The 1,153,433-nt window shown below is 38.2% G+C and overlaps 3 protein-coding genes and 2 long non-coding RNA genes across 13 annotated transcripts; 2 read left to right on the forward strand and 3 right to left on the reverse strand.

Moving 5' to 3' along the window:
- The first annotated feature begins 312,055 nt into the window (after window positions 1–312,055).
- Window positions 312,056–950,244, forward strand: CTNND2 (catenin delta 2). Of its 5 annotated transcripts, none has more exons than XM_085052133.1 (23): window positions 312,056–312,075; window positions 434,497–434,630; window positions 554,461–554,573; window positions 642,549–642,583; window positions 643,053–643,169; window positions 665,404–665,576; window positions 674,032–674,599; window positions 694,744–694,938; window positions 713,956–714,208; window positions 779,127–779,259; window positions 807,369–807,582; window positions 822,683–822,866; window positions 854,392–854,509; window positions 857,603–857,788; window positions 867,598–867,771; window positions 879,717–879,867; window positions 913,603–913,813; window positions 917,104–917,188; window positions 922,208–922,333; window positions 936,159–936,285; window positions 940,333–940,464; window positions 947,615–947,688; window positions 949,062–950,244. In XM_085052133.1, the coding sequence occupies exons 2-23, from the start codon at window positions 434,502–434,504 to the stop codon at window positions 949,320–949,322; spliced, it is 3,759 nt and encodes a 1,252-aa protein (XP_084908259.1). In that variant the 5' UTR covers window positions 312,056–312,075; window positions 434,497–434,501; the 3' UTR covers window positions 949,323–950,244. The 5 variants fall into 5 exon arrangements, with proteins under 5 accessions (XP_084908259.1, XP_084908258.1, XP_084908262.1 ...); XM_085052132.1 differs by lacking the exon at window positions 312,056–312,075 and adding an exon at window positions 312,830–313,159; XM_085052136.1 differs by lacking the exon at window positions 312,056–312,075 and adding an exon at window positions 312,832–313,159 and having other exon boundaries at window positions 674,467–674,599.
- Window positions 527,978–540,972, reverse strand: LOC146441660 (uncharacterized). 3 transcript variants are annotated; one of them, XR_014850007.1, is made up of 5 exons: window positions 540,815–540,972; window positions 538,097–538,247; window positions 529,225–529,322; window positions 528,083–528,195; window positions 527,978–528,009 (listed from the first exon to the last, which is right to left on the reverse strand). It is a non-coding gene; the product is annotated as an uncharacterized LOC146441660 (long non-coding RNA). The 3 variants fall into 3 exon arrangements; XR_014850006.1 differs by having other exon boundaries at window positions 527,978–528,195; XR_014850008.1 differs by lacking the exon at window positions 529,225–529,322 and having other exon boundaries at window positions 527,978–528,195.
- Window positions 883,211–888,920, reverse strand: LOC146441661 (uncharacterized). 3 transcript variants are annotated; one of them, XR_014850010.1, is made up of 4 exons: window positions 888,803–888,920; window positions 888,169–888,243; window positions 885,731–885,822; window positions 883,211–883,572 (listed from the first exon to the last, which is right to left on the reverse strand). It is a non-coding gene; the product is annotated as an uncharacterized LOC146441661 (long non-coding RNA). The 3 variants fall into 3 exon arrangements; XR_014850009.1 differs by lacking the exon at window positions 883,211–883,572 and adding an exon at window positions 884,277–884,364; XR_014850011.1 differs by lacking the exon at window positions 883,211–883,572 and adding an exon at window positions 885,561–885,646.
- Window positions 950,245–1,028,920: 78,676 nt separating the features above from the next.
- DAP (death associated protein) lies at window positions 1,028,921–1,083,624 on the forward strand. Its single transcript, XM_085052138.1, has 4 exons — window positions 1,028,921–1,029,093; window positions 1,035,575–1,035,671; window positions 1,078,854–1,078,896; window positions 1,080,867–1,083,624. Exons 1-4 carry the CDS (start codon window positions 1,029,039–1,029,041, stop codon window positions 1,080,984–1,080,986), a joined length of 315 nt encoding a protein of 104 aa, XP_084908264.1. The 5' UTR covers window positions 1,028,921–1,029,038; the 3' UTR covers window positions 1,080,987–1,083,624.
- Window positions 1,083,625–1,097,613: 13,989 nt separating this feature from the next.
- On the reverse strand, window positions 1,097,614–1,143,374 carry ANKRD33B (ankyrin repeat domain 33B). Its single transcript, XM_085052139.1, has 4 exons — window positions 1,142,873–1,143,374; window positions 1,112,946–1,113,075; window positions 1,107,244–1,107,384; window positions 1,097,614–1,100,780 (listed from the first exon to the last, which is right to left on the reverse strand). The coding sequence occupies exons 1-4, from the start codon at window positions 1,143,296–1,143,298 to the stop codon at window positions 1,099,933–1,099,935; spliced, it is 1,545 nt and encodes a 514-aa protein (XP_084908265.1). The 5' UTR covers window positions 1,143,299–1,143,374; the 3' UTR covers window positions 1,097,614–1,099,932.
- Window positions 1,143,375–1,153,433: the final 10,059 nt, after the last annotated feature.

Raw genomic sequence — 1,153,433 nt, forward strand, 5'->3', positions numbered from 1 at the left:
CAAAAACTGCAATGAGATTCTACAGGACCACAGGTCCTAATCAAAACACAGGTCTAATAGTTATCGTTGCAAGTTTCAGGCAGAGCCAATCAAGGTGTGTGTGATTCTTCACTGCTAGTCTAAGCAGTCTTCAGCATGTGTGACTGGAAGACCTTTCAGTTGCTGTAGGATTTCTGCGGGGGCTTATGGCTGCAAAGAGGAAGGAAAAAGCCATGTCTTCTCAGTGGGTTTAGCAGTGTGCCCATTTAATTCTTGTGCAGCTGGGATTGTGAATGTGCAGCTGGAATTGTGTATGCCTTCACACTAGGTTTGCCTCGCCTTGCTGACACTGTGGACATGCACCACTGTGGGTAGATGATCTGTATGATGGTCTCTGTGCCATCTGACACAATACTGCCTGCTATGGACTTTCTGACCACAAACAGTTTTCACGTTGACTGGGGCAAGCAACAGGCTTTTCTTTCATTTTTGTGACAGAGATGCAGGATACTTGAAAAGACATGTTCACACATAGTAGCAAAACATGGTTTCCACAGTAGTACTTTCCCACTTAAGCCTTTGCCTGCACAAGGGAAAATCATAATTCTCGCAAAGAATTCAAATGGCAAGATGTTGAAGAGCAGAAGAAAGGAAATGACTTTTGAGGTAGTGTTAAAATAAGAGCAGTTAGTTTAAAGTATTAGGTAATTAACAAAGTCATGCACTGTAGGAACATTGTCCTCAAAATTATTGGGCAGTCCAAAAGCTGATGAAATATTTCTACCAGAAGGTCAGCATGAAGAAGAAACCATGGTGCATGAGTCCATTTCTGTTGTGGTCTGCTTTGTGGGCAGACTGATGGGTCACTGACGGAAGCTGAAGCTCTGCAGATATCCCTTGCAAACTTTGTGTCTGGCCACCTTCTGAGCAAGTACTTTATTTATTTCTATCAAAGTACAGCCTAGTGTTAGAGATGTGGCCCTTTCCCCCTCAGCAATAACTCTGTAGGTTTTGATTAGCATTTTTAATCGAAATGTTCTGCCCAACCTTGAATACATGTTTTATGTTCAATGTCTGCATGCACCATATGTCAGGTGATGATTTAAACTGTTAAATGAGATTATAAGGGAAACACTGGAAATCAAAACTTGAAAGTATTCATTTTCTAAAAAATAAATTATTTTGATATCTGGTCTTGTGAAGGATTAAAAAATTATTTTTTCTAAAGCAGATTATTCCTGGAAATCAATTGAAGGTATCAGATATATGTACACTTTGCTAATGTGACTTCCTTTTTTTTGAGAAAAAGGGATGATTGATGATTGCTTCTGAAAAAGAAATTAACTCTGGTTGTTGCCTGGTAGCTCCCTCTGTTCTATCTGAGATGTTGTCAGTGAAATGTTATTATTCAGAACTGAGAAATATTGCAGAGACTTACTGCCTAAGGCAGTGGGGAAGTAGAATGAGGGCTGTTTAATTGAACCTGCTAACAATAACATTGACTACTCATGTGAAACAGAGGTGCATAATCAGAGGAATTGGGAGAGAGGGATTATATTAATTCTCAGTCCTGATATGAAGAAGAAGCTTCAGACACAGTTGCTGCTTTTCTTTTTTTTTCTTTTTTTTTTTAATGGAATATTATTTTGCACTGTATGGAGAAAGTAGGCTACTAGACAGGCACAATGGAGAAAATTTCTGCATGAGATTTCTGAGGAAAAAAGAAAGTGGTTGTTTTTCTTTGAAAAGTATAAAGTAACAAGTCTCAGTGATGTACAGTGTCTTCCATCCATCCATCCATCCATCCATCCATCCATCCATCCATCCACCCTCTAGTCAGTGTGGCTGCTTGATACATCTGTGGGTGATACTGTGCAGGAAAGCCTGCCAGTATAGACAGGGTCCATCAAGTATCAAACCATGCCTAAATGTTCTCTTTCTAGAGGGTGTGGGAGTGCTCACACCCGAGAGTAGAGTAATGTGAGTTAGCTTACACAGCCCAACAACGCACAGTCTCAGATTTGTATTGCAAAGGAAGAAAGCTGAAGCAGCAGCTCAGCTCCTGAAGACTAAAAAGCATTTAGGTAGACTGAGACAGTGCCAGGAGGTATAGCAACCCCTGAATTCTGACTGATCCTTCTCTTTGGTGGCACACAGGAGTTTCACACACAGGAGCTTTGCCTTTTACTCCAAAAGCTGATAACTCACAGTGGCTGGTTCTCAACTTTCTCACCTCTTCTCATTTAAGGGGAGAGAAGTGGTATTTGAGGACTGTACCAAAGTGTGATGTGATATACACTTGAGAGTGCATGCCTAAATTTCTCTGTTTCTTAAGTTTTACCAGACTAAATTAGCCTTTTATAACCTCCTGGAGACCCTGTCTTGCAAAGAGAAGTGTAGTCAGCCATCTTGAGGCACATACTGGACATTAATATTGTGGTTGTCATGGCAACACAGTATTTGAAACAAAAATGTGTCTGCAGAATGTGCAAAGACAATACATTTCAAAATTAAAAAGGAATTAATAAAATTCTCGCTAAGAAAAATAATTAACCTAGTTAACTCTATTTAATTTGATATCATGCAGAAATTAAGTAAGTCTCCAATGCCATATTATAAACCACATATGAACTAAACCAATTCTAGACACCACTGAAAATTAAAAAGTTCTGCATTATGATGTCATGTAGTGGAAACAGGGTAGCAGTTTGTAAGTTGTCCACAGTTTCCCTCCGAAATATTGCAGTGGTATTGAAAAGTAGACAATTTGTCAATGGTTAATATTTGAAGTTGATATTCACTGACATGGTACGTGTATAAACACAGTTCACTGAATCCGAATTAATGTCTCAACTGCAAACAGTCAGGAAATTACAGCTTGGTGTAATTTTGAAGAAGTTGAAACTTTCAATTAAAGGAAAGAACGCCTAAGAGATGAATTATTCTTGGTTCTTAACTAGCAACCTTGGGAATTTCCAACCAAATCCTTTTAGAAGTGATTACTCTTTACTAATCCATATTATTAAATATTAGAGAATTTTTCTTTCCCTGGTGAAATCTGACCTCTCCAAATTAAAGCAATGAGATGTAGCACATCCCACAAAACTATTTAAGTACTCCAATGTTTAGTTTACTGTGCTACAGCTATCAGGACCCAGTTGCTGACCCTTGTATTTTTTCATCTGCATAAAATTGGATATATATTTGTTTCCTAATAAAATATTGTACATTTGGAAAGTAATCTTCTAGTAATATCAATACATTACAGAGGCTTGACCTTTTTTCATTAAGAATCTGAAAACAGTGGAGAAAAAAAATAACTGGAAGGCTTTGAGGTTTATGATAACTACAGAACAACTTTAAAAAAATAGAGGCAATATCAAAGCCTAATAGAGTAAACTTCAGGGAACCTCTTTAACTTGCAGTGATCAAAGCATGCAGGAGATTTTTTAAAACTTTCTGTTGTTTAAATATAAAGCAGGAGACTATCACATGACATAATAAATCATATGTAATTCAAGTGGCAATCCTTAGCAGTCCTTTTGATGAGTGGGGACAGTGCAGGCTCTCAATAAGATTGATTTACTGGGATTAAAAATGTAAAGGAAAAAAAACCCAGCCAACCTAAAAGCAAAGATGAAATGAGACCAGCTGGATACTTTTAAATATTTAAATGCCAAGCATGGTAAAATAAATACCATATTGGTCTAATTCAGAACAAAATAAATGCCTATTTTTAAAAAGTATCTCTCTCAAAAATAATTGTTCAAACTCTGCCTGTACATATATTTTGACTCAACTCCATTTAACTGTTGAAGCTTTTGATGTCCTGTGGGATAATTATGTATTTAATTATATAAGCAGCTATGCATAGTATAGGTGTACAGACTTTAAACTCTCATTCAGTCACAACAATGTATCTGAAAACAGATGAAGCTATTGCATATATATATGTGTGTATATATATATATATATGTGTGTGTGTGTATATATATATATATATATATGTTCTCTTCAATAATGAAAAATTATATGTATACAAATGTGAGGGACTGACCTAGTATTTAAAATATCACAGAGTGAAACCTTCCCAAAAAGCTATCACTATGTCATTAAGTGATATTCATATGTGCTGGGAAAACAAGAGGAACGCAGATAATTGTTGAGGGCAGATGTGTCACATTCCTCTGGATTGCATCTCCCCTTCTGTCATGGTTTAAGCCCAGCCAGTAACCAAGCCCCACACAGCTGCATGCCTACTCCCTCACCAGTGGGATCTGGGAAAGAATCAAAAGGGCAAAAAGTACAAAAAATGTGGTTTGAGATAAAGAGAGTTTAAAAGGAAAAGCAAAAGCCACACACACATGCAAAGCAAAACAAGGAAGTAATTCCCTGCTTGCCATGGTCGGGCAGGTGTTCAGCCATCTCCAGGAGAGCTGAGCCCCATCAGGCATAAAGTGACTTGGGAAGATGAATGCCATCACTCCAAATGTTCTCCCCCTTTCTTCTTCTTCTTCCTCCCACTTTATATCTGTGCATGATGTCACATGGTTTGGAATATCCCTGTGGTCAGTTTGGGTCACCTGTCCTGGCTGTGTCTCCTCCCAACCTCCCAAGCACCCCAACATCCTCACCAGCAGGGCAGTACCAAAAGGAGAAAAGGCCTTGGCTCTGTGTGAGCTCTGCTCAGCAGCAACAAAAGCATCTCTATTTTATCATCATTCTGCTGAGAACAAATCCAAAACACAGCCCCACACCACAGCCACTGTGAAGAAAATCAACTCTACTGCAGCCAAAACCACCATACCTGTTCTGATATTTTAAGTATGAGTGAGAAAGAAACAAAGCATCACTGGTTCACATCCCTGTAACAGAAGTGACCCAGGAAACTGCTGACTCTAGATACAGAGAAATTCAGAGATTAGCCTGGGTAATTTAACCAGCAAGGCCACTAGCTGCTTCTGGGACCATCTAAGTCAGAAAACAACAAATATTAAACCAACCAACCTCTCAGTAGAGGATATGTTATCCAAGTATATGGTAAAGCCATAGTACATCAGAGAATCATGGGAATATGCTGTCCTGACTAAGAATACAATTTGAGTTTCACCATATTCAAGTAAAAGAAACAAGAATTTTATATAGAATTGTATATAATTGTGGCAGAAATCGATGAGGAAAAGTTCGTATTTTTGCAGGGTTTCTTGGAATTTTTAGTTCTTGAGTCTCAGGGTTTTATTTTATGTATTTACATTTTCAACAACTCTCTGGTTTTTTTACAGTTGATACTTGAAAAAATTGGTTGAGAAAAAGAAATTGCAAAATGGATTTTGCTAGTGTGATCTTAAGCCCCATATGCCAGGATGAATCTCTTCTCTACAGATATCTGATATTTTCCACACCAGTATAGTATTTGTTGACTTAAAATTTTTTCAAGGCAGACACTGAAAGAAGAGAGAACATTTGCTTTCCAATGTTTTAATTAAGTGTTAGTCTCATGAGTTTTATTGGATTGTCTAAAACCATGAACCCTTCATTACTTCTGCTATCAATGTCGCTAATAACATTATGAACCTAAACCTTCTCATCCTGCTTTCTGTTTGCTGAAATGTTCCATAATTACTGTTGATTCTGCTAATAATATCATAGCCGAACTATTAGGAGAAAAGAAATTGACAATGGCAGTATATCTAATCTATATGAAATAGGAGATAAAAAAGAAAGAACAGAAAAGTAGAGAAATTCTCTCATCTATGTAATCTTTTCAGTGCCAAATCAGAAAAACAGCTCTAGATTAAAACCACATGAGGGCAACCAACAGAGCAATAGGCATTAAATATGACCCATAGCAATCTCACAATATCTGTGAGAATTAATAGCATAATCAGAGCTGCAATTCTGTTCCATCCCACACCGCAGGTGTTTCTAGCTTTCTCCTGCCACAATTTTTGAACAAGTAGGAATAGGTGAAGGAGATCTTTCTAGACTTACAAACAAACAAACAAACAAACAAACAAAAACCTGAAAAGTACTCTCTACTGATACCTTAGTCTGCTGGGAAGTTTTTATCTATAAACAATTATTCTTGCTTGAAGATTTTCCTTTCAAAAAGAAATGAGTAATTATTTCTGTGTGTATTTTTCTTGAGCCATTGTTTCCCATACTTTAATTCCCTGTTTGTATAACTCATTCTATCCTTGTTATTCTTACAGCATTAGAAGTATGTTAAGGATTAAACTATCTGTAAATTTGCTGAACTGTTTATTCTCTAATAATCTGGGAAATAAACTGAGATGTGTGGCGTGTTTGTTAATTTATTTTATTTCTCTTTGGAAGTGCTTCACTACATTAGAAAGGATTTTACTGGCTATTCAGAAAGGTTTTTAAAAAATATCTAGTATCATTTTAGGAATGAAAAGTTTCATGAAATGTTAGAAACTAAATGCATGCCAAGAGAAGCCCTGAGATGTCAATAAAATAGAGAATTAAGAATTCAGGTAATTAAATTATTACTTATGTAGATATAAATGGGTTTGTGAGAATCCAAAATACATGATGTGTACATAAAGAAAGAGTAAAATGCTGTGAGGACTTTTTTGCTCTTAAAGCATGCCCAATGGCACTTATTCCTGTATAATACTATCAGTTGCAATTCTGAGTTTCAGTGTTATAACAAGTTCATGTGGAACTAAAAATTTTGTCTTTTTAGCATCAAGTCATGACTAAAGTGATCAACTTGCAGTGATGTAGAAAATCTTATACAGGAAGACATTACATTAGTAGTTAGTAGCACTGTGGCACTGGGATCTGCAGGGACAACACTGCTGGAAATAGAACAAAGGAAGAAGAAAGCTTTAACCAATTTTGAACATTTTTAACATAGGCTTAACTGTTTTATTTATTGTTTTACACCAGAAGGTGCTGGTTCTTTCTGGATCCCAGCAAGAACACCACAACTGATAGTCCTGAAAAGATGACAGTAAGTCAGAAAATATTCCATCACTGATGATGAAAATGATTGGAATGATAGACCACCACACAGGCCTCTCAGGTTAGGGAATGGCACTCTACACAAAATCTCCATTTATGGTGAGCTTTTCTGCTATTGTTGTTTTCAGAGTTTTTTAGCATTTTCTTCAAGAGGATGTGTGGGAGTCCCGTCCGTGGGTGCCCCAACCACCCCGGAGTTCGGGGAAGGGAGAGACTGCGGGAGAGGGCGGGGCCCCGAGGGAGCGCAGGTGCTGTCTGCAGGTCGGCGAAGCAAACAGGAGATGCAGTCCAGATTGTCGGTGCTCCAAGGAGGGTTTATTAGGGTAAGGGGTGAGGGGAGTTGGAGGGGTCTCGGGGCATCGACAAAATGGCCCCGAGCCCTTCTGCACAACAATTTTTATAGGGGGAGGGGAATGGGAAGGAGGAGATTTGGGGACCAAATGGGGAAAGGGGGATTTTTGAGCGACAAATTATATATCCAAGGAAATAACAGTACCAGAAAAAGAAATCCAACCAAATATCTGCTTTAACACGAACAAGGGAGAACATTCTAGAATTAAAACCATATTTGGAACCGGGGGAGGGGGAGAGGAGTAGCTGTCAAACCCTGTCAAGCTTGGTGCCTTCCAGCTGGCCTGGAGAGCAGGGGGTCGTGGGAGCGTACCAAGCCCAGGAGCCATCCCCATCTCTCTCCCAGGGGCTTGGGCCACTCAGATGTGCCATGGCCACAGCAACAAGGACATACTTACGAAAAGATCTTGGGAACAGAAATTATCCTTCATCAAAGTACGTGTGTAGCACAGCACAGTCCTTGAGGCTAAGTAATATGTGTGGTACAGCCCAGCACAGCCCAGCACAGCCCAGCACCCACTCAGGGCAGCTATTGGTGCAGCAACAACTCCTCAATATACAATAGTCTCCCAGTCAGGGCCACAATATTTATTAGGAATGCTTCAGCAATTTTTGGTGGCTGTTTCACCTACAAACAGGAGCTCTGCTAGCAACCTGGTAGCTCCAAAAGCACCACTGAAACTGGATCAAACCTTAGCCTGCATTCTATGAATGGTATTCTAGAGAAAGGACTTGAGTTCAGCTATTTTGCCTGAGATACTGCAGTAAAGCATAAAAATAGCCTAATAGTCACATGTAACCAATAGGGATATTACTGGTGAGTTTTGAAAGCTGTATTACATGATTAATTACAAAAAATAACTCGCCTTCTGCCTGCTACATGGTGTGATAACACGACATGAACACATCTGGAACTCAGTGCAGTGGACTGACCCTGGCTGGATTCCAGGTGCCCACCAAAGCTGCTCTATTGCTCCCCTCCTCAGCTGGACAAGGGAGAGAAAATATAGCAAAAAGCTTCTGAGTTGAGATACAGGCAGGAAGAGATCACTCACCAATTAACATCACTGGCAAAACAGACTCAACTTGGGGAAATTAATTCAATTTATTACTGATCAAATCAGAATAATAAGAAATAATTTCTCAGGGTAATGATAAATCAAACTAAATCTCAAAATGCCTTCCTTGCACCCCTCTCTTCTTCCTGGACTCAGCTTCTATCCCCATTTTCTCTACCTTCTGCCCCCCACAGCAATGCAGGGGTACAGGGAATGGGGGTTGTGGTCAGTTCACCACATTTTGTCTCTGCTGCTCCTGTTTCCTCAGGACTAGGACTCCTCACACTCTTCCTCTGCTCCAATGTGCGGTCCCTCCCACAGGAGATGTCTCCAACATGAGTCCTTTGCACAGGCTGCAATTCTTGACAATCTGCTCCAATGTAGGTCCCTTCCAGGGAGTGCAGTCCTTCAGGGACAAGCTGCTCCAATGTGGGTTCTCTGTGAGGTCACAGGTTCTGTCAGGAGCCTGCTCCAGCAGGGACTTCCCACAGGGTCACAGGCTCCTTTGGGCATCCATCTGCTCAGCCTTAGCTGCAAGTGGATCTGTGCTCCACCTTGGGCTGCAGGGGCACAACTGCCTCACCAGGTTCCTCCTCACAGGCTGCAGGGGAATGTCTGTTCTGACATCTGGACCACCACAGCCCCCTCCTTCTTCACTGAGCTTGGTGTCTGCAGATTTCTTTCTCCTCCATATTCCCACTACTTTCTCCAGCTTCAATTGATCCTGAGCAGCTTTTTCCCCATCTTAAATATGTTATGCCACTTTATGCTACCACCACTGCTGATGGGCTCAGCCTTGGTCAGCAGCAGATCTGTCTTGGAGCCAGCTGGCGTTGGCTCTGTTGGACATGAGGGAACCTTCTGGCAGCTTCTCACAGAAGCCACTACTGCACCCACTTGCTACCAAAAGCCCTGTCATGCAAAGCCAGTACACTTGGCAAAGAATATTTTGAAATTAATCTTTCACAAAATTTTCTTTTGGAAGCTTTTGAGAGAAAAACATGTGCCAAAATTAGAATAATCGAAGAGTTAACTTCAAAGTGTTAATACATTTACCGGGATTGGCTTTTTTTTAAAGTTCAATTTTTAACACTGGCAATCTCCTAAATATGTCTAATATTGGCAATGGTGCTTTGATGGAAAATGAGTGTCTCTTTTTTATGATCTCTAAGCCTAACTTCCATCTATGCTGTACACAAATGAATTTTCATCTTTGAAAGTTTGACTTGGCCCTTAAAATCAGTCTCAAATGTAGCGATCTGGGTTTTGAATAATATTACTTACAGAAAAGTACAAAAAAGCCTTCTCTGGGTGGTAGTGAATAGGGATATGCTGAATTTAAGAACTCAGCTGTCTAGCCCCCGCTGGTGCTCGTGCCCAGGGTTGTTCCTGTCCACATGAAAGACTTGGCATTTCCCTGCACTGAACTTCATGAGATTCCTCCCTGCCTAATTCTACAACCTGTCAAGGTGCCTCTGAATGACAGCAACTTTCTACTGGATCTGTCACTCCTTTCAGTTTAGTATAACTTGCAAATTTGTTGAGTGTACACTTTGCCCCATACCCTAGGTCATTAACAAAGATTTTAAAAGGTATTGGACTCTGTGTCAGCCCCTGGAACATATCACTAGTGGCTGGATTTCATCTGGAGTCCAGCAGCCAGTTTTCAGTCCATTCCTGTTCATTCATCTGTCTCAGAGAATGTTGCAGGAGACAATGGCAAAACTCACTCTAATGGTAGAATAACAACAGCTACTCTCCCCTCAACAACCAAATTAGTCACATCAGGTGGATTAAGAAAGATTTCGTTATGGTAAATCCATGTTGCTGATTCCTGATGGCATTCTGATTTTCCTCCTTAATGTGTTTGGAGAGGGTCTTCAGAAAGATTTGCTCTATCACTGTCCAAAAGATCAACATGAGGGCTGACAAGGTTATAGCTCACCACATCCTCCTTCTTGCACACCCTGATAATAAGACTGATGTTTCTTTGCTTTCAAACTTTTGGAGCCCCTCCCTGCAAGCTGGAACCTCTCCACTACACTGCAAGTTTTGACTGATACGTGTAACCTTAATCATTTTTCTTCTTCAGTCTAATTTTGTGCTACCAGCTTCTGCATTTCCTCTAAGTTTTCCTTTCGGGTGCAAAGGTGGTACAATAATACTGACTAAATTTCTCTCATGTGGTTACTGCCTCTGACTTCCTTTTGATTCCACCTCTTCCCTCCCTTTTCTGTGCACCAGCACCTCACATTTGCAGAGCAAGTACCCAGTGATTTCTATTTCCCAATCACCAACTGCTAGACAGTATTTGTGTGCCTAGGTGGCCATCCCATAACCAAGTACATGTAGCATGAACAGTTTCAAAGTGGTAAAAAGTCTCCAGCTCTACACTCCAGGCATCAAAAGGGCCCTCCTACAGAGAAAATACTTCCTTGTAGCAGCACAACTTCTCCACTGTGATGCAACTCAGCCTGCTTTTTATTTACCTCACACAAGCCTTACAAGAGACTTGATAGATTGTCTCATGCTTCTACTTTCAACTGATAAGTTCTCACTCTGAAGTCTGGTTCCTCATATACAGTGTCTATCTTCATATATGCCTCTGGCCTTAATATATATATTTTTAAATATTAATTATATTGAACTCTGATTTTAATATGCTAGAAAGTAAGGAAAAGTACAAGGAGTTTTAAATTCAGTCTTAGTTGTGTATATGAAGATATGTAGACTTTGCAAATATTTAGATATAAGAACAAAATAACTGCTTTCCAGGCCTTTGAAAAGAGCCCTGACTGTAGAGGTCCTCAGCAATATCCTGGGCAATATTCACAGGAACAGAGACAGTACATCAAGAGAAGAGATTAAGCCCATCTGCCTGGCATTTGGGACATCACACCCAGGACTGTGGCCTCGCTTCCCCCTCCTCCAGCCATGTATTGCAGGAAGGACACACAGCAGAGGTCACTGTCGTTGCTTTTGGACTTTTGAGGAGAGGCTGAAGGACCAGACCTGGAGAAGAGTTCAGGAAAACCTAATGGTAGCCTGCAAAACCTACAAATGATAATCTGATGGGAGCATAACAGACAAGAAATGTGAGTTGAAACAAGACAAGAATTTCACACTGGATAGAAGGAAAACCTTTTCCATTCTGAGAACAGTCAAGCAAAGGAGAAGGGTGTAAACTATTCCCAAAGCAGAAATTGCTGTGCTTTACGAGATGAAAACAGTTCACAACTGAAGTTCTGTAGCTGCATCACAAATCTATGCTGTTGTCTGGTTATGTTTCTATTTTTCTTTTTAAACTGTTAGAGAATGGTCACTAGTTACCTTTTCCTCAGTAGGTAATTTGGGGATAATTTGCTTCTCTTTTTTTAATCTATATCACAGATATTTTTTCAAAGTTAAAAATATTTTTTTCCAGTTAAGATTTCATTAGGCTAAAAGCAGGGGAATGGTTTTGTACCTGCTTTAATATTCCAAGATTTTTTTTGCCCTGACTGAATCTGAAGCTCGTGATTTCTAAGGGCAGAATCTTACATTTGTCCCTATGTAGTTTCAGCTGCTTTTTTGAAACAGTTCTCCATCTCTTTCCATCCTGGATTTTTGAACTCACTTTGGTGAAGGTGATGATATGTTGAGTTGTAGATGCCTGGCTATTTTTAGGCAGAAAAGCAGTTTCCAGAAAATAGATTTAATGGAACAGATCTATTGCAAATCCAACCTCTTGTTTCATGATTTATAGCCTGAAAGACTAAACATTCAATGATTTAGGCACCAGTAAATGAGTCAATAGCTATGAACTCATTCACAGTGTAGTCCCAGTTTAATTCTAATTCTAATTTTTCATTTCTGAATATTTCCTAGGTAATGCAAACAACTCTTTTGCACAAAAACTTACCATGTTAAAAGTGTTTTTTATTTTGGAAATTTTCAGGTTTTGGGAAAAGATGCTCAGGTTTTTTCAGCATCTAAAAGCTAACACATTTTTATATCCAATCTATACTTAAGTAACAGAAAAAAAATTAAACAGGAATATTATAAGGGCATCCTGATCAGTTATGGGTCTTAGGTCTGGGTTATTGGTTATAGGTCTCAGTTATTGGTCTGGGTCTTAGGCTGATTACTTTCCTGCATAGCAAGCAATGTGTGTGTGTGACAGTGCTCACACAACACTGACTTTTAGGTATTACTGACTTTACCTTATGTGGTGGTATACTCTATAAATACTTAATATTTTATTGTTTGAGGGACTGTTACCTTCTTTTTATATATAATTTTAGTATTTTAACTTATTAAAAGCATTACTTCCCCATAGCATAAAATATTTCTCAGCTATTCATTAAAGAAGCATAAAGGTAATGCAACTGTTGACCTCTTTTGCTTTGCCTAGGGATGTTTCTGAAATGCTTGTGTCTAAATACTACTGTTTGCCTTTCTTCAAGAGCTATGATGAATATTGGGTCTGCAAACCCTGAGAACTTCCTAAAGCAGCAGTATTTCTATTATCATTGAACTTCTGTCATATCTTACTGAGAAGGTTAACTTTGATTACTACTTTTCAAGGAAATTACATAAGTGAGAATTTACCTAATTCATTGCACTGTTTTCTTGCTAATATTTGTGAATTTGAGTGCTGAAGTGTGTACAGCTGCACCAAAGCTAGAGTGAAGTAATTGGATTTCTGGAAGATACAGTTGCACAGAAATAAGTGGTGATTTTTTACCTAAAGATAATGGACCAAATGTGAAATATTCACTTGGTAAATTTAAAAGTTCCATATGACCAAAGGATATTTACAATAAACATAAATAATTCAATGTTTGAATCTAAGGCAAGAAAATTACTGAAAGCCTTTGTAGTATTTATTTTAAGTAAAGTAATTCCTTACATAGCCTTGCAACAGCGTCTTCTTCCCTTTATTGTGAGAATAAACATGAGAAATATTCTCTAATCACTTGGAGAAATAGTGTCTTAAAATATATGACCCAGTTAGTTTGATAATATGGCTCTACACTGCAATAGCATGGCAGGGAAATCAATGAAGTAAAATTCAATGCAGGATATTTATTTATAAATTCCTCAGACAAAGGATTTTACACATTCACACACTCAATCACATTGTTGTATGCAATATGAAAAGTATTAGTTCTTGACAGGAGATAAAAAGTTTTCTGGACAATTCTCTTGCATCCCTTAGGAGTCACCAGATGTCACATCTCAGAATCTTGCCGATTTATGTTTTCACGAATCTTTAATAAGTTGATGCTGATCATATGCTTTTACTGACTTGTGGGTACATAGTCTGTTGTCTTGGGCAAGGAGAAAAACAGGGTGGTGTGTACAATATGCAGCAACCTAGTTTCCTTCTTCCTTGTGTGAGGGAGATGGTCTTCAGCTAGGAAGTTATCTGTGCTGTGACCTTTTCAGAAGGCAGGCCTTTTCATCTTGTCATAAGCAACATCTTCTTCAGTGCTTCCCATGGGAACTGTGCCTGGGGAAGGATGCCCTTTCCTTCCCAGTGCTGGCTACCTTTTAAAACCTTTTTGTGCTGTTCCTTCTGATGCTTAAACACACATATTTCATTCATTCTGCATCTATACAAACCTTGCTGTTTCTGTTATAAATTGAATGGGCAAATATTTATATTATCTCAAGATTTGCTGTCATAAAGCTCCAGAATAAACTAGAGCTCTGCCTATGCTTTCAATTATTGATATTTTATGGTTGCTGTTAGTCCATCCAAAGGGCTCATCAAATTCTGTGTTTGAATAATAAAGTATGCAGAAGAACACCATGAAGAGTGGGAATATTTGTGAAGAACAGATCTCTTCTGCTTGAGACTTCAGTTAGAACTTCCTTAAGGCTCCTCAGTGCTTATAGGTGCTCTGAGACAATGAAATAGATTAGCAATATTCAGAAGATTAATAAATGCTCTAAATTCTCAGTTGGCAACTTATTTGGGGACTTCAATAACCAAGATTAAATATGATATGGCACAAGGGAAGTGTAAGGAAAGAAAAAAACCCAGTTTATTTTAACAGGTTTTTGAAGTACCGCAATCAGAATTATTCTCTACACTCTATTTTTAGCAGAACGCAATAGAAGGTATGTCACAAGCAGCATCCATTGTTATCAAGTTGCTCATGGGGTCTGACCTGACTCATAGACAACCAACAATACAAATTAACTTCAGATTTTACATCAAGTGAAACATAGGGGAACTCTATTTTGATTGTAAATTTTGATCAAAACCATACTTTATTCAAGAAGCAATGGTTATGCCAGCCTTAAGAATCCTTTTAAAACTGTGCTTATATGATAAAACACACTGATATGACTATTCACTACTGCATTCAATTAATGAAAATTTAACATGTTGTGTTGATGTTGGACTCCTGTGGCTATTAATGGTGTTTCTCTGTAGAGCAAGAAAATGATGTGCTGTAGGCTTCCAAAAAGATTCTCAGTTCTGGCCATATTTCCAGTTCTCATGTGAAAGCATTCTATTATTCAGGACTGTTAAAAATTAACCATGTTTGGCTGAGGTTGTAAGAAATGATTGAGACCTTGGATTGCAGCATTGTTATACGGAGAAAGGTCCCTGTATGCAGGCAGGCACTGCTCCTGCAGCAAGGAGTTGAGCATGAAGATAGGATGGTTTTAGTTAGACTTATGGCTGCTGTGAAGACTTTGGGCAGACCCTCAATGGATATTTTCAGCAGGAAGTGACTTGGTAAGGAGTTAGGAATTATAGCACTGAATATCAAACCTGGTACTGCAGGACCAGTCTTTCAGGGAATGTAGCTTCAAGGGGAACTTGGGAAGAACTAGAGTGACCTTCTGACAAGCAGCCAACCTGACAGTAAAATTATTAAACTACACTGATCCAGGGAAGATTCAGCACTAAATCAGGACCTCAGCAGACTTTTGATCACATCAGATACAGATAAGAAATGCTTGGATTTTTTTGCTGTAAAAGACCAGGGGTTTACAGTTAGGTGCTCTGAGTGCAAGAGCTGGTTGAGTGAAGAAGAGATTGGTAGACATTTGAGTATACATGAGATGCCAGTTTATGTCTCACCCTCTATTGGCAGCAACACTTTTTGTATTCCCATGCAGTCCTGCTCTGATTTTGTCTCTTCTTAAATTATTCAGTCTTGCTCATTTGGGAATAAACAGATATGCTCTTGCAAAGAGTAGATGAACAAACTGGTATCATTGTCTCCCTCTGCATCCATAGCAGGAACAGGTTCAAATTTGACCTTTTTGAAATAATCTACATACAATTCTAGTGCTACTAGATCCAGAAATACTTTTTCTCCTCACAGATGGTTTTGGTTTTGGAGTTTTGTTTTTGGGGTTTTGTTTTTGAGGATTTTTCATTTGTTTTGTTGTTTGTTTGTTTGTTTTAATTTTTTTATGGTTATAATGTAAGCAGCAGTAAGAGAATTTCCATCTATCATTTATACAAACTAAATGGCAGCATTATCAAATATGAAATGTGATTAAATCTTGAAATCTCTTTAAAAAATATATACCAGATTGTTATGGATGTGTGCTGAGTTGCAAATAAATAACACATAAATCTACCCTGAGCTGATTAATATTGTTTTCTGTAACACAGCTACTACAGAACTCTGCTAAGATTTAAAATCTGCAACTTTTCATCAACTATTTTTTGGAAGCTTCTTTTTTCTCAATGGGCATAATTAATTAAGATAATTGAAAGAAAACATACATATAAGCTCTGCTCGCCCAGCCAGATAAATCTGACTTGAAATCTGCCTTATCTAAATATTTGTGTCAAAGAAAATAGTGCAAATGCAATGAATCTATTAAAAGTTTTCAAATAATTTATACCTAAGATGGACCAATGGATTCTACCACTGAAGAACTCCTAAAATAATTACCTTTAAAAGCAAATGAAATAAGATTTGTTTATTTGCAGAACCTAAAACCATGAAGCTTTTCATTTTCTGCCTTCTTTGTCATTCACAATAGTTTCAAAACTTCCTTGAAATAGATGAGAGCAACTTTAAAAATACAGCTATTAAGATTTTATTTAAATTTAGTCCCTCATAACTATTAAATACAGTAGGTATCCACCCAGATGTGATCTGGAACTAACCTTGTGATTCTCTTATTTTCTACATTACAGATTGTGAACGTGCAGCACAATGTTTCGGAACTGATTTGCTAGACTGGAATAACTGAACGCTATTATGTTAGCTTTTCTTGGTAAATAAGTTCCTGATAACTAAGTATTCTGTGTATATCTTATGTCAGCCCTCACTGATGTAAAACACAAGCTAATATGACAGACATGGATACTTACCAAGAAAACAACACCACAGCTAACATCCACAATTTTGTGAATCCCCTTTGACTGAGATATGCCTAAGTGAATAGCTGAAATTTCTGACTGCTACTTAGTTGGCTTAACCAGACAAAAGTGTAATGCAAATTATTTCCCAATTTAGACCAGTTCCAAAATATACTTAATTTGGTTTCAAATGAGAATTTTTTAAAAATTGAATGTAAATTTTCAACAATATTGAATTAGACACCTGCAAGGGTTTGTTTTCAAAATGGCTAGAATAGTATTAATTTTATATTAGAGTAGTAATAGCAAGAGAAAAGATTGAAACTGAAAGCTAGGATTTCAAAAATGTAAGGTTAGGAATATAGAGGATTCTTTAGCAACATTTTTTAAATTCATATAAATTTTTTTCAGACATGTTATACTTTTTATATTTATATTTTTAATATTTTCTTTTACTATCTTTCATATCATTGAGGTCTTCTCTGTTTTTCACTCTATTCTTCCAGAGAAGTAGGCTGGGGCTTAGCAAGTAGAGAAGGAGGCACAGCCAGGACAGCTGATCCCAGCTGAGCAAAGGAATATCCAGTACCATGTGACATCATGCTCAGCAACAGAAGTTTGGGAAAGAAAGACAGAGCAGAAGGACAAGTGCTGGTTTTTCTCTTCCTGTGTTTTTCTTCCATCACTGCTACATGTGATGGTGCCCTGCTTTCTTGGGGGTGACTGAATACCTTGGGGGTGCCTGCCCATTGCAAGTGGGCAATTAATTTCTTGTTTTGCTTTGCTTGCATGGACAGATTTAACTTCACCTGCTAGACTTTCTTTATTGCAACCCATGAGTTTTTTTACTCTTGCCCTTCCAATGAGCAAGTGGCAGCAGGAGCCTGGCTGGCTGACAGAGCTAAACCACAACCATGGTCCAATTCAACCACAGAGAAAAAGGTAAAAGGTAGTACTTCAGGTTTTTACAAATGTGTTTGGCAGAGTTATTTAAACTACAGTTCTAGCTATACCTGATTCTAGCAAAGCTGGCTATTTCTCACTAGTTATCAGATAACCTTTTCTTTTTTTAATGTATTAAATATTGAGGTAGTGTTTCATGTCATTTAATATTTATGGATGAGTATTAGGAAATATAAAATTAGCAGGACCCAAAAATGTTTAAAGAAATTTTAGAGAAATGTGAATTATAAGAATAAAGTATTGCTGTAAACATTTACAAATGTGTCTGTGTCTGCAGCTGTGGGCACAAACCCCGGTACCTTGGGATGTGGCTAAAAATTACTTGTTCTATTTAACCACTATTTAAATAATTCAGAAGAAAATCTAAATAGCTTTCTGGAAATTCTTTAATTCTTCCTGTATCAGGTCTGTAACAGAGAAAAGCAATATTAGTTTCTCAAAGTATTTGAAAAACTGCTACAGCTACGGACATTGCAAATAAAAATTTAAACAAAGAATACAGCATGGCCTCATTAACTATCCCATGGCCATCCACAAATCTAGAACCTGGGGAAAAAAGTGAAGTAATTTCAAGTGTGTATATGATTGCTCTAGCAAGTCAAGCTTAAACCGACTTCAATATTCTCATGAGTTGGTCTTCTTTGGGATTTATTCTAATTGCTTTTTATCAATACATTTTTCTTTCATTTCATTATTCTTTTTATAATTCACAAAGGATATCCTGCTCATTAATGAGAATTAGCAAGTCATTATTAAGATCAAATGCCCTTTTTCTTTTTTTGCCCTTTTGCTCAAGGGCAACTACTACAGATCTTTCTGATATCCTGGATAGGAGTGAAAGTAATTTAGTTCACGCTAAGTTGTTCTTCAGTGCCAGAATTCCAATGTCATATGGGGCACTCAGTGACAATCATGTGCACAATATTACCAAGAGCATTTAACAGCACTCTTTTACTAAAGGATTTCTCTCCTGAAGGTTGAAATGTTTCATTGCTGGAAGCAGCACTACTGGTCTACGAGATGAGAGAGATAATCCTGCTCTCTGTCCTGAAGTCAATTAAATACAGACCTGAAGGGCAGAGCTAACTGAAAGCAGGTTTTTATTTTGTACGTACAATTTCTGTCAAAACCAACAGGTGTTAATTCTATACTACCAAGGGCAGTACTTGGAATGTAGCTTAGTGTGTTAAATCTACTGCTGCTTTCAAGGAACAAAGAAGAGTCCACAGGTTTTTTTATGACCTTTTCTAGGCTCTACTTTCATTTACTCACACAACCAAAAAAGTATTCAGGACTGAAAATAGAAGGAGTTCTTGCTTTAGACATACATTGAAATGGAAATAAATTATTTGGATTCACAAATCCAATCATTGTCGCTATATATTGATTTGGTTGATACTAAAAAGTGATAAGATACTGCTCAATCCAATATGTTTTGTCTTAACAGCTTCCCAAGGAATTTAACCATGGAACTTCCCTGTTTTAGGGTTTTTTGTTGGGGAGTTTATACTTTTAGTCCACCTAGCCATTTTCACAGTGCTTGCCTGGCACCAGCCCACAGTAGCCTTCCAAGGGGCTGAAGTCACCTGGCTTTCTGCCATGTGCTTGAACATCTGCAATCTGCATACCAGCCCAGTAGTTTAGTTCCAGACATCTTAAATGCCATTTTACAAGCAGCTTAGCATACTCTGCACATCAACCGTCTCAACAACACATTGATTGAAAGCACAACATATTCTGAAGGTCTCCTTCATGTGCTTTAATTTTCCTCTAATCAAATGTAAGGAAGGCATCACACATTTATTTTTCCATCTGACAGCACCTCACACAGAGTCATCTATTTTTTTTCATTTTTCCTTTCTGTGGTTCATTGAGTTCCATGTGCCATTAAGTTGTCATCACCTCACATGTTGGTATTTCAATTAAAAAGGACTTTCTAATATGACTTAATTTTTAATATGCACAGTGAATTTTCATTAATTGTAGACTGGCCTTACTGGTGAGAACCTAGGTACGCAGAACTGAAGTGGCCAACTGAGTCAGTCAAAAACGAGAACACTGAAATTTGTGTTGAGACCTTTTACATGCCCACATAACTGGATTCTTTAAAAGAACTTCTTATCTGAAAAATGGAATTACTTGGAAAGAGTGAAAGTCTGAATTTCATGCAAATGGCAGAGAAGGAGTCAAAGGCAGTGATATGAATAAATCATCTGTAGACTGTGAAATAGTTTGTTGGTTTCTCTAATGACATCTCCAACTAAATCACACTTAGTTAAAACACAAAAAAAGATGCCAGGGAGGTAAGACAGATGAGATACTGCTCCCTCTGAGGTTCAGGATTTTTTCAATCTTGGAGATCTGAAAAATGGCAAAGAGGAGAAGTAAACTGCACTGTCACTAGAAAAGAAAATTTGACTTGATAATAATAAAAAACTTTTTATTATTCTGAAAGATACAGAAAGAGACCAGTGTATCAAACATGAGGATATTGGGTTTTTAAACAATACAGTTTTCCCTGTCTTCTGTCTTGTTTCTGAGGGTAATCAAAACATGACTAGCAGCCAAAAACTGAAATTTATTAGATGTTTTTTGTCCTTTTGTATCACTTATACCCAAGAGTTTCTTTTGTTGTTGTTGTATTTAGAAACCTCCAGTTAATTAAATACATTTCTAGAGCATTGCTTTCCAACAGATGACTGAAAAATCTGGGCAATCCTATTTAATTCCTGCTGCTCTTCTGCAAACTCTTATCTAATGTCATCAAATGCCTTCCCTTTTTCAGCAAATGCACCATTCCCTGAGGCTGCCCATTTTCTCCACTACTAAAAATATTTCCTCCTGTCCCAAAATGAGAATCCTAGTGGACAAGACAGAGGGTCCTTGTCACCCACAACAGACTTCTGGTGTCCAGAGATCATGACATGAAAACTATTATTTTGGGACATTTCATGTTTTCAGAAAACTCAAATGATGATATTCCAATCAGGTAAAACAGAAATACAAGGTTCCAATATTCAGAAATTATTCTGAATATATTTTAGTAATGGGCAATAACCATCAGTAAATCACGTGGTGAGGATCCCACTTTGTTCCCACGGTTGAATTAGGTTTCCACTTAGATCCTTTTTTCCCTGAAAGTGTTGAGCTGCCTAATAGAAAAGATATTGCCCCAACCCATGCCTTGGAATCACTGAATCTGTTGCTCTTAGACTTGCAGCTGATCTTTCATATTTATATCAAAATATTTGAACTAAGGTTTGGTTTCATTTCAAAAGGAAGGAAAAATTGGCACCTAAACTGAAACTTTTTTCAACATGCCCTGAATTTTATTTGTGGTTAAAACCTGTCTGCTAGAATTTACCACCATTTCATATTAAAAAAAAAGTTTATTTCTTATAAATGAGATGAGTGTTATTTCTTGTTTAAAAATGGACAATATTGAATTCTCTGGCTGTAAATTATAAGAGCAACTGCAGGTATTACTGTCACGAGGCTACAAGAAGTAGTGTATTATGTGGTGCAATATCCAGTGTAAAAGTCATCTTTGAAATTTTGAAACTGAGTGGTTTTTTGACCAATCTAAATGTCCCCTGATTTAAAAAACAAACAAACAAAAAAACCACTTCCATATCTTTAAGACAAAGTATTTCTTATGTGCATACAACTATGGAAGTCATGCTTCTTATCATCAGTGATTTTAAAGGATCTGCAAAAAGTAAAGCAATTGCTTAGTAAGATTATCCAGCATGTCTTTTGATCCCATAAATAGAATAGAAGGCAAGGAGTTTGAAAAAAGCTAGAGGTTGCTTTTCCTAAAATGGGACACTTAAATAGCTGAATTGTGTCTACTGGGCATTCGAGATACTAAAATCAGCTGGAAAGATTAGGAATATATCATGCACTAAGTTTAAAAAACTCAGCCTTGATTGATCAGTCATTACCCTCCTTAAATTCTTATTCCCCTTTCAAATAATTACTCTCATTAATATATATTAATGATTTGGAGACTAATGTTTCTGTCTTGTCCACTAAACTGTCAGAAGGGATGATTTCAAATACCTGCCTTCCTGATGTCAGAGAGTGTTGTGGAATTTTTATGTTACTTTCCATCTTGTACTCACTCAGCAGGCCTGTCAACAATAAAAAAACTTGCACTAGCAGGGACTTTAGAAGTGTACTAAAGCTGTGAGACAAAAATTTAAGATATTCTTGATCTGATTAAAAATTACCCTGCAATAGCTAAGAATGACATATGCTTATATTACTTCAATCATGTATCAGACTCAGCTACATCATCATTACAACATACCTACATTATTAAGTTCCTCTCTATTAAAGTGAATTCAGGCTTTTTTTAGCAGAACCATGGAAAAAGAAGATACAGAAAGGTCTTGTGACTTTTTCAGTTGGGAAGAAATGAGAAATCTGCATAATTTCCAATAAGAAAATGCAGCTTCAGTTCTCAAGTTCTGTTAGCAAGCATCTGTCAGGGTTTGAGAACACCAGTTGTCACAGAGCAATGAGTCATATGGTTCATAAGACAGTGTGTTGATATTCTGTGAAGAGCATCCTCTTGGGCTCAGGAATTAATGTCTCCCATCCTCACTTAGTGCTGCTGTTAATTGCAGTCATGGCTGGGCAGAAAGGGCACTGGCAGATACCTCTGTTTAGATGCTTTATGTGACTGTCACTGTGGTTCCTTGGGACAATACAAAAACTGCAAAACCTGGAAGTCCTGTAGTAAAATCATACATCATAGATTATAGTCATATTAGTCTTAAAACTATAGAAATTTCATTTGATAAACATTTCCTAGTAATGGGAAACAAGCTGATGACCTTTAGTCATCGGTATAAAAGGCATGAGAAAACAGATTGTGAAAAAGGACACAAGAAAAAGAAATTTGCAGAAACAATCAAACTCTGGGCTATGCAGTCGCTTTGAATTCATAGCAAAGGTTAGCTGGTAATATGGATGTCTAACATCCTTCTGAATGTGTAGGAAGTTAACATATGCTAAATCTCTGACCAAACATATTATTTTTTTATAGCTATAGACATCCTTTACTTTGGGAGTTAAACTTTGTATATCAGTACTTTCTGCTGAACTGACATTGAAACATGAGGTTGATTGCAACAGAACTTCACTTTCAGGCCCACACAACCTGACACTTTTCCAGCCCAGTTACCAAAGCTATCAAATGACATAAGGCTTTCAGTAACAGAAAAGGTTTGGTTTTACACCGTAAGATTTGTCTGGGTGTGTCTCAAATATTTATTTATAAAATACACAAAAGGTAATGAAAATGGTTACTGTTTTTTTCCTTACATAGTCATAGCAATTCTTCCACATAAAATGGTCAACTGCCTCTTTGCACTTCTGTTGCTCTGATCTCTGCATAACACTTTAGCCTAGATGGATTCCAAAAATCTGACTAAACTGTATTGGTAGGGGAAGGATTTAGCTAAATGTGGACATTCTTTTCCTGATGAAGTACTGCATGATATAGTAGGAAAAGAAGAGAATGACTACCAGAGGTCTCTCAAACACCTTCAACAGATGCTTGCTCTAGGGAGTCAATTCCTCATCCTTCCACTTGTGTTATTAACTTCCAATTTCCTGAAGGTCAGTCTCCAGAGCATAACCACAAATTGCCTGCTTTCTAGACATGGACTAATTTTTTGCCTTTTCCAGCTTGACAGAGATGCATAGGTTTTCCTTACTTTACCTGGTCCTGAAATCTCTCCTGTGGTTCTGGTCACTGTCTGATATCTTATAATGGGTTCTGTCAAAGTTCTCTAGTTGTCTATCTGAGTCATTAATTGGATATAATTAAGAAATTATTAAAATTATTCTTCTTACATATGTAAACCTGTTCTTTATAATAGCATTATGTTTCTGTTGAGGTGTTATAATCTTTACTCTTACTAGATAAGATTTTATAACTCTCTCATCCTATCAAATGTATTGACATTTTTAGTTTCACAAAACTTTCTGAATGCTATTATATATTGAAATTCTCAGAGAGTGCTTCCTCTCCTATATGAGTGTCAGAGCCTTGTTTGAAGAATTTCAAGACACTGCAACTATGTCTGCTGTTCCAGCACCTTGGGAATTCTATTTCCTCCCCCTGCCTCTCTGGTGTAAGATAAAAAAGAAAATTTCCCTTCCCATAATCATGCTCTCTTGTAATATTAGTGAGTGGTATTGAGTTCTTGAAGAAAAAACTCAACTGCAATGCAAGTGCAAATGTTAAATTTCCTGCAAAAGCTAAAATTTCATTGCAGACAGGGTGTTTGTAGGGCCTCAATGGATTAATCTTCATCAAATTCATGTGCAGTGTAAGAGAATAGATGAAATTTCCCCATTATTTTACTATTATGAGATTTGTGGCCATCAACATGGTGTTAAGTCTTGACCTCCACCATCAGTGGGAAGTTGGCTGGTAGTTGTACGATTGGTTTATGCATAAACACCAAATTGAAAAGTGATGTTTGCTGCACTGAAGCAAGGCTTTTATTTCTTCTGGGTAAATCTGATTCTGCATAACACCAAAGTCTTCCAGTACACAGAATGCTGCTGGACTTTTGCAGTTGTACACACTGACTGTGACATCATATAATCTACCAAGTGGAAAGTTAAGATCACGTTTGATTTTTCCCATGGTAAGGAGATTAACACAGCATAGTGCATAAACATGGCTCTGAAAAAGACATTAACAATCTATGTTATTGCAAGTCATGGAAAGCACTGTAATTTGCATTTTGTACATTTATGTAACAGTAGCAACAATAAATAACTTGTTTCCCACAGAGAAGTTTGAAGTTTAGCAATCTATGGAAACAAGTATGAACACTTTCAGCATATTATCTGTCTGTCTATATCCATAATTTTTGTCTCAAGTGAGTACAGACTGCCTTCACACTGAGTCTTACAGCTCCTTGACAGAATGGATTTACTTTACGAGCATGATTAAAAATATTTGGCTGCCCCTTTCCACTCTTTGGTTGTTTTCCAGAGCTGCTTAAGCAGAGCTGCTGTTTCTGTCAGGTGAAATATACAGGCACGTTACCTTGTCTGACAGAAACAGTAAGCATCAAGAATTTCCTGGGAAGACACATCAATATGCAGCATGTTAAGTTTCATATTTCATAACACTACTAATTACATTATCACCTCAACATTGGCTTCTAATAATAGCTATAACTAAAATGTGTACAGCTGTTTATCTTCTTTAAACAGAATTCATCTGACAGTCTGTACAGCTCACAGCTCTTTTATCTCACCCATTGCCTTAAAGTGACTCAGTACCTATTCCAGATGAATCAATGGCAATAATCCAGCTCAATTCAACAGTAGGAGGCTAGAACCACAGTGACAGGAAAAATGTTTTGCTCAGACATGTAGTATGGCGTGAGGAGATATTTGTACTTTTAAATTGTGCTCTTGGATTTTTTATTTTTTCTTTAGCATTAAATTCGGTATGGCATGCAACCTGACTGCAAAGATAAGTAGGGCAGCTGTCAGGAAAAGTGAAATTTGTTACACTGAAAGGATTCCATGTTAAACCTAATCTTACTTATCTATTCACATCCTTTTTTAAAAAATTGCAGCTGATATATATCTTGCTGGTTTCTGAGAGGGAAAGGTAGTACCTATTCAGAGGGCAGAAATATTTGGTAAACAAAAAAGAGAAACCATTTTATGCATGATTATTAAAGAGAAAAAACTTGTTCTGTTTACAAAAGTATGATGTATATATCTGACTGTAATATGCATGTATGTTCAACAGAATATGGAATTAATTCAGGAAGTCACTAAAGGAAAAATGCAACCAAGTGCAGTGTTTCTGGTATACTTTGAAGACAACTAAAGGTTCATGAAGTTGATATACACAGAGGTTCATAACAAGTGGCACAAGTGTTCAACAACCTGAATGAAGAAATCTCTGCTGAAAAATCTAGATAAGATACCAAAATATTATCAGTAGGAACAAATACAAAGCGATGGATGCTTAACACATTGAGGAAGAACAACTCATACTAACTTGCCTATAATTTGAAAAATTCCTTTTCACAGTTGTAGAAGCAGACAGCTAAACGTATAGCAAATGCAAAGGTTTTTTATTAAAACCTACTGTTAAAATATCTAAGAGAAGCCAGAATCAAGCTGAAAATTTAGTAGGTAATGCCACTGGATATATTAAGGGTGAGGGTTACACTGGAAACTGACCTTAGTCATTGAAGGCATGGAAGCACAGAATTCTCTGCACAAGTGAGGCAGAGAGAAGTAAATGTAAATAAAATTTTGGGATCTTGCCGGAAGGATATGACAAGAGCTACTGAAGTAAGACTGAGGTAGCAGGAAAACCACTGGAGCACAAAACCCTGAAAGCCCAAGGAAGTAATAGATAAGCCATAAATAATTTACAGTGTCTGAAAACCCTTCAGTGATCAAAGGAGGAGGAGAGCAGAGAGAATATCTTTGAGTATAGCCAGCTACAGTTTATTAGTAAGCTTTTAAAAAGTAGCTCAGAATAATGTGAGAGGGTGAAAACAACAGACTACTTATTTTCCCTGCCATTATTGAGAATTAAAGTGAAGCATATGAACTGAGCTTGTATGACAACTGTCAAGTATATACAAACCAGCACTGTAATAAAGCTTCTGAATTCAGTTAGCAGTCAATCATGTTTGGAAAGCTCTTAAACCTTGAAATTCTGCACTAGATGCAGAATAAAAGAAAGAATACAAGAATGCAATTGTTCGCCTTCTGCTCCTTTCCTTAAGTACCAACAGAATTGACACCAAACTCTCAATATCTCTCAATGATCACTTCATATCACAGCTCTTCCTTCTTTACCCTATAGAAATCTTGTTAAATAACCAGTTGTGACCCAGTAGCTTCTTTGTCTTAAGCAATCATAAGTTAGTTTTTTCTGATGCTCGACAGTGTGTTGTTTGCAAACTCCATAAGGCTGTAAACACACGTTAAAACAAAGGCAAAAGTATGCAGCTCTCATGTTTCCTACATCTTCCTAAATGAGTATTTATCATGTTGAACAGATCAATGTCTTTCAGCATAAAAATAATTTTAAAGCTCTACTGCCCCCAGTTTCTTCCATATTTGCTATAATTGTGTAACAACAGGGATTACATATCCTGTAATACATAATGTGTATTTTCTTAACCAAATTAATATAAAATATATTTATATAATTTATATAGGCATGTCAGATATACACTCTGTGTAACACACAAAAACAAGGGAAGCATTAGAAATGTAGCAATATTTCAGGGATAGTCTTGAGAAGAAGAGAAACTAAAGTTATCATACTGTGATGCAGAAGAACATTACCATAGTGATTTTTGTACCTTCCTCATAAAAAGGTCAGAGTTGGAGTCTATCAAATATGACACAGAGTTAGAAGTATGTCAACCTTGTCCACACTGTGTAATATTGTTCTTCATAACAATTATATAGTAAGTGCTACAATGCTTAGACTGCACTAGGATTTCAGAGAGGTTATTAAAATTTATTACTACCATTGGAAAATAGAAAAGCTGAAAAAATATCTTGAAATTATTGAAGCATCTGTTTTAGCTTTCTTTCCATAGCCAGCTTGTTGATGTTGTGATAAACTGCCCTTTTCTAACAATTAAGGATAACATAAATATACCATGTTTATATATTTGTACTCTGTTTACCAATTGTTGAACAAATTAATTAATCAATGTAGTTGGAAGAATTGACATTAGCTCAGTTTCTCAAAAGAGCCAACCCCCACCCCAATATTAAAGGTTATCAACACATTTGGAAAAGAAGCAGGTCTTTCTTAAGTGGTAGTTTTTTTGGGTTTAGAGTATTTTGTCTTTTTTGTGTGTGCCTTTTTAGAGACTGTTGCCTTTTTTTTCCCCCTGAAACCAAACTGTATGCTTCTGATTTAGAAAGAAATGAAAGATATTTGACTGATCAGAAGCCCTAATAATAATTGCACAGAATGACTATTTTAGGTGCATTAACAGAACAGTGAAGGCAAGCCTCTTGAAATATTCCATAAGAACAAGACGGAAAAAAATAATCTTGGATCTACTACAATAAAAAATTTCATTGAGAAGAATTGACTTTAGATGACTTCGGTTTTCAGGGGAATGCAAAGCAAGATTTATGCCTTTTGGTTTGGCAGAACACAAAGCTGCTTAAAGTATCAAAGGAAATAAATGGAGTATATGAAATTTTTATATTACCCTTAAGACTTATTTCTATATTGTCTGTTATATTCCAGTGATTTTCATGAAGACTCAGTTAAGGCTCTCAGTTTTGGTCACTGAAGATTTGGTGTTGTGCCAGGTAGTATAGGTAGTATAACTGAGGGTAAAAATAGATTCTGGAGATCATATTTTCAGTTCTATGCTCCATTACCACCTACCACTTTTTTCTTTTTTTTTTTTTTCTTTTCATGTATCACAGACTAGGGCTGTCTGTTCTAAAGGAAGAGGAAATAGGAAAGATCAGACAGGGAGAACCACACAAGGACTGCTGTTTTATGAAAACCAAGATCTATTTGATGAAGACTTACCCAAATGCAGACTCACAGACTCACCTTCTACCTTGTCCTTATTTTGTTATTAGAAAGTTTGAGATGTGAGAAGGAGCTGTCCCCTACAAGATAAATCAGGGATGTGTCAAAAAACCTTTCATTGATATAGACTACTGGAATTTGGATGAGTTTGTGTTCAAAGGTCTGGTCAGCTTTAGCCAGTGTCCTGTCTCAGTCTTAAATGCTTAAAATAGCCCTGAAGTTTCCAAAGCCAAATCTACTGAGCAAAATCATTGTGGTTGAATGGCATATATTTACAGCCTGTGGCTGAATAATAACGAATTTATTTTCTAGATGTGCTTAGTACAACCTTCACTAAAGTACATAATGTTGCTTGCAATCAGTATATTGAATATATTATGCTCACAGGTTGTACAACATCATTGCAGCGAGCTTCTGTTGGTAAATGGGTCACCTAAGCAAAATGGCTCAGAAGATTACAGCTGAACTCCCATTTGACAAACGTCTTAGTCATAAAACATAATAAAAGTTGTCACTTCATCCCATGCTGCCAATACTTGGAGAATGGTGGCCTTGTCACATCAAGGTTAAATTACGTAGGTAAGCAGAAAAGAAATTAGTGGTGACTTACAGACACCCACCATAATTATCATTGCCACTTGTGGTCCCACATTTTCTGATTATAGCAGTGAAGTATTTTTTCATACCATTAACATTCAGTCTACATTGTATTGTGAATAAACTCATGTCAAATGCATCAGTAGTATCTGATACACAGGGAAAGTTTTTAAGGTATTCCCACAGAGTTAGTGGAAATATTAATGTTGCAATTTTTTAAGTTGCTGTGGAAGAAGCTGAAAAGTTGAAGTGCTAAACACAGAGGGGAAAGAAGCAAAATATTCAGCATCAAATCCAACGAAAGACAGTTTTTGCAAGCTGTCTTAAAATTATGGTAAAATTTAACACCGTTAAGCAATCTAGGATTATATATTATTATAGCTTAATGGGATTTGAATTTTCCACACTGATAAAAGTAAATTGCTGGAATTTGCACACGTATTTATGTAGATATGCTGAAAAACACTGAAGTCCTGTCAGTTCCTAAAACAATATACAGCAAGTAAAAAGTCTCGATGGGAATATTTTCTTATGTTACTCTTTTTATTTTCCACATATAACCATCAAGGTTTGCTTATGACAGACCTTGCTGAGGATAACTTGCTTCCTTTGACATAATACAAACTGCGAAAATGGCATGTGAAAGTATTTTTCTCTAGTGGTCATATATTATTGCTATTTAGCATAAATGCAACACTTGTGGAGACTGGCAGCTTTACCTAGTGCCTAACACAGTTGCAGTGTCATGACAGAAAAAAATACATGTTGAACACCTTGAATGCATGACATCAACACAACTTTTTGGTTACAGAGATAAGGAAAATTGTAGCACCCTTAAAAATAAACATATTTTTCAATAGCTGGCTATTATATACTTTGTCTTGTCAAGAATATAATTAAGATGAAAGTGTTATTCTAAGTGTTATTCTGTTTCTGATAAAAGCATTAAATAATCTTCAGCAAAACCCAAGAGCCTACATTGTTCCATCTAGCATGAACCAAATAGTCAAGCTGCATTACATTCTTAGGAGTAATCAGCACTGTTGTTTATCCTTTCAACAGATAAAAACCAAGTAATTTCTCTTCATTTATATAGACTTTTGTAAATAGGCTTATAGTTTGAAAGACAATGAGTATTTCAGTCTGCAAATAGTGCTGTAACCCCCTTTCATTTGGAAAAAACAAGGCTTTATTTATGGAAGGTCTTTAAAAGAAACTAAGTTTTCATCTTGAATAAGACGAAGATATGATTTTCTTCTCCTCTCTCACATCCTTCATGTCTACAGGCTATGTTTTCTCCATGTTACCTAAAGACACCTTCCTATTTTGTCTTTTCATGTTTTTTGAGTACAAAATTATGAATTGCATGTCCTTGCAATTTCAGAAAATTTGCAGTTACTTTGCAGAAATCTGGAGATCAGCTGGGGCAAACCAGAAGAAATGAGAAGGAAATAAACTCTACTATATGAGGTCTAAGCCTTCACAAAAGGAAGGAAATTGCAGACTATGAGAAGTGACAATAGCAGTACTTTTATTTTGATATAAAAAAAAGTAACATGAATGATTAAAAAACTTTGATGATCACAGCAGGTGCAACTGTTGCCTTATCCTTTCCTTCTAATTTTTGCTGTTCCAGTCACAAAGAAATGCTAATGGGCAGATTGATGACAAGAGTAGGAAAGTGCTGCCACAACTTCAATTTTGACAGAATTTATATAATTTTTGGTTTGGTTTTTTGTGGGTTTTTGTTGTTTTTATATTTTCTTTTGTTTTGTTACTGTTTTTATTGTTTTGCTATTGGGATTTTTTTGTGACATGGTTTACATTTCCACCAAACTTAGTAAAGTTCTGGGTCTTAACAAGACAGCTTTCTCATAAGCAAAATTGCTCACGTAAATTGCCAAAATATTTTATTTGCTATGCAACAATTCTGAGAGTGATGGTCAATCAAATAATAACTAATTGCCTCTTCCTTTGTTCCTCATTTAAATATCAATGCAGATGTCCTGTGTGAAGGAAAAAAGTCATCTCAGGAAAGAAAGCAAAAACTTCTGAAAGTATTTCTTTTATTTCTTCAAAGTTTTATTTTTCTGTAGGGGCTTCTCAGTCATCCTCCATGGAAGTTATGTATTTCTAATTGCCTGAGCCCCCATGAAAAAAAAGAAGTTGACCAAACAAAGGTGGAGCACTACATGGCTGAGGGCACTGTGCAGAGTAATGCAGGCTTTGTAAAACTATTTAAGAGTTTCAAACAATGCAGCTCAGAAGTTGGGGAGGTTTCCTAATTACTGTGGGGAGAGGGCACTTATTAGTAAGTCCATCACTGACATTTACTGCTGCAAGTTTATTCATTCTCTATCATTCAAAATCACTCTTGTAGTTAACTCCGCTATGCAATCTAAGGCTGCATGACAGAGGAACAGGAGAACATGCAAGACTGATTTTTTTTTTTATTTTATTCTAAGTAATTGGAAGAACTGTTGCAACCAAAATATTCCATGCAGATGACAAGGTAGAAATAATTCTGTGAAAACTGTGATTCTGTGGCCATCCTTCCAGAATGTTCTCATAAACTTCTAAGCACCAGAAAAGAATTGATCTTCTTGATGATACCTGTGAGTTTGACTTATGTAGATTCAAGAAACGGATAAAAATATTCTTGGGGGTTAATCCAAATTCCAGGTATTGCTTTTCTTACCCAAGAATATTGCTGGGTATTTAAGTAAAACATTGCCCTGAAAAGTCTCTTAAACTGTTTTTTTCTTTCTACTTGATGTCAGGGATGTTTTTGTTTTTTACTTAAATTACCCCTTCATTTTTAATACCAAGTGTTATATGATAAGAAATGGTAGAGGATGTTACTTTACTAAATCAGAGAAAGTATAGCTTTTAATCTAGCAATACCAACAAAAAAACCCCAATAAGCACCTTATGAAATTCCATCTAAACCTTCCCATAAGAATAATTAGAAGCCATTTGGTCACCTCTTATTATCACAGAATTTTAAAAGTTACAATGCAAAGGTCTTCCTTTGTACACACAGAATTTGTACTCTGTAAGGACGAGTTAAGCAACCTGACCAACCTTGGCATTTTCTGATCCTCCAGAATGATAGACTAAGAATCCTCCTGTGGTCCATGAAAGATCATGGTAAATCCCTGGAAAGCAAGACAAAGCCCAAGGATATTTTTGTCTGAAGACTGAACAGTAAATAGAGGGATAAAGAAAGAAATGTTGTAGCCTTCTGTTTTCCAGACCTGAAGACACTCCTGTCATGAATCTCCAGCCATGCGATTATTCTCCTACCAACTGTCAGCCTGACCTTTGGTTTCACAAAGGCTCTGTTTGTGATGGCACCATTGGGAATGTACTGCTTTAACTATTAAATATGTGGAATTCTGAGTTGATTTATTTTTTTCTCACACTTCTTTCTTGCAAAACATAGGGTACAGATTAGGACAAAGCTCAAAAAACATGAAGAAAGAATAGAGATTTATACAATAGGTCCTGACTGAAATACTTCCTATTTCATTAACTTTTGCTGTAAAGTTATTGCTTGAAGGACTTGTGTTTCAGTTGAATTTGTAACTCTGTTTTCAGTCAAAAAAGCTATTTTAGGTTTTCTCTGTGTGTTTGATGTCCTGGATAAACCATGTATGTGCAGTCAGTTCCTTATGGTGTTTCTGTTACAGACCTTATATGGTCTCCACATATTGTAATATTCAATCTATCCATACTTCTTTTTCCCCGACCTTTAATAGGATCCTCTGGCAGAAGTGATTTTTTTCTGCACTCCTCCTTCACTACGTTGGTGAGACATATCAGAGGGAACTGAAATGAAAATGCTGAGAGAGATGAAAAGCACCCAGTTGTTATTGTAAAACTTTTTCTAAGGTCATTTCAACTTTTTTGTAGATTTTACTTAAAGATACAAATAACACTCCTAATTAAATGGAAATTTTAATACGGTAGGCTTGTTTTGCCTCATAATAAGGAAGACAGAATGATTACTGCAGAAATCTCATTAATACCTAAAAAGATGTTATGCTGGTTTATAGCTTGTCACTATAGTTAATTAATGCAAGATTTCAGTTACTTGTATGTATTATTAAGATCCCAGATTAATACAGAAGTTTAATAACTATTTCTTTATGAAGCTTGTGCCTGAAAAATTTGTTATGTGCCTTACTAAAAGATTGGTGTCACATCAGGACACAAGGAAACAATCACTTTTGCTTTATATATATTGCTTTTTAGACTTTAAAGCTTTAGTAGAACTCAGTGCTCTAAAAGACTTTGGGTCTTTTCTGCAGTTGTGTTTGACTTGCTTGCCACTAGAACTTTTCAAAGGAAAATGAACATATTTCTACAGCTAATTCAAGTTGAGTACTCTGTAAGCAACTGTTTCTCATAATACCTTGAATTTGCTTTGAAGATTCCTATGCTCTATTTCATACCCTAACATAACATTAACACAGGTACATTTCTCATATTACTGTCTGTAATAATATAACTTTTCACTTTTTTGTGGCATTTCTAAGTTCTTTTAATTTATTCTGCAGCCTATTAAATACTTTCAAGAAACAAAATGCTGGTGTATAGTGATTTTATTCTGCTTACAGAATCACAGAACTTGATCGATTGAATTTGATTCTCAGCTTGAACTTGATTCACAGCTTGAAAGACCTGTAAACATCATCTGGTACAGTAAAGAATTTATTTTTTTTAAATTGTGCTTTTTTCTAAAGCTGTTTCAGTGCTAGTGATTTTCTTAGACCAGGACCCTCAAACCTCTTCATTTGTCCATTTCTTCAGAGGTTCTGTTATGCTTTTTCAATTCCACATTAATGCTGTAGTGAGGAAAGTCATCCTTGTAAGTTCTTGATTTGCTTTGCTTTACATCTTTACAGTAGTCAATCCAGTACAGTGCCAAAACATTTGAAGATGATTTGCTGTAGTCAACAGCTGTTCTTGTTTTGCAGAGGGTGTGATTTGGTCCAACAGATGGACCTTTACAGCATCTTACATTTATGCTCTTCAGGGTCCTGATTTATCATAGTAACACATTGAAACCACTGAAGTTAAACAGGCAGAACTCTGTAGTCACATAGTGATTAATTGGGTTTTCACTGTAGTTGCACAGAACAATCCAGAAAACTCCAGAAATAATAAAGTATCTTGTTCTCAGAAGTTAGGAATCAATCTAAAACGTTGTTCTACAACCTGCAACATTATCAGATTGATTGGTCAGTTACACTGATGGTTTTTTGATGTCACAGAATAATTCAATCTCAACAGTTTAAACAAAACCTTTTCACCTTTCTCTCTCTCTTTTTCAGTTGTTTTTAGTTATTAAGTATATGTTTCTACAGGACCTTATCACAGCTATGAACTTGCATACAAGACAGAACATCTGTGTACCTCACCCAGAAAAAAGAGGGTGGAGAGAAAGAATTAGCTATGTTCCTATTTCTTACTTGTGGTCAGTTTTTAATCTGCCAAAAATTCAAGAACACAAACTTCCTAAGAACACTGAGGGGCAGAGTTGTCAGACTTACACAAAATATTTAACATCAGGTTGAATCTAACACATCTGGCTTTTTGGCAAAGGACAAAGTACAAATTGCTTTAGTATGCCAGACAGCATCACTAATCATCTGATAAATCTGTATAGATTACAGCAGTGTTGAATGACATTCATGTAATTAATACTAAGAATAATAGTAAAAGTTTAAATATTTTTGATGAACTTAGAGTTATAAACGCATGCCTCAGCATGTGAAGAGTAAGTGGATACAGAAACTTACCTTATAAATTTAAAGAGGTGAAATGAAAGTTTCCATAACACCAGCTAATAAATAGGGTATGTATAACTTTATAAATATGTGAAATACAAATGCAAAGAAAATAAGGGTGTTATAATAGAATTTGGCATGCCCATTCTGGTATAACCAAGTAAGCGCAGATAAAGAAGTAGTGTTGTTTTACTAAGACTCAGACAGGTGTTACTATAGCCATAAATCTAGGCCTCCTACTTCTCTGCTCCATCATGCAATCTGATGTCATAACAGAATTCAAGCCACATGCTGATATTCCCATCAGAACTGCCCTCACCTTTGAATTACAAGATTACGTTTTTTAAGGCATTGTATGAGCTAATTGTCTTGATGCAAGAAAATATCTTGCTGACACTCCCAGACTGAGATGGAGGGAGGAGTCTGTGGTGGTAGGCAATATCCAGTTTTCAGTTTGCATAAAGTAGGGTATAACACTTTGTTATGTCTCCTAGAGCATACAAAGACGTCCTATATTCCCAGATGTGAAGAAAGCTCAGTTTTTAAGGCTCATTGTGATGCAAAGGGAGAAAGAACAACACATCAGTCTTCAAATGAGGGAAAACTGAAGGCATAAAACTTTGCCCACTCATAGGGATAGTATAAAATTTTTAAAAGAAAGAGAGGTTTTGGTTGGATGTTAAGAAGAAATTATTTACTCAGTGGGTAGGGAGGCACTAGAAGAGATTGCCCAGAGAAGCTATGTATTGCCCAACCCTAGAAGTGCTCAGTGCCAGGTTGGATGGGCCCTGGGCAACCTGATCTAGTGGGTGGCATCCCTGCCCACAGCAGGGGAGTTGGAATGAGATTATATTTAAGATCCTTTCCAACCCAATCTTTTATATTTTGTATGATTCTATGATAATTATTATCATACTGCTAACCACAGCATGAAATAAATTCTGTCAACAATCATTTTGCTTCTTTTCATCAAGGAGCATTTTGTGCAACTGGAAAAGGAAACTGGAGGTATAGGTCCATGGCTCTGCTGCATCTGTCAGCTTAGATTGTCCCTAAAGTACCAAATGATACACATAAAAAGCACAGAATATCCCATATGTTTATGATATGAAAAATGTGCAAAGAGGTACACATCTGGAACAATTATATTTTATGTGAGCAAGATGAAAAATGAGCAAGCTGCTATAAATGATTCACCTACAAAACCCAAAAAATAATAAAATAATTACCCACACCAGTAGGTAAATCTGCTTTGCATTGTCAGTCAGGGTTAAGCTACTCTGAATTGTCAGTCATGAAGGGGAAGAGTTCCACTTCCTTAAGATTCTGAGCTTCAATTGATTTTTGTGTAAGGTTGTGAGGATTCAACACTTAAGACAATTAGTTAATGTCACCTGCTCAAAAAGACATTTGCAGTGACTTGAGCATATTTGAAAGACATTCTGTGACTTGTCCTGGGTTCCAATGTCTTACCTAACATAAATTTACAAAAAGTCACTCAGTATGTGAAAGGGCCTCCTTAAGAGTCCATTGTAATGCAAGACTAAGGAGGATATTTCTAGCAGTCCAAAGCTGGAATAAAAAGTTGTTCCAAGCCCTCAACTACTACAATCATCTTTCTACTTCTTTTATGTACCAGGTTAGTGGCTATTTTTGAACCTTTAGTGTCTGCATGAGCTTCTCTCCTACTGCTTCTTTATTCTCTAAATTTTAGGGGACTTGGATCTGCCAGGCAGTGGAATAAGAGATTTTTTCAATATTTCTTACGTGGTTTTCTTTAAAGGAAAAACCTCATAAAAATGCTATTCTTTTAGAGCCCTGTTTATGTTATTTTTCAAAATCTTATCCTCTTACCTGTTTCACTATCATTCCTGGGTTTTTTTTGTATTTTGCTCAGTTTTATTTAAAGCAAAGGTTTATGCAACCACGTTGTGACTGTCTGTCTGCATGTGCTTTAATAAAAGACTGATGAGTCATGTCTAGTGGTTTTCTCTTTTTAGTGCACAAAGAATTAGCCCACAAACCTCCAGATCTGTGTGTGCAATTTCCATGGCACTGCCAGTGTCTCTCCTATAAAGTTAAAGGGTTTTTTCAGGGAAAATGCAACTGTTGATGCATGTGAATGTAAATAAGAGTGATTAATATTCCTAAAACCTTAAATTGCAAAGGAAAAAGCTTTATATTCTCCACCAGACAAACACTGTCACTGTACCATTCTTTTAACTGTACTGTTAACAGCAAGAATTACAGTTCTCATTGTGGACCTGGTGTACAAATACATTAAAGTAACAAGGGGGGAAAGTTGGGCTCAGACTATAGCAGCTTTCCTGCTCATTGTAGGATGCTAGAGACATTTTTCTTCCTTTATTTAAATAAAAGATTTTGCAAATAAGAATTTGTTCTTTGATTCTGAATGATTTTTAATTCTAGCTATCTAGAATTAATCTATATCCCCACTATCTGCTATCAGCTATATCCCAGAAGAGAACTCTATTCTCCCTGTTAAGTCACCCATTGTTCTTACCTTTACACACCCTGTGACTTTATTTATATTGAAATAGTGCATCCCTGAGCAGGAAATATGAAATTTTTTGTGAAACATCAGTGTTACATCATTATTGCTGCTCAGAAATGTCTTTTTGGTTATGCTGTGAATTATGTGGTGTTAGCTTTCTGTGAAGCATTTAGTTTCTATTGAACTTGCAGAAAGACCTTCTCATACAGGGCATCCATTTAAAAAATCCTATTCTTTTTTAGTAATTTTTCACGCTATGATTTTCATGGATAGCAGCATTGAATTGTCTAATATGGGCTTTCTTTCCTAATTTTTGGGTTTTTTCACAAGAAGTTGGGACTAAAGAAAAAAGAAAATGATTAGCTGAAAAATGATAGTTTGAAGGAACAATTGAACTTATGAATGTAGAAATACATAAGCAAAAGTGGTTTTTTTCCCCAGTAATGTGTTTTTGCAGGGCTGGCTTTTTTGTAGTTTTTCCAAGCCAAGAATTGGATATATGAAAACAGCAAAAACAGCAAAAAGTTGTAGCAAAAGATTTACTTTATTGACAAAAATTACTGTAAAATGTGTTTTGCAGTAACTATGTTGCAAAATCAGAGAAAGTAGGTTAAATATTAAGACAAAGAAAAAAAGAATACAATACATTCATAAGTTGTTCTGTGAAATCTCAAAAATTCTGTATGTTTTACTGATATTTCTTAGATTTTTAGCATATTTAGTCTTTCAATGTTTGGCTAAGTCACATTTTGTTTACAAGAGCGTTAGTGGGGAAAAATGAAGTGATTATTTGCAAATTCATGACATTTCTGCTGGTTTTAGAAATATTTTAAGAAAACCTTATTATCTACCTAGTATATTAAAAATTATGAGTATGAGAATTCTTTTAAAGCACAAATTTTTATCACTGTGATCAATGAATTAGCAAATCTTTAACAGTAATTTTAAATAGAAAACAGCAAATATTCTGTAGCTGAAAGATTACCCAGTGTTTAAAACTTGCTGTAAAATGCCCTTAAAATTGCAAAGGGAAAGAATGTCTATCTGTAAATAATTTATAAGTCAAGGAAAAGATTTAGTTTTGAAAATGTTCACATCTATGTATATTTGAATAGATATGCTCATGTATGTTTTATGAATATCTCTGCTCTGTAAGAATTCCAAATCTACTATGATAGTGTGAATGCCTCATAGGCACTTCCACTGACACCAACTAGCATCCCCTGGGATACACTATACTTAGCAACTCCTTTTTCTTTTAGTTCAATGAAATGCTTTTGTATGTCTATGGGTAATAAAGCTGGTGAAGAACAAGTCCTGTGAGGAGCAGCTGAGGGAGCTGGGGTTGTTTAGCCTCGACAAAAAAAGTCTCAGGGGTGTCCTTATCACTTTTCACATCTACCTGACAGGAGGTTGTAGCCAGGTGGGGATTGGTCTCTTCTCCTGGGTAACAAGAGATAGGACAAGATGAAATGGCCTCAAGTTGTGCCAGGAGAGCTTGAGACTGGATATTGGAAAAACAGTTTTCACCGAAAGGGTTGTCAAGCACTGAATCAGGCTGCTCTGGGAAATGGTGGAGTCACAATCCCTGGAGCTATTTAAAAAGTGTGTAGATGTGGTGCTTAGAAATGTGGTTTACTTGTGGGCTAGGCCATGCTAGGATAATGGCTGGACTTGATGATCTTTAAGGTCTTCTCCAACCTGAAATAATCCTCTCTTTTCCAACCTTAATGATTCCATTTTTCTATGATTCTATTACGAACTTAATGAACTTTTCCAGCCCAAATCATTCTACACTTCTATGTATAATGCCATAAATGAACCTGACTTGTTTAAGAATGGTGGCATTACACATGCCAGTGAGGTCCCTGTTTTCTTTTGAAGTTGATAGAAAAACATCATTATCCAGAAAAAAAGGTCAGTCTTCAGATTTTTTTTTTTAATGTTTTAAAGAAAGGTATTGCAAGAATATATAAATATGAAATATTTATTTTTGTGGCATTGTATGCAAAAGATGTTTCCTGTTCTGTAAGAAACAGTCTTACAAAATGGACTTCTTAATCTTGACATGCAGTATCTACATCTATATATACAATGAAAATTCCATAAACACACTGAAGGCACAAGATAAAAGCTGAAACTTTCAGAAAAATGGGAATTACACACACTATTGAGCACAGTAAATCAACAATATGAAAATTGTCCAGTATAAAAATAAACTCTTTTCCAAAAGCCCTGACTGCAAGAAAGGTATATAATCTATAACAGTGAGATAATTGGATTTCACTGCAATACCACTTTAAAAAAATAAATCTTTTAAATTCTTAAGAGTGATGTTATCCATTCCCCATAAGTCTTGGAAATGAGAACACACCTGGATTTCCAAGTATCAGCAGAAAAGAAAGAACAGCAGTATGAGCAACATAGTATAAAAGAAAGCTGCCTTCTATTTCCTTTTTTTAACTACTCTTCTTCTTGAAGGCAGTCAGGAAACTTTCATAACCAATAGAAAAAGGAGGAAGTAAGGTTATAAAGACACATATACTGCACAAAAGTAACAGGTTTGCCTAGCCCACTATTTTGTGGACAGATCTAGAAGCCTGAAGATGGCAAAACAGTGTCCACATAAAGCAATACTTCTTCAGGACTTACCAAGATGAAAAAAGAAAATATTTGGATTCCATGCATAAGAAATTACTTCTTTGGTATTAGTTGTATGAAATTAGTGTGTTTTACAGTGCACTCTAGTTTCATGAGTTTATCTAATTGACTAGTGAACTCATAGCACCTTGCAGAAAAGATTTCCTCAGCTTAATTACAATGTACCAGAGAAAGTTCATCCATCTGATTGTTCTGAACCTCTCACTTCCTAGCTTTAACTGATGTTGTCATTTTCTGTACTGGAGGATAGTGAAATATATTTACCAATTGTTTTTCCTATGCTGTTCATGGTTTTACAAGTCTCCGTCCTCTTCCTCTTTCCATTCTTATTTTTCTCTCCTTCAACATTTAGAAGCAAACAGGGAAATGAACACCAAATACTTATGTAGAGAAGTGGTGTTGATATGGAATGTATTCTAGACCTTTTATGATCCTTGACACTGCTCTCTGAACCATTTCCAGTATTATCTGCTTCCTGAGAAGAAAAGACAAGCATGATTTTCAAGACGGAGAAAGACATGGTTATACACAATGGCAAAGTAATGATATTTTCTCTCCTCATAAAGTGCTTGGCTCCGTGTGGCAACAAGGATGCACCATAAACTACTCTGCAGCTCATTATGTCTCCCAAGGACTTTCTTGTGTCTCGTGTTTGATGACCCTATCACATTGAGGTGCTAATTGTAAATTTTTGGTAGGAGTAGAAACTTGTTCAATTTGTCTCTCTGTATAGTGGCATAGCATGTTTCACTGATTGAAAACTTGAGTCATATTCACTTCAAACATAAAATGTCTTGCCTAAATTGTAGCTCTGCAAGTTTCCCAGTATAGCAGTTTATTCTCAGACCAATTTATATCCATAACTTCAAGTGATGATGCTATTTCATGCTCTCAAGGTATAGCTGGTGACATCAGGGCCAGTCACACTTGGAATTAGCTGTTACAAAATGGTTTCAAAAGAGACATGCTGAACACTGGGTGAATCATCATGATTTCAGAAATAGCTGAATATACAAAGGTGATTTCTTTTATAATTACCCATGATCCCCTCAAAATGTCAGTCTCTTTCCTATAAGTGTTCAAATAAGGCAAGTTTTGTATTTTGCTTTGTCAAAACCAGCAAGGTTGGGAGCTTTGAAACTGAGCTACTTCTGTCACAGTGACACTGGAACCACAGCATATAGCTTTACTCTGAGAAATGGTGCACAGTCATCTCCCAGTTGTGCAGCAGCACAATACAAGCAAAATACTATCTGTGACTGCAGACCTATTTCATGAGAAGAAATGTTCCAAAGAGACGTTACACAGTATGAGACAAAAATGAATAGGGGATCTCATCTAAGTATGTAAAATGAGGACAAGGGTCAGAGAACTTCTGGAAAACTTCTCTTCCTGAGAGCCTAAATGCACAAGTTCTGAGCTGTGCCAGGCTTAGAATAATTCAGTAATGAGCTTTCTCATGCACACATTCACACACAAATAAACCTGTACTGATGCTTCCTGTTATTAGACACACTCAGGCTCAGAATCATGGAATCCTAGAATTGCCATGGTTGAAAGAGACCTTCAAGATCCTTTAATCCAACCATCCACCCAATACTACCACTGCAACCCCTAAACCACTAAACCACATCACTGAGCACCAGATCCAGACACCTCTTGAACACCTCCAGGGATAGTGACTTTACCACCTCTCTGGTAGGGAATGGGCAACCTATTCCAGTGTCTGATCATCTTTGCAGTAATTTTTTTTTCTCTAATATCTAATTTGAATCTCCCTTGTCTCAACTTATGATTATTTCCTCTGGTCTGCTCACTGCAGGCACAGCAGAAGAGATTGGCACCCATCTCACTATAACCTTCTTTCAGGTAGTTGTAGACAATGAGGTCCACCCTGAGCCTCCTCTTCCCAAGAGCAAACAAACCCAGCTCTCTCAGCCATTCATCATAAGACATGTTTTCTAAGCCCTTCACAAACCTTTTTGGTCTTCTCTGGACATGCTCCAGGACTTCAGCATCCTTTTTGAAGCAAAGGGCCCAAAACTGAATGCAGTACTCAAGCTGAAGCTCCACCAGTGCTGAGTACAGGGGGACAATCCCTGCCCTGGTCCTGCTGGCTGCACTATTGCTGATACAGGCCAGGATGCCACTGGCCTTCTTGGCCACCTGGGCACACACTGGTTCATGTTCAGCAGCCCCAAGCCCCTTTCTGCCAAACAGCTCTCTAGCCACTCCTCTCCAAGCCTGACTACATTGGGTTGCTGCAACCCACCTGGACATGTTCCTGTGTCACCTGCTCTAGGTCACCCTGCCTTGGCAGGGAGGTTGGACTAAATTATATCCAGAGGTGACTTCCAGCTGTAAGAATTCTGTGACTCTGAATTCTTGTGAATTCTTCTTCTGAATTCTGTGATTCTTGTGACTTAAGTGCTGGAGCCAGGCACTTTGCCTTAGTGAAGTTCATGCAGTTGTCCTTACTCTGTTGATCAAGTCTGTCCAGGTCTCCCTGTAGATGCTTTCTACCTTTGAGCAGATCAACACTTGATGTCAACCACCCAGCCTGATGTCACCTGCTAATTTACTGGGAGTGCACTCGATCTCTACATCCAGATCATCAGTTAAGATGCTAAACAGGACCAGCCCCAAAACTGAGCCCTGGGGAGCACCAGTAGTAACTGGCTGCCAACTGGATTTAACTCCATTCACCGCAACTCCCTGGGTCCGGCCATCCAGCCAGGTTTTTTCCTGCTGGAGTCGCCCATCCAAGCCACAGGCAACCATTTTTTCTAGGACCGTGCTATGGGAGACAGTGTCAAATACTTTAATGAAGTCTAGATAGACAACATCCACAGCGTTTTCCACACCTACTGAGCAGGTCATCTTGTCACAGAAGAAGATCAGGCTGGTTAAGAAGGACCTTCCTTTCAATAAATCCATGTAGGCAGCGCCTGTTTTCTTGTGTGTGCTGCGCAATGGCACTCAGGTTGATCTCTTCCATAACCTTGCTGTGAAATGAGGTAAGACCTTTTTTCCCTAGGAACACAGCATTGCTACTCCAATACCATATTTTTTTAAGTTTGTGGTGATTTATTTTCTAGTGACAGAAAATAAAATGACTTTTCACTTAGCACTTATCAAGCTATATATTCTTTTACTTTGTGCAGGATTTTTTTCTCATTTGTTAGATTACCAGGTTTATTTGTATTTAATAAATTTGTATTTAAATCCTTTAAGCCTGCTGCATCAATTAAGATTAATTTTCTTGCTCTGTTTCATGAAACCACATCCAAAGATGAATTGTTCTTAGGAGAATTTGACAAAATGGTTCCACAGACAATTATTTACTACATCCATCATTCGTATCTGAGTCATTGTAGGTATCTCAGGGTACCCTGACTGATACACTGAGGCCTAAGTCACCAGATTCACAGTTTTGCAGTCTGTGAATGCTGTCCTGAAATCATAACTAAGTATTTCAGTCCCTTGCTGTTCATGAAATCCTGTGGTATAGATCAGTCTCAATAGGCTTGGTTTCTGATTGTACTTTAAGTTGCAAAAGTGATTCTTTTTTCCTATTCAGAGAATCATTCTGTAGTTCTCCTAACCTGTCCTGCAGACAGCCATATCTTCTGTACCAATACATTGTTTGTAATCTAATTATGTTGTTGTTTGCACATAGTAACAGAGGATGTGGCCTTTCTCACCTAAAATGTAGCCTTTATAACATATTTATCATTTATTTTCAACAGAGTCTTATTGCTTTGTTGCTGCAAGACAGAGGACATTTTTGAATTTTTCTTTTAGAGCTCAATCTGGAGCATTTTTAAGGTGGAGCACTTTTCTAACATCAGCCATCATGCCTCCTCCAACTCCCCTCTGTCCATCCTTTTTGTCTTTCATTGGCACAGAAGAGGGGCCCTTTCCCAGAGTTCAATTTCACAGTCCCAAACAGGTGCCATTTCATTAATGAGATCCAATGTTTCAGAAGAAGGCAGAAAAGCCCAAATCCTTGCTATTGTAGCTGGTGTTGACTCCAGCAAACCCTGTTTAAGGAAATCCACCTTTGAGATTGGTTTATCATTTTGCAGCCACACCTAAAATAATTAATACAACCCATTAAATGAGCCACCTTGCAAGAGACTCAGAAATTAACTTGAGCAGAAGGAGGGATCACGCTCTAAAGAACAAGTGCTAGAGCAGTGTACCTGTTTCATTATTAGGTGACACTAGATGTATGACTTCAAGACTAATCCAAATATTGACTTAAGAAAAAAAATAAAGTGTTTAGCAATGGTTTGTGGGCAAATTAGAAATTATTTTTGTTGCTGGTGGGTTTTTTGATGACCTAGAAAGTAATGGATTTTTATTAATTTTATTTTTAAATCATGATTATTCTATTGACTCCTACTTCAGGTCACAGTACATCAACATGTTCCATCAGATAGAGATCTAGGGAATGTTTTAAAGCATAATATTGAGACTTTTAAGAACAAAACCTTGATTGCAACAGGCAATGATGCCTGGCTCAAAGTAAAACTAGAAAAGGATATCAGTTGAATTCATATTTGATACATTAAGTTGCAAAATTATTTCACAAAAGACTTTCCACAATTTGGAAAGTCTTTCTTTTAGGAGTTTTCTGTCAGTCAGAGCTAGTTCTGCTTCCGATCTTAATGAAAAATATATGTCAAAAATTTTTACCACCGTGAGTTTCCAACTTTTAACATGTTTGCACTTTGCTTAAGACTAGTTGTGGTGAAAACAGGAAGAAGAAATGATGTAAAAAAATATTACAATTTTCTTCCCACAGGTTAGTGCTTTGCCCTGTGAGCTCTTTGCACTTCATACAGTCTAGACTGCATAAAAGTGATACTAGTCTTTCCAAAGAGAGGCTTGTTTGCAGTTATTTGTCCTCTGCTTTCTTTTTCCATCTGTTCAGGTGTGAAGACATCAAGCTACAAGACTACAAATAATATTTTGGCATTTGAAAGTAAATTTCAGAGTTTCAGTTTAAATTGAAAATTTTTGGAGAAATTAATTTATTATCCCAAAAGGGTTGCTGGTGGCAATTTGTAGACAAAAGCAAATGACAATAACAACCACATGCTCTCTCTCCATAATTTTTATTCCAGTTTTTCAGGTAAGTCTTTGATTACCAGTGTGCTTCTCCTAAATATGATATCATCTCACAAAAAAAAAAACCAAAACAAAAAACCAAACCAACAACCAAAAAAACAGGGTTCACAAAAGTAATAAAACACATTTTGTCCCTCCTGGTATTATTGAGTTTAAAGCTTAACCCTCTTAAATTTTGAAATGGAGTCAGATTAAAATTTTGAAGAGACCAAACATTTTTTTCTTGCTACTCATTCAGCCTTCATTTTCTAATATATAATTTGCCCACCCATGCAAGTCAGGTTAGGTAATTTATTTCTATAAGCTACAATGCACCAAAAAATACTGGTTTTGTAATGTTAGTTCTAATACTGCAATGGTTACCCTGTGAGTTAGCTTCTCTTACTAATTCAGTGTTTGGATTTCAGTATTTTCAGTGTATTCCTGTCTCAGTGTTTTCCTATCTCAGTGTTCAGATTGTGCTGAAGCTTTAAAAAAAAAAACATAAATATTGTGGTGTCTACAAAATTGTAAGTCTTAAATACACTAAGTCTTTGAATAGCTGCTACCTTTTGAAAGTCAATCTTTTTTTTGCATCTTTTCCGCTTAAAATATGTATGTCAAGTGCTATTTCAATGTTCTTCGTGTCTTTCAAATTTATATATTTTATTCTGATAAATCAAAGGTGACAAAGGATTCATAGTGAACTAACTGAAAAAATTAATAACAGTGCTTTTTCTGGAGTGATAATAGTTTAAAATAACAGTTAGTATGCAAAATAAAGCCAGACAAATAATCCTGGTACATAAACAATCAATGGGAAGGATTTAATTAAATATTTGCAAAGAAGTCATAGCAGATTGAAAACTCTCAAACTCAGACTTGAAAACTCTCAGATGGAAGTTGACATAAATATATAAATTAGATGTGAATATTTACTTATAGAATCTGTCATTTCTGACTACCTAATATGTTATCCTTTTTGCACAATTTATTTTATATGAGGCCTTATTAAGACATAATTATCTTTTACATTCATTACACCATTGTTAAAATGGAATTAATATTTCTGATTTTTTCTCCTCCTTGTTAAAAAGATGATCCTGGAATATGTTTGTACAGATAGTGAATGACAAACAGTCTTGAATTTCTCTCTCTTGTCACAGGTAAGCAGATCTCCACTCTAAAAGGAAAAGAAATATAATCTAATAAATAAGATATAGAAGGTAGAAATAGATATTGGCAATCACCTTTAATTTGCAGCACATTCCTGGTGCTGTTTGGACAATGAATGCTTCAATAAGGCTGATGTATTTACTGAGCATATCAGTAAAAACAAAAATAAACTGCAGAGCTAGTGGATAGATACAACATACCAGACAAGCTAAAGGACAATAAACTAGCTGAAAATAAATAGTCCAACTTCCTGCAAAAACCAGTCACAGTGAAGTCATGCTGGAGGAGTGATACAGATATCTGTGAGATTATGAGAAGCTGTAGAATACGAATATAGGAAAACTGTTCACTTTCTGTTCCAAGACAAGAAATAGATTTAACTAACACAGAGTTAAACTGTGGAACACTTGACCACAGCTCTCTAGGGATACCCGAAATGTACATGGCAGATAGAAGTCCAGTATGGGTGTCTGTTTGTGTAGAAGTGATTTCATGAAAAGGAGTCAAGAGAGAGAAAGTATGTTGTGGGATAATACACTTTACCTCTTTTCTTCAGAGTCTTTTGAGTTAGTAACAAGCGAAGCAAAAATCTTTTAATTATTGCATTTTTCATAGTTTGGCCATTGTTTACACAGCTCATGATCAAGTTAATGCAATTTGGTAAAATAGTACTGTTTGATAGTGTTAGTATCTACATAACACCCAGTACATACACTTTTTCAACTTCTCTAGATTTTAAGTGTTGCATTTATACATTGTTAAGTCTGTAAGATCTTGTGGCACTGCATCTTTGGTGGCTTATTGACTGCTGCTAAAGGCAAACGATCTGCTACAGAAATGCTGGAGGAAGTTTCATCTCTGTTATGCTGCAATACCTTTCAATTTCTACCATGTGTTAGCACTTGATGCTTACTAAAAAGGTATTACTTCTAGACTCTTGGGGTAACCTAAATATTTTCTCTATTTTCCTCTTTCAATGATAGCATTGAAATATGTAGAAATAACATTAAAGAATTTGCTTGTTTAGGAACTTAAAAGATTTTCTGTTTGTTTGATTGTTATTCTTCTAGACACAGTGTATCAAATAAGTCACTAATATAACTGCTGAGTAATTACTCTTCTCCAAATGTAAATATATAGAAAGCTGTCTATATGTACTATGTGTATAATGATTGATTAGTATATAAGTATATATGTATATAAGTGCTTAATATAGGTTCAGTTATGCTTTTAAATTTATAGCATCCACAACATGAATTCGTGCAGCCCTAGGATATTAATGATTCAGAATACAAAGCCTTGAAAAATAGCTGTATTGTTACTGACTTAGATGTGTACAGTCATTATGTAAATTGTTTCCCTTAGCAAATAAAAGTTTAGGAAATTACATAATTGCGATGTATCTGCAGTCACAGGTCAGTGACTGTACATCGCCTTGTCAGTGTGATGGGATGAGACTAACATGCTTAAATATAACCTGGAACAAATTTGGTTCTGTTCAACTCCTCATTGTCCTTTTCAATATTCTACTCAAAAATACTGATAAAAATTTTTGAGGCTGAAAAGAAGGAATAAATAGACAAATATTCCTGCTGTATATCCAGGATATATCTTGGCTGTACTGTTTGATGTAACTAACCTTTTTGATAGGCTTTGGACAGTCATTTGACCTTTTTCTCCTAATACCTCCCAGCATTCATGTACTTCAGAAATGACGGCTTTTTGCTTGCTTTAGCTGTACTTTTTCTTATGAACACAGTGTTCATTATCCTTCTCACTGTAATGTCAGATTGAAAGGCAAACATTTACTGTGCTATTGCCTTCTTCTTTCAATATATCAATGGCTTAAGCTGTGAACTCTGTATATGCTTAAGGCACATCAAATGAAACTGGATATCACTATCCTTTGTCAAGCTAATACCAACCAGAAAGTGGACAATAAGTTACTTCAGGTAAGATCAGTATCAGTTGATCTCTCTTTATTGCTTTGGGGTTACTCAATGAGGCCACAAAGGGAAAGTAATTGAACTGACCAGTGTCTGTTATAACTTATGAAACATGAAAAGTGTTGTGGATCATGAGTAAAGCAATAGCAGTTTTGCCTAGAAATGGAAATTCAATTCTCAACTTACAGTTAATGAGACCATTATCATGTTCTTCATACTTCTAAACACTTAGAGGCTGTTGTGATGAAATCTAACAGATTTGTATCATTATGTTCAGTAAATGATGGAAATTAGCATAAATCGCCTGAAATGTGCCATTTGAAATGCAGCGCAGAGTGATGCTGAGGATATTGTCTTTCCACTTTACAAAGCATTAGTTTATAATTATTTTGTATCCCTTGTGCTAATATTCCATGTACATAAATGTTAAATGCTGCCAACAACAATTATAAAGTAGAAAAGTTTGTTTGCTTTATTCTGTATCCATCCTGGTAATGAGGGATGAATTGTGCTGGGCAGCCTGAAACATTGCTGGTGAAACAGGCAAAAACTTAATGAATACAAAGAATAATTCATACAGTTCTATATCTCTCTGTGTAGGGAATTTAATGGTAAATTAAATATTTTTCTAAGAAGTGATGTTTGTGATGATAAGGAATTTACTGTCAACATTTTCCTCTCAGGCATTGGGATTAAGGCATGGAAACATAAGTTGACACACTGTTCTTTATGGCTAAGTGCTTGTTGCTAAAGTTTTCCTCTGAAAAACCTTGAAAAGCTCCTTCAGAAAAAAAAAAAGAAAGGCATCACACCTTTACTACATGTTCAGCTGTGTAGTGTCCTTTCAATGGAAATTGGGAAGTATTTTGAATAGGAAGTATAGGCTTAAAAAAATTTCCCTCAAAAAACTATTTTTTATCTTCTTTAAGTGGTATTAAGTGGCAGATGTTGCTATTACTTTTAAGGTCTTACCCAGTCAAAATGGGAGAGACCTGCAAAAGGAATAAAATTATATACTGCTTCCCAACCTAAGTAATATGTCACACTGGTCAAGAATGACTGAAAATTTACACAGGGTGGGGAAAGTGTTCTGCAAATCATGGATTTTAACCAGGTGAAGGAGGAGACAGATTTTTTAGATTTATTAAAAAAAAAAAATCCGCACAGAAAGTAGGCAAAAGGTCAAAGCAAAAGCAGAGAAATTAGCTAGTAGTTCCTGTGGCTCCATACTAATTGGAAAAATGTTGCTAATTGTGAGTAAAGATGGGTGTTCTTGTTGACAGCTTCCTACTGTGTTCATAGAAGTAGAACTTGTTACATCCCTAATCCATAAACAGGATTGCCTTGAATCCATTTTCCATTTATCCTTTCCTAATGCTTGACTGCCCCCAAATTTGTAATTGACTCATAGGTTAGTAACTTAACTTGTTGATTAATTACACAATAAAAATATTCTGTGAAATAATAGCTTTATCAGACTCTTCTTTTTGATTCTTTTCTTTTTAGTGTTCAGGTGGAATGTTTTCTTGTTCTATTTTTAGCAGTGATTTTGAACATCATTACTAAACTAAGGAACTTATTTTCCTGATGGTGCTTATTAAGCCATGCCTTTAAACCTTTGGGAATTGTTGCTGAAAGGCAGTGGGAGCTGTAAGATGTCAGGTCTGCAGTTTCTTCTGGTATTCTATAGGATCATATTGTATTTATGGTTCTCAAAATGTGGGTTCACATAGGGTGCACTTAACATTCTATGAGACAAGGATACATAGCACACACAGCCAAGCTCAAAACTAAGGATGTGTTTTTGCAAAATCTTCTCATCATACTATCCACTAATATCCATTAAAGACCACGACAGTCTGGTTATCTCTAAAGTACTCAGTTCTTTGCAGATCAGTACTGTATTTTAGTACCAGAGTTTTAAAATTATTGCATATTTTGATCTACTGCTCACCTTCACAGAGGATATTAATCTAAAAATATTCCTTTATCCTCTTTATTTTCAAAACAATTGACAAATTCCCCATTATTCTAAGGAAGACTGAAAAACTAGAGAGCAAATACATTTTCCTATTTTAACTGAAATATTTTTTTACATTGCTTTGCTTTTATTTAGTTCGGATGTTGAATTTTCTTCTCCTGATCACTGATTTACTTAAGAAATATCTGTTAGGCTGGCTGAGCTTTGCTCCCAGTGTGCAGCCTTGACATCAAAATAGACTATTTATTCCAGAGGCCGAAGACTGTATGAGCCAAGTAAGTCCTATTTTCTTCAAAAAATATTCAGAGAGAAATTCTTATTAAAAAAGTAACCACTGAAGACAGATGTTTTTGCTTGTTATTTTGGAAGAACAAGAGCTTAAAAAATACCTTGTTTGTACCTCCAAAACTATGCATTTGAAAATGCAGTTGCCTCATCAAGCACTTGGTGTTCTTCGTTTTACTGACACAAAACTCCTCCTCCCCCCAAAAAAGCCAAAACAAACAAAAACCAGACCAACAACATCAACAACAAACTCTAAACCCAATACTTATGGATACCTACAGAGAACTGAATGTGATACTTAATTGTGCTTTGAATTTTTTTTTCTTATATTTTTTGTTAAAAAAATATGTAGGGAAGTATAAAATGCATAGAAAAAAATGGGGCTTGTCTGTTTGTTTGTTTGTTTGTTTGTGGGAAAGAAGTCTCATCATAACATTTTCCATTTTTTATAACACATATATACCCCAAAAACATGAATAATTTTAGAAGTTTAGCTTGAAGAACTAGTCCAAGTCATCTAGGATAAAACTGTCAGAGGAATGTGAGAAATTTCCACTGCCTGAGTGCTTGTCTATGTTTATGTATGTGGTAATGTAGCAACTGCGGTAAAAGCCAAGTGTGCTTGAACAGTGAGGATAGATCAAACAAATACCTTCTCAAAGATCTGAAAATCTTGATAGAAGACCAAGAATTTTTCCAGACATTCAGGACAATCATGAACCTCTCTGGAAAAAAACTGACATCCACCGTCTCAACAATGAAAGGTGAAACATTGTCACTTTGGGCAATACAATATAGAAAAGACAAGTTATTAGAGAATGTCCAAAGGAGGGCAGCCAGGATGGTGAAGGGTTTGGAGGGCAAGCTGTATGAGGAGTGAATGAGGAGGAGTCACTTGGGATAGAGGAGACTGAGTCTTCAATATCCTTACAATTGCAGTCTTCAATATCCTTACAAGACAATGACAAGGAGCAGGCACTGATCTCTTCACACTCATGACCAGGGACTGGATTTGAGGACACAACAGCCTGAGTCAGGGGACGTTTAGGCTGGATATCAGGAAAAGGTTCTTCCCACAGAGTGTAGTTAAGCATTGGAGCAGTTCCCCAGGGAAGTGGTCACAGCACCAAGCCTGACAGAGTTCAAGAAGTATTTGAACAACACTCGCAGGTGAATGGTGTCACTCTTGGAGTGTCCTGCACAGGTTCAGCTTTTGCGCTCCATGATCTTGATGGGCCACTTCCAACTCAGCGTATTTTATGATTCTATGATATATTGAGTCAGAAGTTTGTGGTGGGTGACTGAGGCCTTATCCACTCCAGCAGTAAATCCAATGAGAGGTAAAAAATGTCAGCCACAACGACTGCAGTCAGGAGCACTAGAAGATGGCCAATGTCACCTGGCCCAGCTGGTCATCTGTCTCATTTACAGAAGGTCTTGACCTCATTTACTTACACTGAGAAAAAATTGAAAGCTGTAAAAGAGAACGCATCTTTTTAAGAACAAAATGGATGACATAAACAGAGAAAACACAGGTGGTGATGGGGCAGACATGTTAGGCAGTTCAATTTCAGGTTTTGTCAAACTGGGTCAGACTGGGTCTGGTGGCACTTCTCCAGCTGAGAATCATCATGAGGACAGGACACTCCTTTTAAAAGAGTGTGCGAATCCATTTCCCTTCTCTCCACTCACTGCAAGGGATTTGGCACAAGGAGAAAGTGCTTCAGAGGGAAAATGGTTAAGCTTAAGCTATTGCCTCAACATATTTGGGAAGCAGCTATGCCTTCACTGAGGCTACACTGCTCCACAACTGAAGAGCTCTATGCAGTCCTAAATTCACAATCACTAACTTCGCTTTTTGTAACCTGAGTGTTTTGGAAACAGGAAGAATAAATCCCTCTTTTATTTTGTAGGTTCTTAGAAGAGTTTGGGTGGCAAGAGACCTTAAAGATCATCTAGCTAAAACTCTCCCACCATGGATAGGGATATCACCCACTAGACCAGGTTGCTCCTGGTCCCATTCAACCTGGCTTTGATCAGCTGTTTTTTATTTGTTATTTTTATAAGAGGCAATGTTCAAAAAACTTTTATTTTGTAAGAAATAAAAATATTTTAAAGAGAGAATGAATAAATATATTTGGACAATCAAGTCTGTCTATTTTACACTTTTTATATTTTTTTATTCTATATATATTTTTATTATAAATTATTATTTCATGTTTCCATCAGTCTGTGTCCAAATTCAGATATAGAGTGATCTTTTAGTTTGAACATTTTCCCAAAATTGTGTTCAATAATTGACCTCTTCTGTTGTTTCTTATTTCTTACTTAGTTAGGTCTTTTTACTGAGGTTTTGAAAGGGAAGTCAGGATAACAGTAACTATGCATAGAGAAAAAGTTCATTGAAACACAGATCAAGTTTTTGTAAGAATATTTATTAATTTATATTCTGTAAGCAAAAACGTTTTTCTTATATTGACTATGAAACAGATTATATTCTTGTACATTTGTTTGCTTTGTTTTATGCTTCCATTGTTTTCATTTCAAAACCAATACGATAAACAAAGGTACTGTTGCTTAGCAACTTCAAATATTTCCTTTTTAAAGTCAACGTTAGTACTTTGTATTGTAATGTAAGTTTAGTGTATACTGTGTGATGAACTATAGGAAAATAATTAACTTCCACTTTCTTCGACAAATTTCTCAAAAAATTTATTTTATCTACTATTTGTCTATAGGGAGAAGGAATTTTTCTCAATTATATTCATCTATACAGATTTTGTTAAAAAGGCAATTTATTATCTTACATACTGAAGAATTAATTTTTCAGTAATTAGCATGTAAGTAGAATTTATTTTCCTTGATGTATATAGAACAATCTTAAATCAGTAGGTTAAATGTACACCAAGTAGAATGATTCTAGCCTTTATCTCTCGAGTGGGTACCCAGTGATTTAACCTCTGCATGGTGTATAGTTACACTTTGAAATTTTTGCATTTTGTGTGTGAAACAACAGGCTAGACTATTATTTATTTATGAGTTCAGTGACATAGAAGTTAGAAGGCATTCCTTTACTTCTAGTAGAAGGTCTCCCAACAATGTTTGACTTTTAATAAAATCAACCTGTTACTAGTGACTCGTAGTGACCATTAAATTACCCTTAAACAGGAAGGGTTATATAGTTATTTTTACTATCTGTCTTATTTGAAATGTTGTATTTCCCTCTTCTATATATTCTGAAATTGTTTGTTATGAAAGAAAGACTATATGCAGATGAGTGTATATGCTTTTTTCCCCCAGGAATTGGAAGCCACATATTCATTTTATAAAAGTCTTGTGTGTTGATTAAAACTTTAAATTGGCCATGCCTATTATTCATTTTCTAAACCTTCCTGCAAAGAGATTTAGGCAGTAAAATTCTAAAATACAAAACAGCAGACACAAAATTTTGCTCCTCACTAGTGAGTCACATTTACCATTTGGGGTTTTTTGGGTTTTGGTTGTTTTGGTTTTTTTAGGTGTTTGTCATTCCGTGTTTTGGGAAAAAAGGATTTCTGCATTTTGATGGATTAATTATTGTAGATAGAACTTGAGACTTTTAGCAGAAGAAGAAACTTATGGAAGACTGCTGCATTGTGACAAAAAAGATTTTCAATATAGCAGAATGAGAATGGATGAAAGAAAAATGGAAATGTTTATTTAGGACTCGTTAAAGCTGGGTACTGTCATAACATGGTATCTATACTGAAGAAAGGGAAAGGACAGTAGCTCCTTATTATATAACAATGTTTATCTTCTGTATAAGTATTAATTAGTGTATTTGGGGCATTTATAAACAAACACACTATTTCTCAATAAAGAAGCCAGCAATAATTTAATAGGCAATGATAAACATAATTTCTTGCAATTTATTAAATAATTTAGGTAATTTAGGTAGATGGAGTTGTTGGTTTGTTTTTTTTCCTGAACATTTATTTGAAGAAACATAGGTCTTGATTTAACTACCTGTTTGAAGGGCAGCATTTGGTAGATTATACTTGTTTAACAGCACAATTTTAATCCATGTATCATGGCACAGATAACTGTGGAATTTCATGTTCCTCAGGATAGGATCAGTGAGAGTGTTTTCCTAAAAAGTCTTTTCTTTTAGTGAAGAGGGAGATAACTGTTAATTTTCAGTAAAAATTGGTAATATGTTTTTGCTTTCCTTTCCTTCTGACTTCAAAGGGTAGACAAATTTCTAAATAAATTAAGATATAACCAAAAATGTTGCTAGTACTTTCTTTAATCAGAATTTGCAGCTGTGAAATACTTTCTCTTTCAGTCATGAGCTGTCACTTGAAATTTGGTGAAAAATACTGCCTGTTTTACAATTTTATGTAGTCGACCACCTCTTATTGAAGGTAGAATCTGTTTAAGGGGAATAAAATTGTGAAAGCTGGCATTCTTGATTTAGAAAATGGACTATCAAATTGCAGAGAGATGAGCTGCAATATTCTCCATGCCATGTTAAGTTTTCTAACATAAAAAATGTTGAACAGAAGCCCATTTAAGGGAAAAAAAAACACAACCCCATGCCCTCCCAAAGTTATTTATTTTACTTTCAACTTACACAGTTTATCACAAGCATGTACATGCCAAGATTTCAAATCACAGCGTTTTCTGAGTTGGTTAACAGCTAAATTTCATGAAATATGAAAACCACAGCAAAATACTATTATCAGTGGTAGTAGCTGGGATCATAATTTCCAGAGTTTAAGACAAACTATACAAACATTTTGAAGCTCAGGATATTCTTGCTTTGTAAGTATTTCACTACTTTTTCAAAACCAATATTTTTTCTATTTTTCTTTCCTTTGCCTTTTTTTTTCTTTGTTTTTTTCTATTCCTGAAAAGTCGGTAAAAGACAGAGATCCTCTGCAGTGTGTTTGTTTCATACCACACTCTACAATCTAGTATCTATTTGCAATATGGATTTATACAATTTGTTATTAGCTCTGTAAGTATATTGCATACATCAGCAAACGACACTTGCCTAAGAAGCAAAAGTAACTTGTGGCTCAGGAGAAGATCTCAAAAATTGCCTAAAGCTATAATGAGAATTAATCTTGCAGTTTCTCTTAAGTCATATACATAATAAACATCATTATTAACCATTTAGCTCAGATTTCTTAGCAGCAGCCCTTGAAAATCCTGTGGTTCTGCTTTCCAATTTTTCATGAGCTTGAACTGGTTGCTGATTGCACACCTGTATGCACCTTTCTCCATCTAGATGCATTTTGCTCATGTCAGGCACTCTCCATAGAAAACTTTTACAGCAGTCCCAGAGCATATGCATTCTTATTCTTTGGCTTAGCTGCATTAATTTTTCTTGTATTCTACTTCAAAGAAGAAAAAACCAATAAACCAGGGAATGCAAAAATAACCAGGGAATGCAGAAATACTTTTCTGTATAGGTTATTATTCTCACAATGAGAGAATGTAAAATACTATGGTAATATTGTTTCTTGAGAAATGCAGAATAGGATATAAATTTGGTATTAAAAATCTATGTAGAAAAGAATGGGTAGCTAGCACAGCTTTTGCTGATGGAGAAAGACATGAAAGATGACTCTACATATTCATACAGAAACTTACTGATTTAGGGACTTCTATAAGTAAACAGTTTTTAAAACTTAAGTTGTAATATGTTTATCTGAAATTTCATAACCTAATTAATGTACTTAATGTTGTTGAGAAGGTGAATCTGGTTTTAGAGGTTCACTGTCTTTATCTTCCTGCAGTATCTCTACTTGAGAGATCCATGTTCTCTCCTTTTTTCTACAAGATTCTACTTGCATCTATCTGGTAGAGTTCATGGATTTTTTTCTTTTCCCTCTCCTGCTCCCTTCATAATGTTGTTAATGTCTCTCCTATGAAGCACTTCATGTTCCTTTGAATTCTGAAAAGATAAAGATGTAACAATTCTGCTTCCATTTTAGATTTGATTTTTTTTTCAGTTGCCACTTTAATCAGTGGAATGTTAAGTGTCAAAACTGATAAGCTAGGTTGTAAATTGAATTTTTTCTTATCCATATATTTATCTTTCAACATTTCTTTTTCTCATTGGGTCCTGCAGAAAACCACATTTAATTCTTCCCTTTCATTCGTCAGTATTAGTTCATCATTCAGATGAATCAGAAGTCTGCTTCTAGAAAGAAAATGTGCATGTCACATATTTTATGAAAAAGTAAGCTCTTTGAGTTTTGATCTTTTTTATTTCAATTGAAGAGAAAGATGTTTGTTCTGAATATAAAGGCAAAATAATGACTAAGTCTTTAAAAGGAAATGAAACACCTACTGGGAATTAAATGAAAGTCAGTAGAAATGCTTCTTCTGTGAAGCTGTTGTATCTCCTCCCAAGAGACTGAAACCGTCTTATTTGGCTTCCAGGAGGTACCACACAGAATTATTTCTGCCCTAAGAGAAAAAATTCCCATTAATTCACAATGATTTAATGTTGAATTTTTCATACCCTCAATGATAAAAGCCATAACGATTTTCCCTGCAGGCTAGAAAAATATGCAATTATCATTTCCATGTGGTTTCAAAATGTGCGCCTGTGTGTGTATGTGTGCGCGTGTGTGTTTTTATGGTATGTATACAGAAAAGAATCTGTAGGTTCAGATTTTTAAATGCTTTTGCCTGCCATCATCTACAGGCTTTAATTATTGGAAAACCTGAACTGATATTTTAAGATAATATCACCCACTCTAACTAGACAAATCAGGAACATCTCTCCTTAAAATAACTATGAAAAATAGAATGAACTTGTCATTGATTGGCACGGTTTTTAAGGCAATACTGTGAAAAACAACTGAGTGTGCTGGATGCTCTGCTCATATATCATCTAGCAATCATGTGGCTTTTACCTTCTCTAAGATATGAAAAGGCCACTTTGCTTTCAAACATAAAGCCCTGCAGAGGGATTTGATGTTCTACAGACCTTTTCTCTAACTGTCTCTTTGATGATACTCTGAATAGTACGGGTCATGCCTACTGACATCTGATCCTACATGTCCTTCTGTAACAACATTCCAGTTTGGAATACTGGTACAGAAAAAGTTAGCAGTGACGGCAGGGTTGTGGAAGCCATTTGAGGACATATTTTTAAAATCTTTGCCACTTTATTGTATGGACAACTTAAACACAGGAGTAAGAAGGAATGAATGTGGCTGTCAGCATTTACTTGTTAATCAATGAAAGTTCAAACCCTGATCCAAAAGCCAAGATTTTGAAAAAAACCTGGTGTATGCGGTTTTGTTCAGGATATAGAAAAGAGCTGGTAAATAAACCACTACGAATTATGACTTCTATTATCTTCTGTCTGAATCACTTTACCCCTGAAGACTCTTTCCTCTTTACAATTTTGAAGACATCTTAGTTGTTGATTTTCATATCTTTTAATAGTTGTTTAGTAAAATAATATTTTTTCATTCTTCATTGCTCTAGCACTCTTACCTTCCTAGATTGTTTTGCTCTCCCTATGTCATTTATTGCAACACTATTCCTTTTTTTTTGAAGGATAAAATGCCACTTTAAATGGCTCTTTTTACCATACTATTTACCAGAGTCTCTAACCATGGTGTTTAGTTGTAGTCTTTAAAATCATCCCTGACAGTGCACATATACCTTTTGTTCCCAATGTGGTCCTCAGGTAACTTCCATGCTGCCTGCAAAAACATAAGCCTCCTTTTTCTTTTAGCTTCTTTTCAAGAAGCTTGTTCATTTTTATATTGGCCAGCTTTTTAGACTGACTGCAGCTGTGGTGAATGTCTGCTCTTGTTGCTACAGAAAAGGGCTACAGAAATGGTGAGGGGCCTAGAGGAAGCCATTTGAAGTCACTTGTCTTATCCAGCCAGGAAAAGGGGAGAGTGAGGAGAGGTCTCATGTTGGCCTACAACTTTCTCATGAGGGCAAAAGGAAAGGCAGGCACTGATGTCTTTCCTCTGGTGATCAGTGGCAGAACCCAAGGCTGTGGCCTGAAGTTGTGTCAGGAGAGGCTTAGGTTGAATATTATGGAGAGGTTCTCCACCCAGACAGTGATTGGGCACTGGAAAAGGCTCCCCAGAGAAGAGGTCGTGGCACAAATCTGCCAGAGTTCAAGAAGTATTTGGACAATGCTCTCAGGCACCTGGTGTGACTCTTGGGGATGCCCTGTGCAGGGCCAGGGGTTGGCCTCAGATGATTTTCTGGTCATAGATCTGAAATGATCCTAGGTCTTAGATGATCTCATGACATTCTATGATTCTATAAATACCGAATTACAAAAATCAATCAGTGTAAATGAATTGGCCTCAAGCATCAGCATTTTGAATCATGTCCTTTGTGCTGGTGAGGACCAAATAAAAAATTACCCCACCTTTTGTGAGACCTCTTGTGATCTTTCCCTAGTTTAAGGTAAGTCAAGTCTACCATTTCTCTTGTATGCCCCAATCTCAAAGAATCCCTGACCTCTTTTTCATATTATTGTCATCATCCTCTACGTGGTCAAGGAGACAATAATATCTCAAAATTGCTTTTTTCTCATCTAGGTCTGGATTTTTCCTTGAAGAAGACAGCGTCTTTTAAGATTTAATAGGATTCTTAAAGGGATGATTGTACAGTAATATCTGCAAATCTGTGGTTCATAAAAATTTCAATTTCCCTGAACTCCTTGAAGTAGTAACATTGGTCTTAAGGGATGTTTAGATATTTAACTTAAAGGAACATAAGCAGCCTACATAATTTACAAGTATATAGCATTCCCCTTACCCCACAAATAGTACATATAACTTTTAATTCAATTAACTGGGAAATCCATCCTCTTTAAAGATTTCTAAGTGTTCATTTCACTTATTTCAAATGAAGAGGGATTATTTTAGGTAGCCTAAGGCATCCAGTTGTTTTGGCTGACTTTCCTTGGTATATTTCTATCTCAAGTTAGGGAAGGTCTTTCAGACTTCATTCTCCTGTTGCTGCTTCATTTTGCTCCATGTTAAAAATCCTTTTTCAGCTCATTAAGTTACAGATTTTGTTTACCGCTGATCTTCATGTGCCCAAGATGGTTTTGGTGTGCTTTAAAGATACATATCTATATATATATGGCTACATATATATATGGTTACATATATAATACAAAGATACATATACATATATGGCTAATGTGTGGTTAGGTCTAAAAATCAGTCAGATTCTTTCTTGTCTGCTTTTCCCACCCCCATATCATTGTGGATTTATAAGACCTTTAAAATTCTTCTGTGTTCCTTAGCAACAGGGTCAAGTCCTCAAGTACAGTGGTGATTATAGTTCTCAAGGTACTGAAGGTTTATAACTTGCTTCTTCAGCTTTTCTGTACAAGGCAGGCCATTGTCTGTGCAAACTCTCCTCAACTAAGTTTACATTAAAAAAATTGGTAGTTTTAGTCTGGTATCTTACACCTTTAATGAGTGGTTTTGCTCGAAAGTCAGAGAATTTAATTAGTGAACGCAACGCCTTTTTGACTAGATTAGATTCTTCTTTCTTAAAGGAAGCTTTAAAGAAAATGATGAGAATGTGAACTTCCCTTTTTTCCCTACCTTCACTTTGCAAGGAAACACACTCTATAAAATGAGTCAAAAAGTGTCCTGAGAAAACACTGGGATATCTCTTTGGAAAGCATGTCCTATCTTCCCCCAGTTGCAGTTAGGTGCAGCAGTCCAATCAGGGACTATGAATTATAAAGCAGAATCACCTGTCTGATCTGTTTCCCCCCATCTGCCTCAGAAATTTTATGATTTCCATCCTGCTGTCATCCCAAAGGTAGTGAACTGAAGAACTTTCATAAGGATTCTGTCAAGTCAGTCTAGCCATCTAGATGAACTGAATCATTTGTCTTGGGGAGACTTCTGCTTTAACACAAGGTGAAAACTAAGTAAATATTCTCATCGGATGAGGTGATGCTGGGAGAATTCCTCATTTTTAATATTCTAGAAACCTAACATGTGCCATATGTCTGTGTTCTGCCAAGTCAGCCACAAGCAGTTTCAGAGCTATTCACCTGCATATTTAAATATACAAGAAAATGTCATTAAAGCCTCTAGCCAAAGCAAATCTTCAAAACTCATAAAATCCTTCTTCTAACTGCATGAACTTGACATATGTAGATATTAAATTTAAAGCACAAATTACCCCTTACTCATGACAGCAAGGTCACATGGTTGTACTCCTGAGAATGCATTTTCTTTTTCCTTATCTGTGATTTTCTGTGTTACTTTCCTCTTTTCAGTTCTAATAATTTTGGTTTTAATACTGTTATAATTCTGTTGGATAACATGTTATTGAAGCATTTTTTCAACTTTTTATTCAAAGAGAAAATCATGGACATTTAATGTTCTGAAGACACACCGCAAAGGACAGAATTGATAATTCTGTGGCCCCTGGTGGACAGTAGAAAATTACTAGGACTTTTATTTCCCTCAAAATCACATAAAATCATAGTAATTGAATCTATGATTCTATGGAATCATGGTATAGTTTGGGTGGGAAGGTACCTTAAAGATCATATTGTTCTGACTCCCACTTTCATGGGAGGGACATTTTCCACTAGACCAGGCTGCTCAAAGCCCCATCCAGCCTGTCCTTGAACACTTTCAGCAATGGGACACCCACAGCTTCTCTTGGCAATCTGAGTTTACTTGAATTTTGCAGAATCAGGATTGGTATATTTGGAAGGGACCAATGAGCTTGTGAAATCTTCACCATTCAACTACTAAAAACCAAGTAAGTCAAAGCACTGAAAAAACCTAATCAACTTATTCATTGTATACTTCTAGAAATGTTGTGGCAAGTTTACTTTCATTGGAAAAATTAAGCGCAATGCTGATGGTGACATGAAAATTTTATATTCCCTTTGACCATACCACTTTGAGGGTATTTTACTTTAAAAAAAAATTTGAAAAATAATCTACATTTATTGTCTCATGTGAGAATTCAGATTGGTTCTAGAAAAACTGCTACAAACCAAATTTATTTTTATATTTTCATTGGCAACACTGTCTTGTAAATCAAAAATTGTACCCTTTTTACATTAAGATTAAAAAAATACATATTTTTAGTAATTAAGTGCTTGAAAGAATTTCAGCTTTCAGGATAACTGCTAAAAGAAAAGAAAGCTAAAATCTGCAATGATAGTGGCAGCCTCCAAATAAAGGAGAAGAGTCTGTTTCTGATGCAAGTAATATTTCAAATTTTCAGATCCTGCAGACTAAATCACTAATCAAATTAAGGTAACATATTTTACCTATTTGCATGAGAAAATTTCCAGAGAACTTAAAAATCCCTGTTGAACTGTAGGAGTGTATGACCCCAAATATTTTTTTGTTTAGGTTCTGTCTCTAAATCTTCTCCATCTCTCCAGACTATTTGTATTCATACTGTAGAGACAATGCACTTGGAAGAGTATTGACCCCACATTTGTCTCAGTTGTTCAAACTCCAGATTCAGATGTTATGATGGTGCTTGAGATTAATATGTACATTTTATGAACACAAGTGTTTTTAAATAAAGTTCTTTCATACTTTCATTTCAGCAGTTTTATGTTTATAGTTTTTCTTTATAAAGTTCAACCACATTCATATAACAGTGTCCGTGAATTTGAGCTTTATTTTAAAGTATGAATTTATTCAAAGTTACATGGTCATGCATGACTTGCTTTATAAGTTTAGTATCAGTTACAAGACACCAAGTCTAATGTCAAATACCACTACTTCACCACAATCGTGGAATCATAGAATGGTTTGTGTTGGAAGAGATCTTAAACATCATATAATCCCAAACACCTTCCTTGGGCAGGGACACCTTTCACTAGACCTGCTTGCTTAGGGTTTCACCCAAGCTGACCTTGAACACTTCCAGGAAAGGGGCAGTCTCACCACCACCTCAGTAAGAAACTAAAAAAAAGTAGGCTTAGATTAGATACTAGGAAGAAATTCTTTACTCTTGTTTTCCCTTTCTCCTGTCACTGCTTGCCCTTGTAGAAAGTCCCTCTCCATGTTTCTTGTATGCTCCCTTCAGGTTCTGGAAGGCCACAATTAGGTCACCCTGAAGCCTTCTCTTTTCCAGGCTGAACAATCTCAGTACTCTTTGACTTTTCTTGTAGGAGAGGTGCTCCTTTTGTCTGTGCTCCACTTCCCTGATCAACTTGTCAGCCCTCTCGACTCACTCCAACAGGTCCATGTCTTTCCTGTGCTGAGGACCCCAGAGCTGATGCAGCACTGCAGGTGGGGTCTCACCAGAGCAGAGCAGAGGTGCAGAATCCCCTCCCTTGCCCTGCTGCCCACCCTGCTTTGGATGCAGCCCAGGACACGTTTGGCTCTCTGGGCTGTGAGTGCACATGGCTGGGTCATGTCCAGCCTCTCACCCATCAGTGCCAACCCCTTCTCAGCAGGGCTGCACTGGATCTGTTCATCCCCAGCCTGGGTTGGTACCAGGAGTTGCCCAGACCCAGGTGCAGCACCTTGCACTTGGTCTTGTTGAACCTCATGAGATTCCCATGGACTCACTTCTAGGGTTTGTTCAGGTCCCTCTGGATGGGATCCCATCCTTCAGGTGTGTGAACTGCACCACTTAGCTTAGTGTCATCTGCAAATTTGCTGAAGGTGCAACTACCAGTGGCTCACCCACCTTCTAGATATCACCAACTAAGGCTTTTTCCCTTTTTTTAATTATTTGCAGATTCTTTCTGAACAGTGTTTCATTGATGTTGTGTTTATGACTGTGCTGTGGACAGCAGATATGTGGACTAGCAGGTACGTTTTTTATGCATCAGGAAACTTTGCAATGAAAGGAAAGGAACAGAGAAGCTGGGGAATGGCAAGAGCTGTGCGTCTGAGATTAATGCAGGAATATCTTCATTAAAAGGAAGTATCATCAGCCCTAGAGCGAAAGCTCATCAATACTCAGAGATTCAAATGTGATTCTCTTTATGGTAAAAAATCTGAAAAAAGGAGCAACAGCTCTGATCTAAAAAAATTACAAGTCTGCTCATCTGAGTAGTGAAATGACAGTTTTAACATGGAGAGCAAACCTTGATAATGTAGTGTCTGACATATAAAATGAAGCCTACAACTATAAGTAGTACAGACAGCAGGACCAAGAAAATTTTGAAGAAGATATAATAAATAACATTCCTGAGTCACGAGAAAGAGGAAATCTAGCATTGCTAAAACCTTCTTTCTTGGTCCCTGGTAGAAACAAATGCAGTAGGATGTCTCAAGCTTTTAAGGCATCTATTCATAAACATCTAGTCTGGAGAAAAAAACACTTGCAAAAATGTATCTTGTACTCGCAGGTATGAAGAACTGGCCTTTAGAACATCACAAATTCTTCTGAAATACTCATTCCTTGTCATGCTATAACAGGGAATGCCTTTGCCAGTAATAAACGATGGTAACAGAGATTCCTAGGACTGTGCAAGTCTCTTAACTGAAAGGGAATATAAGTATTTTCTTTGAGGATGTTTAGAGAACTCTTCATAGATCAGCATTGTTGAAGAAACTTCATAGAACTTACTTTTATATTAAGAATTATAAATGGAATTTGTCTTCTTGTCTTTAGGGATTGATCTTAAAAGAATCACTGAAATATGCCAGAACAGGAGTGGGAAATCTTTTGCAGCCACAGCCATAAATGAATACACTGAGTCACAACAGAGACAGTTCTGAGATGAGAAGATGATCTTGTCAAAAGTGAAAGAAACTAGAGCCTAAGGAGGATGATGTACAGTCTGGCAGAAGAAAATAGTGTGAGGAATAATGGAAGTTAAAGAGATCTTCAGTTTAGCCAGCAGGAAATCTCTTTTGCCTAAAAGGGTAATTCACTACCAAGAGAAGCTATCTAGAGAGGGTGCAGATTCTCTGTCCCAAGTGATTTTTGGACTCAGTTAAATACAGCCTGGTCTGACTTGATGTAGTGTTAGTAGACTGCTTGTTTGAGTTGGAGAATGGACATAATGAACTCCAAAATTTGCTTTAAACTACTACTTGTGTAACTTTAGGAAAAAAATAAGTAGGTGGATTACTTGAAAAAAGAGCAGGTATTAGAAGCTGGAGGATTGGTAATGATAAAATATTAAGTGTGGGGGGCGGTGTGTGGAGTTGCAAGATTAGTAGGGAACACCAGAGATTTAATATTTGCCTTCTCATTTCCTAACTCTTCACCTGATGCTATGTATGGCTAAAATACTTTCATTCGTTTTGAAAGTAGATGAAAGCAGCTTTTAAAATCCATTTAACAAATGGACTAAGAATAATAAAAACATTCAGGGAAAAAAAATTCTAAAGACCATAAAATATTCTTGGGTAGGAATAGAATATGGTAGTAGTTTGTTCCAATTTCTGCATATTCCTGGATATGCATACATATTAAGATACTACAGAAAGCTCAGGGAATGGAAAATATCACAGTGAGTGGACTCTGGAGGGTTTTTCAGAACAGATCAGACAAATATCTATTAAGTCTATCCTAGCTCATCATATAATTTTGATTTGGATTGCCTTGAATATTAAATAGAAGTAGGGGTATTTTTAACAAACCAAACATGAACTATTTCTAACCATTATCACTACTATTCAGATATTTAGATTTGTAGTAGTTTGTGTCTGGTTTTTTTTTTAATATAGTTACTCTGTCTGTGTCTTCAGTACACTGAAGCCTCAAAGGCTAGTAGTTTAAAGAAATTTGTACCTAGGCTTTTGAAAAATCTTCATAGAAGAGTAATTAAAAATATAATGATGCAAAATAACTGACCTCTATATTAAAGTTGCACAACGGTTTCTGGAAAGCTGAGGAGGGGAGGGTGCACGTGTATGTGTGTGTGACTCAGATTTCATTACTGTGAGCTTGTACTTTCTAACTGAGAAAATTGTCAAAGAAACAATAGGCAAACTTCATGCTTGGCCTTTTGTTTGTGCTACAGACTTTTTCTTAAATGTTCTGAAAATGGCCCTTGTCAGTGCAATTGTTCACATTTTTCTTCTCATTTTGTGCATCTAAAGAATGTTAGTCATTAAGCTCAGCTCTCGAGTGGCATACTTGAAATTGTGACTTCCACAAATCAGATGGGGATGTTGGATGTGAAAAGCATAGAGTGAAAGTGTGAGAGCTATTCATTTTAATGAAGAATTTTTAAAGTTCCATGGATGACTTACCTTATTAACATCCTACTCAGACTTAAACTTTTACTAAAATATTTTTTTTATATTGACTCTAGTAATAGACAACATTAAAATTAATAGAAGACACTTTGTCCTCACTGTATCGTTCATTTTACAAGTGCTTAAGTTATGCTCTACTAATCACTTCTCCACATGTTAAATGACACTGTGACTTCAAATTACAAACCAGTGTAAAACAATACTATTCACACTATGATATTTGGCTCTTCTGTCATTGAGAGAATTATGATATGAGAGAATTATGTTTTTGTATGCTGACTTATACTATTATAGAGAATTAAGACTAAAAGCTGAACATGAAAAGGTATTTACACACTCAATAATGAATGCAGTGTGCACAACCACGCTTTTTAAAAAACATGTATATTTAGACTAGTTATGCTAAAACCACAAGTTCCCTTTTCTTAATGACAGAGTTCAGTTTGAGACCATTACCAAGTGACATTGGAATGTGACAAAAGGAAACAAATTCTCAAATATTTATAAACTCTTTAAACCGTGTACATATCACACTCACAACCAGCATTTTCATTTTTCTTTGATGTATGGAACCTCACCTGGGAAATAAATAGTAGATTTTCCAAGTGAGAACATCAGTTTTGATCAAGAATGGACCTGTTTCAAAATACTTACGGTAGAAAGTGAAGAAATCAAAGCATTCTTGTTACATCCTTGTGGAGTGGTGTTTTAAATTCAAATTTAAAAGATATATCAGGATTAATAGCCATGACAGTAATACACGACCTAAAGAACAACAAAAAAAACCCACCAAAAAAAAAACCCAAACTAAAAAAGCAGCTGCAGAGTACGCTCTACTTTGTTTGTAGCATGTAAACAGAAGCACTTGCCTTTTACAGGAAAACATTCCTAGGATAGACTTCAACATGTACTGTATTTGGTGCTAAGTCTAGAAAACAAAATGTTGCAACTTTTTAAAATTTTAAGCCATTAACTTACTAAAGTGATCTATAATCACTTTATTTTTAATACCACGTATTTACTTCAAAATGAATCATACTTAGATGAGAATATTTACATCAAATGTGTAGGTCTGTAGAATCTGTCTTCCTCTTTAGCAAGGATTAGATACCTAGGTAAGTGCTGCATAACTCTTAGTAGAAATTAATTGATTTTAACCTAAATAAGATATCTAGGTTAAAATAAATTCAGTTTAAATTTTTATTTAGAAACAACTTATCCAACCCATTTTGGGAAAAATATTTTTGTTAGCAGAGAGCAAATCATTCTCAAACCTTATGAAGTTTAGTGTTGTGTCAGATTAGTGCAACTTTGCAAACAAACTCAGTAATTTTCAACCATGGATTTTTTCAGCTGTAGAAACAGAACAAGACACAAAGTGGTCTTGACAAGAAAATAGTCTAAGCCATGCTGTTCACATAGAATTATAAGAACACAAGTAACCAAAACATTTATTTTTCATAGCCTTTAAAATTGTAGAATGTAGAATTAGAAGCTACTTCTTGTAACAGGCACATATAAACCTCATGTTAAAATAAATAAAAGGAGTCAAAATGCATCTTATGAAAGCATACTTTTAAAAGACTTTTGCACACTTCGGGTACTAGCCCATCATAAGCTCAACAGTTCCTGCCGGATTTGCTCATTTCCTAAAACAAAGGAAAAGTGCTTAGATGGTTGATAACATCTGTGATGTTGGATATGGAAAAAAAAATTGTGTAAAAAAGAAATGGTAAAAATTTTACACGGCACTATAATTACTCCTTCAAGTAATTATATCAACACTAAGCATATATTCTCATTGCTTAATCATTGGACTCTAGTCTGCCAAAACATTTTTCAGTTCATTTCTTTCTGTTGCTGATGTGCATAGTTATCATACAGAAACAAGGGACAATCAGACTTTTGTGGAACAGAATTTTAAAATTATATAAAATTATATAATTTTAAAAATATATAAAATTAATCTATTATAAACTTATATAAAATTTTAATTAGTATTAAAATATTTTTCAAAAATATTTGAATTTTTTTTCTTACCCAATGGAGCATTTTAAATGACTAATGAAATATTTATCTATAGGTAGCTTAGGGCTCCTTTATGATACATTGTGTGAAGTAGTACTTGGTGACAACATAGCAAATTAAACTAAGGTGGAAATTAGGTTCCTGATTTTACTTTGAGCAAATAGCCAATAATTACATCACCATTTGCTAGCATGGATTCTTGTGATCAGAGATGTTTCCAAATGCAGATTCAGTTACCTAAACAGAGTACAAAACATACTGCTATAAAGGTATGCTCACAATTTGACAAGAGAAATAACTTGGCTAGTTGAGAAGCACTGTCTGTATATAGAGTAGGACAACAGCAATATACTAAGGAACAGAATTACTGGTTAAAGGTGTGTGCAGCCCAGTAGGTTTGAGAGCAACCTAATAGCAATGCTACATGATCAGTAGTAGAACAATGTTTGTCCAAGGATTACAGGTTGAACTGCTATTAGTGGATCAACCTGGAAACCAGTTGCATGCCTGGAGTAGCATGCTATCATCCCCAGTTTTCTTGTGAAGCTTCCAGCCAGTTGCTAGTCATTGACAGAGCATAAAAATGTGGTCCCTGCATTAGAGCCTTGTATGACATTTGCCTAGTTTAAATGGAGTCAACACTATCATGAGTGCTGTATTTTCTGCTTCTAATCTCCGTGAGCAGATCCCAGCTGGGGTCACCATCATGTGGTATCAGGAAAATACATCAAAAAGATATGTTCTTCCTATCTGTGGAATTTCATACCTGGAATTTCAGTCTATTTGGATTCTCTTGCCTTCTGAGGTAAGCAGTTTTTCATATCTACTTTATTTCAGCAATAGCCCTGTACATTTTGCAACCCAATTACAGTCTCCCAGTGCTTAGATAAATTTTCAACTTTCTATTATATATCTTTATTTAGTGCTAGACTAAAATCATCCACATAAGTTCTTAAACTTCCAGCTCTGATGCAGAAGCATAAAAACTGCTGCTTTCATTCTTGTCTGTACATCTGTCCTGGTTCTGGCCAGTACAGGGTTAATTTTTGCAGTGGCCAGGAGGGGCATGGACCCTGAAGACCCTGAAGTTATCCTGTACCACCTCACATCATGTGCAGGGGTTGGGGGAAAAGGGTCCCTCCGGTTGGGTAGCACGATGGAGCAGTCAAGTATTGATGATTTCCACGGGGTGAGCACCTCCATGTGAATTGTTTGCCTCTTGTACACTCTGGAATTAACATTGGAAGACTTACTATTCATTTGTAATTTGTATTTTTTAAATTTGCAATTTAAAATGGTTGTTTCTGGTAAATTGTTCTTATCTCAACTCATGATCTTTACCTTTTGTTCATCTAATTCTCCTCTCCAGCCTGCTGCAAGGAGGGGCACGGGGAAGTGGTTGAGTGGCAAGTGGTTTGGAGAGTTTCACTAAGCTGTGGACTACCATTCCTAAACCATAACAGCATTCCGTCTAAAGAGCACCCTACCATTCCTAATTCCTCAGCTGGAGTGTCCATGTCTTCTTGCATAACTTAACTATTGCTATTTATTTCAGGCAAGAGAAACCTAGTTCTATCTAGTTGTGTTAAAATCCATTCCTTCTTAATAGGTGCTCTTTAATCCACTGTGGTTGGATGAATCCAACCTGGTTTCTGATGAATCCAAGTTCTTGCCCTTTCTGAGCCAGACACTAAGATTCTGCAACTTCTTAGGAACATATCACAGACATAGGTGTGCTTTCTGTCATCTTTCTTTTCAATTATCTGAATTTGCGTTCAGATTCTTTCTCTTGCTGTTCTCTCTCAGCAGTATCCATGTGAACTGTGATTGCTGGCTTTTCTCCTGACCTTCCCAGGGTGGATCCAGACTCCCTAAGAGACCAGGCTCTTCTATAATCAACAGACAAATCACTATGTAGTATCCTCTGGGAGGAGAGGTTGTCGACTGGATTGAAATAGCATCTTCTGCCACTGAAGTACTGCTTTAGAGCTTGGGTTTCTGGTTCCAAAGAGATTTGCACAGTGCAAGAGGTTAAATGGCCATATTTTAATCAGGAAAGAAACACTGATGTCTCCCTTATCTTGCAGGTTGATGTTCTCACAGAAAACAGGACTGCTGTGTGACTTCGATTCTGCTGTGTGATGTTCCTAAATACCTCTACAAAACTCTGCTGCCTTTCTCAGCACAAGGATTTTTTGCTTTTTGCAAATAATCTGCTCAAGGCTGCTCTTAAATTTAGTCAGTGAACCTCTTCAGTTCAAGCTACTGTGCTCTCAAGAGCTAAAATGTTGTCTGATGCTATAAGTGGTGTGTGTTATAAGTACATATATACTATCTTTTCAGAAAAAGTACTAGCAATAAAATGCATCCACACTTTATTTTGCTGAAGTTCTTTCTCCCTTTCTACTTTCAGAGTAGAGAAAACAGAGGGTTTTGAAGTTGACTTTGTATCTGGATGAGTTTGCATACTGGAATATAATTAATCAAGATCTACAATCTAGATATGGTTTAGCTGCAGCACCAAATGTACACTATATTATATACATATGTATATTATATACACTATATTAGAAATGTACACTATATAATATATACACATTAATTATTTTCTGATTGAAATTAGAAATCTAATTACATAGATTGCTTGTCCACTTTCATTTGTAGCACATTTATTTGTACCAAGTGATATAGATAGAGATAGAGATATAGATAGAGATAGAGATATATAGATACATATATGTGTGTGTATATATATAGATATAGGATGCATGGGTCAAATGATCTATTGTTGTATACAGCAGATATGGCTTGCAAATAATATTCACTATTAAAAGAGGTTTTTTACTGTCTACAAGTCCAGTAAGTTTTGTTTGAATTGCAAATATTACCCTTCAATTTTTCCTAATTGACACCATTATTAACTTTCTTAGGCATTAATTTGTTTTTATGCCAATAAGTTAGAACTATAGATTGAAAAAATCATCTCTTCATTTTTAACTATGACATCTGCTATTATTTTAGCTATTAGTTTGATAAGTCTACATGCTAGTATTGCCATTAAGACATAAATGAATTTTTAGATTTGGTCATGGGCCAAATGAAGTTCCCAGAAAGAAAAAATATTTTTTTCTCTTTCTATCCCATCTCTTCAGGCTTTGTTTTTCACTTGTTGAAGGTCCTAAATGTTATCTATCATTATCCAACAGATATATTTAGTCCTAGCTTGTTCACAGCAGTCACTAGAGCACTCATAATATTGTAGCATCTCACTCACCCTGGAGAGGAATGATGGGTTGCCTGGCAGCAATTCTCATTCAAGATGATATCAGGCCCATCCAAGCCTCCTTGTCAAGGTCAATTCTCAATAAATAACAAAGGGTAGAATCAGTCTGCAGAAAAATACTTTCCTATATGGGATGCTAATCACCACTAAAGTAGTTTTGCGTTAAATCATATAAATGTTAACATAAACATGTAATTTAAATGTATTGAAGAGAATTAGCAGAAGACAAACAACTGACAAACTATACCTAGTATTATGAGTTCACTTTTTAACATGATTTATTGGCTCTGAAGGAAGAGTGTTTTGCAACTAGAGAAAACAGTTTCTGTCCACAGTAGAAAGCCTCTAATGAGATGAACACATTAAAACACCACTCTGGCTATTGCTTCCCAACAAAATTTATTTGGAGTAAAATAAAGGCATTTGTAGATTCTAGACTCCCTTAGAATGATTTAGTGAAGCCTTAGGGTGAGAAGTAATAAAAAAGATGGATAAATGTAGTATCCTGCTTTACTGTGAAATTTCTGATGAAAGAAGAAATAAAAACAAGTTAGAAAAGGTATGTTCTTTTCACATGAAAAGGCTCTTAGGAAATAACCACTGAATATTTCCTTTTACTGGTAAAGTAGTGTCCGTTAAAATTTGACAGTATATATGAATGCAAGCATATGCCTGGCTAACCCTTTATACTCCAGCATTGAAAATAATTTCACCTAGATGTTGCTGTTCTTCCTAAATTTCCATCACTGTGTTCACAGAGGTGATTCATCTTGCCATCACTGAACCCTAGTTTAAGAGTCCACCAAAGTGCCAGTTTTCCTGGCTGTATCTATACTATGTATTCTAATCAAGTCTGGAATGTCCCCCAGAAGTCAAACTAAAACTTTTTTCCTAAATGCCATATAGATTTCTGCATTATAACAGTCATGAATCAAACCAAAATATCAGCCATCAATCTCAATTTACTAGCTGAGAGGTGATGAGGAACAAATGAAATTCCTCTTGACTGCAAGTGATCGTATCAGGCTACTGCTTCCTTTCCAGTACAAAATCAAACAGAATATTGACAAAACACAGTATAGGTGAACTCATTTGAGTTTGTGATGAAAAAGAGTAGGAGTGCACACATCACTAGCTAGAAATGACAGAGACTGATGCAAAGTGTAACCGCTCCATTTCAGTGCAATGTCCAATAGGCAGTCATTTTTCTTTTACTGGTAATATTAATAGAAAAAGCTCCACTTTCCTGCAGGACATGAATATTTTAGCTGCATAAGGCATTTTTTTGTTTTGAGCTACACCTAACATTGAACAAGATTAACCCAGGAAGGTCCATCTGGTTATCCAAAAATAAATAGAGATTAAGAGGGCTTTTGGGCCCTAGGTTTAGTCAAACATCAGCCTCTAAAAAATGAAGGGATAATCTCAAAAAAAAAAGAAAATTCATTAGATTTCATTTTTCTTTTGTGCAAATTCAGCTTCATAGGTGTGAATACATGGCTTATTTGTGCATAATGTCCAAGCTCACTTCTATATAAAGATTAAACTCACTGATTATTTAATTGTTTGCTCTTTCATGAGGAGAAAGACAGCTTGTCATGAAAAATAAAAAGAGTTGTCATACTTGCTATGACAGTGGACAAGAGCATGCAATCTTTATTTTATTATAATTTTAATCAAGCTAGCAGCTGCTCCCTGTTGAAGTGAAATGAGAGGAAACATATAATAAATGAATCACTGATCAAATCTGGTAGCAGAAGTTCTTAGCTTTTTTACTTTTTGTCATGTAAAAGTGATTGTATCCTTTTTAAGTTCCTTGCCATTTTACCCATTAAAACTAAACTAAGTGTATCCTGACGTTGTGTTTTTGCTGATTTTTTTGTTGTTTTTTTTTGTTTGGGGGGTTTTATTTGCTTGTTAGTTTTTTTTGCTATCAATAACCAGTACTCAGACAATTTGTTTCTGACAGAGGTAAGCAGTGCACACCCATAAAATATTCATAACACTGTTATTACCAGTATCATGAGCAATTTCCATGTTAGTTTTAATTAAAGACACATTTGCTTGTGAAGAGAAATTCAAGGCTCATTTCAGATAGGTTTTTTTTCAAATGGTAGGAGACAGCAGCTGATTGCTCACCTGATGGCATTACACATTTCTGGTACATCGTTCTACCTCTGGACAGTTTTTAAAACTTTAAAATAGTTCAGCCTTTTAGCCTGAGGGAGTATATTAAACAGATGATTCCATAGCTTATTGCTGATGATTATATCCCATGATCTATCATCTTAGGCTACTTTCTGTTCTTTGACATTGATCTTATCTGGTTATTACTGGACACATTTCGACTGATATACAAAAATTATATGACATCAGTATTCATCTTCTATCAATAACTTGTCTGCAACTGATGGAAACTGAAGGTCAGCCTTTACAGTAAGCTAAGAATTTGATGCTACTCAAGGAAAAGAACCTAGAGTGCCTTGACATAACCTTTTTTAACTGAATATGTGTTTGGGGATCTCACCCTGCTGGTTAGAAAACACTTTCTAATACTACTCAGGTTTCTAGGTTCTACAAACCTCCAACACCTCATGTAAGTTTTCACCTAGATGCATATATAAACAACCACTAAGGAAATCACAGCAGAAGTTTCATGATCTCTTATAGGAGCAAATAGAATGCAGCACAATAAAAATATGTGGAATGTACGTTCTCTGAAGTTACAATTATGAGAACATGGAACTTAATATCACACATAATGAAATGTACATAAAAATATTTCCTTGGCTTATGGAAAGCAACCAATCTTTTCTTTTATTTTCTTTAAATAAAAGAAAAAGAAAGCTGGAAGCTTACCATTGTCTTCAGCAACAGCAGATGGACAAAATATGGACAAAAATGTTGGGAATTATGGAAAATATAATAACATACATATACTTCTAAAGAAAAATAATTTCTCATCCTCTTAACAAACCTAGAAGTATCTGTTCACAATACACTCACATACACATACCCCTTGTTTCTATACCTTTAATCAATTGTTCTGATTAATGGTCATAAATAAGTGAGTGACTACACTTTATGTTCAAACATATAATATATTTCAAAAACTTAAGGTTTTGTGGTTATGTTCTAACTGTTTTGCAGTTCTTGAACCATTTGGTGTGGGAAATGCAGTGGAGAGTTCCTGTCTGAATTTGCTGCTGATATAGCTTAATTGCTTTTTAAAAATTAGCTTTGCTATCCTGTATAACAAAACCCATTATTTTTCTTTTCTTTTTCTGGAAATATCTCCTCTTAAAGATAAACAGGATCTATTCCTCTGTTGAGGAAGAGTTCTTAAGGTTAGCAAGAGTCTATTAATTATTGTTCCTTTTCTAATTTAATCTTCTATGAAAGTTTTTTTAAGAGACAGCACTTTCTTATTTACAGCTATTAATTTTATATTAAAACATGTTGTAATTTTTCTTTGGAGACAATACTTAATAGAAGAAGGGTATTTTTCCTGGATAATTTTTCAACACAAGTTGAAGTATTGCGACTATATCATGCATAATTACTTCATAGATTGTATGAGTTTACTGTCAACCCTTCTAATACTGTACTAATACCATGAGAATGCTTTATTTTGCCTGAAACTTCTGGTGGATGTGGAGAAAACAATTTTTCTTTAATAACTCCTGAGTTGAATCTTTCTATCTTATATATATATACATACATATTTAGATATGTACCTATATTTAGTATCTGAAAATAAATCTACCTCAGTTCCTGCTCAGTTTCCTCATTGTGATAGTTGAAGTTATCAATCTGTAGGTCAGGACTTACTTTAAAGTTTAATAGCATGGTGACCACCTAAAACTCTAATCACTCTTGTGGTCTAACCCCACAGGCAGCTAAGCACCACACAGTTTAAAATCCAAAACACAGCATCATACAAGGTAATATAAGGAAAGTTAACAACATCACAATCACATGCAGTAAAAGCTGATTCTGATGTTCTTATAACACAGAAGCAAAGCTGTCAGAGAAGTTAGTTAGAGCACCTTCTCCACAGGTAAACAGTGTTGTAAAAAGAATGCTGGGACAGGTTCAAATGCACAAAGATTTAATAGAGCAGTCTGCAGCTGCATTCTAATGGTGACAGATGCTTGGGGGCATAAAGAAAAAAATAAGAAAGAGAGAAAGGGAAGAGAGAGAGAGAGAAAAAAAAAGAAAGAGAGCGGGGGGAGCAGGGAAAGGGAAAACTCTTCCTAGTGAACAATCATTAAAAGAAGGCACAGGAATTCCTAAACAAACACCCTCCCTGTGTGTTTTCTCTGAGACCGGAGGCTATTCTTTCCTGTAATACTTTACCAGCTACACAGTTTCCATCAGGAACTGCTCAATCTGCCAGCTGATTGTTCCTGCTTATGATGCCGCAATTGCTGCCTACATCAGGGCAGGTACTGCACACTGCCTGGCTGCTGACCTTTCTGGATGCATATTATCATCCCCACTGGTATAACCAGGGGTCATCTTGGGCAGCAGGTACAACAACAGTAGAGAAAGGTCATTGTTACACTAATGGCAACTGCTTCCCATAAGTAACTTCAGTAGCAACACCACTGAGCTTGTGGGAGCAAGGCCATGGGAATAACAGTGGCAAAACAAAAGCATGAGAAAAATATAGGGAAAACTCTGTCACAGCAGATCGCTTGAAGAGGTACAAAACTTGCAGGCTGTAGAGTGGGAAAATTGAAGATCCTTAGCAGCTTAAAAAGGGTAAGACACCTAAGGAGCTGTGAAAAACCAGGCTGGTACCACCTGAAGAATGAAACTCTCTTAGGTGGAAGGGAGAGTGAGAAAAAAAAAGAGGTGAGGTTTCATGCTGATCTACAGTGTAAAACAATGACCCTTTTTAAAAGATTGTTTTGCCCCTACCTAGTAGAAAAATATGGGATTGTTTGGAAGCACTGTGTGCTTTAAACACAAAATAACAGAATTATAAATGCCTACCTAGTTTGTACAAAGGCTGAGGATCATTTTGTGGATCAAAATATGAAATACTTATTTTGAAATGTGGAGACATTTTTATAGAGATTTTGACATCAAATTGCATCTGCTTAGAGTGCTGCAGGCAATTATGATTCATTCAGCTAATATTATCTTTCATCTTTGAGGACAGCATCTTCCATAATCTACCACACACAAGGTAAAACAATGTATTATAGTAATCTATACAAGTAAAAAGAGAATGTAAGATACAACGTATAGGAACTAATGAGAACTGGAAGAAATGCAGTACATATTTACTGTTTGTATTTAATTTTATACCATAAATATTGTATTTTAATAAATGAAAAATAATTTTTCTTATTGCAACACGAACAATACATTTTTCTGTTGAAAAATCATAGCAGAATTTTTTTCTGTCACATTTATGGATAGGATTAATCTGATAAAATATTATGAATCTAACATTATTGCTTAGAAAACATATTCTAAGCTTTACAGAGAATGTTACTCAGACCTCAAGGGATTTTCTGGAATGAGGAATTCTTAATCCTTTTCAGTTTCTCAATTAATTATAATTTTACCTTCTCTAGTTGGTACCAATGAGCCTTATTTACAGATAAGTCATGTTATTTGCTTTTACTTAAAATATCAAACTGCAAAATCTTAAGCCTGATTGGCAGCTTTTTGAAGATATGTGCATAACATCTTGAGGTCACTTCCTCTCAGTCATCAAAAATGGAAATTTTATTACTGAGTAAAAGAAGACTGTGTACTTCACAATACTGTTGCTCTTCGAAATACCCTGTCTGTATACATGACAGAGGAGAATCTTTGATTTTACACTGTAAGCCAAAAACAACACCCAAACACTAGACACAGTCCTTTGGTTTTTTGAGTGGCAGCTGGGGGAGCACTCAGAAGGTCGTCACAATGTGATTTGGAACAAATATATAAGCAAAGATCCTTTAAAGTATGAAGAGTCAACGTTCAGCTAAAAGGTTTCACTGAGTATGGATTTTTGAGGCATGTACCTTCCTATGGAAAAAACAAAAAGGGTTGGACTCTGGTGAGTTTCAGGAGTCAGAGCCTAAGGACACTTGCTATGATCGTACTGGTTTTTAGGGGATTTAACTCCTAGTTCTAACAGGTGATGCTCTCTTCCACATCCTTCATAATGATGACAAAAAGTTCTTGCTACCTTGTCTTCTGTGATCCCACATGGAGCAGAAGCAGCCTGGGAATGAGAAGGACAGAGACATTCCTTTTACAACTCCTTTAGGCAGTAAGTAAGAATAACAATTGTCAGTTGCCACAGACAGCAAAGGATGTTGTGGTGGAGATTGCAGACACATATCAAGACTGGTACAACCACAGGGTAGCTCAAGCTTGGGAGGCATCTCAGGAGGTCATCCTGTCTTAGCTCTTACTCAAAACAGGGTGAGTTATGAGGTCAGACGTAGCTGCTCAGAGATTTTTCCAGGCATGTCTTTAAACCTCCTGAAGACTACACCACTGCTCTGTGCATCCAGTTTGAGTGTTTACCTGTCATCATGGCAATGACAAATTCTCACAGTTTCAGAGATGAAAATAAATTGAAAGCAGTGCCATGAGTTTATGCCAAAAACACTAACGTGGTCTACATTTTTTTCTGAGCCATAAAAAAATACATTATTTTTCACTAGACTGCTTTTCAGAACATTTCACTTTTTCATCCTGCTTTCTTAAAGTGAAAAAAAGGAAAAAAAGAAAATTAAAGACTTCAAAACCCCAAAGAAAGAAAAAAACTCTTGCATAAATTAATCTCACTGTATTCACTGAAAGATGGATCCACTCTTCTCATTTTTCGGTTTGAAAAGTTAACAGCTTTTTCTGGCTTTCTAATTTTCTGAAAATAGACAGTTACAGAGAACCACAGCCACCCCATTAGAATTTCATGTCATGTGTTATGCCTTTCAAGCTGTATTCTTAGTGGCACTCACAAATACTCAACTGTTGATAATTTTTGGCTACCAGAATAATGCAGCTAAGAAAAAAATCTCTATTCTGTTTTAAAGATGCGTATTTTAGTAATCATTTGCATAAAAATAAAAGCATGTTTAATAGGTAATACTGGCTTGTAGCTCTATCTTGTAGGTATCATAAACTTTCCATGGTTAAACCATGAGAAATAATTCTTTTGACTTCTGTGATTCTGTGAAACAAAAACAAAAGTGAATTTTTCATCTAAAAATTATGTCTGTCTGTAGTTCCTTTTTCCCAAGAAACCCTGCAGCATTTGTTACATCAGGTAATACATTTAATACCTAATTCACATTAATAAATTTGCAGTGCAGATTTAGAAAGTTTGTATAGGCCAAACTACATGATCCTATTGGTTATCACCTTTAGATGGATACAAGAAGTCAGTGATATGGCATAGATTTAATATCCTATTACTACTAATTAGGTTTGCTTCACTTGCTTCATTTTCTCTTGCATCCTTGTCCTATAACTTGTCTTGTCCTTGATAGATAAAGGTGTCTAAAAGAAAAAATATGGTCATTGCCAGATATACTCCTGCTTTCATCAAGTGAAAGTTCTTTAAATGTTTTATAGCTCATTCTTCCCCTCCTCTGCCATACAGGCTGCTGTATTAAAATGATACAGTAAGGGCAATACCTGTTTAGGTTCACCATGTAATACATCAGCTTAGTAACTCCTTTGCCATCAAGTAGTGCTTATCTAGGACCATAAAGATAGACATTTTATTTTCATCTGCAAGTCTATGACCTCTCCACTAATTATCCCAAGCTCAAGATCAGCCAGGCAGGAAGAGGAACAGCATGAGACAATGGCTCAGTGCTAAAGAGAAGTCTAAACATTTCCCAAAAAAACAGTGAGCTCCATCTTTACCAGGCAGGGGTCCAGTATCATCAGCAAAGGATGAATGGTTACTTACTGCAGGATAACCAGGGCTTCAGCAACATCCAAAGCTTTTCTGTTGCTCCAAAAGCTTGCCACTGTTCAACAGCTGTCACAAGAAGGCTAATGACCACAGGGAATGTGTCACATTTCCCATCTCTGAGACAGCGATGTACATATCGTATCTCACACTCTATATGTAGATTGAGAGATACACAAATTCACTTGCGCTTTTTTTCACTGCTATTATTCACTGATTGCAGTATTAAAAATAGGGGAAAAAGAGACACAGTTTCAGTGAGTGTGATTTGATAGACAAGAAATACAAGGCTAATGAATTACAGAGAATCAAAACCTAAGTAAAAGTTTTACATTTAAAATAGATATATTAAATGTTCCATAAAGAAGAAAAAATACAAATAATAGGGTTCAGTTAAGTCACTGAAAATCAGAGTATAAATAAAATTATATTACATTCATGTAAATTATAAAAAAAATACGTGTTATAACTTTTGTTACTGATGCCCATACAAGCTTGTGCAAGTCATGCAAATACTACATCAAGTAACAATGGGGTTTAAGCTGAATATATTTCAGATTTAACTTTCCTACACTTCTACATACGTATAGAAACCAGGAAAAGTCACTCTTCTCTTATGAAATTTATTTTTCAGCCTGTTCTTGTAATACATAGGTAAAGTTGTAGATGGTACTATTTTTTACAAATAACTTAGAAAAAGATGGGAACTTACTGGTGAAGAGGAACCTTTTTTTCTGAGACAGAGAAGGGATTATTTGAAGGCATTTCTTGGTATAGGGTAGTTAACACACGATAGATGTGGAAAAGAACAAGTTGTTAGCTTCTTTAGGATATGCTTTTCTTTTCCTTAGGAAAACATCTTGCTACTGTAATGAATAAATGAGGGCATATTTGGACAAAGAAACTGTATTTCTACTTGCAGATTGTGGGTGTAAGAAAGACATTGCATCTTTAAGCAGGGCACAGTAAAATCTGACCCTAAAATATTATTTTTCACTGATTTGGCTGTTTCTTGGCCACCATGGAGCAGGCAGTGGCCATTGCAGGGAATCTATGAGATTTAAAATAGCTCCTTGCTTTCTCATGGCAAAAATGAAGTTATCTATGTACAGACGGGGCACGTTAAGGATTGTGATGATGCTTTAGTGGATCTCAGTACCTCTTAGTACTCCCTTTAGTGGAGTACTCACTGGTTCTAGTTTAAAATTTGGGGATAGTCATAACTGAGTTTGTTACTGAGAAAAACAAAAGATTGCCACCTATCCAGGACTTGATCCAAGATCTTGATATGCATTTCATGTCTTCCCATTTCCTCAAATGAGCTTTTGATTGCAGTCAAAGTGCTCTGGTTGGAATTTTCAAGTCAGTTAAAACAAAAGGATAGGTAATCCAGGTAATATTTTATTTGTAAGGAGATGGGAGATAAATTAAGTTAGGTTCCCTTATCACCTTGTATATAGACTAAATATTGGAATATTGGAATTTTGAAATACTTGGTCCATAAATGAAGGAGAACATGCTGGAATCAAGAATGGAAAGTGGAAGTAAATGGAGGAATGGGAGGAGGAACCCTGCATGCTGGTGGTCATGTTTGTAAGACTTATGATGATTAGTCACACAGAGAGCAGTTAACAGAATCACTCTTAAATCATTAAGAGTTCTATAAAATTCTCTTTAGGAGAAAGGAGATGTTGAAATTTAGATCAAAATTTAACTGCAGCTTCATTATTTAAAAAAGGACAAAAAGCTCATTTTGCTGATAGCAGGAGCTACTAAACAGCTGTAGATGGGACTACGTTTATGCATTAATATAAAATAACCTGTGCTCTATAAAAATCAAAAAGGCCTAATCCTTGGGTGTAGGTCAAGCAAATTAGTTATATTAAGGATGTTTAATCTGGTAATTTTGAGTTTGAACAGAATATTATTACTTCTTTAATTCACCTTCATGTTTAAAGTGAAAACAACTGCAAGGAATGAAATATTGCTTAAAATATTCAGGGCAGCAGCATATGCCTCAAGAGATAAGAGTTTCACTGTTAGTTTAATTAAGAGAAAAAAAGTGCGAGCTTCAAGTGTTATTTACAGGTTCTTGACATATTCACTAATGAATCATAGGATGCTGTAAAGGTTATTCTGCCTATTACAAAAGAAGTGCACAATAATTGTTTCTTAACCAACTTATTTTCGCACTTTTAGTCTGTTCATAGTAGATCAATGTGTTTGAAATTGGAAACAGGTTTTTTTTTTTACTTTTTCAGCAAGCTGGCTAGGTAGTTTCACATGTGAGATAGAATACAGTGGGACATTATTATGTACATTGTTGTGCATTAAGGATTTGAGCATACTACCAGCACAGTTTTCACTACTCTGTATTTTCCAGGACACTTTGTTTTTAGGAATAGCAGAAATACTTGGTGCCATTGTCAGCATACCAGATAACAAAAGATTTCAAAATAAAATACATTCTTTTATTTAGTACAATCTTTATTCTTTCTGCATGCATTGCTATCAATTGGATTGGTAATTTTGCTTCTATTTATTTTAGTTATTTTTAACACAGACACAGACACTATTTTTTGAATAATTAATTACCTGTTACATTAGACAATCTCTCATCTTAAACAAATCAAGAAACAACCCTTCTTTCCCAAATAAGTGACTTTAGGGTTGATGGAGATAGTGCATCCTACCTCTGATATAAGGAGTGCTAGACAATGTACAGCAGCACATTGCATCATATTAGCATTAGCCAGATTTTTAAGTAACAGCTCTAAGTACAGCATGTCTTACATACTAATGTGTTGCTCATCTTCTCCTGTCTTCTAAAGAACAGGCATCAGCTCACTTCAGCTGTGGCTAACTACAGAAAGACAGATTATGAAATACAGTATTTATAGTTCCTGGTTTTGAGTGCTATCTATTTTAGGAAACCAACATTGGGGAGTTACTGATTTGTCCCTGTGAGAAAAGAACTTATGTTCACCAGAAGATCAAGGAATCTATACTTTTTTGTTTGAAACATCTATATTATTTCTTTCTTATACAATGGAAGGCTAATTTTATAATAAATCATTATTAAAATAATATTTTTATTATTCATATAAAAAAATTAAAAGTAAAATCTTACCTCTATTCAATTCACCAGGATTTGAAGGTTAAAATTTTGTCTGAAAAGACCCTGACTGCCCATACTTGTCACTGAAGGAAGAAATAGCAATCTATTATAGCTAATATATATAGCTCATAGGAGCTATACACACTCAGAGGAAAGAAAGAAAACCTAACATCCCAAACCTTCTTCAAGGGTGACGGTGAGCAGCAAATTGGATACAGCTTGTGGTAAAGCATGGCTGGAAGAAGGCCATAACTTGCCCTGCTGAGGGGTTAAATACCTTCCAATGCATTTGTGTCAGGTTATGCCCTGAAAGAGTTATAAAATGGTTGGATTGTGTCCTCTCCACCTATCACTCAGTCTTTTCCACCAGCTGTAAATTTGTCCACATTAGGAACTATACCACATATACAAGTCCCTTTTTTCCTTTAAGTGCAGACAGGGCAGTAAAGAACTTCCTCAAGCCAGAAGGAGAAACAAGATGAGGAAAAAAACCAAACCAAAAAAACCCCCAAAACACTCATTTGATTTCTCTGTTATTCAGATCCTACTGTCTGTTGTTTATAAATAATTGTGATCACATCTGAGATGCTTGACTTCATTACTAAATTTTGCTCCTAACTGAAATAAAGTACAAAACTCAATATTTTTTTTAAGAGCAGAACCAATGGCTATCCAAATTGAAAAGGTGGGGGGGAAGGCTGGGGGGATGTGTGTGTGTGTGTGTTTGAAACAAACACACAAACCCAAGATTTTTCTCACACATGTTATGCTTTCACACAGATGTATTTTCAATATTTTTGCATGGTTCTGTTGAGGGTTTCCACATTTTCCCCTCACTTCTTTTGACAAAGAATTAGAAGCAAATGCATCCTTGGGTCCCACGGTAAATAGAGAGAAAAGCAAAACAAACCAAATAGTGGATGTATAACTTCTTTCCCATACAACATATTTTAATATATTTTTGGTGGTTGTGGTGACCATGGAAAAAGTGGATGTGAAACAGTAGTTTGAAGACAGCATAGGACTTCTTCAGTAGAAAGTTTTCTGAATAGAAGCATGTAAGTCTTATGGTAGATTTGGAGATTTCACTAACCATTCACATTAACGAAGTAATCCTCCACCAGGATTTAAAATGAAAACTTAAATGAAGCAATTATTGTTTTCTGAGCCCCAAAAGAACCAATAAGCTTACTTTGGGAGCTAATAGAAAGTGTGAAATTTAAATACCTTGTCAAATGGGTAAATATGCTTTGAATTGTTCCAAAGTGTTCTTATTACAGGTATTTAAATTGAAGTCTAGGAAATAAACCCTAAATCTCAACAGCAGAGTTCTCAGAATGGTAAGGGAGATGCAGTACACTAAAAGTTTTCCTATTATGTTAGTAGCTAAAACAGGCCTTGGAAGTGTAGATCTAATCAGGTGAATCTTTATTTGAAGAAAGGATAATCTTTATTTATCTGCCCTTTTGTGCTTCTAATGTTAGCAGATATTTCTCATAATTGAAAACTAAGAAGGAACATTTGCATTTCTTCTGGCAGAAGTCTTCTCCATATTTCAGAGTCCAAATAAAGATAGTGAAACAATATATAGAAAATGCAATAAAGAAGATGGCTGAAACATTTTAATTATTCAATATTGTTATAGAGGTCCACATATAAATGAGCATTCTATTTTCACTCCAAATGTTAAATATTCCCCTAACACGGTACTACTTAACAATGTACTGTGGAAAAACCCAGGAAAATATTACAGCATCTAGCTGTGAATATTTTTTTATTGAATAGTGAAATCTACAGACCTTACCTGCATGAAAGGCATATCAGATGACCCAGAAGAAAGAGAAAATAAAGTTTAAGGTCTTATGGTTTCCTGTCAAATGACACTTACTATTCTCTGTTGTAGCACATAACAGTTCCTCTCTGCCTCAGGGTTAATATAACCCCTTATTTTGCAAAAGTTGATTCTATTTCGTAAGAGTAGCACACAGAGGGACCCTAAATGAAGAAAACATGCTCATGATGCCAAAGGCTGATGGGTCTTGTTCTTACCTTAAGGTGCAAACGGGCCCAGATATCCAGTAGGATGACAACTATGGAGTTCATATCCAAAAAACATTTTTAAATTTTATGTGGCATAGATACTTTATTCACAGTAACTATTCACAGTAACTATTCACTGTAACATGGACCGTCAAGATAATAACTTAAAAAAAAAAAATGACACTGCTATATGAGGTACAACCTTAGAAAGCTGCCACTGGATAATTTCAACAGTTTTAGAGAAACAGAGGGGAATGTTTTTAAATTTAAATGCTGCTATAGAGAAAACTGTTGTTTCCAGCAAACTTTTGTATTTTATTGGAATTTCTTTCAGTGACAGCCACACTGCCATGCCCTCATAAGATTCAGTTGTATTTGAATTTGGTGAGAATATACAATCTTGCTTTTCTTCTGGAGTCTTCAAAACTGTAGGAAACTTCTCAGAAGTTGTTGTCTTTCCTGTACTTCAGTTCCCTATCAGGGAAATCCATACTCTTCAACACTAGCTACCGCCAAAAGGCTACTACACTGGTGGTGGGCGAGATGTTGGGGGGAATTTGGCCGGGATAGTTGACCCAAACTGACCAAAGGGTTAGTCCATACCATATGAGATCATGTTAAGCAATAAAAGCTGAGGGAAAGGAGAAAGAGGGGGGATTCCTTACTAAGCTGTTTGTCTTCCAAAGCTAATACTACCCACAGTGATGCTCTACTTTCCAGAAAGTGGCTGGATATCATCTGCTGATGGGAAGGAGAGAATGAATCGTATCTCCTGATCTGTTGTAGGAGGTGGAGTAGGATAACTACACAGCTAAGATGTGAATGCAGTGTACAGCAGAAGGGTCTTGACTTCTGAAGACTTCCAAGAGGTTTTGGAAAACATTCAGCATATCATGAGGCAAAGGTACCTGCCAGCTCTACAAATACAAGCTGTTTCAACATATCAACCTGAGACTTCACATGGGCCATCTAGGTTCTAATAATTTTGAAGACAGCACAGTACATTTAAAAGCATGGTGGCATTCATTCTGAACTCCCAGTACACCATGAAGAGAAAAAGAAAAAAAAATCAATTAATTTGTAATTCGCCCAAGTGCATGGAAAATTCGTAGATGCCTTTCCTAATGATCTATCTTGAACTGCAGTTTTGCAAAAATCTGAAGTCTGAGAGCATCTTCACAAAAGCTTGTATACATCCCTTTCCTGTTTCAAATTTGATAATTTTTCTCCATGACACGAAAGAGATCTGTTGCTTTGACTTTGGAAATGGAGCTTACATTTAGAACTAATACTCCTATTACACTTGACTGAAGTTCTGCCACTCAATGGCATGGGAATAGAACTAGGACTTGTATGTTGACCTAACTTCATTCAGAGGCATGATTCAATTTCCCTTAGACTGGAAATAAAAATAAACTAAACAAAATTACATGCATTCTGGTCCTAAATTACTGTTTCTATTGAAGGGTTTGTTGTTTGAGTCATCTAGAAGTTAAACAGGTGTCTTTTTTTCAGAGTCTTTACCTAGGCAAGACTAAAATGATTGTTTTTGGCAAGCATATCATCACATGACAAAACTCGTGATTAGGGAGGATGTAAGAATTTATCATCTGCTGACAGCTTCAGATAAAAGGAAGTGACGTTATTGTAATTGTAAAGTGACCTTTCTGCTAAAAGGATATTGACAGTCATCCTCTCACTTCTATGGAGTATGTTTGCCATCATGAAAACTAGGTTTTTGCTAGTCTATTGCTGTATTTTATATTTACAATGCTCTCTCTTGAAATGTTTGTAGATTTCCTCTGGTTTCCTCAAGATAACATTTACTATGTACCTGACAAAATGTCAGCAAATAGTAGTACATGTTTTCTTAAAAGGACTCCTGCTTTTTTCATGTTCATATCAAACCATTATTTTGCTGAACAGAAAAGTAAAAAGCTCTTTCTTTTTCAGTTTTGAGAATTTTTTTTCATGTATATCCCTATGGGATCCACCTGGTTAGAATGCAGAACAGTAGACCAGCTGCAAAGATTTGTGTGTCAAATAAGAAGGCATAAAATTAACTTTTGAATACAAGAAAATGAAGCTGTATTTGAAACTCAGTTTTCACAAAATGTTTAAAAATTCAGGCAGCTGTAAAGTGAAAACATTTATTTAGTGATTTTTAAACTAAAGCTAATGTTACTGCAAGTAAGATAACAGGGAACTGTTGTTCATTTTGACAGTGACAAAGTGGAAAAAAGGGCTAAAGGGTAAGGACTAGAGTGGCTTGGTAACCAGTTAGGCAACCAAGAAAGCCCAATTACATTTTAATTGTTCAAGTACACATGAATAAATTTGGGTTTCTGCCTGCTACTCACACTTAAGATTGGATCTTTGGCAAGGTGCTGGCACTGGGCATAGTTACGGCCTAACTTTCCATCTTCTTGGCCAATACTACTGAATAAATATAAGGATTATCCTGATTTATAGATGTTGTACTCTATCCAAAATTTACCATCCTTCTTCTCTCAGGGAAAGGAGGAATTTTGACTTAACAGTTTGACTTAAGTCATAAACGAGATGTTAAGGAACTCCTCTTTGACACAGCCACCCTGCAGTAGTCAAGTTGACTCACTGCTGCCCAGAAACAAAGTTCAGCAAATAATTCACAGGGCTTCTCCCTCAGCTTTCACAATACATGTGACTAATCTGCTGTTTCCCAGCATTAGGACATGATTTGTTTGTTTGACAACTATCTTTTAAGTCACTGCTATTTGGATTGATTGTGTAGGTTTTCGTGGTCATGGCTTGTGAATAAAGACATTCCATGCATGAGAAGAAATGCAAGAGTCAATGGAGCAACAATTTGCCCATAAATTTTGCATTAGTTGTATTATTAGAGCACTACTACTTGAACATTATTATTCTAATTTATCAATGTATATTCAGCACTTCACATTAGGCCATTTCAATTCCTTATAGAGAGATTCCTTCCTATTCTCTTCTGAAAGAAGTGAATATAACAGCAAAGGTTTTCAAAGGCACAGGTACCTCACTCAAAATCCATTAAACTTCAGATAAGGAACTTAGAGGCAAGGCAAGCTCTTCCACATGTGTACTTTGACTTTTATCTTTAGATAGTGTGCATTTGATGGGATTCGTGCTATAATCTAATTTTAAAACATAGTGTTAAGAAAGCACTCCAAAATGCATCTTCAGGAAAATATTCCTGACATTACTCCAAAAGCTTTTGGCCTCGCGAGTCAGCCACAGATGTGGAAAAATAATTGCCTCTTTAGAACAATATATCATATAAAATGGCCTACATTCTGCAGTTTAAGATGAAGAAAACATCCTATATGCAATAGTGGCACTAACAGTAAAATTCAATGAAAAAACTCTTTCCTTATTTCTTCATAAAATAACTTTATTTAGGTCTGATATGCCATAGAACAGCTGTTTTTTACAACAATCTCCCTTTTGTAAATCCCAGCAATGGGATTTATTTTCTTAATAATTGGCAATAATTACTCAATCCTTTGCATCAAATGTGTAGTCTTTATTTTTTATACATTTTGACTTCAAATTTTTTTATTTCTTCGATAATTTTATTACTCATCATATACTTTTAGTATGTTTGAAGTGTTCTGTTCTTAAAAAAACATCAGTAGTATTTGACAGTAGGTTATCAAAGAGATGAAAAGGGAGAGGTTACTGTTTTTATTAATATGATAATATTGTGTGTGCCAACAATGATGGGCCTAAGGCTTGATAAGGACCCTGTGCCAGTACACCCTCTACCCAAAAGTATCAGCCTGTTCCTGTAGAAGAAACCTCTTGGAACCACTGAAAGACCCCAGACTGTGTGAATCATACATTGCCAGCTGCTGTTACTTAATTTGCCTTAAGAAGGAGCTGTCTTCTGTCAATGAGAGTGCTTGCCAAGGAAAGAAAGGAACAGATATAAAGAAAAATTAATTCTTTTACTTTCAGATCCCTGAAGGGATCTCTGTAATTGGAATTCTGACTGAAAATCTCTGACTGTGGAGAGTCACATAGGTGCTTACAGATAATTTTTACTGTTATGTTCAAGCTTTCGATCCATGTTAGTCATTTATTATTATTTGAATCATCTACATAGCCTTCTTTTGCTGTTATTGGAGGCAGAAAGACAAAAAAAATAGTTAGATATAAAATTTTTAAGGACAGCATAGATTATACAGAGAAAACTTCATTAAATAATATATTCCTTACCTGGAAATATTGACAATCAGTCCAATTTTTTCGTATTTGAAATGTAGAAAAGGAAAACCAAAATGATTGATTTGACCTTGCATTGTCAATACGTACCTCTAACTACTTCCTGTAGTTAAAAGTGAAGTAGTTTGTCTGTAATATTATGAAAGAATATGGCACATGCTTAGATGTTTATGTTTGTTACATACATTTTTCCTAAGAGCTTGCCATTACTTAACTGCAATTTCTCTATTCTTATAGTCTTAAAAAGGCAGTGAGGAGTGAAAAGAGAAGTATATAAGTTGCATAAAAGTCTCATCTAACTTCTTTTTTGATCTATATTTTTGAGCTGTCAGTGCCAAAAATTATGATATGATGTATAACAGGAATGCTAAATTATCCATGCAGAAAACATTAAAAAAATTGAGTCTAGAGGTGAACTTCAGAGTACTTACTTATTCTAGAGAGCAGTCTCTATAAAATGCTTTTTTTCCCCTGATGCTAGTAATTTTAACAATAAAAGTGAAAGGATAACAAACTTGTCTTTAAAGGTGACAATGCAGTGATTGAAATGAGTGATGTTCCTACACATAAAAAGCAGCTAGAGCCTTTCCTCTGGTTTTAGTGGTACATAAATCAATCAGTCTTGCAGAGCCAGATACAGAATTCTTTTTTCATGATTAGATGTTTTATACATAAACAGAATCTGGTAAGAATAAAAGACTTTTGACTGACTAACATTTTAGTGCAGCCACAACTTCTGTCTCACCTGTTTTGTTTAAACAATGAAATTGAAATTGGTCATTCCTTGTTTTTAAAAAATCCTCCTTCAAGAATGCAAAAAAAACCCCAATACATTAGCTTTTAAATTACTGTCTGGAGACGCCACTTTACAATTTGGGGGGATTTCAACAAAACACTTCTAAAGATTTATTTTTTTCTTGCAGATGAATTGGGTTTGGTGCTATCCACACATGATTCTACAAGATCTTTATGGATTTTTCTGATGCAGTGAAATAGCAGTTAATAGCATTCTACATTAATAAATGGAATCTATAAGGAAATAGTCTAGATTTTTTCCCTCTCAGTAGTCATCTTCACAAAATGATATTGTTAAAATGGAAACTATTCTTTATTGATGAAATTTCTTCTGGTGCATTTTTAAAAAATTATATTAAAAGAAAAATTCTGATTTTTTTTAGTCCCAGCAGCAGAATGAGATTTTATGGTCCATTCACCACAAGAACTGTTTCCCTGAAGGTTTTAATTCCATGAACAGTCATTCAGTTTTGATGTGAAAGCTGATAAGAAAAAGAGGGAAAGAATTTCACTGATATACCAGTATAGGTAGGTAATCTGTAATTTAAAAAATAAATTTTAGAAATGTAACCAGATAACTATGTCCCACAAAGGACACATAAGCCATACCCAGTGAAGCTTATTAGAGAAATATCTGACTGAACTAAAAGCATCTATATTCAGAATTATAAAGACATTTTAATATAGACAGAAGAAAAAGAAGGAGATTTCAGGGATGGAATCTGAAAAGTAAAACCTTTTCGGGAAGCAAAAATATAGGTTAGCTTAAAACAATATTCAGATGGAAGCAGTTGTTGAATTTTTCACATACCCTGCTCTGGAGTTTCAGCCTCTTTTTCAGATGCAAATGGCAGTATAACAACCATTTGGACTTTTAGACTTGTGAACTATGATGCAGCAACAGATTCTTCTGCTTATCTTGCATCACTTTTATTACAGCCTGATTGCACTGCCCTTGCAAAGCATTGCTCAGAATCCTGAAGCAAGTATTAAATAATAGTCCAGAGTTTTCTCCTTATTTTCTACTTCACTTTGGCTTATCATTCCACTGCATGTTCTTTACTTTCCAGTAATACTCTCCAGAACCTGTCCAGCAGTCTCAGTGGGTTAAAGATGTGGGAGTTAATGCTGTACAGGCTTATAGTTTGGCTGTCCATATTTACTATATGTTCCTATAGTGCCTGGTGCAAGACTGGATTTTTTCTTCCATTGCATCCTCTTTCTTAAGTACAAGATCTAGTCCGATTATCTCCTTTACTGTTGTTCTAGCTGACAAAATGTACCAGTGATACTAAAATAATGCTCATGTTTCTGCTTCACCCAGTCTTCTCCTTATCATTGACTTGTTCACTCAGATTTTACACCTCTTCAATGGGGATTAGCTGTAACTGAGCATTTGCTAATATGGTGCTATAAGGGAACAAAAGGCCAAAGAGAAGAAAAAGAAAAAAATCACAAGAAAGAAAGGTAGAAAAACTAACTATAAGGAGACTCTGTATGTCTAAAGATGTGCTCTCCTTATAATTAACAGGGCAATTTCTTTCCAAGATGCTTGTTTCATTTTTCCTGTGTGCCTTTATCCTGACCCAAACTTTTGTCTCTATTTTCCAAAGAGTTTATTACTTAATCTTTTCATTTCTCCATTAATCTTTTGGCTCCAGAAACATCCACTACTGCCAGGAATTTAAACCTTTTCTTGTGTTGGCTATGAGTCTTAGCTCTGTTGACAGGTCTAAAATACAGCCTCTTGCAGCCTATATAAAAATGAGAAGTGTAATGATGTTTGAACAGCAAAGTGATCTGGAGTTTGAGCTTTGTGAATTCAGATTTTATCACAACGCTTCCCTTTTTCCTATGTAAAGACAAATGAGCAGAACAGTCATTATGCAAGACTAGGCATCTTCAGCTCAAGAATATATCTGATATATCTGCTCTTACAACCAAAAGACATGCATATGCTCATGAAGGGTGAGAGCATAATCTCATTTTGACTTTATACCAAGGGCTGGATTGTGTCTTAAAAACGTGAAGCAAAAACATAGTAGCAATGTTCCTTAAAGAGTAATGGTAGACTGGTTTCTAAGAATTTTTAAGAAAGGGCAAAGTGCTGTGAGGCTGCAATTCTGCCTTTGCTTCCTTCTGCCTTTTCAGTTACACCAAAACAGATAAAAGATTACCCAATCTAAGCACTGCCTAAGCAAATTGGGTTAAGTATCTGTGAAGATTTAAAAAGTCAGATTGTTCCCCACATTTGACATTTGCAGCTGATTTGTGCTCAATAAAACAAAAGCCAAAAACCAACCAAACAAACATCGTTATAAGAAACCCCAAAAAACCAAAACTCACCACTGAGTACTGCACTTTTAAGTGGGTACAGGAGCTAGGTCCAGAAAATCTGGTACCCTTGAAATGTGGATGTTAGTACTAGGGCATAATGCCTGGTGCATGCAGCGATTAAATACCTACTTCTGTACTGGTGAGTTCAAGCACACAAGAAAATGGTTTTGGACATGAATTTGGCCTGTGCTAACTACTGTGTTACCAAAGAAATCCCAAACACATTTTGACAATTAAAATGTTCTCACTGGTTAAAATCACAGAATCATTCATGTCGGAAGGTGTCAGAAAGACAGACAAGAGCAGGTCTGAAATGGTTTATTAGTTGGCGAATGACACGTAATTAACCAGCAATCAAAGAGCTATACATGCAGACTGAATATTGCTAATAAAGCAGATAAAGCGAAAATGTTAATAAATCCATACAAAACTCTAAACAGGTCTCTATAACTAATCCTAAGGGATTCTAATCCCAAACATATGCAGTGTTACAAACACTTCTCACCCTCTAACAACACTTGAGCATTACAAGTACCCCCTGCCCTGTCTGGGGCCACAGGCTCCCCTACTTATACCCACATCCTGCAAGAGTTGTGGGTGCTCTCACCTTGTGGAACCCCTTGATGTTCCTGCATCTCATGAGGTCACACCCACGATCTCAGATGCATCCTGTGAGGTGTGGGACTCTGCTTGCAGTAATCCATGCTGTTACCCCTGATCAGAGAGCAGTCAGTTTATGGCATCTGACCAAACTGCTCTGTCTGGCCACGGAAGAAGTGTGATGCCAGCGGGGTGACTTCTAGCAGTGTCAATCCAGGTTTTCACTACTACTGTGTCTACTCCAAGGTCTCTACTCACAAGTAACAACTTGTCATGCTTCTTTCATTATTTTTCTTATGCTGACTCCAGCTTTGTTTGAAAATATTCCTGTGTAGTTCCTTGGTTATTAATTTCCAGATGATGTCTGTCTTCCCCTTTTACATGATCTTTTGAGAACTAAGCTGTCTTTCAATTTAGTAGAATGAGTTGTGTGCAAATATTCTCTAGTCTGGCATATTCAGCCGAATCCATGCCTTAAATAGTTTCATGTTCTTACCCACAGCAGATGCTGTTATCCAGGCCATTTGCCAAGGGTAGACTGTGAAAATACCACAAAAAAGAGGTCTTGTGAACTCATCTAGTCCAACCTCATGTTCAAAACAGGTTCATCATACAACTCTGCTCAGATTGCTTATGTTTTTTGTCCAGTTGGGTTTTGGAAGCCTCTGGAGCTGGAGATTGGGCAACCAGCTCCAGTTCTTAATTACACTGAGCATATTTTTTCCTTATATGTAATTGCAAGAGGGAGGATGGGGGCAGGCTGTTTCTTAAAAAGAGGAAGATGTGAGAACAGCTGATAATGTCAGAACATGGCAGGCATGTTGGACTAGACAATTGTACTCCTGAACAGTCACTAAAGCCTGTGGAATATATTCTGTGTTGGGATCCTTATCAGCTAATTTTTAATCTGATCAAGACTGATTTATTTTTATGAAACAGGAATTTATAATCTCATAGAAAAGGCTGTTCTATGCTGGTGATATTAGTGGCACAGGCTTTTCCTGAATATGCTTAATTTACTATTGCAAATATAGTCTACATGCCTTCTCTTTCCTACTTCTCTTTGCTGCAACCACATTGTGCAGTAGCTCAAGACATGTCCTCAAACATTCTCTTAAATTGTGTTTCACTGGAGACAGACTAAATTCTGACCTACATGTATGGCAAACCTTTGGGGTCCAATGGAAAATTACATTGAAAGAGAAAATTGTAAACTTCTTTGGAAATAAGTACAGTATATGCCTACCATATCCTGGGCTGCATCACAAGAAGTGTGGCCAGCAGGTTGAGGGATGTGGTTCTCCACTTCTACTCCACTTTCATGAGATTCCACCTGCAGTGCTGCATCCACCTCTGGACCACCCAACGTACAAAAGAAGTGGACCTGCTGGAGCAAATCCAGAGCAGGGCCACCAAGATGATTAAAGGCCTGAAGCACCTCTCCTGGGAAGACAGGCTGAGAGAATTTGGATTGTTTAGCCTGCAGAAAACTCCAGGAAGACCTACAAAAGAACTTGAGAGGGGCTTTGTATAAGGGTACATAGTGACTGGACAAGGGGGAATGGTTTTAAACTGAAATACAGTAGGTTTATATTAGATATTAGGAATAAATTCTTTACTTTGAGAGATGTAAGGCATTAGAACAGGTTGGCAAGAGATGTTAGATGGAAGTTGGCCACTTCCATCACTGGAAGTGTTCAAGGCCAGGTTGGATGGGTCTTTGAGAAACCTGGTCTAGTGAAAGGTCTCCCAGTCCACCACAGAGGGGCTGGAAGTGGATGGTCTTTAAGATCCTTTTTGACCCAAATCACTCTGTGATTCTATGATAATTCCTTCTACAATCTAGATAATACAGCAGTGAGACTGCTTATTTCCTAAAAATATTTTGTTTATGTATTATTAGTAACTCAGTTCAGCAAAGAGAAAATACAGTTTTCTTTCAAAGAGTGACAGTTCTATAAAGTCTGGTGATCCAAAATTCCTGAGGGGAAAGAGATTTTATTCCCTTTATGTGGAAAAATGAGAAAAAGCATAAGACATACATCACCCACTCACACCTCCTCTAGGGATATTTGGAGTCTAGCAATCAGAGCTGATGAGCAGTGAATTTTTCACTTCACAGAAGCAGCTGAAGTTTTACATTTTATTATGTTTTGAAATGAAAACTAGAAGTGCAGCCATATTTTCCATTTGAAAATTTTCAGGCAGCTCTAACTGCATATGAACTTAGACACCAGGAGGATTATGGATGCCCAGAAAGTCTCAGTGAAGGAAACACCTCTCACCCAAGGGCTTGTATTTGGCAGCCAGGCTTCTGTTTAAAAGGACTAGATGCTCATTACTGCTCTCCCATGAGGCGTGTGTTGTTGCAGGTTACACAGATGATAATAAACAGACTGAGACCACTTTTTTCAGAGACATTACACAGAGGACACAACATAAGATTATAAATAAAAAAAAATTTTTAAAATTACACAACTAATGAATTTACTGTGACTTTCACGGAGTTGGCCTTAGAGCAACAATGAGGAGCTTCAATACAGGATCAGAGGTAAGCAGTCAAAGTGTGTTTTATGGTCATTCCTCATGGCAGAACCAGAGAATCTGGAAGGTTCCTGTTCAGGCTGCCTCTCACCAGGTACCCATAATACTCTTGAGCAACATTGGAGTCTTGCTTGCTTAATTGTCCTTATTTTGCACAACATCTCCTGTTCTGGCTAGAATGACTGATATTGTGAAGACTTGGGTAAAAGAAGAAACTGATTTCTAGTATCCATGTCTGCTACTCAGCAAAGATTTTGCTATTGCTCAAAAGGCTTGACTATATTAAGATGAAATATGGTAGCACATGTACCTTTGTGTAGAGGGAATAGTCTAGATGCATGTAATGTCTTGTTATTTTATGTCAGTGGAAACTTAGTAAAAATGGGACAATAATAAGGCATAGACATAGCTGACACATTATAAGACAGCACCAAGAAATTTTAGTTATTGTAGTCATTTCCAGAGAAGACCTGCTCATGTCTGTAATCTCCTTTCCAGAACTTTCTACCATGTATTAAAATCCTTTACCTACTTCAGCTGGAGCCTGTGACTTTTTCTGTCAATGTCTTCATTATATAAATATAAGGCCAACTTTTAAAAGACAGTTTGGTAAATTAGATAATGCAATGTATGGACTGTTCTGAGGGGATAACTGTATGTTCTTTCCTTGGTGACTGATAGAGGGAACTAGTGCCTGAAACAGGAAAAAGAGAGTGCTGAATAAAACAATGAATTTTATTTTTCCTCAACATTATGTTTATGAGTGTCATTGTGCACATGTTAATCCAGAGCAGGTGATGCCTCTCTCAGAGCAGTGAGCCTTGTCATTGAAGGTCATATAGAAACTTGAAGCTGGGAAGGGTCAAGCTAGTGAATGAGAAGGAAAAGCTTGCTGAGACCATAATCCCTTCACTCATGTCAAAACAGATTTGAGCTATTGTTCAGCCTGTGGAACCTCTATTACCTTTAGAAGTCATTCTCTTTGAAAGCATTCAGGACCCTGTGGATAGGAAAGTTGAAATGAGCACAGTTTAAAGGAATTCACCTTTGTCACTTCAAGGAGAGAACAGCCTGTGCCCTACAGATATGAACATAAAACACAGGCACAGTCAAAGTCCACTGGTTTATGAGTTTTGGTGTTAGAATAATTACAATCACATGGTTTTGAATTATTTTTTCTAATTGTTATAATTTAAGATATGAACAAAGATAATTTCATTAATCTTGGTCTGAGGGGTAATGTTGCTTTAGATATGGATGGAAGCAATACTTGTAAATGAGATGTAAGCTATCAAGCACAGCCATAATGCACAGCTGAAAAGCTCTGCTAAGTAAGACAAGAACTCAGAAGAATATCTGAATCTTTTGCAGGGTGAGTAAAGACTACATAATGTATTTTTAAAAAGACAAAAAGTAGTAAAATACCATTATAGTCTGAATACAGCTCAAAATTTATGTGGAAATAAGAAGGCAGGCAGCTGGGGAAATAGATACTAAGGCAGACCAGGCATGTGCTTGGCTTCTGGGAAGCTAAATATTAAATTTGTAAATAAAGAAGAAGAGTATAGGACGTGGGTGTTTGGAGACCAATCCGTCTTATTTAGACTGAAGGACAGTAAGACCTAAGCAGGTTTCTCATATTCTCTGAAATCTGTTGATGAAATTATCTGCCTTTAGTCAATATAAATTACTAGCAAGAACATGAAAATTGAGCAACATATTGAAAGTAAAAACTGATGATATGATTTGATAGAAATAACAAAACAACTAGGTGTATTGGTGATAAAATAAAGGGATTTATGGTGTCTTTCAAAGAATCCAGAGTAATAGTTTGTTTGAGTTTACAAGAAAACTAGGCACATATGCTGGGTCTCAGACCAGAGCCATAATTCTCAGCTGTCTGATTTAAACAAGCTTCTCTGCAAAAGAAGAGTGCATAAGTGGTTTTATTCTTTGGAAAGGTGGGAAGGATCCTAGGAGAGTTGATCTGATAGAAGTTGATAGAGAAACAGAAAAGAACAGGACAGATTATTGCTTTTGTTCTTAAGTGTAATGAATTGCCACTATTTTCAGCTTGTTAGTGGAAGAAAGGAGAAAAAGGATGAAAAAAGGGAATTTATCAAGAGATTTTGACTATAACACTGACTGTTTGGCTGGAAATTCTTTTACACACTCTCTATCTTCCCTCTCCCAAGAGAGCCTAAAACACCTCAGAGAGAGAATAAGGCTAAAATCTAATTCCAATGCCAAAATGATTTTAAAAGAAATTTATTACATCTGGACAACCACAGAAAGTCTTAAAGTCTAAAAAAGCTTCATGTAGGATTTTCAGGTTGCAAAAACGATTGTAGAAAATAATGCAGAAGCAACCAGAAAAAACAAAAATAGAGGAATTTATCTAGCAAAATCCACTAGCAAAAAAGAGGTAGGTGGCTTGAACATCTAATTTCTTTAAAAGTCAAATTTGTTTTGTTCAATATTAGTAAGAACAAATGTTCCATCTGGAAACCTAAGGCAATTTAGTCTCCCAACAGACTATTGGAAATTAAGTTGGAAAGGTTTTATTGTCTCACTTGTAATAGTTATAGGTAAGGGCATCTTTGAGAGGATAATTGCAAAAGATGGCATTCTCTCCTTGTGGTGAGCAGGAGAGACTTAAACCACCTTTCTGGTGTTGAAAATTTACATTTTCAGTATACCAGCAGTAAATGAGGGCTCCTCTTTCTCATCATTTCACTGGCATTATCACATTATTCCATGCATTTTTTACCATAATTTTGATACCTGTTTTTAGAGAGTAATCAGGTCAAATATGAACATGTACAGATAAATTTTTATGTATTTGGACTTAATTGTAGAAGTCTCTTATAAGCCACTGAAGTGTGCAGAAGGTCTTGCTCTACACAGGAACTACTTATGCTTCAGCTTTTCCAAGGGAGCCTCAGAAATTGCTATAGTCAGAGGTGATCTTCAGTGTAGGGAAAACTGACATGGATCTCAACACATATGCCTGCATTCCTTCTTCTACCATGAGCCTGCAAGGCTGACATTGGGGTTGTGCTGTGTAAGTCAACGTACTGTCACTCGTGTTTCACACAATGCTGTCTTCAGACTCTAATATTGAAACAAAATTGCTTCCTTTGTGTAGGAATAATTTCCTTGAAGAAAAAGATGTGTGTTTAAACTTGACCTTCAGTGAACCTCAATGGAGGGACTAATAGAATTGGATACACATGGCATAAAGCCACTTGTATAATGGTAGCATATACCTAATGCTGAGTTACATTATGATAGCTGGTCTACCTGATGCAATTAAAGGATGAAGAGAAATTAGAAAAAAAACAAGAGTTGCGTGGAAAAACTAAATAAATCGCCTGAGCTTTTACCATGGAAACTTCCATAAACTATTGATTACAGAAGTTGTGAAGGAAAGAGAGAGGCAGAAGGAGAGAGAAATTATAACATTACCTGAAATAAAACCATCTCAATTGTTCCACTTGGTGTGGACATACTGGTAATACCTTTCAGTATGTTGCAAAAACTACAGACAAGAAGAATCAAAGCTACCTTTTGAAACTTCAAATTTCAAAGGGCATCTTAGCCCTATGACTGAGTTCAGATTAAACTAGACAGCTGCTTACCAGATCTAAAATAAGTTAACTTCTACCAGTAGCAGCCACAATTTTCACAAAATTTCTTGAGACTCCACTTGAGAAAACTGACAGTCTTAAGTCCTGTCAAATAAATGCCCACATAATACTAACAAAAACACCTGATACCTGCTGGCACATATATATTCCAAGAATCAGATAAAGAATTTGTTTTCAAGTTAGATGAACGCAACAGAGCTATACATTTTATGGGATTAAATAATGGTTCCAAATATTTGACCAGTCTACCACTGTTAGGCAGGTGTAAGTTCAGGAAGGTATTAAAAAAAAATTAATCCTTATCATGACATGGGTTAAGAACTACCAGGAATTCTAATACATCCCAAAGAAGTTTCAGTGGATCAACAGATGATGCTTTTTTATTCTAATGGGAAAAGTGAAATTACAGTAATCAGATACCTTAGTTTGGTGAAGAAAGGCAACCAGCAAAATCAACCACTTGATTTTGTAAAGAGATCAACTTTCTAAAGTAAGGACAGGAGCAACTCAGTGTTTGGTTATGGGAACAGGTAAGGTTAAGAGAGCACAGTTTGGTTAAGGGAGCAAAACTGTAACAAAGGACTAAATCTGAAGAGAGAACCAAGATAATTGTAAAAATATTAAGGAAAAAGGATTATGCCTTCTATTATGCAGAATGACCCTATGTGAAAACAGATATATGGTTCTCTTCTAACTGGTGCATATGCCCACCTGAGAAATAGAATGCAGTTGGAGAAGTAAACCCCTTGGTGTCAGGAAGTCTTCTTTAGAACAGCATGAAAATCTGGTTCTACTCTTATTTTTTTGGTCTATTTTTTGTTACAGCAGCCTTCCTTTCCACCCTGTGTTCACAACACTGAATTAATACGCTAAAATTAATTTTTCTATTGATTGGTCAGTTTTTCTTGGAAAACTAAAACTCACTTAACTGAAGAAGTTAAGTTCATTTCAAAGTAGAGAAGTTCATTTTAAAGTAGAGATTTGTTTTAAGAAAAGACAAAACATTGTCTAGAATACACCAACGTTTGACTTTCCTAGTGAAATAATCTGAGTCCTGAATTGGGTTGTAAAACCTTTATGGGCTTGTTCTGTAAATCAGTTGCAGCCCAATCCATAGTAAAGGTGTGGTATTACTGGTTAGTACTTAGAACTCATCAAAACTGTACTATTTTTTCCTTGAAATTATAAGGATTTGCATATAAGAATAGTGAGCTTTTGCACCAGCCCCAAAAGAAGGAGTACATTTTTCTTGTGGCAACAAGGGAAGATTCTGATCTTACATGTCTTTCCATATAAGTAATGAATTTAGGTTTATGCTTGGAACTGTTAAATATACTGTTAAATATACTGGTACTCTGTTAACACCATAAATAATCATATTACTGACTTCAGTGACTATACTCCTCTGGATGCTCAGCTGAAAAATATTCCTGGATTCCCTAGGTTTTACACATTAAAAGCTTTGTTTCTGTCTCCCAGTGCTTCATTTAGTGCACGATAGGACCTAAAGCCACAACAGAATCAAACTTCATTCATCTTGAAAAAGAAGAAGATTGCATCATCAAGCATAGAAGTACCATGCAATGTATTTTGAGCCAAAAAATCATAAATACCTACAGAAGATACTGTTTATGAAACACTAAATCCATAATCGTGTTTTCTTACAGTGTACTCCTTGGTCAAAGACATTTGTTTTTAAGGTCTACAGTATTTTCATTAAGGGCACTGAGTTAACATATGGTTATATCACCCTAAGACAGCATTTCTTGTCATTTTATCTTATTTCTGTTAACTTAAAACCCAATTGCTTTGATAAGAAAGTTCACAAGAGAATATCTGACAAATCAACACTGTCCAGACACCAGCTATTTTACTACATATATTTTCCTCTGTACTTTATGATGAGAGACTGTCATCCATTAGACGAAGTATAGAGAACAATGAGACACTTATTTTTTATTTAGCTGAAAAAGATCCATTGCTCTGATAGCATCACTTTTATTCTAGAAGCATATTATCTCAGCCTGGAAGACTGACAGCATGTTTCTCCTAGTTTCATTCATCAGGCCGAAGATTTTTCATGGCCTTGGCCTCTGTCTTCTTGTGAAAGACAACCATATATCTAATAGGAAAACAGAAGTGAAACTTGATTGTTTCAATAAAGTCCCACAAGAGTACAAAAGACTTAACATCAGTGTTTTAGGCACATTCTCTGTGAGAGTGGAGGGAAGGGGAAGAAATCTCTGAAGCTCAATAATAAAAAGTGTACATCTATTTTTGACTCATTGCAACAAAAATCAGCTAGTTCAGACACAACAAGAGAAGGGTCTTGAGTATGTGCTACCTGAGCTCTCCTACAAGAGTGGAGCTCAGAAAAATCTGCTTTAAAAAATAAAAAAGATCTGCAGAGAGAAAAGACTCACGTTTCATTCTGTAATGGCTGAGGTTAGCTGATGGCTGCAGCCTTTTGTGCATTGAGCATGCGTGGTTAGGGAAGCACAGAAAGAGGCCTCAAATTCACATTTGCACATTTCTACCCCTCTACCATGTTGGTAGCCATGTTTTTTCCCTTTGTACAGAGAAAGATGTTGACATCAGGATATAACTTCAGTGAGAAAAACAGTTTACAAACACTGAACTACATCTTACAGGCTTTCGGGTAATTAAAGCAAACTTAATCCACCAGAAGTTCACACAAGCTGGCTACAGCAGCGCCACAATGTTACAAAAGGAAGTAAACAAAAACAGCAATCCAAAAGCATTTCTGCACCTGTTTCTTTAGGAAAACTCAACAACATCATGGTGCTCTCAAAGCCTGGAGCCAATCTAATAAAAGATTCAAGTGATGTGTGTTTCAGATTCATTGTTGTTACCATTCAAGGGCATTTTTAACTTATTGCTGAAGCTGAAAAATTAGCTTTTCAAGCAGGCTAAAATTACAGGGGTATTCAAGCTGTTACATCCAAGCATAAGTCTCCTTTTAATTTTCAGTGGCATCTTCTTTGTCATTTGAAAAAAAGGAAAAGGAAATAGAAATACCACCTATGTTGTTTACACAATATCTGCGACACCAATACTTGAGATCTTGCTCCTGATGCTTTTTGGAAAGACACTTACAAAAGTCTTCATTTTTATCCAGAGTGCATTTTTGTGGTCAAGTCAAGTTTGTATCCTTATCTTAAATTTACAATTCAGAAACCACCTAAACCACAAAACAGTGGACAAATATTTAACCTTACAGTTATGCCAAGATCATTCCTTAGGCCGGAGGAACCTTTCTACCTTTTATAGTAGTTAACATTGGAAGCAAGTACAAGGATATTTTATTTTATGTTCTTCCACTTGTGTTATATAAGCTTATAAGGAGACAGCTTCATAACAGGGAAGATCTTTGGTTTCCACCTTCCCATTCACTTCCACCTATCTAAAACCTTATGTAATAACAAAAATGTTAGATATGGCTGCAATAGGTGCAACAGAAAGTGCTTCACTGAGCTACTAGCAGTGTGTGGACTCTCAACAGCACTTGCAGCAGATTTTTAATTGCTTCATCAGAGTTCTACTTTTTCTGTCTCATTTAGTGACAAGTCAGTGGCCATATATTTTGTTCTGTGCAGGAGCTACAGCTGAAGTATGTTCACTTATTTCAAACAAGGTTCATGATGTTGCAAGATTGCCTGATCTGGAAGTCAAGAAAATGAAACAAGAGGAGGCAGAGCAAAGAAACAAGGTAGGAAAGAAAAGACAGCTATTCTGAAAACTTTTAAAGTATCTCAAAGCAAAAACTGAGTAAATTTGTAATATTTCTGAGAGAAGATAATGGCCAATTTCCAGTTTATACATGACTAAAATTGTTTGAACAATTGTGAGTCTGTCGCTGCCCAGTCTGCTGTGCCCAGCTGTTCACTTAGGTAAGCTAAAACAAATTTCAGACAGAATTCAGTTCTTGGCTTCTTTTATGTAATTTTTCACCCGCCTCTGCCCACACAGTGTGCTATTTAAACCGTAGTGTAAAATACAGCTGCATGATATCTATACAGACTATTCCCGATTAGCAGGGAGATGTGAGGGGTCCCCGTAACTGATCTTAGCAATACTAAATGTTAGCATAAAGTAAAGATTTAGGATTGGATTCTGCTTAACCACCATGCAAATTTTCCTATGGAGGCAGTAGAGAAGACATACATAGGACATATACACAAAAAAATAAAATGAGACCAGAGAACCTAGTTTTGTGCCAGGCCTGTCTTCACCTAAAGATCTTCCTGTTAGACAGGTGGTGGCATGCAAGACATAATGTAGCAGTGGTGACATTAGCATTCAGAAATTAGTCGGCTTGCCCCACACATCAAGTCATAGCATCAGCTAAAATAAGTATAGCATTTTCAATAGAATAATGTTGGATTCAAAATCTTTCTTCATTTTGAGCCTTCAGAATCCATTCACTTCCGTAACTCTTCTGTGACTCTGAAACTTGCCTGGTTTTTAGTTTAGAACAATTCGTCATTAAAAAGTAAAATCTTGTCATGGGTCGTAATGTGTAAGTTCACAGTGTAAGTGTTGTTTTACAGATCACAAGAGAATTTGAGGGTGATGACCCAAAGAGAGAATATAACGTCAGCTTGTTCTTGATCTCCTTTGTGAATAGTTGTCACTCAGTATTATTCATTTATGTTTTTCCAAGTTTGTTCAGGTTAAAGTGCAAAAACAGTATAAAAGGATTCATCTAACACTTGAATCCAGATTGTAATGAAATGTTCCAAATGTTGACTGCCACACAAAATCCATCTCCTTTTGTCAGATTTTCTCTGAGGAGTTGAGGAGTAACTGCTCCTGTTCTGCTTTTTGCTCTGATGCCTTCACAGGGCCAAGGGTTGAGATTGTAATCATAGGGTAAGAACAAGGTAGAGAGAAACAAATATACATACAGAAAATCCCCTGGGAATGCAAGCCACTGCTGCAATGTCAAGTGTGGACCTCCCTGAATTACATGACAATATACTCCTTTCCTTGACTACTTGACATAGTCCTTTATATGAATAGTCCTATAAAATAGTCCTTTCCTTCACTGTGCACCTCCAAAATTCAATGAATGAGTGTCTTGCTCATCCAGAGACAATACGAGAGCAGGAGGAATAATACACAAAGTCAGTTGTTATCACAATAATCTGAAACTTCTTTATGTGTAAAAGTTAGCAAAGGAAATCCTAATGTTTATTTTTTTATTCAGCCACTGAGGTGAAAATATATTAAACTTCACAGAACTATATGACATCCCTCTAAATTTAGACAAAGTATTACCAGGAGGCATACAGACTATAACCTATCTGTGGCGTTGCATCCCCAAAAAGCAGCCAAAAGCCCCAACACCACACGGAAAGGCAGTCGGCTGCACCGTGACGCGCACTGGGCTGCACCGGAGCGGGGAGCATGCAGGAGCGGCGCGGTGCTCAGGGGACAGAAGCTCAGTGGGAAACGAGGTGGATCGAAGAAACGTACAGACGCAGTCTGTGGTCTTCCAGGGAATTTATTAGGATCTTCGGGTGAGGGTCCAGGGACGGCAAAGGGGGACAGAGAACAGGGGAAGGGCGGATGGACTGAAAGCCCAGAGACTGCGATGCCAAGCACACTGTGGCAGGGGATTATAAGGGAAGGGAAAAGGGGAGGAGTTAGCTCCAGAGAGCCAACCCGGGAGGGTCCGAGGGGAGGAGAACAGGGGTACACACCAATAGACTTCTGGTAGGGGAGGATGCATAATTCAAAAGAACCAATAACATACAGAGCTAAGGAGAACAAAGGACAAACCTCTGGAATGCAGGGGTGGGGAAAGAGTGCAGAGATACATTGCTACACCTATCTGCATAGGAAAATTCGTATGGCTGTTTCTATCAGGACTTTAAACTTGACTATAAGAACTGTGAGACTAGTACCATAAATCAATGTTCCTGAGTGTAATATCTTTCTCATAGTAAACATACAGTCCAAAGAGTACTTTCATGAGCTGTGTAAGAAGACTTGTTCATACTCTTAAGGGCAGAAAAAGCCATGGATACTGTTCAAATCCAGTTACTGGGACATATTTTTAATTTTAGTGATATTGTATGTGCAAAATATAATGAAAAGCTGTATAGCTGTGAACTAGGTGGTTTTCATCTAGTGGTTAGTTAGTTTGGTTTTTTCTTCATCTTTGTGCTTTCCCATGTTTCAAAATTCCAGGCTTGGTCTTATTCTTTTTGAGGACATATCCCTATTTCTTTAGTCTTGGGAAATTTATTTTTTCTTTTTAATTATTATGTAATTTTGCTGCCTGTTTATCTCCCCCTGCCTCAGCTTTCTTATTCTTCAAATCCTGATTTCTTTTTCTTCAGTGTCTTCCCTAACAAAATTTAGAATTAATTTTATTAATAATTATTTTATTGACATCTATAACCAAGCATTTATGTTACTCTAGGTTTCATTTTTATTTTTAGTATTTATTTTATTGTAGGGTGATTTTTCTTGTCTCAGATGATCTCTGCCCTGAACAATGATAATGCAAACTCCTTTGAACACTTTTTATTTGTATCCAGAATTCAGATAACACGGTCTAATTTTTTCCCTAAAAACTTATTTTTTAAATCAATCTTTCTTTTTAAAAACTTCATTGTGATGTGACACCATACTGTTTTCCTGGTTTTATTTTTCTTAAAAAGGTACCTTAACATTTTAGAACTATGGCAAGAAGGGTCTTAATAGAAAAGTTACATTGAAGCAAAGAATGGGACACAAATATTACACTTATTGAGATAAAAATTGTTTTTAGAAACAGAAAGTTCTTCTGTGATCCTTTTTCAGTGCCATAGACTAAAAAATTTTTTTTCTTTTTATTTGTTGTTTCAAAATAATTTGCTGAGGTGGAACTTCAGAAGAAATAATCAGAAGTGTCAGGTAATTCACAGTTCAGTGATTAAGGTTGTCTCTTCTTGCCCTTTCTGTTTGCTTTTGGGTTTGTTGTTTCTTTCTAAGTGAGCAGAAAGGAAGAGTTCTTTATCAGTTTTGAGGTTTTTCTTGTTTTCTACATTTCTTACTCACCCTTCTTTCCTCCAAATGTGAGTTAGAAAGAAAAATAATTTTAAAAAAAAAAGAGGGAAAGAAAAGCACAAACAATAAAATTTTTTTTCAGCTTCTTCATCTGAACTTATATAAATTCAGCGGCTTTGAATATGGAGCAAATCTTTAAAAATATTGAACAGTGACTTTTTGAACCAAGAAGGTTATTTTCATAAATAATTGGCTTCCTCATCTAGACACAGAATTCACCTTTACCATGGAAATTTTCTGGATTAAAAAAATTGTAACATTTTAACTGTTCACATTTAGTTTTATTTATAACAAAGCTCAATATAAGAAAAAACATATTGTAAATTTTTTATTGTAAATGTTTTATTTTCTATATTAGCTCAGATATTTCACAGGCCTAGGGAAAAAAAGAAACATATCTTCATGGAATTCTAAAGTTTTGGCTGTTTATTGTCATTGCTGATCTTGCACACTACTTACTCATGGAAATTTGTAGTATCTGATCTACTAAACTGACTGTATTCCAACTTTTCCTGTGCTATAAAGTCATATGCTGAATTACATAATCTAAAAATATTCAAATGGTCTCACAGTAATAATAGATTTCAAAAACCCTGGAAATATTTTAATTTTAAAAGGTAGGAAAGTAATTATGTAAGTTTTAAAGCCTTAGGTTTCCTTTTTATTTCAGCTCTGTTTGGTTGAGATACTTGGCACTATGCACTACGAATAATTACTAACACCACAAAGATCCAATCAGGCTGTAAGGCGTTTGATGATTGCACTTAACATTGATCTACCAAAATGATATTAAGTCTCATTTTAAGATTTGGAGGTAATGGGCCAAATAGTACATTGTTGCTCTAGATAAAATGGTGGCATGATGTGAAAAATTAATTCTCTTAAGCCCTTAATAAATCAGTGGATGATTAGACTACAACCTACCATTTCCTGGTAGTTCATCCCTCACCTATCCCATTAACCTGACTGAAATTACATAGGGTGTACTTTTTTTTTAAGGATGTTAACAAAGCTCTGAACATGTGAAAACTTACACTGCAATCTTATAAAATTGTTTAATTTTGCTACCTTTTGTGATTCTGGTAACATTTGGAGGATGCTACCAAATAATTTTTCCAGCATTTCTGTTGGAGCATCATACTGATGACTATTAAGATAATCTCCCCAGTTCAAATAACCAGAGTACATGCAAATGTTTAAGAGTCAAGATACAGATTTTTGCAGTGATCCAAGTAATGTTACAGTGACTACATAAAGAAAAACAAGTGTCTATTAATATCAATATTAATGAATGTTTTCAAAAGGTAGTAATGGCACCATCCATGTGTCATTTTGAGTCTGCATTGCAGTTTTAAAAGTTTTGGATAAAATTTTGATGCTAAAATGACAGGCGTTATGGAGAGAAAAATTTTAAAGAGCTTTTCAACATCTCTGTTTGCATCCGACCTATATTTACCCTCTTTTCTACCTGTCTTCTATTGCTTTCACTTTCAACTTTTTAGTCTTAAACAAAAAAGTGAATTATATGCTCAGCTGGCTCAAATCACTATAGTCATTACAACAGAAACATTCAACACCAGGGAATAAATAGTATTTCATTACAATTAGGGTCTGTCAATACTGCAAACATGAACTGTATAGAATTTGATTAGACTGCTGCTGTGTCCTGACCTGGTTGGGAGGTGATTCTAATTTGAAGTGTAGACAGTAGGCCTCCTTTTATCATTTTCTCTTTATAACCTTCTCCACTCCATTAATGATAATAGGATCTGATCCTTTCCATTTTATTTTAGTGAGGAGGTTGGAGGTGAGCACCATGGAGAGCTGCTGAATTTCTGTCATATGACCAAAAAAGTCAGCAAGAACATAGTACAGAAAATTTCATTTTCAACATTCAGTTTTAATCTGTAATGTTACACTATATGGTCAGATAAATAGCTAGTTTAATATTAATTTTATTCTCTTTTTATGGTTTCTTACCCTGTTTGATCTGTGTGCTAGGAAATTCAGTTGTTTCAGTTGTTTTTCAGTGATTTCTGTGAAGTCCTTTACAGATTTGCTTATCTCTATGCTTTCATTTTCATCCTCTTAAGGAACTCCATTTCTGAATAACATTTTGTCTTATTAATTTATAGGAAAAAAGAGAAACCAGAAAAACAGTGCCAAAGAAAACATGGAAGTGTTTTATGTCCCAGACAACAAAAAAATATATACCACCTATGAAAAAAAAGCAAGCACAAAAAACCCAAACAAAACACCAAAAAACCCAAAACAAAACCCTAACCAAGCAAAAAACAACAGAAAATAAAACTAAAAAGCCCCTTAAAATCAGGGTCAGTTCCTGGCCTAATGTGATTATGGATCCCCATAAAGGTAGGGAGTATTTTAAGTAAATCACTTAATGGTTAATGGTCTCTGGTTAATTCAGTAATTACGGGGAGTCAGCCAACAAACCTTGAGCATACCAGCTGTTGCATCAGTTTACATAACAGCCAGCATATGAAGTCAGGACCAACTAGAAAATGTGTGAGTCATACAGAATATCTTGTTAGCAGTTTACTTTGAGTGTTCACCATTCAGAACAAAAGTCCCTTCTGAGTGGTGGCCCACAAGGGTGGGAAGAGGGACCAGTCATCAGTCATGCAGATGGTAGGATTGAGTACAACCTCAGCAAGTTTGCACATGATGCAAAGCTGAGTGCTGAACCTGACATGCCTGAAGGAAGAACCCATTAGAACCTCATGAAGCTCAACAAGTCCAAGTGCAAGGCCCTGAACCTGGGGCAGGATAATCCCCAACACTGGTATAGTCTAAGGGATTAAAGGATTCAGAGCAGCCATTTGGAGAATGGCTTGGGGGTGCTGGTGGATGAAAAACTGGACATGAGCCAGCAATGTGCACTCAGAGCCCAGAAGACCAATGGTATCCTGGGCCACAGAAACAGAAATGTGTCCTGCAGGTCAAGGGAGGTGGTTCTGTGCCTCTGCTTCACTGCTGTGAGACCCTGCCTGGAGTGGTGCACCCAGCTCTGGAGCAAGAAAGACACAGACTTCTTAGAACAGATCTAGAGGAGGGCTGCAAAAATGATCAGAGGGCTGGACCATTTTGCCTGCTTGGGAAGACTGAGAGAGTTGGAGGGGTTTGACCTGAAGAAGAGAAAACTTTTGACTTTTGATGGGACAATGGTTTAAAAAAAAAAAAAAAACCCAACCAAACAAACCAAAACGAACAGAAAGAAGGCAGATTATATCAGATTTTAATCTGAAAAAGAGTACTTTTTGATTAGAGAGAAAGAAGAAATGTGAGGGTGGTGAGTCACTGGAACAGGTTGCCCAGAGTAGTTGTGGACACTGGAAGTATTTAAAGTAAAGTTGGAGGAGCTTTAAGCAACCTGGTCTAGTGGAAGCTGTCCTGCCAATCCAAACCATTCTATTATTCTATGAAAGAACTGAAAATACACAGGAGGGAAATTCTAGAGCAAGTCTGGGAATAAATGACTAAACACTAAATTAAATAATGAGTAAAGCTGTTGAGAATAAAGGTAGAGAAACATTGTCAAAAACTCTTAAGCTTTTGGAAAAAAATATTCTCGGTCTTACCTGAACTAAGACTAGAGACACAATGATGTAGTCCCATGACATTGGGGTTTAGCTGGATTACATGAAGATTCTTGATCATGCTTTGATTTTCTTTACTGACAGAATTGAAGACAATTCTCAGTTCTTTTTAAAAAACCCACTATTTGACAGGTGTATGTATTTATATGCACATGGGTGTACTTATATCAGAATATACTGCAAGACAGAAAGGCAAAGGGCAAATGAAGTCCAAAATGTGTTTTTTGCAAAATCTAAAATTCTGCATCTTACCTCTTTTTACTTGGAATCAAAGCAGTCCTTCTGGAGCTTTCAAACCTGCTTTCATATGTCTGTAACTAAAACAAATCCATACTTTAAAACAGAAAGAGATAAAAGAAAGTAACATTGGGAGAACTTATAAAATTGAACAAATATGAAATTAACAAAGTACAGGTTTTGTAATTAGTTGAATGTTATAAAATTATATTAACATATAGCATGGCTTTCTTATTTCCATAAAGAAATTGGATTGTAGAAAAACATATGAACATGTAAGACTTACTATTTTAATCCATACTGCAGAAATTGTGAAATCTTTGGGTTTACGCTGTAATGGTTTAACCTCAGCCAGCAAGTAACCCCCACAGAGCTGTTTGCTCACTGTCCCCTTGTGGGATGGGGGAGAGAATCAGAAAAGTAAAAACAAACTCATGGATTGAGATAAAGACAGTTTAATAGGGAAAGTAAAAGCTGTGCACACAACAAAGCAGAACAAGGAATTCATTCACCACTTCCCATGGGCAGGCAGGTGTTCAGCCACCCCCAGGAAAGCAGGGCTCCATCACTCGTAACAGTGACTTGGGAAGACAAATGCCATCACCACGAATGTCATGCTCCCCTTCCTTCTTCTCCCCCCAGCTTTATATGTTGAGCATGACACCACATGGAATTCCCTATTGGTCAGATGAGGTCAGCTGTCCCAGCTTTGTCCCCTCCCAGCTTCTCCTGCACCCCCAGTACCATTGCTGGTGTGGTGAGGTGAGGAGCAGAAAAGGCCTTGGCTCTCTGTGCATGCCACTCACCAATAACAAAAAAATCTCTGAGTTATCAATGCTGTTTTCAGCACAAATCCAAAGCACAGCCCATACCAACAACTGTGAAGAAATTTAACTCTACCCCCACCAAAACCAGTACATATGAGCAGTCTGTACATGCTACATTTTGTATCCAATCAAGTGCAAGAAGGTGAAATATATATTGGGTTATAAATTATGTACTTTAGAATCAAGTACAGTTTTTAAATTAAATTGGAAGCCTCAGGTAAATAGGGTGTCTTTTTTATCCTTGTTTTTGCTACAAATGTAAACAGAGTTTTTAATACAAGCAAAAAATAAAGGCAATGCAAGCCTATTAACTGTCAGGAGAACTCCTTCCATACATAAATGAGGGAGTTTAAGACCCTTTTGTGTTCTTTGGAGACTCATTCGTATTCTGTGGATGAAATCCTGGCCTCATTCATTGAGGTCAAATTACTGTTGAGTTTAGGGCTTCTTTTTCAGAAACCAACTTCATCTGCATGCGGGAGATAAAACTAATTCTACACATTATTAATTTATTCAAATTATGAAAGCTGGTAGTAACTGTTCAGACCAGGTATAGCATGCAGTTGCAAAAATTAACATTGCTAATTATGTGTCAGAGTCCTGAGTTTTCTCCTTCGTCCCCTCTGGGGTTTGACGGTGCTCAAGGCCAGCTCTGATCTGGTGAAGCTGTGAAAATGAGGTTGGAATGCTGGGAAAACATCTTGGATGGAAAAGGCTGTGAGAAGCCCTTTTTTAGGCATGCAGCTCCTCTTTGCACAAGAAACGTTTTTAGGCCAAGATGTTTAGCCTTGTCTTTGTCAGAGTTATATTACAGCTTTGTCCTTGCCTGTGATCACCTATGTATCTTGCTGTTCCTGACCAGTGGATTTGACCTGCCAGCTTGGTGTTGGACCTGCCTTCTGGCTGTAAGTTAGCCTGGTGATCTGAGCTGTCAGCTGAACCAAATTACTGGAGCTGCTCTTTTGTCTTGAGTACCATGGGCCTATGTCCTTTATCTTTGCAGGTGCTGCCCCTCCTGTTTCTCAGCAATTGGCTTTGCCTCTCTCCTGGACTATCTGGTTCCTGCTGCCCTCCAACTGTATGTGCAGAAAAGTTGTAGCACATGCCGTGGACTGCTCGTCCTTGCCTTTGAAAATAAGCACACATTCACCATGTGGGGTCATAAATGAAAGTCTGTTGTGGGGAATCTAGTGAAAATACACTGGGGTACTTTCTCTAAAGTAATACCTACCAGGTTGTTATCTGAAAAAAGGGGGAAACAACTTATTGAATGGATGATAAAACCCTAATACTGATATCTTGGTGTGTTTTGTTTTGAATACTCTGAAGGAGAGAAGTTTAAACCAACCCTTAAATTCAGGGAGATATGAACTTAGTGAACACCTGGGGCTCAACCCTGCTCTTGTTTTTAGAAAGTGTTACTAGTTTCACAGCTACAGTGTGCAAAACGTACATCCACTTAACATCATTAAGGTAAACTGCTATTTTTTTAAGATCCCTTGCTTATCCACAATGCACCAAATAATTTCGTGATTATAAGGAATCTATTTTGTGTAATTTGTTAGGCCAATACAATGGAGAGAAAGACTACAAGACCTAAAGATAACACTTTGAAATGTTAGCCAAATTATCTATCAAGGTGTTGTTTTCTATGCATGGAGATGGAAACATAAGGAATTGCCCAGATGGATCAGAACAGAAAGGACAAAGAGAAACAACTTTGCTAATGCTTTCTATGAATTTTCAGAAATTTCTTCACACAGACTCCATTCATGTGGAATTCTACAACTTTGTGATTCAAACAAGAAGTGCAGTGTCAGTGTAATATAAGATATATCCGTGATATCAAGAGGACCAGATCTTGTAACATCCATCTGAAGTTTTCTGCTATATTGTTCTCTTTGGGGACTGTACCGCTGGAAACGTATTTTCCAGAAATACCCAATAGAGATACAATTCTGTAGTGATTGATTTGGGAAGAGATGGACTTTAGGAAGTTATGAAATTCAGGAGTAATATAGCGTACAGATAGAACCCAAACTGTTACCAGAAGAGAGTAAGGTAGTTGAAAACAAATTCACACATTCATCATGTAGTCCACATGAGCAGATGATAGTTTTCCTCATAATAACAAAATGCTTTGTCTATGAAGTGGAGCTCAGACATCTTCCTGTGAAATTCACCAGGACAAAAGAAGAACAAGACATCAAAATTTTTCATTACAGATCAATCACCAATTTATATTTATGCTTAATTTCAGGTGTCCAAGTGTACTGTAGCCCAAAGAATGAGTGTTTTGAAGATCCTTCTGTTAGTAATACCAGCAAGTTAGCATTAAAGTGTACTAAGTAACTTATTAGTTTCTCCAGTGATAGGAATCTCATTAGATCAAGCCAGATCATGATAATGAAATTGAAATTCTGCATAGCTCTCAAACTAGTGACTACAACAGGAAATACAGCCAACATTCATGCTTGCTAGCTTTTATATGCTAGCTATGGCATAACTTTATCTCAATTACAATCATTTATCTATATTTTATATTTTCTAGAAAGCTTACAACAGAATGGAGTTCAACCACTACAACATCACAGATATTAAGATTTTTTTTCATCACAATGCTTACCAGTTAAACTGCACGAAGGATAAATGTGCATGTGCATCTCTTATGGTAGAATCTTTGTATCTTATTCCATCACTGCCCTGAGGATGCAGCAGTAGCTGCCAGCCACAAGCTTCCTGCAGAATATGTCAAAAAATCTATTTAATAAACCCATTATGGCACTGCAAAGGTCCAGGATTTTAATGGTATAATTAAAGGGCTCCATGTGTATTCAATGTACTTTGAATTTGTATGTCTCTTAATGAATGGTCAAAGCACAAGAAACTAAAGGTGCTTTTATTTAACAGAAAAAAATACAGTGTATTAAAATAAAAAAAAATATTACAGTGTAGTGATAATTTAAACAGAAAGTCTGAGTGAAATTCCTTTTTTGTCTGCTTGGTTTTTATCAGCAAATTATTTTACAGGTTTTGACAGGAATAATTGCAGGTGAAAATTGCCAGATTAACATACATTAGATTTCAGCTTGGTTATTTATGCTCTAATATCACACATACAACTGATTTAAGGTATTTTGCATTTAGCTACCATGACTTTTTCTTCTGACCTCACCAAACATAATCATTCTAGATACTGAGTACCTTCTGAAGATCCAGGATTTCCTTGGTCGTTTTGGCTTTAGATCTCAGATTTTCTGGGAGAATATAATGTTTTAAAAGGATCACTTCTGTGTGGATTTTTTAATAGTTGCATGCACTAACTAGCCCTGTCTCTTACCCAAAATACAGAAATGTTTCTTTCTTGCTTTGCAGCCGAAACACTCAGTTACATTTTTGTTTTGTAAACTGGAAATTATTTTTGACTCTGTGTATCTTAGATGAACCCCTTTTCCAAGTATTACAACAAATCATATAAAATGGGAGTGTTTACAAAGAGAAACTTTCCTTATTAGCAGCCAGAGCAGCTGCAATGACTGAGCTTCTTACAGGAAGCTAAATTTCAGAGTACTGTTTTTGTTCTATTTGCAGCAGGTCAGACTGGAAATGATGAGCTGATGAACAAAATTATTTCTCTTTTTTGCTATTATTTTTTATTCTTCAACTCCATTTATCCAAGTCATGCTACAACACCAATCCTCCAATAGCTGGCTGTGTCACCTTCCAGGGCTTCTCTCCTCTACACTGTCAGTCAAACTTATAAACCTTTTGCACTGAAACTGTCATCTCATGGCTGAAACAGAAGAGATATCAGTCCTATATTATCAATGATAATGTGCTTTCTCTTTTAATTTCAGAGAAAAGAGTTGGACTTTTTAAAATCTCAGTGTTTTCTAGGCTTTACAGAACCCTAAATTCTATGCCTTATATTCAGCTTAGCTCATGATTTCTTTATTGACAATTCATGCAGACATGCTGGGTGGATGATGAGGGATTTTTCTGAGCTGAACAAGTAATGAGGAAATGTTCTGGCAAAAAGTCAACTACTTCCTTATCCATTAGAGAAGATAGAAAAATGTTTCTGTCAGTTTCACATGCTGAGCAATACATATCATGCAGGTTTCAACATTATTATTTTTCATTCAGAAATTTGAAAATCAAGATAGAGAGCACACTCTTCCCATTCCCCAGTTAATTCAGTAAAATTGTTTAATTGGCACATCATGTTGAGAAAAAAATTTTTTCCAATTAAGTAATTGTCAGTGTCATGAAGTTATAGCCACAGACATTGTTTTTATTAGATGAATTTCCAGAATAATACTGTAAGTATAATTCAAACTATTTGAATGTTAAAAGAATATTCTTATATGAACGCTTTTAAGCAAATTGTTAGCCATGCAGAGGAATGCATGCACCATGAGAACAGAGAAATTCTTGCTGTTAAGTTTATCAACCCATCTATGAATGAGGTCAAATTTTGTCCTTCAGTTCATTCCATATGTATAGCACTAAGCTTCATTCTCATAGGTAATATATTAAGGCTTATCAAGATAGATGTGTCATGCTAATAAAAAGGACCAATACTTGTATAAAAGAACTATGTTGTTACTTCAATTACATTAAAAAATTAATCCACTATAAGCAAAGCACCCATAGCACAAATCCTCTCACAGGAGGGAGTAACTTCTCAAACTGGAAGTATTACTAGTGCTGAAGTCATAGCTGACTTCTGCTGCAACAATTAAATCTTAGCAAGCAGATGGGGATTCTTTTGCAACAGTGCATGCATCTTCTCCCCCTCTATTGGGTTTTCTGGTTTCTCACCAGAAGACATGAAGCAGATCTCAATCAGGGACCACAAATAAATATACTTGTAAAATATAAGCTTGCATGATAAATTTAATATAAAACACATTTAGACCTTATTTAATCACTGAACCAAAATAATTTTTTCTTGGAAAGTATAATCATTAGAAACTATCAATAAAGATTAAACCCTGCTATGGATCACATACATGTATGTGTAAAATTGGTAACCAAGCATTAAAAGAGCCATCTAAACCTTTTCATTTTTCATTCATGACACAGATTTGTGTCATACATGTTTTGCCATTTTAAAAGATGAAATGTCCTTTTTATAAGAGTGTTTACTCTGTTGTTTGCCCAGATATTTTTGTTAACACACTCTGTACATTATTAATGGGATGTATAGAACACTCTTTGTACTTTGGAAAGAAGTTGTTTTGCTGGAAATTAAATACATGACTTTAAGAGTTCTACAAATACTGTAAAATTTCACACAGTTTAAATCTGTCACCACAAATTTCTATAAAAGGTTGGATTTTTTGATGTGAACTGAAATTTTTATTATAAATTGAGTGATGGGTACATAAAAAGGAATATAACACTCTACAGTTCTTTCCAATGCCTGACAAAAATTAAATAAAATGAAATGCACAGATAGCATGTGTGGATAATGGAAAAAATAAATCTTTGAAGATCTGCAGTTCTATAGTTGGTTTTTAATTTTGCTGTTTGTTTTTTTTCCTAACTAACATTCATGCTATTAAGACAAGGTCCATGGAGAGTAAGAATACTCTTATTCAAGTCCCAAAACTGTAGTCTAGAAATAGTATTTCATAAATGGGTTTTCCATTAACCTTTGCAAAACACATGTACCATGACTTTTAAGATCTGGGACTTCATGCAAACTGACTTCATGCAGCCCATGAGCACATGGCTCAGTGGAGATGCATGTCATCAGTGGCTATTATTTTCTGCCCTGGTAGCAGTTTGAAATTAGAATATTTCTCAACCAGAGCAAGTAATTCTCTGTTCTGGCAAGAATCTTCTCTAAACAGTGTAAGAACCAAGGTCATATGTACAGTGGTTGCCTTTCCTCCTGCCTTATTCATTATAGGGAAAGTAGGCGTTACATCTGTGTACTTTCCCAAAATATCAGCATTTGCTAACAAGTAAACACATTGCTAGCAGGGAAAATAGTACTAGCTGATGATAAAGGTGGTATACTTTTTCTTTTTTCTGTGGATTTCTTTGTTTCTACCTTTTTTTCTAGAACTCAGTGGTGCCTCGTTAACCTCCAGTCAAGGCATTTGTCAGGTAAAGGTACAACAAGGAGAGTATGTGTGACTTTCTTGGTTTAGATACAGAGAAAATCCAGGATTTAATTAGTTTGGTGTGAGAAAAAGAAGAGGAGGTATTATTCAGATATGAGCCCAACACCCATGTCAAACTAGTACTTAACCTCTGCAGCTGGTCACATGAGGTGAAGTATCCAGGCTGGGTTCATGTGGCCCACAGGCCATAGAGAGAGAGCCATGCAGTAAATATCTTAGGGCAGATAACCATAGCAGGAAAAAGATTGTACAGAATGGGAATGTTAAGGCTAGATTGCATCCAGACTGTTCAGCCACAGAGCTCTTAGAATGTAAAAAGGACTTCATTTATGATCACTTACTCCTTCTTACCAATAAAATAAATGGTGGTAGAAAGTATGTGGCTAGAATCAGCCACAGGCATACTGGAACTAAATAAGCAAAATATATAGGAGGGGACAAGGAAAGAAGAAAAGTCAATGTCCAAATAGCTGAAATCACAGGGCCTCAGCTACAGTTTTTAAAGCACAATTTTAAAGTAACCAATTCACTGGAATGTGAAAATCTGAAGTGCTTTAAAATACATAGTTGCAAATATTTCTTCAGGAAAATTTGACTGGAATAGCAAGGCTGCTGGAGCTGTCCACAGAATCTTGCTAACTGAATTTATTAAGTCAAATTTAGATAAAATGCTTTTGTTTTGGTGTTTAGGATTGATTTGCTTGGTAGTATTTCCTATGATGTTGATCCTTTTGCCTGAGATTCTCTCAATCCGTAGTTATTACATTTGAAAACAGAGAAAGCCACATTCTCCTGTCACTTGTAAAATTATCATGAATTGAGTCATATATGTCCATCCTGACACCATCATTTTAATGTTACAATGTTCTGTCATTTTGAAGATCAGTGGAAGAATCCGAAAAGAAAGGGGACGTGACTGTTGATGTGGGCAGATGAGAGGAATGAGAACTAAGGGATCACCCCAGATCAGACAGTCTGATGGAAGAAACTGGTTGAGGTAGAGGAACAGCATTAAAAATGCTTTTTCAGTCTTGAAGAGTTGGGAAGGGGAAAGATGAGCTGTTAGAATCATTGTCGGGGAAGAGGAGTGAAACTGTGTGCAAAGACTCAAAGATGAAGACCTATTTTGCGGGAAAGGCAGAGACATGGAAATGGTTCTAAGAAGCCAGGTTGAAGAAGGCTATAGAAGAAGAAAAATGCAATAAATGTTGTCAGAAAAAGAAATGTAACTTAGAAGAAGATGTAAAAGAAATATGGATAGCATCACTTGTGGTGTTTTGTACTGTTTGTTCTCAGCTGTGAGTTTCTGTAATACTGACCCAGAGAGCAGGTACAGGGGTACTCCTGGAAACTGAGTTTTTTCACTGGAAGTAAAAGATTTAGGCTTTCAGCAGGGAAAGAGGAGAGTGAAGATTCCCCTCAGAGGGGCATCAAGTACCTTTGGAGATGACTGGAGGGCCAATCTGGAATATGCTGAGTTTGTTACAGTTTGGAAAGTTGCCTAAACCACATCTGGCAGCAAAGGCATAATGGTCAGGATTATCTGTAAACTCCTCTTTATTTCTGTGCAGTTTGATCTAATTTGAACTTTTCCTATTTAAAAAGTTAATTACTTTTCTATAATAATAGCTGATTTTTCTAGTCTTCTCTGGGGGCTCGCTATGAGGTATCTACATGAACATTTTGGTGACTCAGATTACAGTATCTTTTTAAAAGGCATAGAATTTACAGGAATGGAAGGCAAATGTCTGCGGAAAGAGAGGAGATAGGTTGGAATACAAAAGAAAAAATAGAAAATATGGGTTTTGCTGCTGTGATCTCACCTGGATATTCTGCTTTAGATTGTACGTTGAATTTAAGTAGCATGGATTCTTATGTACAGTGACTTTGATTAAGTCCTCAATTGGATGATTCCGGATTTAAAATGTTTTAACCTATTCTCACCTATTACTATGCTGAATCGATGTGAACACAGTTTTCTTTTAGTAGGATCTACTGAATGTCATTGTTTAAGACAAAGCTGTTCACTCTGCTCATCAGGGTTTGATCCCCCGGATCATCGGTCAGCAGTGTGCATTACTGACACAGCAGTAGATAGTCATATATCACAGTGCTATCTCAGCTTTTTACCTCTCCTTATTCTCAGGGTTATTGTTGTAACTCTTCAGATAATTCTTTATGTGGTGGTTTGCCTTTAAAAAATGATGGCTATTAAAACAGAGAAACATTTATCCTAACATATTTCCTCTGTTCACATATTTGTTATATCCATTGTAGCCAAGGTAAAATAATGTTTTCCTAACTATGGATTTATGAGCAAAATCTTTACAATGTTAATGGAAAGCATGAGCACAAATTCGTTTTTGAACTGATGGCATTCTATTTCCCAGAATGTATGTGCATTGCATGTCTTTGATGCTTTGCTTAGCCAGAATTCTCCCAGCCATTTCTTCAAACCTCTAAAATGCAAGCCATTAAGGTACCATTACATGCACAGACATTTCTGAAAAACTTTCACATAGTTACTGTTGCTAGGTAAATCACTCCCTTGATATCCATGTATTTAGATACATTTCTTACTTTCTTTGTCTTAGATCTGACACAGTGACATGAATTTGGGCGTGGGGCTAAGGAGAGATGTATGCAGCCAAAGCAACTGCTGAACTGTGGGAATAAATGAAATAAAGTTCGTATCTTTTAAGTATTTAAAATATGTTCTAATTATACCTGGACATAATTCATACATTGGATGGATATTTATCCAGCACAAGGGTGAAGAATAATAGCAGTTATAGCTAGAAATATATTCAAGCATAGGTCAGCTTTGACACTACCCAGTTGTTGGTAAATTACACTCCCCAGACTGATCTTGTCTTTATGATTTTCACTCCAAATGTACTTTTATCAGTATTTACATGTGTTTTATGCATCTATGCTCCTGCACATGTATATTTACGTCATTTTTGGATGATGTAAACAATTCAACAAATTGTCCATGTCCTGGACAGAAAAGCTTCAGTTTCAAAACTGAGACATGACCATTGATTTCTGACTTTTAGGATTTGTCAGATGAATGCATAAGCTAGGCTAAAGAACAAGAAAACCCAAAATGGTTTGAAAAAATCTATGGGTAGTGAACAAGAGAAAGAAAAACTCTTTTTCGTAAAAGGAATACTAGACTGAGTAGAGCTTTGATATTCTAGACATTATCCTCACAGCCTTGGAATTGAACAAGCTTGCAGAAACACAGTGGTTCTAATACTGACCTTCTGCAAAAGGATAAAATCTACCATTTGTGGATGTTCAATATACTGTCAGTGATACTGATAATGTTTCTAATGGATGTTACCATTCACTGGATGCAAGATATGTCTCACAGCTTTTATAGAAATTTCTTTACCAACCATTTTCAAAAAGTATTTGAAAACCTTAGGATTTGGCTCTTAGTGACAAAACCGTTATGTAAACAGTAGTGGAAAAATTGTTTTCTGGAACTAACAGATAAAATAAAGGAAGATTTCTAGACCAGCTCATCATTTAAATATAATTTTGTGAATGCATGACAAGGCAGTTCACGTAATGTGGATCTTCTTTCATCAAAGTCTTTCTAGTTTTTATCCTGAACCATTTATCAACTTCTTCCTATTCTGTAAGCCAAAAAGATGTAATTTAGAAGCCAGAATACATGTTAAGAAACTTGGGATATTTGATTTTCAGAATTAAAAATGTTTCTAGTAAACAATATTCTTTATGTCCGTGGGTCACTGACCAATAAATCCCTACTATGGAAGAAGTCTCAGAGGAGATTGGCCAGAATGCCCAGGAAGCTCAGGGAATAATGCAGGGTGTGACTGACCACAGCTGATGCACAGAAGCTCTCTGTATCTCGACACAGTGGGGACCAGTGGAAGTCCTTTGTTTCAGATAAACATCTGTCAAGATTTCAGTGGATCAACAGTGGTACAAATGTTTCTCCCGCAAGTTCCTTTAAAAGACCATGAATGCCTCTCTATATTAGCCAGACCAGGATGACAAAAGTGAATATATGGCCCAGCCCAAGTCAGAGGGTGAAACCTGAACAATTAACAAAGGTATTTCAAAGACAGCAATGAACATGATCTGGTTTCAACCCATGTTCTCTTTCCCAGCAGCTGAGGACACCCAGAGTTGTGATGGTGAGTGTGTTGAAGAACCTGATAATTGGGACCTCATTGGTGTTGTGATTTAATTGTGTACTGCAGTTGGAGATTTTTTTTATGAGTGTAACTTCCACTTTCGTTATTTTTTTGAGCATGTTTTGTATCATTCTGCTAATTCAGAATTTCCATTTGACATGAACTATCTCCACACAAGTAAATGTGATATTAAACATTGCATCTTCCACTGAGTGAATGTCAAAAAGAACCTGGTCAAAGAGGATGAGACTCTGAGACACTGACATCCTTATTAAGCATTTGGTTTCTCTCTGTTACTGTTCCATTTACAAAAATTTAAATTAGTTATATCAGTAAAATCATAATTAATAATACCATAACTCTTTTTATGCACACACACATACATATGCTATATAGCTAAATCTACGAACTAAAAATGTTAATTAAAAAATATCTTATACTTTGGTATTTTTCTTCATGTAAGTGTAAATGTGTAAATGAGGTCTTGTATTTCATTTCCTTACTCTAAAGCAGTTCCTAGGTACTGTAATACAGATTTTCCAACAGACCAGAAGCAAAATGAAAACCTAAAAATTGGGTTAATTTGAATGACATGTGCTGAGTGACAAGAAATAAGAGAATTTGGCTTTTAAAAAGTACCGTGACATTAGACCTTCATAATGCTTTTTAATTTATGTAGTACCTTCCATCTCAGATAATTTTGCATACAATTCAATTCAGAACAAGTTTCCTCTGAATTTCCATGTAGCAAGGATAGCAAAATAAACTGTATTCAAGTGAAACCCTGAGCATTTTTGAAAAAAATATTATTGTTTTAGAACCTTCTAACATGCACTGTCCTTGGAAACAAAAATATCTGCCTTACAGGCATGAAAAAAATCAACTCTGCATGCATATTGCAATTTGGATTCAAGGATAGTATTTAACATTTGTTTCTTTTGTAGAAACCCTCATCATAAGTTGTTTGCAGCAATGCTAGACATAAAAAGATGCTTTTTCCTTTAATTTAAACCATGTTATAAACTACATGTTATAAAAACAGAAAACAAAGAAACAAAGACATTCGTGAATGTCCCAAGAATGAGCAGTCACAAGACACCAGCTGTGTACCTCTGTGGAGAATTTCTAGAGCAAAACAGAGTTTTCAGAAGGGTTTTCATTGGAGTTTCCAAATTTGTTGCCCATTAATTTATGAGTTTAGAAAGAGCTTGCCACAGACCCAGGAATAGAGTATCAGCAAAAACAAGGTTTCTATAGTGTTGAAGTGGAAGCAAGAATCGACATCCCAGTAGTGTGCAAGAAATGTTGGGTAGATTATGCTGTGAGAAGAAAAGCTGTTAAGTTTGACACATTTGACAATACCACTCTACATGATTTCCATTTGAACAGTGTAATTTTTATTGCATGTAAAAGGGAATTTCTTGAGATCAGAAAAAGAAGATGGCAGGACAGAAATCATGAAAGTGTTCACAAAATCGTTGTGGGAATAAGGAATCAAGTTGGAATTTTAATTCATTTTAATGGAAGTCTCATTCCCAGGGTGCACAGTTTCACTGTAGAGTTTTCACTTAACTTAGACTTTAAATCCATTTCAAAAAGCTTTACTTCAGCATGTTGTTTACTTCCTGTGAGACAATATGCATGTGATTATTTCTATAGCCTTGTGTAGGGTCTACCTTACATGTTTTCCTTTTCTTCATATATTTCAGTTTATGCCTCCCAGAAAATTTCTTAACATTTTTTCAGTCTTTAGGATCTCAGCCTTGATTATGTTCTGAGCAATGTGAAACTTGACTACAAAAAGGAATAACAATTCTTACTGTGTTAGACAGCTCTGTCATTAACCATGCAGAAAAATAAAAAGATAATATTTGTGGAATGCTTTATTTTCTTTACACCCCCAAATTCTTCAAATTCTCCTTTTCCCTTTAGCTCCACATTTTCTCAGAAGATGCCAAATGTGTATTTCACTGTGTAGCGAAAAGGGTTGATGCTGGTTTGTGGGTTTGGAGTTTTTCAGGGGAAAGGTGTAATTCCATGGACAATGGACTAAAATCACTAATTTCTTCCACCATTTACCTACCTATTTTTACATTTTCAAAGAACTGTAGAGCACAATTGATAGCTATTCTCACTTTTGATGGAAAAGTTATTACCGCTTATTCCAGCCATACAGAATCAAAATGAATGGTGATTAATCAGTTAGGTTTACTCCACTGAAAATTTATGTGTCTTTCTGTGCCTAATTTTTGGGACTGCGACTTTGATTCTCTTCTAGACACCCATTTTAGTTAAAATAAACTTAACCTGGGATGAATGAAAGAACTCTTGTTTACATCACTTGAATTTGTCCTCTGACTGAGCTTATGAAATAAAATCTAGCATATTTCCATATAGGTGCCCTTAACCCTCTGACTAAAATGGCAACACAGGTAGCAGATAATTTACATGTATCTGGAAATAAAGACAGTAGTCATTTACACTATCTGGAAAAGTTTGATTTTGGATTAGGAATATGATTGTATAATCCTTTTTCATTAAAGGGAATGAAAATAGCATTTTTGGCAGCAGTTTCTGAGGACATTTCAGTTTTCTCCAGCCTTGAATTTGACATGTTTGTGGTGCTGTTTCAGGCTAATTTGTTTTTCTTAGATGTCACAGGTTGTGGGTTAGTTTTGGTTTTTTGGTTTTTTTAATTTTCTCCTGCCAAGATTACATCCATCCCTTAGTCTGCACCTATACATTTCTTTTAATAAATCCTCTTTAAAGAATGTCGTATTAAGTAAAAATTCTCCCCACTTGTGCTACAGCCAAATTTCCACAGAATATGTGTGTTTTTTCTTATAAAGTCAGCTAAGTTCATTGAAAGACATTTTGTGCTCTTTTCATTACTCACTAGATTTTTTTGCTATTTTTTTGTGGTATTTGTCTGATAAAAACTGTTTCAAGATCACTCAGAAAGCATTTAGAAACCTTGGTAAACTTATCCTCAGTGTCTGTGGTGCTCTGAGTTAGAAATTATAGATAAGCAGCCGTCCTTTGAATATTTAGTAATAATAATCATGAGAAATGTTACCTTTCCACTAACTCTTTGGGTTTGTATCTGGTTGCCTTGCAAGGTATAAAATGTATATTCCAAACACCTCTTGGGAAAGCTGAGGAATTCCTAAGACCGAGTATTAACATATTATGAGACATATCAGATGACCTTTCCTACCATGACAAATAAAAAATAGACCATAGTGAAATCCCTGAAATTTATCAGATATTGCTTTTCCACATGCCAAGTTCAAGTGAGCTAGATATTCTTCAAGGATGTTTAAAAAATGGCAGAACTGTAGACAGGTTTCACTACTGTACAGCTTCATATTCTCGTCACTACTCATTTTGATTAAACCTAGTGGGAGTTTTGAGTGAACAAGGGTTGTAGGGTCAAGTCTGCAGTACTAACAAAACATTGAGGAGAAAAGAATGAAAGTACTCAACGGCACAAACACTTCTTGAAAGCTCCGCCATCACTGGGCTCTTGAGCGAAAAGTATTCTCAACTAGCTCTCAGGCTTTTTGCAAGTGCCCATTAACTGGGAAAGGCCAAACACTGCCCTTGATCTGTGTATTTCCAGGTGGAGTCTGGCCAAAGTCAGGCCAGCGTCTTGCCTTTAACAATGTGCTAGACTTAGAATTATTTAGGTTGGGAAAGAGCTTTAAGATCATCAGATCCAACCATTAACTCAGCACTGCCAAATCTGCCACTAAACCATGTCCCCAGGCGTCACATCAACACTTGTTTTAAATACCTCCAGGGACAGTAACTACACCACTTCCTTGGGTGGTTTTCTCCAATGCTTGATGACCTTCAGGTGAAGAAGTTTTCCTGATATCTAAATTAAACCTCCCCTGGCAGAACTGGAAGCAGTTTCCTCTTGTGTCACTTGTTACCTAGGAGAAGAGGCTGACCCGCACCTGGCTGTAGCCTCCTTTCAGGCAGTTATAGAGAGTGATAAGTTCCCTCCTCAGCCTCCTTTTCTCCAGGCTAAACAACCCCAGCTCCCTCAGCTGCTCCTCTTCAGACTTATGCTCCAGATCCTTTCCCAGTTTCATTTCTCTTCTCTGGACTCACTTCAGTACCTCAATGTTCTCCTAATGAGGGGCACAAAACTGAACACAATATTCAAGATGTGGCCTCACCAATGCTGAGTACAGGGGAATCACTGCCCTTGTCCTTCTGGCCACACTATTGCTGATGAAATCCAGGATACCATTGGTCTTCATGGACACCTGGGCACACTGCTGATTCATAATCAGCTATCTGTCTAACCTGGGGAGGGAGAAGATGAGCCATTAATTACCTCATGCTTATCTTTCGAAACGATCAGTTAACCAAAGAGGAAAGCCTATCTATGTTTTCTGAAGTCTACAGTTTAGGTTAAATCTGGCTAATTATGAATTTAATCCAGGCAAAACTCCTGAAATTATTTTGCTGTCCTGATGATTGGTAGCTAAACTGAGTATGAAGATTGCAGTCCTAACCTGGAGGAGCACAGATGATTTGTAGTTTGCACAGACACATTTTTCAGTAGGAAACTGAAACTGCAGTAGGCTACTGTACTGTACTCATCAAAAGACCAGAGCAATTCACAGACACAAGTCTTGTTTTGAAAAGGAAAAAAAAATGCAGTCTGAAGGTTGGGATATAATAGGTGCTGCTACTGTATACATCCTTGTCATAGCTGGGGAAACTCAGTTTCGAGAAAACAGATAAAGTTTTGTCAGTTTCAATAATGTTCATGCTATTGAAGCTATGCCCTCTGAAATATCTTACTGTGCTGTGGATCAGTTGTATTGAACACAGTAATTTCTGTCTATCTAAATTAATCTGCCTCCCTTAGAATTTAAAGCAGAATAGTTTAAGCATGCTCATAAAAGTACAGGTTTGCTGTTGAGCTAGTTATTGCTCTCTCATAAATTTTCTCTTAACTGACTGTACTTTCTGAAATGTATTCTCTGCAATGATCTTGTTAGTTTTACAATATAATTTTGGTTTTAAGTTGATGTATATTTTTAAAATATTGCCCTATTATGTCTCATGATATTGACAAAGCTTCCTATTCCCCTGCATTCTGCCATGGCTGCCTAAAAGCAAAGACAGGAGTAGGCACAGATCACTCTGTTCAGTTTTGTTCATTCAATGAAGACCATTAAATATGTTGTCTGTGAAGAGCAGGTTTCCCACGTCATGCACAAATGCTGAATTTCTTACCATGATTTTTAGGAACACTGAACATCTTTCCTGGCTATATTCTGAACTACATATCTAAAGCAGTTATGTGAGCTATTTGAAGGGTAGACAGTGTTTCTATGATATATTTCATCTGGTTGAAGTCAAAGTCTCAGTGGTTTGGTTTTTTATGAAACTTTGTGCTTCAAAAGCTTCATGGCATATCCATTAACTAGTTGTTTTGTTTTCTTTGTTTCTGTGATTTTCAAGATCTGCTTATTTAATGTTTTAGCTATAGGGAAGCAAACCATTAAAGCCAAAGTATTAAATGCAAAAAAACTTTAAAAAAAGGTGGACTTGTATTAGAAGAAATTCTATTTAAAATTTTAAGATTTCATAAGAAATTTTCATAACAATTTTAAGATTTCATAAAGAAGTAGTAAGCTTCCTCACACATAAAAAATATAAAATCCTGAATTTTGCATTTCAGGACTTTGGGTTCTCTCATTTTTTGTGATACTAGAAAATTTTAATGCTCTTTCAAATATTCAAATGGTAAAATGTTTTGCAGTTAATTTATTATATAAGTTTTCAAGTTACACCAGAGGAACTTTTATTGATGCTTTTAATATTAGGACTGAATTACTGCCTGATGAGAAACCCTTCCTTTAATGGAAATCTCCATGGAGCTTCAATAGAAAGCTTTTCTTTACTTCATATGGAATTGGCTGTGACAAAGATCTTTCTATAAAGGGTGATGTAATTTGACTGCAGTACTTTGTCCTTTGATCTAACCCTTTGATAATTATTTGGATCTCTCCACAATATTCCTGCAGAGCTGTGTTTCATAAAAAATAGACATTCAATGCTGTGAATTTTTAGAAATATTTTTCTACTCTCTCTGCAAAGTTTTTATATTTTGGCAAGCATGGCTTTGACTGTTGTGACAGTTTTGAGAATGGCATCTGTTGAAGAGGTGTAGCACTGATTACAAAACAATTACTCCAGTAACCTCAACAATATATAAAATCCATCGATTTCAGTAGGCAACTGCTTATACTGACTTCCTTTGGCTTCATCAGAAAACTTATATAGTGCATATACTTGGAATATTTGCTAGTCTGCCACTCAAACAAATTGTTGAAGAGTATGAGAATGTCCTAGTACACACCAAGGTCCATACTAAGGTTAAGAATTGCTAACATGTTTCTTATTAATTGTTTAGTTTCCATACTCTTAGAAGTGTATTAATTGATTGTATATTAATTGATTGAAGTATATTGATTGTTTAGTTTCCATACTCTTAGAAGTGCTACATATGTGTTAACCTTTCTGTCACAAAGACTGCTATAGTGTAACTGATGTCACCCCAGACATACTCCCAAGCTACCAGCTGCAAAAAAAGACAAATGTCAAAGAATTTAAAATTAAAAAAAAAAAAAATAGCAAAACAAAGACAAGAATAAAACCCACTCATCATTTGAAAGGGATTTTTCACTGTTGTGTTCCTTTGATCAGCAAAATGTCTGAAGCATTATGAGAGTTCTGGAAGACTTAAGTTTTACAAGTATGATCATCTTTTTTTAAAAATTAAACAATAAAACTTTGCTAGGCATAGTAATAAATGAGAACTTCACAAAATAAAATACTCTTATGAAGTTTAGAAAGCAAAACACTCCTGAGCTGTATTATTATATCAGTTGGTAGGTCAGTTCTACTTGTTTTAAACGGTTTAGAAGTGCTGGGCCTTTGCACAGGAAGCTGCCATTGGAAATTATTGTTGCTACACTTGTTAATTGTAGTAACCTTCTCTGGCTAAGACTGGTCGGCTAATTAATGAAACACAGCATTTGACACATTTGATACATACTGAAAGAAGTATTGGTATTATGTTACATAACCTATGAACCATTTTCTGCTTAATCCTAATCTTTTTACATTTTATATGTTTAAGAAAATATGAAGGCATTCAATCAATATGGATTTATGTTTAGCTTAGTAAGTGTCCATATTCTAGAGAACAGGGATAAACTAATCTTTTATTTTAGGAGTTTATTATTTCACAGCAATATCCTATAAAAATAAGCATGTATCTTTACCTTGAAAAAAAGACCTTTATAGAAGGATCTTTGAAATAATCCTACCGAGATCAAGAATGGTAGGGAGCCCAAAAGGCTAAGAACTACTCAGATGCACATAATTTTTTTTATACTTAAAACCAATTATATTAGTTAACTGTGTGTTTGCCATTTCTTACTGTTTTCAAGCATGTAAGTATATTTTTTAACTCAGTACCTCTTGTGAATCAAAATGTGAATTTATGCATAGCAGTTTCCTATCCCATATACTGGATGTAAACTTCAGAGTTTTGTACAGTGGTTTTTTTTAGAGATTTTAAGCATACTAGTTTCTACATATTTATCCTACACATTTTATCTCACATGGAAATGTGAGCTCTTATGACATCAAACTAGCCCTTTAGTACTTTTAAAGTAGCAAATTGATTTTCTGGGAAAGCTACAATTGCCCTAATTTTGTCAAAATCCCATAAATAGGGATTCATACTAAGGCATCATTCCAAAATTCATCTGGTTATCATTCAGGTTTAGTGCAATAATGATAGAACATGCCTTTCCCTGTAATAGTTGGCAACAGTGGAAAACGGTCCAGATAGGTGGAGGTGAGAGAGGCAGTCTGAGAGGGAATAGTATTCTTGGGCCTTGTTGCGTTTGTTGTTGGCTGCTAGAAGTGTGTGTTGCAGAAGAGAAAGCATCCTTATTTTTCATTATAATGAAAGTACAATCAAAACAAGGGTAGCCATCTGTCAACTGAAAAAATTAGGAGTGGAAAGAATACAGAAAATATTGATTGATTTTCAAATTTGTGAGCATATCATGTCAATACATATCATGTCAGGCAAAAATCCTTTCATTAGACTAGGTCCATAAATAGAGATGAGCAGCAAGTTGAAAAGATAACTACCCAAACTCTCTTCTTCCCTGCCTCTAAATTCCCTAGGAAATCAAGAGCAGGCTTCTAATGTACAGCATGATCTAGATCAAAGATCCTGAGGCAAACTCCAAAATATTAGCTCTGGGGTTGGAAGCTGTACAGCTTCATCAGCTTGGACTGAATTGATTTTACTATTTTAGTTAAGGACCTGAGCTCCTTTCCACATGCAACCCTGCACTGTGTAAGTAAATAAGGATCTGTTTTATGATACTGGACTGCACTGCAGAAACATGAAGCATCATCAGAAAAGTTCCTTTAGAGGTGCTATGCATTTGTATAACTGGACACACCCATAACCTGCCTTGATGACACCAAGCAGCTGTCACTTCACTGCTGCCAAGCACTTCACCTGCCGAGCTGCACTGCCTCTTGTGTCCAGCCCCGTGGTGTTTTACCTGAACACTCCCAGTGAAGTTATGCAACAGTAACAAAGATGGCATCACTCCTGGTCTAAACAGCTTAAGTGTCTCTGAGGTCTGCCTTAAGAAACCTACAGTACTCTGGGCACAAGAAAGGATTGTAGACTATCTGCCCAATTTTCTGTCACTCCACCTAAGTCTGAATGTGTTCAGCTCCAATATGGGTACAAGTTAAGGCAGTTTTGTTTATATTTCTATTTCTCTATAACCAACTGTTACACTGAAATCTTCATTGTAACTCAGACTTTCACACTGGTGTCATGTCATTTCAGATGATTTTCTTGACAGACTAAGTGAAATTTCCTTTTAGTAAGTCTGCAACTTTTCATTGTGTGACATAATCAAGACACAGAAGTACGTGAAGTCACTTTTATTTGAATTATCTCCTGAATCAGTTCCAGTTATCTCAATTTAAGTTTACCACATCAGCCTGTATCTTTTTCTCTCCTTCTCCATCCTTCTCCTGCTGCAGGCCTGGAAATGCAGTCCATCTGTTATTTGCTACTATAACATTGCAATTTGCAATTGTACCTAAACTTGGTTGATTTGTCGGTTGGTTGGTCTCTCCTAGATGCCAGCATTTAACACTTGGGGCCATGAAAGAGGTAGAATTCAATCATTGCCACTTGCAGTGTTTAATGTTTAAACGTTTCAACTAATCTAACAGGAAAAGTACTCACTCTAATTTATGTGCTTAATTACAGTATAAATAGAATTTTAATTGCCATAACCAGAAACAACATTCTTATTTTAAGATCACGAGCTAACATCAACTAAAATCCCATGTAATACTGTACATATTGCCCCACCTTGGTCTTGAAGTAGCCCTAACAGCATTAACTATTGGGCATTTTTCAGGCTAGAAATAAAATGGATTCCCTAGGCACCAGTTAACATTTAAGGGTTGTGTCATTTCCCTGTGCAGCTTAATCATTGAGTACACACATCATCTCCCTTGAGTTACAGAGTTTTGACTCTGCACAGCTCAATTTTATGTTCTCCAGAAAATTCAGGGGAGGGTAGTTATCATTTCTAACCCCAAACTATATAAGAACTCAGTCAGTTCAATCAGCAGGCAAAGACATTCAGATAATTTACCTTAAATCAGATTTTATTAATTCTAGTCTTCTATTCTCAAATTACTTCCAAATTAATGTGGCAGGGAATTAAATAATAGTATAAAAACTATTTATTGATTCCGAAAAAAAAATTGATCACAAAAGAAGGTTGATAGAGTTCAGTCTGAGATGCCCCCTGCTACCAGATATATTTTATTGCTTGAAGGACAAATCATGTTCTTTTATTGTGTCTACTAGGCAAGTTGCAAATCTCTTGGTACAGTATTTCAGGATTTATTTTGTTGTAAATAACTGATAACATGAGTCAACAGAGGAGTAAAAAGTTAAATTATTTACTCACATCCTAAATAATACTACATTTGCCCCAAACATAAGCATTTTGTAAAGTTTAATGTTTCCCATATGCATTATGAATTACTAAATTTTGTTATTTTTATAAAAATCAGTGCATTTAATTCATTGATAAGAAGGTATACAACTCACCAGTTAATATTTTAGTACTGTCTGAGATAAAATGGTACCTTTTCTGTTTTAATCATACAATTATCTTACATATTCCAGTGTTAACCACATTAAATATGCTGCCTTGCATTTCAGGTTTAGTAATCTTTTTATTGACAGCTATAAGACAGAGTTACTAATATAATAGAAGCACACAGGGTAATATTTTCATATTTATTTTTTAATATGATAAAATAAAACCTTCATTTATAACTGAATAAGATGCTCAAAGTCCAGATGCCTTGTTCTTCAGTTTGCTACCCACCTGTTCTTTGTCAAGGGAGGTATGGGCATTATATGGGACATATTTATGTAATCTGGATTGGATTGTGCTGGAGCAATTTATTCATGTCCATGAATATGTGAATATCTCAGTCTAGGTTTTGCCATGATTTGATTACTTCAGGGTCTTACTTCAGGTCATTTTTCTCAAGCTTTTCAACCAGAGATGTTTAAGGGTAGCTAGGGTCTTAATTGCTGTGGAAGATCTTTTAAATACTCATGTAAGAGGTATTAAATACAGTCTTTCTGAGTCTGGGATTTTTCAGCATTGGCTTATTCTCTGGAGAAAGGTGAGCAGTCTGGGCCAGATTACTGGATATATTTAAATGCAAGACTTCAAGGAAGGACACTGTGTTAGCTAAAGACACAGAAATTCTGTACCACTCCCTTCTATGATACTCAGGATCACAGGGAAACTTACGAGATTTTCTGCTCTTCCTTTTAGAAAAGCAGCTGTAAAAGTTTGATTTTCTTTTGCTGTTTAATGGCTATGCAAGACTTGTGATCATACAGTCACTGTACATTTTCAGGAAAGAAAAGAACATTTTGGTTTTATACTCTGTCTTTTACTCTTGGAAACGGTGAGTTGTCCCTTACTGACATCTGCCTTTGATTATCACTCATCCCAATGCACAGACAACCTGTTGGAATTGTGCATTAATAGTACAGCATGTAAAAAGAGATGTCACCAGGGTTTTCACTGATAATAAGCTTTTAAAAAATATGTCTGATTTCTAATATAAAACTGAAAAGACATTAATGACCTTGCTCCTAACCTAGAATAAAGTGAGACATTCATTTGCTGCAAATTGGCATAGCTTCTTTGACTGTTTGGCACCAGCCTGATTTACACACAAAAAGAGTGCAGCCCAGTGATGGTAAATGTATTTCCTGCACCATTTTAGCTGTTTTTTCTTGTTTCTTCCCTAATCCTGAGTTTGGATGACATGAATAAGAAATTCAAAAATATGTACATATGACTTGGAGAAGATTTATTTACCTTGGCTTGCAGATTTCCTCCTCTCCCATTGGGGAATTATAGCTCCCACTGAATTTTAACTCCCACTAAAGTCTTTGAAAAGAAGGGCAGGATATCTTTCAGAATTTAGCTCGCAAGTTAATGGGAGGGTTGGTTGCTGGCAAAGGAATAATAACATAGCTAATTCTCAAGACGTGCCTTCTGTATCAGTTCAAATACAGCATTGTCTACCCACATACCAAGAAATTTTCAATAGACTGTTGCTCACCATATATCCAGACAGAAGTCTGAAGGCTGTGTATTTTTATGTAATGGGCAAATATTAGGTATCTTGTTCCGTGCAGGGAGGATCTGCCTGCCTGTGCTATAATGGAAGCTTAATTCATTATAGTAACAATCTTACTCTTCAATTGTTACCACAAAAAAAGCTGAGTCATAGTCTTTTAAATATTTCCCTATATTTACGAAGTTTCCTACAATGCAGCTGACTAACAACAGTGGGCACTTGCTAGTAAGGGCAGTGGCCTGGCCAGCAGTTGGTGTCACTGTGAGAATGGCCCATAGTCGCATATCTATGCATGGGAAAGTCATTGAGAAGATTTTTCTGGGAGGTATTGAAAATCACCTGGAAGAAAGGCAACGCAGTCATTGGTCACAGCCCGAATGGCTTCATGAGAGGAAAGTACTGCTTATTAAACCTGATTTCCTTTTATGACAAGGTAACCCACCAAGCTGATCAAGGGAAATCAGTCGAAGTAATCTTTTGGGATTTCAGTAAAGCTTTTGATTCTGCTTCTCACAGGATCATTCTGGACAGAATGTCCAGCATTCAGTTGGATAAACACATCATGTGGTGAGTGAGGAACTGGCTCACAGGTCAGTGCAAAGGGTAATAGTGAATGGGGTGACATCAGGCTGGTGACCTGTCACTAATGGGGTTCCATAGGGCTACATTCTCAGCCCTGTGCTCTTCAACGTCTTCATTAATGACTCGGGTGCAGGACTGGAAGAGACACTGAGCAGGGTCACAGGTGATACAAAACTGGGAGGAGCTGTTGTCTCCCTCAAAGGCAGGGAGACCCTGCAGAGACGCCTTGGCAAATCAGAGGACTAAGCAATTACCAACCATGTGAAATTCACCAAGGGAAGGTGTCAGGTCCTGCTCCTGGGATGGGGTGACCCTGGGTCCATGGAGAGACTGGAGAATGAGAAGATGGAAATCAGTGCTATTGAAAGGGGCCTGGGAGTCCTGGTTGATGGCAAGTTGAACATGGGTCAGCAGTGCCCTGGCAGCCAGGAGGGCCAAGTGTGTCCTGGGTGGCATCAGGCACAACATGGCCAGCCAGGCAAGGGAGGGGATTGTTCTGCTCTGCTCTGCTCTGCACTGGGGCAGCCTCACCCCTAGTGCTGGGGCCAGTTTTGGGTGCCACTATATAAGACATTATACTATGAGAGAACATCCAATGGAGAGCAGCAAAGATGGTGAAGGCATTGAGGGGAGGCTGTATGAGGAGCAGCTGAGGTCACTTGGTTTGTTCAGCCTGGAGGAGACTGAGGGAAGACCTTATTGCAGTTACAACTTCCTCATGAGGGGAAGAGGAGGGGCAGACACTGATCTCTTCTCTGTGGTGAGCAGTGACAAGATCTGAGGGAATGGCCTGAAGTTGTGTCAGGGATGGTTTAAGTTGGGTATTAGAAAAAGGTTCTTAACCCAGAAGCATTTGGATGATACTCTTGGCCACATGGTGTCATTCTTGGGGATGGTTCTGTGCCAGCCCAGGACTTGGACTTGATGATTCTTGGGGGTCTCTTCCAACTCAGCGTATTCTGTGATTCTGTGATGACCTAGAACGTCTATGAAGGTTATGGTCTCCAGACTGAAGACTTTCCTGCTTGGTGAAATTCACTTAATCTAGATGATTGTAAAGTGTAACAGTGAAAGAAATGAAACATGGGGAAGCTGACCCAGCAATGTAGCAGTTGGTTCATTACTTTCAGTCAAGCATTTTACTAAAATACTTGTTGGAACTGGATTAAGGTGCAGGAGTAGATTAAATTAATTTGGATCATTTTGAGTGTTAAAAGTTTTCAATGAAATTGAAAATTAATAGTACGCATTGTCATGCTACTAATTAGAAAGACTGAGAAAGTTTTGTTACATCTCCAGAATGTCTGGCAACTTGCATTTACAGGTCATAGGATATCATTTGTCATGTTTACTGGATGCCAAAGCAGATTTTAGCAAGAATACTGATTTTGTGTTTTGACATTTGTTTTGGAAGAGGAAAAGGGAAGAGGTCACTTGTTTGATGTTATTTATTTGCAGCCACCCAAACAGACTGATTGAACTTGGCTCTGTTGCACAGTAACTTTCACTGCTGTCTATGTGTGACAAGACCCAGAGTTGACCTGAGTTTTAGATGGGTCTGAGTAGACTTTTATATTTAGACCAAAACCTGTAAAATCAATTTGTGTTTCAACATGAGCTAAACCACCTGAAGTTTTGCAAATAGACTAACCAGAATTAATTGGAACACAAATAAGGCCGATTATTTTCTTTCAAGCTTGCTCTTAGCCAAGAACATCTACAATTAATTTTTTGGGGGGAGGGGTTGCAGCAAACTCTTTAAAGTCTTAAGTCTCCAGATAAAGTTTCTTTTTCTTCAATCACCCCTATAATTTGGGTTTTTTTTTTTCCTGCTACCTTCTTCTCTCAGCTATCCCTGTTGCCCTCCAGATGCAGAGCTTGATGAACACTCAGTTCTGGGCTCCCCTACCTTGCACCTGGGGAAGTATATTTTGTCTTTTGTGTGAACATATTTATTTGCAATTGTAGTTGCAGTCTCCCAGGGGGATCTGCACATTTCCCACCCTTTTAGCTACCCCTTTGCTGCTGCCTCTAGTTAAATACCACTTGACTTTTACTGTAATTTAGGAACTTGCTTTCTCTCTATAATAAGATACTTTTGTAGTTGACAGATCCCACTGACCAAAAATTAGATTCCTAAAGCAACCTTTGGCTTTCAAAATAAGACATAGCATTATTTAAGGCTTATTTTCTTGTCAATGTCAATTAACGTTAGTCATATTTTTAGTTTTCTACATAAATTGCATGTCCTGATACTAGTTTTCATATAATCATTGGATTAAATCTCCAAATTCAATAAAATAAAAGTAAAACCAATAAAGTGTCTTTCTCAATCTATAAAGAAATAACAGCATAGCTTTTGGACAAATAAATTTTTAGTACTCAGACAACTCACATTCTAGCTTTCATTTTGTATTTGTGAATGATTATTTTCCCAAACTCACACATTCAAGATAAGAAGGAAAAAAAAAGCAGTCAGAATTTTAAATATTATTTTGTTACTATAATCCTTGGAAAGGTCTGGAAAGATAGTGTTTTGGAAAAACATGACTATGTTCTGTAAGACTATTTCACCCATAAGACTATTTCACCCATGGAGTAGAAGCACTCAAAGTTAAGCAGATAGATTTAGACATGAACACACTGCCATGGTTTAGGAATGGTATTCCCCAATTAAGTGCTCCCACTGAAATACTCCAAACCATGAGTCACTTGTTGAGTCCCCCATCCCTCCAAACCTCTTGTCTGCAGCAGGATGGAGAAGAAAATTGGGGGCACAAGAGGTAAAGATCATTGTTTGAGATAAGAACATGTTACTGGGAACAGCAATGAAATATGATAATGAACAGTAACAGCAACAATCTCACTAACAGAGTGCACATGGGAGGTGAGCAATTCACTCAAGAGCTCAGCAGGTGTAAAACCCCAATCACACCCAACCTCACTACCACACTACACAACCTGGGACCCTTTCCTCTGCACCCAGAAAATGAGGTGAGGTAATAATGAGTGAGCCAATAAAGGCAAGCCAAAATAACCCCCGGCTCCTGGCCATGCCTTTTCTGGCTATACAAAAATTAACCCTGTTCCAGCTGGAACCAGGACTCCACCAAAGGAATGTAGCTCATAGTGATACATTGTCACCAAAGCCTAAACACTGATCTCTGGAAGGATTTGCTTGTCCTTTTGTCTATGGCAATAACTACATGGTAGATGAGTGGCAATTATAAAGTCTAGTCCTTGACCCACATTTCCTGTGTTCCTTAACTTCACTTACCTGATGTGATATTCTGTGGATTCCAGACGGAGATAGAGAAGACAAAAAGCTGATGATTTCATAAAGTAGTTTCTGAAGCAGTGTCATCTTGGATAGTTTTGTTATATTTAAATATCTACCCTGTGTGTGTATGTACTAACTATAAATTTGTGAAGCATGTTGCTATCTTTGTGTAGTTATGCTTAATTAAGACTTCCAGTGAAACACTCCAGAAGTGGGTTATTGTCACCAAACATATAACAACTCACACTATTGGAGACAGGAAGGTATTTTTATGACTGCTTTGTATTGGGTTCTATAGAACATATAGCTCTTAAATGAGGCAGGAAACGTCACAGAAGGTGGATTAACAGCTTGTACATCTACTTGTTTTTACAAAGAAATCAATGTGCATTTCAATTAATTTATGTTTAGGCCGGCAGATGAGGAAATATTAAGTTAAAAATCAGTAGGGAAGCCATTAATACACAATGGTAAAAATTGATTCAGTTTTCTGTGTAATAACTCATCAAACAGGATTTTGGAGCTGAACACTTGGTAGTGATTTTGATCAGGCAAATTTGAGGATAGTTATTCCTTTCTTATTCTAAATCAGTTTTTTAAGGATTTCATAAGCCTGAAAAACCATTCTTTTTCAAGTGGAAGACATCAGTCTTCTACATACTGTTAAGTTTTCTTATATTCTTACCCTGCAATAAAAATGAAGGCAGCTTGCACCTGCAGATGTGAATGTGGACACTTCATTAGATAAACTAATAGCCTCATTTACCAAGCACATTTCATTACAATTAAAACACACTTCCAACAGACTGTGGGTTAAATTAGTCATGAGCTGGTATGAGACACAGAGTAGGTTAAAACACAATGCATTTTATACAGGAAACTAATTCCCAGTTCCCTGGTGGTTTTTTGTCTCTCTTTAAAGTGCAAACCTTCAGCCACAACGGCATAGTTCCTATCTCTTTGCAGAAACACAGAAACACAGAAACCTAGCTCTTTCCATTTGTTAGGTGTACCTAATCCTGTACATTGTGCTTAACCTTGACCTGTGAGTGAACATCCAGTGTCATGGTGATTCACCCAGCCAAGTAGCATTCTTGCTGAAAGTATGGTCCTCCTGCTTTCTCCATTTCTTTCTGTGAAAAGGGAGGAAGGAGAAAGGTCTCATCTTCATACTCAGGAATCCAAGCCCTCTGGGGTACTTAAAAAGAGCGGTACCCTCTCTGAAGCTGGCTTATGAAACTACAGTCATCCCTCAGAGTGTCCTCTGCAGCTCTGTCCTCATAAGAAAATCTCTTTCTGCGGCATAATTTACAGAATCTGCAAAACTTTGTTATGCCATGAGAAAAGCTTTGATGTGGCTATTGTACCTCTCTTACCTGACACTTCCAATAAGGAAATTACCATTTAGGACTGTTTTTAGCCCATCAATCAAAGAAATCTGTGCTTTCAGATTAGTGGGCATTATTATTTATAACTTGCATGGGGATTGTATCCACAGGTACTTGTCAGAATCTCATTTTCTTGGCTGTTGTGCAGACCCACCGTAGGAGACAACCTCTGCTAAAATGAGTGAGTACAAAATGTGAAAACACAGCATGGGTTGGCAAAAATGAGGCAGTAGCAAAAGGAAGTAAATTGCTGTGCCATTACTGAAGGCTCAACTTACTCTGCTTAGATGTTGTCAGTCTGCAGCACACTGCATCCTTGCTGTGTGCTACTACACAGAGAAATTTGTAAGTACAAATATCTCTCCTATTCTTAATGGGCACAAGATTTTGCAGCCCTTTTGAAGAGTATTAAGCCTTTAGTTTTAGCATAAACGTAACAGAAAAAATAAGTTTACTTCTGTGGGGCAGGCAGAGTATTTTTTGCTTGCTTCTATTTGGAGTTTTTTGTGATTTGAAATAATAAGAATTCTACATTAGACTCAGATATGGCTATTTAAAGTCTTTAAAGAGGTCTAAGTTTATCTAATAATTAAATGCACCCACACCCCTAAGGAAACCTGTAAGAGGCACCAGAAGTTATACCTATTGATATTTTTCAAAAGCAATCAGCCCACTTCTAAAAACCACCTGTAAGATCTCTCTATGACCAAAATACTGTTGTTTGGGTTTTTTCCCCCAGGACCCCCTTATGGGAAGCTTTTCTTCTTTCAAGTACATTTTCAAATTTATAGATATTAAATTTTCAGTATATTGATTACAAAAAGAGGTCTTTTAACCAAGCATTGCTTGAGCAAGATCAGGCGTGATCACTTCTTAGTCTCTTGTGTGGGTAGTGGTCATGGCTGAATACATTTGTGATCTCAGCCCTGTAACCAATGAAATGTATCCTTTTCACATTAAAACAACCAAACAACAGTATAATCACATCTCCAAATAACTGCCTTAGAGAAGTAAAGATCTGAATGAAATTGTTAGGTGGAACTTTCTCCTTCTGAGTATTTTGAGACTTTAGATCTGGCTTGTGCCCTACAAAGTATTTTTGTGTGCAGCATTATTAAAGCATGTCAGTTAAAAACACAATTAAGTGCCAGCTCCTAACATTTTCTGTTTATAAAAATGCTTCTTACATAAGAATGCTATTCCTATAGATTTAATCAGATGAAATATTTTCTCTCTATGCCTTGTGCTGTAGATAAAGCATTGACACATATGCTTGAGCACTGGCATAAACTGCAGCACAAGATTTACAATATCATCCCACAAACATCTAACTGATGTCAAATGGTTGCAGGCATTAGTCTTAAATTATTAAAGAGGCACAGTTGTAATACAATTAGTACATAATCTTATCTTTGTAAGTATATTAAATTGCAGTGCACTGGGTAATCTCTATTCTTTAGGACAATTCACCCTATTGCTAAATTTGCTATGCCAGATTAGTGATGAAACTATGCTTTCCACTCTGAGAAGTCTGAAAATATATATTTTCTGCTTCTTTTCTGTTTGTGCTGAATTTATTTCTATAAAAAACTACCATTAAATCCCTGCCTTTTTTGAAATCTTTTTATAAAACTTGAAGAGAACATTTGAAGGTAAGTCTTCTAGGAGTCTCCTCTGGTTACTTACCAGTCTAATCTTGTGATTAAAGATTTGTTTTCAAAATCCTGCTAGGATTCAGTATACCATGGGTTTAAAGATGTTTAAATTCATTTCCGTTCTTCTGACTTAGGAGAATCACTGTTGTGACTTAAAATTAAAGATTAACTTGGATCATATATGGTTAGTATGAATAATGTGAAATAAACTAAAGCAAATAAACAAACAAGTTTTTTTCTTTTTTTGTTTTTTTTTTTTTTTTTTCCAGATAAGCTCTCCCAAAATTTTTAGGAGCTTTCTCATTGCTTGTTTGACCCAAATATGCTAACACTCACATATTTTCATGTAAAAAAATAGTCATCAGATTGGCTGGTTCATCTCAGTTTAGACCACAAAATATTGTTTTATAAACCCTCAGGACTTATGACACATTTGGAAAACCATTTTAAAAGCTGAACAGTGGGGAACCAATAGTGGGGATCAAGACATTTTACAACAGAGATGCCTAGTTGTCTTTTGCATTCGAATTGATAATTAATCATCACTTATGTGAAGGAATGAAGCCAGTCAACTTAAGAGTGGTTGGAATCCTGTTATGTACTCTGGATTTTAGTTAAAAATATTTGCATGATATCCAAATAGATTCAGCTGACTTTATGGAGACTGTTGGTCTTCCTGAAACACTGTTGTGTCAGAATTCTCAAAGGAAAATAATATGGTGTTTAAATCACATTGGTTAAATTTAATACTTTTCTATTTTTCAGTTTTATGAAAAGGACACTCATAATTTTGAAGGGCTCTGACTAGTATATCAGGGTGTTTTTAAAATCAATTGACTTTATAGAAGATAAAAAAATAAGGCTGATAACTCAGCCTGGCAGAGCAATTCGTTCACTCCCCCACCAGCAGGATGGGGCAGAGAACTGGAAGAGTAAAAGTGAGAAAACTTGTGGGATGAGATAAAGATGAGTTAATATGGAAAGCAGAAGCTGTACGCACAAGCAAAGCAAAACAAGGATTTCACTCATCACTTCCCAAGGGCAGGCAGGTGTTCAGAACTGATGCTCTTCACAGGTAATTTGCTTGTGGGGCTTTTTTAAAAGAAAAGGATTTTTAGCTGCTTACTTTAATAATTGCAACTTTGTTCCCTATGAAAACACAACACTTTAGAAAAAGAAAGCAAGTAAAATAAAATTTCATGATACTTGAATGGGCTTATTTCAAATGTATAACCTTAACACCTTTTCAATTTATTTTTCTTTTTCTTTAGAAGCCAAAGGACAAAAATACTACAGCACAATGACAGTGCACTACTGCAGCCTGATCAGCAACTTTGTTTGCATTCATTTCAGTGAAGTTCAGCCCTGTGCAGGCATCGCTGTGAGCACTGTGGAGGTACGGACTGAATGTTCAGAGCTGCCCTTGTGAGGTTTTCCTAGAGATGAGATGAATTCCTTCTGACTAAGTGCAAACCATGTGAGCTGTGGCACTTTATTCAGTAGGGCTATTTGTGGCAAGATTAGTGTGTGAATAGCACTTTGACAGAGCTTCTATGCTCTTCTAGGCTCTACCCATACAGCAGTGAAACAGTAACCTCCTCTCTCCTCTGGCATTACTAATTTCTTCTCGATAAGAAGCTTATCACTGATGAAATGCTAATTAAAGTCCATTGCTATGGCTTTTGCTAATGTCTACTTGGTACTTATCTATTTGTACATAACAAATCATTTTAGGTTTCCTTTTTACGGTTTCTTAGAAATGTTGCCTATAACTTACTGACATAGGCATAGAGACTGAAACTGCTCTAAAGTAGCAACAAAATCCTTCCTGCTGGCATACTGTAATGGAATAATCAGCACAAACGCCAAGGAATTAAGTTATTTTACTCTTGAGCAGACTAGACATTTGGTTTTTTTCTCCCTTAAAATAAAGAAAATAAGGCTCCATGGGCATCTGTTGTGATGATGGTATTTGAGATGGTTTTGGAATAAAATTTGTAACATATTTTTTTACTTCCATCTTTACTGTTTCTTTCATCTGTAACAAACTTGTCTCTGAAATTAAAGAGGGGACACATGGAGAAGAGTTTGCACATGCCAATTGAATTAAAAAGGCTTTGTCAGATGTAAAAAATGTCTGATGTATGAACTAAACTATATTTAATTTGTTAATTTTGAGAGTTCTCTGAAGTGAAAGCACAATATCAGTCTTAAATTAAACTACTATTAAAAGAGATGAAATCTCTATTATATGATTAGTGACTATTTGTAATACATAAACATTTCCAAGCTTGATTCATATTCATAAGAAAATTTATATCATAACTATTTTAAGCATAACTGGAACTTCTCTTTTATTTTGTAAGAGGAAACCAAGTTTCTCCATCTCCATGGTTTAAGTTCTTTCAGAATTTTGAAACTTCGATTTTCTATGTAAAGAAGAATACCATCATATTAGCATGTCATTACATTCTTATATTGTCAGCCTGATACAAATCCACTCACTTAGTAATGCTAATCCTGATTTCCTATGGAAGCCTAATTTAAAAGGCTGACAATTAGTTCTGCACTTTCACACCTTGTAAATAATCTCTGATTTTTCTGCATGATTAGTACTCTTTTCGTACCAGTGATAAAAAAGTAAATTTAGATCACATATAGCTATGTAGGTGTTAAAAAGAAAGCATATGAACCTGAGTAACTGTAGAAAAAGCTTCTTCACTAAGTGCCACAACTGACACATTTTGAAATTTTTGTATACCAGCAACTAATGAATAACTTTTGTTATTCATATAAGTATCCAAGCACTTTTTGAAACCTCTTTTTCACCTGTTTTCTTTTATATTTCCTTTTATTTGATTAATTTTTGCCGTGGCTTAATTGCAATCCTATATTTTGTGTTATGGAAAATGTAGGAGCAAACATGACATGGAAAATAATATATGGCTAAATTCAAGTAAATTTCTGTGAGGCAATATTCACCTTTATGAACTAATACTACTTCATCCTCCAGAGAATACTTGCCACTGAAGGTAGTGTTTTCTCACTTGCCATCCTTTTTTGTTCCATTGACTTATTCTTGTCCTTTTTGCTCTTTTTTTAATTTATAATTTCTCAGTTCTTTTATACAATTTGTGCAAGACCAAGCAAAAATATAACAGCAAACAGCAGTGTAAAATTCTATCAGCAAATGAAAAAAGCAATCAAAAAGTAATCTGCAACAAAATATCTGGTTTGGGAAACAAACGTGAAAATAAGAATCTACTTAAATTATTATATAGGCTTACCCATACAATTTAGACCTACAGCACGGTAGAAAAATACCAGTAACATGGGAAATCTGAGGTTTGGATCAGTTAATAAACTGAGGGGTTTTTGCATATCTTGAAGGTCAAAGTACTCACTTTTTAGGAATGTCCAAAACGATTTGAAATCAATGAAAATACTTAGACTTCAATGATGCTAAATTCTGTAAGAGCATCATTCCTTGGATTGCAGCAAGCTGTCATGCCAGCTGACTCTCACAGTCTCATTAGCAGTGTTTTGGTTCCAATTCCCCACAACACTTCTTTTCTTGTTCTTTATTCACCAAAGATATGTCTCCCCCTGTAAGGGTGTTACTCATACCTCTTTTTTTCTCATCCCTAATGTAAAACAAATATAAAAGGGTTTGCTCTTTTCTTAACTTCCCTGGAGAGCTTGTTTTACAGATTATCCATATCATGTTACTGAGAAAGAGAAGACTAAAGATGCTCAACACAAATGCAATTTCCATTGCAAAATTGCAAGGTTACAATGAAGCTGGCTTATTCACTGGAAATTTCTGTGTCTTGTGCTCTTTTCTCCTGCTTCCTTTACCCTTTAGTTTGTGTCACATCTCAGGTAACTCGATGCATACACACAAAATTTCTTCCTTGCAGAAATTGTTTGGTGTCTGCCCGCCCTTGCTGGTTATCCCCCCTTGATTTCAGTGACATCACGAAACACCATCTGTTGCCATGGCAGCGATCAGCGGTGTGTGGCGTGATCCGCGATGATTACAGGTCTGCGCTGCTCCACTGTTTGTTCCAGTCAGTTCACAGAGGCATCTTTTGTTTTGCAGTATATTTCAAGTTGTGTTATTAACATGCTTAACCAATTTCGTGCCTATATAAGTGCCTATCACTGCAGAAAATACATTTCCCAAAGGGCTTCCAATACACTCTTTTGTGTACGTGCAGCCACACTTCTTCAGCTGGCGTTTATGTCTCTGAGTGGCATTACCTTACTTGGGTGGAGAACAGCATATGGAAGGGCTAATTTCTGGTGTGCAATAGCACTTAAATGTTCTTCCTAGACCTAGAGGCAAGCAGGCCCAGAGTGGGGTAAGTTGTGAGTAGTTTCTAAACGGGGAGATAGCTGTGCAGGGGGCTTTCCTTTAACAACACTGTCACAGAAGTCCTCCTCTTTTTTTTGCTTTTCTTTTTAAGAACTAAGGTTGAGATGTGGTTTACAACTCACATTCATGTTCTGAAAAGGGAGAATTTCCTGATGACATGTCTGCCTATGGAATAACTCTGGTTCAGCTGTTGGAGACACAGCCACAGCTCAGCTGTTCTCATGGCATGTAGCAAACATTTCATTTCAAGTTTATTTAGTTACAGTTTGCAGCTGGAGGAAAGGTGGAGAGAAAATCTCATTCTGCTTAGTTTTGGAGTCAGCAATGTCTCATACTAAGACGTAGCTGTGAGCTTCTCAGACACAATTTGTAACGTGAGTCAGCTCAGCCAGCATCTTTCTGCACTTGTGCATTGGGCTAGCAAATTCTTATGTCAAATTGTTCCGAAATGCTTGCCAAACACAGTAAAATAAAACCAAACGTGCTTAGTATTTACCTAAATCTCCCTCTTCAAACTTTATTATTAGGTTACTGCATGTAATATCTTTTGGGAAGTTACGGAGAAAATATTACAAATATTCTATCCATTCTTTATCATCCATTAAGTGCATAACTGAATTTTCCTTTCTGTCCTCAAACCACAAAAAAATCTTCATGAAAACTGTTGAACAAAACCCACAATGGTGATAAACAAGAACAGTGAGGGAAAGAGTTCTGCTACATAGTGAAGATGAGCCACAGTCCTGTGACTGGGAAACAGTGTCATGGAAAGGACCTGTTCTTGACTTTATATGGTTTTCGGAATCATGGGACTCTCAAATTATGTTTACTTTAACAAATGCGGTGCAAAAGATGGGTGCATACAGCAAAAGAGTAGGTGTGCTCTTGGAGCACATGTTCTTATTTTTGTTGCAACACAAATATTGCGAAAGGTGAGATTTTGCTCCCTTGAAACCAAAGCAGAGAGAATAGGGACGAGATTTACTTCAGAAATGCTTTTCACATCTGAATTGATACTTGACCCTGAATTGAAAGCTGTCCAGGGATGTTACAGCACTTGTTGCAGATCTGCAGTTTGTTTGTTGTTTTTTAACAATTAAAAAATAAAAAGTGTTATGTGCTTACATTCTTTGGATAGTATTTGAATAGCCCTGAACTGTGCTCCACCATATCTTTTTCTTCCATATTCAGATTACAGGCTACCTAGGAGACTTCAAATATTTCAGGGATTTTCTCTGTTCCCAAAAAGAAAGTTTAAATATATTTGAAAGATGTAATTAAATAGTGTATTTAATACCGTATAAACATTTCTAGCATAGTGTCTTGAAATACTAACTGAAGAAAATTCTCTGCATTATTTTCTCTCAAAATGAAAGCCTTAGGGAAAGAAACATGCCTTTTCTAACAAGCAACTCAGCCAAACAATTCCTCTATATGTTTTTTCCCCTTTGAAAAAACAAAAGAAGAGGACATAAACATGTGATGTCATCTGTAAATTAATTTGGACAAGTTTGCATTCCCATTTTACAAATCAGAGGCAAAAGGAAGGAATTTTATGCTCCTTTGCTGGAATTAAAGATACTCTTCCGTGAGCAGGAACCTTTCTTTATCTTATATTTCTGAGAAAACAGTTTATTTTGAGTTCACTCTACATTTTAGATTATGTAAACGAGGGGGGTTTATATACACCTATATCTATATCTATCATCTATATCTATATCTGTATCTAAATATAATTCCTGAATTAACCACTGGCTTTCATTTTCTTCTCCTGTCTTTTGCTCCTTGACAGTAAGGAGATGAACTGCTAAAAAAATTAGAAGTTTACAAATAATTTTGTAATATCCAAAGTACATTAATTTTTCAAGCACAAGTTTTATTCTTCTTGGATGGGAAAGGTGAACTGGGTTTCTTATTTCCACTAATTCCTTATACTTCTGGGCATGGACAAATCTTATCTGCTCCTGGACTGCAGGTAAAGGCTTTCAGTAATTCATTTCCATAGTCTCTTTCTCTTGCTTTTCTAAGGGTAGAAATTAGGAAGGAAGACTGAAGAACAGCATCACATATTCCATGGTGAACTGTCCTCTTTCTTCTAAATTTCTGTTTTTCCTGAATCTCGACAGTATATCAACGTGAATCATGTGCGTGCATATAGAAAGAACAACAGTATTTGTGGAAGAGTGCTAGTCATGTATTCATTTGGGATTTTGATGTAAAATTGTAATTAGTCATGTATCTAAGAATGTTGATGCCCTAATATGACAATTAATTATACAATAGAATGAAATCACAGAACCATCACTGATGATTTCCCTGTCAGGCATTTAATCAAAGAAATGAGACTATACCAAAAACCAGACACGGAGGTAAATTAGCCTGGTAACTTTCACTGAATACACATTTTTGGCACAATTCTCCTTGTAATTTCCAGCACATATCCTGTGATGCAAACCAGTTAGTGTTAATCAATCAGTTTTTAGTTTAGTTAATTAGTTAGATCTCTGCAGGCCTCACTAGCCAACAAAAATTTGCAGCCAGTGGTCTGTCAGAACAATATATCTAAGGAGTGAATTATTTGTAAAAGAATGCCCTGTATGGTCCCTCAGAATCTGAAAGACTTTGGTGTCTGTTGTTATTTACCATGTCCTGTGTACCTGAAGCAGTTTGGAAGAAGAATGCATTGTGTAACCCAATGCAAGTTCTGTCACTGTTCCATGCAGGCAGAGCTGGCACTGGCAGAGCCTGGGTCTGCTGTCCCATGCTCTCTCTCTCAGCCACAGAAATAAACTGCTTTTGATCTGACTATATGTCCTTTTCCAGTTATTTCTGCAACAGAACCTTACACTTAGGAACCAAGAGTATCTGTTCAAAGGGCTAATTGTCTGAGCATAGGCTGATAGTAAGTCAAGTGTTGCTTCCAAGAACTGGGTAATGTCTCTTTACTCAGGCCACTGATGTGAGGAGGGGGTAATATTGCAAAAAGGGTATAAAAATTTGGAAGAGAATAAACCCCCTTGCTTTCCAGATGGTCCTCTGAGATTAAAGGGCCTGGGTGTGTCTGAATTGGTTTCTGATTAGAACCAATTCAACACTGTAAGTCTGGTCACCAAACATTCAATAATAATTTTCACAAGCACAGATTCACAAATAATGCAGTATACCAATCCAACACTGTACGTCTAGCTGAGTTCAGTAAGACCTTTCACAATCCAAATTCACTAATAAAACACCTTATTGATACAACAGGGCAACAGGTTTGGAATTGCCAGTGATAAATTCACTAACTAGTAAGTGGTAATATGTGCAACAGAAGGTATAGTAACAGAGATGTATTAGTACTATATATACATATATAGATAGTTAACTGATCTCAAGGAAACAGAGGTGTTTCCCTGTTTCCCACTTTCCTCTCTGTTTATTTTTCTTTTTTTTTCTTTTTTTTCTTTTTTTTTTCTTTTTTTTTTCCTCCTCTGAAACTCCCTTTCTTTTATGCCAAAACTTTTGGCCCTTCCCAAAGCAGTAGAACAATTGTGTATCATATAGGTGGGGCTTTGGTAACTGCGGTCATACATGTAAGGCATGTTCTCTTTTCATTTCCATTCTTACAGGTAAGAAAATTAATAAAGAAACATGGCTTATGAGGGTCTTGGCTATTTTTGGTCAGAATTTGTAGTTGATTCAAAAGATGAAATAAAGACTTTGTTCCACCTCCACCTGTTTTGGTGGCAGTAAAGACTGTCTGACCCCAGAGGGTCTTTGAGCTCATCCTTATCTCCTTATTAGACCAGATTTAGGCAAGGCTTGGTCTGCATGGTAAAGGGGGACTGATACTTATGGCTTCTCTCCCTTGATGAAACAACATCAGGCCATGAGGCCTCTGCTTCATTGCAAACGTTATTCAGTCATTAGGTCCTGCTTGAGCCAGATGCAGGATAAGTGAGTGGCCCAGAACATGTCTCAACCAGCCTCATTAATTCTTCTCTGACTTAAGCCTCAGACTTAACACTCTGTCTGTAGCAAGTCTGACAATTTACTACAGGTAATATCTGATGATCATGCACCTGTACTGATGCAAGTGTGCACAAGAGAGCAGAGAAGGCATTAAGCCTGTGCTTTTTTTTCTTCATTCTGTTTAATATCCTTTCGAGAAACTGATCCTGCTCTGGGAACAGAGCATCTAGGAAATTTTCCATGTGTGATGTGGCGGTGATTAGCTGGAGTTCTTAGTGAGGATCAAACTTCTGTACCCAATCAGCACAATTAATAAGCAAGCAATCATAAATATTTTGCATTTAAACAGACATTTTGTCAAATAGGATAAATGAACCAATACTTAGTTGTTGTTAAAATTGCGGCTGTCTCAGTTATAGTTGTGACAAGACAGTTTTGTTCTTTGTACTCTGGTTAAGGGAAACTACCTCTCTCTCTTGCCAAAGAGCATTTTATTATATAAATATTGCAGAGCTCCTAGTCCCTATTAAATTTCACTTCAGACTTGCTGAAAGTCTGCTGGCCTATACCATAGCATCATTGAAGTTTCTAAGCATTATTAACATATCAGCCACTTGCTTTTGGGAGGGGAAGATATTGTGCTGGAGGTTTAAAAGTTTTTTCTTTCCATGCCAGAGCTACCTGAATCCACAGGAGAGACAGACTTGAAATGTATCATCTGTTCCTCTTATAATGATGCTTTATCACTTTCAAATGAGGAAAATGTTTAATGCAAATGGCTCTCTTCATGGAACATACTATTACAGGCACACTTGGGATTTCCTCAGATGCCTTGTGTTGGTTTTTCTTGGCCTGGTTTTTGGTAGCAGGGGGGCCACAGAGATGGCTTCTGTGAAAAGCTGCTGGAAGCTTTCACCATGTCCAGCAGAGCCAAGCCCTGATGGCTCTAAAGATGATGGACATGCTGCTGGCCAAGGCTGGGTCAATTAGAGATGTGGTAATGCCTTTGTGATAACACACTTAAGAAGAAAACAGAAACAAATGTGCATGAAGTTTTTTCTAGCCAGAGAGGAGGAGAAGGTGAGAGCATGTGAGGGAAATAGCACAGAGACACCAAGGTCAGTGAAGAAGGTGGGGGAGGAGGTGCTCCAGGCACTGGAGCTGAAAACCCTCTGCTAGCCGTGGTGCAGACCAAGGTGGAGCAGCTGTGCCCCTGCAGCCCATGGGGTCCATGGAAATGCAGAGATCCACTCACAGCCCATGCTGGAGTGGGTGGAAGCCTGGAGGAGGCTGTGGTCCAGTGGCAGACCTGGTCAAGAGAAGGGGCTCCTGCTTCCAGGTTGGAACAACCTGTCCCTGGAGAACTGCACCCTGTGGACAAGGCACCCACGCTGCAGCAGTTTTGGGAGGACTGCAGCTCATGAGAGTGGAAACATGCTGGAGAAATTCACAGAGACCTGTCTCCTGTGGGAAGGACCCCATGGTGAAGCAGGAGAAAGGACTTCTCTCCCTGCGCAGTGGAAGAAGATCCCAGCAACAAGCTGACCAAACCTCCCATGCCCTGTTCCCCCTGTGCTGTTGGTGGGAAGGAAGGAGGGGTTGGGAGAAGAAAGGGTGTGTTTATGGGCTTATTTTACTTCTCATTATCCTCCTCTGATTCTGTTAGTAATAAATTCACTTTGTAATTTTGAGTCTGCTTTGCCCTTGGAATGTTTCCTCCCTGTCCTTAACTCATGATCACTTTGCTAATTTTTTTTCTCTCCTCTGCCCAGCTGCGGTAGGAAAGATCGAGTGAGCAGCTGTGCTGGATTCCTGGCATCTGGCCAGCGTCCAAACCATGACACACTTGTATACCATGACTGGGTGCCTTAGGTAATATTAACTTTTTGTCTAAAGTATTGAAATTTTCTCCTGAAGAACAAAGGGTACTATTACAACGTATTTGTATATTTCACTGCGGTTTTTTTTAATTTAATTTATCAAGTCCATCCTTGTATCCAAAACTTTGCACTGATTTTTTGGTTTGTATTTAGCATTTTCTTCTTCTTAGCTTTTTTTCTGCTTAAGACGCCTGTCAGAGGAGAAACCTAACTCAAATAACTGATGGCTGTGGATAAACATTCTCCCTACAAAGATGTAATGAAATAACCTCTTATCTTGGCTAGAATGACAAAGGTAAAATAAATAAAAATAGTTCTATTTTTCAACTTTCAGATATTTTACCATTTTTTCCCTAGGACTTCATCAAGATACTGCAGAATTATAGACAGAGTATATCCTGAAGACACACAGCAAACATATGTCATGCAAAATGGCAATTATGGTGCACCATAAATAAATTTGATTGCAGTAGCAGGATCTTCTATCTGCACTTGGACTTCAGGGGCCCTTTCAACTTTCTGTTTCTCACATTTGTCAAAGTAATTCCAGTGACTCTATCAAAAAATAGACCTATCCTGTGTGTTACACCAATATCCGGGTAGTAAGAAGTTCTAGCTCTCTCTTCTTTTGAAATCTGTTCAGTAATTTCCTCTCTGCTGTAAAAGTGTCAAGAAGCACAGGCTTTTTTTCCCTTAATTACTGTCTCATTCAGAAAGGAACTGTATGGTTTTTATCTGTAGAATGCATATGCTTATTTTTAATACTTTATATGGGTTTATCAGGTTTAAGCAACTTTAGATCCTAATGCAAACAGTATTTCAGATGTTTGTTAGAAATTAGATGCTTTCCTGTTTCTAAGAAAAGAGTCAATCAGCTTTATAAGGGTACGGCAGAAATGTGAATCTGATTAATTATCCTGACTGGGATATTTTCATTTAAAAAAAAGGCAAAAAGCAAAATATTAGAATTCATATTTATTGAAAATTCACATTAACTGAATTTTTTTTCTGAAATTATTTTATACAGATAATTTAAATTTGGTGATATAAAACATTTATTTAAGGAAAACAATTTTTAAAAAGTCAAAATAAATAATTATTATGTTTTTAGTTAAAAGTGCGTGAAATAAAATATTTCATTGAGCAATCAAGTTAATTCATGAAAGCTATAAGCACACAAATTATTTCCATTATTAGGTCCTCATGCCTTGTTAAGAACGAATTATTTACATATGAGGGACAGTTAGTAACACTGGGTTCTTGAAATCCATACTGTGACAGAAAAATGGAGTTAAAACCAAAGAGTTGAACGTCTCTGTTATCTTTTTCAGATCCACACTCGTGTTACAACACTAAAATTTCTCCTTTGTGAATATCACTTTGAAGCAAAAAGCAAAGCAAAAAGAAACTGCTCCAGCCTTTTTTGGCTTATGCTTTCCCACTGACAAATAGAAACAAAGCAGTGTAAGAGATAAAGCAAATATGATCGAGAAATGGCCCAGTGGAAGAGTTACCTGCTTTGATATGTGACAATCTTCACTAGCTTCTTTTTTCAAATGGACTATAAAATTTAAAATACTTCTAAACAAATTTAAAGAGTGAGTTTAGAAGCCTAGCTACAATAATTCAGGATAGGAAGAGGAAAAATAGATAACTTCAAAATAAAGCAAAAAGTAAACAGATAAAAATCTGGGCTGTAAAGGTGTCCAGGCATTTACATTCTAAAATTTTGTAAACTTGCAGTCATAAAATTACATTAGTTGTTTTCAAAGTCTTTTAGAAAGAAATTTGAAAATTTAAGGTTCAGGGGGAAAAAATCCAACCACACGCACACACATGCAAAAAGAATCCCTAAATCCCCCTGCACACAATCCAAACTTTTGATGTGTTTAAGACTCACTATGATTACCTTTTTTAATACACAAGCTAAACATACTTATGGCCACAAAAATGATCAGGAGTGCTGAAACTGCTCTCTTTTGAAGACAGGCTAAGAGAGTTGAGGTTCTTCAATTTGGAGAAGAGAAGGGTACCAGCAGATCTTATCGTGTCCTTTCTGTATAAAAAGCAGTCCTATAAGAAAGGTGTAGAGACACTTCACCACAGCAGGTGGTGACAGGATAAGGGCAGTGGTTTTACACTAAAAGAAGGTAGATTTGGATTAGACTTCTGAAAGAATTCTTTTTGCACTGAGAGTGATGAAACAGTGGAACAGGTTGTATGCATCACCTCTGGAAGGGTTCAAGGTCAGATTGGATACAGCTTTGAGCAACCTCCATATAGCCTTTTGTACCTTCTGGTTTTGTGTGCACAGGCTTCTACATTATTCTACAGTCTGAGGAAACTGAGAAAATACAAGTTTTCTGGGTTTCTGAGAAAGAAAAGCAAATCAAGAGTGAGTGGCTTGTGTCTGAAGTAGTTGCATGTTGCTCAGACTAAAATAAATAAACTAGAGCTGTAGTTCAGATTTTGTATTGTATTTATATTGAAAGGCTTCAGTGTGGGAGAGGGATGTGCAGGCTTCTGTCAGAAGAGACTGGGAGCTGACCCCTTGTCAGAAACAGCCAATTCCAGCTGGTTCCAAGCCAGATCCACCACTGGCCAAAATCTGAGCTCATCAGCAACTACAGTGTAGCCTCTGTGCTAATATATTTAAGGGTAAAAGATGTTACAAAGCAGCTGTGACAAAGAGGAATGAGGAAAATGAAACAGCCCTGCAGACACCAAGGTGAGAGAAAGAAGAGGGAGAGGAAGTGCTCCAGGCAACTGAGCAGAGATTTTCCTGCAACAGCTGAAGAAACTATGGTGGAGAAGATGTTTCCCAGAAGTCCACAAAGAGAACACATTGAAGAAAATACCCCACTGCACTCAGTGGAGAGACCATGCTGGAGCAGGCTGATATGCCCTGAAGGAAGCTGGAGCCCATGGAGATCCCATGCAGGAGCAAACTTCTGGCAGGAACAGCAGTCAGTGGAGCAGAACCTACACACAGCTTTTCTGGCAGGATCTGTGATCTGTGGGGGACCAGTGCTGCAGCAAGCCAGTCTTGGATGATTGCACCACATGGAAAGGACTCTGGTTTTAATTAGAAATAAATTAATCTTCCCCAAGTCCAACATGTTTTGCCCATGACGGAAATTGTTGAATGATTTCTATGTTGTTTTCTTAAAATATGATCGTCTCCATTTATTTTCTCTCTGTGTTCTGCTGAGGAAGGAGGTGAGGAAACAGCTTGGTGGACATCTGGCAGACAGCCAAGGTTAACTGATCACAGGTTTATACAGGAGAAGAAAAATGAACAATTATTTCATACCTAAAATATACGTTGGACTTGTATTTTGCATTTGCTATGTTCATGTTAACACTTCTTTCTGAAGATCTAGTGCTGTAAATGGTTATGTTGCCTCTTTACAGTCTTTTACGTGACTCTTTTAGAGTAATGTTTATTTTAGTATTGGCTGGTTTCATTCACAAATCCTTACTCTTTCCATTGAAACTTCATAAATTATTTTCATTAATCACATATTTGTGAGCTTCAATAATGCAGAATGTATGACAGAAGAAGCCCCTTCTTAAGAGATGAAAAATTAATCAATCTCTTGATCACTGGATTAGAATATTGCAAATTCTTTGACAGATTAAGTTCTGGGTTTCAGTCTTCCTCATTTTTCTTTCAGTACTCTCCATTCTCACTCAGACATAATGTCTTTCATAATCATTATTATTTCCATCTTGCCTAAGGAGTTGAAACATCAGTTCTACAACAGCTCACTCCCACAACAATCTATTCTCTGGGGAAGAATTGGTTCTGTTGCCTCATACCCACGTCTTGTGGGTCATTCCACTTCTGCTCCACAATCCTGGCTTGATACATTCTGCCTCTCCTGACTTTTTTCCTCTTAAAATATTCTCCACTCACTTCTGGAGGGACCAGAGGGACTCCCCTCCCCCAGGTCTGTGCACTGCAGGGAAAGCAGGGGAAGCATCTCCTCAGAGTGGAAATGAATTGATAGATCAGGAGAGCTTCTGGACTCATCACAGTCCCCTTTCTTCAGCTTACAAGAGCAGCCCTAATTTGAAGTTCATTCTGCTAGCCAAACAGCTTTAATCAGAGACCTCCACCTCAAGAGGCAGTAAGTTGGGACTGAAAGTTAACCTAAGAAGTTGCCGTTCTCCTTCCCAGCAGTTATTAATGATTTATTCACAGTTTCCACAGAAATGCAAATTCTCTTTTCAAAGTTTGGTCACATTAACAGAAAGTAACTGAGACATAAGTAGAAACTGCACTGTTTTTCTAGGTGATAAATCCTTTTGGGAATGTTTTATCCTAAGAGAGTAATGTTTAAAGCAAATACCAGTTGCCTATTAAGATACAAAATCACAGCAAGTAAATAAAATTTTGGCTTAAATATTTGGTGCTGGCTGCATCACTCTTTTAAATCTGTTTAAATGCTCAGTCACTTTACATGAGAAGTGATCACTAAGTCAGACAAGGAAATGTCTGCTAAACTACTGGACTGTCAGCTGATTTTCTCAATATTTTTCAGTCTTGAGTACTGCCCACCAAAATTGAAAAGATTGTAGAAGTGTAAGGATATAGGCCAATTCTACTACAGCCAGTTTTAATCGTGCTTACCTCCTATATTTTGCAATCAAAAGCTAGAAGTTGCAAATGCATTATCTTAAGGTCAGGTCTTGGAGAAATGTATTTGAAATTTAATAGCAGTCATCAGGCCGATATACTGAAAAGGGGCTTAGGGATCCTTGGAAGCAATAATAAAGGGCAAGTAAATTCCGAAAGCTAACTATTGAAATGCGTTCATGAGGAAAAGAAATTGAGTTGGAGGAGCCATTTTTAATAAAAATATTGCTTGCAGGAAAAAGAATTGTATGAATTAATGGAATCTCAGTATGAACTTAACCCTTAAACTGAAAGGATGGAAAATACAAGAAAGTGTGGCTTGTCATATTAGAAAAGACAGGTTATGTGGTCATTGTGTAGACATATCCAGGTCATGCTAATCATTGGCTATTTGTCAGAAGAAAGACTAACACTTGCCACTCACAAAAAGATGTTTCATTATCTTTAAGGATTTCAAAGTTATTGTGAGAAAACCTGAGCTCCCAGAACTTAAAAGATTAAAAGTGGCAAAGCTGATTGAGGATTTGTGGAAAAAAGCGCACAATTAATAAAACTATTCTTAAAATAAATAAATATTAAAACTGCAGTGTGGTGGTTTTGATTGGCCCAAAACATCAGTGAAGTGTTTTTAACATCTAGGAGAAATTTGGACCCCTCAGAAGCTGTTCTAGTAGGCCTAGGGAGATGTCTGAGGAGTGGGGTATGGCACAAAGATGGCTCCTGTGTGTCCTGAGTGCAAGTTCTGGAAGTTTTTACATCAAGTCCAGCAGAGCCAATCTCTGATGGCTCTGAAGGTGATGGACATGCTGCCGGCCAAGTTTGGGCCAATTGGAGGTGCTGGTTACAGCTCTGTGAAAACATATTTAAGAAAAAGTCAAAACAAAGCAGGCGCGCACTTCTTTCACTTTGTAGTTGGAGGAGGAGGAGGTGCAGGTAAAAATATGTGAGGGAGAACAGCATGGAGAGTGCCAAGGTCAGTGAAGAAGGGGGGAGAAAGAGGTGCTCCAGTGCTTCCGGCACCAGAGCTGAAACTTTCTGCTAGCCGTGGTGGAAGCTATGGGGGAGCCAGAAATTCCTCCTGCAGCCCATGGAGTCCATAAGGATGCAGAAATACACCCACAGCTCTCTCCAGAAGAGGAGGTGGATGCCTGGAAAAGACTGTGAACCAGTGAGAGTCTCATCTAAGAGTTAAAACTGCAAAAGGCCTTGACTGAGAGAGATAGGCCTTGCTCCTGGGATGGAAGCAGCCTGGCCTCAGCTTGGGAGAGTCTGCACAGCACCTTATGGACAAAAGAACTCATGTTGCAGCAGAATTCGGGCGGGATGTTGCTCATGAAATTGGACCCACGCCAAAGAAGTTCCTAGAGGACTGTCTCTTGTGGGAAGAACCCCTGGCTAAGTAGAGAACCTCTTTTCCTGATTGGACTGACCAGAGGACCCCTCAACCTGCCCCCTGTCTGTGTCGCTAGTTTGCAAAGAGGGAAAAGGGGGGGGGTGAGTGCAGAGACTGCTTCTTAAGAGGGTGGGGGTGAGAGCAGAAAAACTGTCTGGAGAGAGAGAGAAACAAGTAGAGATAAAGAGTATTTGTAGTAGAAAAATTGTGGTGATGAGTAAATTTGAGAATCTGCTCTGTGGACTGAAAAGAGACCCCACACCCTGCCCCCCCCCACCTGGCTTGTGGATTGTAGAGGAGGAAAGGGGGTGAATACTATAGGTTCGTAAGAGGGAGGGGGGAGTGAACAAAATAATGTATGAAAAGTATATTTTTGCCTTGCATTTATCCTCCAATTCTGTTAGGTAATTAAACACTTTTTGCAACTTTAAGCTTGAAGCCTGTTTGCCCTTTTTCGTGCGTCCTCCTGGCAAGGGTCCTGTCTCAAACCCACGACACACAGGCATTGACTTGTCTTTTGAGATTAGATGTGGGTTATTTCTCTCTCTTGATGCCTTATTTGATTTTTGCATTTTTATGTCTTGATTTGAAGTGCTAGAAATGTGGTATAAACTGGACAGTTAGATGACAGCCTAGAACCTTAGATGAATGTCTATCAGGCATTTTCTTCATGTGTCTTGATAAAACTGTTGGTGTCCCATCAGGTCTGCATATTACCTTCCTACATGGAAGGTTGATAGTCACCAGAAGATACATCTGATTTCTGTGATATCAAATCATGCTAGACCATGGGTTTTCTTCATATTCGTGGAAAATCATGCTGGGATTAGAGCACTTCTAAGGCTGTTCAAATACCCCATGTTTCCTTAACATACCCATTTGTGACAAATGGCTTGATATTAACCAGAAAATCCTCTTTAAGTCAAATGAAATAAGGTAAAATATTGTAGGTAAAAATAAGGTAAAAAAATGAAGGTATTAATTTACCACCAGCAAAATAATAATTAAATTTAGAAATCTAAATTAAGAAAAAGTGAGGCAATTAAAAAAAAAAACTAACCCAAACCAAAAAACACCTTGCTACTCACTTTAAGACAAAATTATGTTTAGGATGGCTGTTTCTTTATTCACAAGGGTTTTCACAAATGCCTGGCACTGCAGGCTGTGCACCTCAGATAATAGCATTCATTGCTGAAGCATGCTGATTTTACAAGCTGGTTTTGGTTTCTTTTCAAGGTCATCGAGAAGTTCTGCTCAAATTTGGTGTTTCTCCATCAAAGTATATTCCAACCACCAGTAAAACCTTCTGCTTCTTCTGCTGACAGAGACTATAGTTCCATACCCCCTTTCAGCAGCACACTGTCCAATCTTCTATCCTTCTACCATCTTCTCCAGCCAGATCCAAGCGGCAGCATCTCTGATTTTTCCTGCATCTTGGTGGTTGAGGCTTTATGTGAACTAAACTTATACACGATTGTTCCTTGCAAAATTTGAGGGTGGATTTGACAATCCAGGAGTTTCAATTCATTTCTAAAGTTAAATAACTCTAGCTGAGGTTTGTAGGTGATGGTCTTCCTAGGACAGGTTGACTGCAGCTGTCATTTATGCTAGGAGTTGGTTTGGATCTGGAGCATAAGGTATGATTCTTGTTGATGGTTAATATTTACCTAGGCATTACAGACTGAAGCTATATTTTGTGTACAATACTCAACTTGAAAAGACACATTTGGAAACAGTGGTTGAGGAGTCAGATGAGTATGAAGCAGACATATATAAAAGAGGAGAGTAGATTCACATTGCTTTATTTTGGACTATGTATTTGTTTTGGAAAAATGGGAGAGGGATATATGTGCAATAAATTGTTTTATTTTACATATTACATCTTGCAATTATTGAGGGTCATATATTCATAGATATTGCATGAATTCACAGAGATTATATGAAAATCTTTGAAGAGGAGCATTAAAAATGGAAGAAAACTGCAGTACAACCTAACACTATAATATTGCAATATAATATCACAGTGATAAATATTAATTCTTCACCTCAGAACTATGAAGTGTTCTCATTTATTTCAGCACAAGTGGTTTGCAAATATTTAAACATTTACATCCATGCACACTGGTTTTAACAACAGCAAAGTACAGCTATGGTATCAAAGTACTCCTTTATGTTGAATTTATAGTTGCACAACATCTGCAAAAAAGCTGGGAAGAAAATGAGACTGAGAAAGAGGAACCATATGTAGAAGGGTGTGGTACAGGAAAAGGGGTGGGTGCTGATGCAGGATTGCTGATAGCTGGATAAGGAGACAGGAAGGGAAAGCTTACATTTACTGTGTAAGGAGAGACGATACAAGAATTTTGCCTAGGTTTTGTAAAGTAATAAGTCCACATGTGAAAATGTAACTGCATTTAAGAACCAACATGAAGCATACGCAAAATTTGCAGCTGAGTTGAGCAGACTATTCTGTTTCTTGATATTTCAGTTCTACCCTTTGCTACCTCAGACACACCCAAAAATCTATAAAAAAGGAATGTGTGACGTTTCTTTCTAGCCTGGTGACAGTGCCAATAACATGCTGAGAAGGTCAAAGACGCAATGAAATCAGGAAGCACAGTATCAGTTGAGGATTACCTTGCTACCAGTTGGAGCAAGGTGAGGCCAAAGCATGATGATAGGGCTGAAGTTTTAGATACACATGACAACTTCTTCATTACGTTAACAAGAAGAGAAATACAGCATAGATGTACACATTTTTCCAAAGGGGATCCACAAGAAAACAAAGCTAGCAGGGGCAATCAAAAAAAAAACAAGACAAAAAAAACAACAAAGGCAGCATGGAAACCATATTGGAGCTGCATATTAAAAACATAACACATACCAGTAAGGACTAGAGAAATGATAAAGAGAAATTGCTAAATTAAGAATGCATTTCAAAAGAGGTTGGGGTTTTTTTTGTACACAACAGAATGAGGAAGCTTTCCAGAGAACCTTAAGAGGTAACAGAATAACTAAAATATAGAAAGACTACCTTAGGAAGACAATGGTTACAACATTGATTTTATTTTTTTTCCCCATCTGTGCTAACTGTGGAGGAGTTTGCAGAATAGAAGCAGGGACCCTTCTTTACAGGATGTGTGTCAGAGGTTTTTTCTAAAATTGAGGTATTGGCAGGAATGGTGAACGGATCAAGGAGACGATGTGCGCAATAAGAAATCACCAGGAGCAGGTGGCTTCTGCCCCACAGTTCTAAAGGAATTCGAGTGTGAAATAGCCAAACTACAAAACATGGTGTGTAAAAATCTGACTCCTTGTTAAAGGACAGAAAAGTGGCTAAAACAATGCCAATTTTTGAAAAAAATACTCCAGTGTAAATACAGATGAATAAAAACTGGAATTAAAGAACTTATGGATAAATATGAGATGTCACAAAACTACTGGAGTTCTTTGAAAATATTAACAGGCATTTAGGTAAAGGAAGTCTGACTACCATTCCTTTGAATTTGTAGTGCTTTCATTTATGTACCTCACCAGAGGTTTTCCAGAAAACTAATCAAAAGATGTATTTTTAAGGGTAAAGGCTAATTGAAAAAATTAGGAAACATAGGACAGGAATATATGAACAACCACCTTTTCTGTGAAAGACAGTTCACTGCATAAGGTCTGTTGATTTCTGTGCTGTGCTCCTTGGAGCTCATCATACTCACATGCATTCTGGAAAAGGGAAGAGAATACTGAAATGGCAGAAGTTGCTCATTCTGTTAAGCTATTCAGGATAGTAAAGATGATTTCCAGCTGTGAAGAACTGCAAAAAATAAATTACTAGGAGCTGAATTGACAGCTGAAAGCCAGTGTAGGCAACTGCAAGTCAAAATCCCTGCCTGAACTACTTTCCCTCAAATATCCAAATCCTATCCTGGAGCAGGAATAATGCAGCATGTGGTAGAAAATCACCTCCCTTATAATCCACCTTCCAGATTTTCAAATTCTGTACACCATACCTGTGCTGTAGCAGTCTTGAAATGGCTGTAAAGTGAAGTTACTCAAGGATCAGCATGCTGGAGCACTTCTACTGTGGATAAAGGCTAAGTGTTTGGGTTGTTCAGCCTGCAGAAGAGAAAGCTCTTGAGAGACCTAATAAGACCTTCCAATACCTAAAGGTGGCCTAAAGAAAGCTGGAGAGAAATGGTTTATAAGGTCATTAGCGATGGGACAAGTAGGAATGGCTTTAAACTGAAATAGAGTAGGTTTAGATTAAATATAGGGAAGATTTTTTTTTTTCATTAGAGTGGAGAGGCCCAGGAAGGGATTGCCCAGAGAACCTTTGGATGTGCTATTCCTGGAAGTGTTCAAGGCCAATCTGGGTGGGGCTTTTGATGTGTCTGTGTCTGTGACATTGTGAGTGAAACTAGGTGATCTTTAAGGTGCCTTCCAGCCCAAACAATTCTATGAACCTTTGATTTTCTGACCTGGTCCCTATTCATGGGGTAGAAAAAGCATAAACCTTATAGGAGGAAGAAGCACTTAAACCAAAGCTTGCCTATGAGGATGATTTGATCTTTTCTTCCAATCCTTCACTCATAAGAGTTGCAAATGTGACTCACTTAATTGTGATTGTGTTAGTATCTAACCATAATCAGAATAATTTTATATGGCCAAAATGCAACTCTCTGTGAGATTTTTCTTTTTCTTTTTCTTTTTTTTTTCCCCTTTTTTTTTCCCCCTTTTTTTTCCTTTACAGGAGAGAGAATGCACTGGGAAATTACTTCAGTTTATTGATTGGAACCTAAGCTCTGTGAAAAGACTGCAGAATTAAAATACCATGTGGGAAAGGGAGACAGGAATGACCATCAGGTATAATATTACAGTAGAAAAATTATATATTGACCATACTATTTCTGAAATAAATTACTTTATGGATAACTTTTCATACCTACTTTTAAAGTTACATGGAACTGATGTTGTAAGATATTGATACCAAACAGACTGCTCAGGTGAAAGAAACCAACCTGAGAATTTTATTGTAGTTGTCATGCATTTATTAAAAAACACTAGAATATGAAATATTCACTTGTTTTCCGACATGACCTTCTGCCTTATTAAGTTTAAAATTACAAAAAAGCCTTTAGATACAAGTGTATAGGCAGTGAGAGTTAAATATACGGTCCTTGCTCAGAATCTTTTTCATCTGTTTTTGTTCTGCGCTATTCCTAATCTCCTTGAACTCCACATTTAAGTGCCTGTTCTAAAACTGGAAGAGTTTTTGTTGGCTGTCGGCAGAAGACAACATGAAAGGGAATATCAGTCAAAGTAGACTTGTGTATAACGTGTGCATGCATGAAGATATGTTGGTGTGACTAAAGAAAGTATTTCATACATGCCAAACACATCTTAATTTCCACTCTTTAATTTCCACTCTTGACTGCATTTTATGTGAATTAATAGACCATCTAGTATAACAAAGTTCAATGGCTGATTCAAGATAACAGTTTTTAAGACTGTGAACTAAGTATGAATAAACTATGAATAAAATAAATTTCTTAAACACCAATTTCAGCTGAGTTTGCTGATGGACTTCTTGGTTCAATATGCAGTTGGGTTATGGAGAGGGTGGTGGAACTGCAGGTCATGTAAAGTTGCCTGATTTTCATTACTCTTTTAGAAGCAGTTTGCTGGAAACTAAAGGTATAAGTAAATCTCCTAATGCTCTTACTTCTTATGGTATAAAAGCAAGATTAAAATCAGTGGGATTATGAGGATCTCTGAACTGTGGAGAAAATATTCTGAATATTCTGAGATTTTCTATTTCTCTAACTTCTTATTTATACATTATTATAGGATTCAAGAGACGTGCTACTTCCACAGGTACATCTGCATTGCTGCAGTGTGTGAAGGTTCATAGTGGTCTGTGAAAATCATGACTGTAATCAAATCAGGAGATCAAGTGCTATCTACAGTAAGTACACATGCATACAATGATTCAGTCATACATTGTGGTTTAGTTCTGTGGCAATGGGAATTTCAGTTGGAAATTAGTTTTAAGGATGAAACTAAAATCTGTGCTATAGATCTAAGCATGGCATAGCTATGTCAGTGTCATGCTTATCTTCACCTTTAGTGCACTAAAGTCACTAACCCCTTCAGTTAGTAACTTCCCACTTATTCATCTCTATAAATGAGATGATGGAGTAGTTTGCACAGTGGACCAAAATCAGACCAAGTGATTAAACTCCTAGCCACCTCCATTATAATGTACTTGAGCAGTTACCACAACCTCTCTGACTGCCCTGGAGATCCAACCTCAGGTAGCTCCTGCCATACCCAACACAATGGACGTGTTTCAGTGTGTAAAGTTAACATCCTAAGTGGAGAATCTGGCCATTCAGGTCACACATCCCATCTGGAGACTCACAACAATTCTGATGTGGTTATTGGCACCATACATATGTTAGAGACTTTTTTATAGACAGAAAAAATTGCTTTACAATTGCAAATAAGTGATCTCTGTGCAGTAAAGTAGTTAGGAGATGTTTTGTGCATTGTGTAAGTCAATTATTAGCAATAAACCATGAATGTTGAGAAATCTCCCAGAATTGTGGTCCAGAGTGGATAGGAGTTAAGCAGTTCAAAGAATCTCACCTAATGCAGCTGAAGCACCATGAATTTTCCACACTGTTGTTCCCATAATATGTTCATGAGCTGAGTTTTTTTCCAGCCAGAAGCAATGTCTATTCTTGTTCCTTTCTTAAACAAAAAAGTTCCTACTTATTTAATGATAATTATCTGCATTCTATATTATGAAGTACATTTAAGTAGTAGTACCAAAACTTCCACAATAACCAAATCTAGTTATCACAAATTTAAAAAGGAAATTTTGTAATACATTTAAATAAAAGTATCATTGTTATTACACTTTAATAGTTTTCACATTTAATAGTACCAGTAATACATTTCAATAGGGAAGTATTGTATGCTTTCTTTTGTAGTTCAAGATAACAAAATCTCTTTCAAATACTTTAATCCGAAAGTGTATAATGCATGAACATTATACAAGTAAATGTGCAAGACAAAAAAGCGGTGCACTGGCCCATATCACTCCTACTCATAATTGGACTAGATTTAATGCTGAACAGAATAAATATAGCTTTTCCTTGATTGATTTTTGATATTGCTGATTAACTCTAAATTACTTTTTCTTTTATGCCAGTCTAGCACCCTGAAACAGAGGCAAAATCAGGCAATATGACATATTATTCAGGACTGCAATGTTGTTCATAGAAAAGGAAGAATCAAGTTCAGGAGATAAGGCAAGATGTTGTTATGATTATTAAACTAGTAAAAACTAAAACCAATCTTGCTGGGAGAGAAGGAGGTGATAAAGATTTCCCTTTTAAAGAGAAGAGCTGAAAGTAATGGCATAAAGATGCTTTCTGCTGTTACTCATCCTTTCAAATCCAATTAATAAAGCTATTAGGAGTCAAGTCAAAACAAGCAAAGAGGTGAGTCTTCATGCAACATTTAGCAACCTTTCCAAAGGTTGTTGTGAAAATAAGATTACACTAATTCTAAAGAGTCATTCACAGGAAGAAAAATCCTATCAGGCTACTGAGTTCATGACACTTGAAAGGCTAGAAGGTATCAAGAGGAAACATCTTGTACTCCTGCCCAGTTTTCATTCTTTCTGAACCATTAGCACATACCTACTCTGCTTATTTGTTTTCTTTTGCAGGTTGAAAGAAGATAAAGAAGATCATTATCTAATATATACTTAGAGCCCTCCCTGAGAATGAGGTTAAAAAAATATATTGGGGGGGCTGGCACTGGGAGTGGGAGGAAGAGTTTAAGACAACAAATTTGATGAGAGGGGGCAATGGGAGGCACAGAATGAACAGAAGGTCAAGGCTCAAGGGTGGAGAAATGAGGAACCCAAAAGATAACTTGAAATCAGGGACATTCCCAGCAGCACCTCTACTTCCTGAAGACAGTCAGAGGAGCTGGCTGATGGACATGGCTGGAAAGAAGATTCTGAGGTAAAGAATCCTTGATCTGACCAATCCCTAGTGTAGCTTGCTGAAGTGACTCATGAGCTTATATTGTTGAGCAGTGTCTGTTTTCTGTGTAGGACTCAGAACAGTTCCCAGTGGGAGAGCACTTACATTGACAAAAGTGTGTGCACTGACAGATTCGACAGTGGGCCTGCAGGCTGAACAGTCTATGATGAAAAAGGTGATTTTAGTTGTCTGCACCAAAACAGGATCTTCTGTCTTGGAAAAGAGAATAATGTACAAAACTCTGAAGGTAAGTAAGGTAGATGTGTAAATGTTTTCCTTGGTTATGCAGGTACCTGTTACAAATGGTTGATATGTCTAGCCACATAGCTCCAGGCCTTTTTAGATTGTTTCAGTTTTTTACAGACCAGCAAGTAAAAGTTGTTCAGTGACTCAGAGAGGTCAGTTCATTTTAGTACTTCTGCGGAAAATGGGTGAAATAACTAAGATAGTAAAAAAGATGTGCCTAGGTATTCCACTGGTGTTAATAATTCTCACTTTAATTTACAATATTGATATCCTTGATCCTAGAATATCATTAGGTCACTGCAAACTGTCTTTTTTTAAAGATGACACCTTGTCTATCTTATAACATTCAGACAGTAAAAATACTCTTATGGATTTTCTTACTTGCTGAACAGGCATGCAATAAAGAAGTTTGTCATTAATTAATGCATTCTATTTATCATTATGCCATTACCTTTCCTGTTATCTTGTTTTCTTTTTTTTTTTTTTTTACTTTTATACCAGAAAGCTTTATAATTGCAATAGACTGTAATAATGACACACTTAGGATTGAAAGCATTGCAAGCTTTGTTGCATTACTAGAAGGATAGGGAGGTTTTGTAGTTAGAGATCTTCACACTTAATTTATTTTCAGTAGTCATTCTATTTGATTTCTTCATTTCTGTTTATTGTATTGTCAACCACACAAAAACCCAAAACTACTCTCAGTTACACAGGAGCATGCTGTTGATTATATGGAGGTGTGAATGCTAAGATATCATATCTGGTTCAGGAAGAATGTCCAAACACCATTCTTCTATGATTCAAGTGAAATAGCACATCTAGTTAATTAAGAACAAGTCATTGAGCTTGTTGTTGTTGATATTGATCTTCACATTCTTTTGACATTGGGATCAAATGAACTTGAGAATGAAGAATCAAAAGGTTTTCTAAAGAACTGCACTGAAACATATTTCTTGCCCCATATAGCATGTACAGAATAAAATCTCAACTAACATGTTCTTCAAAAAGATCAGAGTTAATAACCATACCACAATTTTTGTCTGGAAATTTTCAACAATATTAATAAAAAACTATATTTAAATATCTTGTAGAACTCTGTTGTTGGCTCGTTTTTTATGCATTTCTAGCAGGAATGAAATGCTTTGGTTAGGTTATTTTGTTTTGTCGGGTTTTTTGGCAGTTTTGGCACTTGCTTATAGATTGTTGCAATTTTTCTGAAAAGTGTTCATTAAAATGGCAAAAAACCACTTTGTCACTGACTCCCTGCAACCTGGTTTTCACCCAGCCATACCTTTATCTTGACCATTTTCCCCATTGTAGGATTATGCTATATGACATTTTCTAATGTATCAGCCTTGATTGAGTATCTGCAAGTAATTAGATCCATCATCCTACAGTCTGACAGAAAAAGCTGTGATAAGGATTTTTCAGTCTCAAAATCTAGTTAATCATAGTTAGCATTTGGACTAGACACTTAATTCAGGAATTACATAATTTAAAAATTGTTTTTTAATTTTAAGTATCATGCAACAATACTTTAAAATGTGATACTTAATTTTCTTTTATTTTTATTAGTCTCCATCTTGGAGGGAACTGCAGGTAAAGTGAAATCAGCCCACTTGGACAAGTTCATATGCAAGGTTGGAAGTAGCAATTAGAGTTGAGAAACCTGGGCACTTGATTCTTTACTGCTGGAAACACTGAGCATTCAGCTTTGGACCAAGCACCAGATTTATATTTGCTGTCAAGGAGCAGAATGTAGAGAGAGTTGCTGGAAGAATTTAAACTAGAATTCAAATGTAGAATTAAATGGCACTTAATGTACTAAATCTAAAACACTGAACATGTAATCAAACTTTGCACCACAATCAGTATGAATTTCTTCTTCTTACTATGTATAGAAAGAATGAACATCCCTCTGCCGCAGGTTTTAATCCAGACTTCATGGTGCTAGAGATTTTTGCATCAGTTACTGTGACTTTCAGTGTTCCAAAAAAAATACACATAAACACAAATTTGGATATTACCTGTTGATTTCAATTTTCTCTTCTTTTTCCATTTTCTGCATTCCTTCTATGACTCAGAGTAAATTTCTGACAGATTTCAGTTTAAATATATATTGTATTTCACTCCCTGGTTGTTGCCCCTCTCTTGGTTGTTTTTTTTTTTTTCCCAGTGTTTCCACAGAAATTTTCCATAAAAAGCATGTTTTCTTTCCTTTTCTTTTGCCTTGTAACTAATTCTCTTGGTTTATTAATTTTAACCATAATGCAAACCTTTCTGGCTTCTTTTGTCTTTTATTTATTATATAAATCCAGAATGAAAAACTAATCTGTTCAGGTGCTGTTAGAAGTTCTTGCATTTCTGTCCACCGTTCTGTATCATTACACCTCATATTGAACTGTTTACAAGATTTCTGTATTTTCATAATATGAGGATACATTGATGCAATGACACAAATTGGCCTCAGTCAAATTGGTGAGGCGATATTCTCTAATATTTCAATAAAATTTGAGTAGTCTGATGCATTTCATTCATTCGATACTGTTTTCTGGAGTGTGTTGAAGAAATTATTTACCCACAAATTAATTTAAAAAGAAGTACATTTACCTACTTAGAGTTTAATTTCTTCCCTCTGTCCTGATTCTTTCAAACTAACTATATTTAAATTTATAACCATGATCATTTTTATAAGAAGTTTTTTAATCACAATATCATAATAAAATTATCAGAAACCTGAATTTTTCAGGAGGACACACTAACCATTAAAAGTAGATTTTATTTTATTAAAGACTGATGCAGCAATTGCATTCCTCTCTCATTTTCTCTCTAGTCCTGGTAGTCTTTCAGTTTCCTCTGTCACCAATATTGTTATATAATCCAATATATTTGTTTGTCATTTTAATAAAACCATAACCCTTGTCGTATTTTAATAGTACTGGTTTCTAGGAATTTCTTCTGCAATTTGCATGTAATTGTGTTTATCTTTCATCATGTAATCTGATTTTGTGTCTTTTTTGTCCATTTTATTAAGGCGAGTCATTTCAATACTGTTTCTGTTCCAGATTAGTGAAATTTTACTGCTTTTTGATGGATATGTACATACTTGAAAATGTTAATATAGTTCAATAATTATTTTTTATTATTAATATACATTTTAAAATATTTAGGGTATTTATTTATGTACTTGCAAAAGAGATAACTTCTATTCTTATGGTTTTTTGCAATAATGTTGATCAACTGAAAACTCTTTTGGTTTTTCAATATATTCTTATCAACCTAAAGCAATTTGCAGTATATTTCTGAAAACTGTACTTTCCACAGAGGCGACATATCCTACACAATGTTTTGGAACAGACTGAATTGGCTCTCTAAAAATTCATTCTATGCTTTCTGAAGGTTTTTGTTTAAACCACATTTGAATTTCACATACGGAAGATCATCGTGTTAGATCTAGTGGGGAAGATAAAACTGTTAAACCAGAAAGTCTGGTTTTATGACAAAAAGATGGAATCTGATATATAATGAGGGAAAGATGTCTGTAAGAAATGTACTTTGTTTACTGAGTCGATATAGCAATAGGGTGAGAATGAGCTTATTTCAATGTCATTTTAATTTAATTGTTCCTTTCAGTAGAATCGAATTCCTGAAATAATGTGATGCATCTGTGAAGAAGGCAAATCCAATTCTAAGATGCTTCAGGGCAAACATTTCCAAGCAAAGTAAGGAAGTTTTTGTGCCATTGTACAAGATCCCACACAAAACTCATCTGGAAAACTGTTCTAGTCAAACGTATTCAAGAAAAAAATTGAAATGAGAAGAGCAAGACATAAGGGCAACAAGGAAGATCAGGAGAATGGGGAGTCGGTGTTTGGAGAAGATTCTAGTAGAAGAGCACAGCTTGTTTGTATGAGCAAAATAAAGATTGAAAAGGGGTATGATTACTGTCTTGGAATACATTATAAGGGAAGCTCTTAGAAAAGAGAGAAGCTGTTAAAGCTAAATATCAGTGTTGGCAAAAAAAACAAATGGGAATGAACTGGCTATAATTAAATTGAGCACAAATATTGCAAAACGCCTGACTATCAGAATAAAGAAGTTCTGAAAAAACCCTCAGATCAGAAAAACAGGGCCAAAAATCTTGGTCCAAGATTTTTGCCAAATATGCTTGCTCTTGTCATCTTGCTATCATACAAAAAACTAAAATGCCAGAATAATTCTCAGTTTCATTGTTATGCTTTGAGTGATTCTTTTTGAGCTGCTCTGATTTTTAATAGTTGTTTTTTATTTACAACTTGTGTATTTTGTGCTGATTTTATTCTGAAGAAACTTAAAAAATACCTTTAACTTGATTTCAATGGTCAATTTTTTTAACTCTCATTCTGCTTGTACCTTATAATATATTCTAGTTTACCACCACTTTTTCGTGAAGGTTTTTGTTCCCTTTTGCCCGCATGCTGAACTAAGGAAAAGAATATAGAATTTCAGAAAATATGTAGAACTTCCTCAAGTGGATACACAGATAACATTTTTGAAAAACAATGTTATGATTAATTTTAATTTGAAATTCATTGCATATGGAAATCTGGAAGATGCATAACCAAGTAGCAACCCAAGGGCAGGCTTATGAAAAAATTAATACATTTCTAGTAGTGACAAGAAACCATCATTCTACACTGAAATCAGGTTTATATTTTGTAGCGAGTACCTGATGGTTTAATTCTACATGCCAGAGGACAAACCATGTGCAGCTTGGTAGGTACTTGCACAGTTTTCTCTACTACCAATAATTTTCCATTGCCTAATCAAATTGTCAGTAAAGTGGCAAGAAAATAAGTAGGAAGGACCCTCATGTTTAACAAATAATGTTAAGATTTTTATTTTTAGTAATTTCCAGTGCTCTTTGTTCATCAACTACTCAAAACCACTTTTGGAAAAGAAACACAGGTGAATTCACTCAGGTTTAAAGTGAATATAGTAATCCACACAGTGGTTATCTTCAGAATTGTTTAGAGACTTGGATTAGCAAATGCACTGAATGTATGTTGTTTAAATTGAGTAGTCTAGATCTTTCACATACACATCACCAGAACAGGAGTAGGGGGACGTCAGCCTTCTGTTGTGTCTTTCTGTCTGTTCAGTGTGCTGAAAAATAGCCAGGAAACAGAGATTCCAGAGGCCAAACATACTATTGATGTACATATCAGATATGAAGATGAAATATGTCAGATGTGTTTTCTGCTCTTCCATAGAGTTCAGTGCCTGAACTCAGTCAAATATCATAGGAATATTTCATCTCTCAAGATTTTGCTTCTGTGAAATAGTTGAGGCAAATTCTGAAACTTCAACAGAGGGAATACAGACAACTGATCAAAATACAGTACTATTAACAGCTTCTAAGTGCAAAGGCACAGGATGGGTAATACCCTGTTCAAAGTTCCCCTACCAAAAGTACACAAGTACTTCCAAGAAACTGCCTTTTGAATGGTACCAGTTCTGAATGGACAAAACACACAGTGAACATAAGCTACACTACAGGAATCAGCTGCTCTGAACTAGTCCAGCTGCCATTAGATCTTTCAGCACTGCTTAATTCCTTTAAATTTTATTTTAATTCAAAATAATATCTCCAATGTGTTTCTATCTCTGAGCCACTATGAATTTCTGATCCACCATTAGTACTGTGGCAAATGTCATTTGACAGTATTGGCTGACTCATTGCAGCCTGGACCCTTAGGCTTCTCTCAAGTAGTTTATTTCTAAAACCAGAATGATTTCTGTCTATCATTTTAAATGCTTCCAATTTATACCTATAAAGCACCATGCCTTGAAACTAGTTCATTAACTTTATGTGCAGCAGCCACACAGATGTGATAACAGCACTTGTGATGAATGGAAGGTGCCCAAAACATGGCTGAAAAAAGATATTAATTTTCAGTTTAAGTGTTATTCCCATTAACAAGAAAAATCAGATCATCAAACAGTTAGTGCCTGTCTCTCATATATCACTGCTGAGATTTAAGTATGCAAATAAAACTTACACCTTTGTAACAATTATCAAGCACACTAACTGAAAACACAATAACATGCATAAATGTATATATGTATGTATATATATGCATATAAAATATTGTTAGTTTCAAAGAGCAATTCTAAAAAATTGTATTGTTAATGTTCTTTAGGAATTGTGTCACTGTCTTTCTGATTGGTTCTTTTGTTTTGTTGTGATTTGTTTTGTTTTGTTGCTTAATTTTTTTTTTTCAGTTTTGCAGGGAGCTATTTATTGAAAGCTGTTTCCAGGGATTCAGTATTTTTTGAAAATATCAAATTACAATACTTTCTGGAGATAACTAATTTCTGAAAATGCTGACCATGGCTGATAAAACAGAGTAGTGCAGTAAAATGTTCTAGCATAGTGTAGGCTTTCAAAAATGTGGACAGAGGTTCATGAACTATTTGAGAAGAGGACAAAAAGCTTTAACAATGAATTAAATAAAAATTTTGCTCTGTCAGCTATTGATAAACAGACATGCTTGAAATGTTTTGCTGAATGTTTTTGAATGTTTGTTCACAAAAATCTGAGAATAAAATCAGTTTTCCACTGGCTGAGTAGATTTGCAGAGTTTAGGAATAAATTAAAGCATGCCATAATCACTCCTCCCTTATCCCTCTGTGTTTCAGGTGAAAGTTCTTACATGTCCTTTTTCCTACCTAACTTTTAACTTGATATTTCTACTATCCATATCTTTCCATTCAGTACTGATACTTTTGCTTCTTTCACCTACATCACCCTACCACAGATCACACTTCTATCTCTGACACTCCATTTCTCTTTCACAGATTCCCATTATATCGAGCCAGTTCCTTTCCCAGGCTCTTCATCCTGCTAATAACCTTCCTTTTCCTCTCAAAGATATTATCTTTTTAATCCTTCTCTCTAGAATTCCTTCCTATGTCTCCTGAATTTATGCTTCTGGACAAAAAGAAATTGATTAATTAAGGTAAAAGTTTTTAAATCAAAGAACTTTAATGTGTATCTAAATGCATATTTTAAAAACTATACTTGTGCACTAGGCAGATTAAAGAGAGCCATAAATCTGTACATGTTCCTGTGAAATCACTCTATTGTTTCAGTTAATCTCTCTTTAATATCCTCAGAAGCAGTAATGCTTCAAAATAAAACTCCACTATATATCATAGTATATTGGGGGGATTTTACCTCTTAAGTGGGTATAATTTTTAGATGAATCAAAATACTTGTAAGGCTGATGCATCTGAACTGAAAAGGGAACAAAATTACAGATATGATGTAAAGCCAAATCTAAAAAGATCATATATGATCAGACTTGAGGGCATTTCACAACTTAAGCTTATTCTGAAGACAGTTGAAATTAATCTATAATAATTAATTATATTGCAGTTAAATCACTCAAATTTCAACTTTTTCAAAATCTTCATTGCATCATCCCCACTCAAAATATGTTTGCCACAGATCTTAGTGACAACTCACTTCTTTATGCAACATAAAAAATGAATGGGTGGGGTGTGCAAGTTGTGGGTTGGATCCTGATCTTTCCCTAAGAAAGTTTGCTGTTCATATAGAGAAATATGAGTCTAAATGTTAGCAGGCAGCTGTTCAGTCCAGCACGTTGCCTACATCACTGCTTCAGAGGAACATATAAAAACTTCATAGAAAATTAACATGCTTTAAACTTTCCTAGGAAAGAATATTATTAGGGGGTCTACAGCTTTTTTTCTTTTGCTAAAGTGAAAAGGAAAATAATGCTAGAAAATTTTGTGTAGTTTCTTGCAGTGAGTTTTATCACACAGATTATTTCTCTACAAAATGGCTGTTCAGCAATGCCAAGTGATATTAAACACCTTTTTATTTAATATCATCTTATGTCTCAGATGACAAATTATTCTTAATGTGTGAACTTTTAGAAAGCTGGACTTGTTGAAATGAGAGTATTTTTTCTTTAAGCTACACAAAAATGTCACTTCCCTCCTCTCAGCATGCTGGACAGTTGCAATGTAAGGTGGAAATTAGATCTGGGCCATAAGAACAATTCTGTATCTACAAGATTCTCAAAAACTGAAATGTGTGGCAAGTACCTTGATGACAGGCAGCATGAAAGAGTGGAGGTCTTTGAACAAAAATGTTATCTGAAAAAGGTAAAACTTAAAAAAAGGCAGCCTAAATTTAAATACAAGTGAGTTGCAATAGTTTGTTTTCCTAATAAATAAAGAGGTTTTGCTTGGGTTTTTTTTTTAAACCGAATAGATTTTTAAATGAGATTCCTAAACAATCTCTGTGACTCACTCTTTGGGAAAAAATAACACATATAAAGGTCAATGGCAAAGTTCAATTCACTTTAATAGGTTAAGAATTAAGTTCTTTCAGAACTGACATTTCTCTGACAGTATCCTCTGTCTTGGAATATATCTATGAAATGAGGCTGAGGTATAATTACCAATTTTTAGTGTATTAAGAAGAACAGATCTTAATACATCTTCAAAATCTTAAACATCCTAATCATTCAATATTAGAATATTCTTTTCCAACATAATTTCATTACAGTTTTTAATCCTGAAAATTCTCTGCATTGTCTGTTGGCACCTAAAGAAAGACATTTTTCCACCTAACTTTCCAGCTCTTCAACCTATCTCCAAGAAACTGCACTGCACTGCAGTCAAAAAATGAGATGCACCATAATCAATTGAAAATAAGTCCCTGCTGCAATAGTACACCAAAACTTTATGTGTGGTTTTATTACAACAAAGAAAATTCTCTTTTAGCTATTACTGAATGCAAATATTTTGTACAACTTTCCAGTGCTCACTACATAGAAATCATGCTATGTGAGAATATAAGTAAATCATGCTATTTACTGGAACTTTTAGAAGTCCCAGCTGGTCAATCAGAGAAAAATGCTATCAATCTTTCAGCATTTTTTTTTTTTTAATTAAAGCCAGAATCACTAACTTAAAACATGCTAAGAAGCCATCCAGAATGTGCAGTAAGAAAAAAATTAGATGCTATTTTCTCTACGATTTTTTTCCTAGCCATGTTTTCAGAGATTGTTTTATCTGGATATTCCCAAGAAAAGCCCTTCCTATCACTATGAAACTGACTCAACTATAAATCTAGAAACTGGTTCCTCTGATTTTTTACCTTTTTTTTCCCATTACCTTATAGAAAAAGGAAATCTGCTACCCCATTTTGTACCTGGATATTCCTTTCTATGCAGAGATGAAGCCTTGCCCTGATCAAGATGAGCAATGGTCGATACATAAGAAATCACAAGTGACCTCTCAGCCACACTGTCAAAGACCACGCAAAGATAACATTTCAAGTGGCATTCATCTGCCATGTATTTGTCACTCCAACTGATGCAGGTACCATGACAGATGCACTTTTTCAGCTCTGACTTACATTTCAGTTCAGCTCTGAAGTACACAACTGCTTTAATTTAAAAGCATGCATAAATTTGTCTTTATAAGCTGAAAAATGTGGAAGGGTGGATAAGAGCATCAGACTGACACCTCTTTATAATGCAATTAAAGTACTGAAGTTCACCATTCTTGAAGTGAAACATTAATCCATCCATTTCCTCCCCCTGCATTTTTTTAACCTATATAGATAGAATTTAAAGAGTGAGCTATTACTAAGATCATGAAATATGTTACCATGATCATATAGAATAAGAGAAATGCTCTTGTCATGTCATTTTCTGACTGCAAACTCAGTTTAGCTTTTTTCGGGATCACAAGGTGCTGCTGCTTTTGCTGGGTCTGCAGCTGAGCATTGCTATTACCATCTGAGTTGTGTTTCTGGGAACTAGGATTAATTCAAGTCATTTTTTCCACTGGTTGGAAAGTTTTTTACTCCACAGTGTCCATCTCTTGGAAAAGGCTAGAGTGCTTGAGTCATTATCCCTGGAGTTATTTAAAAGACATGCAGATGTGGCACTTGGGTCATGGTTTAGTGTTGGACTTGGAAGTGCTGGGTTAATTGTTGGACTCCGTGATCTAAGAGGCTTTTCATAGATCACTCTCCGATTCTGTGACTCTCTACAGGTGAGTAAGCAGAAGAAACAAAAATATGCTTCACTTTCTGTAACTGGGCATTGGTGGCATCCTTTTCCCACTCATGCAAAGGATGGAGCCAACTGCAGCTCAGTACAAGTCTCAGCTGGAGACAACACGCTGGTTGATGGCATATCACCTTCCTTCAGCCCTGAAATCTCACAGACCCATGACTGCACTAAGCCAGCTGGCTACAAGAGGGAGAAGCCTTCAGGACCTTCCACACGCCAGTATATTGAGATAGAGTTGCCTCCTATAAGAACTTGTGCAAGGTGCTGCTTCAGTTTTCCCTGCAGGAGTGCATTCCCTGGCAGTGCTGAGCCCAGCCAGGCTCCACTCTCATATCCACCCACAACTCACACCATGCAACTTGCTCAGCGCAGCACAAACATCTCAATCAGTGTAGTAGCTGAACGGTCTAGTGAAAAAACCAAACCAAAAAACCAAAAACAAACAAACAAACCACAACAAAAACAAAAGCAAAAACAAAAACAAAAAATGAAAACAAAATTGAAAACAAAATTGAAAACAAAAATGAAAACAAAAATGAAAACAAAAATGAAAACAAAAAAAAAGCCCACCCAGGGGAAAAAAAACCACACCAAAAAAAACCTAAACAAACAAAAAATCCCCAAACAACATCAGAAAACCCAATCAACAAATAAATCTGCTTTGCTTCCAGCTTTTCTCTCCTTCCTTGGAAAGCATAATGAACTATTACTTTCTCTGTTTTTCTCCTCCCTCCAAGCTTTTGACAGACCACATGCCTTTGTTTTCACACCTACAGTTTACCCTTTAAAAGCACTCTTTACAGTGTCATGCTGTTTCCTGAGTTTTGTCCCTTGTCTCAGGGTATGCACTCTGCAGAGGCCAGGAGCTTGGAAAAAGCTGTGAATTCTTTTCCTAATGGGAAGTGCCAAAGCTGCTGTACGTACCCCTTTTCACATACAATGTTGGAGTTGGGATTCAGCCCTGACTGCCTTCTCAACCTAAAATATTAGCATTAGAACTGATGAACTACACAAACATATGCCGAGTTTGATGGAATATTCACACACTTCAGATTCAACTTGCTAAAATAAAAGGATCAGGGACAAGGCAACAGCCTGTTCTCATGAAATTATTCAAATCATCAAAACAACATTTATCAACAACAAAGGTACAACACCAATTTTCTGGACCCTGGACACATTTCTGATCTTCGTCCAAGGGACTGTAGCACTGAGGTGAGATCCAGCACAGCCTTGTCAAAGTGAAGAGCCCCAGGACAGTAATCTTTATCAGTAGTTATTCAGGAGGAGGTTTTTTTCTGATTGTGGGCATATTACCAGCACAAGTGCTGCAAATACAAAATGTTCTGCAAAAGGATCATGGGACAAACACCTTCCACAGAAGATGTCAGTCCCAAATTTCTTCTTCATCCAAGAACAGCTACACTAGAAAAATCCTACCCTTCCACTCAGTTCCTGCATGGGCTTCTGCCAATAGACTTGGTCCCAGTAAATAAACTCCACTCTCCTGTAAAAGTTTCTTCTCCTTCCTCCTTTCCAGGACACATGATGTAACACAAGTTCAGATTTTTTCATCTTAGAGTTGATGATGCAGGTGACTTGTCATGGGTGAATTTGGGATGAGACATAAAAGTGGTTTGTTCTTCCTGAGCAACATCTGGGAACAGAAGAGTGCATGTACTCCCTTATCTTTCCTCCCTTGCCTTTCCCTCAGCTCCTTGCACTGTAAGGCCAAAGCTCACACTCTGTGTATGAAGAGATTTGGATTGCATACTTTATCTTGCATTTTTATGTCCCAGGGAATCACAAAATTGTTTAAGTTGGAAAAAAAGTTCAGATCATTAAGCTCAACCATTAATCCAGCACTTCCAAGTCAACCACTAAACATTTGTTGTTGTATATACATAGTGTAAATGTGTGATGGCTTCCTGTTGAGAAAAAAACTGTTTGTATGAGAGCCTGACATGTCAAATGCTATACCTAAAGCAAAAGATTTGATGTTGTGTTATCACTACATAGCAGAGTCATTTATTGGGAGTACATCTATTTGCTGAAGAGCAGCTGCTTTTATTTTGCCAGTGTAGCACTGACAAAGTTGTTTCCTTTCTGAAGACTTGTCTCTTGTCATTCTGAGCAGTTTATGTTATCAACTGAAGATTTTCTGTATTTGCTAGACTTTGCTCAGTCTCCAGCTCAGCAGCTAATTCTGGTGCCTCTCCACAGAGCCACAGAATAGAGTCCTGGGTGAGCTTGGGTTGCCTGGGACATCTGGACATCATCTGGTTCCTCTCATCACTCAGAGGACACCTCAGATGAAGTAGCCAAGGGCATTCACGGGCTGTGACCTGCCTAGTTTGGCATTCTCCTGAAATGAAGAGTCCAGCAGTCAGACTCACTCATGGGCAAGAAAGTCTCATCACAAATACTAGGTCAGAATTTTCCACTATAGTTTTTTCATAATCTTTTCTGAAGTGTTCTGAATAATTATTGGGGTTTCCTTTTAGACAACTACTCACTTATTCTGCACATGAGGAGAGTAAATAATTCTAAAAATTTATATATACACATCAAACATTTTATACGTATTCATAAATCTATTATATTTATTAGCATGGAAAATTGCTTTGAATTGCCCTTTGATTTACATTATTTTTTTAATTGCAATTCTTTTAAAGTAGCTTTCAGAGATGGTCAGTTAGAAAAAATAGCAAGAAAACAAGCTACCAGATAGCACAGCAATGAGAACATAAATTGTAATATTAACTTTCAATTAATATTTGAATTTATTATGATATCTATTTTTCTGACTACCAAAACAAGTACCAGTTATAAGCTCAAATTCCAGTCACAAATAATTGTACATGAACAGATATAGATGTCCTTAAGGAAAAAAAATCAAGCATACAACAATTGTATGAGTAACTAAGGAAAAAAAAAAGATTGGAAAACACATAACATATACACATGCTGTTAAATGTATGTACTTTTCATTCAATAAAGAACTTGAAATTGTTTTTTTAAATTAAAAATAAAAACACTTTTACAAATAGTATTTACTTTATGTATACTGCATGTATTTTGTGTAACATATGTTTAAAATAATATGTGTATATGATATATATGTGCAAAGGAATAGCATATATCTTATATTTATGCTATGGATATGATACAACATCTCTGTTTATACAAACACATCTATTTTCTGTGTTTATGTTTAAATATGAGTCCTATAAAGTACAAATTTTTACTTTTAAAATTTTTAAAATAGTCATGTGGTTAGAAAGATTCAAGACACTATCATACATTTTTATTGACAAACTCTTGAAAGAAATTTATTTCTGGTTAATCAGGGTTACCTGTAAAATTGAAATGAAAGTGTCTTTAAAGTCTATCAGATAATTATTATTACAGCAATTTCTAAAGCACTCTCATATCCACATAGGACTGGAGACACAGATATTGTCTTCAATATAAAATACATACATATTTTCAAATAATAATCTAGGTTATTATGTGATATGTTCTCCAAGCAGTCACTGTGCCTCAAACAATTTAGGGCATGTAGTTGAACTTCTTCAAATTCTTGGTTCACATGAAGCAATTAAAGAAATTATTAATAGAGAAAATTTGAGGAGATTATTTTTTTTCTACAATATAACTATTCAGAATGTGGCAGAAAAAACATAACACAACATAATTCACATACGCCACACAACATAATTTTGAGATCAGCTGCCTGCAACACAAAAAAAGTCAGCTAAACTTCACAGTGAAATTTGCTTCGACTTTGTTTTTTATTTGGACTCTGCAATTCAGAAAAAAGAAATTTAAATTACAATAGCTAAATCTCTGTCCTTCATAATAAGATCAGGGAAAAGATACAAGTTTTTCAAGAAATTAAGGCAAAGAATCATTTAACAGGAGGTGCATATAGTTATGAAAAATTTAACCAATTCAGGATTGCAAGACAATGTCCAGGGAGAGAGAACATGGGCTACACAGCAGTTTCACAATATGTGCAATTTTACTGAGCCATTAATAATATTTACCTTCTCTATTTTTGCTGCTTCAGCCACATTTTTCATCATTACCACCACTTCTTCACTTCTTCACTTTACAGAGAGAATGTGGATGCAACAGGTGAGAATCAGTGGAATAGAAAGGTTTTTATGCTAACTGGTCTAAAATTAAATATGTAAATCACCATGACTTCTGTTCCTTCAAGGATAAAGCAGAACATGTTACCTGTTTTCCAATTTTTATGCCAGTAAGCTACTATTTTCCTTCAGTTAATTTATTATTTGTTCCTTGATTATGATCCTTTGAGAAAGGGTCTGAAATGGTGTGAAACAAATGGATTAACTTGAAAAGAAAGATGCATTCTGCTTTGAAGAAGAAAAAGTCAGAAAGTTAAAAACAAAAAACTGTGTTGAGCAAGCTCTACAATAACTTCACATTCCAGCATAGGCATCTGGGTACATCTATAGAATAAACTCACTGCTTAAATTTATCCTGCCCACACTTCCCACTCTCCCTTGCCTTCTGTTTGGTTTTGACATAGATGATAAAAGCTTCTACACTCGTGACTGTACCACTGCTGGAGACTTGGATTTGGAATTTCCCCTTGGTGCCTTGTTTTTCACTATTTTCCACACTGCATTCTTAGACTTATCCAAAAGCTGTGAGTTAGGAAGCTAACTTGTAAGGTTTATTGGACATCTTTCTCCCATCCTTCTCTCCTCCCTTCCCCATACCCACTCTCACACCTGAGTAGGAATATAATGGGATGAGCTTTATCCTTTATAACGGGATGAGCTTCTATCTCCCACATGTAAAACTGGTGGCTTGGAATGTCCTTTGCTAGATTGTCATGGATGTGCAACTCTCTTCCTTTTTCTTCAGGTTCTTCACCCCTTTAATACCTTTTAGCTGAGGCTTCTGAGCATCCCATGGTATCCTTCTCCAGATATTTCTGTTGTTGAGAGCAGGACTCTCTGCTCTCTGCTTACAAGGCAGTACTTCCCAACGAGCCTGCAACTGGCCAATGCCCATTGCTGTTACCAGAGCATTGTATAAAGCCACTCAGCTCAGAAGTTTAGGGTCACCTTAAACTGGGAACTGCAAAGGTAGTTCTGCTAAGATATTTTTAAATCCTTGCTAAACTTTCGAGCTTTTGTTCAGTTTCTTGAGCCTGCCCACACAGTGACAGTGTGTTGAAAATAAAGCCATTAACAGAACTGCAAACAATTTAAAAGTCAAAGAAAGTACCTTGAATAAAACTCACTCTTATTTTGTGGCACTTCAGGATTTAACCAACAATATTTTCTGACTTAGTAAAATCAGCAGAAAATAAACCCATCAGGGTTAGCTGCTGTGAAAAAAGCTATTAACCTATGCTTAAATGCACACTGTTTTAGGTTTCAAAGTAGTAAATAGGAGTTACAAGTGATTGCTATGAGTAGTAAAGAGTGGAAGTTTAGCATTCTCTACATTTAGAACAAATAATTTCTGTTGTAAGTTAATTCAGCAGTTGTGGGAGCAGATACTGAGGCTTCAGTGGCATTGAAATTATTGAAACAGTCTATGAAATCTATATTTCATTTCTTTTGGAGCCAGAAAGAAAATGTTTGGGAATTGAATTCTTACATTTCAAAAAATATTTAATTTGATTTTGTACATGTCAGTTTTGGGTGCTGTAACTTTTTTTTGCCAGGATTTATGATTAAATGATCCTAAATCTTAGAGACATCAATAGCTGAAATATATTTCTCTGGACATGATACACATGAGCAATCCATGCAAACATTGGTGCCATAAACCAACACGTTCAGTGTTTCTTTTTTCCTTCTTTTTTTTTTTTCAACGAATCTGTGTCAACAGTTCTGGTCTATTAAGCCCTATCATTGCTATTTTCAGTTTGTGCTTTCACGACTACTAGGAAAGGGAGAATGTCAAGTACTTCCTTAACTGCAAGCTTTTACTACTCCAATTATTTAAATTGCTAAATTAAGTGTTAAATAAACTTACATCATTAATTCTTGGGATAAGCATATTGGTCAAACGATATTGGTTTTGTTTAGAGAGCTTGTCTGGAACGACACTGAATGTCTTGAAAAAAGCATGACTATTATAATTCTAGTGGGAAAAAATGCTAATAGGAAATAGTTAACCTGTACAGGCAAAGAAACCTAACGAAATTTTAGGAAAGTAGTGCTCTGCTCACCAGTACAAGCAGGAGACCATTTCATTGGCAAAGTTTGTCCTGAAGTGCCTATCCAGTTGAAATCAGAACTGTGAATTGCTTCACTGGAAATCATAGACATTGAGAAATCCTTATACACTCTGTGTACTAATTTATTTAACATATATTAATAACCTTGGCTCAAGCAATGCAGACTTCTTAAAGATGAAATTTAAATTAACTGAAAGCAGATCATTGAAACTAGAGTGATTATTCCAATTTAATGCTGTCATAGGTGCCATTCCCCAAATTTACTCTTTATGAGAGTGCCTAATGATGCAGGTGATATTTTATCACGAGTAGTTTTCAATTAGAGCCCTCAGGACCCCATGTACAAAAGTCATATAATATCATGGTTATTTTTTTTTCCCATTGTAATAGCATTGTTCTTTCTTCCGGACAGATTTTGATGAATTGAGAAGAACTTTTATCCAAAAGAGATTAAATGAAAGTACTTGGGTTTCTGAGGTGATTGTGATACATCCAGAACTTGGAAAACTGTTTATAGGAAGGAAAAGAAAATTTCGTCCTGGACCATAGTAGGTTCAAGAAACAAGAAGATTAAATGTGTTGCCAGGCATTATTGCAGTGAGGAGAAAATCAGAAAACACACGGATTCCTTCTGAAGCAATTAGCCTGCCAAATGATCAATTTTTTCTCAGAAAATTCCAATGTCTTCTAACTCCAGGTGAGATAGAAATAATAGAAGATATTCATGCAGTGTTTTCAGTTTATTTTAAAATAAAAAGACAAAACCAAAAACAAACAAAAAAAATAAAATTGTTGATTTTTAATTATTTTTTTTAAATCCACTACAGTTTATAAATCTGAACATTTCCCCTTATTCTCTTAGTACACAGATGATACAGATAAACATATCAGTAAATCTTTTCTCAGTGACAGTGTGAACTGAGAATCACTTGCATGATGGGTATATTTTCTTGTAGGTGAAAAGGGCAGATTGACTAATTTCATCATCATGTCACATGACAGTGCTTCAGTACTTGAGATCCTATGAGTAACTGCCTGTCCAGAATGCAGACAACCAAAAACAATGGTTTAACCTCCCTTACTGAATTTTAGGGGGTGATTAACTCAGGTAATTTCCCTGTGGAATGGTGTTGCACCATTCCTGGAGATTTCAAAGAGAATATGTACTTCATTATGTGATTTCTTTTTTAATCTACAACAGAATTTGAAAATGGATGCATTTAGATGAACAATTCAGAAGTTTGTTTTTAACTTTCATGTTAGTATTCTGCCCCAAGGGCAGGATATACACTGTATTTTTTTTAACATGATACTAATATGAGGGAGTTTTTTTCCAAGTAATTCAACAGTTTGGACTTAAGACTATGATTCAATAAAGCTCTAAAAATATTCCTGAACATATTTCATTAAATCATATGCATATTCAGTTATGCCTGTTAGTCCCTCTGTTAGACATGAATGAATATTTTTGATAGAAAAAAAATATCTTTAAGGCTAGAAAGATTTCTTTGGGAAAATAACATTTAGTCTGACAGCTAGGTTCTAAATCAGGAATGAGAAAAAATAATTTAGATTTAGAACACTGATCTCTTACAGTTGGCATTGTTTCTCTAGCGCACAGAAAGGACCTTGAGATGAATTATCTACTGCAAAATATCACAGTGGGTTTTTTGCTTCATTTGCTCCTTAAATTACTCAGTTTAAAGACAGTCTAACTGACCAGGTGGGGGTTTTATGTACCTAGATAGCTCCATATAGTATTCTTCTGTTATTTTGGTAGCTTGTCTTTAAAAGTTCTCTTTAAAATACTTATTCTTTAAAATTACTCAAATGTACTTATTTTGATTAACAGTTCAAACCCATGGATTCTCACCAGTAACCAAATTTTCATAACTGCCTTATCCCCTTATAGCATGAGTCACCAAATCATGTGCCATTCATGTGGAGTCCAAATTATTCTGTCAAGCATTGAAATTTGAAATTATTCAAATTCTTCCTAGGTGTTCCCTTAGTCTTTTTAATTTTTTAGTTATTGAGTAATTCTACATAAATTATTAATACAGTAATTTTCCTACAGAACTTCAGACAAAGGGCATACCAGAGAAGACAAAAAGAATATCTGGGTTTAGCATTGGCACTGACAATGGAAATCTTGCATAAAACACTGATGTAAATCATGTACAACATAGGTAAATGTCATGATCCAGAATCACTCTGGATGTGAAGGATTTCTTTGTCTTTGGAAAGCCTCACTTTCTTCAAAGTAATTCTGCCTTATAGTAGGACAAATATTTCATTTTGTGGTCAAATTCATCTCTGGGATGAAGGAGAGCAGGGAAAGAAAGAGAAAAATATTTTTTGTGTCCTTCATTCAATATTACTTGGTTGAATCTAGGGGTAGAGCACAATACTACTTGGAATGGCATGATATATTAATAAATTTATTAAGTAGCTTAGAATATGACATTATTAATTTTTTTTCCAAATGAATGAGGAGTTCTCAGCTGTAGAAAGAGATTCAGCAGTATAAACAGATTCCTCTTGCAATTCTTTGGTTCTACCTGGAAAAGAAATGTAGCAATCTCCTGGGATTTTCTTTGGATTTAAAGAAAGACCTAAGGTTTCCTTTGAAGGGGAATTCCTGGAGACTGGCTGGTATTTAGAGAATTTCAGAGTGCAGGGTTTAAACTGACAGAGACAATCTTGTAAGAAGGGGAGACATTAAATGTCTTCCTTTCCCTGCATAGATCATAGTCCAATAGATGAGTAATTTAATGTTTTCCATTTAGATATTTCATATATTGCATTTGTACTTAATCTGGCAAGTTTAGTCTTCCAGTTCTATCTGTAAAGCATTTCCTTCGATACCATACATGTTTAAGTTCTGTATTTTAATTGTATTAGCTTTTATTCTAGTGGTACTTGATTTAAGGATCCCTCTAAGATATGAGTAAAAAATACTGTTGTATTTCTCTTGATGACTATCTATATCCCCAGTGTATCTAAACAGTAAAATAGTGTCTATATTTTTCTGAGAATGATTAAAGAACAGATTCTGACAATGTTTAATCGTTTCATAAAAATATTATACATTACATGTTTGGAATACTGATATGTGCAGAACTTCTTATGATCTTCAAGAAATGCAGGACAAGATATATAATCTTTTTACTGTCTGTGAAATATCTGTCTTATAAGAGTGCCTCTAAGCAAGTAATTCACACTTTGCCAGAAATAATCCCATGTGCCCTCCATAAGGCAGTAAATATTTACTCTTGTCTTTAGGCTCTAAATTGCATGGGTTAAGCTGGAATGGGTGACTCATGGAGGAACAAAAATAGTGAAGCAACAGAAGGAAATGGTGCAGTCAAGATACTCACAAGTGCTTGAAGAAAATGGGGGGTACCAAAATTATTAAGTTAGCTGTGAAAAAAATCAAGCTTGTGACTGTCCAAGCTAAAACTCTCTGGAGAACTACATCAGGATCTCATGATGCAGAATAAAAATTGCAAATAGGTTTCGTATCCACATGAGAAAAATAAAATGTGGTAGCATATACAACATCTTTAGAGAATATTATGGTTCAGAATTAGCTGCCACTGCTTAAGAGATAGTTATCATTGTAGTTATTACCTCAGTCTTCACAGAATGTTCAAATAATTGCAGAGAAAAGAACAGAAAATATGGTATCCCACTATGTAAACGCATTGCTACCACCACTTGTGTACTGCTTGCACTTCTGAATTACCTATTTTCCCCTTTGACCAGGGCTACAGAGAAGATAACAAGGAGGGTCAGATTTATACAGTGCTTTCTGCAGAAGACAAGAAACCAATTGCAGTGCTTCTCTTCAAAAAGCTGAAAACAGATGGCTATAATAAAATCATGAATATAGAGAAAGTGTGTAAGGAATGATTTTTCATTTTCTGCTTAAAACTACTGCAGTCACACCAAAAGGATGACTGAGTTTTATTCTTCTTCTTTTCTTAAACGCTGGCAGCACCACCATGTGCTATCTAGACCTCTGATGTGAGAATCAAGATACTTTTCCTCAGCTGCAATCTTTAAGGATAAACATCTTCCAGCATGGACTCCAAGAGCCATGTTCTCTCAGGGAATATCCACCCACAGTGGGGTTCTCCAGGCACTGCAGTGTGGATACCCAGGCCATCATGGAGCCTCTCCAGGAGCTGCAGAACACCACCTGCCCTACCAGAGACCCTGCAGGAGCCAGAGGGACATCTCTGCTGAGGCACCCAGACCACCACCTCCCCTCCTCCTGCTCTCCCCTCAGCTTTCAAAGGGCCATTTATCACACTTTTTCCCTTACTACTCATTGTCTCTGACCACACAGAGCACACCTGCAGCCCTCTTCTGCTACCAAAACCTTGACATCTGCACTCAATAAAATTATTTGCTTTCCAAGTATGTGAGGTCAGAACTGCTTAAAAACATACTTTACATCCTTTGCACTGAAAGGATGTAAATGTGACTGAAAAGTTCATCTCTCACAAGTTTGAAATAATGTGAGTCAATATAGAAAACTCCTAGCTTGCTTTTTTAAAGCCATGAGTAATCCCTGCCTGCTAAAAAATACTAATTATCATTTCATAGTAATTTCCTTCCTTTTGCTGTACCCACCTTCTTTGACTGCATTTTTTGTTTTGGTTTGGTTTTGGGTTTTTTTTTTAATTTTTTCAGCAAAAAACGTCTGGCTTTTTGTCAACATGGAACATTCTTTTCAAATATTCCCTCCCATTAGTATGATGAAGTCAAATCTCATGTTTTATTGAGCAATTATGTCATGGAGTAATAATGGCACTGAATTAAGTAGCTAAAAGATATTCAGATATAATTTTTCAACCATTCTTCTCAGTATTGATGACATCATATTCTTTACCTGACATTGTAAAATACATTAAATTTTTACAATTTTTTAAATTTTAAAAATGACAGAGTGCTGGCTTATGCTGAATTCATGATGCTTTTTCTACAGACTTCACTTAAGCCACAATTTTCATCTATGAAAATGGAACTCAATTTTTTCTTAATTTAGAAAAAAATATAAAAAGGCATATTCACACAGAAGACTTCACTGGCCCTTTTTCTCTTCAATGTCTCCTTCATTCTTTCAGAGCAGATATGTCTGAAGACTGTCTAAATACTCAAGAATTTGTCACAAGTAAGAAGAAAATCTAAGTCCTTTCACTGATTATAAATGTCAGTGATATGAAGATCATAGTGGCCTATAATTCATATAAAGTCTCTGATTATTTCAAAGTAATAAGCCAATTAATACACTCAGATTATTAATGAATAATGTATTAGAAAAAAAGAGAAAGCATTGCTGTCTTTGAAGAGCTTGCTTGCTGCAGTCAAAGATGTTTTTTAAAGATCATTCACCAAACATCAGTAATCTTTTAGATCAAATACCACCATCAGTTACATGAAGCTCTCCAGTAACAGCCACAGCTAGTAAATTACAATAAAGAACAGCCTAATCAAGATCTGTTTGAGGGAAAGTCAACATCTTCTTGATGTTGTGCAACACTGAATTAAAGCAAAAGCCTAGCTGAAAATATAAATTTGGACTCCAACACTGGTGTAAAATCAGAAGACTTTTTTAATTGTACTTTTTGTGTTTTCCTTCTCAGAGGCTTAGGTGGCTGTTGGATGATCAGGGACAGCCCAGTGCAGAGTTTTTCTTGCATTTTGCCAGTACTAAGGTAGCCTTATATTTACTCTGTCTGAGGAAAGAGCAACCTGAAAAATACATGCTGTGATTTCTTGTTTTACAGTAATGTGTAACACGTCCCCTTTGTTTTTTCTAGTTTCTTTTATTGACAGTTTTAATTTCAGCACATTTCCTGCTCAAATTAAAGTAATATTTTATATTCTTTCTGTGCTACAGCTGAGACAATTTAGAGGTGCAAAACAAACATCTGGTAAGCAAAGAGAAGAGAAACTTAGAAACTTGTAATTCCCCTACATTGCAAAAAAAAGTAACATGCACAGAAGATACTGAGTAAGGACACAGATTTTCTATCTGAAAAGAACATATAAGATAACAGCTTTTATTCATCTCAGAGATGCCAACATTTCTTACATAGGAAGGACTGACTTTTTCCTAAGTGATCATGCTTGATTTTTCCAACTTTTCCTCAAAGAGATAACAATGAATATTTGTCTCTTTTTCACTGCTATAAATTTGTCTCTCTTCCATAATTTTGGGAAGAAAAGGTTTTGAGAGTCTTGTACTTGGTTCATCCTCAAGTTTTGTGAAAGTTCTACTATTTTCTGTTACTTTTACGGAAGTTTAACAAAGGTGCAGCTATGAACTATATAACTACAAGCACCAATCCTCTCTAACTTTTATTTCAACTCAGAGCTCTGTATCAGTTCAGAAAAATCACCAATGATTGATTTTTTTCTAAGATTTGTCATTGATTCAGTGAAATCATAGACTGTTTATTCATTTAACAGATGGAGTTTCCCACCAGAGCTGGAACATCCAAATTTTTCTGAATCAATATCTTCTTCTCAAATGTAAAGACTGAAAACACAGGGTAATGCAAGCTGGAAGGAGCTTCAGGTCATATATTCTTCAACCCTCTGCTCATTAAATCATAGAGTGAGGTTGAAAAACTAAATATTTGTGGGGAAGCCATGTGAAGAATGGCTGAGGTCACTTGACTTGTCCAGTCTGAAGAAGAGACAGAGGGAAGATGCCATAGCAGTTTACAGCTCCCTCACCAGGGGAAGTAGAAGGGCAAGAACTTTTCTTTTCTTTCTAGTGACCCGTGACAAAATGCAAGAAAGTGGCCTGGAGTTGTGTCAGGGGAGGATTAGGTTGGACATTAGAGGGTGATTGGGAGCCTGTTCCCAGGGAAGATGTCACAGCACAAAGCCTTATCGAGTTCAAAAAGCATTTGGACAACACTCTCAGGCACATGGTGTGATTCTTAGGGTGACCTGCACAGAGCCAGGAGTTGGACTTTTATGATCCTTGGTGCCTTCCTCAGGATATTCCATGATTCCATAATTAAACTTCCTGTATTCTGAGGGCTCTCTGAGCTAAATCCTGTGTTTTGGTTTTTAGTGTTGCTCTTTGAATTTTGAGAGTCCCATACCCATTCCAGGAAAATTCAAAAGTTGAAGTTGTTTAATTTCTTTTCTTCAAAATTGTCGAAACTGCTACCATGTTTAGTGGCAATCTTTTTAAGTGTAGGATCAACTGCTTATTTCTTGCTATAGAAAAACAAAATAAGCTCAAAAATTGCTGTCTTTTGGGAACTATCTCAAGTACCTAGGTTTTTTTGTTTGATGAAACCTGATGCCTATTCACTAGATGGGAAACGAAAATGCTACTAAACACTGCTTACATGCCCACTGCTCTCCAATGAAGTTTCTGTTCTCCAATGAGAAGTCTTCAACCTGGCAAATTTTAAAGTTCCTTTGGATAAAGGAAGAACTTGGTTTGAACTACAAAGTTCCTTTAAATTTCTACAGATATTATGAAAAATGTACTTAGCAAAAAACCCCGAAATTGCACACATTAAAAATAATTGAGATTGGAGTAACACAGAAAGTAATTTCTTTCGCTACTGTGCACATATCTGCACAAATGCCTTCCTAAAGCAGAGTCAAACATTTCAGAGACTAATGAAAACCAAAATTAATTTAGATGTATATACATAATATTGTGGAACTGAAATTATTATCTTTTTCAAATATTCATTTCATAATTATCATAGTAATGAAGTAAGAAGATTCTCATTTACTAATATATTCTATAGTCTTCAAATGTTTGATGGAGAGCTGCTGAGTAATTTCCAGAGCTTCTAGGACTCTTTTTCACAGGTTTGCTCCTTTCAAATAGACTATAAAATAAACTCGGCCCTATTTTGAATTTCTTTCTCTCCCTTCCCTCTTCATTCATTCTAAAGTCCAGCAGGATCACTGGGAGCTTCTGGGGAAAAGAAAAAGAAAAGGCTAAATTTTATCATAGTGCCTAGACTACAAAAGAAGTTAAAAAACCTCCTCAAACTCTCATGAGAAAAGACAGTTCAAGCTACATTGTCAAGTTAAATATGGGAAAGCTTCCAGAGGGAACAGTGCAAGAACAGTGCGAGAATTTACTTAAAGCAAGGATTGAAAGCATAGAAGATTGAAAGCATAGAAGAGAAGATAATTAAAAATCTCAGATCTAACCTATTTCCATAACTCTTCTATTGTGTTCTCTGTGGAGCATCTCTGTAAAGGCTGAGATAAGCACTTGATGGATCTGTGGGTTTGACAGCAGAATGACAGCAAGGAAGAAAAAAGATTGATGAACTATGGGAATTTTTTTGTTGTTTTTGTAATAAAGTGCAGGATTGGTAAAGAGGGATTGTGGAAATGGAGCCTTGAGCTATGAGAATATTTGTGACCAAAGAGCGGACTTGCACATCACTGGGCTCCCTACAAATTTAGTCCCACTGAATCTCCCTGCAAAGCACATTGTTTTGCAGGGAGGGTATCTGGCAGCAGAGAACTTCTCAGAGCTCAGTTATGCACTGACATAGCAGTAATGTTGCAAACCAGTAAAGCTTTGCACTGCTACTCTCCTCTCAGGAAGCCAGAACCATTTCCACTTCTAATTCAGAAGGGAGTGAGAATGCTTCTCCATTCCACTGAAGTCTAACATTTCTAAGTGTGCTATAGAGAAGCAGTGATTTGGACATCGACTCAAAGATCAACCAGTTCTTCCATGATGACTGTTTCTGACTCCACCACATGACTTAAACTGTCATAAAATTATGTTCCCCTATAAATTACTGTCCAGCAAAATCCAGCAGTGCTCCAGTGGATGGCAAAGTCTAAGTTTTTTAAAGGTGTTTTGTTGCGTTTTCAAGTATTTTCAGTGAGCCACAAGGAACAGCAGTGTGTCTCTAACCCCATTCCATGTCTGTAATGTTCTTGCTCCCCAAAGGCTCCTTGCTTCTGTTCCAGCTATATATCTAGACCCATGTAAAGTCAGAGATGGAGAAAGGCTGACAGCAGGTCCTTGCCAAGGCAAGGGCCAGAGAGATTAAACATGTGGTGTAGTGATTATTAACAGAAAAATATTCTTTTCACAATGCAATAAAAGAGTAAGAAATATTTTGGCTTGAGTGAAAATACACTATTTCTCCCCACTCCACCCTGGACATTGCTGAAGTACCTGCTAGGTCTCCAGTGGTGCATATAACAGGAGTATGCTCCTACAGAACCAAGAGAAAATCCTTTTTTGGAATTTCAAATGGGAATATATTTGAAAGAATAGGTGTATCCTGGGTAATTTCTTCATTTATTCGTTTTTGGTTTTTTTTTTTTAAGTGTGAAAGGGAAATATATAGTGATAATTGTGTGAAATGTGTTCTAGTATTTCAATAAATACACAAAATTGAAAGTCTAAACAATTTTTGCTGACTTTTGCCTTGGAGATATTTTGAGTAACAACATTACATTATGAGTACATTAGACAAACATTTCCTGGCCAGTGGGTTTTGTCCTTGACCTTCATTCCACTAGCTTTCCTTCTCCTGAAACAGCACTAATCTATGTTTCTGTCAGAAGTTATTCAACCATGTTTCTCCAGGTGTTCCTACTGGGAAATTCTCCAGGCAGCAAGTCTTCTTCCAGCACAATCAGGCCAAAAATTCAATTTATTCCAGTCCCCAGGTTATCTTTCTGTGCTCCTAGGATTGGGGTTACATCATCTTCTTTGTCTTCAGTAGCATCTGTAAGGAGTAACAAAATGCTCTGCAGGACATTGCTGTTTTCCAGCATGAGAGTCCCATGTTCTTACAGGCTTTTTTAAGTTGTGGGCTTGCTAGGTTATAGAGAGTCTTGGGAGAAAATATTGTAGGGCTCAGGCAGAAAAGGAGGACTGAAGTTTGGAGGCTGTTGGTGCATTTTATTCTGTGAGCAAACCAGGTTTTCCTCTCCTACCTGATTTCTGCGTTTTTAATATGACTAGAAACTTTCTTCTCTAGCATGTGACTCATGCAATGCAGGTAACAGGTAGTAAGATACTCCAGGTAGTTCAGGTAGCTTTGTTCAGTATAATTACTAATGTCCCAGTTGAAGTTGGAAAATGCTAATCCCATAACTGAGGCTGTAAAATCACACAAAGGACACAGAGGAAGCAAATATGTGAAATAAATTATCAAATATAAAACAAAAAAAAAAGCTCAGAGGCAGATAATTTTATTAAATGAAGATACATTTCCTGGCTATTAAGAGATTTCTTTGGAATTTCTCAAAAATTTTACAGAATTACTGCAATAAAACTTGAAACTTCACTGGTGCAGAATGAGATATTTGGTCCTTCAATTTGTAGTAAATAAAAGTTTTCTTGTATGATGACATGCAGAAATAATTTGGGGGGTTTTATAAAATAGGAAAATGAGGAAGCATAATCAGCTGAAAGGATTGTCCAAATGAAATTGCATAAAGTGAAGGGTAGCATTCACTGAGATCTACACTTAAAGGATTTAGGCACAATCATTGATATTAAACTGTCTGTTTAAAAAAATGATTCATACAGTACTCTGTGGAGACAGTGTGGCAGGGGGTAGCCTTTCTGCAACTTTTCAATGACACAGGTAATTGGACAACTCTGGAGGCACTGATGTGTGGCTGACAGAGGGTTTACGTTTGAGAGACCTGTGATGTCTCCCTGAAATCAAGCTCTCACCAAACATCTAATGGTGTCAAACAAAACAATGCCCCTCAAAAGAGTTGCAAGTTGAGCATGTTCTTGGGGCTTGTACAACATACATGACTGATAGGACTGAAATGGCTTAAACAACAAAAAAAACCCCAAAAAAACCCCAAAATTAACCAACCAAACAAAAAAAAAGTAAAAAAAAATTGTCTCAGTGGTGTTCATTGTGCTATTTTTATTTAGCTGAACAGAGCCCTTGGTACCCACGGTTGTTACAAGGGGCCAGCTACTATAAAAAACTCAAGAAGCTCTTTGAAGCTGTCACACCCTCTAAGCTGAGGTGTTTCAAAACTGTTCAGAAAAAGGAAATATATGAGCTGTTTTCAAACCTTGTTCTAAACAGGCCAGAGCACAGAGATGTACTGAAAATGCTAGTGCTGGCAGGAGGCTCTGGCAGTGGCATCAAGCAGATTTGGCAGTACCTATTTTGATGATATTCATCCTTCTGCAGGCTTACTGTCCATATGAATATGTGTGAAGAAGCACCTCTTCAAGGAGTCACAACTCCCCAGAGTCTCCCACATTCCCTGAGTGTTCCCATCTGAACCCCTTCATGAAGGCAGAGAAGCAGCTTTCTTTCAGATAAGAGAGCAGAATATATTTGAAATCCTGGAAAGGGGGCTGTTTCAACCTGGTTCAGACACTATCCCAGCTGTCAAACCAAAACAAAGACAAAACAATGCAGGATTTCAAAGAGTTTTGATACTCATCCAGAAACCATGGCAGCTGGGTTATCAGTAAAACACAGCAACAGAATTACCTATTATAGTACTCAGCTGTACTTGATGTAAGGCCCTGAATATTTGTTATGAGACAAACCCAGGACGTTGCCAGTAGCAAATATCTGCTTTGAAGTTTCTGTAAAAATACTTGGTTTGACAATGGTTGGCAAGTGGCTGTCTTATCTCACAATACCTGCAGTTAAGGCTAAGAGGATTGCAGTTTTGGTGGCATAGTAGGTGTTTTTTTATCAGAAGGATGACTGTAGACTTCAGGAAACTCTGTTAATTCTAACATAAATAGCAGCAAAAATGCTGTAAAATCAAAAACATCTTAACACTTAAGTGGAAATGTTTGGGGCAAATTCATGTATAATCTATTCTTCCTTCACATCACAAAGTAGATAAGTGTACGACAAGAGTGAAAAGATTTAGTACATCAACCTATGAGAAAGGAAAATAAAGTATCTTCTGTGGTTTATTTTTTTTTCTTTTTTAAACTTCATAGCAAGAAATTAAGATTCATTAAGTGCCAGACATGCCAAATTTTTCAGAGACCTTACTTGCTTTTACCCAAACTTGCTTCTCCTGAATTAATGTGTCTTTATCAGAAAAAGAGGCACAAGATCTTCTATCGAATTAAGCTTTCCTAGTAAATTTTACAGCTCTGAAAGCCAATAAAGTCACCATGACACTACAGGCCATTTTCTGGGCACCCCTCGGGATTTCTCCCTGTAGCAGGTGATGTTGCAATAGATAGCTCTGTGTATTTCCATCATGGACACATTTTATCACTGTGGTATGTTGTAAGAAGGAGTCATTATAAGTGAAAAAACAGTTATGCTGGGAAAAACATAACATGTTCCACAGTCCAAACTGATTTATATGCAATATAGAAACTGCAATATTCAAAATCCATTATTTGAGAGTATTTACCATTCTGGTGAAATTCTTCATCCTGTCTTCCTGTATAACTGAATCTTTGCATTTCAAATTTATTGCAATGAATGGTTATAAAAAGTCTTTCTAGTGGGCAGAAATATTAATCATTCTTGCAAAACATGAAAGGAAGTTGGAATGAAACTGTGCCATTAATGAAGATGATTTTGAATTCAGTGCACCTGTAAAAACACCAACTGCATGGATTTTCATAACATACTGACCTCCAATTGTGGTTGTTTAGAAACCTGATCATTTGAATTTGCAACTGTTGCTGCATAGAATAGTTAATTTTAAGTACAATAATCAGAAGAATGCAATAAATACATATACATATGTTTAAAAATAAAAAATTAAATGCAAGTGTTTCTTCTTCTGCAGCGATGTGCTTTCCTCATTATAGCTGAATACAACAAAATTTGTGGAGAAAAGTTGTAACTTTTATTAGCTCAGCTGATATTACTGGGAAAGTATCTCTTATTATGTTATTAGACATACCAGTCTGAGACATCAGACACACCATGAGTTTTTAGAGGAGGGAAGTAGAACAGGAAACTGGAGTCATTAGACAAATGGCAGTTGCAAAAAAAAAAAAAAAATCTGAAGGCTGGTTTTCTGGAGGCACTTTCTTTATCAGAGTCTATATTTAATTAATTTCACCTTTCGAATATGAAAGTCATAAATGAACCATGGGGTAAAGAAGATGAGTACCATCTTGTCTGATGGCTGTGCATGATCCATTCCAAAGGGACTGGAAAAACCAATAAAGTCAAAAGCATGGAAAACATTTTAAGCCTGCTGAGCAGGAAGGTTAGCCATGAATTAATTTGTTACTTTATGTGGGGAATTCAGGAAGAGGTGAGTAATCCATCTGAACTGTGCCAAAATAAGTACAAAAGAAGGGTGAAGATAATAGTTTGACAAAGTCCTGTCAGACACTGCTCAATCTATCCTACGTCTTCCCTTCAGTTTAAATTTCTTGTAATTGAGTTTCAAAGGAAAAATAAGGAACAAGTTTCAATAGTGATGAAATATCATTTTTATTATTATTTTTCAGGAGTTTAACTACTTTTTACTTCTTAATGGCATATATAATAAAAAAACCTTTTTCGTTTTCTAATTGGTTTCAATATTTCATGGAAAAAATTTAAATGAAAATCAAACAACAAAGTAAAAGAACATTGCTGTTTATTTGCTCTAGATAATAAGGAAATTATTTCAGATTCTCATAACATGATTTTTTTTTGTTTGTGGTGGATACTTTACAAACATTCAAGCCAGCCAAATTTGTCACATGTTCTTTCTGAATGGATTTAGCAGGAAAGTACAATAAAAAGATAGTAAAAGCCTTTTCAGAAATTATTTAAAATTTTGAAATTTCATTCTGTTTATTATGCCATCCTTATTAGCTAAGCTATTTAGAACAGTTACTAACCTTTCACTGCATGTTAACACATGATTATGTACTAACTTACATCTTTATTCAGTTGTTATAGCTATTCAGAAGAGTTTAACAAAAATGGTAGAAAACCCCCAACCATTTTCAGAATTCTTTCATAGCAGAAAAAGAAATATTTTAAAGGAATTAATTTACCTCAGTAAAATATTTGTTCTCCTCCTTATTTTCATTGATTTTTTTTTAATTTGCTTAATTGCACTGCTCTGTGTAACAAGTTGACATGTCTCTAGCATTTGATTATTATCATTCACAAAAAAGCATTCCAACAACAGCCCATATTTCTTAAAGTGTCTAATTCAAATACTCTGATAGCCCCTCAGAAATCCAAATTAATCTGAATACAGCAGCTTTCTATATATACACAGTGAGAAATTTCATTTTAGAGAAAATAGTCTGTGATGGAATTCCAAGATAAAACGCAAACTTCAATTTTGACCACAGAACCAGCAACAACATCTTTTCAGGACATACTGATCATGTGTGGCCCTTTGTAATACCTATTAGAAAAACTGCATATCCTTAAAGCTGCCTTTTACCTTTAGATGTGTTTGAAGTCTCAGCAAGCTGTAATAAAGTCCTCTAAATTGTATATTTTAGGAATGCTGTTCAACCAAAGGACTTCTTTTAAGCATACTATAATAGCCTTCCTGAAAGCTTAGCTTTGAACACTTACAACAGAAAATTAGAAAGGCCTCTCTGTCAGGCGTTTGCCCAGGAGATTGTGCATACATTTCAGATGATTTTGCAGTCTAGCAGAGGATGCTGTAGCAGTCTCTGGTCTCCCGAAATTATTTTCTAGTTGTTTAGAAGTTCAAGCATCTGCACTGCCTGCCACCATTGCTCCCTTCCCAAGGTTCCCTGCACAGATTTTTAAAGAACAAATGGACAATTAAAAAAAAAACCCAAAAACAAAAAACCAACCAAAACAGCTGCCAAAAAACCCAATAATAATAAAAAAAATACATAAACTAAGAAAAGCAAATTCTTAGTCTCAGGTATATCAGTTCTTAAGAAGATACAAGGTTTCTGATGGACTGTTTCTGTAAGAAGAGGCACAGCTGCTGCATCTCCATACAGAAATTAATTCACTGGTTTAGCCTAAAAACAATATTTTGGTTTGATAGATCTCATTCTTCTTTGATCCCTAACATGCCCATTCCACAAAACAAAGCAATGCCTTATTCTAAAATACAGATTATGCCAAAATCTAAAGGTGCTGTGAAGATTAGAGCTGGGTCTGAAATAAATCACTCTGTCCATCTGGTGCGTTTTGTTTCACTCTTCGGCCCAGCACATTCTTCCTTCTCTGTTCTTACACAGCTTTGGAGGTTGCAGATTTATACCATGTTCACTGTCTAAAGTGTGATTAAAAAAGTTTGTGGCATACGCAGGGATGCTAAAAAATTATATAATATTAAGCATTTTACAGATGACAAATGCAGACTCTAGGAAACTAAGAATGAGAAATCATTTCTTCAAAGAAATTGTTCTCTTATCATATAACCTATAATCTTCAAATTTTAATATACATATAATCTACAGGCCTATAAAAATATTGTAATATTTTTGCTGATATAAATGCCATCTTTGCAGGTTAGAGATATTAAAAAAGATTTTAACATCAGAGTGTTTATTCAAATAGGATGAAACCCATTAGTGAAAAGTATGTTACAGTACTGGTTTTGCTATTTACTGTAAACAATCTAATATTAAAATGCTAAAATTGAGATTATCATAGGAATCTTTTTTTCAAGTTACTGATATCACTTATTCCTTTTAATATTATATGTTATGTATGGAATTTTTTATCCAAGACTGCAGGTAATAGAGAAACACTAAACAGAAAGATTAGAGATCTTTTAGTCTTCGTTAATTGATGAGTTGTGTCTACCTTTGGTGGATCATAAATACCTTTATTTTCCTAACTGACTGCAAGACTATTTCAGGTGAGCAATGAAATTTCCTGATTTCAAATTATTCTTACAAAATCGACAATCTAAAACTCTGGAATGAGAGTCCAGAAATAAAAAAGGCTTGTTTTTTGTCTTGAATGAAAGCTTAAGAAACTTTGCTGAGAGAAAACTTGTTCATCTTGATGCCAGTCCATATTTCAACCTGAAACATGGCCTGAATGCAAATTCAACATATGCCATGTGGACATTATGATATAGAGAAACTATGACAGAATTGAAGACACTTGCTAGTAGGAAAGGAATGAAATTTTGAGGAGATCTCTTGCTTTAGGGTACTGCATTAGTCTCAAATGCATTATGCCAAATGATAAACTAATTGATTTCTAGGGGATTAGAGCTCTGCACATTGTTCATATTTGAATTTGAAAGATACAGCAGTGGGTAAAGGGAGATACATTGCCAACTAGGTCATATTTGTTAAGTGCATAATCAAGTGCTTTACATTAAACAATAAATAATCTACTCATGCATTGGAAGTTAAGAGGAAACAAATTAAAAATATGGCAAAACTGAAAACCAAGCAAACAAAACAAAGCAGATCACTTGGAAAAAAAAGAAAAAAACAACAAGGAATGTGTTACTTGGGAAACTGTATTTTGACTAGGGTAGGAATGTCAAAACCTTAGCTGACCTGATGACAAAAACTCAAACCCTACAAATCCATTGTTGACATACTGCACAACAGTTCTGCGCACTTGAAGTCAGCATATGTCAGTGCTGAGCTAACAGAAGTGCCTTCACTGTCATCCCTCCTCACTTCCCTTTCATTTCCTTCCAACAGTGCACCTTGCCCCTCTTTAGGTGGCAGAGGGAGTGCATGAGCAGCAACATGCACCAGGGAATCCCTCTGCTCCTGCTGCAGCTCTGCTCTTCCACAGCACAGAGTCCCACTCTCCAGGTCAGACAGAGACAAGAAGTTCATGCTCATGAAATCTAAACCCCTGCATTACTGTATTTACTTGTTAAACTCTTTACTTTGAGACAGACCCTTAGCCCTGTTCCCTAGTCCCAATCACATTCGGCAATTGATTCAGTGAGAGATTTAAATTAGTGCTTGCCATGGGCCTTCCTGTGATATTACTTGGGCCTAAAATATTTCTTTTCATAAACTGATTTGCTATAGAGCAAGAATAGTAGTGGTCACTTGGTTTTATCATCACTTGAGCCGTTGGAAATTTTGCTTCCAATATAAATCCAAACCGTGAGGTCTGGGACATTTGCCATGCAATGAGCTAGACTAGGAACAATGTGAACTGTGCAGGGCTTGGAATTTGACCTGCAACATGATATTTCTAGGAAAAAAAACACAAACTACATTTTCTTCTGTTATCGCATTAACATTTTAAACCCAAATATATTATTTTCTATTTAAAAATAAATTTCTCTTTTATATTAAATAAATTTTGTGATCTCTGTGTGTGAGATCAATGTATTTATTAACCTTTGTTATTGATTGAAGAAATAGAAATGTAATTTTAAACTGTGCAAGAACTACAGTTCCCAATATATCTGCAGCAGAACCTGAGATAAATAAGGACATTTGCATATTTGTAACTCAAAATTTTTTTTTGGTAAACAGAATGAATGTGTCTGAGCTCCTCATCTGCCTCAAGTAAGATTATTTGTACCACATATGTTTAAATTAACCACAGAAGAAGGTTAATTCTGGTAGTATTCCTGAGTGATGACTTCCTTTCTTAAATTGTAATTAGAGAATGAGGCATTCAATTTAGTCATTTATTCATTAGTAGAGTATAATAGATAAATGAAAGACACAAATTAATGGCTTCGGTGTTATGTAAATAATGAAAAGTCTATTTTCCTATTGTAGTTATACTTTTGATGAGTAGACCAAGATACTTTTCATCACATGAATATTACATTGTGCTGCTCGACGGAAAGAATTAATCACATTTTTGTGGAAGAAGGCACTGTGTTTATTTCAATGAGATTGCAAAAGGTGATACGGAGATCTAGTTTTGTTTCACCTCAGTAGTGAATTTTCAGTGACAAATGTAGTGCAGAAAGCAAAGCTGGGTGCTGTGCCAGATTTGCAAGCGCTGCACAGAAGATTTGTTGTCCTGTTCCATCAGTTTTCACTCTGGGCAAAATTATTTTTGCCAAACACTGTATGTTATAGTTGAGTAGAAAAAAGGGGGACATTAAAGAGGAAAGTGTAAAGTGACTTGTTAGCTTTGTTGTAGAACTGTAGCAAGCCTGAGGGGCACAGCAGTCTCATTGAAATGAGTGAGTACAAAATTAAACAGGTTAGCAGGGAAATTATACTGGGTCTGTATTGTCATTTCCCGTTGGGGTGTTCTGAAAAGGGATCACAACACAAGGAAAGGACAAGGCACTTTTTTTACAGAACTCTTCTCACATCTTGATACTGTATTTTGCCTATTACAGTAGGATATGGCACAACCCATCCAAAAGAAATTAGGAACTTTAGCTAAGTCTCACAGTTTTTAATGCTGTTTCTTATCCCTGAGAAAACAGGGATAGCTACTCTGAGCACTGTAAAAGGAAGTCCCCATAATTCACATGGCTGCAGATGTGAACCTGGGTTTCTTTCAATTCTTGATATGTTCCAAACAGGGATGACTACCATTTCTGGGCCCTGATATAATACAACCATCCTTTTATTCTGTCACTAGTGACTCAGTTCATAAAATTGTTTATCAATAATGTTTCATTCCAGGAGCACTTCAGAATTTCCTGGGTTGCAAGAAAGAGAAAAATATTTTGAAAAAGTAAGCTCTACTATCTATTAACCCTTCTGTGTTCAACTTTCTCCTAATGTCCACAGATAATGCCAAACAGGTAAGTAATTTTCCACAGCATTTATTTTTGTGAAGCTCACCATTGACAAAAGTTGATTAGAGTTCACATATTTTTTCTTCTTCATTTTTCTGGTGGTTTTTTGTTGTTGTTGTTGTTGTTGTTGTTTGTTTTGTTTTGTTTTGTTTTGATGGGTTGGGTTTTGGGGTTTTTTTGTTGCCAAAATTAAGGAAACACCCTGTTTCCAAATAGTTGCGGGTGCAGAGGATATTCCCATTTCCCCACCCCACCCCATGACCACCTTCACACTCAAGCTCTGTGGTGTGTAAATATGAAACTTCTAGTTATTAGGAATTTCCTGGATGTTTCTCCTTGTTGCTTCTGAAGTAGCTGGGGAAGGCTCTGTTTTTTGGAAAAAAGTCAATGTGTGTTGTCCATGTTCCATCTCTTCTTGCCAGCTCAGCATGAGATATGAGATTTGCAATGCAATAAGGTACCTGTCGAGTTCAACCTGACCTCTTGCATTTGTATGAAGCTCATTTATCTGAAATACTCATTTCAAGAAACTTTTTGCTGGAGACAAATAGAAATTACATTGTCGAAATCTTGTTTTGCAGATGACTGTTAAAGATATTTTTGATCCAAATTTTCACTTTTAAAGCATTATCCTACTAATCCCTCTGATTTTTCAGTACTTTGGTGTTAACCTTTGCAAGTTGCTGAACCCTGCTAAATGATATATGTTCTACACAAATAAAATGACTAATGTATCATTTCCATGCCATTTCCATAATTTTTCCTGTACAGAGAGAGCTAAAAGCAGAAAAAAAACCCCTGAGGTAGCTCTGTAATGCCTGACTAAACCCCAGATTTTAAATTATCAATTTATATTATTTTCTTACAGCACAGTGAAAGCAGGAATAGCATTTATTTCATTCAGATTAATGTTAAGTTAGTTTGGATTTGCAATTAATTTCTTCTGGCTGCCCTTGCATACAGACAGACAAAACAGGAAAAAGAGCAATACCAACATGAAGAATGGGTTGATTTTAGCAAGGCACCTGGAAGGTTTCGTAGACAACAGATTCTCTCTTTTAGTCTAAATACTGGAAGTAACGAGGAGCAGAGGGAGATGAGAGGAGAGGATGAGTGAATAGTCACCTTCTGCCTCAGTCTGCAGACACCAATGGGTAGATTTCCATTTCTAACTACTCAGAATTTAAAACTGCCTACAACAATCTCAGTGAAGGTTAATTCTAGTTTCTGGGGCAGACACACTCACTTACCCACCTTAACACAGGAGGTGTGTCAGGGAAGAGCTGGGTGGTGGATTGATCCCAGACTGACCACTTTGTTGACATTCCCTTGGTTTGCTTTGTTAAAAGTGTCACTCAGGACTGGTTTTATAAAGAGCCTTTTCAGAGACATTCACTCTAGGTGTAAAGGTAAAATTTCTGTTGAGTTAAACTGGGTAAAGTCCAATTAAATGTTTTAGAGTTACCATAAAATACACATACTTGATCAATGGCTCCACAACAGATTGTTCTTTAGGCAGTCTGTGTCAGGAGACAGGTGGCAGAGAGAAAGCTGCACTTGAACAAATGAGTAATATTTACAGAATGGATCTGTTTCCTTGTTCTTGCTGAGTAACCATTTATAAAACTGAACCAAACTTTCATTTACTTTGCAGTTTTTACTGAGTCCTTGCTTAGGATAACCTTCATTATTCACTACAATTTAATAACTCAGAACAGGTCTGGAGGAAACACATCTGGACTGAGAAATTACTGACTGCATTTCTTCCTCTCTGGTAGGAGAATACATACTTTGATAACTAGCAAAACACTGTTACTCTGGAGTGACAGTTAAGAAAAGAATAACTGAAGTAGATCCAGAGAACATTTGCCAAAAAAAATCACATCCTTCCTGGTTTGTAAATTTTGAGCACCTTAAGTACTTGGGAGAACATTTTTAAGCTACAGCAGGCAACATTCCAGCTGCAAAATCAGAACTTTAAAGAGGTTTGATTAATTTGCCATTCAGGCTTGTACTATTATAATTATGTTTTCTCTTGGCTGTTTGATTAAAGAAATAAGTAAACCACTTCAGCATTAGAGGCATTAATATCAAACGTGCTGATCCTGGTGGGAACTTAATACTTCCTTCCACACAGACAATGATACAATCACTGAGTAGATGGGAAATGGCATCTTTGTCTCTGGGTGCCACACTGTAAGTAATGACAGCAAAAGCAAAGCTGTTATGCTATGGCAAGCTCACTGTGTAAAAGAGGCTGAGTCATCTCTGCAGACAGTCAGAAAGTAGAGGGTTTTTTCCATAAGGTTCTCTTGTTCTGAAAGGTTTGTGCCATGTATTTTTCATTGTAGAATAAAAAAAAAATTTTAAAAAAAAAGCTGAAAAAAAAATAAATCCAGACAAATAAGAAGATTTTAGCCAGTGCAGAGGTCTGTGACACCAATAAACTATAAATGGACTAATGAGGACATAATCAACATTAGCTACCTATAAAGTACAAAACTATTAAATGTTATCATTAACAGTAGTATGTATTTATAACACGGTGATGGCGTAACCAGACAAAACTTTGTTTAAATACTTGATTAATACAATCACCAAAGAGTCAAGCAAAGCTGGGTCTAGTTGCCTATAAAAGGCATCCTGACAACTAAAGCTGCTGGAGTGAGAACAAGACAAGCATAAGGGACATCCTTCCCAATACTCGAGGATGACTGGCAAGACAAAGAGAACAAGATAAAAGTTATGGGATAAAAAAGAACTCCCTTTCCTCTTGTGACAGGAGATCACTAACACAAGAACATTGAGCACAGGGGAGTAGAACTGGAGAACTGAAGAAACTGAAGGAAAACAAGCTCTTTTCAGTTGTGACTTCTCTTGTTGAGTAACTCCCAAGCCTGATCAACGGGACCTCTTCAACCAAAACCCACCAAGGACTCCACCCATTAGTAGTAACTATATAGCATGTGCTCTGTGGTATTATATACACAGCTAATTCAGAGTGGGATTCTCACAAGATGAAGAGCTTTGTGTATGTATTTGGGATGATGAATATTAAAATCTGACCATTAACACATCTGGTGCAATGAACAAACTCTAAAGCTGGCTTGATTTGCCACTTTTCTAAACAGTTACATCATGATGGTTCTCCAGCTGATATATATGTATATAATGTAATACTTACATACACATATGTTCAGTAGGGCAAAGGTATTGTGTAATTTTTCCATAATGAGATAATTTACACATAATATACAGAGGTGTGTGGTAGCATTTGGTATAAACGTAACATCATTGACTAAGAAGGACTTCCACATCCTTGCAAGCTAGGAGTAACAATTCCTTATTTTTAAATCCTAGGGAAGAATTTAAACAACAATTGTGTTATAGCTTCTAACCTGGAAAACATAACTGAATGGTATTAACCATTTTTCTTCTTAAAGAGCATTAAAAAAAGACCTAATTACCTCTGCCTATCCATTGTACCATGTTGGAAGCAACCTCTCTTCTCACCAAGAATTCAGAGCAGAGGTAACTTTGGAGCATTCTCTAATTTAATTTCATTTTTATTCAGGAACTGCTTCATGCAAATTGCAGTTGCAAGTTGCTTCATTACTAGATTAGAGATGCAGGCTCTCATGACCATTATTCTGTCTGATGCCATGAATCTTGAAAACTCCCTGTTCCCAGTAGTAGCACAGCTGCTGCTGTGAAGCAGCCTTAACATTCCAACCTCTCTAGAACCAGAGGAATTTGACTTTGGAAGTGTGAGCTCAAGCTTGTTCCAACTCAGGTGAGCATAAGCCCTTGGGCAAGTGCTATAGCCACAATGTTTGCTTTGCTGTGTTTTTTTCCACCAATTGAAAAAAGAGTTGTTATATTGACATATAGTGGGAAACCTGCTTGTGGGCTTGAGCAAAATCTGCTTTGGATCTACTCATGGTCCAAGGGTTTGATGGATCTCTATCTGCTTTACTGTGTGGCTGGGGAAAAAAAAAGAGGATGTGGCAAACCATTTTAAGTAGGTAGCTGGCAGAATGAGAAACATCAATAGAGCAAAAGGTCAAGGGAAACAGAAGCACCCCTGTGAAGTGGTGGTTTTGAGTATCACGTCTAAATTGAGGATTATACCTGGATTTCTTAGCTCACTCTAAGATTTTTTTTTAATTGTTCATGTTGTAGGAAAAAAAAGAAATGCATTTCTTTGCCACAGGGTAGGCTAGGATTTACATACAGTTTAATGAATTTTTGGTCTTCCAGACTGTTACACAAAATCTTAAGTGTTATTTACACTGAAAGAAAGTGGCACCTGAAAAGAATCAGCTTGAAGTGAAGGAGATTATTTATAGAGATATATTTATCTTTAAAGGTTGTTTTTTTTTTTTTAAAGTATGCAAGCTAGAAAAGCAGAATGATATGAAAACAACTCATTAGTCAAAGAGCTATCATAAAACTGAACCTCTGCCTCACACAGCTCTTAAATGAAACTGCATTCCCTAACTACTGTTTTCTAACATATACATAGATTTTATATGTATTTTAGTATAAATATTTAAACAACTTGATGGGTATCTCCATCTGTTTGAGGAATGCTAAGTTTTCTCTTTCTATTCTGGCACCAAAGATTGCCACAGAAATGTTTTTAAGCTGCATTGCAATTAAGCCTAAAAAAATTGTATCTTTTAGATTTAGGGCATGAAATATGTTACAAGAATTTAAGAGGTCAAAATAGATCTTAAAATTGCTCTGTACAGCACAGAGAGTTCCAAACTAGGGTCCAGGTTTGCACAATGATGGCACACCTCCCTGATCTATAATAAACTTGAAACAAGTGTAACACTAGCATCTTAGTTGCAGGTTTGGACATTTAAAACCAGAGCTTCACCTGTGGTTGTTGAAATTCTGGTGCCAAATCTTCAGAAGTCAGGGAGTTACATACCATATTTTCAGTATCCATGGAGTTGGGACCACGCTTCTGTATCTTAAGTCTTCACTTTCAATTCTACCTCAGAATGGTTTGGGTTGGAAGGATCTTAAAGAGCATCTAGTTCTAAACCCCTGCCATGGGCAGGAACACCTTCACTGGACCAGGTTGGTCAGAGACCCAACCAACCAGGCCTTGATCACTTCAAAGTATGGGGCATCCAGAGCTTCTCTGGGCAACTGTTCCTTTGCCTCACTGACCTCAGAGTAAGGAATTTTTTCCTAATATCTAATCTAAACCTATTTTCTTTCTGTTTGAATCCATTTCCCAGTACTGTTACCACAAGCTTTTGGAAAGAGTCCTTCTCCATCTTTCTTGTAGGCTCTCTTCAGGTACTGGAAGGCCCCATTTAGGTCACATGAAGCCTTTTCTTTTCCAGGCTAAACAAACACAACTCTCTCAGCCTTTCCTCATAGGAAAGGTGCTCCATCACTCTAATAATCTGGGTGTCCCTCCTCTGGACTCACTCCAACAGGTCCATGTCCTTCCTGTGCTGTGGCCCCAGAGCTGGTGCAGCACTGCAGGTGGGTCTCACCAGAGCAGAGCAGAGCAGAGCAGAGGGGCAGAATCCCCTCCCTCACCCTGCTGGCCATGCTGCTTTGGATGCAGCCCAGGACATGTTTGGCTCTCTGGGCTGTGAGTGCACATGGCTGGGTCATGTCCAGCCTCTCCAGCACCCCAAAGTCCTTCTCCCCAGGGCTGCTCCAGATCTGCTCACCCCCCAGCCTGGGTTGATACTGACCAGCAGCACCTTGCACTTGGTCTCGTTAAATGTCATGAAATTCCCATGGGCCACTCCTTGAGCTTGTCCAGGTCCCTCTGGATGCCATCCTTCCTTCAGGTGTGTCAACTGCACCACTCAGTTTGGTGTCATCTGCAAACTTGATGAGAGTGCACTTGATCCCTCTGTGTCATTAATGAATCTATTAAATACCACAGGGCTCAGTATGGACTCCTGAGGGACACCACTCTTCTGTGATATCTATCAGGACTCTTAGCCATTGACCACTCTCGTACCAAATAAAACTTTCAAACTCACATTTTATAGAAGTTAGATGTGGTAAAACCTCACAGAAACAACTGCCTGTGAAATCACCAAAACAAAGGATTAAATAGCTGATATAGTAAAATGTTTAGCATCCTCAGCACTCATCATTTTAGTGACATGTTTAAGGGCAGTCACTACTCCATGATATTTCCTCAGACTTGCCATAGGTGTGGATTTCATTTGTATCTTTAAGGTGCCACTTTGGCATACAGGTAAGGACAGAAGGCTGGGATCCATCATTGTAAACAGCTATACTCAATGAAAGCATCAAAACTACTTTGATGATAGAGCATTTCACGTGCAGCATTTATGTTGAAGCATACTCCTCCCTGATATGCTGAATTTGGAGTTGTCTGTATAACTATCAACAGAAACTCAAAACAGCAAAGGAACTGTAGAGAAAAGATCTGAAATATTCTTTTATAACAAATAATCAACATCACAGAGAGCTGGTAAAACAAATTAATAGAATTGGAAGTCTAGCAAAACAGAAACAGTTTCTTCAGGAAGAACGAACAGGAGAAAAGGAGACCAATATTATACTGTAGATCAAGAATGCTTTGAAGTCACTCTCTGAAGCTGAGAATAAGGTGAGAGGCAAATTTGTTGCATTTCTCTAGGTGAAGATAAAAGCAGAAAGAACAAAACAAAAGCCCTTATCAAAAAGAAGCTGCAGATGAAATTTTTGATCAGGCAACAACAGCAACCAAAGGAAGAAAGTAATGTGGGACTAAGTATTTAATTATTTATTGGAAAAGAGTATGTAGGGCACAGTCCTATAAAATGTGTGAAGGGGAACTTTGCGTAGGTTAAGTTAGAGTGGTTCAAATGTTCAGAGAATGATAAAATTCCTTCTGGAGTACCTCATAAGTAATAGAGGCCATATCACAGTTATTCTTGAAGAATAGGCTTGCTACTTCAGGAAGTTTACCCTCCCAAAGGAAACTGTAGCAATGGAAAAAACGTATAATTGATAAATTATAAATTTAGTGCTTCGACTTGGCTTCTCAATTCATTGAGTAATCAATTTAGAAGTAACTGAATGACAGCAGTAAAAAGCAGGTACTATTTCTGATGATTCTACTAGTTTTTGGCAATGTAACTGGCCTAGAAGATAAGGATGATATAATACTTGTGATGTATTTTTACCTCAATAATCTTTGTGGCACTAGACATATGACATTTTGAAAATTATGAAGGTCAGGTTAGATACTATGGGCGTAAGCCAAATTCCCAAGTCAGTGTGTACTCTTACAGTGGATAGTGATGGTTCACTGATGAGCTGAGAAGGTGTTTCAGATACAAGCCCACAGGGATCTGGCTTGGGCCAAATTCTAACTGATATTTTCATTAAAAGCTTTAAAGAAAGAAATAATCAAGGTTATGTTTGTAAGATTTGCAGAGAGTGACAGCCTAAGAGGAACTGCCAGCTCAAAGAACAAAATGAGAATTAAAAATGCATCTGATATTCAGAAGAACAAAATAAATTAAACGCAACCAGTACTTTGCTATAAAGGAGACATCAGACAATCTGTCTGAGACACAAGTCTGATCTCCAGCAGGCACTGAGCTCTGAGGATTTCTGCTCTTGGAGACCCCAATGAATGCAAACAGCAGGAACACGTTCCTGTCAATGAGGGGGATGACCCTTCAATGACCCCAGTGCCAACCCCAGCTGCAGTGAGGGTGACTTGGTTAGAAAAATCAGGGAGGAGTCTAAGTAAAAATTCTCTCTGATTCTTGTTAATAAAATATCAGAAGCTCACCTCTCCACTGAAGACACTAAGTTCTTTGGTTCCTACTATGTCTTTCTGAGTTGCAAAAGCTCACTCTCCTTTTCCAGGGCTGGATCTAGCAAGAAATCTGTCTTTAGATTCTATTAGAGTTCCTCCTCCTCTGAAAAGGCAAGATTTACTTGTTCTTATTGTTTGAAACTTTGAGGAAGACAGATTTCAAGGCAAAACACTGTTCAGCTAAGATGTCAAAAAATAACCTTACACTGTCCCATCAAAGGTGTGTTTGGGCTCTGGCCTCTAACTCCAACTGTTGAATGGAAACTAGAAACACATGGAGGCTATTTGTCAAGTTTCCAGCTTTTATACATTTTCCTTAGAATGGGACTGTTTGTTTTCTTTATGCTACACAGGTTTCTCCAGGTTGCAAACTCAGTGCCCCTTATCTGGAAAAAAACACTTCCAAGTTTTGCAAAATTACTTTAAGACAGCTCCAGCCCTAGAATAGAGAGTGAGTTACAAAGTCAACCCACTCACATGGCTATCCTTCACTTTCTTACTGGCCATAAAATAATCCTTTTTCTTATTTAACAACAAGGTTAAGAATATAGCAAATCCAGACTCCTGGAACAGCAGGAAGAATGAGAAGAAAGTATTACTCCTTTTGCAGGCACAATCTATGTTCCTTTTTACACCTGACCTTTTCCACTTTCTTAATGGCATGGGTGAATGAAATATCCACAGGGCAGTAAGAGCTTGAAAAAAGACCCCAGAAGGCAGAGTTTTTCTGGGTATGCGACCAATCTCTTCTTAATCACTGAAAAGGAAGATCCAAGTTAGTGGTTCAATAAGATGATTACATACGTGGTCCTGTTTGATTTTAAATTTTGCTCTGCACTGAAGAAAGAACACGGTAAGGCAACAGTTAGTTGTCAGTGTCTCTCTGCAAAGATAACTTTTTTTTTTTTTTTTTTTTGTGAGAATCTTGATTGCTAGAGGAAAGGGTCAATTTGGCTCAGGAGAAGAGCTGTGTAATTCCATATTTGGTTCAGTTCTTCACTCTGTTAATGATAACACACCATGGCCATTTCCAGAAGTTCTGCCAGTGGTGCCATAAAAGGGGCTACAATACCAATTCAAGACCTCTAAATCCCAAGCACTACAGCTCTCCTTTGGACCAGGATCCTCTCTGGACAAGGGGGAAGATCATCACCACTGGTTTTATTAATACCTGTTAGCTGGTACAGCCTACTAACTGCCACAGAGCTCTGCCTTCAAGTGCTAAAATTGAGTTCAGGGTAGAAGCCTTAAATTCTGTGTCAGCCATTTCCTTTTTTTTTCTTTCCTTATTTCATTCCAGTGTTATTCTCACTGAATTCTCAGAGATTTATTAATCTAGTCCTGCTAACCAGACACCTTATTTCTGCACAGAATTAAATTTGATACTTTGTACAGTTGCAAATTTTTATTTACTCTTTCTTTTTGTGTCTAGTTTTTCTCAAGGCTATTTCTTTTGCTAGGAAGTAGGAGATCCATGTGGTGGTAATCAATCCCTCTTACATTATTTTCTTTATGAATGAGACCTCAGTCACAGTTTATCTCAGGTTCTACCTAAAGTGAAAAGTGACTTGGTACTAACCTGATTGAACCTGGATATTAATTTTTTTTCTAGTTTTACATTTATGAGCTCAAGTAATTTTTTCTGCATAAACTCAGTCTTCTGTGTCATTGCAGCAAATTGCCACCTTTTTTCCTTGAGTGTCTGATAGTGAAAAGAGTTGTAACAAAACTGTACTTGTGAGAAGTGATAAATCAACAGAGACATGGGTTTTTTTTTCAAAACAGAAATAAGACACTGAGATTTTTCTCACACTGTTCTGACTGAGTGAATAGAGTACAAATAATGTCCAATAGTATATTCAGGATACTGAATTTAGCAGTAAAGGTCAATAGGGCAGCACATATGTTGCTAAGGAGGATCAATGCATTTGCCTGCCATGTAAAAAGTTTTCTAATAAAGGAGCATGAAAAAAATTCCAGAAATTCACCTGAAATGCAGCAAGAAGAGGCTGTAAGAAAAGAATCCCATAAAGCCCAACCATCCAAAGTGGGTTAGTTATGTGATGTAGGAAGCAACTGATCAATAAAGTACAGCCTGTTGACTGCACAGAGTTCCAGGATTATTTTAAAATAAAACCTTTGCAAGCCTGTAGTCTGCTCTTCCTTTGTCAACAAAGGGTTTCTGCCTGATTACAGATAATAAATAGCAGGAATTATCTCCCATTGCAAAGGAGCTGACAGTTCTGAAAAACCTCAGTGGCTGTTTGGATCAATAGTTAGAGACCTCTACACAAAGAGAATCTGGATCAGGGGCTTTGTTAAAATACCTTAGATGCAAGTGGATCTGCCTTCACTGAGCAAAGTATGTTTTGCCACAGCCAATATTATTGCAGGTGCCTTACTGAGTGATTGTCACTGTTGAGCTGCTAGCAAAGAAAAAAGACCCGGATTCTCAGCGTAGCATAAAAAAGAGAGATTTTACTATTTGATTCCAACTTATATAGACTTTTCAGAGGTCACTCAGATTGGTCAGTCAGAAACCTCCCCCTAGGCCTGATTGGCCAGGCCTGAACTGTCCAAATCTTGAGACATTGTTGTTGTCAAAAAACAACAAAATCTGTTGTTTTTAACAACATCCAAACTTTATCTTTGTTTATAAAACACAGGAAGAATTCTCATGGGAAAGACCTATGCTAGCCACAAGTGATATCTCTAATAACATATTTTCCACAGAAAAAGAAAAAGAAAAAGAAAAAGAAAAAGAAAAAGAAAAAGAAAAAGAAAAAGAAAAAGAAAAGAAAAAGAAAAAGAAGAAACCCCTACTGTATGAATCCATACATGGACAAGCATTCACAGCCAAAAAGTAAGAATTTTAAACATATTTTATCTACACACACACATTATTTATTCATTCTTGTTCACGTCTTCTTCAAGATCTTCTTAGACACTCGGGAATCTGAAGAGTTGAAACTGGAGAATGTGTGTACTGCACTGTTCCATATACTCAAGTGTTAGATTAATGAGGAGATAGGAAAATATTACACACAGACATCTAGTAAGTATTAACAGAATCATTATTACAGCATGGAATAATTTGTTTCCTCTACTTGGCAATGCTGAAACCTTGCCAAAATACCGTGTCTAGGTTGGTAAGAATGTAGAGTCTGATAGCAAAGGGGAAAAAAATAGAGCATAACAAACAATGTAAAATATTTGGTACACTGTCTTCTAAAGACTGAGTCAAAAGGTCAAGTTTTACTACATTAAAAAACAAAAAAAACAAAAAACAAAAAAAACTTCAAAACCACTAAAAAAGACACACGTTTCCCTAGAAGAAAAGATTACTGAAAACAATAATCTGTTTTTCTTGGTTTGTTGGTTTGTTTAAAGAGAGGACTGGGAATACGTAATTATCATAGGTGACCAGTTATTAAGACAAGTTTTCACAGAATCAGAGAATGTTAAGGGTTGGAAGGGACCTTAAAGATCATCAAGTTCCAACCTCCTGCATGGGCAGGGACATCTCCTACTAGACCATGTTACTCAAGGTCTTTTCCAGCCTGGCCTTGGATAATGCCAGGGATGGGGCATCCCCAGCCTCCCAGGCAACCTGCACGTAACTTGCAAAGCTAATCATACACAGGAAAAAGGGTTTTCTTGGTGATTTTATCAAATCTTTTTCACTGCAGATTTTTGTAAAAGGGAGGTAGCCAAACACCTTTCAGGACAGGGTTTCAAGTATTATTATCCTTCATATAGGACAGACTGAGTGGACTTTCAGAGGTCTCTTTAAGGCAAGAGTGTTTGAAATTCTTTTAGATTTTTTTTTTTTTCCCAGCCTGAGTGAAAATTCCAAGTTGTGTTACAGCCATATCATCATTAAATAACTTGTTTTGAAGTTAATTCTTAGGACTCTCTTGTACTGCAGGAGCATTCAGATTGCAATATTGATAATCCAAACTGAGAGATATTTTAATACCATTTTAAATAAAAGTTCTTAAAAGTTTCTCAAAGATGTTCCCTGATTTCACTACCTCCAAATCAACAGTAATATAGATGCTGTCTTCCTTTTAATATGAGGAAACTAGATTTTTTTCATTCCACTTTCTTTAAGATTGTTTCTGTTCATTTCCAAGATACTCAGCCTGTTATTTCTTCTGCATAGATCACACAGTATCAGACATCAATTTCAAACAAGTAACCCTCGAGGTCAATTTTTGTTACTGCTGAATCTTTCCAATCTTTCTATTTAAATGGAGACTCAATAGTAACGACAGCAATTTCTTTCCTTTTTATTATTCTCATAGTCTCCTAAAACATCATATTTATCTAAACAATTCTATTGCTGAGATTAAAATATTTGTGTATACAGCATCAGAAGTGATGATAATTTCTAGCAGCCATAAGCTATGTTTAAACCTCAAAAATAGTAAATAATTTGAACAACTAATACATAGGGCATTTGTTGTCATTTTCTAGTGACTGTAATGTTTAAGTACATACTGTTCTGGGCACAGACAATTTTTTGAACGCATTTGTTGCTGTTGCTGAACTGAAAACTCTGAACTCTAGATTGGTGTTTTCCTGAAAAATCAGCACCTTCACCCAGAGGAAGCAAATGAACTAGGACAAAGATTTGGATAGTTCAGTCTTAATACTGCCTCCAGTAATGAAAATCTTTGCTGTTGATGACTTTTTCCCCCCACACTGTTTCAAACTGCTTTTAAAAAATTAGTTACAAAGTTTGCATTATTTATTTAATATAGTGCACCAGAAACTTCAATCTGAAAATGTCTTGGATAGGATTTTAAAACAAAAGTATGGAAAACTATAAGGAATTTGAAAAAATAGCCATATTTTCACTTGCTAATTATATCTTTTTCTCAACACCTGTGAAATATGCAACATGTAGAACATGCAGCTGGTTTTGTTCTGGTTTGGTTGTTATATAAAATTATCTTCAGGAAGCTGAAAACTATTTCAAAGAAGTTTTTATTTCAATGTATTGAGATAACACTCTAGTAGAGGACGTGGATCAAGATGTCATTGCCATCCAGTAGACAAAGGCAGAATCTCCAGAATTTTTGAAAACACATTTAGAGTTTGGTGGAAGAAAAGAAATAACAGAAAAACCCTCAACTTCCAATTCTTTCTATTGATTGTTGCATGAATCTCTGAATGTTGACTTGTCTGGAGTTTATTTACCTATTTTTCACCAAAAAAAAAGATAGTTGGAAACAAATTGTTAATTTTCCTTTTCAGTCATTTATTACAGACATCTCTGGAAGCTAGCTTTTAATTATTAGCAGATAAAGCAGAGTGTCAAGCTTCAAATATCTTGAATCTGGCATATCTTTTTGTTGCTGTTATTGTTGTCATTAAATATTCTCAATGCAGTTTAATTTCTGTCCATAAAACAATCAAGTAGGAAATAATTAATTTCTTTTACCCTCAGTGTAATAATAAGCAAACATCAGAAATGTGACAATATTTCCATGGATTGTGGCAACAGTTGTCATGGAGAAAAACATGTCATTTTCATTTAAAGGTTTGTTCTTCTTAAATGAAAGAGAAGATAACATGCTGTGCTACCAAGATGCCGTAGTTTAGCTTTAGGTAAATCTCCAATTATAATGTAATTTGTTATTTTATTATCATATTTTGATTGGCTTGGTCAACATTTGTTGCTTCTCTCACTCAGTTCTAACTTGTACAAGTGGGGGAATAACTGGCAAGTAAAATAAGTGGGGAGGACAAAAGCCCCAGAGTCGTTAGAAGCTGTTCTGGCAATTGGCTTTGTGATATATTTTGCTGGCATTTTGACAATTAACCATGAGCAATGGAGAAACCTCTTCTGTCTAAATTATAAACTTTCCATTACCTCTAATCCATTACATCAAAACCATCATGAAAACTTCTCAGTCTGCCCTTAATGATCAATTACTCTGTCACCATCACTTTGGTTTTGGGATATGGCAACCTAGACTCTCAATGTCCTGCAAAACCCATATCTACTCCACCATGGAGTATGCCAGTATTTACTCTACCCAGTAGGAAATTAGGAATGTCTAAATAAAAAAAACCATTGAATATATACAATTATAATTTTGAAGAACAGACCTAATCTGGAAATAAACTTTCATTTTAGTGGTGACAGAGCGACTTTGTGCAGAGTTGCATAAAACATTAAGTGTCCAGACATATATTCTGAGCTACAATGAGGTGTCTTATCTTCAGTGTGCTTATAGCCTTATAGCCACTTCCAGATACTTAAGAAAGTGAGTATTTTTTAAAAATACACAGAGCTGGTTTGTTGTTTTTTTTTCCATTGAACTCTTGGGTTTATTAATTGTTGGGGTTCACAATACGTTAAATGAAAGAAAAGAAGAAGACTTAATTTTTAGCCAGCAGTTCCTAATTGTTGAAGTCAGGCTGCAGTTAGAGCTTTAATCATAATAATAATGGAGCAGCATAGCTTTGAACTCCTCAAGAGTTACTGTGACAGATACAGTTTAATTTGGTAATGAACTTCTAACAAACTGAACTTGATGAAAATGAGAGATGGTGCTTGACAGCAGGAGGTGTTCTTTGGTCTTTTAAATATAATTATAATTTTAAAAGCTTAAAATTTTATATAGATGCATGTAAAGACAATATTAGATTTTTGTGAATGGAGTTGAGTTTATAACTGGAAGCTTGTTCTGATGGCCCAAGACAAAAGCTGAAGTCTAAACTCCCTTCTGAGCATGCACCTTAAAGATATAAAAATCACAGCTGCTGAAAACATATTTATTTCAGCATAGCTTAGCTACTACATGTTTTACACAATATGTGCAAGTTAGAATCTATTTACAATTTATGCCTCTCTGAATTCATTATATTTCTGGAAATCTATTTGATTTCATGGTATAGAACAGTTTTCTCACTACTAAAGATGCAATACATCAAGATAATGACAGGTACAAGCATAAGTCATCACATTCTCTCAGCACATAATACATCCATCAGAATGTGATTTTTAGCACATGATTTTACAGTTCTTCATTTCTTCTCTAAAAGGTACAAGACAAACTGCTTTCAGCAAGTGCTGATGAAGAAGTCAAGGTATGGGAAAAGCAAGTTTTGACATTAAGTAGTCTTGCTGTTTCCTTTTTGCATTTAAATAATTAAATCTGATTTCATCCTTGGATTTTTTTTTTCAGTTTGGCTGCAACTTAACTGTAGGGATATTTAATTAGTTTTTGCAGATTTTCTGTCTGATTGTATTTACTCAGGGAGTTGATTGCTTCTCACTACTTGTAAAATTTTCTCTTTTCTTCTTCCTTGCTTTGTTTTCTATTTCTCTAAAGACTACATTTCATATTCTCTTATTAGTTTTTATTTGCCAGAAATTTAAACATATGAGGCTGCAGATAAAAACACTTGTAGAAGCAGGCAACCTAATGCTGTAATTAAACAGAGCAACTGATTTCATTTGGAGTGAAACCAATCTTTCTGATACCTTGAAAATTCTCCGTGTCTCACTTTTTTCTTTCTTCAAGTGGAGAGGATATTCTCCACTTTTCCCAGCTGCTGTAAATGCATTATTGCTTTCCATCAAATTTCATTTTTATAAGAGTGCACATTTACATTTTACCTGTATTCATACATTAGATTTTTATTGCCCCTTACTAAAATTTACTCCTCATAGACTTGGTATTCATCTCTGCATTATCCTCTTTGAATTAATAGATTATTACTCTGACTTCTTTAGCTGTCTGTGGTCAAAAGTACAAAAATTGTGCATTTGTTATGTCAGTGTATATGATGAGTTTTTAAGGATCAAAATTGATATTTGCATATGCCATATTCATATATTTCATTAGGATTCAGAATCATCACATAAAGCCACTTGACAACTACATTATTCTTTGGGAGAAAATTTCAAAGGAAAAATGTCCTGTGCTTTTCAGATATTTGGATGCTTCAAGTCAGCCTTTAATTGTATCTCAGGAGGAAAATGGGGTTCAGATCCACACCTAAGAAAAATAAAAAAGAACAAAAATACACCTCCTCTAAGATATGAAAGACCTTTGAAATGTGTGCATTTAATACATAAAATTTCACTTTAAATCCAGAAGTTAAATTCAATAAGGCCCATTTGGTCTGCCAGTAGTTAAAAGTCCCCAGATAAGCTCAAAAATTATGCAGTTACAACTGCAGGAACCTGTCCAGGCCCTGAAATGTTGGCTGTCTCCCTTGCACTTCCAACACATTTATTTCATGAAGCATCAGCCATATGAAAGTTGTTGAGGAGCAGTGTTTTGCTGTTTAAAACGAGCATGTGGCACATTTGGAGAGAAGAACCATTCTGAATTACATTAGAACTGCTCTGTAATTCCACATGAGTATTTGGAAACAGAAAGCACTGAGAAACTAATAAATTAAACTTTTCACTTAGATTTGCATGTATCACTTAGTTGTGCAGTGTTGAAGCAAATGTTTGTCCCAGAAAAGGTAAAGTAGGTATATTTGAATTTTTTTTTTAACTTTTGAAACCTATTTATAGAGGATGAAAAGATATAACATAGTACAGAATAATAACCATTGTAAAAGCTGTATCTCCCTGTTTTTGCAATGACTGGCATTTCCTATCCCCACTAAGTGTTTTTCAAATCAAAGTGAAAAGAAAATCAAGTGTGGAGTATACCTTTCCTTCTTTTCCTGGTTGAAAACTGTGAGTTCTTTATAACTGAGAGCTACCAAGGGTTCCTAACAGCTTAGTGCCACTGCTTACTAAAGCAAACCTGTAAAAATTATTTTTCAGCTGAGCTATCTGAACTTTTTACGCCATGCAGTAAAACATGAGAATGAAACCTTCCAGTAATAAAGTAAGGAGCCTGTTAAGATCATTGCAGACAGAAGTTTTTGTTACTATAGGAGTGGAAAGCTAATGAGCTAAAATGGCAGTGAGTAGCTCTGACCTCCTGCCCTACAAGGTCTCCACTCTGCTCACCACCGAGGCAAGCAGGGCAGGTGCTACACAAGTGGAGCAGTCAGCTCTGTTGTCTTGTTGTCAGATGGGCTCCAGAGGCAGTCGTTCCCCAGAGTGCCTGGTAGCACATCCATGTTCTGGGGGAGCAGTGGCAGCGCAAGGCAGCAGCAGCCTGTGTGCTCTGCCTGTCCTTTGGCACACAAAGTGCCCCATTGCCCAGCAACATCAAGAAGCTTGGGGGATCCAAGGAAATAGATTTGTTGGGAAATAGGGCCAGCAGTCATCCACAGGGCTGCTACTCTGTTATTTAGGCAGGGACAAGAGTAAGGTTCCACAGAGAGTTCTGCTATGTGCGTTCAATTTTAATGCAGAAAAATCACTGGCACAGGTGTACTTGTCAAAGCATTGTCCTTCGTGGTGTCCCTTAAAAAAGGATCGATTAGTCTAGATGCAAGACATAAAGCATTTCATCATAATAAGTGTCCCATAATTCAGTGACCAGGATGAGAAAGAGCATATTGTTAAACATTTTAAAATACCAGATGGGAAGTTTAACTTACTCATTCCTGTCTCAGTCTACCTAAAACTCTTATTATTTTTGTCAAATGCATGTGTTAATATTTCTCCTTAAACCATCCTGGCTGAGAAAATGTTACATTAAAGAAATTAACAGAATTAGGTAGAATGATTTTGATAGGTGATTTTTATGAAAGCTGGGTGCAGTGAAATCTTCTGGGAGTTTCAGTATTTATTCTACAAGTCTAAAAGCTATCCTTTCTGAGATGTATAGGTGTGGTGGATTTAACCTAGCTGACGGTTGGATACCTAGCTGCTTGTTCACCTCCAGTGGGACAAGGAAAGAAAAGAGGAAGAACAGGCATGAGAAAGGTCATAAGTCAAGCTTAAGACTGTAAAATTGCTTACCAAATGCCAATGCAGGAAAAACACAACTCAGGGAAAATTAACTTAATTTTTTGCTAACTAAACTAAATGTTTAATTACTAACCTGACTGTGAGAAGCAAAAAGACAAACAAGCAACACCTTTCCTGCCCCTTTTCCAAACCTCAACTTTACTCCTTCATTCTTCATTCCTCTCCTTCCACCCTTGTTAGTGCCCTGCCTTCAGCCCCTTCAGGATACGGGCAGACTAAAAGTGAGGACAGGGAGTTAGGGTCAGCACATGGTGGTTTTTCTCCTTATATTGCCCAGCTGTGACAATTTCTGAGTCCTTCTGTAGCAGTGTTTAAATCAAACCTGTGTGAGATCTGTTTATGTTTATACATATATATATATGTATGCACTTACAAATGTTTGTAAGTTTTCTAGTTTAAAATTATTAAAAGACAACTACTTATTTTATCTTCCAGAAGCTGAGTTCTTTGTCACACCCAGAATCTCAGTGATCACTCCTCAAAGCTGGTCTTACTAAGCCTGCAGTGGTTTGTTAGCTCTGCACAGGTATGAGCTGTAGGCCAGAGAGTGTGAGCTGAACATTCATACTGCTAGTAAGGTTCAAGTTTTGAGTTCAGGACAGGTGTCAGCCTGCCAATTTTTCCCTTGCTTGGAGACTGGCATTTCCCAATCCCTAAAGGAAAAGAATGACCTCTGTGCTTAGTTCATAAAAATCAAGGTATTTTTATGAAACACATTCATTTCCTATTGGCACAGGATCTGCTCAAAATGCTTATTTCAGAAGGTTATCTTAGTAAAATATTTAAATAAATATATTTATATACCCACCATACACATCAGCTTGAATTAAGGGTCTACTATTCCTGTGAGACAAGTTAGATGCAGTTAACTTTCTTTCAGGTATGTTTAGATTCTCTAAAAACTAAACAATGAAGTAAGATGTATATTTAACTGGCACAAAAAGAGCTTAGTGTAAACTGACACAAACTCTCTGCTAATGCCAAAGAAAAGGAGACTCAGGTTATGTACAAATCCCATTCTGCATCTTGCAGATGAGTTTCAAACTTTTTCTTGGTCTTGATTTTCTCTGTATACTAGGAGTTAGCAAAAGCATTGCCTTGGAAATGCCGCCTCTTGCACCTCACAAATTCAAATGTTTTACAAGAGGTTTAACAGCTCCCAGAAATCAGCATCTCTTGCTGACTTCCTGGAAGCTGGTTAGAGGAGTATTTTTAGTATCTTGTATCTTTTTCTTAATATATTTACTTGCTAATCTTCTTTTTCTTCTTAGCACTCCCTTTTTTTGATCCTTTTTTTTTTGTTTTCCTGCATTATTGCCCTTTTCCTATCTCATGCATTCTCTTCATGGCCTGGCATACAACACTCTACTTTTCACATCTGTATTTTTTCCCTCAAATCCCTACCACCATCAAATTTCTAATTTCTTCTAAATGTTAAAATCAGTTGCTAAACAGCATGTAGGAGTCACTTCTCAATGTGTGTATGTGGCATTTTAGGAGGCCATTTAGGAGGCAAAATGTCACCAGCACAGCCATTTGGTTAGAATGAGGAAAATAGTAATAAATTATTTATGTCTGGTATTTTGTGAGAATAGCTTCATTTGATACTGTTGTATTTCGTTTGGACCTACTCTAGGTAAACTGACTTGTAGGACCAGTTAGTATGACAAAAATTAATACAGCATAAAGTGTATATTTTCAGATTTATTATAGTAGGAGAGACAATTGTTTTGAAATGTATATATTACAAGTCCCTAGTGCTCACACGGTCTGCACACTTGAAATATACTTGGCTGCAGGATCTTTGTCATTACAGGAATATCTGATTGCTCTTGTAATTAGACAAATGCTTTCTAAGTTTTAAGCTGTGGTCAAAGTGCATAAATCCAAAGCCTTCCTTAAGAAAAAGAAATGAAACAAACAAACAGCAAAAAATTCATTTGTTTCATTTCTTCAAGCCTTAAAACACAGACTTTGGGGTGCAGGTGCAGAGCAGACACGCTCTGTATAGCTCTATGGCGTCTGACAGCCAGAAAGGCTGAGGAATGCATGTGCTGCCTTCATCAAAGGGCAGGAAGGCCCAGACAATGTGATATCATAGATATATGAAAAAATAAGCTTGTAATAAGCTTCCTGATTCTGAGCTGAGTTGTATTTTGCTGTATAGCTGGGGTCAGCGTTAGGCAGAGAAAACAGGGAATTGCATGATTTAACTTTCTCTTGCAATATGCTGTAGTCATCTCAACAAATGTAAATTCAGATTGGTATTTGCACTTTTTCTTTGTGAGAAGACTGATAAGATCAATTAATGGTCAGCAAGCTCTCCCCAAGTAAAGCCCTGTTTACTCAGGACAACAGCATTACAATGAAAATGAAAATGAGCTGTAAGTGCCTGTCTTGCTTAGGAGCCACCTATTAATATTCCTAAAGAAATATAAATCTAAATCTCTCCCATCTGACTGTTCACTCAGCTCCTGCCCAGGTTTTGGCCTAGAGCACAGTTCACACTGAGACCTTATGTGTGCTGGGAGCAGCACCACCAGGTCAGCAAGAGAGCCACATGTAGGCAGGACATGATAGACAGGGCAGCACAAAGGTCACCAGGCAGCTGTTATCACCTGCTGCTTGCTGTCTCCTCAAGCCATTGTCTCTGCCATCCTTGCATATTAATTGCCCAAAGTTTCTTCTGTATTCATTAATTTATGGAAATTACATGGACTAAACTTCCATGCCAGGGGTTACAAATACATCATCTTACCTAAGAAGATTTTGAAGCAGATCAAGCAGCAGCCAGACTGCTGAGGCTTTCATTCTTTCCTGTGTGACACAGGGGACACCTATGCTGTGAGGGAGGAGGAAGAATGAGTTGCAAGGTAAGGGGTTTGGTCGTGGACAGGTGAGTAAAAAGGTAGAGAACTTGTGAGTCATGCATTGGTGAAGAGATGAATGAGTGAGTTCATGTTAGACTAGGCTGTACAAATAATACTGAGTGTTTGTTTTCCTTTCCTCAAAAAGTAGAGTTCAATTTACACAGTTTATTGTCCTGCAAATTTAAGAGGTTCAAATGGACCATGATACCGCCCCTAGTGCTTGTTACACCTGCTACAGTCCCCAGTCATTAATTTGCAAATAGTATCTATTTTTTCAGCCCAGGACTGCCAATTTTCTAAGTTTAAGGTCTGACTTCCTTTTCTGCCTCTCTGACTAGGCCAATTACTTCTAATATTCCTTGGTGGAGGCAAAGAAGATTTGGACAGTGACATCTTAAAAGGCTTTTCACTTGCATGTTTTCATCATAAGAATTTGGTCTTACAGACTCCTAACATATTCTAGCTCTTAGGACCATGCTTTAGTTCACCTTCTTCTTTTTGGGCTTGCTGCTGACTGACTGAATTCCTGGCTTCCTGTATATAATTTATATCACTAACACAGTAGTCTTTTGCTATTCTATGATGTTACAGGATTTTTTACATGGGGTATTGATCACTCAGAACTAGGAATATTGAAAAACAAGAATTTATTGTTTTCTGCAAGCTGTACTTGTTCAATTATTTTGCATTTAAATGATTCACAAGTAAATAGGGCTTCTGTATTACAGAATGCCATCCAGTCCATCTTACAAATTTCATTTTGATAGCTTTTTCCCTAATGTCAACTTTCTAAATTCTTCTATTTATAACTGACATCATCCCTTGCAATTCAACAGAAAAAACAGCACTTCTTGTAACAGTAATTTCTGAACAAGCATTTTCATTCTGTTCTGTATATGGGGATTGGAGTTTTATTTAGGCAATGAGTGTAAATCTGAGCTAAAACTAGAAAATTTTGCTGTCAAATGCTTATTCAATGCTATTTCGGTACTGGGATGACAAATTAAAAATTATAATAGCACATATTGCATCTTACTGAGGATGCCTAAGAGATCTAAAAATTACTATGAATTCAGCTGCAAGAATCCCGTACGGTATTGCACATTTTAGCAGGACGGAAATCCGCAATGCCATATGGCAAACTGGAATCTGATCCAAATAGAAAAATAGAATAAGTTTTCTTTTGCTGTATAAAGTAAATTTTCACCTAATTTTCACCTGATTGTGCTTTCATAATTCAAGATAAGTTTAATTTTTTTTTTTTCTGGTACTACTGCTGTGAATAATGTTAAGACAAACAGGATCACATACTTACTTAGACAGTCAGACTATTAATTTCTTCTATCAAACCATACAACTGTATAATTTCATCTCCATTTAACTAGGTAATAACCCCTTTTTTTCAGGCCATTACCTTTAAAGAAGGGAAAGGTTTTCCAGATAGTGAAAACCTTTCCAGATAGTGAGGTAGCAAAACCTTGTCAAACTCCTAGATTTTATTGATTCAGTTTACAGAAGTATTATGTGTTGTAGAAGTTGAAGGAGGTATACTGAAAAGGTATGCTTCTGAATTTATCTGTTTGTTTCTGTCTATGAAATACTAGAAACAATTTAAATTTGGGCATTGTCCTTATCAGGAGATAGTCCCAGATTGACATTTTTAAAGTATGATTAATTTTGTTTTGTTTTGTGCATTTTGCTTTATCTGGGCTAAGGAGGAAAATACCACAATGTAGTGAAGTTTTGACTAAGCCATGTGAGATATGAAAACCAGCAGTAGTAGTTGGCATGGTAAAGAATTTTCCGTTTGAGTTTATCATGAAAGCATGCCTACTTCTTATCTTTAAGTAGCACTTTGTTATTGTCATAGAGCATCTGAAATTTTACTTCAAGACTACTTTTTAGCAGATTTTTCCCGTTCACTTATTACGTCTAAACATGAGGGGAATACGTTATATCTTTCTTTAAAAATGAGGTAGGAGTTCCAATGTTCTTTATCGAGGATTTCTTTTTTTCTCATTGAGAAATGAACATAAATGAACATAAAGAATATCTACTTTATCTGAGGAAAATAATCAGCTGATAGAAGTTTCTGACTGTACTGTAACTCTGCAAAATGTGGTAAATACAGTGAATCATTTCATTCAGAAAGGATACCTGCAACTGCTAAGCAAATATCCACGGAGGGATTAGAGTCTCGGTAGACCTTGCAGGAAATATAATTTTTTTCTATCAAAAAGAAAAGCTTATTCTGTATTTACAGAACTCAAAGGAGATCAAAAGACTGAATCACCTATTCAGGCCCCTTTTCCTAAGAAGTGAGTCTTTTTTAATATTAACTTTCTTCAGTGAAGGCCAGGAAGTTTAAATCACACTTATCATCAATAGTTAGAAAAGCATCAAGCACCTTCCCATTACAGAGGGAGCACAGAAAAAGTTAACTGCTAAACACTAAAGTTCTTTTAAGTGTGAGGAAAGTCTTGCAAGAGTCCTTCAACATTACAGGGAGGATCATAAGACCTAAAACCAGCGTTTAATGCGTTAACAGAACAGCTCAGGATAAGATACTTTTCTTCTCAGAAACAACTGCTATAGAATGGCATATTCTCCTGCTTTCCTTAGCAGCAGAAATTTCACCAATTTAATTAAAGCAAATACATAGAAATGAAAGGCAGATGGAAACACGGAAATAAAAAATTAACTCCCATACCTTGATTTCAGTCATGTTTTAACATGCTGCAAATGGTTTCTTATCAGGAAAAGAGTTATGCTGTTTTTCCTCAGTGGTGTTATCACCTACACTTACAATAGCATCCTCTGATATCAGACATTTATAGAACTCAGACAAAAAATAATCTAGCAGATAACCCTTATGAATGTGTATTTCTTAGCTGGACAGTCTGGACCTGCTGTCCAAATATTTACTTCTATTTTGAATAATGTTGTGGGAATGAGCCTATGTACTATTTCTTGTTTCTTCCTTCACATTCGGAATCTCAATGGACAGTCCTCAAAGCTGGTCTTACTAAGCCTACAGTGGTTTGTTAGCTCTGCACAGATATGAGTTGTAGGCCAGAGAGTGTGAGCTGAACATTCATGCTGCTGGTAAGGTTCAAGTTTTGAGCTCAGAACAGTTGTCAGCCTGCCAAATTTTTCCTTGCTTGGAGACTGACATTTCTCACCCTGCAGAACAATCCAAAAAAAAACAAAAACCAAACAAAACAACCAACCAACAAACAACAACAAAAAAAAACAACAAACCATCAGGAATTACTGAAATAGTTACATCATATAGACATTAAGAAATTGAGGGAATTTTGTTTATTTAATAGGGATGAGAAAAGATGGGGGATGTAATTGCAGCTGTCCATTGCATTAAGGCTGGGCTATGCAAAAGAAGGACACAATGTAATCTCAGTGTTGCACAATGAAAGGATGAGAGACCATATTCATAGGATGCAGCAAAGAAATTCCAGTTAGATATATGGAAAATACCTTAACAAACAAATGCAGTGGTCAAGCACTTGAACAGGTGAACCACAGAAGTTTTGAAATCCTGATCCTTTGAGATTTTTGAAATGAGATTGGAAAAGGTCCTGAGCAAACTAATCTATCTTTGAAGCTAGTCCTGCCTTACCAACTTGAATGATCCTTTCCAAGTTAATTTTTCCTATGATTTCTATGAAGTATACCTAAACAACAATATGGCCTGTTCTGTGTTCCCCAGTACAAGAGAGATAAGCAGTCACTGGGGAGAGATCAGTGAATGGCCACAAAGTCATGATGAAGAGATGAGTCCCTTCATCATCTCTCCTTCAGGGAAAGGCTGAGAGAGCTGAACTGTTCAGACCAGGGAAGAGAAGGCTTTGGGGGATCTCATCATTGTATAAAAATGTCTGAAGGAAGATACAAAGAAGATAGAACCAAGTTCTTTTCAGTGGTATCCAGTTACAGGACCAGAGGCAATGGACACAAACTGGAACACAAGAGGTTCCCTCAAAACCTCAGGAAACACTTTTTCACTGTGAGGGTGAACAAGTGCAGGTTGCCCAGAGATGTGAGATCACCATCCTTGGAGATGCTAAAAAGATGACATGGTACTGGGCAATGAGCTCTAGGTGGCTCTCCTTCAGCAAGGGAATTGGACCATGGACCTCAGAGCTCCCTTACAACCTCAATCCTTCCCTGATTCTGCAATACATGTTACATTAAAAAGTAAATTTGAGACTATGTTGACAGTACAGCTCAATCCTGTGAGTTTCTCTTTTTTCCCATGGCTACAGCTCTAAATGACCTAAATGTCTGTGCTAGCCAATATTCAGTGATGTGTTTTGTCCAATTAATAAAACATGGGAGTTTTATTACATACCTATTGCTAATTACTGGAAACTAATTGTCTAGCTCCAATGAAAATGGGGGTCATGAGTATTCACAACTTTCATGGACTTTAATAGGATTAATTTTAAAAATTACAATTTTAGTCATAATAAGGCATTATCCAAGACAATTGTTGAAATTTCTTGCTAGGACTTTGAAAATACTATATAGCCAAACTCCCAAAGTAAATTGAAAAGCCCCTCCTTCCCTCTCCCCATCACAGCTACCTTTTCTCCTGCACTCACAGGAAGTCCAAGGAGAAAAAAAAAATATCTGAGCTTCAAACTGAGATTCAAATTGAATGCACTTGGAAATCAAGATTTATTCCCAGTTTGAACTCTAATGTGCAGAGTTCTTTCAAGGTTAGGCAATCATTTTATAAAAGAAAAAATTATGGTATCTGTTGGTCCCTGCACCTGTATCAGCAATTCAATTAAATTATTGAACCCTTCTACCTTATTCTGGAAGCAACGTTTTCCCTGGAGTAATTAATGTTCAAATGGAATCAAAACCAAATGCAAACCAAGCAACTGTATGTGACATGATTAAGACAGTCTTCAGTTTACTTCTCTAACAGTGTTGGGTGTATAAAGCAAAAGCTCAGGTGAGCATCTAGTCTCTTAGCTAACAAGACTCTAAACTACAGTAACTAGTATCTTTGCTGTCCGAAGAACTCTAAACTTTTCATACATTCTCTCTTTCTTTGCTGGGTATTTGTTTTTCTTCTTTTAAGAGCTCTAATGAGGTAAACAAAAAGAATAAACAGAGATTTTCTGAAGAATCCATAGGTAATTCGCCAAGGTACACAATCTAACAAATTAATTAAGCAAACAGATTGGCTGATAAGGATTTTTTAAGCTCTTTAGAATTTTTTTAATAGGCTTACTTTAGAATCATGTTAATTCATGTCCAAATTATTTCTTAGAAGTGTTTTGCTACAAATGGAATTGAAGGATAAAGTTCTTTTCCACACATCATATTTATTACTATAGTGGTATGTCACAGCCCAGTTCAGTGTACAGATTTGTGTTTTGTCCACATCCTTGCCAGCAAAAGTAGGAATGGGAATGAACCTGTGTTTGGGAGGTTTTTATTGTTTTTATTGGAGGTTTTTTTATGAAAAATCAACCAATTCTCTGTTTTACTTACGAAATAGCAGGAATTAGACAATGGCAGTCCAGCAGGACTTGGGTAAATACACAAAGGAGCATTACCAGCTGAGAACGTAAGCACAGAGTAAAACTCTCTATGGTTATTGGGATAAAAAAAGTAATTTAGATATCCAAAGTTGTTAAAATTCAAGTCCAAAATTTGGAGTTTTTCAAGCCCCTGTTGCATTGTTGCAAACATAGGAACAAGGAATTCCTTCATGGGACGTCTACCTGAATTCATAATTACCAGGTTTGTTTGAAAGTTCTGAAATATTTTCTCACAGTTACGCTTCCTATTTTATGAACTTTACTTCTCGTGTAGTGAAACACCTCAAGAGGACATGGCTGGAAAACTCAGCATTCGTACATTTAAGTATGAATAATGAAGTACAATAATGAAGTACGAATAATGAAGTACAAAAGGGTAAAAATGTAAAATATGTACTTCCCGAATAAGAAAACAGTATCGCTAGTTCCCTTTTCTAAAACATTTGGTTTAATTTTTCATTTGTGATTGGTCTCTGGCCAAATAGACCTTGGATTATCTACCCAAATGGCAAGTCACCCATAAGATTGCTGGAAAATATCTCCAAAATCCAACAACGAGAATATGGCTTACAGCATTCTTGCAGAAAATAGGATGTGTAGACCTGTATTATTTTACTTAAGGAAAAGAACCAACTAATTGATCTGCAGTCATGTGAGTGTCATCAGGAGCATTAGATGGTATTAATAATCAGGATTGTGACACAGGCCTGCCTTGCTCTTTGAAAGAATGGATGTGTTCGAATCCACCCTGGTAGGAAGTCCTTCTCTCTGATCCCACCAGATCCCCCTCCAGATCTTCCCACCTCTATTCCTCCATCTATAGTTATACCAGAAATCACTAGGGAAAAAGTGAAAGAATGACATGAAATAACTTTCACCAGTCAATTTCTAGCACATTTCATGACACAGTTTTGGCCTGTGCCAGATAGCATTGCCTATGTCAATGCAAAGTTCAAGGGATTATATCAACCAAGATCTCTTTCCAGTTCACATTTTGTGTATAGTTTCCCAGGGAGTGCGCCACTGTGGACCTACCTCTTTACTCAGTGCCTGAGAACTGTCCCTGGCCTGTTTTAAACCCTTTGTCTTGGTACCAGACCTTAAAGTTTCTAGCTGAACATGTTTCTTCCACTCACTAATTCCATACCTCAATTCTTGGTGCTGGATATGACCAGAGTTGCCATCTACTGACAGAAGTGAGGGGAAAGGTTCCAGTTCTGTTATTCCAATGTGGTGCAAGGCGTAATACCAGCCCATCAGATTATGCCTCCTGTTTTGAGTAAGTGGCAGTCTGAGTAGAATCATGGTTTCCACAGTTTTGACACCCGGTACTGCAATTTTAGCCATGGTTCAAATTAAACCTCTCTCTCAGTAAATTTGAGCACTAAAGTGCTGCAGGTTGGTAAAGTAAAAGCTAAGGTTTCAGGTTTCAAAATTTTAAAATACTTTCTATGACCGTCATAGGAAAGAAAAAGGCCATCTCTGGATATGTTACATGAAAGCAATCAGGACATGACCCAAGAACATTTCTATCTGCAGTAACAAAAACTTATTTTTGTTATTGTAGATAGGGAGTCAGGCCGTTTTATGTCTTGCTGCCAGCTCAGCAGTAAGAATTGAAGTAGATGTAGTCTTTCCCTAATTTTCTGTTGTTTTCTCCTTGTCAAGTAATTCCAACCTCAATTTCTTAGCTAGTGCTAGGATTATTTAACTGCCTAGGTAGGAGGAGACTGGTACATGTTGTCCAGCATAACTGTGGGTGTGAGTGTGATAATTCTTGCTTGTCTATACATTTCTATTGTTTAGGAAACTATTTGCTTTCCTGAAAAAAAGAGGTGAATTTAATGTTCTATTCTCTAGTTACTTCTATTTCTCTTTTATTCATTTGTGACTGGGGCATAAAAGCACTGAATGGGTTCTTCATTTTATTTTTATATGAGAACATAAATACACACTACAATTGTGTCCCATGGATTCACAGTTGACTGAAACACTAAAGTGCTATCCTTTTTATGTGACACTTGATTTTGTAAGCTAAGCAGCAGTGTAAAGTAGTCTGAAGATCCGCTTGATTTGAAAGATAATTGCAAATACTTAGGAGACTTTTAAAAATTGTGATTTATTACAAAGCAGTTTATATTCAAATGCATTAATAATATTCTGAAGTAATGCAACCTCTTGCCCGTGACAAAAGGATTCATAAAGACAGTTAGTGTTTCATGACATGATGAAATGACAGCTTTCACTTCAGTGTATGTAAATTGCTAAAAATGTGGTGTGACACCTTGCTTTGCTGTCAAAGGTTTTTCATCTGAATTTATGCCTAGTCTTCCCTGCTGCTCTATAAGACAAGTAGAATATTTTGGTTTCTGAGGAAAGCAATAAGGAGCTATCATCTCAGTTTGCTACTTTAAACACCTTTATTTTGCTCCACTGACAGCAGTACATATGGAAAACAAGCCAGCAGTCAAGGTGGAGAATACCAAATTCCAAAGGGTTTGCAGAGGGTATCCAGAGAAGGCAACGTAATAGTGGTTAGACTGCTCTAGAAGTGAGCAGAGTGGAATCTAATTTAGGAATGGATTGAGATTAATTAGATACAAAATGACTAAGCAGATAAAGGAGCTAACTGAGCTGAAAATGGCTGGGGAAATGTAGAGTCCATATGGTTCACAGTGCACTTTCCCTTTCTTTATACAAGTATTCAGAAAGAGACTGTTAAAAAGAGTGTGGGAGAAACCAAATGTCTCAGGAACACCATGGCCTCATTCCAAGTTTCAGGGAAAACTTCAGTGCTTTGTCTCTGGTTGTGTGAAGCCTCTCTCCAGGTGCACGGATCTCACTGTAGATTCCTCCACATTTCCGATCAATCATCTCAGGAAAGTAGAATAGCATCTGCAAGTGAGTCTTTTACACAAAGATCTGAATTTTGCCTGTATATAGATACTAAGCAGTTTATTAATTATGAGGAAGCCAATGTCTGAGGATATATGTCTGAGGATATAATGTCTGAGGATGTCTAATGAGGATATACATTTAATTGAGGGGAAACACGTTCCATGTGATGTGTGCAAAAGAGGGAAATTCCTTCACACACAGTCAGTGGTATTAAGACATAAACTGTGTTTACTTCTAGCTTTAACCTCTCTCCCCTTTAAATTGTGCAGTATTTTTCTCCAAGCACAGGTCATGAAATGATGCTACACCAGAACAGGAGTGTGTTGGGAGGGTTGTGTGGGCATGGTCAGGGAAGGGTGGGGAGCACTGCAGGCAGCTCTAGCCCCACATACCGAGCCACTCCCTTGAGGGACAAGTGAGGAGCATGTGGGGAGCTACATGGGGCTGGAAATGCTCTCCCCAGTGAGTTGATAAGGAAGGGGACAGACCTCAGCTGCATTACCTCTGAGCTGGCCCTGAGCTCCAGCAGCCAAACCCACAGGAGGAAGGATGAGTCCAGGGCTCTTACATTTACCTCAGTGAAGCCCATTAGGGCTCTTACATTACCCTCAGTGCTGGGGAAAACAAAGGAGCCTGGGTCCAGTCCCTCAATATCTAAAAATAATGTCAGGAAAGTCCTACTGCTGACGATGGTGCTACCACTCTCCCTAAGAAAAAAGTGAAGAATTACAATCTGCTTTCTATTTCTAACAAATTATTTTCTACTTATTGTTTATTTATTTGAATATTGTTTATTTGAATATTGAAATTGTTTCTTTATTTGAAATTATAATTTCAAAATCTTTTTCATCGCATGCTTACTTAATCGCTTCTCTCTGTTTGCTAGTCTTTACAATGAATTTTTGACCTTCTGTCTATAAATTGTATAGGCTAATAAATGTCTTTCATTTCCTTGGAATGTTTTCAAATATTATTTCTATAATCCTTAATGTTGAGCTTACTTCTGCTACACTAACATTACAGAAAATAAAAGAAAGTCTGGAATAGTTGATATGTTTTTACAACCTCTGGAATCTTTAAATCAGGATTTTGTATAGAAGAATGACATTGACATGCAGAAAGTGAAGAAAGATGGCTGGAATTCCAATCGTATTGTAAAAAATCCTCTTTTATCTTTCAGAGGTATTTTTTCCTGTAACAGATTGAGTTTTTTTACTCAGTATCATTTCTCTGAGCAAGGTGTATTTCTGTCCTCTGTCAAAGCAGACACAAGATTATTAGAATATGAGGAATTAGGCTTCTCTGCTTCACCACTAGTATTACAGAGGGAGTTCAAAGAATTTTAACAATTAGGAAGGTCAGTAACAAGGACAAGGGTGTAATAAACTATAAGTTGTGGATATAGTAACAGCAATTTAATTATAAAATTGAGCTGGACCAACAACTGTGACTTTGGTGGTTCTGGGGGACAGAATTAGTTTCTTCGTTAGGTTGGGATTCTTTTGGCACAGGCCAATGTGGTATTATAAATGGGATAATTCACTGGATTCAAATGAATTTAGCTTTTCATCATTCAATTAGGTTTTCACTTGTAAATGTAGCGGCACACAAAAGATCTGGTAAACAACAGACATAAAAATTCACAATGATAAAGATGTCATCTTTCTTCAGGTCAGAATTGGACTTTTAGGATTTTCTAATTGGAAATGTGTTAACCAAAATTATAGAAAACTATAGAAAAAAAATGATGGGAGAATTATGCTATAGCAAATAAAGTATTTGTTGTAGTTAGTCTGGAACAATTATTATACTGTAATACCAGTATTGTCCCTTATCTATGACTAAGATGTTGTGGCAGCCATGAGTGGAAAATAATCTGTTTCATACAAGTAATTAACTACTGAAAACTTAGTAAGTATTTGTACTTTATACTTCTATGTATATATTCTTTTCAATTGTTCTTTGGCTTTGTCAGGGAAATTGAAGTATAAAATTATTTCCTCTCTGTTTTATGTAAAAAGACAAAAAGTGTTCTTTTCTTTGAACCTATTACCCTCCTTTTGGCCCAATAAACTTTCCCTACAGCAGATACAGGCTTCTTTCCTGAAATTCCAGGCAAGATTTTAAACTTAGTTCTTGGCTTCTCTTTTAGCTGCTTCTTCCATTATTCAAAAACATTTAAATGGCTGTAATCTTATGATTGTAGCACTGACTTAATTTCTTATTCACTTTTTTGGATATAGTTTTGCCACCCCCTTTGTAGAGAATATGACTAGCTGCTAAGACTTCTCTCCATCCCTACTTATAGATTGCAAAGAGGCAGACTTACTTACAAAGAAGAAACCTGTCACAAGTGTCTTTGAAGATGGCTTAGAAAGCAGAGGAAGAGAAGGTGTAAAAGAGGGTACGAATGTGTAGGTGTATAATTAAGAAGTCATATAAAAGATTAGAAGTTGATTGGAAAAGGCAAGGGAGAACACAGAGCAGTACAGTTTGGGTAAAACATATTGTCTAGCTGATCCTCCCCTTATTTGTATTCAAGAAACAAATACCCAGAGAAATGCTCTGTCCCCAGTGAGCTGTTAACACTAGCCTGTATTACCAATGAATAGGTAATAACTTTCCTCTAACACTTGGGGAGAATTAAGTTTTGGTGTGTGGTAGCATGTATATGTATGCATGAGTATATATATATTCACATAGATTCATATATTAGTGTGTGTTAGGAAAGCATAACATGAGCTATACTACTAGTGCAGTATTTCTGTATTGTTCTGTATATATATATATATGCACATACATGCATACATGCAAAATATATATACTAACATAAATATATAATGCTACATGTAAAGTGTTTTTACATATGTGTAAATAAACAGACATATTTTTGCCTTTGAAAGTATAGCTAGAAGCAGAGTTAATCTGAATTGCCAGGTATCAGAATGGCTGAGGACATCACCTGTCCAAAAATCTAATCTAATTAAGATTTTGTTCATGATCTGCCTCTGGTACAGCAGCAGCTTGTTACTGAAACAGAAGTGACTAAATCTTAATGTAGAAGGGGAAGAGAGAAAAGAACAACCTTCAACAGTTTCTTTTCCCCAAGTGCTAGACAGTTCCTGCAGTACCAATTTAGAGATCTCCATTTGCTTTAACTGATTTCTCGGTTTTAAGATTAAAGTTTCTGCTCATTATTTGGAATTTAGGAATTATAGACCTATCCAGGAGACTATATATACAGATACCTGTTATTTAAAGTAGAAGGGAAATAATTCTTTTGTGTATTTAATTTTCAAGATTCGTATTTAGACTTATCCTTCTGTAGCCAGATGAATTTTCTACAACAGTTTTTAGTCAAATGGTTCCTGAAAAACATTTAAAAATTAATTTGTCTTGAATAAGCAGTGGACTTTGGATTGACATGGTTTTTCAAGGGAAAGTATTCTACAAGCTTCCCTGCCACACCTCCTACATATTATTTCACATATAACTGTAAATATATGCATTCTGAATTGAAAATTACCCCTCCCCGAAAAAAAAAAAAAAAAAAGTTGAAAAGTAGAACTTTCACCATTCTCAAAGGCTCTCATTTCTTCTAGGAAAGTCCTTAACCTACTAAGCACTTTTTCTCCAGCCTCTTAGCCACTACCCTGCCTCCTTGAGCTTCTTGAATAGCTTCTCAGAAATCAGGGATAAAGGCAAGAAAACCCTGCAGAGGAATACATAGGGATCTGTGCAGGACAGGCTATTGAAAGAAGAAAAAGTGGAATTTCACTCTGCTCTCTGCAGTCAGGCAGTGGTACCACAGGGAGCTGGTCACTAAAAATGAAAGTGAGACTTCGGTGTGGAATGGGAAGGGTGTTGGTTGAATTTTGAGTGGAATAAGGGCTGAGTGAAACTCTTAGGGTGCTTAATAACTCCATGCACTTCTAGAGAAAAAGGTAGTGGACAACTGTTTTTCTGGGGAGAAATTGTTTAGCAAACTATGATTATTATATTGGCTGGAGGGAGGACTTGACAGAACTAATGAATTACTAAAGGTTCCCCACTCCCCGCATGACAGGCTGAAAGACTCAAACACAACCTTGGCTGCAAAAATGCTGACAAAATAACAAAAGTCTTTGCCACTTAATACATGTACAGATAAACAGGATTTTCACATAAAGTTGTTTCTTTCATTCAGTTTGGAGCTGTGCAGGTCTTTAGTTGCATACTGGGGGATTGTGAATATGCACGGGCAGTATTATACATGTATGTGGACCTGAAGGACACTGGAAAGTAATTTGGATAATACATTTGAGGCTTTCAGAGACACTAACATCTTCCCTGTTTCTCAGCTACTCTGTAACGTACAGCAGAAGTAGGACACTCTTCCTTTTGAGTCTTTAAATGATGTGAGTTTTAACTGTCTGTAAAACCAGAATTGCTGGTACAGAAGCTGTTACGTTTTTGGGGAATAACACCCTTGGGCACCATTAAAAAGAAATCTGGAATGTCATAGAATAATCAAACATCATGATGCAGCATGATGCAGTTGCTCTTTTTCAGAAGAAAATGCTTTCAACTGAATTTCCATCACCACTTCCTTACACATCCTGCTTGCTCTCATGGGTCTCTGGTTCAATCTGCTTTCTCCAGTACAGTTCAGGTTGGGAGGGCTTGAAGCGGGTGTGATTACAGTGATGTGGTTAAGTCAATTGCAGCACATGAAGATTTTAAAAATATATGTCTTCATTAAATAAAACCTAATTTCATGAAAGAAGCAGATGACCAGGATTTACGGGGAGAGTTGGAAAGGTAGAGAAAGAATATGAGTAAGAATAGATTTACTTGTAACTGTCAAGCTTTGAAGACCTCATTTACAAGTCATCTGCTATTTCTGTACTTCAAATGCAAAGAAAGGATTTACAAACCTACTCATTTTAATTTAGGATTTATTGGGATTATTTGTAAATTAATCATAGGAATTACATATGGCAAGTAGGATTTATAAGCCTAGGGGAGGATTATAAAGTGTGATGTAGGATTAGTAAATCTATTGTATGTATGCAAATATATTTCCAGATATCTAAAGCTATTACATACAATAGTTAAGTCACATTTTTAAAATAATGATGTATCAATCAAAACTGAGTAAAAGACTTCTTTTTTAACCTAGTGGCAACATAAGACAAATAGGTACAAAATCTAAAAAAGGCACATAAACACAATTTGTAGAACAAAGTCAGTACAGAGAGTACATTTTACCAATTTAAATGTATGTTAAGAAGAAGAAGAGGGATATACTGAAATAGTGACTTTCCCTAAATAGATTTAGTTTTTAGAAACCACCCAGCTGGAACAAAGCAGCAGTCTGAAACAATCCACTCCGTGATCATATATGCAATGGTGAGAGGAAATCAAGAGTGTAACTGAACTGAACCAGGGAAGAGTGCTTGCATCATGTTGATTAAGTCGATTAGAACAGACAAATCCAGTGACAGTGAAGTGATTAGAAACAACAGGGAAGTTATACTACAAGTTTTTTTTTAAACTTTCCATCCCCACTAACTCTGGGGTCTCTTCTCTTTTTCTTCCTTCCCCTTAAATCCCAGGTCAAGGAAAGACTGGCTTTGTGAGCCACTGGCAGAGGGCCATTTAAGTCTAATGGACTGATTCCATCTTTCAAAGGAGAAAAATAACCTGTAATGACAGCATGTGACAGCATGAGAAATTTAAGCTTTTTAGTAGTACAGCTTTCCAGAACAAAAACCCTATGTAAAGACAAAAATTAAAGCCTTCTGGTAACCTGCAATCATTCAGTAGAAGGCACCACAAAGTAGCAGATTTTACATACAAGAGAAAAAACAACTGGCAGTGTTATCAGAACAATCTGAGGAATTTGACTCACACTGTGAACATGTTTGAAATTTTTCTTGGCTGGCACTCAGTTTGCATTTGCCAACGTGTAGCAAGTTGCTCAGATTTGCTCTGTGTTTGTAAACACCCTGTAGAATTCATTTTTATTCCATCAAAAAATCTATTTTTATTCTGTTTCTAGCTAACCACAGTACATGAGAAGGGAAGAAAAGTCAAAGTAAAAGTGAGACTAAGATCTTCAAATGAAGAAAGCAAATGAGAAAGAAACCATTATGTAGAAAACTTATTGATAGAAAAGTCATAATTCTCTGTAACTAAAAGACAGCAATTGTCTACTTAGGCTCCTACAAGCAAATAAGTTTCATCAAATTTTTAGCACTAAATATTCTAGTCAGGTGTTCATCTTCATCCATATTACATTATTAATTCAACAAAAACGTCTCAGGAATAAGTAAAGTTTCCTTTTTATTAATGTTGACTTTTACACAAGTTCTAATTTTTCTTAATTACCTAATCACTTCTGCAAATGCACTCAATGGTCACAGAGTTAACAAAGGAAGAGTTTCTCCTTTAAATCACTGACAAGGTTCAATATTCAAGGAACATTAGGGCTTGATTTTGAGGTTCCAAAATGAACTTGAAGAGCAAAAGATAAGGAAAATATGTTATTCCTTACTAAGAAAAAAGTTCTGACTCCAGATAATTCAAATGGAAGACTGAGAATGTCAATTTTCCATTTATTTCTTCTTTAAAACGCAAAGGCATGAGAAAAACTGTAAGTGAAGCAAAAGGAATGAAACAGCAAAAATTGCTTGAAGCTGAAAGCCAAGTCAGGATAGCATTTAAGCATAAACATGGATGAAAAGTTAGAGTTGTGATACCTGACAGGTATTTACCTTCCCTCGTTTTCCCCCAAAGCTCTTTCTGTTGTGCAGTTGTATTTAAGAAATACCATGTTGTCACCTCCCAATCATCTGCAATGTTAAATCCTGCTTCATACTGCAGTTAAAAAAAAACCAAAAAAACAAAAAACAAAAAACAAACAAAAAAAACCTGCCTGTGGCTTAAACATTTTCTTGTAGCACCAAGCACCTTAAATTGTTTCCATGCGCAGAGGTAGGAGCTGCAAAGTACAGGAGGATCATTAGCTTACAACTCCCCACTGATGGCAACATAACTGCCTATTTCTCTGAAGCTGTCCCATTCTCACCTTTTTGTGCATTTGTTACATGCTACTTCATCCTCTACAAAAGGCAACTGAAGTGTTTCTTGCTTGCATCTGCTTTTAATAGGGCTGTAGAATTGTAGAATCATGCAATTACCTAGATTGGAAGGGAGCCCCAGAGGGCATCTCATTCAACTCACTGCTCAAAGAAGTCTCATTAGATCATGTTGCTCCGGGCTGTGTCTAGTCGAGTCTTAAACAATTCCAAGGACAGTTTCTGGACAGCCTGTTCCTTCATTTTACTGCACCTTGTGGAAAACAAAAAATAATCCTTGCATCTAATCAGAATTTTCCATGTTCCATCTTGTGCCTCTTTCATCCTGACCTGTCACTCTCTGAGAAGAGTCTGGCTTAGTTTTCTCTGTATCCTCATCCTCATGGACAGCAATGAGGTCTCCCCTTGGCCTTCTCGTCCCCAGACTGAACAAAAAAATGTTCTTTCAGTCTGTCCTCAATGCATAATGTGCCCCAAGGCCCTAACAATCTTGGTGGGCCCCACTGGATTCACTTTATGATATCAGTTTCTTCCTTGTACTGGTGAGTCAAAACTGTCAAAACTGGACACAGAAGTCCAAATATAATTTGGAAAGTGCTGAATACGTTGGAAGGATCACTTCTTTGAAACTGCTGGCTACACTTACTAATACAGTGCAGGATGCAGCTATGCTTTTTGCTGCGACGGTACACTGCTGACTCATGTTCAACTTGTTATCCAACACAGGTCCTTTTCCTCAGAGCTGCTTGCTAGTCAGTTTCCACCTTGTATGGTTGCATGGGATTTTCCCACTCTAGATTTAAGGTTGCATTTGCTTTCACTGAACTTCATGACATTTCTATCAGGCCATTTCTCTAGTCTGCGCAGGTACCCATGTCCTCCAACACACTGATCACTTCCCACATTTGGCATCATTCACAAATTCACTGGGTGGGCACTCTGTCCCATCTTTCAGGCTTCAGCAGAGACATTGAACAATTCTGGGTCCAGTACTGATCCCTGATGGCCACTAGTTACTGACCTTCAGATGGACTAGGGAGTGATTACAACTCTTTGAGACCTACAGCCCAGCTGATTTTCCACCCACCTTAAGAGCCAGTCCAGGTCTTACCCATGTGGTGACAAGGACACTATGGGAGATGGTGTCGGAAACTTTGTTAAATAAATTCAAAGTATACAACATTTGCTACCATCTCCTTTTGTGAGTCACACAAGGCATCTTATCATAAAAAGCCATGAGATTGTTCAAGCATGACTTCCCCTCTTTAAATCTCTGCTTGCTGTTGCTAGTCACTCTCTTATCCTTCATTTATTTGGGAGTGACTTCTTAGAGGACTTGCCCCAAAATCTTAACATGGGCTGAGGTGAGATTGATCAGCTTGCCAACTGAATCTCCCTTCTGGCCCACTATTATGATGGGTATGACAATTGCCTTTTTCCAGTCATTAAGAAATTCTCCCAGCTGTCATGATCATTAGGAGATGACAGAGAGCACCCTTGCAGTGCCATCAGCCATCTCCATCAGCACTGGAGGAGGCATTCCATCTGGTTCCAAGGACTGTTGAATTTCTAACGGGCTTAAGTGATTCCAGCCTCTCCCTCTACTGTGAGTTCTGCTTCACTTTTATAGACTCTGCTAGTGGGCTCAGGGACCTGGGGTGCCTGACTAAATATGATAAATATTTCACTGGTAAATATTATCAGTGAAGCTGATGAAAAGAAAATGTATTCCACATCCCTAATCACTAAGACCCCTGCTCCAGTGAATAGTGGACCCATTTCCTAGCCTTTCTTTAAACTGTCAATATATTTACAAAATCCTTTCTTGTTTTCTTTCATCTCCATCCCTGTATTCAACTGCAGCTGACCTTTAGCTTTCTTAGTTATATTACTACACACACAGGCAGTACCTTTTTATTCCTTTTAAGCAGACTGCTTCCACCTTCTGTGTATTTATTTTTTTATCTGAAGTCAGACGGAATTTTCATGCTCATCCATGTTGGCCTTCTGCTGTGATTGCTCAACTTTCTGTGTGTTGGAATGGACCATTCTTTCCCTCTAAGTAAGCCGTCATGAAAGCCTCCTCAAAGGAGTCTGCTATAGCTATCCTGGGCTCTTTGAACTCCAAGCAATTTTCTGAGGGAATCTTGCCAAGCAGGTCCATGAAGAGGTGAACATCTGCTGTTTCAAGTCCAGCGCTGAAATTCAGCTGTATGTGTTGCTTACATCTCTCAGGGTGTTAAACTTCATAGTCTCAGAGTCACTGCAGCTGAGGTTGTCCTTACCCTTCATATCTTAAACCAGCTTTTAATTCTTTGGGAGTGAATAACTGGTCCAAGAAAGCATTTGAATTAGTTCACTGATCACTTGCATCAGAAATTGTCTTCTGTACATTTTAGAAATCTCCTAGATCTCTTGTACTCCACTTTATTGCTCATCCAGAAAATATATTGGCAGTTAAAGTGATACAGGAGCATAGTGACCCATGATTCTGGGGCTTTCTCCACCAACTTTAGAACGGCTTCTGAAGTTGCAGATCTACAAGTGAACCACAAACCAGAACTCAAAAACTTCCAGCTTTCTCCATCTTGAAAGTGCACCTCCACTAATTGTTTGACCATGGCCTCCAACTGTTTCTCCTTTGTTGCTTCACATGGCTCATGCTGTTGTCTCTGCCAATTTTCCGTGAAGACTCACTCAACCTCCCTTTCGTTTTCCCTGATGACACACAACCTGTGCACCTCCTCCTTCAGCTCCTTCAGCGAGTGACTCAGTGCCCCAAACAAAACACACCTTCCACATCAGAGGTCTCCAGGACCAGGCATTCACCCCAGCTCTGCAACTGAACATGGATCCCACTCCCATCGAGCTTTGTCGGGAAAAAGATCTCCAAAGCATCAATGGCATTTGTACCAGTTAGTAGCAAAGAATGTACCCTCAGCATGCTGAAGCCATTATCAGACAGTTATCAAGCAGCCTCACAGAGCCTGGAGTGGTTTTTTTGTGACCTTTCGTGCCCCTGCTGTGCGATGATATCTGCTATCCCTCTGGCATGCTCAAAAACCTAGCGATTGTTTCCTCCTCTCTTCTGCTCTGTATTCTGTTTTGCCTCTGCTTCTCTGCTTCTCTGAACCTGGCAGCAAAAAGAAAACATATGCCAAGAGTGTGTGTTAGAAAAAGAGGATTTTAACTCAGAAGAGAAATTAGAAAGGTGATAAGTAATAATCCACTACTACTTCTCAATAATTCGAGCTAAGGTTTTTAACCTTGTACCTAAAATATATACCATATATACTGCACTGAGTGTTACAGATAATGTCACTATTTTAGCAGTTTCTGTTTTAATACAAAATTCTTTATGAACTTTTGTAGAACTCACTGATTTACCTAGCCATGCCATTGCTCAACTTTACATCTGTCAATATAGCAGTAGAAAACAGACTAAGGAAACAAGGCTCCAGACCTTAATTACTCACAATTGTATTTCTATTGATTTATTGAACAACTTGTTCATGAGCTCTCTTTGCAAGGATTACACTGTTTGTGATCTTTTTACCTTTTCCTGCCACTTGCAAATCAAACATGCATTTGAAAGTCAAGAAAGCATGTTTACATTACTGCCGTAATTGACAGAGCACACCTGTTATCCTCTCAATGGATAAATTAAACCAAAGATAGACCTTGGAAATAAAGCATGAAAGGGAAATGACAGTTATTTGAAGTAACATGGAACATGAAATGTAGGAATGAAAGCAAACAGCATGAAATGCAGTGTATGAACATGTGTCAAACTTATGCAGCTTTGTGCTTGCATTAGGTATTCTACTTTTTTAGTAGGTACTTCAAAGATAAGGGAAAGGTTTTTGTGTGTGGTTGTCTTGGTTTTTACCTCCTGACAATGACAGTTCTTTTATCTGAACTATAGGGGAAAACAGTCCTGTAAGATCATCAGTAGTAAAATCATGAACAATAACAAAAGATGTGAAACTAAGAGGGTAGAGGAAAGAGCAAATGTTTAAGGATGAACACAATCATACTCATCTCTTCTTAACACATCCTTATCAAAGTCTCTTAAAAGTTTCCCAGTGACAGTCATTCCACCATTCTTTATGCTTAGAGAAATCCCATTTCATCCTGCAGTTAAATGACCATACTATTTTCTACATTTTCTTTATGGTGAAACACGGGAACAGTTTATTTCCTTCTTCTCTGTGACAAGTGTTCAAAAACCATCACAGTGGGCAGAACCAGAAAAGAAATACACTAGAATTTCATTCTTAGGTCACTTTGTTCCCTTCCAAACTGCAAAACATAGCAGTTTATTCAATGGTACTTTTCTCCCTCAATTTTTTTTTTTTTTTTTAATGAGGGAGATTAAAAAAAATCTCCCTCAATTAATCTTAGGGAAGAAAGGGAAGAAACCTTAGGGAAGAAACCTTACCTGTTTGCTTAATTTTGTTTTCTTTATATTATCTTTAGTGAAAGTATCTTTTAAGAATAGGCTGCTATTCATGGTTTTGTAATCCCTGCTTTTACTGGCTTTACTGGTCTGGTTGGGAAAGAGTTCATTTCATTCATTCACAGCCTGTATTGTTCTCTAATTTGGATTTGTAACTAAATCAGTATTGAAAACACAACAGCATTTTGCCTATTGCTGAGCAATGTTTACACAGCAACAAGGCTTTATCTTTTTCACGTTCTGTCCTCTTAGTGAGTGGGATGGGGGTGTGCAAAAATCTGGGAGAGAAAAATGGCTGGGACAGCTGACCCAAACTTACAGAGAGAAAATCCATACCACTTGTTATCATGCTGAGTCATAACAGCTGGGAGAAAGGAGGAGCAAGGGACTTCCAGTGGGAAGGAATGAAAAGATTTTTTAGTTTGCTTTGCTTCCATGTGAGCTTTGTTTCACCTATTAAACTGTTTTTACCCTGATCCTCGAATTTTCTTTATTTTGCTCTTCCAATTCCCGTTCCCATCCCATTGAGTAGGAAGTAAGCCAACAAGTGACTTTCTCAGCTGCTGGCCAGAGTCAACCAACCACACTGGCTGTAAATATAAGAAGAGATACTGCCAATCTCAAGAATTTCTGTCTGTGTTTTTATCCCATAGGAACTTTAGAATCTTAGTAATTTTCAATGGCACTTTCTTATTTGCTTTTATTCTTTATTCTTTTCTCCCTACTTCAAGTGATATTATTTGGCACTTCAGGAGCAAAATAAGTCACCTAATCTACTTCTTTTGGTGTGTTGGGTACTTTCATAGTAGTTTGTGAAACTTGGCAAATAATAAGCACCTGACTGAAGCCACACAATTACTAATACAGATATGCATTGCGGAGACACTTCCCCCAGAGCAATCACCCCACTGACTCCTCAGTATGGTCATTCTGGGCGAGCCTAGGAGTCCATATCCTTGGAGATGCACTCTCCAAGGTCACTCACCAGGGCTCACAAGGCTAAAATTTCCCTCAAGATTAGCCCCTGCCTTGGGAGAGAGACATACAGCTTTTCAGTGGGTTATCAGCATATGCCCAGTGTTTCAATTTCCCAGTTATGCTTTCATACCACCTTCCTCATGTACTTTCCTTTATATTCATCCACACTGAGTTTCAGCTGCCATTGTATTGCCTCTCAATTTCCCTCCTGCAATTTTACAAGCAACCTTTACATTTCATGTTCAGAATAACCTGATATATTAGCAGATTTTTGTATTTCACTGCTTGATCTCTTCATAGGTATCTGGAATTAAACTAACAAGCACAGTTGCCTGCAGAACCCCACTGCTGACCAGCCTCCATTCTGGGGGCTGAATATTTCATCTAATCCTGGGGCTTACCCTACAAATAATTTTTGGACATGCTAGTACTTTTACTCCTTTCTCCTATTTCTTTTCTTTAATTTTTTTAATGAAAAATGTTGTCAATGTTTTTTTCTGAAAGTCCTTTGAATTAAAACTCAAGGACTACCTGGATTATAGGCACCAAATATGGAATGTCCTACAGTTAGTACTTACATTACAGGAAGGGAAAGTAGACCAGGATTTAAGAGCAGCAGCAACAAGTAATTAAAAAAATATGAATAATTAAGAACAATTAGTTGGCAGCGTCCTGCCATACAAACTTGCTCCTTAAGTATTAAGACTCACAGTCTAAATCTACAGACCATGAAGGCCATAACTCTCCTTCCATTAGGAGGCTGGTACTTTATCAGCTCTCAGAAACTGATCTTTTTGAGAATTAGAAGTCACTGCCCCCACCCCAAATATTTTTTTCATTTCTCAGGTACCAGCTGCACTATCTTTCAGAAACAGTATAACGGATACATATTTAATCAAATTCCCACTGGTTCTTCCAAATTTGTTTTTAAGATTATTTTTCCTCTGTTCACTGATCTGAAGAAGGATTTGTTTACTTGGATCCTAGTCAGTTTTTTGCTACCTATGGCAGTGGATGTAACAGAAGAAGTGTTACTGTCACTTGTAAGTTTTGTCTTGCCTGTATCCTTACATCATCATTGCAGCAGCAACACTTCCATTAAAAATTTAAATTCGCTCAGTTATAAGAAAGTAGGGCCACCTTGCTTCTCCTTTTTTAACTTAAAGATTACACAAAGGATTATGCATTACAAAATTTTCTTCTTAACCTCAATAATTCTGGAAAACACTTTGTGAGAAATTCACTGTTTTATCTTTGATTTTCTTTATTTCCAGGCAGATTTTTAGTCCTGCAGTTAGGCTTATTCTGCTGTTTTTCTTAATTTAAAAAAATGAGATAATAGATATTTTCAAAGTCATGTTTTGTATGAATCTTTTATTAAAAACTTATTTTCTAACATATTTTAACAGTAAGTACCGACATGTTGCCATATATTCCCTTTGAAATGCCTGCAGAATAAAAATTTAAAAGATTAAAATTTGGACAAAGACTGATACTTTTTATAAACCTAAAATTTTCTGTGAAACCAGTATGAGGTTTGAATGGCCAAGAATTATAGCAATGATCAGAATTCAGTGTTACCAAAGACATATTCTAGGTTCTCTTAGTGTTTGGTGATACTAATAAGAATGTCACTGATTCACCTTGAGTTACCTTTATTTTCAAAATCTTAAGTTTTCTTTTTTTTTTTTAAAGCAAAGTCACTCTAGCCATACCTTACACTGTATTTCTCAAACCTTCCACATATTTAGAAGTGAATAGAATTCTCTCTTACTCCTGTAGCAAACATTAAAATATGAGGTGGACTCTGAATTAAACATAAGTTTTTGGGAGATTTTAAAATGTTTGATTTTCACGTTTATTTTGCATTTATTTGGGTTTCACTTTTATTTTGCAGTAAGATAATTTCTTTAAGAATCTCTATTTCCTCTGTGGAAGTTACTAAACAAGACTTAGATCCTCATTTGTATTTTAAAATATTCTTAAAAAGGGTATCAATAATTTATTTTTTGCCAGAAAAAAATTACCATCTACATACAGTTCAATACTTTATCTAGTTTCCCATTAACATGGTGTTCATCAGAAATCAGCAGCAGAAATCCATCTCCAGAAGCTGCAGCAATAGTTTTGAATCTAATTACTACATATAGCACACTGCATGTCAGCTTTCAGACAGCACACTCAGCTAACTCTCGGAGTAAAAGAGGCATGGCATAAAAAAAGAATAGATAATATCTTTAGTGCTTAACTCCTTATATATGCAAGTGTTTTTTCATAGGAAGAAGTGGATGTGAACAGCATATGTTTTTAAATACACATTTGTTGTATTTTTAATTCTGGGACAAAGTGCAATATGAATCAAGCAGTGCTTTTGTTTCCAGAGTGTTGAAGACTCACAGCTGAAGCAGACTTTTGAAAAGCTCAGCAAAGCTTTGAGACAATTAAATACCATCACTTTTTTCTCATACTCTGATACTAAGACCATAATGGAAATTTTTTCTAAATAACCTGACACCTGTTGAACTCATCTATTCTGAAATCAGACCATTTGTTTGGATATAAAAAATATATAAAATGCATTTGTTTGGATATAAAAAATATATAAAATCCCAACTACTGAAAAACTCTGTCCCTTCACACTTGCAAGTTCTTTCTCTTGGAGTTCGGAACTAAACTAGGCCTGACTTTGAATTTTATTATAGGGAAACAAAATCTGAGTTTGTTCTGAGTTAAGGGAATTCAGTTCCAGCACTTGAGAGTTAACATCAGATTTTCATTCTATTCACAGAGACAGGACTAATCTTTTCCAGTTTCCCTGTCCTCTGAGCCATCAAGAGACACTAATTTTAGCTGACATTGGATTCCTATTCATTTCTCTCATTCTAGGAGAGTGTTAAGACATTAGTGACAATGAAGAATTACTTTTCTGCATAGGATGCTGTGTATTGCAGCATTCACTACACGCAAGAAGATTTGAGGAGTGACAATGATGGCTTGATGTGCACAAGACTTCAAAATTATTGATGTCACATGAAGAATATCAGGTTTTATATCAAGTTTTAATTGTCATTCATCTTGTTACCAAATTTTTCATGTTTTTGAACAGAATTAAGAACAGTATATTTGTAATATTAACTCATACTTCTATTGATACTTCCAAAATTATTTCACAAACATAAAACCATTCAAGCAAGGCTGATAATTTTTAAATGCCACCTATATATTGCTAATGCTTGCACTAAATCTACAGCAACAGATTCTATGTTTTGTCTTCTGTACATAAAATCATAACTATTCCTCCATTTAAAAATAGGATAGAAAAAATCATTATCGGAAAGCCATAAATGGAATTTAACATTTTCAATCTTCTTTATGATTACTATGTGTTTTCCTTATATTGCTGCTTGTTTGAAGGTTTTGTAAGGTGAGAAGCCTTGAAATATTGATATAGTTATAATTACAAACTTTTAATAATCTAACAGGATGTAAGATAAAAGCCACTTGAAGCTCTTTATAGCCTGAGGGACTATGTTCATTCCTTTCTGCACTCATTTCTTAAAGTATTAAAAATGCATTATTGGAAGCGCTCTGATAACTTCTCAGATGTCTATTTATTCAACTCTGCAATTGTTTATGTTAGAATTATGGACTTGGTTTTCTATTCAGACAGTTATTTAGTTTGCTTGCTTGCTGAGTCTTGAAGCTATTTTAGTTCAAATTATATTGGAGCATCACATACAAAAGAATTCTTTGTTCACAGCCCATCCAACAAAATAGAGAGGGCTTCAGAGGCATCTATAGCTCCAGGGCCCAGTAAATTAGGTCTTGACTTGAAAAATAAAAAGAATAAAAATTGCCATATGTAAGAGGGTGGATTGACTGTGCTGTCTTCCACTAAGAAAAAGGAAACTGCATTCTCTTATAAATTGAAAGTGTGCTTATTTTACAAACTTTTTCAAAAAAAGTCCCATATTCTTAGATAAACGGATCTGCCCTAAGATAAAGAAGCACTCTGGTTTATATTCTTTTTGTGGCCCAGATGACATTTTTCTATGATGAAAAAGAAAGAAGGAAGTCAGATAAGAAATCTCTATGGAATTTACATTATCTTGGCAACTATCCATTTTTACACCAGCCAGGAAAGCTGTGGAGGTGCATTGCTCCGGAATATCTAAATTTTGCCACACCCTTATTGTTGCACAACATTACAGTCTGAAAGTGGGAAGGATTTGCAGAAGCTGTTCCAAAATAGAATGTTTTTCTTCCCTTCTTTCTCTGCTAGTGCCCTTTTTCAAAAGGTTGAAAATCAATTTACAGTGTATTCTTCTACGGAAGTTGCCACTGAAAGATATCTTGGGAAGGCTGAGAAATGAAAATGCTGGTATCATCAAAACATTGCTTTTTTATCCTTATTCTTTTAATGATCGTGTTCTGAAGCAGATATCCTTATAAATACTATTCACAGAGAAGAACCCATTTGCTTTGTTTCCTGTAGATTTCTTATTAGCTATGTTATTTTCTTTCACATTTATATTTACATAGCTGAAGTATAGAAATAGGTGGGAAGTGATAAAATTAGCTTTCTGAACTATTTCGATAGTTAGTTTGGCATTGAACATTATTGTGTATTAATACATGTTGTAGAAGGAGGATTATTTTTAATTAGTCTGATTAATCCTTAATATGATAGTGAGATAGAATGTGGGTTTAGTCATGTCTAGGTAAGGCCATTTGAAAAGTCTTCTACACAGTTTTAGAAAAATCTCATTCCATATTGGATTTTCCATTTGTTCAGTATTAACTCACATGAAGATTGTACATACGCTATACTTTAGTCTTAGTTAATCGTATTTCAATTTCTGCTTTCTTCCTTCACACTTCCCAGGGATGAGGATCCAATTTTAGTTTTATTTCAGAGCTCATTACAAAAACATTTTATTTTGATCACTTTGAAGTTCTTTAAAAGATCAGGTCCCTTCATGCCATTTCTTTATTTTGAAAAAAAAAAAAAAAAGGCCTGAACAAATAACAAAATGAAACAAAGCAGCATAGCAACGAAAAAAAAGATCAGGGGGAATTATGTCTTATTGAAAACTCTGAAAAATTAATAGTGTATTTTAAATTTGTTAGGTACTATTTTTAATTCATCTGTATTATAACCATGCATCTTTAAACCAGTATAAGTTACTTAGTTAAAATTTGATATACCTGTTGAATTCATTAATGTAGCAAGCTAAAAGCTCATGCTTTAATGCTTCATGTGGTGTTACTTTGGACCAGGAGGGAATTGTTTCTAATTTAAGAACCTTTTTCAGAAGCCATCAATCAGAATTATAGATAGCTTTTCACTATAGCAATGAGATATTGTTTTTTTTCCTATAACGAGATGGACCAATGCCTTTTTTCTTAAAAAGTGTAATGTCTTTTTTTCTGTTTCAATGTTCTCCTAAAGGAGAATATTCACAACCCAATCTTTTAAACTATCAGTAGTGACAATGATATGAAAAAATGACAGCATAGGGAAAGAATAGATTGATAAGGTGATAGATGAATCAGTCACATTTCAGGGTTTACTATAAGGTGTTTAAGAGTCAACCAAAGAAATGCTTATGCTGTTTAACTTTGGGAGTTTGAGGCTGATGGCCCTGATCTTGGAGGTGCGGGGCTGTAGCACAACACCTATGTTTCAAACAGGGGAAATTCAAATGAAAATATGAGACTATTTAGCCTGTTTCAAACCTTGAAAGATTTTAACACTAAGTAATTGGGGCATGCATATGTAAAAAGCAAGAGTGTAACAAATGTCAGGCACTAATTTGCTGAGATCAATGTCCTTCCTCTTCAGAGTAGAGGCTTACTGAATGGAAGAAATGGCAAATATGATATAACTTCATTTCAGTAATATTTTGATGGCACCATATGGCTTGCAATTCCTACAACCAACTAGAAAAATACATTTTAGAAGATCTTATGAACTATTAGTGACAAACTTTGCGATATAGTTATCAAACATTCATTGCAGCACTGAACAGATGCCAAAGCTAAATGTAGTAGGAGTTACAAATACTCGGAAGACCCAAATTGGATGGGAGAGTGAAATCCAAAAAGGGTAATTGGGTCAGGGTCTGATCTTCTGGGTAAGGTCAGGAAAGGTGAGTTCTTCATTGGATCCAATGAATGGTGTCCATCTCCTTCCAAAGAAAAGAATTAGCTTAATCTCCATCATGTTTGGCTTGGCACAACATTTCCTGCAAACCTATAAAACTCAGAGAAAAAAAGAAAAAGTTGAAGTCATTGCAGATGAAAACTTGAATAGCTTTAGAATATTGTCTGCACTTTTTAATCAAGTCCTTTGCAACAAAAAATTGAAATTAACACAGATTTAATGTAATGCTTACTAAGGTTAATGCATTTTAGGATATAATATAATTTAGCTTTTTACCTTTCTAGCCTTGGGCAACCTGCAACTCCTCTTCTGAGATGAGCAAAAAAAAAGACCTCTTAAAAGAGCTGCTTTTGTGCCCAAGTTTTGTTTGTACATGTGAATAATGGCTTCTCTTTTTAGGCCTCAGAAGGCAATTTCAAAGTGAGTGTAGACTATCAGGAAACAGAAAATATCTTTTGGTCTTTTAGCCAAGATATAGCATGAAAGCATCAGAGATCTTTTTTTGGCAATGTAACATTTTCTGCTTCTGAGAGTCAGGCACTTTACAGTGGTGCATGGTAGGAGAACGCAAGACCACAGACAAAGACAGAAACTAGAGAGGGTCCAGCCTGATATTAAAAAAAAGAATTCAAGGACTAGAACAGGTTATCCAGAGACTGTATGCAGCCTCCACTGTTGAATACCTTCAAAAACCAGCTAGAAAATGGTGAATATTCTGGTCTGATATCACAGCTGACCCTGCTTTAGGCAGGGGGAGGGACTAGAAATTTTCTGAGATTCTTTCCAACCTGAGTTATCCTATAGACATACAACCAGCAGCTTTTCATATCATTAGCTAGGCAGGTTTTCCTCATGTCTCTCTCTGGTCTGTCTTTCAACGTACTTGTAATAACCAAGTGTGGATTACAGCCTTACATTTGTAGCGAACTTAAAGTTTCCAGCTTCTTACAGATTGTGAGGGGGAATTTCTAAGCACACAGCTACTATTTTGGACTTAAACCAGACTCACTAAGTGAAACAGCACTCATCTCACTTTGTATTCTAAATGACACCTTTTTGTGTCCAGTCTAGTGCCTGATGATGCCTGAATTGTAGGTTTTGGTTGGCTGCTTTTTAGCTCTCAAGGCATTGTGTAGCTGTGTTACAGTCCACCACAGAGAGAGAACACCTTTTTTTAAAAAAGCAGAGAAGTCAATATGGTCTTTGCTTTTTCGCCTTTCTTATTCCTACTCATATTTACTTTACTATCCTCTCATTCTTTCTTTTTTCTTCACTGATGCTAAGAAACAACTTTCTATATCAGCAGAAAAAATAGACAATCTTTATATATAAATATGAAATGTTTCCTGTCTGGGCAGAGGGAGAAATAGGTTTGATGGGAGAGCAAAATAATACATGTTTCTTTCTTCACAGTAAGACAGATCTTTCTAATATGATGTCATAGATAAGTTAATTTAAATAATACCTTAAAACTTAATTAACATTAGCACATTAAAATTAATAGATGCTTTGTAGACTGTCATGAATGGGATTCCATAGTTTCAGAGGTATATAGAGTTACTCTTAAGGAATCAAGAACAGATCTCACACAGTAATATAAACTATGTACAGGGACTGTAATGAGTTAATGTCTTATTTGTTTCTCTAATTCTAGATGAAGGACAGTTCTGAGATCTCTTGCTTCTCCAGGTCTGCCTCTCCAAAATGTCAGTGATTTGAATGAAAAGGATTTTAAAAGAACAAGTTGCGCCATTTTCATGTTCATTCTATTTGTGTTGAAAATTTGATCAAACCTGCCAAAACTGCTAAACTTATCATGGAGATGTCTGGGTTGTTTATGTCCTAAACATAACCATTCAGAGCTGGCCAATTCTGTTACTGAAATGGAGCTGCCTCATCTGAACAGAAAGAACAGATGCTTTAGCAAGGTATAATTGTCCAGTTTTTCTTCTTGCTGTGATATCTTATGCTTACATTTTGTTAGTAAATTATTAATTACAAGTAAATATTGGTAGCAGAAAAAAATAATTTAATTAAATTTTGAATTCATTCCTGCTTCATAATTGACCAAGACTTAGCTTCTTTTTTAGAAAAATACAAATATTCACAGACTGAATATTTTCTTGAACCTTTTAAGGGTTTTGGACTTTTTAGTAGATTTTTGTCTGTTACCTAATAATGTTTTCTTCCTTTTCCTACATAAATATAATTTCTCAAAACAATAAGCAATGTCTCTTTATCTATATCAACTATATTTTTATAAGAATTCCCTACATATAGCTGTAGATTTTCTTAAAACGTAAAAGACATAATGTTCTTGAAAAGCATATCTCAAAATATGGAAAAAGCTAAGTAGTCCTCTGGAATATAAATGTTTTTACTGCATGGGCTGTGAGTGAAAAGCTTACATTTGATACAGGCATAATGTGCAGGAAAGCTTCACTATCCAATTTGTGACCCTTGTGAAAATTTCTCACTCCTTTCTACAACTGCCAGTCAGCACTAACAATTTCCAGTATGACTATGAATGCCAACCTCTTATCTGCACCCTGGTGTCAGTATTCTCAGAGCATCATGCTTAAAGCATGAACTCTTTATCCATAAGAAACTTTGTCATGGCTGCAAGATAAGTATTATGATACAGAGAGCACAGAGACTTCAGTGTATAAGGTTTGGTGACTTTTCCATGCTTTCATTATTCAATATTTGGAAGAAATTGGTGTACAAGATGGGTTGGTTTAGTATGTTTCTAAAGCTACATCAGATGCAATAAGTGTGACCTTCAGATTTCTTTAGGAAATTTCTTCAGGAAATTCTTCAGGATTTTCCTTTGGAAATTTAACCATTGTGACTGCAGTTATTTCAACCCACCTTTTGGGAAGAGAAGAAACCTATACAATGGAATGGTCCTTATTCCTCTTCTGAAGATATTCTGAAAAAACCCTTGTCGTTGGAGACCTGGATATATCTTAGGAACTCACAGAACCCAAGCATCTAATTTTTCTCTTCTTAAAGACAGCTGGTAGGTCTACATTTCAAGTTAAATTGCTTATTTATATGACAATACTGGGAGGTGAATAATTTTCCATGCAAAATATATTTAACTGAAAACTCTTCAGAGTAATTGAAATGTATGATTAAAGTGAGATATGGCAATATAGTATTTTAAATGCCCAGACAAAGATCTACTTGAATGAACCTTAAACAATACACAGCATAAAATACCATTATACATTAATATACCATTATTCTGTTCCTTATGGTTAAGATTCATTATCTATGTATTGCAAAAAGATTAAGAACCTGCATTGCTTTAAAGTATTGAAAAGTTCCTGATCCTAAAAATTCCCTTAAAGTAATCATATTTCTCTTAATAAGAGAAATTATCTGCTATGTATAAACATTTGTAAAGATTTTTAATTATTTCAAAAAACATGATGGAAACCAACAAGTTATATTTAATTACTAATACCAATATATTTATTAATAATTAATTAATAGCTTTTGCATTTAAATTATACAATCTGCAGCAAAGCAACTGCTTTATAAACCTGAACGGACATGTGCATGAAACAAAACATCATTTAAATTAAATTCAAAAAGAAAATATTTCTTAGAAAGTTATATCCTTCTCTTGTTCTTCTTGTTATGTTACCATTTACTGTTCTCCCCTACATGCTTGACATACTGATACAAATCTAACTGTTCTGTAAACAAAATTACAATTGTTACTTCCAGTAAAAATTGTCTTTAACAAGAAGTCAGTAAAAATTTAGAAAAAAGTAATATATATTTATATATAAATTCATTTCTCTGGTGTCTATATTATATATCAGCTTCAAAAGCATTGCAAATAACTAAGTGCTGAATTTCTTTTGAAAACATAAATATATTGTCAAAAAATGCTTTCAATGTTTAAAGTTTCCCTACAAAAAATAGGATTTCTAAAATAATGTTTACCTGTAAAAAGATACCCTTACCTTAAGAGGCCTTAGCAGTCTAATATCTTTCAACAGGTCAAACATCATAAGTTTTAAGAAAAAGTAAAATCTAAAAGAAACAGTAATGAGATCATGCAGTAAATTTAAAAGGAAAGAAATTTTAAGTTAAAAATCCTCACGTCATTTTATTTCTGCACTTTCAGGCACATACTATAATTTTCCATGGTATTATTGAACATTTGTGTAGTCACCTACATGGATACAAAATTAGTGGAAAAACTCATCATTCTAATGAGGTGGTATTTTTTGCTGCTGTGTTGACCAAGTTATTTTTACCATCCTCTGTATCATCATGTGTCATCTGGTTCCCAGGCTCATCAGAGTATATTCATCTAAAAAAAGTTATCTGCCATTCTATCGACATGGGGATTGCTGATACACTTGATTGTTCCTGCCCTCCTTCTATTTTTGTGATCTTTTACACTAAAGATCTTAATTTCTAAGGTACTGAAGTGTTTTGTGATTCAGGGTATGTCAGTATGGTCCCATCTAGATTAGATATTTATTAAATGGATGGCTGTAATCACAGCTGGGTATATTTGATGGGTCAGGAGGTCTTCTCGAGCGCTCTAGTCTTAAAACTAAATGTGATTACATAAGGTGGGAAGTAGTAAAGATATTTAATTACTAAATCACATAGGCTATTATTTGTGAAGGCACTGATGCATCATGAATAAAGCAAATGGAGCACATTGCTCTTATCCTCTCCTTTCAGTAAGCAAGGACACCTGCATCATTCCTCTGTTGGCTGTTTATCCTGTCAGTGGGGGTTCTCATAAGCATAGTACAAATTAGATTCTTTCTTTTAAACAAGAAAGGGGTCTAAGATGCATTTCCATGTTTGTTAAAACAGGTATTTGCATTCTCCTTGAGCAATTTTTCTGAAACCTGTTTTGATATTCTGTGTGTATTGAAGAGATACCCTCTTCCGATTATTTTTGTCACTCAGGCTATCCCCATTTTCCTGGTTGGTGCCTAGGTCTTGACCTACCCAGTTGAATGGGCATGATAAACTACTCAACAAAAGAAGCTCCTGGATGTGATAAGATGGATGTATGGGAATCTAACAACAGTTACAGAAGTGCCACGAGGGGATGGCTGGATTTCACTGACGGCTCAGAAGTAGGTATGCAACAAACAGACAAAATTTACAGAAGGCAAGAAGGACCTTTGGGAAAGAGAATCTGACAAGGCCCAAGATACTGAGAAAATCATATCAGCAATAGCACATGGCTGAGAACACCTGCATAACAGTAGCAGAAATATCAGATTACGGTACAGATGTGTCAGAACATGGTGTGAAAAATAATTAGGGACACATGGTTTGTTTAATAGGGAACAGTAGTAAAAAGAAAAAAACTTAAGAGAGAAAAAAGGGAAAAGAAATGAGCAGCCAAGGATGGACTGGGGCTATCTAGGTGGACCAGTTACTGGTCTTGATGCTTGATTTCCACCCCTGGACAGCACGGCAAAACAGAACTGTTATTCTGGCTATTTATCATGTGGTGAATCTACCTCTACTCTCAGGTAGACCAAGGACATACAGAGACTTTCTTTTGTTTATTGGAGAATATCCAGACAATCCTCCAACTGTCACCTTTCCAGTAAGCCTTCTGGGTCTCATCACACCACCACCTTCTACACAGCTGCCCAGGACACTTCTAGTCTGACCATAGGAAATGTGATTAAAAACTTGGAACAGATATGGACTTGGGGGTGTTTCAGATGGATTTACTGTTGTAGTTAAAATTGTATTAACACTGCATCAGCCCCTAGAAAGATGAGAATAGGAGAACAGGAAAATTACATTAAATTATACATAAAAAGCAGTCTTCTGTTTCAGTATTTTGCAGTCCAAGAGCAATGGACAAGAATGAAAACTTTTCAGACTTCACAGAGTAGCTTTGAAAACTTTCAGCTGCTTCATTGGGTTTCAGACTGTTTGGTCTACTGCGACATACTGGAGAGTCACAGAGTCATAGAATAGACTGAGTTGGAAGACATCCATTAGGATCTTTGAGTCGAACTCCTGGCCTAGCACAGGCCCATCTTGAAGAGTCACACCATGTGCCCAACCGTATTGTCCTAACACTTCTCAAACTCTGTAAGGCTTTGTATTTAGACCACAGCCCATTCCACTGCCCAGCCAACCCTCTGGGTGAAAAACCTTTTCCTAATACCCAACCTAAACATCCCTGAAACCACTTCAGGCCATTCTGTCAGATCCTGTCACTGCTCAGCACAGAGAAGAGATCACTACCTATCCATTCTCTTCCCCCCATGAAGAAGTTGTAGACTGCAATGAGGTCTCCCCTCATCTCCTCATCTCCAGGCTGAGCAGACCAAGTGGCCTCAGTCGCTCCTCATACGGCTTCCCCTCAAGGCCCTGCACCATCTTTGTTGACCTCCTTTGAACGCTCCCTAACAGTTTAATGTCTTTTTAATATTGTGGCACCCAAAGCTGCCCCCAGCACTAGGGGTGAGGCTGCCCCAGTGCAGAGCAGAGCACGACAATCCCCTCCCTTGCCCGGCTGGCAATGCTGTGCCTGATGTCCCCCAGGACACACTTGGCCCTCCTGGCTGCCAGGGCACTGCTGACTCATATTTAACTTGCCATGGACAGGGCCTGCGGTCAGTCTGTCCACACATCCGGGGTTGCCATATCCCAGGTGCAGAATCCAACACTTTCCCTTGTTGAACTTCACATGGTTGGTGATTGCCCAGCCTTCTCATTTGGTGAGGTCTCTGCAAGGCCTCCCTGCCTTCAAGAGAGTCAACAGCTCCTCCAGTTTTGTATCATCTGTGAACCTGCTCAGTGTCCCTTCCAGTCCTGTCTCCAAGCCATTTATGAAGATGTTGAAGAGCACAGAGGCAAGGATAGAGCCCTGTGGAACCCCACTAGTGACAGACTATCAGTCTCATGTCACATTCACTATCAGCCTTTGTGATGACCTGTGAGCCAGCTGCTCACCCATCACATAATGTGTTTATCCAGCTGTGCGCAGGACATTGTGTTCAGCATCACTGTAAGATTGCTCTGCTTTTATATTCTTTCCCAAGCATCCTCTACAGACCTCTGCCCAGAGAGGCTAATGAGTCAGGTTGCCTTTCAGTCTGGTTCTGAGCAGCTAGTAGTAGATGCAAGGGAAGCTCGTCCAGGGCATTTGCATTGATACCTCACTTTCAGGAAGGCTCCTTGGAAACACTGGTCAGTTTTACAGCCATTTACACATATCCATTTGAAGATGAACTCTAATATTTCATATTCCATGCAGTGTCTTCCTTTTCTGTCTAATGGAAGAACTAAGAGGAAACATTATGAAGCATTTTTCCCTTGATAATCTGTTAAAGGTTTTCCCAAATGTCAAGATGATCTGCGTGACTAGAGAAGATGTATGATAGTACGAAGAAAGGCATTTCAGACAGGAAAAATGCATTAAAATATCTTAAACAGAAATTTGAAGATGATGTTTAAACAAACAAGAACTAGTATTATGGAAGTGTGTTGAAAATACAAGCTTACAAATTCTAAAATGTATAACATTCTGAGTCCTTGAAAGTACATTCCAGGCAAACCCTTATAAAAAGATTTTGTCTCACCTGCCCATTAATGAAAGAAAACATCAAGGTAAATTAGATTTTTGTGTGTGTTTTTCCAGCATAATGGCCAGATGCAGCTTGACTTCTTTTAATCTGACTACTTTGAAAGCACTGTAAATAGCACAGTTAGACATAAGCAGGACTAATGTAGCTGATGTCTAGCCTGAGGTCAGTGGAGCATGGCTGTCCTTCTCCAGGGCCAGATGTCAAAACAACAAAACATTTTGTGAACAGGTGAAGGTAAAATGCAATAATCTGTTCTCAGCATTGCAACACCAGGGACAGGGACATGACATGATTTCTGCAATGAAAAATGTTTTTACTTAAAAATAACACTATGGCTTTCAGTGCCTTTTTAACAGAGTCCTTTATGATTGCCTGCACAAAAAATGAATACATTCAGTTTTCAGCAGCATCATTCAGCTTCACGGTGATCTGGATAACACACCTTCAATTAATTAAGTTCAGAAATAAGGTGTAACTAATTCTCTGAGCAATTATTTAATTTCTGTCCAAGCAAACTGATTCTAGCTGACAATGTGCATGTTTTTCTGTGGTTAATTGTGCTTCAAAGAAAGGCTATTCAAATATAACCTGCATGTTTTTTCTTCTCCCATCCCCCATGTACTAAGGATTTAAATACAATTGGATTTAACTTCACAGAACACCTCCAGTAGAATGTGTACAAATAGACAACATCAACAATGCACATAATACACAGACAATTCTGTCACGTATTGATTGATGCCTTTGCTGCAAATATTGGAGAAGACTATTACAGAGATTCAGCTAATGCGTGAAAACATTTATTTGCACCTATTCTTTTACATTTACTTTTTCACCCCCACACATTTACTTAAGATTTATCAGGAAAACTTAGAAAATAGTTGAAGTTCCTAAGCATTTGGTATATTTTAACAGGGTTTCATTGGAACAAGTTCAAATAAGAAAGTAAAACTTACTGAAACAAATTGTTCTACTCCCACCACAAGCGAATTAAAATGTTTACAAATGCTTTCCTAACTACATGACCATGTGATGTGCATGTATTTTCAGTGTTGTTGCCTGAACCAGAATGCAATCATTCATAGCAGTCATCAATCTGCTTCAACACTTCCTCATGGTTCTATGCTCTTATAATAATAACACTTTATATAATAAAATACAATGTAAATCATATAGGAAATGTATCTTTCTGCATCTTTCCATTGTAAATACTTTCTTTGCTTGGAATACAAATTGCAAAATACCCACATATCAGTCTGTAAAGTTAGATAAAATCTTCAGCAGTGTTTATCATATTTTGGTTGGTTTCATTCGATGTCTTGCAGAGAAATGGATTGCCTTTTTAATTTTTTTGCTTAGCTTTTTTTTTTTAGGAACATATTTTTGTCATCTTTTCAAAGGAAGAAATTATGTCAGACAGTCTTCCAGGACTGATGAGCCAATTCTCCTTCTTCTGCTGGAAAACTAAATATATATGTGTGTAAATCTGTTTTTTCAAGTGTTCTTTGGCTGTCTCAATGAACAAACTGTAAAATACAGTTTTAACTTCTTCCTCCACCTCCGTTCCTATATGTTATCTCATTTATGAGTCTTTAAAAACAAACAAAAAACTTACAAGGAAAAGACGTTCTATCAGCAGAATTAACAAGGACTATAACAAAAACATTCTCCTGCATGGAAATGTATAATGCAAACAGGCATGGTATAAGTTTAGAGAGTGTGTTAGTTTGTCTTTCATTAAAGTGATCATAAGACAGCATTCAACTGGCATAACTTTTCACTGCAGATTGTTTTCAGTGGAAGTGTAGTATTTCAAGATATTTTCATTTATTGCTGGGTTTTTTTTATTGTTTGGTACTCTCCTACAAGTAGTTTCCAGATGTTAATATTTCCTAACCAGGATGTTTTGGAATTGTCTAAATTAACTACGTGTCTTGCTGGAGTCAAGAAATTATCCCAGCTGAACCTTTTCTTCAGATTTTCTAGGAAACCTTTAACAAGGGAATATTAAAAGATCTAGACATTAATTTTCCATATTGCATGGAAGAGTCAGAAAAACAGGTCACTTCAAAAAAAAAAGAAAAATCTAGATGCTTCAACTTTTTCACAAAGCATGCTTTTTCACAAAGTTTCCAATTAGCATTGACTTTCTTTTCCACTATTGTTAATAGATTTTTCAAACCTATTGTCATTAGGTTTTCAAAAGTATTAGACAACTAGAATAGAAATTTCTCAAAAATTATCACAATTCATCTGTTCTGATCCCTTTAATTATTTTGTGATATCTCTTCAATTCTCCATTTATTGATATCAAGTTTTATGATGAACTATGTCAATCTTTTAGTTTGCACATTTCACTTTCTTCTCTTTTTGATAAATCACATTGGTTCTGAGCATATATGTCTGTGAAGCCCAATGTACAGAATGGTGACACTAGCTAACATCTCAGAACTCCCAAGTTCTGTCCTGAGAGTCCTGAAACTTCCTTGGTTTTGCCATCAGAAATAATGCTCACATGAGGCAATCCTGGAAAAAAAAACTAAGAAAGGAAAGGACAGCCATTTCTTTCAGAAATTAAGTACTAAATACTTTTAACAAAGCCTTTCTTAGTTTTCCAAATTAAGTTGAGAAAATTCTGACTTTTTACTGGTTATAAATACAACTAATGTAGAAAATACAGAGAAAGGTGTAAGTTTATCATTAGTTGCATCTTTATTCGCAAGTTTTCAACTTGAACATCCACAGGCATTTTGAAGGAAGTGCCAGGTGCTTTTTACAGATGTTTTTGTTTAAAGCAAATAAAAGCTTCTAAAGAGCACAGTACAAGATTGGTAGTAGAAAGTTTATGTGTAAACATAGGATTTGTTGTTGATAAAAGGTCATAAATTCAGAAATATGGATAAAGAATGCATGAAGAGAGAAGAGCAGCACGGAAGGAATCTCAATTGACACAAAAAGATGAGAAATTCTACATAAAACTATGAATGTAATTTCTTTTGACTGTACTTGTGCTAAAATAAACTGTAAATGTAGTCCTGTTTTAACTGAGTTGAAAAGGGCAGCTTAGAGAAAGACTTGCATCCTAATATTAGAAAAAAACATTGTGGCTTTGAAAACTTTCCCCAGTCTGACATTAGCATGGAAAACTCAGATGGCAAGAGCAAATGAAGATCTAATATAAATTTGAATATTTATATAAGCTATGCTAATATAATCACCTAACATTTGGGATGGTTATTCTCTTATAGGATCCTACTGGGATCCTATGTTTCTCTGCCCTCAAATATAGCAATTACCCTCCTTTTTCCTTTGTAGTAATTTAACAGATGGGAAAACTGAATATTTGCATATTATTAGCTGTGGATTGTAGAGCACAAGACCAGACAGGAAGATGTCAGGTAATATTATTTAGAGGCTGAAGGATGCAGCAGTGTAAAAACTGAGGATATTTATCAATGAGATTAAGAATTTTTGAAGCTGGGTGTTGCTTAACTTCACTTCATATATCAGATCTGGGCTACTTTAGAGAGAAATGAATCATTTTTTGAAAGGTCCTGTCACTTCTCTTGCGATGTAAAGGTAGTCTAAAGCTCCATGAGTACTTGGTGCTGAAGTAAAGGTCAGCAAGATGTATCCAGTTCTAAATCAGTGAATGTGAGCCACTGATTCTGTGCTCTTTACTTGGCTTCATCTCTTTTTAGGTTACCAAAACGAACAGTGTTTGTATACCACATTACAATGTTCTGATCATTATGGTTGCTATGGAAACTTAGCTCAAGTTTTATCAATATAAACCCAAATAATTGAATTGTGATTAAGCACAGTAGGAGAAATAAGAGCTCACACCACATCCTTGTACTTTGAAGCAATATACAAGGTCATGAGTCTAGGTATGCAGGAAAAGGATCTTCAGGGTAATTCCACTGCTCCCATCAAGGTGGGAGTAAAGGCTACAGAGACAAGAGCAATGAGTCCCAGTTGGTATGTGCTGTGAGTAAAGCACTGGGATAACTTCTTCTGCCTGCCATGCCTCTTTGCAGGATAGAAGCAAAACTTCAGGAGCCTTTCAACGGCAGTGAAAGCAAGCAACAAAGCCAAGTGCAAGTGTCTACGCCTGGGTTATGGCAATCCCAGGCATACCTACAGGCTGGAAGGAGAAATTATAGAGGGCAGGCCTGTGGATAAGGCCTTGTGGGTGATGGTTGATGAAAAATTGAACATGAGCCAGCAGTGTGCTCTCACAGCCCAGAAAGCCAAGGGAATCCTGGGCTGCAATCAAAGGAGTTTAGCCAGCAGGTCAAAAGAGGTGACTTTGCCCCTCTACTCTGCTCTTGTGAGAGCACCCACCTGTAGTGCTGCATCCAGCTCTGGTGCCCCCAACATAAGGACATGGAACTGTTGGAGCAAGTCCAGAGGAGGGCCATGAAGTTGATAAGTGGATTAGAGCACTTTCCCTTCTCAGCTCTAAAAGGTTGAGAAAGTTGGAGTTGTTCAGCCTGGAGAAGAGGAGGCCGTGTGGAGATTTCATAGAAACTTTCCAGTATCTGAAGGGAGCCTACAGGGAAGCCAGAGAGGGACTCTTCATCAGGAGCTATAGTGATAGGGCAAGGGGGAATGGATAGAAATTGAAAGGGGAAATTTGGGTTAGACATTAGGCAGAAATCCTTTACTGCAAGGTTGGTGAGACACTGGAACAGGTTGCCCAGGGAGACTGTGGATGCCTCAAAGCTGGCAGTGTTCAAAACCAGGCTGGATAACGCCTTGAATAACCTGGTCTAGTGGGAGGTGTCCCTTCTCATGGCAGGCGGGTTGGGACTGGATGAACTTTAAGGTCCATTCCAATTGCTTAACAGCCTCTATTTCTATGAAGGCCTGGATACAGCTGCAGAGTAATCCATTGTTTCCCCTCACAGCCTTGCCCTTAAATGTAATGCTGATTTAATGTAATTTTTGATAACTAATTTGCATAATTAGCACTAATTATCAAATAACTAGGTGTACAAATTCAGTGTGGAAAAAAAGAAAAGAAATGTTAAACATTTGTAGTATCTTCTGTCTGTGGAAAGGCACAAATTTTCAAGCCAACACTAGAAGAACCCAGTGCAGTAATTAATGATTTAGAACAGAACACAATCAGAAAAAAAAAAAAGTTCTCGCATGATTAAAAAAGGTTTTCCCTGCAGCAGCAGAATGCATTGTAGAGGTTTTTAGGGCAGCTGTGTAAAGACAAGATATTGTGCAGTATCATCCGTAGTAAAATAGAGTTAGCAAGCACAGAGCAATGGAAGGGTTAAGATAAACTGCTTGTGAACACTGTGGGGTACATAACAGCACTCAGGCACAGCCATTCAGGGAAAGGAACTGGGTACCAGTTACACAGCTCAGCTGCAGTAGCACTCAGTTTTTGTCACCTGAATCAGAAAAGTAAACAACCCATAAGGAGCAGGCTTAGTAAGAGTCAATGTGAATCAGCAGAAACAGTGAAAAAGGAAAAAAAAATTCTGAAGTATGTCTATCTATATTAGTGAAGAATAAAAATGCATTTTAGTATAAAAAAAAAACCCTCAATGAATTCCAGAGAGAAAAAATGGCAGAAAAGTGTAAATCCCTTTGCTATCTCTTTTAGGAGACAAAAAGGACAGTTAATCTGGTACTACTGTTTGTCATTCACTGAAAGAACTCAGTTCCACAAAATATCACCAGGAGAAAGTTTAAGTTGAATGGGGAAGGGAATTTGACACTTATATGCTTGGTGAGTATTTCTGTAGCTAAATTCTAGGCAGAATTCTAAGACAGCAAAGTTTGTAAACTGACACTTCAGAACAAAGTGTCAAAGGTGTTTGTATTGTGACAGTTTTGCTAGATTCTTCCTTCTGGATTCTTCTTCTTCCTTCCTTCCTTCACACTGTCAAATATCAAACACAGCATTTCCAGACTATGGCTAGCATTATAGTTCATTAATAGTAGTCTCCAACCATTTCTCTGATTTCTTAATTCCTCTATTCCTATGATTATCTCAGGTCACAACAGCACCTATTGTACCATAATTACATTGAAACTAATCTGCAGCAAATGAGAAGAGAATTCCATGAGTTAGAATTTTTGATCAGGTTTCAGCATGGAAAAAGAAGAAATTGCTAATTAATTTTGAAACAGGGGGAAATGCTGATATAAATGACATGCTAGAACTATTGACTGATCGAATTTCTTTGTTAGAATCAAGAAGAAGGACAAAAGTGGGGAAGCTGATTATTTCTATTTTTTTATTTCTTTTTTAAGAAAGAGGGAGTTTTTGTGCCTTGATATAAGGTCGCTCTGTATTCTCTTTACCTCACTGATATAATTTGATGTGGCCAGCAAGTGCAGTAACAGGCTTTACAGATGATTTGAATGAAGATGCTAACTGTGATCTTTCACTCAAGGGACCAATGATATGAGCCTTCAAATTCCATGCAATAGTTTATTTCCACAAAGCTTGTAGCAACTTAATAGCTTTGAGTCCTCAGCTGTGCTTTCAAATTTGGTTGAAATTGGATACCTGGTTTGAAAGTTGTTGGGTAGACTGACAGACTGACAGACAGATAAATGAGCATGGACAACATGATTGCATAAAACTTTTCTTTTTAGGAAACCAGGATAAAAATAAACTCCCTTTATTATAACACTCAGTAGACTTTTGGAATTGCTAGGAAAGTTTCCATAATTACAGCACTATACTTCTAAGGCATTTTGAAGGTATATAATGGTTAAAACCGTTATTTTTGTCTGACTACCTGTAAAATTGCTACATGCCACTCATTCCTAATGGCTGTTTAACAATTTTTATCATTGAATGTGTGCTACCAACTGACTGCAGCTGGAAGAAACTAAACGAAAGACAAAACAAAAATCTCAATATTCATTTAGAGTTGTCTCCATCAATGTCCGTAAACAACACCTATTAATTCACCTGGGAGCATGATGTGTGATATACAAGCTGTATAGTTTGTTCCAAGAGAACTGATCTCCTAAGAATCATTTGGGTCAGAAAAGTCTTTTAAGGTCATTGAGTCCAACTGTTAACCCAGCACTGCCAAGGCCACGACTAAACCCTGTCCCCAAGCACTACATCAGCACATTTAAATACTTCCAGGGATGGACTCCACCACTTCCCTGGGCAGCTTGTTCCAATATTTGACAGCTCTTTTGGTGGAGAATTCTTTATCTAATATCCAATTTAAACCTTCTCTGACACAACCTAAGGCTGTTTCCTCTTGCACAGTCACTTATTAATTGGAAAAGAAGACCAACACCCACCTTTCAGGTCATTGTAGAGAGCAAAAACATCCCCTCTGAGCCTTCTTTTCTCCAGGCTAAACAACCCCAGTTCCCTCTGCCACTCTTCATAGGATTTGTTCTCTAGACCCTTCATCAGCCTTGCTGCTCTTCACTTACAAGTCACTTGCAATTATTTTATGACACCGCTTTTTAAGAATCAAGTGAATACTCGATTCTGAAGTACATCAGAAAAAGCTGAGGTCTTTTTGGTCATTTAATGGAACACAAAAAGCCATTAAGGTAAACTCTGCCCCTCAAATGAATATTTATTCAGATCATGAAGTGGTTTACTTCAACCACTTCAAATTTTAAAATCCATCTTTGCTGCATTCCAGTTGTTATTTTCAGTAAACAGATGGGCACTTATCTAGAGGCAGAAGAATATTTGCCTGTACAAATAACCTATTCTGATGAAATCATCAAGGTTAAAATGTATTCAGCATTCAACAAAAGCAAGTTACCTTTCTGGAAATTTCCCAATACTTGGTCTGATTAGATTATTTTCTATGTTAGAAATAAACTGTGACAACTCACCTGCATGTGGATTTGCCTAGTCTTTGTTTCTGTCACGGAAATGAAGTCCCTGCTGGAAATTTGAAGTAAAACTGAGGTGATCAAGAGTCCATTGCTGGCATTAAAATTTCAATCTGGATACAACTGGGGCCAATAGCACCACAGTTCAACCTTAAATTAATGTTTTTTATTAAATACTGAGTAATAACATTTGAATTCTGTATCTCATATTTTCCAATAGTGTAGCCATAAGCTACAAAAGGGGTCCAATCTTGTTCTTCTTTACTCTTATGGTAAGACTTCTATTCCCCTCAATAGAAGTCATACATGCTTGAGTTTTCTACTTGTTTTGTCTTCTCTTGAAATTGTCAAGCACAGAACAGCTGAGCCAAGAGGACAGTAGTGAGAGACAGCCAAGAGACAGTAAAAAAAATACTTTTGTTAATCAACCTCTCCAGTTAGTAAAAATAGCATTGGTCATTCTAACTTATTATTAACTATTACTCTCACTTTTTTTGTGATTTTTTTTCCCATATCTTTATTACTGGTGCATGTCCATTAGCTCAAAAGAATTTTTTTATTTTATTTCCTGATGAAGTGCCCAGTATAGCAGCATGGCAACAGTACCCTAGAATAATGTGGGATTCAAACATTCTGCCCTTGTCACCTCATGCTAGTCAAGTCTCTCTCATAAACAGAAAGCTGGAATACTGAACAAAGCGGGTTTTACATCACTGGAGAGCTTATAGTACTGTAATGATCCTTTCTGGGCAAAATCTAAAAATAATGCAATATAGGTGAGCTGACCTTTTGTCTAAAGCCAGTCCTTAATATTCATCATTACATTGTCTTTCTTGATTACAGAGTTATGACGTGTATTCCTGCATCTAAAGCAGTTTACCTGGAGTTTTTGGATGAGTTTTCTACTAGGTGCAAATAAAAGGTGGGATGCCAAACTTGAGTTTGGCAGTTTTCACTGCTGGACCGGGTGGAAGGGTTATGTGTCTTTTTTTATATATCTATTTCATCTCTTAATTGTATGCATCCGTTTGCCCCAATGGCACCTCAGTGTTTTGTTTCCCTTGAAAGACCTTGGATGTGAGATTTTCTTTTTGATGAAAGGCTATTCAGAGCTTAGTGTTTTCATATCTTAAACCATTCCATGGCTGAAAATATATACCCTTTCCATCACATACCAGAAAGAAGACAATAAAACTGCCATAGCAGAATAGACTGCAAGGTAAGTAACTGTTTTCTAGTTCTTAAAGACAACTTGTAAAAAGAAAATGGGCAGATTTTTATAACCATATTTGAAAGAATTGATGTATTTATCTTGAAACCTGGAAGATTTTTTATATCATCAGTAAGTTCTGACCTATTGATCTGCCTTCCATCTGGCGACACCATTTATACTCATGCAGAGCACAATCAATAGTATAGAAAAACCATATTTTTCCTGTATTACAGTGATATTTTAAGTGACAGAATAGTCAAGGGAGAAGGCTTCAATAATAATAAAAAAAATTAAAATAAGAAATATAGTTTGGGGTTTAATAGCTTGCCCATATTGATTTTTACCAGGGTTATTTGCCATATTTTACCATCAGGAGTAATTGTCATCTCTGCAAAAGCCATTTATTTTCCAATTAATTGTTTCAACTTGGATAAACAAATAAGAATACCAAGGGATTATCATGTTTTCCTGAAAAATAAACCAAACTTTCCTGCCCCAGGGTTCTAGCAACTTTCTGCATCATTTCCTCTAGCTCTTTGGGATCCTTTAAGCTTAACATTTTTTCAAAAATGTGAAAGAATCCCAGTTCTTCCCCTAGTCTCAGCCGTGCAAGCTATCATGTCACAAACAAAAGAGGTTTCCAGAGATCCTGTTAGGAGAAGGGAAAGTCAGAGCATATTCTTATCTGGTGCTCCAGCAGAAATCATTTAGAGAAACATAGGCTTTCATTGACAGGCTTAGGCAACAGCCACTGCTCAATATTGCAGAGGAACACAAAAGCCCAAAGTCTCAACCAGTCTGACCTGGAACAAAAGACCTTCCTAACTTCAAACCCAGCAATTATTATTATTCCACAGAATCTGTCTCATGGGATAAAGCTTACCTGAAAGCACTGCTCACGTAAATGAGATCATGTTTATATCTTCACAGCCCTGGCTAACTATATCAATCCACCCTACACACTAGAAAATAAAAAAGTCCAGATAAACTTTAAATTGCTGCAGCCAAATTCACACCCTTCTAACATTTTTGAGAGCAAGAGACAGAGTGTGATGGAAATCAAGACAAAAAATGTTAAATGGACTTCAATATAAGGAACCTCAAGGAAATTGGTTTGAGCTACATGATCAGCAGCTTATCAAATCTATTTAGTGAATAGTGAATACAATTCTGGGGAGACAAGTGGAACTCTAACCTAGACTGTGAAGACTGAATCCAAGGTGGAACCACTGTGTTGGGGGGTCAGGCCACCTGCCACATGTTGGGAAATTAGACTGGTGTCATGCTGCCCCAGATCTGTGGTGCTCGTCAGAGCTGTGCTGCAGGGCCTCAATTATGTGAGAAGTGGTTGAGTGCTCTGGAACAGAAATCTTAGAATAGAACTTATTACTCACCTTTTTTTACCTTAGTACATAAATTTAACTGTGTGTCACTGAGTGATGTGAGCCTGTTCTCACATCCATCTGATTCAGATCCACTCCAGGACAGCATAAGAGCAAGAATAGCACAGCTGACATTTTGGGTCACTGGTTTTACTGAATGCCATCTGAATGCCCATGCCATCTTCTCTGGGGTTTCCTGCATTCATAGGCAGCCAGTATCAATGTTTCAGAAGAAGAGGGAAGGAAAAATAAAATATAATTAAAAGGGAAAAAAAATCTTTCTTTCCTCTTTGGTGAATTTCTGTTTTTATAGCCCCTCCTATCAAAATCTTTGGTATTGTTCCCCTACAAAAGTAGCTGGCCTTGTGAACAAATATCAAGAAATAATAATATGCATCACCTGCATGAAATGCCTATGGAGACTATATGAATTGACCATTCTTCTAATTATAGCCCAGAGTACACATGTGTTTTTAACCATTTGTTGAAAGATTTTGAATTTTTTCGCTGGGAAAGATTCATGCAACTGTGGCTTCATGCAACTCCAGAGAGGCTGTGCCTGTCAGTGCAGCACCCAGTCTCAGTCATCATTTCCTTTAAGAGCAAAGTCAAAGAAACTGCAAAGGAGTTCATCTAGCACAAAGTAACTTCACTCCCTCTGGGCCCTAAAGCAATCAGCAGCAAGTAGTGAAATCCACACACACACACACAAAACCAAACAAAATTTAAAACAAAACAAAAAACCCAAAAAACAAACAAAACACCAAAAAAAAACCGCCCAAAAAAGGCAAAAATCCACAACCAACCAAAACAAAACGGCAATGAAAAACCCACCCTATCTTAAAAGCTGGGGAGAAAAATATTGTAATAGTATAGCTGATACTTTTCTAACAGCCATCTTTTGGGAATTGTAAATTTCACAGAAACTTCAGCTGAAAGATTATTCATCTGAAACCAGTGAATGAAGGAAAACACATCTGGAAGGTTAAAAAAGAGGAGTATTTTGCTCTGCAACAGCAATTAATTTATTAACTCTTCAAGGGAAAGATAACAGATGCTGTCAATTATATTTTTGTACTTGTGCACTGCATAGCAAATGTAAAGGATGTGTGGCAGCTGAAAGTTTTGCAGGGACTAAATTAGTAAGCACAAATAGTTTTGATATAATGGAAACCTAAGGTTTAAGCCATTGGGAGCATTTCCTGTAAAATGGTACAAATCTCCCCTTTCATTACAAGATTATTGGTTTCTGTTCTACTAGGCTTGTGTAGACTTTTTTTGTTAAAGAAGAGATGAACCAACATGGATAAGAACAAAAAAATCCAACCAACCAAAAGAATCCCCTAATTAACAATAGCCATCGCCCCCCACCCCCTCCCAAAAAAAACCAAACCAAAAACAAACAGGTTTTACCTCAACAAAAGGAAACCTCAGGTTTGAGGGTAATTTTGTGTGAAAGATAGATGAAGGGGAAGCTTTCTAGGGAATCTGTACCACAAAGAAATGAATCAAAGCATGGAAAGAGTGTGCAGAGAAAAGGAGGTCTCAACAGAGAAGAAAAATTTCTTGTTTATATCCCTGCTTAACTCGGATAAGTTCAGGGAGATTTCTGAGCTGAAGCATGTTTTTTAACTGTAGACTCATTAAAGGATATGCTCAACACTCAGAAGTTTGAAGTAGTAGATAGAATAAAGAATAAAAATCTGCAAGACTGATTGATATTTCTCTTTAGGCTCTAGGGAGGCTTCAAGATGAAACAAGAAAATCTCAAACCTCTCTCAGATACAGTGTGGAGGCAGAGGACTGACACATGGCATCAATTATCTCAGAAAGCTGCAGGGAAACCCAAGGACTGACCAGTAGCTCAATGCATCCGGCAAGTTAATTAGTTGAAACTGCCTGAAAAATTGAATTAATATGCATCTGAATAAATATGAAATATTATGGTTCATAAATATGAACAATTAGGGAAGAGCAATATGGCCTTTGCAAATGAGTAGCAGTTTTCACACGTATACATTTCTCTGAAATAATCAGCAAACCTCCAGACTGGCCCGAGCAGGCTGATAAAGTGCACCTTGACCTTGAAAAGGTGTTGAACAAGGTCTTTTAACAAAGACTTTTAAAGAGATGAAGATGAGAAGGGACTAAAATGAAGAAGGGACTAAAATGAATAAATGAATTCCTCATTAAGAGATAGAAAACAAGTGGCAAAAAGTAGTTAGATTTCACAGGGGAGGAAGATTATCAGAAGAATCCCTTGGTGATTTGCACTTGACTCCATAATTCTTAATTTGGTCATTAATGATCTTGAAAAGATGCTGAGCAGTGAGGTGGAAAAGTCTGTCAAAGTTAATAAGTTATTTGGTACAATATATATGAGCAGTGGCTGTGAAAAATGCAAAAGCATTCCTAGCAGTGACTGACGAGGTGACAAACGGTGGATGAATGGACAGGAGAAAGCAGAAGCCCACTTTATTACCATTAGTGTGCTTTAATTAATCTTTTAATAAATGAAATTTACAGAAAGTAAATATGAAACTAAAATCATTAACCTATTCCAGAAAAAATACTGAAGCCTTAGAGAACTCTCCAAATTACTGTTTCAGTTCAAAATTAATATTTACAAACTACATTTTGAGTCTGGATATTTTTCCCTTGATTCAAACAGAACGGAATAGAAGGAAACATCTGATTTACATTCTATTGAAGAAAATATATCTATGAAAACTTCAGATGTAATAATATTATAATTTTCTGTTAAAGAAAACGTATCTATGAAAACTTCAGATGTAATAATATTATAATTTAATTTTATTTGACAAGCAGATAAACCATTTGATATCTGTTTCCAAGGTAAAGATCCAGAAATAGTTACTATCTACTGTAAATTTTAATGATCTTTTAAAATAAACATATTACAACTGTTTTATAAAGCCAGGCCAACGTTAGAGTACCTCATATATATCATAAAGTAATGAATAAAACCTAAAGCAAAAATTTCCTAAAGCTAAACCTGAGAAACTTTTCTACGTATTTCTTCCCCTAGGCACTTCAGTCAATATGAGTTCCTAGAAACTGTTTTTCATGCAAACTTTTCTGTCTATTGTTTTGTTTTCCTGGGACTGATAGAAGAAATAGATCCTTTTCTTACACTGAGAAAAAAGTCAACAGATCAAAAAACTGAATCTTCCATTAAAACAAAAAGTAATTTAAAATAACTTTAAGAAAAGTTAGCAGGGCCACTGAATTAGGTCTCACGTCTTTGACAATCTCAGTATAATTGATGATGCAATTAATTGCATCTCTTGAAGATTTTTGGGACCCTAACAGCATCTGACTATCATGTCAGTACTCCAGGTACCTTATCAAGCTTCCATCACAGAGTTTTAAGGTACTGCAACCTCAAAAAATGGCTGATTGTGTTGCATTTGATATGATAAAATGTTAGTTCTTCAACTTTTTTATTGGTCTTATAAATTTGAATAATTTTGTTTGCAGCCTTCATAAAATTTATGATTATGAAAGGTGACACTCAAGAAGTTGACTTAAGATAACAAAATAAAATATATGCCATAAATAAAATGAGAATAATAATTTTGTCAAGTATCTCTTCATGTCTCTGTCCCTTTTTCCACTGAAAAACACAACACTTATAGTTTTGCAAAACTTGAATTAAACTATCAGTATCTAATTTAGAGGAATTTCCTGAAATATAATACAAAAATACTAGAGGCCATCATTCCAACATAATCAGTTTACTGTTAAATGTCTTTCAGTTTGATGAGTTTGTCAATTTCATGAATGATACTTCTTCAGCTCAGACTATCTGTCAAATCCAGCAGACACCACAAAAAAGCCTGAGCTGGGGAAGATACTGGAAAATTTAAAAAAGGAGTTAAAACTGTAGAACTGCAATATTGTTTATTTTGAATAATCTAATTTCATTTTCTCAAAATAAATTAGTAAATATTGGACAACATTTTGATGGGTCTCAGAGATTAAAGAAAAGTATTAAGCTACTCATTGACTTTAACAATAAAGGGTGCACTAGTACTTTTGCTGCTTTAAAATTTGAATGTCAATTATTAATTCTTCTAATATGTATATACTGTTTGTTTATTTGACTACTGTTATTGGCAAAATCTTCAGTGTATATGCTTATTTACGATGTTCAGAGCTTCTAGAAGCATATTTTCTTGCAATTTTCTCGTGTTTGTTTTAGGTATTATGAGCTACAAACACATCTGAATATAGCTGAACTAATTAGCAAGGTCGAGGGTGGTGTCAGCAAACTTTCAGCTGTTTAAGGAGTTAGTGGATGTGGCTGTGACCCCCAGAAAACTTTCCTCAGGGATATAGAAATTGAACTGAGCTTAGAGAATATTCTCGTGGCACAAGAGTTTTCAATTTCCCTGTTAAAAAGTCAGGCACAGGAGGCAGGAGATAAGCATGGCTGAGTAAGGACCTTCTGATCAAACTAAAGTACAAGAGGGAAATGCACAAGCAGTGGAACCAAGAACATGTTTCCTGGTTACAATATAGGCAAGTTGCCTAGATGTGTAGGGATGGGATCAGGAAAGATATAGTTCAGTTAGAGCTGAATTAGGCGAGGAATGCAAAGAATAATAAGGATATCTATATGTATGTCGGCATGAAAAGGAAGATTAAAGGAAAAGTACCTGTCCTGATAAATAAAACAGCAGAATTGATGGCAACAAATATGAAGAAGACTTGAGGTACTCAACAATTTTTCTGCTTCAATTTTCAATTTCAATCTCTCTTCTCACATCTCTCAAGTCCCTAAGCCTCAAAACAGGGACTGAGGAAGAGGTCTCTCTGGCTCTAGAAGATCAGGTTCAAGACCACCTGAGAAACCTGAATGTACATAACTTCCATGTGACCTGATGAGATACAGCTCAGGATCTTAAGGGAATTAGCTGACTAAGATTGTGGCCTCTTATTATGGGGTAACTGCATCAGTGGACAAGGGAAGACCTTCAGATGTCATCTGTCTGGATTTCTGTAAGGCCTTTGACATGTCCCCATAACATTCTTCTTTATAAATTGGAGAGATATGGGCTTGATGAATGCACTTTAGATGGATAGGGAATTGGCTGGATGACTATGTCCACAGAGTCCTAGTCATCAGCTCAATAGACAAGTGGAAACTAGTCATGAGTGGTGTCCCTCAAGGGTCCATACCAGGACCAGTACTATTTAATACCTTCATCAATTGCATAGACAGTGGGATTGAGAACACTCTCGCTTTGTGGATGACGCTGAGCTCAGTGGTGATGAGCTGGTGTTATCCACTGATGTGCTTTAGGGAAGCAATGCCGACCAGAGGGGCCTTGACAGGCTTTAGGAATGAGGCTATGTGAACCTCGTGAAGAGCAAGCCCAAGTGAGAGGTCCTGCATCTATGTCAGGGCTATCCTAAGCACTGAGACAGGCTGGATGGAGAATGGGTAGAGAGAAGCCATGTGGTGAAGAATTTAGGATACTGGTTGGATATGAGCCAGATACGTGCACTTGCAGTCCAGAAAGCCAGCTGTAACCAGGGCTGCATCCAAAGCAGTGTGGGCAGCAGGGCGAGGGAGGGGATTCTGCCCCTCTGCTCTGGTGAGATCCCACTTGGAATACTGAGTCCATGTCTGGAGCTCAGCAAAGACATGGACATGTCAGAGTTGTTCCAGAGGAGGGCAATGCAGACGACCAGAGGGCTCGTACACCTCTCCTATGAAGAAAGGCTGAGCGAGTTGATGGAGCTGGAGTTTTTCAGCCTGGTGAAGGGAAGGCTCATGGAAGATCTTGTTGCAGCATTTCAGTATGTAACATGGGGCTTACAAAAAAGGCAGAGGGATGTTTTTTATGAAGGCCTGTAGTAACAGGACAGGGGAATGGTTTTAAATTGAAAGGGGACATAAGGAATACATTCTTCACAATGAGATTGAAGACTGGAAGATTTTGCCAGGAGAAGTTGTGTATCTTCCATCCCTGGAAGTGTTCAAGGTCAGGTTGCATGGAACTTTGAGCAGTTTCATCCTGTAGAAGATGTCCCGGCCCATGGCAGGGCATTTGGACTACATGATCCATACAGGTCCTTCTCAAACCAAAACATTCCATGATTCTATGATTTCATGATCCGTGATGATTACAGCGATGCAACAATTCTTTGGTTCTTTAGGATGAAACACACATGTTTGTAAATAATGACATTTTGTAGCTTTGTAAATAATGAGATTTCCCAAAATGCTCACTGTACAACCTTTTCAGATTTACCAATGACTAATCTAGATTTAGCATTTTTAGAAATCTGTTTGTCATGTTTTAGTGCAGCTAAAAATGAAGAAAAGTAAGATAGCTAAATGCACAGTAAAGAAGAAGAGGACAAGTAGATTAAGTAAAAAAATGCACTAGCTAGAAAATTATGCTCTGAAGTAATAAGACTGTAAAAATACTTTTAAATTGTAAAGATGATTAACATAATCTAACAAATATAAATACTATTGACACATTCTAATCTTGAGCCTGCAGATTCTACTATATAAATAACACACACATTTCTCCTTCCCTAAATTGATGTTCTCTCAGCTAAAATAATTTTGCTTATAAGTACTTGAAAAGTAGACCAATTTACAGAAATCAACTGCAGAATGTAATTGCCATCTACTATTCCAGGCAGCTTTGCCCATAAATGGGGGAGAAAGAAACAGATAAGGGGGAAACATAAAAGACAAACAATGAGAAAGAAGTGGAATTATAGACTGCTGAGAAGAGGAACTACTGCTATCAGTCCTGCCAGTTCATGAGAAACTGATCTGCAATTCATGAATGTGACAAAACACATTTTCCTTACAAAACAATAAAACACAAAGGAGGGAGATAAATAGACAGAAGGAAAGGTGCCCTGCCCAGCTGCAGAATAGTGAATTGTATTTCCACTTAGGTAGATCTTTTGTGTATTTGTGAAACAAGAGCATGAAGAATGCAGAAATTAGAAAACAAAAATCACATTTTTAGAACTGAAAAAATTAGGTCTACAAAAATGAAGAGATAAACGAAAAATTTTGAACATGTGAATAATTTTCTGGTAACTGGGGAAGCCTCAAAACCCTGCATTTGAGAAGCTATAAGAAAAAACTCTTTACTCTTTTCTTCTAATTTAGGTTTCTTTCTAACTGATAAAAGCTGAGATTCTTTTATCTGTTTTATACTGTTGTTTTGTTTTTGTAATAAGAGTAGAGCTTCTGCAATCCTTTGTCTATGACTTTTTTTGTCTGATTACTCCAGAGTAACCCCATGCCTTGGTTTTTTCTTTGTATTCCCATGTCTTTAAATGCACTGGATGGGAAATTGCTTTTTTCTTCTCTCTGTTGGAAAAGCCAGAGTGTTGTTTTGCGTCTGGAAGCAAAGAGAGGAGACTTCATGGATTAAACTGAGTAGAATTTTTATGATTCTAGGCATTTTAAAATCAAATCAAATAATGCATGCTGTTGATTACTCATTCAAATGCAAACTCTTAAAGACTACTTCCAACTTTATAAATTTTGGCCTTTAAGGCTTTTATTGTTTTTACATTCCTCTTCTTCTGTGAGAATCTTCATTCATTTTAAAACTCGCTTGTAGCATTTCTGACCGCAGAAACATTGTGGACTTTTGGATTAACATAAGGATGCAGGAGAATTTCTGATGGAAGAGGTCTTATGTCTTATGTCACTGCACATGACTCTGTAGAAAACCTTATTGTAACATAAATATGCAATAAGTTTTTTGTTGAGCATGATAACACCACTGTTCCAGGGCAAAACGTCTGTGCGTTCTTGGGCATTAACATTTCCATCACAAGTCTTTTCATCTTCATTTTTTCTCAGCTAATATATTCCTTCTCCTTCTTGTATCTGTATGCAGAATAAATAAGGGTAATATCTCAAAAGAATTACAGTAACAGATTAAAAGTAATGTGCAGGATCACAATTATGTTGTACTTGTCCAAAATGAATAAAATAGAATTAATTTCAGATTTATAATCACGAGAAATGAGGCTAATGAAAGGCACTAATTACATCCCTGTAACATGATAAGCATAAAATAATTAAGTATGGATAATGTGTTATATGATTTTAACAGAGATCATGAGCATATGTTTTCAGGAAAAGTTCTAGGCCATGGAAAAGAGTCCAAACCCTTAAAATTAGCAAAGATGTCTGGAATATGAGATTTTCCTTTAGGTCTCTGGAATGACATCTTTCAAAGCTGCATTTTATATAATTTCATTTTATACTCCAAAACTGTAATTTATGTTTAAGGCCAGGAAGACATAATTGTCTAATCCCCATTTTTAACTGTTCTTTGGAGCATCTTTATTGTGGTAACTTTGACGATTTGCATATCACACTATGTTCATTCTTTACAAGCATTTAGTAAATTATTATTTTCTTAGGATTACATCCAAAACCTGATTTTAATTGTGTGTCTTAACTTTCTCTGGAAAAGTAGGTTTCCCTTTATCCAAGTGACACTACAAGAAAAAAAAAATTTAAAAAATTAGGTGTTCATGTTGGAAATAGAAAGACAAAATTAGACAAAGGTGTAGAAAACTAGTCCATCTTGAAATTATAATATTGAGTTTTTACAAATAACAGCAAACAAAAGGATTCAAAGAAATACTGGGGAAATTATTTGCATCACAACCTAAAGGAAAACTGGTTTGTTCTTTAACCATTATTGCTTAAATGGGATTGAATCTACGTTACATCAAAGTCCATGGCAGTTTGTCAGCTTGCAATAACTTTGTCAGAAGTTTGTGCCTGAACTTCTACCTGTATTGTACCTGCCCTGTTAGTTGAATAGCTAGTATTTAAACTATTTTTTCATAATGTATTATCATTCTCAGAACTGAAAACCCTCCCTGAAAAGATTAGCTTCTGAGCATATCAAATCCTAGTAACCAGTTAGTGACAATCTGACATAGAATTCTCTGAAGACGTTTGTTTGTGCTACGCTGCAAGCATTCAATATGCTACCCTATTGAGGAGTTTTCCTCTTTCAGTGTTTGATTCATACATTAATACTTGTGGGGTTTGTTACAAAAATTTTTTTTAATTGAACATTTTCTTTAACAGCCCTTCAGGTTTGAACCAAGCCTTCCAATGCTCTCTATCCTTTTATATGCAGTATTCTTATGAACTAGCAGATGCAAAGATGAGCTGGAAGCTTTGCAGTCATGTGTTGTGCCCTGCTTACCTTTATATGCTTCATGAAGAGCATGTTCTAAATGCACGGGTGTCACCTAATGGAAGGAATGGCCATTTAAAAACTACATGTTTTCAAGTTGTTTTTCCAATGCTTTATTAGTTTTATTTTAAAATCAGAAGATGAAGTTCTTCCTCTTTTTTTTTTGTTTTTGGCAAAGTAAAACTAGAGCTGGTAGAACTTGGGAGGGGTATGTGAAAAGGAAGCAACAGTACCTCTATTTATGTTTCATTATCTGTAAAACCACAGAATCTCACAACCAACTTGCAGCTGGGACAGGCTTTAGCCAGTCTGCAGGAATTGCAATGGAATAGGAAAGGTTTGAAGCTGAAAGATGAGATGTTGTAGAACACATCTCACCTGAAAATTTCCCAGGGTGCAAATCATGTCTCTGAGCAGCATTAACATTTTTTAATTTTCTGTCGAGCACTGAGCAGAAACCATGTTTGTGTAGCTCCCAGAGGAAAAACAGCTTTGCTAGGCGACCAGAAATGGAGACCAGCTAAATATATTTGGACTTTCATGTAGCAAAGCATGGAAGCTTTGCAGCCTTATTCTCCACATAGCCCCATGACATGGGCAATGAACCTTGTTCCTTGGGTCTGATCGGAATTAAACTTGTACTGGAGTGATTTGTTGAACTGGTGCTTCTGGGTTCATTGAAAGCTCACTAAGTAAATGAAAAATGTTGCACTAGCATTAATAAGCTTCAGAAACTAAAATCCTATGATCTGCAGAGCATGAGACTGATTTCACAGTAAATTGCTTCATTGCAGCTTTTGAGCTGAACAAATGTAATGAGATTAGAAAGACCCGCTCATGGATATTTCTCATTTCACAATACAAATGGATATGTATTGCCTATAGATATGTTCCTGTCTGTTACTTATCACCAACTAGTAATTCCATTAGATGTGTATTTTTCTTCTCTGACAATGCCTTGGAAATGGCTGGAATCAATTAAGCATTATGACTTGGAATAGGTGAAAATTTTGAGTCAGAACTTCCAAGAATAAAGTTGAAAAATAGACATTTTTATTACTTCTGCACAGCAAACTCCCAGATTAGAATGTGACTTTCTGAATGAAGAAATTATGAAATCTTTGTAAGGAAGTGTTGACATAACAAAATCCTGTTGAATTGTTTCATTGATCAATGTCTCGAAAGACAAATTTAGCAGAATTTATTGAATAAAGAAGCAGAGAGATTAAGAAAATACAACACTAGAAGGGAAAAGCTTCAGTTTGTGAACAGGAAAATATCTTCATGAGAAAGTAAATCACACTCTTCGTCAAACAAAAAAAAATCATTAAGTGCTGAAAGCCACCAGCAAAAGAAAACTGTAAGCCAGGTTGCTCATCTTATCCATGTTGTGTTGTTAGCTGGGCCACAGCATGCCCTAAACAGTCACAAACTCTGTGGATACATGCTCTGTATCATTTTGGACTTACCCAGCAGAGGAAGGAAGGTGAAGATCTCCACTTCCAGCCTCACACTCTACCATATGGCAGAGACACAGAGATAGTGCCCTAGAGGGGACAGAAAAAAGGTTTGTTTAATTCCAAAAACCCTAAAGTATTATGAATGAATGTTCTAACCGAAAGGTGGGAAAAGCAGGCTGCAGTTCCTGGTACTGGGCAAGCTGTGGATCTCCCATTCCATCTCATTTGTTGATAAACCTGTTGTAGTAGATTATTTTGCACCAGCAGAGCATGCAGAGGTCTCCCAGTGGAGCAGTAAATCTAACCCAGCATACTTCATAATGGAGGGAACTGCTGTGCCTGACATTTACATGACCTGTAAATGATATTGGACTCCCTTATTTCACACTAGACTAACCATGCTGGATGTCACTTCAGGGTGAAATGGGTGTGCTTGGGGGTATAGATGTATATGGGTTTGTGGAGGTACTGCAGCACCACACATTTTGGTAGGAGAAATCTTCTCATACTGACTCTGATTCGTGAAATAAGAAAAATCCACATTTTGTTTGGTAAAGGACTTGACAAATGATCTTGGCCTATCCTGGAGATAGGCAATGAGGAGCTATTTTGATGAGCTATTTCTCAGAATGAGGAGCTATTTCTCAGATCCCTAGGACATATTAAAGGGGCTAGATGCTGGACATCTAGCCCCTTTAATATGTCCTAGGGATCTGAGAAATATAAATGAGATAGAAAGGGGTAAGTGCAGGGCTTGCTTTTTTCTGGAGTGGCAGCTGGAAGCTAAACAGCATACCCTGTATTAAAATTAAATGGGACCCTACCTTCAGGTACCTGAATACCAACTACCCTATCTTTGGGGGAGAGAACAAGGGGAAAAAAGTCAGTTCAACAAACCTAAATACATACACTACCAGTTACAAAAATTTTGGCTGTGAGCACTAGCACTGATCACATGCCAAATGATTATTCTGATCCTTTAAAAATAAAGTCATTAAGATCTTAAGTGTCACCAGTACTGACATTATAAAACATATGTAGCCCTCCTTGCTTCACAGCAGAGCCATCCAGTCTGGCCCCTGAAATGCACAAGTCCCTTCCCTTGGCCGGGGGTGTCCGTAGGTGTGAGGCACTGGGGAGGGAAACATTTGTGTGTTTCCCAAACGCCCCAGGGAGAAGTGAGCTGCCAGCAATTTTCCTTCCATCATACCCACATCTCTCTCTCCTGTTCATCTGGTTGTCAGCCTCAGCTTCTTCCTCCTGCATTCCCTTCCGTCCTCCTCAGTGTTGATGTAAAGTATAGCAAGGATTCTGGTTTCAAGGTCCAGCAAAAATCTTTCATGGAAATGATGGAAACTAGCTTGTCATTTGCAATTTTGTCTGAAAGAATGCTTCATATTTCAACAGTTTACCCTCTCCTGTCACATGAGATGGTTGGACACCACCTGCATAAGATAACAGATTCTTTCTAAACTGCTCATGGGTTATTTACAACCAGCTGTGCACAGTGATTAACCAGACTTTCCCACCACATTTTATCACCCAGACGTTTTAACTTAATTTTTCACCTGTTTTTTGTCTGGCCTTCTTCTTTCTGCCTTTATGCCACTTCAGGCTCCCTTTTCCCCTTCTTTGAAAAAAGGAGAACAGAAGAAATTGTTGTTTAATTCTTTAAATGCGCTCCATCCCTTAGTGCTCTAGGGAATAGTATTGTGAAAAGCAAAAACTAGAGGTTGGAAACAGCAAGCAGGAGTCATAACTTTCAGTACAGAGTAGCTTTTGCTTTTTTTTCATTTGAATGTATTTGACAAGGCCCAGGCAAATATATAGTGCATTAAAGGCTTCAGATTGCTAGGCTCAATGGCAAGGTTGGTATTCTCATTTATACAGCTGTCCTATGCAAGCTGATAAATGAGCATCCATGGTAACATATATGTGATTTATGGCAATCCCAGATGAATGGTGTCAGAATTCAGGCCAAAGATTATTTTTAAAAAAGAAAAGGAAAAGAAAACTTACTCCATTCCCAAATTTGAAGCCTATTTTTAGATCATACTATTTTTCAAATATTGGAGCTATCCAGAAATAACTGTGGAGTCACTGACAAACTTCAGATATACGTATATATGACACATATTATCAATGACTATGCAGCCATACATACAGAGAATACAACATTTGAAGGAGATAAACATGGTTGATCATGTGAGGTCCATTAGGCTTAAGTATATGAAAATATCTTTCACAAAGTGAACTGACTGGAATACTGTGTTTTGGAAATTGAAAAACAACTGAAAATTGAAAAAGCTGAAAAACAAAATACATTATTCTTTTGCTTCTGTATCATATTCCAAGCAAGTAAAAAAAAATATTTTCCATCTTATAGTTTCTTTTAATCATATGATCAATTTCAGTCCTTGTTTCGTATTAGCATTATGTAAAATTACTCCATTATGTCCTTGTTTTCACTCTATGCCTGTTAGGTGCTTTGGATTTCATGTACATTTTACTTACAATATTTCAATACAATATATTCTACTGTATCTTTACTTAGTCATATACTGGTTTATTACCCAGAAATTACTATGTGGTGGTAGATTTTTGTCAGTTGAATTTTCACAGACTCTCCATTAGAGGTAAGATCTTACTTGTTAAAAAAAGCTTAACTGAGTTACATAAAATTCCCTTTTATATTCTTCAGTTCTGCTAAAAATATTTTTTAGGTTGCTGGATAATTAGCTTTTACTCCTCCTTAGGTACAGGCCTGAGTTCTCAAGACAAATGTATCATAGACTGTGCATCCTAAAGGAAAATTGTATTAGCTGTCAGCCCCTCCTACTTCAGACGAGTCAATTATAAAATTTCAGTGACAGCAACACTGCCAGGTTTTTTTGGGGTTTTTTTTACTTTAAGAGGGTAAAAATAGTGAAATATTCCTTCCTTCTTAATGCTTTCAGATAGGGAAATTTAAAGAGCAAAGTTCTGGCGAAAGGAAATTAAAATTAAAGGGAGTAAGAGAGCTGAGTACAGCATCAGGATTGACTGTCTGGGTAGATTAATGAGTGCATACTCATTATGTATTTTATGAGTTGAACTGATATTATTTTCAGTAGCTAAAATCAAGTATCTCTGACCATTGCCAGGTCAGAGCAAAACCAGGATTTTTTAAGTATTTGAGACCAAGTTTTAAAAAATGCAGAGGTAAACAGCCTTCACTAAATAAAAAAAAAAAAAAATAAAATAAAAAAGCGCCAAACAAAAAAACCAAAAAAAAAAAGGAAAGAAAAAGTGTAATTTGTAATATTTTGTTTAAACCCTATTTTTAACCTGAGCTCTCAATATATAATGGGCAGTCTATTTCATGCTCTCATACATTACAGCACAATGCACGTCAATGTCCTAAATACATGCAAAATGTCCTAAATAAATAACATTGACATATAAAAATAGTTCTTTCCCAGCCAAGACAGGAAGTAGATCTGTGATCTGCATAACACAAACCTGTGTCTGTACCATCCTCATGGAAGAAATAAATGAAAATAGAGTCAAAGGGACATTTTATTTAAATGGGTGATTGCTTTGAATTTAAGGCTTGTACAAAACAAGTATTGTTTATGAGACATGGTAAAAATCTCCACTGTTTGCTATAGAGGACTGAGTCTTGGAATGGTCAGGAATGTTTATAAAATTAGAAGACAAACAGTAAAAAATGGAAGGATATTAAGTAATTTTAATTTCTTAAACCCATTCCTAGAAAATTAATGCAAGGGTATCAGCGGATATCATATTCCTTCATATGATATGAAAACCCCAAAACACATTTCTTTATGAAATAAGGAAGACATAGCAAGAAAATATAATACTAGTTTTATTTTTCATGAGATAAATCTTACCAAAGCAATAGAAAACTTTAGTTTATAAGTTGAGTCAATCAATTCAGTTAAAATTTCAGAAAAAAAGTTGAGAAATACTGAAAATTTTCCAGCAAGTTTACCTAGAATGATGAGTTCAAGAATTTGAAATTGAAGAGAATGCAGAAACCTGTTGTGTCCAATATATTAACTTGTTGCTTGAAGTTCAGTGGAAAAATCCGTTACAAACCAGAACCTTGAGAGAGCTACAGACTCCCTAAGATGACTAAGCAGTTCCTACAGAGATGAAGAGTAAAAATAGAAAATGCAAATATGGAAATAGAAACTTTTTTGTAGAACTTTTCTATATCTTGGCAATTTAGACACTTAGAAAAGACTGACAGCCTACTGTGGACCTAGATATTGCAAAGAAAGTGAAAACATGACACTAATTTTCTCCTTAACTATAAAGCAAGATACACAGAAACAGCAAAACCAGTGTACTGCAGACCAAAAACACAGACTAAAGACAAAAATAATGAATTACAGCCAAATATTAAAATATGATACTGGAGTCAAGTAAGAAAAGAGAATCATGGAAAAAAAAATCATGTAAACACTATCTAGATTGCTCAGGATAACAAATGGAAAGATCAACATGTGAAACCACAGCTATAAATACCTAAACACTACAGAATAGGGGAAAGAATTTTAAATATCACCACCATGTTTTTGTGAAAGTATATTGTTGGTCACGTTTTTCAGTGACTTGGTCATTTTTCTCTATTGATATGTTTTGCAGTAGATAAGTGATCCACATTGTACAATAAAGGCAGTTCATTTTCATATGATATTATAAAACTGCAATACTGAAAACCTGGAGTCCAACTTTTCTTACAAGATATTGAAAAGCCACTAAAGGATATATTTCTAATGGTTTCTGATGATTCACCACTGCTCTCAATGAAATATTCATAAGAGTATCAGTTCTTTTGCTGTTATAAAATAAAGCTGTGCAAGTTTACAAGCGTGGCTCATGAACTACAACAAACTTGTGACCTGTCTAAAACTTTGGTGCCTGCCTAGATCCTGCCTGAGATTTTAAGCAGAAAGAATCACCTCTGTAGTCAGTTCCACTCTAGCATCATAGCAGCTGTACAATGAAATCAAACTAAAATTAAAGTAATCCACAGAAACCTACAAAGAATCTTCTAATTATCACAAGATTTCTAATGCATAGCCATAACTATAAAGACTTAATGACTACAGGGAAAAAAATGGAAGAATGTCAAACTAAATAAAAAAGGAGAACACACCATTGTACAAAAGAAAGAAAAAAGGAAAAGAAAGGGGTGCTTTCTGTGATTTGACCTGCAAGAATGCAGTCTTCCTGATTTCCAGTATGGTCACCACTCCAACCCTGAGCATGTGAGCAGAGCTCAATAGCACAGCACCGGATAAATCAATGCTACTGAGAGCACTAGTGAACACTCATCTCCAGTCTACCACTGTATTCAATTAAAAAAAAAAAAAAACAAGCAAAAAACCACAAAAAACACAAAAGCACCCCACATTATTCATGGAAGAATAAACTTATTTGGCACCAGGCAAAATTCCGGACACATGTTAATAAAACTATCCATATATAGCATATACAAAGAACAATCACTCTCCTTTCAAATCTCTTCAAAAATATCAATACTTCAGATAGGCAGAGATTCTGTTTCAAATTTCAAATATTGTGTCATCCTTTCCATGAACTCGTAGTGTTCTGATGATTCATTGTTTTTATTATGCTGTTTTGGAAGATTGCTTTTGAGCATAAACAGAAGAAGATGAAGAAGACGACGAAGATGAAGAAGTTTTAAATTTATTCTGATGCCAAAATTTGCATTTCTGTGGCTATTTTCCAGTCCTGAAATTTACCTTTTTTTATCTTATAAAGTAGTCAACAACTCCCTCAGACTCTGTTCCACTAAGCAAAACAAGCCAACTACATTTAATTCCACTTCTTTATATGGATAGTCATCTCCTTTGATTAATCTACTAAACCACAGGCTGTTTTCAGATAAAAATTTTGTTACTTGAAAAAGACTAATCTATGTATTATATGGTATTCCAGAGGAAGTCCTGCCATTGTCTCCAACAAGAATTCTGATAATTCTATATCCCCATCAGATGACAGAATTTTCTGTCCAAACTCTCTGCTGTCCTTCTTTGTCAAACATATCTTAGAAGAGCAGAACTTCTCGCACATGACTCACGGGGACAGCTCAGATGTCTTCTCCAGCTGACCATGCACACAGATGTCCCTTGTCCTCTGTTATTTCATTTTGGAAAAGTGATCAGACTACAGCAGTTGCTTATGACTCCCTCGGTGCTTGACTTTTCACTGTTCAACATCATTCAATTCCTATGTCTCCACAACAGTGAGTCTTCTCCAGCTTTCTTGTTTCCCTGATTAAATAAACCCGTGCCTATTCCTTACCTGGTGGCCACTACTGCATCTATTAAACAGGATTACAGTCCCAACAGTTTCCCAAAAAAATGATCCCTCTCCTGTCTGACAGCTGTTTAACTGTCCCTTTTCCTCTAGCTTTTTCTTTACCTACCTCACAATTCATTAGCAATCTCTGTCATCCACACCTCCCTTTTTAATTATACAAAAGTCACATACAGATGCTTAACCTTAATCTAGGTCAGTGAGATTCTCTGGATTTGAGACCTTCTCTGAGAAACTGGAAATATTAAAAAAAAAAAAAAAAAAAAAAGGTGGAATTGCATTTTTTCCTCTGTCCCTTTTCACTCTTTCCTTCAAGATGTTTTCCAAGACAATATGTTCAGTACCTAGGCATGCTATCAAGCAGTTCAGTGGTGAATAACTTTCCACACTTTCCCGAAAATTATGTTAAAAATTTCAGCAACAAGTTCTGAAATAGACAGATTTCCCTCTGTGAGAAAGAACCAAAAACCACACCAACTAACCAAAGAAAATTGGTTTTGCTATTCTTTAATCCACTTGATAAAAATAGTTCAATAAAACCTGGTCATATACTGAATTTACAGAACTGGTATTTCCTTCAGAACAGCACATATATGTTACAGAACGGTGATATAGTCTGCATGTTCAAGGATTAAAGGTTTTATTAGCTCTTGGTTTCTGCATATTTTTTTATTATTCAGGACTAATGTTCATAGAAATATTTTTGGGAAATGCATGAGGATTCATCTGTGAATGTTTTTAACTATACAGACTACAATTACATAAAAAGAGTCCATCTGAATATAAAATAAAACTTCTCAAAATACCTTTTCTCACAATGAAAGAAAAAATTTGGTAAAAAGGCTGCTGTATTGTCAAGGATATTCAGGGATATGTACGGAAGAGGAACCAAGAGCAACTAAAAAAACTCAGAGAAAAATAGCCTTGCTATTACTTTTCAGGAAAGTTCACAGTAAAAAAAAAAAAAGAGAGTGAAAATAAAAGTTCATTGTTGTTTTCACAAGCCATAATTAGTTGGCTGCAGATACTTTTACCTACTAAAACAGTGGCTAAATGCCTGTTTATTTTAACAGAAACAGGATTTCAAAAACGTTTTGAAAAAATCCTGCTGGATAGTTAGGGCAATTGAGAAGCCTGGACAGAAGAAAAAGAAAAAAAGGAAAAGGAAAACAAAACCAACAGAGCTTTGATCTCCTTGGTTGCACCTATCAAGCGTCACATTCTAGGATATCATTAAATACAGACAGATACCAGAATTACTGGAGTTAACTGGAATTAACGCAGGAAAATCAGAGCAGCACATTCCCTGAGCTAATTTGCCTTTCAATGTCCAATACCAACACTCAGTACCTGAGATTTAGATGCCAAAGTTGAGTGTGCTTTTCCCTTTCTTTCTGAAGTTCTTTACACCATCCTCATGAAACTACATATGATAGCTTAGTCATTACAGGGAATCGTGATTCTCAACTACTGTTTGCCTTGAAAGATCTCCCTTTATGAAACAGCCGCTAAAACAGATGCCTTCCAGCTTAGACTGAGAGATCAGAAATGAAGGAATAGCTTGAAAATCACAGTATCCTCATGAAACCTGGCAATGCAGACAGCAACAGGAGACTGGAAACAGGGTGAGAACTCTGCTAACCGTCTGATTTCCAAGCAGATAGTCTGTTATATGCTGCATACAGCAGGTACAAGGCTGAAAAATGCATTCATGTTAGCAGAAAGCATAGAGTAGATGTGCTGAAAGGAGCCCAGAGTTTTCCAAGCAGTATGGGCATCCATGTCTTGTGATACCATGGATCAGCTGCAGTTAAACTAGAGTACATTTTTGTAGATATCAGTGTTTTCCTTCTTTTTTTTAGCAATGCATATTGCTACCCAATGAAAAATGTGCCAAAAAGATCAAACAAGGATAGAATGATTCAACAATACAAAAAAAAAAAAAATTTAAAGGCACTGCTTTTTCAAAGTAGTGCACTTTTCTAAACTGCAGTGTATGAAGACGCTTTGGGTGTTGAATATGTCTAATATTTATCATTCATGCAACAGAAACAAAAAATATTGCCCCAAGTTGTCTGAAACTTAAGATAGATTCTTTAGGACTTGAGAGTACAGCAAGTCTACCCTAATTCCATGATTCTTGGTGAAATTGTAAATCACTGAACAGTTTGCTACCTCTGAGCTTTAATTTCTAAAAGATTCACGTAGATGAATCTATCATGAACTAGAGTCTCCTCATGTAACAAAGTCAGACAAGCAGATTGGAAATATTAAAATTAAGTTACTGTGATGTAACCTTATACACAACCATTTAACTCGGTCATTACACATACAGTGAAAATAGAGCCCACGGTCTCTAGTTTCAGACTCAGACACTTTGAGCTTCAGTACGACAGCTAAAATGTTTCCTGTATGAGAGCTCTGGCATGTACCTTAATTACTGCACTGCAGGACACATGCATAATGACCATCATATTCTTAAAAAGAAATTGCTTGAACATCTCTATCAGGGCTACTGACAGAATTCATGAATCATCATGTGATTCTCTGAAATAAGAGATGAAGTCTCATAAACAGAATACTATTGAGAATCATTTTGTATAGTTTACTCAGTGATACGAAGACTTATAAAACATGGAATGGTCTCTAAAGAAAGCAATAAATCAAAAGTATAATGTTAGAAGTGTGATTTGTCTTTTCCTTAATTTATTTCCATCCTGTTCTTTTCAATTCTAAAATAAAAGCTAGTTTCAACCAAAGTCTGCCCTGGGACCTGAAGGACTGAAAAAATATTATATGCTTCACCATTCTGCACCTATGAATGATTGTCTATACTTGAAATCCCAAAATTCATGGAAGCGAAGATCAGTAAAAAACCCATCTGAATGCACACATCTTCTTGACTATCTAACCTTGAAATTTATGGAACCAAGGGAGTGTACTAACTTCCCAATGTAAGTGGGATGAACAATATGAACCCCTGTCCTGAATGATAACAATTTTATTTTGGACAAGGTCCATTTAAACCCTTTTTCCTCATGAGTGACCTGTCAGTATAAAACAATCATTACATACATAATTTTACTGCAGTTGGCATTTTCAAATGCTCCTGAATTTGTAACATCAAAGTTGGGGCACTTTCCAGAGTATCATCACTCAGAATGTATTGTTGTCTATTCTTAATTTGAATCAAAAGTAAAATTCCAACTATTCTTACCTTTAATTTTTACTTCAAATTTTGGCTTCTACTTTGTTATGTGTTATCTCCCACTGTATGCTGTACTTAATGAATAGAAATTGTGAGTTTTGAATCGGACTGCACCTTAATCTTTTGGTTCTTAATATCATGCTGTTTTCAGACAACAGGCATTTGGTAACCGAACAAAGTGGGGAGGTTCACAATCTGTATGAATCTGGACCAAATACAGTGTGATTGTCCAGGGAAAAAAGGGGACATTAAAGATTGCATACTGACAGCTAATCATGACTAGATGGAATATCTAGCTGTGTTTCGCAGCAGGTAAAAATATTTTTGAGGACCCATAAAAATCCCAGCAAACCAGTTAAACTTCAGATTGCATATATATGTGAACATTTTTTTTCTTTTTTTTTTCAGTAGAAAGTACAAATTCATTTAAAGTTACTAACAAAAAAAAAAGTTGAATTACAAAGCAGTTTCCCTAAGAGTAAGTTCCACATGAAATAAAATCTATATTACAATATGAATATTTTAAGGACCACAGAAATTCAGAGTACCACTTGGGGATGAAAAATAGACAAAACTTAATTTCCTGCTGAACGGTAGATGCCTTGCTTTGGTGAAGAGCTGGAATCAGTTATGGTCCTTGACAATTTGCAGGCCACATAATGTGAAGCAGAATTAAAAAAAACCTAGTTATTTATGATTTAATTATTTCAGGTTGATAAAATGTAGTGCTGATTTAGCAAACCACATTTGAAGTACTTTGCAAACATTATCCAATTTGTTTATAAATATGTCTCTCTGGTTTGGGTTTTTATTTATGACACTCTTTGTTTTGGATAAATGTGGTAAATTAAAATTAGCCACCCCAATAGAGATATGGTAGAAAAAGAGAAGCAGTAAAATGTAAGAGGATTCAATGTAGCACAGAACCCATTCTAATACTAACAACTATTATGTCAAAACTCAGGTTTTGAAGGCTGCAGCACTGCAGGGCAAACTACATCATTAAGGCACATCTGTGGAGGTGGCAGAGAAAGGCTACTGGAAGCACTGAAAAAATAGCTTTTTCCCCAAAAGAGTTGTAACACACATATCTTAGGCAGCCACTGAAGTCAGGTAGGGACAGAGTCACAAAGACACACACACAGAGACACCCCAAAATCTAGGGCCTGAGCAATGCAAAAGCCACTGTACTTTAAAGCTGCTACAAATGCTTCTGCCTAATTAGAGCAGAGCATTTTGGCAGGCATTTCTACACTACATACCAGGAGGTTTGTAATCTGTCATCTTGAAAGACTTGAAAGTTTTCATGAAGTTGGTCATTCCATGAATTCATGTGCCAGACCAACCACAGATATGAGATTCAATGTATCCCATGTTAAAAACACAGTGTTAGTCTCAGATGACTTAAATTCTTTCAGATCTAAAAATATATCTACCCATGAGACCTGTTTTGTTTTACTAAGCAGTGGGTGATATTTCTTACTAATTATACTAAATTATTAATATTCTAAGCATGAGGAAAAAAATTAATGAAAAATTATTCAAAGAACAGTATAATCAATTTATTTTTCAGAAGTTTACTTTTAATTACTACTTATTTTCAATTATTTTTTTCTCATTTGTCTTTAAAACTTGTTTCACTACCCTGGAAGAGAAATAAAACGCAAGATTTCTGTAATGAAGTCCTCATGATGGATGTGAATTAATTACAAGTTTTTAAAAAGGGGAAAAAGGTATATATTTGCATTAATTTTTAAGCAATATTCTTTTTCATAATGCAATTCAGATTTTAATTCAGCCTGTAAATGTCTGCAACCAGGGTAGGCAGATTTTGACACCAAGGTGACCAGATAGCCTTGGAGCAAGCAAAGCTTGCTGGAGCTTTCTTTCTGTTTGTTTTTAACTTGAAAGTTCTCAAAAAATATATATATACCTAATCCCGTCTGGCTAAACATTAGAGTTATGACTCAGGTCTTGATCTGAGCAAACAAGAGCTCAGAAAGTAAGAAGTAGCATGTGGGGCCTCTGGAGGCATGCTTTAAAAACAGCTACTTCTTCCCAATGCGTTTAGATGCCTAGGATAGTGCTCCAAGCGAAGAGTTGGCTGCTTCAGACCCTGGGTGACATCAACACTGTCTGAAAGCATTTTTTTCAGTGAGTATTTTAGTGGCTTGGGTCCCCTTTACACAATCCTCCACCTCTGGCTGACATGTGTGGTGTACATATACGTGTATAGGTGTATATAGGTGTACTCTCCTTATACATGTGGGCATATGTAAATACTGTGTGCCTCTATGTGCTCACCCCTGAGCCATGGACACTGCTCCTGGAGCCTGCTGGCTCAGCACACAGTCACTGACCTGTCCATGTTGGAGTCTTTACAGACCTGGCCACCTCCTTCTAATGACCTCTGAGGGCCAAGGCAGAAGCCCAACCACCAGATGCTGAGGCCCAAATGCTTGGTTGTTAAAAGCAAGAAAGAGAGACTGAATCTAAAATGCTTCTCTCCACCACAAATACAGCAACAATAAGAAGTGCATTATGTCAAGTTTGGCTTATGAACTCATTTCCACTATTTGAAAGCAAGCAATATCACTAGGATTGGTTGAAGCAGCTGAAAGTGCCGTGTGGGGAAAGGAAGATTTTAAGCACAGCCATAACATACTTCATTTCATTTTTTGAGCAAGGAATGCATTGCATCTTTCTCATGCTGCCACTGGCACAACAGTCAGTCCTTATTGCTACTTAGAAAAAGGCTTCATAAGAATCTAGCTGCTACTTGGACATATGACTGTCAGGGTGTTCATGATAAGCGTGTGACTCCTGACAGCAAGTTACAGCAGAAGAACTTTCCTAGATGCATATATTAATCAGCATCTTTCTATCTAAGTATATTGTAGTCAGTTTAATACGCATATATTGCTGCATGTTTTGCTATTTATTTCTTTTCGTTAACTTATGACCTATGAGAATTCAACTTTTTATACTTGCTCAATTAATTAATAAATATAGCACACCAATTAGTTGTTTATAAAATAAAAAGCAGTTCATAAAAACATCATGAGGAAAATATCATGACTCTTCGACTATGCCAAGCAGCTGGATTGAATTGGGTTGTTTTATAATTCTCTCTTACAACTGTTGCATTTTCTCACCCAACTTCTTAATGGAAAGATGGTTAAAAGTCTCATTTTGTTCAAAACTTTCTTGTGCACAGCATACAGCTTTTTTCTTTTTCCTGTATCAATATTTTCTTCTGTCTTAACAAACTCCTCCACAGCTTTTGGTCTAGAAAGCAGAGAGGGAGGTGAAGGTCTCTCACAAAGGGATCAAGTGTGTGTCTTTCAGTCTTTGTTTAGTGAGATTATTAAACCAAATTCTGTTAGTCACTGTTTGCAGGAAGTTTTGCCCTTTCTCTGAGGAGTCTCTGTACTCCTTTTAATACAAACTTCATCTTCTTGAATGTGGATGATCACAATATATGTAGAACTTTTCATGATAATTTTCTAGGACTTTGTATGAATATTTCTTAGTCTTCTGCCAATTTTCTGATATGTTTAATTATATTTCCTTTCTCTAGACCACATCACACTGATAACTTATAACTTATCTTGATGAACTCACACTTTTCCACTGTAATTTCCTTTTCATGAACCTTCCATTTATAGAAGCAAATTCCTTTATCAATCCATAGTAGCAAGGCCTTCTTGTTCTTGAATTTTATACCAATTCCTATTTGCCACTCTAGTCTTAATTGCTTTTTCTTTGACAATATATTTCAAGTTTTGCACACTGTAGAGGTCAAAGTCATCTATTTGCAGCTGCCTAGACAATGTCTTCCTTTTGAAAAGTTACTGCTTCAAGAACTATTTTTGATACAATAAAACATCAATTTTTTAGCAAAAATCATAGGTACAGACCAACTTTCACACTTTTCTATGTTTTTGTATTTGGAAATATGAAAATTAGAGGTTAGCCATCCTACCAGGTAGTCCACTCATTACACGGAGGAGGTACCCAACGAGGAGGATCTGACCTCCTTAATTTTTCCTGACATGTCCTATGTCTCAGTTTCCATTTCCCTACAATCCTTCTCATAGCCATCTTACTCCTGCTGCATATTCAACAATGATGTCCCATTTTCTGCAAAGAGAAGCAGAGCGCTAACTGTAGCTATTTTGACTCCTTCATCACTGATCAAGATGAGTTCAACTTTGCTTCATCATCTTCCTTCATAACTTTCTGATCTTCCTGATAAGATCCTTAGATGATCAATATTTTCTCAGGATTTTTTTCATCCAAGTTTCCAGGTTTTTAAGAGAATCTTGTTTCAGCTGCCTAAGTATTCAACTAAATCTAGAGGTCTCCCCTACAGAATTTCACATGTTCTTGGCAACAAACTCCAAGTACTGCGAATGTTTTCCTCTCATCATTCCATAGCCTTTGACACACAAATCTTCTCAGTCTGACCTCTGAATTCCTCTGTGAAACTCAAATCCTTAATTTTGAAATAGAAAATATTATTTACTAGTTGGGGTTTTTATACTTCCTTTTGATTTAAGCTGAACAACTCCAAGATACTAGTTTGTGTCTTAGCACTTATCAGCCTTCCAGAATAGCTTTGTTTCTTGACATTGTATCACTCTTGAATGAAAAAATCTTTTAGCTTTTGCAAACAGAAATTACATTGTTATTCTTAGCAATATTTTTTTCTGTTATCCATATCTAGGAAATTAAAAATCTGGTAAGCACAGAAATATAACTATTTAGAGCATTTATGTTATAAAGAACCACAAATTAAAATTCTTGGAATATATAGAATTGTTATTGCTGCAGTGGTACTAATTTTTTGCAATCCTTTGGCAAAATTAATTTGACTAATATATTATTTCAGTGCCTCTGCTCGTTTTAACATGTAGCTCAGTTATGGTTGAGCCATTTCTGTGGGAATATTTGACCTCAGCAATAGCAATTAGTGTACTTTTCTTTTTTCCATCAGAATCCTTTTTCATCACCTTACATTCACCTTTCTTGTCCTGAATGGCAGGCAATTCATTTTTCCATTCTCTGATTCTACTTTGGATTTAGGACTGTAAGTTCTTTAACAGCAGTCCCCACTAGCAAAGCCTCAAACAGACTTGTGGTATTTGTAGCAAGCGCTTTACTTCCCAAGTATCTCCCTGTCAGTTTTCTCCTACAGTCTCTTTGGCATCATTCACCTTTTGGGGGGGGGATTACTGCTCCTATCCACTCCCATTTTCTACTTTGTCTGCTCTGATGGAAAGAGTCTTCTTTCTCCTTGTCCTTGTCACCCTGTCTCTTACCTGATTGCCTTTTCACTTCTTCAGCAGAGCTAAGCTTGTTCTGCAGGGAACAAAAAGAATTGTTTATCTTGGGAATTAGCCAAGCCAGACAGGGAGGAATTGTGAACTATTTGTTGAGCCTGCATTCAGTACAGGGAGGGAGGGAAATATGGAAAGTTGCTGCTGGAGTGGGATGAAGACTACATGTGGCAGAGCCCCAAAAAGCAGCTGCTCTTTACTTCTGCTTAGCTCCTGTCAGTCAGCTCTCATTTGTTGTCTTATTTAATTAACTTTTGTGCAATTACAGGCCTAAGTGTGCAGGCTTTAGTCAGGCAAGTCTCCTGCTGAGTTTTCAAAGTGACTTTTTTACAAGTTTTTCCTTTCTAGACTTCAAGATCAAGTACAAGAGAAGTAATAGCTGAGTTCCCTCTCTTTTGTATCTGGACTGATTCCCACACCATCTGTAATAAGCATTTTTAAACAGCTTGTACACAAGGAGGAACACAATAACTATGTTACTGTATTGGTTCTGTTTCAAAAAGAGATGAGGACATTACTTTGCTAAGCCTCAGAAAATGTCCAGGGTCAGGCACTACTCCAGAGTTTCACCAAAGTCTTATTTCTAACTCAAGATTTTAGTCATCAGCAAACAAAGCTTGAATTTATGAGCTGTAATATTTTTATATTTATACAATACCACAAAGATAACCATCAATATTAACTTTATATGAGAAGCTTCTTTTGGTCCAGGTTTGACCCTTATTCACTCTCTGTAGTCTCCTGCATAATGGAGCAATTTCATGAAAAACTTCCCAGAGCCTGGAATCTCTGAGCGACAACAGAAATGACAAGGGAAACACTAAGATTATTTAGAAATGTCAAACCCAGTGATGTAGCAGCGAGTACTTTCATTTTTTTCAATTTTGTTAACTGTAGTTTTGAATCAGCTTTACACTGAGAAAATAACGGATCTATTTCTGCCGACTGCAATAACTGGGGTTCATGAGGTCTGCTCCAGCTGTGAGCTGAAGGGCTGCAAAGTCAATGGAAGTTTATGAAATGTTTTGATAGCTGTTAATAACATAAACTGAGGGGTGAAAGTTACCAAAGAGAGAGAAAAGAGAGAAAAACAATTACCTAAGAACAAATTATATCTGTCTGTGGATACAACAAAAGGACTGCACTGAAACCATCTTTAGCCAGAAAAAAAGCAGCATAGAAATGAATGAACCCAAACTGGTGTGTTAGAAACACAGTCTGTTCAACATCTGCCCTTAATCACTGCCTTTTTTTAATGGTCTCTAAAGAGGCAGTTTGAAAGGAACAGGTGGACACAAAATCCAACCATCAGGAAGGCAAATAACTGTTTTTTTTCACTCCAGAGACTTCAGCCTTTGATTGTGATCCCTGAACTCATCTCCTTAAGGGTGTTTCCAGATTAGCTCATTATACAGTTAGCAAAATCCCCTTTCTGATTAATGTGAAGCCTTCCTTCTCTGTTATCTTCCCAGGATTCAGGAGAACGAATTTGGTGATAGAATTTACAGTGATTGAGCCCCAGCCTTGGATACTAAAAATCATTTTAAAAATGGGGAAAAAAAAGAAAAGAAAATCTAGTTCTCCCATTACCAGGTATCACTTCACCCATTTTGTGTTTGTTTTCTTTAAAAAAAAAATAGGATATCTGCCAGCTTTCAAAGAACTGAAAATCAGAAATAGCCTTTTTTTCCCTAGGAGAAATGTCCCTATAACCACAAATTAGACTTTAACTCCTACATTCTTGCATTAAAAAATGGTCCCCAGGACATAGTTTTCAGTTTTGTAATCAGGTTTGATTATTATTTATTTCTCTTTCTTTTAAATTATTACTTCTTGTTTTAATGTGTATTTTCTAGATTCTGGGAAACACTAAATAAGTACACATATCTCTTTTTAAGACTTATTTACCATATGACGTGCGACGACATTGGAGTTGCCATATGAATATTGATAATTCACTATGCTTACTTATTGTATTTGAGTAAAGGCAGTTGTGCTGAAGCTCAAGTGTAACTGAACAATCCAGAGTGACTCCAGATCTGCTCAAGCATACCTTCAAAAAAACTGCCTTTCATGGGCTGTGGCAGAAGGTCTGAGGAGCTTTTGGCTTTTATTCTTGAAGAATAAGAGGACATCAGGCCACAGAAACAAAGAACATTGTTGACACTGCAGCAGCTGTTGCCCAATCTACATTCACCCATTCCTGGAAAAGTTTTTGCCCTTGCTTTCCTTGCCAGAATACAGTTGCTGCTGACTAATGAATGTTGCTCAGAATAGCCACATTTTGCTGTAGATGAACCACAGACACTTCGCTTCCCCCATGACTACTGATGGAGACAGTAATTGAAAAACAAGCTCTCTTTAAATAGCCCTATGATAGTTTCATTTGATAAACGGGGGGAAGGCTTATGGAGAATTATGCATTGTATATCTACTTTTGTATGAATACTGCTAAACAATAAGGGTCTTCCTGAACATGTCTGAACAATAATTTCTAGTGGTTAAAGGAATGTCCAATTTTTCAGTGTGAAAGGTTTTCACAGAATATGAAAAATGCCTCCTTTTTTTGATATGTAGTGGGACTGCAGCACCAACACAACCCAAAATGAAATTATTCAGAAATCATATGATCTTGTTAACACTTAGGTAATTTCTCCATGAATTATTTACAACTTGCTGTTACTTAGACATGTTCCCTGCTGCCTACATGATTCAGGTTATTTCACCTTCCTTTTGCGCTATCATGCACTTCCCACGGTCTTACCACAGTCCTATTCCTTACCTCATTCAAACATTGATTATGTTTCATTTCAGACAGAATTCATTCCAGGGCATATGACTCAACTCAAGACTTTAATTATATTTCAGCAGGTAAAGTTTGAGAGTTTTGAGTCAGATGCATCACTTGGTAATTTTTATTTCACCCAGTATAATATCACATACTGGTTTATATTAATACAGGGTTCTCTTTATTATAGGAATATATGGCTTGTCTTCTCCTTAAACGACAGAAGTATTTAAATCCTGGGTTAACAAGTATTTAAAGATATCTGCCTTGTGATAGCTTGCTATATGTTTGAAGGGAGTTCCATTGGCTGATTGCTCATCACAGTGAAATAGCACTAATATTTACTGATTATTGAACCTTCCCCAAGCTGGATACAAATTATTTCATTACCAGCTGGAACTATGATATATTTACTTACTAGTACATCTGTATTTTGAAATGAATGCTCTGAGGTGATTTGGTTTCATATTTCTAAAAGTATGCATTACTGTAAAATGTAAGTACTAGCCAGCCATGAATTGTTAATTTCTTAATGTTTTTAAATCATTGCGGAAATTGTTCCACTGAAATTATTCCACATTCCTTTTTAGCCTCTAATGCTCCAAATGTATGATATTCCTTAAACAACTAATCTCCTTACTAAACACTTTATAGCAGTTCTGAGTTTTTTATTTTAAACCTACTGTTCTGTATGCTACTCTAGCAAGTTATGGTGGACTCAAACAAATTAAGTAGGTGAAAATAAGGAAAAATCATTCTTTGCAGAATGACCAGCCACACTCATACCTGAAGTTTATTGACAGTATTATCTCCTATATATAAAATTCTACCGATTTTTGTTCCCAACAGTGCTTGCCAATTTAAATTAATTTTTCATTATATTCTGAAAAATAGTTGCGCAAAGTAATCTCCAGAGACCTTTGAGGTTTACATAAATGGAAGTTAAGGTGGTATCTCGGATCAAATGAAACAACATATTGATTCTCTTTAAGAATTCTGATCATTGATTCAGCAGTGCACTTGCATGATGGTGCTGTAGGTAAACATTCATTCATGGATAGGGGTGCTCAGACTTATATCCATCTGGCCGGAATTATTATAATGGACAAAATATCATGTGTAAGAAGAAAGATAAAGCAGAAACAAACTGCTTAAACACAGAGGAGATATATGCAATTTTTTATAACGAAATTGAGAGTGTGCTACAATGGCCATCTGAATCTGAAAAAAAGTACAGAGGAAGCAGAAAGAAACCATTCACCTAGAAAAACTCTTCTGTGATAGTTACTGGTTTTATCCTCAGTCTTTGTTTTTGTTTTAAAAGCAAGAAAGGAGATTTACAGTTAGCAGGAGAGGGACTGTTTTTGCAGGTAGGGATTCTACACAAAATGTAGCATTTATAAAAAAAGGAAACCTTCTTCTTATTTTTGTTCAGTAAAAGTGTTGCAATTTCTGTGTTCTCCATTTTCAAGAACTTTGAAGCACTTCTGGTCCCATAAGAACGGGAACTCCCCTTTCTTTATAGCTCTAATACACAGCCATATGTATGCACACATAAACACTCACACATCTGTTCACGCTTGTCCATTTATGAATAATTCCAGATAGATTTCAGATAAGTTAAGAGCACTTATACTCTAAGCACTCTTGGGAATGGTAGGACAAACGAGACTCTCTGACAAATGCTGGAATTAGGGATTAGAAGAAAATGGGAGGAAAGGATTGGAGAGGCTCTGTTTAGTCTGAAGGAAGCTAAAGCAAACAAGCAGAGTTATCCTGGGCCATCTGTTGGGAAAGCTCTGGGAGGAAGAATATGGGCATGAAGTCTTTCTTCAGCATCATAGAATATGAGATCCACTGAGATGAGAATGAAATAAATAACAATAATGAGTGGATTGGACATTTAAGTCCACTTGTGAGCTCTGTACTGAAGCATGATGGTAAAAGCCTCAACGATGATGGAAGTAGAGACCCTTTGATGCATTGTCACATGCGTTTATTCTCACTGAAGAAGGTCTTTCTCTACTTCTTTTCATTAGGGAGGAATATCCAGGTAGATGATGCACAAAGGGTGTATGACGTTTCATTGTCTTGTGGAAAAATGATCTCATTATCATGAGAATTCATTGTGGCTTAATAAAATGCTAGCACACATCAATTAGTCCACAAGAAAAACATATAGTTTGATCAGCCCCAGAGAATGTATGGAAAAAGGATGATAGCTTCAACAGCAGACTACTATCTGATGGTTTACTACATTACCTCATTAAACACCCCTGAATTTAAGTTCCCCCTTCCTCCACCCGGCTCTCCAGAACCTACATTTTTTACATTGCAATCAAAATTGCGCACAAAAAGAAGAAAATTCTGAGTTTGAACAATATTTTTGTCTGTATTATGAGAACATATGGTTCCACCATTTTCTAACCATCATTTTACTGTAAAATTTTTGTCCTAGAAGATATAGAAGATCTGCAGATCTAGAACTTTAAGGCAATGTAATGCAATGCAGTTTCTAAGATAGAATGTCAATAATCCAATTTCTTTTCAGTCATTAAAAATTGAAAGATTTTCAATTATCATAATGTAGCAGAACATGAAAAGGAAATTTGACCTAGTAGAATATATGGAAACATCATTGAGAACAAAAGACGTTTGAGTACATCACATGAAAAAAAAAAAAGAGACTGCTATAGAGAGGAAGGATAGAACAAATATATATGGAGGTATTTGGATGTTTAGGTGGTACTGATTTCTTTGAACAATTGTTACTCTTCTCTAGGTGTCTGGCAATCAGTCACAACATCACATCTGGTCCAGAAGTCACTTTTAAACTATGCTGATATGTCACAAGTGGATAATGCTGCCAGCTCCTAAAACTAATTTTGATTCATGAGTAATGGAATAATTTATCACACTTTGTTTTAGTTTTTTGTCATAAAAAAAACTAAAACATTTTGAAATGAAGACATTTCAAAAATCACACAAAGGTCACTGATAGGTTTATATAGATAGAAAAGGACCTTAGGATATCACTTACTCCCAACTCCCTTTTTAAAGCAGAGTCAATGTTCAGTACAGACCAGGCTTGCCTTTGTCCAGTCAGCTCTTCAAAATGTCCTTAAAGCTATTTGAGACATCTGTGATGTAGTAAAAGTCCTGTGAGAACTCCTTGGCCATTTCATTCTGGATTGATTGAGAAAAAGATTACCTCAGAGCTACTTCAGCAAGGAAGTTCCTCAGGAATTTTCCAAGGGATATAATGGTAACAGAACTGCAATGACATCATTCCAGTCTAGAAAATGAGAATATGTTAACTGGTTCTACTGGCTGTACTTGTTTATGAATCAGTGTCAAACACACAGGTGTGGTGGGAGAAACGTTTTGTTTAGATTTCTACTTTTTTCTTTTGATATCTAGAGTCTTTAGTGGGGTTAGTTTTTGAAATTACAAAAATATTCATAGCTTCTATTTTAGCAAAACATGATTCCTGCACTGACAGCAACTCATAGTCCACTGGTAAGTATTCTGTTGTTTTGTTGATATAACCATCAGCTAAAGTTTTAGTGAAGCAGTTCTTCTTTAAGGAAATGAACAAATATAATATTGTCTGCTTGATATTTATTCATAAATAGCATACAGATAATTGTTTTGGTCCTACTTGGTTTTGATGCTCTTAAGTGTTGTGCTAAGTGGTGAAAATATATGAAATAATTTGATTATATGAAAAGGAATTCATAATACATTTACTCTACAGATAGAACTAATTTCTTATATTATCTTCTATTATTTCTTCTGAAAACACATTTCTCCTTGCTTATATATGTTAGAATTAATACCTATGAAAAATTAAAATCGGTAAGAATCTTTTTTTTGTGACATGTATGGCATCACCTATGAAACCACAGCAAAGAACAATCATTTAAGTGATTTTCATCTCCATGGGGCTTGAGATTACATCTTCAAGAAGAATAAAAGTTTTAAGTAGGCTAAGGCCATTATATCACTAAACAGTTTCTCATAGCAAGATACGGACAAGTTTTGATTATCATTTTTTCATACTTTTTATCATCTTTCAAAATAGAAGATTAAAATCAGTTTTAGCAGATGAAATAAAATAATTACATTTATTAAACAAAACTAATACAAGGCAAGGGTTTAATTTTTTCAAGGATTTCAACAGCTCATATGAAAATTCTTGAGATATGTTTCACTGCAAAACTATTTCCTCAAAAATCAAAATATATAGTTTTAAAATTTTTTTCTTGTGTATGTATCTTAAATCTATTTCACCTACATTAAACTCACTGAGAGCATGAAACTGTAACCTAATGTTTGAGCTTACAGGAAAGCAGCAAGTCGTGTGGAAGACAAGCGAGAACCTGCTCATTTTGAGCCTATGGATCCATACTTTCTGTTTTTTTGGGGCGACATTGTTTGGTTTTTTTATTGTTGTTGATGGGGTTTTTTGAACATGGGAAATTCTCATTTTAGTTTGAACTCCAGCACAGCGTTAAAAAATATAGTTGCAGTGTCAGCAAATCTAAGTATAGAGACAGAACTAACAATTTAAGTATTTTAATTTTCTGGATCTAATTTGTATAAAAGAAGGTTGCACCAGTGAAAAGAGAATTCTTGTGATCAAAATCAGCAGTTCCCATGCTTTAGCTACTGAGATGGACATTCAACAAACTGCATCAAGAAAACCTGCCCTGATACTTTAAGCTTACAACAGAGAAATGGTAATTCTATTTTCACCTCAAGTGGAGCTTTAGAACTGGATATTCTATTCAAGAGTTTCTCAATCTTTTCTTTTACTCCTACATCTCGGTATATGTACTCACACTTTCCATGACCCCACAGTCAACGCTTTGTAGCAACTCATCCTCAGATTCAGAAGTGCTTCAAGATATTTTCTGTGTGTTTTCCAGAGACACAAAAGTAACACCTATGACCCCAACAAAAACACTGTTCTCTGCTTTGGTCATAGGACTAAGCAACTGAGAAGTTGCTGCAAAAAATTGGCAGACTAGATGATTTAGAGGAAATGCTGAAATACTTCAAGACTTTATCTCTTAAAAAAGCAGGGGGAGAAGTGTGAAGATCAAGCAGATGGAGGTTGTCAAAAGCCTTTATTAATGTTTGATTTTATGTATCACACTATATGAGACACTTATACACTCAATCTTTTTACTGCTTCAGATATACATTAGATAGGATCTGTGTTGTCTGGAATGGCTGATAAAAATAAAACACCTTTTGTAATTGCAAGAAAAGAAGTAGTAAGAGTTATTACACAGGAAGATTTATAATGCTGCCACAGGGCACATTACAAACAACCAGGAAAACAAATGAACATTAAAGGCCAGAAGATGATGACTTTACTGTTCTTCAAGTTCTGCCCTCACCATATGGTCTACAATCTCCGATTGTTTTTACCTTTCCCAGTGTTTTATTGTCCCTTCGTGTTGCACACATTAAATGTTAGGAAATTAACTGCTGGCACATTCTGATAAGATGGTTTTCAAATCATAAAATGAAAAACATTTCAGCAATTTTTGTCTTTGAAAATAACATTAGCTTCATTTTTGTGTCTAGATTGAAAACTCTTATTTGTTTTCTAGAAGCTGCCAAATGGTGTCCAAAATGATACCTGAGTGTAACTTGCAACACAAAAATATCTGCTCTAATGCAATCAGAGCCAAGTCATGCCACTACATCAAAAATTAGGCAGACAAGAGGGGAAAAGGCCATACAGCAAGGGTGAGAGCAGCTCTTGTGCCAGCTGCATACTCCTCAGCATCTATGTCCAGAGCATGTGTTGCCAATATTTCCATCCCCACCCTGCTGGTGCCCACTCATAACTCATTTACCTACTTCCAGTTACTGCCAGAGCAACTGTGTGACATGTGTGGTCCAGATCTCCAGGAGGTGGGGGTTGTTTGAAGTGCTGGACATTCCCCAGTTTTCCTAGGATGCTCAGTGTTGCCTTTTTGAGCCCTTCTCATGGCTTCCTTCATCACCTGTGGGACAGAAGAGACCAACTAATGGGCAGTTCCACCCTTCCTTGGCTCACTCTTTTCCTCTGCCTTATGGCAGTGATAGCTTCTGGCAGTAGCAGACCATGTAGATGCTACAAGCAGCAGCCTGAGCACCGCCTCTGCTCTGCCTCACAAAAGCAGAGCAGCGACTAGCTAGTCACTAGCTTCCCCTGCATATTCTTTGAGCGTAGAAGTAAGGAGGACTAGAAGTTAAGCCTGGCTCATTTTCATCTCAGTCAATGCCTGTGGGAGTATTACACTCTATAAAGCTAAGCTCTGTGAATTTGAAATACGTATTCAACCTTCAGTGTTATAATGGTTCTTTATGTTCTTCTCAGCATGGGAAAAGCTTCGTGAAGTGGGAGCTGGAGTGTGATAGAGAGCTGTTTTGTGCAATGGCATGTTCTTCTGAAATGGTAAAGTATTTCTCTGCACAAGAGCAACTGCACCTCTTCAATCAAGCACATCAGAGGTGAATCCAATAGAAAAAGAAAGCTATAAAAGGTCTTGAGTCTAAAGATACAGTAAAAGGAATTGTTGGCTACAAGCAGGTGCTGCAGTGTGATGGGAGTTTCACTGTGGATCTCAGGACATGGAGGTTTGACAAATTCGCTCTTCTGATACATCACAAAAGAAGAATAAGAGGTCACATGGACCCTAAAAGCCCTTCTTCTGAAAAAAAGTGGCAATATTTCACAGCCTTAGGTCTGTAATGCAGACATTCCTTTGTTCATCATTGATTCCATGTATGATAGCCCAAACATTAAGATCTTTTATTTCTTTTCATATTATTTGTTAGACCATTTCTTTTTGTAGAGCAAGAAGTCATATTTTCTCCAGAATTAATAGAAAATATTATTAATATTCTATAATATGCTATGTATTATATATATTTAATTAATATTATTCATTATGAAGGACCAGGACACTGTGTCTCATCAGATGTCACTTATTACATAAACAGCGATGCTATGTAATGCTTTCAGTATAAGGGAATACATCCTTGTCCAGAAATACTGAATTCTGCAATGTTAATTATAATAATTCTTACAGGCTGCAGTGACAGCTTTTAACAAAGGAGCAGCTGATCTGCTGTAGATACATCAGCTGCCAGACTGAGTCAACTGTGAGGCCGCAATGAGCTGATGAGTCCTGCTTATGTGCATGTGTGTGTAAGTAATCAAAACAAAAACAGTCAGAAACACTTATAAATAGAAATGGCAGCATTGTTCATAGCTGTAAATTCCTGCTCATGTAGTGACTCAGTTGGTAATTTGTTAGGTGTTTGTAGGTCTTGTCAAATGCCAGCTAGTATAATTGACTGGTATTAGCACTGTTTGCAAAACAGAGTTGTAGGGTTATAAAACAGGCTTTATATAAACAGGTGAGAAACAAAAAAGGCATTAATGCTCTCCTAGACTAGGTTATTAAATAAATCTTAAAATATTTAATTGATAAACTGCAACAATTCCAATGCCTCTGCATGCTATGTAAATTAAATATACATCTGATTTAGGAAAAGCTAATTCTCTCTGCATCAGTTATATATCTCCTCCATTTAAATTTGTATCCATCACATTCCCTTCTGTGTAGGCATCACCTCTTCTGAAGAATGTCATATTACACACGACTTTTAAGCCACAGTCATATTTTCACACAATCTTGTAGTGCAGTGAAGAGGAAGGATAAGAAACGATCGATTTAACTAATGATTTCTTCAGTTACTTCAAGCAAAAGGAGAATCCAGGAAGTGAAGACAAAATCAGGTTGCTGAAGATTAACTCAAAATAACATAGGTAAGCTTGTGGAAACAAAAAACCAAGGTATAAACCCCATGAAATCGACAGGACATATCCCCATAACATATGCACATCTTGCTAGCAGAAGAGTAGGAAAAAAATCCGTGCTCATTACCCTCTAGCAAAGTAAACCCATGCATTTTGTGCCCTTTTCAAAACTTGCCTTTCCAAAATTCCCCATTATCACTGGATTTCGCAATTGATTACTTCACACCAATGAGATCAGATCTCAGCCTAGAACAAAGGGAAAAGAGATGTGAATACATTTAAGTGAGATAACTGTTTGGAAATCAGATGGCCCTGATATGTTTAATTTTAAAATATTTATGAAAATGGCTGAAATAAACACATTCATTAGCAGTTATTTTTGAAAATATATAGGGACAAGAGGCAGTCTAAATGCAGGCTAACCCTAAGAATGATAAAAAGAAGTGAGCTGGATGATTTCATGGGGATTTTGAAGATTTTTCAGCTTCATTGTGGACCCCAAGTAACCTTGATACAAGTGACTAAACCATTTGCAAGTAGAGAAGAGACTGAAAGATTACAGGATTATTAGCAGCTAATGCGGATTTGTGAAAAAATTAAATGTGTCAAATCAATATAATTTTATCCTAGAGTGTGGTGATGAAACTTGTGGATAGAATGGAAACACAGGAAGATAGAAATACGTTTCATATCACAAGAATAATAAACACTTTTAATGGTGTCCTACCTGAAGTATCAGGTTAAGTATAAGCAGGTTAGGGAGACATGATGTAGACAAAATTTATTACAGGACGATCTGGAAAAAATCTGCTACAGCATGGATGTAAACCCTGTTGGAAACCTGTAATCAGAAGGGTATCTATCAACGAATTACTGCCTACAGTAGAAGAGGTCTGCTCAGAATCTGCTTTTACTTAAATCTTGTCATTAATGAATTTGATACTAAAGTGAAAAACAAGCTTATTAAATGCACAGATGATGGACAACCAGGTGAAGCTGCAAGTACATTGAAACATAAAATAAAAATTCAAAATTACTTTGATAAACTGCAGAAATGATCCCACCAAAAAAAAAAAAATGGTGAAGAATGCAGTGTGCAGTTGTTCAAGCAAAAGGTGAAAAGCAACCTGTTAGACATCAGTCCTACGGGAAGAAATAAACTATGTAAGCATAAAAAGATCGTTCTCAGACAATCATTTTTGAAAGACAGCACAGTTTTAAACCATCCATGTGTCCACACTATGCACCTATTACCTAGTCCTGCTCTCCATACACCAGGAAAAAAGGAGAAAATTTAAAAACAAATATGTACACTGAATACTTTAGGTAAATTTGGAGAATTTAATGGTTTTAAATACACTTCAGAAAAGGATGAATTCCACTGAATAGAAAGACAATGCCAGAAAACAAGTTACCTAGACAAAAATTTTTCTTTACTACTGCCTCTTGGAGCAACTCTGGGTTTTTCAAAATGTATCTGCAGTAGACCTGGTGGATATTTGACCTCTAGATTAGCTGGCTGTCTCAGCATGCGGGGATGGAATTTAGAGGGAAATTACCTTAATCTGTGAACTCTTAAGAGTCTGCAATGAATAAAATTATCCCCAGTTTGTAGGAAGATATGTTCTTTTTTGCGTTGTACTATTCAAGATGCAATACCATTTTTTCACAGGAGTTTTAAAGGTTTGTAGGCTGGAACAGCCTATGCCATGTCATTCAGAAACCATTTTTATTCATCCATGTATTTTCCTATATCTAGGATGTAGGATGCTTTTCTGATGCAATTCTTGGAAAGGCCAAAATGGCTTTAAATCCCACCTCCCCACTCTTTGACTGCCTAGAGCTCTAGATTAAAGAAGTCCATAAGAAATTCATGGCTCATTCAAAAATCTGAGCACTTTAGGGTGAGTACAGGTCTGGCTTGAGTCTCTTGGAAACACAACAAAAAAGGGTAAGCTGCCTCTGGGAAGGGGTTGAGATACATCAAATACTTTGACAGGCTGTCTACAACGGGTCAAAAATTTTTAATCAAACAAAATTGAGAGAAATTAGTCCAGTTCCTTTGGGTTTTTTTCCTTCACATAATGGTTTGTGTTCATCAAGTGTTCGCTTTCTGTAAGAGAAAATAATTATTGAAAATTGAGCTTTTTCAATAATTTCTGATTCACAACTACAGAACATCATGTGAAAAGTCACATGAGCATGTTCTCACAGAAGGCACTACAGTAGGGAAATTACCTAGAAACAGCTCAAAAAGATATCCTGGGAAAAGTAGATTGTTGCAGCGAAAATATTTTGGCTTACCAGTTTTTGCTGAATACTGGGAGTTCTGTGCAGAATATGCACACTCTCTCAGCTGCTGTTGTAAAAAAGCTGTCAAAGCAGCACTAAAAGATCTGAAGATTATTGGGTATTTTAAAAGCTCACAGGACTGGAGTTGTTTTTGAACCTTCATGTTAAATTATTATATAATCCAAGTGGCTAGTTATTTGTTGTTACCAGGGGTGTCTTTCTTTTAATATCAGTGCATTTGTTCTCCCAGTAAAATACTTTATAAAAATCAAAATAATTTTCTGTAGCTGCTACTCTCTTCATTCTGCAAAAAGCACATTGTATTGCTTGAAAGAGCACTAGGTGAAGCTCAGCATCCTCTTAATAAATTACTTAAACAAAAAGAAATGGCTTAATTTTTTTCCTCTAGATCAGTTTTCCTAAGAGGATGAACTCCTGTTGCTCAAACATTGTGTTAATATTGATAAGTACTGTAAGGATAGTTGGAAGGTAAAAGCTGTGTGAAATATGAAGGATATGTGACAGTTGTAATGCAAGGACATTTCTTAAGAATATAGTTGAAAAAAACAAAGAGAAGACACCGAAAAAGTAATAAACCCCACCTAGATACACAGACCCTAAGGAACAAGAGATAACAGAGAGAGTATCTACAACCAGATCTCCCAGCTCACAGATTGAGGGAACACAACTGAACAAATCACTCAAGGCCTTGGAAAGGTTCCATCAGCTTTTTGTAACTGATAAGAGGTGCAGAGTGGGACAAAGAGTATCACAGGAACAAGAACTCTCATAACCCTTAAGGGGCTTTAAGGCACAGGATGAAACTTACTATAGGATGTTAGGGGTTTAAAAATAAAGGTTTACAGAGTTGGCTAAGGTAGACAATAACATTGAGGAGAAATCAGGTGATCATAGATCTACAGAGACAAGAAATCAAGAGCAAAAGAGGCACCTTTGATATAAGTAAAATAGCCTTCCCCCTTTCTCTGTAAGGCTGATGAACCCTCACTGCCTGTCTGAGCTGAAGGAGCAGTCAGGACTGGTACTATAATGGTCAGGAGTACATAATTAGGGTCATTCTTCATAAAAAAAAAAGATATTAATCTGCAGCATCTGGTGGGCAACTTCACATCTTCCAGTAATATCATATTTATTTGCCAATTACTCATAAGAGGGAAAACTGAGACTATCTGACAAACTAGTGGGAGAAGAAAAGCCACAGGCAGGGCAGCCTGCCTTTCACAGCTGTTTATGTTGTGGTGGCTCTTTTTACTTGCCCTTTCTGGAGTACACTGGCTATATTGGAGGAGTTTTTCTATCTTGCTTATATGTTGTTCATCACCCAAAAGCCTCAGTCTAGTCTAACGAGTTTGATACCCTTATTCAACAAGTGGAACAGTAGAAAGCAGTCGTATGGAAGCTACGGACATTTCCTGTCTCAGTGAAGACCTGTAACAGAGTATCCTGACTGTCAGTCATCTGTTCTAATGACAGCCCCATATGTATATATATATATATAAAACACACCAGTGGTCTTCAATCCCTATTGCTGTGACAACTGTGATATTTTTATTAGATCTGTAAAGATTCCAGATCACATTTTTTATAATAAACTAATGCAATATTATATCTGAAGAACAAGTCACTAAAGAAGCGTTGATGAAATATCCTTCACAGATCAAACTACTTTTCTTCACTGTGATACACTGTATACATATTTTTGTATGAAAACAAAAACTGTAGCTTTTGAAAAGTGGGAGGGTTAGCCACTGTGGACTACTAAAATAACATGGCAGCATATTGACATTCCTTATATTCTGTTTTGTGTATTAATAGTTTTTTACAAGAAACAGCTACCTTGACAAAGTGAAAGTACAATCTAGCCATAAAATTCATGCTAAGGGTATGAAGATCAAAGCCTACACTGTGTCACACAATTGCTTGATGCAGTATTAATTTAAATTGGCAACTACATTGTCAATCACTCATTGGAATAAGCAACAGGAAAAAAGAATCCAAAGACAGATAGTTGCTCATCTGTATTTTTTTATAGAATATGTTCAAACTTCTAAAACCACAGTACTATTCTCTGCCACTTTATAACAGCTGCAATATCACAGGCATCACAAAATAACATAAACATAACCAAAGGTCACTGAATCTAATACAAATTTCTAAACTGATATCCTAGAGTGAAAAAGGGGAAGATTTGCCATCTGAACACTGTATGTCACAACAGTAACTTACTTTAGGGACAGAGTTGACATGGGAAGTGTCAAAGATTTTTTGTAACTCAGTTAAAAGGCTTTACCCCTTTAAAAAGATTCTTGCTGTTGAGTTCATCAGAGCTGTCACAGCATACTTTGAATGTCTCTCCAAAAGGACTGATGCTGGGACTGACTATGTTACTTCTGAACAGCTACAGTTGTTCTCCTAGCATGTGGCCACAGTAGAAGTGGTGGAAATTCCAAAATTCAGCAAAAATTACTGACTACCAAAAATTTATTTAAATTCATTTTTAATGACTACTTGATAAATAATAATAAAAAGAAGAAGAAGAAGAAGAAAAGCTTTACATTAGGATTTAGAGACATCATATTTCTCTCTTAGAATTTGGTAATACTTTATAGCTTATTGCTTCCATTTTTTTCTTCCTTCATGAAAGGTAAGAGAATACTAAACACGGTTATCTTTCCCTTTTTAATTTTAGCAGGTGGTGCTGATAAAACATATCTTTCTGTTTTCCACTAAGTTAAAAATAACACAAGGGAGGTCAGGTGTGCAGTAATACAGATTTACATAACAGGATTACACGAAAATAAGCAGTTAGTTTTTCTGCTGAAAAAGCACAGGGTAAGAAACTCAAGTTTTCCTTCAAAATCTGTTACCCTGAAATTGAAAGAGCAGGAGTAGAACAGGAAATGAGGGAAAACACATCCTGCCCCTGTACACCACATATTTTTTAGACACATTTAAAAGGTGCGCTGAAAACTACCACAAAGAACATGGGACAACAACAGCCTTTAAGAAAGGTACCAAGCTGAAAAATTGATAACTGTTTAAAGGCTCTTTCACAGATTTTTTCACTCTTCCTGTTTTTAAAACATCATTGCGAAAATCTAATTTCCCAGATAGAAAAGCATGATGTTGTAAACTTTCATAAGAAAAATTCAGTGTTGCACTCATCCATTGCACAGTCAGCCTTTCTACTCTTAGGTGAATGGCCATTTAAACTGCAGCAATTGGTCCTCCTTCATTGCTGGAAATTACTCTTCCTAACCAACTTAGTTTGTAGAAGTAAGCTTGCTACTGAAAACTCTATGGGATGATGACAAATGCACCTCTTTCTAGTACAAATCCTGTATAGGAGAAGATATAGCCAATTATGCAAAATAGCCTGTAGGAAAAAGTGGTAAGACTGGCTAGTAGGCATGAATCAGATACATGCCACAGTCCAACCTTTTTTTGAGATGAACTGAGGCCTTGCAGAGGGAATTTTCAGGTCAAAGTGTGAGGCAATCTGCTTCATGACTAAGAAGTGCAGAACAGTTCAGCTGAGAAACAAAAGGAAATGAAGTATTTTGGGCCTCAGCACATACAGGATATGCTGGAGGACCTTGTGTCCACATTGCCAACAGTGCTCTCCAGACAGAGAGACATCTGTGACTACAGCCTTGGTGCCACTGGTGGGGGAAACACTGTGAATGAACCGGGAACATTCTCAAGAAACTCCAGCTATGGGGAATATTCCCATGTGTCTTCCTGTATACTAAAATATTCATGGACATGCCACATGAGAATCCTTGCAAGTAGTCTTTGCTAGCAGTAGTGTAGACATCAGGCTTCAGAGGCATGGGTTTTCACAAGAGTTGTTAGTGGAACTATCAAATGAAATTGAGAGTAAAGTTCTGAATAGGTGTCAGATGAGAAGGTCTCCTGAGCACTGGAAAAACACACCAAGACTCTCCAGAAACTTAAAACAGTGCTTGTGGGAAAAGGTAAAAACATTTGACTTTCGGAGCATGATGTTCAGGGAGTGGAACAGTCAAGTAAAACTAGCTTCATCTTTCCTGATACTGACTAAATATAATGGAGCACAGATTAAAAAATGACCCTGCATTCCACAATTCCATAATGCCAAGTCATTAATTTTGCCTTCAGGGTAGGTAATATCTCAGTCTTATGCAATATGAGGTCTAACTAGATAATCAATCTACTGGTTCCTTGAACTCAGACAGTCTTTTACACTGTGGAAAGATACAAAGTGAAACTCAGACATAACTGGATTAAATAAAAGGAAAACCAGTGCAACAAGTTTTCACTAACTTTTATTCAAACAGCATCATTTTCTGAATCCATGGCAAGATTTCTACTCGTCTTTTTGCAGGATGGTCTATTTTGTTGAGAGGGACTTATTCAATACACAAGTACAGTGAAAAGGGAAAAGAATTCAAAAGGTACAATAGAGTTTTGTAAGAGTTACACCTTAATCCTACATGCTTTTATATCTGCAAATGTATTAAGGGATGCATCCTGAGATTGGCTAGGCATTTCAATTGATAGTAATAGGGATAAACATGTTTTGAACTGTTAAAACTAGATTGTAATTTGCAGCTGAGTTGACATGATACTGCTAGTAATAGTAGGTGACATGAAGATAAAGTGAAATTACTTTCTTTCATGGGATTAGGGTTTACAAACTATTTCAGAACATTCAGCTCTTTGTAAATCCTATGCATGTACTGTATATATATGAATTTATAACAGCAAACTTAGTTTTACTGGAAAAAAACTATTTTTATACTGCATTAATTTTCATATCAACTTCTGGCCTTCCATCTTCCAAATGACTATATCCCCAAAAACAACAAAAAAACCCAACCTCACTTTACATCAGATGTGTTTAATTGTGTTGAAGCAGCTACATTATCTCTTACCCTCTTAGTATTTTATTATATTTGTCCTTGAACTAAGTAAAATTCCAACTAGCTCATTAATCAGGAATACTTAGATAAAGTTTTATTATTAAAAATGAAGTTTCCTTCCTATACCTTGAATAGGAGTGCTGATTGTTTATGATTGACACAGAACTGAATTCAATTGAATTTTTAGCCTTCTGTAAATTTGACGTAAAAATCAGACGTTCAAAATGACAAATTGCTTAGGAAACTAATGGCAGCTATTAGCTAAATAATAAGTCTTACAAAGATTTTTTAAAGCAAAGCAGGTCCAAAAAATCTGGCTGTTTCAGAGACATTTTGTTCATAACTGCCCATGTGGTCATCAATAGATGAAGCTCGGAATGAGAAAATCTCAGTCAGGTCCTAGGGATCTGAGATCTGCCTTCAGTACATAAAAACCAACTCTTCCAATGCAAATACAGATTCATTTACAAAATCTGCAGGTACTACAAATTCAATTGTATCTTCCTATCGCCAGTCAAGCTTAGCACTTCAACAATAATTTACTCATAATCAGCCTGAGTCGAAGCCAGCTGTGCCTCAGAATAAAGGCACATCTCCTATTTCTTTAGGAGACTTCTGCTACAAAAATATTTTCATGAAATCTGAACACAAGCTTATGCAAACACAATAATGCAAATCTTCTCTTGTCAGGTCATCACTGTGGCATAGAAAATCATCCTCATCCCAGGACTTACAGGCACTTTGTTGTTATATAATATTGTGCAACAATTTACGAGAAATGGAAAATACATATCTTATTACTATAATTCAATGATGACTTGACTTTTTGAAGATAACATCATAGTCAAATAAGAGAGAAGAAATTTGGACCAGTAATTTAAATTCATTACCAGCTTAGTTTCCTTAAGACACTATACTGTGTGTCTCAAGGAACATGTCCTTTCTCATCTGAAATGTATTTTGATGGATATTGTCAACTTCTTTTGATAATTTCATCTTGAAATAATTCTTAGAAAGGGATAAGACAGTAATTGCAATAAGTTCTTTGAAATACTGCACTAAACTTGAAAAACTAGTCATGCTTGGTTGATCTTTCAGTTTATTAAAAACTGCACAAACAAGTCTCCCAATTTCAATCCAGATTTGCTAAATATTGTCTGAAACATGTAATTATTACATATACCTAGTTTTACTTCAGTTATATTATTAGCATGGAAAGTTCCCATAGACTTCAATGTGACAAAGGAAGTTGCTGGACCTGGACCATGACAGAGGATCTGAACAATCTTCGTATGAAATACACATTTAAATTTATACATAATCTTAAAGAAAATAAAAACAGCAAAGAAATGTTTCCCTTTCCATCCAAAAATTCAAGCTGCCAAACTCAGTTCCAAGAATGACTGAACAAAAATTAAATATGGTTTATGCTGAGACAGAACATGCAGACACAACTAGTGTCTAAGTATCCTATACTTTAGATGACTCATCTAACTGTTGACTAACAGACTTTTCCTTTCCTTCCTCCACTGCTAGCTTCATCCTGTACCTGATGATGACATTTTTCACAAAGAAAAAGATATATTTTTAGTTAGCAGGATGGGAAAAGTATCACTGGCAACCAGGTATTGCAAGGTGTAATCCTTGAGCCTAAGCTTGGACAATTTGTTACTTCTGTTTCTCTTTATAATACAGTCTTTTGGAGGACAAATGACATGAAAATTCTATCACTGCATTTAACTCTATTCATGTTATTACTTTTTTTCTGTTTTTTCAAATTTTCACTACTCATTACTTTGACCAAATACAAATTGGAGGCCATAAGAACCTTTGTAAATCAAACAGGCAAATATAAATAGCAAAGGTGCTTTTACAGCTCCTGTGACAGAAAACATTTGCCTTGATATAATTTCCTTTTCTTTTTCCATCTTCTTCAAGTAAAACATTAAAACAAAAACAAAAACAACAAAAAAAACCAAACAAAAAACCAAACCAACCAAACAAAAACCCTAAAAAAGGCCCAACTTGAAGAAACCCTTAAGGAAGTAACCAAAGATTAGGATAGATATGCCACTCCTAAGTACAGACCTGAGAAGCCTGAGAAGACAGACTGTCTATATCTGAGAAGTCTGCAACTGACCAAAAAAAGTGAACAGCTTTCACCTACATATGGTTTTGGGTTGTCAGAAGAAGAGGCTTAGTCACTGAGAATGAAGCTGGCAGACAGCACCTGCTGTAAATGGGGTAACCCCTCCAGAAGTTCATCCCACTCCTTCTTACATTCTTACCCCTCACTGCTCTCCCTTATCCTTCCTCTGTGACAGCAGCAACAGCACTAAAAGGCCATATTGAAACCGATCTAATTCCCTTGTTCCATTTCTCCAATTCCAGAAGCAGGGCTCGATCCCAGCCCATTCTCTGACCTCCCCTGGTATCAGGGAACACTGAAAAGGTGATGCAGGGAGAATCAGGGGAGATAAGTGACAGGCAAAGGAGAAGCTTTTTGAATCTTGAGGCATCCTATGATGAATTCCCTCTCATGCAAAATAGGGATGTGAAAGGAGCAAACCTTGTGAGAGAAAAACAGATTTCAGACAACTCCCAGATTCTTTCAAAACCCTTCTGTCTCCAGAGAAACCCTTTCAAAACCCTTTCAAAAGGGTTTTCTTTCAAAACCCGTCTGTCTTCTGTCTCCAGGCCTCCATACGTTTCTCTACAGAGGGTATAGATTATTATATACCTTTATTGCTATATATTTAACTTCCAGGCTAACAGCTTCCAGACTAACTACTCAGATCAGTATAGCCAGCTGGGTAACCTTTGCAGTGTGGGGACAATCAGATGTCTTAGGTGCATTCTTCACTTGCGCATGCTGCTCATCTCACAGTTAGGCCAGATATGTACAATCCCCAGGGCCACGAAATGTCCTTATTACATGGGAATATTTGAGGGGAATGGAAGGAGGACACAGCTTGCTTCTAGTCTTTCAATCTCCTTTACCTTCATTGACAGGAAGACCTCTCAGCTCAGAAAATGAGGCTGGGCTGCAGAAGGTGGATCCCATGATGCTACGGTGTATCTATGATACTGTGACACCCAGTAATTTTATTATCAAGTACATCTTGAGGTTTCACTGCAAGACAGTGACTCCAGGTAACTACTGGATTATATACTATTTTCAGTTCAGTCAGATGCCTGTCTCAGGCTGGGAATCACAAATCCAGGGTCTTGTACTTAGCAGACTGAATTATATTCTTCCTCCACATGCAGACAAGGAGCTGCTTGAATCTTTGTGCTCTCCCTGTTGCTTCCTCCCTATTGTTGGCTTTAGTGACCAAGGTTACCTAACGTGAAAACAAACTTTTGGTCCAAACAAAAGTTCGGGCAACGGATTATTTAGTCACTTCTCTATTCGAGTGAAGACTGGATTGGCCACTCTGTTCTGCCACCAGCAAGCTCCCCTCTAGTTGCAACTCAGCAGGCATCGAGACAATGCCATACCAGAACCTGACGATGAGGTTTGGGGCTAATGCTAGTTTTGAGCCTAGAGAAGCTCTTCCCACAAGTCCTAGCAGTTGGGCAAAATCTGCATTGGCATTGAGGGGTGCTGCCAGGCTGAATCACCTGCAGCTGTAACTTTCCGATTTTGTCACAGGTGGATGGGCCACCTTCACCTAACCCAGGTAAGGGATATATTCTAGTCCTCTATGTGGTCAAATAAATATGGAAATAACCCCCACCCAAAAAAAAAAAAAAAGAAAAAAAAAAAAAAAAGGTGACCTCAGGCGGAAAACAAGGCGTTCTGGCTCTGGGAAGACGTGAGGCCTTCGGCCTTCCCAGTCTTCCCGTGAGACTGAGAGAGGGGCAGCCACCGCAATCGTCCGTCCGTCGCTGAGGTGAAGTGGGAACTTCGGCCAGGTGAAGCTCCTGCTCGCAGCAGAGTTTGGGAAGCTGCGAGAAGGCCAAGCGAGAGGTGGCAGCAGCGAGTCGCCGTGGCGGCGGTCGGCCCGTACGGCTGCGCCTCGGCTCGGCCCGGCGGCAGGTACCGCTGCCGAGCCCACCATGACTGACCCAGCGCGGCGGTGCGGGGCTGGAGAGGCCGGGGCGGGTGGATGGGAGAGCCAAGTCCCGCCGGAGCCGTCGGCCTGGCCGGCCCTGGCGCCCGGAGATACGCGGGTCCCTCCTTTCCTGCGGGGCAGGTACTGGGACAGCGCCTCGGGCAGCAAGGGACCGGCTGTAGGCGCTGCCCGGCCGCCTCGGCCGAGCCTGGGCTGTCCCCATTGCCGCGCTGATGCTCAGCCCGCTGCGAGCGGGAATTAGCAGCGGTTACCCCGGGCAACAACCCAAAAATTTGGTGGTTTTGTTCAGGTACCAAAACTCCGAGCAGCGAGTTGAAAGGAGCCGTGGAGTGGCAACTTTCAAGTGAGTGCTGCAATTGCATTCCACACAAGTTTCTCAGCGAAGGGTTGAGCGTCCACAGGAGTAAAACATTACTTCCATATTCCTTACCTATTTGCTCGCAAGAAGACTTCCGAAAACATGGTAGATTTCCCACCTAGGTTTCCCAAGCATGGGAAGAGAGAACCGAGGTAGACACAAGCCGGGGAAGGAGCTCTCCCGTCCCCGTTGCTGTCACCGTTTTGGCTGGCAGCCCTCAAGTTGCCAACCCATGACAGCAGGAGCCGCGGTCACTGCCGAGGGGCTGCTCCCCACCGACCCCCGACCTGGGGTGAGCGCCCACACCTGCTCCCGCCGCCCTGCCTCCCCCTTCCCCAGTAAATCAGAGCCCCCTGCCCGCGGGGTCTGGGGGAACACGGGGACGCGCCCCGCTGCGGCGAGGCTGGGGGACCCGGCCCGGCCCTACCTCAGCCCCGCCCGGCACAGGCGGCGGCGCCTCATCGGTAGCGGGGCCGCCCGCCCCCCTCTCTCCCCCCAGCGCCGGCTGCTCGGCCGCGGCGGGCGCGCTCCTGCTGGGGAGGGGACGGGCAGGGAGGGGCGGAGGCAGGCGGGAGGGAGGGAGGCAGGGCGGGCGGGAGCGCGGCGGCGGCAGATGCTGCGGCGGCGGCTGTGTCTCCTTCGGCCACATCCCGCGGCCGGTGCGCCCGCCCGGCGCGCTGCGCTACGGCGCCGCCGCGCAGCCTGCCCCAGCCGCCGCCGCCGCAGCGGCCCCGCGCCTCGCCCCAGCGGCGGGGCGGTGGATGCCGAGCCCTCCTCGCCCCGGCAGCCAGCGGGCAGCTGTCCTGCGGCCGAGCCCCTCGGAGCTGGATCGGCGCGCTCGCACGGCAGCGGGGACACACGGGCGCACACGGGCGCACACGCACGCCCCGGGGGGGGGCAAGCCGAGGATGCTGCAGCTGGGCAAGGTCAGGACCTTGCGGTGAAGCCCGGGGCCGTCGCTCGCCCCCCCCCCCCGCTCCCCCCCTTCATTCTTGCCTAGCGGACTGAGGATTTGCTGTTGGGTTTTGGTATATGTTCGGGAACAAGCAGGCTGAATCGGCGCCGATCGGTGAGTACGACAGGCACCGTAATGGTGCCAGGTCCGTCTCCCTCCCCCCCGCACACCCTTCCTGCCTGCGTGATATTTCTTCTTGGTGCGGGGTCCTGCGCTGCTCCCCTCGGCGAGGCAGCCGGGCTGGGTTGGGCTGCAAGGAGCGGTGTTTGTGCCTTCAGCCGAAAGGCAACAAAGTGCGTTATTTCCCCATGGTTCTTTCTCCCGGGCCTCCCCCCCTCCATCGCTTTCCTCCCTTTCTTTCTACGTTGGTCGTTGCTTATGTAGGGCATCCGCGGCACCGTGTCTCCTGACGCCCTGCACTAATGTGCTCGTTACGGCAGTGAAGTCATGGGCCAGGGAGAAGGAGGAGGAGGAAGACGAGGAAGAAGAAGAAGGGGCCCGGGGACCCTCGGGCGGGGGCAGCGCCCGGCCCTGCGCGGAGCTCGGGCCCTGGGGCGGCTCCGAGCGACTGCTGCTGCGTGTTTCTGTGTGTCTGTGCTGCGTGTGTATGTCTGTGTGTGTGTGTGCGGAGGGGTGTGTGGGGTGTGTGTTCTTCCTTTGAAGCCACCGTCTGCGAAATCCTGCGCTCGAGGAGCGGGCGGAGGGGGTGGGGAGGGGAGCCGCGATGTGCGCTGTGATGTTTCGTTGATCTATATTTAATGGCTGAAAGGAGAGATGCTTTTCTTTCCTTTACCCTTACCTTACTCTTATTCTGGTGTGTAATGTGCTTGCATCGATCGGTCAAATCGTAGCCTCAGCTGAATCAAGTCACCACAGAGGAAGGAGGTGCAGCGGCACAGGCAGTATGTGTAATACTCAAATTCATCTGGCCGGGGATCTTGGAGAAAAACGAAAAAACCCTGAAGAGGGATAATTTTAGAAACCATGTTAAATTTCCCCTGGAGGGACTGGAAGCACGAATTAATGGAAGAGTGTAATACAGTATCTTGTGCAGATACATTTTCTTATACTTTGTTAGGGTGTGCTTTGTTTGGATTCAGGGTGCCAGGATAACCCGATGCATTACAGAAAAAAAAAAAATCCAAAACTTGGGAGAAATATTTAGAAATGAATAGGCTCCTTTACTGAACACCCAGCTCTTAACTTTATTGGCTGTAGTAACTGATATCTTTGCCCCTTAAAACATGGATACCTTTTTATTGGCAATAACAAGGTAAAGTAAAAACTTCACATTGCAGGTTTATTTTCAAAGTCTTCATAGGTAGCCTATATGTAAAGTAAAAACAATGAGTCAGCCTGAGCTCTGCTTTGTAGCAAACCTCTCCATAGGGTACGTCAAGACTTACGTACCTCAAAACAGGGAGAGGACAACCCAAAATTATATGGAGTTTATGTAAGTCTGTTGTGTCTTTTGCAAAATCAAGAGAGGGGAAAAAAATCTTTGTCATTCCGTACTTAAGGATATATTCATCCTGTCTTAAAAAATAAGCTGATTATGTAACTTATGTAGGCTGGGTTTATCTTTTTCAGACAGCCTAGTTAGCTGGCCAGTGTACAAATGATATGGCACAAAGGGGTTAAGGGCAGGTCTCCAGAGCAACCTGCTGTATATCCTACTTGTGGGCCCCTGAGACTCGAGTGGCTTTAGGGCTTTTGTTGCCTTTACGCAGGTTATCTGGGGAGGAGCCCCAACACTAAACCCAAACCACCTAGAAAGGCTGGGATATTTAAGCAAAACATACGATGATCAAATACCCTTGTAAGACTAATTTCTGAGCCAAGTTGGTGAAGCTGTCTCATTTCCTTCTGTGAATGACCTGATCCTTTGGGAGCCTTGGCTGACTATCAGCTGCAAAACTGCAGAGAACTTGCGATCGATCACCATCATTAGTAAGAAGTTGATTAATAGCTCGGGACTGGGTTGAATGTGATTATGTTGAATGTTGTAGTTCCAAAACAGGAGATCACATCTTGATCACATTGTTCAGAGATGGTTTTTGCAGTCTGTTATATAAGAGAGGCTCGAAAAAAAAGGGTAGCGGGCTGTGCTGTGTATATGTACCGAAGGAAATACCCCCCAAAGCTGCTGGGAGGAAGCAAAGTATTCATTTCCAAATGCCAGTTGCATGAGTTTTGTGGACTGTAAGAAAGATGCTTTTGGGAGACAACTCCAGCTACAGTGCTTGAGTTCTGTTTGTCAGGTGCCTTAATAGATGTTAAAAGCAATGAATAGCTCATCGGTGACACAAGCTTCTGACATTTGCTGCAGGTTTTTTTTTGATAACGATACTGAAATAATTTTATCCTCACATAATGAACTCTAACAGACAGCTGCACAAAATAGAAATAGTAGCAACTAAAAAAAAAGGCGTTTGCATAATTCTGATTTGCATAATTTACCTTTGCTGATGGATGGTATCAATTTAATGGCTATGGTTCGGTGTTGAGTATTTGTTTCTTGAGACACGTGTAAAATCAACTTACACCACAAAGGAAGCGCTGGAGTAGTTTATTTTAAGGGTTTTAAGAAAAGCATTTTTAGGTAGGGGTGTAGATTGGCATGTAAATGGAGCAGATAACAGAATCAGCGGAACTCATGAGTGTTAAATTTTGCACTAAATTTCAGATACATTTTCTATTTCATGGTTCAGTGTGATACGATTTTTAGAACCAATCACTTGTGGAAATTCCAGCATATCTTTGTTAGGATTTCAAGCATATGTTTTCATCCTAGAAGCAACTGTTTTCAGGAGTAACAGCAAGATAAGGAAAATGCATTATTACAGTACTCTTCACTTAAATAAGGACCTGTGGTTTTGATGCTTATTGATTGTGCTTGTAAGTCATGAAGAGTTTGATATTTAAAGTTACAGCTGAGGTTTGACAAACATGAAAGTGATTGTTTTTCTCCTTTGAAAGTGTCTGTAAGATCTTACTACAGGGTGAATTTTGGGTGCTTATTTAAGTGCACAATATTAAATTTAGTAATAGAATTGTTAATAACATATGAGTAAACAATGGACCTTAATAGAAGCAGCCTTTTTATGGCAAATATGGCAAATATATTTTTCACGTGACAGAATGACTCTCAAATAGGCCTCAACCACATTTACTCTTAAACAAGAGATTGCTTTTGTCATGATAGGAGACATTATACCAGGAAACACATTCTATTTCTGACCTTGTTTTATGGGGGCAGGATGGGAAGAGTAATTTCTTTCATGTGAATAGGAAGTCTCCATGCAGGACAGATATGTAGTCCTCTGCTCACGCCCTGCAGAACCACACAACCCTTTGGTTAATGGCTCCTTGGTGGTTAGGCTCACCTGGAAAGAAATCTGAATGCAGCATGACACTCGGAAACAATTTCATCTATCCTTGTGGAATGTGCTAACTTTGTGTAATGAATGTGTTGTAAAAGCAGATTGCCTGACCAGATTCTCTGGCACTATGCTGGACAAAGTTTAAGGTCAATAGTGTTGAAAAGGAAATATGGTATCTGTATGTAAACCAGTTGCCATGTTAATAGATTTTTTCTACTTGTATGAACTGCCAGTTTAGTCTAAAACTAAGAAACAGAGAAACATCTCATTATCTATGAGAGCAAGCATTTAATTTTTTTTAATTGCTCTTGACATGGTAACTTCTAGTGCATCCTACTGGCTCTTAATCTGCCTATTCTACTTGACAAAATTCTATTACAGTAATAGGCAATAACTTCAAGACACATAAAGCATGGAACAGAATGTATTATTTTGTCCTTTTGGTCACTGCCTATTTTACTGAAGCCTCTGAAAAAAAACACCAAAAAAAATCCAACCTAAAACCCCTGAAGAACCCCCCCAGATTTCTAATGAAACTTTAAAACTTTCAGTTTTACTTTAAGTACTTCTCAGAGCTGTGTTAACCTTCTAAAATTCATACATAAGATAATCATGTTTGATGTTACATTTTGTTTTGGTTTATTGTGTTAGTCATAATAATTCTACTATATAATGAACCATTATTTTCCACTTGTTTAATTCATTTTAAGAAGCCACAAACATGCAGAGTTTGACTTGTAGCATCCAAAATCAAGAACATCTGAGACCCAAAGGGGCTTTACATAAAACATTCTGTGGTGAAAGATTTTTCATTTTCCCCTCCTATGTTTTCAATGTTTTTCTCTCCCACTCTTTTTTTTTTTTTTCTTGCCAACTTTACAATTGATTTCTTCATTCCCAAAAATCTTCACAGTACAGCAACTTCCTTTTGGTCAAGAAAATTACTTTTAGAAGCTGACAGTGTAACTTAAATTTGCCTGCTTAGTGTAATATAAATATCTTCTTTCTTCAGCCATGGGTACGTTCTCCTGTTCTAAAACAGTTAGTTGTTATTTACTTAAGTAGCCAAAATATCCCTTTAAGGCTGAATTTTTGGAGGGAGCCAAATAAAATAAGCAGGTAGTGTAAACATATATTCTGATGGGGTTCTTAATTGTTTTAAACCCACTGAATAAGACCTAACCCTTACACATTCATTTGTATTATATTTATATTAGATAGTTTCTTTCAAATTGCTAAGATGCTTGGGAAAATAATTAGAAATAAGTTTCAGTCTGGTGGTAGAAAATTGCTGTACCTTTTAGCTCCACTAGGATGACTAAAGGTTGTCATCTTCAACCTGTAAAAGTATAAGCTTTCCATCAGTAACAGCAAGCAGTTTGGAAGGGTGACTGGCAAAGATGGTCTGAGAGGTAACTCAAGGCTCCAGACAATGAGTTTCAAGGTGTTTTAATTTCTGCTTCCCAAGAGAGTTCTGTAATTTTTGAAGCTGGATGGCTGAAAGGCAAGAAAATGTACACTGGATGTTGAAAACAGAACATATGAACCATGTAGTTTTTCTTTACAGTTTTCCACCAAAATACTGAAATTCATGAGTGTGTGTATTTCTGGTACGATAGCTGATCTATACATGATCTTTGGTTTGCGTTTGTTGTTTGTTTTTTTGGGTTTGTTTTGGTTTTGTGGTTTTTTTCCTTGTTTGTTTGTTTTAATCTATACACTATTTTACATTTATGTGAGCAAAGAGTGTGACTTCTTTGAAGATGGCATACGTGAATCAAATTCTGGCATGTTGTAGTTGGCTGGGTAGTAATCAGGTTTCTTTGAAAGCAGGTTGTTGTTGTCCCAGTCAAATTTGCTTGTTCAAAAATAATTGTTCTTCTTGCCAAGAGGTTGACTGTTGTTTTACCTGTTTGGCATATGGGAAGGCAAAAGCTTTTTCATGGGTTTTTAAGATACGGATATTCATACTGAGTGAAAAAGCAGAGTGAGAAAGTGGAAGGCTAGGTCAGAGAATGGTTATCTAAGGAAACAACAGCTTAAAAGGTTTTCAACAGTGGAAATGGCTCAGGATTAAACATGTAAATCTTGCCTGTACAAACCTTGTTGTCTTGTATGCCAGAATTTGTAGTCAGTTCTTTAAATAAGCAGATAATTGAACGCATTCTTAACACCATCACTTTCTCACATAACTTATGCCAACCAAACTTCAGGACATCTTTTGAACATGCCTAATGGCATAATCTAATTTCTGCATGGTGTGATACCATAGTAGGTGAGATTCTGTGTGATCAAGAAGTTGAAGTCTCATGGAAAGTTGGAGTTGGGGCTGCTAAACAGTGTAGGTACTAAATACAGAGTGGTGTAATTAGTGAATTCTTACAAATCAAAATCTAGGTTATTCTGTGAGCATTTTGACAAATTTTAACAAAATGATTAGTCATATTTGATACTTTCTGAGTACTCCTGATGAAGCACCTGGTGCCTTGATCATCACATAATGGTAACCTGAACCTTCAGTTCAGTGCATAACCTCATCTGACCTAGTGTGCTTAGAAATGCAGTGACTAGAACAAAAAAAGCTCTGGGTATTTTAAAAAGTTTGTGTTTTAACGAAGGAGGTTGACAGTAATTGATGAATCATGAAATTCTTGCTGCAAATGGTTTTGAAGCTTGAGTTACAAGAATAATGTGATTTTATATGTGGATTTCCACTGCAGTGGAGATGTGTGTCATCTGATGGTACAGGGGAAAAGTTGGAAGTGTGATACTGCATGTCTTCTTTATAAGTGTTAAGCATATAGAATGCATTCTCAAAATTTTCACAACAACTAAAGCAACAGAAGACAGTTGGCTTCTGTTTTCTTTATTTCTGTCATTTAACTGTGTTAGCCTTCCCAACAGAAGGATTTTGAGTAACAGGGTTGGAAGTCCTGTCCTGCTTAGGGATCACCAGGTTAATGTCTATGTGATTTCCAGAAGTTTGGCCCATTCTGGGAACAAAAAGTGTTTGTAATCTGCCATAGACCTTGAGGATTGACTACTACACATACATTCATTCTGCTGATGACTTACAGAATCCTGTACCTGAATGCTCAGGGACAGGCAACACTAATTCCTCTTCTTCTGCCATAATAAACATGATAGTCCCTTACAGATTTTATAGGTTCACTACTATGTATTTTTGGTTGAAAGTGTTTCTGACAAGCTTGGCAGCTTATTGCACTTATTTTTCACTTCTGACTTCTATTGTCTTTACCAAGAACAAGTAAATTATTGCACAGTGCCTCAAAAGTCTTGGGGGACTCTGACTTTAATCTCCTCAAAGAAGAATGGACAGGTTGAGCTTAATTAGAAACATGCATGTCTAATCAAAGGGTACATTTAGAATCACGAGTTTTAAGAACTGGCTTTAAAAGCAGAGTCATGGTACCAAGAAATCCTTGGTATCATGAAGCCATGTATTTGTGAAGCATAATGCACTATTCTGTTAAGTAATGGTCTAATACTCTCAGGTAGACAGGCCTTCCTAATATGTGTCGTTACATACTCTTTTTTCAATAAAAACAAATTCCAAAGCATGCAATTCTGGTCAAATTATGAAAGTTCGTTAGCCCCTGAGTGTTTCCACTGGGATCCTGTGCACTTAATTCTCAATGCAGACTCTCATAATGAGCACCCAAAGGATGGATAATACTCCTCATTTCAGAAAGGAACAAGTATTTCCTTATATTCTGTGTATTTTATGTAGCATAGATCTGTTCAGCAAGAACTTTATGTGGATGAAGGGGAAAGCTATGGTGTAAAATGTAGCCTTTATATTTCTTCTTTACCTTTCTTGAGGTTGAGTTTTGATTAGTTGGCTTACATGTTCCCAATCTAATAAATATCTTTCAATTAAAAGTAGTCAAGAGTAATTTGCTTTTTAATTCTTACTTTTCTAAGTCTTGCTTTTTAATTCTTACTTTTCTATCTCTAAGTCTTGCATGTACAGTGCATGTATAGGTCTTGCTGTTTTGTTTTGAGGGATTTTTTTTGCCAGTGTGTATAAAGAGATGTGAAATTTTGGTGGTGAGTAATAAATATTTCTTCTATTTCATGTGTATTAGAATAACACAGAATAACACTATTTGAACTGAGCAGAGGAGACATCTGTTTTTGAGTAGTAAAAACAAAATTCCAGGCTTTGATCATGTTTTATGCCTTCAATTTAGCTTAGAATGGATAAAACTTTGTACAGATAAGTTAAGTAATTTAGTTTGATTTCTAGAATAAGATTCATGTATTTAATTGCTTTTGTGTGTGTGCGCGCGCAAGTGCAACATTAGTATTTAAGGAATATGCTATACCTGACAGTGCCAGCTAAGTGCTACATAAACTTGACCTCCTTTTAGGATTTTGGGACATCTTGGATTTTTGAGACCTAGCATCTGTGACTTCCTGAACATACAGGTGTCATTTCATTGGAAAGCTGGCTGAGCAAAGCCACTTCAAAGAACCTGATTTTCCTGTTCGTGTGTGAAGTCCCTGTATCTCCTTACTCAAAGGAGAACCTGTCAGTGAGAGGGAGCAGGGATTCGTCTACAGCTGCATTCTGCCCACTGGAGTCCTCACGCTGACACTGCTGATGGATCACTCTGCCTGAGACTCTCTCAGCAAGGTCTCCCCTCTGAAAGTATCCAGGGAGGAACTACTTGGCTTTTGATCAGTGATGATGAAAATATTTCAGGTCCCCAAATGACAGATTGTTGGTTGATCTATTGACAGAACAGACTTGGAGCAGTGATGTTTGTCAAGGAGCCAAAGAGTCTGCAATATAAATTGCTTTTACATTTTGGGGTTTGTTTTGTTTTTGTTTGGGGTTTTTTTGTTGTTTTTACTGTATGTAGTGTCCAAAGCAGAGAAAGAGATTTGAGATATTGCTATAGCAGGGAAAAAAAAAAGGCTGGATAGGCATTTGGGGACAGGGAGACAGAGTGGAAGGCATAACTCCTGTGTTGTCAATGAATAGGAAAGATGCTAACTTAATCATTTAACCCAAGTAGTTGATCCAGTTTGATGATTTGTAGCAAATATTTTTCAAAATACATTTTAAAGAGTGTTTTACTTGCAAAAAGTGCATCAGTTCGAGCAGAACATCTTGCACAGATAAGCAAAACAGTTGGAACATGTTTAAGAAATGTATGCATGCATATATTCTAATTTTGTGCAATAAACACATGGAATTAGTTGCACCTGTGTCAAATGTAACAATTCCTCTCTTGCATGCACGTTACATAACTTGCATATTAACCTCAAAAGCAATGTAATGCTGTATTCTCCCCCAGGCAAAACCCAATTGTACTCTTGTTGAATTTGATAACAGAAATCAAACTGATTCCATGGGACATCTGTGTTTTACTAGACATGCCTTAGTAATTTTTTTTTTCTATTTATTCAACCTTCTTTCACTAGACTCTAGTAATTCCACAAGATAATATTTGTCATTAAACAGTTGGAGTAGGCTTTTTTGGTGGCATTTTGTTTTGTGGTTTTTTGTTTGGTTTTTTTTTGGTCGCTTGGTCAGTTGTTTGGACTATTTTTGGTTGGTGGAGTTTTTTGTTTGTTTTTTTTTAAAGAAAATTACAGTTGTTATGCTGTTATCATTAAACAGGCAGGACAAGTAATCTCAGTAGTAAGTAATAATTTTTATACTGTTTGCTCAATATATGAGTTACAGGTGGGGGTAAAAATTATGGAGAAGTGAGAAAGAGAGGGAGAAAAAAGACGGAATACTAGTTGATCTAGCTAACTTATCTTACTGACAGATTTTTCCTGACCTGTAGAACAGTGTAATTTTGGAAGTATAATGTTTGTTTACTTGATACTGAAGTATGCTTGTCATCAAATGGAATTGCTCTCTAGGAAGTTGTATAGACCTCTAAAACAAGTGACTGAGTTTATGGAAATACACATTCTTGGGAATTAAGCAATTTATTCTTCCCCTTCTGCTGTTTTTAAATTCACTTTCTCATAAGGTATTTAGCATGCCTCCAGTAAAAAATTGTAATAAAGAGGCAAGGACTCCTCTTGGATTTTTGGAGGATTTAATATCCTCATCAGAACATTCAAGTATTCATGTTTTTCAAATACTTTTCTAATAAATCTTTACTTAAATGTGGTCTTTTGGTTCCACTTTGGATTTAATAACTACATAGTATTAGCAGATGGCCGAAATAAGGGGGTTTTGTCACATGGTTTTGTTTAGGAGTGTCTAATTGTATATACTATGCAATATATTCATGTTTTTGGTAAACAAAGGAGAATGGGTGGTGGGTATGAAAAAGATGGGTTGACCAGGAGGAATATGAAGAATGGAGAAGTGACACAGTCCTGAAATGCAGGTGTATAGCTGTGCTTTAGAAATTAATGTTGTATCTAAAACCTAGTATTGTGAATTAAATTACAAGTCTTAACTCTTTCACATCAACACAGCAAGTTACACATTTAAGGGAAGAGGATGCAAAAATAAAATTATTTTAGCCATCCTCAGACTCCATGGAAGTAGTAGATTTATTGCAATGATATTGCTTCCATTAGCTGAACCACAGCCAGACAGGTCTCAAGTCACACCATTCCAACATGGAAGGTCCTTGATGAATTATACAGGTGAGCTGAGGTGCTGTTGCTACCACGTACTGCCAAGGCTGGTTTTTTTGTCTAAACGAGACAACCACTGAAAACTTGTACCACACTTCCACATAGACCTTCTACCTTTCTGTGTGTTCCTGTGCTTGATACAGATTCTGATGGATTTCTGTCTCTCTTATACCACCTACTTAAGTTGGTTGTACATTAACTATTATGAAGTACTGCAGTCTTGTTGTTTCACAGTAAGAAAACCAAAGTTTTGCTTAAAAACCAGTAAAGAACTTCCTCTAATCTGAATTTCAAGTGGTTACCACACTTCGTAACAACATGATGAGAAATTTACAGAGTTCAGATTCTCTCTCACTTTTAAAACTTTTATTTGATTAGCAATATCCCACTAATAAATATATGCATATTCAAGAAACATGGAGAAGATTGGGTATTTCTGAATGTGTTGTCAGCATCCAAAGCTTGCACTTCTGTCTGTAGTCTGTGAAAGGGTTAGTGACCTGTGATTGATTTCCCAATACCAGGTTTTAGATACAAAGTGTATTTCAGAGGCACAGCTATACATCTGCATTTCACAGGAACAGTGAAGAAAGGAAGGCCAGCACAAAGCTTTTTCTATTTTGCACAGGAATCATTCTAGAGCTCCTTCAAAAAGGTGACTTACCTTGCTGAACGAATTTATAGAACATTGTATAATGTTTCTGATGTTTTAATCATCACATTTTTCATACATGTGTAGAAGAGAATAAAAAGGGACTTGCACTTTAAGATTTGAGCATTTATGCATCTAAAACTTTTGAAGTTTGAAGATATAGGCACCGCTTTTAATAGTACCTAAATATGACATTCAAATATTACCCAAAACATAACAGACATACAAAGCAATACTTCCTGTCTCTTCATTATTTATTTCTGTCAGGCAAGCTTCCTGTTTTGAATAGACTTTTTATTTGGTTGTCTTGAAACAGTCATTAACAGGTTAAATAGAATATCATAGAAATTACTGTGGCCTTGTGAAATCTGTTCTTGCATTTTTTTATTGTTTTAATAATCTCTACAGTTTATGATACTACTTTACAGGTCAAATAATTTTATGGTGCAAAAAGATGTTGTGAAGGGCCTGAAGCTGCTACCTCTAGCTGCAGGCTGGCTCCTAGTGGAATCCTCAGGAGACTCCTTCACTATGCCTGTTTGCAGCTATTGTTTCAAACTTTCTTACCATTCTGCTTACAGGCAACGAAACTTCTCAGTGTTTGAGTGGATGTGTATTTGCCTCCTATTGATACTGAATTTCAGTCAGCTAATTTTGTTACGGAACTGGACCATAGACCTAAGTTAGAGCAGAGCCTTGAAGCTAGTTGTTAATGTCCCAGTGTTTCCCACACAGAAATACAGAGTGGCCTCAACACCTGAGAGTCTGTCTGTGACCCTTTGCAGTAACAAACAGAGCCACGGTCTGGACTGTGCTTCAGCACTCTCTGCTTGTGAAGAGTGGTGTGCAACCAGTTCCTTCCCGGGGCACATTTAGAAAATTGCGTGCTGTAGCTTCATTAAGTGCACCCTGTATGAAAGACCATATGCAAGGATGCAGATGGAGGAACAGACTGGAATCATCTAAGCAATCAAACATAGTGGTGGCTCTTTATTTTGTACTACATCAGTGTTTTGACAACCGTGCTTAGATCACAACCCTGCTGAACCTGTGCTGTCCAAAACATACTCACAGATGGTCCTTGCGCTGAAAAGTTCAAAAACCTATCTAACAGGACTGCTGGAGGGAAAACAAGTCAAGAGAGTTTGAAAACAGGTCAGGTACAAGCATGAAAATAGGATCCTGGTTGCTTATGTATTCTGTCTCCTAGAGCATGTAGCCCTTTCCATGTTGCTTAAGCGAATAGCTATCTCTTGTTGCACTGCTCTCAGTGCATGGGTGGCATAAAACTTAACTTTGTTTGACTTCAACCAAAATTTTTTAAAATAGGTAACGTATTTTATGTGATGCAAGAGGCTTTTTTCCAGAACAGAAAATACCATTACTGAGGTTTTTTTACATCTCTAAGAAGATTAAAATAAGTAAAAAGAGAGTCACTTGGAAGGGTATAAACAAGCGGGGAAGAATGGTTAACTGTACTAGGTCCCTTCTCTGTGAGAATTTTAAGGAACAAAACCAGAACTTGCTTTGGCAAGAATACCAAAGCCCTAGAAAGCATAAGCAAAAACCCTGCTGCTGCTCTCTTACTACTGTATTATCACAAGAGTGTGTAAGGAATGGTATTAAACTCATCTATAGGCAAGAGTTTGTTGCTTTTGTTTCATTATGTACTACGAGAGAAGTGGACAGACAACATCTGTTCAAGCCTTGTTGTCGTACCAGTAATAATCTTTTCAATCCTTTGTTGTTTCAAGCAAAAAGGAGCAGTCTCAGAACAGGAGGATGAGGGGCAAATGTTTGAATTCCCTATATCCATAGTTTTTCTCCTTTAAATAAGGGTCAAGTTGATGTTGAAGTAATTGAAGGTTGTTTCAGCAAAATAATTAACATATGTAAGCCCTAGAATATTTGGACAATCTTTCAGCAATTTTTTTATTACTTTCACAAAACATTAATACTATCCTAATATTTGTCTAAAAATATCTCAGAGCTTTTAAGATGATTTCTCACAACTGGTCTTTTTTGACATAGTTTTTCTTGACATTCATTTTGTAAGGAGAAAATAAAACCAGAAGACAAAAGAAACAAAAATGAAACAGAAGGGGAAGGGGCCAAGGTGGCTGACCACCTTAGGCTTTGGCCCAGAAGATAACTGCAGACTTTTCTTTGCACTTGGTTTATTAGGTAAAAGTTGCCTTTATCACTTCATGTGTTTAAAATAAAGTAAAACATCTCAACAAATATAGGTAATTACTTTGATGGCAGGAATATATTATGTGTTTGGACATATTGTAGATTGTATTTATTGTTCTGGAATAATTTACAGATAGCAATATAATACATTCTCAAAGTCATAATTAATGCAATACTAATTTCAAAGGAAAATTTACTAAACCTAACAAATTCCATGAAACTTTAGTTATAGCTTTCGTAGCTGCTGCTCTTTCAGTCAAAATAATAATTAAAGAAGGTTTGCTGAGCAAAATTAATTCAATTTATTGGAGAAATCTAATTTACACAACTCTGATCCATTTATATGCTCGTAGTCAGCCTTGATATGGTCTATTGAAATTCACAGTGAATTTCAGAATGTCTGCCTTCTAATTATTCTAAATATCACTATCCTAAAAGCACATACATAAGGCAATTAGTCCTTATGGTTTTATACGTTTCCATTCCAGGAGCTACTCAAAACATATCTTTATTTTTCTTACCCACTGTTCCTCTAGGTTGTCACATTACAGTCAGCAAGGCTTGCGGAGTTAACAAACCACTTGCACCTCAAAAGGATAAATACAGCACGACTGACAGCAGTGTTTCCTACAGATATAATCTGAAGAGAAAATTCAGTTTAAAACCCATAGTTTCTAGGAGATAAGTTTATTTACCTCTGTGTGTGAATATGACAGAGTACTTTATCTCCTTTATCCATGGTATCGGTAATTTTTTATGTGCTAAGAGAATGGTTAGACTTCGAATCTTTATTTTTTTCTGCTTCCAATAGACTGCTCCACAGTTCAGCATCTTCCACTGACATCACTTAGTCTCCTCTCATAAGCTTTGCTCTAGGTTTATTTCCTGTGTTTTCAGATACTAGCTAGTTTGTTTTGAATACTGCTTTTTCCTGAGTTAGGGCACAGGCTGCTGTTAGTGAAAGAAAACCTGAGCTCACTCATCATGACCATGGTAACATGAAATTCTGTGGCATCTCATTATTGGTCTGTGACCAAACTGTCTCAGGATGGTTCCAGTAGGGCCTTTCCTTTTATTCTGGTGTGGACTCTGTTACAGATGCAAGAACATATCTGATCAAATGCTTACAAACAGCTGATCTGGGCTTCAGAATTATCTTCTAGACAATAGTTGCTTCCAGCAACAGAAAGTGATAGCTCTTTCTTTCTCATGCATTTCTAACATATTTGCTCACTGAAGAGTGCAGTTTATACCGATCCTCTTGATCATGGCACCTGCCCATCATCTACATTAAAAATTGTACTTACATACTAGATGTAGGAGATTTAAAGTCTCTAATAATTATCTTTGAAAGGTCATGGCTATCACGGGGAGGTTCCTGAGGACTGGAGGAAAACAGACATCATCCCTGCCTTCAAGAAGGATGATATGGAGAACTACACGCCAGTCAGCCTCACCTCGATCCTTGGGAAGGTGGTGGAGCAAATCCTCATGGAAACGTTTTCCAAACATATGAATGACAAGAAGGTGATTTGGAGTAGCCATAATTGATTTATGAAGGAGAAGACACACTTTTCCAGCCTGATGGCCTTCGGTGGTGAGATATGATGACCATGGGAGATGAAGGAAGAGCAACAAGTGTCATTTATTTTGACTTTATGGGAGACTTTTGACAGTATCCTCTAACCCACTCATACTCAATTTCTGGTGGATGGCAGCAGTGTGCTCTTGTGGCAGAAAAGATCCAACAGCTTCCTGGGCCACAGAGGGAAGTGACCCTTTCATTCTGTGCAGTACTGATGAAGCTATATCTGGACAATGTGCACAGCTCTGCTGTATTTCATAATTCACAGCTGTTCTTATGCTTTGCCATCTGTATTGTCTCAAAGAAATTCAGATACTAGTGGACTGTAGTATCAGTTTAACTTTGACTTAATATTGAACAAGGAACAAGGCTTTAAACCTTTAAATGGAAGCTGTTTGGGACCATGGAAGAATTTTGGATGTGGCCCTGATGTGTTTCCGCTCATGTTTGCTTTAACACAGTAGACAACTGGTTTCTTGCATATGGGAATTTGTGTGTGGTCTTCAGATTGTACAATGAATGTGGTGGTCATCCCAAGGATGTCACTTGCTTGTTTCTTGACAGGCAGATGGAAAGGAAATATTCTAATGCTGCCTGAAGACTCAGACATTGCAGGATGTAAAGGTGGTTTGCATGATTTCCAGTACAGCCCAAATGCCTGCTCTAAGTGTGTCTGTGCAGCACCATTCAGCCTTGTCTGAGACTGCCTCTTCTACATTCAAGAGCCAGTCTCCTGAAATTCAGAATTCACAGTAGGTAGAGCTGAGTCCCTGAGGAACCATCATCAGGATATTTCAAGAGTCTTATTACAGTTTTCTCCAAAGCAGATGCTATATGATTTTTGTTAGCAACTGATCTTCATTTCATTTCATTTCACCAGTCACTGATAAAGCAGTCTATTCGAATAAAGTGATATATATGTCTCAAATTAGTCTGATACTGGAACTGGAGAAATGTATAGAATCAGTGAAATGACATATGCCGAGCTGGAAGTGACCTATCAGGATCATCAAGTCCAACTCCTGTCCCTGCACAGGATCACACCATGTGCCTGAGAGTGTTTCCCTTATGCTTTTGAAACTCTGTCAGGCTTGGGGCTGTGACAGCTTACTTCCCTAAGGAGCCTTTTCCAGTGCTCAACCACCCTCTGGGTAAAAAAACTCATTCCTGATATCCAGTGTAAATATTCTCTGACTCAGTTTCATGCTGTTTCCTTGAGTCCTATCACTCACTGGTCACGAGAGTGAAGAGGTTGGTACCTGCCCCTCCTCTTCCCCTCATGAGGAAGTTGTAGACTGCAATGAGGTCTCTCCTCAGTCTCCTCTTTGCCAGGCTTTATAGACACAGTGATTTCAGCTGCTCCACATAGGACTTCTTCTCCAGACCCTTCACCATCCTTGTGGCTCTCCTTCAGATGGTCTTTAATAGCTTACTGTCATTTTTTGTTGTGGCACCCAAAACTGCCCCCAGCACTGGAGGTGAGGCTGCCCCAGTGCAGAGCAGAGCAGAGCAGAGCAGAGCAGGACAATCCCCTCCCTTGCCTGGCTGGTGATGCTGTGCCTGATGTCCCCCAGGACACACTTGGCCCTCCTGGCTGTCAGGACACTGCTGGCTTATGTTCAGCTTTCCCTCAACCAGGATCCCCAGATCCCTTTTCACAGTGCTGCTTTCCAGCATCTCATTTCCAGTCAGTCTGTCCATACATCCTGGGTTGCCCCATCCCAGGTGCAGAACCCGGCACATTTCCTTATTGTATTTCATATGGTTGGCGATTGCTCAGCCCTCTCATTTTTGAGGTCTCTCTGCAGGGCCTCTCTGCCCTCAAGGGAATCGACAGCTCCTACCCATGTAGCATCACCAGCAAACTTGGTATCCTTTGAGTTCTGCATTCGGGTCATTAATGGGCAGGTTGAGGAGAACTGGGCCGAGAATGAATCATGCCTCCTTTTTTCTGTTACTGCTGGAATACCCTGGACACTGTGTGTTTTGTTTTGGTTTTTTTTATTTGCTGTCTTAAGAAAATCAAGACAAGATATTTGCAGTAAAAGACCAGTGGCTGGAAAGCTCTGGATTAATGACTTGAAACTTCAAACTATTCTAAAAATAAATACTTCACAGTTGGAATTTCTTTGATATAATTGATGATGGAAAATGCCTCTTCAATATTCATATTACAGAATTACTTTTTCTTTTATAATGAAGTATCTAAAATGAGCTATTGCTTTCTGCTTTGTTTTGAGGAAAGTGTGTAAATCTGCTTGAAATACCTTTTATTTTTAGATATGGAGTGATGATAGCAGAAAATTAATGCTTCATTCCTGGTTTCATTTGTGTTGTACCTGAAGAGCAGGATCTGCTGAGATCTTAACAGGTAGTTCCTCATTATATAGTATAGGAAATTGCGTCCTAACACCAACTTCATCAAAAAGTCAGAAGGCAGTTTTGCAATAGAAAGTTCTTTTCCCTTTATATTTTGTATGGACAGGATTTTGTGGAAAGGTGTCTGGACAAATGATGGCAAATTGGATTATTAATACTACTTTTATTCAGAGAACATGAACAAAATATAATTTCCGCTTTATAAAAATATACCCATTTGACAGTAGAGGCTTGGAATATTATTTTACAGTGTTGCATGGGTGGGTGATCTATTATTTTGTTAGCAGTCTTCCAATTTGGTTAATTTTCTCATAAACTAAGTGAAACATTCATTTTTATAAAGCCACGGTTATGTGATGATTCCCTGTCTTTTGACAGGGGAATACTAATTGTGATCTGTTTTTCTAGTTGTTCCTACAAATCCAGAAGTCCTGGGCTGATGGAATGAGATGAACAATCTGATCACAAAGAATGAAACCAGAACGGATTTTCTAATATATTAGCTTTGCATTCTTGCATAAACCTTTTTACAAAAAGCTTCACTGGTTCGAGACTTGAGTTCTGGATCATAAGCTCTTCTAAATTTTATGATAAATATCTGTCTTTTGAGTTGTTTCTCTGTGGGAGCAAAACCTCTAGAGGGTGCCAAAAACTGGTTTTGGTTAAAGAACCTGTTGGGTCCTTGCCAGAATGGGGAAGTGGAGGTCACAGATCATGCCCTGAAAGCTCTTCTGGCTCCCAATAATTCAGGTTTTTTAACTAAGTTTTTAGAAAAACTTAGTTAATCTTCGTTTATAGTTTCTCCAAAGAGGAATAATACATCTTGTCTGTAATGTCACACAGAGCATACACTAAGATAAGTACTGTTTATTTGACCAAGGCTTCTTGTACCAGCAGACTCTAGATGTCTATAAATTGTAGATTTTCCCATTCCTTTGTAGCTCTTAATCTTGCCCTTCACCATTGCCAGGTTTTAAAAAGGTTTAGCTAGTATTAAGCATACACTGCATTTTAAAGGGAAGCAAAGAAAATGAAAACCAACCCAACCTCCCCCCACCAAAAAACCTCCAAAAGAAAATAGGGAGGAAGGGGAGGAGTTCAGTAGCAGAGATAGGTGCCAGGCAGAAGGTCCAAGAATAGGTTCTCTTAGTAGTTACTTCTAATTGACTTCTTGTCATGTAACTACGTTTTAAGAGTAACTATATCAGATTTTTTTTTCTAAGAAACACTGTTTTTATAGCAGTTAAACATGCACATGACAAAGTATTGCCAAAGAAACCAGTTTTCAAGCTGCATCACTGCCAGTCATCTCCAGCTAGTGGTGGTGAGGACACTCTCAGAAGCAACTGTCCGATAATTGGTCTTGCTGCACCTTTTAAGATACATGAAACGGGCTTTGTTTCTTATGTCTCTCTGCATAGATGTGCCAAAAATACCTGGGTATGTTCACGTATTTTAGGTTGAAATATTGCTAGGAATTCTTCTCAACTGCAGCCTTGCACACAGCCTCAACAGTTGTGGTTATTGACAGTAGTGATGTGCTTTTAAATATAAAGTGGTATATCCAAGTTGCAGCCATCAGCAAAGATTAAAAGTTGGGGAAGAATGTTCTCAGGAGTTTTGTAGGGATTTGGAAGCTTCTGCTATAAGATATGATTGTTTAGGGGATTTGTATATAAGATAGGACCATTGCCCCCACCCTTCAGGGTATGGAAAACCTTTGTATTCTCGTCAACACAATCAAATTCTGTTCATAATTACTCTCAAAAGTATGTTGACATGAGTGGGACTCCAGACATGAGCGAAACCAGTGGGATTTGCCCCACATTATATTATCTCCAAAGGAATTTGATGATTTATATGTATTAACAGCATTTACAGTTCCTGATCAAGATCAATATTTAGTCTACAGAAATTGTGCTGCATATAAATTAATTACATGACCTTCATAAAGAAGACCTTAAGAACACTGAAGACTTAAGAGCCTGAAAAAACTTCTCTTAAAAAAAAGCATATATTCTTAGCTGGAGATGCTCGTTTTGAATAGAGCACTGAGAAAACATGGTGAAAAGACTAGCTAAAGATAAAAGTTGTCCCAGTAAAATATTGACTTGTTAGAATGGCAAGGCTATGGGCACAATTGACCAAATCAATTGGTTTTACCAAAAAGTTTTATTTATGAAGCTAGTCATGCAAGTACAGAGAAAATCTGACGTAATTTCTAGGAAAGATCAAAACTTGGGGATTAAGGAAAAGGGAGGAGGGATGAGTCTGTTCATTAGATTAAAAATTAGTTGAACAATCTAAAAAAAAAAAAAAGAAAAAGTTGAAGGATCCTTGCCCTTTGGTGCAATCAGCTGAGGCACTGCAGGTGCGTGGAAAGGATCTTTCAGGAGTGAATCATGATCTAGAAAGCACACCTGCAGATGCTAAAGAAGCTCAAGCTGTCTTCCATTGCCAGATGAAGCAAATTGATTGCAGACTGTTAGTACTTCCTGGAAAAGTGTTTTTTGTTGGAGGGCTTTTTAATTTTGTAGCAAATAAAACAATGAGAGTTGGAGTTGGCGGGTAATATGAACAAATTGATTTTAGAAATGAATTTACACTTTTATTACTGGTTGTAGTTCATAATGGAAATGAAACTATCAAATTACAATAGTCTGAATATACTTCTTGAATGCTATATATGTATTTAAAATACATAAATTGTCTGATGGGTAAACTATTTTATTGTGAATGTCAAATCAAATGGTAGTCTATTCTGGCTTTACTAGTGAATTCATTACTGAGCTAATGCACTTCAGGAGTTATTATTTAAATTGTTCTCAGTTGCTCACTACTCTTTAGTGTGCTGGTTGCATATTCTGTCCTTCCTTTTGAAAGAACACTTGAAGGTCATTTATTTCTACTTAAATCACCAAAGGTAAACTGGTTACATTTTTGATGTTATTGCTTCTCTTGCCATTGGCTCTGGGGCAGTTTCCAGAGAACCATATAGGTACAGCAAACCCTGGTTTAATTTTTCATTTCAGGATGGTGGAATGTAAGAATCTTACCAAATTTAAAATCGTGAACAAAATCTCATATGCAGCTCTAAGGACCTGGTTTTCTCCATCTGAAATTCATGAACTATTGGATTTCCATCTTGCTGTTGAAATATTCCATAAAACTAGCACCAGAAGACAAATCATAGCCTTTGATTGCCTTTTCTCACTGTTCTTAAGTTTTCACTTCTATCCACTTCTCAAATGCACAAGGGATACTTTGGTTTCAGTAGGATCCTTGTTAATGTACAGTAAAAGGTACTGGATATTGGCTATTGACGATCCTCTGTGTTGGTGCTTTGTTTGTCTGTCTGTTTGGTTTGAACTTTGTCTTAGAATACTAAATAAAAAATACTAAATATTAAATAAATGTCTAAATACTAAATACTAAATAAATGTCTGTTCTGAATTTTGGCTAATTGACTTACAGCATAATGATTTTGGCTTTTTTTAGAAAGCAAACTTAAAAAGTGTAATTGGTAACAAAATTTGCTGAAGATGGAGCTGGTTTTGCCTCTGCTATAGTTGTTTGCTAAGCTACAGAGGTGAACGTCTTCATAGGTGTATGATGTCACCAAATATGACTGAGGAACAGAGGAAGACAGAGTCAGATTCTGTGGGGTTCTTTTTGTTATCAATGTTTATGATAACTTGCTAAAGTGAATAAACTACTTTGGTGAGGTAGCCTTAAAATGCTGACATTCTATTCAGATATCATGGAAGAACCTCTGCATGTTAACATAGGGATTGCCCTGTGTAGTATGTTTCTGTTACAGAATAATAGAATAATTCAGGTTGGAAAAGACCTTTAAGATCGTTGAGCCCAGCTGTTAGCCCAACGCTGTCAAGCCCACCACTAACCCATGTCCCCATTGGACAGCAACACATGGACATCCTCTAAATATTTTCAGGGATGATGACTCCACCACTTCCTTGGGTGCCCTGCTCTGATGCTTGATGAGCCTTTGTGTGAAAATTTTTTTTCTAATATCCAATCTAAACATCCCCTGGTACAACTTGAGGCCATTCCCTCTTGTCCTGTTGTTTGTTACATGGGGCAAAAGGCTTACCTCCACCTGGCTACACCCTCCTTTCAAGTAGGTGTAGAGAGTGATAAGGTCTCCCTTTACCCTCCTTTTCTCCAGGCTAAACACCCTCAGCTTCCTCAGCTGCTCCTCATCAGACTTGTGCTCCAGACCCTTCTCCAGCTCTTCTGCCCTTCTCTGGACATGCTCCAGCACCTCAGTGTCTCACATAGTGAGGGACCGTACTGAACACAGGATTAAGGTGTGACCTCACCAGTGCTGAGGACCCTGCCCTGGTCCTGCTGGCCACACTATTGCTGGTTCAGGCCAGGATGCCATTGGCCTTTTGGGCACTTTGTCTGTCATATCTCCAGAAATTTTTCCTAAACCTGACTCTACAATCAAGACAAGCTTACTGTGTATTTTGGGACTTGGCAATATCTGAATATCCAAATACATAAAAAGTACATGCCACTTAGTTTCTTAATAATAATATAAAGAACTAGACTTATGAAGCTTACGCTCTTCCATGTGTGTAGAACACAAGTTTCCAGCACCCTTGAAGTGTGATGGTGCTTGGGTTTGCAATTTGAGAGTAAGCGTGTTTATCCTGCGGTTATGACTACTTATCTGACTGGCGCTTCTGAAATTTAATTTAGGCTTCTCAGGTGTGCTAATTGAACTTTATTAATTTTAAATGTCTTAACCATGTTATGAAGAGCAAGAGAGCATTTGTTTATCTTTTCAAGAGAGAGGGGGAAAAAAAGGATTGATATTTCTAGCTTGTTCTTCTCCAGATCTGTTATATAAGAAATAAAGATTGATTGATAAGGTTGCAGTAAAAACTACAGACAACCTTTATAAAATCCAGCTGACTACTGGGTAGCTTTCGTTTTTAACAGCCTACAAGTTCAGCTTTCAGTCTTGGGTTTTAAGGTTTCACTTTCCCAGACCTTGCTGTATTATACAGTATACCACTGCTTTTTTGTTCTTAAGGATAGATAACTAATGGTAATTTATATCAATTTTGACTCACAGAGATAGATTTATTAGCAGCAGAAATTAATAGCTCTCTCTTTCTCATGCATTTCTGTCATATCTGTCTCCTGTTAAATCCATATATCCTGGCCCTCTCCTCTTGGTAGTGCTGATTAACATGTAATATTTTGTATGTACCTTCTAGTGCATTTTCCGTTGTTTATATACAGCAGTGATTATTTTGTTGCTTGCTAAGTATGAGAGTTGATACTTCTGTGGGCATTTAGTAAAATTTCATTCATAAGGAAAGTTTTTTTGGAAATTACAGTACCCATTATGAATAATGGGGAGATTTTCAAACGACATAATTTTGTAACATGTTGCATTTTCCTGCTTCCTAAATAAAGGAAATACGTGGGCCCTGTGAGTACCTGTGTCCGGCTTATTCCAAGACAATGCACACTAGTCTTTTAAATCCTGGTTTCTCTCAAAATGTAATGCCAATTCGTGATGATGTTTTCTCTGAAGAATGATGACCAGTGTAACCTAGGCACCTTCAAATGGTTTAGAAATTATTTGGTATATGATGATACATAGTTTAGACCAAGGTAATTCTTGCAAGAGTTTAATGACCAAAGCTGTCACTTTTTTTAATCATTTCCACTTATAAATTGAAATGGATCAGATGATAATGAGGCTTCATTCTTTTTTCCCTCAATTATAGTAGTAACAGATCTTTAGTGAGCTAGGAGTTCAGAAATAGAGCATCTCATAACTAATTGAGAGAGAAATGCACGTGCAAGTAGAAAATTGTTCTTGTGCTTATTTTTATTCTCAGTGTTTTAACAGCTGCATATTTCAATTATGTGTGGCTAATTAGAAGCCTGGCTTAAAGGCACTACTGCTCTGGGGTTTTAAAAAATACATTGGGCTATTTATCACAAGAATGAAGTTCTGGGTATATTTTCACTCTGGACTACTTCTTCTGTGTTTCAAACCATGTTTCAGTGCATGACTGCTTCTTATTTGCCTGGAGAGATGAGGCATTGCCTTCAGTTATATTAGGTTACTCAAGCGGTCTTTGTTCATAGGATCCTTTTTTTCAGAGGATGCTAACACTCCTCTGTAATCACTTTATTTGGATTGTCAGATTGTTGGCCTCTCAAAATCCAGAGATAATAGATTTTTTTTTTCTTCTGGATTAGTATTTGTTTCAGAGAATTTGGAAGAAATTATGATAATGGTCTCCCACTGGCTCAAGGCAGAAGTGAAGTCTCAAAGTCTTACATAAATACCATTGTTTACTGGTGGACCTTGAGCAGCCTCCTGCTAGTCATAAAGTCAAGCTCTTGTTCTCTCTGTTGCCTCTTACAGTGTTCTCTGAGGACTTTGGCTAGAGCAGGAAAGCTTCTCTCTTAAGCGGTGGATAAATCATGAAGTCACTTAAATGGCGTGTAGCTTTCCTTGAGCTGTTCCTTTGGGCTTAGTCAAGAGAGACATGGGGTTTATGCTGCTGTTGGGCTGTGTGTTCTGAATGAATTTGAGTCTTTGGAGAGCTGCAAGGACCAGCTTTGCACCATGATCTGGGTCTAGAACTGCCACTCTGAAGCAGGGGGTGGAACTGCTGTGTTGAAGATAAGGCTTTCAGAAAGGGGAACTCAAGATGCTTTCTCGATTTATATAAATCATGCTTGAAAGAGCAATTGCAATGTCAGGTGAAATAAAAGAGCATTATGTAATGGGTCTTGAAACATCTCCAAGCTGAAGTAATCAGGACAAGATTCAGTCCAGTTTGCTGACAGTTTGCTTTCTGCACCCTTCCTTATGGTAAATCTATTAAACTTCACTCAGATTTTAACAGTAGTGGATTAGTGATTTGCAGCTAATATGATGGTACTAGTTTCACTTCAGAGTGAAACAGTATGTGTAACAAATTAATACAAATAAAATACACATCTTCCAGAAATACTGTGTGAGAGTATGACTTCTTTTTTCTTCCTGAAACTGATGAAATGTACTGACTTACAGACATGAAGCAGAATTTTGTCAGCATTCAGAGATACAGTATAAAATTCAGTAAGGAGCACATTGTACGCTATAAAGTAATTTGGATTCTGTTAAGGCTGTTTAAAAACCCAATTGTTAGTTCTAAATAAACACCCATTAATATAACATTTTTAGCTATTAGTAGAGTTCAGGCTAGTTCAGAAAGGCATTTTAACTTTATTAGGGTCAGAGTGTTGGGGTGTTTTTATATGGGGTTTGTTTGGTTTTGTTTTGGTGTTGATTTTTTTTTTTTAGCTAGTTTTAAGAAAACTGCTTCTGTCCTCAGAACAGTTAATCTTTATGTTCTTGGTGCCCAAACATGCTTAATTCCATATTGGCACTTGCTCTGTGCAGTTGAAAAGTGTCATTGCATCTTGTGATTTTTATTTTTTTAAGACATTTTATGGCCATCTCTTTTTTTGAGTGGATTAAGAACATGCAAATAATTCACAAAAATGGTACAGAAATGCTCAAGTGAAGAATAAAGAACAAAGCTAGATTCAAACATGATTTGAAATGACATTGCTAGAACTTTATTTTCACTTTTAGAATCATGCTTATCCAAATGTGCTCTCTCCTGTACACAGATAGCCATTGACTTCAAGAGGGAAACTTGATAAACATGGACAGAATCAGGTCCACAAGCACTAACACCCTTTTTAAACTAAATATAAAATACGTATGTAAGCATTTTCCAGATGTTTCAAATGTTTTCATTGCTCTCTTTTGACCTTGGATTTGATGTGGAGAATTAAGAGTCATTGCTTACTTAGCAAATAGGGAAGAATAAATGTTTTACAGTGTGTTTATTGTGCATGACCAGATGTCACATTATCACGCTGCATTATTTTTCTTGGAGATTAATAGTGCTTTGTCTGTCTCCCAGATGTATGCGACACCTGCTAGTTAATATCTGTCTAGGTCATTGTTACAGAAAGTCTCTCCACTGTGTGCCTGCTGTAAGGATATATCCTGTATAATGACTTTGCTCCAGTTTATGCTGCTTGTTTTTCATCTTTTAGAGGATACATGCATTGATCTGTGGAGCTGCAGGAAAAGTCCTCAGCTCCCTTCTCTCTCATCTGGCACTGAGAATGTTTCCAAGCCCAGTTTTAAAGTAGATGTGAGAGCCGAAGCTGTTTCCTGGTTTGGCCAAAACCTCCGTGCCAATGCAGATATCAGGATGGAGAGTAACAGATCTCTCTCTTCTGCCTACTGGTTCTGCCAGATGAAAAGAGAGGTGCAAATTTCTTCCGCTATCCCTTTATCCTCTTAGTGGTGTTTCTGGCATCCATTTAGCTCATGAATAACTGCACCACTTGTTTCAGATGCTCTTCACAGGGTCTTGCCAACAGCAGTGCTGTGAAATAAGCGTGCTTCATGTGAGGTGTCATGGCTCCCCACTGGGCTCGCAGTGGCAGCGCTGAGTGATAATAACATGGTCTTTTTGTTTTCACTCTGCTGCGGTTTAACAAGCCCATGTGTAACAGAGGAGATTAATTCAGCTTTCCGTCTGCTGGCTTGGGACAGCATTACTGCACTATGCATTCGGAAGTTTAAGTTTACTATTATATCATAATAGTAAATAGACTTCTTATTCTTACTATTATTTATTATTATTATTATTATTATTAATTATTTTTAAGTAATAATTTGAAACACAGAAGCTTCCAGCCTGCTTGGCTTGCTTTGGGAGGCTTCACCCCTTGATAATTAGCAAGGTAAAATGTAAATTTAAGAACCTTTTCGTGCTGTGTAGTCTGATCAATGTGAGTGTTTTGTCTGATTCCTACCAGGAGAACAGGACTTATGGTATTGTGCTAGTGGTAACCCCAAACAGAGTAGGGCTTGAGTCAAGAAAAAGCTTCTCTTGCAAATCGAGCCGCATTTGTTTAATTTAAACATTCCTAAGGATGTTTCTGGTTTTAAGCAGTGAGGGTATATGTGCTGTTGCTGGGCCATGGGAAAGGAAAACTTGTTGCTGTCCGTCTCAAGTCCACTACTGAGAATGCAAGCTGCCTTTGTTCTCTCTTGTTAGCAGCGGTTGCTTCTCTGCTCTTCTCTCTATGGGATCCTCAGAACTGCTGGTGGTTTAGAAAAGGTCTTCCTTTTCCAGGTTGTCGCACTCAGATTTCAGGACTTGTTGCACTTATGTCCTGACCTCTTGGCTTTTTCTTGCAGCATATTTCCCTTCTCAGTGGGAGGAAGGGTACAAAAGAAAATGTCTGAGCAAGATTTTTGAGGATATCTCACTATACAGTGGTTGCCTCATTTTTAATATCCTTTTCAAGCACTCTGTGCTGATTGACCGAAATTCATCATTTTGGGGTATTTCAAGATGTAATTCTGTTTCTAGACCCACTAGATAAGATTTTAATTTTTTTATTCCTCATGAACCGGGATCTATTCAATCCTGGTCTTCTCAAGTCCTTTCACTACAGAGGCAAGCAAGTCACATAAAGAGGATTTGTTTTGCACCATGGCCTGCATTGCACTGCTAGTGCTGCTGTTACAGCACTTCACTCTTGTATTCCTGTTGTGGGGTCTCAATCACAGTGTGGGCTCTTGTAATGAACGCAGAAAATTCTCCTGCCTAGCATGAAGTATGGAAGAAAATGCATAAATCTCCCTTTGTGCAGCAATGCACAAAGATGGAATCTTGTTTTCAGTATTGTGACATCTGCTGAATTGTAATGCTCCTGCAATAATTAATTTTGTTTTATTTTAATATTGTTGTCTAATGCACGGAGTCCAGATTACCTGCCTTTGCAATGAAATGGAAAACATGGGGTGGAAGATCCATGTGTAGATCCAAGATGGACAGATCTGCTAACCTCTGCCATAAAACTCTTTCAAAATTGCTGTGGAAATGCAGTGTAAGACTTAGATATTTCGTCTTGCTGATGAAGCTGGCATTTGTATTTGCTGTGGTGTAGTTTAGTGGGTTTGTTCATTAGTTTTAATATGTGATTGAGGCTGCTTCTGGTAGCTACAAGTAGATAGGGACAAAAGTTGCCAAAATGAGTTGTCATTGCAGCTGCTTCCACTCTATGAAGAGATGGAGTGTGTTTTTTCAGACTCAGATGAGTATAGCTATGATGCAGGAACAACACTTGCAGATAAACGCCAACTATTTGTCATTTGCATCCAGTTCAGACACTGTTCAGAAGTCAGTTAAAATTAGTCAAAATTAGTTCCTAAATGTTATATTAAAATGTGTCCTTTCATTTAATGTCATATTTATCTTGAAGTTTGAGAAAGAACATGAAGTTGCACATTTACTACAGAGCTGTAATAAGCTTCTGCAGCTAATTTTGGGAAAATAGAAATTACTTCATCTGCTTGCTGTTATTTACAAGTGTGTGATTTCTCAGGTGTCTAGGTAAAAGAGCCAAGCTATTTTGGTGTGCACAGAGTAAACTCACGTTCAAATGTCAGTGTAAATTTTCAAGTATAGCTTTAAATAAATTCACTCATTCGCAACCTTCAACCTTTTGTAAATTGAAATGATCTTTACCAGATATTAACTTGTTATATTTTAGTAAGCTTAGGTATCACAAGTGCTGAAAAGGAATGGAAATTTGTATTAGGGGCAAACTTCTGAGATGTGGAGTTGCTGAAATTTTGGTAAAATAGAAAAGTTAAGTTAAATGAAACATTTTGTTTCAGTAGCAGAGGCATTGCATTTTATATATTGGATGAACTTTAAGGCGGTGAAAAATCCTATTGAACCATTGCTCTATTCTGTGTTTCTCTCTTCAATGTGACATTTCACCCTTATCTGGATTTTCCCCACTCAAAAAATTACATTTGGTTTTAGTGTTTTAGATAACTTTGGCCAACGAGAGGCATGTGCTGCAAATAACTTCCTGTGGTATTTTTGGAAACTGTCTGAGAAGGTGAAGAAAAGATCTGTAAGGGTGAATATTCATCAAAGCATCAAGCCTGTTACATGGTCCATCAATGCAGCCAGGCATCTTTGCTTGCTGACTCCAGCTAAGGCCAGCTCTGCATTTCTGTGTTTTGCTGGGCTTTTTTGCTGATGTGAGGAGCTTGGGTTTCTGCTGTAGCTGTGAAATATGCCCTTTTCATATGTTCAGCAGAAAGTGTATGGATCGTATGGATCCTAACTTGCTAATACTTTGAAGGCTTTGCAAGGGCTGATGTGAAGTACCAGCTCTCTGCTGAGCCTGTTGGCTGAAGTGTATTTCATTTTGAGTGTGAAAGGTGTCCTCATATTAGTGATATGATTTTTGAGGTCAGGTTGGAGGATGTACATGGTTGGTGTAAACAAGATTCTTTGTATTTTTGCAGTATTGCAAAAAAAATTCAACTGGGTCAGGGCAATCGCAAGCACAAATACAGGCTGGGTGGAGAATGGTTGGAGAGCAGCCCTATGGAGAAGGACTTGGGGGTGTTGGGGGACAAAAGCTGACATGACCCTAGCAGTGTGTGCTCACATCCCAGAAATCCAAACATGTCCTGGGCTGCATCCAAAGCAGTGTGGGCAGCAGGGCCAGGGAGGGGATTCTGCCTCTCTGCTCTGCTCTGGTGAGACCCCACTTCTGCATCCCGCTGCATCCAGCTCTGGGGCCCCAAACATAAGAAGGACATGAACCTGTTGGAGCAAGTCCAGAGGAGGACCATAAAGGTGATTAGAGAGATGGAGAACCTCTCCTAGGAAGGCAGACTGAGAGAATTGGGGTTCAGCCTGGAGAAGAGAAGGCTCCAGGGAGATATTATAGCAACATTCTGCTAATGGGGGCCTACAAGAAAGCTGGAGAGGGACTTTTTATAAGGTCCTGTAGTGGCAGGACAAGGGATTATGTCTTTAAATTGAAGGAAGGTAGGTTTAGGTTAGACATTAGGAAGAATTTTTTTACAATGAGAGTGGTGAGGCACAGGAACAGATTGCTGAAAGGAACTGTGGACGCTCCATCCCTGGAAGTGTTCAAGGCCAGCTTGGATGGAGCTCTGAATAACCTGGCCTATTGGAATTTATCTCTGTCCATGGTGGGGAGGCTGGAACTAGATGATCTTTAATGTTCCTTCCAACCTAAACCATTCTATAGAAATAACACTGTGTTTCACCTGAAAAGAATGTGCTGATTATCATCCTCTCCCACTAAGTTCCAGTGGTATTGACTCTCTTCAGGACTTGATCAAATGAGTTTTTCTCTGAGCTGGTGGTCTTATCTATGAGTTACCCATCTGTTGTATTAGATCACTGCTAGGTTTTGGAAGAAGTCTGGCTTCTGAGTTCAGCTTTCCACTTCCATGTCCTGTTCGACTGCAGGCAGTGCTCAGGTATGAGATGGAAGCATTTTGCTTGCTGGGGGATCCCAGGTTGTTGCTGATGGTGGAATTAATTTCTGTACGTATTCCTGCAATTCTGGCACACCCAAGGTAGGCATGACCTGCTGTGAGGATGCTTCTACCTACAGTGAACCCAGCAGCTTTTGCCCAGCTGTTTGTGCGTGTGGGATGAAAGCAGCGAGGAAAACATGTGGAGTTAAATGAAAGTGCCTGCTTTGACCATGGAACTTGGAGGTGACAAGAGGTTTTGACATACAGCTCCCTGGACCTTCCCCTCTTAGTAGGTCCACAGAGAAGCCTGAAGGATTTTTACATTAAGAAAGCATCAGGTTTTACTCGGAGGAAAGACACTTCCTTGGCTAAACAAAACTAAGTGATGGGTGGGAGACAGGAATATAAGAGGAAGACTATGAGTAACTTTTGTTTAAGTGTGCCCTGGCAGGGAGAGCCCTTGTGCCTGGGCATAGCTGTTGTGGCAGCAAACTACATAGTTCCATTTAATTTTGGGAAGATTTTTCCAATTTTCAGTCCTTATCATAAGGATCTTCAGTATAGGGTGTAATGCCTGGTAGGTCATTACTAAATGTTTACTAGGAACACTGGATTAACTCAGACAAGATATTACAAGGCTAAGTAAGGAAGAAATGTTTTAATCTGTGGCATGATTACAGATTTAATTTTGTTCTTACTGGGTGTTTTAGTAGTGTGGTGTGGGTTTTTGTTGTTTGGTTGAGTGTGAGGGTTTTGTTCTGTTGGGGTTTTAAAATTTTTTTCTTTACCCCATTCTTTCCAGTTTCTTTCATGTTTTGTCCGTCTTTCTTCTGTTTGCAATTGTACATTTATTTTTATGGTGCCACTTTTTAGTAAATAATGAGTGTCTGCTGATGATTTTTAGCATCTGGAAATAACTTCCATTGTTCAAGAGAAAGAGAGAGCTAATGGAGGAGTGATTGTGTATATACTGCCTAATGATCTCAGGCAATTCAGTTTAATCATGGGTATTGCTATTTACTCTGCAAATGTTTTTTAAAAATCTGAAAAACTAAATAATACATTATGGAGGAAAAACCTGCACATTGAGATGATAATATAATGTTCATATAGTTAAAAACTAGCATAAAAATACTAAAATATTGTTTGAAATGGCTGGTTCAATAACTGGCTTCATCACCTATTACATGCACTGATTTTATTCTGTTTCCATTGTAAACTTCAGAAAAATATAATGCTTATTTGTAAGTGATTTTGATGTCCAGTGGGAACCTGTGAAACACTGGGGTCATCAAGATTCTTAAGGTTTTTTGCTGTGTACTTAACCCTGCTGTGCACTTTTTAAATTGAACTTTACACAGTGCTGTCTAAAGGAATACAACAATGTAATTAGCAAAAATCATGCTGTAATATTAATTGAAGGGTAATTTTACAATGAACATAAGTCACAAGGCAAGTAGGAAATCCTGTGAATTATTTGGTATGTTACATGATCTGTGTTAAAAATGTTTTCTTCTTTTTTGCTTTTATTTTTAAGAAGGAAAAAAACTCTGGGTTTCTGTATAGCTTTACGGAACCTTTTATATATAGTTTTAGCTTATAGTAAAGGTTTGTGTCTATTTTAATTTTATTAAGACATTAGTCTTTTGTTGTAATATATCTTTAATTTTATTGAGACATTAGTGAGAACATGAAACAGTCTGACAGCTTTTCTTCTTCCCCTTAAACGAGAGTTAAAGGGTAGCACACTAGAAAGCCCTCCTCCGACCTCCAAGCCCCTGCTATGCCTACACTCACCAAATTAATGCTACTGCATTGACCATACAACCTGAGCTTTGCTGAAAAATACTAGATAAACTATTCTTTATGAGGCAAAGGAGAGTGTAGAGAAGGTCTTATAGGTGAGGATTCTTTTATTTAATGTAGAGGACAAGCCCCATTACACATGAAAGATATTTGGTAGAAAATTTTAGAGGTGTTTCACCTTGATAAGAATACTTATTACTGCTTATGTTGTATTGGAGTATTAAATTAAAAGTTTATAGGACTAATGAATTCAGACTACTGCTTCCAATTATATTTTGACAAGGTTTGTGTGACCTCCTTTCCTCTGTATGAGTTATGAGCAAAATTACTGGAGATCTCAGAGAATGAATAAACTTTAGAACTAAAATTCAAGTAGTTTATTTCTCTAAATTTAAGCTAATAGAAGTATATGCAGTTTTATGGGAGTGTTTGAGTAGAACATGCCATACATATTTCAGCTCATTTATGTTCCAATATGCACACATCTAGGGAAAAACAAGGAACTTGCTTATCCTGCTTATCAAGATTGTAGATTGTACATGTGTCTTAAAAAGAGAAAGGGGGGAACACCCCATTCCCCCACCTCCCCATCCCCATTTTATTTGCTTTCAGTAATAAACTATGGTATTTCTTTAGCATGTTGGGCTTTACTTTGTATATTATTCATGCTGTCACTGTGCCTAGGGCTTCACTAAAGCTAATGAATAAATGCATCAGTTATAGCTGCACAAGAAACCAGTTCAGCTGGAAGGCTGATTCTGAATTATATCAAGGAATGCTTGGAAAAGAACCAAGCAAGCCAAAATACATACATAGCTAGGAATTGTAAATTTGCAGATGGTGATAAAACTTTTAATGTAAAGCTGCTGCTTCTTCCAATATAATGCACTGTCCTGGATTCGGGCCTCTACTCCCCTAATGTGAAGTAAGTAGGCTACAAGCAGTGAATGCAGTGGGAGTCAGCTTTGTGTGTCAGCTTTGTGTGCATGGGATTGTGGAAGTCTCTACGTTCTTATGCCTGGCTGATATGTTTCTGGAACAAAATGATGGACCTTACAATGTTAAGTCCTACCTCATGTAAGAAAAGGCTGATTAACTTATTTATACAAGGATTAAGTAACTGGCTATACACTTCTGTAAAAAATTAGATTTGGAGAGTAAAAAGATTACCAGGCCTGAAACAACTGTAAGTACAAAAAAATGTTTCCTTATATGGGATTAAGACAGAAAATATGACTTTATACTTTAGGGTGTCTGCTAAGTACAAAGAGATTAGGAAGAAAATTCCGTGAAAAGCTATTTGTTGTGTGCTCACCCAGAATGGATTTTGATTTTCTGAAGATATCCTCCCATCATCTCCTGTACTAGCCATGGACTGAGATGTAGCTTGAATAAATTGATGGGATCTGATCCTTCCTTTTCCATGTGTAGAGGATTCCAGCAGTATTGTTAAAGATGATCTGGTTAGGAATGTATGCATATGAAAGCACCAGGAGGAATAAATTGCAGAAAAGGGGTATAGGAAGGAACCTGTCTAAATGCAGCTTTTCCTGAGCCCTAGGTTAAGGGGCAAAGGACAGTGATTAGGCCCTGGTGGTCCTCAGGATGGAAAGACTGATCACTAGCACCTCCTGAAGGCTGCAAGAAGCCACACAGACCTGCGTATGGCTGCCATCCCGGCAGGAGGAGGACTTACCTTGCATGCACTTTGGCTCCCAAATCATCCTGGGAGGCAAGGGATGGATGCCACTGATACTCTGACCCTGCAGCCTCACCACTGGGCAGGCTACTCAGACCAGTGAGTTTTGGTCTTGGTGAATATTTAGATATCAAAGCAAAAGTGTGAGTGAGTGAGTGAGTGAGTGAGTGAGTGAGTGAGTGAGTGAGTGAGTGAAGGCAGCTTTGTTTTACAGCAAGCCCACCTTATTCGCCTGTAAGCTTTGCTGCAGGAACACTGTGATAATGGAGCAGCATTGCCTACATAGCAACCGGCATCTGCTCACCAGTGAACCATTGCATGCATTTCTCCTGACGTAACTAAAGATTATGGGAGTCTTATGGGGTCTCAGTGGGGTGTTGCATATGTTTTTCGCAAATATCCCATCTGTGAGCAGTTAAGTGCTGGAAAAACACTTAGAAACCCAAATGAAAGCAGAAAAACACACACAGAGAAACTCAATCACCAAGATGTTATGCTTTTTCAGCACATTGGTCCTGGAGTGCTGCTTTTGTCGGTGGTGCTGCCTGGTGGGTGTGAGTGGGGTGTGAGGAGGGAGAAGGGTTTATTGGGCTGTGTCTTCCTGCAGGAGACCCTTATGCCATAGGTATGAGGTCAAAGCAGTAATAAAAGTTGCTCTTGGTTTTGTTTTAAATGAAAAGAAGGGAGAAGGTTTTGCTTCATCTTCCTCAAATGTTTTGAAAAAAAGCTGTGGACTGCCTGGGGGGGTTTCAGGACTCCATTCTTTTTGTTTCAATAGCTACATGGTAGTTTAAGTCTGGAGAGAAATGATAAACACTCATGTATTTCACAGCCATCACTGCTCTAATCAGTGTGTAACTGTTAATTTCTTGCTTTGTTTTTTCCACCTCTTGCTATGAGTCTCCTGAATCAATAGGAAAAAAAAAAATCACTGGTTTGACTTACACCTTCATTCCATATCATCTTTGTAAAACAAGCTACTCTTCACATGTGGAAAATCCTTGTCTGTCATTGCTGTTAGGCTCTGAGAAGTCTTTCTAAATTTGGGGTTTTTTTCCATTTTTCTTTAACTTGGGCTCTCACAAGATTCCCTCATTAGAGTGGAGATGCTTTGTTCTACCAAAACAAGATGTAGTTTGTTGTTTATAACAAGATTCGTGGTAGCAGAAGTTTCCTAGGTCTGTAGAGGGGTCTAGACATGGCCATGATTTTACCTGAGTTCATTATCCTTAAGAAGTTATAAAGAATTCACATCTCTAGTGTGAGGGATTTTTACTTTCCTTTCCATTGTGCAGCTCAGAGGTGAAAGGTGTGGTGTATACAATGTTCCCCAAAGTTGCTGAAGTATGTAGTGTGTATCTACATGTTGGTGTAGTGAAGAGCTCTCAGAAATGGGAGACTGTAACACAGTGATAGCATTAGAAAAGTTAATTCAGCGGGATGCCTGTGTAAGCCATACTGTACCTAGGCAGAAAAATGTTTGGCATCAGTCTGGAGGAGTAGACTTTACTGAAGCAAATAGACAGTGGAAAAAAAAAGTGTGTTGTTTACATGAATTGATTTTGATTTGATGTAACAAAATTAACTTGAAATTTGATTTCTAAAAGTGTTACATGTATTTTCACCAGCAGTAAACTGATCATTTATTAGTCTGAGTCTAGTCATCTGTTCTTTTAGCTGCAAGGACGTAGGCTGAAAATTTTCTCAAGTAGGAGAGAGATCCTTTTAAGTGATTCTATTGGAAGTACATCCTACTCATGGGGAACGAATTCAGTTGTCTGAAAGATGCAATGGATAATCCATGCAATACTGAATTTATTATGAAGATGTAAAGATTACGACGTAAATGAATAATTAGTATGCTGGCAACCTTATGAAGTCTCAGGTTTACTGACTTTCATTTTTCTTTCAGGTTTTCCTCTTTTTTTGCCATAAATTAACATAATATCTTAATTCCTTTAAAATACAGTTTCCTACAACATCAAAGAAATTTACTCTATCAGGATTACTATTCGTCAGGATTCTGAAAGAGACATTGTGTTATTTCATCTAGATCCTGGAGAAGGATGAGGAGACACGAAGCAGAACTAGTGTTAAATCAATGTATCATTTTTTATTTGAATAGAAAACTTTACTGTTCAGCTGTCTTCCTGCCAGTTGTTCCTATGTTTAGAGGGCTCTCACCACAGAGTTAAAATAGCTTGAACTTCAAAATGAAGATCCAAACTAGTGACTAGGATACTAGTAAAAGAGTAGGGGAGTCCTGTGTTGCTTTGTGAGCACAGTTTTTCTTCTGGAAAGCTTACATAGCAGATGTAAGATGTACCGTGCTTAAACATTTTGCAGGCTAGTGTTGCAATAAGTAGAAAAATAACTGTAAAACATGACCATCATATATTTATAAAGGATGGCTGTCACTACAAAAAAACATTTGTCATGCATGTGGCATTGAAAAAATATTGATTTATGCTTTGTAACCCACGGATGTAATATTATCTTTGCCCCACATTTTAACAGTGACAAAAGCTTGCCTTCTCATAGGGCTAGAAAAAAGTTAAGTTTTTATTCAGGAAGTAAAATTATATGCTTTTTAATTTTCAATAGTTGAGAAACTTTACAGTTTAGGTTAAAAAACCCCATTGTCCAATTAAGTGCTTATACAAGTACTTTGTATTCCTTTGGAAAACTTCTGCGTCTTACAAAACTTAGTTTAGAAAGTTACTGATTCAAGACTGACAATTGTACTTGCTCCCACTGATAAAGAAGTGTGTAAGCCTTTAGACTGTGGTTCATTTATTACAACTAAACCTGACTAACTTCAGGGTCCCAGACTGTAGGGATGGTGTAACATTATTTTACTTGAGGGACAGGAAGTGTGGTGGACACCAATGGCGTTGGACAAGGAAGTGTGGAGGAAAATATGGAACTGTGTTTAATACAGAGTGGGAAAACTTCTTTGTAAGCAAATGTCTGCCTCTCTACACTGAGTGATACTGAGGAAAAGCTGAAGATGAGAAAAGTATCTTTCTCTATGGTGATGCTTATCAAATTAGGTGCAAAATGAGTTCCGGATCTGGTGGAAAACATCCCGTGCAGCCAGACTTTTGATAAGCTTGACTGTATTTAGTTTTGAATTTAATTAATCTATTTTAACTAAATAGTTCTGTTTTCTATATTGTGTTTACTTTTGCTAGAAGTGTAAGTTGTAAGCTTAGGTGTATCACAAGGCTGAGAAACATAAAATAATTTTGGATTTTAGAGAAGATTTTTCCACAAAGAGGAATGAATGTGATTCGTGCCCTTGCTTTGGCCAGAAAAGAACAGCTTTGGCCTTATTAATTGGGAAAGAGTTGCATGTGAAATACTACTAAAAATCAATCATCTTTTTAACTTTTAGAATGTATAAGTCCTATCTGTTTATGATACTTACATGTATATGGACATAAGCATTAACATGTGTAATTCTTGCTCTTGCTTGTGATTCTTCCATACTTTATGTTCTTTATTTCTGCATGGTCTAGGGAATTACTGCTGAAGACTGAGCAGTGACTGTATGTTGCACAGATACTGCCCTGCTATTGCAGTTTTCTGGATCTGGAGCTTTTATTTATATGCTGGACCCTTGGCTGCTGAGCTTGGATGTACCAGGTGGCTGTGGGAGTTGAGCTGTTCTCACAGTTTATGTGAAACTCATCTGTATTTCTTTGTTATCATTTTACCTCTCGTATGGACTGTTTTGTTAAGTAGTGTTATGAAGTTCTGAATATATGATATTTTTTCAGAAGTGGAAATCTGTAATAATATCTCTGTTACTGTGTGGTATAATTTTTTTCCTATTTGTTCTTCAATGTTGTGTTGCAAAATATTGAGCTCTGTTTGGACTCTTCTAGTGTTATGTGTGTTACGGGCTTTGATAATCTCTCAAACCTTTTTTGCACATAATTATTTTTTCTGGCAGTGGAAATCTGGCAAATGTTAGGTCATTTCATTTTAAAACAATCCTAATGTTTGTAAATTGCCTGAAACACAGTTGGTATTTAAAAAAAAAAAAAAGCAATTATCTCTGCCTTTTCCTATCCAAAATAAACAACAAATGCTAAGAATCCTCTTATTCTAATTCCTCCATTTGGCTGTTTTGAAATAATTGATGAAATGTAATTTATACCTCTACAAAATCCTTAAATTTAAAAATGTTGTGATGCCTTTGAATGGAAAGGCATGGCTGTTTCTATGAATGCTGTGTGTCACCTGAAGCAGTGTAGCTTTTGTGCTATTCAGCATTGCTGACTTATTTCGTGCAGACTAATTAGAGCCATTGAGCCTCCCTTCAGTGGGGCTTTGAACTGGTTCTTACCTGGGCAGAGTGTCTCAATTACAGAAATGCCAAATGTGTGGTATATCAGCGTGGTTTATTAAAAAATGTACTTGCCTAGTGTTGAAACAAGTTTAGACCCCCATCAAAAATATATGCTGTACAGTAGTCCCATTACAGTAGTATTTCTTGTGAGGTAGTTGTTTAAAATTTATTGTGCTCTTGATTTCCCCACTGATCAATTATGGAGCGTGTATCCAAGACACAGAGTCTGGGAGATGAAGACACAAGGGGTTTATGCAGACATGGCCATATGCTAAATAACAGGATTTAAAACCATGGACCAGTCAGCATTACTGGAGTGGAGAAGTGGTTGCAACAGCCCTGTTAGACTACCCTGCTTGAACAACTTAGAAGTTCAAAAGCAAAGCAAAATAACCAAACCACTGTCCTCCCCAGAAAAACTCCCCAAACCACAAAACTCAAAAAAGCCCCATCTACACCCCAAAACCTAGTCAAAACTGATCCTAGGCAAAGCATCTATTTGCCCTACACAAGGGACATGCTAGGAACTGTTCTGTTTCAGACATCAAATATCTACTTAAACTTCATGGATGTTAAGTGGGAGGGAGTCTGCTGTTACTGTACCCAGGCTGCTAAAATACTGTTGCTCTTTTTTGGGATGGATTAAAAAGATGTGGTAGTAATTTCAGACAACATTGTACTGATGTTCTGTTGCTTCAAGTACAGACTTTTTGGAAGGGTTTATACACCACTGACATGTAAAGCATGTCTGTCCCCATGTGGCAGTCAACCCTAATCGTAGAGAGCAGCACCGTCTGACTGCACGTGCCATAAACACTTTCCTTAGTGAAAACCAAGGCTGACAGAAATTGCTTAGCCTTGGCAGACTAGACTAGCTGGCTGAGAAAAAGCATATCTGGACTGAATCTTGGGTAGAAACACTGCATTCATATTTCTGTTGTGGAAGCCTATAAATACTAAGGGGATTCTTGGGCTGGGGGCAGGGGAAGGTTGCAAAAATTTAAATATGGTATTTCTAATTTCTTTGAAAGTAAGTGACTGTAAAAAAAAAAAGATAATTTAAAAATGAAAGAAAAAGCCTACATTTAATTGACAGTGTAAAATCTTTGGTTGGTAAAATTGTGTTTGTCAATGGTAAAGTATTTAGTTTACATTTCTCCTAGCTTAGGAGATTTCAGGGACCTTCAGTATCATAATCTGATTTCACGTGCTGAAAAATTTGGTTTTACAGTATGTTCAATTAATATTTCTTTAAAATGGACAGAGCATTTATCTTTAGGGTGTTAGTTGTATTAATCATCATTTTGTCAGGTTTCTTATTGCAGTCCCAAATATGGTGCAGTATTTTTTACAGTGGCTTCTTAAAAAGCCCTGTAAGGTATTGTGTCGCTTTGTTGAGGGTGAGAGGTGATTTGCTCTTGATTTGCAGTCTCAATGTATAGGAAATGAAACCATGGCTGCCTACCCGCCCTTCCAGAAGCATGCCCTTCCCTTTCTTTTAGGCTTGTGCCTTTCTAGTTCAGAGGTACTCCCATGTGGTTTAAAGAACAACTGGATTTTCATAATTTGCATGTAAACCAGACCATTAAGCATGTTATGGGTAACAGGTTGAATTCCCAACCTGATCAGAGACCTGTCTGAAGCAGCTGTCTCCATGTAACCTCTAGAAATGCTGCTCTCTGGTTTTGTGTCAGTGTTTTGTGAAACATTTGCAAGCTTGGCAACTCATGGGCAAGCCCTGTTTTCAGTCTCACCTGTTGGAGCACAGAGTTATATGCTGTCACAATACGTGTGTATGTCTTCAAATACATGAGACTTTGCAGGCTTCTGTAGCAGCTGTGTAGCAGCTGCATCCAGAAAAGGGGAAAATAATGGAACTGATCTCTGTTTTCCAGTCTCTCTTCTGAAAAATTATGAGCAGAATAGATTCTGTTTACATCTCCACTAGAAGGCATGATTTGTTGGGTTTGATATTGTTATCTTGGAAATATTCTTCTAAAGAAAATGTAGAGTTAAATAACCACTATATTCAGTAGTTGGATTTCATAGGTAAGCTTGCTTAACATTTCCGACCATTTCTTGCAAACCAACCTGAAATGGGTGGTAGTGGAGATTTTTTATGGAAGAGCACATTGGTTGAGTAAGCTAATATTTTCTTGATTTGGCCACAGGGATTTAGCTCCCTGTAAAATGGAAGATGCCTTTTCTGAAGACGTGGTTCTGGAAGGAAGGTCAGCTGTGTCTCTGCTGCTGTGTTGAAGGGCAGGGGGAATTAATTGCATTAATGAATTTGCAGGAGTTCATAATAGCTCATTAGTAGCAGTCTCATGAAGTAAGCTGTATTTAAAACTTTTTTTCTGTGATAAAAATGATCCTCTTACAATGCTTAGGTACCATTTTGTTATAATGACAAGCAGTAATGCTTAATTGGTACTATATAAAGAATAAATTATGAAAGTATGACCTGTACTAGGCTTTAGAAAGTCATAATTATAATTTCTTAAATAAACTTTTTTTTTTAAATACAGGTGGCATGATGGCAGTGGTTCTGTGCAAAATTCTTTAATTGCTAATTTTTTTTAAATTTAAATTTAATGGTTTTGAAATTGCACTGATTTTAAAGCTAGAAATAACTTCAGGGAATAAAAAATTAGTAACTTTTTAGTGATTAATTTTAGCTTTCAAAGAAATGTAGGAGTTGTATGCACAGATAATTACTTCAGCAAATGTTTGCTATAAGCTAATTGTACTGGAAGATTTATTACTTTTTAAGAAACTTTTAGATATATGGAAGAATTTCCTTGGTTTTTTTTCTGTGGGTCCTTGATTGTTCTTAAGAGAAGTAAAGCCTTTCACTTCTGTTTGCATTCTCTGCTGTAACAAAATTCTTGTTCCTTTTCTGTTATCTCTATGTTTCCTTTATCTGCTATACATTGGGTTTGAACCTTTGTGCTTGGATAAAGAGCTGGGGTTTCTTTGTAAATGGTAGAGAGACTGATAGTCTGTGTAGCCAGCCTATTTGTTCTTCTGAAAGAGAAGGATGCAGTTGGTTATGTGTGTGTTTCACTGCTTCTTTCTGAAGGGTTAAATTGCTTGGGCTGTTTTTCCTCTCTCTTGCACATGGCACAAATGAGATTCTCTTTCTCGTTTTGGCCAGAACCTTCTTTATGTCAATATATTGATTACTCATTGGAGAAACGGATTTAGTTTAGCTGTTGCTCAAAAGTACTACATGAAGACTCTCATTCTCCTCTGTTCCTTTCCCTTTTTTGGCACCTCTGATGGCTATGGAAGTACTTTACACATTCATTTTGAAGGAAAAGTGTATTCTTGCTGGCTTTTAGAAGCAGACAGAAGAGCAAATGGAGACTATGCAGAACTAAATTTCTGTGTTACACAAAGAATGTGTAATGTGCTCAAGTGTTCTTAATGGATCTGGTAGGCAAGTCTCCATCCAGACAGAGAAATCTTCTTGGCTAGTCTCCATGTCTGTGCAGATTTACTCAAAGATATATTTTTAACTTTTCATTAATTTTTGAGACTGTTAAATAGAAAAGTGCACACAGTTCTAATGAAAATGATCCAGAATTGGGCATCCAGACTACTAGGTGATTCGAAGTCTCCCTCTCCAATTCATGCTGGGATACTAGCCCCTTCTGTTAAGTGCAAGACATGGTTGTCTTGTGTGAGAAGGGGTTCTCCTGAAATTGCACACCTGTTGGTTGAATGTGCCCTGAGAAATCTGAAATCTTGCTGGTTTCACAACCAACACAAGATGTGTTATATGCCAGTGCAGTTCAGAGGTCCCTTTCTTTGGAAGTAGTGGCCCTGTTGGTCCATTGAATGTGTCAAGGTACAATAACATTGCTAGATCTAGGAACAAAAGTGTGTGGTCTGTAGTTCGGTTGTTCTAGCATTTGTAGCTGTGGCATGGGGAATGAGCAGGTGGGATGAGTGCTTTGAGTTAGTATGTGGGATGAAAGCCTTTGTTGCCCTCTCTCTGAGGGACTTATTCCCAACTCAGTTTCCATTACTTTTTCTTTCTTGAATATTTTCTTTTTGCTAGCCATAAATGGTAATTTCTGTACAGAAAAGATCCTGCTGACTGCAACTGCTTTTTATTTTTGCTGAGACCTTGCTGGAGTTTATAGTCAGCATTTTTACCAGTGAAATTAATGTTTTATTGCTGCTTAATGCACAGGATGTAAATCTTGTGGCAAAGTTGCTTGTTACTTGCCACTTCTTAAAAGTTGTTTTTTTTCTTTGTCTCACTCTGTCATTCTCTGTAGAGAATGGTGCTTGTTCTCTGCAGTTGTAAGTGAATTGTGAGACTCTGCACCCTGAGCCATGTTTCCTTCACATTTGTTTTGCAGCAAATGTTTTAGATTGCCTGGCATCTTCCCCAAACCAATTAACGTTAAAATCTGTCAAGAACAGTTCAAGCAAAAGAAGTTAGCCTCTAACGTGTCAGACTACAGTGAGCAATTGCATTTTTGACAAAAATTTAAGACAAGCGTATCTGCTGTTTAAATTATTTTTTTATTTAGCTGAGATTTTCTTCTTCTGTAGTGTTTACTGTCTGGTGAATGCATTCCCTAAACATAGGCAATGCTGAAGTACAATCTCTATTTCAAACATTTTAGAGCCTGTAATCTCCCCAATCAAATACCTGTCAGAGCCAGAATCAAATTTCTACAATCTCATTTTTCTCAGTCTCATGAACAGTAGAAGTACTTCTCCATCACTGCAGGAAAAACAAGTAGGATTGCTCTTGTGAGGGAGGGTTTTTTTTAATGCCTGTGATTTCTTCCTCTCTTCTTAATAAACAAGTTGAGCCATTCTCCACCACTTCAGGTGTGGTTATGGAAGTTGAACTGAGAAAGCATCTTACATGTTCCCATGCCATATTTAAATGTTGTTAAGCCGTGAAGTAAGGAGAAATTTTATTCATTTTTTGCAACAGCAATTGGTTTTGCAGTAGTACCTAGAAAGTCAAGTCAAGGACAATGTTACGAGCACATAAGAGAGAAGCTTCTCCATGGAACTACACCAGACTTCTCATCAGAGATGGGCAAGGAATGAGCAAATTTTTTTGAAGTTCAGTAGACAAATGTAGGGTCTTGCAGTGTCCCCTGGCAGCAGTGAAAGCTGACAGCATCCTGGGCTGTGTTTGACTGATAGAAGTGTTCCATTCTTCTTTTTGTCAGCACTTGTCAGAACCCAGCTGGAATGTCGAGCTGAGGTTTTGACACCACCTCTCCTCCTTCTCCCAGCCCAGTTTGAGACAGACATTGAATTGAATGACTGGAATATATTCAATGGAGGGTGACCAAAACAGTTGGAAAATGAAGCGTACATCCTTAGAGAAGAAGATGAGAGAATGGAGCTTGTTCAGCGTGGAGAAGATGCTTCAAGGGGAGGATAACCTAATGGCAGCCTTCCATTACAGATAAGGAGGCAATCAAGTGAATAGAGCTGGGCTTCTCCTGAGGAGATGAGACATGATGTACATAAATCAAGACATAAGAGGCTCAGTCTTAAGGAGAAATATCCTTTCACTCTGAGGATAATTAGGCATTGAGAGAGGTTGCCTAGCAAGGCTGTGGAATCTCTGTCCTTGAAATTTTTCAAGTCCTGCCTGACAAACCCCTGAGCAACCTGATCTGAATTCAGAGCTGACTCTGCTTTCTGTGGACTGGAGTAGATGACCACCTAATTCCTTTCCAACATGACTTACAAGTTGATTCTATGAAGGAAGATCACCAAGGAAGATTCTAAGAAGAATATTTACTCTCAAAGAATATGGTTTATAGAAGATAGGCCTACTTCCTTGTAGCTGATCAAGAAAAATATGCCAAACAGTTTTCAAGAGGCCACATTTCAGGTTTTTAAGAGACTTATCCTCCTGACCGCCAGAATTATGCAGTGTTCCAAAAGTATAGCAGTGATCAAGAAAGTACAGAAAACTGAAATAATTATCAGGATATGGGACAACTTCCCTGAGAGGGGTGGTGAATGTTTGGGATCTACAGCCTAGATATGGGTAGCTGAAGGAGTGTAAGATAAATCATAGGGAACATGCAGGATATGAACTTGGAGCTCTTGTTTCTCTTCCATTATCTGGCAAATATCATCAAATGCAGTAAGCAAGAAACAGGTTGAAGATACAAGCCAATGGTTCTCCCTAATAAAGGCAGTTGGGTAGGACTGCTTGATGCAGCCGTTAATTTAAAAATAGTCCAATAAATAAATAACCTTCAACATGTTAAAAAATAATTTGGAAAAATAATGAGAGATTTAAAAAAATCAGTTACATGTGGTTAAACAGGATTCTACCATAGACTTGGCAAGAGTATATGAGAGGAAAATCCTAGTTTTGACTAGTGCTGGAGACAGGAGAGGACACTACCTGACTATTAGTACTTTTGTGCTCTGATTCAAGGAGTAATCTATTACCTAAGTGTGAATTGTATCAGCTCAGAATTTGCCATACTTGCAAACATTAAAATGACATGCTGTCCCAGTCTGACAACTGGTCGATGATTGATCGATTGATAAATACCAATGATCAGAGAGCTTGGAATGATCATAAAGGCATGAAATCAAAAGGATTTTTTTTAATGGAAAAGGACACAGAGGCAGTTTCCTTCTTACTTCTGGTTTTGTTGACATTCAAGAGCCATTCAGCATTTAGGCTTGGAAAAGGTGTTTTATCATTGGATCTTTTCCACAGAGTTTGCATTCCTCTTGTTAAGAAAAAAGAATGTTCTTTGAAGATGTCGATTGGCATGTCATATATGTAGAGGTATTTAGAGCAGTAACTTCATGATACTTTGATGTAATAAGGTCAGAAGCAAACTGGATCAGACTGCAAAAAGTTATACTTGGACTTCTTTATTCTTTGGACAACATATCAAGCAGGAGTGGAATGTGTCCATACAAAGTATCCAGTGCTTAATCTCATTCAATGATACTCAAATTCCAGACTTTACTGGACAATTTGGGTAAGCAACTGAAGTCACATACCAAGAAAGAGTGCTTTTTAAATTCACAAACTTTTGTTCAATGTAGTCAGTGGCAGTATGTAATAGTCTATAGAAAATACCAAGTACAGAGTCAAGAGTGTGTAATTTAACACAGTGTGCTTTGAGCGCTGCAAATGAGCATAGGGTATGAGGGTATTGTAACAAATTTATGCACTGTAAATTTTTCTCAATGCGTGTGGGATTTTTAATCATCACAACATGTTTCAAGAACTGCAGATAGAGAATTGCTGTAACAGCTTCTTCGTATTTGAATAAATTTATGTTAATAGCAAATATGTGATGACTGCTTGAGATGTAGGAACAGAACTCCAGAAATACTAATGAACTTCCAGAGCTTTATGGGTTTTTTCCACTTCAGAATTGATGTATATTGAATCTCTTTTGTGGGTATAGCATCCAGCCCTGGAGAAATGTGTGGGTGGGATGCAGAGGACAGTGAAAGGGAACTACGCCCCTGACTACATCTGCCAGGAACATTTTTTATGAAATGAAAACTTGAAACAGGGATTATATTCCATACAAAGTTTTCCTAGTGAGGATAGGCTGTGTCTTGGCATGCTCTTTGTTGGTGTTTGACACACGGTTCTCATCTTCCCTTCAGTGCAGAAACAAATGTTAGTAGTCACCAAAGCGTGCCTGTAGTTGGATGATGGTTGTTTCCCACATGCTGCATCCTTTGCACTGAGGTACATCTGGAGAAGCCAGAAAGCAGATCTGTATCTGCAAGCTTTAAACTGTCCTCAAAGCTACTGTCAGTACAGTCTTTACATGGCATGGCAAAAAAAGCAATCGTAAATTGTATTTTAAGCAAAAGAGGCAACACTTGGGAGAAACAAGTACCAAAGTGTGTATAGTGTAAAAACAAAGGTGTCATGCTGTTAAGCAAATACACTGCTTTGTTTGCTGGTTTGGCCTTACTTAATAATCCATCTAAAAACCAGAAACCTAGTCAGAAGCAAAGGATTGTGTCTATTACTGGATCACAGGAATTCATAACTAAAGAAGTTTGATTTTTATATATACTTAAGAGCACCTAAATACAGTTATTCCATTTTGTTTGCTTTATGCTTTCTGCTTGAAAACACTTGCAGTGAAACAAAATACTCAAGGTACATTGTACTAGGTTGTACTTAAAACAACAAAAAAAATTGTATGAAAAGGTTAGTTCCTAAAGCTCTAAGCTCAGAGGTTTGTGTTCAGCTGTGAATAATCAACTGGAAAATACTTTGCTTCTAATTTTGGCAACCTCTATGCAGCTGCATGATAAAAAAAATGTGTTAAAGATTTTGGATTACTTTTATCTGTCTCTACATTGGTGGTCTCTAACCTCCACATGTTATGATAAATGTCTTAACTCAGATGGTTGTGTTTTATTTGTGTGCACTAATTAGAATTGTTTTTATTAAAAAAAAACCCAAATAGAAAACCCCGAGCAAACACAAAACACACAGGCACACACAAACCCAAACAGCAAAAAAAAAGAATTTCATAAGTAGCCTGAATTATGTAATGGGAATTTGTGGGAATACTCTGAAACCATTAAGAGAAAGCAAATTAAGTATTCTGAACAATGTCATATTTCACACATGCAGTCTGATAATGCTGAATGATCAAATGTTTGTTTTGAATCATTTCTGGGTCTAGTGAAATAGGTTTAGAATGAAGTTGATGAGATGTTTGTGACAGATAGGTAATGTCAGATGTACTTAGTGACTAATTCTTATGAACCAGTTCATTATTTTGTACATGTGCTAAATGACAAAATAGCTACCAAACTCCCGAGTGTTGCTGGTACATTAACAGGTTGATTTAGACTACAGGAGACATTTGAATGTATCTATCTGCCATAAAAATATCTTTGCTATAATTTATTAGTGAGGATCAAAAATGACATCACTGTGTGCAGGAAAATGACTTCTAACTGAAGCACATGTAGTTGTGTTGTCAGGGCCTATTAATTGATGTTAAAGTAGTCCTAAATAACACAAGTGCTGCTCTAGAATGCAGGGGAAGGCATAGTGAGGCAATTACTTAAAGATGCTAATATGTTAGTGCAATAATTCTGTATTTACTGCTTGTCAGAAACACGATCAGTTTCAATAACATCGCCAAAGTCATCATTATGCTGGAAGTAAACTGTCATTCTGGATATCCATGGCAGTTGTTTGGGGTATTTTAACACCCATTTCTGGAAAAGGGTCACTGAGAGAAGATAAATAGTAGGTGCTGGGGCACTCATTAAATATGTTTTGGTTTGCATTTAGAAATTAGTTGCTACAGGACTCTGAGAAAATCTGTTTGTGTTCAAAGCTACATTACTAATTTGCAAAATGCTCATAGTACTTGCAGCTGACCGGCTGTGTCCCCTTTACAGGAGTCTGTGATTATAATTGTATGACACTGAGAATTGGCTCTCTGAGGCCATGCAGGGCAAAGCAAAGCAGAGATGTTTTGAAGTCCTTTGGTGTTGTGGGTTGAATTTTTGTATCACAGTAAGTATGACAGTCACAAGGAGAGGAGGACCCTGTGTGGTACTCATATGCCTCCATCAGAACTTCTATCAGCTGTTGGGTGTGTTTAGAGGTGATTTAGAGTAGGAACCCTAAAAGGTTTGGAATTGAAATGATGGAGGTAGAACATCATTCCTAGATCAAATTATTTCACTTTTTTGCCATCTCAAAAGCTGTTTTGGATATGTACAACCATCAGCTGAGAAAAAAATGATTAAAAATATATTCACCACTAAAGATGGTCATATCTAATTTTGTAATCTTGTGAAACTTCAAAGCCATGCACATGAGAATATTCATGATTTACCTCATACAGAAGCTGTTGTATCAGGGCTTCAATTTATTTTTCAACTTCCTTCTTGATGTAAAATATGACTGTGAAAACAGTGACTTATTGCATAAATACGGTTGAAAGAATACTTCAAGATTTCAATACAAGATCTTCAACATGTAACAGGAGAACTGGAAATAAATATTTTCATTTTTGTAATTCTGTCTTCAATCTTGAGAGCAACTTTTTTGTTTCAGTGGTAAGATGGCATCAACATAGTCCTCTTGCTATACCACACAAGAATCTTTTGTTTCTCATATCAAGGAATAATATGTATGGTTAAATGTCTTAGCTCTGTTCACTTACCTGTAGTTTGCATACAATGAGTTTCCCTTTTCCTTTGTTTCTCTTTGTGGTTTTTATTCTGATTTATTTTTGTTTCCTACTTTGTTAAACCGAATTTGAGGAATTGGTTTCATAACTGAGATATTAAAAACAAACAGTGGAATTGCTGACATGAGAAAGACCTGCAGAAATGAACCTTCAAATAATACTATAGAGAACAGTCTTGGAAATTTATATCCAGGACCTAATTAATTTCTCTCTATTGCATGCTTTCCCTTGCTAAAGATTTGGAAAAAATACTGGTTTTTTGTCAGCCATCTCTTCTTAATTTTTTTTTTTTGTACCTCATAATTAGATAATCATGTCTCTCATTTTTATATATGTAGCATATGCTGCTGTAGGACTTCTCTCTGAGTCAGAAATGGCTTCTTGAATTGTCAGTTACTGCACAGGTATGACAAAAACTGTGGTTTTTGTCCTGTGGTTTAGTGGCGTTTTTTACTCTGTTTGACAGATGGCATAGTAAGACAACAGGGAGGTGAAGATATTGTAAGCCAAAAAGCTACACCTTTCTGAGCAAACACCTAGCTTCAGGAACGCTTTGGTAATTAGTGTTTTGTTCTGTCTTTTTGAGCTGACTCAGGCTTAGCAGTGCTCAAGGAAAGGTGCACAATGACTGTGAAACTTGCTTTTCTTTTTAAAAAACCATTATAGAGCTATTTATTCTAGTACTACCAGTTTGTAAAACAGTTTAAATATGTTTTATCCACCTGGAAAAGGGAGCATTTGTCTGTGAAAGAATGGAAGAGCTTAAATTTCATAATTGCAATGTGAATATATAATTAATATTTCCTCATTGCTACTATAATAGAAATTAAATGGTAAAACAAAGCATTTTCTCTGTGAAATGTAATTGTAGAGAAAAAGCAGTGCTGCACAGTTGGCAGGTTGAGCACCTATGAGAAATTTCCATTTAATTTAGTAACCTACTTGGTGAATAAGGAGATACTGCAAATAAGGACACAGATGAGAAAAAAAAAACCCAAACTATTAATTATCAAATATTTTAATCAAATAAAATTGAGTTTCTGGAATGTTTTGCTTTTTCCTCAACCCAAAGTAGGTCACATTTTTTCAAAAATGCAAATATGCATGATATCTCGGTGTCTTTCTGAGTGGTGGAGAAACTTTTGGGGAGGAATTCACTAGGAGCATCCTATTCGTCTGTGTTCCTTGGTTCTGGAAAATATTCTTCTTCAGAAGAGACTGCTTGTGCTTTTTTTATTGAGATGGACAATTGGAGTGGTGCTTGGGGCATTTCTTCTGACTGACAATATGTGAATGAGGTGGTGGTAGGAGTTGGCACAAGCCATTGGACAGAAGTGGAAAGCTGAAGGAGTAACCATTTGGTTTGAGAATAAGTTTGGTAAATGTTAGTTTTATGCATGGAGGGATATCAAAGCTAAGAAACACTAGGCTGATGAGGAGTAAACAGGTTGTACTTCTCTAGTTATATCTATTCTGAAAACAGATACACACTGCTGAAATTGCTTAGCTTTGTGTGAAGACTGTGGAATCTGAATGTGAACTCCAGAGTTTTATAGAAATATATTTACTATCTCTGTTGGAAAATTGAAGGGTCATCTTCTATATGAACCAAAAAAATAGCATACTATACTGCAGAATTGTTCCAGATGGCAGGGACTTTCAATGATCATCTGGTCCAACTGTCTGATCACTCTGGTGGACCAAAGTTCAGTGACTGGACACTGGAACAGACTTCCCAGAGAGGTGGTCGATGCCCCATGTCTGTCAGTGCCTGAAAAAAGACACTTGGCATTTGGTTATGCCCTTCATAATGGGATTCAATTCTTGGTGAGCCCTGAGGCAGTCAGGAAGTTGGACTAGATGATCACTGTAGGCCACTGCAAATTGAACTACGTCCTCCCCTCCCCTCTTTTTTAGAGGAGAATGTTTTGAGGTACTGCTGACACTACTGCAGACTTTCATTACTCAATGGATTTTGTTCTCCAGCTCTTTCTGCTGCCTCTTTCTGTTCTGGGAATTGTCTTGATTATTTTGACTTGGAGTAGGGGTCTTTTCTTTTTTCTAATGCTTCAGGATTTTGTCACCCTTTCATGAGCTTGTACTTACAGTATTTTGTGGACATACATATTATTATCTTGGGAATGTGAAATTTCATGTAGTGCACTTTCAGACATTGGCACATGTGTGCATGAACAGGTTTAGCAAGCAGAAAGGAATTTTACATAATTCAGTGCTATTGTTTGGTAATGGATACATACATTTTGTATAAAATAACATTTCTATACATTAGGTTGTTAAAAGGAAAAGGCAGTTATTGGTTCATACAGAGAAGAGTCCATTTGAATTCATATGAATTCCATCTGTGATATAAAGGTCAAAAATGTTAATTATTTCTGCATGTGGGAGATTTGGTAGAGATTAAAAACTACTTATGTCTCAGGCTGATAGACTAATGTTACTGATCTCCTATGATACATGAAGAATGGTGTTCCTATGCTAACACATTTTAGTTGATCTCTCAGATTTGTAATTCTGAAAAGGAAGCTCTAATGAATGCAGCATTCTGCATAAAGTTCCCAATGCTGATGTGAAGGTGATCCCTGAAAATTAATTTTCTACATGTTGTTAGTATTCTGTGTTCATTTCAGCATTCATTCATTCATTCATTTATCCATTCAGAATTATGAGAACTCATATTATGGAGTTGGTATGTTTATCCAGAGCAGGCAAGCAAATACATTTTCCATGCAGTGAAGCATGAACATCTCTACTGTTAACACACGCTGCACCCCAGTATTACATTTGACTGCATCAATGCAGTGTGCACCCATCCCTTCTTTCTCTGGTAAAGTTTTCTTGGGCAGCATTCAGGGATTGGTGCTTGTGCTAGCTGTGGATGGAAAGATTCATGGTGGTGGTGGAGATGTGTGTTTTTTGTTTTAGTTGGTTGTTTTTTCTGGCCAACAGATAGAGGGGAGGCACAGGGAAGATGCTTTTACTACTGTGCCAGTTACCACTTTGAAGGGAGAGCAGGAAAGAGGAGCACTGTTGGGAGAAAACAGGGCTTTGTGCCCTTCATGAATACAGAAAGCAGAAGCTAAGCAGTCATGGTTAGAAGTGTACAGTGTTGCACTGCACCTGATATATTTTTGTAGGTCAAAGAAGCACACCTTACACGCAAAGGCAAGAATTTATGGGTAGTCTAATTGAAATTGTAGAAGTCTAATCAAGAAGTGTCATTTTAATTGGACTAATAATCCCAGGTTATCTTGGACTCAAAAAAAACTCATTAACATTGTGTTTGAAGTAGTTCATAAATGTCCTTGAATTGACCCTTTTTGTGCCACGCTCATGTAACATTGCTTGGGCCCTGAGGTCAGTGACATGAGGCTTCCTTGTGGAAAGGGGGCAGGGCAGCACTGATGACCTTGGCCCTTCTGTGGGAATAGTGAGATACTGTCTGCATTAGGGACAAGCTTCCCCCTGGGTCTTGGATCTGTTTAGGTCTTGTTTTATATATTTGCAGTCTGTTCAGCCACTCTTTCTTTTCTAAAGGACTCAAAGGGCGGTTGCACAAGGACTCACTCAGACCTTTATCACAACAAGGTTAAAGCACATCATGGCAGTCAGCACGAAGCAGTAGCAAAGGAATCTCCTGTCAAGCTCTAGAAAATAGGTTATTGTAGAGTCATAGAATCATAGAATGGTTTGGGTTGGAAGAAACCTTAAAAATCAGATAGTTCCAGCCTCCCTGATGCAGGCAGGGACATCTTCCAATAGACCCAGTTGCTCAGAGCCCCTTCTAACCTGCTCTTGAACACTGCCAGGGGTGAGTCATCCACAACCTTCTCTGGGAAACCAGATCCAGTATCTCACCAACTTCATTATAAAAAATTTCTTCCTAATACCTAATCTAAAGCTACTCTCCTTCAGCTTAGAGCCATTACCCCTTGTCCTATCCCTCACGTCCTTGTGTAAAAAGCCCCTCTCCAGCTTTTTTGTAGATACCCACTAGGTGGAATGCTGCTATAAGTTCTCTTCCAAACCTTCTCTTCTCTAGGCTGAACAACCCTAACTCTTTTCAGCCTGTCTTCATAGGAGAGGTTTTCCATCCCTCTAATCATCTTCATGGTCCTCCTCTGGACTTGCTTCAATAGGTCCATGTCCTTCTTATGTTTGGGGTCCCAGAGCTGGATGAAGCTGGATGCAGAGGTGGGACCTCACCAAAGCAGAGCAGAGCAGAGGGGCAGAATCCTGTCCCTGGCCCTGCTGCCCATGCTGCTTTGGATAGAGCCCAGGATACGATTGGCCTTGTGGGCTGCAAGTGCACTAACTCACGTCAAGCTTCTTGCCCACCAAGACTTCTGAATCTTTCTCCTCAGGGCTGCTCTCAATGTCCAGAGTCACTGTCCAGCTCTAGGAAATAATCTTCCCATCCTCTTCTGACCTTATCAATATTTGCAGTTACAGCTAAAGCAGACCCATAACCATTTAGAGCATTCCCTGGTGAAGCCCCAGGGCCAGCAGTGGGAAGCTGCTGGTGGGCTCTGATGTCCATTGCTGCTGCTGCAGGTGTAGGGAAGAAGTGCACTGTGGGGTGCAGCATGAACACCACATGGGCTGAGGACAAGAGGTGCTCAGGGAGAGAGGATTCCCAGGGTGAGTGCAAACAAAATACAACTTCACATTAGCCATGGATAGTCTATCAGATGTTACCCAGCACTCCACATGTGAGTCTGTGGCCACCTTTATTTACTCTGTGTCAGTTACTGGAAGTTCAAAAGGTCACTTTTTTTGCCTTAAGCTTATGAACCGACCAAGCCAATTTGGGCACACGAGAAAAAAAAAACAGAGTTTGAAGCACATGTTTCCATTTTTGGCATTTTAAATCTTTGATTGCTCTTTAAGCCTTTAACTTTAAAATGTCATTGATTTTCATTAGAAGGCTTTGTAATCTATTTCAGAATTGCTCTCTAAAAGAAAAAAAATCTATGCTGTTAGGGAGTTACACCGATTTTCTATGTTGGCCTCTTTCCACTTTTATAAATTGAGACTTAATCAGGGCTACTGAACTGAAATAGATTTTATAGAAAGTAACAACCCATTAATAAGATCTTTTGCTTTAAATAAGTCTTTAATTGGAGCTCTGTACAAATGTGATAGAGGAAAAATGTTTGCTAGTGCCTTGATTTAATATTGACTAATATTTCTTCTTTGAGAAATATATTTTTTCTTCTCTATTTTTTACAGAGTACAGCCAAATCTGGATCTAAGCTTTATTTCCCTAAGTGCATTTTAGGCATTTACAGGGGTTTTTTTGGTTTTTTTTTTTTTCAGATGCCTGTCTACTTAATCTTGCGTACCACTCTTGATTCAGCAGTTTAGAGCTCTAAATTGTTACATTAGTCTACTTTAATGAATTTCCAAGTCTTGGAAAACCTGTTCAATCTTTCTGCCCCCTCCCCCTCAGATCCACTGCTGAGGGAAAAAATAGTCTGCTGAGCTGAAGTACGAAAATGAGATGGTATCCCTAATAAAATGTGTCTTAAATAAAGGTTAAGTAGACTATATTGATCACCCCCTCCCCAGTCTTCTTTATTTCATTCTCCATACCTCTCTCAATTACCTGATACCATTTTTTGCCTGATAACTTTTAAATATGCTGTCTTTAAAGAGCGTGCATAAGTCCCTGTATCAGCTGTATTCTGTTAATTTTCAGATTTTTTTTGAAAAAGGCCCAGTTGAAAACATTTCTCCTCTCCCTTTCAACAGAACTATGGAAATGAGTAAATAAGTGATTGAGAGGTGTCATGATATATTGCTGCAGAGCAGCCTGATACAGTGGTATATCTCTAGCTGATTCATGTAATCACTACTCAATGGTGTATAATCCCTAATCCTCCTATAATGAGCTGATTGGGTTGCTATTGCTCTTATTCTCTGTCTTCCCTGCAAAACTATCCTGTTTTTTAATTTTGGTGTTTTCAAGGAAATTACCTTGTTACCTCATTGGGACAGGAGTTATCATTCTCAGGTGTAAACCCAAGGCCCTTTTGGGGGTTTCTTACACTCAAAAATAGTGATCAGACTGAACCACTGGTTACAGGCGTGAGACTTATAAGGTGGTGTGTCATTTCTAACCCGTTGCAGCTGTCTTTACAAATGCTATTGAAACATAAGCTCAGTTCTGTCATGGGCATACAGTTGATGTGATGTTTCTCAAGGAAATGCATCGTTTTATACTTAGCAAGTTATTTTTTCTATTGGTATGTCACTTGGTCAGCACTGCAGTGACATGGCTTTCAGCATCAATTTTTAGTCTGTGAGGTGGGATACATCTCAGGACACCACAGTCAGTGTGTGTTGACACTTACACTGAGAAATTAGAGAGGGAGATCACTTAAGCCTCTGTCAATAATAGCTATACTACCAGCTAGCAGGGTTTCCTGTGGCTTGTGGATCTGACCAAGTGGTGCTCCAGACATGTGTTGCAGCAGTTATGGAGTGACCAGTGCAAACTCTTCTACATTTTGTAGAGGTTTAAATGTTGTTGAAGGTTAAATGCAGAAATCCCTTCATGGTGTTTGTCTTCCTTCAGCTGTTTATTTCATCTAGGCAGCAGGTTTCTGGGTATCTTTCCCCATGCAAGTTTACAATAATGAAAGTGTAAAAAAGCTCAAATATGTTACTGGAGACATTTAATATATATGGCCTATAGGTATCGGCCCAATTTTCTGACCAAGAAAACAGCTGGACTTTCTCCTTCAGAAGTAAATCAAGCATTATTCAGATGCTGAACCTCATTAGCTCCCATCCCAGAATGCTTTAACATTCTGACTTGGAAGTACTTCTCTTTGAAAAGAGAGTCTAGGATCTTTATTTAATTGACTCATCATTTAACCACAAATTAGCCAGTAAATTTGTAAATGAGTGACTTTCAAGTGTATCCAAATTAGACTGACCTAAGGAGTATTTTCATTACTTTATGCAGAAGGAATAACGTTAGCTTACTAGCACTCAACAGATTTTCAGTTTAGATTCAGTTTATATTCTATTTGTTTAAACAAACATAATTGGCAGATATTCTTTAAATTTCAAAGTTCAAATCTCAGGGTCTTAACTGAAGTCTTCAAAATTCTTTAAATATACTCCCCATCCCCAAGGTATGGAAAAATGGCCTTATGTAGCATGCAGACAAAATCAACTCTCTTTATCAAGAGCCTTAGGAAACTGAGATTACCCTAACTTTTCCAAGGAGATCTGTATCCTCCCAGTCAGTTTGTTCTACTACCATATCGTTGCAAAGCTTGTAATCAAGTTAAAAAAAGAGTTACCTTGCTATATCTTTAGGGTTTTTTTGGTGGTGCATATGAGTATAGCTGTGCAACATCTATTTGCAACCAAGGAAGAAAGGGAAGAAAAATTAAAGGACAGTAATAGAAGGCTAGAAATGATAACTATTTTTAGAGGTTAAAACCCAGAACAGATTAAAATAATAGAAAATACTGGGGGTGGGCACAGTGATTGGGGATTAAATGCTTAAATTGAAAGACAAAAAGTGAACCCAAACATCTGAAACTTCAGAATGAAGTGTTAATTGTGAGGGTTAATGAACATCTCTAAATGCCTTGGAAAATCGTTTCCCAGTCAGAAGCTCACACTTGTTACCAGAATGACTCTTTTAAATGCCTTTGAAATGTGGTATTAAGAAATTCTGAGTCTTTGCCTACTTTGCATATTCCTTAATTATGCATAAGCCTTATCTTTTACAGGTTAGTCTTCATGTGAATAATATTTTTCAGCTAGTTTCAGTACGTTATCAGACTTCCCAGAATTCCAAAACCATAAGTGAATGTAAGCACCATCACATGTTTTGATAAAACAATATTTATTTCTAAATTATTGGTGTTACATGTTCTGCCAACTTTCCAGTCTACTTTTCAGTCTTTTTTTCCTTCTTCCTCTGCACCTCCCCACCACATTCCAAGCAAGAGGCTGGAACAGGTTACCCACCATCAAGTGAAACATTTCTGCTAAGGGACAACAGATTGTCTTTGCTGTTTGCAAAATTAATTTAAATGAGACACAATCAACATAAAAAAAACCAAACCAACCAACCATCCCCCCAAAAAATCCCATCTGCAAAAAAAATAAAACAAAAAACAACCCAACCCAAAACAACTGAGTTTCAAAAGTCAGTGCCCTTATCCTAGGAGGAAGAAAAGAGAAAATTTCTCCGTTGCTTGGGTATAACTATCAACACCCATACTGTGATTTTGAGCTAAAAAGCCTCCTAAGGGTATGCCTAAGCTGAAGAAGCTTTGTGATGTGACTGTAGCAGCGGAATATAGCTGGCAAGTCTACCGTAGGCTGAAATTTTATTTCATATTCCTTTGTGGAATAAGTAACGCTGTCAAACCAGCATCTCTGGCTGTGTAACTGCTGCTACAGTGGGGGCAGTTTGTTGTTTCTGTTCTGTCAGCCAGTGGAAATACCCATGGTGGTGAGATGTTAGTGTGAGCATGGCTCTGATTTGACTTCAGAACTGTCCACATATGTCATGGCAGTGAAACAGGACTTTTTGTTTAGGGTAAAGGATTTGATGTGTCTGGTCTGCTACAATTACGTACATCTATCAGCTGAGCTTAGTGTGGTAACTGGTGGCAGAACACTGACTTATTCTTGCATGCCTTCATGGAGACTTGAGCTATTTGAGTTTTATTTACCCAAAAAGAATAACAAAAATGCTTACATTTTGCCTGTCAGATTTTGGCTACTGGACTCTCTCTCTTCCATGAATAGCAGCACTGTTGTCAAATTTCACATTTTGGTGTCGTCAATACTGATGTGGGGACCACCACCTCTTAAAAATTATTTAAGGCAGTGCATATAAGATGAGGGAAAAGGATTCTCTTCTACTACCACCCAGAGGAGAACTTCAGGTTATCTGTAGCAATTTTATCAAAGAGATCAAGAAAGCTTATGAGTGTGGAATTTAATGATGAAGACATTTTTTTGAAGAGTTGATAATTTCAAATCGTAAGTGACTTGGCACTGATACTGCCTTTAAATAGGAAATGTTACGTAACACTTGTCAGAAGGGGTATTTAATCCTAAATTAGCTTTTTAAGGAGCTGTTGAATTGCTGAATAACCATGAGATGGAAAACTACAAATCCTTCTGTAACAGGAAAATATGCAAGAGGAATAAAACAGGGTGGGAACTTGGAAGTGAAAGGTGAAGGTCAAGTCTGATGGTTTGAACTATGTGTAGCAGAATTATGAATCAGTTAAGAATTAAGAATCTGGGAAGCTACCTGTGCATGGCGTGAAACCCTGTTCATTCAAAACATATCCCATAGTTACTTTTGCAGCCCAGTGGGAAGAGAGGAAGACTGGGTCTCACTTAACCTGGACATGAGTGCCTCCAAGGTTGAGAACTCCAGAATGGTGTTGAAGAGCAATGGGGAAAGTACTGCATGGTTTTGTTGCTCATTTGTATCACAGACCTCTTCAGTCCTTGGCTCAGTTTAGAGTGGCCTTGCAGCTCCTGCTGCCTGTGTCACGGTGGCAGTTCCCTGATAGCTGTGAAATTGCAGAGCTGCTCGAGTATTGCATGTTCATCTCTTCTGCTGGCAGGAGCAGTTAGGATGGATACCATTCTGGGGGATTTTTTTGATTCCTGCCAGTATACTTTGTCCTTATATATGAAGAAATGAATATGACTAGGTAGGTAACTAGACAGCAGAAAAACTTCCTGAATGCTGTGTAGGAGGCTGTAGTACAGTAGAAGAGGGAAAACAGTAGATACATAAAAAAGGTTTATCTTGTCATCATCCTTCATATAACCATGATCAGATTTTTCTTTGCCCTTTGCCTGTCTCCAGGTTGGGTTAAGAAAGGCAAAGGGATTTTTCACTGGATTTCACATTTCTAAATTTTTCTTGTAATATGTCATGATGAATTACGCTTTGCTGCAAGTTGTAGTGCTGTCTTATTTGTGCTATAGTCTTAACATAAATAGCATAGTCCCACTGGATCCAGTGCAGGTTTGTTGTGTAAAAGAGGGGTCAGTCTTGCATCAGTCACCTGGCTGCTGGAGTCAAGCCTGTAAACAACACTGCTGACAGTGTTTGATTCTCTCCCTGCCCTGCCCCTCTAAAATGTTAATTAGCCTCAGGCTTAGGTAACTTTAATCTGAAAAGTGAACATCTTTTCAAAAGTGCTGTGCTTTGGTAGCTTTCCACAGCAGAGACATGGTAGATGTGGCTTCCCATCTGGTTAGCAGTGCTGATCCTACTTGAGATCAAGTTGTGCCCCAAAATTATGATCTCCTCACACTTCCAAAGAAGGGCTACTTGAAGTCTGAGACACTACAGCTCCAGAAGCAATTTTTGAAAGTTTACCTTCAGAGTTCTGTTTCCTAGAAGATAAGTGTAATGCTGTCCTTTTCTTGCAGTATCCCATCCTGTAGCATTGTATTTTTCACCCTTTTGGAGTGCACCCTTTTCCAAGATAGGTGGCATGATCAGTGCTGACAGCCAAACTGACAACATCAGTTCAAGGAGATGGGGATGGCTGTAAAGGAAAATAGCAGAGCAGTGATGGTGGGGAATGGAGTTTGCTGGAAATGTCATTGTCTTTCCTTTTGCAGGTCAGAAGGAATGTAGGAGAAGGGGAAATTCAGCAGTGTAAAACTGTAATTTGCCTGATCCTGTTGAAGACAGACTGAGCCATGTCGAGCACTGTATTGAAACACCACTGTTTTGGAATGTTTGATTGTCAGGATAACTACTGTGGTGTGTTACAGAGTCCTGGCAGATGAAGTCTGTATATTTCTACCTGATGACACAAGATTGTGCAGGACTAAGCTTTCAGGCCAGGCTTGTGGGTTTTAGACAGGCATAAGACTCTGTCCACTTATATCAGCTTGTAATATCTCAGCTCTCTCAGGGGAGGTTCAGACTGGACATTAAGAAAAGGCACTGGAGAGGGTGGTTGGCTACTGGAATGGGCTCCCCAGGAATTGGTCACAGCACCAAGCCTGACAGAGTTCAGGGACCCTCTCGACAATGCTCTTAGCCATATTGGTTTAGCGTTAGATAGTCCTGTGAGGAGCAGCAAGTTGGACTCCATGGTCCTTATAGATTCCTTCCAGCCTGAGATATTCTATGATTGTGTGATTTCCGTCAGCAAAAAAAAAGTGTTGCCAACATGGATAGACATTTAGACATTAGGCTATACTACTGAGTTTCTAGTCCTGTACATTTAAACATACTCAAGTTATGTTGGGTGGATATGAGGTTAGAAAGGCTAGTTAATTATCTTGGCTTGTACAGCATTGCTACTCACCAAGTCATAAAAGTGAAGAGTACAGACTGTATTATTTCTGCAAACAAGTCTTGACATGTATGAACATGTGAGGATTAACATTTATCAGTTTCATTGTGATTGCCAACTTAGTTTGATTTAGTTTTTTCATGTAACTTGTATTTCACTAAATGTAATGAATATGAAACTTTTCTAGTTCTTCACTTAAAAGTTAAAAAATCCCAGATCCAAAGTTGTTTCAGGTTATTGAAAATGTTCTGATTTGTCTAAGTATCATATCCTCCTTTCAAATTCTCCGTATTGGAGGGGATGAATGAGAGGTTCCTGGAAACTTCCTCAATTTTTCTCTGTCTAGTCAAGCATCTTGTTGTTTCTTAGTGCCACATTAAGTAGATAAAAGCATTTACAAATGAGAGCTTTTGTATATGAAATAGGTAGCTCTTGTTTCTGTAATGGACTGAATATAAAGTCTTCTGTCAATTGCAAACATCTAAAAGAATTGGACAATGTGTGATTGCTACGTAAGTAATACAGGAAACAATACATGGCCTCTTCAGAAACATGATAGAAAAAAATAAGCAAGTAGTTTGACAACTAAGACAACGTTAGCAGCAGTGAGAATAAACCCACCAATGCTAAATAATAAACCCTCTCTATTTGGACACACAGTATCTGCCCCTTTCTTGCTGGGAAAAGTCACAGTGAGATAACATTGCCCTAAGGTAATAGGCATTCTCAGTCTTTTCCCTGCCAGCAGCCTCTTCTGATGTCAATATCAGAAAATGAAAGACAGTCCACAAAATTAAAAAATCTTTGAGTTTTGCTTTCCTGAGTCTAAGGATCTCAGCTGAAGTGTTCCACCTGAAGTGGATGTTTTCAATGGATAAAACATCCATCCAGGAAACATGTAGTGGGAGTGACTGAAAAAGTATGTTAAATTTTATTTGTTTTCCTGTGGTTTCAAATTCATTTATTGTCATTTATTCATTTAAAACCTACCAAAGCTAGTCCTGTTAAAAAAAAAAAAAACACAAAAAAACCCCCAAAACCAGCCTACCAAGACCAGTATCATATCTGTACAAAACTGTTTGAAAGACTTGACAAAAGAAGGCTAAAGTCCATCTTGTTTATCTCAAATGGTGAGAAGACCAATTGCACTGTACCCTACTCTGCCAACAAAAGTAGTTTGACTAAATTGAAGAGGGTCATAAAACGTGAGGAATATGACAGATTGATGAGCAGGTTGAAAATGTTTATCCAGTAGAATATGGAGGCTTAGGGATGGAGACCATCATCAATCTGTAAAGCAAATGAGATAACTTGAGAAAAATGTGAGCTGAATGTGGCATAATTTAGTCATAAGAAGTAATTTATGAAGGGTTCTCATTTTTTTCCATGAAATCATTATGTTGGTGTTGGGTTGAATAAATGACTTTCATATCACGTTGTCAAAGATAGTTGTTGTAACCATTCACTACAAAAATGTGGCTTTTCTGTCCTCATTGTTTCTTATCACTGCCTGAGTATTATTTCAGGATACGAGTGATATTTTCTGTGGAAATTTATCTGTTTGGAGTTTTCTCTGGTAGAGCCAGAAACAGAAGGTAAGAAGGACTGGGGGCAAGGTGGGGATGAAGAGGGAAGGGAGGGCAACAATAAACAGGTGAGGTGAGTTTTACAGAACCAGATGTGATAACCCTTAATGATTTTTTGATGTGGTTGTTGTTTTCTGCAGTCTGATTCATGTGAATATTTTTTGAGTTTTGGGAGTGGTCTAACCTCCGGACTGTTAAGGGCAGTAATTTTATACTAGCCCAGATCACAATTTTAGCAGTCCTGTGTGCCTGTGGAATGCACCCTTCCTTTTGCCTGTGGGGAAAGGAAATATGAAACAAACTCCTGAGCATTACCTGTTCATGCAGTGACTGGGAACATCATGTTAGTAAGTAAGCTTTTATGCGAGACAGGACTATATTATTTGTGGAGCACTTATCTAAATTGGCTCTATCAAATAAATGCAACAAGCTAATTCTAATTGACTGCATTAAATGCAGTGTCACCTGAAGGTGTCTATATTGCTAAATTTAAACATGAGCAAAATGACTTACATAGCCCAAGAGGAACTTCAGGGCGTTTCTTTTCTGCTCCGCTTAGCAATTAAAGAGCAAATCTCTCAAGATTAGCCAGGTGCAATATGCTGCTACTCACTTTTCTGTGTAGCATCAGGTATTGGCCAGGGCTGGAGGCAGCATGCTGGATTTAAACAGCAGCAATGTCATCTGCTATGACAAATGCTGTGAGTTCTTTTGGGGAAGTGGAAAGCTGCTCTGCTTTGAACGCTGATGCATTCTCCACAGATTGTGTTTGTGGGTTTAGTGGCATGTCTATTTTTCTGCTTCATGCTACATAGTAGTAACATTTCCCTCTCCAAGAGAAAAGCCATTCTAGGGGAGGACAAGATGTTCACATTACCTTGCATGCCTGCATGAATGCAGTTGAAATGATGGAAATATTTAGAAGGAAAGCAGCGAGGGAAAGCAGAAACAGAGATACAAACCTATGAGGAATGCATAGCCTGGGCAACCAGTTTGCATGGCTGTAGGCACCTTGTTTACTAGGTGAAGATGAAGGGTGACTTGCTAAACTATAACAGAAGCTGAGATGTTAAGCAAGAAAATGCAAAAATTCTGCTTCATCACTCCACTGTTACTGCCCAAAGACCATTCCAGTTACCTCATGTTATGTTTTGAGCAGGCTGTTGTGTGACTTCACAAATGTCTCCTGGCTCAGTAACTCACAGGTGGGAAAGGCTACCCTAAGCACCAGGACATGCTGGGGGCCACCCAGCTGGAAAACAGCTTTTCAGAAAAGGAGCTGGGGTTCTGGTGGACACTAAGTTGACCATGACCAAATAAACCAAGAACAAAGGGGATGAGATGTTGCAGTATCAATCAAATCAATAATGAGTAACAAAAGGGGAAAGAAGATGTTAGACAATGCAGTATTGAAGGCTTTCTCGCTCTAAAAAAGGAATAGGGATTCAGTTTTTAAAAGGATGACTTTGCAAATCATTCCCTGTGACTGTTTTCAGGACAATGCTTCAATGTTTTCAGAGCTCCTACTGGAGGAAGGAGCAAAGGATGTTAAAAGAATTGGGCATGGGGGTGATAGAGATAATTTCATTCTTTATTTCTATCTAATGTCAGTTCAAGGAACTTGGATGCATAAAAGCAGCTCGGAGGCTAATTACAAGATGACAGGAATGAGCCTGTATTAAAGATAAAACTTTCCAGAGTTTGCTTTTATGTGAGGAAGATTCAAATTCAAAGTGAAGGTTGCTGATATAGTGAACATCATCTTGTCCAATTTTCTCCCCTTATTTCTTCTCCTGTTGCACCATGGACTTAGTTTCAAAGCTTTACTCTCCATCCCCACTGCTGACAAGTTTCAGAAAAATGAATATTAAATACAGATACCTGTTTCTGAGAGAACAAAAGTGTAGTCCGTGTCTTCAATCAGTGCTTTCATCAATTGCTTTTGATAGTGGGCTGAACAGTGTTCATACTTAGTTGAGTCTTAATTTCAGGATGATGTTTTCAAACATTAAGATGAAAAGAGGTGGATTTTTTTTTTTTTGCCTTTTCCCCCTAATTCACTGATTCACTCCCAAATGAAAACAATTGTGTTTTCTACTCTAAAAGCACATAAGAATTTCAAGTTAGAAAAAGTATTAATCCCTAATTGTTATGCATATGTACACAAAAATGTCAGAATGTATTTTAGGGAATATTTGTGTTTTCACTGTATCAGCAGCCTAATGATCTATAAAACAACACAGTTGTTATTCCAAATTTTGCTTGTGTGGGTTTTTTGTTTTTCTTTTCAAGACTGGATGCACCAAATGTGAAAAATAAAAGTAGTGAGAGGATGATACAGAATGCTTTAAGCATCAGAACAAAGTGCCTGGAATTTTGCTATCCTTACCTGAGACTGAACACAATATGAAAACTTCACAATTGCATTACCTGGCATTTACAGGGAATGAAAAAACAAAACAGTATGAAGAGATCCTTGGAAAAGCACATGGAGTGTTGGGGATTCTGGTTTGTCTTTTTGCATGTTAAGCAGTTTATGAAAGATCTCAGTTGTCTTATGAGATGGCTTTAGCCATGTACCCTTGCTGTGAGAGAAACATGGAAATTAAATGTTCATGAGGATGACCTAGGATTTTTATAATTATTGGTTAAAATGAAGGAACAGACACAAGGACAGATACCTTGACCTGGATGTGGTCTGCTTTAAATGTTCAGAATTGCCCATGACTCAAGAGCTACAAGAGAGATACAATGATTTGTACTTCAGAGAATTTCTTGGAATATTGCCTGGCACCTTGAAGACGGTTTTACTTAGAATTTATGGTTGAAAGAATCAAATATGTTAGTTGGTACCCCTTTTTTCCTTAAATCAACCAACCAACAAACCAAAATTTTTCTCTAGTCTCTGGAAAAATATATCTTGTTTGTTGTTGCACCTGGTAAACTTTCGTCCAGCTAAATAGAGTACATCATTGTAATTTCTCAGAAAAAAAAAGTAAATTATATTATTCAAAGAGTGAATTCAAATGGATAAATATCTGAAACATCTGCACTGAATCAGTGGTCTCTGAGTAATAAAGACCCAATAGACGCTGCAAAAATTTCTTTCTGTTCAATGGTAGCATATAATGTTTATCCATAATCTGCTTTCTGTGGTGCAAAAATTATTATAATATATGTTTGCATTGGTAATAATCCTTAAATACTTGTTTCTGGGGTTGTGGATTGTTTTATTCATTCAGGTGGTAGGTAAAGATGAAACAAGTACAGATTTAGCTAAGTGATGTATGCTTGCTTTAAAAACCAAACAAATAAACTCAACAGCAGAAACAAGAAACCCCTGAACTACACCTCAAAATGCCTACATTTTAGTTTGCTGTTTATTCTTAATCTCAGCTAATCAGAAGTTTGTATCTCTTCCAAGAATATGCCTTCATGGGATTGCACAGCATATTAGAAATGTAGAGGGAGAGCAAAATAGATGTAATAATTTAACTTTCTTGGCACTTGTTGATTTTTTTTAGGCTGTGTGAATGATATTTTAAGTTTATTGGTAAGCCATAACCAAAATCGGCTGAAATATTACAATTCTAATGCCACTGCTTACTACAAAAGAGGAAACTTTCTTTGCTATATTTTTTATTAAACAAAGAACTATTTGATATATTTTTAGGGGAAAATAATTTGATCTTGAGTAATAGTGTAATCCTTCACTAAAATGCATTTATTTTGCCCAGGAGTTGAGAGTCCTGCTCATGAAGATTTTGATACTTACCTTCTAGTTCCTCCAAGGGCGCTGCACACACCCAAATTTTTGTAGCTTTGGCCATAGTCTCACTTGGTTCTCATTTTTTTTTGTTTTCGTTTTTTTTTTTTTTCTTCTTCACAGAATGTAAATTATTCTAAAATTCTGTAAGCAAAGCAGAAGGTCTGGGACATTCTAGTCTAGATTTTTTTTTTTTTCCTTAGTTTTTGCTCATTTATTTATTTGTTTTAACTCCCCTTCTTATTTTGAAGTGCAGCAATAGAGTAAGACAACTGGAAAAATCCTTTACAGGAGACAGTTTGAGAAAATAAGTTCAATTCAGAGAAGGACAACTAAGTTCACTTAGTTGTCTTTCCCTGAAACTGTCCTTTTCCCTGAAAAACAATTTCTGATGATTTTCAGAAACCTTCTTAGGTTCTAAGGTCTAACCTTCTTCAGACATTATTCTACCTGTAAAGCAAGATGTCCACTGTGAATAAATATTCTTTATCAACTACTGCTGTGGATGATTAGCCTTTTCATTAAAAGCTCGAATTGCATTCAGAGTATCAATCTAGCTGTTCTCGAGGTCTACCTCTTGGTCTAGCACATAAAGGTAATATTTCTGTCTTGTTTATATCTTCTCAAGAATACTTATGGAGATCAAGGTTTTCTGTGACCTACTAGGTTGTTCATAATTGTTTTTAAACATAAGGGGTTTTTTCAGTGTAGAAGTGTTGTCTTGTCTGTCTTTCAGTGCACTCACTCTCTTTGTACTTTGGATATCAGAACTTCACACATTTACCATGTGTTTGGCTTTGGATTTATTAACTGTCTTTTCACTGTCATTTCAGTTCACAGATGTTATCTGTGTCCTTTCCCACTTCACAGAAAATAAAATTTCTCACCTGTACATACCTGTTCATATCAATTTAGTGTGTACCATAGGGATCAATTTGCAGAATATTTAAATGTACATGAAGATATGTGCCCTAAGAGAAGAGCACCAACATTACTACTGCTTTCAGCAGAGGATAATTGTCCTTCTGTATTCTGTTCCTTATTTAATATAAAATGTTATCTTGATAGACACATAATTACTTTAATTATTCTATCAATGGAGCATTTACAGGGGGTATTCTTTTTATTCAGCCTACTTAATATTTTAAGAACAGTTCTTGGTAATTTCACTTGCAAAGTAAAATTAAATCTGCTATCAGGGAAGAATTCTAAGTGGCATTTTAACTTGTGCATATCATCTTACAGAGCTATTCTTGGTATTTTATTGATTTATCTATTATACAGAGCAGGTATGCTGCACTGACATTGCTCTGCATTCCAATTGCAGGTAGGGATTTGGGTCTGTTTTCAGGGTTACCTCAGGGTACAAAGGCAGGCAGCCTTGAGAATGTGTGAGGTGATCTGTCCTGGCTTTGCAGGGGGTTGAAGTTATACATAATTCTTCCCATGCTGGTAATTAAGGCATGTAAGTGCTTCTGTAAATCTGGCATGCTCCCCCTTGCCTTTAATGTACCTCAGTCCTGCACATATTTAAGTTGACTGCTTGCATCTGTAAGGTTTAAATCAATACAGTTTGTAGTAAAAGTAATAACATGCAAGTTTTGTATAGTGCTTCATTTGTAAACTGAGATGGCTGTTTATGGTTATTACTACTCACTCATTGCTATTCCCATTTTGTAAGTTTGAAAAGTAATCCCCTCTTTCTAAGAGGTTTAGGTCTAAGTATAATAAAATTCTTTCGTTTTTAAAGTCCATGTGTCAGTATTCTGGAGGACAGTCAAATGAAACAACACCGAAATCACTGAAATCAAATTGTGGGTGTAAACCTTATTCCATTAATTTGAACGGATAAAGTTCCAAATCCATATCCTAAGTGGGACCCTGATTGAGTCCCCAGTCTATATCCTGAATGGCTGTGAAGGAAAAAAAAAAAGCAAGCAAAAAGTGTGCCCTTTAAGGCTCTATTTCTCATTTTATTTAGTTATAAATAAGACAGTTAATATAGTCATTATATAATTCTGAAGTAAAATCTCTTTCCACAGATCAGGAGCTGTACCTATTCATAACAGTACGCATGATGTGATTTCAGATTTTTTTTTTTCTTCAGAGCATTTGTAGATTGTCAGATATGTATGTTCTCATTCTAAGTTATGAGTTTTGAATAATTTTTCTGGATGTATCTTAGCTTTCCTGAACCGCCTTTTTAAATCAAAGGAATCCTCATTTTGACAAATGTTCATAGCACAAAGAGATGGTATTAATGTCTCTGAGAATTTTACTGCATATTTTGTTTAAATGGTTATCCAAAGCTATGGCTGAAGCATGTATTTTGAGCATATATTTTCCTATGCAGTTTATGGGGGGCAGGGAGGAAATGTTGACTGTATTTATTCCTCTAACCTTAGTCCCTTAAATTTTGTGATTGAAGTCAGAGATTATTTTAATCATGTTGCTGCTGATTTGTAGTCTACAGTGAAATCTCTGAATCTTCCAAACAACACAGAAGTGCCCTTTTTCATTCACTTTTTTCATAATGGACGTGTGATTTTATTTTTTTTTTCAGGTTTTGATCATTCACTGACCATTTTTTGTTATGGCAGTAGAAACCTTCTCAGCAATTAGTTAATGTGAAGAGATTGCTACCACAGCCTGATAGTGACATTTGACCTTGCCAAAAATAAATGGGGGTAGAGAGTAATAAATGCAGTAACAAACATTTTCACTCTGATGGGATTTAAAAAAAAAAAAAAATTCTAGTCTTTTCACAGACAGGTTCTTTGTCTGTCCTTGCAAAATAAATTACTCAAAGTAAATGACCTAATACTTTCTGCTTTTTATTTTTTGCTAGATGCAAAAGATAACCTAATGAAAACCTTTTGTTAAATAGGAGGATTTGCTCTTCAAGTGTGTTCTTATTTTTTGTTTGCTGCATTTTTTATTCAGGTGCACAGACTAGTAGTTAGCACTAAAGTGATTTATTTTTAGCAAGGTAGATGAGAGATCATACTTTGGATTATTCAGATTCTGTTGGAGACACATGATTTTGTTTTTGTGCATGGATGGCAGCAATGAAGAATTCAGATAAACTTATGGAATGATAGGCCTGTGTTTGTTAAAGGGCTGCCCTCTTCTCCAGCTGCATACAGAATTTTTGCAGTGTTTCCTTTCTCCTGTAGGAGATTACTGCAGTTGGACATTATCAGTCCAGATGGTGACGACAATGAGACACAACTGATGTTTTTCCAACTGTTTCCCTTGTCTCCACAGCTGTAGAAATTTCAGTTTTTAATGATTCCTTTCCAGCCTTTGTGTGGTTTAGGCTGCTCTTGGAGGTTCTTCATGAGCTGGACATAAAACAATTTTCAAGCTCAGTTGTATCATGGTAGCTGGCACAGTGGAATCTATGTGCTATAGCATTATTAAGATATATCTCTGTCTTCTAACTTACCTTATGTTTGGCATTTTTAGAACTTTTCATGAAATCATCCCGTGATAGTGATAGATTAGTTTTTTCAACAAGAGCTTCTAAACATGGCATTATTTTTGTCACCTAAAAATAAGTTGCTTAAATAACAAAGTATAAAGTTAATACTGTTTGAAAATCAGATAAAACAAATTATTCCATTGAACTATTACATAAAAACCTTACAGATTTCACACAGAAAAGGAATTATCATCATACACTGTCACCACAAATATTAAATCCAGCATTATTCACACAGTTAAGGAAAATTTTGTTTCTGGTGAAAAAGAAATGGACCATGAGAACAGCCAGGTGGTGGATCAGGTTGCCCAGAGAGGTTGGGCAGCCTCCATCCCTGGGGATATTCCAGACCCAGATGGATTAAGCCCTGAGCAGCTTGGTCAGATTTCATAGCTGACGGTGCTTTGAGGAGAAGGTAGGCTTGGATGATTTTCTGAGACACTCTCTAACCTCATTTAGCCTTTGATTCTGTGAAAATCTATTGAAGTCGCCTGCTGCTACTGAAAGTGAAGTAATTGTGTTGTAGTATTTACAGGTCTCTTTTAAGCAGTCATACCTTGTACTAAGATAGTGAAAGAAACAAGATTTAGTGCTTAGTGCGGGAAAACATTCATCCCTGAGTGTTTAGATTTTTCCAGCTGCCTTTTGATATCAACAAAGTTTGATAGCCCCAAAATGTTGCAGTATATCAGACAGATACATGGAGTTTATTGATTCTCAGTTTCTCAAAGGACAGCTGGTCACAGGTGGTCATGGTATGTCTTTGCAGACCTCTGGTGAAAAAGTGTGTGCTGTGCTTGAAACAAATAGGAATTGAGATAAATCTGGAGGAAGGTGATGGATTTCTTGATATTATGAATAGATGTACTGAACTCAAAGAGCTTGCTGCAGAATGCTGTCCAGAAAAGGCCGGAAAAATCAGTAAACTCACTCTATTTGGTATGCATAGAGTTAGTGTCTGAGATCTTTAAATACTGTTTTTAGCAATTCTTGTTTAATTTTTCTTGTGTGAGATGTTTACAGGTTGCTTTTACAAGTCCTCCAGTCTAGCACCAAACCTTCCTCTTATAAACAGGAGAACAATTGGAGCTTGGGCTATAGAATATTTAGAATAGTGTAAAACTTTATTTTCCTTGTCAAGAATGGCAATATTCATTACAGGTCTTTAAAACAAATGACTTCCCATTCTTTTATTTAAATGTCTAAGGCCATCTGCAGAGGCAATGAAGAGCTTCCAGGGGTTTGATTGTGTGTTTTTGATTTTTGGGGTTTTTTTATCATTATTGCCTTAGCTTTAGTACAGTTATTACTACTCTTAGTGTAGTGTTTGTGGCCTTGGTCTGGTAGGGTATAGAGTGACAGGAGGAAAACAGGACATACTGGGGTTTTATTTCTCCACTCTCTTCCCTTCACCTGCCCCTGGACAGCTGTTGGGACACTGGAAGAATTTGGTGAGCAGGAGGGGTGATAAGAAATCCCCACAACCCAAACCTGTCCTGTTGTCTTTTCTCCTGATGGTCTGGGAGATGGCAGCTGCTGCTGTGCACAGAGTGGTACAGAACTCCTTGACTTGCTCCATCCTGTAACTGGTGCTTGTGTGCTTTGTGAATGTGAAGGTACTTTTGTGTTTGCCAGTAGACTGCTGTGTATTTCTGAGCAGAGAAAATAACCACAGAAGTTCTAAGTGCTTAGAGGATAAATCTTGATGTCTAGTCTAAGTCTCTGCTTAGGCTTCACTTTTGACACTTTGCATCAGACTGTGTGTATACTTCTTAGGGACCTTTATATTTTTTGCACAATGCAGTACTGTCAGAGGATTTTCAGAATATTTTGCTACCTGAAGCAGTGAGATCAATCAAGTAGGGTGAGATAATCTAACAGTGTTCTTCATTTGGCTTCTCAAGGTAATGAGCTGTCTTGCCTGTTTGTTGGAAATGTCTGGTGTGATTCCTATCATGCTGTCCTTCATAAGAGTAGAGAAAATAGTGTCTTCAAATTTACAATTTTGATAAAGTGTTCTTATTGTTCAGATGAGAAAATATTTGATAGTTTTTCATTGCATATTAAAAAGAGTTAAAATGCCACTGGTTAGAAAAAAGATTTTTACCTTTGTTCTAAAACCTTATTATTTCTATATCATACCATGCTTTGCAGAAGCCCTAGCTGTATTTCCCTAGCAGTTGTGGGAAAAGTTTCTTGTAAAACAACACAATGATTTTTTAATTTTTGGTTTTAATTTAGAGGACATTAATGAGAGAGATTGTCTTTCAGTTGGTATAATTCCATGTCATGTAATAAGAGTTATCTTTGGTGGATTGAGAAGAATTTAAACTTTCTTAACACTTAGGTGTTGAAAACTGAATGGCCAGAATACTTGAGTCTAGGTACTATGGGAGGGGAAGTCTGTGTATGGAAATTAATTGTTTGCTTCTGTGGCTAAGTCATAAAAATGCTTGGAGTCTTCTTCATTCTACTGCAGTTTCATGTGGGAAGTGAATTCAGCCCTGATGTGAAAATATGGGAGGCTACAGTTTAGCAGGCATCTTACCTTTCTTTTCTCCATTCTGTTTTGTCATTGAAAATATTATGGACCTATGCTTTAGAGTGTCTGCAAAACTGAGTAAATGAAGGTGCTGCTGGAGTAACACATATTTCTGGGCACTGCTCTTCCCTTCCCTTCCCTAAACAAAACAAAACAATCAAACAAAAAATCTAGCCAGAAACCAAGAACATGATGGCAGCCAATACCTTAGTCTGGAATGGGGTGGGCTAAGAACTCATGAGGAGGGGCAAGAATACCTTTGGTCCCATGAAACCATGAAATCTGCATTTTCATCAGTAGAATGACTTGCTGGAAAAAACAGTGGATTAGGTATTTATAAACTTTTAAATACAGAATGAAGTGTAACTGCTTTTTTTACCTCCTACTTGGTTCTAGATATTGAATACTTCATACAAGACATGCAAGACTTGTTATTCCATGCTTCTCTTTTTCATATGCATTCTTACAGTTCTTTATCTGGTGATTCTGTCTTTCAAAATAGGAAGCTACATATGGAAAGACACATCTTCACATATGGGAAGGAGCAAAGAGGCAAGACAGCAGGTGGGGAACTGCATTTTTCAGGGAAAGATTCCTCTGCCCTGGTCTACTGCAGAGGCATCCCATCAGCCCCATGACTTGGGGTTTACTCCCATCACTGTGAGCACCCATTGCAGTGTGTGTGGGTTCACTGCCCAAGGGTTTGGGGCAGATCATGGGTTGCAAGGGAAGGGCATTTCAAGAATATTCCAGCTGGAGAGGAGTTTAAGTGTTTTGGGAGCCAGGTATGTGTGTGCTGAGCATCTGAAGTAGTTGGCTGCTGGAGTGACCCAGAGGATCCAGGGGAGCTCCCAGAGAGACGGTGTGGGGAGTGGTGATGTCTGTGCATGAGGCCACTGGAAACAAGAGGATTCAGACATGAGATACAGGGCAGACTAAGATCAGGCCACTTGCTGGAGAGTTTCACAGCACGGTTTTCCCACTAGTGGACATATATCGTGATCTGCTAGAGGTGAACAGGGTGAGGCTGTGGGCAACGTTCATGTTTCCAGTGACAATTTACAGCCCTGAGAAGCAAGTGAGGTAGCTGTGCTGCTGCCAGGTACATGTCAGCGTGACGTTTTCACAACTATATGAATGAATTTCATAGAATCATAGAATCATTTAGATTGCAGAAGACCTCTAAGGTCACCGAGTAAAACTCTTAACCCAGCACTACCAAGTTCACCACGAAACTGTGTCCCTCAATGCCACATTGACACGTCTGTTAAATACCTCCAAGGATGGTGACTCCACCCCTTCCCTGGACAGCTGTGCCAATGCTTGACAACCCTTTCAGTGATTTTTCCTAATATCCAAACTAAATTTCCCCTGGCGCAACTTAAGGCCATTTCCTCTTGCCCTATTCCTTTTTACATGGGAGAAGAGACTGACGGCTGAGCCCAGCACAGGTTTATCTGGTAGCTACTTGACCTTTCTTTGCAGGGCTGATTTATCTTCTGCTGTTGTTTTCCCATTTTTGTGTAATTTGAACAGTTGTCTGTGTGGGATCTGGTCCCATCCCATTTTTTAATCCCCATACCACACTTGATTCTATCTCCATTTTTGTTGTGAGGGGAAAGTAAAATATCTGATTGGTTTGCCGCCTCTTCTCTGCTGTACAGTGTTGCCGCTTGAGGTCTCTAGCTCATTGAGTGTGCTCAAAATATATGGTTTTGTCTCTAGTCCTGTCCTTCGGAAGTGCTGTGCAGAATTTACAGCAAAGCTATCAATTCATATGAAAATGAGCTCATGCAAACTGTCTATCAAGTAAAAGACCTTGTTTTTTTTACATGCAACAGCATCACAAATATGTTTGTTGCTCACCTGTTATGTGGAACGTTAGAATCAAAGTTTCGGGTTATCACATTGCAGATATTCAAGACACTAAAGCTGATTGTAATTGAAAGCATATTTATATTACGCAGAAAGTATGCTCATTTTTAATATACAGAAAAGCCTTCATTAGGAAAAAGTAGTTCATTTCTTTTGAATTGAATGAAATGTAAGTTTAATTTTCAGAATATTGCTTGGGGCAATGGTTTGACATTTTCTTGAAACCGATCTGATTAATTGTCAGAATTATGCTGAGAAATGTCACTTACTGTGGAAAATACCTTTCTAAGAACTTCAGAAAAGAAAAGAAAAAATTATTTTTCCTTTTTCTTTACAAATTGCTTTGTGCATTTCAGTCGCAAGGGCAACAGTTAGCTCTAATTGTGTATTGAGCTTGTTTTTGTATGATTATGGAATCAATTCAGAATCTTAACGGAAAAATTATATGGATTGAACCAAGCCGATTGTGCTATTTTTGTGAAGGTGACCTTAAAGACAAGGTGTAAAGGCTTTTCAGTTTGAAATTTCAATACTCTTCTGCTGTAATTTTTTGTAACATAAGGTTAAGAATTGCGTGTGTAAAGTCTCCCTTAAATGAAACAGACTTTTTTGTCTGAATTAGTAGCAAAGATACACTGCATTGCTTGGACATGACTTTTGAATGAGCGAATAAATATAATAAGGTTGCATAGTATCACTTACAGGATGTGCTAATAGAAGTATTTAGCTTATACAGTCATTCAGGACTATGAAGATTTCAGTAGATTTACTAGATCCTACTGGACAGTGAAATGATATTTTAAATTGGATATTGAAATTAGTGTGGTTAAACAGCTCAAAGGATTTCCAGAGCCAAAAGGCAGTCTTTGATGATCAGATTTCATCTACTGCAAAGTTTAAGGTTTCTGCCAAAGGTACCATTTTCACATCTGAAGCAAGATTTGTGGTTGTATAGAGCAAGGCCAGCAGAATGCATTGTCTGGGGGAATGACCTTTCTCAGAGCTGCTTTAGGTTTTAATAATTCGGTTTAATACTCCAGACTATTTTATCTTCTTCATTGAGAATATATATAAATATTTATATATATATTTATATATATATATAAAATAATAAAGACTGCACATATTTTAAAAAACTTAGTATTGTTGATGGCACTTATTATTTCAATTTTACCCTGTATTATTTTTTTAATTAAAAAAACAGTGGGGATTTGGACCTCCTCCCTAGTTGACTCAGTTGTATAGTTTACTGTCTACTTTCATACAATTTACTTTCTATTTAGAGAACTTTTTACAATGACAATGAAGTTGATCTATCTCATTGCATTTATCTATCTGTATTTTTGTGCAGTGTTTAATATCATTGTAAACAAATGCTATTTTCAGGACACTTTATTCTGTCCATTAAGAAGAGAATAGAAAGTCAGTTGTTTTTATTCCCCTCAGGTTCTGGAAAATGTAATTTTTACCTCCAATTAAAAAAAGTAATTAATATTGAAGAGAGAGAAAAAAAGATGGATTTTTCTGCTATGCAACATACAGTTTACAGCACAGAACATGGTTTCTGCCAGAAATGAAGGGAGTGCCTCCAAAATTGTTAGAATGACTTTAGCTTACATTGAAGTGAACTCAACCTTGCACTATGCTTGTTGATAACATTGATTTTAATGTTCATATGTTAATGCATATGTAAGTAGTTGGAGATACAAATTTATGTATCTAAAATCCATTCTGACACCTGTTATCTGAAATGTCTGTGTCTTTATCATTTAAAAGAAAAAAAGAAATTTATTGTTCAGACACTTTGTGACAGGGGTCAGTATGTATTTTTTTCTTCCTTCTCATTAATTCCCAGGTTTGCAGACAGGGAAATGGATAAGAGAAAAAAAAATGTTATTCACTCAAGGTGAATTAAGGAGGTCAGTGACAGGACCCAGGTGTCTGTAGTCCCCAGCCATATCACCTTCCTCACTCTTAATCAAATTCTCTTTCAAGCAATGTTAGTTTTAATTAAATAGAACTAGTCCTATCTCTGGGCTTCATTAGGGTATCATTAAGAAACTAGGGAGATGAGAAAAGGATGCCAGAGTTCCTTCATCAGGACCTTAAATTCTGTTTCTAAACCATAACACAATTTCATATTCCAGTTTATTTAATCATTAAGGACACTGACTTCTATTGAACCCTTCTGAAACATGAAAAAGCTAGTTGTATTCTAAAGGAGCTTTTCAAATTATAAAAGAAAATTTGTCAATACATTCATCTCCCCTTAAACATTTTTGGGGTCTGGAGACAACCAAACAGCTTTAATTGTGGGGGGAAAATTGCTTACATTTAATTCTTGATACCTGGGAAAAATCATACAAGTTCTGACTGAATTGTAGCTAGTTGGAAGTTGTCATCATGGGAATCTTATGAGGTTCAACAAGACCAAGTTCAAGGTGTTGCCCCTGGGTCTGGGCAGCCCCTGGTACCAACCCAGGCTGGGGATGAACAGATCCAGAGCAGCCCTGCTGAGAAGGAGTTGGCACTGATGCATGAGAGGCTGGACATGACCCAGCCATGTGCACTCCCAGCCCAGAGAGCCAAACGTGTCCTGGGCTGCATCCAAAGCAGGGTGGGCAGCAGGGTGAAGGAGGGGATTCTGTCGCTCTGCTCTGCTGTGGTGAGACCCCACCTGCAGTGCTGCATCAGCTCTGGGCCCCAGCACAAAAAGGACAGGGGCCTGTTGGAGTGAGTCCAGAGGAGGTCACCAAAATGAATAGAGGGATGGAGCACCTCTCCTGTGAAGAAAGGCTGAGACAATTAGGGTTGTTTAGTCTGGAGGAGAAGGCTCTGGGTAAACCTTACAGAATCCTTCCAGTACTTAACGGAGGCTTACAAGAAAGCCAAAGAAGGACTTTTTATGAGGGCATGTAGTGGTGGGACAAGCTGGAGGAGGGTAGGTTTAGATTAGATACTAGTAAGAAATTCTTTGCAAGGAGGGTGGTGAGACAGTGGAATGGGATGTTAAGAGAAGCTGTGAATTTCCCATCTCTGGCAATGTTCAAGGCCAAATTAGATGGGACTTTGAGCAAACTGGTGTAGTAGCAGATGTCCCAGCCCACTGCAGAGGGTTTGGAACGACATGATTTTTAAGGTCCCTTCCAACTTAAACCATTCTATGATTCTATGATTTGGGACAACTAGAAAATACTAATTTTTTAGATGGTCTCTTTTGATGCTAAAATATCATTACTGTCATCCTGAAATACTCAAGTAACAGATTTGTCTTTATGTGATATTCTATTGTGTATGGGGTTTTCTTCTTTAATCAAATAAAGTTTATAGTTTCCGGTTTTCATCCACAATCAGGGATCTGTAGATAGGTTGGAGAATTGCATGACTGTGGAAACACATCTCTTTAAGGAAGAAGAGTAGAAAACATAATGTTGTGAGGATGTTTAAAACCAAGAGGCTGAAAACTGTTGACTTTTCTGTAGAGTTGAACTGCAACACCATATGTGAGCAATTTAAAGTAGTCTCTTTAATTATACAGTGTTTTGAAATTTGCAGCATATGCTTGTGTGTTGGGATGACTAATTGATGTCCACTCAGTTTTCACAACACTCTCAAGAGCAGGAACTGCATTCCAACATGAGGACTTCTTTTTTTTTTTAAAGTAATGGTAACAGCAGGCTACAGGTGCTGGGAGGAAATGGCAAGGTGGGCATTGAGCAGGCATTTTGCCCTGAAGTTCATATTTTAAAACCATATGCAGTCCCTGTGAAATGTATAAAGTTAAAGCTGTCTCCCTAATTTCTTTTCAGTTTGTTTTTCCAGATGACTTTAATAATCTGAGAGGTAAAGGACAGAGGATATGTCCAGGAAGAACATTGGTTTGTTTGTTTGGTTTGTATTGTTCTTCTCTGGAGACCAAGCACAGCCAGTGTTATCTTTCTTCGGCAGTCTCACCAATATGCCTTATTCCTGGCCAATTCCTTCGCTCTCACTAAAGGGGATCAAACAGCTTTCATCCTCTTCAGCTCACTGCTTGTGCTATCTGCAGAGCTCTTGTTTTGAGGCATTTCTTTTATGTCTTTGGTAATCTGGGGGCCTAAGGAATTGGCCTTGTTGGTTTCCAGCATCAGTGAATTGAGCCAGGGACTAAGGAAGGACTTGCAGTTCAAATCCAAGCATGGTTGTGGTAAACTGTACATTGCTTTAAAAAAGAAAAAACAAAAAAGAAAACAAAAGAAGAAAACAAATCACAGTTTTAGGAAGAGATTACTCAATGAATTGTGTCTTCTTCCCCTTGGCTTTTTTTTTTTTTTTTTGGTCTCAGCACTTTCCCTTTCTTCTTTCTGAATCTGCAAGTTGGCTGTATTTAAGCAGTATTTCCCCCTCTATTTTGTTACTCACTCTAAACATAGGATATACATTTGTTACATATACAGGAAAAAACCTAATGAAGTGATTTAGAACGATTTAACTCTCACCATGAATGACACTTGCACATAACATGTGCTCTGTTTGCCTTGCAAGCATGAGCTGTGTTTTGAGCAGCCTTCAGCTGTGTTTAAAGTACACACTGCACTGTGGTTTCTGGATGCAGCCACAGGCTCTCTTGCTCTGGTCACAAAATGTGCAAAAATTAGAAATCTGTGTACTTCAAAAAGTGCAAAAATTATTTTGGACTCTCTCCATGTATTTCAGAATTTAGGCTCGTTTGGACTCAGCATTGTAAATGAAGCAGATTCACATCAACAGATTCCTTGACTATGGGGAGCTCTAATGCAGGCAAAGAGTGAGCTCTTACTTAGGCTTCCATTTAGTTTCACTTGATCTGATCCCTTTAGGAAGAGATTTCATCAGCTTCATTGCTCTCTAGGTAGAAACATGAAGTCCTTAGTGGTAGGCTGAAAACTGGGCTACAGTATGATTAGAAAATGAGGTGGAAACTTACAGTGACCCAATCTACCATAGGGTATTCGTAATATGAAGGCCTGGGATGCCAGCTCTTTTTTGTCTAGAAAATTTCTGCCAAAGCACATGTAATTAATTAATCCAGGGGGATTTAGCACATGGCATGACATCGGAGAAAGACTTAATAGGGGTGAGTTTTATTTCTTAAATTCACAGGTATTTTGCTACTGAAAATAATCTGTTTTCCATTGCTTTACTGAGAAAAACACACTTGCAGTGTTGTCCCCATCTTTCTGGTTCATGTGCCCCAATGCCTTTTGAAAACTTGCACAGCTCTTATTTTAACACCAGTATCCATAAGGTTTTCATAGTATTTTGATCCTGAAAGTAGGTGCAGGAGGAAAGTAAATCTGCTAGCATGTTGATTAAAGGAGCAATGCAGCCTTCAATAACCATTGCCTCAGAGTTGTTTTCCCAGTGACCTGCTTTTCTTACTGAGGAATTCGAGTGTGGTCCTCCAGCTTCTGAACAGCAAAGTGCTGCCCGTCAACACGTCTGTGAGATTCGGGACAGCAATACTGCAGTTTTCCAAACCACTAGCTTCTTAACCCATAGTTGCCCAGATGAGATGGCCCACTGATTCTTGAAAGAGGGAGACTCCTGGTGGTCCTTTATCAAGGTGTCCTTCTTGGTGTGGAATGGTGAAATTCGAAGATCTTTGTACTTATTAATATATACTGATTTGAATTTGTCCATTCCACAGAAAGAAGCAGCCTGCAATGAAGGGCTCGCATAAATATATGTCATGTAAGAGTCACAGGATGTGGATTACTATGTAATGAGTACTTTAAAGTAACTATGCATGCAAGTAAGCATACATATGTGCACATAAACATGGCTGTAATATGTAAGGTCTATTTACATATATGTATTTACAGGATTTTTAAACTTGAAACTCTCTTGCATGATGAGTACCCAATCTTCCGCCTCTTTAGACATCTTTTTTCTCTTAGTTACTGTATTTTTACACTTGCTAGTATTTCCAGTAACAAGCTACATACCTGCTCAGCACCCACACCTGGGTACTGTGTTCAGTTTTGATTTCTGCTGTACAAAAAAAAAAATGTTGACAAGCTGGAGAGGATCCACAGAAGGGCCACAAAGATGATCAAAGGACTGGGAAGCCTGCCATGTGAGGAAAGGCTGAGAGAACTGGGTTTGTTCAGCCTGGAGAAAAGAAGGCTTATCACTATGTTCCAGTATTTAAAGGCTGGCTAAAAAGAACATGAAGACTTCCTTTTTGCAGAGAATCCCAGGGAAAAGATGAGGGGTAATAGGTCCAAGTTACTCCTGGGAAGATTCTGGTTGAACATAAGAGGAAAATTTTTCACAATGAAAATGATTAGCCATTGGAATAATCTCCCTAGGGAAGTGGTGGATTCCCCAGTGTCAAACACTTGTAAGAGCCAGCTGGACAGACTACTGGGCCATCTTGTCTAGACTGTGCTTTTGCCAGGAAAGGTTGGGCCAGATTATCCTTGAGGTCTCTTCCAGGCTGCTATTTTATATTCTAACTACAGAGCTGAAGAAATGAAAAAGAAGGAATAGTTCTCATTATGTTGTTCCACCTTCTAACAGATAAAAGCAATATTTTCATAGCTTTCTTCTAAAGCATTAGCTGTACATTTGTTAGGATTTTCTATCATCAGAAATTCAAATGTAACAGTGACAGCAGTGACAGCAAGACTGAGGTGTTGACCTGCAGATGTGGGGTATTTTAGGGTTTTTTTCTTAATTCCCACTGTTTTTGCCTGTAGTTATTTTTAGTCTAACTTAAAAAAGGTTAGATAAAATAATATTGGACACATAAGATTATGAAATAGTTATGAAAAATTACTCTTCATCTGTGGTTAAGGTTTTGCTTTCTGTCTTAAAGTACTTCCATTTCTGATGGGAGACTTTGTAAACGATAAGCAACTTAGGGGAAGTTTTAAGATTTCTTAAAGCTTGAACAGTGAGCAAAGACTTGTTATCAAATGACTTCCACTGCTGCAATTGCTTTGAAAAAAATTTAGTATTTAATGTATCTCTTAAAATATTAAATAGTCTTAGTTAGTGTTTGACCTTATGCAGAAGCATAAAAATTATAATAAGGATCTACTTTGGCAGACTGATTATGCTACTCTCATTCATGCATGTTTGATTGACTTTGCTAGTGCTTCTCATCGAAGTCTTCTTCAGCTTCAGCTGATCACTATCAAAGTGATGGTGTTACTCATTTTAAATCATTTGCTTACCTGTGTTATTTAAAAAAACCCCCAAACAAATTACTACCAAAGAACCCCAATTCCACTTTTTTTCCTTTACTTTTATTTAAAGCTTCCATATTTTCACTGAAGTAATCATAGTCCCTGAAAAGCATAGACATATAAAAAAAAATATAGAAGCATTTCACCAATGTGGTGTTTGCTGTTCAAGATGGATTTGAAAGCTTCTCTCTTGGGATCTATGCAAGAAACCCCTGCTATGTTATGTATACCTTATTTTTGTTGTGTATTTCTATATAATTAAATAAAAAAGGGAAGCTAATTTTGTTTCAGATCTAATTTTATGCAATAAATTGATCAAACTACTTGGCTAGGGAGTATAAGTATCCCTTATTATTTAATCATCTAAATGGGTGTATTTATTGTAGGTGAAGTACAGTTACTGTAATTCTTTATATGCACGTACTTAAATTAAAATGCCATATGTTACAATTTGCTGGTGGTATGAACTAGAAAAAAGAAATGCCTTTAGGTTTCCAAAACCTGACTTAGGAGTATAGTGATCATCTCAAGGAGTTCTAAATAAAATTGCTTGGTCTTCTTGTCATGCATTTTCCATTTAAGTCAGGGCAAGTTGTATAGCTAAAATCACACTGAATTCATTGCAAATCTAGGGCATGCTTAAAGGGCACTTCATCTGAGCAAAGAAATCATTGCTTTGACTGTGGCTATGTTAAGTGAGAGATGGAAGTGAATAGCTTTTAGTTTATTGCTCATTTGAAAGCTGGAGGGAAAAATGGCCTTTGTCTACCTGCCAAGCTCTTCCCCTCCCCTGCCCAGACTTCCTAAAAATGGTCATTTGAAATCTGGCAGCAGTTACCCTTGATTTCTTTCTGTAGTTTTTCTTTTATTCTTTCTTCTTTCTTTTTTTTTTTTACAGCACTTTTGTTTCTTTCTTGCCTATAATAAATTTTATCTGCTTGTAAAATGTAATAAGTAAAAAGTCAATGTGGCTTGAAACAGGCCCCAAAGAAAAAGTCACTTATTGATAATTTGATCCTTAACTCAAAGTCTGATCACTAATTATGCAATAATTCACTTGCTCAGTTTTTCTCTGTATGATGATAAACAAACCTGTTAGGTTTCCTTAGGTAAAGTGTAAAACTCCTACCTCTATGGATGTAATATAATAACATCTTATTGAAGATGCAGTCTGAAATTATGTCATAATGTTGAAAACCTATAATTGCAGCTTGTAAAAAATTTGTCATCTATATATCTGTTGATATGACACCTTATTTTTATGTAATTAAATAAGGAAAATGAAATTATGAAGTCTTTTGGTACCTTCAGTGATAGTGCATTTAATGCATTCATTAGGCTCTGTTTTCTCTGAGACCAGCAAAAGAACAGAAGATATTTGTTGTTTTCATGGCAGATCATTAAATAACACAAGCTTTTCTTAATAGAAGTAATTGTGGTCTTATTGTGATATTTTTATTTATTCTACTTTTTATCTTCTCATTTATTTGGGAATTTTTGAGCTCCTAGCAACACCACAGATGTCAAGTAGGCAATTCTTGGAGATCTTCTTGAGAGATTTGTTTTTATGGAGGAGGAAAAAAAAAGGAAAGTTTTTTTTTTTCCTTCAAAGCTGTGTTACAATAAAGTACTTTCCATATTCAGGAGTTCCAATTAAGGGTACAGCTAACTAAACCTGAGATCTTGCAAAGTCCTGCAACTCCTTGCAAGAACAAATGAAAACATTTTCTGAACAGTGTCTCTTGCATTTATACTTTGTTACTTCCTTAGAGTTTTAAATAGCCTTTGTATTTGCTGTTGAGTGAATGCTGAAACCAGGAACAAAGGCAAGAAACGGTTTTGTGTGAAGACAAAAATAAGTCAGTTTAGAAGAATTCAGTCTCTGTTACTGTTCAAACTGGATTCAGATTTTATTAGTGGGTGTGAAACTGAAGAGGAGGTACTCATGATGATATTTATAAGCACAAGCCTAAGGGAACAGAATCTGCAGAAGTTAAACTTTGGGGTGGGTTTAGTAATGAGTTGCCAAGCTGTACTTTCTCCTTGTTGCACTGCTTTTGCTGGATTGTGAGAAAATCAAGTAAAGCCTATCATAAAAGTGTGGGTCTTCCATAAGAAACTACATCCTCTGCTGCCAGCCAAACAGGGAAGAAAATAGGGTTGTGGTGCAGTATTGGTAGTTTTTATGAAGGTCAAAGGTCTGATTAAAACCTGGAAGCTTGTGGCTTATAAACCACTGTGAAAATATTTTATCATCAATAGGCATTACAAAATACAGTTTGAAGTAACAGTTTATTCTTGATTGAAAATAAATTATTGGATTAGCTCTGGTAATTTCATAGTCGTATAAATCTGAGTTAAGGGGAAAAGAGCTTTCTTCATAATGTGACTTAAATACCTTTTACAACATGTCTGTGTTATAGAAAATACATTTTTAGGGAAAGGCTGTCTCAGCACAGCTTTGTTTCCTATTAGTTTACTTAAGTGTTTTCAGAGATATCCTTCATGCAGTTCAAGGTAAACTTAAAAAAATAAAGTGTTAAGAGTTTTACAGGTCATTATGTAAGAACACTGTTTGAATTATTTCACAGAACCCAGTTTGCAGCATCATTTAGCTCTGTTTCAAAAGAATTATAATTGACAAGTACAGTATGTGTTTGATTTCCATGAGGTTTTGTTGGACAATATTGCCATACAAAATCAAGTTTTGGAGTTCATTTTTTAATTTTTTTTATCTCTTTTTAAACAGGAGGCAGAAATAACTACTATAGTTGGCTTGGTTTATACAAAACAGGAAAAAGGTAAAACTAGTTTAGCATCCAGTTTAGCTATTTTAATCTTTGGTGTGGTTTATGGAGGATGGAGGTGTTTGGTTTTGATTTTTTTGTTTGTGTTTGGTTCAGGATTTTTTTGTGTGTTTTGTTTCTGGTGTTCGGTTTTGTGCTGGTTTTGTTTGTGGTTTGTTTTTCTTTTTCAAATAGTGCCATTGTAGACTTATGGAGTAATTATGTTTTTTCCTTGGAGGCAGTATTTAATTTAGACAAAGTACCTTTCTGGAAGTAACGAGCCTTCTCCCCTGTTCCAATCGGTGATGTAAAATGGAAGTAGATAATTGGATCTTTGGGAGACGTTTCATAAGAGTTAGTATCTTACAAGTTGATCTGTGCTAGATATGTTGAAAAAATTACAGACACCACACTATTTGTGTAAACCTCTCAGTGGTATACATTTGAGGTGTTAATATTTCCTGTTAAAAGAGAAATATATTAAGATACTGCCCACATTGCCTACAACTTGAAATATTGGGACGTGAGTAGCATCTGTTCAGTGAACATAGCTGCAGGATGTTGTGGCCTGTAGTCAGAAGGAAACCCAGCGAAGACAAGTCTTGTGATTCATTCTGATTATAGCCAAGTTTGCTCTTGATTTAATTTCTGCCAGTAGCAAACCCCAGAGATAAGTATCATCTGCCAAGAATTCCCTCCTCCTGGGCGCATAACACAGAATGCTTGGAACCCGTCAGACTTTGTGTGGTTGGGTTAGACCAGGGTAGACAGTGAGTCTTCAAAAAGACATTGTATCCAGGCAATTGCCAGTTATCCTGACTGCCCAGCACTGGGCATTTCACATAGAATATTGCCAGCTGCCACAGAGCAGCAGCACAGCCTAAAACATGGAGTGTGCTTTCACCTCCCACATTATGGAAAGCATGATACAGGTGTTTACAGGAAAGTCCTAGTCTAGAACATTGGAAGTTACATTTCACTGACTTCTGTGTGTACCAAAATACAAACAAACAAAAAAGCCATCCTCAACTTACTGATATTATGTAGTCTTTTTATATTTTGCTATTTAAAAAAAAAAAATGGATCTAGGCTGGACAAGTTCCGTTTCCTGTCAACATTTTATCACTCCAAACAACAAACTTCTGTCAGACATTCTTCTCAAATGCATGCTGTGAAATTCAGGGCCCTTGAAGTGTACTCACCAAGGATGGAGGGATGCTTGATTTTTCATCTACTGCCTTCCTTCCCAAAGTAGAGGAGACAGATTGGGCTTTAGCAGAAAGAGCAAAAATTTTCAGGTATAAAAGCAGTACATGGAAGCTTTCAAGAGCAGTGAATCAATATCATGATATTTCCTCAGCTTTCATTATGTTTGGGCAATGATTTTTGTTGTAAATTGGCTGTATTTTATTAGTATTCAAAGTGCCTTATAAAACATTTCTAAATGTAAAACTTTAGACATCAATGTAATATGTGGATATGAGGAGTTTGGACTACTTGTCCTTCCCTCTGTAGTAACAAAACTGCTAGTCTATTTGGCAGTGATAAGTGCCTTGCTAAGTTGACTTTAAATAGCATTGCTGTTTCTTCATTTGCCATAGAAATGTTATCTTCCCAAATAGCACCTGAAATATTTCTAACATGGCAGATGCCATTTAGATCAAAAGCCAAAGTATCTGATGCTCCTGTAGTTAAGGAGGCTGTGAGTAGTGCATGATAAGCAGAACTTAAATTTCTTGACATTTAAGATTTAAAAAATTGGAATATCATTATCAGTGTTGTGCTCTTTCAGTAAACAGGATACACTGGAATTTGGTATGTAAACTTTATCCTATGATCAGCTTAGACAGGCTTGTAAATATTTTTGGTTGCTGTTACACAGTTCCCTACTCTTCTTTTGGGAAAACTTGCAAACTTCCCCCTCTGCTGAGGATTAGTGCTTCCATGGGGAGCTGGGTAGGTCCTCAGTAGAGGTAGTGCTGTTGAAAAAGGAAAAGCTTTTCCTTCTGCAGAGCATAGAAGATTTGGTCCCACAGAATATGGGAAGCTGCCTTGCAGCATGTTGATGAGCTTTTAGGAAGGAAAGAGTCCTAGGCCTCGTAAGAAAAACAAGGTACAATGTGAATTTTCTTGCTTTGAGATTTGGCTCGGACAAGTGACAGTAAGATGCTTTCTTTTGTCTTGTCTGCTTGTTTTCTTTGCTCCTCAAGATTGCCTAGCAGAACATCCCAAGGCACTCCTTGCAACTCCTGGCCCATTTTCCAAAACCCCATGTCTTGCTTTTACTCTTCTTTCTTGTGTGTTCAAAGTCTTCATTCATCATATTCCCATTCCTCTAAGTCACGGTCTGCTGCATAATCTCAGTGTGTACTTTGGCAGAGCTGCTGCAATATTGACTGCTGTTCTCCTGTAGAGGAAGATACCAAAAATGTAAAGTCATTAAGTTATGCAAGCAAGATTTTGAATAAATGAATGTATGCAGAGTGGGTTGATTGACTGTTGATTTAGTGTTACAATGTGGATTTTTTGCGGTCAAGGTCTTGGCTTTCTTTTATTGATCATTCACTTTTGGGACAAGGGAAGTCACCGAACAAAGAATATATTTGAACAACCTTTATGTGTGATTAATGTGTGCTTGGAATAATTTGCAATGAAATGCTTCAGTATGTCTCCATTACTTTTAGAGCCTGTGTTAAAATGGCCTTAAGCTTGCTGATATATGAATTAGAGGAAATACTGAAAAAGAAGACAAAACAGAATGAAAATTAGCTGATCTTGAGTAAGTGCTATATAACACACAGTTCACTTGTGCTGAATATTGTTTTTAGAATCATCATGGAAGTCTGAATGTCATAGATGTTAGAATTACAATTTATGCAACATCATGGTCAGCCCATCTTTCCCCCCCATACTGTTACCTATTGAAAGAATCAGTGTGATATAAATCAACAAAATTAGGATGGTTTGTGGGAGTGGACTCGATGATGCTTGCGAATCCCTTCCAACTCAGCTCATTCTGTGATGCTGTGATTCTGTGAAAAGTAAAGGATTTTTGGGTATAGGAGTGGCAAGTGTAGAAAGGCATCTGAAATAGTGAATATTTGAACCATGCTTCAAACCTGGAGAAAGGTTTCTCCTTAAACAGGGGAAAGCATTGGTGGAGCCAAAAGTCTGACCTTTAGACAGAAACAGAAGTGAGACTTGTCACTCAATTTTTGGAGTTAGGTACAAATTTCTGTAATTCTTGTATTATAAAAACATCTGTTTACACATTTTTCATTGGGAAAATGTGTTTTTAGAGAGAATCTCATCTGCTGTAAGACTTTTTTACACCTATTACCTCTGCATTGAATTGATCAATAACTTTATTACTGAGTTTACTTTTAAGAGCACCACTGAAAAAACTACTTGTGAGAACTTTCTTCTTTGGTAAGATATTAAAATATTTTTGAGCATCATCAGCTATTTTCTATAGGCTATAGGTATGCTATATTTTAGCAGTTCATTTGATGTTTATATATAAGAATGTATATAATGTGCATCTAAAGCACTCAGCAGTCTCATTTATGGAGAGCATTTGTTTCCAGACTGGGAAAAGAGTAATGCTTTTCCTAATGGGGAAAAATACTTCTGTTCTCTTAACTGATTGTCTTGAAAAGGTGTGGCAAAATTTGGTGTTTTTCTGCATGCATTTCAGCTCTTCGTGTCTTCCTTTTCCTCCCATATAAGCTGAAGAGGGGAACTACAATATATTTTTAAGCATAATTCTGTTGTGATTTGCTAGCTAGTGAACTACTGCTAACACTGCTTCCTGTTTCTGTTCTGTGTCTGCATTTGCTTCACCCTTATATAAAGGAACTCAGTAGGAAAACCATTCTTGCTGCCAGATATTTCTTGTGGGTGATTTTGCATACTCCTTTTTCTGTTCTTATTCTCTATAATTTTTCTATCTGTCCAGACAGTTCTTTGAAGCAATTTACTTAATATGTGTCTTGCTATAATGGGTTGATTACTTTTCTAAAATATTGTTACCCTATCTTTTCCATCAGCAATGTCTCCAAAAATTCTCATGCTAAAAATGTTAGCATTCCACTTGTGGGAGAATGTGAAGTGTTGTGCTGGGCTGGTGGAGGGTATTTCTTCAGTCCGTTGTCAATGTTTTTTGTCTTCCTCCCTTTAGTAGTTGTCTCATACTTTGGAATTGCCACTGCATTCCCTGTGATGCAGGGAGAATGAGGTTTGAAGTGCTGCTGTTGTCACCATCCGTACATGATCCATAGGTAGTAGCAAGGTGAGCTGTCCTGGAGAATCCCATGTCACTAGGCTGACCGTGTTTTAGACTATCCATGGGAGAAACATGACCCTGTAAAGAATCTGCTTCCTGAAGAAGCACATAAATAAAACTCATAAATCCCCAATCTGAAATACTTGAAGCAGGCTTCCCTCACATGCCCCCAGACTTAAGAGAGAGCATTTTAAGAAATGCTCAGATCCTAAGCAGTCCCTCTAGATATACTGCATCCTTTTGTCTCTGTTGTTTGGAAAGCAATATATTTTCACCTTCTGTTTCCTTTTCTTTTCTTACCTATTTTTTTCTTTGGAAATTCAAGAGCTTGGATATGCATCAAATTAGAAAACTCTGGTTTTCTGTTGATGCTTTCTTAGTACTGCTCTGTGACCATGGGGCTTGGTATGGCATTCAGTTTGTATTTACTTTGAGATGTGGCTAGTCCTAAAAGACTGCATTCTAGATTCAGCTTATTCAGCTTATAAAGTACTTCCAACTGGAGTCTTGGAATGACCAGATAATCAAAGGTGGCAGAGAGCCATCAGGGCAATCATTAGGTTTGTACGGTGATGAAATTGTTATATGCCAAGAAGAGTTTAAACAGCTGCCTTCTTTCCATACCTTGTCTCAACTTAAACACAGGAGCTGGAATGAGAGACCTAGTTTCAGAAACTGTCTGGTTCCACAGCATGGATTGTTCAATTGCCAATTTTAAGAAAAAATTACGGGAGGGGACAAAGGTTGGAATGCTTGTCTGCTACCTTAAGGTATAGATATAACTCAATAATTGTTGTGGTTGAGAGGTGTATGTTCAGGATTAATACTAGGAAAAATACTTGCCCTTGTGAAAAGCTTCAAGTCCATAATTTTGGTTTCTTGTACTGCTGAGTACTGTAGCTGTAGCTCAGGAAAGGAAGAGGGTCACATTGTCATAGGATGGTTTGGGTTGAAAGGGACCTTAAAGATCATCTAGTTCTAATCTCCTGCCAGGGGCAGGACCACCTTGCTCAGAGCTCTGTCCATCTTGGCCTTGAACACTTCCAGGGATGTGGCATCTACAGCTTCTCTGGGCAATCTGTTCCAGTGCCTCACCACCCTGACAGTAAATAACTTCTACCTAATATCTAATCTAAGTCTGCCCTCTTTCATTTTGAAACTGTTGCCTCTTTTCAATCACTACAGACTCTGCTGAGAGGCCTATCTCCCTCTTTATTATAAACCTCCTTTCCATAACGAATGGCTGCAGTAAGGTTTTCCTTTATCCTTCTCCTCTCCAGGCTGAACCACCCCAACTCTCTCCACAGTTTTTCATAGGGAAGTTGTTCTTAATCACATTATTTGACAAGTTTTAGATGCTAATGATTTTGGAGAATGCTTTTTTCCCTCAAATAGTGAATGAAATAGGCTGATCAACTGTACCAAGTTTAATTTCCTTTTTGCAATTATTATAGCAACAAAATCTGTATTCACACGCAATTTAAATACACATTTCTTTAAATTAAAGCATTTTAGATATCTTTTAAAAATAAAGATACATTTGCCAGGCAATAAATTTGAGTAATATCAATGGGAGATCTTTTTTTAGAAAACTAATTATCCAGAGTACATATTTGTAAAGAACTGCAGAGCTAATTTAACTTTTTAATCTGTATTGTTAGAAGAAAAGCCTGGAAGAAGAAAATAAAGTCTTAATAGTATACTGTAAATTTTTTTTTTTTTTTAAGTGTACAAGCTCATGACTTCTAATTTATTCATGATATTAAGAATAGTATCTGTGGCCATGATCAGAATAAAATCTGATGATGTGAAAACAGGGCATAAACTTTATGCTCTAAGTCATACTCAAATCTCTTCCGCTTAGCAAGCCGTCCTTGTGGTATTGCTGAATGTTACCATGGAGCTTGGTAGTTGAAGAAGCAGACAAAGTAATGTAAGAAAAGAATAGAAAGCCAAATGAAGCCTGACCATTAAGTGAAGCCTGTTGCACATTGTGGATGGTGGCCATGCTGGGCTTCCCAATAGAGTCCTGCTGTACCAGCATTTATATAGCTGAGAAATTCTCCCTCTTGTCAAAACAGGAGAAAAAAGGTATGTTTGAGTTTCTCTTTTTCTCCCCGAGCAGTCTTTTACAATAGGTACCCCAACTTTCAAACTATTTTTTTCTCAAAGTTACTCAATCTCCATGTAAGTAACTGAAAAGAAGGACATCTGTTTCTTGACAGACTAATGTGGCTGGTTGAAATACTGCAAATTTACTGCATAACTTAAGTAGAACTGGGGAAGACATCCTTGCCAAATTATAATCAGGCTGGGACCATAAACTGCTTTGAAACAATTTCCCTCCTTTTTCCACTTATCTTTTTTTTCAGTGATGCTTTTATGAATTAATGGTGCATATGTGATTCTTTTGTCTTACTAGTACTGCATATGCATACTGCAAATGTCAGCTTAGATGGCAAGGCCAGGGGAACAGTATGCTTTAGTTCACTGCTTTATGCCACAATGTGCTGTCTAAAGGGGGGCAAAAGAATCTGCATCTGCCCAATTTGTTTATGTTTTTATGTTCTGTAAATATATGCCAGGTGAAAAGCTGAAATTGTGGTTCTCATTCAAAATAATTGCCTTTGAGAGGCAATTTTGTTTTGTGTTGAAATGTGCATCCTAAAGCAGTTACTCTTTTTGTGGAAGCTTCAAAAAACCATGATGACATTTAAACCAATAGAATCTATGAAATTGAAAGAATGTTACTCTTAATACTAATTTTTTTTGCTTCTCCACCTTTGAAATGAATGAATGTGACTTTGCCCTTCTGTACACACATCTGGCTCAGGACTGATCTTGTGAATTCGAAATCTGGATTTTAAATTCTATTCTTCTGCCTTCAGTAGTGCTGTTGTAAATCTGGAGCTTCTTCTTCAGGATTGAGAATTTTAAATCAACATCATCTGTCAGAGTACTGCTTTTGTTCTATTACTAGTCAGAAATTGGTGCAAAGTAGCCATATCAGTTAGGGTCCTTACAGAGTCACCTACATAGAGTTTAAAAAATGTTGCTAGCACAATCTTCCATTTATAACTTTATTTAGAAAATAGCCATGTTATCCCTTCTCTTCAGTCACTAATAGCCATCCTCCTAGAAAATCTACATCACTCTTTCTTCTTTATGTCATTATAGAGATTAGTTTCCTAGAGCCTGTCAACTGAAAGAAGGTAAACTGGACAAAAATGAACTAGAGGTAAACTTACAGTATATTCACTGGCATTTTAATGTTGTGGGAATGAGATGCCTTTGTAACACTGTCCATCTAGTCCAGTTACCATCTGGCACAGTGGTACAGAGCATAAAAATTGCTTTTGTAAGAAAGGAAACCTGATTGCTGGGGAATTTTTCATTTTGCTTTTAAAATTTCCTTTGGTGCTAGCTTCTGTTCTTGCTAAATTTCCTGGAAGAGAATTTGGCTGTGTCTGGCACATTTGTGTAGTATCCAAGTGAGAGGCAGTTTAAAGAACCCAGTCTGGCTACTTTTGTGATAGGAACAATTTTGTCCAGCATTTGTAGCTACATCTCTCCTCACATTGGTGCAGAAATTTACATTAAACAAATTATTCTTAGGCAGTACTAAAAATCTGATGATACTTGCTTTTTGTTTGTTAGAATCCTGTGTCAGACCTTAAGATGTATTTTTGATCTGCAGAAAAGAGACCTGTTCTAATTCACATATAATTGTGAGTTCATGATTTACCTCAGCGGATGCAATAGATATGACCAAACTTTTGAAGTTCCAGGTTTGTTTTTCCTTTGTCTGTGGCCTCTCCCTATGTGTCATGTCATCCCCCACCAGTTTTCACTCGAGATGTGCTCTTTTGGGGCACTGGATTTTCAATGGCTTATTTTGAACATTGGGCAGGAGTATTCCAAGAATATTTTCCATCATTTGTGTTTCAAAGTGTAGATAAAAGCATTCTTCTTTTTATATTATTTCTACATCTACCTGGACCTACTGCAGAAAAAACTGTGGTGAAGTTTATTCTGCATGTGAACAGTAAAAATCAGTGCCTGCTGTAAGTGCTGTTTTTACTGCAGCTAAAGAAAATTATTACTTTATCTGCCTGAAGTGTCATAACCTCGTGTTGTTTAGAGGTGATTCTCACCATGGCCTTGTAGATGTAAAAGCTTAACCAGAGCTCAAGTAATTCTCTTGATGTCAACACACTTCAGCTTGTCAGATGCCTCCCTCACTGTGCTTTGAGTTACAGCCTTGTAATCATTACTGCATTAAATCAACACTCTGAGCCACCCTTGCAAATGGAGGTTGATAGGTACCTGCTCTGCTGTGAGTGAGAACGTGTGCCTTCAGCACATCAGGCAGCAAGAGAGCAGGGAAATTGAAACAGTGAGAAGGAAAGATGAAGTGGAAATGCAGAAGGGAAACAGAAGAGAAGGATGTTTAGCCTTCAGCAGTGATTAGTGATTTATTATTTTAATTTGTAAAAAAATTAAATCACAAGTGTATGCGTTCTGCAAGCCTGCAGTTCAGATTGCTTTGTCAGAGTCTTAAATTCAGCATTATTAAGAAAGCAGCTCTGTGTGTAACATTATCACATGCTAACATTTTTATTTTTACCTGTAATTTCATAAGATTTTTATTCCCTAGCAGAACCGGTGTAGGATGTAATGCACTGAGCAGAGGATTTCTAATCTCATGGAATAAATTCATAGACAGTTTTGAAAAAAGCTGAAATACAAATTTATTCAAATTAGCTCAGTGAAGCAAATTTTAGGGGTTTGCTGGAAAGAGAACATCATGTACATCAGAGAAGCAAATTATGTATCTGATTACCTAAGAATTTGCATAGAAATAAGAAATTATGCAGAAATCAAAACTTAGTGTTCATTGGAGTTTGGACAAGGGCAGTAAAGAGACTTGGAGTTACATAAAGTAGAAAATGAAGGCATAATCTCTGACATACTCTACTTAATTGAGATTATGTGCAAAGATTTTTTTTTTTTCTTTTCTTTCTCTCTCCCCTTTTGCATACATCTCTAAAAGGGATCATTGCTATCCATTGTATGGGGGACATTGCCCATTTAAATATGCTTGATAATACTGGGTATATTGAGATCTGTAACACTGATTTTGAAGTTAGTTTTTTAACGCACTTTTACCTTCCTGAAATATTTGTTTATGCTTGCACCAATAAGCAATGCTCAAGTGGATTTTAAGATAAGTAGGACATCGTGTCTGTTTTTCTTGGACCACAGCTCATGGATGAAGTTTAAGCTAAGGGTAATAAAGCTGTTAGCCTATAAAAAGTGTCTGTAGTTATGTAACACAAGGATAGCATGTATTCCCTTACCCACTTGTGGAGAGAGAATAAAAGAGTAGTGCCATGGTAATTTTAAAGCCACCCACCACTAAAGAACCATCATACTACTACATATAACACCAGTGAAATATTTCGGAAAAAAATACTAGTCAAAGCAGGAATTATTTTGTACCCTTGCTTATGCCATTCCAGTGAAATGAACAGCATGGTACTTGCCTTTGAGTTTCATCAGAGAGAAATTAAACAGGCTCTGAATGAATTTTAATCAGGCTGAAATTTATTTCTTGGGTAAGTACAAAATGTAATAATATTTCTCTGTTTTTAAAAATCCCTTTATGTCTTGTCAAAGGATATGACTTTACTTAAAGATGCAAGATGATATTACAGATGTTAGATGAGCTTATGCATAAAGAGAGCCGATGTAGAAGAAGTTGCAAAAGTGAAGCAAAAGGGAAGCAAAAGTGAAGGGAGAGGCATTAATTGCTAGAGTAAAAATGCTGAAAATTCTGTGGAAAGGTTTATATGTGGAAGGGCAAATGCACATGGGCCTTTGAATAAGGTAAGTAAAATCTTGAATTAGAGAGAGGCATAATGAAGTAACAAGGCATTTAGAAAAGCAATGCATTTTCTCAATACTCAGAAATATTCTGAAATAAATTTAGGAGGATTACGAAGGTAAATACCATATCTGAAAAAAGAGAAGATATGATAGGCAGGTCTAGGTTTAAGCCATCTTGTTGAAATGAAAAGCAAATGACATTATAGTGATGCTGTGAAGCAGATCTAAAAGGCAGCTCCAAATCTCCACACTGCAGGGACTTGGGGCGTCGTAGATCAACTTGTGGTGAGATATAAATAGGTTTGGTCATCCCCATTGGTGAAAACCTTAAAAGGAAACTTTACCCAAAAGCCTTTGAGCATCCTTCTTGTCTCTGTGAAGCATCTGACAAATGACTAATTAAAACAAATCAAATTAACCCTTTGTGTTAAGGATAACTTTAAGATGCTTGTGTAATCTTAGTAGAGAAGGAAAATTTACCAGATTTGAGGGTGAGGCACAATTCACAAACTGAGAACCAGGGCAAGGGAGATAGTAAAAGGGCGTTGTGAAACTCATAAGGGACTATTAGCCTACAATGGTAATTGTAATGGTAATGGACCTCTTCATGAAGCAAGTTGTTGGCATTGATGCAGCTAAATCATGAAAAAGCAAAAATATGGCTGCAGTTCATAAACACAGGTATGTAGCAGACAGAACATGGGGTAGTCATGGAATAAGGAATTGCCTGTTAAAGATCAAAAGCAGAAAGGATTGCATTTATACCAAGAAGAGGAGGAAGGGGAATAAAACAAAGAAGCAAACAAAACCCACACGAGATCTATAAATACAATGAAGTAATAACAGAGAAACTGTTCTAAAAATAGGAAATTATTTCTTGTAAAGAGTAAAATAAATAATTGGTGAATTTCATTTCATTCATGTCCAGGTATAGGATAGAAGTGTAATTTTTTGGTAATTAAAAAACAAAAAAGCAGAAAATATTTCCTTCCCAGCCAAGCTTCTTTCCTTGTAAGGTATGTGCTAGGTACCTTGGAAAATGGATTGTTGTGCAAATTACATGACTCATCTATATCCCCAGGGAGTGAAAGAGGGTGGAGAAAGAAAATTTTTTCTTTTATCAGTCTTACTGATAGAGGAAAGGGAAATACTAGCATTGCACGAAGCAAGCTAGAAAAGTGATTCCATATGGTTGGCTGAAATAGCATTACTGTACATTGCATCTTGCCAGATCTGTCTCTCAACTGTGTGCAAATGCTAAATGTTTCAAAAAAGTTAAATGAAAGCATTAGCCTTTGCACTTGTTAATTATTTTCATTGAGAAGATACTTGGAGATTAAATATGCCTTGAAGATCAGTGCATGAAAACTAGCATAGTAAATGTACATGGGGTTCTCACTGTGTAGTCAATGGAAATGGTGTCTGTCTACCCAACATACCACAGCTCAGCATTTCCCTAAGAAAATACTCAGCATAGTGAACACCTTGGAATTGAAATAGGTCTCAAAGCTTTTTTGAAAGTGGATCTTATTTGATGTTGGAGGGAAAGAGAATAATCCCTGTTCTTCTGTGGTTGTCTCCAACTTCAGCGTCTATGGATCCTTTGCACAGAAAGGATATGAGGCAATGTGACAACATAATTTTCTATGGCTTCTATTCCTTCTCTGATTTGTCTTTTAATCTCTGGTTAACAGTCCATGAATTGATTTTAGATGCTGCAGTTTTCAACAACATCCTGCTTCAGCTCTGTCCTCGGTAGGATGGCACTTTTCTGTGCCTCTGTGTGTCAGCTCTGGTGGAAATCTTGCCTTGTTTATTGACTTAATCAGTCCTGCTCTCTGCCTGGTCTTGTTAGCAATGTTCAAAATGACTGGCTGCTGTCACTAGTAATTTCATTACTTCTCTCTGTCTTGTGACAATCTGTTGACCACACTAGGCACAAGTGAGCTCATGGCAGTAATAAGTTCTGCATTACTCCAGTAAATGGTTTATTTGGCATATGGTCTCCAACCAGACATGACAAACTCCTCAGGTGGACTCCTTTACGGTTATGCTAATCTCTCAACTGATTGATTTTCACCAAAAATTTACTTAGTAAGCACTTGCTTTAAATTCTTGAGTTACAATTTCTGATACAGAAGGATATGGATTTCTGTCCAATAATGCTTTTATCTTCATATCTTTTGAAGAAATTGAGATTATAAGTGTTGAAATCCTAGACTTCATTATTATCCTCGGTATCTTTGCAAATCCATGTTAGTTAATTGTTCTCAAGTGAGCTATGTATTGTTTTTCTTGAGCTCTAATGACATTGATTTCCATGGGATCCAGTTGCTGTTATTTATGTTGGACTTAAGCTTTACTCTTAAGGCCTTGTACAGCAATGGTTTTGTAATCATTATGTGCTATAAATATAATACAGAGTTTAAAATCAGTGCAGAAATAAGAGGATGAACTTCAGATAATATTTGTACAAATTTTAACTCTGCACATGACAAAATCTGTCTCTATTGGAGAAAAGCTGGAATTGGACTGGAAAAACTGCTGTTCACTACAGGTGCACATTTACTGACAAATGGTATTTAGAAAAAATATACATTTTATGAAGAGTTTCTAAAGTTGTGTTGCGCTTTGTCCATTCACAGAATCACAGAATTCACTATTTAGAATAAAACTGTGTAATAAGTTTTACAGTAAAATCTGATATCTGGGGAAGAATTTAGTTAGGAGACTTTTGATCAATTTGCAGTATATAGTGATATTTATATTTTTCTAAAATAGCTGCTCTGTGTTGCTTTTGAAGGTCAGTGTTAGAGAATCAACATTTAAAAATCACCTTTTTTCCAGTGTAGCAATTTTTGTATGGGCTTTGCTGAAATTCTCTTTTCTATTCAAGATAGTCTGCCTATCCAGCTGATCTCAAGGCTCGTATTTGTAAAGGATAAAGAAGCACTGTCAATGCCAATAAGCAAACAATAAGCATGGTAAAACACCTGTGTTTTATCTTTTTCTTAACCAAGTCACAAAAAATAAAAAAGGGAAAGTGTTTTGAAGCAGAAGGTTGTGATGTTGTATTGGAAATTGTGTTAAGAAAAATAATAATATTGCAAATCTGTAAATGCTTTGCAAAACATGTACACAGGCATTTGTAAAACCCAGATTTATAATAAGACTTCACTGCATCTACTCATCTTTGTTGTACATCATCTTTGGTACGAGTCTTTTGATGTACCTGATTTCATACTTTAAACTGTTCATAGGGAGAAATTTAGTTCCAGAAGAGATAATTCACAAATTCCATAGCTGTGTAAATCATTGTAGCATTGCCTTGATAAATTATTTATTTTTATTTATATTGAGGTATATGATGTGGGCAAGAGGAGATTTCCATTGTAAACAGAATAATTCAAAATGCTGATCAGGAAATCTGTTTTATTTTCAGTCCAGCGGTTTAGCTCTCTCTGCCCATCATTTATAAGTTGGCAGATGTTGATGAATGTATATGCAGGACAGCACAGAACAGGCAGCAGATTCTGCACCCCTGTTGATCCTGATGCACCTCACTTACAACCTTGTTCAAGAGGCCACAGGTTCACTGACAGTAGACAGAACAATTTTCATGCTCAGTGAATACTGTGCCTTCCTTTGTAGTGGATGTGGGCTGTCTCAGAGAGCCAGGAGCTTTGTAATACAGCTGAAGTTTTAAAGAGAAACAATGAAGAGTCTGTTTTTCTACAATCTCTTATGTAATTTATGTGGGCCTCATTACTTTCATGCTCAGAGAATTACTATTTTTAGTATAAAAATTCTTCATGTAAATAGCCAAGCAAAACTTCAGTTCTGAGGAAACCTTTGGCATTACAACTACCAGTTTAAATCTCTGTTCTCAGTAACATGGTATAATCAGTTTGTTATTTGTGCTCTGTGTACATATAACTTTCCTTTTTCAATATAAGCAATGTGAAATAGAATTTTAAGTATTATGAGTATTATTTACATTTCTTTTTCCTGCAGTTTTCTTGGTTTGGATCTTAAATTCAAGGTATCCACTCCTAATTTCAAAAATTATCCTGATTTTAATTTTTTTAAAAATTATGTATATCATCCTGCAATATGTGACTTAAAAGCAGTTACACCTGAACACAAAAATAAAACATTGAACACAAAGTTGTGTCAAGGATTTGTTGCACAGAAAGGGTTCAGTTCACATCCACCAGCTCAAACAGAGCTTAATAATGTGTGATTGTTCCAGTCGGAAAGCTTGTCTGATGTGACAGACCGATGGCGCTTTTCCTTGTCACTCCTGAACACAGCCCAGCTGAAGGACGCAACTTTGGTTCACTCAGCGAGTGCTCTGGCCACATTCCACTGCTACCTGCCAGTAATTCTGAGCAATTTGTTGGCCACTTCTAAGAGTTTTGGGTCATGGAGTGTTAGGGAATATTTTTTGCTTCCTTTTGGCGCTTTTGTAACAACCAGCATTTGTTGGTAGGTCATGAACCTTATATGCTGGATATATTGCATGCCTAAACAGGAAAGGGGAAAAAAAAATTTAACAAAATGATAGATCTTTTGACTTTTAAAAGTATATATTTTTAAGTTACAGAGGTATAGTAAAATACCTAGGAAGTGAAGGAAATAGTCTTTTTCTAAGTATTCTTGACTTTACTGTGTTGCGGTTTTGAGGATGTTGCAGCAGACTTTACCCTAGAGCTTCTCTACCCAGCCTGGTTCAGCACCTCAGTGCTCCAAACCCTCTGTCCCAGGGCTGGACACTGCGCTCTCACCGGCCGGGGAGCCATAAGGCTAGCTCTGGTCCGTCTGCTTCCACAACCAGCGGTGATAAAGGAGGCGAGGAGGGTCTATGCGTTGTGTCCATGGAAGATGTTTATTCGCATGGTGCAGCAGAGGCCAACGACCTCCCCAAGGCAGAGATGCCTCGAGGGCGAAGGCCTCACATGCACAGCCACATGTGGAGCATAAACACACGTGGAGCATAGACAGCAAGATGGCGGAGGGTAAGGGGTTTTATAGGGAAACAGAGAGGGGCAGGGACAGCACACAGGCCCAGTGACCTCTGGGTACAGGGGAGGTACAGGGGCGGAGTTAGGAGCACAGGAACCAATAGGGGAAACCCGAGGGAGTGGCCAGGGCCACGTGGGGTTAGGGTACAGGAACCAATAGGGAAAACTGGGGGCGTGGCTAGGACTATGTGGAGTAGGGAAGGCAGGACAATAGGTGACAAGGACAGTCGTTAAGAAAGGGGTGTGGGGAACTTGCAGCCATTATCCCAATATTTCCCCATTTTTTACTAAATTAAAGAGGGAAAGGCTTTTGCTAAAAACATTCATAGCAAATTTTTAAACAACAGGAAAATGGTAAAATAACATAATGTAAAGCAATAACAAAATTAGTTTTGCTGTGAGTATGGGGAAAACGATGATGCAGTTGGCTGATTTTGATGTTGGAGTTTAGTACAGGTTGAATTTTCGGACTGCAGTCATGTTTGTAGTCTGTTTTTCTTTTGCTGGGGCTGCTAAGATGAAGGCAGGGTTTGTAGCAGCAACGGGGTTGTCACCGAAGTCTTTCTCAGCTTAGGAGAGGGAGAAAACTTTGGATGCAGCGCAGCTCCACTGGGTGACACACAGCTCTTCCCTGCTGTGGCTCTGCCGGGTCTGGAACAGTTCCACTAGGCCCCAGCACGGCCAGACGGCAGCACAGCTTCAGGGACTGCTCTGGCGCAGCTCTACCGGGCTCCGGGGGCAGTGTCTGCCGCGGGGAGCTAGAGGTGCAGCCTCACCGGCTCCTCCGAGCTTGCCGCGGGCAACTGGAGGTGCGGCTCCGCTCTTGGCCAGGCTATAGCTGCTTCTGGCTGAGAGGGAACACCTGGGAGGATGGGAGGAGGGGCCCGCACCGAAGAGAAACACTCAGATGGGGAGGGATCTGTAACTAAAGGGAGCGCCCACCGACGCGGGGGGAGGGGCTACAATGGAACACGAGGGATGCAGGGGGCGGGGCTTCGGTAAGCCCGGGAAAATTTCAAGGGGAAGAAGACAACATGGCGTGCCTGACCATGCGGCCGGCGCCATATTGGAAAACACGTGGAGTCAGCTCGGCTGAGGTTTGGGGCACAGGAAAGGAGGTTAGCAGGGATCTCGAGTTAGAGTGGCCAGTTCTAACCCGGGAAAGGGACAGGAGAGGCTGAAAAGCGTACGATCAGCTCTCTCCTGAGGGACAGAGGGGGAGCACGAGCTGGTGGAGGAGGGGGTGCTACCAACACATGGCCAGCACCATGTTGGGGGATATATGCAGGGGAAGGTGCTTACTAGGGAGAGAACAAGGGTTTTTCACTGCCAGATAACTAAATAAAACAAAACACAGATTAGTTTACTTTATCTCTCGCGCGCAAAAACTTCCCACACAACAGCTGATTCCCCATTCTTTATAAAATATGTCTAATTTTATAAGAAAAACGTCTCCCAAAATGGGGGCACAAAACTTAGGTCTCCCCTTGTTAGAAGTGGGTTTTTTCTTGTCGAGATTTCACATGGAGCGCGACTCCCTTCACCTCGACAAGACACCACCTCTAACCCTCCACCCACCCCGAGGCAAAAAGAACAAACTAAAAAGAAAAAAGGGACCCCCGTACCAAGCCGACCAGGCCTTCACTGGCTCCCCTCCCAAGGGGCTTTCCAGAGGGCTTACCAAGCACGGAGAATTAAAAAAAAGCACTCGGGATGGTTCACCGCCGTTCGGCCGACCTCCTTGAAAAGCGCGACTTTTTTCTAGAGGCTACCGGCCGCCCCTTCGGTCTTCTCGCTGAATGCAAGCTTCTCCTCGGGGAAACGGCTTCCCAAATGCGACTACTCCCCTGCCGCAGTTGCGGCTGCAGGGGGACGCTTTCCAGGGTGGCTTCTGCCCCACGTTGGGCGCCATTTGTTGCGGTTTTGAAGATGTTGCAGCAGACTTTACCCTAGAGCTTCTCTACCCAGCCTGGTTCAGCGCCTCAGTGCTCCAAACCCTCTGTCCCAGGGCTGGACACTGCGCTCTCACCGGCCGGGGAGCCATAAAGCTAGCTCTGGTTCGTCTGCTTCCACAACCGGCGGTGATAAAAGAAGCGAAGAGGGTCTATGCATTGTGTCCATGGAAGATGTTTATTCGCATGGTGCAGCAGAGGCCAACGACCTCCCCGAGGCAGAGATGCCTCGAGGGCGAAGGCCTCACATGCTCAGCACATGTGGAGCATAAACACACGTGGAGCATAGACAGCAAGATGGCGGAGGGTAAGGGGTTTTATAGGGAAACAGAGAGGGGCAAGGACAGCACACAGGCCCAGTGACCTCTGGGTACAGGGGAGGTACAGGGGCAGAGTTAGGAGCACAAGAACCAATAGGGGAAACCCGAGGGAGTGGCCAGGGCCACGTGGGGTTAGGGTACAGGAACCAATAGGGAAAACTGGGGGCGTGGCTAGGACTGTGTGGAGTAGGGAAGGCAGGACAATAGGTGACAAGGACAGTCGTTAAGAAAGGGGTGTAGAGAACTTGCAGCCATTATCCCAATATTACTGGTATTTGTATTTTGTTTAAGCAACATGTTTTGTTTAAAAAGTAAATCGAAATAATTAATCTAGCAAACTGTATCACTGTGTGGGATCTTTCCAAAACTTTATTAAAATTCCCTGTCAGACCCTTTAAAATAGGAGGGATAGAAGCCTGAATTTTATTTCATATAAATTTTTTTGTCTCCTTGCTTTCGATCGACCAGTTTATCACTGGCATAGTCCTGAAGTTTAATTAACTTGTTTGCCAGTATCAAGGTTACTTTTTCTATTTTTCCATATTTTCTATTTTTGACTTCTGTTCATGAGCTCATGTGGCTTTTTTTTCCCATTTGGTTAATAAGATTTCATTTTGAGCCTTTGCAGCTTTTCATAATTCAATGCTTAAATTTCATGTAACTTGCAACTGCTGAGAAGTTGCAGTGCTGCTTTGGTTGTGCATTAAACCTGTTCCACAGCTCCACAGCATGGAGTAGAAACAAACGTGTAGTTTCTGTAGCAAGCTCTGGTTTCTCTGATTCATGTGTGCACTGCAAAAACAATGGCTTTCCATGAGAAAGACATAATTTTTCCTTGCATTAAGCTCTTTATGTGGTGTTTTTCTCTTGTTTCACCATGTTCTGGGAATGGAGGGCTCAATTCAGTCACCTCAACACAGATGCGTAATGCCATTTGAGACAGCCTGAGTTTTTGCAGTTCCAGTATAGCAGATATGATACAGGACCTACAAGAGACTCCTCCTGAGTGCTACCTGGACTCCAGGCTGGATTACCTAAAGGCCTCTCAAGCAGTACTAATCACCTGTTGTTGGTTACCTTTAATGTAGTTATATTTTACTTGAGTATTGTGATGAGAACAGCTCTATTTGATCTCACTGTCCTGCCCCAGCAATTACCAAATACAAATTATCAGAAAAAAGGTCTGAACACGCCAAGTGCGCATTACCTGTCTTTTAGATTTAGCTGCTAGCCTCAGGTACTTTCCAGAAAAAGTGGGGTTTAGTGTGTTTATTTAGTAATCTTGGTGCATTTTTCTTGCCTGAAACTGTGTCTGTGTTTAGCAACTGCAGGAGCATTTCCCAAGGACTTCAACAGCTCAGCAATGTACAAAGTGCCTCTTCCTTTTGTCTGTCTGGAAATTACCACTCGCTCGCTTCATCTGCTGTCCCTGTTTGTTCCTAATGCACCCTGCCTGTGCTACTCAGGCTTTCAGAGTTTTCTCATTCACCCTCTCAACTCTGTCTTTTCTGAACCAAAGAGTTCTGGCATACATCCTTGCTCTCGACATGGGGGCCATTCCTCAGCTCTGATTGTCTCTGTTGCCCTTCTCTGGCTGTCCAATTCTGTTGTATCCTTTTAACAAAGGGGAGTCAGACCTGCTCACACAATTCAAGATGCAGGTTGCTCTTTATTGCCCAGTCATTTAGTCTTGTAAGGGCCTCTGCTGTTCTCCCTAATTGACCATTTTCTGTAATATTTCAATTTCATATCATTAGCAACTTTCATTACCACCTGTAATCCAAAAAAAGGAAGGAAAAGTATGAATATGTTAAATACCCTAGCTCGCAACCCAGCTATTTCCTGGAATTTGTCAGTGGTGTCCTTTGGAAGAACTTACTGCTTTGTTTGTCCTCATGTAATTAGGCACTTGTGAAGGAACCTTCTATCCTGTGTGGTATCCCTACATTTGCCCAAAAACTTTCAGTAAGGGACATTAGAAAGGCTTTGGCACAGGCTGACACAGCATCATTTTATCCAGCTTGGGACATCCCAGATGAGAGTCTTACTAGATTAATGAAAAACTGTGTGGAACATGAGACCAGAGGTGTATCCTGTGCTCTTGTCTTGTTTAGTTCATCAGTGCCATGGAGGTGGAGACGTGAGGCATTCTTGACAAGTTTGTGGATCACAACAAATTGTGATGTGCACTCAGAGCACTCTGAGGCCTGGCTGCCATTCAGATGAGCCTGCACAGGCTTGATGAGAGACCTGGCAGCAACCTTGTGAAATGAGGCAGATAATGTAGTCTTGAGCCTGGGATGGTCAACATCCGGCCATTGGAGCACCCTGAGCTGCCACAGGCAAGCAGCTCTGCTGGAACAGACCTGTAGGCTGTCACAGCCTGCAGCCTGAGTGTGAGCTGGCAGGATGCCTTGGCAGCCAGCTGTGTCCTAGGCTTCATTAATAGCAGCACAGCCAGGAGACTGAGGGAGAAGTTTATTCACTTTTACTCAGCACTCATTGGACTGTGCCTAGACTGCTGTGCACAGGTGTGGGGGACAGCCCAGTACAGGAAAGACATTGATAAACTGGGGCAAACTCAGCAGAGGGCACCCAGGATGGACAGTAGCAGGAGTACTTGCTCTGTGAGCAGAGGCTAGGAAATGGGGCTTGTTAATCCTGGAAAAGAGATGTCTTAAGGGGGAACCTAGCAGCCACCTTCTTGTATGTGTGAGGAAGTTATGGAGAAGATTAAAGCAGGCTCTTTTGCTGAGATGGATGGCTGGAGGTTGACCCATTAATTGAGAGGAGATATTTTGGCTTGACTTAAAGGGAAGAAAAGTTCACTGTAAGTGTAATTAAGCAGTTGAAGAGGTTGCCTGGAGAAGGTATAGAGAGGGATCTTCATTCCTGGATGTTTCAAGAACCAACTGGACAAAGCCTAAGCAACCTGGTCTTGAATGTTGATCACAGGTCTAAAGCAGATTTTACTGACATACTTGAATCAGGATGTTGGATAAGAAAATCTGCTGAGGTCCCTTCTGACATGAAGAATTAATTTTGTATGATCATTGTTCATTTTATGTTTGCTTATTTATTACTCTTCACCTTCTTACCTGCATGTTTATTAATATCCAATTTCTTAGCAAAAAACAAACTAATGTTTTAAAGCAAAACCTATACTATGGAAAACAGATTTGTTCATATTGTCATTCAGCACTCACATGATTGAGTTCTTACATTTCAACACACAGACATAACTAAAGAACGGGTAAAAAAGAATACCATTTTTGTAAGGGATTCTAGTTTGAAATAAATCCTCCTCCCCTGCACTGGAGGAGTATTATATCATCTCCTTTTCCAAAGGAAAAAGCCCAACAATTAACTCTATCATAAATGCTGCATACTTAGCATAATTATTTTTGTACTGAATCTGCATGTGCATATATTTCTGCTGAAAATAATGTACAAAAAGATCTCAAATGATACTTAATCCTATGTGTGAAAAAAAAAAAAAAGATATTGGCAAGCTTGGGCTTGGATGTTTTCATGTCAGGGACAATTTCTAAGTCCTGGATAATTAAATTCATCTTTCCAGAAGAAGTTTTGAATAACTTTTTGATTATATAGCATTTCCCTGATGAGCTTGTTTGTTGGGATGTTTATTATGCATCTCAGATGCAATTCATCGACCTAATTTTAGCTACCTGAAAAGGTAGTCACTGAGTTTAAAATAGTTGCCTAGGCACCCGCTATATGTAATAGAGATGATTTCTCCTATCCCCAAACATGGCTCATGCTGTCTGCCTTAGAGGCTTGACTTGTGATAGAATTAATCATTCTGCAAAGCACCTGTTTTATCCTATTAACTAGGAGGGACTTTAGGCAGCTAGCTCTTCCAGGAGAACTAGTTTTATATGCTTATTTGGCAAATCTCAATATTCAGACTCATCCTATGTCACTTTTCCCAAATATCACAGAAATACCTCGAGGAACAGAAGTGAGCCCAACTAAAAAAACAACCTAAAAAAATTACATTGCTTAAATCTATCCTTAGACTTGGTAGCTGATGCAAATATCTTTTTTTGCATGGAATTTTGTAATATTACTCAGCTGGAGCCTATATCTGGAGCAGATACATACCTGGTATGATGACTCTTTGGAAACATGAAATCAGCACCATCTGTAACACAGAGTGGGGTGTTTGCAGGACATGATGGAGTGGTGATGCTTGGTTTGGGGGTTGTTATTTGGGGGTTTTGGATTTCATTTGGGTTGGTTATTATTTTTTGTTGTAGGGTTTTGTGGATGTATGTGTGTGCATGTTTTTCATTTTCCCCATCTGTGGATATCTCACAGGAGACACTGGTAGCTGGAAAGGTGTTGATAACACAGCAGTGCTTTGGTTACTGCTGAGCAGCACTGGCACAGCATCACTGCTGTCTCTCAACGTTTGTGCCATCAGGGGCTGGGGGTGGGCAAGATCCTGGGAGGGGACACAACTGGGCCAGCTGACCCAAAATAACCACCAAAGGGATATTCCATAACATGTGACATCAGCTCAGATAGAAAAGCTAAGGAAAGGAGGAGAAAGGTGGGGCGTTCATTATTTACAGTGTTTGCCTTCTGGAGCAACCACTATGTGTGCTGAAGCTCTGCTTCCCAGGAAGTGGCTGAACATTACTTGCTAAAGGGCAGCAGAGAAGAGAGTAGAGAAGAACCTATTTTTTTCTCTTTGCTTGTGCTCATGCAAACTTTCGCTTTTGCTTTAGTAAACTGCCTTATCTCAACCTGTGAGTTGTTTTCCATTTTATTTTCTCTCCCCTGTCCATCTGGGGGGTTATAGAGTGGCTTGGTCGTCACCTGGCATCCAGCCAAGGTCAACCCACCACAGAATCATTGGGAGATTCTGTGGAAACTCTAGAAGTGATGTGTGTGAAATAAGACTCCAAAGCTATTCTGGAATTTCCTATTCTTATGTTTCTTTCTCTTGATTGCTAGCTAGACTTACAAGCAGATTGATGTTGGATGCATACCTCTTTTTTTCTCCCTTGGCAATATCTGAGTCCTCTTCAGGACAAGTCAGATGTATGAGTTTGTATCTACTTCAGATTAAATCAGATGAAATCTGAAGTATTGCTTCTTTCTTTTCTTTCAGAAAGTAATTGAAAGCAAGTTCGTGCTTCTAGCAGCAGAACTGTGTGTACTTCGTAGAAAAGTCATGTAACTGATAAGCACTTCTAAAAGCCCAACTTGAACTCCTGGTCTAAAGGTGATAGCAATAATGCTTAGCATTCAAAGACTGCCTGTAGCTGAACAATGAAAGCAATACCAGATCAGCTCAAACCAGAATGTATCTGATTTAAGGTAAAGGACAGGAAACAGCTGTCTATGTTGTTAAGATTTCTCTTTTGTGGGCAATAGTGTAATAAGTGTTAAGTCAAGTGAATTAATTAGAGTAACTATTCTTTTGGAGTTGTATATTCAAACACCTCTGGCAAATTCTGACACCACTATTAATGGAAATAGTCATGAATCAGCCAGGGAAGAGCTATTTCTAACCTTGTACTGTCACTATGTCTGCTATTTTCATTCAGTAAATATTGCAAATTTTTCTGATCATTAATTAATTATTTTCTTCTTACTTAAAATGTTTTAAAATCCTTCTTTAATGATTTTAAAGAGATCATGAAGTTCTAACTTCCTCAGCTTTGAGTCACTGTTAAGTGCAGGAGGGTCCTAGGAACTGTGAATTTCTTGGTTTCCCATAACTGGCTTCATTGCAGACAGGTAAACTTCCAGTTTAATTTTTTTCCAGTGCATGCTTGGACTAACAAGCCCCAACTAGCTTATCAAATAACAGTATTAAATAACTTATAAATAATGCTTTTGAATAATTTATTTTGTAGTCAGAAAATATCTGCACATGTTAAATTCTGTGCTTGTTTGATTGACAATATTGAATTCAGTAGAGATCTGAGTATTATACTTTTATTACATTTTTCTAGTCCTTTTGTACTTTGTACAGTCCTTAGGTCAGTGGATCGTCATTTGCAGTTGAGACTCTAGATATTCCTATAGTACAAACAATTATTTTGCTGCTGTGCTCTGTAGAACAGAAACACTTCTAGAGGTTTCACTTTCTTGAGAGATTTTTTTCATAATGCAAACAGAAAAAGATACTCTCCAGAAATACAAGTCTTGGAAATGCCCGAACAGTTAAAGACGGGAGTGTGTGTGTTTGCCTAATTACAAGACAGCTGCTTGGATGGAGTATTTCAACCCAAACAGTGAGCTTGTGAAAAGTTTAAGTGACTCAAAATAGGATCTTAAAATGAGAAGTGCTAAACACTGCTAGATCTGCCTGCAACCAGAAAGAAAATTGTGAAACTTCCTCACCAGCTTTACATCATGGAATTCCACCAGAACTGCTTTTAAAAATTGCTTCCAGCAAATTTGACTTCCTGCTGTTGCTGAGTGCTTTCCTAGAAGCTGTGATGTCTCAGGTCTGCACTGCACACCTTCCCCCCCTTCAGCAGCTTCATTTCAGGAGGCAGCACCTCTCATCTTGGTCGAGGTTGGAGGAAGGAAAAGGGAGGCACAGGGAAAAGTGGCACCTTTTGTCTTGGCTTCCTGCCCACATTCTTGGCCTCCTCCCCAGTATCATGGGATGTATCTCTGGCAGTATATTCCTGAATGTGATGTTTGTCTAACGTGTGAAAATGTTTTTATGGTAAAGAAACTTAATTTTCTGTTACGATGTGTAATTTGACAGCATGAACGTGTAATTAGAATCACAAATACAACTGAGATTCTACAGATATAAGTAGATTAAAGAATACTGTATATACATTCAAAGTATGTAAGTAGGAAGTTAAAACTAGATAATGTAAACAGCCAAAACAGGCATTGGAAAATGTGCATAACTTGAAATAATTGTGCGTATGTCGTTGCTTGAGCCCTGAAATACATCTGCTTTGAGTGCATGTTCCTGCTGTTCCAACCAGTGCAAAGGAATTCAAGGCTGTCTTAAATCAACCTCACAATGAAAATGAGGGGCAACAATTATTACACAGCTCCAGTTTAACCCAGCAAGGCAATTTTAAGGACTTACACATTTGGCTTTAATTCTGTTGAAGACTTTGTCAATAGTGTGTGCTTGAAAATAATATTCTGAAAAGAAAGAATGGTTAAAAGAAGTCAATCTGCATGGAGACTGGGATACAGAATACTCAATCCATGAGAGTGTTTAAGGGGGAAAAAAAGGATTAGTGTATTTTTGTAGAGCTACAGAAATGGAAGAAGTAGATGCTGGAGGATGTGTACTGAATTGAATATATTGATTTCTTTTCTGTTACCGCTAATAACTTTGATTTAGGAAAATAGAGTTACATAGTGTATAATAAAATTCAAGTACACATAACTCAGAGGTGATTTTCAGTTCTGTGCAACTAGCTGGTTTAAACCCAAGTCATTGAGGTGAGAGCTGACTTTCTTCCTATGCTTAACTGCCACTGCAACTTTGTTATTGTTTCTGATATTTTAGCATAGCCTTTAATAATGGGCCCATTATTTAGGAACCAAATTTTGTACTGTTATACGTTCTTGACAAGTCCTGTGAAAGTAAGCAGGACCCTAATAAAAGACAGTGATATTATAATATTGTAAACGAAGGCCCTAGTAGTTTTAGCTTTTTGAAAATTCATTGCAAGTTTGCTTGCCCAGAATACTTGCAGGTACAATAAAAAAGTCATCATAATTACAGGCAAATTTATGTTGCTATGTTAGTTCAGCTATTTGTCCTCACTGAGAAAGGGTCTAGTATCTCTGTTCTGGGAAAGATTGTGGTTCTTCAGGTGACACGTCCCTGACACTGAAGTACGGAATTGGATTAAGTTTCCAATAGTGCTGTGGGGCCATTCCTTTGGGTGAATTATGATGGCGCTTCACTGTTTTACGAATCACTTGATGAGTCTCTTGATGTCATATGAGGTTGCTTTTCATTTGTGGTCTCGTAGGCAAAATGGCCATGGATAAGCAAGACATGAAGTAAATTCTTCATAAATACAACTCAAACCACGAGTCTGAGCCTGTGTTTGGAGACCAACTATTTTTAAGCAACAGCAGAATCCTTATCTGCTTCTCATCTTTTATCACTTATCAACAAAAAAATTTAAATGAACAGTTTATGCACATAGAATCATAAAATGTTAAGGGTTGGAATGGACCTTAAAGATCATCTAGACCCACTCTCCCTGCCATGGGCAGGGACACCTCCCACTAGACCAAGCTGCTCAAGGCCTTTTCCAGCCTGGCTTTGAACACTGCCAGCTTTGAGGCATCCACAGCCTTCCTGGGAAGCCTGTTCCAGTGTCTTACCACCCTCACAGTAAAGAACTTCTTCCTAGTTTCTAACCTAAATTTCTCTTCTTTCAATTTGTACCCATTACTCTGTGTCCTATCACTGTAGTTCCTGACAAAGAGTCACTCTCCAGCTTACCTGTAGGCTCCCTTCAGATACTGGAAGGTTGTGATGATGTCTCCACACTATCATGTCCAGGCTGAAAAACCCCAGCTTTCCCAGTCTGTCTTCCTAGGGAAGGTGCTCCAGTGCTCTTATCAACTTCATGGCCCTCCTCTGGACTTGCTCCAACAGTTCCATGTCCTTATGCTGGGGGCACCAGAGCTGGATGCAGCACTACAGGTGGGTGCTCTCACAAGAGCAGAGTAGAGGGGCAAAATCACCTCTTTTGACCAGCTGGCCAAACTCCTTTGATTGCAGCCCAGGATTCCCTTGGCTTTCTGGGCTGTGAGAGCACACTGCTGACTCATGTTGAGTTTTTCATCAACCATCACCCCAAGGCCTTCTCTACAGGGCTGCTCTAAGCCACTTCCCTGCCCAGCCTGTGGGTGTGTCTGCGATTGCCGTGACTGGGTGTAGGACCTTGGACTTGGCTTTGTTGAACTTCATGAGGTTTGCATCGGCCCATTCCCCAGCCTGTCCAGGTCCCTCTGGATGGCATCCCTTCCCTCCAACATGTCTAACACACCACCCAGCCTGGTGTCATCAGTGAACTTGCTGAGGGTGCACTCCATCCCACTGTCCCTGTCACCAGCAAAGATGTTGAACAGTATCAGCCCCAGTACTGACCCTGTGGGACACCACTGGTCACTGGTCTCTGCTTGTACAATGATACATAGACCACAACTCTGCATGCTGCTATCCAGCCAGTTCGTTATCCACTGAGTGGTCCATCCATCAAATCCATGTCTTTCCAATTTAGAGACAAGAATGTCATGCAGGATAGTGTCAAGCACTTTGCATGAGTCCAGGTACACAATGTTGGTTGCTCTGCCCTGCAAAACAAACAAGTGTAAAACAATTGGGTCTGAGAGAGTTATACAAAGTTTTTGGTTTGTTCATACTTTTCCCCCAGCAAATTTTACTACTGTTTAACAGATTATCTGACTTGGTGTATAGAAAACAGGAAGAAAAAGACAGACTTAATACAGCCAGTCTGTTATAAGTCTTGCAAATGATGTGTTCTTAACCAATATATTTTAAGAATATTCTCAACATATGTGTATAAACATAACACTGTAAATTGATACCCTTTCAGTCTGAAGGCTGAAACTAATTACAGTCTTATACAACTTAAACATATATATTTTTATTCCTTTCTGTCAATAAGCTATCTTCTGGATAGTATAAATTTTGGCTAAAAAGGAAGTCAAACAGAAGGTACATACTGTGAAGGGACACTGGGTTCAGTTTAACTGTGAAGGGGTTAGTAATTTCCAAACTTTCAGACAAACTGTGAAGGAAATGCAATTGTCATCACATTCTCATAATGATTGTCATTGTTGATTTAAGTGTATTCCAGTTAAATCCAAACTTTCAAACTTGCTTTGTGTATGTAAAGTATACTTAATAGAAAATGATGCATTAATGCAAGGACTTCTGCCTCTGCCTTCTGACAGGCAGAGATCCAGAAACAATTTTCTACTCTACTGAATTTTTTTTTATGATAATGTTTCTAATGGACTTTATTAGTTGATGTGTCAGCAGAAATTTCTGTCAGTGTTTATTTCTATGAAAATCCAGATTTCATGCTTGGAAGCACATAAAATATTCCTCTGTATGCAGCTTAGAAAAATGGCTAGGATTGTACTGATAGAATTTCTGGATTGTTTTCTCCATTGAATTGTACATATAGATCAAAGAAGTTTGACTCTTGGAAGAGCTTAATTCAACTCTGATGTTCTTTAGGTTTCTGCTGTATCTTAGGTGAGATACTTTGCCTCTTTGTGACTCTCTACCTTCTTAGGCAGTTATAAGAGTTACATGATTTTGATATCACATCGGAGAGTTGATTTGGTCCAGGAGAAAATCTGGGCAGGTTAGTGCAATGGTTTCTTCACACATCTTTTTTTCTGCAGGGGTGACAGTAAAGTCAAGGAAAGAATGCAGGTGGAGCAGCACAGTGTGTGAAGCTACACTGTGTGCAGTCCTGGTGTGGAGTCATGGGGTCCCCAGGGCACTCTCTGGTGCTCTTGGGTCCTCTGAGTGTTGGTGAGGTGGTCCCTAATCTTGGTGTAGGGTCACGAGTTTCTCACCTCTCACTTTTTTACTCTGGTTTCCTGCATTATTAATATATCCTTAGTTACAGGACTGGGCAGGAAATACCACATTGGTAATGACTCCTTTCAGATCTTGATCATTTCTGATTTGCAGTTGCTGCTCTTGCTGCTCACAATCTGCTAGTTCCAGATATTTCTGGAACGTTTTGATGATCATCAGTCTGTTTGCATATTTTGGCTACCTGTTTTCTTTAGCACACAAAACCAATTCTGTTCTTCAGGACAGGTGGCTGACTATATTTCATCTGCTTTTGCAACTGTGAAGAGCTGTTTAACATTTGCTGGCTTATGCTAACAGCTATCCTGTCTGGACATAAATCATGCTAATTGCTACGGAGAGTGAAGATAAACTAAGTTCTGTATTTTTCTTGCCCCAACTTTCTTGGTCATAATGTATGTTCAGGGAGCTTTCCATTCTTCAGTGTTATTTGTAGGGATGCCTTAGACTCTCAAAATATTGTAAAGAGTTTATGAAGCAAAAAGATCAAAATAATGGATGATAAAAATTCATGTGGATAAACTTAAAATGATGCACACGTGGAGAAGAAGAGTTATACGACATCCCAACTTCACACAGACATCTGATTTGGGATTTGCTACTTTTTATGGGGCTTGGGCTAAGTGCACAAGCGCATATCAAAAGGAGTGACAAGACGAGAACCTACAGTTCCTCTTAGGAGTAGAACGCTCTTCAAGAAAACACTCAGGAAATTTTTGAATGTCGTGCTCATCTTTGGCTGGGGGATGTGGATCCAGACATTTAAAAAAAGCAGATGTCCTTACCACAGTAGTTCCCTACTTCAGTGTGCAGTGGACAAGTCAGGAGATGTTGTGCTCATCTGCCAAGTCCTTATTTAAGGGGTACAGCCATGGAAAGAACCACCCAGTGATTGCTGTCTTGGTTCCCTCGTGCAGCCCTACTTGCCAGACTTTGTGTCTCTGAAGATCTGGAGGTACATTGCAGAGTGTTGTGTGGGGCTTGGAAGTATGCATTCTGCTGTCTGGCTCTAATAAAAGAGAGGCAAAGAGGATCTGTGCAATTCGGTATGATATATATAAGTAAGCTCCTTAACGGTAGGAATTAGTGAGGAAGTAGATTAGTCCTGAGATTACACCAGTACCAGAACTGTCTATCTTCCTTCAGGTTCAGAGCCATGGGAGACATTAAGAGTAGTCAGCATGAATCAGACTGCAATTTAAATTTAAAGTAGTGGTAATAAAGAGTCTATTTTGGCAAGAACCTTAGTGGATTATTTGCCTCAGACTCACAGGGAGTCTGTGGCCTTGCTATTTCTGTTCTTTGTAATGAACATGTGTCCTCAGGTGTTTCTGCCACTGACCTCATCCCTTGCATTACAAACTTCTTTTTCCTCTGATTATTGTTGGGAAGAATTACTTAGTCATAGTGTGGTTGGGGTTTGACTCTGGCCAGCAGCTAAGCTTTCACCCACTTGCTTGGCAACCCATTACAAAAGAAAGGGGGAGGAAATTGGGCAGGCAAAAGTGAGGAAAGAGCCTCTAGTGAGTCAAGAAAAAGACAATAGGTAAAAGGGAAAAAAAGTAACAAATGATGCAAAAGCACTTCACCACCATCAGACTGATGCCCAGCCAGTCCCCAAGCAACAGCTACTTTGGAGAAACTTCCCCCAGTTTATATGCTAAGCATGACAGTGTAGGGTATGGAGCATCCCTTTGGTCTGTTGGGGTCAGCTGTCCTGGCTGTGTCCCCTCCCTACCTTGCTGACGGGCAGAGTGAGAAATAGAGAAGGCTCAGTGATGTGCAAGCACTGTTCAGCAGTAGCTGAAACCCTTTTTTAATCACAGTATTATCATATGAGCTTCTGTAAAGAAAATTAACTCCATCCTATGATGTCACTTTATTTTTAAATTCACCCCGAGTCAAAAAAGGACCAATTGATGAAAAAATACCTCAGAAAGAGATCCTTCATACTATGTCAGTATCACCTCCTCCTAAGGTGGCTATGTAATACAAAATTTTAAGAATTCACTGTGAGAACTGTTTCTGGCTTTTGTTTGTAGATGTGCATTTCACTCTCTATGCTTGAGGATATTGGCATTGTCACTGAAGTAAAAAACCCCTGTTCCCTCAGTAACAGCAGCAAACAATATTCTCTCATTAGATTCCATGAATGAAACAAATTTGCTTGATTTATGAATAGATTTTTCAGCAGAACTGAAATAAATTTTTTGTAAATCCTCATGCTGAGGTCTCTAAAATATTGAGAGGAGTACGAATTTTTATGTGGGTTTCTCTATGTGATTGTATTATCAACTCCCACAGAAATATTTTCCTAAGAATTTTAGGAGGTTGCTGAGTTCTCAGATGATGCACTTTAGCTGGTTAGGGAAAATCCTTGCAGATTAGGATGGTAGTTTCAGTAGCAATGAATCAGGAAGAAGCAGCATGTGGTTTATCTGTTCTGATTAATCACTTATTCAGTTGCTATAATATATGGACAGAGAAGGGGACCAGGGGCAGCTCTGGCTTTGTGGTTTGGGTCTGATCTTTAAATCCTTGTGCACTGGTCAGCTGTGGTTCTGCCTTCAGTTTGAGAGAAGAAAAACAAGGGATGTACAACTAGACCATCTTTCTCTTGCCTTTTTTTCAAGGTCCTTTGGGCCAAATGCTGTACCTTTTTTCTCACTAGCACTTCTTGTAGCCTTTTTCTGATAAGCACCTCTTCTGAATTATCCTGCTAAGATAATTGGGAATGTATTAGAATTTTTGTTTAGTTTTAAGGAGGCAGGCTGTATAAGTAATTCAAAGTACTTGAAATTGTAAGCATTATAGCAAAAAGCAAAACTACCTTCTTTTATGACGTATTTCTTGAACAATACGATTCTTAGCAGGATCATATTGAACTTAAAGGTTGAGAAGCACTGCAGATGACTTAAGCACCAGGCAAGACTTCAGGCTTCCAGTGTGCTGACACTGGTTAATGTAGATAGTGCTGAGAAAATATCTGATACAGCCTGTGGAGACCTCAGGCTATTGTGTACATAAGACCCTTCATTCTGCATCCTCTTTGGAGAGCAGGGAAATAGAGATATTTTAATCAAGACTCAGAGTAGAAGTAGAGAGTTCCTGAGGAAGAAACTTTTTTGTCTTGAGCTATAGTCTTTGGAATGTTTCAGGAAATGCCTTTTTGAGTCAGGCATCTGTGGAAGAGAAGGAAATTTAAGGTATTTCATATTTATGTATCAGACTTTAGAGTAGGCTAAGTCAAGGAAAATATTGGAGGAAGTTTTCCAGTATAGCTTATCTACTGTCAGGTTTTAGAATATAGTTGTCTTTATCTTTTACTGTGATAGTGGGGACTTTTTATATCTTCTACCACACTTCTGCAAATACAGGAAGAAAAAAAAAGAAATTTTATGATTTAATGAACCTGAAGCTCAACTTGGCCTAAATTTTAAACCAGAGAATTCTTTTTCACACCCTTAGAGGCTCTAAATACTTATACAGTATGGTTGAAACAGTTGAGTGCAACAAGCTGAAGTCACAAAAGAAAACAAGAGCCAAGCTCATCTCCTTTAGTGAGCAGGGAGCTGGATGAGTCTATGGACAAAGAACAATCCCAGAAAGAAAACAGAGCCCTTGCTCTTTGGAAAGCCCTCATGATGGGTTAGTTAGAGTAAGACGAGTACTGACTTGATCCCACATATCCCTGATCCCTAACTGAGCCTAAGCCTTTCCAAAGGTCTTTAAGATATCATGTCTCCTTTAATTAATCTGTTTTCCTGCCTTAGTAATTTCAACATATCCTTTAAGATGTTGTGATAACTACTTAGGCAATCAGAAGACATTTTCGCCTTCAAGGTATTTGCCTGGTTCTGGGAGTTTTTCTTATCTTACTGTTGACTTGATATTATCAACCTGTTTTTAAGAATATTTACCCAGACACAGATTGTGCCAGCCTTGTCAGCTAAGACAGGGCAGTAACAGAAATCTGCAGTTTCAAAGGGTTTGCATGCAGCAGAAGGGAGGGCCCATATTTACAGATTGTGTACCCTGTTTCACTGTCACAAGCTGAAGGATTCAGATTAATTGCAGAAAAATTCAATGCAGCACTTATAGGTATTATGTAGTATTAGTAGGTATGTGTCCTGCTGTCTAGAGGCAATGCTATCTCAGCCTTCAGTCACCTTTGTAGTTTGAGATTACTGAAGGAATAATAGGTCACCTTTCTGCTGGAACTGATTCCTTGCATATCTAAATTCTAAGCAGTGCCAATTTTTACTTCTTCCAGTTGGAATTTTATTCCAAAAATCTAATGTAAACATATTTGTTAGTCTGTCAGTCATATGTGATAATATTTGAATTGACTTTACATTATGTAATAGTGAGAATTACTATTTTAGGTATCTTTTTCTCATCCATATCTGCACCTAATATGAACTGTGATATACATAATAATTTGCAAGAAGGACCAGGCCTACTGCATTCTGTGCCATTCTAACTCATCATTTACACCCACTGAATTTTTAGCTTTTCAGAATGACTCATGAACATCATGAAACCTTGTGGGTTTCACGTTCATAGACACAATGCCAAATATATATATATATATATATATATAAAAATATTTTTTTTCTTCTCAATTGTTAGAAGGTAGTATGTTGGAGCTGTTAACAACTGTAGGCTTTCAAATAGCAACTGTTGTTTGTATATGCAGGAAGAAATAGAGGTTCCCTATGGAAATTGTGCAATTATTATGTAGAACATAGAAGTAATTTATGGATTTATTTTTTAATTAAAAACAGGTAGAAACAGCATAAACATTAACACTTCTGACATCATTATATTAATTACTGCAATATCATAAACAGTAAATTAAAGTGTAGGAATAATTTTAGGTTAATAAAAAAGAAAAAAGTAAATTATTTTTATTTTACAGTAAGTCCTCAAGTTTTTGACACCATAGAAAAAAGGTAAGGGCCATTGTAATAGGAACAACAGAAATATTAAATGGTAGCCATACAGTAATCTCTATAAAGCATGTCTGACGTAGAGGAAAGGCAGCAAAAAGTATTTCTTGATGCATAATTGCATATTGGATTATTTTAAGTGATTGATTCTTATCCAAGGCTACTTCAGTATCATTCGTGGTTTTCCAGATGAGCTCAGTAACATGCCAGATTTGATTACTGTGTAGTAAGACAGCATGACTTACACATTTATAATGAATGCACCCATGGATTAATGGTTCATTGTAGAGGAAGAACTCACTGCCGAGTACATCTTTCTTACTGCAGCATCTTTTTATTAAAGAAACATATTTGGATTTTCTGATTTCAGTGATTTGATGCAGTTGCCAGTGTAGTTACTGATTTGGCTTTTACCATAGATTTTTAGACATTGTGGAGTTGGTTGTTTTGTTTGACTTTTTTTAACCAATATGCACTTTCTACCCATGAAAGGGTGATATAACAGACTATATAAACAGCATTAACAAAGTGACTTTTAAAGGAATTTCAATCTAATACTTAAAAATGAAAGTCTGCCTCTTTAAGCAACATTCCCATCTTCTTTAAGCATTGATGGTGTGGCTTCTTCAATTCTAGATATTTTTCTGTGTGTGTGAATGAAGCTTTTTTATTTCTGGTGGAGGAGAGTAAGATCAGTGAATGGCAGATGTAACTACCCCATCTGAGGAAGAGCAGAAAGAATGGCAATGTGTAATTAGAGAATTATGCCACCAAACTGCCTTTACCAATGACATTTTCATGGCTATACCTTCTTAGTTCCCTATTTAGTAAATCTCTGCCCATAACCTATGCAAAAGTGTACACGCAAAATTAAAATTTAAAGTGAAAACACAGCATCTGACATTGCCATTTTCATATGCATTTTAAAATCCTATAAATATTTTGTTTTATCTAAGGATTTATTTATGGTGTACAGTTTACCTCTGTGCCTGAGTTCAGCCTGAGCAGACTTCTGCAATTTAACCTTGGAACTACCTATGTTGGCATTACCTCAGATAAGGCATGAAATCCTCCTACAAGGAAGGGTGTCTGCCATCCACTGCCATCCTAAGGGTCACAGAAGGAATGTGGTCTTGCCATCTTTTATTTTTGAGTTCTGAATGTCGTGTTATTACCATTGCCAACATCTGTGTGATGTAGTAATAAAAATTTGGATCACAGAAGTACAAACTGATGGTCCTCTGAGACCATCAAGTCCAACCATTAACTAGCAGTGTGAGTCCACCACTAAACCATGTACTTAAGCACCTACATGTGTTTTAAAAACTTCCACGTGTGGTGATTTCACCAGTTCCCTGGGCAGCCTGTTTCAATTCTTGACAACCCTTTTGGTGGAGTTTTTTCTAATATCGTCTAAACCTCTCCTGGCACAGCTTGAGGCTGTTTCCTCTTGTTGTATCACATGCTACTTGTGGGAAGAGACCAGCCCTAACCTCCTTTCAGGGAGTTGCAGAGAGTGGTAAGGTCTCAGCTGAGCCTCCTTTTCTCCAGGCTAAACAGCCCCAGCTCCCTCAGCTCCTCTGGACTCACTCCAGCACTTCAATGTCCTTGTAGTGAGGTGCCCAGAGCTGGTCACAGGACTCAAGGTGTGACCTCACCAGTGCCGAGTACAGGGGGACAATCCCTGCCCTGGTCCTGCTGGCCGCACTATTACTGATACAGGCCAGGATGCCATTGGCCTTCTGGCCTGTATCAGTAGGGCTACACTGTGTCAGTAGGGCTCACGCTGGCTCATATTCTGACGGCTGCCAGGTCCGTTCCTGCTCGGCAGTTTCCTACTGCTTTTCCTCCTCACACCTCCCCTGCTCCAGCGCGGGGCCCTCCCAGGCTCCGCAGGGAAACACAGGTCCCGCCGGTGTCCCTCCCGGGCCGCAGGGCCATCCCTGCCGGGCCTCTCCTCCCTCCCTCCGTCCCTGCTCCGCTCTCCCCTCAGGCTCGCAGGGCTGTTTCCCGCACGGTTCCCCTGGCTCAGCCCCGGCTGCCGGGCAGCGTTTTGCCCTCCCTTGGCCAGGCTTTCCCCAGGCTGAGGGTCTCAGCCTGCCCTGCCATGGGGCCGGGCGGGGCAGCCCCGGCCTCATCCCTGTGCGACACCCGGACACTGCGCCCAGGTGGGGAGAGAACCGCCCTGTTTGGATTTGTAGGGCTGTTGGGCTTTTTCATTAAATTGAGATAAATTTTTTAGATGCTCTTAGAAGGACAGGAGAAAAAAAAAATTAAAAGGGTCAAACTCTAGTCAGAATTTTGCCAGTGCTTTGGAATATGGGAATCCATGAATTATTTATGTCTGACTTCCCAGTGTGCTCCCAGAAGGCTGGTAGTATTTTCCCTGTTCATCTGTCTGTGATCATCTAAGAATTTAATTTGGTTCTCTCAGGAGTGTGTATATGCTCTGACTTACAGAATCTCATCTGTGTTTTTGTGACACAGATAGGAAATAGTGTTGCTGTTGTAGAAATTAAATGTAGCTGATTTACTTCTAGTAGTTTCTCAGCTATGGTGTACTCTGTTAAGCTGCTTAGCTTTTCTTTTTCTTCTTGTACTTGCTCGAATTTTTCCTTTGTTTTTGGTGCTAAGTTCCCAGGAGTGTGGGTACAAAGGCTATCAGCCAACTTATTTTGTGATGAAAAATGAAAGGAACTGGGGTGGCTTTTTTAGGGAAGGGAAGCCAGAGAAGAATGAAAGATATCATTGTCATCATCATTATGTGCGAAAATGCTTTTTTGAAGACAACTGATGGAATTACTACATGTTTTGTGTCCATGCTGAACAGAGTAGGAAACAAGGAGCTTAAGTATATTATGTTAAACAGTAAAGCACGTTTTCTATTGATAAGGCCAGTGGAGCTTAGAGCAGAGGGAGGTGGCTAAGAGAGGCTGCAGTGAGAGAGGCTGTGCAGGACTGGTTCTGTGTGTTAAATATGTGCAATGACAGGAAAAACTCTGCGTTGTGTAGAGATCTGGTAGTGGGCTAGGGGCACAGAGGTTCATTTCAACCATATTTTTTGTAATTCTACGGTACTAGCAGTTTTAAGTCCCATTGTAACCTGAGAATGTCCAATTTCTTATGCTGAAGACTGAGCTAAATTAAAAGTTAGTATCTTAACAGGTGTGCAAATGTGAGCCCTTGCTAGGTTGGTGTTTGCTGTTGAAACACTGATTCATGTTGCTGAATCATGTGCATTTTTAGTATAGTGGGCGCCTCTGTGGCTCATGAAAACTCATTCTGTGTTTCCTTTCTATGTGGTATTTCCCATACAAATTTAAGTAATAAAGAAAACCTGTTAGAGTCTAATGTTACCAGTTCAGCTGGATAGTACAGAGCTGTGGATTCAGGGATAGTGGCCTACTAAGTGCCATTGGCTGCAATCATTCCCCTTGAATAACCATAGTACTAAACAGAACTGAAGAGATAGATGTTTGAAATTACATTCTCTGTCCAGAAGAAATACTGGACAGAGAATAGGAGCACAAAATATTCCTTTTAGTGTCAAAGACATTTATTTTCATTTCTCTGTTTCTAGATGAAGAGGACATGTGCAGCATGCCTTTTTTAACCTTCCCCCCCTCCCCCCTTTTAAGATCTATACTTAATTAAAAAGCCCAAACAAATTACAGACACATGTAGTGGTTGCAGAATGTTAGCTACTGGCCAGATATTGAGCCAATTTGAAGTAAGAACAGTTTATGACAGCAGTTGTTTGTGTAATCAGATTTTTTTTCCCCCATGTAAACTGATACTTGCAAATGTTGATTCCTAAAGCAGATACTGAAGTGTTCTTTGGTGGAAACAAAGAGTTTAAAAACACAGCCTAAAAATTAAAATTTACTGAAGTTGAATATAGTCCTAAAAGAAGTTAACAACAGCAGCAGGCACTTGCTGCCTGTGTCTCATGGATGTAATTGTTTTGAACTCACATAAACTGTTGCTGTACCAGTAGCATCTTTTTGATCACAGTGCAGCTTCCCCGTTGGCCACTCAGCCTTGCAGTCCCTCTTAAATACACTTTAAATATTCTGGAGCATTTGTGCTGGGGCAAGCATTTTGTGTAGTTCTGGACTCCCTGTCTCGTTTTCTTTGCTGGGTTTTACCTCCTCGGGCGAGTATTTATGAACCAGCCGATTCAGCAGAGCCTCCCCGCCGAGGGGTCAGGCAGCCCTGGGGGAGCGTGGGGATGAGCTGAGCAGACAAAGGGGTTTTTTCCAGAAAGCTTCCTCACCACTGCAGGGAAACCAGGATGCAGCAGGGAGCTCCTCTCAGCCAGTGTGCCTGAAAACATTTCACCAGGCGCCTCATTCACAGCTCTGGTGTTTCTTCCCACCCCAGCGCACTCCTGGGATGCAGCTCTTTGAGCTTTATGCTGTTGTAGTTCCACGTGTCTCCCTGGTGAGCTGCTCCGAGCACCAAGCACGGCTTCCCACCACCTAGAGAGAGTGTATGCAAGGGTGGTGGGACTGCTGCCCCTGTCCTTACTCATGTTCCTGGATCCCGTGGTCTTTTGCAGACTTCACAGGCTACGCAGCTGATAGCAAGGAGTGTTGCATTACAGTGATTTCTGCAAATATCACTGTATTAACTATTAGGCTACAAAGTCAATTATTAGGCCAGTTTTGTTTTCAGGTAAATAGCCACACCAAAAATTACTTTTATTTCTATTGTGATACTGTGATTATTAATTTCCTGAGAAAGTAAAATAACTAGATTGTTTGAAAGCAAGGTAACAGAATAAGCATTCACATGTGTGTGCCTACATGTCTTTTCTTTATGTCTTTTCTTTCTTTTTCATGTACTTTACAAGCCAGTAGCAAGTTTAAGTGTATGTCACAAACTAGTTAACTTCTTGTAACAGAAGCCAGCTCTTTTGTTTAACAAACCAAGGCAATGTAATTCAAAAAGTCCATGTAGATTGAGGTACTGGAATTGCATAGAAATTATGTACGGTCTGCTTGTACTTGTGATAGAAGAAGGCAGGTATATCTTCAAGTTTTTATGGCTTAATTTCAAATGTTGTTTTTGTCTGGAGCAAGGATATTACCAGAACCAAGGATTTGGTATTTACCATTTTTGGTAAGATTTGCTTACAAAAAGTAAGCTGTATGAAAATATGTATCTTCTTTAATTAAAATTATATATAATCACATTCTTCAATATATAAACTAATTTAGCCTGAAATTTTGGGAGATTTTTCTTCTAACAAATAACTGGCTTTTTTCTAAAAAATCTGTGTTTTCATGTTTTTGTCTTGCATATGTATGCTAGTGTCTTGAGTTTTAGAAAGCTTTTGAAAAATGCTACCCAGCTGGGCTAACTGTATGTTCTTGGGCAGCACTGTGGCTTCAGAGACAAAGCTTTATGGAAGGTCATCTTCTTTTAGAGCTCTAATTTCCAGACTGATGTGGGCATTCTTAGTCTCAGTATTGAATTTTATATTTGCTTTTATCAGCTACCCTTTCCTACTGCTTTCAGTCTTCTCACTTCTTCCATAAAAGCTCTATTATCATGTATTTTAGCAGAATAGAGCCAAGGCAGGAGTTTTGCTTCTGATGCGAGTGGTGAGTGCTCTGAATATCCCTACTGCTCTTTAGGAGGCCCATCCAGCTGGCAGCCAGTGGGTCACTTCTCTTCCACAGAATAATTCTGGCCAACTCCTACAAGAACATGATTTTATCCTAATGTGCCTGCACATAACTATGCAAGCTGCCTCTCTGCTCCTTTACTTCTGGAATGTGGAACAACATGTCTGCCTCTAGAGATGTGCCAGATACTGCACTATAGCTTAGCCTTCGGAAAGATAAATCATTCCACAGTCACACCACCATTTTGCCTTCTAAAAAGAAATGCTAGAAATGCCTTCAAGTGCTAAGATTCCTTTTTTTTTTTTTTTTTTTTTGGTTAGAGGTCTCAGAAATGGCTTAAGAACTGGTGTGTTATTTTTCTCAAAAATACTCTGATAAAATGTTGTCAAAATCACCGTCTAGACTAGAAGAAAGTGTATGTAAGTTACCTAGGCTTAAAATATAGTACATGTTAAATAATCATGTGTGTTAGCAAGTCAGGACTAAATGGTTTATATTTTTCTCAAGTATCATTTGTTGTTTTTCTGTTTGCAAAGTGTTTCATGATTCATTACTTTCATGATACTATAATTTTATGCTGTTTGCTGCCTCTGGAATAGTATACAAAAATCACATCTATAAATTATTTGAATTCTCTCCAAATGTACTGATGGTGAACATTTCAGAGTAAGACTGGAAATAATTTAATTTTTTTTATTAATTCAGAAATAATTTTAGTTTCAAATGTGATATGTTCTATATTACAGAACAGAAGCACATTCTACAATTTTTACCTTAAATGAGTGTTACTATTCTTATATGTATATGATTTCTGATATTTATCAGGTTTATAATAACAAATTAATTGTTTTATTTTTCCATAAACTGCAGAAACTATGCCTGTTCCAGACCAGCCCTCGTCTTCTGACAAGACAAGTTCCCTTAGTCCTGTGTTGAACACATCCAATGGCGATGGCTCTGAAACTGAGACAACCTCTGCCATTCTAGCTTCAGTCAAAGAACAGGTAGGCAAGTGATGCATCTGTGGGATAGAAATAAATAGTGGGATTTACTGTTTTTTTTTTTTACAAATGTTTCATAGCTAGCGTCTGAATAATTTAGTTCACAAATGCATATTGAACAGAATGTTAACTATTTCTTCATGTTGTAGTATACTTCTGTAAGCTTTCCTACAGTAAATTTAATGTAATTTCATTTAATTGCTTGTTTTATTCTCCATGTTCACTCTTTACTGTGGATGGTGGTTTTCAGATATCTCTCCTTTTCTTGTTGGCAGTCTGCATGTGGTGTTACAGTACACTGGCATTTCATGTAAGAGTTATAGACAAGTGAATTGTGGAGAAGATGTGTTATTGTAGAATTTTTAAAGTATTTGTAAGAGTCATAGGTTTTTGAAATTTATATTCATGTTTTCAGGGGCTTTTGTGTGTAAAACTTGATGTGAGATTATTTCAGGGCAAAACGGGGTACAGGTAGAGGCATTCGGTTTTGGATGATTAAATCCAAAAGTATTAGAAATTTTCACAGAAAGTGTCTTCAGTGTGATGGTCTGTTTGATGCCAGTGAGATGGGTTTGGACATTTGAATGTAAATTTTTGTGGGCTGAATGTCAGGGATTCTGCTTTTAATGCTTTTTGTACATTAGGAGATGGTTAGTATTTCAGTTCATGCAAACAACTGGTCTCTGTCGCTACCTCATTTGGTTCAACAGCATCAACAGGAATTCCAAGGAGAGACATTAAAGACAGATGCTTTTAGGCAGCTTTCTCCTTGGCAAAGGTGTCTAAATTGGTTCTCCCATTTAAAGTAGTGATCTTTCCCTTCCAGAGACATTCACTGCTTCTTGATTTAAATTAATGCATGAATTCAGCTTATGATATCTGCCAGCACTGGAGTAATAGCTGTTGAGTTTTAGAGATTTTATAAAAATTATGACATCGTTCTTCATTGGGTTTTTTGCTATATGCCAGTTCTCTCTTTTGGATGTTAAAGGTTAGTCATATTTTCTATTCTGAAAAGAGAAGTGTAAGAAAGAAATATAGTAATGTGGAGTTTTGTCTTGAGATTTATGGCACATTGTTGGAATTGAAAATTGCCCGTGATTTAGGTGTTTGTATTCTCTTCCATGTCAATAACATTACTTGGGCACATACCAGTGTTTCAGCCTGTGTCACTGCATTATTTTGTAGGAAAATACCTGCCTTAGGTTTTGATTCTGATGCTGAAAAAATGTACAGGGAAGTTATGTAGATTGAAGATATATCTGCCTGTTAGAATGTGAATCACAGTACCGAACAGTGACAAGAAGTCTCTTGTTGGGTGTTGTGATGGTTGCTGGTTTATACCTGGTTATGTGTTTTACAAACAAACCTCCCACCCCTATTAATCAGTGAATTGAGTTGTAGAGGGAATTGCTGCTGAATCCACTAGACGAGAAGGATTTCAAGCGGTAATATATTAGCAAAGTTATTTCTGATTCCTGTGAACCACAGCAAAAAGGAGCTTGTAATAAAGTAGATCTGCATACACTTATCACCAAGAACAGCCTTGCCAGCTAATTTAAGATAGTGCTGACTAAAAAGATAATGTCTTGAGCTATTCTGGTACAAGGTACCAAAATTTAACAGGAGCTCTGTTAATCAAGCTTGTTTCTTGATAGGTATCTCTAGTCAGACCTGTCTTGAAGCTGGAAGACTGCTCTAACCTCAAAAACAAGCCTAATAATAATAATATTCCAAACCCCAAACCTGCTTTTGAGCTTTTTCATTTCCCCGCAATATTGTGAGTTTTGACACACTTCCATTGTTCAATGCTTTGTTGGAAAAATTCTAGATAATGCTGCAATCCTGTGCTTCAGAGAGATGAAATACATTGCACCGATTCTCCATTATGGGAACAAATGAAGTTAGGTTTCTCACTGTCTGTTCAAATGGATAGCCCCCTGCTTTTTAGAAAAAGGAATGAGTTGCTATACTGTCTGGTAGGCGATTTTGCTCTATGTGTCTTTGACTGTAGTCAAAAATACATCTAGAGTTAAACAGTTATTGAGAAATACTGCTAATATAGAGAAAGATGATTGAATTCATAATTAAGATTTTTTCAACAAATCAAGTATATTAAATTTTCTTCATCTGTGCTCATGCTTAGCTTTAAAATGTTTCCTTGCATTTTTCCTCTTGGGACACTTGGGGTAACTTCATGTGTTACTTCTCATAAAGTAAATAGAACAGTGTCACTGAGTGATGGCAACAGATTAGACTGTGGTATTTATGATGCTGATGGCTGTAAAAGGTGTTTGCAATCTTTGAAGAGCATGGGATACATGAAAGGTGCAGAGAAGTAGTAATGTTACATTTATTTGCTGTACCTAAATATTCTGTGTGAAACTTAAAGGATATAAATTTGAAGTTTTGCTGTGCTTAGTTTGAAAAACACATATCCCTATATCAAAATTGCTCATATTTTGAGGAACAGATTAATTGGGTCTAAAAAGTTTGTTGGGTTGAAAAAATTTGCTTGGTATGTCAGATGTCAAGTGACACAAATGATTGTCATGACTTGATCAGAAGATCTAGCCACATGCTTTTCAAGCTGAGGATATATGTCAAAAGAGGAATAGAAGCCTTTATTTTGTTATTGAGGAGTTAGGTTGATTTTGGGAAATGCAAATGCAGAACTCCTTGCTTTAAAGTATAAGCCATTTCATTTGTGCTTAACTTCTGGACAAGCATACTGATTCACTTCTGAGTTTCAGACTTCAGAGATGCAATTGAGAAGTGGTTGAAATGGAACATGAATCCATTTTTTATCCCTTGCTGATAACTTTCTTAAGGTTGGACGGCATTGCTGGAGGCAAGGTCAGAATCATACCCCATGTGTCTAGGAAACTGTGAGATGCCAGGCAGTGACCTTTGGCTTAGCTGTTTTGGAGCAGTCCTTATGAAGAGGAACAGTAAATAGCTTCTGTGAAAATGAAAACTGTTGTTTAAGGGGGTTTTGTGTTGTTTTTGTTTGTTTGTTTGGGGTTTTGAAGACAGTATCAAGATTTGTAAAGAGAAATCAACCAATAAACACATAAATTCAGTTTCCCATGCTGTATAAAATTTATAAAGGAACTTTTTTTCTTATGATATACTGGCAAACACCTTTGACCCAATGCTTTATGGGTTTTAGAAAACATAAGGCTGTTTCTCTTTCTGCTTTTTTATCTGTTTTTGTATCTGTAAATATGGGAAAAATTCTTCAACAGAAAAGTCAGATATCAGGACTCTGATTTGTGAGGATGTATGCGATAGATGCAACTACTTCTGAAAAAAGTATGATGTGCTTCTGATTGGGAATTTCCACCTGCAAAAGAGACTTCTGAGCCCACTTGTTAAAAAACATCCTGGGAAGGGAGCTATTGATGATGCTCTTTTGAAGGTAGAAATAGCTGCTGGGGAGCCTTTTGAGTAAATATGTAATGAAGCTGATGCTTTTCCTGAAAGTCTCCAGACATATGTGGTTCACAGTATTTTGGTTCTTAGCATACAGAAAACTGCTCCCTTGGAAGCTGAGGAGGATTGTAGTGACCTAGAAGAGGCTTGTTTTGGCAGATTTTATTTTTATAGAAACACTTGGAAAACATGAGATAAATTAATTTCCTAAGAGTAAGATCCATCTTGTAGTATGGACAGCTATTTTCAACTAAGAAATAATGTCATACATATTTTTTATTTTCTTTGTGGCTCTAGATTCCTTTAGTATCCTAGTAGTAGCCTGTTTCAGAGAGCAGCTTTTCCTTTCAGAAAACTTATGGAAAGAACAAGTTGTGCTAGTGTTTAATATTTCTTTTGAATCTTTTTTATACATAAAAATAAATAAATATTTCAAATAAAGACACTTGTTTCCAGTTGCCTGTCTTCATTTCACTCTTTCAAGAAAAGAATTTAGACTCCCACACTGTTTAAATATTGATTAATACGCCCTTTAAATCAGATTGCTGGTTTCAGAGAAAATAGAAGTCTTTGGCTTTTTTGGTGTCGAGTTGCTTTTGGTTTTGCCTTGGGTCTTTTGGGTTGGTTTTTTCTTTTGGCTTTATAAGATTTTTTTTTTTTTTCTAAAGTGACTTTTGTAGGTTTTAAAATTTACTATGTTTTTCCACTAGGAATCTATTTGTTTGTCAAAAAATTACAACTTGAAACTACACTAAAAATCACATACAGGGCAATTATTACTAAGTGTTATTATGCATGTCAGTATTAAATAAGAGTAATATATTCATCTGATTTAAGTAATTTTTTACATTAGGTGTTAATACTCTTTGGAATCAGAGTTATGTATACCATGCTCATCTTACGTATGTACATGTAAGTTAAACTGCAGATAGAAATGGCTGTAGAAGTTTGAACATTTTTTTTCGCTCTGGCAGATTGTTTTCCTTGTGTCTTTATATTATGATTGAAGTTTTAGGAAAGAAGTCACATATCTAGATGGATATTTCAATTTAGACTCTTTTTTTTACGGCCTTAGGTCCAGAAGAGATATGTGAAATCATCTAGTCTGATCAGCAGTTTCATACAGGCATCCACATATTGGGCCCCAGTTCTGGTTACAGAATGACATATTCAATGTTTTCCCTAATATAATGCATGCCATGTTGTGATGTGTGATATTCACAAAAAAACCCAAACATTCTTGCCTTACAGGTACCAGAAATTACTCTAGTAATATCAGGTGTTCAGCAGGTTTTCTAAATAAGTTAAATTATAATGTATTCATCTCTTGCTTCCTCTCAAACAGCAGACTTTGTTTCTGCCTTTAAAAGTTTTAGTGTCTTTATTTCAAACTCATGTTAATTGTATTCAATCAATAGATATTTCTTTCATAAACTCTCTTAAGTAGCATGTCAATATATTCACTTCCGTAGTTATGGAACTCCCTTGCTTCCGGTTGGGTTTTAAAATATTCCAGGGAGATATTCCTCTTCTGTTTTCATTAATATATTGATTTAAGACCAGAACTAGACTTGGCTGTGTGATATACTTAGAATAGCACAAGTCTATACAGTGGATACCATGCTTCCAAGTTGCTGGACAGGGCAACACATTATTGAAATACAAAGCTTTGGAGTACAGCTGCTGGTTCCCAGATACATTTTCAGGTTGATGGGAATTGCTTTTGAGATTAACAATTCCGCTACTGGAAATGGCAAGTCAGGTGGAGAAGTTTTGAAGTGCACCATCACATTGCCTGTTGAAGAAGGAAATCATTTAATATAGTTACCATCCACACTGTTCTGTAAGATTCTCAGGTTCTTGGTTTAGTCTGGGACAGGTTTCATGCCATTCTTTGTGCAGCCATGAGTGTATTCCTGTTGTGCTTCTCAGAAGACAGAAGTTAACAAGACTGGAGACCTAGGCAAGTAATTGTAATTCCTGTTCAGAACCCTGTATCTCTTTAAGTCATGCCAAAGGTGCAGTACCCATAGGAGATGCTTTATGAAGAAAGTAAAAATTGCTTCACTGATAATCCAAAATATTTTTGGGGTAGTTTGAAATGAGCTGGGAGTGGAAAGGTTTCTGTGAAGATTTAGTGTGATAGAAGAGTATTGAAGCAATATATCCTCCCAGCAAAACCATCTTTGAAGAGAGGGAAGAAAATGCTAATTATCAGAATAAAATTAGAGTTAAATATGATACTATTTTGACTTGAAGTCATGTTGAAAAATTAGTGTTTCAAAGCCAAGAATTTCAGAGAAGCTGGATAGAATGCCACTTAGCAACTGCTCAGTCTAATGCTAATTTGAAGCATTAATAAAGGCCATCGCAATGAAAGGCAAACTATCCTTTCTTATCAGGCAGCCAGTATATGAACATACTTTTATAAATCCAAAAGCACTTCTGCCTTAGCTTATTTTTTTACCATTAGTGGAATAATTTTAAATTTATAATAAAGATACCCTATGAAAGTAATAATACTGATCTCAATGCCAACAGAATTAGAATTTTACTATGTTAAGTTTCTAACATTTTAACATATTACATTTATAACTTTTTAAGATCATTGATTCTCTGGTATCATTCATTAGGGCTTTTTAAAACATCAAACATTTTCGCTCCTAAACCTGACATTTTTAACCAGTGTAGTGGAAGAGATTCTTTATTTCACCTCAAAGTCACTTGAAAGGGAGATCTGAGCTTAAAATACTTAGAAGAAGCAAATTGAGTTGTGCCTTTTCCTGTTCTGATGCACCTCCCTCTGTTGTACTGACAAACCTACTTTTGCAGCTGCATGGTGAATGCTGCTGGGGAGCTGAGTGGGTTGAAAATACGAAAAGATGAGATGGCAGATTTGGGTTATAGGAGGTTGAGTGTGTTGCTTTCTTTTTTGGTGAAGGGCAGTTGGATCAGCATGTTGACTTGTTTGCAAGTATTGGGCTTTTTCGCATGGCTGTTGTCCACATACACTTTAGACAATGAGTTTAATCAACTTTCATGTTTGTTTGGAATTATGCAGGAAGTCCAGCATAATATGCCTATATAATTGTATAGAGGAGTGGAAGTTTTAGGTGTGTCTCCCACAGCTCTGCCCCACTTCTTTCTTTAAAAGCAAGTTACAGTCTTTATGAGATTTAGCTGTCTAACCTGTTTTCAGTAATTTTCTCTTTCTGTGCTTGAATTAGGCAATATCCATCAACAGTAATTTTCATTTGCATAGAAGATGCTTGAGGCTTGAGTTCCATGGCTTTCAAAACCACCACACGTCTTCTACAAAGAAAATAAAGTGCTTTTAAAAGACAAAAATGTGAATGCTTCAGTAAGTGATTGCTTTTCTTTCTTCTGTCTTCTCTGGAAGTGAAAAAAACCCACTAAAAAGCACTTTCTAGGTTCCACAGTGACCCATTTCCTTTAAGTTTCAGTACTTTTTAGTACTGTACTTAAAGTACTTTAATTTTCAGTACTTTTCATGCAGCTTGCTCTTAAAACTAAAATTTTTGAAGGGATTTTTGAAGGAGATTTCATTTTTGTAATTATTTTAGCAATTTTTGTTCCTTTTATTTAATTTTGGAAACTTTGCTACTTCTATTGTGTTTCCCCATCTGTTTTTGTGTGTTTTCTCACATGACATTATTTCCCACTCCTGATGCATTTGCTGCTAAATGAAACCATATCTTTCTGTGGGTCATTTAAATCTTCTGTATTTCTAGGTAAAACTACTTTAGGGGTAGCTGAATTCTGTATGTGTTATGTTTTGTTAAAATAAATTACAATTCTGTTTATCCCTATACATGAAAACTAGAACTCAGGAAATGCTAAACTGAGTTTAAACTTAACTCTTGCCCGGAATTAGGTACATTACAACTCAATTCACCTTAACTTAGGCTGTGAGTTACAGAGTTATGATAAAAATAAATCAGTTTAGAATAACACAATAAATTGATTTCAGCATGTGAAGAATGTACTTCTCTTGTTTTCCTCCTCTGAGGTGAAAATGTGTTTATCTCTGAAATTTCTGGTGAATTGTAGTTGCTTATGATGAGAATCTTTCCAGTGTAAAGGGGTAAAAGGCCAGCAAAGGACACTATCCTTTAAAGAAACCAAACCTTTGAAGATTCATAGTAAAGTTCTAGAAAAATTAATTGCTTAATTCATATTTATTTCCCTCAAAGCTTATAGTGCATTTCAGATAGAATATCACTCACTTTGTTTTGGAGGAAGGTTTTACATGTATAACTTTCAACATGTTTAACAGTGGACCCAGACTTTTTGTTGGAGTTCCTTGCTACTCTTTATCAATAAGTTTTCTTTTTCTATGCAAAGAGCAAATCCAAGTCCTGAGGCCCAAATAAATTTTTCTCCTTTTTATTTTTTAGGAGATTACATAATAAATTTATGTTTTAAGGGGTAGATATGAGATGATAGCAGCTTACAGTCTTTTTCTTGTCGAGACCTTGTCATAGTGCAATACTCTTTGACCATGTTCTTTTATATACATGTGGAGGACTCTTTCTTGTATTGTAAATTGTTTAATTAATTTTATGTTACTTGCAGTTACAGGGGATTTTGATTTTAAAGTGACACAACAATGCACTCAAATCACAATTGAATTGGAAATTACAGTTAGTGGAGTACAGCAGTTGCACCTTAGAGTTGATACAATATAAATGGGAATTTAATTATCTAGAACAGCCTCAGCATCATGATGCTGAGCATTGCCCAGTCCCTAGAAAGGAATGTGTTTATTGAAATCAGCTGAAGGCCACAACTCTCTTCAGAAAAGAGTTACTTGCTTCATTAAGAGTTCCATATAATTCACATAAAGATATCCAGCAAGCTCCCCAGTGGAGACCATACTTCTTCCAATAGCATGAGCTGTCCTATGTGCCTGGAGCTCAAGACCAGCAACCCCTGGGGAGTGAGGCAGGTCTCTCCCAGGAGGTGGATCCCAGCTCAGCCCAATTGCCTGGAGTCTGTGCAGTTGCATTTGGAGCTTCATCAGTCACTCATTGTAGGTGGAATCACAGCAGGCAAGGTCACTTGCTGAGGGCATGACTGGGCTCTGGAGAAAAGCATAAAACAATAATCTAAATACCTATTACAGTTATATGAGTAAAAGATACCCTTGATTAGATTTATAGGATATTAATTTATAAGCAGATCTAGTACGTACAGAAGTTACATTATTTTAACCAGAAGCTAAAACTAGCATAACCCCTGAAACTAGTTTTGTTTTGGTCTGTGTCTACATTCCTTCCATTCAGGGACAGGCACTTAGGCAAACAGTAAAAATACTTTGCTGATACAGTCAGTTTGTCTAAAACAAAGACACCCTTGGGTTTCCCTTGGCAGGGAGATGAGTTTGGCTTCCTTTCTGTGTTTGTGATCAATCATGCCATTATTCTCCCCTGAGCCTTCAGGTCATGTAGCGTCTATTTGTCTCTTCAGAGCATTCCTTCATTATGGGTGTCTAAGTGAGTGTGTGGGCACCTGTATGGGGTGGGGGTGTCCTTGATCTGTGACAGCTCTTTGTCCCCTTATTTTACAGCACATGATTGGAAATCTTGTTTTCTCCTGTGCAGACGTTTACCTTTTGGGCAATAATCCCTTGTGACACCAACTTTTGTAAGCAAAAACCTGCCACTGGTTATCTACTCCACAGCATATAGAGTAAAACTTCTATTTCTATTAGTATTCCCTCAGTTTCTTCAGTCTAGATTGTAATAAAGCTTCTAGTCTATTTCCTTAGTTGCTTCAAAATGTGAGCTGTACTTCTCAAATTTCATCTCTATTCCTTTAGTTGCCACACTTGTTTTTCCTGGACCTCTCAAAAAGCATTATTCTTTACATTTTTCAGACAGTCCCATGTCTTATGCATTGCCAGTTCTTGTCTCTGTTGAGCTTTCCTTACTTGTATTTCCAGCGCCCTCCAACATAATGATCTCAGTAATCTGGAATGACATTTTGCTGCTTAACGTGGTATTCCATCACTCTAACCTGCAATTCATGTTGCAGTGTTATCCCATGGTCATGATTATCCATCAACCCCAACAGTAACACAGTGCAATTATGTGCCTGACTGTGTAAATAAGATTTAAATTGAGCTGTTTGTGTACAGTTACCAGGCTCTTCCTCCAGGAAAAATTGTAGTTCATGTTCACATTGCTAGGCAATTTTCAACAGATTTTTTTCAGTGAAAAATGAAAAAAAAAGTGCAGAATGGGAAAATTTTTTGACTTTATCTGTTCACTTCTATGTATTTAATAATCTCCAGAGTCTTGATGTAAATAAGTAGATTTAAGAATTGTACTGTATATTACCTTGAAAGTGGTAAATATTTTGTTCACCCCTGTCTGATTCCAGGAGAGTAACACATCTTGGTAAAATTCTGTTTATATTTTTAGAGTATTGTTATTTTCTGAAGTACCGCCGTGCTTTAGTTTTTACAGCTGGTATCCCTAGAAAATATTATTTTCATTTTTCAAAGTAGTTGCAGATTTTTTTCTCCTTCTTTTTTCATTTTTCCTGTACATAGTTAGATCCATCTTTGTTCAGCTCACTGTCAATCTAGGTCATTATTTGAAGCTTTTGTTGACAGACCTCTTGAGGGTTAGTACATCTGATGCTATAAATAGGGCTCATTCTTCATAATAAGTCAGCAGATTCACTTAGAAATTCTCAGCTTTGTAATAGGTTTGATGAAATGGAAGATCTGCTGCATTCTTCTATCACCCAGTAGCATAATCATGTTTACTTGATATCTTCAAAACTATGACATTCCAGAATTTAGTAATTTTGAATTAATCCAGGTTATTAATTTTGTTTAGAAGGGTGAAATGGACTCCTTAAATGATCTCTTTTTAAATTTTTTTTAACTTCTGTTTTTATTTCACAAAGCAGTGCTTGCACGAGAAAACTTGTTCCAACACATTTTATGCTGTTCTGTTTGTTCCAGGTTACAGAAAATAGAGGATACTGTCACTCTTACTGTATCTTTTCAGTAGCCTAGACTGTGAAAATAGGTGGTTCTTTGGATTAGTTTTTTGTCTGTTAGTTTACCACAAATTGAGGCAGGGACCAACCACACAGTAATAATTCTTGCCACAAAATAAGGCAGCTGCATGGTACAGCTCCCAGATGCTGTTCTACTGGCTAAAAATTTTAAGGCATGGAAAAACCTGGATTAGGTTGTGTTTTCCTTATGTCTTTTTTTCAGGTTTGTTATGCTGAAGTGGCATGAGGGACTGTGAAACCTGAAGAGTTGTCCATAATAAATCTGATAGCTACTGAAACTGAGATTTGATGCAGTGCATGTTTGCTGATTCTGAATTAGCATTGCTGGTGGTGCTGTGCTTTACCTGCCAAATTCTCTGTCAGACACAGAAATATAAATTAATTGATAGCATATGCCACAGTGATGACTATCTAAATGCAGAAGAGCTAAGCTAATAACTTATATAAATTACTTATTTATTTGGTAATACATGAATATTTAAAGGCTAATGAGAAATCCACTAAGTGCTTGCCATTTAATTTTAGAAAGTGAACTACAGTTTATTCCACAAATTTGTAAAAAACTAAAAACAAGTGAAAAGTACTTTCTGCACCAGTGTTATGTGGTGCTATGCAGCTGTATTTTCCTTATGTGGCATGAGAAATTGTCCAATACTTAAAATCTTTGCTAGATTGTTTCTAGAGAGAGGGAACATTCACACTGTCAGTAGTTTTAGTCGACTCTGATTTGCAAAGGCTATATGTAATTGTGTTTCCTTTATGAATTGGGAATGGAAGGATTTAAAGAAATCTGGTTGTCATCAGTTTAGTCAGAACAGAATCCAGTGCATTCCCTCCTCTTTTTATCTGTCTGTGGTGAGATTCATGTGAAGCTTATTCTTAGTTTTCCCTACCACATACAGTTTTGCTTCTGACTTTCTTGTGTTGACAGCTTTGTCTACTCCCTCTCAATTAATCTGTGGTTGCGCAAAGAGCTACCTTATGGTTTCCTACACTAAATTTGAATGGTGTATAGGGTTCCTTGGTTTGTTGGTTTTTATTTAATAAGGTAGGCTGTTAATCTGTAGTTATAATGCAAGATTTATAGGTGTAGTTAATATATTTTGTAAGGCAAACTACACCTTTTCTGTGGTCTAATTTACACGTCTCAATTTTTACCTTTTTTTTTTAAATACAGTCAGTGGTTCCTTTTAGTGTAGCAGTGCACAGGTATGCATAGAAAAGTAAAGTCTTTTAAGAAAAGAATAATAATTTGTAGCTCTTCTGTTCAGTATTTTAGATATTTGTGAAGATTTCCATGTTGTGAAACTTAGGTTTAATGGGTTTTTTTTCAGTTGACCTTTTTGATCCCTAATCTGCATTAATGATCTTTTTTACTTGACATCAGTGATTATGGTGAGGACTAAATATACTGACTTAGGAAAAGTGGAAATCTTCAGGTTAACATTGGAAAGGACTGTATTAACAATGACAAAGACGCACAAGCTACTCAAATTAAGGTAATTCTGATTTTAAATTCAATATTCTTGATATAGACCTTCCTGGTTGGCTGTGTTTATTTGTAGCATTTGTTTTCTCCGTATATACTTGAGAGGGTCATCAAATGGTGGCATCAGTGTTTCCTTGCAGTTGTGGTGTAACATTGCCTTTTTTTCCCTGGAGTTCAAGATTAATTGTATTAATTAAATTCTAAGACATTTTTTACCTGCATTCCCTACTGGATAAAAGTTTCAAAATGCGATGCCTTATGTCAGTGAAGACAAAGTCTATACCATTCCTTCAAAGAATATAGAATTCCTAACCTTAGGCTTACTGTGATCTTTAAGTTGAATGCGAGTTTTCTGTAGTGCTTCCCATAGTACCTTTAATTTCTCCTTCATTATTTCTGAAAGAAGCAAATTGAAACCTGGAAAGCCAAAGCCTACTTGGAGCTGAACGTGAAGGCATAAAACAGCAGCAAAGGATTCAGCAAGCATTTTCTAGGGGGAATTCAGGAAACTTGCAGATCTGTTGGTGAATGCTGGAGGCAGTCTAATGGTGACAACATAGAAAAAGCAGAAATTGTCTTTGTTTTTTCAGCTGTTCCCAGACAAGGGACAGTACCATGGCAGAGACACAGGTTCAGGACTGTTCAGAGAAGGTGAATGTATTCAGTTTCCTGGGGCTCTATGCTGAGTTTGACAAGAGCTCACTTAAGCAATAGGGGACTGCAAGGCAGCTGTCATCCAAGAGGAAACATGGTGAGTGAGGAAAGTCCTGAGAACGAAGGAGACTAACAAAAGTAAGGAGAATTGTACAGGAATACACAGGCTGTGTCAGGTCAGTGTCAGTCTCCAGAAAGACCATGGAATACGTTGTCTTGTGACTTGTTTCTAGACACGAGAAGGGCAAGAGTGTGCATAGAGCACAGATTTCTGCAGTGCAGTCAGCATTTTCTTGCCTGTGAATAAGGGGAGCACATGTGAGATGGTGTAACTATAACTTTATTAAGGCTTCTGATACCTTCTCCCACGATGTTGTCAACAGTAAGCTGAGGAAGCATGGGCTGGGTGTTGAGTGGGCTGAAAATTGGCTGGACTTCTGTACTGAAAGAGTAGTAATCAATACTCTCAACTAACCAATTGACCAGCTACAAGACAATAAGAAGTGAAGATACCTCAGGGGTTGATTCTGGTACTCCTGCTACTCAATTCTGTAGTGACTTGGATGACGGAACTGAACAGAATGCATCCTCAGCAAATTTATGAATGATACTAAATTAGGGTGATGCTTGGAAAGCCAAATTAAACTTCAGTCTTAAATCATTCTGAGACCTTGAATGAACTGACAACTTAGCCAATAGGAAACTCATGTATTTAAAAAAGAGCAGACTGAAATTCTGCCTCTGAGGTAGAATAACACCATGGCTGGGAAGCACCTGTCTGAGTCACAGCCCTGCTGAAAAGGACCTGTGATCATTAAGAATGTCAAGCTGAATAGCAGCCAGCAGTGTGCTTTCACTGCAGACAAAAGTCGTTGTATACTGAGCTGCATTAGAAGGAAGGAGGAATGTGACTGACAGACTGAAGGAAATTGTTAGCACCACTACTTGGAGCTGTTTCTTGGCCAAAGATGTGTCATTTTGGTAACCCCCAATACAGAGAGGATGTTGAGAAACTAGAAACAGTCTAGGATGCTAAACCAGTTGGAGGCGTAGACCACATGATGTATTGGGAAAGGTTAGGGAGCTGTGATTTTCAGGGAGCTGGGCTAGGTGAAGTGGAGGATAAAGGCATGACCTTAGGTAAGCCCACAGTAACATTGAAAGGAGGGACAAAGATGATGGCACCAAACTTTTCTCAATAGTGATATACCATTTAGCAGGGGGAAATCTCGCAAGTTACAGCTTGGGGAGCTCAGACTGGACACAGGGGAATTTTCTTCATGAAGAGGTTACTGTAGTAATGGAAGAGGTGACCAGAAAGGCTGTGAGTTTGGTCTTTTCCAGTCAACTACATAAATCCTGATCTGCTGTTGGAAACGATCATATTTTTAGTGGGAGGTGAAACTAAGTGACTTCTAGCCAAAAATTCTGTGATTCTATATTGATTCTATGATAATGTGCAATTTTACAGAAATTATAATTTAAACCTTTTTTATGTAGACCATGGAAAGTAAAATATGAGGAAAGACGGTATGGCTTAAATTTTTCCCCATTGTGATTAGTTAGCTTTTAATGCTTTAAAAATAGGATGGAAACTGAGGATAGCTGACTACTGAAGTATAATCTCAATGCTTTTCACTCTTTAGATTAAGTGGCAAGCAATGAAATAGAACAGCCAACAGAATTGGTGGATAAAGGGGAAAATTAGCTAACACAGAGTGGAATACTGGAAGATATTGGTAAAATTTAGGGTTTTTTTTAATCCCTGGAGATGTCATCTGTCTTTTTGCATAGGTTTTAGACACCAAGTTATTAATTCTCAAACTGTACCAGATTTTAGTATTTGCAAGAGATAGACGTGAAAATAAATAGTGTTTTCTTGATGTTAATAATACAAAAGTGTAAAGGTAGACTCACATTTAGATTTTATACCCTTTTTGTCAAACTTTGTATGACTGATCCCATCTTTTCACAACGCCTTAGCTTTTCAGTTTTTTGTTTTGTTTTTTTTTTTTTTAATGTGGAAAAGTAGCATTTACCTTTATTTCAGACAGCTTGCACGTATATGTACAAGAAGAGAGACAGTGTGAGTCCTTTAAGGGAGATAGGGCACTTCTTTTCTGTCAGTTGCTTGTGTCAGGTTGAATATCTGGAGGAGAGTAAAATAGGTATGAAAACGATGTTACACACTTTAATATGGCAAAGATTGCTATCTCATGAGGGCTGAACCTTCCCTTCAGAGGATTCAAAGCTAATTCATAGAGACTTTGCATCTCCCCATGTGACGTGGACCTCAGGTCACAGAAAATAAGTCCAGGCAAGTCAGTTAGGCCTTCAGCAGGAAAATTAATCACCTCATAGGCTGTGTGTAGCATATAAATAATTAGGCTGGAAGTCAGAGCAAGATATTCCCAATAAAGGAAACCAAGTGACTTCATGTTGCTGCAATAAGCTGCTTGTCTGTGAGTGCTTGATCTCAGTGGCACAGAGAACCATCAACACTTTTTGAATGCGTGATCTGGTCTGCAGGAGACTATTCTTTTTGTTAATCCTCAGATTCAGCAAGGTATTTCCTGGTATTTGTTCAGTTCTCCCTAGAGCTGTAGGAGAAGTACAATGTAATTGTTGTAATGATGGATTTTAGGATATAGTATGTTGATGGGTATCTTCCTGATATCGAAGTGAGTGGCATAAAAATACATGACTCTTTCAAGTCAGACACAGTTCTTGTTCTTTTAGCAGTTATTTAGAGGAAGTTCCAGTGTCAGCGTGGCAGGTGAGGATTTCAGGCAACAGAAATCTTATTGTGGCCTTTTTCTGTCTACTTTATCAGACAATTTATACAGTAGACATACACCAAAACCTGTTTCTGCCCTCCTTCCTTAAATCTTAAGAAATGCATGGTGCTTTAAAGAAAATCTATACTTTAAGGGTTTTTGTGAGCATCTTGTAGTTTGCTGAGATGCTATTCAACAGTTCTGTTTTACCTCTTATGCTGCTCTTAAGGAGTATTGTCTTTCAATTCTGGGCCATACCCTATAATCCATTGTATTTGAGCAATGCCCAGAAGGGAGATGTAATAATAATAAAATTTTCTGCAGAATCTGCTGCAGCTAATGTACATTGTCTAATGTGCAAGCATTTTCTACAGCAGTCTGTTCACAGTTAAAGTTTACTTCCTCCAATTCCTTCTGTTGCATCACTATCAGTAAAACTGGTGTTCTGCATTTTCATGTGCTTGTAAAGCTTTATAGTCTTCAGCGAGTTTCTGTAATTTTGGCTGCTTGGTTATTACATGAATGAAGATGTTTTCTGATTAAGATACTGCCTAGATTTGGATTACAGATATCATCTGGGGTTGCATTATTTTTTCAGTAGGTTTTGCATTTGTGCTAGTTAATTTTAGCCCTAATGAAGTTGTAGTTCTGCAGCACAGGAATTCTTCTGCAGTTATCGTGTTTGTATCTCAATTTTTTTTTCTTTAGTGTGATATATTTTATTGTAGGAAGGACTTGTATAATGTGTGAAAAACTCTTATTTTCTCCATTATCATTTTATTCCCAACACAGTAAAATTCTTTCCTATTGCTAGGACCTCTGGATGCTGTCATGCAATTTTTAAATTTTTGAATTAACTTAATCTTCAGTATCTATGACATTTCCATAGTAAGTTAGCACAGTCTCCGGAAGCAAGTTGTTGCAAGCAAGATATTGTATCTGCATACTTCTGCAATGGAACAGCGTAAATAATTCAGGTGTAGCTCTCTCTCAGTGGCTTGACAGACAGTCCTTGTCTGGGAGAGCTAGTACTGAGTTTGTTAATATGCTGAGGAACACATGAGGTGGCTTCAGGGGATCAGAATTCCCCATGGTTTTGAGCGCTTGTAGTCTCAAAAGGAAGTATATGAATTGTTTCTTGATTCCAGCATGGGTTGAATGGCTTACAGAGGCTTGGTGCTCTATCTGTCTCTTCTTGACCTCTCATCTTTCCACAATTCCCTAGGTGTAAGACTTTGTCTTGTTATGTTGCTGTCTTCTAGGATTCAATTCCCTAAACTTTGTTTTCTCCATGCTCCAAAGTTGCCTTTGTTGGACCAAGCTGTGTTCAGTCTTCTGAGCTGTGAAAGGTTCTAAAGGTTTCCAGCTACAGGGATGTGAGAAAATGAAATGGGACAAAAAGAAATGATACAAAAGGAGGTCACAGAGCACGTCTGTTTGTCTGGATATGGCAGATATGAAATGATCTTAATTCTTCGGCAGGAAAGAGTTACTCAGCTCTTCATCTGACCTCCCTGGTATACTCTTGCTATACTTATATCTGGGAAGTCCTTTTTCATATACTTTTACCACAGAGGATGTGGCGAACAGACAGACTGATGTAGCTGTTGAATAAGCAGCTTATTCATATGAATAGCTACAAGTGAAATTTTCAAGCAATTTCTGTGTGAATATAATCGTGAAAGGGGAATAATCCTGCAGATCCTTGAGCATAACTGTATTCACCTGAACATCATAATACAGCTGGTGAAGTTACTTGTATGAATTGTTTGCCAGTTAGAGATGTGAGTTGAATCCTTATTTTAATTCTGAAGAGATGACTTTCAAGACTTGGATTCAAATGTTGTTTAATTAAACATGTTTGAAAATAAATCCTTACATTGAAGTTCAAATGCCATTTCAGCATATAAATTTCAAATGTAAATGATGTAATATACAAATCCTTTGACTTTTTACATCAGCTTTCATTTTTTCTCTACTGTTGGAACTTAGTTTCCTTTTTTAAAAAGAAGCAGGATATATTTACATAATTTTTGCACAAATTATAAATACAGCAAATAACCTGTATGTGAATATTTTATACTAAGAACTTTTGTTATCTACCTTAAATTGTGTAATATGTTGTTGGGTTTTCAGAAGGGTTTTGTGTAGTTTTTCGTAAATTTCAAACTTGAGATGGGTTTCAAATTTAAGATCTCTGTATCTGAGATATGTATTTGTACAAGAATTTTGAAATTTCCTTTATATTTAAATATGCTAAAAAACCAGTAGATGTTAAAAGTTTAGTCTTCTGCTGGAAAAAAGTCTAAATCTACAACTTAAGTTAATGCCTCATGATAGTTTGAGAAGGAGCACTTGTTACTTCTCTCTTTGTAAAAAGTACATTTGTTTTTGTGTCTTTCAAGGTATTTTGTTTGTTTTTTGTTTGGTGGTTTTTTTTTTTTTTTAATTGGGACATTTTTCAATGAGTAAAAAGAAATATCTTCAACTGGAGAGAAATATTTGAAAGCAAATGATTAGTTAATCATCCAGATTAAGGACTACTTTAGGAGGTTATTAATAAAAATATCTGTGTATCAGTAGAACGCTAGATAGTGTACAGTTGAGGACTTGGAGACAGTGGTGTGATGGGTAGGTTTTGGCTAATGGTTTGAGGATTACTAGTTACTGAGTTGACAAGGGTAGTTTTCCTGTCCTATTATATAGTAAAATAGATCTGAACTCTGCAGATTCTTGTTCTCTATCTTGCAAGGTCTCAAAAAAGAATTGTGCAAAAGGATATTTGTTTTTTCTCAGAAAAAGAAAAATTGTACTGTTATTTTTCAAAAGTGCTTAAGATGAAACGTCAAACTTGTTGAAATATTTCTCCTGTCTTCCTTTCCCCCTCCTTCCTGTCGCTTGACTTCCATGGTAACAGCTTGCTCCTGACTAATCATCATTTTCCAACAAAAAAATATTTCAGCAGAATGTTTTATAAGGAATCTAATGGTAAATACAGCTAAAATTTTAATATTATCTCATCAGTGTGCAAAGCAATTCTAGATCACTTGCACAACCCAATTCCAATGACAAGCAGTGAAGATTATAAATATTACCAACCTACTTATACAACTTAATTTACAGTTGTTTACTTGACATGAAGAGGAAACTATTTTTAATAATCTTACTCATTAAATGCACAAAATCTGATGCATTTAGTGAAAATTGCAAGGCTATTTTATTCCTGCTATTATTGCAGTGTTGTGAAAGAGTGAACAAATTCCATTTTGTTCTCATGCATCTACTGTCTGATTTTTCTCTGAGCTCTGAATGTTTGCATTCTGTCTTCATTTGCTCCTTTACAAGCTCATTGAATTTTATTAGTTATCACTGCAAGCTAGATGAAATACAAGTAGTTGCACAGCTGCAGTGGTATGAGTCTGAACTGCCTCATCATCCTTACGTGCAGTAATGTGAAAACAGGAAAAAATGAGCTTGATTATAGATCTTGGGAACTTTGCCAGAATCAATATACAAGTGATTCCCTTAAAGTGGAATAATTTTGCACTAGGAATGTTAAAAAAAACCCCAAAAACAACCAACCAAAACCTGGGGGAAAGAAACCAAACATAACAAACCAAGGTAAGGTAGTCTCTAATTCTCAGATGTTGGGCATTCTTTGTCTTCTGAAGTCAGTGAGAATCATGGGCTCCCACTGTCTTCTAAAAATTGGACCAATACGCAGAAAGTTTTGTTCATATTTAAGTTATCTCACTGTAACAGAAGTGTATCCTAATGCACTTTAGTTGAGTTTGTGTAATTGTAGCAGAAACAGCTGTGGCTGAATATTGATATTGGCTATCACAATAAAACCATTTATTTTTGTGTACATAGGAGTATATATTTTTAGCTTCCAGAATGAGCACTTTTGTACTCTGCAGTTAGCTAATATCACAGTATTACAGTAGTTATAAAGACTGGAGTGAGGGAACATCTCTCTAGTGGGGTTGTACCTGTTGAACTGCAGCTTGTAATGCATATTTAGTGCAGTGTGTGTTTGTTTTGTAAATGTTATTCTCTGCGGTTCCTACTCTGTAGGTTCACAAAAACTATGCCTTGAAGATTTCAAGCTGATTTGCCCTGAGATTTTTCCCAGTGTTGCGGGTTGGCTTAAGGAGCACAGATCAGGGCAGTGTTGTACACAAGGAGCAGCAGTCTGTCTCTGGAGAAAGGAATTACAGAGTTCTTGTAGGAACTCGAAAGGCAGTGTGTGCTCTCACACGTGCAGTGTGTCTGTACTGTCTCGGGTACAGTCTCGTTGCTCCAACACAAGTCACAAAGTCACAACGCAGGTTAGGCTTTGCCAAGAGCTGATAGGAACATGAAACGGAAAGTGTACAAAGGGAAGTCATGGGTCTGGGTATCTGTCATTAAATAAAGTTACCTTCAGCTTGCATAGGCAGGAAGGACTGTGTGGTCTGCACACACACAAAAGGATATAAGATATTTTTAGTGTAAGCCAGCCTCACTTGAAGGTAATGAAAAACTAGCAGTAGAGCAGCTGAAGCAGTGTGCTGTTTAAAATCGTACATCACTCCTTGCCTTCATTCCAAAAACGTTTAAAGGTTTTATAATCAGATTTTGTCTGTCAGAAAGACAGTGGAGTCTTTAAAAGATAGTTTTAAAAGTAGTTTTTTGACGTATATTTTGGATTTCTGTGTTAGACTCCCCAGAATGCTACTAAGGATCAAATCTGACATGATCATTTATGAATTTACTTGTAAAGAAATAATCTTTAACAGTTTCTTACATGCCTTTTGGTCTTAATTTCCAAGGTAAATAAATTAATATTTTGTTTCTTTAGTACTTTAAGAAACAAACAACTAGTTGAGCAGCTGTTTATTCTTCCCTCCTTCCACTTCTGTTAATAGCAGGTTTTGGAACTGAGAAGGAGGATTGAAGGAACAATATCAGCCAACCAAATCTTTTCAGTATTTTGTTATGGATTATTCAGGATTTTTATTTATTTATACTTCATCTGTTGAGTTTCAGTTTCAGTGAAACAAATACAATAATAAAAAAGAGGCATTTTGCAATAACATCTAAATATTTTATCTTTGCTCTTAGTAAAACATGAAAGTTCACATTGTATTTCCTGATTTGATTGCAGTTTTTTATGTTGTTTCCTGAGGTGCCTGTGTACCCTCAAAGTAAATCTGTCAATAGTTTTTAAAAATGCTTTCCTTTTATCTGTCAAATTTTAAAAAGGTGAAAGCTTTCAGTTGCTAAAATAGGTCTTTGTTTGTTTTATTAGAATAAGAAATTATTCCACTGTAGGAAAAAAGTTGTTGTATTCCGTTGCTTGGACAGTGGGGAAAATCTATTCACAGATGGATATATAAATTGAATTTTACATAGATGATGTGCTTTATTCTCAAGAAGGGAAAACTATTGTTGTTTAAAGTCTTTGAGTAAGACTTAGTTGGTGCTTCAATTCCTGTGGGAACACGTGCTACAGTGCTCAGCTCTGCTCACTAAATCCATTACCTCTGGCGTTGCTGACACACTGTGTGACAGTAAATGGTTTAACACTGAGAAGAAGCGAGACAGTGGCATTACTGGTGACGTGGTGTTGCACTGAGGGTTGCCCTTCATGTTTTTTCAACACTAGCAATAGCACCATCTCTTCTTTGGCCCACCTGTGAGGAGCAATTGGTATAGATCTGGAGAGATGAATACACTGCTGGCTGTCTGCAGGATAAGGAGCATTGAAATGTTTTGACTAGTTAGTACTAGTAAGTTTTAAAATATGCCTAAGGAATCTGCATGGTTTGGTTCATCATTCACTGGTAGTAGTTTTTTGCATATGCTGAAACCAGTATATTTTCTGTCATGGTTCATGTATGGAAACCCCCGATTTAATCTTTCATTGGAAAAAATACTTTTATATCTCTCTTCTATTACATCAAGCAGAATGCTGTGGAGAGAATGTGAACATTTGAACTTCAAAGTATTTCTTTAAACTTATTTTAAAAAGTGACCATGGCACTGATAAATTATTATACCTTGTAATGAGAGAAACTTCTGCTTCTGACTCCTACAGGAGTCATTGTAGGAAAGGGAGGCAGGATGGGCTCTTGCCTTGTGCCACTGTAGTGGTACCTGCAGAAACAAGACTGTAAAGGTTTTTTTTTTGTGTATTGTGGTAGAGAGCATCAGCTTCCTCAGACAGGATTTTGAGTAACAAGCATGTGAGTATTCCTTGGTAGGCCAAGAAAAGTCCTTTTATTTTAGTTTGGTTTGCTTTTGTTTAATCTTTGAGATTTTGGACATGGGAATTTGCTTAGTCATGCTTTCACATAAATATAGGTGCTTTTTTCATGAAAAATTACATTTTCTTGCTGACTACCAGAAAGCAAAGAAGAAGTTTCAGGAAATTTGACACAAAATGACTGAAATCTATCTTTTTTACCAACCTTTTGTAGTAGGTAGGGACAAGGTATGACAAAAATTGTCTGTGTCCCTTCAGGAACAGTAATAGTAGAATTTCTTATTATTCTTGAGTCTTCTTCAAAAAGAATTGTGAATTGCAGGGGAAGTAACTCTTCCTTACAGGATTTTAAACTAAGAAATAGGCTATAAGGTTGTCTGAACTTAGCTAATTTTTCTCAAGTATTAGAATTCCTAGAATAACTGCCTGCATTTATGATGACTGACATACCAAATAAGCAGGTACTATATAGTCAATCTTTTAATGTGTGTGTTTATTAAAATTATTTATTTGAAGTAGAAGTTGAGTGTTGTTGAGGTATAAGTAAACAACTCTTGGGTTCATTTAAGAGTCACAATACTAATAGATTGTACAAATGTAAACACACAGAAAAGTTTCATTTCCCTACATTAAGCACAAAGGATAAAATTTGTCTTTATTTCAGCTTAAAGTATGAGGAGTAAATTACAAAGAATTACTGAATCTTTGTCAGAAGTAATACTTATTTTACCCTGTTTATGAAATACTTTTACAATAAAATAATTAAGCTCATAATAAGAAATAATTCCTAGTTTGGTTTCAAATAAGTCTACTCAAACCCTTAGCTCACTTAAAGTATTTTTGTGGCTACTGCTTATTTTTTGAATTACGGTAATTTCAATGGAAAGATAGTATATGGCAAAATTACTGTGATTGCTTGTGGGAGTTTCTCAGAATGCCGAGGGCAAAACAAGATAAAACAGCCACTGACGCCACTGGTATTTTAAGTTGTTTTCAAGTCTCTCCATTACTTTTTGGTGCTTTTAATAAACATGTTCTTCAGTGCAGTGGGTGAAAGAATGCTCTTCCCAGCCCCTCTCCCCATATTTTTATCACTGACCTAAATATTTGTTCCAGCAGAATACTGGCAATGACATCATTGCTTTTAAAATGCAGTAAATAACACTTCATATGCTAGGTAGTCAGATTGATATCCCAGTCTTGCAAATTCTTGAAGTGCAGAATCCATGATGCAGAAAGTTGGACCCCGAAGCAGTGAGTGATGGACTGTACATGAAATATGGTTTTGGCTTCTGAGAAGCATAAGAATGAGGCATTATTGCTTCCATTCCCTCATTATGGAGTCTGTTAATTTTAGCACTATTCTTATGTTTTGGGTCAAGTTGGATATCTGTGTGTTGTTTTGACTTGATTTTGGTTTTGATCTTGATTTTGGCCTACCAAATTCATGTTTGTGTGTGTAAATAAATGACCTAATATCCAGGAGTGGTGGGACATACTGAAATTACCTGTTTTGAGCATCTAACAGTCACTAGAAGTCAATAAATCATGTTTGAATATTTTGGGGAATCCAGGTTGTTTGTGTTTTTTTTAATAGTAGTAGTAGCAGTACGTAGCAGCAGGGCCTCAAACTCTTTAACTTGAGGAATATTTTTTTGTGATTTCCAGGGAGCCATGTAAAACAAAGTATAAAGGCACTCTCTCGAATATTTCTGGTCAATTCCTTCCTCTCACCTAATGGTTTAAGTAGTTCAAAAGATAATTCTGGTCTTTGCACTTCATGGCCTATGAGTCTCTAAAAGATTTTATAATGCCCAAAATTCCTATATCTACAAGAGTTTGTTTTTTTCCATTCAATCTGTTCCACTTTTTTCTTTTAAGTTACAGTTACAAGAGAAGTCTTTTAAGACCCTGTTAGAAATAAATTAAACCATCACTCAGTAGCAAACATTCACTGCCCCTACCAGAAAATTTGATTTAGAGTGTAATTTCCAATTAAACTAATATTTAATTTGCTGTCAAAGCTACATTTAAATAACAGTCTTATTAGAAGTGCTGACAGGCCAGCACAGGTACAGGTTTTAATCTGCTTTTCTGGATACTGTTGTACTTCTGCAGAAGTCTCAAAACTGAATGAAGTACCACAAATCGAGGAATTTTACATGGACAGAAAATCAAAATAGCATGGTGCCTGTTCAGCACAGACTAGAAAATAATTAAACAAGCTGAAAATATGTGCAGGTAGTTTTGGCCAATGCCATTTTGATGATGTTTTATGGGGAATGATGGACGTTAAACTGTCCAACTTTCAGACAAACAATAAAGAGCAGGGGACTTTTTGAGTGTCACCAGAATGAAAGTATCTGAATTGTTGTTAAAGTCAGCTTGATTCAGCTTTAAAGCAATTTGTGTTGCATTAGGTGGTGTTTTATAAAACCCAGTGACCCGAGCACAGATGAGGGTGGTGCTTGGTAGTAGTAGCAGGAAGTATAACATTTTCACTGAGACAGGGGAGCGTTCAATACTTTTCTGAACATATTCCAGTTCTGTGCTAGTAAATGAATAAAGGAGCTGCCACCAGAAATGCTCCCTGTGGTATGGTGCTCCATAACTACTAAAATAGCCCTTCAAAGGGGCATACACAAATAACTTTGAGAGACCCCAGTGCTGCATTAAGTTACATTGAAAGCTGAGTGGATATGCACTTTCATCTGAACGTATACCTATGACAAGGTGTGTAAGCATCAAGGAGCCTTCATGATGCAGTAGAACAGTCCAGGATTTGATCCATCGTGTCATCACACTCGGGAAGACTTACACTGAGGTATGAAGACTTTCCTTGTTTAAAGAAGTTGTTACAAAAATAACAGAAAGCAAAATTTCTGAATGAAAGAGGAGAAACAAATTAGGGAAAATGAGGCTGCGAAATGTAGTGTTTCTATTGTAAAAAATGTCATGATCGATGTGTGGGATAAATGCACCAATTTGCATAGGAGGTAAGAAGAAGAAAGTCAACACCTTGTTCTTGGTTCTTATGGATCTCTGCTAAGAGCTGCTTATCTTAGTGCTGTGTGCTGATGGACACAGTTAAACCTGCCATAGGAACCTGAGATTACTCTGTAAGGTGCTTCCTATCTTTGCAGTTTTAATACCTAAACATGTTCATATCTCGGAAAAGAATACAGCTGCAAGTCTCACCTGTGTGTCTAGTTGTTCATGATGCATTGCTGGGGATCAGAAGAAGATTTGCATTTCTGTAGCTTACAGCTACAAAGCTCAGACACCGCTTAAATAGTTTCTGAAAGTCTGAAAGACAGTGCTAATAAGGAAATGTCATGTTGAAATGCAGTTTTCATTACCTAACCCATAGATTTTTAAATGCTTGTAACTTCAAGTGCTTTTCAAGGGCTGAAATTATTCCAGGCTGTGTTTCAACTTCAGGTCATTAATTTTTAATTTTTTTCCCTTTTTTTTTAAAGGAAAAGAAATAAAGGAACAACAAATTTCTTGATTTCTAATTAAGATTTTTTTTTCAACTGCAGTACTGAAAAGATAAAAGTTTTGTTTAAAACTTCCTTGTTTCATAGACTCTGTAAACCTTTGAATAGTAATCCTCTCATAATGCAAACTGGTGCAATAACTCTGGGCCTTTCTCTGTAAAACACTGTACTTTATGAGATACTAACTCTATAACTATTACATTGATTTGTATGTAAAGGGAACATTGTTGAAATATTTTTTGTGGAAAGCAGTTGAACTTAAAATACTAGTGCAAAATTGAACTGTGAGTGGTAGTTCCATAAAATTTGAACTGTTTCATTAAACAGTAATTTGTTGTAGAAGAAGTTACACTCAAATAGTTAGGCTTGTAATGGATACAAATTTAATTTACTCATGGAGACTCAGTATTCTAGGAAGGAGTGGTAGAAAGGCAAAAGCTATGATTATTCGTAAAATTATACTCAGTGATTATTTAAGAAGTTGTTCCTTCTAGACTCTTGAAAGTTTGCTTTGTAAAATTGTCGCATCATAATTATATAGTATCCTACATATCAGGAGGTCTTTTGAATGAAATAATCATTGCAGCACTTACCTCTTTCAAAGATTTAAAACACAGCCCATAGACTCTCACATTTTGACTTAAATCTAGAAGAGTTGAGCTCTTTTGCTTACTCAAGTTTACTTCACTTCAAACAATATTTCATTACTTTTTAGCTTTGTTTTGTTTGCTAGGAGAATGCTGTATGGATATACCCCTATTTCTTCTGGTCAGAATAAAACAAAAACATAACAAGCAAATGTACATGTAAGTTTTCTCTCAAATAATTTTTTTACTGTTCAGACATAGGTGTCCTTTTTCTTAGAGATCCTTAGCAGTGAGGTGAAAGTTCAATGAAGTCCTTAAGAGAAATACTAGGTAAATACAAATACTGTGGTGGTGGGTTACGTCACATGTACGACGGGAGGGATTGTGTAGGCTGAAAGCAGTGTAAGCATAAGCAGATTATTTTCTTTCTATAGAGTAAACTGGGCATTTCAGTCATCATTTCAGTGCAGCTTTCTAGTAAAACTGCGTAAGTTTGGAAGCAGTCTCTGGAGGAGGGGAACAGTGCTGGCTATCAGACATGTATCTGGAGCACCAGATTTCTGAGTATACAAGTAATTGAATTTGGTTTGCAAATACCATAGATAGCACTGACAAATTCCAGTATGCTCTAACCATGTATCTTGTAATTAATCAAAGAGTAGTGCAAGTATTTCTTTCAGGAGGCTGTGAGCACAGGGCCGATGTGAGGATTGCAGCCAGGCATTGTGGCATTGCTCTCACCATGACTTACAAGGATAATACACAATTGCAAAGGCCTTCTCCCCACTTCTCTGCACTGCTGTGGGAGTGGCTGAAGCTGGATTTTTTCAGCTTAACTACTTAATGAGACTGGTGAATGAAATCACAGTTTTCATTTCAGCCTTAACAGCTTAAGGCATCTGTGGGGAAAAGTAATTTTGAGCATCTAACTCTTAAGTTTAAGCTGATTAACTATGCTGCTCCACTCCCTAATCGCTCATCCTTTTCAACATATAGGCCATCACTTTTACCTTTTCCCTCACCCACAATATTTTAAAGTCATTTTAGAAGCTCATACTACTCAAGCATTTTTCTCTTTTGTGCTTCTTTAGTCCTATGTGTGTATATCAAACAGTGTATTATGTGAATATTTTGCTCAGCTTATATATTAAATTATCCTCTTCTGTTTACCATGTCTTCAGCTGTTCACTTTCAACAAAAATTTAGAATTTCTTCATCTCTCTTACCATTTCTTTCACTTCAGTAAATCCACGGAGGATTATGATTGTCATATGGCAACAGAGTAAAGAAAGGCAAAGGGAGATACTGAAGTGTTAGTCAGATAGGAAAACAGGGAGTAGAGCTTAAATCTACCTGTATTATCTCAATTTACAGTTATCTCAACTTATATCTGTATCTGTAGTCATTAAATCACCTACCATATTCAACTATGGTCCCACATTTTTCTTGTTTTGCTTTTACCAATAATTTAATGGTCTCTTCGTTGTATTCAATTTCTTTTGCAAATCTTATCTCTAGTTCAGCTTTGGCCTTTCCTAATACCATCCCTGCATGCCCAGGCAATGTTTCCAAACTCTTCCTTTATAGCTTGCCTCTGCTTCCATCTCCTGATGGAGGAGGGAATTTTATTGCATATATATTTAGTTTTAGTTATATGAATGCTCCCTGCATGTGTGTGAAAACTGGGAAACTGCATATAAATAGAAGCAGTTGCAGCTTGCACTTTAAGATGTATAGAGGAGACTTCTACGTGGGCTTTCTCTCAACAGTTTGTACATAACAGTTGGTGAAGAAAACTATTAAATGCCTCTGTAGGAATGATGTGATATGCACAATGTGAAATGTTTGCCTTCTGTTATCATTTATCCTCAGCGTCACTGGAGTGGCTGTAATTTGGCCCAGTTTATTAATAGATACAGTACAGCAAAGCTGCATTTGACTAATGCTTTTAGCAGTAATAAAAATATTCCAAAACATTGTTCTGTTCCTTTTGGAAGTCACTACGGATAACTGTCTTGGAGAAAAATATGTCTTTTTCTGGATGCTGTTTTCAAAAATCCTGTATCTGTGTTTTGTGTTTATGGGCAGGGAAGTTGAGGACTTGAGGGCAAATGGATATTTTTAATATAATTTCCCCAGATAATGCTTTAGGTATTGACATTGATTTGGAAATTTTACATAAAGATATTTCAGAAGGAGAGCTACATTAGCAAATCTGTATGGAAAATATGATTTTTTAACTATTTGAAGCTAAGCCACAAATCTTTTATATATTGTATGATCACTGAATCTTAAATATAGACTATATTAAAAAGGAAAAAGAAATCATATCACTTACGTGCATCTGTAGTTGTTCTGTGTAGTAACTTATCTGGTGTCTCTGCATACCATGTTAGGAACACATTTATCTGAAAGAATCAGCAGTTGTTCTTTTCCAAGTATTTCTTATAATAATCTATGCAATGTTCAATTTCTATCTTGTGGTATTCAATATGATTACAGTTATAATCCACATAATGATCAAATGTTTTCTTTTAATAGTGTCTTGTTACTACCCACTCACAACAGAGACAGTATGTTGTTTATTTGTTATGAAATACAGATGACAATGTTACTGAATATTGCCGAATTGATAGTTTAAGGGGGAGTTATGTAGTAATGTAGTAATTTAGAAGAGTTATTCAGTGAATCAGATCAAGCCCATTACATATAGCAAGATACAAACCTTATTTAGATAAATGAAGTTTCAGCTATTTATGTCTTTGCTAGAATTAGGTCAGCCATATTGTGATATGGAAATGTACACTTAGGGCACTCATGTAACTTTAACAGCCCTATCACCAGTGCCCACACAACCTTAAGTGCTTTATCACAGCTGCCTTCCAAAGGCACACTTCAGTTTCACTGAAATCTTCAGGGCAGAATATATTTGAACACAGAAATAATTCTATTTTTGCATAGCAAAGCTTATATCAGACTTAGAAGTTGCTTGTTACATAACTGAAAATATTTTGTTAAGTCGCCAACATCCTCATTTCTTAAAAGGTATCCTGCTTTATTTAAATACAGGTTTGGACTGACTGCAGTTTTTATCTGCAGATACCACAGCTAAGTGTTTCCTTCCAGCACAGTTTAGGACATGTGATCAGAGAACTGCAGCAATGGAATACACCTTGTAAAAGAAAGGGCAAAGAGCTTGTTGGGGTGTGCTTCTTGAATGTCATCCAGGCGTTAATTTGAGGAAAGGGATGACCTGAAGAGTGGCAGCATGGTACCAAATGGTTCCAGAATCCTGCATGTCCCTGCTGATCGCCTTGAGCAGCTACACTGCTGAGCAGACAAGTGTATGTCACAGTCTATTTTTAAGAATATTAATTGCAGGAGTGGGCATAAAAGCAAGGAAGTGTGTAGGTAGATCCCTGCTATTCTCTTCAGATTTACTTGCAATAATTTTAGAGCTGCACTGCATGTGTCAGTATTCTTGAAGTGTGAGTATCTGTACGTGTCAGCTGTAGAATACCTTAAATCCAGTTGATAATTGATTCATCTGAACTCTGTCATATCGTGGAGAAACAAGACCATTTCTGTGCTGTCAAATTCTGTACCATTAAAAAGCCTGAGCAAATCATTCCTATTTTTGAAGTAAAAAAAAAAAAAAAAAAAAAAAGCTAGATTTTGTTGTCCTAATGATTTTTAAAGTTTATTCATGACTATTTGTAATTGTTATTCTGTGAGAATGCAGAGTGCAGGTCTGGCCTCATAACATTCCCTTTAAAATTACCAATACATGAAGTATAATGCTGGCTTGTAAATTGGTAATTTCTCTCTTAACACACCCAAATTAACATTTTTATTTGTTTTTACATATTTCTGCTAAAACTTGCTGTCTAGTCTATACACAGGTGAAGCTTGCATGTGGGGTTATCAGGTTATCTGCTTTCATTTTCTAAGTTTTCTTCATATGCTTTGCTAATGAGGAAACACAACTGTTACCCATAATAGTCAGAAGTAACCTGGATATTCAAAGTAATGCAGCTACGTGAATAAACGCAAAATGAAATATTCATGTAACTGAACACATACAGTTTTGCAAAAACTTAAGGAAAACAGGGAATTTCAAAACTTGGTTCCTAAAGCCCTGAGCCTCTGTGTAGACATTTCAATACTTGCATCAAGAAAGAGGTATACTAGTTTTGGTTAGTGAACACTGTAAATTTTTTTATGTTAGCGGATATGGCAAGTGCTCCGTATTTTACAGGCAACTGTGTACTTGGTGAATGAGTAAAGATCTACAAGCCTAAATTTGGACATCAAGCTCTGTAAATTCTGGACAAAGATAATATTGATTCTTTTTGTATCTTGTGGCCTTTGTGTATCTACAGACATGTTTTGATAAAACATAACTCTTCAAATCCCACACTGACCTCTACTCCTTTCAGATTCACCAGCCTAACAAATATCTCTTGTAGGGATATTTCCTAGCTTTTCTTCCTGTTTCTGAATCTCTGCCCTGTCATTGAGCCTTCCAATAGAGGAAACCAGCTGTTACTGAAAGAAGCTACATTTGTACTTTATATATTGATTTTGGAGTTTACTTACAGAAGGGTGGTAAAACCAAACAAAAACATTTCATAAAGAAAAAAGCATACCCACAAAATTTGTTATTTTGACAGTAATTTCATACAGATTCCTGTTATCAAAGTATCTCCATACCAATACATTACAAATTAGACCAATATTAAACTATGTAAAACCAAGAGACATTTTTGAAAGTATTCACAGAGGAATTAAATTTGTTATTAAGAATATTGGGTAGGAAGTTTTCATTTCATGTCTTGATCCAGTTATTTAAATCTGGCAAAGAACACTCTCTTTACCCATCTCTAAAGTCATCGTGGAGCATGCTAAGTAAGTGCTTCTGCAGCCTTGTTGTGGATAGCAGCTTGATCTTGGATCTCAGCAGCTATGTTTCAGTCCTCTGTGAGGGAAGAGAGGATATGAAATATGTACCACAGAGTGGGATTGAGTAATTGTTTGGAGTGAAATTGTATTAAAGAGTAAATCCTACCTCTGTAGCACTGATTGACAGATTTCATAGTGTGAGGAAACAAGATAAATGGTAATGAAGAGGAAATGTTAATCTGGTGTATTGTGTTTTTTCCTCAGTGGTCATTATTTTTTATTTTTTATTTTTAATATGGTTAAACCACCTCATTACTTAACTGCTTCCACTAAGGAGTATTTTGTTTTGCAGCCAAAAAAAGGGAGACCAACATTCTCAGTTGGAAAGTTTAAGTGACTTTTACTTCTGTGTTGCACCTAAAACATATTATCTTTAAAGGCTGAGACATCAGTTCCTGAGGATGCTGAGAGGCAGAATGCTTATTTTCTTCTTCTATTTAAATGTGATAAATTTTCTTCATATACAGGGCTTCAAAAGGAGGTTATTTGATGTAAAAATGGATATAATATGGGTGCAGATATAATAGTATGTCCAGTGGTGATAATACTGGATATTTCTGTAGAGGATACTTTTGAGAGAGTTGGCCTACCTGTTTTTGTATTGAAGGTTTAAAATAGTTTCATGTTATCTGGTTTCTGGTAGTTTTTGTATTCATCTTGACTGTAATGAAAACACAAGGGTTATTTAAGGTTTTTTGTTTATAAAAGACATGGGTTTAACTGAAGCAGGAAATGAAATCATATATCTATATAGTCCTCTTTGTATTTTGGTTAGGCATGTAATCTTCTTGCTTTGTTAATGAATTTGTTTAGAAGCTTCACTGAATACTCACTCAATATTATTTAGATTTCATTTTATGAACTAACATTAGCAATGCTGTACTTAAGACCACATTGGAGTTGATATTATATCAAGTTTTGGCGTCACAGTATCTAGCTATATGAAGTTTATTGTAGCTCAACTGTGTCTTGTTCTGCTGGCTAAAAAATTATTTTTAAACTATTTGTACATCTTAGATTAATTAGAAATTATTTTGGTCAGTTCTCCCTAGATAAATTAATAGCCTTAGTATTTTTCTAAAGATTCAGAATTTCTTCCAGTAAGCTGTAATACAATTAGTTTTGAAGCTTGATTGAAAAAGTAATTTCCATTGCTTTGTTGACTTATCTTAGAAATGGTTTCTCAATGTCCTAGGTCTGAAAAGATGCAACTCCTCCAGCTTTAAAAAATTGCATAGGAGTATCTTTCTTGATTTTTCAGGTTTTAGCTGTTGTTGACAGTTGTCACTGTTTGCCTGTAATAATGTAATCATGGTGAATACTATTTTCCTGAGAGGATTTCTAATTTAAGGAAGAATGCCAGACACTTCAGCTTTTTGGCTTCTTAAGCAGATTCAAAAACCACCTCAATGATTTCAGAAAATTCTTGTGTCTTTATTTTGATGATTAAGATTATGACATTTCTATTTAATTATAAGATAACATAATTTGCCAAGTAGTGACTGGGGATTTGAGGTCCAAGAGCATGGCAGGACAGGTGTGAGTCAGATACAGGCTTACCATACAGGCTACAGTGACTTTGCCTTTTGTTAACAGTTTGGTATGACAGATGCTCTTGCATCCTGTGGTAGAGTCCCATCTCTGTGTAACTATCCCATCACATAAACTAAAGCTTGCCGTGTGGGATGCTCATTGGGAATGAAGATATGTTTTTTAGTTCCTTTAATGTATCAGTTTGAATCCCATGCACCAGAGTTTATTAGCTACCAGTGGCTTATCTTTCATCTCCCTCTACTCAGGATTGTTAGAGTACACTTGCATGTCTGAAGCAGCAAGAGACCAATCTTCACTGTGTAAACTATGCACACTACAAAATATTTCATTAATCTGATAAAGCTTTTCTTTATGCTTTTGGTGTATGTGGGTATCCTAAGAGTTTGTGTATAGTCTGAACCTTCTTTCAAATGCAACACAGTAAAAGGCAGCAGAAAGAAAGAATGGTTTTGCTGAATGTTCTTTGTTACAGGTCCCCTTTCTTGTTTACTCTCAAAAGCTGGGCACACTAGAAGCAACTGTTTCAGCACATGTGTTGGACTGACTGAATTGCTACACTAATTTACATGCTGGAATATGAGTCACATTTACTTCTGTTACTACACATTTCAAATATGTGTCCAGAGTAGTTAATCATGAAAGAGCTCAAAGTTAGGGCAGAATGTAACGAGATTAGGTTGGTTATTTACCAGCCAAAAAAAATCAATAAAAGAGAATCTAATTATCTCTTGAACCTTGTCCTTGTCAAATCAGTTGTGAATTAAAAAGGCCACTATCCTAAGGCACAGCATAATAAATAAAATAAACTTTGAAACTTGTTTTAGAAAGGAAATAAAATTTTCTTTCTATTTGAATAACTATAAAGACATGCAATGTACATCCCTATATTTTGTGTATCGTCTGCTAATGAACCAATGCAAGCTAAATGTTAATTCTCATTGTCAAAGTTTATGCCTAATACACCAACTTTTTTATTCTCACTTGATGATACTAAATTAACGAAGAAAAATGGATCCAGAAAAAACAAACAACATGCACAACCTGTAGGACTCCTGTCCGGTTTTGATTGACTTGCAGGGATTCCTTATGTGTGGTAAAGATATCAGGAAAGACTAAAGTATTCCCAAGATTGTATGGGAATATCTCCCAAGATTGTATGGGAGAATGTGAATTTCTTAAAAAATAAATCCGTCCATTCCTCAACCCCTCTTTAGTTACAGTGTTTATACTTGTCACAACAAGAATAGGTCAAAGTCATTGGAATAGACAAACTTCTTCAAATTACAAATACTGTGGATAGACATCTTCCTTATGACTGATTTCAACGAGATTTCTTCTTGATCTCTCTCTTTGTCACTTCTAATAGTCCAAATAGCTTGGATTTTTTAATGGTACTATTTTTGGTTCTAGAACGAGTTGAAAAGGAAGATTCCATTCTCACTACACAGTTGCCTCCCACAGAAAAACTTCCCTGTTGTCTGACCATGCTGGAAGCAGCTGACAAGCTTCAAACAGAAGTTCAGAGGAAGCTTCTGAGGAGGGTGACACTGGGTTGGGATGCCATGCTCAGTGCAGCCACGGCGTATTTCTCCTGTTGCAGGAAGGAATTGCTCTTGATCATTCTGTGTCTTAAAAAAGACCAACCAGCAAACAAACAAACAAAAATTGCTCTAACAACCATGGACAGAACCCATGATTGTGTATTTTCTCAGTTACTGCCCAGTAGCAGTCCAATGAAACACTGGGAAAATAAGAGTTATGTTTAACCCCTTTAATAGAAAAAGAGGTCTGTTGAACATACCTGAAGTTTTCCAAGAGAAATAGATTGCTGCAGTCCTATTTTGTAGCCCATGTACATGGCATTGTACTGGGAAATTATGGAACGTGGACTGATTTTGTTTGTAACAGAAGTAAAGGAGAATAGAAACTTTAGTGCCAGCAATTATCCATAGAATCTGGAGTCAACAAAATAGCAAATAATGATAAAGAAAACCACAAAAAATTTATATCTGCCTTAAGCTTACATTATAATGGGTACAGAATTTACATAACTGTAGTGCTGGTGCCTGGAAAAGTATGGAAAAACCAGCCTTGAAAAGTCTGCTTTGTCTGTTCCATTTAAGGTAAAATGCTTAGTGTGAAGGAACAGTGAGTGAGTTTTTTAGGGACTATTGTTGTTTACCTCTTTTCTTGTGAAAGATGTGCTTTAATTTTGACACTAACAATCTGATACACATCAACATTTTTTTCTCAGAGAGATCATAGCATTCCATGTTCATAAATGCAATGCACCATGGTTTTAGGTGATCTATGATTTATTTTTTCTCCCCCAAGCTTCGCTTAGGTAGAATTTGCTGATATTGGTTAAAAATAAAAAAAACCCCAAACTTTCATTTTGCTGATGTTCCTTATCTTGCATCTTCATTAGGTAGCTTGCTGTTGTGTTCTTATTTTTTTGTTCTGTTTTTTGTAAAGTTTGGTTCTCTTTTGGTCTTTTTGTAAGCATTAACCAGTTTAGGTCTTGGAAATATTTGACAGACTTTATTGTCCAACTGATCACAATTTTCTCCCATTTTTCAACCGTATAGCTTCTGGTCAGGTGACTTAGTGCTCTTGGACCTTGGCTTAGATACCTCATATTGTACATATTTGTCTCCCAGATTTTGCATAGCTCAACCTCAGCATATCTTTTAAAATCTCACTCCATCAAATTTCAGTGCTAAATATTACCCTTCTGTTTTCTGAGTGTCAGCTGACACAGATGTTCAAGGCATTGTGATGCCTGTTCTTGTGTTAGGCTTACATCATTTGCCTGAAGTAATTGCCTTAGGTACTTATTATATTCCTAAATACTTAGAGAGTATTTAATATATAGTTGCCCCTTGCAAGTATAAGTGGTTCAGCTGAAATACAGATTATACACATTGAAGTCAACCTTTGACCTCTGAACAACAATGGGAATCATAAATAGGGACATTGTGAGAACTTACCAAAGCCTTTTATGTATGAAAATTACTGAAAAAACCTGACATAGTAGCAAGGTGAGAAATAGGGTGTGTTGATTTTAATAAAGATACAAGGAACATGTGTCATCTAAGAATGTTAACACATTCAGGAGAGAGCTGAATACAATTGCAAATGATAAAGTAGACTGATAGAATAGAGTAATGAAAAGGCTTCACAATAGAGAAAATCATACCTTTTCAGATCATCTCTAAGCAAAATGTCAAATCAAAGTGGGAGGCAAAATATCTCAGAAGCACAGATTTATTAAAATCTACTTATATTATGCAATCTTGAAAATCTTAATTCCCTAAATATGCAAATAAAAATATTTGGTGGGTGACTTTATAGATGGCGTTTATTTCAGCTTTAGAAGAGACGGGGTTGATAAAATGGCTTAAAAAAACAGAAAACCTGGGTTTAAGCCTCATATGTGTAATCGTAAAATAGCTTAGATGTGCTAAAATTTATTAAATCTTTAAGAAATTCTGAATTAAAATAGCTGTAAATTTTTGGTGTCATCTTAGAAGCGCTTTGAGAAACTGCTATCAATTGAGTCCCAAAGTTAAGGAAAGAGTTAGCATGAGCCAGGAGTAGCTGGTTTGTATATTCATTCTGCCAAATTAAGAGCAAAATATGTCAGGTTGCACCCTGCACATTATTGAGTGGTAAATCCTGTTGGAGCATCTTTTGGTTTAAAAAAAACCCAAACTGTTTAAAACTTTACAAAATCGATGGGAAGATCCTTTTCCTTTCATAACTCAATCCAGTAATAAGTCAGTAGGGATAAGAATGGTATTTTAATTCCTCATTTCATAATGAGAATAAGCAGTAAATTCAAGAGCCTATATTTTACTTCTGTAGCCAAACTGCATAAGAAAATTGCTTTATTTCTATATTGGTGCAAAGTTCTTTTAATCTGGTGAAAAAAACCTTTGATTTTTAAGTCTCAAGTAATGTGGCTCAATACCAATTTTAAAAGTGCCATTTAAAAAGTATGAAGATTAGAACTGATGTGTAAGCTAGCTCAAGTATGCCTACAGCTGCTCTTGCTGCCCAGTTTGCTGTTCTGCGCCTTCAAGTGCCTGATCTGAGCTCTGCCTAAATATCACTCCAGGGAAAGTATGTGCTGCAAAAGCTTGAAACAGAGAAGGTATTAGTTTGTCATCTAATTCTGCGGCAGTTTCTAACAGAGGCAAAAGGATTCAGTCCTGGTACTGAGAGTGACACTCAGCTGCATCACACAAGAGAGAAATCTGGCCTTGGTGGAATACCATGTGGCTGCTACTTCATGGTGATTCCCTTTTTGTCACTTTTTGATGGGCCTGAGCCCTGCCTCTGGGAGTTACTGTCACCCATGTCCTCCTGCCACGATGTTCTGCAGAAGGGTATGGCATACAGTGCCTGAGTGGGAAAGCTGCTGGAGCTGAAGGTGAATCTGAAGAGCTTTTGTCTTTCATTGACTTCCACCAGCTGAGGACTGCTTTGAATCTGGGCAGCTGCTGGACACACTTCCTATTCTTGGAAGCTTCAGTGTCTCAGTGTTTAGTATGGCCTCTACAAGAAGATTTGAAGCCACATTGTTTCCTGGTATCACATGGCCTTCTCCAGAGCTTGGTGTCCTTTTGGTTACTGCTTCTGTTTCAGGAGTTGCTCTGCAGGGTTATTACCCTATGCAGCCTTCCTCTCCCCCATGGCCATTTGTTGTTACCTGTTATCATCTCTGAGAATCACAAAAAGCTGATATTTACTGGAAGAGAAGACAGTAATGCTCTACTGACTTATCCACGTATGTTTCCTGGGGTTTTACACTTGCATCTGTTCCCTAGATAGTGAATCCTGGAAAGTTTTAGGTTACTTGTTCGCGGTTTCCAATGAATGTCAGGAGGCCTTTTGTTCTTGGAAGTGAAGAAAAACAGCTGAGACAGACAAAAGTGCTTTCTCCTGCTGATCCCTACAAGAGATGAAACAGAATAGGAAGCACAAGAGATACATGGAATACAAGACTGAGTGTTCAGGGTAGTTCACAGCATCCAGACTTTTTTAAAAAAAATTTGCGAAATCACACAGGAATTGTGACCCTGGGAAGGGCCAGAATGATAGAGTGGAAGGAAGGAGGAGGTGTGTGCCGTGTGTGAATACAAAGCTATTCCCTGAATTTGGCAAGGTAGAGGTGGATACGTATTGAATATTTTCAGCCTGTAGCAAAACAGTCCTTCCTCTACTCTCTTACCAGATTATATTCCACAGATGTTGTTTCTCCAAAGTACTGCGGGTGCATTGGAGTTCGGTGTTTCCTTGGTATAACAATATGTATTATCATTAGGGGAAAAGGATTTATGCTCTTATTATTTTGCTGCTTTTAATGTATTTATGAGGGCTGTTGGGAAAAAAAAAAAAACAACTTCTCTAAATAATCTAAAGGAAAAAAACAACCAAACCAACCAACCAAACAAAAAACCCCATGTCAAAACAGGTTTAAGATATGCATATGCCTGAAAACTTGTCTTTGTAGATTTAAAAACAGGGAAGAAATTAAATGCACCAGCCTTAGCCTTATTAGTCTCTTGTTGCCAGACACATCTGGGGTTAAAGTTTGGAGCTTTTTCTCAGCATTTGCTGGGAAATGTGTGTGTGTGTGTGTGTGTGTATATTTAGGGTTTTGTTTCGGGTTTTTTTTGGTTTTTTTTTTAACTGGAGAGGTTCTGATCTGTTGCTTTTTCATGGTTAATCTTTTCATGTAAATAGCAATTATTGGCTCTTCCCTTAAATTAAACAATTCTCTGAAGGAAAGAAATGCCTGAAAGGAAAGAACAGAGGACAAGATTACCATTTTACACAAATGCATATTGTGGCAAGGGGAGTAGCTGACTTGAGTGGAATATAGGGTTATAAAACTTGGATGAAATAAGAATACAGATCAAAATCACAAGCCAAATTTGAAAACAAGCTGTAGGCCTGAACAATTCAAATTTTTGTAGCACATTTACATTTTGTTGAGAGTGTTACCAAGATTTGGAAAAGACTGTTAAAAATCTTGTTTCTAATGGCTTAAGTTTGTGAAAGGAACTTTTGGATTCTATGTTTTATTTGTTGTTGTGGAGCCTTTTTTCACTCTGTTTCCCCTTAACCGTTTGCCCCAGAGATGGTACCTCAAGTGAAAGTACACTGTTCTGGTGCTTTCAACTGCATGGTTTAAGATTGGCACCTGATAGAGATACCAGGGCAATAGGCTGCTTTGAGAATTTAACTAGCTGTCTGTTTGCTGTTTTATGTTTTCCTTGCAAGGACATCTCTGAAATTATTGGTGATTTAGGAGAAAGTGCAATATCATCTCATTGCCATCAGTTTTATTAATAGCAAATAGTACACATGGCTGTGTAGAAACATTCTGTGGTGAACCTTGCTTCTGCTAAATGGATTGGTTTAGATTATTTTATACATCCTCCTTTAGGAGCATAAGGAGCAGCTACTCAGATACCCAGCCAGCTCTCTTAAATGTTTTGCTTATAATGTTTGCATCATGTCTACTAAATAGTATGAAGAAAATTCAAGCAATGTATTAAGATGCAAGATGATTCACCAGCAGTGAGCTACAGATGGTCTATTATTGAATTACTAAGTAACAGTGGGAAGGCTGGGACAATAATTATGCCATTTACCTGCACAGGGGCCAGCAAGCTGTTCAGACCTAGCTGCCTGAGAGGCAGCCTTGCTGTTTTGCACACTAAACATTACTTTTTTGTTCACTTACTCATTATCAGGAGGCAACTGAGAAAAAGAAGCCCTTTTCACACTGGGTTAGAAGAGATTAAGAGTCTGTTAAGGGCATTCTCCAAATTCCTACTTTAATGCCAAGGATTCCAGACAGTACATAAATAGTTACAGTCAAAGTTAACATTATGCATGAGAGATCATGGCCATGTATGCAGCATCTCAGCATAGGATGTGAGCAGTTTCTTGCAGGGAAAAAATTTGGAAAACATGCTTTGCTAGAATTCAGCTCAAGTGTCTAGCAGACTAAATGCATTTTTGTCCTTGTTATCATCTTTGATGTATTCTCATGTACTGCTCTTTTCTATTTATAATCTAAGTGCCACATAGATAAGCACTTCACATATAAATTCATCAGAAGTAGGATCAAATGAGTATGTAGCAATCCATAGTTACTATACCAGATAGTATAATTATCTGTACCCAATTTATAATTGAGTAGGAAAAGAATGGATTTTTTAAAAATAAAATAGAACACCTAGGCAATTATCTGGGAAGATTACATAATTTAAAATATATTTTGATGACTGTGTCTTACAATTTTAATCCTTTCAATCTCAACATTTAAGTAGAAATGAATTACACAAATTCATTTCCTTTTTTAACAGTTTGACTACCTGTTTGTAAAATGTCTGTGGGAGAACAAACTCCCCAAGGTGCACTTCAGGATGTTTTCTATGTTAGAAAACAGCAGAAAGCCTGATCACTCAGTAGTTTTTATTGGCTTTCTGTGCAGTTCTGTCTCTCTTGGTGAATGACTTTTGTCTCAAATTCCCTCGAGTTCGTTCAAGCAGCAGAATTACAGAGTCCTGTTCAATGTCAACAGGTGCACCCAAATTTTATCTCTTTAAATAATTCATTGTTGTTTGAAACTCTTTTTGTAAACAACATCTGACAGTAGAAGACTGCTCATATTGTTTTTATTCTTTGCTCAGAAATGTCACTCAATCACACATTTCATTACATAGTTGAAGTATGAATTTATTATTAAGCACATGTCCCAAATTCCACATTGTGCATAATATATTGAGCCAAATAGATGTATATAGTATGTGTTTATGCATTTTATTTCATTGGAATAATAACAGTAACTAATATTTTACTGTAGATTAAAGCCTTTTCTTCTGCTTTATTGTCTCAAAAATCACAATTTCAGGCATAAAGACTGGGAAGGATGATCAGTTGGATGGCTTGTTAGCTGTGGCTAATGACTTTAAATGGAAGAAGCTTTTTAAAATGGTGGAAAATGATTGATTTAAAAGAAAGCCTATTCTTCTCACTTTTTTTTTTCTCAGAGTTGAAATGCTTCCCTAAAGCTGCTGCAGATGGTCACAGTCTTTTTTCAAACTTTTTCGTCTTGCTTTTCCACAGCATTAGACTTGATTATTTCTGTTGAATTGCTTTAGGGAACCCAACATCAACACTCATTTGCAATATCCAAGTAAGATGATGCAGTATGATAGCTTGCTTCCAAAAGAAGGTCATTATTTTTCCTTTAACCCTTCGTACAAATATACTATAGCCAGACATATTATCAGAAATTCCAATAGCTCTTTTTAGTAAGGGAGGCTGCTGTTGGCAAAGGTTTAATATTATAAGCTTTCACAGTGTATTTAGTTTGTATGTCTTTTTCTGTATTAACATAATTCAATACAGTATTGGATAGAGTTTATATTGTTCATTTAAAGATTAGTATAATCTGTCATTTTACATTGTTTCATTTGGTTTGCTTCATGGAATCATTAAAAAATTAAGCTAGAGGAGACCTATGAAGTCATCTCATTCATCCCCAGAGTCCAAAGGCAGAAGTAACTCTACAACTAAATTATTATTGCCATTAAGTAATATGTCATTTTTCAGCTCGAACTTTCTCTGCTTCAAATGTTTGATGAACTCAATTGCAAACATGTTCTTTCTCATATGTAGAAGTATTGGCAGTACTGCAGTTTTGCATTATTCTGCCTCAGCTGTGTTTTCAGCCAGTACAGCGAGTGCTATAATGTCTCTTTCTACCTTCCAATAAATTATTAGGTGGACAAAGAATTCATATGAGCATTCATATTTTTAATACTTGGCCAAACCTAAGCTCTTCAGTTCTGCTCTTTTATTAATAACAATACTAATGTTAATGCTAATACTACTAAAACCATAATAATTAAGTAGTCATGGCTTCTTATAATAACCATTGTTTCAGTGGCACTCTGTTCCTAACCCTTCATAAAATACTAAGAAAACCCCATACCTTGATATCTCCCCAAATTTTGAAACTTTAGATAAGGCAAACAAAGCAATTCTAAATTTAGCAACTGAAGAAAGGAAAAAAAAAGGTGTTGTTGCCAAGGAGAAAAAGGCAGTATTTTTAACATAAGGCATTTTTTAAAAAAAAAACTGTGTTTTCAGAGAGAATGAGAGGCATGATAATAGGTACAAAAAAACCTCAAAACAAAAAAATCAAACCAAAGCCAATGAAAACCCCAAAAATTCAAGAGGGAAAATGTGTTTGTTTTACATGGAATAGTATATGACATGGGTCAGATCAAATGCGAAAAGAAATGTAGAAGCAAGTTTATTTTGATGTGTTGAAGTTTTTATGTTTTAAAAAAGGGTTATTGTTAATGGAAGAAGCTCTTGAGTAAGGCTGCTAAATGAAGTATATGCACTGCTTAAGCAAGATTTTTTTTGTGTTGATTCAAGTAGGAATCTCCCTGAAGAGTAAAACAGTTTTTGTCTTGTCTTGGGACATAATATCACAGAGAACCTAAAAAGATGAAGAGTTAGTAGCACTGTCAGTGAAAGAGCAAGGAAGAAGCTGATGAACTTCATTTTCAGTTTTATCTTTATGTAATCCCACTTCAAGTGTTATGTGGAAGTGGTAATGGGAAGCCTGCTAACATGCAGTATGCTGTTGTCTTGGATATCATAAAAAGTGATTTGACGTTTACTGGATTTCTCCCCCCTGCCCATTTCTCCTTCCTTCATTAATTTTGTTCCACTGTTTGTTTCAGCTATCCAGTGACAGTGGTGCAAAACGTCATTCCAGAGAGTGCTGTCACTGTACTCACGCTGTCTGTACACACATTAGCAGTGGCATTCTGTCATATCACAGTCTCCAGCAGCCTGAAGGCATCTTGGTATTAGCTTTATACAAGTGCTCAGTGTTTCTTTGGTACAGTCATCTGGTCTCACCTATGTAGAATTTTCAGTACTTATAATTTCTAACAATGAAAATATCAACTCAAAAAGGTTTATTTATGCTTATGAGGAGCAGTATCTGATACTTGTGTGATAAGGAAAAAAGCTATAACTCTTGGATCTTTTTTGGGTTTTTTGATGCTAAGCTTTTACATTACTTGACAGTACATACATACTACCTACCAACATGTGATTTGGTTTATACACATTGCTAATGAGATGGCAGAAAATGAGCTTATACCTGGCGTTTTTTTAATCAATTGCAGTCATTAGATCTTTAGATACGTATTTAGATCTTTCTATAATAGTCATGCTTCCATTCTCTGGACACTTGCTTCACTGCCTTTTATTTTCCTATATAGGAAATTATGTCAGTGGCATAAATCTTTGTAAATTTTCCAGATGATATTCAGGCTGAAAGGCAACTCAATAGGAATTTACTCCATCCTCCTACTGAAATAGACCTTTCTCCTTCAAGTCCCAGAAACTTTCTCCAAGACAACTTGCTCCATGATTTTCCCTTGGGCTGAAGTGGGGCTGACTGGCTTTGTTATGAATTCAGCCAGCTCTTTCAGCAGCTTTGGATGAAGGAGTGCAACAGATCCTAGGGACTTGATGAATTCTCATACATAATCTCTTACCTGATGGAAAGTCCTTCCCTCCTTGAACTCTACCTCTCAGTGCAGAGGTCCAGAAGCCTCAGCAGTATCCTCTGGCACAGTCCCACAGTTTCTGTGTTTAAATTCTTGAGTTTAGCAGTAGAAGATCTAGCTGGCTGCTAGCTCAGAGCTCTGCAAGTCCCTGCCCAAGGAAAGGAGGTGGGAGTGCAAAGCGAACTAAAGACCTTTGGGAGCAGAAGTCCCTGTTCAGGAGCAAGGAGGAGAGGCTTTGCTTGTCAGCAGAGGTGCTGCGAGACAGAATGGAAAGGAAGAGGCTTGAAAAGGGTGTGAATATAGCGTACATGGCTTGGGACAGAGGGCAGTTTCTTGATGAGAGTTAAACCAAGGGCAGAACTAGTTAATTAGGCCTATGGAAGAGAACCCTCTCAGCAAGGAAGTCTTTTTGTCTCTCTCTGCTGAGTGAGAGAAGAGCTTCCATCTTATTTTCCACACTCTATCCAACTCTCAGGAGATATCACCTCTCTCTCTCCTATGAGTGGCTATGGATCTTCTGCCTTAGGATGGATAATCACCATGCAAAGCGTCATACTCGTGGTCTGATGAGTCCTCACACAGAAACCTTTTCTCTTCTACAGAGTGTTTCTGCATACAGAGCAGTTACTGACCAAGCGCCCTGCTGCACCTACCACTGGGGTAGAGGGAGAAATTTACTGAGTGGCCTTGCACTTCCCAGCTCACGATGATGAATTGACACATCTGGGGCTGTGCTTTCTGTGTCACCCACATTGTCCCCACACCCCCAAGGATAAATGTGTAAGAAATGCATGTAGGAGTAATACTTCAGTGATGGATGTTGTGCTCTTTTCAGGTTCTTCGTCATGGAAAGCCTGGAAATTTGGATTCAAGCAACTTGCAGAGCTCAGCTCATCCCTTGTAAGCTGGAGGGTTTAATGATGTGCTTCTATCTGAACCCCTTTTTTGGCAGATTAAAGTTATACCTCAAAGCATTTTTACTTGTTGGATTATGATTACTATTCCTTGTTTTCAAGAAACTTGGCATCACCTTTTTTGGTTTAATGAAACATTCCTCTCACACTAGACTGCAGTCCTAAGTTAGAAACCTGCTGGTGCTGCCATCAAGCTGAGCCACTGCTGAAGACACTTGCAGTCCTCTTTTAGAGGTTAAGATACATAAATAGTATCATGTCATTGGGGCATGAAGTCACTTCTGTCTTTTTCCAAGAGTGGGAAGGAGTAGCCATTGATTGATAGGACAGAAGAGAGTTAAACATAGAAAATGGTAATAAGTAATAGTAGCAAAAGTTAGTTTAAGCAGGGGTGACTGGAGTAGAAGAAAGCGCAGGTAAAGAAAATAAAGGCTTTCAGAGCGGAAAATGTGTGACTGAAGAAGGAACAGCAGAGTTGAAGTTGAGGACTTTGAGTCACTGGCCAGTCACTTGGTCTAGTAGAGGAGCCTCCTCATGTTTGCTGTGCTTCACAAACTTTTAGTGGTGCTGAAGTTGCATGTGGCACTGTCAGCCCTGTAGGGGTTTGGACCTAATTAGCCCCATCAAAGTTGTAGTGCACTTTGGTGCTGTACTTCTAGTTGATTTTTCCAAAATCTAATTTGTTCTCCAAACTGCTCTGAGAACTGAGCAAGCACATAGGAAACACGGTGAAGCGAACCAGAGAGTGTGGTTTGAGACTGCACTGTTTGTCCAAATGGGATTGCTAATGTACTCACAGCTCTCTCAGAAAAGGGGGGAAAATGGCAAAAAGAGGGTATTTTGCTTGTATGCTTATATTCTACCAAAAGAATGGAGAAATTACCATTTCCTGTAAATTAAAAAAAACCAAAAACAAACAAACAAAAAAAAACCAAAACCAACCAAACAAAAACCCTCAAAAACCCAAACACCCAACAAGCACAAAACATCTCTGTTTAATTAAGTTTTCCAGATAGCATTTTTCTTGAATACATGTTCAAGCATTGGACTTCCAACGCCCTTGCTTTTACTTCCTTTGCACTTGTATTCACTGTATTGTTTCCGGCAATCTAAGCTGTTTAATGGGTTTACACAGCTTCAAATTACCTGTGAATCACAGACTCAGATCATAATATGCTTGACTAAAAGTCTACATTTACATAAACTTGTCTATTTTTTTCTTAACAGTTTACTGTACAAACATGAAGTATTTCTTTGCAAGCTTAAAAGGTTACTTCATTTATATGTGACATCTTTGTTCTGACACTTGAATTTCTCCATTTGTTTAATAAAACAGTGTCAGCTGTGTATAAGCTAGTAATCAAGAGACAAAAAGGATGTTTTAAAATGAGATGGTAGTTCAAACCTGTTGTGCTGTAGTCAATTCTCCTTGTCTTCCTAATTTCCTATTCTGAGGTAACTTGTTTTGTAGTACAATAGAATGAATGCTGCACAAAACAAAGACGAAATAAAAGATGGAATTAAATCAACTTTCTGGCCTTCTTAACCTTGCTCTCCCCAGTCAATGTAATTTGTTCTTTGTATAGATTAATTAATTGTTTGCAAAGCACTTCTCTGATAAGTGTTAAATAAATGCTTAATATTATTATTACAAGTATATTTCTTTGCAATTCACTCATTTAATTGACCTCTGTTTTACTACAGCTTATAATGACAATCAATTAAATCCTTTTTCAGCCTTCATTGATCTTCTTTCATCCCACAGTGTGTTTTCTAGCTGTTTTTCATCTCAAATCCCTTTGGAAGATAGGAATAAACATAAAATTGCTCAAACTTACTTTAGCTTCCCCTTCCATTTCTCAAGCCATCCAAAGAATTGGAAGATTTTTACAGTATTTCAGTTACAGAAATTCAAAATAAGCACACTTATTAAGCCATGTGGCTTAAAAATGATGACCCTAATCAACTGAAGTGAAATACAACAGAATTGCAATAGTTTATCAGTATATTCGAGAGGAGTGCAAAAAATGTTTCAGTTGTTTTGTTTTTTGCCATGTTACAAGGGAAGTGAAACAGTCCTAATCCCTTTTATTTGTTCCATGGAGAATAACTGGTCAGTTTTGTATGTTGAATGCAACTTTCAACAGCAGAAATAAATTTCTAAGAAATATTTTCATATCTTTTGTCATAATTTATTTTTTATTTTTTGTATTGCAGTACTCGTTGAAATGTTTGCTTAATAATATCTGTCATGGTGTCCTTAGCAAGACTCTTAGCTTGTTTATTGTTTGGTTTTTTTAAACATAAATATCTTAACTCTGTTTCATGGGGTCCTTTTTCATGGAGTTATAAAGGTGATTTGCCATTGACTGTGACACTAAAATCCCTTCTCTGTGATACATCTTCCATATTGATGCTTTAGACAACTCATTTTCCAAGATGTGTTCTACATTTGGTTTTTCCAACTCTGTATATTCCTTGTTAAAGTAATCAACCAGGAGCTGGGTTTGTTTTACTTTTAATGGCAGATTCCCCTGGAACAGGAAAGCGTTTTATATCTACTATGTGTACCAAAAAGGAAATTCTCAATTATGCCATTCTTTTTCTGATTCTTATTCTTGTGAATAATTTGTAACAGTGAAAACCTGCCTGTCTATGGGACAGGATACATAGGAATTTCATTGCGCAAAATAAAAGCAGCGTTTTGCAAAACTGGCTAAGAGCAAAAATGAGAAAGTCCTATCAAGATGAATGAAGTACACAGAAGAAATGCAAAGACTTGAAATATCAGTGAGTGAGACAGGTTTCTAGGTTTCTTTCCTCTGTTGTCATATTCCAGAGTTTAAAGTAGCTCAGAAAATCACAACTAGAAACCCCATCCTGCCATGGCAAATTGTGACTGGCAAAAGGAAGAGAGTATTCTTAGAGTTCTCAGATTGTAAGTGTGGAGAGGCTACTTACTAAGCTTAAGTTAAAAATAGAAAGGTCCTTTTTGCATCTGACTGTTAAATAAAGGTTATTGAAATTATCTGTATAAAATATCAGATTAATATTTCTTTCATTGAACTAGATTAAAATGTAAGTCAGTAGGAATTACATAAGCTGTTTCTAAATAGCTGATTTCATGACAGTGAAAACCATTATAAGGCATATTATCTGGAAGAAAGTGTTTAAGAAAGAAAAAGAAATAATAATTGTGAAGCAGTTAATTTTCAAGATAGCTAGCACATGATGCCTATTAGAAATAAACTGGGATAGAAAAGAGCAGCATCAAGAAAAAGGCAATCTGAAGGCAGTTTAAAAATATGTATGTATTCTTATGTGTACGTGGATACCAAGTTCAAGCCATTGGGTGTAAATACAATCTGATAGAATCTGAAACATTTAGAAAACAGCTGGTAAGAACTATAAACAGAACTGCAATCAGTAAAGGTGATGCAACACAAATGGGATTTTTGGAGTATAATAGGATTTGATATTGTATGGCATATTAACAGTCCAAAAGTTACTTCAATTAAGGGGGGTTTGTTGTTGTTATCAGTATTATTACTACTCTCTTCAAAGAGGAAACAGAATCATAGCAGTTTGATGAGGAACTGAAGAAATAAGATGATTATACTTTTTTAAAAATTAAATTCAAATTGCATTAATAAACATGACAGAAATAGTAGAATAGGCTTTCTTAGTACACTTGATTTAGTATTATCTCTGTGCTTAGAAATAAAAATAGCATGCATTAAATAATTTAAAACCCAGAGTTTTTATGAATTTCAGATGTAACAGGGAAAAGCCTTCAAATGTATATATGTATACTGGACGGCAAAAAAGCTTTTTCTTCTGTAAGTTTTTTTGGTAGTGTCCTAGATCACAAAATAAGCTTGTTGTTTCAGATGTTTGCAGCTACCTTAAGGATGAGTACTACCATTGGAAAAGGTTATTGTTGGTAAAGGAGCAGTCATGGCTAGTAAATTTGCAGTCAGATTAATCAGTATTATCTCAGATGGGACACAGAAGTAGTCATTCATTCTAGATAGATAGATATATATGATTATATAAATATATCTTTGTATTTTCTATACGCAAAGATTTCAGGCCATACTTAAAAGTAGTCATCTTTGTTGGGGAAATGATTAGAAGTCAGGTTGGGAGTGTTCCAAGTGTGACTTTGAAGCCGAGTGTATCATTTAGTTTTGTGGAGTGAAGTGATTATTTTAAGTGTATTTGTTTTTAATTTGAGTCCTGCAAGAGTGTACTAGCTAGTTCTTGCGTGCCAATAGCTCAAGAAAGATGCTGATAAACTTAAGAGTATTGACAGAATGAGAATGACCGAAGATCAGGAAAACTTCCTCTGTGGTGAAAGATTCATGGAACTTGATCTGATTAGTTTATCAAGGGGATCATAAAAGGTACCTGCCTAGAAAAAAAAGGTATCTGATAACAGGGTTAATCTGTGGTTCACCCAAAGTAAATAATCCAAACTCTGGAAAAAGAAACTATGAAAGTTCAGACTCAGGTAAAAGATTGCTAATAATAAAAGTAAGTAAGGTTTGATAAACTGTTACAAGAATTAGCACATACCAAGATTATTCTACTGTGTGTATTGTGTTTTAAAATGAATGCTGAATTCAGAGAAACCTTGCAAGTTCTTTTGTTTTGGAGGCCTTGTAGTTACTTACTACAAAATATTTTCACCAGTCCTTGAGAAGAAGTACTCAAACGCCACTGTTCAAAAACAATTTTATTACACATTTATCCTTCACAATACAAAAGGATTAAGTTCACTGATTTATAGCAGTTCATTTTGTACTTGATATAATCAGTGTTACACAAAGCTAGTGCAAAGATCTACTTACCTCAGTGTCTTGTCTTCAAACAATCATAAGCATGTATGTATAAAAAGGAATACAAGAGAGTACATATATACTGGTGCAGAGATCTGTGGCTTATGAGTCCCACCACCTCTAATGGTAAATTACTTTTGGGGGAAAATGGAAAAAGAAGAAAAGAGGATAGGAAACGAGAAAGAAAGGACAAATTACCCCAGTAGGCAGGAGGAGGAGGAGTGGTGGTGGGAGGACCCCACGCTGTTAAGCACTCATATACTGATTGCCCAAAGGTAAACCAAGAGCTACAATGAAAAGAGGCAAGGGAAGGAGTGACCAGTGATAGTTTCTTCCCTTGACAACCACCACAAGAACACTGTTGGGGTCTACAGCAGGTAAAAGGCTATAGGAATAACACTACAAGAGTGATTGCATGAGAACAGCAGAGAAAATGCTGCCACTGAGGCTCTAGAAAGCTGTCCCCTTGCAGCTTGAGCAAAGGGATCCAGACCCACAGCTGAAGGGCTCTCAGGCCATTCAAAAAGCCAGTCATCAAAAGCACAAAATACCTCTTGGTCTGTGTCATGAACAGAAGTGTTTGATGTATCTCTAGTTGGCTGTAGGATGTTTTTCCCTTTCTGAAACCCAGTAAGGACGTCTTACAGCCACTCAATTCACTGGCTGCTATTCATCATTGTGTAACACTATATTAGTTGCATTAGTATTCCATCATTAAATTTCACCATGTGTTGGTTTGAACACGATAAGCTCAATGACTTTATCTTCAATACTTTTTTCCAATTTGGACATTGCTATTTGTTTCTGTTCCACTTGTCATTCTCCTTTGCTTCTTCTTAAACAGTGGTCCTTTCTAAAAATGGAGTGAGTTGTTAATTTAGTTCTTGAGCCACATATTAATAGCCTTTAATTTTGTCCCCAACCTCACTAGGTAAGACCTTCCTTGTTCATTTCTGTAGGTAGCAGTTGTATCCATATTCAGCCATTTGAAAGTGAAATTAAATGTGTCTTAATGATTACTGACTAAAGGAAGTAATTTTTTTCTAAAAGATAGAAAAAAAAATAGAAAAAGAGTTTTAAAACTTAGTGACTTAATTTTATTTGGATTTAAATCAAAGAACCATGAACAAGAACAAAAAGCATCTTTATATGCTACAACTGATATTTATGCAAGAAGGTGTTTGAAAGATGTGGAATGCCTAAGAGAGAACAATAAAAGGGCAGTTTAAATAAATCTTTAGAACTTCAAATAAACATGAGTTTAGTTTTAGATTTTATAAGCCGAATTGGTAATCTTGGCTGAGACAGAAGCAAATTTTTTATCTTTTTACTCCACAGCAAATGGTAGAGAAGTGATAAGCCTGCTGTGTAGAGTTTTTTAGTTTACTGGTGAGGGGTGTGTGTGTGTGTGTGTGTGGATGTGTGGATACTCACTCAGGATGGGGATTTTTTGCTTTTTATATGTGTGATTCGGAAATTGCTGCAGGTATTCAATGAAATCCAAACAAGCCTGTACAAGAAAAATACATAAATAAGCACCGTTGGGTTTTGAGCCAGTGTGTACATTAGGAAGTTTACATTTGAATGTGATAAATCATTGGAGGAACACTAAATCTTGTTAAAAATGAAATTTTAACTCTTATTTTTACACAGAATCATCTGATTGCCAGAGTGTTTCTCTCCATACAAAAAGATGGTAAATCTTTAGAAAGGAGCCAAATCCTTATTAAAAAGATTTGCTCTCTTTTGCAATTTTATCTCTCATATATGTACAAAAAAAAAATTAATAGATCCTGCATAGGATTCGTTCAGGATTAAGGGTGGTTTTTGTTTCTTTTGGTTTGTTTGATTTTTGTTTGTTTGTTTTGTTTTGTTGCTTTGGGGCTTTTTTGGGTTTTTTGTTTTCTGTTTAGTGGCTTGTTTTTTTCTAATTTGGGAGTTTGGAGATCTCAAATTCCTCAATAAAAGCAAAAATATGACAAAGAAAAGAATGTAAGCTACACTTATGATAGGGAGCTTGCTTTTTAACACTTTTGACATTTCTCTGGAGCTGAGAACTGTTGCTTGCCATTGAAATCAGACTACAAGATTGTTCCTTTAAGCAGGCTGTACCCAGTGGAGACTGAATTTTGGGCTTTGCCCTTGAACATACATTTCCTGAGTTCAGCTGTTTATTTGCAACATGCCAACCCAAAAACATCAATGAAGAAGAACTGACTGAAGGAAACACTGTGCTGATGGTATGAAGCCTGTGCCATCATATTAAATGGGAAAAGAAGCAATAATCTAGTGTGTGTGTGTGTGTGTGTGTGTGTGGGGAGGAAGGTGTCATCAGATATACATATGTGTGAGTTCATTCCTGAAAGAAGATGAGCAGTGGAAAGAATGCATTGCTGTTGCGGGTTTTTTTTTTCCAAACAGGGGGAAAGAGAATAATACCAAAAGGCCTACTTTATGTGCAAGTGTCACACTTAATTATATTCAGGTTAGTTGCCCAGATTCATTTGATCTAGATATTTAAAGCTGATTGTAAAATAATATAATACTTCTATTCTTAAGGATTAGATACTATTATGAGGTTCTTAAAGTTCTTTTTTTTTCATGTTAAGAAATACGAGTATAATCATCAACAAATGTAACTACTGGTATTACAAAACCTAGCTTTAACCCATATCTTTGGATTGTGTAACAAGTTACTCATTTAAACCAGTCCATTTTACTTTGGTAGTAAAAAAATTCAGTCAAGTAGGTAATTATAAGGGTAATAGAAAAATCTGGCAGGAAGCAAAAGCAGAAAAAAAGAAAAATGGTTTCAAACACTAAACAGTTGGCACAGAAAAAGGTTATTGGTGACAGCTAAATACAGAATAGGGACAAAGACAAGCAACTCTTGTTCACTGTGTTCCCACAAATGATCTCATAAGCACAACAGCTTAGCAGGAGCTTCTCAGTGCACACAGCAGGGTCTAGCTGGTACCAAGAATATGCTGCCCAAGGGTTGTGCGAGGGCATTGTCAGCTTCCTCTGCTTCCCTGCGAGATGTCCTGAGTGAACCCCAAGGTGGGACACTGAGTTAAAGCCTTTGGCAGTGTTGGATGCTGGATAGTATCCACATCCAGCAGAATGAAAAAGCTGGAAGGAGTGTTTCCTTGGTTTTAAATAGTAAAAAAGGAAGTAGGAAGTTAAGAGACAGGAGTGTGCAAAAGGAATAGTGCAATGACAAGAAAGTGAGAGGCCTGAGAGAGAGAGAGGGGAGAGAATAATATGAGGGGAGAATAAACAAGCTTTGCCATTTGGTCTGGAACTCAACTCCACTTATGCCAATGAATGTCCTTTTCTGACTCTGTGCTAATCAAAGCTGGCAGAATTCCCTGGCCATCAGATACTGGGGAGCACAAAAGGCCAGAAGCACTTCCTATTATGTAGGGAAATTCCCTCTCAGAAATGGGAACCAGACATCTTGACAGTATAACTGAGCTGCAAATGCAATTTCAGTCGCAAATGCAGAATGCTGAACAATCAATACAGTCAAAAGCTACCCTGGACATAGAAAATTACTAGCTATGAGTCAAGTATGATACAGTTCATCTGGGAGAGCACCTAGAATTTACTGTACCAAAACCGGGTTCTGTAAGCAGTAGCAGGAAAATACATGACTTATGAAAAACAGACTCTGAGGGAAAGCAGAATGAGGTAAGGAAAACTCAGTAACATCTGAAAGATCTGTATTGGAAAGTAAAGAGATATGTAAGTGTTGAGTAATCCATACCTTAAAGTCATATTGAAAAACTAAAATATGTGAGAAAGAAACAAAAAGAATTGTAGCTTATTATAATTAAGAACATGCTGAGAATATTAAAATGCAAATAAGCATAGAAAGTGACTGAACACTATTATTTAGTAGTAAAGGTGTAGAATTAGCATAAAGAATGAAATAGAGAGAACCAGTAAACTGGTGACAGCAACCATGAAAAGTAGAATTTCTAATTGGAAGGAGATGCAAAGAAAAACATAAGCTAGTCACCACACAAAAAGGCCTAAATGTGTACACCCAACACAAACCCCCCCACCACCACCCACCCAACACACCCAACAACACCAAACACAAAAAACACAAAAAACCAAAAACCCACCACAGTATTATAGCTGAAAATGTGGAGTGAGATGCTTTGTTCCTTATAGAGGATAAACATGGATGTATTGCAAATGAGTGGGGTTTTCAGAGGCAAGATGCTAAAATCATATAAGAAAAAGTCACACAATTAAAGAGGAAACTAGAACTATAGTTGTTTATAATACCAACCAGATCTGTTGCTGTGGTTTGGCTTTCCATAGGAACTCTCTCCTCTGTAAGATCAATGGTCTTGCTTCTGTTCATTGCCTGTGCTCTTGCTTATCCTACTTTCTCTGCTTGTGTGCAGTTTTATGTTAATATGCTCCTCCATCTGGTGGGAGGTATGTCAAGGTAGCTTTCCTGCCCTGAAATTATTGCTAGAAATAGCTAAAAATAGTTAGCAGTCCTGTATAATTGTAGTGAAATGCAGCTCAGGAGAAGAGTTTCAAAAATCTCAGGCACTGAGAGGTGGTCTGTGTATGGTCCTTTTCCATTACAACAGTAACTCAAATAGCCTTGGCTGCTTAAAAAGTGCATGTGGAGAATTTCTGTCCCAGAGGGCTTGGGTATTTATCAAAAACATAGGCCATCTTACTTACTACCTGAACCTAGATGGTGCTGGCAAAATAGGCAGAAATTCTGTGCAGAGACCTGACATGTAGTACAGTGAGAATAGATATAGCCTTTATTAAACATATGCATTATCTGCAAATTATCTAATGTTAAAAAAACCCAGAGCTCAACTCTCACTTGCTATTATGAAGATTATTAAATATTCAATACGATGCTTGAGGTTTCTTAGATGGCACAATAGTTGTCTGAAGGGAGAGTAAAATGAAGAAACAATATCCCAAAGCCCCTGTTTTGAGAAAGATGTGGCAGAATAATACCTAGTAAAACAGTTTGATAAAGGATATCGTGTGTGAATTCAGGCAGAAGAGGTCATGCTGAGCTAATCTGTTTGAGTTCTTTGAAGATACTAGTGGTAAGAAAGATAAGGAAAATTTGGAGGATGTAGCATCCTTACATATCAAAAAGAATTTGACAGGCTTTCACATCAGAGATAAATGCCTATGGAAAAAACTCTGGAGTAGGAAGTAAATGTAGATGCTCATAAAAATTATTTGAAAGTGGGGAAATGGGAGCTTTGTGAATTTCAGAGAAGTTGAATGACATTCTTCTGGTCATTCTGTTTTATGAAACTTAGGTAATAGGACCAAATAAGATATTGTTAATTTTTAAAATGGTTGCAGAAAGAGAGCAGAAGTGATTTAGGATTATTAAATCAGTTGCTCAAAACTTGAGTCATTGGGATTAAGAGTTGTCAGAAAACTATTTATGTTCACACTCAGAAAATCTCCTGTTACATGATCACAAAACAGTCTTCTGCAGCATTTGCCTTCTTTAATGTGTAAAGGGTTTAGTATTCACTCAGCTATTCAGTAATTTGTTTTACCTTCTTTCAGCCTTGGGTCCTATTAATTATTATTGCTTGTCTTGTGATTTAAGATAGATTGTTTAAACTCCTCATTGGCTTTTCCATGACAGTTTCTAATAGCACAGACTGTACTACAGTGGCAGAATATAGATTCCATCTTTCAGTGATGGGGAACTGAGGCACTGAGCAATTACAGACAAAGATGTCTACTTATTTTGCATTGTCATTCTGAGGTTCCTTCAACATGACCTTTTATTGTACTTAATTTATACAGCATTCTGCATCAAAGGATAATATGGTACCGTTTTTGAAGTGCATAGTATTAAAATTCTGAAGTTAGAAAGAGCCATAAAATCACTGCTGATAACAAGCTTTTTTGCATGTTGAGGAGAGAGGAAATGGTAACGTTGGGTTTTATAAAGTCAATGACACATTTTCTGATTGCTGTTTCTCCTGTTATGCGGCATACTTTGCATAAGTGGTAATGTGATGTAATCAATTTCAGTTTCTGTAATAAGAATGTGCTACTGTTTCTTATTTCCAAAGAAAAACTTGCTGGATATTACACCATCATCTTCCTCTCTGAGATTCAGACTTGTCAGGAAGAGAGCAGTATTTTTAGCATTATTATGTTGGTTAAAACCTTTCTGCTTAACTTGATTGAAATCTTGTATCTGCCTTGTCATTGTCCCTTCCAATCTGTCTGTAGACTTTGTCTTATTGGAGTGCAGCATCTGGATGAAAAAGAATCTCATATCTTTAAAGTGAATCTGGTAAACTCGAACTGTGATTTTAATTGAGGCCCCTCGGAACTCATAGAATAAAAGTGTTGCATCACACTGCTGTTAAGTCAGCACAGGATAAGTATGACATATAAACATGTAAACCAAAGTAGGTTTTTTTAGTTCTTTAGAAGCTTCATTTCAAGTGATTATAGTTTGTGGTTAACATCAGGTTTGGCAGCATAAATTAAGAGATCACTTCCCCTTCAAGCTTCAGAGATTGAGTCATGGATACTTATTCCTTGACTGTCACCTAATTTACGTCTTTTGTTGTAAAATCTTTATCTGTCCAATTTAAATTGTGTTTTTGTCTTTGTATTGAGTGAGTTCTGTCATGAGAGAGACTGTTTCCTGTAAAATACCATTTTACTGCAATATATAACAGACTGAACAAGGCATGATTTTTTCCACTTACATGTCATATATATCGCCTGACTTATTTAATGCAGGAACTGAATTAATAAATAAACAAAGGAATCAAAAACTATAAACCATTATTTTCTGGAAAAAGTTTCTGTAGAAAACATACAACTATTCAGATATATGTTAGAATTATGACTGCTCATATTTACTGTGTTCCATTGCTTTGAGGCACATTTGCTATGGATTTTTCCCTGGGGCAACAAAAAAGTCTTAAAATTATGAGTTGGCAACAATGAGCAGACAGAGAAGGATGTGTGTTTCTACAATAGACATGAATCAGAAGTGTCAATTTTATGTATTTGAAAAAAAGAAAAACAAATAATAGGGTCATGTTGTGAGGAAGAAATAGCAACTTGAAAGCCTTGAACAGGCTGTAGTTACTGAATCTACAAAATACATTGTGCTTACTTCTTCATCTTAATCTCAAGACCTTAAGGTGACAGTCATGCTTGGGTTCTTGAAGCTGAGTCATCAAGAGATCATCTTCGGTGCTTGGACAGTTTGACTGTTCATTTGTTTCTTTAATGTTGAGTTCTGTGCTGTCGCATAAGTAATGCTAGTGTTTTAGAGTGATAAAACTCCATGAATGAAAATTGTCAGTCAGATCATCATTTTGATGATCAGGCTTGACTGAAGCTTTTTTCCAATCAAAAGATGGTGCTGTTAAATAGCATTTGTGTTGTAGTCATGCAGCTTGAGTCATTACAAGTCTATTTCAAGAATTAGCTGAGTAACAAGTTTTAGTGTAGGGATTTCAGGATTTGATTTGACTTATTTTTGTTTACCACAAAATGGACAAGGAAGTAAAAGAAAAAGGAGGGAGGGAGGAAGGGAGGAAGGAAAGAAGGAAAAGAGGGAAGAAACAAAGAGAAAGAGAAAAGAAGGAGAGAGAGAGAAAGAGAGAAAGGAACCAGAATAATCAGAAGCCTGGGTCACTCACTGGTCCTCAGTTTCAATTTTGGAGTGCTTTAATTCAGATGGTGTTTCACTTTTTCACACTTTTTTCGCATCTTTAAAAAATGATTTTGCCTTACTGATAAAGATGTATATAAAAAACAATAATTTCCTTCCATTGTCATTTTTTCTCAGTAATAGAGGATATCTTTGCAGGTTTCAGACTGCACCTCTGTGCACTGACTCATGTGAAATGACTGTCATATCCTATATTCATTCTGGTTTGTACTTCACAATTTATTCAGGTTGTTAAAGTTCTGGAATTCATTGCTAGGCTTCTGGTTCTTCATATTATCACAGGACAAAAGGAATGACCTCTATGGGTGATTTCATTTTATTGTTGTTTTCTACATGGGTTGATGATGGCAGCCCATGGGGCTGAGACACTAAAGCTTAAACAGTAAAGCTCTTTCCAAGGATGAAGCCGTAAAAAGTGAGGGTATTTTTCCTTTCTTTATAAATAAAAAAATGGTTAGACTTGATGAGTTTTAGCAATGAAATTGGTGAGCTGGAAAACTTCAGTCAGGTGAGAGGGCCTCTTCTCCAGTCAGTTTTTGAAGAGTGCTTGATGGACTATGTCTATTTAAATAGAAACTCAGAGTGTAGAAGGAAGATTTTATTGAGTATGTCATCTTTGTGTTATAAAAGAAACTCTTGAAATTTAGAAGACAATTTGCCTTTAGGGAGCCTTTGGAAAATAAGAGGATTTTTTTTTAATAAAGTCTTTAGGAATATTAGAAAGGAAGATGACTTTTTCATCAGTACCAATTTTGATTTTAGAAAATTGTTAGCTCAGTAATTGCCTGAGGCAAGAAACCAAATTATTTTTTTGTATTTCAGAAAAATGTAATTACAGTATTTATTTCCAAATATGTTTCTTAGGAAAGAGTTTGATTGAACTTTATTACTATCACTGCCAAGGGAGAACCAAAACTAAGATTGGTATGAGCAGGTATGGCTGCTAGTGACGCCATGCTTAAAAAAACCTGAAGAAGTAAAAAGGCTGGATGACTCAACAACACCCAGTTGGCTTCATCATTCTTCCAGGGTACACATAGAAATGGGAAAGACTGAGCAGATGTAAAGGACAGTTAAACCCCCCCACAACAGCAGTTAACTGAACAAATGTGGATTTTTTTTTTCCATTGATAGAAGATAAAACATTTTGAGGCCCAAATGTCTGTCCTTCTTTAGCTAATAAATATGTTGTAAAAAGCCTTCATCTGTGAAGGACCTACAGTCACATATACCTTGGAGACAGAAATGAAATAGTAGAATCATTGTTTCATTTCAGTTAGAAGAGACCTCTAAGGATCACACTGTCCAACCCCCCTGCCATGGGCAGGAACATGTTTCAATGAACCAGGTTGCTCAAAGCCCCATCCAACCTGGCCTTGAACTTCCAGGGACAGGACATCCACAGCCTCTCTCGACAACCTGTTCCATGTAACACATTTTATGTTCTTATAGTAAAAAATTTGTTCCTCTGATCTAAATTTACCCTCTTTCAATTTAAAACTTTTGCCCCTTGTCCTGTCACTACAGGCCTAGGTAAAAATCTTCCCTCTGTCTTGCTTATGTATATAGTGAAGGGAAGTGGACTGCTGGGCTAAGTAGGAGGCAGTTGGATGACAATGGCTCAAAAAAGTGGAGCCATCTTGGATATGAGTGGTTGCTAAAGTTAGCAGACATTGATGCACAACTCAAATGTGCAAGAGGTCATTCAGAAGTAACAAGCAGAACCAGTATTACAAGCATTCAACATCTTGGTAGTCAACTGAATAGAAGCTGCAAATGTGTATTGCTTCAGCTGAGCTAAAGACTCTGGCTTGTAATTGCACACCAATGCTACACCAGAGGCTCTTGCAGAGGTCCTCGTCAGCTTCCCCAACAGATAAGCTCTATTTAGTTCCATGTCGTTGCAACCCATTGTTATTTGAGCATTGAGGATGTTCAATTGAATTATATCTATGTAACCTTCTTTTCAAAACTTCTACTCTTTGTTGGAAATGAGTTGTGCAAGAACATTGCCAGCATTTAAATAAGGAAAGTTTTCTGTTTACTTCAGTCTGTGTAGATATTTAAATAAATGTTTTTTGCTGCTGAATATTAAGATGACCAGAACCAGTGATTTTTCTTCAGTAGTCAGGAAGAATATCTTGTTGCAGTAATCTTCCATGCATAGAGTGGTTCTTGCAACCAAGGCCAGTATTTTAAAAATTTGTCAAAATTTACCTAACTGCTTGCCTTGTCATAGGGTTTGTGTGATGGGAATCAGTTTGGCATGTTTTATTTTGGAAATGTTGATCTATTTTTATCCCATTTTTCAAATGTATGGAGTTTATTGGCAAAAAGTGAAAAATGTACCAGCAATCCATGGAACTTGAGAGTTTCCCTGCTGAGCTTAATATAAGAGCAGTTCTCGCTCCACAGGGGCACTCTATTTTCCGCTAGCTAATGTCCACATGGTGGGCTTTTTTCATTTAGTGAAGAAGATGTTTTTGAAATCTGCTCCAGAGCCCATTAACAATTGCAGGAAAGCTTTGGAGCTCAAGCTAGATTGAAAACATTCACTTAAGTGCTTTCTTGAATCTGAGCCTTACATGCTATCCCTGAAAATCCAGATTCTAAGTTTACCCTGCAGGGGTTACAAGTGGAGGTTGCAATAATATCTAAAGATAAGTTATTATTGTTTTAAACAAGTCACATCTTTTACAGGAGCTAGGAGCAAAGACAGCGCTGCTTTGGTCCATCCACTGCAATAGTGGGTAATCCTACATGAAGGGTCACTGCAAGAGCCTTAAAATTTAGCACTTTCAGACTGTAATGTAGAATTTGTGTGGTATGTCTGAGGTTAATGAACAGCCTGACCTCCATAAGGCATCAGTTACCTGTCAGTCACAAAAACATTTTTTTCCTGGCCAGTAACAAATCACTTCAAATGTTACGTAACAGTATTCATATTCCTGGGGAATTTGTTTAATTGGAGTGTCTAATAAAAAATAAGTAGGAAATTTCCTCCTCTAATGCTTTCTTTAAACACCTTTAGTGTTACATAATGGTGATTTTAAGTTTCATGTTGTTAGTTGGCCTTGAGCCATAGATTTCACTAGTCTTTACCTGAAATAGTATTCCCTCATGGTTATATTTTGATCTCTTTAAATAAAACTAAAAAAAAAAATAAAATCTCTATTTTTCTTTCTCTGCTTCTCTAAAAAGACTTCAGCATTGGTTGGAAGGGCTCCCTTTCCTGGTGGGAGAAAGCTGTAAGGTGTAAAGTCGCTACAAATCTTTGTGTAAAAAGTCTTTCACAGATCCCTTTCCATCAGAATTATTTCAGCTGTTGCTTGTAATTATAAAATACATATTTGTCAAATACAAATCTAGTGATTTTTCTCTTACACAAGATCTCATAAATTGTAGGAGCATGGCAGTAATTAACTTGGAGGGGGATAAAATTAGTGAATAGTGTTTTCAACAACATATTTTCTAACTTGATTTTAAAAACAATTATATCATAAAAGGTATTTCAAAAGCCTGTGGAACTAGTGCCATGTTTGTTGCTTTCTTGGTACATATGATCCACTTCTAAAGTGATGGGATTAAAAGTGTCATGCTTGAAATGTGTTCCAGTGTTGAGAAGCAGTTTCTCACCTCGTGACAGGCCACTCTATTGTCTAAAACCTGTTTGGGATCCCAGTAATGGCAACAGACAATATTCTTGATGTGTTAATCATTCAGATGCTAAGAATACAATTAGAGGTAGTTTAACATACCCTTAAATCCCAATAAAGCCAATTGAAACTAACTATATGTTTAAATGCTTTGCTGCAATGAAGACTAAAGGAATAGAGGCAGACTGTCTGGATGCTTGCAGAGTTTCTTTGATCTGGATGAGATATCACAAAAGCAGCTTAAATTCTTCCCTCCTCTGCAGTTCAGCTATGAGGCTCAGTAATACAAACCCAAGTCCAAAAGTAACCAGCATTTATTTCCCTAGTAGTGTAGAACACGGAGAGTGGCTTCCTGGGCAGCAGTTTGTGGTGGTGTTCTAATAATTCAATACTGCACCTCTTGCCATATTTTAGCAAGGATAACTGATAACTTTAATTGTATAAAAAATGGTCAAAGTGTTGCTGGTCTGTGAAAGTAATTTCAAGAAAGATAATGTATCTGTACAGTCTGTTGTCTTTCTCATTTTTGTGGGGATGTTCAGATGGACTTACTATGTAAAGTGACCACAGTAAGGGGGAATCAATCTGTGTAGGGAGGTTCTTACTTCAGATTTTGAGAAATTGCAATACTTCAGCTGTGACAACTGACGTGTTGAACTAATTTTTGTACATGTGCAAAATACATGTATATGTGTGAAATAATACACAAGCTAATATGTAATCTGGAAAGCTCATACACCAGGCTAGGATTCAGCATCTCCTGAGTTATTTAGGACTTGTTTCCTAACAAGAGCATGGCAAAAGTAATACTCTTCCACCTAATATTTGGAGCTCTTCCATGATTTCAGAGTTTCAATATCCAAAGCTGCAACCCAACACTGAATTATAATCCTTTTAAACAGAACCTCTTATATATTGATTGTACAGTAGGAGTGAATACCAACCATCTTTTCTAAAGGAGAGCAAAGTAGATAACTGAGTGAAAAATACTTTGTGACTGCTGAAACTGAACTAAGATTCCTACTTTTCCCTCTCAGCTTTGAAGATAATGCTAAAAGAAGAGTAATTATTTGTGATTATGCCTTTTTGTTTGCCCCTTCAGTTGCAGTCTGTATCTTGGCCTCCTGTTGGACGTCACCAGTCCAGCAGCCTCCCACTTCAGTAAGCACAGGGATGCCAGTTCCTGCGTGGCTGATAGGGGTTAATTTGAGCTAACGTATTTTATGCATTTTAAAAATATCTGATCTGTTTGAAATGTGGCACAAGTGAAACTTCTTTGCTTTCTGATCACTTGCTAATGGAGTGTCCTTGCAGTTCTCTACCTGAGTGCTTCAAATGTAATGAATGAATATTAATGAAAACCTCTAATGAATTTAGATTATGGAATGTGTTTGATCATTAGATTTTATCTTTGAAAAACTTCAGTTAGAAGAATGAGAAAGAATTCTGTGCTAAAGCTTGATCCCAAATTTATGCATATTAGGTTTACTTCTTACTATGCTAGAAGGTCATTAGGTTTCACAGAACATGTATTCTGAAGTAAAACTGTGTTTTTGTAAAGGTTTTACTCAAAAGTGTCAATGAAGTTCTTTTCCACTTAAAATTAGTTTTATTGCAGTTGTTACTGTTCAGCTGCAATTGATTTAAAAAAAGAAAAAACTGATGGATTTCTAATCATACTAAAAAAGGTGGTTGATAATTTATATGGTAAACGAACTGGCTCCTCACAAAAGGAAATGAAAATGCTGACTTGGTGCCAATTCCTACCATCTTTATTCACAGTGTCTTATACTTTATTCCACATGAAAGCCCTAGCTGAGAGAGTTGGACTACTTGCCTAGAAAAGCAATTACCTTGATAAATGAAGATGACAGAGTCTTTTCTTAAATAAACATGAATAATCCTTCCACCCATTCAGAAAGCTGAACATACAGGTGCCATCTTATCCTGGCATAACAGTTTGTTAAAAAACCCCAACCTTTTCATTCACCATTTCAAAGGGCTGGATTAAGCTACAGTCATTTCCATATTTCTTGCTCTTTATTCCTGATTTTGATTCATAGGTAAGTAATAGTTATTACAACAATTCAGGATGAACTTTCTAATTTTTGCATAAATGGATCAGTAAAATAGTCTTTTCAAATAAGATAAGCCTTTGCAAATACTGTTCCAATTAAAGTTTCATGAAAGCAGCAGGACTTTTTTTGGGTAATCTCTTGCAGACATTTTCTTCCAACAAAAAATAATACTCATATTTGATATAGTGGAGGAAACTAGGTAAACCCAAAATAGGTTACATTCTAGGTGAAGTGGTACTTTATGTGTATCCTGTTTCTGGTTTTTCTAAATCTGTCAGACTTTCATATTCTTTTAATCAGGTTATTTCCACTGTCTTTCATTGATTCATCTCTTGATTTATTTATTAATGAAGGTTTTTCCTATTACAGGGAAGAGCATCCAAAGCACTTATCCTTCCAACTGTATGGTATTTTTTACTTCTGGTTTTCTCTTAGAGGAAAGAGAAAGATTAAATGGCAAGATTTAACCCCTCATATGTTTGTATATGACAAAAGAAACAAGCCAAATTTTCCAGAATTTCACTAATTATTTTTTCTCAATATCGTAATATATTGTCTTTAGGTAACAGGATTGCCTTGCCAGAATTCGCTTGGCCAAATCATACAGGAGCAATTAAATTAGAAAAAAACCCCAGAAAACTAAAAATTTGTTCTTAACTGAAATTAAGAATTATTATTAAAAATAATAAATTTTAAATTATTAAAATTAACTGAATGGGTGTCCAGTTTCTCAGTGTTGGCCAGCCTTTGTGCAGTCTGGCAAGACACAGCATGTTCTCTGTGACTCTTGTCACCTGCTAGGGCCTAGGTGGCATTGAAGAGCTGTCCATGCAGAAATGAGCCTTGTAGTTTTATGCCTCTGGCCAGGAAAAACGCCAATCCAGTGCCTACCCTGGTTGTTTGCACTCAACTCTGGATTGTTCCAAGTCCCATTAGGCAGTCTTCCTAGGAAGTGTCTCCTCCAGAAAAATAGTCCCCTTCAGAGGTTGTAGTCAGCTGTTGTATCCTTGTCCCTGTTAAGAACTTGGCTCAGCAGCCAAGGTGCTGTGGGAGCAGACTTTCTGCCAGGCGTTCTTTTCAAATTACAACCACTAATCAGACTAATATTTTTTCTGCCTTTGACTGATCCTGTATGGTGCATGATTTCAAGTCTTGTTTTGGCTAAATAGACCAAAAGCAGATGTTACAGGAGCTGGTGCTGAATTCTCCCTCATTGCTCCCACTCTGAAATCCAGTAAATCCAATTTTGGCTTTGACAATAGGAGGTCACAGGTTTGGTGCTGGCCTGACAGTGTCTCAGGGCATGTCTGGCCCTGCCTTGGTGAGAGCTGGGGCAGCAGTTTTCTGGTGGCCACATGCCTTTGGCTTCCCTGCCTTGGCCTGGCTTTGGGAACACGCAGGGCAGAGAGCTGGCACTCCTGTGTGGTCACTGCAGGACAAACAGACAGCGGGGCTGGGGGAGGACAGCATGCAGCTCCCTGACTTCCCCTGGGAAGCATGCAGAAGGAGGCAGGCTGACATAAGAGAATTTATAATGGACACAAGCAGATACCAAGACCTAGGAAGTGGAGAGCCCAACTGTGAACAGTGTATGGCTCTCAGCAAGTACCTCAGGATACCTCATAACTTGAGCATTTTTTCCCCATTCACCCTTAAGAAGACTGAAATGGTGAACCTTAGGGTGCAGAGGAACATTGAATGTGTGAGCACAGCCCCAGAGAAAAACAGCAGGTTTTCTTTAAACCACTAAATGGACTAACAACATTTTGACTGTAACTCCTGCACTGTAGCATGACCAGCTGCAGCAGCTAGGGACATGGATGGTGGCATCCAGCTGAGATAAAAAAGCGTTGTCACTAGAGCAGATTCATAATGCAAGCTGAGTTGGCCTGTCAGGACCCCTCTCAACTGGAAAGTGATAAACTTGCAACCTGTTCGATATCTCCTGGTCCTCCCAGCTACACTGAATCAAATACACAACCTGGCTTTCAGATGTGGCATTTTTGCCTTGGCACTTTGGGCTGCCCATTTTTGGATATGTTAAGAGATTCAAAACTCTCTGCAATAATCCGAAAGGTAGCATCCAAGCTGTATTTAGATGGTAACAAAAAAATGCCACTACAGATTTTAAACAATATGGCAATCTGTTACCAGTAACAAAATAGATTTTAAATGTGCTACAAAATGGATCCAAAACCTCTAGTTTTTCTCAGATAGTTAATGTGATCTGCCATGTATCTCTTCTCCTAGCTTTAGCTGATAGAACAGCGCCAAATTCTTACTGTTTAAAGTTTGCCTGAGCATTTAGATGAGCATTTCAAACTGGTTAGTGAAGTAGTTTTTCTCGTAGCTGTCATGGTACTACTATGACTAAAACACTGTCTCCTCTTCCTTCCTCTTACTTCTACATCCTTTGTTGTCTTGAGGCTAAATTTCAGCAATGAGTAGCTACAGTTTCTCTAAATTAAAGTAGTTCTAGAAGAACCTAGGTTGGTTAGGGTGACACAACATGCCCTATATTCAGGAGGAAACTGTGCTTCATTAAGTTTGCATCTTTGTTGATTATGAACTCCATTTACTGTTTTAGTAATTATTTTCCAAGAGCTGCTTTACCATTGCTTGGACTATTTCCTGAATTAATCTGCTGAAAAAAGTTGTTCTAATTGCTTTAACATTTCAATGATCTATGCAATAAATCCACTTTAGCAGCTCATTCAAAGTTATAATTACTACCACTTCAACCAATATTCTCTATTTTGTGCATTTACAATGAGGAAATGCCATAGGTATTGATAATAGTGTTAACCCTTACAGCATGTTTGAACTGTAGTCAACTATAGATGAAAAGGTATTTGTTATAATATTTTAACTAGGGTCATCCACTGGGATTCAAAATTTTACCTTGAATTAAAATGTACCTGTTAAATAGGACCTACTATTTATATTTTAGTATGGCAAAAATAATCCATAATACTTCCGAAGTTAATTTTTATGTCAAAAATTCAATTTACTTCAATGGATTTCATTCTTTCCTTAAGTAGGATCAGAACTTGGATAAGAGCAGTCTTTGCTACTTATTGCTGATGCATTTGTCCAATTCCCATATAACCTGGTGTGGTTTCCACCTTAGCAAAATAGTCAGATGAGAGAATCATGAGTTCCAGCATTTAGTATTTCATTGTGTTTGTTTGCATGTTTGTTGTGTAGTTGATCTTCTCCCTACACTCATGCAAGACTCCTGTATAAAAATCACACTTAGGGTTTAGCTTTATAACCAGATTTTATTTATCCTGCAGTACCCCATTGTTGGGAAGTAAGATACACATTACCCTTTATAGTGATGTAAGTAGGGTGTTAGTTTGTTGTATGTAAGACCCTCCCAAAACAAAGGTTTAGTGTGTGCTTCAATAGCAAGCATTTCAGCTAAGGTATAGGAAATAAGAAAATAAATGTAAATCTTAATATTGCCAGCATGACCACATAATATAGAAATACGATAATCAGCAGAGGTTTTGCATATAATAATTTCTGTAAAGTTAGATGATTTATTTCTACATGATATAGATTGTTCTGTTCATAATTATAAACAACTTTACTCTCAGCTTCTGTCCACATAGCACTGAATGTCTGAAATTCTGCCTGCTTAAAGACAAGCAAATAAACAATTGGTCCTTACTAGGAGAAAAATAAGAGAAAGTGCATTACCCTTCCATCCTTCCATTTCCTAGCAACCATGTCTTCAAGTTATATTTTGTCAATAACAAAAGCAAGTAAACTAAGCTTCACTCTTGTCCTAGCCTAATTCAGTTTTCCTTCCTTCCTTCCTGCCTTCCTGCCTTCCTGCCTTCCTGCCTTCCTGCCTTCCTTCCTGTCTTTCCTGCCTTCCTGCCTTCCTTCATTCCTTCCTTTTAGTTTATTGGCAATTTCAGCAGACAGCATTATGGAACTGTGTCCTGATGAGTCTGACTTTGGCAAAAGATTTGGAGCAAGTTTTATGAGAGAGAAAAATAATCCTGCTGTTTTAAATATACTGGATCATTTATTTTCCCCTAATTTTTACTTTAATGTTGAAATGCTAGGAATTTTCAACCCTGTTTTCACTGTACAATGCAATTTAGGCTTTGTTTCTCACTATTTTTTTAATGTACAGTGGATCATTACTGCAAACTCTTCATGGATCAAAACTTTTATCATCTCCAACACTTTGTAATGTGTTGAATTCCTATAAGGATAAAGGTCTATTCACTTGAGATAATTCAGTATGAGGAAGAAAATACCGTTTTTTACTGTTTTGCTCCAAAGGGGCAGAAGGAAACAAAATAGTAGTATGTTTGTAAGAAATCTTGGTAGAAAGAGAGTGAGATATAAGAGTGAGATGCAGAGTCAGATCTAAGAACTCTAAAAGGCAAGCTGGCTTGCTGTACAACATTCTTTTTAAAGGGTCTTGGCTGCAGAAGGGAGCAGCTATACTTAGAAGCATTTTATCTTATGCATATTTGGTGGGCAGGCACATGTGCTTTATAAGGAGAATGCCTGTAATGAGAATGTGATGGGCTTTACATGCCGGTAGAGAGAGGAGAGGGACCCTGAAAACACAGAAACTTTGGTCTAGAATGTGTTCTAAAAGTTTCTGGTTTGCATTATTCTAAACATTGGCTTTCACACCCTTTCACTTATGTAAGGACAAAATACTGAATTTATAAGATCTGTGACAAAAGTTGCCTTAATATTTTCAAAAGGTTTTATTAACAGATAGCACAAAAATTTTGGTGCCATCAGGTCTTCAAAATGGTGCCTTGTGGGCATGACCACCGGATTTATTACTTAACACAGCAAGGACTTAGCTTTGTATTCTTGCTTTGAAATTCAAAATAAAACTAGTGAATTAGATAGTGAATTATTGCTTAACAATCATAAATATAAAGGAAGAAACTAATTTTTTGTAAAAAGTCAAAATCTTCTATGGGTGAAGTTTCTTAAGCTTCACGAAAAATTGTTACTGCTTGATATATATGCATCCATCAACCTCTCTCCATGCTGCATTCACATGTACATACTTTAAACCTCTACTTTAGTGTACTGCTGAAGTATTGCATGATGAAGGATGGAGCTCAGTGGGAATCTCATCCATGTATGTAAATACCTAAAGGGAGGATGCAGCAAGGAGGGAGCCAGGCTCTTTTCATTGATACCCAGTGACAGGACCAGAGACCAAGGGCACAAACTGAAACATAGAAGGTTCCCCCTTAACATCAGGAAACACTTTTTCACTGTGAGGGTGACTAAGTACTGGCACAGTGTGCCCAGAGAGGCTGCGGAGTCTCCCTCCTTGGTGATATTCAGAAGCCACCTGGACACAGTCCTGAACAATCTGATTTATTTAGGTGTCCCAGCTTGAGCAGGTGGCTTCAAGCAGATAAGCTCAAGAGGCCCCTGCCAATCTCAACCATTCTGCCATCCAGTGGAGATGCCTGCTGTGCCTACTTAGAGCCAGTGTATACAGGCAGCTTAACTTCTTGCACTGGAATAATATTTACTCCTTTTTTTTTTTTACGATCGGCACAATTTAGGCAGCTGACATTGTAGGCACATGAGCAAAATCCTAAAGCATACTGTGAACTTACAAACAGTCATGATCTGTCATGAGATCCCAACAGGAGGAAAAGGCTGACTGATGAAATTATTTGAAGCCAGCCCTTTCATTGGCCCACATGTTGTGGTAGTATCCCATCACTGGAAGTAGAGAGCAATTTTCTTGTTACAAAGGGAATTACTACAAGACCTCAAAAGGTGTGCTGCAAGATAGCATGCTGTCTCAAGACAGCTATTTCAGTCACTTGACAGAGTGGTGTAATCAAAAGATTATGCAGTAACAGCAAGGCTGTTGATGCATGTGCACTGCCACCACTTTCTTTATGCTCTTGATAAATGATTGAGCAGGACAGCCTATGGGGTCAGTGTGCACAGTACAGCAGGATGCCCAGATCTAGTAATGGGGATTGAGGACAAAACTTCTGAGCTTTCCTACCTGCTGTAACATGCTTCTTTTGCAGATGTGGCTGTTGCTTCTCTTCTCCCAGTTGTAAAATGCAGCATTTTCTTCCCACTGTGTTGTAAGGATTAATTAGTTGGCATTTAGGGAGAGTTTCAAAGAGGAGTTAATAGGACAGTGTTAAATCTAAGACACAAGAGAGTACAATGTATTTGGTTTTTATCTGAGCAATCTCACTGATGTCAGAGAGCCAAATTCCTTTTCTAATCTAGGAAGTGAAATCCTGGGAGGTGAAAAACCTCTGCAGCTTGCATCTGAAAATTTGATTTAAAATCTTTCTGACCATAATTTCTGAACTGTGGCATGATGAATTAAATCAAAGTAAAGGAGCTGAATATGTAACTTTATTTTCTGTTCTGAGTACTCAGCGGCTCTCAGTAATGGTAAGAGGAAATGTGCAAAGTTTTTTTTTCTTTTTTCATTTTTTTAATGAGGTCACTTAAACAGCTGGTTCAAGTATGGAATTAAGAAGCTAACTTTGGTTATCTTGGCTTCTCAGAATACTAAAAAATTTAAGAAGGGCTTTCATTATATAGGGAAATCATAATGTGCCTTCTCTGAAGACTTCATCCATAAATAAATTCTTGTAAGCAGGGCTTAATATCAAATGAATAGAGTCTGCAGCTACAGCAGGTGTTTGAAAGTCAAAGAGTGGCACCAATAGGCATAATTTAAAGTTCATTAGCATCAGTGGAAGAAAAAAGTATATTTTTTGTTAAGTTCTGCATTTTAGCCAGAGCTTTACAAGGGCATATATGCATTGGTTAATTTAAAATTATATATTTAACAGCAGTGTTAAAGTACTTTTTAGCCATTATAATATTGTTTTGAAAATTCAGGTTTAAAAATAAAGTATAGATAAAAAGAGGACTTCATTAAAACAATTAAATAGCCCTTAATGCAGGGCTTGGCTATGGTATCTCTGCAGGGCTTGTGCAAATAACAAGAATCCCAGGGGCAGACTCTTGACACCACAAGAGACATTTTGTCTTCAAAGCTCATCATCAGAAACTCTCGGATGCAGAAGCTGCCTGTTCAATGGCCAGGTCTCCTGTGACTACAGAAGTAACACACACTGGGGGTGTGTATCCTGTTGGGATTGCACAGAAAATGCAGCCTTATGTGCCACTTTCCCAGCCCTTGGGGGGGAAGTGGGGAGAGAAGAAGCCTGTCTTTCTGACTGCCACCCCCTCCTCCATTAATCTCCAGACTGTTTTGTTGCAGCTGTGCTGAAATGTATTCCATACACCAGCTGTCAGCCTAATGTGACTTGAAATGGGCTGCTGTAATAAACCATTATCAGAGCACTTGAGGAGAATGTGAGCCTTGACCTTATCTGGATAATTATCTAATAGAGTGCACAGAGTGATCCCTTTAATTGGTGTTGTCATCCTTTGCAGCCATGGCAGAATGTGCTGGCCTGGACAGTTTCTGATTCCTAGGGTGTCTTCACACTTCTGATATCAACATCCCCCTTGCAGTTCTGTAGGCTTTGCTATACATGAGAAACGCACAGGACTGATAAATGAATTTTCTTTGGAACATTTATAAAATTCTGTTATTTAAATTGCTTGCTAAATTGACTCCAGCCAGTTCTTGACAATTACTAATGTTTTAGACTGTGTTATGTAAGAAATCCCTGAGCAATATAACAAGCCTAGGTTATGTTCAGCAGACTGTCAAAATGCAGGTCTGTTTGGTCAAGACATGTTTTTTACCCCTCCTTTACCCACTATCAAGAAGGCAAGAGGCTCAGCTTTTCCAGAGCACAAATTTACATGTTTTGCTCACCACACAAAATCAATCCTTTTTGGCAAAGGATGGTTGAGTAGGATTCAGCAGTACATCAGTAACAGTTTGTTTCGTCTGGTGGTGAGTTGGGACAAAGCAGAGGACCCAAACAAGTTCTATTTGTGCTACTTTATTCAAGAGCTTTCAACCACTTTGCTTTTCAATGCATTTTGTGAGAATCTAGGTGTGTAGTTGGGAGAGTAGTTTTTAAGTCTTTCTTTTCTTGTGCCTCTCATCTGCTTTCTGTTGCAAGTTCATCTAGTGGGAAAAATGGTGTCACTTGTTCTTAAGTAGCAAAGTACACTATCAGTTCCCATTATAGGAAGTCACATTTTTTAGACCATGACAAGATTCTGCCAGTGTTCATGTGTTAGTCATATTAATAAACTTAATTGTGACTTAGGTAGAATGTAACTGAAATTTCATCCCAAATCCAGCTTATTTTCTTTGAAAGAAGTCTTTCATAATCAGTATTGCTTTCATGTTTCTGGTGCATATTGTATTCTGAAAGGTCAGATTCTGGAAAGCAAGGTCCATGGTTTTAATAGATGTTACTTTTTATAAATACATTGGACAATTTTTTACTGAATAGTTACGGTATTGGAATACTATTTTATTTTTTACCTTACCAAGAAGTCCTGCTCTAGCCCATACTCCTGGACTTTTGGCCCTGTATCTCTCTCATAATCAGGTGACCAGAAGAAAACAGATAAGTGCTCTCATTAAAGATGTTTATGTTTTATTTTTTCATGCTCTAGGCATTTTTTTTTCTTAACATGTTATGAAAATACTCTGATCATCCCCATATGTTGGCAAATTTATGTCAAGTTACTTTTGCTTGATTTCTGTGTTTTCCTAATGAATACTATATTAATACACTGTAATATTAACATTTTTTTACTTACACCCAATGAGAGGTTTCAGATGTGAATAGCAACTCATATTTCAGATTCTGAGAAGACTGGAAACTGAATGCACTGAGAATTTTTTAAAATGTTTGTACATAACAAAGGCCTTTGATTTTTTTTGCATGTATATAAATGCAAATACAATGCAAAGATTGTTATTATTTAACAAAATAAACATTTAAAATACAGCAAACAAACCCTTTGTGCCAATGCTGTGAAAATAAAGTAATTGTGTGAGTGAGTAGCGATGTAGGTCAATTCAGCTTCTCCTCATATTCGTTGTGACAGTTATTGGAATAGCTGGAGGCAGAGTGGTTACTGATACACTTTACTGAATTTAGAGTTTTAGATGCTGTGGCATCAACAGCAAGACCAATGGGAGCACTTAAAAGGATATTGGTGATACAGGGGTTGAATTTCATCCTGAGAGGAGGTAATGATTCTCATGGATTTTGGTGTTGAGACACAATTGACAAGGCAATAGGTGCCAGATGCTTGTGGGTTTTTTTTTCTTGTTACTGCTTTTATGACAGTGAATTTCTTTGTTTCCCAGTTCTTCACATTTCCTTACTTAATGGTGTACATAAGGAGAAAAATATTAAAAAGGGTTAGATACCAGATACTACTGTAACGGAAATAATTTAACTCCAAATAAATCATAATTCTTGGCTTCCTAGTTACATTGACTAAGCAATCAAGGCTGAACATAGTCATTCTACGTACTGGGCAAACGGAAAATTGTAGAGTTTCCATCCTATCCTGAACAGTTTAGTGGACATACAGAGCATATGTAACATGAGGGATGCACCAAACAAGAATAATAGCAGAAACATTCTGGAAGTTCTGTGATCATGTTTTATTTGAGTGGGAAAGGCACTGGAATGGAGGCAAACACTGTGAGGAAGAGAGATGACAGCAGACAGGGAAAAACAGAGGATGATAAAAGTATGGGGCGCAGTGAAGGAACAGGGATTCAGGGTAGGTCTGATTTTGCTATTACTGCATGTACCGTTTTTTAATACAGCACTTACACAAGAACAAATTCATTTGAGAAGTGGACTATTTTTTTTAGCACAGGCCACAGTTTCAGGAGTGTTTAGTAATATATGCCATTACCAGCAGAATTGGCATATTCTCAGGACTACTTCTTGTGTGGAAATAAATATTGTAACTTAGATACATATATACAGACCCCTAAAATGAGTGCAGATCTCACTTCACATCGAATCTGATGCCTGGGCAGACAAATGTCTTGTTGCTGCAGATCTGTATCTCCTTGATAAGTAATCCAGTAGGATTGAAAGGTTGCTTTGGAATATTGTAAATAAAGGTCATGTAGCAAGACCTTTCAGCTGATGTTCACAGCTAAAGGTGAGAAAAGGATAGGTTTCATGATGACCGATGAAGTTTGGAGTTGCACTATGCCTTCAACTTAATAGCAGTTATCAGTAATCAAGAGAGATTGTGGATAGTCTCTTCAATTAATATTACTTTATAATGCTGTGTTCCTGACTGCAACCCTTTCTTTGCAACTGTTTGTCTGAGAATTGCCTTTGTTTTTACGGAAGCAAGGAAAACCATTTCATCTGTACTGTCATGTTACAGATATGGGCTACCACTTTACTGAGATCTGTACTTCACGATCATGGCTCTCACCCCAGCATAGGCAGCTGTGCTAAAAAGAAGTTGAAACTTTAGGACAAGGTGTGAGACCAATTCCATGCTTCACACAGAGTACCCTAAAAGTAAAATCAAGTGAGTTATCTTTGCTTTCAGTTATTAGTTATGCTGCCTTAATCTTGCAGCTCTTCGGATCTTCATGAGCCTTCTTTTGCAGGATAAAAGAAAGATTTAATTTGACATTGACTTGACTTTCAGATAATTCAGTTTTTAAGCAGCAAGTAGGTAAGATTTTTAAATCCACTTGAATAAAATTAGTACTATGTGCTGATTCTCATTAAAGGATTAAACTATAAGCATTTTATGAAGTTATTCTTTATAAAGTTATTTTTATCAAGTTATTTTTAATTGACAGAAGAAAAAAAAAATTAGAGGAACTCAAAATAGAGGGAAGTGCCATTATTCAGGAGCTTCCAACCAGGAAATTATTTGTCTGCTTTGAATATAAAAACTCCAAGTATTCTATATTGTACAGAGATCATGCTGGGCAAACTTTATTCAATTTATTTTTTTTCCTTGGCCCTCTTAATAAAAAAATTCACCTAGAACATACTTCAATTTCTTGGGTCATTATTCCCTATATGAGGACTTTGAGTGTGAAGAATAAAGGAGTTATACTTTCTTCCTCTTCTTTTTCTTTACCGCTTCATCTGTGAAAACGGGCAGAATTCACAGCGTTGATCTAGGTTTATTCTGTAAAAGAGTGAAAATCTACCTATGTGCAACAGGGCAGTGAAGGGGCTGTTGAAGAATAAACCAGCAAAAGCCATGTGATTTAAAGATCACTTCCCCCCTGGAAAAGACCCTTGTTTTCATATGTATCCTTGGCGAAGGTGACCAGGTATTTCATAGTGTATTTCATACAACATACTCTGTTGTATGGAGTTGGGTTTATGGAGCTGTTTTTATCTTACCTTTTGCCCTGCTGTGGTAAAATTCACCTCCCTTCCAGCTCTCATTAGTCTAGTCCCAGTGGTCCATGTACTGTCCTGGGAGGATGAAAAGGAAACAGCTCCCTCTCTGAAAGAGCCGGATGACCTGAGTAGCTTCAGATGGCTAAGGATAAGGGAAAGGAATAGTTCAGGAAGGGGAATTGGAGGGACAAGGGTGAAGCTAGAAAGCCTCTCTAAGCCTTGTCAGGAGGTAAAAGGAAGCCGTGCTGGAGCTCAGAAAAACAAATGGTAATATTGGGAAAAGCCTCAGAAGGAAACTGGTTTACCAGGTCAGGTACCAGAAACATCTTCAAATACTTAAATGTTGTATTGGAATGATTTTGTGCTTATTTATATTGTGCTAAAGAAAACCTGAATTGTTGTATTCTAATAATAGTAGATTACAGTGCCAGTCAAATGTTCTATTTAGAGAGCTGCAGTCACCTAATGGAAAACATACAGCATATGTACAGGTATTAAAAAGTGGCCCCAGTGAGTGAGATAATTGTGAGCTAGTTTAAATGTGATACAAAATGATAAAAGCTAGTATGAATAATAACGATTTCTTGCTGTATAGTTACTTCCCATTTGAAGCATATGGTATATACCTTTTTTCACTTCAGTCACAGTGCTTCTTTTGTATTCAAGCTTCATGTACTGTTAACAGGTCATATAAATCCATTGAATTAAAAGGTATTGTGTACAACAATTTGTTTTAATTATGAAATATCATGTGTTCTATTTAACTGTGAGTTTAATGAATGGCTATTTAATTAAGGGTTTTAACTCAGATAATCAGTTTGCATCACTGGGCAACAAGTAATCAGTTTATAATACGCAGTTGAACAGTCAAAAGAGCATCAGGCAAACCCTTTCCTGGTAGTGTTTATTGGCTAATTAAATGATCTGGACTCCAGGGTAAGTATAAAACAGGAAATAGATGGTAGATAGGAAGAACGTCAGAGAAGGGTACTTGACGGAGCTTGTTGAAGCCATGTAAGTGTTAGTCTTGTCATTCACTGTGAAAATATGACAATTCACTGTGAAAATATGACAATTCACTGCAGACACTTTATCACATTTGGGAAAATAATGTCTTATACTTTCGCCTATCTTTGGCAAATACATTACAACTCCAATAACGAAACACTAAAGTTATTTATTGTTGGCTATGATATAAAAGAACACATCACTTAAGATTTTTTTTGTGGTAGTATTAAAATCCTTTTTGTTTGGTTTTTAGTTGTTATTTTTCAGGTTTGTTTTCTCTTTCCACTTCTATCACATCTTAAAGGATTTCTGTTTGAATGGAATTCATTATACATTTCAATGAAAAACTACTTTTTACATCAAAACTTTTCAGAAGACATGCAACAATTGTGTATACTCACATTCTAAGGTTATATACCTTCTAAAGGTATAAAGTGAAGTTAAAAAGACTTGTATAGATGATTAGGAACGTGCCTTAATTTGATGTCTCTGCTGTCATCCATTCGAATTTTTATTTCATACATTGTAAGGATAAAGGAGGACATTCTGATTATCAATTATATACTTTGTAGGCCATAACATTTCAGCCAACAATCCTAGTATTTGTTCCAAAAGCTGTTGCATTTTAGAAAGACAGTCAGTCTAAAAATAGGAAGTGATTGCATAATCCAGTACAATGCTTGAAAGTTACTCCAGCATTTTATTTCCATTACTGTTTAAGTTTTACATCTTATTTCTCAATTTGTTTTACTTCATCTAAGTCTACTTGAACTGTCTACTAAAGAGGTTTTTCTTCTCATGTAAGCCCCATTTATATACCATAGCTAAAGCTTTTCAGATTGTTTCTTTCAGTTAATAATTTAAATTGCGCAATTCCTAAAGGTTGCAACTCAAAAGAATTGTTTGGGGAATGCTCATGGTTTGTGAAAAATGTTCTAGTTCAACTGAGAGACCAACGCCAAGCATGATCCTAAACTGAACATGGGGAAGTGCCATGGATTTGGTTCTTATTTTTACCTTTAAGGGTTTTAGATTTAATAAAACTAATTGAAGTCTGCTACACCCCACATGCACATGAACCTTTTTTTTTTTTTCTTTTTACAATATTGCAAATGAAGGTTTTGCATTTAGACTACAAGACTACATTTCTTATCTCCCGCATCATAAACAGCTAAGTCATCATGATGGACAAGCAAAACATACTACATCATAAATAAGTGCAATAGTTTTGCCTATATTAAAGTTCTTTTGCTAGGATCCTTTCTTCAGGGCCTACTAACAAAGGATGGCCAGGGGGTCAGACCAAGCCAGCACAGATTTAGGAGGGGCAGGTCCTGCCTGACCCAACTTGATCTCCTGTTATGACCAGGTTACCCTCCTGGTGCGTGAGAGGAAGGCGGTGGATGTTGTCTACCTGGACTTCAGCAAAGCCTGTGACACCATCTCCCATAGCATACTCCTGGAGAAGCTGGCAGCCATGGCTCCTTGCTTGATGGCCAGGTCCAGAGAGTGGAGGTGAATGGTGCTGCATCATGTTGGTGGCTGGTCACCAGTGGTGTCCCACAGGGATGTGGGTTGGGCCCAGTCCTGTTTAATACTTTTACTGATGATCTGGATGAGGGGACTGAGTCTAACATTAGCAAACTTGCAGATGACACCAAGTAGTGGGGAGTGTCTACAGTGTCTATTTGCTGGGGGGTAGGAAGGCTCTGCAGAGGAACCTGGACAGGCTGGATTGATGGGCAGAACCCAACAATATGAGGTGCAACAAGACCAAGTTCCAAGTCCTGCACTTTGGCCACAACAACTTCCTGCAGTGCTACAGGCTGGGGGCAGAGTGGCTGGAAAACTGCCCAGAGGAAAAGGACCTGGGGGTGCTGGTTGACAGCAGCTGAACATGAGCCAGCATGTGCCCACATGTCCAGGAAGGCCAGTGGCATCCTGGCCTGTATCAGCAATAGTGTGGCCAGCAGGACCAGGGCAGGGATTGTCCCCCTGTAGTTGGCACTGGTGAGGTCACACCTTGAGTACTGTGACCAGCTCTGGGTCCCCCAGTGTAGAAGGGATTTTGAGGTGCTTGAACGTCTCCAGAGAAAGACAAGGCTGGTGCAGGGTCTGGAACACAAGTCCTGTGAGGAATGGCTGAGGGACCTGGCGTTGTTTAGCCTGGGGAAAAGGAGGCTCAGGGAAGACCTTATCACTCTCTGCAATTCCCTGAAATTAGGATGTAGCCAGATGAAGGTCTCTTCTCCCAGGCAACTAGCAATACGATAAGAGGAGAGAGTCCTAAGCTGTGCAGGGGAGGTTTAGGTTGGACATAAGGAAGAAATTCTTCACAGAACGGGTGGTTTGATATTGGGATGGGCTGCCCAGGGAGGTGATGGAGTCACTGTCCCTGGAGGTGTTTCAGGAAAGACTGGATGCGGCACTCAGTGCCATGGTCTAGGTGACAAGGTGATGTTACATTATAGGTTGGACTCGATGATCTCAAAGGTCTTTTCCAACGTAGCTGATTCTGTGATTCTCTAAAACATTGTGCAAAGCCTGTAATGAGATGAATGGCCATGTGCCACCGCCCTTCTGGAGTTCACTTTCTCAGATTTGTGTGTATAAATCACACACCAGAGGTTCAAAGAGCCTCAAAAAAAAAAAAAAAAGGAAGAAGAAGATCAGCTTGAGGTACAAATATTTAAATTTATCTCATGCATGACAAATTTTTGAGACTGCACACCTACCGTAGTTTTTCCAAGCACTTCATCTCATCTAGCACCATTGATCCTGTAAATATGGAGAAACTCTACTGTAGTGTTTTTCTTTGAGAGAGTTCACAGCTGTTGAGAGTCCATGTCACAGTCCATGAGAGGAAAAGGAGGGAAGAAAGGAAATATTCATTTTATTCATTTTTTCAGGAAATAATTGCCTCAGAGTACATTTTTGTTCTGATGTTGGCTGAAATACTGTTTCCATCATACAAATAAATTTTCCTTTCTTACTATTTATTTCATATCATTGGACTTCGGGCAACAAATTTTCTATGCAAGAGATAAATACACAAGTGGGTTTTCATTCTTTGCTATCCTTCTTTCCAAGAGCAAGTCTAAAATACCTGCCATTTGCAGGGCAGGGGGGCTTAATACTCTAGTAGAGCTTCATTCCTTTATCAAACAACAGATTTTCTGGTTTGTTGGTTTCAAAAACCTTCCATAAAATAGGTTTCAAATGCAGTGCATGGCAGTGCCCTTTTGGTTTGAGTGCTGATGCAGAATGTACAATCTGTAAGGCTATTACACTGCTAAAGCCACATAACTTTCTTTTAAAAATTAAACATTTTGTTTCCTAACAGAGAGAGCCTGACGGGGCATGTGTTGGGTTCTCATAGTACTGTTGTACTGTCTCAGTGTCTCAGCCATCGTTAAAACAACACATGTACTGTGCTGTAATTATTTTGATAGTGTTTACTGAAGTTGAAAACATTGTGTGCTATTTTAATGGTATTTTTGTGTTTATTCTTCTTAATTGGCATTTTATATTTCCATCCCAAATTCTTTCTGACTGAAAAGATTGAAGTTTTGATTGTTTTAATGTAACTGCAAGGGGCTTGGCTTCCTAGCTATGATATCTAACTTTTGAACTGTACAAACACATGTGAGTAGCACTAGTGATATCCACTGAAACAATGAAACCAAGTTAGTACCTCCTAGTACCCATGGTGACACCTTGCCACCATGGGCATTTTGTGTTTGGAGAGTAAATTACTTTGGGTAACAGAGCTAAAAGTGAATTCTCCTTATCTTCTGCACAGCCATTTAGTCTAACTTCTCTCTCATTGATACAGTTTTACATGAAGTATTATATATTGTGTGTGTATTTTTCACACTCTTTGCTATAAATATGTCGAATTATGGTAGAATGGAAAGAAAGTGTTATTGTTTGTATTTTAAAATTTCTTATGTAAATTCCATGTTTTCTTTTTTATTATGCTCCAAGCTGATACACAGTTATTGTTACCTTTATCTTCACATAATTCTATATTTTTATATTCCAGTATACTCTTTAGCCCGTAAGTGGGACTCTGACTTCTTTCAGTTTTCAATAACAAAGTATTAATTCTTAATGTATAGGGATGCTCTGGACTTACGAACTTATTCCCATTTCTAAAATGCATTTTTCCAGAAAAGAGTCAGTGTATTTTGATCTGATAAATAATATTCATACATTTTCTCTAAGTCTTCAAGTCATTTATATTACAAGGCCTTGAGTAATGTCAACATTTAAACAGTTCCTTAGTGAGCCTTAATTGCTCGATACAGCCAGCATCTAGTTTATGAGTTTAATCATGGTAAGTTTATCAAATTAAAAATATCATCACATTGCGAAAAATATGACACATTTGGTCCATGGTACTTTCTATGATTTTTTTTTTCTTGGACATGTCACTGAGCTAGATCAAAGCATCTTTGTTACAGAAGAAACTATGAAGGTATTTGATGCTTATATCTCCAGTTATAGAGCAGCAGATGATGAAATGTCTGGGCCACTGACAATTTTTTGTGTCTTCTAGGCCATATCAATTTTTCCTTAATTGAACACTCAGTAGGAGGCTTGCTGTTTCTCTGTTTTATGCAAATCCTGAATTTAAAAATTACCTGCCATTTTTAGGTGAAATACAATTTAGTAAGTTTGTGAAGTAGTTATCTTAATTAAAAGGAAAAAACACTGCATGGTGACTCTCTTATTTTCCATGTGAACTTTATACAACTTTAAATTTAAGTGAAGGAAAAGCATAGTTGCCCTTACTTTAGCATGGAAGAAATAATTAGAGAGACACTCCAATAAAAACAGCAAAAGCTGTGAGAGGCAGGGAAAAAAACGGGAAAAGGCAGAATAAGAAAAATGGCTTCAAAATGTTAGGTTGCAGAGAGTCAAGAAAAGCCAAGCAAATAAACACTTTATGCAAGAAGCCTTGTGTTCAGTGCTAAATGCTTCCTACCTCTTCAGCCACCTCTTGGCTTCATTAACAGTACCAGCTGTCAGCAATAGACAAACACCCCAGAAAAGGCCTTGCCCTTCTGAACGACTGAGATTTACTTGCTCATGTTTTTCTCCATGATGCTCCACAGTCTTTAATATCAAGGTCGCAGAATGTTTCAAAGCCCATGATGTACCCCCAAAATATAATGTTTGGTGTGAATTGATGAACAGTATAAGGAATACAGCTGACTTCTAAAATGGTGTTTCCAAGCCATCACCCTGTTTAGTGAAAGATTACCCATGAGCACACTGCCACAAGCACTCCTTCGAGATTTCCTGCCATAATGCTAGCAGTGAATATCCCCCCAGGCTGTGGGAGCAGGGGAAACAGCCTCACTGGGCTCCATGCTCTCCTTACTCACTGCTTTCAATTGCCTTCCCACAGGCGAAATAGTTTGGTTTAGGCTTATGAAGAAGTGTGAATTAATCTCCAGACTGGCTTTATTTTACTACTTAGTGCTAAACAGCTGGCAAAAGACTTGGTTTTTTTAAGTGAACCAGTCCTCATTTTTTCATTGTCTTCAGTAAGATGACGGAGCAGAAAGGTGTGGACATGATTATCAATTCTGATTATCAGTTACTTACATCTGCTTGAAATTCTAGGTGCTTGAGAAGTCTGCTTGTTTTAGTGAATATGAGAAAAACATTTTCATTAAAAAAACTACAACTTTTTTCTTATTATTTTGCTATGTCTTGCTGTATTAATGCAGTCTCTAAGAACGGTGGTTGTCACATATTACCTGCTAGAAGGCTGTACTACCTACAGCTATAAGTAAGATAATATTCTGTAGGTTCTAAGCAGATTAATCTCTAGGTATCCTTTGCATAAAGATTTCAAGTTTGGAAAAGCTTATTTAAATGGGTGCAACACTTTCTGCTCATGTATTTACTCCTGGGATGCATATGGCAGCTATGTGTGCATCCCAGCGTTGCATAAACATTTACCTCTTTCAGACCTTTCAACATGAGCAAGTGTAACTTCCTTCCGTGGTTCTGCATTTATTTGCATTTATTTTTATTGTTAGAATAAGTAAAGGCCAAACTGGATGCTGTCTGAGCTATTAGAATCAGTTCTTCTTTTATTCTCCACAAGAGCTCCAGCTGACATGTATGGGGTAGTGGATGAGCAAAACTGCTCTCCCTAGGTCACAGGAGCACAGCCCAGTCCATAAGTGGAAGAAACCAGCATGGGCCTGTGCAGTTAGGTTTTTTTAGTTTAGAAATGTGCAGTAGGTATCACCTTCCTCATAATGAAGGAAATTTCAGATGTAATTTACACAAATGCCTGCAGAATAGGTCTCAAGATTCTTTTCTGCAGATACAATTGCTTGTATTCATGCAGAAAGCTCCTGCTCTCTGTCATGCCCTTGGTTGTAATCTCCATAATGTTCTAGCTGGGAGAAATTCTGTCTGTAACTAGCAAAGCATAAAGGCAACTTCATTTACAGTAATTAGGCCCTATCTGCCATTTTATGAACACACCCAAAAGACAGTCCTTTTCCTCTGGAGGCCAAGGGAGGGAGACAGTCTTCCCTGAGACATGGTGTTGTCAGCTGTTTCAAAGTTGTTTCAGGAGGCATAAGTTAGGGAAGATTTTAGCCATTCTTCTTATAAATGTATACAGCCCAAAAAGGTTCTCATCAGGAGGGTTAAATTCCTTACTCTAGTAAGACATCCTGGGAAATGTGTTGCTACCTTTCTGTGCACCCTCCCAGAAGATTGTTTGAATGTAGGGAGTCTGAGCTCTTATGTGGGTCAACACAATGCAACTTTTCATCTTCCAGTTAGAGATAATTATAGATTATAATCTCTTCCATTATAGAGATAGTGTCGTCTCATAAATATAAGCTCTTAGACCAAACAGTCTCTCGGTAGTTTGCGCTAATGTTTTCTACGCAGCGTATCAGCTTGGTTTACTGGTAGCTTTTATATCACATGAGGACAGCCGCTTGAAAAGCTTAGAAACAGATTTTGAATTTAACACTCGTGGGCAAGGTGTAAAGGCTGACAGACAGCTCAGCATGGGCCAAGACACAAGCAGAAACTCTCGCACAATGTGTTGCCGTAAAAAGAAAGGAGACAATAAATTCACATCAGCATGGGAAGAGGCAATGACCAAAATTTCTTGGCATCTCTGGAGAGGGAGAAGAAGATACTGTGGTAGAGCATTCTGTGCACAGAAAACTAATGATCCACTGGGTGAAAGTTACTTGTGGCTTATTGGGCACATAAAGGTGGGGTGAAGGATATTGTAGGCAGTTATGTGTATTGTCACCGTTAAGGAATAAAAGAGGTGCTGTAGGACAGCACCCTGCTTGGAGAGGACACTGCCCTGCCCACGCTGGAGGCACAACCCTCCCTGCTCCGGGTGCAGCTCAGCCCTGCTGCTCCCTAATGGTCACTGGAGCCAGCAGCTGCACTGGAGCCAGCAGTGCTCAAAGCAGAGCTGAAATTCAGCCTCTGCACCCATGGGCAGGGGTGTGTGTCCTTGGTGGGAAGTGAAGGTCAGGCACTGCAGCGTGTTGGTGTTGCACAGGAAATTATAAGTCTGGCTTCCAGCTGAATTGAAATAATTGGGTATTTTGGGGGCACTGGGGTTTTTGGGTTGCTAATTACCTCGTGCCATATTTTGAAATGGAAAGAGGCAATTAGAAATCAAGTTGGATTTAAAAATATATACTACTGCGGTTCATGCTTAGTGCACTATAAGTAAATAGCAACATAGTCTCCAATAGTGTCTGCAGAAAGGGCAGTAGGTGCTTTTTCTTCCCAAAATATTGTTGCATTTGTCTGAGTACACAGGCAGAGAGATAACATGCCATAGTGGAATAGTGTGCTTGAGTGTTGCTGGGATTTTTGGTTTTTCTTAAAGGAGCTGGATTTACTTTAAGGAGAGGAAGGTGAGCAAGGTGAAAAGAAAGAATAAGGGAGAATACTGAGAAGAGAGGTAGAAAAAGATGGAGCTGCAGAGTGAAGACAAAGCGTGAAAAGGATGTTACCTAAATGCAGCATTGTTAATTTATTAGACTGAACGTATTATTGACAGGAGAATGTTAGCAGAAGTTAAAATAACTTAATTGATCTGATAATCACTGTCCAAGTTGCTTTCTCATGGGTGTACATAGCATCATTTCTTGGTTTTTGCAGCAAGTATTCTACAGGTAAAATGTGAGGCCTTTAGTATTTGCTATGATAATATGTGACCATACTTCATAACTTCTTGTTCTACAAAGTCATTATATCCTCAATAATACTTAAAAGACAGATACATAGTGTGCTTTTAGGAGGAAAAAACCTGAACACCAAAACAAAACCAAACCAAAGCCAAAACCACACTTCTATCCTTATCTGATTAAAAGCCTAAACTGAAACTCCAGTTGCCAAGCAGTCATGATTGTCCGAAAGAATTCCTTGAAACACATTTATTTTGTACATGATATGACTGCTGTGGCAAGTGAAGGTTAATGTGCCTGTCACCTCGAAAGGAGTGCTGGTAGCAGTCATTAACAGGTGCCTCTCTCTCTTTCCTGTTATTATCAGTGTCTCGTACACCTTTCTGAACATCAGATTCACTCCCATCTTTTTATCTGTTCTCTTTTTCTCCCTCAGCCTACGCAACTCCCTTCTGATCAGGTTAACTTGTTTTCATTTGTGGCAATCATTCATCAGTGTATTCTGAGTATTTCTACAGCCAAAACAGAAATCCATTAAATCTATATAGCAGTTTAATCTCAACTAATAATTACTCATTAATCTTGCTGGAAATACACATTTTCTTCAGCCCATTGCCAAGGCACAAGCTTGAGAAAAAAAGTGAAGTATTTAATCAGTTTTTTAAAGTTTGTTAATGACAAATTCTGGCTGACAGATTAAAAAATTAGGTCCACTGCAGTGGGGTGCATTCAGTTTAAAAAAAGTGATTAACTATATGCCAAACTCTCAAAAGAAATTTTGCATGAAAAAAGAGAAGTTGTTAACATTATTATGTCTGTGCCCAATGATTTTATAATGTCCATTTTAAATATACATGGGAAAAAATAAGTCAGCACCATACAGTAATTTTCAAAAAGTGGAGTTTTGTAACTATCGAAAGAGAAGCCTAAAACATCTTCTATGCTTACTCATACCCTCCCCCAGTTTTTTCTCCCACAGGTTTGACTTTAAAAACACTGTTGTCTTTCCCTCTAAAATTTTGGTTACATCTGCAAACTAATTGAACTGAACCCAGATTTTGGCTTTCCTGTCCTGATGAACTTCTCCGTATTCTTGTTCTCCCAAAAAACCATGGCTGCATCCTGGGAGACTCAGTTTTCCAGTGCAGTTGGGTTTGCTGACACAGAAAGGTCATGGCCCAGGTTGATTTAGAAGTCCCACACTAGCTAAATAATTCAACCTATTTTATGGCTATTTGCTTAATACCCAATTTCTGTGGAGTTAGTAAAGTGTCTGACAAAAGGTCAAATTGATTGCACCACTTCTCTCTGTTGAACTGCTGCTGCTTCCTGATGCTGCTGTCAGTATATTTTCACTTCTGATTGATTTTCTTAATTCAAAAATTGATGCAAAAAAGTCTTTTCTAATGAAAAGCATGTTTGTCAATATTCCCCACTCCCTCTATGGATTTCTGGTGCGTTGTTACTTTGATTACGAGCTTCTGACCTGTTTATATTCTGGTTTGCTTTAAAACAGAAGTCTTCATTCTCCAAATGCATAGTCTCACTTTCAAGATCTTTTTGGGAGCAGAAACAGCCTTATGCTACCAGACCCATACTGTATTTTTATATTCAGAAAGAGAAGAAAAATAACCTGTTGTGAGCAGCAAGTCTTTATTTCTGGTCAGAGATGAATTCCTGGATAAAAGGATATATTTCTTCTTTGCCTTGTGACACAAAGTCAGACTTTAAAAGCCTTCTACTTGTTCAAAGTGGCTTGGAGGCTGAAGAAGTGACACTGTGTAAGACCGTATATGACACACATGGCTGCTGTGCACTTGTTCTGTGCATTCAAAGTATTGAGTCTTGAGCTCTTTTTACTTTGATAGAAAACCCATCATAATGTTTGGCTATTACAAAGCTTCAGCATCACAGATGTTGAACTTTTCCTGATGCTTGTGTACATCATACAAGATGAAGCAAGTGACACGGTGTTACAGACCTTGTTTTGTCCTATCCTATCATTCAAGTGAAAATAGCACACATTATCCAGTTCGCCAAGATTTTATACAGTTGAGCACATCCTCTCATTAATTTGGTTTTCCAGGATTCTATATTTTCGAGGTGAGGTGTAATAAGAATGCACATGTAACAGAAGCACCTGCCCTCCCTGCATTTGTTACTGTTGTCCTCAGAGAGCAGATCTAACAATGGGGTTTTCTCCGCTAAAGCCTGTGGGAACCATGCTCCCCTTCTTCATCAGTTCTTCTGCGAAATACTGCTAGTTAGGAAAAAAAGATCTTTCACTCTGCCTGTGCTGTGATGTTTGTTTTTCTATTCATCTGTTATATTGAGCTAGCATTATGTCTTAGAAGGATGTGAACTCGAACTGGCATCATATTTGAAAGATCAAATTTTGATCAGGAAATCTTTACTATCACCTTGTTGATGTGAGGGAAGTGAATTGGTAGTCCAGGTGGAGACTGGTGACAAGTGGTGTTCCTCAGTGATTGGTATCGGGACTGATGATGTTCAGCATCTTTGCTGCAACATGGACACTGGAACGGAGTTCACCCTTAGCAGGTTTGCAGATGATACCAAGCTGAGTGATGTGATCCACGCAACAGAAGGAAGGGATACCATCCAGCAGGACCTGGACAAACCTGAGAGGTGGACCTTTGCAAACCTCACGAAGCTTCATGGGAGTTGACAATATGCACTTGCAGCCCAGAAGGCCAACTGTATCCTGAGATGCATCAAAGGAAGCAGGACCAGCAGATTGATGGAGGTGATCCTGCCTGTCTGGTCTGCTAGGAGATCTCACCTACAGTACTGCATCCAGCCGTGGGATCCCAAACAAAAGAAAGACATGGACCTCTTGGAGTGAGTCCAGAGGAGGGCCACAAAGATGATCAGAGGCCTGCAGCACCTCTTCTATGAGGTCAGGCTGAGAGAGTTGGGGCTGTTCAGCTTGAAGAAGAGAAGGCTCCAGGGAGACCTTAGAGCCCCTGTCAGTACCTAGAGGGGGCATGCAGGAAAGCAAGAGAGGTGCTTGTTACAAGGGCATGTAGTGACAGGACAAGGGGGAATGGCCCTAAGCTGAAGGATGGCAGGTTTAGAGTAGTTAGTAGGAAGAAATTCTTTACAATGTTGGTGGTGAGGAACTGGGACAGGTTGCCCAGAGAGGCTGTGGATGCCTCATCTCTGGAAGTATTCAAAGTCCAATATGCACTGAGCAACCTGATGTAGTGGAAGTTGTCCCTGGCCATGGAGAGGTGGGTTGAAACTCAATGATCTTTAAGGTCCCTTCCAACCAAAACGATTCTACAATTTTATGGTTCTTTCTTCTTATCCTAATGCATTGCTGGGCATCTATTAGATTTTTCTCATGTTATGAACAAGCAATGAAGCTATTCTGGAACACTTAACTAGCAGTAATGCCGACCAGTGTATCAATTTTCTTCAGTTTTAACTACAGATGGTGAAGATGAAATATTATAAACAAATTACAAGCTGCAAACTAGTCTCATTTGTGCTCATTGCAATTTAGCCATAAATGCACATAGATTGTAGAAACAGAATATTCTTTTGAATGAAAATTTCCATTTCTCCTATTTTCACTGCATGTCAACAACCAAGATTTGAAAACAAGGGAAAAAAATTCCCCAGCACTTCTGGGTTCTGTTTTTATGCTTGCAATAAATCTTTGCAATAGTAAGGAGTACTAAGTAGTACAGAACAGTGCTGAATAACTTTGCCTATGAGAGGTAGGTGGGGTGGGTTTCTTGAGACTAAGGTCTTTATCAGTTCTCATGATTCTGATTGTGATTAAATCAACAGGAAAAATATGCAGATTACACTGTGTGAAATAGCCTACTTGTTTTTGTCCTTTTTTGTCCCATCTCACTTCTCTAGTACAGTGCTCAGAGCAGCTTGCTGTAACAAGGCTCTGCATTGGCCAGGTGATCTTGCAGACATCCATGTTCTCTCCATGAAACTGGGATTATCTTCAGCATGTGTTCCGAAGTTGTTGTTTTGCTTTCTACTGTGTAATTTGAAAGTGGCTCACATTCTGCAAAGTTCTTGCTGAGTGTTAAAAACATTTAGCAATACTTACAAAGCTGCTACAAAATAGTAGAAAGTGTCTTAGTAGTTCTTTTAATGAAGCTGGTTATCAAATAGGCACATTCTCATCTTGCTTACTGTTACTGAATTGGTTATTCGCCCAAACAGGGAAACGGAGTCAGTCTTAAAGACTCTGTGGCCTATAATAAAATTTTAAAATAATTTTGCTATTCATTAGTGTTACAGAACATAAAGAGCAAAAGTTGGTGGAAATAAGTGCTATCTACCACTGTCTATTCAGACTCTGAAAAAGGCTTTCTTCATTTATTATGCAAGAACAAAATTCCCTGTTTATTCAATTTGCCTGAGCTTAGTGTGTCACAGAAGAAAAATTGTAGGGATCTGCAGAGCCACTGTGCCCAATATCACACAAACCCCTTACTTATTCTTAGAGTGGTCATCCCCACAGGGTTATCAAATTGAGAGAGAAACATGAATAAAATACAGTAAGAGATTGTGACAGAGGCCTGAGCTTCTGAAAAAACATCTGAAGTTTTGCAGTACTTGCAGGACTATTTCATGGTAACTTAATGTCCCAGACCAGAAAATGTTAGTAAAGAAAAGGAAAGATTCTGGAGTATCTCTCTCTGCATATGCATAGATTGCCAAGCAGAAGAACAACAAAGTGTCCCCTAGAAAGGGATTAGGAGGAAAAAAACCCTACCACAACTCAGGGAAAATATTTCAGGAAAAAATTTACCACTTCAGTAAATATCTTTATTTACTTTATTTCATTTAAATGAAATAATCTTATTTCTAGTTGGTGCAGCAGTTTATCCTGTGTATGAGTCCTGTTGGTTCACTACACACATTAAGGTTAGCACAGGCATTATAACCCTTAACTCTGGCCTTAGTACAACTGCTTTGAAATGCTCACAGGTTTTTCTTTTCTGAAAACATAGAATTCAGAATTGATGTTTTTCATTCAAATTATAATGAATCCACCTAGGCACTACACTTGATGTTTGGAGATGTTTTAAATGATTCTTGAAGAACCAACATTAAAAGCATGGGAATGTGCATTTGTGTAGATTGAAGTGAAGTGTGGATGTTAGTATAAAAACGCTAAATTGTGGTTCAGAGATAACCATTCATGTGCTGCATGAACAAAAGAAAAATCATCTCCTAATTTACTTTCTCAGCATTCCAACTTAAAGGCACTTTTCCTTTTACTCCTGTAGTTCAGGAATACATTATAGGGTTTCTTTCTGTTTCTCTCTGTTCGAACTCTCAAAGTTTGCACAGCCTTCAGCATACAATGAGTCAAATACCACAGAGCACTTAAGGAGTTGATCAATTTTAAGTGTGTAGGAATTTCTGTGATTCAGAAAAAGTAGGTATTCTACCCATTCACAAGAACACTATATGGATTTGAAATGGAAATAGTTCTTCACTTTCATCAATCAGTTTTATGAGAGAGGATCCCTTTATATAAAGACAGCAATCTGCACAAATGTCAAATGATTGAACAACTCTTTCATGAATATGTGGCAATCCATTTTAATACCAATCATTGATTTTGGCAATGAGAGTGAATTACCTTTGAATTGTATTGATAGGCTAAATTTCTCTATTAAATATACTGCAAAAGTCCCTGTGTGTTGTGCACTGCTACAATGGATGCAATGACTTTATAGTACCTGTTTTCTCATTTTTTCAACGGAGCTTTCCTGAGGTGGTGATGCATATTAGCTCATTGAAACGAAACAGAATGGCCATTCACAATATTTTAATGAAAGAGAACATGCTCAGGCTGCTATGTAATTAACTATCCCTTTGAGATATTCTTGCAAGTGGAGTAGATTTTTTTTCCTATTAAATTGCTATTTATTTGTGACCTTTAATGTATCATAAATGGTCTTCCTTCTACATCCTGAGCAGCACTGAGAACAACAATAAACTGTTGTATTACTCTCCTTAAATGACACTTACAGCTTGGCAGAGTTACAAGGAAGCTGGTAAGCTTGCCATTCAAGAGCTAAAATAAAGGACTTATCCGTTGCCCCCAGCAACATTTTACTTCCTTAAAATTTTAGAAATACAATTAACCGTTGGATTTTTCCCTTCCAAAAGTTTCTGGGAGAAGTAGCTGATTGTGTCCTTTACTACTACTACTACTATTACTATTATTATTAATATTATTATTATTACTGCTACTACTACTAATATGATTACTGTTGTCACTATTACTATTTCATTGGCCTCAGCAGGTGTTTAGGAGAAGTTTCTTACACTAAACCTCTGAACCTGCTTTGGTGCCATTTCTTCCCTCTCTTCCCTTTTGGGAGGAAGGTTAGTGCACCCCCTGCACCTATGTCTGCCCCAGGGAGTGCACATAAACCCAGGGAAGACTGGTAGAAGCCAAGTCAGCCATTTTTTTGTCCCTTCAGACCCTGAAATGCTGCTTTTCCTTCCTCAATGTGTATGTTGTATCCTGGCTAATCAAGCAAAAGTGACCTCAGCTTCATTGTGACATTCTGGGAGAAGACAACTGAAGTGTGCACTGAAATTTTATGACTCCTAATCAGTAGCGGTAAATATGAATGATAGTGGAAGTTAAGTATATGGTCATTGTGGTTCAGAGAAAGGGGTGGCTCTTTGTACATAGCAAGGAGCTGTTTTTTAAAGATCTGGATTGAATATAGAATTCAAAGAAAAAGCTAAAATGCAAGCCTCTAGTCCAGTCCTGCAGCCTTTTACCTAAACATTGGCAACAAATAACAAATGCTGTGTGCAAGAAATTCTTTTAAAATTAAAATGGGTATAAAAATTACATTAAAAACCTCGGGAAGGGCTCACTGTGGAGTCTAAGGTGACAGTTTATTCACACGAAGTATTTGAATATGAAACTTAATATTTATGTGAAAGGGAAGGCTATTTTGCCTGACAGGATTTTTGTATACAAAATAATGGAACAGTTGTTTTCCACCAGCATTCTGCTCACAGACTTGTTGACCAGTGGAAGTGTGTGGACTGAATAAGGCAGTTTAGCAAGAAATTCTCAGGAGCAAGTTAAATCTTTTTGACTTCAGCAGAATAATTGAACCACTTCAACATTTGCACCATGCTGAAAAATAACTCCAATCTTCTATGGACATAATTACACCTATGGGGGTCTTGCCTGGGGTTGTAGAAATTTGTCATGAATATTGATTGAGCTTCATTTCAACCTTTGGCATCTTGATCCTTGACCCAAGAGCTCTGACTTCACAGTGCACATGCAGTCTTACTGCATTCAGCAGCAGAAATGCTGTACATGGATTTGTTCCTAGCAATGTGCTTTGGAGTCTCAGAGTTGTCCCCACTGAAGGCTGAGCCAGGCACTTACCCCTTGGCATGTAACCTTGGCACCTATTGCTTTGCACATGCCTAAAAATTCGAGTGTAAGTAAGTTTTATTTTCTGGATGACTGTGTATTTAAAAGTTTGACAGCTTCAGGTCATACAGTTGGCAAAGCAGAAGCTTAAAAGAAAAATTGAAAACAGAATAGATACCCCAAAATGCAATATTGTGTCTTGTAAGAGGCTGATAAGACCTATAAGACTCTGACGTGGAGTTTAATATATTCAGTGTGAAGTTATGCTATGCGTAGAATCATAGGATATCTGAGTTGGAAAAGACCCACAAGGAACATCAACCCCTGGCCCTGCGCAGAACAAGCCCCAAGACATCACACCCTGTGCCTGAGAGCATTGTCCTAACACTTCTCGAACTCTGTCAGGCTTGGAGCTGTGATCACATCCCTGGGGAGCTGTTCCAGTGCCCAGCCACCCTCTGGGTGAAGAACCTTTTTCTAATACCCAACTTAAACCTCCCCTGACACAACTTCATGTGATCCCTTCAGGTCCTGTCACTGATCACCACAGAGAAGAGATCAGAGTCTGCCCCTCTGCTTCCCCTCACGAGGAAACTGGAGACTGCAAAGAGGTCTCCCCTCAGTCTCCTCCAGGCTGAATGCACTAAGTGACCTCAGCCACTCCTCACAGGGCTTCCCCTCAAGGCCCTGCACCACCTTTGTTGCCCTCCTTTGCACGCTAAGAGCTTAATGTCTTTCTTACATTGTGGCACCCAAAGCTGCCCCCAGCACTGGAGGAGAAGCTGCCCCTGTGCAGAGCAGGACAATCCCCTCCATTTCCCGGCTGGCAATGCTATGCCTGATGTCCCCAGGACAGGGCTGGCTCTCCTGGCTGCCAGGGCACTGCTGACTGATAGTCAATTTGCCATCCAGGGCTGCCCCGTCCCAGGTGCAGAACCCGGCACTTTGCCTCGTTAAACTTGTAAGGGTTGGTGATTGCCCAGCCCTCTAATTTGTTCAGTAGTAGCTTATCGACTTCCCCCAATTAAAAAACCTAAATGACTACACACATGTGGAGACTGATCTGCGCTCTTGTGGGTCAGAAAAAAAACCGCTGAAAACGTGTGTCTGGGCCGGGGCAGGGCCAGGGGCTGCAGCCTCGGCGCGGCTCCCGGCCCCGTGTCGCCGAGCGCAGCTTCCCGAGCCGCTGTCGCGATGGCTGCGGCGGGGGGCGGCGGGGGCGGGTCCGGCGGTGCCGGGGCGCGGGGGGCTCGTCCCTTGGTTGCCATGGAGCCCTTTGTGCCCGCGGAGCGCCTCCCCCGGCCCCCCGCGCTGCCCCCGGGCCCGCAGCTGCCGCCGCTGCCCTGGCCCGGCCGCGCCCCCGGCCCCCGCCCCTCACGGCGCACGGCTGCTGTTGTCGTGCCGCCGCCGCCTGCTCTGCCCGCGCACCGGGAACGGCCGGCCGCCGCCGGGCTTCCCAAGTTTCTTCTTGTAAGCGTGAAAAGGAGAAGGGGGAAGGAAAAAAGTACAAAAGAGTAGAGCTGCTTGAGCTGCCGCTCCGGAGAGGAGGGAAAGTCGGCTCGGCGGTGAGGAGGCTTCCCAGGGCGCAGCTGAAGTGACTGAGGAGATTAATTTGCAAGTGGGCGACAAAAGGTAAAGCCTTAAAGATGGATCGCTTGTGTGAGATGGAATGGGAGCTTTCGCGGAAAGGTTTGCGTCTTGTTTTAAAACATCACTTTTGAATGTCTTACGGATGATTTTTCGGCTTCAAAATGCTGCAGGTCTTTTACCCAAGAGCAAATACGTAGCGTAATTGGCCAGATTTTAGAGTTCACATTAAAGGCAAGAACGTAAATGTTACTCTTCAGTGTCTTGCTTCCCCCCAGATGCCTCGTGTTCCTACTCAGCAGCACTTGATTTGATTTAACCGCGGGTATTTCTTGGTGCCACCCGTCTAAAGCAAAGCTTTAAGAAAATCAGTAATTCCACTGAGTTAAAATAATTCAGCCAGGTAATCTTCCTTGTGCAAAAGCGTATTTGTGTAGATGCATACTTTTGGAGTTTGCAGACCTGTTGCTTTGTACTTCCACTCTAAAAAATGTTCTCAGTAAAGAACCACATAATCGACTGTAGTGATATCTCTCTTTTCAGATTATAGTCTTAAGTAGGTGAGAACGGGATTTGCATTTTTTATAATTATATTTAGCCTTTCAGACTTTGCTGAGCTTTTCAGGTAGGTTTTTTTTTTTTTTTTTAAGATGCATCAGCTAATTTGAAATTCATTATAGAGAGTAAAAATAATGCGTGGTTATGACCTGCTAGTTTCATCTGGTGCTGCCCAATTCCTAGGGAAATGTGACTGACTGTTCAAGGGATTAAATAAATTAATTTCATGAGCAAGTCAGTTGTGTGGAAGAAGTCCCGACAGCCTTCTTTGACACAGATCTGTATACTTGCTAAAGTAACAGTTCAATAATTTGATCTTTTGGCTGAATTTAGTGAAATGTATAAAATACAAAAACAGAAAACAGTTTAGTGCTTCCTACCAACACCAACAGCAAAGAGTTTTCAGAGCGGGTTGTTTTTATGTATTATTCCTGATTCAGAACACTGCAGGAATGTGTGTTATTGTGTAGTAATACCGTTTACTAGGTGACTGCATTTGTGAGATGAAAGAAGTTAGCATATATCCTCCCAAAGTCCCAAATGAACGAAACGCATGACTGTGAGGGTTTTTTTCTGATGCAGTTAATTTTGATCATTTAAAATAGGAAACAAAAGATTTTCTAGATCAAGATGACATAACTACTCCATGTTAAACTAAGTGCTGGGGCATTTTGTGGTGTGAGTTTGGGGTTTTTCCCCCTTTTTTTTCCTCTGGTAATCTACAGTATTCATCTCTAAAAATACCCTTTCTTCAGATGTTCCCATCTTTAGTACACCAACAGAACTACTGTAACTACTTCAAAATCAAATTTTATTTCAGAAAAAAGTTTAGTAAAACAAATTCAACATTTGAATAGTGCTCAGTAGTTTAAGTGCTGTGTGCAGTTGATCCAAGCTTGTTCCTACTTGATCCAGCTAGTCATTTTTACTAGTTTGTGCCACTAGACTGATTTTAGGAAGATTGCTTAACTTGTTATGTGGTGGTTTTGAGTTGACTGTGGTGTCTTAAAGCATGCTTGTTACTGTGGATTCTTTCAGTAGCTTTCTAATTGCAGACAATTCATTTCTAGTGGCTTCTGAAGTCGTGTGCAGAAACTGGGTACCTTCTTCCTCTCCCTCCTGAGGTGTGCAGCGTAAAGGCCCCAGTTGGTCTCGACTGTGGGAAGAACATTAAAGTGACTTAGAAACACTCATGAAGTGCTTGTGAAGCTCTGATGTCAGAGCAGTACCTGCAGTTGTTACAGCACTTAATTCCAGTCTCCTTTTCTAAAGTCCTCTGAGTCAGGTGTAGAAATAAAAATTCAGTGAAGTTCCTAATAGAGTGTGCTCTCAGTGGAACCTCCTGCGGTTGATAAATATTTCAAGAAGCTGAAAGTTAGTGATACATTTTAAATGCACGGCTAAGCTGAGATACTTCATGGTCCTTTGCATACACATTTGCATTATTCATTTGTGCTGTGCAGGTAGATAATGGGCCAAATCTATCTTTGGTATTACTTCACTGATTTCTGAGTAACTGAGCTAATTCAACCATATGTGTACATCTTGCATTTTGGAAGTCCAAGGCAAAGTCGGAATTACTTCAGTGATTTTTTTATACAGGTAAGAGTTGTTTGTGTACTAACTATTAATGTTCACTAGCTGAGGCATTTTTTCATTAAGATAATTGTAAGCAGAAGATATAATTTAATTTTTCTTCTTTTTCTGAAAAAAACCCTTGTTTAGTGTTTTAGTTGCTGAATCGTGAAGTGAGTGAGAGAGAGATGCGACAAACTAGCTTTCTGTCATTATTAAAAATTCATCCTAATAACTACTAACGTAGAAGTTCTTGGCACACTTTTTTGTATCATGATACACTCTCTCTGCATGTTTTAAGCAGCCTTCTGTCCCTGGGTCCATGATACTGATGTGCTGCATTTGTGTTCATGCATGTATACAAACTGTACATAAATCTGTGTTTTAAATAACTAGGAACTTGCTCTAAATTTCAATGAGGGGCAAAGATAACAGAAAATGGAAAGCCTTGATCTATGAGCATGCACTAGATCTAAAATGCTGACACTGGCCAGGTCATTCAGATAGCAGAGTATATAACACATTTGATGGAAGCTACTATCCCTGCATTTAAATCTGTATCTGAAAGAGGTTATTCATTGTGGGGTAGCTTTCTTTCTTTCTTTTAGTAGATAATGATGTCGTAGAAATTTTAGTGACAAATTTAACTTTTTAATTTTAAGATCCAGAGAGATCCTTTCAGAAGACACATAACATGGGATTCACGCTATTATGAATACTTTGTGCCAGAGATCAAGGCCTTTGTATGTCATCTTCAGAATGCTCATTCCAGTAATTGGCTTTTGTAAAAGCTGACCTGAAAATTAAAGCTGGAACTTTGTCCTCCCAGCTGTGAACACTTCAAAAACATCTCTGCCAGTGTTGAGTGCTACAAAAATGTGGAGTTTTAAGGCTCTGGAAGAAAAAGTAGGTGGAAACACAACTGCATGTCAGTCAGCTGAAGTAAGGCTCTACTTAATGCACCCTGTGTCTGACCTTTTCTAATGACAGTGTGCACAAAAAGTGCTTCATTTTATCACAGCACAGTGGAGCAAATCAGAACTTGGGAGTCAATAAGAAAGACACCTTTACATTTAGGATGTTGCCAAGGAATTACTACCATTGTATGTAAATCCTGTTAAGACTGGTTCTAAAAGTTTTATTCTCAGTTGAATGAAGCATGTTGAAGCCAAATAACTTTTGCAGCTTTGGCAGTTGTCATAGAAGCTCAGAGTTGGGACACCTCTCTCTTCTGTGCTGAGGAAGTCTGTACAAGTCTGTTGAGACTGCAGTAAGCATTTATTGGCAGTTTCTTCTAAATCTATAGGCAGAGAAATACTATCTTTTTGAATTGTTGAGCAATTGCAATAACTTGTTTGGTGATCAGCAGGCACTCAGATGTCACCATGTTCTTGGTTTTTTTCTAGTTCTGGCATCAGTTTTCCTGGTAGAGATGCATGCTGGTGATTTTATTTATTTTTTTTAAAGAAAACTTGAGTTCTTCTAAATAGTATTACCACTGAGCAGGTGTGCACCATGTGTTAAAGATATTTTGATTGTGTAATGTATAAATTAATACTGATTAGTGCCATTCTCTTAGCTTTGCACAAGTGTTGTGTAAGGATATCTACATGTGGAGTGGTACCAAGCGGTCAGTTTGGAAACTGAGGGCAGAAGATGCCTTTGCTTTCTGGTACATACAGTCTCTTGCTCTGGCATATGCTCAGAGCTCTGTCAGCTGGAACAGGTACCATTCCTTCTTCTGTTTGCATGAACAGTGGCTCCAAGATTATGCTGACTGCTATGGTGGGAAAAGGGCAGGGTGCTTATCCAGACTACTGGATGGCCCAGCAGACTGTAGGTAAGTAACAGCATCTCTTTTACAGCCTTGTTTGTGCAGTTGCTCATTTCTATTTTGTGAACCCACTGCACAGTTGGAATTGGTAGTAAATCTGAAGTCTGATAAGTTTGAGTCTGCTTTTCCGTGTTTCCAACTCTTTCAACTTTTCTTAACTCACAGAGTTCATGAATGTGCAAAATGGACATGCCAAAACCTGATACAAATCTCTTGCATAGAGGATTAAAATGACTGCATCATCAATAATGTCAGACAGGTGTCCTTGACTAAAATGTAGAAAACAATATAAAAGTGAAGAGGTGGTATTACACACTTAAACAGTATTTTTGCTGTTGATTTAATGTCCATCTTCAGAAGAGTCAGTATTTAATTGCTGAGCCCAGTCTAGCATGAACCTTCTAAACATGCTTTTATCTTTTGGAGTGTTGAAACTGTTAGTTCTCACAAGCTGGTGTTTAAACTATAGAAAAGTCAGCCTGTTGCTGGACACTAACTTAAAAACCTAAAACATTCTTGTAGTGCAAGATATGGTTAATTGTTAATTAATAAACACAAATAAATATAAAGATCAGATAGTGGAGATTTTAAACAAACAAACAAAGCCCTCCAAACCCCAATAAACAGTTTTGCAATTTTTCTTTTTCTTTTTTTTTTTTTTTTGTTAAGGTTACAGTGCTGCATGTCTGCCCTGTCCTGATTTCAGGTTAGATTCTTTAGGCTCCACACTTGACTCTCTCAACTGGTTTTTTATGTGATAAAAATGGAATAGTCAAATTTCAAATTGAGAGTCAAGCGTGCAAATGGCTCCATGACAGCTTTCTGTGAGGAGCGGGTTCTCATCTTTGTTCTTGGTCTGTGCTTCTTTTCTCCACTTCAGTCTGCACAGTGGCTCTGTTGTTTTTCATTGTCTGTGTTTCTGTGGCATTCAAAGCCATTGTGTGTTCACAGCCCTATACTGCTGGGCTATGACTCTTTTTAAATAATTCCCACCTAATTGGTACTCAGTCATATGGGTAAAGCCCTTCAAAAAAGCTGCTCTCAGCCCAGTCCCTGCCATTAGCTGGGGAGAGAGATGGTCCTCAGTTCTCACATGAAATTCTCAGCCATCAGGGCTGTGGCTGTTGAGTCAGAGGAAATATTTTTATTGATTTGATTGTCTCCAGTATTTTCTTACTTTTTTTCTAACGAAATCGATGTATTCAGTCAAACCCGGAACTTCTCAGATGATTTAAAATGAGGGATCAAGATCTGCTGAAATTAGTGGAACTGGATTACTTATCAGGAGGTAATGCTGTTTGGGATTGCTTTATGGTACCTTGAAGTTGTGGAAGACTTGCCTGAGCTGATAGAATCTGTATGTTTTGTTGTGTTCTTGCTGAAACTATTGCACGACTGCTTTAAGTAACTTCAGCCATAGTAAACTACACATCTTCACATATCCTGTGGAGGAGGTGAAATGTCACCAGCTTTATCTGTGTAAATTGTATTTGAAATCATGAACTCAGAAGGAGTTTAATTAAAAGAGGAAAAAAATCATATATATACTGCAAAAGCCCTTGGGCTTTCCTAAATAATTCTATAGCATCCTCCCAATATTTATTCCCTTCTAAACAGTCATGACATTAGACATTGCACTGGAAGGGTGTGTGCTTGACATTCATAAAGAATCATACATTGATATATTTTGGGTTTAATTTTAACCAAGCACAGATGCCTAAAAAATAATTGCCAGTAAATGATATGCTGGTGGTTAGGATCTAATGAATAGTTTGCGTTCCCTAATCTATTAATTGAACAAACATGTAGAAAAGACTTTAGAGTAATTTTATTTTAATATAATTGTTCCTGTATGAGATTAATGCTGTGTATAAGTGTTGAGTAACGCCAGCATTAATCACATTTCCTTCTTCATAATTTTTTTTCTGCCTCAGTTTGCTTTAAGCCTGTATGCTCTGGTCCAGCAATGATTTGTAATTTTCATCACAAATAGCAGAGACTTGGTATTCAGTACCAAAATATGAAATATATTGACATTGTAGTTACAGAAGTGGGGAATTTTCCTTCAGCAGTAGCATAATGGAGTATATAGATTTCTCAGTCATTTTTGTCATAGGAGTTTGGCTTTAGATTTGCCTTTCATCTACTTTGCGGGAGGTCAAGTTAGACCTTCAATATCCCATTACTGCTTTCCTGATGTGCCAGCAATCCATGGTTTTGGTTTGGATTGGGTTTTTGGTTGGTTTGGTTTGGGGTTTTTTTGTTGGTTGTTTGGTGTTTTTTTTTTTTTTTTGTTTGTTTTTTTTTAGTTTTTTGTGGTTTGTTTGTTTGTTTTTGTTTCGGGGTTTTTGTGGGTTTTTTTTTGGTCTGTTTTTTATGACCATTGCTTTAATTTTGTTTAACAGATGAAACAAATTTTCCTTTGTTAGCTTTTCAACTATAATGTTGTAATTACTCTGGGTACCCTATGTACTTTGTTTCTAACAATTACTTGTCACAAAAAAAAAAGTTAATTTTTAATACATCCATAGGTGGGGTTTTTCAAGTGCCATTGTCCCTCTTAAATAAGCTTCTGTAGTTGTTTTAAAGCCCATGTACAGTGCAGAATGACAGTGTTATCCAAATCAGCCATGTCCAAATTAGCTCTGGATTTAAATAGGAGCTTCATCTGGAATATACATCTATATAGTCTCTAGGTGCTCTTTGAACAAGTTGCCTGTCTTTGGAGAGTGGCATTTCACACAACATTATTCCTAACAAACTGTTATTTTCACAGTACCTTTTTCATTGCCAATCTCTTACTTTCACTGTTTAATAGTGGTTTAAAGTCTATTTTTAAATTAGTATTAAATTATCACAATGAGCCTGTGCATCATAAATAAGTTATTTCCTATACTATAGGAGCTGTCTGGCTTATATTGTCTATTTTGTACAGTGAGAACTTGCTGTAAATCAGACACATGCTCCTTGATTCAGTTGATGGAGTAGGCCAGAACTTCATTTGCTTCGTAGCTGTAGTTCTGTGCTGGAGAGCTAACACTAAGTCATGACTTCAGGGAGGCAGGTAAGGCACAGGGGGAAACACCAAGTAAAGTTTTAGAAGATGCTGGAGATATTTTTCATTTGGACATTTAGCTCATATATTGGTTCTTCCAGCTAAAGAAAAAATACTGCTTTTAACAGAGCAATAAGAATGTATAGACGGTTTCAAGGAAAGATGAAATCAGAATGGTTTACAGATCCATCACATGTTGAATGTGACCCAAAGCACCTTTGCAGTGTCCCTGTAGGCATCTCAGTACTAAATTCCAGTCAAATGGAGTGGGCAAAAGTCATCTTTTTCATGTAGACAATAACTATGTTCTGGATTACCTGAAAACATTCCTTAAAAGTTACAGGATTTCCTTTAATGGATAAGCTCTTGTGATAACAGCTTCTTGAAACTTGTATATTTAGGCTCTGTTCTTTAGCCTGTCATTGCAGGATTTTTTTAAAAAATATTATCAGTTTGTTCATGTGTTGGTGATGTCTTACACACAGACAAAATAGCACCGCTTCAGAGCGCAAGCACTACACATGAGAATTTATCTCTTTGCAGAAAATGTTACCTGAACTAATATTCTGGAAACACCAGGAGTCTACTTCAAGTATATAAAATTATATTTATAGCCTTGCCATCTGGAAAGACACAAGGCATCTCAGCCTTGTGAACATGCTTGGTGATTTTTGAGGAAAAATAGAGGGAATAAATTTGGCTGTGGCTCCTTTGTCATCTATGTTCCTGCACTGCTAACATGAAGACAGAAGTGGAGGTGTTTTATAGGTTGAGATGCTTACTGTTTTAAATAGTAGCAAAATTGTACATACTTTGGAGTGTAAGCCTTTGCAACGAAAAGTAGACGAGTTACAAAGCAGCCGCCCACCACTTGCAAGTGCTCACAAGCAGAGGACAGCAGCTGTCCCCTTGCCATGCAACTTGAGGCCATTTCTGTTACTGCCTGGATGATCAGGTACCAGGCCAGTAACCTGGCAGCATCTGAGCTGAAAAATCTTGATATCCCTGCCTCGAGTTTGCACTTCTGCGCTTTTCTAGAGAGTAAAATCCAGAGAGCAACTTGACAGGTTTGGTTAGTGTGCTAAGCAGCCAGTGTTTCTGGGAGCCAAGTGATGTTAAAATCAGATTGGGGTTGTTTAAGCATTCATTGCTTAAAAGTGTTTCTGTGGTTGATCTCAGACCAATGAGGAAGTCTCAGGCAGTTGGGAGGGAGTCTGTTCTGGCAGCCTGCAGGATGGCCTTACTTCCACTGGGTCTTCTGGCTCTGAGAGTTGTCTCCTGTGCCTTACACAGCATTCAGAAATATAATGTTTTCTTTATTACTTTCACTTTGTTTTTTCCCAGGAATAATTGGTGCATTGGGAGTAAACAAATACAGCAGTGACTCAGGCAGTGCTGCACCTCTTGTTTTCTTCCGAACTTTTGCTCTGTGTTCACTCCTGCCATTCTGTACTGATGTGTTTTGTGTGGCTCTTGTTGCATTCTCAAAGAGTTTTCTGAATTAGAGGTGTAATTTTCTTATTTGATACTATGTATTGAACCGTATGTTTTTGATTAGGGATTGTTTGTCTGAAGTTACTTTATAGTGAAATTCAGAGTTCTTTATGAGTTATTGAAATGGTTGGAAATTGCATATATGGCTGTGGTAAATCCAATATTAGATATAAGTGGAATCATTTGCTCCTAAACAGGAATGCAAGTAGCATTATAGGAAATAGCACCTGCATCCACCTGAAAAAGGCTTTATCTTGTCTGTATATGCATGAAGATCTAAGAGGGTTTTGCATATTTCTGATTTGCTTTTTCCAAACAAAATGTGACTTACTTGCTAGTTTGGTTATTTTAAAATTTTAAATATTGAATCCTACTATTAGTTAGTGGCTTGCTATCAGTCACTGTTTTGCATACTTGAAATCTATTACATTGTTTGACTGTCAGTATCTCTTTATACTGTTTCCTTCTGTAGCGTGTTCAGGGGTTACTGCATGGCTTCAAGTCAGAAAGTCTGGCAGCAATAATCTTATCTGTTTCCTATTCTTACGTTTAGTTCTTTGGCATGTGTGTCATAATGCCTTAAAATGAAAATGAGCTTGAATAAATGTAAAGGCAATGTTCAGACACTGGTTTCTGGAAATAACTTCCTTGGGTTAGTAAGTCACACAATAGGGGTGTCTGTGGCACAGCTGCAGGATAGAGCAGATAAAGAAACTGCCTGGTTGGCTGTGACCTCCAGATAGACAATGGATATCTGTTTGGACAAACTCTGAAAGGCCTTATGATTAAACTCTTATTGCACCAGGGCCTCCTGATGTTATCTTTACATTTTTAAGACAAGGAAGAGACAGAACTTAGGTTTTAATTAGTACTGGCTCTTGTAAAACAGCTGTCCAGCTGCCCATAAAATCAGTGAAATTCCTATTTGGACATAGGTACCTTCTCCAAACTCTTACACAACCTACTTGTGTAGGTTCCTCTCTTTCCTTCCTTTAAACTTTTTTTTTAATATTCATGGCATGCTTTAAAAGAATAATTAGCCATTTTGTTATCTGGAGAGAGAAATCAGATGCAGATTTGAGACAGTCAGCATTGGGACTTGGCATTTTATGATTGATTTTTTCTGAATGACAGAGTAGATTTATGAAAAAAAACAAACATACCTTTCCATCTAAAAATTAGTATATTTAAAAGGGAATTTGGAAAAAAAATTAAATACAAGCATTGTGAAGGGACTGAAAGTGTTTCTGGGAATGGGAGCCCAGTCATTACTGTTTGGCAGCACTGTCCTTATTGTTCCTATTCTTTCAGGGCATCTTTCTGTTCTCTCTTTTTTTATATATATGTGTATATATGAAGGAATTAATGTTCATTAGGATTTTTGTCATTCATCTCATACTGATTTTAGTTGAAGTTTTGAAGCATGCACCAGTAAGGTACAATAAAACTTAGAAAACCAGTATTTAAAAAAACCCAAAACAACGTACTTTGAAAACTGATTAAAAAAAAAACAGTTTAAAAACATATTCAATTTGGCTCAGTTTACCAAAACATGAGTAGGTTTCAGAAATAGCTTGTTGGCTGAGCTTGGCAGCAGGAGAAGCTGTAGTCGATCAGTTCTGCCCTCCTCAGCAGGTGTAATACCATTTGATGGAAATTGCAATACATGGTTTCAGGGGACATGTGGATAATGTGTCCAGATGATAGCAACATCAACAAAGTAAAGAAAAAAACATAGGCAGATGTTTGGCTTATTCTGTCTACATGGTTACATGTGCTTAAATTCACTGTAATGGAGTTTATCTACTCGTGTATTGTGGTTTGCTCTCTTACAGAGAAGGATTTTATGGCAGGCTGCTAATCTTGCAAAACAGTGTACCTGTTGCGGCAGCCATATTTTGCAGCCTTAGCTGCAGGATTTTTTACCTTGTTTTTAACCTGTTTTATTTTCCCTACTCTTTCTTTCCAAATATATTGAAGTACTAGGTTTGGCTACAGTGGGATGAATTGCTTTATGGTTTTGACATACAGCAGGGTATTCTTGCAGTGAGACTGGATACTTCAGACCTTCCCAGACAGTAGATAAATTGCACACTTTTCAAATGTCGCCCTTAGAAAAAAAAGAAGCCTCTAGGTTTATCTAACTGAATAACTTTTACTTTTGGTTTTTGTTTTCTGTGTGCACCAGAAGTGTAGTTAATCCTGAAATTACTGAAATAGAATGTTGACTAAACTTGATCTATGGAATACTAAAATACATCAGTAATTACTAAAAATATTTAGACAGATTGTTAATTTATGAGTCATTGTTCTTCAGATCCATTTATGTATAATTGGAAGTGGTAGTGTATCCAGCTATTCTGTAATCAGGAGGTGCTGTTGGCATGCATAGAGCATCCTATGTCTATTATCTGCTCCTGTGTCTTTTCATTCCCACTACTAGAACTCCTTAAAATTCTGGATCAACACAGATTGAAAATTTAAATTCAGTGCTTTGTAAGATTAATTCAAAAATGTATCATACTATAATTTTGAAGCTGGTGTGAGCATTTAAAGAAAAGGGGTTTATCTGCTCTTCATTTAATGCAGCACAAAATTAACATCTGAATCAAACAGCAAAATTTTAGTAAATAAGATCCAGCATTTATTATGAGGCCTCATTATTCCATATGCATAGTAATATTTTCAAAGTGTAATTTTTTCTTCTTTCTAAGCTGCTCAGAATGTTTCCTCCTATTTTTCAGCACGGCATTGTGTGTTGATGTTTGTAATTAGATCATTTGCATACAGTCATTGTCATTAGAAAGTTAACATTTTCAGTGGTTACAGTTGTCTGAGTTATCCAAAGCTTTCTCATTTAGAATTATTTGAAATTATAATTTAGGTCACATAGTTTTCATGCTAGCTATTATTTTCAGTGTTATTTCTCACATGACTGCTTCTCAAGCTTAAGCTTGTTTCACTGTAAATAATTTTGTAGTCTCCATTTTAGTGGGATTCTCAAGGTAGAGTATTTTTTTTAGGGAAAACATAGTTGCAGGTTATTTAGGTGAAGTACTGTATCTGGAGCCATGTGCACTCAGTTGCTATGGAGATACCTGTCATCCTGTCTTCCCAGGAAAGTGATAGGCTAGCTTGGCACCAAACATGCCCAAAGCAGTGGTGTGCATAAAATTTGCTAGCAGGTACAAAACCTGTGTCAATGGATTGAGAGATGTGTCCTGTAAATTTAGGAAAGGAAAGTAAAATCTTAAAAATCCCCAAAGCCTGTCCACTTTGGCTTACCTCCAGGAGGTTATGCTCCCCTCTGCCCAGTCCTGATAATAATCAAGTTGCCAAACTTCATAAAGCAATTAGAATTGTCTGTAGAGACTGTACCCTGTACAAGTAGTGGATCTGAAAGGGCTCCCTGCACCTCTCCTGTGTCAAACATAAGCTGGAAGAACAAAAGGTAGAAACTGTTTGTGAAGCTGTTTAAAGGGAAAGAAACTGATTTATAAGGCTTTAATTTTCAAAGTCCTTCTCTTTAAGTGGTATTTGACTGTTGGAGGAGTTTGCTCTTCCAAAAAAAGACATGAAAAGTGGTTAGAGACACTTTATATTCCGTTGATGCTGTCAAAGACATCCCAAACATTGTTGCAAGGTCTCTGCCCACTTTTCATGAATGTATTCAAGGGAGGGAATGCTGTATTTCTCTCTCTGTCTCTCTCTTTCTGGCTTTTCTCTGCAATGGACATGAGCCAGAGAAATGTCTTTCCTGGTCAATGCAGTCTCTTGTTTGAGGAAATGAAGTGCAGTGCATCCCATTAAATTATTCGTTTCATTCTAATTTCAGTGACTTTGCTTTTGGAAAGGATATACACTTTGCCAGCCATGTAATAAGAAAAACCAGTCTGTACCAAATAAAAATCAAGCTGTAGGAATGGGAAAGTAACACAATAATAAGAAAGCTTCAGTAGAGGTGAAATTTGGCTTAAAATCCCATCTTTGGTACACTAAATATGTACTCTTCCTTTTTAAGCCAGAGAGGAACTTGCTCTATAAAATTTCAGCACTTGTTAAATCAGTTTGATGTTGCATGATTGGATAATGTAAAATACACAAGGAATAGACAACAGAACAGGTCCAGAAAGTTAAGTAGCTTTTCTTGTATTCTTACAGTTTAGCATTGCAAATGTTTCTGGTACTTGTGTATTCCAGTCTGGTGAGACTCTTCTCGAAGGGTTCTGAATCCAAGGAGCCAGACTTACTCAGCAAACAGACTTCTCAGGACTATGTCCAGTGCAGCTCTCAGAGTAGGGAAAGTTAGTGTTTTGCATGGCATAGCCTGTTGTTTAAATTGGAGTGTCTGTGAACAGAGAGGACTGAACTTTGCAAGATAAGACAAGCTGGAACACCTATGATCAATTCAGAAAATAAAATAATATTCTCCCATATTGATATAGTTGGACATGCTATCCATTCCTAGCCCTCAGGCATACTAGGAAGAAGTTACACCTCTCACACTGGTCAGAAGGAGAAAACTTCTAGAAAACCTCTCTTTTACCGCAGAGGTGTTCTGAGAGGGAGAGTAATTTTGATGGCACAAAAAAAGTTACCTAGTACAGTGTGCCTGACAACTGTCTGGTCAAATTTTTCTGTGTCTGGGGTGATGTGTTTGCCTCAGTAACCTTGATAAGGTTAGTTTCAGACAAGGCTATGCTCAGTAACTCTATGCACCAAATATACACTGGGAGCAACCCGGCTGACAAGTAGCTTTGCCAAAAAAGGTACTGAGGGGTCCTAGTGGACATCAAGTTGAACATCAGCCAGAAATGTGCCCTTGTGGCAAGAAAGGTAACCAGTGTCCTTGGCTGTCTTAGGAGGAGTGTTGCCAGCGGGGCAAGTTAGGTGACCTTTCTCCTCTGCTCCACACTGGTAAGGCCACACCTTGAGCACTGGGCACAGTTCTGGGCTTCTTAGTTCAAGACAGATATGGCCATATTGGAGGGTGTCCATCAAAAAGCCACTAAGATAAAGAAAGGACTGGAGCACCTCTCCTTTGAGGAAAGGCTGAGAGCTGAGACTGTTCAGCCTGGGGTGAAGAAGTCATCAATGTGTACAAACAGCTGAACAGAGAGTGCAACGAAGAGGGAGTCAGGTTCTTTCCAGTGGTGCCCAGGGACAGGACCAGAGGCAATGGACATAAACTGAAACATGGAAGGTGCTGTAAGAGCACCAGGAAACACACTGTCACTGGGAGAGTGGCTGAACACTGGAACAGGCTGCCCAGAGAGGTTGTAGATTCTTCTTCCGTAGAGATGTTCAGAAGCTACCTGGACATGGTCTTGACAACTGGCTCAGGGTGGCCCTCTGTGAGTTGGACAAGGTGACCTCCAGAGGCCGCTGCCCACCTCCACCCTTCTGTGATCCTGTAAAGATGCTTGCCATGCGTGGTTAGGGCGTAGATCTAGTGCTGATGTATAATGTAGTGGTTTGTGGGCAAGTTGGGGGTTGCAAACAGACAGAGTAATCTTGCAGTTTAGTTATGATACGCAAACATAGATTGCAATTCCACATTCTCATTATTTCAGGCTAGCGAAGATCATTCAGAAATGTCACATCGCATCTCATTTCTGTCTTTAAGATGGAAGAGCACAAAAAATCATATGGCCTTGACAAATAATCCCAACAAGTGCACGGTTCTGAGGTGCTGAAAAACCCAGCTAAAACTTCTGTACCACAGATTTGGTATTTCTGATTTGCAAAGTGAAAACAAGGTCCCCTTGTGCTGCGTCAGTTCATGTCAAGTACATATCTCTACTTCCCTTCAGCCATGGAATGGCCAGAAATCCCTCTGCTATACTGCTGTATAGATCTGCTATGCTGCTGTAGAGTCAGTGTGCTCTTGGAGGGCAGGAGAGCCAAATGCTTGCTGGCCATCACAGATCTGCCCCCAGTTACCAGCAAAACTGGGCACTCCATCCACCCCATCCCATGGGCTTGAGCCACAGCAACTCTCACCAGACACGAAGGGAGGTTTCCAGGCTGTATGGAGCTGCCTGGGCCCTCAGTCTCTCCCAGGCTGTGCAGTCAGCTTCACTCTTGTCCCTGGTTTCTCAGCGTGCCTTGTCCAGGGAGGTGAGAGGGAGCTTTGCTGGAGGGGTGATTCTCATTCCCTCCCTCTCTGACCAATTTGGAATGGCTTTCCTGGCGCTGCTATGGAAACAGTGCCTGGAGTCACAGAAGAGGGAATATGTATGGCATTCAGCTGCTGCCAGGTGTGGGGAGAGAGCCCTCATTTTACCCACTCCAAGTTCCCACTGGGGGAAGAGATGTCAGATTTAAGATGGGCAGGGGGAAGAACAGTGTAGCTCTAAACCACAGCTCAGATACCACGTCTGGAAATTAATTTGAATTCCCCCTCTGACATTAAATTCACTTAAAAAACTAAGTTTAAAATTCTGCATGCACGGCTTGTTTTTATTTACTTTGCCTTTCCTTTTCAATACTGTGACATCATGAACTGTTTTTGTTTTGGGGTTTTTTTGTGTTGGGTTTTTTTGTTTTTTTTTCTTCTGAAAAGTGAGCTGCAATTCCTACCTGCTTGTTCTACTTTTGGGATCAGGGGCTTTAGTAATGTGCATTGTGTCAGACAGGTCTTGGACCTGTTAACAGCACTGCTAGAAGGTTCCTAGCAGGAACCCAACTCTACAGGGATAGATGCAGTTTGATGGCTGTATTTTGCTGTAATAAAGACCTGAATTTCAGATTTCTTTCACAATACTGTCAATGAAATATTCTGATTGAAGTAATGCAACAAATTGATTCATTCATTATTTCTACTCTATCTTTCCTCTTTCCTTCTTTCCCTTGAATCAATGAAAGTAACAGTGAATCCTATGTCTCTTTTTTTGTAATTGTATCATAGCAGTAATTTTAGTATTCCTTCTGTAAGGAACATCCCTGTAGAGATGTTTCTGTCCATTTTAGTCTACTGACAGTTTCCCTGACATAATTTTGGTGGCAAATGGGTAGTCTTTGAACTGAAATCTGTGCTGTAATTGTGGAAGCAGCACAATTGTCTGAGTGAGGCATGGTAATTCTGGAGTGCAGCAAATGTTGCTTGTGTGTTTGATCTCCCAGAGGCATAGCCACAAATCTAGTCCAGTATATTTAATTATTCTGTTCTATTCATTGTTTTACTGACAATGAGTAGTATAAATCTGGAATCTTTCTGGTTTTTTTGTTTGAGAACTCAATAGCAAAATCTATTCAGTGTTTCATTGAAAGAACAGCCTGGATTCCCATTCCCATTCCAATCTGGATGTTTTATGGATGAAAATCTATTCTTCTGTAGAAAAACCTGATACACCATGTTTTCTGGTATCTGTTTGGTGGTAATAAATACGTGTTTTACTAGTAAGAACAGCCCTTGTTGGTGGGAAGAACTATCTTCACTGATGGCCTCGAGTATAGGCTGACAAAAGAGTAAGAACAGGGCCATAATATGTGAAATGTGAAATGTCTTCTAATACTCAAAAGCCACCTGTTTTCAGGTTTTCATGACCCAGTGGAGTTACAATGTACTTGATAACCATCAAAAGCATGCCTTTTACATAAAGAATCATCTTTCTTCATCTGTTTTCAAGTCAGTAGAGTGCTTCTCGGTCAAAATCAGAGCCATTGAGAAATCTCATGGGGTCTGCTATGGACCTAGATGAGGAAGAAGAAGAGGTGGGTCAAGCCTTCACTTCCAAGAGGCCTCAGGCTCTGCTTTTCAAAAGGGAATTCAACGATTCTGGCGCTGGGAAAACAGCACAGTGGTGCATAGCAATCTGGGGCATTTCCTGGGTGCATTGGGCACAGCTTCTTTATGTGGTCATGGGTGGGCCAACTGGGAGCAGTGCTCTCCTGGACTGAATGTTTACTAGTAATGACCTGTTTGCAGATAACATCAACAGCAGCTGCAGAGACTGTAAGAGCATGGAGGCCACAGACTCGAGGAGGACAAGTGATCAAATAAAGACCTGAACTTCAGAACGGCAGATTTCAACTAAGGGAACTTCTATGAAGGATCCAGTGGGTGCCTCTCTTAGAGGACAAAGAAGCTCAGGAATGTTGGGAGATTTCCCAGTGCAGCTGCTTCTTAAAGTACAAAAGAGCAGTCTATCCCCCTAAGCAGGAAAAGGAGCAGACATAAAAAGAAGTCAGTTGGAAAGGCACCAAGCTACTAAGAGAGCTCAAGTGAGAAAAGGAGCACTAGAGCAAAGCGAAAGGGGACAGACTTCCAGAGAGGAATGTAGAGGTACTGCTTCAGTGTGCAGAGATGCAATTAGGAAGGCAAAAGCTCAGCTGGAACTCAAAATAGCAAGAGGTAATAACATAAGAGTTTCTGCAAATATGTTAGCAAAAAGAAGTACAAGAAAGATCTAGATCTGCCGCTGATTAGGGCCAGCAAGTTCATCAAAAATGGCACAGGAAAGGCTGAGGCACTTGGCCTGCCTTCACAGGTAATGTCAGGCCCCAAAATGCTGTGTTCAAGTAGCAGCAACAAAGCAAATGGCAAACCACTGGTAGTACTAAAAGGTCAAGTATTGTTGCCCTTCAGCCTTGCTGTCCTGTGTAACTTTTTATTGTTGCCAAACAATTTTCAGTTACTACCTCTTTTAAGCTGTGTATTTCTTAGTTCGTCAGACTATTGAGCAAATACCATCTGATCTTCAGTTTGCTACAGGTTGATTTGTCAGTTTGTTTCATGATCTATTCACTTCAATTTCAGGCAGATCCTCTGATAAGACTCCCTCAGTGATTTCTTAGCATGAGAATTTCCCATAAAACATTAAAAATTTTCATGAGGGATTCATTTGGTTTCTTTTCAATGAATCCTTTTATATCCTGATCCACCCAGTGGTTTTGCAGATTCTCCAGGCAGATTCTTGCTCCTGATGCATTTGGAGAAATACTTGTTGTTTGCTTTGATGCCTTTGGCTATTTGTGCCTTAAAATCATATTGTGATGTCTTGTCTTCTATGTTTAACCTGTATGCATTTATGCTTCTTTGTTTTCTTCACTTGAAGATGATTTCAACTTCCAGAAAAAGTGGCTTTTGTTAGTCAGCTTCCTTTATCCTCCCTAACGTTTTGTGTCTTAACCTTTTCTTGATACACTGCCTTGACTCTGTAGGTTCATCATACACTTCCAACAATTCATTTCCCTACTGTCTGTGAAGATTTTACTTTTAGCTTTAAACAAACTTTTGGGTTTTTTTTTTTCTTAGGTATTTTGTCTTTTTATGTGGCTCATAACTGGCAGATGTTCTGCTTTCTGTGGGGATGTTGGATTTAAGGACAGAAGGATCACTAAGAGTGGGCTCTCAGCTGCAAGATGTAAAACTATCTTGCTTGACCAAGTAAAGAATTTCATATTTTTCTGTGGGCATCCCAGGCATCTGTGTATGATATTATCAAAAATTCAGCTTATGTGCCGTGTCATCCTGTTCCTTTTCTTTTTTTGTACTGAGTATTGGGATAATTGAAGACTTTCAGAGCTATTACATTTGTACCCATTTTTCAAAATACATCTCTTCCAACTCCATACTGCATCTCTGTGAACCCATAAAAGGTATTTTTATTCAGTGAGATTGTTTTATTGGTTCTAAGCTCTTTCCCTATCTATCCTTTCACATACTACAAATGGTGTCCTGAACTATGTGTTCCTTACGTATTTGTTTTCAAACAGGTAATTTTTAGGCTGTAATTTTATTATGAAAACCTTTTTACTTTGTTCAAAAGATGAGCTATTCATACCAGAAATTAGGAGAATAAGATCATAATGATACTTCTTAAAACTAACATTTTCATTACTAATTGCTTTCCTCTTTCATAAGGAACAATATGAATCTGTTGGGAATTTCCTGAAACTATGGTAATTCTGTAGGGTAGCCAGAAAAGGAATGAATTGCCTAATTATTTTACTAGTTCTCTTCTTTGTAATAAAAGATGTAATAAAAGAGGAAATATTCAAAAGCTATTAAAGTTAACTGCTGCTGCCACAGAATCATCTGTGAGAGAAAATGTGCAAATCTCAAGGGTTTCCAGTCCTTGAGTTCAAATTCTTTTTACCCCATGCTGGGTTCTTTTGTCTTTAGTACATAATAGCAAAAATAAGTGAATTATTTGACTATTCAGTGTACTGTCGGCTAGTATACTAGATTTTTTTTTTATGAACATCCCTGTATTTGAGCTGCGTTTACAATTTTGATGTAATCCTTTATTTATTTGAAAGTCCAGCCACATTCAGTTAGTGTAGCAAACTGTGTGTCTCAAGTGTGCAGAAAATCAAGCTTCAAGACAAGAAAAAAACCCAAATCCTGTATATATTGATTTGCATGTGCTAGGTTATCTTAAAAAAAAAAAAAGCCCATCTTGCTTTGTTAAATAACTTTTGAATCTCTTAGTAACTTGCTAATGACCAACCTTTTAATAGCTACTCGTGGCAATATTCAGATCTAGTGTCATAATTAATTCAGAAATTCAGGGATAATTGCAAATTATGGAGTTGGTTTTTGGATATGCTGCAGTGGCAGTCTATGTATGGATTGAAAAATAAGTCTTAAAAGGCGAGAAAAATCAAAAGAGAAAATTGTTCACCAGAATACTTTCTCTGTTGCAAGTAGGAAAAGAGAAAGGGAATAGATGCCTACTCTCTTAAACCGTTCTGGACAAGTGTAAAGCTAATGATTTATCCTGCTGGCTCTGTCTGTACCCAGTGCCTGGGATGATGTGTATTCTCACAGCTCTGGAAGGACAACTAGTTCAGAGGTGTATAGATAGGGAACTGATGAACTCTATGAATGAAATGCTGGAGAAGACTACAGATGTCTAGGCATGAAGGTGGACTGCACAGGAAGTGGTGTGTGTCATTGCTGTGCACATATGTCCGTGTGTGCACTGACACCTCTGCAGCTCTTGCTGACATCTTGGCACATTGCCCAATGGGACACAGATCTAATCAGATAAGAAAGGGACACTAGAAGCTGGAAATGTTGTCAGAACTGAAAAAGGCTTTCTTAGTGCTTCAATGTCTAGGACATTTTTAGAAGTTTCACATTTGGAGACCATGTTGTTCAATTTTCTTTGCTTTTCACATCTTTAAACCATACAAATATATGTGCAGTTAAGCATCTTCCATCTGCAACAAGTCTGTGTTTCTCTTTTCAGAACAGAATTACAGATATGTACAGTAAAGTCAAGGTAAAAAACATTGGGTCACTGTTCTGTCCCATACATTAAATATGCTGAAAAGGTAAAGTCACGCTTCAAAAACTGCTACTGTAAATGGAATTACCCTTTTCCACTTACACATATTAAAGCTTTATGCTTGGACAACTGAGATGTAAATGAGAATTACAAGCTCAGTGTAAGTCTGAAGAGTTAGGGTCTGTTGCTAAACTTCAGCTCTACTTCTCTGACTCTCCTTGGAGAAGGCCTACCATCTCTGAGGATTTGTTTTGCTCTCACACTGAGCTTTACCGATAGTAACAGTAGGCCCTAAAGCAGGTCAAAGTTAGTAAGGTAGAAAGTCAGTTTATCTTACATCCTCCTTAAATTGCTGCTTCCAAGGGTGGAGAAGCAAAACTATGACATTAGAAAGCTCATAGTAGTTCTAATCCTGTCCTAACACTCCAAAATTTTTACTTACATTTATTGCTTTATGGGCAGTAGTGGTTTGCATGGAAGGAAGTGGAAAAGCACAGCAATCATTGTGGGTGATAAACCATTGGGAGTGTTGGCAAGGGATGCATAAACTAGTGAGAAGGGGAAGAAAAGAGTTAGCTTAAAGACTAAAGCTGATCTAAAAACAGAAGAAAAAATGGGATCAAAAAAAGGACCAAACCATCTGTAATAGGAAAATGGAGATAATTTTAAAAACTTTGGTGATTATGCTGGAAAAGAGATAATGCAATTTCCCTGGGAACAGAGGTCCAGGTGGTTGGGCAGTGTGCCTTCAGAGAGCAAGGATTGCCTGTAACTCACAGAGAAACAGGGCAGTATGCCTGGAGAGCTAAAACATGCAATAGAATGCAGTTGTCACTGTGTTTGTATCAGGATCCTAAACACAGAAAATAAAACAGGGTCTTATTTCTGTAGAAGCTGTTAAAGGCTTAAAAGGGACCTCTTTGAAGTAATCTTACATGAAAATGAAGGAACAGTTTATTTTTAAACACTGTAATCAGCCAAACTAGTTTTTTATCCCATAAATAATCCGTATGCATAATAGCCTAGATGCCATTCTGATCTCTTGTAAAGAAGCATGGGATTGCTACAACAGTCAGATCAGGTGAAGGAATAAGCTAGAGAAATTCAGGCTGATAAAATATAAGCATTTACACTGAGTGAAACATATCTGTATGTAATCATCATGATCAGAAAGATTGGTAGCCTCTGATCTAATCAATTGCATTGGTATAAAGACTTGAAAAAATACTCACAACGCATCAGTTCTAGGATCAGGGAAAAATAGCTTAAAAGAGACCTCTGGAGGTGTCCTTCAAGCAAGTGTAGCTTCAGTGTTACATCAGATGTGAAGATGACTTTTGGAATCTCCAAGAATGGAGATTCTAGATGCACAGCCTGTTCCAGTGTTCTGCTACGCTTGATGTGTTGTTTGGTTTTGGATTTGGGTTTGTTTGGGTTTGGTTTTTGGTTTTTTAATTATTTTTGTTGTTTGTGTTTGTTCTTTTACCTTATGTTCAGTTAGAATTTACTTCATTGCAGCTTGCCACTGTTGCTGTGTCTGCTTGCTGGATATGTCTGGCAAGAGCCTGGTGCTGTGTTCACTGTAATCCCCTTGAAGAAGTAAAAGTCTGTGACAGCCACACTACAGGCTGGGAGCAAAGTGTTTGGAAAGCAGCCCAGCAGAAAAGGATTTGGGGGTGTTGATTGATGGCAACTCAATATGAGCCAGCTGTGCCCAGGTGGCCAAGAAAGCCAATGGCATCCTGGCCTGTATCAGCAATGGTGTGGCCAGCAGGACCAGGGCAGGGATTGTTTCCATGTACTCAGCACTGGTGAGGATACACCTCAAATCCTGTACTCAGTTCTTGGCCACTCCCTGCAAGAAAGACATCGAGGGGCTGTAGCATGTCCAGAGGAGGGCAGCAGAGCTGTTGAAGGATCTGGAGGGTCGGTTGTATAAGGAGTGGCTGAGGGAGCTGAGGTTGTTTAGCCTGGAGAAGAGGAGGCTCAGGGTGACCTTGGTGCTCTCTTCAACTGCCTGAAAGGAGGGTATAGCAAGGTGGGAGTCAATCTCTTCTTCCAGGCAGCCAGTGAGAGGATGGGCACAACAGTCTCAAACTGTGCCAGAGGAGGTTCAGGTTGGGCTTCAGGAAGAATTTTTTCACTGATAGAGTGGTTAAGCATTGGAACAGTCATCCCTGGAAGCATTTGAGAAATGACTGGATGTGCTGGATGTGTCACTTTGTGCTATGTCTAGCTGACATCGTAGTGTTTGGTCAAAGGTTGGACTTTTAATCTTGGAGGTCTTTTCCAACCTTAGTGATTCTGTGAAATATGTCCTCCCTAGACCATCTCTTCTCCATGCTAAACAAACCAAATTCTTTCACTTTCTGCCTGTATAATGTGTGTTTTAATCTTCTCACCATCTTTTTGGCCCTCTGGTGGTCTTGCTTCAAAATGTTGTCATATCTTGTCCTGGTGGCCCAAAACTGACCACTGTACTTGAGATGCAGCTTAAGGAGTACCAAATAAAAGGGAATAATTACTTCAGTCATTTCCTTGTTCTACTGGTGTGTCTCTTGTTAGTGAAGTGCAATGAGTGGTTGGCCATTGTCACCATAGGAATGCACTGCTGAGTCATAACTTTGTGTCCACCACACCCCCAGATCTTTTTGGGGAGATGCTGTACTGTTGCATGGGATTCCATCCTCTGTGCAGAACTGTTTGTTTTTCTTTCATGAACTTCATGATGCTTTTGTTGGCCTACTCTTCCAACTTGTCAAAGTTCCTCTGAATGGCAGTCCTGCCCTCCAGTGTGTGAATTGCTTCCTTCAGGCTGGTTACCTAGAAACTTTATTTGCACACAGGCGTAGTCGTCTCTCCATTAAGATTCTGCAAGAATGTACATACCCACCACTGAGTTTCTGGATTTTCTGCCTCTGCTTGTCTGATTACCTTTTTGTGAGCTTTTTGCATCACCCCCATTTATTGAGTATAACAGAAGAATGAAACAATCCAGTGAAAAAGGATAAGAACAGAACAAGTGAAAACTCAATCCAACAATGGGCAGTGTAGAGAAAGTGGAAGGTATTGATTGGTACATTCTGAAGCCCGGTTTTGAAGCTTTTGAACAACATTTTGTGTTAGATGGATAGGGGTATTGCTAGTGGTGTTTTTCCCTGTTTGAAAGCATGAAGACACTCTGTTTTCCTTCTGTTTACAGAATGGGCTGTCAGGTCTGGTTTGTGTCTGATTCTATCTGTCCCTAGATTTCTGCCAAGTTAAACTTGTGTAGGTTTTGCTATTTTCCTTAGGAAGTATGTGCCCCAATTTTTGCTATTCATGTGTGTTTGGTACAATAGATTAAGAACAGTTTGTTACCAACATCACTTTGAGTAGTGGCATTCACTTGGAGTTTATTGATGTGCAGTATATAGAATTGTGCATGATGCCATAGGATGTGCCTCAGAATATACACATACTACCTGTGATATTAATAGAGGTGCAGTTTTTCTTGTTTAACAGGTTACAAAAAGATAGAGCCAATGTTTACATTTTTACAGTCTGTGTACTTTTGAAGTTCTGTGGTTTCTAACATACTGCTTTGAAAGACTTCAATCCCAGAAATTATTTATTTGTTTGTGTAGCTGTAATTAGGCTTCCTGTATTCATCTCACCAGGGATTCCCAACCTGGATTATCAGTGATGTTATTTGTCTGTATTTGAAGACTCAAATGATCACCAGTGTCCCAACCAGGTTTTGTATAGCATATTTGCAGTCAAAAAATAAACACTTCCTCTTTTAGTGTAATGACCTAAAGATTCTTAGGAATCCAATAATTTTGCAAGCCCCTTCTGCCTAAATTTAGATTGTTATTTCAGGGATTTTTTATCAGTTGCTTTTTACAGTCACTACCGATTTTGCTGTGTCTTTTGCTCAGCATTGATATACATCTATCTCAGTGTGAAAGGATTGAAGGATTACTTTTAAGACTGTAAAGGACGAAGTAAAATGATATCAACTCCAAATACCAACCAAATTTCTTTTGACCTATTGTACCCTTCCCAACATTCAAATGGGTCAATACAGATGACCCTGCAGAAGTAAAGCATAAAAAATAATGAAATATCCTCTGGTTTGATGTGCACTGAACTCAGGATTCCTAACTTGTCCAAAGGCTGTGAAGGTTTCCATTATGCTTGTTCAGTTTCTGGACCACTGTGAAATGTTATGACCTGACTCAAGTCTTATTTAGTGCCTGAAGCTTTGGTGGCTGCAGAGGATAGATAAAACACAAAACTCATGCTGAGAAAGAAAGTACATTGAATTGCCGTCAGTGGAATAACGAGTATTTTTTACAAAAAAAAAAACCAACCCTCCCATGGCAGTGGACAAATGTCATTATTTAAACATAAATTGCTTCAGGCCCTAGAGGAGAAATACTTTGTATCATTTCAAAACAATTCGATAAGGTTCTCATTAAGTTTCTCCCTTTCCAGGTTGCTCTCTTGAGTGATTTCTCTGGAATACTCTGATCATTATCTCTAGTCTCTGGTAGCTTCCCAGTCCCACACCCCTCCTGGTGCCAAGAGCTAGGGACTGCCAGGCTGGTCATTGCACTTTGTTTGCTTGGGCACATGCTTTGGCATTGTTGCCCTTTGTAGCACAGTTCTTGAGGCTGCTCTTGACGTGTTATTATGTAAATTAATTTTGATGTTGCATTGTAGTTTCTGCTGTTCTTCATTCTGCAATTGTCTTGACAACAGATTTGCATAATCAGTGAGTAGGAATTTTCTTTTAATTTTGATGTTCTGATTAGCTTGATTCAGGTAAATAAGGGAAAGTTGTGAAGATAACCCAGTGTGGCATGAACTGGTGAAAATGATTGTAAACACAACAAATAAGACAAATGATGGAGTCAGGTTCAGTGATTATTTTTATAAAATGTAAGCAAATGCTGTTTCTGGTTTCTGTCTTCTTGCACTGTGACAGCTGCTTGAAATCTAAACATATGGATTTATTCAAATATTAGTCACTCTTACTGCTTCCCAGACAAAGACAAGGAAGCTTATTAATTTGTTTACTGTCAGGGTTTCTTGGTATGGAGAGAAAGCAGATTCACAAATCTCACTTGAAATCTTCTTTCCTTTTTTCATTCTGAAGGCAACCCTGTGGACCTGCACCTTTTTCATGGCTTGAGGGAATACCAAACACAGTTGCTGATTAAATTTAATGTAGAGGATAATTCTTGAAGTAATAATTGTTTAGCTCTTCACGTATCTCATCTCCCCACCTTTTGTCTCCTTCCTTTCATTTTTAGCTTCTGATGGCACCTGACAGAAGATAGTAAAGTAAGAAATAGTAGCAATTAAAAAGCTTGTAATGAAGTTACTGTTCATGTTTTCTAGCCATTTTGGTGCATTAAAAACCCAAGATTATTTCTTCCTTTCTTTCTTAAGTGATGCAGCACGTCTGTTATTCCTGCTTGAGGAATAACGTAGGTACAACTGCCCTTTTCTAGTCATCTCTGCAAGGCAGGACTTAAATAATGTGGGCAGTGAAACCAGAAAACATTAATTTCTACATCTTAAGAAGAGCAGATTTTCCTCAATAAGGAACCAGAGAGAGAGAGAGAATAAGAAAAACTCCTTAAACCAATCAGTTTGGGCATTTGCTGGAGTAGCACTTAGTGTAATAGGACTAAAAGAGATTTGGTGGAGGATGAGTCATGAGCTGTGTTAGGAAATGAAAGAAAGATAGAAGGCAGAAGAGAACAGAAAGGGGTAAGTGGGAAAGAAAAACAAATGACAGAGTGAAGAGTAGAGAAGTGTATTTTGGAGACTAGAATCATGAGAAAAAAATGTTCTGTGGACAAATAATGAAAAAAAGGGCAATAGTTGAGAAAATGCAGAAGTTTCTGGAAAAGTTGTCAACCAGAGCAATTAACTGAAGGGATACAAAGCATAGGAAAAACATGAGAAGATACACAATCCAGACAGTTGAAGAAAAAAAGAAGACAAAATAATATTTACTTTTAAAGTATTTCAGTAAAATAGGTTTGGGGCATTTCTGTATTTAGTTGGCTTGGGGATAGCATGGACAAAAGGGAGGAACTGGAGAAACTTTGTTTAGAAACTTACTAGACTAAGAGCACAATGAGCTGCACTTGTTTGTCTTGGAAAAGGCAAGTGGACAGCATAGAGAGTCAGGAGCACTTGTTCCTGAGTTCTTGGTTCTTACATTCTCTTAGCAGCATTATGTAGACAGCTGCATCTTCTTACTGGCCAGGTAAGAGAAGTGCCTGTGCTAAGCCACAGCAAAGAGCACATCTGACGTGCCTCACCAGTGAACTGACTGGATGAAAAGCTGTGCTAAGCACCAAAATGTGCATTGTCGTGATAGAATCGAGTAACAAAAAATGTAGTGGAGCAGAACAGCTGTTAAAATTGCTTTTATTTTGAAAGTAAACACAATGCTTAGTTTGATTTTCTTTGGTGCTTTATACTATCAGAAGTTCTCCAGGCTTGCATGCTTTGATATAAGGATGCTGGCATAGCAAATACTGTACCACTTTGATTCTTCATTCTTCAACATTATAGTAATATTTCTGTTACAATCCTTTCTGCATTAAGGGTTTTATTCTATGCAAACAAGACCAGGATTTGAATAAAAACTCTTGGAAAGCCGATCAACAGTCTCTTCAGCTTTTCAGGCAATTGATTCTCGTAGGTGAGAGACGTGCTCTCTGTGAAGGAGGCATATATATGAAATGGGTGATTATTGTTGGGTGATTTTTAATAATCCTATTTTCAAACAACAGTGAAAAAGATGTTTCTGCACACTAAAAAATGTGCAGAGAATATTATTAACTATTGATTACTATAGCACTGTTGACATTTAATGAGCAGTGGTGTTTTGGTCTTTACATCAGTCTGACTTTCAGCGGTATTCTTGTACTCTATATAGATTTTTTTGGAATAATAAATTCACATTTAAGCAGGCTTTGTCATATAGTCAGTGGCCTTTAAGTATGCACTGGATATTTCATGCTGTATATGACCTGTGTGGACATCCCCCTTTACTCATAGTGCAGGACAGAAGTTATTCCATGTCAACAGCGAGAGAAGTAAAGCAGAGTGATCCAGCTGGATTAAGCAGAATGACCACCAGCCACCTACTTCTTACCTTTCAGTTACGATTTGCCTCATTTCAGAGATTTGAAAAGTTTAATGCCTTCCTTTACCCTTGACTTCTTGGCCTGAGGTTTTAGGTAGGACATAGAATGAACACTTATGAATCCTACTCTACTTCTACCATTTCTTCTTCTCTCTCAAGTCATTCAATGAAACTTGTTGGACATAAGTTGTAACTCCAGTAATTTCCAGTGCTGTTCTGCCAGGCTGGGGAGTTATTCAAAGGACTCCCTCCCATACCTCTGCAGTACAGGGAGGTAATTTGTGTGGATAAGGGAATTATTTAAGACATGGATTCTCAAAATATTTCTCCTTCAGCCTTCAACAAAACCTAAATAAAAGGGGCAGGAAAGATGTTTTTGTTTATCTGTGAGAATGACATACTGTAACTATGACTAAAATGAAAGGGCAGCAACACTTGATAAATTTACAATAACCATAACTCCCCAAAAGTATTTAATTTTTTTATTTGATAAAACTAGTGCCACAATATGGGGATCCGGATGTAGCCCTTTAGGAAATGGTGGGGATTTTACTTACATTGCTTTTAGGTTTTTTTTAATAAAAAAAGAATCTTTTGTGTATAAAAACAAAACCACTTTATAAGTACCTTAATAAGCTCTGTGGATAATTCTTGCCTGGTAGGACTGGCTTGGTTTCCTTGACAGAATAAAAGAAATTACATTAAATTAGTGGTAGGAATTTTAGCACAGCTTTTGTCCAAACCTACTTTTGTTTCCCTTCTGCACATCATTAAATGCAGAAATTAGGCTGTGCTCAGTCCAGAACAACATACCTTCAATTCAATTTATTTCACTGGTGTATACCGTGGTGGTCATCTTTTTAAGTCTTTTGTCGCCACAGGATTATCCACAGGACTTTGCATGTTTTTTCTAGTAACAGAAATTGTACTTATCTGTGATCATACTTAGGTCAGCTTGCTAAAATCTCTGTGTTACTGAGAGATCTGTGCGAACCCTGTAGGCCTAAATTATTTAATGTATTTGTAAATTACATTCCTGATAAACAGTCTCATTCTATAACATACATCATTACAGTAAATGAAGGAGCAAGTAGGTATAACCACAAAAATTTGAACTGTGAATGTGTTAAAAGGAAAAAAATCTTCCATATAAGGTGTTATGCTAATAGTTCTTGAATAAATTACATTTTTATGTGCTGAAATTCCTTCTTAATCTCAAGAGAAGTTAAAGCAAATGGTTTAACTTTTTTCAGGAACTGCAGTTTGAGAGACTGACTCGAGAACTTGAGGCTGAACGTCAGATTGTAGCGAGCCAGCTGGAGAGATGTAAGCTTGGATCAGAAACTGGAAGCATGAGCAGCATTAGGTAATGTACAAATTGTTGGTATCTTTATAATTAGTAAATATTGTTGCTGTTATGAATTGTAACCAAGAACAAGTTTGGTTATGTTTTTGTAAAAAAAAATATACAAAGGGGAGTATGAGATTTTAGTAGTTAGAAAATTTGCATTTTGACCTGCTTTATAAAAAGAAAATTTAATGCAATTTTGTATCTTGTTTGTCCAGTAACAAAATAGTAGTAACGTTTGGAATTCATTGCTTTTCTGGAGTCTGAATGGGCTATCAGCAGCCTGTTTCCACCACCAATACAGCTGTAATTTTCAGCTGAAGATTTTTAGCTTCATAGTTGCTGAGATGTATTGATAAGTTTTGTGAACCTATTTAAACATAATTTTATCATTCAAGGTATTAAAAGCTTTAATGAATTATGTAAAGCTGCTGACCTCTCATCAAAATGTAATGAGAAGTTGTAAGTCACTCTCCTTGTTTAAACAGTGGTTTACTTTAAGAAATTGTTCTGTTACATTGTTTGGAGGATGAGAAGTTTATTTAAGAAATTGTATCAAAAGGACAGTGATATCTTGGTGAATTTAGTGGCAGTAAAGGCTTTGCATTTTTGAGCTTTTTGATATGTGTGTTTGTTTTCTCAGTGAACCTAATAAATGGAAGATGATAGTACTTGGGTTTCAAGGATTGAGAAAAAATAAGTTGTATAGGCATGTGTTCTGTATTTATCAGTGGAAATATAAATAGATAATAATATGCCAGGCTTATTGCCAAGTTTTGTGGGGTAATAGCAAAAATACAAAAAGTATCGATCACTACTGGGAGAAACTTTCTCACTTTAAGCAATTCAAAGTATGCTTCAATCAAATAAATTACTGTTTTTCATTATAAGTAGGAAATAATTATTCAGTGGAATACCAAAGATATAACAAAAATACTGAATGCAAGTTCAATTAAAATGGCAGAAGTCAGAAAAACCTTTCACTAATCCAGAAGAAGCTGTACATGAAGTTGACTTAAATATAAACATTCTTAATAAATCAGGTGAGAATTAATTCCATAAGATAAAATCTTATTTTATATAATGTTTGTCACCATCTAGACTCATTAACGTTAGAGAAAGTATGTTACTTAAAATTATTTAAGCATGGAATAGGTAGTACTTGGCAATGCAGTAGAGTATTATATTTGCATGTCAAGTGTACTTCCCTAACACTTTAAATTTTATGTATGGTATGACTGAATGTCAAGAAAGTTATCTGAAATATGTTTGAGTAATACTGATGTATGTTTAAATAATGCTGTTATTTTAGGATTGTTCCAGCCAGTGATACGACGGTGGGGAAATTTCTTGTGCCCGAAATGTTTCCTTGGTGAACTTTTTTCTCATTGATAACGCCATACTTTTGAGTTATCAGTGATATCGAGGTCTGACTGAGTGAGTTCTGAGACTCAACTTATTCAAGAAGTTCAATAATTGGACTGCCAGTCTGTCTGTGGAATAAAGCAGAATCTAGAATAATGGAAGAGATTTTATGCAGATTTTTGACATCTGTAATGTGCTCTAGAAATGTTTTACATAAGACCAGTCAATTTCTAGCATTTCGACTAAAAAGATTCTAAGAAATACTTGAAATACTGTTTTTCAGAAGATAACATTGAAAGCTTATGGTTAGATAGCTGTCCTTAGACTTGGCAAGTGATGTAAAGAGGAAATCAGTAATAATCTTGTGTTAGGTTGTTGTTTATCCCATATGTATTAAATGAGTATTTTAATTTTCTGTCCTAAAAATTCTAAGTCATTGTTGGAGGGGCTTAGAAATAATATAAACACTAAGTGAAGTCAAATAGTGAAGTCTGTCTGCTGTGCTGACTTTCCAGTGCTCATCCAGATTTGAGAATGTTGCTTTGGCATTGTATTGTTTGACATATCTTTGATCTGTAGTCAATTTTTTAGGGGACTGGGGACTGTATTCAATAGGAATTTCACTAAAAAGGACTTGAATACATTCTTTTGAGGAACAGGTACTTGGCTGTGAACCAAAGACAGTATCAGTGGCTTCTTATAAAACTGAATAAAATGCTTAGACCATGAAATAGGACAAAACTTGCGAACTCTTCCCCAGTGTTTCCCTGTTGGCAGACTCTGAGCAGTTCATTACTCAGCCTGCTGAGTATTAAAATTTCATTATATATTCCATAAGGAGACAGGTCATATTCTATACTGCTCCATTCCTTTGGCTTAGGGGTTTGTTCCTTCTGGGGCAGATCTGTCAGTCTGTCATTCCCTTTAGTGTGTGGGGGGGCAATTAGATGCCAGCATATCTTTACAGCTCCTCAGTCTCTGATAATTTTAAGCACATATTAAAGAAGTGTATTGTATTTACTTGTTAGCAAATCCTTAAAACTTTGAAGTTTCTGTTTCATATTCTTTATAATTGTTTCATTGTTTTATGTGGCCAGTTTGTTTGCTTTTTTGTTGGGTTTTTTCTGCCTTAGTGTTTAAACTGAAGAGTGTAGCTCAAGCCTAGCCTACTCTTTTTCTTTGAACACAGCATTTGCAAATTGGTCAGGCAATAGATTCTCAACTGAATTTCTACTCACTACTGAAATTGGTAGGGGTGATGTGCCATTTGTCATTGAGAGTCTCTTGAATAGACTGGCATTTGTGCATGAGTGCCTGAAGCAATATGCTGAAGTTTCTGTGTCTTACAAGTAGCAAAAATATAGTCTAATAAAGCAAATAATATGGGAGGCATACCTGCTTTGTATATGCCTTCTTCAGTAGAGTTCTCTTTCTTAGAAATGCATGTCATTCACACTTTATTACAGCAAGTCTAATGGATAAACCTGTAAGATCCTTCACTTCAAGAACATGGAAGAAATAGCTGGAATGCACTGTGACATAGGTAGACAGCTGCTGCTGCGTTGGTCAAGTAAATAAAATTGCGATTACAGTTTTTCTGTGCAGTTGTCAGTGTCAGGTCTAATTTAGGCTACTTATTGTGAAAGGATGTATAACAGTCTTTGTAGATATTTAATATTAAGGATTGACAAATCTAGTAGCCTTGTAGAGATGAGGCTCCCACAACCTAGACCTGCAGAGACTGGAGAAATGGGCTGAATGGAACCTTACCAAGTTGAAATTTGTAAATTACTTGCACATGCAAATTCATGCATCTGGGATGGAGTAACCAAAACTGCCAGGGATAGAAAACAGCCTTGCAGAAAAAGACCTTCAGGACCTCAGAGGTCTTTTCCAATCTCTAAGAGATTCTGTGACCTCTTTTCGACAAACTAAGGATGAGTCAGCAGTGTGTCCTTGCAGCAAAGGCCAGCTGCCCCTTGGGCTGCAGCAGCAGAAGTGTAGCCAGCAGATCAGGGCAAGTGATTCATCCCTTCTGTTTGAAGCTCTTGAGGATACACCTTGAGTGCTGTATCTAGTTCTGGGCATCCCAGTGCAAGAAAGACATCAGCATGCTGGATCAGGTTCTGTGCACGGCTGCCAGGAAGGCAGGAGGCTAGAGAGCACCTGGGGTGTGGAAAGAGGCTGAGGGAACAACAAGGGGTTTTAGCCATAAGAAGAGAAAGGTCAGAAGGGGTCAGTCTTCTGGATTTATCCAGGTAAAGGCAGAATGTAGAGAAGACAGGGCATGACTCTTCTCAGAGGTGCATTGGGGTAGAATGAAAGGTTACAGATGCTAGTTGGAACACAGAATATTCTAATTAGGTGTAAGGAAAACATTTTTCGTGATGAATTTGATTAAACATTGTCTCAGGTTGCACTGAGAGGTTCTAGAGTTTCCATCCATGGAAATAAGAACTTCTGCTTCCCACCTAAGTTTTCCTGTCTTTTTATTATTGTCTAAACATAAATCCTGGGAAAAGAGTTGTATTAATATTCTAGTATTCTATTTTTTCCCATTGAATCACAGGCTCCCTGGGGAAGTGGTCATAGCACTAAGGCTACCAGAATGCAAGATTGGTTTGATTGCAGTGATGTCTCCAAATGTTACTGGGAAGCTTCTAACTTGAAAACAAAAATTACAAAAATACTTTAAATTAAATATAAATTAGAAAGCTAACTTTTTAAAAGACAGAAAAAAAGGTCACCAGTTATTTCAAAGCAGAATTAAAGAGGATCAGTATTTTATCATTACCTGTGAAAACACCAAGTTTAGTTTTTGTACCTATTTTTTTAAGTACAAGCCAACAGTGTGGCTATTTTTAAAAGGATTTTTATAAGTGATATTCTTTAAGGAGGTGGGCATTTCAGCAGTAGGACGATTTTACTAAACTTCTGTCAGCAAATGCTGTAGCTCAGAATTAATCTCATTCTGCAGTGTATGTTTGCTTAGAAGTTTAGAAGCTGAATAAGCTTTAAGTTTTGTCACACACTGTTGCTCATCATTGTGGATTGTATAAAGCTTAACAATTCATGCTTGCATGAACTTTTGTCAAGTGAATTAATGAAAAGGTTTATCTGAAATAAAATTTAAATGGCAATAAAAGCATGCAGGTTTTTGAAAATTTAAGATTCTGAAAACATTCATCACAAATTCTACAAGTCAGAATAATTGACTGTGATAACATTTTGTAGGGTTTTTTTGTTGTAGTTTTTTCCCTCTTTATCTCACAATGATTTTATGTTGCTATAAGTGACCAGGTCAGGTAAAACCTTTCAAAAAGATGCAGATTGTTCTACTCCTGAAGAGAGTTTGGGCAGTGTTAAGCATGGTACTATTAGATACATTTTTAGATCTTGTATAAAGCTTATTGTATGTGCTTGTGGTAAAGTAGAATATCCTAGTAAAAATACATTGTGTGTTTCAAGGTAGAAGAGGTTGTAAACATCCTACCATTCTTTACTAGGAAACCTAGTTTTGGTTATAATGCTGTCAAGCCAGAATGAAAATTAAATTAGCTGGAAGGAAACATTCAGTTAGAACAAAACAATGGGAAAATGTGCAAGAGTTCGTTCCACCTTAAGATTTTCATGGTAGCATTTGCATTATTTGAGTTCTTTGCAATCTCTAGAAGGCATACATTAAAAAAAAAAAACCAAACCTTTAAAAAATACCTCCACTGAAAAAAAAATACCCAAAAAACAAAACCAGAGAGATTTTCTTAGAAAAAGTTGAAAAGATGGTATTTTTCTTACATTCAGAATCTTTAAGGAGTTCATTCGTGTTATCTCAGTAGAAAAGAAACTGAAGCAGCTTTTGTCAGAGCATAATTAGGAATGAAAAATGTTGTAGCACTTGGCCACTTAAAAAAATGTTGGTTTGATTTGTTTTGTTGTTTTGATGTTTTTTTTCCCCCATGTCAGTTTTCAGCCTATAGTTTAGCTAAGTCATTTCGGAATTCTTCCCCATACCATTCTTCTTTTCCAATAATTGACTTAGCTACCACAAAAAATGTTGATGACTTTGTTGGGTTGCTAGGATTGCTTGCTGGTGGTTGATAGTGTGCTAATGCATGCCCACCTAGGTAATAGCTGGAATCCTTCTGAAAATAGCTGGAAGCACATCTGAAAATCAGGCTGCTGATTTCCATGCCCAAATACAGCATTTAGGCACTTCTCATGATGGGAAAGTGGAGGTGCACTTCATTCTTACGACCAGTGACATGACTCAAAACGACATCAAGCTGAGCCAGGGGAGGTTTAGGTTGGATACCAGGAAAAGGTTTTTCACCCAGAGGATGCTTGGGCACTGGAACAGCTCTCCAGGGTAGTGGTCACAGCACCAAGCCAGAGAGTTCAAGAAGCCTTTGGACAATGCTCTCAGGCACAGGGTGTGTGTCTTGAGGAATTGGAGACTTGATGATCCTTGAGTCTCCAATCACTTAATCCCTTCCAACTCATCATATTCTATGTTTCTATGATTCTGAAATCTTGATAATCAGAATTTTGTGGAATACAATAAGTTGCTCAGAAGCAGAATGGGCAGATTGTGCTGGTATCATAACTGTTACAGTGTACCAGGCCTAATTTCCTACACCAGTTTGATACCAATAGTTGACGTTCCTGGTGTTGTGTGTACCACCACATATAAGAGCATTCAAGTCAGAGAAAATGTTTTGGGACTCAAGGAACTATTGAAGATAATATTTTTAGTACTCCAGTATCACCCTGTACTTGGTATCTCTTGATCTTTTGGTTCTGAGATCTGTGAGACGTGAAATGTGATAAATTGTGTATGCTATTAGACTTGGTCAATAAATTAGTTTGAGACCACTACCAAAAGAGGAAGACAGGAAGAAAATGTTCACTCTAGGAAATAAATTATGGTTGGAGCAGTTGGTACAATTAATATTAGCAATGTGACTACTTGGTTATATTCTGAAGAATGACATTTTATTTGATTTAAATATTGGACTTGTGATCTTATCATTCAGAACAATCTGATCTGAGATTAAGTTTGAGCCTATCTGTCCTCAGTGTATTGTATGTCCAGTATTAAGGGAAACAGTTTGAAAAAAATACTGAGGTAAGAAATTGATACAAAAGCAAAAAAATTAGATTAAATCAAAGGTTGTACATTTTTTTTGTATTTCCATTACTAGAATATTTGCAGTGTCTTTGTGGTGGTTCTTCACAATGAGGTACATCAAGAAAACAGATTAATCTGGTTATGTGCCGCAGAAAGCTAACTGGCTTCATAGTTTTGGAGCAGATGAGCTTCTGTTGCTGAAATACAAGCTTCCCATATGTCCCAACAATCAGATTTGGTGTAATTTTGATTTTTACAGTACATCTGTATCTTTTACAGCAGTAGTGTGGATCATATAATTCCCAGGTAGATATGTCTCTAAAGGCACAAACTCCAGCAAGACTTCTAAAGCACCCCTTCCATAGATACTCTTCCTCTTCTTCTGCTTGCTGAACACCCTCCAGAGATAACATCTCCATGAGAGTAGTAACACAGTAATTCTGCATTGCCAAACTGATTACACTGGCATGTTAATGAAATCAAGTGTCAGATTTTAGTTTAATCTCAATAAAGAGAAGCTGTGTCAGTAAGGATATGGACATTTTTCTGCCTGAGAAAGGGCCTTACCATCTGAAAGCCATACATGGAGCTGCCAGTTGTCACTTATATTCTCTCTCAAGTTTTTCATTATGTCTTCTGTTTTATTAATACAGGAAATATGGGAAGAATACATGAAAATAAGCAATACCACAACAAAGCAGAATGACAACAGAAAAAGTAGATACTTTACTTACCAACTTTTACTAACTAGTATGTAAGCCAGTGAGGACGATACTTAATAGTGAATCCTCTACCTTAGTGCCCTTTTGGCATATTACTAAGTTATTTGAAAACTGTTTCCAATTTTTGCATTCACAATTTAAATGTGTTTTTGAAAGCCTGACACTTAAATATGGCATGGAAATGAGCATGGACACTTGAAATAAGCATGGAAATGCTGATCTTAGGAAATGTATCATTAAGTGTAAAACTTGGTCACATCTTGCAAAGTGAGGTTCTACGTTTGACCTACGGTTCACAAACGGTTTGTTGAAAAATCAGGGCAATTCAGTTTATCATAAAGGGTGGATAAGCACTGTAGTAGTTTACCTAAGGAGACAATAATAAAACTTACCATTTGAAACTTCAGGATATGTAGAATATCTGTCAGGAATGGGGCAGAAGTGACAAGTCTATTTCTCTACAGCCCTTCTAGTTCTCCTTTAATGATACTTGGCTGGGATCTGCTTTAATAATTTGACAACATTCTTTTTGTCCCCATCCTTGCTTATTGTGTGTCAAAATGTTTTTGGATAGGTTTGGAAGAAGACAAAGCTGAGTGTATATTGAGAGAAAGTGTCGTATTATGAAAAAGTTCTCGAATTTGAACTGTTTGCTGGCAAGTTTCATCAAACTTCTCCAGGAAAGTTAATTTTTACTGCTTACTGCTTGTGGGTCAAAGTGATATCTTTGACTAAAGTGGTTTTGCGATATCTTAGATCCAGATTACAGCTGAGAATAAATCCTGTAACATGGTGCCTGTAAAAAATGGCCATGGGCAATCGACATCAAGCACAAAAACAAGTATGGTATCCAAGGTGCTTCAAGGAGTCAGTTCAGAGGAATTTTGGACAGAGACCAAAGTATTATCTGTCATTAAAGTTGCCTGCTGCTTTCAAAACTAAGATTTCAGTTGTTCCTTATTTTGACAAGCTGCCCCTTCCAGGGTGAGTATTTCCTTTTCAAAATGCACTTACGGAGGTTTTGAAGGGAGTTTCAACTAATCAGCTTTCTTGCTGTTTTTATAAATTTACACCAAAAGACATTGCTGTTATCAGAGGAATTAAACATACCTTTACACAGAGTTATGGAGATAAGTCCCTACTTTCCTACAAGGCTTTTTGCCTTCTACTTAATTTGGTGTATGATTGGGCAGAATACTAGAGCCTGGGGGGAAGTCTCTTAGTGTTATTCCACCCTTCCATGTTGTCAGGGTAAGGAGATGTCCTTTGAGTCCAGTGGCAAGAGGTCAAGCAGCAGATCTCCAGCATTTAACATCCCAGTTAATGCATATATGGGGGGAAGTTAGAGGGGAGGAACCTTTGTTCAAAGTGTGGATGATGCATCTGGTAAAACCCAGATTCAGTCTGAAAAGGGTAGATTGGTCAAAATTGGAGACTGAGAATGGAGGAGTGGGTTAAAGCAGCTTGAGGAAAAAACGGGCAGTCTAGAGAAGAGAAGAGGTTGATAAGGCAGAGGAGACAGGGAGCTATGCTCTTTCCTTACAGCTGCAGGATCAAAGATAAAAGTTGAAAATACTCATTTATCCTGGTTACTGAATCTGAGAAATCTAGGAGTAATTACTCAAGAGATCTTACTGGCTCCATTTGCTGCTGTAAGCAGTCATCACATCTGTGTGTCAGTTCCTCATCTGGTTATTAGGATCCCTGAATATCTGGAAGGGTGTTCAGAGAAATAAGAAGCCAGAGAATAAGAAATAAGAAGCCAGAGAATACCTGACAAGGATTCAAATTAATCTTAACAGCAGCAGCATTAGGCAGCAGAAGTAGGTACAATTCCTCTGGATTGCCTTCAGCTATTACAAGCAGATAGATAGTTCTTTCCCTAATGCACATTTTGCAAGTTATGAAATCTATTGCTCCGGTAAACAACAGTGTCCCTCCACACAAAGATGACTTACCCCTCGAGCAATTTAGAAATGAAATGGTCATGAAACAGAAGTTGTGTAACAATGCATTTCTACAAGGAGTAAGTCAAAATGCAGCCAGCTGAAAGTGTCCCAGAGCTCCAGATGTACCTTTTTTTGTGTGTGTGTGTTTCACCAGTGAATACAAAGCCTGTCTTATTGCTTTCTTAAGGAAAATAATAGGTTTGGTGTTGAGTTTCAAGGAAATATTTCAAAGAACTATTGCAGTCAGGCATGGTATTTTCTCTCCCTTAACCACCCCTACCTTGTGCTTCTCACTATCTGACCTTGTGTAGGCGATCTCTAATTCTGTCTTGAGCATCCACTCTTTTGATACCTTTCTTCTTCTCCACTGCCTAAATTTAAATTCCATCTAACTCACTAGACACTGCAGTTTGCCAAAATAAAGCTCTTACCTCTTGCTCTCAGGACTTCCTTGCTTTGGCAAATCCTGACCACCTTTCAGTGCAGATATGGGAACAGTTACTAAGGCTCTCTGCCAAAACCTCATCCAGGCTACTTTATCTGTTCCTAGCAAATGATGAAGTTACTTTTCTATTAAGATGGCTTTGTTTGGGTTCTTGGTTTTAATAGAAGCATGGTTGTTTACCAAAGCAATCTTAAACTGATTTTAAGTAAAAATGTATTGGTGGAAGTTACAGACTTCCCAGTAGTCGTAACTTTCAAAAATATACTCCTCTCGACTGTAGTAATTTCTGCAGTCACAGCAAAAGTGGGTCTTGTGTCTTTCCATCATCTGTCTTGATAAACAAAGATCAATTTTCTTGGATTTAGTGGTAATGTTTGATACAGGAAATCCAAAACTTACCAATTCATTAAAAAAAAAAAGGGGGTTGTTTTTCATGTTCTTTTTTTCCGAACTTTAGAAATTGGCTGTTCTATTCCTCTTAATTATTAGGTATTCTCTCCTTGCTCTTATGTGATAATGGGTCCTGATTATCCTTTGTGTTGTCCCTGTACATCTTGTGTTGGTTTGACATGAACTTCTTAATGGTGCTGCTACAACTGGGATTGTTCTGTAGTGGAAACTAAGCCATGCATTCCTTTATACTCAAGTATTTTGACCATCAGAAGTGCTTGGGAATTTTACTAGTATATTTACTAGAATATTACTAGTATATTTAGCTGAATTCCAGGAATGGCATGAATGAACACAGTTCTGTTTCCACTGGCATCTCAGAATTGGTTAGCAGCATACTTTGAATGGCTAATCTTAGATGCTTTCTAGGCATGTTGCCACTTCAGCAGTTAAGGAATATTTTATAGATTTTAATATGTTAAAAGGGGCTTTTAAATCCCTCATGCTTTTGCTCAGCTATTGCTAATTGTGAATAAATAGTCTGCCTCCTTCTGGCTTTGCTTTACCCTTTCTATTTTTACCTTGTTCTCTATGTTGCTCATTTGTACAAACAAAAGATTTTAAAAAAAAGGCTTTTGCACCCCAACTCTCTGCTTCTTCACTCTCTGTAGAGCAATATATCCCACCTCCCAAGGTATAGAGAAGAAAAATTTAGTACAAATGTTGCTTTTATATCTGCACTGTTATCTTAAAACAACTTGATCAAGATTAGATAGTTGTATTTTCTTTTCATTTACATCTACCTTCTATATTTTATCTTGAAAGTCTTCAACATAAATGTTATCACAGAGATGGCTGTGAGTGCAGCTGCAATAAACTTCACATTGAACTGAGTATAGTGTGAAGTTTGCTTTCAAACAATTTCAAATATGATGTGAAAGTTACCTTAAATTTTTGCCGATATAGGTGCTGACTTTTTGGACTGTATTCATCAATGTCTAGCAGGAGGCAGTGACTAACATAGATTTAGCTTAGATAAAAATCCTTCTTTCAAAGCTTATCAGAAAAAAAAAATTAAAAACAATTATAGGAGACCAGTAGTTGGTAGAAAAGTTCTAATTTCAGGGGGGCTTCAATGAGCTTCATAACAATGCCGTTCTTTCCCCCATAAGTGAATCCACAGTTTTAAGAGGATTAAACTGGTAGTAGTAAGTTCTGTGGATTCTGACCAGTGTTTCCGGCCTCCCTTTGGGGTTTGAGCAGTGTTTTCCAAACCTTTTTGTTCATGAGCCCCTATCAGTAAAACATTTCTGAGTATGCACCCACAATATATGGTTATTTATTTATAGAAAATATTCATGCACTACTGTATTAATACATTATGAACCGTATAAACCATAAAACCCCCAGAAATTAAAAAAGTATGAAATAAAAATGAAGTAAATACCTTTTTTTATTCATGTTTATTTTTATGTATTAATGGTACAAAAATAATTTCTTCCTGCACTCCAGCAACTTGTCTTGTGCAATGCCTGGTATGTCTGCACACCACTTTGGAGAACGCTGGGATGGAGGTAATAAGTAATCTCACAGTGATAAAAACTTTTCTGCTGAGGAGTCTTATTAAAACCTTGTAGAAGCAATCCTGCTTTAGGTCAGGCCCTGCAGGAAAGGAGTCTGGGAGAGTAGTGTTGGCAAGATACCTTTGCATGTGGAAAGCAAGGGAGCAGTAGATGGGCAGATGGGAGTTTCCCACTCACATAAACCATCTGAGGGCTGCAGTCCTCTTTTCAAACTGTCAGGCATCATGTGGAGAATGCATCAGCAGCAGTAGTCACATCAAAGTTGTAGTTTTCTTCTTTTCCCCCTTCTTTCACTGCCTTTTCGCCACATTCGCACAGCGTGAAAGAGAGACATCATTAATATTTTAATTTTTGGCTTAGGTTTATGGGATTCCTGAATAATATATGCCCAGTTATCTTTGCAGTGGGTTTGTGCCACACTGTGCATGTAGGTCCCAGTACTTAAGGGATCTTGGCTCTTAAAGGCAAGTATTGCCTGTGTCAAGTTCCCTTCTGTAAGCTGAGGCCTGTATGGCTGGGATGATATTCATTTTCACTTTTGAATCAGTCATGAAGAAATTTGTTTCTTCTAAAAAACAGTTGTAAGTAGTGTTTAAATCTAAACCCATTTCAACCACTTCAGCCTAACACAATAACAGCATTTCAGCAACATCGATCTGGCGGCATTAGTCTATATGGAACCACTTTTAGTCAGAACACCAGACTAGTAGGTAGAGAATATTACAAGAATTTTCTTTATTACACTCATAGGACCCATCCACTTGTAATCAGTGCTTTGTAGTTCAGCTATCCAATTTTCCCCTTCTGGTTGATTCACTGGAAGCTCTGGCAGATCTTCGGAAGTTTAGGGCCAAACAATTTGTCAATGAAATGTATTGTATGTAAGTTGATAAATGTAGCTGTTAGGAGGAAATAATCATTACAAGTTGCTGATGAGGACAGAAGACCCTATTAGTAATTTGAAGTGTTCATCACCTCCACTTTCTTTCTTAGTCTGCTAAATATGTTGCATCACAATATATTGCATGTTGCTTCCTAGGGATATGTAAGCATCAGGGCATAAGCAACTTTGTATATGTATGAAAAGCTTTCACAAAAAGCTTTGATTTTGTCAGTCCAGTCCAGGTTAATCCTGTTGGAGAAATAAATTAAATCTCTTCAACTTATCAATACATAAAGGTATTTATAAATCTGCTCTTGAAAAGGGAAGTGTAGCTTGTTTAGTAAATTATAGAAGTCAATCTGAAGGAGCTTCTGTAGCAGCATTTGTTTCTGTTTCCCAGCTTTTTTTTTTTTTTACGGTTTAAAAAATACCTTAATTTAGATGTTGAAAGAGTAGTACTTTTATTATTGGGAATTTTCTCATCCACTTCCTCCCTTCCTTTCCTCCTGACTTACATTCTCCTAGTGTTTTCAAATATTGCTCTAATTAAGAAGGCAGTGTATTTACATTTGAAGGTAAAGACCTTAAGACTTTCACCTTCCTTGAGTCTTTATTTTTAGCTCTGCTCAGAAGTATAAGAAATAAGAGGATGTTGTGCATTTTCCTCCTTACCACTGTAGGAATCTGATTGTACTACAACTCACTTTCGTTCTGATTCTGAGCTGTTTTTTAAATCCATGCAAACCTTGCTACAGCCAACTCTACTAATAAAACCTAAAAATGGATTTATTTTCATGGCTTGGGAATACACAACTGTTTTAAGATTAATCTCTGTTTCTGCAGCGAGGCACTGGTACTGTTGCTTTACTCCTTTGCAGTGAATTTAAATGACAGTTTGTATTCAGCTTAGAAAAAAGACCCCAACAACAAAAAAGGATAGTGATATAATTGCAGTAAATGCCCTTTTTCATGTTATTAAAGTAAGCTGTGACAGGAACCTCCTAACATCAACGATATTTAAATAAGCATGATTTTTATCCCTTGATGAATGAAAGTTAAAGAAAGCCCTCTTACCATGCATAATATAACCCTTGTCAGGTTTAGATTATTTAAAGCATTTTTGATTATTTAAAGCATTTACTGAAAATGTAGGTTATGAATTACTTTTATTTTGTTCAAAATAATGCAGGATACGCATACTGAAGAGATACAATTGTGGATAGTCATTCAGAAAGATATTATGGTTAATGTCCTGCTTTGTGCATTTATGCTGACTTTAGTGAAAAACATAGTACTAAATTTACTGACTGTTTTAAGAGAAACATGTCATTAGTTAAGAGTACAGCCAGCCTGGGGTATAATTTTTTTTGGATCTTAAATTTTTTTTGTCACTCTATCCTATTAGGATTTAAGTGATGTTAAGCAATAATAATGCTAAATAGTCTTAATCTAATCCAATTATTAAGATAGGATTTTAAAGGTTTATTTTGCTTTTTTATCCAAATTATACACAGGAGTAAGTTGTTTTGATGTTACTATTGCTGTTCAGAGTTCAAGCGGCTTGAATTTAGCTTGTGATTTATAGTAGATCTCATGAAAGAAACTACAGGAATATTCCTAATGTCATTTTTGTACTTTTTCAAATCTAATGTTTTAGGTTGCTTCTGTATTTTCTAAACATCCCAATTCTGGTTTAGCTTTTTTTCATATTTATAGCAATTTCTTCTTTTTCTCCTTTTTTATTGATATTATAAAGGTGTCGGCCTTTTGATAAGCAGTGATCTTTTCTGTATGATTCAATGGTTTTGCCACCCTGGAATGTCTGACGAGGTAAATAATTTATTTTGCTGGAGTGATGTCATATTCATGAGTTTCAAGACCCAAGGGTCCTGAAGTCTTAATGACTGCAAATCCTTACCAATTAACCCACTCTGAAAAATAAGGCACGTCTAAAAGGATGGAGTTTTTTTTCTCTGTTGATCATTTCTGGGTCTTAGCTAATCTAGGAGGAGATACAAGATTTCTAATCTACTTTCATTAGAATCTCCCTACCACTTTCTCTTTTGGCTTTGGAGGTATCTTGTTATTTGCATCTGCAAGAACAATGAATTGCTTTGCGTCCTTAAGCTTTTTCATCACTTCATGACAATGCTAGGCCCCTCTATGTTCTGCTAACTTATGCCATTCAATAATGGTTCCCAGGTCAGAATCAGGGGCTATGAGACAAGAGGTAGCTTAGTTTGGAAAAAATGGTAATGCTTTCATAGATACTGGCAGTCTGAGTGAATAAAGTACTTCCATGAAGGTCTGTCAGAAATACAACATGCTACATTTCTTGGTAGTCGCTATAAGTAGAATATTATATGCAAACACATGTACTTATTGCAGCTAAAATTTTATGACTTTCAATGAAATGTTCTTGCCATCCTGCCTTGGGTTCCTTTGACCTGCTCAGTCTGAAAGTCTTGCACTAATGTTGCTGAAGTTTGCAAGTAATCTATTAAAAAATTAATCCATTAAATCCATTTTGACTGATATTTAATTTTACTGCAGACAAATCTCAAAGAGGATACCACGCAGCGTGACTTGTGAGCTGGCAGCAAGCCTTTCTGTGGTAGATACAAATCTTGAAGCCAGTCTTTAATTCGTTGACCTCTCCTTAATTTCAATGGTATTGCTTGGGTAAAGAAGTTAGAAAGTGACCTTTTGATTTTGCCTGTTTAAATGTTGCGTCATTCTTACGGAAAAGAACTATGGAAGTAGAAGAAAAGATAGTAGATGCATAGTTAAAAGTACGTTCTGTAGATTTGCTTCTGTATTTGCTTTGACTTACTATGTCACAGTTAGAGGTTAATCTCAAAGAAAAACAAAACAAAACAAAACAAAAAAAAACCCAAAAAATCAACCAAACAAACAAAATCCCCACCTTACAGCATTGGATTGACATTGGTACTTCTCATAAGATGGAACTGAAAGAGAATGCAGAGGTTTCAAAATAGCCTATACAGTCACAGTTACATTTAAAGAATATGTATTAAATTACAAGTTCTCTTTTGTGGAACTTGAGACCCCTGAATATCTGTAGGAATAAGATTTTAGAGTGTCAAGGCAGAAATTCGAGGTCATTTTCTAATGGACCATTTTTGTGCTCCAAGGTGAAATCTTAATTGCTTTTTATTACACAATTTGTACAGAGATAAATATTGGAGTTTTACTTCTCTGTTGAATTGTCATGCTTGTTTTTGAAAGGATGGAACCTAGGTGCTATACCCCATGGAGACAAGTTGATGTCCTCCTTTCAGTTATTTTGTTCTCATGTGAGGGGAATGGGAAAAAAAAAAGAAAAAGGAAAAAGAAAAAAAAACGTGCTTTATTTGCATGGAGGAAGGGCAGGGATTGAATGAAGCATTCAGTTCTGCCAAGGCAGCCATTCTCTTCTGTGGCATCAGTACTCTGCCAAGATTGTCACACTGTGATACCTCCTTTATTTTGAAGTTGGAGACTTTCTAAAACTAGAATCTTTTAGGTCTGTGGGTTTGCAATGTGATAGCATGAAGCCTGATGGGAAAGATTCACCACAAACTACTGCTTGGAAAAGCTTGGCCAGTTCTCTTCAAGCAGAAAGCTTGCAGTGAAAGAAATGGCAACAGAGGGAAGAAGCAATGAATGCAGTGTAAAGTTGTTTAACTTATTTGATAGGACACTATGCACAGTTGGTGTGACTTTTCTTATCTTTTCCACTGTCATCTTGATGGCCTTTTGTTAGCATCAGGGGGCAAAGCTATTAACATTAAGAAAAAAAGATGAAAATACATGAGGCCAAACAGCCTCTAATGGGAAATATAGCATCTAAAATTACATTGCTTACTTTCTGAATGCAGTTCAAAATGCCTTCAAATGCCAGTTTTGACTGCATTGGGCACTTTAAATAGTACTGATGATTTTCCCAATATATCTTTTTTTAAATAACATTAAACAAGCTCTCTACATTATTAGAAGTTATGGCAACCATAAGGATTTCAGACTATTACTATAAGAAAAGAAATGCTTTGCTGCTCCAATTAATTTTTTTCAATGTTGTAGCATATGATTATTTTCATATTTCATCTAAATTCATAAGCTATGGAATAATTACTACAGGAAGTATATTTTACAGAAATACCTGGGAGTTTTTATTTTTCTCAGAATCAAAATTATGTTTTCAATTAATGAAAATAATATCAGGCAATTCTTTAAAAGTGTATTGTGAGTCCTTCACTGGTTTCCAGATTTTCTCTGAGATTTTAAATGAGGTGTAACTAAAAAAACCTTAAAGCTCAAGTGTTCCAAATAATTCATAACCATTAAAGATAGTGCTCATTACATTCAAATTTGTGATATTTTGGATACTATGAATTTTTCCACTTGTATTTGGGAAATAGAGACAACTTGAAGGTTTCTGTAGCGACTGGCTGTATGTGCTTTGCAGTCTCATTGCACTTGGACAGCAGTTGTCCAGACATGACATTCTGAGTGTCTGGTTGTAGCTCCATCACTGTCTGTTTAGCAAAGTTCTTTCCAAGTGCAAGCCAACTGTGCCTTTTGGTTCTGTCACTTATGAATTTTTCATTGTTTTAATCTGTTTTGCACTTCAAGCTTTTAATTTATGCTTGCTCTTATGTCATGGTAACGACATATCAGGGACAGTTGATGTACTGTAGCAAGGCACCTGTCGTTCCTCACTTGTATGTATGATAACTGTGTGATAAAATGGAAGTGTTGTTAAGGAAAGATCCCATTTCAGTGAAAGCTATAAAATAAGTGTGTATATATAGATGGCTTTCACAGACATTTTTAGAGAGTATCTGTAAGGAAAAAAGCTGTATCGAATGAAATGGCCAGGAATTATTAATGGTGACTCTTTAAGCATTCTGTGAAATAATTAGACCTGAAAAGCCTTTCTGAATGTATTCCAGAGCTTTACCTGCAGAAAATGTACACTGCTTCACTGATAGATAGTGTTGTCAGTTTTACCGAGTGTTGCAGCCAAGTGGCAATATATTTGTTCTCTCTGAGCTTTGTACAAGTTGACTGCACTTGCAGACTGGCTGTGAGAATGACAGTGACACAGAACTTGCTTTTGAGTTTGCTTATGTTACTGTGTAAATGTATAGGCAGGTCACGCGTGAAATGAATGTGTCACCATTACACTGCTATACACTGGTATCTTTAATGTCATTTCCATTTCATTACCCTACCCAGAGCAATCTAAGTTACCTATGATTCTTTGTCTCCTGTCAACATAGTATTCGTAAGGCATTTAGGGGCCAATGGGAAGCAAATGAAGTGTGGGTATCCTTGTCTCCCCCCTAGGAGAAATTTACAAAATGGTGCACTAATAATGCTCAAGTTTCCAGAAAACTTTGCGTGTCTGTCCTGTGGACTAGCTTTCAGCCAGAAAATGTATGAGACCAAATGTCACTGTCCTAAGTGCACAGAGCCATGTTGTAGATGTATTTTTCCACTCCATTTCCTGGATGAGCATTGAGTGTCCATTGTAGGTAGCCTTAGTCTTGTGTATTGCTGTGTCACTTGGGTGAACTTGGGTATATATTATGGGTAACTTGTCTGCTGGATGGACCTCTTGGATGTGCACTACAGCTTTTATTCAGTTCTGTCCCCTGCCCTATCTCCTGATGCTCATGACTCAAGCCCCTGGATGGATTCTAGACTGGATCAGTTTTGGAAGCTGCAGGTAGACACTGTCTGCCCTGTCCGCTCAATTCCTTTGCAGGAGTGAGTAGCTTATCTACAGCACAGTGTGGGGCATGGAGGAGACCAAAGATGAGTCCCTGGATTTTTCATCACAAGGGTCTTCTGTCCTTGAGGACTTTAGGCTTCTATCCTGGAGGACTCTCCTGTGTGATGATCCTAGTTCTGCGGGTGTGGGTATCCAAATGAGTGGAAAACTCAGTGCTGTTGTTTCCATGTGAAAATGAGCTTGAGATCTCTGCAACAGAGACATGTCTGTTTTGCTACCCCCAAAGTCTGGCGGTGGTTTAGGGTCTTCAAAGGTTTTCATCTTCATGAAGATAATGCAGCACCTGGTCAGCTCACACATTGCAGTGTAGTATAAGAAGCACTAAAGAGTAGCTCTGAGCCCCTCAGCCTTTCCAGAGCCGTTTGGATGTCATATGAATGTTTAATGAGTATTCGGTGTACCATTGGAACAATGTGTTCAGCTAAGTTTCCGCCTAAAAGGATCTAGTTAGCATGCACCATACCTATTGTGCAAACTGAACGAACATTCCAAAGGGCCTTTACTTCATGGATTTGCTTCAAAATGATACTGCTGCTTAAGACTGGAAGAGCACCAGAGATGCAGCCTTAGGACATAGGTTCATCTTGTGATGACTGACTGCCAGTGAAAGGAGGAATAGTTCTCTTGTGCTCACATCGTTTTTCGTGTGCGCCTTCTGCTTCTTCTTCTGAGTTCTGCTTGTCACACTAAACGTTCCCTGCTTGGAGGGAAAGCTAAATCATAAAAACCTCCAGGTTTCCCTCAGATCAGCAAGCTGAAGAGAGCCACTATGGAGTTGCACAATTGCTAAATTTAACTCAAGGGGAGAGTCAGAAAAGCAGGGAGAAAGTGGGTCTACACCCTCTGGCCTCTGCCTGCTGTTAGATTGAATTAAGTCTAATATGAATATACACCCTGAAGGAGAAGCATGTGAGTTTATTTAGAGAAGATTATCAGTGTTGCTGCTGGTTGAGAATTCACACAGCTGAAGATTCGCTGTTTAAAAAATGTGGTGGAATTCCCCAAATCATTCAGATTTTTTTTCCCAGCAGATAATAAACTTTGCCATATGTCTTGTGGAGGTCTTTTCTTGACAAACAGAGAAACACTGGATATGTGTTTGGCTTTCTTTTATTTTGACCTTCTCAGCAGAATGAAAGAATTTCAGAAAGTAATAGCAAAGTGTTATATAGCAGTATGATATTCACAGGCAGATGCAGTAGCTAATGCACCACTAAGTTCATGCTTCTTTTGTTCATCTTTCCAAAATCAGTTTTAGTATGTCAGTAGTCTTCCAAAGTTTAATTTGGTTTTGTCTATCTGTACTTGGATGATGATAAAGACAAAAATTGCATATTGCATTTTTCTACCTATAGTTTACAAAACTCACATTATCTGCTTTCTTTCCAATCTATGTATCTTTTTCTAAGGAAAAAACCACCAACAACAGCCCTTCTTTAAATGCCATGTTATAACAATACTCAGTCTAGGATTGAATTTTGAGCCATCTGCTGGAAATACTCTCAGCTCACTTTGAGCTAAACGGAACTGAAATGGTGAGAAGAGTATTCTTTGCCCTAAATATATATTTTGTTAGAAATAAGGTTATCTAATTAGAGCATGTTAGTTGTGGAAATTGGGAGGTCTCGGTGCTAGTGTATAGGCAGGTTAAGGTTGAAGTTCTAAAATCAAGTCTGGCTTTTGTATTCTTGTACTGTAAGTTGTTTCTTGTTGCTTGTACACTAGCAGTTTTCAGAGGATTTTTCCAGATTGACCAGCTACAATACATTTTCTCTTAGGCTCTTAAGGATCTGGGCTTTTTTCCCCCAGAGACTGCTCTGCATTTTGGCTGAGGTCTGCTTTCTGCTCTTAGCAGAGCCTCTCTGCCTTCTGGGCATTTCTGTCTCTCAGCCTCATCCTGGAAGCCCTTCCTGTTCCCTCTGTATTACGATTCTGAGTGCGGCAGCCAGGAAAATAGCCAACCACACACACTTAGCAACAATAGCAGATAATGCATCACATTCTACAGCATAATGTGCCCAACACACGATAGAAACATTAGGGCAGAAGCAGATGCCAAGGAAGATCCTTTGGCCTTAGGTATGTCCTGCAGTTGTTGTGAGCCTGTAGCTAGGAGAGTTCAGGTTTAGCATTAGGTGTGTGTCAAATGACTACAACTGAATGGTTGAACAATTTAAGGTATCTGATATTTATTATATCCATTATATTAAGCATGGTTTGGGAAAGTGAAGTGTGATAAACAAGTCTAGCTTTTGAGACCTTGGCTGATCTGATATTTCCATGGTTACCTTTCATGAAACTGAAATTATTTTTTTGCTGGGAAAAGTATCCATGTGAGTATGTCCAGCAAGGTTGTGACAGAATATATTGAAATATATGAGTCTGTGTTGGAGCTTTACGCAGGAGTTATGAAGGCATTGCTTCTGGAGAGTGCTTAAGGACTGTGCTAGAGCAAGCTTTAGAGTCATCATTTACAGAGAATTTGCATACATGACATTTTATCACAAATTCTGCTGACTTCAAGAAGGACTCACATCTATCTGTGACAGGTACCTCCTGCTCCTGACCCCTGGTGCCTTCATCATTCTGCCTAGGATTCCCAAACAAACTGTCTGTGCCCATAGTGTTGGGTGACACTACTCTTAAGTATCTCTTCTTTCTGGTTGTACTTCTGAATTTCATCCAGCTGAAAAAACAACATAAGGTAATCAAGAACAGTCAAAGATAAAAACTAATCCAAACCACAACCATATGAAGTTTAATAACGGCAAATGCCAGATTGTGCACGTGGGATGGGACATCTCTGGATGTTCAGACAGAATGTGGAATGAGATGCTGGAGAGCAGTGCTATGGAAAGGGACCTGGGGCTCCTGGTGGATGGCAAGTTGAACAGGAGTCAGTAGTGCCCTGGCAGCCAGGAGGGCCAAGTGTGTCCTGGGGGACATCAGGCACAGCATTGCCAGCTGGGCAAGGGAGGGGATTGTCCCGCTTTGGTCTCCACTGGTGCAGCCTCACCTTGAGTGCTGGGGGCAGCTTTGGATGGAAGGAAAGGAAGACATTAAACTCTTAGAGAGCATCTAAAGGAGGGCAGCAAAGACAGTGCAGGGCCTTGAGGGGAAGCCCTGTGAGGAGCACCTGAGGTCACTCGGTTTGTTCAGCTCAGAAGAGACTGAGGGGAGACCTCATTGCAGTTACAACTTCCTTGTGAGGCGAAGAGGAAGGGCAGACACTGATCTCTTCTCTGTGGTGACCAGTGACACGACCCAAGGTAATGGCCTGAAGTTGTGTCATGGGAAGTTTAGATTGAATATTAGAAAAAAGTTCTTCATCTAGAGGGTTGGGCACTGGAGCAGGATCCTCAGGAAAGTGGTTACAGCACCAAGCCTGACAGAGTTCAAGAAGCATTTGGACAATGCTCTCAGGCACAGGCTGTGATTCTGGGGAGGTTTTGTGCAGGACTAAAAATTTGATTCAGTAATCTTTGTGGGTCCCTTTCAACTCAGAATATTCTGTGATTCCGTAAATTCCATCTTTTAAAAACTTACAAGGCAGAATTGGTGAATTCTTTGTTCCTAAGTCCTTTTTACATCTCACCTAAGCAAACAAGTCAATCTCTGTTTTCCCTAAGCTCTTGAACCTCCTCATGAATAGCTACAGCTTCTTCAGGGAAGCTGGCAAACATGCCTTCTCTTTGCATGCCTTTGATGAACATGGCAAGGGTGGATGCAGCCCCCAACCCTTTTTTTAGCTTTCAGAAGGGCTCACTCTGTGCAGATATCATAAGCCTCCAGACCTCTCCTTCTTGTCTTCATGAAGTTCCCCTTGTGTTTTGCTCCTATTTTATGAGAAAAAGGGAAGGTAGGAGCAAAACAGATCAAAACCTCAGAAAATGAGGAGGTGGCAAAGAAATGTAAATGGATGTTTAAATGGTGAGAGGCTCAGGAATTTCGCAGCAAGGTAAGGAGGGTAAATTAGGAGCAGGGGAGGGTAAGTGGTAAGCTGGGACTGGCTGAGCAAACACAGGAAGGCAATGGTGTACCATAACTTGAGAAAAGAGTAACATGAGATTATAAAAGGAACTAGGCTAGGTCGATGGGAGACAAAGGAAGTGGGCAGACAGTTTAAAGATAAGGAAGACCTGTTTCAGCACAAAATTATGATTGTTAGACTCAAAATCTTATTATCAACAAAAGGGCACACGCCCTGGATATATGTAAAGAGGAACTCTTCAATGCAAATAAATACTTAAATTGTCTAGTAGTTAAAATTAATTTGTAAAAGGAAAGTTTCATTGAAAACAGCTTTTAAATTTTAAATACAAGGAATGCTGTCAAGTAGCTGCCCCTTCACCCTGCTTCTATGTGTATTCTTCTAGTGTTCCTCTGGATCCTGGAACTGAAAGTGTCAGTCTTTCTGAAGAGGAAAGGGGGCAATTAGAATAAGTTTTCAGCAGCATGAGGGCTTTGCTGAGCAAGGTTCAAGGTGGGGAGCCTTTTCTCCCCAGTCTTGACTTTCTCTGGGGATATTTTTATGTAATGTCTTATCACAGCCTGTCTTCCCCCTGCTTTCCAAGTTAAGCTGGGGAGCTGCACTGCCTGCCCAAGCCCCATTACTCTGGAGGGGCTGTTTGTCATACAGTGATTACATAGGAGTGCCACCCCTTGCTCTGGGTGCCCCCAAAGTGAAGCCATTGTAGAGGTGCACAGGTATGTGGCCCTCAGACAACTTCTGCCAGAGCTAAAAGCAGCCTTCACCAAGGCAGAGCCAGGCACATCTGGAGACCCATGGCTGCTGACTGAGCAGCAAGTCTCTGACCTTGTGTTAGTGATAGCCAAAACCGTGTTCATGTAGCTAAGGGGGAAACACTGATGGAAAAGATGGAGATGCTGGAGTTGTAAGCAAACTGGAAAAAATTCTCAGAAGTGAACCTACATGTTGCTATGTGGGGAGACGGAGTCTGTCATACTCCAACCCAAGAAAGGGATCCCAGAGCCATGTTTATGGCCTACTTGTGGAGACAGGACTCAGGAAAACAGCTTGGCGCTGTAAAGCAGAGGAAGTCAGACATGGAGAAAATGTAACCTTATTGAGTAGGAACAAATGTCCTCAGGGAAAGTGGGTTTGAGTTCAGGAGGATCCTGCATGTTCCAATTCTTTGCTGTTAGCAAGTGCCTATTGGGAAATATGTCCAGTCTTGTTACAGGTGAAGTGTACCAGCCTTCAAATCTGCCAACTACTCTATTCATTCAGAAGACTGCAAAGCCAGTTCAGAGAGTCTTATCAAGCTATTTATCTGCATGGATCTCAGCATGATGCCATATTTATAGAGAAAACTGTGCAATAGGCTGTATCTGTTTTGGAGAATTTCAAAGTTAATAGTTTTTTATACTTTTTAAGTCACAATCCTGTAGCAATGTGGTTCTGCAGGGTTCCACGAGGCTTTTCCTTTGTTCCCCTGCTCTGTATGTTATTGGCTGTTTTGAAATACGCATCTTGGTTTATCAGAAGGCTATTGGTGTGTTGCCCTGCCTTTCTTCCCCTCAGACCTTCCGGAATTGGCTCTCCAGAGCCAATTCCTCCCCCCTTCCCTTCCCTTATAAGACCATGCTGGCGTGAGCCCAGCAGTCACTGTTTCTGGGCTCTCAGACCTCTCTCCCTCCCCCTGCTTTTCCCCCCCTTCCTCCTTCCCTGCAACCCCCCGAAGACCCCACATAAATCTTCCTGGGAGACCAGAGACAGTGTCCAGTATGTTCTTTCGCCTCACCCATGGTTCCTGCAGAGTTTGTCGCTCGAGCCTCATGCCATGCTGAGCGCGCCCTGGCCTCGCCCAGCACGGACTTGTGTGGAGGTTCGCACCGCAGCAGACCCCGTTCATGAGGTTCCTAGGTCCTACCGCCTCCCCAGAGCAAGAAACCTCACAATCCTTTGGATGATCAGGAGTATTTTTCTACCATAATTTGTGAAATTCGGTGAACAGGATGGATCTGCTTGAAGAATGGTTCATTATTATTATGCAGTTTGAAGTATTAAAAATTAAAGATAAAAATAGTTACATGGGTTGTATTATTCTCTATATTCTCAAAAATAAATTCCTAATCATCCATATATATATACATATACATATATATATATATATACAGGAAAGCATGCAGTCTTCTCCACTGTTGTTCACTAGCAGTAATAGTTTTGTTGTATCATGTCAAGGTGCAAGTTACAGTCTAAAAAGATATTTAATCTCTGAGTTTTTTGTGTTTTGGATATACTTAAGCAAAAACAGTTAAATAGGATATTCAGTCTTTGACAGTAGCCTTCTGCTTTTTCCTTACCAGGAACAGAAGAATTTATCAACAAAAATAATAGATGAGGATGAAGCCAAAGCATGTACTCATAATGAAAGTATCAAGTTGTGTGTTGAGGCTATAGTGCAGGGATTTTTGTTCCACTGTATTAAATGGCAGGCAAAAGCAATAATAATTTTGTTTAATATTGGTACGGTAAAGTAAGTGCTCAGTTTAGATGCATTTTGATTATCTTTCAGAAATGATTAATTTGTCAACCCAGTCATCAATCTAATTTATTGGTAAATTGAGCTCAAAGAGTACGACTCAGTACCCACACATATTTTAGGTTCGCTTGAAAATACCAAGAAATGTAAGTGTCACTGATGGAGAGGCTTTGCTAATTTTTTATTTTTGTTTTTTGGAAAAAGGTCACTGCTGTGCCTTTTGGGAAGAAAGCCTGGTGCATACAAAGCTTTCTTTCGATGGTTTGATTAATCTCGAGGATTCTTATTGTGGCAGAGTAAGTGATTCAGGGATGACTGCTCAAACTCAATATTTAACTTTCCAAAGAGGACATGTACCTTGCACACATTGGCTCATCCCCTGTCTAGGTCTTTTTGCTCTGGGCACAGAAAGTACAGACAGAGTAATTCAGATCTGGAACTGCAGAAAAAAAAGTTCCTATTGAGCTGCAATTGGAATGTCAAGACTGGGGGAAGAGACCAAGAAAGGCAAAGGGGAAGGAGAGTTTGAATTATAACTCAAAATCTATTGTGGCAATGTTTGCAGCCATTCCTTTTTGCTGACCTTGAACTTGAACTGCTTGTGTTTTGGGGGCCAAGGGGCCACATTACGCAGGTGACTGCTGTGCCTTTGGTGTGAGCTAGGTGAGATCTCTCTGAGATCATCATCTCTGAGATGTCTTCCCTGAGTATAGAGACACTGTCAGGGAGGTTGGGTTTCTCTGTGGTTGTGTGCAGGGCTAGAGGAGCAGACACAGACTGTTCTGGGAGGGCAGTGCTAGAAACAGTTCACAAAATCACTTTGGCAGCAATTGTCTGCAGGGCTCTGCACCTGTGGCTCTGACTGGTTTCGTGTAGACAGAGTGGTTTAAGCAATGTATTTAATGAATTTAAAAGTGTTCCAGTGGAAAAGCATGAAGGACAATTAGTTGGCCCCTATTTTCTCCAATTTTACCCTTCTTTTGTCAGGCTATTGTTCTAAGAACTTGGTGCATCACTGTGGGAAATGCAGGTTTTGATGGCTGGGTCAAGTATCAGGATTTGATGTATGGTATTATTTTATGTTGTGAGCTAATGGAAGAGAAGAATGTGTTCTATTATCTTGTATGGGACAACATTAAAATTGGCAATTCAGGATCAAAAAATGCAAATTTGTGAAGTTTCTCACTTGTCAAATGTCAGTGGCAACATACGGGTTATAATCTACAATACATGTTAGATAAGGCACAGCACTGAGTGTTCTCAGTTGTTGCTCAGGATCATGCTGCCTCTAGATGACTCTTTAACTGAAAAAATTGTTTGTTAAGATTGTACAGTGCTGCAAATATGTTGATTGAATGGAACATTGGAGCATTTTGGAGATTGCCTTCCTCTCTGGGCATGTATTATAGCATACCACTTCTTTCTGTGTCAAAATCAGTGTATTTTTCTCATTAATGTTAAATTTCACTTAGGATGCAGGAAATTGTGTACAGTTTTTTGTGTGTATGTGACTTTGCTTTTAATGTCACTCAGAGGGTGATACTGTAATTTACTGGTTTTATTCAATTGCTGTTTAACTGGTCCAGCACTAGAATTTGATGCCCAGAAGACCTCTTTTGTGATCAGGCTGGTCAGCACATTGGCAGGCTGTTCCTGTCATGAAGGATCATCCCACATCACAAACTGTTGCAGGGAGCTGAGGTTCTCCTTTGCCCAATGTCATGCTGAAGGAGTATAAATTCTGCTTTTCAATTCTGCTCGAGAGGTTTTACTTTGCTGCTGTGCCAGCATCCCTCACAAAGGCTGCAGTGTTCAAGTACAAAATAGTATTTCTTACAACTTAACAGGATGCTCTTGGATTCTCTTTCCAGCTCAGCAGGGCTCTAACACGGTGCCAGACCTTTATTTTGCGGGTATCCGGTCTGAACTCGCAGTTCCAGCATTACTGTCAGCCCCAGCAAGGGACGGCTGGCCATCAGCGCAGGGGAGTCAGGGCAGAGCATGCTAACAAGCCTGGCAGCCTGGGGGACTCACCAGCCAGGGCCCCATCCCTCAGCATCCAAGGAGGGTAGGTCTGGAGACAGGAACAAGCTTCAGGGAAGGACAGAGGTCACCCCAGGTTCAGTGAAGAGGTCAAGTTCGTGGTGATGAGGCAGGTCTGAGGTGGAGCCAGAACACAAGGCAGGCCCAGAGGCAATAGCTGGTCAGAATACAGAGGTCACCAGGAGAGATCACAGGGATGAGGCAGTTCCTGTGTCACCCTGGGCAGTCAGCCTGGCTCTGAGTCAGTGGGGTGAGTGGCCAGGCACAGGCACCTGCAGTGTGGTGGCAGCACAGTTCAGGTGAGATATGGTCAAGTGCAGCCTCAGCTCTGCAGCCATTCTTGCACAAAGCGTAGGGCAGCCACCAAACCTTCTTCCAGCTTCCTCCTGAAAAGCTCTTTGAGGCTTGCCAGGGTGTCTCAGCACTGGCTTTTGCCATGCAAAGCCGGGCTGGAGTGTGTTGCAGTCTAGACAATCACTGGGAAGTCTCATCTCTGTCTCCCGTATAACAGTGATGTGAAAATACCCTCTTCTGGTCAATATTTAACAAAGTAAGAACACCTCCAAGGAAAACCTACTGGGATATCTTCTGTAGCACATGAAATGGTCAAGAACTATCAAAAAAATTAAAACAACAATATAGAACTGCTTGTCCTTACTGTTTGTCCACAGATCTATGACATTTAATCTCTGCTCTGTATGATGTTGGAGACAAACTGTACATGTCAACTAGTGACAAGGAAGACATAAAAGTGCTTTCAGAGACTGCCATTTTATTTCAAGTACCTGTATGTAGAGTAGCTTACTCCTGCCAGAGAGCAAATCTAAAGGAAATAATTTTAAGATCTTCAGGCCCCTGGATGTGCTTTTATCAGCAAAGGTGTATCTTTTCTTCTTGCAGAAAGTCACTATCCATATACCATCCCTTCCTCTTCTGCCATGAGGAGGGTAGTGGGTGGGGAATGATAGGAGGCAAACTAGGAGGTTTCTGTGGGGGCCTCTGTTCATCACTTCCCTGACTTGTGGAAGTCAAGTCAATCCAGGAAAGCTCAGTTTAGGGAGAGACTTCTCTCCTTATTTACATTCCACATACTTGCAACAAAAAAGTTTCTGTAAATCATTAACAGGACCTCAAATATTGAGTTTACTTTACCTGGCAGAGATGCTAACGTTAGGATTAGCACAAGTGACAGCATCATTCACATGACCTTCAACAAAATACCAAAGAAATAAATGAAGGCTCTCTCAGTTTTCTTTTTTTTTAGGACTAGCCCCTCAAGTCCAACACTGTAGTACCAAATTTTATGAAGCAGCAAAAACTGCAGGAAGTATTTTTCAGCAAGTGTCTTGTAGCTATTTAGAGCACGGCAAGGTAGCTGTGATGTGCCTTGAAGTTCTGTGAGCAAGCAGTGCCTTCTGTGCCATTTGTTCTGCTCACTACCATTGGGAAGGGCTTCCCCTTTCTACAACGGTGAAGCATGGGGTATTTTTTCTGTGCTGGAGTGGGCTCATCTGTCCCAATGAGTTTATGCTTTTGGCTCTCCTGGCTGAAGATTTTTGGGGTCCTGGGCTCAATTCAGTGGGCAGACTTCAGGAAGTGGAAAGCTACCTCTTCTGGCACTTGCTGACAATTGTGACCTGCCTCCAGAATATAACAGAATAGATATTTAATGTCATGTTTTTGTGGACCTCATTACTCAAATCAAGGCAGAGTTTTATGTAAAGCCCATGCAAAGCTTTGTGCATAATGGGGACATTCGGCAGGGAGTCTGCGAGGAGCTGCTGGGAGGTTTTGTGCTTCACAGTCTCTTTGGCATTCACCCCAACTAAAGGCACCAGCTGCTATTAAGGGTTGTTGTTTTTTCTTACTTTCTCTGCTTTTGTTTCTCTGCAATTAAATAATTAACTTAATGAGAGATTTCCAGTTATTCTGATAATGTTCTGGAACATAGTTGTACTTGTGTGATCAACAGGAACTCTGACAGGTGTCAGGATCTATTTACTGTCGTGTAGAGAAGCAAGGAGAAACAGCCAAAAGTGGCACAGAGCAGTGACACAGCACAGAGCAATTCAGGAAAAACACAAAGTCCTTTAAATCAAAACTGCCTGTATATTTAGGGAAGGCTGTAGTGGGTGGTTCAGTAATTTTTGTTTACTTATTTTTCTTTGTTTATTTTTCTGACTAGATTAATGATGCACTGGAAAGGAGTGAGTAGGAAACCTGGAGGTTTTATAGTAAAGAAAGTAATTTCAAGATATTTATAAAGTGAAATTTACTTTGATGCTTAAGTTAACACATACTTATCAGGAATAAAAGTTGGAGGTCTTTTTTTCCCCAGAGGTGAGCAAAACATTAGGAAAACTTACTTGTAGCTATAAAATTGTGTAGGTTCTTGTTCTGAATGGTACATGGTTGGTATGCAAAATTAAAATATTTTTGCTGTGTGTGTTTTTAACTGTTCAGCTTAAGTACACTTAAAAAGTTTTGTTTTGAAGTGGCAAGTGCATTCAAGCAATGCTGCCAAATTCCTGGATTAGCACAGTTAATAAAGAACATTGTGTTGAATTTAATTTGTGAAAAGGGATATGCAGCCTCAATTATTTTTGAAAAAAATTTCACAAAATCTGAAAGTGTTAGAATACCCAAATGATTTATAGACATAGTAGTTGATTGTCAAGGATAATTGACCGGAGATACATACACAGGATATAGTCTTTGTCTTTAAGTCTTTCTGACAATGATACCACTCCAGTACTCCAACTTCTGTTTTAGAAGAACCTGTCACCCTATCTTTGTGACTTCCTAGAGGAAAAGGCACTAAGGCAAAGATTATGCGGTAGCTGATTTGAAACCATGCCTCAGACCAGAACCTTGGTTTTACTGAAGTTATCTCACTGCTAGAAGACGTACCTTGTGGGAGGTTGTGACAAGATCTCGAGTGAGATTAGCAAGCCTAGTCTTCCTCCTTAAAATAAGCTCCCCAAAGAAGATGAAAAAGGCTCTTAAGTGCAGAAGGGGCAGAGGGAAAAAAAAAAAAAAAGAAGGTAGAAAACTTATATTTTAAATAAAGAAAAATTCCAAGTGACTAAGAAAACAGTACAGAGATGAAAGTGGTTCCTACAGTTTCATGGTACAGTGATTTAGTCCTTCTGGGCTTGTTTTATGCTAGCTAGTGTCTTGGAGTTGTAAACTCTGAACATTTTCTCCCCCTGCTCCCACCTCTGCCATGGTTTGCTGCATTTACCCTCTGCTCACACCTGACGTCCAGCTCCTCCAGAGTTCCTCTGGCTCCTCATCTTCCCCCTACACCTCACATCCCACCATGGCTGCCTGCCCCGCCATGCAGTCTGCTTTTTTGTGGCATCCTTGGACATCCCAGCAGGGAAGCACATTCTCCAGTCGAGTCCCTTCAGGGAGCTGAGTGTACCCTGGAGAGCCCAGGCCTCACAGAGGTGTGTGCTGAGAGCTTTGCCCGACAGACACTGAATTACTCAGCGTGCAGCTGCTTGTTGCTTTCCAGCAATTGCTAAATCACAGTTTGGGCCGAGGCAAAACAAAGCTGCCCTTGACTTAATGAATAACAGGCTGCAGCCTTAATTATTCTGGAATTTAAAGGCTTACTGTTAGCACTAGACAGTCAAAGGGAAGAATGCTTTAATGCTGCTAGAGATATGGGTTTGCTGGTAACCAGGACTTTTTAAAGATGATACTTCTTCATTTGAGCAACCTCAAGGTTTTTTGTAATTTCATTTCTCTGGAGACAATATATGGGTGAGGAAAATTCCTAATTCCAAGCACAGGATTAGAGGTTTTCCTCATCATCTCAAAGTAATTCTGGTGTCTTTTCTCAGTGGCAGTCCTCTTTGTGATGTTACACCACACCTGCTAATAAGGGTCTGTGTGATACAGAAATGGGCAAGTGCAGGGAAACAAGAAAAGGTGCCCTTTACTAAATGGTTGCTCGAGTGACTTTTGGGAGTGTCACATACAGAGCAGGCAGAAACAGGTTGAATGGCTGTCAGGACTGCAGCTTGATGGGTTTGTCACTAAAAAGCTGACACTGGCATTATGTTTTGAATCTTTTGTACTTCTTCACAGGTTGAGTAAGATGAATTTGTCAAATATCTATCCAGTAAATAATGTGTAGAAATCCTCCAAGTGATATGTCTTTTTAACTTGTCTGTTTTTTTCCCTTCTATTAGTTTACAGTTGCCTGTGAACAAAGAAACTGTTAGCACCCCCATTTTGTCTGCACATTTTCAAATTGTTAGTTTGACAGTGTTCTTTTAACTTCAGAAATCCTTGTACCTATTGCTAAAACCCTTCATATTAAATTATACTTTTTAAAAAATAAAATACAAGCCCTTAAATCCTAAGTTCTTAACACTGGCCTGTTCCTTGCATAGAGCCTCCACTCCCAAAATGTTTGGAAAACAGAACATTAAAACAAGTGCTGAAAAGAGCCTTTTAAATTCTGCGACATGACACTGTTAAATGATACTACATGTCCAAAGAATTTAGCATTGGTAAACAAAGTAAAAATCTAGTATTTACCACAATATTAATTTCAGGTATCTGTTTTTAAAGCTTCACGGTACACCTGGCTCCCTACATGTTTCCTCCATTCTGCTCTCTTACAGTGTGCCTGATACAGATGGTAACTGATTTGTATGATTGGTTTCATATATATTCTGAGCAAGAAATTAGTTATTCAAACTAGTATGTTATTCAGTGCCCTATTTTAGGTTGATGTTTAGAGAAAACAATTCTCTCACTTACTTTTCCTAACTCTTGGCAAAATATTTTGGGATTCCCATTGCTTGTGTTTAAATATAAAATGTCCAGGGCTACATAGGTGGCCATTAACCTGCATAACACTAGGAGACAACACAAGAAGCAGAACTGCATGGGCTCAGTTTTCCATAAAAAGAAGGTTAGGCTGAACTCTCTAAGTGCAGAAGAATAGGCAAAGAAAGGGGAACAAAGCCAAGTAGAAAAATATATCTAAAATTTTTTCTTGAAATTTCCATAACTGTTTTTCTTTCCTTTGTTATAGTAAAATTTTTACATGCATAAAATGTTGAGCAAAAGAAAGGACTACAAAACCAGAATATAACCAACAGCCTATTTTTACATTTAGTTTAAAATGCCTTGCTGAAGATCAGGTAATGCCAGCTTATTCAAAAGCAAGGTACAAGAGAAAGGGTTTCTTGAGTCCAAGAGAAATCGTATATAGCTAGATAATTGAACCAAGTGATAGGTTGAAAGGTTTTTTCTGTTGTTTGTTTTTTAACACCTATTTGATATTGTTTTTAACTAGAAATTTTAAGCTGTATCTAGGTATTTATAAGTGGCCAAATGGAAATTAAGACTACTCTTTGAAGTAATCAGTTGTATTTTAAAAAATCAGAGCGCAGATTTTCTGAGGTGATTTCTGAAACTAGACCAGGAAAAAATGGGATACAAAATATACAGAAGAAATTAACCTTTCCCCATTGTACAGGTCAGCTTTGAGCTCTTGGGCTTTGTACTTAATAACATGGGTTTCTAGGCTACTTCTACCAGTTTTTTCCCCTTGTCCTGCTTTATTGACAAAGCAGTCTTTGCTTGTTCAAAAACGGCCACTTTGTCTTCTGAGGTGACAGCCTCCTCTGGAAGAGATTAAAGTCCATTGGCAAATAGTTGTTGATTGGTGTGTTCGCCCTTCATTCACCAAATTTGGAAAGGTGCAACAAGCTTATTCAGTGTGACTTCTATTTGAACTAATTGTTATCCATAGTATAATAACAAATAATTAATAATTAAATACTCACTGTACCCCTGTAGTAGGTTGTGGACTTGCTTAAGATTCAGGGACATTAAAGTCCACTATGGAAGTTAAAGCAAAGGTGAAGGCATAGTGCAGTTCGAAGGACAGATAAATATTTTGCCAAGTAGTTCGGTGACAGGCTTGAAACATTTAAATTTGCTGCTTTTTGAAGCTTTTTAATCTTCATTTTCTTTGCATACTCTCTTTAACTTCATGAATAAAAAGAATTCTGCATTCATTTGGGAAACTGTGGACATGTGATAATGTTGCTTACAGAATGCATGTTTCTTTTTTTTTTTGCTTCAGTGGCTGAGGCTATGTTTAGCATTATTGTCTTTTCATCAAGAGCAGGTCACACACCGTATTAGTCTTCAGTACATGAAGTCTAGTCTACACTCTGCACTTGTTTGTAGTGGGGCGAAATTTTTTCAAAAGAACCCTGAACAGGTAAAGCTCTTGGGATTTTTAAGCAAACAGCTACTGTAAAAATCCAGGAAATCAGATTTGTCATCTTAAACTGGGACTGTCAACTTATTTTCAGAGAAAAACATCAGTGCTTACAGACATGTGGGAAAAAAAGAATCCTGTTATAAGTAACTAATGTGTGTCATCCCATGACAGTAGTTCAGAAGGTATGACTTGCCGTTTTAATTCCAGTGCTGTTTTCTTCCATGCCATGCCATGCCACTAGAGGTTCAGGGAGGCTCTCACATGCAGTATTTCACCTTTATGAAGAGTGGTAATTTTTTTTTTTCAATCAGATTGGCTTTTATTTGACCATACCTACACAAGGTGACAACTTCATCTGGTCATGTATGTCAATAAACCTCATTTTTTTAACAGGATCAGAACTTACGTATGCTTAAAAAAAAATCAAGAAGACAAAAGCTCAAGTAAAGAAGGAAAAACATTTAGATAAAGAAATGAGCAAGCAAAATTGAAAGGAAAATTTGTTAAAAGATTCCCAGTTTTTAAAGAGCTCTAATTTTGAAAATATTTTAAATTTTGTAAATTTTTCATTTTGTTCCTTTGAATCTCTGCAAGTATTCATCTATGTAATTTTGACGGTAGTAGTTGTCATCAATTTGGACATCTAGTTCCTCTCATTGTCACCTAGTTGAAAGGTAAAGATTTTTAAAGTTGCCTTCCAACCCAAACGATTCTATGAGATGAGGAAAATACCTTTGACTGAAACCAGCTTGACAAGTGACAGGGGTTGAAATTACCTACTTTGTGGATTATGCTTGGTTTTGTTAGTGTTTTTTCTGACTTGGGAGGAAAAAAATGTTCATTAAAATGTCTAGTTCAAAAGAGCAAATGTTGGGATAGTAGTGCATGTTTCTATTTCATGTTCAAACAAATAGCTCTAGTATTTATTGATGACTACTCCAATTATATGTTGGGAGTTATGAAAAGAAAAAGCTGAAAATGGCTACAGTATAACAGCAGAAAAAAACCCAAAATTATGCTTCCTACAACTGTCTGTTTCTTCAATGTGTGACATTGATACTCTAAAATGCGTTTGAATAACTTCTGAAGTCACACAACTTGAGGTGCTTCCACAAAGAAGGAAGAGACAGAGAAATGAGTATTTAGGGAGAATGCCTTTAGTTTTGACAGACTTTCCTTTCTTTAAAGATTACCTGCTCCTCGTTTTACTTTAGCAACCAGTAATTGCCAAGAAATATTTCCAAGCTGTAGATGCAACAAAAGGACTTGAATTTAATCCTTTCTGTAATTCAGGAGTAAAACATTAGGGCCTCGATTCAAGATGAGAGCTAGTAACATTTATTTCAAGTTAAGCATCTCTTCCACTGCTGTATCTGCACTGGAGCTTTCCTGGTTTAACCCTGCAAGTGCAATCAAACAAGTTGAAACTCTTTCAGTAGTAACTCTTGAGGCTGCAGCTGACAAATCAAAATCATGGTCTTCAGCCCATGTGCCTTGAGTGCAATAGACAATTTATTTGCTAGCAGTGACTTCCGGAGCTGTGAACGATTTAAGAATAAGCATTTTTAAATCAGTTGTTTCTTGTTTTTGTTGGTTTGGTTTTTTTGGTTTTGTTTTCTTTTTAATCCATAAACTAATTCAAGACGTTTTCTGACTGGGTTCTCAAGAAAGGCAAGTGGAAAGTGTGAGCATGAGCTGTAATGGAAGCAACTAGTTTTTGTTGAGGAGAAAGAGGAAAACCTTCCATTTCTAAGAAATTAGCTATAGTAAAATATCACACGTGACTGCTTGACTTCAATTTGTCATTGTTCTCTCTACACAGAGGTTCCACTGCAATGAGCAATACTTAGTTTTTGTGATGTTATTTACTGTGTTGTTCCACTTTGTGGTTTTGCTGACTCATAAATGTCACTAATAATGGACATTGAAAAACTCAGTCATGTTTCAACAGTCACTTCCTCTTCTCAGGTAACAAATTAGCCACTGGAAACTGAACGGTAGTCTGAGATTTCACTGAAGTTGTAGCGCTATCTGATAACAGTAAATTTGGGAATTCACTGTTCCAAAACACTGAAATATTGACATTAAATGTGTTGATGGTCATCGAGTCTGTAGCCTTCAAGTAAATCCATCAGGCAGGGAGAGTTATCTTGACCTGCTTAGGAGCCCTATTTTGGATCAGTTAATCAAAACTACAGCACTGATGTGTCTGTGCTTAGCATGAACTCCCAGACTGCCAGGATTTTTATTTGAAAATCATAGCTTTGCAGGTAACAAACGTGTTCCTTCTGAGAATCTGAAGGACTGAAATACAAAACTAGTAATCCACTGTGGACTCTTAAGCTATCTCAAATTTCCAAGGGCTGTAAAGAGCACATGGAAAAAGTGTTTGAGACTGTTTATTATCATGTCACTTCATTATTTTCCCCTTTCCATTGCTTTGTCATATCTGTTAAACTTTTCCTCTTCTAGAGGACCTACATGAGTAGAATATGAGTTAACTGTATGTATCTATTTTATATCTCAGTTGAAATTTGGAAATTCTGTATCAGGAACTATGAGAAGACATGACAAGAAAAATTATGAAATCTTTTTCAAGGAGTTTTAAATTCTTGGAAACTTAAGCTGATACTCATGACTCTTGTTTGTCTGAGAGTGTTGTCTTCTATACATCTGCTAGTGAGTGTGCTACATTGAAACTGTCTCAATCAAACAACCATTAAGAACTACGAGGGAAGCTTAATTTCTACCAGGTTTTTAATGGCTTGAGTATGTGTATATTTTCTTTCTCTGTAAGTGATGTTCATATTGCTAACTGAGTTTACTGAAAATTGCTCCTTCTTTTCTAGTCAAATTATAGTTTGTACACAGATGCTGTGCTGCAGGGCACACAAATATCAGAATATGCACTGGTTGATTTATTCCTTCAAATAAAATGAGAATTTTATACCACTCTTAAAAATTTGATTTAGTAGCATTTGCTACATTCCAAAATGTCAAATTTTATCCCATTCCGTCAATGTATTTAGTTAGTGCTTGTGTACAGTGCTTGTATTTTAATGCAAAAAGATTAGCTACTACACTCTTAAAGTTTCCTATCTAAAATTGCTTAAAAATAAAAAAGGTCAATGAGCAATACTAATGCATTGTTTTACCACCTACAGACTTACTAATGCTCCATCATAGAGGTCAAAGGGAGGAAATTGAATTATTTCAAAGAGCTCCTGGAGTGTAGGGACTAATCCTATTTAAACCTATGAATTAACTAAGTAGTAGGTGTGGAGTCTTCAGCAGAAGAAGGCAACCTTCCCCACTGTCATAAAGGGATGCTGGAACACCAGAGCTGTGTGTAATTTTGTTGACTGTCAGGTCAGATAAACACCCATGGATGACTACATCTGTATCTTGCTGAAAGCCCAAGGCTTTGACAGCATACATGGAGACTTCTTTGATTGAGTTTTTTTAGTAGTTCAAGTGTTGCACTGAAACCTTTTCAGCAAAATAAGGAGCTATTATTGCTGCATTGACCCAGATTTAGTTTACATGGTCTGTAGTGTATTGTGAGTAGTTCAGCTTACTGATCAAATTTTCTGATGCATACAGTAACATGTACTATACTGTAGACATTGCCTGTCATCTTTATTTGACATTGGGCTAAAGGGATGCAAAAATTACCAATAAAAAAAAAATCTCTGACTTCACTAAATTAGTAAAATTAAGTGCACTGGTGATAAAAAGCAACCAAGAATAGATGAACTAGCAGGATAGCTGTCTAAAGGATGCGGGGACTGAGTGTGGGACTGAAGAAAATGCTGAAAGCATCTGGGTTTGCTTCACTGGTTTCACAGGATAGAATTAACTTTGCAATTTGACTTCAGTTTTGTGATTCCAAGTCTATAACTCACTGGGCCCTAGGTTAGTCCCTGCCTTTTTTTTTTTTCTTTCTTTTCTTTGCAGGGTGTCTGTGGATGCAACATTTTTCATTACAGCAATAAGTTATCTGTCCAGTCATTGCTTGCAAGAGGTAGAAGGGTAGAGACTTAGATTGTGATTTCATTTTGTGTGAAGCCAAGAGCACGGAGCCAAAGAATGCTTCTCTCAGTTATCCTAAAAGGCATGAGCATATTCTGTGCCTCACACAAGCACACACATGTGCTGCATACACACATTGTGCCTACATGTGCCCTTCTGTCCTGGGCCTAAATGAAATGAGAACGTAACGAATACGTGGAAGCACAAAGAGAAAATAATGTAAAATAGAAACAAAGAGTTGTGAAAATATGGGAAAAAAAGATTATTGCTAATGTTAACATGAACTTAAAATTGTATATACAAGGTACATTAGGTAAATGAAGAAAAATTTTAAAAATTAATAACTTAATCTTCTGATTAAGAATTTCAAAGTTTTGATAAAGTTATCAATTCTTGCTGGTTTTAAGGCTTAATTACTTTAGGCCTCTTTCAAACCTGAAGAATTTGATGTATCATCTTAGATGCAAATTATTCTCCTATGAGAAAAAAACTCAAAATACTTGTACAAATATGAAGTTCTTAATGTAAAATATTAATGTCTGAGAGTGCATATAAAATTATAAATGAAGTTATATTGTAGGATGAAAGGGTATAAAGTATTTCATATCTGAGGAAAAATCTAGGAATTAAGAGACAGAAGTGTGAGAAAACAAGTATGTTGTTTGCTAACAAAATTGTTCTTAGCAAATACTAAATATACAGTCCAACAAATACATATTTTTTTTTATCCTCTCTTGATGGACATACATTGGTTAGCCTGACTGGGTATTGCAAGTTTTCCATTTGGCTATGGATCTGTGAAATAGAACTGTTGCTGCTTAAAGTATTGTGTTTAGTAACAGAGTAGGTAATACTGAGAAAACGTTTCATACGGTAATAAAATCCTGCCTCTTGATGTGTGTCTGTATTTTGAGACATACGAAAACATGTGAAAATTTCTTAAATTTCATGAGTCACATCCAGCTGGTAGTTTTCATTGTCGTGGAATTATAGGATAGTTTATATTGGAAGGGACCTTTAAAGATCATCTAGTCCAAACCCCATGCAAAGAGCAGGGACATCTTCAACTAGGTCAGGTTGCTCAGAAGCCAAATCAGCCATACCGTGAATGTTTCCAGGGATGGGGCATCTACCAGATCTCTGTGCAAATCTCTCTAGTGTTTTCACCAGCCTCATAATAAAAACTGTCGTCCTTACATCTAATTTAAATCTACCTTCTTGTGCTTTAAAACAGTTACCCACTGTCCTGTTGCAACAGGCTCCACTAAAAAGTCTGTCCTCATCTTTCTCGGAAGCACCCTTTAAGTACTGAAAGGACAGTGAGATCTCCTTGGAGAGAAACCTCACTTTTTTTCTCCTGTCTGGGCAAGCCCAACTCTCTCATCCTGTCCTGTAATAGTCTTTGTGATTGCCTTGTGAACCCACTTCATGTCTTTTCCTGTGCTAAGGACCCCAGAGCTGGATGGAGTACGCCAAGTGGGGTCTCACCAGCACGGAGCAGAGGGGCAGAACCTGCTGCCCATATTTCTTGTGATACAGCCCAGGATACACTCGCCTTTCTGTCTTTCTGCAAGTGTGCATTGTTGGCTCATGTCCAGCTTTTTATCCACCAGCAGCCCCAAGTCCTTCTTGCCAAGGCTGCTCTCAAGTTTCTTCATCTGCCAGCCTCTGTTGATACCAGGGGTTAGCCTGACCCAGGCACACAACCTTGTCGTGGCTTTGTTGAACCTCATGAAATTCCAATAGACCTTCTTCTCAGATCTGTGCAGGTCTCTCTGGATGGCATCCTGTTCCTCAGGCATGTCAAATGAACCACTCAACTTGGTGTCACCTGCAGGCTTGCCAGGTGTGCACTCAATCCCTCAGTTTGTGTCATTGATGAAGGCCTTAAACAGTCCTGGTCCCAGTACAGATCCCTGAGGGACACCACTCATCCCTGATCTCTGTTCAGATATTGAGCCATTGACCATTACTCCATGGATATGACCATCTGAGCAATTCCTTATCCACTGAACAGTCCATCTATCACTGTTAGGCAAAACATATTTGAGTCTCCTACAGTGTATTCACTGTCAACAGTGATTTACTTCCACTTTTTGTATCTTTTGTATGTAACCAAAGCATTAGTGTGAGAGAAAATTACAAGTAACTGTCGCTACAGTGGGACATGCTGTAGTGTATAATGGAATTTTAACTAAGCAAAACCTGTGGAAGAAGTACTGTTCAACCTCCCTCTTCTGTTTCTGTTTCCCTTGGAAGCTCCTCTTAGAAATTGCTGCAGCATTTTTCAAATTTCTGCTGTAAAACACATGTGATGATGATACAAGATGCTTCAGCTGATTTAAATACAAATCCTTCATTATGAAGTTGCATATTATGTGTATCAGCATGGAGTTTAGATAAATGTCTTTATCTACCATGCCCTACCGAACCCCTCAAAAGATGTGCTGCTGCCTTGTTAGTCAGTTGAGATTTGAGCAGGGATGCTAACTATTCCATGGTCACACAGTGTATGGAGTTAGCATCTTGAAAGTGAATGATTAGTGTTTAATTCAGGGTATACAGAACTGTGGGTACAGACTTAAGAAATCATATAAACTCAGTGTACCTTTGTAGAAATGTAGCAAAACTAAATGCTTAATTAAAGGACTTGCAAAGTGGTTTATGTTATGTTTGCTAATTCTTCTTCATCTTAGCTTCTCAGGAGATTTACACCACTTTTTTTATACCTTTGTAGTAAGAAGATCATATGCTGATCCTAAAGTCAAGTACGTGGTGCATCGATTATTAACAATATCTTAGATTGTCTTTTTGTGAATGTTTTACTGTCAGGATATCATGTATTCATTTTGTTATACTTTTTTGAGCAAGGACATTGGTGGAACAACACGTATCTGTTAAAACTAAACAAAGGAGAGAACTCTATCAAAGTCTGCCCAATACCTACCATTACTAGGTAATTTAGCTAATGAATGTGCATTATTTCAGTCTTCCATGCATATTCTCCTGATGAGGGCAGAACAGTGATGAAAATTAGGGATGGAAAAAATAATTTCTGTGTTGTGTGTATCAACAACCCTTTTTAGTAATTTCCCTTAGTGAAAGGGTGGACTTGGAATGCAAATGGGCTTGCTATCCTCTGACCCAGCAGGTTGTAGGTTACATTGAAATACTCCATCAAAGAATTAATATGGCTTTAAATACTGCGTAATTACTCACCTCTGTCAGTTGGTGCCATACAAGTACATGATCTTTTTTGAAGAAGTACATCCCCAAAATATATGTAGCAAGCCTAGAGGAAGTGAATTTTTGCAGCTATAATTTATATTTGTCAATGTAGCATCTGCAAAGAAGTCAAGACATTGAACTGTCATTAAAAATGCAAATGAATTCTTATCTTTTCCAAACACTTGATAGTGGATGAGCTGTGATAAGGCTGGCTCTTTGCTACACAGTGCATAAATCTGCAGGCTGTGTCAATGTGAGATGGTTGCTGTAGGATCATTTAGTCTGGTGCAAGTGGTAATGCAATTCCTGAAGCCTGGACCTCTATTAAGCTGTATACTCTCTCATCAGAACTGTCTAGGTCTTTCACATACAGCTAAATATAATTTCATTCACTGAAATTAGTTCTGAGGAGGATATTATCCCAAGGTCAGTTGGTGTCTAATAAACAGTAGAAGCATCTCACATGATCCAGGATGATGTGTAAGTAGTAAAGCATGAAAGAAAAATGGTTTATTAGAAATTGAAATGGAAGTGTTCTTTAAAGAAAGCTGTTTCATTATAGGCTCGCTATAGATAATTCTATACATGCCCTTTAGAGTTTTAGAAAAAAATGAAGACTTATGTGATTACAACACCTATTAAAGACACGCAAGATATAATAGCTCCTGGCACAGAGGAGGATGATGCAAATGAGGATCTCTTATGAGACCTTCCCTCTGTGTATGTTAGTACCTAATAATGCTGCAAACACAACTTAAGCTGCATGTAGGAAAGCATACTAGTCCAGAGATTCTTTTAACCTCTTCTAATTAATGGTTATGTCATTACTTTATTTTTCCATTGATTATATGGCCATTTTGATGAGAGAGCTGACTTTTGAAACAGCCTTAGTTCAACTCCTTCTGGACAAAATATAGAAATATAGTATTTTCTGTGTCTTGAATATCATATTAGTTTAGGTCCCATCTTTTACCTACTGTTGCTTTGACCAGTCAATCTCTTTGAAAGAAATTACAGCCTAAGGCTGTTCAAGCAGATCCTTAGCTTCTGCTTGGACAGCTGCTTGCTACGGGTTTCTTTTATTTGAAGTGTACCTCAAGTGACCGGCTCTCATTCCAGTTCCTCGGTGAAGGACAGCTGTTCAAGGTTCTACCTCAACTCCCAAATTGCATTTAAGGATGTGAGTCAGCATGTGACTTGGAGAGACTTGAAGTCTTAGATAAATACAGGTTTTAAGCAGTACTGTGATTTTCTCAAAATCAAATGTTCGTGTGATTGTGCTGTGTTTTTTTATAGATCGATTTCCTTTTGACTAATGAAAAAGTCCCCACCACGTGATGCTTTGAAGTTCTCCCTAGGTAGTCAGAGGTCTCTCTCAGCAATACTCTGAGCAATCTTTTCATCTGAGAAATATTTTCTTTTCTGTACATGGGGATAGCAGTAAAAGACAAAGCATTGTCTGAACATACTAATGCATCTCTGTTAATTAATCCGAATCTCATTCTGCTCTTCAGAAAAGGTGGGGTAGTGGCAGGGAAAATAGCCCTACATCAATTTTCACCCTAACAGAAACATTCCTCCTTGATTCCAGAGTGTCTGATGAGCTGGATATATGTGTTGCATAGACAGTGAGACTGTGTGCTCACTGACAGGCTGTTTGTTGAAAAACAGCCAGCATGGAGATCACTTTGTCCAGTGGCTCAGATCAGTCCAGGGTGTCACTTGTGTTCACCCAAGCGTGGCAGGTCTTGTTCTACCCAGGGAGCTGATGACTGACACCCTGGATGTGCACACAGATAAATCCCTGATACCCAGCCATGACTGATTTGTAATTTCCTCTTTGGTTCACAGTTATAATTTAAGCTTCATAGATCTGGACACATACACTTCCCTGAAAATGCACATCCTGCATTAGCATCGTAGGGAAGTAGGATAGGATATATTTGGAAGAAAAACATTGAAAATGCATTGATATGTTAAAACCATTCCCACATTCCTGGCAATCACTTTTCTCTGTCCTGGAGGATGAAGGAGGCACATGTTGCCATAAAATGGGCCTCCTGAAAACATTTTCAGTTCCCTCCTTGCAGGTTTTCTTCTTTGGCTTCCAGGTAACAACATTGTCTGAGACAGGCTCAGATCTTTTTTCAAATGAGGCCCTAGGAGAAAATCTGTCATTGCCCACTATCAAAGACTGGTACCTGGCTGTTAGAAGGTTTGCTTTTATCCTTATCACAGCTGTGGATAACATAAGCTCTTAAGCTTACAGCTCATCCTTAAAGGTGGTGAGCCTGTGGAAACTTGTCTCTGTAAGGTTTCTAACTGTGGAACGTGCTTCACTGATATTCTAGGAAAGTGAATTGGCCTCAAATAGTACCTTGCAATACGTTAACGTAGGAAACTGAAGAAAGTTATATAACAAACTCTTCAGTCTTGGAAGAGTCTGAATGTCTTTTTTCTTTTTTTTTTTTTTCCCTTCCTAGTTAGGGAGCTCTCCTGTGAGAAATTCATAGAAGGGGATTGAGGTAAATAGTACAGAATATACCACTGTCTGTTATCTTTATAATGGCAATATGAAAGAATGAGACAAATTTTGGAAGCATTTTCCTCTTCTATAGCTGTCTCCACACCAACTGATACCTTTTTAAGGCAAGTCTTACAGTTAACAGACAGTTAGGAAGAACTGATACTGCCTGGATTCATTTGAGACATGACACTGGAGGCTGCAGAGACTTCAGAGGCTGCATGTGGACATACAGTTTACAGAATAGTCAAGAGCTGTGTTGGATTGTGCAAGTCATGCTGGGTTTCTAAAATAGGGCATTTTGTGAATTTGAGGTGAGAAATGGGCTACACTAAGGAATTTTTCACGAAGATAACATTCTGTCTCTTCTCTCACGTGTTAATCATTTCAATAACTGAGGCACTATTATTGGCCACTTTATGAATGATCAAAGTGCTGCTGTTTTTAAACCTTTAAACTCACTGCTATTGACATATTTATTTAGGAAGAGCTATATTCTCTCTGAGCTTATACAAGAAAAAAACATCATTAATTAAACTTTATACATTGTGCAAGGCATTCTGAGTTTAAGTAGGTAAGAAAGCCATGCATGTATATTAGCAAAGAGCAGTAAGGTAGTATCTCTTGTGAACAAAACAGCAGTAAAAGAGTTACTCTGTTTCATTCTCAACAGTTCTGCTCCCAGCCTGTATTGTTGTTTGTCTTATATAATAATAAATCTGATTATTTAGTTTCTGAAAATGTCACTTGAATTAGGGTCTGTCCTCATTTTTCTATTTTTTCTAAATAAAAATCAGAAATAGTATCAATAAGATTCTTAAGAAAATACCTAACAAGAAATGAGATTCAGTGAAAATATTAATTAATACTAATTTTCAAGAATTCCTGTATTGCAGCCTAGAAAATCCATAGGAATTAGAGGTGGTTATGGCATTACCCTCTGTTCCATTCTCCCACCCATCAAATTCCATACCATATCTTTCAGTCATAATGACAGTATGTTGCTGCACTAATGTGAATAGAAGTGTCTCATGAAAAACTAGAAAACTTGATTCCAGATCGTTGTTGGATCCATCAGATAAACTACCAGGGTTAGATGTTGTAACTAAAGAAGTGATAAATAAAAGCCTTGTCAGAGAGCGATACTGTTATAAAAATTCATAGTTACGTAGATTATATGCTTGTGGAAGGTCAATAGTACATAAAACACTGTCATAATTACCATTCTTGTTAATGTAGTGTGTGTCTGCAGCAAAGTGGTTAATTTATGACCCAGATGCTATTGAAACTAATAAACATAATGCCTTGGAAAACTACCTGAGCAACTGTCGAACAGAAATGACGCTTTAGACCTTGGAGAATGTCTTCAAATAAATTGGTAGCTACATCATCTCCTACGGTTGGTGCAGGATCATTGCTTCAGGTACTACTGTGACACAGATGCCATGTTATGTACCAGTTATTCTTATGCATACTTAATAACAAGGAATAGTTGATGTTGAAAGGGACCTCTCAAGCATACCTGCCTAGAGGTTCTTGTCCATAACCATGTCCCGGCAGTTCTTGAATGTCTCCAGGGATGGAGATGCTACAACCTCCTTGGGCAAGCTGTGCCACTACTTGGCCAGTAAAAAATTGTCTCCCGGTGTTCATGCAGTACTTTCTGTGTTTCACCTTGTGCCCATTGGCTCCTATTCTGTCCCTGGTCAGCACTTGCAAGTAGTCAGACTCCATCTCCTTTGCACCCTCCCTTCAGGCATTCATAGCCACTAGTGAGATCCCTCCTGAGCCTTCTGTTCCCCAGGCTGAGCATTCTCAGCTCTTACATTAGGTGACTTCCATACTATGAGACTATGCCCTTTGGATGCCCCTGGTTAATTTGAAACGCTATTTGCAAGGCAAATGATGCTTGAATTATATGGTAAAATGCTGCAACAGGTATATAATACCTTAAAAAGCATTATTTGTGGTTTTTATAAATTATTTGAAACAGTTAAAACCAACATTATTTGAGTACAAAAGGTGATTCTGTATTTATCTTGATGTCACTGAGAAGTAAAATTTGTTTGTACTTTGACATGTAATATTTCATCTCCCACAGCCTGTTTCTCTTGCAGTGTTTGTGACTAGTCAATATAATCTAAAGAAGGACCATTTATCATTTTTATTATTGAACATTTGGTTCAATAATATTTGGAAAGAAGGTTCAGAATGGTATATCCCACTGGTTCTTGATTTTATTGCAACTTTTCCAATTTTAAATAATTAAGCAAACTTTGAGCTTAAGGATTCTTTTTTATTTTCAACGTCAGGTAAAAAACTCAGCTAAGTAGGTGGGTGTATCCATTCAGCCTTAAGTATAAGCATGTATCCGTCTAGTTAAAAAAGCTGGGATCCTGAAAGAAAAAACATAAATGTCTGAGTGCACCAATTTAATTGCTTGATTGTATCGATATTGATATATAATACAGGATTTCCTGATACTGAGATACTTCTAATCAGTTAATTTGTACGGTGTGCTGAAGTTTTTAATTTTGTTTCCGTGCAGCTCAGTACTGGAACATTTCCCTTCTCCTGTGCTACCTGGCATATTAATTGCCAGCATACTTTTGCAGCTCTAGGCAGAATGTCTTAATTTGATCTATGGCAGATTTTAAATTCTGTTTATCGTGGTTTGGCTTTTCTTCATTTTTGTGTTTTGGCTTCTCGTTTTTCTCCTTTTCTTCCAATACCACTTACAGAAGAGCCCCAATACCACAGAGTGCTTACCTGCATCCAAATCTAAAGGCAGCTGGGTTATCACGAGTTATCCATGCAGAAGTGAAGTAGTAGGAAGCTGTGTGTGACAGAGTTCTGTTATAAATTGCATTTTGTTACTCGGCCGTCCTGCTGCATCAGATAATTGATAATCTGATGCCTTTCCCATCCTGCACCTGCACCTAGGTTACAAAGAATTTATCTGACAAATAGCTGCTGTAAAACAAAGCAAAACAACAACAACAACAATACAAAACAACAACCAAAAAACCCAAAACCAACCAACCAACCAAAATCCAAAAAAACCCTGGATATGCACACTCAATGAAAAGAATATTTTTCATTATTGTCTTTCCACCCTCTACTTCATTTCATCACTTGTGACAGTTGTCTCATGTCCTGCAGTTCTTGCCATTTTACACACAATTTAAGTTCTGCCTCTGAAATGGAATAACCCCATCCAGCAGCACAACTGGGGCTGCCTGGGTAGAAGCAGCTCAGGGGACCTGGTGTACAACGTGTGGGACATGAACCAGCACTGACAGAATAAAAGGCAGCAGACACAAACTGTGGCATAGCCAATTCTGATTGTACATGGTGGCTTCTTTTATTTTTGCCACAAGAGAGGTCAGGTTTGGGAACAGGTGCACAGTTTGGTTGTGGAGTTTCATCCTCATAAATATTGAATCCTCACACAAATGCAACCTTGACAGCCTCATCCAGTTGGACCTGCTGTGAGCAGAGAGCTGGGATAAATGGTCTTCAGAGGTCCTTTGTAACCTTAATTTCACTATACTTTTCATTATAAGCAAGGGTGAGTCCTGCAAAGGTTACAGAAAGTATCTAATGAAGCAACTTAATTTCATTGTTAAGTTTGGAATAACAAAGGATGTTTTTTTCTTTTGTGTATATAATGTTCAATCTGAAGGAACACATCAAACTTAAATGAGATAAATGTTTCAGAAAGTGCTTTTAAATTTTGTGACTTACATTATGTCTAATAAATTTGCACTGGACAACATTTTAACCTGGTTTTTAGGACAGACTAATGACTGACTCAAGTTCTGGGTTTTCAGCTGAGGACTTATGAGAGGGTGGAGTTGTAGGGAGGAAATATTCCACACAAGTATTATATACACACAAGTTCTGTTTCATTGGAGTGTCTTTAAAAGTGAGTTAGACAGGACTGTTTTCAGGGTCTCAAAAATTTACATCCAAGCAAATGCTTAGGTGAATAAGGCCATGGCAATAAGTATCTGTTTTAAGAATATTAGGAGTGTTAACTCATAGGAGAGAGGGGATGTAGGTTTCTCTTGCACTATGATTTATTGTATTTTTCCTACAGAAGGAAATATAATACAACCCTTGTTTGCAAATCAAGGGGGTTGAAGTGTAGAACTAAAGAGAAGATAGGGCTATGACTCTGATGTTTCAATGGGAATTTTAGCCTTTTGGATTCTGCCAGAAGGGCAAGACCCAACATCTGTGCAGTATTGATAAATGGATTTTTTTTCCTCCAATGTAACAGGGCAACTGTATTGCTTATATGTTCTTGTATATACATAAAAACTTATATGCATATGTATAAAAAGTAGAAATGTAGAATACATATTCTCTTGAGTAAAAAAATGAAACCCAGCAGAAATCTTCCCTGCAGAACTCATACACTTTTAGGCTTAGGATTTAACAGATAACATCCTAAATATTCTGTGAGATATTTTGTTTCTGTCTAACCCAAACATGGTCTTTTCTCAGGAAGTGAAATTCTCCCAAAGGCAAGAAGAGAAAGAGGGAAAACATCCACCACTGTATATGTGCCTCCTATGTGGCAAGTAGGAAGGCACAAACTAAATCTGTAAGGGTAGCCTCATGTATGGCAATATTTGAACATCACCCTTTCATGTCCTGTCATTTGGGCATTGCTGAACAGTGTCACGTTGTGGCATTCATTTCTGCAGTTTCATTGTTTGTTTTGTTCATATGTGGCAAATAGAGTGTGTGTTTACTACAGCCAAAAGCAACCAAGAGATGGCAGCACTGCTTTTAATATTCTGTGTGCACAATCTGCACTAAGTGGTGCATTTGTCTGTAATACTTTTGAACTTTTCCCTTCTTACCTGGCACATGCTTTCACCAGTCAGTGAATAGTTCTTTTTTTACAGAAGACCTGTTAAAATTAGTGGCCTTGTTGCTAATGGAAATTGTCTTTTCCCATTGCAAATTTGCATAATGCTGTCTCATCTCTGCAGCAGGAAAAGCCTAACAGACGTAGAAACTCCAGGGGAATGTTTAAGTGCCACAAGGCAGCTTTGGACAGTATAATTGAGCAAGCTTGCTTCATTATTTGCTTTTTTGCCTTGCAATAATTTCTGTTTCATTTTTACTTCAGAAAACAATTTTTGTTTCATCAGACAAAATGATTTGGAATATAGGATACTGAACTAACTGCCCATGTTTAGTGTTTTCTTTTAGCCAGTGTGCTCAAATACCTTCTACCCTTCTGAAGTGAACATTAATCACTTCAGTTTAATCCAAAGAAAGCCCCAAGGGGACATAGCCATCAAAGAATTATTAACATTGTCAGGAGATTGTTAGCATTTCAGTAATTGTCCATAGGCTGTATAGAATCACTTCATTTCTTGCACTGTAATGGTCACATTATGTCACTATGTATATAAACAGACTCAAAAAAATTTAATGAACTAATTTCCATTCTATACTGTATTTTTAAGGATTTTTTTAGCAAGTAGACATCTGCAAAAGATGACACAGTAAAAATATGGTGATTGAAACTACAAATTAAGTATCTGAATATTAAGTGAAACAGGTTGTGATGCAGTGTGAGGTTTGATACTCTGCATATAAATGAGACTATTTTTCATTTTATATTTAAAGAAGTCAAGAACATGTATATAGCTGCAGTGTCAAAATGATTTGATCATGTTGAAAAGCAAGAAAATTTAGCTTGACCCTCCTAGAATCGACATCTGTTTCTAGCAAACTGACTTTTAGAGCACCTCTTACTGTGACTTGGCAAGAAAACTCAATGACTAATGTGCGGCTTGATTTTTTGAATTTTGGGAGTTGTGATTAGCATTTTAAAACCTTCAGTCTTGCCAAGAAAGACTACATAACACGTCGACTACATACATGTTCCAGCCCAAACCCTTCTGTGATTCGGAGTGATAAAGAATTGCTTATCCATGTGTGCCTAAACATTCGGAAAAGAGGGCAAAAGCTGATGGGCCAGCACTTTGGTTTTTTTGGCAATATTTGACAAAATAGCTTGCCATGTTTCTGCTAAGAAATCAGTGTTGTCATGAGAAAATGGGCCTATTTCTGGCATTACTGATCTTCCAGTACTCACCTGGGTTGGTCTTACAGCAGTGCTGCTGAATGGAGTAGTCCACCATTATTTTAAAATAAGCATGATTAGGTTTTTTCTTACATGGAAAGCAGATAGCCCAAATGATTATCCATATTCAGAATTAAGAGTTGTGTTATTTCAGCATTTCTCTTTGCAGCTGCTGCGGAAGTGACCCTCACCAGACAGCGTCAACCATCAAATTTGCCAGACTGCATATGGGTAGTTTTAAATGATCCATGTAAGCCATTTTTTCAGGTGCAGGAATGTTGATGCCAGCACCTAAGACAGCTAGGAGACATGGTGCCGGTGTGATGGCACAGGGACAGACAAGTGGTGGGAATCCAGCAGAACAGTCTGGAGATCTCTCCCAAGCTGCTTGGCTGCTGCTGCAGGGGCACATGCAGAGGCTGCTGCTGCCACTCAGACAGCGACTGGCCACGCTCTGTGCAAAATCTGGGTCTGTGTGGAAGTGTTACCCAAGGCAAAGCATCTAAATTAGTAAGTTTTGGGTTGTTTTTTAAGTAAGCATTTGCTAGTGTCTGTGCCTTGCAGCATTAACAATATTTGCATGGACACAGACCGTGAGGAGGGGCATATTGCCTGTGAGCTGCTTGTGGCAGGCTTGGCTTTGTGCTGATGGCAGCAAAAAAGGCAGTGGCTTAGGGCTGGTGTTGAACTTACAAGTTGTGTGGGCTGTGGGTGGGTTTGGGGAGCACCAAAGAAGACTGGGCAGGGACTGCAAGGCCTCTTGGGTTCCTGATGTGTCTGGGCAGCTTACAAATTCACCACCCATGATAACAGGGGTCTTTATTGGCATCATCTTGTAGGAAAAAAAAAAATCACAAAAAACCCCAAACAGCTGCTAGTAGATATTTATAGGCATTACAATAAAAATGTTTGTACACATTAGACATATCTTCAAAAGCTGCAGGAGAAAATGAAGCAAAAAGCTTCATTATGCAATCAGTACTGGTAAGTGGCAACACTAAAGAAAGGTCACAGTGGCTTTGCATTTCTGTGGGTTTGTGGGGAGTAAATCACGGGGATGGCAGTAGGGCAGCCAGCTGAAATGAGCAGCTCTGGTTTTCCTTACTGACTGCCACCTGTGTTTTCTTCATTCAGAAAGGCCATGATTTGCAAAAAAGAATTGTTTGCAATTGGTCTAGAGAGATGCTCTCTTTTTCCTTCACTTTGCTCTTGAAGTCTCTTGTTCCTCTTCTGTGGCTGGGAGGCTGCTGTCATTAATGAAGTAGAACCCTGGCAGAATTCAAACCTTTTGAAGGACTTCACAGTCCAGCAGACTTTGACAGATGAAGACAAGTGGGACAACACTGGAAGGTATTTACTGAACAGTGGTTAACAGGCCTGTCTACAGGCTGGGCCAGGGACAGAGACATCAGTTCTATCGGTGTCTCTGAAATCTATCTAGACCATGTAGTAAAAGAGCTTTGTGATAGTAACACTGGATTTTTAATTCCCCATGAAGCCTAAAAGCTTTCAGAACTTCATTAATTTGAAAGTGGCATCTCCGTTTCTTCATAACCTGCAGAGTTCAAAGGATACCACTATGAATAATATGAATGTTGATATAAACCCAGTCAGAGAAAATGATGATAATAATAGTTAAAACCTCAGTCATTGTTTTAATTAATTTAGTATTCATAATAGGTTCATCCACTATTGCTAACTAAGCAGAAAATGCAGGCACTTTTAATAAATAAGTTATTTGAGAAGCGCTCTTGGCAAATTACTTGAAAAAACCTTGAAAGCATAACATTGATCAAATCAAGATAGGTGAAAGGTGCAACAAAATAGTTTTTGTTCACTGGTGGGAGAATAACTAGTGAAACAAAATCCTGAGTAATCTTTATTGGGTCTTGAAGTATGTCCAGCAAACCAATAAAGTTCTTCATAACGAAGATATGCAGTCATGCAGTAAAAGAATTTAAATAGCCTTGCAAAAAGTATTCCAAGTGTTACAGTAAAAGTTAAGAATTTAACTCAGATTTGGATTAATAAGAAAGCATTCTTTTAACAGAAAATGTTCAAAATCAGTTGAAGACGAAGAAAAACAAAGTTCTAACAGTGAAATTCACATTATGTATTTTACTGTGTAAAGTTTTTAGGCTTTTAGGCTTTATAGGTAGTAAGATTCAATTCTAATATTTATACTTCTTCTCTCCAGAAAATTGCAAACCCCTACAAAATTATATTTGAGCAAAATATCTACCTTTTTAATTTTCCTCTGTCTGATCCAAAGTGAAGGAATGTCAAATACAGCATATGAAAGCAATTACTGAAACAGAGAAATTTAAAGTGAAAACTTTGCAGCCATGAAAACCAAGTGTTTTGTTTTTCCTAAGTATTTAGAGAAGTAGTTTGCAAATAAATTACAAAAGATTAGTACAGTTGCAAAAAAAAAAAAAAATCCTTGTCGTTCCCCATGTAAAGAACAAGCTGAGCGTAGAAGAAAGTCCTGGATGTAGTGGCAGTCAAAAGTCTTGAACAGTTGGAAACACATACTGTAGAGAACCTCTCTATGAGGTGTGCTTCCAAGGAAAGAAGCAGTAGGTTCAACAGGCTTTGCTTTAAAAAGTGTTTGAGGCAGCAGAATCTTTCATAAACGTGTTTAAGGAAATGTCATGTAAGAGAGAATGGGTGTTGCTTCAGTTGCACGATGACAACAGGCTGGGTCACCAGCAATTGCTGCAACTCTGATTGAAAAAGCACTGTCTCTGTAATGCTATTAGTGCCTGAAGGTATTTTATCTGACACCAGACAATTTCTTGCAAAGGACACCTATGGAGGGAAGAGAGAATGAAGGAGAGTTGAGAAACCTCATCAGCGTCCTGCTGTGTGAGCTTCCCAAATAGGATACAGTTGAATTTTGGATGCCTAGTGCTTGCAATTCTCTAGTAGGCTGCACAGTTACATCAAGCAGTAGACTTTAGGCAAGGTAAAATAACATAAAGGATTAAGCATTGACAGCTGTGTGCTTGATATGTATTTACTGATCTGTATTTGAATTTGATCTATGTGGGCATATTGTAGGGGAGGAGATGATAAAGGAATCTTTGAAGGAATTGAGAGTAATAATACAGAAGTAGGACTAAACAGTGTACTTTAGTCCTTGCCTTACATTAAGAGAAAAGTCCACGTCTTTGACTTGCAGATAGCCCTTCAAAATTTGTCCGGTTAAGGTGACAGGACACCTTACAGATCAAGTTAAGGTGCATTTCACAATCAAAAGCAAGACCCAAGTCCAGACTTCAACAAGTTCTGCTTTTTTAAATTGAAAATGAAACCTTTTCTGAGAAGTATGCCTTCATCTAAGCAAGCATAATAAAACTTCAGCAAAATCGGTAAGGCAAACCTTTCATGTACAAGTAAAATAAATTGAATTCTAAATTAATGACTCTTTCTCAGTGGTTTGAATCATAGCATGATGTTAATGCACAAGCTGCTTTATTCAAATACTAGGCCACACAACAAATCCATGTTTGGTTTCCATCGTAGAGAGTGTATTTACCCAGATTATACAGGCTGCATGCAAAAAGTATTTTTGCTGTGGGGAACAAAGATCCTCCTTCAGGCTTCTGTATGTCAATAACTATAACCTCAGGGTTGTAGTTGTTTAAATGGCTACGTTAATAATATTTTATTTAGATTCTCTGGTTTTCTGTAGCTGGCTTAGCAGATGACCTCAGATTTAAATTCCCTGGAGCAGGGACCACACATTTATATGAGCATGAGCAGTGAAGGTTTGATCTTGGCTGGAGCTGCAGGCTATGACTGTGATGTAAATGTCAACTCATAATAGAGTAAGCTCAGGCAATTTCTCTCAGAAATAAAACTTGCTGCTTTCAAATGTCACTAGGCTAAAGAAATTTCAGCATAAACTAGTGCTGAAGTCAGTGGGAAATAAATTTATCCACAATGTAGTTTCAATATAAGTTATTTAATTGTAAGACATATTAAAATTTTATTAATCCAGCTATGCTATATTGTTCACTCTAGCAGAACTATGCCATTTGAGAGGAAAAAGCTTATTGGATGCCTTTGGAATTGCCACACTTCCTTCTGTCTCTTAGGCACTCCTTGCAATTTTTGGCCAGACATTCTAAAAATAAATAATTATAATTTTAAAAAATATAGTAACACCTCTAAACATAATCTTATGTGTTAAATCAGCAATAATGCAAACTCCTTTTAGGGAAGTCAAGTTCTCAAGTGTCTCTATATCATCAGTGTGATTTCTGGTTCATCTTTTCTCACTGCAAGTCCAGAAAAATGTATGTCACCTTTATGAGGAGCAGTAATAGTTTGGAATGATTTCTTCAGGTTTTTTTAACTTTTTATGGCTACTTACCCAGGATCTCGAATAGGATTTATTTGCAAAGCAGAAGTCTTAGTAGTCCATTCTCAGTGAATAAAAAAAACTCTGCATATACATATGTACATATGTATGATCTTTGACTTTTCTTACAGACAGCCTTTTTTTCCTGGTGTATACCTTTTATTTTCAGGCACTTTAATTTGTTACTGCAGTTGGAAGAAGTCATCATCCTCTCTCTTGCAGCTCTAGGGCTTCTTTGCATAAAATAGTTAAGAATTCAAATGGGTATTATACCAGGTCTGTGAAGAGAAAATTTTATGTGATATGAGGTATGGAAGTAAATACTTCAGTTGATACGTATGAGTTTTTTTTTATTTCTGAAGTACGTATACAGTCACTCTCCTCAATGGTGTCACATAAATGGTTAGTGTTTGAATTTCATGGCAGATTACTACATTAAAATTAAATACTACTAATCTAGAATCACAGGTAAAAAGTCCATTTATCTTAAGTTAAATAGCTACCATGATTGAAGGGATATAATTGGGAGAAAAACATGGTAAGTTGAAAAGTCTTACAGAATACAAAGATATGCTGTGATTTCCTTATCTTTAGGCAAACTGTTGCATATTTAGAAAAGTTCTGTTATTAACTGCAGTATAAAAAAAAGTTGAGACACCTTGGATTGAGCTGATGCACATTGGATTCAGGTACTGATGTCTTACATCATGAAAGGTGTGTTTAGGGTCCTGGTCTAACACCTGTTCTTTTCATGATCGTAAAGTGGGTGAAGTTGGTTGGGCTCCCACTGGTTTGGATTGCCCAGTAGTAATCCTTCAATGGGCACTGCTGTTCACTACAGCTGTAAGCTCTGACCTTTGCAGTGAAGAGCTCTGGATCCCAAGGCAGGACACAGTGGGTTTGTCCACCACCTTGGTTTGTTCCATGCACCTTTGTGAGGAATGGGAAAAGCTAACAGCAGGAAGCACGTCTCCACCAAGTTAAGGCTTTTATGTTGGTCTCTCTACTTCTTCCTGGTTTATGAAAGTCTTTGTTTAAATAGCTTTGAATTAAATCTGTGCAATATGTGATGTCTTACATCTACTTCAACTCAGCTGTGAAACCTTAACAAAGATGTATGGTCTTGGTATTAACAAGGGTATTAACCCTTAACAAATGTAGGGTCTTGGTATTTTATGGAGCAGTGTTTGCTTGGCATATTGGTTGCTGTAGAATCATGTTGCTGCATGGTTGCACACTCACATGCAACTGTATTGCTAAGATGGAGAGTCAGCATCAAGTTACATAGATATCAGTTGCATAACATAAAAGAGAGGCTTTTTAATATATGTATATATAAAACAATCACATATAATTGATCTCCTTACTATAAGATAAAAAAGTCAACCACTGTAAGAAATTCATCCATAACCAACTAATTCTGATGAAAACACCGTATTACTTTGTAACAGTAATTCCTAAGCTATTTTTTCTCTTTACTTGGCTTTCTAGTTGATGTAGCAGTTGCTGTGGGTTCTCCTGCATTGCATTCATCTTCCAGTTTCAGTGAGGAATGCATGAAATGCTCACCTGCATAAGGTTGTGTTGGTACAATAAAATATGCTTCTGTTTTGGTGTAACAGAAGGGTTCTGTGGGGAGAGCCTGGAATGGGGGTTCAATCCAAGGTAGAAATTAAGAATCTTACAAGAGAAACTGATAAACTGCAGATTTATTTGTAACACAGTATGTCCATAAAGAGATGTAAGGCATGTGCAGGGCAGACAGAAGATGAATACTGAAATGCAGGCATCCATCCAGGCAAAGAGCTGGTCAAAGATTTGAGGCCTTAGGCAGATGTGAAGGCCTCTGAACATTTTCCCAAAGCTTTGAAGGTGGCAGCCTGTAACCAGGCTTTCCTCAGAGAGTTTCCTGCAGCCATCTGACCAAAGGAAATGCTTGCTGGTGCAGGCAGCAGTTTGTCTTGCCGCACAGTTTCCATTCTGTTGCTGCTCCGAAACAAACATAGCAGAAAAACAAACAGGCAAACAAACCTCACATAGCTGGTTTTAGTCTCTCAAAAGGAAATTTCTTGAATCCTGTATGGCTGTAGGTGACAAATTGTCTGATGGTGTAATTTCCACTTTTCATTTGACATAATTGAACTGGAGGAGTGGGGCTCAGGGAAGCATTGCTGATCTGTTCACTATGGAAATAAAATGGGCCAGTCCCAAATGAGATTAGATAATCCATAATCCAATTTACCTTCCCTAAGGAAAGTTCATCACTGACTGTCTAAAGGACAGTGTCCTTAGCTGAGGACACTGGCTTTAAATACTATATCTGGTCACAGATGTGGATGCTACTTGAAAGACTAATTACTCCAAGGGTTAGTAAGCTGGTAAAATAATGAAAAAAAATCATTTGAGAGCGAGGAATTTATTAAAAATTACGAGGAAGCACTAAGTTTGCATAGAAATGCTTTAAAATCAGTGAGAAAACTTTAATAAGCAAATCATTAACTAGACTTCAGAAAAGCTGTATCATTGTATATGTAGTAAAACTATCGGAATATTCTACTAGTTTTGATATACAGAAATTGTTACAGATTTAAAAAATATGTTCTCTCTTTCCTGTAATTTAAATACAAACAGTGAATAAACATTTAAAAAGAACTCTTTTAAAAGGGTGGTGTATGTTGGAGTTCCTACTGATAGTAATAGTTGCTGGTTCAAGTAATACATCAGACCAATATGAGTGAAGTAATTATTAACCTTAATCAATTTAGTACTAGTAGAGTTGCTTACTAGATGATCTGATGCTGTTATGATTACTCATCACTTCCTCACAGTATTGCAGTCCAGTGTCTCGGATTTATTTGTAAACTGAGCAACAAATCCTCATTCTTTTTTTATTCTGCCTTAGGTGAAAACATCATATGTGGACTTTCTATTAATTTTTTTTTCTCTTTTAGCAAATATATCGGTTTCCAATAGTTGCAGTCATGATCAGTGATATATCAATAACAGATGATCAGTAGTTATAATCATGGTTAGTGATGTATTCAGTTCCCAAAGTAAAATGCGCTGTGTCAAAAATTATAGACAAGTATTCTTACTTCAATAAACAGTTGGAGTGCATTTACTCCTCACCAGCTCCCCTCAAGATTAATCCATTTCATCATCACTCTACCTAGAAAATTACTGTGGAATTTGAACAGTGATCAGCAGTAAGCAAGTTCTTGGGTTTTTCATTGGCTTTTACATATTGAAGTGTGATTCAATCTTAAGTCTTGATTTGCTGACTAGCATTAATACATCTTCCAAGTCAATTGGCATGGAAATTCAAGCATTCCTAATCTGCATTTACTTTAAAACAATTTTCTGTCCAGTCTCAAAAAGCTAATGGAAAACTTGGGACTTTTCCCCAGATTATTTTCCTTAGTTATTTTACCTATTTAAATCCAGTTTTAAGGGCTGACATGTCAAATAATGTGAAGACCATCTAAGATCTCCTGTATACTTCTGATCTGAAAGCTCTGTCAGTGAAGTCACCCAGTCCTCAACTGAGTGGCAATTTTAACATCTATTTACTGGTAGTACTACCAGAAACATGGAAGGTTCTTTGAAGAAAAAGAGATGGTTGTGGTCATGTAGGATTTGAAGAAGGAGCCTTGTGCCATCTGCATCCCGTTTATTAGGCTCTCCTAATAAACTGCCTCTCCTCTCAAAGCATGCCTTGCTTGAATGCAGGAAAATAGACATTGTAGGAACTCAATGGTTTAGGGGATGAACTTTAGGTCAAAGATAGGCACAAAAGCTGATGTTCTTCTGTCTTCCATGGGAGTCTTCTCATCTCTTACACATTCTAATAAATGATTGCATAGTCACTCACTTTGCATATGATTTCTGAAGCTTCCTGAAATACTACTGCTTTCCATTTGTACTTAGTACATTTTACTTAGCCAGGTACATAATCTGGTACATAATCACAGTGAGATATTCCGTGACTAATTTTCTTCTTTCACCCAGTACTCTTCAAGCTTAACCATACAGTTAGCAGGATTGTGAAGTCACCATTTGTCAGAGTAATGACTTCAAAAAGCTGTAGAACCTCAATACCCCCTTTTCCCCCCTCCCTCTGCAATTATGAGCATGTATTTCAAGTTGATGCCACTTTGTTTGGGGCTTAAATGTGATCTGAATTTCACTTATTGCCTGACCCTTGTGACCTCATGTTTCATATATGTACTTGCAACAGTTATTTTTCAGGGCACATTTCTTGTGGCTTTTTTGCATTCTCAGCTTGTGTTCTTTTTGTTACTTTTATTTTCATGGGCTGCAGGTGATGTTAATACTGTGATGGCAATGTCAGGCTAATGATGTGTGAGACTAGGTAATAGTTTAAAAAAGGAGAGGGGAAAACAGTTGCACCACAACAAAAAAGCTTATTGCTGTAAGGTTTGCCAGGTCTACTTTGCTGTGATGAATGTCATTCTCTCACTTTTGGAGGCAAGCAGTAACATGTGTCAGTAAAATGCATAAAGGAAAGAAGTTACAGTTTGGAGTTTTCCCTTCTGTGGTCAGTATTATGTTTACAACTGGGATAGGAATCTCCATTTATAAAATATAAAAATGGTTGAGGTGGAATGCTGCATATTCATAGCCATGCCTGTAGATGTCCCTTGTGTTAGTAGAAAAGACCACAGCATAGCAAGCACTACAAAATCTGTGCTGCCTAATGCTTATCCAGTTGGAAATTGCTTTGCTTCTCTAATGGAAAATGTTGCACTGGGTTTAAGATACAGTTATCACCTATTTTTATTCTTTGAATAAGCCAAGAAATTAGAAACGCTGATCTGCTCTGTCTGAATGCTGTCCCTTTAAAGCCAAAAGAGATGTGCTCTTGGATCTAATTTTCTATTTCTTAAGTCCAAGGAACAGCAGTTGATGACTGAGTAAATGCTTAAAGTATTTTGGGAAGAATAGTGACTTTCCAGGAGAAGATGATGTAAGAATGCTAAGCCACTGTGCTATTAGAAAGGACAGAAACAAAAACCTTGCTTGTAAATACCAATCAAGCTTTCTATCTGTGGTCTTTCTGTGAGAAATAATAGCTATAAACATTTTTTTAAACCTTTCTCTACCGTAGTGTGGCAAGATGGTAACTTATTTAGGGAGGTGAATCAAGTCAGAATTATTTGAGTATTAATGCAAGCCAGTTTCAACAATCCCACTCAGTGGTCCCATAAATACAACTATCTAAGACACAGAAATTATGAAAAAAATGCTTACTTCTCCATTCAATATAGTACCTTATTTTTAATTTTAAATACCTTCTTATTAATTTATAGTACTACCTAGGAAGGTGCTGGCTAGGAAGGTGCATTTTTCACATGTTGAAAATGATGGAAATACTATCTTCTATATACATTACCATGTTGGATGATTCTCTTATATTGCTCTGTGTTGTAAATTGGTGAGAATCAGGATGATACAATTTCATTCCATTACAATTAAAATCTTGACATATAAGGAAAACTAGTAAAATGGCTACATGGGCATTTTGGTCTTAATTCTCCAATGATTTGGTACAACAGTTTTAAATTAATTCTAAATGTAGGGATAAGATGGGGTCTAAGACTTGCACAATGGGGAAGGATGCGAGAAAGTTTGTTGGAAATGAACTCTCATGTTCAGCTAACAGATGGAGGTCAATATGCTTATGGGCTGTTTTTATATCAAAGGTCCAGTGCTTTTCCTCTAGAACTTGCATACAAAGAGACAAAAAATGGATCTTTCAAAATGAAGTTGTTGTTTGCAGTTAGCTAAAATATATGTGGGTGACTTTTCTCATTACCAAAACAAACAAAGAAATCCTCTGCCAAATCCCTTTGAAGTTATGTGTTCAAATGCCATTTTTTTCTTCTCTCTTCAAAAAAAAATCATCTTTAACCAGAACAACTAAGTCTTAGTATAAATTCAAGCACTGGTTCATAATATTAATTCTCCTACCTGTTTACTTAAGAGAAGACATATATAGCAACTTTTTTATAGCAAACACAGAAGTGACAGCAGCATTAGTAATTGCTTTAAGGTTTGTATTACTTCAGTTTGGGGTAATATGAAGCATCCTTTTGGCAGAAATAATAAAACTCAGCATCGGGTGAATGCCTGGTATAAAGCATTAAATAGGAATCAAATATTCATTACCTACATTCAACCATCTGTAATCACAAAGGCATTCAACAGGAGGTTTGAAATTCAGAGCACTTTTTAACACTGTTTCAAGTGCAGGACCTTTGGATATTTGTGTGCTGAAGACTAAAATCACAGTGCATCATATTCATGCATTTATGCTTCAGAAGTGTTCTTTAGTCTAGATTGCCAAAGCTGCTATGGATTTAAATCTAAGTGACAGTGCTACCACACTAGAAAATCAAGTAAAAGTGATAGGGTATCCACCTGAAAAGGAATTTTAGATAGAAAAGGAATGCGTTATCCACAATATACATAATAATACCAAAATACTGCTTTGGAGTAATCAAATCAAATGTACTGACTCTTCCCAGAGTTTCCTTTAACATAAATTGGATGACTGATCTTCTGATGTCTAATACTTCTTTGATACAGAACCTTAAAGACAATAAGCAGCAGATGCAAGAAGTGTCACACTGATAGAGCACACAAGGTTGAGACAAAATGCATGGTTCCTGATTGTATAGTGGTCCTAAAGTTAAATGTAATGTTTAATAACTTGTAAGATAAAGTTAAATAAAAGCTTTGTTCTTTCTTTTTCCATTTTGGTTATTGAAATACCTTTAAGGAATGATCTGTATGTTTGGTCCTGCCTAGCCATCATGGACATACCTGTCTTCTTTTCCTGTGTTGAAAATTAGTGCACTTATCTCTTCTGACATCTTTTGTCTTGGGGTCAAATCCTACAGCTTTGATAAAATCTTTGGGGATGGCTGGAATTTTGGATCTGTAGAAATGGAGTTTCAGCTTCAAGATTTATCATTAAATGCTTGAAGGATATTAAAACAGATTCCTTGTAAGTCTCACTGTCCAGAAAAATAGTGTAATTAAACTAAGGATAAGTCATTACCATGAGACCTGTAGCCAAATATTTTTAAGGTCAACATAATCATAATCATAACCTATCTTTTGGATAATCATGGAAAGATACGTAACTTTTAATGTGGTTACACTTGATTGTAGCTCATGTTTATGTTACCTTCAATTTCATGTGTGTAAGGCTCTGTGAACTCATCTCTGGCATTTGTGGTTGGACTGGTAGATGCGTAGAGCAGTGAAGTTCCTGCTCTCTCAGACATCTGCTGAGTGTCCTTTGTTATGCCTGGAACTTTTCTCTAGTGCACTTTGCACCAGGAGTTTAAATGCTGGCTACTGCGGACATAGTTTGTCTTTAATTTACTGTTACTGTGAGCTAAACCATGTGAGGTTAAGAGCTTGTCAGTGTGACCTGAAACAGGCAGCATACTGAATGTGCCATCATGTGAATCCACAGCATATTAGAACACAGCTGCACACATCTAGTCACATTTTCAGTCCATCACTGCAAGCTTCAGGAGGTCAGCTCTGTCTACCTGAGGCATGCTGGCCCAAATCTTTTCCTGTATGTAAAAAAATCTACCAGGTATCTTCCACTCATGTCCAAAAGTCTATCAGAAAAGGTGTTTGATGCTCAAGGTAGAAAATATATGAAAACCAAGTTCAGTTCATTTCCCCAGCCAGCTAGGAAAATTTTCTAATGACAAGAAAAATAAATTATTTTGTCTGAGATTTATTTTTGTGCTTCCTGTGATGGCTGTTCTACTATACACAGAACTGAAGATTCATTAGAGTAGAAAGAGGTCAAGGAACATTATTCTGACAGCTGGGGAGGTACCTGCATTTCCATCTGTGCTTCCAGTACTGTTTCTGTACTGTGGTTTCAAGGACTGAGACATCAGCCTTTAAACTGTAAAGCTTTTATTTTTATTTTTATTTTTCTCTTTATCACAAATGCCATGTTTGCTGAGAGTGAATTTTTTTGAGATAAACTAATACAGTAACATAAATGGAAAGATGCCATTTCTTTTCTTGTTGGTGTTGAAAAAAACAGTGGGTCCTTTGTTGTGGGAAGGTGAGAATACAGTTTGTGTAACTGAAATTGTTGAAGGTTGTTCAGTAAGAATGGCATAGGGAGGTGAAACTTTCTTGCTTCCATCCAGGGTGCCTTCAAGGAAAGGGAACTTTCTCAGGTCAGGATGGTGCCTCTTACAGAATTTGAAAGTAGTGTTACTGTGAAAAATACTAATGCTAAACCAGTTGTTAGGATTTTAACAGCTTTTTATCTATCAGTTTTGGTGGGGTTTTTTTTAAGTAACTAGCTTTCTGTTCAAACAGTTTGTGGGTTTTTTTCTTTAATCAGCGCCCATGGAGCTGTGGGTATGATCTTTCTTACACATCACTGCTACTGTGCTGGTGGCAACACACACAAATGTCAGACTTGAGTACTTCTCTTTTAAGAATATTCAAGTGGCATTGTGAACCTTAGGAAAAAAAAAAGAGGGAACTGTAACTTAGACAGTCACATCTTTTATTGAAATCCAGGACAAGAACTGTTCCCATTACCTGCAAGTATACCTAGCTTTGTGTGGGTTGTAAGAATAAATTAACTAAGAAATAATTTTAGTTGTTTAAGAGAGCAGAAGGCTGATGAGAAGGAGTGGTAATTGACTTCTCCCACCAGCTTTTTCTGTATTGAGAAGAGGTATGACCACAAAGTTAGTAGTAGCTCTCACAGAAAGAACATCAAAGGAAAGAATGCTCATGTGACAGCACACAGATCTCTAGCATGAACAAAGGAAAACAAAGCTTGTAAAATATTAAGCCTTCGCATTTGAGCCAGATGTCATAAGATTAATTACCCTTATGAATCCTGTTTCTAAGGTTTTACAAGCTAAGTCTACAGGTTTTGTACAGTTAACAGTTCCAGCTCAGCACATACAGTCCAGTGGTTACATACAGTTAGCCTGATCCTGCAGAAGACAATCACACATTCCAAATAAAAGACCAAATGCCTTGAAGTAGATCACTTGGAGATAAACAGTATTAAAATGGAAGCACATCTGCCAAGTATCAGCTGTCAAAGCCCTGCAGCTCTCTGAAACCAATCAAGTGTTAGAATAATCCGTTGTAGTGCTCTTCATCTTTATGTCTTTGTAATCATCCAGCCAATTTCATGAGCTACATGGAAAAGCATACGTATGTGTTTGTGATTATAATAATGCTTTAAGTGAAATCACAAATAAAGAATAAACACTTAATCTGCAGCTATGAATTCCAGCACCTCATTTGATCATTATTTCCTGATTTCCCGTCAATTCATGATTGCCTGTGGCAGTTGAAAACCTTTATTCATTCTGAGTGAGGCTGCGAATTAAGAAAACTTGATGTAAATAGTCCGAACCTCTTATGCAAGTACATACAAGACCTAAATGATTCCAACATATGCATTGTTGCACTTCTGTCCTTTAAAAATGTTTGTGTGAGACTCTTTGCAGAGAAATACGACAAGCTGATTGCTAAGGTCCAAAGTCAATTTTCAGCTCACCTAGTTGTCAGATCAGATATCTGCCGTGTTTGTGAGGGGGCTGCAGAGGTTAGATATATACTTTGTCACAGTTGCTGAATAAAACTGAAAGCATTCTCTGATGATTTTACAGAACAGGTTGATAATGAGAACTGGAAGGCTGTCAGAACTGAAAGAGCCAATGTGACATAAGAAAAGCCCCTTCGTGGCACCCATTTTTCTTCTACTTCTTGCCTCATCCTTCACCCATCATCATATTACTTGGATACTTTATAGAGCAGAAAGTGGCTTTTCACATAAACTAAGTCTAGCTTGTTTTGGCATTCACAGAGCACTTAGACACTATGCTCTACACACTAATTTCCTTTCTTATGCAGTTGGTTCTAAAGACAGAGTTTCACGCTGTTGGGTTTTCGAGTGGAGGAGAATTCTGATGTTGTGGAGGAGATGCTGGAGACAAACTGAATGTGAAGTCTAGGACATGACCATCAGGACATTATAGATGCCACTGGAGTTCAAGAATCTGCTTACTAAGTATCAATCATTAAAACTATATCTAACTTTTGCCCTTGGTTTTGTGGTTTTCAACATGATCACTAAATTCTGTGTATGGATTGACTATTTTCCCTGTTATGGATATAAAAATTGGGTGCAGTCTTTAAAAGTTTCATGAACAGAAGTGACCCTGTGAGTGTTTCGATCTGACCTCTCTTTTACCTTAAGTCATTTTATTTCAGTCATATGTGTTTGAGTAACACATGTTTACCTCACCATAATTTTCAGAGAAATGTAAACTCTTGGTTTATTGGCATTCAGGGATGGAGAGTCTGTAAGTACCCTTGGTAGTTTGCAGTTCTAGTGGTTAGGTACCTTCATGAATATTTATATCAGATTATTCAAAGGAAGAGTTTGCTATTGTAATGCTCTCGTGTTCTGCTTTCTCTGCTAGAAAAAAACACTAGTGCCTTGACTGGGAGAATGTTTCATATATTGTAATCAGAAAATCTCTCAATCTTCTTGATTAACTGATCAAATGAAGCCTTTTAATCACATAGGTCATACAGAGGCGTACAGAGGCATTTTCATCAGTTTAATTTGTATTATTCTTCCCTTTTTTCTCCAGTCCTTTCAATGACCCCTTTTGAATTTGATCTCTCAAAGCAATATTTGAATATCAGGAATATTTCTGGAAGCCTTTTACCGAAATAGAACTTTCTCCACTATTTTTATGCTCTTTTTACATCCAAGATTTTAAAATTTCTCTTCCTGCCACAGCATATGGCTTAACTAGCTAGATATTTAACCATGACACCTAAAATCCTCTTTACTGTTTTTCCAAGATACATTCCTCATTCTTCAGGAAAGAGCAGAATTCCTTATTGTTTAATTAATTACTCTCCTTTTGACTGTAATAAAACACATTTGTAACTAGGAAAGTAATCACAGTTAGTCTTTTAACTTCTTCCCTTCACATCTAAAAATTTTGCCAATTCCAGTCATCAGCAAGCTTTATGAAGTCATTGTAATACTTTTTTCCAGCTCATCAGTGAAAATAGTGTTAGCTGTCCTACATCCTGTCTCCATTTGCTACTGAATATGTCAGCCATTTCTCTACATGTGCTTTGATTCTTCCCAGTCCTATTTGCTATCTGAAAATGTTATTCAGAATGGCATTGTGCAAACTGTACCTACCATTAATTTAAAAAAGTGAAATTTTAGGTCTAGGAAGGCAATCAAATTGGTTTGATAATAACTGTTCTTGGTAAACTGTTACTGACTGCTGTTTGGTCACTGTGAAGAAAATATAGACCCACCAATTGATTCAGCAAGTGGAAGAAGTTAAACTAAAGCAAAAATTGTAAAAATACTTTGATGAAGTTGTTTCTCCTGACTCTTACTACAGAACCCCTCAACAGAATTTCAACTTCCATTGCTGTTATTCAGGCATGATTTACTTACAAATTTATGCTTAGAATAATACACTTTTTTTTTTACCAGAGTTCTCTAAAGCAATTTGCAGTTTAAACCAATATATAGTCTTGATAACTAGACTACAAGTGATGTGAACAAAGTAGCTAAATATTCTAGCATTCAGTGCATTCTTGAAAATAAGCAAGCCCACCTAAAAGTACCTGAATATTCATACATACTCCAGCCAGTCAGTATGTTTACAATTAATTGTCTTATTAGAGAATACAGGCTTAAATATAAGTTACTAACTAGCCTACATGATTTAAATTTCATTGTGAATCTCGCATTTTCTAAGTGTAAATTGTGTGAGAGATTAACCTTGACCTTTTTAAAATTCATTGAGACAGAAGGGTTTTGGAATCAGCATTTGTGATCATCATCAAATGAAATTGCCCATGATCTCAAATGGCATTGAGAAATTGCCCAAATTCCAAATGGTATTGGAATCGTTGTAACTACCCTTCACATCCTTTGTAAGATGATGCATTTGCTATCTGTTGTAAATAATACACCCTTCTTTTTATAAGATCCTGGAATAAATTAACCTATTAACTGAACATAGGGTTTTCTGTATTAAATTTTTGTTTCCATTACAAACCCACAATCTTCTCTTTTCCATTATTCAAATCATTAAGTAGTTTGGACTGTATAATATATTAGATTCTCACATTTGAATCAGAGCAGTGTCAAGATTACTTTTCAGCTGAGACAAATAAGTTTCTGTAGCTTTTAATATGCCTGCAGGTGTGCAGGATGTCCAAAATGTTTGTGACAGTATCCAATTCTGATGGGAAAGGGGGACAGCTTGCTTTTTTTTTTTTTTTTTTTCTTTCTTCAACCATCAGGCATAGTATCAGGAGACCATACTTTGTACACCAGGCTTGAGAGAGAGCCAGCAGTGAGTTCAGCAATTCCTACCACCTGTAGTAGTATTCACTGGTGACTGAGTTACACTTGAGAATCAGTTGTGAAGGGCTTACAGACCTAAGCAGGCTCTCCTTGCCTGACTGCCCCGTTCAGGGGTTCAGCTGAGGAGATGGAGGTAGGAGCCATATGGCTTGGATTACCACACAGTGTAAGATCCACAGATGAAAGGGTACAGGGGCTCCTCTGGGAGCCTGTTGATGATCCCCTCAAACAGTAAATACAAAGATTTGCATATCTTTGCCAAGTCTGGGGAGTGATGGCTGTATTTGATATTAACAGTTGTTACAGTCATTTATAATAAAGCTAAGACCTTTTTGTTCTCCTTTTTCAGTTAAATTCTTTTGTCAATCATCAAAATAACAGCATCACAATTTTGTCAATTTTACAAGATGAGGTGCCATTCTTACTTTAATATGAAATTGTCCAAAACACTTAAGGAACCAGCACCATGTCGATAATGCATGTGTCAATGTTACAGCTCTAGCAAAAATACAATATGAAAATTAAAGTGTTTATGCTTGCACATAGTTCCCGTTGCTCTGAGCTCTACATGTAATCACTTTCATTTTTCCTGGCACATGTGCTCATAAGGAGGAACAATACAGCATCACAGCACTTCACAACACTCAATGGTGATTAGCCTGATTAAGTTATATGGTACTCACAATAAGTAATTTAAAAGTATATAATATTCAGAGATAGGAGCAGGAGAAAACAGCTCCCATCCTTCAGGATGTGCTTACTGCTAACTGTCCAGTGAATGGCCTTTTGCCTTTGTGAAACAGCATGTAGTTTCTTTAAGTGCCAATTTTGTGACTTTTGTGAATATGACAGTGTTAATATATCTCATCATACTGTAGCTTTAAGGAAACACTTCCAAACAGTGGCAGAGTGTGGCTCCTTCCCTTCAGAATTTTTATCTTCTTCAGATGTCTTCTAGGATTTTGTTCTCTTTAGCTGATAAGGAAGTACAAGATTCATACTCTGTCCACAGCTGCCTGTTGAAACATTTATTTCCAATACAAATTTTTTAGCTTAATCTTTTAATTCAGGAAATGACACCCAAGGAGAGGCATGAGTTCTATTGAGCAAGTAAAATGCAATAGCTTCAGCTATTTAATAAAAATGTTACACATTTTTGCAGCTGGAGCCTAAGAAATATGGGGTAGTAAGTAATGTTATTCAAAATATATTCCCATAATGTTTCCATTTAGAAACATTCCTTCAATCTATGTATATTATTCTCCACTTGATTATGCAGTTTGAATTTTTTTAGCCAAAATTCTCTTTGGCCTCCTCATAATGATTATTCTATAAAATGCCTTCAAATATTTTAAAAATAAAATAGCTTTCAATAACCAGCTATATTATTTACTATCTATAGATCTCTGCAGAAGAAGCTCTTTTTTCCTGTTAAGTTAACTCTGGAGCCATTTATTCTATCCTTATTCTTTCATTTCTTGCAAGGGTACCATCATCATTACTAAACATTTATGTACAGCTGTGCATGCACTGTCATAATGATTTGACAATATTTTGCAAGTGAGAGAAAGTCAGTATCTGCATCTTCAGTAGCTTTATCCAGACTTCTTAAAGATGCCTTTCTAGCAGCAATACTTACTGTGTACCACTCAGATTTTGCCCTTTGTTATTTGATACAGCTACAAACTCAGAATTTTGCATAAATAGTACTTGCTGTAAGCGCCTCTGATTTCTCTTAATACATTGCAAATACCCAGAAACAAGAGAAATATATTGACTTCATAAAGAGAATATTAATTACTGTAAAGACTAAACTGCTCTGAATATTCAGGAACTAATTTTAGGCTTGCTTATTTTCAAGAATATGAGCTAGGATAGCATGTTATGGAGTGATTATCTCCAGGTCTGCCTTGTACTGCACTAAGACTTATAACCAAGCTGTCTTTCTTTAATTATTATTGTTTTCATCTGTGGAAAAATTGAACTGAAACTACCACTCAATTTTAATCCACAGACCAGCTAGCTGGGGACGCAGCCTTTCCAATTTGGATTTCAATTTAGACAATAAAAAGAGATCCTTATCCTGTCATCTGCCTGTGCCCTGCTGAGTGTACAAGAAGACCATAGCTATAAAAAAATCAGGTAGTTTTAGAGTTATAGTCATGGTAGATATTTATTCAATTCTGAGATTTAGAACCCAATAATGGAATAGTTTGATTCTTTTGAATGATAAGCTAGTTTGTCTCAGAGTTGTAATTTTTTTATTTTCTATACTGATATAAGTCATATATAAAAGATCCTATTTAGTAGCAATCCCTGTTCTAATTAGAAGAGAGTACTGGTGTCACACTTCTCGTGAAAGAAAAGATTTCTAATAGTTCATGTGTCAGGGAATTATAATTTTAACTGAAATCAACATTGGCAAAAAATTGGACAAGGCTTTCGTTTTCCATGTCTATCTGATTTGAACAGATTATTTTTTAATACATCACAAAAATCTGGAATTTAAAAATAGTTTCCTCTGCAGGGATTAGAATGATCATAATTTTTTTTCTAAACTTTTCAAAGTGGAGACCATCTGTCTATTAATTTTTCCCCAAGTTCTAACTGTAATTATTTTGTAGTATCACATACCTTCATATTTAATCATTCCACTTGTATGAAAAGTTACGTGGAGATTTTTGACTCATCTTAAGGGTATACAAAAACATCTTTTCCCAGCTCTGTCTGGATTGAATGTTAACCTGCAACTCATGGCTTAAATGTTTTTCTTGCTTGGCCAAGGTGCATCCTTAGCTCAAAAAATATATCTTTTTTTATACACATCTCAATTCAAATATTTGCAGAATGCAGTTAGCACAAAATTGACATTTCAAGACTGTTCTTGAAATATACGATTTACTGAGCAATTTAGATGTGGGAGGAACCCAGCTTTCATCCTGGATGCATGATGTTCTGAAAATAGAAGTGGTATTTCCGATGCTTGCTTATGATCCAGCTAAGTTGATATGTGCTGGCAAGGGGTTTTGGGAGCTGCAAACATTTCTTATTTTCAGGATGTCTTCTCAGTTTTAAATCAAAACTCAGTTTCTTCCAGATGACCATTAGATGATGGGAAATTCATCCATTTGAGTTCTGAAACTTAGAAGTACCTGAGTTCCAGGACAGGGGGTTATTTTCAGATTCTTTTTAAAAATTTGTTTGTGGTTGTACTTTGTTTTGCACATACGAGCATCACTTTCTGCCTTCTGAAAAATGTGTCTCTGTTGTCTTCAAAATATTTTTAATTTGAAAAATAATGATACAGGATCTTCTTGATTAGGTCTCTGATTGTGGTAGCAAACAGCAAGGGAGGAGGCTTACAAGGATAACTTACATTTTTTTCCCATGTATGTATCCTCAAGACTAGATCAAAATGAAGCCATATGTTGTTAAGCAGTCAGAGAGTGCTGTACCTGCTGGTGCCATCCTTCTATTCCAAAAGCAAGTGCAGTTTTTTGAATTAACTCCTTGTGATGTACAGCCATGCACATATGTTGGGTGGGACAGACAGCACTTCAGCTTCAACCAGGGGAACCACTGCTGTGGTTAAAGGCTGAGAGCTGCAATTCAAGTTCATACTTTCTCTTTGTGGCACATGGCCACAAAGTTGCATGTGAAGACTGAAGACAAAGATATTTTAGCATTTTTTAAAATTTGTTTAGTTTGCTCTTTTCAGCATGCCTGGGTTTAAATTCTGGTTTAGAATTTATCTAATCTTGGTAACATTGTTTTAGGGCAATCTAGAAATTGTTTTTGTTTTCTCCCTGTTCTTTTACAAAACACAAGTGTTTTTAAAATCACATTGAGATCCCCAGTATCTTTCGTCTTTATGGCATTCTGATGTAAAACCACTGAACAGCTGAGATTGCAAGGCAGGGTCAGCTAGAGCCAGGTCACTCAAGATTGCATCCAGTGGGGTTGACTCCACAACCTCTTTCACCAGCCTGTTCTAGTTACTAACTGTAAAAAAATTTTCCTCGTGTTTGTGTAGATTTTCTTCAGTTTTAATTTGGGCTCATTGCCACTTTTCCTCTCACTCACTACCACTGAGAGGCCTGGCTCCATGTTCTTTGCTCCCTTCCATCAGGTTCTTACATGCAGTGACAAGATCCCTCTAAGCCTCTCCATCTTGAAGCCTTCACAGCTCTCTCAGCCTTTCCATGTATGGCAGAGACTCGAGTGCAATTGCCATCCTTGTGGCCCTTCACTGGACTCACCCAGCATATATGTATCTTACATCCTGGGGAGCCCAGAACTGGCTGCTGTGCACCACGTGTGGCCTCAGCCATGCTGAGCAGCGGGGAAGGATCACCTCCCTCAGCTCACTGGCAATGATGTTCTTAAGGCAGCTCTGGGTGCCCTTGGCCACCTTTTACTGCAAGGTCACACTGTTGGCTTACGTGCTGCTTATTACCCAAAAGGACTTCTCTGCAGATTCTTTCTGGCTGGTTAGACCCAAGCCTGCGCTGGCCCATGGGGTTGTTCCTCCCTAACCCCTTGTTGAATTTGGTGAGGTTTCTGTCAGCCCATTTCTTCGGTCTGTCGAGACCACTCTGAATGGCAGCACAAGCGCCTGGACTGTCAAACATTTCTCACAATATTGCATCATCTGTAAACTTGCTGAGGCTGCAGTCTGCCCTATCATCCACACACTTAAATCATGATGCTCAAAATGCTCATCTTCACACTGCTACTAATTCATGTGGTATTTTCACCCAGCTGCCTTTCCCTTGAATTGATGAAGAGAGGTGATAGATGTTAGGGGATAGCTGTGCTGTACACAAACAACAGACCACTTCTTAATTTCCTGTAGCCTCACAAGGGGGTACAAAACCATAGTTCAGATGTAAAGGATATTTGGCTTGGAAATTTAGGTGGGTCTATTTATGAATACTATATAAATGCAGGATTTTCAGATGCAAGGCCTCATTGTGACTTCATTTTGAGCACCAAATGTATTAATTTTGGGTCTGGCTCACTGAAAGGGAAATAAGCTCTAGCACATTTCTCGTTTTCACTATATACCTCTTCTACCTCACGCATGTAACATCTTTTAAATTTACTGTCATCTCTATTTGATCCTGAAGTACATAGCTCATTCTGTTTAAATGTCTTTCTACGTATTGCTTTATAGAATTTTTAGGACCTAATAACATCATAAAATTACTGCTGCTGTATCTAATCTGTATTCTGCATGTCTGTACATAGTAGTTCACAATTTCAAAGTTCATACTTAATGGACAATAAAAACATATCTAATAACTGTCTTCCTGGAAATATGTTATTTGTACCAGGAATATTAGTTTATTGGTTATTCATTTAAGTAGATTCTATTTAAATGTTTCTGTAGTTTTGTTCAGGCTACAAAGTTCTTGGCCATAATTGTACTGACAGCTGTGGATCCAGTAATCCATTTCTATAAAAGTCAAAGTATTACTCACAACCTTAAAGCTGAAAATTGATAAAATGGTGGAATAGAATTTAAACATGGAAGTTTGAGAAGGAGAGAAAAAAACATTTATGACTGGAATATTTATAAGGTTAAATTAATTTTAAATGTGATTCACACTGTGATGTGAGGAGTGATGGTAGCTTCATAATTTAATAAATAAATAAAAGAGAAATAAACCTCTTAGCTACTGATTGGGCCATATTCTAGTCTTCAAGAATTATTCAAATATTTTTGCTGCTGTAAGTAACAAACTGTCTAGAAGTTGCTACACAGATGTGTCTAATTTGTAGGAACAATAGTTGTCTGACACTAGCCTAGTAGCCTGATAGCCTAGTAGCCTGTGACTTCCACAGCTAAAGAGTGTGGCTGTCAAGCGTGTCACCTGCTGGTGTCATGAGTGGGACCAGCAAGGTGTGCTCACCCTGGCTTGTCTGTTTGCCTGAGAAGTTGAGAGGAGTTTGTACTCCTAAAGAAGGCAGTATTACTTGGCACTCCAATGCAGAGCACTTTGTCCACGTTCAGTTTGTCACTGAGCAGGAAAGAAATAGAAATGCACTTGGAGACAGTGTGATAGGCTCAGAAAAGTATAGTGGCAATAGTGGAGTATCTGAGCTGTGGTCAGCCTTGGCTGATGGCTCTGATCCATTGAGTAAAGACACAGGTAACATACACTGCCGTGGAGCAATATGGAATCTGACAGTTGGAGATTCCTGCCGGGGACATTTGAGATGTAAAATAGGATTGGGGCAGTTGGGGATCAGGAGAGAAAGAAGGCTGTGTTCAGGGCAGGTGTAATCCACATCATCATAGGGCCCAGCTTTTATGGATTCATTCAGGTGATCAAGGCTTTAATAAAATAATATCACATGTATCACAATTTCATTTGTGTTAACAGATAAGCTTGAGCCCTGTGGAAGAAAGTGAAAACTACAGAATAACTGTGCTGCCAGCTGCCCCCATAAAGCTGAATTTGCCACACACAACAATTATGTCAAATGTCCTGAGCCAAGTTACAGACTGACAAGGATTTTTTTTTTCCCCAGAAATAATAGTTTATTCTTTGCTCAGATACAAACTTACAAAGGGCTTGAAGGAAAAAGGGGAAGGTGCCCATTTTATATTCGATAGCCTTTTACTTCAGGTAAGCACTTGTGCTTAGCAGGTTGTTCTTTTGCAGCTGTGGGAGCTGTTGCTATCTGTTGCATACCTTGTGTCAGAGCTCTGAAGAGTGAATTGCAATGAAGGCGGGCTTCTGGTCATGAGTTTCAGTTGCTTTTCAGGTGATGCCACATATATCTCATTACCCTCTGCTGAAAAAGTTGTTGAAAAAGTTCTTTCCTTTCAAATATTTTTCTGAAAAGCCCTGAGAAGATGATATCATGGCCTGCTGTTCCTGCTGTCCCAGTGATTCCAAGTTATATTATCACAGTTTCAAAGCAAACATGGGGATTGCATTCACCTTCTCTTTTTCCCATCTTCAATGGAATTTGAGACTCCAATTTGGAATTTGGGTTTTAAACGGCAGCCAGGCCTTCTTACATACAATGTCCTGGTTAGGAGGACACCAACAGTAATGCTGAGCACACTGTACAAGCCAGAACAAACCACCTGTTTTTTCTAAGCTGCATTGGCTCTGGGTTTACAGAAGTTAAATTTATGTGTCTAATCTAAGTACTGGCATGCACAAAAGATGCCTGCTTCATGTACTTGGAATCAAGTTACTTAATATACTAACATTTTTAATGTCATGTTTTATGGACAGTCTCAGTTGCATAGTAATCTATCTACCTTCTTCAACTCCTATTGATTTGAAAAAAAATCTGAACCTAAAATCTGCTCAGGAAGAAATAAAAGGATCCGTTAATTGTTTGCAATAAATATATTTATTCACTGGATAAATAGTATTTGAGATTCTGGTGTGCTTGATCTTGCCACAGGTTGCATTAATGCTTTTTGTAATAGGTAGGAGATGGGAGGAGATAATAGTTCTGAAAAGAAGGAAACAGAAAAAAATCTAAACCACCCCTCCCAAGTAACTCATGTTAAAGGCTTTCAGAAATACAGCTCTTTGAGTACAGGCACTAGTAGCAGCAACATTGACGTTCTGTCAGAAGACCCTATTGTTTTGGGTTGGAGTCGACCAGAAATTAACTAGGCAGTCAAGCCACCATGTGTGCAAACACCATCTGCCGAGGGAGAGTTTATTCTCATGTAGATACAGCAGGAAATCCTTGATCCTTTTCTCCTACTGCTGATGATATGCTCACTCACGTGCTTTGGTATTTGTGGATTCCACCCAGCACCAGGTCAGCTCACCCTGTTAAAAGGGAGGTCAGGGTGCTGGCTGTCACGCTGAGGTCACCTCTTGTCAGTGTCTCCAGCTCTGTGCTCTGCAGCTGCCTGGAACTGACCTGGCAAACAGGGGAGTCACTCAGTGATGGAGTGGAACCTGTACTCTTATGCAGATTATTTTAATTATGTATTAATTCTTGAAAGTGCTTCCACTATTGTAAAGAGCACTTCACAGAGGATGTCTATCTTGAGCAGGCAGCCTTTACGTGTAATATGGAAACTTTAAAGGTGTTATGGGCTCACAGTGTTGCAGAAGAACATGTTTTCAAATTTTTTTGGTTTTCAGTAGTGACAACAATGATTTAAGAAAAATGGGACAGAAAACTTTTAGCTATTATTAGTGTGTATCACCAAAATTTCACATGCAATTTTTAGTGGTATTTAGGTTTAGACAGAGGTCAAGAAATACAGTCTTATCTGATACCAAAGGACTGCTTTAATACATTTCAGGTACTGATCTTGGCTCATTTTCAAACTGCCTGAATTTGTCTTGCATACTTCTGTGGAAAACTGTAGTCCCCCAAGACTGACTTTTGGGTAATGCTGGTTTGTTTCTCTCTTGCTCAGCTTCAGTTTAACACTGGTGATTGTCTCTTGTCTGGCCCTTTTTATGCACAGTGTTCAAATCTTGTACTGTTTCCCACTCTATTTTTGAAGCTATTAACTTGGCAATGTCATATGATATTGGGTTAAATGCTCAGTAGAATTCTAGCTGTAATAGATCTACTTTTCCTTTTTTTTGCACTGTGAAAGAAATTATGTGCTGTGTGAAACCTTAATAAAATCAAGTGCATTTACTTATTTTCCCTTTGCCCATTTCAATATGGATTATTAGCAAATTTTTAACTTTGGAAATCAGCCTAGGCTTGGGTTGTTAGTTTTGATTTTTCTTCCTTTCTTAAATAGGTATGATACTTTCTAATGTCTGTTTAGAAATTGCCACCCCCAGCTTGATAGAGTAACCAAATGTGTGATTACCTATGCTTATTCCAGTTTTGGACTGGACATGATATAGTTCAGCATGGGCGTAGAGTATACTATATTATTCAAGTTTTCCTTAGCATTATTCCTGAGTAAAACATCATTCTTGTTGAAAATAGGCTAGATAAAATGTTTTTCTCTGTACAGGTCACTTCTGTTCTCGTCCATCCCAACAGCAAAGCTGTTTTGTACTGAAGTCAGAACTATCCAGTTGTCCTGTACAGTGTTGTGTTGAATTACATTTCTCAACACAATAAATTGTTGACATTGAGATTCTTAGATTTTTGTTTGTCAGTGGGTCTTTTGATGTTTTCTTTATAAACTTTTTGCTTACTTACTGTTTTCTATAAAATGAAAAAAATGTTGGGATCTGGATACAATTTTTAACAATTGAAGACTAGGAATACCTCCCAGCCAGTGCTCATTGATCTGCCTTTGAGCAGAGGTTTTACTCCATGATGAGGAGTAAGAGTCTGTCTCAGCTCTTGAGACTGACATCTCTAAAGGCTAACTCGCAAATGCTCTTCTTCCTCAAAATGTCCACAAAACTCATTGCTTTCTTAAGGAAACTTACTGTTTCATAGTTTTCAACTATGAGCTTTAACATTTCTGTCCTGTGAAAAATTAATTTTGTGAAGTCCAGAACAGATTTTATGTGATTCATATTCAGAGAGAAAAAAAAATAAATCAGTTTCCTCGCTTTTCATATTAGCTCTGTTTTGCCAGTGAGAACAGATTTAGCTTTTTGATTGGACTATTTCCAAGATGCATTGAATAAGTAATATAAAATCTCAATTTTACAATCAGCTTTTAAGCCTAGATTAAGATATTCAAAGAGAAAGAAGTTACAGAGTTAGCGATTGATGGCATAACTCAGTTGAGAACCCCTCAAAATTTCATATAGTGTAATTAGAGAAAAGAAAGCTAAAATAAATGCAAAGCTGGTAACTTTTATGTACATGTAATATTTCTGAACATGGAACATGGTGATTAAGATGGACACGAAGAGAAAACTATTACTTAATGTCATGAGCTTTAGTGGAAACTAACTGGATTCTGGATCTACCAGGCATGGGAAAGAAAGAATTTTAGTTAATTGTTTTGAACAATTCATGTTGAGGCATCCTAGAGAGGGATTTTTATAGGTAGCCAAGAACTCAATTTTCCTGTGGTTCAGTAACCTTTTCACCAAAACAAAGGACTTTCAAAGAATTGTATCAGGCAATGTAAAGCTCAGCCACTTAGTTGAGATCTGGGTTTCATTTCCCTTGTCTGCTATTTAGCAGAGTCAGCACAGAAAATTAGTGCTTTTATTTAACTGAATACAGTTTAACATTTTTATGCATAATTGTGCAGGCTTTCCAGAAAGTACTAGATGGTCCTTTGCGCAGGATGAGGATCAGTGCTCTATCTTAACACTGTAAAGTGTTACAGCTTTTCTAATTTGAACTGCTTTGAGGACTGCAGTAGGTAGAATTCGGTTTTATCAAACAAGCCATCTTAACAGTTGAATTCTTCTATTAAAAGGTTCTTAGATATGAACTCAGTGCTACCATGACAGACTAATTGTTCTCTTAAATTTTTACAAATAATTTATAAATGTGTACAGGTAAGCCTCCTGATTTTTTTTTTTTTTTTTTAGCACAACATGAGAACATGTAATATTTGTGAAGTCACCTCTCTAGTGTATCAGGGCCACATTTTCATTGGAAGATTTTGCAATAATTAAGTAACAAGTGGCTTTCATTGCTTGTCCAGTTTATTCTCTGCTTTGGTCTGCCCAGTTGGCGGAGAGAAAGATGGACTTTTTGGCATCTTAACGGAAAAATAGCATGGGATTCAGGGGTATGCTTTTGTTTTTCATGAGTGTTGGTAAGATTGCCCAAAACAGGCCCCAGACTTTAGGGAAAAGTCTGCAATTCAGCTGTAGCAATATCAGCTGCATGGTAATAGATGCCGACAGAGAATTTGGTACTTGCTTCGATATGCAGACAGTGAGCAATAGAGGGGTTATAGAAAAGCCAAACAGAACAAAGAAATTGCATGTACAACTTCCAAAGTTGACTGAACACTTAATTTTGGATTTGATCAGAGTTTCAGTCTAACTCTGGCTATTAGTACAGCCCTTCATGTTTTACCTGGTTGACAGACCTTTCGGACTACACCAGGACACAAAGTTCTGTTGCAAAGTTTTAACTCAGCATTGAAATGTGTAGATTATATATGAGATGAGAAGATTCGACATTTAACTATCTTGTTCTGGATGTAGAGAATATTTAAGTAGAAAGGTGATTTCATCCTTTTGTTAACAAAGCAAAATTTCAAAGGATTGGTTTAGTTGTCAAGTAACTTTCACAACATTTTATATTGAAATATTCTTCTAAGAATAAAGACCATTGAAAATATTATTGTTTTCAATATTACTAGTATGATATCTATAAAATATTTTCTTCAAAATTCTACGAAGATACCCTTTTACTTTTTAGGAATATTCTCTTTAATGCCTGGATAGGATTTCTAGAAATACAGTATGTTTCTTACATCTGTCTTTACTAAATGTCTGACCTATGAACCTAGTTTTACTTGTGTAGTGTCTCTTGTATTGTATTTCTTCTAGTAGGCAATGGATAATGGAAGAAATGTTATTTTTATAGGGAACTGATTCTCATTTTGCCTCTGCACCTTAATGGTGGAAAAAGCCAGAATAAAAAGACTCTGTGCTTGCAGCAAAGCTCCAAATCTGTCTAAAGGTTATATTTGCTTTTTGTCAGCTTGCATTAATATAATTTTAGTCATTTTCAGTTATGTGTGATTAAAGGTTATCCATATAGCTAAATAGCTGTTATTACCATGTGCCATTTTAGTTACTAGGATAATTTGTCAACTCTGTATACAAACAGACAGTTTACAAATAAGAACTTTCACTCCCATAGTTAAAATCATAAATCAATAGCAATTTTTCATGGGTTGATCCAGCTGCTTATCACCCACCTAACAGACCCAATTACTTTTACATTCATCTAACATTTTAGGTTAGAAAGTAGTTTTCTGTTACCTTTGTATTCATCCACCGCAATGTAAATTTAACACTCATCAGTTCTTACATACGTGAGTTTTGGTACTGCCTGCTTCTAGAAAACTTGTGTTTCTCTATTGCCTGGTGTTTCTGGTGGTATCAGTTATTATTTTATGCAGTTGTGTGGATACTGCTCTGTAACAATCACCAAGTAGCCAGCATCACAGGTTAAGGTTATTTCAAGTACAGAACTGGAGGCACCATCCTGGGCAGTACTCCAGTTCTTTGAAGCTGGAACTAACATCAGCTCTTTCTAATAAACAACCTTCTAAGATCAGAGCCAGTATAGTTTTGACAACTCAAATTGCATGGGACTGGCTGCTTCTGTGAGGTCTTAATACATTTTTTTTTAAGTTCCAGCAAAAATTTCAGTGACCAGCTTGAACTTGTTTGTCCTTGTCCCATTTGTGCTTCCCCTGACTATTTCTTCTTCTCCTGTTCTTCAGCCTTGCTAAATTATAAAAGCCAGTTGTGCTCCCTTCTCAGACTTCAATTCTTTCGTTTAAATTCACCAAACTCTTCTAATTTCACCTTTTATCAGGTTTTTTTCTCTATTGAAAAAGAGAATTTTTTCAAATTCTTTTTTTAAGAATTAAAATTTAATTTTTAAAATTTTTTTTAATTTTTAAAATTTTTTTCTCTGTTAAAAAAAGAACAAATTCTGCACATAAGAATACTGACAGAGCCTCCCATATGCCTTTCTACATTATATCCAGGACAGTACTTTGAAGTTAGCACAGTTTTAAGTGGGGACTGGACTAAATGTTGCCAAATTCTCCCACAAAATGGATCAACAAAATCTTTCCTGCTTCCTGCAGGATCAGCTCCTGTTTCATGTTTGTACATCTGGTGTAGAACACAGAAACAAAAGACAACCTATAAGGTATAGATGGCTACCATGCAGTCTCTTCAGTGCCAAATTCAGACAATATATTGACATTAAGACTATTCCTTTTTAGTTACAGGGAACTTCTCACCACTGCGGAGGCACAGTAGGTATTTGCCTTTGGCTCCAGCAGGCATAAGCTGCAAGAGAGGAAGTAGTTAAGTAAAAAGTAGAACCATCCTGGCTCTGTATTTTCTTCTGTAGGGGGGAGAAGGAGTAGAGAGAAAAGGAAAGAATTATTTACATGGAAAGAGGCAAAGGTGAGGAGCCCTGTGAAGTGAGGTTTTGTGGAAGCAGCTGAGTGAAGTTAATGTGAAGAGGTTACAAGGGAGAAGAGCTGGGAAGGGCTGTGATGTGTGATTTCACACAGTGACAGGCTTTGTATGTGTGTATTGGGAATTTCCTGCATGGAATACACTTTCTTCAAGGAAGAGGCTGTCTGGCTTCTGTCTGCATTATTTCCCTGAGGAAGTGCTGAATTTAAAATGAATCATCCCCTCAAAACATAGAGAAGAACCCTTTCTATTAGTTACCAAAGACAACACAGAACAAATATTGTAGCTGAAATAGTCATATAAAAGTGTGATTTTACTTTACATAATTTACCTAAAACAATGGTTAACATGAGACTCCTGGCTTGATCTTCATATTAAGGATTAACTCTTCTGAACAAGGGATATCCTTTTGCTGTTTCATGGTTTTGAGAAGATAAGGAGCTTCATGTTACTAGTACTGGGTCTTTTTAACCTTCTCTAGCACTTAGCTATCCCAGGAAAAAATATTGCAATATCTTCATGTACAGAAGTGGTCTTCCTTAAAGGAATTTCATTTGTATTACACCATATTTATTTGGAAATTTATGTTATAGTACCAAAGGCCAGAACCAAAAAGATACTGAAAAAATGTGTTACAATTCTTGTTTTCAGGTGACTGCCTCCATGTATCCATGGTTTGAGTTAACACCCAAACCACAGTGCTCATACAATGCATAGGCAACTACGTGTCTCAGAAGAGAATTGATCTCATATTCACTGAATGTTTCTGACCCAACATCAAAACACAGGTTGTTTAAGGTACCTTACAAGAAATTCACTCTCACTCCTTGGTCTTCAGTACCTTTTTCTGCTCCACTGGGAAAATGCCTTTCCTCAGTGTTATTGTCTGCACACTTTCCCTGAAGGCATCTTTCAAAACTTGGTATGAAGAAAATGTAGCTGTAGTGGTGTCTTTTGTAATGGAATTTCTTAACTAAAATAATGTATTGTTTTCTATACAGGATAGAGGTTTCAATAAGAAATACAGGGAATAGGCCCATGGTTATATTCAGCTTAGTTACTACTTTGATTTCTCACAAAATATTTATCTAGTTTTGTCACATTGTGCATGAGTGGTTTAATAGCTGAACTATTGGAGTAAGAGGGAGAAGGGAATGAAGAAATTAAGAGTTCATTTTATCTTTTAAGGTATTGTGCTGTTTTCTTTAAAGCATCACAACCATTATTATACTTTCTGTGCAATATTGTCAGTAAGACATGCGTGAAGAACACATTTTTATGGGTACTGATAGGCTGTGGTGTGATTTAGGCACCAGACTGCTCTGCTGCCTTAGGGCAGAGATGATTCTACCTCTTCACTATTGATTTCTCTAATTTGCCGTTTCTGATTCTATTTTAGATACTTGTTTGGTTAGGATCAGATCCAAATACCACCACTGGGACTGAAGGAATATCATTGTACACAGCTATCTAAACTGCTCTGCTGTGTAGAAGCGGCAAAATTTAAAATTTAAAATTTAAGAAGGCTGAGCAGCAGGCTCATTGCTCTGCAGCTTCCTCAGTAGGTAAAGGAGAGAGGGAAGAGCTGAGCTCTTCTCCCTGGGATCCAGAGACAGGAACCTGGGAACAGTTCAACGCTGTGTCAGGGGAGGTTCAGACTGTGCATGAAGAAGCATTTCTTTACCAAGAGGGTGGTCAAACACTGAACAGCCTCCTAGAGAGCACAGTGTTCGCACAGGCCCCAAACCTGTCAGTGTTTAAGGGGCAGTTTGACAATACCCTTAATAACCTGCTGTAACCTTCAGTCAGCGCTGGAGAGGTCGGGTATTTGGACTCAATGGTCATTGTAGTTGCAATTGAAATATTCTAATTCTATTCTCTTCTAAATGTGCTCTTGTGTAGGTATGCAGTTTGGGAAATGAGCTCAAATGAAAATAGGTTTGAGGCAAACCGGAAGAGCTAACAGTATTAGCAGAAATCCAGCCCTGGGCTAATTCCTTCTTTCTGTGAACCATCAGCCTTTTTCTTAATTGATTAATAATGGGAAATTACAAATTTAGTAATTTGGTTTGATTTTAGCTTCTGTAAATAAGAATAAAAGGGTGGTTGTATTGATTCAGATCTGGGGTCTATCTAGCCCAGTATCCTGTCTGCAATGCATAAGGGCATGAAATGGACATTAGGGGAAGAGTAAGAACAGGGCAATTACATGGTACTTGTTTCTTTAATGTTATTACTGTATCCAAGTTTAAAGTTAAACAAATACACAAAGTATGTATTGCCCTCTAAATTTTTTTCCTTGGAACAGCAAAGCTTTGAAGTCTTCCACTCTGAAAGAATTCTCTCTGTACACTGTCACACCATTAACTGTCTGCAGAACTGAAGCTAGAGGAACATGCCTGCTTGCAAGCTAAATAGCAAGTGTTCTGTCCCTAGGTAACTAAGTCATTCAAAACTGAATTAAATGGGTTTTGGGGGTTTAGTCTGTGTGAAATTAATTCAGTAACAAAATACAATTTACTCTAATTGATGCTCTTGTAGACCATTTCAGGAGTGATGGTCAAAAACTACAGGAAAACAGACTGTGTTATGCTTCCTCCATGAAATAGAGCCTCTGGTGCCTGCTTTGCAAGCCCTTAAGCAGTGCACTGTGTGGAATGCACAACTGCTGGTGCCTTTCCATGCATGCTCTGTACTTGAATAGTGTTCTTAGTGATGTAGCACCTGAACTTTTAAATCACATTTAAATAAGAAGAAACAGAACAGTTTTATTAAGCATGATCAGCACAGGGAAATTGAATATAAATAGGATTGGAGCAGCTTAAAACTTGTTTTTAAAGGAAAATCATGTCTGCAGATTTCTGCAAGTATTTAATGCAGAGGAAACGCATTGATTTTTGAGACCTGTGTGGAAATTTGGTTGCAAATATTTCCCTCATCATTGGAAAGAAGTACAAAACTTTCATAGCACAGCCACAAAATTCTGCTATTGATTTTGTAAAACCTAGGGAATAACAATAATTTTTCTGGGAAAAAAATTAGACAGTTCTCTTTCCCCCCAGGAACTTGAAGCGAGGCTGTTCTAATAAAGGTGGGAATTAACCACCTGAATGGTTTTCTGGCATCTACAGCTAAGAACTTAGTCATCTTTTTTAAAGTCAGTTCGAAATTTCCAAGGTACAAAAGAGCAGCCATCAGTAGAATATGTGTGAGTTTGTGGGGGTATTATTTATTTATTTTGGTTTTTTGAATTTTTTTTTTCTTTTTCTTTTTTTTTTTACATTTTCAGGATCATTGTAGGGGATTGGATGAGGTTTGTTGGAACATTAAAAAAAAAAAAAAAAAGCTTCTTGGTAGGGTAGCCAAGTTGATACCAAAGCTGATTAATAGAGTGCTATTAAATATTTGAGAGAGCCTACAGTGTCACATTTATGGAGGTGAAGGGAGTGACTACCAATGTCAGAGATTTTGATGTAATTTTAAATTGGCCACAAAACCAAATAGTTGCTCTTGAGGAGTGTTTTTTTCCTATGGCAATTTATTGAGGGGTTGGTACTTTTTCGCAGGATTATTTAATGTAAAATTTATTCTTAGGTTGTTTCATTTTTTTCCTCTGCCAGATAGTTGATACTAAAAGTTGTTTACTATTTTGCAGATAACCGGAAATGTACTGCTGATTTAAAATCTGCTTCTCCTTTGCTTTAGATAGAATATTAGTTTTTTAACCTCCTTTTTGTGAAATGCTTCTGGATCTTTTTTCTTCCACCTTCCACAACCAGAAAAACAATTTAAAAATCAGTGAGACAGTATCTGCCTGTAATTATATACAGCAATCTTTGTGTAGCTCCATTGTAGAAATAATTGAAAAGATCATGTGCTGATACAAGTCCTTGTAAAATCCTTTCATAGCTTTTCTACAGTAGTGTTATATATAGTTCCATGAATTGTTTTAGATACAATTTCATGAATTGTTTTAGAAAACAATAAAAATACTTTGGTGTAGCAGATAGCTATAGCACTTTCTCAAAAAATGAGTGACAACTGTAAACTGAATGACTTCACACAAAGGAGAGGCACACAAACATTTCCTGGATAATTAAAGGAATACAAAAGTGCAAATTTGCCCTGACAGCCTGTATGCAGGCTCAGTGATAAACCAAGGAGTGTGCTAGAAACAGTGAATGAAACAAAACCTACCTCCCTGCCCAGCAAGAAAGGAGTTTCGTTGCTGTTCAGTTCTTGTGGGGAGCAGTAGGGCAATGAATAACCAAATGCTATGGCCTGCTGTGCATGTGCAGTGATGTATTTTGGTGCATGGAATAAAAACAATGAATTTTTGCAGGCTGCATAATAAATACTATCACTGGAGAAGTGTATGCAGTGCAGTGGAGCTCCTTGCACTGAAGGGTTCTGAACCTATCAGGGCTTTCCTCTGAAGCCGGCCAGGTCTCACATGAGGCCATGTAATGTCTAAAACTAAACCCAAGTGATACTCCAAGTACTGCTGTGTCCAGGCAGTGTCCAAAATGTGTGTGTTGGGCTGAGGGTTTGGTGTAACTTACCTTTGCCTATGTTGTCCCTGCTGCCAGTGCCACAGGCACACATCCACCTTCTAGGAGTTTAACTGAGTTCAAGGTGCCCTTGCTGCTCCCCATCACCTGCTTTGGAAGCAAATCCTTGTGTGTTTGTACAGGCCTTATGGCAGCACAGTCTGAGGATGTCTTCAGGCAGCTTTTCTTCTGGCAAAGTAGTCAACGGCATTCCCCACCTCTGGGTTACCTCCCATGAGGACTTTGGTTACTTAGGTAGAAATATGGCTGGTGAATGTTGTCCAGGAAAGCATTATTTTGGTGTCATTTGGAGCATTCACTTTTATACCACCAAAGCTGCTTTTGACTCCTGTTGGGAGAGGTGTTTGATGATCTTCTGTAACTCACCTTGTTATGCAGGTGCTGGCTGTCTCCAGAGTCCATCTCATCATGGTGGATTCCTATCAAGTCCATCATGAAGGGGCATTTCTTGTCTAACTTGTCTCGGGGTACAGGAAAAAATGAAGGCTCCCTAAGGCCTGGTTTGTTGCTTGTTTATATACATACTCTAGGTCTGGGATTTTTCTATTCGTGCCTGAAAAGGGATAAACTTGATGTAAAGAGATGCTGTTAATAGTCAGACATCCTCAGCTGTCTGTAGAAAATCTGCATTTTTGCATTGCTTGGTACTTGTGCTGTTTCCTCGCTGTGCAGAGGCAGGTAAAGCTCCCCAGGTGATGCTCCCCAAAACGAGCTCCCTGCAGCGTGCTGTACTCATTTGCCTTTCGCCCTCCCAGGATGCAAGGTCACACTCAGAGGGTTCTCATTCCTTGCGTGCTTTGATGACATGCGTGCAGAAATGGGAACATGTGAGTTCAGCTGGAATCAAGATGACTGCTCTGTGGATATTTACTTTGCTCACTCTTGCCTAGGGATGTAAAACAACTTTTACTGGAATATTTCCTTGCCTAGGTGGTTATTAAAGGTCAAGCTTTAGGCACAATGCAGTGCATCCTTACAGGAGATAGCTTCATTAGCTTCAACATTAACATCAAGAGCTAAACAGATAACAGTATTCTTCTTTTGTGTAGTCAAGTGTTTTGTTCATTTGTTTGGGTTTTAGCATTATATTCTCATTCTTAAGTTACCAAGTTTCCTTGGGATTTTCCTCCAATCCATTGTATTTTCCAAAGACAATAAAAGCATAGAAGAATCAAGTTGAATGGTGATGGAGGATTCTTTATGGCACTCATGTAGAATTAAATAGAAGAGCAGTCTTATTTGTACCTAGAACACTTGAATTAGATACAGAATGCAAATACTACCAAAAATAAAAGAAGAATAAATATATCAAAATTACTTTCCTGAGTCTGGGTTACTCAGAAGATTACTACCTCCCTTCTGAGGGAGGGATTAATTCTATCTGCTTTAGTTCTGGCTCATTCATATTTTATGCTACTGTTTTCTAATTCTGTACAAATACAGTTCTGGTTAAAATCCCTTCTTCAAACTCCTAAGGTGGGCTCAGGTTACCATAGTTAAGAACAATTTGATAAAGAATTTTATTGCTCATCTTCCTCAGTCAATGATACTAGAATTTGCAGACTTACATAATGAGACACAGAAATATGCAGAAAAGTGATTGCTAATGCATTTTTCTTTAGAAGAAACTGAAGCAAAAATACATTTTGTTGAATGTGCTGGAAAATTTATTAGGGACAATACTTAATTATTATTTTTTGTCTTTTCATGTATTTGATATAACTGTACAGTCAATTGTACTGATCTCTTGTGAAGCTGGGAAACACCTAAAAGGACAAAACAGCTTGCCCTTTTGTTCACTCAAGCAGATTTGGCACAGTTGTGTGACAGCCTAAAGGCTCCCTGCTCAAACATGTCAGGTGGCTTCAGTCAGGAATATTTTTAAGGTCAAAAGGAAAAATAAAGAGCATCTAAATAAAAACTATGGCCAATTCTAATACTATTTCTAGGGGAACCCTTTAAATGTTTGTGTGCAAGGCTCTGGCATTGGTTTGTAACCTAAAAATGGCAGCTTCAATATCCAGCTATACTGGATTGTTAAAAAGCTAAGGAGCATGAATTTAACTGAGGAAAACAGCACTCTTTTCATACCAGAATATATTGATATCCTTGTAGGAGAAAATACAATTTTAATAGAGAATCATAGAATCTTTTAGGTTGGAAAAAACTTTTATGACCATCAAGTCCAACCTTCGTGCAGCTCTGCCAAGTCCACCACTAAACCACCACAAATGTCCCCAGGTGTGCACATCTTTTAAATATCTCCAGGGATGGTGACTCCACCACTGCCCTGGGCAGCCTTGTTCATGTTCCACATGTTGAATAAGAAGGTAGAATTAGGATAAAAATTATGATGGTGGATCTGCTATCTTGACTGTAAGAGTCTACATTATTTATTGAAAGGCCATTATAGTAGTGGTGAGGAGAAGCATGACTAAACTGGAAAAGCCAAAAAGTAGTCAAAATTCATTGTGATCCTAAGGTTAGTATGAATACAGTACAGTGTTTCTGTGGAAGTCAGGCAACTGATATTGGGAATTACTACAAATCAACCACAAGTGATTAATTGAACATAATTAACTTTGTTACATTTTGTACAACTTTGCTACTTAAAAGGGCTAAGCTGGAATTCCTGGAATTGATAATTCACTCTTTATGCACAGACTTGATTTTCTTTTCTAACTTATTTGGATGAGGTGGCACAGGCTTTTACATCATGTATTCTTGCCAGCAACATCTAGTAATTCATTCTGCCACCTGCAATATTACTTTTTTTTTTTTTTGGCTGGTGAGGTGATATCACATAGAAATCTGGACACTGGAAAAGGGACTCTAGAATGGAAAGTAATACATTACTTGTTATGGATCATGCTAATTACAGAAAGGAAGATTGCTCTCAAGTCCCAGTGTTTCAGATGATGCTGCAATTATTTAGTAAATCTGAAAGTCATTAAAAGGACTTTAAAATTGGAATTTAAAATGGGAAAAAGTGTTATTTGAAAAAGAGCCGTTGTCCCCAGTCACAACTAGGGCTCCATTTCAAAATGTAATTTAAAGTAAAGTAATTTCTTCCAGTTCAACACTTTGCAGTTATTGTTTGTCCAAGAACTCTGGCAATGTTTATCTTCAATATTGTTAATTTTAGTGGACTAAAATTCTTGCAAGAATTTTAGTTCACTGTCTCATCAAAGGACTAGCTTCTTAATCTATGAAATCTCACTACTGTGAGTCAATATAAACCACAGACCGTAGATGTTAGGAAATCGATGATGATGTCTAGATTTGAACTTTTCAGGTTAACGTTTCTGATGTTTCTGATGTTTCTTCATCATCATTCATGATGAAGGCAGGTAGAAATTAAAATAAGTCCTTTTAGAACTATTTTTATGTAAATTAGACAATAATTCTTTTTTTTAATGCTATCAAATCTTGTAAATAATTGGCACAACTTCTTTACTATAAAAATAGACCTCCAAAAAGAGGCATTTAATTTAATTTGTTTAGAACATAGATAGTAGGAGGTATACTGACATGTTCATAAGTGTTCCAGCATCTGTTGGGAAAAGGAAAAACAATGAGAGATTTGAATTGATTTGCTCATCTGAAAGAGCATTTATTCTCAACATCCGAAAGAAATAAATGTAATTGTTTGAAAAGCTAAAATAATTTAAGTTGTTTTTTTTTTAACCAATGGATGCAACAGATAATGCTGTTCTCCCCTTAAGTATCTTATAAAAAGGTACAGAAAAATCTTTTAATCATGAGTGTAATAATCTGTTCAATGTTATCAAAAGAATGTTTAGTACCGAGTAACTTCAGTCTTTTTTGTATTCTTGTCATGTGAGAAAGACCTACATTGAAGCATAAACAGAACATGCCTTGGAGGAAAGTGTAGTCATTGCCTAAATGAATGTACAATTCATTTTATCATTAATTTGAATATATAATTCATTTCTTGAAAAAAAAAATCCTACCTAACCCATCCTCTAGTGTGCACACTCATTATTTTAAAATTAAGACCTTCTGTTGCTTAAGTGCTTGTATGTAGAAGCACAAACCCGTCTAAATTTACTCTCTTGTGTAGGCCAATTGAATTAACTTAGCTCCACATTTGAATAATATAAAAATGCACATAATGATAAGTAGAACCAGGAATCATAATTTCTTTTAGAAATCACATGTAACTATTCACTTGAGAAAGCAATTTGTAATTTTCTCTATAAAAACGGAGAATCAGACAAATGGAAGGATCCAGAAAAGTTGAAGAATGCTGATGTTTTTGCCTTGAATAGTGTAGTTTGTATATCAAGACCAAGAGGGCAATTTCTATATGTATGATTCAAATTACTTGATAAAGAAATAAAGATGCTTCCCTAGAGCTGCGTGAATGCTGTACAAGTCATTAATTAAGAAGTATATAAAGTTACATATTCTAAGTATGTTATTTATTCTTAAGTCTGTTCTTCTATTAAATCAGTTCCTTCGAACAGACTTATAGCTGAATATTCATGGCACAGTACAGAACAATTTAATTAAAAATGATCACTTTTTTTCTCTTTCCAGTTCAACAGAAGAGCAGTTTCACTGGCAAACACAAGGTAATGTACTTACCTACATATATGTATTACTTATATTCTCTCCCAGAAGGATCATTTTTACCTAAAAGAGATGAAGGGGAAAACCACATTTATGTATGTGCAAATTTTTGCTGATTTTTTTTTTGTGGTTTTCTCATTTCTACTGTGTGAAAACTCTAGTTAAAAAGTGGCAAGATTTGGTAAAAGTTGTTAGGGTTGACAAAAAGTACACTGAAACTAACGTAGAGTTTTGAGAGGGGGCATTGCTAAATGTGTCTCTGGCTTTTTTTAAGACTAGACCTAAATATTCTCCTTTTGCTTTTATTAATACAAGGCCACACTTAAAAAGGATAGCACAATTTTCAGTATGGCCAGCCTCCTGTGAATATGTGGCCTCCATTCCATCATCAGCTGTGAATGCTTAGTCACATACAACCAGTTTTAGCTTTTGCCCCTGTTTTACATTTTTGTGTTGTTAATTTTATTACAGATGGTCAGAAGGATATAGAAGATGAACTCACCACTGGTCTGGAGCTGGTGGACTCCTGTATTAGATCACTGCAGGAATCAGGGATACTTGATCCACAGGACTATTCAGCCAGTGAAAGTAAGTTGCTAGAAATATGTTTTCTTGAACCCCAAAATTTCATGCTTTAAAACTGAATGCATTTCTTCTAGTGTTTTTCTTGATTATTTTCTGATATTGGCTTAAGGGAATATAGTTGTGAGCAGGCAAATTGCAAGTTATTTTTGGGGTTTGTAATGGAGAGAATCTCACTGCTAGTTTTTTGGGGGGAGAAACAAGCACATGGAATATATTTTAAGGCAAATATTTTCTAATTGGAGTGTTGATGTACTGTACTATAAGGTCACATCACAAAGCTGTAGCATCATCACCATAAAAACAACATTCAAACAGTGATTTTTCTCTATCCAAAGGTACTAAAATGAAAAATATTGGGTGGTTGTGAGGAAGTCTGATGTCTGATTGTCACCACTTGGCCAGGTAGCTGGTAACTCCTTACAACTAAAATTTTCCTGTGGATACACAGACAGAAACAGGTGAACTTTTTAGAGATGATGCACAGAATGGCAGCTGCAGCAAGAAAGGTGAAGTCTTTTCTCAAAGGTTGCCTCACTGGTCACATACCAGCCATTCTGTTTGGAGGACTGTGCAGTGAGTGGATAGAGTCTTGGCTGGAACCAGCCACTGGGGAAGTGGATCAAGGCTAGGCGACAGCAAAAGTGAACAAGGGACATGCTGCTCAGTGTGTTTGTGGAGCAGATGTCTACCAACAGCTGTGCTCATGAGTCACACTGAGACAGTTTTCCAGCATGTTAGCAGGTCTGTTATCAGATGTAGTACTAGATCATGGAAAAGCAGGTTAATTCCCTAGTTTCCCTTCCTTTTCCTCAAGCTTCTATCTCATATTCTGTCCCCATCTGCCACAATATATACCCACTTTCCCTTCCCTCCCACTGCAGCTCCTGACATTGGCTTGGCTTTTCTTCTCTGTATTCTTCTACACCTCCTTCCCTCTTGCTCAGTTAATCCCAGCTACCCAGTACCTTCTGATTGACTCACATCTTCTGAGGTGGCTGCCCAAATTCACCTTTCTTGAAACCAAAGGGGATAATCCCCCCATCATCTGGAAAGGCTGATGAACTGTGACAGCCACCTTCTGCAAAGCATCTCTAGCAACGACAAGTCATCACCTGCAATGTGGTCATCAGGTGACAGAAGGAAGACACTGCACACTGGATGCAGAATTTTAAAATGTCAGAACATTTTTCAGTCTTTTAAAACAAGGTTTGCTGTAAAATTGAAGCTGACAATCCGGGGACAATATAAATTTTTTCATTTTTTCATGTGCACAAGATTTCTGGGCCAACAATGTCACTGACACTTTTGGTATGGTGTTGCTTAATCTGAACACAGTCTGTGTCATTGACATCTGTTAAGATGTTGCTAGATCTGAACAAAATTGGGAAAACATGATACAACAATGTAAGCCCTGGTTTTTTCTTCATTTGGGGAAGGGGTGAGGAGAAACAAAGCAGACTAGCATGATAAGGATTGCCTTCAAAATGTGATTCTATGATAGAAAAATGAAACTGGATAGATGGCAATAGAGGAGATTGGAAGCTGAGTGGGGTAATTTGTATGGAAAACTGCCAGAAACTGGCTTAAGAGATGGAAACTAAGAAAAAAAGTTAGGGAAAGATGAAGACAGTACATGGAAGGAAGTCTGGGCATGTGAAGAAAACTAATACTAAAGAAATTTCTGAGGAGTATCACAAGAAGCTAAAACACAAATAGGAAAGCAGATAGATAGAAGAATAAAGAACATGGGCAAATGGAAAACAGTGATGGAGGAGCAGTAGAGATGGATCTGTAGAGGATCATCGGGGAGGAACTGAGGTTTGTTGGAGCAGGAGGTCAATACAGATTGTTGAAAGCTGAGTTTGCTTTGCTGGATAATTTGTTCATGGGATCAGGAGTTAGGTGCAAAGGGAGGGAACAACAGGGTGATGAGAATGACAGCCAGGAAAAGGAAAAGTGATATCATTACGGACCGGACAGTAGCTGTCCCTAGGAAACATAGGTTTGGAGAGAACAGGCAGGTGCATGTGCTCACAAGGGAGCAGGCTTCCCCACAGAGCTGCAGGCTTGATCTTCTGCTTTGTCAGGAAATATTTGTGAAGTCTTTTGTCACAGTGCCCTTATTCCTCTGCTCCAGGCTCAGCTTGTAATAAAACTAGATTGCTATTTGCCATTTATGGTTTTAATTAAGAATCACATCTATATGCCAAAGCTAATAGTTGCAGCTCTGCTAATCACTCCTAAATACAATTAGGGTGTCATACACTGGATTTTCTTTCTGGCTTGGGGGTATTTTTTCAGTATAGAGTAAAATGTTACAAACACATCAGACAGTTAAAATGTTACTGTGTTTTCAAAGTCAAAAATACAAAAGTCAAGACTGTCTGTACAAAATAATTTGAACCTTTTATGTCTACATTATAAAACAATTATTATCATGCCCTATTTTGTATATTTTCTATCCATGCCTCATTTACCCCAAAGCTGAGGCTCAAATTGCACAGCATACTAGAGGGGAGAGTGCTTCTGACTTCTGTAAGCAATGGATGGAACACACATGCCCAGTGAAAACAAAAGTCTCATATTCACTTAAAATTTTATTGTGTCCCTCCTTTATGTCTTAAAGTTTTCATGTTATGGTTGTGAAATCCTTCAAAGTACCTTCTGCTGATACTTAGTTCTAGGTGTTCCCAGTTAGGTGTGCTGAGAACTAAGTTGTAACAGAACACTGTGGGAGCACAGTCTCAAATATTTGAAGCATGATACAAAAGCAAGTTTAAAGCTCACTCTGAAATGTCTCAAGCACAGCATTTCTATTTCTCAGACACTTTTGTTAATTCTTTCAACCTCAAAATAGGAAATGAGATCTATATGCATGTCTCACTTTGTAGGTATTCTAAAAATCATTATTTGTGATGTATCTGAAGTAAATTTGCCATAGAGTAAACACAAGTGCCATGGAATAATCCACCAGGGTGCTGGTTTTTTCTTTCTTTGTATTGAGAATTTTTCAGTGGAAGCCTGAGGCGATGCAGTAAAAAACACTGAACTATTTTGCACTGTGTGCACTGGCCATAGGGCAAGGAAGGAGGGGAAGAGCGATGACTTAGAAAAGGAAACTTAGTCTGGCATTTCCCAACTTTTGAGCTTCTAATTTGACAATTTTAGTTATGTTTATTTCTCTGCAGTTTGACTGCAAAGCTGTATTTTAAGTAACAAGACTGACTCTGAGGAGAGCATTTCCCACCTGCCATGCATTTGGCTTATTTTTTAAATCATCATATGAAAGTCTGCCCAGTGATGTGACCACAGCTTCCTTTTTTGAACTGCGTTCATCTGGTCTAATGACTTAATCTATCAGTAGTCCTGCCTTTGTAGAGGATTAGTGTGTCTCTACTCAGAATCTTTACAATTTGGTTCCACGCACTGATTTTCTCAGACTTAGTTTTAAAAAGTCGGCACATAGCAGTCAGCTGTTATAATACTCCAAATCCCAAACATGACTTCATATGTGCTATTCCTTTAGTAGCAAATAAAACCCATGAAAAAAGGCTAATGGGACAAGTCACATGAAAGGGGCTTACACAGGAGGGGTTCTGCTTTGCTAATAGACATGCTTGCTAATTATCTTTACTGAGTGTGAATCAGCAAATGTAAAAAAACCTTAAGTATATAAAACTCTTATTAATTTGGTGAAATGAAAGCAGAGTGATCACTGATTTTAAAGTAATTATTGTCAGACAGGCAGATTCATAGCTGGCGCAAGCTCTCGTACAAGCTTCCTGTGGATGAGCTGACCCTGGGACAAGGTTGTATGCAACCAAGGGGAACTCCTGCACTGTTGTCAACCTCTTTCTTCTGTCCCAACTCAGTGTGAGTTGTCTTCCCCAAACTATGTGTTTCCAGTTACAAGTGACAGGTAAAAATTCAGGAAACTTCCAGAATTATGCAAGAAACTGCATCTGACTGGAGACCTGGACCTGCATCTCCATGGTCCAGTTCCCCGTGCTGGAGTGATTTCTCATTATCTCTGTGTAGCTCTAGATCTGTCAAGACTATGTCACTGCAGTTTATATCAAACATGTCACAGTTTTGTAGCATCAGAGAGGCGTTCAGCCTGTCCTGAGTACTCGTGGGGAGCATCAGCAGAACAACAGTGGTCCACACATCCCTCAGTCCCTGAGGGTGGGCACACAGAGGATGCTGCTGGTGTCAGTAGCCATTAGCTACAGTGGGTCCTAGGGACCAGCCAGGACCCTCAGGGTCACCTTCAGGGCACTCAGTCTTCCTCCTCCCTGCTCTGTATTGCTGTAATACCCAGCTTGCCTGGCTGCAACTCTCTGAAAATATTTCTTCCTTCCACCATTGCCTTTTTCTAATGGGAACTCAAAAACATTGCTTTTGCACAAATGAAGATAAGTAATTGTCACCTTAAATAGGGTCAGGGGAAAGAGCAGATGTGTGAGAGCCAGTGTAATCACATCTAAGACACTGGAGATGAGTCACAGGAGAGGGATAGGAATGCACAGTAAGTGTAGAACCTGAAATCACTGGGTGAGGAAACATGCAGGGGAATGAAATTTAGTTCAGGACAAAGGTAACAGTAGGGATGTATCAGAAGACACAGCAGTGCTGAACAGTGAGTGTAGCTCAGGAAAGGTATTTTCGTGGCAGAATGGTTTAATTTATTGAGGAAACACATGTGAAAAAAAGATTTTGTGAGGGCTGAGAATGCACTGTGGAGAGCAAAATTAATATTTTAAACTAGAAATCTTGGAAAAATAAGGAATAAAAGAAGCAAGATATTTTTTCCCACTCCTTCCCATCACTGCACCACTGTCTCAAAATCACACAAGTTCTTCAGATCCATTCCTTTTACTACCTTGTCAGTGCACCTCCTTTTTTGGTTTTGTTTTGTTTTTTCCTTATTTTCCGCTCACATTATATGCAAGAGCAATTGAAAAGGCGGAAAGCTGCATGGAAGGAAGGAGAGTAGACACAGATATACAACTGTCTGAGTGAAGAAGATTGGTTGCTGAGGTTATTTGTCATTAAGGTTTGATAAGGTTGCAGTTTGGCCTGCAGGTAAGTGGGAAAGGTCCTGATGTCCATCCTCTGTCTGTGACACAGAGAAACTGAAGTCCTTTAAACAGTTGTTAAGACCAAGCTACCTTTTCCTGTGTGTGTAAATTTGTGTTTGTAAATTTGCTGTTTACAGATGCGTAGTGTAGGATAAAAGTGGAACAAGAGGAAAAATTGGGGTTTTTTTCCTTTCCCTTCTATTAGTTTCTCTGTTCCCCCTAATCCCTGGGGGTCATTAGCATGCCACATTAGAGGACTGACATGACACTATCATCAAAACAATTTCTGAGATAATTAGCTGAAGGTCACTGAATCCTTACAGAATATGCTGCATCCTTACAGACTGTACTGACACTGTACAGGCTACAGTGGTGCAGTCAGGCAGTGGTTTTTTCCCTCTGCCATGGCTTTAGCAAAAGGAAGGTTAGAAGACTTCTTTGATTACTGAGCAAATCCATTGGCACTTTCTTCCTAACTTAAAACACAGGCTCAAATGTCTGCTAATCCAGAAGTCTCTAATTTTAATTTGAGGTATCTGTTCTTAAATCTTACGTGCTTTTTCATTTGCTTCAGCCTCCACAAAATGAGCATTAGACTGGTCTTTAAAAGGATTACAGGGCAGACTTATGGAGCTTTTGGTGTTTATGCTTCTAACTGAAACAGAATAATTTCATTGTTTTTCACTTGCTTAATCACTTCATGTGGCAACCTTCCTTCCTTGCTCCCTAAATTGTTAACACAGACTGTAGAAACAGAGCTCTCATTGACATGGATCAGAAAGCCTCCTGGATAATTCTCCCACTTGTCTTGATATACTTGCAATGCTAGATTTTAAATTTAAGTTTTAATTTTTATTTTTTTTAAACAAGTGGTTTCTATTAGGATTGCGGTTTTTCCCACACAACATTGCCAGTACTCCAGATGAATTTTTTTCCCCACATTTTCTGGATATATATTTTTATTTATATCTGTGACGCTGCAGTCCTGGTGCTCAGGATTAATTGCAGAATCTGGCACACTGATAAGGGAATAAATACAATGTAGATTTAATAATACCATCTTCTTGGCTAAGGGCATTTCATAATGCACTTCACAGAGGCTACATACTGACAGAAATGCAGGCAGTTAAGGATGTCCAAGTTCTTCTGGGGAAGAAAAAGCAAGGCTTACCACTCTGGTCTCAATCCCACGATATATTAACTCTTAGTAATTTGAAACTATTTGCCCCAAATGCAGCACAAATAGGTGGCAGTACCATATAGGTGCTGGGTTTTTCCCTCTGAAAAATGAGCTGTTATAAGAACACATTATTTTTACCACATGAAATTATATGCAGATGTTGTATTAGACAGATGTGGTTTTCACTTAAAAACACTGTTTAATTATGAGGCTAAAAAGGTAGACTAAACTCTTATTTCATTCTCTTAATTCAGTTTTGTTACAGCAATTTTTTGTAACAAGAGAGATCCGCCTTACCCAGTGGGAAAGTAGATGTCCCAGTTTTAAAAAGCACTCCTTGTTCAACCTGTGTGATTTTCAGCATTTATTAGCTCTTTCTATCGTAGATTCTGAAAATGGATTGAAACAAAAGGGCACTATTTACACAATGAATGTGTAAAAGGATGTGTGTTTATGTGTTTTCCACCCCATAGCTCTTGCTTTGTGAAATTGCCACCTGTCAGATGGCTGACATGCTCAATGAGATGAAATTTGGCATCAGTGGGCCTCACAATTTTTTGATAGATGAAGTTATTTCCATTTCATTATCTGCTCGGAGCCAGGGCGATCCAGCTGAGTCATTCTTTGTGCACACAAATGAGGTGTTCTTGTGGGATCTCCTGGTAAACATACACTCTAATAAAATCATGTGCTCTTTGAGCACATTTCCAAGCTGAAAAACCCCTAGGAAGTGTGCATGCCCCTCTACCATTCCAGCATTGGAGTCTGTAGAGTAGGAGTGGCGTCAGTGCCTAGCACAGGGTACACTATCTTCCTGTCTGCTGCATTAGTGCAGTCTTGGCAGTGTCTGACTCAACAGTTCATAGCTCCAGAGAAATCTTCAGAGTATGAAGTCTGAGGAAATTTTGATTTATTGTAATATATTTAGGGTAAATATTTATGGTTGGACATTTTGGATGCCTCTTTTTACTCCATTAATCTCTTCTAAAACAAGCCTTTGGCCAATCTTTGCTTCAAAACTTCGGGGTTTCAAAGTCATCTTTGCCCAATTTGTAATGGAATAAATCTCTGAAAGGGGGACACCACTTTTCAAAGGGTGGTTTCACAGTTACTATTATTATGTTCTCACAGAGAAAGCTGTAAAGGAATCGCCTCAACTGTGAGTCGAATTCAGTCTTTTGAAGTAATTGTTAAATATGTTAAATATCCCCTGAGAAATGGGTATAAGATGTAGTTTCCTTTACCCATCTCCCCTTTCTGGCCCCAGTCACCCTAAGTGTGAGCATGAAATAACAATTATTAAGTCATTTAACATCATAATAGCCACTAGCTGATCACAGCTACTGTGACCTGCTTCTAGAGGCAGTCCTCAGCAGGAGATGAATGTCTTTATAAAATAGCTGACCATGAAGAGTTTCTGTAGATTCATTGCTAAACCCCACTAAGACATTAGGATTTGATGAAATGAAGCTGCCTCTAATGCTGCTGAGAGCCAGCTCTTACATCTCAGCATCAGTGTTTACAGCCAGTGTTGCCTTAGGAAATGCTCCATCAGCACTAAGCGTCCTACGCTTGGACTTTATTGTTTTCATCCTCTGTCACAGGCAGAGTTCAAAGGCATTGAGAATATAACCAGAAGAAGAGATGTAGCTCAAACATCATTCTGTACTCCATCACCTCTGCCCTTCTGGGTATCAGGATGATATAACAGGCACATCTTTGTTGCTGACATACCACATCCTGGTCAATTCATGTCAGTGTTGACTTCAAGAGCACGAGTGAAGTTTTCCTTTTTGGCCTCTTCCCTTATGCAGGCAGGAGGAGACCGAACTTAGGAGCAGAGTCACAGTATGGGCTTTTACCACCAGGATTCCTGGTAGACTTTGGTGGATGGACTCAGGTCAAGTTGGATCTTGTCACTCTTTGGTTTGCTGCCTGTCTTCAAGCTCATGTGTGGTTGTTGCAAGCTGGAAGCCTGCTGAAGGCTGAAGGAACCATCAGTGTTTGGGGAAGCAGTTTATGCTTTCCCTGGTTTCCTCAGGGGTGGCACAGAACTTACTGTGGGCTTCAATCATCTCAGTGCTTCTGCAGCCCCTCTGTAGATTGGTAGGTGCCTGGATGAGTTTATAGGTTTCTAGGGGGAAAGTATTAGAAGCCACTGGCAGAAGTGCTGTTCAAAACCTCTCCTCAGGAAGCAATCTCCAGCTGGAGACACCCACACCATCTTATTATCCAGCCTTCTCCCTTCCTGTGCTCTCTTGCCTTTTCTTAGTGCCCTATCTTTTCCTAATCTATCCATTTCTATCTTACCAAATCCTTGTCTTTTTCTTCCTCTCTTGTTTCAATTTGTCTTCTTCAATCTTCTTCCTTTATCTTTTATGTTTTCACAAGTCATGCAATAAAACCTCAGCGTCTCGTCCCCGAAACAGATGATCATTCATCCTCAGAGGCAAAAAAAAAATCACCAAAAACCCCCAAAACCCACACACATTTCTGCATATGAGTGACCTTGCTATCCTGACTTTTCACATGCTTTCACATTAACTAGAATTAAACCCAGGTTGTGCATTGTTGTGTCATGTTGGGAGTCCAGAGGTAACACTATGAGAACATTGCAACTAAGGAATTTCTGATTTCCCTCAACTTCTGCATGGCAGCCTACAGGCTGAATTTTTGTTTGTGTGCTGTGACCTGTAACGTCAGTTTTCTTGGTGTTTACTTACCACCTGCAAGATGAAACATGTTTTTATATATAAATTCCATACTGATATCACAATATTACTTCGTATAATGGGCTCGCTTGTCCTGTGATGAATCTGGTTTTGGTACCTGGTGTCATTTAATGCTGTGCAACTGACTTAAAATCTCTTCCTAAGGAAAACAGCCTGTCATAATCTGGCTTTAGTACTGTAGTATGAAATAGTTAAAAAAAATAGTTACAAAAAAAAAAGCAGTAACAGCAGGTAAAACAAATATTGAGGGGGAAATGGAAAGATGAGGAAAGACCAGGAAAGCAGGAACAATTAGTAGCAACACCTAAGATGGATAGGAGGTAGTGATGAGCTTGTAATGCTTAGTCTGTGTCAAACACAAATCCTGTACAGGCAACCAGGTGTTCCCTCATCCACTGCAGGAAGCAGTTACTGAAACTCGTTAGGAAATGACAATGACTTATAGCAGCATCTGTAGGAGCAGAACAAAGAAAGGCTTTTGGCATCCGAACCTAGAGCGCAAAAGAACATCAGTAAATATTGTGCCTGTAGCATGGGCCAGGAAACAAATGCGCCCACATCCCCTCGGCAGACTGATAAACCACTCACCCTACTCCTGCCTTAGTGGCAGTGCCAGTGCCTGCACACTCAGTGCAGGCAGGAGTGCCAAGAGCCACATCATTCTGCGATCTGCCGATGCCAGCTCCTGAGCGTAAGCAATGTGGAGATGCAGCCTTGGAAAAAGAGCTACTTGGCTTGTTAGCCTGTGTAAAATGATGTATATGGAAAATTTTGGCAGGTATGGATTTGGGTTTGACTTCTTTTGTGCTACATGCAGTTTACATAGGTCTCAATCAAGTAGGATTTTTGTGACTTCCGTGATAACGCAGATTAGGGAGCTGCCTCCATTCTTTCCATTCTGGCCTTATAAATGGAGAAGTGCATTTTCTGAGGACAATGTGAGAGCAGAGAGTGGTGCACATTTGTGGACACAGAGAGAGAAAGCAAAAGGGTGTTCTTTCTGGTTTATAGCAAAGGAGGTTATGGCAGATGAAAAAGATTGTAATAAAATTTTGACCTTTTTGACTTACTTTTTAATTGACTTCTGAGGCAGTGCTAAACACATTCTGAACTGGCTCACCTCAGAGACCAAATAGTCATTTTCTTTTGTGGACAGAAAAGATTCAGGATTTAAGCCTGTCAAAGATCTGCAAAAAATGGACGAGTTTGCACGAGAAGAGGAAACCTGTTTTGTGCTAGTAGTTAAGTTCATAGAACAACATAATAGTGTAATAGATCTGCTGATGTCTTTTGTATTAGATCCATATATCTGTGAGGGGTTTTATAGGCTTTTATAATCAGAAGCTGTTGGGCACTTTTTATTTTATTTTTTTTTCAGCAGTCTAATTTAGGTCTATCAGAGGAGATTTGTCTGGGTTTTTTTATTCCTGATAATAGATTCAGCTTCCATGTGCATCGTGTTTGTGTTATGTTTATAACCATCTGATTTTATTTCCTAGTAATAAAAAGGGAACACATTAGTTTAATACTACTGATAGCAATTTTCAGCTGTGCTAGGCACAGAGGGTGACTAGAAACACTTGATGTTCGCAGCTGGTTTTCACAGGTATATAAAATACTTCAAAAACTTAGGATTTAATAATGCAAAACATGTTCTTAACTTACTTGGCCCTTTTTTTTTTTCTGTAAACAAAGCCCGCACACCATTTTAAAAGTAGTTATTCCTTTAAAGATGGGAGACTGCTAATGAAAACACAAATTAAAAAACCCCAATTTTTAATGCCAAACCCCAGTGTTTCTTAAATGGAAACATGACAGTTCCTTCTGAGTTGGAGTTTCCTGTCTGTTGCAGCACGCAGTGCCTCCTCCTGCATGCAAATTTCTTCTTCTGGTCACATTCACAAATGTATCTAATCCCAGGAGCCCCACTCAGGTCCTGCTCTCCTGTGGTTCCATGGTGATATTTTAACAGTGAGCAAACTTCTGTCACAGTGAGGTGTTCCAGCACTCCTAGTGTTGCAGAATTTCACAGATGCAGCATCAGAAATGCTCAAGGTTACTATTTTTCCTCTTTGTGTCCTCTGTAATGCAGAAATGTAATGTAGTTGTTTTCCTTGCTGCCCATCTTGTTCTTGTGTTATGTCTATCTATTGCTCCAATAAAGCTCATCATCCTAATGGCCAGCAATAAATTATCTCTTTCAGAGACTATCTGATTTCGATATCTGCAGGGTTTAGCAAGTGATTTCATAAAATATGAATAATCTTCTACCAAAATAAATTGTTTTAATCTTGGGGTCAATTAAAAACTCACAGCTGTAGGTGATCCTTGATTTTAATCTCATTTGAGGATAGATTTTCTGTTAGAAAACCCAAAGCAAGCAAACAAACAAAAGAAAAACAAAGATAAGGCCAGCTTCTGTATTCTGAGCTTAAATATGTATAGCTCTATTCTTGTTTAGTGCATGTATTTCAGTCCTGTTCTCTCACATCTTCAGGAATTTCTCTCATTAGTAATGGAACTCCAGATTTTTCCTGCTGTCAAACCTTATCCAGTATTGCTTATGAAAGAAGATCTGGCTGGTTTTACATTCCATACAAACATCTGGAGTAATGCTATGCATGATATGATATAAAAAGCATGATATGATATAAAAAGCAAAATACACACTGCCTGTGTAGTTAACACTGAAGTTACCCTATTATGTCAGGATTACTTAGGCTTTGCTACGTTATTTTATTCCATGAGGTTAAAAAACAAATCTTTCAGGAATGAAAAAAGAAATATTTACTGTTGGGGTGGAATGCACCCCATTTTTTTTTTCTATGCCCTTCAGGTCTTATATTTTTCTATTACTTCTTGTGGACATTTATGGTGCTTTGCCATCCCTTGGAGTAGAGATTTATTATTTCAAACCCTAGAAAATGCCTCTGTTTTCTTCTTACACTGATGGCAGAAGTGGTACCTTGTGTAAAAAGCATAAGGTAATCAGCATCTAATGAAACTAGTTTCTATTCCCACTTCACTTACTCTTGAAATAAAAGTGTTCTTCATCTTTCTTTCCAATAGTAATTAGGTCAGAAGGAGAGTTAGAAGGGAAATCCTTGTATTGTCCACTTATATAATGGTATCAGCCTAGTTTTTGCATCATTTCTCCAGATATATATAATTTATAGAATTCTTGGATGAAAATGAACTTATTCCCCACTTGTGAATGCATTCCACAAAATCCTATTTTCCAGTACCTAAGAATAGGTTCTATAGCAGTACTAAAGCCCTTTTCTGTATTTGTAGGTAGAACATAGCCCTCTAAATGCTGGTAGAGCATTGCATTGCATATAAATTACTTTCCTTTATTGTAAAACAAGTTTGTTTTCAGTGTACTCATTTAAGAATTGCTGCCTCTCATCCAAAGAGCTGTGTTTGGTTCACAACAAGGGAGCTGCTTGTGATTAGGCATTTAAAGTACTACCATGTATTTTTTCATTTTAAGTATCCATTTGGTGTCCCCCCTCTTTCCCTCCCCCTGACCTTTTTTGCCCCTGAACTTCCTTCATTTCTAGAGTATGGAATTCTTTTGCTATACTGCTGCCTTGACATTTTTTCTTGTAATATAAAGCTACTGATACGTTTAATATTTAATGTCTCCCAGAAGGTAGATGTTGAAATATCTTCCTAGTACTATTCTAGTTCTAGTCTCAGATTTAGAGGGAAGATTTAGTCTTGGATTTAGAGGGTGCCATGCTTATTACTATTGTTATAGCAGACCTGCTTGTTATCTTTTATTTGAGGTCAGACTAACAGTTGGATCAAAAGGCCTTCTTTTCCTAAAGAATTTATTTGACCAGCCATAGCTGACAAAAGAGCTGAAGAGCTCTTCCTGACTGAAGAGCTTAAGTTTTGCCTTGGTTTAATCTCTCCTTTTTCTGTCTGCAATTAAGAAAATGTCTTCTTTTTATGACTGCCACTAAGTTCTCCCACCAAGGACTTCCCTCATTGCCCCATACCTCCACTAGTTTTGCCTCTTGCATTTTTCACAGCTTTCCCAAGAGACTAGAAAATGAAGAAGGTTTGTACCTATGTGTCAATGTCACTGCTTCTTGCCACCCCCTCTGGTACTTGCAGGGCTTCCCTTCTGCTCACTCAATTCCACTGCTTTCCAAAACCATCCTGAATCATCTTGGCAAGAGCAAGTTTCTTCTAAGAATGTTTCAGATGACCTCAGAATAGTTTGTTGTGCAGTGGAGTGGTTCAAAACAGACAAACAAGTGTTCCTTATCCTTCTGATTTGGAGGGAAAGTTTACTTCTGGTCCCAGATGGAACAGCTTAATTCTGGGAGCGGGGCTTAGAAAACAGACTCTACCAATGAGATGCCAAAGAATTTAGTATCACTAGGAATAGGTCTGTCCACCTTGTCATTACCTATCATCACCTCTTCTCTAATGTCATACTGTAGAAGGACACTGGCAGGTTACCATTGGATTCTCCCAATATCCCAAATACAGTGGAACACTCAGAAATTGACTGACCACTTTACAGAAACCAGCCCATATCTTTTGTTTTATTACATATTTTTTAAATTATCAATTCCTTTGCTAAACTGAGCAACAAATACAACCCAGCATTAGGAGGGGTTGGCAACCGCTTACCAAAGTGCAGACACTTTAATGAACTGACAAAAAAAGCAGGTTGTAGGGTAGAAATCGATATTTTGCACTCAAACTAAATGACCTGAGAGGCAGAAGAAACAAGTAAGTGATGACTTTTTGGCATTTGAAATCCTTAATTAGGCATATACTAACACTTAGGAGGTGGTTCCTCTCTATGGGATGTGAGGCACCTCAACCTATTAACTCTGTAAATGAATGTTTAAAGGACACTAAAGGAGCTTTGCTAGTGTTTTCTTTCAACTGTTACCCAAATGAGCAAAGCAGGTTGAAGAATGTGTGAAGTGATTAATTACACTAATTAAAAACACTTTATTTACACTTACTCTATAATTTATCATTACTACTTTTGTCATTTGATCGAAGGTGAGTGAAGTGTTGTTTATAATTGGTATGGGAGCTAATTAAATGGTCGTTCAAGCACGTTTTGGTCTATTTCCTTTGTCAATTAGAACTGGCATCGTAATAGATGACTGACCAAATGGAGATGTATAGCACAATAGTAGTGCTACATTTTACTACTTACTTGGAGAAGCAAATGTGCCCTGGGAAGCCAGCTGACTTTATATCTCAAGGAGAGGAAAAAACACTTCTCCTTTCACTTGCCTGGTGTTTTTGTTTGTAACTTCATATGAAAACCTCAAGTAACAAACATGCAATTACCTCATGGAGGGTGACTAGGTAGATGTTTGTGTTGTAATTATTTTAGCCAAATCAGAGATAATTATTGCGTCGATTTGGAATACTGAATTAATCATACCCTTTTCCTGTAATAATATAGCACTGTATGTAACTTGTCATTATCTGGTATTTATTTTATAATGGAACAACTACCATAAAATGTATTATCGAATACTTGTTCCACAATAAATTCTGCTCTGTAGTGTAATACATTAATCTTGTTTCATAATTCAGCCTTTTTGTTTGTTTGTTTGTTTGTTTTGAAGATTGACCATACTATTGCTATAGTGTTATCTTGAATTGTTAGACACTGTGTAGCTAAAATGTTTGACATATTCCCTAAGATACTGTGGTCTGAGGATTAGGAAATGGGAGCAACTTTTCAGATGTTTGACAGGCAGACACTAGGGATAGTTTGTCACTGATATCCCCAAGAGAGCAATTTTCTATTGTTTCTTTTTAAGAGTTCCTCCTGTACGAGAAATTCACATTCATCTGGCTACTTAGCTTTGTGATACAGCAATATGTTACAATATGAGACAGAAAAACACAAGGATCTCTGAGTATGTAAAGGAGTTAATCCACACTCCTGCGACCTTGACTTGCTTTCCTGTAGTTAAAAATATGTTTCACAAATACTGATTGTACTTAAATCTTATCAGAGTTTTCCTTGGTAAACTGTCCTTAAGAACAAAGGGGTCCAGCAAGGGTGGACATACTTTAAGAAGAAAATATTAATGGTGCAGGAGCGGATTGTCCCTATATGAGTCCCAAAAGATGAGTGGGTGAGGAGGAAGACCAGCCTGGCTGAAGGGGGTGGTTTTGCTGACTCTTGGGGAAAAAGGAGAGTTTATGTCCTTTGGAAGAAGGGGTAGAAAACTCAGGAAGAGTACAAGGACGTCATTTGGTCATGTAGAGAGAAAATGAGAAAAGCGAAAGCTCGGCTACAACTCAATCTGTCAACTGCTGTGAAAGATAATAAAAAGTGTTTTTATAAATACATTAACAACAAAAGGAGGGCCAAGGAAAATCTCCATCCATTATTGGATTTGGGTGGGAGGGGGAACGTTGTCACCAAGGATACGGAAAAGGCTGAGGTATTTAATGCCTTCTTTGCCTCAGTCTTTGTCAGAAAGACCAGTTATCCCCAGGGCAGCCAGCCCCCTGAGCTGGTAGACAGGCATGGGGAGAATAACCCCCTCTGCAATGCAGGAGGAAGTTGTGAGTGACCTGTTGTGCCATTTAGACACTCACAGGTGTATGGGGCAGGATGGGATTCCCCAGAGGCTGCTAAGGAATCTGGCAGAAGGGCTCACCAAGCCACTCTCCATCATTTATCATCAGTTACCATGATGATTGACTGGGAAGGTTGCAGAAAACAGGAGGTTGGCAGATGTGGTGCCTGTCTACAGGAAGTGTGGGAAGGAGGAACCTAAAGGGTGTCAGCCCAACTTTGGTGTTGGGGAAGGGTATGGAACACATAATCCTGAGTGTGATTACATGGCACATACAGGACAACCAGGGGATGGGGCCCAGCCAGCACAGGTTTAGGAAAGGCAGGTCCTGATTGACCAACCTGATCTCCTTCTATGACCAGGTGACCTGCCTAGAGGATGAGGGAAAGACTGTGGATGTAATCTACCTCGACTTCATTAAAACTTTTGATACTGTCTCCCATGGCACACTCCTGGAAAAACTGGCAGCCCATGGCTTGGACAGGTGGCCTCTTCCCTGGATTAAAAACTGGATGGATGTCTGGACCCAAAAAGTGGCGGTGAATGTTGCGGTATCCCATTGGTGGCCTGTCAGTAGTGCCCAGGATTGGAGGCATCCTATTTAATATCTTTATCAACAGTCTAGACAAGGGGATGGAGTGCACCCTCAGCAAATTCATGGCTGACAATACATTGGGCAGGAGTGTTAATCTGCCGGAGGGTAAGCAGGCTCGGCAGAGGGATCTGGACAGGCTGGGTGGATGGGCCAAGGCCAGTTGTAAGAGGCTCAAAAGGCCAAGTGCTGGGTGCTGCACCTGGATCACAACAGCCCCAGGCAGCTCTGCAGGCTGGGGACAGAGTGGCTGGAAGGCAGCCCAGTGGAAAAGAACCTGGAAGTGCTGGTTGACAGCCAACTGAACAAGATCCAGGAGTGTGCCCAGGTGGCCAAGAAGGCCAGTGGCATCCTTGCTTGTACCAGCAATAGTGTGGCCAGCAGGACCAGGGCAGATTGTCCCCCTGTGCTCAGCACTGGTGAGGTCACACCCCGAATCTTGTGTCCAGTTCTGTGCCCCTTAATTCAGGGAGGACATTGAGGCGCTGGAGCCTGTCCAGAGGAGGGCAATGGAGCTGGGGAAGGATCTGGAGCACAGGCCCCATGAGGAGCATCTGAAAGGAGCTGGGGTTGTTTAGTCTGCAGAAAGGGAGGCTCAGGGGAGACCTTATTGCTCTCTGCAACTGCCTGAAAGGAGGGAGCAGCCAGGTGAGGCTCGGCCTCTTCTCCCAAGCAGCCAGCAACAGGACAAGAGGAAATGGCCTCAAGCAGCACCAGGTGAGGTTCAGGTTGGATATCAGGAAGAGTAAGCATTGGAAGAAGCTACCCATGGAGGTGGTGGAGTCACCATCCTTGGAAGTGTTCAAGCAACAAATAGAAGTGGCACATAGTGCCATGATCTAGTTGACAGAGTGGTGTTCAGTCAGAGGTTGGACTTGATGATCCTGGAGGTCTTTCTCAACCTTAGCAATTCTGCGATTCCAGCAAGTGTTTGTTTTTAAAACCTCACCTGTGATCTGGTATGACAAATAGCAGAATTTAATAGGATGTGCTTCCTTTCCCCCCATCTCTAATCAGCATCAGTGTACTGAACCAGTCTCTCAGCACTTACAAAACAGCTTAACTTCTGACACCAGCAAGCTGCTTAGCACCCAAGTTCCTACTGTCTTTCTTATGTGAGAGACTCTTTTGCCTATGACCAGCATGGGCTATGATTCAGATGAGCTGTGCTACTTGTGTGGTCACTAGACAAGTCCTTACCCTCAGAAGGAAGGGAAGAAAACATTTGATGACTCACCAGCTCTGGTTCCCAACCAAGATTCCTGTCTTTTCAACTACCGTTGATGCTGATACCTATTTTTGTAATCTTTCACTGAAGCCTCAGTCAGCATTAATGACTGATCATTGAATCAAAATTCAGTACTGTGTTGATGCACTTTGGTCTTTTTTGGTTATGGTTTGGTTAGGGTTTTTTAGCTAGAATAGTATATGCAGGTACTGAGAAATATCCTAATATTTTACTCATCTGCCATGTAAAATACTTCTGCTTGCAAGCACTTGCTATTCAAGAACAATTTATTAAAAAATGTACTTTCAAATGAAATTTTCAGGTTGTGATTTTTTTTCTTGGTTGGTTTGGTTGTTTTTTATCTTGAATGATGTAAGAAGGAAGAAGAGATGGTCTAAAGAGAACAGAAAGGAGAGACAAAATACTTTATTTCCAAAGATAATATTGCTCTTGAAAATAAAAAAGACAAATGTTTTCATTTTTTTCCTAATTTTTGACCCAGCCATGAATGGTAATAGTAGCTTGGATTCTTTGTGTCACTTTGTTTCCCGTAATCAACTGTCACTGTGATGTCCTTGAATTAATAACAGTCTCATCATTTAAGACCACTCACTTCCTTAGTTTGGTTTTTAAATAGCTGCCCTGCCCCTTATTTTACAGCATTGCGTGTTGTATGTTCAGAAGGAAAAGCAGTGGTCCCTGAAGGAATCCTGCCAGTGCAGAACTCTGTCCCTCCCAGGCCAGGGCGCTCAGCACAGCCACAGCCCTGCCAGGGGGCTCACCCTGCAACCCTGGCAGAAGCAGGTGGATGATGTGGAAGCTCTCCTCAATATTCTTTCACAAGGAAAAGAATTATTTTATGTGGTGGTGAAAAACATTAGGGAGAACAGGTATTTATATCTTCCCCATATCAACCCTCAAATAGAAACAAAACATACTACAAACTTTTTAAAGCGATGCTACAGATCATCGATATCTGCTATGCTAAATCTTATGAAGCCCAAAGTGTTTGTTTTAAATTGAACAATTGCAGTAATTACGTCTCATTAAGGGAACAACTAAGACTGAATTGTGCTAGCAGTTAACTAGTGATTTCCAGTGCCTAGCTGAAAATAGAGAATTTCCAGCTGCCTTAACACATCTAAAAGCAAATGAAAAATAGTTGGATGAATGCTTTCTTACACCAACACAACACCACAAGAGTTTAAATTTTAGCCTGGAAGAAATGGTAGATCGTCAAGAGCCCACCAGCGTAGAGAAGGACACAAACAAACTTCTCTTCTGAGTGAGCTGTAGGCTCTTCAGAAGGTTTGGTTTTACCTTCAGATTGAAATCTCAAGAATGTTAATGAGAAAAGCAATCCATCTTTTCCGTATCAGACAAGGCAGGACTGCTTGTAGTCCCTAAGTCCTGAAAAAGGAACTCGTGGTTTTTTCATGGTCACTTTGATTGATCTCAGATGTATCTTCTAGTTTGTATGCTTGGTTTAGATTTTGTTATTTACTGGTGAGCAGCCACTATTCTAAATTTGCTTGGGCTTATTTAAAATTGTAGGCTTATTTAAAATATCTATCTGGCTGTCTCTCTAAAATTAATTTGTAATTATTGAAATCTATGTATGTTTTAATTGTTCATTACTGCTTGTTAAGGAAAAAATAAAACCTACTAAATAAAACCAGTATTTTAATGAACTTTAAACTATGTGTGCCAAACTTTTAAAGTTTTTTTCAAAGGGTTGGATAAGTTTCTTTAAGTGCATGGAAGTGTTTAAACTAAATGGTGCAGGGAACCCATGTATGTGTTTCTAGCTGGCGATGTAAATCCCCTAGTGAGCCACAGTAATATGAAAGCAGCACTTGAAAGCCAGATGCAATGAAAATTTAAACATACTGCATTCATAGCATGTGATAGTTTAATCATTATTTAAGCTTTAGAAATGTCACAGCATAATTACTTTCAGAATGAGTACAAATACTTTCATGCACAGAAGTTGCTTTCTTGCTGCAACTTTTGCTTCTCATGGGAAAGTTATGCTTTTGTGAAATTTCTGAACTTGATCTTGTTCATCACTTGATCACAGACAAATTCTCAGTGAAAATTCAAAATCCAAAAGATTGAAATGAACCCTACAGACCTTTTTAAAACTAAGTATGTGTTTTCCTTATGTTCTAAAAAAAATCTGTGCAAGTATTTATTTCATTAAAGAAGAAATTTTGCAACAAAACCAGTTAAATGGAAAATGCTAAATAAACCCTATTTGCAGGGCCAGGGAATGGAAAGTACCAAAGGCTGGATTTATAAGCACCCATAGAGGATTAAATTCAGCTCTCCAGTGGATGTGATACATTTTTCTAGGCTCACAGCATACATGGAGTCCTGCCTCCTTCTATACTTGTAAGGAAAACACAGGGACCAGAACTTAAATTCTAAATTTATCCTGTATCTCGAATGTTCTGATTAATGCAGTTGATTTTGCAGTATAAATTGTGTTGATATGTAAGATAGTGTCAAAATTCCAGTCTCCATTTAGATGCAAACAGTTCTTTTTTACATAACCTACTACGATTTGTTTATAATAAGAACGGTTCAGGTTGGATTTTGGAAAATAGCAGTTATAATGGTGCTGCCATTTCTGAGAAATAGGCTAGAGGAAAAAATACTCTCCATGTAATTCGGGGGTGGGGTTGTTTGCACATTTCTAAGTGGAAATCTTTTTGGAACAGCTTTACATCCTCATAGCAAAGACTTAAAGGTCATAAAAACTGCCTTTGTATCAGGAATGTACTGGAAGTTATTTCTGGTAAATTCATTGGAAATTTTTCATTGTGAGTCTGTTCAAAACTGAACTTATTACATGTTCTACAGGAGCAAAATCATTGTAATCATTCCACATCTCTTAAGGTTTGTGTCACCTTCTGTGCTCTTGTGAGCTTGTTAGTGCTAACCAGAAGATGAACCTGTCATCCCTGTAGAGCCCCTGAGAGTGCTATAGATGGTAGCTGGTGGTTTGAAGGTGACCCATGCAATGGCCAAGGTATAACCCTTTTCCCTTCTCTTGTGATTCACATCCTAGGCCCAGACACTAAAAGAGACTAAAATCAGTAAAGACAGAGAAAGGATTAAGTGTGTATTCTTTAACGCAGCTCTTCATGTATCATAGAATCACAGAATGGTTTGGGTTAGAAAGGACCTTTAAGATCACATAGTTCCAACCCCCCAGATGGGGATAGGGGAACATCTTCAACTAGACCAAGTTGTTTAGGGCTCCATCCCACCTGGCCTTAAAAACCTCCAGGGATCGGTTATCCACAGCTTCTTTGGACAACCTGTGCTATCGCCTCACCACCACAGGGAAGAATTTCTTCCTAATAGCTAATCTAAAGCTTCTCTGTCAATATGAACCCATTGTGCTGTCACTACATGCCCTTATAAAAAGTCTCTCTCCATCTTTCTTGTAGGTTCCCTTCAGGTACTGGAAGGCCACAATTAGGTCACCCTAAAGCCTTTACTTCTCCAGACTGAACAATTCCAATTCTCTTAGCCTTTCCTCATAGGAGAGGTGCTCCATCTAACTTGGTGGCCCTCCTCTGGACTTGCTCCAACAGATGTTTTTCTGTGCTGTGGCCCCACAGCTGGATACAGCACTGCAGGTGGGGTCTCACCAGAGCAGAGCAGAGGGGCAGAATCCCCCCCCTCACCCTGCTGCCCACCCTGCTTTGGATGCAGCCCAGGACATGTTTGGCTCTCTGGGCTGGGAGTGCACATGGCTGGGTCATGTCCAGCCTCTCATCCATCAGCACCAACTCCTTCTCAGCAGGGCTGCTCTGGATCTGTTCATCCCCAGCCTGGGTTGGTACCAGGAGTTGCCCAGACCCAGGTGCAGCACCTTGCACTTGGTCTTGTTGAACCTCATGAGATTCCCATGCACCCACTTCTCAAGTTTGTCCAGGTCCCTCTGGATGGCATCCTGTCCTTCAGGTGCGTCAAGTGCACCACTGGGCTTGGTGTCGTCTCCAAATCTGCTGCGGGTGTCTGATATATGGTCTCAGGGTAAAAACTGGGAAACTTGCTATGTGCATATGGTAAACTAAATCACTTGTACGTGAACCTAATGAACATTAGAACATGATTTAGTTTCACAGAACTACTAAATAACTGTAGAAAGTGCCAGTGTTCATGGTCCTGACATGCCCTTCAGTCTGGCAGCCCAAGTTTAGGCTCACTGCCTGTACTTGGCTCTCCTGCTGTGCAACACTGTGGTAGGGAAGATAAGATAGCTGACAAAACAGTCCTCAAAGATTCGCTGAGATCAGGGTGTGTCCTGCATGATGAGAAGGGCAATTAATATTTTAAAAGCTGCCATCCATCCCTGCAGGCACCAAAGTATTACATCACCGTGTGTACAGGACAGTGGCAATAATCAATAGATCTAATGTGCTGGGGGCTCAGGGTAGCAAGATAGCATTTCCCAGGCAGAACAACTGGGTATAATTAAGTGAAATAAAAAAGGTTTATCCTTAGGGGGAAAAAACCCACATCAAGTATTCTGAGTTGAAAAGCAAGAGTTCTTTATCAAATAGTGTGATTGGATATGTTTAGGCATAGAATTTCTTCGCCAGTCAAAGCCATACATTTCTTGCAAACAAAGCAATGTGGTCTGTTGCTTGAACATAATGACTGAGTGGTAAAGAAACAAAGTAATGTATGTATTTTTATTACTGAAAAGTCAAATTCTGAAAATCTGAAGCCAGATACATATGATAATTTCAAGGCTCCCAGATAATACAGATATGCTCTTTCACGGAGACTTTCTGACTGCTCACAAATCTTGTCTCCACAGGGCCCAGCCTCCTCTCCCAGAGTGCACTCCAGCTCAATTCCAAACCTGAAGGATCCTTCCAGTACTCAGCCAGCTACCACAGCAACCAGACCCTCGCCCTGGGTGAAACAGCGTCCGCCCAGCTCCCATCCCGCAGCAGTCAGGCCAGAGGTGCCATCCAGAGCTACAGCCAGGTATGTGTCCTAAGCAATCGTGGTCTCTCACACCTGAAACTGTGTGGGGTTGTTCCCAGGAAAGAGCTGTTCGGTGCTTGCCCACACCTGAACTTTAGCATTTACTTTCTGTCTCATTCAACACACCTGCAGCAGGGTGGAGTTACCATCTTGATTTTTTGTAAATCTCTGGTGGGTTGAGTTGCATAGTAATAAGGTAATCCTGATTAAAAAGGATATCTGCATGCCAGATTTACTTACTTACTTGCATATATATTTTGGTGTCAGCATGTTCTAGCATTTAATTTTCAAAGCAAATTTCTGTGACTCTGCTGGTTAGGAGTCCACCCTAAGGTCTAGGACCTGCCAGCATTGGTCTGAGAACATTACTGAAAGCAGTAAGTGCCAGGAAACAAAAACAAAGCCAGGCCGACACCAGATGTGAAACCTGCTTGGGATACCATGCATCACGTGGTGCTATGGCCTAATCTCAATGTAAGAAACATTTTTTTCACCACATATTGTAGGACAAGCAGTTTGTCAGTCAGTCACCTCTACTTTTGAAACATTTTGAAAGATTGTCTCAGATACTCATGAAAACTTTGTAAATCCCTCTACCTGTCTAAACCATCTCTCCTGGCTCTGAAAAGTAACCTTCTCACCTTCTGTGCTTTTCACTGTGATATCAAAGCCTCTCAGTAGAAAGTTAAGCTTCAGTTTAGACAAAAATTTCAAGAAACATTCATGCCTCTGTACATAAACGAAGTCTGACTAGGTTGCGTTGGTCAACACAGGTTATTTTCTCTGTTTTGATGCTAACCATCCCAGCAAAGCAGACCATCTCAGTGTGACATCAGGACATTTTGCAGTTCAGGATTCTGTAGAAGAGAGTAGTTACTTAAATTTCAAAGCCTTAAATTGCTAAGAGATTTCAAGTATTATACTCATTGCACAGTTTGTAGGATACTGAGAGACATACAATATTCTATTCTCTCAATTTGCTCAGAAAAGCTCCCTATCCTCTAAGACTGAAAAATGAAATAAAGCCCAGTTAAATTAAATTTCAAATTGGATAGGTAATTTTTTTATAGAATCTTTTACATTGAAAAAGACCTCTGAGAACAGAGTCCCAGCATTAACCCAGTATGCCATCAGTATGCCATGTAGAATCCAGCACTTGGCCTTTTGAACCTCTTACAACTGGCCTTGGCCCATCTACCCAGCCTGTCCAGATCCCTCTGCAGAGCCTGCCTACCCTCCAGCAGATTAACACTCCTGCCCAATGAATTTGCTGAGGGTGCACTCCATCCCCTTGTCCAGATTGTTGATAAAGATATTAAGTAGGACTGGCTCCAGTCCTGGGGGCTCTACTCACAGACCACCAACTGGATGCAGCACCTTTCACCACCACTCTCTAGGCAGAGTCATCCAGGCAGCTTTTTACCTAGTGAAGAATGCACCCAACCATACCATCAACTGCAAGTTTCTCTCAGGGAAAATACTGTCATCTGGAGCTGTGCGTTTTGAAAACCATCATACCCTGGGGGTTGGCCTGGAAGACTGTGATGGAGTCTTCAAGGAGGCTGGAAAAAGTAAGATGATGAAAAGGGAGCAGGTTATGAGGGCAACAGAAAAAAAACAAAGTAGAAGTGAGACGGGAAGGAGAAATAATCTGGTTTTAAAAAAAGGCAGGAAGGAAAATTGTGCAATTATGTAGAGGTTAGAAATAGATATTTCCTTAATGTATATTTTCTTTTACTCATTGATAGAAAAGGATGAATTTATGGAGGGTGAAAAAATATTTAGATTTTTTTCATTGAAATTATACTGAGCAGACATTGCTTAGAACTGAGAAGCTCCCATGAACCATCTACTTCAGAGAGAACTGGTTTTCCTAAGAAAGGTAATTAGTAAGTTAGTAAGGCAACATTTCCTATCCTTTGTTTTTCTTGGTATTAGAGGATAGAAAATAGATTTTCTTTTTTCTTTCCTCCACATTGTAGGGTAGATATTCCTGCAGGAAAATAATTGAGGATTTAATAATTTTTCACACCATGATCCTGCAAAGGATGCTTGACAACTTCAGATGAATTAAAACATATTTTGAAAATAATAACAAACTGCCACATAAACTACGAGTTAATACCATAACAATATATAAAAGAAGTTTTAAAAGAGGTAAACAGGAAGAGGAAAATTCAAAAGTCAAAACTAAAAAATGCTAAATATGACCATTGCTGATCCCACAATTATGGGGAAAGAAAAGTCAATCCTAAGAATTGTTTTGCTATACCTGTTATAATTAAAATAAGCCTCAGGAGCTGAAGCTTCTCAGATTGTGATAATTTCCTTTGATATTTGTGTGCAAGGAATATAGCTGTCTCTCAACATGAATGATAGTCCAAATGCCTGCAAAAAAAATGTAAATAGTCCCAAGGCCAGCTGTGACAGCAAGAACAATTTGTGAAAATGCAATTGTATAAAAAAGAGAAACTAATTAGTCTTGGGACTTCCTGTATAGTGCTGCAAAGTGCAATCTAACATTTTTGTCAATTTGGTGGAGTTCATTATAGATCATAGAGTTTTTCCAGTGCTTTGACTACTTTAGAACACAAAACTTTTATCTTCTAAATATTAGTGGGATAGGATTTCTTAGCAAAAACTGCTCTTTTGGCAGGGAATTACTCTGCTTCCCCACTGAAAACAGCTTTTCAAACCCAGTGTCCAGATGCTGATATGTCTTCTATTAATTGCTGAAGTTTATTTGTGAAGAGGCTGTAGTGGCTTCTAATTAAAAAAAAAAAAACAACAAAACATAAAAACAAAACCAAACAGATTTTGGAGATGATTTGCTCAAAAATGAGTCTTCTCTTTGGACAATGTAATTCATGAACAACCAGGTTTACTGCAGTGTTGAGAATGGTCATCTTATGTTGCAGAGATATCACAGGAGTATAAAGCATAGCACATACTAATTACAAAGAGTGGTTTCCCACATGCTCTGCCATGTGTTTGCAAGGGGACAGGAAATGAAGTTTACCTTTTGGATGAGGACTTGTTTAGTTGGTAATGCTGCAGTCTTTTCAGAGGCTGTGGCAGCAACACAGGTAAATTGCTGCTGAATATTACCCTGTGCATCTGATGCCTCTGCACTGAAAGCTGGCACGGAATTGGAAAACCCTAAAAATCAAAAAGTAGATGGAAAATAAAGATGATTGAAAAGTATTGAAAAACCATTTAGCAGTTAGTATTCTAACTTGTCTCCTTTTTCCTATAAACAAGTCATAAGTTTGTCATTCATCAGACCACCACACCTCACTAGCAGATGAGTGCTAGAATTGGTTAAGTTGTCAGGCAGAAACTGTATACTGGCCACAAGATAATTCAGACAAAAGCTTAAATAAGGATTTCACTTCTGGTAGAGTATGGCTGATGATGATGTGTTTAAAACCAGGTTTCAAATATGAACATAAGAATTTTTCTCGCTTAAAGGAAACAAGATGAAATCTTAAGACAGATTACTCTTATTACAGCACTCAGAGAACAATTCACTAGTGGAGCTTACGTCAATGGAGATCTGCAATGTTGCTTTGATCCTACAGTAGGTAACAATTGTAGCTTTCATTGCTGCTTTAAAACCAGAGATGGACCATCTCTGGACCCTCTGAAAAGATCTCACACAATGCTCTTTGTGGATATAGAAGATTACAAATACCTTCCTTCATCTATATGTGTGACCTTTGAGATTAGGGTCAGGCAGACTGACAGATTTTCCTAATAGTATTGGAATTCTGAAATGGAACAATGGAACACAATCAGAAGAAAGAGATGATTGGAATAGGCCACATTTGAGGGATCCAGAGGTATAGTCTGGCATCTGTTATTGTATAAGAGCATTCAAACATAGGTCAAATAGCATCTTCCTAGTCAAGTCAGGAACCTAAAAATGACATTAAAGCAGTCCTGCAGAAGAAAGGCCCCTCTGCAGGTCCAGACCAAAGACTGAAGTGTGCATCCCAAGACAAGAGAATGTTAAGCAATTTCCGTGCCCTCTTCGGCTCTTTTTAAGAGTTTTCATAGAGGCATCAGACCACAGCAGAATGATACCTTGAGTGAAGCCTAATGGAAAGGTCTTTGGGCTCACAGAAAAAAAAGTAGCCTTCAACAGACTGGCAAGTCTTGCAGTATCTGAAAAAGCTCAGAGCATCACTGAAATTGTGAAACAGATTTGCATCCTTGGAGTGTCTCTAGAAAACTCTAGTAAGGATGATAAAGTTTTCTGCCTAAAGCTATCAACACACACCAATATTTAAAAACCAAAGCAGCCTGAAGGGAGGTTTTCCATATGAATTGAGCATACAACTGGAAGATCCTCCCTAGAATCAAGACAAAGTGTCTCCTCATGGACCATAATGTACTGTATAAGACTATGTTAGTATTCATCAGATGTGACCTTATTTGAGATTTTAATGGCAAAGAGATCCCTGAAAGTTCCAGAGAGCAAAGCAAGCTGAAAACTGCTGCTGGCATTTATTGCTAAACTAAAGTTCATCCAGACCTAAGATGGGCATGCAGACTTATTCCAACCTCTCTGGGAGCAGAGTCTTGAATCTCCAAGAATCAATATACCGATTCATAATTAGCAGCTGAACCCAAAGTTTTACATAAATTGTCTAGCCATCTAGGATTTTGTAATTCCTTATCCATGAAAAATTTTCTGCAGAATAAATAAGTCAACAAAGTTATTTGCCCTTCTCAATTCTACTCCATAAACCAGAAACCTTTTATTGCAGTCTTTTATTTAATCATTTTTATAAGTTCCAGTTTAAATTTTCAATTGGAATTGTAAAAAAAAGCCAACAAACAACTACAACAACGAGAAAACCCACACAAAAACAACCAAAAAAGCCCCAAAACCCCCTCATTTCCTGGAATTTAGGGCATTAAATGCTTGAATGAACAGGCAAACAACACTTAGACTGTTCTCTGGTCTCCTATAACCTAACTGGATACCCTCAGTAATTTTCTGTATGAAGCTCTAAAGATGTCATTTTGTATCAGTAGAAAATTATCTTCCTAGTAACATTAAATGGGAAAGAAAATATTTTTATAGCTGTATTAATGTTCTCATGTTTTTTTCACACATTCCTGCTTCTAAAAAGGATATACCAGATATCCATATTGAATCTATATAGGCAAGGCTACTTTCCTTTAGGATGCCAAGGAAATTAAACCTCTGTGTCTTGGAATAGATATTTATAGGGCTGTAGTAAGAAAGTCCTTGATTTTTATTCACATCTATGAAGTAGGTTGCTGCTAGAGAATATAATTACTGAGAAGCAAATTTGCTCTCCATTTATTAGCTTAAACCTGGGTTCTTGTCATGTTGACAACAATAATGGATAAATGGAAAAAATGAGGGAAAAATACCATTGTATTGCATTCTTCCATATGAAGCATGTCACACTGCAACATGAACAATGACATGTCTCTATGGCTGTCTTAAGCAACAGACAGGGAGAAACACAGTAGGACACTAAAACACATTTTGTCTCTGAAAACGTGTGGAGAACATTACTGCACACTTGGCCCTTTGAAAAAACCTAAGAACCTCATGGTACATTTAAGACAGGTCTGAGATTAGTCACATCCTAGAAAATACTGCATGATAATGTTTTCACTGCAATCTGTTCATCCAGAAGCTCTCTCCTTCACACAGAGCAAATGCTTAGCTTTTTAGGAAGTGCTATACACTGCATTTTTAATTAAGCACTTAATTATTGTGTCCCACCACTACACCTTGTTCCCTGTAATAAATGATCATGAAATGGGATTTGGGGTTTTTTTTTTTGAATTAGTGCTTGCAGAATGCCTGCAGCTTTATAGAGATTTATTAGGAATATGGGATAATATTGGTTTACTTGAAATTAATTACTCTAAATCCTTGACACATCAAACAGTGTAGAAGTAGATTAGAAAAAGAAATTTTGTATACAAGATGACAGTGCTTGCCTAAAATCCTTAAGATCAACAGTAAAGTGTTCAAGTTACCAGTGCCTTAGCAGTGTGTTGAAGAAGTAACTGGTGCACTTGTAACATTGCAGAAGACTGTACTTTGGAGCAGTGTTTATTACAAAACTATTGTTATTATGCCACTTTGCACTATTACTATTATGCCACTTAGCAGTCCAAAAAGTAAAATTTATTAACAAATATTGATAATGTAGCTGGTTTGAACAACCTTTTGTTATGTGCAAAATTTGCTCTGTCCATGTTGTCTTAAATCTTTCCAGCCTGTTTTTGTTTTATAAAAGTTGTTACCATATAGTGTGAACGTAGAAAATGAGAACTATACTCCTGTCAAATACATTATTGGACAGTCAGTTGCAGATTAGTCCTTCTTTACAGTTTAAAGCAGATACGGTAAGTACCTCAGCATGAAAGTAGCATTTAAAAGTTCATTGATGTTCCCAGAGTTTTCCTTCCTATTTTTTTTAGGAATTTTGTTTTCAAATGAGCAACATGAACTTGTTGGCCCTTTATGATAATGTCAAGGTTTGTACTTGAAGCTGTGGTTTGTTACTTGCTGCTGCAATCAGAACAGTCCAGCTCCAAAGAGAGCAGGTGCTTCTGTCTGTGAGCCACTTGCTCACCTGGCAGTCACCATACAGAGCACCTGGAGGGGAACAGTTTATATTTCATTTATGGGTAAAGCCATTGCTCTGTGAGGTGCAAAACCTCCCAAAGCCAGTGAGGTTTGGGTCTGGCAGTACTCTCTTGAGAAGCCTGAATGCTGTCAGTACTGATAGCTTCTTCCATGCTGCTATCAACTGGAAGCAAAGCTCCAGGAGCAGCTCCTCCAAAGCCTAGTTTCTTGTCTCTGTCTAGGGAAACACGTATTCTTCTCCCAGATGCAAAGCATTTAAGATGAGGGGCAGGCACCAAAAGTAAAAAAAAAAAAAAAAAAAAGACAGAAATATTTCCAGTGGGTGTACATAGGAAGAAGAAGTACACATTTCTGGCATTTTGAACCTTGTTTATTTTTTGCTCCGATTAGTTACCTTGTCCCCAATTCCTGACCAAATTCTTTATTGAATATCCGGGTGCAAATAAATCAGATTTCATACCAGGAACATGGTGCATTTGCCTACTTGGTTTTTTTAATAGGATGCTACTGAAAAACCACAGTGCTATTCACTGTATAACAATGCTGCTCTTGGCATTCACAACACCTCTTTGAATTGAGTCACAAAATTCATTATTCACATTTTAAAGCTTCTTTTGGCTATGGAAATCAGCAGCTAAGAGAGGTGTGTGTGTGTTTGGGCAAAGCACTGGTCAGACCGATTTAAACTATACTGTCAACTCCCGAGGATCTGGAGCACTTTCTGAGGTTTCAAGTAAACATAACCAGAAAAAAACCAGTATCTGAATCCAACAGTGCACCTACCAACAGAGCGCTGAGCTCTCACTCACTGCGGGGTGCAGTTATGAGAGGGTTTTAATGTTATCAGATTCACAGATGATTTCTTTAGCCTAAGATCCCCTGTAAAAAAAGGGGGGAGCCGCCTGTGTGTGAGCTCCATCCTCTGCGGCTTCAGAAGCGGCTCAGGCACAAATCCAAAATTTCTCATAGGCAGCATCTCCCGAGGATTTTCGCTCGCTCCCTTTCCCCAGCGCCCCTCAGTTACTGGTCTTAGAAGGAACTCAGAGCTGCCTTACCCGCGGCCAGCGGGTCGGTGCAGGGAGCTCCCTGTCTCCATCCCAATGCAGACTGCCCGCTGGATGCGGCCCAGGGTAGCGCCCTGCCCCGGCAGCTCCTCACGTACCCCCCTCCCCTTCGTGCCGCGCAAATCAGTACGAGGCGGCCGCTTGCTCTCCGTGCTGCCCGGGGGGGCTCGGCGTGGAGCAGCCGCGGATTGCCCTCCCTCCGCCCCTTCACCCAGGTCGGGGGCGCAGGGGGCAGCGATCTCCTGGTGCGCTGCCTTTCCCCGTAGGGACACAGACTGCTGCAAACCGAGGAAAGGTACTCGATTGAAGGCTTTTCCATGCCTTCGGCTGCTTTTCTCCAATGTATGCAGAAGAAAGGGGCGCGGGTGTATATATAGGTGTATGTAAGTATTTGAGCCGGGGCTAAACCCTGCCTAGTTGAGGGTCGGCAGGCGAGCGCGTTCCGGAGCCGGAGCGCTGTGCCCACGGCCCGGTGCCGGCTTCAGCCGTCGGGAGGAGTTTCGACGCCTCTCGGCCCGAGGCAGCGGCTGTGTTTTTCCCCGAAAGGCCGGGAACGCTTTAGCAGATTAACGACTCCCGTAATCCCGCGGGCGCCGGGTGCCGGCCTGCTTTGAGGTCAGAGAGGGGCTGCGTGCGGCCGGGGGCTGCTCCGGCCGGCGGCTCCCCGCCCCCGCCCCGCACAGGGCCGGGGGAGCCGGGCGCCCGCCGCCGCCCCCGCTGACGCCTCTGCCTTTCCTTCCCGCAGCAGGGCCCGGGGGGCCGCGGCGCCCACCCGGGCGGCCCGGAGCCGCCGCCGCCGCCCGCCGCCCCGCAGCCGCGGGAGCCCTTCGCGCCCAGCCACGGCAGCGCCTTCCACCTGCCCGAGCCCCAGCACGCCGCCGCGCTCTACTACGCCAGCTCCACGCTGCCGGCGCAGCGGGTGAGCTCCCCGCTGCCCGCCCAGCCCGGCGGCTCCCCCACCAAGCTGCCGCGGGCCGGCTCCGCCGCCGAGGGCGCCGCCTACGCCACCGCGCAGCGCCTCTCCTCCCCGAAGCAGTCCCCCAGCCGCCTGGCCAAGTCCTACAGCACCAGCTCGCCCATCAACATCGTCGTCTCCTCGGCGGGACTGTCGCCGTCCCCCATCCGAGTGACCTCCCCGCCCACCGTCCAGTCTAACATTTCCTCCTCTCCTATCCACCAGTTAAGCTCCACCATCGGCACTTACGCCACCCTGTCGCCTACCAAGCGGCTGGTTCACGCTGCCGATCAGTACAGCAAGCACTCCCAGGAGCTGTACGCCACCGCCACCCTGCAGAGACCCGGCTCCCTCGCAGGTAACAGCGCGGCCGGCAGCGCCTCGGGTCCGCGATGCGGGGGACGGGGGTGCGCGGTGCCGCCGCGCCCGCGGAGGGGAGGGGAGGCGGCGGGGGGCGAGCGGCGGCGAGAGGCGGGGTGCCAGGGCCGCCGGCCGAGCACGGGAGGGACGGAGCGAGCAGGGTGTGTTTGACAGAAGAACGGTTTGTGGGAGAATTGCGGTGGGTTTCATCCCGGGTCGTGCCCGGAGAGGCTGCCTGGCGCTGCCGGAGCAGAAGTACCTGAGTTCTCCCGGCCCGTCCCTCCTTGCCGGCGCCGGGCAGGTGTGCGTGCTGCAGGGGGTGCGGGGCTCGCTGCTCCCTGCTGTGACCCACGGTGCGGGTGGGGGGTTTGTTACTATGGCGAATCTCTCCTCTGCCGCGATCAGAACGGCTGAGCCTTTTGCAGGGAATCGCTCTTCCCCGGATTTGCAGGCGGCTCTGGCGTACTTGACAAGTTTGGGGTTACTTAGCGGGAAGTCGCGGTGTACCGAGTCGTGCCGAGTAAGAGGTAGCGGTGATTTGGCTCCGAGTGCTCTTTGGGGAGCAGGCTGTTCCAGCTGATTTAGTGTCTCTGTAAATGCAGACTTTGAGCAGATCTAGAAGTGAGATACTGGTGCGCTGTTCTCTAAACCATCTCTGCTAAACTGAGCATCCTTCAGGGGTGGGTTTTTTGTGTTCTCAAAATTTCCAGTTTCATTGCTATAGTAACAGCTGCTATGCTCATATGTTCTCTTGTGTGACATAAATAGATTTGAAGATAAATAGGATACATGAAGAAGTTTGGCTGAGTTTAGCAGTCAGGTACACAAGTTTCTTACTGGAGTGAAGACCTCACCGCCCCCCTTTCTCCTCTCGCCCACCTCCCCTCCCCCACTCCAGCTGTTGTCAGCGTCCTATATAATTCCAGTGTGTCTAAACACACAGATTGAATTGACTAATAATAAAATACAGTTTTGATCTATCTCCTTGCAAAAACTTTTTGCTGGAGTTTTTTTCCTATTTAAAGGGCAGGGATTTTAAAACTTTATATTTTCGCATATGTATATATGTGTATGTATATATATATTGCCATATTTTAATTTCAGAACAAGTGGCAGTATCATTAAATTAAGGTAAAAGCAAGATCTTGGGATGCTTATATCAAGCCTGTTCTCAAATAATGAGTCTCAGAATAGTGAGTGGTTTATTTAGTAATTAAATTAATACAGCTTCTCCCTGCTGTAGTCCAGCACACTGTTGGCCACAAGTGTTAATACTGCCTTTGTACAGTGGAAATTTAGAATTGCCACAGACTTCGTATTTTAGGGAGTTTTCTAACTTCATTCTATAGTAAAAGTTTGAGTCTAAAAAGTCATGGGCAGGATTGTCAGCATCAAAGGAACAGAGAAAAAATTACTTTAAAACTTATATACCTGTGGCTATGAGCTATTAGTGTTTCCCTGATCTTTCTTTGTTCCAGGATAGAAATCTTCATTTCGGGAAGTTTTTAACAGACACAGTACTTTTTTCTGTTTATGTACAACTGTTAGCATTGGAGTTTGTGTTGTATTGGGGGTTTGTTTTTGTTTTTTTTTAAAAGAAGGCATTTTTTATAGAATTGCAGCATCAAATCTGTGATGATAGCTTAGTCCAAAACTTTTTATGTAGGGTTTAGGGTCCAGCACAATGACTCTGAAGTGCTACAGAAGCTGCTCATCTTGGGCTAGATCCAAGTTGAAATGTGGATTTAGGCTATTTTGGCCTTCTTAGCCAATAGTGCTTCTATAGACATTCCTAATAGGATTTTCTACTTCGTTTTGAAAAATAGTTAAGGAACTGACATTCATTTTCTTGGATTGCCTTTAAATAAAAGCTTTCAATAAGACTTCTTCATCTTGCATAACCTGCATCTTTTTAAAGCCTACTGCAGGGAGTTGCCTGATTTATTGATTTACTGATTTATGGTTTTGGTGAAAGAAAAGCCTATACATGATACAAGCATTTAGGAAATGGCTAGTGTATTTTGTATGGTGGATTTTTTAATGGGAGGGAAATAGTGATTGACCATTTAAGTTTGCTATTTTCAAAAATTGATAAAGCAATACTAACTTTGCCAAGTGTTGAGCTGATCAGGACAAACATAACAATCTTCTGGGTCACTCATCTCATAGGGATTTGGTTTTAAGATAGTAAAAACCCTCGTTGTTTCATTTTATAACGAATGGAAAATCCTGTGACTTGAATAAATATTAGGGGGCAGACATGCAGAGTGAGTATTGCTGCTTGAAAGAATCAGTGTAGGCAACAGTATGTTAGTAAATACCTTTTTTTTTCTTCCCACAGTGCTGACATGCCTTTCAAGTAGTCCTTGAAAGGAGCTCTATCACATGATCCATTCTTTTGCAAGGGTTTCCTATTGTGTGCTTCCACCCCTTATTTTCTATTGCTATTCTTATGCATGTTCCTCATGGCCTCCCTGCCATCCCGGAGTTACACATTTGCTAGCAGTGTTAAGTGCCTGACTAATCTTCTAGACTTTCACTGGATTCACTGAAGTCAATGGACTACTCAGAGGCTTAACATTAGCATGTGCTTTAGAGTTAGCCAGGATCAGATGTTACAGATACTACTAAGGCAATCTTAATTTCTTCTTTTTTCTGTAAATATTTTTGCTCAGAACAGGTTTGGATTTTGAGCTGTAAGTATTTTATATTTTTGCAGGAATTTTTCAGTCGTTGTGTTAGAAATCAAACCCACTGAGAAGGAGAGCAAGCAATTATATTTTGAAAAGCTAATAGTCAATAAATAGTGGTTTTGTTTCTCGTTCAAAACATCCAAAGATGAGTTGAAGTTTCTTGGGGTTTTTGCCACAGAGAGAGAGAAAGAGAGAGAGAGAGGAGGAGGAGGAGGAATGGAGAATAGTTGTCACATTGCACTGATTGATGGTTTGGCTGCTGTGATTAATGTGAAGTTGCATTGGTATGTATGTGTCATCACAGGGATGATGTTAAACTAAGTAATCTTTTTTATATCCAGCAATAAAAAAATAACGATGTGTAGTAATTACTAGAAATACAAATAGTGCATTTGTTTTAATTATTTTTGCATGATACTAGAAATTTGTCCTAGAGCTATCTAGTTCATGAATACTACTGGGTTTCAGTGGGCTAAACAAGCCAAACTGTATCCGTGCCAGACTTACGTATTTAAAAGAGAAGACATTCAGATAAGATCCATTTTTTAAAAAATTCAAATTAAAAATTACATAGATTGCCCAAAACATAATCTGTGCAAGATTTAACTGAGGAAATGGTGTTATTTATAATAATTTCCTACAAATTAGATTATGAAACAACTTGAAATTATAAAGATGGCAATTCTTAGACTTCATCCTGAATTTCAAATGAGACATGCAACAGTGTGCAATGACTCAGTTTTAACCGAGTAACCTTAGAAACGTCTTCAGAAATGGCTTTTAGTCTAGTTATATTTGAGCTGTTGCCACCGCCAAGTGTGTGTGTGTATGGGTGTGTGTGTACATGTGTATATAGTGGCTCTGGTGAGTGTACATTTGCTGTGTTTATTCTTAGTCTAGCTGCTTCATTGCTGTGATCTGCAATTACAGTTTTAGAAGTAGTTTTCTGCTCTGCACTGCTCCAAAGCATATTCAGCCGTCTGTTCAAGCAGCAATCCAAATCCAGAAAGCACAGTTTGTAAATACCTTCTTGCAGCTTCTGCACCTGGACTGAGCTGCAGAGTGCTGCTGGGAGCTCGCCAAAGCAGCCCATTTTGCCTGGAAGGAGGAGTGCATAGGACAGCAAGCAACAGAAACATGGGAAAACTCCTTCAGGAGGCAGGTCATGGTATAGGTGCTCACTCTTCCTGCTCTTCTGAAGCATCTCCTGCTGGGCAAAATCAGACAGATAGTACTAGAGGAGTACTGAGTTTATGTAGGAACAAAGGGAAAGGAATCAAAGTGTGATTTGTGCCTCAGGTTATGTGGCTGGGAGCAGCCCCGACCTTACAGATCCACTCCTGCCCCTTCATCCAGGTTTAGGGAAGACTACGGACGCGTAAGGCAATGGAAAGTAGTTTTATGCATTGCCTTATTACAAAAAACTAAAAGGGGGATAATTGTGTTTGAAGACTGCACCATGTTCCACCATGTTCCATAAGCTGTACTAAAAGGTTAAGTTTAAGAAATGAGCGTTGGTGTGAATCTCTTGCTTTAATGTTTGGTGAAAGGAATATTATACAGCTATCTTTCATGTAGTGGTGACATGTTCCACTGAAACAGGAGCTGCAGCATCCCTCTAGACAGCCCTGATGTTAAAACTTCAGTGCTCAGCCTGGTGTTTACAAGCAATCTTCTTTCAAGTCCCTGTAAAATCAAAATGGAAAGGAGTTTTTCCTTTCTGAGTAGAACTGTTTGTGTACACGTGTAGTATTAACATTAAAATAACACCAGTTTATAAAAATGTGGCATGGGTTAATACATAAAATATGCTTTCCACTCCTTAATGAGCAAAGAGTTGTAAGTTTATCAACGTCTTAATTGGTTCCTTCTGCTCCTTCATCTGTTTTGCCTCACTCTTCTCTCTCTTTGCTGAGGACCTTCATTTACCCCTTCTCCACTGCATATGATGTGTTGAACCCTCATTTCCCATTGAGGTTTATGGCAGCAATTCTATTTGATGGTGAGTGATGACATATTTTAGCATATCAGTGTGCAATCATAAGGGCATGGAACAGCTTAAGAAACATTGTATTGGGTAACTGATAAACATTACCACTGGCATGGATTGATGTTTCCTTTTGATGTCATGAAGATGTTGGATCATCTATATATCACAAGTTCACTGCCATCTTTAAAAAAAAATATCTTTCTAAGTGTTAGAGTCTTCCTTTAAGTCACACTGTACTGCGTGCTAAAGTAGCTGCATTACTGTTAACTTACAGCCAAAGTGCATCTGAATCACCCCAGAATTTAAAGTTCCCTGTGCCTTTCAATCCCCACATGAGACAGAGGCTGAGCTAATAAAATAGTCTAGGTGTGATGTGCCATTGTACTTCTTTGGACAGGCAAGGAAGAAAAATACTTGGATTTTTCTTTGACTTTAAGAAGAAAGCACCTTGCACCATCTGTATGATTGATCATAACAGAGAGGACACTCAGTTGTTTCCCATAACTATTCTGTATTTTTACAGAATCCCGTGAGTATCTTTTTTATAGAGAGAACCAAATTGCTTCATTAATTTTAACCAAAGTAGTTTTCCATAGATTTTTTGGGGTTTTTTTCTTAGTTTTTATTAGCTGGAAAATTCCTTTTTCTGCTGTCAGAGCCTTTACACATGAGAACACTGTTAATGGTCTTTTGTTCTGGGACAGACACTGCAGTTGTAGGATTTTTTTTCCTTGTACTCTTGTTTGTTTTGAGACTCTTTCATATAAGAAAACCGAGTGGAAGATTGTGAGTAATATCCAGCAATATTTCAGATATTAATCAGAACTTAGAATTTGGTGTCTTTCTGATACAAAATTACTTGTTTCCACATTGCAGCCTGGAGGTTAGATACCCTGGTGTTGGTTTGGAATTGACACAAATACACAACTCAATGTTCACTTTGCTTTTTTGTCATTTATTCCAACTATTTCTTCAGCAGTATTTGTGTTTCTAATTGTTACAACTGAAACCTTTACAGTAGTGCTCGATTGCAGCTTGGACAGGGTATCCAAAATGGACAGTGTACAGCAAAAAACCAGAAGGAATAAGGTGGATGACTTTGAAATGTTATTATTGCTGTGATTCTTGCTCCTGTATCTTTCAGATCTAGCTTGCATGAAATTAATTTGCTCATCGGAGAGAAATAATTGACAAGAGCCAAATACAGAAGCTCCATGTGCACAGATATATCTTTGAATTAATGAACTTGATCTTTGGCTCCCAGTGTGAGCAAACACTAGAAATATATCTAAACTTTGGGTCCTGTTCTCTCACTGATCACCACCTTTCCCTTTGCTTCCCATTCTTGATAAGGGAAATTGTTTGACTGATCCTCCTAATGGTCTTTCAGAGGGGTGTGAAATCAAATGTTTGTTGCAAAAGTATTGATAAAAAGTGACAGAAATCTTGTGTTCATCCTGGTCTTTGGGTATTGAAGAGAAGTGAGAACATTCCGTTCATTTTTACTGTGGTGGAAAACATCATCCTTTCCAGTTGCTGTGGCACAGAAACTGTTTGGAGTAGGTGGAGTAGCTGAGATCTAGAAGGTCAGTATGCATCTTGTCAGGAACATAAGCATTCAGGTTTTGGGATATCTAATAGCTTTTTGCTTGTTGTGTGCACACACTCTCTTTAAAGCAGTGTAGGTGCCTCTGATCCAAAGTAAGTATTTAACTGTGGCAGAAAGAAGATGGCAGAATTGGCAATTGAGGAAGACTTCATTTGTTTAGGGCCAAAGCTTGTGTGGGGAGGTGCCCATGTTTTCCTGTGCCAGGTGCAGAGTGGTCGTAGGTGAAACACATAACTTGTTAGTGGTGGCAGCTGCCAGAAGCTACATTGGACCAAATTTGCACTACGAGCAATCATGGGAGATGAATGAGGCAATTTTTCTGTAATCGTAGGGTCAGATTTGAAAATCACATAGATGTGGACCCAGAGCAGAATACCTTTTTATAAAAGTGGTATTGGAGAGGACAGAGAGATCCTGTCTGATGATAATGAATTCATAGAACTGTGCATTTATGGTAAGTAGTTAGAAGCAAAAGTCACAATTTAATACGCTGAAATGAGAAGGACCAATGGTGACTAATCTTAAAATTACAAGGCATGGCATATGAAACTGCCAGTTGGATCACACAAATTTTTAATAAGTACATCAGGTTGCAGCTTAGAGTGTGTAAGTGCAGAATGGTGTCCCTGCCCATGGCAGGGGGTTGAATCTAGATGATCTTTAAGGTCCCTTCCAACCCAAACCATTCTGTGATGCTGTAATAGAAAAGTGCCATATTAGTTTGAGTACAAGTGGCTGGAAATCTCACGCAATCCTCCCATTACTGAGGAAGTTTTTGTATATGCTTTTCTATATTTACTTCCTCTGTAGTGTGTCTACGTCTTGCCCTATGGCCCCTTATCTTCTCTGTCCAATCCAGGTGCAAACCATCCCTTTTATCAGCTAGCCAGCTGTGCTGCTCTCAGGCAGTAAAAGCTTTTGATCGCAGGGCTAAAGCTGTCCCTGGGTTTAAAGAGTGTTGCCTGAGAGGAAAGCAAGGGTGGAGAAGGAGCTGTGACCCTCAGATACTAGGGCAGATTTCCTGTCACTGGAGAGCAAAGTGGCACCTCTCCATGGGGTCTTTGCCCCACCCACAACTTGTTCAGCGGGAATGCAATCGTGTTTACATCTGCTTACCAAAAAGTGTCATGAGTTCTTCAAAGCCCTGGGAGCATGATCTGTAAAGGAGGGTGAGTTGGACTCTTTCACATATTTGTGGGGGAAAAGAAGGTGGAGGGAGACAAGATGACAGCCCTGTGCGTGTTTGGGGCTAATATATCCTGAAGAGAGGGAGGACTGAGTGAAAGAAAAATTGTAGACCCACTAATCACAGTGCTCTTTGGACATTACAACAAACTGATAGGATAATATAAGACATGAAGGTAATAAATGGTTAATGGGATAATTTACATCATGAGTTCTCAAAAAACAGATTGTGCTGGAATGACCTGCTTACTGACCTTTTCTTAGGTTATATTTGATTTCTTTTTATTTCCTGTCAGGACTCTGAGCACACATTTTCTGTAGTGCCACTTGGGAAATATTTAGTTAAGCTAGAGAAGATGGATATTCTTACAAGAGTGTAGTTGGGCAGGGACCTGGGTAAAGGAACATTGTCAGTTTGTCATTTTGAAGACTGAAGTAATGGAAAGGAAGGGTACTACTAATAAAGTTCCACAAGGAGATCTCTTTTGGCTACTTGAAAAATACTTTTTCATTTTATTATCTTGGCACAAAACCATGAAACAAGCCAAGGAAACTTCTTGATAGTGGAATACTAGGAGGCATTTTCTGAAGAGAGAAAGATAAATCCTGTGTAGAAAGAGTTTTGCAGATGGGAGGGTAAGAACAGAATTGGAGCCAAGGTAATAGCACGCGTAATAGCTAGTTACATGTTTGGCATCTTGGCTGAAAAGAAGAGTAGGAAAATACCTGTGTGACCTGCTTGAGTACAGCATATCTCAGCCACCATATTAGGAACAGAACATTTCATGGCCTAACGTGGCCTCACATAACAAGCAAAACTGGGAGTGTTATGCAGGGTTGGGACTTCATCTGGCGAACTGTACACAGCTGTGACCCTCTAGGCGAGAGACACTCTTTCTGGCCTTCATCTCTTCTGAGCTGTCCTGCATGGATTATTAAGAAATTAAGAAGCTTGTTGTACACAGACCTGACTTAGTATGTTTCCTCCATTTCTTAACAGAGGACAGGCTGCTAGATTATGTAGATGCACGTAGTAAATGGAGGTTATTTGTTAAGAGTGCTGAATCCTAGTAAGAATAAATAATTTGATGAAGGATTTGCCATTCTTTGAAAAAAGACAAGATTAGTCAAGTCCCTGACAGCTTTTAGGATAATGCATCCCTGGCCGTGGTGGGGGGGTTTGGAAATAGATGATCTTTAAGGTTCCTTCCAAGCCTTTCTATATTTCAATGATTCATCTGACCAAGGAGGGAGTGAGAGCTAAAGTTATCTTCTGAGTGGCTTTTCACCATTAGCCTTTAATTTCAGGGCTTTGATTAACCAACCGTGATGTGTTTGAGTGGAGCATCTTTGTGAGCCACTACTGCTCCATTTTAACCTAAAAGATTTGAACCTGGAAGCCCTAGTGAATACAGAGACCCCCCAGCCACACGATTGCACTTTGTCTGGTCTGTGACCAAACTTCAAAGTTTTCAAGGTTTATTTGTATGAATTTTGTGTCTCTTTCTGTGTGAAGTTGTAGTTCCTGTATAGCTCATGTCATCCTTGTCTGTGTTGCATCTTGAGATGCCTTTGGCAAGAGTCTGAAGCTAATGCTGAACACAGCTGAGAAGTCTTCTCCAAAGTGATTTAGGTTGTCTTCTGCCATGCATAAGACCCTATCTTGTGAATCCAGAAATTCGAGAATTTAGTGTCTTAGCTGAAAAACTCTTTTTCTCTAAACTTTATCAAAGTTGTGATGGATTGCACATTACCGCTTTCTTCAGTCTGCAGTAGATGTTGGACTGCTTTTGTAAAGTCGGGCAAAACTTGATACACATGTCTTCAGCCAGCCATATGGCCATGGAAGTGTTGTCTTCAAAGGCATGGCAGCCATTTGACATACAAACAGTGTCAATTTTCATTTATGAATAACCGGGAACTAATTGTGTGACAGTTCAGAATTCCTCAAGTTTTTGTCACCTTTGGACTAACATGTATCTCATTCTTCTAATTGAAATTACTGTTACACCCATTCTTGAAGCTGAACACTTCTAGTAATTTATTGCAAGTTGCTGTGAATGCATTTCTTATGTTCCTTGTCTTAGATCTGCTTTCCTTTTGCCAGTGACCTTCTTTCACCATTTGTCTCCTGCAGCATTTGCCATGGCCATTTCTTTTTAGCATGGACTCTCTCCTGGAGTGACAGGACTCTTTCAGCCTAAGGTCCTTCTCTTGCCATGCTTTTCAGCAGTAATCTGAATTTGTGAAGTCTGTTTTGCTGGTTTTGTTTCTTTTCTCCTATGCGCTCTCACTCTCTCTCTTTTTTTTTCCCCTTTAAATAAATTCCTGCTGAAAAAAAATTATCTGTAGCCATATATTTCCTCCTTTTCTTGTTGCTTATTGTGGAAGGATTTGTGTAAGATATTTTTCTGAGTTTTTGGAAGTTGGATACAAAATGCATGCTATTAAGTAATTGCTATATTAGTAAGAATAGTGAATTAAAAGAGAAAACTTTATTTTATGGGAAACAATGATTATTCCAGCATTAACTTAAAGTCCTTAAGCTACTTATGTCATGGTGTTAACAGTATTCCTTTTCTTTGTCTCTACATTTAGCATTTCTTTTACTTAGAACATCCCTGTTAGAATTGCTTTAGCTTATAATGATTTTAGTAATAGGAGATTATTTTAAGTTTTCTAGCAGAGGTCTCAATGTGTACGTAATGGAAACAATCTAAAACCAGCTTGAATAAGGGTGCAGTAATCTTCTGAACATAATTGTGAAAGTGGGTAATTGTTGGTCTAAACTTCTTTACAGGCATAACCAAATTCTTTAGTTAGATTGTATTCAAATTGATTATGTGTACATTTAATAAAACCTCCATGTTTTAACGCTTGTATTTTAAATCCAGTGAGACTCAGATGGATAATGAAAACTTGATGAGTAATAGAGTTTGTTACAGAATATCCAGAGATATGTTCCCATTCTTGAATGTGGCATTAAGTAAAAGACAACTCTGTTTTTTTCTCCTGGAATGCCACATACTTATACCTCATGTCTCAGTGAAGTCTGGAAACCAGGGACTGACTGCAAGCAAGTGTTCACTGAGGAGGAGAAAGCCTCTGGGAGGAAAAAGTGTTTAATATTCTATCAAAGATTACTTTACATAAAAGAACAAATACTACCTGATGCTTTTCTCTAATCTCTTAGTGAAAGGCAGGTTTGAGTACAAAGAGTTACAGATAAAGTTTCCTAAAGTTAGTATTGTTCACATGTCTAATAATGTGCAATCTTGTTGTAAAAGGAATTACAAAAGAGAATTTCCCAACACTTTTCTGTGAGCAAACCCCAGATGTGGTGCCTTAGATTTCAGATGTGTCTGTCAGAAACTGGAGCGTGGCTTTGCAAAACAAGAAGAATATTCATAATAAATGCACTTTTAAAAAGGTGCCTGCGTGATCCAGATTCACTGGAACTATGTTTGCCTTTTCCCTATTAGTAGGAAAACCACCTCTTGGAGCTCTGAACTTCTAGGAGCAACAGTACAATTGGATAAAGAATTCAGGTTGCCCAGCAAAAGCCAGTTGAGGAATAGTGTAGTTGGGCAGACTTGACAGTTCATTACCCAACCGAGTTTTGTTTTCTGGTGTTACCTTTCCCACAGTATTGCACATTGCCTGTTTTTCCCTTTGGAAAGCACTGTTTACAAAGCACCTTCCTTAACAAATTCTCTGTGAAAATCTTGAGAATTTCACTTCTAGTTGGATTTAAGCTCTAGATAGTAATTCTGTTCTCTGTGCAGGGAGGAGTTGTAGTAAGATTTTCCCCTTCCCCCTGCACCAGAGCTGCTGTGAGAACTTGTTCTGTTTAAGGTTGAGTGAGCTGATGCTCAGTTTGGGGGAAGGCTTGAGAGTTGCTGGGTTTTTTAGCTGCTGTGCTTTTCCACAGTGTTAAACACGATCAGAAAGTTAAGTTTTCACCAGCAGGCATTAGTGCAATAGTGCCTGATTTGTTTTGCTGGAGGCAGCAGAGCTCTTTAGCAAATCATTCATGCTACTGGAAGTGGTCTCTAGCCCTACAAAGACCTTTGGCGTTTTGGATGTTTAGCCTATACTGCTGCTTAACTAGAAATTGGGTCCCCAGTTGGTTTGCTTAGGTACAGCCTTGTGAAAGAAGGAAGACACAGCTTTGAGTAATTAAGGATGCTCTGTTACATCCTTTTGGTTTTCAATCTTTGTCAGTGAAGAATTTACTGTAGGGTTTCACAGACTATCCCATAGAGGGTTTTTTTTCTGCATATTTGCTTTTGAAGCATGTCTCATCAAGCACACTAATATTTTGTTCCTTCACTTGCTGAGTTGAATGCATTGCCACAGACCCTGCAGTAGTATAGAGCCTGTGGTCCAATGCAGACTTTTAGAGTTCTGAATTGGAAATAATAAATTCTTATCTTTTCTAAGATCAAGTTGTTTAGCAAAACTTCAAAGATCTCTGCTGCTACAGAGGCCTAATACTGTTTTCAGAGAAGCTGTGGTGAACTAGCCAAACAGCTTGTGCAGGCTGCTTGGAAGTGTTGCTTAGTAACATCATCCTATTGCTGAGGCACTCAGCTCTTAGTCAACGTGGTTAGCGAGCAGCAAGGCAAGGAGCAGTGATTTGTATAACCAGATAGTAGTATCTGTTCCCATTTGCGCATGGGACTTCTTTTCCCTCTTTTTGTAAAATTGAAGGTGTTGAGGCGCATGGAAGAGGCGGAGCTTAAGAGACAGGAATGGAAAAAAACAAACACAAAGCAACACCCAATAGGATCATTTACTTAATGGTTTGAAAAAAAAACTAAACCAATCTCTCACTTCCTTTCCTGCTGAAGGCAAGTTATTGATGGTAGTGGTTGGTTTGGGGCAGTTTCCATTTTTCATTTTTCCTTCAGTGACAGTACCCTAGATCAGAAATGAATTAGGAATTATCTCCCTGAACTTGTCTGTCACATTTAATCTGCTGTTTCTTCCTGGATATATTTGCCTCTTATCTCTTTGCTCCCAGTCAAACTTTTCTTCTTTCACTAGCAATTTATTTTTGATAAAATGTTTTAAGCAGGTGAATGCTTTTCAACAGAATGAGGGCAGTAGCAGAAAGAAGAAAATGCTTAGGAGGAGTTACAGATTTATGGTGTGGGTTTTTGCTGTGTTCCCTAGATTTTTAGAATTATAATAATTGATACAATACTTTGCAGTAAAGTCATATTGCATGACTAAAATCATAGACAACTTAAAAATATTTTTACCTTTATTTTTCTTTTAAATATTCTTAGAAATGAAATGGTTGTCAATATTTGGTTAAAAACTAATTTAAATGGGATAAAAACTATGTGGATACTTCTTATAAGACATAGTAAGCTTTATCAAATTATTTTTAAAGTTTATTTGGGGACTGTTGATTACACTTCAAAAAAGTGTAATCCCCTTTTTTTCTTCCTCTATTTTTAGAACTGATGTGAAAAGTGCTGGCCCTAGTTCAGATGCTGGTTTTGCAGTGTCCCTTAAGCAGCCAAAGCCAATCTGTTTTGAGGAGACTTTCCTAAGATGCTTAATCTGGTTAATGGACAAATTATGTCTGGAAATTCCCCAGTGTGAGCTGAGCGTGGCAGTATCCTGACGGTGACACTGCTAATAGGTTTGACAGTGCAGTGAGTTTGCAAGAAATGCTCCAGACTATGCATTGCATTGCACTTTAATCTTTTAAGTAGAAAACCGGAGGAAAAGCAGTCTGAGGTACTGACAGGTGAGGCAAACCTGTTCAGTTCTGGGGATTTGAATGTTGAGGCACAGACTTGTTTGGTGGTGATCTCCTACAGTGTAGGCTGAAGATGCCAAAGTAGCATATCTATGGGTATTTTTTCAGACATCCAGAGTTTGATATTAGTTGAAAGATGTCATGTGTAATTAGTCAATTCACTGATGGCATTATTTCCTTCTTTATCTGTACAAATGGTCCCAAGTCATAGAGAGAAAGGTGTAGTGGGAATAGAAAAACAGTGTGAAGCCAGAAATGAGCTTTGTTTTTAATTCTGAGCTTTCTTTAGTTGATCTCTAAGTCTAATGTTTGGGGAAAGAAAAAATTGATACATTTGTGTTTGTGTGTATGTGAAATCCAAACAGGTGAGAATGCTATCTTTAAAAAACCCTAAACCCACTTGAAAAGAATTCACTATAGCCTGTGTCCTGGTTCTAGTAACTGCAGATCTTTGGTGTGCTAGGGGCCCAAGCTGATGTACCAAGGTGTGTATTAGCTGGTACTGCCATATGGCCTGTCATGTCTTAATGGTTAATTTAGCCATCTGTCATGTCTTAACAATTTGTATTCACTTTCAGTACCCGGGTTAGAAGTGTTTTTGTCTCTCTGGTACAGTAATTTTCATCACATAGTGCTGTTACATTCCTCTTATCTGAGTTTTATTAGTTTTTTTTACAGTCGTGTTACTTGTAGATTGTACTTTCCTTTTCCAATGTTATGAGTAGAAGATGCATACATTCAGGCAGGCATTTTGGAGATGTTCCTGCATAAATTTCTGGCACAAAACAAAGTCAGTATCAAAACCTGAGCTGTGAATGTTTGACTCTACTTCTCCCCCTGTTCACTTCTAATTCTGCACTTGTGTTCACATCAAGTTCTTTACTATATAAATTAAAACAGGTTAGTATCTGTAAAACAGGTTTTACTACATATGAGTTCAAAGTAAAAATCCCACTATTCATATGTTCTTTCTCACATGTTGCTTTTTCAGAATTGCAGTGAAGCTATGACCTGATCTACTCTATATGTATATTTATTTATTTAATAAGGATAGTAGCATTTCAGGACAAGCATCTAAGAGAAACATATGTCAAAAGATGTTTTCAGCCATGATGTGCTATTTAAATCAAAAAGTTCTTTCAGTCCTCTGAAAAGCATGCAACATATCAAAGCCACAAAATTCCTGTTATTCTCTTTTAGATTCTGTGCCTGCAGTCCCTTATCTCAGTGATTGGTTTATTGCAATTTTACTATTGTGAGGGGTTAGCTTTGTTGTTTGGTTTCTGGGGTTTTCTGGGGGGGGGGGGGGGTTTGGTTTTGTTTTTTTTTAAATTTTTAGTCTTAAGGAATGTTGTCATTACATTGAAAATTAAAAATTGATGCAGCCAGTTGTGGATCTTCATTACTCCTTGTTAGAAAGATGCATCTTCTAAGTGCAAGGTGTCGTAGTGTGTTCAGCCTGATTTTGATACTTAGAGTCTCAAGTAGCCAGAGGTCTGCTGCGTGTTGAAAGGTGTGGGGTTGCAATGAAATTAAATTAATTAAATTAAGTTGTGAACATGTAACTGATAAGGGGTAGTAGAATGGTCATTGAACTTTAGCTCATGTCTATTAATGATGTTTCTCCATCACAGACATGAGGAAATTGCTTCACAGGACTCTTGATAAATGTATTTAGTGATGAAGGATTTCTGAATGAGGGGTGAATGGTTTATCTGGTCAAATCTGAATGTTTTTTTTAACATCAAGATGATGACTTGCATATTTCTTGTTTCCAAGGAGCTCTTAAATCCCAGAAAGCAGGACAGTAGTGTATGCTCTTTCCATTAGAGATGTTTGGAGAGTATCATGACTTTGTAGGGCTTCTTAAGGCTGCAGCAAGGCAGAATGACAGGTTATAAAGGCTTTCACATGAGGCACAAATAAAAACTGTTCAAGATTTATCAAAGTGTATGTAAATGCCTGTGATCCAATAATTTCAGTAGTTTTAATATCTTCAGTTTCTTGAAATGACAAATGCTGACAGTATATTGGTTTACTTTATTGACCTAAACTGTCAGATTAGCAGTGTCATTCAAATGTGTCTGTTGTATTTATTTTCTTGACAGACTGCACCAGCTATGAAGAGCAATTAGGGATTATTTTGTGTATTTCTCTCATGTTACACTTGTCTGATTACAGAATTTATCTTCCTGTGGAAAGTGATACTTTGTCAAAAAAGAGCATTTTCCTAAGAAACAGCTATTTCCCTTTATTACTGAGGAAAGTATCTGAGTAATGTGGAAAAATTTAGCAAGTAGGATGGGCACTTTTCAAGTGTAAAGAGTGGAGATCGACTTTTTGATCCAATTTGGTAGGACTGCACTTTTCATGTGTTCCTTCTATTGTTCCTCTTAAATGTGGGAAGAGAGGAAATGCCACATGTAGGAATGTGCATTTTCATCTGGGCAGTTCTAGGTTATCATTGTTGCCCTAATCCAATTCACCTGGCTGGGGGCTCACATGATACCCCTGCTGGAACCTGACCACAGACTACTTGTAAAAGCTCCACAGAGATGCAGAAGAAGGAACATCCCACTTGCTTTCTGGTTTCAGTCTTGGAGGCTTCAGAAGACAGAGAAGACTATCCTTACTGTATGCTTTTGTTCATACAGTTAATCAGTTTCTGTTTAAAAAAAAAAAGTAGCAATTTTCTTTTTCTTAATTTGATGTGCCCCATAGCTATTTTAGAGCTGTACAATCTTCTATATACTTTCTGCTGTGATGCATCTCTGACAATGCAATCCAATATTTTTTTAAGTTTTGACTATTGGAGTAACTAATTAATGGATGGTTTCTTGAATCCCCAAATAGTGGTTTAGTTCTTCTCAGTGGTTTTGAAATGGTTTGGTTTGTTTGGGTTTTTTTAATTAATCTACTACCCCACTTCTTCACCACCATGATCATGAGAGTTCTGGATGTGCTCTGATGTTGTAAATAATTTACATCATGTGTAAATAATGATTTGAAGGACTGAAAGTTTAGTAATGAGTTTTCTTTGGACTTGAACATAGACCTGTCTGTAAACGGGTATGATGCCTGATAACTTCTCTGAAGGAAAAGTAGCATTGCTGTCAGGGTAGGCTGGCTGGGAACTGGGGCTGAGTCCACTTTCAGAATTTGTAGGAGAAACATGAGTGGCCTTGATGCACATCACTGCTTTGATTTTGGGCAACCCAAAGAGGTGCACTGCTATTAGTGGTGTGAAAGGATGGCAGCTGGCTAAGAACAGGGTTTGGACAAGTGCAGCTTGGGGTGAGCCTTGCATTCATGGTGCCTCCAGCTTTAGGAAAACCACTTCTGGCGACACTGAGCCTCCTTGAATGAGAGAGTGTTCATTGGCCTTGGTAATCTTACGTTTTATTGCTTCCTAGTAGTATATTGGTTGCCGCTTTTCCATTTTGACCTTGTAGTTTTTTCAGCCTCTGTGAGCTTCAGACTGCATTAATGCAAGTGTTTTTGGAGCCAGTGATACAGATCAGCTTGCACCTTTGAGTGGGAAAGGATGTAGCTGTTTGCTGCTTACCGAGGATACAGGCAGAGGAGGTCACTTGCACCTCTCTCCTTCTCAGTGACATCAGTTCTTTGAATTCACAGCCTTTGTTTCGATCAGTTATCTGAACTGTCTCTCCAGTGCCTTCCAAAGCAGCAGAACATGGTGGAGGGCTGAGTGTGTAGATGAGGTGGGATTCAGTTGTCTGAAATCCATAAGTTATCAGTGTGACCTTTCCTGGATATACCTCTTAGTATAACAGCTACTAGTTAGTTGATTTTAATATTTAAATAAAGTAGGTGATAAAAACCTGTTGCTCTTCATTTGAGACTTAAATAAATTAGTACATATAAAAACCTTTAAGAGCAGTTGAAAAGGAAGTTTAACCTAAGTCAACTTGCTGTTCTATTTTGTTTTTAATACCAACTTAATAGAAACATTAAAAATTATGGTGGTGTTACATCTTTTTATAAATCTTCTGATTTATTGTTTTTTAACTAGATTTAAGAATCTTAAAGGGTGGTAGTATTTGTGTTTAAATATTGATTATTTGATAACTTGGAAATAGTGTAGTAAAGTTACATATAGAAGAGTATCACTTTTGCTTGAAGCTAAAGGTGTTCAAGAGACATGCTTTAAAAATGGCCTCCATTTCTGAGATTTGAGAGTGCTTTTGTTTCTAAAATGAAAATATTTTAGTTACCTGTTGAAAACTTCATTTTCTTGAAATGTTAGAGGAATAATGACAGTTACTCCCTGAGAGAGTTTTACCTCTTGAACTTTTGTGGGGGAATGTTCAGTCATAATGTTGTTACTCAGATGCCTTCAAGTTATTTTTAGATTTCCACTTGACTGTTTTCGGTCAAATTAGGTTGGTTATGCATTTTTGTCAAGAAATTTCTGTGGTTAAACATATGCTTACTGTTTAGTACAGTAGTGTTAAATTCTTGATTACATGTGTAGTTTGCAAATAGATCTGTTTAATAATAGCATAATAAACTGCTATTAAGCTTCCATTTAGTCTTAGACTAGTATCAGCACTTGCAGATGCAGAACTGTTGGCAGAGTATGAAGAAGGTTGAATTAAGCCCATCTCACCAGAAGATTTCCGTAACAGTTTGAAAACTTGTAGATATCTGGGCTATACTGCTACTGAATTCAATGGGAAAAATCTTTCATCTTACAGGAAGTGGGATTAAGAAGAAAATCTGTTACTCAAAAAGCATTGTTAACTTGATGTGGGCAAAAGAATGGTAGTGCTTCTAGAATGGGTTGTAATTCTTTATTCTGCATCAAGCCTGGTTTGTTGATGCACTGTTGAATGTCTGAAATGTTCCCAATTTTTCTGTATTTTTCCCCTTGAACTAAGATTGAGCCAAGTATCCATTTAAACTTGGATGTATTCACAACAGGCTGTTTTTCAAGCCACTGTGAAAGATACTAGACCTTGGTGGGAGCACTTCAGCTATTCTGAGAATCAGTCTCAAGGGTGCAGGGCTAAAGAGCATTTTGAAAATGCAGACCATGAAGAATTTAATTCTGTAATAGTAATATCAACTTTCTGGATAATTGCTGTAGTTAGAGATAAAATATGTCTTTGGGATTCTTGGCAGACTTTCTGGTAAGGGGAGCAGCAGAATTACTTTCAGCAGTGTGCTAATGGCAAGTCAGTCTGAAAAATGTTTGAAGGGAAAAATATGCAAATAGGGCATTCCTCTGAAAACATGCACGAATGTTGAAAAATTCAGAAGAAAGCACGTATATGGCACAAGCTGATTAGAAGAAGGAAAGGGAATAAATTATTCTTTTCTCCAGACAATTTGTATTAAAGTTTAAGTAATGTTGTGTCTGCATCTATTTCTCACTTCTATCCTATGTTGCTATCTCACCTTAATTTATATCTATGCTTTGCATTTTAAAAGTATTTAGTGTCTGTTTATGCAACAAAACCACTGCCAACACAGTGATTGTGGCAGAGGCTTTCAGCAGGAATGGCAACACCAATGATCTGAGCAGTACAAGCTGAGCCAGTGGAACATCACCTACATCCAGGATTTCACCTTCTAAGAACTAGCAGCAGGGGCCATAATAGTTGTACCTTTGATTGCTTTTCTAAACATTTAAGTAGCATGTTACCACTTTGTGGTATAGACCTAACGTTTGCCAAGTGTTGCTTGCATACTTATTGCCTACTTTATATTGTTACCTTCAAAATGTGTAATGTTTGTATGGCATCCTTGTGAGTCTCCTTGCCAATCTTGATAAAAGACCACAGAGCTGAAGTACCTAAGTGGCAAAAGGATTGAAGTGACAACTTCAATCACAGCTGGAAGTATACAAGTCTCTTTTGTAAATGGTCTAATATAAACTATTTTTAATAGTAGAGTAGAAAAATGTTTTGATAAAATCCTGTTTGATCTTGTTATTTGCAAAAAAAAAAAAAAAGCTGTATCCTTAAAATAGTTTTTTGGGAGGCATGTTTAATTTATTCATCCTCAGAGTATATTTAAGTTGAAGAAAGTTTTAGCAATTTGATTTCTTTGAAAGTGTTGAAGACGAAATGTTGATAAGGCACAAACATTCTATTGCACTTTAGTGAAGCAACCAATAGACCAGCCTTCATGTAAAGCTACATCCATTCATCAACTTCAGCTTATTTCATTTGCAGATCTTCAGATATGGGCATAACATGTGAAACTGGTTCTGACTGCTGCTCCTCTTTCCTCCCTAGCCCTCCCACTTCCCCCAGTCTTGGACCCGTTTAGTTGAGGACGTTCCTGGGTTGCACAGCTTTTGTGCTTTTTTTTTTTCCTTTTTGGGGAGGGGGATTGTTTTTTGGTTTTGCTTGTTTGGCATGTGAGGTGAGGTTTTTGGTTTTTGTTGTTGTTTGGTTTTGTTTTCTGGTTTGGTTTTTTTGTTTGTTTGAGGGGCTTTGTTTTTTTTTCTTTTTTTGTTGGGTTTTTTGTTGGGATTTTTGAGGGGAGGTTGGTTTGGTTTGGGGATTTTTGGTGGCGGGGGTGGTTTTCTTTTTTGAGAGGAGATGGTGTGTTTTTTAGTCTGTTTAAGAAGAGATGATAATTATGGTATCTATCTTGCCAAAATATGAGGTTTCCTTGGAAGAAACGAGATTTTAGCGTAGATACAGGCAGCTGGATGATGCAGCTAAAGTGATTAACTGGAGCTGTTGCTGCCCTTGTTTGCTGTTTCTATTTGCATGTTGAAAACAATTACTTCTTAGTTTTGTTTCGGGATTTTTTCTGCATTTTAGTGCTATTTTCAAGTAAATTTTAATATTCAGATCCTGTATTTGTCACTTGTTTTCTCTATCTTAAATGTCTCTTATAAATCTGTTTGCAGCTGGGTCTCGGGCGTCTTACAGCAGCCAGCACAGCCACCTTGGCTCCGAGTTAAGGGCACTGCAGTCTCCAGAACACCATATAGATCCTATTTACGAAGACAGAGTTTATCAGAAGCCCCCTATGAGGAGTCTCAGCCAGAGTCAGGGGGACCCTCTGCAACCAGCACACACAGGCACATATCGCACTAGTACAGGTAGGTGGATGTAACCCGCATGATTGTCTTTTTATGAGATATGTGACATGCCTTCTGGTACTAACTCTTCTTCCCTTTCTGAAGTGCTTAAACAAATGTATTCTGTGCATGCCAGTCAAATGAAATACATTTTGCAGATGGCAGCTATCAATAGAGCCCCAAATATGTGCACAAAAAGGAGAAATACTTAATGTTGTGTTACATGTACAGTAGGTTAACGTAATTCATATGTAGTAGGTAAACTCATAAGGAGAGAGAAAATACTTCTATTAATCTAGTGTATTGTCTTGGACAAGTATCTGTTGTCTCTGAAGAAATTGCTAGGATTTTTTTTTACTTACAAAGGTATTTTTTGTGTTGCAAATGAACTGCAAAGTTCCTGCCACATGAAGCTAAATGATTGTTTGCTTGCTTTCAAAGTAAATCATAAGTAAATGTTCTTCCTCTCTCCAACAGAAGTATGTTTGGGTATAGGTACACAGACATAAAATTGAACTATAACATAGGGAAAAGCTGTTAGCATCAGTGGTTTATCCATAAATAATAGTGATTGTCCCTGAAACGCATTGGTGTACAAGTCCTACTTGCAGATTGTCCTCTCAACCAAATGAAATACAGCTGTGTGTTGGAACCCACAAATAGATCAAAAATCAACAGGGATATTTATGGTATTTAATGCACAAAATAATTAGAGTATATAAATGCTACAGCCAAAATAGCCTAAAGCAGATGTAGAAGAAACTTGCCTCAGGAATTGTAAGTATTTCTGGTGTTTCGTCTTTGCTGTGTTGATCAAAGAGGGAAGATTATGTCCATTTTCAGATCACTCCTATTTTCATCAAGGAAAAGTTAAGTGCATTTTTCAGAGCAAGATACTTTGTGGTCTTTAAAAACTGGTTTTTTAGGTTTTTTTAAAAACCCATTTCTAGAAGGGTAAAACTGGCAGTTTTTGTGTGACCTGCTGCCTTATGCAAGTTGTGGGTGTTTAGAATACAAGAGGAAATATTTAAAAGGAAATTTAGCCACAGAATTATCTATCAAAATACCTGTAACAGCCTTATGCTTTTGGAAGAGCACCATTACACCATTTCCTTCCTGTTAAAGAAACTGCCATAGTCTTGTGTTTTGTGTGGAGTCACACATATATATGAGGAAAAATTACTATTTACATGAAGGGGGCAAAACTTCTGCCTATATCAATGAGCAGAGACAGTGGTAGTGATTGAATCTACTGTTTATATTGAACTTTAAGCCTCCTGTTCCACATGTGGCCATCTCATATCGCCTGTGCAATGCTCTTTTCCAGACATGCCCTGAAGAGGGTTTCTTGTTTTGCTTGCAAAATATCCCTTGGTTGTGTGTGCTGAAGTAGCAGGCTGTCTTGTGACTGTACTCTTCACAACACCTCCGTAGGGAAGGAAACCTAGTCAACATAGATAACAATTACAGTGAATTAAACTGGGGCATGGGATGTTAGTTGGTAACATGTGAAGATGGGTTTTCAGAAGGAAAGAGAAAAAACTAAAAAAACCCCTCTGTCATATGGGTAGTAGAAACATGCTGTGTGAAAGTGAATTTTGTTTCAATGCTTGGGATATGGATTTGAACATTGCTTCCGGCACACGCTGAAGAAAGACCCCATCAGTCCAGCTTTGTGTTGGGTTGATCCTCCCTTGCTTTCCCCCCTGCACCCCTATCATCAGGGTCAGGGGAAATGAAAGCAGATGGATGTGTGCCAGGCCAATCACTCTGCTGCTCTGTTGGTAGCTGTCAGCTGCAGATGCTGTCAGCCTTTCACACAGCCAGGCTGAAGAGCTGTCAGCGCTCAGAGGGAATTTTGAGCTGGATTGGATCAGCTCTCAGACTCCTGCCTCTAGCACAAATACCAATAGGAACATATCCTTTCTGATGGAGACTGTACAACTTTTTTCAAATTAACAGAAAGGAGTTCAATTGAAGTTTGCACACAATGCTTTTTTTCTTTATTGGGTTTTCTTGAGTGGTTTGTGGTTTTTTTCTGGTTTTATTTTTTTTTTTTTATTTTAGGACTGTGTTACTATTTGGCGTAAGATATGAGGGATGTGGATTACTGTGTACTCCATAAAGATATGTGCCAAGGCTTCATGGCCTGTGTATTCTGTGTGCATGAGTCATGGCAGAGGGGAGACCTTTAAGATTTCACTGCACTCCTTTGTAGACCATAGTTCACACCCTTTGTCTATCACAAAATAGCTTCGATCGTGAAGATGGTGCATGCTTTTACACATCTGACAGAAAGAAAAAAGGAAGGCAAACTTAGTCTAAAGATGTTGTCCAAAGCCTGGATTTTTTCTTTCTGCAGCTAACAATGCCCATTGGAAATAAAAATTAAGTTAGTTATACTTGCAAACCATTTACTTTTTTCAGATTTTTGTGGGGTTTTTTTTGGTTGGTGGGGGCTTTTTTTAGTTTTGTTGTTCTTTTTGGGGTTTTGGGCAATTTTTTTATTTTATTTTTTGTTTATTTGTTTGATATTAAAGAACGTTATTCCTGAATTTGAAAATTTCACTTATTTTGGGAAAGTAATGGGAAGAATGTAATTGGGAAAGTAACCAAGTATGGTTACTTACTATAGACATCTCTTTCTCTTTTGTTAGTCCTTAAATGTATGTTACATTCAAGAATGTTGAACATTTAACAACCAAGGATAAAGCTCTCTCAAGAGCTTTTCATCTTCTAGGTGAATGAACCTTCAGTAAGCAAAAGTCAACAAGTTAAAATTTCTCTATGGGGTAAACTAAATTAAGTTTGTTCTATATACTCACTGGTTTTTGGGTGATGTTTTGCTTTTTAACTTTAGTATTTTCTTTGTATTTCACTTATGAATGAAATGCATGATGATAATTCTGCATAGTGCAAAGGGTATGAAACATCTCTGAACCTTTCCTTTACATAGCTTTAGATAGGGGCAGGATGAATTCTTCATAGTCACTGAATGGATTGTGTAGGAAGGGACATTAAAGATCATCACATTCCATCTTCCCTGTCATGGGCAGGAAACCTTTCACTCGACCAGGTTACTCAGAGCCCCATCCAGCCTGGCCTTGAGCATTTCCAGGGATGGAGAGTACGCAATTTCTCTGGGCATCCTGTTCCAGTGCCTCACCACCCTCACAGTAAAGAATTTCTTCATAATATCTTATCTAAACCTATCCTCCTTTAGTTTAAGTCCATTCCCCCTTGTTCTGTCACTTAATGCTCTTGTGAAAAGTTGCTCTCCAGCTCTCTTGTAGGCCCTCTTTAGGGCAGTCTTCTAATCATCTTGGTGGCCTCCTCTGGACTCACTTCAACAGGTCCATGTCCTTCCTGTGCTGAGGACCCCAGAGCTGCATGCAGCACTGCAGGTGGGTCTCACCAGAGCAGAGCAGAGGGGCAGAATCCCCTCCCTTGCCCTGCTGCCCACACTGCTTTGGATGCAGCCTAGGACAGGGTTGGATTTGTGGACTGCAAGCACAAATTGCCAGGTCATGTTGAGCTTTTCGTCCGCAAACACTCCCAAGTCCTCCCCAGGTCTAGTCTTGATCCATTCTCCAGCCAGCCTGTACCTGCAGTGTAAATTATAACTGGGTGTGTTACTGTCATGCTGTCTCAGCTAAAAATAATGCTTCAAATTTGACAGCAGTAACTGCAAAAGCTCTTTTGTTTGTTAAGCTTCTACTTAACCATCCTTTTTGGTTTTCAAAGGGTAATGTCTTCTCTCATATAAGAAATACCAGCCCAAACTTTTGCACTGAAGTAGCAGTAAATGTGAAATTCTACTTTTGCAATGGGAATCCTCAAAGGATGTCTTTGGAGGGAGTACTCAGACACAATACAGAAAGCAAATTGATTTATTTACTTACTGAACAGCAACTTACAGCTTGTATTTGTAACCCAACTAAATAACACTAATAATTTTTGTTCAGGCAGGTTCGTTACTTATTTTCCTCATAAACCTAAAGGTCTTGAATTACTCATATGAATTATTCATATAGTAGAGATAAGCTTATTTGATGGGATGTTTACATGAACACTGATGGAATTTGAAGAGGGCTGTTAATTAAGAGGGAGGAAGGGTTGCCTTACAGCCAGAGTGGCACATGGAATCAATGATTGTTTGCTTATTTGTGGAATTAGGATTTTGGACTTGGGGCTTAGCCTATAGTTATTGACATGTAATTCACATCAAATATGAAAACAGGCAAAATGGGCAAAATTATACTGTTTTGCAAGCCTGGGACTTCTGTAGCTGCCTTCAGGACAAAGCATCCTCACTGCTCACTGTTCTGGGCTGTTGGTGCTGACCTGCATCTCAGGAGCATGGCTTCAGCAGCCATGGAGTCTCTGAACAGTTGTCATCACCCTCCAGAGGCTGGCATCACTGTCTGGAAGCTCATGCTTCTGTTGTGGTCCCTTGGAGAAAGAGATGAGCCCTCTTCTGTAAAAAGGATGTAATTTCCAGATAAAGATACTAAAAGCCTTGAAAGAGTACTGTCCCCAGTGGTCAGGGAGGGCGGGGTGAGAAATGAGAGAGCCATACTTTCTCTGAACTCTCTACAAACAGGGACTTTGTCAGATAAACTAAGTGCTGTCGTGTAAGAGCACTGGTGATGCTGGTGAGCTGTGAGCATTTAGATCTTAAAATCTGCATAGTACTCATGCTTTAAGAGTACTCACTGGTTTCAGGCGCTGCAGGAGAGTATTTTTGACCCCAGCCTTACACAAGTGACAAGGATGAAGCAGCAATTGCACCAGAGAAGTGAACCTGTCCTCTTCAGCTCTGTGAAGGATATGTGCATCTGATAGGCATCAGGGGAGCCCTGGCAGCTTTGATAAAAGCTTAAGGATGGTCTCAGAATGCACAACCTGATAATGATCTCTGTCTCAGTCCCCTGACAGTCACCGTGGGGAAGGTGTTGTGACACAGTTCAGTCGTAGTTGAATGCACTTCAAAGTCCAGCAGCTTTGTGTGATTACACTACCACTTGGTGCTAGTTTGAGTGCTGGGTGCACAGATCTGAACCGCCTCCTTGATGAAGACAGGGCATGCAAGACACTGCAAAGACCCTTCTGAGAGGGGGAAAGCATTAGGAGAATGAGGAGCAGTGTCTGTAATTGATACTGCTGAAATAAAAGAGAACCCTGAAAGGAAGGATTTATTGAAAGGAGGTTGGATAGTAGAAGGATGACCAGTAAAAGTTCATTTGGTCTCTGAAGATATAGGCTGGGACTTGAAGGTCTTACCATGCATGCTCTTGCAGTGGGTTATCCCCTGGGGAATGTGTTTGTGGCATGTGCACTCCTGCAGCACTTCTTGTGCTACCTTCAAAGCTGCCTGATGTCCCTGTGTGTGCAGGCAGTAGCCAGGCTGCCCTCAGGCTTCTCTGATGGCCTCCATTCCTTCAGGCCAATTCTGTCTCCCTGAGCTTCACTGATGCTTGGGTGGTTCCACCAGTGCACCAGCACCTCTGAAGCTGTCTGTTACCAAAAGCTGTGCTGCCACAGGCTGCACCACTTCCTGGGCACCAGGGTGGAGAGTATTCATCCAAGAGAAGAGGCCTGTGGCATTTGTGATGGCTGGTGCAAAACAGAAACATGTTTCTTGCAAGCTGGGTTTCTGTGTGGATGAAGAATGCTGACAGGAGGGCTGTGAGCAGCCAATGCAGCTGCTTTTCAAAGGAAAGAGTTATCTGTTGCCCCTGGCCATGGTTTCTGTTCAAGTGTTTGCCAGGGGCAAGGAGGAACACAATATTTTGATGTCCTGGGATGCGGCTCAGGAAAAGCTGCCGAAGGTGAGAATTGTTGTTGTGTATCTGGACAGATGCTCTCGTCCTCTGCCTTCCATTCCACACCTGCCTTGTACTTCATTTGCTGAAGGAGGAGTCTGCACTGAGGATTGCCTTACCTCAAGTGCTGTTCCTATAATGTTGCCTTTTGCCTGTTAAAGTGTGTGTTGCTTTAGTAGGGTAGAAGCAGCGTTTGCTTCTGGAGTCCAGTCTTTCTTCATGGACTAGATACTGCTGGAGGGATGGGAAGAGGTGGCAGTGGTACCCAGGTGGCAGTGGTACCCAGGTGGCAGTGGCAGTGTTTTCTGCTTTGTGCCTGCTGCCCTTGGCCTGGGCTTTTGCTGTCCTGGAATTTAAGCAGTGCCTGAGAAGCAGTGTACAAGAAAACTTGGTCCTTCTTTAGTCACTGGGCTGATGGCTTTCTCACAGTGTGACTGAGCTGCCTCCTTTTTCTGTCTGATGAGGTGTCTGTGGTGAGGGTCAGGTCTCTATTCATGACCTAATAGAGAAGTAGAGAGGGAGAAGCCAAATCCCTGTTTTTCTTCTGCCCCAGGCAGGAGCAGCCCATACAAAACTGATTGTACTCTTGGGTTGTTTGGGTTTGGTTTTTTGTAGGAAGGGGAGGTTGCTAGTTTTGTTTCTTGGGGGTGTTCAAAAGGTTCTGATCTCCTGTTCTTCTCATTTGCTTTGCATGAGTGAAGCAGGGCAGTCCAGGTTCTCAGAGCCCGATTCACGTCATTTGCCCCTGGTCCCTGGGGGCTCCCTTTCTGTAGGAAAGGCCTGACCTCTTCAAACTTCTGTCTCACTGACCTGATAGACAGAAGTCTGGCATGGTGGAGTGGCTTCTGGAAAGCTGCACTGGCCACCATCTCTTTGCCTCTGCCCTGCCTTCTCTCTGTAGCCGGCTTGGTGGGGCAGAGACCTTGCCTTGTCCTGGGAGGGAGTGGTGCTCTGCTGCCCAATGGCCCTGCCTTGCCAGCAAAGGAGCCAGAGGTCTGTGGGAGTAATAATTGCTGAGTAGTTCCAAGGAATTTTTTTAGCAGTTTTTTACAGCAAGCATAAAGAAGTGTGTTGCATGGGCTTCTTAATGCTGCTTTGAAATACTCAAGGACTTGATTTGCTGCATGTTTCAGATGGTGGTCCAGCTTAGCCTTTCTTTGCTTCTCAACATTTTGTCATGTCTCTTATCTTAACATTTTGTCATGTCTCTTACCTCCTTTGTTGTCCTCTACAAAAGGAGAAAGATGTTACAAAGGATGCATGAATTGAGCCAAAGTGCATCATCTTCACAAGACTAAATATTTGGCTTGGTATGTAATAAAGTAGTGGATATCTTTGATATTGTTAGAAGTCAATATTTCAATGTGAAGAGTTTTTTCATATTGTGAAGCAATTTTCTACTACTCGAAAATCTGACATGAAAAATTTAGAGTGATTTACTCTTCTTTCAGAAATAATTAAGCTACATTATTGTAGTTGTGGGATATCACAAACTGATAGCCTTTTTCTGTCTGCTTTTACAGATAAACTGTTCTTGTACCATTTTTAAAATTTTAAACCTTGAATCTTTCGACAGTTTAAATTTGTTGGGGTTTTTTAATGGTTAAAAATTGTTTAAAACAGAATGATAGAATATATTGGGTTGGAAGGGACCTCCAAAGATCATGTAATCCAGCCCCTCTGCAATAAGCAGGGACATGTTCAACCAGACCAGGTTGCTCAGAGCCCTGTCCAACTTGACCTTGAATGTCTCCAAGGATGGGGCATCTACCACCTCTCTGGGCAACCTGTTCCAGTTGCTCCTCACCACCTTCCTTGTAAAAAAAAGTCTTACTTCTGTCTAGCTTCTCTCAGTTTAAAATCATTGCCTCTTGGCCTACTGCAACAACCCTGCTAAAAAGTCCCTCTCCAGCTTGCTTTCAGGACCCCTGCAGATACCATTTCAAGTCTCCCTGAAGCTTTCTCTTTTCCAAACTGAGCAGCTCCAACTCTCGCAGCCTTTCCTTATAGGAGAGGTGCTTCAGCCCTCTGACCATCTCTGTGGCTCTCCTCTGGACCACCTCTAACATGTCTATGTCTTTCTTGTGCTGAGGTGAATGTGACATTGCAGGTGGGTCTCACCAGAGCAGAGCAGAGGGGCAGAATCCCCTCCCTGGCCCTGCTGCTCACACTGCTTTGGATACAGCCCAGGACCTGTTTGGCTCTCTGGGCTGGGAGTGCACATGGCTGGGTCATGTCCAGCCTCTCCATGATCCACCCGCACACCCAAGTCCTTCTTGGCAGGGCTGCTCTCCTTCATCCCCCGACCTGTATTGATTCCAGGGGTTTTCTGCACCTTGCATTTGATACTCAACATTCAGTTGATATCTGAAACAAATACAGGTGGTGTTTTTTTAAACTTTACTTGGAGACACATCTTTTTGATGGTCCCTTGGTAACTTGTTTGTTATTAGCTGTTTCAAGTCACTGAAGCTGTCTTATGATTTAAACATGCTGAAGAAAATTTAAAAAATTAACAAAGCATGAAATAAAATGAGACTATGTAAAATGACATTGAGGGGCTGCAATTCTAATGCCATGACAAATCACATACAGAGGGCTTAATTCACAGTTTTCTGCACCTGCAAGGTGTGCAATTGTAACTTCAGCTTTGGGAATCAGACGCTCGGGTTTGATCCTTGCATATCACCAGTGGTGGTTTCCAAAGGGCACTTTATATCCCAGTTAACAGCTGGTTAATCCTTTCTCAGGTTGTGTTAAGTATTGCTATTCAGCATGGAACTGGAATTTAGTTAACCAGGTGTATCACTTGTAATTCTGTAGGCTTCAGATTAATGAGTAAAAGGAATCTCAAAGGGTTTGGAAGAAAAAAAAATGTTGAAAAAAATCCTGTATACATGCAGTTAGATGTTGTCACGTATCTTACAGGGAGCACCAGTTAGTATGTTGACATAGTAATTAATTTCAGAATGGCATCTAGCTATTAATGAAAAGTTACCTGTTACAGGCTATTTCTTGCATTACAAATATTGGATTTAAAAGACAAAGGGAATGTTGGTTTCAATATATTTTTCTTTATTTGTCTCTAAAATTATCAGTTCAAGGAAAAAGGAGGAGCAACAGAAAAATCAGCTTTTACTTGCCCTTTTTGGATTAAACCCTTTGTCTTTTATGCTGCTTCTCAAAGCTGTATTTAATTTTTCAGTCTTCCTGATCTAAACAAGTTAGGTTATAAATACCAAATATTGCTTCCTTCTTAGGTTGTGGCTTTTTTCTGGTTAGGGGGCAGGTTGTTTTGTTTTGTCACAAGCTGATGTGCTGTGCATGAATGTGCTGTGATGGCACAGCTGCAGATTAATTGAGGATCATGCTGATAAATCACACAGCATGGAGTTCTGGCTATAGGACATAATGTTTTCAGAGAAATTAAAAAGAAAAATTATCCCTATGACTGCATCTCTTTCAGTTCGGTAATGTTGTGATAATAGACCTGTATTCCTAACTGACATCCACTTGATAACATTGTTTTGGGAGAGAGAATTATAGGAAGCAAGCAGGGAACAAATCTTCAGTACAAAGTAAATTGAGCAGAAAATACCTTAGTAATCTGCATAAAGAATAATAAATCACCTCAAAGCAATAAAAAGTCATAATCTCATTTCATTTGACAGATCCAGGTTCTCTCATATAGTCCTACCTGTGTCTTTCATATATGTTTTTACATGATTTTTTTTTTCCTGGGAAAGTGTCATCTTCTCTGAGACAGAATTTTCTATTTCCTTCCTATTAAAAATTTGGCAAAGGAAGAACCAAATACGCTGTTTTGAACTTCAGCAGTATGCCGTGGACAGGAATGGAGAGGGAGGTGGCAGGAGATTAAAACCCTGCCAAATCACCTTTGTAATCCAAAAGCAATATCCCCCTTATAGTGCAGAAACACTTCTCCAAATAAGAGTTTTTTAGTTTCAAAGTACTGAGCTCATGATTGGTTTCCATAGAGGAATTGTACCCATATGAAGACAGACAAGATTTTACCACTCAGGATGGAAACCTTTTAGAATGGTTAGTATCCATTTTTCTCTGTCCCATGAGTGGGATACTGCTAGAGGCTTGTATTTTGTTCTTTGTATTTTCTAATTCTTTTATTCTCCTTTTTTAATAGAAGAATGGCTTGTAAGATGTCTGAGCATTTTTCAGGTGTCCCCTGACTTTTCCCACCTACTGAGGGAGAGCTGAGATTATAAAATCTTGCTCAGGGGTGTACATAGCCTGTAAATCTCATCTGCCACTATTGAGAAAATACAGTGTTTGTGCCAGAAACTGTGGGTGCATTTGTCATCTGTTTACTGTACAGGTGTAGTCTCTTTTTAAAGACTTACCACATTAGATTTTAGTGATGCAGAACATCCATTCTTGTTTATGTACTACAGTGTTGCAAAGAAATGCAAGGTTGTCATTCATGAAATAAAAATTCAATTCAATCACCTTTCATAAATTTCAGTTTTGTAAATCTTTGCTGAACAAAAACACTGCTGTGCCTGAGGTAACTACCCAGTGGTGTCTTTAAGATGACTAAATCTTTTGTTAGAGGATCATACCTTCTGCAGTATTATATTGAAAGGTACTCTTAAAAATCACAAGCCCATTATGTACTTTTTTTTACTCAATCAAACTGTACATTTTATTCTTGTTAAATGTAAGACTGGCTACTTTTAGAACTACTCCTTTGTCGTAATTTCAGCAGTTTACATGTAGATTTTATTAGCACAAGTGCATACAAAGATAGTAGTTTTTTATTTAAATGTGTCCAACGACTTTGAAACTATCATTTGGAGAAGTTACATTAATGTTTAAGGTGAACATATCACATGGTCTGGCACTGGAACACAAATGTGATTACCTTAATAATAAAACAACTGTCCATTCCAGAGTGGAAACTACTAATTAAAATAGCTGAAGTTTAGTGAGGTGTTCTAAGAAATACCATTTAGTAGCCATTTTACTGCTTAAGATTATAGTGCCCTAAACAAGAAAAGGTCAAAATCTAAAAGAGAACATTTCCATATGGTTGATGGCTGTAGCATGATGCAGTGCAGTTTGTTAAGCTGTTATTGTCTCATGCTGTTTATGTATCTTTTTATGTATTAAGTGTGACTTGTGTCTGTTTGTTCAGTTTTATTCTGGCCAGATGGACAGGAAACTTCAGAAATTTCAAGAGAAGGTTGATTTAGGAGTGAAAGCACAAATGTACTTGCAGTAGGCTTATCTATGTGCAGCAGTGTGGTCTGTGTGTGGTTTTGCTGTGGTTGGGTCATTTTGTCCCACGCACAGAATGTGAAATCATGTAGTACTGCAGAGAGGAGCAAAGCGATGTATATGTTTCATGAAGTGCCATTGCTCAGGGTTGAAATTCATCTCTAGTAAGGAAATACCCATGATGAATTTTAGTATCAAATTCTGAAAGGGCAGTTGTTGATTTCTCTGTTTAAATGCTCGTGTTACAAATTTATTAAACTTCATGTTTCCCTAAACTGAGAGGTGCAGTTCATAGAGAGAGGTCACAATCTGAGAAAATATCTTGGCAATAACATCTTTAGCAACCAGAGTTGACATCTGATTATCACATTATGTGTACACACCATTTTTTACGTGCAGAGCAGCATCAGTGAAACATGCTAGAAGCTGAGCCTGAGAATGAAAGTTACATATATTAGTGAGATTAAAATCTGGCAAATTTAAAATGCAGTCAGTTCCTGGAGATGGGAAGGAGTATTATATTTCTTAACACTGGTAGCTTGAAAAATGAGGCTTCTCTTTCATTGTAAACAAGGAAGGAAGTTGTTCCAGCCTTGAGTTGGAAATCTGAAATAATTGAAAACATGTAGTTGCAATTTTGATATTTGCATAAGACCTTGGTGTCCCCTTGGATTACATGGATTTTAAAATGATGCCTTAGTTATAAATGATTTTGAGATACAGGCTGTGGACACTCTGTAACTCTGGAACTTCATGGTGGAGAATGACTGGATTGAAGGATGTAGAATTGGAGAAGGTTATGGGTGTGGGATGTGAGATTGTGCACAGCAGTGAAGCCTGTGACAAAACTGGCTCTGGAAGAGGCTGCGTTCAAGTTTCAAGTTCAGGTTTCACTGTAGTCTAATTAAGCACTGCTGCAAAATGAACTTGGATAGGAGCTCACTCTTCTCAGCCATTATATCTATTGAACTGAAGTACAAGTTTCTAAGATACAAATTCTGTTGAATTACTCATCTACCTGTTTCTGCATTAAAATTTGCTTAGAGGTATAAAAATCTTAGATTACTGCATTCATAAGATCATTTGTTTCCATTGCCAACCCTGGTGGAACTATGTGATTTCAGATAGACACCAGCTAATCACATATCTGAACTCATAAGTAAAATAATTAGTAGTAAAGAAATGCTAAGTCTTAATTGGTGATTAAGGAAGTTACTCCATATGCTGAGGGTTAGGCAATGGCAGTTATACAACTTCCCCCAATAGAAGGAAAAAAAGGGAAACTAAGACACTATGGGAGAATGTGCAAACTGAAGTGGAACGATATAGACAAAAGCCTTCAAAGGGACCAGGTAACAGCTGTAATGTAAACAGAGGAGTAGCTCAGAAACCAAGGAAGCTGTATTTTCTTTGACTGACTCTTTCTGCATTATTGAAAAACACGACAACATACAGAGCACAAGTGATGTTTCCTTGGTTTCTCTGAAACAAGGAGTTCTGCAAAACAGTGGCATGTAGCCATTGCAATGGTCAGGAGATGATTTTAAGATTTTTTTTAAAGAATCAAGTAGCAAATGATTGGAGTGTACACTCACTTTGGATATGTTTATTACCTTCATTAGGATTAGTACTTTACAGCTGCCAGCAATGGCAATGAGCCTATTAAATAATTCAAGAGAGGCCCTGAGTATTTCCCACAGAAGTAGGAGCATAGCAGCTAAACAGCTACCTGCAGTTTTTAAGATGGGATGGAAAAGTGAGAAAAATATAAATCTCCACTGATGGCAGCTGATAGACACAGGGATGTTGCTGTGATAAAAAGGCTTCCTCCTCACCATGTCATGAAAACATGATAAAAATATTACTGAATACCTACTTGCAACAGCTTGTAGACATACTAATTACAAGTAGGTGTGACAGCCAGGTATAACTAGTACTTGAGGAAATTATGACTAACATGTTCGTGGGTGGAAAAGAGGCCTTTTTGGCTATGTACCATCCTGTTATGTATCAATTTCTTTAGTTTGCTTGCATTTCCCCTGCATAGTGTGCTATATTCCCTTAAAAGACATACCTGGTTCAGCAGGAAGACCTGTTTGTCATGGCCAGCTGTTTAAGGCACTGAGCTGAGCATGGAGGAGCTGACTGGAGAGAAGAAGGTTTTATTTCCCCTGATTTACACAAAACAGGAGCATCTGGAGAAAGCTGGAGCCAGCAGAAAGAATTAGGCAGAGCAATCCTGGTAGCCCTAAAGGGTTGATGTGTTTGAAAGCAAAGCCTGGCTAGCTGAGGAAGAGCCTATCTCATGAGGATACAGAGGAAAACTTGCTAACAAGTCCTTTTTGTTTGTCTCTGGATGAGAATTGGGAGATTGGAATTTTGATTGCAAGGTAAACTAAATAGGACAAAATAACGAGTGCAGAGAAGTGAGGGAGGAGGAAATGGGAAAAAAGAGAAATAGAAAGTTGAAATAGTTTTGGTAGTGTTTTTCCTGGTTTGGGTATAAGAAGTCACGTAGCAAAATTGTCAATTTCCATAGAACTTCTGTGGTGTTGTTATTTGTATAATGTCCTAAATATTTTAAATCAAAATTGGAGCCTTGTATATTGAAATGCTGTAGTGCTTGCTTTTTTTGTTTTGTTCTCACTTTGCGTGTCTGAGGTACAAAATTCCATGTGTGTACTTTGAGCAGAGGATATGATGGTGCCTTTATTAAATCTTAGCAGCCTTAGAGGTAGTTGCTGATAGCAATTATGGGGAAGGTTTTTTCTTTCTTTTGATAATTATTTTCAGTTTCCCTCAGTTTCCCCCAACCATGTATTTCTATAAAATTTTATACTTCCCATGTGGAAAAGTGCTTCTAAAAGTAACTGCTAAGCAAATTATTATTATTTTTAGTAGTAGTAGTAGTAGTAGTAACACCATGTATCTTGAACAATGTTAAACTTGACTGTTTGTGCTTGTTCCTTTGGATTGCCAATTCACTGCTACCTAATTAACATCTATTTTGTTAAACTTCTATTGCAAAAAGGCTGGTACATGCCTTAAAACACTCATTTCAGCATTTTGAGATAAAATGTTTCTATGTCCCAAACTTGATGAGGTTTTTTGTTAATTGACAGAGAATGCACTGTGTTATTTTTATGGTATATTAGGTGGGAAAAGTATCTGCTTTATAAATCTTCCTGTAGATTTGGTACCAACAGAATGCACTGCATTTATATAATTTTTAAACTCATGGTGGGATGGTGGACATACTCTGCACTGAAAAGACATCTTGCTGAGAACCAATTTTCAACTTTCACATGAGAGTATAAATCAACTGCAAGTGCAAATCATCAAAGCAAAAGAAAATGAAGGGAGAAAAGAAAGCAAATGATTTTGAAATCTCTGCGAAAGAAACTAGGAGCAGGTTAGCACAGGAGGTGAATGTCTAATATCAAATAATAAGAGGAAAATTTTATAAGGTAATATCTGCAAATCGAGCAGCAGCATCAGAGAACTAATTTTCAGCAAGCAGGTGTAGCAAGATAATTCTCATTAATGAATTTATTGTTTCTTAAGGTCTGATCCTTCTTATGTTAACTAGGTAAAATGTCCTCTGGCTTCTAGAAAGTATGAACTTTTTAGCAGTTCATATGCGAACTTGACCTCCCTAAGATACTCCAGTATGGTGCAGTAGTATCCCTGCCTTGATCAATGTGTTCTTGCTTTTTATATTTTATTAGTTGTTTCTAATATCTGCCACAGATGTGAAAGGAACATTCAAAAGCTGAAAGTGAATTTTTGAGTATCACATTATAAGCCTATGAGCATATTTAGTGATACACCTGAATTATCAGCTTAATATAAAAGTTGTGGTATCTTAATACTACACAAAAGCCAAAGAATTATAAAGACTGGCTTTTCTATATGCTATTTCTGCAATGAAGAGAACCATAATCAGGACATATATCAGGTCTTTGGAGGATTTTCATTTTATTTAACAGGGACTTTTCTTTCTCTTTGACAAGCATTTGTAAGAGCATACTAAATGTCTGTGTGGTACCACTGATGCTCCGTTTGCTGGGTATGTGATTTTGGTTGCAGTAGTGAGGGGCTAAAATTATACAGTATCTTTATGGTATTCATGCCATGACAAATTAAAGCAAGGTCTTAAAATTCTCATTTTCAAGGACAGTTACTACACTGAAGTTTAAAATATTGTTAATATCTAGAAATTTATTGGCCTACAACTGAGCATGTCATTTTTAGTACTGTGTCTTTGCTGGCTGCTGCAGAGAGTGAGTGCTGTGACCCTTCCTCCTGTGTCAGCCTGGCCTCAACTGCAGGTCATGGACTTTGCAAGCCCCTCTTGTATGCCTGGAGTGGGGGGCACTTGGGAGGGGAGTTCAGGTGCCAGTCACCCTCTCCCTCTGTCTCTGCAAGGCCACTGTGCTGAGTGCTTCTGGGAAAGAGCCAGGGAGGGCTGACCAGTGCAAAAGGAGCAAACAGAGCTTGAGAAAATTACCTGACATTCACCACTGAATTTCCAGGTGGCTTTTTAAAAAAGTGAGGGGGGCAGTCACTGTTAACAACAGTGTTTTCATGGGTGGTCTCTTTGGTAAGACACAATACAGGATAAATAAGGTTATGAGGCCTTTTGCTTCTTTGATTTTATTCTTGATCTCCTTGTTAGTTTTGGGACTTTGGAAGACCAGGAGAAGGTCTAATTTTGTGGACACCTTTACCTTTAAGTTTTACAAAACTGGACCTTCTTCACAGTGTGGTTATGACATTTGGTTTTACCTTTATGTGGAGGCAAAATAGGGTCAGCGGTAGACCCAGGGCAACCACATGACTTAAGTGTGATTTTGCTTCAACAACGCCAAATCTCAGGCTGATGGGAGAGGGAAAAGCAGCTCATTTCTCCAGAAACAGTACTGTTGCAGTTCCTTCTTTTCCCTCTCTTCCCTTGCTGGGGCAAACTCCCTATCCTTGTCAACTTACCTCTGCTGAGCTGGTTCTGGTCAAAGTGTAGCTGGCTTGGATTTGAGAGGAGAGTCTAATGTGGAAGTAAGAGAAAGGGGTAAGTGTTTTTAATTTAAAAACAGGTTAAAAGGTTGCATGGCCATCTGCAAATGTACCTGGTATGTGAGTGGTTTCTGGTTCAGTCCAAGTATGTGCTTTCTGGATGCCTTGTGCTCAGAGAAGATTTACTCTGCTGGGTGAGGAAATCGACTTCTGAATTTGTTTCATTAGACATAATCACTATGGCTTTGCTGTTTGAATAGCTAAATAGAACGGAGATCTCAATGGTTTGCCATAGCCCAAAGAGCCACACTTCAGTCAGTAGGTTTGGCTGCCAAAGGGATTTGTTTAAACGAGGGAAGTGTATTGATAGAAGATGACTTTGGTTCAGTTTTACAAACACTTACTCGTGTAACAATAATGAGAGTGGGTACAGTTGGATGTAAAAGTTTTTTCAAAGTGTTAGGTGTTTGGGTTTTTTGTTTTTCTTTTGATTGATCTGGGTAACATTGTCCAAACAAGCTCAATTGTGAATGTTTAAGTCATAGATTTTTCTCATTCTTATATTCTGAATATGGCACTTCTGTGTTCATTGTGATAAAATTCTAAAGGAAGTAACAGTCTGCTAGGAAGATAATTTGAGAAATGAATCAGAGTGACTTGAGAAGCTTGTAGGTGTTAGGATGACAGCCGGTTTCAGTTCATATAAATACCTATTTTGATAACAAGACAAAGGAGAAAATAGAAAGAAAACTTTTCAAATAATTTAAAAACAAACACGATCTCCATTGAACTGTCTTGCAAAGAAGATGAAGGAAATACTGTGAAATATTTTGCAAAGCAGTCAACATTACAATGAAGTTCTTGTTTTCAGCAGTATTGGTGTTGTAGACTTGTTTTGCAATTCCCCATATAATTTGTCAAATGGTAGCAGCATATTGTATGGAGTGACAGTTCTTAAAGAGTATACTATGTCAGTATACAATTACATTTTCGCTTTTTCACTTGAAAATATTTCCACTCTTTTCCCTAACTTGTTTTATTACTCTTTTTCTCTCAAGGCACCTGATTTTGGTTTTGAACTCTGTATTTTCTGTTAAAATACGATGTTTGCCTTTCTAACACTGAATTTAGCATGATTTGTGCATGGGATGTTTAAATATGCTAATACTGTTAATGCATTTGAACTGATGCAGTTTTATGAAAAGGTCTGTCTGTCTTATTACTCATTTTTTAAGGAGGTATATATATACATGCTAGTAATGAAACAAAAACAATACATGTAAAATGATGCTCTATATGTGAGTAAATGTGATCATAGAATCATAGACAGGTTTGGGTTGGAAGGCATCTTTAGGGTCATCCAGTTTCAGCCCCCTGCAGTGAGCAGGGACCCCTTCAACTGGATCAGGTTGTTCAAACTCCATCCAACCTGACCTGAGCAGTTCCAGGGATGGGGTAATAGATAAGTGGGTGATCCCACTTTCTTACACTTGTATTAAAGTTATGATACTTGCTTTTGTAAAATTAAATACTTCAGAATCATAAGCAAAAAATCAGAAAATAAGTTAAAGATTTTATATAAATTAAAAATTTTCAGGTGTTGTAACTTTGACAAGTACTAGACATACATAACTGTGGTAATTGTATATAAAGCTCAGTGTATTTCATTTGCTGACACTTTTAGATAAAATGCTTAAAATCTCTTTCATGGATCTATAATGCATTAAATATTTATTTTTAAATGTGCATGCCAATGAAAAATGATTGGTAAATCTGTTATAAATACCTGTCTCTTCAGTATGTGGTTTTGTCTGCCGTTTAGCATATGAATTTGACCCAGTTTAAAACCGCCCTGGACTCGGGCCACTCCTTTTGGCAAAAGAATTCTTGTTGTCTTGGAACAGGAGGAAATGGCAACCACCATGAGTTCATGTGCCACATCAAATAGCCCAAATTTTCTTCTGAGCAGAGCCAGCATTTAATTTGTATCTGTCTCCAGGGCAAAGGTCGTGTGGGTATTGGTCCTCTGGCCCTTGTAGTGATAATCCATTTGCCATTAACTGGACTTTGGTTCAAAAATGTTGCATGTTTAATCCAGTGGACTTGATCTCCACTACCCAGTGCTGTAACAGAAAGATAATGGGCTACAAGAAAGATTAATAAGATTTTTGAGTCGCAAAAGGATTAAGTCAGTTTAAAGCTATTGGTTAAGCTGCTCAGAACTGGTAATGCATTAATCTTGAGCTGTGGTGTATGAGCACAGCCATTGCTGGCATACATCAAGACATCTACATGGTCACCTTGTGCTTAGCTCTTTTGCAGACTGAGTTAGCAATAACAGTCTCCTAAGTCTTAAATTAAGGTGAAATTTACAGAAGATGGATTAATGAAGCATATATGGTGATTCTCAGCATCAGGTGTCTGGTTTTACCTGCTTTATGGATACCAGGGCTACAAATCTGGAATGGCTGGGTGTTTCTCCTGCCATAGAGTCATCTGTCTCAGTTTGGACTCTTGAGCCTGCTTTGATCCTCCTGCTGGTGGATCTGACTAACTTCCACCCCTGTAAGGATTGCAAAAGCCTCACTCAGTGGTGGTTGTGAACCTTAGCCTGACCATTCCCATACTGCTTCTGCACTTCCTTCATTTCCTGTTAGTGCAGGTAGAACCCCAGGTGAAAACACCACTCCAATCTGTTTAACTGGTGTTAAGGTCTTCTTGTCCAAAACTGGCATGTCATTTAGAAATGTGTTTGACAAATATTTCCTTCTAAGGTTTTGAAAATGACAATGTTGCTTGTTTCTTTTTGTTTGTTTTTTTTCTCATTCTTTTTGAACCCTTGTTTTATATGTGTGTGTTTTTTTTTTCCTCTGCCTAGACCTGGTTAACCATTTCTGTGAACAGGTCCTCAATTTTTTACTTTGTCCCTACTTTCCTGTCGTAGCCCCATCTTCCCCTGGTGTCGACTCCGTACCCTTACAGCGCACAGGCAGTCAACACGGCACACAGAACGCAACCGCGACCTTCCAGAGGGCCAGCTATGCGGCCGGCCCAGCCTCCAATTACGCAGACCCCTACCGACAGCTGCAGTATTGTCCTTCTGTTGAATCACCATACAGCAAATCTGGGCCAGCCATCCCACCCGAAGGGACCTTGGCTAGGTCACCTTCCATTGATAGCATTCAGAAAGATCCCAGGTGGGTGAAACCTTCTTCATTGTCTTCTATTTCTCGCTCGTGCGGAGGTTTGTAATTGTGGTTTGCTTTGCGTGTTTCTGCTGTTGGGTATAAAAAAACCCCACCTGTGGTGATACACGAAAGACTTTGCATGACAGCGTTGTCCTAATTCTTCACCTTGGAAAGCTCTCATGAGCTGTTCCGTGCAATGAAATGATAGGTGTGGTTTTGAATGTGTGTATAGCCTGCTTTTTTCTAGTAGTGCCACCCCTCAAAAGCTTAAGAAAAGTAATTTTTCTGTGGAAATGGGAGGAGTGGTGTGACTGTTTTGATTCTGTAGCCATTGTGGATTGAATTTTCAAGTTTCTTCTCGGGCAGAAGTTGTTGCAGTTCTTGGTTTGTCTCCATGTAATGTTTATAAATGCTGGAGAAAAGGATATTTTGGTATTGTGCAGTGAGACTGAGCAATGTGAAAGCAACATGTAACCAGGCTTATGTTTCACCCTGTGTGTTGTACAGGCTTCCAGTGCTAGTATGTGGTAAAAGAATGTATGATTACAGCTTTGCAGAAATGGTAGTTACTGTGCATGCTTTTCAAATATTTAGCACCACTTTGAATGTAGCTGACCATCCTTATCTACTTAGGGAAGGTGCAAGGAGGAAACTTCATAGCCCAAGCTGGCAGATAGGTTAGAGAGAGAATGAGTTTTCTGGCAAATAGACTTGCATGATAATAGCAACAGAAATGCTAGCTGGAACCCTCAATGCGCTTTGTGATTTTTGTTCAGTTTTCTGACGGAAAAGAAAGCAATTATCTTTGGTAACTTGAGTTTAAACTTGTTGAAAGTGTTAATTTATACCAAGGTTTTTCTTTGGCAGATGGTGTGATTTATTTATTTGTATGTTTGTTTGTTTGTTGTAATGTGTAATTTCATGATAGGAGGGTCCAAAATGTGCCTGCAACAAAAATGCTGGGAGTTTTTAAGAAACATTTGAAAAGACTTCTTTCCCCAAATTAAAAAAAAGTAAATTCATAAACTGATTCTCCACTTGTTCAGCACTACAGCAGTTCTTTCTCTCTCTCCACCAAGGAAAAGAACAGCAGATAACATTTCACAGCACATCAGAAACATCACTGCTTGCAGAGTTTTACTTGTTGAGAAAACTACTGTCTTCAACCTTTTTTTTACCCCCTTAGCTTTGACTGCAGAAATTAAAAAAAAAAGAATTTAATTGCTCCCTTTCTTCCCCCTGCCCCAAAGCAAACATTGGTAATGAGAGGGAAAAAGTCTTTTTCTGAAGCAGTGCTATTATATTTGTGTTCCAAAATATAAGAGCTCATGTAGAAAAAAGAGCTTTGTTTTGCAATTGTCTTATGTTCAAACTTAAAGAAACTTAGATTTGGAGTGCACTAAACCAGAGGAGAAATGACTGTAATCTATATGAAATGTTCTCAGGAGAAGCATGATGGTGTTGAAGATGCTATTCCCTGTAGACAAGAAAGACATGTTTACAATATCTCTTCAGGTCTTGGACGTAATATCATTTCAAGAAAAGGTTGTTTCTGTCCCATTGTTCTACAATCACTTTACAACTGTTAGGCAGTTAATGTATAGGATATGTGCTTGTAAAAGGAGATTTCTTCTCATAAATTTTTCATTTTCTTCTCTTTTGATTATTCCTTGTCTTGTGATACTATTTGTGCATTCATGAGCATTGATTTCTGTAGGTAAAGGCGGAGCAAGCAGGCAGCTAGGTATAAATTGAGCTTTATAAACCCTTTAGATGGGGTCTTTAAATATTATTACTGATTACTATTAGATGGATTGGAAATTTGTACAAAACTTCTGTAAATAGCATTTACATTACAAAATTGCATTTCGCATTACTCTTGATCTCGTTCATTTGAACCATGGGCTGTGTGTGGTGTATCTTAGTGTTTCTGCCCTTGCTTGTTGGTTTGAATAATTCTGATAAAGAAGTCTCAGAAACACGCTTGATTATGTTATGCCTTAGTTCCCAAAAGCCATATTTCACCGAGGCAGACTGACTTGTGAAACTGTCTGTGGCCTACAGCACTTGCTGATCATTCAGCTATTGGAAAGACATTGCACATTTGAATGGAGTTTGGAGAAAAGTAACAAAAGCAATCAGAAAGCTTTCAGTGTGTTCATTTCTGTGAATCAATTACAAAAATACCAGTAAATTACAAGTGTGGAAATGATAAGATGAAAGACTTTCCAGATACTTCAAAAATAATATGGAAGGACAGCAATTATTTAGGGTGGAATGTGGGAGATACAACCAGGAAGAGGAAAACATGACCCAAATGCAGTACAGGCTTTCAGTGGTTGTGTTAAGTTGTGCTGTATGCCCCAAAGGGTTACCAGTTATACCTTACGTAGCAAGAAGAAAATACACGTGTTGGTTAGCAGCTGCGCTTTGTCACAAGAGAAGTCACAAGTTTCCTTACAGTCCTGTTGCTGCTTTTGTTGGCTGGTTGGTTGGAGTGTTTTGTGGCTGTCATGAATTGTGGAGGACAGTAGTAGGAGTTGTTCGCAGATGCCAAAACTACCTCTCCAACCAGAGGTCCAAAAAAATCCTCAGTGGCAGAGGAAAATCTGTGAGATAAAAGCACACTATTAGCAGGCTTTTGATTAGCATTTCCTGTGTTTCAGTCAGCTCAAGATGAAAAAATGGATATCCAGAAGAGATCGTAGTCACCCTGATAAGCAATTAGCATTCCTAAACTTGAACTTCATTTTCTGGAATCTTCAATTCAGACAGAATTTCCGTCTGAAGGCCTGGAAAAATGGTTGGCAGGCACTGATGTAATTGACAATTTTTTTATTGGTTTAACCATGTAGTTTGTCTTATTGATACTCCCAATTTCAAATACGTGTTCTGAGCTGACATTTGGCAAATGAAATTTTAGCTCAACATCTGTTCTGCGTCATCCAGCTGTCATAAAATGCAGTTCAATGTTCATTTACTTAAAGTTTAGGACAAAAACTTAAAAAAAAAAAAAAAGAGGGGGATTAAGATGTTCACAATCAAGTTTGTGGCAGGGGATAATTTTTAATTTATGCAGGTAGACTGTTAGCTCATAGGAGCTCATAAACAGGTAGTAAAAACTTTACACATCTATACTGTTGGTGAGTGAGGCTTTGTTGTTTAAAAAGGAAATAAGTCCCATATCACTGTCAGGAATAAAACTGAAGTTCTGCACATGGGAAATGGAAAAGTTCATATCATTACAGACTGATTTTTGAGAACATTCTTTTATGTTTATGCCATATAAAAAAAGGAAAAGAAGTACACAGTAGGGCTGTGATATCAATTGTTTCATGCCACAATCTCTTATATGCAAATGTGGTGGAAGGGGGAAAAAACACAGTATTTATTTTGTAATTATTTGGTTCCTACTGAACTGTGAATGAGAGAAGTCTTGAGTATTTTAACGTATCAAAAATACATGTTAATGTGATATTTTTCAGCCTACTTTCATGAAGGAAGACTAGTTTATCTCTTGGCACCAGCAAATTATTTATGATTTGTCTATTCCTAACTTACAATTTTTGTTGTTATTTTATAATTATTTTATTCTTCTGTTTTATTTTGTCTATTTCTAAATTTTAGGAGAACTGGGGAGTCCTAGAAATAGAAATGTTGGAATCCAGTTGTCAGTATGTGTGCCTTCCAGTTTTTATTCCAAAATCCCAACTAGATAAAAGTGTATAAATGACTTAATATTTGAGGTTTTAACCTAGTAAGAAACCATGTGCAGGTACCACCGCTCCTAACTTACACTTGCTGCACTTCAGAAGAAAAAGAGAATGTTTTCAGATCCTTCATTTAAATACACACCAATGAGGTTTTGTGGCAACAGTGTTTTTGCTGGTTTATGAACTCACTGTGTGTGGTTTGATGTGTCCAGTCACCAGGTGTGCTTCATTGTTGTGTGACTTCCCACCTGTTTTTATTTACACACTGGTATATGCAGGTCATATCCTGCAAAGAAGCTGGCAAGAAGCTGAGGTAACAGCAAGAGTTATGGGGAATACACTCCATTATTACTACCAAAGTGATTGTCAGAGTTCAGTGTCCATTTTCATATTGCCTTGAATTATATTGATCTGTACTTAGAACTTTCCATTATGGCTTCACCTTTCATGTGTTTCAGAACTTTTGAAATTATTTGTCCAGAAAGTGGGATAATTTGTTGAATGGAGCTCTAAAAGGTTCATTATTCATTACAGAACACACTGTTCTGTAATGATTGGACTCTTGTTTAAAAATATGGAAAACATTAGCAGTAGAGAATCGTGTTGCAATTTTAGAAAAAAAAAAGAAATTAAACCCAGCTATCTTGTAGTGGTTCTCACCTTTATAACTATCTGGGTGTAGGTCAGCATAGAGACAACAGTTTTCCAGGTTTTACATGATTTAACTGTAATACCCTGAAACATTTCTGTTCTGTTTTGTGTTTTCAGAGTCAGCTTCTCATTTGATTACCTCTGCTGACCTTAACTTTCTCCTAAGCAAGATACAACTCTGCTGTTTATCTTCTAAACTTTTAATTTGGCTTTCTTTTCATTTATGAAAGGATATAAATTAGATCAGAACATTCTGTGTGACCTGTAAGTTTCAAAACTCATCTTTTTTTCTTTTTTTCCCCCCAAAATCTGTTCCATTTGCAAAATAAAAGCTAGAGAGCATTCTTTTTCTGTAGGAAAGATTATAGAAGTAAAATAAACACTAGTTAAATTTCTGTGCTCCAGTAAAACTGCTTATGAGATTAGCACACAGAGTTTGGAACATGGCCTGTTAAATGTTCCTGCAGGAGTCTTCTCCATATATTTAATCTCACTTAGTTACAAGGATTGTCTCGGTATTAATAGTGCTAGTCTCCTGTAAGTCTGAATAGCAGCCAGGCACTCTAAACAGTCTAAAGAGGTAAGAAAATAACAGTATAATCCTGCACATGTGAGAGATTGGCAGTCTTGGTGTGAATGTGCCTGGTAGGTTCTTTGGGAAGGGTTGTCACCTTCAGAAAGAAACTTGTGGTGAGATAGGCCTTGCTGTGTCTGTTGGTACAGCTGATGGCATCACTGTGCAGTACTGCTGTTTTCAGCCTGAGACATGGGCTGAGGTTTTCAGAATCCCAAGGGATTGGTGGTCACATCAGTGGGTTTCTGGCCCAACTCTCCAATGCAAGGTGTAGAAGGTTGAAGTTCACATTCCCACTCTGGATGAGACAGACCAGGGCTTGCAGATATTCCTTCCTGCCCTTTGTGACACAAAGCATGATAGGCAGCTCTCCTTTTCACTTAATAGTTTTCAAGGGTCCCTCTTACCCTTATCTGAAATCAAGGGTAAAGGGGAAGGTTTCTCCAAAGGTGGTGCTAGTAGGGAAGCCATGGGAAGCACACTTTTAGTGAATCACAGCATTTAAATTTTGGTGCATTTACCAGAAGTAAAGGGTTCAAATTTCTAGGTCCTGTGAACACCCTAAGATTTTTTTTTTTTTTTAAATCTGATTTACACAGGCCAGGTCCCTTATATTGATAGAAATAATTGGACACTGTTTGAGAATGCTCATTTCATGGCTCTGTGTTTAAATATATCTTTTGTATAGGAAGGAAATACGAGGTTTACTTTCCCTTCACAGAAATCATACAGTCTCTCAGGATTTAATGTATACTCCTCTGAGTGTGAAAAGCTGACCCCAGTAGAATAAATTTGAAGAGTCTAAACACAAAAATACACTCAATTCAAGAATAGCAAGTCTGGAGCACATTGCAATTATTCATACAGATCCCTTCTACATTGAAGGTGAGAATTTTTACTTAGTGCACAAGTTAGTTTTTAAAAAGCGTAACAGGTGTGATAGAATAAACAGCAATCTGTTTCCCTTTCCTGATGAATATAATTAAGGATGAAGCATGTGTCCTTTAAATAGGTGAGGATGGAATCCATAGACTGTCCTATAGTCTGTTAATTTGGGATTTCGGGACCTAGCTGGAAATGTTGGCTGAAAAAGACTTTCCTAGGGAGTATATAGTTCCAGCTTAATCATGGCAAAATAAACAAGCATCTTACTGGTCCTTGCAAGTGTCAACTTGTGGCAAGGTAAAGAACCTGTAAACCTTATTTTTGTGTGTATTTGAGCACATTCCTGTATATGCCAACAGTTCCTGTCTTTCCACTGTTCACATGAGGTGGTTTATAAATGGCTAGGGAGGCATTCGGCACAGGTGGAGTCATTTCACAGCGCAGCAAATGCAATTCACTATACCCACCTGTATTTGCTAGTTTTTTCTCTCTAGAATTTGGCCCACATTGTTTAGCAACCTTCCTTCTCTAGGAAAAATGTCTGATGGTAAAAAAACACCCAGCCAAACAAAACCAAAGAAACAGAAGATTTAAAAAAAAAATCCATCAACTATAATCTACAGGAAGTAAGTGACTGCTTTTAGCTCATGAAATACTTATTACCCACTTTCCTGTCTGATTGGTACCATTTTACTGACAGTGCAGGAGGCCACTCAATATTGTTGCCATCCTGTCTTTAAAGAAATCTGATCCTATCATTAGTAAACCTGCTCTACTGCAATCACAGAATATCACAATTTCAGGATGTTACAGTAACATGGATGGTGCTGGTCCATGTAGTTTGAATAGTGAGTATGTCCAGGAGAGCTTACAGTTCCTAACCTATGAGCAGAGCAGAGCAGGTTATGTGTACCCATTTTGTTTGGTAGGTTATTTATGCAATATGCAGAGTATAATTTTGAGAGAGATGACAACTTGTCTCTTGTTTTGATCTGCAAGTTTAGCTCTTCCAATCCTCTCCCTCCACAAAGAAGGTAATTCCTTTCCATTATGCTGAAGGGTGGTAAGTGAAAGGCTCCTTAGGTACTTCTGACTGATGCAGGGTGTTGAGGAGGATGCTGGCAGGAGAGCTATGTAGTGTTGGTAAGTGAACTTCTCATAACTCAAGACAGATGAGACTGGTGTTTCTTTTTTGAACAGTTTTGTTATTTCTAACCTTCCTTCCTCCCCAGTGCTGGTCTGCCACTTGAAGAACAACAACAAAGCCCTTTCCTCTCTTTCATTCTTCATCTGTTGTGTATTTCAATGGCTTCATTCATCCAGGAAGAAGTAAGTGGACAGTGTTCCTCATACTGTCCATAGCTCATTTCTGGTTCTTGCATGGTATTACTGAGCTTCTAATGGCAAATATATATCTCAGTGCAGTTTATGCCTTTGTTTGCCACACATTTTGCTCAACATCCTGTGGCTCATTTGCAAACTTTGACAGATGCAAAATCTGTGTGGTGCCTTTCTGTGATGACAGAGTGTAAGTGCCAGAAAATGTTGTAAGTATATTTTCCGAGACATTAAAAACATGGAGAAGAATCATACTTTCAGGCTTTACTGGGCTCATGTAAGCTGTTACGATCTCCTGGCAAGATAAATCACATAAGAAGCTTCTCAGTAGTAGCTCTTGGATATCTCGTCAGCCAAATGGATAATAATGATCTTACTGTTTACAGAGACATTGAGAATAAGTTAAATTTTTAAGGTGCTTTGAAGTTCAAAAGATAATCTTGCTTTTACTTTTGTGGGAAATAAGATGGGAGGGAGAAGAGGGAAATAGATGGAGATGATGAATGGGTGAAATTTTAAAGTGAGATAAAGTCAGGATACGTAGTCTCAATTTTTTGCATTAAAAGAAGCAGCTGAAAGTCACCCTTGATCCTGAGACAAATTGCCATGCAGAGGTCGTTAGTTTCAAAGCTGGACCTCAGTGTGATATGCCATAGCTGTTTTGTAAGTAGGAAACAAGAGCCAGCATTGAGAGTGCAGAACATTTCTGCAAGACAATAACATCAAGCGTTGTCTGAAATAACATTTCTAGTGTGGAGCAGAGCTAAAATGTTGGAAAGGAAAGAATAATCAACAACTTTTATTAGTTTCTAGCAGTACTTCTTAGCTTTTATAAATTAGGAGGTTGACTTTAAGAACTTCAGCTCTGTGTAGATGAAATATGTTAGATGGGAATAGACCTATCTCTGCCAGCTCACTCAAGATCACATAATCACAGAATATTCTCTGTTGGAAGGGACCTGTAAGGGTCACTGAAGTAGAATTGGCCCTGCACATGATACCCCAAGAGTCACACCATGTGCCTGGCCAGCAATGTGCAAACACTTCTTGAACTCTGTCAGGCTGGTGCTGTGAGCACTTCCCTGGGGAGCTGTTCCAATGCTCAACAACCGTCTGGGTGAAGAACCTTTTCCTGATGTCCAGCATATACCTCCTCTGACTCAGCTTCATGGTTCTTTCTCCAGTCCTGTCATTCCTTCACAGGAGTGAAAGATCAGTGTCTGCCCTTCCACTTCCCATCACAAGGAAGTTGTAACTGCAATGAGGTATCTGCTCAGTCTCCTCCAGGCTGAACAGACCAAGTGACCTCAGCCACTCCTCATACAGCTTCCCAGATCCTTCACCGTCTTCATAACCCTCTTTTGGGCTCAGAGCCTGATGTGCAGTCCAGCCTCCAGCCTTTATTTCTCTGGTGCATCACCATTTCCCTGGTGATCTCCACCACTTTCCCTTAGATTGTTCTTTCCCAGCCTACTCCACTGCCCCACTCCAGGAGCTCAATGAGCAAGTGAGGTTCAGAGATGCATCACAGTTCTTAGCGTTAAGCAAGCTGTTTCCTAGGAAGCAAAAGACACCACTGATCCCATAGAAAACTGCAGCCATTGTTGCCAGGGAAACTCCTGATCTCTAGACTTACTGTGAAATATTTGGGGTTTTTACTTGTTTGGTTTTGATTGGTTGTTTTACTTAAGCCACTGCAACACCAATGGGCTCACTTGCTGCTTAGCTTGCCATTTACCATTAATAATTTGGGAGTCATGGTGATCTCTACTGTGCAATGAAGTAGAGGGATCTGGATAGCTGAAGACCTGGAAAGAAATGGACAGGTTTTCTTAGACCAAAGGAGAGCTAAGAGTGAGATGACTAGGTTTCCTGAACATACCAAAGGTAAAAATACGGAGACAGAAGGCACATGTGAAGAAAGGAAGAGCTATGTAAACTCTGTCCCAAGATGAAACAAATAATTTACTTCAGGAAATGAGATAAAGCTACTCAGGTTTAAAGAAAGTATGTTAATAATAGTTTTTTACTGTTTAGAAATATTTGAAGTTAGCATGGTAATCTTTTTGTTTTTATTTTGTTTGATGCTATGTTTTTCTTTCTGAAAACCTGGATTTGAGCATCTTGAATGTAAAAACTTGGTTGGAACATTTGGGCCTGATAGCTGCAGCATAAGAGAAGTTATTGTGTGTAACAGAGTTTCTTAGTAAAAGCAACTCCCTTACCTTCCTGTTAGCCAGGGCTGCATAACATTTCATTGTGACTCACTCTCAGAGTCTGTGCTGATCCATCAGCCTCACTTATTCCAGCACTTGTTGCTAGTGTGAAAAGTGGTCCCTTTTCTTGACCTAGAATCCTTACGTGCTAAAATTCTAGGCAAAGGGTGAGCCCGGAGTCTTTGTTTTTTAAAGATATTGATACCTTCCTGTTGGCTGGGTGATATTGCCGCTGTACATGTTCGAGTTCAGAACTTGGAGCTATGGATCTTGAAGCAGGAGTGTGAGGTGAGTTCCCTGCTTGCAGAGAGTCAGGCTGTCTGGGCTCTCTCTCACAATAGGGGTTTGCTGCCAGTGAAGTTTACTGTAGCTGAAGACACAAAATATTTGAAGTTTTAGTCAGTTGCAATTCATGTCCAATGATTCACAGAGAGAAGCAGCCTCTGTTGTTGGGTGAAGTGATCCTCTAATTACATACACATTTGGATCACCATAGCTAGATTTGTGGCCTTAAAATGAAAGGAATTTCTTTCCCTCTGCAAAATTGGCCTTAAAGGGCTTACCCTTTTAATGCCTTTTTAGGTGTTTGGATAGTTCTGTGATTCCTTCCAATACCATTTGATAGGGAAGGCTTGACATTTTTCTGCATGAGAGTAGCTGTCAAATGTCTTGTAAAGCTCTAGCTGCACACAAATGGGTGCACATGGGTATCTTTTAGATGTTTTGCTGTTAGCTTTTTCAGGAAAAATGGGAGAACGGGGTTTTATTTCTCCTGTGGCTTTACCTGAGTTTACCACGGGCTGCCAAAATGCAGAACCTCCGCTTCAGCAAGACGTTTCATCGCTCATATATTTAGAAGTTCTTCTGAATGTATGAAATCATCTCTGCAGGATGAAATGTTCTTTGCATAGTCTTCTCCGGTGGATGTTTTTTCATTCGTCAGCAGCTACATTTTTTTAATGAAATTTTATCCTAGACTGTCAAGGTTTTATCTGCAGCTGCAAAGGGATAACAGATCCTGTCAGCCGCTGCTTTTTCTGTGGCATGGCTCCAACAACCATCTGTTACCTTTCTGCTTCTGCATGATTTACACACCAGAATATCCCCTCATAAAAAAAAAAAAACCAACAAAAAAACCAAACCAGTAGAGAAGTACAGCTGCACAAAAGCTTTATCTGAAGTATATAAGGTTATATAAATGATTTCAAGTGAACATGGTGGGGCAGTTCTTGGGTCTGGTAAGAGAGACTTTAGAGCAGTTTGGTTATGCTTCATAGGAGGAAGGGGCTGCCTTTTCACAGGGGAAAATGGCCTGCATGAAATTTCTTGTTGGGAAGTATGTGTGCGTGACTTTCACAGAGAAATGCAGGAGAAATGCACAGTGAACACCTCTCTGCCTTTTTCTTTCCAGTTATGAGTTCTCGCTGATCAATTTTCAAGTCAGGTAGGTGGAAATACTTTCATTGAGGAGCCTGTTTATCACCCCCTATATGCCTGTAATTATATCAGTTGTACACATGGGTACAGTGAAACTGAGCCTAATAGTTCCTAATCCACAGTAGGTTTATTACTAAGCCAGATTTGCCTCATAATAATAATGCAGACAGCTTCTCAGAATAACTTGCATTGTGAATGCAGAAGCCTTATTCCTGTTTCATTTCATATTCCTCAACGTAAAGCTGTCTGATACTGAACTTACATCTTCTTTGCTTTTGTTGTTTTAAAATAAAATCCAATTTTGGCTTCAATTTTACTATTTATTGATATTAAAAGTAACTAAGTTTCATTCTATTTTAGTGTTTTTATTGTGGATTTTTTTGTTGTTGGTCGTTTGGGGTTTTTTTGTAATTAGCAGTAAGAATGGGGTGGGTAGGATCATCAGCTTCTTGACTGTTTTCCAAGAACCTATGATGAAGATAAGTCTGCACTTCATTGCTAAAAGGAGGAAAAATAAGGTGACAGGAAGAACTGATGGAGCTGTTTTCTTTCAAAAGAGTGTTTCTTGGGGAAAAGAATCGGGGAAACAATCTATGCATCAATCCTACTAAAATTTATTTCAAAGCACTACTTGTTTATTTTGTCTTCATACAATTAATGGATAGCAGAAAAATGATAGAGCTGGTAGGTGACAGCTGAGACATGCAGAAGAGTGAAGGTAGCCTTTTACACTCCTGTTGACAATTTCAACATAGCCTGAAGGATAATTAAATGCACAAAGTAGTTTTCAGAAACATTTTAAAGAAAAACTACTTATACACTCACTTCTCTAACATTCTAAACTTCTTTGGAAAATGCACTTCTCTGCATGCGGTGTTGATTTAGTTCCTTACTGCTACAAGCTGCTTTGGAAAGCTAAACTTATGGTGCTCCCAGTTGTGCTGAATATAAGCAATATAAACTAAATCCTGCAGTCTTTTCAAAGAGGAAATTCCATTTACTTTATAATGACTTTGAATGGAGTAAGTCCAACAATTCGAAGGACCTTCTATTCTGTTGGAATTTTGACAGTGAGTCTTGATCATCACTGGCTAATAGGTAGATTTTTAGTTTTGGAGCCCTGCCAATTCTCATTAAAAAATTAAAAGGATAAATCTGTCATGTGACATTTTATTAGATTACAGTAAAAAGTGGTGAGTTCCAGGAATTTGGTGATGCTAATTTGAAGTTCAGCATTTGTTCACAGTACAAGCAGAGTCTGGAGTTTTATCAGTATATTTTTCTCCACTTTGTGAAGCTTGTATGTGGGGGAGAAAATGTTTAAAAGGCACTGTTGTCAAGTTCACAAAATATGTGCAGTGGGAAATACGAAGAGAAAACTTTTTTCAGCTTGTTTCCTCTGAAATGGTCTTGTAGTTTCCCTGTACCTCTCTTACAGGCACCAGCTGAGTCTCTCAGCCTGATCACAAGAGGTAGAAGCAATTCAGGGATGGGGTTTTTTTTCATACTTGCCGACAAATAAATCTGCTTGGTTCAAACAAGGAAATAACATTTCTTGGATAATAACTGTCTGATAACATAGCTCAAACGGTAAGATGTCAGTGTAATGAGAGTAGTATTTTTTACTGTCAATATCTCTCTAGAATAAGAATTTTGTTGAGATGTCATGGATGCTGCTTTAAAACTTAAATTGAACTTCTAGAGAGACATGTTTTAGATTTTTCTTGTAAGACTCATGTTTGAACTCATGTCTCAGTGGTAAAAAAGTAAAACAAATAACCTTTTAATAGAGCAAGTAGGATTTTCATATGCTGGCGTTAGGTTTCGTTTAGTAAATTTAGAAAAACATAAAGCCCTTTTGAAATAAAAGACATGAAAAAAAAATAAAAGCTAAACCGAGTAAATGTAGGTTTTGAGTTTTCTGAAAATTTTTAAAGACTAATAATTTAGAAAGTTCATAGGGAAGACAGATGACTGCTTTAATGTGAATGTTGTAATATTGTAAAAAATATGAACTCTGACTTTTTCTTTTACCTTAGGGGAAGAACATTTTGGCAACGAACATTTGCCTCCTCATTCTCCCCAAACCCATGAAAAATTTAGGCATTGTAATACTGAATTCTCTTAGGAACCCATTGGAAAGGAGACTGGTGTGAAGATTTATGTATCTCTCAATATGTGCCTGTGATACTGATAATGATGCAACTCCCTTGAGAAGATGCAAGTTGGAATGGAGGCTATGCAAAGTGCCTGGAGAATTACTGGCCAGCATCCCCTTTTAATGTGCAAAGCAAAAGTAAAAATATGGATTGATGCCACTGTTTCTGCACAGCTTGCTGGTATTTAAATGGTGCATTTATATGGTGGTTTCATTTTGCAGTACATGTTACAGTTACATAAAATTACACATCTTTGTCCCAAAAAGCTCGTGTTCAATTTGAAATGAGATGTGAAAAGCTGGACTGATAAAGAACAAGAGAAAGAAAGGCAGGGTTAAAAACAAAAGCACTTAAATTGTTTCATTATGCCAAGGATTAAGAACAGGTAGTTTCTGGACAGGTCTGCTGTGAAAGCCATGTGAAAATTGCAAAAATCTGTTTGGAAGATGTGGTTAAATATGTGCTCAGGGTTGTTAAAGGAGCTTTTCAAAGAGTGCAGCAAAGGGCAGAACTCTGAAGGACCTTGGACATCTATGAAAACTATGTGGCAAATGTAGCCAACTATACTCAACAGTCTCATGATATCATCTTGTAAAAATCAAAATTGGTTTGAAAGCTTGGTTGCTGGAATAAAAAAGCCCAGATCTTTGCAATAGGCTAGCAATTTAACTGCACAACTATTAAGTCTGGTTAACTAATTTGGAAAAAAAATCTGTTTTCTTTATCACTCCACACATGACACATGCTAAGATTAGCTTATTATATACATATATGTTTGTGTATATATGTATTTATGTAGTATTAAGTAGGACTTCTAGCTAGAGCACATGCTGGCCATGAAATGTCTTGAATAGAGAAAGTGCAGAGTACAGGATTTTTTTCACAATGACAGGACACTGGAAGGCCTCCTGTGGAAACTTCAGTCTTTGTGTACATAGAATAAATATAATTTATATACGTGAAGTGTCTTCATATGTAGAAACCATAATCTGTGTTTGCCTGGTGTGAATCTGTATGCTGTCAGCATGTGTGTGTAGGTGGGGATATGGAGCACAGGAGCAGGGTGTGGTTTTTATTCAAAGACATGCGAGATTATGGTTTATAAGAAACAGTAGGACAGGTACAGCATGAGTGGAATCGCCTTACCAATATAGTTGGCTACTGCTGAAATTCCAGTGAAAATTAAACTGAAAAAGGGCAGGTTTAGCTTAGGTATTAGGAAGAAATTACTCACTGTGAGGGTGGTGAGGCACTGGAACAGGTTGCCCAGAGAAGCTGAGGATGTCCCATCCCAGAAAGTATTTAAGGCTGGATTGGATGGGGCTTTGAGCAACCTGGTCTAGTGAAAGGTCACAGCCCATGACGGTAGGGAATTGGAACTGGATGATCTGAAGTCCCTTCCAACCCAAACCATTCTGTGACACTATGATTCTGCAAAATGCTGATAAGCACTTGGCCTGACCCCAGCTTCTCCAGCAGTTTCCGCCTAGAAACCTCACGTTCAAAGGACATGGTCTGTCCAGTGTCACCTTCAGAAAAGATTGTTATTCATGTTCTCTACTTAAGGTAGAGTCATTGTCCAAATCCTTGTATGGTCTTTGTGCTGGTCTGTCCAGAATATCTTCTCTGTTCCCTGAAATGACAAGCTCAGGAGCTGCAAATTTTACATATGCAAATTGAATTGCAGCAGTTAGTTTTATTTGTGCCATTGGGATTTGCTTGATGATAAAGTGGGTACTGCAGTACCATTTTAGTTGAGTTGTATTTGTGATGTCTTTTACTGACAGTTCAAGGAACAGTCATGTTCATTTTCAGTGTTTTAGTTACAGGCAAGTTACAGAGAATCTCTTTCTTATTTCCATGGTTTTAAATACAGAGTGAATATAGATGCTTTGTTAAAAACAAAGTAGTCTGAGTATTCCAACAAATAACAATATATTGCCTGGGTTTCACATTAATGAGTTGTTTTAGCTTAATACTGTACCTTGGACAGTAACACAAATCCAGTTCAGTGATTACCCAGACTGACACATGCTGCACCAAATTACCTCTGCAGGCATATTCTATGAAGAACCAAAATATGTGACAAGGTAGTGTAATTCTGAAGTGACAAGAGTTCTGACTTGGTTTATGTCAGCTGGTATGGCTAAGAAAGGCTGGTGTCTTACTAGGGGTGTGATTTTTGGAAGCTCTCCCCCAGGAGACCTGGTCTGTGAGACTGAAGTTCTCTGTCTTTGTTTCATGACTTGAGTTTATGATGGGGAAAAAAGTTTTCCAGTTCAAGAGAAGCAAAGGAATAAGTAGGATTTGGTGTAGTCCTAGCTAATTTGCTTGCTAGGAGATGTTGCTCTTTGTGGGAAGCCCTATGATTGAGTCCTGGATTTGCCTAAACTGTAAAGAATATTAATACTTTTAAAGGATACTAGTTATTAAAGAGTAATAATAATCATCATATTAAATAAATATATGTATTTATTGCATGCTCCATATATATGTGACCAAATTCTTTGTTGTAAAAAGGTAAGTTTGCCATAAAGGACAGCAAAGTTGTTACTTTTCAAATGAGATTTAATTATTGCCTAATATGGTACTGTTTTATTTTTGCTTTTTACATTAAGTTTTTTTTAAGGACAATTAGCCCTGAACAGTGTTTTAATTTTAATTTTTAGACTCAAAATCCCATTTGCTGAGGACCTATAGAATAATATAAAATTATTTTTCTTCTTTTGAGTAGAAAGCAGATTTTCCATGTGCTTAATGGAGATACATATTTTATAGCCTGTTACATAAGACTGCACTCTATGGAATCTCAAGAAATTAGGGAAAGCAATTAAAACAGATTTACCAGGTTTTTTTTTCTATTGCTGGGGAATACAAACCTTGTAAGAGTCAAGTGAAAAATCCCCCTCATGTGTTACTTCCAAACCAAGGACTTGGGTCTCTAAAGTCCTTAGAATAGATGCTTTCTTCCTTTCCTGTTCTCTCGTTTGACACTTTAACTAGACATAGTTGAGTGATTTTCAACAAGTACCTAAAAATATGTAGGAGAGTGACAGATATAAAGCCAGTATGAATTAAAATGGTCAGAAGATTGACATGGAAATGTTTCTTCTAAATTTGTCAAAGGGTAAAGCAGAAAAATTTTTAAGACTTACAGTAAAGCAGACTTGCTCTTGAACTCCAAGAGCAATATTCCTAGCTGTAAATTTGCTTCCTGCTTATTTCCATCCTAGGAGGCATTTTTGTCTCCTAGGCTTCTGAACTTTCAGATTTGAGGTATGACTTGTCGGACATCATTCACGACTTCCTGTCTTAATGTTTTTGGGAACTGTAGCATGCCTGTGTCCTGTCAAATAACACTTCCTTGGAATGGCAATTGGTGTCTGCCTTTATTTCTCCTTTTTTTGTCATTTCTAGAGCCTCTAGTGATGTGCTTTGTGCCAGGGTGAGCAGCCATTGCACCTTATGTGGGTTTTGACTCTAACATGGTCTCTGATGCAAGTGGGAATTCTGTCCCCTTCTTTCACACATAAACATTTTTTTTCACTCGCAGAACAGGATGTTTTTTATTTTCTATTGGGATAACTACTAATTTGTTTGCTGAAAGAGGAAGAATTCAGAGGAGAATTGTATTACGATTACAGCAAGTTCTGTGAGTAGCTGGGAGAGTGAAGCTGAGCTCTTGTTTACATGCAAGGAAGGGTAGAAGAGGCAGTGTGGTGATATTTCAGCAGTTAAGTGTAAAGCTTTAATGCCTCATCCTTCAGAATAGCTCATAGGACAAATTACAGCTTAAATGTGTTGGTGTAAGAGACTCATACTCACTGAGGGGCTTATTCCTTTCTATACTGTACAACATGCCTAGGCTATATCAATTTTGGTCTACAACTTATTGTTTAGTATTTGAATTTTCCTTGCTGGCAGTGACTGAAATTTCCAAGAACAGGTCTAACAGCCACAACAACCATTTTGGAGTTAGTAGAAGCTGAGTGTTGTCAGAAAGCTGCTGCTTAGAAATTATGTATGAATTAGTTAATGGTAGGAGTCTTTTGTGTTTATCAGACTTCAGGGAACAGCACTGGAAACCATGTCTGGATTCAATTTTTCGAAGTTACTAGATATGTATTGTATAATTGAAAAACTTACTCTCTTGGTTTTTGGCTAGCTGGCAGCACTTAGGGGAAGGTACCTTTTTTGCCTTCCTACATCCCCCTGTCTCCAACACAAGTTGGAGTTAGACTGGAGCAGTGCGATTTATGGGAAGCCATATGGAATGCCATATGAGGGGGGAAGCAGGGATCAAGAATCTTCTGTCATGGATAGTTAATGAATATTTTCAGAATTAAGGCTGACCTGAAAGCTGTGACTTGATGTTGCAGTTACTTGCAGGTTGTATCAAGCTGATGGTCTCAGTATTTCTGCAGCAACTCAAAAAAACCCAGAAAGAACAAGGGATGAAGTCTGCCTTTCCCCATAGAAAAGGCTGAGGTATCTAAGCGTTCTCCTTGCAACACATTAGTAAAGTTGAAGATAATAGAAAACCGTGAGGTATTAAAGTATGGTGTTACTGAATGTTTGCTGTCTTAAAGTTATTTTAATGTGTTTTTATGTGAATTTCTTTGTGTCTTCATTCAGAATTTACAAAACTGTTTAAATATTCTAAATTATTTCAAATTTCAATTTTTTCTGTATCTTGCCTTTTTATATGGTTGAAGAAGCACATAGATGCCTTCAGTAAGGAATTTGCCCTTCTAGAGCTTTTTATCAATGAAGAAGGAGATGTACAATTGCATTTCAGTCTTTGCATTCTAAGATAAAGCTATGCTTTCAAATACATTAATTAAGTTTTTGTTTAATAGAATTTGAGTGTAGAGAGTATCAGAGGAGTATCTGGAGTATAAAATGCTGATAGGAAGAGGTTTTTCAATGCACTCACATGGAATGGCTTTCTTAATTTTGTTTACAAAATTTGCCTTTTTTGCTTGAACACTTGGTCTTAACTGATCTCTAACCGAAGGTTTAGTGTCTGATTCATGATAAATGTTCTAAAATATACTGTTTGCAACCCCTCTATAAGTTCTTAGTGCTGAAGGTGATGACACTTTTCTCTAAAGGTGTATGTACAGTACTGTTAGTGTTGCACAGGCAGCATAAATAATTTACTACAAACCTGAGCCAGGCAGCCTGGGTATTGATAACAATGTGCAGAACCAAGATTGTCCTGCAAAGCAGTCTGAAAAATGAGGCTATCAGTTGCTGTCTCAGTGGGTAGGTAAGGCAGCTGTAACTGAAAGCTAGTCTGAATTGTCAGCATAAACTCTGTCTAGCTTGTGCATACCCTGAAATTACTGAATTCTCCAGCAAGAATTGCCACAGGTTGTCAAGAAAATCTGTTTGCTGATGTGAAAGAAAGATACCTGTCTCTGGGACTTACAGAGGACAGTATTTGAATGCATGACAGCATTTACAGAGTATATTATTTCTGGCTTGGGTTGGTTCTGATTCTGCAAGTTTTATCCACCTTACTTTTCACTGTCATCTTCAGCAGAAGGCTGGTGGTACTAAGGGAGGTGATATATGTGTAGGTGAATGTGTATCACAGAAACAGGCTTAATCTCTTAAAATCCAATAAAGGGTGTGATGGATGGTAGTCACAGGGAAGGAAAAGTGGGAATAAAAAAGGCATGTGATACTCCTTATCTTTCATTTATACTGTCTAGTACAGAACTCAGCCTGTGTCGTGTCACAGGATAGCTGTCACAGTGGCTGTGCAGCTCCAGCATATATTGGTCCAGTTTGGCTTATGGAAACAGTCATGATTTAGTATGTAATGGTTTTTGTTTAGGCATTTTCCTGTTTCAGCCTTACCCATGAAGCAAAATGCTGCTTTTCTCATAGTTATAAACACTAATTTTTGATACAGTTTGTAGTTTTGTTTTCCACTACTTTGAGAAAAGTTGAGTTTCTTACATGATCCCTTTCATGTGTTCTTGGTAGTTGTTCTACAGTCATGCAAAGCTGTGATCCACATTTAATGTATTGCCAGCAATTGCTTCAGGCTCAGAGATATTTACCTACTCTCCTTAATCTTGTTACCTGCTAATTGGAAAAATCCTTAGAAATTTCTCGAGATACTATTATCCTTATACATTCTAACAGGTAGTAAGTCATCTTATTTCATCCGTCTAGCTCATGTACAGAGCTTTAACTAGAGTAAAGGGTGTACTCGTCCTGTAGTTGTGAAGATAATGTTTAGAGAAGTGGGATAAGGGGTGGACCTGGAGTGTTTTGTTAGGAATTTATTTTCATTTGCTGAATGTGCCTTCTTAAAGGTTTTCACTTAGGGTTTTTTTGTGTTTGGTTGGGTTTTTGGAGTTTTTTCATTATTACTTGACAGAGTTTGATTACGAACTTGTCTGCTTGGCTTTATGGTGGTTAAATACCTACTTTATGTCTCCCTAGAAATTTGGGAATAGCAATAGTGTCTTTGTTACAAATGAGTTGTGAGTAGCCTTCCAAATTGTAGTTGTATTGTTCAGCCGTGGGTGATTATAGGATCATCTGGTGAAAAAACAACTGTAATGCATATGAAATCTTGTTGCCCAACTTCCACAAAAAGCTCTTGGATTCATACTACTATATACCTGTCATTTTGGCCTCAAGTTAAATGTGGACATGCAGGTAGCGTATTACCACTAAAAAAACACATAAATCTAGGCATGAAAAGGCTGAACACGCTGATTTGAATTTAAGAAAAAGTCAAAACAAAGCCACAACTCAAACTAGCAGTTTTAGTTGTGTTCCTGTTACATACTTGAGAACATTTTCTGTACAGCAGGGGAATATCATCCGATTTGAAAAGTGGCCATCAGGACAGAGATTGGTCACATAGCACATTGGAAATTATCCATGAGAGTTGTAGTGTGATAATTTTTACTGCTACCCATATCTCTCCATACATTAAAAAAGATGAAAAAAAGTATTGGCTTACTTTTTCAGATACATAATTGACTTCATATTATTAAACTGGAAATCCTGTGGGATGCTAGAATTTATCTTGAATAACATCTCCTTGGTGGCCATCTGGGCTTTTAGATGATAAAACAATGTACTCATTTTTCTTAACACTGTGATATTCTGGAGTACAGTGCAAGAGCTGCATTAAAATCAACTTCCCTAGGGGGCTTCCCCATCATCTGTCTTTTTACACCTTCCCACCACAGTATTTTTTTTGTGCTCTGCTTATAGACTTCACTTACATAAAATCCAAAAGGGAGACAGCTTGTGTCGATTCTGAGTGTTTCTTACCTTATATAGGTTAAAGGAGTTTATAAACTTGCAAAACATCAGTTATTTTTATTACACTATACAACCTGGAAAGTAAATCTTCATGGTTTTTAGACTGATACTGCTTAGGAAACTTGTTAGTTATGTGACCTCCTCTCTTTTTATTACAAGATGTTGCTAGGAAGTCCTTTTTAAAGTTGCTTCAATTTTTCTAATACATCATTTATATCTAGATTGCCTATCTTGATTTCATCATTCAGTAGCAATTAAAAGCATAATTCTTTATGCCATACATTCTGAGGTTGTATTTATCTCTAAAATTGCGACTGTCCTTTAGGTAGATTTAGCCAGGTAGAACACAAGAGTAGAATAATGGTGTAATATAATATGTTTGAAGTCCAAAACAGTCCTTGACCTAGGGAGTTCAGCTGCAGTCAGAAGTGCCACTGCCACTAAAGAAAAAACCTGGTCAAGAAATGGTGGATGTTGCAACTTGTTGTAGCCTAGGTTTGTTAAATGCTATTAAAAATTAAAGAAATTAGTGCTTCAAAGCATTTGCTTTGTGTCTGTTTTTCCAGAGTCATAGTATTCGTTGTTTCTTTCAGTTCAGGGAAACGGTGATAGTTGAACTATATGTATAGTTTTTATACAAGGGCAAATACTCCTGTACTTTTGCAACAGCGTGAAGGAAGGATATTACTGATTAAAGAGGAAATTATGTAACAATACGTGAGATGAGCCTGTCCTTCCAGGCTGATAGGCTGCCTGAAACAAGGTCACATCATCAGCTACCTTAAGGTGGCTGAATGCCCACTTAAGGGGTCGCTGTTCTTCAAAGGAGGTGTGTCAGCTGATTTTTCTGCTCTGACCTGAGATTTCAAATGAGCTCTGTACACTTGTAGCACTCTGAAAGAGAAGGCAACGAAACTTCAGAATTGTAATTCTAAGTTAGCTCAAAGGGCTGTTGAGTCCTGCATCCCCTCTGACAGAGGCCAGCACCCAGGGAAGAGAACAAAGCAAGCTGTCTTTTATTAGGCAGAATGTTCTTGCATCATAAGCCAGGAACATGGCAGCTTTACATTAATACTCCTTTATAGACTTGTCATTCCTGAGGATGTCCAGTCTCTATTTGAATGCATGTAAGCTTTAGCATCCATATTGTGTTCAAGGAGTTTTTCAGCTTATATGCACTTTGTTTGAAGATCTCTTGGGAAACTTCCATTTGATATTTTAATTAGATGTCTATCAGTTCTTGTACTGAACACAGCTTTAAAAAATAGATCCGTATTCCTCCTCTCCATGGCAATCATAATTGTATAGATCTCTACCACACATTCTGTAACTCGTTTCTTTTACAGGTTGAAGCGTTCTCTGTATATTTAGAAGTATATAATATGGAAGCTGATCCTTAACTATTAGTGTTCCCTTATAGCCTTCTCAATTTCCATTAATGTTTACTTAATTATTTTTGTGAGAGGGAGGTTAGAACCAGGCATTCAAGATACAGGTGTGTATCATAGATATACATATGTAAAGATAATGATAATGGCTCCTTTGTCTTACATTGTTTTCCTAATCACATTGATTTCACAGATGTTTCACAGTATGAAGCAGATACTTTCCTATAACTGTTATAATGCAATTTTTTTTCATTTTTTAAAAAAATAATGCACTCCTTGGCTTCTCCACAAGCTTCCAGTGGCTTGTGTGATTGCATGTGCTATTTAGCTAATTTTTTTAAAAATAGTTTCTAAGAATTTGGCCAGGTTTTTACAGGCCTATGGTTCCCCAAATGCTCCCTGAAACATTGTTCTTTTTTAATTAGCATTCTTTTGTCTGCCTCCCAATTACTTAATACACATATATTTTTAAGCAGGAGATTGCACACTCCAGTTAGAGGTTCTCCTATTTCATTCTTGCAATCTTTCATTGTGCATGCCATCTTAGAATCACAGAACACTTTGAGTTGGAAGGGACCTTTAAAGGCCATCTAGTCCACCTCCCCTGCAATGAGCAGGGATCTTCAATTAGAGCCCTGTCCAACCTGATCTTGAGTGTTTCCAGGGAGAGAGCATCTACCTGGGCAGCCTTGTTCTAGTGTTTCACCACTCTCATCATAAAAGAGGGTGTCATCCTTTCATCTTGTCTCCAACTATGTTCCTTCAGTTTAAAACTACTCCCCTTGTCCTAATGCCACAGATGCTGCTAAAAACTTGGTCCCCATCTTTCTTAGATGCTCCTTTTAAGTGCTGAAAGACCACAATAAGAGGTCCTCAACCCCAACTCTCTCAGCCTTACCTCACAGGAGAAGTGATCCAGCCCTCTAGTCATTCCTGTGGTCCTTGTCTGGACTCACTCCAACAGGTCCATGTCCTTCCTGTGCTGTGGCCCCAGAGCTGATGCAGCACTGCAGGTGGGGTCTCAGCAGAGCAGAGCAGAGCAGAGGGGCAGAATCCCCTTCCTCTCCCTGCTGCCCACACTGCTTTGGATGCAGCCCAGGACACATTTGGCTCTCTGGGCTGGGAGTACATGTTGCTGGCTCATGTCCAGCCTCATATCCACCAGGATCCCCAAGTTCATCTTAGCAGGGCTGCTCTCAATCCCTTCATCCCATAGTCTGTAGCACTACTGGGGGTTGCCCTGACTTCCCAGTTTTTTCTAATTTACCCCCAGTCATTTTCCCATACCGTGATACTTTAGTTTCCTCATTTAAACACAATCCCAAGTTTTCTGAAAACTTTTTTTTTAATCTCCAATTATGCTCTTTTTGCTGCTCTTTAGCCATGGCAACTTCCTTTTAGGGTTTATTCATTTTTCTCAAACTTAAGTATATTGTATTAAATAGTACTAAATCTTGACAGATGGTAGAGAAACCACTTAGCTGCTCTTCATAACTTCCTTTTAGCAAGCTGCTTCATTCTAATGTGATTTCTCTTCTTGAAATCAAACCCAACTGTAGTAATTTCTTTAGGGTTTTGCTCCAACAAAGATGTTTTATCTGGTTATACTTTATGATTTCTTGGAAATAGTGTATTGATTGCAATGCTGGGAACTAGACCTTTGCACAAGTGAGGACCAACACAGGCATTACACTCTTTGCATGGATTAGCAAAGATTAGAGTCCTTCCATGGAATAACTGTGCCAACGTCTAAAAATTTTTTAATAGCAGGGGATTTATTTGAGGTGAGTGTTCACAGAGAATATCCATTGACATCAGAAATACTGATTTCTTTTTATTTTTAAAATTAGGAATTTTTAGAATTAATGTACCCATGGAGTTAATTAAATGGAACTATAAAATGAACATCTGATGTAGTGAGTCTTTCTGGTATAAGTTATGGGCATGTGAAAGAGAAGGTGATTGGAAACAGTCACCCTAGATTTACTTAGGGTGAATTACGCCTGACCAGCCCAGCTGGCTTCTCTGATAAAGTGACTAGATGGGAGAATAGTATTTAATGTCATTTACTTCGACTTCAGCAAGGCTTTACTCCCACAGTATTCTTTTGTCGACGTTAGAACTTTATGGTTTTGATGGGCCAAGAGCTCAGTGTGTAGAAAGGTGGGTTTATGGTCACACTTCGAGGCTGATTGAAGGACATTCTATACCAGAAATCCGGTAGCAGGTGGAATATCCTGGGACTTGTCCTGCTTAATGTCTTGATCAATAACCTGCTAGAAATAATAGAGAACACTCTATTCAGATTTGCAGATCACACCAGATTAGGGTGACCAGTTGATACCCTTGAGGGCAAGGCCACCGTCCAGAGAGGCGTACACAGGCTGTGGAAATGGGTCAGCAGAGGAACCTTAGGAAATTTAAGGTGGACAGATGCCAAGTCCTGCATCTGACAAGGAATAAAGCCATGCGGTGACTCAGGCTGGTGCCTGACTGGCTGGGAGCAGCTCTGCAGCAAGGGACAGGGGGCCTTGGCAGGCACAAGATGGGCAGGAGCCACCACTGTGTCCTGTTCTCATTCCCCCACCTGATACAGGAGAGACATAAACAAACCTAAGCAGCTTCAGTAGAGGGGGCCCTGAAGATAAGCAGGGAGCTAAATGTAAGTCCCATGAGTGTCTAAGAGAATGGAGCTTATGGAGAAAGCTTTGGTGACATCTTTTCTGATGCCTACGCGGATGTTATTGAGAAAAGTTTTCAGTGTTGCATGGTAGAAGGACAGAGGGAGGGAAAGGTTGAAACAGGAGAGTTGTAGACCTCATATAGAAAAAAAACTTCATTGCCATGTGGAGACTCAAGCTGTGGAAAAGGTTGTTCTGGGAGGTGCTGTGGTTTCCATCCTTGCGATTTTCAAGACATGAAACTTGGCTAGTTTAAACCCTGGGCAATCTGGTCTGAAGTTTGCCCTGCTCTGAACAAGAGGTAGGAGAAGGTGATCTTCTGATGTCACTTTGAACTTAAACTTTCTGAGTTTGCTTACAGGCTCATCCAAGGATGACTCCATTAATCCTTGCCAGCTGTATGACTGGACCTATATATTTCAGAAAAAAATTACAAGTGTGTGTGTCTGTGTATGTATGTATATATATATGTATGCATACACATACATACATACATGAAGAATTTAACATTAATTAATCAATTTTTTTTTCAGAGTTTAGGAGTGAAAGGGGTGTGGCTATTATGAAATTGAGCAGTTGTGAGTATTGCAGTCTATTGCTAAAGAGTGGTTACTGACTTACTGTTGCATGACCAGAGGTGTCTTTGCTGTATTCTTACATGGAGTACTCAAAGGAAGGGTAGACTTTCTTAAAAAGATGAACAAGCTGGAAAGTTAGGGACTAACATAGTATCAAGCAGTGGGCAAATGTACCAAGAACTCAGACTCTGAAAATCAGTACCTGTCATTTGGTCCCTGCACAGTTACTGGTTCTGTCATTCTTTGTGAAAGCACTCTGTTCTTCACTGGATCGTCATCTTTCAATACTCTTAAAATACTTTCTGAATTCCCTATTTATATCCATTGTTTTTTTAAGTAGCTGGAGCTTAAACCAGTTTATTTTTCAGGTGACTTCAAATGCACCTTGGTGCAATCTGAACCCAACTCGTTGTTAGGAAGGCTGGCACAGGAAGACAAATAGTCCCTGAGGTAGAGTCAGATCTGATACTTTATAATGCTTCCCCTGGAAGAAAGTGTTGCCTAAAGCTACTAAGGTTTTGATGGAATTTGTTACAATTTACTAGGTTTAAAACTCAATTCAGGTATATAGAATTCCTAATACGCCTGCTAAGAAATCAAGTAAGCCCAACACAAGTGCTGGTGTATACAAGCAGCATTTTTTTTGTTCTGCTTGCCTTAAGGTTGTTGAGCTCTTTTTCCCTAATGTGTCTCTCTCATTTAGGCTGGGCTGCTTGTATTTCTCCCAGGTAATCAGTGTTGAATACATCCATCAGTATAGCATCTCGGTTTAGAAATATTGCTAGAACACAGCACTGAAAATTAAATTACAAACATTACAGCTATAACTTGGACTTAATGCAAACAGATTCTTACTTCGTGAAACATTTCAGAATTAAAAGTATGATTTAAATTGTGTACAGTTTCCCAATGACAGATAAAATAAACCTTCCATTGTTAAACTAGACTGAAGATTATTAACCAAACTGAGCTGCAGTGCTCTTACAGGTATGATAGTGAATGAGCTCAACATAATCTTGTTTCAGGACATCATTTGGACATAGGGTATGTGTGCTCTCTCTCTTTTTTGCATGTAACTCTGAACATGATGCTCTATGTTCATGGTGCAAAGAACAGGTGTAGGTACTAGCTCTCTTTGGAGACAGAAAGGAACATATTTGCAACCTCTTATCTACGTGTGTGTTTCCAGTTAACAAGCACGTTCATTTGTCTGGGGGAAAAGAGCATAAAACCTGGTATTAGAACAGCAATTTATGAGGCAGTCGTCAGACATTTGGTTCTCTGAAAGCTGAGAAAATACTTAATCTCTTAAAACAGAATGGTGCTTTTCAGCACTTTTCTCATGGTGACCACCTAGAAATGTCCCTTGTAGGTAACAAAAGGTCCATTTTTCCCTCTGCAAGATAGTAATTAGCTACAGACACTGTTCTGTAAAGAGAAACAGTGAAAATAATAAGCGTTTAAATAGTTTTTCATTAACCATCCAGAAATTGACCATTAAAATAGGGCATCAGGAGGGTGAGGAGCAGTGATATCCAGATTAGGAGAGAGGAAGGCAGGTGCCTTTCTGCCACCTTTATCCATGGCAAGAGACTTGTCTCAGTGACCTGTTGCACAAGGAGGCAATATTAAGACAAGACCAGAGAAACATTTCCTTACCCCTACTGTGAATTTTACTTGAGCTTCTATTTTGTCCAGTCTTTTCCTAGTTTAGGCAGTAGTTAAGGGAATCCTTTTCCATACCTTCTGGAGAAACAAAGGGAGCAAGGAAAAACTCTGGTTGACAGAGAAAGTGTTGAAGTAGAAGCAGGGAGTCTATAGTTACTTTTACAGAGAGGTTAAGGGGGCTACACACTATAAATTGTGAAGGTGTGACAGGAGATCTCAAAACTGATATATTTAGGAACAGTTTAGTTATCTGTAAAATTTGTTTACAGTTGCCATCTGAACCATCTGTTGTCTTTCTTTGCATTGTAGTCAGTTGGGGTAGATGATATTCTGTAATAGATTAAAGGTTTTTTAAAAGTATGCTTTATGTCTCTACATATACATTCATAGAGTACATCTTCTAACGAGGCCTAGATCCCATCGGTGCTATTTGGGGATGCCACTGTAGTAACAATGATATATTACATGCTGTTAATGCTGTGTTTGCAAAGCATTTCCAATTAAAGTTGTTATGCAAATGAAAGTTGCCTCCTTTCTCCATCTGGTTGTTTGCATACAGGCTATGGCATGCTTTGCAGTGAATTAATTTCTGGTTTGGTTTTATATTTCTAAAAGTTTAATGTTGGCAGGGGTAGGGGAGGACTTCCCTCATATGGAGTCATAATGTCCCATGGCAGGAATTGCCACCAGTTGGGTGTACAGCTCTGTGCTCAAGCATTTGAGCTGATGGGCAGTTGATTGCAGTAGTGTTATGTTCTACCCTTTCATGCTGGTGAGGGCATGCAGACTACTGCAGAATGTCAGGAGTCACAGCTGATTTCCAAGGGGTCAGGTAGTATTAGGAGCCTAGAATAGGTGTTGAGTTCCAGACTGTTGCTGTGTTCTCCAGGATAATGGACAGGAAAACATGCAAAATGTGACTGCATCTGGTTTCTGAGCCACCCACTGATCCATAGGTTTGGTTTCTTCAGGTCACATTTGGGAGAGCAGAGATAGCTTTTTCTCCTGCATCTTAGAATGTCACCTGCAGGATTGCCACTCTGACACCTGGCACAGGGACTACAGGATGACCAAAAGAGGTGGGAATCAGCTGAATAATTTTTGAGGATGAAAGGGAAATTCCATTCTGTGAAGGCGTGAACATCAGTTGAAAAAGCAAAATCTCCATTAGGATTCCACAGAATTAACTGAGATTTACAGATATCTTTATTTCACTGCAGTTTCATCAGGATTTGTCAGTCTCATAAGTAGCCATGACCAATCTATTTGAGAGCCCATTCTGAGTATATATCTAATAGTTTATATGGTAGCTATTTGACAACATAGTATTCACTTCAGAGAAATTGCGCCTTCTAATTTAACTTTTACCAAAGTGTTAGGAGTTTAACATCTGTGAAGGAATGTGTTCAGTCTGGGTATGTGGCTCACAGTTTTCCTCTAATAGAAAGAACATGACTATGGATCAAATAATGCTGAATCAGAGGTTAGGTGGTCACCTCTGAACAAAATAGCAAACAAAACATTTCTGCCAGCATTAAAAACTGATTGCTGTAGTGTTTAGTCTTGTAGAAGATAACCCAGTAAGTTTTGTTGTCCAGCCTAAATGACTCTTGTGTGTTTGTTGCAAGACAAGTCCCAGCAGCTGTGATCAGCATTCAAAGAAACCTAAAATAAATCTTTCTGCTCTTTCAGCTAGAGATGTGTTACCTTCCTCTAGGATTACAACATGTGGTTGTCCTTACAAATTGGGCTTTTAATTCAATGCAAGATTAATCTGATTGTGAGGCCAAATCATAGCAAGTTTCAAAATCTGGTGTATGCTATGGACTCAGTATCAAAATGCATTTCTTTACTCATGGAGTGCTCTCCCTCTGCTTTCCCCCTCTGCTTGTGGACTGGTAGATAATGATCACCTGTTAAATATCTTGTATTTATGAGAACTCCCCCAAATTAATTTAGTGTATTAATCCTAATGGCATGAAAGGAAGGGATCAAGTCAAGCAATCCAGTTTTTGCATATTCACAGAGTAAACAGATACATAAATACCACAGGGTGTAATGACTCTCTCCTCTTAATACAAAGTACTGCTAAAAGTTGTGTATAGTTATATATATATATATATACACATATATGAATATATATGTGTATAGTTGCATACATGTATTTTAATATACATAAAGTTATGTATTCATATACACATACATAATTATATGCAGTATATAGGTTTTTCCTAGAGAAACTGGTGCTGTGAAGTTAGTATTCACACTTTGTGAAGAGCTCAAGGAATGGGTACTGCTCTCCTTTCATTGATGTTTGCTTTACCATTTCTAGTTGTTTATTCTGAAATACTGATCGGTTTTAAGGATTACAGGAATGAAGAGAGATAAATTTTCTTTACAGTAGACTTTAAGCAACTAAATGCAGTGCTGTGGAAAGGTCCCTGGGGCTCCTGGTGGATGGCAAGTTGCACAGGAGTCAGCAGTGCCCTGGCAGCCAGGAGGGCCAAGTGTGTCCTGGGTGGCATCAGGCACAGCATTGCCAGCTGGGCAAGGGAGGAGATTGTCCTGCTCTGCTCTGCACTGGGGCAACCTCACCTTGAGTGCTGGGGACAGTTTTGGGTGCCACAATGTAATTAAGCTTTTAGAGAGCATCCAAAGGAGAGGCACGAGGATGCTGAAGGCCCTTGAGGTGAAGCCGTATGAGGAGTGTCTAAGGTCACTTGGTCTGTTGAGCCTGGAGGAGACAGAGAGGAGACCTCACTGCAGTTACAACTTCCTCATGTGGGGAAGTGGAAGGGCAGACTCTGAGCTTTTCACTCTCTTGACCAGTGACAGAACTTGAGGAAACTACATGAAGAGGAGTCAGGGGAGGTTTAGGTTGGATACAAAGAGAAACTTTTTCTCCCAGAGGATGCTTGGGCACTGGACCAGGCTCCCAAGGGAAGTCACAGCACCAGCCTGACAGAGTTCAAGAAGCATTTGGACAATGCTCTTGGGCACATGGTGTGACTCCTGTGTAGTGCCAGGAGTTGGACTCAATGATCCTTGTAGGCCTTTTCCAACTCAGCATATTCTGTGATTCTGTAAATGTACAGGACTGCAAATCCCTGATAATCTTTTTATCTCTAGGGAACAAACCAGGGAAAACAAATAAGGCAGGTAGTAAAAAAGTAGCTTTTTTCTGTAGCTAGCTAACAGCTGCAGACCTTTTTGTCAGGGGTGTTTCATAATTCACATCTTATTCCTTCATCATCCATAAATGATGAAGTTGGTCACAGAGTTTTGACAATAGAGTTTAGAAAACTCTATTGGATTCTTGCTTATTGCAACAAATTAGACAAAAGCTGGAGAGAAAAAGGTCAAAATTAAGTTGAAGAATATTATTAAAATATTTTGTCATAGTTTACATGTTCAAAGCACTTCGGTAACTTCTGTTAGTGTATAAATGTTTAACATATAAAGCTTCTCAGTATTTTGTAAGGGAATTAGCAGTTAAATGGTAAATATCATAAAAAGAATTGATGATTTACCATTTATAAAGTCATTTTAAGGATGGACATAACTAAATATAAATTTTTAATTGGAGTATTGTGTATGTCCCTATCTCTACAACCCATGTTTTAGCCTTAGGAGCTGAAAACCTGTAGCTCTGTCATGTGAAACCTCTGAGTAACCTTCTGATTACATGCAAAAAAAAAAAAAAAAAGTAATCAGTTTACATTGTTTATTTGAGCTAATATTTAATGTGCATTATGAGTTTCTAAAATAAACTGCTTGCAATAATTCATTATGGGAAGATAATTGGTTTATAATTTTATTGTGTCTTATATGTTCATACTAACATTAATCAAAGAAAAATTATAATAGGAATTTTGTCCTAATTTGGAACAAAATTTTCATGTTGGTGTTTTTTTCCCTCAAACATCATAAAGACAGGTTGTTTAATGAATACTTCAGAACTTAAATATTCTTAATGAAAGACTTAAAGATCTTATACAACTTGTTTTTCTTCCTATTTACATGAGAATAGGTAAGTATTAATCACTGAAAAATTTTAAAGCGGTCAAAGAATCCTTAAGAGAGGAGTACTTACTACGGCATAAAGATTTCTAAACTAGTTAATGTTTTCATTTGCCCCTCTAATTCCTTTGAACAAGTCACTTTAGTGATATGAGTAGTTGTAATTACAGAGAGTTTCTGAGTAGCTTTGTGGTGTAAGTTGGTTGGATTGTTAAAATAATTTTTAGTATGAAGAAACAGTTAGTGTTGCTTCGCCTGTGGCTTAACTATAAAAAAGAAATTCAAATTAAGTCTTTGCCTGTTCAGTCATCATATAAAGACAGAATAAACATACTTTTTAAGATATGATATTTGAGATGGGAAGTATTTGGTGTTCCTTTCTCATGTGAATAGTCCTTTCTTACAGAACTAGTCATTATTAATTCAAGAAATTTGCTTCTGCTAAGACTTGTTGATAACGATTTTAGAATTGGTGCACGTATTTCTCTGAAATTAACGGTAAATGAAACACATTTAATGAGTTTTATTTTTGTACTAGTGCTGGCCAAGAAACTAGAAGCATACATATGGTTACATTGTGATATGGTCACATGGTGATATGGTTACACAGACCATCTACAGTATGAAAACTTTTCATTCTCTTTCACCAAAAAAAAAAAAATAATTCTGTTGTATCTGTCCTACTGAGCAGAAAAGCTGGCGCTATTCCCACCATGTTTATATCTAAAGAATGAAGGGCTGAATTTGCTACTTGCATGTTGTTGTAGAAATTATGCACCATCACAGAAAGAAAGGTTTTCTATCTCATGAAGTAAATACTATTAAATTATTGAATCATTAAAGTGGAAACAACTCAGTACTGTTTTGAAAAATCTGCAATGTATGAGTACTAAGACTGTTCATAAATCCAAAGTAAATTCTCACTAGGAGAACATAAGCCAAATAAAAGATGGCTATGCCATTGGTGGTAGTATTTCTATTGTTGTGGTTTGGTTTGGTTTGGTTTGGCTTGGTTTGGTTTGGCTTGGTTTGGTTTGGCTTGGTTTGGTTTGGTTTGAGTGTAGGGAGGCGGTTCGTTCTTTGTTTTTAATTGCCAGGTTGGAGCTTTCCTGAAAAGAGCTAGTTATAATTGTAGAAATTCTCACCCTGGAACCTCTTGGGAACCTCCCAATCCAGTGGTCTTCTCAGCACAAGGTCAACAATGAATTTAGACCAGGTTCCTGAAGGCGTTGTCTAGGTGTGCATTGAGAACCTCCAAGAACAGGAATTATGCTGCCTCCCTGGGCAGTGGTTTTTTTAATTCTCCTGATTTTGAACATTCATTTCTTTATGCCAAGTCAGAGCCTCCCTCATTTTAATTTTTGACCATGGTCTTTTGTGCTTCAGCCATGGATCTTGGTAAAGAGCTTAGGTCAACCTTTGTATAACCTCCTCTTTCTTAAAGGCGGGTTGCTGTTGCTGTTAGGCCCTGCTCCCCAGACAGTTGTTTCCCACCTTGTACCATGGCAGGTGTTTATTCCTAGAAGCAGAACTTTGCATTTGTCCATTTTGTATGTCATGAGGTTCTTGCTGGTCTGTTCCTCCAGTCTGATCCCAACTTTGTCCATGAAGCTCTCAAAGCTTCCCCCAGATAGGATAAGAGGCAGCAGACACTAGTTAAAACAGAGGAATTTTGGATTAAATGCAAAGATTTATGTTTCTGTCATGCAGTTTGAATATTGGAATACATCAATAGAGTCTGTGAAATCTCTGTCCCTGGAGATACCCAGAACTCGGCTGGATAAGGTCCTGTGAAGCTTGGTCTAACTGGACTTGCTTTGAGTAAGGAGAGGACTATATGACTTACTCAGGTTCCCCCCAACTTTTTCTATGTTTCTGTGACTGTTCTTTCCCAATTTGATACTGTCCACAGACTTGATGAGAATGCATTTTTCTTTCTCCTCTATGTATTTAATAAAGATATCAAAGAGGATAGGTCCCAGAACTGGCCTGTTAAAAAGCTTCTCGTAACTATCTTTCAGGTAAAGTACAAATTCAGTCTACTTAGCTAGATAACATCCCAGCTGGAATACAAGGATGCTGTGGGGACACTATGTTAAAGCCTTACTAAAATCACAGTGATTGATATTCATGGCTCTCCTCATTCACAGATCTGGTTATTTTATTATAGAAGGCAATGTTGTTTCCAAATGTGATTACCCTTGGCTCTTTATTCATAATAAACTATTTCTAATCCATGTGCCTAGAAATGGCTTTCAACACAATTTCATGATTTTTCCAGGTGCCAAAGAAAGGCTTACTACCCTGTCATCTTGCCATTATTTAAATACCAGGGTGGTATTTTTTTTCTCTGTTATTGAGGACCTTAGCCAGTCTCCATGGCATGCCGTGCCAAATGGAGACTTCCAGTGTCACCAGCAAGCTCTCAGCACTATCACATGCATCAGATTTGTCAAATCTTTGGCTGTTTGCAAACTATTTGCTGCCACTGTCTCTCCTCCTTGAATTCTCCATACATAAAACCCTGGGAGACCTTGTTGGTGAAGACTAACACAGAAGTCGTCAGGTACCTCGATCTTGTCTATGCCTGTGATTACTGATTTAGCAATGCACTCTGTGGTTTCATTGTTTTTCTTCTGCTGTTGATGTAGCAATAGAAGCTGTTTCCCTTGCCCTTGACATTGCTCACACATCTCAAGTTCATTTTTAGCTTTCCTATCAGCACCCATGTGTGTCCAGGCAGTATTTCTGCTTTCCTCCTTCCACGTCCTGTCCTCACTTCCATCCTTGCTACACTGGAGCTCAGTGGCAAGTTCCTCAGTCTTTTTACACAGTACACTAATATAAATAATCTTGGCTTGTGCTCTGTTCAGTATTAAAACTTGAGGATTTTTTTCTGATTGATGCGACCTTTGTTCTGTGACGAAATCTGAGGATAAAATACTAAAAATAAATCAGTTAATTAGCCTTAAATTTTCTTGGTCTGAACTAGTTTTACAAATAAATCAGTATTAAGAACATATGTCTTGAATTTTCTGAGAAGATTCAGCCAGGTTTCCAGTGATGACTGAGACTCATCCGTGCTTTGTTTCTTGTGTAAAATTCATGCAGGTAATATTCATTTACTATAAAATTGAAGACTTTCAATGTTCTCTTCAATCCTGAGAAAAATATGCCCTATCTGGAAGAAATTAGATAGAGGAGATGTAGCCTTTGTGAGTCTGTGTAGCAGTTGATACTATCTGTCGTGAATTCAGAGCAGCTGAAGTAAAAGCTGGATCTCACAAGGAAAAATAAGCTAAACACTGTTTAGAAGATGAGGCAGCGATGTACGGATAGACAGCAAAGCATATGGTGCCAGGAGCTTGATGCTGGGAACAGTCCCACTCTCTATATTCATTATTAATTTGGAAAGAATGCAGACATATGTTAACTTTAATTTATTTTTTTTTCATAAATGAAACCTTATGAATTGAAGAATCTTGTACTTTACCAGTCAGGACAGAGGACAATGTGATTTGGCACAATTATTTTTTTATTGGCAAAAAAAAAAAAAAGAGGCAGAATAATATTTGACTTGGAAATGACAAAATAATGTAATTAAGGGGAAATGAGCCCAATTTATTTATTTAAAGGCAAAGACACTCAAGTAGGAAATAATGATACTACAAGAGACCCTTGGCATTCCTCTTCCCTGGTGGCAGGATGGGAGAGCAGACAGCTATGTTCCAGAGGCCTCCACTCATGGATGAGGGGAGAAGGAGCTGCCCTTTCCTGCAAAGATGTGTTGCTGTTTGGCAGAGAAGGGCAAAACAGGTCAAATTGGGATTTAAGGAAAGCTTCTACAGTCTGTGGCAGTATCAAACAAGTGTAGACTTTCTGCTTTTAGTGATCTGCGATCAGTAAACGGAGTAATCAGTTCTGCACTTGAACAAATCCCAGGTTGAGGGCTGAGTTAAAACTTCGCAGGGAAAAAAAAGAAAACTGGCATACGGCTTAATCTGTCAGTAGTGTAAGGATGTTCTGGAAAGCTGGGAGCATCTTTAAAATATTAGGAATTTCCTGGTAGAACTGAGGCTACAGGCAGCCATTGAATTAGGCCATTTTGCAGTGTGAAAATGCCATCTGAATACACTCAAAAATACGAGCAGTTATGAGTAAAACAGAAAGATCCATCATGCAGCAGCAGTTCATCCGCACGAGCACAGGAGCAGCATAACTGGAGTTGTTTTACAGCAGTTCAGAATGCCAAGTGTGTTTCTTGCACTGATACTCTTTCAGGCATCAAGTACTTGCTGCCAACACTGTGGTGAATGAATCTAGGGGATAGAAAAGAAAACAGCATTTCTTTTACGTCTACTGTCTGGGAAGGGCTGTATTTGAGCAACAGGTATCTTTGTGCCTAACAGTGTGACTTTGTTCTTTATTGCTTTCATTCCATGTGGAACAGTGGTTTGGGTTTTATCCTTAAAAAAAAAAAAACAGCAAAAAAAAGTAGAGTAATTTCAGAGCCTAAACACTGAGATTTACTTTCTTCACCAATGTTTTCATATATTTCTTTTAAAATTTCTGTTCAAATAGTTTCCAAAAAGTTGAGAATATTTAAATAGTGTCCTCTGCTGCGCATGGGATTATGCTTGACATTTGCTTGATATTTGCTAGTATATCTTGCTGGTTTTACTGTCTACAGCACCTTGAAACTTTGCTTCTATAATATATATTGAAAAAGCACTTCTTAGCATTTAGCAAGTAATGTTAGCTTTATATTTTATAAGTATGAATTCGCTAAATGTTAAATCAATGATAATGCATACAAATTCAGAAAATGAAGATATAATGCCATTGTTGATACTGAATTGTTTTTATTATTTTTAGTGAATCCTACAGGAGAATTCCACAGTCATTACATATAGTGTTCCTGTTACAGTTTCTTGTGAAGATTTTTTTTTTCCCAAGAAACAGTGATGCATAGTACGCTGGACAGCTTTTTATGTAGTATATGTAACATAGAATTTGAGTCACTTCATGTAGGGATTGCTCCAGAATAATAGCCATTCACTTAATTAATTACTTTAATTCACAATATGTACAGTTACACGCTCAGGAATATATGTCTGGGAAGACACATTCAGATCACAGATTTAATAATAAATTTCTGATGTGATTTCATTTTCACTACATATACCTTGCACTGTTTGAAATCAGGGAGCTGTTCTTTGGGGAGCTGTTGCTTGGCATCTTAAAAACACCTTGCTGTGTTTGTATCTAAGTGGGGGTAATCCATGAACAAGTTGGAAAATGTTTTTTAAAAAACCAGCACTGTGGTAAATAAGTGAAAGAAATTGATCAGCTGGAATAATAGGCAGATAATTATTGGAAAGGCAGGCTTCATATGCATTTATTAATGAAGGTAATAGTCTTTATTTTAATTACCCAGATAATCCTGAGATTTCTCTTAGTTAATTTTACAGTTTTTGAGGTTAGCCTTTAAAATTTTCCTTTTCTCTAGTCTAACGAAGAAATTTACTTGATACAATGCTTGTTTTCAGTTTCTTATTTTGACTTTTTCTATAATCTCTTTTGTTGTGTCTCAAAATGCCTCAAGCCAGTACTGCTCAGTCACTGTGAAATGGTTAAAATACCAGTACAATTTTTACCATTAAGGATGAGAAATTCCAGAGAGTTCAAAGAATATCAGGGACCAAGTGCTCTCTCTAGTATTGTTACAGGTGAATTTTTGTGTCTCAATATTTTCTCTGGAGTAACCAAGAGTCTCCTCTCCACATTTTCCATGGTTGGACATCAGATCACACCAGCTTAATTCAGCAGGAAAGGAATAATGGTAGTCCAAGCAATGACCCAGCTTGGAATTACTTCTCCAGTTTCTACGTGTTGTGGTTTACTTGTGGTAAAAATAAAAATGTACTAACTTGTGGTTTTACCCTAGCTGGCAACCAAGCATCAAGCAGCTGTGCTGCTTATGTGCAACAGACAGTCTTGAAAATAGAGCTTAAATTTAGTTTATGTATGTGTTGTTAATTTCCACATACTTCACTACAGTAGACTAAAGTACAGGAGATCAAATGCGACCATATCAAAAAGGTCGAAGTCTTTTAAATCAGTGAAGCTTTTGTACTTCAGAAATGTGTGCTAGCTCTCTCCTGAGGGTTCCAGGTATTGCCTGCATTAACTCAGCTGCAGTACAAGAGGTGGCACTCATTTTTCAAGATCACACGTAATGATCTTTAAGTCTTTTCTCTTGCTGTGAATTGATGTTGGTGAACATCAACTTGCTAGAGGTGTCATCAGTGATGGAAGTCCACATAAATGGCTCAGTAATTTGCCTGGAAGCATATGTTTGAGTTTCACAAAGTTTATGGTTATGATTTCAATAAAAAGTAGTTACAAGAGGATTGAAAATGTAGCTAAAATACTACTGCTAGTCATTGATGATGGTCAATAAACATTCATTTCAGCCTGTCTTTTTCTATGTTATATTCACTACATTACATATGCCACTGATCTTACTTTACTAAATGCAATCACTAGTTATAATAAACTCAAAGTTTTTAAGTGTTTCAAGCTATTTTTTAACAGATTTAGATGAATTTAGGTACTCGTTCTTGGCCATAAGACTCTTGAGTAACAAGAGATGTTTTGACTGTTGAACAGTTTAGTTCAGTAGTCTAATGATCATGCAAGTCATACAAAATCTCTAAAAGGAAGACATCCAGAGGCTAAATTCCCTGACTTACTACTTTAGACTTTCTTGTTAGTCTTCTGCTTTCCCATCTTTGTCCCTTTCCCCTTGTTTTTATCACAGCAGTACTTTTTTCCAAAGGTTTCATAATATTCAGCATTGGCAAATAATTTGTTTGTAGAGATGTGACAATTGCTGCTTTGGTAGCAAATAGCAAGTATTCGTTAATCACTGTCTGGAGCATTGTTCTTTATATATCCTTATGCAACAAAGATCAGAAAATGATGATTAGTTCAGCAAAGAGTTCTTAATGTGTCTCTCATTTTAACTTTTAGTATTGCATCCTCCTCCTCCCAGGTTGTGCTTCCATCTCTTCAGATTTTACCACTTTTTGCAGGTGTGTGCCAGATGCACATTCAGATACAGCCTTAGAGTGATGCTGGGAAGGCAACAGGTGAGCTCAGAAAGCTTTGCCTTCTGAGTCTGCTTCTGAGCCCAGAGTGATGGTAGGGGAGTGTCAAGAAAGAGAGAGTATCGAAAGGCCTGACTCCTTCCTCATTGGCAGAGTCTAGTTTTATTTGTTCCTTCAGTGAGATAATTAGCTAGCTCCTGTTCTAGCCTTACACTGAAATAACAATGTGCTCTTTCTGAGCATTTGGAAACTGTGTTAGGTAACTGTTAAGTCCCAGTTTGGATGTGACTTCGTTCTTAAACCAGACATTTTATCCAGCTCAGTAAATTGATTTTTATTTTCAGCTCTTGGGATGAAATGAGAACAGCACAAAAATTGTTCAGGTTCTCCATTCATAGATTCTTTCTGACTTTGCATACTGCAAAACACTTTTCAATACTACATTGCTGTTATCCTTGACCTCTCTGCAAATGATTCTTCCATTACTGACTCATCTCATGGGTGTGATGCAATCAGTGTAGATAGAACAACATCATTTCGCAATGCCTGTTTTAAGCTGAAGATCTAAGCCTGCCCTTGATTCATCTTCATTCTTCAGCTTCACTAGCTCATGTTTTCAAAGATCTCAGAAGCACATCTTAAAAATTAACTTTTCTCATCTTTTTCGCTCATTTTTCTGTTTCCTCAGGCTCCTTTTGATAGGTGGTTCATGTAACTATAGTGCTTTCCTTAGGGTGTTGTAAGGGAGCATTGATACTGCATTAAGTATCTTCGCTACCCTTCTTATGAAGACAGTCTTTTCTTCCTTCTGTAGCTCCCTTCTCTGAAGTTGAGTGAGACTGGCAGATATTGTGGCCTTCATGTTTCACACAGGGATGTTGAACCAAAGAACATTCTAGTAATTTGTGGAATGGATTTCCAGTTGCAAGAGCTCAAACAGGAGCTTGCATGCCATGAGAGGCAAGAGTTGCACTTTCTGTTGTGGATTCCTTAAGCAGGAGTTTTACTGTTTGTTAGTCTTCATCAGTAGAAGACTCAACCCACACCATGTGCTATTCCATATAGTTTTGTTCAATTTTTTTTTTCCTTATAGGTTTTATTTTAATTTAAACAAGCACTTTACTGGGGGAAATTGTATTAGGGACTTGTCTTGGATCATCAATTATAAAATACACAAAATAGTACAATATGGAAAATTTTCCAGAGAACATATATTTTCTATAGCAAAATAGAGCATGACTTTCCTCGTTTAGGGAGATCAGACCAAAACTAGCTACATCCTCTGATCAGGAATAAATCACGCTCAAGAGAAAGTCAGACCACAGCTTGAGGTTACCTTGCCACCCTTATCCATAGTATGCATGTTGCTACATGGTCACCCCATTTTTTGACGTCTTTCTTGGGAGTTGGCAAGGCTCGGGTGTGTCCACCTTCTTTGAGTATCTCCACATTTGATCCTTAGCTGTTTCCCATTTTTAGATTTTATCTGAACTGACACCAGGATTCTTAAATGAGTTGTTAGCAAGAGCATCATGTTGACTGGACTAATGCCAACATACATCCATCCAGTGTTCTTTGTGTGGACAGTGAATTGATCCCAGAAGTGATGAGCTCAGCCTCACTGCACTGAATAGATTTAACTGCTTAGGACCACTGGAGCAGAAGTTCATCATCCTCAAGAAAAATAACCACAGTGAATGCGCACTCTGTTATTCCAGGAAATGCCCAGTTTAAGGCAATTCTGTGAATTCATTCTGCAATTGGCTTTGAGCATCCCAAGTTGTGAGTAGCTATTGTGGTCCTTCAGGTATTTCACAGAAACTGTTCCTGATCTTCCACCGCCATGTTTCATTTTCCATTACTGTGGCTGTGTATCTGTGTTTGGTTGCAGTATGAAAATACATTGTCCTGTTTCCTTCTGTGCAGGATGGATGACTTGTGTTTTCAGAGATACTTTGTGTCAGAACGAGTTTTGTGTAAGTCAGAATATATAGCTGCTGAGCACTGAATGATTCAGCAGTGTTCCAGGGGAACAGACTTTGACATATAGATGTGTAAATGACATGAGCTTTTCCAGTATACAAGACTTACAGCATTGATTCATTTACTTATCCTTATTTTCTCTTGCTATATTTATTCATTTGTAGCCTGGATGTTTTCCTAAAGGACTGCTGCAGACTTCAGTTATAAATTTCCAGCAGTTATAAATCTTCTATGACCATCGTTTCATTACAATTGTCCTGATGTTTGTTTGTACTACAGAAAACTGAATACACCTCTGTAGCTTTGGTGTTCCTTATTGCAGTTTTAATTAGTATTTTGGGGAGTTTATATATTTATATGAAATCTGTTAGGATTTAGGTTTGCATTTTATACTGTGTGACATGAAATATGTCTCAAATTAATTCACATATTTTCAGTTTGGATGTTGTCATCTATTCCAAGAGCTTGTTGAAAGGCTTTAGATTAGTCATGATTATTAAATTTTGTGGCTTAGGTTGTGAAAAAATATATATATATTTTTAATAATACCTATGTCTGATCATTCTAAATGAGATGTCTATATTTAAAAAGCCAAAGAGGGAGTGAGGAAGCATAACAATAAAAGCCATAAACAATTCTTCTTTGGAACTCTGCCTTGCAGTACCTTAGAAGAATGGGAAAATATGAAAGACCTAGAACAGTCAATAAGTAAAGTACTTGTATTTACATTCAATCTGATAATGTGTTTGAAATAGCTTGTGAAGAAAAAAATATAAAGAATGATAGTGGATTGCAAATCAGGTATTTTAGAGATATGATGTTTGAGATACAGTAGTTTACAAGACTGCAAAAAAATTCTTGAAAGCTAACCAGGATAGCATGCAAGAAAGTGTTCTTCAAAATTAGTCAGAACATGGACAGGCACCTGTGTTAAATTTAACACTGGAAAGCAAAAGCTAATTAGAATTTTTGGTGTGGATTGCTGTTTGCAAGAATTTTGCTATTCCTTTGGGTATGCAGAGTGTAATTGTTTTCTAGTTCATCTGAGAAATATTTGCTGAAAGAATGTAAATAATTGTGTTTATCTAAATCAAATTTTTACTCTTCATTGAAGAAGCAAATTGTAAAATCTGAAAATAATGAAGAAGCAGATCACATAACATTTATTGCTGTGAAAAAGAAATTTATGAAGTTTCTCATTAACTTAAAATTAATATTAAAATATGTAATTGGAATTACTTCTGTAATTCGTCTTCCCACAATCCAGTTAATGACATCTTTTAAATGAAAAGACCCAAAGCAGGAAAAACAAAGCCAAAGTTCACTGTATTAGAAGTCAACTACTACTGAACAGAGATGATCAATATATTTGAAGGGAATCATATTCCACAAGTGCCGTATGCTTGTGCAGCTCAATACTGAGGCTTTAGGCCTTCTGAAAATCAGATACTTTTTATTTTTCTTTTATTGCATTGCTCCAGAAACTACCATAATGTTTGGTCTTGTGCAAGTGTTCTTTTAGCTAGTTCTTTTTTTAGTTTTGGGGTTAGTCCAGATTATACCTGCTGTCAGGAAAGAATGTGCTTCTTATTAATACAGCAAAGTTTGCCAAGACTTACATGCTGAATTTGATCTGTGTCTGCATAATTCCTTGAGGAGACAGAAGAACATGAAAAGCTCAGAGTGCCTCAATCCAACTTGCACATTAATTATTACAAATTTTATGTGAACAAGCACAAATAGGAAGGTTAGTAAGGAGTTCTGGCTTAGTAAGAAGTTGTGATTCATAGTGTTTAGAATTGAAAAAGTTTCACTATCTAACCATTAACGTTGAAGTTTCTTTTAAATTTTTCATTTAAAATGTTGATAAATTTAATTTTTGAGACACTGCATTAAGTTTGATTTTTTTTTCTTTGATATGCGCTGTGCCACGAATGAAATCGCTGTTCTTAAACCAGGGATTGTCCAAAACATAATGGCTAAACGTGCTGGATTCAGTGAGTCTGGTGTGGGGTTTTACATCCTACCATCCCTGATGCAGTATAAAGGTTTCCAAGCCTACTCACAGCATCTGCCAATCTCTTTGTTTTACTCCTTTTCTTGTGATGAAGACTGACAGGGTAATCTTGAGTCTGTAAGACTTCCAGGTTTCCCATTCTCTCATATGCTGTGATTTGCGAAGAAAATTTCCAGATTCCCTCTGCTGCTTAAGAAATTATGAGACATTTGGTCATGTAGCTTGGAGACACGTCTTTAACTGCTACCTGTTGACCTACGTGCTCCCTTAGCTGGCACTGCCTCAGATTCAATTCCCACAAGTATTAATGGCTTAGATGTGTATGCCCATTCTCAATCCATGGCAAGCTTTTAACCTGCAAAACTACCACTTGTCATCTCGTAAAATCATACAAGTTTCTGGAGTCTGACATTCTGAAGTAAAAGCAAAGCTTAGAAATGACAAGAGCTTGCATGGGATCAAGAAGAACGTAATGAAACAGTTCAGTGAAAATGCCCTCAGTGTCATATTGCTTGTGCAGATTTTGCCAATCGTCAGTTCAGCCTGTGAATCACAGTGTTTGTTACACTAGAGGAACGTTTATTTCTTCCTGAATTTCCCTGCCAGCACTGCTCACTGAAGAGCAAGTGAAAAGCTTTTGCTTTCCCTCCTCCTGAGAAGCATTTCCAAGAAAAGAGAAAAAGAGCTTAGCATAGGAAGTAGCTCAAAATGTTGCACCAGTGGCAAAACTTGGGGAACAGACACTAAATTAGGAATAACAAATTGACAGGACTAGATAGATAATGTTCATCCAAGAGTAGCATGTGCACTCAGAAACTAAAGAGCCAAACTGAAGGCTGTAGTGTTTCTCTTTTAGCTCCCACAAAATGTCTCGCAGGATGCCTGTGTTACAAGGGGGCTTCAGAGCAAGTCTAGGCAGCTCAGATCCGTATCACATTTGCATCAGACTAACAGAAATGGCAGTCAAGACCAGAACTGACTAGCTCACATATTAATATAGTGTGGTATGAGAGAATAAACATGAGTTTTTTAAGAAAGAAATTGCAATGCCACACCAAAATCAGTTAAAATTGATTTTGGGTAAGTGTGAAGTGATGTATATGGAAAAAGTCATGACTTCACATATACATATGGGGCACTGTAACCCAATGTGAGGCATGAAGAGGGTCTTGTGGTGATAACAGAATCATTCCATTAAAATGGTTCTTTAGTGGTCAGTAACAAGATGCTGAGAAGAAGTGCCTGAGATGACCTGGTAGCTCAACCCCGAATGGATTTTCCTGACATGTAACTCAGTGGTATTTTTGAAAGCGTTAATTTAGATTAGTAAGTTCCTTACTGTTTGAGATAATCGGTCCTGAATTGCTTCCTAGATTTTCCAGTAGCATCTGCCTGCTTCAGATCTGTTTATCTTCATTAGACTTTCCTGCTGAAGTCTTCCAAAGAATAAAGAGTCAAAGATCTTGGTTTTGATAAAATAACGGAGTTCTTTAGGCCAAAAACCCAGATGAGAACAATTTAATAATTCAAAACATAATGTGGGTTGATACTACCATTTTTAAGTAGCATAAGCATAGGATTAATTTATGCATTCTGTACTATTTTTTAGATACAAAAGAAAAAAGATGATGTCATGTCATGCGCTGAGATTCAGAGAGTACCTGTTCTGCTACAGTTGTTGTTAAAACTGCAATAAATCCTAGTTTATGGTGGAGTAAAAGGTTTTAGTCCACTTGCAATTCTTCACAGTCTTAAAATCTACCCCACCAGTGAGATATATTTTTCATACTGGAGGATCTTTCCTCCAACTCATAAAATTGAACGTTTTTTATTAAGTTTAATTATCCAGAATTACCACATGCTGTCCTTTCTTCTTTGGAAGTACATCTGTCATATTTTGCTTTGTGAGTCATAAATGATGTTGAGAAATGTGTTGCAAATAGACTTTCAGATCATGTCCGTGGTTCTCCATAACCAACTGCCATTTTTCATACTTGTCCCAACAGTGCCTGTCTAATTTAAAACATACACTTTATTAACAAATACAGTGATCCAGCTACATGATGCCAAGCACTGTTCAAAGATTAAAACTATGGAGAAAACTGAAGATTTCGGAAAAATCATCTCTTAGAAAAGCTGTACATTTGTACAGTACCCCCTGCCCCCCCAAAAAACCCAAAACAACACCAAAAAAGCAAACCAGAAAAAAAAACCCTACTAGAAAATCTGAATGCTCATTCATGCTGTTTGTGGTAAAGATAAATTTTAATGTCTTCACACTCCAGCGCAGAAAAAAAATCCATTAGCACACAGATTCTCACAGTCATTGACTGTGTGGGAAGATACAGATGGGGGTTTTTTTCTTCATTGCAACAATATCACTAACAGCAGGAGCTGAAACATACTATGTCATGTCAACCTGAAACAAATTAGGATTTAAGAATCTAATAACGTTGGGATTGCTCAGTGGTGCAGTTTGCTGACAGAATGTCATTGTGCACGAATGGCATGTGCTCCGAGTTGAGTTGCTCTGGCAGTTAAAATACCCTTGTTTCCCTATTAAGCCAGAATGCCAGCAGCTACCCCACTGGGGGCTTCCATGTAACATAGTATACTCATCCCAAATTTTCTGTGGCACTGGGTGGTCAGAGAGCTGTATGGCCAAACAAGTGAACTGAAGAAAATGAAGAAAAATACCCGGTAACCTGTCAGAAGCTTAAAATCTGCCAAGTTCAGTGGTTGCCTCAGTGTGACTGGTTGATGCTGTCTCACAGAGTCAAACAAAAATACAGTGATATATTCTGTACTATACTTAATGACAATGTTTTTAAAAACTTTAAAAAGTTTTTTTCCTAAAGAGCCAAAGTATTAATTGTATCAGTTTTGTATATTCTGTCTGTTACAGTGAGAAGGAAAGCAAAAGTTTCATGGACAGACTTATCGTTTTATTATCAAGAACTGCAAATGTTTCCAGGTTTTTGCTTCATATATAGCCAAAGCTAAGAAGCATTTAAGATCTAAATAGCTCCTTGTGCAAATTTCTTAACCTGAATTGAATTCAGTGTCACAGCAATGTATGTACACTGTAGAAGAAAAGTTTGCATATAGGGATGTTAATTGCATACACTGTCCATCTTGTTTTATCCATGATAAAAGAAAACTGACATAAGCATGTGCTGTATGAACAACAGACAGTTGATATATTCCAAATTCAGAATACTCTGTAATAAATAGTGCAAATACAAGGCTGTGCTATCCTTCCAAAAATTGGCTGTTCTTAGCTCACTTGTTTTGTGAAGCAGGACACAGCTCACTTGTTCCCAAATGTCAACAGCCCATGTTAGAAGGCTTTGTATGGACACGGCTCTTCTGTGCAATGGTAGCATCAGCTTGACCTCCTTCCTGTTGCAAAGATATTTTTGAAACTGCTGTGTTTGAAAAATGTAAAGATTGTTGTATGTATTAGCTGCTAGTTTTTCATCCACTTCAGAGAATTATCTGTTCTTGAATTAGTTTAAAAATATGCAAAGTATTCGAACATCGGTGTCATATATAAACTAAAAGCAATGTTTTTACTTTTTTTTTCTTCTATAAAATAGAAAAGGCATTTTCAGTACAAGTTAGAAAAAATTAGGATTTTCAGGGTCCAGTTGAATGGTGCAAAAAGACAACTTTTGGTTTTGTTCTTCTTTTGCTTAACCTCCAGTGTACATATTTGTGCCTTTTTAAAGCTAATTGATGGTAAATCTAGTGATGCTGTATTTTTCCCCTATTTCTGTGTCTGACTAGACAGCTGGACCTCATTATCTTCTAGTGCACTGAGACTTCCACAGAATTTAGCATTGTTAATTGTCAGTTTCAATATTCATGGAAAGATTTAGAAAGTAAAAAGTGTTTGTAGCTGATAAGGATTTTTGTAATCTGTATACCTAATATCAATCACTTATTTAAAAGAGGCGAAAACTCATCACTGCTACTTTCACATCTTTTACTGAAATAGTGGCAGATACTCTTTATGGAAAGTGAATATTCTGTTTAAAGACTGAAAGCTGGAGTAGAAGGTCACAGGGAAATGCAGAAATCCTAGTGATTAACTGAACAAAGCTTTGAGCAGCACACATTCTCAAGGCTGACTGCACATTTCAGTGCTCCTTGCGGCTGTTTTATGGCACCACTTTCTTGTGTCTTAGGAGCTGCTGGTACAGCTTTGGCATCCTCTGCCTGTGTGGCTCAGAAAGCTGTCCCTGGACTGCAGTGTTCCACATCTAATTGCTGCTTCTCTCACTGGAGCTTGCTGAGTTTAAATCTGGTAACTCCCTGCTCTGCACTGATGGATTGTTAACTTTTCCATGTCCTTTTATCTACCAGTGGTAGGACAACATTCTTAGAGCAAATAGTTATATAAGGGTTTTGCTTTCTCCTGGGGAAGAGAGAATAGCTGGGGGTTCTTTTGTCTGCTTGCCATGTCTTTGCACACCTTTGAAATGGAAATTGAGATATCAACAGATACTTGAAGGCCAGTTTGCTCTGAGTATACCTTAAACCAAGCCTTTACAGAAAGCAAGTCATTATTTAGTTTTTCTGTATATTCCTTTGGCTAGTCCTTAGCTTCCAGCACTGTCAAATGAATCTCACTAAGTTTTTTTAAGCTGTATCACTGTCATTGTCACTGCACTGTGTGCTGGATGATCTTACTCACTTCTGAGACCCCATCTGAATTTCAGCAATAGTGAGCCTTACAGCATCATTATGCCTTCTTATTTAAAACAAATCACATGAAAATATTGATAATTATTGCTTTGTACTCTACCTACATTTCAGCTCTAGGAAGTATTTTAGTTCTCATAGACTTTTAAAGTCTGGGATTTCATTACAAATATTAAAAATACATTGCTTTTAAAAATTCATGAGCTGTTACCTCTACAGAGTGGGATTTGCTGAAATGGCTCTGATCATTTCAGCAGCTGCTTCAATCAGTGCATCTCCAGTCACAATCCAGCTGGACAGATGCAGGTCAAAGCAATGTTGGGCAGCTTGGACAGGGTAAGTAGACCTCTTCTCTGAGGTTCATATAGGATGAGGTAGTCATGGAGGGTAATTTATCTGAACGTTGCCTTCTCATGAGTTCAAGCAGGGCTTTGGAGTGTTTAAATTATGCTCAATCATCACAATGAAGTGTGATGTAGTTCTTTGATTTAACTCTTGGATGTGTAGGAAACTGCCTATCATGCCTGGAGATTATGGGCATGTGTCTGCCTACCAAGGAAACAGCCAGTGGGTATGTTTGACGTGGGCAAGGCTCATGACTTTGCCTCACATCAGACCTTTGTGAGTGGTTTTTCCTTAAAAGTCCTTATTCTGAAATGCACAGAAGTCAGGAAGAAAATAGGTCTGCAATATATCAATAAACGCTTAAAGTTAGCATTTGGCTCGTGAGTTTTACCATGCACCAAAGATAGTCCTGAAAAGACATAGAAGGTTTAATGTGGCAATAAATGTGTTCTTAAGGATTACTCAACACAACTGCAAGTAAAAGATTGAAAATGGCTTGATTAGTTTTGTTACCTATTTCCTGGGTGAGTGTTACCTCTCAGTCAATACCCCGTGGCTCTATTACCAAACTTTTGTCCTCCTTCCCGGATCAGTTAATTACTCATGAAAAAGTCACACAGCTTATTTGATGTCAACTCCTCAAAGTCTCCTCCAGGATAATGGAAAATTGCATGTCATGGTCCTGGTTGTCTCTCATTCACATTTGACTTTCCTTGCGAAGAAGTCCCCTGAGAGTCTGATGCTGTGCTTTGTAGGGTTGTAGTTACCATTTATGAGAAAAAAAGAACATTGGACAAAATGCAATGTCAAACTCTTAACACATAAATTCAATTAATAAAATACACAGCAATGAATTTCAATTAATAAAGGAATTATTTGATACTTTAATTTTGCTATGGAATAAAACATTCCATCTAAGTATGCGGCTACAATATAAAAATTTAGATGTCTGAAAAAAAATTTAAGTGTTGAGCAATCATGTTGGTAAGTAAGATTTTGACCCTTCAAATCTTATCCCTTCTTGATCCAGAAGGAAATCAGTTCCAAGGCCAGCAGTGTTCTCTAGAAAAGTAAGCTTCTTATCTGGCTATAGTGGATGGTGAAATTATTTTTAAGGAAGATGGTAGGAGTAGTATTTAGATGTTTACCATTTGGTAAATGATTGAGAGCACTGAACAGATGGCAATAAAGGCTGATAGGTATTGGTGAGTCTGGTGATTGGTATCAGATAAATACTCAGCTATACTGTGAGCACATCCTAGTCTGGTTCCAGATTTGTCATTAAATTGCTCTTGAGCATACGTAAAGCAAAACCCGGATTTTCAGCCAGATGAGTCTTCCTTTTGACATCTTGGTGTTGCTGAGTCATTCCATTATCACAGTAAAAATCAAGAATAAGTCTAACTTGCTAAAACCGCCACGAAACCTCCCAATTTCAAGTGTTCACTAACCTGTGAGAGTTAGTTGTTCATGTGTTTTACCAACAACATGCTAGCAGATCAGGTAAAATGCTGACTTATGGTATCACTTTATTAAGGGCTGTCCTCAGTGAGTATTTGTAATTGACCATTTTTGTAGCTGCATACATGGGGATTATTTTCAATAAGGTGAAGCATTTTTTCATAAGCTTCTCTTTAGATCTGTGTTGTGCCTGTATTCTCCAGTGAGCATCAGTTCTCAAAACTGGGATGTGAGGAATCTATTCCAAGGAAATTCAACTTTTAGGGCAAAATACCTGACAATATAAATGAAAAACAGAACCTCTTTAGGCATGTGAAACAAATTGCCTTTTACTAAGCTCCTCTCTTTTTGCACAGTGCTTGCTTAACAAATGGTGGTCAATAATCTGCCTCCTGATGTTTTGGGGTTTTTTGTGTTAGATCTTCACTCTCTTTAAAACCATTTCAGGTCTCGATGACTACTCTGCACCTCTATGGCAGCACTGATAATAACATTTTGCCCTGGAGTCAGTGATTTTTACAGCAAGGTCTCAAAAATCTTTCAGAAGGGCCTTTCAGAAGGGCCTTTTTTAATAGATAGCAAACCAGATGTATAGAGAGATGAAATGACATGGAAAAAATAACAATATATTTATGCCTCCCATTTCCTTGTCTCTTGCTGTGCTTACTCTGCATGATCTCTGCCTGACCTACAGGGGCTTTTTTCATAGTTTAATTCATGGAGTTTGTGGCTGTGAGTATATTGCTTTGCTTTTATCTCATGTCTTCAAGCCATAACTCTTTATCTCCTGACTCAAAGCTGCAGGACTGAAGGCTGAAGCTGATTTGCTTTCTTCTTTTCTCAGTGCTCTGATGTTCTGCAAGGAAAATTTGGCAGAGGTAAATAACTGTCAAAGAGAAGGAAAAAGACAAACCTAGCAGATCAAGGTTTTCAAAATTGGCTAGTAATTTTAGGTGCATTCATTTTGGGTGTGCAGTTGACAAACAAAGACTCATTTGCAGCCAGGCCCTTGTAGTTTGGCAGCCAAAATCATTAACATGCTTTGATAAACTTGGCTACTCTGCTATCTTTATAGATAACTTGATTTTAAACAGCTGGCTAAAGGAAAATTTTATTAGCAAAAGGAATTCAGTCTATAGGAAAATGTAACAATTTTTATTGTTTGTGTGTTCTAGTCTTAATTATAGCAAGAAAGGTTTACCTTCAAAAAAAGGTTAATACTTGTCTTCTGACAAGCTGCCTTTCAATTTCTGCTGTGTATAACTCCAGTTCAAAGGGGTGGATTTGAACAAAAGCCTCAGCTGTTGTTGGTTTTGCATTGCAAACTGAAGGGAGCTGCACAGCTGCGGCTGTGAGCAAACCTGGCTGGTGCAGGGTTAGACCTGGTAACAAGATGCCTGTCCCAGGAGCATCCTCCTGAGCATTCCTGGGCCTGAAGGTCAGGCAGATTTTGCAGGTGCAGAACTAGTTAGCCATAGTCTCACTCCCTCTCTCTCTGTTTCTGCCAAAGTAGGGGCTCCCTCAAAACTGGATTGGATCACTTCTGAGATGGGGCAGCAGAGCAGCATCCCAGGACATCTTCAGGTTTTCTTGTGCTTTTGGAACCTGTTGAACTGGCTGTGTTCATATAGTCTCGAGACAATTAATTGGTGCATCATTTATATGTCTGAATAAAATTATTCTAGAACCTAATTCAGGATGTATTTCCCTATCTTAAATTCTAATCAGGCAGAGCTTGACTAGTTGTGTGTGTTCCTAAGGAAGCAGTAAGTTAAAATAGGTGTTGCCGATGTGTTTTTCTCCAAGACATGATTTATCGGTTTCTGTTACTCTGAATTTTTGTTGAATTTTTAGGACATCTCCTCATATGTTACATAGCAGCAGCAGGAGTCCGTCACTGATTAGTATGCAGAGATCGTTTTGGTCCTGGTCTTGCCTAATAGTACTAACCTCAAAATAAAAAGTTAATTAGAGCAAGTAAAGTTATTAAAAGTGCCAGTGTGATTTAAAAGCTGAAGTCTACATTTTCAGGAGAGTCTTAGGCATTTTGGAAACCTGATTAAATTAAAATCCTTTATGAGGTTACATGAAAATAGAACTTTGGCTTTAAATCACCTTGGTGATTTTGATAATCTCACACAGTGTCTTTCATTGTCTCTCACAATGAAAGGTAATCCTTCACAGGTGAAATTCACCGTTCATAGCTATGGAGGTGACAAGGACATCCTCACCAATAGCATATATTTAGTCAAAATCTTTCACAAAACCCAAGAGCACTTCAGATAGCAGTTCATTTTAAATGGCCATTATTTAGAAACCTTTAGACGAAGACACAAGAAGGGGTTTTTTTTGTTTTAATTTTAGTTGTTTACTGTCAGAAGAGAATCATGACCATTTGTGTGATGGTTGAGCTACATTTCGCAGCCCAGATGTGTAAATCTGATACACTCTGACACCCAGCACATCATGGGCTTTGGCAAGAGAAGAACAAGTTGAATCAGAGGGTTGCTAAGGGAGGCAGAGCCTTTCCTCCAAACTCGCTGTTAATATCAAGCACAGCAGTACTCGGGTGCCATGTCCATGTACATTGTCTCCACATTGGCCACAGAAAACTAATTTGGTGTGGTAGTACCAAGGAAATAGGTGTCCATAAGAGTCCCAGTTGCTAAATCCTCACTGCATAAGTCTGGAGACTGAGCTGAGTTTTCACCTACAGTGACTCTCTTCAGTGGGAATTGACTGCCTGTGCTTAAATTAGTGTAAGAAATGCAGGACTGTATGTGTTTTCTTTCTGAAGAAAACTAATACATGGAGTGGGATAATGAATAGTGGGCAGGCTGCCCTTGGTGAGGGAGATGAGATGCAGTGACAGGGGAGGAAGGAGCTGTGAAGGATGTGGAACCTCTTCACTAGAAGTGGACAAGAGGCATCTCAAATTCTTTAAGTATTTTGCTTATCTTTAGTGAAAGCATCTTGAGATGCATGTGATGGTACAGATAGTATTGAATTCATACTCTTCTTTTATGTGTACTATCTTGGTAACATAATAGGTGTTTCATGCACCTCTGCCTGTCTCCCATTTTGTACTTGTCTAGAATATCCTTGGTGCTTAAGAACAACCCTTATGTCAGCTTCTTTATTAAAGAATGTGCTGCAGAAATTATGCTAATTAAGCTGGAGTGTAATTATGGGCTAGAAAGATTATTTCACAGTCAGAATTGAATTGTTGTAGATAAATGTGCATTAACTTAATAGTGTGCAGCTAATTAGTTTTGCTATTTACTCATAAAAATTAAAAAAAAAAGATATAATCAGTTATACGAAAGCTTGAGAAATGAATATATTGCAAAGCCAATGGGGAACATACTCCGAATCTCTCTTTAATTATTGTTTTGCTGGAGTTTTTTTCTTAGTTTTCCTATTCTGAACTTGCAATGGACACAAGTAGCTAATTAACATACTTAACTTTATTTCTACTTAAAATATATATTATGCAAGTAAAATGTGTGGTTGCCAGTTTGACAGTTATATATCTGTAATTCATACTAAAATGATTACAGCATCAGGGTGTCTTGTACTCTCCACAAAAGTTAAATTGCTTTGAATCTCATTGTGTAGGAAATTAGGATAGAGACTTTATTTGCTGTGCATATCTAACTTTATTTTTTATGTTTGTCAGCCAGCTGACAATTGTCTTTAGCATGGCTTAAGGAAGGAAAGAACTAAGTGCTTCCATGCTCAGATAAATCCACTGAATACCGCTTAGAGTACTGCAGGTATGCAGTCGTGATACAGTCCTGAAAACCAAAGAATGCAGATTACTTGACCCCCATCTATTGTGATAATGGCTGCAAGTTCCCCACACCCCTTTCTTAACGACTGTACTTGTCACCTATTGTCCTGCCTTCCCTACTCCACACAGTCCTAGCCACACCCCCAGTTTTCCCTATTGGTTCCTGTACCCTAACCCCACGTGGCCCTGGCCACTCCCTCGGGTTTCCCCTATTGGTTCCTGTACTCCTAACTCCACCCCTGTACCTCCCCTGTACCCAGAGGTCACTGGGGCTGTGTGCTGTCCCTGCCCCTCTCTGTTTCCCTATAAAACCCCTTACCCTCTGCCATCTTGCTGTCTATGCTCCACGTGTGTTTATGCTCCACATGTGGCTGTGCATGTGAGGCCTTCGCCCTCGAGGCATCTCTGCCTCGGGGAGGTCGTTGGCCTCTGCTGCACCATGGGAATAAACATCTTCCATGGACACAACGCATAGACCCTCCTCGCCTCCTTTATCACCGCCGGTTGTGGAAGCAGACAAACCAGTTAGCCTTATGGCTCCCTGGCCGGTGAGAGCGCAGTGTCCGGCCCTGGGACAGAGGGTTTGGAGCACTGAGGCGCTGAACTGGGCTGGGTAGGGAAGCTCTAGGGTAAAGTCTGCTGCAACATCCTCAAAACTGCAACACCCATCTAAAAGACTGAAAGCCTTGAGGTGTTTGCCAACAAGCATGTAATTTTGTATGTTCAAAAAATACCCATAGTAGCTCTATGTCACAGACATTCACAAGTGGGAAAGGAAGGGTGCAGAACATTCTCCTTAATGTACATTAATATCAGCATCTGGGAAAATCTAATACAGTAATTTGATTTGTGCATAAAAATTCATATATGGAAAGTTTTATAAGCTGCTTTTGAGCATAATATGCCTTCCATTGACTTCAATGCTGAAAGAGACTCCAGTATAAAATAAAGTAGTGATTAAAAAGTGGAATCTCAAACTGAAGTCTGGTGTGCTCTGAACTTCATGTGCAGTGTTGCCTATAGGGCTTTACTGTAGGATCATCTTTCTTTATGCTGAAATGAAAAAACATAGAAGAGGGACATATTTTTATGAAACAGAGGAAAATAATTTCTGTAGCCTATATAGTGATTTCTCCCCTAATAAATAAATAACACCAGATATTACATCCTCTGTCACAGAACAGTTCCATGGCTTTTCCACAGTGAGTTTTAATGAAATTGGATATCAGTTTCATTTTTATCAAGTTGTATGAAGAGCACTGGCTCCCATATGGATTTGTATTTGCCATTAGAAGAAAGGTTATGAGCAGCAAGTATTGACAAGAACCTAAAAAATCTCGGACTTTTCTGACTTCCAGCCTCCCTTGTGCAAACAACACAGCTGAAAATCTGTGAGCTTTGTCACGCTTGAAATTGATTTTGGAATTTGCAAAAATCTGGAATATGGTTTTCAAGATCATACATATTTGTTCTGGGACAACCAGAAATATAAAATTAAGGATCAGTGAAAAAAAAACCAATTTCTGCTCTGGAGGATTTTGTAGCTGGAGTTTGTGCTCTCAGTTGAGCACAGAGAGAACAGTTTCAGAGTTTGAGGGAGTGGTGTTGTCCTTTCAGTTTCAATAAGGACATGTGGGGGGAAAGATTACCAAAATCTGAAAAGAAATTAGCTCTGAGATGAAAAGGGAAAGGAGCAATTCATAGTCTGTACTTCTTGCTGCTGGCAAAATATATTGCAGGGTGTCACTCAACAACTAAATTTGTGGATCAGTGAAAGGAAGGGGCACTGGAATTCAGTATATCAGATGAAAAATCCACCCAGAACATGTTGCATGGAAATAAGTACCATACAAGTAACAACTAAGTAAAATACAAGTAACTCATCCTTTTTCTGCCAATAGCTGTAATTCCACTGGCTGAGGAAAGATTTTTGATAGATTGAGGCACATCTTTTGCCTTAATATATTCAAGTTTCAAACACCTCTTTAAGATATTGATTCTGATTTCCAAATGACAGATGCTTGACAGTATTTCTGTCATTTGTTAATAAGGGCAATTGCCCTGAATCAGAACAATGATTATTGTCTCCAGTAGATTTATTAGATTCATGCAGTGTTTCACAGTTCAGCTGTAAACATTTCTGTAGAAATGGTGTGCAGAACAGTGTGCAGCCTCATTCTTTTTTTCAAGAGTAGAAAACTTATGTCCATGTTGTATCCTGACAGGATGGCAGTTAAGGGAGGAGCTAGTTTTCCCCATTCCAAGGATGTTTTTCTGTGAGTTGGATTTTACTTGGGTAAAACTATCATATAGAGATGTTTATTTTAGGTTTATTTAAAACATACAGCCTACATCCACACTAAACTTTTAATATCATCCATGTAAAGAATTTTTTTCTGATTCAGCTTTTGCAATAATTTTAGTAAGACACTTCCTGGTTTCAGCTGTGGTACACTGTTCTTTGTCTGCTTTTGTTGCTGATACATCAGTTGAGGGTTGTGGATTTCTTGGGTGTTTAAGAGCCATTGACAAGCTCATCATTTCTCTGCTGGCTTTCGAGTCATTGTGGAGACTCTCTGGGTTATACTGTGGCCCATACAGAGAAGAGAGACATTACCATGCTAGATACCTAGCTAGAAACCATCATTTCTCTATTTACTCCCCCCTCACATGCTGAAGTACAGCCTTGTTTTCTTTGTGCTCTGAAAAGTATGATCATGTGTTATGTTTATGGATGATTTGAGTAGAATAGGACGAGATTAAAATACCCTGTTAGAAACAGCAATACCAATAACAAAAAAGCACTTCTGAAAGAATGTGTGACTAATGGTTTTTTTTATTATTGTTATTATTTAGAAACTGAAATTGTTGTTAGTTTATATCAACAGAATTCAAGATTAAAATTCGAGCCAGTTGATGGCTACAAGAAGCTGTCTTTAGCTTCAGCATTAGCTTCAGCAATGTATGTGGCAGCATCCGTGCCAAATAGCAGGAGGGTCACAGTCAGGAATTGGCTTCGGTAGCCCAGAAGGTCTCTTTTTGCCTTGCACTCCCCTGAAATGCTGTCCAGATCCTCTGCAAGTTTTATATACTTGAAAACCTTTTGCAGTCAGCTAACAGTGAATTGGTCTTTCTGGGTTCAGAGAGTTGAAAATTAGGACTGAGTATTTAATAGTGGCCCTTTTTAACTTTTGCCTGGTTTTTTTTTTTTTGTTTCCTCTATCAGAGAGCCATGTAAGCACTGTCTCTCTTTACCCATGCCTGGCATGAATATGTCTATGTACTGCATTAGGAGAGTTCCCTAGAACTTCTACAGTGCACTGAGGATGAAAAGCATGTGATGGGTAGTAGCAGTAGTATTTGAGTACAACCACTCGTAGCTGTTGGATATTTTTTCTTCTATCCAACAGCTTTTATTTGAGCATTTTTTTAACAATTTAACTCTCTTCTTATTGACTCCATGAACTTTCTGTCTTATGAGTGTCAAGTGTGTCTTGCATTATTGCATTGTTTTGGTGGTTGTACATTGAGGAACATCAAACTAGTATGCAGGAGATCATTTTTTTCATGCTTAATGAAAACTGAAATAAAGGCAGCACAGGAAAACCATTAGTCTGTATTTCTCTTTGACAAGAAGGTCAAATTCAAGTATATTTATAGAATTGTATAGCTTGCAACTTTAGTGAAGAGAATTATTTCCTCAGTTTTTCCAAAAGACTGAAGAGGAGTCTAGTTGTAAGTAGAGAAAATGAATACTGTTTATTGTTTGGCTTTTTAAAAACTCAATATTAAAAATTTATGTAAGCTTTTTCCTTGGCTTTCCAGAGCTGGTGTTTCAGGACAAATTCTGGACCTTTAAATTTGTTTTGTTTTTATCAATACTTTGACTCACTGTTAAGTTTTATTGTTTCATATTCATTATTTAAGTATCAAATGAATGCCTATTATGAAGAGTTTGCTGTGCTCAGGAAGATAGGGAGTGCTGCAAAGTGTTGCATAAATAAGAATGATGCCTGATACGGATGTGTGGGGACAAGATGAGAGCTTCTGCTGTGCAGCAAGAAAATAAGCCTGTAGTGCACTCAGTGGAGTAATCATTAAGGACTGAGATAACACAAGATATTTAGGATTAAGACTTCCTGTTAGTTTAGATTAACACCTTTTCCTGGCACCACACCCCAAGTGTAAAAAGTATCTCTGCATCTTGTGCTAAACTGTATGCTCATTTGGAATTTCCTATTTTCCACTATTTGCACACGTAGAAAACACCCAGTTTCAGGTGTTGGTATCCTTACTTTGCTGTGGCAGTCTCCAGGTTACCCAGGTAGTGGTAGTTCCAAGCTTTACATCTGCAAACAGGAGCGAAACATCCGGTTTTCATCATTTCTTGATTCGCCTAAACCTTAAAAAGCTTGACTTTCAGTCGTCCCTGCTGGAAAAGGGTGGGAGCGGTTCTCCTGTCATTGCCATCCAGCTTAAGAGATCTGAAGCAAGAAGTTTGATCAGGTAAAGAGAGCAACAGGGAGAGACAAACCTTGTGTTGTCCTGGCCATTAGTGTGAAACTCAATTCTGCTTTAATAGCACAACATTGAAAAGCTTTGACTGGAGAGAGGTGGAATGCCTCAAAGCCGTTTGGGAACTTTTGTGGTTCTGGTTGTTTCAAAAAATAATGTGGATGCTTTGAAGCATTTCAGGGAATATTGTATGTGCCAGCTTCCTCTCCCACTTATAAGCGTGGTTTAAATCATTAACATTGGTGCTGCTAGGCTAATGTTTAAGAGCTCCTGCTGCTTTTTTCACTTTATTTATAGCTGCAAAGTTTAGGTGTTATCATGCATGTGGGGAAATAAAAGAAGTATATTCCTCTCTAAAGTGCTTCTCCCATTTTCCTAGGGAAATCAGGGGTTTGTGGAGTAACATTTGTTCTTTAGAAAAGATGCATTTCTGTATGGCCAGATAGGAGCAAACTCTCAAAAGCCTTTTTTCTCCTGTTGTTGAAATGCACAGAGGTTTAGGAGCCTCTGAATGGTAACAGTAGCTCTAGCAAAGGAGACAACTTTGATTTATGAGTCTCCAGAGATGGAAAACCTCTCAAACCTCAGAGAAAGGCATTAAAGTGAATAATTCTGTCTGACAACGTAAGTCATTGACAGAGTCAAGGCTGGAATCCCCTAGGTCTGTGTACTGTTCTAATCTCCTGCCTGTGTTTCCACCTTTCAGATCTATGACGAAAGCATATCTGCATCTGTAACAGCAGTTCTGCCAGTGAATAACATTTCACAATCTCCTGAAATCTGCCCTGTGATGTGTGAACTCCTGTAGATGGAGAGAGGCCAAGTGTAAGCTGGTCTCTCAGGGAAGGGTTAACTTGGCATATTTTCACAGCTGCAATGTATTGAGCTACTGTAAAGCCCTTCTGTAGTAGGAGGTCAGAAAAATGTTATGCATCACAGGGAAAAAGAAGATAAATTAGATGGCTTAAAAACAGCTTGATAGCTTACCTAATTTGCCTCTTGCCTTTGCAGAGACAGTCCCTGTATATGCAAATACCTGCAGAGGAACAGATAAAAGAACTTTTTCAAGACTTTCAGCTCAACAGCCCCAAAAGACAAATACCACCTTCTAACTTAAACCAACAAACTAAACAAACCAAATAACACAAATAGCAAAGTTGGAGATAGCTTAAACTGCAGAAGTCCCTGCTCCAAACACACAGTCTAGAGGAGAGAGAACATTGTACCAGGTACCAAGGGTATGGCTACTTCACAATACAGGCAACGTTTTTTGTAAGAATGAGAAATACAAGCTCCCTCACAGGGTGTGAGAGAATTAAATATTTGTAGATCAATATCAATATAGAGTGGAAAAATATTTCATAAAGGTTCATAAAAACATTTTCATTAAAAAGACATTTGTAAATGAAATGAGGGTAACCTTGAGCAGATAATACTTGTACCTCTGAATACAATCATGTTGTATGTAAGTGCAGGCAGTAACAGTTACAGGCAGTAACGTGGAGCTGTAAATAGTAACACATGGTCCAGTGTCATTAGATAATCTTTACTCAACTGCATCATCTTTAAATCCTTTCCTCTTAAATTGAAAGTTCACAAAATCTAAAGGTGGTTCAGCTCCAGGCCATTTTTGTTATGTTGAAGTTCTCATCTTGCTTCTTCACATGCTCACCTCTTAGGGGCTTTTTATTCTAAAATCTAAATAACAGAAGAGTGATGTCTTATCAGAGAAAATGTAAAGGATGCAAAGGCAGAACTGCAGGAGGGTATATTTGCCATTGTACAAGTCCGTTTTAGCCCTTTGCTGTATTCAGGATGTAATTTACTGAAGTAGTGGATTAACCCTGAGACCCCACGTTTATGGCTGTGGGACGTGCTGAGCATCTCCATTGCTGCTTGGCAGAGCTGGGCAAGAATCTTGTGCATCTGGTACATCACATCCTTCTCTGCACCTCGTTAGCAGACACAAATACATTGTAAAAACCACATTGTGCTGAATCTGTGTAAGCACTACTGCATGGCAATTTTAGTTTAGACCACATGGAAGCATAAACCAAGGAAAATGTCATAACCCAAGAGCAACATCCAGGATTTTGGCAGGACTGCCAAATATTTGCACAGCTGTTTTGGATACAGTTGTGTGAAATTTGAAAACAAGAGCAGCTTTACAGAAAATGTAAAGAACTCCTTTGGAGGAAGAAACAAATGGTGAAGATTTGTGAGATTCCAGAATCACAGGTTTGGTGAGGTGTTCTACATTTACTCTGTGTGATGGATAGCTGTGCATCAGCCTTAGGGAGCACCCCACACAGACTACAGTTTTCAGGTTGGAAAAAACAGTAACATATTTCTTTGTTTCATAAGAATCTAACCTTTTTATTCATAGAAGATACATCTTCAGTCCCTTTTCTCTGTCGTCCTTCTGGTGCTTCCAAATTTAGACTAAACTATGTCAGATTATTTTTTTCCTTACTTTTCCAGTAGTCTGGGTTTGGTTTATCTAATTTGAAAGGACGAAAACAGAAGTATAGGGAGCTGCCTGCTGGTAAGGGTTCATTGCTGTCCTAAGGGGGTTGCACTAGGCTGGAATGGGCTATTAGTACATCTTGTGGTTACATGTTGTTCGTGTTACTGTGGGTCTGAGGATTATGACCAATTGCTTGTTATTGTACACTCCTTTGACCAAGTTTGGCTGGAGACTAAAATATGTTGAAGGGTTTTGAGCGTTTTCCAAGGTGAGAGGCACAGAGATTGACGTATCTGTTTTATTTTCTAAAATGGTGTGCTGAAGGTACCCAGTATTCATGTGTTCCATTTTCAAAGCAAATATAGTAATTCTGCCTCCTCTTAAACTGCAGCAGATCATTCAGAGCAGGCTGGCAATCTTTGCATATGTGTGTGTGTGTATATATGTAGAAGTATGTTTGAAAAAGAGAAAATTCTTAAAGGAAGCGCTTCAAATTTAACTCACAATAAATAAGTGTACGTCTGTGTTCTCTTGTGTTTGACCAACTGTCAGAGAATCACAGAAAGAAAATAAGGAAATGAGCTGTTAGATGGCTTCTTCTTCTTTATATCACGTAACTTGTCTGTGGATTATGTTTAAGTATTTTTGACTTCTTTTTCTAGTTGGGTTTAACATCTTTGCTCTTTTCAAATGTACCAAGAAAAGTCCTTAGAGAAAGGTTTTTGTAGTATTGGTATATTGCCTTCCAAATATTTTAATAGAAGTTAATTTCTCCCTTTAAACACCGGAGCTAGTTCTTTGATCTTTTCTTGGCTTTTGATTAGTTCTCCTTGTGTTTGATCCTGAGCTACATGTTGTTTGTTTTCTTTTAGTAATACCAGAGAACCATTTTCACAGTTCTCCTTTCACAAATGAGGGAAAAGAGATTTCCTGAGTTTGTTTATTGAATTGAGGGAGGAAGCAAACAGAGGGGTCTATGCCTATAAATTCAGCAGAAAGCGTTTCAGACTGGCGTTAGCAATGCCACAATGTATATGAGTTAAAAACTGAGGAAATATCCCTAGCTTGGATTGAATTGCCTTTGCCTTTGCACACCACTTCATATATGAAAACCTTTCCTTCACCAGTTTAAGACTGTTTCACATGCGTATTGCATAGCCAACAACATGCAGACGAGTTTGGTTTAAACAGTCTTGTAATTAAAAAAAAGTGCATTTCTCTTTCTTTGATAAATGCTTGGTGGTAGTTCAGTCTTTGTCAAGCATATGGTTCTTCATAGCAGGCGTCTTCACAGCACTGCCTTTGGGGAATGCTGCGGAGACAGGAATAGCTCTGAGTGTCAGTGCTTGCCTGTGCCAACTGCTTGATCAGATGTGAGTGTTCTGCTCTAATAATGTAAATCAGAAATAAGAACCCAAGCTCTTGGGAGTTTCAGTGTGACCAATGACTGGAGAGTAGACAGAGCCATTACACCTGCTTCTCCAGTGCTTTGTAGAAGCAGTCAGTATCCTTAGTTATCAACTGGAGACCTGTGGTTTTAAAACTCATTTAGTAGCCTTTCCTAAATCAGTCCAGATATATATATAACAGCATTTTTGGTTTTGCTTTTCTGTGTGCCATCAGCATTCTCAGTCGCCGAAGAAGAAAATTCTGCCATACTTAAAGCAAGTACTCAGATGCAGTACATCCTCTGTATTCAGCTGCGCCTCTAAGTGAACGCAGAGAGCCAATGCACTCAGCTGTGTTATAAATAATCACTTTTAAGTCTGCATCTCTTTCACTTTCTGGCACATGCATGTGGTACCGTAGCAGGGCAGGAGCTGTTTTCAGTGCATTACTTGCACCCAAGTCAGCCTGGATTTCTGCTGCTGCTTCTATGTCAGAGTTTTTGTGTCCCAGGTGCAACTCCTTGTTGATTCTCTTCAGTTGTTCATAGTAAAATGTAGCTTTTTGTGCTACTCGAGGCATATACATTGCCAGTTTACATATAGCTTAGTGTTCCCCTTTGGGTCCTCTTCCACTCCTGGAGCAGTAGTCTGCTGTGATCCATGGAACATCTGCCTTAGTCACCACTTCAAGCTAAAACCTTCTGCAGGGTTCAAAATGAGATCAATCCTACAATCCTAGAGCACAGTTTCTGTAAAAGAAAGAAGGTTGGAGCACCTTGGTGTATTCCAGTCAGCCTCCTCAGATGAGGATGCTTCCTAGAAAAAAATGCACTTTTGCAACCTGCCAAAATATTTGGAGTTCACCACCAATGCTGCTTTCCAGACAAACTGTGAAATTCTTGCACAGCTGGGATTCTCTTGTGGAAAAACTGACACTGCCACCAGAAGCCTTTAGCTGACCTAAATGGATTAGTGTTCTTATTCCAAGGAAGTCATAGGCAAGTGGCAGATTAGCAAAAGATCTTGCATGTACCTTACTCTTCCTTTTTGGATCAACCACACAGATACTTTGTTAGCATTCTCAAAATGCCACGCACCTCCTCAGATTTACTCCAGCCTTCTGGCTTGTTTCACCATCTGTGTGCATTGCCTCACTTGGATTTTGTAAGCATGGGGATGTTTTAATAAGGGACAGAGGCTTAGCTAGTGTTTGTTTGGGATATTCACTATGATTTCAAATTTTGCTTAATTCTGCTTTATCATTTTACTATGGATTAGATCCTCGTATATTGCCAGTAACTAATTTCCAAGTGGCACAATATCAGATGTTTCACAGAAATCAAGATAGATTTGATTTTCATTATCCTTCTGCTTTCCTTTAATTTGATACTTACCTCTGTCAAATACCAACCCTACTGCTTTTTGTTGGTAGGCAGTAAAAGATCAGTTAATTCCAGCTCTCTCCTGGTAGTTGTTTTCTCTTATTTTTTGTTTGGCTCTCTATTTTAATACATGTTTTTTGTCATTTAGGTATGTATTCTTGGAGGCATGGCCTGGGTGTTCCCTGACACCTATGCCAAATATTCCAGATGCATTTTGTGCTTTTGTCTTTAAGAAATACCAGTCCTCCTTCCTTCTCCAGGCCTCTACCAGATGACTTCATTAAGCAGCCTTTTTAACTTTAAATAATTTACCTAAATTTAAAAACTAAAAAAATTTTTAAATAAATATTAATAGAGATGCAAACTTGTTGTTCTTTAAAAAAATCCTCTTTCTCAGTCTCACTTTTTTTCCCACCTATAAAAGACTTGTATAAAACAAATGAAAAATTTAAACCCCTAGGAACTAGCCTTTCTTGCCCTGAAGGCTGCTAAAATTATCACAATTATTCAAGCAGACCTAACTGTTGACAGAAGTTTTTGTTTGTTTTATATAGCTACTGTATTTCATTTAGAAACTACTAAAAATACAATCATCTTGGAGACCATCTGCTTAAAATGACAGTGAATACTAGGGCTAAATTTTCAAACTTTTTTCTTGCTTTGTTCATTATCTCTCCAAAAACTGGTTACATAACAAACTCAGTATTCAGTGCTAAGGCTTTCTTTCCTGAATTGATTTTCTACTTACATCCACTGTGCACACATCCATTTGCAACAAGTATTCATACCTCACTCATATGCTGACTTGTTTTTTTGGGAGATCAGAGGGTAAAAGTAGGGAGAGTCTTGTTTCCGTACGTAAATACCATGTAAAGACTGCCAGTTCCTCAGAACAATTAACTGTTCCTTTGATGAAGGGACCTTTTTCCTTTTGTCCCCTTGTTTCCTGTTCTGTCCTGGATTCCAGGACATGAGGAAGAACTTGACCTGGTAGTTAAGAGCCCATAATGTACTACTGCACATAATGGGCCTTTTGTTTAGTTGGTTTTTGGTTGGTTTGGTTGAGTAATACATATGTTGTGAAGGAATAAATTTCCTTTTGGAGAGAATTTGTTGATAGAAGTTCCCACACTTCGACATGTAGTTATTTGCTGTAAAACAGCTCATTTCAAATGTTCCCCCTCATTCTCTTGTCATACAAGCTACTTTCTTCTGGTGTTTTGTATCATCTCCAAAATACCAACACCTGCATTTGGCATCTAGGATTGAAAACGAGAATAAATCAGAAGTGGAGTTAGGACAATTAATTTGTCCTCAGTAAGGTTACTGGATTTTGCTTTCATATTTTTATTTAAACAAAAAAAATCTGGAAGATGTCTTTGGTTTGTTTAGAGCCATTTATATAGAAGGTAGGTCTAGTAAGTTTGAAGAACCTGTTAGGAAGTGTTAACAATGTTAATTGGAAGAAAGCAAATACAAGAGGAAGCTAACCTGTCAGATAACACTGTTTCTATGACCTTTCCAATTTAAACAGAAAAAACAGTGCACTCAACCAATGAATCCTTTCCTTTTCCCCTTTAACAGAGTCATGGTAAGCTTGAAATATGAAGTTCGCAATCTTCAGCTACTGCAGTTTGTAGCCTTCCCTAATACCTTTTACAATGTTCTCTAACTTTTCAAAATATCAATTAAATGTTAAAATTTTCTTGAACCTATGCAGATGTCTCTTGTAGAGGTTTCCAACAGTCTACATCATCTAAAAATTCATTGGAATAGTCCATATGTGATTTCGTACTACATCTTTATAATTTCTTTGTATTAAATGTTTTAAGTGAATTTTAATATTCATGAGTTAACTTACATTTTGTCAGAAGAGAAATAATCAATGAAATTCTGAGTGTATTTTTTACATCTCATCTTCATATTGTGGATCTCTATAAAGATACAATTGAAATGACAACTCTCAATCTGGCAAACGTCACATATGAGAAGAGAACAGACAATCCCTCTGTTCATTATTATTGTAAAATGAGTTCCTTCCCTGAAATGTCATGGAGGACTGTTGTATTTAAAGTGTGCTTGGGACAGATTGCCGAGAATTCCCCTAGTGACGTATACTTGGCCTCAGTGCAGAAAAATCCCTGTAATTTAGGAAGGAGACTGATGATCAGGATTATTTTTTCCAAATATTATTACTGGACTTTGCAACAGGTCTAGCAGGGGTTTTTTTGGGCAATGAGGTCCCAGGTGATCATGGTAACTGCAACAGAGAACTTTTTTACAAGCTACCTCTTTGTCTTCATTTCCCTTTGTTAGCTTAAACATGTACCACTAGATGGAAGATGATCAAAATATTTATATGGCAAAGAAAAACAGTTCTTGGGGAAAAGATTGCTAAGTCTATCATGCAGAGTGGCTGTATGTATCTCTGCTTTTTGGGACACAAAATCCAAAGCCTTTTTCATAAATGATTTTACCCTTAAACACAGAGTGGAAAAATTCACCTGAAATAACAGATTGATTTTAAGTTCAGGTCTGGAAGCTGCAGAATACCCACTGGGACTTGTTCAACATACTTGGATTCAGTTCTTTTATGTGATTCTAATGGCATTTCATGTTTTTTGGATTAAAGTAGAGTGCAATGACTGAGTGCTCAAGTAGAGCCAGAAATGTGTAAGAGTTTTACATTGACTGAATCTGAAAAAAAAAATCCAAATTAAAGACAAATTGGTAATTGTTTTCTATATAAGATAACAATTTTTATTACACAGAAATAGCAATGAGTAAAAAGGACTTTTTTACAAATAAGCATTTCATAGAAATCCATTTGTGGTGATATGTGCCTGTATTTTCTTTCTTTTTCTATATTAAGATTTCATATAGCCTTTTTATTTAGGAAAGTTCATCAGTTAAATAACTGATTCCACAAAGTTACTTCTTCTAGTTATAATTTGTATCATTCTTTCTCCAAAGAAGTAGAGGTTAAAATGAAAAATAGCTTCATATTTGATTTTAATGTTTGCTTTGATAATAATGCGGTGAAAATATTTTATTTAGACATTTCTATTTTCTTCACTGAACCCACTGTTACCACATTTATCCACTAATAGCAGAATTTTTGATGAATCTTTTGTATTTACTTTCACACAGAGAGTTTGGATGGCGGGATCCAGAGCTTCCAGAAGTTATACAGATGTTACAGCATCAATTTCCCTCAGTACAGTCGAATGCTGCAGCCTACTTACAACACCTCTGTTTTGGAGACAATAAAATAAAAGCAGAGGTAAGATTTATGAACTTTTTCTTTCAGCAGTGTAGCTGTCTGCTATTTATCATCAACCATTATTTATGTGTGGTTTAAAGACTTACAAGAGACATAATGGATATATGCCTGAACCCATTTTACTAAAGCTTTTACTTAAGTCACTTGTTACTGCTACAGAAAGTAAAAAATGCATAAAATATTGTTGTGCATGATTGTTTCATTTTCTTTGGAATATTTTGATTGATTGCACACCATTTAAATTCTGTATCATAGTTGTTCAGTAATCAGCTAGTGGTGTAGTCTTGATCTCACTGAAACATATGGGCATTTCCTTAGGGTTCTCTAAGAGGCGTCTGCACACTGAATACAAACACAGAATATGAAAATTGAGCAAAAAGGTTCTAAATGGAAGCCTCCTTTAATGCATAATTATGTGAATAAGTTTAATTTCACTGGGTTTGCATCTTGAATGGTTCTCTTTGGTCTATGATCTTGGAATTCAATGCAGATTGTATCTAAAATGTAATTCAGACATCAATATAAAGCTTGTTCTGTACCTGTAGCTGACAGGTACTTCTGGCTTGTTTGCTCCCTGTGGCTAATGGGACCAGCGCAGCTTTTGGCACAAGTAAAACAGAAGGAAGGCAGCTCTGAGGGATCTGACAAACACACAGCAGTCAATTAAAATTGAATGAGTGAAGCTGTTACCAGCTCCAGCTGCCTCCCCTGGCCGGCTCAGAGATATTGCTAATCAGGGACATGTGGTGTGCACATAAATCTGTGCCTGTACTGGCACCTTTTAGCCTGGCATGTAAAGGTAAAATGATATCAAGATCTGCTGTTGCTTATTTGTCAGAACTGTGCAGTGATGCCTGCTTGCTGGTGCTTCATCTTCCTCACCCTCAGCACAAACCACTCTGTGGATCTATCCTGCTGTAGAGCTTTCCTTTCCAGGCTTTTTCATGCTGAGGAAATTCCTTAGTGAGTAAGCATGTAGTTTGCTGGCATTGGCAGAACTGCTCTGTTTGCATACATCACCTCAAACATCTTGAAAATAGTAATAAAAAATATTTACATGAGTGTTAAAGTGAGGAATGTTTGTGCACTTGAGAATAGAACTCTGGTACAGGTAACACTAAAAATTTTAACTGCACTCTCTCTGTACTTGACTGTCATCCTCATTCAGAAATTAGTTTTTCAGTAAAAGAAGTGATTAATCTCTGAGAAAGGCAGTTAAATTATTAGAGCAGTTTATTCACTGCACAATTTCTGCTGCCTCCTGTTAGCCATAGATTGAGAGTCCTCAAGTAGCTGTCCCGTTTGAGGGAAGCAGATGCTTTAATTTTTGTTGCTAACCATTCAGAAAAAAAGGTGTCTGATCACTGTTGATCCCACCCATCTCAGCAGTACATCAGCCTTTGTACGCTTGAAGCCCATGAGCTGGAAGGGTGGAGGTAAGTAAATAAAACAGTGGAGCACTGGGCAGCATTCTGAGCTTCTTCTGTGAAAAAGGACAGCAGATAAAACAAGGATTCCCCCACTTAATTTGTTTTTATTCAGGACTTTTATGTGTAATATGTAAACTGTGATGGAAACAAACCAAAACACCTTCCTTAAAATAGTTCATCTGAGAACATGCTTTCAAACTTCTGGTACTTCGGATTTTTGTAAGACAACAAAATAATGGCACACATTTTCTAATGCTTTGTGGGGCTTTTCTGACTAAAACACCCAGTATTATCAAACTATTTTAACTGTATCTATCTGTGTACCATCCTATATTATTTAATGATAAGTCCTGTTGTGTTTAGGTCATGACTCAGCAAGGCACTTGAAACATTTTCTGTGTTTGTTTGTTTGTTGGGATCAGGGTCTACCCAAATGGCTCAGTAGTGTTCCTAGGGCCTGCTGGATCTTCCACTGGATCACACTTTCTCAAGGAACCTTTTGGGTTACAGTACAAAACCCCATTCATAAGGGCATATCACAACTGATATCCCAGGTTCTTTCTAGGTTTATATCCAGCCAGAGGAATTTGAGGGGTCCTGTTAAACCTGCCTGGGACAATTCCCATGGTAAGTGTTAAGGATGTACCTGAATTATGAGTTGAACTAACACCTAAATAACAGAAACTGATACCAAAATTTTCTGCAAAGTGTTTGGGATGTAGTCGTGTATTGTGGCCAGCTCTCTGTCTGAGAATGACCACATTTAATATCTAATTCCTTCTTCATGGATAGCAGCATTCCAGTCCTGCTGCATGTGGTTGCAGGGAACCCTGCCAGCTCTGACACAAAGAAAAGAAGCACCAGGATGCATCAGTATTTTACTTGCAATCTCTTGAGATTACAGAGCAGAAAAATTTTTAAATATTGAAAAAAATTCTTTTGAAGCAGAGAAAACTGCTCTTCGACCAAATACCTCAGTTTAATATAGCAAAGAACTTGGGCTAAAGAGAAAAAACCATGTTGGTGGTCCTCCAAATCCTAGAGAAAGGACAAACATAGAAATGTGTAAGTAAAGAATGCTGCTGATGTTTTGTGTGCCTGAGAGGCATTGAGGAAAGCAAATTGAATTCACTAAATAATTTGTTAAGTGTTAATCTTTAATGTACACTTGAACATGCACACACAGAAAAAATAATATTACCCAACAATTTATTTTATTTACCTGGTTATATTGAATTTGAAATGTAATGCAGTTGTTAAAGTTTCAACTCTGGAGTTTTCTGGGAAAAAAGTTCTCGTACCTTTATTGCTATTGAGCATCAAGTAGTCTCACTGCAGTTAATGACTATTTCATCCAGAGTTTCTGGAAATAACTGTTCTGAAATTCCTTTTTTTTAATTATTCTTTTAAGCATGATTTATCCTGTATCGCCTATCCAAAAAGATGATTAATGATCTGTCCTTTGAACCCTACTATTCTTTCAGTCTTCCAGTTTTGTTTTTGTATAGTAGCAACTTGTCCTACTCTCATAAATCAGTGGGATATGTATAAAATTTCTCTTCATGCATTTGGTAGGACAGAGGCCTACCTTACACTCCTTTTATGGAAGAGTGTCAACTAAAATTTAGACAGAAATAGAAAATAGCAGCTGTGACTATATGCATTTCTGAGATTCTTTGTACCTTTTATGGTTTTCCCGTTATGTTTTTATCTTCTAAAATGTTTCTATTTCTGTCACTGAAGTGAGGAACACTACCCTTGCTTCCTCTGTCCCCTACCCAAGAAAAGGAAGTGGAAATGCTCTTTAGAAAACAACTGAGAAGAAGATAGTCAGAAATATTTGCTGTATGGCTAGGGAAACTAGAGCTATTTTTCTCTTCATAATCATGTTCTTTATGATAAGTGTTATTTCTAAAGCACGCTGATCACAAGTTTGCTTATGAATTTGGTTATGACACTGGAAATGTACCTTTATTGCTGCATCAGCGTAAATGTCCCACTCAGTCACACGTAGCACTGAGGTCTGCAAATCCCATGTTCCAGCTCCAAGGACTTTCAAACAAAGTTGGTGACTGTTGTGAAGATGTCCCAGGCTGGGTACTAAGGCTTCAGAAGTCATTTACTTTTTCACAAAAAAACCCAACTTTTGGAGGGAGTTAGGTTTTATATTTCTAGCAGAATTTGTATTTTTCCCCCTCCAGCCCTGATCACAGCAGAACAGCAATAGGTAAATGCAATAAACACTGACCATTGATAAAGATGATGGTGTTATTTCTTGCAGGTGGTGCCACTTCTATGCTGATAAAAACTATTCAGGGCTAGTCTTTATTTCAAAGTACAATTCTAACTGCTGCTCTAATCTGAAAGTTTTTCACAAATGCTACTCCTGAGTCTGCTTAAGTCTTGCTGACTGTAGGGCAGGTGTTCTGCATGCTCTCAGTAGTGCTTCTCATTCTCTGCCTTTATTCCCTGTGCTGGGTGAAGCAGACATTATTATGTGGTGAAGCAGACATTAAAGTGGAGTTGAAGAAATTGGATTATTTTTGCTAATATTTGATAGTTAGATTTTTCATCTCCTTTTGAACACTGACCAGTCGTCACTGTAGGTCTCACATATGCAGAAGGGGACATAGGGATGCAGAAGTCTAAAGATTGTAAAAATTACCAGGCAGCCCATTATAGTTAGGCATAATAATCCTGAAATTCAGAATTTCAAAATACTTCAGTAATTCCTTGTATAAATTATTCTTTCACTGGTGACATTGAGGAATGTAACAAAAAGGCAAAAGGGAATGAGGGAAGAAGTTTTGATCAGATATTTGAAGGCAAATGAAAAGCTGATGAGGCAGAAGAGCACAAGGAGACCCTTTCAGATGGCATTTTCTCCTCAGGAGAGGACTCTTACACCACAATGGTGAGATTGTGAGCAGAGCCAGAGTAGATGCTCCTGGATGCCAAGAAGGAACAGACAGGGGATATTGAAAAAGAGAAGCATTTTAAAATACTCAGCAGAGAACATTTCTTTAAAAGAGCACATTCTATTAAACACAGCATTCATTCTTCCACAGCATTTTTTTCTTCCTATAATGACATTTTCCTCCTTTGTATGAGGTCACCATGTAAAAGGATTGAATAGTGCAGTTTCACACGCCAGCACCATTTTGCTCTCATGAAAAAGTGGCAGCCTGCCATCAGCTGCAAAGGTGTAACAGGTCACTCAGGGGTTTTGGCACCAATGATTCCCTTCCTCAAGATAAGAAATTAATTTTTGCCAGCAAAGTCACAACACTTGAGATTCTCCTCTCAGGAAAATAATTCAGAGATGCCAAATAAAAGAACTGCAACTGCTGAACTGTCCTGCCTGAAGCCTTCTCTTGCATCCTTAATAAATATTGCTGAATTGGACAATGTCCTCTTTATCTTGGAGAGCATTTCCATAGAGTCCCTTCAGAAGAAAACTATCAGTCCAGACACTATTACATGGAGTTCTGAAAACTGAGTGACAACATGCTGAAAGCAGTAATTTTCCCAACTCACAGAAGCCTATCATTCACATTAATTCTGTCATTAAACTAAAAGTGTTTCTACATCTTCCTCTGTAAGTTCTTTAGAGTGTGCCCAGCCCCCTTTCAGCATGGTACCCTGCTTGTTCTCATGTCAGGCAGTGGACATAAACTCCGTTAGCCTCTTGTTTATCTTCATTGTAATACACATAGTTGCAATATTGTAGTAACTTTGGTGTCATCCATTGTACTGCTAGATTCGTGATGGTCAAGGATTCATACATGCTTGTTTCTAGCAGGAAATACTTGCACTTAGTATGGGGTGATGGAGAAACAGTCCATAATGTTGCTTTTAGACAGGCTGACTGACAGAAATGTTCATAATATTTAAAGGATCTGGAAGAGGGGTTGGAAGTGCTGACATCATCCTCAGCGAGTATCTTGATTTGATTTCTACAGTGTTCTGCGAGGTTCCCCTCTGTTTCCATAAGGATTGTCAGGGAAAACAGAGTATCTTGCCATGTTGTGGGCTTGGGGAAGAGAGTTCCTGGAAAAGCTGGAACACTGCCCATAAGAAAAGGGCCCATCTACCCAGTGTTGATCGACAGCAGCTGAACATGAGCCAGTGTGTGCCTGGGTGGCCAAGAAGGCCAGTGGCATCCTGGCCTGGATCAGCAATAGTGTGGCCAGCAGGACCAAGACAGGGATTGTCCTCCTGTAATTGGCACTGGTGAGGCTGCACCTTGAGTGCTGTGTTCAGTTCTGGGCCACTCACTACAAGAAAGACATCGAGGCACTATAGCATGTCCAGGGAAGGGCAACAGAGCTGGTGAAGGGGGCTTTGTATTGTAGATGCGGCACTTAGGGACATAATTTAGTGATGATCTTGGCAATGCTAGGTTAGTGATTGGACTCAATGACCTTAGAGGTCTTTTCTAACCCAAATGACTGTGTTCTTCTTTTTTATCGTATGTGTTTGAATAATTTTAGGTCTGCATTCACTTTCGCATACATAGCCTTGCTCTTCTCCTTTTCCCTCTAAAATCGGTTCAGTTAAAGGCTGGAATTTGGCTTGTACACTGATGATACTGTCAGTTTTCCATTAAAGACATTATGAGAACTCCTTTAATCTCTGCATGCGAGAAGATATAGACATAGTATTTAATTTAAATGAAGTATCTCACAGGTGATACGGAAAAGTAACGTAGTAATTGCAGAGAGACTCTACAGCATTTGTTGAGAGTGTATTTTAGTGCAGACAACACCTGCATATTTTCAGAGAAATTATTCTTCCCTGTTTGGTTATAAACATTTTGTTAGTATTTTGATAACCGTAATTTTCATGTGTTAAAACAACTCTATGGGTAAAATCTCACAGTTGGTGGAATACTCCCTTCAATGGCTTCACAAGGAATTTCCTATTGCAATGATGATTTTTATGTGAAAAGGTGCCTGCCTGTACCTGATTACTAAAATGAACACTTAGACATTCATGCTTTTACCTACCTGTGTTTCAATTACTGCAATACAGTTTGTGTGTTTCCCCCCATCACCCTGGTCAGCTGCATTCATCTCTGCAGGTAGATGTCAAGCAGTCCATTTTCAATACACTTTCTGTGTAGTTCTACTGGTATAAATTACTCAAATGAAGTAAAGCAGCACCCAGTGGCATACTCAAAAACAGTCTTTATGTAAGAATTTTTTTTTTCATTTTCTAAAGCCTCATTGATAAAGATTTTACAAGACTTACCTTTTGGGTTCTTACTGATCTCTAGTCAGTTTTCTAAGAAGTCAATCAACAGATGGGGTGTTGTTTTGCAATAGAAGTTGGGACTTTTCATTAATAGTTTATTTACTGTCAGATAATCAAAGACAAAATGCTGGTTTTTTGGGGTTTTTTATACTTTACTTTCAAAGTATTTTTGGAAATGGTCCTTTGATTTTGTAAATGTGCTCTAGTTTGCATTGTTGAAATAGTTGTTCCAACAAGGCTTTCTACTCTTTGCATGCTGTCATTCAAGGGTATGATTTTACACTGAAAAAAAGTTAGGTGTAACTTCCATGCAGAACCATCAACAACACCAGGGAGTCTTAGTCTTCACAGTAAGACAAAGAAGACAAGGCATACAAATAGATTTATGATCACTTCTTTTCCCACTACATTCAACATTTTTGTTCTTTAGCATGGGAAATGCCATTTTTCATTCCATGTCAGAATTTATTTATATTTTGAAGTTAGTTTTCCAAAGAGCTTTTGAAGTAGTCATACTTCAAGAATGTATTTCAACCAATAGAGGTTACACTGTTACAGTATTTGTGGTACTGCTGCATATATCTTACGTGAGAAGTAACTGCAAAGTGTGAAATAACTCACCTGTAATTACTAGACGACACTTGGTCAGCTGGGGGGTTGAGAATTACAAAACCAAACTGTGAAAAGCGCAGTTAATTTGATCAGTTTGGGTATCCATTATTGTAGCTTTCTCTGGCATATCTGTGACTCAAATACACTCTTACCATTCCGTGACACACAAAAAAAAAATATCACATATTTACTTTTCATTATCATCAGACAGAGAAGAGAAAGTGGTAAATATGTGAGGGGACACAAATGATGAACGGGTTAAGTAAAAGCTGTAAACATGAATGTGCTTGAAATAAAAAGAGTTTATACTGAAAGCATTTGACTAAGTTTCAAGCCCTTGCTCCATATTTAGCCCTGTAGGATGATGGGCACTCCTGTAAATGGGGATGTTAATTTTATTCTTCTTTGATTATTTCCATTTATTCTTCTTAAGGGTGATAAGTTGGCAACACCCCGTCAATATCAACTCCTACGTGGCTTCAGGTTAAAAACATTAGTGAAGGCTGTTCTGTGTCGCGGTATGACCCCAGCCAGCAGCTAAACCCCACGCAGCCACTCGCTCACTTCCCCACAGTGGGATGGAGGAGAAAAACGGAAGGGTAAAAGTGAAAAAACTCAAGGGATGAGATAAAGACAGTTTAATAAGGAGAGCAAAAGCCACACGCACAAGGAAAGCAAACCAAGGAATTAATTCACCACAGCAAAACAAGGAACTTCCTGTTCCACCAGTTTGTATGTGCAGTTTGCCTGGCATCGTGTACCTTGTGGCATTCTTGCAATCCCACTAATTTGAAGTGCCATATACAGGCTGAAGATACCTTTTCCCCTGTCATTTTGGAAGATTTGTAAAACACAGACCTGGGACAGCTGAAAGATGAATCCTTTTTTTGTTCAAAATAGAAATTATGTCCTTTTTTCCCCTCACCTTCTTTCCACAGAAAACTTTTTTAAAGCAATATTTGTTTTTTGCTATTGCTGCTTGGTTTTGATTTTCTTTTCTTTTTTTTAATCCCATCTCCTGACCTTTGCAACCAGTCATGAGCACTCTGCTCTCTCCCATTTTATTAATTCCAGCAGTCAGTAGCTTGAGTTCTCTTTCTCTGTTAAGGCAGGCAGATATAAATGGTTTGTTTCTCCAGAGTAATGCAATGACATCTGCTCTTCAAGCTCTTCTCTATTGATAGGTGTACAAGAGAGTTTATATGACAGCATTTCAGTAACTACAGTGCCAGTTTGAAGTGGCTAATATGTCTGCTCTAGATGTGCCTTTATGCCATCTCCATGATACCTTCTCTCCTCTAGTTTGAATTGTGTGAATCAAAGAAGCATTATTTCATTGCAAATATTACAAGCCTGTGGCTGCACATTTTTCCTCTTTTAATATTAACTGAAACGGGTGAGGCAGAAATGGCTACATTGATCTTGACACAATAGTGTACGTTAACACTGTTAAGACCATCTAAATCCTACTGGTCTTAATTAGAATGCTAATTAAAACCCAGTTTCATTCACCTCAGGTATTATAACTATGTTTCTCTCTCAGTCTAGAGAGCAGCACTGAGTTACTAAATAATATTTATGAGAGTATATAGTTCTATTTCTTTGCTTGCTAACACGTTGTCTTTAGTTTGCTAATAAATTCCAGAAAAATGGATAAAGTGGTAGGCCTTTTCACTTTCTCATAGGAAAAAAGCATAAAAGTGTACCTCCTCTCTGGTAATTAAATCTTATACTGATAGTCATGCTTTCAAAATAATTTCTGAATGCATTTCTGTGTTTACTTTTGCCATTTTACTTATGCAATACCATTTTCTGGTGTTTATCTCTTCTGATGAGAGAGTGCATCTCTGTTTTGTGCACAGTCTTTACACTGATTAAGACTGAGTATTAGTGAGTGTCACTGAGTGCTGTGCTGTGTCCCCATAATATGTGCTTTCTGTAGCACAGAAGTGGCATTTGACACTCCGGGATCCCTCTGGGATAATTTAACCACGGTTATTCTTGATTTCATCATCAGGATACTGTTCCTGAATTACAATAATGATTTACTGTGTACCTGGCTTATATTTCATTTGATTTAAGATTAGGAAAATGTTCCAGTTGTTAATAAATTAATTAATGACAAGCCCCACAGGAGTAACATTTGCTTAGAAGGTGGAAAGGAAGATGTAGGATGTTAAGTTGGATCTTAACTGAAGTTAACACTTTGCAGCAAAGTAGTGGCAGATTGCTGGGGCCAGCTCTTGTCTTCCAATCCTCTGCTCTGCTAAGGGTCTTGATGAATACTTTGGGTTAATGATATCCACATTGCATAATTATTTATTTTGAAAAAAAGCCTCAGTCATGTAAAGTCACATGATTTTAAAAAGAAGTAAGCACAGGAGTGTATTATTTCATAAATGTAATGGAACATCTGGTTCTGGTTGGGATTTTTCAAGTTAACACTAGATAAACAAAAATTACACATTTTTCTTGCCTGTTTTCTGTTGTTTTGTAACATACCGTACCATTCTTTTTCATCTTGAAAAAAGACTGAGTCAAGCAAATATACATGGTGACTGAAAACATGATTTTACAAAAACGTGGGCTTAATACTGAGAATGTGTATTGGTATTTTCATCTCAACACTGCTTGGCACTGCTTTCATGTTTCTCCCCACCCACTGTCCAGTTATTTTCTCTCCAGGGAAAAACCAAATGGATGATATTTTTCTCATTTTTCCAAGAAGTTTCTCTTAAAGGTTTTTCTATGATAGTAATAAGTAGTTAGCAACAATTATTTAGAGTGAAAGCAAGCAAAAATTTTAATTAGTTTTTGTAGTAGTAGTTAACAAATGTCCAAGTTCCATACAGATAATTGCAACTTTGCTCTTTGGACTATGCTGTATATTCACTACAGTGCAAACTGTTAGGAGCGTTCACAAACATATTTGGGATGCAGAATTTGACATCTGTTCTCTGCTGTTTAGGGTCCTGGCACTGCTCTTGTTGCAGGCTGAAGGGAGTGAGTGAGGTGAGGGCTTGTACAAGAACCTGTCTAGACCCCTGGTTTATCTGGGTTTAGCAATCCTACAGTGTCTGCCTCACTGGAGATGGGAATACTGGCTGAAGGTTTTCTATCTTTTTCAGCTCTGAGCAGTCAGAATAAGCACCTAGAAGAAAATTTTAGGCAATAAATTCAATAACCAAAAAAAATTCAGGTGAGAATATCTGGTGATAATGCTTTTCATGCAGTTATGAGAAGACAAAAAAAAGCAATATTATATGTGCAAGATGAATGCCTTTGTGCTACTTTCTGTGGTATGCAGCAGACACAGGAAGAACATTGCACTGTACTGTTCCTCTCTCCACAGGTCTTAGGAAAGCATGTTATAGTTGTATCAAAACATTTGCAAAAGCTGTATCTTTTGTATTTGAAAATATTAGGTGGTAGGGAAGGAGGGGTAATACACACTGAAAGACAGTGTCATTTGACATTGCTAGTATGACATTTTGAATGGGCAATAAATATATTTGTAGATTTTTCAAGCAGTATAATGTTCTACTGTATGTGCCATGGATTTCTTTCTGTTCATAACTCTACTGCCAATTGCTTCTCTGATTTATTAGGGTGATGTGTGAATGCAGAGGATTACTTTCCTATTGTAGAGCATATTTTTTTATTAATGTTCTCATCATCCAGCAAGCCCTAGTAAGAATTTGTGCACCATATATAGAAATAAAATAACCTAGATCCTTATCAATATCTGTAATTTGATGCTTTCTCACCATATCTTTACTAAAAAGGTTGGCAGCAAAATTATTTCAGTAAGGAAAATCATAGTCCTGATAAAAAGTACCTGCCAAATGAAACTTTCAAAGTAAAGACCATCAGTTCATCTTCAAAATGTGCTTAAAAATACAAAGAGATGGCTGTTGACAAGCTGCTGAGAATGGTTGCAGCAGAAGGCACAGATTTGTAGAGACATAAGAATACCTAAGGCTCTAAAACAGAAATGCCAGCCTTGAAACCAGTACGTGTGTATATATATACGTTTATTATAATACATATTCATATATATATCTATGTATATATAATTTTGTATATTGATCTGTGGGTATTACAAAGAGTATTAGCTACAAGGCAGGTGTTTACATGTGCTGACTTTTAATTAATTTATAAAACTCACGTAAGTGGGGAGATTGAGGAAAGATTCTGCAGTGCAGCTTTCTGCTCCACTGAAACTCCTAAATTACAGGTTGTAGCCTGCCTTTGTGATCTTAGACAAATATTTAAATTTTATGTGTCTGAGTTACAATTAGTAAAACTTCCTACCAAAGAGGGATGTTGTGAGAATGCATTCATGAGCTTTTGAGGCAGTAGTTTGCTCCCCAAATACTTAAAGACAGAATTCTCATGTGACTGAGACATTCCTTGAAGAATAATACATTGTTTCAAAGAAGAGAACAGCTCATGTTTAAATTGCAGTAGAGAATGTCCGGGGAGCAGAGGTCATGAGTTATGATGCTTGATGTAATAAATTGTAAATATATTTTTAATCTGAGAAGAGGCATGTTGTTTATTCTGTGGAGCAAACTCTCTGAGGGAGCTACAGCAAACATTGAAAAAGGAACTTTTTGAATTTCCAATTAGAGCTGGAATGTCAGATAGAGGTTTTCTGTTGTTTGGGCTTAAATGACTGAAAAAAAAATTTACTGTGGTCTTATTGGTGACCATCTTGTTCCTGGATGGCATTTGTGTTCATATTGACTAAATCCTACTTATGGTGTCCTTAACTGAATCAAATTAACTGCAGCTTCAGAAATTTTTGTCCAACCCAAAGGTGCTGTCCACTATTGCTGTTAATATATTTGAAGTAGTGACCTATTGCTTTCTCAAAAAAACCTACTTTTGCTTTACATTAAAAAAAAAAAAAAATTGAATATTCTTTATCTTGTTTAACTTCCTTAGATATCTGCTTATAGGAATACCAGGATGGTTTTAGTTGAAGTATATATGTCAGTTCTTTTCACCAAAAATAAACGTAAAACTTCATTCTCAAATAGATGCTTAATTATTTTTAAATACCAGAAAGTAAATGATCCAAACCCTTGGTGTTAATCATAATTTTTCATTTAATGTCAGACAGTACTAAATTAGTGCTTGAGTAATGCCAGTGTCTTTGCATCCTAAATTAATATTGCCATTGCATTGCATATAAAGTGCACACTGATGAACCTTCTTTACCATTGTGCAATTTTTTTATTGTTTTTTGAAAACAAAGACCGCGAATCAATATCACATAGTTACAATACCTACCGAGGGCTTTGGTATGTGTGTATCGTACCTTGTTTGTGTGTGTTCCTCAGTGTTAGTTTATAATGTAGGCCAGTGCAAATCTGTTAATTTTAGGAGATGCTGCTTTTAACAGTGGGATTGTAAATTGCTTTTCTGATGCCTTCACAGTCAGATGAGCACTTAGGGTCAGCTCTGTGCTTGCAGTTAGAAGTGTTACTTGGAAGATCCCACTAGTCCTTCATGATTAGATTAGGATACTTGTGTTGCCCTTCAAATGTAATATTTTTTCAAAGTATTAGTGTAAATGTTTTCCACTTATAGGTAACTCATGCCTAGCTTGGTTTTTGGGGTTTTTTTGTAAAATCTAAAACCACACTAAATCCTTGATTTATAATAGGTATAGCCTTCCTACCAAGCATGAAAAACAAAATGCGTCACAGAGCAGAATGCATTAAGGCTTACTGGCTGAGAAAGCAGCACATTTATTCATACCTTCCCAGGGCAGTTTTAGAACCTTGATTTTGATTCTCCTCCTGTTCAGAAAACAGTTTTGACCCTCTGTCAACCCCACACATAGATCCCAAAAATCTAAAGAGGTAACTTAAGAGACATGGGGAAAACCAAATCTGTACTCAGTAACAGAAATAACATACCTGCTCCCATAACAAAAGCTCCTGAATATTGACCTTGTGCTGTGCATCCTTGCATGTTTGTCCCGGGTTAATGATAAGACTCTCTCCTCCGAGAGCGAAGGGCCCCGACACCCCCTCCCCCACCCACAACTGAACCTCTTAGATGGAAGTGAAGAAAAAACTATTTATTTAACAAAACCACGCAGAGTGCCCTACAAGGCACAGGGGAAGGGGAAAAACAAGGTGAAAGGCAGTTATTCAACCTGATTAAAAAGTCCTTTTCTCAGACGCAGTCCCTCTCCTCCTCGCCCCCACCCGGGGCCGGGTGGAGCTCCCTGGAGAGCTCTGCTGTCCTCTGGCCCTCCTGGGTCTCCGGGTGGCAAAGCAGATCGAAGAGAAGGGGTCCAAACGAGGAAAACAGAAGAAGAATGGAAAAAACGGGAACAGAGCTCACTCCGACCCCCGTCCAGCACGCAGTCTCTGCCGGGCGACGAATCCTCCCCCGGAGCGAGGCTTGGAGAAAATGTTTTCAAAACAACCCGCGTTTCTCTCTGCGGCTGGGTGCAGTTAAAGAGACAGGACCACACATTTTTACACATTTTTTTTTTCTTTCTTGGGCATATAAGCCAACGATAGGGGATAAAGGATTATCATATCATCAATCCAAGACATTCCACCCCTTATTCCATAGCGTTGGCTTAAGGCCCACCTTAACATCTTCCAACTTCAAACACACACATATATATATACACCTATATACATACATACACACATACATATATACATATATACATATATACATATATACACATAACTATGTACAAATAATGTCACGAACGGTGAACGGTGGTATGTTGCCATCCCAACCTTACATGTGGCCTTCACCCAAAATTAAATTTCCCTGAGGGACACATTGTGTTTTTCCATCTTCCTGCATTATCCACCAAGTACACCCTGGTCCCTGGGCAAAGACAACCCCACGGATGGGTTTGTCTTCATGTGAGGCAGAATCAATCCAGACAGTTTTCCCTAACAAGCCTCTGGCATGTACTGCTGGGACCTTATCTCCATCCACTGTATGTAGAAGCTCAGATTGGGCAGGACCTGCTCGGTTGATGGAGCCTCGGGTATTGACTAACCAGGTGGCCTCTGCTAAATGTCGCTCCCAATTCTTATAAGTTCCCCCACCCAATGCCTTTAGGGTGGTTTTTAACAATCCATTATACCGTTCCACTTTGCCAGCGGCTGGTGCATGATAGGGAATGTGGTACACCCACTCAATGCCATGGTCTCTAGCCCAGTTGTTTATGAGGCTATTTTTAAAATGAGTTCCGTTATCTGGCTCAATTCTCTCAGGGGTACCATGCCTCCACAGGACTTGGTTCTCAAGGCCCAGGATGGTGTTACGAGCAGTGGCATGAGGCACAGGGTAGGTTTCCAGCCACCCCGTGGTGGCTTCTACCATTGTGAGCACATAGCGCTTGCCATGGCGGGTTTGAGGCAGTGTGATGTAATCAATCTGCCAGGCCTCTCCATACTTATATTTTGACCACCTTCCACCATACCACAGGGGTTTCACCCGCTTGGCTTGCTTGATGGCAGCACATGTTTCACAGTCATGGATAACTTGAGAGATGCAGTCAATGGTTAGATCCACCCCTCGGTCTCGTGCCCACTTATAGGTGGCATCTCTGCCCTGATGGCCTGAGGCATCATGGGCCCATCGAGCTAGGAATAAATCTCCTTTATGCTGCCAATCCAAGTCTACCTGGGACACCTGTATCTTTGCAGCCTGATCTACCTGTTCGTTGTTTCGGTGTTCCTCATTAGCTCGACTCTTGGGGACATGGGCGTCTACATGGCGGACCTTCACAGGTAGTCTCTCTGCCCGACTAGCGATGTCTTTCCACTCTTCAGCTGCCCAAATTGGTTTCCCCTACGCTGCCAACCAGCCTTCTTCCACTTTTCCAGCCAACCCCACAGAGCATTGGCTACCATCCATGAATCAGTATAAAGGTAGAGCTTTGGCCATTTCTCTCTTTCAGCAATGTCCAGGGCTAACTGAACGGCTTTGAGCTCAGCAAATTGGCTCGATCCCCCCTCTTCTTCCCTAGCTTCTGCAACCCGTCGTGTGGGGCTCCACACAGCTGCTTTCCATTTTCGTTTTGTCCCTACAAGACAACAGGAACCATCAGTGAAAAGAGCGTAGCGTGTTTCATCTGCTGGCAGTTGGTTGTATGGTGGGGCTTCCTCTGCACGGGTCACCTGTTCCAGCTCCTCTTCATCAGTCAGACTAAAATTTTCACCTTCAGGCCAATTTGTAATTATTTCCAAAATCCCAGGGCGATTCAGATTTCCCATACGGGCGCGCTGTGTGATAAGGGCAATCCATTTGCTCCATGTGCCATTGGTGGCATGATGAGTATAGGGAACCTCTGCTTTAAACATCCACCCCAGCACCGGTAGTCGAGGTGCCAGGAGGAGTTGTGCTTCTGTGCCAATTACCTCTGAGGCAGCTTGGACTCCTTCATATGCTGCTAGGATTTCTTTCTCTGTTGGGGTGTAGTTGGCTTCAGACCCTCTGTAACTTCGGCTCCAAAATCCCAGTGGTCGACCTCGGGTCTCACCAGGCACCTTCTGCCAAAGGCTCCAGGACAGACCATGGCTCCCAGCTGCAGAGTAAAGCACATTCTTTACTTCTGGCCCTGTCCTGACTGGGCCAAGGGCTACTGCATGAGCAATCTCCTGCTTGATCTGGGTGAAGGCTTGCTGCTGTTCAGGGCCCCAATGGAAATCGTTCTTCTTGCGGGTTATGAGGTAGAGAGGACTCACGATCTGGCTGTACTCAGGGATGTGCATTCTCCAAAAGCCTATGGCACCTAGGAAAGCTTGCGTCTCCTTCTTGGTGGTTGGGGGGGACATTGTGATGATTTTATTGATAACCTCAGTAGGAATCTGACGCCGTCCATCTTGCCACTTCACTCCTAGGAACTGGATCTCTTTGGCAGGCCCTTTGACTTTGCTCTTTTTTATAGCGAAACCGGCTTCCAGGAGAATCTGGATTACTTCCTTTCCTTTCTCAAATACTTCTTCTGCTGTGTCTCCCCACACAATGATGTCATCAATGTATTGCAAATGTTCTGGAGCCCCACCCTTTTCCAGTGCAGCCTGGATCAGTCCATGACAAATGGTGGGACTGTGTTTCCACCCCTGGGGCAATCGGTTCCAGGTGTACTGCATGCCCCTCCAGGTGAAAGCAAACTGAGGTCTGCACTCTGCTGCCAGAGGAATGGAGAAAAATGCATTTGCAATGTCAATAGTAGCATACCACTTTGCTGCCTTGGACTCTAGCTCATACTGGAGCTCCAGCATGTCTGGCACAGCAGCACTCAGAGGTGGAGTCACCTCATTCAAGGCACGATAGTCCACAGTCAATCTCCATTCTCCTTCAGATTTTCGCACAGGCCAGATGGGGCTGTTAAAGGATGAATGGGTCCTGCTGACCACCCCTTGGCTCTCCAGCTCACGGATTAGTTTGTGAATGGGAATCACGGCATCGCGAGTTGTCCGGTACTGTCGGCGGTGCACAATCGAGGTTGCAATTGGTACTTGTTGCTCTTCTCCTTTCAGGAGTCCTACTGCAGATGGGTTCTCTGACAGTCCAGGCAAGGTGTTCAATTGTTTTATGCCCTCTGTCTCCACAGCAGCTATCCCAAATGCCCACTTGAGTCCCTTTGGGTCTTTGAAATATCCATTTCGGAGGAAATCTATACCCAAAATACATGGAGCCTCTGGGCCAGTCACAATGGAATGTTCTTTCCACTCTCTTCCAGTCAGGCTCACCTCAGCTTTCACGAGGGTCAAGTCTTGTGATCCTCCTGTAACGCCGGAAATAGAAATAGGTTCTGTCCCCACATGTCGCGATGGGATTATCGTGCATTGTGCACCAGTGTCAACTAAAGCCTCGTATTCTTGTGGCTCTGATGTGCCAGGCCACCGAATCCACACTGTCCAAAAAATTCGGTTTTCCCTGGCCTCTACCTGGCTAGAGGCAGGGCCCCTCTAAGCATGGTGGGTATTTGTGTTAGAGGTTCCTTCAACGGAATCAGACATATTGAGTAGAGCTACTTCCCTTCTGGTGGAGTTCCTTCTCTGAGTCTTGCCCTCCTTCAATTCACGCACTCGTCGTGCCAGGACAGCAGTGGGTTGTCCATCCCACCTGTTCATGTTTTCTCCACTGTCACACAAGAAATACCACAACTCATGTCAAGGGATATATTCAGTTCTCATAGCTGAGGAGCGTCTGCGTGGGGTAGCAGAACCTCTGGTCTGTACTGCTGAGATTTGGAGAAGGCTGTCTTTAATCTCTTTACTGAGTTTCTCATGATTCTTCTCTATCTTATTTTCTAGTTTCTGCAGATTTGTTTCCACAGCTGAGATACTTGCATTCATTGGGCTATGCACGACATCTGCATACGCTCGGAGTTTCCTTGTCATATCACGCACAGTCTCATGCCCATCATCTTGCTTCATAATGGCTAAAGCAGAAGCATACCCTGATGGCCCAAGCTTTAGGAGTTTCCGCCACATCACAGGTGTACATTCTATCCTATCTGGGTCTATAATCGGATCTGGGTTTGCTATGTCCTCTGGGAAGACAATTTCTACCACTGCCATTTCTCTCAAGCGTTGAATCCCTTGTTCTATCGTTCTCCACTGGGTTTGTTGCGAATAGAGATCGTCAGGATGTAGGTATCTGTCCCTCGCAGCTCTGATAGCTCGTCTCCAGAGGCTGCTGCAGTCAGGCCCATCTCGTATAGTTTGGTTGATATCTGGGTCACGTGACACAGTCCCTAAATGCCTTGCCTCAGTAGCATCTAGAAGTGTAACATCGCCTGCAGCATCCCAAAGACGGACTAACCAACTAATCACAGATTCATCATCTCGTTGGACATAATCTTTTCTTAGGCTGTGAAGGTCTCTCACATTCATGGATTCAACAATGACCTCTGACTCAGTTGCTGGCCTTGAGGGTCCCTCCCCACTGTCATCTGGGCGATCAGTCTTAAATTGGGCTTTCCTGCTCCTTGTAATAGGAGCAACTGCCATTGGCTTAGGCTCCCTTACTTCCTGTTCTATAATATCTGACAGTGTACGATAAGCATATGCCAGGGCCCAACATATTGCACTGCAGTTGTCTCTGCACTTCTCTTTCAGATACTTCCCCACCTCAGCTGGTCTCAGGATTTGTCCAGGGGGAAATTCCCAGTCTATTGGATCAGAGAATTTCTTTAAAGTTTTACCTATGTCCTCCCATACTCCACACCATTCAAATTTCCTCCCATCTGGATTAGGTGCCTGCTCCTGCTCAGCCCCTCTGGACTTCTCAGCCCTCATTCTGGTAACACTGAACATCATATACACGGAAACTCCTAGGTAAAGCACCTGTACTACCAAGTTAATGGTCTCTTTAACATCCAGGGGAAACTGAATATTCTCAAAAGCTGATATACCAGATTTAAAGGGAAAGAGATGGGTGAGGAGCCAGGAAGCTTCACCCTCTACTTCTCTAACAGGTTGAGTAATATTACTAACAAAACTCCAAAACAGGTTACTAAAACTAGAGGAGGAAACTAACAGAGCATGTACATCTTTAACTGTTTCCCATACCTTCTTACAGATCGTCAGTATCACACACATTACTATAACAAGCCGGAGTAGTGTCCCTGATTGGTGGAAATTATACATTAGGGACAGGATTGCCCCTACCTGTTGGTAGGGAAACAAACCTATGTGCCAAACAGACAGTATTACATCAAACAACCTCCCATCAAACAGCATAGTGACTACTGATGGCTGTAATTCAATACCAAGCGTTTAAAACCAGAATGCAATTATTAGGGTTTTTCCTTCACTTTCTCTAACCCCACAAAAGGTGTAGAACAAGTAATCAAGGCCCCACGTTGGGCGCCAAATATGTCCCGGGTTAATGATAAGACTCTCTCCTCCGAGAGTGAAGGGCCCCGACACCCCCTCCCCCACCCACAACAGAACCTCTTAGATGGAAGTGAAGAAAAAACTATTTATTTGACAAAACCACACAGAGTGCCCTGCAAGGCACAGGGGAAGGGGAAAACCAAGGTGAAAAGGAGTTATTCAACCTGATTAAAAAGTCCTTCTCTCAGACGCAGCCCCTCTCCTCCTCGCCCCCCCCGGGGCCGGGTGGAGCTCCCTGGAGAGCTCTGCTGTCCTCTGGCCCTCCTGGGTCTCCGGGTGGCAAAGCAGATCGAAGAGAAGGGGTCCAAACGAGGAAAAAGAAAAAAAATGGAAAAAAAAACGGGAACAGAGCTCACTCCGACCCCCGTCCAGCACGCAGTCTCTGCCGGGCGACGAATCCTCCCCCCGGAGCGAGGCTTGGAGAAAATGTTTTCAAAACAACCCGCGTTTCTCTCTGCGGCTGGGTGCAGTTAAAGAGACAGGACCACACATTTTTACACATTTTTTTTTCTTTCTTGGGCATATAAGCCAACGATAGGGGATAAAGGATTATCATATCATCAATCCAAGACAATGTTGCACAGCCTTTCCACCAAACACCCACCTGGTTTCTACAGACACAGCAAAAAGATCCCCATCATTCAATCAGTGCAGTTTAGCCCAGAGGGAACGATTTTTATGTAACTTTATGCAGAACATTGTATATGTATTCGTAATTGTATTTATTTACATTATGCCTCTTCACAGCTTTATGTTACCTTTGTATCTGATCTAAAAAGTCCTAATGAGGAAGCCACTCTTAAATGGGGACCTACATCTAAACCCTGATTTAGATTCCTTAAACAAATTAGACTTTGGAGTTAATGCAGCAATTTGCATAACATTCTGCTCTTATTTTCAGCTAAAATTGCTCAGCACTTTTCTAAACTTGTAGCAAATTACTTCACTAATGAGGCTAAATTACCCTATGATGTTACAGGTAAATTTGTCTGTAATAAATCTCATGGGCATTTGAAATGTACAGATTTTGCATTGTCTACCTGCTGTTCCATAGGCACATAAGAAATAATGGAGAGGATTTAAAAGTTTGAACCAGTATATTTGTCTTAAGAGACATACTGAACTAAATATTATTCCCATATTCTATTCTGATGGTTTGTTTTCTCCCCTTCACATCCTTTTCAAGTTCTAGGAATCAGCCCTCTGAAACTAGCTAGCAATGGGGCTGCCTGTCTTTCAAACCATTCTCTGAAAAACAGTGCGGTTCCTTTCCTCTTAAAGTCATTTTAGTAATGTAAACAAGGCAAAGATGAATAATGGAGAGGATTTGTAATTGCAGTAAAAACATCAAGCAATGTAATAGTTGCATGCATACAGTGTATAAATGGTCAGTGCAGTGAAGATGCTGTGTGGCCATCTTGGACTTCTGTGCGGTGCCCTGGTCTGTGTGGGCACACCAGTCTGCTCAAACAGTGAGCCTAAGAAGAACAGGGTGGCTGTAGTCAAAGAGTGTCTCACAAACACTACACTGCCTGCCACCAGTTAAAAATTCTTGGGAATTTGATTAGGCTCACTTGTAGATTCTCCTCCCATCATTGGTGGAATGGAATTGCTCAAAATCCATTCACATATGAAACAGTTAGCACTTGCCTGCTGGTTAGAAAAGCAGCATCTGAGAACATTAAAACCAAACGTTACTAATAATTTCCAGAAGCAGACTTAAACTGAATTGTCCTTTTAACTTGGTGTTTATTGGATACATAACCTCACCTGTGCTGATGGTCAGTTGTTTTTTAGTTCTGTTCTGTATGTAACACAGTGGCATTAAAAGTAATTCCATGTGTTTAAATACATGTATTTTAATATATTAAAATATGCTTTCTCAATAACAGAAATGTCACAGAATAAGTGGCAGATGATGCAGTGTGTTACGTCAATTAAACTGGCAATTAATATCTATGATGTGTAGAAAGGATTGATTGTTGTTAAATTTCCTTCACCTCCTTTGGATGAAGAGTTATTCAATAGTAATTATTAAGAAAAATGTGGAAAGTAAGCATCTAACCATGAATTAATCTTTGAATTAAGAGTGCAGAGCTGTTAATAGTGGAACACTTAATGTCTTACTGGGAAGAGAAGATTGTGTTATTTTAGAAGCACACTTCATCACTCTGTCAGTCTAACAGGTTTTTTTACCTATTCTTACTTCTCTTCTGTTTCCATTATATTCTACTTTGTAAGTCGGGGTAGTCAGAATTAAATGCAGAAAAGGATGTTTCAGTTATACCTACTGGCAAAATTTGAACAACATCTCTGATACCCACTTGCTGAGTATAAATAGAAGAGGAAGGGTGTTTTGGTTTCTGTCACAGAAGTATTTTTAGGCTGTTTTGGAATACTTCATTATCTAACAGTCTTTGGCTAAACTGTTTAAAACTTGAAGCTTCATTTTTCTTTCTTTTTGTATCTCTACCTCTAATTTTTGTAGCTTTCCAAGGGATGGAAGAGGCAATTTCCATTATGCAGGGATTTGCTTGAAAAGCAAAACCCTTGAAAGAAAGGGTTTTGCTTCTTTTCTTTGCTGCTGGGAGAAATAGAATATTTTTCATTCCACATATTTCACAGAATGTATTTCAAAATAGGGTTCAAAAGCTTAGAGGCAGTTAAAACAAATAATGTCTATTTGCTTTGACTTTGCTTCTGCTGTTGCAAAGCCATAGGCGATAGCCAGGTTCCAGGGACAGATTTCTCATAGCTTGATATGGAGAGAGGTCACTCACCTATATTTTGTTCACTCTGGTCTCACCAGTATCTATCCCTGAGATCCACAGTGTCTCTGACAGCTCTCTCCCAACATCTCGTGTTCTTCTCATCAGCTATTCCAGCTAAAGGTTCACTAGTGTTACACCAATCCCAAATGTAGACCATCCTCATCCAGTAAAATTTCTAGCAATTAGTATTAATAAGCAGATAATATAGGTTGCAGTGATCAAGGGAGGGGTGTGGGTAGACAAGCATACTGAAGTGCAACTTATTTACAGATGACCAACCCCTTTCATCGTGCCCTTCTCTATTTTCTCATGTTGTTCCTCCCCCATGCATTTGGATGTCTCCCTTATCCTATCTTTTCCCTTCTGCTAAACATCCTGTAAGACTGGCAAATTGCCACAATCCCATCAGCATGCTCTAAATTTACTGTAGGACCCGTGATGCCCTTTTCATCCATTCCCCCTGTGTGCCCACTTCACCGGTGAACAAAGCTCAGGCTGAGCCTCTCCAGGCCTTGGAGTGGTTCCTGCAGAGCCCATCCAGCAGTGACCTCCCAGACCTGGTGTTTGGTATTGTCTCTTGCTCTGTAGGGTCTGTGTACATTGGTGTGGTTTATTACTTTTCCTGTCTTGTTTCTGTTTATATGCTGGACAGACACTGAGCAGATGTCCTCACAAAACTGATGTCCCTACATTCCAAGTATCTACAGACCCTTAACATCCTACATTTCATTTCCTTCCACATATCCAACCAATCTGTTGTATTGAATTAGGAAAGCAAGCTATCAAGAATTCATATGCTAAACTCTTACAGTAATCAAGTAGATGAGATATAGATACAATTTCAGACATATTATCAATGTCCTATTGACTTGTTTTACCAACACATGTGCTTCAGGCTGGTCACATGTAACTCCTGGTAGATTAAGTATCTAACAGTCCACTATTGTGGTAAACACCATTGACTCAAAGATCAGCCTTGAAACAGATAAATTAATGTCTCATAGGCTCTTGGCATGAGGTATACAGCCTGTCCTTATTACAGACATAATTGATATCTTCACTGCCTCCAGCACTGACCTGAACACCTTCTTGAGTCCAAATTTCATTTCCATAGCGTGGATACAAATATATTCTCAGATGCAAAGCAAAAAAAATTCATACTATGCCAGAGGAGAAGACTCCATCATCTAGCTGGTGTGAGCACACTTTTATCAACCTGTGCACTAGAGAGTCTGGCACATTTTCCTGTCCTGTCTGCCTGTGCTGTGGCCTAGTGGGACTTAACCAGAGCAAGTTCTTCTGACCAGCAAGCAGACAGTGACATTAATGGCAGAGAGCTAAATTTAAAGGAAAATTTGAAAATACCCTGGTAAAAGAAACCATGTGACTCCTCAGATGAAAGCAGCTCTGTGCATTCTTCCATGGAAATTATTTTTTCCCAGAATTTATGTCACCTCTGTTCTTTCAGTTTTCACTTTGATTGGTATAGAATCCTAATCACATTTTTCTATTTAACAGGTCTGTAACAGTGTCTTCCAAAGATATACATAAAATACTTCCAGTGAGAAAAAGGGAAGAAAATAACTTTCAGAAATTAACAGTATCCATGCATTAAGAGCGTCATGAGAAACAACGCAACACAGATTCACCCAGCCATGTTAATATTGTTAATCCTTCTACTCTGATATTTTTTTTATTTTTGAGAAAAGATGTTGTAAAAAGGGGGCAGTGCATTTGAGACATGGGTGGATACAGCTGGGCAAACTCAATTGTGCTGCAGAGTTGAAGGTCATTCTTTTGAGTTCAGAAGCAGCTCCTTTGGGGCTGGTGTGTGTGAGAATAGAGTTGGTCCCCTGTATCTCCTGACAAGTTGGTATTCCACTGTTTCTTTGTTTTTAGTAGACAGACTCTGGCATATTCTATTTTTTTTTTCCTCCTAGATTTAACAAGGCAGCAGCCAATGATGTGTCAATAAATACTGTATTAAGAAATCCTCTCTTCATCTGAAGTTGGGAAAGAGACAGAAGTATCTAACAAAAGTCCTTTGGGGGATTGGGATTTGATGCCCCATTGGTGTAAATTGCTGCTTATCCATCCATCCCAGCATTCTTGTCAAGACATTTGGCAGTAGCACTGCTGAATTCACTGGAGCTGTAACTAACTTAGCTCAGCTGCAGTCTGCCCCTGGAGACTAGGTCAGAATTGTCCTCCAGGCTGTGGCTCTTAGCTCCCTAAAGGACTTGAATAAATAATTTCATTTCCTTTGGCTCTATTTCCATACATTTAAATAGATTCTGATAACATCCATCACAGTTTCACAATTTGTCAGGCATAGTAAAACCTGCTGGAGAGTGTAGTTTTAAACTTCTGTATGGACATGTGATAGAAACACAAAGATGGGATGAGACTTGGGGTGAAAAAAGGGCTTTTGTAAAAAAAAAAACACCCAAAACCAGCAAAGCAACAAAGCAAGAGAGTAGTCCAGATAAAAAACAGCATCAGAAACTGAGCTCCCCATTGTGAACAATCAGCTTCATCTCTCCCAGCATGACACAGTTACTCTGCCAAATATCTGAGCTTGGAAATTTATAGAAAGTTTGCAGAATAAATCTTGTCTTTTCCAGGTAAGAATAGGTTTTTCCTTCAGTAAAATTTAAGAAATTTTGTCAAGTTATGTAAAGTGTTATGTAACATCCGTTTCATTTCTGTTGTATTACCCTTTTTTTCCCTGACAGAAATGCATTTTAGATTAATATTTAATGCCCTTGCTTTTAAGAAACTATCTTTGCATCACTTCAGTCTGCTGCTGGCTTCAGATTCCTGGGAGAGGAGGAGCTGCATGAGCTGAATACTAGTGTGCTGTCAGCTCCCATGGCTGGAAAGGGAAGGTGCAGCTCAGGAATACTGGCTGAATGTAGCAGAACCATACATTTCCCTTTAGAAATGAGCAGAAGATAGCAAAACCTGCTACCTAAGAGCATCCACAGGATAAACTGCTGTGGAGCATGAGATGCCACTTGGTTGTGTCTGAGAGGGAAAATGGGAATAAGTGCAGTACCAGAGACCCTCTGAACAGAGACAGAGCCCTTGGAGTCTTTAGCTGAATTGTAACACACAGAATGATTTTTGCTTTAAAGTAATACTTTGCCTCATTCTTAATATTTTTTTTAGCAGCAAAGCAATTAAAATATTCATTCAACATATTGGGCTTTAAAAATACAATTCACAAAGATCAGCAGGCATGTTTTCACTCTGTCGATCCTGATATTACTCATCACACCAAGCAACTCATATATTTTTTAACCATATTCTTTCTCCTATCAGATCTTGTTTCTTTTCAGAGGTTGAAGTGTGAAGCTCAATGGTTGATTCACCTTTTGTAGAATTGATGCATAAATTTTTGTTCCTATATCTGTTCCTACGTCTGTTTAGTAAATGTCATCTGTTTTGTCATGTAGGTGGCTATTGTAGCATGCTTGGTTTTGAAAATCTGGTTAGGAAGGGAAGCAAATGTATTTTTATATGAAGGTTAAATGGTAATGGATTGTAAAACAAAGCAAACAAAGCAAGCAAGCCTCACCCCCCACCTCTCCCAGATAAACTTGGTCAATTTTTCCTGGCTCAGAAATGACCTAATTGTTTAATTGTAAGTCATCCTGTTCACATGGAAAAGATTTGACCAGTGAGATATTTTGCAGTACCTTTCCTCTTTTACCTTTCTCATTTCTAAACTGAAAGATGTCATGGTTTCTCTGAGCAGCAGAAGCATAAATGCTCAGAAAGATTGGTGAACTTTTCTGCTGAAGCTGATGTATTTTAGCAGTGCCCATTCATATCTCTTCATGCATCATACAGTGCCAGCTGCTGTAGTCTTATAGGTGACCTGCATATTACTCAGAATGTTGCACAGGATGTACTGATATAATGCCTATTTAAGGGAAAATATCCTAATTTATCTTTAAGCACTGTCACTTTGGCATTTAGACCAAAGCTGTGTGGTAACTGTATAGACATTAAAACATCTTAATTTAACACTGTAACATCATGGTGCTTTTTGACTACACAGCTGTTCCATGTTTTGGTTTTGCTGTTATTAAAAAAATAAGAATATGCCAGATAAAATTTGAAGAAGAAAGAGAGAACTTCTGGTTTAGCAGTGAGTTATTTCATATAACTCAATTTTGGACCCTCAAAGCCTGAATCAGTCTTTATTTGAAGTGAATCATAGGATTGATAGAATCATTTAGGTTGGAAACGATCATCTAGTCAGCTATTAACTCAGCACTGTAAAGTGCACCACTAAGTGCCACATCTTTTAAATACCTTCAGGGATGGTGACTCCACCAGTTCCCTGGGCAACCTGTTCCAGTGCTTGATAACCTTATCAGTGAAGAATTTTTTCATAATATCTAACCTAAACCTGCTCTAACATAACATGAAACATTTCCTCTTGTCCTACCACTTACTTGGGAGAAGAGACCAACCCTCACCTGGCTAAAATCTCCTTTCAAGCAGCTATAGAGAGTGATGAGGTCCCCCCTGAGCCTCATTTTCTTCAGGCCCAACAACCCCAGCTTCCTCACCTGCTTCTCGTGAGATTTGTGCTCCAGACCCTTCCCAAGCTCCATTGCCCTTCTCTGGACAGGCTCCAGCACCTTGAAGTTCTTGTAATGATGAGCCCAGAACTGAGCACAGGATTCAGGTTGTGTGACCTCAACAGTGCTGAGCAGAGGGGGACAATCCCTGCCCTGGTCCTGCTGGTCACACTATTGCTGATACAGGCCAGGATGCCATTGGCCTTCTGGGCCACCCGGGCACAGCTGACTCATGTTCAGCTTTGGTGTAGACAGTTCCTTTTCCAAGAGCCATCCTCCCAGCTACTCTTCCCCAGGCTTGTAGCATTGCATGGGTTTGTTGGGGCACTGACACAGGACCCAGCACTTCTCCTTGTTTAAGCTTGTGTTGGATCCATGAAATGCCATAAATTGATTGTACATAAAGATTTTAAGTTAGTTGATGAAGCTTGAATTCCTAATAGATTTTGTTGTACTCAAACTGTTTCCACCTTCCAGGACTTCCCCCTGCAGAGCCCCAAGAACACATACCCATGCAAAAACTGCTTTGCAAATATTTCAAATTTTTTGTTGTCTTAAATGTAAAATGGCCAGCTGAAGTGCCTGGCTTGTTTTGGGCCTTAGCCAACTACACATATGGGAAAACTTCTTGACTTTTTCAAAGATGTCTGTATAACTTGCTTGAAGCTAAAGCATTGTACTCCTTGGATGTTAGTTATGAATCTGTGTGGTTTCTTAAAATTAGATCCACGATTGATTACTCTTTGAGGAACAAATAGTGCCACAGATCAGAAAAAATGTATTTGCTTGAAATGGATTTTGTAAGAAGTTGTACTTGGTATCCCTGACCTTCTTGATCATTTGCCTCAAATATTTTTGTGCTTTTTTATAATGATGTTTTATGTAAGATACCACATTAGAAATTTATTTTTAAGCCACCTTGGTTATGCATAGGACTTCTGTTCCTGCATCACTTAAGGGTCTCCCTCAACCTTGTTAGAACAACCTTTCCATGATTTATTTATCATCCTCATCTTTATGTTCCTAGTAATTTCCTCCTTTTCCTTTCATCTTTGCTTATCCCAATTTAGCTGATATAAAGTTCCTTATTGAGACTACAGTAGCTGTCCCTGTTCCCAGTAATTAAAGGCAGGACTCCTAAAAACTTTATGACATTAAGTGCTTTTTTTTTTTGCTGTGGCCTCGTGGTTTTTTCACTAGCTTGTGATGTGTAACACTCTGAAGGAGATGATGTTTCTCCAGCACAGGAGAAACTCTTGCTCAGACAAACCCTGAGGAACCATGAGAAACCTCAATGAGGCAACACTCTTGACTAACTTTGGCTGCTTTTACAGAGGTTCTGGTTTGTCATTGTACAGTTATGTTGCCACTGAAAAAGTAGGGAGTCAAAGCAGTGTAATGTAGCAGCTTTGTGGTGCTACCAACATGTCTCTGCTGGCCCGCAGCCTTCATAAAACACAGTTTTATTACACTGGACAGCATTTGTTAATACTGGTGCTCATTCCCTAACTTTATGATTATCCCTTTGGCCTGTTTCAGATAAGAAGACAAGGCGGAATACAATTACTGGTGGACCTATTGGACCATCGGATGACAGAAGTCCACCGTAGTGCCTGTGGAGCTTTGAGAAACTTGGTATATGGGAAGGCAAACGATGACAACAAAATTGCTCTGAAAAACTGTGGTGGTATCCCAGCATTAGTACGGTTACTCCGCAAGACTACAGATCTGGAAATCAGAGAACTGGTCACAGGTTTGAATATTTCAATATTTTTGGTTCAAACTCTCTATCGGTCTTGCAAGCACAGTTCTGTGCTGCATGCCACGGGCTCCATCAGTAACTATTTAATTACTATCTTATCTGCCATAACAAAAGGCTTTCAAGGCCTTTGGATTTATGTAAAGTATGAGTGGTTTTCAATGTCATGCAGTTGACAGATGTAGGCATGGTTTATGCCTATGGTTGCTGGTTCACTTTGCTCTTGGTTAGCTGTGAGTGCTCTTGTGGGAGATGTGTTCCACACATAGATACGTTGTGGTGGGAATCCTCTGCCCTTCCTCCTGTCTGGTGTAGGGCTGGCCAGGCAGAAGTCATGTTTTACTGAATTTACTTAGCAACCGTTACTCATTGCTTTTATATCCTATGTAGTGATATAGTGAGAGGGAGGATTTGTTTGGGGGTTTTCTACCTTTCTCAAGCTTCTGATAGGAAAATGGAAGACTGTGTTGGAGAGATGGACATCATCTTCTGAAGTCTTTTTTCTGAAATTTGATAGCGTGCTATGTGATGTGTTTTACACAGAGCATGCAGGTAGTGGTGGTTTATTTCTTTTCTTGATATAGTAGGATCTGGTATTTTTAAGATTGTGTGGACTTTTTCCCTTATGAAATTCAAGAGAGAGGGGAGGGGTGGTGGTGTTCAGGAATGCAGGAATGCTGTCCAACAGGACTGATCTGAAATGTTTGGAGGTTTTTTTCACCTTGCCCTTAAGCTATCCTATCTAATATGCAAAGCAGAAGCCAGGTAGAGAGGTTTATTTTTTACTTTATGATTTCATTCTATTTGACTGCTAATATCAATGTGATGATTAATTTAATACTACAAATCAAAAATATTTTCATTATCCTCTTTTCAATGCTGGTATTTTCATTATGATTTTCCTACTAAAATATGTAAGAAAATTTCTCATTTCTGTCACAGAATCATCAGAACACGTGTTATCATCTATGTTTCTGCAGAAATTACTTACCCTCATGCATCAGGCCTCATTTAGCATACAGTTGATAAGATTATCATCCTGTGCTTGGGTCCAGGTTCCTTCCTTGAGGGTGTCTGAACAAACTAATAAATTTAAAAAAAAAATACAGTGTTTATTAAATGTAGATTTTTTTACATTTAATGTTGTCCCTTAGTTGCAACACTTATCACCTCCTACTTGTTAGTCAGGATTAATGGGGCAGAGATACAGGTTACATGAGCTCAGATCATGCCTCCTGTGGAGTGACAGAATTAGTGACGGATCTAATAATGTGTAACCACTGCTTCAGATTCAACGTACTTGTTTGTCTCTTGCTTATGTTGTCAGTATCCTGGCTCCAGGGAACATTCTGCCTATTTATTCTGAGTAGTAAGTGGCAAACTGCTAATAAACCTCAGCAGTCACAGTGGCACTTCCCATGCCATCTGTAGAAGGAACATGTCATGTCATTAGGTCATTTAAAGAAAATATACTGGACTACAGTTTACATTGGTTCCATTGCACAATATGCTGGTAAATTTTCCCAGATTCACACAGAAAGAAATGATGTTTGTTTTCTAGTGTGCCCTGGAAGTGTTATTACCAAGTGCAGTAAGTACTGACAGTCAGTGGTAGGCAGTAATCTGCTTTTATACAGTTGGATGCAGCTCCCGGGGATGGTGAGCATCCCATGAAAGGGGAGAAGACCAACATGGTGACCCTGAGGAATGGAGTCGGAGTCAAAGTCAGTGGTATTTCAAGATTTTATTCCTGAGCCTGTTTTTGTATTGGGGTCTTTTGTTTGTATTTAATAGCCAGTACATCCCAGAAGGCCACTGCTTGCCCTGGCCATGTTTTGTGCCTTTCAGAATGCAGATCACCAACCCTTGCTTTCAAAATGCAAACCTGATTGTGGTAGTGTTCTGCAAAGCTTCCCTCCAAAGCAAGGCTCATAGCTGCAGCTCTCATCTTGCATCTCTTAGGAAACAAGCTAAAGTCGTGCATCTGAATCAGTTCTCCTTTCCTTTGTTTTTGTAAAGTCTTGTCGTGTGACAGCTACCCCAGCTGAATTCCTTCTTTCTGTCCTTTCTGGGGAAGGAAAGGTAGTTCCTGCAGCAGCCCCCTCAGTGATGAAAAGATTAGACTTGGTGGCAGGCATGAGGAAAAATAAAAGAAGTTCTTCATGCTTTTCCATCAGCCTTCCTGAGCTTAGGTGGCAGGAAGGTAATTATTTCTGTAGGGGTACCACAGCCTGGAGGAGATGCCGAGAAAATAGTAGCAAATGTCTGTTTTGGGAGCTAACATAATACCTTGAGCCTTTCCATCTCATGTTCATTGTGCATCCTGTCTGTATAAAAGTTGCTCTTGTTTGTTATTTTTAGAGAGGACACAAAGTTCCTGCCTTAGGAATTCATACAGGCTCTGACATCGCTGCCCCTAAACAGTCATCCACATTTGTCCTCGGAGCACTTCTCTGAGGTGGGGAAGTGTCATTATCTCTGTTGTACAGATGGGGAACTGAGCCCATCAAGTGTAAATGACCTGTCCAGAAATCTGGCAAGATGAAGGTGTGAATCACTCTGAGTAGGCAGTCAGCTGCAAGGGAAGAAATATGGCCAGGAGAGGTTTTTTAGCAGCTCAATTTGTCTGGCAGTAGTGAAGCATTCATTGCCTGCCCCAAGTACCGTGAAGCACTTGCCCAGCAGAGCAAAAGTTCTGATATTAGTTCCTTCCTCAAACATGCACTCTTTCTTCCTTCTTGTTGCTCTTTTCTAAGGAGATTATAACTTCAATTTCTGGCAATCTCAAGACTGGTTTTGGAAGGGTATTTAAACATGCAGACCAGCTTTCTATCCTAGCAGCTCCTTGGTTGTCAGGATTGCCTTCAGCCCCAGCTGTGGCTTGTCCTCTTTTCCAGAGATTTCTTTCTGCCATAATCTTTCCAAAGCAGTTTTTCAGTTTTTCCTTTATCTTGTTTTTCTCCTCCTCAATTGCAGAGGTCTTGGGCTAATACTGGAAAACCTTACCATGTGCAAATTTCTGCATTGCACAAACTTAACCTTACAGCAAACTGTTAGAGCTTCCAGGCTCTCTCATGTCAAGGAAATGGTTTCGGTGCTGGCTCCCATAGAGAAGCTCTGAGGGAAGTGTGCTGCCTGGCTGTTACGAAATTAAATGGTGTTAATGCCCAGGAAACACTTCCTAAGATATGGAAATATTATTCTTACAGAAACATTTCCACAGTTACAGGTTTTTACTAGAAGAACAAGGATAAAATTAGGTATACCCATGAATATATGCATTTGTGCAAAAGTGAAATACTCTGATAGATATAGAGATGTTGGCGTGGCCTGCAGCCTCTAGTAATTTCCAAAGGCTTAAGGAGAACCTGAATTGCAATACCTTGTTTCATGTAAGCTTTTAAATGAAAAGAAATAGGTGTAAGCTAAATGCACCATACTTAATTTAGCCATCTTTTCACCCCAGAGCTGTGCTACCAGTTTCCACAGTTGCACCTGCTAATGGGAAAAAATAAAAGCCTTCTATTTTAAAATAATTAAATGTTAACACTTTTCTAATAAATATAAATAGAGAAGAGCACAGTACAAAATTAGCACAGATCCTGCAGATGGTAGAAAGCAATGTTTTCACTTGGTAATAATGACAATGAGTAACTGATTTCTGATTCTCTTGCCTTTACTGAGTTAATTATGAACCCTTCCACAAAATTCTATTTTATCATTTTTTCTATTTGTTTTACTGTGAGGGGAAAAAAAGATTACATGGAAAAATCCAATGTTTTTAGCAAGGATAATAGAGGAATCCCATGGATGGCTTGTGCAGAAGGTGAGGTCAAGCAGCTGTTGCTAGATCCTTTCCAACCCAGGCCATTCTAGGATTCTGTGATTCAACCTAGATTTGCTCCTTCTTCCATCAGCTCAATTAGATAACTGGGTACCTGTCTCAGATAAAATGGTTTCAATTGCCATCTTCTCATTTTTGACAAACAAAATCTATCACACCTAGAAACACAGTTTCTGCCTATGAACAGTGAGGTAGCTGAATTAGCAAAAACTCCTTGTAAAGAGGGCCCTTGTATGACTGCATTACCTGTTTATGAACTGTAAATATACCATTTCTGATTGAAAGGTAAAAGTGGATAATCCACTTTTAGAAAGTACATGATGATAAAGAGCTACAGCTATAAATGTCAGGAGAAATTGTTTTTTCCTGTGCTAGCAGCCAGCCTCCTGCTTATTTTGGTTTACAATAAAGTGTCAGAGATTTAACTATTGTCTACTGAAAATATATATATTATAAAAATTAGCACATTAAAAAAATTTAAAAGCATAAACTATCTAACACTATACATATATACTATATATAGATAGGTGGCTATTGATTCTGTGTGTTTCATTCAGATTTTTATTCACAGAATCAAAAGACATATATTCTGTTCCTGCAAAACATTACAAGATGTTGTTTACAAAATGTTTCTTTCAAAGAAGCACTAGTTCTCCAAGTGTCTTTGGCCCACAGTCAAGCTGGACAGGAAAAGAATTTCATTCACTTCCCAGACTTTGGATTCCAGTATTCATTAATGTTGTCTTTAATTTCAGCTGTGGCCAGTTTGTGTTTTGGCTTGGTTGGTCCTATGTTGTCACCCCATGTTATGGAACATTATTTTGTAGTCCTGTTTCAGTTTAAGTGGATGCCATATGTTTATAACATGGGGTTTATAACCTTATTGATAGTCTCTCAGTGTCACTGAAAGCAATTACATGTTGTCTGCCTTATATCTGTCTGGTTTAAATTAACCACTGCAGGTGAAACCTCATTTTGATTGCATGCTGCTTCTTAGCATGTGCAAAATTTATTGGCAGATTGGTCAAGACACTGCAGAAAACCCTTCTGAGCCCTGTATCTGTCTTTGCTAAGCTTTGTAGTTGGAAGTTAGTGAGCCTGCAGTGATACATAAAGCATGTTTAAAGGGAGTAGTCCATTTAAATTGACCTTTTGGCTCATATCAGTGGAAGATTTAATTTGAGATTTTTCTTTTAGGTAGTTCTGGCCAGTTATTTAGAATTTTTAACTTCCTAATACAAGGGCAGTTCTTCTATTGGGGGTTCCCAAAGTCAAAATCACATACCTGCAATTGTTTCCTATTTGTAATGTTATTTTCTAATTGGACTTTGTAAGGTATTACACTTGTGATTTTTTTGTATAGTAAATCTTACCTAACAGTATTATGGCAAAGGGTTGACTGTTTAGGACTTAGGATCTTGAAGCAGTTTAATTTAATAATGTAATAGTTCCTTGCAAAAGTGCCCTTGACATTAGCTTAGTTACTGGAGTGTGTAAACACAGATGTGAAATTTTATTGTGATATAAACATTCATTTGGAGGTGGCACCTATTTGTAACCTTATTGCTCTCTGGAAATTTGATTTGAAAATGAGTAAAGATGATTTTCCAAGATGATTTTCCAGGATGTTTTTTCCAAAGACTTAAGTAAAGAAGAATCAAACTCTTCTATGAATTGCATTCTTACAGTATTTCACCTTGATGTAATTCTTAAAATCTCTATTATATCCCCTTTTCTTTGCATGTTTATATTGTGTTGTTCCAGCACTGCTCATACTAAGTATCCCATTTCTTAACTGTATTCAAGTTTTGTAATGGAGCAATGCACATATAAGGAAGCCTGACCAGTGAAAGGCCTAATTAATTAGCAGCTTTTGATGTGTAATGTAAAAAGATAGGTAGGAAGATAGATGTACAAAGTGGCTTGCTCTTGGAACCAAAGAGCTGATTTCAGCATTACATAAACTGAAAATTAGGTTGTAAAGATACATGTTTTAGGTTCAGATACATATCCTGCCTATCACATCTTTTCATACAGAAGACATAAAAAGCCATATATGTGTTTAAGTTGTCATGATGGCATAACCATGGTAAGGCTGCTGCTACAAGGTTGACATAACTTTGGTTCAATGTATGTTTAGCTAGGAGAATAAGATTCCCAAGTATCATTTGGGGCCCATAACTCCATGTAGTAAAACGAAATGGAGAGGTGGGATAAATGCAGAAAGTACACAGGTGCCTCTTAAGATGCAGCTCTGTGAATTAGCTTCTCCTCCGCCTCCACATCTGATCACTGCGTCCTGTAAGTCAAGGAAGTTAGAAAGGTTAAGCATGGAGTTGGATAACTGCTAGAACAGAACACTGCTTTCAGAAGGGATGGTTTTGATTTTGGCAGGAAAATACGTTCACTCATTTCTTGCTTAGTGTCTGCTTTGCACATAAGCAAATTCTCTTTAATTACTTTAAGTTAGTGTTTTGAGGAACTCTGCCAAGCACAGGGGCAGGTGACTTACAGACTTGAATTATTTTTCCACCAACAGAATTAGGGTAAGATTAATAAATTTCAAATCTACTTGCCTAGGCACTAAAGTTTGCTTGTATGTTTAAAATGCTTGTCATTCAAAATGGAGATTTGAAGGGTATTAGTTCTAATAAGTCTTTCCTACTCTTTAAATGGATGTAATTGCAAATGCAATGTCCTACCACAATTCATTTTAAAAGTTGATTAAATCTTATGAAATATTTTACTTCTAATTATGTGTTTCCAAAAGAAGTTGTTTTCAACATTAACAAGATTATTTGTGTAATGAAAATTCCTATCTGTTTACTCTGGATCGAAGCCAGTGTCCGAATGAGGAATTACATATTGTAGTTTGTTCAGTATTTCTTGTTTCAAGTACAAGAGCCTTTTCAGTTCCCAAAGGTTACATAATAATTTGACTCCCTCCTTTTGCCTGGGATACTTTAAAGCAAGGTATTCTCAGCCTCTGCCCTGAGTTTTGTGAACTATTGAGATTTTCCAAAAAAATGCCAAACTCCATCAAATCCCCTGCAAGTCTCATATTGCTGTTAAAACAATGTGTTTCATCTCACAGCCAAAACATTGCAAAGGCTAGTTTATAATTGCTTGTTGTTGCATCTAAAATCTTATGGGGGGAGAAGAGGAAAGCAAGGGTTTGTTTAACTCAGAAAAAACTACTTGTTACAGCTGTTAGTGGGCTGGTACTCTGTTTTTCCGCCCCAGTCATCAGTTACTTTAAGGTTTTACAGACTCTCCAAAAATCGCAATTGCATTATCATAAAATATGATATAAATAAATAATGATATAAAATATGGCAAGGCTCAGCTCTGTGTTGTACTTTACAGTGTGAATCTACTGTGTGGCAGAGTTTAAATTTTAGATTTTAGCTTCACCTACAGAAAATACTGCTGTCATTTCTAGAAATGTGGAAGTGATTTTCAAACAAATTCAGAGTAGGAATTTATTGGCATTTTGTAAAATCTTCATATGAAACCAGTGTGGAACCACTTACCAAAACACCAAATCCTAGTAGTCCTTTTCCTTGCAAAACAGGAAGGTAAAAGGTTGTACAGCTTACACCCAATGGTATTGGGAAACTGATTTTCAACCTATAGGCTGTGACATCTTCAAAAAATTCCAGAGTCATTCAAAACACATCCTATTTATAGTTCATATGTAAAATCAAATCTAAAAGTAATTTGATAAATTGTGTAATTTTTCTTCAGAAATTATGCTGTCTTATCAAATAATGCTTAGGCAAACAATGTTGACAGTTCAACTGGATCATTTTATACTATACCTATTACAATTTACAGTCTAATTATAAAACAATCTTTGCCCCCTTTCTCAATATGCTGTCACTATTTTGGCTCTGAAAATGGGAAAACCCACTGATAGAATCTGTTGTCTTCATGAAGAGTCATTTCAACTTCTTCTGAATCATCAGATTAACTTCTTCACCCCCTGCTGTTCTCAGTTAAATAAGGAGTGGTGTTAAAATAGATACTTTCTCAAATCTTATGCCCTGCTTTCTTAGCAACAGGCTGGGGCACTGATTTATCGTGTAAGGTGTTACATCCAAACAATTTTTATAGGTAGAAGGGAATGTACTGTTAAACAGCAATACAAAACCTTCCTCAGGTTTGTGGTGCCTGTTTTCCTGGAGGTGAGTGTGGGACAGGCAGGGCAAGTCACTGGGTGCCAAGGGCTTGGATGGGATCCCCCTGGTTGGGGAGTCCCCCTCCTCTCTCTTTGGGGTCTGCTTGGGGGTGGTTTCATCAGTTTTCCCATCATAGTCTGCTTCCTTCTCCCTGTTTCCCAGGGAAATTTACATTCACTTGTCCTGCGTTTACCATCCTCAGTACCAGCACAAAACCCAAGCTGGTCCCTTGTTTACTCTCCTTTTCACTCTAAATGGGAAGTGACTGTTTCTCCCTTGTAGAATCAGTGAGATGCTGATTTTCTTCTATGGAAAATTCATTCAAGTTTTGTCCATGTTTTGATTCATGAAGCAGTGAAACTGATTTCATAATTTGCTTTTTATTATACTACATAAATAATTTTGGGGTTTGGGGTGGTTTTTTTACACTTTGGTCAAATTTTAAATTTAAGAGGAAATATCAAACAAGGTAATCTGAATGATAAATAGAGGACATCTGTTGCGACATATGGCTTGACATAAGAGCTGCATTGAACTTTTTCAGCACGTAGTAATCCTTTGGAAAAATTCAGCTGGACATGTCATTTTGATGGGCCTGCCTGGATGATGGAGTATTAAAACACTTGCAGTTTAAAACCACTTTGTAGTTTGAAAGGTTTGAGATTTGCCGCACAAAATACTTAAATTTTATTTTAAAGATAGTTTTTTGTTTAGAAATGGATCTGAACATTTCACATTTTGTTTACAAAATCAAAGTTCGAGGGTATGGCGAAACACATTCATTCTATCATCAAATTGCTGTTTTTGCTATGCCCAGAAATATTTTTAAATTTATTTATTGTTCTTAGATTCAGAAGCCAACCTCCCTTCTTCCCTTCCAAATGTTCTTTTCAGTGCTCTCTTTTTCTTCGGTAACACTTTGGCCAGTAAATGTTTCTTTTTTTTTTTTTTTCTTTTTAAGCAGCTATGGGCTGAGCCTTTAATTTTGCACATTGGTTCTCTTTTATAAAAAGAGCTAACTTTCTAACTGCTTCCTATGAGAAAGGAGTTTCGTATTTAGAGCTGTAACTTAATGTTCAGCTTTAAGCATAACATTTTTATTCTGTGTCTCTCTATTAATTAGGGTCTAGATTTTGGGCGCTAGAAAAAGTGATTCTGTATTAGTACATGTGTAAGCACTGTAAAAAAATCTTGCCATTCATATGTGTCCATCCTTGTTAGATTCCCATGTTTTCTAATACAATATTTAATTTGGAATGGTGTTGCCATTAGTCATGTGTTAGGATAAATTTTTTTTTAAACCAGTTGATTTATTTTTTTCTGTGTTTCTGTCACTTAGAATGAATTGCTTTTAGTTTGGCTTCTGTGTTTTACAGGACCCATTTAGTTTCATCAGCTAGGAAAGCAAGTTAAGCAGGAACCACTGGTCTGTCCTCAGTAACCTAAGTCAACTCTTCTAGTATTTCCTCTGCCATTTCAGCATAAAAGCTAATCACTCTCTAACATTGTTGCCTGACACTTCTTCCCTTTGACAGTTCTGTGTTAATTTGAAGTGTACAACAGCAAGAGAGGAGCAACCTTAGGTCAAGATTCCATCCCATTGCATTTTTGTTAATGCAACAGCATTTGGGCAGAATTTGGTCTTAAGCAGCACTAAAATTGGTCCCTGCTTTTTCTTTTAATAAAACCCAAAATGTAATTTTGGAATGATAAGAGTGGTAATTGAGAAAGAAAGGGCTAGTTTTTCAGACAAAATGTTTATATTTTTTATACTGTATGTAGTCTTGTACTTTAATGTAGTCAAGATCAAGCTGTACTTTTTGTAATTAAACAAAAAAAACACACCATAATAATCCTTCTTCTCTGTGGAAGCTTTTCCTTTGTAAGGCTATGAGTGGCTGCAAATGGAAAAAAAATTATTGCTGCAGCTTTGCTTAGTGTTCCTTAAGCTCCTTCCTGCTTATGACTTTTACTGAAACTCAGTCTTTCTCAATGTGGACTTCTCTTACATCCACTTATACACAGATAGCAAACCACCTCTGTGTATGTAAATAAGTGAATTACAGGGAGGTATGCATAGGTATTCATTCACTAACCAGATAAAAAAATATTTCAATAAAATTGGTAAAAGTTTGCCATCTGTTATGCCGATTCTAAACTTACTTTCAGAGTGTGCTTTTAAGGATATTCGTTCTGAGCTGTGTATTGTTCAGGTGCCAGAATTCAAATCAGCTGCCTTTTCTTTCCGACAGAAAGTCTTGTTACTGAGCCAGTTCCTCACCTTGACGGTTTCGCTGGTTGTGAAGTCTTATTGCACTTTGTATTAAGAAGTGTTGTGGTTGATATTCAGCATCGCTGCAGCAGAACTGTGGAATCTGTCGGGAGCCACATCTGCTGCCAGGGAGCAGATCCAGCTCCACAGAGCAGCCTTGCAATTACAGGGGGGCTCTGAGCATCAGCCAGCAAATGACTTTTCTAGCACTTGGGAGCTTGGGGTAGAAGATGCTTTTCCTAAGGACTCCAGCAAAAGATCCCTTGTGCTTGGCTCATGTGCAAGGTATTTAGCGCTCAGATTTCAATCTTAATTGTCATGTTCATGAGGGAAACTCCCTGTAGTATTTCTGTGCCTTCAGCATATAAGCAAAAATGCCTGCCAATGCTCTGGTAGATTTTTGTGGGATGCAGTCTCTCAGCGCTGTCAAATGGTTTTCTGCATCACTCCATGATCTAACTATCAAACTATGATGGAAAAGGAAAACCTGGATGCATTGGAATACTTTGGGATTTTTATTTTTACAGAGAATATGAAATAAGCAAAATCTTGAAATAATTTAAAGTTGACTTAAACATCTCATATTGAGAAGAATCAAAGTCTTGTTTCTCCTAATAGTATTTGTTTACTTACAATCTTTTTACCAAAAAATTTATTTGTGAAAGTACATCTTTTGCACCACAATGAAAAAAAAAATACATAGTGGCAGTGTGGCAGGGGCAATGTTTTTTGGAAAAGATGACTTTTCCACTTTTTTGGTTTCCTTTTATATTCGTAGTCTAAGTTATTCTAAGAGGTTTGTTTATATATATGTATATAAAAGTAATAATTTGAGGTAACATGAAATGATGAACTAAATATTTAGTTAGACTTCCCTGATTTTGCACATTCTCTTGCTATGATGGTATTTTTTGCATAGGCATATATGATCTCTCTTTTCTTAGCTTTGACTGGAGTAAGGATAGCATGTGACTTACCAGGTCTTCAGTTATATCTGACTATAGATCCACATATACCAGTTCTAACTAAAACACCAGCAGAAAAATGCGTTGAAGTCTTTGATCGGCATGAATTTGAACTCCTGCGTGATTCAGAAATTATGGGGGTTTCATTCAGACTGCTCCATTAAATTGAGCAACCTCCTGACCATAGCAGTTGCATGTCCTCAAATAAGCTGGTCCAGAAAATGCAACTTGATGCAGTAAGATTTCCAGAGCAAGCATTCCTGTAGTCTCCTCTAAGAATCCTTCCTCTGATGTCTACTAGACTGATACTAAGACCCAAAATTCATCTTCTAACTGGAACCAACTGAATATTTTCAATACCAGTTTCTCCTCAGTTTTAAACTTAAATTGAGATTGCAAGATACTTGTCCACTGTATTTCAGTTTGTTACATGTAAGGGTGAAAAACTTCAGTGTGCAAAAAGACATGTTCAGTCTGGTGTATCTATTTTTGTCTTTCTGCAAGTCTTCTGCTACAACCAAAAGTGATCTGCAAGTGGGGACACAAAATGCTTAATCTGAAAGCCTCTGAGCTTTAAAAGCAAGAAGGAGGTAAGATATGAATGCAAGTGATTAAGAGATGTTCAACACTGATTAGTTCTTTATTTCATATCTCTCACAAGAGTCATGCTGCAGAAGGTAGACTGTTGAGTTGGACTGTTGTGTTGTTGGGTGGGTCCCACTTTTTGTCATCAGTCACAGGTGAGTCCAGTCCCTTACCTTCCTGTGGACAGCTGGTGACAATGCAAATTCTTCAGGGGTCAGTCAAGGCACCTCTGAGGCTATTGCACACTTGCTTGTTGTGCTTGGAAACCCAGCTCAGTCAGGGCTTTCAGAGTAAGGTGTCAAATGGCCTCAGAAACCAGCTTCTTACAGTAGTCTTAAAGGGCATGTCATGCACACAAGCTTGGAAAATATGTTCAGGATCACATGGTGGAACTGTAGCTCCTTAATGGAAGGTGCCTCAGGTAAAAGATTTATTGTCATACTCCCTTGCAAAGTCAAGGCAATGGATCATCTCAGACCCCACGTAAATCTAGCTCCAGGTCATCCTCAGCAAAAACAATGAGAAGTGAATTACCAATGCCCTATCATAATTGCAGATCCTTAATTATGAAGGTTACAAGGAGGCATGTAGAATGCCAGCCTCAGCACGTAGCAAGCAGACTGTACTGCTTGTGAGAAAAATGTTAACTTGTCAGTAGAAAATTTTTTGTTCATGTAGTTGGTAGTATTCAGTCCTACAATTAGATAAAACTCATTGTTCTGGGGTGAAAGAAGATTATCTCACTCCTTAAAACTGTGAGGAACAAAAACTTCAAAGAAAGCATCAGGCTTACTTGGCAGTGCTTCTGCCTTGACTTAAATGTTGCTTGCTTCTGCCTTGACTTGAAATCATTTTAGGAGAAGGTGCAATAGCTATTTTGGTCTGGTGATCCCATCATCCTTACTCTGAAGGTTTAATTTCCAGTTAGAGAAACCAGAGAGAAGGAGGACTTAAAAAATATTTCTACACTCAACTATTGCTGATGTTTATGTGAGTTTACTTTCAATTAGCAAGAACCTGAAGTGTGTAGAAAATACTGTTGACATATACGTTTTAAAGCATTTTTCTAGACAGGACTCTTATGTTTGCTTCTTTTGTATTCTTTTCTGCTTTTCCAGTTCATGACTAGTTCTTGAAGCCCAAAGTATTGTTTTTTTGCCATCAAAACACTCTCTACGGCTTCACTTTCAAAATAAGATTTCTTCACAAAGTTAAAGCACATTGTCTTGCATAAGAGCTAAGTTGAACCTTAAAGGGGGAAAGATTTGCATTTTGATTCTCTTTTGTACCATGCACATCATTTACACCTGTCTACACAAATGCAAAAAAAAAAAAAGGCAACCACATTGTTGTTTTTACTGTCTAAACCCAGCAAAATGCTAGGTATTTCAAGGATAGTAGATGTGCAATTAAAGCTTGCCAAGAATACATAGAAAAGCAAGTATAAATATGCTTATGAAGGTCTTCATTCCTTTAAATATGGAATTCCTTTTCATTAAGACATTGAGAACAGAATTCAAACAAAGACTCTTCTACCTTTAAAGTAGCAATTCTTAAATGAAAAAAAACCGAACATCATTCTTATTTCTGCTTTTGTTTTGTTTTTTTTTTTTTTTTGGTCTGTAGCTAAAGTCTGCCTCATGCAGATAATTCTAATGGGTTTTTTTCTAGTATACTGATCAGAATTTTATATTAAACTGTGTAACTGCCTTTGCAGACAGTTCAATGAAGAATAATTTAAACATGAAATTGTATAACTGAAACAGTCTCCCCATAGAGGTAATTAATTTTAAAGGAAAACCCAAAAATGTAGGTTGAATGCTGTTAATTACACCGCTCTGTCAAAGCGCAGAATGCTAAGGAAAGCCTTGAGCAAGTAGTGTTCTTGCTGCTTATATTTATAAATGTCTGAGTCTATGTTCCTGAGGCCTTCCTTCAACATCTTCCTCCCACACCATTCACTTGGATTTTTTGTAGTGTTCATACTTGTAACCTCATATATATATAATGATGATGATAGTGATAATTTTTCTCTTTTGGTTGAAAACTTTAATAGACATCAAATCAAAACTCAATTTTGCTGCTCAAGGTCAGATGTGGAGCCAGGCTAGTATCCTTTGGGAAGGAGAGCAGGGAGGAGTAGGATTGGATTCTAGAGAAGGGGACATGTGTTGGCAAGGGGAGGGGTGTGGTGAGGAAGGATTGCTCTTCCAGCTGCTCCTGGGAGTGTCCTGGGCTAAAATAAAGACCACGGGTTTTCAGAGTGGTGAATTGTCCTCCTGCTTCCCCCAGCACTAAGAGCTGCCCAGCAGCAGCAGGCTCTTGGCACAGCACAAAAGTCCATGTGTGCTTTTCCAGCAAATACACAAATATATAAATATGGGAATGGAAAGCAGGGTGTCTTTTGCTCCTAGAGATTTTTCGCTTGCTTTCTATGTGGCACAATTGCAGTGACCTAGACTCTTTGCAGCTATGCTTAGAAAACTTTGGCTCTGGATTTCTCTTTCCTTTCTTTGGCACATTATGAATTGCAACAGAAGGAATCGTGGCTTTTTTAGACTCCAGTAAATCTCCTTGTTAGTTGCACCATTAAGTTTGCTGTTTTCACGTAGAAATCACAGTATTCTGCAACTTTGTATAGTTAAATATTTACAAAATATAAAATTACTTGCTGAAGTCTGGGATAATACTACTGTATCAGGTTGTGGAGAGGAAGTCTTTTTGCTTGTAGTACCAACTAGCCTAGACAGTTAACTTCCATTACAGTGAAGATCACAGGGCTGAGGTTTTGTTCTCTCAATGTGTATCTATCAACAGTGAAAATTTTAGTGTAAATCGGAACCTGTTTTCTGCTACTTGTGTTTATTAATTTTATTTAGAAGGAAGATATCTGAAGACCAAGCCCTAAAAAATTCTTTGTAATACTCCTTCATTCCATGTGTTCTTCGCAGCCTGTGTAGGCCTAGATCATAACCAGCTGCTCAGCTTTTAGGCAGAGCTCTGAGAAATTTCCAGTGTTGCTGTGACTACGTGTTTTGTATTCAAAGCTGTATTCCCACTGCAAAAGTGTGCAGGTGTCATTCAGCCCCATCTACAATGTAACCAGTTTCATTCTTGACAGAAACAGCTAAATTAAGCACACCAATGTTGTGAAATATGTTGGTTTGGATTGGGATTTTTTTAAACAAAAAAAAAATCAAACTTATTTTGGAGAAGTGTTAATTATTAGTAATTTTGCTTTTTGTAGGAGTTCTTTGGAATCTATCCTCCTGTGATGCACTGAAAATGCCAATCATCCAGGATGCCCTTGCAGTGTTGACCAATGCAGTGATCATCCCTCACTCTGGATGGGAAAACTCTCCACTCCAGGATGATCATAAAATACAACTCCATTCATCACAGGTGCTGCGCAATGCCACTGGGTGCCTAAGGTGAGTGCTTCAAAACCTTTGCTTTACCTTGATCATCTTGCTTTTGTTTGAATTGGTATTTCTCATTCTTAGGCATCTGTAAACTAAATAATTGGTTTTTCTGTTAGCAAAGACCATGACTTTTCAGTGATGTACACTTAAAGTTGGAAATTAATGAGAAAACAAGCTTCAGGTCACTCAAAAACAACCTTTAGAAAGGCTGTTGGGTTTTTTTGTTTTTCTTTTCTTAGCTGCTTTCATCCAAGCTTGTATATTGCATATATTTTCTCCCATGTAAATTTGTCCTGTTTCCCCAATTGCTTAAATTAAGTTGATATGTTCTCAGTATTACATCCAATTTAATCAGTACAAAACATAATGAAAATGTTCACAAAAAGTTGCATGTCTGCAAGGTTCCAGATGCCATTGCTGGAGTTATGATAAATATACAAAGTAGATTTGTTATGCTCTGTGAAGATGAGAAATTAATTTCAGTAAGAGACCAACGAATTTAACATTTTTCAACCAAGAGACCTAAATAGATCTTTAAGAAGTATCAGAACACTTTATGTTCATGTTTCTATGCCAAACTTGTATATGCAATGCAAAGGTGCGTGTGTATAAATATGTGCAATTTGATCTGTCCATTCCTAAAAGTCACTGCAGATGTGAGAATGAAAGTAGAATGAGTAAGAAGGCTTACAGTTCTGACAGAATCTTACTAAAGGATTCAGTCATAGCAATTTCTGAATTCCAATGCATATCATTTTCATTAAATATTTTAAGATAATATGCAAGTTCTTTTAAGCATAGATTCCTTTTTCTCCAGGTATATTGGAGAAAATAATTGGTAATCTATCCCAGAGACATATATTAGTTAATATTTTTACATACATTGTGGAAAATAACACAGTGAGTAGTATGTATCAGTTATGCAGTCTATGTTGTATGCTGCATCCAAAGCAGATATACATTAAAGAGCTAAACAAAAAAGAAAATTGATAGGAGGCAAAGTAAAATAGTGGTTTTCTACATATCTGTAGCAAGCACCTTTTTGTCTTTCTGCTCTTTCATCAAATGAAATGTCTCCCTTCCAAAGTTATATTTGAAAAGTTTAAGGGTAAAAATAATAAATATTATTGACAGTTTATATGAAACCAGAAGAGAATGAAAGAAGGTATTAACTTCCATTTTTAAAATATGGATTTAAATGCAGTCTTGCAGTATTGGACTTTAATGCAGTTGTGATTATGTGAATACCAGCTATCTTGGGGTATATGACTGAAGCCAGGCATTCATACCTGAGTTGTTTTGACTTTGAAAAGAGTTTATGGTATAATTGTGCTCCATTGCATTCAATTCACTAGGAAAAAAAAACTTGCTGTAATGGCCGTGACAGAAGGTGTTTCATGAAGATCTGTACTATGTTAAAAGTCTCACATTTCCAGTATTTAATGTGTCTCAGTTAAAGAGCTGCCTCTGCAAGAAGCATCTGTTATAAATTGGGGGCTTCTCAGTGTCCCTTCTCTGAACAAGCATGTCCAGTGTTGATCTCCCCTCACCATAAGCTCCATCTTCCTGTTAATTTTTTTCGACTGCTTCTCAGGGACTGGTGCTCATCCCTGATCCTGCAAACTTCTGTTTTTCCTACCTCTTAGTTGATGGAATCATTGCACACTGGTCTTGAAATCTTTCTTCTTTCTTTTTTTTTTTTTTCTTGTGAGTGTATGTGCACGCCCATTTGCAAACTGATGTGAGCTTACTGTAGCCTGCATTCTGGGTCAGCCTGAGGACTTGGGGCCACGTGAGAAGGGTATGTTGCCTGATCTAATACACACTGCTTTGCAGCAAGGCTTACTACAAGCGCTTGGTGGTATGCTGTCATAGCAGAATGGCTTCTGGTCAGCTCGTGCAAAATAAGCTCATATCTGCCTGCAAAAGACTGTGCATACTATAACTCTTGAATCCTTCCCAGGTAGCTGTAGCAGCAGCTCAGATGGCTGTCCTGAGCAGGTTGGTCTTCCTTCTAAACCCAGGCCCTTCAATCATAGTATGGCTTTTTAATATCTTTCTGATATCAAACCCTCACTATTTCCCAAACGCATCTTTCTATCCTCTCTAATGGCTTCAGATATTTTTTGGCCTCCATCCATCTTCTTCAGTTAGTTTCATCCCACTGAGTCTGTGTGGATGCTCTTTGGCAGAACGAGAACATTTGGGGAGGGTTGAAACTTACTTCTAATTCACACCAGCAGGAACTTTCTTGCTTACTTTTCCCCCACTGTTGAAAATATCTCTCTCTGTGCAAAATGGCAAGCTTGAGATTGTGCAAGAGAGAAAAGTGCAAGCTGACCTCTGAGATGGTAACTGAATTCTTCTGTTGAACTCATGTAATGTAATGGGACTGTAGGCTGGAGGAAACAGCAAGTGTCAGAATGAAAATGTTAGAAAATTCTGTGAAGATGATTGGAGTCTTGCATGTTCAGGTACTACCTTAGCAGGCATTCCCGAAATACCCACCACCCTCAATAAACTGAACAGCTTTCACACTTTCCACCTGGGACTAGTTACAAGCCTTGTATTTCCATTTCAAGATCTCACTGGACAAGGGAGGTAAATCAAGAAGATGTAATGTGGTTACTGGCTGAGGTAGTGCTGTGCATATCTGCTAAATGGAAAATCCATTGTCATCTTCCATGGGAGAGTTTAATCTAAGACTCTGGTTTGGTTGTCCTCTGCTGTTTTCTTTTTCTGCTTTTGCTAGAGCTCATTTTGAGGGGACATTGTTAAAATTCAGTTGCATCAGGATTATCAGTGACAATGCTCAGTACCAGAGGAAGAGTAGTGGTGTTCAGGATACTTGACAAATACTTCTGAATGTGTAATGTTAGCAGATTTTAGAGACATCAGGTTGTATTACATAGGTTTAATGCCAACAAATATGCCAGGAGGACTTGGGTTTGGGGTTTTTTTCAGTCTTCTGTGACTTTGGTTGTCTGATCTATTCACTGCTGAAAACTTTAAATAATATCTAAGAGGTGCTGTAATATAATCCATCCCATATACAATGCTCATCAGTAGTTTGCAATGGCCATTATATTGAAATAGTCAGATCTTTGTTTTTGTTTTTATCACTACAGTATATGAATTTTTATTCTTTCTGATGATCTTTGCTTTTCTCAGTTTCTTGATGAGACTTTTATATACTTTTTCAATTAAAAAGTTGTTTATTAACTACAATTTTAGTGCTCATGTCTGCTAATTTTTTGTCCTTCTTAACCAAGTTCTTAAGTCTGTAATTCCAGTCACCCAGTAATAAAGCTGAAGTCATGTAAAATACAGCAGCAATATTAGGCCTTCTTTTCCTGTTATGTTCTGTTTTCCTCAAAGATGTTATTTACCAACTTCACTTTGCATACTTTCCTGATTTGAAAAAAGAAAGTTGTTTTAATAGGATATTGTACTAATTAATTTTACATAACTAGAACACTTTGAAATTGTTTCAATAATTTAAAGATCTAAATATAGCATTATAGCTATCACTTACAAATTTCGTCTAAATATTCATCTGTCATAAATTGCCAGATTTCAGTGTGACATGTGTTGGAGTAATCACCCAATTTAGTTGCCTCCCCACTGCGATATTAGTACCTTACCTCATTAAGCTCTGGCAAAGTTTGACTTCTTTTTTTCCTTTTGTAGTTCAGCTGTTACTCTTTTATTTCTGTTAGGGAAATATTGTATCTTTGATTTATAGTTTCTGATCTGTTAAACTTATTAGAGATAGTCAGGTGAAAACTGAATTTGTAATCCCAGTTGTTTATGCGAGGCAGTTGCAATCCTCAATCTGGAATTTAAAAATCAACAGGAGACACATTGCATAATGTTGCCTAACCTGAAACTTCAAGCTTACTTATTACAAAACTACAGATCCCCCTCCAGAGATTTATTTTTAAAAAATCACAGACAAAAAAAACCTTTTCAAGAATTTTTGCCTCATGTACAATCTGGAACCTTGTTTTTCTATTACTTTAAGATGAACTTAAATTAGTAGAATATTATCTGAGGATATTAAAGAATTCTAAGATATTACTGTTTTAAAATTCTATTCTGAGTTTAGATACAAAATCATAAAATGCATTTTCTTTCTTCTATGTTCTATTTAATCTTTCATTGTACACTGAAGATACAGGGGCAATTGTGAAAATCAAAGACCTGATAAAATACTTACCTTCATCCCATTATTTGATGAGAAATTGTATGGGAGTGTCATTCAAGTAGTTATTTATTTAGAAAGCCCTGTATCTTTCCAGTTTTCATACTTCATACTTTCTTACTGGTAAAACTTTTAACAAAATACCTTTAGTTATTTTTCAACTGAATAAATATGTAACAAGCTCTCAAAGTAGAACACAGGGGAAAACTGCATTTGAAGCATGAATTGGATGTAACTGACCCAGTAGTGTTTTCTGGGTAGATCAGCTTCTGGAAAAAACGAATTGCCTTGTTAAAACAATTTGTGTTAGCTGTGAAGCCTGAGTATCAAATGTTTTCAACTGTTTTGCAGGTGAATATTGTATTTCACAGACATTCACATCCAATGCATTTATCTCACTGCCTTATTTGTCTTCTCCTCCAATTCTCTTGTAAGCATCCAAAGTCTATTGACTCCTAGGGAACTTCTGCACTCTGTTTTCGATAGAACATTCTGCTGCATACTGACAAAATCAAATGTGGGAACAGCATAAAATAAATGGCACAGGCTGCATTATTCGTCATCCGTTTAGTGTCTAAAGAAACTTACCTATGTAGACACATGTATGTCAGCCATGTTTCTGAAGAGACTGAAATGATACATGTATGAATGTGCATATGTGTGGTGTGTTTATGTTATGTACATTCAGATACAGAGGGGCTGATTATGGAAGCTGTAATACGTTTCTGTCTTTACTGATTGGTGCAAGCTCTGAGCTCTGCTGTTGAGTATAAATGGAGTTGGCTTCTTACAGTAGGACCAGAATCATTGCTGCTGATTTTGTGATTCTCCTCCTGTTAACAAAATGTCACATTTATCCATCCCTGTTGATGCTGTGGTGGATATAGAGATTTTGGACTTAGCAACCCATCTCAGTACTTCCCGTGCTTTTCTAGAACCCAGGAGCTCTTCTCAGGCTCTGACCTTGCAATTTTGTCCATCAGATAACCAAAAGCCCTTGTTTTCTGTCAGAAAGAAACCCGTCAGAATGCAAAGTTAGGACAAAACTCAAACGAATTGTGTATTTCCAAAGACAGCCTACTCAAGGGAGGGACTTGCCCTACAAGCAGTTCCAGCAAGCAAGAGGTATGGGAGGGAGAAAACTACCTAGAAGGGACACTGACACAGGTTTGTCTACTTGTGGAGAGGATAATTTCCAAATCCAAGCTTGCAATTTTTCCTCCTCTTAATGTCTTCAAATCCAATCCTATTCTCCAGAAAGGGGTAATCACCAATGTTCTTGTTTTTTTAATACATTTTGAGCTATTAAAATTACAAAGCTAGTGTACCTAACATCCAAGGACCATCAGACTACCAGATTTGACACCAAGAATCTGGGTTCTTTATGTGAATGTATTGTGGTGAAACACATTGTTACCAAGTTACCTGCCATTATTAAATGGTGCGCTGTTAAATGTGCTGTAAATTATTAAATTAAACAGCATTTTGCCATCTCTACAATGTTGAATCAAATTAGAGGGTTCCTAAAGTCCAAGGTTATACTGGTGATACTGGTGTGCCCATTGTGAAACAAACACATGCTCTCCTGAGAGTTCTCCTCAACTTGGGAATTTCTCTGGGACCTGGAGTTGGAAATAAGTGCAGATAAAAGCTTTATTTGTCAAGAAGCTAAGGAAAAGCTTAGCTTTAATGGCAAATTTTTATGAATTTCAGTCCCTTTTCACTAAATTCTTATTAAAATTACATGATTTTTTGCTCCTGGGTCCCAGAAATTACAAGCTGTGGAGAACAAGGAGGAGCTGATGTCAACTCCATTATTTTGAAGAAGCTGAGAAGGGTTCCTGACTTGTACTGTACAAATAACTAACGGATAATTTACAATTTAATATAAAGATACCTTGATCATAACTTCTGCATCTTGTCTTCACAGGTTAAAGCTGAAGGGCATATTGCATACTTACTATATTCACTCAGAAGTTCTACATTACTTGTACATGATGAAATTTTTAAACAATTTTTCAATAAGTTTTCTCATTGCCTCTCTGAGTACTATACAGGAACATAGTTCACGGGAGGGGAAACTACCTGAACTGCTGTTTCTTGTCTTTTAAAATAATATAGAAAGAAGTAAACTCTAAGTTGCATTTACCTAATGGCAAGCATTTTAATCAGTGAATCACAGATTCATAGAATGGTTTGAGTTGTAAAGGACCCTGAAGATGGTCTATTTCCAACTGCCCTGCCATGAGCAAGGACACTTTCCAGTAGACCAGGCTGCTCAAAGCCCCATCCAGCCTGGGCTTGAACTCTTCCAGGGATGGGGCATCCACCCTTTCTCTGGGGAGCCTGTGCCAGTGCCTCACCACCCTTACAGTAAAGAATTTCCTCCGAACATCTAGTCTATATCTTTCCTTTCTTGTTTTAGAATTGTTCCCCCTTGTCCTGTTGCTGTTAAGCCATGTAAAAAGTCAATCTCCGCAGTTTTTTATAAAGACCCCTTTAATTACTGCAAGACTGCAATGAGGCCTCCCCAGAGCCTTCTCTTCCTCAGGCTGAACAGACCAAACTCTCTCAGCCTGTCCTCAAAGGAGAGGCTCCAGCCCTCTGAATGAGTGTGTGTCAATGCAAGATACTGGTTTTCAGAGGCTCTTGAGTATTTCTGGGCTATCACTGATTTAACAGCTCTGAAAATAATTTGTAGTTTTGATGTTGATAATGAGTTTAAATGACAAATTTCAGGCATCCCACTGTCAAATTTCAGACAGGCTGCTTTCATGGGCATGAACTCTGCAAGACGTATTGCTAAAAAGACCTAAAACTTTCTCTGACTCATGTGTAAATGTTCATGGCCATGTTCCTTGTCTCCCAACCACAAAGCAAAGTGGGAAAAAGCACAGGGAATAAATAAGAGTCAGTCTGCAGGGAAATGTGTATTTTGCCTTTCCAAGAAGCTAGTTTCCAGTCTAGAAAAGAGTTATAAAACAATTTGAGAGGCTGCAATGATTGCATCCCAGTTAAGCCTAAAGTTTTGAAGGTGAATTTCTTCAAGATATTAAAGTGGTTGTTCCTTCCTGAATGCTGCAATTGTCCAGAAATGTAGCTGAAATAAAAATCTAATGTTAAGACTCAGGGGGAGAGAGAGATTTTAGTAGGAATAGATCAGTGTCCTCTGATTACTGCTGTAATATTTTTATTCAGAAGATACTCAAGGGAAAAGTACCAACAGAATTAAATGTGTAGTTGTGTCAGATATTTAAGCACCCCACTTCTTCTTCACAGTGTAGTTATTCCTAATTTGCATATTCATGAACAAATTTATAAGGTTCATACAAGGTCATACTGTGTTAATTATATGCGTGGCATTCAAATAGCACTCTGAAGTGTAGTGCTTTTAATGCTTTTTCAGCATTCCTGGTAAAAGAATTATTTCAACATATCAAATTGATGCTACAAATTCTGTATAGCTCTGGAGGTTCATTCTGGGCTCAAGCTGATGAAAATCTAAAACAGAACTTTTTTTTTTTTAAGTAATATTATGGAAAGACCTTTGTATTCATTTTTGGTCTGAAAAATAATACAGTGTAATTCCAGACATTTTTTACTTTCCTGTACTTAAAAAGATACAAGCCTTGGTGGCATACCTCCTTCCTGCATCATTTTATCTGGTAAGAGATGTTGGGCTGTTCTGCAAAAGTGCCTTCAAAATCTAGAACAAACTCCCGATGTATTGATTTTGCACAGAGTCAGCCCAAAAGTGATCTGTCAACATACGTCTTCTAAATACTATTTTGGTGATTCCTGGGCAAACTAGGAAACTCCCTCATGTTTCAGCAGGGCTTCATGTTTGGATACCAAATGGAAATACTGGACATATATGTTGAGAGGCTGCAAACTGAGGACCTAGCTGAAATTTAGTTCCTGTACTTCAGTTAACATCTTTTATTCTCTTTAACATGAACGTACGTGGGTTTTTTTAAGAGAAAAACAGCCCAAAACTTAATTGGGTGTCTTACCATTAAAAGTATTCACTTACTGCTGGGGGTAGGGGTGTGTTCTTCCTGTATTTATCTAATTTACTGTTTCTGGAAATTACACACACACATATGAAAAGAATGAATATGCCTTTTCTTGTATCTTCTGGTTCTCTTAGGCTCATCAACAATGACAAAATTATAAAGTGTTGCTTCTAAGGCTTATGATACACCCTAGCCTTGAATGTGGGGGGTGTTGAATATCTCAAGTACATTTAAATGACTGACTATTTTTCTGGCTTTTGATGATTTTAATTACTTTCAGGTTGAATGCCTGCTGTTAACTAGTGCCTAATGTGAAAATTAAATGTCCACTCTTATTTGCATGGTTAGGTAGTGTTAATTTACATTTCCTTCTGCTGGTTTAAGCCTTGTGGAGGTGAATGCTCTGAGGAAAGGGAAATTGTTTGTTTAGCAAAATGGCTTTGACTTTGTTGTTTGGGTTTTTTGTAACTTCAGAACAGTTTTTATTTATGCAGTAACAAGTGCTACCTTGGCAGACACCGTAATAAAGTACAGTCTGAGTCTTGGTGTCCTGCTGGCTTGATTTGAGCTGACTCTAAGCACAGCTGACAGTAAGGGTCTTCTCACTGGCCAGCTGCAGAGCTGAGTATCACAGTGCCACAGATGTTTTCTTTTTGGGAAGAGCCCCCTAAGCTTGTGTGGTGCCACATGTATTTTAGAGTGCATACCCACATTCCCTATGGGGGAACATAAAGAGATGGAGCCAATTTTGTCTTAACTGTCTGGGTACATTGAGAAGAATCACCACAGGTGTCAGTGGGAATCAAGGTGTACCTCTGTTGTGGCTTTGCTGACTGTCAAAAATCCTGAATAGTCCTTTTTGAATGGGTACTTTGAAAAAACTCATATAGTCTGGCCCTGCAGAAAATATTATTTGTCTCAGCATGAGGTAAAAGCTGATTGTGACAATTCTGTGGCACCACTCATGGTTATGGTGACTGATGATAGAGGATGATGTTTTATTTACCCAAGAAAGATGAGAAACACAGTCTTTCAGATTTGTATGCCCACTCAATTTCACAAGAGATAATAAAATAATACTCTGTAAGTTTGGTGCTCTTTGGTGCTCATCACTTGATTTCTACACTGACTACATTTTCTCCTCTTAAAACTATTTGTGTTACAAGGCAGCATGAAAAAGGAACATGTGAGAACACATGGCTCTGCATAGTGAAGGAAAGGCAGGGCAACTTCTGCAACTTCCCCTTTTTGTCTCATGATAATTTCTTCAAATCTGAAGAAACTTTGCCTAGGAATGGGAAGACCACTTGGTCTCTTTGCTCAGTCTGAGGATTTGCAGTAGAGAGATGTATTTGAAGTATGCTGAGCTTGCTTTAGCCTTCTGGATAAGCCAGCCAACATCACAGAGTAAACATTTTATCACCTCCTTTCAGAATGTTGTGGGCATGTGAGCTGTTTGACTTCAGGCACAAGAGTAATTAATGCCAGCAACTCAAGTTGAGCCAGTGCTCAAATCTTTTCCTGAGAGAAGGCTTTGATGGCATTCCACACGTCTGCAAGTTGGTGAGCTACTGAGAGCTGGTGAGAAATGCTCTCCAGCAATAACTGTAGCACTGAAGCCCCAGGATCTGCAGTCCCTACTAATCACACTCACAAATTTTGCTGCTTTTATCTGTTTTGGAAATATTTTCCCAAGAACTCTCCTGATGGAAGTACGTAAATAAATAAAAAATACAGCTCCTGGGGGTGGTGATAAAATGGGCTGCAGACTGCCAGGTCTGCTTAGTTTGCAGTCCACTCAGAATGTCTGAGCTGGACTGGAAAACAGAAGATCATTTCTGAATGCCATATTTTGTGAAACTTTGCCCAGTCAGTTTTGAGGTTGCATTTTTCCTGTCATCACTCCGTATCTCCATAGATGAGTTTTAGCACTTTGTGAGATTTTTCCTTGATCAGAGAGGACAGTCTTCTAAGAATTTATTGAAAAATAAAGACCACTACTTGCAATAAAATGGGTTCTCCCCTTTCTGAGAGGATTAGTAAAGTGGACAGTTAATTTGAGGGTAAATTAAGGGTTTTGTAAAGGCTGAAGTAAAAAGTGATGCTTTTCACTAATTCAATTCTATTTTATTGGTTTTATCCAATTTGAATATTTCTGTGGTTATAATACAAACTAAAACTCACACAAGTGAAGTGAGAGCATTTAAAGCTTGGGCAAGATGATGCTGATTTCCAGCTACAGCTCACTGATACACACACAGCCTTGAAAACACTGCTGCAGAAAGATTGCAACACCACAGGAGAGGATTTTCTTGTCTTCTGCCAGCAAAGTCTGTGCTAAATTTCTGTCTAATATGAAATGCAGTCTGCCCTCTTCAAAAATGAGTTACAGATACTAGAGGGTTTGTAGATTCTAGGGGGTTTTTTCCCCACTGTCTTCCCTAAAGTAGCTTAATATAATGTATTTTCAAGGTCTTTATTACTGGTGGGAAACTTTTCTTGGGAAAGAAAAAATGCATTCGGTAAAAAAAAAATCCAGTATGTTACCTGCGTAAGTGTGTACTATGAAAACATTTAACAGCTGCCTGATAGATGTTCTTTTACAAGAGCATATAGTGACAAGGGGGAATGGCATCAAATTGAAAGAGGGTAGGTTTAGATTAGATGTTAAAAGGAAATTCTTTACTGTGAGGAGCTGGTTGTCCAGAGAAGCTGTGGGTGCTCCATCCCTGGAAGTGTTAGAGGCCAGGTTGGATGGGGCTTTGAGCAACCTGGTCTAGTGGAAAGTGTCCCTCCCTATTGCAGGGAGGTTGCAGCCAGATGGTCTTTGAGGCCCCTATAATAGTATTTTTTGCTGGGATTGCACACTACATGCAGACAATTTCTGTGACAAAGTACTTCTGAAGTATTTGTCCTAGTGTAGCTTTTTTACATTCACAGTTCATTTCTTTTTGTCAGGTAGTCATTTATTATAGTTAGTTGGTTAGAGCTTCAGCATTTTCTCTTGAAGGACAGTAGTATTGTGAAACACCTCCTCCTCTCCCCCTGCTGTCATTCATCCATCTTTATATCGAAGTTACTGTGTACAAAATAAGAATTGCAAATTGTTTCAAATGAGATAGTCATGAGAGGGCACAATATAAGTATTGTGCATACACAAATGTGAGTTTGGGAGTTTTTTCAATCCCCTAATGAAGTAAAAATACCCAGTAAAATAGATAGTAAAAATACTTATTTATAAAAAAATTACTTAATTCCCTGGATTCACTCTATATAATTGATTTGTGCTGAGGAATTTTTTTAGTCAACTAGTCAAATTGATTGACTTTGATTATTTTGATACCTGCTGTCTTTGGTTGCCAGACTTCATGTTAAGAAGAAGTGTCTTCTAATCAATGCAAATATGGGAAAATGCACAAAATTGTTTGCACTTTTGGTAGTTACTTAGGTGTTAGAGTCAGCTGCCTGTGCTTGCAGTCTGGTTGCAGTCAATGAGGAGAGAGATATAAAGCAGCCTGGCCTTGGGCACAGCTTGTGACCTCAGAAATATTTAAGTTTCATAAACCCACAGAAACCAGGGAGATCTCATTTTCAGTTAACAAACACAGTGAGAGGTCATCCTTTTATAGCCCATGTGATAAAGAGAGCAGAGCAGACAGTAATGGCTCTGTTTGCATTCACCAACAGCGTGTCGAGAAACAAACATTTGTGAGTTTGTGTCACTGTTTGCTGTGCACAAGAGAAGGATCAACTGAGACAAATTTAAGAGAAAAATCAACTGAGACAAGTTCAAGGAGGAGGGTACAGCTTTATTAATTTAACATCAAGAACAGTGATGTAACTAGGGTGATGTCTTCTGTGCTGGACATGAATCTGTTTTGGAAACAGTGTAGTCCCCCTGAGCCCACTCCTGGGTGGTATCATGACACCCTTCCCTGTCCCTAGGTTTTAGAGGTTACTGAGGACACCTGGGCCATACACAAGGCATAGGATCCACCAGCAAAATCAGCAGGAGTGTGGCTGCCTCTGGCATCACCAGCACTGAAAAAGGGAAGAGCAAAATTCACATAAATGATACAATTTTGTGAACTGAAATTTTACACCATTTACAGAAATGACACGGGAATTTCTAATTTTTTACAACGTGTTTGCTTCTTTTTGTTTCCTTTACCTTCAAGAGGACTGGTAGTTTCATTTTTGCCTTCAACTAGGTTTTAGAAGAGTCAGCTAAAAGAGTCCTTGGGCACTGAATTAATCACAGATTTCCAAGATTTTTTTTTTTTAATTGAGCATTTTTTTGTTTGGGTTTTAATTTAAAAAAAATGGAGTACCTAAATAGGCAGTGTTTCCACCTTGAAGGAGTTCAGTGAAATAATCATCTTCCTTTGATTATAAAAGCAATTTATTACTTGTTTTAGGCGTCTTATTTAACTCGATGCCTGAATGAAGTACTGGTTGTTTAGAGGCATGGTACTGCTGCATGCATATCACATTTGTGTGTACACAGATAATCTGCAAATAATCGGGGTTTTTTACCATTTTTTCCCCGAATATGTAGGTACTTTAAGCACTTTGCTAGTGTTATTATCTATAATGAAAACACATAATTATTTGCTAATAATACAGAAAGATGTGTGTGCATCTGTAGGGGAGGTTGTATGTATTTATATAGTTTACTTTTTTTGGTACTCTTTGTCCTGAATAATAGCACTTGGTAGAAATTCTTTTGAGGAAGCAGGCAGTGATTGCATTAGAACAAACATTTTGTTCTAGAATCGTGGCTCCACATATCATGAAACACATAGAAAGCATTACCTGATTAATTATCCCCCATAATTCTCGAACATATCTCTGTCTAGATTATAATGCTTGCAGGATTGCTTCTGCCAGGGTTACATTTTGCCTGACCTTATGGCAGACATGCAGTGTAATTACTAAGTAGGGGCTAATTTATGTAAACCAATGTTAGTTTTTCATAGCATGAGCCCTATCATTATGTTTTATTGCTAGTGGATGTGTTATGTAGTCATCCATTCCTCAAGAGTTTGGGTAGGTAATGATAGTAAATTATCTTTATATTATAAATTAAAAAGATTAGAGTTTACAAAATGAAAGTATCAGAATCCTTAGATACAATTTTCATTTCTTCACCTGCAAATATGTAACAGCTTCAATTGATCATGCTTTAGCAAAGTAAATATATTTTACTTTGCATGAGGGTACTTCAGGTATTTTCCAATGAGTACAGTATGTTTGTGGGATGCTAGTGCAAACCACATCTTGTATCAGATGTAATAAATAAAAATAAATATGCAGGAAATTGAGTTTATTTAATACTTTGGTAACTATCGTGTACTGACCTTCACCTACCAAAATCTTTTGAGGTAGCTGCCATACAGTAAAAGTAATTGATTTCCATTGCTCATATTAATCTAGACTAACCTAATAGCTCCCATTCTTAAATCAAGTGCTGGACTATGTTATGAGGATAACAGAGAAACTATCTACCAATTTTCTTCTTGGTTTCAAATAGTACTAATAATAACATTTCATCCTTTCTTTCCTTATTTCTTATTCTTAAATAAGGAAAGAAAGGAGATTGATCATGTTTACAGTGACATATGAATAGCTGCAGTTTTCACTGGTGTGGACATGCTGCAGTATTGGGAATGGGACTCTTGGCAGGCATCTAAGCTTATTCATTCCCTTCCTGTTTAATCATTTCTCATTTACTTCTCTCTGTTGGAGGTCTGTCCTTGCACTATTCATTTTTTCAAGTTCATGTATTCAGTAAGAAACAAATTATTAATCTATTTTATCAATAATAAATATTTGTTCATGCTCAAAATCTGCAGAGAGAAACAGAATGGCTTCCAGCAGATGTCATTTGGAGTTTGCTCCCCATTTGGAGTTTGCTCTGCTTTTTTCACAGCTAGTGAGAAATTAATTTAGTGGCCTCAGCACAACTCTTGCTACTGTCTCATTTGCAGCAGTACTGCTGCTGCCAGTCCATGATACCCTGGCAGGAAATAGGAATGATGTTGGCAGCAGAAGGGGAAGGTAACTCACAGTAGCAGGTAGGTGTGCCTGCAGCAGGTTCACATCAGCATGTCCACCCAGCAGTACAGACTATTTCATTTGGTATCAACCTCCTGTGGGTCTAGACTGTACATTTAAGTTGTTATTCTCAACCATAGTGGGATATTTTCCATTTCTAGTTTGGTTGTTAAACATACCTGCCTAGGCTTTGATCATTCCTCCCTGACAGCAGCATCAAGGTATCCATGGCAGTCACACATTCAGTGGATTTTGAATCCTTTGTGAATCCATTTCAGAGCTGAAAGGTGTACACGAATTAAAAAGAATCAAAAAAAGCACAAAACCAACCAAACCACCAAACAAAAAGCTATCAACTTGCTAGGAACTTGGGAACAAACCACACTGCTGTACAGGAAGACTGGAAATTATGGCAGAACCATTCACTTCAGTAAATAGAAAGTCTCCTGAAGCACGAAAAGAAACCAGAGTGGAAACCAGAACAACAAAGGAATATGAAAAGCTGCATTTGGAGATAAAATGAGGAAGATCAAAGACCAGCAGGAGATAACAAGGGATATAAAGGGTCACAGCAGGGGATTTTACAGACATATGTATCCTAAAAGGAGAAAGAAGTTGAGAATGTAAGTCCATTAGTGCATGGGAAAGACAAATTAGTGATGGATAAAAGGGAAACAACTGAAGAACTCAACACCTACTGTGCCACAGTTTTATCAGGCAAATCCTGCTCCTGGACTAGTGTTCATTTCAGCATGTTTTAACAAGACTAAGGAGAAGCCAGCCAGTCCTATCCAACAGGATAAGGACTATTTTGAGAACATATACATAAAAATATATTTGGATCTGTGACACAAGGTGGAATTTACCCAAGGGCAAGAAAAGCTGATTGATACAGTTGTGAAGCATCTATCACACTGGTGTTCTGGGCAGGTAACTGAGAACTAGAGAAAGGCTAAAATTTATCTGTCTTTGAGGAGCACAAAATGGGCAGTCTGAGGATCACCTTACCTCAAACCCTGGAAAAAACACAGAGTATGACTTTTTAGAATGCATTTCAAAACATATGAAGGAGGAACAGTCAGCATGGATTTACCAGTGGCAAATCATGTTTAATGTGTGATTGCCTTCTGTGATAAAGTGTTTGTCCACGTGGATGAAAGGGAGAGCACTGATGCAATATACTATTCCTTTATTGTTTTGTTAGTACAAGCTGAAAATCCTGACTGAGCAACACCCTTTTGGAAAGGAACTGGAATTTATAGAGGACACCAAACCAAACATGAGCCAATAATGTGTTCTCATCATATATATGGCCGACTGGGAAGCATCTGTCACCAGGGGGTGCATGGAAGATCATCTCCCTTTCTTGGTACACCTGGCAATACTGTTTCCAGCTTTGGACCCATCCAGTTCAATAAGAATTCCCAGAAACTGGAGAGGGTGCAGGGAAGAGGTCATGAGTTCCATCTTGGGGAGTTCAAATTGGACATTACACTTTACCAGGTAGGCAGTGCAACACTGGAACACAGAGGTGGTGGAATGTCCATCCTTTGATGACTTTAAGGCTCTCCAACAAAACCACTTACCTTGTCTGGTGTTGATAATCCTTCCTTAGGCAGCAGGCTGGACTCAGGTGACATCCCAATGTTTCTTCCAATCAGCATTTCTGAGAGATTATGGGAGTGACTCCAGAGTTTCAAGTCAAGCCCCCAGAAAACTGGGAATACAGAAACTGCAAGCTGAGACAAAATCTGGAACAGAACAACTCCTTTCCCATCTCAAGGCTATTGTTCCTCTTCCCTTGCATTGGTTATGGAGCACTTACTGTCAGAGGTGAGCAGGCTAATGGAAAACAACCCCTTCTAAGAGAAACTGCCATTCACATTAAATAAATCTATTGTGTGTGGTGGATTCCTACACACACAGTGACTCCTACGGGGTGAAAAGTGACAGCATTGACAATATATCACAACCTTTCTGTAAAAGGGGGTTGAATTATAGATGCAGAGGCTAACTTAATTTAGGTATTACTTGAGTTTTCAGTGCTTGACTTCCTAACTGTACTGTTCTGTAAAGCATGTTACAACGGCGAACTGATTAGCAATTGCAAATACGATTACTTTCAAATGTCAGCCAAACAGCTTGAGAAAGATTTGTATTTGAAAACCTTTTTTCAACTATGGGCATGTAGGCTAATAAGTGTTAATTTGGGTTCTCTTAAGAAATAAGTAAGTAAGTGGTATTTTGAAGGTACTTTAAATGTGTAGTTACAATATTGGACATTTGTAATTAAATGTTTATTTAAATAGACTTTCAGAATTGCAATTGCAAGCTGCTTTTCATTTTTCTTTACATCAAGATGAAACTGCAGTCAGAGAAAAAGTATTGACCATTACATGCACAGTGTCTTGCCATTTGTAAGTCTCTACATTCAGTTAAATCCCCTCGAAATCGTGATTAAACTTTAAAATCCTGTGCAAAATATTAATACAATGATTTTTGAAGAACTGGAGATAGGGGAAACCCAGTAGATTTTTTTGTTAATCAGTTTACCTAACTGATACAACTTTGGGACTTAGGTTTAGGTCTTATGTTTCAATCTCATTGATACCTCCATGTTTTTTGGAGTTCTCTGAACCTGTATATTGAAATATTTCCAGAACACTCTGCTGTTTGTTCAGAGTGGCTTCACCATTGGCCTAAATAAATAAAGATGGTTGCACTTAATCTTTAAGGTACTTCGAGATTTTATGCTTGTTACTGCTGTTTTTTCTGGTATTATGGTAGTGATCAACTTCTCTAGCATTGCAATTTTTTTGGCTGTCATGTGTTGTTCAGTTAACAGGGTAGATTTGTAAATCAAGTTTACAGCCTAGCAACTGTCTGAATCTTCTAGGGCAGGTTACAGTGCCACTTCTCAAGTGGAGTTTGGGTTATAAATGTGTAAATTGAAGACCTAAGTCATACAACTTTTATTTGGGGAAAGAGGGCAGCAGGCATATTGATAGTCCTGACATGATTAAGAGACTATAACAGATAGCAAAGACAGGTGTAGGAGGTTTTGCTGTCTGAATTAGAAATATTTACTAGTTCAGTTTAATTAGGCATGTTTTGAGAAAAGGTTTCATGATGTGGATTGAATTTCAGGCATTCACCTGCATGCATGTGAGAGACTTTGGCAGCAGTACTGCTGCCTGGCAATCGCAGTATTTGGAGCAGCCCAGCATATCCACAAAAGGTGTGGGAAAACACCGAAGTTCATGTTTTCCATCTGCCAGAGTGCTGCTTTCCGTGGAGATTCTCAAGAGAGCAGATTACATGTGTGACAGTGGTTTTGTGTGGCTTAATACTGTGTTGCTGAAGGCAATATTTTAGCTAAAATGGTGAGGCAAGAGTGAGGACATGTTTGACGAGAAGCAGGCTTAAAGATTAAATTGGAGCTGGGTGTGGATTACTACTTGTCTGTTTTAACCAAGAGTTTTGTCTTAGGGACTCCTCCGCGCTGTGGAATAGCAGAAAGCAAACTACAGAATAGTTGTTTCTCATTAATTCTCCCAGTGAATACTCCTCAGGGTAGACCCTGTATTTCCAGAGGAAGTTAGTGCAGGATAAATACTGTATATGAGATACAAACAACTTTTCCAAAACTTCTTCCAGTAGAGGAGCTCATACAGTGCCTGAATGTTCCTGGAGTGTTTGGTGGCACCCATTGGTGCCTGTGGGTGTTCCTGGAGTGCAGGAGTACAGTTCTTTCCTTCTTCTGAACCCTGGTGTGGTTTTATACAGCTAAGAAGTTCCCAGAGCTGTGTGCAGAGACACACTTACCTGCTGCCAGAGTCCCAGGATACAGAGAGAAGTGCTTGTGCCCAGTCAATCATTGTCTGATTACAGTAGGGAAGAGAGAGTAAGCCCCAGCTGAGGCCCTTCCAATACCTCTGCCTCACATGGTGGATAAGTAATTGGCTGGATGGATGCAGACAGAGACTTGTGGTCAATGGCTTTGTCTCCAGGGGGAGGCTGGTGATGAGTAATGCCCCTCAAACCTCTGTCTTGAGTGCAGTGCTCTTTAACATCAGTGATGAAGTGCACGCTCAGTAAATTTGCAGCTGACATGAAGCTGAGTAGTACAGTTGACACAACAGAAGGAAGGGATGTTATCCAGGGAGACCCAGACAAACCTGAGAAGTGGGCCCATGAGAACCTCATTAAGTTCAACAAGTCAACATGCAAGGTGCCACACGTGGGTCAGGGCAATCCCAGACAGAAGTGCAGATTGGGAGAAGTCATTGAGAGCAGCCCTGCCAAGAAACACTTGGGAGTTCTGGTGGATGAAAAACTGGACACGATCCAGCAGTGTGTGCTTACAGCCCTGAAGGGTCAGTGCTATCTTGGGCTGCATGGAAAGCAGCATGGCCAGAAGGTCGAGGGAGGTGGCTGTCTGTCACTGCTCCACTCTCCTGAGACAACATCTGGAGTGCTGCGTCAAGCTCTGGGGCCTCCAACATCAGATGATCATGGACCTGATCATGGAGTGGGTCCAGAGGAGGGTGTCAAGGAGACAATCTGCTCTGGGCAGGAAGATAACACAAGGAACTGGAACATTGCAATACCAAATTCATACACTTGTTGTATTGATGGAGTGTCATTTTACCAGAGCCACCTGCTAAGAAAGAGAAAAAAAATGCTCTAGCATTTGGTATTAGCGTATTTATTTCAGCAAGGTTTGGCAATGGAAATCTTATCTGAGCTGGGGAATAAGTGCTGAGCTTCCTAAAGTTGTATTAAATAAGTTGTAGTCTTTATACCTAGTATAGGAAATTTTACTGTAATTCAGGGAATTGTGTTTGCACTGTTTCAGAGGAAGCTGCATTTTTGAGTAACTGACAATTAACTGAGAATGGTAAAATAATAATTACAAAATTAGAATGAGTGTTTATTCATAAAAGAACAGACACCTTTATAAGCTGTAATTATCCTTTTGCTAATTTGGTCTGACTGGCAAACAAAGCGTACAAAGGATGATTCTTTTCTCAGGCATAGCACCACTGAAGTCAAAGCACTGTTAGAGGTGAGGTTTGTTATAAAAGCAGGTCACATGGCAGCAAGTACTGATGGTGCTGAGTATCTCTTGCTCAGGGAATTCTTACCTGTCAGCTGAAGAGTAAAAACAACTGCAGTTGAGTTCCCCAGTGTAGTGATAATTAACTAGAGACTGAGGCTGAAGTTTGCCACAGCATCAGTAACTTTGTACTTGAAAACAGCTCTCAACTTTTTCTTGTTGTTCAATTTGCATAATTTCCCACACACACGCACTCTTTTTTTATTATTGGTTAGTTGTGGATTTTTAGAACACAATAAACTCTGTCTCTTGGCCCAAGAAATATGTACTAAAGCTCCTATGTAAGGTGAGACTTGATGGAAATAGGATGCACAAAGGTGATCATGAGATAAAGAAGACAACAATTCTGCAGAAAAATCTACTCAATCAGATATGCACAGCTCCTGCCAACTATATTTTTGGGGGAGAGGGAGGGTTGAGGGTGAGGTGTCCTCTTCTTTCATGGCATACAAGTGTTGTGGTACAATTTATAGGAATAATCACGATGAGGCAAATACAGTAATGTGTCAAATGCATATTTTTTCAGATGGGAGGGTGAAATATCTGAAGCATAACAGTACATTTCATGGTGAAGGAAACAAGGTAGAGAGTATGCTACTCATGCAAGAGTTTCACGAGCATCATAAGGCACCAATGGAAAGTTTAAATTTGGCATTTAATTTAACAGGAAGGAGTGAATTGACTCAAAGTGTGTGTTTTAAAATGAAAAGGGAAAAATTAAATCTCTGACAATAAATAATACCTGCCTCCTGAGCAATTCCTGTGATGTACAAGAGAGCCAGGCATCAAAACAGAGCAGTGTAGGGTTTTGTAAGAAGTTTGTTCTGGCAGAAGATCCAGGATGTCAGACACGATCCCTGGGGTATAAGCCAGAGGGGTAGAGAGCATTAACAGTAGTGCTCATAGCAGAGAGTGTTTGTTCATCGTTCTGTATGATGGACTAGGTGGGGATAAGTAGGCTTGTGGTAGAGTGATTCCCTTATTTTTTTCCGGGTTATTTCAAGCAGCAGTGCTGCACAATGACTCATTAGGCTGAAGGGCATGCTAGAGGGTCAGTTCTTTCATCATCTCTCAGTGTGCACATAAAGCCGTTTGGAGATAGGATGATGTGACATAATCTGAGGTAGGATGCTCACTGGCAATTTCAGGTTAACTGTCATGAAAATAGGACACAAAAATTTATTTCTTATGCTGAAGGCACATTTGGAGAAAGCATTAGAATTGTAATTTATTATGCATCACATTATATTTTTTTTTACAATTTGGTGAGTTATGATAATGAGATTTTTTTACAGGTATTTAGCTCAAAAAATCATAACCCTGTGAGATGCTATTACTGGGAGGCAGCACAGATAACTTGATGTTTTTAGTGGAGTTGAAGCATAAAAAAAAATTGAGGGTAGAGATTGTTCTAGAAATAATAAAATGCAATTTTGCAGGAACAGAATCATATAATGAATTATGTGACTAGAAAGAAGCAATATGAGCAAATAATAAATTAATTTTGAGATGGCTAACTGAAAATTGTGAAGGAGTAGGTGGTAACAGAGAATGCAGATCATGACAGTAAAAGAAACTTATGAACTGGTAACTAGTCTAGACTAGGAACGGGGAGAAATGACATAATAAGCAGCATTTCCAAAGATTTTTAGTTTGGTAGGGGAGAAAGATGCCTCTCAGATTTCAATTCTCCAGCCAGAGAAATGTCTATAGCAGTCAATTCACTGAGAACATGGGCACTCACACAGCTGAAAAGCATTTGCCCTCTACTTTTCTATGCTGTAACTTAATTTGTTTCAGTCAGAGCAGTGTTTCATACTTCTGATACTCTAATGAGTGTTCTGCTGTGTGACTTCTTATCCTCTGTATTAAAATTTCTAAGTAGCTGATCAAAAAGAGATGAACCTAATAATCTAATGAACTGATTGGTGTTGTAATTAATTGTGCTCATCTGATTAGTCAACAACCACAGCTGATTTACCCTCCTTTCTTCTCAAGGCACTGCACTGATAATGGTTTTTCAAGCCTGCAAAATAGATGCAGGAAGGCACTTGAAACTCTGATGTGACAGAGAGATTGCTTTGCAGGTTAAGGGAATCATCTTACTTGAGCAATCACAATCCTATTTGTTTGTTCCTCCAGGTTGATAGGATTGCTTATTGCTTATGTTTTTTCTGGAACCTAATCTTTATTCATAGGATTTTTAGACTGGTAACTTTGCTAAATATAGCTATTTACATTGTTTATGGTCTGATTTTTGCAATTATCTTTTTCACTGAGTTCTAAAACAAAAGCAAGAGAACCGTATAACTTTACAATACTTCGATTTATAAGACCTGAGAAGAAATGCATTATTAATAGTGGTGTTAAATGTTTCAAACTTTAGAGTGCAGGCAAACAGACTTATTGAGCTTAAGTGTCTACCAAAGTATAAGAAAGGAGTAGGCAGTATGTTGTAGTACCTCATCCAAAACTTTTAGTTTTGGTTTAGTAACAAGTGTAAACTTAAAAATCACCATATCAAATGGAAAAGTGAAAATCAGAGCATTAAAAGTAGAATCTCATGTCAAAATGGAATCTGAAATTCATCTTTAATGGCATTATTTATTCTCAGATTTATACAGCTAGATAGTTCTTGGGCTGTCATCTAGCCCAAGTAGAATGCTTGTTTAACAGAGTTAGAAACCAAAATGACAGTGTCATGATATCCCATCCCAAGGTTTAAACTAGTTTTACCTCATACAGATGCTCTCCGAAGTTAATATGTCTAAAATAAGCTTTATTTCTCTTTTTCATTTGGAAATGTGATGCAGAATTACAGGGTTTGTACCTGAATCACAGTTTTGTCTTCTGACATCATGTTGTAGAAAGAATTTGACAATTGTGGCACATGGCTTTTTGCTGCATGAATTTGGTTGCTCTTAAACTGAATTTGTGTGGCCAGTGGGTCTATCTGGCATATGGACTTCTCTCCATGTAATAGGATATTCATTGGATATGTAAACTGCCTGTTTTTTCTGAGAAACTAACTGACTTCTTACTGTTCCACTGTGTATATGAGCCACTAAGGAGACCCAAGTAATAACATCAGCAAGACAGGGACCTACAATTTACTCATTAAAGCACTTTTTTTGTTTGTAATTGTTAGTTAGGAGAATTTATGGACAACAGGACTCACTGGAATGCAACACACTCAAATGACTGAGAAAGTTCTAATACAGATATCAGTCTTCAAATGCCTTTCCTTTTTTGCTTCTGTAGGGTAGCACAGTGCTGTTCTTTGTGCAAAGACTTCTGAGGAGCTGGAGACCCAATTCTGAGTGAATTATTAAAATGGAGCAAGGGATGGCTCCAGAGAGTACAAACTTTCAGGACTTCATGTATTCATAGTTACTTGAGAAGATGCACAAACTAGTCCTTTAAGAAGGCAAGATATTTAACAAATAAACTTTAAAAATGCATAACCCAAAGTCTTTCCTGTAGGATTTGCTCTTAGGTTTTGGGTGGGGTTTTTTTTCTGATTCCAAAAACTATACCTGTGAAACTTTTTCATGGATTGTTTAGGAGTTACATTAAATAAGCAAACTGGTCTGTTAGGAAGAGCAGCATGCTTAAATTTTTAATTAACTGTTAATTTTATGTGATGGTCTTGTGCTTTCCTATGACTATAGTCAAATATGTCTTCTGTAGCTAGAACAAGCCTGCTAGTACTAAGCAATTTCAGGTAAAACTTGGAAGCAGGTCAGGAATGTATTCTTGCCCCAAGCTGGATTCTGAAGTTGCACTTTTATCATAACCAACTCAGGCATTGAAATGTTTCTGAGTATATCGAAAAGAGGCTTGTGTGTGTTCCTGAAAAGCACATGAGCTACACTGGGATTAAGTCAAGGGGAAAGAACTGTCAAAACTAAGGGGTTTTGTTTTCGTTTGTTGATACTAGTAGTTCTTAAGATTAAAAAAAAAAAGGTCAAATACATCAAAGGATGGCATGAAATTTCACACATTGTGTGAAGGTGGTTCAATTCCTTTTCCAAGTTTCAGGTATGAATGAAAATCCTTTTTCCCCCGCTGTTGTGTCTGTTACAGTTTTGACTGAAGGAGAGTGATTTTTTTTTTACAGCTTAAAATCATATTAGAGAAATAATATTCAAACAATTTCATAGGGGTTCTCAGCAGTGCTGAGACATGCTAGTACACTCAGAATAATATTTTAAACACAGTAAATTACTGCCTTTTACAGATAGTATATTTCTTTGATGCTTACTTCGAACTCTAAAGCATTTTGTCTGCTTCTTTTCAATTGTTCCTAAGAATGCAGTTGTAATGCCAAGTTTTTTCCTGAGACTATAGCCTACAGAAAAAAAAAAAAGAGGGGATATTTTTTATTCTTGTGGAAGTGTTTTTGCTAGGGCAGCTCATGCAAATCAAAGACTTTTCCCACAGACCTAAACAGGCAAATACAGACTTCATCTTTCAGTGGAGAAGAAAAGTAGACATAGAAATTATGTACAAATAACGTGAATTTTAACATTTTAGAAATTGCTTGAATCATTAATGTAGAGGAAGGCAATTAAGAACATCAAAACAAACCAATTTATAAGCATTCAAAGAAAACAACCTGATAAATAATAGGTAGAATGAGGTTAATTGAAAACCATTTATGTCTGATCAGTTTTGTTCTAAACAAGACAACAAGTTGAAAAGCAAAATGAAAAAAGAGGGACTACTTTCCAATGCTGAAGCATCTGATGCAGTATTTTTGAGTTCTCACAGTGATGAGAGTAGATAACAAGGAAAGATGGAATGATCCCAGTAATTCTTCCTCAGGGCATGCTCCCCCTGGCCATGTAGGTGTTTGACTGGGTGCTGGCAGCAGGTAGTGATGCCTGCATTTGGCAGCCTCAGTTCCATCCTTCTCCACAGATGTATCCTGTTGCTCTTCAGTCCATGCGAGGAGTAAGAGTTGCAGAGTCCCTGGACAGCAGTTCTGTTCTGTAGGACTGAAGTGCCCAAGTTAATGCTGGTATTTAATGCTGGATCATCAAAAGCTAATGCTGTTGTATTTACGTTTTTCCAGTCTTTAACATATACAGAGCTCCATTTAGCAACAGCACAATTGTAAATGGAGAAAAGTGCCTTGACGTTGACATACTTAAACTATTCCCATTATGGCCTTCAGAGTCTGTACCACAGCAGGTCTTCCCATGTGAAGTGACACAATATTTCAGCTCTTACTGAATGAACAGGTAGTGCATTAAAAGCAGTGTAAACAACTGAGCATTAATGACTGAGGTGATTTTTCTGAAACCAAATACTATATGTGAGAAAAATTAAATATCAAAACAAAAATTTGATGCAGGTGGGATTTTTTTTATATTACAGTTAAAAACATTTCCTGAATACCTTACCTGTAATTCTGTGTATTGTAGTTAAATAGAATTGCACTTCAAATGAAAACACAGTAAAAGGGGAGAGGGGCAGTTAGAAATAATTTTGTATCTTTCAGATGAAGCTATGGGTGATTATACTTCAAACCCTTACCAAAATTGTTTATTCTAGAAAATTTGGGATGGTTTTGAATTTTTTTAGGGAGACAATGTCTTTTAAGATGTTTATTGCAATTCATGTGCTTTCCCGTCATTTATCTTTCAAAGGTATCAAAATAGCGAAAAACTGTGTTAGGAGTCAATTGCTTCACAAATCACAGAGCAGTCATTAAAAACAATGCATTTAGCCTTAGGATTGGACAGGAAGAAACACAGCAGTAAAAGGCACCTGTTGAGTGATTGACTTGGTAGGCTAATTGCTCTGATGTTTTGAAAACAAGAGGTACTGCTGAATAATCAGAGCTAAATCACATTGTCATAGCATTTGATAGAAAGGTTAATAACCAAGACTGTATCCACATTAGACTGTCAGATGTTTGTCTAATTGCAACGTATTCTTTTAAAGTGAAATAATACCTAAGACAGAAAGATCTCTCTTAGGCCAAATTCCTTGCTGATACAAAATAGTTTTGCTTCTTTAACTCCAGTTGAGCCAGTCTAATAAATAAGAGACAGTTTTCCCCCAAACCTATGTTATTCATAATCCACATGCAGGATTGCTAAATTCTGACAACCAATTTATAGATAAAGAAGGCTGTAATTGGTGCTAAGAATATTTAGCAAGAAGAAATTTTGCTCATTCTGGTAGTACTGCACTGAACTCTCATTCAAATTGGGAAAAATTAACAGGAGATCTGTGGCAGTGACTGAAAAATCTATTTTAATTTATTTTTACTTCCAAACGATAAGCTGATTTTGTAGTCACTGAAAACTTAACACTTAGAAACTCTTAATAATGAAGAATGAATCATCTCATGTTTTCTTATTTGTCACGCTGCCTTGTTTAAATTGCTATTTTGTCTGAGAAATAGCTAGTCTTATCAGCTAGTTTAGTTTTCAGCAGTAAGAGATGATTAAAAGAAGTCTAAGTGTACAAATAGTGATAAAAAATCAGAATTTGTCTAAAAGTGACAGTAGGAACCAGAACTACTGCAGCTAACCTATTTATGCTATGTCCAAAGGCTGCACTGAGTATTTGCACATAAGCCAGTGTGACTCAAGGTCTGGTGCATTATAAAAAGCCCCTAAAGTCTTGGTTGTAAAGGGACTACTGACAACACTGAGCACACCTGATGGATTCATGCTTGGTGCTGGTTGCTTCATTTTGCTGTCTGTGTCACTATATTAGACCCTTGCAGCAAAGAGCCTGAATGCTGACAGAAACAGCTGGGACTGCACAGAAGAAGCAATAGCACTTAGGGGATCATCTGATACACTGCAGACCAGCTCACAGGATCATCACCACTGTACCCATGATGGGACTGGGGATGCCAGCTTGCTCCCGAGACAAGTCTTGGTCCCTGAAGGAGAAATGCTCAATCAGACAGAAATAGAAATAGGCAGCATATAAAAGTGCATATCTAGAGGAGGCCAGTATCAGGGTGGTGTTTTGTAAATCTGTATGTTTTAAAGAAGAGTATTTAGTGTGCCAGTTTTAACTCAGTTACTCAGTATTCTGAGGGGTTTTCCCTTCCTTGATAACCTCAGGGAAACACAATTGCAGTTGCTATAACATTAATATTGGGTTGGTACAGTTCGTGATTTATGTAAACCTTTCCCCCTTGCTGTGAAAAATCACTTTTTGGTGGCTATTGTAACATGTAGAAGGATGAAAGAGATAGAGGCTGTTATGATTAGTCCCTCTTTACAAAAACTTCTTGGAATAATGATACACTTGGAAGGCCCCTGAAATTTCATACTGAAGATAACTTGTGCTTTCCACCTAATTTAGGTAATTATCCTTCCTGTGTCTGTCCCCTCTTAGGTCAATCCAGAGCAAAACTACTGCATATACAAGATACTAAACTTGCTTTCTCTTTTTATCTTGAGGCTTTGAGGAATGCCTGTCTCAATTTCACCGTTGCTAAATGCAGATTAATTGTTCTCAACTATTATCCTGCATGACTTCAATGAGAGCTGCAGTCTACAGACTGGTAGCTGCTACAGGAAAGGTCCTACTCCTTGGTGTGACCTGAGCATGCATAGGAAGGGCAGGTGCAGATGCTTTAATTCTGTCTTTGAGATGGGTAAAACTGGCACCAGGAGTAATGTAAACAGCTTGCTAAATATTCCCATATCCAGAGGTCATGTCTCAGCACACTGGCTTTCTGGATGATCTTTCCGTAGAAATCAATGTCCCTCCCCTGTATAAGGCAGGTGTACTTAGTTATCCTAGAATCATAAGGACATTGCTCTGAATCTCCCACAGTTTGTATGAGTGTATGGAAAATGACCCTAAAGGAGAAGGAAATTGCTTGACACCACCAATCTTCCCCTACTGCAAAATCTAACAATTGCACTGAATAATTAATGCGAGTGCCAGGATTGACAGGGGTGGGGTATGTGTTGCACAGTGCACTCCTTTATACCACACCCTTCATATCCCTAGAGCCTTGGATTGACACACCCTAGCTGTGGAGGATCATGACTGCTGTTAGTTATCAGGTGAGGATATGATAGTTAGCACATTTTCCCATGAAAACTGAAGCTGAAGCTTTCATGAAACATGAAACTGAAGCTGGATTGTTTTAGCTCTCTTCACATTCCTAGGTAATTAGCAAAATCGGTCTGCCATTTGTTCAGAAAAGCATTTTGATGAGCCATGGGTCTGAGCCCTTGCTCTGACTCTCTGTTCCTAGTGTTCCTCTCTTGAGAAATAGCAGTTTACATTAGCTGGGTTTGAGAGGTCTAAGTGGAACCTTCTAACTAAACTCACAGTTATTCTTCAGGACTCTGTATTCCTGGTATTCCTGTGTGACAGGATTCCACTTGAAAATCATTTTACTGGTTTACAGCAGTCTGAAGGACTCCTTGCCCCATTAGATTCAAAGTGACAGCTTATAGCACACATATACCCTGTAAGCAGAACTTACACAATGAATCAAAGTACACATGGTGATCAAGCTGGGCTGCACTCACAATGGAAAAGTATTTTTTCCCGGCAAGCCTGTGCGTCATATCTCCACATCTCTTAAAACATCCAGAAAACATGGTTTCGCCTGTTTGAGAAATGACACTGGAGAAATATGCACTTACTCAGTGGGACATCTTACCAACAGTAGATACTAGTAATGCTCCAATTTAACACTTGCACAATGACCTGTAAATTCACAAATGATAAATCATTTCTTACTCCCTGTCACACTGACAGCTACAGCATGTTCAAGTTAATGATGAGAAATAAAATTAAAATGGCAGTGTGTTTTCTTTGACAGCTCATGCAATCTGGAACTTGCTTCTCTTTTGCAGAACTACATAGCCTGAACAAGGTGATATTAGAGACCCTTTGTGAATAATCTCAGTTAACAGTGTTTACTTCAATAGCGGTGACATGGGACTAGCAATATAATGGGATGTATTTCTTTTTAGATAATCAACTGATTATTTCTGCCAAAATGTTGATGCAAGGTCTGGATTTGTCTTAGTTTTTAAGCTATTTCCTATGTAAATAAGTGCACCATATCTTGGGGAGGGCTGTAGTAGCTATGAGTCAGTGCAGAGTAAACAGCAACATCTGTAAGGAAAAGAAAGGCAGTTGTGGGAATTCAGAATATCCACCTCTTGATCACAGGAGCAACTTGCACATAATGGGGAAGGATGATAAACAGAAGAACCCAACCCGACAGCTCCTTCACACAGAGCAAAGAAATGCAATGCCTGTGCAAGATGTGCCCCTGGTGTGTCTGTATTGCTTTGTGTAAAGGCCTCATATTCTTTGTTTGCTGGAAATGAATGAGGCAGACAGCTCGCAGCTCTGGGACTGTAAGGTTGTCTGCATTGCTGTCTTGGTGAGGAGGAGTTTGTGGTGAACTTGGAGAGGAACTGAGAGGCTGACAGTCTCTGCAGGCTCTGGGCAGTCAAGGTGACATGCATTTGGCCATGATAGAGAGAAGGAAAAATCACGTCAATGAGAAGATCAGGGAGAATATATCTCTCTGTTTCTATTGATGTCTAAGTCAGTCTGTCTTGAAAGCTTGCGCAGTGTAAGTATAGAAAATAAAGAAGCCTAGATACATTATTTTAGTATAGACTGTAAGATCTAGCTCTGCTTAAAAGGATTCAGGAATATTTCAGCTTTTTTTTCATAGTGGTGCAAAGATTTGAAGCTGTGCTGAGAATTCTTCCTTGGCTTCCTTATAATTTGTGCCGTTACTTGTGTAGGGATGGTTACAACTCTCTTCATCATAGAGTCATAGGATCATAAAATGGTTTGGATTGAAAGGCATCTTAAAGGCAATTGAATTTTAACATCCTCTCATGGGCAGGGACACCTTCCAGTAGACCAGGTTGCTCAAAGCCCCATCTAGCCTGATCTTGAACACTGCCAGGGAATGGCATATCCACAGCTTCTTTGGGTAACCTCCTCCAGTGCCTCAACACCCTTTCTGTATCCACATTCATCTAGCTACCTCTGTCTTTATTATCCTAGAGGGTAAGAGAAAGTAATTTCAGATAGAAGTCCAGTAATCCTTCTTGTCCTCACTGTAATACCCCACAATGTACTTTTCCAATCCACGATTCTTCTTTTCCTACATGTTCTTTCTGTTCAGAATTTCAGTGGAGTTGCTGCCTGTAAAAGGGGATCATCTGCTCTACCTTAGGTGAAATCCCCAGCCCTGCAAATACAGGGCACAGACACCGTTTGGGGAAAAACATGCTCTATATTTTTACCTTCTTATTTCTGCCACACGAAGGTAAGAAGTTTCCATCACTTCAAAGGGAGAGAGCTTTTCCTCTTGGTGTTCTCCAAACCCTACTTCCTAGATGACAGAAGAAGGTTTCCCCATGAACTGGAGGAAAACCTCTCACCTGCTGATCTTATAGCAGCAGAAAGATAGGGGAAGAGGCATGGAGTTTAGGGACCAGAGCAACCAGACAACACAAAACTTGTAAGCTGTTATGAAAGGCAGACTTCTGATGTGTAACGTGGCAAAATATGAGGGGTCTCAAGGAGGATGAATTTGTTTGCTAGAAAGATACAGGAATTAATTCCAGTGCTCCAGGCCTATATGGTTTCTGTCAAGCTGTCTGCCAAGGTGAAGGGAACAATATTGAATTAATTGGGCCAGTTTGTGTGGGAGAGCAGGACTAATTAGGACTATGTGGACATGGAAATATAGATGGTAAATCATGTATGGTTAGGGAACTGAGTCAATTAGGAGCCTGCATTGGAGGGGCTAGGGGATTGTCCAGTTATAGGACTCTTTGTTGCTTTGGGGGAATGGAAATGCTTTTTTTTTTTTTTTTTTTTAAATAATAAGGAGGCAGAACAGGATGAAGTAGGTACAGCAGAGAAAAACTTGAAAGGAAACCTATGCCTATGTTCTCTCCTCTTCCTCCATCTGAAATTCTTTTCCCCCTCCCAGGATTCCTGTGCTTTTTCCATCTTTAATGCAAAGGTCGTAGAAAATGGCATAAAAGATAGAACGTGCCTTGCCTTCTTCCCAAACTCAAGTGCCAACGTCCTCCCTTCCATTTCCACACAGTGGCATTAAATACATAGGTTTGGGGTGTGTTCTTTTATGTTCTTCCTTTGTATAAACTGTAGTGGTGGGGAGAAGAAGAGCTATAGATGAGCCACCTCAGCAAAGGGTTGTCTTCCCCTACTGAAGCAGACTATGTGAAACATTTTTCCCCATTATTGAGATTGCTAATTTACCCATTTCCAAATCAACCTGCTATGCAAATTCATATGCAGTTTTTCTCTGGGAGACTTGGTGTTAGCAAATAGAGATTCTGTTTGTATATGCTCAATCATACATACTTGTTTCTTTGTGTACTAGGACTTTGAACTTTATGACACATTTTGTTATGCAGTAAAATTTGCTTTAATTGTGTTTGTATAAATGTGTTCAGAAGGCCCTCTGGCCCAGTCTAAGGAACACAAGTATTACAATATTATTATAGTAATCAGAGGCCTTAAGTTTTGCAATGTAAAACAACTTACAACTACGTGAAAAGAAGATTGAGGCATTAATATTCTCTCAAAATGAAAGAGAAAAGGAAACACTCGTAAAATAAGAAGCAAGCAACAGCAGGTGTTTTATATTATGCTCTGATAATATTTTTCTCTCAGATTAAGAGCCCTAACTACTGGGCTCTTCAATTCCTAGGAGGTACATTTGGCAAAACCTCTAGACTTCTAAAATCCTGATTTATATGTACATATGCATGTTTTAAATATGCTTTCTCAGTACTATAAAACCAAGAAAGAAAGAAAGAATGAAAAAAAGATAGATAGATTATCAGCCCTTCTCCAGATTTTAGTGGGCCACGAGTCTCCCCATGCAGGTGGGCGCATGCTGCTTGGCCACTCAGCCCCATCCTGTGGAGGACCTGATGTCTTCCATTGGTTCCCCTCTGCGTTACATTTCCTGAGCTCATTCGCAGCTGTCTCCATTATTCACAGCTCTGAACTGATGAAAGGAGAAAAGAAAACATGTGTTTTATCTGTCTGTGAACTGTGAGAAGGTTTCAGGCGGGCGGCGGGCAGGGAGCTGTGGAGATAGTGACCCTTGCTGTTGCCTTGCAGGAATGTCAGCTCTGCTGGAGAGGAGGCCCGCAGAAGAATGAGGGAGTGTGATGGCCTGACAGATGCATTGCTGTACGTGATCCAGTCTGCTCTGGGGAGCAGTGAAATTGATAGTAAGGTTTGTCATCTTTGTCTTTTCAGCAGCAAATCCAGGTATTCAGGGTACATGGGGACTATAAAGAGACAGTTTTTTCGTTATTTTTTTTAATGCATTGTGAGGAATGTCTTCGCAAAGCATAATTTAGCCCATCTTTTCCTTTTTCTTCTGCTGAGCTGTTTATTTTAGTGTACTAAGCATTGTATTTGTGTCTACCCATGTAGTGTGCACAGGTAAGTATGTCATCCTCTAAATTGAATTATTGAAGTAGAAAATATGATACTGGTTTAAGAAGAGCAAATATATCATATTCCATGTAAAGTTCCTCACATTGCTCTGCCAGTTTTACCTTAAAATTGATTTTCGGTACCCAGTATGAGACACAGCTAACAGTGAGGTAGGCTTAGAAGGCAAACAAGCCAAGAAAAATTGGGCAATTAATAGGCAGTTTTGCAGTAAAACCAACATAGTTTCATCTTTGAAGAGGGTCATTGAATGCTTTCTGTAACAACTGTGTTAAGATGCCTCATTATATCAACTTTACTTCTCTTAAAATACTAGGATATGAACAAGCTTGTCCAGAGGTGAAAGGCACTTCCTAATTAAAAAGACTCCAAGCATTTACAAATTGAAGATTTGTAATACATTAAAGTATTCCAGAGAAGAAGAAAAAGGCCAGTTTCTTTTGCTTTCAGTATATGGTGCTAAATTAACTACAGTTGCTGCTCTAGGGCAACCTTGGTCCATTTGCAAACTCCTAGGAATTGCGGGAGAGCAGCCTTTCATGCAGCAAGGTTTTAATGCCTACTGGGTTTGTATTTCCAAATAATACTTCACAGAGTTAGCCATGGACCTCCATGGATTTATAGATTTGAGAGGGATGATCTCCAGGCGTCTCTGGTCACCAGCTGAATCAAATAGATGGAATTTGCTTGTCAATTCAGGGGGCAGAGAGAGGAATTAAGAAAGGCTCATAGCATGAGATACTGGGCTAACACCATGGCTTTGTTTTCTTTAAAAAGAAACAAAAACAAAACAAAAAAAAACCAACCAAAAAAAACCCCAAAACAAGACAAAAAACAAACAAAAAGCCCCACACACCTTCAAAACACCCCAAAAATCCCACAACCCATTAGTTTGCAAGCAATTTTCCATTAATAGTTTAGTAGAGGGATGCTTGGAGAACATCCACCCACAAGGCAAGCACCACACCTGGCAGCAGCGTCTGGGGCAAGGTTGGCTGTCGCCAACCTCCACTACCCCACCCAGACACTTCCTGCAGAGCAGTCCCCAAACACTGGAGGGTTTTTATCTTCATTAGCTTCAGCATAGTTTAAAAGTAGCTAGAGTAGAAATACTAGTGAACTTGAACTTAGCCCCCTTATGATGAAACTGAAAGCAGAATAAGGAGTACAAGGATCCTCGAAAGTCAAGAAGGAGTGAAGTCTGTCCAACTGTGTGGTTGGAACCAGCTGTCTTGGCTTGTAAAAGTTCACCTTGGTATTGAAGGTGTTGGTTGCATTTGAGCCTTGGAAGTTTGCTTACCAGTTTTTAGTTTAAGATAACATTGTCGTCATAATGAACTCAGCTTATGTTTTCCACAAAATTAGAATTTCAAATGCAAAAACTATGATATGTGAAAAGGAAAATTAAAGCTTGGGATCCTAAAGAACAAATGCAAAGCTTCAACTTCAGTATACTGTATCAAAAGTGAATAAAATTCCTGTGTGATGATGTTTGAAAGAATCAAAGGGGCAGCAAACTTTAAAAAATATTTATGGTCACTGTGATGTTTGCAAAGCTTTCAGCTATGAAAGGTGCCCTAAGAACACTTTCTAGACACACAGACACACAAATGCACATATATATTTCTACATGTGTTTATGTATTTGACAGAAATTTCAACTTAGTACAAGTGTATTGTGAAATTGTGAAATTTCATCTGTTAAAAAATGGATAAATAAGTGTTCCTATGTAGATGAATCTGAATTCAATATCACCTCTGGAACTTGGTGTCATGACAAAAAATGTGTGCTGAATGCACACCTGGCAGGAGCTCATGCCATACATGAAAGTAAAGGAAGTTCCATGTGTTTGCCTCACTGGTGAATATGGCAGAATACGATAGAGCTGAAAGCCTCACAATCATTCCAATCTTTGTTAATGGAGCAAAAGAGCAGGGTTGTAGTGGCTATTGCTTTTTATGTCTGTGGAGCATTAGGAACAGTTGAAATAAATATAAATAGATGGAGAATGGCTTTTTTAACCATGCTTTCCTTGCATGCGGAAAATTAAGCTCATACCCTTCTTATTAGGGATAATCAAACCAAACTGAAGCAGCTAAAAGAGTAGGTTTCACATCTACACTGAACTTCTTTTAGACCTGCAGAAATCAGGTTGAATTACAAGTGAATTTTCCTCCACTGGGTCTCATCCATTTATGGATTCCTGCTTGCATCTTCTACAGAAGGCACAACCTATTAGGGGGATAAATGGATGAGAGGGAAAGGCTGCACACAAGATATCTGACTGCAGCCTGGCTAGAAGCAGTAAAAGCAGCAAGACTCAGATTTCTAGTCCTCCTTCTGGGACTGGATAAACATCATCTCTTCATGCTACAAGTACTTGTGAAATGGAACTCAAATCCAAATTTTATGGTAATTTACATAGAATTTATGCCAGAAAAATACTTATTTCTGGCTTTAAAAGGACAAAACCAATCCCAGAATCAATTGCCGTTTTCTGTTTGTAGCATTTTCTATTCACTGAGGTGGTAGTTCGCTGACATTCGGAGTGTTCAGGTTCTCTTGATTACTTTTTTACCTTGACATTTGTTTCACATGGGGCTCCAGCATAAAATTCAGAATGACAGTAAAAAAACTCCCAGAAAAATGTTGTCCAGACTACTGATTTGTTACCATAAAAATTTCTGAATCTCTTAAACTGTGATAACCCAGGGAGCACTCAAAATGTGCACATAAGAATTATGCTGAGAAAATGCATGTGCAAAGATAGATGAAATTCCTTCTGCTTTGTATTCAGAGTGAGAAAGGAGAGAATTTTAATATTTTCTGGTTTTGTTTTCTGCATTTTTCTTTTTGTCATACTTTTCAGACCGTTGAAAACTGTGTGTGCATTTTGAGGAACCTCTCATACAGGCTAGCTGCAGAAACATCTCAGGGACAGCAGATGGGAACAGATGAACTTGATGGATTACTCTGTGGTGATGCCAATGGAAAAGACGCAGAGAGTTCAGGGTGCTGGGGGAAGAAGAAGAAGAAAAAGAAATCACAAGATCAGGTAATGAAAGTTATTTGCAGCTGCGTTGTGAGTAGTTGAAGTGCCCATCATCAAAAATATAAATAATTAACGCACTGTATTAGAAATTAAATGCATGACGCATAATATAGAAAACTGTTGCACTTGTTAATTAGCTGAGAGCTTAAAGCAGAATATGGCTCTGGAGTAATGAAATCTGTTTGGTTGAGAAAGCTGTACATTATGTGGTGCACTTGGAAACTGTAGTCATGTGTACTCTGTGAATGCCATAAACACTGTAAAATGCTCTTTAAAATGAAGCCATTTCTAATGAAAAGTGTAATCTGCATATAGTTTATACTGTACTTCCACAGAGCCACGTGTGTGTAGGAAGGCTTTGATGCAAACAAACATCAGGCTTATACATATACACTTAACTTGTCTTAAAGTTGGTCTTATACTGTGCCTCAGCATGTTGAGAGAAAACTGTACTGGACTGGATCAAGTAGTATGAGTGAATGTTAAAAAAGCATTTATATTTTATTATATTTAATATTGTTACCAAAGAAAGATTGAAAAGTAAGGTCTTGATTTCTTCCTCAAGTTATTTGACAGGTTATAATTTTGGGTAGGTTGATTTTGAAAGTGTATTTATCTCCTTTTTTTCCCATTAAGAACTTATCATTTGGGGAATACTGACAATTATATTGCAAAGAAAGACTTTGTTGTATCAGTACACATAGTAAATTGCAATGAGAATGGCTACTGATTTATGGGCTTTTTCAAACAGCCTGTGCTGGCAGCAGTTAGTTTTCCACCTCTTCCTACACTTAGTCACCTTTTTGGATTGTAATTTATTTCTGTTTCACATTGCTCAAAGGAAATATTTATTTGAGTAAGCAATTAGGTGCACAGGGTATTTGAATAAATGGTGTAAACAAGTACTGAAAATACTCCTGAGCTCATAAAGCCAAATTGTATTAATGTGGAAAAGTTATGGCACCATTACTAAGCCAAAACTTGGATACTGAAAAATGCAGCACTCATGACTAGTAAGACTTAAATTTCACCTACTCTTGTGGTTAAACACCCCGTCATCAGATAACTTGAATTTATTATAGCCTTTTGTTGGGATTCCTGTATTAGGCTACAGTGAGATTAAAAGTGTCAAAGCAAACTAATTTTACCCCATAAAGCAGTCATCGTCCCTGTTCCTGAATTAACACTTCTCACACACTAGGCTTGCAGTTATTCAAAGTGCAGGAGCAAAAAATAGCATGTCTGGATATGAATGCGTCACACTGCAACTTGGCTTGCTCTTTGATGTTCTGTTTACTAACACATGCACACACATTCACTATCTAAAGTCTTTTTTAAGTCTTCCTCTTACATTTCTTGTGTGACTTTTGGATCTCAGAGTCATACTTCTAACTCTGTTCTGTTGACTCTTTCAGTATTCCCATAGGGCATCTCTGTACTTTAACAGTTCCCTATAAAACATTTTTTTGCTCCTCCAGGCCAAAGAGCTGAGCTCTTCTGGCGGGTTACCTTTACAATGTACATGCTTTTGCTGGCTCTTAGATATCTTTTGTCTGTGTCTACAAGTGCTCATTGTCAGCACACGTCATGGTAAAGGTTTCCTCAGAGCTGTTTGTGTTTGCCTAATAAAAGAGTTTTATATAATTTTTAAAATCCAAAGAAAAGTAAAACAACACACATATTGTCAGGTTAATAATCTCTGAGCTTTTCTGTGCCAAGGATGTAAATTTACTCTTCTTAGAACTGATTCTGTTGTGCATAGGACTGCTTTGCCTTAAAAGTAGTAGAAATATTTTTCTAATTATGTTTCCTTTTTTCATCTAATTTCCATTAAATCTGGACATCCTACTTCATCTTGCCATATTCTCGCATGTGGATACTATTCAGGTCAAGAATTTTAAGGGAGCCTTGTGAGCCTTCTTCTTATTTTCACCCCATAATCCTCAATGTTTGTTGAACACGTGAAATATTTTGAAGTATATTATAAAATTAATACATTATCAAGTTAACTAGTATGCCACTAAAAACAATAGGAGCAAGGTCACCGTTCCAGAAACAGCTCTCCCAAGTTAACCTCAAAAATGGAAAAGAAAAACAATATTTTTCATGTAACCACATACATATTAATAACATAACTCAAACTATTATAAAGGTAAATGTAACTTTTTTGTCCATTTATTTTGCAAAAATAAGTAGAGAAGTATGTTCAGAGGAGCTTGTTCAGTTGTGGACACAATTGTCCAACTGTGTAAAAAATTATGTTCTTTCTGCTTCTTTGTCTTTGTGGTTGTTTTAATATTTGCAAATTTTATGTTTTCAGGCAAAGCACAGGGCACATCCCTATCAGTTGTGACACCTCAGTACAGGGGAGTAGTATCCAGTCTGTGGTTGCTACATTTTATGTGCCCAGAAAATATCTGTTGAGCATATTGGTATATTTCCCTGTTTTGGCAGTACATGGGGTTTTTGAGTAACAAAATTGCTGTTTCAGTCTTCCTCAGAAGTTAAGATTTACGCAACAGTGTGGAGAAAAAATACGTTCAGATTTTAGTGAATGCAGTTTGGAAGTTTTCCTATTACACTATCATCACTGTAACTTAGTTTCTTCCTTATTACATATATTTACTTGAACTCCATTTATGCATTTATGAGGTAGTCTTTAAGTTTTGAATAGAAGTGTTAGTAAAAAAAAACAGTAGCAAAACCATTGTAGTTGCAAAAGAAAAAGAGATGTATCATTTTAGACAAAGGATGTGGATTAAGCTACAGTTTTCCATACTTAAAAAAAAGCCCCTCACAGAGCTGGGGAGTTTGTTTCTTAAACCATAAAACAGGAAAAAATTGATATTAAAGTCAGTTTCTCATGGGTTTTCTCTATAATGAAAGTAGAAGTTAATTTCTTCTTTTTTATGATTTAGGAAGCAATTATCCCAGTTTTTCTAGGTTATGTTTCAGTTGTAGTCACAAGTAAGTTATTTGAAGAGAAGAGCAGAATTAAGTGGTAGTATAAAATGTGGCTTCTTTCAAAGGGCTTTCAAGAAAAAACTGGAATTTATTTTTTATTAATTACATCACTTGTCTATACCAATGGCAACTTCTGTACATCTTGAAATCAAGTAAGAGATGTGTCTTTGTTCAGATCATAGGTCTAATGACACCTTTCAAATTACTTTACTTAAGGAGTTTCCTTAGGATCAGAGGAAACAAGTGTTCTCCTCAATTCAGAATAAAGGTGGGTGGTGTAAAAGAGCCCACAATCATTTCACTAGAGCTGAGAGAGGTTCCTGAGACATCTGCTTTGTCACACAAATTCAATGTTAGAAGAGGCCTAAACCTGCTAAAGGTTTGTAATAAAATCTAGGTATAGCACTGGTTTTATCTATGAAAAAACAGAAAGCAAAACTTCTGTTAAGGTCTCAAGAAAAATTAGTGGGACTCAACCTGACTTCTCTCTCAAACCTCTAAGACTGTAATTCTCTGCTGTCAGTGTTGTTCGTTAGTTTTTCTGTGCTGCTTACCTGCGATCAGCTGGTACTGAACCCTCACCCCAATAAGCTCTCCAGCCACAGAGCCTTCATCTCTGACTAGGACCTTGCAGACATCAACCTCTCTGCCTTGTATTGTGTCACTCTTCAGATGGAAACTGGTCTTTCCATTGTTGTTCATGCTGCTGGAATGCTCACTGCTACCAACAGGTTTATTCTTCAAGCTGTATGAGAAACAAGGATTATGACAAAAAGCAGTTAGAGAAAATAGGGTGTATGGTCCAATTTCAGTAGAAAAACATCAGGGAGTTGTCATTAATCCTTATTTTATTTCTTGTTATGCAGCCCATTATGTATACATGTGGTGCTATTTCATCTCTTTTCCTTTCTTGCCTGAGAAAAACAGGTTGACTTCTTGGCTTCATGCTCCTCTCAAGTTCCCCATCCGTGATCATTCTTGTCAAACCAGAATCTAGCCCAAAGTCTGTTTTTTGATTGGAAGCGACACTTCTGAAATGAGCCTGACCTTCTTTTTCACCTTCTGTCAGGAGCCTTAAGGTATAACAGCAACATTTCAAGATATATATCATTAAGAATTGACTGGCACACCTCTTCAGCATGCTTGCTAAATGGCCTATAAATTCTTCTATCTAGGTGAAATAGCAGGTTTAAGGCAATAAAACTTCAAAAAGCATAAAAAATAAACCTGCCAGATATGTCTTTTCATGTGGTGAGACCACTGTTTTACCAAGTGGTCTCTACCAAGACCACCAAGTGGTGTACTCTACCAAGCCACACCAAACTAATAAGCACAGAAACAGAGATATGGTGGTGGCTCCTGCATTTAACCTATAATTTGAGCTGAGATTAGGGATGAAAGGCTGTGTTGCCAGTATGTCCTTGCTCAGAAAGAATACTGTTTCTACTTGTTGCCTCCTTGTCTTGCACAAGGTGGTTATGCCAAGTGTTGAGTCTCAAGAATGAACTATCTTGAGCGATTCCTTACAGAGCTTCTTGAAAACCATTTCTACTTTCTTTCTTGCCTACACAGCATCTTCCCAGATACTCTATGAGCTTCTCAGTGTCATGTATGGCCAATTTGTTTTGAAAGTCAAAACTGCAGGGTTATTAAACATAATTTGAATTTGTCAATTTGCAGAATATACTGCAAAGCCAGTTAGCTTCAGCTTTATGTGGAGAGGAGAAGGGCATGTAGTAACATGCCAGGGACTGTTTTGCCTGAGTTTAGCTCTATCCCCCTTTATTTGGGAGGGGTCTGGTTTTAAGCAAAGACAAAATGCACAAACTGATTTTTTTTTTCGTAGCTAAGCATAATATAAAAAAGTTGAATAAAGGCATTGACAACTATTTAAAGAGTGTAATGTATAAATTAAAGTACAGTTTAGATTTATTATTATCTGAGATTAATTATAATGATTCAATACTGAAATGTTTTGAAAGCATTTCAAACACAATTGTAAATGTTGTTGTATCAAACTGGGGAGGGCACCATTATTTATGCAATGAGATCTGCCCACTCCTACCATACTCCTGTAGGCTCTGTGTCACTTGACACCTTCAATTATATTCAACACCTTTATTTAGGCCTAGATGTCTAAACTCTAGTTTGACTTGATGTAAATAGTGGTATTCCTGCCACCTTTCTATCAGCTGCATGGATTCTCATCATCCCTGAAAGCAAGCTCTGTGACTTTGGTGAGTTTTTGTTGCCGGATTTTTGATTTCTGCTCTTGATGGCATTGGCCAATGCACCTCTTAAACAAAGGTGTACAAAAGAGGTTATTGGACTGACATCTCTAGAGACAACTGGTGGAGACTATCACAGCCACTAAGACATGCAGGATGAGATACCAGTGCCTTCTCAGCAGGCCTGATAGATTAAAAGTCTTTGGCATTTCAGAAATGGTTTTAGTAAGCACTGTGTAATTGCTTTATATGCATTTTGTCACTGCTGCCTCAAGGAGCATAGCTACAGTGTTATCAGACTATACCAAATGTCTAGGATCATTGGAGAGAGGTCCAGATGGTTTTAGAGATTGTTGAGGTTTGTTTTAATTTTTCCTAAATTTTCTTTTTTCAGTATTGGTACTTGGTACAGACTGGGGGAAAGGAAGTATTCATGTGTGATAAATTGAAATAAAACACCATTGTTTTATTATCACAGGAAAATCTATTGTCATGTGATACCTATTTAAAAGCAAATCCCATCAACTTGAGGCTGTTAGTACAAACTCCAAAATTTGCAGAGTGTACTTCTCTTATTGAGTTGAAGCCTTTCCAAGTATTCAGTACTATTGCACTATGAATATGGACTTGCTCTCATTAAAATGGGAAAGAGGTGGTAGATAATCTGGTGTGCGGCACAGGAGAGCATCTCGATGAGTGATCATTTTCTCCTCTCAAAGTTCCTTACTAATACAAAAATTTGGAAAATTTTATTAGAGTACTCTTACTATTGGAAGTCTGTTGTTCTTAAAAGATCTTGGTATTTGGGTTTTTATTTTTCTAGACTTTCATCCTTTCTTTGCACCAGTCTCAGGAAATGAGAGATTTGTATCTCACCCACGTAACAAGTGGTTTGTCAGCTTTGACCACAATATATGTGGGTAATTTCAGCTGAAGGAGGGAAGCCTGGAAGGAATATTTGTTTATGACTTTTTTTTTCCTCCTTAGTATAAGCTAGGAAGAGTAATTGCATGTAGTCATCCTCTTTTTCAGAGGCTCCTACTGCAGCCCCAGTCTATCTCAAATAGACCTTCCTGATCATTCCTGATGCTGCAACAGTACAGTAATTCTTCCAGTAATTTACTGGGTAGAGGTATTTAATGGGTGAGGATGCTGCCTCAGCTCATTAATATTTAGCAATGTCAACTGCAAAGCAACTTCTGTTGTGCCTTAACCACTATTTTAGATATGGACTCTAATACCACTTGGGGAAAATTTTTTTTTGCTCAGGCAATTGATGTTTATGACATACAAAATAAATGAATGAAGATCGGAAAAATCTCCTTTGCCATAGCTTCTTTGCTTACCTGTGTCAGTTCTATGTGCCCTGCAACAGTTGGACTGTACAGCTTCAGGCACTGGTCTCAGCTGCATAAAAGACACCAGAAGCCACCGAGCTCTGCAGGAAAGAGGCTGCCACAGGCACAGCAGGTGTCGTGGTTTAACCCCAGTCAGCAGCTAAACCCACTCAGCCGCTCGCGCAGTGGGGTGGGGGCGAGGAAGAGTAAAAGTGAGAAAATGTGTGGGTTGAGATAAAAATAGTTTAATGGGAAAGCAAAAGCCCTTCATGGAAGCAAAGCAAAGGAAGGAATTCATTCACCACTTCCCATAGGCAGGCGTGAAGACTTCCCATGTTCAGCCATCCCCAGAAAAGCAGGACTCCATTATGCATAACAATTGTTTGGATAAACAAATGCCATCACTCCAAATGCAATCATCCCTTCCTTCTTCTTCCCCCAGCTTTATATTCTGAGCATGACACCATGTGGTATGGAATGTCCCACTGGTCAGCTGGAGTGAGCTGTCCTGACTGTATCCCCTCCCACCTCTTTGTGTATCCCCATTCTCCTTGCTGGTGGGATGGGGTGGGTGAGGAGCAGAAAAGGCTGTGTCAGCGCTGCTCAGCAGTGACTAAAACAGCCCTGAGGTATCAACACTATTTCCATCACAAATCCAAAATATGGCCCCATACCAGCATCTGTGAAGGTAATTAACTCTACCCCAGCAAAAACCAGCATGGCGTGGTAAACAGTGACACCCTCCCTGTGCAGCCACTCAGCTGCTCTGGGCACACACACTGCATCTGAAGAACAGTGCAGGACATTTTCCAGGGCCACTGAATTTCCTGTGCCTTCACTGCACATGCATGTGTGGTACCAAAGAATTTCATCATTACTGTACGGGCTCTGAGGCATCACAGTGTCTTGAGAAAAAGGTCTTCCCTCACAGTTGGTGATAAATTACTGCAAGCATGCTAAAAGTGAGTTGCAAGAAAGGCAGGGAAATGCAGTCTCCCTTTTTTTTTTTTTTAATGTTTTCTCATTATTGGGCAGAATGGCAAAACAACATTAAATATTAATTTATCTGCTAGATCATTTCTAGTGCTTTATATGTACTATCACAGCATGAACATGTATATAGGGCTCTATTTATATCAGCTGATTTTCAGTAGTCCTTGGGTCATAAGAGTTTAAATACCTGAGCATAAAAATAAAAAAAAAAAAATTGTACTTCCACATATGCACATATGGGTGGATCTGGTACATTCGGTGCATTTCATGTACTTTGTCCTTGAAATAATGTAGTAAATACCCTTTGCAAACTCCTCAGTTGCATAATGCATAATTCGTGCAAGTTGGAATGAAACAAGTGAAGACTTGAACTGGTGCCCTTGGACATCTCAAATAATTCATTAGTGAACTTACTAAGGTACAAAGCCTAAACCTGGTGTGAGGTCAGATTTGACCTGTAAGATATGTCTCTCATTTGTTTTCAAAAAAAATCTGACAGTGTAAATGATTGAATTCTGTGAGTTAAAATAAGAAGCAGGCTTTAATGTATTTTTTATGAGCTGAAAAGAACTCATTTCTGGCAAGGCTGGTGATTTATACGGAGGAGAAGGGAGAACTGAGTCACATGGCAGTGAAAACAATCTATTGGTTTAAAGGCAGAAATGTATTGAAAATTTCAAAGGCACAGCCCTGTAATAGTGTCATTTCAAGGCATTGTTTTTCCAGAAGGCATTTGTCCTCTAGTTTCTCAACCATCACTGGGTATTGCTCTGCCAGTTCTTTTAAACTTTGATAAGATTTGTCCAGCATAGTGAGTTTCATATCCGAGCAGCTTTCTGGTTTTTTGGTACCTGCTCATGTGTATTGAATGGTCTCTCCAGCTTTCCACTTCGGCGTTTGTTCTGCTTTAATTTAGAAAAAAAATAGTGGTTTTCATTCTCAAAGGTACTAATCACACAAAACCTTGTTGAAATTGGGTTAGTTGTTATTCGGGAAGACTTGATTGATTGTCCCTTAACATATATATATGTTTTATTTTCAAAGTTAGTGTAAATCAAATTATGATTGATACTTCTGAAAACTAGAGATTCTATGTCTTTCCCAGTGCAAGTATTATTGTGCACTGATAACTATTTAAAATAACTGTTGCAGATTTAAACCAGGAGTTAATTTGACTTATGCTATATGTGTAGTATAAGTTTAATGTTACGGCTCAGATTTTTTATTTATATAGACACAGTATTCTCTAACCCAAGGTACTAAAAGGTTTACTTTTTTTTGTATTACGCAATGTGGACATGTCAGAGGTGTTAGAAAAAATATTTTATTAAAAAGTTAAGGCTTGTTCCTAACTTTTTTGTACTAGTGCCATGAATTATTTGAATCTCTTTATCTGTACAAAACAAAACAAAATCTACAATAAATATATAAGTAGATTTCCATTTAAAGTTTTGCTGAAAGTGCATTCCACATCTTAGTTTTGTTTAAAAGGCAAAAAGAAAGACTGTGTCTTTTCTTTTGAGATGTTCCATACGTAGGTGCAAGTGTTGTGTGCTCCAGTGGAGAGGAGAATCCCTGTTTTCCTGGAATAAAGCATTTATTTCTGGTAAGAGTGGGTTTTGTGCAATAACCTACCTGTTGGCCAGGTTTAAATGTTGTACATTTTGGATATCAGACTTGGGTTCTTTTTTATGGCAAAACTTTGTATGTCATGAGAGGAAAGGTGTGTTTTGTGAAAGTCAATTCTATCGATTGCATCGGAGTCTCAGACCACACAGCTGAACAGCTCCTGCACTGTCATTGTCAGAAGCCAGAAGAATTGTGGATTGAGGAAGACTTGTCACACTTGGGCCTTTCATGGGATGGAGGGCTTGTGGTCTTGAATGATTCAGTTTTCCATTCTGTCTTGTTTTTCCTCTTGTGAGAAGAGAGAGAATGGGAAGAACTGAGCAGGATGTGAAGGGAAAATCTCCCCATGCAAGTTCTAGATTTGCTTCTTTAGATACATTCATTGGGCTTCTGTTCCCACACAGAAAAATACATGCAGTGAAAAGTGTTTTTGTTATGTCAGCTAGCTAAAACATTGGGATTTCTGCCAATCTTGTAGCTCATCTATAAGGAATTTTGAGTAGGAAATTTGGTTCCTCTGTGAAGAATCACATGAGGTGCAAAAATTGAGAACATCTGTTTATGGGCAGATGCCTTCCTAGATGTTAGAGTTTCAACTGAGGCAATTCTCAAGTGTGTTTCACTGTTTTATCCTGACAATCTGATTTGTATTTTTCAACAGTGGGATGGCGTAGGACCTCTCCCAGACTGTGCAGAACCACCCAAAGGAATCCAGATGCTGTGGCACCCTTCAATAGTCAAACCCTACCTCACACTTCTTTCTGAGTGCTCAAATCCAGACACGCTGGAGGGGGCAGCAGGGGCACTGCAGAACTTGGCTGCTGGGAGTTGGAAGGTAGGAATATTAACCCAAATACATATTTCCTCCTCAGTTGGGGAGCAGTCCTAAAGCTGACAGCAGTTTGGTGATAGAAATGTATCTAATTGTTTCTGGTAGTGAAATAACCTTCTGTTTTCATAGAACTATCTGCAGTCAAATTTGAGATAGTATTTCAAGTCCTGAATAGTCGTGTCATAGCAAATGTCAGTGTGCAGTAGTGAAGATCACATCGGTCAAGTCAAGTATGAAAAATTGCCACTGAAAACCAATTTCCAAATTAGGAGAAGCAGTTCTTTATGAACCTGGGTGACAGAGCCATGAAAAATGAGCCAAAAATTGCCACCAGTGGCAATCAAATGAAACCATTTTGTTTTGTCACTGCAGAAACTGGTTGACATTCTGTCTCTTAGGGGAAACCAGAGCACCAGCAGAGCGAGATATGTGAACCAGCACAAGTAATCTTAGCATCTCCTTTTTTAAAAAATAAGACATTATTAAAATACATCCACAATATGATTAAATATATACAATGAGCAAGGAAATGCGCAATCAAGGCACTCTATTCCAGCTAATCCTACTTTTCAATTATATTCAAAAGATCCATTTTTCTTTCATGTATTATTTGCAGTAAGTTGAGTAAAAAATTTAAGAAAATACTTCTAGATTTAGAACAGCTCAGTAAAATTTAAGATATCATTGAACTTCATTTACTTTTTAGGGCAACTTTCCTGATGGTAAACTGGTTTAATTGGGTGAAAGTATTAAGTGTCTAATCCTATGGTGTAACTATAATGCATTGATTTTAAATTAACTCTCAGCAGGAATTTTTCTCATTTACAATGAAAACAGTCATGTATGGAGAAATGCAGTGATCAAAGTTATGTCTCAGAAGGTATCCTGTTGGGTTTTAAGCAGTTGGGTATTTGTATGTGATACGTAAATACCAATTTAATTAGGTATTCATTTTGAAATGGCATCACTGACACAAGAAATTGCTTTATTTTTCCCATAAAGTTTTATTGGAAGTTAGGTTTGCACACTCACTAGTTCTTCCAAGGCATATGATGGTTTTTTGGGTTGGATTTTTTTTTTTTGGAATTGTGTTCCACCAGAGTTGTAAAATGTCTTTGACTGTTCCATTCAATGGCATGTAAAATGATTTAACCAAGTATCTGTTCAGTAATTTTTGTCCTATGTAAGCACTGCGCCTGAAAATCATTATGCCTTTATTATTTTTATGTTGTATACTACTTCAGATGGTGTAATCCTGGCAGAGAAATGCAATAAATGTGTTCTGTCCATCTGGGAATGGGTGTAGTCCTGGTCCAAATGAGAAAACAATGCATTCATGCTTGCCAGGACTAATAGAAGTGCTAAAATCCAAGTAGTGTCCCTTCTCCCATTTCTAATAAATCTGTATACCTGTCATCCTTTAGTTGGCAGAAGTGTACAGGGAGAAGAAGGAAGGCTTTGCAGAGGTCTTTGGCGAGTGCTGGCTTAGAAAAACTGGTTTGGACTTTAATACTATCTGTGCTGATACCATGGGAAAAGCTGAGCTGTTCTCATATTGCTCTATTTTTCTAAAGATTCACCAATTCTATTACAAGGGATGTGCAGACACAGAATGAATATCCTTAATTTCACATGTCATACTAGCCATTTTTGTGAGGGGAATAATCCTCTTTGGGGATTACATAAGCATTGATGTTTCCACCTTTTGACCTCTCCTTTCCACTGCTGCAGTCCAGATATAAAATGACTGAAATAAAAGATAGAAAACTCTTAAAAGAAGAAGTTATTCCTAAGGGAGATTTTAATTTTTTTAGTTCCTGCAACAAACGGTAATTGTATAAAGAATGGATTTTCTTTTTACTTGAATTCTTTCAAGAAGAACTTTATGATAGACTGAAAGAGAGAAGAGCAGAATGCATGAAGATAAGTAATGTTGCTATTAATATTAACAGCAATAGCAGTTGTGGTCTTTTTCCAATTAGCATTATTTTAATGCCAGAAGAATCACAGACTATTTGAGGCACCACGCATACCAGGCATGCTCACACACTGCTGAAGATACAGTCTCTTCTGGAAAAAAATACAATGCAGTTGATACACTTGCATAATTCTTTCCTAGCTGTTTCACCCTTTTGGTTCCTCTGGTACAAAGCTGTCTAATCCTCTTGGGTGACCAAGAGGTAATATTTTTAACACAGGCAGTGCTTAGCCAATGCTATTACAGAGGGAAAGTGAGCAGATAAAAGGAAGCCTGAGTAATTTTTAAAAAATAAAAAGTTATGTGTAGGGGATTTAGATAAATGTCTGCCACTAGAATTAACAGATGATATGTGTCTAAATCTCCTAGACTACTTTGGAGAATTTCAGGCACAAAAAGAAAGCAGCAGTATGTAACTTTAAGGATTAATAGCTCAGAAAGGCTGAAAGTTTTCATTATTTCAGGGAATATAGTTTATCAGTGATACATACACATGAAATCAACACATGCACATGGTGAAACGTAATCTGTAGGACATTTTTAGCGCTGCTTCATGTGCAGGAATTCCTTCTAAAGCCAAATACTAACATAAAAGAAAAAGGTATGACATACTTACATTTACATACAATTTTTCTGTGTCAAAACAAAACACTTCAGACTAAAGTCTTGACATATATTACCCATCTGCATAATGGAACTTGGGTTTTTTTATAATGACTAATGCATTGGTCAGTGCAATTATTATTAGAACAAACACGGTAACAAATCAGACAAGGAGCGTCTTGGTGACAAGTATGTTATGAGAACCAAATGAAAGTTTATCAATAAATCAGGATACTGATTTTGAGGTATGAGGAAGAATATTTTCTATGTGGAAATTTAACCTGGCATAGCTCATGACTGCATGTCTTGACTTTGGTGTATATTCTGGTTTTGAAAAAGACTGGCAGCTTATACACAAAGCAGAACTCATTTTGGAAGAGGCTGTTTCAGATAAACATGGACATTTGTTCATCTCATTATTCTGCATCAAGATGTCATCACAGAAGGAGGACACTGAAATTGGAAGCTGAAGGAGAAGAACCATCTCTGTCATGGAAAATTACATCTCCTCACAGAGGTCTCTTTTTTTATTCATGTGCTTATGTGATGCAACTATGCAAAATAGGAGTGGCCCTTTTGGAATAATATCTGTGGGCACAGCCAAATATGTAAGTCTTTTGGAAAGACTGGACAAATTAAAATTTTCTACATCATTGCCAGGATACCACTCTGCATAAGGTTTAACTGCTGCCTTGCGCAGTGACCTGTGGCACCAGCAGGTGGTCACTGCTTGTCCCCCTCCCGACAGGGTTGGTGACTGCCAGTGATCCACACTCCAAGCACAGTGCTGGATCTGCACCCACCTACCACCTTCTGCAGAGCTCAGCTGCCACCTGGCATGGGGGGGGGGGGCGTTCTGTTTTAGGGAAGTCATTGCTTCCTAAAATATTTTACCTCATCAAATCTTAACCATGGTAATCTCACTGTATTCTAAACACCCTTCAGAAAGAAGGAGCAATATGTGAAAAGCATGGCTGTTGAGTTTGGTTTTACTTCCTTTCATTGCCACTCTAAGATTTTTTTTTTCAAATAATAGACTTTTTGTAGTTATACTTAATATGAACTTGAATTTTAAAGCTGCCTAGAAATACGAAATAAAAAAACTAGGGAAACACATTCCTCATCAATCTTAGCTGGAGTTTTCCCTGACCAAATAAGTTTTGAGACATGCCTTTGGAAGCAGTGCAAACTCTTTTATTTCCCATTAGGTAATGACTTTCATTGGGAGCTCTGTTAGTTTTCTTTGCCACTTAATTTGCATTTAACCAAATTAGTGCAAAAATGTAGAAACAAGAAAAAAGAAGATTTGCTGACTCCCTTAGCTATATTCCAAAGACAATTGCCTGCTTATTAAGAAATCTCTCCCACTACAACCCTTCAAACCAGAAGTTCTTTCTGCAACCCCATATAATCTTTTATTTTAATACCTTGAATTGAAAAAATTACATGGTTCAAAATTACAAGAGTCATCCTGCAAAAGATTATCTTTTTATATGTAGTCTGGCATTAGTACTTTTCCTCAAATGGTGAAAATAAAAGTGGTAAGTTCTTTTTAGTTTTCACCTTGGTCAATCGGCTATTAACACATTAAATCTCCTGAGCCTGTAAAAAGTTATATGCAAAATGTCTTCGAGTTAACAATGTCAAGCATCCAAGGTTATGTCCCTTCTGAACAAAATTACCCTCTCAGGAAGAAAGGAAATATTAGGATGTCTGTTTATTACTGTGTCTGTGTGTATGTATCTGACAGCTGAATTTAGGCTCATCTCAGTTTATCTGCCAGGCATTACTGCAATACTACAAGACCTGTTGCTCTGAACTCGTAAAATCACAAAAGAGCTGAGGTTGGCAGGGACCTCTGGATGTCGTCTGGTCCAACCCCCTGCTTAAACAAGACCACCTAGAGGCAGTTGCCTAGGACCATGTCCAGATGGTTTTCTGAATGTCTACAAGGGTGGAGACTCTACAGCCTCTCTGGGCAACTTATGCCAGTGCTCAATCCCCCTCCCAAGTGAAAAAGCAATCCCTGCTGTTCTGCAAAAGTCCTGTGTTTCAGTTCCTGCCCATTGTCTCCAGTCTCACAATATCGCATTTTCTATTGCATGCAGTTGATAACACAGTGTTGTCACCCAAGCAGAATTTCCTTAGTTTTGTCAAACCCATAAAAATAATTTCCTTATTCATATGATTCTTTAAAAAAAACAAAACTGTCATAACTTACATAGGCAATACCTATCTTTTTAACGAGGAAACAAGATTTACTGTATTTATTCTGGCATGCATTGGGAGAGGCAGCACACCTGCTCTGCCTTGGTTAGTCCTTTCTGTGCACTGAGTCTTCTAGCTCAGTTACTTTACAGGCGTTATGAACTTCCCTCATCTGCTTTAATGGCAGGATGGCCAACTTCCTTTTCCACACTGTTGCTGATACTGGCCAGGATGCCATTGGCCTTCTTGGCCACCTGGGCACACAGTGGCTCACATTCAGCCAGTGCCAACCAGCATCCCCAGGTCCTTTTCCGCTGGGCCACTTTCCAGCCACTCTGCCCCAGCCTGTAGCACTGCAGGGGGTTGTTGTGACCCAAAGGCAGGAGGCATTAGCCTTTCCTCATCCCCTGTCACTGTGTTTCCCCCTGCATCCAATAAAGGATTGAGATTCTCCTTCGCCTTCTTTTTGTTGCTGCTGTATTTATAGAAATATTTTTGTCTTTTACGGCAGTAGCCCGATTAAGTTCCAGCTGGGCTTTGGGCCTTCTGATTTTCTCCCTGAAAACTCAAAACATCCGTATAGTCTTCCTGAGCTCCCTTCTTCCAAAGGGAAGGGAAAAACTCTCCTCATTTATTCCTGAGCTGAAGCAAAGCTCTTTGTTCAGCCAGTCTGGTGGTCTTCCCCACCAGCTCATCTTTTGACATACAGGGTCATATTCCTGTCAACAACAGGAACAATCTTTTAAGATTGCCTGCTTGAAGAATGTCTAGCCTTCCTGGACTTCTTTGCCTTCAGTACTGACTTCCAAAGGACTCTCTGAACCAGTCTCCTAAACAGCCCAAAGTTTGGCCTCTGCAAGTCCAAGGCAGCAGTTCTGCTGATCCTCCTTCTTTCTTGTCCTTTGACTCTGTACGGTGAGGAACAAGTGCTGTTCTTGTGAGACAATAGCATTCCTTGGTTGGTTCTTTTTAGCTCCTGTCCTTTCCATTCCATGTTTGATCATACTGAGCAGGGAATGAGGAGGCTCTTTGGCTAAATAGCTGAATGTCTCTGCCTTTGATCCCTAATACGCAGGTACAATACCCATGTGAGTGGGGTTTGTGGGTCATTGGCTTGACCTCTTGAGATAGACTAGATGCTATCTTGGTCTTTGTTCCTTAGACAGGCAACTGCATTTATTTTGTTAATTCCATGCAAGAGAAATCTGACTCTCATGGGAACATGAGCTCCATTAAGTAAATTATTAGATAAGGAAACTGAAAACATAAAAGGGACCAATTTAGACACAAGGTCAGTGCAGCTGCTTCAAAGAGTAGTATGAGAAAGAGCTTCAAGCTCTTTACCATCCAGACACTTGAAGATAATGAGTAATTATTTTTTAAAGCAGCAGACATCTAGGTTATCAATCTTCTCTTATCAGGCAAGGACATATTGTGGGTTCCTTGCCAGACTTCTGATGACTCTGGTTATTTATGTATTAACCCTTTGGAGTTTCATCAGGCTGCTGCAGTAGAAAGTTTTTTGGATTATAGTGAAAAGGCTTACTTTCATTTTCTCCAAAGTAGTAGTATTATGAATCTTTATGTGATAGGATGCAGAAGACCAGTTACACTATGTAATCAACAAAGGCAAACATTTTAAGTAACCAATGCTTTATTCTGTCAAGAATTCCAATGTTTTATTCTGTCAGGAATTCTTATCTGGGTAGAAACAACTCATAGATGAGGCAGCATCAGTTGTTAAAGGGAAATGTATTGGCTCTATAGGACAGAATGATAGGACAATATTTTTGAAGCAAGACCTGGTGGTGCAAACACTTGTGTCACAGACATCGTGAGGAAATCAACATAGAGATACATATGTGGAATGGGAGCACAGTAGCTCATGGTGGCTTCATGTTCAAAGTGATCCCTTACTGTAAGCAGTTTGAGACGTGTCACTTTTGTCCCAAAAGTGTTATATTAGTTATATTATATTAGTTACAGTGTTTGGAAAACTGATTGTAGAAGTTCTCAGATAATTTTGGATACACAATACATACTTGTACTGCAGAACCAAGAATGATGAGGTGCAAGGGCAGTTCTTTATCAACTTATATTTATGTTTAAGATAACTTCTGTTAACATTGTTTTATTTTTCTCTATTTATTTAACTTTGTACCTTTACCCACTGGATTTTTTTCCTTTCTCTTTAAGCTTGACTAAGGTTGTGGAGCAAGAGAAAAGTAACCAGTTAATGCTTTTCTTTTGTCGCAACACAAAGATACAGAGAACTTGCTGGTAGGCTACCAGATAGGATCACTTCTGAAAGCAGAACACTGCAGTCAGGGGGCAGAAAGTCCTTGGGAACTCTCTGCTCTCTTCAGAAACTGCAGAAACATAACCAAGATTTCAGAGCTTTGCTCCCTGTCAGGTCTGTGACTTCTTAGGGATCCCAGTAGAGTTATTTGAGTAAAGTAGATCTGTAATTCTTTAATATAAAAATATTTTCTTTTTTTCCTGATAGGTGTATTACATTGAGTCTGATCAGACAGAGAGGGATATTAATCTTTGATTACTCATTGATCTTTGATTAGTCAATGTGCAGTTCTCTTTCATGGTCTACTATTTTGCTACTGTTAGCATGGATTCTTTCTAAGCCTTTCCTAGCAGATCTCTAGTCTCTTTCATCTTCCTGATACTCTTGGTAATTTTCTTTGCTTTGTCATGCCTGTTGCCCTGGTTTAGCCTTCATGTTGTAGTTTACATCTCAGCAGTTCCCTTTAATATTCAGTAACTCAATAGTCTTTGGGTCACAGTGTTGAACTGTACCAACGCAGTGCAAATTCTAGTCAAAGCATGATGAAATATTCTGCAGATACTTCAGTAACACTGATGTCAATGGCAGGAAAGTGAATCCATTCAAAATGTCAAGTGCATACAGTCGTTGGTATTTCTTGAATTTTTTTGGGGGGAGACTTATTTTGGGGGTTTTTTTTCTTTTTCATTTTATGGTGGAAATTTCTTCATTGTTCAGTTTGGTCTCCTGTGTTGCTGCTTCATAGGGGAATGAAGAAAACCATATGAAACACTAAAATAAGTTAACTGACAAAATGCTTTTCAATTTTTCTGAAAAATATAACTGAGTTTTATCTAGATTACTTACTCTTTTCTAGAGTTTCAACCTAATATAATCTTAATCCTGGAGGCATTCAGCTGTGCAAACAGTCCTTTATAATAATAACTGACAAACAAAAAATAATTTTCAGGTTTACTGTGTTTTTCTACCTAATTACTGTGATGAAAATGAAAAAGGAACTACTAATGAAAGTGGACACAGAGCTCTACTATGTACCTTCAAAGTGATGTATAGTGGTAATGCCCCCCGAATTCCATTATTGGTAGTGTGTATTCATGCACAGATTGTGGCTCCTGTGCTTGTCTCTGATAATTTAGCCTCCATCTGATACAACAATAATGATTTGATTTTATTTTCTAGCTGCGTGTTCCTACTAAAGTGTTTGCTCTTCCCACAGGAATGCTTTCGCTTTACAAACTGAACAGTTATTTGATCATTGACACTGCCACTGATTTGTGCAGTAACAGGATGATTAAGTGTATTGGCAGAGTGCCTCATTTACTTACTGATAGGCAACAAACCCTTTGTCTCTTTTCTTTTTTATGATTCTTCATCTCTTTGCTTTTATACTTCACTGAGTTCATATTAGCAATTGACCCAAAATGTGGAAGTGCAGTCACATTCCACAATGGCTTTAGGCAAACGGAAGGATCATCAGTATACACAAGAATGAATCAATTTTTCCATTCTCTGCAATAATAAAATAGCCTTTTGAGGCATCTCAATTTGAGCTTTCCTGAAACCCGCACAGCGCAGCATAATTGCTTGCAGAGACTTGTCCTAATTGGCAGCTTAAGGAGAGAGAACCAGACAGTTCTTACTACTTTCCACTTGGAAAGTTCTCCAGAGACTGTTGAAACAATTAAAAGCATTTCTCTCTTTCTGCCTAAGGTTCATGACTTGAAACAGCAGATGAAATGATAGCAAATCACGCATTGAGGAGTCTGTGAACTCTTCCTAAAGTGGATGACATCCTCTGGAAAAAGATAGCTTGGGAGGGAGAGGAGTACACAGGGGAGAGGAGAGGTTTTGTACATACTTTTGTGTAATTCTCCCATTGTTTTATATGTATGTGTGCATATGTGCATCTGTAAAACATTATATCTAGATCTTTCCCCTGTGAACGCTTTGGAACTGTATTTTTTACTGTTGTGATCAAATTAATTGGTTCATTACAGATCCTGAAGTCTTGCGTGTCATTTATTCAGTAAGGAGGTTTATGTTTTCTCTTTTTTTCATACTGAGTTGTTTCAGTGTTTCTCCTACATTGTCTCCTACTCTCCCTAGGGTTAAAAGCAAAACATTCCCTAATTTGTTACTTTCAAACTTTTGGGTTGGAATGGATGATGAAAATACTAAATCCCAAGAAGTCTTTTGTAAACCTGGCTTTATGAAACAAGTGCTTATGTTTTCCCTTGGTAGCTGACTGAAAAAAAAAAAAAATCAAAGGAAAACTGTTTACTGAGGTTTTAGTATGGAGGCTTTTAAAATATAGTGAATAATCTAAAGGATCATTTTTGATTCTCTATGGTATTGAATAGACATAGATAAGCTTTTTTTCTCTCAAAACAAACACCCTCACTGATTCCCCATGTAGTCCATTTTGGAGATGCTACATCTGTGATGTACTTCTGCAATGAACGACAGCATCTTTCAGAATACTGTCTGCTAGCTTGAACTCTCACCTCAACCAGACAGACTCGCTTCTTTCTCAAAATATTCTCACTGCTACCTTGAACTCTCACGCTGGCAGTCACCCTGTAATCACAGCAGACACAACAGATGCCTCCCCTGGGAGACACGAACAAAATACAGCATTTTTTAAGTGCAAAGAGGTATTGCTCATTTCCCAGCTGCAGGTGAGAATGTGTCTAACTGGCAGGTAAATACATATTTATTCAACCGGGAAGGTTAGAAATATTTGTTTGTTGTTCTCATAGCATCCTTTATATTGAACATCCCATTAAAATCAATGTATAGGAAAGAAATGTTTTCAGGAAATACTTCCTGTTTAACTCATTGATCCTTAAGATGTGTTTTAAGTTTTATCTGATGATCATCCTTTATACTGGTCCGAGAGAAGAGACTGGAGGAGAGAGCATAGAATAAGATCAACCAAGAGTCCAGCTGCACCTAAGTCCCACCTAAGCTGTTTGCTTTGCTGCAGAAGATAACAGCACATGTACATGTTAGACATATTATTGTGCTCAGGGGTGCTGAGAACCCCTTGTTCCCTTTAACTGACCAGAAAGCTTATCACTAGACCATTATCACTTTCATCTACAACAAAGTCCAGCCAACTGGCTTTTGTTGTGTACAGTTACTACAGAGGAGAATTAATTTAAAAATATTATTTAAATGCTGGTTTATTTTCCTTTTTCCTAATTTCCTCTGAATTATATTGCCTGGAATGAATTTGCACTCCAGACATTGCAGCATTGTAGTTCTTGTCTATCTCCATATCCGCTGTTCTTATGATAAGTATATATTCTGGGTTTTGCTATTCAGGGCATATATCTATTATGTAAACAGATGCTTTTAAAATAAGCACTTCAGCTGTGGTAAGTAGAGGCCATATACAGGGGTTAAGCATGGTCTGCTGACAGTTAATGTGCTGAACTTTTTTGGTTTTACTCTGGCTATGGAGTAATGCTATTGCAATGTAATTATTCTTTACAGTGGTATGTATTTGGCAAAAGAGAAGGGCCAGCTAGATCAGAAAATCCTAAGGCTTATCATCCTAGTTTCTGAAATACTTGAAATATTTCAAAAGCAGAGGCCTTCCAGAACTTGTCTTCACCTTCTAGGTACAATGGCAAGATAAGCATCCATACCATAGCACTGAAAGGAGGGACACTCTCTGCTCCAGTAATTTCCTTTCAGCTGTCAGTACAAGAGGCATTAATGCAAACTTCATGAAAATTCCAGAGAAGAGATCATCATGAAGTGGGAAGGAATGTGTGCTTAGGGACGTCTTGTCTTGAAGTGGGCTATGCTGAGACCTGTACATCCTGCAGGTGTCCAAACATCTTAACTTTAGCAATACCTATATACTTTAAACTCACAAGGTCACAGTTGCTGTCTTGTTGACTTGTTTTGCAACTGCTTGAGATAACAGCAGAATGGAAAAGAAGGTACTAGAGCTAATCTTTCATCGCTTCATGTGCTGGGAACCCCAAGGTGTGCAGCATTGGATGGACCTCTTAGTCACAGCTCACTGCACAGATTCCTTGTCCACTGGCATGATAATCTTTAGAGCTTCTAGAGGTTTTCTTAGAAGTAAACAACTGTATTCATCATCTCTACTGCCAAATAAAAAGAATGTTTACATGAGAATATGCTGCTTGCTTTGATGCAAAGACAGGGCTGTGCCAGTGGTGTCATGACCAACTGTCAAGTGGGAGATGCCTTGCACGGGGTTTATCCTGCAGCCACGTGATGCCTGCAGCCAGGCACAGCACAGGTCTGCACTGCCCTCAGGTCAGCTCTTGAGGGTACCTCAGTTCGGTGTACAATAGTATTCCAGTTAGGATCACTACAGGTGCCAAAACCAGCCATATAGTTGTCCTCAGTTTTCCTTCTGAACAAGTTTACAATCTCAAGAGAAATTATAAGTGTTTTCATGTTTGTAGACTGAATAATTCTTGTGGTAACAACAAAGAAATACTCAGGCCTCTTGAGCTTGCATTGTAATACATATTGTTTAATATACATGTTGTTGGTTTCACAGCAAACAAGCATCATTTCATGTTGCATACAAAATGCTGATGTAAGTCATCCGCAGGCTTGGGCTCTGGAAATGTAACCAGGTGTGCTGGGAGTAAAGTCAATTCATCATTTAATTTCTCTGTCACCATAAAAAAAACGACTGCAGATTGCCAAATCAAGTGGTTGCCTAGCATCATCAATGCAATTATTTCCCCTCTTTTGAGTTTCGCATCCAAGTGCTTCTGTTAGCCCTTTGCTGTAAGCTCAGATGCCTCATTTTCTGTGGTGGATTGCTCACTTTGTTTCCCCTGTCTCTCCCGTGTGTCTTTGCAGTGGTCAGTGTACATCCGCGCTGCCGTCCGCAAAGAGAAAGGATTGCCAATATTGGTGGAGCTGCTCCGGATAGACAATGACCGGGTGGTATGTGCAGTTGCTACAGCTTTACGAAACATGGCCTTAGATGTCAGAAATAAAGAGTTAATAGGTATGTTCTTTCCAAACAATCTATATATTCTGTGGGTTTGGGGATTTTTTTTTTCCCGGTTCACAGCAGAATGAGCATAATGAAAATTATTCTCACATTTCTAGAACAGTATCTTTAATTCTTTCTCTACTGTGTCATATTCAGATTTTATGTGACAGCTTGCTAGTATATATCAAGGAATTGTTAAATTAATTAAACGTCATGTAATGTTTCTTGATCTCTCATGCTGTAAGCTCTGTAAGAAAAGCAATGGCTTTGTTCTGCTATAGCACTTCATTTCTAGGCTGGCAGTAGTACTTGCATCTGCCAGATCAGGGATCTGAGGAGAGCACCCCCTCCTGATCCCCAGATTGCCTCTTGCAAGTAACTTTGGAGTCATGAAGTAACAAGTAATAAAAAATTTAAGATGGCTACAGGAATCTACTGGGCAGATTAGTAGCTCCAGCAAGAGAACTGGGAGACTCTTAGTTCACAAACAAATATGCAGTTAAGGAATAGGACAATAATTTATGTAAATGGTTATTGACCTTGAATTCTGATCATACAGCAAGCATGCATTTCAGGGGATTGGACATTTTTAATTTTGTTTAGGCTTTTGGTGGGTCTTTTTAGCTGAAATTCATGCAAACAGTGTGGATCGTTGAGCTTTTTTTTTTCATGTTCTGTCTTTGAAAAATAATCACTTCCTAGATTTTTAACTGTTTGAACAATCATGACAAAATTATTTCTACTTTGGTACATTAAGAGCATATTTTCTGTTAATTTTTCCTAACTTGTTGATTTGTTATCATTACAGCATATTTTTTCCCTGCTTTTAATTATAGAATTATACAAATAGATACCATGATCATAATGTTTACTATTTGTACCCAGTGCTATCTGAGGGTTAATGTTTCATTACAGCAGTGCTCTACATGATGTTAAAACAAGGCAGTCACTCCTCTCATATTGGGAGGAGTGTCTCATTGCACTGATTTTCTGAAATCTGCAAATTTCATTTAGGAATGTAAGATTATACATGCAAAATTGAACTGTCTTAATCTGATGTGCCATTCAAAATACTGGTCAAATTATGGATAGTAAATTTGCACAACCTCAACATTTTAATATTTTATTAAAGTCTTTAAGAACACATGTAAAAGCAAAGAGAAATTTTAAAAAGGTGAGAAAAGTTTGTTGAAAATAGTAACCTAATATATTTATTTATGTAGCCAACTAATAATAGCTGTAGACTGCTGTTCTGATTTATGTTATTTGTAGGGTTATTCTGAGAAATTGTACTTCATAATTGCAATAGTAATTTTCTGCAGCTTAAAAACAGTCCAAACATGCCAATATGACAGGGGAGTTATGATTATAATTCTTGAACCATTTCAGCTGTGATCTGTGAATGTTCATTTCTTTGGCTTTCATCACTGAACTTCAAAGAAACAGTAATAGCGGTCATTACTGCTCTCGTTCTCGAGTATTTTTTAGCAAATAGGGCCCATCGTGGAGCTGATTTTTAGAAATGTGAAACATCAGCAGTGGTCAAGGATTTCAACTCCTGTTGTAGTCCATCTGTTTTTGTGATATTACACTTCCATGTATTGCAGGATGCCTTAGCTGTTTTTGAAGCAGCAAGCTTCAAAAGGCACTTGTGCTTTATCAGGGTAGTTCCTTAAGCATCCTTCTGCCTAGGCAGAATCGACATGCTATTTTTCTTTTCTCTTTTATGATTTTTGTTTTTGCATCAGGTTCTTCTGGTGGCAAACTCTACCTCACAAGTTGGAATTTCCCCCATAAGATAACCTTTTTTAAAGGAGAATTTTCCAACTGTATATATAGTAAAGTCACATAGCTAGAATTGAGTCGGTTGGGGGTTTTTTAATGCCCATATAAAGCTTTCTTTTCAGTAGTGCTGTCATTCCATTCCCGGCTGACATTTTTTTACTGAAATGTGCCAGAGAATGATATATTTAATTCTGCTGCTGCCAAGCAGCCCATAAATCAGTGTTGAGGCAGCTGGAAAATATATCAGAAAGCTTGCTAAAGTCCAGACTCACCTGTACTGAGCTACAAAAACAAACAAAAAGAACCTTTTCTCAAATGGCCAAAAGTTTCATACTAGACTTCATTGAATTGACCAATCTGTTTTGTTTTATACACAGATCTATCAACTGTGCTGTTACATTGCTAAAGGTTGGTGTGAGGCTTCTCTTATAATTTATCTGTGCCACCCCCGTAGCAGCATTTTCTTTATTTATAGTGAGGTCTTCTTCCTGGGTTTCGTTTCAGGCATGCTCCATGTCTTTAAAAGAACCCTCCTTTTTCTCCTTCTTCGTTGCTTTTGCAATACGCCGAGACAGTGGAAATACTTACCCTTCTCCTTCCCAAAATTAAACTGCACTCAAACAAAAACATGGTAAATCTGGCCTACTTAGTACTGGAATAGGTAATGCAGCACCCAGTTTTACCTCCTTGAACACATTGCCCAGGTGCATCCCTGGTTACAGCTTAGACCACATTCCTTTTCACTTGACTTCCAAGACCCTTGTCTGCATAAAATAGTACACAGTCTTCATTGCTTCCCAAGAGTGCACCCAAAAGAAAGGTTTCTCGGCCTTTTCTCTCTCCTGGTAGTGCCACAGCTGAGGGAAAGACCTACTACTGGTATTGCCTCTTTTGTTCTTCCTTGTTTCGGTGATCGAGGGTGCACAGCATCCCTGTGTCCCTCTGGTACCCCAACATTTTTCTGCTTCTATTCATATGCTCAGCATTTTGGAAGGTTTCTTTTCCTTCCTTGAAGCAGGTTCTGTCTCTGCTAAACTTCTGCATGGGTCCATTAGCTTCTCCCAGCCCCACTAGATGCCACTGAGTTGACCAAAAATTACTTTTATTTGCATTTGACAGTTCACTTAGGTAGAAGACAATCACTTTTGTCCCACAGGTCCTCTAAAGGGAGTGTTGATGACCGCTGTGCAGTTGTGTTATCCCCATGTTCTTTCCTTCTCCTTCATCTTTCCCTTTCTCTCATAAAAAAAAGGGGAGGAAGGGAAAGTAGAAAAACAAACCCATCCTTCTGTGTTCCTCAGGGCTGTAGTGGTGCCTTATTTTGAGGATATTCCATTACTGTCTTTTCCCTGGGAATGCAGTTTTTGCCTTGAGGATTTACCTGCAGACCTATTGTTTCTGGCAGTGCCGGTCAGGGCAGCACCTCACGCCAGAGCTGTACCAGTGTCTTCCCTCCAGTGAGTGCACCTTTAGAAACTTTTGTTCTCTAAAGCCATATTTTGTTGGAATGGTGTCAGAAATAGCTAACTTAATATGCTTTTTTTTCTTTAATGAGACAAAGCTTGGATCAGCTGGGTGGGGCAGAAAAGCTTAAAAGTAAACCTGTCTCTTGTAAACAGCATCTTTGCAGGATGAATTGTTTCCTTGTGGTCTGCCCCAGCAACCTTCAGTGGGTTTCGGATTCAAACACTTTCCACACAGTCCTCTGGACTTCTAGGGAACCTTCTGTAGGCTACCTGAGCCTGCACTGCAGACTTGTGTCCCACTTTAGATGAACTCTCTTTCCTTCCTTAGGAGTCTCCCAGCCAGCACTGGTGCAGCAGCCTCCCCCTTCTTGCTATTCCCTCTGCCCGCTCTGCATGCAAAAAGGCTTTCCAAATCAAGATTCCCCATTCAGTCCTGGGATAAAAGCCAGCTTCATCTTTCTTTAATCTGAAAGACAGACAGCGTTTTCTTCTGTGCTGCTATCCACAACCTCTTTAACAAAAGAGATTATGAATTGTATGGTAAATTAAAAACTATGTGACTTATTATTCTACCTACACAAGCAGGTACAGACTATCACTGTCTGAAATTTTTAAAGGATGACTATCCCCAAAATTTGCATTTTCCTTGTTCTTGTGTATGCACAACATTTACCTTTTATTTTAAATAATTACTGTGGCAATTACTTTGGCATTTTAAAGTGCAATAGGTGGTCTTTCAGAAAAGTTAAGCTGAATTTTCAAGCTGTCCCAAATGAGAAATTTGTCACTATTCATGTACAGCAGAATATGTACAATATAGTATTTGTCCTCTTAAAGGAAAATTTGGAATTTGTGTTAGTACTGTTTAGTGGTAAGTCCGCAGGGTACAGGCTTTAGAGAGAATGCAGAGCTGGAGGTAATATGTATAAAACTTCAGTTTTGTGCTTCAAGTCTTTCTGTCACTTTCGTTTTATCCTGAGAGTGGTTTCTAATGCTATTCTGGGTCAGTGTTGATTAAGAGGAATATTGTACTAGTAATTGAAAAGCACCACTATTTCGCTTGGCCTCTTGGTCTGCATTTTTGTAGTTAAATAAAAGATTTTTTATGTGTGTTTGAATCACTCATCCTTGGAAGAAAGGGGACAGGTGTACGTAAAGGTTTTTGTTGACTTATTGTACTGCGTAGAAAACAAGTTTTTACATGTCTATGTCCTTAAAATGTATAGAGAGTCCAGGTGTCTGTTCAGGGCTCTAGATTCTAGAGAGTTTGACAGGATAAGTTGAAGTGTTGTAATACTTAAAACATCCTTTTTGTAGCTATCATTGTAAAAGCTTGATTCAGATAAGTAAAATTAGTGGTACAATTTCTTCTGCCTTCACAAGGTTTTGAATTAGGTCTTGAAACAGGGCCTCTAGCAGGGGTAATTTTAAAATATTTGCTCCTGAGTTGGGGACTTTGTGTCAGTACTGACTTATCCTTTTCACTACTCATCTGTTGGTAATGCGTTATACAAACAAAATTCAACAAAAGCATATCAAATTATTACTTAGTGGGTGCTGGAAACTGCTTACCTTTGCTAGGTGTCTAAAAGTTCATTGTGTAATATAAGATACCTGTATTTGACACCCTTATAGGTGACTGAGAGGTTCACAGAAAGTGATTTTATTTTATTGGAAGACTTATCTAAAATGTGATAAACTGGAGCTTATGTTGTGTTACCATATCATCGTTGTTTAATGATGGAAAACATCTAGGGAGTGTGTAAATTGACAGTGTATGTCTTGTGATGTCATGGGCAATGTGGGTCTCTTGGGTGCGTGATATTTGTTTCAAAGTTTTATTACTAAACTTGAAAAGGTTTGACTGAAAGTTGTATCAGGAATTCACAATTCTAATGAGCTGTTAGATTTGCGGAATAATTCAGTTTGGGACAAACATCACAAGGTGACTTTGCCCAGCTTTGCACTCAAAGAAGGGTCATATATGTTATTTCAAAGTGTGGTATCCATGTTTGGAAAGAGTGCTTTTCAGCTGTGAGGCTGAAAATGCATCAGAATCAAGTATTGGCATTCTCACAGCAGAGCACGGCTCTTTTGGTATAAAAAACAGCTACATGGGGTCCTCCTATCTTAGAACATGGTTGCATTTTGTTTCAGGATTAGTTATAAATCCGAGTGAAAAGAGTATTCAGTTTTGTAGTTACAAGAGCAGCAGCTAAGTCCTAGTAATGTACATTGATAGGGAATGTGAGGATGTGTTGGGAGATGATCAAATCAAATATGCAGCTTTCATCCCACTGAAGAGTGCCTACATGCAGCTTTCTCTTATTTTTAGATATGCGCATTTCTGAATTTCTCACACATGCATCTGCTGACAGTGAGAGACACTGAATTTTTTTATTGAATTTTTAATTGAGTCATAAAGTATCTTAGTCACTGGAATGTTAAGTTGACATAAATTCTCAGTGCAGAAGATGCCAAAAAGCACTAATCAGAAATTGTAGACATTTGTTCAGATGAAGGTGAAGACATAATATATCCTGCAATTAGTTTAATTTGTTTCAGTTTTTATTGCACTTCATTTTTGTTTGATAATTGAGCTGTGCAAAACAATAAACAGATACCTGAATAAGAACAGGCTGTCATCAAAAAGTTGAGGAAGTTGATTTACAAAATTAAATGTATTGTCATGCATTAACAACTGGTGCTCTTTACTCTGTATCAATTAAGAGAAATATGTAAGTTAGTAAATGAGTAATTAAACTTTGATGTTTTAATACACCTGTATGGCAACATCTGGAGTCCCTGATTTCTAGTGTTGCATAAATAAGTTAGCTGAGAATTTAACATAATGAATATTTAAATGTTAAGTATTTTTTCCATTGTAGTGTAAAAGTCTTCTGTCAAGGAGATACTGACTTCTAATGTGCCTTAAGCCACTTGCACATTGCTTTTTTACTCTATGTTCATTCAAATATATTTCTGGCAAGCAGACCTGGTAGTTACTGAGGTTAGAAAAGGTTTTCAACCTCAGCTATTTCTCAATAAATAACACTCTCACATGACGAGATATAGGAGGAAAACTAGCATTGGTAAAACTGAATTCTGTTTTTTAGTATCAAAGTCAAGATCGGCACTTTAAAAACTAGATTAACTCTTCTATATCTGAATTTCCCTATTGCCTAAGTACATCTGTCTGGATTTGGAAGGATTTTTCACTTCCATGAACCATCTGAAAAAAATGATGTTTCAGGTATTCAGCTGGACTTCTGAACAGTTCCTAGGAATGAACCTAGGATGAACCCTAGGTGTTCATCCCACTTACCTGTGTCACCTAAAGTGTTTGATCTTACAGTGTAATGGGTCCTGTGTGAGAACCTGGAGAAGTAGCCAGAGACTCAATGCCCAACTTTTGAGTGACTGAAGATAGGGAAGTAGTATCCCATCAGAAGTTGTTCAGGCAATACAGACTAAGTACTGTCCTCCTCTCCTTTAATTAGGTCAGTAGACTTGGCAAGGGCAATTAGTAAAAAAGCACTACAGTTTTTCATTGTTACCCAGAACAGCAGAAATAACTGCATGCAGGCTCAAATCTAGGATAATGAGGGATACAACTTCCACAGATCTGTTTTTCTTTGTAATGCCAAATCAAAGAATCGTTTCATCTCTGTCATAGTAAGATCAAGATGCCTCACAAATTCTAACCACAGCACAGCCGTGGGTCAGCAATTCCTTCTAATAGAGTAAACTGTGGGGAAATGCCTGTAAAATGCCTGTATTCCTATTTTAAGTGCTGGTATCAAGAGAATCACCTTCAGTATTGCATCATGACAGCTTATCTAGATTATGATGGTAATTTTAAATGGTGCCATCTAATGCTTTAAGGTTTATAAACCTTAAAGTCTTTATTATAGGTTTTACCAGTTAGTATTTACATTCATTATTACTTAGGATTAAATTCTGAGTGCAAATCATAAAAGTTGCAAAATCTAGTAGAGGTTGCCCAGGACAGCCTAGATTCATTGTGACTGCCAAAAAGACCACCACCAAAAAGCAAAAAACAGCCAAAGGTTGTACTTTTTCACTTCACTGATGTGCATTTCACACATAAGAAAGTGGCCCGGCCTGAACCTTACATTTTCTTTGAGATAAACAATTTCTGTTTGATTCTGTTCTCCTGCACAAGGTAGCAAGCAATTAAACTGTAACTGTATCTGCTTTTCTCACTCAGAAGATTGACATTTCAAACAATTTAATATTAATTTTCATCTCTGTTTCTCAGTATGTTCATGCTGAGAAGTGCCACTTATCTTTTGAAAATTCAGAGTTCTGATCTAAAAAGTGCATATAATTTAGTCACATATTCCATAAAATATACAAAGGTAGAAATGCAAATTTCAGAAACTGCCAAAGTAATTTTAAAAGCGCTTTTAAATCCATGAGAATGGCAGAGCAGTTTTGAAAATCCCAAGTTTTGTGACAACCTTGCAGTACCAGATAAGTGTATCAAAACATGTTTCCAGCCTGTTCTGTATCAATTTCAATTGATGAAACAGTGAGCTAGTTTTGTTCTCTGTAAGATTCAAAATGGTGTTTTCTCCTGAAATACATATCACCTTAAGTGATTTTCAAATTATAGAAGTGACATATTTTTTACTAAAAGCACTTTTCTTTGAAGAAGCTCAAACTCTGATCCATGACACATGTCAGTGCAAGAGAGTAGAACATGGCAGGTGAATTAACATTTGGTAAAGGAAGGTAATGTTTTCTTCTCTCATGTGAAGACCCTGAGAATGGGCCTGGGGCACATCCAAAAGATGTTGGAGGTAGATCTGAGAAATGGAAAAATTTAAACCAATAAGAAAATAAACGATGAATGTGTATTGATTAAGTTTAAACTACCTATAGATTGCTTTCAGTCATATTAACAGTAATTTTCTCTGTGCATCTACATTCTTGCACTCTCTAAGTTAGTGCAGTAGTTCCTGCAAAAATCTCATTCAATCCTAGCTCGAGTTAGATGTTGAAAGGTGAAATGGGCAGTACACAATGTCCCTCTCACCTCGTGTGGCTTTTGAGAGACACTTCCACTTCTATTTTAGTGTCCCCAGAGTAGTCTTCTGCATGTTTCACAGTGCTTAAAAAGGAAGAATGTGAATGACAAAACCCAAATACCAGTCACAAAGGTAACACTGGTAGAAAATCCTGATTGCAGTGCCCTAAAATATTTCTATTTCTTTGCACAGGAGGACTAACTGTAGACTAACACAGAAGTAAAACACCCGTGAATATGCAACCCAGATGTTTATCGTCATCTACTAGACTAAAAAATGCACCATAGAATGTCTCATCTTCACTGGATAAAAATGTGACTGTCATGGTTTATAAACAGTATTCCTTAATTTAGTGCTCTCACTAAAGTAAAAAATCACGAGCTGCTTCCCTGTCGCCATCCCCTCCAGTGAGAGACAAACGGCAGAGATAAAAACAATTTCCTGGAAACTGCAATGAGATAAGATGCACAGTTACAGCAACAAAGTTGATAACAAAAGGATACAAAATCAACACAAAAAGGGGGTGTCTTACAGGCAGAAACTGCTCACTGACCAGGACAGTGAACAAAACGGTGGACAAGCTGTCCATGCCTGTACTTTTTCCCTCAAGCCCAAGACAGTGAAAAACAATGGCAAACAAACCCTCTGGTCAGGACTGGCATTACCCCACCGCTCTGTTCACTGCTTGTTCCCCAGGAAAAGGAAAGCCCCTCCTTCTGGGAAGCAGGACAGTGTCTCTCCCCTGCCACCTGGCCATGAGATATGGAGAGTATCCAATAGCACGATATCTTGGCCACACCCATGCAGCTCCAGGTTCCAATCCATCACAGCTGCTGCAAAAAATGAACCCTGTCCTTGGCCAAAACTAGGACAACCACAGAGGTAGAAGATGCCAGAGAGTTAGTGTTCAAAGAATGCAAGATTAGGAAAGAGTGTGGATATCTGGGTACTTTTAAAACTGGCATTTTAACTAAATCTTAATGCAGTTAAATTAAATTTAGTTTTTCTTTCTATTCCTGACCATTAGGTGCTTACACAACATTGCTGGTTCTTAGCACTTGCCCAGTATGCGCAGAAGGTGATGGTGTTTCTTTGTGGGGTTATATGCACTCTGTGCCAAAATACATGTGTACATGTGTTAGTTTAATTTTTGACAGATATAAAAAAGGCAGTTAGTCACATACTTGTTGGTTTCTGCATGCCATCTTCATAGGCTTCTGTTTTCTTACAGTATAATTGGTTTTCATTAAGTACTTTTATGTGGGATTTCTTCACTTGTAAGAACCAAGTCATGTCCTGGTTATTTCCTTAATTTATTATGGGTTTTAGTGTTAAAGGCCCTTATTTCAGATAACCCTATTAAAACTTAAAATATCCTCTTGATTACAGAAAGCAGAGTAATGTTCTTTTGCTGCAGCCTTTGCAAATGAATTCTTGTTTTTCATGGTGAATATTGTACCTTATATGCATGTAGTACCTCTCAACAGGCACTGTCTGGGAATGGCTGGAAGCACTGTCACTGTGTCTTAGGTTTCTGGTCATTTAGGGGCTCTTATTTTTGTTATTGGTTAAATAAGTTTCTGAAAAAATCTACTTGCACCCCTGCTTAACAAGCAATATTTTTAAAAATCATAATCTGCTATTTCATGCTTAAAACTGATGGAATTGAACAGCAGCAGTTTTGTAATACACAGTTACAAAATATTAAAAGGGTAACAAATTCACATCATCTGAGATAAGTGAGGGAATAATCAATTTGCTGAGGGGCCTTATTACCATAATTCCATAAGGTAAGACTCTGATTCTGCTACTTAATATCTTGATGGGCTCAATTAAACAAAAATAAAGAAATGTAGTTTTCCTCCCAAGGAAAGCCTAGAGAACCCTTAGAATCAGCTTCAAAGCCCCATTGATCTCTCCATGGCATCTCTATAAAATTGCTTGAAATCTGGTATTACTGATACAATCTTCAGTGTTATTATGTTTTTCAGTTTCCTTTTGCTTCCTCTTGTGGCTGTGTTATGCAAGAGTTTGTGTGAACATGGAAAAGATTCAATGACTACCCCCTAGAGTTAGCAATTTTATATATATGTATAATGTATTTATAATGACAGATTGGACTTCAGGAATTGACCTAGGAAAGCATTAATATGCATTAGTGCTTAAATCCATGCTTTTTGTATAGATGTGTAATCTGAGTAGTGCAATTTGAAAGATCAGGTTAAGACAAAAGAAAACAACATGTTGTTAGCACTTAAAATTGAAGGTCTTTATTTTTTTTTAAAAAGGAACTAGATAACGGAATATTTTAGATATGATCACTTCTACAATCCAGAATGAAGTTTTTAAGCAAACATAATCAGAGAAACGCCTTTAAAGAGATAGTTTTGAGAATTTCCAGTAGGTTGTTGAGCCCTACCTTACAAAAAGAAATGGAAATAAAACCTACCTTGTTGCTGGTGGTTTATAAACCTTGATCAATGTGCAGGGAAGTAATCAACAATGAAATCTAAAGTTGCTTGTCTTTGTGGTCTCAGCTGTTAGGTAATTACCAACAGTCTGGGATACAAATACTATGAAATTCATTTGGTCACTAGATGATATTTTGCCAGTTTATTTCCTTTCAGTCCATGTAAGCCTAGAAAATTAAGTTAACTGGGTAACTTTAGAAAATACCCTTAAAAAATCAAGTAACTTTTTCAGGCTGGAGGGAAGGCTTCAGTCTGCAAGTGAAATAAAGACTGAATTTGGTATTACTGGATCTATTTGGATTGGAGGGGGCCTCCAGAGGTCAGACTGGTACAGTAACAGAAGGTTGCTTATGACTTTGTCCAGCTGATGGGATCGAAATTCCTCAACCTCCCTGGGCAACCTGTTCTGTTGTTTGACCACCATCATAGTAAAATTAGCCTTGCTTTTATCAGCTGGAATTTCCTGTGTTCCAGCATGTCTGTTTGCTTCTTTTTCTTAGATGATGGAACTCTAAGACAGTCCTGACCCCATCTTCTCCACACCATTCCATGAAGTAGTTGTAAACAATAGAAAGACCTCTCAGTAACCTTCCTTTAAGGCCCAGATGATGGAGTTCTTGTCTGCTATGTGTTCCAGTCTTCCAGCTGTCTTTGTGGTGCTCCATTGAACTTATTCCAGTATTTTGTGGTGCCTTTTAGTACCAGGCAAAAAAAAAAACTGGATGCAACACCCCAGATGTAGTCTAGATGCAGAATTGTTTGAGAGAGAGGAAGAATTTTGTCTATGTTGAGTTGGCTAGACTCCATCTAATACAGCCCGGGATGTCACTGGCCTTCTGTGCTGCAAAGGTGCATTCTGGACTCATGCTCAGCTTGTCTACCAGCACTTCTAGGTTTTACAGGGCTTTTTTTAAAACTTGCTTTCCAACCAGTTGACATCTATCTCTGTGCTGGTAGAGGGTCTTATTTAATCTTGGGTGCATTTACTTTTGTTGAACTTTGAGTTTCCTGTGCAGCTGTCCAGCTCAGTAGCAGTCCTGCCCTCCGGTATATTGACTACTCCTCCCAATATCTCCTTGTCCACAGTCTTTGTTTCTCACCTGTCATTCAGGCTGTTAATGAAGATGGGAAACAGTCTTGCCCCCAGTACCATCAGCTGTGGGACATCACTAGTAACCACCTGCCAGTTGGATTTCATACAGGGAAGGAAGACCTGTTGTCCAGCCAGTTTTCTGCCCAGCATGTCATCTACCTATCTGGTCAAAATCTCAGTAAGGGTGCCATATGGAGTCAGAAATGGGTAAACTGACATGTTTGTTATTTCAAGCAATGTAGAGTAAACTCCTTAATTCCTAATTTAGAAGTGGATGAACACAATTTAAATGTATTTAACCTCAGCGACATCATTGCAGATCCGTAAGTTATTTAAGACAAGTTTCATTAAATTTTAAATCACAGTTTTAGTGTGATGGTGTATAGGCTTCAGGGTCAAACAATCTTATTGTGGAATCGAGGCCATAATGGTGTCGATAATTGTAACTAAATTTGCTCAAATACTGAAGTTTGCTTTATTTACCAGAGGGAATTGTAATAGTAGCTCAAAATGTTGCATTTTTAGTAAGGCATTTGCAGATTGTAAAAGGGAAATACTGTGGAATGTCAGAGAATATCCTGATTTAGAATAGACCCACAAGGATCATCAAATTCCAACTCCTGGCCCTACACAGCACCATCCCTAAGAGTTACACCATATGCCTGAGAGCATTGACCAAGCACTGCTTGAACTCTGTCAGGCTTGGAGCTGTGACCACTTCCCTGGGGAGCTGTTCCAGTGCCCAACCACCCTCTGGGTGAAGACTCTTTTCCTAACATTTAACTTTGTCTTTGAAATTGATTACATTCGAATCAGTGGAAATAAATGTAGTTTCTCTAATGTTCAACAGTGATGCCTATTATTGAACTAATCACATGTAGACTAGTAGATTCTGATCTGATACATAATTCAATTGTATAGCAATAACATGAATTTTACATTATTTGAGACACATGGAAAAAAAGGTTGTAAGAAATGTAATCAAAACCTTATGTAGAAAGGCATTTTTATTCTTGCCTTTAAAATAACTTACTTCAGATTCACCTCTGAATATCTTCTGCAAAAGTAGTTGCATATCAAATTGATGTAGAGTGTCTTTAACTTAATCTTCATTTATATTAATATATACACACACTACAACACTACACACACACATTATATATATGTGTGTATGTTTATATGTATTTAGGTAGGTTTTATTCCAGTCTTTTACCTGCCCCACAGAGGAGGAGAAGCTGTGGTGAGGAGTACCCATGCTTGTAGAAAATTAGTCCCTTCACGTAAAACAGACATTGTATTATGGCATACAATTGCAACAACTAGAAGAAAATCTTGTTGCTGTCAGCTTAATCTTGTTCTCATGGAAGCTAGAAGGAATTTTCCCATCAAGTTCCTAAGAAGCAGGATTCAACTCAGAGTAACAAAGCAGCATTATTAAGATAGAGTGAGTAGGCTGAATAGGTACTAATCATCATAACAATGCCAAGCAATGGTAAGGTCTACTTTAAATCAATTAATTAAGTAGGAGAGTAAAGTGAAAGTGCAAGTGGTTCTTACCATGTTAATAACATCTGGGTAAAATTCTTAGGCACTTGATGGTAAATTAAGAACTGAATTTCTGTTTTCAGTCATGGCATAGGTTTTAAAGGACTAATAGTTTATTATGAAAAACAGAGTTGGATGCCAATTAATTCACTTTGATCCTTTGAAAATATTGCATTTACCCTATTAAGTATATGTAATAGAAATAAATTCATGTTAAATGTATTATATAATACACTTCATTTTTTAATAGTGGGATTTATATTTTCACTTTTAAAATTACAGGTTCTCAGCTGATTGAGTTAGCATATTTAGGAAACTACAGTTCCCTAACGTAAGACATGGTAATTCACCATGAGGCAGTCAGGGACACAGCATCCTCCTGCTTCTAGATTCTATCCAGCCCATCATTAACACATCACATTGAATCAGCACTCCTTGACTTATCAGTCAAAATGAGCTGAGGGAGCAAAAAGATGACTGTGTCCTTTTACAGGCAAAGTTTTGTTAAACAGAACAAACTCAAATGAGTCACATGAGCAGCTGACCTGAGAGGTGAAAAACTCACACTTGGCCCAGTAGTGTTTATGAGGCTCGGAATGATAAATTTTCACACGTGCATACTGGAGGACTGCCCACAGCCTGAAAGTTGTTTTATTTTGTTAGAATCCAGCCACCATGAATCCTGTCTTAGTATTATTGCACCACTGTAAACTGTTACTTTACTGAAAACACTCCCTCCCCTTTCTTCCCTCCCGCAGAAAACAAACCAACCAGTTTTGGCAGTTCCTTCAAGCCTTACTGGAAAATTAGAATAGCAACACAGATAAGCTGTGTTCTTTGGACAGACGAAAGCAGTCTCCTTTGGAATATAATGATAGCAGATAGGTTGGCAAGCTGGCATATATAATTTCCCTATATTGGTATTAAATCTTTAGCAGCTAAAGGTGTTATCCTCTGCTGTACAATTCTGTACCACAATGTCTAAATCAAGCCCCAAAGAAAAGGCCATGTCTCCTTCTCTCTTGTGAGCCACTAACAATCTGAGATACCAAGTACATCTTAAGCAAAGCCTATGAGACAGGGCTTCTGAGGATGGATTTTTGTGCATTATCCACTCTTGTTAAATCCATTCTTCTGCCTTGGGATTGAATATGTATATGCCTTACACTGAAGAGCTCAGCCTCTTCCTAGGGAGACTGAAATTCATCTTGTTCAGTTGTAGCCCTGTTCAAGCATCTTTCATTCACTAGGACTTTTCTGATAAGCTGTGCTCAGCTTACAGAAACTTCAAAGCTGAGGCAAAGTTATTAAAAAGAGAAAAAGAAAAGAACTGCACCTCTAGTTCAATCTTCAAACAACACAAAAATCGATTAAGAGTCAGAGATTAGCTTCATTGTAACCCTTCCCACATTCTTATGAAAATTAAATGTTGTCTCTTTCCTTCCCCACTTTATTCTAAAATCTGCTTAAAAATTACGAGATCACAAACTGTTAGTCTGGCAATATTAGTAAGAAGCTGCAATTTGGAGCCCTGTGGCTAGACATTAGTTGTAGAGTTGCCACCAAAGAAAACAAAGTAAGAGAATGAAATTATTTACAAAGAAAACACTAAAAAAAATCACATCTTGAAGCTGGAAGAGTTCATTTGCTTGAGTCATTCCTGAGGAGAAAAACACTTAAGTCTTAGCTGGCTTCTTGAGTTGGGCATTGACCTGTCTTGCCTTGGTTTCTGAAACTGTGAATGAATAATCACGTGGCTTTGTCGTGATCAGGGACAATTAGTGTGCAGCAATTGTCTAGACATCACCCGCTAGAAGGAATTCTAAAAAGCACACCATTATTACAGAATTGATGGAAGTACTTTCAGAAACAGTGGTACAAATTTGAAAGTTAGGGTGGCATGAGCTTTTTAACTGCTCCTGGGGCACAGGGTAGATTAGATTACAGCGGGAACCCAGAGGAAAGTGTCCTAGGTGAGCTGTTACACTTACTTTCCTGGAAAGGGATGTGCTTTTAAGTATTGGCCCATCAGTGTGTGCTTAACTCTTGCAGGATAGGTAAGTCAGAGCAGGCACTTGGCCATCTGGCCATGGCAGCAGCTGACCCAGGAGCCGGAATTGCCAAGTCACCTGAAGGCTGTGAACAATAAGAAAAGAATATTCCCTGGATTATGAAGAGGAGTGGAGGAGAGTAAGATGTCTCAGCTTTCTGCTTTGTCTGATTCTGAAAGAAAGGGAGCAGACAACAGTGAGTAAGAAAAGAAGGATGGTGGTCAAACATACTCAAATAATTGTGCAATTAGAAAATGTAAGGAGAGCATTCAGAGACCTGGATCTGATGACTCAAATTATGAATTCAAATTATGAATTTGCCAATTTTCGTCTAGTTTTTTTTCTTGGACCTCTTTTTCTCATTTTCTTCCAAACACCACGAAGTTAAGCAGTTCATTCTTTTTGCAAGATCATACTACCTTATCTTTCAGCAAGTATTGCCCTCATTCCCAAGCTAAAAGGGTGCTTCATCTAAGGAGTATATTTACAGGGCCCTAAACCACAGAGACCTCAAGCAAAGGTCTCAGGTCATTATGATCCAGAAGAAGATGCAGAGTATTATCAAAAGCAGCTGTTATATTTTGACTGCAGGAGTTTTGAAAGTGAGGTCTGTGTGCAGGTTCTTGCCAGCCATCATTCTGAGCCCACTAAACCAATACCTTTGCAGAATCAGCTGAACTTCAGCAGTTATTCTAGGGGGAAACCAACTAATGCTGAATCAATTGATAGCCCTGTCAGTAAAAAGCACTATGAGCCAATCCGTCAAGTTAGAGCTCCACCTCTTACTCCTTCAAAATACAATATACACAACCTCAGTCAATTGGTAGTCCTGTCCTGTCTCTCCCAACATATCAGAAGTCTCCACTTTCTGAAGTTAACTCTGTGCCTGACCCTCCTCCACCTCAGAATAAGCCAGCAATTTCCAGATCCTCTAGAGAGGACACAGTGCAGTTCACTTTTTATCCTCAGAAAAGCTTCCCTGACAAAGGCCCTGTTAAAGGAACTAACAGATTCAGAAAACACTCACTCCTTCTTACAACTGCTTTACAATAAAACCTTACCTAGTGCTGCAAGCCCTTTCAGTGCAAGTTTGGAAGTCCTAAACTCAAACACAATCTCTTGACAAATGAAGCTCAACATAAATCACAGTTGCCGTGAAAATCTTCCAGTTCTTGCCAACCATTTTCAAAAGCACACAGCTCATTGCAGCTTCCCAAGTTTGACAGTGGGATGGATACAATACCTTCAGTGTTAGGGTTCAGCAAGCCTGAATATCAATCAAATAATGTTAATGCTGTTGCTAAAGCCATTCCTATAAACCCTGCTTTTTCTGCCTTCTCGTGGTGATGTGCAGCCTCCTCTGCCATGTATGTCAGTCATGAAGACAATGAGCAAGAATGGTGCGACTGTGGTACAGTACGATAAAGAAGACAGCATTGTGCCTTGTTTGCAGGTTGAAGAGGTATAATTAGAGTAGTTGAATATATAGTTGCAGCTGAGATAGCAGTCAGTTTGGTCTGTCTTCTTAGCTACACTTGTTGCTTTCATTTGAACTCATTTTGGTTGGTCCATGTCTTTCCTGAAGTCCACCATTCAGACTAGTGGTATTTCTCCATAAGCTCTGCACAGAGGAAAGCATTATCTGTATGTTCTGCCAGGAATAGTTGTTAATAGACTCCTGAATAGCTGTCTTTGTCACAGCAACCGTCTTGTAACATATGCCTATCTTGTGATCTTCTCCGGCTTCCTGATCTTTTCTTGAGAATTGCTACTAAGTAAGTTGTTCTTCATTCTGTATTTCTGCAGATAATCATCTCCTGTCTCTGTATAATAATGTTATCCATTTGACTTTCATGAATTCCATCTTCCAAAATCAAGATAATGGAAGTCTAAACCAGTCCTCAAACATTTTTCAGCCTCTGTCCTTGTCTCTGTCACCATCCGTACAACTGAATGTGACACAGGATGGATATGGAGATTGTCTACAGAACTTAATTCATACTTAATTCATTTTCTACAGAATTCTTTTGATAAATGCATAAATTTCAATGATGAACCATTAGTACCTGTTCTGAGTAGCACCATCCAAACATTTTTTCATCTGGTTTGCACCAGTTCCATCTTCATTTCCATTCCTTTCTGTCAATAAATAGAGATTTTCTCCTCTGTATTAGGTAATCTTTTGTCTTGCATACTCTTGCTGCCTTCACGTCCCAGAATATATTCATATCAAAAAAGAATTCAGTCCATTGTGGTTTTTATATAATTAAAATTCTGGTTAAAATGTGTGCTGTAAGAAGAGGCTAAACACATGTGCACACATGAACAGACACATTCATCATATTTAAATGTTTTGTCCATTATGCATAATAGTCTTTTTGACAGGGGAGCAGCAAAGGGACTGTATGTGCCATCTAGTGTATTATGTCAACTGTATGAGATATAATACATGCATTTTTAACAGTTCTCTATTTATCAGCAGTTATCTTCTTACGGTTTTGCATTGCATTAGTTCTGCATTTGTTTTGGGCAGGGAGGTTAGACAAGACAAACTCCAGATGTTTTTTCCAGCCTCAGTTATTCTGATTCTACATGTAATTATGAAATTTACTTTCTGTTAATAAAAACATCTTTTCATGTGTATCTGTGTAAAGTCAAATACTTCTGTATATTATAAGGACAGCATTATCAGACTCAGTCTCTGAAAGGAAAAATAATTCCAGGACAAAGAGAACTTGAACATGAATGACAGATTTATCTACTTTAATTTGCTTTCAGAAGAGGATTTCGTAGCTCAAAAGTGGGCCAGGTTTCAAGATACTCTTCAGGATATTTACTTTTCATGTTTGAGATGAATATGTACTAAGGATACATTTCAGACATTTTCAAAGATAAGAATATGCGTGTCGATAAATCTGGAAGCTAAGAGCTATCCAATAGAATATCTCATAATTGGTAAGAGAGTGCTTTATATTAATGATCTTTAAAGAATCTTTTCAGTATGGTTTGTCTGCTATAAATTTCATACAACATGACTGCAAATGTGTTTTGTATTGCTGTTCATATTTAATAAGGAGCTCATGTTTAAATGAACGCATGGCTGCACAATATTGTTGTTAACCGTGTCTCACTCAAAAGCTGATATGCCAATACTCGTGTTGTCCTTCCCTCATGTTTTTTCACAAAAGTTTCATTTATCTGAGTGGATTTTTTTTTAGGAGCAGTGCTATGATATTTAAGATCCATTTAGTTTAGTGGTGCCATTTAAATAGAGTATGTAACATAATTGTTAAAGGGAAGACCACTGCCACTTGCTAGTGCATTGTATCATATCCATTACTATACCTCATTTGCTTTACCCTGGATTTGATTCATAGGCAGGAATTTTAATTGGGTGTTTCTGCTAAATCAAGCTGGCAACCAGCTTGAGCTGCAGGAAAAGCAGGGCTAATAGGAGTAAAATCTTTAATTTTGTTGCACAGTGAAGACTGTTTGCTTGAGACAGTGATAAATGAAACCTTACCTCATTGCCCCTGCTCAGCTTTATGAGAGCAAGATCATGCTAAAAAACTGTGGTTTCTTTTTTGACAATTTCTTGTGGCACTTTATTTTCTACTTCTACCAGCTTATTTGGTCTCAGGTTTTGTTACAGGCTCAGAATGTGTATTTGTTCTGTTGGGGTCAAGGATTAGAATTTGAGATTGGGGTAGATGGTTGGGGAGAGGTAGAGTCTAGGAGTCAGGCTTAGGGTCAGAGTTAGTGTATAAAGGCTTAACAAGCATGGTCTGGCACCCAAAGGCCACTTACAGCCACAAAATCAACCCTTCCTTGCCAGCCCAGCTCTCTCATGTCCTTCGTGTGAGCTTCACTTGCCAGCCTCCAGGTCCTGCCTCTTCAAGTGCTGGGGCATGAGGAACCCCCAGAGGTCCAGCTGAAGCATTCTGTCCACCTGGACCTCTGGCCACATCCCATCTCCCAGGCACAGCCACCTGAGAGCTGGGGACAGAAGAGGGGCTGAATGTTCAGGGTCAAGAAGTAGGGCTTAGGCTTTGACAATATGCATAGGGCTAGGGTTAGGGCATTGAGCTTGCCTTTTGGGGAGAGGGATTAGGCTTTGGAGAAGGGCTTTGGGTCAGAGTTTGGAGTTCTGTGAAGAGTTTTTGGTAAGCAGTCGGGGTATATGTTGGGGGTGGGAGTCACAGTGAGGGCTAGGGTTAGGGTTAGGGACAGCAGGTTAGGGCTGCCCTCAGAACAAGGATTTAGGGTGGGGATAAGATAAAGGGTTTTGAGTTTGGTCTTTGGCTTTGCGATAGAGCTTGGAGTTAAGAATTAAAGAAGGGTGCTGGGGTAAGGTTTAGCTGTCAGGGCTTAGTGTTAGTGGCCAGAGGTGGGTAAAGGCTTAAACAGTGTGGCCTCACATTTGCCGTACTCGCTGCATTGCCATCACTTCCCTTGTCAAGACAAATCTAAAAAAAATCCATGAGTGGGTAGCATGCCCCAGCAGCAAAGTGGGCCAAGACCTCCTGGGCTGTTAGGATTGTTAAGAGCAGGTCAGTGGAGGAGATCCTTCCATCACTCAGCACTGGTGAGGCCACACATGGAGCAGCAGGTCCAGTTCTGGGGCTCACCAGTACAGGAGAGACACAGACACATTGGAGAAAGTTCAGTAAAGGGCCCCAAGAATAATTATGGGCCTGGAGCATCTCTCCTGTGAGGAGAGACTGAGGGAGCAGGGGCTGTTCAGCCTAGAGAAGAGGAGGCTCAGTGAGATCTTATTCATGTGTTTAAATGCCTGATGAGAGGCTGTAAAGAGGATAGAGCCAGACTCTTCTTGGTGATGCCCATTGTCAGGACAAGAGTTCATGAGCACAAACCGAAATACAGGAAATTCCATCTGAGTATAAGAGAACACTGAGCTGAACTTACTTTGAGCAGAGGGGTTGAACTAGATGATCTCTTGAGAATCCTGGCAACCTCGCTGTTCTATGATTTCTAAGGAAATTATTTGCATAAACTTCTAGTTAATTTTTGCTAGAAGTACCAAGGTCCATGATCAAGCATGGCTATGCTAGGGACCTCATTCATTCATGGTTGCATTTCAGTTTTACACACTTAGCCCTTTGGGGAGTACAAGCAGAGATGGGCTAATCTTTCTAACATAGGGAGCTTAGTGTTTTAATTAATCAGTGAGAGACCCTGATAGTTTATGGCTGTTCTTGCACTTTATTCAAGGTACAGGCTGTAACCTTTTCTTCTGAGAAGTCCTCTGCAATCTTAAGAAAGATAAAAATGCTCCTAGTCCAAATTTACAGATTTTGCAGCATAAGCTGTGTGTACCAAAAGAATGTGCAATGGTGGTGTTCAGAGTTCACCTGCTGTTTGGTGGATCTAATGTGCAACATGAGAAAAATAGTCCTGTTACTTACTCCTCTCAGGAGAAAAGTTGCAGGATCTCTTAGACTGTGTGCTACTCAGGGTACTCTTAAAGTGATATGTTTCATACATTATTTGGATTTCACAACTAAGGATTATTTTAGCAAATCATCAGTGCTAATTTTAATTAGGGGAAAATGCTTCTATTAGCATGAGGCTATGCAAAGTCATATATTTGTGTATAAAGTTTTTCAAGGTAACACTGACAGCAAAGGTTGTTTTCACAAAGGGAACATGACATTCTGCAGATTTATAATTTTCAGAGGAGCAGTCAATCAAGAAATGTTTTACCTTTGGTAATATTGTCCTCTGAATCTCCTGTGGTTAGGTCATCTTCTGACCTCTTACCTGTTTTGTTTAGCTGAGAGCATTTATTTTTCAGCCGTGTTTTTCTGTTGTTGTTATGTCAGTTCCAGCACTCCAAGCCTGATCTCCCATCCCTCCCCTGCAACGCAGAGTGTAGTTTATATTCTGCCACACCTCAGGGAAGTAGCAAGGCTGCTGAGTGCATGTAAAATTTTCACTCTGACTCCTTCCTAGTCTTTCAGAGCACTCTGATCATTTACAATAAGACACTGGAGCACAGGAGCCAGCTGCTCCCTGTCAGATTTGTCTTTTTCACGAATCTGGAGAGGGAAGAATACTTCTGGAATATTTGCCCAATTCTCAGCCTCTCCGTGGAAGTAGCAGAGGTCAGCCAATGTTGCAGAGGTCTGAGAGAGGTGAATTTGAAGAATCTAAGAGGTTATGGGCTTTGCCTTAAGCAGATCTCCTCTATCCAGCCTATCTCCAGGAAGGAGATGAAGTCCAGCATAACAGGTTTAACATATGTACGTACTCTGACTCTTGCCATGTGGGCATTTGCATCCTATGGAGGTAAGAGAATGGAACTGAGTGAGAGCACAGCCTTGGCAATGTTCCTGCCACATGTTACTGAGTTGTAGGTAAGCAGCTGTGACTCAGGTTAAGAAAAACAACAGTTTAATGACAATGAGCAACCTCAAATGAATGTCTGGAGGCAAAGTTCCTTTGAGGGCCACTAGAGAGATGACTTGATCAGCTGCTAGCCTGAAGGTGACCCCTGGAACTGCTACTTTGAAAGGATCAGCAGTAGCACAGCCCAAAACTAAGTCACGTTGTGAACCCTTTGACTCTCACCTGCTGAGGAAGAACAAACAGAACTGTGCTCCAGTAGATCCATACTGTGATGGAGCAGTTGGGAATTTCTTTAAACACAACTAATATTGAGCTGTATCCCTTAGAAGAGCTGAGAAATTTTTTAATGAGAAATGTAAGAACTAGTTGTGTTGTAGTCAAAACAAAAATTGATATAATACTCATTTTTTAAAGGTTACTGGATGCATTATTGCCGTTCCTATGAAAACACAGAACTTACTTTCACTGTGCATCATATCCTTGCTAGCATACTTATTGTATTCAGGTCTCATATTGTAGTAGTTTCAGGTGAATTAAAATACAGAACTACAATATAATTTGCTCTTTTCCAGTGGCTGCGTTTCTAAGAAGACAAAACACTCTCTAGGGAACAGAAATTTAACTGGGTCAGAACATTAGTATTATCTGCAAAATTAATTGACCTCTAAAAAGTACCTGTAAAACCAACTACATGTCCACCTTCTACATGACTAATGTGAGAGACCCTGTATTTAATAAATGTACCTATAGCTTCATTACTGTTGCAGACCTTTGTATGGTCTGGTTTAGTTAAACTGATACATTAGTAGTTCAACAAATGAACACTGTTTTCATCAGGTATTTGCTAACAATTCCAAATTGCAGGGGAAAAAAACCAAATAGTGTATTATATTCTTAGCCATTCATGGATTAATTGTCTTTAAAGTTTTAAAAAATAATTTTTAAACACCTATCACTTTTTCTGTTGCTATTCTTTTACTTGTTCTTTTCTCTTATGTCCTTCTCCCAAACACTGAAATCTGTAAAATTAGTGTATGGTCTCACTGAGCCATAGAAGCTAACCAGGATTTTGTTGCTGAAATATAAATGATTTTATTTTATTGTGAACAATAAAGCAATGTGAAATGCTGATACATATCCTCAGTATTGTTTTGCCATGATGCACAGATTAATTATCTTAACTATTCCATGTAATTTTCATGGTAGTAGCTTAAGAAATATTTGAAGATTGAAGTAATTACATAAGAGATGAACATTGCAATATGACTTGAAGTGGTTTTGATGTCTGTTGAAAGTGTTGTTTTCAAAAGACGCTACCACTTTGCCAAGATTTGTATTTATTGAGCTAATGCATTTACATTTATGCTTTTTATATAACCTTTATTTAGCAGAGAAGATCATGAGGATCCATTTGGATTTTATTTCTCTTAATGTTTTAGTGTACACCTCTGTTAAATACAAGAATCTTCACATTTTCACCATGGTGTTGTCCTAACTGCATATGAAAGCATGCAAAAACAATTGGTTTTTCAGACCATACCATGGGGACAAATTTCTTCATGATTTTCAGGCAACACTATTGCACAAGTAAAGAAGCAGAAAAAGAGTAGCAAATAAATTGCAATTCCTTCATAGATAGTTAAAACAGGATAATGTCTAGTTGCAGGTCTCTCTGGCTACTCCTGTCAGAATCTTGTTCTGTTTTGGACACAAAATAAGAATCAAAGTGGAGAAGAAAAGATACTTTTTTATGAATCCGATTTCATACCTTTTAACATTAGTAGACAGGCTCATTAATTTCAGTGGGTGTTGCATCAGGGCATAGATGTGGAAGCCCAAACTTACTTTTCCAAAAATAGATTACATTTTTATTTCTTCATTATTCCCTAATTTAAAGTCCCTTGAATCAGACTATTAACAAAATATTATCCTATCTCACAAAATAATGCAGATAAAACTAAAATTCTACTCAACACTCACATAGCACTTTTCCTCTTCAAAGCATTTTAGCAGCACTGATTAATCATAACATTAATTAAATGACTATATTTTTTTAAAAATTCAGCCTTCCAAAAGCTCTGTTCTCTGCAGGGAGCAGGGAAGAGCATAGCAAGGAACTAAAACCATCTCCAGTAATCAGAAAACTTAGCCTGCAGCAATTAAACTGAGGAATCACTTCCCTTGCAGAATCTTTTTTACCTTGGGCTAGTGGAAAGATGAAAGGAAAGATGACAGTGCAGTCTAAACAAGAAATAAATCTGTTGGTGTGTAAAGGAGCTGGTTAATTGGATATATTTGCACCACCTGAATCAATAGGTAGACTAACAACTCATTTCCATGTGTTTTCTAGTTTGTATACCTGGCAGGAAATGCAATCAAAACTAATTAGAAAGGAAATTAATTGACTTATTGCATGCATGGACTCCATCCATTCTGGATATAAAACCCAAACATGCGAGAATAAATTCCTTGGATCCAACAATAATTAAGCCTGAGGATGTCATTTTTGTTCTCAGACAACCTTCCAGAGCTAAGACTGCAAGGGAGACCAAAGCCACCACCCAAATCCTTTTTTTTTGGCCAAGAGTGGAAACAGCAGAAGAGTAGTAATACATCTGATAGCTTGCCTTAAAAAATGCTGCTTTCTTCACTGCTGAGGGTGACAAACAGAATCTTATTAGTGGAGATTTTTCTCCTTCTGTGGACCCAGCAGTTCTTTGGCATACCAGGTCAGCAGATAATTAGGCAGGTCAAGCTGAACTTGGACTGACTCTTTTATAGTCTCAGCATGGGTGAGACACTCAACAAATTAACACTTGCACCTCTTCCCAAATTCATCTTCATAAACCAGGTTGCAAGTCAGAGAGCACACCCTTGAGTTGGACTGCCTGTGTTTTGGTAGTTGCTTTGCTTCTCCAGCATGAGAGAGGGAGGATTGCTTGACTGATACATGGATGAATATTCAAAATAGAAGCCATCCACTATGCAGGGTGAGAGGTGCTGTTAAGAAACGGAAAATCCATTTGGCCATGGTACATATAAATCCGTTTCTGCACTAGTTTTCTGACTGTTTTGCTACAAACATAAACTACCCTGAAGGAGAGCTAGTTTCTCCAGAAATCCACATGGCAGGCAGCGTGCATACCAAGAAAGCTGCCAAAAAGACAGCAGCAAAGATGGAAGAGGCAGAGATGTTCAGCAGGGTCTCAATACAGTGCTCTAGTTTTGGCATTTCATTCATTCATGGCATTCATTTGGCTCCATCAGAGCCAACTGAAGTGGTTTTGCATGCAAAGTGCAGACATGGATCTAGCCTTTAAAGCACGTGTTGAAACATGAATTAGCAGGTTATGGTCAGCCAAAGAGCCCTGAAAGTTATTTAGTCTCTAGTTGTCACAATAATTGCTAGTATAAAGTCTGAATATCTATAGTCTTGCGGTGTGAGAGGCGAGCAGAATATGAAGGAGTTCCACTGAGAGAGGAGTAAAGTCAGTATTAGAAGTAACAGCAGATTAAATAGCTGCCTGTGGAATTGAGATATACATGAGAGGCAACGAGAGTAGTACAAGAGCAATAGCTTTTAAACACACTGGTGTTTTTGAGTCTAAAATCTGTGCTTGGAAACTAGCAAGTCCTTTAGTCCAGAACATTAAAAAGCGTGACTCTCTGTGGGGTGGGGCTGGGAATGCAGACTTGTGACAAAAGCAGCTTCTAGCTAAGCATCAAAGTGTAGGTATTTAAACCAAAATGAGGAGAGAATGGAAAAGCCTTGGCGAACAAGGCAGATGCAGAGATTTACAAGTGGCAAAGGACAATGAAAACTTCACAGTTAAGACCCAAAGGTTTGAGGGGATGCAGCTCAAGGAAGAAAAATTATTAGTCACATAATAGAGGGGGAAAAGGGTAGTGCTGAGAAGATGAGTTGAAAACAAGAAAAATAATCAGCCAGAAGGAGGCAGGAAACATATTAAATGGAAAAGTTATGTTTCTGGGATTAGAGAAGGTGAAGGAGGAGGGTTACTGGATTAAAATGCTGCTACAGGAAAGAAAATCTATTAAGGATCTGAGAAAGCATATTGCTGAAAAGTGGTGATTGCATTGCACCCAGTTGTGATTTCCCATGGCATGTTCAGGTTCAAAATACCAAAATGCTTCTCTTTTGTCTTTGTGCAGTGCTAATAGCTTCTGTACATGCTGCTCTTTCATCCTTGTTATGGCTGTGCCCTTTGTCATTCCTTGTTCTCCTCATACCTTTCTTTTGCAAAATATAGAACCAACATCTTTAATCCTTTTCAAAAGATAAAAGCTTCTATACTGGTTACCCTTTTAGATATTTGATTCTTTTACAAGCAAATCTCAGTTGACATTGCCACACAGTTATTGGTGTTTTACGTGCTTTCATCACTCTGTAGAAGTTTGAGGGTTTCTTCCCTAAAACTGTAAAAGATGACTATTCCTGCTCCCTGTAGGGAGCTACACCACTCATGGCTGAATTTATTCTTGATAAAAAAGATTTTTAAAAAAGAAAACCAATGACTGACACATCACATATAATGCATCAGGGAAGATACTGTTCCTCTTTGTCGTGGTCCATAACAAATACCAATCTTATCTCTTGAAATCTTGCTGCCTGTCATCAGAGGTGGTGAAAAACTGAAAGTGTGTATCATTTATCTGAAGTGAAGAGGGAGTCTGAGACCTCCACCTGATTCTTTGTTCTGTCTCAGCAGCCATCAGCAAAGTGCACCTGGATCCTTAGGGGCACAGGAGGGCATGTGTGTGTAATGGTTTTTATTCTTTCTTTATTCTCAAAAAGTAATTTATCTCCACAGAGTCTTTAAATTTAAATTCAAAAAAGCCTTCAAGGAAATGAAATCTGGTATTGTTCTCTAGCTCAAAGTACTCATTATCCCAACTTAATCGGCAAGCTATGCTTAATGCGAAGCAACTAAAACAGTGGCTTCCAGCCCATGAGGTTTGAACTGCTTAGTAAAACCAGTTTAAGTTAACTCATCACTCTTTCCCTTATAAAAGACTGAGCTAAGGTGATAGGTTTTTTTGATAGGGCTAATTGCAGTATTGTAGTCAATTACCATTATGTAGTGAAATATATATTTATTTTCAAGTGCCAGAGATTACAAACGTTTGTGCATGTCCCTAACATAAGAAGTAAAAGGACCTGAGTACCTAAAAAACATTTTGAGAATGATATCTAGGTGCCTAGAGATAAGCATTAAACATTAAGGACCAAAGGGTATCCAATTTTGTTTACATCTGCTTTTCCAGAAGCCTGTATGTCTTCCATAGGTCTACTAACTCTGTGCAAGTAGCTCAAGTATCCAAAGGAATTTGAAACCACATTACCCCCATCTGTTTGGATACAGAGATCCCCCCCCATATTTACCTGAAAATGGATCAATCTTTTTTTTTTTACACCTACATCCCAAACTGATCCGGAATCCTGTGTTCTCTGACAGTTGCTAGAAGTGGTGAGGCTCATGCTATTTGGGGCATGCTTTTCAGTCCTACTGCTCCAGGGGTTTTTCCAATCTCTTCTTCCTGTAACAATTCATGCACGGTGATTTTAGGAATAAGAAACAGATGTGTTGCAATGAGCAGCATCACAGACCGTGAGCTACCACAGGCCAGGCTGTGGGGTTTGACAGCAGGCACTGCTTTGGAGTGTCATTAACCTGCTCTGTCTACTGCTGAAGTCATGTCAAATGAGGGTCCCCAATAGAAGGAAGAGAGCATTGCTGTATGCAAACTGTGAGACTTGCAGTCCTTCTCATGCAATATACCCTGCAGTCAGCACTGCCAGAGACTTAATCTTACAGAGTAGAGTGGAGAGCAAAGTCACTCACCCTGTGGTTGCAGTGGAAAGTCTGTCGGCAGGCAGTCATGTCATTCAGCGGTGAGCAAGAGGGCATTAAACTTTGTGCTGGCTGATGACCCTTATTTCAGGTTGTGCTGCTCTGTCTTCTTTTATACACCTTCTTTTAAAAGGGGTCCTCTTTCATAAACCAACATTGCCTCATACAGTAGATTTTTTCTCATTCTTGACTCACCCCAAAGTCTGAGGAGTAATCATCTACTCAGTGGGTCAAGTGTCTCTCAACCTGAGTACTGCAGCCTTTTTTGCTTTCAAAGATGTAGGTTTATCTCCTTCCATCTGCTGCCGTTACTCCTGGCCTAACGATGTGGCATGACCCTGTTTCATGTTCTTGGGCTTGCTTCCTCCTCTGCCCCACAAAAAAACACAACCATTTGGCTCTATGACCCAGCATGACTGCATTTCTTACCTCTTTGCCTATTTTACCTTTAAAATTCAGAGTAGTTTTCTCCCTTGAGTGTTTCATTAGTGAAGGAAAATCACCTTATGGAAACTAACAGATCTTTACCCTCTGACAAGACATGAGGTTGACTGCTGCTCTGATGCCTACAATATAACTTGTGTTGTCTAGGCAGTCCAAGTCCAGAGTTAGCTACATATTGCAATAAGCATAATCATTCCTTTTTCATGGGCTCTTACACCCCCTCTTTCACCTCAGTATGTGCTAGAAAATTTCCAGTGCTCAGAGAGGGTGCAGGGCTCCTCTGGAACAGTGAGAACTGTACCCTGAGGTGCACTTCCAGGTGCTACACTAGTGCCAGTAGTGGTAACCTATTACACTATAAAGCAATGGTATCTGACCATGGTGAAAACATGGTGCAGGAATGAACTATCAAATGTAGAGTGGTGTTTCTGCCACTGCCATCATTGGATGAATAAACTTTAATTTATTTGGCTATCAGTTGAATACACTGACTTGTGACCAAAATCTGTTCCAGATGAATTGAGCAGACAGTTTTGGCACATTTATTAAGTAATGATTGAAAGTAAAAATAAAAGCTCTTCCAGTGATATTCTTTCCATAAATGCTGTGAAATACTGAAGTTGAGTGGTATTAAAAATGCAGGAGTGGTGAAAGTACCCAAAACCACATATGTCCAAGTGGAGTGCACATGTAAGCACAAAGAGAAGAAAATTCACATATATTCTGACATACAAGCACCAGTAGTTCTGGAATAGAATGTCTTCGTCTTTACAACAAAGTATGGCATCTTTTTGCCTTGTTTATATTAACTAGCTACACTATGTGAGTCAATGGATATCTTTGGAGGAGCGGAATGGTGAACAATTACTTTTATAAAGATCTATCTCTAGGACAGGGTTCTTACTTTGAATTAATATCTGTTTGGGGTTTCTTGTTTCTTCAATAGGTCAATTTTCATAATCTTGTACTCTCAAACTAGGAACCATGTCACAACTATTTAATAAATTTGCCAATGTGTCAAAGGCATTGTTCAGTGATGAGTGAAAATGGAAGTGGATTCAGTGATGTTACAACAGCAGTGAATTTGTCTCAAGGCAATAGCAGGGAAATACTTCCAGAAGTAGAACCTTATCTGTGATGATTTTGCTCTGATTTAATCTACCAGAAGAATAGTTTCCGCTGCTGTTTGGCTCTGGAGGCAGAATCTCTCTTAGGACAGATATTTGATCCTGTGAAGTGAGAAGTTTCCTGAATTAAGTAACAGAGGCAGGTATTAAGGTGCTGAGACTTTTGTCATGCAAAGGAAAATACATTAAATCTGCATTGTTGAAATAATAAGCAAATGCTATCATCTTAGAGTCAAAGACTTAGTGCATGGTGTTAGATGAATCACCTTCTTAATATGAAAATGATGGAAGTCTTATCTTAGAAAAATAAATATTAAATTTATAGTATCAGGAAAAATTGTCATCCAAGCACCCACAAGACAATTTAATGTCTTTATTCCTTCCTTTAAGAGTGAAATTTAACAAATAAGTGCAACTTCTTTTTTCCTCGTCAAGCTGTTGGCTATGTTTAATCATATTATGAAAATCCTCTTTAAAAGCTTCAAATCAGTTTTGGGTATTACAATGTGTAATGTTCAAATACTAAAAATAAAAAATCAATTTGCTTGTAGATTAAAGTAGTTCTGTATGGACCCTAATGAAAATTAACAAGGCTATTTATTTTTAATATAATCCTCACACACATCCACCTCTCTTCCCAGCACCCTCATCAGTTCTCACTTCTTCCATTCAGGGAGGCTTCTTGTGCTACTGGCTGAATTGCCCAGCTCTCCTTCTAGTTGTGCTAGTTAATAGTAGTGCTAGATAACCCTTTGCTGACATTCCAGCACTGGTTTCCATTATACATTTCAGTCTGCTTTCAGAAGAGTCTCTTAGCATGGAAAAAAAAGTAATTCTAAATGCAAATGCTCTGCAGAGTGTAACATACACCAGTGCAGAAATCAGGGATCGTGGGAGTTGTCAGTTGTGTTGGGCTGATGCAAGAGTACCTGTGGCACTACTTCACACTCACAGCACTGTGGAGCAAGGTTTCCTCTGTAGCTCGTGCTAGAAACATGACTCTTCTCTTCTTCATGTCTATAGTAAAGCAGTAGGAACTGAGTTAAGAGAAATTAACCAGTAACTTTTGTTTTTTTCTGTGAATGTAGTACAGTGATTTATTAACTAACTGTATGTATAGTTTTAGAAAAACTTTTTGCGGTATAAAGAATAGTCCTTAACTTTCAACTTCCGTGACTTAACACTATATTAAAGCAAATTTCTTGCTTTTTCAATGCATTTTCACGTGGCTAACGAAGTGTTCCAAGTACTCAAACCACAGAAAATGTGCTAACACTTGTTAACAGGTTTTAAGAGCATGTAAACAGTGGCTTAGATCAACTCTGTAGCCCAGCCACTCCCTTCTTTCAGCTGGCATGCTGCCTTTGTTTGGTGAACCCCTGGAAGGACATTTTGCCTGTCAGAATTGCAGTCAGCTGCTTTACCAACATGGGTGAGCAGCTTTGTTGGAAGTGGCAGTTCTGTCTTTCTCTGCCTGCTGGGGACAGGGCAGGAGAGGGAAGCCTGTCTCCCCCACAGGCAGCTCCTGGCAGGACTAGGGGCCTGGCATTGACAATGATAGAGGTGTCTCCAGACTGGACACCAGCTTGCACAGCTGCTGCAAATGAAACAGAGTGACTAGATTTTAGGTCTTCAAAAGGTGTACTGTGAGTCTTCTGGTACTTCCTTTCCAAAGGCTTAATTTGATGCAGTTCTTAGGAGGGGGAAAAAAAGGCAGTGACAAAATGAAACCAAACCCACTCAGAATATACTTTCGTTTAAATATGCATCTGATTAAGAATTGAATAGTAATATTGGGCTGGAATTACTACAACTACTCAGAATAAGGAATGCTGTGCTGTCCCACTGTTACACATTATCTGTAAAAAGCCTGTTTTTTTGTTTTGAAATATCTAGATCTGATTTGATCTTCTCATGCCACACTGAAGGGTGTGCATGGCAGAAATGTTAGAACTGCTGAGCATTGGCATGTCTGGAATGCTTATACCATGCTTGATTGTTTGTTTTAGTTTTCCTACTGAGCTTTCCCTGATAGCTTCAAAGCCTTTATTTATTGTAAGAAGCATCTCATGTGTCTAGGCATGTGTACTGGTGTGAATACTATTGCTTGGAATACTAGACCAGTTCCAGGAAAGAAATCTTCTTGGGACAGTCAATCCAGATTTCCTTACACCCAGTGCTCCAGGATGCAGCCTTTGACTGCTAATGGAATGATTATCGTGGACTGATTCCACCAGAATACTGAGGTGCTAAGATGATTTGTTGCAGTTTAAATGAGGTACAAAATGAAAAAGAAACATTGGTCTGTTCCTGGATGTGTGCACAGAGTAAAGCAGAATGGCTCACTGGATCTATCTACTTGTACCTACTCCCCACCAGTGGCAGACACTGCACTACAAGACTAAAAGCTACATCAAATCAGAGTTTATTTTATTTCTTGAAATACCAGCTTAATTTGATATGTGTTGCAAACTGAAGTAATCACTGTAAGTGATATACAACTGTTAATGTGTTCATGTTACACAGAACAAACAGATGTAGATGAAAATAGCATTTCAGACTGTTCTGGAACAGTGTGTCTTGAATGTGTAAAGGAAAAGAAGATTTTCAGTGTGCTCAAACAAATCATTTCTGAAAGAGAAAGTGATGCTAACAACTGCGCTACATCTGATATTAATAATATCACTTAAAATTGTAATACTGCAAGTAAATTAAATAATAAGTTCAAAGAAATAAAAATGTTTGAGGACAGGATTTGTATTTGTACTGCAGCACACCGGTAAGATTCAAATCCTACTGTACACATTTTGTGGGCAGTCTAATGCTTTTTATGATCAGGAGTGTTTTTACGTGATGTAGAGTGAGTATTTTGTAACACCTCACATTACCACAAAATCTTTAACATAATCTTTAACAGTTCAGTACAGAGATTTTAGTTTTTATCTGTATTATGAATATTCTGTTGAAACGACTGACTGTGGTTCTATCACATCAGGCAAAATTGTGAGAAATAAAAATGGTTCAATGTCTGATAGTTAAAGATGTGATTTTCCTCTTACATCTCCTTTCACATAGAGATTCAAACAACTGAATTTATGAATTCAGAAATAAGATTTTCGATAAGTATGCATAAACACTGTTATCCAAAAATCTGATTAAATTATCATATTATATACAATAATCATACCTGATCATTCACAAAATGTGATGTAGATTAGATTACTAATTATGTTCATATTTCCCAGTTTTCCTGTCCTTTTCATCCTGCATGATACACTCATGGTGATTGCTATATGCAAATTCCTAGCACAGCTGCATTGAAGGTGATTCAGAGTTGTTTCACTGACCTCAGTAATAACTTCATCAGGCCTTTGCCTTCTCTGATCTTGTCTTCATCACAATGAAGGATTGAGCAGCCATTTACCATAATAGCAATCCTCTAGAACTGATGTGAGGCTTCTCTTGTGTCTGTGCTGGTGCTAGTCCTGCCTTATATTTATATATATTTACATTTACATTTACATTTACACTGCATATATATATATATATGTATATTTTTATATATGTATGTATGTGCGTATATAAATTCTCAGAAGCTGTTTTTTTATTATTTTCACAAGCACTACATGAATTCTAGGTGCAATATTGAGAAAGAGATCTGTTCATTTAAGCATGACAAAAATTACAATCTTAGAATCATTTAGGCTGGAAAATATAATCAAATCCAAATGTAATTTCTTTTTCCTTAAGTATTCGATATGACCATTTTAAAAATTCCTTTTATTTTAGGAGATTTTAAGTTCGGCAGGTTAGTGTTTTATTCAGTAAATCCTTGCTAAATGCCAGACTGAAATAGATGTCAGAAAGGCTTCTTTTCTGGTCGGTACCATGCATACAACTAAGGATGTGTGGAAAAGATGGTGTCCTCTTGAGCAATATAGTCTAAGAAGCACTAAAAAACCCAGTTAAACTGCTGCATGTAGAGTAGAATTAACCTTGTACAGTGAAGAAGTCTTCAGAGAAGACTTTTTCACAAATAATATAATTGGAATTGCATTCACTGTTGCGGTTTGAACAACTGATGCACATTTAATTTATAATAACAAGTTGTGAGTGGTTTGGTGGGAGATGAGGACTTGCCAAGTTCTGTGAATTGTGGTGTTCAGGTTATCTTTATGCATATACTTGGCCTTTACTGTCACAGTTCCATTCTCTTAAGGGTGTGATGTAGCCATATCCAAAGTCTCTGACTGATGCAGTGTGGGAATATTAACAGAGTCCATAATGTGTGAAATGCTTGAACGTGCAGTCATATAAATACGGCTTGCTCCAAAATAATATCAGTATCCAATTAGATTACGTGCAGTGATGCAAATGGTGCTATTAGTCTTGCGTGTTTTCCCTGTGCTTCTCCGTCACCCTTTATTGCTGTATCTTCTGAATTCTCCCTTCATTTTCTTTCAACAAAGGCAAGTATGCCATGAGGGATCTGGTCCACCGACTGCCAGGCGCTAACAACAGCAACAGCTCAGCGAGCAAGGCCATGTCTGATGACACCGTTACTGCCATTTGCTGCACTCTGCATGAAGTCATCACTAAAAACATGGAGAATGCCAAGGCCTTACGAGACGCAGGCGGCATTGAGAAACTGGTTGGCATATCTAAGAGTAAAGGAGACAAGTATGTTTTGCAAATCACCTTGCACCTTTTTAACCTCTCCAGTAGTTATTACTAGTCCTGAATGTGTTTGCCTTCTCTGTGCAATCGTGAGTTGAATCCTTTAGTTTCGTCAGAAATCGTATGCCCGATGTGAAGGGTGACAAGAACCAGACAATGCCAATACCAAAAGTCTCCCTCTGCTTTGGTTTATTTCTGATGTGCCATCAGCACTGCAGGGAGTGCATTCCATGTGCATTTTAAGGAACAGTAATTATCTACAGTCACCCCTACCTCTAAGCAATTGCAGAAGATGCTGATAAACATTAGGGATCAAGAGTAGTTGGATTGCACCCTGCACAAGGGGTGACATGCAGGTGGAAGGATCCTTTGAAAGGAAGGACCTCACCACAGTTCTGTTACTGCTCCTCTTGCTCTAGGAGTGAAGAATTTAAAGTCACTGTCCCTCTTCACAGCACCCTTTTCCCTGCCACCAGCTTGGTAGTAGATCCATGGATTTTCTGACTGCTTGCTTCGGTGAGAGCATTAGGCTGCTTTGTGAGGCAAAAAATGTCTTGCACACAACTGTGACATTTTCAGAACAGCTGTGGTTTCATCTTGTCTGTTTGGCTATGTACACACTCTTCATGAAGAGTTCACTCTTTATCCTTCTTTTGCCTAAAACAGATAGCCTGGTTCTCATATTTGTCAGCCTGATGAAGTATAGTGCAATGGGACTATGGCAGTTTGAAAACAAAAAGCCTTCACTGTAGTGTACAAAACCCATCAGTCCACCTGCTCGGAGCTGTCATCACACAGCCTACTGCAGCATCAGAGCTCTTAAAGAGCCCCACAAAGCCAGCCCCACAACCTGAAGGAAAGATTTATGCACCCTACATTTGGTATGAGAACTTATGCTCGCCTATGTGATCAGAGCATTGACAATATAATTTAATCACATTTCTTTTCCTCTATTGTCACCCTTTTCCTTTCATACCAAATTCATTTTTGAAACATTCTTGCATTCGAATTGTAAAGGGTAAAAAGTAGTAGCGTGACCAAGGATGTGATTCCAGTTGTGGGAGCTCCATATGCTTTGCCAATTTATTTATATTTGCATTTTGTAGTTATTAAATCTACTTAAATTTTTAATTTGTATTTTCTAGATCAAATGTACTGACATTGCAAGCAGGTTCATATCCATTTCTCCTAAGCTGAATGTGTATTTTTCCTCAGAATAATGCATTTGTCTACATGTTTATTATCTGGTAAAGAATACTAATACCTGTTGAGTTTGGAATTTTTGAAGTATCATGGGCAGTTTTAGGAGGATTCAAGGGCATAATTCCCTGTCTGAATATCTCTCATAACTGTGAAAGACATCTATTTCTAATTAATGTATTTAGCCCAGGTAGAGTAATTCCAAAATGCCCTTCCAAATCATTATATGTATCCCTCCTCTCAATTTCTTTGAGCTGCAGTCCTGTGTTACTATTTTTACAGTTACGCAGTTCTAGAACAAGAAAACCTGTCAACACACAGTGCTGCAAATGCCTGTCTTAAGTAAAAGTTCCATTTTTCAGCTTTCAGAAATGTCAGTACTGTGTGCTCTTGGTTTGGTTTGGTTTCTTACAGGTAGTTCATTGTTTGAAAATTGAAATTGCTGGTTGTTGGACTGATAGAAAATTCTGGCATGCTCACTTTAGTACAGTAAAACACTTCTGTATGAAATAATTTTGTCCAGTATGAAGCAGCAGCTTTTGAATGTGCAGGATACTGGACTGGCCATGCATCCTGGTATGTATGAGTGCCAGGAGTGTGGGGCTGTCCCTGCTAGCCTTTGGAATATGCCCAGGGCTTGAGTGCTCTCCCTGTATGACTGCATGAGAGAACTGGTGTTCATAAGGTTATTTATATTGGCCAAGCCCATATCAGCTTCACATAGCTCCTGCCTCTCCTCAGTACTCACGGAGTGGTTGGCACAGTTATTTTCCTGGTTACTCCATGCTACCAGCACCCCACTAGCCAGTACAGCTGGAATTATAATAAAAACAATTATGCTTGAAAGGGTTTATCAAAATCCTGTTTACTCACCAATTACCCACCTACGGCTGTACTCTGGGTGAGAAACAGAATAGAAGTGGAAAAAAAGCACCAAATAAATTACTAGGGAAATGTATTAATGAATCAGTTTTGTCATAACAATGCTTTGCCAGGTTGAGTGTCAGCCTACTAGTGATCCTTCTCAGAAGTCACAGAATGAAGCAAAGCCTGGCTCATGCCCAAAGCAGTAACTTAGGCTGCTGATTTTCTGTTTTTTCTTTGATTTTGCAATCCACGTGCCTCTTCTGAGTAAAACATAAATCACCTCAATGATTGCCCTGAACTCCATCAGTCCTCACTCTGGACTTTGGCCTTTGCGAGGTTTTCTAGTGTTCTACTGCTCTATATGTGTTTTTTATCCAGCACAGTGTATGCTTCCTTAATGGGCTGGGTTATCTTCCTGGTCCTTTGCTATTTGACCCTTCTTTATTGAGATGGATACTCTCTGATTTTAGGTTTTTTTAAATTACCTAGTCCAACAGGAATATATGACACCAACTGATTGTAACAATAGTTTAGATCTTCTTTCAAAACCTGTCTGAAAAGAAAGCCCATGTGAAGTTAAAATATTTTGGACATGACATTGTATTGCTGTCATTAAAGGAAAATGGTGTCAACAAAATCCAAGTCCGCATTTGGATTGCTAATGAAATTTATCATAGCTTTTTATAATTGGTTGTGTTTCTACATCTTGGCTTCTCGTTTCAAAACCAGTGCTCATCACCCATCTAGAGTTTCTTGTATCCACTGCTAAGAGGAGCTTAATGAGTTGAGCACACTGTGCTGAGCTGCAGTTTGGCAGCTTACAGAGAAAGAAAATCTTGCTCTGACTCCTTGTCCTTCATTCCAAAAGTTGTAACATGTCTTAGATGTATATAAAGCCAGTTGGGTCCTCAACAGTTTTGCCAATTGCTGCCTCATATTCCTCCTACTGTGCTCACAGCAGAAATCCCTGTGTGTACTGAGACACACACATTTTGCTCCTCACTGATTGATTAGAACTATAGAAATGAGATATATTGCCCTTGCTTGAAAACATATTGTTCTCCAAGATGCCAAGCAAAGATCTTATGGTATACTTGAAACACGCTGTAATTCTGAGTTTAAATCCATAGCAATGCATTTGAAAATTGGGATGAATGGTGTACATAACAGTCTCTTTCTCACTCTTTTTTTTCTCTCTCTCCCTTTTTAATATATGTGTGTAACAGGCATTCGCCTAAAGTGGTGAAAGCAGCATCTCAGGTCCTCAATAGTATGTGGCAGTACAGAGACCTGAGAAGTCTCTACAAGAAGGTAAGGCTTGGGTTTTTTCTAGATTTATTATCTTTCAACTGTTATCCAAATTTGGGGGCTGAGAGACTTTAGACCAAAATATTTGTTTATGTGACTGGAAATTCACTTAGAGTTTGAAGTTTCAAATACTTGGAGCTATCAGTTTTTCTGTAATTTCTGCTTTTAACATAAAAATGCCCTTTGAAAATATGTGTGGTGGTGAAAAGGGGGTGTGAATTTGATTTCAAAATAAATTCATACAAAAAGTACTGGATCTGACAACCCTGGAGAGTTACTCTGTTCATAGGACAAACCTGTGTAAGCTCTCCTACTGGAACAGTCCTTCTTACACCTCCCCACCTTTTTCTGAGGAGATTACCAGATTTCCAGCCCTTCAGCTCCCAAATTTCCTCATGAGATTGTAAACAAGAGTATCTGAAGGAGTGATGCTTAGGGACCAGCTACATATGGAGCTGGGCTGAAACCTGGTAGCTTCACATCTAATCAGCTGGCAGGCAGTGGCATTATATACCTGCTTTTCAGGCAGTCTGTTGAGTCCATGGTACCATGCCCTTCCCACAGGCCTGCTAACCTCTTGAAAAATGAATTGGAGTAGAGTAATATAACACTGTGAAACCACAGTCTATGTAGCTTTTTAAACACAAGTGTCTACTTAGTAAATGAGAATATTTACAGTAATTCTTGCTGAATATTTCCAAACCTAATTGCATTCCATGAGTATCAGCCTGAAGATTCAGTTCTTCAATGTCTTCTTGCTTGGAATTTCATATGTTATTTAATTGATATTTGTATTTGTAATCTCATCAGAGAGAGCTAAGACTTCATGTGGCATCTTCAGTTCAGGCCCTAGATTAGGCTGAGGTGTAAGGATGGTGAAGTGGGGAAGGTTCACAGTGGCATGGTCTGTATTGTATGTACTCTGCACAAGAAAACAGCTTAGTTACATGAAATGTATGTACCAAATCTCAAGCTGGCAGAAGCTGACCTTCTGTGTAAAATGCTGTTCTTTTGCATGCTTCAGCCCTGCTTGTGTCAAGTCTGAGGAGTGAGGAAGATGATTATTGAGTCTCTCCCATTGTTCACTTCCAGTATTTTCAGTCATCCTTGGCAGCCCTAGGGATACCATATGTGAAGGCGTTCCAACTAACAAGCTGGTACTCAACTGTCCTATTAAGAGGTGGGAACAAACGAGAGCTAGAGTAGGCTTTTCTTGATCCGAGGCAGTAACACACTGCGAGTGTGTGTAGCCTGACTTCTGTGCACGTGGGTGGCTGCACTGTAGAGGCTGAGCTGTGCTGCACCATCATCTCTTAGAGGTTCTTACAATATCTGGCTCGTTTCCAACCTTCTGTCTGTGTATACGTGGTGTGATGGAAAAGCAGTTTCTGGGGTTGCTCCATGTGTGAGGTGTAAAGTATGTGCTGTGTGGCTGCTGAGTTTACTGCTACCCAGGGGACACTGTTTGCTGCCGGTGGGATTGCCTGGGAATGGACTTACATACTAAACCCAGGTACTAAGTACCTTGCATACTTACAAGAGCATTTTCCGTTGCCACAAATACATACTTGCAATATGGAAAAGAGGACAGGTTAGCTTTAGAGGTAGCTTGCAGGGCACTCATCACAGACAGATAATCTGTATTCTCAGGAGGAGAGTTTTATTAATGTCTCTATTGGTTAATTCCTACACAAAATCTTAAAATGAAGATCAGTCTCTGCTGCATATTTGTATACTAATTACATACCATTATGTATGCTGCTAAGCTTTGTATTCAGATAGTTAATTTTAAATACTCCTTTTTGTTAAAATACACACAATAATCTTTATAAAGTTATAATCTTTATTAAACTTGCCTGTAATAGGCTGACTCTTATGCTGACTGAGTTTCACCACTGTTTGGAAAGTAATGGCAATGATTTTGTGATAGGAAAATTAGACAAGTTTGCATTATACTAATAGTCAGCTACTTATGTGACACAAAGATACTGGATCAATACAGTCTTTATTTTGTCCCATTAAAATGTATACACCAGTAAAAATGAATGAACATACAGTGTAATACAATCAGCATCTTGCACTTGCACAGCCTTTTTTTGAAGTGCAGGTAAATCTCATTGCATAACCATCAGCAATTTGCTTCTACGCAAGTAGAAGTATCTATACAATTGCATTCAAAGAATTGTCCAACAGAGACACAATTTTGTTCTGTAATACAAGGAAATTGCAGGCATCCCATTATATTTAAGTGAAAGCAGCAGCACTTATCTTCTGTTTGAGAAACAATGTAACCAAATAGTACGAATTGTGGTATATTTTAGAGCTACACTTTCACAATAAAGTAAGAGGAGGTAAAAAGAAGTATTATTCTTTGTATTAATGGGCAAAGAAGGCATTATACGTTTACTGCTGATATGGTAGCAGTCAGTATATTTAGTCCAAATAGGACTGGATCAGCAAAAACATTAAAACCTCCTTCATTTTTCCAATTTTACTCAACATTGCAAGGAACATCCTGCAGCTGGCAGAAGATAGACTGCACTGACAGAAATCCAGAGCTGAGGATTCATGTGGATGCTCTTAAAGTCCACAATATCTTACACTCTGTGTTTGCAGAGCCATGCCACACCCTGTGCGCGCCACTGGCAGGTTCTATCCAGTGTGCAGGAGTTTCCAGGTCACAGCTGGGACGTGGCTTGAGTGGGACACACAGACTCGTTAGGCTGGGCTGGCATGGAAAAGACACAGAAAGTAAACAGCATTCAGATCTGTGAGTCAAGAGTGTTAGACAGTCCTCTGTAGGCTTGTGCTTTGAGGGAAAAAAAAATAATTTGCTCACTGGTGTGGTTAATTTGGCACTATCCTAATACAGTCCATCAAGGAAAAGTTGTAAAATGCATAAATTTTTCTGGACCTAAAACTGTAGAAAAAAAAAGAAGACTTGGCAGACAAAGAGGAAGCAATTAATTTGGTCTTGAAATTAAGGAGTTGCCAGCCACCCCAAAAATTGCAGGTCCTTCATCATGAAAGAGCTCATAGGAAATACTGCCTAATTTCCAAGCAATAGCTGGTACAGAAATCCAATCTGAAAAAGTCCACAGGAGGAAAACAATGTTCAGGTTCAGTCACATGTAGACAGTGATTAGATTATTTAGTGTGATTAGTTTTTAGAAAGGAGGTGATCATCACATTTTTGATCTGTAGAGGAAGTATGGTCTCCCAAAGACAGAATAGTAATTCTCAAACTTCTTTGTTTTCTTACAAGCAAGACATATTTTCATAAAGGATATTTTACCTGTCTCTGTTTTCATGAGTCTATTCCAAAATACTTAAAATCTGATTTCCAAACATCCTTAATGGTCACATGGGTGGGTCAGTGGCTCAACGCTTTGGAAAAACCAGGTACAGGAGCCATCCCACAGCTGGTTCCTGTGCTTCAAATTCCTAGTACACCTCTCCAAGTATCCTGGCAACCAGTCAAGTTAGCAGGAGAAATAAGTGCTGCTTACAGCCTCCAGAGAGAGATCCTGCCCCATTTATGCTTAGCCACATAAGCAGAGTGCATGGAGCTACTACCTTGCCTCTCTAAAGATACCCATTTCTGACTCACTATCACTGTCCCCCACTCCAGTCTCTAGGGTATTCACTGTCGAAGATTTGGAGACACCTTGGAAATTACAGATGTGACTAAAAGAGGGCAAATTTCCATTAGCTGGTAAACTCTATGTCAATATTCAAGAAAATAACCAACTACTCTTGAATACAGATAGCTTGTTAAATTACATGAGGAAATTTGAGCAAAAGGGTTGTGCTAAATGAGCTTAACATGAAAGAAAATTTATTAGCTAAAAACAAGCTTCAATTAGTATTAAATGTGTGTAGTATTAAAGAGCTGGAGGAACTGTCAGGAAGAATATGTTTTCTATTAATTGGTTTGCTTTGCGTAACCACTTAGGCTCCAACAAAATATGTTTACATTCTATCATTATGTTTACACTTACTCTGTCTTCCAGTGTATAAGATGAGGTCATGATGAATTTGTAGAAAATATTTGTATTTCCATTTATTACTGTAGGTTTCTGTTCTGCATGGAATATTAGAAATGTTTGTCCCATTTGCCTGCCATCTGAATAAGAATACAAATTCAATACAATTCAAGAGTGTTTGAAACCAGGGAGGCTGTTAAGAGCAGTTGTCCTTCAGCATGTGCTGTGCCATTTACAACAGGGATAGTTCTGTGATAGGCAGTTAATAGAGTCACCCTGAAGATGGCCTCGTCTGTCATTGGTCAGAAAAGATACACAGAATTGCCCGAAGCCTTAGTAGCAGTTAAGGCAGTCTGGATATAGAAAAAGACTTGCTTTTCATGTGACTTTCAGAATAATAAAAAGATGACTTTATGAGAAAGTCCTTTATGACTAAATGTTCCATGAAAATTGACAGCATTCCATGAAAATTGACCCTAGTCAAGGAGTTTTAGAATCTGAAGTCCTTAAATAAAATATACCTACTCACCTTTTAAAAATGTTAATTACAGCATGCTATCATGTAGACTTGGGACACATCATTTGGATTTTCTTCTGGTGAGGTTATTATCAGTCAGACATCCCCCAAAAAGAAGCTGGTTTAGATTAAATTTATCTAGTGAAAAGGTCTGTGCAGAACTTAAACCCTACATTAAAGATCTAAATTCTAAATCCAGAGCATAATAATTCCTCAAAAAGTGGCTTGACTTGAAGGAACTGTTCATGTGTTCAGATTGTTCATGAGCATATGTACTTTGCAGTGCTGATCTTTCAGCAGAACTTAATTTATTTCTGTACAATTGGCAAAAGTTTTTTCAGATTAATATGTCACACTCTTAGAAAAAGGATGAATTAATTTAAGATAATCCCCCTTCTGTAATATAAAGCCAGAGTATCATTATAGAGAAGGCATTGTCTAGAGCCCATTTTTATATTAACTATGAAAATGCAAGTACCTGATTAATAAATGATTGACTGATTGATTGATTTATGGCAGTGGGCGTCCCCAAGCTTCAGTGTGACTGATGACAGAGGATTTTCACCAACCCACGACTCTGGGTCATGGCACGCTCAGCATACTCTCTCCCAGAGCCAAGAAACCAGAATCTATTCCCCAACCCAGGTATTCTGGCTGTCAGCTGACCAGTCTTGAATTGTTGTTTTTCATGCATACTGAGATTTGTAGCCAAAGCAGTTCAACGGGAGACCTTTGAATCAAAAGTAACAAAGCCTAACTGGAGAATATGTTTTTAAGTTGCACAGTTTAATTCACTGAGCCCTGTAGGTTCTAGGTGGAAAGTGTCTCACTTCATTTAGCAGTCTGTGCAAGGAAGGTGTGCAGAGTTCTGCTCTCTCTGAGGACAGAGTGTACCAGGAGTGGGACAATTGCATCACATTTAGTTCCCTGACAATCCTTCTAGCATTTCTCTGATCTCTTTTCTGATTGTCTGAACCATTCAAACAGAAAGGTGGCTGTTGATAAGCCCCATGTTGCAATAGCAGATGAAATTTATCAAGCACATTGCTTTGTTTTCTGATACAACAGCATCTCCTAAGAAAAAAAAAGCAGTAGGTGTATATTTCAGTAAGGGGATCCCAGGTAAACTGGCGTATCTGTAGAAAATCAGTGTGTCCAAGAGTCAATTAAATTCTTAAATACTAATTTTCAAAATCTCTATTAAAAGGGTTAATGTACATTTCCTTCAGATAGAATTATAGTTGATGAGAATTATCAGGATGGGCTTTTTTTTTTTGTAAGAGTCAGTCTTTTAACTTGAGGTACTAAAATTCCATTTCCTTTCCAAGTGTGTTCTTTTTTTTCCTTTTAATATTTCTTTTCTTAATAAAATATTACTTTGTGTCATTATGGCAAAATCAAAATACCTTCTACATATGCACAACATCCAAGTAAGTCCATGGAGGAGCTACATATATTTCTGATACATGTCTGTGTATTATGTGTGTGTGTGTATATATATATATATATAGTTATACATATACAGACATATATATGCAGTCATACATATATGTCTGTATACTCTCTCTGATAAAATATTTAGAGAAAATTGGAATTTACATGTTTTTGCTGGCATCACAGAGCATAATAGTTATGCTGTTTCTTTCGGTTTTTTGCATTTTTGCCTGGAAAAGAGAAGACATCAGAGAGGACCTTATTTAAACACTTCAGACATTAGTATCTTTCAAGGTTAGGGTAAATCCTTTTCATCTTTAGCTAATAGGAATATGATAGTTAAAACAACTGGAATTTCATCATCTGGTATATGACATCACTTTGTTTATTAGGAATAAGGCAAATTCCTAAATTGATTTTAAATAAAGGAAGTTTGGAAATTTTCTGCAGAAGTAAAATACTCAAGCCTTTTTAAAGCATCATCTGGATAATTTTAGTAGATAGAGATTATAAAACCAATGTAGAAAAAAAAGTTGTAGTCTGCAAGTGTATGCTTTCTTTTTCTCTTTCTTAAAAGCAAGTAATTTGCCTTTAGTTGAGCATTTCAAATTTGGTTTTTTATCTAATGGCAGTCTTGTGAAATACTGAGTCATGAAATTGTCATTGGATTCAGTACTAGAGAAAAAGTTGGCATTACTGATTTATATGTGTGTGCATTCTTAATTCTGCATTTTATGCTGAATATTGCTTTCCAGTGTTCACATAAGGTAGGTTTGCCTATCCCAATGCACACACAAATATGAAGAATTTCATCATTAAAGCTAAGGCATATGTTGTATTATGCAGGAAATAGCAGGTAGTAGCTGCAGAGCACAGAATAATATGATAATCTTTTCACATTTTTTCAGAGAGACACAAAAATTCCTTTTCAGTGAGGAATGATACAATAGTCTGGAATTTTGTTTTTCTTTTTATTTTGATATTGCTTTTCAATATTATTAGCACTAGGCAGCAACACCATAAATGTAAACTTACCATTTAACTTAGTTACTCTTTTGATGGCATAAGCCTTCCCAGGGATTGGTTTTTAAGAATCATTCAAACCCTTGGCAAGAAAATTTTAACATTTCTGCCTTTTTGATTGCCAGTTGGCTGCTTGAATAACACCCTATTTGTCTATACAATAGGACTTTACATATCATGAGAAAAATCATGAATCCTAAAGAGGGAATTGTGCAAATAAATTGAACTGAGATCTAGAGGTAAACTCTTCGGCATATGCAGAAGTAGTCAGGAGTATTCACACAGGTAAAAAGTGATGTAAAAACCACTCTCGAATTTTTAAAAATAAGAGAGAACATTTAATCATTTGGCAAAACACATGTTGTTTTCACCTAGCTGTGCTACCATTTGAAATCTTTTGGCTACTTTTTTTAAGAAAAATTTTTAAAAAGACCAAAATATTACAAAATGCTAAGTCAAACTGAATGTTGTTTCAATTTCATTTTAATGCAAATTAATTTTCGATTTCATTTCACTTGTGGTGTCAAGTAGAACATGTTTTGATTTCTTCAGCTTATGGACCATCTCAAGTAATATTTTTTGTACTTCCTTCTAACTTCCAGTTTATTAACAGTCTCAAACAGTACTAGAAAGATAGAGGGTAATTACTATTACAAAAATATATTTTGCATGGCCTAAAGGGGTAGAAAATGTTTTGTAATCCAAAACATTAATGTTCTTACCTGTATCGCAATGGCAACACATGGAGGAGTATCAAATAATGTATTTTGACATCAGTTGTTAGAAGGAGATGTTCTCAAATGTTTTATCCTTCTGAATTCCATAATTTACTACATATTAATAATCATCATTTATTTTAATAACTTTTCATTTTATGTAATTACATTCTTTGTGATGCTCTCAACAAGGATTTATTTACTATGCAGAATCACCTACCATTCCTTTAGTTATGTTTCACTATGTATATGTTTTTCTCCAAAACAATTTTCATGTCTATTATGATAGTGGAAAATATTAACAGTACTCTAAGATAGTCTGGGCTGAACTGAAAATTCAGTACCGTTGAGCATATTTTCATGAAAACAGTTATGTGTAGCTGAAGCGAGACCTGACCTTACTTGTACCATTTTGATGCAGGGCTTTTTACTGAATGATATACAAGAAAAAAATCTGGTATGATGACTGAGCAAAAATTAGAGCCAAACTAATGGTTTTTTTGTTTTTTTGTTTTTTTTTTTGCAAATAGTTGTGTGTCTGTTGGACAAGGTATCTGTATGTTTGCTGGTAAATACCATGTACAAATATATACAAATGGGCTATGTGGATATAAAACTTATCACAATATAGCATAGACTTAGAAGACTCTGCCTTTAAGTATGGTGCCCACAATACACATGGGCTGGATATTATGTAGAGATTCTTCCCCCAGTGGGTGTTTGGGCACTGGAACAGGCTCCTCAGGGAAGTGGTCACTGCACCAAACCTGACAGAGTTGAAGAAGCATTTGGACAATGCTGTGAAGCACATGGTGTGATTCTTGGGGGTGGTTCTGTGCAGGAGCAAGAATCCAACTGTTGTTGGATTCTGATGGGTCTCGTCTAACTCAGGAGATTCTGTGATTCTGTAATGCTATATCCAAACGAAGAGAGCTTGGGAATGTGTAAAGGAATAAACCTTAATGGTTTGAGTTGTGAGCTTAGAGAGTATCTACAGCTACACTTGGCTGTTTTTCCTTGAGGGCCTTAAAGGCATGATAGTGCTTCCCTCTAGCATTGAGCATTGTAGCAAGCACTAATTCAACAACCAAATGTAGCAGTAATTCTTCCAGATAATCACTAAGGACTGCATGGAAGCTGGTGCCATTCTTATCCAAAATCTACTAGACTCAAGAGGTGCTAAACAAATGAGAAATGAATCAAAGTTTATTTGAACAATTCTCTAGGATGAGCCTAGATACTAAAGCATCCTCAGCATTGATGCTGGGTCTTGTGGTAAGCTCCAGCTGACTTATATGGGAATGATGAGGTATTGTTCACTTAAAAACTCAAGTCCACTCTAAGGTTGCTAAGTATAGATTTGGAAGAGAGAAATTTAATCTCATGCTTGTGTAAAGTCTTGTCTCTAAAGTACTCCACCCTTTGAACTTCTCTGAAGAAAAGAATGCAGCCCAGGAGTCAGTATCTTTAACTTAAAGCCTTCTTTCTGAAGGGAATTGTATAACTGAAGTTTCTGAAATATCCTTAGGGTAGAGCTACAGGGAGGCATCCAGAATCTAGAAGGTTATGCATAGGTCACATCTACAGATTTTTTTTCAGAAGTATGGTACCTCATAATAAAATTGGATTTTAATATCTGAATGCAAAATAGAGACCTAAGAAAATTAACTGCATGTCTTTCGGTTCTGGGAACATTTTTAGTCCACTTAAATAATGTATTAAATATTTTAAAACTAATATAAACATTAATTAATGGCAAACAAAGTTCAGCTGGATTGATATGTACAATACTGCAAAAAATCCAGAAGTCTTTCTAAAGACTTTCAAAGGTGTTTTAAAGATACAGTCAAAGAGAAACTATTTTTAATTGAAGTCAATATCTTCCTCCAAAATTCATTCAAGGAACACTTCTACCATTCTGAACAAAATGTCATATTTAATTAACTTGCATGCTTAATGTTTGCATACCTGGGTTCAGGCACAGATCAAAGTAGATGTGCAGTAAAGAGTATGGGTGAGAAACTCGGTTCTTCTAAGGAGACTTGAATGGGAATGTTGGATGGAGTTGGATGACTGCTCATAGTTTTGGAAATTAATCAGATCAGTAGAACTTTTACTTGTAGTAATAACACACACATGGAGCACAGAGGGGAGGGAAATCAATTAATTAGTGTGTCAATCACACATATTTCTGTCTCAGAGGTAAATAGTCGAGCTGTGATGGTCTGACGCGCACCAGTGGTCATCTCTTGGTAAAGCTGAGCTGTGTTGCTGTACTTGTGCTATCATCATCCTTGTTCTCCTGGGTTATATAACGAGCTCAGAAGTGTTTGTTTAATATGGCCAGTACGTGTAGATTCAGTCAAAGGTCAAGGAAATATTACACTGCTGCATCAATATCCTGCTTTCAGTTCTTTGATGTTCTACATGATCTAGTAATGGGTGGGGGGAAAAAAGGCTAGGAAGTCCTTCTCATTTCTTCCTTCTTCTCTTCCTAAACTGCTAACAGATTTCAAAAGTGCCCTAAATATGTCTGCCATTTCAGACTTTAAAAAAGAAAGAAACCTTATATTTTGAAAGGAGACTCTTTTGTAGTATGTGTGCTTTGTTCTGAGTGTTTTACTTCCTTTACTTGCTGATAAAGTTTGTCTTGATGAAAGAGCTATAGCTACTTCTTCCCGCAAAAAGTAGAAATGAGAAGTTTCACTGGAAGTTTCTGAATTGGTTTTATTACTTTTAATTGTACAGAGTGCTTTAGAGAAAGTTGTGGGTCCTCTAAATTGAGAGTTGTACTTTGGTCCAACAGCATATTCCTTTTTGAGTTGACAATACTTAGTGAATCAAAAACTCTTAAAAGTATATCAGTAAAAAATAATGTACAATTCTCATTATTAATGTCTATGTGTGTTGGTGAAGTACATGTTCAAAGCAGAATATCCCTAAACTCACACAGCTTAGCAGTAATCACTTGGATCTCTAACTCTCTAATTTAAATGTATTATGCACAAACTTTTGACCCAAAACCAAGGACAGGATGAGTTTCTCCAGCGAGTTTTCCAAAGAAGCGCTGATTCATTTTATGTCAGACACTTTCACATTTGAGTAAAATGATCCTCTGTTTTCAGCTGCAGTGCTGCTCTTTGGGAAGCACAAAGTCCTAATGACTCTTGATCACAGTCAGTATCATCAGTCCTACCATGTTCTTTATCATAAGAGATAGAGGTACAAAGTTTATTCTGATAATGTTTTTTTCCATGTTTTACATTCATAACTATAATAGAAAAGTTGTATCTCGTTGATTTTGTGATTTAATGCATGAAAAGTAAGAGGTGTTTATTAGTTTCTCGCCTTTGGAAGGACAGTAGACTTAAACTGACCCTGAACATAAAGTAGTATTTGTCTTTCCCCTGAAATTTTGTGGCCAAGAGCCAGAGTTCACATGTCTATGTTAAGACATGTTAAGATGGGTGAAATTGCATTACTGTAATGAAAGTTAAAATACAAATCAAACATTATTGTACACATTTTCTTGCACGCAAGATTTTTTTGTACATACAAGATATAAGCAAAAATAGTTTTTTTGTGATTCTAACAATTTAAATTATATATATACACCTTAAGCAGGAGAAAATAGAAGAACAGAAATTCTAGCTGAAGGGCCAAGTACTGCCTTCATTTCCTCTAAAATATATTAAAACAATTTTATTTCTGTATGAGGCGAAGTGATGTTTTGAAAAATGAATTTATTTCATTTTATTGCAGTGTCTGAAAGTTTAATTTTTTGTCTGCATGTAACCTTAGCAAAATGAATAATGGACTCTGCTGTACATGAAGTCTTGTCCTTCATGCTTTGCCTCACATACAATTCTCTTTTCTTATAGCTGTTTTATTCATCAGATTAGGTCTTGTCATCTCTGCAATTTACACAACAGGAAATCAATAATTAATTATGGATAGGTAAAGCAATGCCTCACTGATTGCCTAAAACATCCAAGACTTGCACTTTATAAAACCAGCAGGAATAGTTTCCTAGCTGTTTCTCACTTGAATAGATTTGGCAAGTAATTTGCACTATCTCTCCCTTATCATGTGTCTCTTCATAGCTAAAATCAAGGGATGAGGTGTAAAATTAAGGTACAAGATCTGTGATTAGAAGATGATAACAAGGCATATCAAAAAGTGCACTTGAAAAAGAGAAAAGTTGCCAAGGCCATCTGGGGTATTTTGAAAGAAAATAAATGGGTGATAGTCCCAGAAAAATATAGTACCCCTGGCACTGCAATGGCAAGAGAAAAAGAGGGAGAGAAAATATTGTAGATTATTTTGAGGTGGAATGCTGACAGTGGGAGAATAATGGCTTTGCTTTCAGAGAAGCTGAGATGGAGGTTGGGAGGTATATGTCTCATTTCAAAAAAAATGAGTTTAACCACCAATTCTGAAAATGTCACTTCAAAGAGCCTGCAGAAAACTTAATAATCCTCAGCCAGTGCCAGACAGTTTTGCTGCAGTTAATGACTGTCTGACTAGGAGCCCTTCTCTCGCTTCATGCTGCCCTAAATACGTATTTCAGTATGTATTTGTCTTTCAGCTTCTTAAGCAATTGAACTTCTGCTGTGTCTGGGATGCAGAAATGGTCACTTACAAGCCATTTGTACATTGAAATTCAGAGTAACAAGATGAGAAGTGCTGAGGTCAAAGCCACTGCACCAGACAGGAGACTGAAGCACTGTGTGTATCACACACCAGACCAGAGTCTCTATCCTCTGCCCCCAGTTCAGTCTGTGCAGGGGAGGAATGAGTGGCCTCATCATCATCACCATAAGAAGGCATGGGAAGCAAGCTGTATTTTCCTTTAACCACTTCAGCTAGCTTCTCATCCTGTCACCAACTCCTGTTCTTTTATCCAAATTAATGTAATATTTTGAAATCCCCAAAACTTGATTAATTTCTGGTTTTGGCTCCCATAAGCTGTGGAAATAAGACTACAAGCACAAATACTAAAATCTTCAAATTAAGATGAGCTTCAGTGATTCATGTCTTCACTTCATGTCTGTTGATTTTGGGTGCCTGGCTCATAATTCTTTGGGAGAAGAGGGGAAACAGGACACTTGGGGTCAGCAGCCCTTTCAAAGTTACTGAAATTACTCCAGAATGAAGTATTTAACCCTAACATACACATAAAATTGGGAGAACACCAGGACCTTCCAGGCTCAAGCCCTACTGCTCTCTTGAACAAGTCTTGATTTACCCCTTTGGAAGCAAAAGATAAAACCCTAGGAGTGAAAATGTCAATAATAATTAGAATTGTAGTGTTACTGATGGCAGAAAATAACATTTATTCATAATACATCATAAAGGAAGTCAAAGCCCAGGAATTCTTTTCTGGTTTTGAGTTTTTGTGGAAATTACACAAGCAAATCCAGAAAGAACAATCCATGCAGGAATCATTTACTGGTAATAGGATTGACAGTGTAAATTCATTTGAAAATTCAAAGAAAAAAATTAAAGAACACCTTTGGTTTTAATTAGATAGTTTGTCTAAAACTAGTTGTTTTCTTTTTCAGGAGTGTTTCTAGAGTTTTTGAAGCTGTAAGAATTTAGTTGAAATCCCTCTTCCAAAGTAAATACTCTTGAAGTACAAAGGCAGGGGCCTTTTTAGAGAACAGCTGTCTTGCCATCGCTCCTTCAGCAGCTGAATTTCCTTCTCACCTGCTCCAGTGGGGCACAGGTCCTGTTGGTGGGGGTGGTTAGCCTCCTCCCTCACTGCCATGGGGCTGGCAGAGGGAGAGAAGTCAGGCTTGATATCTTTGGTAAGAAACACGTGGAAATGTATTTATTCTTTCTCTTTTATTAAAAGAACATAATGTGATCCCAGGTTGTAAAACGTAATGATAAGTAAGGGTGGTTGTTGTTTTTGAACATTAAAACTGCATTATTTCAGAAATCTCACGTAAGAAAGATGTATGAGGTTGATACGTGGATCACCCCAACGTTGTGACCATTTTTGATTTCTCATCACAGACAGGTCATACACATAATTTTCATATGCCAATGTATGTAGATTATTTGATCCAGTTCTAATTTCTGTTATGTCTTATTAGAGTTGTGACAGCAAATTCCCACTGAAGAATTGCCCAGACCTCTGTAAGTCTGATGAGCCTTGACTTAATTCACATCAGATTTATCTTTTGCTGTAGACAGCGTCACACTGGTGCACACCAGTTGGGATGTTTCATTTAACCTGACAGGGGTGCCTTAGCTTGCGAAGGAAGCAACCCCAGCAACTCACAGCAGTGTCTGGCTGAGTTTCAGAGTGAGTAGATTCCACAGTATGTACTCACAAGCACTTTGCCATGTACTGTGTCACCTTATTCTAACACCATAGAGGGTCTAGTTACTGATCCCTGCAAGAGGTTGTCTGTCAAAACTTTGCATTTCTACAGCTTATAACCAGTACAGGAACAGTTATTACTGCAATTAATATCCTGCAATCAGTAAAAAGCTGGCTTATGGATAAGGAAGTAGGATGACAAAGCAAGTGTGGTCCTGTGTGCCTCACATCATCTGTAAAATGTCTATTAAATCAGGTCACAAGAGGATCAGACCTGAAGCAAGAAGCAGCATGCTGGAGAAGTTGTAAACTTCCGGGAGGCAGGACCCAACATTATCTATAGTGTTTCACGCTTTAGCTGTTTTGTTGTTCGATTTGTTGAATCATTTTCATTTTTTCTGTTTAAAACCAGTTGTTCTTCTCTGTTCCTGATAATGTTCAAATAGTTATGGCCAGAAGTCAGAGCAGACTGTGCTCTTCAGCATTGAGGGATCCTGATGTGCACGTAGCCATCACACACTGTACAGTTTTTCTAGGCTGCTCAGTGCTTTTCAAGTCAGTGTCTTCTTACAGCAGCTGATTCAGCATATTCAGTCAGAGGATATGGTTTGTTTTCATTTTGCTGCATTCCTATTAGCACAGGAACTGTAGTGGAGTTTCTTTCTGAGTGGCTGCCATGAGGTTTTTTCTGCATTAGGCACCATACCATCCCTGACTCCTGGCCATTCCTTGGCCACCTCACTCCTCTACTGTCTGTGAATTCTTCAGGCAGGAGCTCTGATTCCCTATTGGGTCAACATGGAGTCAGTTCCCATCAGGGCTTAATTTAATTCAGTCCTCACAATGTTACTGTACTACAAGTGAGAAAATGGTGAGTTTGATATCATCCACCTCTGCAAATCATCTCCTCAAATCAAAGATTACTCTAGCAGACAGTTCTGAAAAGCTGAAATGCTTGCAAACACAATAAAAGTCTGCTCTCCATTTTGCCCTAACATTTTAAACACAAAAAGAATACTAAGAAAAGGACGAAAAAACAAATTATATTTTCATGGGACGCATGCAATAGGTGTTTGGCACAGTAAGTTTAGTCACCCTGACAAAGTAATTAATTTTTCACAGGCCTGACAAAAATTATTTCTTTTCAAAATGTCTGAAAGTTGAGCAGGGAGATGAAGAACCTGTTCACTCCTTAAACGCAGTAAAAGGTGATCAGAAAGACTACAATGTAACTTTCATTTTCTACAGTGATCATTCAGCTCCCATCTAAATTTTAATCCTGAAGCTTTTCCAAGAAGATATTGTCAGAAACATGTCACTGCTAACCAAGCTTTACCATTTGGACTTTATGAAATATAATTGATATAATGGTGTAATAGATATATTCAGTGTAGTCAAAATACAGAAAAATGCCCAGGAGAAGATACCTTGGAAGAGATGATAAGGATGTATAATGGTATTTCTTCACTCTGGTTTTTCTCTGCCTTCCTGTAGTGTGCAGTTGCCACCTATTAATTAATTACTGCCATTTAACAAATATACCCATTCCATAACAGAATTGCATTGAATTTCCTTCCAGTTTGTCAGATCCTTTTGTCTTACTCTTCCTCTCCTAGATCACGTTTGTGGCTAGTAAATTGGTTTCTTAAATTCAGTCTCACATACTTTGCTCTTGAGTTAGCTTTCTTCTCTGCAGGACACTGATGCATACTGTACCTTTAAGTCCCCAAATCAATTTAATTAAATTTCATTACAGGCAGTAGACCTGAAACAAACTAATGAAAGCAGCCATCATGTCAGGTGGTATTTATCTAGCCATTAAATTGAAAATACCCCCTTTAGGCTCTTAAAAATTAGTTTCAATATTTAACGCTAATAGCTTTTGGAATTGTTGATGGGGATACTTTTAATAAATTTGTTACAAACTGTTTTACCTTTACAAGAGGGTTGTTCCTTGCAGCAGAAGGGAGCTAAAGATAGATTACTTAAAAGTATTATGGTTTTGAAATACTGTGAGTTCTGGGAGCTGCCCACAATCTGTTGAAAAACACCATGAAAGTCATCGTACAGTGATAGGAGTATGCCTTGCTTAGTCAAAAGCAATGCCAAGTCACTACAATAGTTGTCTTAGAGTTTATTGTCTGCCTCACTTGTTTTATTGAACTGATTTGGCTTGCCAGCTTGAGAGTTTGTAGCAGAATTTATTTGAAGACCTCATTATAAGCACTACTGTCAGCAGAGAGAAGAACGAAAATCTTCTGGGAAGAGAAGGAAAAATATCCACTGCAGAAAGGAGTGCTAATGCCAGCATCCCAAACAGAGCTTCCTCACTGCTCACAGCAAGACAATGCTGTCTGAGGAAGCATCGTTGACAAAGTACCTGTTGATATCCTGCACAGCAAAACTGGTGCCATGTGCTATTCCTGCAGCGTCCATGGGACAGTGCAGGTGTCAGGGATTTATTTCATCCACATGCCATCAGAACCAGGCTGCAGGTGTTAATGTATGCAATACAGATGGAATACACAGCAGGAAGAAAGACTTAGGGGAAGTCACTTTTTTCTGAACAATGTGCCATGGTTTTACTTGAGGGAAGCAAGAGTGCAAAAGGAGAGTGTACTTGGCTATGACTGTATCCAGATCCACAAAACATCTCTGCCTTGCTCTATGTAAGCATGGTTGATGTCTCTTCCTTCTGCAGGAAGAGAGTAATAAATAGTGCATCCCTTTTCCTTTTATCAGATCTAAAGCCTGTCCTCTTCATATCTTGGTCTTCTTCAATCTGTTTAAAAGAAAATAAATAATCAGAAAACTACAACAGAGTGAAATACAGTTACCTTTCTGGTAAGAAATTCTGACCCCAGGGAAGGAGAAAGAAGGAAACCATTTTTCTTCATCGGGATAAAAGCATGGGCTTCTCACATGTTTGCTCCTTCAGTATCATAATAGAGAAATCACTGCACAAGTTGTTTTTAACCAGAGATTAAAAAATAGTGCTACATATGTTACTTGTAGTCTTGATGCTTGGATAAGATTATTGGATTTACACTATTCATTATAACTACAGCTATAATACAGCTCTTTTAAAGTACATGTATTTTATATATATGTACATATTATATATAGTAATTTCCAATTCGATTTAAGAAGTTAGGACTTTGGAGATGTTTTTCTTTCATTCTCATGAATCCTCCCTCTTGGAGGATGTTCCTTGTGTAGAAACTGCTTTTTGGAGACTAGATATAGATGGGAAAGGTTGTATATAGAAAATTTTTGTTTAAGCAGGTGGTATTAATGTTTAAGTATTTGTTTTTTAAAGTTACTCTTACTATTTTTTATTAATTAATTATATTTCTTCCTTACATTTTCTTATATGACTGTGATTAAATATGAGGTGCAGTTTAATGAAGTGTCCTAAACATGAGAGATAGAGGACAAACAGTCACTCTTGACTCCAGGGAAAAGTCCTGGCTCTACTGTAAAAGCCATAGCCCACATTTCACTCTTCCTCATTTTTGTCTTTGAAATTGCAACTGAGGTACACTTGTGTTTGTGCATTATATGAGGAGTACAGACATTCAGAATCTGTAGTTAGGTGTCACCTCTGTCTATCCTAATTTGCTTATAGCATTTCTCACTACAAGTGTGAGTATCTTCTTTCTTCCTGCTGTGTCACAGTCTTGCTGAGTTCTCTTTCCTAGGAGTTTCGTGGAAAGGGGATTTTCAAGCCATTTTCTCTTCTGAGAGGCAGGTGCTCATAGTTTGTGTAGATGGACAAAGTCAGAGAGATACCTTGAGCAAAGGCAGAGCATGGGAAGCAGTGGGATTCATTGATGGAGGTCTGGAGTAGCTGAGTTAGGGGGTGGGAATAGTGTTTACTACCCCAACAGTGCATTATTCTTCTGCAAGCAAGAGGAAAATTCCAAATGGTTTTTGGTAATGTTTAGTTTGGTTTATTTTTATTCAGCATTTTATTGCAAAACTTTTGTTTAGCACCATGTCTGGTGCTTCACTCAATTTCCACTGAGCCTTACAGAAAGGAGGCATTTTTAAAACTGTGTGAGACTGGGAAATCTCAATGTTTACTGATTTAGACTTAACATTTAGCACTGATAAAGACAGTTGCAATCTATCAATGCTGAAGACATTCAAAATACTGTCATTTAATAAGAACACTATAAGAAGTCAGTTTATGCTCATGATAGTCTCAGACTATATGTAATATGATTTTAAAAATGTGAAGCGCATCATTTTGTATTATTGCATTATATGATGGTGCAGGAGTAAAATATGAATTTTTATACTCTCCTTTTTTAAATATGAATATTTAATATGAATATTTTTAAATATGAATATTTAAACTCTCCTTTTTTATTTCTGAACTAGCTGTTTCTAGTATTTGTATTACTTGGGGTTTTTTTAATGCATCACCATTAAGACAGTTTTAAATAGAAGGAATAGAATTTTCTGTACACCCTGGAGAAAACTGCAGCAAGGAAAATGCACTGATTCTTTTTCTCTCGTGTGAACAAAAGGGCAATTAGTATAACTAAGCTACATAGATGTGCAGTTTGGTAATCCTGGAAATTCCCAATATACTTACTCCAGATCTTCCCAATAAAATGGAGAATACTTCAAGCCAGAATGCCATTTGCAATGTGAAAATAGAGGTGTGGAAGAAAAGGCAACTATTAAACAAATAGCCTAAAACATGGTTAATAATTTGTGTCTTTCTGAGATGTGTTATTTTATGGAACTTTCTACATTTTATTTTTTCTCCTGCTGTGTCAGTACAGTCAGCACATCCTATCCTGCACCACTAAACTGTATTTACCACCCAGTGGCAGGAAGAGGACAGCAGCCTGCTGGTGCATCCGTAGTGAAAACACCAGAGAAAAATAACCCTGTGTCAAACGGGGGAGTGTGTGGCATTTTCACTGACCTGTCGAAATGCTTGGTGTTGCAGGATGGATGGTCACAGTATCACTTTGTAGCCTCATCTTCAACAATAGAAAGGGATCGGCAAAGACCGTACTCCTCATCCCGCACGCCCTCCATCTCTCCCGTGCGCATGTCTCCGAACAACCGCTCAGGTAAGGCCAGGCTGGAGCCAAGGCTCAGGTAATCCATCACTGTCATTTTCCCTGACGTCTGGATTTGTTGTTGACTGTGGTGGAAGGGCACAGAGTGTATTCTTTACTGTCAACAAATTATCTGCTCAAAATGGGAGTTTAATTTTTTTTTTATTAGCATCTTGTAAAGTTTTACAGAAGAAATACTCCATAACTTCTTGTCATGAATTCTCCCGAAGTGTTTTCCTGACAGGGATTACCTGACTAGATCTTGGGGCAATGGTGTCCATTAGTAGCCCAAGGAAATTCTGTTTCTTACTTTGCTAGTCATGAAAGCCACTATGTTGTTCATAACCATTTTGCACACTTGGCAAAAGTTTAAAGATGCACATTACTTTCTTGTCAGCTTTTATTCTGGGTATGTGTGCATACATATGCATGTGTAAATTCACAGATTGACTGCAGGTCTTCCTGTAGCATTTATTGCATATTTACACCAGCTATTAACAATCCTATATGATCTGCACAATGAGTTAATGTAAGTATCTCAACTTACACAGTAGTGTAAATTAATTTTTCTATTCAGAAATCAGGTAATCTTCCCCTCAGTTTATTCTAAGGTGGAACATAGCTTCATTAGACAAAGGGTCTAACAAAATGTCAGTCTTTCAGTGGGCTTTCTGCTACTTACTCAATCAAGGGCTGTCATTCCATAGGTACACCAAGATTTTAGGATTAAAATTGGCCAAACTTATGATTGCCATTACCATTGTGCCATACTTTGTCTTTTAAGAAAATTGTTTTGCTGATTATCTAGAAGTTGCATCTTAGTCCTGCAGAACAACAACTGAGGAGATGCAAAAATGTAGCCAGAAGTACAGTGAGAGCTGCTATTCTGTTTTTAAAATCTGCCATTACACAAGTCCATAAAGGGCTCTTGTTCCTTTATTTTGTTCCCCAAAATCTCATTTTGACTGTAAGTGCAAGGTACTTGAATTGTCTGGCCCTGAGATCTTAGTTCTGTCTCTTGCCAGAACTGTCTTCTCACTTCTGTTACTCTAAATTTTGGATGCAATTTTACTGCCATCATCAGTTATCATAAGACTGGAAAAGGACAAATAATAGTGGCTGTTTTGAAGGAAGAAGAGGCCATGTCATTACACACTGGTCAGCTCAGTGTCGGTCTAGAAAATTGCTGGAACAAATAATCACAACCTGAGAACCTCAAAGATAGTAGGAACAGAAGGTATTACATAATTCTATGAGTATCTATTTCTACATAATAATGTAAGTTGCTGTGTGTCTAGTAGTGTCCATATCAAAGACAAACATTGATTCAATACCATTTGCTCTTACTAAATCCATCTGAATTCCTGCTACAACACAGTCAAAGCACTTCGTGGAAAGAAAAATCAGTAAGTATGATATCCTATAATCAGTAAGACTCTTTCACAACACTTTGGTATACAAACTAAGGCAAACTAGCAAACAGTTCAGAAAACATTATGTGTGGTAAAAAAAAAAAAAAACTTACTGAAAGCCATTCACAAGGAAAGGGTATTGTTTATTGCCAAAATCAAAGAATGCTTTGCTTGGAGCCTTGCCTGGGTCCAGTGTTCTTCATTCCTTAGTAATGACCCAGATAATAGCAAAAGTTATATATTACCTTTGTGGGTGACATAAACCTGGGAGAAACTCATGTTCTTTGAAGGGCATTATTGAAATTCAAAGTGAATTGGAGAAATTGGAGGTAATGTTCAAAGGGAAAAAAAAATCCTTTAAAAATAAATTACAAGGAGAATGTCTGGCTGTATGAAAGTTCTTTAGAAACTATTTGGGGATTTTTGTCAGTTGGACACATGAATTAGAAGGTGGAAAAATCAGGATTTGAGAATATACTGAATGGACTGTAATTGTTCAACTCAAGTGAAAGAGACATGAGATGGAGATGGTGGGAGGAGGTACACACCAAGTCTTCAAGCACGTAACAGCCAGCCTGGAAGCAGAACGGTGTGAACTCTTTCTGCTTTCATAGCAGACAAATGGAAATAATGAACATCACAGAGTCAGGCCAGACATCAGGGAATATTTCCTAGCAGTGGGGAAAGAAAGCACTGGAACAGTCTGCTTGGAGCAGTTATGTGATCTCTGTCATTAGAGAGCTTTAGTTTCAGATTAAAATCTGTCAAGAATTATACTGCTTTACTGGATCTTACCTTAGGGAAAAGAGTTGAAGTAAATGAGCTCACACTGTCCCATCCATCCGTAGGACTGGGTGATAACAGGCTCAAACTAGTGTAGAGAGCTTTGTAATCTTTTCTGTGTCCTTTAATAAGAGCAGAAAAACATTATATCACTTTTCAGTCTAATATCCACCAATGACTTCATGTTTGCTTCCAGTAAAAACTGTGAAAGAGGGTGCTTCTGCATTTTAACACTTGCCATGAAGTAGTTTTCCTCTCATGGGAAGAGAGAGAGAGAATTCCACAGGGCACAGAGAGAGATGGTTTTGTCTGTATCAGTCATTTTGTTCAGAATACCAGAGTGTTTATAGCCATTACCAGAGTATGTGAAACAAAACGTCTCTCTGCTAGCAGCTTGTTCAAGGTTTACATTCTGGCCTGCTCCCCATTAAGCTCAAACTGCCATTAGCTGATTTGGTAGTTTAACGTCATGTTTCTTTATATCTGCCAGATTATCAGCTTTAGATTTACATCACTATTGACAAACAGTTTAAAAGCAATCCCCGAGTCTAATGGCTTCCTAAGAAAGAACATCTGTCCTGCATTTGCTCTCTAAATTCGGAGGCCAGGGCCAGCACAACCAATTGAAGCAGAATTCAACACCACTTGTGCTTCTGTACTCCTGAGTTCACTGCAAGTGCTTACCTGTTGCTTAACTAAAAACTGTAACATAGTTTTGAGATGCTGAAAGATATGCCTCAAGATCAAGCTTCACAAAGAGTTTGTGTTACATTTTTAGTTTGTTTTCTGTTGCTTGTTTTTGAACAAAGGCAGTGTTACTGCTTTTGAGCTTCTTTTGACATATCAAGTACCTGGTGGAGGCAGGGGGTGTGTGGGGTAAGCACCAGCATTTTGGTTATTTCTGTGGCACTGTGCCCTTGCAAGGCTCTGGGGGGTTCTGCCACTCACCCTGTGCTCCTTCTCCTGCCTCCACAGCAGGGAAAGTGCACTTCATCTGCCAACACCTAAATACATTGAAGTCAGTTTACTTGAAAGCCATCCTTTTTTCCTTTGCTTTTCTCCTTTTCCTAAGCTTCACAAGCTCTAAGGCTTCACGATCAGTGCCAGTGATCACATTCTCCAGTGTGTTGGACTTGAGTATAAAACCCATTTCTCTTTTTCATCATCTGTACTTTCCTCCTTTTAGCCATAGCATGAGTGTAGGTGATGAAGGATTTAGTTTGAATAAAAATAGCTTAAAGCAGCAGTTGTTGCTTTAACGGCAGTTGTTCACTCATACAGATATTTACAGACAGAGATATTATTTGACTTACCTTTAAGTGTTAGGTATTCTTCGGTATATGTTTTCTAGGGGGAAAAAAAGGCCTTCTTTTCTTTATGTTTCCATTAGAATAACTTAATTGGCTTGTTTATTTTCAAGAGAAAAGGGAAGAAAACATTTTTTAAGGATTTTTCCACACAGCTGAAAGTTAACAGTGTTTTCAATGGAAATAAAGTGACCATTTTTGAAGTGCCCATACCAGAAAGTTTTGACAAGTTAAAGAAACTGAAAAGCAAAAGGAAAAAAAAAATACTGTTGTACTTTTTCTTTAATAATGATCATCTTAAATATTGGATGCAAGTCAAAAGAAATAAAGCATTCAGAAATAAAATTGTGTTTGCAGTTGATTGTCCAATGAATACATTTGCCTTGCCCTTGAAATAACATCATCTTTTATTTTCCTCCATAATTTGGCAGTGTTTCTTCAATCAGCTTCATGTTAGAAAACTAACAGATATAAACTTTACTGAAATGCTTACTCAAGAGTTAAACCCTACATTCAGTCCTATATGATTAAAAATAAAATCCATTTTTGTTATCTAGCAAGTGCCCCAGCCTCACCTCGGGAAATGATCAGCCTAAAAGAAAGAAAAACAGACTATGAATCAACTGGAACTAATGCCACTTACCATGGAAATAAGGGAGAACACACCTCTAGGAAAGACACCATGACAGGTGAGATTTTGCTTGCATAGCATATATAAAAATCAGCTGTGATAGAACACTGATTTTATAGGATTGGCTGGACTTCCTGCACTGTGGAAAAGAGTGAACCTGCTTTGGTTAATTCCCAAGCTTTAGCCACCTTGAGAAATACAACTGAAGGTATATTTGAATGAATACAACACCATGTGAAAATGATTTCTGAACACCATGGTTCTTTACAAAAGAAAGGCTCTGAATCCAATTTTGCATCTCTTTTTCAATCTTACATTTGTTTTCATTTCAGAAAGAAGTTGGTCCATCACTTTGAATTAACTGGTATATTTTGAGCATGTGCAGTGATCCCTAATATCTATCTTTTGCAGGGAATGCTCTCCAGGATCAATTAACTTATTTTGTGTGTCAGTATTCGTAAAAAATTTGTGGCTGTTTGTAAAGTCTATCCATGTTACTTTCTCAGCTGGGCTGATTTAAATGAAGTAATTTTCTCTGTGTGTTGTGGCATCTGTTGCAGGTTTCTTTGAAGGCCTCTCTTCTCCAGTGAGCTCATTAATCTCTTAGCATTTCAGTAATTAGAAAATTTTGAGTGCTTTGCCCAGTGCTGTACCTCTTCATGCATTCTCTTGCGAAATACACATTGGTCTCCATCACCATTGTACAGGTTTATATAGCCATTATTGAACATTTTGTCGTGTTTTATATAGTGCTGAGCATCACAATCTCTTCCAAATGCTGCCTCAGGGCAGGCAAAAATTGCAGTGAGAAGTCACTCTGCACTTTCTGGATGCCTGTTACCTTCTCCCCTGCCCTCTTGCTCAGAGGCAGAATGGGCTGCTCACCAGAAACGTGCTGACACAGCATCAATCCATCCATAAGATCCATCTTTTTCAAGACTGTGTCCAGGATATGAAGATACTGAATCTACTATGTTGTATGTGATTATGTAATCCAAACCTAAAGACCAGCCTTGGAACTTGGATGAAGATGCAATATGGAATGTTAATCAGCCTGAAAGTGAAAATCTGAAGAGAAGATTGACAGTCAAGAGCATTTGGAAACCACAGAAATTAGGAGTGTCCTCAACTACTTCTGTGGGCTACTACAGGAGAGTGCAGAAGATTCAGTTAAGGTACTGCATTTTATGTGTCTCTGATGTTCTGAGTGTTCACTGCATGAGGTGGTTCTCTAAAACACTTCAGTGGCCCTTACTTGGCTGATTGTGAAGGGCAAGACTGAATGTTTTTCAGGCATTTGTCAAGAGCCCATAAAGGGTGATCTCAGGAATAAGAGCATCAGGCTGAAAAGGAAAAGGCAGAAACAGTAGTATTTTATTCTAGATGTATCTGCAAATTCAGGCTAGCAAATTATATCAGAAAGTTCACCAAAATACAGTGTCTCCATGCTGAAAATTTGTGTTTCCTTGCAAATGGTCTTGTCTCCCTCCACACATTAAAAAAAATGGGCTTTTCTTTTTCCACACCCCTTTTCATTTTCTTTTTTGCTGTGATGTTTTCCTTCTCCTGTTCCTACATCCATTATTTCCTTTCTCTTGCAATATAATTTTCAGATTGTGAGGTTTGTACTGCCTCAACAGCCTTTGTTCCACTTTGATTTTTGCATTGTGTTTTCATCTAATATTGTCTTGTATTTTGTCTGTTTCTATTGATTATTTGGGTGGGCTTTTAGTAAGGAAACTTGAAACTCTCAGCATCGTGCTTAGCTATCAACTGTCTTTCCAGCTCCTGAGCTCAGTGAGGGAAAAAAATCAAACAAATTCAAATCAAAAAAGTGTAATAATATTTCTCAGTCTTACATGAGCAATGTACAAATAAATATGGAAGTAACAAGTAACCTTTTCTCTTTCAGATCACCAAATTCATGTTTGGTCTAAGCTCAAATGAAGCACCATTTTAAGAACAAAAGAAAATGACAGAAGGAATTTTTCTCATCAACGTTCAACATGGAATTTGTTTAACATAATTGTAGCTCAGTAAATAATAAATATTTTATTAAAAAAACAAATCAGTATTTGTGATTTTGTGAGACATTTTGACTTTACTTGAGTGGCCTAATACAAGTTCATGTAGCAAGTTTCTTGCAATGCCTACATTTCATTTTGTGCATTAGACAGTGCACTGCAGCTGATATATCCACTTGGATGGGACTTAGATGGATGATTTTTTTCAGGTTCTACCTGACAAACACATATTTTGATCTGCTCTTCTATTTTTGTACCAAACTGACGTGTTACACAAAGCTGTCTTTGACTTACGGATTTTACACAGAGTTTAGAGCCACAGCTGTAGTCCCAATTTATCCATGACTGTCTCCATGCTCGTCTCCAAAGCTCTTCACAGTTTATAGTTCAAAAATTTTATGACCTTTGGGCTGGGACTGAAATGAAGGGTTTTTGATGGATTTTCAAAGTAGGAGTGTTGGCTTCCTGCCATCCTGAGGATTTGTCAAGAAACCTCTGGGGAAAATGGAGAATCTATGAAGTAAACAGTTTGGCTGAAGATGATAACTTACATTGATTTCACAAGGATAGCTAAAAAAACCGAGGCTCAATATCAAAGTTCTCATTGCCCTCTTCACAGGTTTGTGATGCCTTTTATATTTACTGTCCATTTTCTTTTCTCTGTAGAAATTAATAACCCATAATAAAATTTTGTCACCTAAAGTATATTTTTAAGACAACAACTATTATATTCAGTTTAAGAAAACAGGAACTTCAAGAGCATGTGATAATGATATTTATGCCATGGTGTTTTCCTTCAGAACAGGGACAATAAGGTTCCTGTGTACCTTCTTTGAGGTTTATTTTACTTTCTTAGTTCCTTCACTGAAATAATACGTGCATCATAGTCTACACGCTGTGTCTTCTCTTCCAGCAGCAGAAAAAACTCCTGGTTAATTTGTTTTTCCTTTGGTTGTAAAGAATCAGTCATCAATACTTTTTGTTATTTAAACTTACTGGAAAGTCCATGCACATTCAGACACAAAAAAACACCATCAGGTGTTACAGGTGCTTGGGCTTATTACTGTTATTACTTTCATAAACCATAATACACTGTAATCTTTTTTCAGTGACTTTACCTCATTTTTCACTGTGCAAGAAGGTGGCAGTGGTAGTGACAGGTAATGACCTCTGTTACTTAAGATTTGTGAGGTACAGAAGCATTTCCCTTTACTGTCTTGAACTAAATGTTATAAAATGGAGATCTGCTGCTTACAGCAGAAAAAGCAGGTTACACAATACCAGATGAGGATGACTACCTGTCCAGCTGAGCTGTCCTTTCTTATTACCAGTGTGTGTTTCTGAGGGCAAAAGGCTAGCATCTTGTTCTTCCAAAGTGTCTGTAAATGTGTTCAGAATAAGTACTTGCAAGGCCTGGAAGCTGAATGTTAAACCATGAATCAAGTGACTGGGATATATGGGGATGAATTTGGTCAATGACATACTTGTCACATAAACTACTGAGTAACATAATTTTCAAAGCTGTTGTCAGCTTTAAAGAAAACTGCTATGGGGAACTGTGTGACTGTTTTTTTAAGCAGTATCACCTAGAAAACTGAACACAGGGGAGAAAGAAAGGTACTGTTCTATAATGTCCTTTATGCAATTCAACCACAAAGTACTGCAAGTTGATCACAGTACTCATTTTAGAAGGCTCACAATTTTGCCTCTTCAGTATTACCGTGTATCAATGTTTAGATACCATGTAAAATAAGCATATGAACACACTGATCATTCCTCAATTAATTTAAACTATAGTTCTGACATTTCTGTGAGGAAATGTGGCTGGAGGATTATCTCTATCTCTTACTCTTTGCACCTTTTCCTTCTCTTGCCATGTTTGTTTTTGGGTTTTTTTAATATTTCATTGGCTGCTTTTCTTTCTATCTGTTTTACAGTTTTATTATGATGGTACATATACCATATTGTCAGGAAAAATCAGATACTAACCACACAATATCTGCCTATTCATCTAGTTCATTCTGTCCTTTCTTTTATATTTGTTACCTGCTTTTGCACAGCAAGAGTCAGCTGCTCACTGACACATGGCAGAGTGGGACTGGAGTTCCCAGGGAACATGTTGCTTGTGTGTTCAGAAGCAGGTACTGGAGCAGGGCTGCTTCACTGCTAGCAGCTGCATTGCTTGACTTACGTCTCCTCCAGAATCAGAATTACCTCAGCCTCCAACCTGGACTGTGCCAAGATTTCTCATTCTTGAGCTCTTGGCATTTATTTTCAAGCATTTTATGTCTCATTGTTTTTATTGCATTAAGAAAAGATCACTACCGGTTTGAGGGGTTTTTTTTTCATTTTAAACTTGTGAGTTTGTATCCCCATCACTGCAGTGAAATCAGCAAGACAGAGCTTGCAGCTATTTTCATAAGCTGAAACTATCCATTTTGCATTGCGGAATATGTGATCTGGGAGACAGTAAAACTTCAATCTGGTATGTGACATCTGTGAGCACATCAGTGCAAATGTCACAGTAGTGCACTGGACAGCTATGCACCAACTCTGACCTATTTCTAGGTTCAGAGTAGTCATGGTTGTTAGCAGCACATATGTGCCACATGCCTTTTTATGTATCTGTATGGAAAGGTCATGACCCCCCTCTTAATGTGTCTCTGACTGCCTGTAGGAACAACATACAAATTAATTAGCACATGTCCAGTTTGCTATTTTTCATCAGATTCTTCATAACACCCTCAGATGTTGCACCCTACACCAGCTACTCTTGACATCAGACAACCACAAGCAATATTGACCTGTCTGAACTCAGTATGTTCAGTCATGTCTTGCTAGAAACTTGCATGCATGAAACATCAAACCTGCTTATCTTGGCACATATATTCATAAAAACAAAACAGTTACAAGAAGTTCTGCCTCCATCTATGACAGTCCAGTATATTAAATGTCACTTTCATGTTTTCTCAAGAACTAGGACTTCAAAAAATGGATATCTGAAACACTGAGTATCTTTAGATCTTGAGAATAGGAATTTGTATAACCCAACTTCTTCTAGCACTTTGTGGGGCAAGCAAGAAAACCAGAAAAACAGCATAAAAAAGATGATATCAAGGAAAGAATTGGCAGTTGCACTACTGAGAGTCATATTGTCATGACATGCACCGTGAAGAGCAATGCTGATGCAAACTTCTCTAATACTAAAGACTCATCAGGAGGGGTATTTTCAAACACTACAGCAGAGGCTGCAGCTGGAATATACAGAAACCCACTGAAATAACAGTCAAGTCTCAAAGATCGCTTAAGTGACAAAATGTAACCTGAACAGTAAGAACCTCTGCAGATCAACTCTTTGGCACTAACATATACAATCAAAGAAAACTACTCAAGCACTACTTTCCATCATCCCACCTGCTTCTATCTGTTACAGCCTATTGGCATACAGGTGGAAGTAAGAGTATCTGCCGCTGGAGGAGCCCAACCAGCATCTGTCTCTAGAGTTCGTATTCTTTCCACATTAAAAAAAAAGGGTCATGCTGCACTTGGAGACCTCCAGGGCTCTTCTCCATTTCCTACACAGGACTCTGCACTGTCAGTAATTACATCCAGCTCTTCAAGGAACAAAAGGGGTTTCATCTCTATCAGTTAATGGTTATGAAGTGAAAAGTCTCTTTCCAGCTGTTGGAGCTTATCAACCCACCATTTAAGCCCTGTCTTTATCCTGTTTTTACAAACATGCTGGAGATCTTTAGAAACACCATCTGAGGTCTATGAAGTGCCAACATGGAGCAGTATATCAAACTGACAAAAATTAAACCCTCAGCATGGAACCCATGGCAGATGTGAAGATCAGAACTGGTATATTCCAGTCAACTTTGCCTGAAGGCCATGTCATTGCTTTCTCCAGAAAGGATTCAGTGGTGGGGGGAAGGTAGAGGCAGTTTTATGCTCAGAGGTCCATGCTTGCACATTGCCAAAAAAAGAAAGAGTGCTTACATCTTCAGTAACGTGGTTCTTTCTAGTGATGTGAGTAGCATGGATCCCATATCCAGCTTTCAGCTCTGATGATCAGCCCTCAGCCTCAGGTTTGAGTTGTGAAGGTATTAAAAGCTACTCTTGGTGCCTTCAGGTTTTATACCATTGCACAGATACCTGAGAGAAGTCATGAGCCACATGTTTCAGTTCCACTGGTGACTCTGATTCAAGCTACTCAAGTTTTACTTTCAGGTCTGTAAGTAAGAGTCCTCATGACAGTCCTCATCCAATCATTAGTTAGAATGTCTGGAAAGTTAATAATGCATGAAAAGTGTGCAGCAGCAACACAAAATGGTACCTCCTTCACAGTCTTTGAAATGTGAGAAATAACTACAGTGTTTCAAGTCATACTGGCAAACTAAGATTCAGCTACATTGCCAAATCAGAGGGATCAGTGGAATCAGCTTTGCAAGGAAAATCCTTTGCTGTTTATGTGGGGTTTTTTTGGGATGGGATTGGAAATCAATTTTTGCAAGACTATGTATTATCCTCCTTGTCTTTGGAATTACTTCTAGTTTCAGACTCGTAGCTCAGTTTTGTCTGTGCATTTGAGTAGTAGGACATCCAAGAAGAAAGTGACAGCAGCGATGGCAGTCATGGATTTGAGACTATCTTGGCCAGACCTTTTCACTGTAACTGCGTATTACAGTTTGCATAACTTGTTTAACTTACATTTAATCCCTTTTTGCTTTAATAATTTCATCATAAAGCAAAACTACTGTAGAAATAATAACACCCATCATCCAACTGAAGTGAAAGAACTGGAATGTTTCTTAATCCCAATATTTACAACTGCTGTTTGTTGTATGTGTGTTACATAATCCCATCTATAACCTGAAATTTATTATTGAATGCTAGGTATATATGAAATTATATTGTTGATTTATATAAGAAGTACAAAAAATTGGTATGAACATGACATAGACCTGTTTCCATTAATAAATGTAACCAAGGACATGTATGTACACCAAAGCAAAGATAATGACCATTTAGTGGGAGGAAAAGTCTGCAGATGATTTTAAAGATGTTAGTGTGTGGGAAACAGGCATTGTATGATGTATTTAATGAAGCCTTATGAATTCACTTTGAGGCCGAAGAGTTATGTTTGGTAAACTTGCTTTTTCCTGCCTTTTCTCTCTTCTGCAGCTCAGAACACTGGAATCTCAACTTTGTACAGGAATTCGTATGGTGCGCCTGCTGAAGATATCAAACATAACCAGGTAAGCACAGAGACTGAAATGTTACTGTTCCAGATGGCAAAAGACCTGTGCAGCATCATATATGGAAATGGAAGAAAAATACCACAAATTAAAAAATATCACAAACAAACAGATTGTTTCATGTAGAATTTTACTCCTATGTCCAAATTAAACATCTGCATTTGAATATGTGAAATGAAATAAGGTCCAGAATGTCCTTTATACCTTGAGAGCAGTTCTAGAAACAGAAACTAAAGTAGTTACACTCCTTTGTGCAATGGTGATATTGGGCCCAAGCTTGTAAGATCACCTGTGGGACTGCTAAAAGTGGTGAACTTAGGCAGGCTTTTTTACTTTCTGCACAGAGTCTAATACAGGTACTTGTTTTGAAAAAACATCGTGGAGTTTGGGCCATAGCAGTGTAACTGTTCCTGTCACCTTGAGGGAACATTTCTAACACATGCAGACTCAGCAGGATCCACAAACACTTCTGACATCGATGTCAGAGCATCAGTATTCCCCGTGATGACCATGTGAGGATTGACAGACTACATCATTTTTCAGTCACAAAGTCTGCCCGACCTTACAGAGGTGGCATAAAGCGGAAGATAGTCTTCCAGGATAGTCAGCATATGTTTATATGTTTCAGATTTCAATGAAGTCCCAGCTATAAACAGAGAGATTCACTAGGGCTGTCTGAAAAAAAATTATGGCAACCTTAGGTTAGGCGTCCATCTGAGATTTTTTTTCTCTGCATATCATAAACACTTCAGCTTCAAGGCAACTAGCTGCAATGCACCAACAACACAGGATTGTCAACATGGAGTGTTGGAGGAGGCGGTAAGAAGATGCTTCTGCTTACCAGTAACAGAAGAGCCCCTTTCAGGGCACTTTTCTTATGTTAGTGCCCTGAAGACTGTAAATGGTTCTTAAGGATATGGTGTCTCCTGTCCCTCTAAATTTCACTTCAGTCAAAAGCAGATGCAAATATTTAGTGTCTTGGGAGTGTAAATTGCTTACATTCAAATTCTTCAAGACTGAGTTTTGGTCACCAGTATTTGCATTATACAGCTGCAAGTTATCCAGAGATTTTACTTACAAAAATGAAGTGTAAGCTATTCTGCATGAACTACTTCTGACATAAACCAGCGTCTGTACCAGCAATAATACTGAATAATAAATATGTTTAATAGTAATAATGCTATTAAATAAATGTAAAGGAATAAAATGACAAGGCAGAGCTGGGGGATTAATTCACTATCAAAGCAGTACTTTGAGCAGATGTTAATGCCCAACTTCATGTTGCGAGCATGAGAAACGTGAGGTCTACTCCTTCCATCCTGTTGCCCACATTAAGTTGTATCTAACAAGCTGTGGGTATTATTCTCTTTCAGGTTTCAACACAGCCAGTTCCACAGGAGCCCAGCAGAAAAGATTATGAACCATATCAGCCATTTCAGAATTCAACAAGAAACTATGACGAGTCCTTCTTTGAGGACCAAGTGCATCATCGTCCACCTGCAAGTGAATACAACATGCACCTGGGACTAAAGTCAACTGGCAACTATGTCGACTTCTACTCAGCTGCTCGTCCCTATAGTGAACTTAACTATGAAACAAGCCACTATCCAGCCTCTCCCGACTCCTGGGTTTGAGACTTGGGCAGATACAAAAGCTCCAGGAACTGTGCATGTGCATGCATACCACGAGACATTTTTTTTCCTGCAAATTTAGTTTGTTAAAGCCTGTTCCATAGGAAGGCACAGATAACCAGTATGGAAAAAAATAAGAGATTTTTTTAGAAGGCTAAAAGATATGAAAGCTAAACCTGGGAGTAATTAGAAAGAAATATATATATACATATATATATTTTACAGTGTGGGGCAACTTTACTGTTGGCCTGTAGAGTCTAAAGTTCAGTGCTGTATATTGAACGTGGCTGAAGGAAGGAGGAAGAACATGACAGTGGATCTGGGTCAAGAGTTAAGCACAAGTTACTGAGCAGCGTACATACTTTATGGGGAACAGCTTCTCACACTTTATTTAATATCCTCATTCATTGTGAATCTAGGCTTCAAGTTGCATTTGGGGTTTCCTCTGTACAGCAAGATGTTTCTTGCCTTTTGTTAATGCATTGTTGTAAAGTATTTGATGTACATTACAGATAAAAAAAAAGGTGCATTGTGTATATTACACCAATGCCACAGTGTTTCTTCATCTATGGTTCTAAATATTGCTTCAATTTCAAATTTTGAAAGATGTATGAATTTCCAGTTTTTTGTTTTCTTTTCCCCGGTGCGTTTTAACAAAAAAAAATCAAAAAATATCAAAAAAACAAAAAGGAATATTTAGCAGTATTGTTTGTTCTGATATGTGAATTTGTTTGTGGCAACTAAAAAAAGGCATTCAGCAGTTTCTGACAATTAACATTCATCATTCCACACTCCTTGTCAACAAAGTGCTTTTTCACTGCCTAAAATTTTAGATGTAGATATTTGAAATAGATTTTTTCATTTATACCAGTTTTCTTTATGATGATACAGTGTTAAAAGAAAATAAATTACAATTGATCTGTCATCCATATTTGCTAAGAATGTCTATTTCCAAGAACCTACCATACAAATACACATTCTTACTCGTGTGTGTCCACGTATGCATAGTATTCCGTGTGCGTGTGTTTGAGTGTGTGTGTTTGTGTGGTGTAAGACTTCTTTTCATCCAATGTTCTCCTTGTTAAGCTTCAGTTTTTGTTTGATTTTCAGTTCTTTTAAACAGTGGAAACTCCAGTATGTGCTTTCTCTTACTCACTTCCCTAACCATCGATAGCAATCCAACATTGCTAGGCCACATGCTCACAAAAGAAGAGGTAACTGATTTTTTTTCACCAACTCCATCACCCCTAGGTGCCATTTCCTTTAAAATAGCATCTTTTGATCTCCTCTAGAGGAAATTTCATTACTCTCCAGCCACCAACCAGTAAGTGCTCAAGGAAGGCAGAGGTTGATCTTGCCATCTCCCTGAGGGAATGGAAAATTAAGACCCATCAGACTTTAATCTGGACTCTCCAAACTGTTTAGATCACAGAAGGGTCCAATTATTGAACCATTAGGACAATCATTTATTTTAACCCATACCAAAAATAAAACCCAACACCCAGAACACATTCCTCAAATGTGAAAATAAAGACCATTTCTGTGCATTTAAAGTAAAATTCTAAAAAATGTAATGGACAGAGAGGTTGTTTTTTTTTTTTAATCTAAAAAGAAAAGAAGGGATACATAGGCTAGGAGGCCACAAGAACTGGCATATTCATCTTAGCTCTTTGTAATGGTGGAAGGGAAAAAAAAAGGCATTTCTTCATTTCTGTGATTCAGGCAACAAACAGTTCAGCATACAGTTTTCAGAGCATAAGACCCACCACAAATGGAGTAGTTGTAAATTGCTTAAATTACCAATAAGGAATTTGTTTTAGGTTGCAGACATTTCTGTGGTTAGTCACTGTAATAGTTTTAACATCACCTGGCACACTTCTGGCTGTGCACAGGGGAAGAAGTCTCTCACAAGTCATCACCTGCTGTATAGGACGCAGCCCAAGTAGTTCATGCAGGCGGGTATTGTGATGTGGAATTGGTTTATTGGTAATCTAGGACTATAGTTTAATCTTTTTGGCAGCTTTTCCCAGTGTACGATATGTAACCTTTGCTCTTTGTAGTAAACGGGGAAAAAAATAGCATGCAAAAAAATTTTTAAAAAATTTCAGAAAGGGTGGGTGGGAGGGGCACAGTGGGCCAGATGTATAGCGAGGTAGATAAAAATACTATTCATAGTTTTGGACACAGGTTGTTTATATTTTATTTATTACATTGATTTTAATAAGTGACATTTGCAGTGCTTTTTTGAACAAAGCACATTTTCAGTATAAAAACTTTTTTTTAATAAAGAATGTCACTCACAACTGGAAGTTCTTCTTGACTGCCTGATAAACACCAGGCTGGTGCAGCTCTCCAGACACAACGTTTGCCAACAGGCCAAGGGGGATGCATCATTCTGTTCAAAGTTCTTAGGACAGGAGATTATTGTAAGTTGGATATATTTCCATTCTTCAAACTACTGAAACGCCCACATTGCCCTCTTTCAGCTCCTCTTAGGAATTACTTGGAGTCAAATGTTGACCATTGCTCAAGTGAGAGATTCTGGGTTGATGACGTGGCATAAAATACCTTTTGTCTATATTTTGTGTTGGTTTGTTTCCATTCTTCTGTAGTGGCAAGTGCTCCGACTGATAACGTTCACTCTTACTGTACTGGGTTTTGAGAAGGTGTTGAATTTCCTAGCTTCTTTTCCAGGCTGGGAAATACAGCACTGCTGCCATACTGAGCAAGATATATATGATGCATTCTTTTTAATATTGAGGAAAGTATCATTATCTATTGCTGTTCCCTTCATTCTTGTACTAGATCACACACAGAAATAGAGAAGAAACAAAACTGTTCCAAAAAAATTGTATAAAATGCAATTGATGTACTGTAAACTGTCGGATTTTTTTTTTTAACCAGCTTCGTATTAGAATCTTGTTCAGCTGTGTAGAGCTATATAAATCTCACTGTTTTATTAAATGCTGTTTATGGTCTGGAAGGAATGGTTAACCTATTTCAAGATTTAACAAATTTGCACTAACATGAGCAATATTGATTTGAAAAAAAAATAATATGAATTCAATATTTAAAAGATAAACTATGATTTTAAAGGTATATTAACACTGAAAGTACATTTTGACAAATAACATATTAAGCCCAAAATATAAATGGTTATGTCAGATAACACAAAAGAACTATAACAATATAGATTGAGAAAAAAATGTGTTTCACTGTACATGTTGCTAACATGTACAAAGACAAACTCATATTGACGTATTTTCTATTAATAAATCCTACTGTATTGTGGAGAATTGTTGGTCATAGTGCAGTATGTTTAAACTCAGAAGTTGACTCTGTAGAAGCTGCCCAGCTTCACACAGCAAGCAGATCCTTGTCATTTAGGTATTTTAGATATTAATTGGATACCTAACTTTTGGCTCTGAAGTCACTCACTGCCCCCTCCCTTTCTACCAGGCTGATGAACACAAGCTGCTCAAAAAGATATTTTTGAGAACACCCTGTTCACCCCTAATTATGGCTGCAAGGGCTCAGCTGCCACCACTAGTAGAGAGAGTTTATCTACACCCCTAGAATAAACTGGAAAACCTCAAGGCTGGTGCCACTGGATAGGAACGTGCTGTAAAAAAATACTGTCTTGGCCACAGGTTACATAGACCACAGCCAAGATACAAAGAGCAAAACATTAATTTACTTGTGCATTGCTGGAAGACCCAGCATGCAGTGCATGTAAAGGCTCTGGAATAATTGTTTCCTGGGTTGCATGAGCTTGCAGAAGTGTCTCGCCAAGACACTTGCAACTCAAATCAGAAATGCTGACTTATTTTTTTATACCTTGGCACAGCACAGGCTGTGCATGCCAGTGCATGGCAAGGGAGGCTTTCTCATCTCTGTTGCTGTTACTCATCCTCTCCTGCCAGCAGGCAGAAAGAGCTCTGAGTTTGGAGTTACTGCTCGTATCATGGGGAGGAGTGGGAGAGATGGAGATGGCAATCCAAAGCAGGGGGAGGAAACAAACAAAAGGCCTAAAAACATACTCAGTTTGTGCGTGAAGACAGATCCACACCCGTGATTGCTAACAGTGGAATGGACCCAGCAAGAGATTTTATGCACCAAGATCTTTAAATATTACCATCAAGTTAATGTAATGAGCATTTAATAGTGGGAATGTGATGCAAGCAAAGCTTTATGCTAGGAAAGTGGGAGGGAGCAGCAGAGAGAAGTCACAGGACACCACTGGGCACTCCCAGCTTCAGCCAGCAGGTGTTGGGCATGTGGGCAGAGACTGCTTACTGCTGTGAAGGAGAGGGGAGAGGGAGGACTTGATAAAAATCTTTAGGTCCAAGCCTTTCAGACTAGGTCAACATCAGGAACCTAAAACAGAGGCCACTTCTTGCAAACCTGCCTGGCCCCACCATCCTCAGTGGCAGAGTGAGGTCCTCGTGGCAGATACATGGGCATGGTGCACATGGGGGGCAATCCCATCAAGGGCCCAGCTTGCAAAGACTATTTACTCTGCTCTGAGCTGCACAACATCTGGTGCAGGTGTGTGTCTGACAGCTGCCAGGGCCAGGGCTGAGCTTGTTGAGCAGCTGCAGACACTTTCAATTTGAAGTCCAGCATTTTCCCCGGAGGACAGATGGGCACCAACATCTGCTGCAGAACTGTGCAGTCTTGGCTCTCTCCCAGAGACTAGACAGTTTCTAAACAGTGGCCTAAAGCCAGTTTCAGACATTTAGGCTGAAAGAGAGATTTGAGTTTTGTCTCCAGGCAAGGGGGCTGAAGCCTGTGGATGATACCTGTAAGGTGAGGGGCATCAAAAAATAAGTGCATTTAAAAAAGAAGTGAGAAAAGCTGTAGTGGCTATCGCACATCTTTTGACAACCTGGGTCAGGAGCACTTGCTTCTAACTCATGCTCCACTCTTCTGAGGGCCAGACCAAAGAGCTCCATACAACACAAACATTTCTACTTCCTCCCCAGTGCTCCCCCTGGGTTTTGCACCATCTCAGCTGGGACATGTCAGGCGAAAGAATGGCACACCACAGTCCTCTCAAATCCAGCAAAGCACATGCATGGGTGCTGGTGCTGGTCAGGTGCAGGACACTGTGCCCATTATTCTTAATGCATTATTCTTAAACCTAATTCTAAATCAGACTTGCTTTGGTGTTTTTAGTGCAATTTTAAAAGCAGTTTCCTTCCTCTGTGGGCATTGGTATTGCTTTGCCAGAAGAAAGCACATGCTAAACTCTTGCAGCCTCTAAATGTTTAGCTTACACCTAATTTCAAAGCCTACAGAAAGTCCCTGGGGAGATTTCCATCAGCTTCACCAGGCCCAAAGTGATGACAGGTGAAGAATACAACCTTCTCAAAGGATGTGCGCATCGAGGTCATTCTTGCCAGCACATCAAAGGCTGCAACTTTCTAATAGCTAACAGGAGAAAAAAAGTTATTTGCTAGTACCTGTCTGTCAAAATTTACTCTAGAGCCTTTACCTCTCTGCACTTTTATTTTCACTGCTTTCAGAAAGTGACATAGATAAAAATTGCTCACAGTGACTGATTGTTGCAGTTAATTTCAGTAGCTGGATGAGTAGTTTCAGATGCTGAAATACCTTTCTTTTCCAATCTTAAACTTGCCACTAAACCCAGGAAAGCAAAGTAGCAGTGGTTCGCTGATTCATTATTTTTCACAAATTCAATTTAAATAGTAACTCACATAAGTCTTTTCATTTATGCACTCTTCATTTATTGGCTATGGGGGTTGATTTTTACATTATTTATTTTACATTAATGTTACATAGGCAGAAAATGTTAACTAAACATTGAGACAGTAACTTGTTTAATAACATCAAGTCTGAAGAGAGAGTTTGTGGCATAGAATACAGGCTACTGTATGCAGACAAAATCAGTTATCACCTCTGTCATCAACAAAGAGAAAGTGAAAAAATATTTCTACCATTTGAAGCCTAACATCATCTATATCAAATATGTCAATTAAAAAAAAAATTCTACTCTTTCCCTCAGAAAAACAACACTAAAAACAAACAAACAAAAAAACACCACCCCAAAACCTCACAACCTTTTCCTTAAGCTGCCCTGGGTTTGAATTTTTTATTGGGGCAATAGGAGGGGGAGAGAATTTGCACTGTATGCAATATTTGAACAATATGTTGTGTTGTGTTGCTTTTGTTTCCACCTAAGGGCTATGGATGCAGGCAAGAGCTCCACTCACTGTACTGCTGTAGCAGCATTAAGCAAATCAAAATATGCCAAATAGCAGCTGCACTGCCGAATGTGACAGCCACCACTTCCAGTACCCTGGCTAGCACTGCAGGCTTGTCATCATGGGAAAGAGAAAAGAGAGTGTCAGCCTCCTGTTACACAGACACCAGCACTGAGTCAGGAGTGAAAAGAGTGAGCTGTGAGAAATCTGCTCAGAAAAGACCGGAAAATCCTGTGCCCTCCCCTGCAGGGCTGAGTGGGATGAGCTGTGGCAGTGTGGGGGCAGCCTGGGGGAGCACCATGGGCAGGAGGAGGTGGGACTCAGGAGCAGGCAGCAGTGGGCAAAATTGGGCAGAAGAATCTTAGACCTTGGCAGGGCACAAGTGCTAGGGCCAAGTGCTGGCCAGAGTGCTGAGAGAGCTGCAGCCTCGAGGGACTCAGAGCTGACCAGGCTTCCCTGCCTTAGTGTGCTCCTGCAGCTCAGCCAGGGGCCTTCCTGTCCAGATTTTTGCTTTACTTTCCGTTAGAATGGTTTAACAGGTGACCTGTTCAGGGGCTTTTTGTGTCCTTTTTGTAGCAATGTAATATTTCATAGAATCATAGAATGGTTGATGGGACCTTAAAGATCATTTAATCCAAATCCCCTCCCATGGGCAGGGACACCTTCCACTAGACCAGGCTCCTCAGAGCCCCATCCAGCCTGGTTTTGAACACTTCCAGGGATGGGATGGGATGTCCACAGCTTCTCTGGGCAACTTGTTCCAATGTCTCATCACCCTCACAGTAAAGAATTTCTTCCTAACATCTAATCTAAATCTCCTCTCTTTTAGTGTAATACCACTCCACTTGTCCCATCACTATCTGTCTTTAATTAGAATGGTTTAAGAGGTTAAAAGGTTTAAGAGGTTTCCTTTTGGGTTTGTTTTGCTCTTTTCGGGTTCCCTTGTAAAAATGCAGCATTTTTTATGGTCTGCTCTGAGTACCAAAACCCAGGTGCATAGCCAATGCTTGCATGCCAGCAACTTGATCTGCTTTTGAAGCCACAGCTTATCTGTAATGTAGAGGAAAAAATCTCAGATTATATGTTCTGAACAAAACAAAGGGATCTTTAAATATACATGGTTTGCTGGGGCAGAGCTCCCAGCTCTGAGCTGGGCACACAGCAGGAAGATGTTGGGCAGGTGGCTCAGACTGCCTGAGTGGGGAGGCACTGCCCACAGGTTACTGCACAGTCCTCATTGAGGAGAAAGGCTAAGGTCTGTACTTTGGGCTTTTTGGGGGTTTTTTTGTTTGGGTTGGGGGTTTTTCTGCTTTTTTTTTTTTTTTTTTTTCTTTCATGGATACAGTTTACCATAATAACAGGTTTGATGCAGCCATCTGTGCAAAATAGCAAAAAGAAAAGTGATGTTAATAAATATAATTGAAAAATATATAGTCAGAAACAAGTTGGTTTGACTTCTTAAAATTTGATGTGTATGTTTAACTTAAGATAATGGTTTGCTTTAACAACACTGTGATGTAAATGCAAATTATGTACTCTAATAGACTGTGAAATTCCAGGTCTGTCAGCTGTGTATACCATACATAGTTAATTAATGACTGTTCAAATCAGAAAAATTAAGGTTAAAGAGGTGTTAAAAGACAGGAACATTGTGGAGATGCTTCATCAAATGACAAATGATGGCTATCAATCATCTCATCTCTGACGTGCCACAGTTTAAGTATAATGTTTCTCTGCTGTATTAACTTTGATTTGAAAAAATAAAACTAGTTTTATAAACCAGAACATCTTCAGTCACAACTAAGCTCGACCTGCTGGACTGCGGGATATAAAAAAGTGAGAAATGAACTATGTAATCTTTTATTGTGTTTCCAATACCATGTCCAGAGATCATGAATTATCCCAGAAAAACTGGGACTCTTTTACTTCCAGGGATTTACTCTGTGCCTTGCTGATGGCACTTACTGCCTCTCACAAGCCCATCTGTCAAGGCACTGTTGGAACCCCACTGAAAGGCCAACAATATTTTCCTGAAATGTCAGTGAAGCAGCAGGTGCTTGGGAAGCAAAACAGCAACTTTGCATCTTGTCACAACTGAACTCCTGATCTTTGCTCCAAGACCTTTCTCCACCCCACACAGGGCTAGAGGAGCAGAAAGGGGATGTGACTGCTCTAAGCTGTTATTTGAAATAAATCATTACCTGGCACTAGGAACATCTAAAACTGTCTAATGGCCCCATGGCTCAAATTTTTTTTTTTTTGGAGTGGGGACTCCAATGGCAATGGGTGCACCATGGCAAAGGTAAAAATTCGGCTCATTGCATGCAGAGAAGCTTTCAGCTAGATTTTGTTCCACTCAGCACCTCTAAGGGTGCTGAAACCACTTTTTAATTAGGAATCTGCTGAAATGTACCCACTGCTCCTGTTACTGCTGCCACTCACGTCCTTGCAGACTCAACTGGTTCCTGTGCCTGGTTCAACAAACAAGATAGGAAATAGTTCCACCAGGAACTAAAGTTAACTTAAGCTTAACCAAGTCAAAGCACCTTGATGTAAGGGAGGAGACTTGCAAGGCAAAGATCATGAGATGGTTTAAAGTGCCCCCCTAAAAGAGAGATCCCCTCATCACAGAAAGGGATGAAAGGACATGTAATTGCAGAAGAGGCATAGGTGCACTGAGTCTGCCAGGTCCTTGACAGCTGCCTGCTAAGCTGGACAGGCAGATTGCTGGACATGCAGTTTGCTGGCTGTGCAGATTGCTGGACATGCATTTCAGTGCCTTTGCTCAGGACAGGAGTCACCAGCCACTCTTCCTGCCCCGAAGGAGATGGAACTGCCAAGGGTTTTGCAGCAGCTTGTCCTCTGGCACAGTTCCAGTGAGTGGCCACAGCAGGACAGCAACTGAGCTTGTCCCATGCATGGGTGGCACTGGCAGAGGCACAAGGGCTAAGGAGAGCCATGGGAGAACCAAGACTTGGCTGATCTCAGACAGTGGAACAGAGACAGGCCAAGGTCTGCAAGGCTGTCAAACAAAAATTATATTAATGGCAATCGTGCATTTGTACATTAAGACTAAATTCTAAGCTCTATAACAATAACAGAATGTTTTAAGTCTCAGACCATGTCTGGATTTGTCTGGGTTTTAACCCATTTTAGCAGTATATGGAAAAATTTTCCTAGAATCTTTTGTAGCAGCAGCTCTGTTATCCATCTTTCTTTGGCCGTCTCGGTATTTATATGTCTTAGCTGAGGTTTTGCTTAGCTTTGCACAGTTGTGTGGAGTCAGCATGAGCAAAAATATTCATCCAAATACAGGAGGGATAAAGTATAGCCAATTAAACAGTTGCAGATTAAGGCATGAACAGCATGCAATGAGTGAGGAAAGGAGGACATGAGCTGCATCCAAGGCCAAGCTAATACCAGTTACAGAGCATGAATATGCCCAAAAACCAAGCAACCTGAGGGAAAGTAACAGGGACTGGATGTTAACTGGTTAGCAGCAGATATGTAAGGGATATACTGCATTTTCCCCTCCCTGGAGGGGTATCCGAGGAGGATGTCCTGGGCAGAAGGAGCCCTGGTCTGACATTTCTCAGGCCTGGAAAGCTTAGGCAAGGAAAATGAGCTTAGGTCTGAATGTGTGTCTGTTCTTCACGTGCGTGAGATCTTGCTAAAACAACATAAAGAATCAGGAAATGTTGCCAAGTTGTTGGTGTGCAGCACAGACAGGACCCAAGACCTGTAAATCAGTGTAGCATTCCTGCCTGTCCCAGCATGAAAACCAGAAAAGGAGTTACTTTTTCCTAGCATACTTACAACTTTGAGTTTACAGGTAAGGACCTCAAAAATTATTTTAATAATTTTTTTACCTCAGTCAGTTCTCAGCTGTCAAAGTCACAGACCTGCTCAATTCTGGTTTTGGTTCATTTCGATGGAAAAGAAAAATTCCTTGGGCAAATCATAAAATCAAAAGCTTCCAGGAGAGGAAAATGCCAAATGGCATTCCTTCCTGCTGGAATATGATGGGAAAGGACTCAGTATCCTGTGGAGCAAAAGTCCTGTTGAAGCCTATTGAAGGCTAATTCAGCAGAGGGGATCTCTACAAGACAAAGAAAATGTTGTACATGATCAGGTGGAGAATTTGCTATATCCAGCCTTTTGTCTTGACCTCAGTTTTCTAAAGGCAGAATGGAAGATCCTTTTCCTATGGCCTGATGAAGCTGACTGATTAGGACAGATGCTTTCAAATATAGACAGAATTCCATGTAGATAGAAGAGATCAAATACTGTTGTTCTCATTTACATTCTTTATACCATTATTATTGTCCCCTGAAAGGATGATGAATGCTCTTTTTATGTGCTTGATAATTGAATTGAATTTCCTTAATGTTGATAGAGCTAAATAGTACAATATGGATTATATTGATTTTTCTGGAAACATACTATTTATCTGCAATTTCTATTAATTCACTGAAGACATTTATGCCTTACAGTGATAATCAAATAATGCATAACTGGTTTTCTATTGCTTTCAGGCAGCATCAAGAATGAAGTGTGATCGATTCATAAAGTTCAATAGACACTGGAGTTTTGTCCTTTATAGAACTGTCTGAAGGGTCTTCATAAAAAAACAAACAAACAAAGAGATCCTAACACTGGATTTGCATCAGAGGGTGCCTAGAGCTCTTTGTCCCAGGTCAAGTGTGGTTCCAGAATTCACTTACTCATCCAATCAGAATCAGGAAACATTTTATGTTGCAGGGAGCATCTCTTGTTTTGGACTCTGCAGATGTGATGTAGGCTGGAGGAAGAAGTTGTTCTGAACTAGGACAAACATGCATTTTAACTAAGCTTTTCATCTTGATATATGCTGTCTGAAAAACACATGCACAGGGACTTGTTGAAGAGAGTTTTATAAATTTCAGTAAGTCAATATTACTTTTCGGTCCTGAAGGGAAACTACACTCATTAGAAAAATCTTTCTTGCCTGGGTTTGCATAGCAAACTATGAAGAATTCTGTATGGCTGTACCACATGTCAGGCTTCAAATCTTATGGCTCACAATATTTTTATAGTGATGTAACCAAATTAAATTGTATTTGCCTAATCTAACACCTGTCAGCATAAGAAGATTTCTTTTGTCAAGAGATTGGCCAGATGGATTCCTGAAATGTGTGTGTGAGGGCAGGTTGTTTTACCATGTTGATTAGAGCTTGAATGTCCACTTTGTCCAATGAAATAAGAAAGATCAGCCTGCAGCATTTGTCAAAATGACGGTTCAGTTTCTGCATGTCATCCCTCCCACTGGTTTAGCTCCCATTATTTAATGTCTTACACAAGAATAATTTTTGTTATGAGAAAGCAATTTTCCCCTTATCTGTTCTAAAGGGTTAAGTAGCTTTTTCATCACTCTTAGGAACATAACTGCAAGCTTGAGTTTTCCACAAAAGCCTTTCTTTCCTTCAAGGGCATGCTGACTACATTCATCTAATTTTGCCGCTCTGATTTGCATATTAAAGAATTGTTTCTTCTTGCAGAAAAACACTGTGAGCAAAATCCGTGGCTTTTGATGCCAACTGTAAGCTAGATTAATGTTAGAGAAAATAATTACAGAACCCAAAATAATATATAACATACTAGAGAACTAACAAGGCGGCAGCTAGTCACAGGGTTAACAGCTTGAGGAGAGAGCTCTGCTTCAAAGGCTTTTATCTTCCAACAGATGTCTGTAAAAGAAAATCATCTTGAGAATACCATGCTGTATCTGTACAGCTGAGCTGGGAGGGCATGGATTACTCACACACAAAACCACAGCCCAGAATAAACAAGACTCCCAAAGCCAATCCTTTGTGGCAGTATGCAGAACAAATCAATGATTTGGTAGATGCTGTGGACTCTTCGTTTGAAAAGTCCAGTTTCAGCTCCTTTGCCCAGCCATAAAAGTACTAAAGTGGGCAATATGTTGTCTGTCTTTTGAGGAATTTAACATGCAGCCTGGCTGATGGCCATAATTAGATTGATGTGATCATAAGCTTGGGCACAGGAGGTGTTGGAACAAAGCTTTTTGATGCTTCCAAAGGTTGGTGGAAGAACCAGACACCCTACTGTCTGTCTAGACGTATTCTTCCCATATGTAGAGACTGCATTTTTCCTGTGAGAAGATGAGGAAACCTAACATGTCTATAATACAGGTTGCCTGTGTTTGAGATGCCAAATAGATTTCTCCTGTGTTTTGTATTCCCAAAGGGTACAGTATTTTTGGATAATAACAGACTTTTTATAAAAGTGGCAAAAATCCTGACTGTTCTTCTGTCGTACAATTTTCCTTGGTTGAAATTTGCACTATTTTCAGGATTCTTTACCATGCCTGTAACCCACTATCTCCTACAAATTTCCCTGCTTCTAAATCCTGTCTGAATGTGAAGTCTGTGGCCTCTCTCACAATTCTCTTTGTCTGTTATTTTAGGGCTATCCTACTATACAGTCCTGAGGTGCACATATACCACCTAGATGAAGTTCTGCCTTTATTTATTTTTTTTTTTAATTCCTCCTGCTTGTCGGGAACAACCTAAACTCTTTTACTTCTTTTTTTTTTCCCCCTTTCACAGAGCAGCCAAGCATTTGATCAACCCTATGGCATAATATCCAGAAATTAAAGCACTCTGGTTTTCTACACAATCTTTAAAGAATACTGTCAGTCTGAGCTACACCTACACCACAGAGCTATGCTGCACTGAAAAAGTGATTAGAAAGAGGTATCAGAACTGCATCCTCTAAGGCCTTGCTATTTGCTCTCATTTGTGTAGGATGCCTTTCACTTCCTGTCAAGGCTTCAGTCTTGCCAGCAATCATCCTAACTCATGCCCAAGTAAGGAATTGTTGCCATAGTTAACATTTAGCTGATATGTCATGACAAGTTTTGCATCTCATCATGTTCTGTGCAAGTTCTGTGGTAATCTTCATATTTTGTCTCTTTTGAGCACCTTTCTGGCAAAGGTGACACATACAAAGTTCTCCAAACCTGCTTGCTTGTTCTCATTCTGTAACATGTACCTTTTCCATTTCTGCAAGGACCATTTCAGTAGCTGTCTTTTTCCCCTGCATTCTCAAGAAAATAAATACAGCAAGTTTTCCACTCTCTCATGATATGAAACTGTCTAACACATCTAAATTTCAGTCTCTCTACAGATGCTTCCAGTAATCTATGCCAAGGCTTCATATTCTGCAGCACCATTTCACTTGAATAATTTGTGCTGAGCTTAACACTTCTCCACATTTAAAGAGATACTCTGCAAAGCTTTTACAGCATTGGTTTAGTACTTTCTTAGACTTAGGAAAGCAATCAAACATGTCTTCCATAACAAGTCACCTCAGCAAATGTATTGGCACTTCATCAGGAGACTTCCCTTACTTTCATACTCCTACCTGCTTTTATGACTTGCTCCTTCTAAATACAGCCTATCTCATCCCAGTTGGATTTATATGACTTAATTCCTCTCTCGCATTCTCTTCGTGTAGTACTCTTGCAAAATAATCACTCTAGGCATTGCTAATTAATTCAGCATTAGCATTCATTTCTAATATACCTTAAATACCTTTTACATAAGCAAGTGTGTTTGTATCCCTTATTGTTTGTTCTCCTGCCTGGATGAGCTTGCAAATTTTTTTTTTCTATTTCTTGAGTCTTCCACCTCCCTGGAGAGATATAAAATTCACTGGTAACTCCAGTTTTAGCTGACACTGCTGCTTCAGCTTCCTTTTTTGCTTGTCATATTTTCCCTGGTTTCAAGTGTTTGTTCCAATCTTTTCAACTCAACAGACTCTTTTACTTGAGTTTTTCATAAACAAACTGCTTTATTATCCAATTCAGTTCTGATATTAGTACTGGGGTCTTTCTGAAGAAAACCTGCCTATAGCTCCAACTCTGCCCCATTTCTGTTGATTGAATTTGACAGATCACAGATGTCAGAGGTGTTGCTAATATTCCTGGAAAATGGGAATTAGGTGTATCCAGTAGGATATATGTTCTTGCCTACCCAATGGGTTTGTCTCAGTGATTTTTCTCAGGCTGGGATGGTGTTCTAGAGAGCAATGACTTCCTTTGCCCCAAATGTGTGTAAGAGGCAAAACAAACACTGTTACATGGATGAAGAATCAAGGTAATGCAAAGCATACAGATAAACCTAACAAGCATTAAAAAAATTTATATAATGCTCAGCACTTTAAAGCTTCAAACATAATTTTCATGGATAGATATTTTTTCAGAAGATCTCATTAGCAAACATGAGTTCCTTTTGAAAAATTTCTCCCTGACCCTCTTTCATAAAATACATCTTCTACCAAACAGCTGATGAGCTGCACAGTATGTTTGTAGCAATGCCAGCAAAAATGGGCACCATATCCTCACTCATTATGTTGTGTTTTTACAGCCCAAAATCCTTCCACTGTGCAACACTTGTTTTGTCTGGCTACTGTGCATAAAATTCAACAAGAAAGCAGAGAGAAAAAGAAATTGGCTTTCTGAAGGAGAGGAAAGATTAATCATCTCTACAATGTCTCAGTGGTGCAACAGAAAATAATGTCAGTGGGGCAGCAGAAAGCTGTGTGCAACAGCTACTTGCAGCCAAGAAGAGAGAAATGGGATAACCTCTAACCAGAACAACTAAAGCTCTGTCATGTCACTTGAGTGTTAATTTAATTTTTTTACAAGGTTACTTTAATTAGTTGGCAGATGATAGAGAGGAACCTGACAGGTAAGCATAACCTGACAGGTCTTGAATCCCTGCTGTCCCTCTGCCTTTTCATTTTGAGTTGAAATTTGGGCTAAAATTTGCATTGCCATGAGGCTAAATGTTGGCATGGAAGTTCCTGCACCAGATGTTTGTTTCACCTTTTGGAGGTTTTGGATTTGTACTTACAATATTTTAACAACAACAATCAAAATGCACAAGAGCTTAAATTGTAAAGGACCCAAGCCAAGACTGACCTTTTCCAGTTTTAGTCAGCAAAAAAGGACTGTCCAAGTCTTCCTAATTTGAAAACACATATTATTCTCTGAAAAAGAGTGGCTGTGACAAAATATAAAAATTAAGCAGCTTTCAGGGTCAGTGAGGAAAAAAATGAAATAAGATGCATTTCAGGGATTGGGAGTTCCGGAAGCTGTGCAAATCAGTTTTTATTTTTATTACAATTTAAAAAATTTTATAGTATTTAAGATCACATTTCACTGTACAATTAGGACAGTAGGTCTTCTCATTTAAGTCATCTGGTGGTTAGAACTGGGCCTGAGAAATGAGAATTAGGAGTACCACATCTGGGACTGCCACTGACCATTTGGGCTTCATGCTGCAGATATTTCTGCCTGTGAGTACCACTGCCTACAGGAATAGACCCAAAGTTCAGCAAGACCATTTGTAGGTGTTAAGCTGCACAGGACTATTTCCAGGATCTGAGTCCTAACTTCCCACTTGGGTTTTGAAGTGCAAAATGTGCCTCCATGCCCTGAGGGTGAGCCCTCATTTCCTCTGTCACTTCCACGTAAATCAGTGGAGTTTTTGCTTAAAACTATTTTATTTTTCTTTAAGTTGATCTGATTTCGTACTCTTCCTGGAGCCTAAACGCCAGACATTGTATTTAAAACCTGAAAAAGTTTTGCATGACATTCCTATTTTGTAATATTGTTCTGACTAATAGCGAGCATGAGCATAAGCAAGAGATGAGACTACTATGAAAATCCAGCTTGGAACAATTCAGGGGACCACGGCTCAGCTGAGTGCATATCCATGTAGTGAGGGTTTCCTGTGTTGCTTCTGTGTTACCTTAGTTGTAATATTGGACATTGTTCTATAAAGCAGTTTGTAATTTCTCTGTAGAGACTTTCATAGCTTTCAGACTCACCAAGCAGACCCTTCTCTGATGTCTGATGTATATTATATTGACAACAGATAGCATCCTCCTGGCACGAGTACTGCTTGTCTGAAATTTTTAACTTCTCACATGTTTGACCACGAGATGGGATTTTATTTTGTATTAAGCTCAAGAAAATATTTTGCTCCAAATCATTTGCTATTTTTGAGACTCATCTAGTCAGGGTCAGTCGACATTCCTGTTTTCTGTGTATTATAGAAATTATTTTGCTCAGCTCCAGGTATGGGTCTGCTGACTTTTCCACTAGAAGCTGCTGTCAGAGAAGAGCACCTCAGTCCTAAAATATCTGATAGAGCAAACAACATCTGTCCTCATGGAAGATAATGGGAATGCTGCATTGTGGACTGGTCTTTGTTTCCAGCTCTTTTTTTTCTGTTTTGGATAATCAAATGCAATTTCTCTTTGAGAGAACCATACAGTGCATGCTGCTAAGACTCCCATTTCCAGGGAAATGGCTTCTCCTGGATCTAGCAACTCTGTCTATTTTCAGGCTGCCTTCCCATCTCATTCTGTCTCTGAGGAGAGGTGGTGTAGCTGCAGGCTGCCAGCCCTCATCTCCCACAGGATGTGTGCTTTGCAAAGCTCTGATCCTTGCTCCAGCTCTTATGGGCCAAAGTCAGAAGAGCCTTCAGTGCTGACAACACTCACAGAGAATTTGAGGATCCCTAAACCAGGAACATGTCCTGGGTGTTGCTTTTGCTGTCTAGGGTGGGGAATCCTGTGCATTTCTCCCTCAGCTTTCTCAACTAGAAGCCTGAAAACCCTGGCAACCACCTGAATCCAATCCATAAGGAACTTGTGGGAAAGGAAATTGATCCTCCCAGCCACCCAAAGATGGGTGTGTCCTGATGAGATTTGGGTAAGTATTGTGTAATTAGCACCATTCAATGAGTTCCATTAAAGGACCTCTGCCTCAGCAGAGAGGTCATAGTCTGGTCTCTTGTGCAGCTGGAGGGTTCATTGTCACCTTCACTCCTGACTGGGCAACAATGATATCAGAACTTCTCAAGAGATAATGATGTCTTAAACCAAATCTTTTTAGTTACAAAAACCCCACAAACATCAGAAACACTGACTTTTAATTATTAGGGGTTTACATTTCAAACACATAAGCAGGTTCCTTGTAAATTAAGTCTTAAACTTTACTATAAGATACAAGCGTATAACTCTGTTTACTATTGCTCACAAAAATAAATTTTGAAATATTTAAAAGATTGAGTATAAGTTCTCTGAGAACAGTTTCTGGTCTCTCAAATTTTATTTCCATTTTATATCATCTTGATGTCTATTTACAGCACCTGGCTTGGAATCTATAAATAATAACCTCACTTTCAAGGCAAAATTTCTTTTCTAAAGAAAAAAACCCCAAAAAACATAAACAAACCCAACCCCCAAACCCAACTCTGTTAACATTACAACAAAGTTGTTGTTTTTTTGAAATAAGAAAAGCCAAAACACTGAAATCAAAAGTTAAAGCTGGCCTGCAGAGATATAGTGAAAATAAAATTAACAGAAAGAGTGTTTTAAGAGTGCTATTAAAGCATTGTGCATTGTCATTCATATGTATTATATATATTCATGGTTTGTGTGTAGGCATATTTGGTACATGAGTATTTATTTCAGCATCTGGCTTAGCACAATTCTGATATTGGTAATGAACCAATCCAATTTGATCTTAAAGCATGTTATCTACAGATTCATTGTAACATCACGGATTGGAATTTGGACCATTAAGATTTCCAAGATCAGTTCTAGAACAAGAAATTAATGGACACAGTGCTTAACCTGCAAACACTCTGCTATGCCCCAGTCCTGCTCACCAGGGTCACATTCCTATTTCACAGCAGGAAGATGCTTCAACATCCTGGTGTCCCTCCCAAACAAGAACCACATGAAAGGCAGGGGAAATCCACAATCAGTTTCTGAACAACCTCTGCTGGGAGCAATAAGAAGAGTTGGGAGGCAGGTCACACCAGAAAATGCCTTTGCTTGACAAAGGACATAGACTCAGCTTCTATTGCTCATTTATCTACATAAATTAAAATTCCTGGTTTTTGCAAGGTACACATGCAAAACAGGGCAATTATCATCTCTAGTTTCTACCCTACACTCAAAACTGTTCAAACATTTCTTGACAGTAATTAAGTAAATTGAGTTCTGGAGGCTCTGATATAATTGCAAGAAGACAGAGTTTTCAGATTTCTTTTGTAATTAAATATTTTTCATCACTTTGCAGAAGTCTCACATCATTTGCACAGAAATAGATTTTAGTAACCACTCTGAAGACACGTTTTGAAGAATTAACTACTGTGTAACAGATAATAATTTCTATTTTCAGAAAAAAAACCTGCTTGATTTTTAACTGAAAGATCCATCTGAGCAGGCTGCCAGTTTGCTGTCTCTTTTGGTACAATCATGTGGGATAACTGGGAGAAGTCACTCACTTCCCACCCTTAGTGAATAGACTCAGACCACTTCAAATAGGTGGGGTTTTTCCTTTCTCTTTGGTGAAGGGAAGAGTTTGGATATTGCTAATTGTTCCATGCACAAGCTCAAACACTTTTGACTAAATTAAGGAGTGCAGTTGTATTTTTGCTTATTGACTTGTACCTGTCATTAAAGAAGTGAGAGGCCACAGTTTCAGGCAGGTTTTTCCTCAGATTTTGCAATCAATATCTCCAGGGCACATTTCCTACTCATGCAACAATACATAAAATATTGCCCAAATGTTCACTGGTTCTTTTGGAAAGCAGATGAAAGGCTTCCCTCCAAGGCATTTTATTTTATTGGAAGGAGGAGCATCGATGGGATTTCCAGCAGAGCTAATTAACTAGAAGATTATCTTGCAAACACCATTCCAGTTGCACAGGTCAATATAATGCTTCTGAGATATTGTCTCAAAGCCAACAGCCCCAATGCAAAATATGAAATAGACATCACTTCACAGGTGGCTTTATAGTAGTGCCATACAGATATGACAGTGATAAACTGATAGTGGAATAGTGGAGAAATCCAAGCTTTTACAAGCTATTTTTCAAATCAGCTACTGAGCTGCATGGGAATTGGTGAGTCCAAGTCTGAGGAAGGCATGATTTGAAGTCTGTGTACACATTGCTAAAAGGCAGGTGCAATTGCACCTCTCCATCATTGCTCTTAATAAATACCTAACTTAGTTTTATGAATTGACTCTGTGAGTACATCGTTAACCAGCATAGGGTAAATTCATCATGGTGAGCTAGATAAACATAGAGATCCACCATGGGGAAGAGAATGTGACTAATGGGTGTGGAGGGTGGAGAAGAATTTAAAACTACAAAGCAGCTACAGTGCAGAGTGTTGAGCTGCCAGGAACGTTGTATTTCAAGAAGAAAAAAAAATCAGTTAAGAGCAGACAGCTGTCAGAGCCCTGTGATTTTGGAGAAGGAGACAGAGGTGCTTCTTCGAAAAAGAACATGAAAGGGAAAATAAAGAAGAGAAATTGTGTTGTCTGGGAAGATAATGTGAGTGGGGGAGGTTCAGACAGGGAAATACTTGTTTATTTTCAAAACAAAAAACCCCTCATAGAAATATTAACAGTGAAATCAGAGAAAGCTCTTAAGTGCAATGTATTAGCTGGATAATTTGGGGGTTTATACTGAAAATGTAGAATATGCATGCATATTTACTTGTCCATGCATGTGTACTCAGATGCATGCACATATGAATGCACATTTTTATATGTATGTGTGTATATTTAGGTGTGTATATATGAAGACACATTCCCCCCCTTCATTTCCACACACAGCAGATGTCTGACTGCCATTGCCAGACCTACTGCACACATTGAGTAAAAGTTACCTCCTGCTTAAAGAATAAAGCGGGGTATTGAGCAGGAATTTGAGGAATGTATTCCATTAATCCAAATAAAAGGCAAATCATGATAAACAATTAGTAAAGCCATGCTAATTGCCCCAATATCATCTGCCAAGGCTATCTTGGCAAGACCCCAAACTTGCCCCAGTTAACTACCAAAGAGCAGGGCCTGCGTGGTCCAGCTCAGAAAGATGTTGTTGCAGCAAGGTTTGGGTCTTGCTGAGATAGACTTGGCAGGCTCTTGGCAGTGAACATGTACCCAAGGCTTTGTGATTTTTCCTTTTGCCAAATAGCCAACAAATTGGACAAAAGACAAACAGTATCACAGTAACTGTAGTGCGGTTGTGTTGCACTCACAATGTTTTATTTTAGAAATTCCTAATCACACACAGAGCAATTAAGAAAATAGAAACACTCCTTTCCAGTTGCATGATAAATTCCTTAATCTGCCTAACACTAAATATAATCCAGGGTTGAAATTTTTTAATAATCTCTTTTTTTGAAATTCCATTCCCAGGTTTTATTCTATTCAAATAGTCAGAGTTACTCTAAACTTGAAAATTGCTCTGGAATGAATCACTGCAGAGAAATTCATAATCTACTGCCTGTGAATTTTACCAAAGAAACTTCACTAGCCCTTTACAGCATCTATTGGTAGTTTTTACTGTCTTTTTATCAACACATTTTTCAGATAGAAAATATTTTTGAAAATATTACCATAAGACTGAGTCTCTGCATGTCATTATCAACTTACAGTCAGAAGAAAACTGTCACAATTATCTTATGATTTCTTTATGGGCTTGGGAGACATAAAAAGCCCAAAAATTGTGAAGGCAGCAGAAAAAATATCCCACCCAAATATACTTTTAGTTAATTTTTCCCTTGTTTTAAAATACAAAATGAAATATGGAAGCATAGAAGAAGATTTAAGTGAATGGAAAACTGAAAAGTTCTCATTTCTATTTGAAAATCCATTTTTTTTCTATCAGGAAATTGGATAATTAAAATAATCAGCTTTAAACATAACCAACACATAATCCTCATTATGCTATATTATCTTGAAATCCCCTTTTCTAACCTCGCCTTAGATGAAAATTTGCATCTTACACAAGCATGACACTTAACACAGCCATGCTTATAGGCACCACAAGTTGGTTTGCAAAATCTTAAATTATGTATATTGTAGGTTATTCACTCCATGAATAAACTATTAAATCAGTAGTTCAGACTTCAGCAGTTATGCAAATCTGTGACTGCAGTCTGTGCTGTAGCACCGAGGTGGCAAGTTGAGGATGACGGGTTTATGAAGTTTTATCAAAAGCCAAACATCAAATGCACTAACACAAATACTTTTGAGAATGTCTGGATGAAAAACTTTCTCAGTGCTGCAATGCTCTTGGTAGACGTCAGACCAAAGATGTATTTAAAAATTACATGTATTCAATGAATTATTTGCTTATGTGATTGTTGCCAAATCAGTTGAGAGAAACATCATTGCAAACTTGAATGAATATTCATATGGCACAAATAAACAATGAATACTCATCATGGCAAGCTGACAAAAATTATGCTAAAATTATGTTGAAATTGGTTTGGGAACAAATTCAAATTCATAGCCTGTTGGCAAATGCCTTGCTGAAAGAAAAAGAGCTACAATTGTCATAAAACCATTTGCATACTTCAAATATTGCACTGAGTTATTTCATTTAGCCATAAGGACTCTAAGACTTTCAAGTCTGAAATCAATTCCTGTGGGAAATAAACAGGGTTTAGAAGATGCACTGATTAATTGCCTTTGGTTCCCAACATTAACCCTCTTAACAAGACAGATGAACAAGCTGGCTCTACAGATTCTCTTATTTAAACACCATTACATGTACTTGGATAACATTATTGGAAATTACAATACATTCATTTTCAGTTCCTGCTCCAATATGGAACTTAAGCTGAACTTTCATTTTATGTCCCCACCAGCTGATGCTTAAGGTGAAAGTTTAGCAGGCAGCCATCCTTATCCTGGTCTGGCTTTTTCATACCTTTTGGTTCAAAAGTCCCTTCAGTCACCAGAGCCCATTAACACCTGCTGTGCCTCTCAGCCAGACTCTAACTCACTCAGCACTTGTTTGGCTTTTCCATCAGCTGGCTGTTATTGCAAACATACCCACTTTTTCTTCTGTTTTCACTGAGCCCCTTCCAGCACCAGTTTATTATCTACTCTATCAAACCATTTCACTTTAAATAGTCTATGAAGACAGCTGCATTGTCAGATGCCCAGTTTGCCTTGGAGGGATTTTTCTTCCTGAGACAGAACTTTTCGTAGGAGGGAATTGAAGATGTAGTTTCTAGAGACCTGTAAGTTTGTGCTTGGATTAATAACACTGAATTTCTTTAGTTTCCAAATACACCACTTGCCTTACATTGCCTGAATCACTACTGAATAAACTAGAGAAGACAAATAATGTTTTGTTTGTTTATCTTTAAACTAAAGGCAATTTTGAACCCAGAAAAAGTGATAACAAGATGCAAATATATGTGTTTAGCCACCGTTGGGGCCTGATAACTAACTGGATGACAGCATGTCCATTCTTATGTTATTTATTAAGCTGAATGGTACCTACTTGTCACCATATCCCTGGACTTCCTATCCATAATGTCACTGTGGCCCTTAAATAAGGGACTGTACTGTACACTTAACTAAGAGGCCAATTTGGAGACAATTTTTCAAGTATCTACAGCCATGGCATAGTCAAAATCTGTTTGTTTTATCAAGCCAATAATTTTGCAAATAAAAGCAAGAGGCTGAAACACTGAGCTCTATTATAATGACTTCACTTACAAGATTTCCATAAACTCAGAAAAGCTCCAACTAATTACCACAGCCTTACAATATGGAGATGAAGGCTGCTTAGAGGAAGAGCTTTTTAGAAAGGCAGTATGGAATGAAGGCAGGACTTGAAAACCAGTCATGAAGCCAACATTTCAAGCCTAATTAAAGCAAGAAAATTTTGTCTATAAAAAATCAACCCTGCTACTGATACATAGTTGTTGGGGGAATATTCCCAACTCAATTACGACAGTTGAAACCTTATAGGTATTTGAAAAAACAGCACAAATTTGATTGAACTCTCACTAATCCTGCCAAAACTTTACCCTTCTCTATCTTCTTGGCTCTGCCTCGTCTGGGATTGCAGCCCTATCTGTAGCTTTGTGCTGTCTCCATTCACAAATGTGAGCAGTGGAGTATTGTAATGAACCTGGGCCTTTCTGAGTTTAAAAGCTGCTTGGGGAATTCACTGCAGGAAAAGGTCCAGGCAAATCCTCTTCACATTTGTACACCATCTGGAGTCCTGTCACATGCATTTTTGAGCATAAGGTGGTAAATGCTGAAGGGCCTTTGTCCCATTAGACTTCAATTTACATGTCCTTGCTCTGTAAGTGTCTCTGAGCAGCACTGCTTCCAAGAAACATATCTGGAGGTCTCCAGCCTTTCTCTCAGGCACATTGATCCCATTGTCTGTCCCCGACCTTGCACTCTCATTGAAGGATAACTAAGGAGTGCACTATCTCCCTCTCACAGCATTGCACCCAGATCATGAGCAGCCCCACAACTCAGCCACCTATTCCAACTGGGTCACAACAAAACCTTCTCATTTTCTCTTTGAAACAAATCCAACAGCAGCATTTAAAATTAAAAGAATCTGTCACGCTGTAAAATTGAAGTCCTTACAAATTTGCATTACCTAGAGTCTGATGGCTAATCTGTGCAGCAGCCTATTGTGAACTTCACGGTCTCTGCTCTGACATCAGTAGGTTCTGGATTTCTAATTTCAAAACTACAGCTGTTGCTAAAATCCCATCAGGCAAAACAAGCCACCTTTACTCCCCCTTTTTTCAGGTATTTGAAGGTGACATTGTTTGTGATACTGTAAAATGGATTTGTCTGATGTGCCTCTCTCACCTGCATGTGGGCTGAACCCCTGGGATGCTTGTGCTACTCGTGTGCTCTGTTGCCTTCCTTGTGTGATGACAATAACTGGGATGCCAAGGTAAAGTTTTTTTTGCTGTTTGGTTTTGCTGCCAATGCTGCAGAATATGTCCCTTGGCCTTAAGTCAGTTGCAAATTATTTGTTTTCATCTCCTTTGGTACTCCCTGTAAACACAGACAATTCCAGTCCTGTGTCTGTAAAACAGATACCTAGTTAAATGAAAACTAGTAAAACCATCAGAATTAAAGACTGAAGGCACCCTCTGTGTCGTTTGTGTTGGCAGATGCTGCTTGCAGACCCAGAGCAAGGGGCTGTTTTCAGTCTCCCAGGTGTCCTCCTGGCTGCTGGAGGGATTCAGTTTTCCTCAGATTTTAAGTGCTTCTTCATGCTTTCCGGGTGGGCTTTTTGCTGTGGTGTTGTTTTGAGTTTTTTCCCCTAGCTGCACACTAGGCTCAGCGATCACTGGAGAGATCTGACAGAGGTGAGCTGCCTGAAATTTTCCAGTTGTACCTGAGCATTCTACAGAGGAGCTAATCACCAGGCCAGGCATGTTTACCACTTGCTCCCCTACTGATGGGACCACTACTATGAAGGACACTTTTTTTTCTGCTGCAAATATACTGAAAGATTTGCAGGAATGTTTCCTGTCTCCCTTTATTCAAGCAGGACAAAGTTAGCAGTACAACACTGATAAAACCCCATTTATTTGCATTCAAAGAGGGTGCTACCACCCTTAACATTTGCAGCTACAGAACCCTTTCTTGTCAATAGAGACAGGTTCTGTGCACAGGAGCTTGAAGCTGCTGATGCTTTAAAAGGTAGAAGAACAGCCTCTCATCTTGACATCTGTTGGAAAGAAGAGATTAATAAAACAGACCCATGGAGCATGCCTTATATAAATGTGTCTGTGGGGATATTTTTCCTATTCTTCCTTTATGCTTTGTTCTTTTATAAAGCCGATTCATTCATAAGTGAGGAAGATTAGGTCATTGAGAAACAGAAAGTTTAATTTAATTTCCCCCAGTTTCTGGATAGGAATGAAAGCCAGTGTTTTGTTTGTAACTTCTAAAATTTGAACTTACTGCTGACCCTTGCTGCTGTCAGTCAAGTCTTGAGGCATGGGTTGAACACAGACACTACAAAACAAGAATGTTGTAGATGCAGCTAATCCTGTAATCCAAGGCACCTGCACCTACAAAGGGCTGCAAGGATGTGTGAACTGTCTTGTTGCATGATTTAGGCATGAACTGACACAAAAGCATGACAGATTCCCAGGAATTTTGGACGCTGACTAGGGGAGGAGAGTAGGTTTATAGTACAAAGTTCCATCAAAACATTTCTTAGAGTTGTGACTTCATGGGGAAGTAATAGGGTAGGTGAGTTTTCAGTCACTCCCTTTAAATCTGGAATTTCAGCACTAGAAATAGCTGTTGACAGCATTAATGTGCAGTAACTTGTAAAGCCTCACATCAAGAGCCTCTCATAGTACAATATCCATGTTTAATAAGAGGGACATGGAGAGGAGGAAAACCAGAACAGCAAAACATATCTAAATCTTCATGTCTTTATTAAATTAGAAACACCAAGATAAAAAATAAAGAAAAGAAAATAAAAACCCCCTAAACAAATCCCTCTCTTCCATGTAGAGGCTAGAAGTGCCATTTTATAACTTACCTTACCTTGTTAAATGTGGCAGTAGATGTAATCTAGAATCATAAAGAAAATAGCAATTACTCTCTATAACTTCTAACAATTTGGCTGTTGAAAGCCTGGGTTTTCTACCAGGGTCAAAAGTTGAAAAAATTAATGTACTCATACAAAGTCACGTACACTGTCACACCCTGCAGTTTCACGCTGTTTGGTACTTATAAAATATTTTCCAACCATTAGATTGAGGGCTTCACTTGTGCTACTGGATATTTTACTGTCATGGTTCATTGTCTCTCAGCTCTGGGTCCTCAAGCTGCTCTAAAATAAAAGCAAAAAAAAAAAAAATTACTCCATACAGTGGCAGACAATAACAAGAAATTCTTAGTAGACATGACCAGTGGAGAGACAGACTTAAGAAAATGTTTACATGAAGGAAGTTTATGAACACACCTGCTTTCTTTTGTGAGCCAAAATCTGTGTTGAAAGAATTGGACACACCACTTCTTTCAAGAATTCTTAATTGCCACAGTTATGGAAGCAGAAGTAAAAGCACTTGCATTTATAGAAGTTACCTTCCACTGCCTTCCCTTTAAAGTCTTTGTCCTTGTAGAAAGTGACAGAAATACACAGTTAATTAATTCCCTCCTTCCACGTGAGCAAGAGAAACACTGTGCCAGAAAACAAGCAAACCAACCCAAGTCATATTGTGATTAACAAATTATATACAGAATGAATCTCTTCCTGTCTTCAGGGATTAGCTGACAAGTATTCCTCTTGATGTTACCCTAATTTGTGGATAGACTCATGTCTGAGTTGGATGACCTACTGAACTCTGTGTTATTCACAATGATTTCCATGAATTTGAAGTATTCAAGACAATTTCTATCTTTTGTTTACATTTTGCTGATTATGCAATAAATACAGTGTCTCTTTGCATGCATTTCATAGACCTTTGTATATTCTAACTTCCCAATCTGAAATTTTATTTTGTATCAAAACTATGTGTTGTTTGACACACCAAGTATGGCCTAAGCATCTTCTTCATTTTACAGCTGAAAACTGTTCACAGTTTTAAAGAAATTTCAGTGTATCCACAAACTATGGAGTATTGTATTATTTAGGTGTTACCAAGTGATAACTTTTTAATAGCGTTTGAAGTTCTTCATAAATATTTCTAAAATATGGAACAACACACTGTACTCTTTTACTCATTCACAATCCTCTTCCACATCAATCAAGACCTCAAGCAGGTCTATCAGGACGATCTGCTCTCATGTCCATGTATTTCTACCTTGTTCTTTACCTGTAGAAGAGGTTTTGTAGATGGTAGGGCTTCTTGCAAACACCGTGCCACTTATCACAGCATGTATCTCTTAAAATACTTATGTGCTGAAACAAGTACATATAATTTGTGAGTATGTGTCAATAAATATTCAATAAATATTGGGAAGATGGAAGTAAAAAGGAGGCTACAAACCCACACAGAAAAATGCCAGGAGAATGAGAGAAAGGAAAATTTGTTTGAGTCTTAGAAATAATGGTCTGTAGTGAACTTTAACTATTGTTTTTTTAAGGCATGTTGAAAGCAATGAAAGCACTGATAAATGCTAACCTAAAAAGCAGAAAGTACATCAAAGGTGTAAAGGTGTTTGGGGTTTTGCTGGAGGTTGGTTGGTTCGTTGGTTGGGGATTTTTGTTCTTCTGTCAAGCTTTATAATTTCTGATAATGCATATATGGTATATCCCATATTTGTGTACAATATATCATTCATTAGCATAAATATAGCTCAGCATCCATCTTTTTGAATTATATATTCAAAACATAAATTTCATAAAGCTAAAAAATATATGCCAAGTCATTCTTTAGACAGCAGTCTTGCAAGAGGTACTAAGCAAGAGAGATTTCCTATCTGCTCTAGGAACAAAACAATCAGTATCACATCACAGTGTTTTTCTCCAAATTGACTTCCACTCATCAGCTGCTCTTTTGTATGAAGAAGGAGTCTCTGAGTGGAGGCAATACTGATAGCCTCCTTACCAAATAGCAATGGCCAAAAAAAAAAAGAACCCTCAAAAAATTAGTTTCCAGCTGAGCTTTTCTTTGGGTTTGGGACTACTCTTTGATATGCAGTTGGCTTTCCTTCCCTAGCTTGCCTATGGCACCTTTAAACATCTGTTACATTAAAGAGGTCCCATCATGGAGCACAAGGGGGAATGACCTGTCCTATTTCAGGGACAAAGGTATTTTCATTGATATTTTAGACCAGTTTAGGAAGGTTAGGTGGGTTTTTTAATCAATTTTCTAGGGAAGAACCAAAGAATGATGTGTATTTCTGTCAAGTATAGGCCTCTTAACCATGGACCAAATAGATGCACTAATCAACACTCTTGGCAGCTCTGTGAATGTTTGTAACCAAATCTATCCACTTCCAAGGAAGCTGCTTGTCTAAACTTTCATTCAGTGCCTTGAAAAAGCAAAGCAAATGGCACTGCTGTGTCTCACTGATCTTCTGCTCATTTATCTCGTCTTCATTCTTAGAGAATAGACCAAGGCATGACATATGATGTTTGTTGAGATTGCAGCAGCTCCTGTACCAGTAAATGCTTTCTAATAGCATGTCTGGGGTAGCTCCTGGGCTGCCTGCCTTCCATCATCTCTCTGGCAACTGACTGGCTTCAAAGGAAGGCTTACAAATTGTAAGAGCTCTGACTACCACTCCACTTTTTCCCATCAGCTGGAGCAGCTGAGTAACTCTGGTACATAGGCTCATCTGGATGCCACTGGTGAGGAAGAAGGTTGCAGGCACTGGCACAGACATTTCAGGAGGCAGAGCTCAGACCCAGCTGTGTTGGATGCCTCAGAGCACAAAATGTGTTGCTGCTGTCTCCTGAGACACTTTTCTGCTGTAGATTTGGGCATATGGAACAACAGACTGGTGGACAGGGAAACTGGTTAAGTTAGTCTGTAAATTTCCTGATATTAAGTTTAATCAATCTTCCTGAATCATGATTAACATACTTACAGTTGAAAGGATGCAGTTTCAGGTCTACTTTGAAGTGAAATGTCACTGTTTTGTGGTCTTTGGACAGATTGTTATATAGGAATGTTTTTGCAGGCTGCTAGTAACCTACTGTCATTACTGCTGAGCATTCTGCCTAGGTGATGTGTAGCATATTTTCTCTTTAAAGTGCTCTGTGGTTTTAGGCCTACTCATTAAAAGATGTCACCTTTCTTGAGAAAAACAAATGAACAAAAAGTTAAAAAATGGCTTTCAGCAGTGCAAATAATATTTAGCCTCATAATGCTATGAAGGAGACCAAAGCACAGAACAAGATTTGCTGATGTAGATTCCAGGGCACCAAGATGTGACTAACACATCTCTCAAACAGGTCCTCTCTTACCTCTTAATGTTCAAACTATGCCTACACTGTTGTTCAGAGGAAATTTTAGGACCACGTATCAAGCAGTAACCATACAGCTGTTAAGGGTATCAAATGTATATTTAAAGCAAATTAATAACACCAAACTCTTTCTAAATAAGCTTAATTTAAGAGTTTGATAAGTTTAATAAGAAAATACCTATCTTTTACCACTAATGAAAAGTAGAAATTAATAGAGCATAGGCAGTCATTAATTTAAAAAAGCCCCATTGCTCAGAATTTCTGTTATAAAATTTGGATTTTTTTCATCTGGGATATTGTCTTCCATATCTACTTGTACCATTATCATCTTGTTTGGAAATTGAAATTCAAAACTATAAACATGTACCATTCTAGAGCTGCAATGAGCAAGGAAGTAACTTGGCTAATGAAAAAGGCAAATTAGATGTGGTCTAAAAGGTGCTGCATGTGCATATGCATCTGTGCCATGGAGCCACAGTAAGTTATGTACTGCTGTAAATTTAGAGGTAATTTCTCTTATGTGCAGGTAGCAGGCATGTGCATTTGCAAAACAAGACCTGCCTCTGCTTTTCCTTGATGCTCTGAACTGGCTTTTACACACAGCAGCAGCAGGCACTGAGTTGCACATATTTATACATTTATGACTCTAATATCATGCTGGGCTGGGGCACACCAAATGATGCACAGACCTTTTCTGATTAGAATGAGTTACTGGGAGCTGGGTAAAAATAGGACATGTAAAGTGTAGGTTGAAAGGAGTGAGGAAAAAAGTGAAGATATTTTTTTAAATGTATTTATGCATTTATGCAATTTGGTGCATGTTTACTGTCATGCAGGACAGACAAGGGATACATTCTTCATATATACTATGGTAGTCAGAATACAAATGGTCTGGTACATTTATAAAGCCAGCCTATAATAGTGATTTTCTTTCATCTCAAATCATGATTACTGCCTTTTTAAAGATCAAGGATCCAGGCTCTCACTGAAAAATTCAAAGCTGTCATTCAATGTAATATGTTGGAAAACAGAGAACCATGTAGGGTCACAGTTCCTTCCCAACATGACTGTGTATTTGAAGTTGTTATGAAACATATTTTCAGATGCAGAGGAGCCTAACTGCAGGGTGTTTGAAAATATTAGAAGTCTTCAAAATAATGATCAGAGGAATTAGATATAATTATACCTGAAGAGTATCCAGAGACATGGAAACTTTGTTTATCTGACTAGTTGAACTCATACATATGAAGCAGCCTACCCAGGTCCTGGATGGATCTCCTGAGAGGCAGAAAGCAAGAGGACTTCCCTCAGAACACACAGCAACTACAACATCTGAAGAGCTGCTCTCTGTAGGCAGCCTACAATCTGCTGACAGAGACCTGCTTAAACTATACAGGACAGGAAAGAAGTGCCTGGAGTCAGGAATTCTCCCTTGATCCACAAAGTAGAGAGAATGTGGATAGCATAATATCCAGCAGCAACTGGAATATCTATTTTATTAATGATGGAAGCTGCTGTTGGAATAATGTGTTCCAAAACTGAAACTGCCTGATTATATTATGAATAGGCCCCAGGTGACCTACCATTTGGTTATCTATACATATGCTCTTTAAAAATGAAAGAGTCAGTCTTGGAAATATTATGCTGCACTTTGAGTAGTTTACCTTTCAGTAGAGATTACAGAAAATAATTTGTGGAGTCCACAGAGACTGTGTATTACACTGTACATAAGACAAAGCAATGGATACCATTTAAATCAACTAAGGAAAGTGTACAAAGCTGATCTGGAAATTTCGGGAGTTTATTTTCTTTTACACTATCTATTCCAAATTGAAGAAGAGGGAAGAAGTGAAGTGATAATTTTGAGGAATTAAATAACTGAGTGATGTGTGAAATGAAAAAGACTAAAAATCCTTCTAAATTTAAAATTTAGATATTACTTGTAAGCCTCTAGTGTGCTAACCTGTGTATTTGTGTGAAGAATGGAGAGCAGGTTTAGGTATTAAGACACTTCCCAGGAATACTAGTGGTGTGGAAAGAAAACAGGAGACACAAGAGGATGGACAGATTCCCTTCCCTGAGGGGTGACCATAAGGAGCATGACCTGACTGGAGAGAGCCTGTGCAAGGTTGTCCTGTCAGACATCCTGATATCAGAGCTGTAGGACAGAACAGTAAGACCATGGTGGCCTTTCACAGCAAGCAAGTCTTCAGATAACTTCTCTGGAGTATTTGCAAGGATTCAGGTTCACATACCCAAGAGCCAGCTGGGAGCATATTGAGAGCTTCTTCCTTTTCTGTTGAACATAAGGGTTTTCTGCTGAGGGTCCTGGAAAATAGCTAAATACATTGTTTTGTGAAAAATAGCTAGATCCAGCCTTAGGTTGCCCTACAGAATAGCTTGCCCTTTGCTCTCAGAAGTGGCTGCTCTCCTCAGCAGTGTACAAGCTGGGGCATTTAAATCAGACAGTGGAACTCAGGGAACAAACTCTGTTTTTCTGTGCCCTGATATTTTGGATTGTAAGAAGCACAGTCACTTCTGAGAACCAAGGCTTCTTTGTCTGTTAAGCCTGGCTTTCAGACCTGGGTTTTAATCATAAGCACTACATAACCCTGCAAAGAATCAATGGGACATTCTGCAGTTACATGCTGCACTTCTGGATAAAAGTGATATGATCACGTGGAGATCAGATACAAATATGAAATTGGCTTGCATGACTTCATTTTGTGCACTGGTGTGTTGATAATATCCCCATCAAGGACTACAGAATGCCCAGAAATTAAAAATTCATTTTAAAAAATGCCTCAAAGTAGGGAGACTTCAGGATGAAATAGCTCTTACCCCCTGATGCTGCTGGTGGTTCACTGGCAGGACTATTTTGTGTTGGTTTTTGTATGCTTATGTCTGCATTTTAAGAACTGCAGGCAGTTGTATACAAAATGCATTCACAAGAAGGGTGTTATTGCAGCTGCAAGGTCATGGCAGTCTAAGTCAGCCAGAGACAGAATGCTTTGTCACCTTAGCTTGTACCGCTGTGTCAATGTGTTGATCTATGTGTGCAACTGCCTGGGAACCTGATTTTCCACTATGTGGGTAATTGCATGATTTTACAGGAAAATTTCATCTGTCTGGATGAAAAACAACAACAAAAGTTGATCTCTGTAGAACAGAGGGGGAGGTTAGTCTTATTTGATCAGAATGAAGGGAACTCATTCCACTGTCCATGGTTTTATGTTTTCTGTACACATATCTTCATATCCATGCTCTAGGCTGTGACATCCTGCCTTGAAAGTTTTGTTCATAGTGCCTGTGATGGAAAGGGACAAGAAGAACTAAAAAGAGGAGGGTAAAGGACAGAAGACACTCTAGACTGCAGCACCTCTGCTAGGTTGAAATTCAGTAACTCCTCCATTCTTTACAAAGTGTGACTGTCATAACGCTTTGCTGTCCACACAGGACAAAGGTAAAAAGCCAAAAGAATGGAACACTGTAGCAATTACTTCTTCTACTGCTCCCATTAACAACCAGAATATGTAGATGGTTTCCTTCCCTTGCCAGAGACCAGGCAATAAATGAAATTTCAAGGGTCTGATGTACAAAAATTCCAAGGTCACTCAACTCAAGGAGGGTAAATGCTAATAAGTTTCACTATAAAGAGCAATTCAGGGGCCTGTTGTTGCAATTCTGGGCGAGTTATCAGTGATGCATTTTCAAGCATTTGCCATTAAGAATAGTATGCACTATACAGAACTTCAGTCTGTAGAGGTTGTAGCTCTTTGCCTCCCTTAGACAAAGGGATGAGACACATGGAATCAAGCTGCAGCCATTATGAGGCATCTAGTTTGAGGCAGTTATTTAGGCTTCCTCTGGAAGAAAGAAGGATTCATCTTGGTATCAAATGAATTGACTTCTGGAGGTACCTGGTTTCTTTTCAGTTAACTATGACAGGAGCTTACACCACTGTCCTTAAATTCCATGATTGTGTTTTGTGATATCCAGTGTCAGTGTAGTCACTAGGCATGACCTAATATCTTACCCTGCAGGGTTAATAAAATGAAGGATGATACTTATACTAGATAGGGACATCTGAAAAACAAATATTGCTAAATTCACATAGCAAAAATTATGGCAAACACCAGGCAAACAAGAAGACGTGGGTGAGCTTGGAAAGCATCACTGAGTGGGTGCAGCCACGTGAGCTGGTTCTCCTTTCCTCCATCAGGAAGCGTCAAGAGGTTGTGTCTGTGTGGGGCATTGTTTGTAGGGTTAAATACAAATGCAACTGAATCAACAGGCAATCCTCGTTGTCCAGCAGCCTCCAAGTCTTTAAAATTACCTTTGAAAGGAAGGTAAAATTGCAGTATAGTCTCGTGTTTCTGGAAGCTAAGTGAGACTTTCAAAATAGGACTTCTAAGGGGAAGAAAAAGCAAGAAAAAACCATAACATGACTTATGACAGCCTTATCTGCTGCCTCTCATTGATCTCAGGAATGCCAAAGACTGACTCTTCTCTCATGATAATACACATCAATGTAATTCCACTGTGGTCATCTTCATCTTTCTTCCAAAAACCCAAGGGGAAGTTTTACACTGTCACAAGGATGGGCCCTGTTCTTCTATTGGGTACAAATTTTCCATCTCAGCAATGACAATTATTTTAGTGTAAATACTCCTCAATTTTTACAGTACAGGCAAGAAGAAGCTAATAAATGTGATGATTAATTCTTTGTCAGTCATAAACTATTTAAGTAAGGCATATTCTCTATTGGGTTTTCAGTGATACTGTATGAACATGAACTTGCATTGTTTAATATCAATTTACTGCTAAACAAAGCCTCTTCTGAGTTCAGTGTGGCTCATGAATAGCAAATTAATCAAATTTGGAACTATTTGTTTGGTCTTTAAAATGATTTAATCAGACATACCTCATTTAGAAAGTAATTTAATAAGAGAGGTAAAGTAACAGTTAACACTGCTTCAGGGTTGAAGCAGCTTGTTTAGATCAATTGACTTATGAATCCAATATTCAGTATATAAAAATGCAGACCTATCACCCTGCTCTTTTTGGATCAATAACCTCAACAAGTTCTTAATAATATGTTTCATATAAAGCATTCAGACAGAAATTTCTTATAATTTTGTTTTGTGAAAATAAATGTTTGCATTCAATACACAATTTTAATATACAACGTAGCAAAAGTCAGTATGGGTCAGATTAATAGTAATTCACAAAATCTGAATCACTGATCTCACTGAAGCTACTCCAGCTAATTCCTGTGATGGATGTATCCCTTGACAGTGCATTGTAGAAGAGGAAAAAACGCAACATGAAAATCATTCTCTGTGGAGAAAGGACTAGATAAGCAAAGGAATGAGTAATAACTCATCAGCACTTACTCCATAAGGAAGTTTACTTCTGTTTATGGAGCAGGTTAAAGATGCCTGGCCACTACTGTAATGTTGTCAAAGGAAGAGGAAGGAGAGAGATGTTAAGAAGTTTTTAGTTTCCCAACAAGTATTGTTGTCACCTGCTAAAATGTATGCTTTTAAAAGTGCATTACAACTACTACAGCCAAGGTGCAAATAATGAAGAAAAGCCATTACTTGTATGTCCACATGAAAATTATTCATGCTGCTATGTAAAAATCCTTCCTGTTTCAGCAGGCACCAAGAAAGGACTCAGCTGGGACATAATGTAGTAATTTTTTTTCATTTGATAGTTTTTATTACATAATTTAGGATTGCATTTATCTATCATCAGCTGAGACATGTGAACTCCTGTTGGGTACCCAAACAGGAACTCGGTCATGAGTCAAGCAATTATACAACGAAGACTTTACTAAAATGTGCAATAGATCTCTTCTTGATATAAGATAATGTTTGCATGAGGAATCATCACCCTCTCAGCTCTCCCATATTCCCTACCAGCAGTCCTGTGCTACCCTCACCTTCCCTGGCCTCTGTTCACATGTTCAGCATCATATCATGCACCTCACCCTGTCCCAAAATGCCTGCAGCTCTGCAAACTCCTTCTCACATCTCACTGATGCTGCCATTCTTCCTTCAGACCTACTTGTATCCTTTGCTCCCTCAGACCCTCAGAGATGAGGAAGCACAAACTACAAAGTGTTCCTGCTAAAGATGTGCTTTTTAGGTGGTGTTTTAAAAAATGCAGAAAGCCAAGAGGCACTGGCATTATGTGTAGCTGACAGGACACTGGCTTTTGGCTCCACCTCTGTTTACAGAGACATAAAGAGGGATGCAGTGGGGGAAGCCAAGGATCCCTCTGGTCTGGGACCCTCAGTTCAGCAACAGACATACATGGCAGAGTATACTATAAAGTAAGGTAACATAGAGCAATGACAATATTTTCTTAAAAATTCCTCATAGTTGTGACCCTATAAATGAGATTTTTGACAGTAAGAAGTAAAAGGATACAGGTTTAGCTCTGGCATCAATTGCCTGGTGGCCATGTGCCTGCTGCAATCCTGCATTTCCTTTGTTTTGACAGTGCCCAGGACAGGATGCTGGCACCCCTATGTAATCACTGTGGGACAAACAGCTTCTCCAAACTTTGGCTAAGAAGCAGGGGGAAGGAGGTAGGTTGTAATAAAACTTTATATAAAATATCCCCAAAGAGACACAAGGCTGAGGAGAAAGAGAACCCTGGTCATCCTCACACTGCTCACAGCAAATACCTCAGGACATTGATTACTTGTTGCAATCCCACTCCATTTTTTATGAGGGAGACTCAGCTCCTTGACCTTAGACCTGAGGGGGCCCTTGGAAGGTTCTTCAGAGCAACAGAGAAAAGGAGGCGATATCAATAAACCTTCTTGTAAAACAATTCTAACTGTATTACTCATGAGGTTTCTCTATATTAGATTTGGACACAGAGTGCATGTTATTGTAAATGCACTAGTAATTTGGACTATTAGGCTGTTAAAATATTAATAGGGCTGATGTTAAACTATTCCTTTATGCCAACAACAAGGTTTGGAGTGCAAATAGATTCTGAGTGTAAGCAGCTTCCAGTAAATTTGCATTGCTCCAGGGACTTCCTGAACCAGAGCTGGTGTCTCTGGGGTTAGTAGCTGTGAAGGGGTTGTTCCTACCACGACTTTTTCCAGTCACTTTTTAAACCCATGCAGATCACTCATCTTTGCAAGGCTGGACATGAACCATATGTTATCTCACAGGAACCAGTGAGCTGAACAATGGCTTTGGGGCACATGTATTTTGTAAACCTGCTCTGCTTCATATTACAGACAAGATGAAATTCCCATATTCTCACTAAGTTTTGCAGAAAATTCTCCATAACTAGGAAGATATGTGAGAACGTATGACTGTGCATATTATTACACTGTCCATACCAGCATCTTCCTAATGTCCAGAACTCTTAGTCTGTGCTGTTCTCCAGCTGTGTGGGATGGTTTTGTAATGCACCCACTGCTGGTAGCTGAAGTACTCTTACTTCAGTGCCTTGTAGGCAGCACTTTGCCTCAATATGTGGAAGTGAAGAGGTCAGCTTTGAACACAGTCTGGAATTCCTTAAGGAGGAAACAATATTTGAGATGTCTGGCCTTGGTGTTCACCCTTGGCTTACAGGAACTACAGAACAGCACAAGAAAAATCTGTCAGATCAGCTAAACCCAAGAAACAAACTAGTTCAGGACTCACTGGGGACTCTGTCATGTATTTGTACACTGCAAGAGAGCTTTACATCCAGAGGTTTGTTCGCTCATGATATTATTTCTTCCCCCACTTATAAATGAGTCAGGCATGACGCTGATGTTAGAAAATCCAAACATGAATTTTGACTTCAGTAATTTGTCTACTGAGTTGTGCCTCTGCCCTGAGCAATATGTATATACTCTCAAAGGCACTGAATGAAATAAAATTGCCACAAAAACTTCTCTGCAGTTCTTTCTGAAAGAAAAACTGGGAACTTCTCTGCCTGTGCAGCAAGCAGCAGGGGCAGAGACCCAGGACACTTCATCAAAAGTATTATGAAAGTGGATTTTTTTCCCTGGGAGGCTAAAGAACATGATTTTCTGAAAACTCCACTCTGTTCATTAGTGGAAAAAACGAAACCAACACCTGCTTTAAAGATTATTGGAAGATATTTGCATTGTGGTAGTACTGACTTAGACCTTAGAGGAACAGCATTTATCTAATAGCCCATCCTTCCCCATTCCAGGCAATGTTCAGTGAATCATGGCTTATGTCCTTTCCTTTGTTTTTCACTATATATACTCCCTTTCTTCCATTATTTTCCTGCCCTAGGCTGCCCATTCATTATGGCAATGATTCACTCTTACTAAGGGTAGCAACAGACACAGTGGTGAAAGATGTTTTGGCACTGCTAACTGCTATCATTATGCAAAAAAACAACAGTGTTTAGTTAATCTTCTTCAATATAACAATCAACAGAAAGCCAATATTAAGTTTTCTCTTTTGGGGAGGCAGAAATGTTATTATGTGTGTCCTTATTTCAGGAAAACACCCTTATTTCAGACATCCTGTGCCTGAAGTGTCTAAAGTGGAAGGTAAAATTGAAAAATGAACTGTTGGAACTGTTTCTCATCAGGAAAAATGTAATACAGTTCTTCTGGGAAATTAATATTGTGCTTATTTCTCCTGTTGATAGGTGATTTAGAATGGCTTTGCATTTGCTAATGATACATAAATTCTCATTTGCACTACAGGTTGGTGAGCAATCAAAGAATCATGGTCACATTGGTGGGAAGGGACCTCTAAAAGCTATTTAGCTCACTAAATAGTCCACTATGCCATTCAAAGCCAAAGTATCAGCAATTCATTTTCAGGTCAGCTATGGCTTTGCTAGGCCAGTTCTTGAAAATCTTCAAGGTTTCCCACATTCCCAGGTAAGAATTTCCTGTGCTGCACTGACTCTTAGTGGAACGTTTTTCCTCAAGTCCCATCTGAAGCTTCCAAGACACAACTGGTTCCCTGTGCACCCTGATGTAACATCTGAGAATGCTATGCAGAATTTGGCTCCCAATCTTTGTGACGTTCCCTGAAGTACTCTTGGCAGCTCTTACAAGGCTCCTTATTTTCCTCTCCTGCAGACTGCACAAGCCCAAATCCCTCTAACTGCAGACCTTTGACCATCCCAAATAGTGCAAGTCTCTTAGCACCACTACTTCATTTGGATCTCCTAAATTAATGAAATTACCTTCTAGTGAAACCTAGGGGAGAAAATAAAAATCAAAAACCAAACAAACAGAAATCCCCACCCAACCAGAAAAAAATAAATTTTTAATCTTTTATGGAATAATCTCTCACATAAAATCAGAGGGATTTCTCATTTTCATATGAAAACCATGTTATATTGAACTTTTAGCCATCTCTGCACAAACAAGAACCTTCACAGTACTGTCTCCTGTAATAACTGAAACTGCAGTTTGCATTTTAATGGTTTTTAGTAGTACTGAAATAATGCATCAATTGCTATTGTCGTATTAAGTGCATCCAGCAAATCTCTGTCTAGCACAGCAGTAGAGCTATGTAATACACAGGATTCAGCATCTGCAAGATATGTAACAAAAGATATATTTGCATGCAGGCAACCAACCACATAATATGGGTTAAAAAGTGATAAACTCCAAAAGAACTGTGGGATAACAGATTCAAATATGCACAGAAATTACTGAATCAATTCCAACAGTGGCTTAGTGATCTGAAGCCATCCTGATACGCCTTTTTTCTTCCCTAAAGAAGAGCATATAGAGTGTAAGCTGGCCTACTGCTCCAAGGCAGTGCATAAGCAATCCATATCTCCACACTTCAGAAAGCTCCTTTGCAAGTCTATAATTCCAAACACCCCAATCCAGTCCTAGGAACTGCAGGTCCCAGTGTGCACTGCAGGCATAGTGAAGCTAGACTGTGAGGGCACATCCTTGTCACCAGCTTGCAGAACAGCCAGGGGAAATGAAGGAGTGGAGCCCTTGGATGCAGTTTATCCAGGGAAACCTCTGGCAGTACCAAGGCAAGCAAGAGGGCAGAGCACTCAAGGTCGCTGTATCCATGCCCTGCTTTTCTCTTCCCACTGGCATGTGGAAGCACTGCACTGTCCAGTACCACTGTCCAGTCTTGCAGCACTGCACAGCTTCCCATCTTTAAGCAGCCAGTTATGCAGGATAGCCCCCCTTAGCCATCCTTCCAAGAATTTTGTGTCTGCTGTACAGTTATTTCACATTTATTTCCTCAAGAACACTCTTCTCTGTAAAATTCTGTCTGATTACATGAAAAGCAGTGTGTTGAGGGATTTCAAAAGCTGCTCTTTCCAGCTATGTGCAATGAGCCTTGAGTAGTTTGGTTTTCCCCAGTCACGAAACATGGTTCTCCATTGCTGGGAAGGGTAGAAAACATAGCTTGCTTTTTAAGGATTGCTAAATCTGTATAGAGTAAACACAAACCATCTCCAAGACATAAGGAAAAAAGAGAAAATTTAGCATTGGATAGTGTATCCATTAACGAAGGCTCTGTTGAATCCAGATACATTTTGTCCTCCCTAGAGACTCTCCACTTTCTGATTTGAAGGAAATATCCTGGGAAATCTAACAAATGCTTTCTAGAGCTTTCATCTGTTTTGAAAATTCCTTCTGAAAAAGTGAAGGAAGACTGTGAGTTGAGATTTCATAATCCCTGTGTAAGGAAACCTAATCAAAACAGTGTTTCTTCTTTAGGAGGGAAAGAAAAAGGGGAGACAACCTGCTAAATGAGGTGAAAGCAGGAGCATAGATTTATATTGTAAGACCTTTGGAATTTGTTTCCGAATTCTGAATTTTGTCTGAATTTTGTCGAAACAAGAAAATAATTTCCTCTTGTCTCAGTGAAATCCAGAAATAATGGCAACCTGTTGCCTGCTGCTGATTTACTTCAATGGCACCTTCTAACAGCAACTCTGCTTCAGGAAAGCTATCTTTTATGTCTGAGCAAGGGAGAAAATAAGTTCATTAGCACATTTTCTTTGTACACTAGGGATGCTCTTCTCTGTCAATCCAGGGTGTGGTGAGGGGCACGGCTCCTGGGACCGAAGAGTTGTCCAGTTTAATTTTTTCTTCCCTTGTACTTAGGAAATAATCTTAAAAGTGAGGATACAGCAGGCCAAAAAGGGCAGAAATAACAGAAGTGGAGGTTTGTGTTCAGTCTTCGAGAGCTTTATTGCACACAAGATTTGGAGACTTGTTTGCTCTTGGTCTGACTTTTAACCTTGTTTGGTTTTTGTTCATGACTTTCTCTTCAGCTTGACAGATTTTAATGTCCTCAGGATTTTTTTTCCTATGAATTTTGCTACCAATCCAAACAATCATCATTGAGAAAGCAAACTAATGTTAATTATAACCCAGCTAGAAAACATTTCCTAAAGGAAAAAAAAGCCTGATGAAGAAGGCTTGATAAAAACTGGAGTCTTCTGCATTTTTCATGTATAACTTTTTTTTCTAAGATGGTGAAAAACATTGGCTTTTAGCAACCTTCCCCCACTTCCCAATAACTGCAGCAGGTCTGTGACTTCTTTAAATTGGTTTCACAGCCATTTTACCTCTTTCTCACGTAATTAAACACCAGAGTGCTTGGTTCCTTTTCTCACAGAAGAATTTGTTGGGGGCTCTTTCTAATTTCATAAAGTTCCTCTAGTCTGGCTGTGATTCAATGAATTATTGGCTAGGGGAAAATTATTGAAGCTCATCATGACAACATTTTTCATCAAATTAAGCAGTGTTGCTGAGAGGGGAAAAAGTTGTACTTCCAAGACAATGCACCTGCAGAGAATTAGCTGATAAATGATTTACAGACATGTGGCTGAAAACATTAATGGGGAAACAGATTTTTAAAATGAACTTGGGTTTTTTTCCCAACAAACTCTAAATGTGTCCTCTGTGTGATCTTAGCAGTTTAAATATTTGGCTGTTCAAAGATACAACACTACACTTTGTGCCATGGGAAGCAAATTGCTCAGACATTTTTCCCTCTTTCATGCTGTTTGATGGTTCTCCTCCCCGTTATTTTGTCACTGACACTAGCATTCACAAATAAATCATCATGGCTAGTGATTCCCTTCCATTCCCACAGACAAAATGGGAGCTTATAACTACCTGCCCAAAAGGGGCAACCACCTCTGTGCTGTTTATACATCCTTGCTTCAAGTAGTGTTACCTACTAGCTGTAGGTTTATGATGATTATTTTATAGTTATACTACAGTACCAGTAAAAGATACCAGCATGTTACTACCAGATCCTCAAAAGTATTATTTGGATGTCTAACTCCCAGGCTTTGGTTGCTGTGCAGTGTCAGAAGTGAGAGAAGGCTGTGTGCAGATGGAAGAGGTAGTCAAGCATCAAATTACATTGTTTTCTACAGCTCCCTTGATTCCCATGTCGCAGCTTTTGGGAAGTATGGGGTGAGTAAACAAGAAACCTGAAGGAATAATAATAAAGTATGAGCCAGAGGAATGGTGCCATGGAGAAATGTACTTTTCCCAATCTCCTGCTGGAGAATTCCTACATGATGCTCGTTACTAAATTTTCAAAAGCTATTAGTTCCTGGTACCCAAAGTCAAGCACAGAAAGGACTGGGTTTGCCAAATTTTCCGTCTCTGAGAACACTGACTGAGAAATCTTGGAGCTGTGCAATAAATTGCTGTGAGAAAACAAGGAAGAACAAAGTGATGAAACTCTGCCACATGGTTTACAGTCATTCCTGAGCGCAGAAGAATGCAAACAGAGGGCGTTGTGGAAGTGTTTCGAAAGCAGTGTGGTCTAGAAAAGCCTGGGAGGCAATAAATATTTTGGGCCAGTTTTCTGTGTCTCTGCCCCAGACCCCTAAATGGATCCAGCCAAGGCTGGATCTTCTGTGCAAGGTTGTCTCTTTCTTACCTCTATCCTTACCTTTTTATTGTCTGGGTGCATCCTTGCTTTTCCCTCACCATCTTTATTTATTTCCCTTTGCTTCCTTTTGCCTACTGCCTCCTAATTCTCCTCTTTAATCTTTCTTTTTCAACGTTATTTACACTGTACTCCACACCTTTCCTCTCTCCACATCACAGCTTGGAGTACCATCAAATTCAGTAATTGTCAGGAAAGTTTTGATCATTCCCTGAGTCCCTATTATGTGCAGTCCCCTTGCTGAGATAAATCAAGCTCAATTGTCTTAAATTTTCTTCTTTCAGTGGGAACATGTAGTATGCCTGATATCCAGATGTCGAACCTGAATCTTTCCTCCTGAGTTTAAACCTATTACTTTATCCCCCTGCCTATTACAGACGTAGAGAAGAGCTTATTCACTTGCTTTTAGCAGCAACATCTTTACACATCAGAAGACTGTTATTACGTCTCTCCTTGACATTTTCCTCTCTAGATTAAATAACCTCAGCTGACTTAACTTTTCCCTGTAGGTGATGTTTTATAGTTCTCTTATTGTTCTCTCTGCAATGCCTTTTTGCACAGCCTTTTTGAAGCATGTCATCAAAAGTGGACATAGTCATCCTGCTGAGACCCTGGCAATGCTGACTGCAGTGGAATTCAGTCTTTTAAGCTATAATCCCTTCTTTCTCTACCCATATATAGAGATATAAAAATATAAATTATCTTTCAGTATAGAGGGTTTAGTGCTACTCTTTTTTTTTTTTTTAGCCATAACAGGACATTGCTGACTTATATTCCTCACTACAATTTTTTTCCCCTCAGAATGATTTCTTGCCAAATCTTACTCTTGCTATGTTAACATAAAAGACTTGTCCTGACTAAGTGTATTGGTTCTTATTACTAATGGTAACCAGTCTTCTTTGAAGAATATTCATCCAATTCAACAAAATCTTCCAGAATCCTAAGCTTGCTCTCCAAAGTCCTTCCCAGTTTGACACCATCTGCAGATTCAGTAGTCATACTTTCCCTTCCTTTGCTTCCACTGTCCCACTTTCTGTCCCCAAACTTCCTGACTCTGGTTAATCATGAAAATATTATGAAACACTGTATGCAGATCAACACCTACAGCAATGCTGTTTCACATATCTCCCATTCTGACAGTATTTTATTTTCTAGACAGTTTTTCCTCTGCATAAAATTAATTTACATAGTGGTTGATATTTCTTTAACTTAATTATAGACTAATGGAAGGCAATGCCTATCAAAATAAAGATATGTGAAATCTTATGCTTCTTCCATACACACAAGACTTGTAATTCTGGATGGATTTAGAAGTCCATTTTGGATGTGCCACTTCACTTCATTATCTTCTAGGTGCTTATGCACAGTTTGCTTGATTATTTGCTCCTCTGTTTTTCTGTGAGTGAAATCTCTGTTGCATATGTGTTAGCATAGGTGTCCTTTGTTCACAGAATTAGTATTTCCAACAAACACTGTTAGTATTTATCAGTACTGGAATACACTTCCCAAGGAAATGGTGGAGGCACCAACCCTGGAGGCATTTAATAGATGTTTTGATGTGACACTTCGTGGTCTGGTTTAGTGGTGGATTTGGCTATGCCAAATTAAGGGTTAGACTTCATAATTTTAAGGTTTTTTCCAACTGAAAAGGTTCTATGAATCTGTTAATGAATGCCATTTCTTGTGCAAAGGCCCACAAAACCAACAGAGAGGCAAGTGAAGGAAGTGAGCAGCTTTGGCAGTTGACATCTGCTGTGTTTGTGGTTTACTACATAATGTGCACTATATTACCCCACAGCCTTGCCCTTCTGCTGCAGCCTGAGTCAGAAGAAACCTCTGGATGGAGCAAACGGTTGTTCTTTCCCTAGAAGCCACTGAGCAAGGCCAGGGGCAGTGTCATGGGTCAAGATGGGCCCAGTTGAACGGAGACTGGGAGCAGGCAGTCAGGGATCAAGGAGCCTGAAGCATCTTTGTGGTGCCTGTCATATCCCGAGGGTATGTTAGCAACATGGGTGACATAAGCTTGCATACCTTCTGTCCTGTTGACGTTGAAAAGTTAGAAGATGGGTAAGGAAGATGGCAAACTCCATGTGCACAGCTCTTCTGTGTTTGACAGTGTCCTGGTCCCCACCAGGACAGGGTTAATTTTTGCACTAGCCAGAAGGGGCATGGCCAGGACCCAGAGGTTATTCTGTCCCACCTCACATCATTACTGGGGGGAACTGGTCACTTCTAGTCGAGTAAGCCTGGCAAAGGGAATAGTTGGGTACAACTGGCTACGAGCAACTATGTGTGGATCATTTTGTTATTGGTATTGTAGGTGTTACTGTTAGCTTTCTTATCTCATTGCTGTTTCCAGTAAATTGCTCTTACCTCAACCCATAATCTTTACCTTTTGTGCCCCCAGTTCTCCTCTCCATCCTGCCCCAGTGGGAAGGGGAACAGGAAGGGCAAGGGAAAGTGAGCAAGCAGTGCATGGTTTGGAGCATTTTGTTTTTGGAACATTAAATTGGAGAATACCATTCCTAAACTATGAAAGAAAGATTGATACACACACCCCCCCCCCAAAAAAAAAAAAAAGAAAGGGGAGGGGAGAGATTTCTAGCTGAAGGGATAAAATATTTCCTTTTCTTTCACTGTATTTCTCTGATTTGGTACTCACATTCTTTTAGGTTTATTTTTTCTACTCTTAAGTTACTTTGAGACCCTCATATATGAATGCCTACTAAATAAAACTGTAGGCACAAGGACATAAATTCACTGTTAAACTGCAACAAGGGTCTGATGGCTTTTTGCTAGGCAGGTCTTTTCTCCAAGAAGATTCCCCAGAGTCTGTAAGCAAAGATTTGTGTAGCAAGGCAAAATCCAGGCAACTCAAAGGAGTGCTAAAAATGTGGTCCCTAAGCAATGAGCACAAAAATAAAACCTCAGTACCTTAGCAAAAAACATGAGATCTTTCTGATATCATTTTCACTGCTGTTCAGATCTTTCTGATCAGTGACAGATCAGAAAAACCTCAATCCTACAAACAGATGTTCTTGAAAGACCCTGTGCCATGCTGAACTTTCTCAAATACTCTAGCTTTCAGAATCACACGACAATTCTTCACTTATGATGAGGTAGAATTTACAGTGTAAGAACACTGTAATCATTAAACATAATCACAGAATGATTTGGGCTGGAAGGGACCTTAAAAGATCATCTAGTTTGAACTCTACTGCCATGGGCACAGAACCTACCACTGGACTGGGTTACTCAGAGCCCCATGCAACCTGATTTTAAATACCTCCAGGGATGGGGCATCCACAACTTCTCTGGGCCATTTCTTTCAGTGCCTCACCACCCTTACAGTAAAACATTTCTTCCCAATACCTAATCTAAACCTACACTCTTTCAGTTTAAAGCCATTGCCACTTGTCCTGTCACTAAATGCTCTAAGAGACTCAAAGATCACAATTGCCATACACATTGTCAAGGCCACAGAAGGAATTTGCTGCAAGATAAACCACCACAGAGGGAACTGCAGATCAGCACAGAGGAGAGGAACTTGCAACAGGAAGGTGCCAATTCCAGGCCTAGCAGAGGTGAGCTTTGCTTAGCACCTCCTAGTTAATGCATCCAGACAAAACTTCTCACTGCGACAGACTGGGAAAGGAAGACACTGCTTATACACATGGTATTCCAACTTATGGGAATGGTATCTATGCCCTGTGGATATGGAACTTGGGCTGTATAAAGGTGATACCCCAGAAGAATGACTCAGGGACTCCCACCACTGAGAAGGGCAGAGGAAGACCAACAGGATACCTTCTGGATCCATGGGGTGGTGATACCTTTCTACCTAATCTGTTTCTCTCACTCTTTCTCTCCCAATTCCCCTTTCCTATTTCTTTCTATCTTTCTACCTCACATTCACTGTTAAATAAAATCCATATTATTGACTTTGACATATGGTCTTGTTTGCACCTTAATTTGAGCAGAGGCATCTCTTAATAATCAGATCATGACAACTGCCCTTGTGAAATGTCCCTCTCCAGCTTTCTTGTAGGCTCTTTTAGGTACTGGAAGATGCACTAAGTTCTCTCTGGAGACTTCTCTTCTCCAGGCTGAACAGCCCCAATTCTCTCAGCCTGTCTGCATAGGAGAGATGCTCCAGCCCTCTGATCATCTTTGTGGACTTCCTCCAGACTTGGTCCAGAAGGTCCATGTCCTTCTTATGTTGGGGAACCAGAGCTGGATGTAGCACTCCAGGTGTGGTCCCATAAGTGCAGAGTAGAATTTCCATTTTGAAACCTCTGACAACTACAGCAAAAAAACCAACTCAATTGGAAATTTTCACTTTCTAAGCCATACATTTAATAAGACCTGCTCATTGATATCCTTGAATATATTACTTTTAGGGTCATAGCATCTGAGACCATCTGTCACTTTGACATACAGCTCTGATGATTACTTCATTATAGAGGCTTTAGTGTTTTAGAAGGGAGGAATTAATTCTTTCAAGAAGAAACATGGATAATATCCCTTCAAGCAGAGAGTCCAGCAAGTCTCTAAATTCTCATTACAGGGATTTTCTGCAGAGGCAGAATTTTGCACATTGGCCTGAAGCTGCCTCATCTGTGCACTTCTGGTCCCTAGCACCCTCTACCAGAAACAGGGCAGCTGAGAGTGAAAATGATGATCTCATTCTGGTTGCAGATTAGCTCAAAACAAGATTTCACTAAGTCATGAGTGCTAGAGGGTTTCTCTGGGTTATTGCAGTCATGACTTGTGTGTGTACTGCAGGATGTAGATTGTTCTACACAGGCTCCCAGGCATTAGCTAGGCTACAGAAAGTAATCTTTCTGGCAGAAGCAGCCTTTGTTGATTGCAAAAACTGTAAATGCCAGAGGCTACTCCAGCTAAACACCATATTTCATCCTTTCCAGTCTTGAGAGTGCAGGCAGGCTTGGTCAGACCTCAGTGACTTATTTCATCTCAAATAAGGAAGCAGTCAGCACAGTGCTGTTGAACTGGCTGCTATCTCCTACGTCAAACTATTCACGTAAAAGAATTCTTATCAGAAAAGAAGACTTTGTCACTACAGTGTAATACTTTTATCTTTAAAGTATTACTTTAGCTATAAAATAAATTATTTTAGTTTACAGAGCACTTCAACTTTGCCTCTTTATGATTTTGATGCATGGGAGTGATTCTAGAAAGTCTTATTATCTGATCTGTTCTAGCATATATGTGTCTGCCTTCAACCTCATGTATGCATAATGTATTAAGTATCCAACTAATGATACATTACAAAATAATTTATTTCAATATTAATGAATTATCAAATATCTACTTGATTTTTCTTAATAACTGATCAAGGCTGAAAACAAAAACCATTTAGATGCTGGAGATAGAGCAAGTTAGTAATTACTCTGTGTTCCTTCCTTCTCTGACAAGATATTTTTCCTTTTTTTTGTTTTTTTACACTAATTCTGGATGCTACTAGGATATTGTGTATTTAGTGTTAGGGTTTGGTTATATTGTGGGCTTTGCTATCCTGGGTGAGCCATAGCAATCTGTGATATTATTTTTGTTTTATATGCCTAGCCTGAGAATACTATGCCAAATAAATAAGGAAATAATTTAAGCTTCAAAGTCCTAGAATGGTTGAGCATCTTCTGTTCAACACATTGAGGTTTTTCACTACATTTCACAAAGCTGCAATTAATATTAAGATAATAATTACTGACTGACTGAAAATATGCCATCATATTTTATCTACTAAATGGTTCAGAAGCAGACTGGGAAGTCAATGGAGGAAAAGGAGAGTTTCACAACTGTTCCATTCCATCCACACATTTTTCCCCTGTTCTTTCTTAGCCTGGGCTGATTCAGAAACCAATTTCATGGATCAGGTTCTCAGCATAAATGGAGCTGTTTGTAAATTCCTTAAAATCACACACACATACTCTCACTCATACTCTCACTCACTCACTCACTCACTCACTCAGAATACTAGGGCAGAAAGTTGAATAACTGCAAAACCAGAATAATTATTTCCCAGTTCTTATTAATATAAGTGTCATGTCATTCTCATTTTGGCCTTTGCATGTCAGGGGAAATTACATGACAATCTCAGCAGACTACTGTACCAACTTACCAGATACAAAAAACACATCATGCAGCAATGACTGAGAGCTCAGTACAAACACATGCAGAAGGTGAAGAGGATTCTGAGGGAGCTGTGTCTTCACATGATAATTATTCATGTCTCTTGAGCAACTATATACACCTTCCATTGCTAAGATGATCAACAGCTGGGCAGATCCATCCCAAAAATATCTGCTTACCAGGGAGTCTCTGTCTCTGTCTATCTAAAAATACAAACTGGAACAGCTCTCAAATTCCAGCTTGACTTGGACAGTAAAACCAGAATTAATTCTGAAATATACACATCCAGCTACTGCCCTTGCCCTTAAACAATCCAACATTCAGAAGACAGACTTAACTGTAAGGACACAATTAGAACATCCAAAGGTTTTAAGTATGTGTATAAAAGTAAGAGGCAAAACCATGAAATATCACATTGCAAAATCCTTTGTGTTTAATTTGCAATATTGTCCTGCACGTCTCAGGCATAATGAATCAATTCCTGTTTGTCCTTTTATGTAGCCAGGTCTTTATTACTTTTGGCAGCAGCCTGGCTATTCACTATACGTTTTTCAGTGAAGTCCTAAAATCAGGGAGAGAAAACAATCTATTAATTAACTGCAGTCATTGCATTGCAGTTGGAGTCTCTGATCGCAGTCTAGATGAGGAGTAGAAGCTGGAGAGAGGTTACATCAGGTCAGTCATTCGGGCTCTTTGCTCAAAGTGTTGGGCTAAACAGCTGTTCATGGGATTACTCACAAACAAGACTGTAAAAAGAAGACATTCAAAAGGTAATCTGCATTCTATTTTAGAAACAAAACTAAATCCCCCAATTTTGAATAATCTGCACTGCTCGTTATGCAGCCTTTGCTCTGGCAGTAGTCTCAAAGTTAATTACCTTTTTTTATTCCAGTTTTTCACACATCATTTCAACTATAGCATTAGTAATTTTATCTTTGATGCTCATTTTAGCTGCTCACCAGTTCCGGCAACCATCTTCTGGGAATGGTGAGATCTGGTTGGAAATTATAACTCTACAGGCTGACTGCTCAGAAAGAAAGCATGGTCAAAGAATGCAGCATTAGACTACGTCCTTGGCAGGGATTTTTCAATAGGTTTTGACTTAGGTTGGGCTAAACATTTCACTCCCTTTCCTTGATTGGAGCCAACATTTTTATGATTAGATGCCTTAAGGAACTGCACTAAGCTGAAAAAAAAGTAGAAAGTGTGGTTCTTTGATAAACAGACAAGAAAAAAAACCTATCATGTTGGCTCATTAATAGTTCCACTTTTTAATTTTTTATAACTTTGCTGTGTATTTTGGGAAAATGGGACATGAGGAAAAAAAGCATCAAGGCAAAGCTAGTGGCACTGTATTCAGTGTCTTCTTTTTAGATTAACAAGTCTGTTGTGACAAAATAATGAAAAGTTTATATTGAGATCAGAACATCTTGGCCTCTAATCATCTGAACACTGATGCACTAAAAATCATGCACTGAATTTACAAGATATATGTGCTAAAAACATAAGATAGATTGTAAAATAAAATATAGATGTACTCTGTACAATAAACTCAACTGGACTGCAAGATTTCCAGGTAGACTTATGTAAGCAAGAACCTCCATTAAACCAAAGCCTTACATGGTCTCTACCATAAGTATCTAGAAATGTTTAAACTAGGCTACACTTTTTGTCATCTAAGGACCTTCCAATGGAGCTTGAAGCAATTTCAACAACATCTGTCACAACTTTTTCTTCTCATACTCTTAAATCTTGCACACTGGTGTCATGAAGCCACCAACAAGGCAGAATACAGAAGTTTTCTTAGGCTTGGTTTCTCTGTATAATCGATGGAGGCAGAGAGATACATGCCTAAGGAATCCACACAAGACAGCAGGCTGGCTCTATCAGGCAGCTATCTTACCTAACAAAACCAAACCAAAACCAAAAAAAAAATCCAAACAACAACAACAAAAGCCAACCAAACAAAAAACCATGAACAAAAACCAGAACAAAAACCAAAACAAAATCCCCAAACAAAAACCCCCAAAAATAACAAACAAAAGCCCCAAAAAATAACAAACAAAACCCCAAAAATACAACCAACAAAACAAAACCAAACAAAAACCCCAAGAAAACAAAACTGAACAAAAAAAAGAAACAAAAAAACCCCCCAAAACAGAGCAAAAAAACTACCAAAGCCCAAAAAACCCCACTGAGATGCCTATCTTGCATTTTGCCCTCCTTAGAGCCTGGATGCCTTATCCTAAAAAAGGGAGGTGCTTGGCTCCCTTAAGGTTCCTGCATTCTCTCCCAGGGTCAAGAGCCAAAGGCAGTATATCAAAGCAAAAAGAGGACAGAAATAGATTGTATTGTGACAGCTCAGTTACTGAAATGGGTTCTTCTGGTTCAGCTTTCTCTTGATATACCTCTTATGAAGGAAAATGTTTTGACCACCCAGCTCCCGAAATCCCAAAATAAGTACATGCCTTACCAAAGCAAAGTGTGTTACATTAGATATGAGGGCTGTGTAAAAGAATATATTTTGCTATGGCAACCTTTTTGCACCTAATTCTTGGGAAGAAGATGGAGTATTTATATTTTTTTGGGGTACCACAATTTGGGAAACACCAGCCTGCAGCATTCTGGTTTAAAACATCATGAAGCAGATTCTATTTCTTCTGTTACACTAGCTCTACTTCATGTGAAACTATTAGAGAGAGAATAAACCTGCCTCTAACCTACTGATTTGACTACCTGCTTGGGCAGGAAAAATGCAGGTCACTATCCAGATTGTACTTGGATGCAGTTGAAGCTAAGTCTTTTGAATCCTGGTCAAGTGTTCCAGTGAATGCATCTACTACATGTCCAATACTTTAAGTAGTTCTTCTTCCACCCTGATAATAATCCCTGAACCCTGAAGATTTTAGACAACATTCCTAATCCTTTTCCTAGGAAGGCTCTCTGAATAATCTTCTGTGTGTTAGCCTCTCCTTTTCTTATGATTCTAATAGCGTATTTCTAGCATCAGTTCCAGATTAAATTCAATTTCCTCTACCATAGGTAGGTAAAAGTGAGACATTATCCACACAAATGTTTTCTCCTGGTGTGAATTCATTCTTTAGATGGACAATCAGCACCTTGTTTATTTCCAGTTGTACTGTGTCAAATATTGGAATGTGCTGCAATCATTGAACTTCATGTCTTCTAGCTGGGGCATCTCCAATGCCATCTGTTTTGCAAAAGGTTTCCTGAATGGATAAAGTTTCAGTGTGGTTGTGATTTGCTTTGTGTACCCGCCAGGACTGTAGTAAATAAAAATAAAAATATTAATTATGTTAGAGGAATGACAGGTATTTGTAACAACTTTCGATAAAACTCATAGGAGAAATATGTCTTTCATTAACAATGCTTCATTTTTCCTTGTGGTAGCATTTTCCGTAGGTTATATATGGTATTTTTCAATTAAAAGGAAACTAAATACCAATCATCTTATTCTCACAAATGTTTCCTTTTACCACATGCTTATAGTTTTGTTCTGTCTGTCTTCCTCACCTCTCTGCTGTTATTTATGCTTTTTTTTTTGGCTCTTACATTAGCTTGGTCCAATCTGGCAAGCACTCCTCCATCTGCTTGACATTAGGGCCCGCCTGAAGTAGAAACATAAATCCCAATGTGGCTAAAGCATTGGACTAGAAATATTTTTGGGATATAGGATGTATTTCTGCTTCATAAGCCTTCCCACAAAGTGGAGCCTCACTCTTACTTGAGTGCCTGCATGTGATTGAAAAATAAATTGTTTTTTAAATAACCTCAAAAGAAGAAAGGATTCTTGCCTGCTTCCTGATATAGGAACTGCTTTTCTCAGTTACCAAGCAGAGTGCCTGAAAAAAGTAGCTGGTTCTCACCACATCGAATGGGAAAAGCAGGAAATTTCACAAATTGGACTTGCTCTGAAAAAACTTTTATATAGACGCATTGGAAATGAGGAATAGATTTTAAACATTAATGTTTATACAAACAGCAAATAACTACTGGAAAACTTTAAAATGCTTTTAACAAAAATAAAAATATAAATGGCTTTCAGCAAACATAAAAGATTGGTTAAAAGAAATGCATCTGTGTTTGCTGTTTCAATACATTTAGGAAGATGTTGATTCCAGAGATGCATCAGGCATCTCCTTAACCTAAACACTACTTTTCAGTGAAAAACTAACCCCGTGGGCGTATGGATTACTATTTTCATTTGTCAACAGTTAAAACACTAGAATAGTGGTAGCAATAGCAATTGAAGTATTCCCTTGTCTTGTAGTTAGCAAAATGCAGGACTTGTTGGAATACTATTGTGCAAAATTTACACACTAACTGTAAGAAAAAAATTTAAAGGCCACTTTGAATTGTACTTTAATTTCTTTACATCCCTTATAGACAGGGAAATAATCTAGACAGAGTAAGGAGTTTTGTTCTTATGGAATTTTACTGCTGAGCTTTTCTCAGTACTGTTAAATATAGGCTACAATTTTAATCACCAAAGTGAAATTCTGTCCTTTTAACCAGGTGCACCCCTGCCCCTGAGCCTTTCTTCTGCCCACGCTATGTGCTGAAATTGAAAGATATTTGTCTGCTGTTAAAAACAAAACAAAAAAACAAAGAGAAATATTCTGCTGTAAGAAGTCATGAAGATCACTTAAATGCATATTAGTGGCTTCTGCCTTTAAAATCAGAGTCCATTTACACTGGGATAAAAAGGGTGCTGCAGTTAAGATAGACCTTTGGGAAATATTTCAACTCTCTATAAATAAGCACTTTGTCACTTTGTGGCCTTTTTAGTACTCTTCAGAGTCTTCTGTGCAGTCTATCCCTGTGACACCTCTATATAGGGTGATGGAGGAAAATGGTGATTCTTCAAATAAACTTCTACACCAACTTTTATTTTATTTCCCCTTAGTCAAGAATAAACCTTCACTTGAAGTTGTCAGATATGATTATTGATCTGAGTCTAACAGCATAACTCTAGACAACAGTCCAGGAATTACTAAAAAGTTGAGTTTTCTTTTTCCTTGCTTTTAATTTAAATTTGATTTTAAAGAAGGACAGCAAAGATTAGAGAAAAATGCAGCAAACTACTGAAGTTAAAGCACATTATGAAAGCAGCATCATGCTGTTTATGGCTTAGAATCCTGGGAGCCCTGCACTAATACTAGTGGACATGTGGCTATAGACCTCTCTTCACCTAGAAGATCTGACATATTGTGCTGATTGAGTAAAGGCAAAATGACAAAAGACACTAAATAGGAGCAAAGTTGGAGCACTGCCAATCTGGAACAAGGTCTATCAGAAGCATCTTTCATCATTGTCTGGTGACTTGTCCTGTACACTGGAGGAGGCAGATGCCCCCTCCCTATCTTCTCTAATTTCTTGCACAACTAAAATTGTGTGTTCTGAAAGTTTTATTCATGAAGTTGTGTGGCAGGATATAGCCTTGTTTTGACATATGTCCCTCTGTACCACAGAAAATATTTCTGCAAGTTTAGAATAGTGAGGAAAGACACATCTTTTTTAAAAACAATGTGGATGGCCTGGAGGCTTATTGAGTAACCAAAAATTTTGGTGCAAATTCTAAAGCTTTCAATCCATTGATTTCTGAGGCAATTTGCTTGAGTTGAATAAATGATGACTGTTAAGATACAATGTGGATCCCACACTTCTAACCTGAGGCAGAGCTGGCTTGAGGCTTTGCAGGAGTCATAAAATCATAGAATAGTTTAGGTTGGAAAAAGACATAAATCATTGTTCAACCATTAACCCAGCATTGCTAAGTCCACCATGGAACTATGTCCCTAAAAGCCACGTAGACATTACTTTTAAATACCTCCAGGGATGGCAGGGATGGTGACTCCACCACTTCCCTGGGCAGCCTTTCCCATTATCTAATCATTTTTTCAGTGAATAAATTTTCCCAGACTTGCAATCTAAACCTTCCCTGGTGCAACTTAAGGGTGAGTTTCCTCTCACCCTGTCACTTGTTACTCGTGAGAAGAGACCAATCCCCACCTCACTACACCCTCATTTCAGGCAATTGTAGAGAGCAAAAAGGTCACCCCTGAGCCTCCTTTTCTCCAGGCTAAACAACCCCAGCTCCATCAGGCACTCTTCATCAGATTGTGCTCCAGGCCCTTCACCAGCCTTGTTGCCCTTCTGCAGATGTCCTCCAGCAGACCCATACTCCAGCCCAGCTTGGTGTCATCCATGAACTGATGGAGGGTGCACTTGATCCCGTCATCCACATCATTTGTAAAGATATTAAATGGTCTGGCCCTAACACAGCCCTGGGGAACACCACTAGTGACTGACTGACAACCACTCTCTCTAGTGGCTATCCAGCCAATTTTTTACCCAGCAAAGAGTGCACATCCAAGCCATGAGCAGCCAGTTTCTCCAGGAGAATGCTGAGGCAAATACTGTCTAAGTACCAAAGTTCAGACAGACAACACCCACAGCTTTTCTCACATCCATTAAGCACCTCACCTTGCCATAGTGGGAGATCACATTGGTCAAGCAGGACCTGCCTTTCCTAAACCCACGCTGGCTGGGCCTGATCCCCTGGTTGTCCTGTACATGTGATGGCACTCAAGATGGTCTGCTCCATGACCATTCTCTGCACCCAGGTCAGGTTGACATGCCTGTAGCTCCCTGGATCCTCCTTCCAACGCTTCCATGGGTGTCAGGTTTTCTAACCTCCAGTCATCTGGGACTTTCCCAATCAGCCAGGACTGCTGATGAATGATAAAAAGTGTCATGGTGAGCCCTTCCACGAGCTTCCTCAGTACCCTTGGGTGGATCCCCTCTGGCCCTACAGGCCTGTGTGTGTCTAAGTGGTGCAGCAGATGAGTGATGATTTCACCTTGGATTATGGGGCCTTAAACTTAAAAGTACAGATGTGCCTGAACTTTTCAGTCCAAAGAGGAACTGGGAAAAACTGATCTAAACAGGGTGAGCATATTGCAACTCAGTAAATTTTGGGTTTGCCATCAAACAGATGGCCAGAGGTTTGTGCTTTAAAGCTAGCAGTGCAGGGTTTCAGGATGTGTGTGTCCTGACTTGGCAAGAGCTTTTTTTAACCATGGCAGCAATTGTTCAATTGCCCTGTGCTTGTGGCCTCCCCTCTGATTTCACTCTGAGAGCACCCAGAACAGGGGGCTGGCACCCCCTACTTAGTCACTGTGGGACAAATTTCCCCCCTGGGGCAACAGGGATGGGGGATGGGGGAGGGCACTGTGTGTGGCTGGGAAGCAGAAAGGAGGCGGGTTGTGATAGAAAACCTCCAGGACTGAAAGACGGACACCCCCTGCTGATGATTTGTTCTCTCACCATTCATCTTGAGGAAGACTCAAGTCTTAATTTTGACACCCAGAGGGACATCAGCAGGGTGAACACAACACCAGAGAAAATGCGTAGGTATCAATAATTTTCTTGCATAACAATTTCAACTGCATTTTTAATGAGGGTTAACTATTTAATTTTTGCAAGTAGACTGTTAAAACATTAGCCAGGCTAGCAATAAATTCTTGATTCTACATATATGCCTATATCAAGATGCTGATTGGAACAATATGCTCTGTTTCCATGAATTCTCTCCCAGCTTTCCAGAGCTTGTGACTCAGTGACCACCTGGGCCATACATGGTGACTTAGTTCTTGATAACTTTCAGTTAATTTTCTTCCCCACAGAATTGTCCAGCTGACCCTTAACTCACAGAAACTTCCAGCATTCACACCATCTGAGGAAAAGGCATTTAGAAGGTGAGCTACAGGATGCATGAAAAATTGCCTCCATGTGTTTGCATGAACTTGCAATCAGCTCAATTTTCTGATGCCTCCTAAGGTGCCAAGCAGCAGCCACTACCCTTCCTTGTTTGCCACCAGCTGACCCTTCCTCTACCTCCAGAGGCTTTTGGTTTGTACCACAATTTTCTCATATGGGCTTCTTTTAGGGCCTTGCTGCTTCCTCATGTCTGACACCGCCCTCTTGTCTTCCCTTTCCATCCTTCCCTAGAGGATGCAGAAGGGTTTGCTCTGCAGCTATTTGTGCCTCCTGCAGCTGGTCTATTATTAAGAAACTGCCTTGCAAAAATGACTGGCACGTCTGGGCTCCCTGTTGCTATTTTTAGCTGGGAGCTCAAGGCTTGAGATGTCACAGAAAATGACCTTCCCAAGAAAAACAGCATTTGTAGATTAGCATACTAAAGTGGGAATAATTCCTGCTCTCCGGGAACTTCTTTGGATGACAGAAGCCTCAGGGTTTCTGGACACATGAAATACCAAACACAGGAAATCATAAAACCTGTTAAAATTTTTCCTTTTTCCAAAACGAAATGCTTAATTTATTTAATCAATTACAGGGCAGTTTGGAGTTCCTTTAAATATAGAAAAGGTACAAATCATACAACGTACGTCTCGCCAAAGCTGCATTCCTAAAACCAGCTTCTGGAAAGCAAAAGCAGGGACTTAAACTCAGATTACTGAGCCAAATACATCAACCATAGAGCAGAGGAGGAGGGATGAGTGGAAATGGGGCAAAATGGCAGCCACTGCTGACCCCCCAGCAGATAACCAGCCATTTAAGGCAATTAAGGGTCCCTCTGGCAAAATAGGTGGCTAAGTACCTGTCTAATGGCTGCTACCAGATATTAGGCATTAATAGGTTTGGAGAGGCTTTGCCCTAAAATGACTCAGACACTTCTAAGTTTGGTCATAAGCACAAAACCATGAGTAATGTATTAAAAAAAAGAAAAAAAGAAAATGGTAACTTTGTAATGTTGGTCACAATGTTGGTCTTAGATATCTAAATCTTGTCCAAGCAGTTATGCAGTTATGCAAGCATCTTCTCCCAGCTTTCTAGAGTGGTAGGAAAAAGGACAAATCATAACTTGTGCAATAATGAGCACTAATTATGTTTTTTTTATAGAATTGAAGAAAGAAGAGTCACCTTTTAAAGACATAAAGATTTCAGGAAAGTGCATTGTGTCAATTAGATTTAGTAGTACCATTAGGAAATAAAATTGTGTTATTCAATTATCAGTCACATTTGCAGACATTAGTTCCCCTGGAAACTTGTCAAAGCTTGAGAGTATAGCTGTGAGGGCAAAAAGCACAGAAAAAGAATACTTTGAAACACTTTGCGACTGACCTTTAAATGTTATTTTCATCAATGAAACAAAAATTTTGGAAAATTCCTCAGAATAAATCTCTTGTGCCTGACTAAAATAATATTGTATTCTGCTTGTGTTTTACTTGATATATCTACATATATATACATATACAAATTTAATTGACATGCACACCCACGTACACATATTATATGTATATACTACATTAGGTAATTCTTTTACCTGCGTAGGTTTCCAAAAATTCCTTTTGGACACAAATAGGACACAAATGTTAAGAACATGTCACTTGCTCCAGGTCTAATAATGATTTTAGCAAGAGTGAAGATGAAATTTGTCCCCTAGATGTTTACTAGTACATAACCAGATGTTGGTTTCTTTGTTTGCTTCTCTCTTCTGATGTACGAAGTGCTGGTCACTGACAGAGTTTCCAACTTGAAATATATTTAACATAAGATTGCAACTCTGTGGTTCCTATGCAGCAAAAAACACAGAGAAACTGAATAAATTATTTAATCTGAGGTTTACTATGCTCCTAAATGAGAGTTTCATGCATGGAGGAAAGATTGTTTCCCCAGTGTATTACCTAGGATATACACAAATCATGCAAAATATAGATATATTTTTATACAAGATTCATGTAATTAACAACTTTTTTTCTACTTCAAAAAGCAAAAAGTATTTTGCAGGTATTGACTGCTAATTAAAACTGTTTTCTACACGATTTTATAGGTTAATATGATATCACAGGAGAAAAACATTCAACAAGAGTTGATATTTTATAACCTATGGAATTTCAGTATTGTAAAGAAATCTGTTCTGTCCTTAAATCTGTTCTTATTTTTCTACTTTTACTCAGGACTTCTCCTTTCCACACCTGTCTTGTTTCTGTTCCTGGTATCAGAAAATGATTAACAACTTTTCTAATTCTGTCTTTACAGAAACACTGGGAATAACGGTTTGGTGATTAGTACTTTAGGGTAATAAAGGTTTGGTGCTTAATACTTTAGGGTAATAATCTGAATTACCTGGTAGATACATTATTCCATCTTAGGTTCAAAATGCAGTCATGACTTGCTAGTCAAACAAAGAGGAAAAAAAGTTTATAACTCTCTCTCAAATACATTACATTTTTTATAGCATCATCATTTGCTATTGATTATTCCCAGGGAACATCAATCTAATAGACAGAGTGGCAGGCCTTCTTCTCCATGTGTGTGGCTTAGAAATATTTAAACACATGCTACAAGAGGAACATGCTCTGGGGAACACTGCAACGAATACAGGTTCTTCAACTCCACTGATAAATGTGACAAAAACTATTTTACAATTTATGTTTCAAAAACACCTAGTAGAACATAATAAAAGAAAAAGTAAGGATGATAAAAGCATAGGCACATGATGTTACCAATTTAATGACGTTTCTTCTTTTTATTAGTAGCAATCCCACAGATGCCTGAGGAAGCACATTTGCCTTTGTTAAAACAAATCCATTCTAGAAACTGTTCTGACATCCATCATTAAAGCATTTTATGTGAGTACTCTTTCTTACTGTATTATTAAACCATTCATTAACATGATAGATAAAAACTCCATTCCACTGAGAATCTGCCACGGCATTACAGAAATGTACCAGAATGCTTGGCAACGATTAGATATGCCATGACACGAAAACAATAGAAAAAGGTAACTTAGCATTAGGCTTTTCCAAATGTGGAATATTTCTATTGTGCTATTTAGCATACATACAAAAGTCAATTTCCTCTTACAATAAATAAAGGAATAAATAAATTCCATTTGTGCTAGAATTGAATCCAGGCAATGCAGCCTGCAATATGATTGCTAAAACAAGACAGCACTGACTCATTTTAAGTTCCTGATACAGCTCTTAAATATGCCTGGGCAGCCTGAACTGTATCTCTGTAATTGAGCAAATAGCAAATGACTATTCTTAAAACACCTGAAACTGCACAGGGTTTACAGAGCAACGTATTTAGGCATGAAGGAAGATAGTGCTAGCCTTTTCTTTCTTCAGTATTCCCCAGGGAAAACTATATTTTCAAAACACGGCTTTGTAGGTAATCTTTCACCTTATTACAGAAGTATTTAAGCACTTCACAGCCTTTATCATCTATTGTAGTGTCCCTGTTGTACCTTGGAAACAGATAAAACAGAATCATAGAATGAGACAACCACTGAAACTAGGACCTCTGAAGACTGTCTAGTCCCAACCCTCTGCTCAAAAGTCACCTACAGCAATTTGCCCAGGGTCATGTCCAGATATCCCCATGGATGGACAGTCTACAACCTTTCTGAACAACTTGCTCCAGTGCTCACTCAGCTTCACAGTAAAAGGAGTGTTCTTCTCAGGTTTAAGTAGAATTTCCTGCATCAGTTTGTGCCTCTCGTCCTGTCACTGGGCACAACTGAGAAAAGTCTGGCTCCATTTTGGCTACATCCTCTTCTGTCTACATTGTCTTCTTCAGATGGAACAGTACCAGTTCTCTCACCCTGTCACCATGTCAGACATGCTCCACTCCCTTCATCATCTTTGTGGCTCTTCACTCTTGCCCTAGTATGCCAAAGTCTCTCTTGTACTGGGGAACCCAGCACACCAGACACAGACTCACTAGTGCTGAGCAAAAGGGAAGGATGATCTTCCTCAACCTGCTGGGAATATTCTTCCTAACAGGCCCAGGGAACAGGGCAGAGTACTCTTACAAATGAAGTAAACTCTACAACACCTCGGAAATGAGCATGTAGCTCTCAAAGTTCCCATTTTCCCACAACCCAGTTCACTAACTCTAGTTCAAACACAGAAGTTATTAACCCTTAATAGTTTGGGTTGGGAGGGACCTTTAAAGGTCATCTAGTCCAACCCCCCTGCAATGAGGAGGGACTTCTTTAAGTAGATCAGGTTGCTCAGAGCCCTGTCCAACCTGGCCTTGAATTATCTCTAAGGGTAGGGCATTAACCATTTCTCCAGGCAACCTGCTCCACTGTTTTATCACCCTCATTGTAAAAAATGTTTTCCTTACATCTAGTTTAGGCCAATCCCCTTTTAAAATCATTACCCCTTTTCCCATTGCAACAGGCCCTACTAAAAAGATTCCCCCCATCTTTCCTACAGGCCATTTAGGTACTAGAAGGTGCTCTAATGCCTCCCCAGAGCCTTCTCTTCCCCAGGCTGAACAGATGCAGATCTCTCAGCCTGTCCTCATAGGAGAGGGGTTTTCATGCTATGTGCTTGGGCAAAAGACCAAATTCTTCCATAGTGTGTCCTTCACAGGGAATGGTGGTTGGAAGCAGTAACAGATTACATGAACTGCACCAAAGCCTGAAGGAGAAGAGCTCCATAAACTCAGAAGATTTCAAGGCACTGCAGAAGCAACACACTAAAGGACATCTGAAATATTTTCTCTGATCTACAGAGGGAAAACCATCAAATTGGGGTTTCTGACAGAACTCAAATTCTGGCATCAGAGAAATTGCTATGCAGCACACAATAATATGAACTAAGCCTAGCCTGGGAAGGACACATTACTTTGCAAAGACTCAAATTTTTGAAGGCTGAATGGGGTTCCACTTCATAGTGCTGTCATGAAGCTTATAGCATGATACAGAAAGAGCCCAACCCACCGGGGATTTCAGTGCACCTTGGTCTTTGGCGAGTAATGTAGGAGATTCAGATGAAAAGAGACAGTGCAAGAATAATTATATATATATCGATTTTTGGTATCCTCATCAAGAGTGTGGATCTAAGGAACCTGCTTAGGCACATACTACTGCTTTAGTGGTTATTCAAATGGCTACAGAGGTATCTGGAATTGGAAAATTTCAACACAATACTATGGCAAATTTACAATAGTGCAGTTAATTGTACTTGACAGAGCTGAGAGAGACTGCAACACTGAAGGATATTATTGCAGTCAAACTGCATTTCTGTTCTCATGGACAAATTACTCAAAGTCCTTGTTTGGCCCTCATTATTCTTTTATTTGAATCCTGTAAAATTGTTATGTTATTCACCCTCAAAATACTGAGCAGAGAGGCATGTGATTACCCTCACTGCTGATAAGCTGAGGCACGCAAAGGCCAGGAAGCAACTTAAGCACCTGATTCTTAAAAACTCCTTTTTATTCCATTGAGCCTTTTTGTTTCCAGCAATCAAGCTACTTAGATGCTTGAAGTTTTGCTCCTGTACATGGACTGAATCCTTTTTTGACACAAGGTTCTCGTGCACCTTACTAGAACAAGATTTGTAGGCTCATTTAAGAGCGCTCTGTGGCTGCATGACTCTGTGCCACATTGCCTACCATGGTCCCTAACACAGGCTTGCCCACACCTACCCACAGCCTCTGAGACAGCTGAACCAAAGGCCAAGAACACCAGGCAGCATGGACAAGACTGTACCACACTTCTTTGACTCACACTTTCAGTGTCTTTCAGTGCATTTGCAAGGGACTGTGTAATCAAAACCATCTCTATACACTGTCATGCCACATCAGAATGTATGCCACACATGGCTTCTGTTTCAGCAATAACTGTGCCTTACAGCACTCTCATTGCCTTGGACACTATGAACTAAAAGGCAGGCAGAAACCTGGTATTTACATCCTGGAGCCCCAGAAACACTCCATGGAGGAGACTTAAGGCTAGTTGCTATGTCATGAATGTGCACAGGTCAAGTCAGCCAGGTCAGGTGTACAAAGTTCATGGCCACAGAAGACTCTTGCGCTGTTTAAGGTATTGGTAGAGACATAGTTGCAGGTGAACAATTGTGTCTAAATATAACATGGAACCTTGGTTTAAGTGTGCTCCAGCCAGTATAGCCAAGAGGCATGTCCCAGCACGAGCAGTGTCTGCTACTCCCTTCCACTGGAATAATGATCTGTTCATTATTGAGAATATTCTCCTACAAAACCACTGATGTAGATTTGAATCTTCCACGTATTTCTTCCAGAGAAATGGGATCTTTGATTTCTGTTTCCTAGTGAGAGCTTTCACTCAGGTGAATATGTCGAACTGCATACATCAAATTTCAGAGCTATGACATTAGGCAATATGGCATACAACTGATTCTCTCCAAATTATTATTTTTAAGTGACTTGCTTAGGGCCACCTCTGATATCAAGCTACAGAGAACCAGAGTTGTAGGCACATATGCCATCCACACAGCTGCTCTCCTGTGTCCAGGCAGGAACTTTGGCTATTGTTTGGCCTGACAAGCCATGATTTTTGCGTCACTGTTAGAAACATATCTCTTATAGGCATGTCTGCTTAGTCTGTTGTAGGCTTAGATGGAGGAATGCACAAAGGCCGCCGAGGTTGGGAGTCCATAGGACACACATCAGTGAATACTAATTAGAGCCTCTCCTTTGCAGCCACAACCCACATATTTGGAAAATGGCTTTGTCATACCAGCTTAAGCACCTGGTTTTCAGACATGGCTGACAGATGCTTAGGTATTACATCTCAGGTAATTGTTTTTCAGGTCCTTTCCTTGGAAAGCCTGCTACCAAAACCCTCACTCATCTTTGATGCACTTGCAGATTTTCTCTTAGAACATTGCATTTAAATTGATTTAAATATTTAATAACCATCTTTCTCAGAGTGAATAGCAATGCTCTCTAAACTTTCTTATTTATGTACCCGCAGGAATGATTTTTCAATCTTCCCTGTTGCTGTCAGCTAAATGTGAGAAATGTGGATTATTGCTAGCAAGTGTGTGAGCTTTTCCTTCTGATTTGTCAAGTTCCAGGCAGAATTCTATGGTGTATACTGCTCTGCCTGGCCTTCTCTTTCTTCTAAATAACACTGAAACTACTATCACTGGCTCTGTCTCCCCTGCCTATTGTTCCTTTCTTCACAAGCTCTTTTTCCCCCTGACAATTCAATTTTCTGAGTTTCTGTGGTATAATTTTAATCTTTTCTATGTTTTTCTAGGATTTTCTTCAAAGGCCGTAAGGTCTTCTCTGACAGGTTCTCCCTGCTGCTGTTTCCTGTTCCTCAGGCTTAATGTGGCTTGCGTAAGTTTGTCGAAATTTAGTCAAAATGAATGAAAATTTGTCCTAAATTACTAGAGCTCAAGTGCCTGCACTTCCTCTTTATTTGGGTAATTGACAGAGCCTAAAGAAGTACCATAAATACCTCAGAGTTGCTCACCACGCAGAAGTATTTTAATCTTCAGACTTAAATCTATCCACAAAACATCTTTTACATTTTCTTTCTGCTTTTATCCAGCAGCCTCAAAGCATTTTGTAAAAAAACACGTTCTAGTTTTGTGTCAGGGTGTTTTAAGAGACAAATAAAGAGAAAAGTGCATGCAGTAAAGCTGATTTACCTGTGGTGCAGAGAAGAAAAGTGAAGCTGGTCTCAGAGACTCATGCTAAACGTGGCAGTCACCCTGCTCAGAGAAACACAGTGCCCTGTACATCTCAGGATTCCTCCAGTGAAGGGTACCACGTGTCCTTCCTCAGCTGAAGAGAGTGACGTGCCAGCCATCTGGCCCAAAGGCTGCCCAGTGTCTCTGAGTGGTAAATCTGTCTGAACTGTGGGAAAAGATGGACACTAACTGGCAAGGCAGATTTCCTCCCTGGCATGCATCAGCCATCTCTTACTATTTTGAGAAGTAAGTAGGACTCCACTGAGTTGTTTATGCAGCTGGAGACAGAGGTTTTATACTTTATGCTTTGCCTCTGACCAATACAAGATTCTCTGGGACTCAAAATAACTTTCCAGGAACTATTTAATAAAATCAGAGCAGTCAGGAATAACAGCTGCAAGTCTCAGTTGCCACTAGCTGTACTATCACTATATGAAAATCAGACACAAAAGATGGGTCTGGGCTTTTCTTTTTCTCCTTTTTCATCTGGAATGTATTCAGACCTCTGAGGAATTGTTAACTTTGATATCAGCTGTTTCCCCAGCTGTTTCTACTTAGAAAAAACTTGTAAAATCTGGACTGTGCCTCCAAAGGCATCCCACTAAGAACTTGCAATATCACAGCAGCGAAAAAAATGCAAACCTCTTATTGAGCCACTGAATCTCTACAACTAATTCTAACACTTTAACAAAACTAAGTTCACTTTCAAGCAAGGAACCTTTACTCAGTGGCAGACTAAAAAAAACCTGTTTCACTAGCTAAGATCTGCCTCCTCCTTCTTCTCACCCAATCATCATCCTCCATTTCTTTTCTTTTCTTTTTCTTTTTTTTGAGAAAAAAGAATTAGTAAATTTAATTAAAAGATCTGCTAAAGCAGAAAAAAATACTTTAGTCATATGATCTTCTGAGCTCTCTCCAACATCATCTTAGGTAATGGCTTATCACGTAACATTTGCTTTATTTTCTCTTTAGCAGTAGATATTTCCAAACTTGTGCATCCCATCTGTATCCATTTTCACAATGACTGAACAAATGCAATTAGTCTGCAGTCAGCCATGTAATGGTCTCCTACTACTACCACTAGGTATTTTTAGTCCATGGATTCTCTTATTTCTCAGCTATGCCTTCTTTCTTTCCCCAGCTTACATTTATTATCAGAATTGCTTTTCTCCCTTCACTGCCATTCTGTGTTATTGAAAGAATTCCATATACTTTATCTTTTCATATTTCTCTCATGGTCACTTCATTGCAACATACAGATGGTTGTAAAAGGAGGAAATTTTTCATTAAAAATATTGAGAAATTTGCCATTTATTTCTTCTCAAATTCTGTATTTTGCTTTATTTGCTAGATCTGAACAGTCTGTCTTCTACCCAGACTCCCTTCTACTGCTAACTATGCTTTCATAAAGATACATGAACCACTGGAGAAGAGAAAATCTCCATGTCAACCTATTGAGAAAGGAGTTCTGTTTCCTTCTCCCACAACAGATTTCCAATGGTCCACTTGCCTCGCAACAGAATATGACACTGATCTTTTTTGAAGTCCAGATTACAGTTCTCTTATGTGCTGAACAGACTTTGCATGTGCTCTTTGCCTATGACATGCAAACATGGCAGCCTTTCTGACTTCAATCTGTCAAAAACAAAGATGTGTCACTCTTCTTTCACCTTTCAGAGTGCTAAACATGACATGCTTTAAATTCTCTGAATTTGTCAGCTGGTTCCTTTACCAAGCTAAATATGATGCTTCTCTGACTCTATGAATGATCCTTCTTTCTTTAAAGCTGCTTTTTGAAAAGGCCCTTCTGTCTTTCAATGTATTTAATTTCTTGATTTTGTGGTCCAATTTTGTGCTGTATGTGGAAATTCCTGGGGTTTTTTGAGGTGCTGATATTTGACTTTTTGTTGTTGTTATTGTTTCTATGAGCCAGACAAATGTTCTTATTTCCAGCTTCTTTTTCAAAGTACTTCTCTGAAAAATGGTGAGTCCTCAGTTGTCTCTCAACAGCAGTGAAATACTTGTATCAGGTTTGCTTTTGATGCTGACAATACACATGCAGGAAGCCTTCTTCACAACAGAAAAATGCACTCATTTTATTTAAACTAGGTTTCAAAACCAACCTTGTTTAATGAATGTAGGGTCTTGTGTAGACCTTCTTATTCAGTGTAGCTTATGCAAGTTTTTCATTGTCCTGAATTAAAGAGAGAAGAAATCAGTTTAAGCTAAATTAGGAATGTCTATGGTATTTATTTAAAACTGCATACCTAAACAGACTGGTGCAACTTTCTCATGGAGAAAGGGCTTTAAAATACACACAGCAAAATAAGAAAAAGTATATACAGTCCCCATGAGTGTTCTTCCCACTATACTGTGAGCTCCCCATCCTTTCCACACTTCTGATTGCAAGCTCAGTTTTTCAGTTGTTTCATAAAACAGAAACTTGCATAAATTTCACTGCAGCTTCTGGGGACCTCAACAATCTCAAGAAATGTTCTTGTGGTTACACTTTCTATTCACCAGCTCCTGTTTCCTTTTTTAACCTTCTTTTTCCACACTTTCTCTGTGAATTGTACTGGCTCTAAAAAAATTTTGAGCATTTGGACTACAGCATCTCATTTCAAACATTTAACCAAGCTTCTAGGAATATCTTGAGAATATATCCCTCCCACCATCCCCCCAACACATTCTTACCTTTTAATAGAGAAAGAACCATTAAAAAGAAATATTCTGACAGTGAATAGAAAATGAAATGGATTTCTACTTCTAGATTTGGCTAAGTTACATTCAGAGGCAGGATATACTGAAGAAGTTACAGAAATACAAGCAGCCTGAATCTTTCATTACCTTAGAGAATAGCCAAGCTTAGCAGCAGTGATTTCATCTCTAAGTCCAAAATCTTCAGCTGAAAATACTTTTCTTGCTTTCTTTTGAACAGGCTCAGAAACATTTTCTTCCATCATCTCACTTTTCTTCCCAGCAAAAGAAATTATTCTGGTTTTTCAGTCAGCCTATTTTCACTAATCATTTCAGTTTGCACCCTCAGCTCAGGCTCACGTGTGTGAACCACTTAAGCAGAGCTGATAGGATGTTGGTATTTTCTTTTTTTTCCCTTACACATAGGCCTATTTGCTATTACATTTCCTTCCCTTTGATATCAGATTAGTGAGGCTACATTAATTATTCATTTCCCTAGGCGACAAACACTCTGTGTTCAATAGTTGATTGACCCGGTTCTTTAAGCTCAATAGAGATGTTAGTTTTAGCTATACCATGGAGGACAAAGGAGAAAAGATACCTCAGCAAGAGTTCAAATATTTATGTCAGACCATTTTCCTACTGCTTCTCACAGTGCTGCATGCCTTCCACTTTATGAAACTCGACATTTAAAAAAATCTTTCCATTCAGTATTAGGAAATACTTTGAAACTGGCAGTATTCTTGGGCTAAATATTCTCCTTCACTATTCTGCTGCTTTCCTAACTAGCTCACGTCACCAGACAATGTTTCTTCCACTTAAACCCCTATCTGACAAGCTCCAAAAAGGAAAAAAACAAGTATGGGATGCTGGGTATTGCAAGAATATTACACTAAATTGGTTCTAAGGTTAGCTGCACTTATGGGATTAAGTCTTTAGCTATTTACCTTAAAACCATCCTTAATTGAAGCCTAAACTGAAAGGGGAAAAAAAAGTTTGCCTACAGAATTTAAAATAGGTCTTTGCAGAATTTTCTGAAGTCAAAGTGCCAAAAGGAAACTGAAAACGCATGCAGATCTTTAGTCATTATTTATGTTGGCTCTAAAGTTTCTTCTCACCCATTATGAGGCAGCTGAGACTGTAGAAATTCACATCCTCTTGACAGAGGATTCAGTCTTGAAAAACCTGAAAACACCCTCAGGCTGAGGTCATAGGAGGAGATCTTGGCTCAGGGAAGAATGAAGAATGTTGTGAAGTTACCTTTCATAACGTGTTCATTCAAACACATCTTAAGGATGTATTTAAAATCAAATTTCTTTTATATTGCATGGAAAAGAGAGATTTACTCAAACCCTTTGTGTTTGATTAGTCAAGAAAAGCCAAGACCCAGGAAAGCTGAGGCCTTTGTGCATGACCAGCCTGTAAGCATCCTTTTACGGGCATCCTTCACTGAGCAGTTCACTAGATCAGAGACTGACTTGTTCAGGGTCACACACCAAACAGAGAAACCCAAGAAATCCCTCCTGGGTCCCCACACCTTTACCCACTGCCAGCGACTGCCAGTACCCTGGAAGGTCTCACATTAACAGTTTACAGAATAACATTCTTCATAAATGAAATTGTGAGAGTTTAAGGTTCATGAATTGCCAGTGATAGTATCTGACTGCAAAAATGTATTCAAAGAAATACTAATTCAAAGCAATATACTAACACACTCCAATCCCCAATAAAAGCTAGCTCAAGATAATCATTCAGCATGCAGAGGACACAATTCTTTACCCAAAAAGTTTCTCTGTGGGGGAGAAGACAGGTTCAGCCCCTCAAGTGATCCCAGCGGAGTCTTCCCGCACTTCTCCCCATTCTCAGCTTACTTTTTCACTATTTCTTCATGTTTAGGTGGAGCTTGGGTGAATTTAGTCATACATCTTACTAGTGAGTGGTGGTCATATCTTGGGGATGGATATCTCAGGACAGTACCTGAGATAACCCTGGGATGAGGACATGGCTCAGTCCAAGATTTTGCCACTGTTGCTGATTCAACAACAGAACATCTTCCTTTATCTCCTTTGGTTTTCACTGCTGTGTGGTTTATCAGCTGGAAAGTAACACTGAGTTCCTTCCTCTGCAAGGGTTTTGACAGAGCCTGGCCATGGTGGCTCCATTCTGCTCCATCATCTGTTTAGTCCCCCTTGGATTGCTCTGTGGGGGGAGGCCAGACATGCTGACTACATTCCATATGGCAAGTAGCAACTGCACTTTTCCCTATAACTTCCATACCATTGTCGCTGTTGAGCCACTAGCAGAGAAAAAGACCCAGATTTTCAGCATGGCAAGAAAAAAATAGCTTTCTAGTTTTGATTCCAACTTATATAGACTTTTCAGAGGTCACCCAGATTGGTCAGTCAGAAACCTCCCCCTGGGCCTGATTGGCCAGGCCTGAACTGTCCAAATCTCAAGACACTGTTTTTAATAACATCCAAAATTTATCTTTGTTTATAAAACACACGAGAAAAATTCTCATGGGAAAGACCTGTGCTAGCCACAGCCCATTATCTTTTTACCCTCAGTCATCTCACATCCTCCCACAAAATTTTTAACTTGCATTTTTTAAATGAAAAGTGATCCTTCATTTCATATCTTTTTCTTGAGTAATAATTTCCCACACCTCTTTGAAAATGCTGCTTTCTTTCTGGCAAACCAGACACAATCATCTCATTGGCCTGAGTACTAGCAAACTGTTAATGAGTTTATCACTAGCTGATGCACTTCTCTTCCTACCTGATCAAAGCTGAAAATACTTCTGGAAGGCAGTGTGTATCATCACTTTAATTAGAAAGCTTTATTTCACCTAAGACTTTGCTCACATTTCATACTATGCCACATCTGTCTATCAGGTATGATCCCCGGACACGAAGAAACTGAGCTCTACCCCACAGGATAAGTCAGGCATGGAATGTCTGAAGAGTATCCCCAGCTGACTGTCATACTTGTAGCACAGAGTTTGAGTCACTTTTGGTCTATGATGGAGCTAATTGTGGTCAGTGCAGCTTGCAGGCCCCCACACAGCACTTCTGAGACATTGCCACAGCACTCCAAAGCCACTGCAGGAACAGACAAAGCCTCCAGGCACAGGCTATCTTTGCTTCTCAGCACCTGCAGAGCAAAAGGCAATAGCAGAAATGCACATGTGGGACAAGGAGTATGAGCAACAGGCCATAAAAAACACTCCAAGAGACAAGAGTGGAAGCATTTGGGGATTGTGTGAGATTTTTTGTTTGGTATTTTTAATATTGAGGGGTTTTTTTCCTTGCAGACTTGGGAGTAATGAGATATGATAAATACCCGTGAGACTAAAAAGCAGCTAAATTGTTATAATAAATATTTCATTTGCTGAGGGTGAGCTTGATGCAGCAGAGCTTTACTCCAGCATTGTCTCCAAAGGTCCATGAAGGTTATGTGAGCAGAAGCAGGCAAAACGTGTATTTAACTGACATATGGGGCTGAGGAGAGCAAAGAAACAGGACATTTCTTCCTGAACAACCTGTTGGTGGAGGGATTTTCATCTGGTGTTTGGAGTTAGTAGCATCATGGAGGACTGGCTAATCTTCCATAAAGACATTTGACAGAGGACCACATTGAGCTATTTTCATTGTTATACTGGAAAAAAGATAGCAACAGAGCACAGAAAGGAGAGGCCAGAGGTAACAACAAGCATTATAGAAGCAGGGGCATATCTAATAGACTTTTTGAAGGATGCACTTTTAAGCTGTGATTGAATTTTAAAAAAAATTAACTGATGGACAGGGGACAGTAGCATGAATATGACTTACGGCTGCTGCTAATGACAAAAGTGCAGTTCAGTTTCAGTGCAGAGCACTGTCCTTTATTGTTATAACTATTGTCTCAGACACAGGTTTGGAAACCAAGTAAGTTTGTGCCGTGGAAGAGGGCAAGCAGGATGACCAGGAGTAGATGAAAAGGGCAAGGAAGAAGCATTCACCCTTGGACAGAAGGATGAGAAAGTTTGAGAAGCCAAAACTTTGCCAGGCAATCTGTGTAAATTTGAGGCTGTTTCAGGATGACCCCAAGAGACAATATTTCTAGCAGACTTGTCCTTCAGGGGGAACCAGGAATACTATAACAGCCAAGAATTTAAAATCAGCAGAGTTGGAAAGAAATGGCCTATAAAACAGTAATAAATGAGGTTGCTGCAAAGAGCATTATGGGTCCCTTTAGTCCTCTAGGACAGATATTGACAAAAGAATGTGATGAATTCAGAATGATCCATTCAGCCCACCTCTTACCCTCACAGAGTGTCCACAAATGATGGTGGTGACCCTCAATGTGTTCCTTGATAGGCGTTTTCCTTGACCTGGCAGTATCAGTCATTCTTCCCCACGGCCTTGTAACATGGCTTGCAAATTGTAACACCAAATTGGTAGTTCAGCTATTACTAGACCAACATCATGATTTCAATTTTGCTGGGATTCAAGATCCAGGGACAGTATTTCTTCAAGAAAGCAATATCAGTAGGTTTCCTGGCTGGTACTGCCTCTGGTAATTCATCAAAATGCAGTACAGGCAGTAAAATGGGAAGTGGAAAACCTCTGGCAGCTTACTCCAATCCTCTGGTTTTAGCTGGAAAGGGAGGGAAGAAAGAACAGTAGTTCAATAAAATGTGGTGGCAGGAAGTGACAAAGGATACAGACAGGGTGAAATACTCAGTGCTCTTTTTGCCTCAGCTTTTTCTGACATGTTCTTTTCCCAGGTATGCCAGGAACCTAATAATGGTCAGCGCAACTGAAGCATTACTCATGGTAAAGTGTAACTAGCAGAGCTAGGGATCACTTCAGCCAGCTATGAGACTTGATGGGATGTGTGAGATAGTGCTGGGACATCTGGCTGCTGTCATTGCAAGATCTTTATCACTTTTGAAAGGGTGTGGCAATCACAAATAGGTTTCTGAAGACAGAAGTAAGCAAATTTCATGTCCCTTGCCCTCCTCAAGAAGAGCAAGAAGGAAAATCTGGAGAAATACAGGCCACTCACCCCTCTATGGAGAAGCTGGAGAAAAAATTTTCCTGGAAGCCATTCAGGACTGTAGGCCTGCCTGCTACAAGTGCTAAAGAGCTGCCATTAGCACAAGCTCATCATAGGTCAGCACCTTTCAGTGCCGACAGGGTGATCATCTTTGGCACAAGCAGCCACTCCTGAGACACAGTGAAGTTGGGACTCAGCTTCCCGCAGTCAGCACTGTGGTGAGCTGACCTGGGCCACCAGCCTAGCACCCACTCACTTCCTTTTCTCCCACTTACTGCTGGGCACAGAGCAGCAAACAGGGAAAGCCTTGATGGCATGCAAGAACTGCTCAGCAACAGCTGAAACACCGCTGTGTTAACGCTGCTTTGGTCACAAATCCAAAACACAGCACCATAAGGACTGCTATGACGAGAATTACCCCCAACTCAGACAGACACAGTAGAAGCATGAAGAACATTCTAATGATATTTTGATAAAATCTTAACACAGGATAATTAGTGAACATAAAACTATATTTCTGTGAAAAGTATAAAATATCGTAATACTATCAACAACAACAATGACAACAAAGAAGAATTTAAATTATGTAATCTGGAAAAGCGGGAAAAAAGAAAACTGCTAAACAAACTGAATATTTGTGCAAAGAAAAATAAAATATAGATACATACTTATAAAATACCTTATAACCTTTTGCTCTCAGCCAGCAAGTACTTTGAAAATATACTCATTAAAATTGACATAATTCTGAGATACAACTGAAAAGCAAAACAGCCCTTCCACCATTGTTCAAATGCTGCAGCTTCCTAAGGAGAAGTCAAAAAACTTTCCGGCCTCAAAGAATGCTGATACTTTGCATTCTTTTCATGTAGGAAGAAAGAGGACTGGAGAGATAACAGGAGAAAAAATGTGTTAGCCTTATACCCTTGAGCTGTGATGAAATACCAGTCTACTTACATTTAATTATGTTCAGTTTATAACAAAGCATTCAACAGAAAACATCAATAAGAATGTTGACACACTGAGAGTCCTTCTAATAAGAATGAAGAATTACAGTTGGAAATCTGGCATCTAGAATTCAACTGAAAAGGGATTTTGCTATATAGCAATTAGTTCTCTCTGTAACATAAAATAGTGTTTCCAAAGGAAAATTATTGGGTAGATTTACAATTGAGGTATGTGTTCAGATCAGTTCAAAGATTAAAAAATGACTACATTACTCTAGACAAAGACACATTTGGACTAAATATACACTGCAATATATAATTTCTTGTTGTCTATTACTTAACGTTCTCTGGAAGGAACATAAATAAGTAATGCAGAGTGTAAAGACCAGAATTTTGCAATTGATATGTTTACTGCAAAGTTAACAGAAATCTTAGGTTCTGAAACTAAGGCACTAAGACTCTTCCAGGAGAAAAAGTGTCTTTTAGAATAGGTCTGGCTGTATCAGAAGGATAAAGCAGAGCCAGGCAAAGCCTAGGTCAGGTACTGGTGCCATGGGAAGCTGAGTACCAACTTCACTCATGCCTTAGCAGTGGTTTCTTGTATCTAACCTAAAAGACATCACCCTATCAGGTACTGAAAGGTGCTGACCTATGACGAGCTTGTGCTAATGGCAGCTCTTTAGCACCTGTAGCAGTCAAACCTACAATCTGAAGAGGTTATTTCCTAGAAGCTATGGGCAACTTACTTGCATACATACAAAACTCCCTCTGAAGCCACCTAAGTTTCTATGAAAGATAGAAAGAACCTGAAAATACTGAAATCAATGACATTTGATGCTATTCACCATGGTATCTGACTTTAAATACGAAATATGGACATAAGCAACCATCATTTCTGTACTGAGTGCTTACTGCAAAGCTTGTAGTTAGCCAGGTTCTCAGTTTCCGTCACAACCACAAAACCCCCATATTCTGATGCTGTTTTCATAAAAAATGTAGAAAAATCCCACCAAATCCAATGTGTTTGTAAACACTAAGAAGTTAAATTAACTTGATTTTTTTCATTTTCACTTTTGAACCAACTTTAATTCTTTCCTTTCTTTGAAAAAGCAGAGCTTGCACAGGTCCAAATCAGTGAGACAGAATGGGATGGGAAGGAAAGGAAGAGAGAAGTGGGTAAGACCCACTTGCCGAGTAGAATATCTAATGCTCTTGAGCCTCATTTGGTATGAACACCACTAACTCCCAGGAGCAATCACAGCCCCCACTCACACTGATTCTGAGGCTGTGATTAAAGTACAAAAGTGCAAGAGGCTCTGTACATTTATCTCAAGTGGAGGGAAGCCTTGTTGTCGACAGAGCTAGAAAAACAAGGTCTTCTCTAACTGGGCAGCACTAATGTGCCCATTATCTACCATGATAAAATACACTGTTTCTTTAGTAAGTCCCAGGCTAATGAAACAATGGAGAGAGAACTGTGCCCCAAGGGGCCTGGCTTCTGTTTTCATCTCTGCTGCTACTTCGGCTTTGGCAACTTAATTTTCTGTACTTCTTTTTACCCATTTTAAGGCAGAGTATAGTGAAAATTATGTCCTTTATGCAGAATGTTGACCTCTTTGGATTAAAAAACCTCCAAAAGATGGCATTTACTTTCTGTGTTGCAGCAGACATATTCCTACCTACTTCTTTTTTTCTCTTTCCCTCTCTGTTTCTTCTTCCCTCTGCCTCATCCCTGCTTTCTACCTTTCTTCCATTGAATCTATAAATTACTTTATTAATCATCCATATCAGAATACTTCTGTAGTAGTATCACCATGAGCAGTGTTTTAAAGCAGAACTGCAGTGCATTGCATTGGAGGAAGAGGAAACTGATATTTTGCAAGGCAAAGGCTCTGGAAACTCAGAGACATTTATTCTCTTTCTTTTCCTTTTAGTATATAGTGGTAAAGACATTTGTATATAATTTTATTTCATTTAATGAAAAGCAATACATTTTAGCTTAATGTGAGGATGTATTGTGATAGCAGTTTCCATTTGAGTTTTCCTTAAAGTCAGGATTCTCATGTGAACTCAATATAACTTTTTACTTCAGCTGTATGGCAAACAGCAACCTGTTCTTGAAAGAAATGAAACCTGCAACAAATGATGTCACTCTGGCATGCACCATGTCTAAAACTCAACAGCTAAAATTATCTTGTAGAGCAGGGAGGAGCAAATGTAAAAAGCAGTCATTGCAGCTAAGACAGATGTTAACAGAGTAACAGACTGCCTTCGTGAAAAAGGCATACAGAACAATTTCTTAATTTGCTACAAGCCTCCTGAATTGATTCATATCTCAGCAGTAATCCATCATACTGAGAAATTGCTTTTCATGCTGATTTAATATTTGATAACAGCTCAGAAGTCTGAACTTTATGACAATATAATATAAGAGTGGCAATGCAACACTCCAACATTTCTTTCTGAAAACATCATCATTCTACCTTTCTCATGAGATAGACCTGTAGTATACATTTTGTCAGAAATATTTCCAGGGAAATCTAATAAAACACTAAAAAAAAAAAGAGTATTTGAGTCTTACAATTACAGTGTGATTCAATTCAGAAACTTTTAACACACAAATTTATGTTTGCCCCAGTGGGAACTTATTCTAATTCTAAAGAAAAAAATGAGTTATATAGGTTTTCCTGGAAAACTGAATTAGTAAATAAAGCAAGAAAATAAATTTGAGTTCCTTGTCAGAGTAACAGTACAGTTAGAGTAACAACATGGAATTAATCAGATGATCACGATACAGAGAAAGTAGCAAACACTGTAACCCAAGTGACTTTATTGAGTCAACGCAATGACAATGGGTAAGAAAAGGGTGGAGAACTGTTATTAAAGCATGTTAGTCCTTGCCCCAAATTTATTTGCTTGTTTTCTTACACAAACTATTTTCCCACGTCTGCACATTATAACAAAGTCACCTGTTTGGGTGGCAGCCCACACAGTCTCTGAAGATTTCCTAACAAACCATAGTCCTAAACCCAGCACCCCTTCCTCAATCTCGCATGGAAGCGAACAGAACAGAAATGACATTATTTGACCTTTGTTAAAAGCTTTACATATTTCCACATAAGTGTAAAAGCAAGTAATTTTCCCATCTGGTGGCTGTATCAGACTGAGTAGTGCATAGGAACATATACAAATAAAGATCTGCAAACTCAAAAAGTCAAAGTGAAGGATCAAATTCCTAAGTAAACCCTTTGGTTTGTTTCATCATGTCTCAGAAATTATGGCACCCTAAAAATGTCACATAAGATTAGAACTATGTGCAGAACTGGTATTTTTATTAATTGGCATCAAAATCAGCTGGTAGTTTTCATTGACTTGATGCTTGTCTATAAATTTGGCAAAACCCTATTCACTGAAGGAGTTTTGCGTACCCTATAGCTAAATACAGAGCAGGTTATTGTACTTCCCAGGATTTACAGCATGCATGTGCATATGTGTGCTGCAAATGACAGCAGAAGTTGTGTGGTAAAGCAGTTAGCTGCTTTCTAAATGCTGAGTGACCCTAGGTTGCACTATGATAATTTCCCATTGACTTGAACCCAAAAATTGCTTTTCTATGCGTGTCACTATTTTCAGAGAGAACACAAAATTTTGCTGCAGGCCCCAAATGAAAGCACCAAACTACAGCCATCTGTTTAGTACTGGTGAGCATTTTCAAAATTGACATAAATGGTGTCCTAATCGTAGTTCAACAGACTGTTTATTTTTAAAAAAGACTGCTTACTGAACATACTTTGGGCTATAAAGCACAAAAAATAAGAACCTGGTATTACTGTCAAAAGTGCTGTGAAGGCCCAACTGCCACTGAAAATAGCTGTTATATGCATGCTTTTACATACTTTTCTAACTATTCTCTTCAGGTTGTTTTTTTAACTTAGCCCTCAGGATTTGTAAAGGACTTTTTTCCTATTTTTGGTTGGCTTTTTGTTAATGTGAGAGCTGGGGTTTTGCCTGCACCATTACCACAAAAGAAGCAACTTCTTTTTGCTTGCTATTTTAGTTAAAATTAGCAGTAGTTGGAGAGTTCTCTTTTTTGGTTGTGCTGGATAATATCACAGGGATTTGAGATGTCTATTACCAGCACTGACCCATGAAGAGGTATGTGGTGGAATCCTCCACAAAAATACCCGTGTTCTAAAACATCCAGCAATGTTCAAAACACGTGAAAACATGTAATATTCTAAACAACGTGATTTATTTACTCTTCCCTTAGTGTGTTCATTTCAGTGCCTTGTGATGCTGTCATTCACTCATTTTCCAGTAGGGACTTGCCTTTGCTACAATCTCTGGGGAAAGTGTGTCACACCAGGCGTGGTTGAATTGGCAAAGGAAGTGACTCCACAGCCAACCTTTTGTAAAATCTCTGCCTGCTTTCCAATGAAGTTTCCCACTGTCGCTGCCATTTGTGCGTGCTGGTACAAAAACACTGCCTGCTGGAAATGACTAAGTGACTAAAAAATCCTGGCATTTTACTGCCTGTCATTAAAAATGCCTCTGTATTCCTCGTACATTGGCATAATTGAGCAGGACATTGTTTAGCCTGGGGAAAAGGAGGCTCAGGGCAGACCTTATTGGTCTGTCCAAGTACCTGTGAAAGGAGGCTGTAGCCAGCTGGGTGCCAGTCTCTTCTCCTAGTTAACAAGTAATAGGATGAGAGGAAATGGCCTCAAGTTGTGCCAGGAGGGGTTTACATTGGATATTAGGAAAAATGGCTTCAAGGAAAGGGTTGTAAAGGATTGGAATGGATTGCCCAGGGCGAACTATGTTCTCCATTAAACCATGTCCTCAAGTGCCATATCCATACGTTTTTGAACACTTCCATGGGCAGTGCTAGGTTGATGGTTGGACTAGATGATCTTAAGGGTCTTTTCCAACCTTAATAATTCTCTGATGCTGTGATTACTACTAATATAATGGCACTTCCACTAGCTGGAAAAATGCATGTTGCCTTACATCTTCCAAAGAAACCATTGCTCTGTTTCACAAAATTGAAGTCCCACTTACAAATGTACGGCATCTCCTCATTTTTATTTTTTTTACAAAATTCAATTTAATTACTTATGTATTAATTTTAATTTTGGATTTTTGTCTCCTTTTTGCTTTTCTTGCAACATTTGAATACAATATCTGAAAATGAAATTCTATCCTATGGTATCATACTTACAGGCGTATAATTCTTCTGCAAGCATAGAAACATAGCATTTGCACAGGCCTCTGTCACTCAAGGAAAGGAGTAATTATGTGCACTGACAACTATAGAGAGGTTGGTCTGAGAAGCTCCAGACAATGGAAAACAGCGAAGATCCTTCCCTCTCCCTCCCACAAGCCTGGTGCTCTCTGTGCTTGCTCCTGCCTGACCTACCTTCAGTCCTCTCTCTCTTCTCCCTGGAGTCCTCATCCTCATCTCACTGAACCAATTCTGGCTCCTACTTCATTTTTTGAGGAAAAACATTTTTCTTCTGCCATGGTATTTGCCCTCAAAATTCTCATGTTACCTGTCTACCACCTCCTACTCAACTTTTTGACCTTGTCTCCTTGTCCACTTAGGACAAGTCCTCTTGTTCCTCATTTTTTCCTGTTTTGATCTCTCTTCCCCTCTTCCAGTCCTTGCTCTTTCTGCACTAGAATGGCTTGCCTTGAGATCCCAGCTTTCAAACCCAATGCACAGCTGCACTTTCAGGAAATTTCAGCCCTGTGTCTCTGAGAAATACTCAGGATAGATGTTGAATTTTAGTTGTGAAGCCACAGCAAGCCTTCATACAAGTACTTGTGTTGATGGCAACATGTAAATTCTCATAACATTAAGAAATGTTGCTGGCTGTAGCAAGAACAGCCAAAGCATGTGTTTGATGTAATACTTCCTCCCTGTGCACCTTCATGTACTAAGGCTTTATGCTTAAACAGGAAATCATTACAGTTTCTTACAGAAAAATCACTAACTTGCAGGTGTTTTAATGTCATAAAGTATATTTTCTTTAATTTCATTTCTATAACACCTGATTTAGATTAAACCTGCAACGGCAAAAATTCCTATAAACTTCAGTAACCAGCACAGCGAAATCCAAAGCAAACAAACCTGGGAAAACCAAGAAAAAGTGAAAATGTAATATTTTAGTTCACATTCAGAGGACAGTAGACAAAAAAACCATTAAAATCTCCATTTAGGATATAATTCTACTTTGGAAAAAAATTATAATCTGGATATGCTTTGACAGAGTCCAAAAAGGGAATTGGAGTAATTTGTGTTACGCTACACAGAAGGTGACAGAGCTGAAAATACTATCTGAGACTATAAAGTGCTGCATGTGTAAGAAATTGAAATAAGCCAGCAGTAAAATGTAAGAACTTAGTTACAATATTTTTACAACATTTCGTCATTCAGACTGCTAAGGATACTATGATGTGATTATATTTTGGACTGTTGCAAAAAAGCCCCAGAAACGTGTATTTACATATCACACATATTTTGGCAATGGTAATACAGTTGTAATAAGGAGTGATAGCAAATAAATAAAATATTAATTTCCCTATAACAAATGTGTGATGAAATATTTCTATACCACTTTGGGTGGGGGGAGAGTCAACTTCCAAACATCCTACGCTCATCTTTTGGGGCACTTTATTATTGGCTTTCTTACTGACTTTCTTATTTCAAACTACAAAAGAAAACCAGAACGGCCTGCATGGTTTACACTTTGCTGCTAATAGAATTCATTCAGATATTATGCTCTGTGCCTTTCCACAAGACTTGGAAAACATAACTCAAGTGTTTGAAATTTTTCGTAAAACGATGTGAATCAGCACTGTCGTTTCAAACAGGAAGGAAATGAGATCTGAAGTGAAGGCAAGGTGGGCACTTACTGCACCGGGTTATCAACACTGTCTCCCGCACAAATCCAAAACACGGCCCACACCACCTATTGTGTAGAAAATTAACTCTACCCCAGCCAAAACCAGCGCAGCTTTCTTTACGCCACTTCATACACACGTGGATTGGCAGAACGCAACACAGCGCAAGGCGCGAACTGCCAATTAGCCACCAATTACCAGCATTATCTGAGCCGCACACGCAGACGAGACAAAACCACGGTGTTAACCGCCCGTGCCGCTCTCCCTCGGCAAATAAACACCCAAGCAGGGCGGATGAGCTGCCCACGCCGCCCGCTGCCGGCGCCACGTCCCCGCCCGGCCGGGGCAGGGCAGGGCCCGGCCCGCTGCGGCACCGCCCCCCCGGCGGCCACGTTGACAGGGCGGGAGCGGGCCGTGCCGCCTGGGGCACTGCGGGCCGGGCCGTCTCGGGTGCGGGTGCCCGGTGCGGGAGCGGGGCCGCTGCCACAGTAAAAATGTCTTCGCCTCCCAAAGAGAAAGCAGAGACGCGGGCCGGACACCCTCCTGCTGGTACGGCCGCCGGTTCCCGTCTCTCCGCTCTTTCTCTTGCTCACGCCGGGGGACGGGATGGGGGGGCCGGGGCGGCCGCGGGCCGGCGGGGCCGGGCGCCGCTTCCCCGCCAAGTGCCCGTCCTGGGCGCGCCGGGGCTGAGGAGGCAAGGGCGGCCTCGGGCGGGTCCCGCCGCCGCCGGGGATGCGAGCCCGGGGGTGTGAGCCCCCGGTAGGTTCGACCCCCCGGGGATGCGAGCCCCGGTGGGCTCCCTCGCCCTGCACTGCTCGGGCGCGGCGCGGCGCTCTGGCCGCGGGAGGTGCGCTGGGATTCCCTCCTGAGCCCTGGGCGCCCGCGGCGCTCCCTGCCCCCGGCAGCCTTCCCCGGTGACGGGCGACGCTCCCTGCCCTGCCTCTCCCCGAGGAGCTCTCTGGCTGTGGCCAAGCCCTCCTCGGGTGTGTGCAGTTTGGCACCTCCAGGCTCCGACCCGGCAGGCAGGCGGTGCTGTGTTCACCGGCATCCCGCCCTCGAAAGGCGGCGGAGGCCTCCGGAACCCCCGCCTGGGGCTGGCGGTGGGAAGGGGAGCGGAGCGGTCTCGGCCCCGCGCAGCCTGCGGGGCTGTTCCCGCAGAGTGTATGCTGAGTGTGAACAGACACACTGGAAAACAGGAGTGCTCTGTGCATCCATTTTGCTTGTGGGTGTCACGGTCTGAGAGCTAAAGCAGCCTGCACGCTGCGATTCTGGAGCCCGGCAGAGTAGGGAACAGGTAAAGCTGCTTGGGAAATGCCCAGCAAAGGACCTCTATCGCCTTCCGTCCTGCTGCTGTGTGCGAGTGGGCGGTCGGGGTAGGAGCTGTGTGTCACCTCCAGTGGGACATTCATCTGCCACCGTCCGTAGATGGCAGCTCCTCTCTGTACACAGGTGGGGTTCAGTTACTTGCAGTATCGCAGTGGTGGTGTTACTTCGCGTACTGTTGGTTTTGCTTCTTAGAGTTTTCTTAAAAAAGGGAACTTTGGTTCCTGCACTACCAGCTTTTCATATGCCCTCTAATGTTTCCCCGTGGAGTAGTTGGTGAGATTTTATTTTTTTTTTTAGGCACTTCCATAAAAAGTGCTGAAATTCTCAATTGACAGGGTGGCTAGTTTTATATTCAGATCAGTTGATGAGATTTAAAGCTAAATTTGTAAACAGTCGCTGAACCCCAGTTGAATTCTGTGCTCTTTATAATGAGGACCTGAAATTTCTCTCCATAGAAGTGAGGAATAATGGCTTTGCTTTGCATGGCAGATACAGTTCAGCAGTGCAGGTAAGTCATCTTTTGGCTGAGCAGTCGTTCCAGTCCTGCAGCCTCCCTTGTAATAGCATTAGCTCTTACCTGACTTTCTGTTGAACTGCTTAAGGGAACCAAACCAAAGCATCACTTTCCAATGTTGACAGCTTTTGTTGCCCTAGCTCCTCGAGCTGCCTTGTCTTCAGGTACACGTCAGCTTCAGATCATCAAGATTATTGGTTTATCTCTGTTTTCCAGCTACACCATTTTTGTATTACCAAAACAAAAACATATTTATACAGCAGCTTTGTATTTTCTGATATTGTTCTATGTTTGAGAGTTTTGCTTTAAAACTTGCCTTTTGAAACTGGTGGAAATTTTTAAAATACCTGATGTGAGTCTCACTAGACCACATGAGAAACTAGCAATGCACAGGGTAAAAGCATAACTGGAGTACAGCACAGATTTCCTTTGCTGTCAGAATATTTCAGTTTGGATCTTTTTCTTTGTAAAACATGGGCCCACATATGAACTGAAGAGCACCTTCAACCGTGTGCCATTTAAGATCATTGACATCCCTGTTTTGTTTTGGTTGGTTTTTTTTTTTTTGTGAGCATTCATGCAAAATTGAGCTTTGGAAGGAAGGTGATCACTGAATCTGTCTTTGAGGCCAGAAAAAAACTAATGCTTTACCCTATCTTCAGGTCGCTTCGGGAAGAAGATTTTTTCTGGACTCTTTGACCCTTTGGTCTTTTAACACTTGGAAAATCAACAAGAAATGTTTTGACTAGCAAGAGTATATGTTTACTCTAGTGGCTGAAGCTAGGTTTTAATCCTCTATCTCAAGCAGGTTTAGATCCCTGAATATTAGAATAATGCATTAGATCAGTCGGCAAACAAGTTTTAATAAAATGAAAGTAAGAAATTATTTTTTAAAATGAAGAGAGGTGGAATTTTATTCATAAATAACAAGGCAAATTTCTATCAAAGAAAAGATGTGAATAGGGGATCTCTTTTGATAAATGGCTTAAAGGCTCAGGTTTTGCTGCATACAGTTCTATAAAGAGCACGACCTGTAATTACAGATATGTCTTACCCTACTGAGTATGTTGGACATGTAAAAGTTAGGAAGGATTTGGTCATCACATTAACAGCAAAATTGATAAGCCTGTTGTTTTTCAAGTGCACTGTTGACCCTTGCTTACTGACTGCACTCCATTCCTGCCTGCATTGATCTTTTACATAGCGGGAAAAGAAAAGGTACTTGAAAAGACAGAGGGTAATGAAATGGAAAGAAACCTCAAGACCTCAACTCAGGAAGTGACTTTGACCTCCCGTCTGAAATCTAAGAAGGCACTAACTTAATCTTTGCTAAATATCCATCTATGAGTGCGATCAAGTGTGCCCATAACACATTGCTGAATAGGCTTGTACAGTCCCTCTGAAGAGATCTATGTAATTATGCTTTAGCTGTTCATGTAGTACATACTGTGGAGGGAAAAAGGAAGGTGATTGTGTTAATAGTGTATTTATGAAGTTTTGTGATAGGTTCGTGAAAATTGTTACATGCTCTTTCCTACATTAAAAAAAATAGCTCTGAACCAAGATTTCTGTGAAATGAAGGCATATAATAACTCTTCCTTCTGTTCTTACTTTGTTGAGCAATAATGTATGCTCCCTTAATCTTGCACAACGGCATATTTTGTCTTTCCCTTTTCATACATCTTACCATTGTAATGGAATCATGTGTTACATAGTATGTAAGAAATAAACTGTGTTAATATCAAATACTATGCTCAAGAAAAAGGAAAGCTGCTAAGACTCTTGGTTGTACTCTGGACTTATAAAAGTTCCTCTCTGGTTGCTGTGACCAGCAGGTGATTTGAGTAGAGCTGGAAGGTTTCCCTGGGAAGGGCTGCCTCAGTTCTGCACCCTGAGTGAACTGGGGCCAGGGGTGTCCCTGACCTGTGGTGCTTTTCTAGGCACTTGGTACTCACTCCAGCTCAGTGGGGTTTATTTCAGAATTCAGTCTCAGAAACAGAGAGGAGTCCAGCAGTGGGGGCAGGGAGGAAAAAGTAGAATGCTTCCCTGCTCTAGATCAGCTTGAGTGGTAATTGATTAACACATTTGCTTAATAAATTTTCAGAACGAGTCGTCATACTCTTACGAGGAGCACAGGCTGGCATTCACAGGACTGACAAGTTAGTCCTGTCTGCCTCTTGAGGGGGGAAAACATGACAGATGATAATTAAAATCCAAAACTTGTGTTCAGCAGTGAGGCAGATAGGCTTGTTGCTCTTCTCAGTGTGGTGGCTAAAGAATAATGAATTTCTTTTTCATGCTTTAGTAAAGGCTTACAGCCTCTTGGCCATCACCACTCCAGGGAGCAATTCCCTGTCCTCTCCTGCCTTAGCATCTGAGCTCTGCACTTGCTCTTCAGCACAGGAGCTGCTTTCTTCCTAATCCCAACACAGTGTTGTTGACACCATCCAGTTCTGGATACTGCTTTCTGACAGTGTTCTGGAAGGTGGTTTATCAGTTATTTAAATCTTCTGTTTGCAGGATAAGGAAATTGAGCTCTTTTAAGGATGACTATTAAGTAACAAAATCACCATGGTATGCATCTGTCAAATTATGTAGTAAATGCTAGGCAAGTAGGAAATAGATGAATCCTCATAAGTCCCAAGAAAATCTCACAAGTGGAGTAAGTTTTTCATTAGCTTGGTGGATGTAATAATTTCCTCTCTTGTTGCAACTTGAGGTAATGTAGCTTAGTTTATACCTTTTAAAATTATGCTGCAAGGGTATTTATCATCTTAAGCTAAATCTCTTGAAACTGGATTGGGTATGAGCATGCTGTGTCATGGGTGGCAGATATGTACATCAGCCATATGTACAGAATGCTATCTAATTATTTCACTTTCGGTCTCACATATACACATGATTATTGCAGATGTTTGCTGTATTCTTCTGCACAGTAACCTTGGATTGCTAAATATAATTCAATTATGCACCAAAGTACTTTAAGCTGTCTATACTATGCCTGCTGATACTAGTTCAAAAAATCAGATTAAAAATACTGAATTGCTGCATTGGTAACTATTACGCCTTTTTAGTTGTCTGGTTATTTGCTTTTTAATCCCTCTTAATTCTTCATGCAGACAAATCTGAACGTGTTAGCTGTGTCTCTTTTCCAGTGACAGATAAAGAAAAAAGAAGTGGCTGGTAGCCTGATGATATACAATATGAGAGGAGGGACATTTTAGAACTAAATTAGCACTGAATCCTCAGGTACTCTTTTCTTTAGTGTTCTGCTGGATGTTGAAGGACGTGGAAGTGTGTGTATTGTTCAGAGCTGCTGTTTGTAACCCTGGCAGATGTTGCTGTGGAGACATATCTTCCACAAAAAGTCATTTGAAATAAGTTAGTAAAAAGATATGATTGTGCAGTTGATGTTAAATTTAGAAAGTAATTAAATTAATAATTTAAATTAATGTAAATAAAGCATAGCAGTACTTTGATTAACTGAGATGTTAAAACAAGACTGCAATTGACAGAAATCTTAATGTTTGCTTTTGCAAACAAACTTAAATTTCTAAGGAGCTTGAATCAAGAAAAATGAATTGGAATTTTAATTTTTGCTTCACTTTAGGCAAGAAAGAAATGTAGTTTTTTAAACTGTCATTCTTTCCTTGTCCCATGTGAAACATTTCTCACCAATTAAAGTATAAGTTTTATGCTGGAGAGAGTACACCAAATGGTTAGTGATTTGGGTTTGGCAGGTTTTTTTAGAGTGTGATAAGAGGATGCAGTTTTTTTAGGTTTTAAAAGATATTTCTTTGAGTTTGTCTGGTTATTGCCTGTCTTTAGTTAATGACCTTTATCGAATTAGAAGTTTATCTCTCAAATATCACTCAAAGCTTAAAATCTGTTTTCAAAGGGCAGGGCCAAAGAGTTGTAAATTTTTCCTGAAGCTGGTCACTTTCTCCTTCCTCCTTTCCTTCACCCAGGCTGTAAAATTTATGTACAACAGTGGCCTTTCCATTGCTGTCCTGGTTAAGAATTGGGAGTTAGAGCTGTGTCTAGGTTTCTGGGACTAGCACTGACCTGCAGTGAGGTGCCCTGCTCCCTCTGTGGCAGGACACAGGAGGGCTGTTAGAAGCACAGCCTCCGCTGTGTGTGCCAACAAGCACTTCAGCTTCTCCCGAGTGCTGCTCTGACATCCTGCTCACTCCAGCTGTGGCATCTCTGCCGAGGCTCACCACAGGCTTACTGTGTCAGGGCACAGTGAAACACAAACCAGCGTGTCTGTAAGTGCTTTTATTGACTTTGACCACTATAGTGGTTTTCTGATGTGGTTGCTGATGGCAGTGTAACCCATCCAAGTAAGTTAACAAGGTGCATCATCTTATCGTGTGCTGTCCTGTAAGCGTGTGTAGCAATTGTTGAAGAAAAAGAAAAGTACACTATTGTACCAGAAAGCAGATCAAGAACAGCCTGCCTGTTGCTCTGCTTAGAAGCTGCAGTGCTAAGCCTGGCTTGGTTCCCGTTTTATATTGCACTTTGGAGTGGATAAGTGATGTACATAAGTGGATTTGCTTTCACTTCTTGCTTTGTGTTTCAAAGAGCTGCTTTTATGTTTTCATCATTTCTAAAACTTAAATGATGCAAGGATTTGAAGTGTTGTAAATGCTCATATGTTTTGCAAAACAAAAAGCTCTGTTCTAAGTGCAAGTTAACAGTCCTCCTAAATTTAGGAGGACTTTTATTACAGTGTGAAGTACTTTGTATAAATACTATCATTATAGATGTAGTTTTTAGCATGAAATGATGAGTTAGTTTCTTTAGTTTGTGGCCTTTCATGTAGTATTTTACGCAAGTCATTGCCTCAGTTTCTTCTCACTGCTCCAGGTTAGTAAGGGTTGGAGGGAGAATTAAAACAGAATTGAGTTTTCTAATATGTCACTGGAAGCCGGTGATAAAATGAGCTGCAGCTTCTCAAGATAAGCCAAGATGGCATCATGTGGAAGAGAATGGCAGATGTGGTCCTGAAGTAGTTGTTCCTCAGGTTTGCAACTTTTTAATACTTTAGGCTCCTTTTTCAGACCGTGGTTAGGATTAAGCTACCATGCAAAGTGTCAGGAGGAAAGCAGGGTGGGTCATCCTTAAAACATTCTTCGCTTATGCTGATTTGACTGAGGTTTGTTCTTATCTATTCAATTTTCATTCCAGTGAAAGCTGGTGGGATGCGGATTGTGCAGAAACACCCACACAATTCTGATGCCAAAGAAGAAAAAGATAAGGATGACCAAGACTGGGAAACCAGCAGGTGAGCAGTTTGATTTGGTGCATGTGCTGCAATAAATTTCCATGACCTTGAACTTTATCACCAGTTTGTTTTCTTTGTGACTAGCAGATCAAAGGTACAGTTGTTTTTGTATCATAAAGCAGTGGCAAGTTAGACACTTCAAGAGGATTGGGGAATTTGGGAATTTTCATATCGCTGAGCCCCCTTTAAATGATCTTGCCAGGTAAGAGAAGGCTGGAGAAAAAAGTACAATTAAAGTAAACCATCAGCTTTCCTAAAATGTCTGAGTTCAGACTGTGCAGAAGCGTTGAGGCTAGGCATATTTGGACACAGGTATTATGCAGTATATGGCAGTCCATATATGAGGTGGTCTTGCTGTGTGCTAGGTGATTCCTTTTACCCTTAGGCCCCTAGTCCTGTGTCTGTGAGGTATTTGACAGTATGGTGCTTTTGAAAAGACAAGTAAAAATAGATGGAACTAATATTACCTGCTTTTATTTTAAATGGGAATCTATCCGTTTTGGTGGTCTAGGATACTAACACTGCAGTTACTTAGCAGTTTTAACTAAATTTATTGGATTACTGGTGCTAAGCAATGAAAGCAGGGAGGTGTGATGGACTGTCACTGTTTTTCTGTTCATACAAAAGCCACCTGGTTTTGAATTGCTTTCCTCAGCTAGCTACTTTTCTTTCTAGCCAAGACTATATTTACCTGAAATGTTTGTCTGCTAACTTAGGGCATGGGTTTTTCCTTACTATTTGTTCAAGTTAAAAAAACAAACCAGAGAGCCATTCTTGTGCTTTGGTAAGTAGCCTGACTTAGATTATATTTATTTTACATGTAAAACAATGGTAATAAAAAGGCATTGTGGAAACGTCTAGAAATAAACCTGAATGTGTTTATTTACTTGAACAGGAAACACCTTTATGAGAAGGGAAAAGTAATTTCAATTAATATATTCAAATACAAGGCAGGAGAATTAAAATTTATGTTCTTTCTTCATCAGCCAAGTTGGTCATCTTGCAATTCTGCACTGTGGCACATAAGTTGAAAGAGTCTGTATTGCAGCCAAGTTTTGTCTAAAGTAAGAAATTGTATCTTGGGGTCAATTTAAACTTTGCTTAGGGATACATCCTTTTATTTGAGGTGTGTTGACCTTGGCTGGACAGCAGGTGTCCACCAAGCTGCTCCATTACTTTCTGCCTCCTTATCCTGCTGAGTAGGGGAATGAGATGGAAAAAACACATGTCAAGATAAAGACAGTTTAATAAAACAAAAGGAAAGGCCTTGCATGGAAACAAAGAAAAATAAAATAGGTATTCACTACATCCCATGAGCAGATGATGTCCATCACTTCCTGGGAAGCAGGGCTTTCAGTATATGTAGTGATTGCTCTGGAAGACAAACATAGTAGTAAGGAATTCTCCCTGCCTCCTCCTCCTTTTTTCTAGCTTTTATTGCTGAGCAGATGGTATGGATTATCCCCTTAGTCAGTTGGGGTCAGCTGTCCTAGCTGTGTCCCCCTCCCAAGATCTTGCCTATCCACTGCCTGCAGGTGAGAGGATAATGTTGGAGAAGCAGTTTAGGTTCGGTGGAAGTGCTGCTCAGCAACAGCCAAAACTGGTGTGTTATAAGCACCTTTCTAGCTACCAGTGCAAAGCACAGCACTGTGAGGGCTGCTCTGGGGAGAATTTACCACCTCAGTGAGATCCAGCACAGCATTCTATACCCGCTTATTCTTGTCCTTCCCTGGCATGCCAGCCTTATGGCAAGGAGCCTCATCAGAATCCAAATGACAAGACTTCTTGTGCCTGTTCACAGACCTAAGCCTCTGTCACAATGTAGCACTTGGCTTTATTCCTTTCTTCAAACAGGATTATGTGTTCCCTCTTTCACTCAAATAGTGCAGGGGGAAGTTAAAATTTAACCTTGGTATTTGTGGCTGTGTCTGCTGTAGCAGGTGCTGTGGCACAGTAGAAGCACATCTGTAGGGGTAAACAGTGGATGCTGACGACTTCATGTTCACAGTGTGTGCTTTGGAGATTAGTTAGTTTGGTCATCTGGACTGAAGGGCCAATCCTAGCTGGCATGTGTTAGGTGTCTCCTTGAACTGTGGTGCCAGTTCAGCATCATCTGCAAGGAGGCTAGGTGAGGTGCCCTGAGCAATACACAGTGTGAAACAAAGCCTAGGCAACTAGGCTAGAATGACTGGGAGAGAGGTGCACTCTTGATCTGTAGATGCTAGCAAAACAAAACTGTATATTAATACCATGAGCAAATGTTATGCTTTTAAGACACAGGAGAAAGTTTAATGACTTCTAGAGCTAACTTACTAACTAATGAATAGTTAGCCATTGCACCTCAAAATCCATTCCTTTGTCCATCTGATCGGTCGATTGTCAAAATATGTGCTTTGAGTGTGCCCTTTGCTTTGGTTTTCATGTAGAGGATACATAGATGGTTTGTATTAGGCACTGGTGCATACAGTTGTTCTGAGTCTGTGTATTAATAAAGCATTGAGCTGAACTATTTTATTTCTTTGATCTAATACTCTTGAGAAAGAAAGCAGCAGGAGGGACATAAGGAGCATAGTTAGGTAGGAGCTAATATGAATTATATTATAAAACTGAAGTTTGTTTACAAGTCAAGATAAGTTGTTTTCCTGGTAGAACTGAGACCCTTTTGTGTATGTAAGGGAAAAGGTTTAATGTGCATGTTGCAGGCCCCTGTGGGAACACTTGCACGACTCTGGTGGCAGTACAAGCTGAAGATGTGAGCAAGAAGGTATTTAGCCACAGACAGAATAAGCTAGTCAAAATTAAATTAGGTTTGCCGCACATGAACTGCTTTTGTGCTGCCAGGTGCAGTCCCCCAGAGTTTGTGTCTGCTCCCGATGATTCATGGTGCTCTTTGAAAACCCTTGGATTTCTGATGTGTGGGAGGGGTGATGTATAAGGAGATGAGGATGGGTTTGTTGGGAGGGGAGAAGTGAGCATTCTGTTCTGCTTTCTCCAGCACCAACATATATGTACTCCTGGGGCATTGTTTGCTGGTATTTTATGTCCCTTTGCTAAGCAGATGTGGAAACATCTGTGTTTTTAACTTTCTACTTGTCATGGTTTTAGTCTTTGCCATTTTTAGGTGGTGGTGTTGATGTGATGCAATCTCTACTCCTCATTGCATTTGAAGTCAAAAGAAGCAAATAGCCCTTCAGGAAATCTCTGTCAGCTGATGTGGGCAGCTGACAATGGTGTAAGAGAAAATAATAAAACAGAGAAGAATAATCTGTGTGTGAAGAGGGAGGTTAGGATGACTGAGTAATTTTTTTTAATCTCATTGTAAACTTAGTTGAAGACAGATTAGTGGAACTGGCAGTAAATGGAAGCAGAAGATGTCAATCTCTCCCAGAGTTCTCTCTCTGAGAGTACATGGCTTCCCCATGGTGGCACAAATCTGAGCAGTTGCTCAGCAAGAAAGCTTTCAGCTTTGGTTCATAGAACTATTTGTGCCTTTGGAGAGAGCGGGCATTGTTTTTGCAGCATGCTTGCAGGAAAAGACTTGGATCAATGTTTCTAGTCTTAATGTAAACAAAGCCAATGCAGGTAAACACCCCTGACATAGCTAACTGTGCTGTGATAAAGGTGACTTTACCATTCACCAGGTATATCTTTGAAGTTTCTTTTTCTCAGTTGTTTAGCAACTTGCAGTCTAGTTACTGTAACTTACTCTGCAAAGTATTTTACACAATTCTGTTTCCTAGAGTAAAATTGTTATGACAATCTCCCATTTCATGAAATAGTAGGGAGACTTGTCAGGATGGTGAGTCGTCATCCCTTAAAACAATATGTGGTAAGTCCATTTTATACAAATTTAAAGTTTTCCTGCAGGGCAGGTCTCAGCCTTGAGTTGTAGCAGAAATAATTTTATGTGTCTGGTATAAATATAGTTTTACTTAGAGGGATGTCTGGAAATGATTATATGGTGGAGGAGACTCAATGAAAGAGGGGAAGAGTTACACAGTTTGGTTTAGATGAACTAAACATATGTGTGGCATCCAAAGCCAGTGGCACCCCTGTGGTCATGGTGTCAAACTAGATTGTGAGGTAGGATCCTTGGCCCACATTTTCTTCAAGATGTGTGATTTTTATCAACCTGGTTAGAGCTAGGATGCTAGCTTTTTACTTCTGTACTGATCAGTTACTGATTTTTTTTTCTTGAGTTTTTGTAATTTCTTAACACTTGTGTTGGTTTGGGGTTTTTGATATGGTTGCAGTTTTTACTGATTGACAGTCATACTGATTGCTACCAGAAGGCTTTTTTTGTGATGCTAGAGGAGGGTGAAACATATAAACAGAAGTATGGTTATGAATCAAAACCATAATTTTTCAGGACTGTATCTTGTCATAGAAATTATTTGGAATAAATAGGCTACTCATAGTCCTGGGCTTTATTAAAAGCCCATTAATGCCTGTTTAACTGAGATTTGCAGTATCATGCGCATTCCTGCACCAGCAGCTGACTCTAGGCATAACAAATACTCCTGAAAAACAGATAATTTGAATTGAGAGCTGCTTGTTCAGTTTTGCACAAGAGATTCATTAGTTGTCACTCTGGGATCTCAAGAAGAAGAATCTATAATTATCTGTCAGGATCTGAATTTTAAAAAAATATTTAAAGCAAATATCTGGCTTTTTTTTTAACGAACAGGGTAAACTCAAAGGCTTTTATGTCTTAAAGACTTTTTCTCTTTTGTTATATATCTGAAACAAGGTGAGTAATTATTGTGATTTAATTACTCAAGATAAATGCACTAGAGTAGTTTCTCTGTATATATGTAGATTGTATGTGTTTTGTATCTCAACCCTACCTGGAGATTTTAGGATGAGGATGTTTGCCTTAGTAATATCCATTGGGTGAAAGAAAAAAATCCAAGAGAGTAATTTAGAATGTGGTGACTCAAAAGCGAAATCATGCTAATGAAGCATATGGGTGTTTGTATGTCAAAGAGTACTCTCAGTACTTAGTTACATGGTGAGAGAGGAGTTGTCAAAGGCCCTTGTTACCCTTCAGTGTTACTTGTGAAGTCTGAATATGCAAGTTAAGCTGAACCTGATTTTTTCTTTTGGAAATGCAGTGAAAATCTCAAAAACTTGGCTGTGGGTATATAATTTCATTCAAGAGTAAATTTGTTTTTCCTTTCCCTCACTTTCTTCTGCTGCAACTGATGAGAAATAAGTCACAGGCATTATTTCAATATTTTTTATTTGCCACTGAAGATTCTCCTGGCATTAAAATATTCTTAGCTTTTGTCTTGTAATGACCCATGTCAACCAAACTTCTGGCAGAATTAAAAAACTATAAAGTACCTATATTAGTATAGAATTAAGCCATTGGAGAAGGTTTATATGTCTGTTTACATCCTGAATATGGAAGGGTTTGAAACAATTTCTATTCTGTGTATTTTATTGTTCTGCTTGTTTCAGCTGGGGTAGAAAGTGTAGAGTCAAATTCTGACCCTTTAGCTTGGGAACAACTGCTCTTCAGCACAGCCAAGACCTGGGAAATGATGGGCAGTGCTCAGCTCACTTGCGTGCACGTCCTGTGGGAGGTAGTTTCCATCAGGGATGAAGATGTTCCAGTCCAGGTGGTTCTGATGTGTGTTGTAGAGTCAACAGATGTTTGACAGAGGGAAATCTTGAGAGTTCTATGTTTTTTTAAGAAAAAAAGAAAAACAACTCAAAACCAGAACAAAACCAACACAAAGCAAACAAAAAACCAGGAACCCCCCCAACAACAAAACAAAAAAAAACCCATACCGAAACCTTGCTTTGTTGAACATGGAAGCCAAACCTGTATAAATGTAAACAGGCAGCATTTAACTTCCATAAATACTTCGAGTGAATAACTCATTAGTATTTCTCCCATGTAGTTCACCTAGATAAAGCTGAAAAAGACCTCATTACCTATGTTCATGCATCTGTAATACCAAAGTGCTGGAAATGTAAGCAGGTATTGATTCAGTGTCATGAATATTTAAGGTTAAAAGAAAGAGACAGGTCAGGACAGATAGACTGCTACATCTTCTGCTTAAGTTTCTGGAGAGGAAATGAGCAACTTTGGTGGGTAGAGGACTGATTGAGTCTGCTTTTCCTTCAAAGGTCCCTTGGTCTATTATGTCAGTGGAGGCAGCCCTATTCCTAACCACCTTTTTTCCCCCCCGTCTTTTTGTGGCCTGATTCTGTTACCTCTGTGAGCTGATATGGTTGCACAAAAGAGGTTATGTTCACAGATTGTATTGTCATTTTACACTTGACCACATAAAAAATGAAATTTATTATATGTGTGGCTATGACTCAAAGTTTTTTATTCCTACCTTTGGCTTTTGAGATCTTGTTACTCAGGTATGGAGCTCTGGAGGCAATTTGCCTTCAAAATGAAATGTCTGGAGGAAATGCAATGGAAAAGCAACCTGGCTGTGAATACCCTGCTAGTGGTTTCTGGGAAACATGCAAATTGCAGCAAACATTGGGCATTATCCCATGGTCATACCAGTTTTGTGTGACTAACTTTTTCTTTACTTGGCTGAATATTCCAAAGGTTAAAAGAAAGTTCTGCTGGAAAAAGGCCGTCAAAGAATTGCAACTATAATTTTGTAATATTATTAAGCATAATACTGAACATAGTGCAGTAAGGGAAATAGCTTCCTACCTTCTCCAAAACATCTTTGTTTCCAAAAAAGATTCTGTGCTTAGTCTTTGCTTTTTTTTTATCCCTTCCCCCTTCTTAACTGTATTATTTTGGACTTAAATTCACTTTACAGTTAAGGGAATAGCTTCTTAATAGTGTTACACCTTTACATAAGTGGCATTGCCTTTAATGCATTTTTCTCCTTCATTATTCATCTTTGTGTCTCAATCTTTTGCATAGAGTTTTTATGATTAGCAGATGCTCAAGTCTGCTAAAGCTTATACATACATAATTTGATTAGTTATGAAACCTGAAAACAATATTAGCTGTGTTCGTGTGATTTTTCAGGACAATACCTTTTGTAGATGATCTTTTTCTACGTGGAAAAGTAGCAAAGTAATTGCTATGACCTCTGCTGAACTCTATCAAATGCCTATGCAGTAACAGACTTAAGTGTATGTACGAAGAATAGAAAGTGTAATACTGATTTTTAAATGTGGAACTCCTGTAAAGCAAGAAAATAGTCTGTGAATATCTCCATTTAAGAACTGAAAATATCTGTGAATGTAGCGAATGGAGGAAAAGCTAGACAAGACTATGAATGAAGCATTCTCATACAGGAAGATGAGAGTCTTCTGAAAGACTGTTTCATGCTTCCAATATTTCTTGATGATTGAAGCAGTAAGTTGATAAATCCATCAGTGTAAGTGCCAGTTATGACATTATATGGATAGCTCTTTTCATATTCCTGAAGTACAGTGTGCATGTGTGAAAGAGCTAAAAAAGATCTGATATTTCTCCCCCTCAGAGTGAATAGAAGATAACGCCATCCAGCTCAGCGAGAGCCAGGTTCGGTCCTGAAAAAACATATGCTGTCTTATGAAATTAGCTGGAAAGCTGAGTTGAATTGTCAGCCAAGCTGGTGTAAGAAAAAAGATTTTGAAAGAATGAAAGTCTTTAATTTGTATTCTCTGTGATGAGGAAGGTGAGAACAGCTTAGTCATATATGAGAGGAAAATGGATGGGAAGTAGTCTCTTTAGAGTGGCACAGCTTAGTTAGCACAGCATTCCACGTCAGTTCAAAAAAGTATCTTAAACTAATAGCTTGTGTGATATTTTCCCTAGTTCTTTCCTCTTGATACCTTTTTGCAGTATCAGAATTTATTGGATGAAAGCAACTATGGAAGTCTGAAGGCACAGTGTCGAAAGAGATACTACACAGGCGTTATAAAAATTACAAAAATTTTCAAACCCAAAAGTACAGTCAAATCCATTTCACTATGCCAACTAAGCCCAAATCTCTATTATTTAAGTGTTCAACAACACTGAGAGTATTTCTAAAGCTAAAGGTATGAATTTCTCCTAGAAAAAGCTTGCAGAGGGCCAGATGCTACTCATTTATTTAGCATCAAAAACCTATGTTTGAAGTGAAGTCACCATGAGTTGAAAATGAGTAGGAGGTGTGTGCGATTGACACTGTGTGTGCCAAGGAGGGGGATCTTTTTCCAGTAGCACTTTCCTCTCCCTTAAGTTTCTTCTGCCTCAGCTGCATCAGGCACCAAACTTTGAAGCAGTTTAATATTAAAATAAACTTTGAATTATAATTTCTTAACTGTCACTGGGCCAAACAGGAGGGAATTTCTTTCACTCCCATCTGCTCCCAGGACACTGGTACTAGAAGCAAGAGATAATATGAGAGATAGATGAGAACAACTCTGAAAACATGTTACATTGTCATCATTAGAGCTTTGTTTAGTCAGCTCTAGCGGCTCATAGACCTGTTCACTGCAACACGTCTGGTTGGGGGAGTGTTGGCTGCAGTAGGCTTGCTGCTGTCTGATATCAGTATAACATTTCAATGACCGCTTCTTGGTCGCAGACATCACATTAAATAGATGGCAGTTAGTAAAAAATGCTTTAGCAACATTCACACGAATCTTAGTTCTGGTGAATTTCAGTTTCTCTGGGACTCATTTCTGAGAATATATGTAATGCAGTGAGTCTGGGGCTGGTACTGTGTTCAAAGGGCAGCTGGCATTGTTGCTGCTGGCTACCACCAAAGTGGTTAGTTCTTTTCCATAATAGTCTTGAAATGTAACGTTTTTTCTCCTCTTCTGCCCCCTCCCCCCCCAGGTTGTTAGATCTGTAATTAAACACTAGGCTAGCTTTTAATTATGTCCGTCTTCACCTAGCACCTCACACTGCAGTACTGAATCAGACAGCCCTTGAGATCCAGGTGCTTTGCAGTACTGAGTGTTTGCTATTGCTTTCCAAGCCCTATTCTAAAGCCTACTTTTTTCCTTTAAATAAGTAACTAAATGCAGAGCTCTGGGTGTTACAGTGGAAGAGCTAGGCTGGTTTTTTTGCTAGAACAGCTTAAGCTGAAGTGTCTCTTTTGAGAGTATTTTGAACTATCAAAAATCTGCAAAATAATTCAGTAAGCAACATCTCATTACTCACTGTGTACATCCTTGTACACCCTCAATGTTGCTAATGAGTTTGACTGCCTCCTAGTGCTGATGGTCACTCTCCTGAGACTGCAACCTCATATGAGTGTTTAGAAAATGCAGTGGTAAACTATGTTTACTCTTTAGTGGTTGTTAGGATGATCAAAAGTACTTTGCTTTACTCTACTTACGAAAGCTGCTATTTCTAGATTTTTATTTTTGTTTAAATCTTTTATATTTACCATGCATATTTACATATGTGCTCATGTGCAACATGATCATGCTCATGTGCAAGGTTGTTAGTAAGCAACCTTATTTTTGCAAGTAATGTATTAGACTTCTGACTTTGTGGAGCACTAATGAATTAATCAACCAGTTAATGCACAGTCCCATTTGGCTGCTTGTTAAAATGTCGCTTTTGTACAGGAGGCAATGGAATGAAATCTAAGTAAACTGAACGGAGTATTTTTAACTTCTGTGATTCTTCCTTTATTCCTGGTATCATGTTAACTTGTGGTTCTAGAGGAAAAGTGTATTTAGCCATGTGTATGCTGTTTTATATCAACAGTGACACTAATAGCATTACCTCAAATTCTTCCACATAAGGCTATTTAGAAGGCTTTTGACTAAATGAAATTTAGCATTCTTATTTATTGCTTTGAAAACTGGCTGTAGAATTAATTTCCTGTTTTCAGAGATTACACAATTCTGTTTCTGCTGGTGGGTTTGAAAGATTTTATTCTTGTTCCAGTTCACAATGGGGAAAAAAAGGCCAGAACAAAAAAAGCTGCTGAGGAGTGGAGCTTTGTGTTCTGCTGTTTTTTCCAAGCATAGGCGTTCTGGCTGATAACAGTGGTTGGTTTGGTTCCTTCCCTGTATTGGATTGGTTTGGATGACCTCTATATGGCTTTGAAGTTAAATATTACATTTTTCCGTCTTACCTTATAAGCAATCACAATTATAGAAAATGTGCATTCTTTCTGATAATGTATTATTTATTCCTTCTGCTGTTCTTCGGAAGATCTCCCTTTATGACATCTTGTTTCTATGTTTAAGTTCTTATTATGTGTCGTGTTCTATCCTTGAAATTATTTATGTATTAATGATCACCAGTTGTTCTCATCTGGTTGTATTTTCCTAAAATCACTTTCCTCCCCCGCTTTTTTTTTCCTGGGAGGGGTTCTAATGTTGAGAGACCTGTATACCTCTCATCCTCCTATACAAATTAGCTGGTCTGATGATCAGGACTTGGCTCTTATATAAAAATTTCCTGTGTCAGACTAAGAAATGAATAAATAAATATACTGTTTAGGAGCTGCATAGTTCTAATAGGACTAGATAGGCAGTAGTCATATGTTTTAAAGCCAATAATGTGTCATTTCTGTATTTGATTATTCCAATTTCTCATCCTCAGGAGATTTCTCCTCTATCTTATGCTAACTCAGATTAATGAGAGGTTTTACTGGCGTTTTTGGACATCTCTGCAAACCAAACCAAGTAGGCTAGAAGGCTAGATTTTTTTTTTTAATTTTTTTTTTGCTTTGATAATTCTGTCAGACTTTAATATCTTTGGCTGGGAAAATCGCTAAGTTAATGCACGCTGTTTTCTTCTGCCATAGGAGAAGGAAAGGGAAGATAACTGTGAGCAGTTAATGCACCAGATTTTGTCTTCCTCTCCACCTTTTTAAAAATTTTTGTAGGTTTATTACCTAATGGCTTTTTAAGACACTGGATGTTTCATACTTCTCCCTGCCTGTTGCCATGTCTTCTAAAACAATAGGTAAATAGTAATACAATGAAAGAAAGAGGGAGTTACAACCTTGTTATAATCTCTTTCTTCCTCTTCTGTTTCAAAGAGTATGGATGTCTCTGCAGGGCCAGCACAAAACTCTGCCTGTGCAGCAGATGGTCCTTTGGGGCAGTGTACAAGAAGAATCTGTGTAGAATGAGCCCGATGAACTCCCCCAGCATCTAGCAATCCAAATTACTGCCTAGAAACTTGCTAATCAAATTACTGCCATTCGACCTAGTTACTCTTTCTCTATCCCTCTTTTGACCATATATACATTTCTCACCTTGATAATCACCTTCCTGAAAATGCAGCATCACAATCTATGTAGTGTGTGCTGCAAAAAGCTTTTTTTGCATGCCTGGTAACTTTTTCCTGCGCACCACAAGTGCTATGTACTAAGATACAGTGAATAACAGTATTTGTTTTATATTCTCCTCTCTGCTGTTATATTTTTCTCAAATATACTATTATATTCTGTATACTGTTATATTTTTCTTAAGTTCTCTTATCTTTTGTTTTGGTTTTGTGGGGGCATAACTAGAACTGCAGTGTGGAGGGTAAAAGCCTGCCCCAGACTTACGCACTGGTATAGTTCTATTTTTCTGCTTCTTTTCCTTTTCTTAATTGTTCTTGTGTTCTAGTTGTTTTTAACTGCCTTTTATGTATTAAGGCTAAAGGTGATTTCGCAAATCTTTTCCGAGGGATTCCAGCATTTGTTTTTAATAACTGTGGTAGAGGCCATCATCATGTAGGTACAGTTAGGATTTTTTTTACCAGTGTGTGTTTTCTGTATTTATCATGGTGCCATCTTTTTTTTTTTCCTCTTTATTGTTCTGTCATTCCTCTGAGATCTTTTGTAACTGTTTACATTCAGACTTTTTTTTATCCTGAATAATTCACTAACATTAGCATATATTGTCATCTATTTAGATCTCTTCAGGTTTCTTGCAGGGTCCCACTGTTAACCTCCATCATGATGATACTTGATTCATTCCTCTGCTCTATTTTCAGTTTGTGATTCTCGAGAGTGTCTTCTGCCATATCCCATGGTAACTCAGTTTATTTACTGAGGAGCCTTGTTTGCATGTTTTAGAATTCTGTGCATACCAAATAGACTAAAGGGTTTTTTCTTCACTTGATCATTCATTCAGATTTTATTACCAGTCCTATTAAATATTTAGCCAACAAATATAACCTCTATTTTGGGGGAATTTATAGTAACTTTACCTTAAAAAAAACCCTTTCTTTAGAAAATCTACCTCAAATTTTTTTTTCTCTAGCAAATCTTCAGCTGAGATTTCCTAGCACTGTTACACTTTCTAGGTGGCATGCAAAAGTGTGCAAACAAAGGAATTAAGTAATAGATTCCTCTGCCGAATCTAAATTAGTATTCATATTGCTGAAAAAAATGAAATCTTTATTTCCTTGTTTATAGTATTTCCTTTTCTAAGCTATTTTTATGTACATACTTGAAAGAAACCTTGGCAAATAAATAGCGTCTGTGAGATAAGTGGCATTCATTTGCTTTTATTTGAACTTAATTTTGTTACTACAAAATGTGGTGAAAAAGATTATCATCAAATGGGACAAAGTGTCTGTGCAAAGAATCTAGCAGCAAAATTTCCATCAGACAACCCCTTGGGTTTTCACAGCCTTTTTAGTGGTGTTTGCTAACACTGGAGTTATTGAATCCTCACAGTTGATGTTTAGTTGCCATAATTTCAGTGAGTGTTTACAGCCGTGAGATTCCATAGCGTGTGTCACCTTTCAGTAGAGAAGGCAGTGCTGAGCCAAGCTTCTGGGCAAACAGTCATGCACTAGGATTTGAATGAATAAACAAGAGCTGTGTTTATGGAAATAGTGGACATATTACTTGATCTATGCAACAGTAAAAGACTTGACTGTTGTCAGTGACCTTGGAAGTAAACAGTGAAGTCTTCAAGTCTGCTGATGGTAAATAGCTGTTTTGCTTAGTTAAATGCCACACCAATGGTGAGGAACTCTAGAAGCATGAAGAAGTTTTGGATTACAAAATTCATGGAATGTAGTTGGTTCTATAGGACAATACAAGGACACAGCCTCTGGTTTGGGAAGTTCATGAGCAGGAGAGTTCTGGAGAGTGCTCTAAGGAGCACACTTCTGCATGCTCCATCTTCATCTCTTGCCCCAAGTGTTCAGCACTGACCCCTGAGAGACAGCAAGGGGAGTATGTGGTCCAACACTGTCCAGCTAATTGTAGGCTGAGTTAATGTTAAGATCAGTTGTTATTTCAGTAGAGAGATGTGTTGGGAAGAAATGGTGATCTCATGAAAGATTTATGCAGTGAAATTGAGTAAGAGAAGTGTTGGAGAATTTCTTCTCAGTAGCTGTGGTGGTATTAGTTGGTTATGGGGGCAACGCACTACTGCTTCATTAGCTGCAAAACAGTTGCACTGGATTTTTACAGACTTGAAAAACTGGAAGGCATTTTAAAACTGATTCTGATTTATTCTAATAACCTGCTGCTTTTTTTACCCTGTTACAAGTAGGATAAGTAGGTTAGACTCCCAAGTGGTGTCGACAGGCCTGCCTCCATAGCCTTATATGAGGATTGGATCTCTATATCCTATGTTGTGTGCCCTATGTCTGTAGGCTCTATAGCAAATTTACGGAACAGCTGAAAAGCAGTGTTGCTCTCTGGATTTACCACTGCTGCATATGTTATTATTAATACCTTTAATCCCACAAGATTCCCTAAGCAAAAAGGGCTAGGAAAAAATCTAAATCTAATTGCTCAGACATAAGGCTGATACAGTACCTCAGGAAATGTCTCATGACTAGATTCTGAGAATTAGTTTGGGGGAGGGTGAATTCAAGGCATACATGTTTGTTTGTTTTTTAAGATTTGATTGCCAAGGAGTGCTTCCAGGAGTTCAGTTTTGGCATAACAGTGTATGAATTAGCGCCTTAATTCTCTGAGGCTTTCCTTAGATTTGTATCCATTATCTTTTTTATGTGGCATAAGTTCAATACGAGTAATTGTTTCCTGGTTTCTTCAAACTATGGGCATGGATGTAAGTATGCACTGAGCTTTTCTAGCAGATTCAAGAAAAGCAAAGAGAGGAGAAGAGCCTCAATTTATACATTTTTCAGTTTGATTTTCTCTTTCTTGAAATAAGGAAAGGTAAGAGTTTCAGCGTTAGTTGGTGATTCATGATGTGCCAAAATAAGCTTGACTAAAAGAGGATGGGGAAAAAACCACGTAAAAGTCATGTTTCAGCTTTCAAAATATGGAAAAGGAACGAAATGTAAGAGTTCTCCGAAAAAAAGAATTTTACCAGAAACCTGGCAGATTTTTGTGGAGAAATGTCTATGTTTTTCCAGATGAAAATTAAGAAAACAACCTGGTAAATATAGATGAAAAAATTAAATACCACATGTTAGTCTAACTAGCACAGTCTCTGCAAATAAATTCTAGTGAGATCAGTCAATCTTTGGATGAAAGTCAAGACATGGATGGTTTTGATGTAAAAGTTTAATTTGGTTCTGTACATCCCTCACTTGCTTTCACTTCCCAAAAGTAAACCATTGAAAGATATGAAGTATTGCTGTATGGAAGGAAGCCTGGAAAATCTTTATGCAGAGTAGACTTGCTTTAATTCAGTGTGCAGTACTTGGTGTTCATGACTTTTCATGTTCAGTAATGAACTTCTCTTCACCCACCTGCCCCCTGCAGCCCTGGTGTGATAATTTTCATTTAGGATGCAAGTCTGTGGTCCATCTGCTGCTAGGCATCTTGAAATAATTTGTAAAGGATGTTCTTTTAGATACAATGTCCTGAAAGAGTTCACATTTGGTGGAAGTAGTATTGGCAGCATAAATATTGACTTCTGTGGTAGCACTCGTCAGCTGGTAATTACAGGCAATCCGGAGATGATCAGAACTGACGTCTCTCACATGCCTACGCAGTAGCTGGGACCAGAGACACTTCAGTAGTGTTAAACAGTAAATCTCTTTAAGCAGAGCAATAACAGCATTTCCTGAGGCAAGAAGAGTCTTCTGAAAGCATGCAGCCTCTGGTATCCCTGTGTGTCGTAGCCTTCAACAAACCATTTTCTTTTAATTTTTCAGGGGCCTTTATAACCCAGACCTTCTTTTTGCAGAGTTTGATGCCCTTTTGGAATTCCTCACCATTGGTAGGGCATTTAGTGAATGGGTCGTCAGCTAGGCTGGTGAGTGCCATTGGTGCTTGGGCTGTTGGTGGTACTGCATTTTGGGAACAAGATCACAAACCCCTGATGTAAACTCAGCTTGATGCTAGAAGGTTGGTCTGACCTCAGGAGAGACCTGTCCTTCCTGTTCACTTCCACTCTTGGACTGCTTTGGAGCTCTTTCCTATAAGGTTAATGATAAGCAAGACTTCCATTATTTTGGTTTTGCTAATCTCCCCCAGTCGTAATCTAGGCATTACGGATAAAGGAGGGGGTTTTATCATCAAAAGCCACAACAACAGGAGAAACAGATGAAAATCCCTTCAGTTGCACTGTCGTCCCTGCTTTGCCTTGCAGATTGAAACACTTCCAAGCGGTTGGCAGTCTTGTTACTGTCTGAAATATTCATGTGGTACCTTTGCGTCTTGACTAGATTCCCATCTCTGGCACGGTGGTTGGGAGAGACAGAAAGGTGGAGGTGGGGACAGCATGCTGTCAGTGAGGTCAGACAGTAAAACGGTTAAATATGTCTGCAGTGGGAGCTCTGCCACTGTTGCAAGCCCTAGCCATGGGCTTACACAGTTCTGTGCTGGTTAACAGATAAAATTACTGACGTCTAGGCTGTGGGCAGAGTGAGAAATAACCTCCTTCCCCCACTTTGACCAGCTAGGAGGAGTAATCTGTTGCCTGAGGTTATCTACCGAGCATTTGAGCCCTGTGCTTACTTTTCAGCTTAGCTAGGAACCAGCTTGTAGTGGTTTGGGGTTTGCAGACTATACTGCTGACTTTCTAACTCCAATTTGAAATACCTTTTTTGAGGAGAAAAGAATTAAGAACCTCGTGTGGGTACAAAGTTGACTACTTCTCTCATGTTTCTATAGAGGTGAATGATTTGTGTTACACGAACCCAATTGTGAGTTAGAAACTACAAACTGTAAATTGATGATCTTGTCATAGTAAAAAAATGAAGCAGCATAAGTGTTCATTTCTGTAAGCAATCTCTGAAATAAATAAAATTGGTTGTGGAAACTGTTGGGTTGTGTTCCCACCTGTCTGATCATCCAAGAGAAATTGCAGGCAATTGCTTTTTTGCTGTAGAGGCCACTGAGCTGTTATCCATGGGTATCTGTTTCCTGCTCTGGGTAATGTATGGAAAAATTCTTCAGGGACTAAGGCACATTTTAAAGACCACAAGCTGGGTTGTACTCAGGCCAGCCAAGATGAGACGATATTATTGAGGAGCCCTGCAAGGCAGGCAGGTTGCTGTTATACTCCTAGGGTAAGCAGAGGTGTGGAGGCACCAGCTTTGAAAACTTTCTCCTTTTTTTAAACTGCCTTTGAAGGCAGGATCTTTGACCTCTAGTGCAGGTGATGCTGTGTGCTCTGTCAGGGCCCACTGAGAAGGAATACCCAGTGCATAGTTCCTTAAAATATATATGAGGTAATCTTCTGCATCTATGCCACTGCTGTGTTGAGATCTCTTCTGGTTCTTACTGAAGTTCATTAATCAGTTGTGGAGTTTTGGGTTTTATATGCGAGTCCTGCATGGTTTTGTTCTTCATTACCTGGCATGCAATAAACACAGCTGCAAAACTTGAGTTTCCTCAACAAAATATGCTGCAAGAGTGTTGTGAGGAGGTTAGGAAAATCTGTCTGACGTACTTTGTCTCTTAAAAAAAAGAATCAGCTTTGCCAGATAATTTAGCAGTTCCTGCCTCAGTGAACAGAAAGACTGAGTTGAGGTTGATTGGCAGGCTTGACAGTCTGGAGAAGGGAGCCAGTGTGAACATCTTGAAATGCAGCATGGCTAAGTGCAAGGTCCTGCACCTAGGTTGGGACAATTGCCATCACACAGGCTGTGTGATCAATGGATTGAGAGCCCTGCAGGGAAGGACTTTAGGGGATGCTGGTGGAGGAGAGGCTGAACGTGTGCACTTGCAGCCCAGAAGGCAAGTGGTGTCTTGGTCTGCACCCACCGGGAGTACTGTGTCTAGCTCTGGGGACTCCCAAGATAAAAAGGGTGTGGACCCGTTGGAGTCAGTCTAGAGGAGGGCCACAAAATTGCTGAGAGGGCTGAGGCACCTCTCCTATGAGAAAGGCTGAGAGAAAGTTGTGGTTATTAAGCCTAGAGAAGAGTAGGTTCCCAGGATACCTCTTTGGGGCCTTTCAGCTTCTAAAGGGATCTTACAATAGAGATGGGGAGAGACTTTTTTTAATGGGACCAGTTAGGATAAGGGGCAATGGCTTAAGCTGAAAGAGGGTAGGTTTAAATTAGACATTGGGAAGAAATTCTTTACTGTGAGAGTGGTGAGGCTCTGGAACAGGTTGCCCGGGGAAGTACTCAAAATCAGGTTGATGGGATCTTGAGCAGACTGCTCAAAGCAACCTTAAAGATGTCCCTGCCTACAGCAGAGGAGGTTTGACTAGATGATGTTTAAACAGCTCTTACAAGCCAAACTATTTGGTGGTTCTATGTCTGCAGGTAGTGCTTATGTTGTTTTATATTTTGGGAGTGGGGAATTTCAGACCACTGAATAGCTTATCACTATATTTTTAAAGTCCAAGCAAAAAAGGATGTCTAACTGAAGCACATTTGACCTAGAGTTTTGATGTTATTGCACATGAGAGCTTTGGAGGGTTTGAAAAAGAAAGACTTACAGTAGCAATGTTTATAGTCTCATTTATGCATGAACCATCTTAAAAAAATACCAGCCTTGTATGACACAGGAGGAAGAAATTTCCTTATAAGCAGATTCTGGTACAGTTTGCTTGCTGTTGTATGTCTGACACCTCTTCCTGAGGCAAGATGAGGCTCTGAAGAAAAGGCAGCATTGACTGATACTGAATTAAAAATACCAAGTCTTCAAGGCTGATTTTTCTGGCATTTCTTTGAGTGTTTCTTTTCATTTGATATGGGAAGACGGCTATCCTTCAGTGTCCTTTGGTTTCTGGTAGCTAAACATCGAGTGTTCCCATTGCGTGACTTTTGCTATTGTTCCTCAGTCCTGGAGGCATTTTGTAGACCTCAGTTGCAAAAGGGTAAGGGCACGGATAGATGAAGAATCTGTCTGAGGGAAAGCAATGAAGTGTAGAGGGTATTTTGTTTATTGAATGTCAGTTCCTCGGGGGGGTTGCCATCCTTATTTAACTGAGTAATACAGGAGAAGTAATCTTGCTTCCTGTACCTTATTAGAAGGGTCCCTAGGGAATGATGGCAACACCTAAGTCTGGATTTCATGCCTGCTTCTTCAGGGAGCAGAGAAAACCTTTGTTTTGTTAACCACCTGAGGGTAAGAGGTTTGCTGTGTTCTTGGTAAGAATCTGTGGAATGGCAGGAAGAGCAGTACCACCTAGCAGGAAGAGTATCACAAAAGCTGTGTGCTTGATGGAAGTGGTATTTTGAAAGAGAAGAGGTATGTGTTTTAGTTAAATTAGCATGTGTTCTTTCACCAAGGGATTGCCTGTCAAGTTTAATTTGAAATGAAACTAATTGTTAGTCTGACAGGTTGATGTGCTGGGAAACGCGATAAATACATTGGTACCAAAAATCGTTTTCAGCTCTATTATCTAACCGTTGTTTGACTTAATGAGAAAGGAAGAGCTGAAACATGTATGTTTTTAGGAACAGCTGCCTATAGTTTTGCTTATGTAGAAATAAAGCAAGATTTTGTGCTCTTTTCATCAAATGCTTTAAAAAACTGTTGTACTCCTGTTTCATAATCTTTACTAATTGACATAGATATAAAAATATTGCTAGCTCTGGCAATGTTAGCGTGTTTATCCTGGTTTTGTTAATATTTTCTTCCCTACTCTAGCATATCCGGGACAGAGAGCAATCTGAATTCCCTAAACTACCAAGATGTAGAACTAAAGAATTAATTTGCATTTTTGGTCATAAGAGATTTCATTAGAATCACTTGAACTTTAAAGAACTAATTGCAAGCTTATTTTACGGCTGGTATTAAAAGGACAGCAAGGTCACTTTCTCTGATCAAAGTGAAGAGTGAAAATAACTGCCTGGCAAATCACATAGATAAACTTGGAACCAATTGTATGAATCATCAAAGTTTTATTGTTATCGCTTCAGACTGGTGTAATTAGGCATTACCTTTTGGGCAGTCACAGAATGCAGTCAGTTCTCTCAAAAATTAAAAGCAGCTTGCTAGTACACTGCTGTGAGATGGGCTTTGAAATAGAAAAGGCAGTGGTTTGTCAGGAAGGTATGACTTCAGGCACCAATCTTGACTAAGTACTGTACTGTCTGTGTAGGCAGCTGTCTTTACTACTGCCATCAGTTTCTTCTCTTTGCTTTGTTCCAGCAGTTGTTTTGATTTTTTGAAGAAGTCACTTAACATGTATTGGCTCTTGCCTTGTCACAGCAGCTAAAACTGCACAACAGTACCAGGAAGATTTTTTGCAAAACTTTCAAGTTGAGTTGACTCCTAAATATGTGCAAGCATTTGTTTCTTTCTTCAGGAATTGGGTTTTTTTCTCTCTTTTTGCAATCTGCTGTCGTCTCTGGAGGGGTACTGGTTAGTGGCAGCAGGGAAATGTTGTGTTTTCTGAAATTCCTTTTTGATCCTGCAACAAGATGTAAATCAGCAGAGGATCCTGGCTGTAGAAATATCCAGGGACTAATGTCTCCAAGCAGTAATTTATCAGAGCTAGATAATAAGGGAAAGGAATTAAAGATCCTGAGGGGATGAATATCTTTCTAGGACAAAGAAGGAGGGTCAAGGAATAGGAGACTCGTGGAAGAAAAGATTGCAATTGTCTGAAAAGGTAATGGGAAGATGATTGTCTTGAGTGGGACAGAAATACCTGAATTGTACTAGATAGGGCAGCAAACTGAGGCCTATTGAAATTAATAAAGAGCTGGATAGAAAGAGGGAGAGTGTAGTGGTTTTGATTGGCCCAAAACATCAGCCATGTATTGTTAACATCTAAAAGAAATTTAAACCCCTCAAAAGCTGTTGTAGTGGGCTTGGGGAAGTGTCTGAGGGGTGGGGTGTGGCACAAAGATGGCTCCTGTGTGTCCTGAGTGAAAGTTCTGGAATTTTTTACATCAAGTCCAGCAGAGCCAATCTTCAATGGCTCTGAGAGTGATGGACATGATCCCGGCCAAGTTTGGGCCAATTGGATGTGCTGGTTACACCTCTGTGAAAACATATTTAAGAAGAAATCAAAACAAAGCAGGCGCGCACTTCTTTGTAGTTAGAAGAGGAGGAGGAGGTGGAGGTAAAAATATGTGAAGGGAGAACAGCATGGAGACACCAAGGTCAGTGCAGAAGGTGAGGGAGGAGATGCTCCAGGCGCCAGAGCTGAAAACCCTCTGCTAGCTGTGGTGAAGGCCATGGGGGGAGCAGGAGGCTCCCCTGCAGCCCATGGAGTCTACAAGGATGCAGAAATCTATCCACAGCCCACGCCAGAGGAGCAGGTGGATGCCTGGAGAAAACTGTGAACCAGTGAGAGTCTCATCTAAAGAGTTAAACTGCAAAGGCCTTGCAAGGGAGAGAAAGGCCTTGCTCCTGGGATGGAAGCAGCCTGGCCTCAGCTCGGGAGAGTCTGCACAGCACCTTACGGACAAAAGAACTCATGTTGCAGCAGAATTCAGGTGGGATGTTGCTCGTGAGATTGGACCCACGCCAAAGAAGTTCCCAGAGGACTGTCTCTCATGGGAGGGACCCTGTGGCTAAGTAGAGAACTCCTCTCCCTGATTAGACTGACCAGAGAACACCTCTCACCCTGCCCCCTGTCTGTGTTGCTGGTTTGGAAAGAGGGAAGGGGGGTGAGCAGAGAGACTGCTTCTTAAGAGGGAGGGGGTGAGAGCAGAGAAACTGTCTGGAGAGAGAGATAAGTAGAGATAAAGGTATTTGTAGTAGAAAAATTGTGGTAATGAATAGATTTATGAATCTGCTCTGTGGACTGAGAAAATACCCCACACCCTGCCCCCCTACCTGAGCTGTTGGTTAAGAAGAGAAAAGGGAGTGAATAAAAAATAGGTTCATAAGACAGAGGGGGTGAGTGAACAAAACAGTGTATGAAAAGTTTATTTTTACCACTCATTTATCCTCTGACTTGGTTAGTAATTAAATCACTTTGCAACTTTAAGTTTAGAGTCTATCTGCCCTTTCTTCCGTGCATCCTCCTACCAGTGTCCTATCTCACTTAACTCATGACATTGGTGTGTGGTTTTTACCGTTTTTTTTCTTTTTTCCCCTCTCCAGCATGTCTGCAGCAGGAGAGAGCCAGAGTGCCAGCGTTTAGTCGGGGTCAAACCCCGACAGAAAGGAAGGAAGAGGTCAAAATCGAGATTTACTAGAATGGCAGAAGGGATTAAACTTGAGAAACAGAAGAGAGTACAGAAAAATGTATTTGCTTCTAATACTTCTGCTCCTTCTCCTTTGTGGCGGGGAGCTGCACAAGATACTAGCAGAGTGTCCTTCTCTCGTGCAGTGCTAGCCAGTGCAGAGGGTGACAGCTCATTGCTGCCATCACTTACCCTTCTGGCTTAGGCAGCTAACCTTCATCAGAGTGATGATTAGTATGATGAAATCTGTTTTCCAACTTCACTTATTAAAGGCAAACTTGAAGATCTAGTCCCATTCAGTCTTACCATCTAATGACCTGTGTGCAACCCTTCACCCCTTGTGAAAGCAATCTTCCGAAAAATAAAAAAGCTTTCTCCCTTTTCCTTACACTGCTGCAAGAAAGATTTCAGCCTAAATAATATTACTAGGGTAGGTTAAGCTAAGCTTAAAAAAATAAAGAAATCAATTTAAACTTCACTGAGCTTTGTTTTGGTGTTTTCTTATAAAAGCAGTGAGGGCTGCAGAAAATCTGTCAGTTCTTTCAGACTTGAGAATTCAATAACAACTGTTTCAGATTTAACTTCTCTTAATTATTAGACCATCACACTGAAATGATCCCAATCAGAAGCTCCATATGTGCAAAAGTAGTCTTAAAATAACAATAATACTTCAAATAAGCAAACAACTCCCCCCAAACCTAAGGATTCGAGTTAAATCTGTTCTCATCTGTATATTCACTGACAGACTTTAGTTGCATGATCAACTCTCCAGATTTTCTTCAGAATTTGCTTTATTCCACAGAATTTATGCCATTAAGAAGCTACTTGCCCAACTTTTTATAATCCCCATTGAATTTCCTGTGGCTCTAGCTCCTATTCATTACCCTTTAAAAATCTTTTTTCACAGCAGTCTCTGAATAATTTCCTTATGGGCTTTTTGATGGTGCTTATAAGTGGTGCTTTCAGAATCAGTTTATTTTTAAAATGTTCTTCAGGTCTGAAGAAGCCAAGTTTGAAGTTAAAGTGCAGAGAGTATAATTAATGGCCTGGCCAGCTTGACCCTAAGATGCAGTCATATTAGAATACTTAGCTTGCATGTAGCACTAGGTACTTCCAGCTATAGCTCCTGTTGCCTTTATTTGCATCAACCTTTCCTCCATTGAATTGAACATCTCAAGTTGGACACCGTAAAAAAAAAAAAAAAAGGAGCAAGTCTAATCGCTAAAAAGTTTGGTTATGTGATTTGGTAAGTATAGCTTTGGGGAATGGGAAATAGCTATGGGAAATGACAAGACTCCTTTAGTTCTAGATGTCTTCTTTCTTGAGCATTCCCTAACTTTTTTGCTAAACCCTTTCCAGCTGTTACAGCAAGGGCACCTCCTGCGTAATCCTCATTGTTCACCAGAGGTCTGTTCTGTTTGCTGAAAAGAGACAGGATTATATGAGGGTAACATAAAAAAAAAAAGAAGAGAGAGTTGAGCATTCAGTGCAATTTGTGAATTCTGTTTATTAGTAGACAAACTGAATAGAATACTCTAAATTCCAGTAAGTAACATCCAGTATCATACACACCTTCATGCCACTCTTCTTTCAGTTTCTCAGCCTCTTTAATTTTAAACAATTTACAGACCATTAGCAATTTTGTTTTCTACCTGGTTACATGCTAGATGGGAGTGTATGTTAATTGAAGATGATTTCAGATTTGTGCTGACACCAAAGGCCATGGTGAGACTTCAGAAATCTCTCATCCAATTGCCAAGATGGATGGGAACAGATTAGGACAAAGAGCTGTTGATGAGATAAATAGCAGGGAAGTGATCAATTTGAGCTTAATTTAGTGATTAGCACTTTTGCTAAAGTTTTGCAATTGGTCACTATTAGAAACCAATTGCCAGGTGCAGATTGCCTGGCTTAAAGTTCTAAGCTTCTTACAAACTGTAGCATCTAAGGACATGGTCCAGGCTCTGGATCATGAGATAGTACAGGCTGGAGGGAGCCTTGAGAGATCTCTGCTGTGGACTCAAAGCAGGGATAACCATGAGCTCAGACCAGAATCAATATTCATGGCTTTATTCAGCCAGGTCTTGTAAATCTCCAGGGATGAAGGCAACACAAATCCCTACAAGCAACCTGTTCTTCTGCTCCACTGTCCTCATGGCAAGTTTCTCCTCACAGAACCTCCCTTTTTTCAGCTTACTCCTGCTATCTCATCCTGCAGCCATGCACCACTGTTTAGAGCCTGTCTCTGTCTTCTTGGTAGCATCCTTGCAGGTGTTGGCAAGCTGCTGTTGGGTTTTCCCAAAGCCTTTGTTCCTGCAGGTTGAGCTAACCCAGTTCCCCAAGCCTTTCCTCACAGGATAAGTGATCCAACACCCTGAGCATTCTGATGGCTCTCCCTGAGCTCAGACTACTTTTTTGATTTTTGGGGGCCCAGAACTGAACACATTATTCTAAATGTGGTCTTAGTGAGCACTCAGCAGAGCAGGTTAATCTCCAGCACAAAATAATGACAGCTTTATATGCTGCTAGAAAAGGCTGCTGGCTCATGTTCAGCTTGCTGTTCACCAGGAATACAGGAGAGAAATTAGATGTATTAGTTGTAAAAAAGAGTCTGACCTCTTCATCAGCCTCATCATCTACAGCCTGTATTTCGTAACTTATCACTCTATGTCAGGTTTCTCCCCAGTTTAGCTTCCAGTGTCTTTACCTCTTTTTTTTCCCAAATCCCAGTCTTTTGTCTTTTTTGTCTGCATCTGTTCCTGCCTGGCCTGTGAAGCTCATATTTTCTGCCCTCGGATCTCTTGGGATTTGCCTTTGTAACAGTGTATAGTAGGGACAACACATAGAAGCTGTGATGATAAAGAATAGCTGGTTTTTATGTGTTGTTTTGGGGGATATTGCTGTCTGCCAAAATTGCAGGACAGTCTCATTTGGCTCATGAAGCTTTGAGAAATCTTGTGTAGTGTGAGCTATATTTGCTTTGCCTTAGCCATGGAGAGCAGATACCTGCAAGCTGAAATGCCTTATCTGCAAGCACAGATGGTGTGTCTCATTAGACCTCCTAACAGAGCTGAAAATTTAGATGACCTCTTCGTCTTGTGAACCTTTATGCATTTGAAATGTTGAGACTTCTCTTTCACGCCTGAAGATTCCTGCACATCTTGCTTTATTTTGACCTGATCATTGGAACAATACTGTCACCTCAACACCTTATTTTTTTGCCACATGCACAAACGCCAGAAAGAACGTTCTTGACAAGTAAGTCAAGTGGCAGTTGAGAGTCCCTGATAAGCTGTGGCCACAACTTCTTAAAGTCACTGCCACTCTCAGTAGGGCAGAACAGCTGATCCTGCCATGAAGACAGTTATTCAAAGAGTTAAGCTACATCCCTGTTTTTCAGAGGATCAGCACTTTATGGAGTAGATACTTCTACCTGCAGAGCGTAGAGAGCCTCATTGCTATGGAGGAAGTCAAGTCCTGGTTGGAACTGTCTCAGTTCGGCTGTCACTCACACAGGAATATTTCAAGAAGTATCAGGATGATTTTTTAATGAGCTAAGAGGTAATATGTTCTGACTTATCTGTAGCTAGAGGTGGTCAAATAAGTGAGGTCATGTGAGTTCCATCCCATGACTTCTGCTGTACATCTCTTCAAGATCTGTATTACCATTTGTATTCCCTTAGCTGAATTACAGGAACTAGTTGATCCCAGAAAACAACCCTGTGTTTGCTGGTCTTAAGGTAACTTGGGAGAAACTGGTAATTTTGCTGGGTTTTTTTGAAATCCAGAGCATAATAGTATAGAACATGTGAGATTATCATCAGTCTTTTCAACCAAACAGCTCAGCATCTTGGAAAGCACTTCTTGCCATGGATAAGGGGGTCATTCTTACTGAGACAGAGCTTATCTTGGATGACACTCTCATAGTTGAAATTGTCTGCAATGAAGGAACTAATGCTGTCAAACTGCAGCACAGAAATAGTCATCTGGCTATGCATTGGGTTTTGGTTTTTTTGGTTTTTTTTTTTTTTAGATTAATAGACCTAGGCACATAGAAAAGTAGAAAGCCTAAGGTCTAGATATCTGTATCATTGGAGAAATGGAAAGAAATTTTTATTAAAGTTTTGTGTTTTCAATAGGAAAGAGGCTGGCCCTGTGTCTTAGAGAAACTTGTTACTTAAAGTTTTGATATCAACCTTATTTATGAAATGTGCATTTCTTCCTAGCTGTGGAATTCATCTCAGCCAAAGCAAACTTTGATGTAAAGGGTATTATGCATCCATTTTAAAGGGGATTTTGCAGGTTCCTGTGTCCAAGCTATAAGCAGGATGAAGCTTCTCAGGCCCACTATAATAAATGGCAGTTCCTAGGCTCTAATTTCATTTGATTGCCGTTGTTTACATATTGCAGTTGTAGAATTATTTTTGGGGTGTCACTTTTATCAGTGGTTCCCTATTCTCTGCTCTCAGAACTGGATTTTTAAAGGAATTTTATTTATATTTTATTGTGGTAACTTTGACAGAGACTTTGCTTCCTCTATCTTGATTCTGGTCTCTCACAAAATGGGATTAAACAGAAACCGGCTAACCTTTGGACAACTTTATTTTAGGGTGAAAAAGGCTAATGGGGGGAAAAAACAGTTTACAAGTTAATTTTCATGGGATTTGACTAAGATGCTGCTGAGTCACAAGTTCACCAGTCTTCCATTAAGTTTTTAATGTCTCTTAATCTACACAGTTTCTGTGAAGATGAGCAGTGTTGACTTGCAGAGACCCATTGTTTTCCAGTTTGCCTACCTTCTAGAAATTTTACATGAGTCTTCCCATTTTTAGGAGGTCAAGATTTGTCTAGACTTTGTGTCAGTGATACAGTATGTTTTTAGTGTTACATGTACCACTTAGTTCAAATATGTCTCCATATAATAATTCCTGAAGTATCCATACGCTGGAAGTCTCTCAGCTGTTAGATGATTATATTGGAATGGTTGAATTGTTTTATGCAGAAGTTAATTTCATAAATGCAAGGAAGGAGGAAATCAAATTCTACTGTGCAATAGCACTACGTAAAAACTATTTTGGTAGCTAATAACTTCTAACTTTAAACTTTTAACTATAGCAAAATGTAATACTGCTGAAATTCACTATTCTGCTGTTTTTCCTAGAGGAATGTACACATACATGGTTAATTCTAAACCATAAAATGTAAATGTGGATATCTTGATCACTTCATGAGGTCATAGTTCTGTAATTATCTTTGGTATTTATTTCAGAATAATCACTGCATAATCTGATGTTTGTGTCTCAACTTAAAAAGTTGTGAATGCTTTATATGGAACTGTATTTGGCACTTAAAAGATTCAGCTAAGCTAAAATATTTTGAAGAATAAAATATTCATAATTTTAACATTTAAGTCCTACCCTTACAATAGCTTGTTTGTCTTCTTGAAGTACCTAACAGAAACTCTTGGAATAATAATAAGAAAATTCCCAGGTTTATAAGCACTTCAAAAAAGCCAGTCAGGAAGAACGAGGGAACTGTAGGCTGGTTAGCCCCACCTCACTTCCTGATAGAGCAGCTAATCCTGGAAACTATTTTCAGGCAACAGAAGGACATAAAAGTGATAGAAAAGTCAACATGCATTCATCAAAGGGAAGTCATACTTGATAAACTTCTGCAATGAAAATACCAACTTGACTGACAAGGGGAGAGCCTTGGATATTGTCTACCTAGGCTTCAGAAAGGCTTTCAAAGCTGTCTGCTGTAGGATCTTCACAGAGAGAAAATGGTGAAGTATAGGCTGAATGAGCAGAGCGAGGCCGATTGAAAACTGGTTAACTAGCCAGGCCCAGAGAGCAGTGATCATTGGAAGGAAGTCTAGTTAGAGGCCAATAATTAGCACTGTACCCCTGGGGTCAGTACTAGATCTGATCAAGTCCTCTTCAACACTTTCGTTAATGATCCAGGCGATGGGGCAGACTGTGCCCACAGCAAGTTTGCATGTAACACAAAACTGGGAGGAATGGCTAATATGCTTCTTGGTTCTGGGCTCCTTGGTACAAGAGAGAGTTGGAGCTACTGAAGACAATCAAATCAGTGACGGGCCACAAAATGATGAAGAAGAAATTGGAGCACCTTTGCTGTGAAGAGAGGTTGAAAGAGCCAGGGAGAGCTTTTCAATGTGTGTAAATACCTGCAAGAAGGGCACAAAGAAAAGGGACACCAGCAGCTTTCAGTGGTGTCCTGTGACAGGACCAGAGACAATGGTCACAAACTGAAGTACAAGAGATTCCCTCTGGATATCAGTCAAAAAACCCCCCAACAAACTGTGTTTCCTGTGAGAGCGACTGAGCACTGGCACAGATTTCCCAAAGAGATTGTTGAATATTGATCCTTGGAGATAATAGAAAGCTGCCTGGACGTTGTTGTGGGTGGCCTGTTCTAGATAGCCCAGCTTGAGCAGATAATCTCCAGGGGTCACTGCCAGCCTCAGCCCTTCTGTGGTTCTGTTGTGGAGTGCTCTGTAATTACAGTTCTGAAATTTGTTTTATTAGTTTTTCAGTATTTGTCTTTCAGACTTTCAGACTGTCTAGACTAGGCTCTCTTAGTCCTCAAATCATTGAAGGCAATTTTATGAGCTCTGTAAATAATATGTCCAGAGAATAGGTTAGGAATGAGTGTTTCCAAGATTCTCTTAGGTTGAAGAAGTGATATAATCTAAGATTGATTTTAAATTTCTATCTGAAGTGTGGTGGCAAACCTCTAGTAAGTGCCATCTTAGAGGAAACGCTTGTCCTTTGTGCTGCTGTCCAGAAAGAGCCACCCAAGCAGCACATACTACAGATTGGATGGTCCAGGAGAGCCATCTAGCCTTTTCAGAGTGTGACCTTGTACAGTCATCCCCACATCTTATAAATTATCTGATGGGACAGCGTGGGACCAGCTCTGGATTGTCTCTGCAGCTGTATTGGTCCAAAGTGACTAGAGTTCTGTTTAGTAGACTGCCAGTGTCAGATGAATACAAAAACTTTTATATACACAATGACATGCTCCATGAAGGAGGAAAAAGCCCAGAGTGAAACAACTGCCATGGGCATTTGAACCTCCAGAGAGACAGCCTGCCCTGAGCACTGACCCAGCACATTGCTGTAGTGATGGGAGTGTTGTCTGTGGCCTGGCATCTGTTCATGGGCACTGCTAACAGAGCTGAAGCTGCAGCCAGATAAACCACTAGGGAAGATACTGAAGTGCAGGTCCAGGGACCAAGGTCACATTAGCCACGGTGTTTGAGTTGGCCTCTCCTTGCATTGCCTGTTCTGTAATTAAAAGGATGATGATCTTCTGGGCTGTCAAGTCCTCGTTTTGCACAATACTATATTTTGGTGTCATTACAAACAAATTGTTTATAGTAAAAAAGCATATGTGAGATGGTGAGCAACCAGCTCTTTTGTGCTATCCTATTTATGTGTTAATTTGTGCTCAAATTGTTTTCATATTTTCCCTGAGGATTATATCAGATATTTCCCTTCTGTCATGCTTCGATGATAGTGGTTCTGCAGGCTCTGTCACACATTCTGCTGAAAATTCAGAAGTGGTTTCTCAAGTGCAAGTACCCTACTTAATACTCCTCACTTAGTGTTCAGAGGTACTGTTGTTCCTGTTTAAATCAGTTGCATTTGTGAAGGCCTAAGCCCTTTGGAAAATGCAGCAGGGTATATTATTGAAAATACCCAGAGTTCAAGTTTACAAACCACATTTGAAACTATTGCATTATGTGCACAATAGCTGAGATACTGAATTGGCTTCCTTAGATTTTCCAAGGGCATAAATACCACCAAATTACACCTTCTCACTGCTATGTTAATATTTTGATCTGATCTAAAACGTGACCTACCTGAAATAATTACAAGCCTTCCTGAAGTTCTAAATATACATTTCCATTAAAAAACTGCTACTGAAGTCACACCTGTCAGTCTGGTTTAAGTTTTTAATTAATTTGTTCCTCAAGATTACCATACCTAAAAGAAATGGTAACAGCTGATGAAATTGCTTCATATGCCAAGAGTGACAGTGAGATAACATTTGGTGAAATAAAAATGAAACTTTCTGAGCATTGAGTGGTTTATGAGAAAGTTATGAGAGGCTGCTTGCCAGTCTGTGTGACCTAGAGAAAGACAGGCAGGAATTACTTCAGGGTGGACTTTAATAATAGTGAATTGGCTTAGCTCATGTTTTCTGGAGTGTTTCCATTCCATCCATAACACCCTACTGTTACTTGAAGCTCTGCAAAGTGAATGCTGGCTAAACTCAGCATGACTTCTGCCACTTCCAAGGGTGATCATAGCTCTCCCTTTGACACAATGCTTCGTAGATGCTTTTTGTCACACAGTGTGGTTTGTGTCATGCCAGCACAGGCAGATACAGAGGCAGGGCGATTTCCCATGCATTTTTCTTCTGCTGTGGAGAGTTGTAGGCTTCCTACTTCAAATGCTCAAATCATAACATTTTGATTCATAAAAAATTGAGGATCTCCAGTGGTCTGTATGGAAACTAGGCTTCAGAAAATAGCAGAGGTACCAAAACTCATCCACAGATGCCTGGTGGTCTTTCAGAAGAATGACAGGGCTCCTTGTCTCTGCATAGGCTACAAAACACTTGGATTGTTTCTACCTGTGCCAGCAATAACATTGGGGGTGGGGGGGTAGGAATTGTATACATGTGACTGTACTTAGCCCACTCACAGAAAAGGGGGAGAAGAAAGAACATTTGTGCACTGGTGTTGTCTCCATTTGTATGCTTAACAACGTTAAGGGTTTATGCCAAGCCCTTTTGTCTGCATGAGGTGGGAAGCCCACAACAATGTGTTACTGATACCCTGTGGTACCTACATCAGAGCACTTCATAGGCAGATCAGTGGCCTCTTTGCATTGTCTTTTCATGGACTTTCTCTAGTGTTACTATTGCCTACAAAACAAGATAGCTTGTGCTTGACGTGGAGCTCATCGCTAGATACCTCTTCTGCCCTGTTATCTGGGCCTATCATAGGAGCATATACTTCCACTGTATTTTAGGAAACTTTTCCTGATGCTTATTCAGCAGTACTGCCAAAGGAGAGGATGTTCTTTTTTCCTTCTTTTTTTTTCCTTCCCCTCCCCCTTTTCCTTTCCTTTCCCTCTTCTTGCAGTTTCCTCCCCTACTGTATGTCTGCCCGGTACTCAAAAATCTCTTGAACCTTGGAAGAATGGGACCTTCTTTTCTTACTTCCACTCATGGATCAAGTAGCATGATTGTTCTGTGTTTTTTCTGAACTCTGCATTGTGCTATTATCCTTTCTGTGTTGCATCAGCAAGTGTTACTGTTCTCCGTGGCAGAGCTTCACAACAAAACTTGCTTTTCTCCAGTACACTTTCCTTTCTACTTCTTTTGATGTGTTACAGTTATGAATGAGGATTGCTGCTGTAAAATTCATGGAAATTTCTTTACAACTGGAAGTGGCTAGAAGAGATCCCTCTGATAGGCAAAAATGAAATTAAACTTCAGTTTGCAGCTGGCCATTATGTAGCAGCAATAGCATTGCTGTCATCTGGGTGCCTAGGGTATGTCTCTATGGGCTTCTTCTGTATGAAGATTTTAAATAAATATGACAGGAGCCCAATACCCTTCTGTCAATTTTAATGTCATAGCAGCAAGTACTCAGAGCAAGAATACACAAGAGGTCTGTCTCCTCTCTTGACAGTGCAGGTTAATAATAGGAATGCCATGTTGGTTAATACAAAGTTTTTCAATAAATATGGAGGATGAAAATTGGAAAATTACTTGGCCTTTTGCTGAATTAAGGACATTCACTTTATATCTGCTTTTTTTTTTGCTTTTTTTGTGGTGATAGAATGAATGGGTAGGCATTTGGCAGGAAAAGAGTGTGCAAACTAGTTTTTAGTCAAAAATTTACACATATCAGTTTAAAATGTGATCTCAGAAAATAATGTAAAAGGAGGATTTTATGGGAATACGAGTACAAGCAGTAATTATCTCACACGTTGATTTGGCTTCTTATGAGCTTTTTGAGGTCACAGCTATCTGGTTGTTACCAAAAACCTGCAGTAATGCATGTGTTTGGGGTTTTTTCAGCCCCTATCAGAAAAGAGATTTTCATTGAACCACAGCTTTTTGTGTCTGGAAGCACCTGAAATGTAGTTTGGCCTCACAACTTATTTGCACTTGCCATGGGTAGGTGCTCTGGGAGTTGCTAGGAGGCTGAGAAGTGACCACAGATAGACACCATTTCCCAAAATGCATAATTGCTACTTCTAGTTTTGTTGCGTTCCATTGACCTTTGCAGCTCTCATGTGAATAAAATATTCGAATAGTACCTCTAATTTACAGTTAAATGAAAACTTGGATATTTTTTTGAGGGGGGACAATTTTTTAAGATTATTTATATTGTAAGATATCAAACCAGAATGTAGAGCCTTAGTGGAATCTGAGACCTTTCTCAGATACACGCATCTCTGTCAGTATGATTTCTACTCTGTCTGTCACACTCTTTCATGATATGTTTCTCTGGTGAAAGCAGGATAACTGTCTGAATCTTTTCCTGTGTTCTTTGACTTAGCAATCTCAGGCCAGTATATCTTTTATCTTCTGCCTAAGTCTTTGATTAAAAAGGAAGAATGATAAGATCCAAATTGGTGCCATTGTTCCTCTAAAGTATTTTTAAGACTTCTGGTTGCAAAGGTTTTCAGCTGTGTTTAAGATCATGTAAATTTAGAAGAGTTCAGCTGAATCAGGCAGTGCATCATCTTACACTCCAGCCTGCAGCAAAATTTGGTTGCAACAAGTTCCAAATTCCTGATCTCTTTACATGTGAAGTGATTATGCTGCAAGTGACAGAGATGTGTTCTCAGGAAAGCACCGACGTTGGAAATATGTTATCCAAAGTCATTGCGTCATAGAAAATAAACAGTTTGGTGATTAACTTGCAACTGTTGCACAGTTAATGTATTGCTATTAAAAACAGCCAAAAAAACGACTGGTTTGGGATCAAACCATGGGGGGCTGAAAGGCTGTTAGAGAAGGACAGGATCATTACCTCCCCTGTACCCTCTGCCAAAAAGTATCATTAAAAAATTTCCTCTGGTTCTTGCTCCTGCAGATCTTGAGCTCCCTCTAACCACTTGATTTTGTAATGAAAACTCAACAGGGATGTGTTTTATACAGAGCTCTTAAAATAGTCAGCATTACACAGATGTTTCGCTCTGTGTCCTGGCATATTGAGGAGTCTTAGTGATGGGAGGGGAAATAACAAAATGTAATGTAACCAAGAGATAAATAATGAAAAATACATTTTTGTAGTAGAAATATCTCATATTTACAAAATGTTTCTTCCAAATGTGAAAATTTGGAAATAATAAGCCGTGAGTCATGCCACATTGTGAGAAGTTATGTAATGTTTACAAATTGCACACCTGGTTGTGTATATGATAGATGGTGTAGTTATTGTGGCGATTGCTATTTTCACTTTTTAATTGTTTGAAAAGCTGATTGTGGTGTTGCATGTTTTCATTAATCTTCACACTGATGTACTGGGACTCCACTGAATTACATAAGAGTAAAAAGCCTGAATTGTGAGAGATCTCTGCATTTGCATGTTAATAGGCTTCTACAAAGCATATCCCACTTAATTAGTAAATAAAATCAATTAATTGAAATGTTCAATATCCAAATATACACAGGATGACAGAAATAGGTTTTTGAAGCATACAGAGGAATGGTATTGTTATTTTTGCTAATCTGAGCTGAGGCTTAGATAGGTACACTTTTTAAAGTTGAGTAGGGTAATGATTTCCTAAGTCAGCTCCCATTATTATATTGTCACTTGTTATAATATCCAGACAGTGGCCAGAGGTACTACCACCAGGCAGTTGTTTTAGAAAAACTTTGTTCTTGCTGAGGACAGCCTTCAGCTAGAACTACAGAAACATAACTTTAGACAGTAATCCAGCCAGAACTGTCCCACCAGGTTGTCAGTAAAGCAAAATGAGTAATTTTTAGTGCATCTATTTTCTTTTCTATTCTGCTGTGCATGGAAATGACCAGCACAAAATACTAGTACAAACTCCCAGCATAAAGTACCACCAGTACTGCTGCTTAATAAAAGTAAACTCAGCTGAGACTGTACATGTATGTTTTATTTTCATTCCTCAGAGAGGCTGATCTATTTGTCCCATAGAAGCAAAGTGAAGAAGCAAAGCTACATGTGTATCACAAACAGAAAAAAATGTGATCTAAACCTGCTCTGTATGGTAGAAGGTAATGCTGCCAGGTGGTCAGCTGCCATCCTGCAGGTGCTAAAGTGCTTCTTTAAGGAAATGAACTGTTTTTGCTGTTATTAAAGCAATTAAAAGCCATTTAAACAAATGGAGCACCAGGAAGTGGCAGACCTAACAGATTGAACTAGAAAAGTAGCAGTCATTCTTGTTTGATTAACAGAAAAATCACTAGTGGTATTGACATTCAGGAGTTTGTAGTTGTTTGAAGATTTCTACATCCCATTCAAAAGAATGTGTACTACTTCAGAACGGTATTCAGATTTAACAGCACATTGATCTGTTACCCATTTGAATTGTCACGGCTTCTATTATCACTTTACAAAGCTAGACATTTGTTTCACACTGAGTGAAAGCTTACTGTCTAAGAACTCCTCTTGACATCCTTCAGATTGCAATGCTTTGAATCCCATTGCTGTTGATTTCCTCAAGGTCATTGCCTGTGTATTTTCATGGCACCAAGTCCCAGTCCGATTGACAGTGGAAGTTTTGCAGATGATTGTAGTAAAATCTGATATTGACCTTCTGGATTAAACCCTCAAGATTAATATGGAAGGAAGAAACAGCCTGTTCTGACTGTGTTCAAGTGACTAGATGTTTCTAGATGGAAAATGATGCTGCCTTTCCGACCACAACTGCTCAGCACAGGCGTAGTAATGGTAGTAGAGGAATCGAGTGGTTACTTCCTCTCTGGTCAATGGAGGTCAGCTTCTATGTGGAGAAATTACACTTCACAAAGTTCATTTAAACAAAGATGCATCCGTGTCTGGATCCCTTTGAGAGAACTTTGTTCCTTGTCTTGTGTCACAGTAAAAACCTAGCTGGGCTGAGTGTGTTAGGGACATGGGGGGGTTCTTGCTATTAGAAGTAAGCTGTTAAGTTAAAAGCATTTCTTAATTTTGCCTTCTGTTGCTCCTATGTGAGCTCTGGATATAAAATTGCATATTTAAAGAATGTTTTCTATGTCTGGATGACATGATTTATGCCTCCACTTGCCACTGGAGAATAGGGAGAATTGTGTTGATAACTTCAGCAAGGTTTGAACTAAAGCCAGTTCTTGGCCAAGAATAGTCAGCTTATGCAATGTCCAGCTGGGATATGATATATCCCAGAGTATCACAACCTTCCACAACGTTGTGTATCGCATTCAGAGCTTCCCCAGCAGTGGCCTATTGAAATGGTCAAGAGCTTCCTCATGGTGTCTTGTGCTGTGGGCAGCAGTATTTGCTTTGGAGAGCTTCATGTAAGAGTAGGGTGCAGCCATGGAATGGAAACCATTCAGGATGCGTGGTGTAAAATTGGCTTGAGAAGGCTTCTCACAACAGTTGTGTGGCTGTGGAAGGTAATGTACTATTTATGCATGTGCAGATGCCTGCATATTTGACTTCTTGTCTGCTGGGGTTTTTGGGATCTTAACGAATCATACTGCAATTGCTCAAAGCAGTAGGAGAGTGAAAGGTGCACATCTAATGAATGATTAATACTGCGAAACATTGGAAAGCAAGATTCAGGTTATGAACTCTTAACAGGAAAGGTTTGGAAATTCTGGGCCACTGCTGTGTGTCTCTGAGACAAACACAGATTCACCAGGCAGGAGTGATAAGATTTCACCTTCTCAGCTTCTACCTTCTTGTGTCTTTCTCACTGCACTGACATCCTGTCTCCCTAGTACAGCGGCATGCTGTTTTTCCCGTTGCACTCCATCTTTCATCTGCTGAGAGATGGAGGAGTACAGCAGTGTCACAACTGGCTCCTACGTCTCTGCAGTGCAGGCCCATGATCCTGATATTCTCAGCACATGGAAGTGTGTTGCTGTCATAGGAACATGCACTGGGATGCACTCTGGCATTTCACAAATACATGGGAGACTTGGTCCTCTTTCCCTTATGAATCACGGTCTTTGGTCATTTTGCAAATGTTTAAAGTCTACCCTATTTCCTTCCTTATTTTAGAGTTTCCTTTGAGTTGTGTCACCATTTAAGAACCATTTATTACTTTCTTTATGTCAGTTTTCATACCTCTCTTTTTTCCACAGTTGTTACAGATTATTAAGTGGGCTAATGCTGCAGTCTCTGTATGTGAGAAGCTGGTCATTGGTGTTCACTAAGAGCTAATAGAGATACTGCAATAATAGGGTTGAACCTTTATAAATCAACCAGCAGTTGGAGGTTGCAGACTGTTTCTAAATCCTCTGAGTCTATAGAAAAGGTGAAATACTTAAATCTTCATTTTGTGATCAGAAGGCGGCATAAAGGAGAAATTTATTCTCTGATAGCAGTATCATGTACAACAATATATGTAAGAGATGGTGGATATCTTTCTTAAATCATTTCCTTTAATGGCTAATACATGCACTAAAACCAAAGATGAATGAGAGGCTGGTGAGATTAATCAAACCATATGCTGCAATGCATTGATAGTGAGTGTAAGAATAATGAATGTCAATCAGTTGCTATTAAATGTAATGGCCAGTCATTTACCACCTCATTAAAAGATCAGGACACCCGATTTGCTTGTATGTGAATAGCAAAACAAATAGTAATTAAAATCTTCTGATAGAGCATTGCATTCTCTCGGGATGTATCAGGGCACATCCTAATACATGTGGACAAGAATTATATCCCAAAAGTAGCATTTGGAGGTATGTGTATGAATTGTGTGTGTGTGTGTGTGTGTGTACATAATTGCATTTTGTCAAGATTTGTCATCGAGGGAAGTACTGCTTTTTACTTCTTTTAGTATTTGCTGCAGCACCTGGATGTTTTTGAGGTTGTTCCCTACTTCATGTACATGAGACTCTGAGGTTCAACAGTGCCATCCTGTGGATGATCTTAAAGATCTGAAAGCTCTGGCAGATAAATTAATGACCTCACAGGATAAATTATCATAGAATATCAGATACTGTATGTCCCCATGCAATCAGCTAAAATATTTCCCTCTGGTAGTCAGTCAGACTAATTATTACTTTTCTGTCCAGAAAATTAATAACGTAAACATATTATAACCAATGGGAAATTATTTCAAGCAAGCTGATGAGCAGGGTGCTTGTTAGTTTTATTCTGTTGCTGAGAAGTGTGTTTTTAATAATCTCAGTGTGGTTTTAATCATCTTGGAATTTATTTTTTCAGACAATGCCAAAATCAAAGGCAACTATGTAAATTCAAATAAGCACCCCTATAAAGACATATCTGGACGTCTTTAGAGAAGCATTACATTGAAACTAAGACTAGTTAACTTTCATGTTTCATAACCAGAAAATACAAATTCCCAAACAACCTTGAAGATTAAGCTGGATGGTTTGAACAACTGGGCACAATAATTTTAATTGCAGAAATAGAGGGGCAGGATTAAAGTATGAAGTCTGAATAGGAAATTCTGCACAGAATGCTTGGGAAACTTTTTGTTCATGGAGTGAATATCACATCAGGACAAAGTAAAAATGCACGAAACTTCCTTTGTTAGGGGACATTTGGGGGATAAATGAGTAGCTGCAGATTATACTATTTCATATATGGTTTTCATTTTGCTTGCCTAAGCAAATTGTAAGGAAAGTGATTGGTTTTATGGAAATGAGCAAGGAAATAAAGGGCAAGCTGATCAGTGGAAGGTTCTGCTCACTTCTCAAGTCCGTGCTGCTTTGGGATGCTGGAGGGGCAAGGGTTGTGCTGTGTTTGCCTGAGTGGTTAGGGAGCTGGGTGCAGTTCCAGGTTCTGTGTTGTAATCTCTTTGGTTTGCAGGAATTTCTCCTTTGCTTTCCACACCAAAAGGTCAACTATGAGTTTCAGTACGTGCCACTGGAGGATTTGATGAAAACAAAGGAAACACCAAGTAACAAATGCCAGTGTGATTCTTGGGTAGTTAAAAATGATGACATAATTTGTGGTTCCAAAGTCTTTGAAAAACATGTATTTATAGATTCCATATATTTGTTTGCCAGGCTCACTTAAAAGAGCAAAAGGTGATCACCAGTGATAAGACATATCATTAATTCCCATGAGTATGAGAAGATAAATATGAATCATTCCCATTCTTTAATCATAAATATGAATCATTCCAACTAGAAGGTTAGTTTAACACAATTTTAATTATTTAATTTTCATCTAACATATTTTGACCAAAAAATCTTCTAGTCTAACAAAAACCTTCCATCTGTGTAGTTTTGTCCTTTTTATAGTAGGTTAACCTGTTTTGGATGTTGGCATAGTCGAAATTTTGAGATTGATTCCTTATTTTCAGGAGGTTCTACATTTAATTCTATGATATTCTAAAGTTATCTGCTGTTACTAATTTTAAATGTAGTCTTCTGCAAGTGCCACTTTCTACTTACACTCTAAAGAAAGTAAATGAGAGCAACATTACCTACTCCTCTGTATACTGTCTGCTATAGTTCTTACCTCTCTCCTTATGTAGGTTCTCTTTGCTCTCTCAGCTTTTTTTCCATTTATTTTTTTCCTCTGTTTCTTCACTTATGGTGTTCCTGGCCTCAATACCATATCTTAATTGAGGTGTACTGTGAGGTACTGTTTTTACTGTTGCTTTTTCTCGTTCTTTCTTTGTCTTGGCATGTTATTTTGATTTTTCTGATCATGAGTGTACACAGCATTCACTTTCTGCACTGTCTGGCTGCAGTGAGACCCGTTTTCCCTTTTAAGAGATTTTGTTTGTGTGGACAGGAATGATGCTTATGCATGGGTCTGTTTCTTGGTTTTTCAACTCTGAATGTAGCCTTTTGGTTTGGATTGCACAGTGAGCAGTGCTCGTAGTTCTTTCTCCAGAGTGGGTCTGCTATTCAAACTGCTGCTGGAAGCCAGCATTAGATCTGATCCATGCCATCAGGTAAGGGATGCAATAGGCAATTTGGGTACTGCAAATGGCAGAGTGGCTGCAGGTGTTCATCCCCCCCATGGCAGTGGGAATGTGCTCTGCTTTGTTCTGCATTTGGGACCACTCTGAAACAGCTGTGTAATTTGTGTAATCTCTGTGTGTATCTATGCACAGCCTCTGCACGTGTGAGCACACATTCACTGCATTTATGGAGAGAGAGAGAGATACAGTTGACTATAAATTTCCCTGTTCAATAAGAAAACTGATTTATCCAATTTCTCTATTTTAATGGAGTTGGATAAATTCTCATCTGCCCTATGTCTGTTCTGTGGCCTCTAGGAGATTTCAAAGTAACTCCTGTGTCGCTGTGTTTGTCTTTACAGCATGTCTGTCATACTTCAGTTCAACCAATCCCTCTAAGATGAAGGCATGATTTTAGTATTATCAATGCCTCATTTCATCTAGTTAATGATCTTTTCAAGTATTTCATCTTCTTTGTGATTTACCTTCCATGTCAGATAAAGATCTTATTTAAGCTAAGTATATGAAATAAGAGAAATCTTTATTCTATTTGAATACAGTCAGGATAAATGAATCCAGTAGAGAATCTGATGTTAAACAGGTGCAGCATCGCACATGTAAAATCTGGGTAAGTTCTCTGAACACTTAGCTCTTGACAGATGTGTTCTTTTTCTCCATATGTTGTTACAAAATAAGGATTTGCTCTTAAAGTATTGACACAAACACAAACCAGTCTTAGCAAACACAAAACTGTACTCCTTACACAGTATCAGCTATGGCTATTAATTAACTTTATATAAACATGTGCATTAAATAGCTGTAATGCATATATATGTATAAACAAAATCCAGTTTTGTCAGAAAATATTTTTTTTTTTACTTTCTTGTTTACTGATGCCTAGACAAAGGAATGCTGCATCTTCAAAACAACATCTGTCAAACCGATTTTCATCAGATTAAGTATATCCTCAGAGCAGCCATCACAGCTTACAAAATACTGGAAATGTAGGTTGTGCTTTGCATAAAACACCAATAGAATTTAAAGCACTTGAAAGTGTTTTACAAATGTAGCAATGATTGCCTGTGCCTGTTCTCCATTTTTGTTTCTATTTTCGGGAGGTTCTTGGGGAAGATAATGAGTGATGTTGCAACACTGCAATCCCAGTAGATATCTCAGTGCAATTACAGAGTTATGGTCCTGGCAGCTAATCTGGGTCCACAAAAGCCAATGGTTTGGGAGTCTGGCAGTGGAGATTGAATTTATTATGACAAAGTTCATTTGTGGAAAGATTTCTCTCATTAGGAATGAAATTAAAGCATGAATCAGTGGCTGATTATCCAGGTCTTTCTCTGATCCGTTGAATTCTTCATTAGTATAGATGTGTGATTATATATGCTCTGGCCTGATTCTGGTTCTATAGATGATCAAAGTTAATGAATAATATTAATTTTTTTAAGATTTTTTTTTTCTGAAACAACGTAATCTGGTAAAAATATGAGGAAAGCCATTAGCTTTGACATAGAACATAAATACCAACACACTCAATCATTTGCATTTCTGGCCAGATTTCTGTCTTTTTCCCTGCTACAGGATAATTAATGCATGGAAATGAGCTTCCTATTAGGCTGGTGTGTCTTCCACAGGAGCTAAGTATTTTGCCTGTGTAATGAGTTAAGTAGAGAGGTGAAGCCTCATTACCATGTGCACCCACAGCTGATCATGGAAACTCAGGGCAGCCAGAAACAAATGCCAGGGTTTCTGTATGATCTTTGTGGATGGAAGGTAGAGGCACTTGAGCTGGAAGTTGGGTTAACATTCCCATTAGTTCTTCCGTTTAAAAGCTGGAGATCTAGCATAAAGCAGGAAGAGTCTGGTCAAAAATCCATGGAGAGAGCAAATAAGGAGAAAAGTGAAGGAGAAAACGGTTCCAGCTGCATCTGGGAGTAGACATGTTTGATTTCCTGTTAGGTTGTTCCCTGTGTGTCAGCATTGTCCTAAAATGTGCCACATGGACCCTAGGTGAGGTGTTTTGGTACCTACCATGCAACTGTGGGAGAGCCCTAATCAGTGCCCTGTTTCCAAGGCAGTGTAGCTAAAGACAGTCACAGAACCGATTGCATACAAACAAGGCTGAGTATGTTATGTCGTGTTAGAGTTCAAGATAAATGCTTTGTATCTGAAGAATATAGTTTTTACCAGGAAAAAGGTATTGCTGACTTTCAATCTTCTTTATAAAGATATCCTAGCTTCTTCTGCAGTACTTCTGCAGTACTGCCTAAAACATAAACCTCATAGTGGATTTTAGCTTAACTGAAAATGACAATGATCTTTGCAGGATCTTCAGCCTAGTTCCTGAGATATCAGAACATACAACTAAGTTAAAATGAGTACGGAAATCTGCCAAAAATCCTAACTCTATCCAGCCCTATCATGTACTTGGGAAACCTAACACTTGCAAGTTTGGGTCCTTTGAGTATTAATAGCATGACATTTCAACAGGAGACCAGGGTTTCTGTGAAGATTTTTGCAATTTGCAGTGGTAAAAGCTGTGTTTGAAATGACCATTGTGCCAGAGACTCCTTCTGGTTGTCATTTTTGGCCAAAACTATGGAGCATTGCACTTGGTTTTAAAGCAAGAAGTATGAACCACACAGCACGTAAAACAGTGTGGTAGACGGTGAACAGGTCATGGAGCATTCAGCAAATAGAGGCTCTGTTGGGGAAATGTTGATTTGAATTTCATGCATCACCCAAGCATAATGAGCGTTGAAAGGTCATGTTAAGAATATTTAAAAAACTCCATCTGATTTGACTTTTTCACTGTCCACTATTGTTAATAACACAATGTCAAGCAAAAAAACAGTTTCTCTGTGTGACTAAAGTCAGATTCCATGTACCGTTGAAGAACTTGCCATACTTTTTTTCCCATTGACTGTTCATTTCCTTTATAATTTCATGGTGTTAGTTTGTGAATTGTACCTTGAGCCACTACAGTACATCTGTGTTTTCTCAGTCAGAGTTATTTCTTTGAGTTTGTTACTAGCATCCAGTAAGTCTCATGCAGACTGTAACATAGTAATTGGCTCAGTACAATTAGGATAAAATGGAAGTGTTTTACTATTGATCTTTGCTTGTTATTGGTTTGTACTGACAGAAAATTAGATTGAAAAAATCTAATACAGCTATCAAAATATTATTTTTCATTGCAGGAAATATCACTGATACTCTTTAATGGAAATATTTTAGAGCAGAACTCCCTTCCTTTCTCCTTTTTTTCTAATCTTTCTGACTTTTTAAAAATTTCTAGGAGGGATGCTGAGCCTTGTTAAATAACCAGGCTGTTCAGAGACTGTGTAGCAATACTATGACTTCAGCAGGGTTCAGGCAATATTTATGAGTTCATTATATCAAGTCTAACACTGTGCTGCTTGTTATCTTAACTTTGCACATCATGTTAATAAATTTTTACAAGCTGTGTAGTTGTAAACTGCATCATAATAATCACTATCATTCCTCTAATAAGTAATTTGATTTGTGTTTGCTTTGTGTTGTTCCAACCTCATGAGCTGTAACATCACAGGGTAGAACCCTTCTCATGGTCCAGATTAGTGAGCCACCTGCTCTGAGTCCTCAGTTACAGATGTTCTCAGAGGGAGGGATACCTTCACCTCCCCATTCTGCTTTTCCCTTTGCAGTGCCTCAGGTTACATGGTTTTCTTACGGGAGAACTACCTCTACTGTGGAGATTTCCTGGAGCTCCAGAACCATTCTGCAGACTCCATGCCAATGTATGGTTTTACTTGCCACAGAGGCCACTGGGGTTGCTGAGTGTTTGCAATTCAGACTGTCAGTGCCAGCAGGCAAGCAGTTGGATGTGGCTGTATTGTGGCCTCTGGGAAGAGGTGGTCAGTTCAGGGGATCAGTGACCCAGGGAAATGGATGGCTTGTGCTGACCAAGCTTCAGAGGCCTCCAGCTGTGGAGAGTCTCTTCCTATTGGCATGGGTGGAGGGTCTGCAAATGAAAAACCAGGGCACACTTTGCTTTATGGTTTTTAATACTTGTTTTATTACAGACACGATTCTTTTTCTTGTTGTAGAGTAGATAACTATCTGCTTGAAAATCTATGATTTAAAGTACTGATTGTTGCTCTTTCTGAGACTCAGAATCCTAATTCATTTGATTGACAGATGTAAACTTGAAATTTACTTTATTCTCTAACACAGCAGTGACTTTACTCCAGCTACCATTTTCATTGTGCAATACAAATACACTAAGCCTAAAGTACTGCTGGCAGCTTGTGTATAAAATTTGAGGATTAAGAAACCAATGCAAACAAAGACTTTCAGTTTTAAGTAAGAAGCAGTATTGTTGGACCAGCCTCTTACTGCTGTCACAATCAATAGCAGCCAAAATCTACTGGTCTGGTTTTGGTTGCAGTAAGTGCTACTAAGGCAATAGTCATTTGAAGAAGAAATTTGTCTTGTCTATTTGAAACATTAGTCAGTTGCCAAAAATGCCACCTTTTTTTTCTTTGTATGTGTGATACCCTTTTCATTTTTACCTTCTAAATAACTGGTACAAATAATCCCTCTTTTTTTTTTTTTCAGCCCTCCTAAGCCAGCGGTGTTCATCTCCGGTGTCATTGCTAGGGTAAGATTGTCAGTAAATTTCTCCCAGTCATAGCAAAATTACTGTAGGCTTTTCAGAATTATCGCCAATCAGAGCAAAATTAATCTTTTTCATACCCCTTTCTCATTTATGAGAAGAGGCTTTATGTTTTCTATATTCATGTAAGGCCCTTTGAGCATTCTTTCTGGGTTTGTGTGAAATTGAAATTATTCATTGAAATTATTTCCACCATTTTTCTTTGAATTTTAGCACTTTAGGTTTATTGGATCATCTTTTTATATCTAAGCTAGATATTACTGCATTCATTTCCTTTGGAAGCGGCTGCATATTAAAGTGCTGCTATAGCTTCGTCTGTGATGAGGAGCAGCACTCCTGCCTGTAAGGTTGCATGCTTGAAGATACTGTGTTTCAGCTGCCATGTGTGCCTTGAGGCACTTGGGATTCAAGGTGTTTTCCCCTGGATTTTAAGAGCAGGCAGGACCTGTAAATCCATAAGCTGAATCCTTAGTATTAACTAGCCATTAATCTTATTATCAGAAATTTTTGCCTTATGCATTGTGACAGGGTTTTTATCATGGTTTTATATGATGGTTACCTTAGATCACTGGGATTTGTAATGGGGTTTACTGTAAGATGCTGTGGTTGTGTCAGATCCCATAGATGGAAAGAGTGAGCTGATGCCATTTTCCTTAGCCCATAAGGAATGGGCAATTGGCAAGCATCAGGGGAGAGAAGGTAGAAAATGTCAAGTCTGAGGAGAGGAGATCTTTCCAAATTGGAAGCAAGTTGGAGCAGAGCAAAAAATGCAAAATCTAAAAAGTTAACATAGTGATTTTTAAAAAAACCCAAAACAAAACTGTGTAAGATTGTTGCCCTGTGAGCCAATGGAATGCTGGGAGTTTCTGGCTTATGATAACGTTTGTCCCACTTTCTAAAGAGGGAAGTTGTGGTGCTATTGTCCCCTTGTCACTGAGCACTGATAGTATTTGTTCCCTGTTGCTTTTTGAAAGCTTCGTGGGACTGACCTTAGAAATGGCAGTGCTAAATAGGTGACATGAGGGTTACACCTGAACTGAGACTGCCCAACAGCAGCATCTGAGTGCTAACATGGTAGACCTGGTTAAAATATCATGTTAAACTTAAAAGCCAGCCACCCTTAAGATTTGAGTCATAAGTAGTTTTAGATCCTAGTTTCTTCCTAAAGAACTGGCATTGTTCCTAAAGAGCTGGAAAAGAGAAGGCTTTGGGGTAACCTAACTGCAGCCCTGCAGTGCCTGAAGGGGCCTACAAGAAAGATGGAGAGAGTCTAATTACAAAAGTGTGTAATGACAGGACAAGGGGGAGTGGATTCAAACCAAAAGAGAGTAGGTTTAGATCGGATGTTAAGAAAAATTCTTTACTGTGGGGGTGCTGAGGCACTAGAGTAGGTTGCCCAGAGAAGTTGTGGATGCCCCATCCCTGGAATTGTTCACAGCCAGGTTGGATGGGGTCCTGAGCAACATGGTCTGGTGGAAGACATCCCTCCCTATGGCATTGCAGTTGCAACTGGATGATCTTTAAGGTCCCTTCCAACCCAGGCCATTCTAGGAATCATTCTGATTCCTACAGTAGGCTTTTACTGCAGGTAGCTCTTCACGCTGCCTTAATTTGTTTTTAAAATAGTCTCTTTCTAGTGGCTTTTTCAAAATCAAGCATACCTGAAGATTGGGATATTTGGGGCTTTTTTCCCTAGGGTCTCTTTAAGATACAATATTATTGGGTAGTGTGTGTAACTAGAACTGTGTAACTGTAGAAGAGCTGAAGCTTGTGTAAGAAAAGTTTTGAAGTTGGCTAAAGAAATAGAAAGATAGAATGTGTACCAGGGGACTCCAGAGTAACATGCAACACTGTTTTCCATCTGATTTCAACATTTTGTAGAACTTAGATCAATTTGAACTGGAAAATACACTTTTAAGATTCCTTAAACATTTTCTGCTGTGTTGTTCAAACAGGGTGATAAGGACTTCCCTCCAGCTGCAGCTCAGGTGGCTCATCAGAAACCACATCCTTCTGTGGAAAAGCTTCCTCACCCACAACACGTCAAACAGCAGATCCACCAGCCTCGCAAATGAGCTCCCCGTCAGGATCTCTGCCGAACTGCTGTCAGTGAATAAGTTTGCAAGAGAAGACAAAAACCCTATAGGATTCACACTGTCAAATCAGTAAAATTGACCTCTAAAATAATATGTTTCTTTTACTTTAATTCTTAAGGGTTAATAAGAATGAAGACATTGTTCAGTTGTTATCCCAGATGGAAAATTCTGCATTTGCTGATCAGGGGTGCTTTTTTATAAGATTTTCTTATTGCCAAGATGAAAACTTGAGTATGAATAATATGATTAACGAGCTTAAAATTTGTACTTTTAGTTGTGGATTCACAATAGCAGATAATTAATGCAGTTTTTGTGCTAAGCCAGTAAGGAAGAACAGTAAGCTGTTTTGTACTGGTACTTTAACTGTCTGGAGGGAGTTTGTTGTGTGTGTTGACAGAAATTGGTGGATGTCTTGATTCCATAGAACCCTTGCAGCGTTCAGGAGCCTACAGTATTACACCCCAGTGCCCTCTGGATTTAACCAGGGAGATGATAAAAGGGCTCCCAATACATTCTCAAGTGGGCAGAGATCCAGCTGAATCTTCTTTACACCCCTTTGCACTCACACAGTCTTGCTGAGATTTTTCCCTCAGGTGGTCTGTGGGTATGAAGAGAAGAGAGAACTCAGAACTACAAGAACACTGCTGCTGTAGACAGCTCAATTGTGATCTCATAGGTCTCACTGGGGGCTGTATTTTTGAGGTGATGATTTCCAATTCCAATAACAAGCTGAAGGAGTTCACGACCCTCCATACTGAACTTAAAATAGGTTGGTGAAAAATCTGTTCACATTTTTTAATTTAGAATTTGAGATCGCTATTTGAAATTAAGAGATACCATTAGTAAATATGTTTATGACCAACCTCTGTTGCATGTCGTATTTTTTCAGTCTTCTCATTCTGAAGGACAGTAGTGATATGAGGGAGTAAAAAAGAAAGGTATTTTTCAAATAGGGCAATTGTTTTCATTTTAACCACATAATTAAATTGTTTGATTGGTCAGTTCAAAATCACTTAGCTCGATTTTTCCTTTTGTAACTCATCTCTGTAAAAACCAGGAAAAAAATTTTATACATTTTACTTTCATTTTTAAAGTGTCTTTCTGTTTTTCACTGACTATAAATATAATACAGCATTTAGTACCCTCCAGGTATAAAAAGTCTCTAATGATGTCAAAAAGTGGGAGCCAATGCTGCAACCATTCACCTGGCAAATCAGTGAAATTTTAGGGTCACTTGGGGCTTTACCAGTTCATTTATGTTTAAAAAACAGTGAGGAAAGTTTAAAAACTATTATTTTTTTTAAATTCTGCACGTTGCATAATTATCTCCTGAGTAGCTGATTTAAAACAACAGTAACAAAATAATGGGAAGTATGGCCCATTTCACAAGTGTAATAACTCACTTCATGTGGGTGCAAGGGACCTGACATTTCCATCTCTTTGTAGGCTTGAAATGGAAATGGTGTTTTGCAAATTATATGTATGGATACATTTATTCTAAACCCAAAGAAGGATGCAAAATCTATATATGCAGTCCTTATTTTCAATTTTATTAGATAACTATATTTGCCTGAAGGAACAAGTGTTTGTAAGAATTATTCTGTATTAGAATATGCATAACTGTTCAAATCTGCTTTCTGTTTCTGATGGTGCAGCAGAGGCTTTGTTTGTAGCTGCTTATGAGTGTACAAGTGATTCACACCTGAGCAACTCATTCATAAGGGTAGCACTGTTGAGCCTTTTGGAATGTCTGCAGGAGATGATTTGCTGGCAGGAATGTTTGGTGACTCGGGGCAGTCATTGTGTGCTGTGTCAGCAATGGATCATCACAGTCACTGCTGGCACCTGCTGGCCTGAGGGGGAGCTGGGTGGGACTCAGCCCTGCCTCGTGCTGTGCCTACATCTGAAGTAGTGTCTAGACCCTGGTGTGGTCAGTGGTGGTGCAGTCAGGACAGTCAGTAGAGTTTATGGCGTTGTTGACCAAAGAGACGTGTCTTTCAGGATGAGCTGGATCACTCTTGGCTCCATTGACTGCAGTGGAAAACTAAACCTGTGTGGAGGCACACAGTTAGGTGGGGCTGGGTACCTCTGCTCCATGTCTTGGGGTAGCTGGTAGAAATGCTTTTGAAAGCCACACCACATCTCCATTCCAACAGTAAAAGTTAGGAGTGTTAATGCTTTTGAATTTCAAACTACTGCTCCTGGTTGTTAATGCAATATATACAGCATATATAGACAATACCTGATTTTTGTCTTTGATTACTTTGATAGATATGTAAGTTTGTACAATGGAGTATGGCTCTTAAGATAGCTTTAGTGGCTTTTAGAGTGCAGGAATTCACATATGATTAGACAATGTCTCTGTATGAAAGCATATTATATATCGTTGGGAGGTATCCATGTTTATTCATAGGTGTCCTTACCAAAGCATTACCTTGTCCAAAATAATCATAACTGGTGAACTGGATTTCTTACTGATGGTTATTGATACTTCTAAAATATGTTAAATAACATATAAGCACAGGAGATGTTTAGATGTTACCTTGAAATGACTGCAAAAGAAATTTTCTGTAATTGTCAATGTGGCAATAATGCAACAATAAAGCGTGAAGTTGTATATTGGGCTCTTTTTTCTGTAAGTGCAATGTAAATCTGCAGGGTACAGCTTTGTGGGATTTATGGGATTTTATTACAGACTGCTGCATGACTAATCAAAATTTTATAGATAGTGAAATTTGTTATGAAGTTTTATGACACAGTAGATGAGCTATTTTGAATAGTCAGTCTCATGTAAAATAAAAAGTAGATGCTTCCAGCTAGAATGGGAGTTGCTGTTTTCCACTATGAAATTGGAGATGCTCGCTCAGCCCCTGTGAAGCTGTAGAATCTAACGCTGGTAATAAACCAGGATGGTAAAGGAAATTAAATGTAACATTCTCCATTGCTTTTCAAGTTCTAGTCTTTCAGAAAAAGCAAGTATTGTAATCAGAACAGGTGGCAAGCTTTTCATAAAGCTGCAGTTAATATTACATAATGCTTGCCATAACATACGTGATTTGCTGAACAATATGGAGAATTTGCCGCAGTGTTTATAGGAGCTTTCTGATACTTTGGGCATCCCAAAGTGTTCAGTGTGTGTAGTGAGTATATAACGAAGCAAATCTATGTGATACAGTGCGGAGATGAGAGCTACTGCCCTGGGACATTTGTAATGTTGCATCCTTAGAGTCTGTGCTCCCATAATCATGGAGTTGTTTAGGTTGGAAAAGACCCTTAAAGTCATCAAGCATTAACCCAGGACTGCCAAGTCCATCACTAAACCATGTTCCTAAGAGCCACATCATACATCTTTTAAATACCCCAGGGGTGGTGACTCAATCACTTCCCTGGGCAGCCTCCTCTAGAGCTTGACTACCATTTTGGTGAAGAAATTTTTCCTCATACGCAATCCAAACCTCCCCTGGCACAACGTGAGGTCATTTCCCCTTATGCTGTCACTTGTTACTTACAAGAAGAGACCAACCCCCACCTTGCTACAGCCTCCTTACAGGTAGTTGTAAAGAGCAATAGGGTCTTCCCGACCCTCTTTTTCATGCTACATTATTCAAAAGATATCTTCTTTTATTAAAATTCTGGGAAAATTCATGTGCATGATGTCTGGCATGCTTTTGATTGAGTTGTCCATTGTGACTCCAAATTCCATGGCCTTGTTGTCAGCAGTATTGCAAATGTTATTAGTAATTAGAAATTATTTACTTCTAATGTCAACAGTATGATCTACCTTTTTGTCACCAGATGCTTTGAAACACAAGTCTTGTACATTTTCCACAGTAGTGTGATCATTACATGCTTCTGGCTATTTAATGAAAATACTCACAGCATACAAAGGAGGGGGGAATGAATGGACATATGTTTTTATCCCTTTGGAATAACTTCATTCTGAATACTCACCATCTTCATGGAGTAGGGAGGTATAGGTTTTATAAGCCACTTCTTGTGTCCCCTTCAAATTTGGGTATATTAAGTTTAAAATGAGATTTAAGTCTAGGCTTATGCCTTAAGCTGTGGGATTAATACACGTAATTACATTTTAGAAAATGTGGGCATGTCAGTATGGGTAAAGTTACAGCAGGAGGTATGTTGCTGGTCAGAGGCTGCAATGGTGTAACGAATTAAGAAGACAAATCTCTATTTTAATTTAAATTCTTTACACATAAACCTCTCACAAGAAAAGATATTTAAATATAACTGGTTACAGCTAACATTATCTGCTCGGTAAGGATGCAGAGGGATGCAGATCATAGTGACTGGCTGACTCCTTGAGAAGAAATTGAGTCAAGTCTGCGGCCATAAATCATTGGATTTCTTCAGCATGTGGGTAAAGTAAATCTGCATTGTAGCTGTAACCTTTGGTAACTGCTGTGCATGGTTGTATTATATAAAATTAGTAAAGGTAATTTCTTGGGAAGGTGGAAGTTTGTATTTTGCTTGTCGCTGTGTTCTTGAGTCTTCCTCAGGATCATGCATTTATTGATTTTCCTCATCCCCCATCAGAGAAAAGAATGCGTCTCAAGTGTACTATTTTTTGAATCTTTTCGTAAAATGGAAGCACTAGCATTTAGATATAAGGCCTGAGAGGAGAGGTTTTGACAAAGCACTCCATGAACAGAGAAGTAATTTCTGTTGCAATGACTGTTTCCCTTCCCTTCAGAATGCTGATCAGACGTGAGGAAAAGAATATGATACCTCTTTCTGAGAATGTAATTTATTACTATTTGGAGCTGACAGGCATGCATTGTTGCTGATGACTTTTTACAAAACACAGAATACTATCAATGACAAAACTGAAATGCAGGATATTAAAGCCATGACAAGCATAGATCTTGCAAATGACCTTGAAAAAGCCCTGTAACGTAATCTGTGCTGTCCAGCTTACTTTGGAGGTATTTTTAGAAAACCTGAGTGTCTGGTCACTCGTAGCTTTAAAGAAAGAAAAGCATTAGTAGCCCACAATGATTTTAAGGATTATAAAAATTAGTTTGCTGTTTAAGACCCTTGAGCTTGCATCAACGTCAGTAAGGACATGTTGTGTTACCTTCGGTGTATTCTCACATTGTCCTGACTAAAGGTGGTTCAGCAAAAGTGTTTTGTCCTCCTTTCTGACAGAGAAGCAGCAGCAGGTTATGAAGGTGTGTAAAATGAGTTCTTAAAAGCCATGTGTGGTAGCTGTCTGAAGTGTCAATGGATATCTGATACCACATTAAGATGGATAGCGACATCACTTCGTTACACATGGAGGAGCAAGTGAACTGGAGAGCACAGCAATGAGATCACCATTTCCAGATCACAGAATATTCTGAGTTGGAAGTGACTCACAAGGGTCATCAAGTCTAACTCTTTAGTGAATGGCCCCTATGGGGGTTGCACTCACAACCCTGGAGTGATTAGTACCATGCTTTGGCCAACTGAGTTAGTCTCGGGGTCACAATAGAACCAACTTGGCTTGCTTCTTAAACCAGAAGCAGCTTTTGAAATACAGAACAGTGGATTTAGTTAAAATGAAAAGCAAAAGTTAGCCACTAATTTCTGCATGCTGATAGTGGCTGAAATGACAAATACCATGTTTCAGATGTGACTGAAACCACATGTTCAATGCCTTTCTGAGTAAGATTGTACCAATGTGCCATTGTTTGGGTCTGAAGCAAGAGAGCTATCACCTTTTTCCCAGTTTTGTGCTTCCATGTGAACCTAATGTATTTAACTGAAAACCTAGCTTGGTATTTAAAAAAACAAAAAACCCAACCCAAACCAAACCAAACAAAAAAAAAAAAAGAAAGGTCCTCTGGCTTGTCTCTTGAACACCAGCACACTAGGGCACATGCCAGTGGAAGGTTGCACACTTAATTTTACTTTCTGGTGTATTTAAATTGGCAGTGAACAGGAGCTGTGATTGGAGAAGTAAAGCCTTAAATATTAAAAGTTGAATAGTAAAAGGATCAGCACAGAAGAGGATTCAGTTGTGCTCTGTAAAACTTGCTAGAAGATAAAAGTAACAGAGCTGTCATATTGTTTTAGAATTGTATGCTGGCCATTTCTTATGCTGCTTAGTGACCTCAATTTTCACTGCCTAATTACATACTGAGAGGATAATTCTTTGATTTGTAAATCCACATGTCCTTGAATCTTTTTGGCATGGAAGAGGCCTTTGGATGAGGGAAATCTGCAAATACAAATACCTTTTAATAAATTCTGATTCTTCTAACCTACAAGGTTAAGCATAAAGATATATATTATCTCTCTTCACTGCAAAAGGCGGCATGTATGTGCATGTAAGATGTAGAACTAAGATATATTCTAGTTGAACTGAGACCTAATTGATATTCATGTGTCTGTGTGTGTCTGTGTGTGTCTGTGTGTGTGTGTGTTCCTACAATGAGAGAACAGTTGATTTTAAAAACTAGGATGTAAGATTTTATTCATCCCAAAGATGTTAAGCAACAGGAGATAAGATTCTTTGGAACATGCTGTTTGGGTGAACACCTTCAACATCCTTTTTGCAGGTAGCTTTTCACTATGTTACATCTGAGTTGCTAATAAAAAAGACCTACACCAGAAGGTAATTCCTTACCTAATTCCTTCCCTCTGGACAAGAGATAATGAATAGCAAATGCAAGAACGCTCCTTTTAGGGCCTGATTTATTACCCAGAACATAATAAACATTAGCCTGCTGCTGATGTGACAGTTGTGGCAGCTGGAGGGGTTTGGAATGAAAGGCTGAAGCCTTAAATAAGCCTGTCAACTGAGCTTGTTACCAGGATCTTGGTTCAACACTCTGACTTTGCTTTTTGTGGCCCCAAAGAGCTCCTACAACATCCACACAGAAAACTTCACAGTGTGAGAGCTGTGCATTGCATGCCAATGGCTGCTTCACCACAGCCAGTTGCGGCTAAGGTAAATACTTATAGATAAGTACAGAGCTTGATCCCACTATTCATCATGACCCATAATGTTCCTCTCCCCTAGATTCATAGGTTTAGTTTGTTTACACACCTGGTTTTGTTCCTGGCTGTCATGGTGTGATGTGTATGTCACTCTCTGATGACTGGTCCTTCACAGCAGGAATGACTTTGTTTAGGGGTGCAGGATAAAAGACAGAATCTTAAATGGCAGAATCTATACACTAAAAAGTATGGACAATGTTACCAATGTCATCTAAGCAGATCTCTCCTTGGAGATTTAGGATTCCTACAAGTGTAGGTTCCTTCAGAGTAGGTTATTTTCCGATCTCATGCAGGCCACCAATCTTTTAGAGGATTTCTACTTTGTGTTTATAGTCCTGTTTACTTCAGTGATACTCTCCAAGGAATTAAGGTAAATTCAGATTTATTTTGCAGGACTAGAGAGTCAAACTAGATATTTCACATGAGGTAGAGACCTCCAAATGTCTCCCTTTTCAAACACTGTAAGGTCTATGAACCTGAAAAGTAGTGGAGAAGACTTGTGGAATGATCCTTTCCTTTATGTGAGTTGTGTTTGTGGAGTTCTGCAGAGGAATGCCAGTGTTATAGGGCTGTGTCCCATCTTCAGTTCTGCAGCTTGGTCACTGCTAAGCCACTTTTTCAACATTGATTCCTGGGCTTTTCCATGACTCACAAATGTGTTATAAAGCTCTGGCTTCAGGGCATGAAATGAAATTTGTCATGCAAAATATGACCCAGACTGTCGTTGTGTAGGCACCATGATTTCAAAAACAGGGGACTGGAATTCGACAGAGCTCCATGGAAGAGGGAGCACCTGTCTGTGCAGTGCTCCTTGCTGGAACAGCAAGTTTAGAAGAAGAGATTATATGAGTGAAAATGTGAATTATTTTGAAAACAGTTGAAAAAAATTGCTTCAGAGTAAATTAGCTAACGAGCTAGAAAGGGGTGGGGGAATCACTATTGTAACACACAGATGTACATCTTGTATACATGTCATATAAGTCAGTGTACTTGATTTTAATAACTGGGGAAAAAGGTCTTAATTTTTCTTTTACTGGTAAAGAAGTGTACAGTCTGTTTCAGCAGAAACAAGCATAAGCCCAACCACAGCCTTTTTTGGGGAATGATATAAACATTATATATAAACATGTATTAAAAAAATTATGTACTTTGTTTATTTACAAAAGCAGTCCAGGGTTACTGCTCTGCAGTTTCTCTTTTACTTATGTGTTGCTTTGCCTATAATCAAGCAAGAATGCAAAACAATTGGCAAGATGTCTGCTGAGCCTGCAGGTGCAATTGAAATGCTTTTAATAGTCAGAATCAAGCAGGAACTTCACCCTTGATTTATTGTCCTTTATGTTCTGAAAATACAAATATTTCCGTGGCTGAGATTATAGAGTGGAAAGATTAAAGCACAGCATTTCAGGAAGAAGAGCTGTACCAATTACCCTGAGAAGCAATTCTAAATAGCATTAGTGACCCAGTACTGCTACTCTGAAAGGTGGCTGAATAAAGATGGCACCTTCATGTTCATTCTGAGCACTGCAGTTTGATGGCTTAGCATTTGTACTCAGAGTAAAATGCTGGAGCCAATGTAAATGGAGAACATTACTTTGATAGCATTATAGTTCTAATAGGTAATATAAGCTACAAGGAATGAATATGAGCCCTGTATATTTTTTCAGCCATGTTTGCTGGCATTAATAACAATAGAGCTGAAGACTTTTTGCCTTTCATCAGCTGTACAGCAGAAGCTCTTCAAGTGTAAAAGGAGAGGTGAACTTGTTTTTATTCTGCAAACTTGACAGAAATGCCTCTTAAAGACAAATCTTCAATCCCTGTGCCCCTGGAGTCACCAAGAGGCAGCGGTGTCATCTGCTGGCATCTCACTTCCCAGTGCTGCCTCTCTCAAGGACAGGCTGTCATGACACTTCATGGCTCCTGCCTGTGCCTTGCAAAGCTACAGATTTAATTTGGTGCAGCAACTGGTACTGTTTTGTTGTGGGCTAGACTGCCTAGAGGGGGGAACTCATCCAGGTGTGGAGAGGTGACCAAAAGCAGTGGCTGGGAGAGCATCCAGGGGAGAGACCTCAAGATGAACTTGCATCTTTTCACTCCCTAAAACTGCTACTGGATGCCAAGCATCAGGTAGGCATTTTCTGTAGATTCTGAGAGATGGTTTAGCAGATGGAGAGGATTTGGGGAAGATATTAATGAAAAACAATGGTGTGATGCTACAGCAGCTGGGCTGTTCTAACCTTGATAGTTTGAGGGGGAAATGCTACAGATTTCCTAGAAATGTACCTTGGAAATGTTGATGCCTTAGAGCATCAACAAAGCCTAGAAGGTGTTATAAAGTATCAGAAAGTGTTTTTAAGTGTCCTGCCTGGTGTTGTTCTGTCCCACTCAGTTCTCTGGGTGAATCAGTGCACAACCTTTGGTCTTAGCCAGAGACCAGCATGGAAGACCAGAATATGATCTCTGTATCTTTCCTTGGTGAAGATCTCTGAGGTTTATACCCAAGTGTTATTGAGGCAGAAGTTTGGAGTGCCACTGCCAGGGCCACTTCTCAGGACCCTGCCTTGCATGGTCCTTGGGGGTCAGGCACCTCAGAGAGTCACAGCAGGCAAGGCATTTGTGTGACCTGCAGCACCCAGCCACCGGGAGAGGCTGTGAGGGCTTCTTGTGCTGGTGAGCAGCTCATGGGAGAGGGGGCAAAAAGAATGTTTTGTTCTGGACCACGGGATATGTTTGGAGCTTGCAGCAGACATAAAACATATGGGGTTACCACACCACATGTGACTGCATCTGCTGGTGAGGCTTAAGAAAAGCACACCCTGAGTCCCTCAATAAGCAGTGTTTACTGCAGTGCCTAGAGCGTCATGTTTATAATACAGACTCAGATTTTAAGGGATTTGGATTTCTAGTCCATTTCAGTGAAAGCTTTTGTTATCTTTCATGGAAATTGATTGCTTACCAGTAAAATCCGTGTGGTTTATTGTTACAATTTAATAGGGTTTGCCTGTGAAAACAGATGTGAAAAAGCCTTAAATAGCTACATGCCCTGCCACCATCCCAGCATTCACTGCCTGACTCAGTAGATATTTTCTCAAAGGAAAGATATGGAAAAAATTGAAATTAGCAGAAATACTTTGCAAGGGATACTAGGAAAGGTGTGAATGGCTCCCAAAGTATTTCACAGCTGTAGACCTCTCTGCAGGTGTCAACTTTGCTGCAGAGGTCTGCGTGTAGCGTGGTACTCAAGAAGTCCCACTTCCACTCCTTCTCACCACTAATGTTTTCTTGACCCTACCCTTGAAAATGTGAGCTGTGTAGTCCCAGTTTCTTCTCTGGCATGAGAGAGAGACATGCAGGTCATAAGGATTTCTTCACTCTTCCATGGGTTTTGGAGTCCAAAGGCAATTTTGGGTGAGTGCAAACCCACACTTCTATAAGAAGATTCATGTCCATACATTAATGTGATTTTTAAGCAACTGGGTGGGGGATGATCACTGTTAAATTAGATCTTGGCTTTGTTTGACTTATACTCCTGCTGGGTTGCTGCTGTTGCCTTTCCCTCCTCTTTTTCCCTGCCCTGGGTTCATTTAAATTCCTTCTAAGTGTCATTCTCAGATGTGTCTTCTCAGCTGGCTTTCAGAAGAACCCAGCTAATGGGAAAGAGCAACACAGGGATTTAATGGCATTTAAACTGCCCAGACCTTATTTCTGCTTTCATAACTTCACAAATCTCTTAAACAGCCCACTGGAATCTTCAAAAGCTGGAACTCTTCAGAAAAGTAGGGCATGATGGTGGTATATGATGCAAAACTTTCTTAGTCTTGCATTTCTAGGCTAAGCTTTCCATGTACTTTTTGCTATACAGCAAATACTCAATTACCTAAGTAAGGAAAGCACTTGGTGGGAAAAACAGGCCAAAGACACCATAAGCTCCCTATCACTCAGAGGGAAGTTTGCTTTTCTAATGCAGGTTGAAGGAGGATCTCTTTAATGTTCTATGTGTGTACTGTAGGGAATGCATGAGCACTCTTACCCTTCTTTGTCCTCAGAAGCTGTGTGGGCTCAGCCACTCTGCAGCCATGAGCAGCAGATGCTCTGTGTCCTGGATGTGTCCAGCCTCACCAGCACCTGACATCTGAAGACTGCCACTGGGATTGCCACAGGCTCCACTGTGGCCCATATTGTCCCAGGGGCTGCCTGTGCCATCTCTCAAGAACTTTGTGTGGTTTTCCAAGGCCGATAGATGACATGTTCTCTGTTGCTTGACTGACATAGTTTCCATTATGTGGTTTTGTTTCTATGGATTTTCCCATCCATCGTTTTCCCTCATTACCTGATAACCAAGAGCTGACCTTATGAATTAACTTGGGATTTAGAAAAATACTTCTCTTCAGTTGAGGGGTAAACTGAGGCACACAGGAGATAAGCAAGTCTGACTAGAACAAGCCCTTCACTTGATCTAACATGTGCCAACACAGGAAGAGCTGCATCTTTGATACTTCTGGAAATACCCAGATAGTGAGCTTGGATTTTTTTCCTGTTTTCTTTAGCCTTATCCCTCTGTGGTTCTGGATTTCTTTCTCTCATTCAACCTCACATTCTCTTTACTTTGGTCATATCTGAACTGACTGGTGTACAACACTCAGCTCTTCACAATGGCCTCATTTTGTTGCTTTTTCAATTTAAGTAATTCTTGCCCTGAGGAAATGCCATTCAGTGACCTAAAATAAGTGGAGTGACCCATATAACATAGCTCATGTGTCCTGGGATGATGGGCTTAAGAGAGAAAGAGCCAGACCCATATTCTATCATATTTGTAGAATCTTCCTACCATATTAATAGCTTTCATGCTTTGTTTTTGATTTGACACATCCTTAAGCCAGGATTTTTTTCTGGTGACTAAAAGTAGCTACAGTTATGAATGTGATCTGCACCTGGCAATTGAAGAGCATACCTGGAAATAAAGAAGGAAGAGAGGTCTGCAGACAAGCCCCAAGTTTAGGGTCTGGGAGGTGGGCTGTTTGTGTGCAGTACAGGGTTAAATCCCACGGTTGGCTTCTGCACAAGCTGTGTTTTGTAGGAGGTGGCCTCGGGAGACCTGCAGACAGGGAATTACTATAATCCAGCCTGGATGTCACGAAAGCATGGATTAATATTTCATCTTCTGCCTCTGACTGTTGTCAAGCTCACTTTGCTCCTGAGCAGGGGCTGTGATCCTCAAAAGACAGTGTTGAATTAAAGATTAAGCCAGTGTTTTACTTGATGGAAAGAGAGCAGTTCTCTGCAGAAGATGGTGACAATGCAGCTCTTACCCAGCCCTGCATGTGGAGGTTTAGAGTTTCCCAAATCCAAATGACAGAGCAAAGCTGCAGCGTGGTGCTGGGGATGGTGTGAAGGGAAGGATCCCTGGCAATTGTGAGCCATGTTAATGAAAGTGACACTGGTAATTAGCCAAAGGTGAGCAAGAGGCACTGAGCAGCTCCAGGAGATGCCACTGACTGCTGTGTGTGAGAGCTCATCAATGACAAGCTGTAGAAAGGAAACAAGTACGTGATTGGAAAAAAAAAAGCTGCAAGGAAACCAGCATGGGTTGGCTGAGAGCCCAGGTCAGAGCCTTCCCTCAGGTCAAGGATGTGACAGGGCAGCCTCTTTGCTGGAAACAACTCACTGAAGCTGCCACAGCTCTCTGTGTGGAAACCAATTTCGAGATGAATGATTTATATTGCTTTAATCACAAACTGGTTCTGATTGGTTAAGTCAAGTCAATACTAGCCTGATTAAAACCAACCCAAGAGAGTCCATGCACATTACTTCAGCTTTTCAGTTCAAATTGCTCAATTGGGGTTTTTTGGGGGTGTTTTTACATACAGACCAAATCTTGCCATGATACCTGACTGTCTCTTCTTTGGACAGCTGACACACAACACATTTTCCTTGGCTTTCATTGAGCACAGTAGCCTAGTCAGTCATGGAAATCCTAAGATAACTGAGTGTATTTAAGGCTCATAAGTGGTCAAATTGCTGGGCAAGGGATTACCCTAGAATGTGGAGGACACAGTTTGAGCATACAACCAAAAGTAGCGCCCATCAGTCACTGTGCCGAGACGCTGCCATCACAGAGCAAAGCCTGGTTCTTGTGGCTCAGCCACTCAGTACCTGACAGTTTCTCCTAGCAAAGAGCAGGTGCAGAATCTTATGAGAGCTGGAAACCTTTCAGAAGCCTAGAAAGGCTCTTGCAGAAGAGCTGGGAAACCACAGGCAAACACTGCTCATTGTGCCCGTGAATGTAAAAAAAGGATAATGCGGTCAATCACGCAAAGAATAAAACCCACATTTTTCAAAAGCCACAGGTGAGAAACTGATCATGTAAAATACCCACAAAGCACATTTGTAACTGAACATGTTAGTGGAATTTGTGTTTGCTAAATAAATTTTTGAAAGCAAAGCAAAGAAAAATTAGTTTAATATGGCTGGTCTATTCAGTTCTATTGCTCACCAAACAAATGTTTTATTTCACTCATAGAAATACACTTCAGGAGGTGCCAACTGCAGCTTTTTGAAAAGGATACCAGGCGGTCAAAAATCACGTTTCCCTTGCACAGAAGTTGGGTAAGTGCTGCATGATGACTATTCCACTACACATGCCAGGGAAAGCAGCCAAGCTGATAATACAGCATGTCTGCTTTCAGTAAGAAAACATTTGTGTATTTTTTTGAAACACTACTTCACCTTGGTTTGGAACAGAACTTTTAGTGGGGCCATCACTTAAATTCCCCACTTACTTATCGATTTGTGTCCCATTAACACTCTCACACAATAATGCAGAACATCCCCACACTTCTGGCTTCTGCAAAAAGCTGGCTTCAGTATAGTGGCAGAAAACACAAGGAAATCTTAACTCCCTGCTGGTGCATGTGGTGTGAAAGTAAATATTTTATCACCTTTGTCAGCAGAAAGCTGTGTACAGAGACTCAGGAAGCACCTCTGGTGGTTAACGCTGCTCTGAGCTGATTTCAGTTTCTATGGCACCAAGAATAAAAATACCACTGGCACGCACACACGTGCACACACACTGAGCAGAGATGTACCAGTGGTTCCCGTGCCACTTTCCTGATCCACATCTACAGGAGCTCACTGCTCCATCAGTGCCTCGTGAGAAACCACTGAATGCACCCAGGATTGCACCCTCGAGCATGGATTTTGCACATCTGCCTCTGGAGGGTTTCTGTTTATTTTTTATCTGTTTGGGAGGAAGGGCTTGGGCAAAATAGCAAACTATTATTCATGTGAGAAGCTGCTACAGTGGGAAGGGGAAAATGAACCACCTGAACCCATTTTCCCAACCTCTTCTGTTTTCCTGAGAGAGCAGACTGGAACAGCAGCATTTGGCCCACTAATTATCCACAAACCTTTGTACGGGTTTATAGATATAAAAGCATGCTATAACCATTGTAAATTCAAATGTGCCAAGAGAAGTGGCAAATTTAAACCTGACTAGGCAAAATTAATATGCATAATAACTTTAATTATTGGATGAAGTACAATTTTCACATAATCCCCTGCCTCTTGCCATGCAAATGCTCCATAGGGTTCAGTGAAAAGGCAGCTGGTTTGCTTTCCCTTTGTAGCCTCCATATTATACCGTGAATGATCTGTTCCTCTTACAGAACAATTATTTAATACTGGCTTTTTTAGAGATGGTCATTATTAACATTTATAAGTGCTCCACATTATCACTGGGAGGTAAGAGGCTTTTTATACATATATATGTTACAAATTTGTAAATATGTATGTATATATGTTTTATATATGCATCTCATTATTACTCTATATATGAATGAAGTATATATGTGACTGTGTTACCAGTAGGTTGTTTTACAAGTATGGTTTAGTGTAATACCACATATAATTAAAATAACTTAATTACATAGATATTTTCTAGGTGGGGAACTGATTTGGAGCATCCAGTTTGCCAAGTCTGGGATATCCTTATTTAGCATATTTAGCATTATAAAGCACATCTCAGTCTCAGCATGGATTTGGCTGATATCATTTATACTCCCCAGTAGTCAGCAGCTCCACAGCCAAAGTGAAAAGGGTCCAGATTTCATGAAGTTTTTCCGTAAGTGCTATATTTAGCTGTATATAGGAATTCTCCAGACAGAAGAAAATTCCTGTTCTCCAAAACAAGTTGGCCCTTCTCATTTTCCAGGCTTCTTTTCTAATACTGTGACAGCCTGTAATGCCTTTGGAGGTATCTATGAATATTTTCTGGGTTTTTTTTCCTTGCTTGGATGATGCCCAGCACAGTGGCTGGTATTGGGTGATGGGAAAGAGGGTGCCTTCTGGGAGGAAGGGTTCTGGGGACCTCCATGCTGGAGCTCTTCCTCGCCAGAGATGAGAACCCAATACAATTTTAGAGAATGTTGAGAAGCAGTTGGACTTTCACCTTCCAATGTCACTGTTTAAATCCTTTTTAATAGAGGTACTGCAGAATTCAGTCAGCCCAGGGTGCTGGGAGCTTCCTGGGAGCATCATGGTGAGATGCTCCCAGTGCACCGAGACAAGCCATGGCTGTGACAGCAGACACAGCCCCTGCTCCAGTTACAACACTCCGGAATATTCCCACTTGGGTGCCAAACTGCAGCCTGGTGCTGAGGGAAGGTAGAAAACCTTCCTCTGCCCTAGGAATTAATGTCCCTTTTCCCTCTGAGGAACATCTTTCTGCAGCAGTACCTCTGCCTTCCCTCAGGGGCTCCAGCTGCCAGGGGGTGCTGCCAAGGGTTTGCTTGCTCTTTTTTAGGAGGTAAACTGTGCTGCTTGAGTGACCAGGAGCAACCTGAAGTGCAGCCTGTATTGCCTGGCATTTCATAGTTATGGATCTCTTGGGGAAAAAAAAATCCACAACAAAACACAGATCAAACCACTCTATGTTGAAATCCAACATAAATCAAATCCTCCTTGGCAGCAACATCTCAAGGGGGCACATGGCTAAAAGCGAGCCAGGCGTGACTCCTCCTCCTCCTTCTCCTCCACTATGGTCTGTTTGCCACAGATTTCAGGAAGCATCTTTTGTGGGAACTTTGCCTCCTGCAACCTTCAGACAGGTAAGATAAACAGCAAGTGAGGAGTGCAGCCTTTAGGTTGAGGACAGCAATGAAGAGGAGAAGACAGCTGGGGAGCAGTGAGGCAAGCAGGGGAGGAAGGCAAGGAGGACACAGACACCTGTGTCTTGCACTTCCAAATCCAGCAAGTGCAAAACTTTATACAGATACCCAAAATGGAGTCACACTGTCTGCAAGGACACAGGGAGACCACCTGCTTGCAGCAGAGCAACATGGACACAGGCCAGCAAAGCCATGGCTTCTCTCTCCAGTGAGATGACCAACCAAAACCTGATGGGGAACAAATGCAGCAGTTTTCCTTCACTCCCAGGGAAAAAATCACAAGGAGAGGAAGTTAATCCACAATAAGTCCTTCCAGGGAAACCAAACTGCTTCAGGTGGTGCTGATGAGTCCTTTGGTGAAAGTGAATGGGCTTTTAGATCCACTGGAAAGTGAAAAGCAGCATCCCCAAACCCCTGTGAAGAATGAAGGTGCCAAATAAGTTTAACAGCTTGTGCCTCTTTTAATGGAAATATCACATTTATGCACATAAACACAGTAAAGTACAAAGGATTAGAAAATAGGCCTAATTTCCAGACCCTAATTCTAACGTACCGTACGTTAATCCCTGAGAGCACCTGTCAATTGTCAGTCTCTTGCAAGTGGTACTGAAAGTGCAAATTCAAGTGCTCAGCTGCAGCACAGGTTGCTTTTCAGATACCTAGTCTGAGTGCTAAATCTTCAAAACACTGGGTTGGCAGTAAACAAAAATTAACAGTTAAACCATTCAGTCCAGTGTACCAATTTGTAATCTATCCTGATAACTTTGCCACAGACAGCCAAAAGATTGTCTTCCTGTTTTCCAAAGAAATGAGTTCAGCTTGTATTCTGGTCACTCCAAAGCCATTACAAAATTGATGCCTATGAATTGCACAGCACTGATTCACTTGCAGATTAAAATCCTCTTTATATTCCCAGGACTGGCAGGTGTATCAGCAGGTGCATATTCCTCCAGCTCTGACCTAGGAGGCTACCTAGCAATGCATTCCGGCCAGCACAGCTACTCCAGCAAGAAGTACAAAGAACAGGCTGTGTGGAAAAATCCTTGTTTCCCACACCTGTGCTAACCTCTGCCAGACCCCGCAGACAGGAGCTGGCAGTGCTGGTCTGGGCACTAGTTTTCAATCAACTGAATTTATTTCTCCTATGACATGCACAGATTCATTACAAATTCAGTGAGACTGTGGCCAGCCTTTGTGCTGTGGGAATAAAAGATGGAAAAGTTTTCCCTCTCTTTAATTGAGGTGAGAAGCTGGTGACAGCAGCAGTTTGGGTCTGCCTGGTCTCCAGCACAGCAACCCCTTCAGGAGCACACACTGCAGCACATGTCAGTCCAAATGTGTGCAAAGCCTGAGCAAAACCATACCCTGAGCAGGTGCTCCATGACTTGCTGTTTGCCTTTGACCTCTAGTTCTAAGAGTGTGGTCTTTCTTCAGCAACCAGCAGGTTTACAGCCCTTCCTGATCAGAATTTGCCAGGGCTTGGCATGCTGGTCAGGCTGACTGCTGGCACAACCTAAGGAAGCCTTAATGTGGAGCATAAGATCCTCCAGCAACCGTGGGAACTGCCGCCTGGAGATGCACTTCCATGCTAGGGAAGGTTTTCTCCCAGCACAGAGACAGAGGGGGGAGGTACTGCCCTCTCTGGGCACGCAGAGGTGGCATTCCAAAGCTTACAGTGACATCTGGCCACACCAGCGGCTGAGCTGCCTGGTACTGCATCTCTGGGTATTCACAACACACAGCTCGACTTGATGCCTGGGAAAGTTGCTTAAACCTCTGAAAGCTGCATAATATTCTTGTCCTGGCTATAATCTGGAAAGGTTCACAATAAAGTGGGTGAGCTTTTTAAACAGGAATTAAATATCAGCCTAAAAAATATCCACTGTGCTTCACCATTCTCCTTATTTCACAGTTAAAAGCAATGACAAAAAATTCCCTGAGACTAAAGAGGAGACAACAGATAATGGTTAAGGGAAGTCTAGTGGGGGAGGCAAATCTTGGGTGATGGTGGCATTCAAAAATTATCTCAGATTCTCTGTTCTTCAAAGAAATCAGTCCCTGCCCCTGGTTTATACCTGCAGATGTGCATACCTCAGCTGCAGAGATATTTCATATTAAGCCCTTTTTAGATTCAACAGAGCAAACAATAGCATTAAGAACTGCATCCATACAGACCGTATAGAGCTGTAGAATTTAATACCTATCCTTAAAATCTGTTTACTGGAATAGAAATAAAGTGCTTAGTATATCCAAAACAATTGTAGACCTGGATTTTCACTGCCAACCAACACTGTGGTATATTTTAAACTTTAATTATTACTATAAACCTCTGCAATATTGTCTACCTAAGGAAGGAGAGGGAGGAATGTCTAGTGTCAAAAGCACAACTCCTTGATTTTGTCCATTACAAAATGAACAAACACAAAATATGATCATTTCACACACAGATTTTTCAAGCTGTTTCTTAGTCATTCACCAGGAGCTGGAAAAACAGGAATCCACAAGAGGACTGCAGCACTTAGAACTTCCTGTCAACACCAGACAGGCAAACTTAGTAAGCCTTCCACCTCAAAATACCTTCCTGCTCCACCAGACATGCTGTGGCATAGCCCTTGCTGTATTTCTGCACCTTAAAGACCATGACTCAGTATTCCATCTCCACGAGCAGTGGGCATGCACAAAGGCATTCAGTCTGTTATCTCTCTCAGATAACAAGACTAGGGGCTCAAGAACCTTCTCAGCAACTGCCTTTAAAATCAGGTCCTGCTTTGAGCAGGAGACACCTGCCTCGGTTTTTGAGCCTCTGCTCTGTTCTTCTCCTGTTCCTCTGCCTTCCTCCGCTCCTCTTTCAGCTCCTTGTATCTCCATTTGGGAATCTGCAAATAGGGGTCATCCTTTGCACTGCTCCTCCTTCTTGCCTTTTCTGGCTGGAAGGTGGGTGGAGGAGCCTTGCTGACACGGACTTTGGGGATGACAAATCCCGGCCGGACGCTGCTCCGCCGAAGCAGGTGGAGCGGCAGGAGGCTTGCTTTCCTCGTGGCCACTGTGTTCACCTGAGACACTGCCATACTGATGGGCTGCAGGCTGGCTCGGCGCTCCTTCTTCTTGGGGATCACTGTGACCTTGGAGTTCTGGAAGAGCTTCTCGTAGCTGCTGACGTGATCTTTGTCTAGGGATCGGATCTCCTCCGCTCGCTGCTTCCTCAGGATTTCCTGCACAGCCAGTCTGCGTTTCCCCACACAAGGTGGGCTGCCTGGGCACACAGTCCGGCACGCCAGAGCGATGAAGGGACTTCCCAAGCTCGTTGTCACCTTCACCATGTGGTCAAGGACCCCATCCTCTTCTGGGCCGTAGAAAGACCGGAATGAGACAGCTGCCCTTACGCACTCAGAAATCTTCTGCAGACAGGTTTTTGGCTCTGCAGCCTTGGCGAGAAGTTCCTTCATTTTTGGCCATTCTGGTTTATATTGATCAGAAAACTGTTCTGGGCATGGCCTGTCCATCAGCTTTTGCATGACGAAGGCAGATTCTGATCTTCCTGTGAAACAAGCCCATTCCCATGAAGTCAGTCCACGGCTTGGGTCAGTTGCGTGAACATTTGCCCCTTGAAAAAAAGAAAAGAAATCAGCAGAAATTTATTAAACCACACACACTCCCATTGCTGTGATCAGACGTAAGTCGGGCAGATCCCTGCAAGAAAATGTCACATAAAATACACAATAACATTTGTGTCAAAATGGACATGCAATAAGGAGAGGTTGGGTTCCTGACTTTCTGAACTCCTGATTTATTTAAAGCAAGGTAAAAGACAATAAGACTGTATATATAAAATTCTCTTAAAATTACAAATAACGAAATAATGAATTTCACCTGCACTTAATCTTGACTGCTGCTTTAAAAGCCATTCATTTGAGCTCACAAGAAAAGATTTACAAATATGGGAAGAAATAATTATCTACACAAATAGCCTTCTCCATATAGAATAGTGGACTTTGTAGCAATCACTGCCACTTGGAAGGAAGATTTTAGGCTAATGATCACAAGTTCCATGAAAATATTCACTCACTGCTCACTAGGGATTAAAACAGCAAATGAAATATAATTAATTTCTAAAAAAGCATTAAAAATGGAAAAAAATAGAAAGTAAAATAGGGGAAATAGAGAAAACAACAAATGTGTAATTCATGCTCTCTTATGTCTGAAAGGACCCTGTTGAATTAGGAAATGTTGAGAGGATGGTAACAAGGTGGATCAAACACAAGGAAAGTTTCCATAAATTTGAGAGAGTGGATAATGGGTGAGTTGGACCTTCAGTCTGAGCCTAGAACAGCTGTTCTCATCTATGTGAACTAACCAGCCCCAAGGAAATGAAGTAATTGTAAGCTCTGCTATTGCCAAGGGGACCAGCCATAAGAGGCAGCTGCAATACAGGCTACACAGCAGAGGCTTAGACATTTGAAGTGGTAGGTCTTGGAATGAAATGTTTTCTAGTGGCCTATCCTCCTCCCACTCCAAATTTATGATCTGTATCGTTCCAATTCTGATATCTATCCCCATCACCATTCTTTTTTTTCCATGTATTTCTCTATCCTTTTCCACCTTTGTGTTCCTTTTGATCTCTCCATCTTCCTCTAAGACACCCTTCACACATTGGCCTTTGCCTTTGTTCATCACTCTTTTGTTTTCAAGTGGGGTTACACTCTTCTCCTCGAGGGCATTTGGATGCTTGAAGAGAAGATACAAGAGTAACAGGAGAAGCAGGCATCCTAGTCCTTTCCATGATGTCCTTTACAACTTCATTAGTACTATATCCACTTTCCTTGGCAACCAGAAAATTGCAGAGAAGTCCTCCCATGATATTAGGATGTGGCTGTGGGCATTTGTCCATGAGGGTGGCACGTGCCCAGTCCTGCTCACACAGAAGAGCTCTTTAAAGGACAGAGGAAGTTCTGTTCATAGTGCATCTGTGGAAAAATTGCTGCAGAACACAGAGCAGCAGCAACTGGTTTTGGAAGGTGAAGTTAGCGGGACACTGTTGCAAATACTCCACAGATTACAGCTGGTGAATGCTAAAGCATACAAAGGACCTGTCCAAAAACTGGCTTGATGGCACCAATTAAAAAGAATCTGTGTCAAGGACTTGACAATTGGCACCACGTCCTGTGCTTCACATCCAAGTGATCTTGGACACACCACCTGGACACACACACAAATTGATGTTTTACAGAATATGGGTATGAAGGCAAATGTACGAAATCAATACGAAAATGAGTGAATACTCTCTGGTGTCAGGCAAACAACTTCTTAAGCTGAAAATCCTTTGTTTTATATTCTGCCTTTGAACTTGGACTAATCTCGGAGGGAGCTTTGCACGCTGCAGTCTGCAGTCTGTTCAGCAGGTCTGTGGCACATTCCCTGGGACAGGCACGGGCACTTTGCCTGGCTGCCTTCAACATATCTGAGATCTGCAACATTCATTCATGATTTACTCCTATTATTTGCCTGGTAGGTAATTTCTGGGTTTCTTGAAAGAGTTTAAAGCTGGGATACAAACAACATTTGACTTATTGAAGGGCTTCTTTAACAGGTGAAGGATCACTTTCAAACAGCCAACACAAAACTTGCCTACACAGATCTTGTCACAGAAGTGATAGTCTGTCCCATTGCTTTGCAAGAAGGAGATGTCCAGAGACCTGAGGAAAAGGCCAGTGAATACCATAATATTTTTTTTTCAGGGTGGATTACCTTGGTGACAGCATTTCAAATTATAACAGGGAGGACTTGATATAAGGAACAGCAACCACAAGCCAGTTTGTGATGAGTTCAGTATAACCTTCCCCACAAAGGATGTTTTGTCATTGCAGGAAAACAAAGGAAAAAAGAAAGCATAGGAAAAGTGATCAAAACCTCAGTCTTAACTCTATTAAGTTAATTGCTAAGTCTCTGAGAAAATTCCTTAAAAGGGGATGCTAGAGACACAAACCAAGAGTGAATGTGGAAAGAGACACCTTAAACAAAATTGCTGATCACAGTTTAAGTGTAATTTAAGTGAAATTTGCAGGAAGGACCACTCAGAGAGGGAGCACTGGGACACTGCAGGGAGTTAAGCATGGGGCCCAGACTGGAAGTCAAAAAGGAGGCAAAGAAGAGGAAGAATCAATCAAATCAGACTTCACTAGCTGTGGATTGAAGTATAGTAATTAATACAGGAAGAACAGCAGCTGAAGGAATTGTCTTCAAATACAAAACTTAATTCTCAGCTTGTTAAAAAGAGAGAGGTACAGACAGCTCTTTACCATTACCTTCAAAAAAAAGATTCCAGCTCTGATATGACGCAGCTGCGAGACCTTGGAGCAGAGTAGTTCAAAAAGAACAGTGTGAGAAAGTGCTCAGTGGGGGCTCCTCACCTTTGCTTGGAGACTGCACTCAGCTCTGGTCCTTGTCTAGGCTATCCCTGTGCCTGGCCGTGTGCCCTGCTGGTTTGGACCCTGACCCACAGACTCCATTGCTTGCTTGACCTCAGAGCTACCTTGTCTCTGTGGACTTGCCTTTGTCATTGTGGACTTGCCTGGCAATTACTGCAGTGCTGGCTGATCCAGCTTGTCACCAGCCCTGCCCCCTTCCTTCAAGAAGCACCTGTGCTTATGAAGCTGGTGCTGAGGCCCTGCTGTCACCCTTGGCTCACCTCCCTTTGAGGAGATGACCCCTCCTTTTGACAGATTAGTCCCCAAGTGTTTTGGAAACTTCATCTCAGAAAACAATACTACAGAGTATTAAGATCCCAACATTTCAACAGAAGTCGATGCTGACTTTGTACCTTGTATCACAAAATCTCTTCTAAGGCATGATTTACCATAGTTTTATTGATTTTCTGCACAAATCAGGATACATTACTGAACAAACTTGTCATTCAGCAGAATGCCTTATCTGGAATAGACATGAGTAGTCATGTCCCTTTGTAAATGTGATAAGTCTTATTGAACTAATTTTCATTTCAGTGTAAGTATAGCCTACAAATTTTCTTTTAGGAAAGCTGCACTTGCCACTTGCCTTGCTTTCCCTAAAAGTTTTCCTGAAGATAATTTTCAGCACAATTAGTTTGGATACACATGCTCCTTTTGGATATTAATATCCTCTTTTATCAAGGTTTAATGTCCTTTGAGATGCAGAACTGGCACCTTGAGTTTAAAGACAGGGGCTGAGGAGGCTCAGGCATCTGTTATCAGCCCATTTTACAGGCGATGTTTAAAGCCCAATCTCCAGGGCCACTCTGACAGTGTTACTAAAGCACTACTGAGTTTACACTGGAGATTAGAGCAGGACTTGACACGTGAATAACAACCAGCCTTTCTGGCTGGCTCTGCTGATGAGTGCTGGCAGTGGCGCGGTGCTGGCAGCGCAGCAGCCTGTGACAAACTGCCGATGGGAGACCAGGCTCCCCCTTCACCCGCTGTGTGCTCCAGAATAGCAAATTCACATGTTCCAAAGGCTCCCCTTGAAAGAGCAACATTTTGGCCAAGTGTCTCAGAGTGCCTTAATCTTGTAGTGATTGACCTTGGCCCCCCTCCAGGAACTCAAATTTCAGAAAGAGCAGTCACTTTGGCAATCCAGCTCCGACCATCTGTCACACATTGCTGTTACCTCTTTCCCCATCTGACTGTGCTAGTTCCATGCTTAGGCAGTTAGGAAAGTGAGTTATTTTGCTTTAGTGACCTCCTGCATTGCCATAAGTAGCTGGCCATCAGCAGAGGTCTTACCCAAGCCACTAAACAGATATTTGGTTTAAAAACCTCCCAGCTGTAACTCTTTTCTAAACACACACACCTGCTCTCTAGCTGTGCAAGTAGACCCACAGCTGAATATGGGCATTTCCCCTCTATGCTGCCATACATTTTTATATTTTATTATAGAATTTTGCTGTTTTATTTGTGAAAGTGATATTTTTATCAAATCTTTTAATAACAACTTCTTTTACCTTCTTCAGCACACAAGCACTTCATTGTCAGCAGCCACTCAGTGTCCCTTAAGTCCCAAATTACTTCTAAATCCGTTCTGAATGAGCATCTCCCTCCTTCCCTCCCTCCATTTCACCAGACTGTGCAGTGCTAAAAAGTAATCAGATATTAAAACAGGTGCAGGCAATTTACCACTCTTCCTTTGCAGCCCCTATTTTGAGCTGAAAATGTGAGGAACTGCAAGTACTCACTAAAACTGCAATTTAGAAACTCAAGAGTGTATTAACTCTACAGGTCTTTAGTCAGTGGATGATCTTTGGTATCCTCACTATCCCTGATGCACAAACAGGCTGATAAAACTTTCAGTAGGCAAACTCAAGATGGAGGCCAAGAAAGCCATTTTCTGGCTGGCTAAAGGTTTGTTCTCCCCAATATTCTGTTTTCTTATGAATCATGAAAACAAGAAGTGGCTATGCAGATGCCAGAGGCAGCAACCACAGCAGTGAACTTTGATAGCAATACTTTTTGTATAAGAATCTAAATAACAAGTACTGAGTTATTTACATAGGTGGCAGATTGTGAAACAGCTTCTAGTGACCCAAACAGAAAGAACAAGTTTCTGTCAGATTTCTAGTGATAATAACAGGTCATGATACTGTAAGGCAAATTCGACAAGTCAGAAATCATGGGATTGAAGTTTCATTTTGAGTGATGATTTATGACATGCACTGGAAAATTCAGAGCTAGCATCTGCATGAAGTATGTGTGAGTCCAGAAAGTGCATCTGTTTCTAGCAGTATTCGAGCTCTGACAGTAGTTTCATATTTTTTGTCATAAAAATTTAACTCCAAAATGAATGATCCAATTCCTAAGCCTTTGTTCCAGCATTAGAGACTACAGAACCTAGCAGAAAAAAATACACCAGTTACCACATGTTTTCTGTGTCATATCAATGTCTAGAAACTGGATATTATTAAACGAATGATAGTAATATCACTGTGCTTGATAAAAGCCTGCAGCTTAAAATATTCTGATTATGAGGGGTTAGACTCTTGTGACAGCAAAATCACTGAAATGAACTGCTTATTCAAGATCTCTCTCAACGAAATGGACCTGTTGGACTCTTGATCTAGATAGTAACAATATTCACATGCCATTTGTTATTATTTCCATGTGTCAAGTATTTGCAACCAAAAACCAAGGATATATACTAACACAAGCTAGTTATTTAATTATCATCTAATAGTTTCTATACCAATAACTTAATGTAAAAAACCCATGCAATATTGTGGCTGAAAGACGCTGTATGTTAGGATTGCTCCTGTAGAGGCTGTCACCCCTCAAGGGCCTTCTGAGTCTCCTCTCCAGGACCCCTTCACCCTGCAATGCAATACAGCTGGAAATTCAACTGCAGACAAGAGCCAAGAGCAAGAAACATAATTCCTGTTCTCAGATGTGAAGACAGACAGGTGGACAGAGAGAGACTTGCTCACTGCCTGTGCCACAACTGCCTCCCTGCAGCAGAGACAGACCTGCTGGTGCCCTGTTGCCCAGAAACCTAGAGACCAAACTCAGAGCTTTAAAGGCATTAATAAAAAGCCTAAGTCACTAAATTTCCCACCAATGTTCCCTGTGGGATGTGGCCCCCACACCCAGCTCTCCTGACAGGAGCCCCCTGAGCTTTGCAGTCCCTGCCCCAGTTTGAGACAGAAGTGGAGGTCTGGCTGTGCTCCCACCCTTGCCCTGTCACACACAGAGCTGGCAGCAAGAGACCTGAGTGTCTTTCCCAGCTGTGCCATGGATTTTGTTAACTCCTGTGCTAGAAATTTTGGTGATCCTGCTCCCCAGACTCTCCTGGAGACAATCAATCACCCTGAGAGCTCTAGGAGAGCTCCTGGATGAGTTTGTACAGGCAAACTGAGCACTCCCGCAGCACATACCTTTTCTGCCTTGTCTATGGTTTATTTAAAAGCTGCACCCATTTCCAGGGAAGGCTGTACCACAGCTCTCAGAGCAAACACCCCGAGAGCCAATTTTCTTTTTGGCAGCTGCATATGACTGTCTAGTATTTAGTTAGATGATGAGAAAGAAGAAGCAAGGCACTTTGCATACCTGCCATTATCAGAGCTTTCACACATTCTGTTCGGCCCTGCATTGCAGACTTCATCAGTGCTGTGAATCCAAAGGCATTTCTCTTCTCAATATCCAGCCCGGGAAAATAGTTCAACAAATAGTTTGTAATGGTTATGTGCCCTTTAGAGAAACAAAAAAGCAAAGAAAATATGTCACAGAATGAAGGTGCTGTCTCAAGGATAGACCAAAAAATTACTCCTGCAGAGCTGATAACTGGAAAATGCAGATAATTTATAAGATCTCTTTTTTTGTGTCCTCTTCCGCTCATTGCAGTTATCAGCCTTAGGGTTAAGTGGCCCTGACTTGTGAGCAGCGTGTTGGGATAGGAGGTGGAAAACCTGGCTTCCCACCTTTTCTCGAGTTGCTCTCCTTTCTGAAAGTCAGTTCAAGGTAAGGGAATAACTGAAGACCAGAGATGGTCATTCTGAGGTTGCAAGGAGCCCCAGTTTCTTGACTCAGTGAGTAGCACTGGAAAGGGAATCCCTACAACTTGTGGAAAGAAGGCCCATCATCATGGGGAACTGACTGCAAATGATCAGCTTTTCCCTCCCCTGGTAAATTTGAGCCTTACAATCATGGTGCTTCATTAAAAAGTGATGATTGTGCATAGTTGTTCCAGCCAATAATGCTAACGAGCCATGCCAGGCCTGATACAAGAGAAAGGAACATTTTGTGTAGGATCCCACATTTTTATTTTTCCATCTGACAGTGTAAAGCCACTTGTCTACTCTCCTGCAGTTGGAAAATGGGGCTGATGTTCAGTTTTGGTAGTAAAATAAATTATTTAAGTTCTGTTTCTAAAAGCAACTGTTGTTGCCGTTCACTTGCCTTGTATGCCAGGATAACTGGTGTCTGCAAGGCTATACCGAGGAGCTGAGCACATCTCTGGCTAAATGGTTGGAAGACCAATTAAGACATCAAATCTTCATAATTAGACTATCAGATGAAAAGCTAGTGCCATTATGACTCGTTCAAAACAGTTTTCCTTCACTTGTCAATCATTTTATGATGCTTTGATGCTCCATAAAATAATGCCGTCTGTCAGGCAGCTGCAACAATCACAATTTAATTAGTAGGAGCTGTAAAAATATTCTCTCATCTCAGTCTGCAGTCCAGCTGACTATTCTGTAATGCGTGCCATTCAAATTCATCTAGAAATGTTACTGAAGCAGATTATAATTCATACAGGACAATTTTAAAAGTCTACAGTGTCACATCTGGTGTAGATTTCATCAACAGTCACTTGTACCAACACAGTCCTCTATTTACTTTCAAAAGCAAGTTAAGAAAATCATTAACAATTAATTTAAGATGTGTTGCAGGTGTTACTTTTTCCTATAATTTTTTCTGACTCTGTTACCTCTCTGCATAACTGGAGATGCTCATGAAACCTAAGCAGATGTAGAGATACTGCAGATCAGATGAGCAACCCCAGTCAGAGAAAACCCAATAAAAATCTCCCTGTACCTTGTGCAATCCAACGAGAATGAAATATAGAGATTCAGCAAACCACAGTAAGCTGAACAAAGCAAAAGTGAACTGGGTTCAGGGCAGGATCAAGTGACCTGGTCCTGCTTACTCAATACAGAGGTTTCACCTTCACTTACTTTATGGCATAAGATCAAATCCTAGCAAGGAATCAGTTACAACTGGCAGAATGTTTGTGCCCAAATTGTTTTGCAGGACATGTTCTATTTCAGTGATGTAGAGCATGTGTCTTCATGAAGGTTTTGGAACAGTTGCAATACTGCTTTTTGACCACAGAAACCAGAGACAAATTGAAACAAGTGGAAATAATAAGATGGAAGATTTTTCAGCCATTATTACATCATTAAAGATATTCTTCCTTTTGCCAAAAGTATAATTACAGTAAGAGATGTTTTGAAAATCTGGGGTGATCTGAAGAATTAATCCTGAAAGAACTTGCTTAACCAAAATTCTCTGGGGGACTAGAAACGGCCTCAAATGGGAGAGAAAAAAATACCAGCAATAAAATAAGAAAATGAAGAAGTTTGTGATTCCCAGAAGTTTTGTGTCTCAGGGATTCCTGAAAACCACTTCGGTTTTAATCTGGAGGATCTTCTGTCCTCTGAGGTTTGCTTCAGATTTTCGGTTCAAACAGATAACAAATTCAAAGCAAAACTCAGAGCTACTAAGTTTTTGTTCAAATCCTGTCATATGCTTTTTGATCTAAGGCCATGAAGTTTGCTTTAGTTCTTCTGTGTCTGTATCTCAATTGTAAACCGGGTTAGTCTTTTGTGATGTAAAGTCTGCTATGAAAGCAGCTCTAAAATAAATGAGCCTGGGCTCAGCCAGTTTGGTGATACTGAATTCAAAGCAGGCTCTTGCTGTTTGTAAGCCAGATCTATCTCCTACCAGAACTGGCATGCTAAGGGTACACTTCTTCTCCCTGCAAGCCATATTTAGAGATCAGCACAGATGTCTGTAATAGCTTAATTCACTTAATTGCTGCCACAAAGGAAATGCCTATAATGATGACAATATTACCTAATAATTGATATAATACAGGCAGAAGAGTAAGCTGCATAGTAAGGAAGATGCTTTGTCAAGTAACATTTCACTTGTGAATTGTACCTGCAAAATGCCTGTGTTTGGCCCACGGGCAGTGAATGCTTTCTCACAGATGGATGGAACAAAGGACACCCAGAATGCTTTATCCTCTGGGTGTTTCAGGTGTTTGTGTTCTCATGTCTTTCTTAATAAACAGAAACTGGGATAACTTCCAATTTTGTGTTCCCAGCTCTACGGCCTTGCCTCAAACTGGTGCCTGTAACATAAAACATCTATACTTTGTAGGCAAATACAACTCCCTCTGGACACTAGTGCATGCCAATTACTATACACTGATGTAGCTGTGACCCCAGCAGTGGCAGAACACAGAAAAAAAAAGTAATTTTCCTTCTTTTTCCTTTTTTTTCATCACTTTCCTTCCTCCCTTTCTTTCCACTTGTTATTTCAATCACTTGTTTGAATCAATCTCCCATTTTTTCCTTCATTGTCCCCGTAATGATGTCTAATGATTTTGCTTCTGCTTCAGCAACATCACCACTCATTTCTGGGCACCACCTGCTGCAGACTGCAGTGCATTTACAGTTCTGGAAGGCAAGTTCTCTTTGAAAAGGGATATAAGAAATAAGAAATGTTGAGAAAGCAGGCAAACAAAACCATTTTCAAATGTGAAATTCACACAACAAGCACAGCACTTTGTGGTTATTTTTCTGTATTAATATGCTTGTTAAGAAAGTACTGCTTTTCACTGATTTCTCCAACCTGTCTTTCTCAGTTCAGTCCATGCAGAAAACCTCAGCCTTAGATAATTTGGGAGGATGAGAATCTCAAATTATCAAAAGCAATATGAGGAACTGAATTCCCTTATGTTTTGAGACTCTAGTGGCTCTTTAATTTAATCCTGTTTAGTTCAAGCTGATGCTCATATCTGAGCATCATGTCTGGGCAGTCAAGAAACAGCATCAGCAAGTGTGGATTTTAAGCTCCTCAGCACAAGAGATCTCTCTGTCATCTCTTTTGGTATCTATACTTCATAACACAGATGCAGGAACCACAAGGAATAATTCCTCAGGACAACACCTTTTTCCCCACCCAGCTCCTCCTTGGGGTCTGGCCATACATGATGGTTCCCCTGGTCAGTGGATCACAACAAAAATTGCAGCACTGAATACTGGAATTCTGAATTATTTCACACCTTACAAGTAACTGAAATAATGTGGATTTGCTATTAGATTTTGCACAGGAAAACCCATGTTTTTGGTGTAAATAACAGTGATCTCAGGATACTTTATTTTGCAAAAATGCTATTACTTTCACAGCCTAAAGTTAAACTCTCCCCTGCAAGAAATAAATTCTCCACTAAAGGCAAGCTTGCATAAGCTTTGTTTTGGGGTCTTTATAATACACTGCTCAGTGTTACTACTTAACATCCAGCAATAATTAAGCAGCATCTATTGCACTCTAGCTCCTCTGGTTGCAATGTTAACCTCACAGTAATCTCTATTAACAATACAGCAGTATCTTGTGATAATAATTAAATAACTGGTGTAAACACTGAAGCTCAGGATTAGCACAGGCAGGGGAAAACATCCAAGTTGTTGGGGGTTTGTATAAGCTTCTGCTGATTACAGTCATTTCCAGTTGCTTTGGGGATCAATAGCAAATACTGGCAGAATGTGTCAAGTCAATGTCAGCCTGCTGGATTAATTCTGAGCTCATTATCATGAGTTATAAAGGTCAAGAAGGAGGCAGTGTTAAACCTTTTTTAGCCCAAATTTGTATTAGGGCAGATAAATAAAAATAGATTAGTGTTTTGGAGAGTTTTCCACCTTCTTTGGAAAGCAACTGTACTCATGACTTGGCTATGAATGTGCCTACTGTCGTTGGCAGTTTTTTCTTCCAGTATTCAAGACCCATCTTGCAGTAACTTCAGGTGAGTTCACTTTTTAGTATGACAGAAAGCAAGGTTAAGTACTACCTGGAAATGTCCAGTGCACTATTAACTAAATTGACATGAAAACTGAACTGCTCCAGTCTTTAGACACAGCTTGTAGTGTCCATTGATATTCCCTGATGGACATTTGTTTCCTTCAGGCAGCCAGTGTCTGGGAGTGAGGACTATGTCCCGTGAACTCCCACAAATATCCTGTCCTCTTCACCAGCCAGAAGCCATGATAAAGACCAGGTATGCATTTCCTTGTAAAGCCACTGCCTTTGTGGAGCACACTGGAAGGATGCATAAGAAACCAGGGATGCAGAACTAAGCAGCCCCTGGAATAGCATTTAGACTACAAAGTGATAGCATCCTTCCTTGGAGAAATTTTTCCTGATTTACATGCTTTAGCACTTTGTTAACACTTGTTAGAGGAAACTAAAGCTTCCCTTAAAGATTAAAGCACAGCCCTTCAGTTTTAACAGGAATAATAAAATTATTGTTTTCTAACTGAACACTGGAAACAAGGAACTCTCTTGGGAGTTTCTCTTACATCTCTAAGTGATCTGTTACACTCATTCACTGAATATTAACATGCTGGCTGGGATAAAAGAAAACCTGGTGCTAAATCCTGCTCTCACTCCAGCCTGCATCAGGATTAACATGGTCGATGTCAATATCAGCTGCTACAAAAGGATCATTGGCAAATACTAAATCCTGCTGGGGTTTTTTTGCTTTTTAACTAGAGTGGATGAAGGATGTCTTAGCAGCTAAGGTATTTCTTGATGTTTTCCTGCAGTCATCAATTACTACAGACACTCAGTGCAGCAAACATGGGAGAAAAGCACTAATGCAGCACATTACACATTCACTTGTTGCTTGCCAGAGCAAACATCGGAAAATCAGCTTAAAGGAATAAAGAAGTAAAATACTGCATACTTGGGACAAGATTTTCTTTATTTTTAAGTTAAAATCATTAATGGCATCTACTAAAAATGTATAGCTTTTGCTGCCTTAATCTATTGGACAAATACTACTGTAGATTAATTAGTTCAAAGAAAATCATGACATGTTTACTTGGGAGTCAGCTTGGCTAGGATTATTTTACACCGAATAATTTCTTTCAGGGATTTGAAAAAAATCTTAAAAAAAAAAAAATAGTCAAAGCACACACTCCTCCCAAGACCCTGCATGTAAGAGGTGATACAGAGAGCCTTACCTGCCTGTGCAGCTGTAATTAGAGCTGTGTTTCCTTCATTGTCCTGCCAGTTCACATCAAGGTGAGGGCATTGTGCTAAGGCCATTACAATATCCACATAACCTTGGTAACAGGCAACGATAAGACCATTCTGGAAGTAAAATATAAATGAGAGTTAGGATTGCTAGACTGGGAAAAGTTCACTGAAGAAGCATGCTAGACTGCTTTTGTATTTTATAATTTTTTCCAGACTGAGGAACTGAAAAGGTATCAGCAGAACTAGTGATTAGCTCCCGGCACAATGTTCAGATCCAAAACACTCCTTTTTATCCCTGCCCTTTGGCAAGAAGTGTTTGATACTCCTCAGGAATACGTAAGAGAGTAGCTATTACATTATGCTACATGCAAAGTAACTGTTTATAAATGGCTTATGCTTATATGGCTATATGCTCTATACCCAAACGAGAATAAATCTGATTTTATTATATAATAAAGTGAACCCAGCAAGTAAGATGAACTGGACCTGCTCTGAATATTAATTCCCTGAAAAACAACTACTTGTTCCATGAAGGGGAAGTGGTAGGTAGGAGTTGTGTTCATACTGCCTGTTGCTATCTTTAAATAATTCAAGCTTCCCATTAGAGCTATGCCTTCTTCTTTTATAATCATAAATAAAATTAAATTGCTTTTAGAGTTCCTGTTTAATGTGCTTTATGACAGCTGGAGGCTGTAAAATTTCCAGGAGGAAGCCAAGCCAGGAGGTAAACCTTGTAACTACGCTTGGTACCCAGATAGTGTTTCACTCCACAGCAGCAAACTGACAGCTTCCCTAAAATACAGGAAAATACACTTGTCATTAATTAAATGGAACCACAGTACTTAATCCTGGCTGCTCACTTGACCACCGGGATTAAAGCCATTATCTCTGGTCTTCAGGATTACTTGGGCAAGCCCTCGTTCATCTGCCTGGGGCTGATGGGTGTAGCAGAGGGCAGGCACAGATAAATCAGCTCTCCCTGTGCTCCCTCCCCTCTGCCAGCACATCACTCACTCTGCTTGGGCTCAGCGTCAGCATCTGACTGCCCACAACATAAGGGCAGAGACACAAATCTCAAACTCCCCAGTTACCCTGCCTGCCTGCCTGAAATGCACTCACATGAGAGACTTGCAAGGAGAACCTGGTTATGGAAGCAGAATGGCCCACCCTGACTCCTCCATCATTTTTCTCTTGCCTACACATTCTCTTCATCTCTTTTCCCCATGGACATTACAAAGACAGAGATGTTCACCAGATGGCAACTGTGGCTTCTGATTTATTGTCATCTTAACTAGTCAGCTATTTATTCAGTGTCCTCTTTCACTGTTATTCTGGATGGTTCTGTTGGCTTAGGTGGCAAACACCTTCATTGAGATACAGAAGTGATATCTACTCTTTAGGCTGTTCACAGGCTATGTAGGTTATTTCTCAATTGCATCTTTCAATAAAATAATTACTCTGCTTTCTTTTATTCTCAATTCACTCTTGCCCTCAGCATGAAGCAACACCTACCACTGCTTTATAAAGAGCATCTTCATTTCCTTGTGAAGAACCTGTAATACTTCAAAGCCTTCAATTGAAATTGTACAGAGGATTCTGCTAAAAGTCATGTATTTTTTGAGGGTTTTTTCACTAAATGTATGTACTTTCCTGGTGGGATTGTTCAGATTAATCCAAGTTTTACTGTAGTGTAACAGTGTTTAGCTTTTAAGAAAAATGTGTCAATGTCTACTTTGTAAGGACTTGAGCATTATTTTAGCTCTTTAATAATTTAATTTTTCATCCAATGTTCAGGATATAGGTCTTTACAACTCCAAAACCTGTGCAGACTTAAAAAACACCATGCAGTCATTCAGTAAAATGTCTGTTACTTATGACAGCAGAAAATTAAGTTTACAGTTGTTTGGAGACCAAAAACTTTTGACAATTAGAAGAGAGATTCTATTGTTCACTGCAAAAAAAAAGGCATTTTGAAGAGAGTGATAGTTTCAAAAAGGCTGTAAGAATAACTAAAAGTAGCTATCTTCTCTAATTTAAAAAAAACTCCTGTTTTGCCCAGTATCTGGAGGATATTTTCACAGTAAATTTTCACAGAACATTTTTGTGTTCTAAAAATTGTTACCAGATGCTTAGAAAAAAAATTTTTTTTTGTTATCTTTGTAAAAGAGTAAAGTTGAAATATTGTAAATATATGGTAAAATGTAGTAAAGAAAGTTAATAACAAACATTCGCTTTTTTTTTTTTGTTGTTTTTTACAAGAGGGTTTTGCATTGCAGTATTCAGGGACTTTTGTCCTACTTTTAGTGGCCATCTCTCTATCAGATAGGAACTAATGCATCTAACACTGGAATTCTGATTTCAGCAGATATGAGACACAAATCATCTCTAAATCAATCAAACTCACTCACCGTTCTGAGTTTACACACCAGAAGGATTACTTAGGTGTCAACATTTTCTGAAGTTCATTTTCTAAAGATGCTATCAAAGACTGCTTGCTTAAGGATAAAGAAAGGCAACAGAGAGTAGGAGCTTTTTGAGGGATTACATGATGCAGTAGCACAGAAAATCATTCTTGAAGGCGGTTACACTGATCTGAAGTGGGCCAGATAAGAGAGTGAGAAACTCTGATATTCAGTGGAGTGTGAGCCCAGCAGTCCCTGGCTGAGAAGCAAAACAAGCAATGACATGCTGGCATAAAAACAAGTCCCTTCTGTAAAGCTGATGTGGTTTTTTTCACCCATTACATATCCGTGGGGAGGTGGATGAGACAGACTGCTTGCTGAGGGATTGCTTTCCTGTGCATAACCCTTCCAGGTGAGTCAGATAATGAAATGGGATGCAGGAGGCTGCAGCTTTACAATGAAAGTTGCAATAAACTTCTGGATTTGATGGTTATTTCCCAAATCCTCATTCAATGATACAATGATAACTTGTGCTATCAGGTTGGGCTTTTTTCCTTTTTTTTTTTTCTTTGCATCCATTTCTGGCCCTGTCTATAAAGATCAACCAGCATATGCAATGGGTCAATGTCTAAGTGAGTTTTTAGTCTCGAACCTTTACAATCATATACAAATACCACAAGATATTAAAAACTCCTTCAACAGTCTCAGTTAATAAATATAAGTGATACAAAATTGCCTCCAACAAATTGCCTTTTGAAGCAACCAGTAAATCAGTAGCCTGTATCTTAGCAGTCTGCAGGAAAATACAGCTGTGCACTCGATGTCTTTTCAAAATCTAAAAGTAAATGAGTTTTAATTAGAAAATACTGAACCTGAGCAATCTGGTTACCCTGAGAAGAAAGATGACATTAATGTTCTACCACAGGCATCCATTATTCTCATATCCTCATATGATAGGCCATGGTGCAATTATGAAATGGTCAGTGTACATGGAAAAAGAAAAGGTATTTTTTAAATTGAATCTTACAGTTATTTTTGTCAGTAAGATAAATTTTGATAAGTATTTGCTACTTGTGGAGGCTTTAGGAGAAAGGAAGATTGATAATTTTCAGAAGTACGTCCTTTACCTGAAAGGACTTTTCTCCTTAAGCATCCTTTTCCCTCTTTTCCCCTTTGTATGTCCTCAAGCACCAGTTATTTTAAATAATAATAAAACCTCAAACTATTCCCATTAATATATAATACTCATAATAAATTATTAGACAGGACAACTGCACATATGTCACAACATGAAAGCACAGTATCCCTCCTTTTCAAGGATATTCTGTCATCTGACTTGCTCTCCCCTGAGCAGTGGCCAGGGTTGCTGCCCATCAGTCTCCCAGACCAATGAAACAGAACAGGCAAAATAAACTACTTTAATCCTCTGTGCTGTGCATAAGAGATGTAAAATATGAAACAAGGTTAGCAACAGATCCCATTTCATTTTTCAAATATCGTACACAGACTCTGTATGACAAACAAGAAAACATGAGTCATCCATCACACCAACTACATTAACATTTACTGTCGTTTTCCCACAGAAGGGGAGGTTGAAAGTCAGCTCAGTAACAGGTTTTTTCCAAGTAGAAGGCATAATACTTCCAGGTGATGGGAGCTCTATCTTTCCTCTGTGGAATATTTGGCATTTCACAGAGCTTTCCCACAGATTTTCTGTAGTATATGATGTATCTGAATTTTGTGTAACTAGTGTAGTTTTGAAAGACTCCCCTTTGTTTTGAAGTGACAGAGCAAAATTGACAATGTTTAGAATACATGACAGAACACTCAGTCTGGGATAAATTACTTATTTTCCATATATTCTAAATAAAGTATAACTACTTTTCTTATTTTCTTCTCACAGTACATAAATTAACATTTCAGGTATGGGACTACCTGAAGTAAATCAGATGTTGCAACTCCTTCCTCAAGCAGTGAATCTTTTGATTCTGTTTAAATTGATAAATACTCACGTGCCTTTGATTTCATGTAAGACCGGAATAGTGCTGTCACTATGAAAATAAATTCCATTTTGCTCAGCTGTGTTGGCTAATGACATAGTAACATGTCTGATTAAGTGAGGTCATGGATATCTCAGGAGACAATTTCATAGATCAGATATTATGACAAAATTATGGATGTAAGGCTATTTGTATGCTAGATCATTACAGATAATGGAGATCACAAGAAATACTTAAGGATCAATAATGAACTCAAGCTGAATAACAAGTAAATCACATACAGCATGCAATAATTTAGCTTTCTAAAAGATCTCTTCAGGCACCTTGTTTTCCACCAAGATGCTGAGAATGAAAACAGCTTATTATAGTTTTTTGCCAATTACCCCAGACAAAAATGAGTCTGGTAAAAGACTAAATTGACATTACCGATTGCTCTCCATAAAAATAATGATAAACAACTGTCCAGTTTGCTTTGCATGCATCTGTAAGCATTAATGAAAATTCTACAAGCTTGGTTTACTAGGAGTGATTAAACCCCCATGCAATTGAATTAAATGAGATAATGATTCATTGTGATCCATAATCACATGCAAGGACAGCTACAAAAATTATGTCTATGTCAAAAATGTGTTATAGAAAACATATCAAAAGTAGTAGATGTGGAAGACTAATAAAAAATAAAGGAATAAAATGTTGTGTTTAAACATTTTCCTGCTGATTTATTAAAATAATAATTTATGTGTTTAATATTTTGTCTTACACAAAACTCACATTTTAACAGAATTATATATATAACTATCACTCACTGTAACATAATTCATGTACAAAGAAAAAAAAAATTAAAATCAGGTCAAGCATTTTGAAGTAAATCTCCCAAAATCATCTGAGGCTAATTCTGATCTCCACTAAAAACTCTGCAACTCTGTGAAACTTCACTTAACAGAGATTCTACTCTTATGTCGTACTAAAAAGGGCAAAATGTAGAACTGAGCACCATGATCAGCTATAGCCTAATATGTGTATCATGCACAAAACCTTCCAGTATACCAACAGCAATCTGAGAAACTTTCAGAAGTGGCTTGAGCTTGTTTTAGATGTGGTTAAGGTTGATTTTTTCAACAGCAACAGAGATGAGGTAATTATTCAGGTCATCAGTCCCATTAGAAGTAGTGTTTATGTGCTACAGAAATCCATCAAGCACATAAGCCTTAATATTATCTGCACAACATAATTTCAGCTGACCTTTTAAAGAAAGGGCTGCAACAGCTTAATCACATGCAAATTTGTATTGGGAAAGGGACAACGAACAGGACTGGAAATTTAAATAAATTTTGTCTGACTGTTGCTTGCTTAAAATCCCACATCTGAAGGGGGTAAGGGGGGGAGAGGCTAATTTTGCCAGGGAAAGTGAGCACAGAAGTAAAAAGAGGTATCCAAGCAGGGATGGAGCATCAGCATGCGAAACTCTCTGCCTGCTCCGCAGAGGAACAGAGTAGCCCAAAGCCCAATCCTGTATCCAAAATCAAGCTCAAATGGCACTGTGCCTGCCAGTGCCTTGATACTGAAGACACAAAATTGCCACCTTTGCTTTGCAGCATTAGGAGCACTCATGGATCCATTTCTCAGTATGGACTGCACTCCACTATATAAAAACACATGGATCCATTTCCCAGTATGGACTGCACTCCACTATATAAAAACACATGCCAGTCTTTGGACACACAGAAGTTGACACATCATTTTTCCACAATGATTTTTGTGGTATGTTCAATTTCACTTATTTCATAAACACCTCTTGAATCAGTCAGGTCACATGCCTTTAAGTAAAGGTGTATGTATCATCTCTGCAGAAATCCTTACTTAATCTATTCTAATCCAAATCCCCATGATCACCTCTAAAAATAGTCCCAGGAAAGTTCATTTTACTATGCCTGCAGAAGCTTGCATTACACAACAATGAGAGCCCATGCCTCTTGTGTAATAAAGCAGACAACAGGAAAAGGTAACAAAAATAGTGGGACCTTCCTTATTTACTAGCATGTACGTCGTCTGAATTGGTTTCAGCATCACTGGTGATATAAGCAGCTGGCAGAAACCTCAGGAAGTAACTGCTAAGAGACATAAGGGACTTACAAGGCAAATAAATACATGCTGTGTAGTCAGAGATATTCCAGTGGGTGGGATATGTAAGAAATATGTGGTAATTCTGAGAGATGCTGACGAGATATTAACCCTTCTCTGTTTTGATTTTTTAATATCAAGACACATGATAAAAGCAAATAATTCAATGGGAAATCTAAAACCCGTGAGCTGATGGGGACTTAGGGATTGTACATGGCTCCATGGGAGGCTGGAACAGCTGTGCCCAGCTCCTGCACTGCCCCACATATCCCAACACCAGCCATCAAGTTGCCTTTTGGCAGAGCTTTCTTTACCGAAGTCAGGGGGAGAGGACAACTGAAGAGATGATCTTCAGCCTGTGGGAAGCCTGCTGGGAGGGGACCCAGGGCATTACACCAAAAATAGTTATCCTTTTTTCCTTTTTTTTCTCCTTGCTCCTGCAGGGAGTTCTCATCTTCCTAAGAGGCAAAGTCCAGGTAAGACAACACCTGGGTGCTCAGGAGTCCTGCTCATCCTACCCCCTCCAGGGATGCTCCAGGGATGCTCCAGAGGGTGACTTCTCTCTCACACTTCTTTACCTGCTTCACCTGCTGCCACCTCTCACCCCAAATCACACCTTGTCCAAAGGCCTGGAGGGCTGATGAAGCACAGAAAATATTTTTGACTGTACAACCTGACCAGCAGCCAGTGGTGGCTGGCACCTCCTCTCCCCACCACCAGAGAAGAGAGATGCTTTGTTCCTGGCTGCATTGCATCCTCTTGACAATCATTTTCATGGCAGAAGTAGCCCAGAAGCAGAGGACACTCAGGATTACATCAAACAGTGGAAACAACCCTGCAAAACACATGAGCCAAGGAACTGAGTGGCCTGGGCCACATTGCCAGCTGTTTTCCTAGGATTTATGCTGACACTTGATGACATTTCTTGAAACAGCAGCAACTGGATCTATGTTATCACGTGAAAAATCTTTTACTGCTCTTTCCTCTCTGGAACTGAACTGAACATGTGAACAAGAGCCAGCAGCAGCCACAACCAGCTCAGGCATATTTTAACACTGTGGTGCTTGAGTTAGGAAATTCCATGTGATTGCAGTGAAACATATTTTTTTAAAAATTACTCAGGATTTTACCAGACATAAACATTCATCAATTTTGTTAAAATACTGCATTATTTTGAAGTGACAACTGGTAAAGTATTAGGAATCTACTCCTCAGTCTGAAGTTTCAGCAGGTAGAAGAAGTTCCTTTGTTAGTGACAGCTGACTTACGTGCATTAAAGCAATATACAGAATCAAGAAGTTTATGTGGAAAGAGAGGAAACAGGGAACATTTTCCCACTGATTGATACTTGATGTATGCAATCAATCCAAAATAAAGCTTTGCTGTGGATGCAAGATCTCTGGCCACAGAAGAACTAAGCAAGGCATCATTTTAGAGAAGGAATATGTAAGGAAACTTTAAGGAAATACTGCTTAATACAAGTAACACATACAGAAAATGAACAGACGTCATCTAGCGCACCTTACTGTCATTATACATAAGATAAAATGACGTTGTCTCAGGATTCAATAACATGGCAAACCACCCCAGAATTTCATTTTTGGGAAAGGGTTCTGTGTTCTGTTTATGGGCTGCCTGTCTGTAAAGGACAGAAAGTAGTATGGGAAAACAGTAGGGGAAGCAACACAAATTTTATGAGGTTAAATTTCATATTGTCATTTTCTTTAGACTGTCATGTTGGGTACAACTAATAAATAGTGATGACCCCTGATAAATAATGCAGCCTTTACTAATCCTAGCTTACCTGTTTGTATTGCACATAGAAATCAGTGTTAATACTGTCAAATGTTAGTGCTAAGTTTTCACAGTGTTGACAGTAGTAACACATGATCCATAGCAGCCAAATGCAGACTGTCCTCTTTGCTATGCCTGCATCAGTGCTAGCTGCAGGACATTCTTTTAAATAAAAAGCACGAGGTCTGGCTTCAGAAAAGAAAGTAAATTATGTACAGTGAGGGTGGTGAGGCACTGGCACAGGCTGCCTGGAGAAGATGTGGATGCCCCATTCCTGGCAGAGTTCAAGGCCATGTTGGATGGGCCCTGAGCAACCTGGTCCACTGAAAGCTGTCCCTGCCATGGAAGGAGGGCTGGAATTAGATGATCTTTAAGGCCCCTTCCAACACAAACCATTCTATGATTCTGTGTGCTGAGCCTTAATGGGGGAATCCTGATATAAACCCTGAAGGCATTTCTACCACAAATTCCATGTCTTTACTTGAGGTGCTTTGAACATTAGCTGCAGAGGGCTGGGGAGGCAATGTGACAGACTCCCACCAGCATCAGGATTCTGCTGCAGCAAAGGGTGAGTGGATTTTAATTTCATTTCTTTGATGTCCATAAAGGCTTCCAATGGCTGGAAATCATTCTGTGAACATAGATAACATATTTCTGGATCCTTAAATGAACAGAACATTATTGTGCTTTTCTTGGAACAGAGGTTTCCAGCTATGGATAGATTGAAAGCAGCAAAGTGCTGACTGCTTCCTCCTGAGGACATCTGAGGCTGGGAGCACCTGCTGCTTTGGCCATTTGCTGCACAAAGTTGCAGTGGGTTTGGGCATCAGTGGAAGAAAGTGTGTTTGTAATAAAGTTCAAACTACACCTTTTGTGAAGATAATTACAAATAAAACATTTTTGAGAGTTCCTCAATTTCCAGATTACTTCAAAATTCGATGTTCAAATGGTAGTCTTCCCATCAATTATATCACTGAAGCATTTTGTTTATTCTGTTTTCAGAGAGATAAACCCCCTAAGAGGTAAAAAAAAATGATAGTCAAAGGTGGGCCATCTAACATCATAATCAAACCTGATGTGACCTGTATGCAGTGTGCTCTCTCAGAACATAAGACCACTAGGAACATTCAGAAACCAGTTTAGATGTGAACTCCAAGTTCCATGCCTGACAAACTCTGCTGTTAACTTCTTTCCTGGTCTTTAAACATACATAGACATTCACACACATTTAGGATGAAAAGGACAGTTTGCAGCATTTTAAAAACATATTTTGTAGTGCATTTGGAAGCCATGTGAAATACACATTGCACACTGACATAACTCTGTCAAAAAGAGCTCCCTTTGGCTTTAAAGCATATGAGTCAACTCCTCTCTGTGTTTAGCAGATGCATTTTCCTTTTTGTTATGTTCTGTCAGATGCAGGCAGCTGTAGTTGAGATCTGTTGCAAGAAGCTAAATAGAGTGTTCGAATGCATAGGTTTTTTCAGGAGACCTCTCCAAAAGCAGTGACTCACAAAATCTTTGTAAAGATAAATTTCAATTTGACACGGGGCAGAAGATGAATGTACAACCTTCTACTCTGTCAGAATCTATCACTGTGTCTAATCTGTCTCTTCTGTAAAGAACATTTTAAAGTCCCTAGAACATTTTCACTGTGAAATTCTCTGAAATGACAAGTGATGAGCTTGCAAGCACCCTCTTGTGGCAGTAAGCTACTGTAGTTTTGTTTATGAAAGACTTTCCCACGAAATTTCCTAAGTTTTCATCCAGCTTCTCTAAATTCATTTTGCTTCTGTTCTTCTGAGCATTTTGTTGTGAAATTGCACCAGAGCTAAACCTGATACAGAAAGAGCCAGAAAGGCTGTCCATCAGTGGCTAATCTGCCACTGGTGGAAAGAAACAAAACCAAAATACTAACCAACTAAAAACCCCAAAACCAACCAAACAAAAACGTTAAACCAAAAAACCTAAGCTCTCTTTCCTCAGAAGCAAATAATCTTGATGAAGTAAAATACCCATCAGGGTGAAATCTCTTCCTTGCAGAGGCCCTGGGTTCACCAAGAAGAGCAACTGTACACCCTTCTTGGGACACCAGAGATGGGAAGCTCACTGCACACTACACACAATGCCGCATGGTGGAGTGCGACTAGATGAGCTTTAAACTGCCTTCCAACCCAACCTGTTGTGTGACTTTTTGGTTCCACAATACCACAGACAAAAGTGCCAGCCTATTTCCTTGCCCTTTGATCTAAAGAGGCTGTAAGAGCCCTAGAAGCCCAGTTTCCTTATCAGAGTGCCATTTGACAGGGAGTTTCATAATGGCATCAGTGGATATGTAACACCCTCATTGTATCTGCTTCCCAACCAATCCTGTGCTCTGCCTCTTGAACCTCATTGCTTCCTTTTCTCTAACACCTCTAATAATAACCCTCCCTCTTGATCTTGGATCTTCTAATAATAAGCTTATTGATCCTGAAATTGACCTGGATGGACAAGGAAAATGTGGTAAACTTTCTTCCCCAGTGAAAAAAAGACAGGGAAGAAGACCAGCTGCCCTTGCACAGCAGAGGGGCACATGTGTCTCAGGTGAGAGTATTAGTACTTCTCCTATAGGATTCACCTTACATACTTCAGTCTAGGTGTGCTATCACATAGCAACACTCAAAATCCTCTTTCCAACCAGGAGGAGAACATGGTAACAACAATCGTGTTGTTCATGGAAATGCAAAATAAATACTGATGTGCAGAAAGAAAAATATGTTGAAATATTACAAGTAGATATGAAAGGGGCTCTCCACCTGGACCACGTGTTACTATTTTACTTCTATCGAGTGAAGATCCTGCTGATGGGATCTAATTATCTTGCCTCTTCACTTTATCATCATCTAGTGCAAGTGACAATGGTTCTTTGGATGTCAAAATGTCCAGGTTCTTGAAAGCCCTTGTCACTATGCTTTCCACAATAAAAGAGCTTCTTTTATCTAGGATATGCTTCAGGTTTTATCTAGACTAGTTTTCCACTCATTTATGTCCTTTCTTGTTCTTTTCCTACATCGAACAAAGCAAAAGATTTTTTTTTGGCATAAATATAAAAAAATATCTCCTGCTTTTTATTTGAAAACAAGATTTTTTTAAAGCAATAGATGCATCTGTGGTGAATTGATGGGCGGTCTCTGTTTTTCAGAGACCTAAAGTGGATTTTGGTATGTGTGGATTAGTGTCAACTCTTGTGATCCTAAAAGGTTACAATCCTGTAATCCTACAGCTCTATGGAATGCAGCTGCTGTGGAATATCACAGATGACCATACTGGAGGCAAAAAATGTATTTTTATAGGTATTACTCCTAGATTCAGGCCTGTGAAACTTGGAGGAAAGCACCATAGTTCCTGACTTCATAAGAAGTTTTTTGCTTTTTACCACCTACACATGGCTTATTTCTAGTGCTACACAAATTGCACTGAAAAGTAAGTCTGCATTAAAAAAAAACAAAACAAACAAACAAAAAAGACTAACTAATCTTTTAAACACAATCTTAATAAATTCACAGTTTCTGAATCTTGGAGATTTTCAGTTCTGAGTGAAAACACTACCTTCAAACAAAATTAGCAATTTTCAAGTGATGCATAGTCACTGAGCACTATAAATTTTATGCTCGTCGTTTTCATCTTTTATAGCTGTTAGAACTGCTGGTGACTGTGATCACATTTTAAATTACAGCAGAACATATGACCTGTGTTTCAGTAAGACCCCTATTTTGTATGTAAATGTGCTTTGGTGAAGGGCAAGCAGGGTTGTGCTCTCGTGACTTACACCTACAGCGCTGGCTCTGTAATGTTCACGGCTGGTTAGAGAGCAAGAGCTCCTACTATAAAACCCATCAACCTACAAATCTGTCTATTTAAGTAAGAAAGTAACTGATAGGCTGCACACAGCCACTGGAGAGGAAATCCAGCTTTCCATTAAGGAATGGTTCCTTCCTGAAGCTTTAGCCATCACCCTGTGAAAAATGCATCTATTTTAACAAAAGGCAGAATTACAGTTTTGAAAGATCAGAGACTTGCACTTGGCTAAACCAAGAGCACTGCTGCTACTGTCTTGCAAGTCCCAGTGAATAGCCTCACATTAATTTAGTGCTTTATTTAGGGAATAGGCTCATCCACCATATTAATCTGAAAGAGGCTCAGCTTGGATTTTTTTGTTTGAGAAAACACACACTGTGACATAGAATCAGTCTGTCCAGAGGGACCTTTATTCCTCTAGTAGCTCACTGGTTTTTTACATTCAACTTCTTAAAAATCACGAATAATGTGGTTCAAAAGCAGGTTTGAGGTTTGTTGTTGGTTTTCATCTTTTTCTTAAGTGTGTATTCCTGTTTTAAATTTCTCTCTTTTACAATCTCAACTGGCTAGACAAGGATTCATCATCCACTGTAGCTGTAACAGGTATTAGGCTGTGAGAACACAGTTCAAGAAAGGTGAAAATCATATTTGAATACCCAAGTGGGACACAGTAACATCACCATCTTATCTGTTTCAAGTCAACAACAGTACTACAATTTGAGTTTAATAAGCAAACGCAGCACATGCTGTCATTGCCTGGTGGCAATAGCAGAGTGAGTCATTCCTGTTCTACAGAGCCAATGACCACCCTGTTTATCTCAGCTGAGCATCTAATTCAAGAGAAAAAAAGGCAGGAAGGCATCTTCTGCCTCTGTGTTTGGATCTAAAAACCTAATCTTCTAATGAATACACTCCCATTGACCTAAGTAATAAAGAAACATAGGGAGCAATTGAACATTAATATACTCTTGAATTTGAAGATAAAATTAAATATCTGGGGAAAAAAAGAGGGAGAAGCAATTTCACATTTATATTCAAACAGCTGGAATTTCTAGAGATTACTTGCCTTTCTTAAAACAACTGAATCATTAATACAATATATACAATTTATAAAACTGTCTCTGTCAAACAATCCAGAAACAGTTTTCCTACTTCATAAAACTGGAGAATGTTTGGATAAACAGGAAAACAAATATTATTAAGACAGGAGTCTAGGAATTCACATAAGCAGTCTGCCTTTTAATTTAGGGACCTCTACCTATGAGAGAAACGGTAGACATTTAGAGCACAGTTTTCTCAACAAGAGAATAGCTTTTGCTGAAAAGAAGCACTCTACAAAAAACCCAGCATGTATGAAACACATCTGATAGAGGTTTTTCAGAGCTGTTTGCAGTGAGTTTGACACATCTCTGTGTGCCACAGCGGCTGAATTACAACAGAGTCTTCAGCTCAAGACACTGCTTGACTGCAGGATGGCATTTTTTTGATAGCAGCTCACTAATGAGCGCAGTATCTGAACACACTATGAGACCTTTGAATGATGTTGCAGGCCCCTGGAGGGAAAAAAAATTAGCTGGCTCATAGGAAATTTTCAAAATACAAGTGGAAACTAAAACTCAAAATCACACAGAATATGCTGAGTTGGAAGAAACCCACAAGGATTATCAAGTCCAACTCCTGGCCATGCACAAGACCATTCCCAAGAATCACCATGTGCCTGAGAGCATTATCCAAATACTGCTTGAACTCTGTCAGGCTGTGCTGTGACCAGTTCCCTGGGGAACTGTTCCAGTGCCCAACCACCCTCTGCTCTGGGTGAGAAACCTTTGCCTGATATCCAGCCTAAACCTCCCCTGACACAACTTCAGGCCATTTCCTCAAGTCCTGTCACTGATCACCACAGAGATGAGATCAGTGCCTGCCCCTCCTCTTCCTCTCACAAGGAAGTTGTAGACTGTGATGAGATCTCCCCTCAGTCACCTCCAGGCTGAACAGACCAAGTGACCTCAGCAGCTCCTCAAACAGCCTCCCCTCAAGGCCCTGCACCATCCTCATGGCCCTCCTTTGGATGCTCTCTAACAGCTTGATGTCCTTCCTATATTGTGACACCCAAAACTGCACTCAGGACAATAGGACTGTATCTTATTGCGTTCCTTGTTGGCCAAACATCACAGCAATTATTGGACTAGCACTTTCACGCAGCTAAACATTTCTCTGCAGACATATTATTCACGTCTTGAAAAAAAATAGTAAATAGGGAATGGGTCTGCACATCCAAAATGTGTGATGCTTTCCAGGATTTTCTGTTCCAGGAAGCCTCCCATCTGCTCCGTACTGCATTAGGCCACACAGGCTGTCATGGCTGACCTGATGCTGTTAGAGAATTCCATCTAAGCAAACAGGCTGGCAAACTCAGGAAACTGCAAGTGTGTTTCTACTAAGGGCATAAACAAATGTACATAAAAAAATGTGAAGATTTCTGTATGGTAAGTGAAAACCTTTAGTAGAAATGGGGTTTGGTTGGTTAGAGAGACTTGTCCGTTGAAACAGTAGTGAGGTGACTTGTAAACACAATTTTCTTCATTTTTGTGGCACACAATTCCTAAGCAATGGGATTTTCTAAGAGATGAGAAGAAACACATTTGCTTTGAAGAAATACTGCAAAGAATATTCCATTAATACTTGTGCAATTCTTATATTTCATAATGATGGAGAGCGTGATAAAGAAGGAAACTCTTCAACCGTTAGACAAGCATGGAGTGGTTAACAGTAAATAGGAATAATGAGAATAAAAATCTGGGATGAAGAGGTATTTCTGTATTTAAACAGAAGAGAGTAAATGCTGGTGTAACCAAATATTCTATTATAAATTTGATATTTTGTTACTAGTAATATATGACTTGAAATAAACTCTCAGCTGTGCAACTAATTACATACACTGAACGAAACCCACTATGTATCTACTCCATAAGGAATAATAACATTTTTTCTAATGTTAGTCCTTGTCCATTTATCAGTCACTCACAGGCCACACTCAAGGACAAATCAAGCAGTTTTAGAGGAGACTGAGGCAAAACCAGAAGGCTGGCTTTTCTAAATCTGATTGATGATTAAACATATTCAACCACAATTAAGACACTAAATGGTAAATATCTTGCCCTTTTTTTTTTTGGGCACTTCTTTCCATTTCATCACAACTGAGTATGTGGAGCACTAGCTTCTCTTCTTCGGTTGCAGACTTTAAGGAGCATCCTTAAATGCATCTATGTATGGTCTGAGGACAGTAAATCTGAGCAGCATTAAACCTCCCAGCTCCCTGCTGAGCTCCCTCAGCAGCCTGTTTGCTTAGACAGAGCCCTCTACTAGAGCAGCTCAGCCAGGAGAGCTTGGGAGGCATACCAGCAGCACAACCTACTGCCAAGTCTTCCTTTCCTCTTGCCCTGGGGGTGGACACACGGCTTGGCAGCAACAAATGCTGTCCTTCATTACCACCAAATCTACAAAGGTGCTGTTGCTTCAGCCCTAACCTCTAGAAGCAAATGCACTGAGAGTTACACCTTCCGCTCTGCATTTTGTTAATTCCTCTAATATGCATTTTATCATCCAGTGCTAAATGTCTCATTTCCTAGGTCTACTCCCACCTTGTTCTTTGGCCAAAGAAATGTACAAATAATACTTTCTGTTCTGAAAAAGGTAAGCAATTATATACTAACTATGTAGACTTCAAAGCCTCTGAGCCCTTTATTCCACAGAGAGCATTCCCCTTGCTACAGAAGCCTTCCAGACTCTGCCCAGCTCTACCAAATGAGAGCCAAAAACCACTTCTATGCCTCAGTTAGAAGACAGAGGTCAGGTGAGATTGCATCAGCTGCACAAAGGCAATGACTCATACAGGAGCAGTAAACTGAAGGATGTGTACCTTAATGACTTCAAAGACTCTTTCACAGGTTATGATCCTTACTATTTTTGATTCAGGATTGTCATGTCTCCCATTCCCCCTTTAAAAAGTGTGTTCTAACCTGTCTTACTCAGCTGCATATTAGAAAGCACAGGGAGGAAATATCAAGGTCTTGCCTCTACTGGAAGACTATAATAATTATAATAACTTATAATTTCCTTCTCTTTTTAAGTTCACATACAAGGAAAACAACTTGTACACCCAGATTTGAAAATTACTTCTTTAACAGCATTTTACTTTCTGTATATCTTCATTCATATTACATTTTTATGGCATGAATAACCTTGTCAATATGTGCTTTTTTGCATCATATATCTCTGGCCTAAACATTTGCTTAAGGAGAAAAACTCACATTAACTTAGACTTAAGATCTTTTCAGAGAATATATAATCAATTTTTCTAAGTAATTCCTGGTTTCCCCTATCACTACTGCTAAAATTTTCAGAGCTCTTTCAAAGTGCCTTGATCTGGAAGTAGGATGGAAGTAGCCAGTTTCCACTGGCTTTAACTTTTAATTCAATAGCAATTAAGGTCACTTAGGTTTGTGTAGAAAAGCTACAGTGTAGTAAAAGCAACAGGGAGGTTTGTTAAGACCTTCCTTTACTCCTATTAATGAGAAAGAATTTTTTACAGAAATTAATAGAAATTAAATAAAAAAAATAAGATATGGGCACCTTCCAATTAACCGCTTGCCTTTCTTATGATTTCAGAAGATACTCTTTGGATTTTGTTTTCTTTTCTCTTTTTTGAGGAGTGGAAGCTGACATAATTAGAGGGTTTACAATTACTAAACAAATGTTGCAATTTCTCATCCCATATTTTCTGAGAACTCTATAGCTCTATTAGCTAGAGACCACAGAGCAGCAGTGATAGAATGGTAAAACTTAGGTTTTTCTCCCCCAATTATCAGGCACCTAGAAGCAGTAGCAGAACATTTTTTAATGTTTTCTCAGTGTTTGGAGTCGTTTTTCTATTTCTCTGACACAAAATGAGAGAATAATACTTAGTAATATGGAAATCTTTTTAAGAGCAGATCTGGTCTTTTAATTTCTACCTGAAAATTATGGGCAGGCTGTTTCCTGTTACCTGCAGAGTCCAACACCTTCAATCTATCTCTGGAAAGAAACAAACAATACCACATATCCAAAATGAAGGCTCGTTGCAATTAACTGATTGTAACTAACAATGGTATAAAAAAAACCAGCCAAAAATCACCTTCTTTCCCTTAACATCTGTAAATCTTGCCCTGGATTTTTGAATTTACAGTAGAATTTCTGTAAATAACATGATTGTACTAATTGGTACAGCTTTGTAGCAATAATCGCGAAAGCTCAGCCAATACAGGTAGACTTCAAAATCCTGTATTTTTGAATTATATTATTGATTGCAGTACCACCAATAATGAGATAGAGTCATTCCAGATGCACTCCCTTAAAATCTGAAAGGAAACAGCAGGAGACAGCTCTGGGAAGGAAGAGAAAGTTTGTGAAAGCAATGCTGACAATATTTTATCATTTTTGTTGGGGTTTACATCACATGAACAAAGCTCACTTGCCCTTTCCCCTGTGACTGATAAGCTGCCAAATTGTCCAGGCTCTGCTCTACTTCTCAGTTCATTTATGATACACACTAACAATTTAGTAATAAATCACAACTGATGCAGCCACTGTACTAGAAATAGAAATTACATGAGAAAGAGAAAAATACAGTATTTTTAGGCAAGTACTCAAAATCTAAACAGCGTAACTAAGCGCTATTTTAAAAACCTCCTCCCCAGAGGAATGTTTTGTGGATGGCAGGGAGTAAACAGAAAAGAAGGGCCAATATACACATTAAACTCACAACAGCAATTACAGTTACTATTTTATATTACAGGAACACCAGTACTGACTTTTTTTCTAAAATTTTCAAAACATTTTGGTTTTTTTTTAATAAATTCTCAAAACATGAATTTGAATATATTTGACCTAAATTTTCAAATTCTGCAGAGTGACAGGTCAATGACAGTAGGCTAGCTTACAAAGGGTATTCATTACAAGACTGTGAACTGTGCCCTTCTGCACATCCAACCTGCCCAAAGAATAATGGCAGTGCAGAGACATAGATGCTGAAGTTTTCAAACACAATGGCTGTGTTTCCCTCTCAGCAGTCCAGCTTGGAGCCAGCAGCTCTCAGCTCTCTCTGCTGGAGAGATATACTTCAGTAACACATGCACAAATGGTAAACAAAGTGGACTTTGCACTTAACTAGCTCATATCTATGAATGTGGCCTTGTGAGCAGCCCTTGTGCTCCTGCTCCCACTCTGCCATGGGCTGCCCTGGAGTCACTCTTTCTTTCCACTGACACCAAAGGAACCCATGTATTTTTTAAAATCCTTCCTCTCTGTGATATCTTCACTCACATCACACATATTTATGACATTTAGTCATCAGTGTTGATCTATTTCACCCACTGTTATTGCCTGTGTACCTCCTGCAGGAAGGTAGCTCCTACTGACCTAGCATCAGGTGCTGAACCTCCAAAGAGAGATCACAGCACTTTTTGCTGACACCTGGTAGCTGTGGGATTTCAGTTTTAACAACAGCAGAAGATAGAGTGCTAGACCTGAGATATGAGAAGCACTGGGGAACAGCATCACCCTACTTGAAACCTTCGGGTTGTTTTTTTCCCTCTCATTTGACTTCAGATCCTTAGAGGATGGTAAGTTCATTGTACATTTCTGATCTGTGAAATGCACAGTAACATTGCCATAGATGTATACCTGAATACCTCAGCTCTGCCTGCACCCATCTGTGAATGGAGCCTCTGCTCATAAATCAGCTATGCTCACTGTAATAAGCATAAACTAGGTCAAGCTAAAAATGCCCACAGAAAGAAAAAAAATGGCAATAGCAAGTAAAAGACATTTCATAATCTCTTGCCTTAGAAGAAAATAATTTGGGTGATTAATTTTAAGAGAAAGGCTGACATTTACTTACCATCTCTTTTTCTTTTTTTCTTTTTTCATTTTTTTTTGTTCTGGGATGCTGACATTAGAATCATAGAATCAATAAGGCTGGAAAAAGACCTCAAAGATGACCAAATCCAACCTTCAATGGAATGCTACTATTTTCACTAAGCCACATTACGAAGTGCCACATCTAGTCATTATTCAACATTTCTGGGCAAGGATGTTTACACCACTTCCCTGGCCAACCTGTTCCAACACTTAATCACAGAATTACACAGAATCCCAGAATAAGCTGAGTTGGAAGGAACTGATCAGGACCATCAAGTCCAGCTCTTGGCCCTACACAGGACAGCCCAAAAATCACACCTTGTGTCTGAGAGCATTGTCCAAAGGCTTCTTGAACTCTGTCAGGCTGGTGCTGTGACCACTTCCCTAGGGAGCTGTTCCAGTGCCCAAAGGGTGAAAAACCCTTTTCTAATGTTCAACCTAAACCTGTGCTGACTCAGCTTCAGGCCATTCTCTCAAGTCCTGTCACTGCTCACCACAGAGAAGAGATCAGTGCCTGCCCTTCCTCTTCCCCTCACGAGGAAGTTGTAACTGCAATGAGGTCTCCCCCCAGCTGCCTCTTCTCCAGGCTGAATAGATTAAGTGAATTCTGCTGCTCCTCATACAGCTTCCCCTTTTAACCACTGTTTCAGTGAAGAAATTTTTTTTAGTCCCCAACCTGAACCTCTCCTGGCACAACCTGAGCCCATTTCCCCTTGTCCTATCACTTGTTATCTGGGTGAAGAGATGACTCCCACCTTAACACAACCTCCTTTCAGGTGCTTTAGAAAATTACTGCTTCTAAATATCTGACTTGAGTATTAAATATTTCAATGTTTGCTTCATGTATCCATATATGTGTAAAGGATCCTATACACTTCATGGGATCTTTTATGGACATAAGTATTGTAAATGCACTGAGACATCTGACTTCAATAAACACACTATTTTAATTCAAGTAAAGTACTAGCCAGATTAGCATGTATCTAGTACCCAGTTCAAACCCCTGTTCCACTGGCAGTTCTGCTCAGGGGTATCTTCACACTTGAGGCATCCTTGTTGTATCCTCTCAAGAGCAAGAATTTTCTGGACTGCAAAATGCCTGCAGACCATACAGCTTCAGCACAGTAAAACAAAAGAAAGCACAGCCATAAATAGGTAGCAAGGAAGGTTCAGTCCCACCCCACATGAGTGACAGCAAGACTCAGCACAGCTTGGCCTCTGTCCCATTGCCTGGGGCTGGCAGAAGGTCAATGGGGCATCCCAGAACTGCCTTAGCCCTTTCACACAGACACTGCTTGCAGGCTGTGGGAGAATGTCTGCCTGGGGAATTGTACCTGTCACTGAGGTACAAGAAAGAGGCTTTCACTGCATTGCCAGGGACCTTGAAATAGTGTTTTCCTTCCCTGTCACCCACTAAATGGCAAATGGTTTCACTGCCCCCTCAAACCACCAGCCAGGCTGTTCCCCCAGGAACATTCTGTGTTTTATTCCAGGTTGGCAGCACTGCATGGGGAGCTCTGCTGAAGCAGTGTGGTGGAGCAGTGTCTCTGATATGACTGTGCTGCCCAGCTTTCCCTGCAGACAGGACTCACCTGAAACAGCAGTGTGCCTGCAGTACAGCAGGGGAAATACCCTTTTGCTTCCCAGACACAAGTTTCCTCTGGCTGGCGTTCCATGCTTCTAGCCATGTACTGTGTAGTATAGCTTGTCTCAGTGTAACCAGAAAACTCTTCTACTATGTTTATATTTTTTACTAGCTCAGAAGGTCCTGTAAGTCTAAGCAATTAGATTTCATTAATCTTTGTGATATTTCATTAATATGTGTGGTATTTCATTTTCCAGAACTGGCCAAGACTTGTTATCCTGTACTCTTTGTCTAACAAGCCATTGCTACTTTATTCCCTATATAGAAACTCTGCAGGAAACTCTGTAGAAATAAAAATATTTTAAATTAATCCCTTTATGAGCTGAGTTTTTACTCTACTTTCTCTTGGAACCTTTATCAAACCCATATGATACTTCCAGATAACAGAAGTACTATACCACGTTTCAAATGAAGTCTTCCCTTTCCTTTCATCCACACTTAAAGACACTTTTATGAATACATGGATATCCTTCCTGTGCTTCCCAGTCAAATGCTAAACAGGTGAGCTGAGCCTTCTTACTATTAGCTATGAATAATAAGATATCTAGGTTTTGTAAAGAAAAAAAGGGAAAAAGGAGGCCAAATACCACCTGAAAGGCACCTTTTATGAGCAGATTGAATATATTCCATTATCTGCCACTTTTGCACTTCAGAAAACTAATAACAATGGATTCTGCATAAGCCTCCCCCCTATAGTAATAGAAACAAAACTTCAAAACTTCTCCACAAGCCAAATTCTGAGCTCTGGTGGCTGCTGGCAGCATTTCTTGTCACCAGCAGTTGGTCTGTCTACACACAAGCTGTCCCAAAGACAAGGCCTCATGTACTGAGATGCAAAGATGCAAAAGACAGGAAAAAAATCCCCAATCCTCATATGTGAGAGAGTATAACAGGATCAGGCTCAGAACATTGTACATCCAAAATGTGTGAAGCAACAAAAGCCTAACTGTGAGTCATTTCTGTTTTGCATCAGCTTTCAAATTGCTCCCCATGGAATTTAACAGACATAATAGAAAATAATAGAATTGAAAAATGGGAACTATTTCCACATAGTGGGTTTTTCCCACAGTGGGTACTACTTGAATTGCTAATTCACTGCCAGATGTGCAACCACAGACTCTGTGACAATCCTCTTCCTACAGTACTTGATTATTTCTTACTGTGACACACTGAGTATGCTACAGGATTACATTTAGCCCAGGTTGGAGGGTTTTCCATTTTTGTATTTAATTAAAGAATGCTTAGAAATGGGTAAATTCAAACCTATGTGGCATAACATTTTAAATAATTTTAAAGGGTAACCTTCTGAGAGAAACTTTATTTATGAAAACACTAAAGGTGAACTCCTGTCTCCAATGAGACCTGTGGGAGTTCTTCACTGTTTTCACATTCTCCAGAGATTTCCTTCTCTTTTAGAAAAGTTTTTAGTAAATCTGCCACTAGTTTTTAGTGCGACTCTACCTCAGTTGCAAAAGATAAAGCTAATTCTGCAGTGTAATGACAGACAACATAGAAAGAACATGCAGGAAAATTGTTAGCAGGCAATATAGTACTTATGTCAATTTCTAAACACCCCTCCACCAAAGCTATGCAAAACAGAGTAACTTGTCTAAACAAAGTGCAAGAACCTGAAAAATTATCAAAATTAAAAACCAAAATTCCAATTTGGGAAAAACCAGAGCATCTTATGATCTATAGTATCCTAATCGAAAGCTATCTTATCATATCATATCATACAGCACATGCAAGTAGGTGTTTTACCAATTTTAGTACCAGTTAATCATAATAATGGTTTCCAAAACTATAACACAATCAGTGATGTTAGCTTGGGCATTTGAATTCAGAAGCTTAAAAACCATTGACAAATTAGGAGAACAGCTTGGGATTCAGGGAAAATCCAGGCCAAATGCTGGCTCTGTGGTCACCATTGGTCCACTCCAGAGAGGCTAACTCTGAGTAGGGTGTATGTGAGCTGAGCTGCACCTGTGCTCTTGTGCCACAGATGGTTTCCTCTGGCAATGCACACACACCCCCATACTCACCTAGCAGGATTTTCTACAAGCAAAAGGCTGCTTACACCTTCCTAGTCTAACTTTGTTTCAAAATTAACAGTGAATTTTAGCTGGTGATCACATATCACTTCTCTTTAGAGGAAGAAAAATATGTTTTAATGAAATATAATTTTAAATAAACTTGATGTACATTCGGCTCACCTGGTGGGAAACAACCAACACCTGTAAAGTCATACAAGAGCTCCTACTCATTCTCCTCTGTGAATATGAAGTACTGCCAACATACTGAAGTATTACAGCAAAACACCTGACTTTTGTTGGTCTCTGTCACACAGTAATATTTTCCAAAAAGTATAATGGACCTTGGGAGTTTTATATCTTATTGTCCATCTCTTCTTGAGCAGTAGAACATATTTTGAACCTGCTGAAATGTCTGCATAGATCCAAATAGACGTTTTGATTACTTGTACTCCTTGTTCAACATTTGTTATTACTTATTGTCATAGTTTATATTCCCAAGCACAGACACAAGATCATGTGATTAAGGGTTTCATGTGAACAAGTGGTTTCTGTGCCACATGCAAAAGCGAACAGGCAAAAGTGAGCTGAAACTCAGCAACAAGTCAGACTGAGTGAAAGGCAATCAAGTCTTACACGTCTGAAAATGGAATTCCCTGATTGAAGGGCTGAGCATCCATGTCTCTGCCTTCCCTTCTGTCAAGACTGATTCGGGAGCCTCCAAGAGCCACAGCCCAGGTCAGCACTTTCAGCACCAGCAGGACCAAAGGACATGAGAGTTAAGCTCCTGATGATGCTGCAAGATGTGGCACTGGAGACCTGCTGTCCATCACAGCTGGCACCTGAACTCACTGCTCCTGTGGTACTTCTCAGCAGGCAGCTTTGAACCTGCTGCCTGAGACAGGAACATTTCTTTTCCTTAGAGCTCTTGCCTTGAGAGGCAAGCCTTGATGAGTAAACTGTTTATTTCTGGCACCTACTGGAGCTGAAGAATTTAGGAGTACTGGGGCTTTTGGACCTACTTTCTTTCCCAGCATACTTGAAACCCAGTACCTCCTATAGGCTACTGAAGCTCAACAGAACCCATTTTTCAGAGCAATCAAATGTCTTGCAGCAGTGCTGTCTGTTTCAACTTCCTATGATTCCTCAATAGAATTTCCCTGAGATATCTTAGGAAGGAATCTTACTACCAATATTCCTTCTCAAATAATTCCTCCATGAGAACACAAATTTGAATTTCCTAAAGGGGATGAAGGCATTAGCAGTGTCACTTTGTGCACTGTGAAATAAAGCTCAAACATTCTCCTAGGAAAAGGCAGTAAGGCATCCTGAAGTCCCATGTGTTATTTTAAAAAAATATTATATTTCTGTCATAATTACTGATGACAGTTGTCCCAGACAACCAGTCTTCTTAGGCTATACTTGTTAAAATTTGGAGTCAACCTGTACTCAGCTGGGTAACCAGGATCATCCCTGCACCTCTTAGGAGCCCTGCAAGTCCACATACTTGATTTAAGACACTGAAGTGAAACATTGCTTAAAGCAGAACTAAAGATTGATGTGACCTTTACTCCTGGGCTACTGTCAGACTAAAAACATCCCTCCTGTTTCATACACTGTGTATTAAACAATTCGTCACAATTCTTCAAGGAAACTACTCTTCATTGGTTTCTCTAAAAGCTGAACCACTTGAAACTAGATTAAACTTGCAAAACTTTCTCATGTAGTGTTCAGACCTGCATCTGTCCATTTCAGTAAAGGTTGCATCTATTACCTAATGCTGCTTTTGACACTAAGTACAAATTTTATCTTACTACCTGTCAGCTCCATGGAGGACACAGTCTGCTCTGGCCATGCATTTCCAGCAGTATGCAAAAGACCTGCATTTCCATTCTTTGTGGCTATACACCCTCATGGTGCTTACTGTTCCCTTTAATCCACAGAAAGTATGTGCTGTGCACATACTTTTTCTTCAGTAAAGTTATTTTAAAGGATAACTCCTTGTGCCAGGTTTACAAAGGCATTGCTCACCTAACGTTTCAGACGAATGCAGACAAGAGCAGGCAGACAGCTAACCTGCCCATGCTCTTGTCATGCTACCCCTGACTGCCTACCTGTATCAGTCGGTTCATGCTCTGGTTAGCTCACCAAACTCCCTCCTAGCCAGCTCACTTCATATTTTCCATGCTCTATCTACTCCTTTCTGATGGCTTACCTTGAGCTGTAATTACTGTATTTGGAGAATTCCCAGTTTGTTTTGACAACTACAATCCTTTACCTTACTCACTTCCTTTTTAAGCCCTAACATGTATTTCCAGGGATATTTTTTACTGCACTTGAGTATTTCTGTACTTTTAAAATGATTTAAAATAGATTACTTTTGCTCTTAGGGTCTTTTTAAAAGTATTTTCATCCCCAAAAATTCCCTTTCATGGTTTAGTGTCATGATGTTAAGTTTCAGTACAATTGCTACCATGACAACACTTTGTATAAGATAATATAAAGGAACTGAAGCTGTCTATGAAAATATTAATTTAAAAAAAGATTTTGAACACTGTAGCAGATGATGTTCTTCAAATTCTTTTTCTGACATGGGATAACTAAAGCTGTGTGCCATGAAAACTGAAAAGCAATAAGTGACAGGGAGAACTTCATCCCTTAACACAAAATGTTGGACTCCTGGTTTTTTTTTTTTACAAGTTAATATTGTGAAGATTAAAAAAAAAAAAAAAAGGGCTTAATGGAGTGTTACACAAGCTCTGGCACTTTTTGTGATACATGACTTTCTAGAAAAGCATTATCCAGCACAAAGTTTCCTCACACAGTAAGTGGGAACTGAACCACTGTCTCCCTGTCCTTCACAACCAGTTGCAATTTCAGAAGTCCAGCCTTTTGGCAAAGACAAATCCAGGTACCAACTCCATGGAGGATTTCCTGTGCATTGCTCTGTGAAAAACTCTGAAGGGTAATGCTCCCTAAACCGGGTGAGTTGCCTGAAGCAGTTGTGTTGTGGCAGTACAGAGCCTGAGGAGCAGTCTGCAGCACAGGGCAAGGAGACAACATGACATATCTGATGCCTGGGATACCATCGTGGATCCAGTAAGGAAACTGGGTGAGTGATGCCATTCTGAAACACCCACTCATGGTGTGCAGTGCACAAACAAGCCTAGGCTGCCTTCAGAGAAACATTCCCATGGTTATGGCCATAGCTGTCTGTGGAACTGGACAAAAGATTCACTGAACAATGACACAAAAAAGGAAAAACTGAAAAAGACTACAGCAGAACATTTTTGCTAATGTGGGCTATATCACATGTAAGATCAACACAAAACCTTTTTGCGGATCAGCTGCAGTGATTATCTTCAATCTGGCAAGGGAATGTTCTTTGCCTTCTTTTCTCTCTCCCCCATCTCTTAATGCCTTCTCTATTGTCATGGCAAATTTCTAAATTTGTTTGCATTCTGCAGTTAGGTAACCAGATCTTGAAACTCTGTCTTTCTGAATATAAATATAATCCTGGTCACCAGGCAAAATTTGATATTAAGTGATGTTAAAATGATGAGATATAAATATCTGAAATTCTAGAAATTTGGCTGGTGAGGAAGGAGAACCAATCCCCATGCAACACAGTGAAAAGTAGCACCATTAGCCAGATGATACTATGGTCTCAGGTCAGGAAATATCATCAGAGCCATGATTTTATTTTCCCATATGTATTTTCAAATCCCTCTTTACTGCTAGGCAAATACAAAAACATCAAAGAATGAAACATAAACATCACCCTGCACTCTGTACAATCAGTACATTATATGCTGTCATAGTTATTTTCCAAATATTTGAGTATTAGCTTGGGCAAGGAGAAGAAATCAGCAGAATCAATCCAGTCTTTCAGGATTCCACATACAGACAGCAATGAAAAAGAAGGTGAGGGGATCAGCCCTTTGGGGATCCTCTGCAGTCAGTGATATATAAGCTGTTGTTGTCTTGACAGTAATGAAAACAGGACAGGGAAGGTACAGATCTTCAGGCTACACGTGGTGACTAATAAATCAGATGTTGTGGAGTCTGGTTTACTGCAGAAAGGTGAATTTAATGAGAATGTGTGCCTGGTAGGATGTTCTTCAGCTCATGAACAGACCATGGGGAAAATACACTTCTGAAGAAATGACACAAAAAGCCACTATCCAGGCTTGGCAAATTGACTCAAAAGAGAGAATTGATGTATTTTGTCAAGACGGCGGGAGGAAAACAAGTTAAGGGTATCTCTGGATCCTAGCATTTTCAGGAATAATTGCTTCTACATCCTAAATTTATACATTTACACTTTAGGGACAAGATAAAACTAATTAAAAACAAAGCAGGCTGTTAGTGCCCAGTTCAGGGCATTTGGAAGTTTCTTCATGTTACATTTTGTGGGCTGAGTTTAACTACTTTCAGAATCAAAATATAGTATTGTCTTATTACAATCACTTGTTACTTGTTTTGTCTGTTTTGAAGAAAACCTGATTTTGAAATTGTGAAAATGAAGCTGTACTGCACACATGTACCTGAGATTATCAAATCAGGATGGTGAAAATTGTTAATATACTCAGTTGGACAGCCAACTTCTCAGCTTCACCATCCCACTTCTCAAAAAGCAAGTTGTTCTTTGTTCTCTCTCCTGCCTCATGGGAAAGAAACTAAAACTTGGAAGAAAAAAAAGTTCAGCTTATTTGTTCATACTATGAGGGGAAAAAAAAGAAAAGAAAGAAGAAAGAGAATAAAAAAATAGAAAAACAGAGCTTTCTAACTAATGCATGAAAGACAATGTTCTAGACAAACATCATCCTGGCAAAATAGGGTGCTGAAAGGCAACACTACAAGTTTCAGCAACCAAAAACTTTATTAGCATTACTAGCATATGTAACTTGTTCTGTTACTTTGTGGCAGTAAAATTACTTTGTTTATGCCGAATGTCCAATGACTTTATATTCAAATTCAAGAGCTACAAAAAAGTCCACAGAAAGGGCAACTAAAGACATGAGTGAAACTTTTGTTTTGTTAGGTAAAGTTCTCTAAAAATAGTGATTTTCCTTTGCGAAATAATGAGAATTTGCCATGATGTCCCTAAGCAGGTGTCACGGAATCAAGTTTCTGGTTCCTAGTCAAAAGGTTCCTCCCATCCCATTCACATCTGTCTGGAAAAGACAGACTGTCCTGCTCTGTACTGCTGTGACTGGGGCACTTCTGTGAGAGAGGCAGAAAGAGAAACTGAACTTGTGTCTACCACATCATTCCTGTAGCTTCACAAGTTGCTGAATTCCAAACCTTTTTAACTTCGCTTTTATAAAAGAAAATAAGAAAACAGAATTTTATGCCAATGTTTAATTTCAGGTCAAACTGAATATTTGCCTAAGTAGATTTTTTTGTTGGTTTTTGTTTTGTTTTGTTGGTTTTTGGGGTTTTTAACAGTATGAACAAAGAAAATACACTTTGTTTTCAGATTCAAACCAAACTTTTGTCTCTTGTCTCTGAAGCTGAAGAGCTAAAGAGCGACTTGCTTTTTGGGAAGAGGGATGGTGAAGGGAGGGCTGTCCAAACAGGTGAATTCACTGGGTTTGGGCTCCAGCCCAGGCACAGCACTAATATACAGGATATCTGCAGGATCTTCAAAATATCCTGTAATGTACAACTGGATCTTACAGGTTATCAACCAAAGTATAACTACACCATATCCTGGCCTGGGCAGAGGAGTTGATGTAAGTTGTTTCTGTCCTATGTTGCTCATTCCCACTCTCATGCTATAGGTTGCTGCTCCCTCAGATGTGTTAATACAACTTTATGTCTTTTTAAGAAACTTACTGTAAGTCAGATCACTAAAGATCTGTATTAAAACCAGTCTTTTGGAGGGGAAAGTAAAGATATTTGTAGGAAAAATCCTACAAGTACAAATATCTAAGACACAGAAAAGCCTCTCTCCAGACAAAACCAAACACAAATTGTGGCATTCTTTCAATGCAAAGACCACTTATGTAGCCAGAATGTGCAAGTTACTTGCCCAATTAAAATAAGACAGGTTTCCTTTCAAAACACTGCTGTCACAGAATAGTCACAGATTTTTTTTGCAGATTGTTTATGCAAAGAAAACTTCTTAGGTTTAAAACAAACTGTACTAATATGGTAATCCTCAATATTGCTGTTCAAACATCCCAGTAACACATTAATCAGAAAATCTTTCCCAAGTTTTCACCTTCTGATTTAGTGAAGTACACTTCTGACCCTGCAATTGACTAAGTAACAGGCAAAAACTGAACCACAAACCTTGTACTGACGCAAACCCCGAAAACAGATTGTCAGCAACAAAATAAACACGAGGAGAATTATGAAAAACTCTGACTTTAGCACAGGAATACCCCAAGCCCTGCTTAGCAGTCTAGGAACCAGGAACAAGCTTACTTTTTGGGGGGAGCTAAAGGAAAAAGAAAAAAGAAAAATAATTTAAACAAAACAGAACAAAAACCAAGACGCATAAACTTTTATCGGTAGTTCAGATTTTCAAGGTGAACATTATAAAGTACTGCAGGGGGGAACAGCCTGGAAAAGAGGAAGGTTTTCTGATGTCGAACATAACCACTACCAGCGATGCCACTCTCCCTCCCCAGTAAACTGAGGGAAAACAAGAACCAATTCAAAACTCATCGCGGGAAAACCGGAATGGCAACCTCTCTCTCTCTCAATGCCATAAACCGGACCCTTCCTCAGCCAAAGGTGGAAAGTTAGGGCTGGCAAGACGAAGGGTCACGCCCTTCCCTGCTCCCCGCAGTCTGGGGTCCCGTCCCCCCCGGGGCTGCAGAGCAGCACTCCCGGAGCCCAGAGAGGCGTCACTCCGCACCGCACGGCTGCTGCCCCGGCTCTGCTGCTCGGCGGGAGCGCAGGCGGCGGCAGCCGAGCTGCTGTGCCCGCGGGATGCCCGCGGGATGCCCGGTGGGATGCCCGGTGGGATGCCCGGCGGGATGCCCGGTGGGATGCCCGGCGGGATGCCCGGTGGGATGCCCGGCGGGATGCCCTGTGGGATGCCCGCGGGATGCCCGGTGGGATGCCCGCGGGATGCCCGCGCTGCCGGGGCGCGGCGGGGATGCTCACCCTGCGGTTGCGGTCGGCCTCCCGCACCTCCTCCTCCTCGGGGCCTTGGCGGATGAGCGCCTTCAGCACGATGCTGTTGTTGGTGCAGCAGGCTCGGAAGAGGCTCAGCGCCTCGGGGCTGTCGCGCTCGTCCCCCTCCAGGGACCACAGGTCGTCGTCGTCGTCCAGCCCCCCGGGCGGGTAGAAGGAGTCGTCCGAGGCGATGCTGCAGGTGTCGGGCAGCTCGGAGAAGTCCTCGTACTCCTCGCAATCCTCCTCCTCCTTCTCCTCTTCCTCCTCTTCGTCCGGCTCCTCGGCGGCAGCCTCCGCCGCCCCCTGCTCGGGGCTGCTGTCCGCCTCGGCGCCGGGCATCTCCTTAGGGGCGGCGGGCGCGGGGCACACCCGCTCCCCGGCCAGCTGCTCGCCGTGCCCCGACAGCAGCACCATGCCGGCGGCGCCGGGCCGCGGGAGCTGCGCCGGGGCGCTCAGGGCTCCAGGCTGCCGCCCTGCCCGCCCGCCGAGCGCTGCCCCGCCGACAGCAGCCTCGCCGCTCCGCCTCGCCTCGCCGGGCTCGGGAGCCGCTGTCCCCTCACGCAGGTGTCAGCCTGTCCTGCGGGTCGCCCCGCCGCAGCCCCCGGGCCGGGGCATGCCGCCGCCTGCGGGGAAGGTCCGCGGGGCCGGTCAGCGCCGCCGGCCCGGCCCGGGGGAGCTGCGAGAGGCTGCAGGGAGCGGGGAGAGGCTGCGAGCGGGCAGGGCGGCTCCGGGGAGCGCAGGCAGTTGTCAAACTCCCGGCCCGTAATCCGCTCAGCATCGCTGTGAGGAGATTGGGGCTCGGCTTTGGCGGCGGGGCGCCGTGCCGGGGCGGCGTGCGGGGGGAGCTGCCCTGCCGCGGCTGCTCCCTGCGGGCACCGAGCTGCGGGTGCGGGACAGGAGCGCCTGAGCTCCCCCGGGACCCTCCGCGCCCCTCCGCCGCGCTGCTCCGCGGGGTCCCTCTGCCAGCCCACCCGCGGGTGGCCGAGGCGGCAGTGGGGCCGGCGGGTCCTTCTGCACCGTCCCCAGAGCCGCGACTGCAGCGATGTGCGCAAAACTTTTCAGGAATACAGCCAGGCTGTGAGCAATTCGCCTTTTGAAATAAGTGCTGAAACTAAGGGGAATGATTGCACAGATTTCCCATGCTCTGAAGCAGAGATTTAAAAGCAAGTAATTCATTAAATCAGCCCTGACACTTTATCCACTGTAGAGATGTCAGGCACGTACTTTTTATGGAAGGCATTTGGAGATTAGGTTGAGAGGAATAATGCATGTATAAATTGAGTTCCTGCTTTGTCACAGTTCCTCTAAAATCTCTTTTCCCATTCAAATGACATGGATCAGCACCGTTCTCTGGCAGGGAAACAGTGGGGAGAAGCCCTTTGGCCAACAAAATAGGATATTTGCTTTCTTCAACAGCTTTTTGAAGTGAATCTCATGTATCTGACATCCTTCAGCAAGCAAATGTCCAACATCCAAGTCCCTGTCTGTCTGACAGGAGAGAAACAAGCTGGTTTTTCTTCATGAGGTGAGGCAGAGTATGATCCACACTTTTTACACCAAAAGAAGGTAGGAGTAAAAAGTAAAATGTAACTGTGAGTAAAGGGGGCCAAACAGTAGGTGTTTATAGTCTTTCAAGAAAACACTGTGTAAACCAGATTTGATGGGTGGTACAAAGCCCAGCAGCTTCTTGCTGAATCCTAACTGGCGAGGTTATCCCAGTGCCCAGCAGGAGGATATCTGTAAGCAGAATTAGTATTAAATAGCTCCCTGATTGGCTGCTTCTGCAAAGGAGCTAAACTGGGAAAGAAGGAGATTAAACTATTTGCTCACCTCCAGACACCTCTGAGATCATAGCTGATGCATATTACCAGCCATGCTCATGCTTCCTGTCTCCCATAATTTGCTTGGGTAAAGACAAGCCCTAACTCCAGTGCTGCTGTGTGTGTCTGTTCCCAAATCAGATGCTCCTGAGCTGTCTCTACCTGCAGCATGACAGCTCTGTAGGATTCACTTTTTATACTTACTGCCTATCCATTCCTTAAGTGTTTGCATTCACAGAGTTTAAGGCCTCCATTCATTCAACTTCTTGTTTCCTCTCAGTAAATGTGGCCAATACACTGCTCCACAGAACGCTACCTCTGAGAATAGCACTTGTATTTTGAACTTCATTTTTGTCTGAGATCCTGCAGCTGGCGGGGATCATCTGAGTTTTCTCATCCTAAACTCACCCTAAAAGCCCAGAAAGACTTTTGGCTTTAGTAACTTCAAATAGCAGAAGAAATCCCCAAAATAATTCTAACTACAGGGGAATGAAGACCTTTTTTTGGGAAGATTCACCTCATCTTTATGAATTAATTTATCAAATATACTTGCTTTGTTTCTGTCTTATAAAATCATTCCAGAGGAATGAAAATTTTATTACTGTACTGTTTTTTAGAAAGTTATATGGAATAGGCAGGCATCAATGACTTCGAACAGGAAAAAAACTCCAACAAAAAACAACCTTGGAAAACCTTGATAATAACTAGAAGGAAACCACAGTTATATAGGGAAAAAGGTTTGACTCTGAAAAGTCATCCTTTTTTCTCTCTGTGTTTAGAGTTTACCTTACTGGCTTTATTAATAGAGGAGAAATGAATCCGTTTTCTCCCATAGGTGTAGTAGTTCTGCAGGGACCTTGGAGATGAAAACTGTTTTCTCTCACCTCAGCCTGTCACTTTCATCTCTTCTCTCAAAGAATACTTCTATGTTGCTCGAGCTTTCAAAGCAAGGTATCAGGCTGCAACAGGGCAGACATGGTGTTTCCCCTTGAATTTTTCACTTTTACAACTGATATTGAGATGGTATTTCAAATTATTTAACCTACATGCAGCTTAACAATAAGCTGCCACAGAAGGGTGCAGCTAAATGGGCATAAACTGTGACATGACTCCTTAAGATGCTGATGCAGGCATTTGTCTTGTCACACAGAGGTTCCCACCAAGGCTACCCTGCTTGGGCACAGTTATAGATGTAAAGCAGATGACATCTGGTTTCTCAGTTCTTTCAGTGACACAGCCTGTATGTAACAAACTGGGTTTCTTGTCACTTATGCTTCAGTATGTAAATCAATTTAAAAGAATGTGGGGAAAGGCCATAGTGTAAGTCTGCAAATTCTTTCAAATTAGCAAAAAACCACATTTTCATGACATTTGTAAGAGGACAGCCTCAACCTCTCCTCTGGAAAATAAACCACTTAATATAATTGAAGTTAAATGCTGCTATTTATAAACATTGTATCAAAAGCAAAGCAATAAACATTATCATCTTAAAGCAAATACCCCAGAATTATTAGTCATTATCATCATCTGTATCTCATCAAAATTTATTCCTGGGAATTGCCAAGGCAGGAAATTAAAACACCCAAAGTAGATACCACCTGTCCCTACGCAGACAAAGCTTCCTTCCCTTGAAGAAACCAAATTTTGGAATGATTACAGCATGGAATGCTCCCAGTTTGCCTCATTAGGTTTGTAAGTCATTCAATTTATAAAATAGTCTGAAATTGAGATTTAATGAGATTTATGTGCAATAGTAAAGACACCAGTAAAATAAATACTAAGACTCTGTGAGTTTTATATGCCCTTCTCATATTCAACAATTTAACCTAAGGAAAAAATTAATAGCACACTGAAAGCTATTGCCATTATTTTTAAAAGATTAGATCTAGTCACTACAAAAGCATTGGTTTCCAAAATAAAATAAAATAAAATATATTTAGTTTTGGTTGTTTATATTGTTTAGGTGTCTGAAATTTCTGAATAACAAGAAGTCTGTTTATGGGGTTTTTTTAACCCATTTGACATCTATACACTCACTTTGAAATTCAGAGTTTATTTCTCTCTTCCTTAGTTGATCTGTCTGTAAAAATCTGCCAAAGGAAAATCTGAACCTGAGCTAGCATTTTTTGGGAAGACATTTGGGCTGCTTAGGCACCCTCCTGGTGTATTCCCACACACTGGCAACTTCAGCAATTTCAGTGATCCAAGGGTTTTACAAACTCTTGGTGGCACATCAGGTAGGTTTTTCTGCATCCATTTGGCTCTTTACCCTTGTAGGTTTGTGCTGGGAGCAGGTGAAAGGATGGAGCAGCATCTCATTACCTGGCAGGACCTGCAGTCACAGCAATACCACAGTGTTAAACACGAGAGCCAGCTCACCCTCTCTCTGTTGAGCAGCTTGTAAAAACTGTGAGAGAAGGTGCACAGAAGGTGTTTCTGGGGACACTGGAGCTCTCTTCCATGGCACTTCCACCAGCCCCACTGAAGGAAGCATTCAGAGGACAAGGAAACCTCTCTTGAGCAGCCTCCTATCTTCACAGATGGGAGAGGAGCTGAAACCTTCAAAAGGCCAGTGTGGGGAGTAGGTTTGGTGGCATGACCTAAGTCAGCATCATCCCAGTGCTAACCTGGTCCATGCCAAAGGTCACAACAAATGGTCCATAGAGGAAATATGGGCACCAAGGGAAACAAGGTGCTACAAGGGATGCTTTTTACTGACAGCATCTTTTTGATTTTTGGGGAGAGACTTTCAGCATTACTTTCTCAACCCCTGCACTGGTCCTCAAGACATACTGCTTTCATCTCCAAAAAGTGGTGGCTTGAAGTTAGTCTGAAGACAGAACACAGGCGGGGATGTAAGCAAACTGGTTTCTGGGGTTGCTGAGTTCTTGGCAGGGCTAGCAGACTAATAAATCCAACCCCCTGTTTGTTATGCTCAGTAATAATAATGTAGTTTTGATTGGGGTGATTTGCTAGGGCTGCAGCAGGACTGTAAGCAGGCTAACTGCTGTGAGGCATCAAAGTGCAATTAACCTAGTCAAAAAACATCAGGAGGTGTGCTATTGGCAAGGTATGTGTGAAGAAGGCATTCAAGGTGAAGAATTGAGCTGAATAAATGATTAAGAAAATGTTCCCTCCCAGGAGCCAAAAAGAGACAGAGTTGTTTTCATATTTACCCGACTGGGTGTGTTGGGAAGAGCATTTACAAACAAACAGATTCAGCAGCTCTTGCTAAGACTACCCCACTTAAAAAGTCCTTTGGAAGGAGAAGGGTTGGAGTCCCAGTTTTCCTAAGCTCTGGCCAAGATTTGATGTGAAATCCTGCTTGATCTGAATAGTAACAGCTGCTAAGGAGCTATGGGTGGAAGTTGCAATATGTTTCCTAGAAACCAAAGACTTGAGCTGAATGATGAGAACAGAGCCAGAGAATAAGAAATATTAGCAACAATCTCGTTAAATGTTAGTATTTTCTCAGTTGCTAGTATTTTCCAGCACTTGCTCAGTCAGATTAAATGCTGTTGAAAGCATCTGTAGTACCAGTTCCTTGGTATCTCTGTGCAGTTAATACAATAATAATAATTTTTGGATTATTTCTTCAAGACTGTAAAGAACAACTGATGTAGCATTAGTAAGGCACACTGAATATGCTAATGATCTGCTTTTATGTGTGGGTTGATATTTTTGAATGAGGTAGGTAGAAGTGGAGGAGCCTGTGCGAATGAAGAGGGGAAAGATAGAGAGTGTTCAAGTTCCCACAGAGCTGCTCTTTTCAAATACATGCTGCTGTAGACTATGGTGATGATAAAGATCCTTGAGACTTCTCAATATTTCTTTAGTGTGGAACTTATGTTTTCATATTTCTCTCAGTTTCTGAGACAAATATGAAAACAGACTTATGAGAGAAATATTCCTACTCCTTAGGGAATTTCTTGGGAGAAAACTGTTACAAATTCATTACTGTCCAGATGTTGCTTTATTAATGAAAACCAGAAATTTGCATAAAATCTTTGGCTGTGGGTCTTCCATCTCTGAAGAGTAGATTATAAAAAATTGCCTCTTAAAAATAATTCTTTTTAATCTTTACTTTTTATATGATTTCTTAAAATGCTACACAACCACATAATAATGGGGAAATAGTTGTGGCTTGAAATGTCAATGGATTTTTTTTTCATTGGAGGAAGGCTAACAGAGATTGAGAGAAGGAGAGAAAAATGTTTCTCAAATGATGTTTAATTTTATTTTTCTGTATTTTGATATCTTTTACCAAAATAACACAACACTAGACATTAATACATGTCTAAAAATCTCAGGGAAAATAATCCCATATATATTCCACTGCTAGATTACAATTATCAGGTCATCAGGGTGGGGGGTGGGGTTTGACAGGATTAGTGTACATGAGAATTTATTTGTGAACTGTTGTCTTATTTTTGCACACTACTGAAGCAGAAGACTCCCCACATGCATATAGAAAAATGTGTCACTCCATTGGATATCTAGGATAAATAAGTATTGTTATTTTCATACCAAAATCTTTTGTTCCTCCCTAAAGGAATTTCTTTCTACATGCAGGGGATAAAACATGTATCTGCTTCACATTTTCCTAAAATTATTCCCCTTCCTTCATTGTGAAATTATGCACCCAAAAATAGGCTGGTTTGATGCTGGTATGAGTAAGCCTGCTGATGCCAGTCCATATGGAGAAAGCGTGTAGTATGTCTACCCTTGTACTTCCGATCAGTTCACTCCTCTTCTACAGATTTCCACATCACTGTGAGAGCTTTAAACTTTTCCATCCCTGAGGTTTTGTTCCTGAATAACAATAATGGTACTTCTCTCTACTCCTGGAAAGTTTGGGACCTCAGGACGTTACCATTTGATAGAGTTTCTGACGGTGTTTGAATTCAAGTCATGGAAGTAGCCCATATATGTGTTCATCTATCCTTACTGTTGCCCTGCATCAGGAAACTAAAGAAGTCAGTGATAAATTCATCCTAATTTTAATCTTCCTGACAAGCCCTAGAGAAAGCCTTAATATGTGACCCAGTTTCTATTTCTGAAATATTATGGTTTTAATCCTCTTTCTCTTTCAGTTTTGTCTAATTCAAACTGGGGGTTGGACACTGCTATCTAATGCAATCCAATACTGGAGAAACATTGATATAAAACCAGAAACAGAAAAAAAAAATTGCAAAGTAAAGAAATTAAAGGGGAAATCTAGAATTCACTGGCATAATTTATAAATATATACCATCTCATTTTATTATCCACTCTCCTGTGAGTATTTGCAGTGCTTTAGATTATAACTTGCATTGACTTGCATGTTTCAGCAAAATATCTCACCTCATGCTGAAAAAGTGAATGTCATAACCATTTTATAGATGCTGAAATTGAATTGCAGACTACTCAAATGCAGGAGACCACAGTAAAATATAACATCAAACATACAGATGTCTTATTTTGGCATTACTCAAATGCTTTAAATGACTCATGCTTTAAATGTCTTATCCACATACCTATACAATTAGGCAAATGGGGAATAGGGTGTGGTTACTAACTGGTACCATTAGAGAAATCCATCTGAGTGGATGTGGTGTAGCTCTATCAAGGGATACAAGTGGTCATCTTGGAACTATTTCTCTCCTTAGAACATAGTGAATGCTGACCAGAAAATTATAAGTAGCATTTTAGGACAAAGAGTTATTATAATAAATATATTGGTTTTTTCTCCACCTCTTTCTTCTACAGTTTAAAATCTAAACCAGGGCAGTGATATACAAAGTGGTCTCCAGCAAGGCCATGTGGATACAAATCCAGTTTGTTGCCTTGATACAGGATTTGAGAGATTTTATTTGTTTCTTCATGCGGTATCAAAATAATAACACCCTATATTTGGAAACGTGATTCCTTGTATGTGCAGTGAGTCAGGCTAAGAAGAGTTCTTGTTTTTCCTCTCCCACCTCTTCCTGAGATAATTGGTCTCTCTGGTGTTATCTGGCATTTCACCAGACTATGCAAACATGTGACTAACCAGAGGCTTTTATTGAAAGACAAATATACTTGCATAATCTGGAAAAAGCTTTGTGCATGTATTTCAGTGATTTAAAGAATTAGTGCCCTGATAAGATGCATGTTGTTTGAAAACATTTTAGAAACTTACAGAATAACTATGGGGCTATTATTTTTTCCCTATTGTGTGCATTATCTATTAGCTTTCCTTGTCTCTAATAGAATCATACTAATTTTCATCTTTGCAGAAATGCAATGTTCTTCAATGAGATTATTTAATATTTTCCTGAAATCATTAAAATTGCCATACTGCCAGGTTAAAATAAACAGATGCTTGTTTCACCCAATTGTTCCCTTGTTTCTTTGTGTTTTCATAATGTGATTTTCACAAATCACAAACATCATGGGACTCATCCCAGGAGATGTCAAGTGAAAGTATCTGTAAAACATTCCCCTTTAGAAATCATACCTCCACGTGATCATCATTTAAGCAATTTTAAACATCCTTCTGTCTCTGTTTCATCCCTTTTTATCAGAATCCTTCCACTTAGAAGTGGAGCAAAATGTATTACATACATTTTACATACATAAAATACATCAGGAAAATGTATTCCCATTCATTTGCTGCAGAAGGAATTGGTGGGGTAAGTCAGTAGATAACTCTGACTGCACTTTTGTGGTAAATTCTCTGCAGTTCCATTGGTTTCAGTTCTGTTACTGCACATACCCCTCTGTGTGCATAGAGAAGATTAAACTGAAGAGCATGTATGCAATAGGGGGCAGGTGTGGAGGGTCCTTCTGACCCCCTTTAGTGCTGGTGAACAAGCAGTGCCAAATGGAGAGGGCAATATCTCCTTTCTGCACTGTTCCTATTGCCTGCATTTTCTTTACAATTCTGTGTAAAGTCTGTTACTGATTCAGTAAGGGACACAGATGTTTCTGCGTGGTTGTATTTTCTTTGGAAGCATCCTGTGGGTTTAGTGTGATTTCCTTTTGATTGCTTCTTACATGTCCAGCAACAAGTTTTTTAACTTCCTCTGTAAGAAGGACAGCATCAAGGGATGACATTTCCATAGCCAATCTGCTTCAGAAGCAGCAATTAATAATCAGAAGACACTGAGATAGGTAAATATTGTTATCTCAGCTTTTCAGTTGGTGAAACTGTAATAAAAAGGTCAAGGTCAATGTCTTCCAATTTAAAATTTATGGTTGGACTTCGACGGCTGAATTAATGACATGAATTACTAACTTTTGAAGCCTACAAAATCAAAAGGACTGCACATTTTTGGGAATCATGGAAATCTGAACACTTATTTATATGCCAGAAGTGTTGTAACTGAGTTAAATGTTCTTGGTTTAATTATTAGGGCACTGTTTGGTCATGGTCAGATATCTTGAATCTTTTTAGGTTTTAGAGTTTTGTCTTATGTTCAGCAGTAGATAACTGCATTTGCATTTGCCCCCTCTGTTTACTTGCACTTACGCAGTATCCAAATCTTAGGAAGAAATTTTCCTTAAATATCATGGTTGCTCTTAAGTTGTATTTAGGTTTCTTTGGTTTGCTTCACTACAGTCTGCCTCACATTCATGAAGGAACTTGCACACTAAGTTAAGGAAAAATTATCATCTACTCTGTGGGTGGTTGTGGAAGAGATGAAAATAGGCACTTTGCTCATGAAAAGAGGAAAGAAAGAGCATCTTGCTTTCCCAGGGGACAGTAGTAGGAAAGGGACAGGGCCAGAGGAGGCAGCTCTCTAGAAGAGGGTTTGCATTCAATTCCTCTTCACATCCATGCAGTCCTGTTTGAAAGGGACTCCAGGAATGGTGGCAAGTGCTGATGCAGACCGTGAGTTGTTTGGTGTGCTTTCCTCACCTATGGGTAATTTGTTAATGAAGTGCTGACCAGATGGCCACCCCATCACATTGCACTATTGCATTCATCGATTTGGACTCTTAAAATATGGGGGTGGGGGGTGAGAGTGTTAACCATAAAACTTGAAAGTTTTGGGCTGATTGGCCCTTTTGGTTGTCTCCCTCACATTAATTCACGTGGCCAAAGCAGAGGTTTTCCCATTTTCAGCAGACATGGCAAAGAATATACAGATCTACTCCCTAACTTAGTAATCAGCAGTGGAAGAAGACAGGTGTTTCCTCTAACTCACCATGTGATCTGCCGCCCTCTCATGTGCTATATTTCTTCTCCCGGCTGAGAAGGCGATGAGTTAAGCCAGGTATCTCCTTTCTCATTGCTGCCTGGAGGTGGCATGTCCTGTCTGGAGGCACTGACCCTCCTGATCATGTATTGCCCCACATGTAGCCAGTCGATGAGGGGAGGCACAAGCTGGGGGCTGCTGCTGAGGCAGATGGTAACTCTCGCATCAGAAGCCTGGAGAGAGTATTTTGGCAGCCTGGGAAAGGTACATGCTTTGCCTTAATTATGAACACAGTTAGTTATATTGCTTGTGAAAGTTTCATTACACCAGTTAGCATATTAGCATTACAAGCAACATAATGAAGCATAATTGGTACAAGGGTTCAGTGTGAACTAATTGATCTGGGAAAAAAAGCCACTTCAGAATACAAACAAGAAAAATAAACCTTGATGTTTCCTAGAAATTTCCAGGAGGGATTTTATTTACAAAATAGTAAGATAGAATTGAGAGCTTGCTAGCAAGCAGATTTAATTTTTTTATTGATTGGTTTATAAAAATGGCATCTTG

Source organism: Lichenostomus cassidix, chromosome 2 (assembly GCF_008360975.1).
Source record: "Lichenostomus cassidix isolate B80296 chromosome 2, HeHo_3.0, whole genome shotgun sequence".
Taxonomy (NCBI): Eukaryota; Metazoa; Chordata; class Aves; order Passeriformes; family Meliphagidae; genus Lichenostomus; species Lichenostomus cassidix.

Bases quoted from the DNA above. Each gene is read 5' to 3' on its own strand.
- DAP (XM_085052138.1), top strand. From the start codon at position 1,029,039: ATGTCTTCGCCTCCCAAAGAGAAAGCAGAGACGCGGGCCGGACACCCT. The intron at 1,035,672-1,078,853 runs GTGAGCAGTTTG...TTTTTTTTTCAG, and splicing joins CAAGACTGGGAAACCAGCAG to CCCTCCTAAGCCAGCGGTGT. The intron at 1,078,897-1,080,866 runs GTAAGATTGTCA...TTGTTCAAACAG, and splicing joins TCTCCGGTGTCATTGCTAGG to GGTGATAAGGACTTCCCTCC.
- CTNND2 (XM_085052132.1), top strand. From the start codon at position 313,123: ATGTTCGGGAACAAGCAGGCTGAATCGGCGCCGATCG. The intron at 694,939-713,955 runs GTAGGTGGATGT...TTCCTGTCGTAG, and splicing joins CACATATCGCACTAGTACAG to CCCCATCTTCCCCTGGTGTC. The intron at 922,334-936,158 runs GTATTCTGGCTG...TTGGTGTTGCAG, and splicing joins GAATCTATTCCCCAACCCAG to GATGGATGGTCACAGTATCA.
- ANKRD33B (XM_085052139.1), bottom strand. From the start codon at position 1,143,298: ATGGTGCTGCTGTCGGGGCACGGCGAGCAGCTGGCCGGGGAGCGGGTG. The intron at 1,113,076-1,142,872 runs GTGAGCATCCCC...TTTTACTTCCAG, and splicing joins AGGCCGACCGCAACCGCAGG to AATGGTCTTATCGTTGCCTG. The intron at 1,100,781-1,107,243 runs GTATGCAAAGTG...CTTTTTTTCAAG, and splicing joins GAAAGCTCTGATAATGGCAG to GGGCAAATGTTCACGCAACT.